We start from the raw sequence: 952,002 nt of genomic DNA on the forward strand, positions 1-952,002 counted from the left end.
ATAACAATTATATTTTTTTAAATGCTTAGTATTTTTCGATTTTTTTAAAAAAATATTTCTTAAATTAACAATCAGTTCTTTCACTTAAAAATTACCATCCAGTTCTACTGAGTTGGAGAATCAGTAGCAGCTCAAAATTGATCGCCGCTATATTTGAGCAAGCTACATAAATGTAGATAGCACCTACAACGGAATTCGAGAAGACAACTAAAATTGCATGTGGATATTTTGCCATCCGAAATAATGAGAACTAGAGTTTTTAAACATAAATAAAGTAAACGATTTATTTATGAAATTCCTCTGGTTCGAGTTTACGTGTTTAGAGAAGTAGAGTCAAATTTGACGCGTGCAATTGTTCCCAAAGGAGTGCGTTAGTTAAAGCTTTCAGAAGATAAGGTGTTGTGTTGTTTACCGGTAAACAGAATGATTTCAAAATCAATTTATTAGTAGGTAGGTCAATTTAAAGAAAATATGTCTATCGTAGAATTAATCATAACCAGTAGTTTCATAATCGAAAATGCTTTACTATAAAATTAACTTGTAATTTTATGAATCGCTCTTATGGTTAGTTGCCTATGTCAAATAAGTTAATGAAATCGCTATGTACGAAGTATTGACGCTAGGTGATTTTAAATATATCTTCCTCTTTACCTTTCGAGAGTATACAGACCAGACGAAATTTCGCTCAGTTATTTAAGGAAGATCCTTCATACGTGTAGCTGTAGTTGGAAAGCTGTTTTAACGTATGTTTTCACGTTTAAATTTACTCCTTTCAGAATTTGGAAAATTTTGGAGATTGAGGTACTGCCTTCACTTGAATGTACAAATTGAGTAGATGAATTTTATCACACGGTGCGAAACCTCCACCTGCTTATTGGTGGATAAAGTGGCCCGATTTAAAAGTAATAATAAATGAAATAAAGTGGCATGTTTACTCTAGAGTTCGATATCGCATTATCTAAACTTTTCAGCGTAAATAGCTTCGACGAGTCTTAACCTTGGAGGTATTTGAATAATAATATGTAAATTTTGCAATTTAGTATACGATATATATATATAACGAGCTAGCACTAAATTTTATTTTTAAAGTAAGGAGAGTTCTCTGATTTAAAGAAAAAGTGACAATAAACTCTAAGTCAATGTGTTCCGATGTATAAATGCGATCATCATTTTTTAAACATAAGATGACAAGTTTAATATATTTAATATCACTGGCATAAATAATAAAATTAGTAGAAATTAAAATTGCGGAAGCAGGTAGAGGAAGGGGGAAAAGAGAGGACATCTAAGAAAATGACGATCATAGATTCGGCGATTCGCAAGATATAAGATATCTTGCGAATTGACAAGATATAAGAAAGAAAGGAAGGTGTGTTAAAAATGTTTGCGGGGGGGGCGTACTTTTTAGATTGTGTTACTTTGGGAAACAAAGGATTTGAAAAGTAGTATAATCATGTCCCTAAGGAAATTAGGTAGATTTTGGAATTAAAGAGTGTAAGAGGGTGTACCGCCTAGATATGATAGTGGAAAAGTAAAAAGGGTATTTTATAAATGAATGAAACGGTGGCTAGGATGTGTAGGAAGAGAGGAATTAATTATGTATGCGATCAGTTTGATGGAAAAAACAAAACAATTGTATGCCAAAGACTGGCTGCATTTAAATAAGTGAAAAATTACGGAAATGAATTGATTACAAAGATTGTTTAATGGCGGTATCAGATTAAGGGAAACGAGAATTATTTGGAATGAAAGAAAGGAGCATGAGTGTTGGAAATAATGCTCACATGGATGAGGAAAATTAACGTGAAAACGATGAAAAATCTAAGACACTCCAAAAATACTCTCCTTTGCTTATACACAAATGCATGAAGTATAAGGAACAAGAGAAGTTCTTGGCCTTAGTTCTTTTTATTCCTATCTGAAATAATCAGGATAATAGAAACATGGTCGACCGATAATGATATTTTGTTTGGAATCGAAGTTAATGGTTATAGTATTTTTGGAGATGATAGAAAGTGGGATAGATCTGGTTGATAGGATTCCCATACCTTATGTCAAAGGCATCTTCGAACGTCTTTCAAAAATTATGAAGAAATACAAACTTGCTACTACCTATAAACCAATCAACCAGATCTCTAACTTGTTACCTTCTCCTAAAGACAAACTCTCACCGCTGATGCTACCTGGCGTGTGCGAGGTTCCATGTTGCTGTAAATTATCTTACTATGGACAGACAGGTAGATCCGTTCATAAACGCATTTCGGAACAGTAAGACCATATCCGTCTTATCAAACCGCAGAAATATGGCCTCACACAACACGGAGTTGAAAACCCAAACCACAGGATCAATTGGGAAAAGACCAAACTTCTACATCTATCTTTATATAAATATGAACGTTTATATAAAGAAAGTGTTGAAGCCCTACTTCACAGACCAAATCTAAACCGTAATGACGTTCTTGCTATTCCTAAATTATGGGAAATTGTGTAAAATAATTTTTATATATGTTATCTTATTTTAATACAATCTGCTTTTTTTTTTTCCTCCAGATATATTTTAATTTAATTCTATAACACGCTACTGCACTCATTTTGGAATTCCATTGTAATCATGCGCCCTAATTGTATGTTATTCCTAGTATTGTTTGAGTTAACTGTACTGACGATGTCCTAAGATACATCATCAAATTCCTGCCATGTACCCTCAGGGGTGTACAGGATATGATAGTACTACATGAAAAAAATTACATCATTATTAATTTCCTATCTACAATTTTCCTCCAAATCAGTCTGTTACTTGTCAAGACTCCAACATTAACAGATCTTATATTTCTCTCGTCTAAGGCACTTTGAACCGTCTCAATCCACCTATATCTTGGTCTTCCTCTGGGTCGTTTTGCTGCCAACCTGGCAGTGAACACTTGTTTGGCTAATCTTTCTTCGCCCATTCTGTCCTAAGATACTTAGGCTGAAATAAAAACTTATTACTGTGGTTATTACGTGTGTTTTGTTTAATCATGAATTCTCCACAGGTTTCATTGTACAATACAATTAATAATTCTTTATTTATTCGTTATTTTTATTCTTTTTTTTTTTGTTATAATGAAATTCAGAATAGAAACTAAAATTTGAAGATTTTTTTTATTATTAATTATGATTTATTCACATTTTAGACCCCTTCCTGACTATTACAGGGTACCCCATAAGTAGGCTGACCATACGCACCGTTTTGAACGGACAGTACCGTTTTTTTTTTTTTTTTTTTCATATTTCCCGGCCATACCGTCGTTTTAATAAAAAATATAAGTTTTGTCCCGTTTTTAATAAAAACTATAAATATACTTTAGTATTGATCAATCATAAATTATTATTCATAACCTATAATTGGATATCAGTAATTTATATAACCATGGAGTCGCATTGTTCGATACTAAATATCGAATCTGCAGTGATTTATTCAGAGAAAATAAAAAATACACGTTGGCAACACTTACGCGTCTCGGACGAGGTAGTGGCGTACCTAGCGGGGTGGGAGGGGGAGGCCCGCTCTGGGTGGCACTTTGAAACTTACCCTATACGTCGTTTTGACTTTTGTAATATTTTTGGTGTGTATTGAGAGGGGCAGAAAACTCAGGGACCACGCCGGGCGGCAAAAGCTCTAGCAACGCCACTGGGACGAGGCGTCTGTTCTGCTGTTGTCGACTGTTTACTAATTGAGACTGAATGTTTTGCAGTGAAAGTATACAAATACAGTACTTCAATATATACACAAGTCAGAGTTGAAGAACTGAAAAACTTTTGTAACTTTGCAGGAAACAAGTACGCTAAATGGTTAAGAGCATGGAAGTTTTTTTGTCCCTGAGTCCATCAACCGACAGAATTTTAAGCATGTTTGATGGGCTTCGTATTTCTTTCTCAAGAAAAATGCCCTGTTATGTTGCGAAAATTGTTTGACGATCCCTGTTTGAAATTGTGATTGTATGTGTATTGCAAGAGATCAAGTGTCTACGTTCCAACATACATTAATTTAATTGAAAAAATAATAATAAAAAAAAAATTCAGCTACAGAAGTAGCCATGAACATTGAAATCTTGTAAACAATTTAAATTCCAGAAAAAGTGAAGTGTTTGTAACTACTGATTCAAAAAAAACAACTGAAAATGTTAGTAGATTCAGGAGAAATTTTTTTTTTTTTTTTTTTTTTTGTTTTTGTTTTGAGGTCGTTGAGAATTTCTATGAAACCAGCTTAGAATATGTCAACAAGTGGAAGTGCAGTTTAGGAAACACTGAAAAGTTCAAGTGGGTGCTACTAAAACACCCGAATGGAGAGAATTACAGGACAGCCTGAACGAGGAAATTATCAAACCCACAGAAAGAGAAGAAACTCGTGTATTCGATCAGTGGACCCTCAAAATCTATAATTGTGAGGCAGTTGGATACATGGAATAAAGAAAACATTCCTGTATCTGATAGATGGGTACAGGTTTTTTCTGAAATGAGCGAAAAACGTCTAGACTTTCAAGACTCTACTAATTAAACTCTACTAATTTTGTAGAGTTTATTCTTTGTCTTCAAGGAAGTAGAACACCTGTTGAGAGAATATTTTCTGTTATGAACCGTATGTTGTCAAAGGAAAAATCTAGATTAAGTGTTGAGACAATGAAGGCTATGTTAGTTATAAGACAAAATTGTGTCATGGGGTACGAGAAGTTTTAAGATAAGGTGTTGAAAGATCGAAATTTGCTGTGTAATATCACTTCATCGGAGAAATATTCTTGGTACGATCGTGGTGAAATACAGTCTTTCCCCTTTACGCCTACATAAATATTTTGTATTAGTTCTATCACTGAAGAATAATAGTAAGCTCAATATGTTTATGTAATAAAACTTTCTTTATCTTATTTTTCATGAATACAGAATAATACATAATATTCTGTATTCTTCCTGTTTTTGCCATCCCAATGTCTCGTTTTTGTCTCAAGGAAATATGATCACCCTACCCATACGTCACGGATTAACAAAGATTTTAGCAATTCTCTGCCATGTCCTTGTGTCGCTTTGAGAATGAACTATCTGGAAATCGTCTTCTTGTGATGACGAAGGTAAAGGACAGCTGTAAACAGATTTCCAAAAAGTTAGTACTAAGAAAAGTACTTCCTTAAAAAATCATCCAACTCCTTTTTGTTTTCGTATAGGGAGTAGGCAAGGCAGTTTTAGTCCTGTCTAACTTTTGGAGACTGAGTGGGGAGTTCATTCTCCACTGGTAGCCAGTCAGGGATAGCTAGCCCAAGGCTATCATTAATTAAGTAGCCCGCAGTGAAGATACGGTATTTGTTGTGCCATATCTTCACTGTGGGTTGTGGAAAAAAATGCCGCTATCTCGTGGTCCCCTAACACAATATTTTTAATGTATGAAATAGTGTGGGTTCTACGGTCGATTTTCTTGAGTTTCCGGGAGAAAAATTCCGCTTGCCCGTGCCAGAGATCGACTAACTCGGGAACCAGTCTAAAAAACCTTAGTGAAAGTTCCTCTAGTTGGCAACTAGATTTGAACTCGAAGTCTATCTTTTGAGCAGTTTAGCGCCATAGAGTGCAAATACCACTTCTACTGAGCTACACAAATGTATTTTTTTTTTAATTTATTTTTCTTATGGGGAAAAATCATGTTAGGCTATCAGACGTGATATAAAAGATCAAGAAAAATATAGATATACAGTTAGTTGCTGCCATAGGCCTGAATATATATATATATATATATATATATACTGTAGAAATACAGTATATTTAATATACATCGGCAATTAATTCACTGAGTATGGAATGTATGCAGGTACAGGGGTGGGGGATAAGCATGTAAAGGAAATGACTCGAGGTTTGAAAGTACTGGTGAGAAAAACACGATTTCATATTAAGGTAGCCATTTTACCTACGATTGAAAAGCGATCCTGCTTTTGACCTTAAAGGATGGCCACAATTTAAAATTTCGAAAGTTTCGAATTTTCAATGATTATGACTAACTCGGAAGAAGACAAGTATGATCAAAGCATGAGAGTCCGAAAGGTACGTTAACAGCGCAAGCGATGCGGTCAAGGGTTGTTTGAATGAAGCACTATCGGACTGCATTCCCAGAGTTATGAAGGTTAAACATGCGATAATTAAATGGAAGAACAGCGTCAATCAGGAGAAGTTGAAAAAAAAAAAAAAAATGAAGAGCATACAAGGTGATATGCGTTAAGCAAGCTGTTGAGCATCATAAAGCAAAGGAACACCACATCAGATTATGAGAGGAAATTATCCGAGCAGTCAAAAAAATTCTGAAACGAATTACTGAGTAATCATTGTGCAAGGTAATCGCTCAGAAAAAGATAATGCAGTAATCGATGTGAGAAATGAAGTAGATAAGCTGGAGGTGTTTAAGCTCAGTGACCTGTAAGCAAGTAAACTTGAGTCCTTTGAAGCCTAATTAATGCTCATATAGGGCGGTTACTAAGATTATCTGCCCTTTCGAAGTAATCAGTTTGCCTGTTTTGCAAGGTGAAAAACGCTGCTGTCTATATGTGACATCTGCTAATTCACTTTCAGTGAGTACCATCGACAGCGTGTTGCATAGAGGCAGCCTGACAATTGGCATTTATGTCTTTAGGGGTGAAGCAAGTTGCTTTTCATATTCCCCGCTATCTGTTGTGGTTACAGTGAAGATAAAATATATGAGCAGTTTGCTCGCCCTGAATGGGCATGGAGATTATGCATGGCTATAGGAGGCTAATATAGCTTTTGGTCTTCTATATTTGAATATGTCCGTTGCCTCGTATGCTGCAGCTTGCTGAACCAAATCGTTGGGGTGTGTGGACGTCTTTAGGAAAAACTTGGATGCTAAGGATTGTAGAAAAGAGAAAATATAGGGAATATTTGTATCTCTATGAAGTTGATTGTTTCTAACATACCACAGGGCGTTCAGAATCATTCTCAAACACTTGTTCTGCACTCGTATCTTGATAATGTTAGTATTAGAGGTGTGGCTCAAGGCTGGAGAGGCATAGGTGATTATAGGACGAATCGTCATCTGGTATAGCTGCAATTTGATTCTGTTGCTGAGCTTGCTGTTTCTATTAATTAGCAGATCTGAGCTATGGCTTTAGATGCCTTTGCGCATGCAGACTTGATGTGGTGGTTGAAAGATAGCTTTTTGTCGAGAATTACACCCAGGTAATTTGTTTCTGTCTGCCAGGGAATTTTAGTATTGAATAGTAACACATCTCCTGAAGGAGACATTGGCCTTTTTGAGAAAAGACTGGCTGAGCTTTTCTGGGGGTTGACTTCCATTCTCCACTTGGAGAACCAACCCTCCAGCTTTAGAAGGTTTTCTTGAAGCTTTCTGGTAATGAAATGGGGTCTGAGAGATCTGGTTAGTATTGCCATATCGTCTACATACAGGGCCAAAATGGAAGTCATCGGATTGTGCGGGATGTCTGACATGTATACGGAAAACAGCAATGGAGCTAGTAGAGATCCGTGCAGCACTCCAGCAAAGATATGGCGCTGGGACTATGTAGAACCATTGATTTTAACTTGCATTGATCTATTCGGAAGATATGAGTGGATTAGGTGAACCATTTTTAGTGAGGTACCAGCTGAGATAAGTTTGTGTAGGAGTCCAAAATGCCAGATTTTGTCAAATGCTTTGGATAGGGCTAGGAAAACAGCTCCTGTACACTGGTGCCAGTTGTAGCTGGTGGTGATGTATTCGTCAATTCTGTGGATTTGCTGAGTAGTACTATGGTGTTGCCGAAAACCAAACTGTTCTTTAGGGAGGATGTTCAGGTCATTTATTGAGGTTTGGAGTCGTGAGAGGATGACCTTCTCCGCAACCTTACCCAGATTGGAGAGGAGACTGATTGGACGATAATTTTGCAGTAGGTGTGGGTCTTTGCCTGGCTTATGTATAGGAATTACATCAGCCAATTTCCAGGTGGAAGGAAAATAGTGAAATCTTAAAATTGCATTCATTATACTGGTCAGGTGCACTACTGCTTTTCGGGGCAGAAGTTTGATCACCCGATTAGTAATGCCGTCTGGCCCAGGAGCTTTTTTGTTCTTGAATTTTTTTAATAATTCCATATATCTCAGCAGGTGATGTTGGTGCAATATGGTCAGTGCTAGTGATAGGAAGTTTGAGTGAGTGTCTGACCTTGCTGTGAATCTTATATATGTGGTCAAGGTTTTCATACGAAGGTCTGCACTGTTCCTCCAAATTGTATGCTATAACTTCTGCTTTGTCTACATCTGTGTGAGCAAGGCCCTGGTCAGAGAATATTGGGGGAAGGGATCTGTCTTTGTTTTTGATATTTTTCAGTAGTCCCCAGATGGAGTGATCAGTAGGTGACATGGAGGCTTACTTTTCTTCCCATACTTGGTCTCTATGAGCTTTGAGCGCATCTCTTACTGCCCCATTTAATCTGTTTAGATTTGTTTTATCTTGTGGTGCACACGTGTTATGGAATCTTTTCCTAGCTCTGTGTTTGTCTCTGATCAAGTTCATGATGTCTTCAGGCAAACGATCTGGCTTGCGGGCAGATTTGTAGGAGGTAGCTACCGTTATAGCAGAATTAATTTGTTGTGTGAGATTTTTAACTGCAGTTTCTACTTCTTCTTTTGTGCATATGTGAGGAACAGGTCCAATATAATCCTACAGTGCTGTTGACAGTCTTTCCCATGCTATATAGGAGTGAGAAGGAGGAGACAGGTATTCTTGTTTTCCCAGCTGTAGTAGAATTGGGTTGTGATCGGATGATAGTTCATCCATAGATATAATGCTGTATTGAAGTTTGATATCCTGCAGGGTAGCTATATCCAGGATGTCAGCAGTGCCAAACGTACTGAGATGAGTTGGTTCGGTGGGGCCTGCCACAACAGCGTTGCTTGATCCTAAGTAATTGGAAAAGATGCAACCATTCTTGTTGGTGGATGAGCAATTCCATGCAGGGTGTTTGGAGTTCAGATCCCCGGCTATAATGGTCGGCTCTCTGACGCATAAGATGGCATTTAGGTCAGAGTGTAGTAGAGATTTTTGGGGAGGGTTGTAAGCTGAGTAGATTTTCAATCTGCCAGCAGAACTGGTGACTACTTCCACGCCTGTGATCTCAAGGTCAGTGGTTGAAGGGTTGCTCACAGAGTGGTGCTTAATATAATTTTTAATGAAGATGGCAGTGCCGCCGCCTCTGTAGAGTAATCTATCATTTCTGTATAAGCAATAACCCCTTATTTTAGGATTGTCTGAGGGTCTTTAATGAGTTTCACTGATTAATAAAATATCTGGTTGATACCTATATGTGAAATCTCGGAGTTCCAGAATTTTGTTTTTGAGGCAATTTGCATTCCAAGCAACGATCTGACGAGATGCTGGAATGAGTTTGTTACTATTCATTTATGAGAGCTGTGAGGATGACCTGCGTTTCACGAAGAAATCTTTTAGTGGAGGTTTCAGTAGGGTTTGATAGGGCTGAAATTTTGTAGCATGTTTGCTAATGAGGCCGTAATAACAGCTGTTAGATTTTTAGGTGCTGTTGGTTGATTTTGTTCTGATATTGGTCTATTTGTGCGGGTCACATCGGCATAACTTCTTGTTTGCTTTTTGGAGGTCTCCGATTGTGGCCGCTGAGTCTCCGGTTTTGATGCCTCGGTCTCTGGTGTTCTTATACTGCAGGAAGAGGGCTGATTGACTACCTCCATCCGTCTGTTCTTTGGGTGCTGAGTACATCCTTTGTAATTCGCAGGATGAGGGCCACCGCAGTTGGCACATTTGGCCGAGGTAGTCCTCGGCTTAGTGCAGGTATTGGTTGGGTGGCTGTCCCCACATTTCAAACATCTATATTCAGTTCTACATAGATTCTGGGCATGGCCAAACTTCTGGCACCTGTGGCACTGCCCAGAAGATGATCTTTTCCGGAGTGGTTCTGGTGTGACGATGAGACCACAGACTGTTTTTAAATTGTAGATATCTTTGTATATTTTATGAATCTCTACTAGGACTAATGGCATGGGAGTCTTGTCTGCTTTGTACATTCTGCTGACCTTGACTGGAGGCAGATCCTGAGAATTCAGGTCAGCAGCTATTTCTGCTGTGTCAATGTCTTCACAGACACCACGAAGGACCACTTCTAAGTTTTTTTCGGAGCTGAGCGCAAAGGTATGATACTGGATGCCTCTGCCGTCCAATTCTTTCGTCAACCTTCTATAGTCTGTCACTGTTACTGGCTGGGTCTTTATGCCTTCTTCCATGTTTTAGGCCTTAATGAAGCCAATGTGCAGATTGGACATTGTGGATCTTAAAGCTGCCCACTTCTGCTTTTCTCTAAGGATGAGCGGAGGCACCTTTTCTTTGGGAGAAATAGTAGCGTCCAAACCCTGAGAATCCTGTTCCATTTCATTATTGTCATTGTGCAGTTCTTCTGTTCTTCGCTTTTTGCGTGCGAGCACTTCTACAAAGTCTGAAGGAGTAGAAGGCACCGATTCTAATTGATCTTCTGAGACAACGTCTGTGACACTTTCCGGGTTAAACGTGTCGTAAAGTTTCACTTTTCCCGGCCAATTGTTGTTAAGTATTTCACCTAGTCTTATAAATTCTTTATATACCTCCTCGAATATTCTCTCATATAGCTGTTTTCCATGATTATCAATGTGAAGTATCTTAATAAATAATAATAATAATAAAAAAAAAAAAAAAAAAAAACCGCTTACCGTGCAGTTGTAGTCTTACCGGTACTGCTACAGGACTCTACTGTTTTGGCAAGAGCACTGAATCAAAAATTGCATGATCTTCAAGACACACAGTATAATAAACGCACTACAATTCCAAAACTGACGAGGACATCACCATTACTTCACCATCTCGCAATCCGCTTAGCTTCAACTCTCCCTCAGAGGTAGCCTGCCTTACTGCACGGCTTAATATGGGCGCTCGTTCAGCCATATTGCGGTAGGCGGCGTCGCTACGCTAACAAGTGCGGAAAGAAGTTTTTCCAAGCTTCAACTGGTTTGAAATTATTTGCGAAAGCAATGACCCAAGAAATATTGGTTGGTCTAGCACCTATATCGATACAGGCAGACATAGCTTATAATTTAAATTAAGAAGAGCTTATAAACAGTTTTATTGTGCGATATCCCCGTAGAGTAGACATTTAATTAATATTATTATGTAATCGTTTTGCATTAATGTTTCTCTTGTAATAAAAAAAATAGCAATTGGAGATTTTCTTATTTTTGTTTTATAATTCATCAGGGGCGATATTTAATTGTTTGCCTCAGAGCGCGATCTAATCTGGCGACGGTCCTGTTCAGCGATAAAGGTTCTTCGCTTCCTAGACGGAATTAGAACTTCGATCCAAAGGATATTGTCCAAACCTGCCGAGCTACGGAGCGTTTCGAATATTGAAATCTTAATTCGAATATTGCCATTGGATATTAGCCTAGTGTTGTGAAAATGAGAGAGAGAGAGTTGAGACCTACTTTTAACCAGGCGGTTAAAAGCCTCGGCAGTGGGGTACGAAAAGAAAGGTATAAAAATAGTTTCATTATATAAGAGTGTATCTCAAATGTAGTCATGGTCCGGAAAACTTGAAGGCTAGAATTCAGAAACTGATAAACTGGGGAGGGAGGGGGGCTTTGCGAAGGGAAAGCTTTCGTTAAGTTTACTCATCTGGAACTAAATTATTGATACGAATAACTTACATGAAAGTTACATATTACATAAATATTTCGTCCACATTTCATAGGCATTCATAGTGCGAATGATTTGAAACATAAAAGTGCACACACACACAAAACAGTCACATTCAACAGTGCAACATCAGTGATTTATTTTTTAATTACACATTTAAGTATTATTTATATATTTACACTACTTGGATTTCAGTATTCATTGAAATTTGTTGTCCTCATGAATCACTGATGGCATTATCAAATATTCTGCTATGTGCGCGCACTTTTGTTCAATCATTTCGTACCGAGGATGCCTACAAAACGTGCGCTAAAAATTTGATGGTAAATTTACGCGTTAGTCATAACATATCATAATTTATTTTCACTCTCCTTGCTCTCCTATTCTTTAAACAAATTTTACTCTCCTTTTATAATAGTAACTCGAGATGAATAAAGGAAAGAGCTGCACTATGATATTTTAGACTTTGCAGAAGTGTTTGACAAAATACTGCCTTGTAATCTGATTGGCCGAGTGGTTAGCATATCCGCTCTGCAGCCAAAAGGCTGTGGGTTCGAATCCTATCGTGGGCACGGATGTTTGTGATTCTCTGTGAAAATACTAGTGGTGTAGCGGAGACGGGGAGCTGCAAGTTCCCTCCTTCGATGAGTCTTTGGACTCCTTGGAGGTGTCACGTAATAATAATCTGTTAAATAAACTGGATCAAATGGAGATGGATATGAAGCTGATGACGTGGATAAGAAGGCAGCTTACATCAAAGAGTAGCTTGTGGTAAATCAAAAATAGAAGTGACCAGTGGTGTGCTGCAAGGCTGTAATTGGTCCACAGTGACTTTATTATTATGTGCCACCTCCAATGAGTCCTTTGACATCGAGGGATTAACTAACCGCGTTAATCGAGGGATACCCGTACTAATTATTGTTTCCTTTTGACTGTAATTTTTGTGCATTTCTTTCACATTATTCTAATATTTTGAACCATGTTAAAAATTATTCTGATTTTGTGAATGTTTTGAAATAAAAGCTTTCTTATAATTTATATTACATTTTTATGTGTTTTCATGGTTATATAATCTTGTAAAATTGTGATTGATTAAAAATATAGAAATTCCAATCTATTCATAATTTAACAATCAGAACTAGAGAAATTGAGTAGATATATGTGTTTGTCTCTGAGTATACTGTAGTGTAACCTTGTATGTCCAAGTTCCATACTGTACAGTTTTCCTTGTTAATTGTGTTAACATATAACTGAATAAGTTTATCAGACATTGTTAATTCACATTACTAACTAAATGTCCGAAAATTGTGTGATTTGCATTGTATCTTGTTATAATTAAGTTAACTATGTGAAATGCCTTTGTCAGCACAATACCAGTATCGATCAAGGTTCACTATGAGTTACATATGGCAATTTTGTCACACCTTTCTGCTTGGGTGGGATCGGTCAAGCTTTCAGGCTGTTACAGCATAATTTGCGTGGAATTCAAAAGGGAATGTCACCTAAAGTCCCGGAGTAGTAATATGAGGACAGTTCGCCCCGGTGATCGCAAATTATGCTGTAATTATGCTGCAGGAAAGGGGTAAGAAGAGAAGGTGGCCGTTATGATGTTTGACCCACGTGAGTAAGGATTTGAATGTTATGAGAATATCGTAGAGTACGGGAATCCCCATGACTAGTGGGAATAAAAAGGTCAGGAGCACCCCGCTTGCTCTCTTCTTCCTGGACCAAAGTCCTTGGTTGAATGAAGGTGGCAGAGCCTCCATTCCGGAGCTGGTTGGATGATGCATAAGCAGAGACAGTAGATCCGAAGTCCCGTAGATCTGCAGCCGAGCCAGTCATCCATAAAGGGAGGAGCCATGCACCCGTCGTACGAAGATTCTGAACTATCGACAGCCAGGAGAGCCTCTCGCCACTTTTCTCAGCTGAGGAAAGAAAAAAGGGCATACCATTGAAGAGGGCCATTTTTCAACAAGACGACAACGGAGATAAGTAGAAAATTTTCATTGCTAGCTGTGGATGAAAGGAATGTGGTTAAGTGATTAAGTTAAAGAGAAAGAATTAATGATATCTTAAGACAGGACTGTAGCAATTAGAAGATAAGGACCCTCTTCAATGGATTTATTGATTAATGTTATTGATAATGGTAATGCCGATGATGGTGCTGATGCGAAACTGAGCATTACCATATATCTAGCTGTGTAGCAGGGAATTGGTTAAACGACAATAGTAGAGTGAATGTGTGAAGTGTAACGAATGTGAGGATTTAAAGAGCGCTTCAGGTCATGTGAGTGATATTGTTGATGAAAGTGAGAATCTAGATAACAGTGATATTCGAGGTATGAATGATGATATTTGCGAGGTAGTACCTGATAGCTGTGAGAGTGGCGTTGAATGTGAGAATTATTATTATTATTCCTGATACCTCCAAGGAGTCCGAAGACTCATCGTGGGAGGACATCTTCAACTATCTCTACACCTTACCTCTACTACGAATCAACGCCATCTACTGCCCACCTCCAACACCACCACAACTAGTAATTTTTGTCTGTAAATTGCGTGTGTTCTGAAGGGCCGATTTGTATATATGCGGGATGAAAAACCCGAGTTTCCGGGAGAAAAAACCCTGCTACCCCCGTATGAGATCGGCTAACTCACCATCGATTGAAATCGACCAGATAAAGATTCCTCCCGTCGCGACGAGAATCGAACTTAGGCCTATTCCAATCGAAGGGCGCAATGTACCGTCGTTCTTCCAATTGCGCTACGGAGGCGCTTAAATGAAGGTAAGCATACTGTTGTGTCGGAAAAGGAGCTGACTCACTATTTGTAAGTCATCTTGTATCCAACCCCAACACACAGCGACAATTAGACCTAAGGATAAGGACATGCTTATGCCTCCAAAAACAGGGCTAAGAGAGTGTTGTACATATGTTTACTCAGAAGTGTATCAAACCGACCGAGATTGTTAATATTAAGTAAACCTAGGAAATCTGTATTTAGAATTGATAATTTCTGTGTAAAATAAGCAAAGGGAAATTGTGCCTCAGGACCAAAATTGATATTATTAAATGTGCATAAGAGATCTATGTATTAGAACCATGTCAAAAACAGTTTAGAGTTGTGGTGACCAATCGACCCTGGCTAAGCATATGACGTAGTCACTGAGAGAGGGGGGCGCTAGCATTTGTAATATAAGGCGTGGCACGAGACTCAAATGCTCTCGTTTTCTGTTCCTGTGTTCCCGTCCAATCCTGGATAGCTAGCTTGTCGCTGGTGCCCAGCAACAATTTCCTGGTTACTGTTGTACCGAGTCGAATAGAGCCACCAAAGGAATGAAGTCAGAATTCCAGTAGAAAGCTGTTGGTAAGCTATGCCAGCATGAAGTCAGTGAAGGGCAACCTTCGAAGATAGTGGAAGTAAGTCGCTGATGCCATGAAAACACGTGATGAGAAAATACGGAAGTGAAAGCGTGGAGGAAAGTCATGGAAACTCCATGAAAAGAAAAAGATGGTATTGTACAATTTTTCATACTCATTATAGAATTGTAAGAGGATTAACTTATCCATAGTGCCTAAAAGACTGCTTGGACTGATCTGTGTCAAATAAGCTGGTGCCACTCTAAGCTTGTGCTGAGAAAGGAACCTAACCTTCGAACTGTTTGTCAGGAAGAAGCTATATGATATAATGTTAGATATTATCCTGAATTTTAATTAAGTTGTGGGAGGATAGAGCTTGAGCACGAATTAGAATATTTTCCATGTTAAAATACAAGACGGAATGCATCTGACATACTTTGTATAAAGTTTGTATATAATTGTGCTTGAAAATGAGAACTGAGTAACCCTGTATGGAATAATCGAGTCTGAACATAATAATATAACAGAGATATAGGATTGTTTCATTTAAACATAAGAATTTAAATTCTGGATATCTTAACCTAAAAGGGGGGGGGGAGTTCAGACTCTCTAGCATTGGAATTATTATTTAAAGTGTATCTATGCAAGTGTTTATAATAAATGTATTTCTTTAAATCAAAGTTCATGAGTCTGTTGTCTCTGATATTGAATTACCACTTATAAAACTTTCGGGCCTGTATGAATTAATCCTATAGAAACCCTTTAGCAATTTGAATGTCTCAATTATATCTCCCCTTTTCTGCCTATCAACTAATTTCTGCAACCCACAAATCTTCAACCTGTTCTCATAAGGTTCATTGCATAGACCTGCTATCATCTTGGTCGCTCGCCTCTGGATCCTCTCCACCTCTTCCCCATCAAGAAGAAACCTAGGTGACCAAATCTGGGCACAGTAGTCTAGATCGGGTCTTATCAAGGCTCGATATAGTGGAACAATAACTTGTTTGTCTCTGCTTGTTAAAGTATTTTTCAACAACCAAGTGAGTTGATGAGCCGATTTAGCCACTTTTGCAATGTGCCCCCTAAACTTCAACTCCCTATCCACCAACACTCCCAAGTCCCTGGCCTCATCAATCTCTTGGAGTACAGTTCCACCAATGTGGTATACTGCTGCTAATCTTTTTGTCCCAAAATGCATAACCTTACATTTTGTCACATTAAATTGACATCCATTCTCCTTAGCCCAGAACTCCAATCTATCCAAGTCTTCCTGCAAGATTTTGACATCGTCTGCATTCACTATTGCCCTAACCTAACTTTGCATCATCAGTGAACAAATGAACCGTTCCTCTTAGATCCTTCCCTATATTGTTAATGAACAAAATAAACAGCAGTGGTCCAAGAACAGAACCCTGCGGCACACCACTAGTCACAGACCGTTTTTTGGACTCTACTCCTGAATAAACTACTCTGATATCTCTCCATCAACCACCCACCTATCCATCTCACCAACCCTATATCCATTCCCATATGTTGTAATTTACGGATTAGAATTCCATGTGGTATCCTGTCAAATGCCTTAGCCAGGTCCAGCAGTAACACTGTAAAACCGTTACCCTTATCCAGTTCAGCCGTTACTGTGTTATAAAACTTGAGCAAGTTACTGAGGCATGATCTACTCTTCACAAAGCCATGCTGTTCCCCGTACAGTATTTCATTTTCATCAATCCCTGTATTTTTCCCTTGACTACTTTCTTTAAGACCTTGACAACGATTCCTGATATGCTGATCAGTCGGTAATTTGCAACAGTAGTCTTGGATCCTCCTTTATGCAGTGGAACTATTTTCCCCTCTTTCCACACCTTTGGGACTAAACCAGACCTGAGACTCAGATTAAACGACATGGTCAAGGGCACTGATAATTCTTTAGCTGCTTCATGTAAGACCCGTGCCAGTATACCATCCAATCCCACAGATGTATTCACATTAAGGTTCTGTAATAGACTATTCACCTCCACTTCATTCATCACAATTCCCATATAAACTAATGGTTCCTTAATTTTTCAATGTCACCACCTGAATGATATACTCTTGCAAAATGCTCGCTCAGTAATTCCACTATATTGAGTGATTCAGTGACCTCCTTACCTTCGTCATTCCTTAAAATCATTCTACCATGTACAATTTTTTTTTTTGCTTGCAGCATATTGAAAGAACTGTTTGGGATTCTCTTTAGCTTGCATAGCTAGTTTCCTTTCATAATCCGCTTTTGCTTTTTTTTTACTACACGTTACCCTTCTGGCCTGTGCTTTATACCGTTCGTGTGCCTGCAGGTCATCTTTCTCTTTAAATTCCCTCCACAGTTGTTTCTTTTTTTTTTGCAGTTCAAGCTTAATGGTGTTATCCATCCATTTAACCCCTACTTGTTTTACTATTTGGACCCTAGGTATACAATCAGCCATAACCTCCTGTAAATGCTCCTTGACCACTTCCCATGCTCTATCGACATCCAGCCCTTGCAGTTTTACATGCCATGGCACTGATCCAAGCAATCTCCTAAGCTTGTCAACTTGCCAGCACGGTAATTCCACATTTACCCTGTCTTAATCGAAAATTCCACACCTTTAGACACCTCCCAGGTCAAGATCTTATGATCACTCTCACCAATAGGTGGCAACATGGTCATATTCATTACAGTCAAATTCTGAGATGCTATTACCAGGTGAAGCACTCTCACACCCCTAGTATTTTCAATTACATGCTGTCTCAGATAGTTATCCCTTAATAATTGAATAAAATCTATTTCCTTCCTCACATGTGTTCTCTCCTCCTTCCAATCAGTGTTACCATAGTTGAAATCCCCCATAATAATTACCCTCCTTCCACTCATTTCATCAATTTGTTTATGCATATTATCTCCACCATCTATTCCATCACCTGGCCTATAGCAGCACCTAACTATATATTTTGTTCTGCAAGTCTCAATATCACACTAAATACCTTAAATGAGCTGTTTTCACTATCCTGCAATACAACTTCAATTCTTCTGCAGTTCATCAGATATCATCAATAACACTCCCCTCCCCCCCGTTTTATTTTCTCTGTCCCTCCTAAACACACTATAACCTACACATTTTATCCCACTAACTATATCATCTTCCGTCAGCAATGTTTCAGGAAGAGCCAATTAAGGCCAAAAATTCTTCCTTCTTGTTCCTAATACTCCTGGCATTAGTATACATGAAATGAAGAGGTCCTTTTGTCCCACCCCTATTTTGATGCGTTATTCTAACTATCTCATTTAGGTTTCTTCCTTAGTACTGGCTCGGGTACATTATATACATTCTTACACTCAACTGTCTCACCGATGTCCGCATATCCACTCCCCCCCCCCCTGGTAGTTCTAGTTTCCCTGTTTCTGCACATCCATTTTCACTTCATTCAGCAATACTTTTTCTAGTCTCTGCACACCAAATCCATTCAAATGAAGGCCATCCATCTTGTATAAATCCTTTCGCCCATCAAACTCATTCCACACGTCCATGAATTCCACACCACACCATCTGCATAACCCGCACATAAAGTCATTTGCGATTATGGCCCTCCTAATTCTAAACTCCTCTCTGTCATACCATGGCAACAGACTCACCATCCTAACTCTGTCACTCTTTTCTTTCGCTACCTTTAACAATACTTTAAAGTCCTCTCTCATAAAAAATTTATCTCCTTTCAATTCATTCGTACCCACCACAACTATCAATTCTTTCACCCTCTGTTTTTGCGCTCTAATACTCTCACTTACATCCTTAAATTTCATGCCCGGTAAGTACGATTTAGTTAAACTCCCATCTATCACTCCTCTTAATAACAAGTCACCAAACTCTCCCACTCTTATGCTTATTTTTCCTTTCAAACACTTGTTTATTTCCGTTAGCCAAGGCACTCTGGAAAGAGTTTTGCAGGTGCTCCAACTCTCGCTGCGCACTGTGTATCACTGCGCACAACCTAGCGATCTCACTCCCTACAAATAATTCCTCATTTTTTTCATCATTTAAACCATTTTCTCTCTCTGTATAGTTGCTTTCACTCTCTCTTTGATCACCGCTCTCATTGCCATCTTGTACAACATCGCAATTCCCTATCAAGCCACTATTTTCACTCGCATTCTGGCTTTCTTCAACCATAACTATCTCACGACCTGACACATACTTCAATTCCTCACTTTGCTTACACTTTCTGCACATTCTCCCACCACTAATAATTATGGGAGATTAACATTGGTGGATAGTCATGGCAGCAGACCAATAGCTGCAAAGGATATAATGGAATTATTGAACGAGCACTTTATCAGCGTACATCATACTGGTGTAAATGATGCAGTGCAATATATAGAAGAGAGGCAAGTATTAGAATTGGAAGTAAAAGAATCAGAGGTGTACCACATGTTGGCTGGGTTAGATGTGAATAAGTCTGTGGGAATTGATAACATGTCACCATGTATTCTTAAGGATTGTACATGACAGTTGGCTATGCCCTTGACCTGGTTATTTAATGAAAGTCTTGCAGTGGGTAGGGTTCCTAAGGAGTGGAAAGAAGGCAAAATAGTACCATTCCACAAGCATGGTTCTAAGACAGAAGTCTTCAACTATAGGCCAGTCTGTATAGCTGTGGTTGTGGTCTGTATAACTGTGGTTGTGTGTGTTAGATAAGGGAGAATCATATACAGCGATATTCTTAGACTTTAGAAAAGTGTTTGATAGATTACTCATGATAAGAGGCTCTACCAATTGACCAGCAAAGGTTGGTCAGTCGGTTGGAGAGATCGCTAAGGAATAGAATAGAATACAGGATTGGGTTGATGGACATAGCATTCTTTATGATGGTCAGCATGAATTTGTAAAAGGTAGGTCCTGTTTCAGTAATTTACTTGCATTTTATGATAAGGTGACAAGTGTGTTAGATAAGGGAGAATCATATACAGTGATATTCTTAGACTTTAGAAAAGTGTTTGATAGATTACTCATGATAAGAGGCTCTACCAATTGACCAGCAAAGGTTGGTCAATCGGTAGAGCCTCTGCTACTAAATGGCTCACAAAAAAAAGTTAAGCAAGTTTGAGCATAGTTAGTAGTTGGAAGGGATTCAATCGTTCGATGCTGTTGGCACACTCTCCCTTGATGAGTCTTTGGACTTCCTGGAGGTGTCGCATAATAATTGGTTTCTCTGAACGATACCAGGAAGTTATGTATGATGGAGCAGTGTCTCAAAAAAGGAGGTTTGTAAACGAAATATCATGTGGACTGACTGGAGATCTGCAGTTTATTATTATTATTTATTTAGCATATGATGATACAATGGCCATGAGGCCCTTTTTACAGGGAAGTACAGCACCATCTCAATTCCCCCTAATTTTATCCTGGCTCGGGACTGGCATAACTGACGAATCAGGCCTATGGCTGGATCTTAAATATTCCTAAATGTAATCTTGCGTGTTCGCAGGGCTGGTTTGCCTATTTCCATTATCATTCTGATAATAGTGAAGAGAGTGCAAATAAAAATAATATTTTTATTTGCACATAATGGAAATAATAAAAATATTTCCATTATCATTCTGATAATAGTGAAGAGAGTGCAAAGGAGAGTGTCAAGAATGATATGAGTATTATGGCATATGAAAAACCCAGAAACTCTGGTCCTATTCAGAATCATAATGGAAACCAGTAAACCAGACCTGTGCACAATAGTCTAAGTGAGGTCTTATCAAGGCCTTTCAAAGAGGCAAGATGACATCCTTATCTTTACATGTAAGTTTGTTTCAGCATTGCAATTATCTTTTGAGTTGTATTTGCAATCTTTGCTACATGACTACTGAATTTCAACTTTCTATCTACTAACACTCCAAGATCCCTAGCCTGATTAGTTTATTCTAGCATAATCCCATCAATATAATATGACATTGGATATCTAATCACACTAAAGTGTATGACTTTGCATTTACTGACATTGAACTGAAAACCATTTTCCCATGCCCGCAATTCCAGCCTATTCAAAAATCATTCTACAAGTACTGCATTATATCAGCTGCATTCCTGATTACCCTACCTACCTTTTGCATCATTAGCAAATAGCTATATGTCACTTGTCAAATCTTTCCCACTATCATTAATGTACATATTGAATAACAGTGGACCAAGCACTGATCCTTGTGGGTATTCCACTGGTTACCTTAAATTTTAGACTCTCATCCCCTGTATACCACTTTTTGATATCTGCCAGTCAGCCATCCTCTTATCACCCATATTCTCCCATTTATGCAACAGTCTTCCATGCTGTATTCTGTCAAAAGCCTTAGCAAAATTCAAAAGTGTCATGGCGTCTCCATTCCCCTTGTCTAGTTTAATGGTAACATTATTATAGAATGTGAGCAAGTTGCTAAAACACTATCTTCCCTTAGTAAATCCATGCTGTTAATTGCAAAGCAGAGATTCTTTGTCAGCCTATTTCTGAATGCGAGCCCTAACCAACTTTTCCAAAATCTTCACCACCATCACTCCTGAGATACTGATTAGTCAATATTTGGATACATCAGTCTTTGTACTGCCCTTGTACAATGGGATTACCATATATTCTTTCTGCTCCTGTGGAATCATCTCTGTTCTGAGACTCAAATTATACACCATGGGTAAAGAAATAGCCAGTTCAGCTGAACACTATTTTATCACCTGTGCTGATATCCCATCAGCTCCTATTGCAGAATTTTTATTCAGTTTGTGCAACAGCAAATACACTAATGTAAATCTATTGTATAATGCTACCACTGGATCAACTATGAGTTATATAATCCTGAAACTGTGTGTGTGTGTGTGTGTGTGTGTGTGCCTAAGCTGAAATCTATTGTCAACTCTGCAAAGATAAGTTTCCCAAACTGTGGAATGGTATGCAAATAATTATTGCCTCTAAATATTTTCAAGGCAAATGCAAGCTTAATCACTACAGTGATACTTGCTAAAACGAACTTGATAGTGACTGAAATATTAAAATCATCTCCAGTTAATTGTAACCAACAATGCTTGTGTCACTGTATGCTTTAATTTAAATATTATTGATTAAGCAACATCCTGCAGCCAGATGGTAATGCTTTTATTTTCACTGTGACTAATGTCATAGTCCTGCACATCCTTTGAGAGTGTCAAATTTGAATGTCAAATATAATGATTATATTTGACATTCAAATTTGGATTACATCTAGATTTCCTATTTAGGATGTTCAAAGATTGAAATAATAGTGCTGCTTATTATTATTATTATTATTATTATGGGTATCTCCATGGAGTCGGTAGACTTATCGCAGGAGACCCAATCTATCAAAACAATATCGATCATATCTCTTCTTGAATTCATTTACAGACTAAGAACTCGCAACTGAGTCAGGCAATGCATTCCACTAATTCATCACCCGTCAGGCAAAAAATCTAGTTCTTGCACCCTTGTTAACCATACTTTTCCTTAATTTCCAGGGATGACCTCTTGTTCTTCCATCACTGTCACACAGCTGAAACATTTCCCCTGCATCAATCTTATAAAAACCTTTTAGTAATTTAAATGTTTCTATCATATCCCCTCTTCTCTGCCTATCAACCAACCTCTGCAATCCGCAAGCTCTCGATTTATAATGTAGGGAGCATTTTTTGTTTCGCTCACCAACTTAGTCACTCTCCTCTGAACCCTCTCCACAACCTCCTCATCTCCAGGGAATCCAGGTGACCAGACCTGAGCACAATAATCCAAATGTGGAAGTATCAGTGCTTTATAAAGGTAAATAATAATATAAAGGTATCCTGATATAAAGGTAGCCTCTTTATATCAGGATGTTAGTGTTCCTCAATAGCCAAGTAATCCTATGTGCAATCTTGGACACCTTAGCAATGTGTCCCCTGAATTTCATGCGGAAGGGGTGGGGTAGAATCCTCATTATTCAAGTATTCGTTATCTGAGTACCCACAGCTTAAAGACTTTTACTATACAGGAAAAAACTATCATAACACAAAAATACCAGTCAAATGAAATCAGTTTTCTTTTTTTCCCCTTCAATCACTTTTAATACATACAGACTTCAAATATTATTAATGTATTTTGACATGAAGTTATTTTCAATTAAAAACAAAAGTCAGTGAATGAATTTTGAATATTATATGTTCTTTTCACTTACAAGAAATGTATGTTAATACCTGAATAGCAATACAAATACTGAAAGCATATCTAAAGATTATCGTAAAATTTTATGAAGTTGATTCATAGAAGGAATACAGAGATAATGGAAAGACAATTATCTGTTCATCAATAATGCATATCTGTAATAAGATTGGTGATCATCCAAGAAAAAGCATTGTTTACAAAAGGATATTTGAAAAAAGAAAGAGGAGAATGTAAATGAAAATGTCTAGAATTTTGCAAATTAGCATATTCAAAAATACCAAGATTCAAGAAGAATCTGCAAACATATGTGGAAAATCAGCAGAAACATACAGAATTTAAAATTCCTGTTTAAGAAGGTGAGAATGTGATGCTAAACAAATTTTTAATTTTAATAAACTTGACTTGTATTGGATACAGATTTACATCTGCGAAAGACATGTTTGTGCTATCATACCATTTTTGATGGAAAAATTATGCAAACTAAACACTCAAAACTTGTTTCATTCATACTTGAATTAGGACATGCAATTATAGCTTAAGTTTTAGTTGACTTATTTATATTATTATTTATCCCCCATGATTGTTATGGGAGATTTTAACTACAGCAGTATAAATTGGGGAGAGGAAGATGCATGTAGCAATAAGGGAATGGGATTTCTAGAAGTCTTGAGGTACAAATAACTTAGGCAACATGTAAAAGGGTATATGTGGAACTACAAGGGGGGTGATTATGAAGAGTTCAGGAGACAGCTTGCAGGTGTAGCATGGAATGAGGAGTTAGCTGGAAAAGAGATCTATGCAGCTTATGGGATTTTCAAAAACTATTTAGTAGATGCAATGTCTAAATGTATACCATGGGTGAGAAGGTTAAATAAGGTAGGTGTGAGATCGATGAATCAAGAGATTAAGCATGCAATACAGAGATAAAGGGCATTGTGGAGGCAGCATAAGAGAAGTGGAAGTAACCAATTTCATGAGGTCTACAAAGACCAGGCAGGGAGGGTGACTTGGTTGGTGAGAGTGGCTAAAGAGAGGTATGAACAGCAGTTAGCTAATGAAGCCAAAAAGAATCCTAGGGGGTTCTTTCGATATGTTGCCAGCGAAAGAAAGAATGATTATGGAAGGATGACATTGATTGGAGGAAATGGCATAAAGACAGCTGTTGCAGAATGTGTGGTGGAGATACTTGATGAGCAGTTCATAAAGATCTTTCAATCTTGTGAATGTGACTTCATGGAGAGATTAAGAACAGTTGATGATGGGGAGGAGAGACTGACTGTAAGTGAGCAAGAGGTGTTTGGGGAGTTGAGTAAACTAGATGTAAATAAGGCTGTAGGACTTGATAATATATCACCGCATATTCTGAAGGAATGTGCCAGAGAGTTGACACCTGCCTTGACATATTTTTTTAATACGAGTCTTGCACTTGGTCAAGTTCCTAAAGAGTGGAAGGAGGGCAAGATTGTGCCACTTCATAAAGGAGGTGATCGAACTCAAGCATCAAACTATAGGCCTATCTGTGTGTCAGGTGTTGTGGTTAAGTTGTTGGAGAAGCTTGTCAGAACTAGGATCCAGAGTGGGGTTGACAACAATGGTATAATCTTTGATGGACAGCATGGATTTGCTAAAGGGAGGTCATGTTTTAGTAATCTACTTACTTATTACAATAAAGTGACTGCTTCCTTGGACAGAGGAGAAGGATACATAGTAATATACTTTGATTTTGCAAAGGCTTTTGATAGAGTACCTCATGATAAGTTGACTGTCAAACTAGAGCAGATGGGGTTGGATATTTGATTAGTGCATTGGATTGGAGACTGGCTATCTGATAGTTATCAACAAGTTGTGTATGGGGGTGCAATATCCAGGAAAAGGAAAGTCACTAGTGGAGTGCCTCAGGGGTCTGTTTTAGGGCCATTACTATTTGACTTGTATATTAATGATATTGGCGAAGATTTGGATGGAGATATTCAGTTGTTTGCAGATGATGCAAAGTTGGGACGAACCATAAAGAGTAGTGAAGATGTTGTGGCCTTGCAAGAAGACTTGAATAAATTGAGTGATTGGGCAAGCAAATGGTGATGTGAGTTCAATGTTGCAAAATGTAAGGTTTTAAAATTTGGAAAACAAAGATGGGATGCAGAATTTATGCTTGGTGAGAATATATTGTTGGAAGTAGAGGAAATAAGAGATCTGGGGGCGATAGTGGATAAGAATCTAAAATTTACGGGGACACATCGCCAAAATTGTGAAGACAACACAAACACTTCTGGGAATGATGCAGAGGACATTGACGTGTAGAAGTAGGGAGATTCATGTTCTATTGTCTAAGGCTTTGATTAGGCCACACATGGACTATTGTGCCCAGATTTGGTCACCTGGTTTTCAGAAGGATGAAGAGATGTTGGAAAGGGTCCAAAGGCGAATGACTAAGGTAGTTTCTGACCTCTGGAATGTCGAGTATGAGGAAAGATTGAAAAGATGTAATTTGCAGAGTCTGGAGGCGAGAAGGAAGAGGGGAGATATGATAGAGACCTACAAGTTGGTAAGGGGTTGTTATAGGATCAATGGTGGAGAAGTTCTACAGAGAATAGTGGGAGATCAAGGGAGAACCAGAGGTCATCCCTGGAAACTGTATAAAGAGGGTGTGAGTAGGGGAGTGAGAGGCAGGTTTTTTTCATGCAGAGTTGTGAGTGATTGGAATGCCTTGCCTGAGAGTGTAGTGTCTGCAAGGAGTTTGAATGTGTTTAAGACACGGTATGATGAGATGTGTGTGAGATAAAAGGACATCCTAGATGAGTCTTTGACTCCATGAGGTCTTCTTTAATAATAATAATAATAATAGAGGGAACAAGAGGTTCAAGAGTTTTGGATTTGGTCAAAGCATCAGAAGAGTTGATAATAACTGAGATATCTCTCTCACCAGTTGGAGAGAGTAACCATGTGGTTTTGACTTGGAAGATGAATAGACATGCAGGAGTATCAAAGAAACGGAAACATATGTGGAATTATAAGGCAGGTGATTATAATAGTCTCAGACATCAACTTGAGGAAGTTTCATGGAAAGAGGAATTGGAAGGCTGGGATATCATTAGTGCATGGGAAATTGTGAAGGAATATTTGTTAGCAGCAATAATAAGCTGTATTCCACAAGTGAAGAAGAGTTCACAATTTGGTGTAAATTGGATGACAAACAATATTAAACTGGAACTGCATGTGAAAAAGAAGCTATGGAAGATATATAAGGAGACAGGTGAAGATTAGATACATGAAGAACTAAGACACAGGGCAGGAGAGTGACTAGTATGGTAAGGAAGGCAAAACTGGAATATGAGAAGAGATATGGCCCTCAGATCCAAAGAAAATCCTAGGGAATGTTTTAGCTATGTGGCCAGTAGGAGGAAAATGATTGTGGAAGAATGACATTGTGGGATAAAAATGGGAATAGAGTGACTGATGCAGAGGACATAGTGGAATTTTTCAAATAACACTTTATTGGTGTATTTCATCCTGGAAGAGTAAATTTTAATACTAGAAGGATAGGGCAGGTTTAGAGTTGCAGAAGAAGAGCATGTTCCAAATACTGGGTACTCTGGATGTCAGTAAAGCTGTGGGCCTGGATGGTATTTCACCACGAGTTTTGAGAGAATGTGCTATACAACTGACAGCTCCTTTGACCTGGCTTTTCAATGAAAGTCTGGCTATGGGAAATGTGCCCAAGGAATGGAAGGAAGGTAAGATAGTGGTATTGCATAAGGGCGGTAACAGACTGGAGTGTTCTTATTATAGGCCAGTTTGTGTGTCATCAGCATAGTATGCCCAGACTTTAGAGTGCTTTGCTTGGAGACTTGTCAAGAATAGTCGATTCATGCTGAAGGGGAGAAAGAAACGAAGGACGTACAAATTGGTCACCAACAAATGCAAAATCACATGCTTCATAGGTAAAATTTTCCAACTTTCATACAAGCAACATAGTTAAAACTTTAAAAACTACAATGATCATAAAAAAGAAGTTAATTTTCCGACGTGTAATAATAAACAACTCATTCCACAATACGGATTGATTACCCTATTATCGGAATGGATTCTCCTTCTGTTGACATGTGCAGAAGTGTGGAAGAGTCTCGTACTACAGTTGTTAAGATCTTGGCGAAATTAGTTGGGGACTGTATACAACATTGGGCAGATGAGGGTAATGTTATCTGTGAGAGTCAACATGAATTTGTGAGGGGTGCTCATGTTTTAGTAATAGGCTAGCCTTTTATAATTAAGTTACAAGAGCATTAGATGAGGGAAAGGCATATACTGCCATTTTCTTGGATTTAGTAAAGGCATTTGACAGGGTGCCACATGATTAGCTGATATTTAAGTTGCAGCACATGAGTTTGGATGTCAGGTTGTCAACTGGATTCATAATTAGCTGTCCAATAGGTATCAGAGAGTTGTGTATGGGGGGGACATTTTCAAGGAGGCAGAGGGTTACAAGTGGGGTCCCACAGGGCTCAGTACTGGGACTTATATTGTTTAACCTTTATATCAATAACATTGTGAGTGGATTGCAGGAGGATATTCAGTTGTTTTGTGTATGATGTGAAGCTGGGAAGGGTTATTAATAGTGCAGATGGGGTAGTCATGCAAGAGGATTTGAATAAGCTAGACAGATGGTCAAATGAATGGGGGTGTCGGCTTAACAGGAAAAATAAGGTCTTGAAGTTTGGGACACATCGATGAGATGCTGCATACTCTATTGGAGGAGATGTGCTGAAGAAAGTAGGGGAGTCGAGAGATCTGGTGTTGATGATTGATAGAAACCTGAAATTCAAGGGACATATTGCAAAAGTGATGAAGGTAACACAGAGGATTGCTGCAATAATGAGAAGGATGCTGACCTGCAGAGATGAAAGAGTTATCATTCTGTTGTATAAGACACTGATCCGACCACACTTAGACTATTTTTCTCTGATTTGGTCCCCAGGATTTGAAGGGGATAAATTAACTGTGGAAAGTGTTCAAAGGCCTATAACATAGATGGTTTCAGGACTGTACCATGTTAGTTATGAGGATCGGCTGAGGGAATGTTGACTGCAGAGTTTGGTGGATAGAAGAAGAAGAAGAAGAAGTGATATGATTGAGACTTTTAAACTGTTGAGAGGTGGTTACAGGGTTGACACTGGGGAGTTCTTTCGCTTGGTTGAACAGCAGGAAGGAATGACGACAAGAGGCTATCCCTGGAAGTTACAAAAGGAAACTGTGAGCAAGAGAGTGAGGAGTGGTTTCTTTGCATGGAGGGTGGTTGAGCCGTGGAATGCATTGCCTGATTGAGTGGTGGGAGAGGGAACAGTCAATGAGTTTAAGGAGTGGTATGATAGACTTGGTGTTTCCTAGGAGGGACCTCCCATGATGAGTCTTTTGACTCCTTGGAGGCCTAAATAATAATAATTTATTTACAGTTATAAGTATCTGAAAGTCATTTTTGTCTGTTTACAAGGTCTTGATATGACCTCACTTGGACCATTGTGTGCAGGTCTGGTCTATGATGATGCTGATACAGTGGAGAGATTGCAAAGGAGAGTGTTAAAGATGATACTGGAATTGTTGAATACAGATTATGAATCAGACTATTAATTTTCGGGCTGCAATTCCAGCAAACCAAAAAAAGAGGGGTGATATGATTGCAACTGACAAACTTCTGTAAGGATCCAACAGGATACCAGTAGATAGATTAGAATTTTTCATTTTATTTAAGGTGGAGAAAGGACGAGAGGGCATCCATGGAAGTCATATGAATGCAGTTGAAAATAGGGTGACAGCTAGATTTTTCTCTCGTAGATCTTCAGTTGTTTGGTGATGATTCAAAGTTGGGAAGAATTATAAGTAGCACTGCTGATGTTAATTCCCTTCAGGAAGATTTAAATAGACTTTTTACTTGGACAAAAGAGTGTGGTTGTAGTTTTAATATCAATAAGTGCAAGTCCTGCATTTTGGAGTGCTGAAATATAAGGCTATGTACTATATTGATGGTGCTGTACTGGAGGAAGTGGATGACATTAGAGATTTGGGAATGTTCGTTGACAGTAGACTGAAGTTTAGAGGGCATACAGCTAGTGTTGCAAAGGCTGCACATCATAGTGCTGCTATGACAAGAAGTTCTCTAACATGCAAGGATAAGGAAGTGGTTGTGCCACTCTATACAGCATTGGTCAGGCCACACTTGGACTATTGTGCTTAGATCTGGTCACCTGGTTTCATTGTGATGTGGAGACATTGGAGAGGGTTCAGAGGTGAGTGACTAAGACAACATTGGGACTTTGGAATGCTGGCTATGGAAAGAGAGAGAGATTGAAGAAATGTGAGTTGCAGAGTTTGGTGGAATAGGAGGAACAGAGGTGATATGAAAGAGACATTTAAGTTAGTGAGAGGAATTTATCAGATTAATCTAGAAGGAATTACAAAACGAGTAGATGGTGAGAGGGGAAGAACCAGAGGTCATATCTGGAAGTTATCTAAAAGTGTGGTGAAGAGGGGTGTAAGGAGTAGATTTTTTGTGTAGAGAATTGTCAGTGAATGGAATGCATTACCTGAATGTTAAGTGTTTTAAGATTCTATATGTTAAATCTGTTGTCAGTTGAATGAGCCTCCCACAGTAAATCTGCGACTCCATAATAATATATATAAAAAATAATAATAATAACTTTACACCAAATTGTGCTCTCTGTGTCACTCAAGGGATATAACTCGAATTTGAAAGCAAGAATTTGTAGAAAGGTTAGTGGATTAACTCGGGAGATTAACTCATTTTTATGGAGACTGATCAGTATAACCATACAAAATACATAAGAGGTGGAAGCTAGATTGGAGATACAGTGGTATCTCGCTAATCCGAACCTCTTTAGTCCGAACCTTCCAGTAATCCAAACTGGGGTTTGAAAGAAAAAGTTTTATTTATTACGTATTATTATTTTGTGTATTATTTTTATTTAATAATTATTATTTTAACTATTATTATTTATTTTATTATTATTACAGTAGAGTATTTTTTCATGTTGTCGATTCTACAGTCATACTGTAGGTCTATTTTGATTTATTGTGTGTTCACGTTTACCTGGGAAGCCGTCGAACCTGAAGCAATTCGAGCATCATGGAAAAACTGTGGCCTTCTAGAATTTACCAAGATAATTACGGTGATACACAAAAAGAGGAAATTCAAATCATGTATAATTTGGTTAAAAATATAAATCCAGATGTTGAAATTTCACAAATAAATGTTACGGAATGGAAAAAGAGTAACACATAAAGAGGCAGTTGACAGTTTTAATATGTGTATAGAATGGGATAAGCAGAATGATACGCCATTCCACAAAATTTTATTGCTAATGCAGCTCCGAGAAGAAGCATTCGAAAAAAGTTTAGCTTCCAAGAAGCAAAAGAAAATCAGTGATTTTTTTACAAAAAATCCCCGCTATCCCTCTAGCATTAAAACTGCCTCCTTCAGGATGAAATACTCCAATAAAGTGGTCATTGAACAATTCTACTATGTCCTCTGCATCAGTCACTCTATTCCCGTTTTTATCCCAATATCATTCTTCCACAGTCATTTCTCCTCCTACTGGCCAAATATCTAAAAAATTCCCTAGGATCTTCTTTCGATCTTAGGGCTAATCTCCTCTCATATTCCAGTTTCGTCTTCCTTACCATACTAGTCACTCTTCTGGCCTGTGTCTTATACTCTTCATGCATCTTCTCTTCTCCTGTCTCCTTATATCTCTTCCACAACCTCTTTTTCACATGCAATTCCTATTTAATATTGTTTGTCATCCACTTTACTCCAAATCGTGTCCTCTTGTTCACTCATGGTATACAACTTACCATTGCTGCTAACAAATATTCTTTCATAATTTCCCATGCACTAATGATATTCCGGCTTTCCAATTCCTCCCTCCATTAAACTTCCCCAAGTTGATGTCTTAGACTATTATAAATCACCTGCCTTATAATTCTACATATGTTCCCATCTCTTTGATTTTTTTACACTATTTATTTACACCACCACTCAAGTCATTTGTTCCCACCATCACAATCATCTCGTCCACCCTTTCACCTCTCTTAACTGCCAAAGCCACCCCTTCTATCATTACTCCTGGCAAACACTCCTCACACATCCTATCTTGAACACCAGGGATCATTGAGTCCCCCATACATTATACCTCTTACCATTCCCTCTCTTCTATTGTTTCCATTTTCTCCTCTTCTTTCATTCCCATGCCTCTCTCCTACTTTTTCATTTTCTCCTCTTCTAGCACTCCCATACCTCTCTCTCATTCCATTCTCTTCTCTTCTAGCACTGCCATACCTCTCTCTCATTCCGTCTCACCCACTGTTTCCATTCTCTCCTCCTCTAGCACTCCCCTGCCTCTCTCTCTCATTCTGTCTCTCCGACTGTTTCCATTTCTCTCCTCTTCTAGCACTTCCATACCTCTCTCTCCTGTTTCCATTCTCTCCATTTCCATATTCAATTCCATTCTCTCCTCTTTTATCATTCACAAATTTCTCTCCTCTCCTATCATTCCCAAAACTCTCTCTCTCTCTCCCCTACTCCGATTTGACTTGCATTTATCTCTTCCATTCTTCTAATCTCATCTTTCATACTTATCATACTTCTCCCAAGACAAGTCCTGGAGCAACAAGGTCGGTTATTGAGATATATGCTGCATTTATTTCCTCCCACTGCCTGTACTTGAAACACACATGCACCCCCATCCTCTCTCACAAGCCAGACATCCAATTCACTAGATGCATACATGTTGCAAATACTGCATGCCACAAGCTCCCTTATTATTATAATGGGCAAATGAATGGGGATTTCAGTTTGATTCAGCAGAATGTAAGGTCTTGTGGTTTGGGAAACATTGATGGGATGCTGCATACTCTATGGGAGGAGTTATATTGCAGGAAGTAGGGGAGACAAGTGATCTGGGATTGATGATTGATAGAAACCCAAAATTTAAGGGACATATTGCAAAGGTAGTGAAGGTAACACATAGGATTGCTGCAATAATGAAAAGGACATTGACCTGCAGAGATAAAACAGTTATCATTCCATTGTATAAATCTCTGATCAGACCACACTTAGACTGTTGTTCTCAGATTTGGTCCCCAGGATTTGAAGGGGATAAATTAACTGTGGAAAGGGTAAAAAGGGTACAAAGGTGGATAACAAAGATGGTTTCAGGACTGTACCATGTTAGTTATGAGAATCGGCTGAGGGAATGTGGACTGCAGAGTTTGGTGGATAGAAGAAGGAGAGGTGATATGATTGAAACTTTTAAACTGTTGAGAGGTGGTTACAGGGTTTGACACCGGAGAGTTCTTTCACTTGGTTGAACAGCGGGAAGGAGTGATGACAAGAGGCCATCCCTGGAAGTTACAAAAGGAAACTGTTTGCAAGAGGGTGAGGAGTGGTTTCTTTTCATGGAGGGTGGTTGAACTACGGAATGCATTGCCTGATGGAATGGTGAGAGCGAGAATGGTCAATGAGTTTAAGGAGTAGTGTGATAGACTTTGTGTTTCTCGGGGGGGGGGGACCTCCCCTCAATGAATCTTGATATACTTTGTGTTTCTTAGGAAGGATCTCTCACGATGAGTCTTTTGACTCCATGTAGGCCTGAATAATAATAATAATAATAAATACTAGTGGTGGTCGACAGTAGATGGCGTTGGTATAGTTGTGGTCAGTTGGTGGATTAAGTTGTGGAGACAGTTGTAGAGCAGGTGCCCCCCCCCTTGATGAGTCCATGAAGGTGTCAAACAATAATAATAATAATTTGAACATGATGCAAGTTTTCTGCTTTTATCCCTTTTCAGTCTTTTCCTTGAATTTCTGTTTATAGCAAAATTCAAAAGAGCTTCAAGGAGATTTTGAAGAAAACTAATTGTGATATGCTTCTCATGTACACCCTTGACACACTTCTTAGAGACTCTAAGACTTCGATAAGAAATGGAATTTTGGGTGGAATTGTTATTGTTTTCCTTGCAGTAAAAAATTAGTCCAGTGATAAATTCATTGTGAATGTTTGCACTGAAGCTTCTATTAGTACTTCAGATGCTGACTGATTTCACAATAGATTACTTGTGGCTTCATTTGGGTAAAAAAATATAAATGTAAGGTTGACAAATAAAAGAAATAAATTAAAATGATAGGCTGGTAGTTCAGAACTGTTGTAATATGAAGTCAAAAATGGGGAGACAGTGACCCATTTTCTAGCATTATCTATCATCAGGTAAAAGGTTCATGACTAGGATTAAAATGGATTTTTTATATTATTTCTTTTATATTATATATTTTAGTTGTTTATTTAGAAACTAATATCTGATTAGTTTCACTTGTACTCAAACTGGTTGGTTTATCAGGTTTTTTGTGCTTTATAGCACAAAATGTGTGTGTGCGTGTGAGAGAGAAAAAAACAGACCATCAAACTTGTCTAAACACTATAAATTAAAGATACCAAGAAATTATATACTTGGTTTCGTCCTTTATCCAAGTGTAAGCAAACAAAGTTTGCACCTGAAGTATTTTCAGGACTGGGGCAACTCGTATATAGAAGCTAATGACTTCACATCACTTGCTTTATTATTCCATAATGCAAAGCACATATCCTTATGGACATGTATAATGCTTTGCATTTTGGGAAGAGTCACCCCAGGCTGGTTTCATTATATAAGTGAAGGGAGGTCTCCAAAAACTCAGGCAATCCCCCAGATCACTCTAAACTCAGTGTGAGCGACCTGAAAGATCACTTTACTCAGTGGTGGTTCCACTCAGTGAGACAGGCCCACCCTTCCATGGATAGGAATCCTCAGCAGTGGTTCTGCCCAATGGCAAGCTCACTGCCACCACCACCAAGCAGAGCCTTAATCTCAGCGGTGGCTCCACTGATAGGCAAAAATCCACCCCCGAGCAGATCCTCTCATCTCATTGCAGTGACCATTTTAACACTAACGTGCATCAGTGAGAGCCAGACCCAGAGGTGATACTGAGGTTGAAGTAATGCAGAAGTCATACAAGTAGAGAAAAGGTGTCGCACCTTATTATTAAAATACTCTGGATTAGAGATGGTTGTTGGAACTTTTTACACTTGGTTATACTATAAATTAAAGATACCAAGAAATTATATATATATGTTACCGCTAAAGTGCAGAAATCAGTTATTCTACAGATTATCTAGGTATTCTGCAGATTAACTAGGGTGATCCGTTAACATGTGGAAAATTGTTTCATTTCTCAAATTACCTAGGTAATCTGCAAATCACCCAGATAATCTGCACATTACCTACTAGGCACTCGTTAAAGTGAAAATAAGATCTTTGCTGGAACAACAGCAATTCAAAAACTCAATACAAATAATCAAACAGTTTAAAATATTATTACAATTAAGGAAATGAATTTGCAAAACATATGATAAAATTATGTTTACTTATTAGTGCAATCTAAAAATTGGTGACACTTTGAATTACATAGCAATTGGTTTTTGCGACAAGCACACCTATTTGTGGTTCATTTAGATTTACAGTCACATTTTCTGAAACCCTGCCCAGTTCCAAGGGATTGTTTTATTGCTGTTTGACGTAAAGATATTTCTACAGCAGGGACATCTTCTTTCGACAACAAGACACTGACGAAACCAAACTAAAAGTGGAGGGAGAGGGGGAAAAGGAGTAGGGAAAGAAAATGAGAGATACAAACTTTTGAACTTTAACAATATGGAAGGCGTTAATGTGCACATTACCTAGGTAAAATGCAGAAAACTCTTGATTCCGCACGTTAATGAGCAAATCAGTTAATCTGCAGATTAGCTAGGTAATGTGCACATTAATGGCTTTCGAGCTTTAGTGGTAACATATAGATTAATCCTTTATCCAAATGTGAGCAAACAAGTTTGCACCTGAACTATTTTCAGCACTGGGGCAACTCGTATAAAGAAGCTAATGACTTCACATCACTTGCCTTAGTATCCCATAATGCAAAGCACATCTGACTTCTGCATTACTTCAACCTTAGTATCACCTGTAGGTCTGCTCCCACTGATGAGACCTCAATAAAGGTTCAAACTGGTCTGGGTAGTGACCCTTCCCATAATGCAAAGCGTTATACATGTCTATAAGGATATTATTATTATTCCTGATACCTCCAAGGAGTCTGAAGACTCATCGCGGGAGGACACCTACAACTGTCTCTACACCGAACCTCTACTACAAATCAATGCCATCTACCGCCCACCTCCAACACCACCACAACTATTATTTTTGTCTGTAAATTGCATGTGTTCTGAAGAATATGTTTTGCATTATGGAATACTAAGGCAAGTGAGTGGTACGAAGTATTAGATTCTATTATTTAGTATCTATTTACTATTTAGATTATATATTAGATTCTATATACAAGTTGCCCTAGTCCTGAAAATACTTCAGGTGTAAACTTTGTTTGCTTACACTTGGATAAAGGATTAAACTAACTATATAATTTCTTGGTATCTTTAATTTACAGTATAACCAAGTGGAAAAACTCCCAGCAATTTTCTAAACACTGAAAAATCCAAAAGATAAATTGATTAGTCTTAAAACACAAATGTGAAGTATGCCATGCATTAGCTGTCATCATGCATAGACTGAAGGTGATTATTGGCAAAAATAAAATCTGAGATTTTGAAGGATTTCACGAGAGATTTCCAGATGTCATTTGCTATAAGACATTGATTTCTGTTCAAAGGTCCAAGTGAACAGATACCTAATGGATTCTTTTTGAAGTCTAGAATAAAAGTTTTCTTTGACATATGGCATAGTGGATAAGGTATGGTTAGCCAGACCAGATCTTTTCTTTTATTTTATGCTGAACATCTCCCACATGTTCTTTCCTTCTCACTTTAAAGAGTTAGACTTCCGTTGACATGTAGAAGTCTTTAATAGATTGCTTCACACGCCTGATTTCAGTTTTCAGCTAATCATCTTCAAACCATGCTAGAAAATGAGTAATTCATGGCACAATCTGCTCTCTCCATGTGTTTTTGATTGTTCATGCTACAACAGTCTTGACCAGCTTTTCATATTTATTTATATATTTTATTTGTCAACTTTATGCTTATATTTTTTATCCAGAGGAAGCCACAAGTCATATATGGTGAGGCTAGTTAGTAACTTCTTATTTAGTAGTTTGTATTTTTAATCTTATGACTAAATAAACCCAGTTTTCATTATTAACCATTTTGGTCAAAAATTCATTCTTCACATTCAATTATGTAGATAATGAATCGGAACAAATTGCTGGTATTAGGTAGATCCACAAATACATAAGGACTGCTTAAGGTGTGAAGGGCATTCTAATGCCCTCATTGTAAGAGGTCCCTACCAAAAAAAAAAAAAAAAACTGCAATGAAATAAAATAAAAACAACAGAAGATAGTTTAAAGTCATTGCTTGAGTTTCATACACTATTTTTCATATTATTATTATTATTATTAACATCATCTGACCTCCATGAAGTCAGACTCATCATGGGAGGTACAACTATTACACATAATACTCATCCAACTGTGCCTTAAACTGATTCAATCTGTCTACATTCACCACACATTCAGGGAATGCATTCCACTCTTCATGCAAAGAACCTTCTTCTCATTCCCTTCTTATACAGTTTCCAGCAATAGCCTCTTGTTCTATCTCCTCTCTCCCATTCTCTGAAAAATCTCTTACATGTCAACCTGATAACAACCCTTGACTAGCTCATATGTCTCAATCATATCCCCCCCCCCTTCCTCCTATTCATGAGGATTTTCAGTTACATTCTCTCAATCTGTCCTCGTACTCCACATTACAAAGATCGCTAACCACATTTGTGAATGTTTTCTGGGCCCTTTGTAACATATCCTCATTGCCATGAAAACACAGCAACCAAGTCTGTGCACAATAATCCATTTGGGACATGATCAAGGCCTTATACAATGTCATCATAACCATTTTATTTCTGAATGTGATGGTCCTCTGCATCATTGCCATTATCCGATGTAACTTCTTCACAACATCAGGTCCTTGTCCTCCATCACTCCTAGATCTCTCATCTCTTCCTTTAAAGTTTCCCCTCCAAGTGTATAATTTACATCTCATCATTGCTTACCAAATCTCAAAACCTTACACTTTGCAACATTGAACTGATAGTTCCACGTACCTGCTCATTCATGCCATCTATTCGGGTCCTGTAAGGCCATAACATCTGCATTGCTCTCCCCAATTTTGTATCATCTGCAAACAGCTGCATATCACTAGTTAAACCCATTCCAATATCAGTGATATACAAATTGAGCAACAATGGTCCCAAAACTGACTCCTGTTGTACACCACTGGTGACCTTCCTCTTTTGGGATACTGCACCCCCATATACAACTTTCTGATACCTTTCTCTCAGCCAGTGACTGATCTAAATCAGAAGTCTGTTATCCAATCCTCTGTTTCAATTTATTTAACCACTTGTCGTATGGTAATCTATCAAAAACTTTTGCATCAATCTTATAAAGCCCCATGAGTAATTATTATTATTCAGGCCTCCATGGAGTAGAGACTCATTGTGGGAGGTCCTTAACACAGTCTATCATACCACTCCTTGAACTCATTGACCGTTCTTGCTCACACCATTCTATCAGGCATTCCACGGTTCAATGCAAAAAAATGCACTCCTCACCCTCTTGCTCACAGCTTCCAGGGATGGCCCCTTGTCATTGCTCCCTCTCGCTGTTCCACCAAGTGAAAGAACTTCCCAGTGTCAACCCTATAACTGCCTCTCAACAGTTTAAAGTCTCGATCATATCACCTCTCCTTCTTCTATTCACCAAACTCTGCATTTCACACTCCTTCATCCCATCCTTATAACTAACATTGTATGGTTCTGAAACCATCTTTGTTATCCTCTTCTGTACCCTTTCTACGGTTAATTTATCCCCTTCAAATCCTGGGGACCAAATTTGAGAACAATAGTCTACGTGTGGTCTGATCAGAGTCTTATACAATGGAATGTAACTTTTTTTATCTCTGCAGGTCTGCATCCTTCTCAGTATTGCAGCAATTATTTGAGTTATCTTTGCAATATGCTCCCTGAATTTCAGTCTTCTATCAATCATCACCTCCAGATCTCTTGTCACCCTTACTTCCTCCAGTACATCTCTTGGAATCTTTGGAATGTTTGGTTTCTACAGCAGGGTCTCGCAATTATCCATGCCTGAAGCGGGATTAGAACCAACAGCCTATTGGTTGGAAAGCTGATACACTAACCACTAGGCCAACCAGGCCAGCAAAAAGAGAGAGAGAAAAAAAAAAAAACTCCTGTCAGCCCCTGACGAGAACCTACCAATCTATTATTTGTTCCCATCCTCTAAAGCTTATACACCAAACTTATCATGAAATCATTTAATAAATGCTTTTGCAAAGCCCAAGGATGTCACAATATATGAATCTCCCTTATCCAATATGTTTTTCACGTTATCATAAATTGTAAGTAGTTTGCTAAAATAGGACCTTATCATTTGCATATCCATGCTGACAATCATAAAAATTCTATGTCCACCGAATATAGTGCCTAACCAATTTCTTCCATACCTTGTAAACATAACAATCTTATGTACAGGATTAACTGGTTTTTGGTTCTCTACTCTTGTTGAGGTATGTTACATCAAAATATAAATATCAGTTATAAGGTGAATTACATTTTTTTTCCTTTTAAATTACAGCCATTAACAGTTATTTTGACATGATACTGTATAAGAACATAAAATCTGACATGTATGTGTAAGAACATAACAGTTACTATAGGACAATATTATCCATTTACATGAGGTTGACAGTTGATTAATATTCGCACTGTTAAGCACAAGAAGTCTTTCTTCCCCCTTTCCTTGGGGAGGATGATGTCACTTCTATGCTGGAAAGTGGACTATGATACAGTCGCCCTGCTCAGCCAGGAATTGATTCCGTTGATTCCTGTCTTAGTTGGAAAGATCTAAGGTGTTGTTTTGCCTGTGGTGGTGATGCTCGTGTAGGATCTGACTTCTCACCTTTTGTTTGAAGGCTGCAAGGAGTTGGTCAGCTTCCTCTCTCTGTGAAGTTGCTGTGCTGTTTGGTTTTGTATGTCTGAGGTAGAAGCTGTATATTACTGCTTTTGGAGTGATGAAGAGGTAATTGCAGAATGAATGATTATTTGACTCTGCATGAATGAGATTGAAATACTCCTCATCTGTATGAAGACTACTACAAGTGAGAGCTGCCGTTTCCCGAGACAAACCGATTAATTGGGTGTTGACTGGGCATTCCAAGTAGATATGCCAGACTGTTCCTGATTGGTCACAGAACAGGCAGTTATCTGAGACATCTGAGTTAAATTTTTCGCAATATAGTTGGAGTGGGTAATACATTGTGCCACATTCTCCACTGAATGTCTGCATCAGGTCTCTTGGCTACAACTGCAGATATACAGACAGGTCTGTAATTGGAAACTTTTGTTCTAGAACTGTGCTTGTTGAGTGGTACTATTTTGACTTCTTTCTACTCCTTAAGAACCATTCCCACTGCAAGACTTCCATTAAATAACTAGTCACAGGCATAGCTAATAGTTTCACACATTTCTTAAAAATATATGAATAATAGTTTGTGTGGATTCCCATAATGGATTCTCATAGTCTCTCCTAGGAGATGCCTATATAATAACAACACACACAGCAACTAACTATAGATCTTTCATCTTCAGAAGAGATGTGACATCAGCATCTTTTTATATCACCTGAATTTAGTATAATTTTTTTTTTTACTTTCTGGAATATGTTTATCACTCATTTATGTTTATATTTTTTTAATTCTTGTATGTCTTTGGTTATTGGTATATATATATTTAATATATTAATATTAATATTAATATTTTAACTTAATATTTTAATTTACAGTATATACTTTTTTTTTTTAGATTTTAATGAACTTCTGATATGCAATGCAAATTTTCATTTTATAACAGAAGCCTTCAAAAATAACTTCATGCAAAAATCATCAGAAAAGAAGCCTACTTTTTCAGTTTCATATCTCCAGGTTTTAAAATTAGATAAAGAATATGAAACTGTAGACATTAAAAAAGAGACAGAATTAAGTATTGAAGATGTGTCAGCTGTATGTGATGCAGTGCCACCATATGGACAAGAAAATAATGCACTACAAGCTACAGTAATTGAAAATAGTGAACCAGTGTCTATTCCTCATTTACCATCTGTTAATAAAAACTCTCCACAGAAAACATCAGATGATGATCCTCTCAAAGAAGAATCTATTTTGGATAAGATAAAAAATATAGTTCATAAATATGAAGCTAGTAAAAAAGACTTAAATACTCAGCCAAGAATCTGTGGTGAAACAGAAGACACAGTGGTACAAAATTTGGAAGTAAAAAAATTAAATGATCCAGTTTCTGAATATTTTAATTTACCTTTAGAAAATCCAAGAATTAGATCTGTTCTAGACTATGTAAAAAAATTAAACAATGTAACAAAAAATGAAGAGATGCATGTGTTTGCAGAGATCCCAAAACAGAAGCCTTTACCAGAATATACATTGTATTTTCCAGAAGTTTCAAAGCTTAATGTGGAACAGGGAAAAGAATGTTTTGAAGAATATTCCTCAGATGAAGAAAATGAGCAAATCATTATGCTGAATAATAAAAATATTTCAAAACTGTCAAAAAAAAACAAAAACACTATTTCGGATTTTGCTGCCACAGCTTATTCCTGCATGCCCTTGTCTGACAAAAAAAACGTTAACACTCCTTCCGTTAGAATGTCATCACTACTGTCCAGTAAGCACTCGGAAGATAACTTAGAACAATCCAAAGAGAGAACAATTCCTGAAAGAGCAGCTGCTTCACAGCATGATACACAAATTTCTTTTGAGAAAAATAAAACCAGAGAAACAGATGAGCCTATTGCAGATTCTGTTAATGATCAAAACATGTTTTTAATGCTCATAAAGTTGATGAGTGATTTAATTGTATTTTATAAAAGAATAATACCTCCATATTTTATTTTGCAATTAATTATCATCGTTTTAGTATTGTTAAATATGCCACTAGATTCTCGTTCTTCCTTTTTTTGTGGGTTATTAAATGGAGTGCTAATCTCATTTATTGGATACAGTATCTGGAATATTAGAAATAAATCAACCAAAAAAAAACTTGTAATTCCTGATTATAACTCTCTTCCTCCACTGAAAGTCCACCCTTGTGATTTAACATTTGAAACCCCTGTTATCTATAAGGTAAGTGAAAATTATTTATCATTTTGATCATCTTTATTTCCACTTAAAATACATTAACTTGATTTATAGTGCTCCTCTTGAGAATGAAATATTTAGTGATCATAACTGGAACATTATACCAGATCAAAACAAAATTTATGATGTTTTGCTTCTCTTGACATTTATGTCCATTCAGCTAGTTTAATGTAATTTGCAACTTTATAATGTATGTTTAAACATTTTAATTTCACAATTTGAAATATATAATTTATACCATACCAAAACAATTATTATTATTATTCAGGCCTCCATGGAGGCAAGAGACTTGTCGTGGGTTGAGTCATCATGGGATAACACTCATCATATGATAGACTATCAAGTAAGTCTATCATATGATGATGGACTTGTTGACCGTTCTTGCTCTCACCACTCTATCAGGCAATGCATTTCACAGTTCAATCACCCTTCATACAAAGAAACCACTCCTTACCCTCTGGCTCACAGCCTTCTTTCACAACCTCCAGGGATGGCTCCTTGTACCTGTAACTGCCTCTCAACAGTTTAAAAGTCTCAATATCACCTCTCCTTCTATTCACTAAACTCTGCAGTCTACATTCCTTCAGCTGATCCTCATAACTAACATTGTACAGTCCTGAAACCATCTTTGTTATCTTCTTCTGTACCCTTTCCATAGTTAATTTATCCCCCTTCAAATCCTGGGGACCAAATTTGAGAACAGTAGTCTAAGTGTGGTCTGATCAAGGTCTTATACAATGGAACGATAACTCTATCTCTTCAGGTCACCTTCCTTCTCAGTATTGCAGCAATCCTCTGGGTTACCTTCACCACCTTCCAATATGTTCCCTGAATTTCGGTTTTCTCTCAATCATCACCCCCAAATCTCTTATCACCCTTACTTCCTCCAGTACATCTCTTGGAATCGAGTATGCAAACCTCCCATCGATGTATCCCAAACTTCAAGACTTTACATTTTACTTCATTAAACTGAGACCCCTCCCCGATTCATTTGCCCATCTGTCTAGTTTATTCAAATCCTCTTGCAGGGCCACCACATCTGCACTATTACTAATAGCCCTTCCCAGCTTCACATCATCTGCAAACAACTGAATATCCTCTTGCAGTCCATTAACAATGCCATTGATATACAGGTTAAACAATGCAGGTCCCCGTAATGATCTCTGCAGAACCCCATGACCTTCTGCTTCCTTGATATTGCTTGATACTTGTCAGTTCTTTAGTACATTCTCTCAAAACCCATGGTGAAATACCATCCATTCCCACAGCTTTACTAACATCTAGAGTACTCAGTATGTGGAACACATTCTCCTCTTGCACCTCTAAACCTTGAAGCTGCCCTAACCCTCTAGTATTCAAATTGACTCCTCCAGGATGAAATACTCCAATAAAGTGTTCATTGAACAATTCCACTATGTCCTCTGCATGAGTTACTCTATTCCCATTTTTATCCCACAATATCATTCTTCCATGATCATTTCTCCTCCTACTGGCCACATATCTAAAAAATTCCCTAGGACTTTCTTTTGATCTTAGGGCCAATCTCTTCTCATATTCCAGTTTTGCCATCCTTGCCATACTAGTCACTCTCTCGGCCTGAGTCTTACATTATTCATGCATCTGCCCTCAACCCCTCTCCTTATATCTCTTCCACAATTTAGTTTTCACTTGCAGTTCCTGCTTGATATTGTTTGTCATCCACTTTATACCAAATTGTGTCCACTTCTTCACTCATGGAATGCAGTTTACTATTGCTGCTAACAAATATTCCTTCACAATTTCCCAAACACTAATGATATCCTGGCTTTCCAATTCTGTCCTCCATGGAACTACCCAAGTTAATATCTAAGACTATATTAATCACCCATCTTATAATTCCACATATATTCCCTCCTCTTTGATACTACTGCATGTCTATTCATCTTCCAAATCAAATCAACACGGTCACTCTCTCCAACTGGGGGAGAGATGTCATCTCAGTTATCAACTCTTTTGATGCTATGATCAAATCCAAAACTCTTGAACCTCCTGTTCCCTCTAGTACATGTTGCCTAAGACATTTGTCCCTCAAGATTGCTACATGCATTTGCTTCTTCCCAGCTTATACTGCTATAGTTAAAATCTCCCATAACATTCATTCTTCTTGCACTTGCCAAGCTTAACTGCCTAAACATCTCCTGCTCCCCACCCTCTGTGCTCCTTGGCTTGTAGCAACACCCTACTAAATATCCTGTATTTCCCACTTTTTCCTCACACCATATGCTTTCAAAGTCATCAGTGTTGCTGCCATCCAAAGCCTCCATTCTTAGAAGACATAAGTCATCACTTATTATAAGCAGTACTCCACCACCACATTTTCCCTTCCTATCATGCCAAAAAATGCTGTACCCTGCTACTTCTATTCCTGTTATTATATCTTCTGTCAACCACGTCTCAGAGATCCCAATAATCTTTGGCCAGGCTGATGCTATCAGCGCTACCAATTTATCTTCTTTATTCCGGAAAATCCTGGATTAGTATAAAGCATAAAAATGTCACTGCGTCTACACCTATGATAATCCTCTCTAGACTCCACTGGACTCATTGTTACCTGATGTCGTGCCCTTTCCCCCAAGCACTCATTCCCACAAGAGTATTCCCCCCCCCCCGCTACCTTCCACCCTGGGAATTCTAGTTTCCCTGCATTGACACACCAACTGGTTCAGAAAACATCAATCTCTCCAGATGCCTATGTCCTTCCTCATTCAAATGCAAGCAGTCTTTTGCATACAGTTCCTTTCTGTTATGAAATGCCCTCCAAGTATCCATGTATTCCAATCCTCTCTTCTGACACATTCTGGCTATTATGCTATTCATTATTAGTGCTCTTCTGCTCAGCTCATCACTATCATACCTTGGCAACACACACACAATTTTTCCTCTCGGCATTTTCTTTTGTACAACCTCAAGCAAGAATCTCAGATCTCTTGCCACCCGATTTACATTGCATCATTCGTGCCACCATCACAATCATCTCGTCCACCCTTTCGCCCTGCTTAATAGTCACACTCTCTATCGTTCCTCCAGGTAAATACTCCTCTGGCATCATATCTTGCACACCATGGATCATCGAGTCTCCATACATCATAGATATATGGAGACTCGGTATGGAGACTTACCATTCTGTTTCTTGATTGCTCACCTGCATCCCTCACTCTGTGTTCTCTTACTTACCTGTTGTCCTGGCATCACTCTATCACTGGTTCCAGCACTCCCTCTCATTCTTCTTATTCCCTCTCTTCCACTGTTTCTATCTCTTCTCTTCTATCATTTCCACACCTCTCTCTCTCTCTCTCTCTCTCTCTCATTCCCTCTCTTCTGTTTCTATTCTCTCCTCTTCTATCATTTCCACACCTCTCTCTCTCTCTCTCATTCCCTCTCTTCTGTTTCTATCTCTCCTCTTCTATCATTTCCACACCTCTCTCTCTCTCTCATTCCCCATCTTCTCTCATTCCATCTCTTCTGTTTCTATTCTCTCCTCTTCTATCATTCCCATAACACTCTCTCACTCCTACTCTGATTCGCCTTGCATTCATCTCTTCCATTCGCCTAATCTCATCTTTCATACTTCTCATCTCATTCCCAAGACTTTCCACCTCCTCTTTCAGCTCATCTACCCCTCTCTGCAAGTTAGGCACTCTTACTCGCCATTCATCCTCCCAATCATGACCATCTTCAAAAACTTCACAATCATTCAAGCCTTCCACATTCCCCACTCTTATTTTTCATTCATATTTCACTCGTCATTCTCACCTATCACATTACTCATCTCTCGAGATTCTCTTGCTCCTGACACAATGAGGTCGGTTATCGTAATAACTAATTCACTAAATTCCTCCCATTGCTGACATTTTGTGCATATAAGCACTCCCCCCTTTTCTCACCTGCCACATATACCACATATCTAACTGCTGAGATGCATACATACCATAGGTACTGCATGCCACAAAATCCTTTATTATGTTATGCAAAATAAATGGAGGAAGATTTGGTGACACGTCATTCATAATCAGAGCTGTGGCTGCCACCATCATTCACTCAGTGCCAAGGAACTACTACAACTAAACGCTAATAATACTATTAATAATAATAATAATAATAATAATAATAATACCAATACTAATAATACTAAATGCTAATAACTACAATAAATAATGAAAACTTATCTCCTCTTCCACCGCATATGCATCTGACTCTGCTTTGTCTTCTTGATAACCCAAAAATGACACAATATAACAACTAAACTCCAAAAGCAACATCACTAAAGAACACTTGTGTTACTGAGAAAAAAAGTAGCACAATTTGCAACAGAAGTCATGAAGAATATATGATATATGTGATAAGAAGTTACGTAGAATATACAGGTAACCCTCATGTAAGGTGGTACTTATACAACGTGGTTTCGCTATAACACGGTCTACAAATTGTAGCAACCCTTGTTCAACATGGTACTTATATAACGTGGTCTACAAATTGGAGTTACCCTTTATCTTTTCATATATTTTTCAAATTTTATCTTTCTTAAATTTGTGACTGCCCATATTGTGCATTGAAAAATAGTGTTAATTTCTTTTCGAATTATTAGTTATAGAATTACAGTAACCCTCGTATAATGCGATACTTATACAATGTGATTTTGATATAACGCGGTCTACAAATTGTAGTAACCCTTGTTGAACATGGTACTTATACAACACTGTTTCGATATAAGACTTTCTACAAATTGTAGTAACCCTTTATCTTTTCATATATTTTTTAATGCATGACTTAAAAATCAAATTTTATCTTAGATAAATTTGCGTCTGTCCTATCGTACATGTAGTTATAAGTAGCGAATTTATATTAGGGGAAATAGCCTTTAGCACACATGTACGTCAATTGTTTGCCGTATAAAATATTTATTGTTGAAAATTGTCTTCATTTTCTGCTAGGAAAGCACATTAAAAATCATAAGTGTGTTAATTTCAAGCTGAGCACTTTATTTTTTGGTGAGTTACATACAATATGTAATGTTTTTTATGTAAAAAAAATTTATTTTTATAGTAATGGCCACTTAGAGCACTTTTGCGATATGGTTGAAAACGAAATTAGTGAGTTAATTGATGGGGAAATAGATTTAAATAAGGATAAACTGGTATAATTAATAGATGACGTCGAACCAAATGGCAGGGAAATTCTGCCAAAGATTCTGATTGTGATGAATTAAAGAATTCAGTTTAAAGAAATTAGCAGAAGGATTGGACTTGGCAAGAAAGTTATTTTATGGATAATGATCTCTCAATGGAGCGCTCCGGAAAATTCACGAGACAATTGGATATTTGTTTAGCTCCATATTATGAACTTAATAAAAAAAATTGCAGCATAGTGGTAAGCAAGGTCTTATTATTGACTTCTTGATAACTAAACCAGCTGAAGTATGCAATGAGAATTATACAAATGATGTCCAAGAGATTTCAAGTGATGACAACGTCCGGCCACTCATAAATAAAGAACATCTACGAAATGATAGTTTTGAAGAAAGTGATGACGATTAAAATATACACATGATTTTATTGAGGTTTGGGGCACATCAATGGGATGCTGCATACTCTATGGGAGGAGTTAAACTGGAGGAAGTAGGGGAGACAAGAGATCTGGGGTTGATGATTGATAGAAACCTGAAATTTAGGGGACATATTGCAAAGCTAGTGAAAGTAACACAGAGGATTGCTGCAATAATGAAAAGGGCACTGACCTGCAGAGATAAAATGGTTATCATTCCATTGTATAAAACTGATCAGACCACACTTAGACTATTGTTCTCAGATCTGGTCCCCAGGATTTGAAGGGAATAAATTAACTGTGGAAAGGGTACAAATGTGGATAACAAAGATGGTGTCAGGAATGTACAATGTTAGTTATGAGGATCAGCTGAGGGAGTGTGGACTGCAGAGTTTGGTGGATAGAAGGAGAGGTGATATGATTGAAACTTTTAAATTGTTGAGAGGTGGTTACAGGGTTTGACACCAGGGAGGTCTTTCGCTTGGTTGAACAGTGGGAAGTAGTCATGACAAGGGGCCATCCCTGGAAGTTATGAAAGGAAACTGTGAGAAAGAAGGTGAGGAGTGGTTTCTTTGTATGGAGAGTGGTTGAACCATGGAATGCATTGCCTGCTAGATTGGTGAGAGCAAGAACGGTCAATGCGTTTAAGGAGTGGTATGATAGACTTTGTGTTTCCTAGGAGGGATCTCCCTCGATGAGTCTTGATAGACTTGTGTTTCTTAGAAAGGACTCCCACAATGAGTCTTTTGAGTCCATAGAGGCCTGAATAATAATAATAATAATAATAATAATTTTGTCTAAAACATTTATGTATTATGTGCAATGAAGTTGACATACAATTTATAATTTTTTATAATTTTATACTATGCATTTGTTTCATAGTTTATGTTTTCTTAACTTACATGAATTACTTGAATTAAATAAAAACATATTTTTGTTGGATATGCCATCATTTATACAATCTTTAAAAAAACGATTTTGGAACCTAACCCTACTTTTTCTATGTGATCTGAGTCTCGCATAACACAATTTATATAACACGCCATTTCTATGGAACCTAACATCTGTGTTATACAAGGGTTACCTGTATTTTAAATTTATTAACATAAGTGCAATTTCTAATTGATATGCAAGTGTCATGGTTGCAAGAAAAAAATAAGTATCATGTTAAATTTTGAAGTACAATTGAAGTTACTAAATGTTTTAATATTATTAACATCACTCCTTTTTGTGGAGTCAAGACTCATTCCAGGAGATCCACACTATCATACATAAATATCATTAAACCATGATTACCTATCTCCACAGAAAGTACAGTTCACTCTTAATACAAAGAACTTGCTCCTCACTCCCTTGCTTACATCCTCATTTAACTTCCAGGAATGATCTCCTGTTCTACCTCCATCTCTCTCTCTCTCTACTGAATGAAAGGTTTCTCCACATTAATCTGCTAAAAACTCCTCACCATTGCGGCTGTAGATGCCGTTGGTGTAGTTGCAGTCGGATTGAGTGGCAGAGACAGAGTTGTAGAGCAGGTGCCCTCCCTGAATGAGTATTAGATTCCCTGGAGGTGTCTAAAAAAAAAATATCCCTCAGTCATATCCCCTTTCTTTTTTATATTCATAAAGCTCTGCAAATAGCATTTGCAGAGCTTTCTGAATATAAAAAATCCCCTCCCCCCATTCCCTCAGTCTGTCTACAAATTCCGAGACCTGATCCTTAATGAATCTTCTCTGGATGCTTTGTAAGATATCCTCATTCTCTTAAAAACTTGATGACCAGATCTGTGCATAGTCATTCATATCTGATCTGACACAGCCTTATATAAGAGAGCCATAACTTCTTTGTTTCTACATGCCACGGTCCTCCTAATCATTAACAATAATCTGTTCTGATATTCTCACATTTTAGTAATGTGACCTCTAACTTCAAGTTTGTTGATCATCATTTCCAGATCTGTCATCTCCTTCAAAATTTTCCCATTAATTATATACTTGAAACCTTATTCTTACCTACCAAATTTCAAAACTTTGCAATATTAAATTGGTAGCTTGACTCACTTGCCTACTCACACAGTCTATTCAGATCCTTTCGCAAGGCCACTACTCTACTCCTATAATTCAACCCAATTTTGCATCGTCCATAAATAGCTGTGTATCTCCAATTAAGCTTATCTCAGTATCACTAACATACAAGATAAGCAATACTGGCCCAAAAACAGACCTCAGCTGCAAACCACTAGTCTTTTGTTTTAGGATACCCTCCCCCCATACACAAATCAAATCACCTGTCCATCTTGCCAGTCTATTATCCAACTTCATCCATTTCAGTTTAGTTACCAGCTTGTCATGTGGCAGTCTATCAAAGGCCTTTGAAAAATCCAGGTATATCACTATATATACGCCTCTCTTTCTCTCTTGTTCATTGAAATGGTTAGTATCTTCAATACTTCAATGCAAGCAGTTAGTATTGTTGGATTCTGATTATGTAGAGATTAGAGTAATTATTATTTGGTTCAGAATCCAACATGATCTTCCATCACATAGGCTAGACTTGTAAATATTATTTAATGTAATTCACTTGTTTATAATTTAATATTCATATAACTACCTTTAACCTTATTTAATATCTAATTATTTAATCAAAGATATATGTATTAATAATGAAAATAATGTATTAAATATTATTAAGCTATTTTATTTATTACTATGTTAATATTATAAGAACTTGAAAGTTTAACGTTATGCAATAGCTCAATTTTATTATATTTTGTTTTGTTGTCATGGAGACGCATGTAAGTAAGCGAGCACGAGAATTGGAACACAACCTGAGGAGAAGGTTTATTGAAAAGAGTTTTAGATCACGAGAACAATTTAGGCGGGAAAAACAGATATATAAGCGACGAATGCTGGAATTATTAATTAATTGAGAGCATTAGAGATTGGCATTAGGTTGGAAACGGAGCATTCGGGAATCACAGTGCGATAATAGCGAGTCGGCAAGTCACTCAAGCAGCTAATAAAGTCTACTAGTCGAGAGGCGGTTAGCTAATAAGTTGTAGAATAACAATTATAGCTACGGAAGACAGCTGAGTGATTACTAAATAGACTAGCGATATTTGTGTTGAGATTCAATTTCAGGGCCAACCCTTCAAGGACATACGGAACCTTGAAGCAAAGCACGAAGTTATTAGAGAATAGTACAGGCTGTTAAATTGGAGTTTACCGTTAGCTGTGTTTGGAATCATAGTGCCTAAAGAATTAATTGAATGCCAGAGGAATGAACAACCGTACATATAAAACCTAAAGTTAAGGAATTATTGTGTTGCTTTATTTCATGAGTGATCAGTAGTACTTTATGCAACAACGTTTGTTTATCAGGAAGACTTGTTTTGTCAGGAAGATTTGTTTATCAGGTTTGTTTGTAAAATCAGGACTCTAGTCTTTGTGTTGCTGCTACAATTTTGGTTAAGTACACCATGTTGTTTTAGTCTCGCGTATTGTGACAAACAGTGTTTTTGTGCTCTGAAGATGCTGGTTATAATACCAGCGAAATATCAGCATCAAGTCAATAAATTAATTATTTACTTAGTTTCTGTGTTCTATTATACCGTTAAAATAATAAACAACATGTTCGACGAACACATAAGTCTGTCCACACGTTTAACGTTTGTTTATGTGTATTGTGACCGATGATTAATTCAGTTATTGCTTAGAAGATTTATTTAATGAGTGCCGCACACTGTTTAAGTGTTTACAGTTATAAAAAGTGTTTACGTATAAGTAGATGAAGAAAAAAGATTATCGTAAGATTATTCCAACCATTAATATTCCTATACAGAGAAGTGTGTGAGTTTCATCTTAGAATTTCCTTATAATAACAGTAACTATTGGTGAGAATTAGCTGAAGTGCAAAATTAAAAGTGTTTGTTTGTGAAGAGGTGTCTTACTGCGATTTTATTGTATTTGAAACTTAAAGAACTGTGAGAAGACTGTATTAGAGATAATAGATTTACCATTGTCTGAGTTTGTATGACAGTATTATCAGAAAGGCTGAAGTGTTTATAATAACTTTAGTATTTTGATCTTAAGTGTATAATTTGTGATTATAAAATTCAATGTTTGTTTTTGTTAATCAAAAATTCTATTTTGCCTGAATCTCTTTTACTGCACCATTCATAAAATATTCGAACCAAAGCGGGAGTGATAAATTAAGTAAGTCAAATATACTCAGCCAGTATATATTTTAAGGAGAGATAGTTGAAGGTTGATTTTTCTTCAATTCTTGAACTAATTCAGATATAGAGTGGCATAGTCTATAAATATAAATTTTCTCTATATTTGTATTAGAAATCAACTAGCAACTGTTTTTTAGGTTAAGAACATCATATTAACCTTTATATTGGATTCAAAGTGTAGATTGAGAAGAATTAGGATCCAACTGTATTTAATGTAAATATTTATGTATGTTATTAATGTTATGTTATGTATTATGTTAATGTAAATATTTAACATATATGCTTCTTGTTTGTCCAATGCACCTGTCACCTTGTTATAGTAAGTAAGTAGATTGCTAAACATGATCTTCCTTTAGCAAACCCATGCTATCCATCAAAGAGAATGTTGTCGTCATCAACCCAGTTCTGAATCCTGGTCCTCATTAGTCTTTCTAACACATTTACCACAACTCTTAATTATGTTACATAAACATATGGATTTAAAGAATTGCTTTATGTAATCCTCTACATGAATATCTAGAAAATACCTTATAGGGATTTTCAACATATTTGTGTTGTAATATTATTATTATTATTCCTGACACCTCCAAGGAGTCCGAAGACTCTTCGCGGGAGGATACCTACAACTGTCTCAACCACTATACTGAACCGCTACTACGAATCATCTCTATCAACTCCATCTACCGCCCACTTCCACCGCCACCACCACCACAACTAGTATTCTATGTCTGTAAATTGTGTGTGTTCTGAAGGGCAGATTTGTCTGTATGTGGGATGAAAAACCTCTGTTTCCGGGAGAAAAAACCCTGCTATCTCCATATGAGATCAGCTAACTCGCCTTCAATTGAAAAAGTCCCTATAAAGATTCCTCCCGTCACGACGAGAATTGAACTTAGGCCTATTCCAATTGAGGGCGCAATTTACCGTCGTTCTTTCAATTGCGCTACGGAGGCACTAATATGTAATATTGTACTACATATTAATTTTTTGTGCATGCATCTTTTATTATTTCAATACTTTGCAGTGATAAATTTTCTAATGTTGGTATTTTCAGGACATCCTGTAATCTGATTCTATTGAAAGCCTTTTCTAAATCAATGAAACATATATATAACAAACAAACAATATTTATAGCTTTTTCTATTGCTTGCCATTTGGCAAGCAATCAGAAGTCTTTGAAAAATCCAAAGTATACCAAATATGCATCTTCCTTGTCCAGTGAATTGTTATATCTAAAAACTTGTACCATTCTTAAAACTGATTTTCCTCCAATAAAGCTTTTATAACATGTGCTCATGTCTGTCATCACCATTGCTACATGATTTAGTTATTTGCATTAATCCTTGCATTGTTCTTGATTTCAGTGGTTGGTCATTTTGAATGGTTTGTAGAATTCAAATTTCTCCAGTCCATTTCATCTTTATTGTTAATCTTTTACACATGTGCTCTAATAAACAACAGGTTTCAATCAGCAATGGAAAGTGTGTTGAGAAAGTATAGTGGGGATCCATTGTGGAGTGAGACATATGCCGAAGTCTCACTAAAAAGCATCTTCCAAAAGGCCAAGCAGCCTGTCATAAAGCTTGTTTTCACCTGTACTATTTGACTTTTATTATTATTTGATACAACCAGGGAGTCCAAGGACTCATTGAGCGAGGGCACCTGCTCTACAACTCCATCACCAACTGATCGCAACTACACCAACGCCATCTACTGCCGACCACCACTGATATTTCCACAGACAATCACAAACATCCATGCTCATGGCAGGATTCAAACCTGCAGCCTTTTGGCTGGAGAGCAGATATGCTATCCACTTGGCCAACTAGGCTGGATTTGTTTGTTAATGACATTCCATGTGACACGGAACATTCAGTTGTTTCTTTATCACTTTGATTATGAAGCAAAGTCAGAAAGAGTTATTAATAGCAATGCTGATTCATCTCTTCAGGAAGATTTAGATTTTAGCTTAGATATGTATGTGAAATTAGTTTTAATATTACTAAATACAAGATTTTATAATTTCACAATCTGAAGTATAATGTTTTATAGAGTATTAATAGCGTTGATGGTAGTAGTGTCATAGTTGGAGAGTTAAGTAGTAGTGGAGAGGATGAGATGTGTTTAGCGAAGTAGAGTAGCGTGTCCTCCCACGACAAGTCCTTGGACTTCCTGGAGGTAGTAATAGTAATTAATGGACCACTATTCTATCAGTACTGTTTAAAACATGCTGCTATGATTAGGAAAACACAAATAGAGATTAAGAGATAGTCATAATTGTACAAAGCCTTGATCAGATCATTTGTTGGGCTTCTGAACACATATTTGGAGTTCGTAGTCTTCAAGTTTGGGAAGATGGAAATTTGGGATCAATGAGAAGATTTACTATCATTTATTATTTAATATACTCTGTTTGAGGAGCTGTACTAGAGGAGGCAAGGGACCTTGAGGTGATGATTGATAGAAACTTGAACTTTAGAATTGCTGCAATACTGAGAAGAGAATTGCTGCAATACTGAGGACACTGACCAGCAGAGATAGAAGAGTTGTGGTTCCATTATATAAAGCTCCTAATCAGATCACATCTGATTACTGTGCTGAGATTTGTTCTCTGAGACTTGAAGAGAATAAATTAATCTTGGAGAACATGCAAAGGTGGATAACAAAAATGATATCAAGATCATACAACGTCACCTATGAAGATAGACGGATGGTATTCAGGCTGCAGAGTTTGGTCAGTAGAAGGGGAGAGGTGATGTGATTTAGGCATTTAAAGTGTTGAGTGGTCAGGGGATTTGAGTAAACTGGACAGATGGTGACGAGAATGAAGATATCAGTTTAATGCAACTAAATGCGATAAAGGAGAATAGTGTGACAGGAAGGGTGGTCAGTGTGTTGCCTAGGTATGATTGTGATGAAATGAGGCGGAGAGCAAGGATTATGAATGATATTCTGGCTGAAATGTGTGAGGAGATGGGAGTACAGTTTGTTAATGTGTGGAATGAGTTTGAGGGACGAAGTGAGCTGTATGGGAGCGATGGACTGCATTTGAGTGGTTATGGTGTGAGTCGCTTGGAGAGACTGCTGCTGGAAAGTAGAAAAGTGAATAGAGAGAATGAATCAGATCGAGAGGAGAGTGATGCGGAAGAGCAGGAGAGTAAGACAGGAGAGATTGAAGGAGTGGAAATGAATGTGGAAGTGAGTGGTATGAGTATAGAAAATGAGAGAATGGGTGTGCAAGAGGAGCAGGGAAACGGGGAGGCTCAGGGTGGACAGGGATACACAGCGTGAGAAAGGTGGATGCTCCAAGAGGAGGTGAGAGAATGTGTAGGCAGGAAAGTAATGGGATGATCGGGGATCAAAAGGAAACAGATGGAATTGCAAAGGGTTCTACAATGAAGAAGCAGAAAGGGAAATGGCCCCAGTCCAGCATGGAGAGATCACATCGAGTGAGTGGTATCAGTGGAACTAGCTGTAGATCCAGAAATGAGTTGTTGTGTTTGTATACCAATGCTAGAAGTATAAGAAACAAGGCGGATGAAATGGTTGCACTAATTGCGTCTGTGCACCCAGAGATTGTCGGAATAAGTGAGACATGGTTGGATGAGGATGACGTCCTGACAGGAATAGAGATGGAAAGGTATGATGTGTTTTGTGAGGATAGAAGGGGTAAAAAGGGAGGGGGAGTGCTATTGATGATAGAGAAAGAGTTATGTCCATACAAGGTAGAGATGCAAGAGGGAAATGGGGCCAGTGGTTTTGAGGCAGTATGGTGTGAGATAGAGGTGAATAGAATCAGATACTTGGTGGGATGTTGTTATAGACCTGGTAATGTGGATGGTGGTGATAGTGAAATGTATAGTCAAATAAGAAAAGGGTGATCATTATGGGTGATTTTAATTATGGCAATATAGACTGGAATGAAGAGATAGCAACTGGAAGCAAAGAAAATGAGTTTCTTGAGTTTTTGAGGGATAACTACCTCAGACAGTATGTAACAGAGGGCACACGAGGATTAAGGGTCTTGGATTTGGTCATCTCATCGGAGGATGTAATTATCAATGAGGTATCAAATCATCCACCAATTGGTGAAAGTGACCATGAGGTGATTACTTGGGTGGTTGCCAGCAGTGCAAGGACCCCTGTGAAAAAAGGGTATATGTTGAACTACAAGGGGGGTGATTATGAAGAGCTCAGGAGACAGCTTGCAGGTGTAGCATGGAATGAGGAGTTAGCTGGAAAAGAGATCAATGCAGCTTGGGGGATTTTCAAAAAATATTTAGCGGATGCAATGTCTAAATGTATACCACGGGTGAGAAGGTTAAATAAGTTAGGTGTGAGATGGATGAATAAAGAGATTAAGCATGCAATACAGAGAAAAAGGGCATTGTGGAGGCAGCATAAGAGAAGTGGAAGTAACCAATTTTATGAGTTCTACAAAGACCAGGCAAGGAGAGTGACTTGGTTGGTGAGAGTAGCTAAAGAGAGGTATGAACAGCAGTTAGCTAATGAAGCTAAAAAGAATCTTAGGGAGTTCTTTCGATATGTAGCCAGCAAAAGAAAGAATGATTATGGAAGGATGACATTGATTGGAGGAAATGGTATAAAGACAGCTGTTGCAGAATGTGTGGTGGAGATACTTAATGAGCAGTTCATAAAGATCTTTCAATCTTGTGAATGTGACTTCATGGAGAGATTAAGAGCAGTTGATGATGGGGAGGAGAGACTGACTGTAAGTGAGCAAGAGGTGTTTGGGGAGTTGAGTAAACTAGATGTAAATAAGGCTGTGGGACTTGATAATATATCACCGCGTATTCTGAAGGAATGTGCCAGAGAGTTGACACCTGCCTTGACATATTTTTTTAATACGAGTCTTGCACTTCGTCAAGTCCCTAAAGAGTGGAAGGAGGGCAAGATTGTGCCACTTCATAAAGGAGGTGATCGAACTCAAGCATCAAACTATAGGCCTATCTGTGTGTCAGGTGTTGTGGTTAAGTTGTTGGAGAAGCTTGTGAGAACTAGGATCCAGAGTTGGGTTGACAACAATGGTATAATCTTTGATGGACAGCATGGATTTGCTAAAGGGAGGTCATGTTTTAGTAATCTACTTACTTATTACAATAAAGTGACTGCTTCCTTGGACAGAGGAGAAGGATACACAGTAATATACTTGGATTTCGCAAAAGCTTTTGATAGAGTACCTCATGGTAAGTTGACAGTCAAACTAGAGCAGATGGGGTTGGACATTAGATTAGTGCATTGGATTGGAGACTGGCTATCTGATAGGTATCAACAAGTTGTGTATGGGGGTGCAATATCCAGGAAAAGGAAAGTCACTAGTGGAGTGCCTCAGGGATCTGTTTTAGGGCCATTACTATTTAACTTGTATATTAACGATATTGGTGAAGATTTGAATGGAGATATTCAGTTCTTTGCAGATGATGCAAAGTTGGGACGAACCATAAAGAGTAGTGAAGATGTTGTGGCCTTGCAAGAAGACTTGAATAAATTGAGTGATTGGGCAAGCAAATGGGGATGTGACTTCAATGTTGTAAAATGTAAGGTTTTAAAATTTGGAAAACAAAGATGGGATGCAGAATTTATGCTTGGTGAGAATATATTGTTGGAAGTAGAGGAAATAAGAGATCTGGGAGTGATAGTGGATAAGGATCTAAAATTTAGGGGACATATCGCCAAAATTGTGAAGACAACACAAAGACTTCTGGGAATGATGAGGAGGACACTGACTTGTAGAAGTAGGGAGATTCTTGTTCCTTTGTATAAAGCTTTGGTTAGGACACACATGGACTATTGTGCCCAGATTTGGTCACCTGGTTTTCAGAAGGATGAAGAGATGTTGGAAAGGGTGCAAAGGCGACTGACGAAGGTAGTTTCTGACCTCTGGAATGTCGAGTATGAGGAAAGATTGAAAAGATGTAATTTGCAGAGTCTAGTGGAGAGAAGGAAGAGGGGAGATATGATAGAGACCTACAAGTTGGTAAGGGGTTGTTATAGGATCAATGGTGGAGAAGTTCTACAGCGAATAGTGGGAGATCAGGGGAGAACCAGAGGTCATCCCTGGAAACTGTATAAAGAGGGTGTGAGTAGGGGAGTGAGAGGCAGGTTTTTTTCGTGCAGATTTGTGAATGATTGGAATGCCTTGCCTGAGAGTGTGGTGTCTGCAAGGAGTTTGAATGTGTTTAAGACCAGATATGATGAGATGTGTGTGAGATAAAAGGACCTCCTAGATGAGTCTTTGACTCCATGAGGTCTTGTTTAATAATAATAATAATAATAATAATAATAAATGCAAGGTGTTGAAATTCAGGATCCACCATGAGACTGTGTACTCTGTTGGTGTAACTGTTGTAGAGGAATTGAAGGAGATGAGGTATCTTGTAACTGTTATAGAGGAAGTGAAGGAGATGAGGTGATAATTGATAGAAATTTGAAGTATTGAGTCATGTTATTATTATTACGTGACACCTCCAAGGAGACAGACTCATCAAAGGAGGACATTCTACAACTCTCTACAATTCTGCTCTACAACTCTCAGTCTACCCATTTAATCTTCCAACTACTCAGAACTTCTACTACTATCATCATCTACACACAGCACTCTACTTCCCACCACCACTAACATTTTTTGTGTGTAAATTGTGTGTGTTCTCCTAGCTGATTTGCCTGTATTCAGGATTAAAAACCCAAGTTTCCTGGAGGAAAAAACTTTCTACTAGAACTTATTGCAAAATGAAGGTAACCCAGAAGATTGCTGCAATATTGAGAAGGATGCTGACCAGCAGTTGTGATACCGATACAGTATATAAAGGTCTGATCAGACCAAATCTGGATTATTTTCTTCAATTCTGATCACCAGGATTTGAAGGAGGTAAATTAATCCTGGACAAGGTGCAGACTCAGTAAGCCAGAATCATATCATGGCTGTACAATGTTACTTAGGAGGATAGTCTGAAGCCATGTTGACTGCAGAGCTTGGTAAATACAGAATAAATGGGTAATATGATTGAGACATTTAAACTCTTGACCACGGTGGTTACAGGGTTGACATTAGAGAGATCTTTCATGGTAGAACAAAAGGAAGGAGCAAGGACATGGACCATCCTGAAGTTATGAATGGAAGTAATGAGCAAGAGAGATGAGACGTGCTTTTTTTTGGATGAAGGATGGTTGGACTATGGAATGCATTGTCTGATAGGATGGTGAGAGCACAATTGGTGGAAGAGTTTAATGAGTGATATGATAGGATTTTTGTTATCTAATTATGTGTTGAATATAAGGACAGGTTACTGCACCTCTTGCTTATTTGTCATTGCCTGAGGCAGTTTTACAAGATCTTGTCAATCATATTATTGTGCCAATCCAGTAACGCCTCCATAGCACAATTGGAAGAACCACAGTACGTTGTGCCCTTTGATTAGAAATGGCCTAAGTTAGATTCTCATCATGACAGGAAGAATCTTTATATAGACTTTTTCAATTGAAGGTGAGTTAGCCGATCTCATATGGAGGTAGCAAGGTTTTTTCTCCCAGAAACTTTGGTTTTTCATCAATCATACAGACAAATCAGCCCTTTAGAACACATGCCATTTGCAGACAAAAAAAATACTAGTTGTGGTGGGCAGTAGATGGCGTTGATGTAGATGATTGGTAGTAGAGTTTCGGTGTAGTGGTGAAGATGGAGAGTTGTGCAGTAGGTGTCCTCCTGCAATTAGTCTTCGGACTCATTGGAGGTGTCACAAATAATAATAATAATAATATTGTACTTATAGACTTATATATCCATTTTGCAATAAAGTATGGTTGAGATATTTAAGTTCTTGATTCCTAATTCACTTTTCAAGTATCCAGTGTTGATATTCCAGTGCTTGCTATTTAGTCTATAGCTGCTTGATTTTAGTTAACAGGAGTGGACCTTGTAAAGTTTTTGTAAAGTCTATATCCATACATACAGGAGCTGATTCACTGCACACTTTATGCTCTGTCAAAAGGAAATTTTTTCACTGTTTATTACGCCATTTGTCAATTATGGATCGTTTTTTTACATTGGCCATTTACATCAACAAGCTGTTTCCAGTATGACTGTTGTTGACTGAACCTTTTCTAGTTGTTAGACCATTCTCAGTATGCTCAAGATATTATGCATAATGTGAATCTCACACACACTGTCCCTCTGTATTTGCCAGACTGCTTTTGTTGTGCATTACAGACTTAGTCTGGAACAGACTGGTAATATAATCCTCCAACAAATTGAGGGATTTCATGGTTAATGGGAGTATAACTAATAAACATTGACATACATGCTCAGCATGTATGTCAATGATATTTTGAGAGATTTAGTTGTTAGTGGGTAGTATAAAATTTGAAGGACTATGAGTAACAATGCTGATATAGTCCTTCAGGAGAATTTGAATAAGTTTGCAGTGTGTGGAGGAATAGGTACCTGGAGCTTCTATTTCAATGGACGATAGGGTGTGCTGAAAAATTGTAATAATCACCATGAAGGAATTGAAGTCTTCTTATATATATCCTAAAAGAAAATGAATCGGGGAAAAAAAAAAAAAAATCGGCTAACGCCTTTTTTTTAAGCCCTATCTTACTTTTGGAGACTGAGTGGGCAGTTCAATCTCCACTGGTAGCCAATCAGAGATAGCTGGCCCAAGGCTATCACTAATTAATCTGCACGCAGTGAAGAAGGCGGCTACTAAGTGCCGCCATCTGGTGGTCCCTAACCCTAACACAATATATTTAATGTCTGAAAATAGTGTGGGTTCGTCGGCTGATTTTCTTGAGTTAACGGGACGAAAAACCTGAGTTTCTGGGAGGAAAAACCCGCTAGCCTGTGCCAGAGATAGACTAACTCTGGAACCGGTCGAGAAAAGACTTAGAAAAATTTCCTCTAGTCAGCGACTAGATTCAAACGCCTTTCATCGTGCTGTCAAGCACTATACAGTACAAATGCCATTTCTACTGAAATGAATAGATGATTAAAATTTGATGAAACACAGGGGGGGGGGTTAAAGGGTTTTAAGATATGTGCTTTCTTGTGGTTATATCAGTTGCTTTAATATCATTTTTGTTCTAGGTGTTTATCAGAACTTTCAGCCCCCCCCTCTCGGTATATTTTATTAGGATTCTTTTGAAAGATATAGATGACTCAGGACCTGTAGATTATGGTGAACTGAGATTTATGGAATGCATTAAGATAGCCCAATGGATTACTGCAATGATGAGAAGTCACTGAAGTCGTATTCCTCTTTTTTCCACTGTATGTTTCCTCACTTAGACCACATCTCGACTACTTTGCACACCTGATATTGGACACTTCATTTTTGATGTGTTAGATTTTGAAATAAATCTAGAGAAGAGTGACTGAATAATGTTTTTGAATTTTGCAAATGCATTTGAATAGATTGCCATATGACAAATTGGGGAATATCAAATGGATTTCAGATGTAAACAAGCTGTTTAGGGTAGAAGCAGTATCCTAGAAAAGAAAGGTAACCAGTGGTGTATGAGTTCTCTTTCTTGGGCCATACTTTTTAATTTGTTGGTTAATGATCATTCATGTTGGATTGATAAGGAACTTTAGCTGTTTTGCTAATAATGCAAAGTTAGGGAGAATTACAAAGAGCGATGTTAACTCCTCTTCAGGAGTTAACATCAATTTAAAGAATTTTTTAAAATTTAAAAATTTAAAGAATTTTTTGTTAGTTTGGATGGATTACTGGGATTAGTTTTACTGTTCACAAGGATTAAGTGTTGTACTTTGAAGTGTAGACTTTATACTCTATTGGTGGAAGCAGGGCCGGCGGAAGTGGACATGCAGAGCATTCGGGCGCCACTACCAAGGGGGCACCGCCGCTGGGGCACTGTTCATAAGTTCATTTTTAAGAAACATAATTTTTTATCATAAAAACAAAAAATTCTTAGAATGATCAATATTAAAATAAATGAGGCCGTATACACCGAATAAAAATTGAAAAAAAAAAATGTATATTGCCGCCTCTTTGATCAGCCGGCTGTTTACAATTTTGCAGCGAGAGCAGGCTAAATGCTTGTCTACAGAATGTTGTGTCTACTGCAGTCTATCCAAAGTGAAATGGTGAACGGTTTTTATGTGCAGAAACGAATTTTCGTACAAAACATTTGTTGCTAGTTAGCCAGTCATATGGTACGCTTCTCAGTAGGCTACTGACAGTAGTGCAGTGCGGACTATTATTTCGTCTCTGTGTCGTGTTGTGTAATAATTTCTTGTGGGTATAAAATAGAAATGGAATCAAAATTAAAAAAAGTTATCCGGTGCACAAAATTGTAAGCTTCATGCTGCGAAAGAAGCAAATGTTAAGAAACAACCTGGCACTGATAATAAATTTGTTAAAATATTAAAATATTCTGATGCAGATTGTAACCAACTCGATACATCAGAAATCAGAGTTAAAGAACTGTGCACATCATCCAGGTTTTCATGAAAGTACTATTGCAGCTATTGAACAAGATAACAAGACGCATGATTTAAGTGAAAAACAGTTAGGAGAAGATTTAGTTGTAGTTGGCCACGAAACTAACACATTGTAAGTCTTTGTAAATTTAGATCTATGTGAATGGGAAAATAGTGATGAAAAATTACGAGTTGTTTTAATTGAAATGGGGCCTGTTCAAAAGAAAAATATAATATATCCCAGAGATACATATGGTCATAAATTTGGCAACACGTATTATAATAGAAAAATGGAAAATGGTGAGCTCGTGCCAAGAACATGGCTCATTTATTTCGAAACTTTAAATTATTTTTTTTGCTTTTGTTGCAAACCTTTCGCACCTACCAAATTGAGTAGTCTTGTAGAAGGTTATAACGATTGGAGAAATGTAAGTACAACTTTGCATAGACATGAGACTAGTTTAACTCACATGAAAAAAATTCTTAAAATGGAAGAAAGTTGATAAAAATTTAAAAAACAAAACTACTATTGACTGCCAGACTCAATGGAAAAGAAACATTGGACGAGAGTTTTAGAACACTTGATTGAAATGATAAAATTCCTTGGTAGCCAAAATAAAGACAGTCAAAATGAAATATTGGAAACTTTAAGTAACACGATCAGGGATACAATTTTATTATCAATTCGAAAATTAAATATTATTCCATAATTTTAGACTGCACACCTGATGTAAGTAAAATAGAACAAATGACCATTTTATTCGCTTTGTTTCCTGTGACAATGGAATTGTCAAGATCAGGGAAAACTTTTTAGGTTTTGCAGATATATCAGATTCCACAGGACGTGGTTTATATGCAACAATAATGGAACAACTGGAAAAATAGAACATTCCATTGAAGACATGCGAGGTCAAGGGTATGACAATGGAGCAAATATGAAAGGGAATAAATATGGGCTCCAAAATTTGCTTTTAAACAAAAATCCTCGAGCTTTTTACATGCCATGTGCTGCTCATACTCTAAATTTAATCATTAACGATGCAGCCAAAGTGAATGCAGATACAATTAGTTTCTTTGCAATTATTCAAGAAATATACAATTTCTTTTTATTCTCTTACAAACGTCGGGCAATCCTTCTCAAGTTCGTAAAAAATTAACTGAAACAGCCATCAGAAACGTGATGAGAGAGTAAAATTAATGCAATCTGCCCTCTACGATATCAGTTAGGAGAAATTTACGATGCACTTTTTGGAATTTTAAATAATGAAAATTTTAATAAAGAAACTCAGCATGAAGCACAAACATTATGTGCTAAAATAAAGACTACAAATTTTATTTGCTTTCTTATAACTGGGCATGATTTACTTAACAGAATAAACCCTGTGAGTAAAATGCTTCAAGACAAAAATATAAACATTACACTTGCTTTAGTATCTATCGAAAATTTAAAAATATTCTTACAAGAGTATCGATCAGACACAAATTTTAAAGAAGTTCTAAAACGGCAAAAGAACTGATGAAGAAGCGGACGGAGAACAAGAATTTAAAACTGGTACGGAAGTCTGACGATGAAAGAAGACATGACAATTTAACTACGAGCATCATGACGAAACGCCACAATCACCAGAAGATAAATTTAGAGTGAATGTGTTTTATACACTCTTCTAGATGTTGCAACGTGTTTGGTAATACAACGTTTTGAACAACTAAAAACATATTATGATAATTTCAATTTCTTGTATAGATTACTACAAATCAATAACGAAGATTTACGAAAAAATTGTGACGATATAGAGATTCTCTTGAAGGATGGCGACAATAAAGACGTAAATGCAATAGAACTATATAACGAGTTATGTGCTTTCCGGGATATTTTTCAGAAGGATAATTTAAATATTCAAATCCCTTTCGATATTCCTAATTTTATTGTGTCCAATAATTTATCTTTCTCTAACTTTTCAATTGCTTTAAGAATACTATTAACCTTACCTGTTAGTGTAGCAAGTGGTGAACATTCCTTTTCCAAGTTGAAATTGATTAAAACTTACTTAAGGACAAGTATGTCACAAAAAAGGCTTGTTAGTTTGGCATTAATAGCTATTGAAAATGATATATGTGCGGAATTAGACGTTAAGACTATTATTTCTAATTTTATGAATATGAAATCAAAAACCCTAAAATTTTAATTTAAAAAATTTGAAGTATATTTATCTAATTTAATTTATTTTCTGTTATTCTGTAAAGATGTTATTTTTTGAATAATTATATTAAATGTTCTAATTATTTCTTCATTCTTTTCTTATTTTCTCATCTATCTTGAGTTTCGTTTATTTTTCTAAAAGATAGTTTCACTTATAAAAATTATTAAAAAATTTTTACAAGTTACTAAGAATTTAGCAACTTGTAAAATGCAAGAATTTTTTAAACAAATAAATTTTAACTTTAATTAAATTTCTTTTAAATTTTGTTAGCGATTTGGGTCGATTAGAAGGCTATAATCCCTGTATCATTATATTCAACAATTAAAGTGAAGTAGCTTTATCAAAATTTGCTTTAACTTTTGAGAATTTTTTGAATATTCGGGTTTTTAACGATTATCCTGCCTAGTCAACACCCCTGGTTCATTACATTTAGCGAACCAACGTGTAGCTGTTCTGTCAAAATTTATTTAAGAAATTTCAAATAATTAAAATTTTTATTATCGTAAAAGAGCCACACATGCCCAGATCATTACAGGCGCGCTTGGATAGACATTGCATACAGGCAACAAAGACCCTAGTGCCGGCTCTGGGTGGAAGTGTGCTTCAGAAGGTGACCAAGATTAGAGATCTTGGGATTATGCTAGCCACCATTGGCCTGAAGTTCAGAGAGAATTTTGCAAGTGTTGCAAAGACTACAAAGCATATTGCTGTATAATGGTAAGGAGTATACTGATAAGCAAATGGTTGTGCTACTGTATAAAGAATTGGTTACCGCATATGGACTGTTGTTTTCAAATTTGGCTACCTAGTTTCCATTGTGATGTGGAAACTCTGGAGAGACAAATAATGAAGACAATATTATGACTGTGATTATGGTGAGATATTGAGGCAATATATATTTCTGAGTTTAGAGGATTGTCAGAAAAGAAATGATATAATCGACATGTTTAAATTAGTAAGAGGATTTCATGGATATCTATCCCTGTATTATAAATGATACAGGGTAAGTATGAGAGGCCATTCTTTCATGTAAATTTTACTCCATGAGAATTTTTTACAGAAGAGAGTGGTGAATGAATGCAATGCATTACCAGAATGTATACCATTCACTGATAGATAAATATCTTGCTTTCTGAGTGAGACTTTCCACAAGCATAATTCTATATATATATTTCACTGACACAATTCTGTATATATATATATATATATATATATATATATATATTGTGACTAGTATTGACTCGGCTTGTAGACAATTTCAAAATTAATGATATACTGACTAAGATCACAGAGAAAAAGGTAAGAAAAACTTTAATATAACACGACTAGTTTCATCAGAACGCCGCTCCCTTCAGGTGTGCAAATAATAACAAAAAACTGGAAAAATAACAAGGTAAAAAACATGGACTTCTCAAATTAACAAACTAGGAATAGCAACAGTCATATTTGAACTGGTGTCCGCTTGGTAGGACTAGCGCGAGTTGTGAGTGGCAACTGATTCGAGAGTGCCAGAACTCAATCACTGTGCTGTGGACATCAGGGCAACTGTAGCTTAAATTGTTGTTTATGTGTGATGGGTCCAGAACTATTTTCTTTGATTCTATGATGCGTCTCTCAAGTTCGTCACCGCATCTATCTATCTATCATATATATATATATATATTAAAGATACCAAGCTATTTTAAACCTGGTTTTACTCCATTTCCCAAGTAAGCAAACAGACAACTCAAGTTTGCGCCTGCAAGTGTTGCAAGTCTAGCTGATCCTGCATGTAGTGCAAGACCAAGGCAACTCATGGTAAAAGTAGAATAAGCTCTGATCACTAATCTTAATATTTACCCTTAATGCAAAGCACATCTCCTGGAGGAGATGTATGATGCTTTGTATTAAAGGCAATGGGCCACTACCCAGACCGGTTTCGACCTTTATTGAGGTGTATTTAAGTAAAGATCTCTCTAAAAATTAGGACGATCCCTAGACCACTCCATAGTGGCCGAAAGACCGTCCAACTCAGCATTGTTCCACTCAGTGACAGGCTCACCCAGGCACCAAGAAGAACTTCTGAGCGTTCGCTCTACCCAGTGGCAGGGTCACCCCACCACCAGTGTGTAAATAATAACAAAAAACTGGAAAAATAACAAGGTAAAAAACATGGACTTCTCAAATTAACAAACTAGGGAGCCATAATCTCAGCGGTGGCCCTACTCAGAGACAGGCAAAAACCTATCCCCAAGCAGAGCCTCTCAAAGCCAGCCCCCATCAGTTTCGACCCATATCGAGGTCTCATCAGTGGGAGCCAGGCTAGAAATACCAAGATTTTAATAATACAGAGCTTATAAGTATTTTACCAGAACAAGTTATTAAATAAAAATCTCAGGAGGAGATATAAATGTAGAAAGTATTTTTACCTTCGGTATAATAAATGTTAAAGATACCAAGCTATTTTAAACCTGGTTTTACTCCATTTCCCAAGTAAGCAAACAGACAAACAAGTCAAGTTTGCGCCTGCAAGTGTTGCAAGTCTAGCTGAGCCTGCATGTATTGCAAGACCAAGGCAACTCATCTTGGTATCTTTAACATTTATTATACATAAGGTAAAAATACTTTTTACATTTATATCTCCTCCTGAGATTTTTATTTAATAAGGTTAAAACACCTTATGGTAACTTGTTCTGGTAAAATACTTATAAGCTCTGTATTACTAAAATCTTGGTATTTCTAGCCTGGCTCCAACTGATGAGACCTCAATAAAGGTCGAAACCAGTCTGAGTAGTGGCCCCTTACCTTTAATACAAAGCATCATACATCTCCAGGAGATGTGCTTTGCATTAAGGGTAAATATTAAGATTAGTGATCAGAGCTTATTCTACTTTTACCATGAGTTGCCTTTGTTCTGATAAAATACTTATAAGCTCTGTATTACTAAAATCTTGGAATTTCTAGCCTGCCTCCCACTGATGAGACCTCGATAGGGGTCGAAACTGGTGGGTGGGGGCTGGCTTTGAGAGGCTCTGCTTGGGGATAGGTTTTTGCCTGTCTCTGAGTAGGGCAACCGCTGAGATTATGGCTCTGGCTGGTGGTGGGGTGACCCTGCCACTGGGTAGAGCAAACGGTGAGAAGTTCTTCTTGGTGACTGGGTGAGCCTGTCACTGAGTGGAACAACGCTGAGTTGGATGGTCTTTTTGTCACTATGGAGTGGTCTAGGGATCGTCCTAATTTTTAGAGAGGTCTTTACTTAAATACACCTCAATAGGGGTCGGAACTGGTGGGGACTGGCTTTGAGAGGCTCTGCTCGGGGATAGGTTTTTGCCTGTCTCTGAGTAGGTCTACCGCTGAGATTATGGCTCTGGCTGGTGGTGGGGTGAGCCTGTCACTGAGTGGAACAATGCTGAGTTGGACGGTCTTTTTGCCACTATGGAGTGGTCTAGGGATCGTTTTAATTTTTAGAGAGGTCTTTACTTAAATACACCTCAATAGGAGTCGGAACTGGTGGGGACTGGCTTTGAGAGGCTCTGCTTGGGGATAGGTTTTTGCCTGTCTCTGAGTAGGGCCACCGCTGAGATTATGGCTCTGGCTGGTGGTGGGGTGAGCCTGCCACTGGGTAGGCTCATCCCCCACCTCTCACTCATCCACTTAATCCCACATGGTTTATCCTCCTGAACTTGGGTATGCAGTCTGATACTGCTTCTTTCAAACAATCCCTGACCACCTCCCATGCACTACTGACATTCTTTCCTTGTAACTTCTCTAAGATGTCTGTTAAGGCTGGCATAACTACCAGCTTTATAATATAATTATCATTGTATAAGGCCTTGAACAGGCCTCATGTGGATTATTATGCATAGATTTAATTGCCTGGCTTCCATGGTGATGAGGATATGCTGGAAAGGATCCAAAGAAGATTCACAAAGGTGGTCAGTGGTCTTTGGAATGTGGAGTATGAGGACAGATTGAGAGAATGTAAGTTGCAGAGCCTCGTGAATAGGAGGAATGAGGGATATGATTGAGACATTGAGCGCTAACGTATTGATAACTGAGGGTGTTGGTAGTGAGAATGCTATGAGAAAGATGTGCCCATCTGACACCAAAGAGGGACAGTGTAAAAGAGCTGTAAAAAGTTGGTAAAAAGTTTTCAAAATGCAAATGAGCAATTTGAACTTAACAATCAATGGTTGTAAGAATGACGAATGTAATGGAAGTTGAAAAACAGAGTGCAATAAACAGTAAGGTGGTGAGCTGCATTGACAGTGAACAAGCATGTGTGGCTGGCAATAAAATCGAGACAGTGAATGAGAGTGCAAAAATGACACAAGACTTGAAAACTGAGTTGGTTAAGGTGAGGCAAGAGATGATATGGATGCGGAGTGAAGTAAAGAGAATTGGAGATATGTATGGAAGAGTGAAGAGGATGAAAATGAATGATGTCAGCATGAAAGAGGTAATGAAAGACCCACCATGAGTGGCACTACAAAGGGATTTAATTATTAGAAGTGTGGTAGACAAGAGGATGCACAACAAGGTTTGTTTTCCTGGAGGTAAAATAAATAGAGTGATTGAGGTGTTGGATATTAAGACTAGGTGAATAAAATATTTGGTAGTGGTAATAAGGACAAATGACTTGACAGAGAACAAGGAACATGTAAGATTGGATATCAGGAAGTTGTTGAGAAGGATAAAAGATAATAGGGTGATAACAAAGGTTGCCCAGGTATGACAGTGATAGAGAGTGAAGATTGTGAATGATATGTTAGGAGAAATGTGTGAGGAGAAAAGGTTGTATTTTCTTAATGTGTGAAATGTGTTTGAAGGACAAATCAAACTGTATAAGATGATGAACTGCATTTGAATGGTTCTGGTGTGAGTTATTTGGAGAGACTGCACTGCTGCTGCTGAAAGGTAGAGAAATGAGTGAAGAGAATGAATCTGATCAAGTAAGAAGCAGTGTGAAAGAGCAAGAGAGTAAAGGAGAGACTGAGGTGGTATCATGAATATAGAAAATGAGAGAACAAGTGTGCAAGACAAATAGGGGAAACGGGGAGACTCAGGGTAGACAGGGGAACACAGCATGAGCAAGGTTGTTCATGTCTACACACATTCACATCCTCCAAGAGGATGTGAATGTGTGTAGACATAAAGGGAAGGAGATGACTTGGGATAAAGAGAAAACAGTTGGATTTGAAGAAGGTTCTAAGATGAATAAGGTGAAAAAGAAATGGCTTGAGTTAAGTATGGACAAGTCGCATCTAATAAGTGCTATCAGTTAAACGTCTTATGGATCCATGAATGCTCTGTTATATTTGTATTCAATGCTAGAAGTATAAGATACAAACAAATAAAATGGTTGCATTGATTGAATTTGTTCATCACTCAAAAATTGTTGGAATTAGTGAGGCATGGTTGAATGAGGATGATGTCTGACAGGAATAGAGATGGAAGGGTATGATGTCTTTTGTGAAGAGAGAAAGGGTAAAAAAGGGAGAGGGAGTGCTAATGAGAGAGAAAGAGTTATGTCCATGCAAGTTAGAGATGCAAGGGGGAAATAGTGGCAGCAGTATGGTGCCACTATTTCCCCCTATCACTTCCAAGATGGAGGTGAATAGAATGAAATACTTAGTTGGATGTTGACCTGGTAATGTGGATGGTAGTGACCATGAAATGTCTAATCAAATTAGCCAAGCAAATAAGAAAAAGGTGATCATTATGCATAATTTTAATTATGGCAATATAGACTGGGATGATATGATAGCAACTGGAAGTAAAGAAAATGAGTTTCTCGAATTTTTGAGGGACAATTACCTCAGGCAGTATGTAACAGAGGAAACAAGGATTAAGGGTCTTGGATTTGATCATCTTCCCAGAGGATGTTATTATAAATGAGGTGTCAAATCACCTTCCAGTTGGTGAGAATGACAATGGAGTGATTACCTGAGTGGTTGCTAGCAGTGCAAGGACTTCTGTGAGGAAATAGTGTATGTGGAACTACAAGGCTATTGATTATGAGGAGCTCAGGAGACAACTTACAGGTGTAGCATGGAATGAGGAGTTAGCTGAAAAGGAGATCAGTGCTGTTTGGGTGATATTCAAGAACTGTCTAGTAGAAGCAATGTCTAAATGTGTTCCAAGGGTCATAAGGCTAAATAAAGTAAGTGTGAAATGGATGAATGAAGAGATTAAACATGCGAATACAGAGAAAAAAGGTATTCTGGAAGTAACATAAGAGGAGTGGTAATAATCAGTTTCACGAGCATTACAAAGACCAGGCAAGGAGGGTGACTTGGTTGGTAAGGGTAGCACTGTTAGTGGTATTATAGCTAATGAAGCCAAAAAAATATTATGGGAAATTCTTTCGACATGTAGTCAGAAAAAATAAATAAATAAAAAATTATAATGAAAGGATAACATTGATTGTAGAAAACAGTATAAGAACAACTGCTACCGAGGATATAGTTCAGATATTTGATGAGCAGATAAAGGTCTTTCATTCTTGTGAATGCGACATCATGGAGAAATTTAGAGCAGTTGATGATCAGGAGGAGAGACTGACTGTAAATAAGAGATATATGGAGAATTGAGCAAACTTGATGTTAATAAGCCTCTGAGACTTGACAATATGTCACCATGCATTTTGAAGTTGTGTACTAAGGAGTCGGCATCTGTCTGTACATATTTGTTTAATGTGAGTCTTGCATTGGATCAGGTTCCAAAGCAGTAGAAGGCGAGATTGTGCTACTCAGTTAGGGAGATGACAGAACTCAAGCATCAAATTATATTCCTATCTGTGTGTCAGTTGTCGTGGTTAAAGTGTTGGAAAGGCTGGTGAGGACCAGAATCAGGTTGACAACAGTGGTGTTAACTTTGATGGACAGCATGGATTTGCTAACGGGAAGTCATGTTTTAGTAATCACAGGGCTCAGTACCTGGACCAGTATTGTTTAACCTTTATATCAATAATATTGTCAATGGATTGCAGAGGGATATTCAGTTGTTTGCAGATGATGTGAATCTGGGAAGGGTTATTAGTGATAGTGCAGATGTGGCAGCCCTGCAAGAGGATTTGAATAAACTAGACAGATGGGCAAATGAATGGGGAGTCTCAGTTGAATGCAGTAAAATGTAAAGTATTGAAGTTTGGGATACATCAATGGGAGGCTGCATACTTGATTGGAGGAGCTGTACTGGAGGAAATAGGGGAGACGAGGTCTGGGGGTGATGAACGATAGAAAACTGAAATTCAGGGGGGCATATTGCAAAGGTGGTGAAGGTAACCCAGAGGATTGCTGCAATACTGAGGATGCTGACCTGCAGAGATAGAAGAATTATCATTCTATTGTATAAGTCTCTGATCAGACCACACTTAGACTATTGTTCTTAAATTTGGTCCCCAGGATTTGAAAGGGATAAATTAATGTGGAAAGGGTACAGAGGCGGATAACAAAAATGGTTTCAGGACTGTGCAATGTTAGTTATGAGGATTGGCTGAGGGAATGTAGACTGCAGTTTGGTGGATAAAAGGAGAGGTGACATGATCGAGACTTTAAACTGTTGAGTGGTAGTTACAGGGTTGATTGACACTGCGGAGTTCTTTTGCTTGGTGGAACAGCATGAAGGAGCATAGACAAGGGGCCATTCCTGGAAGTTCAGAAAAGAAGCTGTGAGTAAGAGGGTGAGTAGTGGTTTCTTTGCATGGAGAGTGGTTGAACCGTGGAATGCATCAGCTGATAGAATGGTAGAACAAGAACAGTCAATGATTTCAAGGAGCGGTATGATAGACTTTGTTTCCTAGGAAGGACCTCCCACGATGAGTCTTTTGACTCCATGTAGGCCTGAATGAGATGAGATGTATTTTCTCAGCTTTCATCCTCGAAGCTTATTTGTGAGTGTATCTGAGGATGACACCAGTTATTATTTATTGGTTGATTTGCTGTGTTGGGAAGCTGTGAAATCAAATCTATGTTTAATTGGCTTGATTTCCACTGCGGCCGTTGATTGAGAAATTCTCACATGCATGCATACACCCACACACACGACAACTTGGAAGGTCTTGATGCATCGCTGAACTGGAAGCCTGAACGAATATATTGTGTTTCATTAAGTTTGTATGGTATTTTGGGTGCATGTTTCTTGTTCATAGTATGTCCTTAGAGCTCTTTAGATGTCCTTAGAGATTAGCTATCTGATAGGAATCAGTAAATTGTGTATGGGGGAACAATATATAATAATCTATTTATTTATTTATTACAATAAGGTGATGGTTTCATTGGTCAACGGAGTTGGATACACAGTAGTTTACTTAGATTTTACAAAAGTTTTTGATAGATTACCACATAATAAGTTGATAGTCAAACTAGAGTGGATGAGATTGGATATTACACAATTTTCGTTGGATTGGAGATTAGCTATCTGATAGGTATCAGTAAATTGTGAATGTGGGGGGGGGGGACAATATCTGGGAAGAGGAAAGTGCTAGTGGTATGCCTTTGGGATCTGTTTTGGAAGGAATTGTTGTTTAAGCTGTATGTTAATGATATTGAGGAAGATTTACATGGGAATATTCTGTTTGCAGATGATGGAAAGTTGGGATGAACTATGAGGAGTAGAGCAGATGTTCTGGCCTTACAAGGACTTGAATATATTGAATGAATGGGCAATGGAGTGGGAGTTTTAGTTCAATATTGAGAAATGTAAGAAATGAGAAATCGACTCAAGGGCTCACTTTAGTGAGTACAGGCATGGCAAACCCGAGGTACCTGATGCTGGACCATGCCTTACTTCATGTAATATATATCTGTTATATTATTCTGTAGACTGGTCCCTCCTCTTCTTTCTTTGCTTCTTTCTCCTCTCCTTGCTCCTTCCCCCTGATGCTATTAGAGTATTCGAGGGCTAGGGATGAGTCTTTCCTATCTTGCTAAGTCATTTCGTCTTATGCAGCCACTGAAGGAGGCAAGCTAGCCTCAATAGGTGCCGGTCCCAAGCCCAGATAAATGCGAGGGTTGATGTCAGGAAGGGCATCCGGTCGTAAAACTTCAGTGCCAACTCAAACTATGATTATGAGTCGAAGAGAAAATGATATAAGGGCTAGGGCGTACCCCTTAAGCGACGCGCAGCCACATCGCCCTACAGCTGTGAGAAGTGGACGAGGGCTACCGCATCAAGGGCGGGTGTGGTTAAAGAAGCGAGCCCAGCAGGTGGAGAGGATGTTGCGAATTCGAGGGAACACTGAATGTTGGAAGCATGACTGGAAGGGGAAGAGAGGTGGCAGACATGATGAGGAAGAGGAAGTTGGACATTTTATGTGTGCAGGAGACAAGGTGGAAAGGGGGAAAGGCAAAGGAACTGGGAGATGGATATAAATTGTTCTACTCTGGAGCGAATAACAAGGGAAGAAATGGTGTAGGAATTGTGGTGTGTGGCAGAATGAAGGGTGAAGTACTGGACGTGGGTAGAAGGAACGACAGGATCATGCGAATGAAATTAGGTCTTGGAGAAGAGCGGGTGGTCGTATTATGTGTATATGCCCCACAAGTTGGTTGTACAGCAGAGGAAAAAGATGAGTTCTGGAACGTGTTAGATGAAGAAATGAGGGAATTGGAAGAAAATGAGATGGTGATTGTCGGAGGAGACTTGAACGGGCACATAGGAAGACAGAATAGAGACTGTGAAAGGGTGCATGGTGGCCACGGAGTGGGAATGATGAACCAGGAAGGAGAGAGGGTTGTGGACTTTGCAGTAGCGTTTGATCTGGCAATTGTGAACTCGTTTTTCTTCAAGAGGGAAGAACATTTGATAACATTTAAAAGTGGTAACAACAGCTCACAAATTGACTACATTTTGACTAGAAGAAAACATCTTAAGGTTGTGACAAATTGTAAGGTAATTCCAACAGATCAAGTAGCACAACAACACTGACTGCTGTGCGCAGACTTTAAATTAAGATCGAAGATAAGAACTTCTGGCTGCCATGGGATGAAGACAATTAAGTGGTTTCGCTTAAAAGAAGAGAGTGTGAGGAATCATTTTAGGGAGAGAGTGTTAGAGAGGATTTCGGATGGACTGGAAAGTGTACAAGATTGGTGGAAACATAATTCAAAAGTAATCCTGAGCTGTGCAATCGAGGTGCTTGGTGAGACATCTGGAAAGATTAGAGAGCAGAAGGAGGGTTGGTGGTGGAATAATGATGTACAAGTGGCAGTGACAGCTAAGAGGAAGGCAAAGCAGAAGTGGGATGAGTCAAGAGTGGAAGAGGACAGAGAGGTGTACAAAGAGAGAAAGCAAGAAGCCAAGAGAGTTGTGGCACAGGCGAAGGCCATGGCATATCAAGATCTGTATGATCAATTAGAAACAAAGGAAGGACAGAGAAAAATTTACCAACTAGCGAAATGTAGAAATAAAGCAGCTAAGGACATCTTACATGTGAGGCAGATCAAAGATGCTGAAGGAAGAGTATTATGGAGGGATGTGGACATAAGAAACAGATGGAAAATATACTTTGAGGGACTTCTGAATGAGGAAAATGCAAGGACTCACAGAGGAGATGGGCAGCCTTCTGAGGGGATGGTGCAGAACATCAGTAGAATGGAAGTGACGGAGGCCATGAAGAGGATGAGGAATGGAAAAGCGGTGGGCCCCGACAGAATTCCAGTGGAGGCATGGAAGGCACTGGGGGAAGAGGGAATTGACCTGCTGTGGGACCTGTTCATGAAAGTTTGCCAACAGGAAAATATACCCGAGGAATGGAGGGAGAGTACTCTTGTTCCCATCTACAAGGGTAAAGGGGATGCACAAGACTGTAAAAATTACAGAGGAATAAAGTTGATGTCCCACACAATGAAGATCCTAGAAAGGGTTCTTGATGGTAGATTGAGGGAGGAGGTGGAGATTGCAAAGGAACAATTTGGCTTCATGCCTGGTAGATCAACAACAGATGCTATCTTTGGGTTACGACAGATGATGGAAAAATATCGAGAGAAACAAAGGGAGCTACATCTGGTATTTATTGATCTGGAGAAAGCATATGATAGAGTGCCAAGGCAAGAAGTCTGGAGGTGTCTGAGGGAGAAGAAGGTGCCGGAGAAATATGTCAGGTTGGTGTACGAAATGTACAGAAATGTGAAGACAAGTGTTCGGACCTGTTTGGGACAGACAGAAAGTTTTCAAGTAACAGTTGGCTTGCATCAAGGGTCAGCATTAAGTCCGTTTCTGTTTAATATTGTGATGGAGGTGGTAACAGAGGAGGTGAGAGAAGATGCACCTTGGACAATGCTGTATGCAGATGACATCTTGCTGTGTGTAGATTCAAGAGAAGAAGCGGAAACTAAACTGGAAAGATGGAGAAAAGTACTGGAAGAGAGAGGTATGAGACTGAGCAGAAGTAAGACAGAGTATATGTGTTGCGCAGTGGGCGGTGGCCAGGAGACAGACCTGGAGCTGGAAGGAAATGTCATCAGGAAGGTGAGAGACTTTAGATACTTAGGTTCGACAGTGGAAGAAGATGGAGGAGGTGAGAAGGAAGTGGGATGCAGGATACAAGCAGGTTGGAGGAACTGGAGGGAGATGGCTGGAGTGTTATGTGATAAGAGGGTGCCGATCAATCTGAAAGGCAAAATTTATAGGACAGTAGTGAGGCCAGCTATGACATATGCTATAGAAACTGCGGCCCTGAGGAAAAATAACATTATCAGGATGGAAGTAGCAGAGATGAGAATGCTTAGGTGGATGTGCGGTGTGACCAGAAAGGATCATCTGAGAAATGACTATGTCAGGGGAACAGTGAAAGTTACGAACTTAGGAGCGAAAATACAGGAGGCAAGGTTGAGATGGTTTGGTCATGTGATGAGGAGAGAGGACGAATATGTGGGAAGAAGGGTCATGCAGATGGATGTGCAAGGAAGGCGGAAGCGTGGGCGGCCAAAGAAGAGATGGAGGGAGCTGGTAGAAGAGGACTTGAAGATGAAGAACTTGGATGTGGTGACAGCCCAAGACAGGAAGGTGTGGAGGAGACTCATAATAAACAGTGACCCCACTTAAGTGGGAGAAGCTGCAGAAGAAGAAGAAGAAGATTGAGAAATGTAAGGTTTTAAAATTTGGTAAATAAAGATGAGATATAGAATTCATGCTTGGTGGCATATATTGTTCTAGGTGGAGGAAATAAGAGATCTTGGGGTGATAGTGAATAAGGATCTAAAATTTAGAAGACACACTGCCAAAATTGTAAGGGCAACACAATGTATTTTCTCAGCTTTCATCCTCTAAGCTTATTTGTGAGCTTATCTGAGGATGACACCAGTTATTATTTATTGGTTATTTGCTGTGTTGGGAAGCTATGAAATCAAATCTATGTTTAATTGGCTTGATTTCCACTGCAGCCGTTGATTGAGAAATTCTCACATGCACGCACACACCCACACACACGACAACTTGGAAGGTCTTCCAAGTATTCCAAGGCAGAGAATACTGACTTGCGGAAGTAGAGATTCTTGTTCCATTGCATAAGGCCTTCATTAGACCACATATGGACTATTGTGCACACAATTTGGTCACCTGGTTTTCCAAAGGACAAAGATGTTGGAAAAGATCCAGAGGCAATTGACTAAGATAGTTTCTGATCGCTGGAATGTCGAATATGACGAAAGGTTGAGAAGATGGAATTTAAGAGTCTAGTGGATAGGAGGAAGAGGGATGATATGATAGACATAAAAGTTGCTAAGGGGTTGTTATAGGATCAGTGTTGAAGAGGTTTTTCATAAAATGGTGGGAGATCAGGGGAAAACAAGCAGTCATTCCCGGAAGCTGTGTAAGGAGGGTGTGAACAGGGTAGTGAGAGGCAGTTTTTTTTGCATGCAGAGTTGTAAATGAGTGAAATGGCTTGCCTGAGAGCGTGGTGTCTGCAGAGAATTTGAATGTGTTTAAGGCAAGGTATGATGACCTGTGTGTATGACAAAGGGATCTCCTAGATGAGTCTTTGACTCCATGGAGTTTTAGGATAATAATAAAGGGATATTTTTGCTATGACCATCTGGCTTGGTATGGATTCTATATTTTTTATTTATTGTCTATTTTTTGTTTTATTGATAATGGGAAAAGCATTATCTGTTGATAATCAATTGCAAAATTTAATTCGTGCTTTATTTATTCATTTTATTTCTTTATTTATGTGCTTTTTCTTTATAGCAGGCCTGGTTGTTTGAGTGGATACTGTATCTGCTCTCCAACCAACAGGCTTCAGGCATGGAAGTTTGTGATTGTGTTTAGATGGAATTTTTTGGGTTTGTGTTTAGATGGAACTTTAGATGGAAGATGAATTATGTTGCTTGGCACGATAGCAACACTATACTTATTGCAGACCTGAAGTGGCTTAAAAAAGTTCGATGTTTGGTCTCTACAGCAGGATTTCCAGACTAGAAAATTCTTTAATCACCCACAGAACAAGTATACTATAGGTTTATAAACATACCTTTCATGGAAGCAACATAAAAAAAAAAAATGTTTCCTGTATGTTGGTGTGGGGATACTTTGTTTCATTCATTTTCATTCACTGGACTTATTTTAATCTGAAAGGCAGTAATTAAATTTGAAAACTTCAGTAGAATATATTTTAAGTGTTGTTATATTTTTTACGTGTGTAAATAAAATTTTATCTTATAGGGTTGGATGAATGAGATGCAGGAAGTATATGATCCTAATACCTTTAATTGGACTAACACACGTTCTGTTTATGTCCGTTTGGAAGGTGGTGTGTTGCGTTTGTCATATCCAAAATGTAACTTACTAAGAAGAGCATTATGGAATGAAACAATAAATAATCTCAGATTTATTCACCAAGAGCATTATAATATTTTTGGAGCAAAAGTAAAGCTTGTACCTCCAGACATCAGCAGAGAAAGGTAAGGTTCATAATTATAAAATAATGCACCTTGCACTCTAGCTCAGTAGCACACTCAGGGTTTAATCTTGGAGGGGGGGGGAGAGCCCAAGTTGAGTAGATGATTTGAGAATACAAACTATGCATCGTATATGACCTATGACTGAGCATCTGCAATGATCGCTAATTCATAAGTAGTATAGAAATAGAAAACACGATACAACATAAATAAAAAAAATAATTAATTTTATTAATTAGGAATAGATTTTTGGGAAATTTTCTAGTGTTTTTTTTTCCTTTTTTTTGGGGATGGGCAGGGCCCCTTGCCCCTCCTTCCCCCTCTGGGTGTGCCACTGTTCTAGCTGACACTATCAGCATTGAATATTTAAAAAAGTAATGCTAAAACAGGACATATCTTAAATGGCATCTGGTAATTCATAATGGGAATAATACTCTTCTTAACATTCACATACATACTATATTTTCTTAAAAGCATTTAACCTTAAGCTCTCTAGATTAAAAAAAAACTATGTATTGTTTCTTTCTTTCTTTCTCATAAGTTCTATCCAGGAGGAAGAATGAGTAGGATAATTCAGGCGGTGGACATGAGGAAGAAACAAGCAAGAGATTTAGTGGTGTTTGTTGGGACAAATGATCAAAATGAACATAAGGAGCATGTGAGGGTGAATAACAGGAAGTTATTGAGAAGAGTTAAAGATAACAGTGTAATGGGAAAGGTTGTCAGTGTAGTGCTGAGGTATGACAATGATGAGTTGAGACAGACAAAATCATGAATGGTATGATAGCAGATCTGTGTGAGGAGAAGGGAATACAGTTTGTGGATGTATGGCATGTGTTTGAGGGAAGAATGGAATTATACAAGCTTGATGGATTGAAGTGAGCGCACAGGAGGAAAGTGTTACCAGATTGAAGTACTGTGTGTGTGTGTGTGTGTGTGTGTGATGCATACAAGAGATCAATGGTAAGAGATGAAGTGAAAAACCAGGAGAATGGTGTTGAAGAGACAGAAGTGCTTGGCAGTGGAAACAGTAGCAGTGAGAGAGAGATGAAGAGAGAATGGGAATGCAAGAGGAACAGAGGTGCAGGGAGACATGACACAGGGAGAGTGGTTATTGAAAGTTGCAGTGAATGTGTGTATGAAGATGGAGTATATTGCAATGTGGGTGAGGAAGAGACTGAGTGGATATATATGATAAGTGGTGATAAAGGTGATTGGGCAAGGGCAGGGTGGTGGAGAAATCGCAACCAACGGGTAGCATGAATAGGACTGGTTGTAGACCTAAAAATGAATTACTGTGTTTGTTTACAAATGCCAGAAGTATCAGAAATAAGTGAGACGAAATGGTTTCACTGATTGAGTTTATTCTCCCCAAAATCATTGGAATAAGTGAAACATGGTTGAATGAAGATGATATTCTAATGGGAATAGAAATGGAAGGATGCAGTATTTTTTGCAAGGATAGAAAAATGGGAGGGGGGGGGTAGAACAAGAGGCCATCACTAGAAACTGTATAAGGAAAGTGAGCAGAGGAGTAATGAGGAGAATGTTTTTTGCATGGAGACTGGTTGGTGAGTGGAATGCATTCCCTGAGTGTGTTGTGAATGTAGACACATTAAATCAGTTAAAGGCCTAGTTGGATGAGCATTGTGTGCAATAGTGTATACCTCCCATGATTAGTCTTTTACTCCATGGAGGTCAGATGTTAATAATAATAAAGTTCAGCAAATGTTATATGTCATAGCCAAAAAAATTCATTCTCTATGTTGTATTCTCTTTTCACTTAAGATGCACAGACAAATGAAGAAACACATGTGCCTTGTGAAATATTCTTGCTTATATCTTGTGAATCACTCTACAGTCATTAGTGTAACTTTCTCTATCCTACTTCCTGGCTTTTCTGCATTTTTCCAAGCTCTGAATTTATATTATCAATATGAAATGGATGAATCTCTGCTCATGTGTAGGTACTACCTATCTCTCTGTCAGATGAATTCTGACTGAGAGAGGAGTAGTTTGATCGAGGGTAAGGAAAATTAGCAGCATGAGAATATAAAAATTAAGGAGTGTGATAGGTTTGAAAGACTATGTAGTTTTGGAGGATGGTGCTGATTGGGAGGATGAATGTTCAACAAGAGTAGGTCACTGAAGGAAGAAATGGAATGTATGAGGAGTGAGTTAAGAAGCATGAATGAAGAGATTAGAAGATTGGAAACACCAAATGTGAAGCGAATCAGGGTATGAGTGAGAGAGAGAATTGTGGGAATGATAGAAAGGGAGAGAATAGGTGAAGCAGTGGAAGAGAAGGAATGAAAAGAAGGCGAGATAGTGCAGGAACCAGGCATGGAACCAGGAACATGGAGTAAGTGGGAGAACAAGGAGAGAAAATCTCAGAAAATGAGAACAGAGTGGTAAGAGGTGTGATGTGTGGAAATTCAGTGATCTGTGATGTGCAAAATAAAATGTCTAGAGGTGTGTTAGACAGTGGGGCCATGACATTTAAGCGAGCTGAAAGATTGGATGAAATCATTGTGATGTTGGGCACAAATGACTTCAGAGGCAGTGTGATTGATTGGGTGATGAGAGATCTGAGGTTCATGTTTGAGGTTGTACTGGAGAGAGGGGGAAGATAGTGAATGTGTTGCCCAGGTATGATAATGCAGAGCTGAGGAGAAGAGGATCAATAATAATAGCTAGAATGTGTAAAATGAGAGGCTTGGATTATGTGGATACTTGGAGTGCATTTGAATGAGGAAGGATGTAGGCATCTGGAGCTAATGTTGTTCTCTGAACAAGTTATATGTTGATGCAGGAAACTTGATTTATCAGGGTGGATGGCAGCAGGGATAATCTCTTGTGGGAATAGTTGTTTGTGAGAAAGGGGGGGTGCATCATGTAATGCTGAATCTAGTGGAGTCTTGACAGAATAATGATAGATATAGTAACAGTATGTTGATGATGATGATTCTTTATACTAATTCCAGGAGTATCTTGAATAACAAAAAAAAAAAAAAAAAAGAGATGAATTGGTGGTGCTGATAGCCTCAGCCTGCCCAAATATTATTGGGATCACTGAGACACGGTTAACAGAAGATGATACTGACAGGAATAGAAGTAGCAGGGTATAGCATTTTTCAGCAAAATAGGAAGGGAAAACATGATAGTGGAGTGCTGCAATGGCACTAATGATTTTGAGAGCATGTGGTGAAAGGCGGAGATGTTTAGGCAGTTGACAGTTACGAGAGATTTTAACTACAGCAGTATAAATTGGAAAGAGGAAGTGCACACAGTGGTAATGGAATGGAATTTCTAATTCGTGAGCAGCAAATGTCTTAGGCAACATGTCGTAGAAGGAACACAAGGTTCAGGAGTTTTGGATTTGATCATAGCATCAGAAGATCTGATTATAACTGTGATGGCATCTCTATTCATGGTTGGAGTGATTGATTATATGATCTCAACTTAGAAGATGAACAGACATGCTGGAGTATCAAGAGAAAGGAATGTATGTGAAATTATAAGGCAAGTGATTATAATAATCTTAGAAATAAGTTTGGGGCAGTTCTATACATGGAGGAATTGGAAGGGCAAGATATCATCAGTGCTCGAAAACTGGTAAAGAAATGTTTATTAGCAGTAATGGCCAGTTATGTACCACAAGTGAAAGAGAAACACAATGTGGTGCAAAGTGAATAGAAACCATGTCAAATGGGAGCTGCAAGCAAAAAAATGAGGTTAAGGAAGAGATAAAGAGAGGTGGAGAGCAGATGCATGAAGAATATAACACTCAGCCAAGGAGAGTGACTAGTATGGTAAGGAAGGCAAAACTGGAATATAAGAAGATGTTGATCTGACTTCCAAAGAAAATCCTAAGGAATTCTTTTGTTATGTGGTCAGTAGGATGAGGAATAGTTGAAGAATGGCATTGCTGGATAAAAATGGGAGTAGAAGGACTCATGTAAAGGACATGGTGGAGTTGTTCAATGAACACTTTATTGGAATATTTCATCTTGGAGAAGTATGTTTTAATACTAGAGATATGGGACATGTTTCAGGTGTAGAAGTTCAAGAGAAGAGCATGTTTCAAATACTGAGTGCTCTGGATGTCAATAATGCATGGGACTGGATGGGGATTTTTCCACAGGTTTTGAGAGGATGTGCTAAAGAACTAATAGTTCTGTTGACTGGGCTTTTCAGTGAGAATCTGGCCATAGGAAAAGTTGCCATGGAGTGGGAGGAGGGTAAGATAGTGCCATTACATAATGGTGGTAGTACAAGGGGGCAGGTCTGAAAAATTCTAATAAACGTCTAGAACAAAAATGATATTAAAGCAACTGATATAACCACAAGAAAGAACACATCTTAAAAACCATTGTTTCATCACCACTGTTTCATCAAATTGTGATCATTTGTTCTTTTTCTTTTAGGATATATAAGAAGACAGAGACTATGAAGACACGGTGGTGCGGACTGTCATAAAATTTTTTGTTCTGCAAGAAAAGTCCATAACTGAGATTCGCTAAACTTTATGTGAGACTTTAGGGGACTGTGCCCCATCGTATCCAACAGTTGTCAGATAGGTGACCAAGTTTAAAACTGGGCATCCTGAGACAACAGATGCCTCCCAGGTCAGAAAGACCTTCCACAGTGACTCACTTGAAAACATTGATGCAGTGTATGCCATGATCCTTGATGGTAGGCAAATATCACCCAAAAACATTGCAAAAACACTGAGAACAAAGTTGGTCTCCAAATGTTTGAATACTGACCAAAAGAGAACGTGTGCTGTCATCTCAACAGATTTTGGGTCATTTTCAGAAATCAGGTGTAAATTTTTTTTGCTGTTATTACGAATCAAAAGACTTATTTCGGTGATTACACCACATTTTTTATTATTCAGTTATACAACATACCGAAATAATAGTTCCCAACAAGTTTCGTAAATCATAGGATTTATATCTTCAGGGGTAAATAGTATAACTTAAAGTTTAAACAAGAGAAATTAATAAATACAAATCATAACCATCTGGCTATTCATAAACTCAAATAGCAGAATGCAAATATAAAACGTTATTGACGTTGAACAATGCTGGACGATGTCACATGTTCTTGTTCTCGTTCGTACAGTCATAGCTCAGATTGAGGTAGATATTTTATTAGAGCTGACCACAATTGAAGAATTAAATCTTGATTTTTATTGCATTGGGTTGGGTTTTTCAGCATATTAGCATCTTCTTTAAATTTTCTTATGTAGCAGTCATTTTCTATGTATGACATCGTCGTTTTTTGCCAGAGTACATCATGCCCAGTGGAAGTGGTATGGTAAGCAAGACCCGTTTTTTTGTTCTCTTTTGTATTGTACGTCTTTTTTGGTGTTCAGCCGTACGTATTTCTCCAGATCTTCCTGTCTGTCCTATGTAGCAAATCCCACAAGAGCAATGGATTTTGTAGACTCCTGTATTTTTAAGAGGATGATGAGGTGGTTTTGGTGGATGTATGAATCTTGAGATTTTTTCCATAGGAAGGAAGGCTACTTTTACGTTGTGTTTGTTCAATAATTTGGCTAGCTTATCCGTAACATTTTTGATATAAGGAAGCGAGATTGCGTTTTTGTAATCCTGTTTTATTGTGTTGTTAGTTGGAGGCATTTTAAGGATTCTCTTGATGGTTTAAAAATGTTTGATGGTTTAAACTTAATGGTTTAATTACAAAAACGCAATCTCGCTTCCTTGTATCAAAAATGTTACAGATAAGCTAGCCAAATTATTGAACAAACACAACGTAAAAGTAGCCTTCCTTCCTATGGAAAAAATCTCAAGATTTCTACATCCACCGAAACCACCTCATCATCCTCTTAAAAACCAGGATTCTACAAAATCCATTGCTCTTGTGGGATTTGCTATGTAGGACAGATAGGAAGATCTGGAGAAATACGCATGGCTGAACACCAAAAAGAAGTACAATACAAAAGAGAACAAAAAACGGGTCTTGCTTACCATACCACTTCCACTGGACACGATGTACTCTGGCAAAAAACAATGATGTCATACATAGAAAACAACTGCTACATAAGAAAATTTAAAGAAGATGCTAATATGCTGAAAAACCCAACCCAATGAGTAAAAATCAAGGTTTAATTCTCCATCAAGTGTGGTCAGCTCTAATAAAAAAAAATCTACCTCAATCTGAGCTCGGACTATATGAATGAGAACAAGAACACATGACATTAGTGGCGCTAGTGTCCTTGGTGAATGTGGCGGTCGTGTTTAGTTAGTCTAGAAAACATGTTTTTAAATTTAAATATAGTGTGGCTTTTTGTCTCAAATTGTGCTGCAGTTGTGCATCGGTTAGATACAAGTGTCCTTCAGTGGTGTTATTGTTTGGAACTGTGTTGTATATATTGTGTTTTCACTGCCGTTTGTTTCACTACTTCAACGTGTAAAGATGGCGTCCAACAAAAAACGTACGTCAGCGGCGTGCAGGACTTCTACACGAAAGGCTGGCTCAGCGTTAGATTTTTCACAATGGATGAGTTGTAGAAACTGCTACATGTATGTGCCAATGAAGAATGTGAAGGATCTGTGGTCAGTTTGGCTAAATGAGAAGAACGAAATGTCGACATATGTGAGAAGTGTCAGGATAGGCTGGAGCATTTAGGAATGGAAGCTGACATTGGGACCGTAGTGGGAGTTCATGAAAATGAAAAATGACCATCTTCTGCATGAGGAATTGGAAGTGCTCGGTAAGGAGATACTGGAAGTTAAAACTGAGTTTAATGTGTTAAACAGAGAAATTAGGACTATAGAGATTACTTTAGCTGAAGTAACTAGAACATTATTATGAATGGGTGAGTCTTTGGTGAATGATGCAGTAATAAATAGTATGGGAGTGATTGGGAGTCAACAAAATAAATCCACAAGTGGCCTAGAAGAAACGAGATCTCGTGAGAGTTGGGGGGGGGTAAGTAATAGAGCGTTGAGTAATGAAACTAGGAGAGTCATGCTGAATAGCATAGAAAATGAGTCCATGAGTGACGCTTGTGTGGACTTGAATGAAGTTAAGAGTGGTAAGATATATGGTGATTCTATGATTAAGGGTATGGAGAGTGGTATGCATGTGGAGTGCTTGGCTGGTGGGACAATAGAAAGAGTGGCTTTAGCAATAAAGAGAGGGCATAGAGCAGACAAGATGATAGTTATGGTGGGTACGAATGACCTGAGTGGTGGTATAAATCAGGCAGGAAAAGATTTAAGAACACTGTTAGATATTGTGAAGAGGAAAAGTGTCAATGGGAGGATAGTGTGTGCTGCCTCGTTTTGACAATTATGAGTTAAGTAGACGAGTGATGATAATGAATGATATGATTGCAAGAATGTGCAAAGAAAGAGGTCTGGAATTTGTTGATGTTTGAAGCATGTTTGAAGGAAAAAGACAGTTGTATGCTAGAGATGGACTGCATCTGAACATGGAAGGACATAAGCGATTGAAGAAGTTACTGTTTTCTGAACAAGTTGAAGTAATTGGGCAGGGAAACTAATATTGAAAAGGTTGAGTGTAAGAGAGAGAAACTCTAGCACTGATTGTATATTTATTGATCCTTATATGCAGAATAAATTGCAGAAGAGAGGGGATAAAAATCGGCATCAGTTCTAAAGCTGGTACAAGATCTAGAGGGAATTTGCAATTTTTGTATACCAATGCAAGAAGCATTCGAAATAAGAGAGAAGAATTTTTGGCATTAGTCAGTGAAATCTCACCAAAAGTTGTAGGCATTGGTGAAACTTGGCTGTCAGCAGAAGATGTGGTCACTGGAATTGAATGTGATGGGTACAATATTTTCAGGGAAGATAGAAAATATAGAACAGGGGGAGAAGTACTGTTGATGATAGCTGATGTGTTGCAGCCAAAGAAAGTAGTATATCAAGATGATAGACATGTGAATCAGAGTTTATTTGAGGCTGTCTGGTGCGAAATAGTGACCAATGCAACCAAATATACAGCTGGATGCTGTTATAGGCCAGGGAGCACAGGGGGAGATATTGAATTCATGCATCAGCAATTAGTGCAATGAGTGCAGGCTTAGTGATTATTATGGGGGATTTTAATTACGGCAATATCATTTGGAAGGAGGAAATATCACATAGCAAAAAGGAAATGGAGTTCATACATCTTCTGCGAGATAATTACTTGAAACAGCACATAACTGAAGGGACACGTGGTGTGAGAGTGTTGTACCTGGTTATTGGTTCTGAGGTTATATGCATAAGTGCCTCCGTAGCGCAATTGGAAGAACGACGATACATTGCACCCTTCGATTGGAATAGGCCTAAGTTCGATTCTCGTCGTGACGGGAGGAATCTTTATGTGGACTTTTTCAATCGAAGGTGAGTTAGCCGATCTCATACGGAGGTAGCAGGGGTTTTTCTCGGGTTTTTCATCCCGCATACAGACAAATCGGCCATTCAGAACACACGCAATTTACAGACAAAAGATACTAGTTGTGGTGGTTGGCGGTAGATGGCGTTGATGGAGGTGATTGGTAGTAGAGGTTCGGTGTAGTGGTTGAGACAGTTGTGGGTGTCCTCCTGCGATGAGTCTTCGGACTCCTTGGAGGTGTCACGAATAATAATAATAAGTAAGGTGTCCTCGTTGCCTCCAATTGGTGAAAGCGATTATGTGGTATTGACTTGGGAGGTTGCAAAATCTGTGAATTTTCTGTTAAGAAGGGGTATATTCAGAACTACAGGTTAGGCAATTATAACAATCTTTGGAGTGAGCTTGCAGCTATCCCATGGCAGAACATATTGCAGGGGAAAGATGTTAGCAGTGCATGGGATAAAATAGCGGGTATCTGAGGAAAGCAATATCAGAATGTATCCCCATGGTCAGGAAGTCAAACAAGGCAGGTGTTAGATGGATGAGAAGTAGTATCAAGCTTGATCTGCAAAAAAAGAAAATGTTATGGAGAATTTAGAAGCAGAAAGGCGATCAGTACACCCATGAGCAGTACAAGGCTCAAGCTAGGAAGGTTACCAGCATAGTAAGAAAAGCTAAATCAGATTATGAGAAGACCTTAGCCAAAGAGGTCAAGCGTAATCCCAAAGAGTTCTTCCGCTATGTAGCAAGTCAAAGAAAGAATGACTTCGGAAGGATAACTTTAGTGGGTGCTGATGGTATTGAGTTGACAAAATCAGACGTAATAGTCGAGTTAATGAGTGATCACTTTTCAAAAGTCTATCACCCAAGTGAGGATATCTCTGTATCTGTAGCAATAACTAATGGGAGAATTGAAGGTAAGAAATCAGAGGTATTTAATATATTGCAAAATTTAAATGCAAACACTGCTGTAGGCTTAGATGGAATATCAGCTCGGGTGTTGCATGAATGTGCAAATGAATTGTTAACCCCCTCTTACTTGGATATTTAATTTAAGCTTGAACTCTGGTATGGTCCCTAGGGAGTGGAAGTTACGCAAAGTGGTTCCTTTCCATAAGGGTGGCTCTAAAACTGCGGTAGTTAATTACAGACCAATCACCATCTCAGGAGTAGTGGTAAAAGTATTGGAAAAGTTGGTTAAAGACAAAATTCAAGAATGGGTGGATCAGGATATGATACTGTATAGAGGCCAACATGGTTTTGAAAGGTGGATCCTGCCTTAGCAATCTATTAACTTTTCATAATAATTGACATCTGAGTTGGACAAAGGAACTGGCTACACAGGTACTTCTGGATTTTGCTAAGGCTTTTGACAGGATAACCCATGGAACACTGTTACGCAAATTGGAGCATATGGCAATGGATACTAAATTGGTGATATGGATAGGAGAATGGCTCAGGGAGAGATACCAGAAGGTGGTGTATGGAGGAGCCGAGTCCAGGATGAGGCAGGTGACCAGTGGTGTGCCTCAGGGCTCTCTGCTTGGGCCATTGTTGCTTAATTTGTATATAAATGATATAGGAAATTGCTTACAGGGAGATATTCAGTTGTTTGCTGATGATGCAAAGTTGGGTAGCACAATAAAAAATCAAGCTGATGTTGAAAGTTTGCAGAATGATTTAAATAAGTTGGTAGAATGGGCAAAAGATAATGGATGTCAGTTCAATGTGGAAAAGTGTAAAGTCATGCGTTTTGGGATTAAAAGATTACTAGCTGTGTAGTACATTGATGGAACAGTACTCCAAGAGATTGATGAGGCTAGGGACTTAGGGGTGTTGGTAGATAGGGAGATGAAGTTCAGAGGACACATTGCTAAGGTGTCCAAGATTGCACATAGGATTACTTGGTTGTTGAGGAACACACCGACATTCAGAGATAAAGAGGTTATTATTCCCCTTTATAAAGCGTTGATACTTCCACATTTGGATTACTGTGCTCAGGTCTGGTCACCTGGATTCCTTGGAGATGTGAGGAGGCTGTGGAGAGGGGTTCAGAGAAGAGTGACTAAGTTGGTAAGTGATGTAAAAAATGCTCCCTACATTGATAGATTGAGAGCTTGTGGATCGCAGAGGTTGGTTGATAGGCGGAGAAGAGGGAATATGCTAGAAACATTTAAATTACTGAAAGATTTTTATAGGATTGATGCAGTGGAAATGTTTCAGCTGTGTGATAGTGATGGAAGAACAAGAGGTCATTCCTGGAAATTAAAGAAGAGTGTGGTTAACAAAGGTGTCAGAACAAGGTTTTTTGCCTGGAGGGTGATGAATGAGTGGAATTCATTGCCTGACTTAGTTGTGAGTTCTTCGTCTGTAAATGAATTCAAGAAGAGATATGACAGATATTGTTTTGCTAGTTTTGGTCTCCCGCGATGAGTCTACTGACTCCATGGAGATACCCATAATAATAATAATAATACATTGTCCAGTATTGTTCAACATCAATAACGTTTTATATCTGCATTCTGTTATTTGAGTTTATGAATAGCCAGATGGTTATGATTTGTATTAATTTCTCGTGTTTAAACTTTAAGTTATACTATTTAGCCCTGAAGATGTAAATCCTACGATTTAAGAAACTTGTTGGGAACTATTATTTCAGTATGTTGTATAACTGATTAATAAAAAAATGTGGTGTAATCACCGAAATATGTCTTTTGAACCAATTAGCTACAGAAGTCTATGCCTGCAATATATTACGACTGTTGATGAAAAGTGACTTCATCACTTGGATCCAGAGACCAAACAACAGCCATTGGAGTGAAGACACTAAAGTTGTCCACAGCCAAAGAAGTGACAAACCCAAAAGTCAGCAACGAAGGTTCTTGCCATTGTCTCTTGGGAAATGGATGGTGTAATCCTTACCAAGTACCTCAAAAAGATGAAATTGTTACAGCTGCAGTTTATTCAACAACTCAGAAGGAATTGCAGGAGGTAATGAAGGAAAAATGTTGCAGGAAACTGAGCAGAGGTGTGTTGCTTTTGCAGGGCAAAGCACTTGATCATGCTGCTCATGAAACCCAACAGACAATACACAACTTGGGCTTTCAGTGTCTGTCTCATCCACCCTATTCACTAGAACTGTCCCCATATGACTATTTCCTATTCCAAAATTTAAATAAATGCTTGAAAGAAACAAAATTTACCACATATGATGAAGTCATATCTGGCTGAGAACTGGTTTGTGCAACAAGGGAAAGACTTTTTCTCAGAGGATTGTAAATGATGCAGCAGTGTTGTAACAAGTGTATAATGCTTTGTGGGGAATATGAAATATAATGTTGAAGTTACATGGTTCTACCTGAATATCTTCATGGTGTGATTATCACAAATTTTCAGCATACCCTCGTAGAATGGAAGTGTCAAGCTATAGACCAGTTTGTATTTCATTGATAGTTGTTGACATTTTGGATAAATTAATGAGGAATCAATATTGGGCAGTCAGCATGGATTTGTTGAAGGATGTTTATGTTTTAGTAATCTGAATTCCTTTCAAAATAAAGCAGCAAGAGCAGTTGATGAGGGAAAGGCATATTCTGCCTTTTTTTGTATTTTTTCCAAAGACATTTGACAGGGTGTCACATGATAAGCTGATATTTAAGTTGTAACACATGGGTTTAGATCTCAAGTTAGCGATTGAGATTGGGCATTGACTATCTGATAGGTATCATAGTCGTGTATGAGGGAGTGGTATCAAGGAAGCACACGGTTACTAGTGAGATCCACAAGGCTCAGTATTGGGACCTGTACTGTTCTGTTTAACCTTTCTATTAATAATATTGGCAATGGATTGCATGGGGGAGGGGTGTTCAGTTGTTTGCAGATTATATTATTATTACATGACACCTCCAGGGAGTCCAAAGACTCATCGAGCGAGAGCACCTACTCCACAACTCTCCGTCTCCACCACTCAATCCAGCTACAATGAACTGCTCCACTTTCATCATCTACACCAACCCCATCTACCACCAGCCACCACCACTAGTATTTTCACAGACAATCACAAACATCCATGCCCACGGCAGGATTCGAACCCGCAGCCTTTTGGCTGGAGAGTGGATATGCTGATGACTCGACCAACCAGGCCGGCAAAGTTCAGAAGATTAGTAATAGTGCTGATATGGTAGCCCTTCAAGAGGATTTGAATAAACTAGACAGATGGAAAGATGGATGAGGTCAATTTAATTTAGCTAAATCTAAAGTCTTGAAGTTTGGCATGTGTCAATGGAAGACTGCATATTCTGTTGAAGGAACTGTACTGGAGGAAGGTGATGATTGATAGAAACCTGAAATTTAGAGAATGTATTGCCAAGGTGGTGAAGGTAACTGCAGGATAGCTGCAATACTGAGAAGAATGATGACTGGATGGCCAACAATATCAGACTGGATGTAGCCGGTGTTTTCACCAAAGCAAGACCACCAAAAACCAACCTGTCCAAAGAAGAATATAAAGCTCTGCAAGAACTGAAGAAAAACAAAGAAATAGTAATCACCAAAGCGGATAAGGGAAATGCCACTGTGGTTCTCAACCAAACCGACTACACAGGTAAGCTTAATGCTTTATTGTTAGATCGGGCTACCTACTTCCCTATTGAGTATAATCCCACCAGCTCCCAAATTAGAACACTCCAAAGGCTCCTTAAGAAGGTCACTTCTTGGCCTGTGGAAGTTACCAACAAACTAAAACCTTTAACTCTAGACCCCCCCCCCCCCGAATTTATGGACTTCCAAAAATACATAAACAAAATGTGCCATTACATCCCATAGCAGATGGCATTGATTTCCCCACATACAAATTAGCCAAAGCGTTCACACACTATACTGGCAATACACCATCACACATAAAAAACTCAGCCCACTTCAAAGCCAGTATAGAAAATCTCTCACTCCAACCTACTGGCATAATGGTCAGTTTTGACGTCTCCTCCCTATTCGCAAATGTCCCACTCAAGGAAACCTTAGAGCTCATCCAAGCCAAATTTCCTCCCGATATCTCAGCCCTATTTCGGTTCACAATGAACTCAGGCAATTTTGTTTGGCAAGGAAAATTCTACAAACAGATAGAGGGGACAGCCATGGGTTCACTACTTCCCCACCCCTGGCCAACTTCTTTATGGAGACTTTTGAAGAGAAAGCCTTAAACTCAGCCCCACAAAAACCACCGTTTGGCTTCGCTACGTTGATGATGCGTTTGCTATTTGACCACATGGCTCAGATACACTCCACCCCTTCTTAACACACTTAAACAACTAACACCCAAGAATCCAGTTCTCCTTGGAAATAGAGGAAAACAACAGTCTCCCTTTCCTAGACACTCTAATCACTCACCAGCCTGATGGATTCTTGATTTTCTCTGGTACAGAAAACCCACCCATACAGGCAGATACATTCACCAGCAATCCCACCACCCTCTCACAACAATATGGGATTATAAAAACACTATATAACAGGGCAAAATTAATCTGTTCAGATGACAATGCCCTAACCACATCCTTAACACTTTCTTAGCCAATGGCTACAACCCCCAAAAAATTCAAAAAATATTAAAACCAGTTAACCCCTCCCCCCTTTCATAACAAAGATTACACTAAATCCATCACCATTCCCTATATCCGGGGCACCTCTGAAAAGTTAACCAAAATCTTAAAAAAATATGACCTGACTTATTGTTACAAACCATATAAAAAAATTGGCATCCCTTATCCACTCCACCAAAGACCAACCACTTCCCCTAGACCTACCTGGGGTATATCATGTCCCTTGCAGCTGTAAACTGTCCTACTTTGGCCAAATAGGCAGGACAGCAAACGTCAGGATTTCGGAACACAAAGACTACATCTAATTTCACCAGTACAGCCACTCTGGGCTTGCAGACCATGTTCTAGATACCCGCCACAGAATACGTTGGAAGAAAGCCACATTAATACACCGCAGCAAATTTAAATATGAAAGATTATTCATGGAATCAGCCTCAGCTCTAAAAAAACTTTCCAAACCTCAACATATTTGGGTGCATGAGACTGCCCCAAATTTGGGAAGCTTGCATCTTGAGAACTTCAGCCCAACAGCCGAGACAACCCAATAAGTATCTGCTAAGAGGCACCTTTAGGACTCTAGGAACAACAGTAGTTTTCTCTCTTCTGCTTCATTTGCTTTTTGTAGTGCTGCACGTGTCATAGTTGTATGTTCCCATGAAGATGGCAGTGTGACATTGCCGAAATATAGGAGGTATTTATTAAAGTTTCTTTTAATTAATATTCCAGTATACGTTGTAAATTCCTTAAATAATTTAATAGTCAGAATGAGGGAATGTGGACCACATAGTTTGATAGATAGGAGAGGTGATATGATAGTTACATTTTAACTGTTGAGAGGTAGTTATGGGGTTGACACTGGGGAGTTATTTCATTTGGTGGAACAGACAGGAGTGAGTGAGGACTGTGGCTATCGCTATCCCTGGAAGTTGCAAAAGGATGTTGTGAGGAGTAGTTTCTTTCTGTTTCTAGGGTGGGCCTTCCATGAAGCTCCAGAATCATAATAGTAATAATAATAATAAACCTCATTAAGTCCAGACTTATAAGAGTTAATATCAAACATTGTGTTTGTCAAAATGCTGATAGACAATACAATCTTCTCGTATACCACTATCTCAGGTAATACATACTGATATATACTGGATTTTCATGGTGATGAGGATATGTTGGAAAGGGTACAGAGAAGATTCACAAAGCTGGTCAGTGGTCTTTGGAATGTGGAGTATGAGGACAGATTGAGAGAATGTAAGTTGCAGAGCCTCGTGAATAAGAGGGGAGTGGATGTGATTGAGGCATATAAGCTAGTAAAGGGGGTTGTTATCGGGTTGACACGGAAGAGATTTTTCATAGAGTGGGAGAGGGGGGTGTAGAAAAGAGGCCATCGTTGAAAAATGTATAAGGAGGGTGTAAGCAGAGAAGTGAGGAATAGGTCCTTTGCTGGTGAGTGGAATGCATTGCCTGAGTGTGTTGTGGGTGTAGACACAACATTGAATCAGTTTAAAGCATGGTTGGATGAGCATTGTGTGCAATAGTGTGTACCTCCCATGATGAGTCTCTGACACCATGGAGGTCAAATCTTAATAATATTCTAATCTTCAGCAATAGGAGAGGGACAAAAAAAAAACTCCACCCCACTCACTGTCAGTTCACTCCTTAAGTAATAATAATAATTATTATTATTATTACTTAACACCTCCAGGGAGTCCAAAGGCTCATTGAGGGAAGGCATCTGCTGTACAATTCTCAGTCTCCACCAACCACAACTACCTTCATCATCTACACCAATGCCATCTACTGCCGACCACCATCACTAGTACTTTCACAGAAACATCCATGACCATGGCGGGATTCAAACCTGCAGCCTTTTGGCTGGAGCGGATACGCTAACCACTCAGCCAACCAGGCCAGCAATAATCTTCAGGAATAGCCATGTATTCTGATTCTCTTTTCTTCTGCTCAGGAAAAACTCTTCTGCATTAATTTGTTAAATGCCTTTATCAATATAAATGTCTAATTGAAACATACAGTCTGTCCTGATATTCAGTATTCCAGATATTCTCTTCAGTTTTCACTTTTCAAAATCTTTTTGACTTAGTGGGAAGGTGGGAAAAACTGATGATGATATTTAAATATAGCTTGCCAAGGTTTTGTAGAAAAGAGCTATAATCTCTTTATTTCTAAATGTCAATGTTCTAATATTACCATAATAATAATTAATAATAAAAATTATCCGGTCACCTCTGTGAACCTGTTTTTTTGTTCTGTGAGCTGCCTTATCTATTGCCTCAAAAATTATTCCACTTCTTTCTTGGTAGAGCCTTGACACCATAGTCACAAATAAATGTCAATTTCCCCATTCTGATATTTGACCACCACACCCTACTTCATATTACCTGACATTCAAGAAGATTATCCTCATACTTAAATGTTGAATACTATAGCTACTCCTTCTTTTCTTTGATTGTTATTGCCTGAATATAATATCTTGTATTTGATGCTTTGAAAGCTCTCACCTGTTTGTCTTCTTTATTTTGGTAACATCCTGTTACTTATTCAATTCTTCTGCTAGTTCTGGTTTTTTTTTTTTTTTTTTTTTTCATCTACTGATGTTTATGTCAATGTTGCCAATCTTGAACTCTGATGTTGATTTGGGATTTGTTCAAGTAGCTGTTGACTTTTGCTGCTCGTTCCAGTTTCATGACAAAAACAACAGGGCCTTGCTGGATGGGGCATTGCCCCATCCAGCGAGGCCCTGTTAAACCAGTTAAACATAAAATTCAATATGTTAAACATAAAATTGTATAACCCAGTTAAACATAAAATTCTGTCATTATTCCAATTAGGATTGGTTTATTACAATAAGAATAAGAGTTCAGCTAAATCCCAAATTGCCAGCCCATTCTTGTTAATTCAGTATCTGGGCAATGAATCTGTACCTACTAACAAGGTGCACCATGTGATGGTAGGATTGTACGTTAGGTCATGAATCCTCAGTTGGTTCTACCACATTAAAAGACTACGTAGAGATCTTCTCCCAGTTTATCCAGCTTTGACCTTTAAGCTCCCCACTTCCTGGCATTGCTTGCACTAATTTAGCATCATCATCAAACAGTTTATCTCCTCTTAAACCTTCGACTATATCATTGCTATATAAATTAAACAACGCTGGTCTTAGAACATAACTGTGTGATACTTCACTCATTACCTTCCTTTTTGGTCCCCACACTCCCATATACAAATTACTGTTCTCAGTCAACCATCCCCCTAAGCAAACAAGTGACCATCCATAGCCTTCCTACATGGTTTCGAGTTTGTCATGTAGTACTACTTCTCTGTCCTATTATAAAATAAAGATTTCAATTTTCATCAATCCAGGATTATATTCTGTCTGTAACCAGCATCTCTAACACCTTCACCATTATCCTGACACACACACACACACACACACACACACACACACACACACACACACACACACACACACACACACACACACACACACACACACACACACACACACACACACACACACACACACACACACACACACACACACACACACACACACACACACACACACACACACACACCATTGACTTGGATTCTTCTTTGTGTAGTAGTACTATTTTTCCTTCTTTCTACTCTTGGGCTGTTTCTGTTGCCAGACTGTTGTTGAACAAACAAGTCAAGTACAGCACAAGCTCATTTTTGCATTCCCTTGATGTACTTGATGATGTTGAAAGTTTTTTTCACTTGGTTATATTATAAATTAAAGATGCCATGAAATTATATTATTGGTTGGCATCTTTAATTTATAGTATAACCAAGTGAAAAAAACTTTCAACATCTATCTCTAATCCAGAGTATTTTAGTAATAACGTGAGACACCTTTTGGCTACTTGTATATGGAAATATGCTGGCCTGGTTGGCTGAGTGGTTAACGTATTCGCTCTCCAGAAAAAGCTGCAGTTTCAAATCCCGCTATAGGCATGGTTGTTTGTGATTGTCTGTGAAATTACTAGTGGTGGTGGAGAATTGTAGATTAGGTGCTTTTCCTTGATGAGTGTTTCATCTCCTTGAAGGTGTCACGTAGCAAGTAGCAATAATAATATGACTTCTGCATTGTTTCAACCTCAGTATCACTGATGGGTCTGGCTCCCACTGATGAGACCTCAATAAAGATCAAAACTTGTCTGGGTTTTTCCTTCCTATAATGCATAGCATTATACATGTGCACAAGGATATGTGCTTTGTATCATGGGACTCTAAAGCAAGGGATGTGAAGTCATTAACCTCAATATACGAGTTGCTCAGTTGTGAAGTTGCTTCATGTGCTAACTTTGTTTGCTTACACGTGGATAAAGGATTAAATCAATAATATAATTTCATGGCATCTTTTAATTTATAGTATAACTTTTTTTTAAGTCAGTGTGACAGTTGAGTTTTTAAATGTTAATGGGGAGATGGAGCCTGCCTGTTCTGGTCCCTCTCCTATCTCATATATGACACTCAGCTAATGGCTAGGGATGTGGGCAAGCTGATCATGAGGCATGTGGTGGGCAACTGGGAGGAGGTCTCCATCGTGTCCCACGATAGCAAGGGGAACAACTACACCAGCTCCACTGAGTACCTCGCTCACACGTCACAACCCTTCACTTACAGTGGTTTATGCAAGCTGGTGGCAGCTGGGCAATTGTTCAGGTTAATCTTTGAAGTTTACTGCAATGGTGAGCTTTATGAGACTCTGTGCTGAAGGTTAACTTGTGAAGTGGCTACTACTCTTCATACAGGACCTCTCTAGGGGCAATTTTGATGCATACTTGCCACATGAACCTGAAGTTCTACCATACTGCTCGACTTGCCACTCAGTCCGACTCTACCTCACACCTCTCACAGCCATCACCCTCTTCCTGTCCCCAACAAGGCTGCTGGCAATTGTCATGCCAGATGCACTGATGCTAAAAGGAGGAAGCAACTTAAGGATGTGGCAAGGAAATATGTGCAGAGTAATCCTGCAGTGCACCGTGCTACAGTCACCAGGTACCAGCAAGATCACCCCACGAGGTGCACAAAGCTGCAGATTCTCAATATAAGCAAAGAAATCCTGGGAGACGAGTATAAAGGTGTGCACGGCTCGCTTAGGCATGGCATATGATCCTAATGTGGCTTATGAAGCAGACAGCACTATGGCTCTGGGTAGCCAGTACTGCAGTGTCCTCAAATGGAAGGAGGAGGCCCCCGGCATGTGCTGCAGTGCTGGCAAGGTGCAACTCTCACCCTTCGAACTTCTGCCCAAGCCGCTCTACAGCCTAGTAATGGACAGCCACCCCAAGCACGTCCACTTTGTGGAGCATGTTTGGAAGTACAATGGCTGTTTCAACATGACATCATTTGACACCAAGCAGGTTCTGAGATGGCTTCATACCTATCCTCAAAGTTCAGGGGCAGGTGTATCACTTGGTAAGAATTCTGCTGCCAGCACCTCAACAGAAAGCCCAATTCTCAAAAAATCAATTTCATGGATGAGGATGAAAGGGAAGAATGACATCAAAAAGGGATCAGTCAAACAACTCCAGAGGATGCTGCACGATGTCAACAGTTATATAAAGAACCTGAAGACTGCTCTGGACAAGATAGAGAGCCTGCTGATGCTAATGGAGGTCGCTTCAATGCACCAACAGCAAATGAGGTAGCTCTGCTGATTGTTAGTCAGCAATTCGAGCAGCAAGACATTGTGCTGCAGAGCTATGACAACACACTGTGCTACATCAGTGAGATCCACTGGTCGTATGACATCTGCAGTAGCCACTCCTGTTCTGCCATGGCAAGGATGAGTACTCCATTGCTCTGCCTCAGCTTGACACCGAGACCAAGTTGCCTCTCAAGAAGACAATCTCCACAATGAGCTTCTACTACTACTACATCATGGTTATTCAAGGGGAAGTCAATTGCATAGTGTACTTCTGCTCCCGTTTCAGTCAATTTTTGGTTGATATGTATGCTAAAATAGAGACTGAGAGGTTGAACTACCTTAGGAACAACCAGGTGCAGCTGAGAGCAGGCAGTTACAATCACCTGAGGGATGCCGTGGGGAGACAGGATGCTGATGCTGCTGAGCTGGGTCAAATGGTGGTACTCACATCATCCTTCACTGGGGGACCTTGCTACATGCATAAGCAGACTCAAGATGCCATGTCATACGTCAGCCACCACGGCCATCCTGGTCTGTTCATCACTTTCATCTGTAACCCCAGGTTGGAAGGATATCACAGATGACTGCTGCCTGAGCAAAAGTCCCACGATTATCACGACATCATAGCCAAGGTGTTCCTCTCAAGGTGAAGATGATGGCTCTGTTGAACATGGGTAGATGTTTGAGTATGGTGTTTCATATACTCTGTGGAGTGGCATTAGCAGGGTCTGCCTCACATCCACATCTTGTTGTGGCTAGAGCAGCGCATCTTCCCAGACATGATTGACAGTCATCTGTGCCGAAATACCTGACCCTGAGCAAGATCCTATCCTCTACAACATTGTCAAGGCCAACATAATTCATGGGCTCTGCAGCTACTTGAACTACAATTCATCCTGCATGAAAGGAGACAGCTTCAGCAAGAGGTACCCACAGCCAATTCTCAGGGATACTCAGACAGGAGATGGGTACCTGCAGCATTGCAGGAGATCTCCAGCTTATGGTGGCTTCACCATAGAAATCAATGGGATAGAGCTGGACAACCGCTGGGTGGTGCCCTAGAACTCTTGTCACGTATTTTTGAGTGAGTACCGGAACTGACAAGTACCTGAACAAGTGCCGTGACCAGGTGGCTTTTGCCTTGCAGAATGAGTGGGATGAGGTGAAGTTGTACATGTGTGAGTGGTACATCAAATGCTCAGAGGCTGTTTGGAGGATCTTGGCATTCCTGATGAAAGTACCCCACTGTCTTCCATCTCGCTGTTCACCGTGACAATTGTCAGCATGTAGACTTCACCTTCAACAACTTGGCTGAGAAGCTCAGCAACCATCCTCAAACAACAAACATTCTTGGCTTTCTTTGAGCTATGCAAAAACTGACCATTTTGCAAAAACCTTCCTGTACTCTGAGGTCTCTTCTTACTTTGTGTGGAAGAATAACAAGTTCAAGAGAAAGAAGCAAGGAAAGGATGTCAATGTCTGGCCAGGAGTGAAGGACCACATGCTGGGAAGAGTGTACACCATCCACCCAAACAACACTAAATGTTATAATCTCTTCCTGCTGCTACATGACATTCGAGGCCCAACATTCTTTTTAGAGCTGAAGACTGTGAATGGTGTCCTCCATCCCACATTCCAGTCTACATGCACGGCATTAGGTTTGCTGGAGGATGACAAGCACTGGGACTCTACCTTGGAGGAAGCTGCCCTGTGTGTATTCTCCCTTCAATATGTGGGAGCTCTTCATAGTGTTAAATATTTATTTTTATGTATTTTATACTTAATTTTTTTGTTTACTGATTATATCCTTTCTCATTTAAAACCTTATTCAATTAAAATCCTACCGGCTGCTCTATTGTTATGTCGTTACTTTCTCTATATATTCTGTTTTATATATATCTATTCTATCTTTCTATCGCTATTTTACTTCTTCAGATATCAGGCCTAATATTCTTATATCTAGGATTGTTTCCTCTTCAGATACTGGCAAATTTATATTTTGCTGCGCCAGCCAGTATTCTATAGCAGAAAAGATCCTTGCTCAGGGAGACAATACTAGATTCTGAGGCTTTCTTACACAATATCTTACTTTAATACTGCCGTATAGATTCAGATTATTGCAGTTGTGACCTAAATCTATAATTATATACACTTCCTAATTCCTTCCCGCCAAAATAGGTTCTATTTTTATAAGTGGTAGTTTGGAATCGTAATCAGGCATGACTCAGGTTTAGGTAAATATGACATGTTTATTGGAATATCTAAACAGAATACACAAAAAATTCATACACTTAATTTGACTCAATACTAAATGAAAAGACTAGATTGTTAATGTCATTTTTCCACAGTCATTTCTCCTCCTACTGGCCACATAGCTAAAAAATTCCCTAGGATTTTCCTTGGATCTAAGGGCCAATCTTTTCTCATATTCCAGTTTCACCTTCTATACCATACTAGTCACTCTCCTGGCTGTGTCTTATATTCTTCATGCATCTTCTCTTCACCTGTCTCCTTATATTTCTTCCATAGCCTCTTTTTTGCATGTAGTTCCTGTTTAATATTGTTTGTCATCCACTTTACTCCAAATTGTGTCCTCTTCTTCACTCGTGGAATACAGCTTACCATTGCTGATAACAAATATTTCTTCACAATTTCCCAAGCACTAATGGTATACCGGTCTTCCAATTCCTCCCTCCACGAAACTTTCTCTAACCCAAGTTGACGTCTAAGACTATTATAATCACCTGCTTTATAATTCTACATATGTTCCCGTCTCTTTGATACACCTGCATGTCTATTCATTTTCTCAGTCAAAACCATATGGTCATATATATAATTTCTTGGCATCTTTAATTTATAGTATAACCAAGTGGAAAACTTCCAACAGCTATCTCTTCTTTACTTCTAGTTGCTGTCTCATTATCCCGGTCTGCATTTCCATAATTAAAGTTGCACCATCCTTCCCTTTGCTTTACCATTTTGAAAATCTTTCTAGTCTGTTTAGCAAGTGTTTTTCAACAGAATGAATGTTGCTGTCTACCAAACAAAGCATATTACAATCTATCCTCATAGCCAACATTCCAATGTCCTAGTATGATATTTGTTATATGTTTTGTACCTATTCTAAAATTTTCTCATATTTCTAAATAAAGGTGATTAACTAGAGCCATATACAATAGTCCATATGTGATTTTAATCAAGGTCCTATGCAGTAGAACTACTACATCTTTTTCTCTGCTAGTCAGTTTCCTCAACTTATTATTCGTGACACCTCCAAGGAGTCCGAAGACTCATCGCGCGAGGATACCTATTGTACAACTCTCCGTCTCCAATACTACACTGATCCTCTACTACCAGTCATCTACATCAGCACCATCTACTGCCCACCACTACAGCTGGTCTTTTTTGTCTGTAAATTGCTTGTGTTCTGAAGGGCCGATTTGACTGTATGCGGGATGAAAAACCCAAGTTTCCGGAAGCAAAAAAAAACCTGCTACCTCCGTACGAGATTGGCTAACTCATCTATAGTGCACTATCTTACAATCTTCACACTTCTTAAGGATTTTCAAATTATGATTTTCACTAAGCAACCAGATTAGTAGCACTCAGTTTTTTATTACACATCCTTTTTGAAAATAAGGATATGTATAAATACTATGATTGAAAATTTTTAATGTTAATTGGTATTATAATTTTTGCTTGGGATAATTTTACTACAATGAGGTGATTGATTATAATATTAGCATTATTAATATTCTGTATTAATCCCTATTATCACCAGAGATTTGTATAGTTTAATTTCTTTTTAATAAATATGTATTTATCCAGATGGTGGAAAAGAAGATTTCCAATTGAACTTATTATTTCTACGTCAGTTATGAGAAATTCTTTTTCACCACCAACTATGTGTTCCTCTTCAGAAAGTGAAGACTCAGATTCTGTTAGAGTAATTTTTCCTCAGAAGAAAGAAAACAAACATAAATCAGCTTCTTCTTTAAATATATCCTCTTGCAGCTCAGAATTTGTAAAATTGTATCTTTTTGCCCGTACATGCAGAGAAAAGGAGGAATGGTTCTACCGCTTTTATAAAGCTTCCAGTGGAAAGTGTATTACATCTATGTTGCCAAAGTTCAATATTTATGGTGTGAATAAGAAAGAGGTAAAGATATATTTTCTTGCATAATTTCACATATGCTGGAATGTTTTGTCAATTTTTATCGTTCTGATTACAAAAAAAAAAAAAAAACATCTTCCTTTTAGGAAGAAAGGAAAGTTTGATCTTTAAAAACAGCAATCAATATGTTTGTTATTGTTTTATTAATTTTTGTACATTGAGAGCGCATTTTCTGTCTTGATTTCAGAATGCCACTTTACTTGTACTGAGTATCTGAGTATTTAATTTTCATTACTTGTATAGCACAACCTTGCCTATTGGAGAACTAAAGTGGCATAAAATAACTTTCATATCAGCATTCTCAGCTTATCTAATCTTTTGATGCTCAGTATTAATCATTAGTTTCCCAATTTCATATGCAGGAATGACATTAAAAAATGTGCATGCACTTTATTGACATTCACACACATTGTGATTTCTCATTTATCCAACATTCAAATGAAAGAATCTTCAATTAACCAACTCTTGAATGGGTTAGTGACAAAAGACTTTCTAATATAGTACCATTGTTGGATTCTGATTATGTAGAGATTAGAGTAATTATTATTTGGTTCAGAATCCAACATAATCTTCCATCACAAAGGCTAGACTTGTAAATATTATTTAATGTAAACAACTTATTTTACAATTTAATATTCATATAACTACCTTAATTTTGTCTAATATTTAATTATTTAATCAAGATATATGTTTTAATAATGAAAAGACTGTATTAAATATTATTAAGTTATTTTAATTATTACTATGTTAATATTATAAGAACTTGTATTTGATAATTTAACTGTGCATTATTTGAAATATAAATATTCTCTATTTACTGTTTGTTGAAGTTTAACGTTATGCAATAGCTCAATTTTTTTATATTTTGTTTTGTTGTCATGGAGATGCATGTAAGTGAGCGAGCACGTTTTGGAACACCACGTGAAGTTTATTGCAAAGAGTTTTAGAAAGAAATCACGAGAAGAATTTAGGCGGGAAGAATGGATATAAAAAGGGAAGAACGCTGAAATTATTTATTAGAGATTTATAAGAGAGAGTTTGGCATTAGGTTGGAATCGGAGCATTCGGGAATCACAGTGCGATAATAGCGAGTCGGCAAGTCACTCAAGCAGCTAAATAAAGTCTACTAGTCGAGAGACGGTTAGCTAATAAGTTGTAGAATAACAATTATAGCTACGGAAAACAGCTGAGTGACTACTAAATAGACTAGCAATACTTGAGTTGAGATTTAATTTCAGGGCCAACCTTTCAAGGACACACAGAAACTTGAAGCATAGCACGAAGTAACGAGAGAATAATTAGAGGCAACAAAGTTGAGTTTAATGATAGCGGTGTTAAGAATTATGGTACCTAAAGGATTAAATTGATGTCGAAGGAGTAGGCAACTGTGCATATTAAACTTCAAGTTAAGGAATTATTGTGTGTCACCTTAGTACAAGAGTTGTTAGTAGAACACTGAATTAGTTAAGTGATGTCAAATGTAGTGCAAGAATGTTTGATTGTGTGTATTGTGACCGTTAATTAATCCAGTTATTTCTAAGAAGATTTTTTTAAATGAGTGCCATTAATTGATTAAAGTGTTTACAGTTATAAAAAGTGTTTACGTATAAGTAGATGAAGAAAAAAGGTTATCGGTAAGATTATTCCAACCGTTAATATTCCTATACAGAGAACTGTGAGAATTTCATCCTAGAGTTTCCTTACACTAACAGTAACTATTGAGGAAGTTAGCTAAAGTGTAAATTTAAGTGTTTGTTTGTGAAGAGGTATTATTGCAATTTTTGTTGTATTTGGAACTTAAGGAACTGTGAGAAAATTGTAATAGAGATAGCAGAATTACCATTGTCTGAGTTGTATGATTGAATTTATCAGAGAAGTTAAAATGTTTGATATCTTAATTACTGATTTGAATTTAAGTGTAAAATTTGTGATTTTAAAATTAAATGTTTGTTTTTATTAATCTAAAGTTGTATTTTGCCTGAATCTCTTTTACTGCACCATTCATTAAATATTCGAACCAAAGCGGGAGTGATAAATAAGTTAAATATACTCGGCCAGTATATATAATATTAACACCTAAAAGGAGAGATAGTTGTGAGTTGATTTATCTTCAATTCTTGAACTAATTCAGATATAAAGTGGCGCAGTCTTTAAATATAAATTTTCTTTATATTTGAATTAGAAATCAACTAGCAACCTTCTATTTTGTTTAAGAACATCGTAGTGACTAACATGTCGGATCCAAAGTAAAAATTGACAAGAAGTAGGATCCAACACCATATAATTGAACCTTCAGTTATCCAACAAACAAATTGCTTTCCCACTATAGTTGGATAATTGAGGGATTACTGTTTTTAAAATATATACATATATATCCATACAGAGACATGTCTCTGCATGGATGTATAAGAAATATTTTAAGAAAGTTAAAATATTTTGGACACATAGAAAGGATGAAAGGGGGGACTTCTCAGAACAGTAATAGAAGGTACAGTTCCTGGAAGAAGAGGCAGGGGTAGACTATCAATGAGATGGGTGGATGGCGTGTGTGGCGTGACTGATCTTCATAGAGTTGAGGCCGCCAGAAAAGCAAACAACAGGACTACATGACGAGGTCTGGTGTGGCACATCACAGAGCATCGGAGTGACCATATGGCATCTGTAGATGCCCAGTGAAGATAGCGTGTGAGACATGTCAATTGTCCCTGGATTATCTCTCTTCCTACTTCCCTTTCCTTTTTTTTTCTTTACAGATATATGTTATTTACACTATAAATGTGATTTTTAATTATCTTTATAAAGGTATGACTTGGTTTATGCTAGGGTTAGGTCCCTGAGATTTCTTTTGTAAATTGAAGCAAAAATTTGTTGCTTCAATTAAACTCCTACCACTACCCAACACAAAAACTAGGTGTCATTAATACTCTAAAAAACAGGGCTATGAATATCTGCTTCAATGAACATTATTATTATTATTATTATTATTACGGGTATCTCCATGGAGTCAGTAGACTCATCGCGGGAGACCCAAGCTAGCAAAACAATATCTGTCATATCTCTTCTTGAATTCATTTACAGATGAAGAGCTCACAACAAAGTCAGGCAATGAATTCCACTCATTCACCACCCTCCAGGCAAAAAACCTTGTTCTGACACCTTTGTTAACCACACTCTTCTTTAATTTCCAGAGATGACCTCTTGTTCTTCCATCACTATCACACAGCTGAAACATTTCCCCTGCATCAATCCTATAAAAACCTTTTAGTAATTTGAATGTTTCTATCATATCCCCTCTTCTTCGCCTATCAACCAATCTCTGCAATCCACAAGCTCTCAATCTATCAATGTAGGGAGCATTTGTTATATCACTCACCAACTTGGTCACTCTTCTCTGAACCCTCTCCACAGCCTCCTCATCTCCAAGGAATCCAGGTGACCAGACCTGAGCACAGTAATCCAAATGTGGAAGTATCAATGCTTTATAAAGGGGAATAATAACCTCTTTATCTCTGGATGTCAGTGTGTTCCTCAACAACCAAGTAATCCTATGTGCAATCTTGGACACCTTAGCAATGTGTCCTCTGAACTTCATCTCCTTATCTACCAATACCCCTAAGTCCCTAGCCTCATCAATCTCTTGGAGTACCTTTCCATCGATGTAGTACACAGCTGGTAATCTTTTAATCCCAAAATGCAAGACTTTACACTTTTCCACATTGAACTGATATCCATTTTCTTTTGCCCATTTTACCAGCTTATTTAAATCATCCTGCAAACTTTCAACATCAGCTTGATTTTTTATTGCACTACACAACTTTGCATCATCAGCAAACAACTGAATATCTCCCTTTAAGCCGTTTCCTATATCATTTATATACAAATTAAACAACATTGGCCCAAGCACAGAGCCCTGAGGCACACCACTGGTCACCTGCCTCATTCTGGACTCGGCTCCTCCATACACCACCTTATGGTATCTCTCCCTGAGCCATTCTCCTATCCATATCACCAATTTAATATCCATTCCCATCTGCTCCAATTTGCGTAACAGTGTTCTATGGGGTATCCTGTCAAAAGCCTTAGCAAAATCCAGAAGTACCACTGTGTAGCCAGTTCCTTTGTCCAACTCTGATGTTATTCTATTATGGATAGTTAATAGATTGCTAAGGCAGGATCTACCTTTAACAAAACCATGTTGGCCTCTATAGAGTATCATATCCTGATCCACCCATTCTTGAATTTTGTCTTTAACCAACTTTTCCAATACTTTTACCACTACTCCTGAGATGGTGATTGGTCTGTAATTCAATACTGCAGTTTTAGAGCCACCCTTATGCAAAGGAACCACTTTGCCTAACTTCCACTCCCTAGGGACCATACCAGAGTTCAAACTTAAATTAAATATCCAGGTAAGAGGGGTTGACAATTCATTTGCACATTCACGCAACACCCGAGCTGATATTCCATCTAAGCCTACCGCAGTGTTTGCATTTAAGTTTCGCAATATATTTAATACCTCTGATTCTTTAGCTTCAATTCTCACATTAGGTATTGCTATAGGTATAGAGATATCCTCACTTGGGTGATAGACTTTTGAGAAGTGATCACTCAGTAACTCGACTATTACATCTGATTTTGTCACCTCAATACCATCAGCACCCACTAAGGTTATCCTTCCGAAGTCATTCTTCCTCTTACTTGCCACATAGCGGAAGAACTCTTTGGGATTACCCTTGATCTCTTTGGCTAAGGTCTTCTCATAATCTGATTTCGCTTTTCTTACTATGCTGGTAACCTTCCTAGCTTGAGCCTTGTACTGCTCATGGGTGTCCTGATCGCCCTTCTCCTTGTAAATTCTCCATAACATTTTCTTTTTTTGTAGTTCAAGCTTGATACTACTGCTCATCCATCTAATGCCTGCCTTGTTTGACCTCCTGACCATGGGGATACAATCTGATATTGCTTTCCTCAGATACCCGCTGATTTTATCCCAAGCACTGCTAACATCTTTCCCTTGCAATATGTTCTGCCATGGGATGGCTGCAAGCTCACTCCGAAGCTTGTTATAATTGCCTAACCTGTAGTTTCGTACATACCCCTTCTTAATAGAAAAATCCACAGATTTTGCAACCTCCCAAGTCAATACCACATGATCGCTTTCACCAACTGGAGGTAACGAGGTCACCTTACTTAAGCATATAACCTCTGAACCAATAACCAGGTCCAACACTCTCACACCACGTGTCCCTTCAGTTACGTGCTGTTTCAAGTAATTATCTCGTAGCAGATGTATGAACTCCATTTCCTTTTTGCTACGTGATATTTCCTCCTTCCAATTGATATCACCATAATTAAAATCCCCCATAATAATCACTAAGCCTTCACTCATTGCACTAAGTTGCTGATGCATGAATTCAATATCTCCCCCCGTACTCCCTGGCCTATAGCAGCATCCAACTGTATATTTGGTTGCGTTGGTCACTATTTCGCACCAGACTGCCTCAAATGAACTCTCATTCACATGTCTATCATCATGATATACTACTTTCTTTGGCTGCAACACATCAGCTATCATCAACAGTACTCCTCCTCCTGTTCTATCTTCTCTATCCTCCCTGAAAATACTGTACCCATCACATTCAATTCCAGTGACCACATCTTCTGCTGACAGCCAAGTTTCACTAATGCCTACAACTTTTGGTGAGATTTCACTGACTAATGCCAAAAATTCTTCTCTCTTATTTCTAATGCTTCTAGCATTGGTATACAAAAATTGCAGATTCCCTCTAGATCTTGCCCTCTAGAACATGCACTGCAAGACGAATTTAAAGTTATCAGCAGTACTTTTCTAAAAAATGGTTACAGCCAGAACACTATTAACAAAATTCTCTACAAGTCCTCAATAAAAAAACAAAGATAAACCAGACTACAATAAAACTATAACCATTCCTTACATTCCTTACATAACCATTCCTTACATCAGATAAAATAAACAGAATACTACAAAAATACAACCTCAAAGCCACCTTTAAACCTCCTGCAAAATTAAAAACCTTACTCAACTCATCCAAATACCCACTCCCTCCACTGACCCACCCTGAGTATACCATATTTATTGCACCTGTAACATACCATATATAGGGGAATCAGGATGCATAATTCCTATCAGACGAAAAGAACATAAACGACACATTAAATATAATAACTATGGTGAATCTGGCCTTTCTGATCATGCCCTTGAACACCTTACATAAAATTGACTGGAAAAGCACCAGTTGTTTACATCACACCAAAACATGATATGAACGCAAATTTAAGGAAGCCTGTGAGATTATTATCAACCACCCTAATCTGAACAGTAATGATGGTCTAAAAATCCCAAACATATGGAAGGCACATATTTGACCCACGGAACCTTCCTCTCTAAGAATAACTATGAACAGGACTGTAGATAATCCAGGATCCTAAATCAAAAATAACAATTGTAATGCTAAAAATAGGACATCATTGTTACTGAAAGAAAACTATATACAAGAAAGAATGTTATTCATGTTATCATAAATAGAATTTAGCTTCATGTAGTTTCTAAATAATGAATTAATTTGTATTTTTTTTTTTTTTCACTACAGGTCATGCCAGTAGAATAACCTGTGATCAAATCATTGTTTCTGTAGCTTACTGTATGTTACACCACAGCTAGAGCCTTTGCTGCCTGGGGCAGTCCCTGAGTTTGCCGCCCCTCTCTATATACACCAAAAATACTACAAAAAGTCAAAACGACATATAGGGAAATAAATTAAAACACTGCTTATTTTTGAAGTAAAACTTTAATTTCAATATTCTAAAATGTTATATTTCTTGCTTTTCTGTTTGCCAATGTCATCGATGATTTTGCTAAGTCTATTTCATAGTAATATAGGTAATTATTATTATTATTATTATTCAGACCTCCATGGAGTCAAAAGACTCATCGTGAGAGGTCCTTCCTAAGAACAAAGTCTGCCAAGACTCATCGAGGGGAGGTTCCCCCCCCCCCTAAGAAACACAAAGTTTATCATACCACTCCTTAAACTCATTGACCATTCTCGCTCTCACCACTCCATCAGGCAATGCATTCCATGGTTCAACCACCCTCCATGCAAGGAAACCACTCCTCAATTGTTAATCAATTTTATTTAGAAAAACTCCTCTCACAAGTAGCAACACTTACAGCAATTGTGAGGAAAATTTGCAGCAGTATTACAATATTTGGAACTGCATTTTAGAATTATTTTTAAAAGTTCAAAAGGTTCGAACTGCCGACCGGGGCGGACCGCCCCCACCTCTAGCTATGCCACTGACTGTATGTAATGTAACTCAGCTTGTCCTGTATATTTGTATATGCTTCAGATGATGATCTTAATATGAAAATTGAAACGTCAGGAAATTAAAATAGTTATTTATAACAATTATAAATAACTATTTTAATAAATAAATAAAAATGGTTGTAAAGTCCATAATTTCTAAAATGAATGCTGACACCGTGCAACACTAAAAGAAAAGAAATTGAGCAATTAAGACTCCATTCTCTCATTCTACTATACACAAAATTCCCTAATAAATAAAAATAGTAAATAACTATTAACAGTTAAAACATCTCAATCATATCACCTCTTTGTCTCCTTTCCACCAGAATAAGCAGATTGCAGGAGACCCAAATCAACATCATGCACGCAAATCCTATCATACCTTTCCTTGAATCCATTCACAATCAAGAAACTCAACCAATTCTGGCAATCCATTCCACTCACTCGCCACTCTTCATGCAAAATATCTGGTCTACACATAACCACACTCTTACACAATTTCCATGAATGGTCCCTAGTTCTCTATTTATCATATATTGAAAAATTTCACTTGCATCAATTTTATAAAACCCTTTTAATATCCTAAAAGTTTCTATCATGTCCTGCTCTTTTTTGCTTATAAACTAAATGTTGTAACCCACATGCCTTCAACCTATCCTTATAGGGAGTATTCCGCAGACCTGTCACCATCTTGGTCACTTATCTCTGAATCTTTTCGACCACCTACTGGTCCCAAAGAAAACCAGGTCACTAAATCTGTGTGCAGGAATCAAAATGTAGCCAAATCATAGCCTTATAAAGAGGGATAATAACTTCCTCATCTTTACTTGTTAGTTTAATTTTCAGCATCAAGCTAATTCATTAAGCTATATTACCAACTTTTGCAATATGCCCTCTGAACTTTACCTCTTTGTCCACCATTATCCCAAGTCCCTAGCCATCTATATGATACACCATATACAACCTTTTCAACCCAAAGTATGAGGGTGGTCTGAAAAGTTCTCAGCCTTGACCATAGATGGCAACACTATAGACAAAATGTTTTTTTTCTAAGTTGGTACATCTGTCATAAGCATCCATGTGAAATTGCAAGTCATTCTATCAAGTAGTTTGTTTTATACAGCTGTCTGAAGCAAAAATCCCTTGAAATGGATAAAATCGAGTATCGTGTGGTTATAAAAATTCTTTATAAAAGGTTTAATGCCAAAAGAAATTCATTCGAAGTTCATAAAAGTTTATGGGCATTCTTCTACTTCATTTTCAACAATTAAGAAATCAATTTATTACTAAGGATGAGACTTGGATTCACCATTACACACCAGAATCCAAACAGCAGTCAAAACAGCGGACAGAAGCTGATTGTTCAGCGCCTTCTGAATAACCGGCTTTTATCTTGAAATGGATAAAATCATAAACGGAGAATATTATTTCTATCTTTTAACCAGACTAGACGAAAACATTTGTGAGAAGAGACCCAGTTTGTAGAAGGAAAAAAATTTCTTTCATCAGGACAATACACCTGCTCACAAAGGTATTTTGGCAATGGAAAAATTAAGTTATCTGCACAATGAATTGTTGGAACATCCACCCTATTCCCCAGTTTTGGCTCTCTCTGACTTCTATCTCTTCCCAAAACTAAAACTTTTCCTCTCTGGTCAGCGTTTTTCTTCGAATCAAGAGGTGATTGCAGCTGTAGAGAGGTATTTTGCAGATCTTACTGGGAACCACTACAGGAACGGGATAATGGTGCTGGAGCATCGCTGGAATAAATGTATTAGTCTTAAGGAAGATTATGTTGAAAAATAAAAATAATTTTGAAATTCTAAATTTGTTTTTTCATTGTTAGGCCAAGAACTTTTCAGACCACCCTCATACTCTTATTATTATTATTACGTAACACTTCCAGGGAGTCCAAAGACTCATCAAGGGAGGGCACTTACTCTACAACTCTCCATCTCCACCAACTGCAACTACCTTCATCATCTACACCAACGTCACCTACCGTTGTCCATCACCACTAGTATTTTCACAGACAATTACAAACCTCCATGCCCACAGCAGGATTCGAACCCACAGCCTTTTGGCTGGAAAGCAGATACGCTATCCACTTGGCCAACCATCAAATCAGGCTGGCATCACAAACATCCCTGTCCTTGGCAGGATTCGAACCCTCAGCCTCTTGGCTGAAGAGGGATATGGGACCTTTCACATGCAAAGCAAACGCTCTACCACTGAGCTACCCCCCCCCCCCCAATGTAAGTATTATAGTTAGTAAGTAGATTGTTAAACACTATTTTCCTTTAGCAAACTCATGCTGCCCATCAAAGAGAATGTTGTCATCATCAACCTAGTTCTGAATCCTGGTCTTCATTCACTTCTCTAACATCTTTGCCACAACTCCAGGTATACAGATTGGTCTGCAGTTCAAAGGCTCAGTCTTATCACACTCCACCTCTTGGAACAATTTTGTCCTTTTTCCACTTCTTTGGAACTTGAGAAACCACCATCGTCAAGTACTACAGCTTTTTTAGGCATCAAAATTGATCAATTCCTCATATGCCTTCTACTCACTCACTCTCGCCATTAGCAGCTCCTCCTCCCTTTCTGCTGCTCTCAAGTTATGCATGATGTTACTTTCACGAAGATGAAATATTTTATGAACTGCCCATTTAACATCTCTACTATGTTTTTGACTCAATGAGGTCTTTTGTTAATAATAATAATCCTTAGTGGTTATCATACTACCATTCTCTCCAACCAGTATCATCCTTCTATAAAGAATTCTTTCTTCTCATGGCACGTATCAAAAAAACTCTCTAGAATTCCTTTTGGATTCATTAGCTGACTTCTGCTCATACTGTGCTTTTGCTGTCCTTTCCAATCAAATTATTACCTCTCTTGCTTGTTCTTTTGTACTCTTTGTGCAACTGACTTATCACCACTCATCTTATGCTGCTGTCATAAAGAATGTCTTCTTCCAAATTACATGCTTCATCTCTTCATTCATCCATTTCAGGCCCACCCACCTTATTTGATATCTTGATCTTGCATTCAGACATTACTACTGCAAGACAGTTCCAGATCAGGTCCCATTCCAATCCCTCATTCCATGATGTAACTGAAAGCAATCTCCTGCATTTATCTTAATCATCATCCTTATAGTTTCACATATCATTTTCTCACAAAAGTCTGATATGGCTGGCCACTGATCATTTCATGGTCACTTTCACCAACTGGAGGAAGATTTGACACCTCGTTTACAATAACATCCTCTGATGAGATAATGAAATTTAGGATCCTTGATTCTTATGCACCTCTGTTATATACTGCCTGAGATAGTTGTCTCTCAAACTTTCAAGAAATTCATTCTCTTTTCCCCCAGATTCTGTCTCTTCATTGCAGTCTATATTATCATAATTAAAATTGCCCTTAATGATCACCCTTTTCTTATTAGCTACCCCAATTTGCCTATGTTTTCTTCTCACTGTATTAATTTACATCTATAGCAACGCCCAGCTAGTATTTCATCCTTTTCACCATAAACTCACACCATACTGTTTCAAAACCACTTGCACTGTTACTTTTTCATCTCCACCTTAGATGGAGATAACTCCTCTGCTACCATCAACAGCACTCCTCTCCCCTTCTGTGTCCTGAAAAATATCATATCCATCTATCTGTATTCTTGTCGAAATGTCAACCTCATCTGACCATGTCTCACTTATTCGAACAATTTTTGGGTGAATATGCTCTATTAATGTACAATCTGATTTCCTCTATTTCAAATACTTCTAGTATTTGTAAACATTTATACTAGCTTATTTCCTTAACTGATGTGACTCTGCCTTAATGCCCCCCATCCCCAGCCACTAATCTCTATCATCACTGATCTTATACATCTACTCAGACCTGTTTGTTTTCCCCACATCACTGGTCATCTGAATCCTTTCTTGTACACACATGCATCCACTCCTGTATCCATTATCCAATTTTCACGCAGTGTCTCCTTGCCCCTAACCTTCCCTGTTTGTCTTGTGGTCCTTCTCTTTCATTCTCTTGACTTATTCTACTCGCCTCTGCATTCACAAGCTCTTTTACCCACTTACTTGCTGTTCCACCTGTCACCTGTACCACCTCTTCCTTCCTCAGATCTGCCATTCACTTCAGTCACCACTCTTTTGCAGCAACAGTTTCTCCAACTGACTTACACCAGATCCATTTAAATGTAGCCCCCCCCTCTCTTTTATACAGCTCTTTCTATCCCTCAAATTCATCCCACGCATTCACAAAATGAATTCTTTTCTATTTGCACATTCATCATCATCATCATCATCATCACGAACCATGGGCTCACTGCCCGTTGATGTCTGATGCCTGTTTCACTATCTTCTTCCACCTTTCTTTGTCCAGTGCACAGTGTCGCAGTTTTTGTACACCCATTCCACACCAGTCTTTTATATCGTCTATCCATTCTCTGTATGGTCTACCTCTTCTGTTTAAACCATCCAAAATACCAAACATAAATGTCTTTATCTTCCGGTCCTCACTCATTCTACAGATGTGTCCAAATAATTGCATCTTACATTTTATAATCTTCTGCATTAGATTCTGTTTTGGTTGTATCTTCTGATAGAGCTCTTCATTGGTGATTTTCAGTACCCATCCTATTCTTAGAATCTTCCTGTAACAAGTTCTTTCAAATGCCAAAATTCTTTTTCTTGATTCCTTATTACCCGCATTTCAGATCCGTACAGTACATCGCTGAAGATGCATGTTTTCAGTACTCTTAGTTTTGTTTGCAGACTGATCACTTTACTTATCCAGATGTTATCCATGGCCTTCAGATTTGTTCTTCCCTTTGCAATCCTGATGTTTATTTCTTTTTTACAGTCCAAGTCATATGTCAGTTACTTCCCAAATATGTGAATTGTTCTACATTTTCTGTATCAGTTCCATCCACTTGTATCTTTTGTTTCATGTTCTTCTCACCAAATACCATTGTCTTTGTTTTTTCCAAATTCATAACAAGTCCAAATCTCTTCCCTTCCTCATTTAACAGTTTCAGTGTTTTTTTGTAGTTCTCTTTCGTCTTCTTCAATAATAATAATGTCATCTGCAAATCTCAGATTGTTAATTCTCATTCCGTATACAGATATTCCTTTGGCATCTTCCTTCAATTTGTCCATTGCTCTTTCTAAATGTGCGATGAAAATGCTTGGTGATATTGGGTCTCCCTTTTTTATCAATTCCATAGGATTCGAGAACTGCTAATGTCACTTTCTGGTCAATACTGTCAAATGCTTTCTGAAAATCAACAAAGCAAGTATATATGTTTTTGTTTTTTCTCCTAGCTTTCTTTGCTATTAACCTCATTGTCAAAATCTGTTGAATTGTAGTTCTATCCTTCCTATCTATCCCTCAAATTCATCCCACACATTCACAAAATGAATTCTTTTCTATTTGCACATTGGGGTAACCCAATTTTTCACACATGGGGTAACAATTCTTTTTCTAGTTTCTTTCTCATATCTAGTGCTGTGCTCTGTGATACTTTATTATAATAATAAAATAAACATTCACACTATAGGGCCATTACTATTTAACTTGTATATTAATGATATTGGCAAAGATTTGGATGGAGATATTCAGTTGTTTGCAGATGATGCAAAGTTGAGACGAACCATAAAGAGTAGTGAAGATGTTGTGGCTTTGCAAGAAGACTTGAATAAATTGAGTGATTGGGCATGGAAATGGGGACGTGAGTTCAATGTTGCAAAATGTAAGGTTTTAAAATTTGGAAAACAAAGATGGGATGCAGAATTTATGCTTGGTGAGAATATATTGTTGGAGGTGGAGGAAATAAGAGATCTGGGGGTGATAGTGGATAAAGATCTAAAATTTAGGGGACACATCGTGAAAATTGTGAAGACAACACAAAGGCTTCTGGGAATGATGTGGAGGACACTGGCATGTAAAAGTAGGGAGATTCTTGTTCCATTGTATAAGGCTTTGATTAGGCCACACATGGACATATTGTGCCCAGATATGGTCATTGGGTTTTCAGAAGGATGAAGAGATGTTGGAAAGGGTCCAAAGGCAACTGGCTAAGTTAGTTTCTGACCTCTGGAATGTTCAGTATGAGGAAAGATTGAGAAGATGTAATTTGCAGAGTCTGGTGGAGAGGAGGAAGAGGGGAGACATGATAGAGACCTACAAGTTGGTAAGGGGTTGTTATAAGATCAATGGGGGAGAAGTTCTACAGAGAATAGTGGAAGATCAGGGGAGAACCAGAGGTCATCCCTGGAAACTGTATATAAAGAGGGTGTGAGTAGGGGAGTGAGAGGCAGGTTTTTTTCGTGCAGAGTTGTGAATGATTGGAATGCCTTGCCTGAGAGTGTGGTGTCTGCAAGGAGTTTGAATGTGTTTAAGGCTCGGTATGATGAGATGTGTGTGTGTGTGTGTGAGATAAAAGGACCTCCCAGATGAGTCTTTGACTCCATGAGGTCTTGGGGTAATAATAATATTTTCTTACATCTGTCACTTGTAAGTACAGTTATTAATTTTTTTTTTTTTTTTTTTTTTTTAATTGCAGAAAGATGTTACTGACTATATGAGTATTTTGTCTGATCCGCAATCTGAGGATATCAGTTGCAAACAGGTTGGTGGAAAGAAAGCAAACATTCCATTGGATTTTGACTCTTACATAGAAAAGATCATAATGCAGCAGGATTCATCAGGCTCACCAGAAAATGATGCATTTACTCCTATCTCATGTTTGAATGCATTGATTGGTCGATTTTTCTATGATTTTCTGACCCACCAGTATTGGGCCCATTTTGTGATGAAGCACATCCAGAAAAAACTCAACAGGATTAAGGTATAATTTTTTATTTAAATTGAAATGCATTGGATTTAACAATTTCTTAAATAATCCATCTAAACAGTTAAGATTTTTTATATGCTTAATTACCAAGTATATTCATGCATCTCATTAGAAAGTAGACATATGAAGGAGTTAATGAAAAACTAAATTTTACGTGAAATTGAAATAGTTTAAAAACTAGGTATAGTTTAGTAATAAGACTACTAATCTGTATCCATCTCAATTTTCAGGACCCATTTTGTAATTTTGTCTACCTAGTTTGTACTGCAACTTACTTATTACTAACTTGAATTACTTTTGTTTATCTATTCCTAAATAAGAAGTTCATGGTAAGATTGACAACTAGATGAGAAATAATAAGAAAAATAAAAAAAGCTTTGTTATTAATTAGTACAGTATTCTGAATTTAGACAGTCTTGCCTAACTTTGTCATTAGAGTGTGGATTTATATATTGAAATTTTTAGTGTTTAAATTACTTTTAGTATATGTTGACTATATGTATTGTACACTCTTTCAATAATGGACTGACCTATTATTGCCCAGTCCACCACCATTTAAGGACTACATTCTGCACGGTATCTTACAATTTTGCTTGCTGTGATTACAGTATGTATGCATCTCAGCAATTAGAAATGTGGCATGTAGGAGACAGGAGTTCATCATTGCCACTGTGGCAAAGATGAGATGTTCATAAGTTAAAATTTATATTTCTGTGTGGTGATATCAATTGTATGTCAATTAAACTTTATTGTGTGATAGCTGTGAATGGTAGGTGGTGTTCAGTTGAGTTAAAATTGTGTAAAATTGAGCTTGAACAGAATAGCAGGGAGACATAGATCAATGTGAAAGATGGGTGCAAGTGGTATGTTTTTTGAAAATGATAAAATGCTGTGAATTCAATATGTATGCTTGGGGAGATATTGAGGATATCTATGTGGATAAAATTAATAGGAGAGAGTGTGGGTTGTAAGAAGTGTAACATGTTTTATGGATTATGCATGAAATACAATGTGGCTGATATTTGTAAGACAGCAGAAGTGATTGACTGGCAGAGAGTTAGTAGCTGTGAGCTTCGAGACTAGGTGTGCAAGGTGGCAAGAGTGTAATTGGCATAAATGGCAGTGAGAAAGTAATTGAAGAGATGAACAGATGGAGTTGGCGATGCTTCATCTCTCATCAAGCATATGTGAGAAAGAGAGAGAGAGACGGGGGCAAAAGATGAACCATATAAGGAATAAACTGAGGAGAATTATAGATTTGCATGGAAATGTGAGAAAGAATGGCATGAACAATGGCCATTTGAAAGGTATCAAATGATTTGAGAGTAGCTCTGTATGAAGATTCAATGAATAGATATGTGATGAGTGAAAAGATATACAAGGTTTGTTTTCCTGGAAGTAGAATGAACAGGGTGATTGAAGCATTGGACACGAGGAGTGACAAAGCAAAAGAATTCATAATTGTAATAAGCATGAATAATTTGATTACTAGCAAGAAGAGAATGTAAGGAGCGATCTCAGGAAGTTGAGGAGAGTAAAAGATAGCAGGGCGGTAGATAGTAGTCATTGTGTTGCCTGGGTGAGGAGAAAGGAGTTCAATTTGTTAATGTGTGGAATGAATTTGAAGGTCAGATGGAGCTGTATAAAAGATACAGACTACATTTAAACAGATTTAGTGTGGTAAATCAGCTGGAGAAAATTTTGCTATAAGAAAGAAAGAAAGAGAGAGAGAGAGAGAGAGAGAGAGTAATGAATGAAAGACCTGAGGAAGCAAGAGCTGATGCAGAAGAGTAGGTCAGCAACATTTGTGAATGGAGAGATGAGTGGCATGAGTGAATAGAATGAGAGAGAGAAGGAACACAAGACAGACATGGAAATTGAGATGGGGAAATGGATGATGACATGAAAAATGAGTAGATAGTGACATTAGTAGACTGGAAAGGCAAATAAGAGTAAGGGTGAGAGAGTTATGGGAACCAAGCTAAGATAGAAAATGAAAGAAAACAAGGAGGGAGAGCGTTAGAGGCAAGAGTAAGATAGAGGGATGCAGGTGAGCAAAGAATCAACAGATATTTGAGCATAATGCATAGAGAGTCAGTCATTTTTGGTATATAAAGTGGAGTGTTGGAGTGTTTGCCTGGAACTATCGAGAGTTGACTGCAGCAAGCAGGGTGAAAATGTGGATAAAGATGATCATGGTGTGGGTACATATGATCTGAGATGTAGGGTCAATTGGTTAGAAAGAGATCTGAGGTTAATATTAGAGTTCATACAGCAGAAGAGTGCAAGAGGGAAGACATTGAGCATATTACCTAGATATTGTCATGCAGAGTTAAGAAGATGAGTAGCAATAATGACATGAAAGCAAGAATGTGACAATGTGGCAAAAGAAAGACCTGGTTATATGAATGCTTGAAATATATTTCATTATTATTATTATTATTATTTAGGCTTCCAAGGAGTCAAAAGACTCATCGTGGGAGGTCCCTCCTAGGAAACACAAAGTCTATCATACCACTCCTTAAACTCATTGACCGTTCTCGCTCTCACCACTCTATCAGGCAATGCATTCCATGGTTCAACCACCCTCCATGCAAAAAAAACCACTCCTCACCCACTTGCTCACAGTTTCCTTTTGTAACTTCCAGGGATGGCCTCTTGTCATCACTCCTTTCTGCTGTTCAACCAAGTGAAAGAACCATGTAACCACCTCTCAACAGTTTAAAAGTCTCAATCATATCACGTCTCCTTCTTCTATCCACCAAACTCTCCAGTCCACATTCCCTCAGCTGATCCTCATAAATAACATTGTACAGTCCTGAAACTGTCTTTGTTATCCGCCTTTGTACCCTTTCCACAGTTAATTTATCCCCTTCAAATTCTGGGGACCAAATCTGAGAACAGTAGTCTAAGTATGGTCTGATCAAGGTATTATACAATGGAATGATAACTCTTTTATATCCTCAGGTCAACCAGCATCCTTCTCATTATTGCAGCAATCCTCTGTGGTACCGTCACCATCTCTGCAATATATCTCCTGAATTTCAGCTTTCTATCAATCATCAACCCCAGATCTCTTTTCTCCATTTCTTCCTCCAGTATAGCTCCTTTAATAGAGTATGCAGCATCCCATTGATGTGTTCCAAACCTTAAGACCTTGGTTTGGATTTTGCTGCATTAAACCAATATCCCCATTTATTTGCCCCTCTGTCTAGCTTATTCAAATCCTCCTGCAGGACTACCACATCTGCACTATTACTTATAACCCTTCACATCATCTGCAAACAACTGAATATCCCCCTGAAATCCACTGATAATGTCATTGATATAAAGGTTAAACAATATAGGTCCCAGTACCCTGTACTGGGTACTGGGACCTATATTGTTTAACTGTAGGACCCCACTTGTAACCCTCTGCCTCCTTGAAACTCCCCCACCATACTCAACTCTCTGATACCTATCGGACAGCCCTGGATACAAGAGAGGGACTGCATTTGAAAATGGAAAGACATAGGCATCTGGATACTGATGTTCTCTGCACAAGTGATAGTTATTAAGGCCTCTTGTAGGATTAGTCACTTGGGAGATGGCAGACTGTATGTAATATTACAGAGTTGAATGGAGTCTAGAGAGGAATAATGGGAAGTATAGGAATAATGGTAATATTTTGATTCTCTATACAAATGCTACTGTATCAGAAATAAAGGGAATGAACTTGTGGCATTAATATCGTCAACTTTTGCAATAATTGTTGAGATGTGATTGATAGAAGGAATGTGCAAATATTTTAATAGGAATAGAAGTAGCAGAGTATAGCATATATTGGTGATGCATGCAAGAGATCAGAAGCAAGAGTTAAGTGAAAAATTGGGAGAGTGGTATTGAAGAGACAGAAGTGCTTGGCGGTGAAAACAGTAGTTACGTGAGCAATAAAGAGAGAACAAGAATGCAAGAGAGTGGGAAACGGGGAGGGCGCCCAGGTGGACAGGGAGACATGGCATAAACAGTAGATGTTGAAAGTGGCAGTGAATATGTGTATGAAGATGGAGTATATTGCGATATTAGTGGGTAAATTGAGACTGTACAGATATGTGTGTGTGGTAAGTGGTGATAAAGGTGTGATTTGGCAAGGGCAAGTATGGTGTAGAAATCATAACCAACAAGTGCCCTGGATAGAACTGGTGATAGACCTAAAATTGAATTACTGTGTTTGTTTACAAATGCCAGAAGTATCAGAAATAAGGGAGATGAAATGGTTTCATTAATTTGAATTTATTATTATCCCAAGACCTCATGGAGTCAAGACTCATCTAGAAGGTGCTTTTGCAATAGACACAGCTCATCATACTACACCTTAAACATGCTAAAATTCTCTGCAAACACCACACTCTCATGCAAGGCATTCCAATCATTCACAACTCTGCATACAAAAAACCTGCTTCTCACACCCTCCTTATGCAGCTTCAGGGATGAATCCCCTGATATACCACCATTTAAAAACCTCTCCAACATTGATCCGATAACAATCCCTTACTAACTTGTAGGTCTCTATCATATCTCCACTCTTCCTCCTATCCACTAGACTCTGTAAATTGCATCTTGTCAATCTTTCCTTATCAGAAACTACCTTAGTAATCATCTCTGGACCCTTTCCAACATCTCTTTGTCCTTTTGAAAACCAGGTGATGAAATCTGTGCACTCTGTGCACAGATTTCATCACCTGGTTTTCGTGTGTGGCCTAATCAAAGCCTTATACAATGGAACAAAAAATCTCCTTACTTCTACAAGTCAGTATCTTCTGCATCATTCTGAGAATTCTTTGTGTTGTCATCACAATTTTGGCAATGTGTTCGCTAAATTTCAGATCCTTATACACTATCACCCCAAGATCTTTTATTTCCTTCACCTCCAACAATATATCCCCACCAAGCATAAATTCCATATCCCATCTTTGTTTTCCAAATTTTAAAACCTTACATTTTACAACATTGACCTCACATCCCCATTTCCGTGCCCATTCACCCAATTTATTCAAGTCTTCTTCTATGGCTACAACATCTTCTCTACTCTTCATAGTTCATCCCAACTTTGCATCATCTGCAAACAACTGAATATCCCCATCCAAATCTTCACCAATATCATTAACATACAGGTAAAACAGCAATGGCCCTAAAACAGACCCCTGAGGCACACCAGTAGTGACTTTCCTCTTCCTGGATATTGCTCCCCTACACAACTTTTACTGATACTTATCAGATAGCTATTATCCAATCCAATGCACTAATCTAATATCCAACTCCATCAGCTCTAGTTTGACTATCAACTTATCATGGGGGTATTCTATCAAAAGCCTTTAAGAAATTTAAGTATACTACTGTGTATCCCTCTCCTCTGTCTGAGGAAGCCATCACCTTATTGTAATAAGTAAATAGATTACTAAAACATGAGCTCCCTTTAGCAAATCTATGCTGTCCACCAAAGATAATTCCATTCTTGTCAACCAACTTCTGGATTCTAGTATGCACCAGCTTCTCCAACAACTTAACCACAACTGCTGACACACAGATATGCCTATAATTTGATGCCTGAGTTCTATCACCTCCCTTATGAAGTAGCACAATCTTGTTTTCTTTCCACTCATTCGGAACTTGACCCACTAAGAGACTGATATTAAAAAATATGGCAAGGCAGATGTCAACTTCCTGGCACATTCCTTCAGAATACGTGGATTATATTATGAAGTCCCACAGCCATATTAACATAGAGTGTGCTCAATTCCCCATACACCCTCTTGCTCACTTACAGTCAGTCTTTCCTCCCCATCATCAACTGCTCTCAATCTCTCCTTGATGTCACATTCACAAGGAGGAAATGAAAGACCTTTATAAACTGCTCATTAAGTATCTCCATTATATGGATTTAACTAGTGATATGCAGCTGTTTGCAGATGATGCAAAATTGCAGAGAGCAATGCAAAATCAAGGTAATGTTATTGCCTTACAGGAAGACTGGATGAGATTGTATGAATGAGCAGGTAAGTGGAACTACCAGTTCAATACTGCAAAGTGTAAGGTTTTGAAATTTGGTAATCTATGATGGAATGCAAAGTATACACTTGGTGGGGAAACTTTAAAGGAAGTAGAGGTGATGAGAGATCTAGGATTGATGGTGGACAAGGACCTGAAATTCAGGAGCCACATTGCATAAGTTGTGAAGATGTCACATTGGATAATGGAAATGATGCAGAGGATCCTGACATAAAGAAATAGAGTGGTTATTAGGCCATTGCATAAGGTCTTGATCAGGCCTCATGGAATATTGTGTACAGATTTGGTCGCTGGGTTTTATTGTGATGAGATTATCTTGGGAAGATTCAGAGAATCTTCCCAAGATAATCCAGAGAAGATTCACAAAGGTGGTCAGTGGTCTTTGGAATGTAAAGCATGAGGACAGATTGCAGAGCCTCTTGAATAGGAGGAAGAGGAAGGGGGGATATGATTTGAGACATATAAGCTAGTCAGGGGTTGTTATCATGTTGACATAGAAGAGATTTTTCATAGAATGGGAGAGGGATGGGTAGAACAAGAGGTCATCGCTGGAAACTGTATGAGGAGAGTGTGACAGAGGAGTAAGGAGCAGGTTCTTTGCATGGCAAGTGGAATGCATTACTTGAGTGTGTTGTGAATGTAGATAGATTGAATTAGTTTAAGACATGGTCAGATGAGCATTGTGTGCATAGTGTGCACTTCCCACGTTGAGTCTCTGACTCCATGGAGCTCAGATGTGATGATAATAATAATATTCTTTCTCTCATTTCCTATTATCTATAAATATTTCCATAACACGTGCATTGTGCAAACACCTATATGTACGAAAAGAATGAACCTAATATATGGTGGATATTGTTCATGACATGGACTAGTCATCATTAACACCATGTGCTGAGAAAGATATGCACAAATTTACATGGAAACAAGATACAAAGAAGAACAAAAGTCTCACTAAATATTTGTTTTGTAGCTTATATATTATAGCTTGTGGGTTTGTATTGTTACTGCAAATAAAGAAAAATTGTGGAGAGAGTATAAAGGAAAAGCTGATCAGTATGCCCATTAACAGTACAAGGCACAGGCAAGAATAGTGACCTGTGTGGTGAGGAAAGTCAAAGATAAATATGAGAGAAAGATAGCTGATGAAGCAAAAAGAAATCCTAAAGAGTTCTTTTTCTATGTGGCAAGTGAAAGGAGTAATGACTTCAAAACGTGTTGATAGTAAGGAGGTAACAGAAATAAACAAAATGGTTGAGTTACTGAGTGATCATTTTGCAAGGGTGTACCATCCAGGTTACCATTTTTGAGTCATTAGAACAGGCAGCTGACAGAAAAAAAAAATGTGATCCTTTTTGGAGGCTGAACAGCAGAGTAGGTAATGAATCTCACTAGGCATATAGGAACATCTTGGGAAAATTTGGAGAAAAGGACAGAGCTAATAATAATGGTAAGGATTTACTGGACTAGTCATTAGTAACACTATGTTACTAATGACACCTGCCCTGGCAGGTACAGATTTGTTTTTCAAGCCTGGTTGGCCGAGCAGTTAGCATATCCACTCTCCAGCCAAGAGGCTTCGTGTTCGAATCCTGCCATGGACATGGATGTTTGTGATTATCTGTGGAAATAATAGTTGTGGTAACAGGCAGTATACAGGGTGTTCGGGATAAATTTGACAGTTTCGTAAGGAAAAAGAAAATCTTCTTTGTATCTATTAAATTTAATGAATTGACAAAAAAACATTACAGGCAGAGTTAATTACAATACTATCAACAAGATTTACTCAAAATAACCACCATTAGCATCGATCACAGCTTCAATTCTGCTTCGGAACCTCGAACAAGCTGATGCTACAGTCTCCCTGGGAAGGGCCGCAAAAACTGTTTTAATTTTATCCATTAACTGGGCTTTTGTATTACTGGAAGTGCGATTGGTGTCTTTTTCAACTGCGCCCCATACAAAATAATCCATGGGGTTAAGGTCTGGGGAGTTTGGAGGCCAAACATTTGGACTGGTGAAGTCGTAGAAATTTTCAGACAACCATTTTTGACTTTTCCCAGAGGTGTGGCAAGGGGCCGAATCCTGCTGCCATACATACGGCCTACCATTGGCTACCCTTGTTATCCAGGGCTTGACTACAGTTAGCAACTCCACGAACAAAGCCCGAATTCCAATGCCAGGGTTCTTCAACACCTGTTCCTGCAGATTTGCGAGGAATTCTGCTGTACGAACGCAATCAGATCGTCTGCTAGGGATCTTTCTTCTTGCTACATCCTCGTAGTCACCATTGAAAGTCTCTAGTTCATGCCTGATTGTTTTTACTGTATTCAGGGAGCATTGGGCAGCAGTCGTAATATCCTTATTTTGATGGCGGGCACGAATCATCATGATACAAGTTATTCTCTTCCATGATTCAGGTGGGTTCCAGCTATCCATCCTTTCTGACATCTTGTATGTGAATGAAGAAGTGTCCAAACTTTTAAATGAAGAGAAGTGTGTGTTAATACATGTAACTTACGGAAAAATATAATTAATTATAAATATGTCAAATTTATCCCGAACACCCTGTATTTGCATATACTGCCTGTTATAGTTGGTATAGTTGCGGTTAGTTGTAGTTGGTGGATTGAGTAATGGAGATAGAGCTGTAGAGTAGGTGTCCTCCCTCGATGAGTAATTGGACTCCCTGGAGGTCCAATAATAATAATATGTTTCAACGTAAAGATGTGCACAAGTTCATATGGAGGGAAGATACAAGAAATAAAAAAAAAAGCCTCGTTGACTATGTCATAAGCCTGGTTCAAAATACAAGTATACAGGGGATTCAAAATTGGAAGTGACCATTACCAATAGGGAAACCAATCAAAACAAAAGTAGTCTGTGTACATTAAGATAGGACTTGGAGGTTCTTATGACATGAAGGAAAACCAGGCTTCTCTGTCATATGCTAATTGATGGATCTGTGATGCGGAGAGTTGGGGGGAAACAGGGAGAATATTGCTGTTGTATTTCCAATATTGAGTTCGGGAGTCTGCCTATTTTTCTTTTACCATTTGTAGTGGCGTAGAGTACCAGAGCATCAAAAGGTGCAGAGGGTGGGTGTCTGAGTTGTGGCCCGAGCCATTTTATTTCGTTTCTTTGAACAGTGCTGACTAGAGGATCTTGCTGGATTTCATCTAATATAGTAGAGTTGGGAATGTGGTCTTGGCAGGAGTAATCCCAGATATTTCTTAGACAAGTAGTTCCAAAGCTATTTATAATATTGGTTGCTGGTTTTGTTGAGATGTTCCAGGTCTGGGAGCCATACAAAAAGATAGACTTCTGGCACTTGTAAAGATGAATCTTCATCTCCTTGATGAGGCTCAACTTCCATACTTTATTAAGACTTCTGTGGAACTGGAGTGCTTTCTGTTTTCTTGTCTTAATGTCTGTTAAAGAATCTGAAACGTGTGATCCTAAGTATACAAAGTCCTCTACTTCGTCAAGGTGATAATTTTGATTTATATAGATGTGCCATCTATCTGATTTTTTAATATCTTTGTTTTTGAGAGTTTATTTTTAGTCCAAATTTCTGTGGTTCTCCTAAGGCTGTTGAAGTGGTTTGGGACATCTGTAATGTTGGAGTCAATGAGAACTATATCATTTGCAAAGCTCAGATCTTCAAGGTGCAACTATATCATCTGCAAAGCTCAGATCTTCAAGGATTCCAGATTTAACTTGAATGGATATCATGTTGAAAAGAAGAGAATGTAAGAAAGCTTTAAAAAGAATTAAAGTTGAGCACCTTTTACAGGTAAATTATAGACTCAGCTATGCAATCGTTATTGAAAACATTTTTCAGCAGTTTGAAAAACAAGAACTAAACCTTGGAGTCTCATTGGCAAATTCTGAAGAACACATTGATTCAGCTAGGGGTGTATGTGATAAAGTTGCCTGCAAGGACAGGAAAATAAGAACACCATGGTGGACACAAGAAGTTAAAAAAGCAGCCCTGGAAAAAAATAAAGCATACCAAGAATTCCTAGCAAATAAGTTAGCAGATGCCATAAAAGAATACAGAGAAAAATATAAGCTGGCTAAGTTACGTGTAAAAGTAACTAAACAAAAGTCATGGGAAGACTTTGGTAAGAACATAGAAAATAAATATCAGGAAAGTGGCAAAATGTTCTGGAAGCTATTGAAGAAGCTTAGAAATGGAAGAAAGAGTACTTTAAAAGCACTTATTATTATTATTATTACAGGTATCTTCATGGAGTCAGACTCATCGTGGGAGACCCAAACTAGCAAAACAATATCTGTCATATCTCTTCTTGAATTCATTTACAGACGAAGAGCTCACAACTAAGTCAGGCAATGAATTCCACTCATTCACCACCCTCCAGGCAAAAAACCTTGTTCTGACACCCTTGTTAACCACACTCTTCTTTAATTTCCAGGGATGACCTCTTGTTCTTCCATCACTATCACACAGCTGAAACATTTCCCCTGCATCAATCCTATAAAAACCTTTCAGTAATTTAAATGTTTCTATCATATTCCCTCTTCTCTACCTATCAACCAACCTCTGCAATCCATAAGATCTCAATCTATCAATGTAGGGAGCATTTTTTACATCACTTACCAACTTAGTCACTCTTCTCTGAACCCTCTCCACAGCCTCCTCATCTCCAAGAAATCCAGGTGACCAGACCTGAGCACAGTAATCCAAATGTGGAAGTATCAATGCTTTATAAAGGGGAATAATAACCTCTTTATCTCTGGATGTCAGTGTGTTCCTCAACAACCAAGTAATCCTATGTGCAATCTTGGACCTCATCAATCTCTTGGTGATGTAATACACAGCTGGTAATCTTTTAATCCCAAAATGCATGACATTACACTTTTCCACATTGAACTGACATCCACTACCTTTTGTCCATTCTACCAACTTATTTAAATCATCCTGCAAACTTTCAACATCAGCTTGATTTTTTATTGCACTACACAACTTTGCATCATCAGCAAACAACTGAATATCTCCCTGTAAGCCATTTCCTATATCATTTATATACAAATTAAACAACAATAGCCCAAGCAGAGAGCCCTGAGGCACACCACTGGTCACCTGCCTCATCCTGGACTCGGCTCCTCCATACACCACCTTCTGGTATCTCTCCCTGAGCCATTCTCCTATCCATATCACCAATTTAGTATCCATTGCCGTATGTATGCTCAATTTGCATAACGGTGTTCCATGGGGTATCCTGTCAAAAGCCTTAGCAAAATCCAGAAGTACCACTGTGTAGCCAGTTCCTTTGTCCAATTCAGATGTCATTCCATTATGAAAAGTTAATAGATTGCTAAGGCAGGATCTACCTTTAACAAAACCATGTTGGCCTCTATAGAGTATCATATCCTGATCCACCTATTCTCGAATTTTGTCTTTAAATAACTTTTCCATTACTTTTACCACTACTCCTGAGATGGTGATTGGTCTGTAATTAACTACCGCAGTTTTAGAGCCACCCTTATGGAAAGGAACCACTTTGCGTAACTTCCACTCCCTAGGGACCATACCAGAGTTCAAGCTTAAATTAAATATCCAAGTAAGAGGGGGTTAACAATTCATTTGCACATTCATGCAACACCCGAGCTGATATTCCATCTAAGCCTACAGCAGTGTTTGCATTTAAATTTTGCAATATATTAAATACCTCTGATTTCTTACCTTCAATTCTCCCATTAGTTATTGCTACAGATACAGAGATATCCTCACTTGGGTGATAGACTTTTGAAAAGTGATCACTCAGTAACTCGACTATTACATCTGATTTTGTCACCTCAGTACCTTCCGAAGTCATTCTTTCTTTGACTTGCTACATAGCGGAAGAACTCTTTGGGATTACCCTTGATCTCTTTGGCTGAGGTCTTCTCATAATCTGATTTAGCTTTTCTTACTATGCTGGTAACCTTCCTAGCTTGAGCCTTGCACTGCTCATGGGTGTACTGATCGCCTTTCTCCTTGTAAATTCTTCATAACATTTTTTTTTTTTTTTTTGCAGGTCAAGCTTGATACTACTGCTCATCCATCTAACGCCTGCCTTGTTTGACTTCCTGAACATGGAGACACAATCTGATATTGCTTTCCTCAGATACCCGCTGATTTTATCCCATGCACTGCTAACATCTTTTCCCTGCATTATGTTCTGCCATGGGATGGCTGCAAGCTCACTCCAAAGCTTGTTATAATTGCCTAACCTGTAAGGTGACATGAAAACTGAAGATAAGGATATCCTAGATGTCTGGAGTAATTGCTTTGAAAGACTGTCAAATGAATGAAGCAGTGACAGATCCATGCTAAAAGTTTTTCAAGAGGAATGCAAAGAAGAATATACGAGGTGTGGCTATTAAATAATGAGTCTGGTTGCAAAAATCTGATTTATTATTACAATTGCACAACTTAATCATTATCCCCTTCAACATACTCCCCTCCTCTATCTATACACCGTTGCATACAGATTTTCCATGGTTGGAAGCAGTGCTGCAAGTCATCGGGTGTTATCTGCTTCAGTAGCACTGCTGAATTTCTCCTTTATCTCATCCACTGACCAAAAATGGGTTCCCTTCAATGCGGATTTCAACTTTGGAAAAAGGTAAAAGTCGCATGGAGACCATCCACCTGCGACTAAGGTGGATGGTCCAACACTGGGATCTTCTTATCAGCCAGATACTGCTTTACAGACAGTTCACTGTGGGGGCTGGAGCATTGTCCTGATGGAGAACCAAGTGTTGTTCTTCCACAGATCGGGTCTTTTCTTCCTCACTCATTCTCTCAGCTTGGCTAGAACCTCAAGGTAATGTTGGTTAACTGACCCTTTGGTGCCCATTTAACCATTACCATGCCATTGATATCAAAGAAACGATCAGCATTGCCTTCAGTTTTGAGATTAATTTAAGGAATTTGAGATTAATTCGCTGCTCTATTTTAACGTTAGACATTATTCCTGCAAAGTGACTTCCCACATGTTTCTTTTATAACTGCCTACAGACTAACTACAAGCGACAGCGAACAATGCTTAACTGAACTGCTTCTAGAATCTTTAAGGTCATTCACGGCACAAGCGCATCCCACTGTTACAAGTACATGATTCACAGTACACCTTGTCTCATTATTTAATAGCTACACCTCGTATATCAATATTTGAGGTGGAAAATCGTCAAAAACTTGAAATGTGGAAAAGCACCTGGAATAGATGATATTTGACCAGAAATGTTTAAGTATGGAGGTATAAAAGTTTTGCAGTGGCTACACTCTATAATTCAGAAGGCTTGGACAGAAGGTCGAAATCCCAATGATTGTATGTCATGGGTTTACCCCCCCCACACACACCCACACACACATATACTGCCTCCTTAGGTCAATTTCTACATAGAACACTTAGAGAACCAAGCACTTAACAAGGCATGCTCCAACCAGTGGTTTGACTGCACCATGTAGATGTTTGATATTTGGCCACCTTGTCCAAACACATTAGATAAACGTTTAGTGCATGTAAATACCTAACCTCTTAAAATTCACTTCACAATGGAAATGGAATCAAATAATTATCTGTTCTTCCTAGATACACACTTTCCAAATGGGTCATTATCTTTTTTCTGTTTATAGAAAGTCTATATATATATATATATATATATATATACTGGAAGATATCTGCACACATTGATAGATTGAGAGCTTGTGGATTGCAGAGATTGGTTGATAGGCGAAGAAGAGGTGATATGATAGAAACATTCAAATTACTAAAAGGTTTTTATAGGATTGATGCAGGGGAAATGTTTCAGCTGTGTGATAGTGATGGAAGAACAAGAGGTCATCTCTGGAAATTAAAGAAGAGTGTGGTTAACAAAGGTGTCAGAACAAGGTTTTTTGCCTGGAGGGTGGTGAATGAGTGGAATTCATTGCCTGACTTAGTTGTGAGCTCTTCGTCTGTAAATGAATTCAAGAAGAGATATGACAGATATTGTTTTGCTAGTTTGGGTCTCCCGCGATGAGTCTACTGACTCCATGGAGATACCCGTAATAATAATAATAATAACAATGGCGAATTCTCCATGCTTGCTTAATAAATATCTGCTCCACATCACATTTAAAAACATATCAGACTGGAAACCCTCATCCATACTTCTAAGGACAAAATCTCTCCTTTATCACATCTAGGAGTATATGCAAGTCAATGTACTTGTTACCTGGTTTACTGTGGGCAGACAGGAAGATCTGTTGACATTTTCCCTGAAGAACATAAATACATTTGGCATCATTATGGAAAGTCCAGACTAACAGGCTATGTCTTCGACACCCCTTCACACAGGATTTCATGAAAGAAAACAAAAGTGCTACACAGAAGTCATTACAAGTCTCTCTGACTTGTAATGACATCTATGTAGGAGCAGCCTTAAAACATTTCCCAAACCTCAACATTTATGGCTCAATATGTAGGGAGACAGTAATTTTAAGATCAAATTAATGCCTGTTAACCCCCCTCTCCCCCCCCCCCCTTTTATCCAACAATAGATAGTGCCGATTAGATCTGTAGTTCTCTGTGCTGTCCATTACAATTTTAAGCTGTTGCAGTTTGTGTACTTGGCAGAAAATGTGACAAAATGTTTGTGCTCTGAAAATGCTGATTATAAAAATCAGAGAAATAATAGTAACAAAGTAAATAAATATGTTATTCATTTTCTTATTATTGTCTCGTGTGATAAATTAAAACCATTATATATTACTAATTACATGAAGAGCCAAAGGCTTCAATTCAGCGACATGAACTTATTTAAGTTAAGGGATATTACATCCCATATTGTTTCTTAGCCGAATAAGAAACTCAAAGAGTTTCATGCCGAATATAGAAACTATATAAAGTTCGGCGATTCCAAGCGTAAGCAAATACGTGGATAGTGCAGCACCTGACCCATTTGGTAGTGCAAACTGATGTAACTCATTGTAAGGATGGAGCAAGATCCAATCACTATTCTTGGTATTTACCCATAATGTGAACTTAGCTCCTAGAAGCTGTATTACTGTTCTACATTAATAGTAATTATCCCTTAACTTAAATAAGTTCATGTCGCCGAATTGAAGCCTTTGGCTCTTCATATAATTAGTAATTTATTAAGACACCTTCTTGGCAATTCTCATAGAAGGGATGCAAGTTCTGTTCGCTACAAACTTGATATTAACTAGGTCTACCTACTCACTGATGAGACCTCAATAAAGGTTGAAACCGGTCTGGGTAGTGACCTTCTCTCATAATGTAGAACAGTAATACAGCTCCTAGGAACTAAGTTCACATTATGGGTAAATACCAAGAATAGTGATCGGAGCTTGCTCCACCCTTACTATGAGTTGCCTCAGTTTGCACTACCAAATGGGTCAGGTGCTGCACTATCCAGGTATTTGCTTATGCTTGGAATTGCTGAACTTTATATAGTTTCTATATTCGGCATGAAACTCTTTGAGTTTCTTATTCGGCTAAGAAACAATATGGGATGTAATATCCCTTAACTTAAAAAAAACCCATTTTATATATATATATATATATATATATTTTTTTTTTTTACAAAAGAATTGAATGACTAGAACCAAGATTTAAGTAAAAAGGTTTTAATATAAAAACATGACTAGTTTCGGCTTGTAATAGCCTTCATCAGGTGACATTATAAAAGAAAGGAGAAAGAAAAAACACTAAAACACTAAAGCTTAAATAAACCATGAACATCATAGAGAGTCTCTATACAGAATTGACATTAAATCATTGTGGTTGTAATTCGTTTGGCAGGAAAAATTCTACAAACAGATAGAGGGGACAGCCATGGGTTCACCACTTTCCCCACCCTTGGCCAACTTCTTTATGGAGACTTTTGAAGAGAAAGCTTTAAGCTCAGCCCACAAAAACCTACCATATGGCTTCGCTACATTGATGATGTGTTCGCTATTTGGCCACATGGCCCGGATTCACTCCTCTCCTTCCTAACACACTTAAACAACCAACATCCTAGAATCAAGTTCACCCTGGAAAAAGAGAAAAACAATAACCTCCCCTTCCTAGACACAAGTCACCCGCCAACCTGATGGAACCTTGGTTTTCTCAGTTTATAGAAAACCCACCCATACAGGCAGATACATTCACCAACAATCCCATCAACCCCCCCCCCTCACAACAATATGGAGTTATTAAGACACTATTCAACAAGGCAAAAATAATCTCTTCAAATGATCAAGCCCTAACCACCGAACTAAATCACATCCGTGACACTTTCTCAGCCAATGGCTACCCCCCCCCAAAAGAATCCAAAAAATACTTAAACCAGTTATCCACAACCCCCCCCCCCCACTTCACAAAAAAGATTACTCTAAATCCATCACCATTCCCTACATCTGAGGCACCTCGGAAAAAATCAACAAAATCTTAAAAAAACATGACTTGACCACTTGTTACAGACCATACAGAAAATTGGCATCCCTTATCCTCTCCACTAAAAGACCAACCACTCCCCCTAGACCTACCTGGTGTATACCAGGTCCCTTGAAGCTGTAAATTATCCTACTTTGGCCAAACAGGCAGGACAGCAAATATCAGAATCTCAGAACACAAGGATTTTATCTGATTTCACCAGTATAGCCACTCTGGGCTTGCAGACCACGCTCTGGATACTCGCCACAGAATAAGATTGAAGAAAGCCACAGTAATACACTGCAGCAAGTTCAAATATGAAAGACTATTCATGGAATCAGCCTCAGCCCTTAGGAACATGCCAAACCTCAACAAATTTGGATGCATGAGACTGCCCAAAATTTGGGAAACATTTATCAGAAGAACTTCAGCCCAAAGGCCAAGAACTACCAATATAGCCCGCCAGGGGGCATCATCAGGACTTTAGGAAAATGGTAGCTTCCTAGCTTCTGTGCTCATTTCCTGTTATGTAGTACTTACGTTCACTTGTCTTTGTATTAAGTTCCCAAGAAGATGGCAACGTGATGTTTGCCGAAATATCGGAAAGTATATATTAAAGTTTATTTAATTTATATTTCTAGTGTACGCTGTCAATTCCTTAATTATTAGTTATCATGTCTAACCAGCGTATAAGCCTCTCTACAAGAACCACAATGATTGCACGAATTGAGGTTCGAATTGGTTCCACATCCACTGTATTCTCCAGATTCTTCTTGTTCCCAAACTTAAAAAATTTTGGTTCGGCGGGAAAAAATTTCCTTCAAACAAGGATGTCATCTAGGCTGTCAATGACTATTTTGCGCAATTTGATAAATCCTACTTTTTAGATGGGATGAAAAAATTGTAAACTTGCTGGACCAAATGTGTTGACCTTAATGGAGACTATGGTGAGAAATAAAGGTGATTTTTTTCCAAAAAAATGAGTTTAACTTATTTTTTACCAAACTTTTCAAACAACCCTCATATGTCCATGAAATTCACTCATCTATTTACGAAATGTACACCATTCTTGCTGCACATTGGTAATCAGGATGCTACTTACAGTCGACTCAGAATCTATTGTTTCACTCTTCTTTTTTTTCCTCTCCAGCAACTTTCATATCTTCTCTCATTTCATATTTCTCACCTTTCAAATCATTTGTACCTGCCAAAACCTTAACTCTTTACTTCTCTCTGCAAACTAACAGCTTCACTAACATCCTTGATTTTTGCACCTGGAAACATTCTCATAAAGTACACCTCTTATCATAGAATCTCTATATAATACCATCTCTTTACTCACAGTTTCTTGCACTTTACACTTTTTTTTTTTTAAAAAAAATTTTCCCTCCTGCTGTGCTACACATCAAGCATTTCTTAAGTTGCTTGTCCTCAGATTTTATCCTGTGAAGTACTTCACATATTTCACTTTTTCTCTTCTGATTTACCTCATCATCCATGTTACCTTCAAATACTTTTTTTCTTACTATCATATTTCATACTATTGCTCACCTCTTCGACTACTTTCACAACACATTTAATATACAACACACTTGAGCGAGGAATTGATGAATGCTAATATGAAATTAATGAAAGAAAGTGTTAGTAGCAAGAATGTCGCAGGGAAAATGAGTGCACGTTTGAAAGAGAAGGATGGTGCGAAAGAATGTTAAAAAAAATCAGTATAAAAAGAAAACGAGTGATTTAAAAACCATACTGGATGTTAAAAAGGATGAAAGCGAGGCGAGAATGGTAGAAGGAAACAAAATTTAGAGAACGAATGAAACTGGAAATGGCATGACACAGGAATTGAAAGTGGAAAAAATCGAAAGAATGAATGATAGCGAAAGTTGGATGCATGTTGGATCGAAAGTACGGAAACAGAAGGATGAATGAGAGTGAAAGGGAGAAGAGGGGGTCGAGAGTTAGAAAATTAGAAAGATTGAATGATAGAGAGAATGTGACATGAGATTCCTAAGTTGAATTAGATTGGATGAGGAAAGAGATGAAATGGATGCGGAATGAAATTAAGAAAATTCAGGTAAAAACTATTAAAACAAATCATGATGGCACGAAAGAGTTAAAGAAAGATGAGCGAGTGGCTTTGTATGGCGATTCCATTATTGAAGTTGAGCTGGATGATAGGATGCTGAAGATATGTTTTCCAGGTGGTAAAATGAGTAGAGCGATTAAGGAATTGGATGTGAGGAGGGAGCGAGCAAAGGAGTTGATGGTTTTAATAGGCACGAATGATTTGACAGAGGACAAAGAGCATGTCAGAATGGTTATCAGGAGGCTGCTTAGAAGGATAAAAGAGAATACTGTGACAGGAAGGGTAGTAAGCGTGTTGGTTAGGTATGACTGTGGTGAAATGAGGCGGAGAGCAAGGATTATGAATGATATGCTGACTGAAATAAGTGAGGAGACGGGAGTACAGTTTGTTAATGTGTGGAATGAGTTTGAAGGATGAAGTGAACTGCATGGAAGCAATGGACTCCATTTGAGTGGTTATGGTGTGAGTTGCTTGGAGAGACTGCTGCTGGAAGGTAGAGGAGTGAGAGAGAATGAATCACATCGAGTGGGAAGTGATGTTGAAGAGCAGGAAAGTAAGACAGGAGAGATAGAAGAGGTGGTATGAGTATAGAAAATGAGAGAATGAGTGTGCAAGAGGAGCAGGGAAACGGGAAGGCTCGGGGGGGGACAGGGGGTACACAGCGTGAGAAAGGTGGATGGTCTGAGAGGAGGTGAGAGCATATGTAGACAGGAAAGGAATAGGATGCCCTGGGATCAAGAGGAAACAGTTAGAATTGAAAAGGGTTTTAAAATGAATAACCAGAAAAGGAAATGGCCCCAGTCGAGCATGGAGAGATCACATCGAGTGAGTGGTATCAGTGGAACTAGCTGTAGATCCAGAAATGAGTTGTTGTGTTTGTATACAAATGCTAGAAGTATAAGAAACAAGGCAGATGAAATGGTTGCACTAATTGTGTCTGTTCACCCAAAGATTGTCGGAATAAGTGAGACATGGTTGGAAGAGGACGACATCCTGACAGGAATAGAGGTGGAAGGGTATGATGTGTTTGAAAATAAGGGGTAAAAAGGGAGGGGGAATGCTATTAATGATAGAGAAAAAGTTATGTCCATACAAAGTAGAGATGCAAGAGGTACTCTATCAAAAGGCTTTTGATAGAGTACCTCATGATAAATTGATAGTCAAACTAGAGCAAATGGGGTTAAATATTAGATTTGTGCATTGGATTGGAGACTGGCTATCTGATAGGTATCAAGAATAGTGATGATGGAAATAGTACCAGTGGTTTTGAGGCAGTATGGTGTGAGATAGAGGTGAATGGATTCAAATACTTGGTTAGATGTTGTTATAGACCAGGTAATGTGGATGGTGGCGATCATGAAATGTATAATCAAATTAGCCAAGCAAATAAGAAAAGGGTGATCATTATAGGCGATTTGAATTATGGCAATATAGACTGGAAGTAAAGAAAATGAGTTTTTGAGGGCATGAGGATTGAGGGTCTTGGATTTGGTCATCTCATCAGAGGATGCAATTATAAATGAGGTGTCAAATCATCCACCAATTGGTGAGAGTGACCATGAGGTGATTACTTGGGTGGTTGAGCAGTGTGAGGACCTCTGTGAGAAAGGGCTATATGTGGAACTACAAGGGGAGGTGATTATGAAGAGCTCAGGAGACAGATTGCGGGTGTAGCATGGATTGAGAAGTTAGCTGGAAAAGAGATCAATGCAGCTTGGGGGATTTTCAAAAACTATCTAGTAGATGCAATGTCTAAATGTATTCCAAGGGTGAGAAGGTTAAATAATTTAGGTTTGAGATGGATGAATAAAGAGATTAAGCATGCAATACAGAGATAAAGGGCATTGCAGAGGCTGCATAAGAGAAGTGGAAATAACCAATTCCATGAGGTCTACAAAGACCAGCCAAGGAGGGTGACTTAGTTGGTGAGGATAGCTAAAGAGAGGTATGAACAGCAGTTAGCTAATGTTGCCAAAAAGAATCCTAAGAATTATTATTGAATGGATAAGAATCCTATTTTGTTTTATAGCCAGTAAGTGAAACTCAAGATCGAGAACTACGATCTAAGAGTTTCAATGCCGAAAAACTATCGGCGAAGGCAATTCGAAGCAAAGGTGGAGCAAGCTCCCTCACTAGGATTCTTATCCATTCAATAACTATTAAATTGCCAGAAAACTAGCCTTTTGGCTTTTCATTTTAATTATAAAATACAAGCACACCTTTATGGCATTCGTATAGTGAAGGTATGTAAGTTCTTTTCACTAAGCTTTGATATTTTCCTAGGTCTACCTACTCACTGATGAGACCTAAAAAAGGGTTGAAACCGGTCTGGGTAGTGACCTCTCCTCATAATGTAAAACAATAATACATCTCCTAGGAGCTGTGTTTTATATTATGAGAGAATATCAAGAATAGTGAGGGATCTTGCTCCACCTTTGCTTCGAATTGCCTTCGCCGATAGTTTTTCGGCATTGAAACTCTTAGATCGTAGTTCTCGATCTTGAGTTTCACTTACTGGCTATAAAACAAAATAGGATTCTTATCCATTCAATAACTATTAAATTGCCAGAAAACTAGCCTTTTGGCTTTTCATTTTAATTACAGAATCCTAAGAAGTTCTTTCGATATGTAGCCAGCAAAAGAAAGAATGATTATGGAAGGATGACATTGATAGCAGACGATGGTATAAAGATAGCGGTTGCAGAATGTGAGGTGGAGATACTTAATGAGCAGTTCATAAAGGTCTTTCAATCTTGTGAATGTGACTTCATGGAGAGACTGAGAGTACTTGATGATGATGGGGAGGAGAGACTGACTCTAAGCAAGAGTTCAGTGAGCAAGAGGTGTATTAGGAGTTGAGTAAACTAGATGTTAATAAGGCTGTGGGACTTGATAATATATCACCACATATTCTGAAGAAATTTGCCAGGGAATTGACACCTGCCTTCACATATTTTTTTAATACGAGTCTTGCACTCAGTCAAATTCCTAAGGAGGGTAAGATTGTGCCACTTCATAAAGGAGGTGATCGAACTCAGGCATCAAATTATAGGCATATGTTTGTGTCAGTTGTTGTGGTTAAGTTGTTGGAGAAGCTTGTGAGAACTAGGATCTAGAGTTGGGTTGACAACAATGGTATTATCTTTGATGGACAGCATGGATTTGCTAAAGGGAGATCATGTTTTAGTTATCTACTTACTTACTTATAATAAAATAACTGCTTCCTTGGACAGAGGAGAAGGATACACAGTAATATACTTAGATTTTGCAAAGGCTTTTGATAGATTACCACATGATAAGTTGAGTCAAACTAGAGTAGATGAGGTTAGATATTAGATTAGTGCATTGGATTGGAGACTGGCTTTCTGATAAGTATCAACAAGTTTTGTGTGGGAGAGCTATATCCAGGAAAAGAAAAGTCACTAGTGGAGTGCCTCATGGGGTCTGTTTTAGGGCCATTACTGTTTAACTTGTATATTATTATTATTATTATTAAAACAAGACCTCATGGAGTCAAAGACTCATCTAGGAGGTCCTTTTATCTCACACACATCTCATCATACTGGGTCTTAAACACATTCAAACTCCTTGCAGACACCACACTCTCAGGTAAGGCATTCCAATCATTCACAACTCTGCACGAAAAAAACCTGCCTCTCGTTCCCCTACTCACACCCTCTTTATACAGTTTCCAGGTATGACCTCTGGTTCTCCCCTGATCTCCCACTATTCTCTGTAGAACTTCTCCACCATTGATCCTATAACAACCCCTTACCAACTTGTAGGTCTCTATCATATCTCCCCTCTTCCTTCTCTCCACTAGACTCTGCAAATTACATCTTTTCAATCTTTCCTCATACTCGACATTCCAGAGGTCAGAAACTACCTTAGTCAGTCGCCTTTGCACCCTTTCCAACATCTCTTCATCCTTCTGAAAACCAGGTGACCAAATCTGGGCACAATAGTCCATGTGTGGCCTAATCAAAGCCTTATACAATGGAACAAGAATCTCCCTACTTCTACACGTCAGTGTCTTCCTCATCATTCCCAGAAGTCTTTGTGTTGTCTTCACAATTTTGGCGATGTGTCCCCTAAATTTTAGATCCTTATCCACTATCACTCCCAGATCTCTTATTTCCTCTACTTCCAACAATATATTCTCACCAAGCATAAATTCTGCATCCCATCTTTGTTTTCCAAATTTTAAAACCTTACATTTTGCAACATTGAACTCGAATCCCCATTTGCTTGCCCAATCACTCAATTTATTCAAGTCTTCTTGCAAGGCCACAACATCTTCACTACTCTTTATGGTTCGTCCCAACTTTGCATCATCTGCAAACAACTGAATATCTCCATCCAAATCTTCGCCAATATCATTAATATACAAGTTAAATAGTAATGGCCCTAAAACAGATCCCTGAGGCACTCCACTAGTGACTTTCCTTTTCCTGGATATTGCACCCCCATACACAACTTGTTGATACCTATCAGATAGCCAGTCTCCAATCCAATGCACTAATCTAATATCCAACCCCATCTGCTCTAGTTTGACTGTTAACTTATCATGAGGTACTCTATCAAAAGCTTTTGCAAAATCCAAGTATATTACTGTGTATCCTTCTCCTCTGTCCGAGGAAGCAGTCACTTTATTGTAATAAATAAGTAGATTACTAAAACACGATCTCCCTTTAGCAAATCCATGCTGTCCATCAAAGATTATACCATTGTTGTCAACCCAACTCTGGATCCTAGTTCTCACAAGCTTCTCCAACAACTTAACCACAACACCTGACACACAGATAGGCCTATAGTTTGATGCTTGAGTACGATCACCTCCTTTATGAAGTGGCACAATCTTGCCCTCCTTCCACTCTTTAGGGACTTGACCAAGTGCAGGACTCGTATTAAAAAAATATGTCAAGGCAGGTGTCAACACTCTGGCACATTCCTTCAGAATACGCGGTGATATATTATCAAGTCCCACAGCCTTATTTACATCTAGTTTACTCAACTCCCCAAACACCTCTTGCTCACTTACAGTCAGTCTCTCCTCCCCATCATCAACTGCTCTTAATCTCTCCATGAGGTCACATTCACAAGATTGAAAGATCTTTATGAACTGCTCATGAAGTATCTCCACCACACATTCTGCAACAGCTGTCTTTATACCATTTCCTGCAATCAATTTCATCCTTCCATAATCATTCTTTCTTTTGCTGGCTACATATCGAAAGAACTCCCTAGGATTCTTTTTAGCTTCATTAGCTAACTGCTGTTCATACCTCTCTTTAGCTACTCTCACCAACCAAGTCACTCTCCTTGCCTGGTCTTTGTAGAACTCATGAAATTGGTTACTTCCACTTCTCTTATGCTGCATCCACAATGCCCTTTTTCTCTGTATTGCATGCTTAAACTCTTTATTCATCCATCTCACATCTAACTTATTTAACCTTCTCACCCGTGGTATACATTTAGACATTGCATCCACTAAATATTTTTTGAAAATCCCCCAAACTGCATTGATCTCTTTTCCAGCTAACTCCTCATTCCATGCTACACCTGCAAGCTGTCTCCTGAGCTCTTCATAATCACCCCCCTTGTAGTTCCACATATACCCTTTTTTCACAGGGGTCCTTGCACTGCTGGCAACCACCCAAGTAATCACCTCATGGTCACTTTCACCAATTGGTGGATGATTTGATACCTCATTGATAATTACATCCTCCGATGAGATGACCAAATCCAAGACCCTTAATCCTCTTGTGCCCTCTGTTACATACTGTCTGAGGTAGTTATCCCTCAAAAACTCAAGAAACTCATTTTCTTTACTTCCAGTTGCTATCTCTTCATTCCAGTCTATATTGCCATATTTAAAATCACCCATAATGATCACCCTTTTCTTATTTGCTTGGCTTATTTGACTATACATTTCACTATCACCACCATCCACATTACCAGGTCTATAACAACATCCCACCAAGTATTTGATTCTATTCACCTCTATCTCACACCATACTGCCTCAAAACCACTGGTCCCATTTCCCTCTTGCATCTCTACCTTGTATGGACATAACTCTTTCTCTATCATCAATAGCACTCCCCCTCCCTTTTTACCCCTTCTATCCTCACGAAACACATCATACCTTTCCATCTCTATTCCTGTCAGGATGTCATCCTCATCTAACCATGTCTCACTTATTCCGACAATCTCTGGGTGCACAGACGCAATTAGTGCAACCATTTCATTCGCCTTGTTTCTTATACTTCTAGCATTGGTATACAAACACAACAACTCATTTCTGGATCTACAGCTAGTTCCACTGATACCACTCACTCGATGTGATCTCTCCATGCTGGACTGGGGCCATTTCCCTTTCTGCTTCTTCATTTTAGATCCCTTTGCAATTCCATCTGTTTCCTTTTGATCCCTGATCATCCCATTACTTTCCTGCCTACACATTCTCTCACCTCCTTTTGGAGCATCCACCTTTCTCACGCTGTGTATCCCTGTCCACCCTGAGCCTCGCCGTTTCCCTGCTCCTCTTGCACACCCATTCTCTCATTTTCTATACTCATACCACTCACTTCCACATTCATTTCCACTCCTTCAATCTCTCCTGTCTTACTCTCCTGCTCTTCCACATCACTCCCCTCTCGATCTGATTCATTTTCTCTATTCACTTCTCTACCTTCCAGCAGCAGTCTCTCCAAGCGACTCACACCATAACCACTCAAATGCAGTTCATCGCTCCCATACAGCTCACTTCGTCCCTCAAACTCATTCCACACATTAACAAACTGTACTCCCATCTCCTCACACATTTCAGCCAGAATATCATTCATAATCCTTACTCTCCGCCTCATTTCACCACAATCATACCTAGGCAACACACTGACCACCCTTCCTGTCACACTATTCTCCTTTATCTTTCCAAGCAGTCTCCTGACATTCATTTTGACATACTCTTTGTTCTCTCTCAAATCATTCGTACCAATTAATACAATTAACTCTTTTGCTCGTTCCCGCCTCATATTCAATGCCTCAATCACTCTACTCATTTTACCGCCTGGAAAACATACCTTGTGCATTTTATCCTCTAGCACACCTTTAATAATGAAGTCGCCATACAATGCCACTCGCTCATCTTTTGTTATCTCTTTCATGCCATCATGATTTATTTTAATACTTTTGACCTGAATTCTCTTAATTTCATTCCGCATCCATTTCATTTCTTGCTTCATCCAATCCAATTCACCTTCTGAACCTCGCGACACATTCACTCTATCATTAAATCTTTCTAACTTTCTAACTCTCGACTCCCTCTTTTCACTTTCCCTCTCATTCATCCTTCTTTGTTTCCATACTTTCGGTCCAACATACGTCCAACTTTCACTATCATTCTTCTCACTTTCACTCTCACATATCTTTTTTTGTTTCCGTACTTTCGGACTAACATGCGTCCAACTTTCGCTATAATTCTTCTCACTTTTACTGTCATTCATCTTTCTTTGGTTCAGTACTTTCGTTCCAACATGCGTCCAACTTTCGCCATCAGTCATTCCTTTTTCACTATCATTCATTCTTTCGATTTTTTTTACTTGCGATTTCTGCACCACGCCATTTCTACTTTCATTCGTTCTCTCAGTTTCGTTTCTTTCCGCCTCACTTTCGTCCCTTTTAACATCCGTTACGGTTGTCAAATCGCTCTTTTTCTTTTTTTCCTGATTTTTTAACATTTTTTCGCCTGTCTTTCTCGCCATCCTCTTTCAAACGTGCACTCGCGACATAATCGGTACTAGCACTTTCTGTCATCAACTTCATATTCACATTCATCAATTCCTCGTTCAGGTCACATTTCGCACACACCCTTCTTCCATCCGCACTAAACATCCACAAATCATTTACGTAGTCGAAGGAATACATATAACAGACCTCACACTTAACGAACCGACTTAAAATTCAAATTAAAATCCTGGAATGACAATGCCGCCTCCATTTTTTTTTTTTTCTCTGCAGGTTACTAGGTCTAATATTAACGTTTTCGTATTTAGTTTAAGCAAGAAAAAAAAAACCCCACACTAATAATATCGGTAGCGTACAACGTTTACAGCCGCTCTTACTTAAACAATTACGCATATATACTTAATTATTCCTAGTAAAACTTATCTGAATCAGGAGCTCTTCAAAACACGTTCGTAGCGCTTGACCCACTAGCCCCCCCTCCGATTAATATTAATGATATTAGTGAACATTTGGATGGGGATATTCAGTTGTTTGCAGATGATGCAAAGTTGGGATGAACCATGAAGAGTAGTGAAGATATTGTGAGTTCAATGTTGAAAATGTAAGGTTTTAAAATTTGGAAAACAATGATGGGATGCTAAATTTATGCTTGTTTTAGGACATATTATTGGAGGTGGAAGAAATAAGAGATCTGGGGGTGATAGTGGATAAGGATCTGAAATTTAGGGGACACATAGCCAAAATTGTGACGACAACACAAAGGCTTCTGGGAATGATGTGGAGAACACTGACGTGTAGAAGTAGGGAGATTCTTGTTCTGTTGTATAAGGCTTTGATTAGGGAACATTGACTATTGTTCCCAGATTTGGTCACCTGGTTTTCAGAATAATGAAGAGATATTGGAAAGGGTCCAAAGGCAACTGACTAATGTAGTTTCTGACCTCTGGAATGTTGAGTATGAGGAAAGATTGAGAAGATGTAATTTGCAGAGTCTGGTGGACAGGAGGAAGAGGGGAGATATGATACAGACCTAGAAGTTGGTAAGGGGTGGTTATAAGATCAGTGCTGCAGAAGTTCTACAGAAAATAGTAGGAGATTCGGGGGAGAACCAGAGGTCATCCCTGGAAACTGTGAATAGGGGAGTGAGAGGCAAGTTTTTTTCATTCAGAGTTGTAAATGATTGGAATGCCTTGCCTGAGCGTGTGGTGTCTGCATGGAGTTTGAATGTGTTCACGGCATGGTATGATGAGCTGTGTGTGAGATAAAAGGACCTCCTAGATGAGTCTTTGACTCCATGAAGTCTTGGGGTAGTAATAATATCATGACTTATGCTATTAAGATTTGCCACTTTATTCTTTCTCTTGACAGTTGGATTGCAGGGATAATCTCTTCTCATTTCCAGTTTTGTCTTGCTTACTCTGCTAGTCAGTTTCCTGAACTGAGTCATATTTCTCATGAAGCTGCTCTCCACTTCTTCTCTCCTTACACTTTTTCCATAACCTTTTTTCATCTTCAGTTCTTGCTTGATTTCAATAATAAACCATTTTATGCCAAAACGTGTTGTCATTTTCACATAAAGTATGCAACTTGCAATTGCTGCTAATAAATATTCCTTAAGTATCTTCCAGACACTGGTGATATCTCCCTTTCAATTCTTCCATGCATGGATCTGCTACAAGCTGATTTCTAAGATGATTATAATCATCTGCTTTATAATTTCACATTCTACTTTCTCCTTGATATTTCTGCATGTCTATTCATCCTCCAAATCAAGACTACATGATCATTCGTGCCAAATGGGGGGTGGGTGAGGATTTTCTTAGTTGTCAAAGTATATTATACTTAACAAGAAATTATATTCTTGTTTTTATCCTTTACCCAAGTATTAGCAAATGCTATCCCAGACCAGCTTTCATCTTTATTGAGGTCTCACTCAGTGGAACCAAGGAAGATACCAAGGTTAAATCAATGCAGAAGTCATTTTCTATACATAAGTAGTAAAATAGTGTATCACCATACTATTAAATATTATGAATCAGAGATGGTTGTGGAACATTTTACCACTAGACTACAAACAATATTATACTTGAAGGCGTAGTTGTGAAGAAATTTCACCTACAATCTGTTTGTTTACATTTGGGTAAAGGATTAAAACAAGAATACAATTTCATGTGTCTACGACATGAATTCAATGTGTCTACGACATGAGTCAAAGACTCATCCTCCTAGATGAGTCTTTGACTCCATGAAGTCTTGCTTAATAATAATAATAAAGTAAAATACTTTGTAATCTCATCGTAGAACTTTCTACTCAGTAATCATTTATAATTAGATCATCCGATGTTGGGACCAAATCCAAAGCTCTTGAACCTGTTGCGCTCTCTCTACTACATGTTTCAATGACATTTGTCCTATTATTATTATTATCATCTGACTTCCATGGAATCAGACTCATCATTGGAGGTACACACTATTGCATACAATGCTCATCTAACCTTGTCTTAAATTAATTCAATGTGTCTACATTCATGACACACTCAGGTAATGCATTCCACTCTCCATGCAAAGAACCAACTCCTCACTCCTCTGTTCACACTCTCCTTATACAGTTTCCAGCGGTGACCTCTTGTTCTACCCTCCCCTCTCCCATTCTATCAAAAATCTCTTCCATGTCAACATAACAAACTTACTAACTTATATATCTCAATCATATCCCCCCACACACACACCTGTTACTCCTACTCATGAGGCTTTGCAACTTATTCTCTCAATCTGTCCTTGTACTTCACATTCCAAAGACTGCTGACCATCCTTGGTGAATCTTCTCTGGACCCTTTCCAACATATCCTCATCATCATGAAACCCAGTGATCAAATTTGAGCAGAATAATCCATATAAGGCCTAATCAAGACCTTATACAATGGCATCATAACCGCTCTATTTCTGAATGTCAGGGTCTTCTGCATCATTGCCATTATCCCATGTGATGTCTTCACAACTTGTGCACTGTGGCCTCTGAATTTCAGTTCCTTGTCAACCATCACTTCTAGATCTGTCATCTCCTCTACTTCCTTCTTACTTACTTCTAGATCTCTCATCTCCTCTACTTCCTTTAAAGTTTCCCCACCAAGTGTATACTTTGCATCCCATCATTGCTTACAAATCTCAAAACTTTACACTTCGCAAGATTGAACTGATAGTTCCACTTACCTGCCCATTCATGCGATCTATTCAAGTCTTCCTGTAAGGCAATAATATTTGCTTGACTTTGCATTGCTCTCTGCAATTTTGCATCATCTGCAAACAGCTGCATATCACTAGTTAAACCAATAACATTAACATATAAATTAAAAAGAAATAGTCCCAAAACTGACCCGTGCAGTACACCACTAGTGATCTTCCTCTTTCGGGATACTGCAACCCCATATATAACTTTCTGATATTTATCTGACAGCCAGTCACTGATAGAACTCAGAAGTCTCTTATCCAATCTCATCTGTTTAAATTTATTTAACAGTTTGTTGTGTGAACAGTCTATCAAAAGCTTTTGCAAAATCCAAGTACACCACTCTATATGCATCTCCCCTATCCAAGGGGAGATGCATATAGAGATGCACCTTGTTATAGTATACAAATAAGTTAGTAAAACATGATCTCCCTTTAACAAACCCATGCTGATAACCACAGAGAATACTACTGTTATCAACCTATTTCTGTATCCTACTTCTCACTAATCTTTCCAATACCTTTACTACAACTCCAGATATACGGATTGGCCTATAATTTGAAGCTACAGCCTTATCACCAACTTTATGCTGGAGAACAATTTTACACTCCTTCAACTCCCTTGGAACCACCTACTGCTGTAAGACTTTTATTAAACAAGCAGGCCAATAGTATTACCAATTCCCTGGAACATTCCCTTAAGATGCATGGTGATATGTTATCAGATCCTATCACCTTACTGACATCAAGGCTATTTGTTCCCTCAAATACCTCCTGCTCACTCACAAATAAGCCATCCTCTATGTCCTCTACACCTAAGTTCCTCATGATTCCACCCTGATCAGGATGAAACACAGTTGTAAATTGATCACTGAATATCTCATCAATGTCTTCTGCGGTAGTTACCATTCTACCATTTTTATCCGTTAACATTTTTATCTGAAACACGACATTGGGAGCCAAGCGCTGTGGACGTGTCTAAGAACAGCTCCTGATTGAGATAAGTTATTCTAGGAATAATTAAGTATATATGCATAATTGTTTGAGTAAGAGCGGCTGTAAACTTTGTGCACTACTGGTATTATTAGTGTGGGAGATTTTTCTTGCCTAAACTTAATTACGAATCGTTATTATTAGACCTAGTAACCTGCAGTGAAAATTAAAAAAAAAAATGGCGGCGGCATTGTCATTCCATGATTTTAATTTAGATTTCAGTCATTTCGTTAAGTGAGGTCTGTTATATGTATTCCTTCGATTACATAAATGATTTGTGGATGTTTAGCATGGATGGAAGAAGGGTGTGTGCAAAGTGGGACCTAAACGAGGAACTGATGAATGCAAATATGAAATTGATGACAGAAAGTGTTAGTAACGAAACATGAGTGCACGTCTGAAAGAGAAGGATGGTGAGGAAGAGTGGAGAAAAAATGTTAAAAAATCAGTAAAAAAGAAAAAGAGCGATTTGAAAACCGTAACGGATGTTAAAAGGGACGAAAGTGAGGCGAGAGTGGTGGAAGGAAACGAAATTGAGAGAAAAAATGAAACTAGAAATGGCGTGATGCAGAAATCGAAAGTGAAAAAAATCGAAAGAATGAATGATAGCGAAAAAAGAATGAATGATGGCGAAAGTTGGACGCATATTAGACTGAAAGTATGGAAACAGAAAGATAAATGAGATTTAAAGTGAGAAGAATGATAGCGAAAGTTAGACATATGTTGGACCGAAAGTACGGAAACAAAGAAGGATGAATGAGAGTGAAAGTGAGAAGAGGGATTGAGAGTTAGAAAGTTAGAAAGATTTAACAACAGAGAGAATGTGTCACGAGATTCGTAAATTGAATTGGATTGGATGAAGCAAGAAATGAAATGGATGCAGAATGAAATTAAGAAAATTCAGGTCAAAACTATTAAAATAAATCATGATGGCATGAAAGAGTTAATGAAAGATGAGCGAGTGGCGTTGTATGGCGACTCCATTATTAAAGGTGTGCTAGAGGATAGAATGCACAAGGTATGTTTTCCAGGTGGTAAAATGAGTAGAGCGATTTAGGCATTGAATATGAGGCAGGAGCAAGCAAAATAGTTAATAGTATTAATTGGTACAAATGATTTGAGAGAGAGGACAAAGAGCGTGTCAGAATGGATATCAGGAGGCTGCTTGGAAGGATAATAGTGTGACAGGAAGGGTAGTCAGTGTGTTGCCTAGGTATGACTGTGGTGAAATGAGTATGACTGCGGAGAGCAAGGATTATGAATGATATGCTGGCTGAAATGTGTGACGAGATGGGAGTACAGTTTGTTAATGTACGGAATGAGTTTGAGGGACAAAGAGAGCTGTATGGGAGTGATGGACTGCATTTGAGTGGTTATGGTGTGAGTCGCTTGGAGAGAAGACTGCTGCAGGAAGGTAGAGAAGAGAATAGAGAAAATGAATCAGATCGAGAGGGGAGTGATGTGGAAGAGCAGGAGAGTAAGACAGGAGAGATTGAAGAAGTGGATATGAATGGGGAAGTGAGTGGTATGAGTAAAGAAAATGAGAGAATGGGTGTGCAAGAGGAGCAGGGAAACGGGGAGGCTCAGGGTGGACAGAGGTACATAGCATGAGAAAGGTGGATTCTCCAAGAGGAGGTGAGACCATGTGTATGCAGGAAAGGAATGGGATGACCAGGGATCAAGAGGAAACAGTTGGAATTGAAAAGGGTTCTAAAATGAAGAAGCAGAAAGGGAAATGGCCCCAGTCTAGCATGGAGAGATCACATTGAGTGAGTGGTATCGGTGGAACTAGCTGTAGATCCAGAAATGAGCTGTTGTGTTTGTATACCGATGCTAGAAGTATAAGAAACAAGGCAGATGAAATGGCTGCACTAATTGCGTCTATGCACCCAAAGATTGTCGGAATATGTGAGACACGGTTGGAAGAGGATGACATCCTGACATGAATAGGGATAGAAGGGTATGATGTGTTTCATGAGGATAGAAGGGGTAAAAAGGGAAGAGGAGTGCTATTAATGGTGGAGAATAAGTTATGTCTATACCAAGTAGAGATGCAAGACAGAAATAGTGCCAGTGGTTTTGAGACAGTATGGTGCGAGATAGAGGTAAATGGAATCAAATACTTGGTGGGATGTTGTAATAGACCAGGTAATGTGGATGGTGGTGATAGTGAAATGTATTGTCAAATTAGCCAAGCAAATAAGAAAAGGGTGATCATTATGGGTGATTTTAATTATGGCAACTGGAATGATGAGATAGCAACTGGAAGTAAAGAAAATGAGTTTCTTGAGTTGTTGAGGGATAACTACCTCAGACAGTATGGAATAGAGGGCACACGAGGATTAAGAATCTTGGATTTTGTCATCTCATCACAGGATGATGTAATTATAAATGAGGTGTCAAATCATCCACCAATTGGTGAGAGTGACCATGAAGTGATTACCTGGGTGGTTGCAAGCAGTGCGAGGACGCCCTGTGAGAAAAGGGTATATGTGGAACTACAAGAGGGGTAATTATGAAGAGCTCAAGAGACAGCTTGCGGGTGTAGCATGGAATAATGAGTTAGCTGGAAAAGAGATCAATGCAGCTCGGGGGATTTTCAAAAACTATCTAGCAGATGCAATGTCTAAATGTATTCCAAGGGTGAGAAGGTTAAATAAGGTAGGTGTGAGATGGATGAATAAAGAGAGCAAGCATGCGATACAGAGAAAAAGGGCATTGTGGAGGCAGCATAAGAGAAGTGGAAATAACCAATTTCATGAAGTCTACAAAGACCAGGCAAGGAGGGTGACTTGGTTGGTGAGAGTAGCTAAAGAGAGGTATGAACAGCAGTTAGCTAATGAAGCCAAAAATAATCCTAGGGAGTTCTTTCAATATGTAGCCAGCAAAAGAAAGAATGATTATGGAAGGATGACATCGATTGGAGAAAATAGTATAAAGACAGCTGTTGCAGAATGTGAGGTGGAGATACTTAATGAGCAGTTCATAAAGATCTTTCAATCTTGTGAATATGACTTCATGGAGAGATTGAGAGCATTTGATGATGGGGAAGAGAGAATCACTGTAAGTGAGTAAGAGGTGTATGGGGAGTTGAGCAAACTAGATGTAAATAAGGCTGTGGGACTTGATAATATATCACCGTGTATTCTGAAGGAAAGTGCCAGAGAGTTGACACCTGCCTTGACATATTTTTTTAATACGAGTCTTGCATTTGGTCAAGTTCCTAAGGAGTGGAAGGAGGGCAACATTATGCCACTTCATAAAGGAGGTGATCAAACTCAAGCATCAAACTATAGGCCTATCTGTGTGTCAGGTGTTGGAGAAGCTTGTGAGAACTAGGATCCAGAGTTGGGTAGACAACAATGATATAATCTTTGATGGACAGCATGGATTTCTTAAAAGGAGGTCATGTTTTAGTAATCTACTTACTTATTACAATAAAGTGACTGCTTCCTTGGACAGAGGAGAAGGATACACAGTAATATACTTGGATTTCGCAAAAGCTTATGATAAAGTACCTCATGATAAGTTCACAGTCAAACTAGTGCAAATGGGGATGGATATTAGATTAGTGCATTGGATTGGAGACTGGCTATCTGATAAGTATCAACAAGTTGTGTATGAGGGTGCAATATCCAGGAAAAGGAAAGTCACTAGTGGAGTGCCTCAGGGGTCTGTTTTAGGGCTATTACTATTTAACTTGTATATTAATGATATGGGCGAAGATTTGGATGGAGATATTCAGTTGTTTGCAGATGATGCAAAGTTGGGACGAACCATAAAGTGTAATGAAGATGTTGTGGCCTTGCAAGAAGACTTGAATAAATTGAGTGATTGGGCACGGAAATAGGGATGCGAGTTCGATGTTGCAAAATGTAAGGTTTTAAAATTTGGAAAACAAAGATGGGATGCAGAATTTATGCTTGGTGAGAATATATTGTTGGAAGTAGAGGAATTAAGAGATCTGGGGGTGATAGTGGATAAGGATCTAAAATTTAGGGGGACACATCGCCAAAATTGTGAAGACAACACAAAGACTTCTGGGAATGATGCGGAGGACACTGACGTGTAGAAGTAGGGAGATTCTTGTTCCGTTGTATAAGGCTTTGATTAGGCCACACATGGACTATTGTGGCATGCATTACTTTCGGCATGTATGCATCTCGGGAATTGGATATGTGGCTTGTGAAAGAGAGCGGAGAGCGTATGTGCACAAAATGCAGGCAGCTGGAGGAAATAAGTGCATTAGAAATATCGATATCCAACCTTGTTGCTCCAGGAACGGGGAATGAATGTAGGAAGACAAGTAGTGTGATAGGAGAGAATGAAAAAAATATATATATGAATGAGAAAATAATAGTTGATAGTGTGGACGGTGTGATTGACTGTGAAAGTTTAGGAGATGGTTTTGTTTGGGAGAGTGAATTTAGATTAAGAGTGACTGACTTGTAGAGGGAGATAGATGAGCTGAAAGAGGAGGTGGAATATCTTGTGAATGAGAGCAGAAGTATGAAAGATAAGATTAGGAGAATGGAAGAGATAAATGCAAGGTGATTCAGAGTAGGGGAGAGAGAGAATTTAGGGAGTATGAGTGAGAGGTATGGGAGTGCTAGAAGAGGAGAGGATGGAAACAGTAGGAGAGACAGAATGAGAGAGAGAGATATGGAAGTGCTAGAAGAGGAGAGAATGGAAACGGTAGGAGAGATGGAATGAGAGAGAGCTATGGGAATGCTAGAAGAGAGAATAGCAGTGGAGGAGAGGGAATGAGAGAGACCTATGGGAATGAAAGAAGAGGAGAGAATGGAAACAATGGGAGAGAGGGAATGGTAAGAGGTATAATGTATGGCGACTCAATGATCCATGGTGTTCAAGATAGGATGCGTGAGGAGTGTTTGCCGGGAGGAACAATAGAAAGGGTGGCTATGGCAATTAAGAGAGGTGAAAGGGTGGATGAGATGATTGTGATGGTAGGAACGAATGACTTGAGTGGTAATGTAAGTCGGGCAGCGAGAGATATGAGATTTTTGCTTGAGACTGTAAGGAAGAAGACAGAGAGAGGAAAAATAGTGTGCGTGTTGCCTAGGTATGATAATGATGAGCTGAGCAGAAGAGCGGTGATATTGAATGGCATAATAGCAAGAATGTGTGACAAGAGAGGACTGGTATATGTGGATGCTTGGAGTGCGTTTGAGGAAAGAGAGGAATTGTATGCAAGAGACCATTTACATTTGAATGAGGAAGGACGTAGGCATCTGGAGAGATTGCTGTTCTGAACAAGTCAGTGTGTCCCAAGGAGGATGATAGTGGGGATGGCCTCTTGTGGGAATGGATACTTAGGAGAAGGGAGACGATGTCAGGTAACAAATAACTGGTAAACGTTAGTTCCGTGTACCGTTACGCATGTCCTGAAGAAGCCAGACAGTAATGCTGGTGAAACTTGTAGACAATTCTTATATATTGCCAGCGAAGGTTGGTTGATTGGTAGAGTCTCTGCTACTAATGGCTCACAAAGGGTTAAGCAGGTTTGAGCAAGGTTGGTGGTTGGAAGAGGTCCAGTCATTTGATGGTGTTGGCACATTCTCCCTCAATGAGTCTTTGGGCTCCCTGGAGGTGTCACATAATAATAATAATAATAATAATAATGGACTATTGTACCCAGATTTGGTCACCGGGTTTTCAGTAGGATGAAGAGATGTTGGAAAGGGTCCAAAGGCGACTGGCTAAGGTAGTTTCTGACCTCTGGAATGTTGAGTATGAGGAAAGATTGAGAAGATGTAATTTGCAGAGTCTGGTGGAGAGACCTACAGGTTGGTAAGCGGTTGTTAGAGGTTGTTATTGGAGAAGTTCTACAGAGAATTGTGGGAGATCAGGGAAGAACCAGAGGTCATCGCTGGAAACTGTATAAAGAGGGTGTGAGTAGGGGAGTGAAAGGCAGGTTTTTTCGTGCAGAGTTGTGAATGATTGGAATGCCTTGCCTGAGAGTGTGGTGTCTGCAAGCAGTTTGAGTGTGTTTAAGGCTCGGTATGATGAGATGTGTGTGTGTGATAAAAGGACCTCCCAGATGAGTCTTTGATTGCATGAGGTCTTGGGGTAATAATAATAATAACATCATCTTACCATGATCATTCTTCCTTCTACTTGCCACATATCTAAAAAAAATTCTCTGGGGTTTTTCTTCACTTGATATGCCAATTTCTGCTCATACTACGCTTTTGTTTTCCTTACCAACTGAGTCATTCTCCTTGTTTGTTCTTTATAATCTTGAAGTAACTTATTATTACCATTTTTCATCAAGTACTGCCTTCAAAGTATCTTCTACTTCCAGATTTCATGCTTAAGCTCATCATTCATCCATTTTACACCTACCTTATTCACCCTGGCCTTCAGAATACATTCACACATTGATTAGCTGAGTGGTTAGTGTATCCGCTCTCCAGCCAAAAGGCTGCAGGTTCAAATCCTGCCGTGGGCATGGATATTTTGTGATTGTCTGTGAAAATACTAGTAGTGGTGGTCGGCAGTAGATGGCGTTGGTGTAGATGATGAAGGTAATTGCAGTTGGTGGAGTGGTGGAGACAGAAACTTGTAGAGTAGATATCCTCACTCGATGAGTCTTTGGACTCCCTGGAGGTGTTATGTAATAATAATAACTCCTTGTTCTATGCTATAACTCCAAGCTGTCTCCTGAGCTTGTCATAATCACTAGCCTTATAATTCCACGTATATCCTTTTATCACAAAAGTCTGCATACAGCTACCCACAGCCCAAGTGATCACTTCATGATCACTCTCACCATCTTGAGGAAAGTGTGAAACCCCATTCAAATTACATCCTCTGAAATGATCAAATCTAAAACTCTTGATCCTCACGTGGCCTCCTAATGTACTGCCTGAGATTATCTCTCAAGAACTTGAGAAATTAATTTTTTTTTATTCCGAAATGCTATCTCTTTCTTCTATTCTATACTACCATAATGAAAACCACCCATAATAATTATCCTTCCTTTTTTCACTAATCCAAGTTGTTTATACATTTCTTGATCACCAATCCACGTCTTCCTATCAACCTCCATGTTACATCACACTGCCTTATAACCATTGCCACTATTTCCCTCTTTAATGTTTACCTTATGTGGACATAAATCCATTGCTATCATCAGCAGTGCTATCCCCCCCCTTCTTTTCCTTTTTATTCTCAGAAAATACTATATCTTTCCATTTCTATTCCTGTTAGAATATCATCTTCATTCAGCCATGTTTCACTTATTCCAATGATTTTGGGAAGAATAAACTCAATCAATGAAACAATTTCATCTCCCTTATTTTTGATACTTCTGGCATTTGTAAACAAACACAGTAATTCATTTTTAGGTCTATAACCAGTTCTATCCAAGCCACTTTCTCCACACACCTTCCCAATCACCTTTATCACCACTTACCCCATATCTGCTCAGTCTCAACTTCCTCACCTGCATCGCAATATACTCCATTTTCATACACACATTCAGTGCCACTTTCAACATCCACTCTCCCAATTCCATGTCTCCCCAGGCTCCCCCATTTTCCTGTCCCTCTTTATCTCTCACACTACTACTATTTTCACTGCCAAGCACTTCTGTCTCTTCAGTACCATTCTCCTGATGTTTCACTTCGTCTCTTGCACACATCACATACTATACTTCCATACACACTGCTTCCATCCAGCAACACTTTCTCCAGTGCACTCACTCCAAAGCCAGTCAAATGCAACTCATCATTATACATCCATTGAAGCTGTGTTTTGTATTTGTCATGAATATGGAAGTGAAAAGTAAGTTTTTTGCTGTAGTGGGTGCTACCCTCTTCAATGCATTCAAGTTGTTGTTCCTCTGCATCGAGCCTTGATAAGACCCCATCTGGACTTCTGCGCCCAGTTATGGGCACCAGGGTTTCTTCGTGATGGGGAGGAAGTGGAGAGGGTCCAGAGACGAGTGACCAAGATGATAGCAGGTCTGTGGAATGAACCTTATGAGAATAGGTTGAGGATTTGTGGGTTGCAGAAATTGGACGATAGGCAAAGGAGGGGTGATATGATTGAGACATTCAAATTACTGAAGGGTTTTTATAAGATTGATCCAGAAGATATTTTTGAAAATATGACTGGTGGTGGGAGGACTAGGGGCCATGCATGGAAGCTGGGCAAGAGCGTGGTTGACAAGGGTGTTAGAGCTAGGTTTTTTACTTGGAGAGTGGTGAATGAGTGGAATAAGCTTCCAGAGTCTGTTGTGGGTGCTACGACCGTGAATGAGTTCAAGGCAAGATATGATAGATACTGTGTGAATGTTGAATAGTTGTTCTTGACATGATGTTATGGCCTCCCTCGATGAGTCTGTCGACTCCTTGGAGTTTCCCGGAACAATAATAATAATAATAAAAAAAAAAAAGTTTTAGGTATGAAAGTATTATAGCCCATAAAGAGTTCACACCTTCCTGGTGAGTCTATGGAGTTCAGGAAATACTGATATATTTTGTTTAGAGTAGTTTCTTCTCTTATGGTGAAATTTATTCCCTTTTTTTAGGTGCCATACTTTATTCATCAATTGACTGTTACTGATATCTGTTTGGGAACCACTCTTCCTGTAATTCGACGAACCTCATTTCCTGTAGTGGATGCACACGGACTATGGATGGATGTTGATATAGATTACTCTGGATTATTTCAGATGACTTTGGAAACAAAAGTAAATTTGAAGTTATTCCAGAGAAGAAATCAGAAAGGTGAACAAGAAATCGCTGTCAATGCTAAAAATCATTCAGAAGAAGAAGAAACCAAATTTTCTGAAAAAGACAGGTATGCTAAAAAAATAAAATATTAACTAAATAAAATAAAATAATTAACTAAAACAGTTATTGCAGTTGATAATCCTGATTTTATTCCTGTATTGAGAATTATTTTAATATTTGAACTTTAAAGTTTTTTGTTTTTCCAATTTTATGTATTACTTTGATTATATTTAATGATCTTAATGATTTATATTTAATTTAATGATTAATATTTAATTTAATAATTAATAATAATTTAATGATTAATATTTAATTATATTTAATGATCTTGATATGGTCTCAGGCATAAGATTTTTTGTAATATTAAGTAGCAATGTTGGATATATTTATCTGTTTCCATTTGTTAGTTGGGTAGTTTGGTTCTGTTCATCATATCTTACATATATTATCTGAAATATGTCCATTGTTAGCAGGTCCATTGGCTTACATTTTGTTATCATTATTATTTTCTGAGACTTCAAGGACTCATTGTGAGAGGTCATAGATCACTCACTCCAGTTGTCATTTTAGTTTGAGTTTAAGTTTCTCTTAAATCATTCACTCTGGATACACTCACCACTTCAACCTTCAAACTGTTCCAGTCAGTCACTCACTCACTCACTCACTGTTCTTCTTCTTATTTTATTATTATTCAGGCCTCCATAGAGTCAAAAGACTCATCGCAGGAGGTTCTTCCTAGGAAACACAGTCTATCTAGACTCATCGTAAGAGGTTCCTAGGAAACACAAAGTCTATCATACCACTCCTTAAAATCATTGACCGTTCTCGCTCTCACCACTCTATCAGGCAATGCATTCTATGGTTCTACCACCCTCCATGCAACGTAACCACTCGTCACCCTCTTGCTCACAGTTTCCTTTCGTAACTTCTGAGGATGGTCCCTTGTCATCACTCCTTGCTCCTGTTCAACGAAACGAAAGGACTCCCCAGTGTCAACCCTGTAACCACTTCTCAACAGTTTAAAAGTCTCAATCATATCACCTCTCCTTCTATCCACTAAACTCTGCAGTCCACATTCCCTCAACCGGTCCTCATAACTAACATTGTACAGTCCTGAAACCATCTTTGTTATCTGCCTTTGTACCCTTTCCACAGTTAATTTATCCCCTTCAAATGGTAGGGACTAAATCTGAAAACAATAGTCCAATTGTGGTCTGATCAGGGTCTTTTACAACGGAATGATAACTGTTTTATCTCTGCAAGTCAGTCTCCTTCTCATTATTGCAGCAATCCTCTGTGTTACCTTCGCCAACTTTGAAATATGTCCCCTACATTTCAAATTTCTATCAATCATCAACCCAAGATCTCTTGTCTCCCCTACTTCCTCCAGTATAACTCCTCCCATAGAGTATGCAGCATCCCATCTATGTTTCCCAAACCTCAAGACCTTACATTTTGCTGCATTAAATAGAGACCCCCTTTCATTTGCCCATCTGTCTAGCTTATTCAAATCATCTTGCAGGATTGCCGCATCTGCACTATTACTAATAATCCTCCCCCGCTTTGCATCATCTGCAAACAACTGAATATTCCCTTGCAATCCACTGACAATGTCATTGATATAAAGGTTAAACAATATAGGTCCTAGTACTGAGCCCTGTGGAACCCCACTTGTAACCTTCTGTCTCTTTGATATTGCTCCACCATACACAACTCTCTGATACCTATTGGACAGCCAATCCTGAATCCGGTTGACCAATCTGACATCCAGATGCATGTGCTGCAACTTAAATATCAGCTTATCATGTGGCACCTTGTCAAATGCCTTCGCTAAGTCTAAGAAAATGGCAGTATATGCCTTTCCCTCATCTACTGCTCTTGTAACTTTATCATAAAAGGCTAGCATATTGCTAAAATAAGAGCGCCCTTCACAAATCCATGTTGACTCTCACAGATAACATTACCCTCATCTGTCCAATGCTGTATACGGTCCTTCACTACTTTCTCCAAGATATTACTAAATACTGATGACACACAAACTGGTTTATAATTAGACACTTCCAGTCTGCTACCGTTCTTATGCAATGGCACTATCTTACCTTCCTTCCATTCCATGGGCACCTTTCCAGCAGCCAGAACTTTCATTGAAAAGCCAGGTCAAAGGCACTGTCAGTTCCCTAGCACATTCTCTCAAAACTCGTGGTGAAATACCATCCAGTCCCAAAGCTTTACTGACATCCAGAGTACTCAGTATTTGAAACGCACTCTCCTCCTGTACCTCTAAACCTTGAACCTGCCCTTTCCCCTCTAGCATTAAAACTGACTCCTCCAAGATGAAATACTCCAATAAAGTGTTCATTGAACAATTCTACTATGTCTGCTGCATCAGTCACTCTATTCCCATTTTTATCCCACAATATGATTCTTCCACAGTCATTACTCCTTCTACTGGCCATAAATAAAAAAATTCCCTAGGATTTTCTTTGGATCCTAGGGCTAATCTCCTCTCATATTCCAGTTTCATCTTCTTTACCATACTAGTCACTCTTCTGGCCTGTGTCTTATACTCTTCATACATCTTCTCTTCTCCTGTCTCCTTATATCTCTTCCACAGCCTCTTTTCGCATGCAATTCCTGTTTCATATTGTTTGTCATCCACTTTACTCCAAATTGTGTGCTCTTGTTCACTCGTGGTATACAACTTACCATTGCTTCTAACGAATATTCTTTCATAATTTTCCACGCACTAATGATATCCCGGCCTTCCAATTCCTCCCTCCATGAAACTTCCCCAAGTTGACGTCTAAGACTATTATAATCACCTGCCTTATAATTCCACATACGTTCCCGTCTCTTTGATACTCCTGCATGTCTATTCATCTTCCAAGTCAAAAACCACATGGTCACTCTCTCCAACTGGTGGGAGAGATGTCATCTCAGTTAATATCAACTCTTCTGATCCTATGACCAAATTGAAAACTCTTGAACCTCTTGTTTTCTCAATTATATGTTGCCTAAGCCATTTTTTCTCTAGAATTCTAGAAATTCCATTCCCTTATTGCTACATGCATCTTCCTCTCCCCAATTTATACTACTGTAGTTAAAATCTCAAATAAATCATTCTTCTTGCACTTACCAAACTCAACTGTCTAAACATCTCCTGGTCCCTACCCTCTGTGCTCCTGGGTCTGTAGCACACCCCACTAAATATCCTGTCTTGCCCACCTCTACCTCACACCATATGCTTTCAAAATCATTAGTGTTATTGCCTTCCAAAGCCTCCACTCTTAGAGGACATAGGTCATCACTTATCATAAGCAGTACTCCACCACCATGCTTTCCCTTCCTATCCTGCCGAAAAATGCTGTACCCAGCGACTTCTATTCCTGTTATTATATTCTCTTCTGTCAACTGCGTCTCAGTGATCCCAATAATTTTTTGCCAGGCTGATGCTATCTGCGCCACCCTTATTCCAGATAATCCTGGCATTAATATATAGCTTATAAATGCCGCTGTTTCTATACCCAGCATTATCCCCTCTAGACTCCACTGGGCTCAGTGTTACCTGATGTCATCCCCCTTCTCCCAAGTACCCATTACCACAAGAGGCCAACCCTGCTACCATCTTCCCTGGGACATACTGACTTTTTCAGAACAGCAATCTCTCCAGATGCCTACGTCCTTCCTCATTCAAATGTAAGTGGTCTCTTGCATACAATTCCTCTTTGTCCTCAAACGCACTCCAAGCATCCACATATTCCAGTCCTCTCTTGTCACACATTCTAGCTAATTATGTCATTCAATATTACCGTTCTTCTGCTCAGTTCGTCATTATCATACCTAGGCAACATACACACACTATCTTTCCTCTCTGTGTCCTCTTTCATACCACCTCAAGCAAGAATCTCATATCTCTCACTGCCCTATTTACACCACCACTCGTCATTTGTTCCCACCATCACAATCATCTCATCCACCCTTTCACCTCTCTTAACTGCCAAAGCCACCCTTTCTCTCGTTCCTCCTGGCAAACACTCCTCACGCATCCTATCTTGAACACCACGGATCAATTGAGTCTCCATACATTATATACCTCTTACCATTCCCTCTCTCCTGTTGTTTCCATTTTCTCCTCTTCTTTCATTCCCATACCTCTCTCTCATTCCCTCTCTCCTACTGTTTCCATTTTCTCCTCTTCTAGTACTCCCATACGTCTCTCTCTCTCTCTCTCATTCCATTCTCTTCTCTTCTAGCACTGCCATACCCCTCTGTGTCATTCCGTCTCTCCTACTGTTTCCATTCTCCCCTCTTCTAGCACTTCCATACCTCTCATTCATTCTGTCTCTCCTACTGTTTCCATTCTCTCCTCTTCTAGCATTCCCATACCTCTCTCTCTAATGTGCTTTGCCTTATGGGAGATACTGAGACAAGGAGTGATAAGCGCTTGGTTCACCTTTACTATGAGTTGCCTGAGTCCTGAAGATACTTCAGGCACAAACTTTGTTTGCTCACACTTGGATAAAAGATTAAACTAAATTTATTATAGTCTAACCAAGTGAAAAATAAACTTCCAACTTCTCTGGACCCTTTCCAACATATCCTTGTCACCATGAAAACTCCACGACCAAATCTGTGCAAATAATCCTTATGAGTCCTGATCAAGGCCTTATAACAGTGGCATCATAACCTCTCTATTTCTGCATGTGAGAGGTCTCTGAATTATTACCATTCTCCAATGTGACGTCTTTGCAACTTGGCCCCTGAGAAATCTCAAAACCTTACTTTTTGCAACATTGAAATGACAGTTACACTTACCTGCTCATTCATGCACTATTAACATAACATGCATTATTAACATAACAAAACCGAAAGATATAAGTACACAAAACAATTACAGAAATAGAGTTAAAGAAAATAACTTTTGACAGTCTAGAAAATACCTGGAAAATGAGAAAAAAAACAGTTTTAATAAATGCTGTAAGAAAAACACTTGGTGCAACAATTAGAGCAAATAATGAGTACACAACCATAGAAATTTTGGATACTTTAAAAAAAAATTCTCTGAACAGAAAAAAAATACAGTGGAAAATAACCAACATTATTATTATCTTCGTCCTAAAACCCATGGAATCAAAGATTCATCTAGTAGGTCCCCTTTGTCATGCACACAGCTCATCATACCTTGCCTTTAACACATTTGAATTCTCTGCAGATTCCACCATCTCAGACAAGGCATTCCAATCATTCGCAATTCTGCATGCAAAAAATCTGCTTCTCACTCCATTGTTCTCACCCTCCTTTTACAGCCTCCAGAGTTGACCTCGTGTTCTCTCCCCATCTCCAAACATTTTATAAAAACACCTCTTGAACATCGATCCTATAACTACTTCTTACCAACTTGTACATCTCTATCATATTATCTCTCTTCTTCTTGCCCACTAGACTCTAAAATGTATCTTCTCAACCTTTCCTCATATTCAACATTCTAGAGATCAGAAACTACTGTAGTCAATTGCCTCTGGACTTTTTCTAACATCTCTTTGTCCTTTTGAAAACCAGGTAACCAATTCTGTGCACAGTAGTCCATATGTGGCCTAATCAAGGTACAATGGAACAAGAATTTCCTTACTTCTACAAGTCAGTGTCTTCCACATCATTCCCAGAATTCATTCTCTTGCCCTCACAATTTTGGCAGTGTGTCCTCTAAATTTTAGATTCCTATCCACCATCACCCAACATCTTATTTCCTTTTTTAAATAACGAAACCTGTGGTGCGTTCATAATTAGAAGAAACACACGTATAAACCACAGTGAAAATTATTTAATTGTAAATATTTCATCCTAAGTATCTTAAGACATCATCAGTACAGTATTTAAACAAAATTAGGAATAACATACAGTTAGGGCGCATGATTACAATAGAATCTCATGAAAACATGCATAACGTGCTAAAGTAGTACAAAAAAAAAAAAAAAAAAAAAAAAAACAACGTTAATTATTTAACACAATTTCGTATGATAATTTCCCATACTTTAGGAATAGTAAGAACGTCGTTGCGGTTTAGGTTTGGTCTGTGTAGTAGGGCTTCAGAACTTTCTTTGTATAAACGCTCATGTTTAAATAAAGATCTATGTAAAAGTTTAGCCTTTTCCCAATGGATCCTATGGTTTGGATTTTCAATTCCGTGTTGAGAGAGGCCAGATTTCTGCAGTTTAAGAAGACGAATGTGGTCTTGATGTTCCGAGATGCGTTTCTGAACAGACCTACCTGTCTGTCCAAAGTAAGATAATTTGCATGAGCATGGAATCTCATAAACACCAGGTAACATCAAGGGTGAGAATTTGTCCTTATGAGAAGGTAATAAGTTGTAAATTTGGTCGATAGGTTTGTAAGTAGTGGCAAAATTGTATTTCTTCATAATTTTAGAAAGGCGTTCTGAGATGCCTTTAACATAAGGTATGGGAATACTATGCACGTCTTCCAGTCTGGTTTGATATGTGCAGAAGTGACTGATGATTTTTTGAGTTGTTTTGGGATTATATCCATTTAGGATGGCTGTATTTTTGGTAACTTCTAATTCCTGGTTTAAAGATTCTTCAGAGGAGCAGAAATTAACCTTCTTCATCATCGCATCAACTTTACGTTAGAAAAAGAATCTCCACAGGGTATCTCTTTTTTGGATTTACATATCAAAAGAAAAGAAGACGGTTCCATCCCCACGTCCGTCTTTCGCACGCCTACATTCTCAGGTCGCTACATTCACAATTCTTCTGCTCATCATCCATCTCAGAAATCTGGCATTATTAAATCACTAGTTTCCAGAGCACATAAATTCTGCTCCTCTGAAGAATCTTTAAACCAGGAATTAGAAGTTATCAAAAATACAGCCATCCTAAATGAATATAATCCCAAAACAACTCAAAAAATCATCAGTCATTTCTGCATACATCAAACCAGACAGGAAGAAGTGCATAGGATTCCCATACATTACGTTAAAGGCATCTCAGAACGCCTTTCTAAAATTATGAAGAAATACAATTTCGCCACTACTTACAAACCTATCAACCAAATTTACAACTTATTACCTTCTCCTAAGGACAAATTCTCACCCTTGATGTTACCTGGTGTTTATGAGATTCCATGCTCATGCAAATTATCTTACTTTGGACAGACAGGTAGGTCTGTTCAGAAATGCATCTCGGAACATCAAGACCACATTCGTCTTCTTAAACCGCAGAAATCTGGCCTCTCTCAACACGGAATTGAAAATCCAAACCATAGGATCCATTGGGAAAAGGCTAAACTTTTACATAGATCTTTATTTAAACATGAACGTTTATACAAAGAAAGTTCTGAAGCCCTACTACACAGACCAAACCTAAACCGCAACGACGTTCTTACTATTCCTAAAGTATGGGAAATTATCATACAAAATTGTGTTAAATAATTAACGTTTTTTTTTATTTATTTTTATTTATTTATTTTTTTTTTGTACTACTTTAGCACGTTATGCACGTTTTCATGAATGAGATTCTATTGTAATCATGCGCCCTAACTGTATGTTATTCCTAATTTTGTTTAAATACTGTACTGATGATGTCCTAAGATACTTGGGATGAAATATTTACAATTAAATAATTTTCACTGTAGTTTATATGTGTGTTTCTTCTAATTATCTTATTTCCTATACATCCAATAATATATTTCCACCAAGTGCAAATTCTACATCTGATCTTTTTTTCCCAAATTTTAAAACCTTACATTTCACAACATTGAACTAAAACCCTGACTCCTGTGCCCATTCACTGAATCTATTCAAGCTCTACTCTTCATAATTTGTCTCAACTTTGCATCATCTGAAAACAACTGAATATCCTCATCCAAATCTTCCCCAATATCATTAGGGCAATGGCCCTAAAACAGACCTCTGAGGCCCAACAACACTAGTGATTTTCACCTGAAGGGATATTGCACCCTCATACACAACTTGCTGATGCCTGTCAGATAGTCAATCTCCAATCCAATGCACCAGTCTAATATCCAACCCCATTTGCCCTAGTTTAATTATCAACTTATCATGCGTTAATCTATCAAAAGCCTTTGTGAAATTAAAGTATTCTACCCCTCTGCCGAAGGAATCTGTCACCTTATTGTAATAAGTAAGTAGATTACTAAAATATGACCTCCCTTTAGCAAATCCATGCTGTCCATCAAAGATAATACCATTATTTTCAACCCAATTCTGGATCCTAGTTCAGACAAGCTTCTCCAGCAACTTAATCTAAATGTCATCTGACACTCAGATAGGCCTATAGTTTGATGCTTGAGTTTGATCACCTCCTATATGAAGTGGTACAATCTTGCCCTCCTTCCACTCCTTAGGAACTTGACTCAGTGCAAGACTCGTATTAAAAAATTGTCAAGGCTGGCCTCAATTCCCTGGCACATTCCTTCAGAATACGTAGTGATATATTATCAAGTTCTACAGCCTTATTAACATCTAGTTTGCTCAACTCCCCATACACCTCTTGCTCACTTACAGTCAGTATCTCTTCCCCATCATCAACTGCTCTCAATCTCCCCATGAAGTCACATTCACAAGATTGAAAGACCTTTACAGACTTCTCATTAAGTATCTCCACATACCTTCTGCAACAGCTGTCTTTATACCATTTTCTCCAATCGATGTCATCCTTCCATAATCATTCTTTCTTTTGCTGGCTACATATTGAAAGAACTCCCTATGATTCTTTTTGGCTTCATTAGCTAACTGCTGTTCATACCTCTCTTTAGCTACTCTCACCAACCAAGTCACCCTCCTTGCCTGGTCTTTGTAATCCTCATGGAATTGATTATTTCCGCTTCTCTTATGCTGCCTCCATAATGTCCCTTTTTCTCTCTATCGCATGCTTAATCTCGTTATTCATCCATTTCACACATACCTTATTTACCTTCTCACCCTTGGAATACATTTAGACATTGCATCTACTAGATAGTTTTTGAAAATCCCCCAAGCTGCATTGATCTCTTTTCCAGCTAACTCCTTATTCCATGCTACACCCACAAGCTGTCTCCTGAGCTCTTCATAATCACCCCCCCCCCCTTGTACTTCCACATATACCCTTTTCTCACAGAGGTCCTCACACTGCTGAGGTAGTTATCCCTCAAAAACTCAAGAAACTCATTTTCTTTACTTCCAGTTGCTATCTCATCATTCCAGTCTACATTTCCATAATTAAAATCGCCCATAATGATCACTCTTTTCTTATTTGCTTGGCTAATTTGATCATGTATTTCATTATCACTACTGTCCACATTACTTGGTCTATAACAACATCCCACCAAGTATTTGATTCCATTCACCTCTATCTCATACCATAGTGCCTCAAAACCACCGGCACCAAGAGAGAAACCTCTTTCATCTCTACTTTGTATGGACATAACTCTTTTTCTATCATCAATAGCACTCCCCCTGCTTTTTTATCCTTTCTATCTTCGCATAACACATCATACTCTTCCATCTCTATTCCTTTCAGAATGTTATCCTCATCCATCCATGTGTCACTTATTCCAACAATTCTTGGGTGAGCAAACTCGTGCCTTGTTTCTTACACCTCTAGCATTTGTATACAAACATAACAGCTCATTCCTGGATCTATAACAAGTTTCACTGATACCACCCACTAGATGTGACCTCTCCTCACTTAACCCGAGCCACCTTCCCCTGTTCCTATTTATCCTGGAACTCTTTTAAAATCTAACTGTTTTAGCTTGATCTCAGGTTATCTCCTTCCCTCTTTGTCTACACATGCATGCACATCCTCTTGGAGTATCAATATTTCTCACACTGTATTCCCCTGTTCACTCTGAGCCTCACTATTTCCTTGTTTGTCTTGCACACTTGTTCTCTCATTCTCTATACTTATGCTACCCACTTCTTCATTCATAATACCACTTGATTCTATCCTTCCTTACTCTCCCTCTCTTTCACATCAGTTCTTTCTTGATGTGATTCATTCTCTACACTCATTTCTCTACCTTCAAGCAGCAGTCTTTCCAAATGACTCGCACTAAAACCAGTCAAATTCATTACTGTTATACAGTTCAATTCATCCTTCAAACTCATTCCACACATTAAGAAACTGCAATCCTTTCTCTTCACACATTTCTGCTGACATATCATTCACAATCTTTGCTCCCCACCTCATTTCATCACTGTAATATCTGGGCAACACACTGATTATCTTTCCTATCACACTGTTATCTTCTATCCTTCTCAACACCTTGTGATATCCAATGTTATGTGTTTCTTGTTCCATTATAAAGTTTTTTTTTCATTTTTTTTTTCACAATGTCATCTAGGTGAAATAATGAGTTGCATTTTTTTTTAATTGCCATTATTAGATTTCTATACTTGCTCTTATCAGATACATAGGATTATAGAAAATTTACTGGGTTTATAATTTTTTCTTCTCTCATCCATTTATCCTGCTACTTAAGCTGTCTAAATTTTGTTTACTATTTGATAAAATTCTCTCCCTACATATCTGCAGTTGTAAATTGCACAGCACCCAACATTCTTCTTTGCATTAAAATTCATTCATAACATGACCAATGCCAAGTGAATTTTTATCCCAAAAAAAATCCTGTCTTGAAAAAAAATAATAATAAAAATTAAAATTAAACATCTCCTCATTTAGATGGACTCTCTGTAGCTCAGTCAGGAATGGTGATGTCCTTTGATTTGCGAGACCTGGATTTGAATCTCATATATTATAGGAAAAACCTTTATAAGGGCTTTTCAAATGCATGTAAATTAACTGGCCTCATATGGAGCTGTAAGATATCCCCTCCTCCCTGTATTTTCACACTGCAAGATACAGGGAGGTTCATCGTGTACCTTCTACAATGAATCTTTTGACTCTGTGGAGGGCTGGTGTTAATAATAAGGCAGACAAACTTACCAAAGAGTACATACAGTTCACACATAGAAGACTCTGTAGATAGGATTAACTAACTACCCTAATATAATGTTATGATAAAGTAATTATCACAAGGCTGTTAATGGACTATAACAGATCATTCAGCCTCATATATAAGGGAAAATGAAGATCATTTAATTCCTGAGATTATTATTATTATTTTGTAAGCTCCATTGAGTCAACACTCATTGTGGGAGGCCCACTCAACCAGCAACATGTCTATCATAATGAGCTTTGAAGTTATTTACACTACCTGCACGCACAACACACTCAGACAGTGCATTCCACTCACTAATAGTTCTCCATGTAAAAAATCTACTCTTCACACCCTTCTTCACCGCATCTCTATGCAACTTCCAGTGATAGTCCCTCGTTCTTCCCATCTTAGCGTCCACTCATTTTATAATTTCTTCTGTATTAATCTGATAGAATCCCTTAACTAACTTGAAAGTCTCTATCATATCTCCTCTTTTCCTCCTATCTACCAATCTCTTTAATCCACATTCTATCAAATGTTCTTCATAACCAACACTCAGTCCTGATATCACTTTGGTTATTCATCTTAGGACCCTTTCTAGTGTTTTTGCATCACAATGAAAACTAAGCAACCAGATCTGAGCACAATAGTCCATATGTGGTTCTGACCAATGCCTTATTTAGATGCACCACCACCTCCTTATCTTTACATGTCAATGTAGTTTTCATCATAGCAGCAATATGATGTGCCCTTGGAAATTCAGTCCACTCTCCATCACTCCAAGATCCCAAATGTTATCCACTTCTTGAAGTACAGCTGCACCAATACAGTATGTAGCCTTATATCTTTGTATATCAAAGTGTAGTACCTTGCATTATTAACATTAAAACTGTAACCCTGCTCATTTGTCCAAGCTAAAAGTCTATTCAAATCTTCCTCTAGAGAATTAACATCAACACTACTCCTGATAATTTTACCTAACTTTGCATCATCAGCAAACATTTGAAATCCCCAGTCAATCTACATGAAACATCATTAGCAAACAAGTTAAACAGTAGGGACACAAGAACAGAACCCTGAGGCATGCCACATGTGCACCAACTTATAGTGCGGTAATCTATCAAATGCTTTTGCAAAGTCCAACAATATCACTGTATATGATTCTCCCTTATCCAACACATTCATCACCTTATCATAAAACATAAGCAGATTGCTGCAACAAGACCTGCCTTTCACAAACCCATGCCGACCATAATAGAGAATCTTATGTTCATAAACTCAATCTTGTATTCTATTTCTAACCAATTTTTCCAACACTTTCATCACAACTGCAGATATACAGATTGATCTATAATTGGAAACTTCTGTTCTCGAATCATGCTTGTTAAGAGGTATTATTTTGCCTTCTTTCCACACCTTAGAAACTTTACCCACTACAAGACTCTCTTTAAATAATCAGGTCAAGGGCATGGCTAACTCTTTTGCACATTCTTTAAAAATACATGGTGACATGTCATCCATTCCCACAGCCTTATTAACATCTAACCTGAGTAACAGTTGATACACCTCTGATTCTTTCACCTTGAATTTGAATCCTCCTAATTCTTGCCTCTCTTCTACATGTTGCACAGCATCATTCACACCACTATGATATACACTGATGCAGTGTTCGTTAAATAATTCCATTATATCATTTGCTATGGTTACTCTGCTACCATAGCTATCCACCAGCATCAACCTGCCATACATAGATCTCAGTTATGCATACTTAGTGTTAGGCCTAACAAATAAATATATTTAATTGGCTATTTTATATCGGTGAATATCAAGAAAACCGGTGAAAAAGTTTCAGATGATTTTCTATACTAGAAATTAATATTAACTTTTCATATGAGTAAAATTCAGTGTTTCTTCTCAAGGATGTTAGTTATGTATGTAATGAAAATAATGAGGCATAAACACTTTTCCATATAGCTATAGGATCAATGGTGGAGAAGTTCTACAGCGAATAGTGGGAGATCAGGGGAGAACCAGAGGTCATCCCTGGAAACTGTATAAAGAGGGTGTGAGTAGGGGAGTGAGAGGCAGGTTTTTTTCGTGCAGAGTTGTGAATGATTGGAATGCCTTGCCTGAGAGTGTGGTGTCTGCAAGGAGTTTGAATGTGTTTAAGACCCGGTATGATGAGATGTGTGTGAGATAAAAGGACCTCCTAGATGAGTCTTAGACTCCATGAGGTCTTGTTTAATAATAATAATAATAATAATACATACTGCTTATTCTATATAAATGTTATTTATTTTTTTGTCTCTTGGAATAGTGGAAGTGATTCATGTGATGAAGATTTTAATTCAGATACTGAAAGTGAAGATAGCATGTTGTCCAGTGAGTTGCCCACAAGGAAAGATAGGCGAGTAATAATTATCTGTAAAAGAGAATAAGCATTGTTTTCTACAAGTTTTTATAGTTACCAGTCTAATAAAAAACTTAGACTAAAACATGTAATAAAAAAAAAAATCCAAAGCTAATTGACATAATCTAATGAAGTTTGCATGCAAACTCGAACAAGCCCACATACTATAACCATTGCAAACGGGCAAATTCTACAGCAACTTTGACACATAAATACATAAAAGCCATTGCCTTAAGACACATTGTCATCAAATCCTATTACCTTATTGACAACAATTATTATCCTTCTTGTGGGAGGTTTTTCTGTCATACATGCAACTTATCGACTGTGCCTTAAATGCATTCACATTCTCTGCAGATATCACACTCTCAGACAATGCATTCCAATCATTCTTCACCCTCAATGCAAAAAAATCTGCTTTTCACTCCTTTGCTCAACTTTCCTATACAGATGCCAGAAATTATATATTTAGTTTAATTCTTTATCCAAGTGTAAGCAAACAAAGTTTGTGCCTGAAGTATTCTTCAGAACTGGGACAACTTGTGGCAAAGGTGGACTGAGTTCTCATCACTTTCCTTTGTATCGCATAATGCAAAGCATATCTCCTTGCACAATGCATTATGGGAAGGGTCACTACCCTGACCGGTTTCGACCTTTATTGAAGTCTCTTCAGTGGGAGCCAGATCCTTTATCTAAGTGATTAAACTAAATATATAATTTATAGTCTAACCAAGTGAAAAAAACTTCCGACATCTTTCTCTAATCCAGAGTAATTTAATAATAAGGTGTGACACCTTTTGGCAACTGGCATATGGAAATATGACTTCTGCATTGCTTCAACCTTGGTATCACCTCTGGGTCTGGCTCCCACTGAAGAGACCTCAATAAAGGTCGAAACCAGTCTGGGTAGTGACCCTTCCTATAATTATTATTATTATTATTATTATTATTATTATTGTTCCGGGAAACTCCAAGGAGTCGACAGACTCATCGAGGGAGGCCCTAACATCATGTCAAGAACAACTATTCAACATTCACACAGTATCTATCATACCTTGCCTTGAACTCATTCACGGACGTAGCACCCACAACAGACTCTGGAAGCTTATTCCACTCATTTACCACTCTCCAAGTAAAGAACCTAGCTCTAACACCCTTGTCAACCACGCTCTTGCCCAGCTTCCATGCATGGCCCCTAGTCCTCCCACCACCAGTCATATTTTCAAAAATATCTTCTGGATCAATCTTATAAAAACCCTTCAGTAATTTGAATGTCTCAATCATATCACCCCTCCTTTGCCTTTCGTCCAATTTCTGCAACCCACAAATCCTCAACCTATTCTCATAAGGTTCATTCCACAGACCTGCTATCATCTTGGTCACTCGTCTCTGGACCCTCTCCACTTCCTCCCCATCACGAAGAAACCCTGGTGCCCATAGCTGGGCACAGAAGTCCAGATGGGGTCTTATCAAGGCTCGATACAGAGGAACAACAACTTGTTCGTCTCTGCATGTTAAAGTATTTTTCAGAAGCCAAGTGATTTGGTGAGCTGTTTTAGTTACTTTTGCAATGTGCCCCCTAAACTTCAACTCCCTATCCACCAACACTCCCAAATCCCTGGCCTCATCAATCTCCTGGAGTATGATTCCACCAATGCGATATACTGCTGCTATTCTTTTCACCCCAAAGTGCATAACCTTACACTTTGCCACATTAAATTGACATACATTTTTCCTAGCCCAGTCCTCCAAACTATCCAAATCATCCTGTAAAATTTTGACATCTTGTGCACTCACAATTGCTCTACCCAACTTTGCATCATCAGCAAACAAGTGAACACTTCCTCTCAGATCCTTTCCAATATCATTGATGAACAAATTGAAAAGCAGTGGTCCAAGAACAGAGCCCTGTGGCACTCCACTAGTCACAAGACGTCTTTTAGACTCCACTCCTGAATAAACCACTCTTTGATATCTCTCCTTCAACCACCCTCTTAACCATCTCACCAACCCTATATCGATACCCATCTGCTCCAGTTTACTGATTAGGGTTCCATGTGGTATCCTATCAAAGGCCTTGGCAAGGTCCAGTAGTATCACTGTAAACCCATTACCCCTATCCAGTTCAGCCGTCACTGTGTTATAAAACGTGAGCAAGTTACTGAGGCATGATCTACCCTTCACAAAACCATGTTGTCCCCCATACAATATCCCATTTTCATCTATCCAATCCTGTATTCTTTTCTTGACTAATTTCTCTAAGACCTTGACAATGATTCCTGATATGCTAATCGGTCGGTAATTTACAACAGCAGTCTTGGAACCACCTTTATGCAGTGGAACTATTTTCCCCTCTTTCCACCCACTCGGGACTAACCCAGACCCGAGACTCAAATTAAACAAAATGGTCAAGGGTATTGACAATTCTTTAGCTGCTTCTCGTACAACACAAGCTGGTATACCATCCAATCCCACAGATGTATTGACATTGAGGTTATGCAATAGACTACTCACCTCCACTTCATTAACCACAATTCCCGTATAATCTACTGGTTTATTCGTTTCTGCAATGTCACCACCTGGATGATATACTTTTACAAAGTGCTCACTCAGTAACTCAACTATCTCAACTGATTCAGTTACCTCCCTACTATCGGCATTCTTTAAAATCAATCTGCCATGTACATTTTTCCTTTTACTTGCTACATATCTAAAAAACTGTTTAGGATTCTCTTTAGCCTGCATGGCCAATGTTCTTTCGTAATCCTTTTTTGCTTTTCTTACCACACTCGTCACCCTTCTGGCCTGCGCTTTATACCGTTCATGTGCCTGCCGATCACCCTTCTCCTTAAATTCCCTCCATAGTTGTTTCTTTTTTTGCAACTCGAGCTTAATGGTGTTATTCATCCATTTAACCCCTACTTGATTTATTATTCGGACTCTAGGTATACAGTCAGCCATTGCTTCATGCAAGCACTTCTTAACTACCTCCCATGCACTATCAACTTCTAGTCCTTGCAGTTGTACATGCCATGGCACTGAACCAATCGAACTCCTGAGCTTGTCATACTTTCCAGCCCGATAATTCCACATGTACCCTGTCTTAATTGAAAATTCTACACCTTTAGCTACCTCCCAAGTCAAGACCCTATGATCACTCTCACCGATTGGTGGCAGTGTGGTCATATTTGTTACAGCCAAATCCTCAGATGCAATTACTAGGTCAAGCACTCTCTGAACCCTAGTATTTTCCATTACATGCTGTCGCAGATAGTTATCCCTTAATAACCGCATAAAATCTAGTTCCTTCCTCCCATGTGTCCTCTCCTCACTCCAATCAATGCGACCATAGTTGAAATCTCCCATAATAATCACCCTCCTTCCACCCATTTCTTCTATTTGCTTGTGCATACTGTCACCACCATCTTTTCCATCACCTGGTCTATAGCAGCACCCAATTGTATATTTAGTTCTGCTAGCCACAATCTCACACCAAATGGCCTCAAATGTGCTCTTTTCTCTATCCTGCAATTCAACTTCTATTCTCCTTGGCTGGAGCTCATCAGCTATCATCAATAATACTCCTCCCCCCATTTTATTCTCTCTGTCATTCCTGAACACACTATACCCATCACATTCAATCCCACTAGTTATATCATCTACAGTCAGCCATGTTTCACTAATACCTATAACCTGTGGTCTGGAAGTGCCAACCATAGCCAAAAACTCTTCCTTCTTGTTCCTAATACTCCTAGTATTAGTGTACATGAATTTAAGACCCCCATTAGCCCCAACCCTACCTTGATGCCTTATATTAACTATCCCACTCAGATTTGTTGTCCTTATTTGCTCTGGCATATTATATTCATTCTTACATTCAACTGCCTTCATAAGGACTGTATCTCTACTCCCCCCCCCTAACAAATCTAGTTTCCCTGAATTTGCACATCCACTACATTCAGCAACACTTTCTCAAGTCTTCTTACACCGTAACCATTCAAATGCAAGCCATCCATCTCATATAGATCCTTTCACCCATCAAACTCACTCCACACATCCACAAATTCCACACCACTCGTCATACATAACCCACGCATAAAGTCATTTGCAATTATAGCCCTCCTTTTAAACATTTCACTGTCATACCGTGGCAAAAGACTAATCATTCTAACTCTCTCACTCTTTTCTTTTGCTACCTCAAACAATTCATTCAGGTCTTCTATCATTTCCATTTTATCTCCTTTCAAATCATTCGTACCTGCCACAACAATCATTTCTTTCACCCTTTCCTTTTGCTCTCTAATAGACGCAGTTACGTCCTTTATAGTCGCACCAGGTTGGTACGATTTTGTCAAATCCTCTACTAACACACCTCGTACTAACGAGTCTCCATACAGCACTCTATCCTTCATTTTGTTCATGTTCACATTCATACGTCTATTTTTCCTGTCATACCTTTTATTATTGGTTGGTTCATTCAGTCTACTTTTGTTCATGCACTCTAACTGCTGTTTTGCTCTTTCTATCGCACTATTCAACAACGCAATCTCACTCAATGCATCTATCTCATCTTTTTTGTTCTCTGAGAAACCATTTATACTATCATTCACACTTTCTACATTCACACTCTCACAATTTTCATGCAAAACCTTGACGTTTCTTGTCATATCCCTATTTCCTTCATTCTGAAGGTTGACAAAAATATCACACTCACGATCCGAAATACACTTCAATTCCTCATTCTCCCTACATTTTCTACACACATTCAATCCTTTATTATCATCTAACCACACTCCGACCGCACTCTGCAAAGCGTACATTTCACAGCTACTTACACACTGACTCATTTCTTTTATGCTACCGTTCTTTGATAACGATGGCGAACCTTCATTACTGGCCGCCATTTTCCTTCGCACAGGTGCCATATTTATTTGCAACGTGTTTTGTCAAATTATACGTTATAACACACCAAAATTAGACGCACTAAAATACGCAAGGCAAACAAAACAAAACTACACAATATTAAGTAATTTGTATCGATAACTGAAAATGATACTTATCTTATCTGGAGCTTGCACGAACACTACACATTACGAATTCATCTAGCGGCGACTTCCCGACATAGATTATGTTATAAAACACTTTAGTACACTAACCACGCTAATAAAGCTCCAATAATATACCAAAATTACACACTTAAGTCCATTAAATTGAATCCAAAACACCAATAAATCAACAAAAAACACAAATCTCTCAGGAGCTCTCCGGTAGCACGTCCGTTCACCAGCTAGCCTGGAAGGATCACTACACATTCTGGCTGGCCGAATGGTTAGCGTATCTGCTTTCCAGCCAAAAGGCTGCTGGTTCAAATCCTACCATGGGCATGGATGTTTGTGATTGTCTGTGAAAATAATAGTGGTGATAGCATTGTAGTTGATAGCATTGGTGTAGTTGCGGTCAGTTGGTGGATTGAGTGATGGAGACAGAGTTTTAGATGAGTCCTCCCTCAATGAGTCTTTGGACTACCTGGAGGTGTGAAATAATAATAATAATTATACATGTCCACAAGGAAATGTGCTTTGCATTATGGGATACTAAGGAAAGTGATGAGAACTCAGTCCGCCCCTTTGCCACCAGTTGTCCCAGTCCTGAAGATACTTCAGGCACAAACTTTGTTTGCTTACACTTAGATAAAGGATTAAACTAAATATATAATTTATAGTCTAACCAAGTGGAAAAAAACTTCCAACAGATGCCAGAGATTATCTTGTTCTCCCCATTTTCCATTAATGAAAAACCTCTCCAAAAGTTTGGGTTTTGGATAAAATGTATATCTTATTATTATTACCAAAGACCCCATGGAGTCAAAGGAGGTCCTTTTATGTAGTGGCGTAGCTGGGGGGTGGGGGCAGTCCACCCCGGCCGACACTTTTCATGTGAGACACAATTTTATTTTTTTGCTGATTCTTCTATTTATGTTAACTTATTAATTTTATTGTTTAATTAATAATTAGTTTTCAACAACTATACTTACAACTAAAATAAACATAAATGTAGTGTTTTTTTCCCCTATGTCGTTTTGACTTTTTGTAATATTTTTGGTGTGTATTGAGAAGGGTGGCAAAAGCTCTAGCTACACCAATGCTTTTATCATACACACAGCTCATCATACCGTGCTTTAAACACACTCAAATTCTCTGTAGACACCACACTCTTAAGGCAAGGCATTCCAATCATTCACAACTCTGCATGAAAAAAACCTGCTTCTCACTCCCCTACTCACACCCTCTTTATACAGTTTTCAGGGATGACCTCTGGTTCTCCCCTGATCTCCCACTATTTTCTGTAGAACCTCTTCAGCATTGATCCTATAACAACCCCTTACTAACTTGTCTCTATCATATCCTCCTCCTGTCCACCAGCATCTGCAAATTTCATCTTCGCAATCTTTCCTCATACTCAGCATTCCAGAGGTTAGGAACTACCTTAGTCAGTTGCCTCTGGACCCTTTTCAGCATCTCTTCATCCTTCTGAAAACCAGGTGACCAAATCTGGGCACAATAGTCCATGTGTGGTCTAATCAAAGCGTTATACAATGAAACAAGATTCTCCCTACTTCTACAAGTCGGTGTCCTTCGCATCATTCCCAGAAGCCTCTGTGTTGTCTTCACAATTTTGGCTATGTGTCCCGTAAATTTCAGATCCTTATCCACTATCACCCCCAGATCTCTTATTTCCTACACCTCCAACAATATATCCTCACCAAGCATAAATTCTGCATTCCATTTTTGTTTTCCAAATTTTAAAAACTTACATTTTGCAACATTGAACTCACATCCCCCATTCAGGTGTCCAATCACTCAATTTATTCAAATCTTCTTGTAAGGCAACATCTTCTTTACTCTTCATGGTTTGTCCCAACTTTGCATAATCTACAAACAATTGAATATCTCCATCCAGATCTTCACCAATATCATTAATATACACATTAAACAGCAATGGCCCTAAAACAAACCCCTGAGGCACACCACTAGTAACTTTCCTTTTCCTGGATATCGCTCCCCATACACCACTTATTGATACCTGTCAGATAGCCAGTCTCCAACCCAATGCACCAATTTAATATCCAACCACATCCACTCTAGTTTGGCTATCAACTTATCATGTGGTAATCTATCAAAAGCCTTTGCAAAATCTAAGTATATTACTGTGTATCCTTCTCCTCTGTCCATGAAAGCAGTCACCTTATTGTATTTAGATCTTATTTTGGGTTTTGACTGCAACCCGAACTAAGATATACATTTTACATCACAACCAAGTACACACACACACGTTAACCACTGAAATAGCCACATTGATTAAATATATCAAAAATATAAATTTCATATTCATGTTATTTCTGTCGCATGCAAGTGTTATATTAACATCATGGACACTTTGCATTGATGCAGTTCTTGATTATGGATGAAATAACAGAATATTTAAGGAGAATAAAAGTTAAATAAGAAAATTTAAATTTGGCTGGATCGCCGATGTAGTACTACTTGAAAAACATGGAGATAACCTGTAGAGACAATTATTTACATTCTGACAGATATGTAGCACTTTTACATAGAAAAGTGAAAAACAACAATACGATGGAATGTAAAATGGATGGCTAGTGAAATCAAACAGGAATTGATGCTGAAGGAGATGGTGAGCAGTTGTATGTGGAATATGATTCAAGCCAAGAAAGTGACTGGTATAGTAAGGATGGTAGTGGTAAACCAGCACTGCAATCCAATGAAAATCCTAAGGAATTCTTTCATTGTGGCAAATAGAAAGAGAAATTATTATGGACAAATGACTATTAGATGGAAATAGGGATCGAGTGACCAATGCAGATGATATAGTCAAGTTGTTTAATTGCTACTTTATTGAGATATTTCCTCCTGGAAAAGCAGGTTTTGTTCATGGAGGGGTAGGAAGGATTGAGAAGCTTAAAAGGCAAATGCATTTTGAACTCCATTTGAAGTACTTTGGATGTGAATAATGCAGTGAGACTAGATAATTCACATCTTTTTAAGAGAATGCACTAAGGAACCAACAACTCCATTGAACTGGCTGTTCAGTGAAAGCATAGCTACTGAGAAAGTTCCTGAGCAGTCAAAGTAGGCAGTTAGACATACATTACATAAAAGTAGAATGAAGGCATTAAATTATAGAGCAGTTTGTATTTCTTGTGTAGTTAAGATTTTGGAAAAATTAGTGATCGATCATATCCAAAATTTCGCATATGAAGGTGATCACATCATGTATTTGTTGAGGGATGTTCTTGCTTAGTAATCTGCTTGACTTTTGTGGTAAAGTAATAAGAGTGGTTAATCAGGAGAAAGGCACAAACTTTTTCAGTTTTTTACAGGCAGTTGACAGGGTGCCATGAAATAAGTTGATATTTAAGTTGCAATGTATAGGTTTAGATATCAAGTTTGTCAATTGGATTTGAAATTGGCTGTCTAATAGATATCAGAGTGTTGCACAGAGGGCAGTGTTATGGAAAAGGAAGTTCAATAGTGGATTTCCACTGAGCTCAGTACTGGAACCTTTATTGCTATTTAACCTTTATTAATGATATTAAAGTGAACAAAGATCATGTGGTGTAAAGTGGAGAGAATGATGAGCTAACATCAGATGAATGACAACTTTAATGCAAAAATAACTTCAAAAAGCCAACAGCAGATTTTTTTATTTTATTATTATTATTATGTATATAATAATAATTATTATTATTCCAAACCTCCATGGAGTCATAAGGCTCATCGTAGGAGGGGGCCATCTTAGACAACACAATCACTGTCTGCACATTTACCTATCAGGCAAGGAATTTGATGGTCCAACCTGGTCTTACTCACTGCCTCCTTTTGCAACTTCCAGGGATGACCTCTTGTCCTTGTTCCTCCCCTTGCTCTACTATATGAAAAATCTCCCCCATGTCAATCCTGTAAATACCTCTTGACAGTTTAAATATTTTAATCATCTCATCATTTCATCTTCTATCCTCCAGACTCTGCAGTTTGCATATCCTCAGTCTCTCCATATGACTAACATTGTAGAGTCCTGATTTCATTTTGGTTATCCACCCCTGTATCCTTTCCAGGGTTAATTTATCTTCCTCAAATCCTGTTGACCAGATCTGGATACAGTAGTCCAGAGATGGCCTGTCAGAGCTTTATACACCCTCTGTCCAAAAAAGAAACCGAACTTTTGATAGAAAATAAAACAGACCAATTATAATTATTCAAATCATTTATTTCAATCAATATACTCTCCCTCAGCAGCTTCAATACAGCGTTTAGCATGGTCAATTAATTCGTTAAATGAGTTTTTTATATCAGTTTTTGGGATACTGTTGAGGGTCGTGGTTACTGCTGCTTGAACGTTTTCAGTGGTGTCATATCGCTTTCCTTTCATCAGCAAATGAAGTTGAGGGAAGAGAAAGAAGTCACAGGGTGCTAAATCAGGTGAATACTGTGTGATCCAACACACAAACTTGGTTTTTGCTCAAAAACTGTCTCACAATGTTCGAACGATGAGATGGTGCATTATCATGCAAAAGTGACCAGCTGCCTGCATCACAATATTCATGCCGTATGCAACAAATTCTCACTATCAATTGCTTCAAAACTTCAAGATAAAACTCGCCATTGGCTGTTTGGCCAGGCAGAATGAATTCTTTGTGGATAATGCCCTTGGAATGCAACAAATTCTCACTATCAATTGCTTCAAAACTTCAAGATAAAACTCGCCATTGGCTGTTTGGCCAGGCAGAATGAATTCTTTGTGGATAATGCCCTTGGAATAGTAGAAACAAATCAGCATTGTCTTTACTTTTGACTTCTCCAAGTGACTTTTTTCGGATGCCCTCTTCTGGTGGTCTCCACTCAGCACTCTGGTGCTTTGTTTCGGACTCATACTCAAAACACCAAATTTCGTCACCAGTAACAATCATTTCAAGGACATTTGAGTCCTTACGAGCGGTTTTAATGAGGTCCTTGCAGTGTTCAATTCGATACATTTTTTGGTCGTCGGTCAACTTGTGGGGAAACAAATCGCGAATTCAATTTACGAAGGTCCACACTCTTGGTCAAAATGTTGTGCACAGTTGATTTTGGAATCCCCAATTCATCTCCAATCAATCTCACGGAGAATTTTGGGTTTTCTTTGATGAAATCACACACTTTTTGGATGTTAACTTCGCTCAGTCCAGGTTTTGGATGGACCGGCTTTTTGTCATCCTCAAGCATCTCACAACCACTTTGAATTCGCTTAAACCACTTGTAAACTTGAGTATGGGATAAGCATTCATCACCGTATGTTTTTTGAAGCATTTGATGCATTTCAGTAAAACTTTTACCAAGTTTAACACAAAAGTCGATCGCAGCTCTCTGTTTGAAACTCATTTTCTGACCATTCATCAAAACACACTGTCACTCTTAGCTCTATAACTCGGCTTCAAATTAAACAAATGTCATGAACAGTTGACACAACACTAATGAAGGTTGCTGCTTTCGACAACAAAAAGATACAGCAGGTGGCGCCACTAGTTTCTTCTATTTTTGAAAAGTTCGGTTTCTTTTTGGACAGTGGGTGTATAAGGGAATCACCACTGATCAAAGTCTATCTTAATATTGCAGTGTTCTTCTGAGTTGCCTTCACCACTTTTGCAACTTCAATCACCAAATGATCTCTTGCCTCATTCACTTCCTCTAGTTAGAGATCCACCACAGAGTATATAGCCTCCAATCTGTGGATCCCAAATTTCAAGACCCTTACATTTAGCTGCATTAAACTGAAATTTCCATTCATTTGTCCACATTTCCAGCTTACTAATATCTTCTTGAAGAATTAAGACATCAGCACTTTTACTAAAAGCTCTTCAAGGCTTCACATCATCTGCAAATAACTGAATATCTCCCTGCAACCCAGTGACAGTATCATTGACATAAAGGTTAGAAAGCAAAGGTCCCAGTACTTGTGCATGGGACAGCTATATCAAGAAAGATCACAACTCTATCAGATAGCCTATTTCCAATCCACTTCACTAATGTGATATCGAATCCCATGTGCTGCAACTTAAAATATCTCATCATGTGCCACCATATCAAATACCTCTGTATAAAAAAAAAGTAATTAATTAATTAAAAAAAAGCAGTACAGTGGTATCTCGCTAATCCGAACTAATAAAAACTGTGCTCGTTCAGATTAGTGAATTTTCTCCCAAGAGACAACAATAACTAGCGTTTAAGACAAAAATAATCAGATTCTAATGGTATATCAATTTAATTCTGTAAATAAGTGAAGTAACTGATAGAAAAAAAACTACTGTACTGTAATGTAAAACTTAAAAAATAATACAGTACACAAGTTTATTTTAGTAAAAAATTTAGTTTGTATGTACCTGTATTTTGAGGATTCTGATTTAATAAAATTGCGTAGTTCAGTACATAACTTAATTTGTGTAAAAAATATCACTTTCTTGTACACAGCACACAAAAAAAAGTTTCACCAATAACACAAAGTATTTTTATTAGCAATAAAATATTGTGGAATGACGTGTCATTCTACTTAGCACATTCTATACACATTAAAACTGTCAACTTGCCTCTTCATGTTTTACTTTTTTTTCTTCTTCAAGTTCTTTATCGTCATCATCGTCTTCTAATTCATTCTGTAGCATCAAATTTATAATTTCAGCATCTGATTTGAAATCGAATTCACTTTCGGTTCCACCTGTGATCCATTCCGTAACATCTGTTCGTCAAATTTCAACATCTGAATTTATGTTTTTAACCAAATTATACACATTTTGAATTTCCTCTTTTTGTGTATCACCATAGTTATCTTGGTAAATTCTAGAAGGTCACAGTTTTTAACGGCAGCGGTGATTCATACTGACAATACAGTATGTACTATATTCTCCAGTATAACCGTACAATCCACAGTATGAAAAAAATACTGTACTGTAATAATAATAAAATAAATAATAATAGTTAAAATAATAATTATTAAATAAAATAATAGCACACAAAATAATAATACATAACTTTTTTCTTTCAAAACACCGTTCGGATTATGGACTAAAGAGGTTCGGATTAGCGAGATACCACTGCATATACTTTTCTTCATCAACTGCCTTTGTTACTTTACTGTAAGGGTTGAGCAAATAACTGAAACAAAAGTGCCCTTTAAGAAATCAATGCTGACTTTCACAGATAATATTACCCTCCTCTATCCAGTTTTGCATATGATCCCTAACTAATGAGAGGGGGAGAGGGGTTTCGCACTTTCCTCCAGTTGGTGAAAGTTATCAGGAAGTAATTGCCTGTGTTGTGGCTAGTCATATGCAGACTTGTGAGGAAAGGATATATGTGGAATTATAAAGCTGGTGATTATGACAAGCTTAGGAGACAGCTTGAAGTTATAACATGGAATGAGGAGTCCTGAGCAATAAGGAAATAAATGCTGCATGAAACTGACAAAGAAATACATAACAGCATCAATGTGTGACTGTATTCTGAAGGAAGGCCAAAAGGATGAATAAGGATGAAAGGATGATTAGGTGTAAAATAGATAAATGAGGAGCTTAAGCATGAAATTTGGAAGAAGAAGGTACTTTGGAGGCAGCACAAGATGAATAATAGTAATAATCAGTCACATGAATAGTATAAAGAACAAGCCAGGAGAGTGACTCAGTTAGTAAGGAAAACAAAGTAGAGTATGAGCTGAAATTGGCAAATCAGACAAAGAAAAACCCTAGAGTTTTTTAGATATGTGGCAAGTAGAAGGAAGAATGATCATCATGGGAAGGAGTGATGACAAGAGGCCATCCCTGGAAGTTACAAAAGGAAACTGTTTTCAAGAGAGTATGGAGTGGTTTCTTTGCATGGAGGGTGGTTGAACCATGGAATGATTGCCTGATGGAGTGGTGAGAGCGAGAATGGTCAATGAGTTTAAGGAGTGGTATGATAGACTTTGTGTTTCTCAGGTGGGGACCTCCCCTCGATGAGTCTTGATAGACTTTGTGTTTCTTAGGAAGGACCTCCCACGATGAGTCTTTTGACTCCATGGAGGCCTGGATAATAAAAAAAATAATAATAATAATGAAGTTAATTGATAAAAGTGGTAGAATGGTAACTGCTGCAGAAGACATTGCTGAGGTATTCAGTGATCAATTTATAAGGGTGTTTCATCCTGATCAGGATGGAATCATGAGGAAATTAGAGGAGAGGACATAGGTGGGGATGGCTTAATTGTGAGTGAGCAGGAGGAATTTGAGGAAATAAATAACCTTGATGTCAATAAGGTGATAGGATTTGATGACATATCACCAAATGTTTTAAGGGAATATTCCAAGGAATTAGCAGTAGAATTGGCATTCCGTTTAATAAGAGTCTTATAACAGCACACATTCCAAGGGAGTGGAAGGAGGGTAAAATTATTCCACTGTATAAAGGTGTTTATAATGCTGTAGCTTCAAATTGTAGGCCCGTCTGTATGTATGGTGAAGGTACTGGGAAGATTGGTGACAAGTAGGATACAGAAATAGGTTGATAACAGCAGTATTCTCTGTGGTTATCAGCATGGGTTTGTTAAGGGGAGACCAGGTTTCAGTAACTTACTTATGTACTATAATAAGGTGACAAATACCTTGGACAAGGGAGATGCATATACAGTGGTGTACTTAGATTTTGCAAAGACTTTTGATTGAGAGAATGTAAGTTGCAGAATTTCATGGATAGGAGAAAGAGGGAGAGGGATATGATTGAGACATATAAGCTAGTCAGGGGTTGTTATCGGATTGACGTGGAAGAGATTTTTTATAGAATGGGCGAGGGAGGATAGAATCAGAGGCCATTGCTGGAAACTGTTTAAAGAGGGTGTATGAGCAGAGAAGTGAGGTTGTAGGTTCTTTGCATGGAGAGTGATTGGTGAGTGGAATGCATTGTTGTGGGTAGACACATTGAATCAGTTTAAAACAAAGCTGGATGAGCATTGTGTGCAATAGTGTGTGTACATCCCATGATGAGTCTCTGACTCCATGGAGGTCATATGTTAATAATAATCCTCCAAAACATTAACCACAAAAGAAATACAAACTGGTCTATAGTTTGATGGCTGCATTTTACCACCACCCTTGTGCAATAAGTACTATCTTTCCTTCTTTCCACTCATTGCACACTTTCTGTAGCTAAGTTTTCATTGGACAGCAAGATTAAGGAACTGATGGTTCCTTAGCGCATTATCTAACATGCAGTGAAATCCCATACAATCTCACTGCCTTGTTGAACTTCAGGATACTTGTATTTAAAACACATTCTCTTCATGCACTTTTAATTATTATTATTATTCAGGCCTCCATGGAGTCAAAAGACTCCTTGTGGGAGGTCCTTCCTAAGAAACACAAAGTCTATCAAGACTCATCGAGGGGAGGTCCCCCCCTAAGAAACACAAAGTCTATCATACCACTCTTTGAACTCATTGACCGTTCTCGCTCTCACCACTCCATCAGGCAATGCATTCCATGGTTCACCCACCCTCCATGCAAAGAAACCACTCCTCACCCTCTTGCTCACAGTTTCCTTTCGTAACTTCCAGGGATGGCCTCTTGTCATCGCTCCTTCCTGCTGTTCAACCAAATGAAAGAACTCCCCAGTGTCAACCCTGTAACCACCTCTCAACAGTTTAAAAGTCTCAATCATATCACATCTCCTTCTTCTATCCACCAAACTCTGCAGTCCACATTCCCTCAGTCTATCCTCATAACTATCATTGTACAGTCCTGAAACCATCTTTGCATTCAGTTCTTCCCATTTCTTCAAGAATAAAACCTGCATTTCCAGGATGAAATGTCACAGTAAACAGCTCCACTATATCTTCAGCACTAGTCACTTTAATTTATTTTCCTTCTTCTTTTCCTTCTAATAGTCATTCATTCCACAATTATTTTTCCTCCTACTGACCAAATAATGAAAAATTCCTTGGGATTTCCCTTTGACTGTAGAGCTAATCTCTCCTCATATTCCATTTTTGCATTATGTATTGTACAAGTCGCCCTCCTAGCCTGAGTCTTATATTCCTTATGCAACTACTCACCACCTCTCTTTATACGTTTTTTACCTCTTTTTCATCTGCAGATCCTGTGATTTTTTGTTAGACATACACTTTACACCAAATCTTTTTGTTTTTCACTTGAGGAATGTTTTATTATTATTATATTATCGTCCCAAAATCCCCCCATTGAGTCAAAGATTTATTGTAGGAGGTCCCTTTGTCATACCATGCCTTAAATACATTCAAATTCTCTGCAGACACTATGCTATCAGGCATTGCATTCCAATTATTCACAACTCTCCATGCAAAAAATGTGCTTCGCACTGCCTTGCTCACACCCTCCTTTACACAGCTTCCAGGATAACCTCTTGTCCTCTCCCCATCTCCTAGCATTTTATGAAGAACCTCTTCAATGTTAATCCAACCCCTTACCAATTTGTATGGCATCATATCACCCCTCTTCCTCCTATCCACTAGATTCTGTAAATTACATCTTCTCAATCTTTCTTCATATTCAATATTCCAGAGACCAAAAATTACCTTATTCAATCACATCTGGACTCTTTCCAATATCTTTTGATCTTTTTGAAAACCAGGTGACCAAATCTGTGCAGAGTAGTCCATGTCGATATGTGGCCTAATAAAGGCCTTATACAATGGAACCAGAATCTTCTTACTTCTACAAGTTAGTGTCCTCTGCATCATTGTCAGACTTTGTTATGTTGTCTTTATCCTGATTTTGGCAATGTCTCCTCTAAATTTTAGATCCTTATCCACCATCACCTCATGATCTCTTATTTCTTCCACCTCTAAGAATTCCTGCAAAATCATTTTTTCAAGAAATAAGATGTAAGCTGTCTCTTGAGCTTCTTATAATCACCAGCATTGTAGTTTCACATATACCATTTCCTCACAGAAGTCCTCGCATAGCTGGCAACCACCCAGGTAATCAGTTCATAGTAACTCACACCAACTGTGGGGGAGATTTGAGACCTCATTTATAATCATATCCTCTGATGAAATAATCAGGATCCCTTAATCCTTTCATACCCTCTCTTACATACTGTCTGATGTAAGAAATTAAATACTTAGTTAATCCTTTATCCAAGTGTAAGCAAATAAAGTTTGCTCCTGAAGTATTATCAGAACAGGGGTAACTCGTGCCAAAGGCAGACTGAGTTCTCATCACTTGCCATAGTATCCCATAATGCAACACATCTCCTTGCAGACATGTATAATGCTATGCATTACAGGAAGGGCCACTACCCAGACCGGTTTCCTTGTATTATGTGCGGGCAGGGCCTTCGCCAGATTAGATCGTGCCCTGAGGAAAACAATTAAATATCCCCCCTGATGGATTATAAGACAAAAATATAAGAAAATCTCCAATTGCTATTTTTTTTTATTGCAAGAGAAACATTAATGCAAAACAATTACATAATAATATTAATTAAATGTTTGCTCTATGGGGATATCGCAAAATAAAACTGTTCATAAACTCTTCTAAATTTAAATTATAAGCTATATCTGCCTCTATCAATATAGTTGCTAGACCAGCCAATCTTTCTTGGGTCATTGCTGTGTGCAAATAATTTTTAATCGGTTTAAGCTTGGAAAAACTTCTTTTCGCACTTGCAATGCTAACAATTTTTGGTAGCGTAGCGACAGCACCTACAGCAATTTGGCTGAACGAGTGCCCTTATTAAGCTGCACCATGAGGCAGACTGCTCTATGCTACACTCTGTCGACAGTACTGTGTGCGGGGTTACCTCTCAAAACTCGTAATCCCCAGATCACCAAACAATGAGTGACCGAAAGATCTTTTAATGCAGTGTCATTCCTCTTAGCAACAGGCTCACCCTGTCACCGAGAAGAACTCTCAGCATTGGCTCTACCCAGTGGCAGGCCTACCCCACCACTGAGTAAAGCTGCTCATATCTCATCTGACGGGTAACAGAAACAGCCGAGTCTCAGTTAAAACTTCATTGGCTACAGCATTGCCATCCATTACCTGGGCAGAAACTGCTTCCCCAGAATCAAGTCACCAACTGGTTTGAAGTAATGCAGAAAAGGATTAACTAAGTATATAATTTCTTGTATAACCAAGTGGAAAAAACATAAACTTCCAACATCTTTCTCTAATCTGGAGGATTTTAATATAATAAGGTGAGACACCTTTTGGCAACTCATATAAGAAAGTATGACTTCTGCATTACTTCAACCTTGGTATCGCCTCTGGATCTAGGTCCCACTGAAGAGACCTCAATAAAGACCATGCTTTATTGATGTGCTTTGTATTATGGGATACTAAGGCAAGTGATGAGAAGTTATACCACCTTTGCCACGAGTTGCCCCTGTCCTAATAACACTTCAGGCGCAAACTTTGTTTACTTACACTTGGATAAAGGATTAACTAAGTATATAATTTCTTTTATAACCAAGTGGAAAAAACGACTTCCAACTGTCTGATGTAGTTATCCCTCAGAAACTCAAGAAATCAATTTTCTTTACTTCCAGATGCTATCTCTTCATAACAATGTATGTTGCCATAATTAAAATCATCCATAATGATCATCATTTTTCCTATTATTATTATTATTATTTTGGGGGACTCCAGGAGTCAGACTCATCGAGGGAGGCCCTAAACATCATGTCCACACAACCATGCGATTACATTCTCACAGTATCTATCATACCTTGTCTTGAACTCGTTCACCGTCATAGCACCCACAACAGACTCTGGCAGCTTATTCCACTCATTTACCACTCTAAAAGTAAAGAACCCAGCTCTAACACCCCTGCTAACCACACTCTTGCCCAGCTTCCATAGGTGTCCCCTAGTTCTCCCACCACCAGTCCTGATCTCAAAAATATCCTCTGAATTAATCCTATAGAATCCCTTTAGCAATTTGAATGTCTCAATCATATCTCCCCTCCTCCGCCTATCAACTAGTTTCTGCAACCCACAAATCTTCAACCTGTTCTCATATGGTTCATTCCATAGACCTGTTATCATCTTAGTCACTCGCCTCTGGATCCTCTCCACCTCCTCCCCATCAAGAAGGAACCTAGGTGACCAAATCTGGGCACAGTAATCGAGATGAGGTCTTATCAAGGCTCGGTACAGAAGTACAATAACTTGCTTGTCTCTGCTCGTCAAGGTATTTTTCAACAACCAAGTGAGTTGATGAGCTGATTTAGCTACTTTTGCAGTGTGCCCCCTAAACTTCATCTCCTTATCCACCAACACTCCCAAGTCCCTGGCCTCATCGATCTCTTGGAGTACAGTTCCACCAATGTGGTATACTGCTGCTGCTCTTTTCACCCCAAAATGCATAACCTTACATTTTGTCACATTAAATTGACATCCATTCTCCTTAGCCCAGAACTCCAATCTATCTAAGTCATCCTGCAAGACTTTGACATCTTCTGCATTCACTATTGCCCTACCCAACTTTGCATCATCAGCGAACAAATGAATTGTTCCACTTAGATCCTTCCCTATATCATTAATGAACAGATTAAACAGCAGTGGTCCAAGAACAGAACCCTGCGGCACACCACTAGTCACAGGCCGTCTTTTGGACTCTACTCCTGAATAAACTACTCTTTGATATCTCTCCATCAACCAACCACCTATCCATCTCACCAACCCTATATCCATTCCCATATGTTGTAGTTTACGGATTAGTATTCCATGTGGTATCCTGTCAAACGCCTTTGCCAGGTCCAGCAGTATCACTGTAAATCCATTTCCCTTATCCAGTTCAGCCGTCACCTTGTTATAAAACTTGAGCAAGTTACTGAAGCATGATCTACCCTTCACAAAGCCATGCTGTCCCCTGTACAGTATCTCGTTTTCATCAATCCATTCCTGTATTTTTCCCTTGACTACTTTCTCTAAGACCTTGACAACGACTCCTGATATGCTGATCGGTTGATAATTTGCAACCGTAGTCTTGGATCCTCCTTTATGCCGTGAAACTATTCTCCCCTCTTTCCACACCTTCGGGACTAAGCCAGACCTGAGACTCAGATTAAACATGGTCAAGGGCATTGATAATTCTTTAGCCTCTTCATGCAAGACCCGTGCCGGTATACCATCCAATCCCATAGATGTGTTCACATTAAGGTTCTGTAATAAACTAGTCACCTCCACTTCATTCATCACTATTCCCATATAAACTAATGGTTCCTTCACTTTTTCAATGTCACCACCTGGATGATATGCTTTTGCAAAGTGCGTGCTCAGTAACTCCACTATATCGACTGATTTAGTGATCTCCTTACCATCGTCATTCCTTAAAATCATTTTGCCGTGTACAGTTTTTTCCCTTGCTTGCAGCATATTGAAAGAACTGTTTTGGATTCTCTTTTGCTTGCAAAGCTAGTTTCCTTTCATAATCCGCTTTTGCTTTTTTTACCACTCTCATTACCTTTCTGGTCTGCACTTTATACCGTTCGTGTGCCTGCAGGTCACCCCTTTCTTTAAATTCCCTCCACAGTTGTTTCTTTTGTTGCAGCTCAAGCTTAATGGTGTTATTCATCCATATAACCCCTACTTGTTTTACTATTCGGACCCTAGGTATACAATCAGCCATTACCTCCTGTAAATGCTCCTTGACCACTTCCCATGCTCTATCGACGTCCAGCCCTTGCAGTTGTACATGCCATGGCACCGATCCAAGCAATCTCCTAAGCTTGTCATACTTGCCAGCATGGTAATTCCACATATACCCTGTCTTAATCGAAAATTCTACACCTTTGGCCACCTCCCAGGTCAAGACCTTATGATCACTCTCACCAATAGGTGGCAACATGGTCATATTCATTACAGTCAAATTCTCAGATGCTATTACCAGGTCAAGCACTCTCACACCCCTAGTATTTTCAATTACATGCTGTCTCAGATAGTTATCCCTTAATAATTGAATAAAATCCTTTTCCTTCCTCACATGTGTCCTGTCCTCCTTCCAATCAATGTTACCATGGTTGAAATCCCCCATAATAATTACTCTCCTTCCACTCATTTCATCAATTTGTTTATGCATACTATCTCCATCATCTATTCCATCACCTGGTCTATAGCAGCACTCAACTGTATATTTTATTCTGCCAGTCTCAATCTCACACCAAATAGCCTCAAATGAGCTCCTTTCACTATCCTGCGATACAACTTCAATTCTCCTTGGCTGCAGTTCATCAGCTATCATCAATAATACCCCTCCCCCCCATTTTATTCTCTCTGTCCCTCCTAAACACGTTATAACCTACACATTCTATCCCACTGACTATATCTTCTTCCGTCAGCCATGTTTCACTAATGCCAATAACCTGTGGCCAGGAAGAGCCAATCAAGGCCAAAAATTCTTCCTTCTTGTTCCTAATACTCCTGGCATTAGTATACATGAAATGCAGAGATCCCTTAGTCCCACCCCTATATTGATATGTTATTCTAAATGACCCATTCCCATTTTTTGTCCTTAGTGCTGGCTCGGGTACATTATATACATTCTTACATTCATCTGTCTCACTGATGTCTGCATATCCATTCCCCCCCTCCTTGGTAGTTCTATTTTCCCTGGTTTTGCACATCTGTTTTCACTTCATTCAGCAACACTCTTTCCAGTCTCCGCACACCAAGTCCATTCAAATGCAGGCCATCCATCTTGTATAGGTCCTTTCGCCCTTCAAACTCATTCCACACGTCCACAAATTCCACACCACACCATCTGCATAACCTACGCATAATGTCATTTGCGATTATGGCCCTCCTCCTAAACTCCTCTCTGTCATACCACGGCAACAGACTCACCATTCTAACTCTGTCACTCTTTTCTTTCGCTACCTTTAACAATACTTTCAAGTCCTCTCTCATAAAAAATTTATCACCTTTCAATTCATTCGTACCCGCCACAATTATTAATTCTTTCACCCTCTGTTTTTGCACTCTAATACTCTCACTTACATCCTTAAATTTCGCACCCGGTAAGTACGATTTAGTTACACTGCCATCTATCACCCCTCTTAATAACGAGTCACCATACAACACTCTTTCCTTCATTTCAGAAACTCTCTCATTCTTGCACTGTTTTTTTTATGTTAGCCGAATCACTCTGGAAAGAGTTTTGCAGGTGCTCTAATTGCCGCTGCGCATTTTGTATCACTGCGCGCAACCTAGCGATCTCACTTCTTATTTGCTTGGTTAATTTGCTTATACATTTCGTGGTCATCACCTTCCACATTACAAGGCCTATAGCAACATCCAATGAAGTATTTCATTCTGTTTTCATATCTATTTAAACCATTATCACGATTCTACCCCCCTTGCATATATGTACTTTGTATGGACATCCCTTTTTCTATAATCAATAGCACTTCACCTCCCTTTTTTACTCTTTTTATCTTCACAAAAGACATCATACCCTTCCATCTCTATTTCAGTCAGGATGTCATTGTTATCCAACCATGTCTAACTTATTCCAACAATTTTTAGGTGAATGAACTAAATCAATGCAACTATTTCATTTCCCTTGTTTCTGATACTTCTAGCATTCATATACAAACATATCAGTTCATTCCTGGATCTATAACAAGTTTCACTGCTACCACTTATTAAATGCGACTTCTCCTTACCTTCCTCGAGCCATTTCTTTTTTTCTTTACCCATCCTAGAACTCTCTTCAAATGCAATTGTTCTTACATCCCCTGCCATCCCATTCCCTTCTTATCACACACACATTCAGTTCCTCTTTGAGCATCAACCTTTCTCACGCTGTCACTCTGAGTCTCCACGTTTCTCTGTTTATCTTGCACACTTGTTCTCTCATTCTTCATATTTGTGTTACTCAATTCTCCATTCATAAGCACCACCGCAATCTCCTTCCTTACTCTCCTACTCTTTCGCATTGCTTCTTACCTGCTCAGATTAATTTTCTGTACTCATTACTTTCCCTTCCAGCAGCAGTTTCTCCAAATGATCCACATCAAACTATTCAAATGTAGTCCATCACTCTTATACAGGTTCAATTCATCCTTGAAACTCATCAAACACATATTAGCTGATCTCATACACAGGTACCAGAGATTTTTCTCACAGAAAATCAGGTTTTTTATCCCACATACAAATACAGACAAATCTGCCTTCAGAACACATGCAATTTACATACAAAAAATACTAATGATGGTGGGGCAGTAGATGCTGTTGGTGTAGATGATGATGATGGTAGTAGTGGTTGGTGAATTAATTGGTGGAGACAGAGATTTGTAGAGTAGGTGCCCTCCCTCAATGAGTCTTTGGACTTCTTGGAGGTGTCATGAAATAATAAATAATAATAATAATAAAAATAACAAACTGCACTCCTTTCCTCTTCACACACTTCTAACATATCATTCATAATTCTTGCTCTCCACCTCATCTCATTCTTGTTATACCTGGACAACACACTGACAATAAAGAATATATTTTATTCTTCTTAACAACTTCCTGAGATCCACTATCCAGGACCAATGTCTAAGGCATATTTGTGGACAGGCATGGCTGGAATTACCTTCTTCATCTCATGGAGTAAATGCCTCAGAGAGTACAGGCTGTTATTCATGCTAGAGGAGGACCAACAAGTTATTAGGTAGGAATGTACACTAATGGCAAAAACATCTGTAATGTTTTTGCCATTAGTGTACATTCATGGCACTGTACCATTTTTGAAAAATTTATGCTATTCACTTTACTTGTCTTTTGCACCAACCTATGCATTGATCAACCTTTCACCATCACCATATTGTATCAGAGCACTAAAATGAAACAATGAATTTTAAGTAATACCATCTTAGAAATTTAACCAATCACTGCATTCCACCCTGAAATATCTCACAGTAACATCGATCTGCAAATTAGACAATATTGCCATACATTAAACATAAAATTTACTTATCTTTTCACTGACTACACAATGAATGATTATTTGCAATTGCTTTTAATGAATATTTCTTCACTATCCCCATGCACTGCTGACATCTCTCCCTTGCAATTCTTCCATCCATGAAAGCATCCTTAGCTGATTTCTAAGATTATTATAGTTGCATGCATTATAATTCCACAAATTCCTTCCTTCTAGAAACATCTGCATGTCTATTCAGCCTTCAAGTTAAGACCATGGTCGTTCTCATGAGTAAGCAATATTGACATCTCAGTTATATAGTCAGCTCTTCTGATGCAAGGACTAGATCTAAAAACTCACAATTCTTGTGTTTGCTCTACTGCATGCTACCTAAGGCATTTCTCCCTCAAGAATTCCAGTAACTCCATTCCCTTACTATTGTATGCTATTTCCTTTGCCCAATTTATACTGCTCTAGTTAAAATCTCCAATGATTACTTGCTTTGCACTCACCACACTGATTTGCCTAAACATTTCCTGCTAATCACCCTGCTAACCTGCCCATTTCTGCTTCCCACACTTTCAAAATTGTTAGTACCATTTCTTTACAAATTCTCCACTCTAAGAAGACTCAACTCATCGCTTACCATAAGTAACATACTTCACCACCCTGTTTGCCCTTCCTATCCTCTCAAAATATGCTATTTCCTTCATCTTAGATTCCTATTAGGATATCATCACTATTCAACTATGTATCACTAATTCCAGTAATCTTAGGACAGGCTGAGGCTATTAGTGGCACCAGTTCACTTCCTTTATTCCCAATACTGTTGGTAAATATTTATATAAAGAAACATCAATGCATTTTTACTATTTCTATACCTATTATTATTCTCTCTGGATTCCATTTGACTCCACAAAACCATATATTCTCCCACCTCCCAAGTGACTGTCCCACAAGAGACCACCCCTACTATCATACATCCTGGCATCTCTAGTTTCCCTGCCCTGACACTCACTTTCCCCACCAATGCCCTTACATGTTCAAATGCAGTCCATCTCTTGCATACAGCTTTCTTCTGTCCTCGTATGTACATCAAGCATCCACATATTCCAGACCACTCTTTTGACACATCCTCACCATCATGCTATTCATTATTGCTACTCTCCTTCAGAATTCTGCATATCTGGATTAAATACTCGCTCCCTTCTCTCTCACACTTTTCTGCATTTTTGCACAGTTCCTAATTTTAATCTCTGACCACAGTATTCATATTACCTCTGAGATCACTTGTACCAACCATCACTATCATATTGTATACATTCTCATCTCACTTTATTGCCATATATACATTCTCTATTGTTTCTCCAGCAAGCACTCCTAACATTCTATTCTGCACACTATAAACCATTGAATCTCCATACATCACTCTTCTCACAGATCCATTGATTCCTTATTCACCTGCATCTCTCACTTGCTCTTCACCAACACTTTCTAAAAACTTTCTACCTCCTCGCTTGCTTATCATCTGCATTCTTCTCATCTCGCTTTACCTTGTGTATTCCTTTGACTTTTTCTCATTCCCTATTCTTCCCTCATTTACTCATTTTCTCTCTCTCTCTCTCTCTCTTTCCCTCTCTCTCTCTCTCACTCTCATTTGTCCAACTTTTTCTCATACTTCTTGTTTGTTTCTAGAAGGCTGATTTCTAGATGGCTAGAAAGGCTCTATCCTTTCACACGAGTCACCTCCTTTTTCATACCCTCTTGTTCTCTCTCAATACTTCTATATCCCTCTCCAAGTGTCATGTCTTCTCTTGAGATTCATTTACACCAGGGATGGCCAACCTTTTATAGTTCATGCGTCAATTTTTTCATTTTTTAGTTAAGATGCGCCATACAAACTTATACCACTTTTCAGCGCTTTTAAAATATGGTAACATGGATATATTTAACAGTTATGCATAAAATGATTTATTCTATATATGGTAATATAGACACTTTTAGCAGTTTTAAATAAAAGGATTTCATATAAAGACAAGATAAACATTAATTATGTTATTGACTTTTGAAATTGCTTTGCTTTTGCTAAGCTTGTAATGTTTGGAGTTAAATCGGTTACAGAAAGCATCAAATAGTTTTTCAAATTTGAATCAGTCAATCGCAACCGTAGTTTGTTCTTAATCATTTTCATTTATGAAAATGCTTGTTCGCATCTGTATGTAGTTCCAAAATGACAGATATAACTCTGAGCAAATTTTCTCAGTTCTGGAAAATGTTCACAGGGCAACAATTGCCAGAAATTAATTATATCAGAAGCATCTGGGAGTGATGGAAGTTCATTAAATTTCATTTTCAATAAAGAATTGGTTCTGAGATCAATAAGTTCCATTTGTATGTTACTAGGCATCATCAAAATTTTTTGTTCAGTAAGTGAAAAGGGATTTATAAATGCAAGTATGCAGTCTCCTTCTTTGGCAAAGTCGCTAAAACGAATGTTAAAGGACTCTTGTAATAATCTGAGTTTCTCAGTATATTCTGTGAAGTTGCCATTATTTTCAACAGATTCGCTATGTTCTTTTAAATGTGGAAATTGACTTAAATCCCCATTTTCTAACTGGGAGATGAACAGTTTTAATTTCATTTTGAATGCACTGATGTCATTTACTAAGCTAGGAAGCAATTTGTATCTTGCCCTGCAGTTTCAAATTTAGATAATTGAGGTAGCTGGTAACATCAACTAAAAATGCTAAATCAAATAGCCATTTCTCATCACACAACAGGCCTCATGCAGCTCATCCTTCTCTTCCAGAAAATTATGAACACTTTCTTTCAGCCTCCAAAATCTACTGAGAATTTATCCTTTAGAAAGCCAACGCACCTCACAATGAAGGATGAGATCACCATACTAGCAGTTCACAATATTCTCTGGATTCTCTTCTGTTTAACCCTCTTGCTCTAATTTTATTCACACACTTTACAACTAGTATCATAACATGCCTCAAATTTAGAATTTTTCCACACAGAGATTCTTCATGTATAATACAGTGATACTTTAGTAGAGAACCTTAAAACCTTTCAAGTAAAGTTACAGTCCCAGAAACTCTACCTATCATTGACGGTGCTCCATCAGTTCACACACTGATGAGCTTACTAGAATCTAGTTGTTGATTTTCTAGACATGACTTTACTTTGCCAAATATGTCTGAAGTGACTCAAGACCAATAAGCTCTTCAAAGATGTTAAAATTACCATCAATTCCTCTTATAAAAATGCTTAATTGGGCTACATCACATATGTCAGCAGATTCGTCGAAGGCTAAAGAAAAGAAAGCACAAGCATGAACATGAACATGGTCTTTTAATTTCTCAGTAACATCATGGGAAAGTTCTTCGATGCATCTTGTAATTGTTTGCTTGGACAGAGCAATTTGGTTTACTTTTCTTACAACATGCTTATCACCAAGACATTTTGCAAATTTTTCGAGACAGGGCTTAACAACTTCCTCTCCATCAGAGAAAGGCTTGTGTTTTTTAGCCAACACAAAAGCAATTTCATAAGACGCCTCCAGCATTGCCACATTTTCACAACTTCGTTTCACAAATATATTTTGTCTCTTTTTTTATTTCTTTCTTTTTCTTAACCACCTATTCTTTCTGCAACTCAGACCCAGGAACTAACTTCAGTTTTTCTTCTAATTCAGCTTGATGTTTTCTATAATGTCTGTTAAGATCATGTCTTCTATTATCTGAGAGAGTGCTTAAATAAGAACTAATTTTCCCACAGTTCATTAAACGGGCATTTGCTATCACCTTCTGCTTTTCTTCTGCTCATTTTCTATTGCAAAGTAATGGGTAACTGACTGTAAAAAAAAAAATTATTTCAAAAAGTAAAGCTTATTATTAAATAATTTATTTAAATTATTTTATGGTTTTAAACATTATGAACATTCAAAAACAGTTCTACAAGTTTAAGATAAGATTCCTGTTTTCATGAAGGCCTAATAGTTTAAAAATATTATATATATTTTTTTTCATAGTGCTTTCGTCTCTCTCTTGTAATATATTATGTCCAATGTATGAGATCGCTTCCTGCCATAAAACAGTCGATCAGCTGGCAATCACACACAACCCAAACATCCTCATTACAAAAGCTTTGCTGATGATCAGTTAAATTTTAGGAATAAATCTACTATACATAAATAAAAAGGAAAGATATTGTATTAAAAAAAACATAAAAACACACACATACAAATACACCGAATAATTGCAGGTTTCGGTATCAGCAAATTAAGGGAGCGGGCAAGAACTTGACATACGCGTTCAAAATGGAAAAAATTATTTTTAAATTTACAGAACTATATTAAGCCTTCATGAAAACAGAAATCTTATCTTAAACTTAAAGAACTTAATGAAAACATATAAGTTTGAAAACACAGAATTGTTCATTCACATCGAATCAGAAGTTCATCGAACGTTATGATGAGATGTTGAAAGTTTATTTTTCACTTGGTTAGAGTATAATAAATTTAGTTTAATCCTTTATCCAAGTGTGAGCAAACAAAGTTTGCACCTGAAGGTATCTTCAGGACTGGGGTAAGGTGGTACAACACCAGGGCATGCCTTGCAAAGGTGGAGCAAGCTACCAACACTCCTATCTCAGTATCTCCCATAATGCAAAACACATCTCCTTGCGGAAATGTCTAATGTTATGCATTAAGGAAAGAGTCGCAACCCAGACTAGTTTCAACCTTTATTGAGGTCTCTTCAGTGGGAGCCAGGCCCAAGTGGAGATACCAGGCAGAAGCATTAGCAGGTCATCTCTACCTATAGGAGTTGCCAAATGGTGTGCCACCCTTTTTTAATAAATTTCTCTGGATTTAGAGAAAGATGTTGAAAGTTTATTTTTCACTTGGTTAGAGTATAATAAATTTAGTTTAATCCTTTATCCAAGTGTGAGCAAACAAAGTTTGCACCTGAAAGTATCTTTAGGACTGGGGTAAGGTGGTACAACACGAGGGCACTCCTTGCAAAGGTGGAGCAAGCTACCAACACTCCTATCTCAGTATCTCCTATAATGCAAAACACATCTCCTTGCGGATATGTCTAATGTTATGCATTAATGGAAGGGCCACTACCCAGACTAGTTTCGACCAAGTTTCCCCAAAAAGTGTATACTTTGCATCCCATCGTTGCTTACCAAATCTCAAAACCTTTCACTTTGCGACATTGAACTGATAGTTCCACTTACCTATCCATTCATGCGATCTATTCAAGTCTTCTTGTAAGGCCATAGGATCCACTTGACTCCAGATTGCTCTTGCCATTTTTGCATCATCTGCAAACAGCTGCATATCACCCATCCCAATATCATGAATATACAAATTAAATGACAATAGTCCCAAAACTGACTCCTGCAGTACTCCACTAGTGATCTTTTTTCATGATACTGCACCAACATATACAACTTTCTGATACTTATCTGACAGCCAGTCACTGATAAAACTCAGAAGTCTCTTATCCAGTCCCATCTGTTTCAATTAATTTAACAGTTTGTCATGTGGCAGTCTCAAAAGCTTTTGCAAAATCCAAGTACACCAATGTATGTGCATCTCCCCATCCAAGGTATTTGTCACCTTGTTATAGTACATAAGTAAATTAGTAAAACATAATCTCCCTTTAAAAACCAATGCTGGTAACCACAAAGAATACTACTGTTTTCAATCCATTTCTGTATCCTACTTCTCACCAGTCTTTTACAACTCCAGATATACAGATTGGCCTATAATTTGAAGCTGCAGCCTTATCACCAACTTTATGCAGGGGAACAATTTTACCCTCCTTACACTCCCCTTGGAACATGTGCTGTTGTAAGACTTTTATTAAACAGGCATGCCAATGCTGCTGCCAATTTCCTGGAGCATTCCCTTAAGATACGTGGTAATATGTCATCAAATCCTATCACCTTATTGACATAGTTATTTATTGACTCAAATACCCTCTGCTCACTCACAATTAAGCCATCCTCTAAGTCCTCTACACTTAAGTTCCTCGTGATTCCACCCTAATCAGGATGAAACACAGTTATAAATTGATCACTGAATACCTCAACAACATCTTCTGCACTGGCTACAATTCTACCATTTTTATCCATTAACATAATCTTACCATGATCATTCTTCTTTCCAAAAAAAAAAACTCTGGGGTTTTTCTTCACCTGATTTGCCAATTTTTGCTCAAACTCTACTTTTGTTTTCCTTACTGAGTCACTCTCCTGGCTTGTTTTTTATACTCTTCAAGTAACTGATTATTACTATTTTTCATCTTGTACTGCCTCCAAAGTACCTTCTACTTCCAGATTTCATGCTTAAGCTCATCATTCATCCATTTTACATCTACTTTATCCAGCCTTTTGGCTTTCAGTATACAATCACACATTGATGCTCTTATGTACTTGTTTGTTAGTTCCCAAACAGCATTTATCCTTACCACTCAACTTCTCATTCTATGGTATAGCTCCAAGCTGTCTCCTAAGCTTGTCATAATCACCAACTTTATAATTCTACATACGAGTTTATCCTTTCCTCACAAAAATCTACATATGGCTAGCCACAACCCAGGTGATCACTCTCACCATCTGGAGGAAAGTGTGAAACCCCACTCAAATTATATCCTCTTATGAAATGATCAGATCTAAAACTCTCAGTCCTCATGTGGCCTCTTTAATGTGCTGCCTGAGATTGTTATCTCTGAAGAACTTGAGAAATTCATTTTTTTTAATTCCCAAATGTTATATCTTCATTCCAACCTATACTGCCATAACGAAAATCACCTATAATAATTATCCTTCCTTTGTTCACTAATCCAGGTTGTTTATACATTTCTTCATCACCACCCTCTGCATTTCCATGTCTATAGCAACATTCAACTAATATATCTTCCTATCAACCTCCATGTTACACCACACTGCTTGACACTTCATAACCATTGCCAGTATTTCCCTCTTTTGTGTCTAAACAGGGAAATACTGGCAATGGTTAAATACCCTGCTATCATCAGCAGCTCTCCCCCTCCCTTCTTTTCCTTTCTATCCTCACAAAAAATACTGTATTTTTCCATTTCTATTCCTGTTAGAATATCATCTTCATTCAGCAGTGTTTCACTTATTTCAATGATTTGGGAGAGAATAAACTCAATCAATGAAACAATTCCATCTCTCTTATTTTTGATATTTGTGGCATTTGTTAACAAGCACAATAATTCATTTTTAGGTCTATAACCAGTCGTCGTACAAGCCATGTGTTGGTTATGATTTTTCCACCACACCTGCCCAATCACCTCTATCACCACTTACAACATATCTGCCCAGTTTCAACTTCTCCACCCATATCGCAATGTACTCATCGTCATACGCTGACATTTTCACTTCATTCACTGCTATTTTCAACATCCTCTCTCCCTATGCCATGTTTCCTTGTCCACCCAGGCATCTCTCATTTCTCTCTTCCTCTTGCATTCCCATTCTCTCTTCATCTCTAACACTACTACTACAGTTTTCACTGCCAAGCACTTCTGTCTCTTCAAGACCACTCTCCTGATTTTTCACTCCATCTCTTGCACACATCATGCACTGTGCTTCCACACACTGTAGAAACCATACTCCCTTTTCCTCACACAACTCTGCTAGCATGCCTTTCATGATTTTGGCTCTCTTGCAACTCATCATTGTTATACCTCAGCAACACACTGACAACCTTTCCCACTACACTGTTATTTTTCACTCTTCTCAGTAACCTCCTGATATTTGCTCTTACATGCTCCTTATGTCCACTTAGATCATTTGTCCCCACAATCACCACTAACTCTCTTGTGATTTCCAGTTCTTCCTGATTTCCAACACCTGAATTATCTTACTCATTCTCTGTCCTGGATAGCACACCTTATGGACTCTCATGAACTAATCCTCTAACTATGGAATCTACATGTACTGCTATCCTGGGATCGCTTGTCACCTCTTTTTTCTCTGACACTTCATAACTGATGCCACTATTTCCCTCTTTTGTGTCTACCTTATATTATCAGCAGCTCTCCCCCTCCCTTCTTTTCCTTTCTATCCTCACAAAAAATACTGTTCTCTTGCACACTTTCATTAGTTTCCACTAAACATCTAACATCACTTCACATATTCCTCATTTCATTTTTCTTCAATAACTGTTTCATCAAATCTTGCATTCTGAAAATTTCACTCTGTCATTCTCACAATCTCGCTACATCTTGTTCTGCCACACCTTACTTCTGTTTCTTCATTCATGCTTTCTTTTGCTTCCTTATCACTTACTTTCACTTCCACATTCTTATTCTTACATTCTTTCGCTCCCTCAGTTTCATTAGCTTTCGTTTAATTTCCATTTCTTTCATTTACACCATCTTCTATCTTTTCAGTCTGTTTCACATTCATTGCATCTGGGTCTAATACTATATCACACTTCCTACAAATCCATAATTTCATCTGCTATTCATTCTCTCTCTCTCTCTCTCTTTCTCTCTCCACAAGCACATTTCTTGCACACATTAATATGCATGCATATTACACTTGTGATATAGAATTATATTTGAAAAGTCTGTTGTTAATGCTGCTTGAAAATTAGTTTTAAAATTAATTTCATTTTAATTATTTACATTCTTCCCATAAGAGCTCAGACTAGAAATGAGTTAAGTAGTTTTAGATGTGCTGGAGCTCACTATGGTTATGTCTATGGTATTTCTAAGGTGAACTTAATGTAAATGTTAAAACATAGCATTTTATTATTAGTTTTAATCTCAAACAGCAGTTGTCTCCAAAAATCAAAATTGTGGATGTTTATTCACCATTTAATTTTGCCGAAAGAAAAAAAGAGTCAGGGGTTTGAGGCTATCTGGTGAAAATACAGTATGCTGTTAGGAAGCTCCTGAAAGATTGTGATTTTTGTTGATTTATTGGGTGTTTTCTTAGATTTATTGGTGTTTTTTAATGTATTTATTGTACTACAGCATTTAATAACATAATTATAGAAATATTATTAGTTTTTACTACTCTTAAGGATGGTGCCAAAAACTTGTCACAACAGAGCAGTGACTAAAGCTCAAGTTAAAGTTGTTACTACTGAGGAGAACATTTGTCCTGATGATCACAAGCATTGCTGCAGTAATGATGATAATTTTTCTGAGGATAATCTGACATTGGAAATATCCTGATTAAAAGAAATTATTTGAAAATTGACCAGAGAATTAGAAAAAGTGGAAAAACGTTTAACGAAACTAAGACAGGATAATTATTATTATTATTATTATTATTATTATAATTCAGGCCTCCAAGGAGTCAAAAGACTCATCGAGGGAGGTCCCTCCTAAGACATAAAGTCTGTCAAGACTCATCGAGGGGAGGTCCCCCACTGAGAAACACAAAGTCTATCATACCGCTCTTTAAACTCACTGACCGTTCTCGTTCCCACCACTCCATCAAGCAATGCATTCCACGGCTCAACCACCCTCCACACAAAGAAACCACTCCTTACCCTCTTGCTCACAGTTTCCTTTCGTAACTTCCAGGGATGGCCTCTTGTCATCACTCCTTCCCGCTGATCAACCAAGCGAAAGAACTCCCCAGTGTCAACCCTGTAACCACCTCTCAACAGTTTAAAAGTCTCAATCGTATCACCTCTCCTTCTTCTATCCACCAAACTCTGCAGTCCACATTCTCTCAGCCGATCCTCACAACTATCCTTGTACAGTCCTGAAACAATCTTTGTCATCCGTCTTTGTATCCTTTCCACAGTTAATTTATCCCCTTCAAATCCTGAGGACCAAATCTGAGAACAATAGTCCAAGTGTGGTCTGATCAGAGACTTATACAACGGAATGATAACAATCTTATCTCTGCAGGTCAGTGTCCTTCTCACAATAGCAGCAATCCTCTGTGTTACCTTCACCACCTTTGCAATATGTCCCCTAAACTTCAGGTTTCTATCAATCATCAACCCCAGATCTCTTGTCTCCCCAACTTCCTCCAGTATAACTCCTCCCATAGAGTATGCAGCATCCCATCGATGTTTCCCAAACCTCAAGACCTTACATTTTGCTGCATTAAATTGAGACCCCCATTCATTTGCCCATCTATCTAGCTTATTTAAATCCTCTTGCAGGGCTACCACATCTGCACTATCACTAATAATCCTTCCCAGCTTCGCATCATCCGCAAACAACTGAATATCCCCCTGCAATCCACTGGCTATGTCATTGATATAAAGGTTAAACAATATAGGTCCTAGTACTGAGCCCTGTGGGACCCCACTTGTAACCTTCTGTCTCTTTGATATTGCTCCACCATACACAACTCTCTGATACCTATCAGACAGCCAATCCTGAATCCAGTTGACCAATCTGACATCCAGACCCATATGCTGCAACTTAAATATCAGCTTATCATGTGGCACCCTGTCAAATGCCTTCGCCAAGTCTAAGAAAATTGCAGTATATGCCTTTCCCTCATCTAATGTTCTTGTAACTTTATTATAAAAGGCTAGCATATTGCTAAAACAAGAGCGTCCTTTCACAAATCCATGTTGATTCTCAAAGATAACATTACCCTCATCTGCCCAATGCTGTATATGGTCCCTCACTACTTTCTCCAAGATCTTAACAACTACTGATGACACACAGACTGGCCTATAATTAGACACTTCCAGTCTGTTACCACCCTTATGCAATGGCACTATCTTACCTTCCTTCCATTCCCTGGGCACCTTTGCCAAAGCTAGACTTTCATTGAAAAGCCACGTTAAAGGTACTGTCAATTCCCTAGCACATTCTCTCAAAACTCGTGGCGAAATACCATCCAGTCCCACAGCTTTACTGACATCCAGAGTACTCAGTATCTGAAACACACTCTCCTCCTGTACTACTTCTAAACCTCGAACCAGCCCTATCCCTCTAGCATTAAAACTGACTCCTCTAGGATGAAATACTCCAATAAAGTGTTCATTGAACAATTCCACTATGTCCTCTGCATCAGTCACTCTATTCCCATTTTTATCCCACAATATCATTCTTCCACAGTCATTTCTCCTCCTACTGGCCACATAGCTAAAAAATTCCCTAGGATTTTCTTTGGATCTCAGGGCCAATCTCCTCTCATATTCCAGTTTCGCTTTCCTTACCACACTAGTCACTCTTCTGGCCTGTGTCTTATATTCCTCATGCATCTCTTCACCTGTCTCCTTATATCTCTTCCATAGCCTCTTTTTCGCATGCAATTCCTGTTTAATATTGTTTGTCATCCACTTTACTCCAAATTGCGTCCTCTTCTTCACTCGTGGTATACAACTTACCATTGCTGATAACAAATATTCTTTCACAATTTCCCACGCACTGGTGATATCCCTGCCTTCCAATTCCTCCCTCCATGAAACTTCCCGAAGTTGACGTCTAAGACTATTATAATCACCTACCTTATAATTCCACATAAGTTCCCGTCTTTTTGATACTCCTGCATGTCTATTCATTTTCCAGGTCAACACCATATGGTCACTCTCTCCAACTGGTGGGAGAGACGTCAACTCAGTTATTATCAACTCTTCTGATGCTATAACCAAATCCAAAACTTTTGAACCTCTTGTTCCCTCTGTTACATGTTGCCTAAGACATTTGTCCCTCAAGAATTCTAGAAATTCCATTCCCCTATTGCTACATGCATCTTCCTCTCTCCAATTTATACTACTGAAGTTAAAATCTCCCATAACAATCATTCTTCTTGCACTTGCCAAACTTAGCTGTCTAAACATCTCCTGGTCCCCATCCTCTGTGATCCTGGGTCTGTAGCAACACCCCACTAAATATCCTGTCTTGCCTACCTCTACCTCACACTATACGCTCTCAAAATCATTTGTCTCACTTCCTTCCAAATTCTCCACTCTTAGAGGACATAGGTCATCACTTATCATAAGCAGCACCCCACCACCACGCTTTCCCCTCCTATCCTTACGAAAACTGCTATACCCAGCGACTTCTATTCCTGTTGTTATATCCCCTTCTGTCAACCACGTCTCAGTGATCGCAATAATTTTTGGCCATGCTTATGCTCTCTGCGCCACCAATTCCTCTCCCTTATTCCGGATACTCCTGGCATTAGTATAAAGCATATAAATGCCATTGTTTCTATACCCAGCATTATCCCTTCTAGACTCCACTGGGCTCAGTGTTACCTGACATTGTCTCCCTTCTCCCAAGTATCCATTCCCACAAGAGGCTACCCCTGCTATCATCCTCCCTGGGACACACTGACTCGTTCAGAACAGCAATCTCTCCAGATGCCTACGTTCTTCCTCATTCAAATGTAAACGGTCTCTCTCATACAACTCCTCTCTTTCCTCAAACGCACTCCAAGCATCCACATATACCGTCCTCTCTTGTCACACATTCTCGCTATTATGCCATTCAATATCACCGCTCTTCTGCTCAGCTCATCATTATCATACCTAGGCAACACGCACACTATTTTTCCTCTCTCTGTCATCTTCCGTACAGTCTCAAGCAAAAATCTCATATCTCTCGCTGCCCGACTTACATTACCACTCAGGTCATTCGTTCCTACCATCACAATCATCTCATCTACCCTTTCTCCTCTCTTAATTGCCATAGCCACCCTTTATATTGTTCCTCCTGGCAAACACTCCTCACGCATCCTATCTTGAACACCACGGATCATTGAGTCGCCATACATTATACCTCTTACCATTCCCTTGCTCCTATTGTTTCCATTCTCTCCTCTTCTTTCATTCCCATACCTCTCTCTTCTACTGTTTCCATTCTCTCCTCTTCTAGCACTCCCATACATCTCTCTCATTCCCTCTCTCCTACTGTTTCCATTTTCTCCACTTCTAGCACTTCCATATCCCTCTCTCATTCTGTCTCTCCTACTACTGTTTCCATCCGCTCGTCTTCTAGCATTCCCATACCTCTCTCTCATTCCATCTCTCCTACCGTTTCCATTCTCTCCTCTTCTAGCACTTCCATATCTCTCTCTCATTCCGTCTCTCCTACTGTTTCCATCCTCTCGTCTGCTAGCATTCCCATACCTCTCTCTCATACTCCCTAAATTCTCTCTCTCTCCTACTCTGATTCGCCTTGCATTTATCTCTTCCATTCTCCTAATCTTATCTTTCATACTTCTGCTCTCATTCACAAGATATTCCACCTCCTCTTTCAACTCATCTATCTCCCTCTGCAGGTCAGTCACTCTTAATATAAATTCACTCTCCCAAACAAAACCATCTCCTAAACTTCCACAGTCACTCACACCTTCCACACTATCACCTATTATTTTCTTATTCTCTCCTATCATACTACTTGTCTTCCTACATTCATTCCCCGTTCCTGGAGCAGAAAAGAAAATAAGAAAAAGGAAAAGGATCAAAACAAGAAGAGGTAGGAAAGCACTGAACTTGGTAATCATAATATTAATAACAACAAGGTAAGTCAATTAAAAACTAAGAAAAAAAGAGGTGATGTGGTATTGTGATTCAATCTTAAAATTTGTGCTTCCTGAGGGAGTCACTACTTATAGCTTCTCAAGGAGGAGCAAAAATTAACGATATGATGAACATGATTGAAAAACAGAAACGTACAAGAGATGGTAGTTGTTGTTATTATTATGATTCAGGCCTCAATGGAGTCATAAGACTCACTGTGGTCCTTTCTACAAAACACAGTCTATCATATGTAGAAAGTATTTTTAGCTTGGGTATAGTTATGTTAAAGATACCAAGCAATTTTAAACCTGGTTTTACTCCATTTTTTCCAAGTAAGCAAACAGACAAAATGTCAAGTTTGCGCCTGCAATATATGGAAGACTAGCTGATCCCACAGGTAGTGCAAGACCAAGGCAACTCGTGATAGAGGTGGAGCAAGCTCTGATCACTAATCTTAATATTTACCCTTAATGCTAAAACACATCTCCAAGAAGGGGATGTATGATGTTTTGTATTAAAGGCAAGGGGCCACTACCCAGACTGGTTTCGACCTTTATTGAGGTCTCATCAGTGGGAGCCAGGCTAGAAATATTTCTAGAAGTATTTCTAGAAATACTTCTAGAAATATCTTTAACACAGTCTATCATACCGTTCCTTGAACTCATTGACCATTCGTGCGCTCACCGCTATCAGACATTGCATTCCATGATTCAACAACCGTCCAATCAAAGAAACCACTCCTCACCTTCTTGCTCACAGCTTCCTTTCGTAACCTCCAGGGATGGCCCTTATTTCCTTGCTCTTTCTCCCCGTTTCACTAAGTGAAAGAACTCCCCAGTATCAACCCTGTAACTACCTCTCAACAGTTTAAAAATCTCAGTCATATCACCTCTCCTTCTTCTATCTACCAAACTCTGCAGTCCACATTCCCTCGACCGATCCTCATAACTAACACTGTCTAGTGCTGAAACCATCTTTGTTATCCGTCTCTGTACCCTTTCCACAGTTAATTTATCCCCTTCAAATTCTGGGACCTAAATTTGAGAACAATAGTCTGTGTGGTCTGATCAGAGTCTTATACGTAGGCTGTTCAATAAGTTATAAGACTATATTTATACAGAAAACAGATTACCTTTAATCATCATCATTTACATGGTCTTTTTCAAAGTAACTACCGTGAGACGCGATGCATTTGTCCCAACGTTGCGTCCACTTCTTAAACACATATGAAGGTCCGTTTTTTGAGAGTTCTTTCAAAACCGCCTTCGCAGCTTTTACACATGCTTTGTTGCTTTCGAAATGGCGGCCTCTCAGTGGTTTCTTGAGCTGAGGAAACAGCCAGAAATTGCATGGTGCGAGATCAGGACTGTATGGAGGGTGTGGTAGGATATCTATGTTCTTCTGCAAAACGTCCACTACACAACCAGCAATATGTGGCCTTGCATTATCGTGGTGCAATAAGAAGCCATTCTTCAGCAATGAACGCTTCCTTTTGACGTGCTGTACCATTGTCCATAAAACATCCTCATAGTATGAGCCATTTACAGTATATTCCTGGGTTCTACAGCGTGTTGGTAAACAATGCCTTCGTAGTCAAAAAACATCATGGTCATAACTTTACCAGCCGATTTTACAGTTTTTGCTTTCTTGGGGGTAGGCGAAGACAGATGCTTCCATTCACTGCTTTGTTGTTTCATTGTAGGGTCATAGTGATACAACCAAGTTTCATCTGCTGTAATGATGCATTTTAAGAAGTTGTTGCCTTCTTGTTCCGGTCTTTCTTTCCATTCTGTGCACACATCCACTCGATGCTGCATTTGCTCCAGAGTTTGGGAATCCATCGGGCGCAAACACATTTCAGTCCCAAATGTTCAGCCATGATTGAGTGAACACACTTCCCACAAAAATATTCAGGACAACATGCAGCTGGCGTACTGTAATTCTGCGATCCTCCTTGATGATAATCACTGCTGTGTTGATCATTGTCTCTGTGATGGACGTTGAAGGTCTTCCCTCACATTCAAGATCTTCCACATTTTGCCTTCCTTCCTTAAAAGTTCTATGCCAGCGAAAAACACTTGCCGTCGACATTGCGTCATCGTGGAAAGCTTTGCGTATCATGTTAAAAGTGTCCGATGCCGATTTTTTCAAATGCACACAAGATTTAATCGCATAACGCTGTTCCAAGGATGCTTCTATTTTGACAACTGGTCGCGGCTCGTAGGCGCACCGAATCAAGCTTGTGTTTAGTCACGTGACACTCTGGCACATCAGCCCGTATACGCCATCTATCAACCTCTTTTGTTAATAAAGACAGCAACATTTCTTTATTCCACAGAAATTAATATTGTGATGAGTGGTTTCGCGACAGTAAAATTAGTCTTATTACTTATTGAACAGCCCTTGTACAATTGAACGATAACTCTCATCTCTGTACAATCACCTTCCTTCTCAGTATTGCAGCAATCCTCTGGGTTACATTCACCACCTTTGTAATACCTTCCCTGAAATTCAGGTTTCTATCAATCATCATCCCTAGATCTCTTGTCTCCCCTACTTCCTCCAGTACAGTTCCTCCAACAGAGTATGCTGCTATTATTGATGTGTTCCCAACTTCAAGACTTTTTACTGCATTAAACTGAGACCCCTATTCATTTGCCTATCTGTCCAGTTTATTCAAATGCTCTTGCAGGGCTGCCACATTTGCACTATTACTGATAACCCTTCTTAGCTTCACATCATCTGAAAACAACTGAATATCTTCCTGCAATCCACTGACAATGTCATTGATATAAAGGTTAAACAATACCGATCTCAGCTTGAACCCTGTGGACCCCACTTGTAACCTTCTGCTTCCTTGATATTGCCCCACCATACACAACTCTCTGATACCTATCAAGCAGTCAGACAGCCAATGATGAATCCAGCTGACTAACCTGACATCCAAACCTATGTGCTACAACGTTAATATCAGCTTATCATGTGACACCCTGTCAAATGCCTTTGCAAAATAAAAATATGGCAGAATGTGCCTTTCCTTCATCAACTGCTCTTGTCACTTTATTATAATAGTCAATTCATGTTAAAACACCCCATATTTATGGATTACCAAAAACGTTCTTAGCCAACGGCTACAATCCCTACAAAATAGATAAAATACTACATAGGCCCATTACTCTGCCCTCCCCTAATACACAAGAATACAACATGATCATTTCTATTCCCTATATCAGAGGTACATCGGAAAAGATAGCCAAAGGATTGTTGAAACATGGCCTTCGCACCACCTTCAAACCTCATGTCAAGCTGACAACTCTAATCCGCTCGCCTAAGGATAAACTTCACCCTTTAGCACACCCAGGAGTGTATGAAGTTCCATGTGACTGTGACTTGGCCTATTATGGGCAAACAGGAAGATCAGTGAACATCCGCCTGGAAGAACATGAAAGATACATTTGCTACTATTACTATGGCAAGTCGGGACTGGCAGACCACGCTTTGGACACTCCTTCACACAGGATTAGATGGAGGAAAATGAATGTGCTATTTAGGAGATCTATATTATCGTTATAGATCTGAAAGATTATTTTTTGAGTCAGCAATGGCTTTTGAAGAATTCTCCCAACCCAACCTTAACAAATATGGTTGCATTAATTTGCAAAAAATTTGGGAGACGGTTATCTTAAGAGAAACTCCTGGATAACTGCTGTTTTTTTTTTTTTCATTAGAGGGCACCAAAAAATAGGACTTTAGATCTTTTGTCTTTTGCAATTATATTGTTTCACTCACTCACTGTCGCATTTACATGTGTGTTGTGCTCTGATGATGCTGAGTTGAAAATCAGCGAAATATAAGCGTTAATAAAACATCTTTGTTGATAAAAGTGTTTGTGGTGTTGTTAATACTGTGAAAAATAAGTCATGAATAACCATCAACACCTAAGCTTATCTGTTAGATTGACACTTCTAGTCTGCTAACACCCTTATGCAGTGGCACTATCTTACCTTCCTTCCATTCCTTGGCTACCTTTCCCATAGCCAAGCCAGGTCAACAGAGCTGTTAGTTCTTTAGCACATTCTCTCAAAACCCGTGGTGAAATTCCAACTGATCCCACTGCTTTATTCACATCCAGAATACTCCAAAAATTTGAAACACACTCTCCTCTTGCACCTCTAAACGCTGAACCTGCCTTATCCCTCTAGTATTAAAACCTACTTCTCAGGGATGAAATACTCCAATAAGTTGTTCATTGAACAACTCCACTATGTCCTCTGCATCAGTCACTCTATTCCCATTTTTATCCAACAATGTTATTCTTCCACAATCATTTCTCCTCTAATGGCCACATAGCTAAAACAAATTCTCTAGGATTTTCTTTGGATCTTAGTGCCAATCTCTTCTCATATTCCAGTTTTGCCTTCCTTACCATATTAGTCACTCTCCTGGCCTGAGTCTTATATTCTTCATGTATCTGGTCTCCACCTGTCTCCTCATATCTTTTCCATTACCTCTTTTTCACCTTCAGTTCCTGTTTGATATTGTTTGTCATCTGTTTTACACCAAATTGTGTGTGCTTCTTCACTCATGGAATACAGCTTACTATGGCTGCTAACAAATATTCCTTCATAGTTTCCCAAGCACTAATGATATCTTGTCCTTCCAATTCCTCCCTCCATGGAACTGTCCCAAGTTGATATCTAAGAGTATTATAATCATCCGCCTTAAAATTCCACATATATTCCCTTCTCTTTGATACTCCTGTATGTCTATTCATCTTCCAAGTCAAAACCACATGGTCACTCTCTACAACTGGGGAAGAGATGCCATCTCAGTTATTATCAACTCTTCTGATTCTATGACCAAATTGGAAACTCTTGAATCTCCTGTTCCTTCTATTACATGTTGCTTAAAACATTTGTCCCTCAAGAATTCTAGAAATTCGATTCCCTTATTTACTATATGCATTTTCCTCTTCCCAATTTATACTACCATAATTAAAATCTCTCATAACAATCATTATTATTAATATTAATTTTAATATTAATATTCATTATTAATGCTCCTCTGCTCAGCTCATCATTATCATACATGGGCAACACATACACACTATCTTTCCTCTCTGAGTTTTCTTTTGTACAACCTCAAGCATGAATCTCAGATCTCTTGCCACCCTATTTACACTGCCTCTCAAATCATTCGTGCCCACCATCACAGTCGTCTCATTCACCCTTTCACCCCACTCAACTGCTATAGCCACACTTTCTATCATTCTTCCAGGCAAATACTCCTCTAGCATCCTATCTTGCACATCACAGATCATAATCTCTATATATCACAACTCTCACCAATCTGTTCCTTTATTGCTCACATGCATCCCTCACTCTCTCTCTCTCCTTTAACACTTTCTCTCCTTGTTCCCCTAGTTACCTGCTGTCTTGGTATCTCTCTATCCCTGGTTCCAGGACTTTCTTGCATCTTTCTCATTCCTTCTCTCTTACTGTTTCTATTCTCTCCTCTTCTATCATTCCCATAACTCTCTCTCACTCCTACTCTGATTCACCTTGCATTCATCTCTTCCATTCGCTTAATGTCATATTTCACACTTCTCAACTCATTCCCGAGACATTCCACCTCCTCTTTCAGTTTATCTATCTCTCTTTCTGCAAGCTACCTACTCTTGCTTACCATTCATTCATTCTCCCAATTAAGAACATCTCTGAAAACTTCACAATTATTCAAACTTTCCACACTTCCCACTCTTACATTTATATTTTGCTCATTATTCTCTCCCTCAATCACACTACTCATCTCTCTAGGTTGATATTCTTCTGCCTCTGATGCAATGCTGCCAATTTCAGTTATTTGTAATCTCTACTCAAAGTTCTTTTTTTTTATTAGTTCTGGCAGGATAATTTAAGTAGCGACAAATATAGTATGAGAGAGGATATGAAAGGTATGTTGGAAGAGGTAAGAAAGAAATGTGAGAGACTAAATATCATAAGTTTTCTACCCAGATATGACAGTACCGAGTTAAGGAAGGCAATTATACCAAATAATTCCATGCACAGGCTGTGTAGAAGAAATGGATACAAGTTTTTAGATGTGTGGAGTGTGTTTGATGACAGAAAAGACTTGTATGCAAGGGACAGCATGCTTGAATTCATTTGACATCAGGAGCCTAGAAAAATTACTTAGAAAAATTGTTGGCAATCGACAGCGCTATGCTGATGAGACTCGAGGTACTCTTTCATTATTGGCCTTTGTTGCCATCTTTACTCTGTACAATAGGCACTTTCACGTGGCTGATTTTTAATTGTAAAGATAACTTATTTAATGGACTATGAGTACCTACAAGTTGCATGGAAGTAATAGTCTTCTTCGTACCCTCTGTTAGTTTTCCCGTTTACTGATTACTTGGAAGGAATGTAATAGTTTCATTGTACAAGGGTGGTGCAAAAACTGATGTGTCTAACTATTAACCTATCAGTATCTCTTGTGTGATAGTGAAGATTTTAGAGAAGTTGGAAAGAACTCGCATACAGAAATGGATAGACAAACAAGCTATACTTTGCAAGGAGCAGCATGAATTTACTAAAGGAAGTCATGTTTTAGCAATTTACTCATCTACTGTATAATATAAAATGATAAGCCTTTTTTGTAACATTTTTGTGTCACATTTTTTGTGATTTGAAACGTTTTGAAACTCAGGGCTACCCTGAGTCTCGAGTCTTTCAAAATTTGAGTCATAAGAATTCAAGGAGAACCAGCCTACTGGTCCAGAACTTGGGGGGGGGGGGGCGCTGTAGGCGCCACAGCGAGAACCCCCTTTCAAGTCTTCAAAATTTGAGTCATCAGAATTCAAGGAAAACCTGCCTACCAGTCCGGAATTGGGGGGGGGGGGCAGTTTTAACTAGACTCTAGTTAACAGGTGAAAGAGGGGTAATATGATAGAGATCTATAAACTTTTGAATGAGTGTTATAGGATATTGTCTGATAAAATTTTTCATTATATGAAATGTGTGGAGAGAACACAGGAACATCCATGGAAGTTTGTTCGTAGTCAAGAAAGGGGTAAGAACTAGGTTTTTCTCTCAGAGCAGTGAGAGAATGGAATAGTTTGCATTGAAGGTTAGTGAGTGCATCTAATGTGAATGAATTTAAAAGAGGGTATCACAGTTGGTTTGGGTAATTTATAGTCTGTCTCCCTTCATTTCCTAGAAGTCTCAGATGATAATTCGATTCTCATCATGATGGGAGGAATCTTGATATGGACTTTTTCAATCAAAGGTGAGTTAACCAATCTCATACGGAGGTAGCAGGGTTTTTTCTCCGAGAAACTCGGGTTTTTCATCCCGCATACAGACAAATTTAGAATACACACAATTTACAGACAAAAAATACTAACTGTGGTGGTTGTGGGCAGTAGATGGCGCTGATGTTATTGATTGGTGTAGTGGTTGGTGTAGTAGTGGAGACGGAGAGTTGTATCGCTAAATCAAAAAATTAATTGTAAAATAAAATGCATGGATTGCCTGCATTTGAAGTATTGCAATAACAAGCTAAGCTTAAAGCAAGTAAAACAATAAGATGAAAATTAGAACTGTATTGACTAAGTTTCCAGTTGTAATTTTGAAGTTTAGAATTATAAAACACCTTAATTTTAGATAAATATTTGAAAAGAAAAAATCTCATGACAAATATGAAGTATAATCTTTTTTCTTTTTTTTTAATTTATTTCTTAGCTCATGTATGGAATCAGGTACTGGTGGAACAGTAATCTGTCTAGTTGAAAAAGTTGCTCATTCTAAGTATTTTCAACAAGCATCAGAATATGCATTTTTTAAGAAAGCCATTGATGAAGTATCTAATACTCCCTTGGTATTAATGGTAGAAGTTCATGGTTTTGCTGGGACTCTTGCTATCAATATTCCTCCTCCTCCAAGTGATAGACTATGGCAAGTATATGATGAACGATTTAAATACATTTAATACTATTGATGTTATGAAGTAAGATAAGCAGTTGTAATTTTAAAACTTAAAAGTTAGGATTTGCACCTTATGCCAGCTGATATAATATCAGTTAATGTAGCAATAATCAGTTATCAATACAGTATTATAGCCTGATGCTGCAATACTATAATACTGATGCAGTATTACAGCATCAGGCACATATACTTTAATAATAATGGTGTTTTTTAAGGAAATTACAATGTAGACTAAATATAATTACAATAAATTTAATATTTCCAATATTTCAGTAAAATTGCTATCATCAGAGAACACAGTACAAAACTGATGTGTGCATGCAGGTGCTACACTGGGTAAACGTGGGCTGAAGCATGGCAACTAAAGGTGAACCTAAAGTTGAAAGTAGTGCCCACTTAGCTTAATTTGCTGTATCTACTGCTATTCAAATTTCGATAATTGCTCTGACCTTTTTTTTTTATTATTTGTCTTGAAACTTGATCATTTGTTGTCCAGATAAAGTAATAGTTGTCCTTGGACTTCAAAGCTCAGACGGATGCTCATTCTTCATTTCTGATGAGAGAGAGTTGTATGAATGATAGAAGAGAGATGAGAATAGGATAAGTGGAAGAGAGGGAATGAGTGTCAGATATAGGAATGATAGAAGAGGAAAGAATGGAAACAGCAGGAGAGAAGGAATGTAAGGAAGCACAGGGACTAGAGATAGTGATGTCAGGAAGGCAGGTAAGTAGGGAAGCACAGAGAGAAACTGTTACAAGAGAGAGTGAGGGATGCATGTGAGCAATTGAGGAATATGGTGGTAAGAGGTGAAATGTATGGGGGACTCAATGATCCATGGTGTTCAAGTTGGGATGCATGGGGAGTGTTTGCCAGAGAAGTGTAAGAGATATGAAAGGGTGGATGAGATGATTGTGATGGTGGTAACAAATGACTTGAGTGGCGGTGTAAATAGGGCAGCGAGAGATATGAGATTCTTGCTTGAGGCTGTACAAAAGAAGACAGAGAGAGGAAAGATGGTGTGTGTGGCCTAGGTATGATAATGTCAAGCTGAGCAAAAGAGCAGTGATATTGAATGGCATAATAGCGAGAATGTGTTAGAAGAGAGGATTCAAATATGTGGATGCTTGGAGTGCATTTGAGAGCAGAGAGGAATTGTATGCCTGCATTTGAATGAGGAAGGACGTAGGCATCTGGAGAGATTGCTGTTCTGAATGAGTCAGTGTGTTCCAGTGTGGATGGTAGCAGGGGTGGCCTCTTCTGGGAATGGGTACTTGGGAGAAGGGGGACGACAGCAGGTAATGCTGAGCCCAGTGAAGTCTAGAAGGGATAATGCTGGGTATAGAAACAATGGCATTTTTATGCTTTATAGCAATGCTAGGAGTATTCGGAATAAGGGAGAGAAATTGGTGGCACCGATAGCATCAGCCTAGACAAAGATTATTGGGATCACAGAGACGTGGTTGACAGAAGAGGATATAATAACAGGAATAGAAGTTGCTGGGTACAGCATTTTTTGGCAAGATAGGAAGGGAAAACGTGGTGGTGGAGTACTGCTTATGATAAGTAACAACCTATGTTCTCTAAGAGTGGAGGCTTTGGAAGGCTGTGACACTAATGATTTTGAAAGCATATGGTGTGAGGTGGAGGTGGGCAAGACAGGATATTTAGTGGGGTGTTGCTACAGACCAAGGAGTACAGAGGGTTGGGACCAGGAGATGTTGAGACAGTTGAGCATGGCAAGTGCAAGAAGAACCATTGTTATGGGAGAGTTTAACTACAGCAGTATAGATTGGGGAAAGGAGGATGCATGTAGCAATAAGGGAATGGAATTTCTAGAATTCTTGAGGGACAAATGTCTTAGGCTACATGTAACAGAGGGAACAAGAGGTTCAAGGGTTTTGGATTTGGTTATAGCATCAGAAGAGCTGATAATAGCTGAGATGACATCTCTCCCACCATTTGGAGAGAGTGACCATATGGTCACTCTCTCCAACTGGTGACTTGGTTTGACTTGGAAAATGAATAGACATGCAGGAGTATCAAAGAGAAGGGAACATATGTGGAATTATAATGCAGGTGATTATAATAGTCTCAGACGTCAACATCAGGAAGTTTCGTGGAGGGAGGAATTGCAAAGCCAGGATATCATTAGTACTTGGGAAATTGTAAAGGAATATTTGTTAGCAGCAATGGTAGTATTCCACGAGTGAAGAAGAGGACTCAATTTCGAGTAAAGTGGATGACAAACAATATGAAACAGGAATTGCATGTGAAAAGAGGCTGTGGAAGAGATATAAGGAGACAGGAGAAGAGAAGAGAAGATGCATGAAGAGTATAAGACACAGGCCAGAAGAGTGACTAGTATGGTAAGGAAGGCAAAACTGGAATATGAGAGGAGATTGGCCCTAAGATCCAAAGAAAATCCTAGGGAATTTTTTTAGTTATGGCCAGTAGAAGGAGAAATGACTGTGGAAGAATCATATTGTGGGATAAAAATGGGAATAGAGTGACTGATGCAGCAGACATAGTAGAATTGTTCAATGAACACTTTATTGGAGTATTTCATCTTGGAGGAGTCAGTTTTAATGCTAGAGGGAAAGGGCAGGTACAAGGTTTAGAGGTACATGAGGAGAATGTGCGTTTCAAATACTGAGTACTCTGGATGTCAGTAAAGCTTTGGGACTGGATGGTATTTCACCACGAGTTTTGAGAGAATGTGCTAAGGAACTAGGAACTGACAGTGCCCTTGACCTGGCTTTTCAATACAAGTCTGGCTCTGGGAAAGGTGCCCATGGAATGGAAGGAAGGTAAGAAGGTGCCATTGCATATGGGCAGTAGCAAACTGGGAAGTATCTAATTATAGGCCAGTTTGTGTGTCGTCAGTAGTTAGTAAGATCTTGGAGAAAGTAGTGAGGGACCATATACAGCATTGGGCAGATGAGGATAATGTTATCAGTGAGAGTCAAAATGGATTTGTGAAGGGGACACTCTTGTTTTAGCAATATGCTAGCCTTTTATGATAAAGTTACAAGAGCATTAGATGACGAAAAGGCATATATTGCCATTTTCCTAGACTTAGCAAAGGTATTTGACAGGGTGCCACATGATAAGCTGATATTCAAGTTGCAGCACATGGGTCTGGATGTCAGATTGGTCAACTGGATTCAGGATGGGCTGTCCGATAGGTATCAGAGAGTTGTGTATGGTGGAGCAATATCAAAGAGACAGAAGGTTAAAAGTGGAGTTCCACAGGGCTCAGTACTGGGACCAATATTGTTTAACCTTTATATCAATGACATTGCCCATGGATTGCAAGAGGATATTCAGTTGTTTGTGGATGATGCGAAGCTGGGAAGGGTTATTAGTAATAGTGCAGATGTGGTAACCCTACTAGAGGATTTGAATAAGATAGATAGATGGGCAAATGATTGATAGAAACCTGAAATTCAAGGGACATATTGCAAAGGTAGTGAAGGTAATGCAGAGGATTGCAGCAATAACGAGAAGGACACTGACCTGCACGGGGCCATCCCTAGATGTTACGAAAGGAAAGTGTGAGCAAGAGGGTGAGGAGTGGTTTCTTTGCATGGCGGGTGGTTGAACCATAGAATGCATTGCCTGATAGAGTGGTGAGAGCGAGAACGGTCAATGCATTTAAGGAGTGGTATGATAGACTTTGTGTTTCCTAGGAGGGACCTCCCTCAATGAGTCTTGATAGACTTGTTTTGCTTAGAAAGGACTTCCCACGATGAGTCTTTTGACTCCATGGAGGCCTGAATAATAATAATAATAATAATAATAATAATAATCCTCCTCCATATAATTGGAGTGACTCCACATAATATTAGTTGAGGGGGGGGATGATTATGGTTACCCCTCTTACAAAACCCAGAGCTTTTTCTGAGGAGTATTATCAGAGTGAGACCTCCTTGTTATTCCTGATGATGGGATTTGCTCTGAATTAAAAGATCAAGAAGCAATGGTCATAAGAATTCTCATAGATATGGATACTACTAGGTATGGATATATATATGGATACTATGGGTACCTACTAGGAATATCATCCTTTAATATCTCATAATCCCTTTCCCACCTCAAACTTAGTGAGAGCAGAGCATCATAATAACCCTGTCTGGTTATATATTCCAAACCCTTTGCACTGCTTTAAGTGGCAAAAATACAGTCATGCTCAGACTGCCTATCATGGCTCTGGCATCTGTGTCTGATGTGACAATAAAGAGCACGAGAATAAAGACTAAGTGCAAATAAATGCACTAATTGTGAGGGAAAATGTCCAGTGTACTCTCAAGCATGCCAAAAGTAGAAGGATAAAAAGAGATTCTAAATATCAAGCTCAGTAGAAAGTACCATACCAACAGGTGAAGAGGAAATAAACCACAAAAGCTTCTATTGGAAAAACCCTCTTATGCCAAAAAGCAATAGTAAAGAAAATGTTGTAAAGGACATGAACACTTATATCAGTTTACCCTTTTACAATCAGAATATCCTTGAACAGTATGATTGACTTGTAATATCCATATTGCAAATTAGAGAAAAAAATAAATATGGCCTCATTCCTGAAAACACACCAAAATGATTCCGCTACTTCAAACCTCAGTAGTTAAAAAAATAATGGGTTTTATGTCCTAAAGAATAAAGGACATACAACTTGTTTCACAATAGATGGAATGGATATCTCTGTACTCCCAGAGAAAGATAAAACCATTAAACCCTTGCAGTCCTAGATAGAGTAGAATTTGATTGTGTTGGATATTTTTCATGAGGAAGAACTCATGGACACTGACCATTTCCCCAAAAAAGAAAACATGAAAGACTGATAAAACAAAATTGCCAACACAAGAAGCCAAAAAGGATCCACTGAAAATAATGAAATTATTCTTACAGTGGAATTTTTATGGATTCCTCCATATTATTTACAACAAGGACCTCCTGCAGAACCCCCCCCCCCCAAAAAAAAATGCAGTTATCTGGTCATTCATATTATAGTGAAGATTCTATATTCTAATGTTGCCATCATAAAGACAATATGGGAATAGACCTGCCCATGGAGGAGTTGTCCATGGGGGCAACTATATCCATATTCCATCAATTCCTGTCAATACTATCAGAGATTGCCTTCTGCTTCTCAGTAGGATCTCTTACGAGGGTGGTCCGAAAGGTTCTCGGCCTCGACAACATAGATGGCAACACTATCAGCAAGATTTTTTTTTCTAAGTTGGTACATCTGTCATAAGCATCAGTATGAAATTGCAAGTTATTCTATCAAATGGCTTGTTTTATACAGCTGTTTGAAGCAAAAGTATTATTTGCATCCCTTGAAATGGATAAAATTGAGTATCGTGCAGGTTATAAAATTCTTTGTAAAAGAAGGTTTAATACCAAAAGAAATTCATTCGAAGTTCATAAAAGTTTGAGCACTCTTCTCCTTCATCTTCAACAATTAAGAAATGGGCTGCTGAGTTTCAATGTGGCTGCACCAGCCTTGAAGATGATCCACGTGAAGGACGTCCAAAAAGTGTAACAACACCAGATCAGAAATCATTGATCAAGTGCACGATATGGTATTGGATGACTGGCGAGTCAAAGTGCATGAAATTGCTGAGACTATAGGCATTTCAAAAGAATGTCTAGGATCGGTGGTTGCCAACAGTACGAAGACCCCTGTGAGAAAAGGGTATATGTGGAACTACAAGGGGGGGGGTGATTATGAAGAGCTCAGGAGACAGCTTGCGGGTGTAGGTGGAATGAGGAGTTAGCTGGAAAAGAGATCAATGCCGCTTTGGGGATTTTCAAAAACTATCTAGTAGATGCAATGTCTAAATGTATTCCAAGGGTGAGAAGGTTAAATAAGGTAGGTGTGAGATGGATGAATAAAGAAATTAAGCATGTGACACAGAGAAAAAGGGCATTGTGGAGACAGCATAAGAGAAGTGGAAATAACCAATTTCATGCGGTCTACAAAGACCAGGCAAGGAGGGTGACTTGGTTGGTGAGAGTAGCTAAAGAGAAGTATGAACAGCTAATGTTAGCTAATGAAGCCAAAAAGAATCCTAGGGAGTTCTTTCGATATGTAGCCAGCAAAAGAAAGAATGATTATGGAAGGATGACATTGATTGGAGAAAATGGTATAAAGACAGCTGTTGCAGAATGTGTGGTGGAGATACTTAATAAGCAGTTCATTAAGATATTTCAATCTTGTGAATGTGACTTCATGAAGTAAACTAGATGTAAATAAGGCTGTGGGACTTGATAATATATCACCACATATTCTGAAGGAATGTGCCAGGGAGTTGACACCTGCCTTGACATATTTTTTGACATTTTACGAGTCTTGCACTTGGTCAAGTTCCTAAGGAGTGGAAGGAGGGCAAGATTGTGCCACTTCATAAAGGAGGTGATCGAACTCAAGCATCAAATTATAGACCTATCTGTGTGTCAGGTGTTGTGGTTAAGTTGTTAGAGAAGCTTGTGAGAACTAGGATCCAGAGTTGGGTTGACAACAATAGTATTATCTTTGATGAACAGCATGGATTTGCTAAAGGGAGGTCATGTTTTAGTAATCTACTTACTTATTACAATAAAGTGACTGCTTCCTTGGACAGAGGAGAAGGATACATAGTAATAAACTTTGATTTTGCAAAGGCTTTTCTTTTGATAGAGTACCTCATGATAAGTTGACAGTCAAACTAGAGCAGATGGGGTTGGATATTTGATTAGTGCATTGGATTGGAGACTGGCTATCTGATAAGTATCAACTAGTTGTGTATGTGGGTGTGATATCCAGGAAAAGGAAAGTCACTAGTGGAGTGCCTCAGGGGTCTGTTTTAGGGCCATTACTATTTAACTTGTATATTAATGATATTGGCAAAGATTTGGATGAAGATATTCAGTTGTTTGCAGATGATGCAAAGTTGGGACGAACCATAAAGAGTAGTGAAGATGTTGTGGCCTTGCAAGAAGACTTGAATAAATTGAGTGATTGGGCAAGTAAATGGGGATGTGACTTCAATGTTGCAAAATGTAAGGTTTTAAAATTGGAAAACAAAGATGGGATGCAGAATTTATGTTTGGTGAGAATATGTTGTTGGAGGTAGAGGTAAATAAGAGATCTGGGGTGATCATGGATAAGGATCTAAAATTTAGAGGGACACATCGCCAAAATTGTGAAGACAACACAAAGGCTTCTGGGAATGATGCAGAGGACACTGACATGTAGAAGTAGGGAGATTCTTGTTCCATTGTATAAGGCTTTGATTAGGCCACACATGGACTGTTGTGTCCAGATTTGGTCACCAGGTTTTCAGAAGGATGAAGAGATGTTGGAAAGGGTCCAAAGGTGACTGTCTAAGGTAGTTTTTGACCTCTGGAATGTTGAGTATGAGGAAAGATTGAGCAGATGTAATTTGCAGAGTCTGGTGGAGAGGAGGAATAGGGGAGATATGATAGAGACCTACAAGTTGGTAAGGGGTTGTTATAGGTTGTTATTAGAGAAGTTCTACAGAGAATAGTGGGAGATCAGGGGAGAACCATAGGTCATCCCTGGAAACTGTATAAAGAGGGTGTGAGTAGAGGAGTGAGAGGCAGGTTTTTTCGTGCAGAGTTGTAAATGATTGGAATGCCTTGCCTGAGAGTGTGGTGTCTGCAAGGAGTTTGAGTGTGTTTAAGACATGGTATGGTGAGATGTGTGTGTGTGTGTGATAAAGGGACCTCCCAGATGAGTCTTTGGCTCCATGAGGTCTTGGGGTAATAATAATAATAATAATAATATATTTTGCATGAAGAATTGCAAATGAAAAAGCTTTGCACAAAATGGGTGCCGCGCTTGCTCACAGCAGATCAAAAACGCACTCGCATGAAAATCTCTAAACAGTGCTTGGAGCATTTTAACAATAATAAAACTGATTTTGTGCATTGATTTATTACTATGGATGAGACCTGGAGTCACCATTACACACCAGAATCCAAACAGCAGTCAAAACAGTGGGCATAAGCTGGTTGTTGAGCTCCAAAGAAGACAAAGTCAGTTTCATCAGCAGGAAAGGTCATAGCATCTGTTTTTTGGGATGCTAAAGGCATTTTGTTTATTAATTATCTTGAAAAGGGCAAAAATATCCAGGGAATATTATTTTGATCTTTTAACCAGACTAGACAAAAAAAATTTGTGAGAAAAGACCTGGTTTGCAGAAGAAAAAATCATCTTTCATCAGGACAGTGCACCTGCTCACAAAAGTGCTTTGGCAATGGGAAAATTAAGGGATCTGCATTATGAATTGTTAGAACATCCACCCTATTCCCCAGATTTGGCTCTCTCTGACTTCAATCTCTTCTAGAAACTAAAAATCTTCCTCTAAGTCAGCATTTTTCTTCAAACCAATAGGTGAGCACCTATTAGATTGCAGCTGTAGAGGGGTATTTTTCAGATCTTACTGAGAACCACTACAGGGATAATGGCGCTGCAGCATCGCTGGAATAAAGTATTAGTCTTAAGGAAGATTATGTTGAAAAATAACAATAAGTTTGAAATTATAAATTCGTTTTTTCATTGTTAGGCCGAGAACTTTTCAGACCACCCTCATATTAAAGTATGCTACATCAATTTAACACCCAGTGCAGGTATTTCCCAGGATGACCTTGATAACCTCTTACTGCAGTTGCTATCCTAAGATAGTCATAATACATTGGACAAAAATTCTGTAAATAAAAGTTTTTTTCACATACAATGCATGTTTATTATTGTACATTAGTCAGATATGGTATCCAGCAATTTGCAGCTCAATATCAATTACAATAAGTTGCAAGAGGTTCAGCTTAGCCATGCATTCAGATATTGAGATTTCTTCCTTGAAAAAAAAAAAAAAAAAAATCAGCACTTTTCAATCTCATATGTTCTGGAAGTGCAGTCCATTTTCCTACTACCCATAGAATCAGAAACCATTTATGGTTTCTGGGCCTCTTAAACATGTGGAAATGCTTGTGATTGCTTCCATTGTAACCTCCCCCCCCCCTTGCACATTGACAAAAGTGGAATTTTCAGTTGAATGACCATATCATCTGATGTTATCGACACATCCAAAGTTTCTCTCATCTTCTCCAGTGCTGCTTGAGATGGTTATTTGATTGAACTTGCATCTTTGATCTAATAGGTGCTAAATGAAATTTTCACTTAATGGAGGTATATGTGAAGCTGAGTTAAATAGGGCTCGGCACTAGAACCTTTGCTGTTTAACATTTGTCAGTGATATTGTTATTGGATTTCAGGGAGATTTTCAATTGTTTGCAGATGATGTGGCTCTTCCAGAGGAGTTGAATAATTTGAAAAGATGGAAAAATGAATGCGAATACATTTAACATAGCATGTAAGGTCTTGAAATTTTGGATCCACAGATGAGACTGCGCACTTTCTTAGTTGGAGGTGTACTGGAAGAATAAGAGGAAAGGGATCTTAAGACCATCTTAGGATGTAAATTTGAACTTCACAGGATGTATTATGAAGGCTGGTAAAGGCAAATCAGAGGATTCATGTAATGCTGAGAAGGACATTGATCAGCAGAGATAGGAATGGTGGTTCCATTGTATGAAACGCTAATAAAATCACATCTGGATTACTGTACTCAGATCTGGATTTGAAGGGAATGCAGCATCCTATGAGTGGGTACAAAGACAGATAAAAGTATTGGGATTGGGAATATTGGTTGAGGATAGACTGAAGGCATGTAAACTGTACAGTTCGGTGGATAGAAAATTAAGGGGTTAAGCTGTTGAGAGGTATTTACCAGATGGATTCTGGAGAGATGTCATATTCTGGAACAAGGACAAGGTGCTACACTGAAAGTTACAAAAGGAAGTGGTGAAGTGGCAGTTTTGCATGGAGTGGATAGACCATGAAATGCATTGCCTCAGATGGGTGTTGTGAGCAATGAGTCTTGTGACTGTCGGTGTCCTCAATAATAACACTAAGCAGAAATTATAAAAATGTTTTCTTATAAAATTGTTTCTATAAGCAAAGAAATTAACCATCAGGTATGCAGAAAATCTTAAATTAAAAAAGATTAATTGTAATTAAAGGAAGTTGGTGATAAAGCTGAAATTCAGGACAATTAGCAAAATTTGTCAAAACCATGTAGACTGTTAAGGAGAATATGATTGGGAATAGAGATCGTCAAAGCACTATATCGAATCTTAATCAGACTTCACATAGACTATGCAAAGATTTGGTCATCACTTACATTTTATTTGAGTGAGAAAATTCTGGAAGTTATTCAAAGACAGGTAACTAAAGCAATAACAGGACTTTGGGATATTAGTAATGAGCACAGATAGAACATTATTATTATTATTATCTAGGCCTCCAAGGAGTCATAAGACTCATCTCGGGAGATCCTTCCTAGGAAACATAAGTCTATCCAGACTTATCATGGGAGGTCCCTCCTAGGAAACACAAAGTCTATCATACCACTCCTTAAACTCATTGACCATTCTTGCTCTCGCCACTCTATCAGGCAGTGCATTCCACGGTTCAACCACCATGCATGCAAAGAAACCACTCCTCACCCTCTTGCTCACACTTTCCTTTCGTAACATCTAGGGATGGCCCCTTGCCATCACTCCTTCCTGCTGTACAACCAAGGGAAAGAACTCCCCAGTGTCAACCCCATAACCACCTCTCCACAGTTTAAAAGTCCCAATCATTTCACCTCTCCTTCTATCCACCAATCTCTGCAGTCCACATTTCCTCAGCCGATCCTCATAACTAATATTGTACAGTCCTGAAACGATCTTTGTTATCCACCTTTGTACCCTTTCCACAGTTAATTTATCCCCTTCAAATCCTAGGAACAAATCTGAGAACAGTAGTCTAAGTGTGGTCTGATCAAGGTCTTATACAATGGAATGATAACTCTTTTATCTCCTCAAGTCAGTGCCCTTCTCATTATTGCAGCAATCCTCTGTGTTACTTTCACCACCTTTGCAATATGTCCCTTGAATTTCAGGTTTCTATCAATCATCAACTCCAGATCTCTTGTCTCCCCTACTTTCTTCAGTATAGCTCCTCCAATAGAGTATGCAGTGTCCCATCGAGGTGTCCCAAACCTCAAGACCTTACATTTTGTTGCATTAAATCGACACCCCCATTCATTTGCCCATCTGTCTAGCTTATTCAAATCCTCCTGCAGGACTACCACATCTACACTATTACCTATAACCCTTCCCAGCTTCACATCATCTGCAAATGACTGAATATTCCCTTGCAATCCAGTGACAATGTCATTGATATAAAGTTTAAACAATATAGGTCCCAGTACTGAGCCCTGTGGGACTTCGCTTGTAACCCTCTGCCTTCTTGAAACTGTCCCATCACACACAGCTCGCTGATACCTATCGGACAGCCAATCCTGAATCCAGTTGACCAATCTGAAATTCAGACCCATGTGCTGCAACTTGAATATCAGCTTATCATGTGGCACCCTGTCAAATGCCTTTGCTAAGTCTAGGAAAATGGCAGTATATGCCTTTTCGTCATCTAATGCTCTTGTAACTTTATTATAAAAGGCTAGCATATTGCTAAAACAAGAGCATACCCTTCACAAATCCATTTTGACTCTCACTGATAACATTACCCTCATCTGCCCAATGCTGTATATGGTCCCTCACTACTTTCTCCAAGATCTTACTAACTACTGATGACACACAAACTCGCCTATAATTAGACACTTCCAGTCTGCTACCGCCCCTTATGCAATGGGGCGTTACCAGATTATGTCCTTATGCAAGTATGTAAGCTTACCTTCCTTTCATTCCCCGGGCACCTTTCTTTCCCTTAGCCAGACTTTCATTGAAAAGCCAGGTCAAAGGAGCTGTCAGTTATTTAGTATATTCACTCAAAACTCATGGTAAAATACCATCCAGTCCCACAGCTTTACTGACATCCAGAGTACTCAGTATTTGAAACACGCTCTCCTCCTGTACCTCTAATCCTCAAACCTGCCCTATTCCTCTAGTATTAAAATTTACTCCTCCAGGATGGAATACACCAATTAAGTGTTCATTAAACAATTCCACTATGTCCTCTGCATCAGTCACTCTATTTCCATTTTTATCCCACAATGTCATTCTTCAACAATCATTTCTCCTCCTACTGGCCACATAGCTAAAAAATTCCCTAGGATTTTCTTTGGATCTCAGGGCCAATTTCTTCTCATATTCCAGTTTTGTCTTCCTTACCATACTAGTCACTCTCCTGACCTGTGTCCAGGGGCGGCGGAAGCAGGCATGCAGAGCATGCGGGTGCCGCTACGAAAGGGGCGGCGGCGCAGGGGCACAGGTCATAAGTTAATTTTTAAGAAACAAATTTTTATCATAAAAACAAAAAATTCTTAGAATGATGAATGTTAAAATAAATAAGGCCAGATACACCAAATAAAAATTTTAAAAAATTGTATATTGCCGCGTCTTTGATCAGCCGGCTGTTTACAATTTTGCAGCGAGAGCAGACGCTTGCCTGCAGAATGTTGTGTCTACTGCAGTCTATCTAAAGTGAAACAGTGAACAAGTGCAGAAACGAATTTTCGTACAAAACATTTGCTGCTAGGTAAACCAGTCATATGGTACGCATCTCGGTAGGCTACTGACAGTAGCGCAGTGCGGACTATTGTTTCATCTCTGTGTCGTGTTGTGTAATAATTTCTTGTGGGTATAAAATAGAAATGCAATCAAAAATTAAAAAAAAGTTATCCAGTGCACAAAATCGTAAGCGTCATGCTGCAAAAGAAGCAGATTAAGAAACAAACTAGGGCTCTTAATACATTTTGTAACCAACTCAATACATCAGAAATCAGAGTTGACAAACCATGCACATCATCCAGTTTTCAGGAAAGTACTATTGCAACCACTGAACAAAATAACAAGATGCATGATTTGAGTGAAAAACAGTTAGGAGAAGATTTAGTTGTAGTTGACCACGAAACTAACACATTGTTAGTCTCTGTAAATTTAGAAGATCCAGGTGAATGGGGAAATATTAATGAAAAATTTGGAGTTGTTATAATTGAAATGGGGCCTGTTCAAAAGAAAAATAATATATCCTAGAGATACATGTGGTCGTACATTTTGCGACACATATTATAATAGAACAATGGAAAACGAGCAGCTCATGCCAAGATGGCTCATTTATTCCAAAACTTTAAATTCTGTTTTTTGCTTTTGTTGCAAACTTTTCACACCTACTGAATCAAGTAGTCTTGTAGAAGGTTATCACAATTGGAGAAATGTAAGTATAACTTTGCATTGACACGAGACTAGTTTAACTCACGTGAAAAATTTCTTAAAATGGATGGAACTTGATAAAAATTTAAAAAATAAAACTACTATTGATTGCCAGACTCAAAGCATGTATGAAATGGAAAAGAAACATTGGACGAGGGTTTTAGAATGCTTGATTGAAATTATAAAATTCCTTGGTAGCCAAAATTTAGCGTTTTGCAGATCACGTGATAAATTATATGAAAGAAATAATGGCAATTTTTTAAAATTAGTTGAACTGTTTGCGAAGTTTGATCCCGTTATGGAAAATCATGTTGAAAGGGCCCTACAACGAAACAACACAGTACACTATTTGAGTAAAGACAGTCAAAATGAAATATTGGAAACTTTAAGTAACACAATCAGGGATACAATTTTAGTATCAATTCGAAAATCTAAATATTATTCCATAATTTTACACTGCACACCTGATGCAAGTAAAACAGAACAAATGATCATTATTATTCACTTTGTTTCCTGTGACAATGGAATTGTCAAGATCAGGGAAAACTTTTTAGGTTTTGCAGATATATCAGATTCCACAAAACGTGGTTTATGTGCAACAATAATGGAACAACTGGAAAAATAGAACATTCCCATTGAAGACATTCTGGGTCAGGGGTATCACAATGGGGCAAATATGAAAGGGAATAAATATGGGCTCCAAAATTTGCTTTTGAACAAAAATCCTCGAGCTTTTTACGTGCCATGTGCTGCACATACTCTAAATTTAATCATTAACGATGCAGTGAAAGTCAATGCAGATACAATTAGTTTCCTTGCAATTATTCAAGAATTATACAATTTCTTTTCATTCTCTTACAAACGTTGGGCAATCCTTTTAAAGTTTGCGAAAAAATTAACATTGAAACAGCCATAAGAAACACAATGGGAAAGTAAAATTAATGCAACCCGCCCTCTACGATATCAGTTAGGAGAAATTTACGATGCACTTTTTGAAATTTTAAATAATGAAAATTTTAATAAACTCAGCGTGAAGCGCAAACATTATGTGCTAAAATAAAGGACTACAAATTTTTATGCTCTCTTATAACTTGGCATGATTTAACAGAATAAACCCTGTGAGTAAAATGCTTCAAGACAAAAATATGAACATTACACTTGCTTTAGAATCTATCGAAAACTTAAAAATATTGTTCCAAGAGTATCGATCAGATTCAAATTTTAAAGAAGTTCTAAAAATGGCAAAAGAACTGAGTGAATAGGTGGAAGGAGAACAAGAATTTAAAACTGGTACGGAAGTTTGACGACGAAAGAAGACACGACAATTTGACTACGAGCATCATTACGAAACACCACAATCGCCAGAAGATAAATTAGAGTGAATGTGTTTTATACACTTCTAGATGTTGCAATGTGTTCGTTAATAGAACGTTTTGAACAACTAAAAACATATTATGATAATTTCAATTTCTTGTATAGATTACTACAAATTAATAACAAAGATTTACGAAAAAATTGTGACGATTTAGAGATTCTCTTGGACTGGGACAATAAAGACATAAATGCAATAGAACTATATGATGAGTTATGTGCTTTCCGGGATATTTTTCGGAAGGATAATTTAAATATTCAAAACTCTTTCGATATTCTTAATTTTATTTTGTCCAATAATTTATTTTTCCCTAACTTTTCAATTGCTTTAAGAATACTATTAACCTTTCCTTTTAGTGTAGCAAGCGGAGAATGTTCATTTTCCAAGTTATTGATTAAAACCCACTTAAGAACAAGTATGTCACAAAATAGGCTTGTTATTTGGAAAATCATTAATAGCTATTGAAAATGATATATGTGTGGAACTAGACGTTAAGACCATGATTTCTAATTTTGTGAATATGAAATCAAAAACCCTAAAATTTTAATTAAAAAAATTTCAAGTATATTTATGTAATTTAATTTATCTTCTGTTATTCTGTGAAGATTTTATTTTTCGAATAATTATATTAAATGTTCTAATTATTTCTGAATTCTTTTCTTATTTTCTCATCTATCTTGAGTTTCTTTTATTTTCCTAAAAGATAGTTCCACTTATAAAAATTATTAGAAACTTTTTACAAGTTACTAAGAATTTAGTAACTTGTAAAATGCATAAATTTTTTAAACTTTAGTTCAAATAAATTTTAACTTTAATTAAAATTCATTTTAATTTTGTTAGCAATTCGGGTTGGTGAGAAGGCTATAATCCCTACATCATTATATTCAACGATTAAAGTAAAGTGGTTTCATCAAAATTTGCTTTAAATTTTGAGAATTTTTTGAATATTCGGGTTTTTAAGGATTATCCTGCCTAGTCAACATCCCCGGTTCGTTACATGTAGCGATCCAACGTGTGGCTGTTCTGTCATAATTTATTTAAGAAATTTTAAATAATTTAAATTTTTATTATCATAAAAGAACCACACACACCCTGATATTTACAGGGATGCTTAGATAGAAATTGCATGCAGGTGGCAAAGACCCTAGCGCCGGCACTGCCTGTGTCTTATATTCTTTATGCATCTTCTCTTCACCTGTCTCCTTATATCTCTTCCATAGCCTATTTTTCACATGCAGTTCCTGTTAAATATTATTTGTCATCAAGTTTACACTAAATTGTGTCCTCTTCTTCACTTGTGGAATACAGCTTACTATTGCTGCTAATAAATATTCTTTAACAATTTCCCAAGCACTAATGATATCCCGGCATTGCAATTACTCCCTCCATGAAACTTCCCCAAGTTGATGTCTAAGACTATTATAATCACCTGCCTTATAATTCCACATATGTTCCCGTCTCTTTGATACTCCTGCATGTCTATTCATCTTCCAAGTCAAAAACCACATGGTCACTCTCTCCAACTGGTGGGAGAGATGTCATCTCAGTTAATATCAACTCTTCTGATCCTATGACCAAATTGAAAACTCTTGAACCTCTTGTTTTCTCAATTATATGTTGCCTAAGCCATTTTTCCTCTAGAATTCTAGAAATTCCATTCCCGTATTGCTACATGCATCTTCCTCTCCCCAATTTATACTACTGTAGTTAAAATCTCAAATAAATCATTCTTCTTGCACTTACCAAACTCAACTGTCTAAACATCTCCTGGTCCCTACCCTCTGTGCTCCTGGGTCTGTAGCACACCCCACTAAATATCCTGTCTTGCCCACCTCTACCTCACACCATATGCTTTCAAAATCATTAGTGTTATTGCCTTCCAAAGCCTCCACTCTTAGAGGACATAGGTCATCACTTATCATAAGCAGTACTCCACCACCATGCTTTCCCTTCCTATCCTGCCAAAAAATACTGCATCTAGCGGCTTCTATTCCTGTTATTATATCCTCTTCTGTCAAATACATCTCAGTGATCCGAATAATTTTTGGCCAGGCTGATGCTATCTGCGCCACCAATTCCTCTCCCTTATTCCAGATACTCCTGGCATTGGTATAAAGCATATAAATGCCGTTGTTTCTATACCCAGCATTATCTCCTCTAGACTCCTCTGGGCTCAGCATTACCTGATGTCGTCCCCCTTCTCCCAAGTACCCATTCCCACAAGAGGCCACCCCTGCTATCATCCTCCCTGGGACACACTGACTCATTCAGAACAGCAATCTCTCCAGATACCTACGTTCTTCCTCATTCAAATATAAGCGGTCTCTCGCATACAATTCCTCTCTGTCTTCAAATGCACTCCTAGCATCCACATATTCCAGTCCTCTCTTGTCACATTCTAGCTATTATGTCATTCAATATTACCACTCTTCTGCTCAGCTCGTCATTATCATACCTAGGCAACACGCACACTACCTTTCCTTTCTCTGTCTTCTTACGTACAGCCTCAAGCAAAAATCTCATATTTCTCACTGCCTGACTTACATTACCACTCAAGCCATTTGTTCCTACCATCACAATCATCTCATCCACCCTTTCACCTCTCTTAATTGCCATAGCCACTCTATCGTTCCTCCTGGCAAACACTCCTCACGCATCCTATCTTGAACACAACAGCTATCCTTAGAAGTTACATGACAGTGAAGTAAACAAAGATTTTAATTGGAGATTTTTACTTGGAGTGATGGTGGGCAAATAGAATTCGTTGCCAGAGAGTGGTACGAGTCACAAAACAGTAAATGAGTTTGAGATGCAATATAACAGTCATTAGTGTATTATTACCAAAATAAAGAAAGAACTAAAAACATAAAAGAAGTTTAATAACAATTTAATGTTATGGATGTGTTTCAATACCTACAACAATATCAGATGAAATATTTGAAACTGCAATTCTTAGATTTCTGCTTTGAAATGAAACTTATATGAATAAGCATATATTTACTGATATTCATTAACCGCCAAAATACGCAGGAAGCAAAATTTGTGAACCCGCACCAATGTGTGATTTTTTTTTCCATTTAAATATAAAAAATAACAAAAAAGAAATAATAAATAATAAAAATTAAATGTTTCTTTTAAGATAAAAAAAACTACTTAGTCTTAAAAGATTTTAAATTTGTTTTCATTATTTCATGGCCCTCTTCAACAAAAATTACTGCCCCCTCAAGGGGGCTGCGGTCCACAGTTTGGGAAGCGCTGGACTAGAGGATTTTATCAGCTTAATATGCAGGGATATTCATAGTCATAGTGTTGGTGGGGGATGAAAATGCCATCCCTAGAAGTTGTATGACAGTGAAGTAACAAGGATTTTAATTGTAGAATTTTACTTTGAGTGATGGTGGGCAAATAGAATTCGTTGCCAGAGAGTGTTACGAGTCACAAAACAGTAAATGAGTTTGATATGCAATATAACAGTCATTAGTGTATTATTGTTATTATATAGGCACCTCCATGGAGTCCGAAGACTCATCACAGGAGACCCAGTCTATGCACACAATCTATTATACCTCTCCTTGAACCCATTAACAGACAAATCACTCACAACTGACTCTGGCAACCCATTCCACTCATTCACAACTCTCTAAGCAAAAACTCTAGTCCTTACACCCCTACAAACCACTCCTTTGTTCAACTCCCAGGAATGACCCCTTGTTCTGGTCCCTCTAGACAAGTGCTGAAACATTTTCCCTGCATCTATCCTATAAAACCCTTTAATCAACTGCAATGTTTCTATCATAACACCTCATTTTCTCCTGTCAACCAACTTCTGCAATCCACACACTATCCTCATAGTGAACATTCCACAGGCCAGTCACCATCTTTGGTCACTTGCCTCTGAATCCTCTCCACCGCTTCCTCATTCAAAAGGAACTAGACTTGAGCACAGTAAGAAAGATGTGGGTGTATCAAGGCCTTATAAAGTGGAATTACAACTTCCTTTTCTTTACTTGTTAATGTGTTCTTCACTAGCCAATTAATCTTATGGGCTACCTTAGCAATATGTCCTCTAAACTTTAACTCTCTGTCTATCAACACTCCTAAATCTCTGGCTTCATCTATTTCCTGGAATACAATGCCATCAATGTTATACACGGCTTGTAATCTATTTATCCCAAAATGCATAACCTTACATTTCTTGACATTGAACTGATACTCATTAACTTTTGCCCATACTGACAGCCTAATTTAATCATCCTGCAAGCTCTCTGCTTTAATTAACTATTCTTCTTTTTCTTAAGCTTTCACAAACCATTAAGGTTCTTAGCTGTGGACTTCAACTGCAACCATCTTGAGGATAAGGTGGTTGGCTCTATGCCTCCCAGTGTGTTATGTCTGTAAATACGTGTATTCACGGGGCCAGTTTGCCTGTTCTGGGGGACAAAAACCCGAGTTTCTGGGTTAAAAAAAATCCCATTCCTCTGTATGAGATTGGCTAACTCACCTTTAGTTGCAAGAGAACAGATAAAAGTTCCTCACATCTTTGATGGGAACTGGACCCCGGTATTTCTGACAAATTGAGCTACAGAGGCTCCTTGAGTAACTATTACTCCACCTAATTTTGCATCATCAGCAAACTGAATATTTCCTTTCAGGTTATTTCTTATCATTTATGTACAAATTAAACAGCAATGGTCCCAGCACTGAACTTGTGGCACACCACTAGTCACCTGTTTTCACCTCAATTCTGCCCCTCCATATACCTCATTTTGATATCTGTCCTGCTGCCACCCTCTTATTCACTTAACCAGTGTCATGTCCATCCCCATTTGTTCTAATTTGCGTAACAGTGTTACGTGTGGTATTCTGTCGAATGTCTTTCTTTGCAGAATCCAGAAAAATCATCTCGTAGCCATTTCCTTTAAATAACTCAGCTGTTACTCTCGTATAAAAAGTTAGAAAATTACTAAGGCATGGCTGACCCTTCACAAAGCCATGTTGACCCTCATACAGTATCATATTTTTATCTACCCATTCTTGAATTCTCTTTTTGACCACTTATTCCAGTACTTTAACCACTGCACCTGAGATACTGATTGGTCTGTAATTTGCTTCTGCAGTCTTAGCACCTCCCTTATGCAAAAGAATTATTTTGCCCTCTTTCCACTTCCTTGGAACTTACCAGAGCTGACACTTAAATTAAAAAGCCTAGTGAAAGGCATTGCCAGTTCCCTTGCACATTTTCACAAAACTTGAGCTGATATCCAATAGTAGCGGCGGTGTGTAAGAAGTGCTCCGGATTCAGGTAAGTTATTCTTGAAATAATTAATTGTATATAAATGATTATTTGAGTAAGAGCTGCTATAAAAGTTGTGCGCTACTAGTATTATTAGTGTGTGGGATATTTTGCTTAAACTTGATTACAAATTCATTGTTTTTGGCTTCTAGAGAAGTGCTTCCCAAACTTCTGGATGTCAGGGGCCCCCCTTTGCAAAAATTAAAATATTTCACGGCACCCCTCGAAAAAAAATCATAATAGAGAGATATATTATTATAATGTTTATTGTATTTATATTCAATACAAAACATACACAGCGAATATTGCAAAAATCAAATGCATATATTACATTTTTTGCCTCTTACCGTTTAGTTCTGAAGACGATGCCGGCTGTTCTGGTAAAATATGAAATACTGTCCTTTTTTTTGTGTCTGTTTCTGCTTCTGATTGTTCGCAGGATTTTTTTTTTTATTTTTTATCAGCCATTTATTTGTCTCGGGGTTAAATTTTTTAACGTAGAATAGATCAAATAACATCATCACTTACCGATACTGGCACACCACAGACTGATAACATGAAATTAGTGAATATTACCTGAATAAGGGAATCCCCGGACCAGGAACATTTTTCTCTTTTGTGACTTTTCTCCCTTTACGGTAATTAAGCCTAACACGAAACAGTCAGCAAAGGCAGGTTATTAAAACGTGCATATGATTGGTGCAGTATTAACAAAAGATTGTGCAACCGAAAGATAAAAGCATAGCTGACAATTGAGTTGAAATGCTAACTCTCTTCAACCGAATTCCATATGTGAAACTGCCATAACATTCATTATATATATATATATTACTTGGTTTTAACACTTTTACAAATTTTAACACGTTCAGTTGAATTTTATTGCTGCCTTGGGAAATTGAACTCGCACACATCTAATTAATAACAATAGTTTTTAGTTAGATACTGTGTTTGCCCATGCAACATATGGTTTTGTTTCAGTTTATACAGCATAGTTTCTGTATGAGGGGACATGTGATTCATTAATTAGTGTGTTTTTATCCCAGTTGTCTCTAATTGCACTATTTGTTGAGAAATATATTACACAGACTCCTCATACCTTATTCACTGGCATAATAAAAGTACTTGTTTTTATTGCCTCTGCAATATAGTGGCTGTTAGGGAGGGCATGTTGTTTACCACTGCAAGGGAGTTACTATCTCCCCACATGAATTTGTTTAAGCTTTTTTTCATGTGTGAAATATATGTGAAACTTTTATTAGTAACAGAAAACTAGCTCGGATGACAGTGATAATATAAAACGAGTTTTGATATGTCAACGGTCCCTGATTACGAACCCTGATGAAAGGGACAGGAAGATTTGGAGCTTCCCTGGAGAGCATTCAAAGTAAATACAATTAACCACTGCTTTGAAATGAAACATATGGATCAGCAATATTTACTGATATTCATTAAGCACTGAAATACGCAGGAAGCAAAGTTTGTGAACCAACACCAATGTGTGAATTTTTCCATTAAAATATAAAAAATAACAAAAAAGAAATAATAAATAATAAAAGTTAAATACGTTTCTTTTAAAATAAAAAAAAAACTATTTAGTCTTAAAACGTTTTAAATTTGTTTTCATTATTTCACGGCCCCCTCAACAAAACCTATGGTCCCCAAGGGGGCCGCGTCCCAGAGTTTGGGAAGCGCTGCCCTAGAGTAACCAGCAGAGGAAAGACGGTGGCGGCTTTGTCAGTGCATGATTTTAACTTAGACTTCAGTCGTTTCATGAAGTGCAAGGTGTGCTATGTGTATTCTTTTGATTACATAGATGGTTTGTGGATATTTAGGACTGATGGAAGGAGGGTATGTGCGAAGTGTCATGAATTTGATGAGTGCTGATATGAATTTGATGACAGAAAGTGTTAGTAGCTAGAATGTCGCAGGAATGAGTGGTACTCGTTCAAAAGAGAAGCATGGTGTGAAAGAAAGGCGAAAAATTGTTAAGAAAGCATTGAAAAAGAAAACAAGTGATTTGAAAACCATAATGGATGGTAAGAAGAATGAAAGCGAGACGAATGTGGCAGAAGGGAACGAAAGAAACCGGAAATAACGTGATGAAAGGATCGAAAGTGGGAAAAATAGAAAGAATGAATGAAAGTGAAAGTTGGATGCATGGACTGAAAGTACAGAAATTCAAATGGATGAATGAGAGTGAAAGTGTGAAGCGAGAGTCGAGAGTTCGAAAATTAGAAAGATTGAATGATAGAGAGAATGTGACGCGAGATTCAAAAGTTGAATTGGGTTGGATGAGGAGGCAAGAGATGAAATGGATGTGGAGTGAAATTAAGAAACTTTTGATGAAAACGATTAAAACAAATCAAGTAGGTACGAAAGAGTTAACGAAAGACGAATGAGTGGCATTGTATGGTGACTCTGTTATTGAAGATGTGCTGGATGAGAGGATGCACAAGGTATGTTTTCCAGGTGGTAAAATGAGTTGTGTGATTGAGGCATTGGATATGAGGAGGGAGCAAGCAAAGAAGTTGATGGTTGTGATAGGTACGAATGACTTGACAGAGGACAAAGAGAATAAAAGAGAATACTGTGACTGGAAGGGTAGAAGGAGTGTTGCCTAGGTATGGCTGTGGTGAGATGAGGCGGAGAGCAAGGATTATGAATGTTGGCAGAAATGTGTGAGGAGAGGGGAGTACAATTTGTTAATGTGTGGAATGAGTTTGAAGAACGAAGTGAACTGTATGGGATACTCCCCCTTCCTTTTAATAGTGGACTGCATTTGGTTATGGTGTGAGTCATTTGGAGAGACTGTTGCTGGAAGGTAGAGAAGTGAGTATAGAGAATGAATCAGATCAAGTAGGAAGTGATGTGGAAGAGCAGGAAAGTACAACAGGAGAGATTGAATTGGTGGTTATGAATGAGGAAGTAAGTGGCACAAGTATGGAAAATGAGAGAATTGGTGTGCAAGATGAACAGGGAGGCTCAGAGTGGACAGGAGTAGACAGTGTGAGAAAGGTGGATGCTCCAAGAGGATGTGAGAGCATGTGTAGATAGGAAAGGAATGCGATGACCTGGGATCAAGAGGAAACAGTTGGAATTGAAGTGGGTTCTAAAATGAATAAGCAGAAAGGGAAATGGCCCTAGTCGAACATGGAGAGATCACATCGAATGAGTGTTATTATGAACTAGCTGTAGATCCAAAATGAGCTGTTGTGTTTATATGCAAATGCTAGAAGTGCAAGAAACAAGGCAGATAAAATGGTTGCACTAATTGAGTCTGTTCACCCAAAAATTGTTGGAATAAGTGAGACATGGTTAGATGAGGATGACATCCTGACAGGAATAGTGATGGAAGATATGTGTTTCGTGAGGATAGAAGGGATAAAAAGGAAGGGGGAGTGCTATTGATGATAGAGAAAGCACTCCCCCCTTCCTTTTTACCCCTAGTAAAAATATAGAGAAATGTATAATCAAATTAGCCAAGCAAATAAGAAAAGAGTGATCATTATGGGAGATTTTAATTATGGCAATATAGACTGAAATGATGAGATAGCAACTGGAAGTAAAGAAAATGAGTTTCTTGAGTTTTTGAGGGATAACTACCTCAGACAGTATGTAACAGAGGGCACACGAGGGTTGAGGGTCTTGGATTTGGTCATCTCATCAGAGGATGTAATTATAAATGAAGTGTTAAATCACCCACCAATTGGTCAGAGTGACCATGAGATGATTACCTGGGTGGTTGCCAGCAGTGTGAGGACCTCTGTAAGAAAAGGGTATATGTGGAACTACAAAGTGGGTGATTATGAAGAGCTCAGGAGACAGCTTGTGGGTGTAGCATGGAATGAGGAGTTAGCTGGAAAAGAGATCAATGCAGCTTGGAGGATTTTCAAAAACTATCTAGTAGATGCAATGTCTAAATGTATTCCAAGGGTGAGAAGGTAAATAAGGTAGGTGTGAAATGGATGAAAAAGATGGTAGGTGTGAAAAGAGATTAAGCATGCGATACAGAGAAAAAGGGACATTATGGAGGCAGCATAAGAGAAGTGGAAATAACCAATTCCATGAGGACTACAAAGACTTGTGGGTGTAGCAAGGTGGGTGACTTGGTTGGTGAGGGTAGCTAGAGAGTTATAAACAGCAGTTAACTAATGAAGCCAAAAACAATCCTAAGGAGTTCTTTCGATATGTAGCCAGCAAAAGAAAGAATGGTTATGGAAGGATGACATTGATTGGAGAAAATGATATAAAGACAGCTGTTGCAGAAGGTATGGTGGAGATGCTTAATGAGCAGTTCATAAAGGTCTTTCAATCTTGTGAATGTGACTTCATGGAGAGATTAAGAGCAGTTGATGATGGGGAAGAGAGACTGACTGTAAGTGGGTAAGAATAAGTATGGGGAGTTGAGCAAACTAGTTGTAAATAAGGCTGTGGGACTTTATAATATATCACCACGTATTCTGAAGGAATGTGCCAGGGAGTTGACACCGGCCTTGACATATTTTTTTAATACGAGTCTTGCACTTGGTCAAGTTCCTAAAGAGTGGAAGGAGGGCAAGATTGTGCCACTTCATAAAGGAGGTGATCGAACTCAAGCATCAAATTATAGGCCTATCTCTGTGTCAGGTGTTGTGGTTAAGTTGTTGGAGAAGCTTGTAAGAACTAGGATCCAGAGTTGAGTTGACAACAATGATATAATCTTTGATGGACAGCATGGATTTGCTAAAGGGAGATCATGTTTTAGTAATCTACTTACTTATTACAATAAAGTGACTGCTTCCTTGGACAGAGGAGAAGGATACGCAGTAATATACTTGGATTTCGCAAAAGCTTTTGATAGAGTACCTCATGATAAGTTGACAGTCAAACTAGAGCAGATGGGGTTAGATATTAGATTAGTGCATTGGATTGGAGACTGGCTATCTGATAGGTATCAACAAGTTGTGTATGGGATTGCGATATCCAGGAAAAGGAAAGTCACTAGTGGAGTGTCTCAGGGGTCTGTTTTAGGGCCATTACTATTTAACTTGTATATTAATGATATTGGCGAAGATTTGGATGGAGATATTCAGTTGTTTGCACATGATGCAAAGTTGGGACGAACCATAAAGAGTAGTGAAGATGTTTTGGCCTTGCAAGAAGATGAATAAATTGAGTGATTGGGCAAGTAAATGGGGATGCGAGTTCAATGTTGCAAAATGTAAGGTTTTAAAATTTGGAAAACAAAGATGGGATGAAGAATTTATGCTTGGTGAGAATATATTGTTGTAGGTAGAGGAAATAAGAAATCTGGGGTGATAGTGGATAAGGATCTAAAATTTAGGGGACACATTGTCAAAATTGTGAAGACAACACAAAGACTTCTGGGAATGATGCGGAGGACACTGACGTGTAGAAGTAGGGAGATTCTTGTTCAATTGTATAAGGCTTTGATTAGACCACACATGGACTATTCTGCCCAGATTTGGTCACCAGGTTTTCAGAAGGATGAAGAGATGTTGGAAAGGGTCCAAAGGCAACTGACTAAGGTAGTTTCTGACCTCTGGAATGTTGAGTATGAGGAAAGATTGAGAAGATGTAATTTGTAGAGTCTGGTGGAGAGAAGGAAGAGGGGGAGATATGATAGTGACCTACAAGTTGGTAAGGGGTTATAAGTTCAATGGTGGAGAAGTTCTACAGAGAATAATGGGATATCAGGGGAGAACCAGAGGTCATCCCTGGAAACTGTATAAAGAGGGTGTGAGTAGGAGAGTGAGAGGCAGGTTTTTTTCGTGCAGAGTTGTAAATGATTGGAATGCCTTGCCTGAGAGTGTGGTGTCTGCAAGGAGTTTGAGTGTGTTTAAGACACGGTATGATGAGATGTGTGTGTGATAAAAGGACCTCCCAGTTGAGTCTTTGACTCCATGAGATCTTGTTTAATAATAATAAATAATAATAATATACTTGGATTTTGCAAACGCTTTTCTTTTGATAGAGTACCTCATGATAAGTTGACAGTCAAACTAGAGCAGATGTGGTTGGATATTTGATTAGTGCATTGGATTTGAGACTGGCTATCTGATAAGTATCAACAAGTTGTGTATGTGGGTGCGATATCCAGGAAAAGGAAAGTCACTAGTGGAGTGCCTCAGGGGTCTGTTTTAGGGCCATTACTGTTTAACTTGTATATTAATGATATAGGTGAAGATTTAGATGGAGATATTCAGTTGTTTGCAGATGATGCAAAGTTGGGATGAACCATGAAGAGTAGTGAAGATGTTGTGGCCTTACAGGAAGCTTGAATAGATTGATTGATTGGGAAAGCAAATGGGGATGTGAGTTCAATGTTGCAAAATGTAAGGTTTTCAATTTGGAAAACAAAAAGGGGTGCAGAATTTATGCTTGGTGAGGAGATATTGTTGGAGGTGGAGAAAACAAGAAATCTGGGGGTGATAGTGGATAAGGATCTGAAATTTAGTGGACACATCACCAAAATTGTGAAGACAACACAAAGGCTTCTGGGAATGATGTGGAGGATACCAACTTGTAGAAGTAGAGAGATTCTTGTTCCATTGTATAACGCTTTGATTAGGCCACACATGGACTATTGTGCCCAGATTTGGTCATCTGGTTTTCAGAAGGACGAAGAGATGTTGGAAAGGGTCCAGCAGCGACTGACTAAGGTAGTTTTTGACCTCTGGAATGTCGAGTATGAGGAAAGATTGAGAAGAAGAATCAACTTGAAGAGTCTAGTGGAGAGGAGGAAGAGGAGAGATATGATAGAGACCTACAAGTTGGTAAGGGGTTATTATAGGTTGTTATTGGAGATGTTCTACAGAAAATAGTGGGAGATCAGGGGAGATCCAGAGGTCATCCCTGGAAGCTGTATAAGAAGGGTGTGAGTAGGGGAGTGAGAAACAGGTTTTTTTCATGTAGAGTTGTGAATGATTGGAATGCCTTCCATGAGAGTGTGGTGTCTGCAGAGAATTTGTGTTTAAAGCACAGTATGATGAGCTGTGTGTATGATAAAAGGACCTCCTAGATGAGTCTTTGATTCCATTGGGTCTTGTCTAATAATAATAATAATAATAATTCCACAGCTGTATATACATTGAGATTCTGCAATATCATAAGAACCTCCATGTCATCCACCTCTATTCCCACATTAGTGTCAGTCACATTGGTTAAAATAGTAACCTCACTAGGAATGTATATGCTTGCAAAGCAGTCACTCAGTAACTCATCTATTTTGTCCACTTCTGTCTCTTCCTTACCATCATCATCACTCATTAAGGTTAATCATCCATAGTCATTCTTCCTCTTACTTTTCACATAACAAAAGAACTCTTTTGGATTTCCTTTGGCCGGCTCTGCTAAATTCTTCTCATAATCTGATTTTGCCTTCTTTGCCATGCTGGTCACCTTTCTTGTCTGAGCCTTGTACTGTTCATGAGTTTCTTGGTCACCTTTCTCTTTATATACCCTCTACAGCATTTTCTTCTTCTACACATCTTATGCTTAATGATATTACTCATCCATCTGTCTCCTAACCAATTAACCCACCTTACCCTAGGTATACAGTTTAATACTTTTTTAATACTTTTTTTATACAATTTAATACTTCCTCATCTAGAGGAAGCAGTATTAAATGCTTCCTCTACATGATCCTTAACTATATCCCATGCACTACTAACACCCTTACCCTGCAGTGTTTTATTCCATGGTACAAATTTAAGCTTCTTACTAAGCATGTCATAATCATCTGCCTTGTACTTTTATAAATACCCCTTCTTCTTGATAGAATATTCCTTATATTTTATAATCTCCCAAGTCAAGACCTGCATGGTCACTTTCGCCAATTGGAGGCAATGGTGTCACCTTGGTTATGGATAATTCTTCTGATCCTGTGACCAGGTCCAATACTTTCCCACATCTAGTCCCCTCCATTACATGCTGCCTTAAGTAATTATCTCTCAGAAATAGAATTATAAATTCTATTTCCTTTCTGCAATGTGATCTTTCTTCCTTCCAGTCTATACTCCATAGTTGAAGTCCCCCATAATAATCACTCGACCTGTACTCATTATACTAATTTGGGGATGCATGTCTTCCAGATCATTTGAACTTTTGTTGCTATAGGCCAGGAAATATTTTTGTTGCTATAGACCAGGAAATATGCAGTTGGTTGTTGCTATAGCAACAACCAACTTGTCTTACTGGTCTTAATCTCTCACCAGATTACTTCAAATGAACAGCCACCCTCCTGCCTGTCTCCTATTCCTTTTGGTTGCAGCTCATCTGCTCTCATCAGCAGTATTCCTCCCCATCCTATCTTCTCTATCTTCCCTGAAAATACTAAACCCTTTGCATTCAATCCTTATAACTATATCATCTGCTGTTAGCCAAGTCTTACTAATGCCTATAACTTTTGGCGAGGCTGCACTAACCAATGCCAAAAACTCCTCCCTCTTGTACCTGATACTTCTGGCATTAGTATATAGAAACAGCAAAATCCCTTTATTCCCCCACCCACCTTTACTTTCTGAATTGACTACCCTATTCAAAATTTGACTTTGTGACTTTTCTGAATTTAACTTTGCGCAGTCAGTACAGACTCTGGAGGTTTGTAAGACAATGAATTCAATTTTCTGTATTATTATTACTAGGTGAGTGTAATTCAGATTATCTGTAACTTTTATGTTAAAGTGACAAAAATAAATATTGCCTTGCTTCAAAAATTCTTAAAACTATGTTATTTATTAATTTATTTATAATGTTTTATAGGTATGGTTTCCGTCCTGTTCCACAAATATCCTTAACTGCTCATCCAAAATTTGGTGGCTATGAACTTCAGTTGTCTTATATTACAGACTGGATTGAAAAGAAGCTGCTTTTAGAATTCCAGGTGATAATCATATTCTAATGTGTGTGTGTGTGTGTGTGTGTACATGTGCGTGCACTCATGCATACCATAATCACTTAATTATCTAGTCAATGGAAAATTACTGATTGTAACCTAAAGGTACAGTTTAACAAATGTATAATTACATATTGCTGTTTTAGTCATCAGTATAAACTTTAACTTCTCCAGTCTTTGTTAACTGAAGAATAGTCAGAAAATTGAAAGATCACTGTTATGTGTAAATTCTTAATGTAATCAACTTTAGTTGAGTATTAATTCTTGCCGGCCTGCTTGGCCAAGTGGTTAGCGTATCCACTCTCCAGCCAAAAGGCTGTGGGTTTGAATCCCGCTGTGGGCATGGATGTTTGTGATTGTCTGTGAAAATACTTGTCGTGTTAGTGGGCAATAGATGGCGTTGGTGTAGATGGTTGTGGTAGATGATGATAGTTGAGTGGTGGAGACAGAGCGTGATAGAGTAGGTGCCCTCCCTCGATGAGTCTTTGGGCTTCCTGGAGGTGTCACGTAATAATAATAATTTTGTTTTTCAGTGTATGTGTTGCAGTCAGTAGAGATAGTTTTTAAGGTTTGATCTACCTCAAGTAGAAAGTTGGCAAGGCGAAAAAACTTGTTAACATTTGAATTATAATTGACCAGATTATTATTGTTTTAATTCTATATTCAAGCATAAACAAACAAAGATGGCAGGTGAAGAATTTTTTCCAACTAGGCTACTTGCACATAGAGGCTGTTGACTTTTCATTTATTGCCTTAATATCTCATAATGCAAAGCATGCTTCCTTCAGAAGTATGATGTATACCACTTCCTTCGAGGGTCTTCTCTAAAAACTGGGCAATTCTTCAGATCATGCTCATCTCAGTGAGTAATCCAAAAGATCATTCTAACTCACTTAACTCTTGATCACTGAGATCCCCAGCAGTTTCCATTCAGTGACAGGCAAAACCTACCACTGAGCAGTCCCACTCGTCTCTCTCTTTGGCAAAGCAGCTACTGAAGGGCCCTGATTAAAGCCATATCAGCAGTAGAGGCTTGAGGCAATATCAGCTAGAGGCAAGCATCCTGTGGAATGCAGTGATAAAGACTACTTCAGCAAGCAACTGCATCAGTGGGAGCCAGATTAACAGAAATATGAGGGGTGGTGTGAAAAGTTCTCAGCCTCAACCATAGATGGCAACATTATTGGCACAATTTTTTTTTTCTCAGTTGGTACATCTATCAAAAACATCCATGAAATTGCAAGTCTTTCTATCAAGTAGTTTGTTTTATACAGCTGTCTGAAGCAAAAGTGTTATCTGTACCCCTTGAAATGGATAAAATTGAGTATCGTGCAGTTATAAAATTCTTTGTAAAAGAAGGTTAATGCCAAAAGACATTCGTTCGAAGTTCATAAATGTTTATGGGCACTCTTTTCCTTTGTTTCGACAATTAAGCAATGAGCTGCCAAGTTTAAATGCGGCAATACCAGCCTCAAAGATGATCCATGTGAAGAACATCCAAAAAGTGTAACAACACCAGAAATCATTGACTAAGTGCATGATATGGTATTTGATGACTGGTGAGTCAAAGTGTGTGAAATTGAGACTATAGGCATTTCAAAAGAATGTGTAGGATGTATTTTGCATGAAGAATTGCAAATGAAAAAGCTTTGCACAAGATGGGTGCTGCTTGCTCACAGCACATCAAAATGCACTTCCATGAAAATATCTGAACAGTGCTTGGAGTTTTAACAAGAATAAAACTGATTTTGTGCATTGATTTATTACTATGGATGAGACCTGGATTCACCATTACACACCAGAATCCAAACAGCAGTCAGAAGAGTGGACAGAAGCTGGTTGTTCAGCACCAAAGAAGACCAAGTTGGTTCCATCAGCAGGAAAGGACATGGCATCAGTGTTTTGAGATGCTAGCATTTTGTTTATTAATTATCTTGAAAAGGGTAAAACAATAACCGGGGAATGTTATTCCAATCTTTTAACCAGACTAGATGAAAAAATTCTTGAGAAAAGACCCGGTTTGCAGATGAAAAGAAATCATTCTTCATCAGGACAATGCACCTGCCCACAAAGGTATTTTGGCAATGGGAAATTTAGGGATCTGCACTATGAATTGTTGGAACATTCACCCTATTTCCCAGATTTGGCTCCCTCTGATTTCTGTCTCTTTCCAATACTAAAACTCTTCCTCGCTGGTCAGCGTTTTTCTTCAAATCAAGAGGTGATTGCAGCTGTAGAGAGGTATTTTGTAGATCTTACTGAGAACCACTACAGGAACGGGATAATGGTGCTGGAGCAACACTGGAATAAATGTATTAGTTTTAAGGGAGATTATGTTGAAAAATAAAAATAATTTTGAAATTATAAATTAGTTTTTTTGTTGTTAGGTGCAAGATCTTTTCAGACCACCCTTGTATTGAGGTTAAATGAAAGTAGAAGTCATATTTTCCATATACTAGTAGTAAAATGGTGCATCATCGTATTTTTAAAATACTTTAAATCAGAGATAATTGTAAAAAAAGTTTTGGCTTGGTTATCAAGTAAATTATAATAGACAATAAATTTTAATTATTATTTATTATTATGTGATACCTATAGGGAGTCCAAAGATTCATCAAGGGAGGAACCTATTCTACACTGTCTCCACCACTCAATTCACCGACTACAATGAACTATAACTACACCAACGGCATCTACTGCCCACCAAGAGTATTTTCACAGACAATCGCAAACATCCATGCTCATGGCAGGATTCAAACCTTCAGCCTTTTGGCTGGAGAGCGGATTTTAATCCTATATCTTAACATAAGAAAACAAAAAATGTGTGAAGTATCTTCATGAATGGATTTGAAGACCTTCAGATTATGCTCTTTAGGAAGTAGATAAGAAGAGATGCTCTAGTAAAGATCAGCAGAGTGAATAAAAAGTTGGGGGAAAACTTATTTTGAACACAATTCTTAATCTGAATTGTGAAGGAGTATTGACACTATCCACCATACATATCTCAATACATTTAAAGGAGTGGAAAGATACAAATGCCAGAAGCATTGGGAATAAAGGTAATGAATTTGTGGCATTTATTGGCTCAGTCTATCTGAAGATTTTTGGTATCAGTGCAACTTGGTTAACTGAGGAGGAGAATGTTCTGACAGGGATAGAAATCGAAGGAAATGACATATTTTGGCAGGATATGAACAGGTGTTATTAATTCTAAGAGATAAATTGCATACTCTCTCTCTCTCTCTCTCTTGGGTTAGAGAATCAGAGTGGAAATTAATGGCTTTGAAAAGATATGGTGTCGGGTAGAAGTTTATAAGAAAAAATATTTACTAGGATGTTGCTGTAGATCAGGAAATGTAGATGGTGATGAGCAGGAAATATTTAGGCAAATTAGTGAGTGATCATTATGTGGGATTTCAACTATAGCAATGTAAATTGGTCAGAGGAAGCAGCATACAATACTAAGGGAATTGAATTATTCTACTTTTTGAGGGATAACTGCTTGGGTAGCATCTGGTGAAGGAGCACAAGGATCAAGAGTTTGAACTTGGTCATAGCATTAGATGGTATCATTGTAACTGAGAAGTGATACTTGTTCCATTTATTAAGTGACCATATTCCTGACTTGGAAGATGAACAGGCATGTAGAAGTATCTAGGTGGAACGAATTGCTGTAGAATTATAAGGCAGTCAACTATCATTGACTTTGAAACCAGCTTGGTGCAGTACAATGAATGGAAGAATTTGAAGGATGAAAGGTCAGAGTGCATAGGATACTCCAAGAAAACATTGTTGACAATAATGGCAAATGAATGGCTAAAGAAATCAAATTTCAAATGATTAAGAGAATATGGAAGGCATATATATATAGAGAGAGAGAGAGAGAGACAGACAGTAAAGAGAGATGACAAACAGCTGTATGAAGAATGTAAGGCTCAAAGAAAAGGTGATTAGTATATTATTATGATCCTAAGAACCCACGGAGTCAAAGACTCATCTTGTCATACACACAGCTTATCATACCACTCCTTAAACACACTGAAATTCTCTGCAGACACTACTCTCTCAAGCTAGACATAAAAATCATTCACAACTCTGCATACAAAAACCGGCTTTTCCACTCCCCTGCTCACACTCTCCTTATACAGCTTCCAGGGATGACCTCTGGTTATTCCTTGATCTCCCATCGTTTTCTGTAAAATCTCTTCAACATTGATCCTATAACAACCCCTTACTAACTTGTAGGTCTCTATCATATCACCCCTCTTCCTTCTATCTACTATACTATGTAAATTGCATATTCTCAACCTTTCCTCATATTCGACATTCCAGAGATCCGAAACGACCCTTTCCAACATCTCTTCGTCCTTTCGAAAACCAGGTGACCAAATCTGTGCACAGTAGTCCATCTGAATCTAATTACTTCTACAAGTCAGTGTCTTCTGCATCATTCCCAGAATTCTTTGTGTTGTCCTCACAATTTCGGCAATGTGCCCCCTGAATTTCAGATGGTTATCCACTATTACCTCACGATCTCTTATTTCCTCCACCTCCAATAATATATCCCCACCAAGTGTAAATTCTACATCCTTTGTTTCCCAAATTTTAAAACCTCACATTTTGCAACGTTGAACTGGCATCCTCATTCCCATGTCCATTCACTCAATCTATTCGTCTTCTTGTAAGGCCACAACATCTCTACTCTTCATAGTTCGTCCCAACTTTGCATCATCTGGAAACAACTGAATATCCGAAATCTTTTCCAGTATCATTAACATACAGGTTAAACAGCAATTTGCTGTAAAACAGACCCCTGAGGCACACCACTAGTGACTCCTCTTCCGAGATATTGCCCCCCCCATAACACAGCTTGCTGATACTTATCAGATAGGCAGTCGCTGATCCAATACACTAATCTAATATCCAACCCCATCTGTTCTAGTTTGACTATCAACTTATCATGCAGTAATCTATCAAAAGCCTTTGCAAAATCTAAGTATACTACTGTGTATCCCTCTCCTTTGTCCAATGGAGCCATCACCTTATTGTAATAAATAAATAGATTACTAAAACATGACCTCTCTTTAGTAAATCCATGCTGTCCATCTAAGATAAGATAATACCATTGTTGTCTACCCGATTCTGGTTTCTAGTTCTCACCAGCTTCTCCAACATCTGACACACAGATAATCTTATAATTTGATGTTAGAGTTCTATCACCTCCTGTATGAAGCGGCACAATCTTGCCCTCCTTCCTGGAACTCATATTAAAAAATATGTCAAGACCCTGGTAAAAGATGTCAACTCCCTGGCACAATCCTTCAAAATACGTGGTGATATATTATCAAGTCCTTTAGTGTCAGGTTTGCTCAATTTCCCCATATACCTCTTTCTCACTTAGTCGGTCTCTCCTCATCATCATAAACTGCTCTCATACTCTCCATGATGTTGTGTTTAAAAGAATGAAAGACCTTTATGAACTGCTGATTAAGCATCTCTACTATTGATGTAAGAATAACCTGCTGTGGAAGATATAGTAATCTTCCCAGCAGGTTATTCTTATATAATTTTCTCCAGTCAGTGTCATCATTCCATAATCATTCTTTTTTTCATTGCTGGCCACATATCAAAAGAACTCCCTACAATTCTTTTTGGCTTCATTAGCTAACTGCTGCTCATACTTGACTTTTGCTACCCTTACCAACCAAGGCCATCCTCCTTGCCTGTTCTTTGTAATCCTCATGAAATTGATTATTACCACTTTTTTTATGCTGCCTCCTTAATGCCTTTTCCCCTCTGTGTTGTATTCCTAATCTCTTCATTGATCCATTTCACACCTACCTTATTTAACCTTCTGACCCTTGGAATACATTTAAATATTGCTTCTACTAGACAGTTCTTGAATATCCTCAAAGCTACATGATCTCCTTTCTAGCTAACTCCTCATTTCATGTTACAACTGCAAGCTGTTCTACTGTTCCTTATAATCACCAGCCTTGTAGTTCCACACATACCCTTTTCTCACAGAGGTCCTAAGACTGCTGGCAACCACCCAGGTAATCACTTCATGGTCACTCTCACAAACTGGATGGTGATTTGACATCTCATTTATAATTACATCCTCTGATGAGATGATCAAATCCAAGACCCTCAATGTAGTAAGAAGAGAAAAATTAAAATACTAGAGGAGATGAATGCTGCAACCAAAAGAGAATTGGAAGGACATTTTTTTATCATGTAGCCAATAGGAGGAAAAGTGATTGGACAGATTACCTTGCTGGATGGGGAGACGAACAAACCAGATGACATAGTCAAGCTATTTAATGATCACTTTATTAGGGTGTTCCATTGAGGGAAATGATTTTTTATTCCCAAAAGGATAAAGAGGTGAATCATTAGAAGTAAATAAAGAAGATGTAATCTGAATATTTAATATACTAGTATTGAATATTTAGAAGAAACACGTATAAACCACAGTGAAAATTATTTAATTGTAAATATTTCATCCTAAGTATCTGAGGACATCATCAGTACAGTATTTAAACAAAAATTAGGAATAACATACAGTTAGGGCGCATGATTACAATAGAATCTCATGAAAACGTGCATAACGTGCTAAAGTAGTACAAAAAAAAAAAAAAAAACGTTAATTATTTAACACAGTTTTGTATGATAATTTCCCATACTTTAGGAATAGTAAGAACGTCGTTGCGGTTTAGGTTTGGTCTGTGTAGTAGGGCTTCAGAACTTTCTTTGTATAAACGTTCATGTTTAAATAAAGATCTATGTAAAAGTTTAGCCTTTTCCCAATGGATCCTATGGTTTGGATTTTCAATTCCATGTTGAGAGAGGCCAGATTTCTGCGGTTTAAGAAGACGAATGTGGTCTTGATGTTCCGAGATGCATTTCTGAACAGACTTACCTGTCTGTCCAAAGTAAGATAATTTTCAGGAGCATGGAATCTCATAAACACCAGGTAACATCAAAGCTGAGAATTTGTCCTTAGGAGAAGGTAATAAGTTGTAAATTTGGTTGATAGGTTTGTAAGTAGTGGCAAAATTGTATTTCTTCATAATTTTAGAAAGACGTTCTGAGATGCCTTTAACGTAAGGTATGGGAATCCTATGCACGTCTTCCTTTCTAGTTTGATGTATGCAGAAGTGACTGATGATTTTTTGAGTTGTTTTGGGATTATATCCATTTAGGATGGCTGTATTTTTGATAACTTCTAATTCCTGATTTAAAGATTCTTCAGAGGAGCAAAATTTGTGTGCTCTGGAAACTAGTGATTTAATAATGCCAGATTTCTGAGATGGATGATGAGCAGAAGAATTGTGAATGTAGCGAATTGAGAATGTAGGCTTGCGAAAGACGGACGTGGCGATGGAACCGTCTTCTTTTCTTTTGATGTGTAAATTCAAAAAAGAGATACCCTGTGGAGATTCTTTTTCTAACATAAAGTTGATGCGATGATGAAGAAGGTTAATTTTATCTAGAAACAGTTGTAATTCAGGTTCGGGATGATTCCATACTGCAAATACGTCATCCACATATCTTAGCCAAATTTTTGGTTTGGGTTCAAAAGTGAATATTTTTTCCTGAAGCTGTTCTAGAAACAAATTTGCTAGGTTTGGTGATAAAGGAGATCCCATTGCTGTTCCTTCCTCTTCCTTGTAAATTTGACCTTTCCAGGTGAAGTAACCTGATGCAATAACAAACTTGAACAATTCAACTATATCAGACGGAAATTTTTGAGTTAGTAATTCTATTGTTTCTTTATGGGGAATGTTAGTGAAGAGGGAGACAATGTCGAAGCTGATTAACAAGTCAGTTTTTGATAGTTGAATGTCTTTAATTTTTGTGTGAAACTCAGTAGAATTTTTGATTGAAGAGACTGAGTGGCCTATGTGGGGGCGGAGAAGGTTAGATAAGAATCTTGATAACTTGTACGTTGGACAGCCGATACAGTCTAGGACAGGTCTAAGTGGAACATTAGTTTTGTGTAGCTTAGGTAAGCCATAAATTCTAGGAGGCCTTGCATGGTATGTCTTAAGTTTTTTGATTGTTTCTTCATCTAAGGAGGAAGTGTCATTAAGTAGCTTATTTAATTTTCTGAGTTGACGATTCGTAGGATCAAAATCCAATTTGGAGTAAGTATTATGATCTCGAAGAAGTAAATTCATTTTTTGGTCATATAAATTGGTATCAAGAACCACAGTGGTATTTCCTTTATCAGCTCTAGTAATGATTAAATTTTTGTTACGTTTTAAGGAAATAATAGCTTTCAATTCCGACGGTGGGATATTTAATTCTGAAGGTTTGGCATTATAGATCACTTTAGCTACTTCGAAACGAAGTTTGTTGGCTTCAATACTGGAGAGATGCTTGATGTTTCTTTCTATATTAAGTATAAAGTCTAAATATGGGAAACACTTTGGTGAAATCGCAAATTTATGGCCTCTTGCTAGAACATTTAATTCATCTTTTGTTAGTTGACGGTTAGATAAATTGACTACCCATTTTTCCGTTGGTAATTTGTTAGTGATCTTTTTTGATCGATTTAATAGAAGTGCATAGGTATTTAATATGTAGAGCACTATTGCTTTTATCAAAAGCTTTTTTTCCCGAATTCTTTGAGACAGTTATAATTAATTGTAGCAATTCTTGATTTAACGTATTTGACAAATCTGTTTCTAGTTCTGTATTATTTAAATTTTTTGTTGCTAGTTCATGCTTAGACACTCGTAACTGATTGAGTAGTAAGGAATGACTTGCTTTTTGATAGATTTTATGGGCACCTGGAGATTTGATGGTTTCCATCAAACCAGACAGGAAGAAGTGCATAGGATTCCCATACCTTACGTTAAAGGCATCTCAGAACGTCTTTCTAAAATTATGAAGAAATACAATTTTGCCACTACTTACAAACCTATCAACCAAATTTACAACTTATTACCTTCTCCTAAGGACAAATTCTCAGCCTTGATGTTACCTGGTGTTTATGAGATTCCATGCTCCTGAAAATTATCTTACTTTGGAAAGACAGGTAGGTCTGTTCAGAAATGCATCTCGGAACATCAAGACCACATTCGTCTTTTTAAACTGCAGAAATCTGGCCTCTCTCAACATGGAATTGAAAATCCAAACCATAGGATCCATTGGGAAAAGGCTAAACTTTTACATAGATCTTTATTTAAACATGAACGTTTATACAAAGAAAGTTCTGAAGCCCTACTACACAGACCAAACCTAAACCGCAACGACGTTCTTACTATTCCTAAAGTATGGGAAATTATCATACAAAACTGTGTTAAATAATTTACGTTTTTTTTTTTTTTTTTTTTTTTTTTTTTTTGTACTACTTTAGCACGTTTTCATGAGATTCTATTGTAATCATGCGCCCTAACTGTATGTTATTCCTAATTTTTGTTTAAATACTATACTGATGATGTCCTAAGATACTTAGGATGAAATATTTACAATTAAATAATTTTCACTGTGGTTTATACGTGTGTTTCTTCTAATTATGAACGCACTACAGGTTTCGTTATTTAAAAAAAAAAAAAATAGTATTGAATATGTCAGTAAGACAGAGGGACTAGATGGAATTTCTACAAATTTTAAGGAAATGTGCTGTGGAACTGGCCATGCTATTAACTTGGTTGTTTAATGGGAGTTGTAATGGGACAAATTTCTGAAGAGTATAAGGAAAATAAGGTAGTGCCATTACATAATTGTGGTAGTAGAATGGAGACATCAAACTATAGATCAGTCTGCATTTCTTCTGTGGTTTTAAGATTTTGGAAAAAATTGGTAAGAACATGTATACAGAATTGGGCATATAGATGAGGGCACTAACATTTATGTTGGACAGCATGGATTCGTTAACGGCTAGTCTTGTTTTATTAACTCATTTCCATACACTATGATATTTTTGGATTTTTCAAAAGCGTTTAATAGAGTTCCTCATGAAAAGTTGTATATTTTATCATGCAAGTATCTCCATGAAGTCAGAAGACTCATCACCAGAGACCAACACTAAAAACAATTATTACTTGGATGTTAAAGAACACACTGACAAGTAAAGATAGGAAGGTTTTATCCTTCTTTATAAGACTTCTTTATCATAGTTGCTTATAAGGGAGCAATGATCCTCCGGTTGTGCTCCAGAATTGACAGATTCTGGAGCACAACCTGATATCACCCATCCTGTATCATCTATATAAATATATATATATACCCAATAGCATGGAAGCAAACCTACGTCCAGCCTGTACCCAAAAAGGAGACAAAAGTTAGTCATCTAACTATTGTCTCATTGCTCTCATCTCAGTACTTTCAAAAGTGATGGAGAAGGTTATCAACAACCAGCTTCTTCATTACCTGGAGACTCATCAGTTAATTAGTGATCACCAATATGGATTCTGCTATTCTCATTCTACAACCGACCTCCTAGCTAATCTCACCTACCTTTGGACTCAGACCATGGAGAAACTTGTTATCACTCTTGATATCTAAGTCATTTGATCATGTCTGGCACCAAGGCTTCTTGAACAAACTGCCATCTTATGGCTTCCTTTCAACACTGTGATTGGATTGCCAGCTTCCTCACTGGTTATTCATTGTGTGTCATGGTGGATGGTTTCCTCTCAGCAGATTTCCCCATCAATGGTGGAGTGCCTCGGGTTCTGTGCTCTCACTCAAGCTATTCCTCTTTTACTTCAATCACCTCCTTTTACTAACTTCAAATCCTACTCACAGCTTTGCAGATGACAGTACTCTTCATTCCTCTTCATCATTCGATAAACTCTACAGTACCCTAATGTTAGATGCCTCAAGATCTTCCATAGCCAGTGACTTGAACACTGACCTCCTCATCATCCTAAATGGGGTGAAGACAACTTTCAAAGCAAATTTCAATGCCAAAAAAACTCAAGCCTGCATTATTACCCACAAGAATAATCCTTCCTCATCTCCTCTCATTTTTTATAATCCAGTTTCCTTTCAAGATCAGTTTTCTCTTTTTTGGTTGACTGTCACATCCAATTTATCCTGGCAGCACAAACATATTACTCACATAGCCTCCTTAGCCTCTGAAAAGCTTGGTGTTCTTTTCCATTCTCAACATTATTTCTCTTCCTCACAGTTCCTAAAGGGAGTAATGAATAAATCAATAAATCTCAGATCCATCCAACTTTGGAGTACTGTTCCCACATTTGGGGGTAGAGCGCTGAAGACCTCTCTAAGAATTCTTAATGATATTAAGAAGAGGGAAATCTGCTTAAAAGAAGATTCTTCCTTCACAGACTCCCTTCAGTCACTTTATCATAGGTGCTCTGTTTCAGCACTGTACATTGCTCCTCTGAATTTGTTGTTACCATTCTTTCACTTCTAAATATAGAAGAACTAGAGCAGCCACTAGCCAACACCCATGCACTGTCCTGCTTCAAACACACCAAATGAACTTCTCATCGGCTTCCTTCCATCTGCCTCTTTTCTTTGGAACAATCTCCCACACACTGTTTTTCCCACTGAGTATAACCTCCCAATCTTTAAGAAACATATCAACAGGCTTTATTTTCTTCTTAATCACTTCTCACATATGGCACTGTAGTGTTATAGGTCTTGTGCCCTTTGTGTGGGGTAACATGAAAATAATATCACTGAGTAGGAAGATTACAAGTGGAGTTCCACCTGGTTCAGAAATTGCACCATTACTGTTCAACCTTTATGTCAATGATATCATCACTGGACTACAATGAGATATTCAGTTGTTTGCAGATGATGCAAAGCAATGTTATTAGTAATTGTACTGATGTCTTGGCTGTTCCTGAGAATTTTAATAAGCTGGAACAGTGAGAAAATTGAATGGGGGTGTCATTTTATTTTAACCAAATGTAAGATTTGGAATTTTGGATCTACAGATCTTCATACTCACTTGGTTGACTTCTACTCAAGAAGTAGAAGAATCAAGAGATCTTGGTGATTGTTGATATAAAAATGAGATTTAGAGGACATTTTGCAAAGATTGTGAAGACAACCCTGAGAATTGCTGCAATAGTCAGGAAGATGTCAACCAACAGAGATAAAAGGGTGGTTGTTCTGTTGTATAAAGTTCTGATTTGAGCACATCTGGATTTCTCTGCTCATATCTGGTAAGTAAGATTTGAAGGAGATGAAGTTTCCTTGGAGAGGGTACAGAGATGGATAACAAAAATGATATCAGGACTGTACAATGTTGGTTATGAGGATAGACTGAAGGTATGCTAACTATAGATTTTGGCAGATAGAAGATGAAGCAGAGATATCATTGAGATATTTAAGCTATTAAAAGGTACTTACCAGATTGACAGTTGGGAGATTTTTCATTTGGTACAACAAGGGGAAGAAAAAGTAGGATTAGGAGCCATTCCTGGAAGTTGCAAAAAAGAAGTACAGGATTGATCATAAGTCACGAAGAGGTTTAAACATTTAATAACTTATTTATTTATTAATTTTTTTTTGTTGTTGTTGTTGTTGTAATGAAATGCAGAACCAAAGATTTTTTTTCTATTAGTTATGAAAAATCACTTATTTAAAAAACCCCTTCATGACTTATGGACTACCCTATATTTTTTCATGAAAAGAGTGGTAGAGGATGGAATGCATTACCTGAGAAGGGTGATGAAGATGCAAATGGTAGATGAATTTGATATAATAGACTTTTTATTGTCTAAGGTGGACCACGAACAATGATTTATATGATAACATGGGGGTCAGGAATGTTAATAACAGTGTACTCACTTAGGCAGCAGTCGCTTTGACAATGCGACTAATTATATATAATATTAGTTGAAAAGGCATAAGAAACTAAAAATTGCATGAAACTTCTTAGACTTCGTTAAAGTTATTTATTTATTATTCCATTCTAATTAATTATTTCTAAATTTTAATACAAATAGTGTTTCTTTTTCTCTTTTATAGAAAGTTCTTGTGATGCCTAATATGGATGATATTCTCATCCCACTTATGGTGCCTGATGTTCCAGATTAGCATGTACTTCTCATTTTCCATATTTATGTTCCAGGAATATATTTTATGAGAAAAATTTTATATGTAGACATAAATTGAGATGTCTTATAAATTAAATTTAAAATTTTGTATTAAAATTTAATGACCAGTCTGTTTAGAAAAGTAAATTTTAGCAGTGATTTGCTACAATACTATTTCTTAAACCTCATTGTCACCCCCGTGCGCATGCACACACATACACAGAGACATCTACATACATGCTAACATGCATATGTGCTCGTAGTTTCATCAAGTACACATTTATATTTTATTAAAGAATTTATAATATACTAGGGGGCTTTGCCCCCTAGTATATTATAAATTCTTTTTATAATATATTAATCTAGAAGTCATCAGAATTCTAGGCTGGTTCTCCTAGAATTCTGATGACTCAAATTTTGAAAACTCGAAGGGGGTTCTGATGCCCAACCCCCAGAGTTCCGGACTGGTAGGCCGTTCTCCTTGAATTCTGATGACTCAAATTTTGAAAACTCGACACACAGGGTAACCCTGAGTTTCAAAACATTTCAAATAACTTGACAAAGAACGTTACATAAAAAGGCTTATCATTTTATATATATAGGGTAGATATGTGTGTGTATGTGTCCCAAGTTTTTATGTTAAGAAATGTTTTGCCTTCACAATTAATTTAAATTGGCAAAGTCTGGTTTTGCATCATAGAAGCATATCTGTTTAAAAGTTTTTAATGTGAAATCTATCCCATAGTATTAAATCTAAAGACTAAACAGTACTTGGAAGTTTTTTCCTCTTGGTTAGACTATAATAAATTTAGTTTAATCCTTTATCCAAGTGTAAGCAAACAAAGTTTGTGCCTGAAGTATCTTCAGGACTGAGGCAACTCGTGGTAAAGATGGACCAAGCTCTCATCACTCCTTCTCTTAGTATCTCCCATAATGAAAAGCACATCTCCTTGTAGACATGTATAATGCTATGCATTAAGGGAATTTCCGCTTAGTATCATCACCTCTGGGTCTGGCTCCCACTGACGAGACCCCAGTAAAGGTCGAAACCGGTCTGGGTAGTGGCCCTTTCCTTAATTATTATTATTATTATTCAGGCCTCCATGGAGTCAAAAGACTCATCGTGGGAGGTCCTTCCTAAGAACATAAAATCTGTCAAGACTCATCAAGGGGAGGTCCCCCCCCCCTAAGAAACACAAAGTCTATCATACCACTCTTTAAACTCATTGACCATTCTCGCTCCCACCATTCTATCAGGCAATGCATTCCACGATTCAACCACCCTCTACGCAAAGAAACCACTCCTTACCTTCTTGCTCACAGTTTCCTTTCATAACTTCCAGGGATGGCCTCTTGTCATCACTCCTTCCCACTGTTCAACCAAGCAAAAGAACTCCCCAGTGTCAACCCTTTAACCACCTCTCAACAGTTTAAAAGTCTCAATCATATCACCTCTCCTTCTTCTATCCACCAAACTCTGCAGTCCACATTCCCTCAGCCAATCCTCATAACTATCCCTGTAGAGTCCTGAAACCATCTTTGTCATCCGTCTTTGTATCCTTTCCACAGTTAATTTATCCCCTTCAAATCCTGGGGACCAAATCTGAGAACAATAGTCCAAGTGTGGTCTGATCAGAGACTTATACAACGGAATGATAACCCTCTTATCTCTGCAGGTCAGTGTCCTTCTCATAATTGCAGCAATCCTATGTGTTACCTGTACCACCTTTGCAATATGTCCCCTAAACTTCAGGTTTCTATCAATCATCAATCCCAGATCTCTTGTCTCCCCTACTTCCTCCAGTATAACTCCTCCCATAGAGTATGCAGCATCCCATCGATGTTTCCCAAACCTCAAGACCTTACATTTTGCTGCATTAAATTGAGACCCCCATTCATTTGCCCATCTATCTAGCTTATTTAAATCCTCTTGCAGGGCTAACACATCTGCACTATTACTAATAATCCTTCCCAGCTTCGCATCATCCGCAAACAACTGAATATCCCCTTGCAATCCACTGGCAATGTCATTGATATAAAGGTTAAACAATATAGGTCCTAGTACTGAGCCCTGTGGGACCCCACTTGTAACCCTCTGCCTGCTTGAAACTGCTCCACCATACACAACTCTCTGATACTATCAGACAGCCAATCCAGAAATTCCATTCCCCTATTGCTACATGCATCTTCTTCTCTCCAATTTATACTACTGTAGTTAAAATCTCCCATAACAATCATTCTTCTTGCACTTGCCAAACTTAGCTGTCTAAACATCTCCTGATTCCCATCCTCTCTGCTCCTGGGTCTGTAGCAACACCGAACTAAATATCCTGTCTTGCCTACCTCTACCTCACACCATATGCTCTCAAAAGCATTTGTCTCACTTCCTTCCAAAGCCTCCACTCTTAGAGGACATAAGTCATCACTTATCATAAGCAGTGTATTATATGTATTATATAATGCATAGCATTATACATCTCCTCAAGGAGATGTGCTTTTCATTATGGGAGATACTAAGACAAGTAGCGATGAGAACTTGGTTCCACCTTTACCACGAGTTGTCTCAGTCCTGAAGATACTATACTTAAGATACTTAATCCTTTATCACTCTTGGATAAAAGATTAAACTAAATTTATTATAGTCTAACCAAGTGGGAAAAAACTTCCAACATCTTTCTCTAAATCCAGAGTAATTTAATAATAAGGTGAGACACCTTTGGGCAACTCTTTGGGTAAATATTACTTCTCCATTGATTTCACCTGACCTCAATAAAAGTCGAAATCAGTCTGGGTAGTGGCCCTTCTCTTAATGCATAGCATTATACATGTTCACAAGGAGATGTGCTTTTCGTTACGGAGATACTAAGACAAGTAGCAATGAGAGCTTGGTTCACCCTTGCCACGAGTTGCCTCAGTCCTGAAGATATTTTAGGCATAAACTTTGTTTGCTTACACTTGGATAAAGGATTAAACTCAATTTATTATAAACATAGTACTGTTTTCAAGTCAATTCTGATCTCCTGCAAGCAGGATAGTGGTCCTACTACAGGCAACAAGACTTGACTCCAACCTAAACATTTTAACAACATCCACGGATAACATGCATATATGCTTGTAGTTTCATGAATTGCACATTTATATTTTATTAAAGAATTTATAATATATATATATATATATGTGTGTGTGTGTGTGTGTCCAAAGTTTTTATGCTAACATGCATATACGTCCACTGTCCACTCACATGATGAATATTTGATAACTTGAGAGTGTTATTACTGGAAGTTGTAAAAATTAAATTCTTTGATTTCTATCAGGTAACCCTCATATAATGCGGTTCTTATACAATGCAGTTTTGATATAAAATGTCTACAAATTGTAGAAACCACTTTATCTTTTCATATATTTTTCACGGCATGACTTAAAAATCAAATTTTATGTTCATTAAATTTGCATCTGCCTATATCACGCATGTAGTTATAAGTATCGAATTTATATTAAGGGAAATACCCTTTAGCATGCATGTACGTCAATTGTTTACCGAAAAGTATTTATAATTGAAAATTGTCTTTGTTTGCTGCCAGGAAAGTGCATTAAAAATCATAAGTGTGTTAATCTCAAACTGAGCACTTTATTTTCTGGTGAGTAAAAAATTATTTTTATAGTAATGGCCACTTAGAGGACTTTTGCGATATGGTTGAAAACGAAATTAGTGAATTAATTGATGGAGAAATAGATTTAAATTAGGAGAAACTGGTACAATTAATAGATGACGTCGAACCAAATGACGAGGAAAGTTCTGCCGAAGATTCTAATTGTGATGAATCTGTTAAAAAATTTAGTTTAAAGAAATTAGCAGAAGGATTGGATTTGGCAAAAAAGTTAGGAAGTTATTTTACGGATAATGATCCCTCGATGGAGCGCTCCGGAAAATTCACAAGACAATTGGATATTTGTTTAGCTCCATATTATGAACTTAATAAAAAAATTGCTGCATAGTGGTAAGTAAGGCCTTATTACTGACTTCTTATAATTCTTCATTGCAAAAGTATGCAATGAGAATTATACACAATGATGTCCAAGAGGGTTCCATGAAAGTACAGAATATGAAGAAACAGAACAATGAAAGAACAGAACTGTGACAAAACAGAACCGTGACAAAACAGAACCATGACAAATAGAACCATGACAAATCAGAACAGGGGTAAAATAAAACATTTATTATTATTTGTTGTTATTTTTATTATTATTTATTATTGTCGTATCTCTATATGTTGTATAGATTTTTAATCACTGCAGGTTATCCATTTGGCATAAAAACATCAATGTATAGTTCTACAACATTTAAATGAGCAAGTGCTTCACAGTTTGCAATATAACACTTTTACTTAGTGTCCTTTTGCATCTTCTGTTAGATATTTCGCGTGGCATTTGAATTTTTGTTGTGAAAACGTCTTAGCAATTGTATCATCAGTTTGCCAGAATAAAACGGTGATCCATCTTCCACATATTCGCTGTAGATATACAATTTATTCGCAAGGTACGCATTCATACGTATTTATGATCATATCAGCAGTTACTTATCTGCCCACATAATTTACTAGTTAGTTTAGTACTATGACAAAGCTTGAATATAAAATTAATAATAAATTTATTTTTTAACAGATTTATTATCATGGAATTTTCACTGACACAGAAAGGAAATCAAGTTCTACTGTACCAAGGATATGAATATACCAAGTATAGGGAAAACAAGAGTGGAGTGATGACCTGGAGATGCAGTCTACTTTGCCACCAAATGCAGGGCATTGTTGAGGACACAGGAAGAAAATATCATTGGAGAGGTCCCACAACACTGCCATGATTGTAATCCTCATAAAGCACAGGCAAACATTTTAAAGGCTAGGATGAAGCAAGACAGGAAGGCAGTTGGTGCAACTCTGAGGAATGTTATGGGAAATATTTTATCAGAAGTGAATAGGGATGTTTTGGAACACTTACCAAAGCAATCCTCACTCATGCAAAGTCTTGTTAAACATAAACTACTTATATTCCCAATCCGGTTACAACTGATTTTCCTATCCCAGAGAAGTATGCTGACTTCATTTTGTATGATACGTGAGCTAATGACCCAGAAAGAATATTGGCAATTAGGAATGATGATCTGCTCTCAGAATTAGACAAGGATGTCATTTAGTGAGACGGAACATTTGATGAAGCACCTAGTATGTTTTTTCAGCTGTATATATGGCATGCTAAGATTGGCAATTCATATCCTCCATGTATTTATTTTCTTTTGCAAAAAAAGAATATGGATACATGCAACAGAATGTTTACCATATTGCAACAATTGGTGTCCAATATAACACCCCAAAAGATTCAGCTGGACTTTGAAAAAGCATGCATGTCTGCTACTCAAGTTGCTTTTCCACAAGCAGAAGTAAAAGGGTGCTACTTTCACCTTTGCAGGAGTGTTATTAGGAAGATCAATTGTGTTGGCTTAAAGGAAGTGTACAAGTCTGATATTGACATGAAGTTGAAACTGAAGTCCCTACTTGCTCTCTCCTTTGTGCCAATAACAGATGTAAGAACTGTCTTTGACCAACTAGCTGCCACGTTTCCAGATGGGGATAACTACAATGAAGTTCTCACATATTTCTTCTCAACCTACATCGAAGGAGTTGCAGGAAGATCACCTCTTTTTCCAATTAGAATATGGAATCATTTTGAGGCTGCTGCTGAGAGATGTCCTAAGACTACAAATTGTTGTGAAGGTTTTCACAACTCCTTAAACTCATTGTTTCATTGTAGTCACCCAAGCATTTGAAACCTATTAGATGAATTAAGACGAGATATAGCTTGCCAGTTACTATTAGCCAATGCCCATACAGGTTGCCCAGAAGTCAGAAAAAAAAGAGGTATGAGACCCTTAGTAATCAAGTGGCAATAGTTGTGCAGGAATATCAAAAGCAAGAAGATAAATTGAGGTTTTTACACTGAATGGCCAACCTGCAGTGATTAATTTATATATATATATATATTTCTTTTATATTTTGTTTTATATAGATATTTCATTAATAAATAGATATGACACAAATAAATGTTTAGTTTTGGCCCCGGTTCTTTTTCCTCACTGTTCTATTTTTTCATGTTCCGTTTCTTCATGTTCTGTTTCTTCCAGTTACCTTGAAGGTAGTTAGTTGATGCAACAGAGCAGTGTAAGAAGAAAAACGGCCAAAATTACCAGAATGTTTGAAAACAAATCATCTGCTTCAAGGTCACTAATACAGACTATAAAGAATGGCACGATCTTGTGTAGCACAAAGGAACTTGGGTAGGAAGTCCGGTTTCCCAACGTGCTTAACCACTTAGAAAACACAGTTGAAAACACTGAAAATGAAAATGCAAAGACACTACAATTAAAATGGAATTTTAAAACTCAGACTTCTGGAACATAATATGGCAAACATTGCTGCAGTTGAGAAACAACGTCACCAGCACAGTGGAAGAAAAAGTGCATGAAAAATTGACCAAGTATGGGGATCTGGAGATTGAAATCCAACGACTTTGAAACCAAAGAGCAAAAACCGTTCGTTATCATAAGAGTGCTGGGAGCTATCAAGACAATTTATGAGAAACATGGAAAAGATTAGTCCACGAGATGTAACACCATCTCAGCTCCAGAAAACGTCACTCTTAGGGACATCTCACATACACATCTATATAACGATATCTAGTCGATTCGTAGACCTTTGGATAAGGTCCAAATTGGACATGTCAAAGATTTAATTACACACTCAAACTTTTATAATAATAATAATAATATAATCTCTACTTGTTAATGTGTTTTTCAATAGCCAAGTAATCATATGGACTACCTTAGCAATATGTCCTCTAAACTTTAACTCTCTGTCTACTACCACCCCTAAATCTCTAGCTTCATCTATTTCCCAGAGTACAGTGCCATCAACACATGGTTTTTCATCTATTTATCGCAAAATGCATAACTTTACAATTCTCAACATTAAACTGACACCCATTAACTTTTGCCCATGCTGATAGCCTACTTAAATCGTCCTGCAAGCTCTCCATATCATCTTGATTAATTATTATTCTACCTAATTTCACATCAGTGGCAAACAGTTGAATATTTCCTTTCAGGTTATTTCCTATATCATTTACGTAAGAATTAAACAGCAATGGTTCCAGCACTGAACCTTGCGGCACTCCACTAGTTACCTGTTTTTGCCTCGATTCTGCCCCTCCTTATACCTCTTTTTGATATCTGTCCTGCAGCAACCCACTTAACCAGTGTGGTGTCCATCTCCATCGTTCTAATTTGCGTAACAGTATTCCATGTGATATTCTGTCAAATGCCTTTGTAAAATCCAGCAGACTCATCATGCAGCCATTTCCTTTATCCAACTCTACTGTTATTCTATTATAAAAAGTTAGTAAGTTACCATTACCATTAATAAGGCATGACCGATATCCTGCACAAAGTCATGTTGACCCTCATACAGTATCATATTTTTTCTGTCCGTTCTTGAATTCTCTTTCTGACCAATTTTTTCAGTACTTTTACTGGAAAAGTAATTACTTATTTAAAGGAATAATTATGCCCTCTTTCTGATTGAACTCTACATTTCTTGGAACTCTACTAGAGCTGAGACTTAAATTAAAGAGCCTAGTCAGAGGCATTGCCAGTTTCCTTGTACATTCTCACAAAACCCTAGCTGATATCCCATCTAATGCTGGATATTAAATCCAGCATTATTTCAAAGCCGAATGCTGTAACTATGAAAGTTTTGTATGAAATTTGATGAGAGAGCTTACGGGAATACACTCGCCGGCATTTACGAGTTGCCCTAGCGCGGACCTTATAGAAGACATGATCGCTTGCCCAAGCGTCCATATATTTGCCTTCTGTTGGTCCATTTTGATAGGTTTCACTGGCCTGCCAGCTGTTTCGAATTGGTTTCCTTAGAGACCAGGCAACTATTTAAGTAAAGTCCTCTCTAAAAATTAGGCGTCCCTCAGACCACTCCCTACGAGTGACCGAAGGATCGTCCAATTCAGCGGTGGTTTCACTCAATGACAGACTCTCCCTACCACAATTGCTCTCTCAAGGCAAAATTCCCTGAAATCTTAACCCCTCCCCCTCAGCAGGAGTTCAGTAAGCAAAGGGGCTTTCTAAAAATTAGACTATCCCCCAGACCACTCTAACAAGTGATCACAGAACCGTGGAAATTCCAGGGAAAAGTACTCACCGACACTGCCCCGATAGAGGACCTGCCAGAAAACGCCAGTCCCCAGAGACTCAAATTGCTCTCCCAAGGCAAAACTCCCCTGAAATCTTAAGCTCCCTCAGTGGGATTTATATTATCGATTTATAAGTAAAGGCCTCTCTAAAAATTAGGCCATCCTCGGGACCACTCCCAACGAGTGACCGAAAGATTGTCCAACTCTCAGCACTGGTTCCACTCAGTGACAGGCTCACCCTAAGCAGAACTGCTCATATTTCAGGGAAAAGCATCCACTCAAAAGGCACCTCACGAGCCACGCCGGAAAACACTTTCCCCGGAGACTAAAATTGCTCTCTCCAGGCAAAACCCCCAAAATTTTAAGTCTCCTCAGCGACCAGATCCCTAGGGCTACCTCTCCAAAAACTGTGCGATCCCTCAGATCACCCAAAATTAAGCGACCTGAAGGATCATTTAACTCAGCAGTGGTTCTGCTCAGTGACAGGCTCACCCTACCACTGAGCAGAACTTCTCATATTCCAGGGGAAAGCAACCACGGATAAAGCCCCCACGGGCCACACTGGAAAACACTTTCCAAGGAAACTCAAGTTGCTCTCTCAAGGCAAACCCCCAAAATCTTAATCCCCCCCCCCCTTCCTTCACCAGGAGCCAAACTCGGAAGAAACTTTCGTTCAGTACTAAGGAACTCGAAGTATCGGAGAGGTGTATTTTTCATAAGCGAACTCTCAGTTGGTGTGTAAAAGTATCTACTAAAATAAAGAGCCGAAAGGCTTCATTTTGGCAATGCAAAATTATATAAATCAAGTGGATATTAAATCCGGCATTATTTCAAAGCCGAATGTAGTAACTATGAAAATTTCAAACAAAATTTGATCCGAGAGCTTACAGGACTCCGAGTTCCTTAGTACTGAACGAGAGTGTTTACTCTCTCTCTTAAGGTTTCTGCCTGGTCTCTGAGGAGAACCAACCAGTTCAAAACAGCTGTCAAGCCAGTGAAACCTTATCAAAATGGACCAGTAGAAGGCGAATATATGGATGCTTGGGCAAGCAATCATGTCTCCTATAAGGTCTCCACCAGGGGCAACTCGTAAATGCCAGCGAATGTATTTCCATAAGTTCTCAGATCAAATTTCGTACGAAACTTATAGTTTCTGTATTCGGCTTTGAAATAATGCTGGATTTGATATCCACTTGATTTATATAATTATTTTGTGAATATCCATTTCTTGACAAACATTACGAGTCTTATCTTGCAAGGTATATGACAGTGAATGAGTTTAAGGCGAGGTATGATAGATACTGTATGAATGTCAAATAGTTGTGATGAATATGATTTGGGGCCTCCCTCGATGAGTCTAATGACTCCCTGGAGTTGCCCGTAATAATAGTAATAGTATTTTGATGCATTCAATTAGAACATCGCAATTTCTGCTAGTAATGATATCTTTCCTCCCCCCCACTTTACGTTATATTTACAACATGTGAGACCTTTTTCGTTTTAATAATATTGGTTTTGAGGTAAAATGCATTTGTGGTGCATTCTCGAAGCATCAAATCTGCTTGTGTTAAGCAGATTTGAAGATGACATTTCTGTTGTTGCATATTAATTTATTGCTGTGTTGATAACTTGGATATCTACGTCTGGGTTAGCTTGAGATCACGCACCCACACACACCAAATCATTTCAGAGTATTATGTATATTATTTCTGGGAAAACTCCCATGTTACTCCTCTTTATAAACTATTATGATTACAGCTATTTTGCCTGCTTCAGTTTAGGAGTACCCCTGTTTAGGAGAACCCCTTCAGTTTAGGAGTACCCCAATGTGTTCAGATGACCACGAATAGTCGAAACGGTCCACACCCCGTCAACCACCTTCCCCCTCCCTATTTAAAAAAAAAAAAAAAATTAACCCTTTCATTTTTTCCCCACCCTATATAAAAGTATATGTTTCTATATGTTACGAAAAAAACCCGGGTTTTTCTAACTTATTCTACCAAACTGCCTACCCCCCCCCACACACACACACTCTGCAGTTTTCGACATCGCAGACTGAGGAAAAGCCAGAACACCCAGAAAAAGGTATGTGCAATTTTCTATTCCTTAGGCTACATATACTTTTTAGTACATCTACACTCATAATGCCCTAAGAATCCATGAGTAAATAGCCAATGACATTTAAACAGGGGTACTCCTAAACTGAAGCAGGCAAAATAGCTGTAATCATAATAATTTCAGAGTATTTCACATACATACTCATTCCGATATGTATACGAATCTAGTATCAATGCCAGGGTGAAACTGATTTATCGCAAGATAGAATAGATAGAATCTAATCATCGCGAAAAATATACACAAAAAACCTCAACTCGACACTGATGTTTATTTATTCCAAAAGAAATAAAAATATTAAATACAGCATTCCGTTCCTTTTTAATACGCACATTATTGTCATCTTTTTACAATGTTTTTTAAATTTTGCATCTCTTGTTACTTCTAGGTATTTAAGTACCTCGAGAACTTCCCCATTTAGGAAGACTGTTACAGGTGGTTTTGGTTGTTTTATGTGAGAAAACGCGCACTTTAGAATTGATGCTGTTGAAGGTAAGTTTCTTCTCGTGTGCCCACTCTACAAATTTAAAGAGTTCTTCGTTGGCCGTTACGTCTAACTGTAAGCCGTCCCGTCCGAATCATTAACATCACATCATCGGCGAAGGCTATAACTTTTGTTTCAGTAATGAAAGGAAGTCTTAATAGCGAGTCGTACTGGATGTTCCAGAAGCCTGGTCCACAGCAGGAGCCTTGCGGGCAGCCTCGTTTGACTTCTTTCGTTACAGTGTGGTTTTTAATGTCGCGGTTGCTCTGCTGTGTGTAAAATGATATTCTGTAAGGTAGAGTAGGTTTTTTGGACATATCAAATCTCTTAATTGATTGGTTATGAATGGCCACCACGCAGCATCGAAGGCTCTTTTGTACGTCGAGTGAGATCAGTAATACTTTCTTGAGTAGACATAGTGCATTTTTCGGCTTATCTAGTACCTTACCAGCATCGTTTATGAGACTGATTTGCCTGTATTTACTAATTTCTTCGGATGTTTCTTTTCCTGGTTTGATTATGGGTATAATTTTTGAGCGTTTACATATTGAAGGAAATCGTCCTCGTTTTAGGACTTTGTAAACTGCTGTTATCAATCCGGAGAATTCGATAAAAGCTCTTAGGAGTATATGGCTGGTTAGTCCGTCCTCTCCGGGAGTTTTTCTTGGATCAATCGATATTAATAAAAAAAAATAAAAAAAATCAGCTAACGCCTTTTTATTCCCATATACGGGGAGTCGGCGAGGCCATTTAGCCCTATCTAACTTTTGGAGACTGAGTGGGCAGTTCAATCTCCACTGGTACCCAATCAGAAACAGATGGCCCAAAGCTATCACTAATTAAGCGGTACGCAGTGAAGAGAGACGGCTCAAATGTGCCGCCATCTCGTGGTCCCTAACCCTAACACAATATATTTAATGTCTGAAATAATGTGGGTTCTACGGTCGATTTTCTTGAGTTTACAGGACGAAAAACCCGAGTTTCCGGGAGGAAAAACCTGCTTGCCCGTGCCAGAGATCGACTAACTCGGGAACCGGTCGAAAAAAGGCTTAGAAAAATTTCCTCTAGTCGCCGACTAGACTCTAAACCAAGTCTTCTTTCGTGCGGCCAAGCGCCGTGGTTGGCAAACGCCACATCCACTGAGCTACACAGGCTCCTTAATACTGACTCGATTTCATTAGTTGCAAATGAGTCGTCGTTAGGAGTATTTATGGCCGTTTTCATTCTTTGTAAGTTTTGTGGATTTATTCGTCTGTTGATTCATCGTCATCGGGAATAAACTTGTTGATCATAGCTGCAGTTTCTGCTATGTTTTTAGGTAGGAACCGTCTGTTTTCTGAATAGTTGATAATATATGTGGTGTCTTATTCTTGCTTGAGGGTTGAAGCAGTACAGAAATGTTTTCCATGATTTAGTTTTAGCGTTTGTATTTTTGGACTGTATTTGATAGCTGCATTTGGCTTCATATAGTTCCGTCTTCTACTCTGTCTTAAATCTTGGTTATTATATGTTCTTTGATATGGTCGTCTGAGTGCATTAACGCGTTTTCTTAGGGCTGTTAGTTCGTCGTTCCATCAAGGTACTGATTTTCTTCCATCGATGTTTAGCTTCTTGGTTGTTCTGAGTGTTTGGTCGCTGGATTTTATTATACCTGATGAATGCGCAGAAGCAAGTAGTCTATATCGGCTTGTGCTGATGACCAGATGTCTAATGTTGCTGTCTAAGCTGAGATGTTGTTCGCTGTTCGCATTAAAGTGATGGTCTGAGATTAGACATAAAAATTCTCTTTTTAATGCTTTTGCAAATATGTCCAGATTGGTTTTATTAGTGAAGTACGCATGTTAATGCAATCATTTTGTTGTAAATTCCGTTTAACTTTTTGTTACTGATGAAACTCAACATGCTATGATCAGAACAGCTTTCCACTTCCTCGCATCTCTGTTCAGAAACCCAGAATAAAATAGCATCGTTTGTTACTGTCAGACCAATGAGGTTGCTTTCTTTGGTATTTTCATATGATGAGGTATTACAGTCGTCGTTTATTATTTGTAGGGAATTTGATGCTAAAAAGTCTTCCAGATTTTTACCTCTATTGTTTGTGCTGTCATTAAACCATAAAACCAAATAGGCGTTTCTACCCATTCCAAGAATTAGGCCGTGACTGGTGGTAAAATCCACGATGTTGCCCATTTTTTCGAAGTCGTATTTTATGTCATTATGATAGTCTACGTACATACTCGTAGGAAAAGCGATAAGTACTGAGTCCTTGTTGCTGTACTTAGAAATGAATATTGCCTCGACTGCAGAGTTGACCACAAAGTATTGCAGCTCTTTCTTTCTGATCCTTTAGAAAATATTTTGTAATTAATTGAAAAGCCACGTTTTCTTGTAGATCTCGTAGGTTTCTTGTATTAATGCTAGTCCTATATTTTTTTCTTTTTATGAGTTCTTTTAAGTTATTTACAGCCTTGATAGACCGCTGAAGATTTATTTGAAGACATGCCAAGCAAGTAGTGCTGTTTCTGCTAACTTTATTATTGCTTTCCATGACACTTTGCTTAGTGCCATGGAAAACATGGCACTAAGCAAAGTGCCATGTTTTTGCAGTCGTTGTTGATGTTGGCATGATTGTTATTATTTTGGCAATTTTTAGTTCATTTCGTGGGCACTCGCTGAACTTGTGTTCCTAAGAGCAGAACGGACAGGTTGTTTTCCCCCCCCCCTGCATTCTCGTGCATGATGGTAGAATTTATTGCAGTTAAAGCACATCAGAATGCTTACATAGTCTGCACAATGGCAAATTCTCCACAGCATTTTAACACTGGTTTTCAGCAATTTGGTCCTCTCTGTTGGACTTCAATAACTAAATTGCTCTTGTTCATCTTTTTATTTGTCATGATGAATTTCTGTGTCACTTTGTATCGCCATTGAACAGTTCGTTCTGCATGCGTATTGAGTCAGCTGCATTGTTCATCGATTTCGCTAGGAATATCATATATAATTAGCCTTGGAAGATGTTTCTCACTAACGTGTTTTGCTACTTGTGGCAAGTCTGTGTCTGTCTTTTCTTTGGATTCAATTAAGACTTCTCCGTTATTAATACTTTTTATTTTTGTGATACCGATTTTGATATTTCTTGGGTGTATTTTTTTCTGGGATGATAATTTTGGTTTTTTTTTTGCCTTTTAGCTGAGCTATCAGTTTCACTATTAATTTACAGTAATGATTGTTTTCAGATCCGTCTTTTTTAAAAAAAATTTTAACCATTGCTTTTAACGACGTGAGTATAGCTGATTAGGCAGAGCTAAATTAGCCTGCACCTGCTCGGTTGCACTTTACTGTACTTGTTTTGATATATTTTTTTTCATTTTATTGAATACGTTCGTCAGTTTGCTCACTGCAGTTAAATGTATCTTTTTAAATAAATTCACTACTTTGGACATATATACAGCAAATGGAGGAGTTTTTTTAAAACCTTTTCTAAGCCTATTTTCGTCCGATCCCGAGTTAGTCGATCTTTGGCACCGAAAGCGGTTTTTTTCGTCCCGTAAACTCAAGCAAATCGACCGTAGTACCCACATTATTTCAGACAGTAACATATCCTGTTAGGATTAGGTACCAAGAGATGGCAGTACTTGTTTGCCAGCCTCTTCATCGGTGGCTGCCTATAATAAGCGATAGACATGGGCCAGCTATCTCTGATTGGTTACCGGTGGAGATTGAACTGCCTACTCCCTATAAGGAAATAAAAGGCGTTAGCTGATTTATTTATTTTATTTTGTCCCATGCTGCCATCTTAGTGTTGATCAAAGTTGTACTATTATAACTTTCCTATTAAACTGCTCAGTTTTCTAAGGTACAAAGTTTAAGAAAATGTACTTAGTTTTGCTCTTGTTTCTTCAAGTGAATCTTCATTGAATTAGGACTTCAGAAGACTTCACTCATATACTTAGAACTGCATATCCAGTATTATCACCACCTACACTCTATTGGAATACAAAATTAAATTTTATTGTTTGAGCTGGCTACTAGTTTTGTGAACTTTTTAGTACCTCACATAAAAGTACTTGATTTGCAATTTGTGAACTTTTTAGTACCTCACATAAAAGTACTTGATTTGCAATAAAGAAGTCAGAAAAAAAAAATAAAAAAATAAAGAAGTTGACTATTATAAATTTAGTTAAATCCTGTATGTATGTGTGTATATACGTATATATATCCACTCTATATACCAAAAAAAAGATAAGCCGAAATTTGAAACGTTTTTATGTCACGTTTTTTGTCTCATTGTTTTGAGCCAGGTTAAGCTAATAAGCAGAAATTTGAAACGCCAGGGGGAAGAGTTTCCCCCTAGTGTGTGTGTAGAGAGAGAGAGAGAGTTAAACATTTTTTGGAAAAAACCACCTTTATTTCTACACATTTAATCCAGTGAGTTTCCAATTTTTTCATCTCTAAAAGGGATTTGTCAAATTCTGCAAAGTAGTCATTGAGAGCTTTGATGACATCCTCGTTCAAAAAATAGTTTTTCCCACCGAGTCAAAATTTTTAAGTTTGGGAACAAGAAGTCACACGGGGCCATGTCTGGAGAATACGGTGGATGTGGAACCAATTCGAACCTCAATTCATGCAATTTAGCTATTGCGACGGCCGGTGTGTGAGACGGTGCATTGTCTTGATGAAAGAGCACTTTTTTGTTGCAAATCTTTGCTTTTCTTTTTTTTTCTTCAGTTCTTTTAAAGAACTGAAGAAAAAAAATGACACATAATAGGCTCCTCTTATTGTCTTACCCTTTTCCAAACAGTCTATCATGATAATTCCTTAGGAATCCCAAAAAACAGTGGCAATCACCTTCCCAGTTGACAAAATGGTCTTTGCTTTTTTTTTTTTGTGCTCTTTCACCAGGCATTGTCTACTGTTTCGACTGCTGCTTGAACTCAGGTGTGTAGTGGTGGATTCAAGTTTCGTCTACAGTCGCGAATTGCGATTACACATCACCAAACACTGCGTTGAAATGTCTTTGCGCGTGAGTTTTTGATGGGTGCCGCGACAGTCAACAATCGCGGCACCCATCCCATCGCGCACAGAGCTTCTTCATGTGCAATTTTTCGTGCAGGATATTATACACTCGTTTAGTTGAGATGCCTACAATCTCAGCAATCTCACGCACTTTCACTAGGCGGTCTTCCATAACGATACCATGGATTTTGTCAATCATTTCCTTCGTAGTGACTGAGGGGCGCCAAGAGCGCGCTTCATCTTCGATGGACTTACTACTTTTAAACTCATTTATTCAAAAATAAATAGTCTTTAATGCTGGTGCAGATTCCCCACGAACTACATCTAACTCGGCTTGTTTTATCACTGCACGAAAACTCGTTTTCGGTTCTTCTGAGCCAAACACCTACTCGGACCGAATAACAGAAATCGTCCATACAGGAACAAAGGCTTTTATCCCCTATTCCAGTCCAAACTCTCAGCCACCATCTAAGTCTTGATTCTCAAAAAAAAAAAAAAAGTGCCAATGCTGTAAAAGAAAAAAACCTTTGCTTAAGACAAATGGCTCAAGCATAAAAAAAATCCAGCTGCCCTCTCTGCCTATACTTCTGCCAGCTGTGAAAGAATCATCACTAAGTCCAAATTTGGATAGGGCCTAATGTTGCAAACTTACTACCTGCCCAAATGGCAGTTGCTCCTGGTCCCTTACCAAGGACATTGGACACTTCTGCCCATCCAGGTTTCCACCACTCTTGCATCCAGATGGTACTGTACTCACCTCACCAAAAGACAAGGCCAACTTACTTGCATCACTTCTCTTTTAATTCCAGCATTGATGACCTGAAGTTTCATCCACTCCACAAAGAACGACTCCCTTCATGTCTGTCTTCCAACAAAAAAATCCAAAGAATCCTTAACCTGAACACAAACAAGGCATCACGTCCTGATGATACCCCACCTCTTGTGTTAAAAAAACTGTGCCCTAGAACTAACACCTATCCAGTACTGCTTCAATTGATCCTATGCAATTGGTATATACGCGACAACATGGGGTGGATGTGGACCTATTACATCTTAGCCCATCCCAAATAAAGATGATAAAAGTCGACCAACAAACTACCGTCCAATTGCTCTTACTTCTTTTCCCTCAAAAATTATGGGTCATCAACAACCAACTCTTGAACAATCTGGAGATATACCAACTGATCCGTGACCAGCAGTATAATTTTGTCATAATCTACAGCTGATTTTGCTTTCACTACCCACCTATGGACTCGAGCCATGGAGAAACACATGGTTACCCTCGACATTTCAAAGCCATTTGATCAGGTTTGACACAGGAGCCTACTCACCAAACTGCCATCCAATGGTCTGCCTTCCCCACTCTGCAACTGTATTGCCAACTTTCTCACTACGTGTCATGGTGGACAGCTTACTCTCCTTAGATTTCCCCACCAATGCAAAGGTACCCTAGGGTTCTGTTCTTTCCCCCACTCTCTTCCTCTTGTATATAAACGACCTGCTATCACAAATTTCCAATCCTATCCATAGCTTTGCTGACGATGGTACACTCCAGTCCTTTTCATTCGACAAACCTGTTAGTGATCAACTATTAGAATTCTCAAGGTCTACTATGACCAGGGACCTGAAATCAGATCTCCTAGCTATATCCCAGCAGGGCAAGGACAACCTTGTATACTTTTTAATGCCACCAAAACTTAGTTCTGTCTGACCTCTTGCAAGAAAGCGATCATCTTTCCCTTACCTTTAGTAATACTGAGATATCCAATCTATCTACCTATCTATATATAGTCAGCTTAGGAGTACATCATCAATCTCCCTACAAACTAAAAGTGATAGCTGATATAGCAGGATACACCTTGTATGCTCACATAAGAGAACCCAACCATAATACCTTGCATGTGTTCAATATCTACATACCACAGCAGGATTCTATTGCATCACAAATCTTGGATTTCATTCAAAACCATGTTCCCAGTATTGACCAAAACATATCATAAACAGCTGGGGACTTTAATTGCACTCTTGACCAAGAAAAAGACGGACTTCAATGTACTGAACATCGTAGCTCATTAATAAACCAACTTCATACATTTATAAACAATAATGAACTCACTGACGTCTTTTGGCATCACCACCCAGATAAGAAGTCCTACACATGGAGGTCAGCAATCACAGCAACTAACAGACCACTCTACCAAGATACTACATTACCAAACACACTGTTCCTCTAGTTAGAAACATCTCACACATTCCTTCCTACATCTCAGATCATTGCTTCATCAAGCTGCAACTTTCATTATCTTTGGAAGCATCCAAACCAGGAAGTGCCTATTGGATCTTCAACAATACCCTCCTGAAAGATTCAGATTGCATAAAAAAACTCAGGCGTTAATAACCAACCACTCTCACTTGAAGGCGGATACAGAACCCCACCTAGTCATAAATAAAATCCTTCACACAGATCTAGTCACCAGAAAAACAACAGAGGAACATTAGAATCCGACAACTTGAAGAACAGCTCAAGTATCTCCCAGAAGAAAGCTCTGAATATCATTCTGCCTTCCAAGACATGCAAAGACAGGCATAATTATCGGCAAAAGGTGCCCTACTTCGATAGCGGCATACACAAATAAATCTTTCAGATGCCCTCAAAAAATATTTTTTCTCTTTGGAAAAAAAATGCCAGGCAGCAAACTCCATCTCTGCTATCAGTCTTCAAGATGCATCACAGAAGATCCAAGTAAAATCACCTCTGAAATACAAGAATGCATACAGCACTGCAGGAACATCCCATCATGCCATTCACGAAATACTGAAAGAAACAAAAAAAAAAAAATCTCTGCAACAGATCGGAACCACTTAGAAAACAAAATCACACTAGATGAACTGAAAACCGCATGTACATCTTTGCCAAAGAACAAATCTCCTGGTCTTGATGGTCTCACGTCAGAGTTTTTCCAAGTCTTCTGGAATCAACTCTGACTACTCCTCAAAACACTGCAAGCAGCCTACCTCAATGAGCTCCCATAATCCGTCACGACCTCAGTAGCACGAGTGATACCAAAGAAGGGAGACCACACGGATATCCGAAACTGGCGTCCAATTTCCTTAATTAATACCGATTGCAAAATCATTTCCAAAGTTATAGCAAACCGAATAAAGCCAACACTGCCTGAAGTTATTGGCCAACATCAAACGTACTGTCCGAGGAAGATCAATACATGATAACCTCCATTTAATAATAAGCGATCTCATCCACATCGCAAACAGCCAACATGAAAACCTAGCACTCGTCAGCCTTGATTAGGAGAAGGCTTTCGCCAGGGTAGAGCATGAGTACCTTTATGAAGTCCTAAAGGCATTTGCCTATGGTCCTCTCATTACTGAAACAGTGCAATTGCTTTACAGAGATGCACACTTCTGTTTAAGAATCAACAACAGACTCACTCGCACTTTCTCATACTCTCAAGGGATCAAGCAAGGATGTCCCCTCTCCAGAGACAATTATACCCTTCTTAAAATAGGCCATAGAACCCTTCTTAAAAAGAGTACACGACACCATCATCTCCAAACGAACCAGCATAATAGAGCCACATCAAAAAACCCTATCGGCATATGCCGATGACGTCACTGTAATAGTCCGAAATGAAGAAGAAATGACAGTAACCGAGGAAGCACACAGACTATATGCACAAGCCTCAGGGGCCAAATTAAATTCTGCAAAAACGACGGGCTTGTGTTCAGGCAGATGGAAGGCTAGAAATGATCCTCCGATCGAATGTACCTGGTCAAGCGAAGGACAAATATATTTAGGTGTGCGACTTGGCAACACCAAAATATATAACATAACACACTGAAGTGGACACAGTTGCACAACCGTTTTAAACAGATGCTAAGTAAATGAAACAGCATTCGTTCCATGTCTTCACTTAGAGGAAGAGTACAAATAGTTAACCAGATGGTCGCGAGTGTCTTATGGCATACCCTCAAAGTACTCACACTCCCTAAAGGATTTCTCAACCACATTCAAAAGGCAATCAAACGTTTCCTCTGGAATAAAACTCACTGGACAACATACACTCTACTCTGCAAGCCACTCAGCAAGGGAGGTCAAGGCCTGATTTCCCTTGAAAACAAGATTAGATCCTTCAGGATAATCCTCCTAAAGACACTTCAATACAATCACACTTATGTAACCACCTTCGATTACATCACGAAATCATCCACCAGAGGACTTGCACTTTCCACAATCCTCCGAATGGCCAGTCCTGCACCATCTCTTCCTAAACGACCTCATATTTACAGAGATGCTCTACAGCGGTGGAAAAACACAGAACTTTATCACACACTGACAGGATCAACAGAGTCCGCTGTACTTACAGAACCACTATTTTCGAACAGAAACATAAGTCTCACAACTGGCCAGCCCTTTCTTTTCCCTACATGGAACTGGACAGGAATAAGAGTCATAGGAAACCTCCTAACCCAACCCTAAAGTAGAAAACATTCACAAGCGAACCAATGAAGAACCCAAAAACTGAAAAGCAATATCAACAGCTGCAAGCTTCCATTATAAAAGCCTATCCAGATATCAAGTAAAATAAATGTTATCCTCTTAAAAAAAATATATATATATATATACACACACACGTGGGCTGTTCAATAAGTAATAAGACTAATTTTACTGTGGCGAAACCACTCATCACAATATTAATTTCTGTGGAATAAAGAAATGTTGCTATATGTATTAACAAGAGGTTGATATACGGACTGATGTGCCAGTGTCACGTGACTAAACGCAACTGCTCATCGGCGCGACCAGGAATTGGAAGCGTCCTTGGAACAGCGTTATGCGATTAAATTTTGTGCGCGCGTTTGCAAAAATCGACATCGGACACTTTTAACATGATACGCGAAAGCTTTCCACGATGAAGCAATGTCGAGGGCAAGTGTTTTTCGCTGGCATAAAACTTTCAAGGAAGGAAGGCAAAATGTAGAAGATCTTGAACGTGAGGGAAGACCTTCAACGTCCATCACAGAGACAATGATCAACACAGCAGCGATTATCATCAAGCACGTCAAAAGGAAGCGTCCATTGCTGAAGAATGGCTTCTTATTGCACCACGATAATGCAAGGCCACATATTGCTGGTTGTGTAGTGGACGTTTTGCAGAAGAACAGCACAGATATCTTACCACACCCTCCATACAGTCCTGATCTCGCACCCTGCGATTTCTGGCTGTTTCCTCAGCTCAAGAAACCACTAAGAGGCCGCCATTTCGAAAGCAACAAAGCATGTGTAAAAGCTGCGGAGGCGGTTTTGAAAGAACTCTCAAAAAACGGACTCTCACATGTGTTTAAGAAGTGGACGCAACGTTGGGACAAATGCATCGCGTCTCACGATAGTTACTTCGAAAAAGACCATGTGAATGATGACGATTAAAGGTAATCTGTTTTCTGTATAAATATAGTCTTATTATTTATTGAACAGCCTACGTATATATATATATATAAATTTTCATTCAGATTCTGCAATATTCTAAGTACTGCCAATTCATTAACCTCTGTTCTCACTTCAGTCCTGTCACCTCTGCCATAATATCTTCACACTTTGATAGCCTTGCAAAATGGCCAATTTTGCAAGGAAATTCTTCCTCTTACCTGCCACATAGCTCAAAAACTAGAACAGGCAAAAGGAATTTCCTTTTGCCTGTTCAGCTAATTTCTTCTCAGAATCTGATTTTGCCTTCCTTACCTTGCTAGTCACGTTTTTCCTTACACCTCCACGTTTATATTTTTTGCAGTTCATGCTTAATGATACTACTCATAGTACTACTTTATACTTTCTTCAGAGACCCTTTGACCCTCTCAAGTTACCCCTTGAACAACCTTCTCTTGCAGATCTTTATGACATGGCACTGGTTCAAGCTGTTGCCTAAGTGTATCATATCATAATCACATGCATTGCAGCTCCACATACACCTCCTCTTAAATACAATTTCCATGTTTTGCTACCTCCCAAATCAAGACTACACAATTACCATCCCAAATTGGAGGCAATGCAGCCATCTTAGTTATGAACAAGTCTTCTGATCCTATAACAAGATCCAACACTCTTGTACCCCTGAGTCCCCTGTCACATTGTTTCAAGTAATTATCAGTAAATGTATAAATTCCATTTCTTTCCTACAATGTGATCTCTCCTCCTTCCTTGATAATAACATCAGCCTTGGAGCATTTGGCAGTCACTAGGTCTGATACCCGCTTAATTCGCCTCTGCTGCTTTCGCTCCTTCTGTCATCTCTTACAATTTTCTTTTCGGCTTCGGACCTTTTGTCTGATCTCAGTTTGACTAATCTCTTGCTGTTTCTGCAGCCTTTCAATCTAGTGCTTTGTCATGTGACATGCAACTGCGCTTTTTTAAATTCAGGTCTTTTACATTCTCTTGAGCTTCTGCCACAGCACTTTCAGTATTATCAATATTAACATTTTCCAGTCTTGTATTTATACTCTGTACTCTATCTTTTCTCTCTGCTCCGAAACATTACATACTTGCTCACCAGTTTTGCTCTCCTTCGAAAAATCTTTCAACTTTCATGAATATATCTCACAAATTTTACACTGGTGAAAATCATGTAAATTTTGTTTGCCCAACAAAAACATCTTTTGCTGCCATTGTACACCCAGTTATTATTCGGATTAGTATCTCACTAATCCGAACCAATAAAAACAGTGCTCATTCGGATTAACGAATTTTCGCCCAAGAGACAACAATAACTAGTTTAAGACAAAAATAATCAGATTATAATGGTATATCAATTTAATTCTGTAAATAAATGTAGTATCTGATAGAAAAAAGCTACTATACTGCAAAAATAAAACAGTAAAAAATAATACAGTACACAAGTTTATTTCAGTAAACAATTTAGTTTGTATGTACTTGTATTATTGAGGATTCTGATTTAATAAAATTGCATAGCTCAGTACATAATTTAATTTGCTTAAAAATATCACTTTCTTGCACACAACACAAAATAACACAAAAGACTTTTTTTTTTTCATTTCTTTGTGAAAAGTCATTGATTTTCTTTTCTTTCTTGGAAGCTAAACTTTTTTCGAATGCTTCTTCTCGGAGCTACATTAGCAACAAAATTTTGTGGAATGGCGTATCATCTTGCTTAGCACATTCTATACACATTAAAACTGTCAACTGCCTCTTCATGTTTTACTTTTTTTTTTTCTATGAGTTCTTTATCGTCATCATCATCTTCTAATTCATTCTGTATCATCATATGTATAATTTCAGCATCTGATTTGATTTCGAATTCACTTTCGGTTCTACCTGTAACCTATTCCATAACATCTGTTTGTGAAATTTCAACATCTGGATTTATATTTTAACCAAATTATGCACGTTTTGAATTTCCTCTTTTTGTGTATCAGTTATCTTGGTAAATTCTAGAAGGCCACAGTTTTTATCATGATGCTCGAATTGTTTCAGGTTTGACGGCATCCCAAGCAAACGTGAACACAAATAAATCAAAATAGACCTACAGTATAACCGTATAATCGACAGTATGAAAAAATACTCTACTGTAATAATAATAAAAAAATAAATAATTGTTAAAATAATAATTATTAAATAAAAATAATAGTACACAATACAATAATACGTAATAAATAAAAATTTTTTCTTTCAAACTGCAGTTCGGATTACTGGAGGGTTCGGATTAGCAAGATACCACTGTAGTTTAAGGAAATATACACATTTTACTTATGTCTAAATAAGTCTATCTGTCTTGCACTATTAAATGCAATAACTCCTTATGACACTCACCAAATATCCTCAAACCCAAATTTTCTATATGGAAGTGAAAACTGTGGGCTTCATTCCACAGTTTTCCCTTCCGTAAGCTGCTCAACTTGAATTCTTTAAAACTTTCTTGCATATTTTTTAATTCAATATGATTTTCAGTTTTATCCAGCTTAAAAACTAAATGGTTTTGCTTTCTATTTTAAATCTCCTGTGTACTCATGTCTCCTAAAGCAACACAAAGACACTGCTATCAACAAAAATATAGTCAATAAGACTTTTTGTTTTTTTACCTTTTGTCTGAATTTGTGCACATGTTAATGTTAAAACATAATGTTAGTATCGAGTAATCCATGTCCTTAACAGAAATCCAGAAGGCACTTTTCATTATCCTTATCTCTGCTTTTTTTTTATCCAATTTTTGTTCCAAAACATTTCAATGTGTCTGGTATCTATTTCTTCCTCTGTTGTTTAGATGTACATTGAGAACAACTTTTTCTTCTTTATCTCTTCCTCTACTTACTTATTAGAATCTTGTGATACCATAGTCACAAATCAGTCTTATCATCCAATGTCTCATTTTGATGTTTACTCACATCACTCTGCTAGTAACTGCCTGCACTTCAAAATTTTCCTTCTGTTTGGTGTTGAATAGTATTGCTATTTCTTTTCAGTGATTATTATTGCCAATATAACATTATGTACCTATTAGTCTCATGTTTTATTATACTTCATCTTAGTAACACCAATTATGTCCACATAGCACTTCTATAATTATTCTGATAGTTCAACTTCTCATTTGTTATGCTGATGTCTATCTTTAGTTCTGAAGTTCAGTTTGCTCCAGAAGATAGCTTTCCATTGTTCATCATCATCCACTGACAAAAGCAGTATGCATTTTATTGTGTTGCATCATTTTTTTTTTTTAATCCAATGCAGCTATCTACTAATAAAGAGCCCTGAAAGTGAGGATCTCGATTAGATCAGAAGTCCCAGTTGGTTCTCTGCATCCTTTAAAGTCAATCTATGTAGAAATCTCTTACATGTTATCTAGTGTTGATCCTTTAGCAATTCTTCAAAAGAAACATACTTTTGACATCAGAGATAGCATGATTATCCTCAGCAGCAGGACAAAAAAGGATGAAAAAATTAGCCATAATCGATCCTTCAAAAATTCAATTTATTAGTCTGGTGTTTGTAATAAGGAAAAGGAGACAATAGATACTCAACACAATTCATGAATAGAGGTTTCAAGTGGAGTGATGCAACAAAGTTAAACATGGGAAACTGGATGAAACATTTATACCAGTCTCCTAGTAGATTCTAGAAAGGAAGAAGTACAGGAACTTTGTGAGTCAATTAGAGATGGTAGCCAACGTAACAGAAAATCTGATTCTTATTAGAGACCTAAACACAGAGTAGAAAATGAATCCCAGACACATATCGCTGGCCTGGTTGGGTGAGGGGATTGCACCCCAACTCTCCAACCAATAGCTTGTTGGTTCAAATCCCACTGTGGGCATGGATGTTTGTAAAAGTCTTCTCTGGATGAGCTTGTCTAGCTCCTTGAGTTTACAAGGCTTGTCTTTAAATAAGTAAATTAAAAAAAAATCTGGAGAGAAACCTAAAGCAAATAATCATGGTGTGTAGCTGCCAGATTCCTGTTAAGGACAAATTATTCATTAGTAATATCATGTTCCAACATGAAGAGGTGCACAAATTCCAAAGAAATTACAGGAGAAAAGAAACAAGAAATAAATAAAATAAAGGTTAGGAAAGTCTTGCTAACAATGTTATTATTGTTGTTTCCCAGCGTTTCCCAACCTTTTTGATATCAGACTACCTGTAGCAAATGTTAATATGTTGTGGACCCCCTGTAGCGAATGTTAATTCACCATGGCCTCATAAAATCCAAAATGGAATTTTTTTATATTTTACATATCAAAAAAAAAGAAGTAATAAATTACAATTTTACAACACTAAATGTGTCATTTGTGACAATGCAATACTGTTATAAATGGAGATCTTCGAAAGAATATGAACATATCAATTAGGCCAGGCGTGAACAACAGGTGTGAGCAATATGATAAGATAAAGTTTAATGAAAATAAACTATCCTGCAGACCCCCCTCTGAATTACTTGCAGACCTCCAGGGGGTCCGTGGACCAGTTTGGGAAATACTGGGATATAGGATAAAAATGAGTATTGTACAAGGGTGGTCTGAAAAGTCCTCGGCCTCGACCATAGATAGCAACTATCAGCACAATTTTATTTTCTAAGTTAGTACATCTGTCATAAGCATCCATGTGAAATTGCAAGTCATTCTATCAAGTAGTTTGTTTTATACAGCTGTCTCAAGTAAAAGTGTTGTCTGCATCCCTTGAAATGGATAAAATTGGGTATTGTGCAGCTATAAAATTCTTCGTAAAAGAAGGTTTAAAGCCAAACGAAATTCATTCGAAGTTCATAAAAGTTTATGGGCACTCTTCTCCTTTGTTTTCGACAATTAAGAAATGGGTTGCCGAGTTTAAACGTGGCCGTACCAGCCTTGAAGATGATCCACGTGAAGAACAACCAAAAAGTGTAACACCACCAGGATTGGATTGCTGGCAAGTCAAAGTGCATGAAATTGCTGAGACTATAGGCATTTCAAAAGAATGTGTAGAATATATTTTGTATGAAGAATTGCAAATGAAAATACTGCACAAGATGGATGCTGTGCTTGCTCACAGCACATCAAAAATGCACTTGCATGAAAATCTCTGAACAGTGCTTGGGGCGTTTTAACAATAAAAAAACTGATTTTGTGAGTCGATTTATTACTATGGATGAGACTTGGATTCACCACTATACACCAAAATCCAAATGGGTCAAAATAGTGGACAGAAGCCAGTTGTTCAGCACCAAAGTCGGTTCCATCAGCTGGAAATGTCATGTCATCGGTGTTTTGGGATGCTAAAGGCATTTTGTTTATTATCTTGAAAAGAATAAAACTTTAACTGGGGAATATTATTCCGACTTTTTAACCAGACTACAGAAAAAACTTTGTGAGAAAAGACCTGGTTTGCAGAAGAAAAAAAAATCACCTTTCATCAGGATAATACACCTGTCCACAAAGGTGTTTTGGCAATGGGTAAGGGATCTGCACTATGAATTGTTAGAGCATCCACCCTATTCCCCAGATTTGGTTCCCTCTGATTTCTATCACTTCCCAAAACTAAAACTCTTCCTTGCTGGTCAGAGTTTTTCTTGGAAACAAGAGGTGAATCCGGCTATAGAGGGGTATTTTGCAGATCTTACTGAGAATCACTGCGGGGAAGGGATAATGGTGCTGGGGCATTGCTGGAATAAATGTATTAGTCTTAAGTCATATTGTCAATGCCCCAGCACCATTATCCCTTCATTGTAGTGATTCTCATTAAGATCTGCAAAATACCCCTCTATAGCCAGATTCACCTCTTGTTTCAAAGAAAAACTCTGACCAGCAAGGAAGAGTTTTAGTTTTGGGAAGAGATAGAAGTCATATTGTCATTTCTTGTTAAACTGCTAAAGTACCACACTTATGTTGTATTACTTGAATGCTGAAGTTATCCTCTAATATTGTTAATTTTTCTGTTAACAGTTATTCTACTAATTGTTCACTTATGCAATGTATAAATTAGTTATTATTAAATCATGTTACTGTTTAGAGAAATTGAGTGTTTTCCAAAATCTAAACAAAGCGCTTGTTCTACTATTTAACTTAAAAACCTCTTTTCATCAAAAAGGAAACAGATTCGTTTCTCTAATCACTCAGCTCAAACTGAGCTGATAAGCCTAGATACTGAATCGAAAACGTGCATTTACAAAAAAGAAGACAGAGAGGAAAAAAAAACTGTTTATTTTCTTTCACAAAACATTTTACATTTCTTTTGAAATTATTTTGACATTTTAAAAACAATATAATAAAATGAAACATAATCATAAACCTTTCAAAACATCACAGTCATAGCTTAAATGGACCAAGATGCTATATTCCACTCTTGAATTTATTGTAATTCTTTGGTTAAACACCATTCTTGGATTGTTCAAAAGCTGGTGAATAAGATGGATGGATGGGTGGGGGAGGCAAAAGAGTACTTCAGTTCATGGCATCCCCAAATATATTAACAGAATCTACTGAAATAAGAATATTTGTTTTAACTAAAAGATGTTTTTCTTTCTTCTTTGGTGGAAGGCACTGCTTGAAGAGCTAGCTTGCTATCATGCAATTACAAGATAAAGGAAATGGTAAGTGAGTACTTCACAATTTTTTGGCCTCTGCAGACTACATGATATTCATGGTTATTACCAACAGATCTTGACTGGCACTGGGTAAACATCAATAAGACTTCAATGTGCTCCAGAGGCAAAAGTATCTTACACTGGATTGATTTCCACAAAATCATTATTATTAAAATGGATGAGCAATATGCATGCAAGCATAGCCACACAACTTGAATTTTTAAGCATCTCAAATGAATTCACTTATGCATTAAGAAAGGAATAAAATAATAAATAGATACATATCAGAAGCCTGAGTGTTTTAAGATATATTATTGGATACAACAAATATCCCTTGTACATCTATGAAAAATATGTGATTCCCTCTCAAAAATCTAAACACTTTGGATATATTACAATGAAACAAATGCTGAAATTTGATTAAAAGAGTTCTGATCAAAATATTCAATGTCCAAGAATTTTTTTTTTACCTTAAGGCATGTGCATCTTAAATATACATATAAATAACAAAAAACATGAAACAATTCACTTTTCATATGTGATTCTTATTATACAAATATTAAAAAGATATCTCAAGTCCCTCCACATAAAAGGTTTTATAAATACAAGTGGTAACTTCCTATAGAATGTAACATCTCTAACCTTGATGTTATCTTCAGCATTTGATATCGATTCTATAACATTTTCCTTGGCAGTGCTATATGGCTCCTGCACCAGACTACTGTTCAACAGTAGTGAGGACAGGTTAATTTCTAAAACTTGGAATGTATGGGTTAATACACTTCGAACCCTCTGATGTGCATATACATATTTGTACAAATTTTCCAGTTTATTAGAGCTATTCAAGTTTTTCAGTTTAGTCATGTGCTGTATCATAACAGAAGTTATTTGCAATTTCTTTTCCCGTCCAAAATTTTCACCCATCAGTAGCAGAATGAAAGGCACATGAATGGATGGATTTGATCACAGGTATTTGTACAAAATAATCATTCTGCACAAAATAAACTAAAAGCTTTACACAAAACTGGAGAAACCTGGTAATGGTGCTCTTGAACCAGCCATATTGTTCATTATGATATGTCCTCCATTGAGACTTACTGCAATGCTTCCTTCAGGTTCACTGTCTGTATAACTAGGAGGCTTTACAGGCTTCTGCCTCTTCCATGATTGACGGAGAGTATCATTTACATTGGCATAATGATTGACAAATGAATGAGGCTCAGATTTTGCATCACTCTCACCATCACTGTCTGTAGCCTAAAAATGAAATAAAATGTTTTTATTTAAATAAAGCAAGCAAAATATTTAGCATATAATGAAATTAAAACTTAGTCACCTAAAATTCTAGTACTTTATATGCATCCAAAGTAAATTTGTTTTTCTACTTAATTCTGGATTAGAATGTAGGAGGAACAATATTTTTAGACAAATTTAGTAACTTGTAAATTAACAATTTTGAGTTTAACATAAAAAATGCATTTTTTTAAGAAGTAAAGCAAGTTTTTAATGAAGAGAAGATAATAATTAACACACATAATATTCTGAAAATGTTTTTCTAAAAAGCATGTTTTCATAATTGAAGTTTTCATCATCAAATTCTTGATATATACCCTCAAGGAGTGTACAGGATATTATGATAGTAGTACATGAAAAAGTTACATCATTACTAACTTCCTATCAACAATTTTCTTTAAAATTAACCTGTTATCTGTCAACATTCCAATATTATAAGATCTTTTAAGGCACTTTTTACTGTATTAATCCACCTAGATCTTAGTCTTCCTCTGGGTCTTTCTCCTGCCATCCTGGCAAATAAACTTTTGCTAATCTTTCCTTTGCTATTCTGTTTAAGTGGCCATATCACCTGAGATTAGCTCTGCTATCAAATTTCTGAATGATAACAATGTCAGGTCCTTTCTTAATATCATCACTATCAACATGATACTGCCACTGATGACATCTGTTCAGTCCCCTAATCTTTCTCAGAACTCTCATATGTAGTTCCATCTTTGATCAAGAGTTTTATTTCTAACCCATCTCTCAGACCCAAGTTAAAATACACTGTACTGTATACAATTAGTTTAGAGTTTTGAACTAATTTCTCTCTTATTCCATATAAATTTATTCACTTGATTATCTACCATACCAGTTTTGCTAATTCTGATGTTCTCTTTCCAAATTTAATTTACCATCTTCACTAAAAATTGTTTCTAAATAGCCGAAATGTTTTATTTGTTCTATAGGTTCTCCATTTAGGATGCAGTTTGATTTTTTCAACGTTTCTACCTATTTTCATTGTCTTTTTAATGCAGATTTTCATATCAAATTTATTACAGTGGTTATTAAATTTAGTCATGGAATCCTGCAGACTTGAAGTGGATTTATTTAGAAGTATAACATCATCTGCATAAAGTAAATAGCTGAGACCAACATCTCCAATCTTGATATGAGGTTTAATACCACTTTCTTTCATAATGTGATCCATATAGATGATGAATAATAGTGGAGATAATGCGCATCCTTCTCTCACACTTGATTTAATATCAAACCATCTTCCTGTAACTCCTTCAAATTCTAACTGCTGATTTACAACTCAAATATAGACTAATTATTGCTTGATATAATGTTTCATTTACACCATATAACTGGAGCATGCCTTTTCCAAATCTCAAAACTTAAATACACATCCTTCTTATATTCCCATGATTTCTCAACTATTTGTCTTAAGGTGAATATTTGATTCCAATAACTTCTATTTGGCGTGAACCCAGCTTGTTCCTCTCAGAGCTTCTCCTCCACAATTTTCTTCAGAATACTTTCTTAAATCTTACCAGGAACACTCAATAAGGAAATTCCTCTGTAATTCTCATATTTCCCTTTTTATAGATGGGTACTAACTTCTATCACCAGTAGAGCACTTATACTCAAATCGTCTGGAATTTGACCCTATTAACCTGCATCACTTTACTTGTTAATGCCTGCCATTCAAGAAGATTATCCTCATATTTAGTGTTGAATGCTATAACTACTCCTTTTCTCTGATTGCCATTGCCTGAATATAATCTTGTATTTGTTGCTTAGAAAGACCTCACCAGTTTTTGACTTCTTTTAGTAACACCTATTATGTTGATTTGGTACTTATCAATTCTTCTGCTAGTTTAATTTCTTTTCCATTGATGCTTCTTCTGTTGATGGTGCCAATCTTGATCTCTGCATACGTCAAGTTGTTATTTGTTCCCGCAGCTGACTTTTTTGCTGTTCACTGTGGTTCCCTGACAAAAACAACGGGGGGAGGGAGGGTATTCATCTAGGCGATGCCCTAGCTAGCCCCAATTGTATTTCTTCACAAAGAAGAAAGTATGTAAACTAAGCTGTTTAACACTGAAACAAATGCTGTTTTTATCCATACTGGATATCAGAAGTCAAAGCTGCATAACTGTGTAAGTGGACTTATGGAGACTTCCACAGTCTACCTATAAGAAATGCAGGGAAACAACTGGTCTTCTGATCTAATTGCAATCTTGTATTAGCCAATTATATTCTGTATTGGTTCTGTGTTTGTTCTTTATGAACTACAAATAATGTACATTATAATGCACAACATAGTAGGATATCATGTTAGCACGAGCATCCACTATTTTTCTTGTCAGAGAACCTGAATGAATGAAAAGTGTTAGCTACTAAAACAAGTACAATAGGATTGAAGATAAGCACCATCAACACAAGAAACATCAATGGAATCACAGAAATACTATGTTGACATAACAGGGTTTGTGGACCAAGAAAACGGTTCTCATAAATAATAAGTGTGAGATGATTCTATTAAGACTTATTAAGGAAGAGAGGGGGAGGGGAGAAAACAACTATGACAATCAACACACAACAAACTTCTTGAATATGAGTAATTTGATCTTGCATGATGAAGAAGGAATTTTCGAAGTCATTAGAGAGCACAGCTGATATAATAAAAATGGAAAAGTATATTCTTGGCGCCAAATAAAAGAGAGTAAGAAATTAATTCAAGACTATAGAAATGGTAGGAAAATTTTAGAAAAAGGGCAGGACTAATAATAATGGCAGGTACCAGCTAGATTTCTGCTCAGAACATGGAATAGTTATTGTTAACATGTTCCAATAAAAAAATTTTTTTTAAAAAAAAGGGTATAAATTCACACACAAAACAAGGAAAAAGTTTGACTGATTATGTTATTCTTGACAATGATGCCTTTAGACTTGTTCAGGATATAAGACTATACAATGGATGCAAATATATAATAGAAGCTGAATTTCATCATCTGGTCTCGCACCAGATGATGAAATTCGTTTTCCCACTAGACATTTACATACATCCATTTCCATGGCAAGATTCAATCCAGGAGTCTGTTGTTGGAGAGTAATCTTACTCACCCACTCTAGATCTTTTCTTAACCAGTTCTCCTTTCAGGTATGCTGTTGAGGTGACCTCTCCTTGTGGTAATTCAGATCATAATCTCATACAAGTTTCATCTGTAGTAGAATGAACTCCCGTTAGCCCATTCACAACTTTGTATCATTTATCACTATAACAATGCAAAGTGGAAAGATCTTTGAGAATGTCACTCCTGTTAAAAAACATTTAATTTTCTTGACCAAAAAGCTCTGGAAAAACTTTTATTGGGATTATATTGATCAAGTGTATATAATAAACAGCTACGTTATACCAACTAGACCAACTAAGTCTGTTGGCATCTTAAGGGTACATAACTGATGTAAGGCACTAAAAAGTAAAAAAACTATTATAAACTAAAATCAACCGATTCCAAAATATTAAACAAAGAACAGAGCGCATACAATACATACATAGAGCGTGGATGATATCACTTGTTGTTATTTAGGAACGTTCTATAGTTGGCACTATAATTCAGTTCTGGCGAGTTGAAGGATCTGATAAGGGTCTTCCAGATCACAGGCAAGATTAGTCCTTGGTTCCTGTTAAGGTTTTGTGTACAGCAGGCAACTGTTGTGGCCTCCTTAAAAATTCGGGAGTGGAAGTCCTCCTCCATGTAAGGAATTGTGCTTCTTTCCCACTCTATGGTATGGTTCATTCTTGAGAAATGAAAAGCTAACCCCGATTTTTCTTCTCTGTTATTATTGACGTCGCCTATGTGTTCTTTTTGCCTAATTTCAAGGCTCCTTGAAGTTTGGCCGATGTAATTCAAGCCGCACGAGCATGGTATGTTATAAACCCCAACATATTTGGAGAAAGGATAGCTATCTTTTGGAGATCTTAAGAATTGTCTAATCGTTTCTGTGGGTTTAAAGGCCACTCTTATTTTATGTGGTCTAAGGAGTCTAGCAATCTTATTGGAAACTGTCCCTAAGTATGGAATGACGATGGTAGAAATATAACGTACATCATCTTGTTGTCTTTGTCAGAGTTCAGAGAAAAGTATCTTGTGGACGAGTCTTCGAGGAAATCCATTCACGGTAAGGTTGGTGGATATCAGGGATAGTTCTTCCTGGAGGTCTCTTGTTGATCTGTTGTAAGGAGAGAGGCACAGTTCTTCAACATGTGTGCAATACTAAGTTTCTGAGAAATGTGGTGTGAGGAAGTGAAATGTAAATAATGTCCTGTATTGGTAGGTTTGCGGTAAACTGAGAGGTTGATACCACCATTTGGAAGCTTCTTAATTAAAGTGTCCAGAAATGATAATTGGTTATCTTCTTCAAGTTCTAGAGTGAATTTGATTGTGTGGTGTAGAGAGTTGATTTTCTTAAGAAAGTCGAACAGGTTCTTTTTTGTGTGGTTCCAAACGATAAAGATATCATCCACGTATCTCCACCATACTGTGGGTTTAGGGTCTGTTTCAGTTAAGATTTTACTTTCAAAAGCCTCCATAAAGAGATCAGCACAAGATGGAGAGAGGGGGGCTACCCATTGCAAGGCCAGTCAATTGCTGATATATGGTTTTATTCCATAAGAAAAAGTGTGATGTTAAACAATGACGGAACAGAGAAGTAATGTCTTGTGGGAGCAAACTTCCTAAAATGTTGATGACTTCCTCCACAGGGATGTTAGTGAATAGAGATGTAACATCCAGGCTGGCGAGTAAATCTGTATTGGAGATAGAGATGTTGTTCAGTTTCTCAACGAAATGTTGCGAATTTCGTATATAAGTGTCCGAATTATTGATGTGAGGTTTGAGGAGGCCTGCTAGGTGATTAGATAACAGATAAGTTGGCGAATTGATTCCACACAATCGGGCGTAGTGGTATTCCATTTTTGTGTACCTTAGGAGCGGCATATAGTCTTGGTGTTAGTGGATGCATGGATTTCAATCTTCATTTTAAGTCTATAGACCAGTTCTCCATATGACGTATTAAATCATTGGTATCATTGTGGTTCTTTAGTGTTGGGTCTGTGACTAGGACAGGGTAGGTTGATGTATCCAACAATAAGCTGTTAATCTTAATCTTTGTAATCACTGTTGAATTTCCCTTATCTGCCTTCAATATGATAATGTCTTTCTTTTTCTTCAAACTGTACAATGTTCTTTTTTCCAGAGTAGTGATGTTTTTGTTAGGAGTTCTGGAAGATGAGAGGATACTTTTTAATCTAATATCATTAGCTATGGGTTCCGGTAACGACGAGACTGCCTTTTCTATATTACAAATGATATCCACTTTAGGGACATTATGAGGTGTTATCGCAAAATTGAACCCTTTTTTAAGTATATTGATCTCTGGTTTTGTTAATACATGATCCGATAAATTAAAAATAACTTTGTTGTCTGGTAGAGAAGGTTTTGACTTAAAATGTTTTGTATAAAGATCGTTAAATTTTCTGATTTGGTTTCGTTTGCTTGTTGTAAAGGCTTTGTCATAGCTAGTAGTGACCATTCTATTCAAATGCGACCATATATCTTGATCTAAAGTACTAGAAATATCGTCATAAATCTGATAGCAGTCTAAATCTATCTGGCTTAAAAGAAATCTGGTATGCTGTATCCTTTCACGTAGAAGTGCCAAAGATGTTTTAAAATAAATATGTTTCACTCATCGTGAATGGAATTGTTCTTTTAAAAATAGAAACTTTGGAATAATCTTGTTATCTCTACATCTTTTCAAAAAAGTGAGGTGATTTAATAGTTTGGCTTTTTTTACATTTAAGGAATTCAAAACGGTGTACCTTTCTTTTGGTTTCCCCATGGATTCTATTCATGTTAAAAAATGTTTAATTTTCTTGACCATAAAGCTCTGGAAAAACTTTTATTGGGATTATATTGATCAAGTGTATATAATTAACAGCTACGTTATACCAACTAGCTTCACCAACTAAGTCTGTTGGCATCTTCAGGGTACATAACTAATGTAAGGCACTAAAAAGTAAAAAACTGTTACACACTAAAATCGTGACCCATGACCCTTATCAGATCCTTCAACTCGCCAGAACTGAATTATAGTGCCAACTATAGAACGTTTCTAAATAACAACAAGTGATATCATCCACGCTCTATGAATGTATTGTACGCGCTCTGTTCTTTGTTTAATATTTTGGAATCGGTTGATTTTAGTTTGTAACAGTTTTTTACTTTTTAGTGCCTTACATCAGTTATGTACCCTGAAGATGCCAACAGACTTAGTTGGTGAAACTAGTTGGTATAACGTAGCTGTTAATTATATACACTTGATCAATATAATCCCAATAAAAGTTTTTCCAATGTCACTTCTTTCCATAAGCAGAGAACAGTTTCCATTCTCCTGAAACAAATGCTTGTTATGACCGTTACAGAAATTATTCATGGAATGTGGGACTTCATTCCTCACTCTGTTTTGAAATTCTTACTCAATATTCAAGGCATGATTTTCAAAGAAATGTGAGAGGAGTACAGGAAAAACAAATAGCTTCATTCACAGCATATACTGATGCCTGCAACACTTGCAAAGCATTAATTAGCAGGACTATGTCTGACTTAATTAAATGTAGAAAATCCAATACTGGCAGTCATGCTCTGGTCCATTGCAAAGGTGCCAGAGAATAACTTCTATTCATGTTTCCACTTCAATCACCCAGATGGCACTATTGAAACAATGCTTAAAGATAAAACTGACCTCCTGGCATCATTCTTCTCTTGTCTTCCAATTCCAGCATAGATAACAAAGCAAATCATCTCTAACTTTACCTAGAACACTGCATCACATAGCAAAAGGCCTAATGCAGTCTTCTAATAGAAAGCCAATAGAAGAATCCTGAATGACTTGAATACCAAAAAGGCTTATAGCATGGTATCCCAAAACTGTGCTCAAGCAATGTGTTCCTAAAGTAACAACTGTCCTTTATCATCTCTACTGTATTATATTCAGTAAGCTTCAACGCTACATGTGGAAAGAGAGTAATATTCATCCAATTCCCAAAAAAGGTGATATGTGTCTGCCGTCAAACTATCAATCTACAGCTCTTATTTCAGTGCTCCACATCATCTGGAAAATTGACCAGTAAGAGACCACAACTATGGATTTCACAATCAAGATCCATAGCAAATCATCTTGTGGACGTGCAATTTCCAAGGCATTTGGGTCTAACATCTAGAGCTTCCCAGTTTTTTTCTTAGATCATTCACTACAAGCAAAGGTGGAGGGTCTTCTCTCTTCAGATTTTCCTACTAATGCAGGTGTTCCTCAGAAATGTTATTTTACACATTCTTTTCCTCATATACATAAATGACCTTTTCTCAGTGACCTCAAAAAAACCTATCCACAGTTTTTCTGATGAGAACACTCTCCATGCTTCCTCATGACAAACTTTGCAGTACTTCAATATCTCAGGCTTCAAGATCTTCTACACCCAAAACACTTATTGCCATGCCATCCTTCAATGGGATAATGACAATTCAGTCAACTTTCAATGCTTCCAAAACACAATCTGTTTTCCTCTTCACAAAAAAAACCCCTAGTTCTTGTCCCTCCTTATCTTTGATAATGCTCAGCTCAACAGCCAAGACCAGATCTCTCTCTCAAGAGTGACACTCTAGCCTCCCTTCTACAGTAGGGTTTCTCAAACTGTATTATTGGGAACAGTAGTGTTCTGTGGTAGGTGAATAGCTGTTCCAAGAGAAGTTCTGGAATTTGTCATTTTAGTTTTCTAAGCATTTTTCATGAATAAATATTTTATAGTAGAAATATTCTGAGGAGAATAATATTCGTGAATATGTCGAAAAGCTCAGACCCAGAACGCCTAATAACATCTGTGTATCATTAATTTTCACACATCGAAACCTTTCAACATTTGGGAAAGGGAATACCACTGTTTATGACGGGTCATAAAAATTGCCTGCAAGTGGATTATAACAATGGGTGGCATATCCTCTGTTCTCAAAACTGAAGGAAATGACATCTGTGTAGCAAATGTCAGTGACCAAGAAGCATATTTTTAAACATGGAAATATTCATGAATTATCGTTAATTTTCATACATCGAAATCTTTCAACAATTGGGAAATAGAATACTGCTATTTATGACTGATCATAAAAATTGCCTGCAAGATGATTACAACAATGGGCGGCATGTTCTCAAAACTGAATGAAATAACATCTGTGTTGCAAATGCCAGTGACCAATTAGCAAGGAAGTATAAAGAAAATTTTTCCACTGAAATTGAAGATCAAAGTAGTCTCTATCCGGTTCTCAAATCTATTAATACTGAATACTTTCTTCGCAAGTTCGTATTGCAGTGTATAAGTGCGTGTTCTGAAACCGTAGTGCCGTGATTTTTTTTAAAAGTAATAGGAATACAGATTTAAATTCTAATATGAATAAGAAACAAGGCACTTTGTTTAATTTTGGTATTAAGAAATCTCTTATTGAAGGTGTTTGTGATGGAACAGACAGTGAGTCATCCACCTGAAGCCTACAAAGATCTCCAGGATGTACAAAAGGAGGGGAAGACTATCAGCACACAGGAGAAAAAGTCTGCATTCACTCATAAGTACTTATAATATACATTTTTGGTGATCAGAATAGGATATGTCAATGAAAATCAGCACAAATTAATTTAATCATGGTTTAATCGATGTTTAATTAATAAAAAAATCAGCTAAATTACCAATTAATTATTAATTAACACATTACAAAATAACCAAGGTGTTCCGTGAAATTTTCAGGATTTGTGAAGTGTTCTGTCGGAGAAAAAGTTTGAGAAACCCTGTTCTGCTCCCAAAAATAAACTAAACAAAACTCCCCCCCCCCCAATAAACATTACTTTTTTTCTGCCTACTAACTCTACAAATCACCAAAAACCTCTCTAAAAATTCTTGATGCTATCCAGAAGCGGGCAGTTCACCTAGATTGCAGACTCTTTTCAGTCACTAGCTCATAAATAGTCAGTTTCTGCAGATATTCCATGGGTACTGTTTAGAAGAACTGGTATCCATCATTCGTCCATTTCTGCTAAATCTACAAATCATAAAACAGCTGCCTAATATCCATTTACATCTAAACTGAAAACCAACCAAAACCTCTGTTCTTTGGAGTGGCCTCTTCTGTGAATTTATTCAGTATTCCTTGAAGACTGACCTCCAGCTCTTCAAAAAGAATACTAACGGATTATTATGTTGTTTATTTTTTAACGGTATATATTAGAACACAGAAACTAAGTAAATAATTAATTTATTAACTTATTGCTGATATTTTGCTGGTATTATAACCACATCTTCAGAGCACAAAAACACAGTTTGTCACAATACGCGAGACTATAACAACATGGTGTAATCAACAGACTAGTTGAACAAAATCGTAGCAGCAAAACGAAGACTAGAGTCCTGATTTTTGGCGCCCTCTATCTGAAAAAAAAAAAAACTTGTTTTTTCTTAAGATGACTGTCTCCCAGATCTTAGGTAAGTTAATACAGCCATATTTGTTGAGATTTGGAGTGTGTTTCAGGGCTTCTGTTGCCTCTAAGAACAATCTCTCCGACTTGTAAGAGCTTCTGTGTAGTACTTTTGTGTTTTTTCAGTTGATCCTGTGTGCAGGGGTATCGAGAGCATAGTCTGCTAGGCCCGACTTGCCATAGTGATAATTCCGTTAAAAAATAAACAACATGTTCGACAAACACATAAGTCTGTCCACACGTTCAACGGATTATTACTTTTCTCTACACAGTACTAGTATGCTATATATTTTGCAGCTTTTCATGTGTGAACATGGTATAAACAAATGGATCTGATTACATATTAAGCTGTCGAGGAAGAGAGCAGCAGATATAGCAAACAGTTAAACCCATTTCCTGAATTACTCATATTACACCACTAGAGATTTAGTTGGATTAAATTTATCTCCAGTAATCAACAACATTAACCCATCCTTCTTGTCTATCCACCGTGAAGAAACTGAACCCATCACATTATATTCAGTAATAATATCCTCTGTCAACCAAGTTTTACTTATGACTATAATTTTTGGTCTTATAACATCGACCAATGCTAAGAACTTCTCACTTTTATTTCTGATGCTTTTGGCATTAGTGTATGCACATAATAGCTAGATGCCAGGCATTTCAGGGACTGACATCTTAAATATGAGATCAAACAGGAAGCTAGTGTTCATTCTTAAACCAAATGCCACATAATATTTCCACAATTTTCACTTTCTTTCTAGACAAAACTAGTCTGCATTTACTGAGACATACACAATCATCTTTTTGTTGAATTTTTTCTTGACAATTATTCATAAGACTATAACACTTTTTTATAAAATCTTTATCAAGTAGCTTTATTTTTATCCTCCTACATGTTTCGCCAATCTGTTTCTATTGGCATCCTCAGGGAATACAAATCAGTAAGCACAAAATGAAGGTTACAGACTAGGTTATAACCGATGGTTCTAAATCATACAAAAATTGGTATTGTGCGTAACAACGTGCGTGTCTCATTAACGTGATTTATCCGTGATGACTCATGACGTAATTGTTATGAAAGTTCATTTCTTTGATGTTTAATGATCTGACAAAAGTTTTCCAAATTTCTGGTAAAATTAGACCTTGATTCTTGTTTAGGTTTTCAGTTATACGGGCGACTGTAGCTGCTTCTTTAAAGATTCTTGAATGGTAGTTATCTTCTATGTATGGCATAAGGCTCTTATCCCACTCAATGTGATGGTTAGTAGAGGCAAAGTGGCATGAAAGGCCTGAAATGTCTTGTCTGTTATTTCTGACATATCCTATGTGTTCTTTCTTTCTCGTTTCGAAGCTTCTAGATGTCTGACCTACGTAACTAATACCACATGAGCAAGGAATATTACATACTCCAGAGTATTTGTAGAATGGGTGAGGATCTTTCGGTGATCTTAAAAATTTCCGAATAGTATTGATTGGTTTGAATGCCACTCTGATCTTGTATGGTTTTAAAAGGTTAGCTAAATTTTTGGAAAGGTTGTTGACAAAAGGAATTGTAATTGTACTGATGTATTGGACGTCATCACGTTGTCGATGTGGTATATCAGTAAATAGAATCTTGTTATAGAGTCTTTTAGGGTAACCATTTAAAGAAAGTTCTCTGGATATTGTGGTTAATTCTGTTAGTAGGTCATCCTTGTCTGTCGTATACTGTATAGCTCTTTTCTTGAGACTATGGATAATGCTAAGTTTCAGAGCTATGTGATGAGCTGAGTTGAAATGGAGGTAACGTCCAGTATTTGTAGGTTTTCTGTATACAGATAGGTTGATACTATTATTGGATTGTTTCTTTATTAAAATGTCAAGGAATGGCAGTTTTTTATCTTTTTCCATTTCTAATGTGAATTTGATGGTATTGTGGAAACTATTGATTTGGTTGAGGTAATTCATTAGTTCTTCTTTTGTATGATCCCAAATGATAAAGATGTCATCTACATATCTGTACCAAATTTTCGGTTTTGGAAAGATCTGGGTTAAGATTTTTTTCTCTAGATCTTCCATGAATAAGTCAGCACAAGGAGGTGAGAGGGGACTACCCATAGCTAATCCAGTGAGTTGTTTGTAGATCGTTTCTTGCCAAATGAAATAGTTAGAAGTTAAACAGTGATTGAACAAAGTAGTGATGTTTCTTGGGAACAATTTCTCTAAGATGTTGATGACTTCAACCACTGGAATGTTAGTAAACAGAGATGTGATGTCCAGGCTTGCTAGTATATCCTCTTCAAAAATAGGGATGTTTTTTATTTTATCTATAAAATGTTTTGAGTTTTTAATATAAGTATCCGAGACGTGAATGTGTTGTTGTAAAATCTTCGCAAGATACTCGGATAGTTGGTAAGTGGGAGAATAGATTCCATCAACTATTGGACGTAATGGAATACCTTCTTTATGAATTTTTGGAAGACCATACAATCTAGGAGTAAGAGGGTGCATAGATTTTAATTTTTTTATAATTTCTATAGGCCAATTATTCATTCCACGTAATAATTCATTGGTGTCATTATGATTTTTAGTGGTAGGATCTCTACTGAGAACTTCATATACAGACCTATCAGATAATAGATTTTTAATTTTTTCTTTATAATCTGAAGTATTTAATATAACTGTATTATTACTGCCATATAAAAACTGCCATTCCTTGACATTTTAATAAAGAAACAATCCAATAATAGTATCAACCTATCTGTATACAGAAAACCTACAAATACTGGACGTTACCTCCATTTCAACTCAGGTCATCACATAGCTCAGAAACTTAGCATTATCCATAGTCTCAAGAAAAGAGCTATACAGTATACGACAGACAAGGATGACCTACTAACAGAATTAACCACAATATCCAGAGAACTTTCTTTAAATGGTTACCCTAAAAGACTCTATAACAAGATTCTATTTACTGATATACCACATCGACAACGTGATGACATCCAATACATCAGTACAATTACAATTCCTTTTGTCAACAACCTTTCCAAAAAATTAGCTAACCTTTTAAAACCATACAAGATCAGAGTGGCATTCAAACCAATCAATACTATTCGGAAATTTTTAAGATCACCGAAAGATCCTCACCCATTCTACAAATACTCTGGAGTATGTAATATTCCTTGCTCATGTGGTATTAGTTACGTAGGTCAGACATCTAGAAGCTTCGAAACGAGAAAGAAAGAACACATAGGATATGTCAGAAATAACAGACAAGACATTTCAGGCCTTTCATGCCACTTTGCCTCTACTAACCATCACATTGAGTGGGATAAGAGCCTTATGCCATACATAGAAGATAACTACCATTCAAGAATCTTTAAAGAAGCAGCTACAGTCGCCCGTATAACTGAAAACCTAAACAAGAATCAAGGTCTAATTTTACCAGAAATTTGGAAAACTTTTGTCAGATCATTAAACATCAAAGAAATGAACTTTCATAACAATTACGTCATGAGTCATCACGGATAAATCACGTTAACGAGACACGCACATTGTCACGCACAATACCAATTTTTGTATGATTTAGAACCATCGGTTATAACCTAGTCTGTAACCTTCATTTTGTGCTTACTGATTTGTATTCCCTGAGGATGCCAATAGAAACAGATTGGCGAAACATGTAGGAGGATAAAAATAAAGCTACTTGATAAAGATTTTATAAAAAAGTGTTATAGTCTTAACAATCATCTTTTGTTTTCACTCTCTGTCATTAACTCATAGTTTTGACAGCAGCTGCAAGAGAGTGTACACCTTCACACTTTCCCAGAGCCACCTGGGCACACTGAGTTTTCCTATGTATTCACATTCACTCTTTCATTAAAATAATTTCTCCACGAACTTGACAGCAAAATGATTCAAGTGTAATCCATCTTGCAAGTGCAAATCTGCTTGACTATCAAAATCACCTCATACATCACCATACTGCACACAACTTTTCCCACATAATCTTGCTGAATTATTTGCAATCAGGGTTCTCCATCTCAAATCATGAGTGATACTGTAGCATTTAATTCAGTCTTTTGCTCTTCTTTTTTGTATCACTCAATACCACTTTCACATATTCCCTCATACCATATCTATATCCTTTCAAATCATTCATTCTAATACAATCACATTATTCACTCATTCTGATTACTTACATATTGCTTCAGTTATGGCTCAAATTTTTCTCCTGGAAATCTCCTGGAAAAAATCATTGCTTGTTCATTAAGTATGCCTCCAATCATAGAATTGTTATATGTAACCATATGTTTTTTCATTCATTTCTTCTTTCTTGAATCTTAAATTATTCACATTTCATTTCTTTTGCTGTTATTTGCCAAGAAGTCAACTTTATTGTTTGTGTAATTCACATTGAAGTCTTGAAATTTCCGACATACTGCACCACTGCACTCCCCCCCCCCCCTTTCTGATTTCTTTCACATCACCTTTCTTACATTTTCTACCTCTTTCATACCACTATCATCATAATGCATTCTAATACCCCCCATTCTTGTCCACATTCTGCTAAGCATGCTTCACTATCTGCAACACTCATTTCCATCATCAGTTGAAATTCCTCTCATATTCAATACTTTGCACTACAAAGTCTGGCTAACTGCTGCACAGCAGTTAGGTAGATTCTATTACTATCAGCTCCTTCTTTTCACAAACTGCTCATATTTGCCAATGTACACATTCTATACAAGCTATATTCAATGAAATTTTTCATGTTAGATTTCAAGGACTTGTGGCTTCCACTTTTATGCCTCACATTTACTTTATCAACGTATATAAATAACTATAAACAATCAACTGGGTGCTTAAGAGTCAAAGCTATATAACTGAGAGGAGACCTCCACATAGCCTTTAAAGGAATGTGGAGAACCAACCAGGGCTTCTGACCTAATGTCCAATCCTCACCATCTCATGGTGCACCCTGTTGGGTATCTACTTGGATACTGAACGAAGGAGGATGGGCTGGCAATTTGGGATTTAGCTGACCAAATTGTATTCTTATTGGTTAAACCAAAATAAAAAATGATGGTACAACATGACAAAATTTCATGCCGGCTGGGGCGTCGCCCGGTTAAACAAGGCCCCCGTTGTTTTCGCCAGGGAACCAGGGCGAACAGCGAAAAGTCAGCTACTGGAACAAACCTGAAAACAAACCCCAACTCAACATCACCAGAGTTAAAGATCGGTACTATCAACGTAAGAAGCCTGAATGGCAAAGAAATGGAGCTAGCTGAGGAATTAGATAAGTACCAGATCGACATAATAGGGGTGACTGAAACAAAAAAGACCAAAACTGGTGAGATCTTTCTGAGCAATAAATACAAAATGTTATATTCAGGCAATAACAATCAAGGAAAAGAAGGAGTAGCCATAGTATTCAACACAAAATACGAGGCTAATCTTCTTGAATGGCAGTCAGTCTCAAGTAGAGTAATGTGGGCAAATATGAGAATGGGGAACTGGACAATGAGACTTATTTGTGCCTATGGTCCCACAGAAGGTTCTACTAAGGTAGAAGTGGAGGAATTTTTTGAGGCTTTAGAAAAGCAACTGACACAATGAAAAAGGAAAAGTTGGTCCTTGTTGGGGATCTAAATAGCAGAGTAAGAAATGATTGTGAGACATACAAAAATATTTTGGGAAAATTTGGAGAAAAGAGCAAAGCTAATAATAATGGCAAATATCTGTTGGATTTCTGCTCAGGACATGGACTGGTTATTACTAACACCATGTTCCAACATAAAAATGTGCACAAATTCACATGGAGAGAAGAGGCTAGGAATAAGAAAAGTCTCATTGACTATGTTATTGTTGATAGTGATGTTTTCTCCCTGGTGCAGGGCACCAGAGTGTACAGAGGATTTGAAATTGGAAGTGATCACTATTTAGTCTTGAGCAGGATAAAATTGAATTTAATATTGAAAAGAATGACATGTAAGAAAGTTTTAAAGCAAATAAAAGTAGAGCAGCTATCAGATATGAACTGTAGACTAAAATACACAAACATTATTGAATCAAAAATGAAAGTGTTTGAGAACAGGAACCAAACCTTGGAGATTCAGTGGCAACCCCTGAAGAAAACACTCATTGATTCAACCAAAGAGGAATGTGGTGAGGTTGTCTGTAAGGATAGAAAAATCAGAACTCCATGGTGAACACAGGAAGTTAAACAGACAGTGAAAGAAAAGAAGAAAGCATATCAAAAGTTCCTGGCAAATAAGTCAGCTTGTGCTCTTAGAGAATACAGACAAATATAAGAAAGCTAAACACTGTGTAAAACTAGCTAAACAAAAGTCATGGGAGGACTTTGGCAAGAATATAGAAAATAAATATCAAGAAGGTGGCAAAATATTCTGGAGGTCGTTGAAGAAGCTTAGGAATGGAGGAAAGAGTGCTGTAAAAAAAGTTAGAGATGATAAAGGTGACATGAAAACTAGAGAAAAAGATATCCTTGAAGTATGGAGTAATTACTTTGAAAAACTGCTAAATGAAACAAGCAGTGATGACAGCACATTTGTAAAAAACACAGACCAGGCATGCAGGCAGGAATACATATCCATACTTGAAGTGGAAAAAGCAATCAAAGGCTTGAAATGTGGAAAGGCAGCTGGAGTAGATGATATTCGACCAGAAATGCTGAAGTATGGTGGTATAAGAGTCTTACAGTGGCTGCACTGCATAGTTCAGAAAGCCTGGACAGAGGGACAAATTCCCGATGATTGGAGTAGAGCTCTCATAGTACCCATATATAAAAAGGGAAATAAAACTGAATGGAGAATTACAGACGTATTTCCCTACTGAGTGTTCCTAGCAAGATCTATGCAAGTATACTTGAGAAACGGTTGAGAAGAATTGTGGAAGAAAAGTTTGGAGAAGAACAAGCTGGATTCAGGCCAAATAGAGGCTGTCAGGATCAGATCTTCACTTTACGACAAATAGTCGAGAAAGCATGGGAATATAACAAAGATCTGTATTTAAGTTTTGTCGATTTGGAAAAGGCATATGATAAGGTGCCAAGAGAGAAGCTGTTCAATACGTTGCAGTTATATGGTGTCAACGGGGCATTATATCAAGCAATACTTAGTCTTTATTTGAGTTGTAAGTCAGCAGTTAGAATTGAAGGAAGTACAGGAAGATGGTTTAATGTTAAATCTGGTGTGAGACAAGGATGCACATTATCCCTTCTGTTATTCATTATCTATATGGATCACATTATGAAGGAAAGTGGTAATAAACATGATATCAAAATTGGAGATGTTAATGTCAGCTCTTTGCTTTATGCGGATGATGTTATACTTCTAAATAAATCCGCTAGAAGTCTGCAAGATTCTCTGACTAAATTGAATAGCTGTTGTAATAGATATGGTATGAAGGTCAGTAATAAAAAGACAAAGACAATGAAAATAGGCAGAATCATTGAAAATGTCAACTGTGTTGTGAATGGAGAACCTGTGGAACAAGTAAAACATTTCAGCTACTTAGACACGATTTTTACTGAAGATGGTAAATTAAATATAGAAATAGACAACAGAATCAGCAAAGCTGGTATGGTGGGAAGTCAATTGAATAAATTCATATGGAATAAGAGAGAAATTAGTCGGAACACTAAATTAGCTGTATACAAGACAGTGTTCAAACCAGTTTTAACTTATGGATCTGAGAGCTGGATCAGAAGTAAAACACTTGACCAAAGACTAGAAACCATAGATATGAGAGTCTTGAGAAAGATTATAGGCACGAACAGATGGCATCAATGGCAATATCATACTAAAAACGAGGATATTAGGAAAGAACTTGACATTGTCAGCATCCAGGAATGCATTAGCAGAGCTAATCTCAGGTGGTATGGTCACCTGAACAGAATGGGCGAGGAAAGATTAGCAAAACAAGTGTTCACTGCCTGGTTGGCAGGAAAATGACCCAGAGGAAGAACAAGATATAGGTGGATTGATACAGTACAAAGTGCCTTAGACGACAGAAATGTAAGATCTGATAATGTTGGAGTCTTAACAAGTAACAGACTGATTTGGAGGAAAATTTTAGATAGGAAGTTAGTAACGATATAATTTTTCCATGTAGTACTATCATATCCTGTACACCCCTTGTGGGTACATGGCAGGAATTTGATGATGATGATAAACAATCAACCACAAAAGCACAATTAATTTAAAACTTGCAGATAAAAAATCATATTTAATGTACATGTCCTGTTTTTATACATCACAGAAAGGGGAAAGCAGTCTGAAAACTATTAGAAAAGGCCATGTACATTAGATATGATTTTTGAACTCCTTTAGAAATTGTAATTTCTAAAGGAGTTCAAGGAATCAAAGGAGACCATTTTAATCATTCATAATTAAATATCTATGCATCTCTCCTTGAACATGCATCAAAGATGCACTCGCAACATAATAGCAGTCCATTCCACAGATTCACCACTTGCAACGAGAAAAGAATCTGAGCCTCACATGCTACAGCAGATTATCATAAGTTGCAAAATCTTACTTGTGTCTATACTGTAAGATTCCTTCAGCATGTATGTTTCCATCAAATCTCCTCTTCTCTTTCTAGTCCTCAGACTTTGAAGACCACATGTCTGCAATTTGTTCTCATATATACAATTCCATAAGCCAGTTATCATCTTGGTTACCTCTTGGATTTTCTCAACTGCAACATATCTGCACACAATGGTCCAGATGTTACTTTACAGTGGGAGAATAAGTTATTTTTTTCTAACAAGTTAGTGTTCTCTTAAATGGTGCAGTTATCTGATGTAATGACTTGACCACTTTAGCAAACTCCACTTAACATGATAGCTTGTATGCAATTTGTTTATTTATAACATATAAACTCACATTTGCACACATTAAACTGATTTGTTCAGAGAATTAGTCAGTTAAAAAGTCATCTTGCAGGGATTCTCGATCAGATATGTCTCTTATCACTTGCTCCAACTTAGTAGCATCAGAAAACAATCGAATATCATCCTCTAGGCCATCCCCAATTATTAATATACAAGTTAATGGCCTAAGTACAGAACCAGGTGGTACAATACTGGTCACTTTCTCTTAGACTCAGCATTTCTATACTGCACTGTCAGTAAACTTTCTATTCAAGTCACAAGTTGATTTTGCATACCCATCCTTCTGAGTCAGCCTTCTATAAACATAAAGACATACATAAATATACTTGGGCAGCAAGAGGATGGAAATCAATATTAGATTACTTCATATTAAATGAAAAGACATCAAAATTTTCACTAGATGTTAGAGTTCACAGAGGATATGAAATAAGCAGTGACCACTTCCTTGTTAAAATAAAATTACGATTACCACCTAAATGGCTACAAGTAACAAGAACAGAAAGAAAAATTGAAACATTTGTTTATAAAACTAGACTATTGAATGACACAAATGTACAATGGCTATATGAACAAAGAATTAACCAGTATCTAGATAAAATAAAACAAAATGAAGAAATAGAAATAGAATGGCTTAATATAAAAACGATACTAAATGCAGCAGCAAATGAAAGCTTAGGAAAGACCAAAAAATTCAATAAAAGAAAAAAAAACTGAAGATCTGGGATGATACAATCAAAGAAATAATCAAAAAGAAAAAAGAAGCCTATCACAAATGGTTAAGCAGTAAAAGATTAGAAGATGAAATAGAATATAAAAGAATAAGAGCCATAGCTAAAAGAGAACTCAGAAAAAGACAGAGAATCATGGAATAAATTTGTTTCTAATTTAGAACATGATTTATATAAAATAAGGCCCAATGTATATAAGATTTTGAAACACCTAAATGCAGATACCAAAGAAACCATAAAATTAAACACTGAATTGAAATTAGAAGAATTTCTAAATTACTACACAGAACTGTGGACAGACAAATATTTTAAAAAAGACAACTGGCAAACAATTAACGAAAATGAAAAGGAAATAACTGAAGAAGAATTAGAAATCAGCCTGAAAGAAACAAGAAACGGAAAATCACCTGGAGAAGATAAGCTAGGTTCAGAACTATATAAATACGCAGGAACAAGATTCAAAGGAAGACTCTTATTATTTTTAAATAAAATTTACTCAACTGGTATCCCCCCAATAGGATGGAAAAAAGCAATTGTGATTCCTATCTTTAAGAAAGGTAATAGAGATGACCCTAAAAACTATAGAGGTATCAGTATACTAAATTCATGTTACAAAATATACAACAGAATTTTAAATAACAAACTAATGAAATATTCCGAAAACTTTATTCTAGAGGTACAAAATGGATTTAGAAAAGGACGATCATGTATAGACCCAGCCTTCTGCCTAAAATTAATAATAGAGAAAAGAAGAGAATATAATTTAGAAACACATATTGCATTTATTGACTTTGAAGAAGTATTTGACAAAGTTAAAAGAAACATATTATTTAACATATTAAAAGAAAGACAAATACCAAATAATATCCTAAAAGCTGTCACAAGTATATATGAAAATAATCAAATACAAATAAGATGAAATCACAAGCTATCATATACAAGAGAGATAAACCAAGGGGTCCGACAGGGATGTCCCCTCTCAGCAACTCTTTTTAATATCTACTTAAATGAAATAATAATAAAATGGAGTAAAAATTTACATCAAGGAATTAAACTTTCACCTACAGTTAACTTAAACACTCTCCTCTTTGCAGACGACCAAATAATAATTACAAATTCTGAAGATAACTTACAGAAAGCTATTTTAAATCTAAATGAGATATCCAAAGATTATGGTATGATAATATCAACAGAAAAATCAAAAACTATGGCCTTTAAAGGACAAGATCCAGCAAGAACTAAAATAGTATTAGATAACAAGATCTTAGAACAGGTGAATTCATTTAACTACCTAGGATGTATGATCACTTATGAAAATGAAAAAGATATAAACATAAAAATTGCAAAATATTTAAAAATAACAGGAGTAATTAACTCTATATTTAAACCAAACCTAGTTCAAAAACAAACCAGGCTAAAAGTATACAATACATTAGCCCTACCGGTCTTAATGTATGGAAGCGAAATCTGGACAATAAAACAAAAAAGACAAAGATTAACAGCAGCAGAAATGAAGTTTATGAGAAAAACTGCAAAGTATACCCTATTTGATCATAAACGAAACGAAGATATTATGAAAAATTAAACCAAGAACCAGTAATTGAAAAAATTAAAAAATATAAACATAGATGGATGGAACACGTTCAAAGAATGAAAACAGAAAGATTACCAGAACAAGCCTTAAAGTACAAGCCATTAGGAAAAAGAAAACTAGGACGTCCTCTTAAACGATTCAACAATGACTTCTAAGGCCGGAACCGGCCATACTAGGCCTTCCTTGATACGTATGATGATGATCCTTCTGAGTGTTTATATAATAACTTCACATGTGGAATTCTGTTAAATGGCTTGGATACCGGTATATCTATTCCCCCTTATCTAACTCTGCAGAATGAGCAGATGAATTAAAATTTACAATATAGGGTATGAGAGATAAAGGTAACAGCACTTGAAGATATCCTCGATAACTGCATTAAATAATCTGAAAGCCTGTCAAATGATTTAAACAGTGATGGAATAGTAGAATGCAATCATATCAATACTCGAGGCAGAAAAACTCAGAAAGCTGAAAAGATAACTGGAGTACATGGTATTCAATCAAAAACTCTCAAATATGGTTGTATATAAGTTTTAACATGCCTATACTGCATAATTAAGGCATGGGCAAAGAAGGCCAAATTCCAGATGAGTAAAATACAGCTCTCATAGTACTCAATTATATTTAAAAAAAAAAAAAGGGGGGGGGGAATAAAACTGAATGTGGGAATTTACAGAGGAATTTTCCTACTGTGTGTGTTCCAGGTAATATTTCTGCAAGTATATACGTAAAAAGAAGCTAAGAAAAATTGTGGAAGAGAAGCCAAACAGGATTTGTGAGGACAAGATTTTTCACTTCAAGGCAAAGTCAAGAAATCATGTAAATATAACAAAAATCTATATTTATTTAAGTTCTGTAGAGTTGGATATGGCATAGAATAAGGTGGTGATCAAAAAACTCTTCAAAATACTGTATATAGTTATATTGTGTAAATGGGATAATAAACAGAATAAATAACCTTTAGTTAAGTTGTAAAGCAACAATTAGAACTGAAAGATGTGCCCCTCTGGTATTCACCATTTCTATAGATAAATATTACAAAAGAAAGCAGCATTAAACCTGGTGTCAAAATGATATATTAAACCCAGAAATGTATATATTCAAACTCTTTATTTATACTGAATAACTTATGCAACAAATTTGATATGAAAATCAATAGTAAAAAGACAAAAAAAAAATGAAACTATAACAAAAGTCTCAATCCCCACCCCAGAAAGGACGATTTGCACAGAGTACACTTCACTAATTTGTATTAATATCTTGAGGCATGTGATTGTTGTATGGAGTCATTCATTCAAATACATAATAAAATTATTTTGTCTAACCTGAACATATAATTATTTTTCTATATATGAATGTCTATCATCATATCTTTCTATAGGGCAGTAGACTCTCTTACACATAACAAATTACTGAAAAGTCCCAACCAAGGCCTACATAGATACAATGTTATGCTAAAAGAAATTCAGTACAGCAAATTACCCACTTTCTTAGACACTATGGATTTGCTATAGTGAGTGATTACTTCTATTAAGTTCAGTAGCCAGGACTGTTCCGAAGCTTAATTTTGATAAGATAAGCCTGTGCCCATAGTCTGTTTTATCCCAGTCAAACTGTGTACGTCTGAACTGATTCGCCTGGTTTGCAAAGAAGGGGAGAGGCATCCTGCCTTAGAATTTGCCCACTCAGAGGTGAGATAGAAACCCAATTCTCAGATAACTGATACTGAGATGTGAAAGCATGAATGACAGAGCAAATATTTCATGTTTAGATTTAATGTAGAAAATAATCATTATCCTCATATATTTGTAGATTTAAGTCTGAATTTTTAATACATTTCTCTCATGGATTTCACTGTTTTCATAGATAACTGGGTGGTACATAAATAGAGATATTCATGACATAGCAGTGCATTAAATGACAAACAATGTAAAGTTACCTGTGAATCCGAAGAACTGATTTCTGAAGGTTTTTCTGTTAAACTACTACTGTCACAGTTTTCATCATAGCCTTTGACATCTTCATCATCAGAATATGTTACACTAGCTGGACTTGGTCTAGGAGGAGATCTGAAAGAAAAAGTCTGTTGAGTCTAAGCATAGCAAGCAAATCAATCGGGTAGTAGTTTTTTTTTTTTGTGAACTGCACCCATGAGAGGCCATAAATATCATGAATATGCTAAAGGTAATTTGTGAACCCAGATTAAAGATATCTTTAAAGTCTATAATAGTCTATACATTATAAGATGTGTGTGTGTACAATTAATATATCACATTTTCATAAAAAAATTCTTGCTGGTGCTTTATTCCCCCCCCCCCCCCCACACACACAGTAAATATAAAATCGATCCCTGAACGCATGATAGTACACTAGTATCCAAAAGCTAAGGGCTAACTACATTTTTACCCATACATGGAAAATTTTTCATGACTACAGCCAAATGCAAGTTTATTGCCAACATACTAGTATATTATATAACACAAAAGATGTGTTATAAATTTCATACAAATTAAATTACAATACTTTTTTTTTTTTTTTTTGCAAAAGTTACAAATTTCCGATGGATGTTGTTAAGGAATTAATGTACAGCTTACAGAAAACTGTACAGAGAGACATTTTAGTATGGAATATGTCCATCCCGAATTGTGATACCTCTCTCTCAATGTCATACCCATCCTTAGCACCAAGTGATTTAAAAGTTCTTGAGGAAAACTGGCCAATTCCTCCTTCAGAACAAGGCCTTTAGTTTTCTGGGGAATTTCAAGCGTCCGTCTCAAATATATCCTATGGGGCTGAGATCCAGGAAGCATGCTGGCTACTCAATTCAATTAATATCCTTGGTCTCCAGAAGTATTTCCACTGCTCGTGTACAATGTGGTGTGGCATTACATCCATAAAAATGAATTCTTCACCTACAGCATACTTACTCCTGCGAAGGCAAATTACCCTGAACTCCTAACTGGAACAGTGAATCACATGCTTCAGTCAGGAAAGTCATTAGACAGTTTGCATGCTATATTTTCAACAGATATTTACAGGGGAAATGTTCAGTAGAACTGGCATCCATCATGTTCTCATAGTATGTAACATGATTGATGAGATTCATCAACATATCTGCAGGTAAAGTTTAAATGTCTCCATAGTACAGTTGGAAGAATGATGGGGCATGTGTCCTATGACTGGAAAAGATCTGGGTTTGATTCTTGTCATGATGAGGATTTTTATATGGACTTTTTATTACATGAAGTGAGTTAGCCAGTCTCACATGAAAGTAGAAGAGTTTATTTCTCCCAGAAAACTGGGTTTTTCATTCAGCATAACAAGCAAATAGGTAAAAATACTGTGTTGTAGTAGTAGATGGTAGCAGAGATGGTGAATTGTGAAGCATGATGGTAGATCTATTCTCTGCATCCTCTTTTCCATGCGGTATGAGTATGCCTTCAAGAGTATGCCAAATATACTAAAAGCCCCAACAAAAAATCTCCTCCATTTTGAATGTTCAGTAAAAAATCATGGTGCCGTAGACCATTGGCCAGAGTATTGTACACCCACAGTTCATAGAACTGGAGCTGGCAGATTGCCAAGAAGAGTCAATTCATGTTGAAGGGGAGAAAGAAATAAAGCGACATACAAATTTATCACCAACATATATTATGTGCTTTATAAATAAAAGTTTCCAACTGTTGTACAAGCAAAATAGTTACTATTTTAAAAACTAGAATTCATAAAAGAAAAGCTAATTTTCCGACCTGTAATAATAAACTCATCCTACAAGGTGGATTGACTACCCTATTATCAGAATGGATTCTCTTTCTTCTGTCATGAACAGAAGTGTAGAAGGGTCTCGCACCTGTGGGTGTACAGTACATGAGCCCAAACCTGTCAGCAATGAGTCAGGAGGATTTCTGGTTAAATGTCACAAAATCCTACTGCCACATGCTCTGCCAGGTAATGTCTGGAGAGAGAGAGAGGGGGGGAGGGAGGGAATGGTGGTATATGGGAAGCACTGTCAAGGCCACATTATGGCAAGGGAACTGGTCACTCTCTGCATGGGTGTCACATTCAAGAGTCTATCTCCTTTCATCGTATGTCTCTACTACACTTTCATTAAATTCATAATCAATTACAAAAATAATAAACAATGATAGTGTCACCATGATTAAACCTCACTCCCAAACCAATTTAAACAGAAAGGACAAATTAAACAAAATAGGCCAAATAAAAATCACTTTCAGATCCACTTCACCGACAGCCATGGCATAAATGCCAATATAAATGAGGTTCACCATCACTTACAGACATCCTCCTCTTGACAGAAACTCAAACTGTTGCCACATCAGCAGAGTCCATCTACACTTTCCAAATTACATACTGCATGATTCTTCATGCCAAAAGGATAGCACCTATGCTTTTGTGAGATCAGACACGGGTTGCCTGAGAATGTCAAATTTAGAATCCTCTGCTTTTGACCTCCTCTAATTTAATTAAGGTTTCCTTGGTCTAGTCAGTAACATTCATTTGCTATATTTACAACTCTCAAAATTCTAAAAACCACTCTATTCTCTTTGCAATTTTTACCTTTTTTACCTGTCTAGTTACTAACATTATGCAATACAAATCCCAAATCCATCCATCCAGCCTAAGTATACTGTTCATATATTTGGGATGATGGACATAAAAACTCCCTAAAAATTCTCAATGCTGTCCTGAGGAGAGTGATATGGATGATAGATGCCCTCTCCCCTCCACTAACTCAATTTACTCCCTAATAATGATGAACTGTTTCAGCTCTATGGATTTTCTACAGCCACTACTCCACCAAACCAACTATAATAATTTTCCTCCACTTCAGTCTGTTAAAACATGAGCATCAGATGCCTTACATCCTTTTTCAGTTCAGCTGCAAACAGAGTGACCCTGCTTCTCCACTTCTTCCTTTATTCCATCTACCTCTCTCTTTTCTGTGGAATCACCAACTATAACCTCCAACTCTCGACCATCAACTACATCCCACACAAAGTACTGATGTTGTATTGTATAAGTTTTTCTACTTCTGAAGTATGCAATATACACACATACATTCTTTGAGAATGTCTTTTTCTACATTCACGAGATGGTAACCGATGAAGGTAAGTTAAATGAAAATGACAACGAAAAAATTATTATAATCTTGATGAGAGGAAGACAATACAGATTTAGACAATTTCTGTTGTTTTCTACTTTTAAATCATTAAATTGTCTAATGAATTTATACACACACACAGTAAAAACCCTCGATTTAATGGACAAAATTTCCGGTCCATATATCACGTGAAAATTCATGATTTTAGGGAGTTAATTATAATAAAAAAAAAAAACAGCAGAATTACCTAAACCAAGCATCTCAACATCGAATATTAATTTATCTAAAAGTGTGAAAATTGTGTGTTATTACAGTGCTAATATTGATAAAATTGCAGTATGTTACAGATATTTTTATTTTAAAAAATTCGCGATTTAACGGACACCCCCTTAGCCCATTAAATCGAGAGTTTACTGTATATACACACGAGGTTAGTCTGAAAAGTTCTCGGCTTAACAATGAAATAAAGGATTTATAGTTACAAAATTATTCTTATTTTTCAACATAATCTCCCTTAAGACTAGTACATTTATTCCAGCAATGCTCCAATGCCATGACCTTTAATGCTGATGGAATTGACTATCTTCTTTGGTACTGAACAACCTGCTTCTGTCCACTGTTTTGATTGCTGTTTGGATATTAATATTGTGTAATGGTGAATCAAAGTCTCATTAATATTAATAAATCATGCATAAAATCAGTTTTATTCTTGTTAAAATGCTCCAAACACTGTGCAGAGATTTTCATGCGAGTGGTGCATTTTTGATCTGCTGTGAGCAAGCACAGCACTCATCTTGCGCAGATTTTTCATTTGCAATTCTTCATGCAAAATATATCCTATGCGTTCTTTTGACATGCCTGTAGTCTCAGCAATTTCATACACTTTGACTTGCTGATAATCCAATGCCATATGATTTCGCTTGATCAATGATTTCTGGTGTTGATCCACATGAAGGACATCCAAAAAGTGTAACATCTTCAATGCTGGTACGGCAATGTTTAAACTTGGCAGATCATTCTTAATTGTCGAAAACGAAGGAGAAGGTTGCCCATAAACTTTTATAAACTTTGAATGAATTTCTTTTGGCGTTAAACCTTCTTTTATAAAGAATTTTATAACCACATGATACTCAATTTTATCCATTTCAAGAGAGGATACAGACAACACTTTTGCTTCAGACAGCTGTATAAAACAAACTACTTGATAGAATGACTTGCAATTTCACATGGATGCTTATGACAGATGTTACCAACTTAGAAAAAAAAAAATCTTGCCGATAGTGACACGATCTACAGTTGAGGCTAAGAACTTTTCAGACCACTCTCATGTGTGTGTGTGCGCATGCGCATACAGGCAAAACAATCGATGCCAATTTAATGTTTGAAAATCTAAAGTTATGCATTTTGAAATACAAAGATTACAACAGTGTATCACAGTGAGAGAACTGTATCCAGGAAATTGATGAAGCTAGGGATTTGGGGATAGTAGTAGGTAGAGAGCTTAAGTTTAGAGGGCATATAGCTAAAGTAGCCAGGGTAGTTCACAGGATTACTTGTTTATTGAAAAACACACTCTAACAAGCAGAGATAAGGGAGTTATCATTCCTTTTTATAAAGTGTTGATACAACCACATCTGGATTACTGTGCTCAGGTCTGATCGCCTGAGTTTCTTGGGGACAAGGAAGTGGAGGAGAAAATCCAAAGGTGAATAGTCTATGAAATGCTCCCTATGAGGATGTATAGAGGGTTTGTGAATTTCAAGAGTTGGCTGATTAAAAAAAAAAAAAAAGGGGGGAGATATGACAGAATCATTAAGTTCCTTAAAAGACTGATGCAGGGGGAAATGTTTCAGCACTTAGCTAGAAGGGCATCGCTTATCAAAACAGATAGTTCATGGAAAATATTTTTAAAAAAAAAAAGGAAAAAAAGCACAAAATGAGACCAAAATACATGAATGCAATGAGCCAATTAGGATTCCCTAGAAGATTAAAAAGCAAAGAAATGAATCCATGTTTGAGAACTGACCAAAAATACAATTTGGAAAAGAGTTGAAATGTGGACTATCAGGTATCCACTCCACTACTCTCAATAAACTGCACTAACGACTGAGAGCACCATAAAATAATACCAAAAATGCTCAGAAACACATGAAAAAAGCTTCACTGTTCACTAATATTTATGTTTAATACTATAAATAATATATACAAACTTTAGTTCCAAATATAACCTGTTATTTTCAGGAGAACTTCAATTGGACTCATGTAATCAACTATTTTGAATCAGGGCCAGCTCTAGGTACCATCAAAGTAAGTCGATGCATTCCATCAATATAGAACAAACTTTTTTATTATCTTCAATTTTGTAAAATTATGCAATTGTGACTATATTAAAATAATTGACTTCATATGAATAATAATTTAATATTAATTAAAATTAATTAATATTAAAACATTGATTATTTTAATAATTAATATATTAATTATTAAATGTTATAAAATTAATTAAAGTATTAAATTAATTATGAAATGGGTGCTTAAGGGTCAAAGCTGTATAACTGAGAGGAGACGTCCACATAGCCTTTAAAGGAATGTGGAGAGCTGACCAGGGCTTCTGACCTAATGTCCAATCCTTACCTTCTTGTGGTGCACCCTGTTGGGTATCTGCCTGGATACCGAATGAATGAAGATGGGCTGGCAATTTGGGATTTAGCCGACCAAATTGTATTCTTATTGGCTTAAACTAATATACAAAATGATGGTACAACACGACAAAATTTCATGCCGGCTGGGGCATCGCATGGTTAAACAAGGCCCCCATTATTTTTGCCAGGGAACCAGGGCGAAAAGCAAAAAGTCACTACTGAAACAAATCTGAAAGCACACCCCAACTCAACATAACCAAAGTTAAAGATCGGTACTATCAACAAAAGAAGCCTGAATGGCAAAGAAATGGAGCTAGCTGAGGAATTACATAAGTACCAGATCGACATAATAGGGATTACTGAAACAAAACGACAAAAACTGGTGAGATCTTTCTGAACAATAAATACAAAATGTTATATTCAGGAAATGACAATCAAGGAAAAGAAGGAGTAGCCATAGTATTCAACACAAAATACGAGGCTAATCTTCTTGAATGGCAGGCAATCTCAAGTAGAGTGATGTGGGCAAATATCAGAATGGGGAATTGGACAATAAGACTTATTTGTGCCTATGGTCCCACAGAAGGTTCTACTAAAGTAGAAGTGGAGGAAATTTTTGATGCTTTAGAAAAAGCATATGACAATGAAAAAGGAAAAGTTGGTCCTTGTTGGGGATCTAAATAGCAGAGTAAGAAATGATTGTCAGACATACAAAAATATTTTGGGAAAATTCGGAGAAAAGAGCAAAGCTAATAACAATGGCAAATACCTGTTGTATTTCTGCTCAGGACATGGACTGGTTATTACTAACAAAATGTTCCAACATAAAAATGTGCACAAATTCACATGGAGAAAAGAGGCAAGGATTAAGAAAAGTGTCATTGACTATGTTATTGTTGATAGTGATGTTTTCTCCCTGGTGCAGGACACCAGTGTGTGTGCAGAGGATTTGAAATTGGACGTGATCACTATTTAGTCTTGAACAGGATAAAATTGAATTTCATATTGAAAAGAATAACATGTAAGAAAGTTTTAAAGAGAATAAAAGTTGAGCAGCTCTCAGATGTGAACAGTAGACTAAAATACACAAAGATTATTGAAGAAAAAATGAGAGTTTGAGAACAGCAACCAAACCTTGGAGATTCAGTAGCAAGCCTTGAAGAAAACACTGATTGATTCAGCCAGAGAGGTATGTGGTGAAGTAGTTTGCAAGGATAGAAAAAGAACTCCCTGGTGGACACAGGAAGTTAAAGAGGCAGTGAAGGAAAAGAAGAAAGCATATCAAAAGTTCCTGGCAAATAAGTCAGCTTGTGCTCTGAGAGAATACAGAGACAAATGTAAGAAAGCTAAATACTGTGTAAAATTAGCTAAACAAAAGTCATGGGAGGAGTTTGGCAAGAACATAGAAAATAATTATTAAGAAGGTGGTAAGATATTCTGGAGGTTGTTGAAGAAGCTTAGAAATGGAGGAAAGAGTGCTGTAAAAGGAGTTAGAGATGATAAAGGTGACATGTAATTACTTCGAAAAATTTTAAATGACACAAGCAGTGATAGCACAGTGGTAAAAAAACACTCAGACAGACAGTCAGATTACATTTATTATTATTATTTGTGACACCTCCAAGGAGACCGAATAGACTCATCGGAGGAGGACACTCACTATATGACTGTCTCCACTACTACACTGAACCTCTACTACCAATCATCTCCACCAATGCCATCTACCGCTCACCACTACCACAACTAGTATTTTTTGTCTGTAAATTGCGTGTGTTCTGAAGGGTCAATTTGTCTGTATGCAGGATGAAAAACCCGAGTTTCTGGGAGAAAAAAAACCTGCTACCTCTGTATGATATTGGCTAACTCACATTAACTGAAAAAGTCCATATAAAGATTCTTCCCATCATGACGAGAATCGAACTAGGCCTATTCCAATCGAAGGGTGCGATGTACCATCGTTCTTCCAATTGCACTACGGAGGCAGAACATATCCATACTTGAAGTAAAAAAAGCCATCGAAGGCTTGAAATGTGGAAAGGCAGCAGGAGTAGATGATATTCAACCAGAAATGCTGAAGTATGGTGGTATAAAAGTCTCACAGTGGCTGCACTTCATAGTTCAGATGGCCTGGACAGAGGGGCGAATTCCCGATGATTGGAGTAGAGCTCTCATAGTACCCACATATAAAAAGAGAAATAAAACTGAATGTGAGAATTACAGAGGTATTTCCCTACTGAGTGTTCCTGGCAAGATTTATGCAAGTATACTTGAAAACTGATTGAGAAGAATTGTGGAATAAAAGCTTGGTGAAGAACAAGCTGGATTCAGGCCAAATAGAGGCTGTCAGGATCAGATCTTCACTTTACGACAAATAGTCGAGAAATCATGGGAATATAACAAAGATCTGTATTTAAGTTTTGTCGATTTGGAAAAGGCATATGACAAGGTGCCAAGAGAGAAGCTATTCAATATGCTGCAGTTATATGGTGTCAATGGGGCATTATATCAAGCAATACGTAGTCTGTATTTGAGTTGTATGTCAGCAGTTAGAATTGAAGAAAGTACAGGCAGATGGTTTAATGTTAAATCTGGTGTGAGACAAGGATGTACATTATCCCCTCTGTTATTCATTATCTATATGGATCACATTATGAAGGAAAGTGGTATTAAACATGATATCAGAATTGGAGATGTTAATGTCAGCTCTTTGCTTTATGCGGATGATGTTATACTTCTAAATAAATCCGCTACAAGTTTGCAAGATTCCCTGACTAAATTGAATAACTGTTGTAATAGATATGGTATGAAGGTCAGCAATAAAAAGACAAAGACAATGAAAATAGGTAGAATCGTTGAAAATGGAGAACCTATAGAACAAGTAAAACATTTCAGTTACTTAGGCACGATTTTTAGTGAAGATGGTAAATTAAATATGGAAATTGACAACAGAATCAACAAAGCTGGTATGGTAGGAAGTCAATTGAATAAATTCATATGGAATAAGAGAGAAATTAGCCGGAACACTAAATTAGCTGTATACAAGACAGTGTTCAAATCAGTTTTAACTTATGGATCTGAGAGCTGGGTCAGAAGTAAAACACTTGGCCAAAGACTAGAGACCGCAGATATGAGAGCCCTGAGAAAGATTATAGGCGTGAACAGATGGCATCAATGGCAATATCATATTAAAAAGGAGGATATTAGGAAAGAACTTGACATTGTAAGCATCCAGGAATGCGTTAACAGAGCTAATCTAAGGTGGTATGGTCACCTAAATGGAATGGTAAAATTTCTATCGTCTAAGGCACTTTGATATGGTACAAAGTGCCTTAGACGCTAGAAATATCAGATCTGATAATGTTGGAATCTTGACAAGTAACAGACTGATTTGGAGGAAAATTGTAGGTAGGAAGTTAGTAATGATGTAAATTTTTGATGTAGTACTATCATATCATGTACACCCCTTGAGGGTACATGTCAGGAATTTGATGATGATATTAATTAAAAATTAATATTAAAATAAAAATGACATGTTGTACCATCATTTTTTTATATTTTGGTTTAACCAATAAGAATACAATTTGGTCGACTAAATCCCAAATTGCCAGCCCATCCTCGTTCGTTCAGTATCAAAGTAGATACCCAACAGGGTGCACCACGAGAAGGTGAGGATTTGACATTAGGTCAGAAGCCCTGGTCGGTTCTCCGCATTCCTTTAAAGGCTATGTGGAGGTCTCCTCTCAGTTATACAGCTTTGACCCTTATGATGTAATTTTTTCATGTAGTACTGTCATATCCTGTACACCCCTTGAGGGTACATGGCAGGAATTTGATGATGATAAAAATGACAACATTACTAGAAAAGTTTTTATTTCATGAATCTCTGGATCAGAATTTTCTTACTGGATTTTGTAGCATTTTTGTCTTTATTATTTTCAAATTCTGATAACCACTTCAACTTCTGACAATCTCTGAAGTTTGATTTTCTGCAATCCAAACACTAAGGTCACTTTTTGTCTTTTTTTTTTTTTTTGGATACTTTAATGTACACAATTCAAGTGGCGCCATCATGATGAGACAAAGGTGCAAGTGCAGGAGAGCAGAGGTTGAACACAATGGCCTCCTTAGCAAGCAACAAGAAGGCACAGCATTCATTTGGACTGGAGGCAAGGAGTTTTCTACTGGTGGCTTTTAAATACCAGGAAGATGGCAAAGTGTTCTGGAGGCTATTGAAAAAGCTTAAAAATGGAAGAAGGAATATTGTAAAAGTAATCAAAGATGATAATGGTGATATTAAAACTGAAGATAAGATAAAGACATCCCAGATGACTTGAGTAATTACATTAAAAAATTGTTACATGAAACAAGAAATGACAGAACAGTAGTAGAAATTTTTCAAGAGGTATAAAAAAGCCATCAAAAACTTGAAATGTGGAAAAGCAGCTGTAATATATGATATCTGACCAGAAATGCTTAAATAAACGTTTAAACGTTTAAAGAAATGCTTAGGTTTTTGCAGTGGTTGTACTACATAATTCAGAGGACCTGGTCAAAGTACAGATGATTAGAGTACAACTCTCATAGTTCCCATCTAAAAAAAAGGGAACAAAGCTGAATGTAGGAATTACAGAGGAATTTCTGTGTTCTAGGTAACATTTATGCAAGCATACTTGAAAAGAGGTTGATAAAAATTGTGGAAGAGATTTTCACTTTACGATAAATAGTTGAGAAATCGTGTGAATATGACAAGGATCTGTACTTAAGTTTTGTAGATCTGGAAAAGGCATAGAACAAGGTGCCAAGAGAAAAGTTTTACAAAACACTATAATTATATTGGGTAAATGGAATTACACAGAGCAATACATAGTCTATATTTAAGTTGTAAGTCAGCAGTTAGTTTGATGTAAAATAGGTGTAAGACAAGGATGCACATTATGAAAGAAAGTAACATTAAATTGGATATTAGAACTGGATATATCAAACAGTTCTTGCTTTATGCAGATCATGTTGTACTCCTAAACACATCTAGAGCAAGTCTACAGGATTCTCTAAATTTAATAACAGCTGTAACAAATTTGCCATGAAAATCATCAATAAAAAGACCTAAACTATGAAAATAGACTGATTGAGCTGTATTCTGAATGGAGAGCCTATAGAAGAAGTAAAATATATCAGCTATTTTAGGAACAGTTTTTGGTGAGAATGGCAAATTAAATTTAGAAATAGATGATATAAGTAAAGGTGATATGATTGGGAGCTAGCTGAATAAATTTATATGGAAAAAGAGAGAAATTAGCCCAAACACTTGACTAGCAGTGTATAGGAAGGTGTTCAAACCAAGTTTAAGTTATGGATCTGAGAGATGAGTTAGAAATAAAAATCTTTATCGAAGATTAGAGACCATATATATGAGAGATCTGAGAAAGATTAGGGCAGCGAACAGACACCATTATTGGCAGAATCATATTAAAAATTAAGACATTAGGAAGAAACTTGACATTGTCTGCATTGAAAAATGTGTGAGTAGACCTAGGTGGATTAATTCAGCCAGAAGTGCCTTAGAAGAACAAAATGTTAGATACAATAATATTGAAATACTGACAAGTAATAGACTAATTTGAGGAAAATTGTTGATAGGAGATGATTATTAATAATGTAAACTTATTCATGTAGTGCTGTAGTAGCCTGAACAGCCCTTGAGGATAAATATATCAGGAAATTAATTACAATGATGATGAATTATTGCAATGGGGAGGACACAAAGTGGATTGCTAATCTTCAATTAATGCAAGATATCTTACTGTTCATCTTTATAAGTAATAACTACTTCTTTATGCCCATTCAAAATCTAAAACATCTTGGTTCTTTCAAATAGTTCAGCTGTGTAAATATATACAAAAATATGTAAATATATTTATTTATATTTACTTTATGTGAAATCATTTAATTTTACAAAATTTATGGCAATAAAACTTTCATTCATTAGAAGAGTACTCACTTTGTAAGAACGGCACTATTACTTTTTCTTGATAAAGAATTTTTACAAAGAGTTCCTCTTTTGGATTGTCTAAGTTCAAATGTTGCAAATCCACCATCATCCATACTTAAGTGATCATCTTGTAAGGACTTTTGTGATTCTTCTGTAAAGCCAGTAATACACATACTTTTGAGAATATATCTTAATCTGAATAGAATGCACAATATTATTTTCTGTATATAATGAATAAAATGTATTACAACAATTATATAAAATATAATCAATTAACCATCCAAGTGATCAAAGTATATTTGTATAATGGCACATTTTGTTTTCCAAAAATCCATAAACAAAATGTGCCATTACGTCCCATAGTGGATGGCATTGATTCCCCCACATATAAATTAGCCAAACATTTAGCCAAAGTGCTCACACACTATACTGGCAACCCACCATCACACATTAAAAACTCAGCCCACTTCAAAGCCAGTATAGAAAACCTCTCACTCCAACATACTGACATAATGTCAGTATGTTGGAGTGAGAGGTATCATAATGTCAGTTTTGACGTCTCCTCCCTATTCACAAATGTCCCACTCAAGGAAACCTTAGAGCTCATCCAAGCCTAATTTCCTCCCGATATCTCAGCCCTATTTCAGTTTACAATGAACTCAGGCTATTTTGTTTGGCAAGGAAAATTCTACAAACAGATAGAGGGGACAGCCATGGGCCAACTTCTTTATGGAGACTTTTGAAGAGAAAGCCTTAAACTCTGCCCCACAAAAACCCACTGTTTGGCTTCGCTACGTGGATGATGTATTCACTATTTGGCCACATGGCTCAGATACACTCCACTCCTTCTTAACACACTTAACCAACCAACACCTCAGAATCCTGTTCACCTTGGAAAAAGAGGAAAACAGCAGCCTCCCTTTCCTAGACACTCTAATCACTCGCCAGCCTGATGGATCCTTGGTTTTCTCTGTTAATAGAAAACCCACCCAATACAGGCAGATACATTTGCCAGCAATCCCCTCCCCACCTCACAACAATAGGGGGTTATTAAAACACTATATAATAGGGCAAAATTAATCTGTTCAGATGACAATGCCCTAACCTCAGAACTAAACCACATCCTTAATACTTTCTTAGCCAATGGCTACAACCCCCAAAAAATATTAAAACCAGTAAACCACAACCCCCCCCTCCCCTTCACAATAAAGATTACACTAAATCTATCACCATTTCCTACATCTGGGGCACCTCTGAAAAAATAACCAAAATCCTTAAAAAATACGACCTGACTTCTTGTTACAAACCATATAAAAAATTGGCATCCCTTATCCGCTCTACCAAAGACCAACCACTTCCCCTAGACCTACTTGGGGTATACCAGGCCCCTTGCAGCTGTAAACTGTCTTACTTTGGCCAAACAGGCAGGACAGCGGATATCAGGATTTCAGAACACAAAGACTACATCCAGTTTCACCAGTACAGCCACTCTGGGCTTGCAGACCATGCTCTGGATACCCACAACAGAATACATTGGAAGAAAGCCAAAGTAATACACTGCAGCAAGTTTAAGTACGAAAGATTATTCATAGAATCAGCCTCAGCTCTAAAAAAACATTCCAAACCTCAACAAATTTGGATGCATGACACTGCCCCACTGGGAGACTTGCATCATGAGAACATCAGCCCAAGAGCCAAGACAACCCAATAGGGGTTGTCTTAGGGGGAGGGGGTACCATTAGGACTTTAGGAACAACAATAGTTTGTCTTCTGCCTCATTTATTTTTTGTAGTGCCTGCGTGCATGTGTCATATTTGTATATTCCCATGATGATGGCAATGTGACATTGCTGAAATATAGGAAGTATTTATTAAATAATTTAATAGTCATGTGTTGCCAACGTATAAGCCTTTCTACAAGAATAACAACCAGAACGAAGGGAAAAATCCCATGTCCATCTTTTTAAACCCTCCTGACACCTGCAGAGTTGCGTGATATGCAAATTCCATGCATTTGATGTTTACAATGCCCCTTGATGGTGAATTTTGGAACTACTCCCCCCCAATACCACCTCCGCATGATGCACAATGCATTCCTGCACAACATTGATCGCTGGATGGCACTCCTCAAGGCCTTAAACATGGAAACTTTAATTTTGATCACCCTGTAGATCACTGCATATGTATTTGTTTAAAACTATATTTACTGTATTTATTTAAAAAGTAAATAAAAAATAATTTTTTTATTTTTTACATAAATCCCACTCACAAAAGACTAGTAACCTATGGCACATTTAGTGTCATGGGTAAATAAAAAGTTAAGCATCCAAGAAATCCAACTCTAGCCAAAACAAACTTTTGAGCCAAGCAGGCATCCAATGATAGTTTCACACCCTACTGGAAATGAAACTGTCCATCACCTGAACACTTTTATAAACATCCCTGCAGTGGAATTCGAATAACTCAACAAGTCAGTCAACCACTGTAGCAAGTGGGATACTGTTTGTGATTATTACTTAAAATATTAAATAAAAAAATTATATACTTACTTTTATATTTATATGCTTTGCTCTTAACACATAATACAGCTACTAAGAGTATAATTAGGATAACACTGATGGCTGCTAGCATTACAAGGAACCAAACTTCTCTATAGAAGGGAAGTCTCTGCTTATATTCCAAGTACAGTTTGCCTAAAAAAAAAAGTAAATGCTACAATGAAGAATACTCTAATTTTTAAACTGATACAATAGAAGACTAAAAATCTCTTTTAATTTGTAGTTTAAGGAACAATTAAGGGCTAAACCTATAACTGGGAGTAGTAGCCTGCACAGCTTACAAAAAATGCAGGGAACTGATTACAATTTCTAAGGTTATATTCAATCTTCACCTTCCTTGGTGTGCCGTGTTCTAGATAACCACTAGATACCTGAACAAATAAGGATGATCTGGCAATCTGGACTAAGCTAACCAAATTGCATTCTCTATTGGCTTAAAACACACACACAACAAAAAATGGTGGTACAATATAATTAAAATGTCATGTCAGGCATGACATTAAACAAGTTCCACCCACCCACCCACACACACACACACACACAATAATTAATTACTATTATTACAGAGATGAGATTCATTGTGTCAACAATGAACGTCACTTTGATATCACTGATGTACAAATGTAACAGCAGCACTCCGAGTAGTGAGCCCTGTAGCACACAGCAGTCAACTGTGTGCTACAGGTCAACTCTTTGATTCAACTTCGACATAGAATCCAACAATCATGTTCACAGATTCAAAGATACTGGCAAAATGAAACAATAAATGTCATCTCTCTCTCTCTCTCTTTTCCTCCTTAGCCATTCAGTGAAAAAGCAATCAAGACCATGTCTGGCAACCTATTCCACTCATATTTTGCTTCTCCAAGCAAAGAAGAATCAAGGCCTTACATCCTTGCTAACTATACTCTCATACAACTTTTAGGAATAACCCCTTGTTTTTTCCTGATTGATCATGTAATAGAAAATTCTTTAACATATGCTTTACAAACTGCTTTATTAATTGATAAGTTTCTATCATATCCCCTCCTTTAGGCATATTAGCTAAACTATATAACCCACAAACCTTCGGTCTATTTTCATAGGGGGTTCTGCATACCAATCAATTTAGAAACTCAACTCTGAATCTGCACCACATTCCCAAGATACCCAGACAACCAAATGTTTGCACAAATAGTCCATATACGATCACATCAAAGCCTTATAAAGAGGGATAACTTCCCATCACTGCTGTCAAGGTGTTTCTTACCATTCAATTGATCATCTGAGATATTTTGTCCTCTTTTACAATATGTCCTCTGAACTTCAACTCTGTCTGCTATTACCCCTAAATACCTAGCCTCGTTAATTTCTTTCAGTGGATCCATTCATGCAATACACCAAATGTAGTATTTTTTCATCCCATCATCAATTTCCCAAGGTTACTTACTATGACAGTGCTACATGATTAAGTTTACATTCTTACAAAAAAATTATCACAAATTTAAGTTTTTTTCATCCCCAAAGTGCATAACTTTGCACTTTGATACACTGAATTGGCAGCCATTATTCTTTGCCCAAACTACCAGTCTAATTAGATCATCATGGGATCTCAACATTATCTTTATTAACTACTGCTCATCACAGTTTAGCTTCATCTGTAAACAAATGGATAAGTCCCTTCAAATCATTCCCAACATCATCATTGACGAACAGAAGTGCTCCTTGTAGAGCCCTTTAAGCACGCATTTGTCACCAGTCTTCTCTTTGATTCAACTTCACCATACCCTACTCTTTTATGTCTGTCCATCAGCCATTGTCTCATGTTTTGTCACTAACTTCATGACCCACCCCACCAAATGCTTTTCTTGTAAATTTTTGCAAAGTCCAGCAATATCATTGTGTAACCATATCCTCTTATTCAACTCAGTTGTGACTTCATTGTAGAAAGTGAGTAAATTACTAAGACAAGATTCATTACAGCGCATCATGGTATAAACAACACAAAAAAAGAAGAAATAATAATAAATTCGTTTAACTTTCCATATTTTGCTGGTTTTCTAACCAGCATTATCATCAGAACACAAATTACAACTGTGGTGACACATAGCACATGATTAGAACATCATGGGAGCAATTCAAATTGTAACTGAAAAGGAACTAATCTCCTAACATGTTGCCCACTAGGGACAAAATAACAGTGAAGTTAATTCAGAGAGGTTTGTGATATTGTGGTCTTAGAATTACTGGTAGATCTTTGGCAAGTTAATATAGCCATACTTGTTGAGGCAGAGAAGTGCTTCATAGTTGATGTTAATTCTAAAAATCTCTCAGACCTGTAGTGACTTCAGTGTAGCATATGTATCTTCTTCTTCGAGTGCCATCACCTATCAGAGGTCGGTGACCACCTTGACAAATTTTGAGTGATCCACAGCCACTCTGAATAGTCCCTCAGAACTCATGCCAGTTCACTGTCTGATGTGTGCCAGCCAAGATTTTCTAAAGCCGAATTGGGTATCACTGATGGTGTCTTCACATTTTCTGCATATTTTTTTTTAATTATTTTCAGAAAGAAACATTTTGAGAACATGACTCATTAGACTGACCATCTATAGTCATTACAAGTTCTGGGATCTGCTTTTTTAGGTAGCATGATGAAGGTTGACTGTAACCAGTCTTCAGGGATTATGCCTGTATCGAAGATCTTATTAAATATTTTTACTACTTCCATTTAATCCTGTGTAAAGGAATATCCAGAGCATGGTCTGCCAGTCCCAACTTTTGCCATTTAGATGATCATGGATGTAGGCCTTGTGTGCTTCAAGGCAGATGACAGAAGCAAAAGGGGAACTTATACACTCCAGAATGTGCAAGAGGACGAAGTTGATCCTTAGGGGTAATAGATGAAAGTGGCTTAAATCTATTCTCATGTGAGGTTTGAAGGTGGTATGGAGAACTTTGCAGAGAACTTTAACTATTTTTTCAGACATACCTTGAATATAAGGAATGGAAATAGTTTTATTGTGATCTGGTGCATTCGTGGTATGAGGAATGGTGGGGATCGTAGCCACCAGTTAAAAAAAAAGTGTTGTAAGGCATCTCATCAAGGGATGTGTCACTTGAACAAATAGTCCTGCTCTGTGCATAAGTGTTTTAAGAATGACATACTGTTAGGATGGGTGGTGATGTGATGGCTTATATAAGTATCTCCTCATATTGGTTTCTATAAACAGAGACGGATCATGAACTATTTGGTAGTCATGTCAATAATGTGTCTAGAAAGAGAATGCAGTTCTTTCTTTCTTCTTCTATGATGAAGTGTCTTTGAGTATTTGGAAATTTAAATGTGCTAAAAATCTATCTAATTTGTCTAGGCCACAATACAAAAAGCAAAAACATCATCTAAGTAGCATAGCCAAAATGTTGGTTTATGTGTAGACATATTGAAAACTTGGTTTTTTTGTATGTTTGGGGGAAGGAGAGGATACCTTAGCAAACCATCTAGCTGGTTGTATATCTGAATAATTCATAAATGTCAGATGGGAAATGTGGCTTAATAAGGTCAAGAGTTTCTGTTAAAAGGTATGCTGAAGAACGATGAATGTAAAACAAATCATGATGATTGAATCTTTTATAATAATAATTCCTATTATGGTTTTAAAGTAAACAGAATTGTTAATAAAGGAAGGTGAGTTGACAATGAGAGGGGAAAGTGATTTAGTTAATTGTCTGGCAAATTTTTTGGTAGGGCTGTCTATGCAGCCAACTTTGGAAGTGTTAGGATGGGTGTTAGTTTGACATGGTAAGGTTTTATTTTTTTTATTAATTTCCTTGGTCTAAGATATGACTTAAAAAAAAAAAAAAAAAAGAACTTATACACTCTTTGGAAGGATTCCGATTTATAATTTAGTATACAGAGGAATCTTTAAAAAGCGTACTCATATTTCTCTTATATTCAGTTTGGTCCATAATGATGGTGACATTACCTCATCGTTTGTTATATATATATATATATTTTTTTTTTTTTTTTTTGGTATAAGATTTTATAGGCATTTCTTTAGGTGGAATGTTGCACTTGGAAAGTTTGAATTTTGCCAGAATTCTGGCCATGTCGAAAACTAATATTGTTAGCCACTGTGGGAGAAAGATTGCAGATAACACTTGAATGGCAGCAGTCTCAAGTAGAGTGATGTGGGCAAATATCAGAATCAGGAATTGGACAATGAAACTTATTTGTGCCTATGGTCCTATAGAAGGTTCTATTAAGGTAGAAGTAAAGGAATTTATTGATGCTTTAGAAAAAGCAACTGACACAATGAAAAAGGAAAAGTTGGTCCTTGTTGGAAACCTAAATAGCAGAGTAGGAAATGATGGTCAGACTTTGTATTTTCCCAAAATACAAAAATATTTTGGGAAAATTTGGAGAAAAGAGCAAAGCTAATAACAATGGCAAATACCTGTTGGGTTTCTACTCAGGACATGGACTGGTTATTACTAACAAAATGTTCCAACATAAAAATGTGCACAAATTCACATGGAGAGAAGAGGCAAGGAATAAGAAAAGTCTCAATGACTATGTTATTGTTGATAGTGATGTTTTCTCCCTGATGCAGGACACTAGAGTGTACAGAGGATTTGAAATTGGAAGTGTCACTATTTAGTCTTGAACAGGATAAAATTGAATTTCATATTGAAAAGAATAACATGTAAGAAAGTTTTAAAGAGAATAAAAGTTCAGCAGCTCTCAGATGTGAACTGTAGACTAAAATACACAAAGATTATTGAAGAAAAAATGAGAGTTTGAGAACAGCAACCAAACCTTGGAGATTCAGTAGCAAGCCTTGAAGAAAACCCTGATTGATTCAGCCAGAGAGGCACATGGTGAGGTTGTCTGCAAGGATAGAAAAATCAGAACTCCATGGTGGACACAGGAAGTTAAAGAGGCAGTGAAGGAAAAGAAGAAAGCATATCAAAAGTTCCTGGCAAATAAGTCAGCTTGTGCTCTGAGAGAATACAGAGACAAATGTAAGAACGCTAAACACTGTAAAAATAGCTAAACAAAAGTCATAGGAGTACTTTGGTAAGAACATACAAAATAAATATCAAGAAAGTCGCCAGATATTCTGGAGGTTATTGAAAAAGCTCAGAAATGGGGAAAGAGTGCTGTAAAACGAGTTAGACATGATAAAGGTGACATGAAAACTGGAGAGCAAGATATCCTTGAAGTATGGAGTAATTACTTCGAAAAATTGCTAAATGAAACAAAAAGTGATAGCACAGTGGTTAAAAACACTTAACAGACATACAGTCAGGAATACATATCCATACTTGAAGTAGAAAAAGCCATCAAAGGCTTGAAATGTGGAAAGGCAGCAGGAGTAGATGATATTCGACAAGAAATGCTCAAGTATGAAGATATAAAAGTTTTACAGTAGCTGCACAGCATAGTTCAGAAAGCCTGGACAGAGGGACGAATTCCTGATGATTGGAGTAGTTCTCATAGTTCCCAAACATAAATAAAAAGTCAAATAAAACTGAATGAGAATTACAGAGGTATTTCCCTACTGAGTGTTACTGGCAAGATTTATGCAAATAAACTTGCGAAACGGTTGAGAAGAATTGTGGAAGAAAAGCTTGGTAAAGAACAAGCAGGATTCAGCCAAATAGAGGCTGTCGGGATCACATCTTCACTTTACGACAAATAGTTGAGAAAGCATGGGAATATAACAAAGATCTACATTTAAGTTTTGTCGATCTGAAAAAGGCATATGACAAGGTGCCAAAGGAAAAGCTACTGAATACACTACAGTTATATGGTGTCAATGGGGCATTATATCAAGCAATACTTAGTCTTTATTTGAGTTGTAAGTCAGCAGTTAGAATTGAAGGAAGTACAGGAAGATGGTTTAATGTTAAATCTGGTGTGAGACAAGGATGTACATTATCCCCTCTATTATTCATTATCTATATGGATCACATTATGAAGAAAAGTGGTATTAAACATGATATCAGAATTGATGTTAATGTCAGCTCTTTGCTTTATGGGGATGATGTTATACTTCTAAATAAATCCGCTACATGTTTGCAAGATTCCCTGACTAAATTGAAGAACTGTTGTAATAGATATGGTATGAAGGTCAGCATTAAAAAGGCAAAAACAATGAAAATAAGCAGAAACACTGAAAATATCAACTGCAATGCGAATGGAAAACCTATAGAACAAGTAAAACATTTCAGCTATTTAGGCACGATTTTTAGTGATGATGGTAAATTAAATATGGAAATAGACAATAGAATCAACAAAGCTGGTATGGTAGGAAGTGAATTGAATAAATTCATATGGAATGAGAGAGAAATTAGTCAGAACACTAAATTTGTATACAAAACAGTGTTCAAACCAATTTTAAATTATGGATCTGAGAGCTGGGTCAGAAGTAAAACACTTGACCAAAGACTAGAGACCGCATATTATGAGAGTCCTGAGAAAGATTATAGGTGTGAAGAGATGGCATCAATGGCAATATCATATTAAAAACGAGGATATTAGGAAAGAACATGACATCGCCAGCATCCAGGAATGCGTTAGCAGAGCTAATCTCAGGTGGTATGGTCACGTAAACAGAATGGGCGAGGAAAGATTAGCAAAACAAGTGTTCTCTGCCAGGTTGGCAGCAAAACGACCCAGAGGAAGACCAAGATATAGGTGGATTGATACGGTACAAGGTGCCTTAGACGATAGAAATATAAGATCTGATAATGTTGGAGGCTTGACAAGCAACAGACTAATTTAGAGAAAAATTGTAGATAGAAAGTTAATAATGATGTAAATTTTCATGTAGTACTATCATATCCTATACATCCCTTTCTCAGGACTTTACAATCTTTCTCAGGACTCTCATATCTGTGGTTTCTAGTCTTTGGTCAAGTGTTTTACTTCTGATCCAGCTCTCAGATCCATAAGTTAAAACTGGTTTGAACACTGTCTTGTATACAGCTAATTTAGTGTTCCGACTAATTTCTCTCTTATTCCATATGAATTTATTCAATTGACTTCCCACCATGCCAGCTTTGCTGATTTTGTTGTCTATTTCTATACTTAATTTACCATCTTCACTATAATTCGTGCCTAAGTAGCTGAAATGTTTTACTTCTTCCACAGGTTCCACGTTCACAACACAGTTGACATTTTCAACAATTCTACCTATTTTCATTGTCTTTGTCTTTTTAATGCTGACCTTCATACCATATCTATTACAACAATTATTCAGTTTAGTCAGGGAATCTTGCAAACTTGTAGCAGATTTATTTAGAAGTATAACATCGTCCGCATAAAGCAAAGAGCTGACATTAACATCTCCAATTTTGATATCATGTTTAATACCACTTTCCTTCATAATGTGATCCATATAGATAATGAATAACAGAGGGGATAATGTACATCCCTGTCTCACAGCAGATTTAACATTAAACCATCTACCTGTACTTCCTTCAATTCTAACTGCTGACTTACAACTCAAATAAAGACTAAGTATTGCTTGATATAATGCCCCATTGACAACATATAACTGCAGTGTATTGAATAGCTTCTCTCTTGGCACCTTGTCATATGCCTTTTCCAAATTGACAAAACTTAAATACAGATCTTTGTTATATTCCCATGCTTTCTCGACTATTTGTCGAAGAGTGAAGATCTGTTCCTGACAGCCTCTATTTGGCCTGAATCCTGCTTGTTCTTCACCAAGCTTTTCTCTTCCACAATTCCTCTCAACCGTTTCTCAAGTATACTTGCATAGATCTTGCCAGGAAAACTCAGTAGGGAAATACCTCTGTAATTCTCACATGCAGTTTAATTTCCCTTTTTATATATGGGCACTATGAGAGCTCTACTCCAATCATCGGGAATTTGTCCCTCTGTCCAGGCTTTCTGAACTATGCAGTGCAGCCACTGTAAGACTCTTATACCACCATACTTCAGCATTTCTGGTCGAATTTCATCTAGTCCTGCTGCCTTTCCACATTTCAAGCCTTTGATGGCTTTTTCTACTTCAAGAATGGATATGTATTCCTGACTGCATGCCTGGTCAGTGTTTTTTTACCACTGTGCTGTCATCACTGCTTGTTTCATTTAGCAGTTTTTCAAAGTAATTACTCCATACTTCAAGGATATCTTTTTCTCCCGTTTTCATGTCACCTTTATCATCTCCAATTCCTTTTACAGCACTCTTTCCTCCACTCTTAAGCTTCTTCAACAACCTCCAGAATATTTTGCCGCCTTCTTGATATTTATTTTCTATATTCTTGCCAAAGTCCTCCCATGACTTTTGTTTAGCTAGTTTTACACAGTGTTTAGCATTCTTGCATTTGTCTCTATATTCTCTAAGAGCACAAGCTGACTTATTTGACAGGAACTTTTGGTATGCTTCCTTCTTTTCCTTCACTGCCTTTTTAACTTCCTGTGTCCACCAAGGTGTTCTGATTTTTTTATCCTTACAGACAACCTCACCACATGCCTCTCTGGCAGAATCAATCAATGTTTTCTGCAGAGTTTGCCACTGAATCTCCAAGGTTTGATTCCTGTTCTCAAACTCTTTCATTTTTTCTTCAATAATCTTTGTGTATGTTAGTCTACAGTTCACATCTGAGAGCTGCTCAACTTTTATTCACTTTAAAACATTCTTACATGTCATTCTTTTCAATATTAAATTCAATTTTATCCTGCTCAAGACTAAATAGTGATCACTTCCAATTTCAAATCCTCTGTACACTCTGGTGTCCTGCACCAGGTTGAAAACATCACTATCAACAATAACATAGTCAACGAGACTTTTCTTATTCCTAGCCTCTTCTCTCCATGTGAATTTGTGCACATTTTTATGTTGGAACATTTTGTTAGTAATAACCAGTCCATGTCCTGAGCAGAAATCCAACAGATATTTGCCATTATTATTAGCTTTGCTCTTTTCTCCAAATTTTCCCAAAATATTTTTGTATGTCTCACAATCATTTCTTACTCTGCTATTTAGATCCCCAACAAGGACCAACTTTTCATTTTTCATTGTGTCAGTTGCTTTTTCTAAAGCCTCAAAAAACTCCTACACTTCTACCTTAGTAGAACCTTCTGTGGGACCATAGGCACAAATAACTCTCATTGTCCAGTTCCCCATTCTCATATTTGCCCACATTACTCTACTTGAGACTGACTGCCATTCAAGAAGAATAGCCTCGTATTTTGTGTTGAATATTATGGCTATTCCTTCTTTTCCTTGATTGTCATTGCCTGAATATAACATTTTGTATTTATTGCTCAGAAAGATCTCACGGGTTTTTGTCTTTTTTGTTTCAGTCACCCCTATTATGTCGATCTGGTACTTATCTAATTCCTCAGCTAGCTCCATTTCTTTGCCATTCAGGCTTCTTATGTTGATAGTACCGATCTTTAACTCTGGTGATGTTGAGTTGGGGTTTGTTTTCAGATTTGTTCCAGTAGCTGACTTTTCGCTGTTCGCCCTGGTTCCCTGGCGAAAACAACGGGGCGGCCTTGTTTAACCGGGCAACGCCCCAGCCAGCATGAAATTTTGTCATGTTGTACTATCATTTTTTATTTTGGTTTAACCAATAAGAATACAATTTGGTCAGCTAAATCCCAAATTGCCAGCCCATCCTCCTACGTTCAGTATCCAAGTAGATACCCAGCAGGGTGCACCACGAGACGGTGAGGATTGGACATTAAGTCTGAAGCCCTGGTCGGTTCTCTGCATTCCTTTAAAGGATATGTGGAGGTCTCCTCTCAGTTATACAGCTTTGACCCTTAAGCACCCCTATCCAAAAACAGATGTTAGCAATTAGGACTTTAGTTCCTTGTGTGTACTGTGACAAACTGTTCTTGTGCTCTGAAAATGCTGGATATAATACAGCAAAATATTAGCTAATAAGTTAATAAGTATTAATTATTTTCTTATTATTAATCATCATCAAATTCCTGACATGTACACTCAAGGGGTGTATAGAATATGATAGTACTACATCAAAAATTTGCATCATTACTAACTTCCTACCTACAATTTTCCTCCAAATCAGTCTGTTACTTGTCAAGACTCCAATGTTATCAGATCTTAAATTTCTATCGTCTAAGGAAGCTTCCCAAACTGTGGGCCGCGGCCCTCTTGGGGGCCGTAGGTTTTGTTGAGGGGGGCCGTGAAATAATGAAAAAAATTTAAAATGTTTTAAGACTAAGTAGATTTTTTTATTTTAAAAGAAACGTATTTAACTTTTATTATTTATTATTTCTTTTTTGTTATTTTTTATATTTTAATGGAAAAATTCACAGATTGGTGTTGGTTCACAAACTTTGCTTCCAGCATATTTCGGCATTTAATGAATATTAGTAAATATTGCTTATTCATATGTTTCATTTCAAAGCAGTTGTTAATTGTATTTACTTCGAATGCTCTCCAGGGAAGCTCCAAATCTTCCTGTCCCTTTCATAATCAGGGATATTGACTTTATATACATATCAAAACTCGTTTTATATTATCGCTGTCATCCGAGCTAGTTTTCTGTTACCAATAAAAGTTTCGCATATACTTCACAGTTGAAAAAAAGCTTAAACAAGTTCATGTGGGGAGATGCTTGCAGTGGTAAACAACATGCCCTCCCTAACAGGCACTATACTGCAGAGGCAATAAAAACAAGTACTTTTATTATGCCAGTGAATAAGGTATGAGGAGTCTGTGTAATATATTTCTCAACAAATAGTGCAATTAGAGACAACTGGGATAAAAACATTAATTAATGAATCACATGTCCCCTCATACAGAAACTATGCTGTATAGACTGAAACAAAACCATATGTTGCATGGGCACACACAGTATTTAACTAAAAACTATTGTTATTAATTAAATGTGAGTTCGATTTCCCAAGGCAGCAATAAAATTCAACCGAACGTGTTAAAATTCGTAAAAGTGTTAAAACTAAGTAATATATATATATATATATAATGTTATGGCAGTTTCACATATGGCATTCGGTTGAAGAGAGTTAGCATTTCAACTCAATTGTCAGCTATGCTTTTATCTTTCGGTTGCGCGATCTTTTGTTAATACCACACCAATCATATGCACGTTTTAATAACCTGCCTTTGCTGTGTGTTTTGCGTTAGGCTTAATTACCTTAAGGGAGAAAGGTCACAAAAGAGAAAAATGTTCCTGGTCCGGGGATTCCCTTATTCAGGTAATATTCACTAATTTCATCATATCAGTCTGTGGTGTGCCAGTATCGGTAAGTGGTGATATTATTTGACCTATTCTATGTTAAAAATTTTAACATTGAGATGGATAAGTGGCTGATAAAAAATAAAAAAAAAATTCAAGCAAACAATCAGAAGAAGCAGAAACAGACTCAAAACAGTATTTCATATTTTACCAGAACACCCCACATCGTCTTCAGAACCAAACGGTAAGATGCAAAAAATATAATATATGCATTTGATTTTTGCAATATTCGCTGTGTATGTTTTGTATTGAATATAAATACAATAAATATTATAATATATCTCTTTATTACGATTTTTTTTCGAGGGGGGGAGGGCTGAAATATTTTAATTTTTGCAAAGGGGGACCAGACGTCCCAAAGTTTGGGAAGCACTGGTCTAAGGCACATTGTACCTTTTCAATCCACCTATATCTTGGTCTTCACCTGGGTTGTTTTCATGCCAACCTGGCAGAGAACACTTGTTTTACTAATCTTTCCTCGCCCATTCTGTTTAAGTGACCAAACCACCTGAGATTAGCTCTGCTAACGCATTCCTGGATGCCGACAATATCAAGTTCTTTCCTAATATCCTCGTTTTTAATATGATATTGCTAGTGATGCCATCTGTTCACGGCTCTAATCTTTCTCAGGACTCTCATATCTACGGTCTCTAGTTTTTGGTTAAGTATTTTACTTCTGACCCAGCTCTCAGATTCATAAGTTAAAACTGGTTTGAATACTGTCTTGTATACAGCTAATTTAGTGTTCTGACTAATTTTTCTCTTATTCCATATGAATTTATTCAATTGACTTCCTACCGTACCAGCTTTGTTGATTCTGTTGTCTATTTCCATATTTAATTTACCATCAGTAAAAATCGTGCCTAAGTAGCTGAAATGTTTTACTTGTTCCACAGTTCCCCGCTCACAACACATTTGATATTTTCAACAATTCTAAATATTTTCATTGTCTTTGTCTTTTTAATGCTGACCTTCATACTATATCCATTTCAACAGTTATTCAATTTAGTCAGGGACTCTTGCAAACTTGTAGCGGATATATATTTAGAAGTATAACATCGTTTGCATAAACCAAAGAGCTGACATTAACATCTCCAATTCTGATATCATGTTTAATATCACTTTCCTTCATAATGTGATCCATATAGATAATGAATAACAGAGGGGATAATACATCCTTGTCTCACACCAGATTTAACATTAAACCATCTTTCTGTACTTCAATTCTAACTGCTGACTTTCAACTCAAACAAAGACTAAGTATTGCTTGATATAATGCCACAATGACACCATATAACTGTAGCGTATTGAATAGCTTCTCTCTTGGCTCCTTTTCATATGCCTTTTCCAGATCGACAAAACTTAAATACAGATCTTTGTTATATTCCCATGCTTTCTCAACTATTTGTCGTAAAGTGAAGATCTGATCCTGACAGCCTCTATTTGGCCTGAATCCAGGTTGTTCTTCACCAAGCTATTCTTCCACAATTCTTCTCAACCGTTTCTCAGGTATGCTTGCATAGATCTTGCAGACTTTTATACAACCATATTTCAGTATTTCTGGTCAAATATCATCTACTCCTGCTGCCTTTCCACATTTCAAGCCTTTGATGGCTTTTTCTACTTCAAGTATGGATATGTATTCCTGACTCTATGCCTGTTGAGTGTTTTTTTACCACTGTGCTATCACTGCTTGTTTCATTTAGCAATTTTTCGAAGTAATTACTTCATACTTCAAGGATATCTTTTTCTCCTGTTTTCATGTGACCTTTATCATCTCTAACTCCTTTTACAGCACTCTTTCCTCCATTTCTAAGCTTCTTCAACAACCTCCAAAATATCTTACCACCTTCTTGATATTTATTTTCTATGATCTTGCCAAAGTCCTCCCCATGACTTTTGTTTAGCTAGTTTTACATGGTGTTTAGCTTTCTTACATTCGTCTCTGTATCTCTCAGAGCACAAGCTGACTTATTTGACAGGAACTTTTGATATGCTTTCTTCTTTTCCTTCACTGCCTCTTTAACTTCCTGTGTCCACCAGGGAGTTCTGATTTTTTTATCTTTACAGACAACCTCACCACATGCCTCTCTGGCAGAATCAGTCAATGTTTTCTTCAGAGTTTGCCACTGAATCTCCAAGGTTTGATTCCTGTTCTCAAACTGTTTCATTTTTTTTTCCAATAATCATTGTGTATTTTAGTCTACAGTTCACATCTGAGAGCTGCTCAACTTTTATTTGCTTTGAAACTTTCTTACATGTTATTCTTTTCAATACGAAATTCAATTTTATCCTGCTCAAGACTAAAAAGTGATCACGTCCAATTTCAAATCCTCTGTACACTCTGGTATCCTGCACCAGGGAGAAAACATCACTATCAAGGAATAACATAGTCAATGAGACTTTTCTTATTCCTTGCCTCTTCTCTCCATGTGAATTTGTGCACATTTTTATGTTGGAACATGGTGTTAGTAATAACCAGTCCATGTCCTGAGCAGAAATCCAACAGGGGTTTGCCGTTATTATTAGCTTTGCTGTTTTCTCCAAATTTTCCCAAGATATTTTTGTATGTCTCACAATCATTTCCTACTCTGCTATTTAGATCCCAACAAGGACCAACTTTTCCATTTTCATTGTGTCTGTTGCTTTCTCTAAAGCATCAAAAAATTCCTCCACTTCTACCTTAGTAGAACCTTCTGTGGGACCATAGGCACAAGTAAGTCTCATTGTCCAGTTACCCATTCTCATATTTGCCCACATCACTCTACTTGAGACTGCCTGCCATTCAAGAAGATTAGCCTCGTATTTTGTGTTGATTACTATGGCTACGCCTTGTTTTCCCTCGATTGTCATTTCCTGAATATAACATTTGGTATTTATTGTTCAGAAAGATCTCACCAGTTCTGTTCTTTTTTGTTTCAGTCACCCCTATTATGTCAATCTGGTACTTATCTAATTCCTCAGCTAGCTCCATTTCTTTGTCATTCAGGCTTCTTATGTTGATTGTACCGATCTTTTGGTGATGTTGATTTGGTGGTGTGCTTTCAGATTTGTTCCAGTAGATGACTTTTCGCTGTTCACCCTGGTTCCCTGGCGAAAACAACGGGGGCCTTGTCTAACCAGGCGAAGCCCCAGCCGGCATGAAATTATGTCATGTTGTACCATCATTTTCTATATTGGTTTAAGCCAATAAGAATACAATTTGGTCGGCTAAATTCCAAATTACCAGCCCATCCTCGTTCATTCGGTATTCAGGTAGATACCCAACAGGGTGCACCACAAGAAGGTGAGGATTGGACAGTAGGTCAGAAGCCCTGGTCTCCGCATTCCTTTAAAGGCTATGTGTGGGGTCTCCTCTCAGTTATACAGCTTTGACCATTAAGCACATTATTCTGTGTTGTGAATTATACTGTTAAATATAAACTGACTTGTTTGCTAATAATAATATATATACAGTAAAACCCTTTTTTTTTTGTTTTAACACTTTTCAGGGGACTGATGGAAAAAAGTGTAAATAGCAAGAAATGTAAAAAAACATTAAAAAAGGCTAAAAGATGACTTACTGCTAGTATGTGAGTCTACATACAGATTACAAAATTTATTTTACTGAAAATAAATGAATTTACAATTACTTACATTTATCTATTTAAAAATTCTTTTATTGTTGATTGTTTTTTTTTTTTTTTTTTTTTTTTTTTTGACATAGCACCAGATTGCTTTTCATTGGGTTCAATGCTTGACCTGTTTTTTACTATCGTGTTCAAAGAGGACATGGACAATCCAAGATCTTTTGCTTAATGCTCACTTGTTCCAGCATGCCAATCTACACGTCGCAGAATTGCCATCTTTTCTTCTACAGAAATACATTTTCTGTCTTTTTTCTCCATGTTACTAATATGGATAATCCACCACCGCAACTTCAAAGCAACTTTCACATGCTAAATTACATAGCAGAAATTCTGCAATATCAATTCGTACTGTGAATGAAAAACCACGGTATCACTCATCGCTACATTACTGCTGCAAGCATTCAAGTCACTGTGATAGCGGAAACGAAACTACAGCTGAAAGCAACGCCATCTGGGAACAAAAATGTGCAGATTTCCGCAGAAATCGATAATGATCAGGAAAAAAAAGTAGCTACAATATTCAATATTAGACAGTTGGATAATCTTCTTGAATGATATGCATTTTAAAGTAAAATGATGTGATGAGCAAACATCAAAATGGGTGATTGAAAATCATTATTGTGAAAATAATGTGAAAATCATTATTGTCACCAGATAAAAAAATGCAAATCACGGGAAATAACGTCCACATCAAGTTGTTAATGGCGGGAAAAACAATATATTGTAAGAATAGGTCTTAAGACGGGACCAAAGGAAAATGCAGGAAAATGTAAATTGCAGGAACATAAAAATGGGGTTTTACTGTATATATTATTGATTCCTGAAACCACGATGAGGCAATGCTAAGATCCTATTTGAATTCAGTATATCAAAATTAAAATTATACACCTACTTTTGGTTAAGGAAAAACAAAAAAATTTCAATTTTCAATTAAAAATAAACTTTCAATTAAAAAAATTTCAATTGTTATCAGAGATACAGAAAATTTTAGTTTCTCACCATATTTTTCACCTTCTCATTACATTATGATGTCATTAAGCATCATACTTACTTGGAGTAGAAAATGGTTCTGGTGATACAGCTGGCATGCTAATTCCATATTGGTTTCGAGCAAAAAGCCTAAACTCATAGGAAGTAGATGGCAGCAAGTTTTGAAAACTGATAACGTAGAAAATTTCTGGTCCACTATTCAACTGAGCAAGTGTTTGCCATGGCTCTTCACCATCTGATGTAAGAAAATAAATTTTACTTTAGTTTCTAAATGCATTTCAATAAAATGGGAGTCATATACCATATCTGAACAAAAAATTTCATTTCAGCTTTTATGATTATGTATAGGAATTTTCCAAAATAATGCTGTGTGACATTCAAATATATACTGAATAAAAATGATGGAGGTTGCATATAATATTAATTAACTGATATGTTTTGTCATTAATTAGACTTGTGCCATCTTCAAGATTACAGTATTTAATTACAATTAACTAAATTTTACAAAGACACCAAACAAATGCACCATGTCTGAACTTGCAAAGTTCACAAGCCATTAGATTCAAAACAATTGAGTATTAAAGCATTCTTAGCTATCAGTTATCCACTTCCAGGAGGTAACTTCCAGGAGTGTTTGGGCATGAGTGTATATTCATACAATATCATATTCATGTATACCCATACATTCATACAATATATAGTGTATATTCATACAATAACATCATACAATATAAAGTACTAATTCCTTGCAAGATATTACTCACTGGTTACCTAAAAGTCAGTGTGGTGGGCATAGTTTTCTTTTGAGAATATGCAGTCAGAGGCTGCAGTGTTCTTGCATTTGTGTTTGACATGTTATCCTGCATATCAGATGTGAAATTTATAATGAGCTCCTAAGTTTTATGCTTTGTTCAATGATGTTGCTTAACCTCTCTACCAGCCATGGTGGATGAAATAGTGATACCAAATTGCACTTCTTATCCATGTTATTGAATAGGTGTTAAAGAATCGTATCCAGATTTTGCTGGATGTCTATAGTATGACAGGTTTTAATTTAGTTTCATACTGCATTACTTTTTCAAAATATTCCATGTATATGCTAAGGATGGCAATAACAGCAAACCAATGGCTAATCCACAGTGCCAATACAAAGTATGGCCTTTCCATTTGAAAGTAAAGAAGAACATAGATTTTTAATATATCTAGAAGGAAGATTTTCTATGTAGTGAATGGCTGTAACTAATAATGCCACAAGTCTAATCAGTGCATAACAAACATTTAATAAACAAAAATGGATGTCTTACACAGAGAAACTCAGTTCATTCTTTCATAGTTAATCTGTTTTCTTTTAAACAATAGTTTTTTTGTTTTTTTTTATGAAATTTAATAGAATGTCTGAAACATGGAGTAAAAACTCACCTGACTGCTTAGACTCTATGAGATAACCTATTATAGGGGCAGATTTTGAAGGGCCATTTTTCCACTGTAGAGTTACTGATGTCTGTGTATGTTTTAAAGTTAAATCGAAAGGAGCTCCAGGAGATTCTATACATTTCAATATATGAAAACTTAATAAATTTCATAAATGGCTTCTAATTATATTATTAAAAAAATTCTCTGCAGAATGCTTATTTAGCTAATCAGAGATTTTACAGACAATTTTAGTTTCTTTCCCACTATATCAAAGAGATTCTAAATCTTTTGTAATGTAATTATTTACTAGATTCTAAATATTTTTAGTAAGAACTAGTTGAATCATTTTTAATAAAAATATTCCAAAAATCACTCAAGCCTGACATGGTTCTAAAATAAACATGTTATTATGAAACATATCTTGATACTTACAAATATTTTCACAAAAATACATGCAAAAAAAAAGCAATTTAGATCATTAAACTGGACTGATAATCATCATATGAATACAATGAACATGAGTTACACTCTCTTTCTTTCTCTCTCTCTCTCTCTCTCAAAGCAAAGAGAAGCCTGCAACATTATTTTCATGTTTAATATTAAAAGTAACTGAATGGAAAGCAATTTCAAAATGAATAGTTAGTTGGAATATTTTTAATAAAAATATTATTTTTATTAAACATTATTTTCATGTTTAATATTAAAAGTAACTGAATGGAAAGCAATTTCAAAATGAATAGTTAGTTGGAATATTTTTAATAAAAATATTCCAAAAATCACTCAAGCCTGACATGGTTCTAAAATAAACATGTTATTATGAAACATATCTTGATACTTACAAATATTTTCACAAAAATACGTGCAAAAAACAAAAAAACAAAAAATGCAATTTAGATCATAAAACTGGACTGATAATCATCATATGAATACAATGAACACGAGTTACACTCTCTTTCTTTCTCTCTCTCTCTCAAAGCAAAGAGAAGCCTGCAATATTATTTTCATGTTTAATATTAAAAGTAACTGAATGGAAAGCAATTTCAAAATGAATAGTTAGTACAATACCACAGAAGAGACCATCCAGGAAGGAAGTAAAGAAATTTTTTTTGAGTCATCCGTTGTTTCAAGGAAATATAAGAAGAAATGATACAAAATTGATAAATGGTTCAAATTACACAGCTAAAAACTTTTTATTCATTATCAATATATATTTCAGTCCAATGTCAAGATTATTTTCAAAATACTAATTAACTTAGTAACAATTTGTTTGGACTCATGTTGCAACATATTAACTTCATGCTGCATGTCTGAAGAACACTATTAGAGTCCACATTATCATCTCCAAAAGATAGCAATATCAAAAAACTCAACCACTGAGAAGTAAGTGCAGCTACTTCTCAAAAATAGTGTTTATAAGTGAATTTCACTTTCAACCAGTCATTTCTATTTAGATTTGACCCATGTATTAAGAGTTTGTCTTCTTTAAATAATCTTTCATATATATATATAAACTACTATGTTGTACTGAATTCATATCTTTTTGTCTGCTATTATTGTTGTAAAACTGCTTTCAAGAAGTCAAGGATTCATTGAGGAAGTGCAGTGCATCTTTCAGCTCAAAGTACCTAAATACCTATTATCTCTCTCACTGAAAGAATTCATTGCATGCAAACTCACCACATTCCATGAAAATAACACAAATGTCGCATCACAGGAGCTGCCCCCCCCCCCATTATGAGCTGCAAAATCTCACTTGTGTCTATACTATAAGATTCCCTTACGATGTATATATTTCTATCATCTCTCTCTTTTTTTTCCAACTATTACTCAAACTTTGAAGACCACATTACACCTCAGACTATTCTTACATGCACATAGGCCAGATATCATCTTGGTTATCTGCTTCTGGATCTTTTCAGCTGCCTTCTCATCTTGGAATCAAGTAAACATATCCGAAAACAGTAATCATGATGTGATCTTATCAAAACCTTATATATAGTGGAATATCTTCATTACTCCCAAAAAACAACTTCTTCAACACTAGTTATCTAATGTGATGGCAAAACTCCTTAGCAATGTGGCCCCTAAACTTTAACTCATAATGAATGACCATTGTAATAAATTATCATTAATAAAATACTCTTCTTGCAATGCATAGCAATGTATCTGGCAATGCTAAATTGATATGCATTGTCATTTATCCATACAACCACTTTGTTCAGGTCAGCCTGCAAGGATTCTGTATCGGAAAAGTCCCTTATTATTCCTGCCAACTTTGTATCATTAGCAAATAATTGTACGTTACTATCCAGACAATCCTAATATCACTGATATACAAATTAAACAACAGTGGCCAGTATAGAGAACCCCCAAGATTCCCCACTGGTCACTCAACTAATCTTAGACTCGGAGTACCTATACATTACTCTCTGATACCTGTTGGCCATTCTCTTTAATCCTTTCCCCAATTTTCTTTACATACAGATTATAGTAATGTGATCATTATTCCCAATGTCTGGGGAATATCAGAAAAAATGGCCAGAAGTTTGAAAAAAATCAATCCCTACTCACAACTAGCTGTTATCCATTTTAATAAGGACCCATTCCCTCCTTTCTCAGTTCATAATGTGTATAAAGTTCTTGTTTCTATAATTTGGCCTACTGTGAGGAGACAGGAATGTCAGCAAAATTTGATTGGAAGAACAAAAAATACATCTGTAATCAGGTCTAGAGGACAATGTCTGATACCAACAGAGAATCAAATGGAAAAACATTATGCTTTATCGCTGCAGGTTCAAATGTGGGAGCTTTTTATTGAATCAGCAGCTGCTTTCAAAAAAATATGGGAAGCAGTAATTCTTAGACACCCTAAGTTACAACCTGAGCTTCCTATTAGTGTCCATAGAGAGCGCTCACCCTCGCTATGAGTTTTTAGACTTTAACTAGACTTGTGTGCATTACAATTTATATCATAAACCCTGAAGATATCTCTATAACATTGACAAGATAGTGGAAGCATCTAATTGTTTAAAGTTGTTTAATTCATTGAAAACATGAGTCAATCTCCTATCCATATCACAAGCCTATTTTACATACCCATTCATCTGAGTTTATATAACAACCTTTCATGTGGAATCATGTCAAATGCTTGTAGCAAAATCCAAAAGCAGTCAGTATATTCATTCCTCTTATTACAGCTATTATTAAAATGTGAGCAAAATTCTTTAATTTTGCAGGAGGTTTAAAAGTGGCTTTAAGGTTGTATTTTTGTAGTATTCTGTTTTATTTTGTCTGATATCCCTTTGATGTATGGAATGGTTACAGTTTTATTGTAGTCTTGTTTATTTTTGTTTTTAAGTGATGTCTTGTACAGAATTTTGTTGATAGTATTTTGGCTGTAGCATTTTTTTTTTTAGGAAGGTATTGTTGATAACTTGATGATAAAGATGAATTAAAAGAATTAAAAAAAAAACATTTTCCTGTACCTCCTTTGATTTTAACTATTGACTTATAACTCAAATATAGACTATGAAGTTGCTAAATATAATGTCACAATTAAATCACGTCATATTTTGAACAGCCTTTCTCTTGGCACCATGCCATGCCTTTTCCAGATCTATGAAACCTGAATACAGATTCATGGTATATTCCCATAATTTCAGAACTGTTTGTATTAAAGTGAAAATCTGATCTTGACAGTCTATGTTTAGTCTAATCCAGCTTGTTCTTCTACAAGTTTCCCTTCCACAATTTTTTATGCTTTCATAAAACTTATCAGGAACACTTAGAAAGGAAATTCCTCTGTAATTCTCACATTCAGTTTTCTCTTTTTATAGATGGATACTATGACTCCTCTGCAGTCATCTGCAATTCAACTCTCTGACCTGGCCTTCTGAATCATGCAGTGCAGCTACTGTAAAGCATTGTAAAGCTACTGTGGTTCCACATTTCAGATGTTCGATGACCTTTTCTACTTCAAGCAATGATATGTATTCCTCATTGCATTCCTGTCAAGCATTTCCTACAGCCATGCAGTCACTGCTTGTTTCATTTAGTAATCGTTCAAAGTAAATACTCCAGACATTCAGAATATTTTTAGTTTCAGTTTTCATGTCATCTCTGATTCCTTTTATAGTACTCTTATCTCCATTTCTAAGCTTTTTCAATAGCCCCCAGAATATTTTGCTACCTTCCTGATATTTATTTTCTATGTTCTTACTAAAGTCTTCCCATGAATTTTATTAGTTTTACACATCGCTTGACTTTCTTGCATTTTTCTCTGTATTCTCTCAGAGCATGTGCTAATTTGCTTTTGAGGAAATTTTGATACCCTTTCTTCTTTTACTTGACTGCCTCTAAGTTTCGGTGTCCACCATGCAGCTCTTATTTTTCTATCCTTGTAGACAATCTCACCACAGTCTATCTGGATGAATAAATCAATGTTTACTTCGGGGATTACCACCGACTTATCAAGATTTGGTTCTTGTTCCCATACTTGCTCATTTTTTATTGAATAATATTTATGTATTTGTGTCTACAGCCCCCCCAAACTGCTCAACTTTGATTCTTTTTAAAACTTTCTCATCCACTTTTCTTTTCAATGTGATATTCAGTTTTATCCTGGTCAAAACCAAACAGGGATCACTTTCTATTTCAGATCCTTTGTATGCTCTATTTCAGACTTTTTATGTCTTGAACTAGTATGAAGATATGACATCAATGAGACTTGTCTTATTCTTGTGTCTTCTTTCCATGTGAATTTGTGCACATCTTTATGTTAGAACATGGTGTTAATAATGACATCCATGTCCTGAACAGAAATCCAGCAGATACTTATTATTAGCGTTTCAGTTTCCTCCAAATTTTTCCAAAACTTTTCTACATGTCTGGTAATCATTTCCTGCTCTTCTGTTTAGATCTTCAACAAGAACTAACTTTTCATTTTTCTCTGCATCAGCTGCTTCTCTAATGCCAAAATTCTTCCACTTTTTCCTTAGTGAAATCTTCTGTGAGAACATAAGCACAAATAAGTCTCATTGTCATCATAGTCCCCATTTTAATATCTGTTCGTATCACTCCAATTCATAATGCCTGCCATTTTTAGAGACTGCACTCATATTTAGTGATGAACAGTATGGCTAATTCTTCTCTTCTCTTCATTAGATTCAGTCATATAACAATATATGCTGAAGATAACTAAATTAGTGATGTAGTTCCACTTGTTATAATCAGGCAGGGGGAAAAATCTAGCCAAATTAATATCTTGAAATAATCAGTACAAATAACAAACCTATCATTTAAATTACCACAAAGAGGCTGCTCTTTAATAGATATGACAGATAGGTGAGGAGTCATCTTATTTCCATTAAGAATTCTAATGGATGAAAAACCACAAATTACAAATAAGTGTCTTCATGTTTTGCACATACATTTTGCTATCTTGACACACACACATAATGTCAAACAATACTGTGTAAGAATTTGTTTATCATGGTTCTTTGGGATTTAAAAAAAAAATGCTAAGAGAAACTTGCAAGTGACCATACAAATTATACCACTTACCTTCATGAGGACCAGTAGTGATGTTACTCACAGACTCTGGACCATAATCGAAAGTTTCTGCTTTTACCCTAAACACATACATAACCATTTCAGCTAAACCATGAACAGCAAGATGAGTACTTGTTACCTTCTGTCTGACTTGTTTGCTGAAATCTGATTACAAAAAAACACAAACTGATTTTCCTCAAAATTTAACAAGTTATATAAGAAAAACAATGTTATTATTTATTTATTTTAAACGGAATAATAATAAAATTTCATTTTAAAATTTACAGAGTAGCAATAGAAAAAAATCTGCTTTTAAAACATTTTGTTAAACCTAAAACAAGTTAAATTAAAGGTGCCCCAAGCTATGAAATAACAATGATAAGAACATTATCATTTTAATTCGCTTAAGTTTTTCAGAATGTGCAATCGTACATCTATTTTGTAAATTTCTTCCTTAATGATCTAAATGTCATCATCATCATCAAATTCCTGCCATGTACCCTCAAGGGGTGTACAGGATATGATAGTACTACATGAAAAAAACTACATCATTATTAATTTCCTATCTACAATTTTCCTCCAAATCAGTCTGTTACTTGTCAAGACTCCAACATTATCAGATCTTATATTTCTATCCTCTAAGGCACTCTGTACCGTATCAATCCACCTATATCTTGGTCTTCCTCTGGGTCGTTTTCCTGCCAACCTGGCAGAGAACACTTGTTTTGCTAATCTTTCCTCGCCCATTCTGTTTAAGTGACCATACCACCTGAGATTAGCTCTGCTAACGCATTCCTGGATGCTGACAAGGTCAAGTTCTTTCCTAATATCCTCATTTTTAATATGATATTGCCATTGATGCCATCTGTTCATGCCTATAATCTTTCTCAGGACTCTCATATCTGTGGTCTCTAGTCTTTGGTCAAGTGTTTTACTTCTGACCCAGCTCTCAGATCCATAAGTTAAAACTGGTTTGAACACTGTCTTGTACACAGCTAATTTAGTGTTCCTACTAATTTCTCTCTTATTCCATATGAATTTATTCAATTGACTTCCCACCATACCAGCTTTGCTGATTCTGTTGTCTATTTCTATATTTAATTTACCATCTTCAGTAAAAATCGTGCCTAAATAGCTGAATACTTGTTCCACAGGTTCTCCATTCACAACACAGTTGACATTTTCAATGATTCTGCCTATTTTCATTGTCTTTGTCTTTTTATTGCTGACCTTCATACCATATCTATTACAACAGCTATTCAATTTAGTCAGAGAATCTTGCAGACTTGTAGCAGATTTATTTAGAAATATAACATCATCTGCATAAAGCAAAGAGCTGACATTAACATCTCCAATTTTGATATCATGTTTAATACCACTTTCCTTCATAATGTGATCCATATAGATAATGAATAACAGATAATGTTATTCATTATCTATATGGGTAATGAATAACATTATCTGTTATTCATTATCCATATAGATAATGAATAACAGATAATGTACATCCTTGTCTCACACCAGATTTAACATTAAACCATCTTCCTGTACTTCCTTCAATTCTAACTGCTGACTTACAACTCAAATAAAGACTAAGTATTGCTTGATATAATGCCCCATTGACACCATATAACTGCAGCGTATTGAATAGCTTCTCTCTTGGCACCTTGTCATGTGCCTTTTCCAGATCGACAAAACTTAAATACAGATCTTTGTTATATTCCCATGCTTTCTCGACTATTTGTTGTAAAGTGAAGATCTGATCCTGACAGCCTCTATTTGGCCTGAATCCAGCTTGTTCTTCACCAAGCTTTTCTTCCACAATTCTTCTCAACCGTTTCTCAAGTATACTTGCATAGATCTTGCCAGGAACACTCAGTAGGGAAATACCTCTGTAATTCTCACATGCAGTTTTATTTCCCTTTTTATATATGGGTACTATGAGAGCTCTACTCCAATCATCGAGAATTCGTCCCTCTGTCCAGGCTTTCTGAACTATGCAGTGCAGCCACTGTAAGACTCTTATACCACCATACTTCAGCATTTCTGGTCGAATATCATCTACTCCTGCTGCCTTTCCACATTTCAAGCCTTTGATGGTTTTTTTCTACTTCTAGTATGGATATGTATTCCTGACTGCATGCCTGGTCAGTGTTTTTTACACTGACCACTGTGCTGTCATCACTGCTTGTTTCATTTAGCAGTTTTTCAAAGTAATATGATCTGAATGTATATATTCAAAATATGATATGCAGTCTTGTTTTTAACAAAGTTATTAAAGCAAACAAGCATTTGTACAAAATAAAGGGTCATATCAATGCTTTCACAGAAACCATTTTTTCTTCCATGAAATGCTTGTCCCCCCCCCCCAAAAAAAAAACAATTATTTCTTTGTACATATGGGAATACTGACACGATGCACAAATAAGGATGTATATCAGATTCAGCTCCAATCATCCCAAACACAAAGTCTTAATAGGTTCATCCATATGAAAAATTTTCATAAGAGATCTTATAGAAGAAGTCATTTTTTTGGATTAAAACTTTCTAAAGCTATACTGAATATTAAACTGTTATGAAGCCAGACTTGTTTGAATTAAAGAAAAAAGTATTAAAAAATTAAGGGGATAAAAATCCCTTATTGTTTTTCAGCCAGTATGCGAAACTCTAAGATCGAAAACTAAGATCTAAGCGTTTCATGCCGACGAACTATTGGCAAATCCAAGTTACCACTTGGTAGTACCACACCTAGGCAACTCGATGCAGAGGTGGAGCAAGCTCCCTCACTATTCTTGATATTTTCTCATAATGTAAAAATACACAGCTCCTAGGAGATGTAATACTGTTTTACATTATGAGGAGAGGATATCAAGAATAGTATTCAAGAGTAGTTTTCGATCTTAGAGTTTCGCATACTGGCTGAAAAACAATAAGGAATTTTTATCCCCTTAATTTATCAACTTCGTCAGAAAAAAATAGCCGTTTGGCTTTTCATCTTAGTTAAAAAAGTATTGTGTTTTATAGGATGAAGTATTTCAAATGTGGCCACTCCATGTATATTGTGCTATTTCCACTTTTTTAGATCTGGAGACCCAGTAGTGTGTGTGTGTGTGGGGGGGGGGGGAGATGAAGTGCCAAATCCAGCGTAGTGGTCAGAGAAATGATCACTGAAATTTGTTTTACTCACAGAAAAAATAGAGATCTCCATCACATAAATCACGAAATTTTTTTAGTATTGTAATATTTAAGACAACAATTTGTTTCCAGGAACTGAACATAAACATTGTCTGCAAGATAATCTTAAAAAATAAATGAGTCAATAAGCACCTCCATCGTGCAAGCTGGAAGAATGACAAGACAATGCACACTTTGACTGGAAAAGACCAGGGTTTGATTTGAATCATTTTACAAAGCAGAATCCTTGTGAGGTCCCCGCCCTCAAGTGAGCAAGCTTTTTCTGCTTGTGGATGCTTGGGGTTTTAATATAACATAAAAAAAAAACAAATCACTCAGAGAAATAACACAAACTATTAATATAGGAAAACACTATTAGTGAACAGTAGATAGCATAGTATAAAGGTGATGGATTCCATATCTATATATATTTAATGGTATCATTCACAACAGAGAATAAGAAGAACATAATTAATATTTATTTTAACTTATTTGTTGCCATTATATCCAGCATTTTCAGAGCACAAACAAACTCCTGTACTGTCACAGCAGGAATTTGGTATAACAGTGGGACTAGTTTTAAAAAAAAATTGTAACAGACAACACAAGGAACTAAAGTCCTAAATGGTACTATCTATTGTTAGATAAGGAGAGAAAAAACAAGTATTAATATGATCTTAAAATGATTGCTGCACAGATTTTTTGTATATTGATACAGCCATACTTGAGATTTGGAGAATGTTTTAAAGCCACTGCTGATTCCAAAAATAATCTGACCTATAATGACTTGTGTGTAGCAGTTTTTTTTTTGTTTTTTTTTTATTTGATCATGTGTGAAGGGGTATCCAAAGTATAGTCTGTCAGTTCCAACTTGCCATAACGATAGTGCCGAACATATTTTTTATGTTCTCCAAAGTGGATGTCTTGGTTGGCAAAAATGATTTGGGAGGCAAGAAGTATTCTAAGAGGAAGGATGTAAAGAAGTTGTTAGAAGAGATAAAACTGAGGAGCAAGCTAAGAAGGAGGCTAAGAATGATGGAGTACTTGTAAATCTATAGGTCTGTATTTATCTGTACATATTTAGCATTCAAAAATGTGTCAGCAGAGCTAATCTAAGGAGGTATGGCCACTTAAATAGAGTGGGTGAGGAAAGGTTAGCAAAACAGGTGTTTGTTGCCAAGATGGCAGGAAAGAGATCCAGAGGAAGACCAAGGTCTAGGTGGATTGATTAATTCAAAGGTGGGTGGGGGAATAAAGGGATTTTGGTATTTCTATACTAATGCCAGAAGTATCAGGAACAAGAGGGAGAAGTTTTTGGCATTGGTTAGTGCAACCTCACCAAAAGTTATAGGCATTAGTGAGACTTGGCTAACAACAGATAATGTAGTTACAGGGACAGAATGTGAAGGGTTTAGTATTTTCGGGGAAGATAGAGAAGGTAGGATGGGGGAAGGGATACTGCTGATGATCGTGGATGAATTGCAGACAAAAATAATAGGAGATAGGTGGGAGGATGGTTGTTCATTTGCAGCAGCCTGGTGTGAGATTAAGGCAAGTAAGACAGAATATACAGTTGGTTGTTGTTATGAGTCAGGGAGTTCATTGATGGTCTGGAAGACAAGCATCGCCAAATTAGTACAATGAGTTAGTAATTATTATGAGCAAGTATGGAAATATAGACTGCAAGGAAGAAAGATCACATGGCAGGAAGGAAATGGAATTTATACATCTACTAAGAGATAATTACATGAGACAGCATGTGATGCAGGAAACTAGAAGTGTGAGAGTATTGGGCCTAGTCATAGGATCACAAAAGCTATCCATAACAAGGTGACCACATTGCCTCTGATTGGTAAAAGTGGCAATGTGGTGTTGACTTGGGAGATTGCACAATATGAGGAATATTTTGTCAAGAAGGGGTATATATGGAACTATGTAGCAGGTGATTATGACAAGCTTAGGAAGAATCTTAAATCTGTGCCATGGCATAAAACAGTGAGGGTAAAGATGTTAGTAGTGCATGGGATATAGTTAAAGATCATCTAGAGGAAGCAGTATTAAACTGTATACCTAGGGCAAGAAGGGTTAATTGGGTAGGAGTTAGATGGATGAGTAATATCATTAAATCATTAAGAACAAGCTGCAGAAAAAGAAAATGCTGTGGAGAGTATATAAAGAGAAAGATGACCAGAAAACTCATGAAAAGTACAAGGCTCAGGCAAGAAAGGTGACCAGAATAGCAAGGAAGGCAAAATTAGATTATGAGAAGAATTTATCCAAGCAAGCCAAAGGAAATCACAAAGAGTTCTTTTGTTATGTGGCAAGCAAGAGGAAGGATGACTATGAAAGATTAACCTTAATGAGTGATGATAGTCATGAGGTGACAGAAGCAGATAAAATAGTTGGGTTACTGAGTGACCGCTTTGCAATGTATATCATCATCCTAGTGAAGTTACTGCTTTAACAACATGTGACAGACACTAATGTGGGAACAGAAGTGGATGATAGTTGTTGGAAGTTTTTCCACTTGGTTATACTATAAATTAAAGAGGTCTTTAATTTAGAAGTGGATGAATTAGAGGTTCTTAGGATATTGCAGAATCTCAATGTAAATACAGCTGTGGGATTAGATGGGATATCAACTCGGGTTTGTGAGATTGTGCAAGGAAACTTGCAATGCTGCTGACTAGGCTCTTAATGTCTCAGCTGGTGAAGTTCCAATGGAGTGGAAAGAGGGCAAAATAATTCCCTTACATTGGAGATGTTCCAAAACTGCAGTTGCAAATTATAGATAATCAGTATCTCAGGTGTGATGGTAAAAGTACTGGAAAAATTGGTCAAAAAGAGAATTCAAGAATGGATGGATAAGAATATGATACTATATGAGGAGCAACGCAGCTTTGTTAGGGATCAGTCATGCCTTAGTAATTTACTATCTTTTTTATAATAGAGTAACAGCAGAGTTGGATAAAGGAAATGGTTGCACAATGATTATTCTGTTGGTTTTTGCAAAGGCATTTGACAGAATACCACATGAAACTCTGTCATGCAAATTAGAACAAATGGGGATGGACATGACACTGTTTAAGTGGATAAGAGGGTAGCTGCAGGACAGATATCAAAAAGTGGTATATGGAGAAGAAGGATCAAGGCTGAAACAGGTGGCTAGTGGTGTGCTGCAAAGTTCAGTGCTGGGACCATTGCTGTTTAATTTGTACATAAATGATACAGGAAAAAAACCTGAAAGGAAAAATTCAGTTGTTTGCTGATAATGCAAAATTAGGTACAAGATGATTTGGAGAGCTCGCAGGACAATTTAAATAGGCTGACAGTATGGGCAAAAGAAGATAGAGATAGAGATTTAGGGGTGGTGATAGATAGAGAGTTAAAGTTTAGAGAACATATTGCTAAGGTAGCCCATAAGATTACTTGGCTATTGAAGAACGCATTAAACAAGTAGAGATAAGTTGTTATTTTTCTTTATAAGGCCTTGATATGTCTACTTCTTGATTACTGTGCTCAAGCCTTGTCTTCTGGGTTTCTTGGGGATGAGGAAGAGGTGGAGAAGATTCAGAGGCAAGTGACCAAGATGGTGAGTGGTCTGTGGAATGTTCCCTATGAAGCTAGATTGAGGGTGTGTGGATTGCAGAAGTTGGCTGATAGGAGAAAAAGAGGTGATATGATAGAAACATCTAAGTTGCTTAAAGGGTTCTATATAGTTTCAGCACTTGGCTGGAGAGATCAGAAACAAGAGGTCATCCCTGGAAGCTGAATAAAGGTGTGGTTAGTAGGGGGTGTGAGGACAAGATTTTTTACTTGGAGAGTTGTGGATGAGTGGAATGGGTTGCCAAAGTCAGTTGTGATTGCTTTGTCTTGTAATTCAAGGAGAGGTATGATAGATTGTTGTGTGGATAGTTTGGGTCTCCCATGATGAGTCTTTGGACTCCATGGAGATGTTTGTACAATAATAACTTTATTCCTTCGTGAAAAGGAATTTGCCTTTTATCCAGTTGAGTGCTATCATGTGATCTCTTTTGCATGTGATTCGAAAATTTGAATGTGCACCTGCTTTCTACTTGAAATTGTCAGTTACACAAAATGTCGTAAGATGATTTGTCTGAATTTGTGATTGTATTTTGGATTAAATTTTGGATTAAACTTAAATTTTGGACACTAGTGTACAAAGAGATTGTGCCTTATTGACATCCTTGTTAATTCAGTAGTTGTCTATGTAAGCGAAACACAAACCTTCTTAACAGAAGATGAAAAGAGATTGATGCCATTTCAAATGAAATGCTATAGATATCTCCTAAAATAACCATACACTAGAAAAAATAACCAGACTAAAATATAGCACAAATTCAGAAGTGAGGCAAAGAATTATTTCTTTCACTGTTGGCAGTGAAAGAAATATAACTGACAATTCAGATCCAAAGGAAACAACATCCATCTGACTTGGCCATATTAGCAGATCTAATGGTGTGTTGGTACAAGGTCCTTGAAGGACATATTCCAGGAACTCAAAAAAGAGGAAGACTCAGAATAAATTAGACTGAGAATTTAAAAATTATGTCTTCACATAAGTCTTCAAATAAGTTTATGTCTTCACATAAGTCTTCAAATCAGAAAGTGAATAGATGATTTCTGTGAGATATGTTTCCTGATATCTGCACAATGGCCCTGGCCTTATTATGGGAAGAAAAACAGTGTACTGGACTATAATAATAATACCAGGTAAACCTATTTTGAGAGTACGTATCAGAAAATAGTATTATAAGTAGAGGTTAAAAGATCATTTATTACACAATTAATAAAGAATCTAAAAATGTGCTTTCAGTATAAAAACTTTAAGTTCCATGAGAAATTACGATATCTTATATTAATGTTGAATATAAATTAGTGACTAATCAAAAAACACTTCTTACCACTATCAGATAAAGCAGTTTCATAAGTGACAAGATAAGATCGAATTTTGCCATTAGGCTCCTCAGGTTCTGGCCAACTAACATTGAGAGAATTCATAGTTATATCAAAAAATTTCAATGTTCCTGGTGGACCTGGCACTAAAAATAAATAAATAAAAAATATGAATTGTATACTCAGCAATTTTTATATTATTGCAGTACATGTATAAACAGTCGCTTTGAAGTTACCTAATCTTTTACAAGTATAGCACAAATTATAAATGTCAATTACAGTAAATAATTCTAATTCTTATTTATTTCATATCCAAACATGAGTGATACAGTAGTGAGTAATTGGTACAGTATTATTTACAACAAATTAGGATACATTACAAATGAGAACAGCTTAAATTTAATAGATAAATTATACAAGGAATAATAGGTAAAATATGAAGGGAAAAGAAACTATATATAAGTTATATACAATAAATATGTTCTCCAGTATCTTGCACAATCAACTGCACTTTCTGTGCAGGATATAAGGTTCTCTTTTGTGCAAGGTGATTGAAGAAGGGAGCAAGAAAGGAGATGTTCCATGGACTGCGTTACCCCATTTGATGAGGTTTTGTTTGCAGCGTCCTATCGTTCGTAATCTGTTGAGGCCTTTCCAAGTATTCCAGTCCAAGTGCTTGCCAAGTGGAAGATGTTCAGCTGTTGGAATACAAGTATTACTCTCAGGACATTGTGCAAACCATTGTTGAAGTCCTGTCTCTGGAGGGTTTTAGATGGTTCAACAGTTGCTAGAAAGCTATGCTGGGATCTTAGTCTTTGGGGCACTGTAGTTTGGCGAAATAGTGGGTGACATTCATCATTCATTTGTCTGATTCTCTCATCAGCCGAGAATGCAGATCTTGAAATTGAAGAAGATACAATACCAGCTAAAGTATACAGGTCTCTTAATGGTGTTGGTATTGTAATTAAGTGGCAGCTTTCAATCAATGCTGGGTCAAGTTTTTCAGGATCTGGCCCATACAGGGCAAGTATATTCAGCAGATGAATAGCAAAGAGCCAAGGCAGAAGACCTCGGTGTGTAGGGTCTGCACCCCATTTGGAGGAAGTAAGCTTTGTTAGTATATTGTTTCTTGCATTAAGTTTTGCCTTTGTTTTTTCTATGTGTGTTTTATATGAAAGAGTGTGATCGAGAGTCACACTGAGGTAGATTGGATTCCAGGAATGTTCTATATTAGAGCCTTCCCAAGAAATCTGTAGCTTCTTGTTGGCTTCCTTATTGTTGTGGGGGAAAAGGCCAGTCTGGGTTTTCACAAGTGGGTTTGGTTTTAATTGATTATTGCTATAATATGTGGTTAGACTATTTAAGGCAAGTGATAGAGTAGTTTCAATGGACTTGAAATTATTCTTAATAATTAATTTATTGTGATATTGATTAATTAATAATAATTCTGACTATTTCTTCACAGAATATTGACTATAATTTGCATTAAAGTAATCCATATTAACAATAAGTCTATATATACATACAAGTTCCTCAGGCCAAAATTACTGAGGTTTGACCAGATTAAACAGCTTCCTTATTTGCTGCCACTGCTTCATGTTGACCAAGGGGTGAATGTTCTGCATTTTTCCATGTTTCTGCACCAATTTTCCCAAACAAAATTTGACGATTCATCACTTCACCTTCTTTTAGGATGTCTTTGGCCTCGTTTCCCTTCTTTTGGAATCCAGTTTGTTTAGTACGGTGGTTCATCTCTCATCTTCTCTTCTGGATAGATGTCTGGCCCATTTCCATTTTAGTCACTTATGGTGAAGAATGATGTCAGTGATACGAGTTTGGCTTCTTATGCATCAACCTCTCCATTTTTTTTTTTTTTTTTTTTTTTTTTTTTGAGTTGTTGCTAGTTTATTTGCCAGTGCTTTTGTTAGAGACCAAGATTCACAACCATGTGAGATGACTGGAAGTATACACTGGTTAAATATCTTCCTTTTTAAACAGAATGGGACATCACTGTTTTGAAAAATGCTTTTCAATTTTCTGAATGTGCTCACGCAAGTTGAACTCTCCTATTTATTTCCTTTTGGAGTCCACAGTTCAGATCAATGAGATGACCTAAGTATGTATATGAAGAGATTTACTTTTTCCAAGAAATTGTTTTCTATTATTATGTTTTTTGGTGTTACAAAATAATTAAACATGATTTTAGTTTTTTCTCTGTTTATTTTTAGACCGACTTTTCTACTTTCATGATATAGGCCTCTATCATTATATTAAGGCCTTTTGGAGTGTTTGCAAAAATTATATCATCTGCATATCTTAGGTGTATTTCATAATTATTCACAAAATCAAAGCATCTCACTGGCAAGATACTCTTTAAACATAATCAAAGCATTAAGTCTTCAATTATCACTTTTACGATGTCCAAGTCTCATCTCCATAATGCATAACAAAGAAGACAAACTATCAACACTCTTCAGTTTCATTTTTAATACCATTCCACCATTATTTCAAAATTTCATAAGTTTAATCAAACCGTAGTTAGACACCTTCCCCCAGCATCATCAACTGCTGTTATAAAAAAAGATTTTTTTTCCCTACATTATCTGTAAATAAGGACAAATCGACATAATCCAGATCAGATACTCTCAGATTCTTAGCCAACTTCTTTCGCAGAGTCCAGTTCATCACAAAACCAATTACAGTACAAGACTAAACAAAAAATCACAGGATACACATCTCTCTTCAGTTAACATTTTCATTTACAATATGCTTTATGAACTTTAATACAAGCCTCCCTGTAATCAAATAAAGCAGTCACATTGTTAATGAGTTTTTCAAGTACAGGAATCCCTTGCTTAACACGAGATTTAATTAACACAGTGAAATTAATTGTGACAATCCTTTATATATGCGACAAGAGTTTTAATTAGCACACCTTTAAATTTATCATGCAAAAATACGCAAGCCACGAGGAGTGTTTCCTGGTCGAGAAAAAGTCGTGAGCATGATGATGTCATTCCTCCCATTAAACATTAAGAGTGGGTGTATTACAAGCTCCATTTGTTTTGCAGTATTTACAAATTACGTTCTTTGTAAATTTTACAGCCCATTAATCATGTCAAAGAATATGAGCAATCACACGACCAGGTCATTAAATGAAAAAAAGAGGAGGAAAGTAATTACCATCATCATCATCAAATTCCTGACATGTACCCTCAAGGGGTGTACAGGATGTGATAGTACTACATTTACATCATTATTAACTTCCCATCTACAATTTTCCTCCAAATCACTGTTACTTGTCGTTTTCCTGACAACCTGGCAGAAAACACTTGTTTTGCTAATCTTTCTTTGCTCATTCTGCTAAGGTGACAATACCACCTGAGATTAGCTCTGCTAATGCATTCCTGGATGCCGACAATGTTGAGTTCTTTCCTAATATCCTCGTTTTTAATATGATATTGCCAGTGATGCCATCTGATCACGCCTCTAATCTTTCACAGGACTCTCATATCTGCGGTCTCTAGTCTTTGGTTCAAGTGTTTTACTTCTGACCCAGCTCTCAGATCCATAAGTTAAAACTGGTTTGAACACTGTCTTGTATACAAATAATTTAGTATTCCGACTAATTTCTCTCTTATTCCATATGAATTTATTCAATTGCCTTCCTATCATACCAGCTTTGTTGATTCTGTTGTCTATTTCTATATTTAATTTACCATCTTCACTAAAATTCGTGCCTAAGTAGCTGAAATGTTTTACTTCTTCCACAGGTTCCCCGTTCACAACACAGTTGACATTTTCAACAATTCTACCTATTTTCATTGTCTTTGTCTTTTTAATGCTGACCTTCATACCATATCTATTACAACAATTATTCAGTTTAGTCAGGGAATCTTGCAAACTTGTAGCAGATTTATTTAGAAGTATAACATCGTCCGCATAAAGCAAAGAGCTGACATTAACATCTCCAATTCTGATATCATGTTTAATACCACTTTCCTTCATAATGTGATCCATATAGATAATGAATAACAGAGGAGATAATGTACATCCTTGTCTCACACCAGATTTAACAAACCATCTTCCTGTACTTCCTTCAATTCTAACTGCCGACTTACAACTCAAGTATAGACTAAGTATTGCTTGATATAATGCCCCATTGACACCATATAACTGTAGCATATTGAATAGCTTCTCTCTTGGCACCTTGTCATATGGCTTTTCCAGATCAACAAAACTTAAATACAGATCTTTGTTATTTTCCCATGCTTTCTCAACTATTTGTTGTAAAGTGAAGATCTGATCCTGACAGCCTCTATTTGGCCTGAATCCAGCTTGTTCTTCACCAAGCTTTTCTTCCACAATTCTTCTCAACCATTTCTCAAGTATACTTGCATAGATCTTGCCAGGAACACTCAGTAGGGAAATACCTCTGTGTTATGTCGGAAGACATAAAAATTTTTATCGCTTAAAATAAGAAATTAATAATCTACCAGAAGTGAACGTTTATGTATAATTTTGTAATATAGTATTGTATAATCTTAATTTAGTATTGTGAAATTTCAGTGTACAAGGTATATAATAATTACTTAGTCAGAAATTTTATATGTGAACAACCAATCATTTTGTAAAAGAGAAATCAAATACTATACCAAACGTGTACGGCCAACTTCAATAAGTCCATTGTGAAGAACTGTGCTTTCTCCCCTTCATTTTATGGAAAGTTACGAGAGTTTAGTATTGCCGCGAGTGGTGCTATGTACAAGGAGAGACGCAAGGAGAGTAGGATGCATGCGTGTTCAACAACTGCGGGAAAGAGAGGTAGTTTAAAATCGAATGCATCGCTACGTTCAAGGCTTTTTTCTCGTCAATGTTTTTCCTGCTGCTGTCTATCTGTGAGATGGATCGTCCGACTGGTAGGAGAGAAGCTTCCACGTGGTTCCCCTAGTATGTGGAAAGTATAATCGTAAGACAAAGGAAACCACCTGTCGGAGATAAAGAAAGCCCAGCAGGCTTAATGGTGGAAAACAAGAATGAGGATGTCCATTCGAAATTACAGAGGGAAAGTCTAGGTATTATTATGATGAAATAAATCTGAAGTAGCCTAGAGATTTAGTGCAGCAAATCGGTAAGACGAACTTTATATTTTCTAATCTGTGAATTTAATTGTGAGGATCTGAAGTGTGTGGAAAAAGACTATCCTAGAACTGTGGCCGAAAATAAATGCAAGAAATTACGTCATTGTTCGTATTATGTATTTGTAAAGGAACTATTAATGTTACTCAGATCTTCGAAAAGAGAAAGAAATGTTAAATTGGATAGGACAATTAAGGAAAGTTTGATTGATTTCTAGAGTGTTTAAGACAGAGAGAAAACTAAGTAAATAATCTTTAACTTTGGTATTCTGTGATGTAAGCCTCAAAGTAATGTAATTCTGTGATATATAATTTAGTATTGGTATTCTTAAACGTGAATTTTCAAGTGTTTTATTTAAATATGTGTACAAGAATGAAATAATATGTATGTGTATTCAGATTGAGAGACTGACTAAGTTTATATAAATGACTTGTATGTTTTATTTTAGTGAAATTAAATTGTTCTGTTATTACAATGAAGTTAGTTTTCCTTATGTCTAGAGTTATTGCACCTGTTCATAAAAGTTAAACGAACCTCTTAAAGGCGGGAAATAGTTAAGGATCAGGTCATGATTGCAAGTCTCAAAAAATTTATTGAGAAGAGTGAATGCTGACTGGCTTCTAACTCCCTGGTTTTAATTTCAATATATCCATGGACTCAAAGTGGCGAAGCAAAAACAAATAAATTTCTTTGAGTTTAAATAGGGAGATAGTACCAGAGTTGAGACAAAGAAGTTGGCATCTGCCATTTGCATTTCTTTGTCTCACAAGACGTCAGCTTCATTCTTGTCAGAGGTACGGCCATATTGAGAATTGAGAATAGGAAGTTTTAAGGGAAAGTCGACACGACATCTGTAATTCTCACATTCAGTTTTATTTCCCTTTTTATATATGGGTACTATTAGAGCTCTACTCCAATCATCGGAAATTCGTCGCTCTGTCCAGGCTTTCTGAACTATGCAGTGCAGCCACTGTAAGACTTTTATACTACCATACTTCAGCATTTCTGGTTGAATATCATCTAGTCCTGCTGCCTTTCCACATTTCAAGCCTTTGATGGCTTTTTCTACTTCAAGTGTGGATATGTATTCCTGACTGTATGACTGTTGAGTGTTTTTTTACCACTGTGCTATCACTGTTTCATTTAGCAATTTTTCGAAGTAATTACTCCATACTTCAAGAATATCTTTTCCCCCTGTTTTCATGTCACCTTTATCATCTCTAACTTCTTTTACAGCACTCTTTCCTCCATTTCTAAGCTTCTTCAACAACCTCCAGAATATCTTACCACCTTCTTAATATTTATTTTCTATGTTCTTGCCAAAGTCCTCCCATGACTTTTGTTTAGCTAGTTTTACAAAGTGTTTTAGCTTTCTTACATTTATTTCTGTATTCTCTAAGAGCACAAGTTGACTTATTTGCCAGGAACTTTTGATATGCTTTCTTCTTTTCCTTCACTGCTTCTTTAACTTCCTGTGTCCACCATGGGGGTTCTAATTTTTCTATTCTTGCAGATAACCTCACCACATGCTTCTCTGGCTGAATCAATTAGGGTTTTCTTCAAGGCTTGCCACTGAATCTCCAAGGTTTGGTTTCCGTTCTCAAACTCTTTCATTTTTTTCTTCAATAATCTTTGTGTATTTTAGTCTACATCTGAGAGCTGCTCAACTTTTATTCGTGTTAAAATTTTCTTACATGTTATTCTTTTCGATTTCAATTTTATCCTGCTCAAGACTAAATAGTAATCATTTCCAATTTCAAATCCTCTGTACACTCTGGTGTCCTGCACCAGGAAGAAAACATCACTATCAACAATAACATAGTCAATGAGACTTTTCTTATTCCTTGCCTCTTCTCTCCACGTGAATTTGTGCACGTTTTTATGTTGGAACATGGTGTTAGTAATAACCAGTCCATTACCTGAGCAGAAATCCAACAGGTATTTGCCATTATTATTAGCTTTGCTCTTTTCTCCAAATTTTCCCAAAATATTTTGTATGTCATATTGTACCATCATTTCCTACTCTGCTATTTAGATCCCCAACAAGGACCAACTTTTCCTTTTTCATTGTGTCAGTTGCTTTTTCTAAAGCATAAAAAAATTCCTCCACTTCTACCTTAGTAGAACCTTCTGTGGGACCATAGGCACAAATAAGTCTTATTGTCCAGTTCACCATTCTCATATTTGCCCACATAACTCTACTTGAGACTGTCTGCCATTCAAGAAGATTAGCCTCGTATTTTGTGTTGAATACTATGGCTACTCCTTCTTTTCCTTGATTGTCATTTCCTGAATATAACATTTTGTATTTATTGCTCAGAAAGATCTGACCAGTTTTTGTCGTTTTTGTTTCAGTCACCACTATTATGTCGATCTGGTACTTATCTAATTCCTCAGCTAGCTAGCTCCATTTCTTTGCCATTCAGGCTTCTTATGTTGATAGTACCGATCTTCAACTCTGGTGATGTTGAGTTGGGGTGTGCTTTCAGATTTGTTCCAGTAGCTGCCTTTTCGCTGTTTGCCCTGGTTCCCTGACAAAAACAATGGGGGCTTTATTTAACCAGGCGACACCCCAGCTGGCATGAAATTTTGTCATATTGTACCATCATTTTATATACTGGTTTAAGCCAATAAGAATACAATTTGGTCGGCTAAATCCTAAATTGTTAGCCCATCCTCGTTCGTTCGGTATCCAGGTAGATACCCAACAGGGTGCACCACGAGAAGGTGAGGAATGGACATTAGGTCAGAAGCCCTGGTCGGTTCTCCGCATTCCTTTAAAGGTTATGTGGAGGTCTCCTCTCATACAGCTTTGACCCTTAAGCACCCCTAAATTACCTTAAAAAGTAATTACCTTAGATACCAAACTTGATATAATTAAAAGATTTAAACATGGTGAAAGTAAAAGTAAGATTGCAACCAAATCTGATTTTAATGAGTCTATTTTATCAAAAGCTGATGAGTGTTGCGATCAATGTAAAGTTGCATCTATATCTGCAAGTATGCAGTGCACATGTAGCCGAAGTGCTATAATGGTTGAAATAGAAGATCTGTTGATTATTTGGCTGGAAGACTGCAATCAAAAGAGAATTCTAATTAGTGCTTATAATATCACAGCCAAAGCTCTGAGCCTCTATTCAAGACTTGAAGAGATTAAATATAAAGACAATTCAAAATTCGCAGCTAGCAAAGGCTGGCTTGAAAATTTTAAATCTAAGGCTGGACTAGAGAATGTGAAAATAACAGGTGAAACTGCAAGTGACGATGAAGATGCTCATTCTACATTTCCTGCTGAGCAGCAGAAAATTATTGAAGAAAACGATTACGATTGCTGCCAGTTTCAATGAAGATGAAACTGGCCGCTACTGGAAAAATATGCCATCCAGAACTTTTATATTAAAAAAAACAGCAGCAGCAGCAGCAGTGCAGCCTAGCTAGAAAGTATCAAAAGATCACTGAACTGTTATGCATGGAGGGAAAGCTAATGGAGATTTTAAATTGAAGCAGCTGCTTGTCTATCGAACTCAGAACCCAAGGGCTTTAAAAGGATGTATCAAGAACTCTTTATCTGTAATTTGGTGGGCAAATCAGAAGGCTTGGGTTACCCAAGCCTATTTGAAGATTGGTCTGTCTTATTTTTGTCCAGCAGTTGAAGCTTATTGCAAGCGAAATAGCTTTCAAAGCTCTTTTGCTTTTAGATAATGCACCTCGTCATCCAAATTCTCTTAATGATCTGTGTGAGAATGTGAAAGTTTTATTTTTTCTACCAAATATGACATCATTGCTACAACCCATGGACATCATTGCAACTTTCAAAGCCTATTTTCTTAAAAAGACATTCTCAAAGGCAGTAGAAACAACAACAGGATAAAATGTGATTATGCTCCAAGAATTTTGGAAAAATTTTAACATTAAACACACAATTGAAAACATTCATGACTCGTAGGAGCAAGTGTCTTCTAGCTGCATGAGAGCTGTTTGGAAAAATCTTTTGCCAGAATGTGCTAATGACTTAGGTGGTTTTCAAAATCCTGTGAACAATGTGGTCGAAGCAATCATTGTAATTGGTGAAGACCTTGATTTTGATGGTGTTCATGTAGAAGATGTTAAAGAATTATCATCATCATCATCAAATTCCTGCCATGTACCCTCAAGGGGTGTACAGGATATGACAGTACTACATGAAAAAATTACATCATTACTAACTTACTATCTACAATTTTCCTCCAAATCAGTCTGTTACTTGTCAAGACCCCAACATTATCAGATCTTATATTTCTATCCTCTAAGGCACTCTGTACCGTATCAATCCACCTATATCTTGGTCTTCCTCTGGGTCGTTTTCCTGCCAACCTGGCAGAGAACACTTGTTTTGCTAATCTTTCCTCTCCCATTCTATTTAAGTGACCATACCACCTGAGATTAGCTCTGCTAACGCATTCCTGGATGCTGACAATGTCAAGTTCTTTCCTAATATCCTCATTTTTAATATGATATTGCCATTGATGCCATCTGTTCACACCTCTAATCTTTCTCAGGACTCTCATATCTGCGGTCTCTTGTCTTTGGTCAAGTGTTTTAGTTCTGATCCAGCTCTCAGATCCATAAGTTAAAACTGGTTTGAACACTGTCTTGTATACAGCTAATTTAGTGTTCCGACTAATTTCTCTCTTATTCCATATGAATTTATTCAATTGACTTCCCACCATACCAGCTTTGCTGATTCTGTTGTCTATTTCTATATTTAATTTACCATCTTCAGTAAAAATCGTGCCTAGGTAGCTGAAATGTTTTACTTGTTCCACAGGTTTTCTATTCACAACACAGTTGACATTTTCAATGATTCTGCCTATTTTCATTGTCTTTGTCTTTTTATTGCTGACCTTCATACCATATCTATTACAACAGCTATTCAATTTAGTCAGAGAATCTTGCAGACTTGTAGCGGATTTATTTAGAAGTATAACATCATCCGCATAAAGCAAAGAGCTGACATTAACATCTCCAATTTTGATATCAGTTAAAGAATTATTGGATTCAAATTCAAAAAGATTTCAGTGACAATGATTTTGAAATTGTACAACAATGTGCATATGAAGACAACAAACAAATGGAATGTGAAGATGAGGTTCCAAAGGAGATAACAATCAAAGAACTGGATGGAATATTTTGCAGTTTAGAATCCCTTAAGCAGAAGGTAATGGATATGAATCCAGATGTTAATCAAAGAATACTTGTTTACCAAAGTTTAGATAATCATTTTGCTTGTTATCACAGAATTTATGCTGATAAGAAAAAAACTAAAACTGTTCAAACGATTTTTGATAAATATTTTGATAAAAAATTGCAGTAAGTAATGTAGGTACAAGCATTTATTAAACATTTACTTTGGATTCATTTTTTTATCTTTTCTTAAAGAGTACCATATAAAATGAATTATTAATAGAGTAATTGATCATGGACGAATTGTAATTTTTATCATTGATTATTATATTTGATTAACACGATTTTGATATAGGCAGTAACATCGAGGGATTAATTATTTGCATTAATCGAGTGATACCTGTATTCCATAACCTCTTATGATCTTCCATAGCAAAGGATCTTACTTGGAATGAACAATAAGCTAGTTCCTCTGTAATTCTGAAATTTACTATGGAGACAGAAGATATTCAGGATCTCAGTCAGCCAAATCACTATATTCTCCCTACCTCCTTTTAGTAGCAATATCACCACATCCTGGTAGATTATTTTTTTTTATTTAATTATTATTATTATTTTTTTTAAATAATAGCTGCACACAAAAGGCAGAAGACCTACAGCACGTGAATACCACCATAAGGTGTTGGTGAGGCCTGGGAAAGAATTAATCTAGTGATATTTTTCTTGAAAAGCTGGAGGATGAGATTATTGCAGAACAATCAATAAGAAAGGCTATGAGAACACATGGAGTAAAAGTATAGAGTAGCCAGTATGCCAGCATCTCTTTTCATTCCAAAGTTGGAATGAAAAGAGATGCTAGGCAGCTGCTGCTGCTGCTCATGTTTAACATGTCCAGCAGAGGAATGATAGCTGCCTATTCAGTGAAGCAGTGTCCATGGAACTACTTGCAGAAAAGATAAGACAGCTGAAGCAAACTGTAAGACAGTAGCTGAAAACAGTGAGGGAGGGATCACCTATCAGCTAAATTGCTCTTCTTTTATGTTCAGCCTATACATGAGAGGTTGGTTGATCAACCTATAGTACACTAGTACCATATACGAGTAGTGGCTGGGAAAGGAGAAACTTGTTTACATTTGATTTAAAAGGCTGTATAATGTATTCTTTGGGAAACATATCAGGGGAGGAGGAAAAGAAACTTGTTCTGTAGGTTTTGTGGTGCACTGTGAAAGTATGTTGAGTAGCAGCTGCACATGTTCCAACGAGCTTAGTACTAAGTGGGGGAATTATTGATGCTATTTCACATGAATATTTCCCATGGAAATATTTATAGAATACACATGTTGCAAAAACCAATATATTTTAAAAAGAAGTTCAGTATACAATGGGTAGCATGAGGAATGAAATGACACCAGGTGAAGAGGAGTTACCAAAAGTTCTGAAAGCAAGCGGTGAGCCAGTCATGTCTATGTTAAGTAAAATTTATAAATCGTGCTTAAGACTGAGTATTTAGGCTTAGGTGCTGGTTTACATTCATGTTGTACTTTAATGGAATAATTTACAGCAAAAAGAAATAATTAAACAAGTTTAATCAACAGCACCCATAAGAGGTTACCCCCTCATAGGACTTTAGTCTTTATTTATTCTATTTTCTTTCTTCCGTTTATTGTTTCTTGTGTGTTTTTATTATTTTAACATTGTATTCCTGACAATGTCTCTGTGACAGATGAAATATTGAAATCGATTAAACCTGTTGTTTAATTATTCCATTAAAGTGAAACATTAATACCACAGAGTTGGAATAATGCAATCCTTATTACCTTAGTTTTTAAATAAGGAAGAAAGAGAAGATATTAAAAATTACCACTATATCAGTCTCCTTTCAACAATACACAAAAATCATTAGAAACAGAATACAAAACAAAGTAGATTTTTTCCAATATCCAGAACAAGAAGGATTCAGAAAAAAAAATGACAGCATTTTTTTTTAAATGTTGTGGCCACACCCATGAAAGATCATTTGCAAAAACCTAAATGAGCAGGTTATGATTTTTTTTTCTATTTCTATGAATTTTATTGTATTTTTCATTTATGTTTTACATAGTTAATAAATCCTGCTTTAGGACCATACATGGAACCTTTTCAAGCCACTTCAGGCCTTCAATAAGCAAGGCGGTGATCTCACACTGGGCATTCATCTACCACCTAAAACTACCACATATCTACCACTATTATTATTATTATTATATAACACACCTCCAGGGAGTTCAAAGACTCGCTGAGGGAGGGTACCTACTCTACAACTCTCCGTCTCCACCAATCACAACTACCTTCTTCATCTACGCTAACACCATCTACCGCCTACAACCATCACTAGTATTTTCACAGACAAACATCCATGCCCACAGCAGGATTTGAACCCGCAGCCTTTTGGCTGGATTGCGGATACGCTAACCACTCAGCCAACCAGGCCAGCTATTGATCAATACCAAACTTTAGGTTATGGCATTTATGATTCTGAAAGGGCATTTTATTATTTTAGCTCAACATTAACTATTTTAAAGCCCTCAAAAATCAAGGAAATGAAAATCTTACATTGATATACTTAGCCATATATATATATATATATATATATATATGAAAATTTGACTACATCTATAAAAATCAAGATTAAATATGAAATTTCCTATTAAAAAGAGAGTTAGACAGGGAAATAATTTTATCTAAATTATTTACAGCAGCCCTGGAAGAAAATTTTAAAAATCTGGATTGGAAAGATAGAAGAATTATGATAAATGGAGAACTAACTCATTCATCTATGATTTGCTGATGAAATTGTTCTTTTAGGAAACTCCACAGAAGAACTTCAACAAATGATCAATGAATTAAATAAAAGAGTAAAAGGATTAAATATAAACAAAAACAAAACAGAAATAATGTATAATAAATACATCACCAAAAAGCCAGTACAAATGAAACAACAGGAAATTGAAATAGTAACCTTCCATGTTTATCTAGGACAAAAGATCGCAGTAGAGGAAGGCTGTGAAGAAGAAATATTATACGTAGAGTTCAACTTAGTTGGTTAGCTTTTGGAAAACACTGTAAGGCACCTAAAGGAAACATTCCAATCTGCCTTAAAAGAAAAATATTCAAACAGGTGTATACTTCTGGTCATGACATACGGAAGTGAAACATGGACTTTAACTAAAAAAAACTGACTCACAAGTTGAGAATTACCCAGATGAAATGGAAAGATTTAAAAGATTTTGTAATACTGTACTTGGTATTACCATTCTAGATAGAAAGTGCACTAAGGGTCATTACAAGCGACATTACGACAGCCATTAAAAGATCCTAATCGCAATAGGCAGATCATAGCAAGAAGTATGGAGGTGATATCAGAATGGTATCCCAGACATGGAAAAAGAGCTACAGGAATACCAAAGAGAGGGTGGGAGGATGAAATTAAAGAGATGGCTGGAACTCGGTGGCATAGAAAAGTTCAAGATTGAACTGAATCCAGAATTTTGGGTGAAGCATTCATCCAGCATTTAGATAAAAAGTGATAACTGTCTCCCAAACAACATTACATCAAAAGAATTAAATGAAGCATTAAAATAAATGAAAAATGGAAAATCACGTAGAGAAGATAAAATCCCAACAGAACTTCTAAAGTATGCAGGAAATAAATTTCAGCAATGATTTCTTACTTTAATAAACAAAATATATAACAGAAAGAATACCCAATGACTGGAACAATGCAACCGTGGTTTACATCTTTACAAAAGGAAATAAGAATAACTGATAACTACAGAGGAATAAGTTTATTAAACATGGGTTATAAGATATATGCCAAAATACTGAAGAATAGAATAACTCAATACTAGAAATATATATATATATAAATGAAGAACAGAATGGTTTTAGAAAAGGAAAATCTTATATTCAGCCTCGAACTATTAATTGAGGAAAAGAGAATTCTATGCAGTAAGCCAAGGGGCTATGCACTTCGCAACCATATGCCTGGGAAAGGCATGTCCTGGGTTCAATTCCCATCACTGATGTGAGGAGCTTAGGATCTTTCTCAGACATAGACAAGTTAGCTGGTCTTGGGCATGGACTGCAGGGTTTTTATTCCCAGTTTATCTGGGGTTTTTCATCCTGCAAGCAGGCAAACCAGCCTTAAGAACTCAACACTTCTATAGACATAGGATACACCAGGAAGAATATGGCTAACCACCTTATCTTTGTGTACGGTTGTAGTTAAATGAATAGAAAATCCTCGACACTACAAGATAAAAGAGAGAAAAGGGAAGAACTAGAAGAGAATTCAACTTTGAAACATATCATGCTTTCACATATTATATAAAAAAAGCTTTTAGCAAGATATATAAATATAAACTCTTTGATATGCTAAAAAAAATCACTTGCCTATAAAATAAACCAACAAAGAAGGAATTCATGCAAAAAAAATTTTATCTTAGATACTGATCTCTAATGAGCAAAGCAGTGACGTGACAATGAAATTCATTTCTTACTCATGGAAAAGTGAAGTTCAAGGAATAAGGAATTGAAGCAAATTAAAGTTGGTGTAATTTTTTATATTTTTCATGAAATATTTTCATAATTTCGATGACTACTTTAAAAATAACTTAAGGGTATATGATGATTTTGTGTGAGAAATGGCAAATACTTGTTGGATTTCTACTCAGGGCATGGACTGGTTATTACTAACACAATGTTCCAACATAAAAATGTGCATAAATTCACATGGAGAGAAGAGGCAAGGAATAAAAAAAAAATCTAATTGACTATGTTATTGTTTATAGTGATCACCATTTGGTCTTGAGCAGGATAAAACTAAATTTCATATTAAAAAGAAGAACATGTAAAGTGAATAAAAATTGAGTAGCTCTCAGATGTCAACTGTAGACTAAAATGCACAAACATTATTCAAGAAAAAATGAGAGTTTCAGAACAGGAACCAAACCTTGGAGATTCAGTCAGAGAGGCATTTGGTGAGTGTGCAAGGATAGAAAAATCAGAACTCCATGGTGGACACAGGAAGTTAAAGAGGCAGTGAAGGAAAAGAAGAAAGTATATTTTAAATAGTTCCTGATAAATATCTCAGCTTGTGCTCTTAGAGAATACAGAGACAAATGTAAGAAAGCTAAACAGGGTGTGAAACTAGCTAAACAAAAGTCATGGAAAGACTTTGGTAAGAACATAGAAAATAAATATCAAGAAGGTGGCAAGATCAGAAATTTTGTTGAAAATTTTGTCAGAAAAAAAGGTTGAAGCAGCTCAGAAATGAAGGAAAGAGTGCTGTAAAAAGAATTAGAGATGATAAAGATGACATTAAAACTGGTGAAAAAGAAAAAGTATGGAGTAATTACTCTTGAAAAATTGCTAAATGAAACAAGCAGTGACAGGCACAGTGGCAAAAAATACTTAACAGGTATGCAGTCAGGAATACATATACTTGAAGTAGAAAAAGCCAAAGGCCTGAAATGTGGAAAGGCAGGAGTAGATGATATTCGGATATTTGACCAGAAATGCTCAAGTATGGAAGAATAAAAGTCTCACAGTGGCTGCACTGCATAGTTCCGAAGGCCTGGACCGAGGGACGAATTCCAGTATCCATATATAAAAAGGAAATAAAACTGAATGTGAGAATTACAGAGGAGGTATTTCTATACTGAATGTTCCTGGTAAGATTTATGCAAATATACTTGAGGATGAGATTTCTGTTGCCAGGATCAGATTTTACAACAAATAGTTGAGAAATCATGGGAACATAACAAAGATCTGTATTTAAGTTTCGTAAATTTTTAAATTTAAGCACCTCCGTAGCGCAATTTGAAGGACAACGATACATTGCACCATTCAATTGGAAAAGGCCTAAGTTCGATTCTCGTCATGTAAGGAGAAATTTTTATATGGATGTTTTCAATCGAAGATGAGTTAGCTGATCTCGTACGAGGGAAGCAGGGTTTTTCATCCAGCATACAGACAAATCGGCCTTTCAGAACAAACACAATTTACAGACAAAAAAAAACTAGCTGTGGTGGTAGTGGGTAGTAGATGGTGCTGATGTTGATTGGTAGCAGAGGTTCGGTGTAGTGGTGGAGATGGAGAGTTGTACAATAGGTGTCCTCCTGCGATGAGTCTTTGGACTCCTTGATGGTGTCATGAATAATAATAATAATAATAACAAATCTGTAAAAGTCATATGACAAGTTGCCAAGAGAAAAACTATTCAAAACACTACAGTTGTATGTTGTCAAAATATCAAGCACATAGTCTTTATTTGAGTTGTAAGTCAGCAGTTGGAGTTGGTGTCAGACAAGGATGTACATACCCTCTATTATTCATTATCTATATGGATCACATTATGAAGAAAAGTGGTATTAAACCTGATATCAAAATTGGAAATGTTAATCTCAGCTGTTTGCTTTATGTAGATGATGTTATACTTCTAAATAAATCCAGTAGAAGTCTGTGAGATTCCCTGACTAAATTGAATACCTATTGTAATAAATTTGGTATCAAAATAAGCAATAGCAAGACAAAGATAATGAAAATAGGGAGAAATTGAAAATATCGAATGCATTTTGAATGGAGAACATATAGAACAAGTAAAACATTTCAGCTACTTAGGCAATTTGTAGTAACGGTAAGTTAAATATGGAAATAGACAACAGAATCAAGAAAGCCGATATAGTAGGAAGTCAACTGAATAAATTCATATGAAATAAGAGAGAAATTAGTCAAAACACTAAATTAGCTGTATATAAGAGTGCTCAAACCAATTTTAACTTATGGATCTGAGAGAAGGGTTTGAAATAAAACTCTTGATCAAAGACTGGAGACCACAGATATGCGAGTCCCGAGAAAAATTATGGGCATGAATGACAATATTATATTAAAAACGAGGATATTAGGAAAGAACTTGACATTGTCAGCATCCAGGAATGCGTTAGCAGAGCTAATCTCAGATGGTATGGTCACTTAAACAGAATGGAAGAGGAAAGATTAGCAAAACAAGCGTTCTCTGTCACATTGGCAGGAAAAATACTCAGAGGAACACCAAGATATAGGTGAATTGATACAGTAAAAAGTGCCTTGGAAGACAGAAATATAAGATCTGATAATGTTGGCATCTTGACAGATAACAGATTTATTTGGAGGAAAATTGTTGATTGGAAGTTAGCAATGATGAAAGTTCTTCATGTAATACTATCACAATATCCTGTACATCCCTTGAAGGTACATGTCAGAAATTTGATGATATGATGATATTACCCCCCCCCCCCATTTTCTTACAATCCCTATATTTTGGTTCTAGTTTTCACACTATCAATTTGCTGGCGTGATTGGCCGAGTGGTTAGCGTATCTGCTCTCTAGTCAAAAGACTGCAGGTTCAAATCCAGCTGTGGGCATGGATGTTTGTGATTATCTGTGGAAATACAGTACTAGTAGTGGTGGTGGGCACTAGATGGCATTGGTGGAGACAGAGTTGTAGACTATGTGCCTTCTTTCGATGAGTCCTTGGACTGCCTGGAGGTGTCACAAATAATAATATCTCCATAATAATAGGTGCATATCCAATATCCAACTAAAAAGTATTTAAATGTTGATTATTTCAAAATTGTTATTTTCACCATGCTAAGGAAAAAGAGTGATCATGTTGAGGATTGAAGATACTAGCAATCAATAGTAATAATAATGCAATTACATGTGTGCTCATTACATGAATTTATTCTAGAATATATTAGTAACCATCAGAAGCATACTATAACTAGTATGCTTTCAAACTTATTACGCTTTGCCTCTAAATATTTTTTCTTCAGTAACATTAATTGAAAGGTCAGTATCACGATGACTAACTAAGTATATGTAACCTCTTCCTTTGCTCTATTTAGTACACTTGATTATATCTGATTTTATCCTATTCACCCCTTGTTCTTTATTGAGTTTTGGGGTTTCACACTTTTTTATTTCAAGTTTATCTTCGGCTATTTAAATATTTATTACTTCACTACTACTGTAAAACGAACAATTACTTTTGCTTATGACTAATATCTTCTTGTGTTATTAGAAATAAATTTTCGAAGAAAGAAACAGAATAGGAAGCGACAAACAATTACATTTCTCAAACTGGAATTTTATAATAAAATAAATAAATAAATAAAAAAAAAATACCATCTTCTAATGTAGACACTTTTTGAAGGTTTGATCGGGGCCCATCTCCAGCAGGGTTGAAAGCCAAGATCTGGATATTATATTCTGTATATTTTTTTAAATCCATCAGTACAAAAGAGATGGTGGTTGCTGGAACTGCTTCCATTTCTTCTGATGACTGTCTTCCAGATAGCTGATAAAAGATCTATATAAAACACATAACAGAGAAATTGTTCATCATTCCAGCCACAGATATTGGGAAGGGGGGGGGGGGGGTTACATAAATGACTTTTGTAATTACTGTGAGAAAAGTAAGTTTATAAAAATTACTTAAGCAGAGTACACCGAATGAAAAACTTGTTGGGTTTAAAAAGTTGTTTTAGAACTGCACCAGAATTAAAGAACATTACAAATGTGCTAAAGTTTGCAATGATATGGAAAAGAGAGAAACTGTTCTTGTGGAAAGGCAACAATGAAACACGAAATATTAATTATTAATTAGAACTTGTGTAAGCAGTATATTTTTAAAGAGTAGAGAATAAATGAAATGACATTAAACAATGGATTGTGAATGCGGAACTTAAATAAGGTTATTATGAATCGATAAATTGTATAGATGCATTGATGAGAGTAAATAACTGATATAGGAGTGATTAGCATGTAATTAACAATTAATTAATAATTCAAGATTTAGTATATTCATACCTCAGTGAATGCAGCAACAAAATATCATTAATATAAGTAATTAATCCAAGTAATTAAGTCATGAAATCAGAGTAGGACACTTGCAAATGAATCCTCTCTGTGTGTGTGTGTGTGAGAGAGAGAGAGAGAGAGAGAGAGAGTCAGAATTGTATTGCATTGACAAGTAATTGTATTCTGTTTTAACCACATCAATGTCAATATGGATAAAATACATCACTCGCATACACTTTGTGTCTCCGTCACATGAGAATTTTCAGATCGTATCCAAAAAGTTGTGATAATCACTATGAAAGAATTTAGGTAGAACCACATAACTTACATGTTATTCTACATATTTCGCATGAAGTGTTATATACTTGTTACAATGCTGCTGCATCATTTGCAATCCTCTGAGAAATAAATCATTCCCTTGTTGCACAAACCAGTCCATAGCTACAGATATGACTTCGTCATCTGTGGTAAATTTTGTTTCTTTAAAGTGTTGGTTTAAATTTGGAAATAGGAAATAGTCTGATGAATAGGATGAGTGAGGCAGACATTGAAAGCCCAAGTTGTGTATTGTCTATTGGATTTCATGAGCAATGTGAGTAGGTGCATTGTCCTGCAAAAGCAACATGCATCCGCTCAGTTTCCCATGGATTTTTCCTTTCAGTACTACTTTCAATTCCTTCAGAGCTGTTGAATAAACTGCTTCTGTAACAGTTTCATCTTTTCTGAGGTACTTGATAAGGATTACACCACCAAAAGACAATGGCAAGAACCTTCCCTGATGACTTTTGGGGTTGGAACTTCTTTGGCTATGGAGAACCTTCGTGCCTCCACTCCATTGACTGTTGTTTGGTCTCTGGGTTACAGTGATGAAGCCATGTTTCATCAACAGTAACAATATGAGCACACTGCACCTGATTTCTCAAAATGACCCAAAATCTCTTGAGATGACAGCACACATTCTCTTTTGGTCAGTATTCAAACATTTGGGGACCCACTTCGCTAAGAGCTTCTGCATATCCAGATGTCGGTGGATGATGACCCCATCTTGTTCCCTGATATCCTCAGTCTTTGCAATGCTTTTGGCTGGTATTCATCTATAATCAAGGATCATAGTATGCACTCCATTGATGTCTTCAGGTGTGATCACTGTGGAAGTTCTTCCTGACCTGCGGGCATCTGTTGTCTCAGGATGCCCAGTTTTAAACCTGGTCACCCATCTGGCAACTATTGGATATGGTGGGGCACAGTCCCTCAAAGTCTCACACAAAATTTAGAGAATCTCAGTTACGGACTTTTCTTGCAGCACAAAAAACTTGATGATGGCCCGCACCACTGTGTCTTCGAAGTTCTTCAAAACCTCTGCTTTCTTATATATCCTAAAAGAAAAAGAACAAATGATCACAATTTAGTGAAACATGGAGGTTCAAGGTTTTTAAGATATGTTCTTTCTTGTGGTTATATCAGTTGCTTTAATATAATTTTTGTTCTAGGTGTTTATCAGAACTTTTCAGTCCCCCCCCCCCATACTACCACAATTATGCAATAGTACTATCTTACCCTTCTCCCACACCATAGCAAATTTTCCTATGGCCAGATTCTCATTGAAAAGCCCAGTCAACAGAGCTATTAGTTCTTTAACACATTCTCTCAAAACCCGTGGAAAAATCCCATCCAATCCCAGTGCATTATTAACTTCCAGAGCACTCAGTAATTTGAAACATGCGCTCCTCTTGCACTTCTATACCTCAAACCTGTCCAATATCTCTAGTATTAAAACATACTTCTCCAAGATGAAATATTCCAATAAAGTGTTCGTTGAACAACTCCACTATGTCCTTTACATCAGTCATTCTACTCCCATTGTTATCCAACAAAGCTATTCTTCAATCATTCCTCATCCTACTGACCACATAACAAAAGAATTCCTTAAAATTTTCTTTGGAAGTCACGACCAACACCTCATAATTCTAGGTTTGCCTTCCTTACCATGCTAATCACTCTCCTAGCCTGAGTCTTATATGCTTCATTAATCTGCTCCCCCCCCTCCTTATATTTCTTCCATAGCTTCTTTTTGCCTTAGTTCCTGTTTGACATTGTCATCCACTTTGCACCACATTGTGTTTCTCTTTCAGATCCAAAGAACTGCCCCAAGTTCTATGGATGGAACTTGGGGATGGCTTTGCATTATGAGATACTAAGGCAAGGTGATGAAGTCATTAGCCTCTATATGCGAGTTGCCCTGTCCTGAAAATATTTCGGGTGCAAACTTTGTTTGCTTACACTTGGATAAAGGATTAAACCAAGAATATAATTTCTTGGCATCTTTAATTCAAGGCAAACAGAAGAGTTTTAGGAAAATCTGGAAAAAAGGACTGAGAGATTTCTGTTCATGATATCGACTAGTTATTATTAACTATGCTCCAACAAACATGTGCACAAGTTCACATGGAGAGAAAACACTAGAAATAACAAAAGTCTCATCGAGTATGTTAATGCTGATACCAATATCTTCATGCCAATTCAAGATACAAAAATATCATCATCTTCCTCATCAGCCTAAAGCAGGTTGAGGATACCACAGACAATAGCTTTCCAATCCAATCTACCAGCAGTTAAGTTATTTAAATTTTCTGAAAGAGTACAGATCACTTATACTTCTGGGTGTTTTCTATCCATTTCCTTCTAGGTCTTCCCAGCAGTATCTCTCCTTCTATTCTTCCATTTTGAAGAATTTGAAGAAACCTTTTAGTAGATATTCTGTACATGTCTATGCCACTAACTGTTTTTCTCTGATTCTTGTTATTATCAAAATATGGTAGTATGATTCTTCTCTGATATGATTAGTTTTCATTTAAGTTCATGATATCTTATTTTCATCAAACACCTGTTTTCAAAGCCTGTCAAATTTTAGTTCTTTCTTCTATTTGATAACACAACTCTCTGCACCATAAAGAACTATGGGGGGGGGGAATACCATTGAAGTATGTACCTTAAGCTTCTTTGGAGAGAGAGGTGTATTTTTCCATATATTTATAAGGTTGGTCTGTATACAAGAGCATATAGAAGATTTTATTATTATTATTATTATTATCAAGAGAGACCTCCAAGGAGTCAGGGACCCATCTAGGGAAACCACACATCACCTGTCATACCTTTTCTTGAATTTGTTCACACTATTTGCACTCACAATCTCCATAGGTAATCCATTCCAACACTTACTACTCTATGAGAGAAAAATCAAGTTCTCTGCATTCATTCTCAACCTCCCTGGATGCCCTCTTGAACACCATCATCTGCTCAATGTAAAGTACAGATTCTCTGTCAACCCATTTCTGTATACAAACTCAAATTAACTTTTCAAAAATTTTCATCACCTGCCAAAGATACTGATAGGTGGAATTTCCAAGTGGAATTTAAATAAGTGATCATCACTTAAGTAGGATAAAAAGAGAATCAGAAACAAAGGGATAGAGTTTGTTGTCTGAGTCAATATGTTGCGACCTCAGATAGTAGGTTTTAGTGAGACCTGGCTATCAGAATCAGACCTACTAACTGGTATCGAGTGTCAAGGGTACAGTATTTTTAGGAAGGATAGAGAGGATGGGGTGTGTTCCTAATGATATCAGATGACTTACCAGTTAGAGTTGAGACCTATGAGTGTAGTAATACTACTAACAATATTTCATGGCAGTGAGTTTGAAGCCAACTGGTGTGAGGAGGAATCTAACAAGACTAATTACATACTAAGGTGTTGTAACAACACCCCACAATGTAAATTAGTCTGTTAGTTTCATTTAGTGATGTATTTCTTCTAACAACACTCCACTATGTAATTAGTCTTGTTAGATTCATAGTGATGCATTTCTTCATCACTAGCAACCTATCCTGGTGGATCGGTTGCTAGTGTAACAACACCCCACTATGTAATTAGTCTTGTTAGATTCATAGTGATGAAGAAATGCATCAACAAATAGAAAAGATGAGTGCAAAAAGAGTAATCATAATGGGAGACTTTAAATTATCCAAATATTGATTGGGTAGCAGTAGAATCTCATGAGAAGAATGAGAATGCATTTATTGAGCTGTTGCGGGACAAATTCCTCAAGCAGCATATGACAGAAGGAGCTCGAGGGCAAAGAGTGTTAGATTTGATTATAGTGTCAGAGGGCATTTCAGTTAAAGGCATAACTATTCTGCCTCCGGTTGGTGAAAGTGATCATGTGGTACTCACTTGGGAAGTGACTAAGTTTATGAATGTTCCATTCAGAAAAGGTTACATGCTGAACTAAAAGCAGGAAATTATGACCAACTGAGGAGTATACTCAGTTCGGTGGAATGGGATCAGTTGCTGGATGCAAAGAATATCAAGAGTGCATGGGAAGCATTTAAACAACACTTGAATGATGTGGTATCAGAATAATATGTTCCAAGATTTCAAAGAATAAATAGAGTAGGAGTCAAATTGATGTGTAATCTTATTAAGCAAGAGATTCATAAGAACAGGATGTGGAAGGAATACAGTGTGCATAAATATGGCGTCTGTTATGAACGTTATAAGCAGCAAGCTAGAATAGTCACAACTGTTGTATGGAAAGCAAAGTTTGAGTATGAAAAGAAACTGGCTCTGCGTGCTAAAGACAACCCACAAGAATTCTATTGATATGCTGAAAGTAAAAGAAAGAATGAATATGAAAGAATAACTCTTCTAAATCCAGATAGCATGAGAGTTACAGATGTAGAAGAGGTTATTCAGTTAATGAATGCCCATTTTGTTAAAAGCTATTGACCTGGTGTATGCAACATTCAGCTTATCGTTACCTCTTCACTAGATGAAGACACACAAGTGTATGAGGAAGAGGAATTAGAGCTGTTGCACAAATTGAATAAGAATTTGTCAATAAGGACAGATGCAATATCAGCACGTGTGCTAAAAGAGTGTTCAGCTGAACTAGCCATTCCTTTAACCAGGCTGTTTAATATGAGTTTCAGAACAGGGAAGATTCCGCAGGAATGGAAGAAATGCATGGTAATTTCATTGCACAAGGGTGGTGCAAAGACCAATATATCCAACTATCGACCGATTAGTATCTCAGGAGTGGTGGTGGTGAAGATTTTGGAAAAACTGGTTAGGGCTTACATTCAGAAATGGGTTGACAGTGAATCTCTACTTTGCAATGAACAACATGGGTTTACTAAGGGAAGGTCATGTTTTAGCAACTTGCTCACATTCTATAACAATGTTAACATTGAATTAGACAAGGAGAAGGATACACCATGATACTTTTGGATTTTATTTAGGCTTTTGATAGAATACAGCATGGCAGACTGCTGCATAAATTGGAGAAAATGGATCCAGGTCATAGAATATTAGCATGGATAAGAGGATGGCTGACTGATAGATATCAAAAAGTGGTATACAGGGGATGTGAGTCTGAAAGATTTAAGGTAACCAGTGGTGTAACACAAGGATCAGTGCTTGGTCCACTGTTATTCAATCTGTACATTAATGATATTGGGAAAGATTTGACGAGCGACATACAGCTATTTGCTGATGATGCAAAGATAGGTAGGGTAATCAGGAATGCTGCTGATGTACAGTACTTGCAGAATGATTTGAATAGCCTGGAATTGTGGGAATGGGAAAATGAGTGAATGAAAATGGATAATCAATGTCAGTAAATGTCAAATCACTTTGTTGTGAACAGATATCCAATATCGTATTATATTGGTGGGATTAGGCTAGAAGAAACTGATGAGGCTAGGGATCTTGGGGTGTTAATAGATAGGAAGTTGAAGTTCATGTGTCATGTGGCAAAGATTGCAAATACAACTCAAAAGATAATTGCAATGTTTAAAAGAATGTTCACATGTAAAGATAAGGACGTTACTTTGACTCTTTACAAGGCCTTGATAAGACCTCACTTGGACTATTGTGCGCAGGTCTGGCATCCTGGTTTCCATTGTGATTCTGATATATTGTAGAGAGTACAAAGGAGAATGTTAAAAATGATATCAGGATTGTGGAATACTGAGCATGAAGACAGACTGAGAATTTGTAGACTGCAGACACTAGCAGAGAGGAGAAAGAGGGATTGACTATAAACTTCTGAAAGGGTCATACAGGATTTCAATTGAAGAAATTTTTCATTTTATGGAGGGTGGGGAAAGGATGAGAGCATCCTTGGAAGGTGAGAATGAAGGTTGCTAAGAAGTGAAAATCAAGTGCTAGTCTTCAAGATTCTCTAACGAATTGGAATAACAGCTGTAAGAAATTTGGTATGAAAATCAGCAATAAAAAGACCAAAACTGTGAAAATAAGCAGGAACACAGAAATTTCAACTGCATCCTTAATGGAGAACCTACAAAACAAGTAAAATATTTCAGCTATTCAGGCACAGTTTTTAGCGACGATAGCATAAAAGAGAAATTAGCCAAAACATTGAACTAGCAGTATACAAGATAGTGCTCAAACTAGTTTTAGTTATGAATCTTAGAATTAGGTTAGAACTGGTCTGGTTGGCACCAAATGGTTAGCATATCCACTCTCCAACCAAAAGATTTTGGGTTTAAATCTCGCTATGGGCATGGATTTTGAAATTGTCTTTAGTTAGGAGATGAATTTCATCGACCAGTGTGAGACCCTCCCTGCTTATTGGAGGCCTGAAGTGGCTTGAAAAAGTTCCATGTTAGGTCTCTAGAGCAGGATTTCCAGACTACGTAAAAATAAGAAAATTACAAAAAATATATAAAATTGATAAAAATGGGGAAAAAAAATTCTTAGTCCACCCATGGTACAAAATGTACTATAGGTTTATAATAATCTTTTGTGGATGGGAACCACAGATAAAAATAAATAATCAAATAACTAACAGAGCTATACAAGATTCGTCCATAGCAGGCTTTTACAAATATCCATGGTGAAGGTGAGATTCAAACTCACAACACAGCAAGCCACGTACATGTGCATAATAACGGATTTTATGTTCCTTTTTATTCTTTATTTTCGACTCTTTAAGAATTCTTAATTTGTTAAGTTCATTTCTTCATTATTAGTTTATTTATGTTTTGGCTATCATGCACACAGGTATGTAAAATTAGTAATCCTTATTTAGTATAATCCTACTTATTTAGCATTCCTCAAATATAAGAACACCAAGAACGCTTTGATAATTTTAAACAGGCTACATCACCAAAAAATAGCTTTGCTTTCTCTATGTAATTTTAAATATAGGAGCAACATGATTTTGAGAAGTTTAAAAAATGCAATTCGAACATCTGCCAGTGTAAGAAATAGCCTATATTATTATTATTACGGCAACTCCAAGGAGTCCTTAGACTCATCGAGGGAGGCCATAACATCATGTCAAGAACAACTATTGGACATTCACACAGTATCTATCATACCTCGCCTTGAACTCATTCACAGTCATGGCACCCATAACAGAATCTGGCAGCTTATTCCACTCATTCACAGGCTCTCCTAGTAAAAAACCTAGCTCTAAACACCCTTGCTAATCACACTCTTGCCCAGCTTCCATGTATGGCCCCTAGTCCTCCAACCACCAGTGCTATTCTCAAAAATATCTTCTGAATAATCTTATAGAAACCCTTCAGTAATTTGAATGTCTCAATCATATCACCCCTTTTATGCCTATCAACCAATTTCTGCAACCCACAAATCTTCAACCTGTTCTCATAAGCTTCATTCCACAGACCTGCTATCATCTTGGTCACTCGTCCCTGGATCCTCTCCACCTCCTCCCCATCAAGAAGAAACCTTGGTGCCCAAATCTGGACACAGTAGTCTAGATGGGGTCTTATGAAGGCTCGATACAGAGGAACAATAACCTGTTTGTCTCTGCTTGTTCAAGTATTTTTCAGCAACCAAGTGATTTGATGAGCTGATTTAGCTACTTTTGCGATGTGCCCCCTAAACTTCAACTCACTATCCAACCAACACACCCAAATCCCTGGCCTCGTCAATCTCCTGGAGTGCGGTTCCACCAATGTGATATACTGCTGCTAATCTTTTCACCCCAAAATGCATAACCTTACACTTTGCCACATTAAATTGATATCCATTCTCCTAAGTGCCTTAGACGATAGAAATATAAGATCTGATAATGTTGGAGTCTTGACAAGTAACAGACTGATTTGGAGGAAAATTGTAGATAGGAAGTTAGTAATGATGTAAATTTTTCATGTAGTACTATCATATCCTGTACACCCCTTGATGGTACATGGCAGGAATTTGATGATGATGATCCATTCTCCTTAGCCCAGTCCTCCAAACTATCCAAATCATCTTACAAAATTTTGACATCCTGTGCGCTCACTATTGCTCTACCCAACTTTGTATCACCAATAAACAAATGAACACTTCCTCACAGATCCTTTCCTATATCGTTAATGAACAAATTAAAAAGTAGTGGTCCAAGAACAGAACCCTGTGGCACACCACTAGTCACAGGCCATCTTTTGGACTCTACTCCTGAATAAAAAACTCTCTGATATCTCTCCATCAACCACCCTCCTATCCATCTCACCAACCTATATCCAACCCCCCCATATGCTGCAGTCTACCGATTAGAATTCCATGTGGATATCCTGTCAAAGGCCTTAGCAAGGTCAAGTAGAATCACTGTAAACCCATTATCCTCATCCAGTTCAACCGTCAGTATGTCATAAAATGTGAGCAAGTTACTGAGGCATGATCTACCCTTCACAAAACCATGCTGTCCTCCATACAGTATCCAATTTTCATCTATCCAATCCTGTATTTTTCTCTTCACTATTTTCTCTTGGAGAAAATAGTCAAGAGATCTTGACAACAATTCCTGATATGCTGATTGGTCGGTAATTTACAACAGCAGTCTTGGAACTTCCTTTATGCACTGGAACTATTTTCCCCTCTTTCCACCCCCTCGGGACTAACCCAGACCTGAGACTCAAATTAAACAAAATGGTCAAGGGCACTGACAATTCTTTAGCCGCTTCATGTACGACACGAGCTGGTATACCATCCAATTCCACAGATGTATTGACAGCGAGGTTTTGTAATAGACTATTTAATTCCACTTCATTCACCACAATTCCCGTATAAGCTATTGGTTCATTTATTCCTGCAATGTCACCACCTGTATGATATACTCTTGCAAAGTGCTTGCTCAGTAATTCAACTATATCAACTGATTCGGTTACCTCCTTATCATCGGCATTCTTTAAAATCATTCTGCCATAAACATTTTTTCTTTTACTTGCAACATATCGAAAAAACTGTTTGGGATTCTCTTTAGCCTTCATGGCTAATGTTCTTTCATAATCCGCTTTTGCTTTCCTTACCACACTCATTACCCTTCTGGCTGTGCTTTATACTGTTCATGTGCCTGCCCATCACCTTTCTCTTTAAATTCCCTCCACAGCTGTTTCTTTTTTTGCAGCTCAAGCTTAATGGTGTTATTCGTCCATTTAACCCCTACTTGATTTATTATTTGGACTCTAGGTATACAGTCAGCCATTGCCTCCAGTTTTACATGCCATGGCACTGATTCCAATCAAACTCCTAAGCTTGTCATACTTAGCAGCCCGATAATTCCACATGTACCCTGTCTTAATTGTAAATTTCACACATTTAGTCACCTCCTAAGTGAAGACCCTATGATCACTCTCACCAATTGGTGGCAACGTGGTCATATTCGTTAGAGCCAAATTCTCAGAAAATATTACTAGGTCAAGCACTCTCTGAACCCTAGTATTTTCCATTACATGCTGTCGCAAATAGTTATCCCTTAATAACCGCATAAAATCTAATTCCTTCCTCCCATGTGTCCTCTCCTCCTTCCAATCAATGTTACCATAGTTGAAATCTCCCATAATAATTACCCTCCTTCCACTCATTTCTTCTATTTGCTTATGCATACTATCTCCATCATCTATTCCAACACCTGGTCTATAGCAGCACCCAACTGTATATTTTGTTCTGCTAGCCACAATCTCACACCAAATAGCCTCAAATGTGCTCTTTTCTTTATCCTGCAGTTTCACTTCTATTCTCCTTGGCTGTAGCTCATCAACTATCATCAATAACACTCCTTCCACCGTTTTATTCTCCCTGTCACTCCTGAACACACCATACCCCTAACATTCAATCCCACTAGCTATATCATCTTCTGTCAGCCATGTTTCACTAATGCCAATAACCTGTGGCCTGGAAGTGCCAACCAAGGCCAAGGCCAAAAATTCTTCCTTCTTGTTCCTAATACTTCTGGCATTAATATACATGACTTGCAGAAGCCCATTTGTCCCATCCCTATTTTGATGCCTTATACTAACTATCCCATTCTGATTTGTTGTCTCCTTCATACTCAGCCATATTACACACATTCATACACTCAACTGGCTCCCTAAAGTCTGCATATCTACTCCCCCCCCCCCCCTTAATAACTCTAGTTTCTGCACATCCACTTCCACTTCATTCAACAACACCTTTTCAAGTCTCCGTACACTAAATCCATTGAAATGTAAACCATCCATCTTATATAAATCCTTCCGCCCATCAAACTCACTCTACACATCCACTAATTCCACACGACTCCTCCTGCATAATCCGTGCATAAAGTCATTAGCAATTTTGACCCTCCTTCTATACTCTTCACTGTCATACCGTGGCAACAGACTCAACATCCTAATTCTCTCACTCTTCTCTTTTGCTACCTCAAGTAATTCCTTCAAATCCTCTCTAACAGCCATTTTGTCTCCTTTCAAATCATTCGTTCCTGCTACTACTATCAATTCTTTCACCTTCTGTTTTTGCATTCTAATTGCCTCGTTTACATCCTTAACGTTCGCACCAGGTTGGTACGATTTTGTTAAACTCTCATCTATCACACCTCTTACTAAAGAATCTCCGTACAACACTCGCTCTTTCATTTTGTTTACACTCACTATCATACTCTTATTTTTCTTATCATACTTTTGCCGTTTGTTAGTTGGTACGCTCAGTAAACATTTTTGTCAACGCTCCAGCTGCCGATTTGCCCTGTGTATTGCTCCGCGTAACCATGCAATCTCACTCATTGCATTTGTCTCATCATTTTTATTATCTGTTAATTCATTCATTCATTCTGTATGTTTATCTTTATTCTCACTTTCAATGCCACTCTCACAGCTATCTGGTACTATCTAGCAAATATTACTATTCATACCTTGCATATCACTATTTTCTACATTCTCACTTTCAACAATGATATCACTCTCACGACCTGAAACACTCTTTAAATCCTCACATTCCTTACACTTTCTGCACACATTCACTCCACTATCATTGTCTAACCAGACTCCAACCACTCTCCTGAAAGCATCCATCTCACAAACAGTACACTGAATAAAATCCTTTAAATTAAAAATTTTAGACAAAGATGGCAACCTGGATGCCATTGTATTCATATTCCTCCTTATTGGCACCATGTGCACAAATAATCGTATCTATCAAATTACTAATTGGAAACTCGGAAAACACACAAAAATCACCCAGACACGCTAAGATACGAAAAGTAAATAATACTATATAAGATTCAAGCAAATTTACCAATTATTACTTAAAATAACACTTATCTGTTCAGGAGCTCTCTACAAACACTACACACCATGTAGCCCTCTAGTGGCAACTATATGTTGAACATTCATGTTAATATCAGAAGGGTTATATTAACAGTAGCTTGCAGACTTGATTTTTTGAATAACCATTGAGAAGGAATTGAGTTCATCCTTTCTTGTCTTTATCTTTTTTTATGATAATAAATGTTTTCGGTGAGGGATGGTAAAGAGGCATGACATTATGTGTGGGGTTGGTTTCCATTGGATTGCTAAAGAGATTCCACTTTTAAGGGGATTTTTTTGTGTCAATTAAAACATCAAAAAAAGAGATAGTTTTTCACTTTTTAATTCTGAAGTGATTTTATTTTGACATATAGAAGGAAATTATTTAAGCCCAAAATGCTAGGTTTCCCAATGATGAAGATGTCATTTATATACAGGGTGTTCGGGATAAATTTGACATATTTATAATTAATTATATTTTTCCGTAAGTTACATGTATTAACACACACTTCTCTTCATTTAAAAGTTTGGACCCTTCTTCATTCATATACAAGATGTCAGAAAGGATGGATAGCTGGAACCCACCTGAATCATGGAAGAGAATAACTTGTATCATGATGATTCGTGCCCGCCATCAAAATAAGGATATTACGACTGCTGCCCAATGCTCCCTGAATACAGTAAAAACAATCAGGCATGAACTAGAGACTTGCAATGGTGACTACGACGATGTAGCAAGAAGAAAGATCCCTAGCAGACGATCTGATTGCGTTCGTACAGCAGAATTCCTCGCAAATCTGCAGGAACAGGTGTTGAAGAACCCTGGCATTGGAATTCGGGCTTTGTTCGTGGAGTTGCTAACTGTAGTCAAGCCCTGGATAACAAGGGTAGCCAATGGTAGGCCGTATGTATGGCAGCAGGATTCGGCCCCTTGCCACACCTCTGGGAAAAGTCAAAAATGGTTGTCTGAAAATTTCTACGACTTCACCAGTCCAAATGTTTGGCCTCCAAACTCCCCAGACCTTAACCCCATGGATTATTTTGTATGGGGCGCAGTTGAAAAAGACACCAATCGCACTTCCAGTAATACAAAAGCCCAGTTAATGGATAAAATTAAAACAGTTTTTGCGGCCCTTCCCAGGGAGACTGTAGCATCAGCTTGTTCGAGGTTCCGAAGCAGAATTGAAGCTGTGATCGATGCTAATGGTGGTTATTTTGAGTAAATCTTGTTGATAGTATTGTAATTAACTCTGCCTGTAATGTTTTTTTGTCAATTCATTAAATTGAATAGATACAAAGAAGATTTTCTTTTTCCTTACGAAACTGTCAAATTTATCCCGAACACCCTGTATCTCCACCAAATTGCAGATTTAAGACCAGCAAGTGAAAAGACTACAAAATTTTCCATAAAGAGATTTGCTACTATATGTTTTAAAGAAACATCTGCACTAGACATACTATTATATATTTTAAATTATATACATACTTATATATATATATATTAAAGATGGTAAACACATGCACAGAAAAATATAATTCATTAAAAACTTGAGGATTGGAAGATTGATTATTTTTTTGCTATTGTGGGAACTGCCATTAGATAGAAAAGTGTGGTGTATATGATTGAGTTCTGTTGTAAGAGAGGTCTCAATGGAAAAAAGGAATATACATCTGTACAAAATCCTGAACAAAGGAATATTGAAACAGAAGAATATACATCAATCATATATGCCACACTTTTCTATTTAATGGTTACAGCTTCCACAATATAAAAAAAAAATTGTAATTCCCCCAATCCATGACCTTCACTTCAGAAAGACTTTAGTAATGCTATCACCATCCCCTATGTCTGAGGCAAATCAGAAAAAATATCCAGTATCTTAAAGAAATACAATCTTTGCACCACTTTCAAGCCTCCTTAAAACTAGCTACCCTTATCCACCCCACTAAATACATATTTCCTCTACCTCTCAATTCCAGGTGTACACAGAATTCCTTATTCCTGCAAGGTGGCCTACTATGGACAGACAGGACGATCGGCCATCTGAATGGAAGAACATAAAAAATACATCTGCAGTCATTATGGTTAATCTCACCTTGCAGACCATGCTTTGGATACAGCGCACAGAACCAATTGGAAAAAGACCATCATGCTCCATCACAGTAAATTTAGAAGAGAAAGACTGTTTTTAGAATCTTCTGCTGCTCTTAAAAATCAGCCTAATTTAAATAAATAAGGTTACATAAAATTTCCCAAAATTTGGGAAACACTAATACTTTGAGATTCCAGTTTAGACCCTAGGCTGCCAACTAGTGTCCATAATAAATAAACCGCCACCTAATTAGGACTCTAGTCTTTCTTCCACGTGTTTCAGTTAGTTTTGCACCACCTTCATACATATATGTGAATCATAAGTGTTTCACACATACACGTGAAACACAATTAAGTGTTAAAACTAACCTTGTAACCAAGGAGATCTCCATTCTGTTTAGTTGCCAAGGGAGGTTTCCATGATACTTTGATTTCTGTAGAACTCAAGGCCTCCATTAATATATCCTGTGGTTCTCCAGTTGGCACTAGAAAAATTAAATATTCATTAAATTTAAGAATCCAACATGATAAAAATAATATATATATATATATATTCATTCAATTACATCATACTAGCAAATTTAAAAGTTATATAATGTTATTAATACAGATTATGCAATTCTTAATTTTATGAATTAAATGTAATACAGTACATATAATTTTTTTAGCTAAACCTAAGTTTCCCATCATTAACTGATAATAAATGAGATGCATAATCATAATAATTCTCCGCTTTCCAAAGACTTACGCATTTTTAGAGGAAAATAAAAATTTTGCGTATACAATAAAGTATACACAATATTCAACTACAGCTGAAATAAAAACATAAATAAACTTCATTAACACATACAGTGTAATAAAAACACAAATAAACTTCATTAACACATACAGTGTATCCCAATAAACGTCCTTCCTCAAACTTCTTTATCAGATAAGAAATGGCCTTAGAAAAATGACAAAAATGACGGAATGACATTTGAACAATGGAAATTGGTACTGAAGTGGTACTGGCAATGCAGAGACAGGAAAAATAAATTCAAACAGAACAACCTCCAGCATGAATTTTTATGTATCTGCAATAAATTTGAAACTGATGGCTGTGACATGAAACCCACACCATTTAAACAGTTACAGCAAGAAAAAAATCTAAGAGAACTATTGTACAATCACAAGAGATACGTTAAATGATATTAACAGATCAGTTTTTTGAAAATTAAGGACATTTTGAACACTTTAGATTATGCATCATTTAAACATGAAACATTTTTATACATAATCTTTATCGTAGCATTTATTCAATTATAAAATTATAATTAAATTTAAGAAAATAAACAGTTATTAACTATGTTAATAACTGTGTTAAAATGTGTACCAGGGGTACTTAAGGGTCGAAGCTATATAACTGAGAGGAGACCTCCACATAGCCTCTAAAGGAATGCAGACAACCGAACAGGGTTTCTGACCTAATGTCCACTGCTCACCTTTTCATTGTGCACCCTGTTAGGTATCTACCTGGATACTAAACAAACGAGGATGGGCTGGCAATTTGGGATATAGTCGACCAAATTGTATTCTTACTAGCTTAAACCAAAATATAGAATGATGGTACAACATGACAGAATTTCATGCCAGCTGGGGCATCGTCCGGTTAAACAAGGCCCCAGTTGTTGTCACCAGGGAACCAGCAAAAAGTCAGCTACTGGAACAAACCCTAAAACCCACCCCAACTCAACATCACCAGTGTTCAAGATTGGTACTATCAACATAAGCCTGAATGGCAAAGAAATGGAGCTAGCTGAGGAATTGGATAAGTACCAGATCGAAATAATAGGGGTGACGGAAACAAAAAAGGCAAAAACTGGTGAGATCTTTCTGAGCAATAAATACAAAATGTAATATTCAGGCAATGATAATCAAGGAAAAGAACGAGTAGTCAAAGTATTCAACACTAAATAAAAGGAATGGCAGGCAGTCTCAAGTAGAGTTATGTGGGCAAATATGAGAATGGTGAACTGGACAATAAGACTTATTTGTGCCTATGGTCCCACAGAAGGTTCTACTAAGGTAGAAGTGAAGGAATTTTTTGAGGCTTTAGAGCAGGCATGGGCAACCTTTCCTAGTATGAGGGCCAAATTATCATTATGTCTCTGAGTCAAGGGCCAGACCAAATTATTAAATAAAATAAATTAATATTAAATGAATTAAAACAAGTTGCTACTTCATATTTCATTTATTTATAATATAATGCTTTGGTATAAAGCTCTACATAAATTTTATAATATAATGAATGACATAACAATTTAATGTGAAGATTTGCCTTGTACTTCAACTAAGAAATTTATCAATATTGATTAATATTACTTAAGGATAATCACATAGAATTTTCGAGGTTTTCGTCCATTATTCTTCTCCGCATTTTTGATTTATTGTATTTCATCCTTGAAAAAAATTGTTCACACATATATGTGCTACCGAAAAGACAAATGATTTTTCTTGAAAATGCACGTAAATTTGTATATGTTTCTTCCACCAAATAAAATTTATAAAAATCCATCAAAGCAATGTTGTTAAATTGTGATTTTAGCACTAAATCTGCCTGAAGCTCAATAAGTTCCATCTAAGTTTTCTGGCACATTATTTACATCAGTATCCATCAGACAAGCAAATATAGCGAATGTGGAGTCTTTGTTTTTGAAATCAGCAAACCTTGTATCAAATTGCTCTATTAGTGCCTTCAGTTCATCTCCATAACAATTATAAGGGATATTTTTATGAGTTGCTAGAGTAGGAAAATGATAACAATTTTTAGCTCTTATCCGACTTTCCAACAATCTTAGTTTATTACAAAAAGCTTTGACATGTCCATGCAGTTCATGAACCAATTGTCCTTGTTTTTGCAATTTAAGATTTGGTTCGTTTAGGTATCCAGTGACATCTACAAGGAATGCTAAATCACACACCCACTCATCATCTTTTACTTGGTTAATTGTGTTTCCTTTTATGTCCATAAAATCTGCAATGTCTTGTCTCAGATCATAAAATCGTTTCAACATTTTACCTTTACTCAACCACCTCAGTTCACAATAATAAGACACATCTTCATAATCCAAAAATAGGTCTGCCAAATACTCCTTAAATTGAAGGTGATTAAGTGCACGTGACTGAATAAAGTTAATACTGGCTACTACAACTTCAATAACATTTGTGAATTTAATTGATTTTGCACACAAATTTCGTTGGTGGATAATGCAGTGAAAATTTGTTAAATTTTTTGTATGGATCTGTAGTTCTATTGTCTCTTTCATGAACTATTCCAATAAATCCCTTCTGTGCACCAACCATTGCAGGGGCTCCATCAGTGCATATGCCAGATAGGGAACTCCATTTAAGCCCAAATCTCTCAAAGACTGTGTTGACTGTTTCAAATATATCTTCACCAGTAGTTGTTCCTTTTAACGGCCAAAGCGTCAATAATTCTTCTGTGATTTTGAAATCTGCATCAACTCCTCGAATAAATATTGCTAGTTGTGCTGTATCAGAGGCATCGGTGCTGTCATCCAAAGCAATTGAAAATGCTTCCAATCTAGCAATCTCCTCTTTTAAACTTTTTTTTGATATCATCAGCCATAATTTCTATCCATTGGGCAACAGTACGTCTCGACAAACGAATATTCTCAAAGGCTTTTTTCTTTTCAGGACATATTATACTTGCAACATCCAGCAGACATTTTTTGAAAAATTCTCCTTCACCAAATGACTTAGAATGCTCAGCGATTTTTTCGCTTACCACAAAGCTGGCTTTGACAATGCGGTGGTGCTGCGTTCTTTGCTTGTTGAACATTTGCTAGTGGGTATCCAAGTTCTTCAATTTCTGTATTTCATCTTTTCGTAGTTGTCCATCAATTCTTGAGTGATCCGCTAACAAAGAATACAACTTCAAGTTGTATTCTTTGTTAACGGATACGAATTCATTGCACAGCAAACATACAGGCAAACCTTTATTCAGAATAAAATAATAATCCTCCATCCAGTTGTCTTGAAATTAACGATTCTCTGCATCTACTTTTCTTTTTTTTTGCAATAACCCTTAACATTGTTCCAAATTTATAAGCGATATTCAGAACTGTCAAACAAAACTGTCTTCTACACCGCAAGCACTGAACAGAACACAACATCAACGCAGGCAAAGAACAGAACATAAAATCGAAGCAGGCACTAAACAAAGCACAACAACAATGCAAGTACTGAACTGGCACGGTGTAACACATTCATACACACCGCTAGTCAAAGTGATAAAGAGACCTTGGTTGGAGAAAACAATGTGTTTTGCACAAGTCATATGACGTCGGCTTAATGTGAGTTAGTAGAACACAACATGTTTTCTCCCACCATTAATCAGACAAACTTTGCTGAAACAGATTAGGACTGAATCAAAAGAAGTAGAGGGCCGAATCCGTCCCTCTACTTCTTTGCCCATATGTGCTTTAGAGTAAGCAACTGACACAATGAAAAAGGAAAAGTTGGTCCTTGTTGGAAACCTAAATAGCAGAGTAGGAAATGATTGTCAGACATACGAAATATTTCGGGAAAATTTGGAGAAAAGAGCAAAGCTAATAATAATTGTGAATCCCTGTTGGATTTCTGCTCAGGACATGGACTGGTTATTACTAACACCATGTTCCAACATAAAAATATGCACAAATTCACATGGAAAGAAGAGGCAGGGAATAAGAAAAATCTTATTGACTATGTTATTGTTGGCAGTGATGTTTCCTCCCAGAGCGTACAGTGGATTTGAAATTGGAAGTGATCACCATTTAGTCTTGAGCAGGATGAAATTGAATTTCATATTGAAAAGAATAACATGTAAGAAAGTTTTAAAGCAAATAAAAGTTGAGCAGCTTTCAGATGTGAACTGTAGACTAAAATACACAAACATGATTGAAGAAAAAATGAAAGAGTTTGAGAACAAAATCAAACCTAGGAAATTCAGTGGCAAGCCCTGAAGAAAACACTGATCGATTTTGCCAGAGAGGCATGTGGTGAGTTTGTCTATAAGGATAGAATCAGAACTCCATGGTGGACACAGGAAGTTAAAGAGGCAGTGAAGGAAAAGAAGAAAGCATATCAAAAGTTCCTGAGAAATAAGTCAGCTTGTGCTCTTAGAGAATATAGAGACAAATGCAAGAATGCTAAACACTGTGTAAAACTAGCTAAACAAAAGTCATGGGAGGACTTTGGCAAGAATATAGAAAATAAATATCAAGAAAGTGGCAAAATATTCTGGAGGTTGGTGAAGAAGCTTAAGAATGGAGGAAAGAGTGCTGTAAAAGGAATTAGAGATGATAAAGGTGACATAAAAACAGAAGGAAAAGATATCCTTGAAGTATGGAGTAATTAGTATGAAAAATTGCTAAATGAAACAAGCAGTGATGACATCACAGCAGTAAAAAACACTGACCAGACATGCAGTCAGGAATACATATCCATACATGAAGTAGAAAAAGTCATTAAAAGCCTGAAATGTGGAAAAGTAGCAGGAGTAATGATATACGACAAGAAATGCTCAAGTATTATTACTATTACATAACACTACTAGGGAGTCCAAAGGCTAATTGAGGGAGGGCACCTACTCTACAACTGTCTACACAAACTACAATGAACTGCAGCTACACCAATGCCATCTACCACCTGCTACTAGTATTTTCATAGACAATCACAAACATCCATGCCAACATGAGATTCGAACCCACAGCCTTTTGGCTGGGGAGTGAATATGTTATCCACTCGGCCATCGAGGACAGCATGGAGGTATAAAAGTTTTATAGTGGCTGCACTGCATAGTTCAGAATGCTTGGACAGAGGAACAGATTCCAGATGATTCAAGTAGAGCTCCCATAGTATCCATATATATAAAAAGGGAAATAAAACTGAATGTGAGAATTACAGAGTATTTCTCTACTGAGTGTTCCTGGTAAGATATATGCAAGTATACTTGAGAAGGATTGTGAAAGAGAAGCTTAGTGAATAACAAGCTGGATTCAGGCCAAATAGAGGCTGTCAGGATCAGATTTTCACTTTATGCAAAATAGTCAAGAAATCATGGGAACATAACAAAGATCTGTATTTAAGTTTTGTCGATTTGGAAAAGGCATATGACAAGGTGCCAAGAGAGAGAGAAGCTATTCAATATGCTACAGTTATATGGTGTCAATGGGACATTATATCCAGCAATACTTAGTCTTTATTTGAGTTGTAAGTTAGCAGTTAGAATTGAAGGAAGTACAGGAAGATGGTTTAATGTTAAATCTGGTGTGAGACAAGGATGTACATTATCCCCTCTGTTATTCATTATCTATATGGATCACATTATGAAGGAAAGTGGTATTAAACCTGATTTCAAAGTTGGAGATATTAATCTCAGCTCTTTTCTATATGCAGATGATGTTATACCTCTAAATAAATCCGCTACAAGTGTGCAAGATTCCCTGACTAATGTGAATAACTGTTGTAATAGATATGGTATGAAGGTCAGCATTAAAAAGACAAAGACAATGAAAATAGGCAGAAACACTGAAAATATCAGCTGCATTGTGAAAGAGAACATAGGGAACAAGTAAAACATTTCAGTACTTTGGCACGATTTCTAGTGAAGATGTTTAGTAAATTAAATATGACTTCCTAGTTGGTATGGTAAGAAGTCAACTAAATAATTTATCTGGAATAAGAGAGAAATTAGCCAAAACACTAAATTAGTTGTATACAAGTCAATATTCAAGCCAATTTTAACTTATGGATCTGAGAGCTGGGTCAGAAGTAAAACACTTGATCAAAGACTAGAGACCGCAGATATAAGAGCCCTGAGAAAGAATAGGGATGTGAAAAGATGGCATTGATGGTAATATCATATTAAAAACGAGGATATTAGGAAAGAACTTAACATTGTCAGCTTCCAGGAATGCATTTGCAGAGCTAATCTCAGGTGGTATTGTCACTTAAACAGAATGGGAGAGGAAAGGTTAGCAAAACAAGTGTTCTCTGTCAGGTTGGTAGGAAAAAGACCCAGAGGAACACCAAGATATAGGTGGATTGATACAGTAAAAAGTGCCTTAGAAGATAGAAATGTAAGATCTGGTAATGTTGGGGTCTTGACAGGTAACAGACTGATTTAGAGGAAAATTGTAGATGCGAAGTTAGTAATAATGTAATTGCTCATGTAGTACTAGTATATCCTGTACCTTGAAGGTATATATCAGGAATTTGATGATGATGATGATGAAATGTGTGCCAAAGTGTGTACACACTTTTTGGAGCACCCTATATTTGAATAGCAAAATATTTTTACTAACTGGAATACTTTCGACTTATAAATACAACACTAGACAAGTATGACTGCTTGACCTTCTAAATAACATCAGAGAAGTTGCTCAAAAGTTTCCATATTCATAATGAACATTTTCTTTGTCTGAATTTGCAAAGTTTCAAAACTGTGTGAACTCAAACTGAATACTTTCAGCCTTGTCATTGTTCCATTAAAGAAAAGAGAAGGAAATATTGCATTGTGAAATAGAAGAGGTTATAATATTACAATAACTGGTAAGATATCCTCTTTAGATAAAACTAGGCTTATAAAGGGTAAGGTTTACAGTATTCACTTTAATCAATGAAAGACTTTAAAAAAGCCACTACTACCCACATACAGGGTGTTCGGGATAAATTTGACATATTTATAATTAATTATATTTTTCCGTAAGTTACATGTATTAACACACACTTCTCTTCATTTAAAAGTTTGGACCCTTCTTCATTCATATACAAGATGTCAGAAAGGATGGATAGCTGGAACCCACCTGAATCATGGAAGAGAATAACTTGTATCATGATGATTCGTGCCCGCCATCAAAATAAGGATATTACGACTGCTGCCCAATGCTCCCTGAATACAGTAAAAACTAATCAGGCATGAACTAGAGACTTGCAATGGTGACTACGAGGATGTAGCAAGAAGAAAGATCCCTAGCAGACGATCTGATTGCGTTCGTACAGCAGAATTCCTCGCAAATCTGCAGGAACAGGTGTTGAAGAACCCTGGCATTGGAATTCGGGCTTTGTTCGTGGAGTTGCTAACTGTAGTCAAGCCCTGGATAACAAGGGTAGCCAATGGTAGGCCGTATGTATGGCAGCAGGATTCGGCCCCTTGCCACACCTCTGGGAAAAGTCAAAAATGGTTGTCTGAAAATTTCTACGACTTCACCAGTCCAAATGTTTGGCCTCCAAACTCCCCAGACCTTAACCCCATGGATTATTTTGTATGGGGCGCAGTTGAAAAAGACACCAATCGCACTTCCAGTAATACAAAAGCCCAGTTAATGGATAAAATTAAAACAGTTTTTGCGGCCCTTCCCAGGGAGACTGTAGCATCAGCTTGTTCGAGGTTCCGAAGCAGAATTGAAGCTGTGATCGATGCTAATGGTGGTTATTTTGAGTAAATCTTGTTGATAGTATTGTAATTAACTCTGCCTGTAATGTTTTTTTGTCAATTCATTAAATTTAATAGATACAAAGAAGATTTTCTTTTTCCTTACGAAACTGTCAAATTTATCCCGAACACCCTGTATATTGCCATTTCTGATCATTTCTGCCACCATTTAAAATATTTATTAAAATTCATCTTTAAGATTTGTCGAAAGAAAATTTGTTTAATTTAATAGCTTTGAACCAGTTCTATGTCTTCTAAATTTTTCTGAACCTCAAGAATAAAGAATAAATGCCACAGCCAAATCTAGTGAATATGGAGAATTATAGCTGTGCTTTTCCAATTTTGACTAACAAAACTCGCTTTTCTGTTGGCAGAAATGGCACCAACTTTGCTGAAATGTTCAAATCATCGGTACAAAGTGAGTTGCAAGGGACTATAAAAATTGCAACCTTTCTGTTATCATGCTTAAAATTAATTATTGATCATTTCGAACTTAACTGCATACCAGCCATACTTTTTAATTCTCAATATTAATGACCATCTTGGCTACAGATCACTTCCATCTGATGCTATTTAAATCATTGGAATTGTAATACTTCACCATGCTTTATAGATATAACCATATTCTATTCTACACACTATGTTTCACAACATATTCTGCTAATTTTAAAACAAAATTTAATGCACACACATTGCTCCATACTTTCAAACATTGAAAAAAAGCCCCAAATCAAGACATGTTAGCTTAATTGACTTCCTGCAATGACCAATTGCACCCAGAAATGTATGATTAAACTGGCTGAACCTACATAGATATGTTTTGCGATGTAATCATGAGAGTGGTGCATAGTTGACACCAGTGGCGGCTCGTGGCTTGAAATCGTGGGGGGTGCTGCAACTTTCGAAATATACACACACACTGTAAGTACAGTGCATACATGCTTGGATAAAATATCAAAATTATGGTAAAAATTAAAAAAAAAAATTAAACATGAAAAAATATTGTTTATTATCAATAAAATTATACAGTTTAGTATAATTCAAAATTACTTTAAAATAAAATATATTCTTCTTGTTTTGTTTTGAGTAAAAAGGTCAATAACTTTTTCCTTGATGTTTGTGTGACTGTTGAAGAATTTTTTCTCCGTTGAAATCATTGCAAGTGCATTTAACCTATCCTGATTCATAGTGCTCCTCAGAAATGTTTTTATTCTCTTTAATGTTGAAAAACAGCTTTCAGGCTCTGATGTAGTCATAGGAATTGTCAAGAGAATTTTTATCAATACAGTAATTTCACTAAGAACACAATCTAAATTATTTTCTGTTATAAATTTTAACAAGTCAATTAATTTACAATAATCATGCATGTCGGGTCTACTGTAGAATACTCGAAGTTCAGTTTCAAGTTTTTCTTTGCTGATCATGGGATATATCGTGTTTATGGGGTAAAAGTGATAAGCACTACAAACACTACTACTGGCGCAAACTGCATATAACTGTCTGTATTATGCTAATAGCTTGCATCTCACTATGACATGCACAGCAATGACACTGTGGTAAACACAGTGCTACTAGCGTCCTTCGCCCTCCTAAGTGCTACAAGATGGGTTTTTATACAAAATAAGAGAAATGTATAGGATTGTTAAATTATAACATTAAATATTACAAGCAAATATAAATAAATTAATAAATATATTTATATATCGATAAAAATTGGGGGTGCTGCAGTTCAACAGTGCCTATGCACGAGCCACCCTTGGTTGACACTCTAATATTATCCAATGTGTATGCTACTTTGTACACATATTTTACAGATCACATTGTTCTTTTGTGTTCTTTGGAGCAGAACACAAGAGAACACATTCTTCTCATTTGTTACTTTAAAATATTATTTTTAAAAATACATTAGTACATAAATATAACAGCATGAAGGGGGGGGGGGGATCAGAATATCTCTTTGCTGACTTTTCAATGAATATGTAGTCTTCTATCCAATAATGTAACCTCCTCAATCCATTTGTTGCATTTCATTGCCATGTACACACATGGCTTTGCCATGGTTGGCAAAGCGGTTAATGTACCTGCTCTCCAACTAACAGGTCGCAGGTTCAAATCTCATTGTAGATATAGATGTTTGTGATTGTCGTTAGGTGGGAGATGAATTTCATCACTCAGTGCAAGCCCACCACCCCATCTATTGGAGGGCTGAAGTAGCTTGAAAAAGTTCCATGTTTGGTCTTTAGAGCAGGGTTTCTAACTATGCAAAGGGGGGGGGGGGTCCTTAGCCCACCCACAGTACAAATGTACTATAGGTTTATTAATAACCTTTTATGGGTGGAAACCACATATTGAAAAAAAAAATAAAATATATAGCCCTTATAGCCTCTCATGTGTAGGAGTGATAATAAGGAACTGTCAGTAAACAATTTGCAACTGTCTGGTTAACTTTGTTTAAGGGATCCAGACAGTTAACTTCATCCCAAGATTGCTCCAGAGTACAATCCACCCTCCCATTTGTGCAGTGAGTCATCACTGAAGCATTATTCATTCTTTGTATCAGTTTAGAAAGGACCTTGTAGTCAAACTCATTCTTATTCAAAGAATAAAACAACAAAAAGACAACGTTAACTATAACATCTTGCATAATAGTTCTCACACTGGGAAATGAAGATAGCATCTTCATTGAACATCCAGAGAGATTGCTTACTAGATATTTTCTTTTCCTTTGTGTGACTTGATTTCATGCAAAATTTTGGAATAAACTTTTTCAGCTGAATGTTATTTGTTATGATGAGAGGAAAATTTCACATTCACATGCTCACCAGGTGGCGTTTTGCTGAAAGATTGTGTAAAGAAGGCTCCTGATTCAGATAAGTTTTTTTAGACTAATTAATTGTAAATAAGTATGTGTAAGAGTTGAGGTAGAAGTTGTGCACTTGCAGTATTTGTAGTGTGTGGCCTTCAATGAGTAGTTTGTTTACAAAAATGTTAAACTTAGAGTGGAGTATAGTGACAGGCAAAGGAAAGATAGTGTGGCTTTATCTTTACAAGAGTTTAATTTTAGTTGTTTCGTGAAATATGATGTGTTATATGTATTCCTCAGATTATGTTGCTAAATTATGAATATTTCAGGCAGATGGAAGGAGATTGTGTGCAAGTGTGATCTGAATGAGGACTTGATGAGCAGTAACAAATTGAAAACTGAAGGTGTTAAAGCAAAAATGCCATGAGAAGGATAGTCTGATAGCAAAGAGAGACATAAAAGAGTTTGTAAAAAGAAAACGGGTGATTTGTGAAACTTAAAAATCGATGGAAGTAAGAATGATGAAAAGCAGATTGCAATTAATGGTAAGGTGGCGAACAATGGTGATGACAAAGCATACATGACTGGCGATAATACTTTGTATCATTGCCAGCTACTTGTAGTTTTGATTTTAAACGAGTATGATTGAATGAACTAGTTTGTAAGTAAACTTTATTTTTTGTTTAAATATGATATTCGGTATGGTGCCAATGCATGGTAGAGCAATGGCAGCAAAAACCACATTGTTGGACGATTTGAATTTGCAGGATTTTGTGCAGTACAGTACAGTATGTGTGAAATGTATTTGTTGAGAAAATTGAAGGATATGTGGAAGGAAATTGAAACTGGAAAGAGAGTGTGCATTAAATGTATCAAAAGTGAGTACCAATTAGGTGACGAGAACACAGCAAATGTGTAGAGTGGAGAGTACTGATGGTAGGATGGAAAATGATGCTTTTAATGACAAATGCAGGATATGAAAATAGAGGAGAATGATAGCGACATTAATAATGAAATAGCACGCTCAAAGGACAAAGCAAAACATTTAAAAATTCCAGAAGCGACAAGAGATTAGCAGGACTGAAAAGAGAAGGAAGCAGGAAGCCTGAAGTAATAATAAAGATCAAGTGAACAAACAAAATAAGTTAAAGAGAAAATTATATATGCAGACTCAATGATCAGGGGAATACTTAATGCAAGTATAAATTAAGATGCCAAGAAATTATATTCTTGCACATGAAGTAACTTCATGACAGGGCAACTCATATATAGAGGCTAATGATCCTTTCTTTTATGCTTACACGGTGATCAGAATACATTAGGAAAATTATGGATACAACTACTATGTTAGAGTAAAACACTTTAGTTTAATATAAACCAAAATATGCTAAAAAAAACTCACTACATCAAAGCTAGAGTCTGTTATTATTATTATCTATTAGGTTACAAAGTTAAATTAAGCTGGAGAGTAACATGTTCATACAGAAAATAATAGATAAATAAATAAACAGAAAATAAAATTACTTATATAAGTATATATATAAATTGCAACTGGTATGGATAGTGACCAATAAAAAATGAAAAATTGCTTAGAGTCCTAAAGTCAGAGTTTGCTGGAAACTAAGTGGGCTGAATGTATGCTATCCAAACTTTTGGGATTTTTATCTAGCCACACCATAATAATAACGGTCAGCTTGCATTACTTGATAAAGGTCTAAACTTCGTGGTAGCACCTAGAACTGTTAATAAACTGGATGTTATATTCCACATAGAAAGAGGCATTAAATCTCTTCCAAATAATATAGCTGATAAAATTCTTTATAAAACAGCAATGTTTTGAATAAAAAGAAAACCATATGTAGCAATTTGACAAAAACAGAACTAGCAGCAATCAAGTCATTAAAAGCTAATCAATAACAAAATTAGACAAAGGAAATGCCATGGTCATCCTTGATAGATCAACTTATTCATCAGATGAATCAAATAGTCTCCAATAATAGCACCTAGTAGTAAAACTTATACGTTGGTTAGAACACAACTGTTAATTAGTTTACGGAATTAACAACGCATATAAAGTATATTAATTAAAGGTAACTTTAATGAATAACTACTATATTTCGGCAATGTCACATTGCCATCTTCAGGAACATAAAGATATGATATGTGCACTCAGGAACTAACACAAAGCAAATGAGGAAGAAAGCAAGAAACTAATATTGTTCCTAAAGTCCTAATGGTGCCCTCTGGTGGGCTAATTTGGTAGTCTTGGCAGTTGGGCTGAAGTTCTCATAATGAAAGTCTCCCAAATTTGGGGCAGTTTCATGCACCCAAATTTGTTGAGGTTAGGAACGTTTTTTAGAGCTGCTGAAGATTCTTTGAATAATCTTTCGTATTTAAACTTGCTGCGATGAATTATTTTTGTTTTCTTCCAACGAATTTTATAGTGGGTATCTAAGGCATGGTCTGCCAGCCCAGAGCGACTGTACTGGTGAAACCGGATGTAGTCTTGGTGTTCTGAAATCCTGATATTTGTTGTTCTGCCTGTTTCGCCAAAGTAGGACAATTTGCAGCTGCAAGGGACCTGGTATACACCAGGTAGGTCTAGGGGAAGTGGTTGGTCTTTGGTAGAGTGGATAAGGGATGCCAACTTTTTATATGGTCTGTAACAGGAAGTAAGGTCATATTTTTTAAGGATATTGGTTATTTTCTCAGAGGTGCCCTGGATGTAGGGTATGGTGATAGACTTGGGTGTAATCTTTATTGTGGAGGGGGGGGGGGGGGTTGTGGTTTACAGGTTTTAGTATTTTTTGGATTTTTTGGGGGTTATAGCCATTGGCTAAGAAAGTGTTGAGGATGTGGTTTAGTTCATTAGTCAGGGCCTTGTCATCTGAGCAGATTAATTTTGCCTGTTATATAGTGTTTTTATCACCCCATATTGTTGTGAGGGGGGGGTGGTGGGATTGCTGGTGAATGTATCTGCCAGTGTGGGTGGGTTTTCTGTAAACAGAGAAAACCAAAGATCCATCAAGCTGGCGGGTGATTAAAGTGTCTAGGAAGGGGGGGGGGGGGTGTTGTTTTCCTCTTTTTCTAAGGTGAACTGGACTCTGGGGTGTTGGTTGTTTAAGTGTGTTAGGAAGGAGTGGAGTGTGTCTGAGCCATGTGGCCAAATGGCAAACACATCATCCACATAACGAAGCCAAATAGTGGGTTTTTGTGGGGCGGAGTTTAAGGCTTTCTCTTCAAATGTCTCCATAAAGAAATTGGCCAAGGGTGGGGAAAGTGGTGAACCCATGGCTGTCCCCTCTATCTGTTTGTAGAACTTTCCTTGCCAAAACGAAATAGCCTGAGTTCATTGTGAACTGAAATAGGGCTGAGATATCGGGAGGAAACTTGGCTTGGATGAGCTCAAGGGTTTCTTTGAGTGGGACATTAGTGAATAGGGAGGAGACGTCAAAACTGACCATTATGTCAGTGTGTTGGAGTGTGAGGTTTTCTATACTGGCTTTAAAGTGGGCTGAGTTTTTTTATGTGTGATGGTGTGTTGCCAGTGTAATACCCTTATCACCAAAGCTGATAAGGGAAGCGCCACTGTGGTACTCAATCAAAAAGACTACAAAGTTAAGCTAAATTCTTTAGTACTAGACCGTACTACTTACCTCCCCATTGAATATAATCCGACCAGCTCTCAGATTAGAACTATCCACAGACTCCTTAAGAAAGTCACTTCTTGGCCTGTGGAAGTCACCAACAAACTTAAACCTTATAACTCTAGAGACCCCCCCCGATTATATGGACTCCCAAAAATACAAACAAAATGTGCCATTGCGTCCCATAGTGGATGGCATTGATTCCCCCACATATAAATTAGCCAAACATTTAGCCAAAATGCTCACACGCTACACTGGCAACACACCATCACACATAAAAAACTCAGCCCACTTTAAAGCCAGTATAAAAAACCTCACACTCCAACACACTGACATAATGGTCAGTTTTGACGTCTCCTGCCTATTCACTAATGTCCCACTCAAAGAAACCCTTGAGCTCATCCAAGCCAAGTTTCCTCCCGATATCTCAGCCCTATTTCAGTTCACAATGAACTCAGGCTATTTCGTTTGGCAAGGAAAGTTCTACAAACAGATGGAGGGGACAGCCATGGGTTCACCACTTTCCCCACCCTTGGCCAATTTCTTTATGGAGACATTTGAAGAGAAAGCCTTAAACTCCGCCCCACAAAAACCCACTATTTGGCTTCGTTATGTGGATGATGTGTTTGCTATTTGGCCACATGGCTCAGACACACTCCACTCCTTCTTAACACACTTAAACAACCAACACCCCAGAGTCCAGTTCACCTTAGAAAAAGAGGAAAACAACACCCCCCCCCCCTTCCTAGACACTTTAATCACCCGCCAGCTTGATGGATCTTTGGTTTTCTCTGTTTACAGAAAACCCACCCACACTGGCAGATACATTCACCAGCAATCCCCCCCCCCCCTCACAACAATATGGGGTGATAAAAACACTATATAACAGGGCAAAATTAATCTGCTCAGATGACAAGGCCCTAACTAATGAACTAAACCACATCCTCAACACTTTCTTAGCCAATGGCTATAACCCCAAAAAAATCCAAAAAATACTAAAACCTGTAAACCACAACCCCCCCTTGCCCTCTCCACAATAAAGATTACACCAAGTCTATCACCATACCCTACATCCAGGGCACCTCTGAGAAAATAACCAATATCCTCAAAAAATATGACCTTACTTCCTGTTACAAACCATATAAAAAGTTGGCATCCCTTATCCGCTCTACCAAAGACCAACCACTTCCCCTAGACCTACCTGGTGTATACCAGGTCCCTTGCAGCTGCAAACTGTCCTACTTTGGCCAAACAGGCAGAACAACAAATATCAGGATTTCAGAACACCAAGACTACATCCGGTTTCACCAGTACAGCCGCTCTGGGCTGGCAGACCATGCCTTAGATACCCACCATAAAATTCGTTGGAAGAAAACAAAAATAATTCATCGCAGCAAGTTTAAATACGAAAGATTATTCAAAGAATCTTCAGCAGCTCTAAAAAACGTTCCTAAACTCAACAAATTTGGGTGCATGAAACTGCCCCAAATTTGGGAGACTTTCATTATGAGAACTTCAGCCCAACTGCCAAGTCTACCAAATTAGCCTGCAAGAGGGCACCATTAGGACTTTAGGAACAATATTAGTTTCTTGCTTTCTTCCTCATTTGCTTTGTGTTAGTTCCTGAGTACACATATCATATCTTTATGTTCCTGAAGATGGCAATGTGACATTGCCGAAATATAGAAGTTATTCATTAAAGTTACCTTTAATTAATATACTTTATATGTGTTGTTAATTCCGTAAACTAATTACCAGTTATTAATAATAGCACCTATCAGTTTGTGAACTATAATCCGACCAACAGGATAAAAAAAAACTGAAATTACTTAAGCCGTGACAGGCTTAAGTAATTTCAGTTTTTCTCTTAGCCATCAGACACCGTTAAAAAACTAATACCCCATTACACCCGTTCTCCCAGGTACACAAACATAATGTTCTGCTTCAGCCGATAGCTGAGGGAATAGCCATCCCTAATTATCACCTAGCCAAGAAATTAGTCACCACTCAAGGAGTTGGTAGGTCATTCCCCCCTCCTATATAATGAACACACAACACTTCATAAACAAAATGAAAAACATAACACTCAGCAAAGATGATTTAATAATCAGTTTTGACGTTGTCTGCGTCTCATGTATAGACTCGGCCTATTGCCTAAAATTAATAAGATATAAAAGAAGAGAATACAATTTAGAAACACATATTGCATTTATTGACTTTGAAAAAGCATTTGACAAAGTTAAAAGAAACATATTATTTAACATATTAAAAGAAAGACAAATACCAAATAATATCCTAAAATCTATCACAAGTATCTGTGAAAATAATCAAGTACAAATAAGATTAAATCACGAGCTATCATATACGAGAGAGATAAATCAAGGCGTCCGACAGGGATGTCCCCTCTCAGCAACTCTTTTTAATATCTACTTAAATGAAATAATAATAAAATAGAATAAAAATTTACATCAAGGAATTAAACTTTCTCCTACAGCAAACTTAAACACTCTCCTTTTTGCCGACGACCAAATAATAATTACAAATTCTGAAGATAAACTACAGAAAGCTATTTTAGATCTAAATGAGATATCCAGAGATTATGGTATGATAATATCAACAGAAAAATCAAAAATTATGGCCTTTAAAGGACAAGATCCAGCAAGGAACTAAAATAGTAATAGATAACAAGATCTTAGAACAGGTGAATTCATTTAACTAACTAGGATGTATGATCACATATGAAAATGAAAAAAAGATATAAACGTAAAAATTGCAAAATATTTAAAAATAACAGGTGTAATTAACTCTATATTTAAACCAAACCTAGTTCAAAAACAAATCAGACTAAAAGTATACAATACATTAGCCCTACCAGTCTTAATGTATGGAAACGAAATCTGGACAATAAAACAAAAAGACAAACAAAGATTAACAACAGCAGAAATGAAGTTTATGAGAAAAACTGCAAAGTATACCCTATTTGATCACAAAAGAAATGAAGAAATTATGAAAGAATTTAATCAAGAACCAGTAATAGAAAAAATTAAAAAATATAAACATAAATGGATGGAACACGTTCAAAGAATGAAAACAGAAAGATTACCAAAACAAGCCTTAAAATACAAGCCATTAGGAAAAAGAAAACCAGGACGTCCTCTTAAACAATTCAACGATGACTTCTAAGGCCGGAACAGGCCAAGCTAGGCGTAAATCCTTGATATGCATGATGATGATGATGATGACGTTTCTGCCCTTTTCATAAATGTCCCAATCAATGACAGAATTCTTCTACAGAACAAATTTCCACCTGATATTATGGCTCTCTTTGTCCACGTACTACATTCCGGTTACTTCGTGTGGCAAAATAAATTTTACCTACAAAAAGAAGGTACAGCTATGTGCTCACCACTATCCTCCCCCCCTCCTCAATTGCTAATTTTTATATGGAAGCTTTTGAGCAACGTGCTCTTGATTCCTTTACTCTAATACCTACAGTTTGGCTTAGATACATACGTTGATGATGTTTTCATTATCTGGCCACATGGCCGCCAAACGTTAAACATATTCCTTAGCTACCTGAACAAACAACACGAGCACATATAATATACTATTGAAAATCAGAACTCATTCCCATTCCTGGATACACTAGTCACACTTCTTCCCTCAGACAGTCTATTCTTCACTGTTTACCATAAGCACACCGGCCAATATATATATGCTAACTCATATCACCACCCTTCAAAAATTTGGAGTCAATCAACACCCTCAAAAACAGAGCTATAACAATTTGCTCTAATGAACAAGCTCTTAAACAAGAATTAAAAATTATTAGCAATATATTTATAAATGTATAATGTATAAATATAGCAAAAATACTATTGATAAAATTCTTCATAAAACTTCATCAAAAAGTAATATAGATTACAGTAAACCATAACATTCCCATACATTAAAGGGTTATCAGAAAAAATTAATAGAATTCTACATCATTATAATCTTAATGCCACTTTTAAAGCACCTTTAAAATTAAAAAAACATATTGAACACCTCTAAGGATCCTCTTCCCCCCCCCCCATTGGCATACCCTGGAGTTTATTGCATCTATTGCACCTGTAACTTACCTTATATTGGGGAAACTGGACGTACAATCCCTATCTGTAAAAAAAGAACACACAAATGACACATTAAATATACTAATTTAGGTGAAGCAGGCCTCTCAGTTCACACTCTTAACACCCTACACTGAATTGATTGGAAAAGTACTTGCTCTTTGTATCATACAAAAACTTGGTATGAATGGAAATTTAAAGCAGCCCGTGAAATTGTGATTAACCACCCTAATCTTAATAATAATGGGGGCTTAAAAATCCCAAGAATTTGGATAGCACACAATCAGCCCATTTAGTTTCCAGCAAACCCCGACTATAGGACTCTAAGCAATTTTTCATTTTTTATTGGCCACTATCCATCCTCTCCTGTCAGGTGTCTTCTCCCTCCAGGAGATTGATTACCATGTGTCTCCACCATGTCCTATTCTGCACCTCTCTGCTGCATTCCTCATATGAGAGATAGGTCCAGTCTTCTATATTTTTCATCCACTCCAGTCTTTGTCTTCCTCTTTCCCTCAACAGTTCCTTCGAGAAGTGTCCTTTGTAGGCAGTTATGTCTCAGAATATGTCCAAAATATCTGACTTTTCTCATTTTAATTTCTTTCATCAGGCTCCTGTTGATGCCTGCCATCTCTAGTACCTCTTCATTTGTCTTTTTTTCTTTCCATGATATCCACTATCCATACCAGTTGTAATTTATATGTATACTTATATAGTAATTTTATTTTCTGTTTATTTATCTATTATTTTCTGTATGAACATTTTACTCTCCAGCTAAATTTAACTTTGTAACCTAATAGATAATAATAATAACAGGACTCGAGCTTTGATGTAGTGAGGTTTTTTTTTTTTTTTTTTTTTTTTTAAGCACCAGAGGTCAGGCAAATCATTTTAGCAGTTGATCATAACTTTAGCATGCCATGTAGATTGTAGTGCAGCTTGTTTCTTTGTATATAAACATACTCCAGAAAATTACCTAAATGTGAAGGTCGAAACGTCAAGTGTATATTTTAGTTTATATTAAACTAAAGTTTTACTCTAAAATGGTAGTTGTATCCATAATTTTCATTATGTATAGAGGCTAATGACTTCACATCAATTACCTTAGTATCCCATAATGCATTGCATTATGGGAAGGGCCACTACCCAGGAGAGGGAGCCAGATCCAGGAGTGTCACCAAGGATGAAGTAATGCAGAAGTTTTATTTCCATATAAAAGTAGCTAAAATGTGTCATACCTTATTAAAATATTCTGGATTAGATGGATGCTGATAATTTTTCCACTTGGTTATATTATAAATTAAAGATGACAAGAAATTATATCCTTGGTTTCATCCAAGTGTAAGCAAACAAAGTTTGCACATGAAGTCACATCATGACAGGGCAACTTGTATATAGAAGGCTAATGACTTCTCATAAATTGCCTTAGTATCCCATAATGCACCACACATACCTTTACAGGAAGTCATGAAGTTACTTCATGAGCAAACTTTGTTTGCATACGCTAGATTAAGGATGAAAACAAGTATATGATTTCTTGACATGTTTAAATTTATAATATAACCAAGTGGAAAAACTTGCAACATTTATCTCTAATACAGAGTATTTTAATACTAAGGTGCAATGCCTTTTGGCTACTTGTATATGAAAATATGACTTATGCATTATTTCAGCCTCTGACTCCCACTGAATAAAGGCTGAATATAAAGAAGAGTTCCCAGATCTTCCAATTCAGTCTAGTAAAGACGAAGCTTTTAAATAAACTACACTTGGGAAAATCAAAAAAAAGTGCACAACCAAATCAGCCAGAAATTAGCCCCAAAATTCCAGAACTGCAAGTACCACTTTCCCAGTCAAATATGGACAGAACATCATTTGAAATTACCAATAATGAACCAAGTATAACAACTGTACAGATATAAGATGAAATGCAAACTCATGAAACTGTTCTACAAGGAGAACTGGAGAAGAAACAGAAAAGCAAGCAAGGCAACTGAAAGAACTTAATATATAGACAAGAATCATCAAAAAGGAAAGATGAATTAATAAAAAAAAAATGTGTTAAAAAAAAGGAACTACATCTAAAAGAAAAAAATAATAATAAAAAGTAAAGATGGAGAAGGTTGCGGATCATCAAATGAAGACTCTTCAGACTCAGAAGAGTTTATGGACTATGAAGAACCATCTTGTGCTAATAAAGGGAAAGCAAGAGATACAATTAAAGGGAAAATAATAAAGTTTACTGATTCAAAGTTTCCTCAGTACGATTATAATTTGCATGAAAAGAAAATAACTAGTTTCCAAAAAAGAACAATAGGAATGAAATTGAAATAATGGAAAGCAACTTTGAAACTGGAAAACAGTTTACAAAAAGCAGGATATGCAATTGCTCCTTTACAGACTGAAGACCTCATCAGGTTCCTCCAAAATCTAGAAATTAAAGACTTACCAGTGGCACTTCATTAATCATAGAATCTCCTTTCTGCATTGCCACATAATGTACAAGGATTCCACAGACAAATTAAACAAGAAACCATATGGAAACTTATGCTATGTCGTATCAAGTTTTTATTTCTCCAAGAAACATACTTCTGCAGATATAAAGATATAAAAACTTTAACAGATAGATATTATTATGTGACACCTGCAGGGAGTCCAAAGACTCATCGAAGGAGAGTATGCCAACAGCATCGAACGATTGATTCCCCTCCAACTACTAACTGTGCTCAAACTTGCTTAACTTTTTGCGTAAGCCATTAGTAGTAGAGACTCTACCAATCGACCAACCTTAGCCAGCGAAGGTTGGTCGATTCACTTCTTTCTTATTGGAGCTTTGGAAGATATAATATGGCTGTTGTAGGAGTTCATATTCCTGCCCACCTCCTTGAGTAATTCTGTAATATCCAAAAAATAGATGCAGAAGGGAGAATCTTTACAATAAACTGGAAATATTGTTCGTGTGTAATAAAGTATATAAATGTTTATGCTCCATCCAATGGAACAGTTGGATGAAAATTCTTCCAGGAATTGGAGCCTTTTTTATATGGTGCCCACTACATCATAACAGCAGGAGACTGGAATTGCACTGCAAACTCCCACATTAAACAAAATAGAAGTACACTCAAGTTGTGGAAAAGTGCAATATGCACAATTAAAAACATGTCTCCACAATGCTCAAATATGAGACGTATGGAGGATTTGCAATCCTAATCTCCAGGCTTACATGTACACGAATCAAGGTATTGGTACCTGTCTTGATCGAATTTATCTCTCTTCTTCTTGTTATAAACAGGATAATTCAGATAAAATATCTTGACATCAACATGTCAGATCATAATCCAGTTCTGCTTAAATTCCACTTCATGGAACAAGTAGAGATCAGTTCTGGACCATAGAGACTTCCAAATTTTCTGTTGATCTTTTCAACCAATTTCTAGACCCTCTGTTCAAATTGGAATAATGTCACCTGGAACTGGGATATGTGGTTAAAAATCAAACAAGCAGTAAAACAGAATATGATTGAATAGTAAAAGGAACAGGCTTTCCTCAAAAGAAAAATGTTGAAAGGCCTGTATAAAGAGAGAAGTTGGTTTGTAGAACCAAAGCAATGGTACAGAATGTAGCAACATCATTAGTAACAATAATATAGAGATAGAAGTGGAAAGGCAGAAACAAAGAGAAGGAATTTTAAAATGAGACTACAGATAACCTTGATATAACGTGGATGTTAGGTTCCATAGAAACGCAGCGTTATATAAACCGTGTTATGCAAGACTTAGATCACATAGAAAAGGTAGGGTTATGTCACGAAATCATTTTTTTTTAATTATATAAACAACAATGGCATATCCAACAAAAATATATTTTTATTTAATTCAGGTAATTTATGTAAGTTAAGAAAACAAACTATGAAACAAATACATAGTATAAACTTATAAAAATTACAAATTGTACATAAACTTCATTGCACATAATGCATAAATGTTTTAGTCAAAATAAAATAAAGTGAATATTTTAATCGTCATCACTGTCTTCAAACTAACATTTTGCAGATATTCTTTATATATGAGTGGGAATGAGCACGTTGTCATCACATACTTTGGCTGGTTTAGTTATGAAGTCAGTAATAAGACCTCGCTTACCACTATACTGCAATTTTTTATTAAGCTTATAACATAGAGCTAAACAAATATCCAACTGTCTTGGGAATTTTCCCGATTGCTCCACTGAGGGACCATTATCTGTAAAATAACTTCCTAACTTTCGTGCAAAGTCCAATCCTTGTGCTAATTTCTTTAAACTGAATTCTTTAACGGATTCACCACAATCAGAATCTTCAGCAGAACTTCACCTGCCATTTGGTTCGACGTCATCTATTACTGTACCAGTTCCTCCTCATTTAAATCTATTTCCCCATCAATTAATTCGCTAATTTCGTTTGACCATATTGCAAAAGTCCTTTAAATGGTCAGTAGTATAAAAATAAATTTTTTACATAAAAAAAGCATTATATATTGTAAGTAACATACCAGAAAATGAAATGCCCAGCTTTAATGCACTTTCCTGGCAGAAAACAAAGACAATTTTCAACAATAAACACTTTATACGATAAACAATCGACGTACATATACAATGTGATGCTATTTAATATGATTTAAAACCAAATCTTCATGAACTGTTAAGCCTTACCAGCTTCTCCTACAAAAACAGAAACAGGAATGCTTGGTGGACTGTCTCCTTGACCATTAAATGCAAATACCCTAATTTCATAGATTCTATCCTGCTCCAGATTGTGCAAGGACAAAGATGAATTATTAACACCATAAATTCTTTCACTTGGACAATCAATACGAGGAACTGAGTATACAGAAAGAAGGCAGTACTCTACTCGATACCCTGGATTTTGAATATCTCCATTCCATTGAGGTTCTTGTAATGACTATAAGACAAATCAAAAATATTTGCAAACACCTATCTTAAAAATAGATATGAAACTGGAAGTACAGTTAACTCTCACTACAGCAAACTAACCGATAACATACTACTATGAAGGCTCTGACAAAAGCCCTACAATATTAATTCTAAACGAAATTCAACTACAAACCTTACACAATAACAAACTGTTCCTTTAATTATTACAAGTTCAGTATAGGGAGAGTTGACTGTACTGGTTAGTAAGAATTGACAAAATAAATTTTGAGATAAACCATTAAGACACACATTTTTAAATCTTTAGTCTGCATAATTTCTTTTTTTACTGAATATTATATTAATGAACATGCACATGAACATATATATATATATATATATATATATATATATATATATATTCAATAATTAGTATCTAATTAGTGAACATGCATCTATTGTTATTTATATTTCATAACATAAGATGATGATCCGTAAGGAAGAAGAGGCCCGCAACAGAAAATAAGCATTGTGTGACAAAGTAGTGATGTCCAATTTATGGTCCAGTAGCTGATTCACTGATTTCAAAGAAACACTACATTTTCTGACTAACTTCACACAAAACCAACAGAAGGATCTAAACAAATGGAAAAATATCATCACTGAATTATACAGGATTATAATGCAATATTCATCATCAAATTCCTGCTATATACCCTCAAGGGGTGTACAGGATATGATATTACTACATGAAAAAATTTACTTCAGAAAATTGTAGATAGGAAAATAATTTCCTATCTACAATTTTCCTCCAAATCACTCTGTTACTTGTCAAGACCCCAACATTACCAGATCTTATATTTCTATCTTCTAAAGCACTTTATACTGTATCAATCCACCTATATCTTGGTGTTCTTCTGGGTCTTTTTCCTGCCAACAAGACAGAGAACACTTGTTTTGCTAACCTTTCCTCTTCCATTCTGTTTAAGTGACCATACCACCTGAGACTAGCTCTGCAAATGCATTCCTGGAAGCTGACAATGTTAAGTTCTTTCCTAATATCCTCATTTTTAATATGATATTACCATCAATGCCATCTTTCACATCCCTAATCTTTCTCAGAGCTCTTATATCTGCAGTCTCTAGTCTTTGGTGAAGTGTTTTACTTCTGACCCAGCTCTCAGATCCATAATTTAAAACTGGTTTGAACACTGTCTTATATAAGCTAATTTAGTGTTTTGACTAATTACTCTCTTATTCCTTATGAACTTATTCAATTGACTTCCACCATAATAGCTTTGCTGATTCTGTTGTCTATTTCTATATTTAATTTACCATCTTCACTAAAAATCATACTTAAGTAGGTGAAATGTTTTACTTGTTCCACAGGTTCTCCATTCACAACACAGTTGACATTTTCAATGATTCTGCCTACTTTCATTGTCTTTGTCTTTTTATTGCTGACCTTTATACCATATCTATTTCAACAGTTATTCAATTTAGTCAGAGAATCTTGCAGACTTGTAGCAGATTTATTTAGAAGTATAACACTATCCGCATAAAGCAAAGAGCTGACATTAACATCTTAAATTATGATATCATGTTTAATACCACTTTCCTTCATAATGTGATACATATAAATAATGAATAACAGAGGGGATAATGTACATCCTTATCTCACGCCAGATTTAACATTAAACCATCTTCCTGTACTTCCTTCAATTCTAACTGCCAACTTACAACTCAAATACAGACTAAGTATTGCGTGATATAATGCCCCATTTACACCATATAACTGTAGGGTATTGAATAGCTTCTCTCTTGGCACCTTGTCATATGCCTTTTCCAAATCGACAAAACTTAAATACAGATCTTTGTTATATACACATGATTTCTCCACTATTTGTCGTAAAGTGAAGATCTGATCCTGACAGCCTCTATTTGGCCTGAATCCAGCTTGTTCTTCACCAAGCTTTTCTTCCACAATTCTTCTCAACCATTTCTAAGTATACTTGCATAGATCTTACCAGGAACACTCAGTATGGATATTCCTCTGCAATTCTCACATTCAGTTTTATTTCCTTTTTTATATATGGGTACTATGAGAGTTCTACTCCAATCATCGTGAATTTGTCCCTCTGTCCAGGCTTTCTGAACTATTCAGTGCAGCCACTGTAATACTTTTATACCACCATACTTCAGCATTTCTGGTTGAATATCCTCTACTCCTGCTGCCTTTTAACATTTCAAGGTTTTATACATATCCATACTTGAAGTAGATGGCTTTATCTACTTCAAGTATGGATATGTATTCCTGACTGCATGCCTGGTCAGTGTTTTTTACCACTGTGCTGTCATCACTGCTTGTTTAATGTAGCAGTTTTTCAAAGTAATTACTCCATACTTCAAGGATATCTTTTTCTCCCATTTTCATGTCACCTTTATCATCTCTAACTCCTTTTACAGCACTCTTCCACCATTCCTAAGCTTCTTCAACAACCTCCAGAATATTTTGCCACCTTCTTGATATTTATTTTCTATGTTCTTGCCAAAGTCCTTCCATGGCTTTTGTTTAGCTAGTTTTACACAGTGTTTAGCTTTCTTACATTTGTCTCCGTATTTTCTAAGAGCACAAGCTGACTTATTTGCAAGGAACTTTTGATATGCTTTCTTCTTTTCCTTCACTGCCTCTTTAACTTCCTGTGTTCACCATGGAGTTCTAATTTTTCTATCTTTGTAAACAACTTCACCACATGCCTCTCTAGCTGAATCAATCAGGGCTTTCTTCAAGGCTTGCCATTGAATCGCCAAGGTTTGATTCTTGTTCTCAAACTCTTTCATTTTTTCTTCAATAATCTTTGTGGATTTTAGTGATAGCTGCTCAACTTTTATTTGCTTTGAAACTTTCTTACATGTTATTCTTTTCAATATGAAATTCAATTTTATCCTACTCAAGACTAAATAGTGATTGCTTGCAATTTCAAATCCTCTGTACACCCTGGTGTCCTGCACCAGGGAGAAAACATCACTATCAACAATAACATAGTCAATGAGACTTTTCTTATTCCTGCCCTCTTCTCTCCATGTGAACTTGTGCACATTTTTATATTGGAACATGGTGTTAGTAATAACCAGTCCATGTCCTGAACAGAAATCCAACAGATATTTGCCATTGTTATTAGCTTAGCTCTTTTCTCCAAATTTTCCCAAAATATTTTTGTGTGTCTGACAATCATTTCCTACTCTGCTATTTAGATCCCCAAGAAGGACCAACTTTTCCTTTATCATGGTGTCAGTTGCTTTTTCTAAAGGTTCAAAAAATTCCTCCACTTCTACCTTAGTAGAACCTTCTGTGGGACCATAGGCACAAATAAGTCTCATTGTCAAGTTCCCCATTCTCATATTTGCCCATATTACTCTACTTGAGACTGCTTGCCATTCAAGAAGATTAGCCTCATATTTTGTGTTGAATAATATGGCTACTCCTTTTCCTTGATTGTCATTTCCTGAATATAACATTTTGTATTTATTGCTCAGAAAGATCTCACCAGTTTTTGTCTTTTTTTGTTTCTGTCACCCCTATTATTTCGATCTGGTACTTATCTAATTCCTAAGCTAGCTCCATTTCTTTGCCATTCAGGCTTCTTATGTTGATAGTACCGATCTTTAACTCTGGTGATGTAACTCTGGAGTTGGGGTGTGTTTTCAGATTTGTTGATATGCAATATTCAAAATATAGTAAATAAGTTTAATGGCTAGCACTGTATGTACTCTGGGAACACTCCTTGAAATCCATTTTACAAAGATCCTCTAAAGACTTGAGAGGTTACTCTGACATCTGGACTGCAGCTTCCTCTCAGAACTTTTTTTTTTTTTTTTTTCATGTGTAAGGACGTAAAAATTACATGGGTTGGGGAAGGGAAATGCAATAGCAGAGAATGACGGGCAGATGTACTATCATGTAACAACATCTTATATGTGGTGTCCAACATTTTCAAGCATTTTTTGTGAACTCCCTCTCGCACAGACAACGTAGAATTTGAACATTACAACTCTTTATCGACTGTTGTGTCTTCAGTATGGAATCATAATGCATCATATTTACAGCCCCAAAACACTGCATATTGTGTCTTTTTTGTTTGTCAAATTTAAAACTTTTTTTTTTTATTCTGAAGATAAATTTATGTGTAATAATGAGAAATTGGTTTAATTTTTTACAGAAATGCACTCCATATTTTTATATATAATTATACATAAAAATTACATAAAAGTATAATTTTTAAGTTAAATGGTGGTATTTGCCTATCATACTTTTTTCACATCCCCTTCTTCCTTCCTTTCTCCCTCCTGAACGACATGGTTATTTGACAGTTTGACCACACTATCAGTGATGACGGTGGATTGAGGCTGGTCTACCCTGTCTTATAAAGGAGTTAGAGGATTTTTTTTTAAGCCAAGGCAGTTAAAGAGCTATCTATGCTAAGAGAAAGGCTGAGATTATCATTATCCCAAGAACCAGAGTGAACTATAAGATAAAAAGTAAATAAACACAAAAGTCCTGCCCAGGTCATCATTTTCACCAATGCAGAATGCTGTGGAAATGAACACTTCAGTTTATTTTCAGTCATTTATAACCTGCCATCTTCATCTTTGCCCATTAAATTTCCACAAATACATTGCTCAAAAACAACTAGGGGATATTTTGGTTTCTGTTGGATAATTATAAATTTCTGCAAATAATAAATATTGGGTATTTTCATGAATAAATATTTCTTACTTATGGATAATGTATAATTGATGAGATATTGTTTACATAATCGATATTTATTACAAATTTAACAAATTATACATTTTAGCAGGAAATAATTTTTAACAAGAATACCCAAAAACGCTTTTGTTAATTTTTAATAAAGTGTATGGTCTCCATTAACAGTCAAAACAGTGGTACATCTTGATTGCAGGGCCTAATATCCAATCCTCACCTTCCAGGGGTGCATCCTGTTAGGTATCCACCTGGATAATGAGGGAACAAGGATGGGCTGGAAATATGGGATTTAGACTCCAATTGTTTTTATGAGAGAAACAGGGCGAACAGCAAAAAGTAAGCTACTGGAACAAATCCTGAAACACACCAAAACTCAACATCACCAGAGTTCAAGATCAGTACTATCAACATAAGAAGCCTAAATGTCAAAGAAATGGAGCTAGCTGAGTTGTGAGCTAAGCAATAAATACAAAATATCGTATTCAGGCAATAATAATTAGAGAAAAGAAGTAGTAGCTATAGTATTGAACACTAAATATGAGATTAATCTTCTTGAATGGCAGGCAGTCTCAAGTAGAGTGATGTGGACAAATATGAGAATGGGGAATTGGACAATGAGCCTTATTTGTGCCTATGGTCCCACAGAAGGTTCTACTAAGGTAGAAGTGGAGGAATTTTTTTATGCTTTAGAAAAAGCATCTGACAATGAAAAATGAAAAGTTGGTCCTTGTTGGGGATCTAAATAGCAGAGTAGGAAATGATTGCCAGACATACAAAAATATTTTGGGAAAATTTGGAGAAAAGAGCTAAGGCAAATATCTGTTAGATTTCTGCTCAGAACATGGACTGGTTATTATTAACACCATGTTCCAACATAAAAATGTTGCACAAATTCACATGGAGAGAAGAGGCAAGGAATAAGAAAAGTCTCGTTGACTATGTTATTGTTGATAATGATGTTTTCTCCCTGGTGCAGGACACCAGAGTGTACAGAGGATTTGAAATTGGAAGTGATCACTATTTTGTCTTGAGCAGGATAAAATTGAATTTCATATTGAAAAGAATAATATGTAAGAAAGTTTTAAAGCGAATAAAAGATGAGCAGCTCTCAGATGTGAATTGTAGACTAAAATACACAAAGATTATTGAAGAAAAAATGAAAGAGTTTGTACACAATAAATAACGGAAAAAACTCACGTAGAAAGATTATTTATTAGTATAATTTTCGCCTGTGTGTCACAGGCATCTTCAGTACATTAAGCTCAAAATTAAACACTAACTGACAATTCCAAAAAAGCGTCACCTAAGTAGCTGGTGTAAGATAACTAAAAAGGTCAACAACTTTCCTAAAAAAAAAAAAAAAAAAAAATATTAATACAATAAAAAGTTAGGAAAGATTAGCTGATTTGTAAAGTACTATCTCCCATAAAGGGGATAGACGTAAGCCGTCGGATCTGTTTAAGTTAGAAGAATGAAGTAGAGTTTCACATGTTTCTTTATAAAGGCGTTCCATGAGAAACTGACTTTTGTGAAGAACTCTTGTCTTTCTCCAATGAACTCTGTGTCTAGTGAAGATGGCATGTTCAGAAAGTCCAGACTTTTCAGGTTTAAAGTATTCAATATAAGATTGGTGTTCTTCTAGCCGAATAGAGGCAGATCTTCCCATTTGTCCGAAATAAGATAATCCACAAGAGCACGGAATCTGGTAGACACCTGGATGATTAAGATGTGGAAGCTTGTCCTTAGGAGAAGTGAGAAAGGTGGAGATTTTTCTAAACGGTCGAAAGGCAACAAAAATATTCAGTGGTTTTAAAACTTTTGCTATACGTTCACTGATGCCTTGTACATAAGGGATAGTAATGCGCGTTATTTCCTCTGTGTTTGAAGAGGAAGACATATTAAAACTACTCAAAGTTCTTTTAATGAAGCAATTCTTATAACCATTAGATAGAAGGAAGAAGTTATATATTGTAGTTCTTTCTGTAAAAGATCGTCTGTAGAACAAAAGGAGTGGGCCCGATGAACCAGTGTTTTAATAGTTCCTGCCTTTTGACTGGGATGGTGATGAGATTCCGCATGGATATAATGGCCTGTATGATTCTTTCTATAAACTGAGAAATGTAGGTTACCATCTGGTTGGCGAAGAATTAGAAGATCTAAAAAGGCTAACTGCTTATTTGATTCTATTTCTAGGGTAAACTTGATCCTAGGATGAAATGCGTTTAACTTAGTGAGAAATTGTTGAAGTTCATCAGAAGAGCCATTCCATACAGCAAAAATGTCATTGACATATCTGAACCAGCATGTAGGCCTGGGAGAAATATTGTCAAAGATACGTTGTTCAAAATGTTCCACAAAGAAATTGCAGATAGCAGGAGAAAGAGGATAACCCATTGCTGTTCCTTCAATTTGTTGATACAACTTATTTTTAAAGGAAAAATAACCAGAATTTATTACAAAATCAAATACGTTTACAATGTCCGAAGGAAATTCCTGTGGTAGTAATTCAATACTTTCCGAAAGAGGCACATTTGTAAATAAAGAAACAACATCTAAACTGATCATGATATCAGAAACGTCAAAATGAAGATCTGAAATTTTATTTTTGAAATCCAAAGTATTTTTTATATAAGTATCAGTTCTTCTAGTTGAAGAGGAGAGTAAATTTGATAAAAATTTTGAGATTTTGTAAGTGGGGCAACCTATACAATCTATGGCTGGTCTCAACGGAATGCCTGGTTTATGAACTTTCGGATTTGCTGTATGGAATGGCTCTTCTGATGAACTTCAACAATTTCTCACTAAGTTAAAAGCATTTCATCCTAGGATCAAGTTTACCCTAGAAGTAGAATCAAATAAGCAGTCAGCCTCTTTAGATCTTCTAATTCTTCACCAACCAGATGGTAACCTACATTTCTCAGTTTATAGAAAGAAGACTCATACAGGCCATTATATCCATGCGGAATCTCATCACCATCCCAGTCAAAAGGCAGGAACTATTAAAACACTGGTTCATCGGGCCCACTCCTTTTGTTCTACAGACGATCTTTTACAGAAAGAACTACAATATATAACTTCTTCCTTCTATCTAATGGTTATAAGAATTGCTTCATTAAAAGAACTTTGAGTAGTTTTAATATGTCTTCCTCTTCAAACACAGAGGAAATAACGCACATTACTATCCCTTATGTACAAGGCATCAGTGAACGTATAGCAAAAGTTTTAAAACCACTGAATATTTTTGTTGCCTTTCAACCGTTTAGAAAAATCTCCACCTTTCTCACTTCTCCTAAGGACAAGCTTCCACATCTTAATCATCCAGGTGTCTACCAGATTCTGTGCTCTTGTGGATTATCTTATTTCGGACAAACGGGAAGATCTGCCTCTATTCGGCTAGAAGAACACCAATCTTATATTGAATACTTTAAACCTGAAAAGTCTGGACTTTCTGAACATGCCATCTTCACTAGACACAGAGTTCATTGGAGAAAGACAAGAGTTCTTCACAAAAGTCAGTTTCTCATGGAACGTCTTTATAAAGAAACATGTGAAACTCTACTTCATTCTCCTAACTTAAACAGCTCCAACGGCTTACATCTATCCCCTTTATGGGAGATAGCACTTTACAAATCAGCTAATCTTTCCCAACTTTTTATTGTATTAATTTTTTTTAAGGAAAGTTATTGACTTTTTTAGTTATCTTACACCAGCTACTTAGGTGGCGCTTTTTGGAATTGTCAGTTAGTATTTAATTTTGAGCTTAATGTACTGAAGATGCCTGTGACACACAAGCGAAAATTATTCTATTAAATAATCTTTGTACGTGAGTTTTTTCCGTTATTTATTGTGTACAGATATGTCTACTCACGGTTTACCTCTTTTAAAACTTAAATGAAAGAGTTTGAGAACGAGAACCAAACCGTGGAGATTCAGTGGCAAACCCTGAAGAAAACCCTGATCAATTCAGCCAGAGAGTCATGTGGTGAGGTTGTCTGTAAGGATAGAAAAATCAGAACTCCATGGTGGACACAGGAAGTTAAACAGGCAGTGAAGGAAAAGAAGAAAGCATATCAAAAGTTCCTGGCAAATAAGTCAGCTTGTACTCTTAGAGAATACAGAGACAAATGTAAGAAAGCGATGAAACTAGCTAAACAACAGTCATGGTAAGACTTTGGCAAAAATATCAAGAAGGCAGCAAGATATTCTAGAGGTCATTGAAGAAGTTCAGAAATGGAGGAAAGAGTGCTGTAAAAGGAATTAATATTAATAGGAGATAATAAAGGTGACATGAAAACTGTAGAAAAAGATATACTTGATGTATGGAGTAATTACTTCGAAAAATTGCTAAATGAAACAAGCAGTGACAGCACAGTGATAAAAACACTCAACAGGTATGCAATAAGGAATACATAACCATACATGAAGTGGAAAAAGCCATCAAAGCCTGAAATGTGGAAAGGCAGCAGGAGTAGATTATTAGACCAGAAATGCTTAGGTATGGAAGTATTAAAGTCTTACAGTGACTGAACCTACCAGTTCAGAAGGTCTGGACAGAGGAACAAATTCCAAATAATAGAAGTAGAGCTCTCATAGTACCCATATATAAAAAGGGAAATAAAACAATGGGAGAATTTCTGAGGTATTTTCGACCAAGTGTTCTGGTAAGATTTCCACAAGTATACTCGAGAAATGGTTGAGAGGGATTGTCGAAGTGAAGCTGGATTCAGGCCAAATAGAAGCTGTCAGGATCAGATCTTCACTTTATGACAAATAGTTGAGAAAGCATGGGAATATAACAAAGAAGTGTTGTAGATCTGGAAAAGGCATATGACAAGGTGCCAAGAGAAAAGCTATCCAAAGCAGTTATATAGCATCAATGGGGCATAATTCAAGCAATATTTAGTCTTTATTTGAGTTGTAAGTCAGCAGTTAGAATTGAGAGAAGTACAGGAAGATGGTTTAATGTTAAATCTGGAGTCAGACGATGATGTACATTATCTCCACTGTTATTCATTATCTATATGGATCACATTATGAATGAAAGTGGTATTAAACCTGATATCAAAATTGGAGATGTTAATATTAGCTCTTTACTTTATGCAAATGATGTTATACTTTTAAATAAATCAGTACAAGTCTGCAAGATTCCCTGACTAAACTGAATAACATAATAGATTTGTTTTAATGTCAGCAATAACAAGACAAAGTCAATGAAAATAGGCAGAAGCATCGAAAATATGAACTGCATTGTGAATGGAGAACCTATAGAACAAGTAAAACATTTCATCTACCAACTCACAATTTTTTGTGAAGATGGTAAATTAAATATGAAAAATAGACAACAGAATCAACAAAGGTGGTACGGAAGAAAGTTAACTGAATAAATTTATATGAAATAAGAGAGAAATTAGTCAAAACACTAAATTAGCCGTATACAAGACAGTGTTCAAACCAATTTTAACTTATGGATCTGAGAGCTGGGTTTGAAATAAAACACTTAACCGAAGACTAGAGGCCACAGATATGAGAGCCCTGAGAAAAATTAGGGGCGTGGCATTGATCGCAATATCATATTAAAAACGAGGATATTAGGAAAGAACTTGACACTGTTAGCATGCAGGAATATATTAGCAGAGCTAACCTCAGGTAACGTAAACATAATGGGAGAGGAAAGATTAGCACAAGTGTTCTCTGCCATGCTGGCAGGAAAAAAGACTCAGAGGAAGACCAATATACAGGTGGACTGATACAGTAGAAAGTGTCTTAGTACACAGAAATATAAGATGTGATAATGTCGGAATCTTGACAATTAACAGATTGATTTGAAGGAAAATTGTAGATAGGAAGTTAGTAATGATACAAGTTTTTCATGTTGTACTATCATGTCCTGTACGTTCCTTGAGGATACAAGTCAAGAATTTTACTATGATGATATCTGGAAAGGACACATGATAAGGTGCTTAGAAAAAAAAAAATTCTTAAACCCCCACATTTGCGGTGTAATAGAACATTATTATTATTAAGAGACACCTACAGGGAGTCAGGGACTCATCAAGGGGAGTCACATGGTACACGCACCAGCTATCATACTTATTCTTGAATTCGTTCACACTACTTGCACTCACAACAACCAATCGCAATCCATTCAAATCAAGCGCCACCCTATGAGGGAAAAATCTAGCCCTCACCCATTCTTAGCAGTCTTCATTTTCGGTTTCCAAGGATGCCCTCTCATCCTTTCCCCACTCTCCATAAATTGAAAAATTTCATCAAGTGAAATTCTGTATGACCTTTTAGAAGTTAATAAGTCTCAATAATATCTCCCCTCTTTCTGCTATCTGCTAGTGTCTGCAGTTCACAAATTCTCAATCTGTCTTCATACTCTGTATTTCACAATCCTAATATCATTTTTAATACACTCCTTTTGTACTCTCTCCAATATATCAGAATCACAATGGATACCAGGAGACAAGACCTGCACACAATAGTCCAAGTGAGGTCTTATCAAGGCCTTGTAAAGAGGCAAAATAACATCCTTATCTTTACATGTGAACGTTCGTTTCAAAATTGCAATTATCTTTTGAGTTGTATTTGCAATCTTTGCCACATGACCCATGAACTTCAACTTCCTATCTATTAACACCCCAAGATCCCTAGCCTCATCAGTTTCTTCTAGCCTAATCCCACCAATATAATACAATATTAGATATTTATTCATACCAAAGTGAATGGCTTCACATTTACTGACCTTGAACTGATATCTATTTTTCCCATGCCCACACTTCAGCCTATTGAAATCATTCTGTAAGTACTGCATATTAGTAGCATTCCTGATTACCCTACCTATATTTGCATCATCAGCAAATAAGTGTATGTCGCTTGTCAAATCCTTCCCAACATCATTAATGTACAGATTGAATAACAGTGGACCAAGCACTGATCCTTGTGGTACACCACTAATTATTTATTTTTTTATCAATCTTTGTACTGGTTATGGGCAGTACTACCCTTACATCACGTCCAGACTTGATATAGGCCTAAGCCATTACAAGTGTTTTACACTATGCCTGTTCTAGTTATCATTGTAGTCATTCTCTGGTGGCAACACCATGCCACCAGTGTGCCTTGTAGGGCCCTCAAGGAAAGAACTTTTACATCCTTCTGCGTAAGTCCAAGCTGTTTTAAGTCTTTATAACTATCTGCGTTCCATACGCCATGTAAAGAGATGGTGCCGCTGGTAAACTTCAGAATTGCCCCATGCTCCTCCTGTATCTTACTAGCTAGACCTTGGTTATTCTTATAATAGTTTACCTTATTATTATGGCTATAGGCTAGTGGGCACCCTGTTCTTGCCACCTGAGCATCAACTACCCAAACATCACCATCTCTTTTAATCACTAAGTCTGGCTTACACGGAGGTCCTATAATGTGGTTCCACCGCGGTCTCCCAACTTTTGTTCTTAAAGCGGTTGTTCAGAATGGAGACCACGGCATCATGCTTCTGCATATGGACCCCATGGGTGCGGAAGCAACACTGGGCTATATGAGACAATGTCTCACTGCAGTGGCAGCTTGAGTCGTCACTAACCCATCGATCTGTGCATGCTCGAGTGGGTAGGGCATTGATCCTCATCCTGATAAGGTCAATATACTCAAACCCAGGGAGGAGTCTGGTGCCATCCCTAACCCAATCATGCTGGGGAGGCACCAGATATGACTCTTTTAAAGGAGCACCATCTACAGAAGAGTGTGGCAGAGATGACCATCTTTTGTGTTTTGCAGGTGCTGACTCAATTAAGGTATCTTCTTGATAATGGGACTAGCCTTTAGCCCGCCTAAAGTCTTCTTGTATTAATGGACTATAGAAAGCCTCTCTGCAGATAGGGAAAGAAGATAGTTCTAATTTCACGATTCTGGAGAGACGCAGGCATGGGATCATCCCATGTAAGTGATGGAACCCCCAAGCCCACCGTCCTTCACCTTAGCATGTAAATATGCAGTAGGGATGTCAGGCGGCAGTCGGAGCCATTATTTCACAGCTGAACGGATAGCCATGTCCATTTGGGACAGTACCGAGATATATGTCCTACCAAGCACCAACTTGTGGTAGAAGCGAGGTAGGAGATAGTGAGAAAGAAGGAATAGTCTCTGCTGGGGATCGAGAGGAACTTTCCTCAAAGAAGCGATCCCAGCTTCTAGGATAGAAGGGACAGAAGACCCTCCCCTTTGGGGTGATTATGATACCGAGGTATCTTAACTCTTCCAGGATAGTCAAAGCATGCAATGGCTTCTCGTGCAGGGAAAACTCTATAGTTCTTGACCTTAAGCTTCTTGTCACGACCAGAGGGGACAAGAGCTAAAGAGCAGGACTTCTCTACATTAATAGAAAGGCCTCGAACAGAAAAAAAGTCAACTGCCCGGTCAAGGAGTTCCTGCAAGAGATGTCAGTCTGAGAATAAAATCTTGCAGACTCACGTCCCCTGTATACCACTTTTTGATATCTGTCAGTCAGTCAGCCATCCTCTTATCCATGCTAATATTCTATAACCTAGACCCATTTTCTCCAATTTATGCAGCAGTCTGTCATGCTGTATTCTGTCAAAATCCAAAAGTATCATAGCGTATCCATTTCCCCTTGTCTAGCTCAGTGGTAACATTATTATAGAATATGAGCAAGTTGCTAAAACATGACCTTCCCTTAGTGAACCCATGTTGTTCATTGCAAAGTAGCGATTCACTATCAACCCATTTCTGAATGCGAGCCCTAACCAATATTTTTCCAAAATCTTCACCACCACTCCTGAGATACTAATCGGTCGATAGTTGGATACATTGGTCTTTGCACCACCCTTGTGCAATGGAATTACCATACATTCCTACAGAATCTTCCCTGTTCTGAAACTCATATTAAACGGCCTGGTCAAAGGAATGGCCAGTTCAGCTGAACACTGTCAGTCCCTATCGCAGAATTCTTATTCAATTTGTGAAACAGCTCTAATACCTCATTCTCACACACCTGTTTCTTCATCTAGTGAAGAGGTAATAGTGTGCTCAATGATGTGTGCACCAGGTTGATAACTTTTAACAAAATGGACACTTGTTAACTGAACAACCTCTTCTGCATCTGTAACCCTCACGCCATCAGGATTTAGAAGAGTTATTCTTTCATATTCATTCTTTCTTTTACTTGAAGCATATCAATAGAATTCTTGTGGATTGTCTTTAGCATGCAGAGCCAGTTTCTTTTCATACTCAAACTTTGCTTTCCATACAACAGTTGTGACTATTCAAGCCTGCTGCTTATAACGTTCATAACGAATGCCATAGTTATGCACACAGTATTCATTCTACATCGTCCTTTTCTTATGAATCTCTTGCTTAATAAGATTACACACCCATTTGACTCCTACTCTATTCTCCGAACTCTTGGGACACATTCTGATATTGCAGCATTCAAGTATTGTTTAAATGCTTCCCATGCACTCTTTATATTCTTTCCATCCAGCAATTTAGGTTTTGTAGGTCTGAAATAGCATGTGACAAGGTGCCAAGAAATTATATACGAGTTACCCTGTCCTGAAAACACTTCAAGCACAAACTTTGTTTGCTTACACTTGGATAAAGGATTAAATCAAGAATATAACTTCTTGGCATCTTTAATTTACAGTATAACCAAGTGGAAAACTTCCAACAAGGTGCTAAGAGAAAAGCTGTTTAAAATGTCACAATTATATGGCATAAATCAGATGTTATATCAAGAAAGTAATATATAGTTTATATTTGAATTGTAAGTCAGCAGTTAGAATTGAAATATAGGAAATCATCATCATCACGAACCATGGGCTCACTGCCCATTGGTGTCCGATGTCTCCTTCACTATCTTCTTCCACCTTTCATTGTCCAGTGCACAGTGTCGCAGTTTCTGTACACCCATTTCACACCAGTCCTTTATGTTGTCTATCCATTTTCTGTATGGTCTACCTCTTCTGTTCACACCATCCATAATACCAAACATGAATGTCTATCTTCTGGTCCTCACTTATTCTGCAGATGTGTCCAAATAATTGCAGCTTCCATTTTATAATCGTGTGGACAGACTTATGTGTTCGTTGAACACATAAGTCTTTATCACATCCAGGAGTCTACCAAGTACCCTGACTCATGTAATCAAGCCCACTATGGTCAAACAGGAAGAACGTGAACATCCGCATCAGCGAACACAAAAGATACGTCCAGAATTATCACTATGGCAAGTCGGGGCTAGCAGACCATGCTCTGGATACCCCTGCACACAGGATCAACTGGAAAAACACAAAAGTACTACACAGAACCTCTTACAAGTCAGAGAGATTGTCCTTAGAGGTGACAGAAGCCCTGAAACACACTCCAAATCACAACAAATATGACTGTATTAACTTGCCTAAGATCTGGGAGACAGTCATCTTAAGAAAAAACTAGTACTTTTTTTTTTTTTTCAGATAGAGGGTGCCAAAAATCAGGACTCTAGTCTTTGTGTTGCTGCTACAATTTTGTTTAACTAGTCTGTTGATTACACCATGTTGTTATAGTCTCGCGTATTGTTGACAAACTGTGTTTTTGTACTCTGAAGATGCTGGTTATAACACCAGTGAAATATCAGCAATAAGTTAATAAATTAATTATTTACTCAGTTTCTGTGTTCTAATATATTCCGTTTTATAATCTTCTGCATTAGATTCTCCTTTGGTTGTATCTTCCGATAGAGCTCTTCATTTGTGACTTTCTGTACACATCCTATTCTTAGGACCTTTCTGTAACAAGTTCTTTCAAATGCCAAAATTCTTTTTCTTGATTCCTTATTTATTATCCACATTTCAGCTCCATACAGTACACCACTAAAGATGCATGTTTTCAGTAGTCTCAGTTTTGTTTGCAGGCTGATCACTTTACTTTTCCAGATGTTATCCATGGCCTTCAGATTTGTTCTTCCCTTTACAAGCCTGATCTTTATCTCTTTTTTACAGTCCAAATAATATGTCATTTTACTTCCCAAATATGTGAATTGTTCTACATTTTCTAATTAATTCCATCCATTGTATCTTTTGTTTCATGTTCTCACCAAATACCATTGTCTTTGTTTTTTCCAAGTTCATAACAAGTCCAAATCTTTTCCCTTTCTCATTTAACAGTTTCAATGTTTTTTTGTAGTTCTCTTTCATCTTCTTTAATAATAACAATGTCATATACAAATCTCATTGTTAATTCTCATCCCATGCACTAATATTCCTTTTGCATCTTCCTTCATTTTATCCATTGCTCTTTCTAAATGTGCGATGAAAATGCTTGGTGATATTGGGTCTCCCTGTCTAGTACCTCTGCTTATTTTAAACCATTCCCCAAATCATCACCTATTCTAACTGCTGCAACTACATTCTTATAAACATCTTTTAATATAGCTATTAGTTTTCTGTCAATTCCATAGGATTCTAGCAATGCTAATATCACTTTCTGGTTGATATTGTCAAATGCCTTCTGAAAACAACACAGCAGGTATACACATTTTTGTTTTTTCTCCTAGCTTTCTCTGCTATTAACTGCATTGTCAAAATCTGTTGAATTGTAGTTCTGTGTTTCCTAAATCCTGCTTGCTCGTCTGTAAGGTATGCTTCCAATTGTGTTCTCAATCTTTCAGTCAATATCATCATCATCAACAACCTTATCAAGATGACTTGTCAAGGCAATTGTTCTCTAATTTTTACATTTTAAGCTTATTTCCTTTCTTGTATAATGCCACTAATATCGATTTCACCCCTCTCCTCTGGGGAGGGAAAATGCTCCTCCGGCATTTTCCCTTCTTTCCATACCATATTACATAGTTGGTGCATTTCTGTAACCATACTTTCGCCACCATATTTGATCATTTCTCCAGTGATGTTATCATTACCAGGACTCTTGCTGTGTTTCAGCCATCCTATTGATTTTTCTACCTCTCCTCTCACAGGAAAGCAGCTACACATTAAATCAGGTGTGAGACAAGGATATACATTATGAAGGAAAATGGCATTATGCCTGATATCTAAATTGTACTGAATTTTAAATAAATTCAGTACAAGTTTGCAAGATTCCCCAACTACTTTGAATAACAGCTGTAATAAATTTGGCATGAAATCAGCAATAAAAAGATGAGAATAGGCAGAAATGTTGACAACATCAACTGCATTCTGAATGGAGAAACTATAGAACAAGTAAAACATTTCAGATATATTTAGCCACAATTTTTAATGAAGATGGCAAATTCAATATTGAAAGAGAAAACAAAATTAGCAAACTGGTATGGTATAGTAAGCAGTCAACTGAATGAATCTATATATAATAAAAAAGAAAATATCATGTGAGTTCTGATAAAAATTATGGGAGTGAACCCAATAGTAAAACCATATTAAAAATATGGACATTAAGAGGTAACTTGACATTGTTACCATTCAGAAATGTGTGAACAGATCCAATCTAATGTGGGTTTGTCATTTAAACATAATAGGAGAGGAGAGGTCAACAAAACAACTGCCCCCCCCCCCCCCCCAAAGATGGTGAAGAAGACCCATAAGAAGACCAAGATCTAGGTGGATTTATACAATAAGTGCATTAGAAGTTAAATATAAGATCTAACAGTATTGGAATCCTGAGAGAAGATAAATTAATTTGGAGCAAAATTATAGATACGAAGCTAAAATTGCTAACAATGTAAAATTTTTATGTAGTGCTATCATAATATCCTGCAAATCCACTGAGGATACATATTAGGAATTTAATGATGGCGATAATATATTTAAATTCATATTCATAATATATTTAATTGAATATTCTTACCTCCCATCTAATTCGCACAGATGTAGGTGTATATGGAGTTACAAGGACATAGTTTGGAGGATCATCTGGAGCTGCAAGCGATAAAACTTATTAGCCAGCATACATAAACACACATTAATAAAAATGCTCCTACATATAATGCATATTACGTACTCCATAATAGTGAATTTTTTTATCCTGTTTTTCGATGTTTGCTTATCCAATTACTGGATAAATTATAACTGCAGTTCATTACACAAATATAAACCTTTGTATATGCAATATACAAAGCAGAGTATTATATTATTATCAGAAACCTCCAGAGGATCAAGGACTTATCAAGGGAAGCTATAGATCACCTGCACCAAATGTCATACCTTCTCATAAACTCAAACTCATTCACAACAAATGCACTCCTTACATCAACATGCAAACTGTTCCACTCGCTCATTGCTTTGTTCTGTGAGAGAAAAATCTAGCTCTCGCTCCTTTCTTAACTGCACACAAAGTAAACTTCTATGGATGTTACCTTGCCCTTTCTCCGCCTTCCATACAATAAAAATTTTCCTCAGTTGATAACTTATAACATGCTTTCAAAAATAGAGATAATTTCAAAAATTATCTCTATCACATCACCCCCTCAAAATGCATATGGTGCCCACATGTCAGCTTAGCACCCAATTTTTGAATATTTCAACTGAAATCATTTATGTATAAATTAATATATTACTATTTGGTATCTATCCATCAGTCACCCTTGTATCTATATCACAAGGCTTCACATCCACTCCTATTTGCTCCAATTTTTTAACAGAGTGGTATCTTGTCAAACACCTTTGCAAAATTCATCTGTATCATCATGTAACTATTTCCTTTATCCAAGTCGACCATCACTATTATAAAAAGTGAATAAACTACTAAGGTATAACCTACACTTAAAGTCATGCTTCCCTATTGAGTATCATATTCTTATCCCGTTCCTCAATTATCTTTGACCAATTTTTCTAATATCTTTACCACCACTGATTGTCTGCTTATGGTCTGCTAGAGGCTGGCATATTTACTGCTTCTGCTGTGCCCATTAGCTCTCTAAAAATAAGCAGTTAAGTTGCAAAACTCATATATTATTTAGAGACACCAGTAATCCATTTTATAAGCCTTGTTATAAAAACAGAAATTATCACAATGGAAAGAAAAAATAAAATAAATAAAAAATTCTTCCACTACTTCTCAACTAGAACCATCTATGAAACCACAGGGATACAAATAAGCTTCATCGTCCATTTTGAAATTTAACCACATCACTCTGCTTGAAATTGCCTGTTGGAAAACAAGAATAGCTTTCTGTTTAGTGTTAAATGTTACAGATACTCCTTCCTTACCCTGTTTCTTACAGCTTGAATATAGCATCTTATTAAGTATCTCACCTGCTTTAGTCTTTTTCATCTTAAGAATGCCCCCCCTTTTTTTTTTTAAATATTATTCCCACATTCATGAGGCTGTGCAACCTATAGCAAAGTAATACTGTGTGAGTGAAAATTACTAATTAAAAAACCAATTATGTCAATGTAGTATTTCTATAGTTCTACCTCTTTTCTGTTGATATATGTAATGCTGATTATGCCTGTCTTCAATTCTATTGGACTTGAGGTTCAGTAATTGATTTTCATTCTTTGCTCTGGTTCTCTGATGAAAAACAGCAAAGGGAAGGCCTAACTTGCTTAACTGGATGATGCCAGGCTAACACAACATTTGTTCATGTTGTACCATCATGAAGAACCAAGAATACAGAATCACCTGCCAAAACAGCCTCATTCATTCAGTATCCATGTAGAGGATGCATCACAAGAAGGTGAGAACCGGGCACTGGACCAGATGTCCTGGTCAGTTTTCTATATTCCTTAGAGAACAACTGCAAGTTTCCCTATGCGATACCTTACCTTGGACTTAAGTGAACTGTATCTGAATTATATTTCATAAACATCACCCTAACTTGCACAATAACTTTATTTCCAAGTATGATCAAACATCTTGAAATCATTTAACTTGGGGATGAGGAGGGAGGATTGTCAATAGAAATAACATTATAAATGAAAATCTTTACATTTGTTTAAATTCACTCTTCTAGGTAAAGGTACTTACATTTCCAATTATTTCTGATATGAAATAAAAACATTAAACAGAGAAAATAATAAATACATTTTTATTTAATTCTGCTATAATGCAAATCATTTTAATGAAATGTATTTATGATAGCAAAAGAAAATTGCAACAATTATTATGATCATCGTTATTACTTGCGTCTCCAAAGTTCCAGTGGTGATCACAGAAGACCAGTTAAATTCACGCAATCCATTCCACCCATTAAACATATTTTTGCCAGTTACTTGTATGTTCTCAAGACTAGTGTAGCAAGTGTTAGGGGAATCTTGCTACACATATGCTAGTCATGTAACTACACATTTCAACCTACGTCTTTTCCAACCAAACAGCAGCACATCAAATCACTCTCTGTAACACAGACATTGTCTTGAGAGGAGGTGTGTGTGGGGGGGTGCCAATAGAAATAACATTATAAACAAAAAATCTTTACATTTGTCTAAAGGCGTCAAGATTCCAAGTTCACAGAATTTGTCAAAAGGAAGCTGATTCATGCAATTTATCTTTTCTTTAGAAAGCTCATTATTATAGCAAATCATAACCATCTTCAAACTACTCTAAATCTTCCTATGTGACATTTGATGCTTGTTTATGTACTTCTATTACTGTAGCTAGACTACTTCTTTAGTTTTATTGCATTAGTTTAATGTTAAAAATATGCAATTAACTTTGATACCATTCATTAAACTAAAAATTAAGAATAAAAAACTAAGAGAAGACCTGATTTGTTTGTTGATGAATTGAAAGGATTGTATTTTCTCATCATGAAGGTTGTTTTCTTGATCATAAATAGTAAATAATAATATTTGGTTAACCGATCAAGTGTTGATCAATATTTTATTAATTAACTGGACCAACTAGTTTTGCCACACTTATCTGTTGGCTTCTTCAGGGCACTAACATATAGGTTTAAACACTCTCACAATTATGTGTAACTGCAAAACTGACAAGAATAAAAACTGACTAGAATAATTACAAATGAAATAGTATCGAACGTGAGTGAAACACGTATCGCGTGTACAAGATCAGCTAGCTGTTGCTGAGGAACCGTCTGTAGTTTGTATTAAAGTTCATTTCTTCCATTTTTAAGGCTCTGATTAGGGTTTTCCATATCTCTGGCAGTATTAGGCCTTGATTTCTGTTAAGGTTCACAGTAGAACGAGCGACTGTGGCTGCTTCTTTGAACATTCTTGAATGGTAATCTTCCTCTAAGTAGGGGGAACAGCTTTTGTCCCACTCGATGACATGGTTAGTTGTGGAGAAATGAGATGATAGCCCAGAAATGTCCTGTCTGTTGTTTTTGACATAGCCAATGTGCTCCTTTTGCCTGATTTCGAGGCTTCTCGAAGTCTGTCCAATGTAATTAGACAGAGCCACATGAGCATGGAATATTATTTTGTATTTTCTTCTTCTTCTGCAGCTTATTCCACTTAAATAGGGTTGCTGTTTTTAATGAGTTTCCTCCACATCCTCCTGTCTTAGGCTGTAACCACATCCAAGTTCTTCATCCTCAAGTCCTTCTCCACCAGCTCCCTCCATCTCTTCTTTGGTGCCTGCGCTTCCTCCTCCTCTGCACATCCATCTGCATAACCTTTTTTTCCTACATACTCGTCCTCCCTCCTCATCACATGACCAAACCATCTCAATCTTGCCTCTATCTTCGCTCCTAAGTTCACAACTTTTACTGTTCCCCCCCCCCCCCTTACATAGCCATTTCTCAGACGATCCTTTCTGGTCACACTGCACATCCACCTAAGCATTCTCATCTCTGCTACCTCCATCCTGCTGATGTTATTTTTCCTAAGGGCCACAGTTTCCATAGCATACGTCATAGCTGGTCTCACTAGTGTCCTGTAGATTTTGCCTTTTAGATTGGTCAGCACCCTTTTATCACATAGCACTCCAGCCATCTCTCTCCAGTTCCTCCATCCAGCTTGTATCCTGCATCTCACTTCCTTCTCAGATTCTCCATCCTCTTTCACTGTTGAATCTAAGTATCTAAAGTCCCTAACCTTCCTGATGACATTTTCTTTCCAGCTCCAGATCTGTCTCTTGGCTGCCATCCACTTTGCAACACATATACTCTGTCTTACTTCTGCTCAGCCTCATACCTCTCTCTCTCTCTTCCAGTACTTTCCTCCATCTTTCCAGTTTAGCTGCCGCTTCTTTCGATTCTGCACACAGCATGATGTCATCCATATACAGCATTGTTCAAGGCGAGTCTTCTCTCACCTCTTCCGTCACCACCTCTATCACAATAAAGCAGGAATGGACTGAATGCTGACCCTCGATGCAAACCAACTGTCACTTGAAAATTTTGTTTCTCCCAGGCAGGTTCGAACTAGTCTTCACATTTCTGTACATCTCCTGCACCAACCACACATATTCCTCCGATAACTTCTTTTCCCTCAGATACCTTCACACTTCTTGCCTTGGCACTCTATCGTATGCTTTCTCCAATCAATAAACATCAGATGTAGCTCCCATTGTTTCCCTTGAAACTTTTCTATCATCTGCCACAGCCCAAAGATAGCACTGTCATCGATTGATCGATAGAGAGAGAGAGAAATTAACCATGTTTTGAATTGTATTATGAGAAAAATCCATCCATCTATTCATTGGACATCATTGGATGCTGTATGGTCACTCCATTACTCAGTGATGTACCACACTGGTCTTTGCCAGATGGTCCTATTGTATGTTTTTCTGGAGACTTGAACTCTCTTGAGACTAGTCACTCCAGACATACAATCCATCTCATTGACAGTCTGCCTCTTGCTCTTTTTTCAGGAAATTTATCTTCTATTACTGTTTTGAGAAGTCCTTCCATCCTTTCAATGTGTCCAAAGTATTTCAGCTTTCTTCTGTCAACATCTTTAACAAGCCATAAAGTTCTACCAACCCTTTCTAGAATTATCCATTTGACTGCCTTTCGGTATATGATATCCTCAACAGCCTTTTGTAATGCCACATCTCAAAAGCAGCTATCCTTCTCCTATTAGACTTTTTCAGGTTCTATGTCTCACATCCATAAGTTGCTGTTGGAAAAACAGCTGCATTCAAAATCTTCAACTTTGTTCTGGGTAGAGATAGATCCATCCTTCCAAATTTTAGCCAAGTCTCTGGCTGTTGGTTTAGCCATTCTTAATATTTTTCTGATGTCTTCTGAACAGCAATTCTTTGCATTAATAATGGATCCCAAGTACTCGAGCATATTTTCTTCCTCAATTCTTTCTCTGTTAAGGTGCACTTGTTTCTCAGGAGCTTCCCTGTCTAAATTTCTTTTGAGAACCATAACCTTTGTATTGCTAGAATTGAGTTGAAGTCCTGTTCTTACTTATCTCATTATTGTCAAGGACCTTATTGTCTGTAGTACTGTATCATCATACTTAACCCGGCCGTTAGTAAGGTGGGGTCCTACATCAAACTTGCTTGCACGCAACAGCCTGCCATCTATGGTGTCAAGTAGCAGGTTATGGGAGGGGAAGCTATACTGAGGCATGACTCACTGCCACGCATTGTTAAAAAGTTAGTCAATTTAAAATCTTTGGGGTCTGTGACACCTCAAATTACTAATCAATCTGCTACCTATCCTAATTCCTGTGCTAAGCTCATCTGAAGCTGCACACATGATGCCCTCACCACAGATACTAAACAGGTGAGGAGAAAGTAAAGACTTGCCTAATTCGCTTGCAAAAAAAGACTGCTTGAAAAATAAACAGATTAACTATTGTTATTTATGGCAATTATCTGGCATACTGATGCTTATAATAACTGTTGTAAACACACTTGCCTGCAGGTAACGTATATGTAATATTACTCTCTGGACTCCAGCCACTAGCACCTATGTCATTTGTAGCCTGAATACGAAATTTATATGGAGTGAAAGGCTTTAATCTAAATAAATAAACAAACATTTTTAAAGAAAATTCATATATCTTCACATAAATAATATGTTTAGTACAATACAAAATATAATTAAGAATCATCTTTAAGCATGAAGAAAAGTAGATGTGATCACTTGCACAAAGTGATAATAATATCAAATGCTCACTACAGGAAAGCCTGTTACCAAAGGCCACATTTAAAAATCTTTACTGCTTTAAACATTTTGTGGTGAATAAGGAAAAAACTAAATATTTTTAAGGAAAAAGAGATAAATATAGTCAACTCTTACTATAACAAATTCATAGGGTCCACATTTCTTTTAATTTGTTTTAATTTCTTTTAATATAGTATTTCAACTATATTAACTATACTGGCCTAGTTGGCTAGGTGGATAGCATGCTTGCTTTCCAACCAATAGGTTGTGGGCTGGAATCCCACCTTATGGACATGGATGTTTGTAAAAGCCTGCTCTAGGTGGGTGATAGCTCTTTGAGTTTATAAGGCTGCTGACTGTATAAAAATTATAAATAAATTAATAAAAATGGAGCTTTTTTGATCAGGACTTTCCAGTAATTTGTTGCCATTAGGCAAGTTTGTTATTATTATTATTATTAAAGCAGTAACTTTATTTCTTTATAATTTATTATTTTATTTAATTTACTGAAACTATTGACAACTGTAGTACTCAGAGCACACCATATAGACGTGATGCTTTCAGAGAATAAAGGCAAATAGAATAAAGATGAAAAGGATTCCTAGTTTGTAGTTGTACAGTTTATCCTGTCCATCTACCACTCACATTAAAAAAGAAACAGAACTATCTCTGAAACAACACACATAGTAATCCTGAAAAAAAAAGAAAGAGAGAGAGAGAATCATCAGTTGTTACCCTCTTCTGGAGAGCACAAGAATTTTTAGGGCTCTCAATGTCAGCCTAGTATTTCTAAGGTTGTGTGTAGATTTTGGAATTGTACAAAGTCAGTATCCTACAGGGGAAGCATGTTTATGGCAAGAAAGGACCAAAGATGAATGTCAACCAGAGAAGATAAATCAGATTTTGTCCATATCTAGGTATTATCTGGATAAGATAACAAAAGTTGACATGAGATCTTTTTGGTGAGCTAGATGGTTGGTAGGCACATCACCATCTATGGCTATAATGTGCCAAGATATGGTTGAAAATAAAAACGCCATATCTATACTGTAAAACAAAAACTTTTTTGCATATATGACGGCTGTTCAATAAGTAATAAGACTAATTTTACTGTCGTGAAACCACTCATCATAATATTAATTTCTGTGGAATAAAGAAATGTTGCTGTCTGTTAACAAAAGATGTTGATAGATGGCGTATACGGGCTGATGTGCCAGAGTGTCACATGACTTGAGTGCAAGCTTGTTTCGGCGCGCCTGCGAGCCGCGACCAGTCGTCGAAATGGAAGCGTCCTTGGAACAGCGTTATGCAATTAAATTTTGTGTGCATTTGCAAACATCGGCATCGGACACTTTTAACATGATACGCGAAGCTTTCTACGATGAAGCAATGTCGAGGGCAAGTGTCTTTCGCTGGCATAAAACTTTTAAGGAAGGAAGGCAAAATGTGGAAGATCTTGAACGTGAGGGAAGACCTTCAACATCCATCACAGAGACAATGATCAACACAGCAGTGATTATCATCAAGGATGATCGCAGAATTACAGTACGCCAGCTGCATGTTGTCCTGAATATTTCTGTGGGAAGTGTTCACTCAATCATGGCTGAACATTTGGGACTGAAACGTGTTTGCACCCAATGGATTCCCAAACTCTTGACACCGGAGCAAATGCAGCATCGAGTGGATCTGTGCAGTCAAAAAACATTATGGTCATAATGTTTTTTGACTGCACACATCCACCTGATGTAAAGAATGGAAAGAAAGACTGGAACGAGAAGGCGACAACTTCTTAAAACACATCATTACAGCAGATGAAGCTTGGTTGTATCATTATGACCCAACAATGAAACAACAAAGCAGTGAATGGAAACATCAGTCTTCGCCTACCACAAAAAAAACCAAGAACTGTAAAATCGGCTGGTAAAGTTATGACCATAATGTTTTTTTGACTACAAAGGCATTGTTTACCAACACGCTGTAGAACCCGGGAATACTGTAAACAGTTCATACTATGCAGATGTTTTACGGACAATGGTACAGCACGTCAAAAGGAAGCGTCCATTGCTGAAGAATGGCTTCTTATTGCACCACGATAATGCAAGGCCACATATTGCTGGTTGTGTAGTGGACGTTTTGCAGAAGAACAACATAGATATCCTACCACACCCTCCATACAGTCCTGATCTCGCACTGTGCAATTTCTGGCTGTTTCCTCAGCTCAAGAAACCACTAAGAGGCCGCCATTTCGAAAGCAACAAAGCATATGTAAAAAACTGCAGATGTGGTTTTGAAAGAACTCTCAAAAAACGGACTTTCACATGTGTTTAAGAAGTGGACGCAACGTTGGGACAAATGCATCGCGTCTCATGGTAGTTACTTCGATAAAGACCATGAAAATGATGACGATTAAAGGTAATCTGTTTTCTGTATAAATATAGTCTTATAACTTATTGAACAGCCTCTGTATATAAAAATTCCTAAGGTATATATAAAAAATAAATGTATAATGTGAATTTCTGCAGTCTGGCTTCTCTTGACTCTGGTACAGCTGGGGATCCAACACAAGTGCACATCTAGATTTAGTGCCATTAGAGACAAATTCCAGAAATATTCAACAGTATCATTACCACATTCAAATAGGATCCAACTGGAGAAATATGCTCATGAGGCCCAGGAAGTGATAACATCGTGAAGGAGAAGCCTCCCTTTGTAGAAGACTAGCATTTTAAATGTGGGTGATATTGTGAACAATAATGCCAAGAGCACAAAGAATCATTCACAAGCATATATCAAATTTGTGCTTAAGGCTGAAAGCTGAATAACTGGGGAAGGGGGCTTCATGCAGCTTCATGTAGAAACCAATCAAGGCTTTTGACCTGATGTCCAATCCTTATTTTCTTATGGTGCATCTTATTAGGTAACTAGCCGGATTATGAATGTGCATGGATAGGCAATTTGGGATTTTTATCAAACAAAGTGTATCCTTACTGGCTTAAACCACAATCCAAAATGATGGTACAACAAGATACATTTTTGTGCTGGCTGGGGCATTGACCAGTTAAACAAGGACCTGTTGTATTTGTCAGGAAAGTAGGATGAGAAAAATATCAGCTACTAGAAAAAATCCCAGTACATATCCCAACTTGATACCAGCAGAATTAAAAATTGTCACAATCAACATAAGAAGTATCAGTGGAAAAGAAATGGAACTAGCAGAAGAATTGGATAAGTAACAGATCAACATAAGTGTTATCAAAACAAAGAAGACAAAAACAGGTAAGATCTTTCTAAGCAACATGATGTTACATTCAGGCGGCAGCAAGTCAGCAAAAAGGAATGGCTATGGTATTCAACACTAAATATAAGAATAATCTTAAATAGCATATTATCAAGTAGAGTGATGTGAGCAAATATCGATGGGGAACTGGACAACGAGACTTTTATTTATGCTTATTTTCCCAACGAAGGTTCTACTAAGGAAGAACTAGAGCAATTTTCCAATACCTACTCTAGGAAATAGAGACATGATGAAAAAGGTGGTCCATGACAGTAGAGTAGAAAATGATTACCAGATTACCAAAAGAAATGTTTTGATAAAATTTGAAGAAAACAGCAAAGCTAATAACAATGGTAACCACCTGCTTGTGGATTTCTGTTCAGGACATAAACTAGTTATTACTAACACTGTGTTCTAAAAAAACGTTCACAAATTCACATGAAGAGATAATGCAAGAAATAAGAAAAATCTCACTATGTTATTGTTGATAGTGATGATTTCCCACTGTTCAAGACACAAGAGTATACAGAGAATATGAAACTGGAAGCAATAACGATTTATTTTTGAGTAGGACAAAATCGAACACATTCTTATTGAAAAGAAGTGTAAAAAAATTTTGAAAGAAATGAAAGTTGAGTAGCTTTCATAAGTGAAGTGTAGACTCAAATACACATATATATATTATTCAGAAAAAAATGTTTGAAAACAAAGGAGTAGGTAAAAGAATGGAGCTTTATGCCCCAGCATTAATTGCAAAAATCTGACAGATAGGAGGAGGAGGGAGTGATATGATTGAGTTATATAAGCTAGAGAGAGGGCTCACCAAATAGACACAGGGAAATTACTGCATAGAATAATGGGTGATGTAAGAACTAAAGATCATCCCTAAGAGCTGTACAAGAGTCGAGTAAGTAAAGAGATGAAAAAGATTTTTTGCTTGGCAGGCGGTGAGTACTCCAAAATTGAAAGTGTTCAAATTAAGGTATGATAGTGACTGGGGTTTGTAAGTATTCGACCTCCTGCAATGAGTCTGACCTCTATGGAGATTTGGAACTAATACTAAAATTTGAAGACAAAGATCAATGAACCACCAAAAGACAAAAAGCTTGCAACCCAGTTGCAGAACCCAAGAGGACAGACCATGTGATGGTCTACTTAATTAAGAGGCCAATGTGCCAAACCCAATCAAATGCCAAAGAGATATTAAGAACTAAGTGAGAATCTCTAAGCATTTTCATGGCAAGTGTCTTAAGATTAAGTGGAATAAATAAAAGGGTTCCTTGTTGATCAACAGTAGTGGAATCCATACCATGAGCATCCCGTTAGTTGAGACTTCAAGGAAGTGTAGCCATGACAATGCTGAACTTAACAAGATCAGATCTCTCTTCTTGGACTGACTCTTACTCCTTGCCTTTTCTAGCATAATCACTTCTATAGCATCCTCAGCTTCCAGAAAAATTAACATCCTTTGACTGAATACATTACTTTTCGTCTCCCTCTCTCTCCTTTTTACTGTTTGACTCTGTACAAATTCCCCAAATCTGCCAAATGTTGGAATACTGCTCTCACATTTGGTGTGGTATACCTAAAACCTCTAAAAATTCTTGTTGTTCTTCAGAAGAGAGCATTACAATTAAAAACTTTTCTCTCTCTCACAGACAATTTCTGTACTGTGTCTCTTCTACAGATATTTCCATAGGCAATGGTCAGCAGAATTAGCATTCATTATGCCCACAATTTCTGCTAGACTTGGAACATCAACAACTACTCAACAGCCTTTTACAAGATGTCAGCAGTTGAACTGCTGACCTCACCAAACCAGCCACTCTCAGTCATCTTTCATTCCACCTCAGGTTGGTGGAAAAGTCTTCCCCATGAAGTACCCCGTCCCTTCTGCCTCAGCTCTGTAAGAGGAATATCAACCAATTACTTTGCTCTTGATCCCAGTCTACTCACCATTTATTTGCTATAAGCTATGAAGCCTCTTGTATGTTATATGAGCAATATAAAAATATTACATGTAACTCACTATAATTTAAATTTATCATACAATAACATTAACCCACCTTGATTGTTTTAAAAGCAGGAGAAAATAAGCCATTTTTTCTGAATTAACTTCACAATAATAAAAAGAGGTATTGCTTTTTTTGTATATTGAATTATTTGCATATTGGGAGTCTTGTAAGGCCTATTTCCAGATAATGCAGTTAATATTTGTTCAACTCTCATCTGACATGGTTCATATTACATTTTACTGTTCAAGTACATACTTGTACTAAACAATCAGTCTACAGATATTTTGTCTATAAAAGGCTAAGATATATATTAATACATTTATTCTCCTTCACTGAACAATAAATCAAATATCAGATGTTGTTAAACTGCAGATTTATAGACAAAGAATATAAGTACAGTATGACCTTTGAAATATTTCATACTTGTCATGTAATATATACATATTACTTATATTTTAAATGTAATACACATATATATGTGTGTTACATTTAAAATATAAAATTGATGAAATCACAATATCTTAAAACATGGTATCTTAATATTTGCATATATATCTAAATTCAGTTCTATTGAATATTGAACTTACTCTGAAACAGTATACGTTGTTAAAGTTGGATCAACTTTTACATGAAGAGTTTTCCATGGGCCCAGATTTTTAGCTATCTGAATAGTGTAATATCTCAATGGGGCAAATCCATCTCTTCCTGGTGTCCAACTAAAAGTTATTTGACGTGGTTGAATCTGAGATTTACTAACAAGAGGAACTGAGGGTGGTTGTGGAGCCTCTGTAAAAACAAATTTTAAATTTTCCTTTAATATCTCAAAATGAAGAACACAAATAAATAGTGAAGTGTATAAAATTCTATATTATTCTATATTTTGAATTTATAGAATTTTAATGTGCACAAATTCACATGGAGAGAAGAGGCAAGGAATAAGAAAAGACTCATTGACTATGTTATTGTTGATAGTGATGTTTTCTCCCTGGTGCAGGACACCAGAGTGTACAGAGGATTTGAAATTGGAAGTGATCACTATTTAGTCTTGAGCAGGATAAAATTGAATTTCATATTGAAAAGAATAATGTGTAAAAAAGTTTTAAAGCGAATAAAAGTTGAGCAGCTCTCAGATGTGAGCTGTAGACTAAAATACACAAAGATTATTGAAGAAAAAATGAAAGAGTTTGAGAACAGGAATCAAACCTTGGAGATTCAGTGGCAAACTCTGAAGAAAACATTGATTGATTCAGCCAGAGAGGCATGTGGTGAAGTTGTGTGTAAGGATAAAAAAATCAGAACTCCCTGGTGGACACAGGAAGTTAAAGAGGCAGTGAAGGAAAAGAAGAAAGCATATCAAAAGTTCCTGGCAAATAAGTCAGCTTGTGCTCTTAGAGAATATAGAGACAAATGCAAGAATGCTAAACACTGTGTAAAACTAGCTAAACAAAAGTCATGGGAGGACTTTGGCAAGAATATAGAAAATAAATATCAAGAAGGTGGCAAAATATTCTGGAGGTTGTTGAAGAAGCTTAAGAATGAAGGAAAGAGTGCTATAAAAGGAATTAGAGATGATAAAGGTGACATGAAAACGGGAGAAAAAGATATCCTTGAAGTATGGAGTAATTACTTTGAAAAACTGCTACATTAAACAAGCAGTAATGACAGCACAGTGGTAAAAAACACTGACCAGGCATGCAGTCAGGAATACATATCCATACTTGAAGTAGATAAAGCCATCTACTTCAAGTATGGATATGTATAAAACCTTGAAATGTTGAAAGGCAGCAGGAGTAGAGGATATTCGACCAGAAATGCTGAAGTATGGTGGTATAAGAGTCTTACAGTGGCTGCACTGCATAGTTCAGAAAGCCTGGACAGAGGGACGAATTCCCGATGATTGGAGTAGAGCTCTCATAGTACCCATATATATAAAAAGGGAAATAAAACTGAATGTGAGAATTACAGAGGTATTTCCCTACTGAGTGTTCCTGACAAGATCTATGCAAGTATACTTGAGAAACGGTTGAGAAGAATTGTGGAAGAAAAGCTTGGTGAAGAACAAGCTGGATTCAGGCCAAATAGAGGCTGTCAGGATCAGATCTTCACTTTACGACAAATAGTCGAGAAAGCATGGGAATACAACAAAGAGCTGTATTTAAGTTTTGTCGATCTGGAAAAGGCATATGACAAGGTGCCAAGAGAGAAGCTATTCAATACGCTGCAGTTATATGGTTTCAATGGGGCATTATATCAAGCAATACTTAGTCTGTACTTGAGTTGTAAGTCGGCAGTTAGAATTGAAGGAAGTACAGGAAGATGGTTTCCAGTCAAAAGGCACAATGTCCTATTATTCTTCCTACTGGCACTATGGAGGCACCTTAATTTAAACTAAAAGTATCAGATAACAGAATAAGTTTACTAGATCATGAGGATAATCTTATGTATGATTATCCTCCTGATGGTCTGAGGATTTTTGAATTTGTTATATAATCAGGATATTTCTGCTGGAAAAAAAAAGACTGATAAATAAACAGATTGAAGGCAGTGTAGCCTTCATGAGTAATCTCAACCATTGAGAAACTATTTTTTGAACCATTTGGAAGATGCCTTATTTTCATCCATTCATCCTCTCCTTGGTTTCGTTACATCAACGACATTTTTGCTGTTTGACCCCATTTTGAAAATGAACTTACCACTTTCTTACATCGGATCAACAGCCTTCATCCATGCATTCAATTCACTATGGAAAAAGAATATGCTGGTATTGGAAGTTTATTTTGCACTTGGTTAGACTATAATAAATTTAGTTTAATCCTTTATCCAAGTGTAAGTAAAACAAAAGTTTGCGCCTGAAAATATCTTCAGGACTGAGGTAAGGTGGTGCAACACCAGGAAACTCCGAGCAAAGGTGGACCAAGCTCTCATCACTCCTTGTCTCGGTATCTCCCATAATGCAAAGCACATCTCCTTGCGGAGATGTATACTGTTATGCATTAAGGGAACTACCCAGACAGATTTCGACCTTTATTGAGGTCTCGTCAGTGGGAGGCAGACCCAAACGTGGAAATACTAAGGCAGAAGCAATAGGAGTGGTCATATTTACCTATACAAGTTGCCAACAGGTGTACCACCTTATTATTGAATTACTCTGGATTTAGAGAAAGATGTTGGAAGTTTATTTTTCACTTGGTTAGACTATAATAAATTTAGTTTAATCCTTTATCCAAGTGTAAGCAAACTAAGTTTGCACCTGAAAATATCTTCAGGACCGAGGTAAGATGGTGCAACACCAGGCAACTCTGAGCAAAGGTAGATGCGGTCATCAAACGTCTGCTCAACACACCTCCCAAAAAATTGGTTTCTGTTAATAGTGCATAATGTGTGTGCTTCTCTACTTCACACCTACAACAAGAACTTCTATCAAAACTTTAATGGAATTAAATGGTTGCAATCCTCATCAAATCCAAGAGATAACTGATTCCTATGTTCCAACAGCCAAGGATTCTTCAACAGTTCAGGGTCCCAATCCCTTATATTTCTGAAATTTCTGAGCCTATTGGTAGAATTTTGAAGAAGTACCATCTTAATCCCATGTTTTCCTATCAACAAAATTTCTGAGTTACCAATTACAAAAGAAACTGTTGCTTCTGTCTTTAGCTGGCGCTTACCAGATTCCTTGTAATTTGGACTGACAAGTCACCCTGTGGAAAAAAAGAATTAATGATCATCAATACTACACTGAATGAGAAACCTCAAAACTCTGGTCTGGCACAGCATAGTATTGAACACTGAACACAGTATCATCTGAGATGAAGCTTGTCTTCTCCAAAGAAGCAGTTTTAAATATAAATGCCTTTTCAAAGAAAGTTGCAAAGTTATTGTTATCAAAAAGCGACTGTCCCAAAGTGATCACAATAAGCGCCGTCTACTGTATTTTAAAATAACATTCATCTTTTCTATAACTACGTAACAGTTGTCACTTTTGTTAGTCCTTATTGTTTTGTCTACCAGTTGATCAGTTTGTATGTTTACATTTTTAGTGAAGATGGAAAATTAAATTTGGAAATAGACAACAGAATAAGCAAAGCTAGTTGGGAACAAGCTGAATAAATTTAGATTTAATAAGAGATTATTCAACCTGGTTTTAAGTTATGGATCTGAGAGTTGAGTTAGAAATAAAGCACTTGATCGGAGACTTGACACTACAGAAATGAGGGTTCTGAGAAAAATTAGGGGATAAACCGATGGCATCAATGGCAGAATCATTAAAAATGAAGATATTAGAAAGAAACATGACACTGTTAGCATTCAAGAATGTGTCAGCAGAGCTAATCTAAGGGTGGTATGGTCAATTAAATAGAACAAATGAGGAAAGATTAGCAAAACATAGCAAAACAAGGAAGACCAATTATGTGGATTGATTCAACCAGAAGTGCTTTAGAACCATTGAAATGAAGTATGGAATGCTAACTATCTCCCATAAAGGAGACAAAAATAGACCATCAGAACTATTTAACTTTGGACAATGAAGTAATGTTTCACAAGTTTCCTTATAAGCCTTCCATAAGAAATCTTATGTATGATTTTAGTGTTATTCGGAAGACTCTGTGCTTGGTATAAATGACATGTTTAGCAAATTTAGTCAGATTGTTCGGTCTCATGATACTTGATGTAAAACTTATGTTACTGATGGTATATGTCAAAGGAGTGTTTCTAACAAGCAACACAATATCTAAGTGGATCATAACATCAGAGGGGCTTAAATGAAGAACATAAATTTGGTTTTTAAAGTCCAAAGAGTTCTTAATATGAGTAGAAGAGGACAACAAATACGGGTCTTAATGGAATTGTGTTCTTGGAAAGAACCATATTTGAGGGATGTGCATGAAGGGTCTTAAGTTTTTTCTTTAAATTATTATCCTAACCAGAAACATTGCAATGAGCTTATTAATCTGGCTAGCAGTGAGATCAGAAGAAAAAGCGGAGAGAAGAGTAGCATGGAGCATTAAGAAAATCTTCCTGCAATATTCTCTTTTATCTTAATACTTACAGCCTTGTTCTTGTTTGCATTGATAATGAGTTCTGAAAATGAAATGTGGGGGGGAGGGGGGGTTTGCTTGGAACAGTATTTTGGTGCTCTCAAAATGAATTCTGTTACCAGCCTTAAAATGAATATAATGTAAGTCTCTATCTATATAATGAAAAAAAGTTCTTTAAATGGCAAGTTCTTATGAGAAACGGCAAAATTGTGATTTTAGATAATACCAAAAAGTTCAAGGCCAGCCAGATATATTAATGAATAATTTATTGATGTCACCAGCAACATTAGAAACTACTCTAGAAGCTGACAAGTAATTCAAATCTCCATTTGTGGTTGTTGCAAATGGTATTAAAAACATGCTTTGAAATTCACCTTTTGTCAATTTAAAAGAACTTCGTAGTACTTAGAAGATTGAAGCTTCAAGATCTTCTAAGGCCTTTGCCATCAACACAGATCTTCTAGCCATTCTCAAGTGGGGGTGAAGATAATTGAGTGAATTTTACTACTACCAAAACACAAGTTTGCCTTCTTTCCTGGAGAAAAGACTGTGCCTCATTCTCCTCAATTTTGATAATGATCCACTTAGCATCCAAAATCAGTTTTCTCTTCTTGTACTGACTTTCACATCTAGCCTAACCTGGCATAAACAAACTATAACCTCTTTAACCTGCAAAAAGCTTGATATTCTTTTTTCATTCTAAACATTACTTCTCTTCTGCTCAACTCCTAACACTATAAATCCAAATCTATTCAGACCTAGAATGCTGTTCCTACACCGGAGATGGTGCAACAAAAATCTCTCTCAAAACACTAGGTATCTAAAAGAGAGCTATTTGCATAAATAGAAAATGGGAGATGAAAGATTAGTGAAGCAAGGCATGAAAAAGGCCAATGGGTTGATGAAGTTATGAGTGCTTTAGTAGAGAAAATCAAATGAGAGAACCAATAAATAACAGACCAATCTGGAAAATTTTCTTGATCAGAAACTAGGCATGAATTTTTTTATTGTGCTAGACTGTGATAATAACTAGTAGATTATTAAAACTTGTGCTTTTTTAATTGAAAATCATCAAATGAGTAAACATTTATCATTTAAGTTATATACAGTTTAGGTTATAAGTGAATTCTAGCAACTATGAAGAATCTCTATTTATGAATAATATGCAAAATTGGTCAGTGCATATGTGTAACTAATTTTGCACATATGCACTTCTCTATAAGTATTGCCTGCAGTGAATACACTTTCTTCAAAGAATACTATTAATAGTAATGACCTGAACAAAACATCTGCAAAACTGATGAGTACTAAGTTAGTTAAATTAAACTTAAAATATTTAATTTTCTGAATCTTTACTACATAAGAACTCAGAAGATTAAAAAATTAAAAACAAATAGTCACTAATAACATAGGAAATAATACCACAAATATATTAATTAATATCTTTGTCATAATTATTTTTCAAATTAATATTAATTAGTAAAATAAATCATCAGTATGAGCTATTACATATTTTTTAATGTCAGTCACACCCAAGAAAGAGTATATTGTGTACCATAAATGGGATAAAAATTAGATAATCTGGGGAACCCTGTTCCAGAGTCCAACCATGGTACTTTTCAAGCCACTTCAGGTTTCTAATAAGCAGTAAAAAATTATCTTAAGCATAAAGATATCACAAACACTCATTTTAATTCCAGTGGGATTCAAATCTTGTGCATTGGAGAGATGAGACGGTACCTGGTCAATCAGGCTAGTTGGAGGGTGTATAAATCATATGCATTGAAAAATGTCATTATAACTTATTCTAAGTCTTTTCTCAAATTTAGGCATCAAATTAAAAAACCACACTTAATACATTAATAAGCACTATAACAATAAATTCTTATATAAACTAAATTGTAACAACTACAACAAAATTTAGATGGGAGATGCACTCGAAGAGGAGAAGGAGCATAACAGATCAGCCAAAGGGCACTGAGGACAAGTACCATGCGGAAAAGGACAGCAGAAAAGAGGGCGTAAGGAAGAGAGAATAAAAGGTCATTTGCGCCATTTCTCGTGGCTTTTTTTTTCTCGCCTCCTTTCAACCTGCTTGTTCCTGATTGATTCAAGGTGGTACGACGATGTCAGACGGTGAGCCCTTTCCTTTGGATGCTTGATAGATTCCAAACGGTGCCAAACATGAGATGTTGGCATCTATAGTTGTGAGCTTTTGCTAAGTGTCCCATCAGAAGGAAAAAGCGGAGCATTTCCTTGTAGCCAGCAGAATAGACAAGAATGATCGGCAGCAGATCCAGATAGACAAAGACACGATGTCGGGTACAGAGTAAAGCCTAATCAGGCGACTACCGTGATCCTCCAGGTGGACATGACTGATGGAAGTACCGAACCGAGTTTAACAAAGGTGAACGGATCTAATGGATCAGGTATTCCAGCCTAGAAATGGTCAAGTACAGAACTTTGTTATCTACTTCCCAATTATGTTAGAGGAAAGAAAATAGTTATGTATTGGTCTAATGTGAACAGATTATTAGAGAACTTTAAGTAATCATCTTAATCTTACATGGGCAGGTTTCCATTAGACAAGTTGTCTGGAATAGTTTATAGATAAATATGACAAATTTTAATGTGTGAGACTAACATTGTAGATAGAATTGATTAGAAGTTCATACCCGGGGCAGAGCTGACTACTACCGAGTGCATCCCCAGGTGGCGGATCGGGGAACAGCCTTCAGATATGGAGGCTAGCTGCGATATAAGCAGAGCAATCTGGCGAATAAGCAGCCAAGGACCAACAGCGACTGAGCTATCAGGGCGTGGGGGAGCAGAAGTGGCAACTCTGTTTCACTTAAAACCTCACAAAGCCCAATGACAACTCGGTGACATGGCGAGTAGTGCCACCATTAAATAAACACCTGCTGGGGTCACTGCCCATGACATTGGGAAGCAGCATTGTCAGTACTGACACAAGGTTGAAGCCAAATGATGATGGAAAAGCTTGTGATCAGAGATTTGCAGATGGCAATATGATTATATTGTGTACGTCTGTAATACTGCAGAGCAGAAAGCAAACGGAGAAACTACTGCTCTACCTTATCTCCAGAACCACCACCATGGCGAGCAAACCCTTACAATTGGCCCCAAGTTCCCGGCGTCCCTTAAATGAGACAGGGGTGCGAAGAATCTCCGGGCTCAAAATGGTGTCCACTTTTAAAATTGCAACTTGGAATGTCAGAACTCTGTATGAAGCTGGCAAATTAAGAAATGCCACAAGAGAAATGAAGTGGCTGGGCATCCGGATTTTGGGAATTTGCGAGACAAGATGGCCAGGATCTGGAAAGTGTCAACAAGATAATACAACAATGTATTACTCTGGGAATGATGAGAACAAACATCGACATGGTGTAGCTGTAATAGTAGATGAAGAAATCAATAAATCAATAATAAATTGGATTCCATTTTCTGAAAGGATAATGCTGTTACAACTTACGGGAAACCCCATTAACATAAATATCATCCAAGCTTATGCACCCACAGCTGACAAAAGTGAAGAAGATGTTGAAGAGTTTTATGAACACCTAAAAGAGATTAAAAACCTAACAAAGAAACATGATATAAACATAGTGATGGGTGACTTCAATGCAAAAGTGGGAAGAGGGGGTGATGGAGAAATTGTTGGCGAACATGGCTTAGGCACCAGAAACGACAGAGGAGATCGCCTAGTCCAGTTCTGTCAGGAAGAAGATCTAACAATAGCAAATACCTGGTTTAAACTTCCACCCAGAAGACCGTACACTTGGAAATCGCCTCAAGATAACCAACATAACATTGTCAGAAATCAAATTGATTATATACTGATAAATAAAATATTCCACAGTAGCATAAAGAGTGCAAAGACTTATCCTGGAGCAGATATCTCATCAGACCACAATCCCATAGTTGCAGAAGTACGTCTTAGATTAAAATCAGTTAAAAAATCACAAAAGAAAAAGAAAATTGATGTAGAAAAACTGAAAGACCCAAACATAAATAAAAGTGCCAAGACACAGCTTAACCTGCGATTACAACAGATTAACATAGATGAAAATAAAAGTGTGGAATCTCTTTGGAATAGCTTAAAGAATGCCATCGTAACAACAAGTATTGAAGAAGTAGGTAATGTGAATAACATAAAACAACAGGAATGGATGACAGATGAGATTCTTTCTCTTATTGATACAAGAAGAATGTACAAAAACAAAGACCTTGCCAGGTATACAGAAACACATAACATCAAGAAAAAAATAAAAGAAGCCAAGGAAAATTGGATGAAAAATTTATGTACTGAAATTGAACTGCTTCAGAAGAAACATGATAATTTCAATTGTATAAGAAAATCAACAAAATTTCTGGAAAACTGAGGAAAAAGCAAATAGTGTCTCTAAGAGACGAAAATGGAAAAATAGTTCTAGAAGAAGAGAATAAAGCACAAATTTGGATAAAATATGTAATGGAACTTTTCAATGATACTAGACAGAAGCCTATAAATATAAAAGATAACATTCAAGGACCAGCAATCATGAAATGCGAAATAGAGAATGCTATACGAACAAGTAAAACAGGAAAAGCCAGTGGACCAGATGATGTGCAAACAGAATTAATAGAACCAGATAACATCAAACTTCTTGAAAAACTATTTAATAAAATATATGAAAGTGATGAATTTCCATCAGATTGGCTCAAATCTACATTTATCACTGTCCCAAAGAAACCCAAAGTGAATTCCTGTGGTGACTTCCGACTTATTAGTCTAATGAGCCAAACATTAAAAATATTTTTTGAAAGTAATTCAGAATCGTATTTATAGAAAAAGTGAAGAAACTCCAAGTGAAACACAATTCGGCTTTCGGAATGGTTTTGGTACTAGAGAGGCCCTTTTCTGTACCCAAATATTGATACAAAAATGTATAGAAAAACAGAAATCTGTCTTTATGTGTTTCATAGATTTTGAAAAAGCATTCGACAAAGTCAGACACACTAACTTAATAGAAGTCCTTCAACAAATAAGGCTAGACGAACAAGACATAAGACTAATAACAAATCTGTATTGGAATCAGTCAGCTACTGTTCAATTAGACAACATTACCACCAGTGATATTAACATCAAAAGAGGAGTGAGACAAGGATGTGTGCTCTCACCACTCCTGTTCAACATATATGCAGAGGTAATCTTTAAGAAAGCATTGGAAGAATGTTCAGAGGGAATCACAATAAATGGAAAGATTGTTAACAACCTTCGATATGCAGATGACACCATGCTAATTGCAGATAATATTATGGATCTCCAAAAACTCATTGACAGAGTATACATAGAAAGCCAAAGAATAGGAATAAATATAAACATCAACAAGACAAAATACATGATCATCAGCAAACATCCAGCCTCATCAATGAAACCGACACTCAATGGGAAAAATATTGATCAAGTGTCAAGATATAAATATCTTGGTTGCTGGCTTAATGAACGGTGGGATCCAGAAACAGATATAAAGACAAGGATTGAAGTTGCACGGCAGTCCTTCATGAAAATGAGAACACTATTCTGCAATAAAGACCTAAACATGGAAGTCAGATGCCGAATGCTGAAATGCTATGTGTGGTCTATTCTGCTCTATGGAGTTGAAACATGGACATTGAAGGCGACAACCATCAAGAAAATCGAAGCCTTTGAGATGTGGCTATACAGAAGAATGCTAAAGATATCATGGACAGAAAAAATTACCAATGAAGATGTCTTAAAATCCATTGGCAAAGCTAAACATCTTGTACAAATAATCAAGAAACGAAAAACATCATATCTTGGCCACATCATGAGAAACAGCAAATACCAACTTCTACAAACTATTTTGATAGGAAGAATTGGTGGCAAAGGAACTAGAGGAAGAAAAAGAATATCATGGTTTGACAACATCAAGACATGGACAGGAAAGAGCAGTGCAAAACTGCTCAGATTAGCACAAGAGCGCAGTTTGTTCGCCAAGATGGTCGCTGACCTTCGATAGAAGATAGCACAATAAGAAGAAGTTCATAGTATTTATATTATGTGTATTTATGTTTAACTTAAAGGAAAGTGTTATTACTCATATGCCTTAGGGTTTACCTGTTTCTCTTAGTTTGATTTAGTATGATACTGAATTAATTGAGTGTGTGATAATTTATATTTGTAAATGTTTTAAGATCCCAATAAACATGTTTTGCTTCTTTACCTGAATGTGAAATCAAATTACCACTCATAAACTCGAACCTAAGCGGGAGGGAATAGAAAGTACATCGTGTTAGATTAGAGGTCACGACTGCAAGCTGAATTTTACATAGCCGTAGTTGAGTGTTTGTTTAATGAGTATGAAGTTCTGGGAAGGTCTCTCTGAATAAGAGTCCCTTCTATCCTAGGATATTGGCTGGCGCAGCTTTAAAAAATAAATTCATCAATATCTGAAAGAGAAGCTGCCCCAGATAGAAATTTTAAAGGATTCGTTCTTAATTAAGGAATAACCTTAGTAGTTAGAATAAAAACATGATTAAGTTTTAGAAATCGACCTGTGACACAGATTAGCTTTCCCTATGAGAGTGAGTTCAAAATTCACCTAACTTTGACTCTCAACAAGAAGTGAGTTGAGAGTCAAAGTTAGGTGAATTTTGAAGGGGCAAGGTCTTATTGAAGGGAAATTTTATAAGAGGGATAACTAAAATATATAGGAAAAAACAACGACATAACAATTCGAAGTTTGGTCTCAAGAACAAGGTTTCCAAATTATGAATTTTCTTTAATTTTATTTATCATCATACAGAGTATTTACATATTTTTAGAGGTACCTGTTGGCATAGTATAATTATTAAAAAATGGATGAAAACATAGTGTCTTCGAATTGTTTCAAAAAGTAGTTTGCCCAAGATGGAGACAGAGGGTTACCCATGGCAGTACCTTCGACTTATTTGTAGATCTTGTTTTTCCAGCTAAAATAACCTGAATGGATAACAGATTCGAAAATCTGTGCGATATCTGGAGGGTAATCTTCATATAATAATTTGACTGTGTCGGCTAATGGAATATCGGTAAACAGAGAAACTATGTTGAGACTGACTAGCAACTCAGACTCTTTGATTTTTTCAAGAAAATCTGTTGAATTTTATGCACCTACTTCGGAAGAACTCTCGTCTATATGGATTCCCGAAAATCCATAAAGATGGCTATCTAGTACAACCTATCCCGAATTGCATTGAATCTCTTACCTATTGAATTGCAAAAGTCTTGTCATGTTCTTTAAGTGCTCTCACTGGACATTCCAGATCCTACACAAAAAATTCAACAGATTTTCTTGAAAAAATCAAGGATATAAAAATCAGAGTCTGAGTTGCTAGTCAGTTTCGACATTGTTTCTCTGTTTACCAATATTCCATTAGCCGACACAGTCAAATTATTATATGAAGATTACCCTCCAGATATCACACAGATTTTCGAATCTGTTATCCATTCAGGTTATTTTAGCTGGAAAAACAAGATCTACAAACAAGTCGAAGGTACTGCCATGGGTAGTCCTCAGTATCCATCTTGGGCAAACTACTTTTTGAAACAATTCGAAGACACTATGTTTTCATCCATTCATCCTCAACCATCTCTTTGGTATCATTATGTCGATGATGTTTTTGCTATTTGGTCACATACTGATAAATAGCCTTCGCCCACGTATTCAATTCACCATGGAAAAAGAAAATTCTGGTACTTTACCATTTTTGGACATCCTCCTTACTCTAACTTCTTCTGGTACCTTATCTACAAGCGTCTTTCGAAAGCCCACATTTACTAGCAGATACATTCATAAAAAGTCTGCTCACCATACTTCTCAAAAATTTGGCATTCTTAAATCTCTAATTAATAGAGCACATAAAGTTTACTCTTCTCCAGTAATCTTACAACAAGAACTTTCCATCATTAAAAAGTTAATGGAATCGAATGATTATAACCCTAATCAAATCCAACAGATAATTGAATCTTATGTTCCAATACCTAAGGTTTCTTCAACAGTCCACAGAGTTCCAATCCCTTACATTCCAGGAATCTCAGAACCTATAGGTAGAATTTTGAAAAAGCACCAATTGATTTTGATGTATGTTCCAATCAACAAAATTTCCTCCTTATTGCCTTCTACAAAAGATAAACTGTCATCGCTATCTTTGGCTGGCATTTACCAAATATCATCTGGCCATTCTGAGGGGAAAAAAATTAAAGAACATCAATATTATATTGAATACAACAAACCTCAGAAGTCTGGTCTAGCACAACACAGTATTAACACTACTCATAATATCCAGTGTGATAAAGCTATTCTCCTCCATAGAAGCAGGTTCAAATATGAAAGCCTTTTTAAAGAAAGTTGTGAAGCTATTTAACACTGACCGAATTTAAATCGAAATGATTGACTCTCTCACTTGAAGATCTGGGAGACTTTTATTTTATGTAATCAATAAAAAAACAATTATCTTAAATATTAATTAATTATTATTTTCTATCATTTCCTAGCACGTGGCAACAATGGTATTTTAATAGGTGATCCACCGAATGTTCGTTATTTGTATTCCATTCCTATAACTGTTTGTGACACTGAAGATGTACTATTAGTTTTAGTATGAAATATCTGTACCTTATTAATTAAAAAGTTATTACTGTAGTCTTATGTGTTCTTTTAATAGGAGTATTTACATATATACAATAAAGTATACTATTACATTTTGTGTTCAGTACAAATGTAGAGTACGGTGATTTTTTTTTAAATATAAATGTACATTTTTTTTTCAATATCAATATCATAGTTTATTATTATATAGCATATTTACATATACACAATTTTATTTTTTTTTTAAATATCAGTATCTTCATTATTGTTATACACTTTACTGACTGTTTTGTTACATAATCTGCATTCTTTGATTATAAGGATTACATGTAGATGAGTGAGGCGATTTAATCCCACCTACTTCGAAGCTTGGATTAGCTTTTATGAAGAGAGTGGGATTAGCCTTCACTATTTATGTATGGGATGTAGGCATTGGATGCTGGTGATTTGTGATGTGTGTATATTAGTGTTAATGGTATATTAACTTTGTTGGTATATTTTGCAGAGTTTGTGTTTTAATGTTCTGTAGTTATCTATGTGTTTTAAATTTCTTGGTAGGCTGTTGAGTTGCGTGGGTATCTGATGTGATCTCACAAAAGAGCCGTATGAGTTGTTGAAGGGTGTAGGGATGTAGAGAGTTGTTGTAGGTCGTGTTATACGATATGTGTCTCTGTTGTTTCGATAGGTGATGTTGAAGTAATTCCTTGTTAATGTTATGTAGTGTTGCAGGTTTTTTATGCTCAGGATTCGGTGTGTCACCATGTGCTGGTCGGATATTGGTTGTTGCGTATAAGTGTCCAAATCACTGTGTATACAATTTTCCTATAATGTTCCTAATTTTGTTAGGTGGCTGTTTGATGTGTTTGCATAGAGATTGTTATACCGTATCTGAGTATGAATTCGCAGATACCGTGATATAGGAGTTTTTTTTATGTTGGATAGAATAATGTCCTTTACTTGGAAGAGTTTTGCTGCGATGATCTGGAGTTTGGTGTGTATGTTTTGTCCATTTAAGATGACAATCTATGTAGAGACCAAGGTATTTTGCATGTGTTACAGGTTTGATTTCGGGACATTGGCAGGTATTTTTGTTGTTAATGCAGCAGTATGTGTGACAGTGTATCAATAGTCGTGCGGGGCGAATGATTCTTGGGTTGTGTATTATCAACATCCGTGTTTTGGTGCCGTTGATTACAATTGCATTTTGGTAGAATATGTTGTGATTTCATTTAGGTCTTGTTGTGCTTTGAAGAGAGCTGTGTTGATGTCTATGTGGACTGCTAGTAGTGTGGTGTCATCTGCGTACCGAAATATTTGACTTCTTGGCCATGTCATGAACATCGTTAATGTATATGTTGAATAGAGTTGGTGATAATATGGTGCCTTGATGAACACTGTGTTTTATTTGTATACCCCGGCTGTGACATGTACCTATTTTTGTTACTTGTGTTCTGTTTGAGAGGTAGTTCCTGAACCATGTATGCAGTGTTCCTCTTATACCTATTTTGAGTATAGTTTGGTGAGTAGTACGTCATGTTCCAGTGTATCAAATGCTTTGGTTAAGTCAAGCAGTATAAGGACGGCGTACTTGTTTTTGTTAAGAGCTTTGTTTATTGTGTCGGTGATGTCTTCTAATAAAGTGATGGTTCTTTTTGTTTTCTGAAAGCCGTATTGATTTTGTAAGATGATGTTGTACTTCTGTAAATAGTTCTGTAGTCTGGTGTGCGTTATTTTTTCTGCAATTTTTGAAATGACTGGTAGGGCAGCTATTGGTCTGTAGTTCTGAGTATCATTTCTTTTACCATGTTTGAAAATTGGCATAATTATTGCAGTTTTTAGTTGTTGTGGAATAATGCCAGTGTTGAATATTATATTGATGAGTCTCAAAAGTATTGGATTTATCTGTTCAAAGTGTGTTATAAGGTCTGTGAGTTTTATTTTGTCTATTCCTGGAGTGGTCTTTGGTTTTAGTTGTAAGACTTATAAAACAGCTTCTTTCAATTGAAAGAAGTTATAAAACAGCTTCTTTCAATTGAAAGAAGTTGTAAAACAGCTTCTTTCAATTGCTGTTTTGTTACGGGTGGAAAATACATAGTTTGTTGTTGACTTTGTGTCGGTAGTTTTTTGTTGATCGTTGGTAGTTTGTCTTTTATATAATAATAATTATAGTAATAATAATAATGGAAAAAAATATATATTAAAAAATCCTTAGCCATTCCATGGTATTATGGTTTACAACCTCTATGATTATAAACCAAAAAAGGTGGAAGACAAAAAATTACCTCTGTTATTAGTAGTAAACACTACAGAATAAGCTGTTCTGCCCCAGCCCTCATTGGTCTTTGCTGTCACACTAAATACATAATAGGTTTCTGGTAATAAATTAGTAACTTTCCGGGTGCGATCAGCAGGGGAATGTTCTTTTGTGATAATCTCTTCTGAGTCACTGTCTTGAAGGTACCAAGCTACTCTGTAAGCAATAATTTCTCCATTGGGTTCCTCTGGCACATCCCACAATATACGAGCCGTAGTTGTAGAGACATCAGGAAATGAAATATTGGAAGGCACACCAGGAACTATTGAAAAAAATAAAATATACGGTAAATGATAAACGAGGTCTTAAAATTATTGTAATCATTAATCTAGAAGAATGGAAGAATTAAAGAAACTGATTTCAGTGAAAACTATTCACTGCAGATAAAGGAGGTCGAATGTAATAGTTTTTAATGTTAAAGAAACACAAATTCAGATGAAAATATGATATGGTTTGGACACCACCAATGAATAAATATATATAAGATTCCAATCTTGCAGAATGCAAGAAGTAGGCAAAACCATATTAAAGTGAGAAGCATTTATTTCAAACTCCTCATTAATGGATAATAATTAAGGGACAATATGAATTCATTTACTTACATAAAATAATGCAATAGTTCCAACAGCAAAAATTACGTAGTAAAAGAGAAAAGTGTTTTAAAGAGAGGAGAGAATGACCGGAAACAAAAAGAATGAATAAGAAGAAACAATTTCCAAATATAGAGATTGCATAGCATATAAAAGAAGAATGGTAAAAAATATAAAAGTTTAAATCATACTACCTTTTCGTGTTATTCAAATGTAAAATGCAAAAAAGCTCAAAAATATAGTAATTCATAAAAAAGGGATATGTAAAGAAATATAAAGAATTCAAGAAAAAAAATGAAATATTCTTTCGCAACCTGTATATTCACCATTATAAAATATTAAATTATCATAATCTTTATGTCACAGATCAACTTGCATTTGTTTATCATCTAAACAGTTAACACAGTTATGGCTACCAAAGAGATATAAATAAAGATAAACTAGAGAGTTTACATCAAGAATGTCAATATTTTAATTGCAAATATTTTTCAAACCAAATCAGATTAATTTAACTTATTTATCATAAGATAACTGTTTAGGGTTTTATGGCAAAAGACAGCAATGTGCACTGTGCCAGTAATAATCATAGCAGTATAGAAAATAAAAATAACTTGATACCATACGTACTTGAATATAACTCACCCTTGCATATATTTTGCACACCTAATTTTACTTTATGAAAAAAAAAAAGGAATTAAAAAGTTTTGCATATACCTCACACATGAAAAAATTTAAAAACTTTAAGATATAGATAGTGAATGTTTATGGCAGTTTCAGATATTCTGTAATTTGGTTGATGAGAATCAGCATTTTAACTCAACAATCGTCGGCTTGCCTTTGTTGTTGAGTCATGCGATCTTTTGTTAATACTGCACCAATCATATGCAAGACTGGAAGTAGCAATACTAAATAACAGATTCTTGGCAAGTCATACTCATTTTCAGTTGTTTTTTTTTTTAAATCATGGCAATCTTATGATTCTGAAATGATAAAAGGACAAATGATAATGAAACTGTTTTAATTTAATTGCAGAAGCACTGTCACAAAAGATTCAAATATATCATGTCATGAATGTGAACAGCCAATTGCAAAAATAACATTCACAATTATAAATTAGAATGAATACTGAGAATTTAATTATAAATGTCAAATTAAGTTTTTCCTGAAAAACTAGTTTCTGAAAATCCCTGCATATATCTTGCACCACGATTTTTTAATTTTAAGAATCAAGTAAATATAGAAAATAAATATCAAGAAGGTGGCAAAATATTCTGGAGGTTGTTGAAGAAGCTTAGGAATGGAGGAAAGAGTGCTGTAAAAGGAGTTAGAGATGATAAAGGTGACATGAAAATGGTAGAAAAAGATATCCTTGAAGTATGGAGTAATTACTTTGAAAAACTGCTAAATGAAACAAGCAGTGATGACTGCACTGTGGTAAAAAACACTGACCAGGCATGCAGTCAGGAATACACATCTATACTAGAAGTAGAAAAAGCCATCAAAGGCTTGAAATGTGGAAAGGCAGCAGGAGTAGATGATATTCAACCAGAAATGCTGAAGTATGGTGGTATAAGAGTCTTACAGTGGCTGCACTGCATAGTTCAGAAAGCCTGGACAGAGGGACGAATTCCCGATGATTGGAGTAGAGCTCTCATAGTACCCATATATAAAAAGGGAAATAAAACTGAATGTGAGAATTACAGAGGTATTTCCCTACTGAGTGTTCCTGGCAAGATCTATGCAAGTATACTTGAGAAACGGTTGAGAAGAATTGTGGAAGAAAAGCTTGGTGAAGAACAAGCTGGATTCAGGCCAAATAGAGGCTGTCAGGATCAGATCTTCACTTTATGACAAATAGTCGAGAAAGCATGGGAATATAACAAAGATCTGTATTTAAGTTTTGTCGATTCGGAAAACGCATATGACAAGGTGCCAAGAGAGAAGCTATTCAATACGCTACAGTTATATGGTGTCAACGGGGTATTATATCAAGCAATACTTAGTCTTTATTGAGGTGTAAGTCAGCAGTTAGAATTGAAGGAAGTACAGGAAGATGGTTTTATGTTAAATCTGGTGTGAGACAAGGATGTACATTATCCCCTCTGTTATTCATTATCTATATGGATCACCTTATGAAGGAAAGTGGTATTAAACATGATATCAAAATTGGAGATGTTAATGTCAGCTCTTTGCTTTATGCAGATGATGTTACACGTCTAAATAAATCTGCTACAAGTCTGCAAGATTCTCTGACTAAATTGAATAGCTGTTGTAATAGATATGGTATGAAGGTCAGCAATAGAAAGACAAAGACAATGAAAATAGGCAGAATCATTGAAAATGTCAACTGTGTTGCGAATGGAGAACCTGGGGAACAAGTAAAACATTTCAGCTACTTAGGCATGGTTTTTACTGAAGATGGTAAATTAAATATAGAAATAGAAAATAGAATCAGCAAAGCTGGTATGGTGGGAAGTCAATTGAATAAATTCATATGGAATAAGAGAGAAATTAGTCAAAACACTAAATTAGCTGTATACAAGATAGTGTTCAAACCAGTTTTAACTTATGGATCTGAGAGCTGGGTCAGAAGTAAAACACTTGACCAAAGACTAGAGACCGCAGATATGAAAGTCCTGAGAAAGATTATAAGCGTGAACAGATGGCATCAATGGCAATATCATATTAAAAATGAGGATATTAGGAAGGAATTTGACATTGTCAGCATCCAAGAATGCGTTAGCAGAGCTAATCTCAGGTGGTATGGTCACTTAAACAGAATGGGCAAAGAAAGATTAGCAAAACAAGTGTTCTCTGCCAGGTTGGCAGGAAAACGACCCAGAGGGAGACCAAGATATAGGTGGATTGATACAGTACAAAGTGCCTTAGACAATAGAAATATAAAGATCTGATATGATAATGTTGGAGTCTTGACAAGTAACAGATTGATTTGGAGGAAAATTGTAGATAGGAAGTTAGTAATGATGTAATTTTTTTCATGTAGTACTATCATATCCTGTACACCCCTTGAGGGTACATGGCAGGAATTTGATGATGATGATCAAGTAAATACGGTAAGTACATAAAAATGTAAACTGGGTAAATAAGAAGGTATAAAAAGGCAGGCATAAATATGCCTATGAAAAACAACTGTAAAAAAGCTTATAAAACAGAAATAAAAACAACCAGGTATTAAAAGCCTATATACAAAAACAACATTGTATAAATATGAGGAAGGGGTCTGGAAAGTTCTGATAAATACCTAGAATAAAAATAATATTAAAGCAACTGATACAAACACAAGAAAGAACATATGAGGATATACGAATATAAGAACATAAGTTACCTTCATAACTCTGCAACTAATATGTTCTTTCTTGTGGTTATATAGTTGCTTTAATATTATTTTTATTCTAGTCCCCCCCCCATACATAAAATGTAAATCTATACACGGTGAAAAATATTGATTTTCTGTAAAAATTTAATAATAAAAAAAAACTTGATGGGTAATAAAAATGCCTGAATTCGTGGAACTCAGACAGATTATAAATACAGCTAAAACAATGACTGTACTCTCAATGCTAAAATGAGGAAAGTCAATTAAAATATGACTAATGGTTAGTTTGATACAACAGAACTCGAACACTGGCATATTATACCTCAACAGGAAGGGGGTGTATGAGATGCCTATGACCTATGCAGAGCTGAGCAAGGAGTAGTGTCTTTCTCTCTCTCTTTTTTTTTTTTTTTTTTTTTTTTTTTTTTTTTTTACAGACTGAGCAGACTACACTGCCACAATTTAATTTCAGGCTTTCATAGATTATTATTGGTCTCTCTATTCCATAATGACTGCCATAGGGATAAAAGTTTGTCTTATGATATGCCTGTAATCAGTGTAGGGGTCATGCAGGTGGTGGAAGTCTGAGAAACAAGCTGACCTTGCTGCAGTATCAGCAGCCTCGTATCCCTTAATCACAACATGGCTCAGGATCTAAAAGAAGTGCACATTCTAATGTAGCCTTCATAACCAAGAGAAAACATATTGGATACGAGAGAGCTCTGGATATTTCTATAGCTCTAGACTTATTGCATATAAGTCTGTGAATCTGTATATATTATGCACCTTTGATAGCAATGCAATCATTAATTTATCACAAGCACTATTGCATACATCCAGCAGCACTTGGATTTGAAAAGATATTGTGCTATTTGGAAAGACAGCAGAAGATCCCACCTAGGTCCTTAATTTTGAATTATCAATGAAAGCATGCACAAAATCAGAGTATTTGATTTGAAGAGCTTGAAAGAGCTACTGGTAGACAACAGGAGGTAGTCTACAGAAGGAAAAGCTGCATGGTGATATGTATGAATATCATGGCAGTAGCATATTTGTTGGCATCTGTGCAATATTGTCTATCATAATATCTAGAGCTTCTAAAAGTGCTTTTGTTTGCAAACCAAAGGATAGTATGGCAGTCTGATCAGTTGTATAGATTCTCCTGCTCTGGGCAAAATATAATAGGCCATGGAGGATGATCTTGCAGGGATTACGTTCAGTGGCATATAGCAGAGACAGCTGCACGTGTTCATATAACAGAGACAGTTGCAAGTGTTCAGAAGGGTTCATTTCCCCTAATGAGAAATTAGGAATCAGTGAAGTTCAAAATGCTCCAGTGATTAGATTGCAATTCTTATGTATAAGAGCCAACTATCACAGGGTATTCACTCTTTAGCATAAGCATTAACTTAAGACCATAATCGTTTCAATTTTACACAGATTGAGCAAAGAACATCTGTCCGCACCCCAAGAGGGGAAGATAGAATGTGAGGGATGTTCATCACTTTACAGTGCAATTGATATACATGAGAGAGAAAACTAAGTTTTTTTTTGACAAACATAAGTCCTAAGAGCTTGGCTTCTGGTGCCACTGGGATTAAGGTTTTCCTAGTCTGAGTCAGGGTAATGACCACATCTCTAGCAAAAATGCACACCAACTGTCTTTAACTGAGAAAATCTGAACCCATTTGCAAGTGTCTATGTTGAAAGATGATGTCATCCACATAGAGAACATCACTTACAGTTGGAAGAGGTTGTACAGTTATCAAGTTGATCTTGATTGCAAAAAAATTAGTCTGATGAAAAGAGGAGGTTCCTTCTGAGACCAAAAATGCATAGATCCTTCAATATTCCAATCTCCAAGCAGTGTCATATGCTTTTACTATATCAAAGAAATGGGTACTAAGTGATTCCATTAGAAAGGAATCTTGAATAGATGCTTCCATCCAGACTAGATGATCATTTGTAGAATGATATTTGCAGAAGTCAGAATGTGTTCGGAAAAAAAATTGTTTCTTGCCAGAAAACATACAAGATGAGAGCTAAACCATTTTTCCCATAATCTTGCGTAACTGAACAATATTCACAATATAAACAACATCAAGGAAGGAAGAAATAAATTAATTTATTGAACTTATTGTTTTGCTGGTTTTCTACCCAGCATCTTCAGATGAGCAAATTCTGTGACAAGCACATGGGCACTCAAGTAAATGATTAGAAATAATCTGAATTGTAACTGAAACAGAACTAATGTACTAAGATAACATGGAATGGATAACCATAAAGTTAATTTGGAGAAGTCAGACTATCTGGTCTCGGATGACTATCCCCCGAATCTTTAGAAAATTAATGAAAACATATTTGTTAAGGTTTCAGGTGTACTTCATAGCTAATGCTGATTCTAATAATAGACTCTCAGACCTATAATGACTTCTATGTCATATTGATGTCTTCTTCCATTTAATCCTATGTGAAGAGAATCCACAGCCTGGTCTGCCAGTCCCGACCTGCCACACAGATGATCATAGATGTAATTTTTGTGTTCTTCAAGGCTGATGTTACTATCTACCAGTCTGTCCAAATTAGGACAAACTCCAGGCACAAGAAACTTCATACACGTCAGGATATGCAAGCGGATGAAGTTGTTCTTTAAGAGAATGGATGAACGTAACTAGCTGAATAAGTTTTGAGAGTGGCATGGGGTGTCATATTTGCAGCTATCTTTTCTGATGTACTCTTAATGCATAGAATGGGAATAGTTTTGATGTGATCCTATGTGTTGGTTGCACATGGGGGTATGTGCAGTATTTTATCTAATTTATATAGACTGTCTAAAAAGTATTGAAAAGTTCCTCAAGCTCAGTTTCAAGAGCTGTTTCATTTGAACAAATATATCAGACTTGGTGATTAAGTGTTTTGAGGATACCATACTGCTGAGAAGGCTGATGGGGTAATTGCTTATGTAAATGCCTTTCTGTAAATGGAAAAGGATAATAAGTGATTCATGTAACTAGAAAGGGGAGATAATTTGTTTCCTTTTCTATTGTGAAGTTTCTATTAGGATGTTGGCTTTAAGATGCACTAATAATGTATCAAATGTGTCTGTACCATGAGGCCAAATTGCAAACACATTATCAACATAGCATAGCTAGACCATTGGCTTAAGCATAGTTGTGTCAAGGTTTTTTTTTTTTTTTTTTTTTTTTTTTTTTTTTTTTTTTTTTTTTTTTGTGTCCATACACAAGAGTTGGTTGATCAACATATAGTACATTAATACCGTGTATGGGTAGTGAATTGGGAAGGGAGGAACTTGTTTACATTTGATTTAAATGACTGTAAATTGTATTCCTTGGGAAACACGGCGGGGGGGGGGGGACTGTTCCACATGCAGCAGTTGCAGGGATGAAGGAGGAGGAAAAGAAACTTGTTCTATTTGTTTCTAGGTGTGCTGTGAAAGGATATTCAGCAGCAGCTGCATGTATTCCAATGAGATTAGTAATGAGTGGAGGAATTATTGATGTTATTCCAGATGAGCATTTCCCATGGAAATATTTATAGAATATGCATATTGCAGAAACCAAATGTCTGTGCAAAAGTGGGAGGAGTGAGTTGGTAAGAGATGGGTCATTAATAAGTCTAACTGCTCTCCTCTGTATTGAGTCAAGCATTTTGAGAGAGCTTTTAGGGATCCTGCTCCAAATATGAGAGCAATATTCAATAGCTAGACAGATTTGTGATTGGGTTTACAGCTGTTCAGAGGTGAAGTAATATCTTGAGCGAAAGAGAACTAGTTTTTTAGAAGTTGAGGATGCAATGATTGTGATGTGTTTATGACAGGAGAGGCTTGATGTCATGGCAATTCCAAGAAGATAAATCTCATTTTGTCTGGAAATTTGATTGTTGTCAAAAGTAATATTGGGAGAAAATGGTTCTTTTTTGTGAGGAAATGAGAGAGAAATGGGTTTTATTAGCATTGAAAAAATTGATCATGTTATCTGAACCCCATTTTAGGATGGCTTGGAGGTCAAAATTGAGGGAAGTGGTCGTTGGTGTTCTGTAGGTTGAGCTGAGTTATGTAGAGTAAGGTTTATCAAATGAAAGCAAGGAGTGCAATGTGGTGTCATCTGCAAAACTATATATTGGGTTGGAGGTCAACTGAAGTAGGTCGTTGATATATATAGCAGGAAGAGGGTTGGTGAGAGGACAGAACCTTGCAGAACCCTAGCATTAATTGGATGAGAGGATAGGGAGCCATCCACCATCACACACAGTGTGCGTCCAGACAGAAGGTTGGCAATCCAACTACAGAAGTCCTGGGTCAGACCAAATGATGGTAGTTTGCTTAGTAAGCCTTTGTGCCAGACCTGGTCAAAGGCTTTGGAGATATCAGGTGCTTGGTTTTCAAAATGTTCCATGTAAAAGCTGGCTAGTGGTGACGGGGACCCCCCCATTGCAGTCCCATCCAGTTGTATTTTTTCTTCCATAAGAAATAACCACAATAAAATTTGAATTTGAATAATTCAGTGATGTCAAAGAGGGAAATGTGACTTAATATATCTCTGCTAGAGGTATATTAGTGAATAGTGAAATAATGTCAAGGCTGGCCATGATGTTAGAATCTGTTAGGGTTAAATTTTTTATTAATGTTTAAAAGTGTACAAAATTTTTAATAAAAGAGGGAGAGCTGCATGTGTGTGTTTGGGGGAAGGGGTGATTTAGCTAGTTTGTGTAGGGATGTCTGTGCTATCAACTATTGGATGAAGGTGGTTATTAGGTTAGTGAATTTTGAGGACCCAGTGGTTTGACATAGCTTTCTGGTAATCTCTTTGGACCAAGATGTAACTTTTTTTTTTTTTTTTAATAAATATATACTTTTTCTTTTGAGATTTGGCAGGATCTCAATCTGATAAGTGGAGGAATCTTTAAGGAAATGATTCATTTTTCTCTTATAATCTGTTTGGCCTATAACAGTTTTGTTTCCTTTATCTGCTTTGATTATATATATTTTTTTCATCGATAAAAATATTGATAAAAAGAGAGGTGACATTGAAGCTCACCATGATATCATTATGGTTTCAATTGTTGTCATAATTGTTTATGAGATGTTATCTTGTCCAACAGCAATTTGGGCAACATTTAAGCAAAGCAGCTTTCATTTCTTTTTTTTTTTTTTTTAATTTATTTATTTTTTTTTTATATAAACAGCCTGTTTTAATCCCCCCATGCTCTTGAAGAAAATTGGCAATATAGTGTTGGAAAGAGGGATACCGATAAAAAGAGAGGTGACATCGAAGCTTGCCATGATATCATTATTGTTTAAAACTAAATCTTGGATTAAAGATTTGAAAGGGGGGGGGGCTTTTTTTTTTTATTATATAGGATGAAGAATGACCAGTAAGTAAGGTTAAGAATTTAGCTGTTTAGCTAAAATAGGGTTAAAACAGGGAGAGCCAGTAGCATCCCAAAATGAGAGACAGAGAGTTATAGGCTTATGAATACCTGGCAGTCTGTATATTGAGAGGGGGGGGGCTTTTTTTTTTTTTTTTTTTTTTTTTTTTTTTTTTTTTAAGAGGCCAAGATGTGACATTTTTTAGAAGCTTTTGTAATATTTTCTTTTAAGAATTAGTGGGATCATAATCCAGTGGTTTATAAGAAGTGCAGTCTTTGAGCCACACATTCATTTTACAATAATAATATTCACTATCATTGATGACCATAGTATTACCCTTTATCAGCTCTAGTGATTATTATGTGACTGTCTTTCCATAATTTATGAAGTGTGAGGAGTTGGCTGTTAGAGAGATTTCTTCTAGGAAGCGAAGCTTGAGAAAGGGAATTGGCTATGCGAAGCCTGATATATTGTTGGTAATGGTAGGAGGAGGCAAGTTGCAGATACCGCATTCCATATACAGCATAAAGTATAAGGATGAAACTTGATATATGGCACTACTGCAAAGTTGTTGCTGAGACTAAGGACGATAATGGATGTTTCGTCGAGCCTTTTGGATGATAAATTTCCAACTTGAATTGACTGACTTTGCAGCTTATAAAAAAAAAAAAAAATTAAGATTGTTATTTTTTTTTTTCTGTGTTTCTCCTTTATGGACAGATTTATTTGATATATCAGAGAGAAAAGACCAAAGTTTGGGGTTCAGAATTATTATTATTTATTTTATTTTTTATGGGGAACCCATCCATGAGAGATTGGTCAACCTAAAGTACCAATAGCACTGTGGATAGGCAAGAAGGAACTTGTTCACATTTATCTTGAAAAGCTGTGAGTTGTATTCCTTGAGAAACACATAAGGTGGCAGACAAGAGGGAGGCAGTAAATGGGATGAACAAAGAGCAGGAGAAATTTGTTCTGTAAGTTTGGAGATGCATTGTGAGAAAGTGTTGGTTAGTTGCATTTGAACTGATTTGACAGAGAGTAAGGGTATTATTGATGTATTTGTAGACGATGCAAGTATCTGGAGTTAAAGTAACACTTTGAGGAAAAAAAAAAAAAAAAACTTAATTTTTTGGAGGGAATATTTGTAATATGTTTATGCCAAGAGAGCTTTGAGGTTAGTGTAATCCCAAGAAGATAAATCATAAATCTCATCATGCATGGAGATTTGGATGTTGCAAAAATTAAAGCTGGAAGGGAAGAGTTATTTTTTGTGTGATATAAGACAGAAATGTGTTTTGCTTGCATTAAAATTGACCAGATTATCCATACTTCACTGATGAATGGTTTGAAGATCTGTATTTAAGATGGTAGTGGTTATGTCTCTGGATATTGTGGTGATTTGTACACTGCCAGGTTTGTCACACGAAAGGAAGAATGTAATGTGCTGTCATCAGCAATACTATGTATTGGGTCAGTAGTCCTGCTGGAGTAAGTAATTTATATATAGAAGAAATAGGGTGGGTGAGAGAACAGAGCCTTGTGGAACCCCTGCATTGGTTTTATATTTAGAAGATAAGTAACCATCCACCATCACCTGAAGTGAGCATACAGTCAGAAAGCTGGCGGTCCAAGTGCAGAAGCCAGGGGGTAGGTCAAATGATGGGAGTTTGTTTAACAGGCCTTTGTGCCAGACCCAGTCAAAGGCCTTGGAGATATTATTATTACGGGTATCTCCATGGAGTCAGTAGTCATCGTTGGAGACCCAAACTAGCAAACTAGAAAACAATATCTATCATTTCTCTTCTTGAATTCATTTACAGACGAAGAACTCACAACTGAGTCAGCCAATGCATTCCACTCATTCACCACCTTCCAGGTGAAAAACCTTGTTCTCGCACCCTTGTTAACCACACTTTTCCTTAATTTCCAGGGATGATCTCTTGTTCTTCCATCACTATCACACAGCTGAAACATTTCCCCTGCATCAATCTTATAAAAACCTTTTAGTAATTTAAATGTTTCTATCATATCCCCTCTTCTCTGCATATCAACTAACATCTGCAATCCACAATCTATCAATATAGGGAGCATTTTTTACATCACTCACCAACTTAGTCACTCTCCTCTGAACCCTTTCCACAACCTCTTCATTTCCAAGGAATCTAGATCAAAGGCAACCCACTTGGGACTCGCCAAACTTTTCCATGGTATTTATCCGGATGAGTGATATAAATGAGCAGATCACCTATTGAGTCATAGTGATGGAACCCATATTGGTAGTCATTTATTAGCTGAGTCTTCAAGTCAGCACAGCAGTTGGGCGTTGATAGTTCCATTACTCTGGAAAGAATTGGAGTAAGAGAAATTGGATGGTAGTTAAAGGGGCATTGATCTATGTTTCTTACGCTGAATATAAGCTAATTTCCATACTGCAGGTAGATACCAGTGGAATAAGAGAGTATAAAAAAACAACACAGGATGGGAGTCATCCCTGGAGCATAGACCTTTAAGACAGTTGGAGGAATGCCATGGGGATCAGGAGACTTTTTGGTATCCAATTTGAATAAAATTCTCCTGAATTGGGTGTATAGTGCATGGTGTAATATTCTTTCTTTTTTGTTTAATTGTTATTATGTTATCTCTCTTATCTTATGGCAAATCTTGTTCGGGTGTGTCTTTGTATAATTATACATTATCTCATTTGAAGTTTATCTTCTTAACTCTTACTATACTTCTGACTTATCGCCAGTTACATTACTTCTATCTTATGGCCGCAATTAAAAGGCTCAAGTGTGCAAGACGTCAAGAACAAAGAAAGTGCCTCAGGCTGGAGCCAATCTCTTTGTCTGATTTACTGGTGTTTATTCTAAATTAAATTTTGGAAAATTTGTTTGTTAGTCAGCTGCGTCACCAAAATTCTAGGATAAGAGAAGTATCTCCCTCTTGAAGAATAGAACACCCAGTATGACACACAGCTTCTTCCTTTCCAACTTATATTTATACCAAATTACATATATTTCTAACTCTGCAGTCTTGGCAATATCTACTTCTAGAAACATAGGTTCGACCTTAGAGATCAGGCAAGTTATTTTGACAATAAAACAATCTATTCATTACTAAGAAACAAATACACAAATTAATTTTACTTAAGTCTAATATGTACACTATATCTAACAACTCAGTATAAGTTATACATTCAATTCCCGTAATCATCTGAATCTTAGCAGGACTACGTGTCTAGAATCCCCCCCCCCTTCTTAACTTTACATATTCTCAGATCGTTAACATAAAAAAATTTATTCAGGTTTTAGAAATAGCTACAACAATAAACACAAGTAGATTCACTATACAATTCAGCTAGGCTTTCTCTCACGTAGAGTAAATTAATTCATTTGTCAGCTCAAGGCCTAAAGTCCAGCAACTCAAATTTTAAATCAATTTCATCAAATTAAACCACCGTCACAATCTAAGGTTTCTTTCTGACTAAATAATGGAAAAGTTCTTACTTTTCATGAAGTCTGGCCCTCTCTAGCTAATTTGTGCGATTATCTCTTCTTATTCCCATTATACCTCATCACCACTGCACCAGGATATCCTTTTCATAATTTGCAAGACTTCTTCCTTATTATCAGCGGACAATTTGATTCCTACGGCTTGGAAGTTTGGCATCTGGTTCCTCCTAATACAATGTGCTTTAGTTGCATCGTTCTTCTGGCCTTTGCTTCTTGAACACAGGTCTCCAAATAGGATTAATGATTCATCACCCACGATTCTAGTGAAGCTCAGCTGCCGTTAGCAAACATTGTACCGCTTCTAAACTCCTCGGCTTACGGTAACCTTGATACTGTCATGAGCCTGAACTTTCTTGCCAGAACTCCACGTGACTTTCTGCCCCATGAATGGAAACTCCACTCCGGAACGTACTCGAACTCCCAGGAACAGACTAAATCAAGCTCCTAAGTCTCGACACAGCAACTTCTATTTATATGGTTCCGATGACCTTCATTTTCTTACGTCGTAAACCCCTGGGTACCCTGATGTTCTGTCCTATCACCCTCGTCGGCCAGTGCAGTTAGATGGGAAACCCCCGTGCAATGTCAACCTTCACTTTGTAGTGGCCTCAGGTCATGACTTAATCCTTTAGTTGACTAGAGGTATACTTAGACACAATTAACCTCACATGTAATTTCCTTTGTTCTTACACCAAACTTTTGATATTACAATATTCAATAATTTCCAATTCAATTAACACCCAGTTTTTCTATTAAAATACAAGTATTTTAGTGGGACTTAGCATACTTGTAAAATTTGCATAAAAGGCAATTTATTACAAAAATTCCTTTTATTCAAGATTTTACAATGGGATGGTTGGGGACATGGGGACTTCACCTGTTTGGTCCCCTGAAACAGGACCTTGGTAGCAAACATCTTGCTGATGATTTGCAAATGAGGTGCAGGTTTGGCTAAGACAAAAGAATTTTATGCTCTGGTTTTGAAGGACTCATAAAGTGGTAGGAAAAAATGTATAAATGTTAAAGGGATTATGAAGAGAAATAAAATATGTACTTCAGAAAAAACATTGTTTTATTTTTTATAACAATTTGTAACTTACTGACTTTCCTTCATAATATGAGTATCATTAATGTAATGGAAGAACTGAATTGAGATCATCTACTATTACTTAATACTAAGTAATAGTAGATGACTATTACTTAGTATTACTAAGTAATAGTAGATAACATCTAATATTACTTAATACTAAGTAATATTCCAAGAACATCATGGTAATACACTTAAAAGACAGCAGGATACAGATCAATTAGGTCTCACAACTTCATCTGTTTCAAATCACCCTCAGGAAAAGGCTAGGAATACGCCGCTGGAAGCAAAAGTCAGAATGTCATGAACCTTTCAGGACCTCATCTGTTGGTAAAAATGGAAAAAAAAAACAAACAAAAAAAAACTAGACTATGTGTAGTAACATGGAATGGATAAAGTCTATTTTAAAAAAAAACAAGCCACAATATAAAACAAAAAATGGAAGAGATGAACCTTGAAATGAGAGAGACTAGATGTGCAGATATGGATAGATAAACTGAGGTACCACACTTTAATTTACCGGAAGCAATCATAAAAATATGACAGGAATATTAATGAACTGTTATAGTTCAAAATTTTCACCAGAGAGAATTATTATGATTAAAATTCTTGAAAGCAACACCAATCAATTTATGCATCCTATAAATATATGTCCCTACCTCAGATCATCCAGATGATGAAATTTTAAGTTGTATGAAAATATATGGGAAGCATTAAAATAGGAAAATGCGATGAGTTCCTAATAGTAAGGACTGACATGAGTGATATTTTGTAATAAAAATTATTTAATAATTGCTAATACTTGGTTCAAAAACTATCCAAGACAACTTCACTCATGAAAAAGCCCTTAGAGACCCGAGGAATCATTATTTTAGCATAATTAAAAACAGGTTCACAGAAAGTCAGTAAGACAAGTTAAATCTTTTCCTAGTGCTGAGTGTAATTCAAATCACTACACAGTACTAGCTAGTAGCTTCAACAGAAGCTAAGTGGGAAAAAAGTTAATAAAGAGTTAACAGAAACTTAAGACTAAATTAGAATGATAAACAACTTCGGATAAGTATGCACTAGAAACAGTTAACTAAAGAATTACTTTAGTATAAAATTGGTGAACTAGAAAATGTGGGATAATAAGGCAATTATTATTATGAAAACTTGAAATGATTTAAATGAAAAATGCGCAAAACATCTGAAGATGTAATGAGGATAAAAGAAAGGAATGGATGATTAATGAAATTATGGAGTTTGATTTAAAATGGGGAGGGGGAGGATAGGAGATCTAAGTAAATAGATAAAAATTTAACAAATATCTGAGAAATGTAATGGAGCAAAGGAAATATGGATAAATATTCAATGCCAAGAAATTGTAGACTTAGTTGCCATGATTTTTCAAAATGCGCAAGAAAGAATTGTTCCTTTTCTTTAAGGAACAAACACCTGAAATGAAGGAAGAAGAGAAAAAAACCATGGCTGCCAACCTCCAGATCACAGATGGCATACAAATGAATGAAGAAAAATTGACATACTTGAAATTCTATTGAGCTACAAAAATTCACCTACATAAATAAAGAGTATACAATTATATCTTTGCATTTATCATACATACTGAATAAAATAATTATAGTGACAAAACATACCATCTTCAAAAGTGCGTACAGACAAGGGAAGCGAACTCAAAGCCCCATCTCCAATACGAGAATATGCCAAGACTTGTATGCTGTAGACTGTGTATTTTCTAAGTTCGGTTAGCGTTGTTGTGAAAGTGCTGTTACCTTCAATAGTTTTATATTTGAAAGGAACCACTTTAGCTCCATAATAAACCTGGAAAAACAAATTCAGGAATTATGAGAAAATAATTAAGTCTAAACAACTTTACTTTTTTTAAAAATAACATATTTTTCTCTGCTATTAAAAGTATTACAATCGTAATCAAACATAATATGTCACCATATGACAGTTTCAGCTTCATATAAAGCAGATGTATTTAACACTAATACATCAGATCAAGTTTTTTTTTAATCCCAGATGATTAATTAATGCATAAAGACATTTATTAATGATTAATAAATGCCTTTTTAACAAGACTTAGCAACCAAAGCTAAAACTTCACAAAGCACCAGCAATTATACCTACTTGTTCTTTCTCTTCACACTGCATATAGCTTGACCTGAAAAAACTGAAAAGGAAGTGTATCTTTTTACTATCTTTCCCATTCTATACCTACATACACTTTCTTTCATTTTCTTAGAGATTTTCATTCTTATTTAACTCTTAAAAATTTCCTAAATGCATTTTCCAGCCTATACCAATTCATATATCTAGATTATCATTATAATGGTTTGAATAATTGAAATTCAACTTCATTTATCTATTTTTCCCTACACTTTATTCGTTTCCTTTTTCATCTATACTAACCATTCCTTTGAAGAAAGATGTCCTCGTTTCTTAACCCACGTCCTAACAGTTAAGAGATATGCATATTCATGAAAGCTTGATCAATGGTATCACCAATTGATACATATCAAGTAAGTATGCATGCATGTTTATTTCTTTTTTTACTATCAACGTAATCAATTTTCATATAAGTATAATAGTAACCAGATAATCTAGCCATATCCTTTATTTATCACACTAATCAACTAGGATTTAAATAAATGTGGAAAAACTCATAAAATCATTGAGTTTTTAAAAATCATAAAATTATTATTTTTATACATTGGCACCTCCAATCCTTTTTCAGTGAGTCCATGACTCACTGAAGAAGGATCCTTTCAGGTCATGTTTATGGTCATGTAATTGTTTATGCATAAACAATTTGCATTACTCACCAAAAATCATGAGAACCTGGATCTTACATGCATCCTAACTTTGCCCTCACTCAGCTTTCAGGGAGAACTCCAAGTTCTCCTGCACCTGCCATGAGTTGAAAAAACTTTTCTTATATCTATATGCTAAGGTCTCCTTTACAATATAAACATTGTATGTTTCTAGCATATTTCCTCTCCTCCTATATCTAAAACTCTGCAAGACCACATTCCTTCAACCTACCTTCATATGCAAAATTCCATTGGCCTGATATGATCTTGGTTAACCACTGTTGAATATTTAAATGTTTACTCATATCAATGGAATGCAGGCAACCATATCTGAGCATAGTAGTCCATATGTAGGCATGTCAAAGCTTTGTAAAGTGGGAGAATACCTTGCTTATTCCTTTGAGTTAGTACTCTCTTCAACATTGCCGTGATGTGATATAAAGGTTTAACCATCTTAGCAAAATGGCCTCTAAACAGGTTCATCAACTACGTGCAACAAAATCCTATTAATATAATACCCAACAGTTTCAGTCCAAAATGCATTAACTTGCAAGCAACATTAAACTGACACTCATTAACATTTATCTATAGAATCAGTCTGTTCAAGTCAGATTGCAAGGATTCTGTATCAGATATTATATTTTTATCAACCAGGTCAACTTTACATCAGCATATAACAAGATATTTCCTTCCAAATCATTCCTATGTCATTAATATACAAGTTAAACAGCAGGAATCCAAATACAGATGCCTGGGATACCACACTGTTTATCCTCCTTTTCTATCCATTATCATTACCAATATCCATTATTTGATCAGTCAGCCACTCTCCTATCGATGTCATAAGCTCATCCATTTGAGTTTGTATACAATAACCTCCTATGTGGAATCTTGTCAAATGCCTTGGCAAAGTCCAGCAGTACTGTGGTACAATCATTCCCCTTTACCAGTTTCTGCTGTGACTATTGTAAAAGTGAGCAGACTGCCAAAGCAAAATAATAACAAATAAACCCATGCTATTTTCTAAACAAAATGTTACCTACCTGGATGCAGGCCCCAACCAGGCTCTCCAATACATTTCTCTATAGCTGGCTGCATCAGTTGTAGTGTCGCCCTTGAATAATGGAAATATCTTGCTTGCCTTTCACTTATTAGGAATCATGCTCATGTTGAGAGAAACAACCAACTTATAGGCACTGCTAACACTTTGCACATTCCCTTACCCATTCTAATCATTCAATTCTACTTCCATATTTGCATCAAGCGCTTGCAATATCTTTAAAACTATTACCTCTAGTTCAATCTTGGCTACAAGATCCCCTTGGTCCACTTCACATGCACTACTGATTCTCTACTGTGCATTTTCTCATGCCATGTCACTGTTTTAAGCTGTCATCTCAGTTTATTATAATTGTCTGCCTTATAGTTCCATATTATTATATAATACCTACAGGGAGTCAAGTCCTCATCGAGGGAGGGTATACATCACTAAAACCAGCTGTCCTACCTTCCCTTAAATTCATTCACATTAGATTATTATTATTATTATTATTATTATTATTATGGGTATCTCCATGGAGTCAATAGACTCATCGCAGGAGACCCAAACTAGAAAACAATATCTATCATATCTCTTCTTGAATTCATTTACAGACGAAGAACTCACAACTAAGTCAGGCAATGAATTCCACTCATTCACCACTCTCCAGGCAAAAAAACCTTGTTCTCACACCCTTGTTAACCACACTTTTCTTTAATTTCCAGGGATGACCTCTTGTTCTTCCATCACTATCACACAGCTGAAACATTTCCCCTGCATCAATCTTATAAAAACATTTTAGTAATTTAAATGTTTCTATCATATTTCCTCTTCTAAGATGCACTCACCACCTCTAAAGAAAACTATTCCACTCACTCACACACACAGCTCTGTAAGAGAAAACTTAGCCTTACCCCTTTTTTGACTGTAAAGAAACTTAACTTCAATGGATGTGCCTTGGGTTCTCTCCCCACCTTCCAACATAATGAAAAATTTCACCCGTTGATATCCTATAACATTCATTCAGAATGTTTATAGACTTCTATCATGTCACAACTCTTTCTCCTGTTAACCAGAGTCTGTAATTCACATACTTGCAATCTGTCCTCATAATCTAAATCCCATAATCCAGATATAATGTTTGTAACTCTTCTTTCCCTCTCTTTCCACAGTTTCTTTATCCCCTTGGAATCTGGGAGACCAAATTTGCACACAATAACCCAGGTTCCTTATCAAGGCCTTATAAAGAGACAACATGACTTCCTTAGCTTACGTGTCAAGATTCATTTCAACATCGTAATTATCCTCTGAGTTGTATTTGCAACTTTTGTTAAGTGACCACTGAACTTCAAATTCTTATCCACCATTACACCAAAATCCCTAGCCTCATCAGTTTCTTGTAGCATAATCGTGTAATCTTGTAACCCTGTACCTCATCAGTCTCTTGTAGCATATGCCACTGGAAATCTCATCACCCAAAGTGCATAACTTTACACTTACTAAAATTAAACTGATAGCCATTTTCATTTGTCCAAATTTCCAGCCTATTCAAATCATTTGTAATCTGCCCTATCTTCACATCATTGGCAAACAACTGCACATCTGTTAGACCCTTCCTAATGTCATTAATGTACAGATAAAATGTATACTTGTTCTTATTGAAAGCTCTTATATGATTTGCTATCTCAGATGTAACAATCATGCATCATGTATCATGACTACCTTCAATCAGGTGATGCATGCTTTTTCTTCCTTTCAATCTATGTCCCACCCCTCCGTAGTTGAAATCATCTATGACAGTCTTTCTTGTGTGCCCACACAGTTACTGGGCCTTTAAAGTTCTTAGTCCTGAAGTAGTACCAACTAGGTATTTTGTCCCCTCAACCTATACTTCACAGCAAAAAGCCTCAAACCTTTTGCCTGTGTTACTCATACTATCACTATCATTCTCTACTTGAGACTGATTCAATACAATCTTTCATGCAACCACCTTAACTAATTTCTCTGGCTATTTACATTTATTCTTTCAATGAATAACAATTTGTCCATGCTCTGCACAACAAATCAATCAATTTTTTGCAAGTACATGCTCTTCCAGCAATCAACATGGACGTGCTACACACATTTCTCCTAAATAGTCTGCTCAGTGAATAATCATCTGCATGTAAATCAGAGGCTGTCCCAGTTCAGTTTTATCATACGTTGGCAAAATACTCACAATCTTGACTTATTTGCTCTTCTTGCCTCTTCCAATCACTTTTGCATATCTTCAGTCCCAAAAAAAATCTTCAGGTCCAGAAAACAAGCTTTCTTGCCTGTCCTAATATAGTACAATTTGTAATAGCATTCTTGTATAGAGACATCATTCTTCAATTGCAACAAATGAACTAAAGCTATTCTTGGCTGCTTATGTACTTGAGGGAATTTATTTATGGTCATTTTGTACATACATATAGTATTGTATCACTTTATCTAATTTGGTCATCAAAAATGGTCTGATTTAACCGAAAGTTATTAGGATTACATACCATTCATATGGTTTAATTTTTTTTTTCAATTTAAATCATATGACTATGCAGGTACTTTTAGGGCTGAAATAAAATGAGTGATTCTGAATTTAATTTAAGTTCTATAATTTATTTAACTGTATCATTTTTAAGCATTGCGCCAAATTTTACCGTTAAAAATGCCTCCTGATACCAAAACTGAGATGGCTTTACAGGCTTTTATAAGACTTCCACATACTAAATTTAAAGAAACTTGGTCTAACCAGAGCAAAGAAATAACACACACACACAATCTACCAATAATTGTCCAGATGTTTTAGCAATGTACAATTGATACCAGCAGGCAAACCTTAATATCAGGTAAAACCTTTGATCACCTCTTGCACCCTTTAAGGGAGGCTTTCAACCAATGTGCAGCAGACATCAGGTGGAATTTGTTATCAAACTCCATCAAAGCAGCACTGAGTTCAGCGACAGATTAATGATGTGCTGCTCTGGACCTCAATCGCCATTCTGATTCATCCTACATTTATTTGATGGGGTAGAGGTCAGGACTCTGTGCAGGCTAGGGCAGTCGTTTAACACCCATCTCTTCATACCATTCCATAATAGCTGCAGCTTTGTGGCATGGGGTATTGCAGACTTGATAGTAACATGGGTCTGTTCCATAAAAACTCCACAGTGTAGACAACACCTGATTATCCAGAATATCAAGGTACTACTGAGCTGCCTTCATGGAACCGTGGACAATGACCGATGGTCCTACTCCAAACCAGCTGAATGCACCCCACACCATTACTTCTCCACCACCAAGTTTTACTGTGGGTACAACACACTGTGGTAACAAGCATTAATCAGGCTACCTCTACACCCACACCCTGCTATCAGACTGGAAACAGGTGAACCTTGATTCAAGGCTCCAGAGTACCATTTCCCACTGGTCAATTGTCCAGTTCACACGCTCTTTTCATCAGGCCAGACAAGCTGCCTTGTTCGTTGTTTTGATGTTCTGCTTGAGTGCCACTGCTCTGCTGTGGAAAGCCAGTAAACAGAGTTCTTTTTGTACAGTATTAGTGTTCACCATGGTGTTACTGATGCTCTGGAACTTATCATGGATGGTCTTTGCTGATTGTAGCCAGTTTTTGCATGTCACCCATTTTAACACCATTCTGTCCCTGTTAGTCATTTTCGGCAGCTGCCATGAGTGTTTCCTGCACTAGTGACACTAGAACATCTTCATTTATTGATCACATCACCAACTGTTGATTTTGGATGCTCCAGCTGAACAGCAATGGCACGTACAGACATGCCACCAATGTGACAGCCCATGACAAAACCTCTCAAAGTCACAGAGTTCACGTCGTGTTGCCATACCACCTGTATCAACTGCTGCCTATTATCTGAACACCGGTTCTGATATTAAAACACCTGGAATGTTCCATAACTTGTAACAGGGGTGTCTGTACAATTATTGGTAGATAGTGTAGTTTATGTACATATACAAAGAAAGTCTGGAAAGTTCTCATTAACACCAAGAACAAAATTGATATTAAAACAACTGATATAACACAAGAAAGAACATACTAGTAGCAGAGTTATGAAGGTAACTTATGTTCTTATATTCTTTTATCCTCGTATGTTCTTTCTTGTGGTTATATCAATTGCTTCAATATCATTTTTGTTCTAGATGTTTATCAGAACTTTCCAGAGGGCCCCCCCCATATATGTACAGATAGGGTTGCTTAAGAGTCAAAGCCATACAACTTGAAGGAGACCTCCACATTGCTTTTCAGAAAATTGAACTGGCTGGGGCCTCTCACCTAATATCTGAACTTCATCTTTGTGTGGTGCACCCCATTAGTAAGTATCTACTGGGTACTGAACAAACAAGGATGGGCTGGCAGTTTGGGACTTAGCTGACCAAATAGTACTCTCTATTGGCTTAAGCCACAAATGTATATTTGTACAACATGATGAGATTTCATGCTAACTCAGGTGTCACCTGGGTAAACAAGCCCTCCCCCACCCTCCTCTGGTACTTTTGTCAGGAAACCATGACAGAGAAAAATCAACTATTGGGACAATCTCCAACACAACATCTAGAAGAAGAATAAACCAAATATCAGAAGAACTGAAGATAGGAATGATTCATATAGGAGTGTTAATGGAAAGAAAATTGAACTTGTTGAAGAACTGGGAAAGTACGACATGAACATAATTGGTATTATTGAGACAAAGAAAACAAAAACAGGTGAGATCTTACTAGATAATAAGTACAGTAGACCCAATTCTCCATTTATATGTGTAAATATGTGTAATTCATATGCGTAAATGAAAACTGTGTAAAAAATAATACAGTGCATATGAAAAAAAAAAGAATAATAGTTCCAGTTGTGAAAACCCGATACGAACAATGTTATTTTCAAACAAAACATCTGAAAATCATTGAATAAAACTCTATTTAATTTTAATGTTTTTTTATTTTAAATACTTATTTAAAGTATATACTTATGTATCTTTCATAAAGAAAATAGTGTCACTAATAAAACAGAAATTCGAAAAAGAGCCCAAATACACATGCACACATGGTTATTAGTTACATTTTATTCACTGTCACTGTCTGACAGTACCGGCATTCTTTTAAGTGTGATACTGGAATTAAATCACTTCCATCACTTGAAACACTTTGGCCATCCTGTTCATACTGCAATGGCAAAATGTTTTCTTCAGTAAAAGGAACTAAATTAGCACTAATTTCCAATAATTCTGAAGGTTGATTTTTTTTTAATTTTTTTTTTTTACCACAAACTCTGTAATTAATCGTCGAGATCCTGTTTTGATTAGATCTTTGCATAATTCTTCATATTGCACTATACAGTTCATGTTTAAACTTCAGTTCACGTTTAAACTGTTCAGCTCATTCAGTATTTGGATATGTGTTAGAAAATGACTTTGCAATTTACTAGCCATTTGAAGCCCCCTCTTTAATTAATCCTGCAGAGAATAGAATCACTTCATCATCATCACTTTTTTCTTTTTCACTGGGATTCTCAGGGACAGATTCTATTATTTCGTCATCACCAACAGCCTTGTCAATAATCAATTCTTCAATATCTGCGGACGAAAAATCATCAAATCCTTCTCTGCCAACTGCATGTGCAAATCTGATGATACTGGGATATTTAGTTGCATGCAAAGGTACAGGGTTTTTCTTTTCAACACATTCTGGTCAAGTAGCTTTCCAGCATGCATTTAAAGTTGATGGTTTCAATTCTGATAATACCAACTTAGCAACTTTGATGTAATCCAAAATAGAAAATTTCTTCCACACATCAATAACTGTCAGTAAATTATCCTTATTTAGTTTATCCAAAATGTACTGGAATGTTCCTCTTATGGCAAGTTTTGAAGGTAGAGATCACACCCTGGTTTAGTGGTTGTATTAGTTTAACATCATCCGCATAAAGCAAAGAGCTGACATTAACATCTCCAATTTTGAAATCAGGTTTAATACCACTTTCCTTCATAATGTGATCCATACAGATAATTAATAACAGAGGGGATAATGTACATCCTTGTCTCACACCAGATTTAACATTAAACCATCTACATGTACTTCCTTCAATTCTAACTGCTGACTTACAACTCAAATAAAGACTAAGTATTGCTTGATATAATGCCCCATTGACACCACATAACTGCAGCATATTGAATAGCTTCTCTCTTGGCACCTTGTCATATGCCTTTTCCAAATCGACAAAACTTAAATACAGATCTTTGTTATATTCCCATGCTTTCTCGACTATTTGTCGTAAAGTGAAGATCTGATCCTGACAGCCTCTATTTCACCTGAATTCAGCTTGTTCTTCACCAAGCTTTTCTTCCACAATTCTTCTCAACCGTTTCTCAAGTATACTTGCATAGATCTTGCCAGGAACACTCAGTAGGGAAATACCTACTGAGTGTTCTGTAATTCTCACATTCAGTTTTATTTCCCTTTTTATATATGGGTACTATGAGAGCTCTACTCCAATCATCGAGAATTCGTCCCTCTGTCCAAGCTTTCTGAACTATGCAGTGCAGCCACTGTAAGACTCTTATACCATCATACTTCAGCATTTCTGGTGGAATATCATCTACTCTTGCTGCCTTTCCACATTTCAAGCATTTGATGGCTTTTTCTACTTCAAGCATGGATATGTATTCCTGACTGCATGCCTGGTCAGTGTTTTTTTACCACTGTGTTGTCATCACTGCTTGTTTCATTTAGCAGTTTTTCAAAGTAATTACTCCATACTTCAAGGATATCTTTTTCTCCCGTTTTCATGTCACCTTTATCATCTCTAATTCCTTTTACAGCACTCTTTTCTCCATTCTTAAGCTTCTTCAACAACCTCCAGAATATTTTGCCACCTTCTTGATATTTATTTTCTATATTCTTGCCAAAGTCCTCCCATGACTTTTGTTTAGCTAGTTTTACACAGTGTTTAGCATTCTTGCATTTGTCTCTATATTCTCTAAGAGTACAAGCTGACTTATTTGACAGGAACTTTTGATATGCTTTCTTCTTTTCCTTCACTGCCTCTTTAACTTCCTGTGTCCACCAGGGAGTTCCAATTTTTTTTATCCTTACAGACAACCTCACCACATGCCTCTCTGGGCAGAATCAATCAATGTTTTCTTCAGAGTTTGCCAATGAATCTCCAAGGTTTGATTCCTGTTCTCAAACTCTTTCATTTTTTCTTCAATAATCTTTGTGTATTTTAGTCTACAGTTCACATCTGAGAGCTGCTCAACTTTTATTTGCTTTAAAACTTTCTTACATGTTTTTCTTTTCAATGTGAAATTCAATTTTATCTTGCTCAAGACTAAATAGTGATCACTTCCAATTTCAAATCCTCTGTACACTCTGGTGTCCTGCACCAGGGAGAAAACATCACTATCAACAATAACATAGTCAATGAGACTTTTCTTATTCCTAGCCTCTTCTCTCCATGTGAATTTGTGCACATTTTTATGTTGGAACATGGTGTTAGTAATAACCAGTCCACGTCCTGAGCAGAAATCCAACAGATATTTGCCATTATTATTAGCTTTGCTCTTTTCTCCAAATTTTCCCAAAATATTTTTGTATGTCTCACAATCATTTCCTACTCTGCTATTTAGATCCCCAACAAGGACCAACTTTTCATTTTTCATTGTGTCTGTTGCTTTTTCTAAAGCCTCAATATTTGCCCACATTACTCATATTACGGCATATTTGCCCACATTACTCTACTTGAGACTGACTGCTATTCAAGAAGATTAGCCTCGTATTTTGAGTTGAATACTATGGCTACTCCTTCTTTTCCTTGATTGTCATTGCCTGAATATAACATTTCGCATTTATTACTCAGAAAGATCTCACCAGTTTTGGTCTTTTTTGTTTCAGTCACCCCTATTATGTCAATCTGGTATTTATCTAATTCCTCAGCTAGCTCCATTTCTTTGCCATTCAGGCTTCTTACGTTGATAGTACCGATCTTTAACTCTGGTGATGTTGAGTTGGGGTTTGTTTTCAGATTTGTTCCAGTAGCTGACTTTTCGCTGTTCGCCCTGGTTCCCTGGCGAAAACAATGGGGGCCTTGTTTAACCAGGCGACGCCCCAGCCGGCATGAAATTCTGTCATGTTGTACCATCGTTTTTTATTTTGGTTTAAACAGTAAGAATACAATTTGGTCGGCTAAATCCCAAATTGCCAGCCCATCCTCCTTCGTTCAGTATCCAAGTAGATACCCAACAGGGTGCACCACGAGAAGGTGAGGATTGGACATTAGGTCAGAAGCCCTGGTCGGCTCTCCGCATTCCGTTAAAGGCTATGTGGAGGTCTCCTCTCAGTTATACAGCTTTGACCATTAAGCACCCCATTAGTTCTCACCTACAAAAAAGGAAACCCTAATAAAGCTGAATGTGAGAATTACAGAGAAATTTCTCTATTAAGTGTTCCAGGTAAGATTTATGCAAGCATACTTGAAAAGAGGTTGAGAAAGATTATGAAAGAGAAAGTTGGAGAAGAACAAGCTAGGTTCAGGCCAAATAGAGGTGGTCAAGTTAGATTTTCCCTTTATGACAAATAGTTCAGAAATCATGGGAATATGACAAAGATTTGTACTGAAGTTTTGTAGATCTGGAAAAGGTATACGATAAGGTGTTCAGAGAAAAGCATTTCAAAACACTACAATTATACAGGAAAATGAAACATTATACACAGCAATAGATAGTCTCTGTGTAAGCTGTCAGTCAGCAATTAGAAATGAACGAAATACAGGAAGATGATTTGATGCAAAATCAGGGGTAAGACAAGAATGCACATTATCTCCACTCTTAATCATCATCTACAGTATATGGATCACATAATGAAAGAAAATGGCATTAGGTCCAATATTAGAATTGGACATGTTAAACTCAGTTCTTTGCTTTATGCAAATGATGTATTCCTAATTATTACATCTAGTGCAGATCTCAAGGATTCTCTAACTAAATTGAATAACTCATCCCATTCATGTGCCATCTCCTCTGTGGGAGGTTGACTACCAGATATGAGCATAACGGCATGTGGTGAGGACTTTATCTCTTCCACTTGCTTTATTCCTGGCTGTAAATCCATGTGTGATCACAGGGTTAGTTTGCCTGTTCTGAGGGACAAAAAAACTGAGTTTCCTGGTGAAAAAACCCTCTACCTCCATATGAGACCAGCTAACTCACCTTTAGTTGAGAGAGACCAGATCTTCACCACATGGACAGGAATCGAACATACGTCTTTCCGACCAAAGGGCTTCGTCTATACCGACTGAGCTATGGCAGCTCTAAAAACTGAATAACAGTTGTAACAAATTTGGCAAAAAAAAAAAAGAGACCTAAACTATTAAAAATAGACAGAAAATAGAAAACTTCAGCAGCATTCTGAATGACAAGCCTATTTGGCTATTTAGTTACAATTTTTAGCAAAAGATGGTAAATTAAATAAGGAAATAGACAACAGAATCAACAAATCCAGTATGACAGGAAGTCAACTGAATAAATTTATATGGAATAAGAGAGAAATTAGGCACAACACTAAATTAGAAGTATAGAAGGCAGAGTTCAAAGCACTTTTAAGTTATAGATCTGAGAGTTGGGTTAGAAATAAAGCACTTGATCAAAGACTAGAGACCACAGATATGAGGGTTCCAAGAAAAATTAAGGGAATGAACAGATGGCCAACTCCCCCCCCCACTTTTGCACAGCTGTTTGGTTTCTGCAATATATGTATTCCACAAATATTTCCATGGGAAATGGTCATCTGAAATAACATCAATAATTCCCCCACTTAGTACTAAGCTCATTGGAACATGTGCAGCAGCTACTCAACATCCCTTCACAGTACACCATGAAACCCACAAAGCAAGTTTCTTCCTCCTTCATCCCTGCAACTGCTGTACTGTGAAGCAGTCTTCCCCTGCTGTGTTCCCCAAGGAGTGCGCCACACAGTCATTTAAATCAAATGTAAAAAAGTTCCTCCTTTCCCTACCATACATGGTACTAATGTACTATAGGTTGATCAACTAACCTATCGTATACAGGCTCAACATAAAAAGATGGCATCATTACCAGAATCATATTAATAATGAAGATATTAGAAAGACACTCGACCTTGTTAATATACAAAAATGTGTAAACAGAGATAATCTAAGGTGGTATGGCCACTTAAATAGAATCGGTGAGGAAAGGTTAGAAAATGCCAAATGGAAGGAAAGAGATCCAGAAAACCAAGGTCTAGGTCGATTGATTCAGTCAAAAGTGCCCTAGACAAACTAAATGTAGATATTGACAATATTGGAGTGCTGACAAGTAATAGACTAATTTGGAGGAAAATTGTAGACAGGAGATTAATAATAATGTAAACTTAATCATGTAGTATTGTCACAATAGCCTGAACACTCGTTGAGGATACATATCAGGAAATCGATGATGGTGACGTACATATAAAAGGACATGATAAATATAATAGTGTTATGCTTTTCCTTCAAAATGCACACTATAAAAATGGATCTAATGAGTGGGTACTGCATATTTTTCCCTAAAATTTTGAGGAAAATAATTAAAAATTTGTTTAGTATGAGAATGATGGCATGGGATACCATCTACAAGTAAATATAACACTTATGGTATAGTGTGAATTTCAAATAAATGCATTTTTACCATTGAAACTAGGTATTTTTAGGCCATCATAATAACTTATTAGAGCCAGTTCTTAAAATTTATTTGTGCAGATATAAAACAATACACAAACATGTCATTACTATCTCACTTCAGTCATAATAAGAAAGAGCACTCCCGACTGAACAAGCTAGCTTCAGGCCAGGAAGAAGTTGCTGTGACCAGGTCCTGGCCCTGACAACTCAAACTGAAGCAGGCTTCCAGAAGAAACGTAAATCTGGAGCCACTTTCATTGACCTAACATCTGCTTATGACACTCTCTGGATCATGGGCCTATTCCTAAAACCAGGAAATATTATAAAGTGTAAAAAAATTTACAACTTTTTGAATCAGTTCTCTCCAACAGAAAGATCCGGGTCCATATTAGCGGAAAAAAGAGCAGGCCCAGATTCCTACACAACGGTCTTCCTCGGGACTCTGTGTTATCCCCTATACTTTTTAACATCTACATGTATGTATGCCGATGACCTAGTGATCTTACATCAACCCACCTTTACCAACCTAGAATCAACCTTGAATACAGACCTGAACACCCTGGAAGAGTACTTCAAGCAGTGGTGCTTGAAGCCAAATCCAACGAAAACAGTGTCCTCAGTATTTCACTACAATGCAGAGGCGAATCGACAACTCAACCTTTCTTTCTGTGGAAAAATGGTAGAACACGAGCCTCACCCAAAATACTTTGAAATGAGCCTGGACAGAAGCCTAACATATAAAAGGCACATCATCAACCTCTCATAAAATTAAAACCAGAAATAACATAATTTCAAGGCTACCTGGAACATCCTGAGGGTTGTGGTGCAGAAGTCCTAAGGTTGTCTGCACTAGCCCTCACATTCTCTGCAGCAGAATATTGTGCCCCTGTCTGGGAAAGAAGTACACACACTAACATTATAGATGCCCAGCTAAACTCTACCATGCGCACAATTAGTGGGACAGCGAGAGCACCCCTCTCTACTAGCTGCCTGTTCTATCCAACATTGCTCCACCACACATACGGAGAAGACAAGCCTCGATTAAGGAATTTAATAGAGCAATGAGCAACCCACACCTGCCCCTACACCAGACTATCGTAAACCCACCTGGTCTTCGCCTCAAATCTAGAAAGCCTCTCTGGTCCATGGATGAACTCTATTCAGCTGCACTGCCATCAATATCTGACATATGGAGAGAATACTGGTCCAACAATCTCCCAACAAATGGCTTCCTGGTAAAAGATCCCTGTGCTCCACAGTCTGGTTTTACTCTTCCTAGGAAGATTTGGTCATCAATAAACAGGATCAGAACTAATCAGGGCAGATGTGGCTACCTTTTACATAAATGGGGGCTGTCAAATCACCCTTATTGTGATTGTTCTCCCATGGCTCAGATGATTACTCATATTGTGCACGACTGCCCAAGGCACCAATTTCATGGATGAGGCCTTGAATTGGCTTTCCAGCATGGACATTGACCTGCAGTTGGTATGGTGGTGGTGGTGGTGGTTATGGAGGAAACAAAAGATCACGGTCCCGTCTCACCACGAAGACTTATTCTCGTAGTCCTAGTCATAGTATCAGCAGTACTCCTCCTCATGTTAGAAGATGATACAATGTGAAATGGACCTCCGCTAATGGATCAAGTTTTCTCACACAAGACACAACTGCTCTCTACTTAAACCTTGGATACAGCTACATTTATGTTGTGAGAGCATGCAGCCTTGTCATACTTGTTGCAGCAGGATGATAATTATCCCTGGCTTGATTATGACGTTACTTTTGCTTTATTTTTTTTTTTTTTAAAAAAAAGAAAGACTTAGAAAGCAGGTTGTGCCTTTTATATAATGAACTTATATGTTAAGATTTTCATCATTTGTTTCTGGAAATTCTGATTGTATTTTTCACTTACCAGTTTCATGTAGCCATAAGCATAAATAAATAAATAAATAAATTAGAGCCAGTTCTTAAATTTATTCGTGCAGATATAAAACAATACACAAACATGTCATCACTATCTCACTTCAGCCATAATAACTGATTTGGAAGATTTTCTATTAATTTCAGGTAGAAAGTTGATCCTAACTGTGCTCCTCCCTTTAAGGATTAGTAAGTTACACTAATGAAGGCTGCACCTTAATTTTACATTACAGTTCATCTCACAGATGTACAATTAAGTTTAAGTTGAGATCAGGACTCTGTGCTGGTCACTGCAATGTTTGATGTTAATCTCCTAAAACTATGTATTTACAATCAGTGCTTTGTGAAATGAATACATTGTACAGAAAGGTATATGGGAACAAAAAGGCATTAGCTGATTTTTTTTTTTTTTTTTTTTTTTTTTTGATGTTAGGTATGAGGACCATAACAATAAAACTGCCACAATGTAAAATGCATGCACACACGCACAAAATCGTAAAATGCATTCTATGGGCGAACCTACATATAAACGCATTCATCAGAATGCAAGAGCACATAAAGTGGCTCATCATGTTATGCTCTTATGCTCAATTTCCAAAGATCTGCAGTCCATGTTCTGTGTATTCACTGTTGTTAATAAAGGTATGCAAGGACTGCTGCTGTTCACAAAAAGTCATGGCATGTAGCTCTCCGCATGTCATAGAAAGAATTATGGAACTTACTGTGACTATAAACACACACACACACATCCTCTAGAGCATGACTGGAGAGATGGAATATGATCAGGCTCAATAAATTACATGTGAAATTTAATTTCTTCGGCATACTTAAATATAAAGAGCCAATAGGCTTCATTTTGGCGATATAAACATTATTTAAATTAAGGGGATATTAAATCCCACATTGTTTTAAAACCGAATAAGAAACTCAAAGATTGGAATCTGAGAGTTTCATGCCGAATATACTAAGCTATAAAAGTTTTGGCGATTACTAGCATGAGCTAATGCAAGTAGTCCTAGTACGTAGTATAATCTCGGGCAACTCGCAGCAACCACCTTTGCTGCGAGTTGCTTGAGATTATACTATGTACTAGGACTACTTGCATTAGCTCACGCTAGTAATCGCCAAAACTTTTATAGCTTAGTATATTCGGCATGAAACTCTGCGATTCCAATCTTTGAGTTTTTTTATTCGGTTTTAAAACAATGTGGGATTTAATATCCCCTTAATTTAAAAATTTCTTCAGCATGTTACTTACTACACATTTGAGAATGCTTATTTGCTCATAATAATGTAGAAGTTTCAAAATATCTATCAATTCCCCTCTGAATTGCTATTAACTTTTTACAGGATCAAAAAGACTTGAGCAAAGTGCTGATTTTTGCAAAAAATTTGCATACTGTTTAGCCAAATCCATTTTCCTGCAATCAAAGGAATGCCTCATGACATTTGGTAGAACAATGTATATATATATATATATATATATATATACACAGTATACTGCAAAAACTGTACTGCCACTCAAGTGTTTCACAAACCATTCATTTTCATAAACTTCAACACTCAGCTGCCCATTGTCCACAACTTAAAAAAAAAAAAAAGTATTCAGACAAATGTGTAGAAATAAAGGATGCCTGTTCAGAGAACAGCACTCTTGAAAATACCCAATGAGAAGGACAGAAAATGACATAAGGCAGAAACAGAACTTCTACATGAAAATGACTGAGTCTATCAGAAAGTGGCCATCTTTTTTTAAACTGATTAAGAAGTTTAAATCACCTTAAGTAGAGAAATCGGATTATGTTTTCAGACTTGGATATTATCAAAGGCAAGGAGGAGGTGAAATAACCTCTTTCTTGTGAAGTAAGACAACATTGCAAGGGTGGTCTGAAAAGTTCTTCGCCTAACAATGAAAAAACAAATTTATAATTTCAGCATTATTTTTATTTTTCAACATAATCTCCCTTAAGACTAATACATTTATTCCAGTGATGCTCCAACACCATTATCCCATCCCTGCAGTGGTTCTCAGCAAGATCTGCAAAATACCCCTTTATAACTGCAATCACCTCTTGATTCAAAGAAAAACACTGACCAGTGAGGAAGAGTTTTAGTTTTGGGAAGAGATAGAAGTCACAGGGAGTCAAATCTGGGGAATAGAGTGGATGTTCCAACAATTCATAGTGTAGATCCCTTAATTTTCCCATTGCCAAAACACCTATGGGCTGGTGAGTTGTCCTGATGAAAGATGATTTTTTTCTTCTGCAAACCAGGTCTTTTCCCATGAATTTTTTCATCTAATCTGGTTAAAAGATCGGAATAATATTCCCCGGTTATTGTTTTACCCTTTTCAAGATAATTAATAACAAAATGCCTTTAGCATCCCAAAACACCGATGCCATGACCTTTCCTGCTGATGAACCGACTTCGTCTTCTTTGGTGCCGAACAACCGGCTTCTGTCGACTGTTTTGACTGCTATTTGGATTCTGGTGTGTAATGGTGAATTCAAGTCTCATCCATAGTAATAAATTGACACACAAAATCAGTTTTATTCTTGTTAAAACACTCCATACACTCCAAGCACTGTTCAGAGATTTTCATGCGAGTGCGTTTTTGATCTGCTGTGAGCAACTGCAGCACCCATCTTGCACAAATTTTTCATTTGCAATTTTCTTCATGCAAAATATATCCTACACATTCTTTTGAAATGTTTATAGTCTCAGCAATTTCATGCACTTTGACTCACCAGTCATCAAATACCATCATGCACTTGATCAATGATTACTGGTGTTGTTAAAATTTTTGGTTGTCCTTCACGTGGATCATCTTCAAGGCTGGTACGGCCATGTTTAAACTCGGCAGCCTATTTCATAATTGTTGAAAACAAAAAAGAAGAGTGCCCATAAACTTTTATGAACTTCGAATGAATTTCTTTTGGCATTAAACCTTCTTTTACAAAGAATTTTATAACTGTACTCAATATTCAATTACAATACTCAATTTTATTAATTTCAAGGGATACTGACGACACTTTTGCTTCAGACAGCTGTATAAAACAAATTACTTGATAGAATGACCTGCAATTTCACATGGATGCTTATGACAGATGTACCAACTTAAAAAAAATCATGCTGATAGTGTTGCCATCTATGGTCAAGGGAGAACTTTTCAGACCACCCTCATATATTGTTGTTCTAATCTGTATGAAAGCAACTGGAATGTGGCCATCTTTTAACTTAAGTGACTTTTTCTGAATAACATCAAACATTTTTAGAGATGTTTTGGTGCATCATCTCAAATGTAAAAATGACATTCTAAAATGCAGTGGACTGGGTATCTGTATAAAATTAGCAGCTGTAATGGTAAGAAATCTTGGGCAGAAAAAGGACCTCACGTTTCAGAAGTTAAAGCCCCAATTTTAATTAACTATTAATTTTGCATTTTTTTTTAAATTTTAGGATTATTAAAATTATCATTTAAAATCATGGAACCAGCAACAAATTGCCATTACCAGAAAAGGCTAGAAATTTAAATCAGCTCAAGTAGAGAAATCAGATTATGTTTTGAGACTTGGGAATTATCAAAGGCAAGGAGGAGGTGAAATAATCTTTTTCTTGTGAAGTAAGACAATATTACATTGTTGGCCTGATCATTACATCTTTATGTGTTTCATAGATTTCGAAAATCAGATGCTAAGGCTAGATGAACAAGACATAAGACTAATAAGCAATCTGTATTGGAACCAATCAGCTACCATTCAATTAGACAATATTACCACCAGTGATATTAACATCAAAAGAGGAGTAAGACAAGGATGTGTGCTCTCTCACCCCTCTTGTTCAACATATACTCAGAGGTAATCTTTAAAAAGGCAGTGGAAGAATGTCCAGAGGGAATCACAATAAATGGAAAGATTGTTAACGACCTACGATATGCAGATGACACTGTGCTAATTACAGATAACATCACTGATCTTCAAAAACTCATCGACAGGGTATACATATAAAAGCCAAAGAATGGGAATAAATATAAACATCAACAAGAAGAAATACATGGTCATCAGCAAACATCCAACCTCATCAATGAAACTGACACTCAATGGGAAAAATTTCGATCAAGTCTTAAGGTATAAATATCTTGGTTGCTGGCTTAAGAAAAGGTGGGATCCTGAAATAGATATAAAGACAAGGATTGAAGTTGCGTGGCAGTCCTTCATGAAAATGAGAACATTATTCTGCAATAAAGATCTGAACATAGAAGTCAGATGTCGAATGCTGAAATGTTACGTCTGGTCCATTCTGCTCTATGAAGTTGAAACATGGACATTGGAGGCAACAACCGTCAAGAAAATTGAAGCCTTTGAGATGTGGCTATATAAAAGAATGCAAAAGATATCATGGACAAAAAAAATTACCAATGAAGATTCTTAAAATCCATTGGCAAAGCCAAAGATCTCATACAAACAATCAAGAAATGAAAAGCATCATATCTTGGTCACATCATGAGAAATGGCAAATACCAACTTCTACAAACTATTTTGGTAGGAAGAATTGACAGCAAAGGAGCTAGAAGAAGAAAAAGAATATCTTGGTTTGACAACTTCAAGATGTCGACAAGAAAGAGCGGCATACAACTGCTCAGATTAGCGCAAGAACGCAGTTTGTTCGCCAAGATGGTCGCTGACCTTCGATAGAAGATAGCACCATAAGAAAAAGATCATTACATTGTTGTTATATTGTTGTCTGGGTTGCAAAGCACTGAGATGAGGAGGTGAAGTCTTTCTTGAAAAGTAAAACAGCAATATGTTTTTGTAACATTAAGACTGACAAGGATGCCCTCCTCATCCCAGTGGAGAACGGTAAGGAGAGCAGTAAGAAAACTACAAACTTCATCAAATGAAAAGGAGAAATAGTTTATTTTCATCAGAGAACTACAGATAACAACTGAATCACTGAGAAGTTATGCATAGGAAGAAGAGCATGCACGTATATGCAGAGACAAATGGGAAAAAATCTGAAAGTTTCCTCTCTTCAACTATCATGACACAAAAAATAATCAGAGAGGAAGCTGTGATTCAACTACTAGGGATAAAAAGGCTGACCATATAAGATGCCCAAACTTCCATCTTGTCAGATTCAATCATACAGTTGTGTTCTGCATTGCCAAGATGAGGAATGACATACACAGTATATGTGAAATATTCATAGGAAATAGTGTTTGGAGGATCATGAGGGTATCTGGGTATTCTGGCAGATTATTACCTGTGTTTGATCATCACTAACAGAACATCTTTCAATCTGGTCAACATCATTAAAAAAGGGAAGCCAGTGTGAGTTATAGATACTGAAGAATGACCTCCACCAAAAATTACCACAATATTGGAATTTGGATTATGGAAATCAAGACTTAGAGATAAAAATGAAGGAAGTCAGGTAATTATCACAATTTGGTAATAATAGGGACAGCAAATGACTGCAACAGAACAAAGCAATGAAATTTTAAACCAGAAAAGATCTAAAAGAGGAGACAAAGTTTTTCATGGGATGTCAGATACAAACATGCACTACTACTCTTATGATGGAAAGAATCACACAATATCTGGACAGATGGGGTGAACAGCATAGCCTTCTAGGTTCAGTTAAAAATAGTATGCATGTTGGGTTTAGAGTAAGTAGTAGTGGACACATTTTTTATGTTAATTACATGATGCTGATGAAATGATTCAATGAAAGTGTTTTTTATATCAGTTTTTGTTATTTTGTAGGAATTTTCATTTTTATTTACAGGGATACCAATAATTATTCACAATACCATTTTGTACCAAAAAAGAGTTGATTAAGAATAGCAAGATGGAGAGAAGTAAACGACTCAGAATATGTCTCCCACACAGTGAGCACTAATTCACTCGTATGGCTTCAACAATGGCAGTCCACATATCAGAGATAAGACATTGGAGCACCAATTATCAGAATTTGAGACAATTAGAGATAATTGGAGCTTGAGCTGAAGGAGGGAGTGGAGATCTTCACTCCAGCAGGAAACCTTTGAAGAAACAAAGTCATTTGTTCATTTAAATAAATATGCAATGCTAATTTGTTAATGAAGAAATTCAATAAGTACTTTTCTCCCTGTTAATAACAATTTCTTTAATTGCCAGTTTCACTAAAATATACTCCATATTACAATGACCACTGCATCATACACAGTATTACTCATGTAAAAATATTTCCCAATTATATTTCCCAATTAAAAATCAACACTCAAAAATTGGTATAATCTAATAATCCCATACCTTGTAACCCTCGATGATTCCATTTTGGTGAACTTTTGGAACTTCCCCCCACTGAACAACTATTGTTGTCGAAGATGTAGCATTAACTGTAACATTTACAGGTCCAGCAGAAGGAACTGTAAAGAAAAAAATAAAAGTAATAATGAGCATACAATGAAAGCATACATATTTTTTTTCCCCGGGACTGCAAAAAAGTAAGCAGGTTATATAGGATATTTGGAGCGAAGATAATTTTACATTATGCATTCATTTATTTTTCACTTATAAATATTAATAAGTTTAAAAAGCATTACCAAATCAAAGTTTCATTGGTTTTTAAATTCAGGTTTCAGGATTAAGCCCAACTTGTATTAGTTTAAAATGGGACCCATGTGAAAGTGGCCAAATGACCAGAATCAACAGTCATGCTGGTTCTGATTATTAAAATAACTAATAAAGCCTTTTAAGAGTGATCAAAAATTTTAAGGAAATGCATGTCAGACTTTTATAAAGTGAATAATGGCCTAACACATGTAAAAAATACATATTTATTGCATCCAATATGTCATCCTTGTTCTCATGTTCAAGCATGCATTTACTGTTCAAGCTATGTGAGATATTAGTTTTTAATGTTTTAACATTCCCTTTTATTCTTCCCTGAAGATTCCTTACTGTAACAAGGATCAAATATTGAAAGCAATAAATCTACACGTGCACGTATTAACCATTATTCACTACATAAAAACAAATATATAATATAATCATAACATCATTCAATCCAGTTATTAAATGATATGATTTCAAAAGATGGTAATGTAGATATTAACACCTTGTTACCTATATTTATTAAAGAACTTGCAGAATTATTAATAAAATTATAAAAGTAATTATTTTACTCATTATTATGAACAAAATTAAATTAATCGGCAAATTTTAGTGTAAGCTTGATAGATGAGAATTTTAATAGTGTCAGATATCTGGTATGCATGATGGCAAGATAGAGCATACTGTCCTGTTATGTGCAAGTCTTCTAAAAAAAAAAAAAAAAGAACCAATGGTCTTAATCTGGCTGGCAAAGAATGGGAGGTTTGAAAATTTTCTATTTTCAATTTCAAAATGTAAACTATTCCTAGAGTAAACAGCATTGATTTGGGTGAGAAATTCTAGGAGCTCTCTATTGAACAATCATGAAAAAATATTCTGTTCTTCAGAAGAAAAACCTCACACAGAATGCTACATTCATGCTCTATCTCAATATCATCCATGTCAAAATCTAGCACTAGGACTTACTCTCCTCCATCAGGCTCACTCTTTTGGATCTGCAGACACTATATTATAACAAGATAATAGAACAAACAATATCCAGTAGTTTAAGTATTACTTTCAACAATAGTCAAAACAAATACAGGGGCTAAGTCATGAAAAGGTTAATAATAGGCTCTCTCTCTCATATTCCAAATGACATTATATTCAGAACTATGGACATTCAAACTGGATTCCATCCTGTTCAATAACTTTGATTGTTAAGTTTCCACAAAGATAAGTTTCTTCTATGGTATTCCTCGGTGTTTATCATCAGGAAATATCAACAAAAATTCCTTGCATCCAAGGTTTAACTTACTTGGCCCAAAATGAAAAGCTGCTCATTGCTTAACTCAGTAATTACATTAAGTACAATAAACCAGAATAGTTCTACACTTGCAGAACATGCGATCACCTACATATACAGAAGATCCAAGTCCTACACAAGAGCAACATCCTTAAGAAAAGGCTGTAAAAAAAAAATTGTTGGGTATTGCATCATCCTAATCTAAACAGATCTGGCAGACTGTGTTTATCTCAGGTGTGAAAAGTAGTTGCTTAACATGCTCATCAATCATCACCCATTTATACATAACCTTTTTAGTAAAGCATGCTAAGACTTCAGTTATAATTATATATATATAAATTTACATTAATTAATCCGTAATATAACTGCTCTACTTGTGATTTCATATATGCACCATTAATCATTCTGTTTAGCATTTTGCAATTTATCATACTGAATATGCCTATGGTATTAAGCCAAAAAATTCTATAAAGGGAAGGGTTTATTTTTATATAAATCAATTATGTTTCAATTAAAACATAGATTTATGGATACCATTTTATATTTGTATAATTTCAGGTCTCAATTCTGACTAGTCAACTGGAAATGACAAAGAAGAATCAACACTACTATGCATCTTTTGAAATTCATGAAATATGACTTGAGATTACTGAAAATCGTCATGCTCCTAAAATGATTACCATATGAAAGAAAAAGTAAAGCTGTTTTTGGAAATATAGAAGACTCTTTTTTAATGAGTCTGCTTTATTTCCAAAAAGCAAACTCTTTTTAATGACTAACATAAAAGTTGAATTTAATATGAAATATGAAATAACTGAAATATAAATTTCAAAAAGCTAGGCTTCATGAAGAGCATTCACAAGTTCAAATGTTATTAGATGAAGAAAAACACAGAACAGAAAGAGGGAAGATTATCTCAAACTATTTAAAAAATGAATAATCTAGAAAATAAATGCATTATAATAAGAGTTCACAATGACTTGAAAAAATTATAATGAATGCTCATTATAACTGATTAAATAATCCAGAAAGAAAGATTATTTCAAAATTAAACAGCCAATACATCAACTTATTTCATTATGATTTATATTGGAATCATTTTAACTAAATTTCAATATACACTGGTGCCCAAAACCTAAGAATAAACACTATTTCTGAAGATTACAATTGCATATCAGATGAATCAACTTGTGACAATTTGTATAACTGACAATTTCAAGTAGAAAGCGGATACACATTCAAATTTTAGAATCACACATGAAGGGGTCAGTGGTAGCACTCAACAGAATAAAAGGCAAAAGGATGCACTAACCAACTTGTGTTTGAAGGCAGCTTTTCGTGAAGGAATAAAGTTACAAATTTGGATGTCTTATAATGGCTCAAAGACATCATCTAGATGATTTCATTAGGGGAAGAATTATTGGAAAGCTTGAAGAAAGCTGCAGAATTAATGATATTATCAGAGACTCTGAAATCTCACATAGCATTGTATCCAGGCTCTGGTCAGTGTTACAAACTAAAGGAATGTGTTCCAGACATTTGCTAAGAGGTTGATGTCACTTTACTAGGAAGCATGAAGACAGACTTTTAGTTAGAATAGCAAAATGTAATTGATGCACCACGGCAGGTCAGCTTGCCAGTCAGCTCCATTCGAGCACAGATAGGTGGATATCTCAACAAACTGTGGCAAGATGTCTGCAACAAGTAAGCCTATACACCCAAAGGTCTGCGTCCCTTTATTCATACTTATCATAGAGCATGTTTTCAGTAGTGTTGTATTAATAAAAATTGAAAAAGACACCAATGGCATAATGTACTCTTTGCAGATGAGAGTAGCCTTATTCTTTCCTTCGATTCTAAACGATACTTGATCTGGCATGAATGTGGTATACTGCTTACCATTGTAAGATGTGTTTAGGAGTACAACATCATCAGCAAAGAGCCTAAATTTGATATTTCCAATTCTAATATCAGGCTTAATGCCACTTTCTTTCATAATGTGATCCATATAGATTATGAGTGAAAATGGCGTGACGTTGCCGAAATATTGGAAGTGTATTAAAAGTTATTTTAATGTATATCCTAGTATACGTTGTAATTTCCTTAAGCTATTTAGTAAAAATGCATAACCAACGTCTAAGCCTTTCCACGAGAAAAACCATACAACTTAAATATAGACTATCACTCTGTATAATGGAAGGAATCTTGAGAACCTGTGTGTAAGAGCAACAATGTTAGGTAACTGTGTTAATTGATGGGAGTGGTAATTATTATGGAAATGATTATAAAGAAAGAACAATTTTGTTCTTCCGATTCAGACCTATCAAGCATGTGTAGCAATGTCTGCATAAATAAGGAACTAGATAAGAAAGAGATCTGCAAGTTGTTGAATTGTATAATGCAGACCACAGACGTGTATACAAAAGAGTATGCAGGTAATTTATTATGCCTGTACAGGAATGCTATAAATATCAAAAACAAAGGAGTAGAGTTTCATGCCTTGGTTAATATTAGGACTTCATATTATAGGCATTAGTGAGACCTGGCTATCAGAGGCAGAAGTACTAGCTGGTATCGAGTGCAAAGGTTACAGAATTTTTAGGAATGATAGACAAGAAAGGAGAGGAGGGAGCATGCTGCTAATGATATCCGATGACTTGAATCCAGTTAGAGTTGAGACCTATGACTACAATACTAGTAACAGTTTATCATGTAGAAGTGAGTTTGAAGCCATATGGTGTGAGGTGGAATCTAACAAGACTAAATACATAATGGAGTATTATTACAGACCTGGTGGATCGGTTGCTAGTGACAAAGAATTGCATCACCAAATAAATACGATGGGTGCAAAAAGAGTAATCACAATGGAGGAACTCTAATTATCCAAACATTGATTGGGTAGCTGTGAAAACAATGAGAAGAATGACACCGAATTTATTGAGCTGTTGAGAAACAACTTCCTCAAGCAACATATGACAGAAGGAACTCATGGTCAAAGAGTGTTAGTACTAATTATAGTGTCAGATAGGATTTCAGTTAAACACGTAACCATTCTCCCTCCAGTTGGTGACAGATCATGCGGTACTCACTTGGGAAGCGAAGTTTATGAATGTTCCATTCAGAAAAACTTACGTGCTGAACTACAGAGCAGGAAATTATGACCACCTGAGGAATATGCTAGATTCTGCACCATGGTATCAGTTGGTGGGTGGGAAAGATATCAACAGCATGTGGAAAGTGTTTTAAAAAAATACCTAAATGATATGATATCAGAATGTGTCCCTGGAGTTCGAAGAATAAACAGACTAGGAGTGAAATGGATGTATGGATAAGATAATAAAGCAAGAGATTTGTAAGAAAAAAATGAAGTGGAAGGGATACCATGTGCATAAGGATGATATTAGTATGATAATTATAAGCAGCAGGCCAGAAGAGTTGCAAGTGCTTTTATGGAAAGCTAAGTATGAAAAGTAACTGGTTCTGCAAGTTAAAGACAACCCAAAAAAAGTCTATCATTATGCTTTGAAAAAAAAAAGAATGAATTTGACAGAATAACTCTACTAAATGCAGATGGTATGCAGGTGACTGATGCAGAAGTAATTGTTTAACTAATGAGTAGCCATTTTGCTAAAAGCTATCAACCTGACATATATAGGACATTGAACTCCACTATATGAGGAAACTTGTGTATGGGGAGGAAGTAATAGAGCTGTAGCACAAACTGAATATGAATTCTGCAATGGGCACTGATGGAATATCAACACAGATGCTAAAAGAATGTTCAGCTGAACTATTCCTTTGGAATATTCAGATGGACTATTCCTTTGACCTGGCTATATATTTGAGTCTCAGAACAGGGAAGATTCCACAGGAGTGGAAAGAATGTATGGTAATCCCATTGCATAAGAGTGGTGCAAAGACCAATGTATCCAACTACCAACGAATCAGTATCTCAGAAGCGGTGGTGGTGAAGATTTTGTAAAGTTGGTTAGGGCTCACATTCAGAAGTGGATTGACAGAGAATCTCTACTTTGCAACAAACAGCATGAGTATACTAAGTGAAGGTCATGTTTTAGCAACTTGCTCACATTCTATAATAATGTTATCACTGGGTTAGACAAGGAGAAATGGATACACCATGATACTTTCGATTTTGCTTTGACAGAACATAGCATGGAAGACTGTTGCATAAATTGAAGAATATCAGATTGGATTATAAACCATCATCATCATGGATAAGAGAATGGCTGATTGACATATCAAAAAGTTTGTATGTGGGGGAGGGGGGAATCTGCAAGATTCAAGGTAACTAGCGGTGTGCCTCAAGGATTAGTCCTTGATCCATTGTTATTCAATGTGTGCATTAATGACATTGGGATGGACTGGACTTGCAACATACATTGCCGATGATGCAAAGATAGGCAAGATAATCAGAAGTGCTGCTGATATGTAGTAATTCAGAATGATTTGAATAGGTTAGAATTGTGGGCATGTGAAAATGGCTATCAGTTCAATGTTAATAAATATAAGGTGATGCACTTTGGTGTGATTAGATATTCAATGTCGTTTATATTGGTGGGATTATTACACACACACACATATATGGATCTTGGTCATATAGCAAAAACTGTAAATACAACTCAGAGAATAATTGCATGCTGAAACTAACCATGACATGTAAAGGTAAGGAAATCATTTTGCCTCTTTACAAGGCTTTGATAAGACCTCATTTGGACTATTGCATACAAGTCCCATCTCCTGTTTTCTGTGGTGATTCTGATACAGTGGAGAAAGTGCAAAACAGTGTCAAAAATTATATCAAGATTGTGGAATACCGAGCATGAAGACAGATTGAGAATTTGTAGGCTGCAGACACTAGCAAACAGGAAAAAAGGAGTGATATGATTGAGACTTACAAACTTCTAAAGAGGTCATACAGGATTTCAGTTGATGGAATTTTTCATTTTATGGAGGGTAGGGAAAGGACACATGGGCATCCATGGAAGTTGAGAATGAATGCTGTCAAGAAGGGGATGAGGGCTAGATTTTTATCTTATAGAGTAGTGCATGATTGGAATGGATTACCACTGGATGTTGTGTGCAAGCAGCATGAATGAATTCAAGAACAGTATGTCTTAATAATAAAGACCAGAAAAAAATAATCTGAAAGTAAACATGTTACACAGCACATGTTTACTACCAAACCTCAGTTAATGTTGCATTCATTAGAGTTCAAAGCAAGACAATGAACAGTTATGAATATCTAATGTAAGGAATAAATATCATTATATAAAATGTTTAAAAAAATTCTGATTTAATGATAATCCAGAATTTTATAATACACACACAGTAGCAAACAAACAAATTAACCCAAACAAGCCGAATTTTTGGTTTACTATTTTGGTTGTGTGCTGCATGTTTTAACTGTCTCTGTGATATTTATTAATAGTGTTGTGTGTTTTTTTAACAGTGTAAACAAGTTGACATTCATAGTGTTTTATTCATTTTGTGTAGGTGAGAAATGGATACAACTCCAAGAAAGTGTCCCAAAATATCTACTCTTTCTCAGCACATATCTTCTTCTTCATCTATGATCGCCTATGCTTTTAAGCATCGAGATTTTGCCAATGAGATTTCCATGCTGTCCTGTCCAAGGCTTGTTCTTTTTGTTTTTTTCTAGTTAATTCCTTTCTTTTCTAATTTTTCTTTAATTTCCTTTTCCCACCCTTCCCTGGGCATGCCTATGTTTCCTGTTCCTATTTTCTGGCTTTCATATATATTTATTGCTATTCTTCCTTCTTCCATTCGAGTAAGATGTCCAAACCACCTCATTTGGGCTTGTGTTATGAATTGGTGCAGAGATGCAACTTGAAGATTGTCTCTTATAGTTTGGTTTCTTATTCGATCTAATCTTGTTTTTTGCTTCTAAGATATTTCATTTTGATTATTTGTAGTTTGTTTCCTGTTGTTAGACACCAAGACTCACAACTATATGTTGATGTTGATACAAACAATGAACGGTACACTTTCATTTTGGCATTCTGGGTAACTTCTTTCTTATCTAGTAAAGGCCTTTCATCGCATAGAATAACTTTGTTCCCGCACTTATCCTGTTATTAATTTCTGTGTCTAGTCTACTATCTTCTTGTACATATGATCCCAGATATTTAAAGGAGTGGACTTGTTCAAGTTCATGATTCTCTAGTTTTATTTTGTGCTTTGATTGGTTTCTAGATATGATCATTGTTTTAGTTTTATTTATATTTATGGTCATATTCCTTTTCTTTGTTTCTTCATACCAAATATTAACTGCAAATCTTTGGCTGTATTTGCTAAAATCACTACATCATTTTCTTTCAGTTTCCTATATCCTAGGTGGAACTTTGTTTTTATTTGGCATGCTTTTAAAATTCCATCTATTACTATAATGAAAAGAAGAGGGCTGAGGATACAGCCTTGCCTCACTCCTACATTTGTTTCAAATTCCTTTGATCTATTATTACAGGTTCTTACATAATTTTTATTGCTTTTATAGAGGCTTTGTATGGCTACTATTAAGTTATCTTGTACTTTACTTTTCTTTAATATTTGCCATATTAAATGTCTAAGAACTCAATCAAAGGCCTTTTCAAAATCTATAAAATATGCAGTTCTTTTCCATATTCCATGTTTTCTCTATTTGTCTAAAACTGAAGATAAGTCCCTGTATACTTCTATTTTCTCAAATGCCATATTACATTTCATCCAATGTATCATCTATTTGATTCCTAAGTCTCTGTTCTAAAATAGTTCTGTTCTCTGTTCTGTTATAAAATGTATATGGGTGTACAATTTTTCTGGAATGCTTAAAAGTGAAATCCCTCTGTGGATTTCACATTCACAGTTATCCCCTTTCTTAAATATAGGGATTATTATTGCTACTTCCCAGTCTTTGAAAATAATTTTCTTTTTCCATATGACATTGAATAGATGTAATAGAAATTTTATGGCTTTCTTTCCTTAATTCTTTACCATTTCTGGTGTTATTTGGTCATGGGCTGCTAATTTGCCCACTTTCATTTTACTTATTGCTAACAATTCATTTTCCTGAATTTCCTCCCACTGATCTTTTTCTCTTTTGCCTGCATGTCTTGCTCTTAGAGATCTATTTTTTTCCTGTGTCCTGCATCTTCCAATAATTCCTGGTAGTACTGTTTCCACCTTTGCTTGATATGTTTGGGATTTGTGAGTAGCTTTCCATTCTTATTTTTATTTTTAGTATTCCATAATGTCCTGAAGTATCTTCAGGACATTATGGGATACTAAGGCAAGTGATGTGAAGTCATACCATCATTACCACCTGTTGTCCTAGTCCTGAAGCTACTTCAGGCGCAAGCTTTGTTCGCTTACACCTGGATAAAGGATTAAACCAAGTATATAATTTCTTGGTATATTTAATTTATAGTATAACCCAAGTAGAAAAACTTCCAACAACTATCTATCTCTAATCCAGAGTATTATACTAAGAATGTGAGACACCTTTTCGCAACTCGTATATAAAAATATGACTTCTGCATTACTTCAACCTTGGCATCACCTCTGGGTCTGGCTCCCACTGATGAGACCTCAATAAAGGTCGAAAACCAGCAATATGACATCCAAATACTTTATAATATTGCATTGGGAAAATTTCATTGTTCAGTCAGACATTTTTTTTTTTTGTATTTAGAAAGAAACATTCTAGGAGATATCGAATTTATGACCAGATGGTGCAGACCACCCACATTATGCATTATTCACCAGGGGAAGATAAAATTCTGTCTATTCTTGCTATGAGAGGTTTTTTAAATAGTTCCATCCTCCTAATTCAATGTAGTCTAATAGTCAATTGCAGGGATGACTGGAGAGCAATCCCAGACAGAGAAGGCCAACTCAAGGCGGTTAACCCAGATGGGGGCTAACCACCTCAGTATCAGTCATCTTTGCACTTTAGTTTCAATTGATCTTTTGGTTGTTCATTTATATCATATAGATTGGTGAAAAAGGAAAACTGATAGCCTTTGGTTATATGATGATATAAAAGAGCTGAGGCCTTTTCTCTCTCTCTCTCTCTCTCTCATGCTATCTGTTGTATTTTTTATTCCTAATACTATCAGGCTCAATTTCACCCCTATACTAACTACTCTAGGCCTATGATGAGCAAGCTTTTACATTTTCACCTCAATAAAGGTCGAAACCGATCTGGGTAGTGACTCTTACCATAATGTATAGTATTATACATGTCTGCAAGGAGATGTGCTTTGCATTATGAGATACCAAGGCATGTGATGTGTAGCCATACCACCTTTACCACGAGTTGCCCCAGTCCTGAAGATACTTCAGGCACAAACTTTGTTTACTTACACTTGGATAAAGGATTAAACCAAGTATATAATTTCTTGGTATCTTTAATTTACAATTACTCATATTTTTTCTATGAAAACAATGAAATTATAATTATGCTATATTGGTAGATTTATATTTATTAGATTGTGGTGCACTGAAAGACACTGGTAAAATGAAGTTTTAGTTACATGCTATTACTACAGAACTTTTTATGCCTTATCATACTATATTAATTAAAAACAAAGACTTCATCTGTAATAATCTAAAAGCCTACCATCTTCTCTGGTTCTCTCAGAAGCTACAGGACTAGCAGAGCTGCTACCAACATCATTATAAGCTTGAACATACACTTCGTATTTAGTAAATTCTTCAAGATTGGGAAGTACGTAACTATTAGCATTGTGATCCTCCAATAATATAAACTGGTACTGCAATTCTTCTAGCATAGCTCGATATGATATATTATAACCTCTTGGAATGCCATACCACTCCATCTGTTGCAATGGCTACAAATATATATTATTTTTTTTAATTAAAAAAAAATTAAATATTTTAAAAATCAGCTGTCTGATTATTGTGACATCAATAATGGAGATCAGATGACTCAGTATGCAAGGAATAAAAGAGAATTTTAAGCAAAAGATTCCATTTCTAATAAAGACCTATTAAAATATCTTAAAGCAAAAGAAGATAACAGAGATTAAAGATTTATTATTATTATTAATAATGTGACAAAAGCAGTTGATGAGAGAAAGGCCTTATGAAACTTTCATAGTTTCTACATTCGGCTTTGAAATAATGCTGGATCTAATATCCACTTTGATTATGTAAAAAAATAATAATAATATATTATTTATTTATTCTTTCTAACAACAAAAAAAATTCATAAGTAATAAACCATAAAATGACTACAACTTAACTATTATAACTTCTGCTCAGACACAAATGAAATTATAAATAATATAATATAATATAATATATATATATATATTATATTACTTATTGTATTTATTATTTTTTTTACATTTTTTTTTATACAACAGGCCTGGTTGGATGAGTGGTTAGTGTATCCGCTCTCCAGCCAAAAGGCCGCGGGTTCGAATTCCGCCGTGGGCATGAATGTTTGTAATTGTCTATGAAAATACTAGTAGTGGTGGTGGACAGTAGATGGTGTTGGTGGATGATGGGTGGATGAGATTGAGTGGAGAGTTGTAGAGCAGGTGCCCTCCCTCAATCAGTCTTTGGACTCCCTGGAGGTGTTAAATACTAATAATAATAATAATAATAATAAATCCCACTTAATCCATAATGGATTTTAATACATTAAAGGATTAAAAATTGGATAATCTGAAACTATTCTCTAAAAACCACACACAAATTTTTCAAACTATTTCAGGTCATTACCAATAGGCATAGTAATGTTCTCAAAACAGACAATGAAATTAATCTATCACATAAAGGTGGGCAAGAAACATTCATACCCACAGTGGGATTTAAACATGTGGATTTAAATCCCACTGTTGGTTAAAGAGTAAGTACACTATTATTAACTATTATCAACCAACCACACTGGCAATTGGTTGGTTTATTCTAAATTTAAAATAAATCCCATCATTACCATATACCTCATATGAATTTTTTTGGTGATTATGCATACTGTTTGAAAACATTTTAATTTCATAATAATAAACATCGGGAGAAACACAAAGAATGCACACACTGCAGTTGTGGACTTTTACAAAATATTTATTTTATATCATCTAAATGCCATAAAATACTTAACATTGGTGACAGTAAGCATCATACAGTCTTACTGACATTCTAGACCAGACTGAACTAAACAGATATGGCAACCATATTTCTTTATTTTTACCCAAGAGAAATGAGAGTGAAACATAATTCATCATCATCATCAAATTTCTGATATGTACCTCAGGGAGTGTACAAGATAATTAGGATAGTACTGAAAAATTTACACCATTACTAACTTCCAGTCAACAATTTTCCTCCAAATTAATCTGTTATCTGTCAAGACTCCAATATTATCAGATCTTATATTTCTGTCTTTTAATGCACTTTGTACCATATCAATCCACCTATATCTTGGTCTTCCTCTGAGTCTTTTCCCTGCCAACTTGGCAAAGAAAACTTGTTTAGCTAATCTTTCCTCTCCAATTCTGTGTAAGTGACCATACCACCTGAGATTAGCTCTACTAACACATTCACGAATGCTAACAATGGCAAGTTCTTTCCTAATATACTCATTTTTATGTGATACTACTATTGATGCCATCTGTTCACTCCACTGATTTCATTTCATATCTCCAGCCTTTAATCAAGTGTTTTATTTCTAATCCAGCTCTCAGATCATAAGTTAAGATTAGTTTTTGACTAATTTTTCTTATTCCATACAAATTTATTCAGCTGACTTCCTACCATGCCAGCTTTACTAAATCTGTTGTCTATTTCTTATTTACTTTGCCATCTTCACTAAAAATTGTGTCTAAACATAATTCTTTTTTAAAAAAAATTGCTATCCAGTTAAAATTTTTTCCATATCTGCTTAAGTAGATTCTAAAATGTTCGGAAAACATTTTATAATCTACTTCATTTTATAAAAGTGAAAGAAATATAGTGACAATGAATGCAGTTTGATTTTCCATTAAAATTGTTTATTTATGCAACATTCTCATGTCATAGGAATCATGCATATCTAAGACTGATTCCAAAAGCATGAGTGGAACATGAATCAAGGCTGGCTTTTGGTTATGATAAATCTCTTTCTAGAGATTCTAATATATATATATATATATATATATATATATATATATAAAAAAACAACATAATTTTCAATTTTTGTGAAGAACTGTCACAGTGATCAGATTAAGATGTATAAATAAAACTTCTCTGGAATTTTACCTTTAAACTTTAACCAGACCAAAATACTCCGGACTAAAGTGAGTCTGTGAGAGAGAAAGGGAGATCACCTATTAAGGATTGTATACGACTAAGAATTCTTAGGAAGGTTTTGGGTGAATACCCCAAATGTGAAAAACTATACTCTAAGGTTGGTTGGATTTGAGATTTATAGTGTTAAGAGTTGGGCAGGAGAGAAGTAGTGATTTGAATGAATGATGAATGACAATTTAACACCAAAAAAGAATTATGTACTGGAAGAAAAAGAAGTGGAAAGGGCAGATTCATATCTGGGATATGATTATAAAAATTAAGATGGACAAAAGAAAGAAGTAAAAAGAAGGATACAGCTAGGGTGGATGGTTTTGGGGAAGATGAAAGCTTTCAATCACTGCATCTTACCTCCAAACAGGTTACTTGTTATACTGATGGATCACCAGACACCTTCTTCTTCTTCTGCAGCTTCTCCCACTTAAGTGGGGTCACTGTTGATGATGAGTCTCCTCCACATCCTCCTGTCTTGGGCTGTCACCACATCAAAGTTCTTCATCCTCAAGTCCTCTTCTACCAGCTCCCTCCATCTCTTCTTTGGCTGCCCATGCTTCCTCCTTCATTGCGCATCCATCTGCATGACCCTTCCCACATATTCGCCCTCCCTCCTCATCACATGACCAAACCATCTCAACCTTGGCTCCTGTATCTTCGCTCCTAAGTTCGTAACTTTCACTGTTCCCCTCACATGGTCATTTCTCAGACGATCCTTTCTGGTCACACCGCACATCCACCTAAGCATTCTCATCTCTGCGACTTCCATCCTGCTGATGTTATTTTTCCTCAGGGTCACAGTTTCTATAGCATACATCATAGCTAGCCTCACTACTGTCCTATAGATTTTGCCTTTCAGATTGATCGGCACCCTCTTATCGCATAACACTCCAGCCATCTCCCTCCAGTTCCTCCAACCCGCTTGTATCCTGCATCCCACTTCCTTCTCAGCTCCTCCATCTTCTTCCACTGTTGAACCTAAGTATCTAAAGTCCCTCACCTTCCTGATGACATTTCCTTCCAGCTCCAGATATGTCTCCTGGCCGTCGCCCACTGTGCAACACATATACTCTGTCTTACTTCTGCTCAGTCTCATACCTCTCTCTTCCAGTACTTTTCTCCATCTTTCCAGTTTAGTTCCCGCTTCTTCTCTTGAATCTGACACAGCAAGATGTCATCTGCATACAACATTGTCCAAGGCGCATCTTCTCTCACCTCCTCCGTCACCACCTCCATCACAATATTAAACAGAAATGGACTTAATGCTGACCCTTGATGCAAGCCTACTGTTACTTGAAAACTTTCTGTCTGTCCCAGACAGGTCCGAACACTTGTCTTTACATTTCTGTACATCTCCCATACCAACCTGACATATTTCTCCGGAACCTTCTTCTCCCTCAGACACCTCCAGATTTCTTGCCTTGGCACTCTATCGTATGCTTTCTCCAGATCAATAAATGCCAGATGTAGCTCCCGTTGTTTCTCTCGAAACTTTTCCATCATCTGCCGTAACCCAAAGATAGGGTTACTCTTACTTCTGCTCAGTCTCATACCTCTCTCTTCCAGTACTTTTCTCCATCTTTCCAGTTTAGTTCCTGCTATTTCTCTTGAATCTGCACACAGCAAGATGTCATCTGCATACAACATTGTGTATTTTGTATGCAGATGAATTATGTACTGGAATAAAAAGAAGTGGAGAGGGCAGATTCATATCTGGGAGACGATTATAAAAATTAAAGATGGACAAAAGAAAGAGGTAAAAAGAAGGCTATAGCTAGAGTGGATGGTTTTTGGGAAGATGAAAGCTTTCAATCACTGCATCTTACCTCCAAACAGTTATTTGTTATACCGATGGATCATCGGACACCGATATGATTAATAGAGGTGCTGGTGTTCTCCTACTCCCAAAAGGTGAAAACTCTCAATAAAAGTTGGATCTGGGAGAATCGCTTCCAATTTTACTAGCGAAACTTTATGCAATAAATAAAGCACTTGAAGTCTACTTAAAATTATCATCATCTCAACAATCTGAGGGAATTATAATTTACAGTGACTCAAGATCAGTTATGGAGGTAATCAAAAATTGCAATACCAAGTTCACACAAGACCTCCATAAACTCTTAAATCAACTAAAGTATTCAGGAAAAAGTTCCATTTTACAATGGATTCCTGCTCATGTAGGCATCGATTACAATGAAGCAGCTGATAAATTAGCAAAAGAGGCCAGAGAACTCAACCAAGAAACTCACATGATAACTCTTGCTGATTCTAATGCACTAGCAAAAGCTAAACTAATTCCACTGAAATCAGTGATACAACATCAAATTCCCAAAATCAATGCTGACGGAAAGACCACCACCACAATAGCAAGACTGTGAACAAGACATTATAGAGGAATGAAGATCAATACAGATGATACGAGAACATACAGAAATTCATGAATTGAAAGTTACCCACAGCAAGAATAGAAATGAATATGCTTGATGTAACACCTTGATAAGATTGAGAACAGGTGTACAGGGCTTGGTCTTCCAAACATTCAGCATTCCAAATGGAGATGGGCTGGACACACTGCAAGATGGCCAAAATTAATGATAGAATGAAGATCTATCATTGTACTATCAATGTACCATCATATGCATTTGTGATTTAAGCAATAGAGAGTACAATTTGGTTGACTAGGTCCCAAACAGCAGCCCATCCTCATTTGTTCAGTACTCAGTAGATACCTACTAATGGGGTGCACCAAATGAATGTTAGGACTGAACATTAGGTCAGATGCTCCAGTCAGTTCTCCACATTCTTGAAAGGTGATGTGGAGGTCACCTCCCAGTTACTTGGCTTTGATCCTTAAGAAACCCCATTCAATTTGCATTCAAGAATGTGTCAACAGAACTAATCTAAGGTGTATGGCCACTTAAATAGAATGATTGAAGGAAGGTTAGCAAAACAAATTGTTTGATGCCAAGATGGCAGGAAAGAGATCCAGAGGAAGACCAAGCCCTAGGTGGACTGATTAAGTCAGAAGTGCCTTAGAAGCATGGAATGTTAGATATGACAATGTTGGAGATTGATAATAATGTAAACTTAATCATGTAGTGTTATCATTGTAAGCTGAACACCCCTTGAGGGTACTTATCAGGAAACTGATGATGATGATGGAGACCTATGGATGGCAGTAGACAAAGGGGGAAAACCAAAGAAGAGATGGCAAAATGAAATTGTTAGGACTGCTGGAATGCAATCAATGAGAAAAGCTGAAAATAGAATAGGGAGAAAATAGGGAGACCTTCGTCCTGCGGCAAACAGATCCAGGTTGAAGAAGCTGGATGAGAAAGTAGCCAAAAAAGGAAAAATTGATCTTGAAAGAAACATTACCAAAAAATAAGGAGTGAAGTAAGATCTTTCTTGCAAGTGATAAGAAAGGACTGTGTTTTAATAGCATTCAAATTCGCTGTAGTCTTCAACTCCCAGTGGAGAATGGAGAGGAGATCAGTGTTTAAGACAATGGTTATGGAAAATCTTGTAAAGTCAATAATTTATGTAAGACATGCATGATTTCTTGAATGATGAGAACTGGAGAGTGTTATCATCAGCAAAACTATGAACAGGATTCAAAGTTAATGAGAGAGGAAGTCAGCAGCATATAAAAGGGAGAATGTGGATGAGAGTACAGAACTTTAAGAGTACTCTAGCATTAATAGAGAAGTCGGATGAGAGGAAACCATCCACCGTGACACATAATGAATGACCAGAAAGGAAGTTAGCAATTCGATCACATAGAACAAGTGGGAGACCATAAGATGACATTTCATATGCCTCCAATCCTATTAGATTAACTTCAGAAAATCTCAGCTCTGTATAGAGATAAAGATGAAGCTTAAAGCAATTGACGCCGTTTCTAAAACAAGAGATAATAATTATGAAAAACAGTTTCTTCGAAAAAAAAGGTGCATGACTGTCAATAAACTCTTTTCCCTTAGTGATCTAGTTCTGCTCAGTGATATTTCTAATTAAGTAAAAGGAATGCTGGGTTAAAAAGCTTATGATCCATGAAGGATTTTAAAGAAGTTGTTACCAGTGTCTTCAACTTGTAGATATCAAAAAATGCCACAAAATACTAAAATAATTTCCAATATTAAACCAGTTATTTTAATAAATGATGTCATCAATACATCAAGCGAGGATGACACAAATAAGAAATTGACAGGTTCATTCAACAAGCATCAACATTACTCGAACAGAATTAAAGAAGCATATCCAAGGTTTCTTCCAGTCACTGCTCAGGAATCAAAACAGCAAAAAGAATACAGTTTTCGGATTCTCACAAAGATATCTTCAGGAGATACAACATAAATTGTAACAAACACACAAGCAACACAAAGAAAAGTGAAACTAAATAGATTAAAATCTAGAGTCTAGGAAGGTTATCCTCTATAGACACTAGTAGGAAGCCTGAATCATAACCAGAAATATCTAATTTTGGGGAGAATGTGTTAAACTCTCATATTTTGGACAGTTTAACATATTGATACTTTATTATTATTATTTGAGACCCCCAGGGAGTCAGGGACACATTGATAGATGCCATGTTACTCACGCCAGTTGTCATAAATTTTCTTGAATTCATCCATATACTGCATACAGCACTAAACACCTCAAAAGGTCAACCATTCCAATCATGTACCACTCCATGAGAGAAATATCTAATTCTCGTCTCTTTCTTGAGCACATCATTCTCAACATTCAAGGATTCCTCCTGTCTCCTCTCCCACCTTCTTTAAAATGAAAATCCCATTTTTCAGTACAGTCATACCCCGACTTATGCAAATCCGGAGTTACTCGGTTTCATATATGTCCGTATTCCTGTCCCGCTTCAGGCCTCACCACTAGTCATATCTTTCCGGCACCGCCGCATTCGCCAGTGTCACACATGCTGTGAACAAGCACTGACGTGTTTCGTGGTCTCCATTAATACACGATTTTTATAGTCTACAAACCTTGTGATTGTTTAATGTTATGTTCTTGATAAAAATTTTATCACATAAAAAATAATAATGTCGTCCAAAGGAAGCAAGTCCGATTCTTCTACAGCTAGCAAGAAAAGAAAAACATTGACTTTGGAAACAAAACTCAACATTATTAAGGATTTTGAAGGCGGAATGAAAATTTGCGAGCTAGCAAAGAAGTTTGATCTACAGGAATCCACAGTAAGAACAATCATAAAAGAAAGGTTTACAGATTTTGGAGGACATAGATTTTAACGAGGAACGAACTGTTGAATAAATTCATATGGAAGAAGAAAGAAATTAGTTGGAACACTAAATTAGCTGTATACAAGACAGTGTTCAAACCAGTTTTAACTTATGGATCTGAGAGCTGGGTCAGAAATAAAACACTTGACCAAAGACTAGAGACCACAGATATGAGAGTCCTGAGAAAGATTATAGGCATGAGCAGATGGCATCAATGGCAATATCATATTTAAAACGAGGATATTAGGAAAGAACTTGACACTGTCAGCATCCAGGAATGCGTTAGCAGAGCTAATCTCAGGTGGTATGGTCACTTAAACAAAATGGGTGAAGAAAGATTAGCAAAACAAGTGTTCTCTGCCAGGTTGGCAGCAAAACGACCCAGAGGAAGACCAAGATATAGGTGGATTGATATGGTTCAAAGTGCCTTAGACAATAGAAATATAAGATCTGATAATGTCGGAGTCTTGACAAGTAACAGACTGATTTAGAGGAAAATTGTAGATAGGAAGTTAGTAATGATGTAATTTTTTCATGTAGTACTATCAAAACCTGTACACCCCTTGAGGGTACATGGCAGGAATTTGATGATGACGAATTGTAGCCACAGGATAAGGAATAAAAAAATCATTAGCTTGCTATGAAGAAATTTTGCGTAACAAGAAAAAGACATTATGCCGTCAGACGAATCTATTAGATTTTATTAAACCATTGACATTGAAATAACTTTCTTTTTTTTTTTATGTACAAAAAACTACAAATATGATTCTATTTCTTAAAAAATATAGGTGTTTTTGTAAACCTTCGGTCCCAATTAACTAATATTTTGTATGTTTGTATGCAAAATTATACCTGAGTTACATGAATTCGACTTACGCGCTTTTTGTTGGTCCCACCTACCGAGTAACTTTGGGGTATGACTGTATATGATCCTTTCAGAAGATTGTACATCTTGTCACATGCCTAAATTAACATCAAACCATCTCCCTGTACCTCCTTCAATTCTAACTGCTGACTTACATCTTAAATATAGACTATGCACTGTCATGTATAATGTTCCATTACCCCCATAAAACTGTAGTGTTTTGAAAATCTCTTTCCTGGAGACCTTGTCATATGCATTTTCCAGATATATGAAAGTTAAGCACAGATTGTTGTCAAATACCATTGATTTCTCAACTATCTTCATAAAGTGAAAATCCGATCTTGATAATCTCTATTTGGCATGAACCTAGCTTGTTCTTCTCCAAGTTTCTCGGCATCTTTTCAAGGATACTTGTATAAATATTACGTAAAACACTAAGCGGATAAATACCTCTGCAATTCTCACATTAAGCTTTATTCCTTCTCTTATAGATGAGAAGCTATAAGAGAAGGAATAAGTTATGAGAGCTCAACTCCAGTCATCTGGAATTTGACCTTCTGAAAAGGTCATCTGAATTATGCAGTGTAGCCACCGCAAAACTTTTATACCTCCATATTTGAGTATTTTTGTTTGAATATCATCTACTGAGTCCAGCTGCCTTTCCACATTTCAAGTTTTTGATAGCTTTTTCTACCTCAAATATTGATATGTACTCCTCTTTGCATTTCTCATGAAAATTTCTACTACAGTTTGTCACTGCTTGTTTCATTAACAGTCTTTCAAAGTAATTACTCAGACATCTAGGATATCCTTATGTTCAATTTTCAAGTCACCTTCATCATCTTTGATTCCTTTTACAGTTCTCCTTCCTCCATATCTAAGCTTTTTCAATAGCCTCCAGAACATTTTTCGATTTTACTGATGTTTCTCTTCTATATTCTTACTAAGTGTTCCAATGACTTGTTCAGCTACTTTCACACATAAATTAGCTCTCTTACATTTCTGTTTGTAATCTTTTAGGACATCTGCTGGCTTATTTGCTAGGAACTTTCAGTATGTTTTCTTGTTTTCCAGGACTGCTTCTTTATCTTCTTGTGTCCACCATGGCATTCTTATTTTTTTATCCTTGGAAGACAACTTCACCACATCCATCCCAAGCTCGACAATCAATCAATGCTTTCTTCAGAGTTTGCCACTGAGACTCCAAGGTTTGGTTCTTGTTTTCAAACTGTTGCATTTGTCTTCAAAAATGCTAGTTGTATATTGAGTCTACAGTTTATCTGTAAAAGCTGCTCAACTTTAATTCTTTTTTAAATATTTTTACATAGTGTTCTTTTTGATTTGATATTTAGTTTTATCCTACTTAAAACTAAGTGATGTCACCTCCAATTTCAAATTCTCTGTACATTTTTGTATTCTGAACCAGCATGAAGATATCACTGTCAACAATAACACAGTCAATAAGATTTTTATTTCTCCTGTCTTCACTCCAAGTGAACTTGTGCACATCTTTGTGTTAGAACTTTGTGTTAGTAATGACTAGTCGATACCATGAGCAGAAACCCAAATGCTTACCATTTCCCAAATTTTCCCCAAACATGTCTCTATGCCTGTTGAGATTCACTTTCTACTCTGCTGTTCAGATCTTCAACAAGTATTACTTTTTCCAATTTCTTTAGATGAAATGTCTGCTCTAGTGACTCGACAAATTCCTCCACTTCTTCCTTAGGAAAACCTTCTGTGGTACCATAGGCACACATAAGTTTCATTGTCCATTTCCAACTTTAGAAGTTTGCCAACATAACTCAACTTGAAATTGCCTTCCAATCAAGAAATTTCTATCTTTATGTTTACAGTTGAATGCTATTGCTATTCTTTCCTTGATCATTACTACCCAAATATAACATCCTATACTTATTAAGATTTTCATCTGTTTGTTTTTGTTTTCTTTGTTTCAGTGATGCCAATTATGTCCACATGGTACTTTTCCAGTTCTTCTGCATGCTTGATTTCCTTTCCATCAATATTCCTCATACTGATGGTTGCTATCTTCAGTTCTTTTGACATTGGGTTTGTTCTTCTAGATGATGAGTTGGAACTTATTCCAGTTGCAAACTTTTCATTGTTCACTCTGATTCCCTGACGAAAATAACAGGAATCCTCTTTAACCGAGCAATGCTACAGCCGACATGAAATCTCATCATGTTGCACCATCATATTATTGTGGTTTAAGCCAGTAGAGAGTACAATCTGGTCAACTAAGTCCCAAATTGTGAGCTCATCCTCGTTTGTTCAGTACAGTGAATATTTACTAACCAGCAGCACCACATTAAGATCTTAAAGGCGACATGGAGGCCTACTCCCAGAAATGTATAATCTGTTATTCCAAATTCACTTTTGAGAATGCTTTTGTGTTTTCTTGCTATCAGCAATAAAAAACTGTTCGTGGGAGTTTTTTTATATTAAAAAAACTAACATGTGAAAGTAATAAAAAAATATTATTGATTTTCTTACCAAATTTGTTACAGCAGCAACTTAATTTGGCTTGAGATTCATAAATGCCTCAAATTTATTTCCAATAACAATATCCTCTACATAGAATAAAGACGTTATCTATTAATACTTGTTAACTAAATATCAGGTTTAATACCATTTTTCTTGATGTGGTCCATGTACAATCCTATCTCCTGGGATTTAACAACCCACCATCATGTAATGCTTTGGACAGAGTTGCAGGAGTATATGAAGTTATAAGTGGAAATTTATATACTTCTAGATGTCAAAGGATGGTGTTTGTACTTAAAAGACAACAGGTTGCTAGTTTGACACGTCATTTAAAAGTAGTGTGAATGATATTTATGTAGCAAAATATTAACAGGCTTGATAAATTACTAGTTTATTTTACCAACAGGTGTTTGTGAAATAATATCATACAATATAATATAATATCAAAGTTATAAAGTTATAAGTTATAAAAAACAGCCTAAAGCCCTACTTCCTAGAAGGCAGTGTCTTGTTTCTTTAATGTAATAATGAAATAATTAAAAATCTGCTAAATAATAGTTACTGTCAAAACTTAGTTCTTACATTAGCAACTAACAATGCTGTATAGGACTGAAATCTGTTATCAAAAAAACATTTTAAAATTATAAGAATTCTAACATTATGTTAAAAAAAATAGTCAAATTAAAATTTTAATTACCATTACAATCAAGATGTTATCCTTTCAAATTGCAAATATTCAACTACATATCAAAAAACACTTGAAAAAAATTAACTTACTGTCCATCGAACACGAATAGTTCTTGAATTTACAGCTCTCACAGTCACATTATAAGGGGCATGAGATGGTGGCGCTTGAATTGTTTGGAATACTTTGGTTGGTTCACTAGGCTCACTGCTACCAACAACATTAGTGGCTAAAAGTCGAAGACGATATTCTGTGAAAGGAACAAGGTTGTGAACAGCAATATTAGTGGCATCAGGATCTGAAACTTCATGAACTGTAAACCAAGATTCATTACGACGTGTCTGTGCTTCAGCTGTCCATTTAATGATAGAAGAATTTCCATCAAAACCAGGAGTGAACTGCAACACTACAGAAAATGCTCCAATATTTGACACTGCAAGTTTAGTTGGAGGTCCTGGAAGAACTGATGGAACAAAGAAAATAATACCTCAACTGTCCAAGTTCATAATAATATAGGTTTCATAATGAAATAATCAGACTGCACTCTCCACAGAACTACAAACTAAATAACTATAAGCTAGATGGTGTTTTAAACAAACAGGTACATAAAAATATAACCAAACACATATAACCAAACCGTGAGAATGGGTTGCATACTGTTTCAATTAAGATCAACTTCTATGATGATAAAACTCGTTTACTTAGGAAAGCTTCCGCTATAAAGATTTTGGCCATATAGGAGCATTATAATATCAATTATGGTAAGTTATATTTAAATGTGGTCTAAAGATAAAATTTGTACAAATTGGTGTACTAAAAATCAACTCTTTATAGTGAATTTATAGACTTGTAAATCTCTTTATAAATCTCCCAAGGATGTATTTTATCTCCATACCTGTTTAACTTCTACAGCGAATACATTTTAAGAATGGCAGGGCTGAAGAAATCTTCAGTTGGAATTAAAATTGGTGGAAAAAATATTAATAATTTGAGGTATGCAGATGATACCACCTTGTTAGAAGAATGTAAAGATTTGGAGGAACTTATTATGAAAGTTAAAGAAAATGCTAAATATGGTCTTAAACTTAACCTTAAAAAGACAAAAGTTATGGCAACATGTGAACTTAATGATTTTGAAGTAGATGAGGGATAAAATGGAAGCAGTTAACAATTTTGCTCCTAGGATCCGGAATTGATAAAGATGATTATTGTACTGAAGAAGTTAGAAGATTATTACTCGGAAAGAAAGCAATGACAAATTTAAGCAAGATCTTTAAAGATACAGATATTTAGCCTCACAACAAAAGTCAGAATCGTGAAAGCAATGGTATTCCCTGTGGTACTGTATGGATGTGAAAGTTGGACCCTGAGAAAGAGTGAAAGATGCATTTGAATTATGGGTTTGGAGACACTTACTAAGAATACCATGGACTGCAAAGCAAACCAATAAATCAGTGATAGAATAAAGCCAGATTGCTCCGTCGAAGCTATGATCATCAAGCAAAAATTGTCATACTTCGGACATATGTGAGCAAATGACAGTCTGGAGAAGATGATGATGCTTGCTAAAGTTGATGGAAGCAGGCAAAGATAAAGACCAAGAATCAGATGGGTGGATGGAGTTAAAGAAGCAATTGGAGTGCACTTGGAAATTCTGAAAGACATGGTCAGGGACAGATCTGAATGGAGAGTGTATGTTCGTGAGATCACCAGGAGTCGAAAACGACTCGATGGAACATAACACATACACACAAACCTCTTTGTCTGAAGAGAGATTTCAAGTCTCTTTTTGAACACTTTTGTATCTAAGATTGCTTGATATTTGTGTATGCAGCACATGCTAACAAAATCTATTATATTATGTAAAAAAAAAGGGGAATTTCCAAGTAATGCAAGTCTAGAGGAAGAGGAGAGACTGAGTACAGCCAGTAAGTGGATTTTGCAACTCATAGGATAATTGTAATGTCAATATGTGCAAGAATAAGCAGATCATTTTGCTTCTTTTCAAGGCCTTGATTCAACCACATTCAAAATACCACATACAAATTTGTCTCCTGGATTCAGGTTGTGAAGCTTTGGAAAGGGTGCATATTAGGATTATGGAATACAGATTATGAAGACAGAATGAGAGTCTGAACTCTGGTAAACAGGAGAAAGAGGGATGATACAATAAAGGCCTATATATTTCTGAAAGGGTGTATAAGATACTGGTTGATGAAAATTTTCATTATATGAAAAGAAGGGAGAGGAAAAGAGTGTTATGGAAGATGAATTTAAGTGTAATTAAGAAAGGAGTGAAGAAGAGTTTTTCTCTCACAGAGCACTGAATGAGTTGAATAGTTTGCTTGTTGATGTGGTGAGTGCACCCAGCATGAATGAGTTTAAGAAAATATATAACAGCTAGTGTGGATAATGTGTGATCTCCCTTAATGACTCTTCATTCCCTGGGGGAGGCCACATAATCTACATAAATAAAGTTGTAATAATGTCTGTTCAGGCAACAGAAATGGCTGAGCTTGATAAATTTTGAAAATATGTTTAAGGGGTTTTGGATATGTGCTAGACTATTTGATTATTTTGTTTACCATTTCATCCAATGTTTCTGATACTGCTAATAAACTGAGCTCTTGGCTTTGTAAGTGCATCACACTGACTCCTAAGAACAAAGAGATGCAAATAATCAATAACAAAAGCATATGAGGCTCAGGAAATGGTCTACATATCCAAATTTAGTGTTTTAAATCCTAATAAAACAGTGCACTATCCAGAAGAATTTCTGAATTGCACTATGAATCAGTGCAATAATTCCACTGATGAGAAATTTTAGAGCACCAATTTCATTATGCAATGGTACTATGGAAAGGCAACTTTGTTTTAATCCCTGATTATCACTATGAATTGAATCCCCTCCAGTCTCTGGTCAGTATGTGTTTTGCAGTGACTGTTAACAATTTATTATTATTACAAGAGCAACTTCATGGCGATCTGTAGACTCATCAAGGGAAGCCCTAAACATTATGCCAAGCACTAACCAACATTCACATGTTGCCATACTTAGCTTTGAACTCCTTGACCAACATGGCACCAGAAATGACTTTAGTACACACCTATTCCACTCATTCACCACTCTTAAGCAAAAAAAAAACACTAGTCCTCACACCCTTTTCAATTTCCACAATAACCCCTAGTCCTCCCACACACCAGTTCTATACTTAAAAAATTTCCTCTGTACGGATCCTGTAAAAACTTTTAAATAATTTGTGCCTCTATCCCTTTTCTACCAATCAACCAATTTCTGTAACCTGCAAATCTTCATCATAGGCTTGCCATCATCTTAGTCACTCATCTCTGGATCCTCTCCACATTCTTAAAAAAACTACAATACTAGATTTGTGCACTAGTCCAAAGGGAGTCTTATAAAGAGGTATAACAACCTCCTTATCTCCGCTTATCAGGGTGCTCTTCAGTAACTAGGTAATCCTATAAGCTATTTTAGTCACTTTTGCAATATCTTCTGAACTTCAACTTCCTACTCACCGGCACCCCCCCCCCATATCCCAGGCTCATCAATTTCTTGGAGTTCAGTTCCATCAATGTAGCTGGAAATCTTTTCACCCTAAAATGCATAGCTTTGCACTCTGCCATTCTCCTTTGTCCATACTGCCAGTCTATTTAAATTATCCTGCAAGATTCCAACAACCCAATTTTGGATCATCAACAAGAGTATTTCCCCTTAGGTCATTTCTTACATCATTCATTTATAAATTAAATATAATATAAATAAAAATATAATGGTGACCTAAGTACTGACCACTGCAGCATGCCACCAGTTGTGGGCATTCTATTGTATTCTACTTGTGAATAACTGCTGTATGATATCTCTTCATCAGCCACACTCTTATATGTATTATCAACTTCACATTCATTCCCATTTGTTGCAATTTACTTAACAAAATTTCATGCAGTATCTGATCAAAAGTCTTTGCAAAGCTCAGAAACCATATAGCCAGTACCTATACTCAACTCAGCTATCAATTTATTATAAAAAGGAGTATGTTACTGAGGGATGACCTAGCCTTTGCATTATCATGATGCTCTCCACACAGTATCCTATTCCTATGAAACCATTCCTAGAGTTTTCCCGTAACCAACTTTTACTATTTTATCTATTGGCAGAATGGTTTGTTGATTAAATTTACCTTTTAAGAGATTATTGAATTTCCTTTTTGTACTATAATATTCTGTTTATTAACCAAGTATTCCAATTTAACCCTTTCTGACCTGAATTTTTTTTTTCTAAAAAAAAATTTTTCTTCCTATTTATTTTGTTTTTAGGTCTAAAAAACCAGAAGTATTTTTCTGAAAAATATATTACAGCTAATATAGTTTCAACTAATTTCTCTCTTATTTCATAAAACTTTATTCAGCTGACTTCCTACCATACTAGCTTTGCCAATTCTACTGTCTATTTCTACATTCAATTTGCCATCCCCATAAAATTGTGCCTAAATAGTTCAAATATTTTACTACTTCTATAGGTTCCCCACTCAAAATGCTGCTAATGTCTTCAATGTTTCTACCTATTTTCATTGTCTTTTTATTGCTGATTTTCATACCATATTTATCACAGAAGTTATTAAATTCATTCAGGGAATCCTACAGACTTATACTGGATTTATTTAGAAATATAACATCATTTACATAAAGTAAAGAGCTGAGATTAGCCATCTCCAATTTTCATATCAGGTTTAATACCACTTTTTTTCATAATGTGATCCATATAGATGATAAATAACAGTGGAGATAATGTACATCTTTGTCAAACACTAGATTTAACATCAAACCATCTTCCTATGTCTCCTTTTATTCTAACTGCTGACTTATAATTCAAATCAAGTCAAAGTATTGCATGATTATGATGTTCCATTTACACCATATAACCGGATGGCACATTGTCATATGTCTTTTATAAATCTACAAAACTTAAATACAGATCCTTCTTATATTTCAATATGACTTCTCCACTGATTGAAGAAAAAATGAAAGAGTTCGAGAACAGGAACCAAAGCTTGGAGATTCAGTGGCAAGCCTTGAAGAAAACCCTGATTGACTCAGCCAGAGAAGCATGTGGTGAGGTTGGGTGCAAGGATAGAAAAATCAGAACTCCATGGTGGACACAGGAAATTAAAGAGGCAGTAAAGGAAAAGAAGAAAGCATATCTAAAGTTCCTGCCAAATAAGTCAGCTTGTGCTCTTTGAGAATACAGAGACAAATGTCATCATCATCAAATTCCTGACATGTATCCTCAAGGGATGTACAGGATATGATGGTACTACATGAAAAATTTACGTCATTACTAACTTCCTATCTACAATTTTCCTCCAAATCAATCTGTTACTTGTCAAGACTCCAACATTATCAGATCTTATATTACTATTGTCTAAGGCACATTGTACAGTATCAATCCACCTATATCTTGGTCTTTCTCTGGGTCGTTTTCCTGGCAGAGAATAGTTGTTTTGCTAATCTTTCCTCGCCCATTCTGTTTAAGTGACCATAGCACCTCAGATCAGCTCTGCTAACACATTCCTGGATACTGACAATATCAAGTTCTTTCCTAATATCCTCGTTTTTAATATGATATTGCCATTGATGCCATCTGTTCACGCCTATAATCTTTCTCAGGACTCTCATATCTGTGGTCTCTAGTCTTTGGTTCAAGTGTTTTACTTCTGACCCAGCTCTCAGATCCATAAGTTAAAAATGGTTTGAACACTGTCTTGTATACAGTTAGTGTTCTGACTAATTTCTCTCTTATTCCATATGAATTTATCAATTGATTTCCTACCATACCAGCTTTGTTAATTCTGAAGTCTATTTCCATATTTAATTTACCATCTTCACTAAAAATCGTGCCTAAGTAGGTGAAATGTTTTCTTGTTCCACAGGTTCTCCGTTCAAAACACAAGTTCACATTTTCAACGATTCTACCTATTTTCATTGTCTTTGTCTTTTTATTGCTGTCATTCATACCATATCTATTACAACAGTTATTCGATTTAGTCAGAGAATCTTGCAAACTTGTAGCGGATTTATTTAGAAGTATAACATCGTCCGCATAAAGCAAAGAGCTGACTTTAACATCTCCAATTCTGATATCATGTTTAATACCAATTTCCTTCATATAGATAATGAATAACAGAGGGGATAATGTACATCCTTGTCTCACACCAGATTTAACAAACCATCTTCCTATACTTCCTTCAATTCTAACTGCTGACTATCAACTCAAATAAAGACTAAGTATTACTTGATATAATGCCCCACTGACACCATATAACTGTAGCGTATTGAATAGCTTCTCTCTTGGCACCTTGTCCTATGCCTTTTCCAGATCGACAAAACTTAAATACGTATCTTTGTTATATTCTCATGCTTTCTCAACTATTTATCATAAAGTGAAGAACTGATCCTGACAGCCTCTGTTTGGCCTGAATCCAGCTTGTTCTTCACCAAGCTTTTCTTCCACAATTCTTCTCAACTGTTTCTCAAGTATACTGGCATAAATCTTGTGTGGAACACTCAGTAGGGAAATACCTCTGTAATTCTCACATTCTGTTTTATTTCCCTTTTTATATATGGGTACTATTAGAGCTCTACTCCAATCATCAAGAATTCATCCCTCTGTCAAGGCCTTCTAAACTATGCAGTGCAGCCACTGTAACACTTTTATACCACCATACTTCAGCACTTCTGGTGGAATATCATCTACTTCTGCTGCCTTTCCACATTTCAAGCCTTTGATTGCTTTTTCTACTTCAAGTATGGATATGTATTCCTGACTGTATGCCTGTTGAGTGTTCCTACTACTGTGCTATCACTGCTTGCTTCATTTAGCAATTTTTCGATGTAATTACTCCATACTTCAAGGATATCTTTTTTTCTTCCATTTTCATGTCACCATTATCATCTCTAACTACTTTTACAGCACGCTTTCCTCCATTTCTAAGCTTCTTCAGCAACTTCCAGAATATCTTACCACCTTCTTGATATTTATTTTCTATGTTCTTGCCAAAGTCCTCCCATTACTTTTGTTAACTAATTTTACACAGTGTTTAGCTTTCTTACATTTCTCTCTGTATTCTCTAAGAGCACAAGCTGACTTATTTGACAGGAACTTTGGATATGCTTTATTTTTTTCCATCACTGCCTCTTCCCTAACTTCCTGTGTCCACCAGGGAGTTCTGATTTTTCTATCCTTGCAGACCTCACCACATGTCTCTCTGGCTGAATCAATCAGGGTTTTCTTCAAGGTTTGCCACTGATTCTCCAAGGTTTGGTTCTTGATCTCAAACTCTTTCATTTTTTCTTTAATAATCTTTGTGTATTTTAGTCTACAGTTCACATCTGAGAGCTGCTCAACTTTCATTTGCTTTACGATTTCTTACATGTCATTCTTTTCAATATGAAATTCAATTTTATCCTGCTCAAGACTAAATAGTGATCACTTCCAATTTCAAATCCTCTGTACACTCTGGTGTCTTGCATCTGGAAGAAAACATCACTATCAACAATAGCATAGTCAATGAGACTTTTCTTATTCCTCGCCTCTTCTCTCCATGTGAATTTGTGCACATTTTTATGTTGGAACATGGTGTTAGTAATAACCAGTCCATGTCCTGAGTAGCAATCCAACAGGTATTTGCCATTATTGTTAGCTTTGCACTTTTCTCCAAATTTTCCCAAAATATTTTTGTATGTCTAACAATCACTTCCTACTCAGCTATTTAGATCCCAAACAAGGACTAACTTTTCCTTTTTCATTGTGTCAGTAGCTTTCTTTAGACACTCAAAAAATTCCTCCACTTCTACCTTAGTAGAACCTTCTGTGGGACCACAGGCACAAATGAATCTCATTGTCAATTCCCTATTTTGATATTTACCCACATTACTCTACTTGAGACTGCCTGCCATTCAAGAAGATTAGCCTCGTATTTAGTGTTGAATACTATGGCTACTCCTTTTCCTTGATTGTCATTGCCAGAATATAACATTTTGTATTTATTGCTCAGAAAGATCTCACGAGTTTTTGTCTTTTTTGTTTCAGTCACCCCTATTATGCGACCTGGTACTTATCTAATTCCTCAGCTAGCACCATTTCTTTACCATTCAGGCTTCTTATGTTGATAGTACCGATCTTTAACTCTGGTGATGTTGAGTTGGGGTGTGCTTTCAGATTTGTTCCAGTAGCTGACGTTTTGCTGTTCGCCCTGGTTCCTTGGTGAAAACACCGGAAGCCTTATTTAACCGGGCGACGCCCCAGCTGGCAAGAAATTTTGTCATATTGTACCATCATTTTATATACTGGTTTAAGCCAATAAGAATACAATTTGGTCAGCTAAATCCCAAATTGTTAGCCCATCCTCGTTCGTTCAGTATCCAGGTAGATACCCAACAGGGTGCACCACGAGAAGGTGAAGATTGGACATTAGGTCAGAAGCCCTGGTCGGTTCTCTGCATTCCCTTAAAGGCTATGTGGAGGTCTCCTCTCAGTTTTACAGCTTTGACCCTTAACCACCCCCAAAGACAATGTAAGAAAGCTAAACGCTGTGTAAAACTAGCTAAACAAAAGTCATGGGAGGACTTTGGTAAGAACATAGAAAATAAATATCAAGAAGATGGCAATATATTCCATTGGTCGTTGAAGAAGCTTAGAAATGAAGGAAAGAGTGCTGTAAAAGGAGTTAGAGATGATAAAGGTGACATGAAAACGGGAGAAAAGATATCCTTGAAGTACGGAGTAATTATTATTATTGTTATTGTTCCGAGCAACTCCAAGGAGTCGAGAGAGTCATCGAGGGAGGCCCTAACATCATGTCAAGAACAACTATTTGACATTGACACAGTATCTATCATACCTTGCCTTGAACTCATTCACGGTCGTAGCACTCATAACAGACTCTGGAAGCTTATTCCACTCATTCACCACTCTCCAAGTAAAAAACCTAGCTATAACTCCCTTGTCAACCACGTTCTTGCTCAGCTTCCATGCATGGCCCCTAGTCCTCCCACCACCAGTCATATTTTCAAAAATATCTTCTGGATCAATCTTATAGAAACCCTTCAGTAATTTGAATGTCTCAATCATATCACCCCTCCTTCGCCTATCGTCCAATCTCTGCAACCCACAAATCTTCAACCTATTCTCATAAGGTTCATTCCACAGAACTTCTATCATCTTGGTCACTCGTCTCTGGATCCTCTCCACTTCCTCCCCATCACGAAGAAACCCTGGTGTCCATAACTGGGCACAGTAGCCCAGATGGGGTCTTATCAAGGCTCGATACAGAGGAACAACTTGTTTGTCTCTGCATGTTAAAGTATTTTTCAGAAGCCAAGTGATTTGATGAGCTGATTTAGTCACTTTTGCAATGTGTCCCCTAAACTTCAATTCCCTATCCAACAACACTCCCAAATCCCTGGCCTCATCAATATCCTGGAGTACGGTTCCAGCGATGCGATATACTGCTGCTATTCTTTTCACCCCAAAGTGCATAACCTTACACTTCGCCACATTAAATTGACATCCATTTTTCCTAGCTCAGTCCTCCAAACTATCCAAATCATCCTGTAAAATTTTGATATCCTGTGCACTCACAATTGCTCTACCCAACTTTGCATCATCAGCAAACAAGTGAACACTTCCTCTCAAATCCTTTCCTATATCATTGATGAAGAAATTCAAAAGCAGTGGTCCAAGAACAGAGCCCTGCGGCACAAGCTGACTTACCTATCAGAAACTTTCAATATGTTTTTTTCTTTCACTTGACTGCCTCTTCAAATTTCCTGAGTCCACAACAGAATTTTCTATCCTTACAAGCAAGATTACCACATGCCTCTCTGGCTGAATCATTCTATGTTTTCTTCAAGGGTTTGCCACTGAGTTGCCAATGTTTGGTTCTTGTTTAGAAACTTTCATTTTTTCTTGAATGATGTTTTTGTATTTTATTCTACAGTTCACCTCTGAAAGGTGCTCAACTGATTTATTTTAAGACTTTCTTACACACTTTTCTTTTCAATATGAAATTCAATTTTATCCTGCTCAAAACTACATAATAATCATTTCCTGTTTAAATCCACTGTATACTCATATCCTGAGATTTTCTTATTTCTTGCATCCTTTTTTCCATGCGAATTGTGCACATTTTTAAGTTGGAACATGGTGCTTGTAATGATTATTCCATGTCCTGAATAGAAATTCAGCAGATACTTACATTATTAACTTTGCTGTTTCCTCCAAATTTTCTCAAAACATATTTCCAGTAATCATTTCCTACTCTGCTGTTTAGATCACCAACAGACCAGCTTTTCATTAGTCAGCTGCCTTTTCTAATGCCTCAAAAAATGCATTCATTTTTTTTTTCCTTAAAAGAACCTTCTGAGGGACCATAGGCACAAATAATTCTCAATGTCCAGTTCCCCATTCTGATATTTGTTCACATCACTCTACTTGACATTGCCTGGCATTCAAGAAGATTATTCTTGTATTTAATGTTGAATACTATAGCTACTCCATTTCCCTGACTTATTGCCTCAGTAGCGCAATTGGAAGAACAACAGTATATTGCACCTTCGACTGGAAAAGAGCTAAATTCAATTCTCATTGTAATGAGAAATCTTTATATGGACTTTTCCAACTGAAGGCAAGTTAGTCAATCTTATATGGAGGTAGCAGCATTTATTATCCTGGAAACTTGGGTTTTTTTATTCCTTGTATGGACAAATTGGCCATGAGAACACACAATTTACAGACAATATATACTAGTGCTGGTGGTCAGTGGTAGATGACACAGTGTTGGTAGTAGTGCCAACACTGTGTAGGTGAAGGATTAAGTAAGGGAGATGGTGAGGTGTAGTGGAGTAAGATGCTCTCCCATGATCGAATCCTAGGATTCTTTGAAGGTGTCACGTGATAATATCATTTTGTATTCATGTAGTTCTGTCTATTTCTGATAAAACAAATCAGGTGTTGGAAATTCTTCTCGCAACAGTGCTAAAGCCCTTTTTTTAAAGTAATTTTATTTTTTTTTTTTTTTTTTTTTTTTTTTTTTTTTTTTGTTCTGAAATGATTCTTTATTCTGAGAAACTTAAGAATAATGTCGTAAGTCTTGCATCTCCCCATAAAATCAAGTCTGTTGATAAAGTCTTTTTTGTTTTATACACATCTTTTCAGATTTGCAGAACTTATTGAAAACTGACTCACCTTTAGTACATATTATGGAGATTATATTCCCATGGCTTGAGGTATCAATATTTTAAAATTAATACTGGCAAAAACTATATAAAAATAAAAAAGTAAAACAATTTAATAAATTAATGACTAGTGTCATGCATTACTATTGTGTACTTCTACAGTTTGAATACAAGAAACACAAATATAAAGAGGTATTAACACAGAGAGCTGTCATTTTTATTTTACTCGACACTAGAGATGTTGAATATAGGAATAAGATATCATGAGCATGGGAAACTGTGCAGACAAGATGGTCTGGAGAAATCTGTCAAAAAGAACATGTCAGCGATGTAGAGAAAAAACAGACATAAATCTGGATTGGTTTTTCACACCAAAAACTATCAAGTTAATTGGCAACTCACTAAAATACCATGCATAAAATTTAATACTTATGTACATAAATTTATGAAGGCTAGCGAGATTATATGATGTCTAAGCCAATGTAATAAAATCCAAGCCTGAATCTTAATTCAACTCTGGGCAGCAAGCATAAGAGATCAATGTATTGATGAATTAGGCTATGAGACAAAGTATGCTATATTCCAGGATAGAAATAGAAAATAGAGTTGTAACAACAACTCTATATTCAACATATGTCACATTTGTAATTCAGAAATCTCCTTTCCTTATTAATTTAAATTTCTTGTATCAATCTGAAATGTACACAGTAGTGATGTAAGAAATTAGTAATTAATTTATTAAATTGTATTAATTTTTTACTTGTTTTTTTGCCAATATTAATTTAAAAAATATGGATAATACAAGTCATGGGAATAAACATTCTAATATGAATGTAGTTATGAAAGACAATGATTCTATAAAGCAATTAAACATACCTGGAGGAATTCCAGATTGTATAGTGGCAGTTAATACAGGGCCAGATCCAACTACAGTCCAAGCATATATTTCAAATGTATAAGCAGTGACTGGTCTAAGTTCAGTAACTAAGATTTCTGTAACATCTGCAGAAAGATTTCTAAGAGCTGTTGTTTCTGAAATATCCTTTACATGATATTTCAGGGTGTAGCCTAAAAAAGTAACATAAAAAAACATTAGGATTTTTATATCAGCCACAAATTTTTTTATTGATTTTATCATATTTTTATGACAAGTTTCAAAAGCAAACTAGTAAGAAAAATAAATAAATAATAAAAAAATGTGCCCATTCTCTTTTTTGCAATATTCTCTGATAGTATACAGCCAGAATATAATCTAATCAGAATATTACATGCTGACAACTAGGCATCATGATTCTTTCACATTGCTGGGTTTTTTTTTTTTTTTCTTCTACTCTATTAAATTCATTGTGTTAAAATATTATGTCTAAACTGTATCTAAATTTACTTTATTTCTTAATCCTCCCCTCATTATTATGGAGTTTATACTACTTCTTACAGTGTCAAGGTATCTATTCTTGCAACCATACTCGAGGATAACGTGGTTAGCCCTATGCTTCCCGATGTGTCTTATGTCTGTAAATGCGTGTGTTCACGGGGCAAGTTTACCTGTTCTGGGGGACGAAAAACCTGTCTTTGGGTGAAAAAAAAACCTACCTCCATATGAGACTGGCTAACTCACCTTTCATCAAAAGAGACCAGATAAAGGTTCCTCCCCTCACTGATGGGAATCAAATCCAGGTGTTAGATCCTAAATGAAGGAATCTTGGAAAGAAATCATTCATTTAGGATCTAACATATAAAAATTGCAAACATAGAGAAATACCTGCACATCAGTTGTAATTAAAAGTGAAACTTCTCCACTTTATGTAAAAATTTGTGTTCTTTATTTAAGTACCTTATATTTAAGCTATTGTGATTAATTTGAGATTTCATTTTGTATGTCTTAAAAAAAAGAGGGATAATGTGAATTAAATTTAAGCCTTACTTAAGCTATGTAAAATCTATTGTGAGTCATCATAAAGCTGTTAAGTATTAATTCCTGGAAGGCCTAAAGCTACACGCGTACAGCGTAACGCTGGTGGGTATAGCTTATTCGGAAAATCATGTAACCATATATTCCATGAATCCGTGTACATCAGCAGCGTAGAAACGAAGGATGAGCCAAAGGGTGAAATTAGTAAGGATTGTGTGCAAAAAATAGGGGCTGAAAAAGAGGGCTCTCTATAGGAGTATAAAAGGGGTTTGAGCCTGGAACACAGGAATTATTCTCTTGATCTCTTGTGGTATCGTTTTCCTGTTGGGTGGTTCGGAAATTGGCGGGCAGTTTCGCGTAAGGGGGAAGTGACGTCTGTGATGTCGGGCAGCGAGCGTTCGTAAGAAAATGAAGCTGGATTCTATGCAAAACTGAAGGTAAAAATTCCAGTCCTAGCAGAATCAGGCCGTCGCTGAAAAGCCCCATTGAGTTGTTCCTGAAACGCAAAGATTTTGAGTCCGTTTCCGGCAGAAAGAATGAAGATAGCGTAATCCCTACATTGGCGTATAGACAGTCAAAATAGATGAGAAATATCCAGACAAACGACGCGGAAAAAAAAGTTGGTAAGGTACTATTGCTCTAATTTTGTGTGAATGTTCATTAGAAGAAAGAAAATTGTTTACGACTGTGAAATTAAGAACTTTATAGTAAGGAACTCTGTGGACATTCACTATTTAGAAAGTTAACCTCGTTTGTGAGTAAGAAGAATTGTTTAGAAGACATCTTTTGTAACTTGTATGTGATAGGATTAACTTGATGCGATATGAAAGGTAGAATTTAGTGTCTCAGTAACATTAGAACGGTTGATAGTTTGTTCTTACGAGTAATACTGCTAGAAGGAATTTAGCCTAACTTATTATTATTTGATTTATATCCCAATGCGTAATTACTGTGTTTAGCATACCTTATAAGTTTTAATTAGTTCGAATGTGTTAATCTCTTAGTTCGAGTTTATTTAGTATTGAACATAATTAAGTGTATGAGTTTGTATTGTGTTTTAGATATTCCAATAAACATGTCATATTTTCCTGAACCTGAGTCATGCCTGATTACGATTCCAAATTACCGCTTATAAAAATAGAACCTATTTTGGCGGGAAGGATTTAGAGAGTGAATATAAAATATAGATTTAGGTCATGACTGCAATAAACTAGATCTATACGGCAGTTAAGTAAGATATTGGGTAAGAAAGCTAAGAATCTAGTATTGTCTCCCTGAGTAAGGATCTTTCCTACTATAGGATACTGGCTGGCACAGCAAAGTATAAATTCGCCAGTATCCGAAGAGGAAACAATCTTAGATATAAAATTAAGAACAAGATTGAGTATAAAGATATAATTAAATATAGAACATCGAAATAACAATAGAACAACGTTATAACACGGGTCTTTCAGACCAAAGGGCTTCGTTTATACCGACAGCTATGGATGCTCATCTAAATTTACACTATCCATAAATGCAAGATGAGAACAGAATTTATATACTTGTTTAAAATGTCCTCCTCCTCACTTAACTATACAGTTAAACAATTATAATTAACATTGGTTTGATTAAAGAATTTTTATCAAATGTAATAATATTCGAGAAAAATATGAAGCACAAATAATAATTCATTCAAAATCGGATTTTACATAAATAACAGCAAAAGCAGAAGACTTTTTGTTTGTGCTGCATTACAACTTGCTTAACTTGGTTTTAAATGGGAAAAAAAACACTAAATTATGTTAAAAGTCATACAATGAAAAAGAAATGTAACACAAATAAAGCAGTCTACTGACACTTTTTGTATTATTGCATTTTAACAGATAGAATGTTGATGACGTTTCATCAGCATCCTACATTTTTATTAGGTCAAAGGGATTTTGAGTATATTTGCAAATAGATTTGAAAAAATATTAGCAGCATAATAATAAAATAGCAAAATTCATAATGCTTCAGAATAACTTGATAATTTTGATAATACCAAAACAAGATGAGACACATCCATGGAAATCTATTATTATTATTAGAGTCCTTTTAATTATGAACACTCTATAAAGATATATTTAATAAATTGGTTGTATTTTTGTGTTTTTAATTAAATAAACTAGTTTCATTTTGTCACAGATGGTTTTCGCTTCTGAACTATCTGGACTATTGTTCTTATCAATATTACTAAATTCCAATCTCCTTCTCTGGAAATTTTTTCTTTGTAAATGTTTGACTTGTGTTGACCAATCACTGACTTAGCAGTTTAATCCAGAGATTAAATATATGGTCAATTTAATCCATAGCATTCTTAAGAATATTTCACCCTGTGATTTCTCAGAATCCTGTTAGGAAAGAACAGATCGCTGAGTATTGAATTTTCGATCATTTTGAAACACGTTTCTGAGACAACAGACGTTGTTTTTGTGTGCTGCTGCTATTTGTATTAATTAGTGGGTAAGAGCAGTTTCCATATCACATAAACCGAGCATTTGATTTTCAAATTTCATTATTATTTATAAATTAAATTGATTTTTCAGTTCATTTTTTTGTGGATCAAGATTCCAGTATTTTAGGATAAAATGTCGAGTAAAAAAGTGGATGTTAGCGAGCATAGCAAGTTATCGTTACTATTGATTGCCTCTATGTTTTAACTAAAGCTGGAATTATTATGATTATTACTGCAACTTAAAAAAATCTGGAGTTGAATAAATCTTAACAATTGTGCGATAAATTGGAACTGAATTAATCCTATATATATATATATATATATATATATGCTTTTTATGTGAATCCCAAGCCTCCAGTAAGTAAGGTGGTCTCTCACTAGGAGACAAAATTTACCATTCACCTAAAGTTGGGTGGTTGGAAAGCAGATACGTTAACCATTCTGCCAACCAGGGAAGCATACTGTGCATGTTACTGCAAACTGAAACGTTTTATATTTATATTTAAGTCCATGTTGTAATTCCATAAATATAATGATTTTTGCTACAATTTTGATTACCGTAAATTCAATATTTTTATTTTTAGTGAGAATATCTGAACTTTTCAGTTGATGAAGTTTCTATTTTTACCTTGATTAGCAAGCTTAATTTGAGTGCATTTAAATTTTTTTTTTTTAAATAACTTTTATCCTTATACTAAATTATTGCCATACCTTTTAACATTTTTTCGGCATTCAGAATTTTTGTAGCAACTATGATCATTTTTCAGTGTTGAACGAATGAAAAATTATTTAAGAAGCAACTTGCACCAAAATAAAACAAGTAACCTGTCGTTATTATGCATTGAATCAGATATAATGGACTCGATTAATTATGATGACATTATAGACAGATTTCCTAAAACCAAAGCCAGAAAAAAAAATTTTTTTTATTTATTGTTTTTTTTTTTTAATTTAAATTTGAACTGATTAATTTTTCTTTTTTTAAAATGCAAATATATGTATACCAATGTTGTATTGTGTTATTAAAATTAGTTATTATGGAAATGTTGACTTTTATTTTCAATAAACTAAAAAAAAGTGCCTCATAATGATGTTGCGCCTCGGGCCTCCAAAAGCATAAATGCAGCCCTGGACACTGCCTGTTTGTAATGCTAGCGGTGAAAGCTCATTTTCTGTACTTAAACGGGTTAAAAATATTTACAGAATTCATTAAGTCAGATGCATTTGAGAAATTTGTCAATTATGTTCATAGAAAATGATATTGCTGAATTATTAGATTATAAATGTATGATAGATGAGTTATACAGTTATAACTTATAAGGTATATATATATAATTGATAAATACTTCATTAAGTAAATGTAGAAAAATTTATTTGTGAATTACCGAATAGTTTAAAGTCCATATTTTTTATAATTAAGTTTATTTTTATTTATAAATATTTCAGTTATTGGATTTTGAAAATGGATAAAAAAAAAAATCAGGTTTTCAATATCGCAAAAGTAAAGTGGAAAAGGAAGAAAGATTGAAAAAACAAGAAGGTGCATTTTTAAAATATCTTTGCTGAGAAGATCATAATCGCATACAACAAGAAAATCTTCAAGATTATTCGTTGGATAATTTGTCCATAGTTTCGATTAATGAATTGGAGGAGAATTCTACAGATACCAAAAATTGGATTAAAACATCGAAGGGGAAAACTACAGATTATATGAGTATTGTTGATTCTGAAGCTGGTTGTTCTACAGATCCAATCATAAAAGGATTTGATTTTACAAATTTAAATGATAATGATCCAGCAACTTGTTGTCCTGTAAAATTCAATCAATTATGTCAACTATTAGTTGAACATGGACCTGAACAGATCCATAATTTAGATTTTCCGAAAGAACAATAATAGAAGATTTTCAATGACTTATTATACTCTAAGACTATTTAACGACGAGACAATGCAGCATTTGTGGTTATTGTATTCAAAATCCACGGATTCTGCATTTTGCCTCTGCTGTTTATTATTTCATCAATGGCGGATTAACCTTGCTGAATCTGGATTGCGGGACTGGAAAAATGCTGCTTCTATTTTAGTTGCGCATGAAAAAAGTCAGAGACACGTTGAAACTTACCATAAGTGGAAAGAATTAGAAATTCAAATAAAAGAAAAGAAAACCATTGATGAAGAAACTTGCTAGTTATTAGAAAAGAGGAGAAACATTGGGTGCAAATATTAGAATGATTCTTTGCTTTAGTTTAGACGTTAGCTATTCAAAATGTATCATTTCAAGGAACGAATGAGACATTGTTTTCACATGGAAACGGAAATTTTTTGAAATTTGTCGAATTTCTAGCCAAGTTTGACCCAATAATGAATGAACATCTTCAAAGAATAAAAGATAAACATACATATGTGCATTATCTTGGCAAAGATATTCAAAATGAAATAATAAACATCTTCTTTCACTTTTTGGGATTTATAGAAATAAAAAATACCACTGGAGAATTTTTATCAAATGAAATACTAGGAACTCTAGAAAAATTTTCATTACCGATACAAGATTTACGAGGTCAAGGATACGATAACACCAGTAATATGAAAGGTGATGTAAAAGGAGTGCAGCGACGAATTTCAAATATGAACCCGAGAGCAATGTATGTACCCTGTAGTTCACATTCATTAAATTGCACTGCTAATACTTTAGATGCCACAGCATTTTTTGACGCAGTACATCGCTATATGTATTTTTTTCCGGTTCGACTCGTCGATGGGAATACCTCGAAAGACACATAAGTAATTTTACATTCAAACCAGTCTGTGATACATGATGAGAGGGTCGAATTGACTCATTAAAGCCCCTAAGATATAATTTGTCTGATGTTTGCGAAGCACTGCAAGAAATATCTCAAGATGATAGTTTATGTGGATTAAGTGGAAATACCTTGAAATTAGAAGCAAAATAGTCTTCTTAAAACTTTAAGGAAGTTCAAATTTATCACATCCTTAGTAATGTGGTATAATATACTTTTTGAAATAAACTTTACTAACACGGAGCATTGATATAAATGGTGTCATAAATTGTATTAATGATACAAAGAATTTCTTAATGAAAATCCGAAATGAGGATGAATTTGAAAAGATGTTAACAGATGCGGAAAAAATTGCTGAGGTCTTAGGTGTAATGCCTAATTTTGAACAAGAAACAGTTAGACTTAGAAAAAAAAAGAAACAATTTGTGTATGAAGCAGAGGATGAATTCATAAGAGATTTTAAACAAAAATTTCAGATAGATTTTTATTTTTCAATTATTGATACCGCAGTTGCATCAGTTGATGAAAAATTCAAGCATGTCTACAATTAACGAAAAGTTTAGTTTTCTTTTAAATATATATGAATTTCAAAAAATTACTTCAGCAGAACTGCTTAAAGAATGTTTGATATTGGAAAATTATTTAACGCATGATAATTCTAGAGATACTGATGGAACAGATTTATGTAGTGAATTACAAATAATAGCACGGCGAATTCCAGAAAATACTTCCTCCTTAGATGTCCTGTCATCTAAGGAGGAAGTATTTTCCTCCTTAGATGATATCCCCTACATCCAGGGCATCTCTGAGAAAATAACCAATATCCTCAAAAAATATGACCTTACTTCCTGTTACAGACCATATAAAAAGTTGGCATCCCTTATCCGACTACCAAAGACCAACCACTTCCCCTAGACCTACCTGGTGTATACCAGGTCTCTTGCAGCTGTAAATTGTCTTACTTTGGCCAAACAGGCAGAACAACAAATATCAGGATTTCAGAACACCAAGACTACATCCGGTTTCACCAGTACAGTCGCTCTGGGCTGGCAGACCATGCCTTAGATACCCACCATAAAATTCGTTGGAAGAAAACAAAAATAATTCATCGCAGCAAGTTTAAATACGAAAGATTATTCAAAGAATCTTCAGCAGCTCTAAAAAACGTTCCTAACCTCAACAAATTTGGGTGCATGAAACTATCCCAAATTTGGGAGACTTACATTATAAGAACTTCAGCCCAACTGCCAAGACTACCAAATTAGCCCGCCAGAGGACACCATTAGGACTTTAGGAACAATATTAGTTTCTTGCTTTCCTCCTCATTTGCTTTGTAATAATGCCTGCGTGCACATACCATATCTTTATGTTCCTGAAGATGGCAATGTGACGTTGCAGAAATATAGAAGTTATTCATTAAAGTTACCTTTAATTAATATACTTTATATGCGTTGTTAATTCCGTAAACTAATTACCAGTTATGTATGACCAACGTATAAGCCTTGCTACTAGAATAGCAATCCCTCGATTAGTACGCTTAATGCATTCTTTAAAACAGCGCATTAATAGAAAACGCACTAATCGAACATAATAACCTATTGGAAAACGTATAATTCGTTCCTCAAATTTCTTTTTTGAACCTTAATTTTTTCATAGAAGAATTAAAGTATGTCTCAGGGCATAGCTAAAGTAAAATCATGAAGCTGAAAGACAATAAAACATATTCAGAATATAAATTTTATTATTCTACTTCTTAACAAAGAATTGAGCTAACGTAGTTTGGCAGGCTTTTTTTTTTTTTTTTTCATACAACCGACGGTATGGCCCTATTGCCTCTTCTACTCTTCTGCAAATTTTACTGCTTCTCTATTCATCAGGGTCAGCCTCTACATTGCTGCTTAAAAACTTCACTTCTATGAAAAATATTATACACAGCCATTTGTTGTAATCGGCTTGCAGGCAATTTTTATGATCGGTCATAAACAGCGGTATTCTCTTTCCCGATTGTTGAAAGATTTCTATGTGTGAAAATTAACGATAATTCATGAATATTTCCATGTTTAAAAATATGCCACTTGGTCACTGACATTTGCTACACAGATGTCATTTCCTTCAGTTTTGAGAACAGAGGATGCCACCGATCGTTATAATCTGCTTGCAGGCAATTTTTAAGACCGATCATAAACAGCGGTATTCTCTTTCCCAAATGTTTGTATACCAATGCTAGAAGTATAAGAAACAAGGCGGATGAAATGGTTGCACTAATTGCGTCTGTTCACCCAAAGATTGTCAGAATAAGTGAGACATGGTTAGATGAGGACAACATCCTAACAGGAATAGAGATGGAAAGGTATGATGTGTTTTGTGAGGATAGAAGGGGTAAAAAGGGAGGGGGGAGTGCTATTGATGATAGAGAAAGAGTTATGTCCATACAAGGTAGAGATGCAAGACGGAAATAGTGCCAGTGGTTTTGAGACACTATGATGCGAGATAGAGGTGAATAGAATCAAATACTTGGTGGGATGTTGTTATAGACCTGGTAATGTGGATGGTGGTGATAGTGAAATGTATAGTCAAATAAGCCAAGCAAATAAGAAAAGGGTGATCATTATGGGTGATTTTAATTATGGCAATATAGACTGGAATGAAGATATAGCAACTGGAAGTAAAGAAAATGAGTTTCTTGAGTTTTTGAGGGATAACTACCTCAGGCAGTATGTAACAGAAGGCACACGAGGATTAAGGGTCTTGGATTTGGTCATCTCATCAGAGGATGTAATTATAAATGAGGTGTCAAATCATCCACCAATTGGTGAAAGTGATCATGAGGTGATTACCTGGGTGGTTGCCAGCAGTGCAAGGAATCCTGTGAAAAAAGGGCATATGTGGAACTACAAGGGGGTAATTATGAAGAGCTCAGGAGACAGCTTGCAGGTGTAGCATGGAATGAGAAGTTAGCTAGAAAAGAGATCAATGCAGCTAGGGGGATTTTCAAAACTATTTAGTAGACGCAATGTCTAAATGTATTCCACGGGTGAGAAGGTTAAATAAAGTAGGTGTGAGATGGATGAATAAAGAGATCAAGCATGCGATACAGAGAAAAAGGGCATTGTGGAGGCAGCATAAGAAAAGTGGAAGTAACCAATTTCATGAGGTCTACAAAGGCCAGACAAGGAGGGTGACTTGGTTGGTGAGAGTAGCTAAAGAGAGGTATGAACAGCAGTTAGCTAATGAAGCCAAAAAGTATCCTAGGGAGTTCTTTCGATGTGTAGCCAGCAAAAGAAAGCATGATTATGGAAGGATGATATTGACTGGAGGAAATGGTATAAAGACAGCTGTTGTACAATGTGTGGTGGAGATACTTAATGAGCAGTTCATAAAGATCTTTCAATCTTGTGAATGTGACTTCATGGAGAGATTGAGAGCAGTTGATGATGGGGAGGAGAGACTGACTGTAAGTGAGCAAGAGGTGTATGGGGAGTTGAGTAAACTAGATATAAATAAGGCTGTGGGACTTGATAATATATCACCGTGCATTCTGAAGGAAAGTGCCAGAGAGTTGACACCTGCCTTGACATATTTTTTTAATACGAGTCTTGCACTTGGTCAAGTTCCTAAAGAGTGGAAGGAGGGCAAGATTGTGCCACTTCATAAAGGAGGTGATCGAACTCAAGCATCAAACTATAGGCCTATCTGTGTGTCAGGTGTTGTGGTTAAGTTGTTGGAGAAGCTTGTGAGAACTAGGATCCAGAGTTGGGTTGACAACAATGGTATAATCTTTGATGGACAGCATGGATTTGCTAAAGGGAGGTCATGTTTTAGTAATCTACTTACTTATTACAATAAAGTGACTGCTTCCTTGGACAGAGGAGAAGGATACACAGTAATATACTTGGATTTCACAAAAGCTTTTGATAGAGTACCTCATGATAAATTGACAATCAAACTAGAGCAGATGGGGTGTATGGGGAGTTGAGTTGGATATTAGATTAGTGCATTGGATTGGACACTGGCTATCTGATAGGTATCAACAAGTTGTGTATGGGGTGTGATATCCAGGAAAAGGAAAGTCACTAGTGGAGTGCCTCAGGGTCTGTTTTATGGCCATTACTATTTAACTTGTATATTAATGATATTGGTGAAGATTTGGATGGAGATATTCAGTTGTTTGCAGATGATGCAAAGTTGGGACGAACCATAAAGAGTAGTGAAGATGTTGTGGCCTTGCAAGAAGACTTGAATAAATTGAGTGATTGCGCAAGAAAATGGGGATGTGAGTTCAATGTTGCAAAATGTAAGGTTTTAAAATTTGGAAAACAAAGATGGGATGCAGAATTTATGCTTGGTGAGAATATATTGTTGGAGGTAGAGGAAATAAGAGATATCTGGGGGTGATAGTGGATAAGGATCTAAAATTTAGGGGACACATCGCCAAAATTGTGAAGACAACACAAAGACTTCTGGGAATGATGCGGAGGACACTGACGTGTAGAAGTAGGGAGATTCTTGTTCCATTGTATAAGGCTTTGATTAGGCCACACATGGACTATTGTGCTCAGATTTGGTCACTGGGTTTTCAGAAGGATGAAGAGATGTTGGAAAGGGTCCAAAGACAACTGACTAATATAGATTTTGACCTCTGGAATGTTGAGTATGAGGAAAGATTGAGAAGATGTAATTTGCAGAGTCTGGTGGAGAGAAGGAAGAGGGGAGATATGATAGAGACCCACAAGTTGGTAAGGGGTTGTTATAAGATCAATGGTGGAGAAGTTCTACAGAGAATAGTGGGAGATCAAGGGAGAACCAGAGGTCCTTCCTGGAAACTGTATAAAGAGGGTGTGAGTAGGGGAGCGAGAGGCAGGTTTTTTTCGTGCAGAGTTGTGAATGATTGGAATGCCTTGCCTGAGAGTGTGGTGTCTGCAATGAGTTTGAGTGTGTTTAAGACATGGTATGATGAGATGTGTGTGTGATAAAAGGACCTCCCAGATGAGTATTTGACTCCATGAGGTCTTGTTTAATAATAATAATGTTGAATGGTTTCGATGTGTGAAAATTAACGATACACAAATGTTATTAGGCGTTCTGGGTCTGAGCTTTTCGACATATTCTTGAATATTATTCTCCTCAGAATATTTCCACTATAAAATATTTATTCATAAAAAATGCTTAGAAAACTAAAATGACAAATTCCAGGAACTTCTTGCATAACCAGTTTGGGAAACCCTGGTATACATAGTGTACATAGAAGTAGTGTAGTATACCATTAAAAATAACTTTGTAAAATGTTTTACATCGGTAACTAAATTATTTCATTCTGGCGAGTGATTTTTTAAAATAGTTAGGCATAAAAATGTATAGATAGAAAATTTTTAAAATCTGTAACATTTATTTTTAAGATGTATATAGGAGCACTAATCGAATTTTAGAGGAGCACTAATCGAATTTGGGTATCAAACAAAATTGCACTAATTACTGCATAGAGACAATGTATAGGGGGGCCTAAATTTTCTTTGCCTAGGGGCATTAGATACTCTCATACCGGCCCTGAAAGGATGTAGTGTGATTCCACATCAGGAACTGCTGACTGCAGACCAATCATATTTTTCAACAACACAGCAGTTTGTATGTTAATTATCATTGTTGATGTTTGGCTCAAGTACCATTGTCCTCAAGAAACCAAGATGCAGCTATTTGCAATTTATTATAAACTTCCTCCTCTTTGAAATCCTGGTTGAACATTTACTGGATTGCCAAGATTCAATACTACTCTTCCATGCATCCTTTAGTGTCCTTTGGTATTTGCATTCTGGGTCTTTGTGTTCAGGTTGATGTATTTCACTGATGTCATGTACAGAGAGATAACTGGTAAGGAATACGATAACAATTCTTCTTAGATCCTAAGTCAATATGCTCTCAACAAATTTATTTGTTCACAGTTCAGAACAAAATTTTTCATCCAAATTAATAAGCTTCACTTTAGCATAAAATTAATTTCTCTCTTTTAATTCAAAAGAGAAACTAATTTTTCTTTTAAGTAGAACTAAAGTTCAAAGAAACTTTCTTTCTTCAAACTTTTCTCACACACAAACTCCTGAATCAACCAAGCAGCAAGAAAAACTTATCTCCTACAAGAATTATCTTCTCATAAAACTTAATAATTCTATTCTAACTATGGGGAGAAATGAGAAACGAAAAGAATCATCCAACAAGCAGCATGTTCCTGGGCAGAAAAATTAGCTGAACACTAAACTAGTTATGCACAATACAGTGTTTGAATGAATATTAAATACATGGATTAGAAATAAAATAGCTGATTAAAGACCATGAGTCCACAGATATGAGATGTGGAAAAGTGAGTGAATAGATGGCATGTAGTATAATGATAGTATAAATGAAAATATTTGAAAGACTTGACATTAGAACATTAGAATTTAAAAATGCACTAAGCAGAGCTAATCTAAGGTGCTGCGCTACTGAATGGGGGGGGGAGAGAAGTGAAAAGGTTAGGAAACAGATATTTGGCGATACAATGGCAAGAAAAAGATCAAAAGGAAGTCCAAAATCAAGAAGGGATTGTGAGGTTAGCAGGACCCTTGAAGTCTGAAATGCAAGATCCGACAGAAATGGAGAGCACAAATAACAGATCAGTTTGGAAGAAAAATATTGATAGGAAGCTAGTAGAGTAATGTAAACAGTGGTGTTAATACTAAAGGGGTGTGCCTGTCCACTGCTTCAAAGGGCACATCAGGAAATTATTATATACTCATCACCTTAAAAATCTTATATATTAATTAAAAGGAAAAAGTCTTCAAAATGATCAGATAAATTCAAAACATAATTACAAAATGAGAATATAAAGAACATAAAAACTTTCTTTTTACTAACACCCTTATTCCTAGCAAAGCCACATGGTTTGTCACTTATGCACAGTATTTGAGAAAAATGGGATGAATAATTTTTGCAATACAGTTGATGTTATAATTAAGTAGATCTAAGTCACAGAATTGTATTTCTTTATTAGACATTTATTCTTACTTTTGGATTTTTTTAGATGGATTTAATGGTTGCAATTTTAGGCTTACATTTATGTTGTGTAACACAGTTCTCTTACGACACAGAGTTTATGTGATAACTTAAATTTGTGTTACAATCACTAAACTCAGCTCAGCTGAATATAATCCATCTTTATTAAAAACTCAGGAAAGAAAAATTTCAGGAAACAGACATCAAGATGATATTCACATGAAGTGAATATCATCTTGAACATGAAGTGAATATCATTCACATGAAGTGAATACCAGTTATCTTTAATTACTTATTACAGTGATCAAGTAGCATAAAACTCTTAACAAATCAATCATATACAGGAAGTCCTCGACCTACATCGTCCTCGACATGCGTCATTTCGACTCTACGGCGGTAATCCTATAAATAATTTAAAAAATAAATTTCGACTTGAAGCAGCACAACGTAAAATTCAAACGTCGTGGGCGAACTTCTTTGTGAGCACAGCAAAAGAATAAGCCATTACGCAGCGTTTGTTTGGGAGAGGTGGCGTCGCTTGGGTCCCAGCACACACTCTTTGGGTACCGCGTGCTTTGTTTACATCCGCTCTCTCACTTTTGTGTTTGTGTTTTTTTTTGCGACTTTTTACCCTTCAATATGGCTCCCAAACGTAAGGCAGACTCTTCCGATGGCAATGTGTCGAAGAAAAGGAAAGCCATTACATTAGAAGTGAAATTAGACATTATTAAAAGGGCAAAAAGTGAACGAACATTGGCTGCACATTGAACTTAAGTCATACCACAGTCGGGACTATTATCAAGGATAAAGTTCGCATCCTTGAACACGTGAAAGGATTGGCACCCATGAAATCAACTGTGATTACGAACAAAGTAGTAGGTTCATGATTGAGATGGAAAGGCTTCTTGTTCTTTGACTGGAAGACCAGCATCAACGCCGTATCCCAATCAGCCTCATGTTAATTCAAAAAAAGGCGAAAAGATTGTTTGAGGCATTGAAAAGTGAAAGGGGGGAAACGAATGCAGGTGAAGAGTTTAATGCTAGTAAAGGTTGGTGAATGCGGTTTAAGGCTCATGGCAATTTACATAACCTTAAGGTGCAAGGTGAAGCTGCTAGTGGTGATGATAAAGCAGCTGGTGAGTTTCCTGAGGGGTTGGCTGAAATAATGGGGGGGGGGGGGGGGCCACAGTGTTCAATAAGTGTTTAATGTGGACGAGACAGGCCTATTTTGGAAACGTATGCCTAATCGTACTTATATTGCCAATGAGGAGAAGGCAGCACCAGGCCATAAAGCTGGGAAGGAGAGACTGACTTTGATTCTTGGGGCTAATGCTGCTGGCGACTTAAAACTGAAGTCCTTATTGGTTTATCAGGCTGAAAATCCAAGGGCACTAAAGGACATTTGGAAGGGTCAACTGCCTGTCATCTGGAGGTCCAATAAGAAGGCATGGGTGACACTTCAAATCTTCGAGGACTGGTTTACCAACCATTTTGTGCCAGAAGTTCAGAGGTACTGTACAGCCAAGGGTCTGTACAGTACCTCTGCCCTTTAAGGCATTGTTAGTGCTAGAAAATGCTCCTGGTCACCCTGCCCACTTGGATGACTTTCATCCTAATGTTAAGGTGGTTTACCTTCCACCAAACACCACAGCCCTTTTGCAGCCTATGGACCAGGGTGTTATTGCTTCCTTTAAGGCACACTACCTGCACAGGACATTTGCTATGGCTTTCAGGGCAACTGAAAAAGACAGGAACTTAACCCTCAAAGACTTTTGGAAATCGTATAGCATTTATAATGCCATACAAAATATTGAGCATGCTTGGGATGAAGTGAAACAGACAAATTTGAATGGTGTGTGGAAAAAACTGTGTCCCCAGTTTGTGAATGATTTCCATGGCTATGAGGAGATAATTGAGGCTGTCACAGAGAAGGTTGTTGCCCTGGGGAAGCAGATGAATTTGGAAGTGGAGGCCAAAGATGTCACAGAGCTTCTGGCATCTCATGGGGAGGAGTTGTCAGCAGAAGACCTCATTCAGTTAGAGAAGCAGCTGACTGAGGAGGTGGAAACAGTTCCAAATCCCCTGAACCCAGGAGATTCACCACCAAGGGCTTGGCAGAAAGTTTTGCCCTCATTGAGGATCGGCTGGCCAAGTTTGAGGCTGAGGATCCCAACACTGCTAGCTACACAAAGGTCTTCCGAGGGGTTATGGATTGCCTGCAGTGTTATAGGGAGTTATATGAGGAGAAGAGGATGGTATCATTCCAGACTAACCTGGAATGTTTTTTCAAGGTAGAGAGGTCTGCAGCAGGTGCTGGTACCTAAACTGTCTCTTCAGTTCCTCTTCCAGCCTCTCCATCTTCTTCAGTTGCACCTGCAGTATCTCCTGACTCTCCTCCTTCCATTAAGTCAGTCTCTCCCTCCTTGCAATGCCCCTTCCAGTGTGCAAGCCAACCACAGGATAAAAGGTAAAGAATTGTTTTCATTTTTGTTTCATTTGTCATTATGGGGATTGTTCTCATTTTTATGTTTGTTTTTTTTATTACAGTTTCATTTTTGTCATTTTTCTGTACTATACAGTAATTATGTTCTCCCTTTCATTTTCCTATGGCCTAGTTCTATTTCTTGATATATATGCATGACTTTAGGGTGTTTTAGGTTAGATCAGTAACTTAAGTTATGGTAATTCTTACTTGCATCGAAAATCGCCTTACGTCAGTTCATAGGAACGGATTTCCGACGTAACTCGAGGACCCCCTGTAGTGGCACAGCACTATACACACATACAATTCTTTTGTAAACCAACAATCAAACTAACACATTTAAAACAAAATAAAGTTAAAAAAGTAAGCTTAAATATTCTGAAGTGTAACATTACCTAGTAAGATCCCATTAGCTTCTTTAGGTGCTTCCCAAAGTACTTTCATTGATGTATCAAGAATATCTTCAAACTTCAAGCTACCCACTTCGCCAGGAACTAAAATGCAACAACAAATGTGAGAAATAGTTAATCTCTCAAAAACACAACAATGTCAACAGAAAATTAGAAAGTGTTCAAAGCATCTGAAGTTATGAAATTAAGACAGAAGTACTAGTCAGTTCTCTGCATTCCTTAAAAGGCTACATGGAGGTCTCCTCCCAGTTATACAGCTTTGACCCTTAAGCAACCCCCCCCCCCCCACTCTCTCATATCTGGTCTCTAATCTTTGATCAAGCTTTATGTCTAACTCAGCTCTCAGATCCATAACTTAAAATTGATTTGAACACTGCCTTGCATTCTCTTAGTTCAGTTTTTGACTAATTTCTTTTCTATACATCTGCAAGTTATGGAAACAACTACCATGTTAGAGTAAAACTTTAATTTAATATAAATCAATTTCATATAGATTTATTCAACTGGCTCCACAGCATACCTGCTTTGCTTATTCTGTTGTCTATTTCAGATTTAACTTGACATCTCATTAAAAATTGTGCCAATAGCTGAAATATTATACTTGTTCTACAGGCTCTATATTCACAATGGAGTTTAAGTTTTGTTTTGTTCTTTTCATTGCTGATTTTCATGCCAAATTTGTTACAGTTGTTAATCAATTTAGAGAATCTTGTAAACTTGCAATGGATGTATTTAGGAGTACAATATGGTCAGCATAAAGCAAAGAACTAAATTTGATATCTCTGATTCTAATAACCTACTTTGATGCCAATTTCTTTCATAATGTGATTCATACATATGATGAAAAATAGTGGAGATAATGTGCATTCTTGTCTTACACCTGATTTTATGAGGGTTGTTTAAAAAGTTTGGTAAATTTCCAATAGACGACGACACAATTCATTCATACCAGTGTCGCCACATAATGTCTTTATGAACCCTGGCAAAATTTTAGCCATGTGCGATGCATAGTTCTCGTTTCGTAAACATTTAAAATGACCGTGTTCGCATTTTTCATAAAAATGGAGAAAAACGAGTTTCGTGCAGTGATAAAACACTTTTATTTGAAGAAGTGGATGGTCGCACAGATCAAAGCCAAATTAGATGCAGTTCATGGAAACTTTAAATGAGTTTAAACATGGTTGTATTTTTGTGTTGTGTTTAAACGGTCCAACAATGACGTATTATGCGTGATTGTTGGACCATTTAAAAGAAGAACTGAAGAAAAACGACGAAGCCGTCAGTGCCCTTTGCCTCAGCCATAATTTTGCCGTCGTTCCAAAGGAAGTGCTGGTGCTTGACGTAATGGTGAACATCGAACGGGGAATCGGTCGCTTACCGTCGGAGATAGCTAACAACATCAGACTTGACGTAGCCAACGTCCTCGCGCATTCTTCGCCGCCAAAAAGTAATTTATCATATGCCCAACGTACAGCTCTCCTGAAACTACGTAAAGAAAAAAGTATCATCATCACCAGAGCGGATAAGGGTAATGCCACAGTCGTTCTTAACACCAGTGAATACAATCGTAAAATGAACATTATCCTCCACGATCGTGCTACCTACATCCCGCTAGAACACGACCCCACAAAAACACAAGCTAAGAAACTAAAAATCTTACTCAAAAAAAGTATCTTCCTGGCCCCCTGACGTCACGAAAAAACTTAAACCTTTCCGCTCCCGTCCTCCCCGAATATACAGTTTACCAAAAATCCACAAACCCAATTCCCCACTCAGGCCTATAGTAGATGCCACCAATGCACCTTGCTATAGACTATCTAAACAGCTGGCCAACTCTCTGATCCCCCTCACAGGAAGGTCCCCTTCCTATATAAAAAACTCGACCCACTTTAAAGCCCTCACAGAAAATTTAACCTTGAATAAGACAGACATATTGGTAAGCTTTGATATCGCCTCTTTGTTTACCAATATTCCCTTAATTGACACCTTATCTCTCTTAGAAAACGTTTTTCCCTCTGACATCTTAGATCTCTTTTCCTTTGCCATTAACTCTGGGTATTTCTCTTGGAACAACAAAATCTACAAGCAGATAGAGAGAACTGCCACGGGTTCCCCCCTCTCACCCCTCCTTGCCAATTTCTATATGGAAGATTTCAAAAAACGAGCCATAGACTCAGTCCCACTCAAACCTTTTATCTGGTTAAGATATGTAGATGATGTGTTCTCTATTTGGCCTCATGGCCCAGACACGTTAGACTCCTTCCTCAGTCATCTCAATAGTCTATATCCAAGAATCCAGTTCACTATGGAAAAGGAAAAGAACAATTGTTTACCCTTCCTAGACACTTTAGTCACACGCCTGCCTAATGATATACTTACCTTCACCGTATACAGAAAACTCACACACACACAGGCAGATACATTCACAAACGCTCCCACCACCACCCCTCTCAACAATATGGCATTATTAAAACCCTTACCAAGAGAGCCCACAATCTTTGTTCCAGTGGAACCGCCCTCACTACTGAGCTTAACCACATACACAGCACTTTCCTCTCCAATGGCTACAGCGATCACAGTATCAAAAAAATAATCAACTCCTCCCCCATTCCCCATCCTTCTCGTCAACAAGATTTTAAAAATGCCATCACCATACCCTACATCCGTGGCACATCCGAAAAAAACAGCCAAGATACTAAAAAAGTACAACCTACACACAGCATATAAGCCCCACCGCAAACTTACTACCCTTATCCGTTCTACGAACGATCAGCTCCCTCCTCTCTCTCTGCCTGGAGTTTACAAAGTACCCTGTTCCTGTAAGCTGGCATACTTTGGACAGACAGGCAGATCAGCATCCATCCGTCTAGAGGAACACAAGTCGTACATCTTCAAACACAACTATGGCCATTCAGGCTTGGCTGACCATGTTTTGGACACCACCCACAGGGTAACATGGAAGAAATCCACCATGCTCCACCACAGCAAATTCAAGAAAGAGAGACTTTTCTTAGAAGCAGTAGCAGCTCTCAAAATCCAACCAAATCTCAATAAATACGGTTGCTTTAAGCTTCCGAAGATTTGGGAAACACTCATCACCAGAGTTCCCACCTTACATTCCAGGCCACCTACTACTGCCCTTAGAGGGCGCTCTACCTAGATAGGACTTTAGTGTCACCCACGTGGTTGGACTTAGTATTGTTTGTTATTTGTGTATATGTTACATTAATTGTTTTTGTAATCGCCGTAGATGTCCTAGTGACTAGGACGAAATATAGGAAGTATTAAATTCTATTTTAATTCTTTGTGAGTGTTGTAAAAAATCCATTAAGCCTCCAACATGATATCCTCACAGCACTTAAGCCTCTACACACGTATTAGATATGCACTTTTTTCCAAATTTTCTCAAATCATGTCTATATGCCTGTTGAGATGCACTTCCTACTTTTCTGTTTAGATCTCCAACAAGTACCACTTTTTCCATTTTCTTTATGTCAACTGCATGCTCTAGTGACTCAAAAAATTCCTCCACTTATTCCTTAAGAGAGTCTTCTGTGGGAGCATAAGCACAATTATGTTTCATTATCCATTTTCCCATTTTAAAGTTTGCCTACATAACTCTACTTGAAACTGCCTGCCAATCAAGAAATTTATCTACATGTTTGGTGTTGAATGCTATTGTTACTCCTTCCTTTCTTTGATCACACTGCCTGAATATAACATCCTATACTTATTAATTATAAGATTTTATCTGTTTTTGTCTTCTTTGTTTCAGTGATGCCAATTTATTTATTTATTTATTCTTATGGCAAAAGGAATACAAAGCAGCTACAATGTCCAGTCTAGAAAGCCAATCCATGGCCTCATCCATCACCTCGTGGATGTCCTGAAGGCCACCACCGTGAAATTGGTGCCTTGGGCAGTCATTCACAATATGAGTAATCGTCTGGGCCACGGAAGAACAATCACAATAAGGGTGATCTGACAATCTCCATTTATGTAGGAGGTAACCACATCTGCCCTGGTTAGTTCTGATCCTGTTGATAGATGACCAAATCTTCCTAGGAAGAGCAAAACCAGGCTGCAAAGCACAGGGATGTTCAACCAGCAAGCCATTTGTTGGAAGACTGTTGGATCAGTGTTCTCTCTACATGTAAAGTATTGATGATAAGGCAGCTGAAGAGAATTCGTCCATGGACCAGAAAGGGTGTCTTGATTTTAGGCAGACTAGGTGGATTTATGAGAGTCTGGTGCAGGGGCAAGAGTGAGTTGCTCATTACTTTATTAAATTATTTAATCGAGGCTTGTCTTCTCTGTATATTTGGTGGAGCAATGTTAGATAGGACAGGCAGCCAGGGGAGAGGAGTGCTTCTGTGTCCCACTAATTGTGCACATGGTAGAGTTTAGCTGGGTGTCTATAATGTTAGTGTGCGCACTTCTTCCCCAGATGGGGGCACAGTATTCTGCTGCAGAGAATGCCAGGGCTAGTGCAGACGGCCTTAGGACTTCTGCACAACGAACCCAGGTTGTTCTAGCAAGCCTTGAAATGATATTTCTTGTTTTAATTTTGTTGGACAGGTTGGCAGTGTGCCTTTTATAGGTTAGGCTTCTGTCCAGGCACACTCCAAGATATTTTGGGTGAAACTCATGTTCTACCATTTTGCCACAGAAAGAGAGGTTGAGGTGTCGATTTGCCTCTGCATTGTTTAGGTGGAATACTGTGGACACAGTTTTTGTTGGATTTGATAACATGAAGTTAATGTCTCTAACCAGGCGTCCAAAGGTACCAAGCCTCCTGGACAACTTGCAGCAACCATGATAGTGATGCCAATAATGTCCATGTGGTAATTTTTCAGTTTTTTTGCAAGTTATATTTCCTTTCCATTAATACTCCTTATATTGATGATTACTATGTTCAGTTCTTCTGACATTAGGTTGTTCTTCTACATACTGAGCTTAAGTCTGTTGCAGTAGCTGACTTTTCACTGTTTTCACACTGGTTCCCTGATGAAAACAGTAGTAGCTTTGTTTAACCAGGTGATGTCATGGTTAAACTATCTCTAATCTGGAGTATTATAATAATGTGATGATACACATTGTGCTACTTCCATGTATCTGACTATGTGAACAGGTAGCCTGATTGGCCAAATTGTTAGCACACCTGCTTGCCTTGTTGCTCCCAATCAGCAACAAGGCAAATTCAAATTCTGCTGTGGGTATGGTACTTATGTCTTTAGGTAGGAGATAAATGTCATTGCCAGTGTGAAATCACTGCAGTGCTTATTAAAGGCCTAAAGTGGTGTTTGAAAAAGTTCCATGTTTGGTCTTCTCCAGTATAAAGTTTTCAGATGTGATAAATAATTTAAAAAACCCATAGCATACTCATAGTACCAATGTACTACCTCTCATTTAGTACATGGGTACTGTACAAATATTTGTAGTACAAATATGACTGTTACCATTAGTGACCCTTCCCATAATGCACCAATATGAAGTCAAATGCTTCTACATAGAAATAACCTAAGTATTAAGATATTTCAGATAGAAATTTTGATTACTTCGAGAAAAACAAATAGGGTTCAGGCCAAATAGAGGTTGTCAAGATCAGATTTTCACTTTAACACAAATAATTAAATTGTGGGAATATGACAAGGATCTGTACTTAAGTTTTATAGATCTGGAAAAGGCATATGACAAAGTGTCCAGAGAAAAGCTTTTGACACCACTACAATTATATGGGGTCAATGGAACATTATTCATAGAAATCCAGTCTATATTTAAGTTGTCAGTCAGCAGTTAGAACTGAAAGAAATACAGGAAGATAGTTTGATGTAACATCATGGATAAGACAAGGATGCACATTATTTCCACTCTTGTTCATCATCTATATGGATCACATTAGGAAAGAAAGTGGCATTAGGTCTGATATTAGAATTGGAGTTGTCAAGATTAGCTCTTTGCTTTATGCAGATGATGATGATGTACTCCTAAACACATCTAGTACTAGTCTCTAGAATTCTCTAATTAAACTGAATAACAGCTGTAACAAATTTGGCATGAAAATCAGCAATAAAAAGACCAAAATTATGAAAATAGACAGGAACACTTTGGCTGCATTCTGAATGGTGATCCTATAGAAAAAGTAAACTATTTCAGCTATTTAGGCACAGTTTTTAGTGAAGATGGGAGGTTAAATCTGGAAATAAACAACAGAATAAGCAAAGCTGGTATGGTGGGTAAACAGCTAAATAAATTTATATGGAATAATACAGAAATTAGCCAAAACACCAAACTAGCAGTATACAAGACTGTGTTCAAACCAGTTTTAAGTTATGGATCTAAGAGTTGGGTTAGAAATAAAGCACTTGATTAAAGACTAGAGACCACAGATATGAAGGTTCTGAGAAAAATTAGGGGAGTGAACTGATTGCATCAATAGGAGAATCATATTAAAAATGGAGATATTAGACAGGGACTTGGTATTATTAGCATTCAAGAATGTGTCACAGCAGGGTTAATCTAAGATGGCCACTTAAATAGAACGGGTGAGGAAAGGTTAGCAAAACAGGTGTTTGATGCCAAAGTGGCAGGAAAGACACCAAGAGGAGAACAAAGGCCTAGATGGATTGATTCAGTTAGAACCGCCTTAGAAGAATGAAATGTTAGATATGACAATATAGGAGTGCTTACAAGTAATAGACTAATTTGGAAGAAAACTGTGGAGAGGACATTAATAATAATGTAAATTTAATCATGTATCAAGTGTATATATATATATATCAGGAAAATGATGACGACTTTTGTTTATTTATGTTAAGTAAAATAGGGATGAAAACAAGAAAATGAACCACAGTATTCAAACACAAGTTACTGGTGTGTGGAGGAGGGAAGAAGGCTAAGCAAGCAATTTCTTTTTTTATATTCAATAAAAAACAACATCCGCACAGTTAGCCTAGTGGCTGTGCACTCGCAAATATATGCCTGAGGAAGGAGTGTACTAGGTTTGATTCCCGTCAGTGGTGTGAGGAGCTGAAGGATCTTCCTCAGCCATAGCCAAGTTAGCCAGTCTTGGGTATGGACAGTAGGGTTTTTCCCAGTTTATCCTGGTTTTTCATCCCACAAAGCAGGCAAACCAGCCGCCTTGAGAACTCAACGCTACAGGACATAGGATACACCAGGGCGTAGGGCTGACCACCTTATCCTGTGAATGGTTTGAGGTCTGATTATTAATAAACCCTCAACACTGCAAGGTAAAAGAGGGTATAAAGAAGATGAGATATAAATAACCAGTAAATCTGTATAAAATGTTGAAATATATCTCTGCTTTTAATTTAATTTAGTTCAATGTTAATAATTTACTATGAACAGGTTATATACACACATGGGCAAAACATTAGAGATAGGTGTGATGGGAAATTGACACTAGCATCCCCAATACAGAGTGAACCATATCCAAACTGAATGTAGATGGTAAACAGGCACACATCGGGTTTCCCAACAGTGTATCACAATTGACAAACATGGGTACATGTGGTGATCTTAACAACTTTGATCGTGGATGTGTTATTCACGCAAGACAAATGGGTTGTTCTATTGCTCAAGTGGTAAGAACCTTAGGGTTCTTGTATACCATCACGAGTATGCCATTAACAGACATACAAGCACCCAGCGAGCAAGTAGTAGTAGTAGCCAACCATATGCCATTGATGATCAGGGTCAACATAGACTTCAGGTTCTTATAGACTAACCACAGGGCAATGGCGGCACAAATCATATCCAGTTTCAATGTCAGAGGTCCAAGCAGCATCAGTGAGCGAATGGTACACCATACCCTGAATACCATGGGTTATGGGGAATGATGCCCTAATCGTGTACCCACTGTTGACGGTTAATCAGGTAAATGAGCCTCATCTAGTGTCGGGACCATCAAAACTGGACCTCTACAAAGTGGATCAGTCATATCGCCTGATGAATCCCATTATCAATTGTACCAAGCTGACGGGGGGGGGGGGGGGGTCGACAGCATTAGGCCTTGGACCTGTCATCCAGGTCAACTCTGTTCAAGGAAGTGGTGACTCTGTAATGCTTTGGGGAGCCTTCTCATGTGACACATTAGGTCCCTTAGTGCGTCAGGAGAGGTCCTTAAATCTTGCAAGCTACCAGAATGTGCTGGCTGATTACTACACACTTTCATGGCCTTCGTAAGTCCTGCAGTCAATGGTCTGTTTCAGCAGGACAATGGTTGCTCCACTGGACCACAACCACCCGGACATGGCTTGAGGAACACGAATCAGAGTTTGGGGCCCATCTAGTGGCATCAAGGTCTCTGGATTTAAATTCGACTGAATCTCTCTGGGATGCCATAGAGCAAGACATCAGATCCATGTATCTGGAACCGGCATCTTAAAGAGCAGTTGTCGACAATACTGCATGAGGCATTGCTGGCATTAGCTCTGGCATCTGGTGGAATCAATGCCCCACAGAGAACAGGTTGTCATTCATGCTAGAGGAGGACTGACATGCTATTAGATGTCGCTAATGTTTTGTGCATTGAGTGTACGTGTATTTTTTTTTACTATATACAATAGATGTGCACTATAGTGAACAAAATGATGCATAAACTATGGAAAAGATTTGGTGTATGTTCCATACTACCAATGTTAAACTCACTATTGTAAACAGAAAAAGCATAAAACCATCCTTAGTGTACTGTATTTCCTTACCAATAATATCACATTACATGTTAAAAAATACAGTTGTTGGGAATAACTGAGAAGCATTTGATAAAATTATTCACATTTTGTATTAAACTAAAATTTTTCCACCTTATACAGTAATGTCATACATAGTATTGTATTATTCCAATTTTAAAAACATCAAAAATTTTTAAAAAATTAATTAAAATAAATTGAATAAAATTTTGTTAGCAACAGCACAATAAGGGAAAAGAAAATCAGTGGTGAGGATAAGAAGGTACACCCTCTGTCCAAAAAAGAAACTGAACTTTTGATAGAAAATAAAAAAAAAAGCCAATTATAATTATTCAAATCATTTATTTCAATCAATATACTCTCCCTCAGCTTCAATACATCATTTGGCACAGTCAATTAATTTGTTAAATGAGTTTTTTATATATCGGTTTTTGGGATATTGAGGGTCATAGTTACTGCTGCGTGAACATTTTCAGTGGTGTCGTATTGCTTTCCTTTCACCGGCAAATGAAGTTGGGGAAGAGAAAGAAGTCACAGGGTGCTAAATCAGGTGAAAAACTGTCTCACAATGTTTGAACAGTAAGATCGTGCATTATCCTGCAAAAGTTACCAGCTGCCTGCATCACGATATTCATGCCGTACGCGACGAATTATCACTATCAAACGCTTCAAAACTTCGAGATAAAACTCACCATTGACTGTTTGGCCAGGCAGAATGAATTCTTTGTGGATAATGCCCTTGGAATCATAGAAACAAACCAATCAGCATCGTCTTTACTTTTGACTTCTCCAAGCGACCTTTTTTCGGATGCCCCTCTTCTGGTGTCTCTATTCAGCACTCTGGTGCTTTGTTTCAGGCTCATACTCAAAACACCACGTCTCATCATCAGTAACAATCGTTTCAAGGAAGTTTGAGTCCTTACGAGCGGTTTTAATGAGGTCCTTGCAGTGTTCAATTCAATACATATTTTTATTATCAGTCAACTTGTTTGGAACAAATCGCGAATTCAATTTACAAAGGCCCAAACTATCAGTCAAAATGTTGTGCACAGTTGATATTGGAATCAACAATTCATCTTCAATCAATCTCACAGACGATTTCGGGTTTTCTTTGATGAAATCACGCACTTTTTGGATGTTAATTTTGCTCAGTCCAGTTTTTGGATGGCCCAGCTTTTCGTCGTCCTAAAGCATGTCACAACCACTTTGAAATCACTTAAACCACTCATAAACTTGAGTATGGGATAAGTATTCATCACCATATGCTTTTTGAAGCATTGATGCGTTTCGGTAAAACATTTATCAAGTTTAACACAAAAGTCAATCGCAGCTCTCTGTTTGAAACTCATTTTCAGACCTTCGTCAAAATACACTGTCACTCTTGGCACTATAACTCGGCTTCTAATGAAACAAATGTCATAAACCAGTTGACACAACACTAATGAAGGTTGCCGCTTTCGACAACAAAAAGACACAACAGGTGACGCCACTAGTTTCTTCTATTTTCAAAAAGTTCAGTTTCTTTTTGGACAGAGGATGTAAATCAGCATGCAGCAGCATACAGATAATCATACAACACACATCTTCTTAAAAAAATTGAACTTAAAAAAAGAAATGCTAATAAATATCAAATTATTTAAAGCAAAAGCAGCATGATGATCTACTCAAGAGTGATATATGTAACATTTCTACCTTACAGAGGTAAACAAAAGAAATGCCAAAAAAGAGGTTGCCAAGAAAGAACAAAAGAAATGACACAAAAAAAAAAAAAAAAAAAACAGAACTGTACACAAAGCAAGCATACATTGGTTGGCCTAAGGGCAGCAATCAACATTTAGGCTGACTAATGCAGGATAGACATTCATCACTTCTGTTTTCGCGCTAACTGGAAGTGACCAATTATAAAGTAGCCTGACTGCTGAAGTTTCTATGTGCTTTTTTTTTACTGTAATAACTTATAGACTGCACACATTTGCTTTGGTATGAAGATTTCAGGTAAGTGACAGTAATCTAAGGCTATTGTAATATTGCAAAGTTACACATTAATATTCTGAATTTTCATTTTCATAAGCTCATACTCTTCTTTCTTATATGTCTCTCATTATTGTTTGAATTTGTACATTTCATGTCATTTTGTGTGCTTTACATATGATTCCTGTCAATCTTTTGTGTTCTATCATAAATATATGATTTTCCACCATTTTCTTGTTTCACTTCCTATCATTTTCTTTGTTATACTTCTTGACATTTCATTTGTTTACTGAACTTACCTATTCTTTTCTCCCCAAATTTATCACTCTTCAGTAGATCATGTTCAACAACTGGTGAACACTCCACTATTGGAAGCTACCTGAAACTCTTTAAAGTATGGGGGGGGGGGTAAATTAAGGCCCAATTAATGTGCTGGGGAAAGGGTTATTGATGATTCCAACAGACCTGCAAGAAGATTGATGTGTAAGATAAGTTCGGGTAAATAGTTACCCAACTAAATATCAATGCCTTCTTGAGTTTTATTTCCAAATGGAGTTAGGGCATGCATTTCCCAAACTCATTATAGTAAATGTTAAGGTATAACAAACTATTTCTATACTACTATTTACAAGTTTGTCATAGTGAGCATCAAGTAAATATAATACATCATCTAATTTGTCAAAAAAGATTTGTTCTGCAAACTTTCTGGGTTTCTTTATATTATTCTTCTTCTAACTTCACATTTCATGATGTTATACAACAGAAAAACCAATATTAAAAGCTAGAAATAAAATTTGTCATAGGATAGAATAATTACCATCTTGCTTTGTTGTTATTACAACAGATTCACTCCTAGGTCCATCACCTGGTGAAGTGAAACATAATACAGTAATATGATATGTGGTGTATTTGTTCAATTCTATCAACACAGCCTGTTGTTCTGCTAAAGGATCCAGAGGACTTGGAGGTACAGTAATAGTTTGAGCAGGTGTAATTCCAGAAAGTGGATTTCCAATCCAGGCTTGAAGCTGTGAATAAATTAAATCAAACAGTTAAAATTCAGATGTAGCCAATTCTTTTATATTATTATTATTGTATTCTTGATCCTCCCCTTCTTTTTTCCAAATAGTGCCCTTTAAGAACAGTAATCTTTCAATCTGATCCTCACAAAAACAAACTCAATAGCAGTTTAGCATGCCAACTGAACTTCTGGAATAGCAGTGCTATGCAAATACAGGTATCCCTCAATTAACGCGCTTAATTAATCCCTCGATGCTACCGCATATATCAAAATCGCGTTAATCAAATCTAATAATCAATGGTAAAAATTGCAATTTGTTCATGATCAATTACTGTATTAATAATTAATAAATATGCTACTCTTTTAGAAAAGATAAAAAAACGAATGCAAAGTAAATGTTTAATAAATACTTGTACCCACATTATTGACTGCAATTTTTTTATCAAAAGAAGTTATCAAGAGTCATTTGAACAGTTTTAGTTTTTTTCTTATCGGCATAAATTCTACGATAACAAGCAAAATGACTCTCCAGACCTTGTCGAACAAGTAATAAAACATAAAGAAAAAACACTGCAAATATAATACATGATGGTACAAATTAAATGGATATTGAATCGAACATTATTTCATAGCTGAATATACAAACTACAAGAGTTTCGTGCTGAATATATAGAAACTAAAAGTTTCGGCGGATGCAAGCATAAGCAACCTTATGGGCAACTCGTAGTAAAGGTGGAGATCCATAAGCTCCAGATCACTTTCCTTGGTATTTTCCATAAATTTAAAGCACATCTCCTGGAGGACATATATGATAAATAAGCCTTTAGCTCTCTATTTCAGTAATACATGATGTTTTTTTTTATTTTCAGTTACAATCTAGAAATTATTGAACAAAGAATTAAAAAAAAACACAACTAAACCATACTATACTAACATCGGAGATTGCGGTATCTCTGATACAATTTACTGTCAAATATCACAAACCTTTATATAACGTGTTAAACCAAACTGACAACAAAAAAACAGTGCGAAATATCACTCTAACATATGAATGCACATCTACTCATGACCTCCATACTATACACTAAATTGTGTAAGATGTGCAAGCTGATCTGACAGATACATGCAAAACGTATCTGTCAGATCAACTGCGAGCTTCGCAGGGTTAAAGGCACGTTAATTAAAACTCTTGATGCGTATATCAAGGGATTGCCGCAATTAATTTCGGCGCGTTAAGCAAGGGATACCTGTACAAATTCAGTGAACTGTACCCAAAGTTAAATTACCATAAAATCAATTTACAAAAATGACTGGACAACTGAGAGATTACTGTATATTATTTATTTCTTCGGATAATTCTTTTTAAATGAAATGCACTTTGAATAGGAACCATTCAAAGTTCATTTTAATGAATCATTATCTCTATATATAAAAGACTGTTACTGTGCAATTTGCACTGTAGGATGCATTCCAATCAAATTTACACACACACACACACACACAAAACTAATGAGGATAGGCTGGCAAATTTAGGATTTAACCAACTGCCACTCAGTCATGAAGTGACTTCATGAGCGAACTTTGTTTGCTTACACTTTGATAAAGGATGAAACCAAGAATATATTTCTTGGCATATTTAATTTATAGTATAATCACTTGGTTGTTCTACATCTATCTCTAATCCAGAGTATTTTAGTTTTAAAGTGTGACACACATTTTGGCTACTTGTATATGGAAATATGACTTCTGCATTACTTTAACTTTGGTATCACTTCTGGGTCTGGCTCCCACTGATGAGACCTCAATAAAGGTTGAAACTGGTCTGGGTAGTGGACCTTCCCATAATGCATAGCATTATACTTGTCTGTAAGGATATGTATGTACTTTGCATTATTGGATACTAAGGCAATTGATGTGAAGTCATTAGCCTCTATATACAAGTAGCCCAGTCGTGAAGTTACTTCACACGTCAACTTTGTTTGCGAAACCAAGAATATAATTTCTTGGCATCTGAAAAAAACTTTCGAATTAAATGGAATATAATCATTAAGAGCTTTGCACACATTTATAGAAGAGTTTTTTCACATGGAAATTTGGATTTTTCATCTCGCATACAAGAAAATTGGCCATATTCATATTCTTATTCATATTCTTCATTAACAAGAGCTATAGTACAACTACAGCTTGTTAAAATCACTGAAACAACCTCACCCACCTCTTTGACCAGGAGTATACAAAATCTTCTGTACTTGCAGCATTTCCTATAATGAACAGATAGGTCAATCTCGAGAAATCTGTCAAAAAAGAGCATCTCAAGGATGTGAAGAAAAAATGGAGACATATATCAGGACTGGTGTTTCACACAACCAAAGGAAAAAAAAAACAAGTAAACTGGCAGCTTATGAAACTGCTAATCACAGAATTTAAGTTATGTATGAAGGTTTAAAGAAGCAAGTGAAATGATACAATGTCCTACTCAATGTAATAAAAAACAATAAAAACCAAGGTCTCATTTTAAATCAATTATGGACAGCATATATAAAAGACCTGCATATTAATAAACTAGGCTATGAGAGAAGTTATACAGCACATTGCAACAATGAGTCACATGTCTGACATCATGCTATGAATTTCAGCATCTAGTTCATATTTAATTTGAACAACGACGATTCTTAATTCAGAAATCTTTGCAATACTGTTTTCTTTTTCTTTTTTAAATCTGAAAAAAAAGTGCATGAAAAGGTTGTATGAAACTAGTTATTAAATAGTCATTTCTTATAAAAAAAAAGTTGAAAAAAAAAAAAACTAATTCTTGTTTAAAGGAAGACTCAACTAGTGAAGTTCAATACAGAAAATAACTGGGCCTTTTATTGGTCATAATAGTACAATATAAAAATTATTCAATTACTTTCACCATCAGAAACATGTGGCTTTGCCAGGGTAAACACAAAATATTAATGTAAGGTTAGTAACTATCAAAAAACATATGTTTTTAAACATATGTTTTTATATATTTTATATAATATATTTTTTAAAAGATGGTTTTTCTCCACACCCCCCCCCCCATCCATCTCAAAACTTCTAGAAGTCTGACCTATATATGAAAGGCCACATGAGCAAGGAATTCTGTAAATCTGTGGATGTTTGTAGAAGGGGTTACTGTCTTTGGAAGAACAGAGAAGACCCCATAAGCTTGTAAGCTATTCTGATTTCATGAGGTCTAAGGAGATTAATGATTTTGTTTGAAAGTCTATCAATGTAAGGGATAGAAACAGAGCCTCTGTAGTGCATATCAGGATTTTGCTATGAAGTAGGATTAAAGAAAAGTAATTTTTGGACAAGTTTCTTAAGATATCTGGTGAGCATTAGATGGTGAAGTAGAAGTTTTAGTTTTTGGATTTTCTTTTCATCATTTTTTAAGATGGAAATTGCATGTTTTTAAACATATGAATGATTCCAATCTTTAGTGAGGGGTGGTGGAAAGAAGACAAATGGAGAAAGATAGTGTTAGCCAACCCAAACCAGTCGTTTCCACCATATGGCTTATCTGCACCATCATCAGTAAACAGTAGACTTTCAAACAAAATTGCGAATCCCCTTAAACCTCATGATATCAGAGTAGCTTACAAATCTGTTCTCACGTTACACAGTCTTCTCTATTCTCCCGAAGACAATAACTGATTTTACAAACATCCATGAGTTTACAGAATTCCTCGCTCATGTGAGTTTTCCTATATAGGTCAGACTTCTAGAAGTTTTGAGATTAGAAAAAAAAATAACATATTAGAGATGATGCTCATAACAAAGAAGACAGCTATAGTCTAGCTTATCAGTCTTCTCACACATCATGAAATCAACCAGAATAAGAGCTCTACGTCCTACTTAGAAAGCAATTTCACCTCTCGTTGGATAAAAGAATCGACTATGGTAATTTTTTCCTCATGGCACCTTCAATAAGAACATAGGACTGGTCCTGTGTGACATTTAGAAATCTTTCAGTAGATCCCTTCAGATGTCAGATTTCAACTTTTCAGCAAACCATCTCCAAACAATGCTGGATAGTGGCTGCCTCATGCCTTTTCAAATGTTCTGCATGTGTTTCCATCATTCATATAACAGTTCTTATAAGCCTCACCTGTTAATTTTTTAGTTTACAGTTGTTAACCTTACATAACCTTATATTTTGTGTTTACCCTAATGAAGCCACACAATTTTTATATATTGTACTACTACTACCACAACCAATAGAAAAAAAAACGTTTTCTATAATGCTGATTCTTATAATCCTAGACAGCCTGCGAGAGAGAGAGAGAGAGAGAGAGAGAGAGAGAGAAGCCATTATGAATGTTGCTCCATGGGAGCAACAATCAACTCTAGCTTGCAGTGGAAAATAACTAGAGGATAAACCGCTTTCACAATATACCTAATATGATGCACTAGTGAGAAAAAGATCCAGAATATTAGGAGAGTGATTGGTGTTATATGGTAAGTGTGTGAACAATTTGTAAAAGATTGTTGGTGTGATCAAATGGGTTGGTATCCAGATCAGTGCAGTTGGACATGGAAAGCCAACTGGATCTCCAAGAAAGATGAATTCACAATTAGGAAAGCTGGAATGGAGAAAATCAACATTTCAAGAATGTTAAAATAGTTGTTAGCATAAGGATGGTGTTAGAGACAGAAAATGAATTTAATACAGAATTTAATACAAATATACAAGCAAACTGGACAAACATCACTAACACATAGTTTCTAAACACAAGCACTATTAGTGGGTCAGAGGCATCTCATTTCTTTTAATTATATAGTTCATCTTTCCCTATCATCTTTTATCAAGTAGACTGCATAATGACAGGTGGTAATAGTGGCATTGCATGAAGATGGAAGACAGAATTAAATGGTGTAGAAAGTGAACTGCTGTGTAGGGTGTCATCCTGCAACAAGTTTTTGGGCTCTGTGCAGCTATCACAAATAATAATAGAATTATAAGAGAGATGGCCTGCACTTGAATGGATTTGGTATCAGAAGACCACAGGAAGTATTTACTGGGTTGAGATCTAATACAGAGTCAGGGAAATGATCATTATGGGAAGAACAGTGGCAATGTGTATAAGTTCAGCTATGGAATGCAAATGTCAATTATATAACACTGACATTTGAGTATGGTTCTGAAACTGGTAAAGGAATAGAAACGTATGCTTTGGATCCAGACTTTCCAAGTGCAATGGAAGAAAGTTGCCTAACCAGGCAAAGCAGCCTGTAAATGCAAGTATACAAAAAATCCAGGATGTAACTTGTTATATCTTTACACAAATGCCAGGAGCATCAAAATGAAAGGGATAAAATTCACTGTCTTGATGAATGTACTATGGCATAAGATTATTGGCATTAGTGAAACCTGGCTATAGTATTAGGAAGGAAAGAAGAGGGTGGAGAGGGGAAGGGAAAACTACTAATGATATTTGATTATATGAATCCAGCCAGGATAGAAACTCATGAAAACAATAACAGTAATAATGTCCCATGTAGCAGTGAGTTTGAGGCTATCTAGTGTGAAGTCAAGACATCAGAATTATGGAAAGTGGATTATGAAGACAGGTTGAGAGTATGTGGATTGCAAACAATGATAAATAGGACAAAGGTGAATGATATGATCAAAGTTTATAAACTTCTGAAAGGGTATTACAGATTATCAAGTGGTGAAATTTTTTGTTATATGGAAGATAAGAAAGAGAGAAAAGACAAGGGGCATCCAGGGAAATTAAGTTTATGTGCAATTAAAAAAAAGGATAAGAGTTAGATTTTTCTCTCATAGAGCTGAGAGTGAGCGGAACAGTTTGTCTCTTAAGGTAATGAATGCATCCAGTGTGAATAAGTTTAAAGAAAAGGTAAAATGACAGTTGATATGGGTGATCTACAGTCTCCCTCAATGAGTCCTTGACACATGGAGATCTCAGATGATAATAACTGTAATGGAATTTTCAGCCAAAGAAGATGAAAAAAGAGAGATTCTAAACTGGAAACTCTCTATCATGATATATTAGAGTGAACTCATGCAAAAATTGCACATCTGGAGTATTAACACACCATAGGTTGGCCAGCCTGTGATGTACGGAATAATCATAAAAAATATAATAATAATGCATCTCTGAGATGAAAAGAATTGACATGTGTGTAATTTGGACAATGACGTAATTAGTACTTCAGAAATATCATGAAGAATGGAACTAAGACAATGTATATTTGTGAAATGTTCTGGGAGGCATTGGTAAGTTTGTCTTTATCAACAAAATTAGTATTTATCTGCTTTTATTCTATTTCTCTTTGCTTTTCATTTCATAGCTGCTGTTTAAGTTGAGATGAAATTGAAAGGGCATGCAATAAACAATAATGGACTCATTCTTAACTATACATGGAAAATTTCACACCAAACTTCTCTGCAAGTGTAGTAGCCTTGGCAGTGTCTCCCCACTCCAACGCATATACCACTACTCCAACTCCCTCCAAATACACCACCTGGCAGAATAGTGGCATTGAAATTATTCACCAGCTGATCTGGAAGCCCCCTAAAGCATTACCACTGGATTTAGTCCAACTTGCCATTTAGTGACCATTCTGAAAAATAACATTTTAAAGTTGAATCCTTGAAAAGAAGAAATTTTGGATCTCTCCCTAATATTTGACTGAACTATGAAAATAGGACCATACATATATGGCACAAGCAGCAACTCAGGAATGGCTCTTACAGAATTCTCTATCAGTAACAAGCATCACATTATGATTTTTAACACGTTCATTGCCAAGCTAAAAATTGGAATTTCGTGTGGTGGCCAATTTTTTTTTTACTTGATAGCGACGTCCACGCGATAACACATGATCGGCCGATCGGTGAGAACTCGCATCACACGATATCGCGTGATTGCCAATGAACGTGTTAAGCAAGCCCTCAAAAGAAAATGGACATGGAGAAGTCTAAATGGAGAAATAAAATATGAAATAGATTATACACTGTGTAATAATAAAGAAATAGTTCAAGATACCTCAGTACTAAATGAAGTAAAAACAGGAAGTGCCAACTGACTGGTGAGAGCCAAAATTAAAATAAACCCCAAATTGGAAAGAATAAAATGGCTAAACAACAAAAAATCAAGAAGTTTTGACTTAAAACCTATTGAAAACAAGAAGAAGGATTACGAAGAAAAACTCAATCAAAAACTAGATTTAATAAATATATTTGAAGAAGACATAAATAAAATAAGCAAAAACCTAAAGGAAGTAAATTTCAGCAGATAACGAATTCAAAAGCAACAAACAAAAAGATTATAAACTTTCAGAGGAAACCTTACAACTACTAAAAAGAGACAAAATATAAAACAAGACAAAAACTTAACTTCTAAAATAGAATATATAGAACTATGGAAAACCATAAGGAAAAAGATGAGAAATGAAATAAGATCTTATAACACCTCTACATAAATAAAAGAAACAATTGAAAACAATAAAAATATGAAAATACTAAGAAAACATTTATCAGTTGGCAAAAGTCAAATAACTGCAATAAAAGGTAAGACGGAACTACAATAAGGAACCAAGAACAAATCCTAAGCAGGCTAGAAGAATTTTATAAAGAACTCTACAGTGATCCTTCAATAGATAAATCAAATATAAATAACCCTTCTCCATCGCATATAGAATTCATCCCCCCCCCATTCACTTCAGATGAAATAAAACAAGCATTAAAGCAAACGAAAAATATTCACATAGAATTAATCAGATGGGAAGGAAACAACATAATTCACCATGCACAAACTTACTAAATCTATGCCTAGAAGAGGGAAAGATACCAGGAGAAAAAAAAAAAAAAAAAAAAAAAAAAAATGCTACTTTGATACTGTTATTTAAAAAAGGGAACAAAGAAGAAGTAAAGAACTACAGACACTAGCATTTCTCAACCTTTCTAAGCCCAAGGACCAGTAAAATGCCTAAAACAATTCTATGGACTACTAACTTACAGAGCGTAGCTGGGGGGGGGGAGCACTCCGCCCCAGGCGGCACTTTTTTTGGCGTTTAAGAAATCTTGCCATACTGTCTATAAAACAGCAACTGAGTGATGAAATAGACTTTGACAATGTCATTGACAATTTCGCAAACAGAAAAGCAAGAAAAATAACATTTTAGAATGTTGGAATTAAAGTTTTACTTCAAAAATAAGTATAGTGTTTTAATTTATTTCCCTATACGTCATTTTGACTTTTTGAAATTTTTTTAAAAACATAAGTAGGAATTACCAACATTTCTGAAAAACTGTGCCATTTATAACATAATAAATCTAAAAGCATGTTTTGAATACATACGGAAACATAATTAATTAAATTGGAAGTAACCGATTAAAAGTGTATCATCATTGAACAAAGTTTCAATTTTTATTAAACAAATAAATAATATGATCTAATTATGTTACCACTTACTTTTAATGAGATGGTTGAGTTTCATGGCCCTTGCAGAGTTGCTGGATATCTGGCTCAATATTGATCAAATTCAGTTGGAGATTGGCATACACACAAAGATGATTTCTGTATTTTGTTTTTATTTGAAGGAGCAATGAAACTTATTTCTCACAAAGATAGGCTGTAGAGAACTGCATGACAATTTTCAATGCTTCTTCAGATAATTCGGGAAATTCACTTCTCACTGAATGCGAAATCTAAAATCGAGCCAAACCAAGATCGTGGAATTGCATTTTAAGTACACTGTCACTTGAAAGCTCAATTAACTGTTCTTTTTTCGATAACGAAAGGTTGTTCTCGTGAGTACAAGCCTGAAATGGATCGCAAACCCACAGAAATTTCTTATAAAAGTTATTCGGAAAATATGTTTCAAAATCCCGTTTCAGATTTTTGAGATGGTCACAAACTTTTTCCAGAAACTCAGAATCAACAAAAATATCATTTTCCACTAAAAAGGATTCCAATGCGAGGTGCAAATTGTCGGTCTTTTACATAATTAATCCATGAAACCAGTTTTTTCACGAATGCTTTTATTTTGTCGTAGGCATAAGGAACAGTTAAAGAATTTCCCTGAAGGGAGAGATTTAGTTCATTTAATTTCAAAAAAATATCTGAAAGATAGGATAGTGTTGATAACCATCTTCGTCAACAAGGAGAGATGCAAAATCAGAATTATGTTCATTTACAAATAATAAAACTTCGTGCCTTAATTGAAATAATCTTGTTAGTACTTTGTCCCTGGAAAGCCAGAGAATTTCAGAATGAATCAAAAGTTGTATATATTCACTACCTATTTCATCGCAGAGTACTGAAAATAACCTGTTATTTAATGGTCGAGTTGTAATAAAATTAACTAGCTTTACAGCCTTATATAGCACAATTTTAAATTTTGGTGGCATTTCCTTTGGAGGCTAATGCTTCCAAATGTATGAAACAATGTACCCAATTCATATCTGGAGCTACTTCCTTGACTATAGAAATAATCCCACTATGCCTGCCTGTAAGGGCACGAGCTCCATCCGAACAGAAGCCTATACATTTTCCCCACCGGATCCCTTTGTGTATTATGTAATTATTGAGAGTGTGAAATATTTCTTCTCCAGTTGTTCGGGATGGCAAAGTTCTACAAAACAGAATATCATCATGAATGTTGTTATCATGCGCATATCTTACGTAGCATATTAACTGCATATCACTTGTAACATCAGTAGTCTCGTCTATTTGTAATGCATAATAAGGGCTCTTCTTAAGTCTTTCGATTAACTGAGATTCTACGTCACTTGCCATATCATTAATTCTGTGACCGACAGTGTCATTTGAAAGAAGAATCAAATCAACATCTTTTAGTAACTTGTTGACAAACATCGTTTTTACCACATCTTTTATAGCTGGAAGTAGCAAATTTTACCCCGATAGAATGAGGTTTCACTGTTTTTGCTATGCGCAAACTTAAGAGACAGAATGCTTCCAGCGCCTTGCTATTAATGGAACCCATAGTCGAAACTATATCTTTCCCATGATTTAATGCCCTTAGGTGTTGCTGAAAAAAAAAATTCAATTGGCTTATTTTTCACATCACAAGGCTTAGTTTTTAAATGTCAGAGTTTTGTAAGTTTCATGCACTCGTTCGACAACACTTCATAACACAAAACACAAGTAAACCCGAATTCCAAACATGAACTGTTATATTTCCTACTGTATTTTTTCTTTGAACTGCTTGTTTCTTCTTCTTTAATAGTATCAGATTTACTCGCCGTTACAACACTTGTATCACAATTAGGGTTAGCATCACCTGTTTTATTTGCCCTTCTTTTCAAAGTCCTACTTCTAAGCCACTTTTCCATTATTAAAAACGTTTCCGAAAAATATATAAATACTGGGGTTAACTCAGGACACACTTTGTCCAAGTGTCACTTAGCACTTCTCAAGATATACTGAGCCTTGGTTGAAGGAGGGAAACCTCAATAATAAAAATCAATAAACAACAAGCCATTGGTTGAAATGTGGATAACACATGTTCACGTCAAATCTGACAAAACAGCAAGGGAAAGCGAAAGCAATAAAACTATATTATTGTTCACTTCACGGCTCTTTTATTATTATTGTCATTCTGTCACTACAAATTTAGCAGCAGAATGACAAATAATAAACAGGGTGAGGTGAAAACAACAATATAGTTTTATTGCTTCCACCTTTGAACATTCTGACGATATTTGTTGTTGTTTAAGTCTCGATTTGATTTCAATAATTTTTACTTATTCAATTTCTTCAACTTATTCAATCTCAACCTGTGGTCCATAAACACTGCCAGACGAATTAGTATTCTCTCCAATCTGTACAAAATTCTCTCAAAAGTAATAAACAGGTTAACCCTTCTTCTAGACCCAAATCAACCAGCAGAACATGCAGGATTCCATAAAGGCTTTAACACAATTGATCATATTCATGCAGTAAAACAAATAATAGAAAAAGCAGAAGAAAACCAATTGTCTCTCTGTTTAGCCTTTATTGATTATGAAAAAAGCACTGATTCCATCAAAACTAATGCAATAATCAAAGCACTCCAGAATCAGGGAGTTCCTGGAAAATACATGGACCTCCTCCTCCAGGAAATATACCACACTGCAATAGCAACAATCCAACTTCACACGAGTAGCAATAAAATATCAATTGAAAAAGGTGTCCGACAAGGAAACTATTACCCAAAATCTTTACAGCAGTCCTTCAAGAAATATTTAATAATATAAACTGGACAAACCTTGGCATAAAAATTAATAGCAGAAACTTAACACACCTAAGATATGCAGATGATATTATAATTTTTGCAAACACTCCAGAAGACCTATATCATGAAAACAAAAAAGTTGGTCTAAAAATAAACAGAGAAAAAACTAAAATCATGCTTAATCATTTTGTAACACCAAAAAACATAATAATAGAAAAAAATTTCTTTGAAAGAGTCTCTTCATATACATACTTAGGTCATCTCATCGATCTAAACTGTGGGCTCCAAAAGGAAATAAATAAAGAGTTCAACTTGCCTGGAGTGCATTCAGAAAATTGAAAAGCATTTTTCAAAACAATGATGTCCTACTCTGTTTAAAAAGTAAGACATTTAACCGGTGTATACTTTCAGTCATCACATATGATTGTGAAACTTGGTCTCTAACAAAAGCACTGGCAAATAAACTAGCAACAACTCAAAGAAAAATGGAGGGGTTGATGCTAGGCATTACATTAAAAGATAAGAAGCGAAACACCTGGATAAGAAGCCAGACTCATATCGCTGACATCATTCTTCACCATAAGCAACTAAAATGGAAATGGGCCAGATATCTATTTGATTTCCATCAAATAGATATCAAGTTCGTTCGTATGATGGACTGGACCACCATACAAATGAACTGGATTCCAAAAGAAGGGAAACGAGGCCAAGGACGTCCTAAAAGAAGGTGGAGTGATGAATTGTCAAATTTTATAGGGGAAAAACTGGTCAACTATTGCCAAGAAAAGAGAAAGGTGTTCAAGAACTGGAGGAGGCCTTCGTCCAGCAGTGGACAGAAAATGGCTGAAAAGAAGAAGAAGAACTATGAAAACAATGCTTATAGTACTTGCTGTAAAAAATGGGAGAAAAGTAAACTAAATATTTGCTCTGGAGTCAAAATATCTAAATATGGTTTCTGGCAACTTAAGTAGACAACTCATTTACTATCTATACTGGCAACTTAAGTAGACAACTCATTTACTATCTATACTGGCAACTCATTTACTATCTATAAATCATCTCAAAATTATGTGCTGGTGGGAAAGATTCAATATACACAATCATCAAACAGTTAATTCTAAGCAATAACACATTTCCTATTATCAAGAATTTAATGACAACAGGATATTCTATCCCACCCCCCCAATTTTGCAGTTTAATTACTCTCAGCAAAACTTTACAAACAGTACTTTTAAAAAAGAAAATGTACTTTCCATTTGGAAACTAATTTGTTGAAAGTTGGTACAGACACTACTAAAACTATTTCCATCACAACAAAATTCATTGTATGTAACAGGGAACTATTTGTTTGACAAAACCTTTTGGGGATATCTGGTATATAGCAATGAAATAATGCAAATGGATACTGTATGTTAAGCTGTTTGGTAAAAAAATAAAAATAAATCTTACCTTATACCCTTGATTAATGCCATTTATAAGTTGTGGATCAGGAGGTTTCCACCAAACTTTAATTGCTGTTGAATTGATAGCAACTGCTCTTACTTCTGTTGGGGATGACTGTGGAACTATAAAAGATATACACTATTCAAACAATCCAAAAATAACCATGTGAAAATATATAAACCTCTAAATGAAATGTAACAACATTTATTATCATAGTAGATTTAGTAAGTTTCATTTCCTCTACTTAGCATTCTTTACATTTACAATACTCTTTATTAAACAGAGATTAATAATATGGGCTGCTTAAGGGTCAAAGCTGTATAACTGAGAGGAGACCTCCACATAGCCTTTAAAGGAATGCGGAGAACCGACCAGGGCTTCTGACCTAATGTCCAATCATCACCTTCTCGTGGTGCACCCTGTTGGGTATCTACTTTGATACTGAACGAACGAGGATGGGCTGGCAATATGGGATTTAGCTGACCAAATTGTATTCTTATTGGTTAAACCAAAATAAAAAATGATGGTACAACATGACAAAATTTCATGCCGGCTGGGGCGTCGCCCGGTTAAACAAGGTCCCCGTTGTTTTCGCCAGGGAACCAGGGCGAACAGCGAAAAGTCAGCTACTGGAACAAATCTGAAAACAAACCCCAACTCAACATCACCAGAGTTAAAGATCGGTACTATCAACGTAAGAAGCCTGAATGGCAAAGAAATGGAGCTAGCTGAGGAATTACATAAGTACCAGATCGACATAATAGGGGTGACTGAAACAAAAAAGACCAAAACTGGTGAGATCTTTCTGAGCAATAAATACAAAATGTTATATTCAGGCAATGACAATCAAGGAAAAGAAGGAGTAGCCATAGTATTCAACACAAAATATGAGGCTAATCTTCTTGAATGGCAGTCAGTCTCAAGTAGAGTAATGTGGGCAAATATGAGAATGGGGAACTGGACAATGAGACTTATTTGTGCCTATGGTCCCACAGAAGGTTCTACTAAGGTAGAAGTGGAGGAATTTTTTGAGGCTTTAGAAAAAGCAACTGACACAATGAAAAAGGAAAAGTTGGTCCTTGTTGGGGATCTAAATAGCAGAGTAGGAAATGATTGTGAGACATTCAAAAATATTTTGGGAAAATTTGGAGAAAAGAGCAAAGCTAATAATAATGGCAAATATCTGTTGGTTTTCTGCTCAGGACATGGACTGGTTATTACTAACACCATGTTCCAACATAAAAATGTGCACAAATTCACATGGAGAGAAGAGGCTAGGAATAAGAAAAGTCTCATTGACTATGTTATTGTTGATAGTGATGTTTTCTCCTTGGTGCAGGACACCAGAGTGAACAGAGGATTTGAAATTGGAAGTGATCACTATTTAGTCTTGAGCAGGATAAAATTGAATTTCATACTGAAAAGAATAACATGTAAGAAAGTTTTAAAGCGAATAAAAGTTGAGCAGCTCTCAGATGTGAACTGTAGACTAAAATACAGAAATATTATTGAAAAGAAAATGAAAGAGTTTGAGAAAAGGAATCAAACCTTGGAGATTCAGTGGCAAACTCTGAAGGAAACATTGATTGATTCTGCCAGAGAGGCATGTGGTGAGGTTGTGTGCAAGGATAAAAAAATCAGAACTCCCTGGTGGACACAGGAAGTTAAAGAGGCAGTGAAGGAAAAGAAGAAAGCATATCAAAAGTTCCTGGCAAATAAGTCAGCTTTTACTCTTACAGAATACAGAGACAAATGTAAGAAAGCTAAACAGTGTGTAAAACTAGCTAAACAAAAGTCATGGGAGGACTTTGGCAAGAATATAGAAAATAAATATCAAGAAGGTGGCAAAATATTCTGAAGGTTGTTGAAGAAGCTTAGGAATGGAGGAAAGAGTGCTGTAAAAGGAATTAGAGATGATAAAGTTGAAATGAAAACAGGAGAAAAAGATATCCTTGAAGTATGGAGTAATTACTTTGAAAAACTGCTAAATGAAACAAGCAGTGATGACAGCACAGTGATAAAAAACACTGACCAGGCATGCAGTCAGGAATACATATCCATACTTGAAGTCGAAAAAGCCATCAAAGGCTTGAAATGTGGAAAGGCAGCAGGAGTAGATGATATTCGACCAGAAATGCTGAAGTATGGTGGTATAAGAGTCTTACAGTGGCTGCACTGCATAGTTCAGAACGCCTGAACAGAGGGACGAATTCCCGATGATTGGAGTAGAGCTCTCATAGTACCCATATATAAAAAGGGAAATAAAACTGAATGTGAGAATTACAGAGGTATTTCCCTACTGAGTATTCCTGGCAAGATCTATGCAAGTATACTTGAGAAACGGTTGAGAAGAATTGTGGAAGAAAAGCTTGGTGAAGAACAAGCTGGATTCAGGCCAAATAGAGGCTGTCAGGATCAGATCTTCACTTTACGACAAATAGTTGAGAAAGCATGGGAATATAACAAAGATCTGTATTTAAGTTTTGTCAATTTGGAAAAGGCATATGACAAGGTGCCAAGAGAGAAGCTATTCAATACGCTGCAGTTATATGGTGTCAATGGGACATTATATCAAGCAATACTTAGTCTTTATTTGAGTTGTGAGTCAGCAGTTAGAATTGAAGGAAGTACAGGAAGATGGTTTAATGTTAAATCTGGTGTGAGACAAGGATGTACATTATCCCCTCTGTTATTCATTATCTATATGGATCACATTATGAAGGAATGTGGTATTAAACCTGATATCAAAATTGGAGATGTTAATGTCAGCTCTTTGCTTTATGCGGATGATGTTATACTTCTAAATAAATCCGCTACAAGTCTGCAAGATTCTCTGACTAAATTGAATAGCTGTTGTAATAGCTATTCAATATTGGTATGAAGGTCAGCAATAAAAAAGACAAAGACAATGAAAATAGGCAGAATCATTGAAAATGTCAACTGTGTTGTGAATGGAGAACCTGTGGAACAAGTAAAACATTTCAGCTACTTGGGCACAATTTTTACTGAAGATGGTAAACTAAACATAGAAATAGACAACAGAATCAGCAAAGCTGGTATCGTGGGAAGTCAACTGATTAAATTCATATGGAATAAGAAATTAATTAGTCGGAACACTAAATTAGCTGTATACAAGACAGTGTTCAAACCAATTTTAACTTATGGATCTGAGAGCTGGGTCAGAAGTAAAACACTTGACCAAAGACTAGAGACCGCAGATATGAGAGTCCTGAGAAAGATTAGAGGCGTGAACAGATGGCATCAATGGCAATATCATATTAAAAATGAGGATATTAGGAAAGAACTTGACATTGTCAGCATCCAGGAATGCGTTAGCAGAGCTAATCTCAGATGGTATGGTCACTTAAATAGAATGGGAGAGGAAAGATTAGCAAAACAAGTGTTCTCTGCCAGGTTGGCAGGAAAACGACCCAGAGGAAGACCAAGATATAGGTGGATTGATACGGTACAAAGTGCCTTAGACGATAGAAATATAACATCTGATAATGTTGGAGTCTTGACAAGTAACAGACTGATTTGGAGGAAAATTGTAGATAGGAAGTTAGTAATGATGTAATTTTTTCATGTAGTACTGTCATATCCTGTACACCCATTGAGGGTACATGGCAGGAATTTGATGATGATGATCATGATTAATAATATGCTTCACGATTATTATTATTAAATGGGTATCTATCTCCATGAAATCTAGAGACTAATTGTGGGAGACCCACACTAACTTTTATACAAACAAAATCTATCATACTTCTCCTTAACCTCATTCACTGTCAGGGCACACAAAACTAATTCTGGCAATCCATTCCATTACCATTCTCCAAGAAAAAAAATCTAATCCACACACATACACAACTTCTAGGGGGTGATCTCTAGTTCTCTATTTATCATGTATTGAAAAAATGTTCCTTTGCATCAATTTTAATCAACCCCTTTAATCTCTTATATGATTTTATCATGTTCCCTCTCTTATGCTATCAACTGAACTTCACAACCCACACATCTTTAACTTATCCTAATAGGGAGCATTCCATAAGTGACCAAATCTGTGCAGAGTAATCAAGGTGCAGCCAAATCATAGCCTGATAAAGAGATAATACTCCCCCCCCCAACTTTATCTTTAGTTGTTAGCATGTTTTTCAACATCCAGGTAATCCTCTCAGCTTTTTACCAACTTGTGCAAATATGCCCTCAGAACTTCAACTCTCTGTCCACCATAACCCCAAGTCTCATCTATTTCCTGCAATCTAGGTACCATCGATGTGACCTTTCAACCCGAAGTGCATATACCTATATTTTGCAGCATTAAATTAAAAAATCATTATCCTTTGCCAATTTATTTAAATCATCCTGCAGGATATCTACATCACCTTATTGACTACTGTTTTGTATCATCAGCAAACAACTGAATAATCCCCCCTCCCAATTTTCACGACATCACTGATATACAAATTAAAGAGTAGTTGCCCTAGTACAGAACCCTGAATGACTCCACTAGTCATCCTTATTCTCCTAGATTCCACTACACTATATACTGCTCTCTCTCTGATATCTGCCCGTCAGCCACTCCATCCACATTCCTATTTGCTACAACGTTTATAATAATTTTCCATGTGGTATTCTGTCAAATGTCTTTGTAAAGTCCAGCAGTATCATAATGTAAACATTTCTTTTATCCAATTCCACTGTCACTTTATTATAAAATGTAATTACTAAGGTGGGACCTACCTTTTACAGAGCAGGGCTGCCCACTATAGAGTAATGTATTGTATCTGTATTCACCCACTGTGGGTGTAATTTATTGCTTCTGTCTTGGAGTCACCTTTATATAATGGAACTATTGTATTCTCTTTCCACTTCCTTAGAACTTTGCCAGAGCTGAGACTTAGATTGAACAACTTTATCAGAGGTAATGTCAATTCTCTTGTATGTTCATGTAGTACACAGGCTAACATACCATCCAGCCTGACTGCTGCATTCACACTGACATTTTTCAACATGCTAAGCACCTCCTGTTCATCTACCTTGATTCTGATATGAGTCTCTGTCACATGAACAACTACAAAATCTCCAGCTGGATGATACACCTGGCAAAGTGATCAGTCAGCAACTCAACTATTTCTTTTGCCTCTGTCACCTCCCTAACATCAGAATAAATTAAAGTCCTCCTTCCATAGTCATTTTTCCTCTTACTTGCAACATAAAAAAAAAAACACCTCTGGATTTACTTTGGCCTGTTTAGCTAATTCTCTCATAATCTGATTTGGCCTTTCATACCAAAATAGGTACTTTGTACTGCTTATGAAATATGGATTAAGAAAGGTTGCCAAAATTAAAAATAGTAAATTGCTATGTGCTCGGTACACATGAAAGGGTAGCAAAACTGAAAGAGTAAAGAAATTTGGCACCAAAGCTGTGTGCCATGTGGAAAATACAGGCAGCAGTTAATGAACATTTCACTAATCTTCCTGAAGAAGCCTTAATAGCAATTAGTATGCTTGAATTGGCCAGCTATGGGAAAGCCGATGAAAATGTACTGAAGACCTCACATTATAATCTTTCAAACCTATCACTTTTAACATTCAACATAAACAAATTAAGCTAAGAGATAGAAATGAAAGATATTATCATGTCTACTTTCAATTCACAACTGCAACTTTTGTTTGGATTTTCAGAATTTAAAATAATATTTTTGCAATCTTGCTTAACAGATTAATTACATAATATGTAAAGCGTGCAAACATTGCGAGGGTGGTCTGAAAAGTTCTCGGCCTAACAATAAAAAAAAAAACGAATTTATATAATTTCAAAATTATTTTTATTTTTCAACATAATCTCCCTTAAGACTAATACATTTATTCCAGCGATGCTCCAGCACCATTATCCCGTCCATGTAGTGGTTGTCAGTAAGATCTGCAAAAATACCCCTCTACAGCTACAATCACCTCTTCATTGGAAGAAAAACGCTGACCAGCGAGGAAGATTTATGGTTTTGGGAAGAGATAAAAGTAACAGAGGGCCAAATCTGGGGAATAGGGTGGATGATCCAACAATTCATAGTGCAGATCCCTTAATTTTCCAGTTGCCAAAACACCTTTGTGGGCAGGTGCATTGTCCTGGTGAAAGATGATTTTTTTCTTCTACAAATTAGGTTTTTTCTCACAAATTTTTTTGTCATCTGATTAAAAGATTGGAATAATATTCCCTGGTTATTGTTTTAACCTTTTCAAGATAATTAATAAACAAAATGCCTTTAGCATCCCAAAACACTGATGGCATGACCTTTCCTGCTGATGGAACCGACTTTGTCTTCTTTGGTGCTGAACAACCATCTTCTGTCAACTGTTTTGACTGCTGTTTGAATTCTGGTGTTTCTTGCGAGTGCATTTTTGATCTGCTGTGAGCAAGCACGACACCCATTTTGTGCCAAGCTTTTTCATTTCTCAGCAATTTCACGCACTTTGACTTGCTGGTCACGTAATACCATATTGTGCACTTGATCAATGATTTCCAGTGTTGTTACACTTTTCGGACGTCCTTCACGTGGATCATCTTCAAGGCTGGTACGGCCACGTTTAAACTCGGCAGCCCATTTCTTAATTGTCAAAAACAAATTAGAAGAGTGCCCATAAATGTTTATGAACTTTTGAATGAATTTCTTTGGGCGTTAAACCTTCTTTTACAAAGAATTTTATAACCGCACGATACTCAATTTTATCCATTTCAAGGGATATAGAGAACCCTTTCAGCTGTATAAAAAAAAAACTACTTGATAGAATGACTTGCAATTTCACATGGATGCTTATGACAGATGTACCAGCTTTGGGAAAAAAAAAACATCTTGCATAGTGTTGCCATCTATGGTCATGGCCAAGAACTTTTCAAGAACCACCCTTGTATATACCATTACAAGCCATTATGATAAATAATTGAGTATAAAATGAAATAATGACAAAGAATCACAGAAGCAGAGAACCTCATCTTTTGATATATTTTTTTTTTAAACTTTCAAAATTTTCACATTATTATTTTTTCTTGCCATTTGAAAATTTCACTTTGTGATTGTCTGTGAAAATACCAGTGGTGCTGGTGGGCGGTAGACGGCATTGGTGTAGTTGCAGTTCGTTGTAGTTGTGGATTGAGTAGTGAAGACATAGTTATAGAATAAGTAGGTGCCCTCCCTTGATGAGTCTTTGGACTCCCTGGAGGTGTCACATAATGATAATAATAAATAATTTACATCAGATAATGTGCGTATGTATGGTGATTCTGATAATAAAGGCAGTATGGATATCAAAAAGCTTATTTAGTAGTCATTACAGTTCAGTTGGTGTCTGTATCTCCATTCTCTTGGAAGCAACAGCAAACTACTATAAATCTTTCATTCTTCCCCAACAACACTATGCTATAAATTTCCTAAAATCGTCTTCAGCTGGCTGTAAGCTATTAAATCTATATTTAAGACATATACATTATATGCCTATGTTATGTACCATTATATACATATATTTTCTAAATATATTACATGATGGTGCAGCCTAATCAGGCTTGGGATGTTGCCTAGTTATACAAGACTCCTACTATTTCTATCAGTAAAGTACAATAAGCAGTGAAAAGTCAGCTACTAGAACAACTTCAAGTAAGCTGAATTGAGAACAGACACCACATAAACATAGAAAAAAGAAGCTTAGATAGAAAAGCAACCTGGAAAATATCATGTCAATACACTTGGTGTTAAAAAGACTAAAAGACCAGAATAGAATAGATCAAGATCTTTCTAAATAGACAATTTAATTAGAATAGGAACAAGGGAAAGGAGGTAACTTTAATATTCAACAACATGATGATGAAATAAGCTTCTTGAATGAAAATTATTTTCAAATAGTGTGATGTAGGGGTAAATTCAAAATGGGAAATTAGCTGATGAGACTTATGATCGTAAAAAAAGAGGTATTTTTTGAATCATTAGAGAGAGAGCACTTGAAATAAAATGGAAAGCTAGTTCTCATTGACAAAGAAAAAAAGGAACAAATGTTTTTTGGCAAATTTAGATAAAAGGGCTAATAATAATGGCATATACTGCTATATATCCACTCAGAATAATGGTCCACTCTCATATGTGAATTATAGACACAAATATGCAAAAACAGTCAACTCACTATGATTACAGTAAGTTGACAATCCTATATTAAAAGAAATTCAGAATACCAAAAAATCTGACAACAAATTGTTCCTGGTCTTTACAAGTTTACTAAAATAGAATAGACTATTATCGGAAGAAAAGTTAATTTAAAAACAAGGGGAGAGGGAGCATTAATTTACTCAGCCAGGCAAATGTGTGATGAAGTTATCTTCACAACATTGAGGTTGGTAAAAAACACTTCAGAGTGAACATGGCTGGTTAAAGAAACGGCTAATAAAAATAATATAAAAACAGTTCCTAGTTAATAAGTCACACATTCTCAAAATGAAGAAAGATTAAGTTACATATAAATGAGAACAAGGAAAGTTATAGGAAGATTTTGAATACAAAAGAAAAATACTGTGAAGGCAACAAAAATCTTTTTGGAAAGGAATTAGGTTTGAGGAATGGAGAGAAAGGAATCAGGGATCATGATGGCATAAAAACTAAAGAAAATGATACTGTGGATGTCTGCAGTGAATAAATCAAAAGTTTATTAAAATTAGACAAACAAAAAACAATCAAAAAAAAATTGCCAGGATAAGTGCAGTCCTGAGTACATTTCAGTATTGAAGAAGGGAAAAAAGTTATCAGAAAGAGAAATATGGAAAGGCAGCTAGAGTTGATGGCATTTGACCTGAAATATTGTATTTAAAAAGATTTGGAGTAGCTACACCATATAAGCCAGAAAGCTTGGTCACAAGGTCAAATCACAAACGACCAGAGTACAGCTCTTCTTCAGCTTAATGGATCATTTAGGTCTAATGTTACCATCACTAGGTTTCTGCATTAGTCTGGTATAATTACTTTTCTAATATCTTGAAAGAATAATTCTTTCACCCACGTATACCGACCAGTGAAAGATACAGTACCCATAATCCTAGAGGAAGTAATCCTTGCACTTAATCAAATGAAATCATCAAAAGAACATAGAATTGAAATACCCACAGAGCTCTGTAATAATGGTGAACCTGATATAATTAAACAACTAACCACACTTTTCAATATTATTATTTTCACTGGGACTATCCCAAATTATTGGAAAATAGGCAAAATCTTGCCTATATACACTGCTTGAAAATAAGTCAAAAGACACCTCCATGGGCAAGATGCATCATGCTGTGTAACAAGTCACATGTTTGCAGCCGGTATAAATTGGAGGAATATGATGCTCCCAAGTTAGTTCAACTGTGTTTGGATGAAATAGCTGCAAGAAGGGAACTGGAAGAGTTTGAAAGAGGCACTGTGATAGGATGCCATGTTGCAGGTCTATCTGTTTGGCAAATTGGTTGAGAAATTGGTCCATCCCAGGTCAACAATCAGTGATACCATACTGAGATGGAAGCGCATGGTGTCAAATGCAAGTGCTACCTGCAGTGAATGACCCACCACACTCACCAAACATGACCAGGTTGCTACAAAGGATAAGATGTAAAAACAGTCATTCATCAGCTGACAGATTGAATGTGGAGTTCCAGGTATTGACTGGAACATGAATCTGCACAAAAACATTCAGAACCAAGGCTCACAACATGGGTTTCCATGGTAGGACTGCAATATGCAAGTCCCCCCCCACACACACACACACTAAGAACCAACATGCAGCATCGTTTTTAGTGGTGCAAAAAGGATAGTACATTGAGATGTGGAGTTTGGAAAGTTGTGTTATGGAGTGATGAGTCCCACTACACCCTCACCTGTAAGCAGATGGGTGTGGCAGATGCACAGTGAACGTCTCTTACCAGATTGAGTAAACCCCAAATATAAAATTGGGAGATGCCAGTGTGGTGGTGTATGGGCCTGTTTTTCCTGATATGGCTTTGGACCTCTGTTTGTGGTGCCACAAATATTGAATTCTAAAAGGTATCTATCTGAACTTCTAGACAATGTAATGCTTTCTACTTTGTTACATTTCTACAGAACTATTGTCTCTTTCAGCAAGACCATGCGCTGTGTCATAAGGTTGCTGCTGTAACTGTGTACTTTGTGGATATGAACATCAGTACACTTCACTGGCCTCCAAAGAGCCCTGATCTCAGCCCTACAAAGAACATCAGTGGGATGAACTGGATGAATCAGGTGAGGTCAAGGGATATCTACCCCACTGAAGTCCAGGACTTCACTACATGCCTACAGGAAGAATGGTCCAACATTTCCATTGATTACTATCGTATGCTTGTGGAAAATATGTCCCATACAGTTGCTGCAATCACTGCAGCAAAAGGATGTCCTACATCCCACCTTAATAAGTTGGGGGCCATGGTTGTTTGTTCCTTGCACTATGGTGTCCATTAACTTCTTTCCAAGCATAAGTATGAGTTTCTAAGGCAGAAAATTGGAATAAGATGGCATTCCTCAGGATGACCTTCTTTAAATGTTGAATTTTATTTTAATTATATTAACACAGTAGTGTGTCTCCATAATTATCCATAATGAACACTGATTGGTGTACAACCAAACCTAAAAGAAAGAACTTCAGTGGACGTGCATAAGAAGACGGCAGTAGACGTGTATAAGAAGAGCTCCTGATTGAGATAAGTTATTCTAGGAATAATTAAGTATATATGCGTAATTGTTTGAGTAAGAGCGGCTGTAAATGTTGTGCGCTACCAGTATTATTAGTGTGGGGGATTTTTCTTGCCTAAACTTAATTACAAAATCGTTATTACTAAACCTAGTAACCTGCAGGGGAAAAAAAAAAAAAAAAAAAACGGCGGCAGCATTGTCATTCCATGATTTTAATTTAGATTTCAGTCGTTTCGTTAAGTGTGAGGTCTGTTATATGTATTCCTTCGATTACATAAATGATTTGTGGATGTTTAGCACGGATGGAAGAAGGGTGTGTGTGCAAAGTGTGACCTGAATGAGGAACTGATGAATGCAAATACGAAATTGATGACAGAAAGTGTTAGTAACGATTGTGTCGCGAGTGCACGTTTGAAAGAGGATGGTGAGAAAGAGAGGTGAAAAAATGTTAAAAAATCAGGAAAAAAGAAAAAGAGCAATTTGAAAACCGTAACAGATGTTAAAAGGGATGAAAGTGAGGCGGAAAGAAACGAAATTGAGAGAACGAATGAAAGCAGAAATGGCGTGACGCAGAAATCGCAAGTGAAAAAAATCGAAAGAATAAATGATAGCGAAAAAAGAATGAATGATGGCGAAAGTTAGACTGAAAGTACTGAAACAAAGAAAGATGAATGAGAGTAAAAGTGAGAAGAATGATAGCGAAAGTTGGACGCATGTTAGTCCAAAAGTATGGAAACAAAGAAAGATAAATGAGAGTGAAAGTGAGAAGAATGATAGTGAAAGGTGGGCGTATGTTGGACCGAAAGTACGGAAACAAAGAAGGATCAATGAGAGGGAAAGTGAGAAGAGGGGGTAGAGAGTTAGAAATTTAGAAAGATTTAATGATAGAGAGAATGTGTCGCGAGATTCGGAAAGTGAACTGGAGAAATGAAATGGATGCGGAATGAAATTAAGAAAATTCAGGTCAAAACTATTAAAATAAATCATGATGGTATGAAAGAGTTAACGAAAGATAAGCGAGTGGCGTTGTATGGCGACTCCATCATTAAAGGTGTGCTAGAGGATAAAATGCACAAGGTATGTTTTCCAGGCAGTAAAATGAGTAGAGTGGTTGAGGCATTGGATATGAGGCAGGAGCGAGAAAAAAGTTAATAGTATTAATTGGTACATATGATTTGAGAGAGAACAAAGAGCATGTCAAAATGAATATCAGGAAGGTGCTTGGAAAGATAAAAGAGAATAGTGTGACAGGAAAGGTAGTCAGTGTGTTGCCTAGGTATGATTGTGGTGAAATGAGGCAGAGAGCAAGGATTATGAATGATATTCTGGCTGAAATGTGTGAGGAGATGGGAGTACAGTTTGTGGAATGAGTTTGAGGGATGGAGTGAGCTGTATGGGAGCGATGGACTGCATTTGAGTGGTTATGGTGTGAGTCGCTTGGAGAGACTGCTGCTGGAAGGTAGAGAAGTGAATCAGATCGAGATGGGAGTGATGTGGAAGAGCAGGAGATATTGAAGAAGTGGATATGAATGGGGAAGTGAGTGGTATGAGTATAGAAAATGAGAGAATGGATGTGCAAGAGGAGCAGGGAAACGGGGAGGCTCAGGGTGGACAGGGGTACACAGCATGAGAAAGGTAGATGCTCCAAGAGGAGGTGAGAGCATGTGTAGGCAGGAAAGGAATGGGATGACCAGGGATCGAGATGAAACAGTTGGAATTGAAAAGGGTTCTAAAATGAAGAAGCAGAAAGGGAAACTGCCCCCAGTCTAGCATGGAGAGATCACATCGAGTGAGTGGTATCAGTGGAACTAGATGTAGATCCAGAAATGAGCTGTTCTGTTTGTATACCAATGCTAGAAGTATAAGAAACAAGGCAGATGAAATGGTTGCACTAATTGCATCTATGCACCCAAAGATTGTCGGAATAAGTGAGACATGGTTGGAAGAGGATGACATCCTGACATGAATAGGGATGGAAGGGTATGATGTGTTTCGTGAGGATAGAAGGGGTAAAAAGGGAGGGGGAGTGCTACTGATGGTAAAGAAAGGGTTATGTCCATACAAGGTAGAGATGCAAGAGGGAAATAGGGCCAGTGGTTTTGAGGCAGTATGGTGTGAGATAGAGGTGAATAGAATCAAATACTTGGTGGGATGTTGTTATAGACCTGGTAACGTGGATGGTGGTGACAGTGAAATGTATAGTCAAATAAGCCAAGCAAATAAGAAAAGGGTTATCATTATGGGTGATTTTAATTATGGCAATATAGACTGGAATGAAGAGATAGCAACTGGAAGTAAAGAAAATGAGTTTCTTGAGTTTTTGAGGGACAACTACCTCAGACAGTATGTAACAGAGGGCACACGAGGATTAAGGGTCTTGGATTTGGTCATCTCATCAGAGGATGTAATTATAAACGAGGTGTCAAATCATCCACCAATTGGTGAAAGTGACCATGAGGTGATTACCTGGGTGGTTGCCAGCAGTGCAAGGACCCCTGTGAAAAAAGGGTATACGTGGAACTACAAGGGGTGTGATTATGAAGAGCTCAGAAGACCGCTTGCGGGTGTAGCATGGAATGAGGAATTAGCTGGAAAAGAGATCAATGCAGCTTGGGGATTTTCAAAAACTATTTAGTAGATGCAATGTCTAAATGTATTCTAAAGGTGAGAAGGTTAAATAAGGTAGGTGTGAGATGGATGAATAAAGAGATCAAGCATGTGATACAGAGAAAAACGGCATTGTGGAGGCAGCATAAGAGAAGTGGAAGTAACCAATTTCATGAGGTCTACAAAGACCAGGCAAGGAGGGTGACTTGGTTGGTGAGATATGATAGACACCTACAAGTTGGTAAGGGGTTGTTATAAGATCAATGGTGGAGACGTTCTACAGAGAATAGTGGGAGATCAGGGGAGAACCAGAGGTCATCCCTGGAAACTGTATAAAGAGGGTATGAGTAAGGGAGTGAGAGGCAGGTTTTTTTCGTGCAGAGTTGTGAATGATTGGAATGCCTTGCCTGAGAGTGTGGTGTCTGCAAGGAGTTTGTGTGTTTAAGACATGGTATGATGAGATGTGTGTGTGTGATAAAAGGACCTCCCAGATGAGTCTTTGACTCCATGAGGTCTTGGGTAATAATAACTTCATGATTAGTCTACTTGTATATAGAGGCTATTGTCTTCCTATCAACTGCCATGTTATCTCATAATGCAAAATCATTATGGGAAGAGTCACAAGTTTCAGTCTTTATTGAGGTCTCAGCAGCCTCTATATACAAGAGCATATAAGATTATATATATAAGTATTTTACCTTGGGTATAATAAATGTTAAAGATACCAAGCTATTTTAAACCTGGTTTTACTCCATTTCCCAAGTTATTATAATAATTTAACATTTGGGTATACTAAATTAACATTTATTATACCCAAGGTAAAATACTTTCTACATTTATATCTTCTCCTGAGATTTCTATTTAATAAGGTTAAAACACCTTATGGTAACTTGTTCTAGTAAAATACTTATCAGCTTTGTATTGCTAAAATCTTGGTATTTCTAGCCTGGCTCCCACTGATGAGACCTCAATAAAGATCGAAACCAGTCTAGGTAGTGGCCCCCTTGCCTTTAATACAAAACATCATACATCTCCTCCAGGAGATGTGCTTTGCATTAAGGGTAAATATTAAGATTAGTGATCAGAGCTTATTCTACTTTTACTATGAGTTGCCTTGGTCTTGCACTACGTGTAGGATCAGCTAGACTTGCAACACTTGCAGGTGCAAACTTGACTTGTTTGTCTGTTTGCTTACTTGGGAAATGGATAAAACCAGATTTAAAATAGCTTGGTATCTTTAACACACACACACACACACACACACACATATATATATATATATATATATATATATATATATATAAGACTGGTTGTGAAATTGCGTTGCACTTATGCTTGAGTATAGGAATAAAATAAGAATATCATTTTTTCTTGTCAAGACATGTACTATAACCAAGCAGAAAACTTTCTGCAATGGTCTCTCTCCAGAGTAATTAATAATAAGGTGATACATTTTTTTTCTACTTGTATAGGGAAAATATGACTTCCACTTTAATTTAAGCTTGGTATCTTCTTGAATCTGGCTGGTGTCAGTTGGTTTATGTTTTATTGGCACAAGAACAGCAAAGGTCATACCATGCCATATCAAAGGTTATAGCAATACACAAGGTATTAATAAAGTCATAAAGAGATAAACCAATAAATACATAATGTACACAAAAATTAACTTAAAGTAGTGCACTATCTAAATATAAATAGAATTTATTATCAAATGTGTTTGTATAAATTAATTCTTCGTAAAAAACATCATGCAATTTGTTCAAGTCTAGAAATACAATTTTATTAATACAGACCAGTTTACAATAAAACATTTATTAAAACCTACCAGTTTCACCAGCAAACTGTCTGGCTTTTTCAAGGCGTTACGGAGATATGAAAGTTAGTAAATGCAAATTAAAAGGAACATAAAAAACGTTGTAAACCAAACTAGTAGCTATGGTTACACGTTTCGGTGACAGAGATGACATTGTTCTTATTATCACGCATGCATGTTTGTTGTAGACTTGTAATGTGATTACTGGCTAGCTGTAGTTCAGATTGATTGAGAGAGAGGATCAAGTTTTTCCATGAACTGTTTAGAATTACACCCCGATTTCTGTTGAGGTTTCCGTCGGTTATTAATACTATTGTGGCTTCCTTAAATACACAATGCCTGTAGTCGTCATCGAGATATGGCATGGAGCTGTTTTGCCAATCTATCGTGTGGTTAGATGTGCAGAAATGATGTGCTAAGCCGGAAGAGATGCATCTGTTAACAGAAGTTTTAACATGGCACTATCATAGGATGCCACCTTTACAACAACTCTGCTTGGAAAACTTTCTGTCCTGATGCAGCTGCCCCACCAACTGTAGGCAACATTATTGTGAAGTGGAAACACCAGCACAATCACAACCAGTTGGACTATACAAAATCACACAGTGGGACTTCTCAATACTGAAGAATGTGGAAAAAACATTTTTCAATGAAGTTTCAAAATGTCTCTGCATGCAATTGTTTGTCATCAACTGAAAAACATGGGCTTCATGGCTGTTTAGCCACATACAAGCCTAATCAGCAAGGACAACACTAAATGCTGGGTTGAGAGATGCAAAGTTCACTGCCATTGGACTCTGGAAAAGTAGAAACATGTTCTCTGGAGTGAAGAATCGCACTTCATCATCTGGCAGTCAGAGATGAGACTAGGTTTGGCAGATTACCAGAAGAACACTGCCAATTCAAATATACTGGGCCAACTGTGAAGTTTAGTGAGGTCATCATGCTCTTGGGCTGTTTTTCATGATTCAGAGTGGGGCCCCTAGGTTCAATGACAAACGACATTCTAGACAATTCTGAGCTTTTGACTTTATGGCAACAGTTTGGTTAAGGCCCTTTCCTCTATAAACATGACAACATCCTTCCACAAACAAGGTTTATGCAAGAATGATTTGATGAAATTATTGCTGAAGAACTTGAGTGGCCTGCACAGAGTTTTGATCTCAATCCCATCAAACATTTGATGGGATGAAATGGAATGCTGACTGTGGACTGAATCACCTAACATCAGTGACTGAACTCACAATGCTGCTCTAGAAGAATGGAAGGGAATTTATTTCAACAACATAACCAAAATCTAGTGGAAAGCCTTCCAGAAGATTGAAAGTAGTTATAAGCAGCAAAAGGTGGAATCAACTCCATGTTAATGCCTTTCATGTTAGAGTTGGAATGAGCAAGTATCCAGATATTTTTGATCAAAATGTGTGTGTGTGTGTGTGTGTGTTTCCAATAGCATTTTATCCTAGCTACTATGGGATTGCATGTACAGAAGGACTCTATTGTAATGCACACATTTTTCTATTCTTTTATATTCAAATTGCTATTAATGTTCTTCGACCCACATTGATGATGCTTTACAATTTATAAAAATATCAGTGTTTAATAAATATCGACTTTTTACTGTTGCGTATGTGTTTTTGGTTTTAAATGTAAAATGTGTACTTGGTATTTTTTATACAAGATACAACAGAGTTCTTGTTGTTGTTTTTTTTCCCCCTCCAAAGATTTACATTAATATCATGAGCACCCAAGCCAATGGAGAGATTCAAGCCTGCAGCCTGGAGAGCAGGTGAGTTAATCAGTCAATGAGACTAATAAGTTTGTTTTTTTTAATTCTGCTGGAAACTATGCAACAATTTTTGAAAGATGGTGGCTCAAAAAATGCACAATATGTAAGAATAAAGGGAAAAAATGCTCACCTAAATAACTGCTTATTAATAAAATTATACATTGTCCAAACAATGACAACACGAAAAACTCCCACTGATGAAATCTCAATACCAGCCAAATCTAGTTTAGTTTGTGACTCTTCCCATAATATATAGATTATATATGCCCAAGAAGGGAGTTCACTGTAAATCATGGGAAACTAGAGCAACTTGATATGAATTCAATTTCCTCATATACAGTGGCAGTTCGTGGCTTGAAATCATGGGGATTCTGCAACTTTCGAAATATCTATACACACTGCAAGTACAGTGTATACGTATTTGGATAAAATATCAAAACTATGGTAAAAAAATTTTAAAAAATTAAATATGAAAAAATATTGTTTATTATCAATAAAATTATATAGTTTGGTATAATTCAAAATTACTTAAAAATAAAATATATTCTTCTTCTTTTGTTTCATGAAAAAATATTGTTTATTATCGATAAAATTATACAGTTTAGTATAATTCGAAATTACTTAAAAATAAAATCCATTCTTGTTTTGTTTCGAGCAAAAAGGTCAATAACTTTTTCCTTGATGTCTGTGTGACTGTTGAAGAATTTTTTCTCCATTGAAATCATCTCAAGTGCATTTATTATGTCTTTAATTGTAATGTCCAAATATTTAAAGAGATGGAGTAAACACGATAAGCAATATGAACACTCTACTACTGGTGCAAATTGCATATAAACAACAGTGGAACTATGCGATGGACAGTGCCACATTACACTAATAGCTTGCATCTCACTATGATGTGCATATGCTTGTGCGCATAGCAATATGACACTGTGGTAAACACAGTGCTGCTAGCATCCTTCGCCCTCCTAAGTGCTACAAGATGGATTTTTATTATTTTTCATACAAAATAAGAGAATTGTATAAGATTGTTGATGATAAAATTAAATATTACAAGCAAATATAAATAAATTAATAAATATATTTATATATCGAAAAAAATTGGGGGTGGTGCAGTTCCTCAGTGCCTATGCATGAGCCACCCCTGCTCATATATATGCAAGGAACTAAGTCAAAGATATCTCGCATGCAAAATTTTGTTCACTCATGCTTGAATAAAATAAGGATGAACTCAATAATATAATTTCTTGTCTTTATTTTAATAATTAATTATAAAAATAAATCTGTCTCACAGCAAAGGATTAATGGAGAAAAATTAAAAAATAAATCCTCTTTATTTTTATTATTAATAAATCCTTTTTATTTGAGAATAGGCTAAATGTTTCAGCCCTAATTTTTGGAAATCAGTAGACAGCCAGTCTCTACCTTCAGCTATCACAAATAGCTGAGCTCATAGCTATTTGATGATTTCAAAATATTGGGGGAAGTGGGCAAAATTCATGATATGAGTTCTATGGTTAAATCTTCTGATTATGTCAGGTAAAAAACTCGAGTTTCTAAGAGGAAAAAAATCCTGCCTGTCTGTGTCAGTGATCACAACGAACTGGGCTGAAAAAGTCTCTCTAGTTGGTAAAGTAGAATCAAACATGTAATGCCTTCCTTCTGGCAGTCTAGCATTATGATGACAGAAAGAAACTACCAGAAGGATACTTTAGACACCCAAAACAAGAATCTAATTGTAAGTGGAGGTTTCTTTGATTTAGAAGTTCACATGGTATATTCCGGTAATTGGACCACATTTTTTTAATAAGCTATATAAAACATAATGAATTAATAAAAGACCCGACAAGTTTTGTAAGTCGTTTGACTTACATCTTCAGGGGTAAAAGGTAACTGAAAGTTAAAACAACAAAAAAGAGATTAATAGTTCATACTATACAGTTGTAGCCGTCTGACTATTCATAAAATTAAAAATCAGAATGCAGATTCAAAGCAGTACTGGGTTTAAACAATGCTGGATGATGCCACGTTCTGTTGTACACGTTCATAATGTCCAAGGTCTGACTGAGGTATATTTTTTTTATTAAAGCTGACCAAACTTGGTGCAGAATTAATTCTTGATTTTTATTGCATTGTGTTGGTATTTTAAGCATGTTTGCAGCTTCTTTAAATTTCCTTATGTAACAGTTTTTTTCTATGTACGACATGTTTGTATTCTGCCATAGTACATTGTGGCCGGTGGAAGTGGTATGGAAAGCTAAACATGATTTTTGTTCTATTCTGTTTTGTACATCCTTTGGTGTTCGTTCATGTGAATTTCCCCAGATCTTCCTGTCTGTCCTATGTAGCAGATGCCGCAAGAATAATAAAATTTGTAAACACCTGGTTTTTTAAAGGATGATGAGGAGGTTTTGGGGGAAGTAGAAATCTCGAAATTTTTTCCAGTGGCAGAAAGGCTACTTGGATGTTATATTTGTTAAGTAATTTAGCCATCTTGTCTGTAACATTTTTGATATATGGAAGCATGATAGCATTTTTGAAATCTTGTTTCTGAGAGATGCTTGTAGGAGGTGTGTGTGTGTGTGTGTGTTTGAATCTGCATTCTGATTTTTAATTTTATGAATAGTCAGATGGCTACAACTGTATAGTATGAACTATTCATCTCTTTTTTGTTGTTTTAACTTTCAGTTACCTTTTACCCCTGAAGATGTAAGTCGAACGACTTACAAAACTTGTCGCGTCTTTTATTAATTCATTGAGTTTTATATAGCTAATTAAAAAAATGTGGTCCAATTACCGGAATATACCATGTGAAGAATCTGATTTTTAATTAGCCTCAAGATTAGCTGATTCATACCAACTAATATCATATCAAACAGCATGTGCTCTGCACAAGCTTCAACAAAAACAATCTGTCTCAGAAAATGCATGCTTATCAGGCAAAGTTAAATGAACACAAAAATTTTATAATTCGACAAGCATTCAACCTGAAATCAGTTCATACAAACTGAGTTTAGTTAAACTATACATAATGGTGTTGTTTCAATTTAAGCTCTGCTAGAATTTCTTCATAAATGATTTTCTGATTCATAAAATCAGGAAAGTAATTTTTTAATATCAGCTGACTAATGACTCAATATGATTACATAAGAATATTAAAGTTTGGCCTTTTCTTCGAACATTTATGCATCATTGGTATTTCTGATACAATGACAGCAAAACCTTATTATGTTTCATTCTGCTACAACATCTTGTGGAAGACAAGCTTCATATCTATGATAAATTTGCATAGAACAAAGTGCTTGTATGTGAAAATGAAACCAAATTGGAAAGTGTGTAATGCAGCATAAAGCAGCAGTTAAAAACCTTGTATCAAATATCATGCAACAAATACATTTATCAATTATCATCAAGGCCAGTGAAACAAAGCTTATCAGACAAGAGAGTTCTGAAGAAGAAAGTATTTAATTACATGCAACATTTCAACCATTCAAAGAGGTGACCAATTATATTTACTCACAAACCACTTTTTTTTTTTATTCAAATGATTAAGTGCTGCAATTACAAGGTTTCAAACTAAAAAGTAAGGGCTTATGGTTTTTAATGGTTTTAAAGTATTTTAAATAAATTTTTTTCCCTTTCATTGAAAAACTTCCTCACAAAAGTATTTTTATTCAATTATTTTTGAATATTGCTTTCACCCCCTTTCAAAAAAATAAATGTATTGTTCATTACCTCCCTCTCTGGTACGGATATATATGCTGTCGCTGTATGTACCAATGCCTTTCTCATTATAAGCAGCTACCTGAATATCATATTTCTGCCATACAATGAGATCCTGTAACAAGAAGTTGTGCTGGGCTTCATTTGTTACATTGTGGTATGCCCATGGACTAGCAGCATAACCAGCTAACTTGTACCGAATCATATATCCAAGCAATTCTCCATTACGATCTTCCTCTGATGGAGGCTGGAAAAGAAAATTTACATAAAAGATATCAATACCAATTGATTTTATATTGACATTCTAATCTAGACATTGTTAATAACAAGATGGATATGAAGGAAGGTCAATCAACTCTATGACAAACTTGTTGAGACTTCTGGAATATCTCTTAATTTGTTAAGGTGATTTGTTTGCCATAATTAATTTCCTAAAAAAAGCATCATGCCTATAGGGCTCTTAGTTGGGAATTTTTAGTAGTTTATTACATTTAAGTTTTTACATGTTTTTTTTTATTATTATTATAAAGGTGTTTGCTAGAGTGAGAGTTGATTGTAGTATATCATTACTTTAATAAGATAATAGTAATAACCATATACATCCTTTAGGTTCCATAAATACAAAAGTCTACATATTTAGGTATAAAGAGAGAGGGTGATAGAATATCAGTGAGTTGTGCATGGGAAGCACTATCTCAAAGAGATAGTAGCGCAATTGGAAGAATGGCGGTACATTGCGCCCTTCGATTGGAATAGGCCTAAGTTCGATTCTCGTCGCGACGGGAGGAATCTTTATCTGCACGATTTCAATCGAAGGTGAGTTAGCCGATCTTATATGGAGGTAGCAGGGTTTTTTTCTCCCGGAAACTCAGGTTTTTCATCCCGCATACAGACAAATCGGCCCTTCAGAACACACGCAATTTACAGACAAAAAATACTAGTTGTGGTGGCCGGTAGATGGCGTTGTTGGAGAGGTTCGGTGTAGTGGTTGAGACAGCTGTAGGTGTCCTCCCGCGATGAGTCTTCGGACTTCTTGGAGGTGTCAGGAATAATAATAATAATAAAGTCCAAAATTTAAAAGGGAATATTCAGTTAAATGCAGATCATACAAATTTGAGAAAAAGGAGAATCTGATGTTGAATGAACTGGCCAGTTGAGAATGTCAGTTTATTAAATCCAAGTATATAAAGTTTGCCACTTTAGCAAGAGAGGAAATGGAACACAGTATACAAGCATCAACTCTCACTATAGTAAACACCATTACAGCAAATTCATGGACTACAAAAAAGCCTACCAATAAGTCCGATACAAAGTCTTTAGCAACAATGCAAAGATAATGGAAATTCACTATAGCAAACTATTCCTTTTGTCCTACAGTTTGCTATAGTGAGAGTTAACTGTACCTTGATAAAAAATACACTCTGAGAAGTGAGGAATATAAGAGTAATGGTGGATAAAGGAGTAGAGTTTAGAATAAGTACTGAAACAGTTGTCAAGTTCACCTACAGGTTAAAAATGTATAACCATTGTATAAGATAATAACAGAGCAACATATAGACTGTAAAGATCCAATTTGCTGAATATCTAGGAGATAAAGGAAACTTGGTAAAAGATTCAATGGCTTGAATGGGAATATGGTTGGGTCATGAGCTTGTGAGAGGAGCTTTTCAGACAGATTGCTGGCGTGGTTAGGCAAATTCACTCTCCAACCAACAGGCTGGGAGTTTGAATCCCACCATGGACATGGATGTTTGTGATTGTCTCTAGGTGGGAGATGAATTTGATAACCCAGTGTGAAAACATAGCCCTTCTTACTGAGGCATGAAATGGCTTAAATAAAGTTCCACATTCCATGTTCTCTAGACAAATGGTTCCAGATTATGAAAAAATAAAACAAAATAATAAATAAATAAATAAAAATAGAAAAAAAAAATCCTAGCTGATTCACAGTATTCATGCACTACACATTTACAATCTTTTATGAGTGCAAGTCACATAAAAAAAAAAAAGATGTCGAGGGCTGCTATGCATGCAGTAAAAGAACAAGTGATTATCCCTGAAAATGCATTCACAATCAAGTGGAAATACTACCAGTAATGAATAGTGCATGTAACATGGAAAAAAATATATAAAGTGACATGGGTTCTGTATAGAATGGAAAGATGTTCCATAACTAGTTATTATGAGAGGTCAAGGGCTTTCCAATCTTAATATAAATCTTCTACAACAAATCAAGTCTCGTTCAAGTTCTAGACTCTTAACTATCCTGGAGGCTGACATTCTATTTACACCGATTTATGTCAGTGGTAATTTTTCAAGTAGCACTGTACAATAATGAAACTTAAATTAAACACAATTTAGGTTTCATTATCATCACTGGAGATGCAATCCAGATCTTTATGCAGATGGTGTTATACTCCTAAATAAATCAAGTACAAGACTGCAGTATTCTCTAACTCAACTGAATAACCATTGCAATAAATTTCATGTGATGTTTTCACATTTGTGCAGGACACTAGAGTGTACAGAGGATTTGGAATTGGAAGTGTTCACCATTTAGTCTTGAGCAGGATAAAATTGAATTTTATTGAAAAGAACATGTAACAAAGTTTTGAAGCAAATAAAAGTTGAGCAGCTCTCAGATGGTAGACTAAAATACACAAACATTATTCAAGAAAAAATGAAAGAGTTTGAGAATATGAACCAAATCTTGGAGATTCAGTGTCAAGCCTTGAAGAAAACCTTGATTGATTCAGCCAGAGAGGAATGTGGTGAGGTTGTCTGCAAGGAAAGAAAAATCAGAACTCCATGGTGGACACAGGAAGTTAAAGTAGTGAAGGAAAGAAAAAAAGCATATCAAAAGTTCCTGGAAAATAAGTCAGCTTGTGCTCTTAGAGAATACAAAGACAAATGTAAAAAAGCTAAACACTGTAAAACTAGCTAAACAAAAATCATGGGAAGACTTTTGCAAGAATATGGAAAATAAATATCAGAAATGTGTCAAAATATTCTGGAGGCTGTTGAAACAGCTAAGAAATGGAGGAAAGAGTGCTGTAAAAGGAATTAGAGATGATAAAGGTGACATGAAAACTGGAGAAAAAGATATCCTTGATGTATGGAGTAATTACTTTGAATTGCTAAATGAAACAATCGGTGACATCACAGTGGTAAAAAAACACTCAACAGGCATGCAATCAGGAATACATATCCATACTTGAAGCAGAAAAGCCATCAAAAGTCTGAAATGTGGAAAAGCAAGAAGAGTAAATGATATTTGACTAAAAATACTCAAGTATGGAGGTATAAAAGCCTTACAGTGGCTGCACTGCATAGTTCAAAAGGCCTGGACAGAGGGATGAATTCCAGATGACTGGAGTAGAGCTCTCATAGTACCCATCCGTGTGTTGAGGCTTAAGTGCTGTGAGGACATCATGTTGAAGGTTTAATGGAATATTATCAGTAATGGAAGAGGATTAAAACTAAATTTAATGCCTCCAATATTTTGTCTCATTCACCGGGAGAGCTTTAGGGATTACAAATAACTTCTGTAACAACACACTCAAATACAATACGATACTAAGTGAAACATATGGGGAACTCTAAAGTCCTATCTAGGTGGTGCACCCTCTATGGGCGTTTGTAGGTGGCCTAGGATTTAACGTAGGATTTCTGATAATTAATGTTTCCCAAATTTTGGGGAGTTTTATGCAACAGTATTTATTTAAATTTGGTCGATTTCTCAGTGCTGATGAAGATTCTAAAAACAGTCTTCCTTTTTTTTAATTTACTATGGTGGAGCATGGTGGTTTTTCTCCAGGAGAGCCTGTGGGCTGTATTCAAAACATGGTCTGCAAGGCCAGACTGACCATAGTAGTGACTGCAGATGTATGATGTGTTCCTCTGAACAGATGGCTGCTGATCTGCCTGTCTGTCCGAAGTAAGCCGGCTTGCAGAAACGGGATACTCTATGTACGCCAGGCACTGAGAGAGGGGAGCTGATCTTTGGTGGAACAGATATGGGTAGTAAATTTGTGGTGAGGCTTAAATGCTGTGTAGCGGTATAATCCCTGAAGATGTCTCAGTGACAGATGAAATATTAGAAGCATTAAAATCAGTTTTAATCCTTTCCCAGTGCTGATAATATTCCATTATTAAACCTCCAACATGATATACTACCCATATACAAAAAGGGGAAATAAAACTGAATGTGAGAATCACAGAAGTATTTCCCTACTGAGTGTTCCTGGTAAGATTTATGCAAGAATACTTGAGAAATGGTTGAGAAGGATTGTGGAAGGGAAGCTTGATGAAGAACAAGCTGGATTTAGGACAAACAGAGGGAGGCTATACTTTCAAGTAGCTATGTACAAAATATGATCAATGTATTAATACATCTGCAAATAGTTTTTTTATTATTTTATTTTTTGTGATTGTTGTTCTGGATTCTATAATACATTTTAATTAGGTAGATCATATGAGCAAGCATAAAAAAATATATTACCTGCCACTGCAGCATTACAGAAGTTGATGAACGTGCACCACCTACAACGCCCTGAGGAGGACCACCTGGAGCTAAAGATAGATTTTTTTTTAAAAATTAAAATTATACAGATCTCTACATTTATAGATAAATAAAAAATAATAAAATCACCTGATCATGAATTACTGATAAGGAAGTTTATTTTAAATGGAATTTGTACAAATCCTCAAACACTTGGTATGTGTGTCATAACATTAACAAAAGCAGCTCTGTGAATGTTCTGTGACATGAAAAATAAATTCAATACATCTGCATTCAGAATAGCAAAAATAACATGTTCAGAAATGAGTAGCTAATTCTTTTTAAATCAATTCTCAGTTTCTCTTTCCTTAAAAAATATTGTGAAATCAATATTATTGCCGTGTTTGCAAGATTTAAAGAGACCATTAAATCACTAAGAGCTCATCAGATATACATATGTGGACAGTCATGTGTTAGTACAAAACCAACTATACTACTTGAAAAAGAATTAACCATTAATATACAACTGATCTCTGATCTTGAAGAAATTATTTATGCCACTCAAAATACTGATCTACTGCATGTTGTTATTACCAGCTAATTCATTCTTAAATAGTAGCTAATTCAATTTCTGGATAAGAATACACACACAAACTCAAACAGAAATTTGATTCATTATATTACAAACTGTAATCTACATGTGGAAACTCCACCACTGAAAATCAGGTGGTTGGATGAACATCGACTTCTGCAGAGACTCAAAGTTACCAGCAAAGAATGTTATTTATCATCATCACCACTTGAAAGACCTCATAGACTGCATTTTGTTATGTATAAAAGACTTCATTTTGAATACTTCTTCATTGTTTAGAGCCACACTACCTCCACTAAATTTATCTACAACTGAATTTTGTGCCCTTCTTTCACTTAAATTGAAATACTATAACTATTTTGAAAACTCAAAGAAAGAGCTGTATGATCAAGAAAGGGGGGGGAGGGTACCTACAAAAAAGAAAGAATACAGAAATCTGGTTATTTTGTGTGACAAAATAACCAGAATGTAGTATGTGGGCAAAGAGCATCATGATACTGGCCAGGAATTTGTCGCGTAAAAGAAAAATTCTGCATTCACTGGGACATTTATGAAAGGGCAGAGACATCAAAACTAACTAATAAATCATTTTAATCAAATGTGATTCTTTAATTTTGTTTACGAAGTGTTGTACGTTTTTTATATACTTTCAACTATTGGCCGAAGTGGTACATTCTACCTATGAATTTTAGGCAAACCATAAATTCTCGGTCAATGAGCATAATCCTGAAGGAGTTTTTTAACTGCATCTGCATGCCAGGAAATGAACGATTTAAGTAATTCTGTTTATTTTTAATCCAATTGTCTTGTCAGATGTCATCTCCTTCCAAGAGGTGACACCTTTTTCCTTGTATCATTTCTTCTAAAAATGTTTTTTGTGGGGATTCATGCCTTAGTATGTGACAAAGGGAGTGGTTTTCCTTTTCTTAATGGTTTTCAAGAGTCCTATCTTCTCCAATATCTTTAAATTAGTTTATTTGGCAGACCATGGAACTCTAAGGAATCTTCTAATGATCCACATTTCAAAGGCATTTAGTTTATTTTCACAATATTTTGATATTGTTCAGGTTCCTGCTTCATATAGCAGTGCTGTCCAATTCCATACATGGAATTGGACAGCCTAATTCTTGTTTTGTGTGAATTTCCCTTGAGGTCAGATGTTTTTCATGCTAATGAAGAGCTATCTAACAAATTCTATACTTCTTAATATTTCCTTATCACAATTTCCATTCTCTGTAATTAGTTGACCTAAATATACACACACGGACAAAGAAATTAGCGCACCTGGAAGAAAACATGTACAACAGCAAAACTAAGCAAATAAGTTAAGAAAACTAAGCGATAGCCTATTAAAGCGAAAAGCACCGGCCGATGCAAGCTAGAGTACAGAGTGACAATAATGCCGGGAAGACACCAGAGATGTCGATTTAAGCAACTTATGGACTTGACAGAGGCATGATCATCGGCCTGAAAACCGGAGAGTGGTCGGCGCGCCGTATAGGCGTGCACATGAACCGTTCTGACCATACCATCCGACACTGTTGGGAGCTGTGGACACGTTCCGGCACTACCACACAGCAGAGCGGCACCGGTCGGATCAGGAGGACCAATGCTAGGGAGGATTGACGGATCGTGCAGCAAGCACGGAGGGATCCCATGGTGACCTGGTCCACTATACATGCAGATATGGGCCTCCGTGTGCCCACGAACCATTTTCCGATGCCACGCAGAGGCGAATCTACGATCCCAGCGCCCCTTATGTGTGCTCCCATTAACATCGCCGACTCCATTTGCAGTGGTGCCAGGTGAGAGAGATGTGGAACGTCACAAACTGGTGACGTATGGTCTTCAGCGATGAGTTCCGCTTCGTCTTGGGGATAGATGCGTCCCGGTATGGAGGATACCCCCCCCCCCTGGTTAAGGACACAATTCCGACCTTGCTATCGAGCGCCACACCTCCTGCACTGCAGGCATTATGGTCTGGGGAGCCATAGCCTACGATAGCCGATCACCCCCTGTAGTGGTACATGGTGTATTGACATGGCAGCAGTATGTGGACGACATCCTATGGTCCCATGTTCTCCCATTCCTAGCCAGGATACCAGGAGCACTATACCAGCAAGATAATGCCTGTCCACACACACCTTGGGTTGCCCAGGCCTGCCTACATCGTGTACAGACACTTCCATGGCCTGCCCGCTCCCCGGACTTGTCCCCTATCGAGCATGTTTGGGAGCAGCTGAAACGCAAGCTCCCACCGTGCCGCAATATCCAGGATTTGGAGCACAGCGTCCAACACGTGTGGGCCAGTCTGCCACAGGAAACAACATCAGACGTCTGTTCGCCACCATGCCGGACCGTATTGCAGCATGTAACGCCGCACGAAGCAGTGCAATGCGCTAATGATGATGACCGGATTGCGTACCACAGATCCCTTTGTAACTGTCCTTCAGCTCTGTTTCTGCCATCATGTGCATCACTCACCTGTATCATTACACCAATAAAATTTCAGTTGAATCCTATGCTTCCTTCTTGGTGTGCTAATTTCTTTGTCCGTGTGTGTATATAATTCTCTACTTGATCTCAAGTATTTCCTCTGATCTTAATATTGATATTAAGTATTTTCCCTTTTTCTCTTGTTACCAGCATAGTTTTGGTACTTTGGAAGTTGAAATTAAGTCCATATCTTTCACTTAGTTTCAGCATCTCTTCCAGTAGGTTTTGAAGATCTTTTTTGTTTTAAGACAGCAGTACCATATCATCTGCTTAAGTTGTTTATATTTCTGCCTCCTATGTTGACTTCTTTATATTCTGCTAATTGTTGGAAGATATTTTCAGTATAGAGATTAAACAATATAGGAGAAAGAACACAGCCTTGTCTGACACCCTTCTTTACTGAGAATTTCTCCGAGGTTTCTCGTGATATTTTTATTCAGGCAGTTTGCTCCCGATATAGATTTTATCAGTAATCTGTATATCTTTACCATCTACCCCTAATTTTTTGATGCATTTTATTAGTTGTCATGTTCTATACTGTCAAGGGCCTTTGTGTAATCAATAAAACATAAGTAGATTTCTTTCTGCTTCTCCAGATATCTTTCTATAATACGAGTAGTTTTAACATTGAAGAGCCCTTCTCTAGTACCTTTATTTTCCTGAAAACTAGATTGTATCTCATTAATTTCCAATTTGATTTTATGTTTATTTCTTTTTAGGATGATATATAACATAACCTTTACTATCTGACTGATCATTTTCAACTCTTCACATTTGATTGTCTTAGATTTTTTAGGTATTGGTAGGAATGTCGAGTACTTAAAATTTTTTGGCAGGTGTCCAGTTCTGTATATTTCATTACATGTCAGTCAGTGATCTTATAGCCTTAAAGCCTTTAGTTATTCTGCCACAATTCCTACAGTTCCTGGAGCTTTTCCTGGTTTCAATTTCCCAGTGGCATTTGTTACTTTCCAGGTAAGAATAGTAGGCCCCTCCAAATTTTCTTGCAACAGCTTATCTATTCTATCATGATTGTAGAGTTCCTTTGAATACTCTGCCCATCTATCCCTTATTTTATCTTTCTCTATTAGGACGTTTCCACTGGCATTTTCGATGCAATGAGAGCCTACCCTTTTCCAAGATTTGCTAGTTATCTCCCTAACTTTTTCATGAAGTTCTCTGGTTTTGTGCTTTTTGTCCAAAAGTTCAATTTCCTTGCATTTGTTGTTGAGCCATAGCTCTTTTGCAATCCTACATTCTTTCCTGATGTTCTTGCATTCAGGATGATTTTTGTGTTTCTTTCTTTCCTTCCTCCATCATTTTCAGTATCTTATCATTTATCCAGGGTTTACTCATCTTCTCAAATTTGGGAATTGTTTTACTGCCTTTTGTATGCCCTCTTTTAATTTCTGCCATCTATCCTCAATCTCATCTTTAGGGTATGGATACATGGTGGAATCAGGAACATTAACAGCAGTGGATTGTGCCAGTTCCTTTAAAAATTTATCTTGTATTTCTTGATTTTTGAAGGCAGCCAAGATCACATTTTTTTATGCTCATAGGATTCATTGTTTTTCTTTAATTTTATTGCTGCTTTAATGAGCACAGGGTTGTGGTCTGATCAAATATCAGCCCCTGGGTATGGAAGATGTTATTCTAGAATCTTTTTTTAATCATTAGATAGTCAATCTGGTTCCTATAAATGTCTATGGGGCTTTTCCATGAGTAAAGTCTTCTAGGAGGTTGGCTTAGATTTATTATTATGAGATTGTTTTCTTCACAGAACTGTATTAATCTTTCTCCTCTTGGATTTCTAAGTTCCAAGTCTTGGTTTCCCATGAAAGAAGAGCATACTTTAGTATTTAGATCTCCCATAATGATAATTAAGTAGTCTAATTTGGCATAAAGAAGTGTTCTCCATCTTCATCTGGGTAATCAGAAGCAGATGCATATATTTGGACAATAGAAATATTAAAAGGTTGAACTGCAATTTTTAATGCAATTGCTCTGTTAGTTATGGGCCAAAATCCAAGTAAGGACTTGGCAGTCTTAATTTTTAGTACAAATGCTACTCCATTCCTATGACTGTCTCTGCATGAGCATATAATTAAATGAAGCTTTCTGTTTATTTTTCCACTATTACTCAATTTGAATTCACTGAAACCAGCAATGTCAATTTTCATTACTTCAGTTCTTGTAAAAGGGTTATCTAACTCTCAGCTTTATATAAGGTCCTTACATTCCAAGATGCAAGCCTTAAGAGAAGATTCTTGCCTTTCAGGTATGAAGGATCAGGAGATATCCTTGTCAGAGGGTTTAAGGTATCTTCTTCATATGCTATTTTCATAGTATCTGTCTCCCAATTTCTCTCCCTTCTTCCCTGTAATGTTTCTAAGATAAAAAAGTTGCAGAGGGTCCAACTTTGTCTCTATTGCTTAATTTGACATGGTTCTCTGCTTCATAATTTACTATGGAAGGTTATGTGGTGGGGTTCCTGTCTCTTCCCCAGTGACTAGCCGCATCTCTGTTTTGTCTTAGAGTGTGCCCGGACTATATCATGTAGTTTGCTGTCATACCTTCATTACCACTGACAAATTAAATTGTGGTCATCAGTTAACTCTGCCATTCCAGTCTTCAAATTAATCCAATTAGCAGGGTTATATTTCACAAGTTGATAGGCACTGCTGTCTGAGACTAATTAATTCATTTTTTCAAGGCAAGTTAAATCTGGCACTGCCTTTATTGGTTCTGGTAATTACGAAGTCCTGACTTGCTTTTAAAGATTTCACAGCTGCTAATTCAATTTTGGTGAGGTTGCTAGTTATAGCTGCCCCTTCACCCCAATTGCAAACTTTTATATGGAAATTTTTGAGCAACGTGCTCTAGATTCCTTTACTTAAAAGCCAAAGTCTGGGTTAAATTGATGATGTTTTTGTCATATGGCACCATGGCTGTCAGACAGAAACTTTACTCAGGTACCTAAACAAACAAACAACACAAACAATTCACAATTGAAATTGTAAGTCAGAAACACATTTCCATTTCTAGATAGAATTATCACATCTTCCCTGCAGCAGCAGTCTTTCCTTCACTGTTTACTATAAAGACTACACACACTGGCCAATATATACACAAACTCATACCACCACTCCAACACAAAGGTTAGGAGAAACCTGTGCTGTTGCACTTGATTTCCAAGGCATTTTGGAAATCAAGGCATCATATCAGACAGGGTTTGGCATTGAGGGCTTCTCAGCAAACTGCATTCTTATTATGCCTTTCTCCCTTTGTAACTAGACTACCAGTTTTATCTCAGGTTACTCATAATGTGATCATCATCAGCATCAAATTCCTGATGTATACCCTCAAGGGATGTACAGGATATGATAGTACAACATGAAAAACTTGCATCATTACCATCTTCCCATCTACAATTTTCCTCTAAATCAATATGTTACCTGTCAAGACTCCAACATTATCAGATCTTATATTTCTATCACTCAGGCACTTTTTACTGTATCAATCCACTTATAGCTTGGTCTTCCTCTGGGTCTTTTTCCTGCCAACCAGGCAGAGAACACTTGTTTTCATAATCTTTCCTTCCCATTCTGTTTAAGTGACCATACCACCTGAGATTATTCTGCTAACACATTCTTGTATGCTAACAATGTTAAGTTCTTTCCTAATATCCTCATTTTTAGTATAATACTGCCACCAATGCCATCTGTTCACGCCTCTAATCTTTCTCAGAACTCTCATATCTGTGGTCTCCAGTCGTTGGTCAAGTGTTTAACTTCTGACCCAGCTCTCAGACCTATAAGTCAAAATTGGTTTGAACACTGTCTTGTATACAGCTAATTTAGTGTTTTGACTAATTTCTCTCTTATTCCATATAAATTTATTCAGTTGACTTCCTACCATACCAGCTTTAATGATCCTGTTGTCTATTTTCATATTTAATTTACCATCTTCACTAAAAATCATGCCTAGGTAGATGAAATGTTTTACTTGTTCTATAGATTCTCCATTCACAATGCCGTTGATATTTTCAATGCTTCTACCTATTTTCATTGTCTTTGTGTTGTTAGTACTGAACTTCATACCAAATCTATTACAACTCTATTATTACTCATAATGTGTAAGAAGGGTATTTTCTTTTTAGATTTTCCAACCAATGCAGGTGTTTCTCAAGCTCTGTTATTTTACTAATCATCATCATCATCAAATTCCTGCAGAGTACTCCTCAAGGGATGGACAGGATATGATAGTACTACATGAAAAACTTACATCATTACTAATTTCCTATCTACAAATTTCCTCCAAATCAGTCTCTTACTTGTCAAGACTCCAACATTATCAGATTTTATATTTCTATCGTCTAAGGCACTTTGTACAGTATCAATCCACCTTTATCTTGGTCATCCTATAGGTCGTTTTCTTGCCAACCTGGCAGAGAACACTTGTTTTGTTAATCTTTCCTCGCTCATTTTGTTTGTGAGCATATCATTTGAGATTAGCCCTGCTAATGCATTCCTGGATGCCGACAATGTCAAGTTCTTTCCTAATTTCCTCATTTTTAATATGATATTGTCATTGATGCCATCTATTCACGCCTCTAATCTTTCTCAGGACTCTCATATCTACGGTCTCTAGTTTTTGGTCAATTGTTTTAATTCTGACCCAGCTCTCAGATCCATAAGTTAAAACTGGTTTGAACACTGTATACTGTTCGTGTGTAGAAGCTTAAGTGCTGTGAGGACATCATGTTGGAGGCTTAATGGATTTTTTACAACACTCAAAAAGAATTATAATACAATTTAATACTTCCTATATTTCGTCCTAGATCTACGGGGATTACAAAAACAATTAATGTAACATGCACACACAATTCTTACAATAATATGTCCAACCACGTGGGTGACACTAAAGTCTTATCTAGGTGGAGTGCCCTCTAAGAGCGGTAGTAGGTGGCCTGGAATGTAAGGTGGGACCTCTGGTGATGAGTGTTTCCCAAATCTTCGGAAGCTTAATGCAACGGTATTTATTAAGATTTGGTTGGTTTCTGAGAGCTGCTGCCGCTTCTAAGAAAAGTCTCTCTTTCTTGAATTTGCTGTGGTGGAGCATGGTGGTTTTCTTCCATGATACTGTGTGGGTGGTATCCAAAACATGGTCAGCCAAGCCTGAATGGCCACAGTTGTGTTTACAGATGTAAGACTTGTGTTCCTCCAGGCGGATGGATGCTTTGGACAGATCAGCATCCATCCGCCTGGAGGAACACAAGTCTTACATCTGTAAACACAACTGTGGCTATTCAGGCTTGGCTGACCATGTTTTGGACACCACTCACAGAGTATCATGGAAGAAAACCACCATGCTCCACCACAGCAAATTCAAGAGAGAGAGAGACTTTTCTTAGAAGCAGCAGCAGCTCTCAGAAACCAACCAAATCTTAATAAATACCGTTGCATTAAGCTTACGAAGATTTGGGAAACACTCATCACCAGAGGTCCCACCTTACATTCCAGGCCACCTACTACCACCCTTGGAGGGCGCTCCACCTAGATAGGACTTTAGTGTCACCCACGTGGTTGGGCTTAGTATTGTAAGATTTGTGTGTGCATGTTACATTAATTGTTTTTGTAATCCCCGTAGATGTCCTAGTGACTAGGACAAAATATAGGAAGTATTAAATTCTATTTTAATTCTTTTTGAGTATTGTAAAAAAATCCATTAAGCCTCCAGCATGAGTGTATACTGTCTTGTGTACAGCTAATTTAGTGTTCCGACTAATTTCTCTCTTATTCCAATTAAATTTATTCAGTTGACTTCCTACCATACCAGCTTTGCTGATTCTGTTGTCTATTTCCATATTTAATTTACCATCTTCACTAAAAATCGTGCCTAAGTAACCGAAATGTTTGACTTGTTCCACAGGTTCTCCGTTCACAACACAGTTGACATTTTTAACGAATCTTCCTATTTTCATTGTCTTTGTCTTTTTATAGCTGACCTTCATACCATATCTATTACAACAGTTATTCAATTTAGTCAGGGAATCTTGCAGACTTGTAGCGGATTTACATAGAAGTATAAATCCGCAGAAGTCTGCATAAAGCAAAGAGCTGACATTAACATCTCCAATTTTGATATCATGTTTAATACCACTTTCCTCCATAATGTGATCCATATAGGTAATGAATAACAGAGGGGATAATGTACATCCTTGTCTCACACTAGATTTAACATTAAACCATCTTCCTGTAATTCTTTCAATTCTAAATGCTGACTTACAACTCAAATAGAGACTAAGTATTGCTTGATATAATGCCCCATTGACACCATATAACTGTAGCATTTCGAATAGGTTTTTTCTTGGCACTTTGTTATATGCCTTTTCCAGATTTCAAAACTTAAATACGGGTCTTTGTTATATTCTGATGATTTCTCAACTATTTGTTGTACAGTGAAAATCTGATCCTGACAACGTCCTCTATTTGGCTTGAATCCAGCTTATTCTTCACCAAACGTTTCTTCCACAATTTTTCTCAACCATTTCTCAAGTTTACTTGCATTAACCTTACCAGGAACACTCAGTAGGGAAATACCTCTGTAATTCTCACATTCAGTTTTATTTCCCTTTTTATATATGGGTACTATGAGAGATCTACTCCAATCATCAGGAATTCGTACCACTGTCCAGGACTTCTGAACTATGCAGTGCAGCCACTGTAAGACTTTTATACCACCATACTTCAGCATTTCTGGTCGAATATCATCTACTCCTGATGCCTTTCCACATTTCAAGCCTTTGATCGCTTTTTCTACTTCAAATATGTATATATATTCCTGATTGTATGCCTGTTGAGTGTTTTTTACTACTGTTCTATCACTGCTTGCTTCATTTAGCAATTTTTGAAGTAATTATTCCACACTTCAAGGATATCTTTTTCTCCTGTTTTCATGTAACCTTTATCATCTCTAACTCCTTTTACAGCACTCTTTCCTCCATTTCTAAGCTTCTTCAACAACTCCAGAATATTCTGCCCCTTTCTTGATATTTATTTTCTATGTTCTTGCCAAAGTCCTCCAATGACTTTTATTTATCTATCCTTGTAGTCAACCTCACCACATGCCTCTCTGGCTGAATGGATGAGGAAAGATTAGCCAAACAAGTGTTCTCTGCCAGGTTGGCAGGAAAACGACCCAGAGACTACCCCAAATATGGGTGGCTTGCATTCTTAGAACATCAGCCCAAAGCCAGATTAATACCCAATTTGGCCCACTCGGTGGCCAAATTGGGACTTTAGGGCTGAAGAAAACAACTGACTTCAGTTGTTTTCTTCAGCCATTTTTGCTCGTTGTTAGTGCCTGCGTGCACATTTCATTAATTTTTATGTTACCTGAAGATGATTACTGAAATATTGGAAGTATTAATTAAAGTTTTTTAGTTAATATAATAATATACATTTTTCTTTCCTTAAAATTAGCAGTTATGTATCACCAATGTATAAGCTTATCTACAAGAATAGGACCCAGAGGAAGACCAAGATATAGGTCGATTGATACAGTACAAAGTACCTTAGACGATAGAAATATAAGATCTGATAAATTTAGTTTAATCCTTTATTCAAGTGTAAGCAAACGAAGTTTGCACTTGAAAATTATCTTCAGGACTAGGGTAAGGTAGTGCAACACCAGGAAACTCTGAGCAAAGGTGGATCAAGCTCTCATCACTCCTCGTCTCAGTGAATCCAGCTTGTTCTTTCTCAAACCTTTTCTTCCACAATTCTTCTCAACCATTTCTCAAGTATACTTGCATAAATCTTACCAGGAACACTCAGTAGGGATATACCTCTGTAATTCTCACATTCAGTTTTATTTCCCTTTTTATATATGGGTACTATGAGAGCTCTACTCCAATCATCAGGAATTCGTGCCACTGTCCAGGACTTTTGAACTATGCAGTGCAGCCACTTTAAGACTTTTATACCACATACTTCAGCATTTCTGGTTGAATATCATCTGCTCCTGCTGCCTTTCCACATTTCAAGCCTTTGATGGCTTTTTCTACTTCAAGTATGGATATGTATTCCTGACTGTATGCCTGTTGAGTGTTTTTTACCACTGTGCTATCACTGCTTGTTTCATTTAGCAATTTTTCGAATTACTCCATACTCCATACTATGTTATTGCTATACTAGACTTTTTCTCCTGTTTTCATGTCACCTTTATCTATTAATGTAACAAACCTTAAATATTTCAAGCCTGAGGATCATCTATAATAAACATCTGAAACAATGATCGCCATACCATTCTTCAAAGAGATGTTAACAACCTACCCATCTGCTATCTTTGTATGAAAGCTTCTAACTCGCCCTCTACTGAAAAGCCAGGACAGAGGTTCTTCACAAGCTAGATGGGATTGGAACCCAGGTCTTTCCAACCAAAGGACAATAAACGTCAAAACTGACTGAGTTATGATGACTTCTATGTTATTGGTATACTAGACTTATAAGTGCCCTACAAAGAAAGCAATTCAGTATGCATAATGCATAAAATGAAATGTAACCTTCTGCAGCATTTTATGTAATATAACATTCATCATGCAGCATTGTTTATGAACAGAACTTGTGGTAATGTTAATGTCATTATTGGTATAAACATTACTACAAGTAATGCTGACCTTGCAGTATTGTTTATCCAGAACTTGTAGTTTTGTCATATTGAATGGAATCCTAATTTAACCTGCTCTTTTGGGCTATGATTTACAGATCATTATGACATGAAATGTAGTTTAAAAGTATATTTGCAAAATAAAGCATTTATCCAAACATTAGTGATAGAGTCAATATGAAGGACCAACCTTCCATAATGTAAATTTCTTCTACTCATTCTAAAATATGGAAGCAATAACAAACCTAGACTCTGTGGTATAAATACCACTGAAATATAAATCATTTAACCAAAGAAAATTTCAGAAAATGAAAAAAAAAAAAAAAAACAAGATATAAAAAGAGTACATGGAAGAATTAAAATATTAAAAGGATACTATGTGGGTAACTAATGATCTCTTGAATAGCTAAAACCTTGTAAAATAAGAAACTTGAAAGAATTTTGGGTCATGAACGCTGATGATGACAATCATGAATTAATTCTGATATTCCATATTTAATGAAATTAATCTGAGGGTAAAGGCATATTTTTTGCACTGCATTAGAAGAAATCTCTGTTAGCAGAGTTCCTCTAAAATTCCATTTTATTAATGGATTTCGTCTGTGTTGTATGGTATGGTTTCAGCAATACCATACAGCACAGACATATTGTATGTTAATAACATTAATATACATTACATGAACATCTAATTTTCAAAAAATATATCATTCTTTGTGAATACATCAACAATTAATTTACATTAAGTGTTCATTGACAAAGTATAACTTAAGACTTACGTTCAGGTGGTAGAGTTACAACTGCTGTGGAAGGACTAGGATTCCCTTCTCCAACTCCATTAACAGCGCTTACTCGAAACTCATAACTAGAAGCAGGTTTCAAATTGCTAAGGATGACATGTCGAAGACTACCAGAAATGTTGGATCGTATGGTAACCCAGGGTAGTAAATACTCAATCTGTACCTCTGAAAATGAAAAGAAATGACACAAAGTTTATTAACCTTAAATTGAAGGTTCTGCATAGTGATAGTAGCTAGGATAAAACGAGCCAGGTTCAATACATTCGGAGTTGAAATGTGTACTTCTGTTCTTACATGATTACAGGGAAGTACATAAAGTATTTATTAAAAAGGCATAATGCAACATAAGGTGCCCATGAGAAAGTGGTCATCTATTAGGCAGATTATCCTCCTCTGTATACAATCAAGATCTCCCAGGGCAGTCCTGGGTGCATCACAGGACTACCGATGTAATATGTTTGTGCCAGGATAAGCTACATGTGAAAGTCAACCCAAGAAACGAAAACTGATCTTGACTGGAAATTGAAATATTATTAAAAGTAAGATGAAACGAAGTAGAATCTTTCTTCGGGTTAATAAGACTGCATCCTCCTGATAGCACTGAAATTCAGCTGACTGTCCTCGCTTCACTTGAGAATGGTGAAGAGATCAGTGTTTAAGAAACTATGGAAGATCTTGAAACAAGAATCATTTGAGTACTATGCTCAACTCTACCTATAAAAAACTACTGAACAGTTTCAATTCCACAGGACCTACTGAAAGATTTTTCAGTAGATTGTTATAATAAGTGAACAGTTTGTTACACATGCCTCCAGCTCCCACAACAATGCTATATTGAAAGACATTTGTTGTAAACTATATAATATAACAAACTGCTACTGTTGTCCCTATGAGTTGGGTTATTTATTATAGTGCGAGTCGACCGGACAAGGCTTCTCAAATAAAGAAGAGGAATGGAAAGTACTGTGAGCAGCAAAATTATGAACATGATTTCAAGTTAGAGATTGGTTTGGTTGCAGTTTACTAATACAAGAACAGCAAAGTTCATGCTACACAATTACATAGGTTAGAGAAATACGTATAGTAATGTCATAAAAAAAAAAGTAAAAAATAAATTTATATACAATCAATACACAAATATAAATGTTAATCCTGTGTAGAAATTTAAAAACAAAATAAATACTGGAGTTGTATAAAACTGTACAGAAGTTTATTAAAATCACTAAAATGTGGGCCCAAAATATAACATATGCTAATACTGAAGTGCTGGCAATTGATAGTCTACTTTGGATGAAAACTGTTTGACAGAACACTAGTAATAAAGTAAACTTAATTTTGTAGTACTGTCATGGTACCATGCCCCCCCCCCCCCCTCAAGGGTACTTACTACGAAATTATAATGATTAATATAGTGACTGTGCTTATTGATGAATAAAGAATATATTATGCAATGAATAAAGCAATAATGGGATACCGTGAGTTGGCATCATCAAAAGAATTATAAAAATGGAGAAGACTCAAGTTAAAACTTATTTATTGTAGAATTTTTGCATAAGAAGGGTCTAACAGGAGATATGCAAATGTTTGCCAATAATACAACAGATAGGCAGGGCAATCAGGGAAGACACTGATATTCAGCACTTACAAAAATTTGAATAGGCTGGAAATTTGGGCAAATTAAAATTGAGCGAACAACAGAAAGGCTTCAGAAGAGGAATGGGAACCATTAATGCTATCTGGAACTAAAAATACTAATAGAAAGATCACTTGAAAGAAATAGGAATATTTACATATGCTTCATAGACTTTCAGAAGGCCTTATTAGTGTAGTGTAAGTAGTTTTGAGGATTTTTTGCTTTGCATGAAAATTTGGAATGAAAATCAACAATAAAAATAGGCAGAAACAATCAACACCTCAACTGTATTCTGAATGGAGAGCCTATAGAACAACTAAAATATTTCAGCTATTTAGGCACAATTTTTAGTGAAAATGGCAAGTTAAATCTGGAAAATAGACAAAAGTCAGCAAAACTGGTATGGTGGATAGCCAGCTGAATAAATTTATATGGAATAAGAGAGAAATTAGCCAAAACAACTAGCAGTATAGAAGACTGTGTTCAAACCAGTTTTAAGTTATGCTGAGAGAGGGGTTAGAATAAACCATTTGACCAAAGACTAGAGATTACAGATGTGGGTTCTGAGAAATAGGGGAGAAATGCCAGAATCATATTAATGAAGATATTAGAAAGGAACTTGACATTATTAACATTTTCAAGAATGTGTAAGCAGAGTTAATCTAAGGTGCTATGACCACTTAAATAGAATGAGTGAAGAAAGGGTTAGAAAAACAGCTGTTTAATGCCAACATGAAAAAAAAAAAAAAAAAAAAAAAAAAAAAAAAAAAAGGAAAACCAAGGTCTTGGTGGAGTGATTCAGAAGAGATAATTGTTAGATATTACAATATTTGTGTGCTCACGAGTAATAGACTAATTTGGAGGAAAATTGTGGGCAGGAGGTTAATAATAATATATATATTTAATTATGATAGTGATGTTTTTCCACTGGTGCAGGCCACTAGAGTGTACAGAGGATTTAAAATTGGAAGTAATCACATTTAGTCTTGAGCAGGATAAAATTGAATTTCATACTGAAAAGAAGAACATGCAAGAAAGTTTTAAAGCAAATTAAAGCTGAGCAGCTCTCAGATGTGAACTGTAGACTAAAATACACAAATATCATTCAAGAAAAACTGAACAGTTTGAGAACAGGAACCAAACCTTGGAGAGTCAGTGGCAAATCAAAGTAGAGAAGAAAACTGATTGATTCTGCCAGAGAGGCATGTGGTGAGCTTGTCTGTAAGGATAGAAAAATTAGAACTACATGGTAGACACAAGAAGTTAAAGAGGCAGAGAAGGAAAAGAAGAAAGCATATCAAAAGTTCGTAGCAAATAAGTCAGTTTGTGCTCTTAGAGAATACAGAGACAAATGTAGGAAAGCTAAACACTGTAAAACTAGCTAAACAAAAGTCATGGGAAGACTTTGTAAGAACATAGAAAATAAATATCAAGAAGGTAGCAAAATATTCTGGAGGATGTTAAAAAAAAAAAGCTCAGAAATGGAGGAAAGAGTGCTGTAAAAGGAAGTAGAGATGATAAAAGTGACATGAAAACTGGTGAAAAATATATCCTTCATGTACAAAGTAATTACTTTGAAATTTGTTAAATGAAACAAGCAGTGATGACAGCACAGTAGTAAAAAAAACACTCAGACATGCAATCAGGAATACATATCCATACTTGAAGTCGAAAAAGCCATCAAAAGCCTGAAATGTGGAAAGGCAGCGGGAGTAGATGATATTCGACTAGAAATGCTCAAGTATGGAGATATAAAAGCCTTACATTGGCTGCACGGCATAGTTCAGAAGGCATGGACAGAGGGACAAATTCCCGATGATTGGAGTAGAGCTCTCATAGTACTACCCATATATAAAAAGGGAAATAAAATTGAATGTGAGAATTACATAGGTATTTCTCTACTGAGTGTTCCTGATAAGATTTATGCAAGTATACTTGAGAAATGATTGAGATGTATTGTGGAAGGGAAGCTGGGCAAAGAACAAGCTGGATTCAGGCCAAACAGAGGCTGTCAGGATCAAATTTTCACTTTACAATAAATAGTTGAGAAATCATGGGAATATTACAAAGATCTGTATTTAAGTTTTGTAGATCTGGAAAAGGCATATGACAAGAGAAAAGTTATTCAAAACCCTACAGTTGTATGCTGTCAATGGGGCATTATATCAAACAATACTTAGTCTTTATTTGAGTTGTAAGTCAGAAGTTAGAATTGAAGGAAGTACAGGAAGATGATTTAATGTTAAATCTAGTGTCAGTTATTTATTATCTATATGGATCACATTATGAAGGAAAGTGACATTAAACCTGATATCAGGATCGGAAATGTTAATCTCTGCTCTTACACTTTATGCAGATGATATTATAATTCTAAACATATCCAGTACAAGTCTGCAAGATTCCATGACAAAATTGAATAACTGTTTTAGACTTGATATGAATAGATTTGGTATGAAGGTCAGCAATAACAAGGCAAAGACAATGAAAATAGGCAGAAACATTGAAAGTATCAACTGTATCATGAATGAAGAACCCATAGAACAACTAAAACATTTCAGCTACTTAGGCACAATTTTTAGTGAAAATGGTAAATTAAACATGGAAATAGACAATGGAATGAATGCTGGTATGGTAGGAACTCAACTGAATAAATTTATATGGAATAAGAGAGAGAGAGAAATTAGTCAAAACACTAAATTAGCTGTATACAAGATAGTGTTCAAACCAATTTTAACATACAGGTCTGAGAGCTGGGTTAGAAGTAAAACACTTGACCAAAGACTAGAGACCACGGACATGAGAGTTCTGAGAAAGATTAGACGTAATTAGACATGAATAGATGGCATTGGTGGCAATATCATATTAAAAATGAGTATATTAGAAAAGAACTTTACACTATTAGCATCCAGGAATGTGTTAACAGAGCAAGTCTCAGGTGGTGTCCATACTACCTGAGATTAGCATTTAAACAGAATGGGAGAGGAAAGATTAGCAAAACAAGTGTTCTCTGCCAGGTTGGCAGGAAAAAGATCCAAAGGAAGACCAAGATATAGGTGGAATTGATAGAGTAAAAAGTGCCTTAGAAGATGAAAATATAAGATCTGATAATGTTGGAGTCTTGACTGGTAAAAGATTGATTTGGAGGAAAATTGTAGATAGGGGGTTAGTAATGATGTAAGTTTTCCATGTAGTACTATCCTGTACACCCCTTGTGGGTTCTTATCAGGAATTTGATGATGATAATGATGATGATTTAATTATGTAGTATCATAGTAGCCTGAGTATCCCTTGAGAGTTCATATCTGGAAACTGATGTTAATTACCATTCTGTGATCCTGTACTGATGATGATGCCTATGACACTTAGGCAAAAATTCTACAATAAATAAGTTTTAATATGAGTTTTCCTCTGTATTTATAATTCTTTTAAACATGTCATTAACCTCAATAGGAAGAAGCGCATGTATGATGAATGCAACCTATGTGAAATTGAACAAGTATCTCATCTATACAGTTCTTGCATAGATTAGACTGCCCTAATTTCAGGCTTGATCTGGTATAGCTTGTTGGTAGTCTCTCCATTCTATAATGTTTGTCACTGGGATAACGGTTTTCATCGTAAATATCTGCCTATAATCGATACAGGGGACAGACATGTAATTGTATCTTAGAGAACAAGCTGACCAAACTGCAGCATCATTTCCTGCAATTCCACATAATTTGGAATCCAAGAAAGCTACACAACTAAACTGAGACTCCATAACAGAGAATAAAATATTGGATCAATTAATCTAATGCTTGCAGAGAACTGTACAAGTCTGTATTGATAATGCACCTTTGGTAACATTCCAATTTTGTGTAAAACAACAAAATTTCATAACCATGGTAATAAACATTAATGAAAATGCAAATATTTCGTACTAAAAATAACAGTACAGCATCAGTGTGTGGAACAGCAAGCAAATGAAAGAATAGGAATACAAGACACATACAACAATCAGTTTAAAAAAGGAAATAAAAAAAAAAAATTTTAAAAAAAAACAGAAATTAAAGTAAGGAGGTGCATTACCCAAAAATATAAACAATATTGTAAACAGGGCAAATATGGGATTAAGTGTAATTAGTTGAGTGGATGAAAAACAGCATCTTGAGTGGAAGAGAATGTCTAGTTTTTTTAGAGATGGAGGAAGCTATTGATGATGTGTTTATGACAGCAGAGGTTGGAGGTAATGTCAGTCCACAAAGAGAAAGAGAGAGATATGATCTTATCTGTTGACTGGTGTATTGTATTACTAAGGGTAATGGAATGTAAGCTGAGGTCCTTTTGTGTGAAAAAATGCAAGACTGAATTGTGGTTGCACTGAAGGTGACCAGGTTATCCTTACCCCATCAGACAATGATATAGATATCAGGGTTTAAATACTCACTATAGATGATATTGAAGCTTGGACACTAAGGTTTGATCTGAGCACTAAAAGGGTTTGTTAAAAGAGTAGGATGAATGGAGTATACTATCATCAGCAAAATCTCAAAGAGAGGGTGCCATCCACCATGACATGCAATGAACAACCTGAGAGAAAGCTGGCTATACAATTACATAAAGTGACAGGTAGACCAAAGGAAGGCAATTTGTTTAGCAGACTTCAATGCCAAACATGATCAAAAGCAACAGCACGTATTTCTCCATACCTTTCCAAAGAACATGTCCAGTGGTGTTTAGTGTAGATTAAGAGGATATAGATTGGTGGAATCCATATAAGTGAGCCTCTAAGTAGAGAAGTGAGGTCTAAATAGTGAAGTTGACTGTTGATGACTTGGTATAGTTTCAACATATGTTGCTTCCATATTAGGAAGCAACATATGCTCTGAAGCACAATGTATGAGGAGAGATGCCAGCAGGACCAGAAGATTTAAATAACTAAGTTGTTTAGTATTTTTCTGATTTCTTTTTTGCCAAAAATTCACAGGAAGCATATAGTGCTCAGTTATTGATATGGTAAGAAGCAATCTGCCTTGGTCACATATGCAGAACCTTGCAGAAAAGATTGATGGCAGGAAATCACTTTGTGTTTAGGTGCCATAATAGTGGTACTGTCTCGATGACAGAGGTGGGAGTACTGATGAGCAAAAGTTGCATCTGACGGTCTTTGTAAGAGATTAGAAGGCACAGCTTTCATTCGGACAGGAGGGGAATTTTCTGCTACTGATCTTTATGAAGTCTGATTTGGATTTTCTGATGGCTGACTGAACAGTAACTGGAAAATTACTGTTCAGAGTAGCCTCAACCCACCTTAGGCAGATGAGGAAGAAAACTGTTGTGCATTTATTGCATGCTTTAGCATAAACTGAGTAAGAAGCTGGAGTTTGTGTTGCGAGCCACCTGTGGAAAGATGAATTTTTGTCTTCATTTGATACATTTTCTGTTGAACTGGATATTGAAAAGTGAATGAGAATTTTGGGTAGAATCAGGGATGAAGACCTTCATACCAGTACAAATAATCTCAGTGACTTGCTCTACAGAGTAGGTGTTTGGGTCAGAAGCAGTAGTCAAACTATGGAAAGAAAGATTAGAAGTTCTGAAAGTCATCCCACTTGGTACCACTGTAGAGCCAAAGAACATGAGGCTAGGAATGACTGGAAGGAGGATGCTCTTTGTGAAATGAAACCTGCAAAAGATTATGATATGAGTTACTAATTGAAGAAGTAACCTCTACAGCAGTCCCGCACAACTTGATTGTCTTTGAGGGCCAAATCCAACTTGGACCACCTGATCAAGGTTCAGATCACTTCGGACCTTGAATCTTAGACTAGTCCACTGCAGCTAAGCTTAAGTAAATTTGTTAGTAGGTCTACAGTAAATACTAATTAATATGCATATTTAAATTTTTTACAGAGTTACAATTAAAATTATAATCAAAATTATTTACAAACAGATACAGCTGCAAAATTTCTCAATACAAAACCACTTAAACATAAACACAAAGTTCACTAATAATTTCGCTGAGAATATCACACTTATTCTCGGAATTCAGTATCGATATTCAGTCACTGAAATATCAGTGACTGAATGTCACATTGTGACATTTAGAATGTCGCAATGTGATACATTACATTTCTTTGTTGCCACTATTTTATCAAAGTTTGGTGTCATGTTTGAAGTGGCCGTTCTTAATATGGTCTCTAAATTGATATCACTTAAAGATGAACGCTGTTTGGTTTAGTTCAAGTTCATGATCGAAAATGTTTGTTCACAAGTATATGTGCTCCTAAACATACAAAATACCTGGTAGGCAGTATCCAACAAACTTTTAAATTTATCCTGATCCAGAATAGAATAAAACTCTTGTAAAGTACTCTCCCTATGCTTGACCCGATAGTTTTCAGAACACTGGAGATCAATAACTTCCATCTGGAGTTCAGCAGGTAGATTTCTTCCTTCGACAGAAAATGGATCCTCAATCACTTTTATGCGGACTTCGTCTTCATTACTCAATGGCATTCTTTTCTGAAACTCCTCACTTAGAAGTAATATGTGCTTCTTATATTTTTGAATGATATTCTGATGGAATATCATTCCATCAGAATTCATCCCACCATTGAATGATATTCTGATGGAATATTCTGTCGGCAAAATAAGAAATGTGACATATTCCCCTTAGCAAGTTGATTTTCAAACAAACTTAATTTCATGAGAATAAACTATGATTTAGATATTGGTCAAGTGTAGGTGAATAACTATTTTAATTACCAACTAGTTTTGCTGGCTTATGCTGTCGGCTTCATCAGGGTACAATTAGGAAAGCAAAGAAAACAAAAAATACAAGCTAAACGTTAACTGGCAATGAAGTTAATATTTAGCTTGTAATTTTTGTTTTCTTTGCTTTCCTGATTGTACCCTGATGAAGCCGACAGCATAAGCCAGCGAAACTAGTTGGCAATTAAAATAGTTATTCACCTACACTTGACCAATATCTAAATAATAGTTTATTCTCATTAATCCTTGTGGTCAAGAATCAACAATTTTGAAACTTAATTTCATTTTGAATGCCATTATAAGAAACATTAACTGAAAAGCAAACTTATTTTTTTCTTGAAGCTGTAAGTTAAGGACAATCAAGTGACCCAAAATATCACACAAGAAAAATAAATCTTGATTCCATTCTTCATCCATTATTTCTGAGAATTTTTCCATATCTTCTTGAGATTCCAAAAATTCGACTAGTTCATTTTTAGAGTGACAAAACTTTACCGCGACTCAACCAACGTACATCAGTGTGGTATGGTAGATCCCCATACTTGGCATCATTTTCTTCTAGAAATGACTTAAACATTCTGTGTTTCAAATCCCGAGCTCGAATATAGTTGATCAAAGCAAATACTACTTTAATCACATGATCAAAATGCAAACCCTTTGAATAACACCTGCTGATGAATTAGGCAGTGAAATTTTGTCAATGGTTTACCTGCATACTGTTCAATAAATGTTACAGCACCAACATTTTTTCCACACATAGATGGGGCACCATCAATGCAAACTGCTACTAAATTCTTGAAGTTTAAGGATAGTTTTTCGGTTACACATATCTTTACATTTTCTGCAATCTCCTTTCTTTTTATTCTTCCTCTCATTGAACACAAACCAGCAAGCTCCTCTGTCACCTCAAAATTCTTATTAACGCCACTTACATATATTAATAGCTGTGCAGTATCTTTCATGTCAGTACTTTCATCCATAGCAAGCGAATAATAGACAAATTCACTGATTTTTGCAGGATCCTCAGCAATATAGACCACCCTGCACTGAACAGTCATACGGAACAAACTGATATTTTCAAAATTATTTTTCTTATCAGGACACAATTCGAAAACGGCAATCATCAAACACTTTTTTTTATCAACTCTCCCTCAGTAAATGATTTGCCAGCACAAACTATTTCTTGTGATATTTTTAAGCTTAACTTTGTGGCAACTTCATTTGCAGATGTCACTTTTTTAAAGGCTTGTTGCTCACTGCTAAGGACTTTCAATAACTTTGCTGCTTTTATTTGCTTTTCACTTGCATCCAACTTGCCAAGGTTAGGATGTTTCGATTCAAAATGATGTCTCAAATTGTACTCTTTCGGCACAGCGATAGATTCCCAGCAGACAATGCACACTATTTTGTCCTTAAATGCTCGATGTTCCGAATCTATTTTACGCTTTTTACTTAAACTCATTGTGTCGAGATTGACAATATTAATTACAAAAAAACTAATGATAAAAGACTCACAATAATGCAGGTTATGATAACAGTTATGTAATGTATTGCTCCAGCTACAACCAACCACTACACTGCCAAAGCCAGTCAAGGCACGGCCAACTTTGTGTAATACGATTCATTCTCGTTCGTAGACATCAAGTCGTTATCACGGAGATGTAACTTTGAATTTTCCCGCAGCGACACTAGCGCTAACAAAACCTCGAAGCGATTGTAATAATTTATTAAATACGACAGTGGCAATAACTCCAAATGCAATTTATTGTCGAGTTGAAAGAAACATGATTGTGATATTAATCGCATAAACGTAAAAATGCAGTCTTAGTAAAAATTGAATTCAATGCTAGGAAAAAATAGTCTAATTTAATATTTCCCCGTATGATTAAATAATTTCAATCAGGCAGATGGGCCAAAATAAATAGCACTGTGGGCCGCATGTGGTCTGCAAGTCGTATGTTGTGCAGGCCTGCTCTACCAAATCTCCGATTTGGTGCTAGAGAAGGTATACTAGTTAAAAATAAGATCAGGGATATTGAGAGAGTGGAGAAGGTTACTTGGAAAGGTAGGTGTACAATTTGCATTATATCATTGCTTATAGCAAGAACTTTTGTATCTCATTCAGCTAGATCAGTAGTGTTTGAAAAGGGGACGTTTCCCTTTTCACTTGGTGAAGTGAAGTCATCACCTAGGGAGATGACTTCACTATTTAGATAGCTGGGTTGCAGAAGGTTGAGGTCCATGGATAGGGAGGTGACAAGGTCCGAGTGGTTTTGGGGATTTGGAAAGCAGTAAACAGCAGATGAATGTCACTGAATGGAGTGAGGAAACCTTCAGCCAAAAGAAGTCAAAGCAGGTGTTCTGAATTGGGTATTCTCTGGCAAGCAATGTCAGGTCTCACAAAACTATAGGTGCCACCCTTGTAGCAAAATAAATCGCAAAAGTTGAGACATTAAAGGTGAGTTTCTGACAAAAGTAGGAGGTATTGTCTATAAGTGATGATGATGGATGAAGGCTGGCAGTCAGCCAGCAGCACCACTATTTTAAATGATTTGTCATTATGTCATGGATGCAGATTTTGATGGAGGTTTAATTTGATCACAGTGACATTATCATTGTTTGTTGTCTCTACTTTATCCTTTCATTATTAATTATGAATCTGATGAAAGGATAAAGGAAAGACATGCAGTAAAAGGAGAGGCTCTTGAATATGACATCCTCATTAGGCACAACCTGAGCAGCTGGCAGAGTATGTGGCAGTAGGATTATGCACCCGATGACCATGAAGCCTCCTGGCTCGTTAATGATTTGGTACTACATACAGACGTGTACTAGCTAGCAGTAGGACTGCAGCACCCATTTTAACAGATGTATCTGCAAAATGGAGGTTAGGGGTCTCATAAGTATGTTTATAATACCCTTGAAGGATCACTGATATAAGATATTATTAAATGATATTTAAAATAAAATTTCTACTCTCAATGTGAAAACAGATGAATATTTATTTCTTGAAAGCAAATATTAAACCATTTACCTGGAGTTGGAACAATTCTCATCTGTATGATGTAGTAATTAATAAGACTATTTCCATCAAAAGCTTTATTCCAGCTGATATTAACACTTTTAGGAATAGTATTTAGAAGAGATGCCTTCACATTATTTGGAGGATGAGGCAATTCTAAAAGATAAAAATTAATTCAGATCTGTTTATTATTGGTTATTTAAAAAGCAAAGTGAAAATTTTCACTAACAAACCCACTTTAAAGAAGTACTACATTGTCAATCAAAATATTGTGATTAATATTAATTTTATGGCTATTTTGCCTATTTTTCTTTAGGAATACTCCTTGTATAATGTCACTGGCTTTTTTTATTCAATTTATTTAAGACATTATTGATATTTTAGAGACATATATACATGGCAAACATATTACCTTGATTACATGGACCCGTGTTTCACTCAGGATTTCTCCATGAGTGCAGGTTACAAAGATGCCTCCAACGATCTCGATCTTGAGCCTCTCTCTTCCATGTTATACCCATAGATTTCACTAGTGGATCTTCCCATCTTGTAGGTGGTCTTCCTAGTTTTCTCTTTATTCTTGGTTGCCAGTTGAGTATTCTATATGTCCATCTGTTATCGTTGAGTCTGGCTGTGACCTGCCCATCTCATCTTGCTTTCATATACTGCAGTTACCACATCTTTTATGCCTGATCTCTTTCTTAGTTCCGTGTTTCTAACTGTTCCATTCAGCTGATGTTACAAATCCTGCATTCTATTGCACGCTGAGTTATTCTGATAGTCTCTTCTTCTTTTCTTGTCGTGCCATGTTTCTGATCCATATGTGAGTGATGGTAGAATATCACTATTAAATAGTTTTGCCTTCGGAGAGATGTCAAGATTTTGATCAGTAAGTGTTTCTTTTAGTCTGTTGAATGATAGCCACAGCTTGCTTTCTTTTTGCTAGTTCTTCAAATAAATCGTTATTCATTTTTATTGTTTGTCCTAAGTACTTGTATGAGTCAACTTGTTCTATAGGGATGTTATCAATACATAGGTGACTGTCACTTGTGTAGATGTTTTTGATCCATTTTGTTTTTTTTAGATTCATTTCGAAGCCTATCTTACTGCTGTTTGTGTATACTTTTTCACCCATTTCTTCTAGGTCTTTTGGGTTGTGGGATATCAGTACTAGATCATCGGCAAACATAAGAATTTGAAGCTTTTCACAATCTATGCTTATTCCTCTGTTTCAATCTATTTTTTTTCGGAATGTATTCTAAAGTGCTGGTAAATAGATTTGGGGAGATCACATCGTCTTGGCAGATCCCTCTCTTTATATCTATATTTATAGGTTGATCAAATAGAGTTATTTATGTCTGATTTTTTTTTTGGGGGTGCTTAAGGGTCAAAGCTGTATAACTGAGAGGAGACCACCACATAGCCTTTAAAGGAATGTGAAGAACCGACCAGGGCTTCTGACCTAATGTCCAATCCTCACCTTCTCGTGGTGCACCCTGTTGGGTATCTATTTTGATACTGAACAAACGAGGATGGGCTGGCAATTTGGGATTTAGCCAACCAAATTGTATTCTTATTGGTTAAACCAAAATAAAAAATGATGGTACAACATGACAAAATTTCATGCCGGCTGCGGGGTCAATAGGTTAAACAAGGCCCCCATTGTTTTCGCCAGGGTACCAGGGCGAACAACGAAAAGTCAGCTACTGGAACAAATCTGAAAACAAACCCCAACTCAACATCACCAGAGTTAAAGATCGGTACTATCAACATAAGAAGCCAGATTGGCAAAGAAATGGAGCTAGCTGAGGAATTAGATAAGTACTAGATCAACATAATAGGGGTGACTGAAACAAAAAAGACCAAAACTGGTGAGATCTTTCTGAGCAATAAATACAAAATGTTATATTCAGGCAATGACAATCAAGGAAAAGAAGGAGAAGCCATAGTATTCAACACAAAATACGAGGCTAATCTTCTTGAATGACAGTCAGTCTCGAGTAGAGTAATGTGGGCAAATATGAGAATGGGGAAACTGGACAACCAGACTTATTTGTGCCTCTGGTCCCACAGAAGGTTCTACTAAGGTAGAAGTGGAGGAATTTTTTGACGCTTTAGAAAAAGCAACTGACACAATGAAAAAGGAAAAGTTGGTCCTTGTTGGGGATCTAAATAGCAGAGTAGGAAATGATTGTGAGACATTCAAAAATTTTTTGGGAAAATTTGGAGAAAAGAGCAAAGCTGATAATAATGGCAAATATCTGTTGGATTTCTGCTCAGGACATGGACTGGTTATTACTAACACCATGTTCCAACATAAAAATGTGCACAAGTTCACATGGAGAGAAGAGGCTAGGAATAAGAAAAGTCTCAGTAACTATGTTATTGTTGATAGTGATGTTTTCTCCCTGGTGCAGGACACCAGAGTGTACAGAGGATTTGAAATTGGAAGTGATCACTATTTAGTCTTGAACAGGATAAAATTGAATTTCATATTGAAAAGAATAACATGTAAGAAAGTTTTAAAGCGAATAAAAGTTGAGCAGCTCTCAGATGTGAACTGTAGACTAAAATACAGAAAGATTATTGAAAAGAAAATGAAAGAGTTTGAGAACAGGAATCAAACCTTGGAGATTCAGTGGCAAACTCTGAAGAAAACATCGATTCTGCATGTGGTGAGGTTGTGTGCAAGGATAAAAAAATCAGAACTCCCTGGTGGACACAGGAAGTTAAAGAGGCAGTGAAGGAAAAGAAGAAAGCATATCAAAAGTTCCTGGCAAATAAGTCAGCTTTTACTCTTACAGAATACAGAGACAAATGTAAGAAAGCTAAACAGTGTGTAAAACTAGCTAAACAAAAGTCATTGGAGAACTTTGGCAAGAATATAGAAAATAAATATCAAGAAGGTGGCAAAATATTCTGGAGGTTGTTGAAGAAGCTTAGGAATGGAGGAAAGAGTGCTGTAAAAGGAGTTAGATATAGTTAGATAAAGGTGACTTGAAAACAGGAGAAAAAGATATCCTTGAAGTATGGAGTAATTACTTTGAATAACTGCTAAATGAAACAAGCAGTGATGACAGCACAGTGATAAAGAACACTGACCAGGCATACAATCAGGAATACATATCCATACTTGAAGTAGAAAAACCCATCAAAGGCTTGAAATGTGGAAAGGCAGCAGGAGTAGATGATATTCGACCAGAAATGCTGAAGTATGGTGGTATAAAAGTCTTACAGTGGCTGCACTGCATAGTTCAGAAAGATTGGACAGAGCTCTCATAGTACCTATATATAAAAAGGGAAATAAAACTGACTGTGAGAATTACAGAGGTATTTCCCTACTGAGTGTTCCTGGCACGATCTATGCAAGTATACTTGAGAAACGGTTGAGAAGAATTGTGGAAGAAAAGCTTGGTGAAGAACAAGCTGGATTCAGGCCAAATAGAGGCTGTCAGGATCAGATCTTCACTTTACGACAAATAGTTGAGAAAGCATGGGAATATAACAAAGATCTGTATTTAAGTTTTGTTGATTTGGAAAAGGCATATGACAAGGTGCCAAGAGAGAAGATATTCAATTCACTGCAGTAATATGGTGTCAATGGGGCATTATATCAAGCAATACTTAGTCTTTATTTGAGTTGTAAGTCAGCAGTTAGAATTGAAGGAAGTACAGGAAGATGGTTTAATGTTAAATCTGGTGTGAGACAAGGATGTACATTATCCCCTCTGTTATTCATTATCTATATGGATCACATTATGAAGGAATGTGGTATTAAACCTGATATCAAAATTGGAGATGTTAATGTCAGCTCTTTGCTTTATGCGGATGATGTTATACGTCTAAATAAAACCGCTACAAGTCTGCAAGATTCTCTGACTAAATTCAATTGCTGTTGTAATAGATATGGTATGAAGGTCAGCAATAAAAAGACGAAGACAATGAAAATAGGCAGAATCGTTGAAAATGTCAACTGTGTTGTGAATGGAGAACCTGTGGAACAAGTAAAACATTTCAGCTACTTAGGCACGATTTTTACTGAAGATGGTAAATTAAATATAGAAATAGACAACAGAATCAGCAAAGCTGGTATGGTGGGAAGTCAAATGAATAAATTCATATGGAATAAGAAAGAAATTAGTCGGAACACTAAATTAGCTGTATACAAGACTGTGTTCAAACCAGTTTTAACTTATGGATCTGAGAGCTGGGTCAGAAGTAAAACACTTGACCAAAGACTAGAGACTGCAGATATGAGAGTCCTAAGAAAGATTAGAGGCGTGAACAGATGGCATCAATGGCAATATTATATTAAAAATGAGGATATTAGGAAAGAACTTGACATTGTCAGCATCCAGGAATGCGTTAGCAGAGCTAATCTCAGGTGGTATGGTCACTTAAATAGAATGGGAGAAGAAAGATTAGCAAAACAAGTGTTCTCTGCCAGGTTGGCTGGAAAACGACCCAGAGGAAGACCAAGATATAGGTGGATTGATACGGTACAAAGTGCCTTAGATGATAGAAATATAAGATCTGATAATGTTGGAGTCTTGACAAGGAACAGACTGATTTGGAGGAAAATTGTAGATAGGAAGTTAATAATGATGATGATGATGTCTGATTTTTGTTAATTTCTTTTATCATGTGGATATAAGTAGGGTCCACATTTATTTCCAGTAAGGCATTGATGACTGCATTGTGTTCTATGGTATCAAATGCTTTTTTAAAATCAATAAAGAGGAAACATAGAGGGATTCGGTATTCTCTGCTTAGTTGTGAAATGACCTAGATATGATCTATTGTGGAGAAGCCTCTTCTGAATCCTGCCTACTCTCCTGCTGGAGTTGTCTTCTAAAGTGTTTTGGATTCTGTTCAGTATTACTCTGTTCATGATCTTATATATATATATGTGAGAGAGTAGATAGATTGGACGATAGTTTTTCATGTCTTCCTTGTTCACTTTTTTGAATAGAAGTATGGTTTTTAAGGTTTTCCATTCCTCTGGAATCTTTCTTTCTTTCTTTGAAGTACCACGTGAATCTGGCAGCCTAGGCTTTGAAAATAATTGGTCCACCTTGTTGGATTTCTTCAGCTTTAACATGATCAAGTCCTGAGGCTTTACCTTTACTCATTTTCTTAAGGGCATGTTCTATTTCTTCTGGAAGTAATCTGGTATATTGCTTGATTTTGGAATGATTGGTTCTGAAACTTGGCACTTAGTTGCATAGAGATCATTATAAAAATTCTGCACAATTTCTTCTATCCTTTTTCTATTAGGATGTTTTTCTCCATTTTGATCCTGTAAAGCAGATGGAATTGACTGTTTAAAATTTAAGTCTTTCTCTATTTTTTTCAGGCTGGTTTTTGCCTGCACTGCTTCTCTTAATTTGTGTATCCTGAAAGCTTTGTAGTCTTATGGAATTCTTTTCCTTAGTAACTTACAGATAATTTTGTATTCTAGAAAATTTTCTTCAGATTTCTTCAGTTCTTTTCTCTTTTACAGTAGTTTTATAGTTTGAGGTGAGAGTCGTTCTCTTTTCTTTTGTTTCACAGGAATTTCTGATTTTTTCTTGCACTTGTCGAATTTATAAATAAAATCAATATAGTCATCATTTACGTAACAGTTTTTTAATAGTCCATTCGGTCTCTTCTATGTACTTCCTGAACTTTTGGTAGTCTATTTGTTTGGGTTGTCTTTTATGGTTTGATGTTGCCCTGATATGTTGTTCTTTTTTGTGGTCTATTCTTATAATGGCTCTGAGGAGTCTGGGGTCAGAATCTATGTTGAAGTATATTTCGCCTATTGTACCAGTATTTTACAGTCTGTTAAAATGTAGTCAATTTCATTTTTTGTGTCTCAATTCGGTGATTGTCAAGTCCATCTTCTTCCTAGGCGTTTGTTGAAAAAAGTGTTCATGATAAAGAGTTGTTCAGCTGCAGCAAATTCAGCTAATCTCTCTCCTCTTCTATTTCTTTCTCCTAGGCCATGTGGTCCTATAAACTTTTCATCTTCTTTTCCACATCCTATGGAAACATATGGAAAGAATAATTTTAGACATACCTTTGTAGGATATTCAATTTTGTATCACTTGTTCATCTTCTATCTCCCAATCCCATTTGTTCTTCATCCATTACTTCATAATCTTTATTTATTCTGTTTTGAATGATTCTAATAAATATCTTGTAGGTTCAGCAAGGATATGGGTCTATAACTGTCAAGTTGCTGTATTTTCTTTTATCTCCTTTTTTTTTATGTATTAGGGTGATTTCACTGAGTCCCCAGTCATCGGGAAATTCCTCTTTTTCTAATATTACGTTGTATAAATAGTTCAAGTATTGTATAGTCCCTTCGACTCCTGCAATTCTTTTGGTATGCCATCCAGTCAAGGTACCTTTTCATTCTTCATTTATTTTATTGCTATGATAATTTCTGCTCTTAGAATTTTCAATTTGACTTCTGTTTGATCTTTTTGTGCAATATAATAGGCCTGATGAAAGATATTCGTATTTTTGAGTAATTATGAGAAAAGTGTTTTGTCCAGAATATTTCTATTTCTGTTGAGTTTCCTGTCACCTTGTCTCCATTAAGCATAGTGATGGGGTAAGAGAAGTAGCACTTTGCAATTTGGTTGATTGCTTTGTACAAAGTTCTGGTGTTAGGTTTTGAAAATGCATCTTTGCATTCTTCTGCTTTTTTTCATTCATCCATTGGATTGTTCTTTATTTCTCTGCATTTTACTATTATTCTGTTTTCAGGAGTGTTTTTTTTTTACTAATAACTTGATTTTCACCTTTCTCTTCTTCTCCTGAACTATTTCCAAAATAGTCTCCTATCATCCATTCAATGTTACTCTTTTTGGAGTAAACTAGGATCCTTGCTGCTGTGTTTAGCATTTTTCTTTTACCTCAATTCCAGCAATTTCCTTTGTCTTCTTCTCTTATTGCTCCAAGTTTCCCTGAATCAGTTTTCCATATTGATGCTTGTATGCTGATTTTAATGTCTATTATTTCACAGGAGCTATTTTCTTCTTGGCAAATTTGATTTATTTTGGCTGTAAGAAGTTCATGATCTGTATCCATTATCTATTTTCTTGAGTATTTTTACATTTTGAACTGAGCTTTTCTATCTTTAATTAATATATAGTCTATGCAGTTCTTGACTTCTCCACTGGGTGAGGTCCAGTGTATTAATGACTTTCCCTATCATAAAACATTTTACTGGTGATAAAATAGATAAATTTACAGAAATTTAGTAGCATTTCTTCTCTGTCATTCATTTCTTCCATTGTTTGCACGGTTAACCTAGTGGCTTTGCGCTTCGCACCCATATGCCTGGGGAAGGAGTGTCCTGGGTTTGATTCCCGTCGCCGACGTGAGGAGTTTAAGGATCTTCCGCCATAGCCAAGTTAGCTGGTCTTGGGCATGGATAACAAGGTTCCCCCCCCCCCCAGTTTATCTGCAGTTTTTCATCCTGCAAGCAGGCAAACCGGCCTCATGAACACACGGATCTACAGCCATAAATACTTAACCCCCTCATGAGGGGCTCAACTCGCCCCAATAGGAACGAGGGAGAAAAGGGAGGAAACTCCATATGAATAAATAAATAAATTTCTCCCATTCCAAATTTTCCCTTAACATCGGCATAAGAGAAAATAGTCCAACTTCCATTAAAATCTCCTAAGATTATCAGGATCTCTCTTGTTTGTATAATCTATTTCCTCTTACAATTCTAAAAATTTTGTATATGCCTCTCTTTCATGAAATGGTTTGGTGCATAAACCTGGACAACCTTAATATAACATTCTTTTCTTTTGCTTTAAACCTCATGAATAGGATTCTTGAAGAAATGAGTCCTATATCAGTTGCTGCATTTTCTTTTTTTTTTTTTACCTGTTATATTTCATAACAGAATCTCTGATCACATTCCACCTAAAGTGTTTTAGCTCCTCTTTGAGAAGCCTCAGCATAGCAGTCTTATGCAGTATTCTGATGTTTACAGTTGAGATGTGAAAATGTCTTCTTGATGACAACATAGCCAAATTTTCATTCTGTATCCCCCTGTGGTTTTGGGCCAGGTGCACCAACTCCACTGAATGCAGTAGCATTTTCATTAAACTTCGATATCATATCCATGAAACCTTGCCAGAATTTCACTATAGCCAGTTTGCCAATCCTCTGATACAGCTGCAGCAATAACTAGTATGTGGCTGGGGTTGCTAGCCATTGATTGGGTTATGGCAATTCATCCACCTGCCAGATACTTCCATCACTGACAGCACAGTTGCTCATCCACTTGGCAAAGGGTACTCTAAAGTTGCTACTTCTGTAGAGTGTGTTCTTGCTAGAGCTATGGTAGCAATGCCTCACCATGCCATAATGCTGTCACAGGATAATGTGAGATTCTGGCTTGAGACAGTGTTGCTAGCCCTGCTTCCCCACATCACGTTAGCAAACTATCACTGTTGGTCCATGACTGATAATTTGATGGATAAGATGAGCATTGCTTCTGCTTATTTTTAAGTTAACCTCCATATCTGGATGGTCACTCCCCTATCTGTAAGCTCATTAGCAATCATTTTTTTATTCATACAATCAATTGTTGTATATGAGTTATGTATAGTTTCCTTTTTTTCATATTTAATTATTATTCCCTGTATAATTCACCTACCAAATCTAAGCTAACCTCATTGTAATATATCCTAATTTGTTGTAAATCATGTTGTACCACTTACTTACTACTGTACTACTTGTGTTTGGATACGAAATAAATAAAATAAATTAGCAATCATTATTGGTATTTCAGAAAATGCAAAACATTTGAATGCACATCGTAATAATTTTATTATTGACTAATTTTATAAAGTATAGTTTCTTGGAATAAACTGTTTGAACCTTAATGAGTATCATGGCTATGTAGCCATGTGTTTAGCAGTTGATTGCTTGCATTATTAGTTGAAATATTTTGATTAATTTAACTATTTAGTACTAGTTAACTAAAAGTACCAAAGTTGCAAAAATCATTATGGCTGTTTTGATGAATCAAATCAAACCAAACACTGGCTCACGATAATGTGAGATGCAATCTGCCACCATGACCAATTAGATATGTTAATTTTCACACAGTACATTAAATTTAAAATTATATTTCAGTGATTTATTTTTCTGATTGATAACTGAGAGCACAATGGATAATGGCAGTCATTTACATAGTGTCGATTAGTGAAAAGTAAAGAATTAGAATAGCTCGTGATTTCAATAAAAAAATTGTGCAATGCTTAAAGCACTACAAAAAATTAACAAGTGGAGCCACATTAATTACCATGAAATCAGCATACACCAATACATTAACAACAATTCATTTTAATAGAAGCATCTCCAGTGTGGAAATACAGAGATGCAATTAAGACAAGAGAACAATATTAATAAACTTATGCACAGTATATTTAGAATAAATGTTGAATCTTCTTGAGAGAAGAAAAAGGTGTCTGAAAAATAAATGGGAGATATTTAAGCCATTTACGCTTTGCAGATGATGAAGCTATCTTTACTGATTCAAGTTCACATGAATTACAGATGCTTATCTGTGAACTCCAAAATGCAGCTAAACAGCTGGCTTAAAGATAAAACCAAAGACAATAACAATCAATGATGATGAAATTGCACAAAGTGAATTTTTATATACTAGTGATTATTCATGGTGAACAGATAGCATGCAAGACAATATGGTAATTTGAAACTTCATTTATCTAGACAATTAAATCAGCTGGCCTTTCACAAAATATGTTGGAATACAGGAGTAATACCAAATTGTGTCAGAGACTAAAAACCAAGTTCAAGTAAAAAAAAACCTCTATATACATATATATATTTATATATATATATACCGTATATGTCGGCATATAAGACAAGGCCTAAATTTTATGCTATTTTTAGATTTTAAGCTTATGTCGGTTGTATAAGACGACCCCTCCTCAATTTCTTCTTTCTTGTATTAATGCAAAGTTAAGTATTGTTGTTATATCTGTTATTTTTATATCTATGCATATTCGTTATTTTTTTTGCATAGCATAAGAGAATGGAGGAAGAAAGAAGATATTTTTAAAAAATTGCCACCAAAGAAAAATTGTGCGATGAGAACAGGAATTTAGACTTTAAATAAAATTTAAAGTCTAATAAAATTTTCTAGAATACTAAAAGTCTTCTAGAAAAAAAATAACACAAAAATTGCTGTTATACCAGGTGGTTTAACTTCTATATTGCAACCATTAGATGTCTGCTTGAACAAACCATTTAAAGATCACATGCGAGAAGAGTGGAATAATTCGATGCTGACTGGTGAAAAATCATTTAAGAACGGTGGATCTATGCAAGCTGCATCACTTGATATGTTGTGCAATTTTGTGATCAAAGCTTGGAATAAAGTAAAAGTAGAGACTGTAATAAAATTTTTAAAACTGTGGTATCACTAATCTTATGGATGGTATGGAAGATGATCTGTTGTGGGATACTGATGATGATGAAAACGAAATCAATTCACCAGATTCGAACTGGAATCCATATGATGATCATTTAAACATAGAATCTGAAGAACTATTTTCAACAGATGAAGAAGAAAATGAACATGAAAATTGTGGTTAATTATTACTTGTTTTTTAAGACTTACATCTATTGTAATATTTTAAATAAATTTATGTAACAAAAAATTAATCTGATTTGTTTAGAAACACTGCCTATTTTCTTATATAATGATGTATTGTAATTACCTAAATGTTCATCCAAGAAATTAAACTTTCCTTTTTATACTCACCGTATAAGACAACCCATGATTTCAAGAGGTTTTCTGTAGTATTTGAGAATCATCTTATACGCCGACATATACGGTACTTAGGACAATTGATATCAAAGGATCAAAATATCATAAAAGAATTCAAAAGACAAACAAAGCTTGGTGGGAATGCATATGAAAAAACCAGTGCATTTTCCCTATATTAGTTGCAAAACATGGACATTAATTTTGATCTTAATTTTTCAAAACTTTAGAAAATCAGACTATCAATTACAATTACTGAAATGTAGAAAGGCAACAGGAGTAGATGATATTTGACCAGAAATGCTCAAGCAGTGGTGTAGCTAGAGCTTTTGCCGCTCCTCTCAATACACACCAAAAATACTACAAAAAATTAAAAGGACGTATAGGGAAATAAATTAAAACACTATGTTTATTTTTGAAGTAAAACTTTAATTTTAACATTCTAAAATGTTATTTTTCTTGCTTTTCTGTTAGCAAAATCATCGATTTCATAGTAATGTAGGTAATTCTTAATCAATTTTATTTAGAAAACTCCTCTCACAACTAGCAACACTTACAGTAATTGTGAAGAAAATTCGCAGTAGTATTACAATATTTGGAAATGAGTTCTCCAGACTGTATTTTAGAATTAACTGCAAAAGTTCAAAAAGGTTCAAAGTGCCGCTGTTATACCCTGATAAGTTGGAACATAAAATATTTCATCTTATCATTGTATAACAGAGCGAACATACAATAAGAAAAATTATACCATGCTTGCCTCTGAGTATTAAAATAATGCATTGTAAATATATCAAATATTTCATACAATGAGAAAACAAATAAGAAAGCATCTTTCTTTTAGGGGTGCTTAAGGGTCAAAACTGTATAACTGAGAGGAGACCTCCACATAGCCTTTAAAGGAATGTGAAGAACCGACCAGGGCTTCGGACCTAATGTCCAATCCTCACCTTCTCGTGGTGCACCCTGTTGGGTATCTACTTGGATAGCGAACGAACGAGGATGGGCTGGCAATTTGGGATTTAGCCGACCAAATTGTATTCTTATTGGTTAAACCAAAATAAAAAATGATAGTACAACATGACAAAATTTCATACCGGCTGGGGCGTCGCCCGGTTAAACAAGGCCCCCCCGTTGTTTTCGCCAGGGAACCAGGGCGAACAGCGAAAAGTCAGCTACTGGAACAAATCTGAAAACAAACCCCAACCCATCACCAGAGTTAAAGATCGGTACTATCAACATAAGAAGCCTGAATGGCAAAGAAATGGAGCTAGCTGAGGAATTAGATAAGTACCAGATTGACATAATAGGGGTGACTGAAACAAAAAAGACCAAAACTGGCGAGATCTTATTGAGCAATAAATACAAAATGTTATATTCAGTCAATGACAATCAAGGAAAAGAAGGAGTAGCCATAGTATTCAACACAAAATATGAGGCTAATCTTCTTGAATGGCAGTCGGTCTCGAGTAGAGTAATGTGGGCAAATATGAGAATTGGGAACTGGACAATGAGACTTATATTTGCCTATGGTCCCACAGAAGGTTCTACTAAGGTAGAAGTGGAGGAATTTTTTTGACGCTTTAGAAAAAGCAACTGACACAATGAAAAGGGAAAAGTTGGTCCTTGTTGGGGATCTAAATAGCAGAGTAGGAAATGATTGTGAGACATTCAAAAATATTTTGGGAAAATTTGGAGAAAAGAGCAAAGCTAATAATAATGGCAAATATCTGTTGGATTTCTGCTCAGGACATGGACTGGTTATTACTAACACCATGTTCCAACATAAAAATGTGCACAAGTTCACATGGAGAGAAGAGGCTAGGAATAAGAAAAGTCTCAGTGACTATGTTATTGTTGATAGTGATGTTTTCTCCCTGGTGCAGGACACCAGAGTGTACAGAGGATTTGAAATTGGAAGTGATCACTATTTAGTCTTGAGCAGGATAAAATTGAATTTCATATTGAAAAGAATAACATGTAAGAAAGTTTTAAAGCGAATAAAAGTTGAGCAGCTCTCGGATGTGAACTGTAGACTAAAATACAGAAAGATTATTGAAAAGAAAATGAAAGAGTTTGAGAACAGGAATCCAACCTTGGAGATTCAGTGGCAAACTCTGAAGAAAACATTGATTGATTCTGCCAGAGAGGCATGTGGTGAGGTTGTCTGCAAGGATTAAAAAATCAGAACTCCCTGGTGGACACAGGAAGTTAAAGAGGCAGTGAAGGAAAAGAAGAAAGCATATCAAAAGTTCCTCTCAAATAAGTCAGCTTGTGCTCTTAGAGAATACAGAGACAAATGCAAGAATGCTAAACACTGTGTAAAACTAGCTAAACAAAAGTCATGGGAGGACTTTGGCAAGAATATAGAAAATAAATATCAAGAAGGTGGCAAAATATTCTGGAGGTTGTTGAAGAAGCTTAGGAACGGAGGAAAGAGTGCTGTAAAAGGAGTTAGAGATGATAAAGGTGACATGAAAACGGGAGAAAAAGATATCCTTGAAGTATGGAGTAATTACTTTGAAAAACTGCTATATGAAACAAGCAGTGATGACAGGACAGTGGTAAAAAACACTGACCAGGCATGCAGTCCGGAAATCATATCCATACTTGAAGTAGAAAAAGCCATCAAAGGCTTGAAATGTGGAAAGGCAGCAGGAGTAGATGATATTCGACCAGAAATGCTGAAGTATGGTGGGATAAGTCTTACAGTGGCTGCACTGCATAGTTCAGAAAGCCAGAACAGAGGGACGAATTCCCGATGATTGGAGTAGAGCTCTAATAGTACCCATATATAAAAAGGGAAATAAAACTGAATGTGAGAATTACAGAGGCATTTCCCTACTGAGTGTTCCTGGCAAGATCTATGCAAGTATTCTTGAGAAACGGTTGAGAAGAATTATGGAAGAAAAGCTTGGTGAAGAACAAGCTGGATTCAGGCCAAATAGAGGCTGTCAGGATCAGATCTTCACTTTACGACAAATAGTCGAGAAAGCATGGGAATATAACAAAGATCTGTATTTAAGTTTTGTCGATCTGGAAAAGGCATATGATAAGGTGCCAAGAGAGAAGCCATTCAATATGCTACAGTTATATGGTGTCAATGGGGCATTATATCAAGCAATACTTTCTCTTTATTTGAGTTGTAAGTCAGCAGTTAGAATTGAAGGAAGTACAGGAAGATGGTTTAATGTTAAATCTGGTGTGAGACAAGGATGTACATTATCCCCTCTGTTATTCATTATCTTTATGGATCACATTATGAAGGAAAGTGGTATTAAACATGATATCAGAATTGGAGATGTTAATGTCAGCTCTTTGCTTTATGCAGACGATGTTATACTTCTAAATAAATCCGCTGCAAGTCTGCAAGATTCTCTGACTAAATTGAATAGCTGTTGTAATAGATATGGTATGAAGGTCAGCAATAAAAAGACAAAAATACAATGAAAATAGGCAGAATCATTGAAAATGTCAACTGTGTTGTGAATGGAGAACCTGTGGAACAAGTAAAACATTTCAGCTACTAGGGCACGATTTTTACTGAAGATGGTAAATTAAATATAGAAATAGACAACAGAATCAGCAAAGCTGGTATGGTGAGAAGTCAAGTGAATAAATTCATATGGAATAAGAGAGAAATTCGTTGGAACACTAAATTAGCTATATACAAGACTGCGTTCAAACCAGTTTTAACTTATGAATCAGAGAGCTGGGCCAGAAATAAAACACTTGACCAAAGATTAGAGACCGCAGATATGAGAGTCCTGAGAAAGATTATAGGCGTGAACAGATGGCATCAATGGCAATATCATATTAAAAACGAGGATATTAGGAAAGAACTTGACATTGTCAGCATCCTGGAATGCATTAGCAGAGCTAATCTCAGGTGGTATGGTCACTTAAACAGAATGGGTGAGGAAAGATTAGCAAAACAAGTGTTCTCTGCCAGGTTTGGCAGCAAAACGACCCAGAGGAAGACCAAGATATAGGTGGATTGATACGGTACAAAGTGCATTAGACGATAGAAATATCGTCGTCCGGTAGCATCCTCTAGCAAGAGGGTTGCAGCAGATGAGCAGCTCTTCTCGATTTCTCTCTGTCTGTCGCTTCCATCATTCTTAAACCAGTCAATTCCACGATGTCATTAAACCACTCTCTAGTTGGTCTTCCACATCTTCTCTTCAACTTTCCCTTGTAATATAGTTCTTGTCAGGTGTCTCGAAGAACCTCTCAGAAGATGTCCTGCAAATCTAGTCTTTCTTTGCATAATATTCTTTAACAGTGTTCTTTCCATCCCAACTCGTCTTAAAACTTCTTGATTTGATATTCTTTCTGTATAGCTAATCTTTTCCATCTTTCTATAACACCACATTTCCAATGCATTAATTCTTTCCATATCTCTCTTTCTTAGTGTCCATGACTCACTTCCATAACTTGCAATACTCCAAACTGTTGCTTTAACTATTCCAATTCTAACGCCTATTTTAGTGTTCTTGTTTATTAAAATTCTCTTCATTTCCATAAATTCCGATTTAGCTTTACCTATTCTATTTCTAATGTCCAACTCTGAAGTTCCTTTCTCTGAGATCCAGTTACCTAAATATTGAAATCTTTCCACTTCTTCTAAAATCTTTCCTCTACATCTTATTTTTACATTAGCTCCTATTTTTCTACCCATTATCATTATCTTGGTCTTTTTTGTGTTAATTCTTAGTCCATACTCTTTACAAGAGTTTTCAATTCTTTGAATAATTTGTTGTAACCCATTTTCACTTTCTGCCATCACTACTACATCATCTGCATATCTTAAGTTATTAATCATTCTTCCGTTTATTTTTATTCCTTCTTCTACATCCTCAAGTGCCTCTCTAAACATTTATTCACTATAAAAGTTAAACAATAATGGTGATAACTTGCATCCTTGCCTGACTCCTCTCTCCACCGGGAATTCTCCTGTTTCCTCTCCATTTACACATACTGACGCTATTTGTGACCAATATAATCTCTTTAAAATTTCCAAGTCATAAGAGTCAATATCAGTATTTTCTAGAATGTCAAAAAGCCTTTCATGTTTCACTGTATCAAATGCCTTTTCAAAATCTAGAAATCCCAAAAACAACTTTCCACCATGGGTTAGTGTTTTCTCCCCAATAATTCTTAAACGAGTTATAGCCTCTCTAGTTCCTCGTTCTGAATCCAAACTGTTCCTCATTCATTTCTTTTTCTATTTTATTCCTAATTCTCTCTCTAAAATTATTTGCACCAGAATTTTTGCTGTGTGAGTTATAAGACTTATCGTTCTAAAATTGTTACAGTCTAAAACTCCCGTCTTTTTTGGAATGGGAATAAAAATTGTTCTTCTAAACTCCTCTGGTAATTCTTGTCCTTCATAAATTCCGTTAATAATTGCCATAACACTTCCATACCTTATTCACCTATATTCCTTTTAAGTTCTATCTGTATACCATCTATTCCAGAGGATTTTCCTTCTTTCATCTTTTGAATTGCTAGATTCAATTCCTCCCTCATGATGCACAGTCTCTGCCCACTATGTTCTTTCCTTTGATTTTCTCCTCTTTCCCTGTCTTCATAAAGTTTACTTACATATTCTTCCCATCTCTGTAATATCTTCTCTTTTTCTATCAGAATTTCACCTCTTTCATTCTTGATTGCTCCAGTCCTTAGCATCTTTCTCCTTCCTGTCATCATATTAATGTTTTTATAAACACCTTTTATGTCCTTTCTTTCTGCCTTTGCTGTTGTATCTTTACTTATTTCATCTAACCACTCTTCCTTTTTCCTTCTTATCTCTCTTTGTATCTCCCTACTCAAGTCTTTATACTGCTTTTTTTTCTCCCCTGTTTTACTATTAAAACAGGGGAGAAAAAAAATATTTTCCTCAAAATATTTTCCATCATCCATGGTTTCTTTCTTTTCTCTCTTTTCTCCTCTTTTTTACCTAAATGTAATTCTGTAGCAGTAATTATGCTTTCCTTCAGAATCTTCCATTTTTCACTTGCATCATCATTTTCTTGTATATTTCTCTCGTTCATTTCTTCCTCTACTTTCTTTGAGAATTCATTCGCCGTACTTGGTATCTTCAGCCGCTCCATGTTCCATGATTTGTTCCATTTCCCTGTAGTTACCTTTTTTAGATTAATCCTTATCTTAGTTGACAACAATATGTGATCTGTATCACAGTCTGCTCCTGGATATGTTGTCACATCTTTTATAATGTTTCTATATCTTTAGAAATATAAGATCTGATAATGTTGGAGTCTTGACAAGTAACAGACTGATTTGAAGGAAAATTGTAGATAGGAAGTTAGTAATGATGTAATTTTTTTCATGTGGTACTATCATATCCTGTACACCTCTTGAGGATACATGGCAGGAGTTTGATGATGATCTTTCTTTTAAGGTTACACGGTAATCAGCATTCATATTTATGAATTTAGGGACATTTATTTTTTTTAATCACTAGAGGGCAGGCTAAGAAAAAATATTAGTTAATAACGTAGATGTAATTTACTTGTATAGAGTGCAACAGCATGTAGCTTGTTCTTATACACATGTATCCTTCTGAAGATGACCTCAATACAGGGGTCAAAATGTAAAGTTATTATTTTATTATTAACCAGTAAAATAATCTTTTCAACACTTGTGTTTTGTGTCCCTAAATTCATAAATATGAAGGAAATAAGTATGCATTTTGTACCACTCACAAATTAGTTAAATAATAATGGAAGTGTAGACCTTTAGCAAAGTTTAATAGAGCATTGTGTAATAAGAGATATAGAATGTAAGTACAAGTTCAAGATGGGGGGGGGGGAGTCGAAAGGTCACAGAGCAGCAACGCGAAGGAGCTGTTCGCCCCAAGCAATCACGTGCTGTCAGCGCACGCGGAATATAGCAGAGAAAGCTGGACACCATAACGTGAGCCCACGTGAGTGCGTTGGGTGGACATCGCGGAATGCGAGAATCGCCGAGAAAGAAAGGTGAAAATATAAGGGTCTAGCACCCCTGAAAAAAGGCTTTTTTGTTCCTTGATCTCCTGGTGTTCGTCTCGCAATGTTATGAGCAGGTGAAGGGTGGCAGTGCCTCCATTCCGGAGGGTTTCGATAGAGGCAGCGGCGGAACTAGATGTAGTATCTCCACGGAAGGAATAAGCCCGGCCGTCCATAGAAAGCCAGATTGGAGCACATGGACATTTCGTCTAAGGAGAAGCAGATTCCGGTAGACCTTTAACGCAATGCAGAACCAAGGACAGATGACTTTATTTGTATTTTGTTGATTGTGAATGAAAGATTTGTGCCACGTCGTTAAACCAGAGGAAGGAACATTAATGATATTAATTAGGACTGAACTGCAGTGATCTAGAGAGGGTTACCTTAAAATCTTACTGTCTCCTATTATGATAGATTTACATAATATGTTCTAGGAGGTTAAGAATATGTTTAAAGTAAGGAATTGCTATCAATGAAGGGATTGTAAAAGATATAAATGCTATCTTGTGTAGTTTGATTGAACTACTAAGAAAATTAGAGAGTTGTGATAATCATGTGATTAAGGTATTTAAGGGTAAAAATAAGAGATCTTACTTCAGAGATTTACAGTTTAATCAGTTTGAGTATACTTATATTATTGTAATGTTCTAATTCTATCCTGACTGTCAGGAACTCCCTTAAGGTGGGAATTAAGCTTATTGTATTGTATGTACACATTTATGATATCTAATAAACCTTGCTTTTGTACCCAACTAAGACTATCTGTGATTTCTAGAATCCGATGCACCGCTTATAAAAAAAAGTACTACGAACCTACGCAGGAGACTAGAATAAGAATAGATTTTGGCCACGTCTGCATAATTACATGGTATCACTTAAGTACTGTCAGGAGATCACCTCTTGATTGGTAATATTGTTTAATCTAAAAGCACTAAGTGGCGCAGCAAAATATAAATTTCTTAGTGCTTTACGAGGGGTTGATCTTAGACAATCTGATACTCTGGTATTGGCTCGATCTCGAGACAATTCCTTTGTCCCCCAGATGTACCAATGATACCCGAATGAGAGTTTAACGGGGATTTGACATTTGACCCAAAGACTAAAGGATAGATATATGAGTAGAAAGTACGACACAACACCGCCCCCTTCGCACCCCACTAGCTATGCCTCTGTGCTCAAGTATGGATGTATAAAAGTCTTACAGTGGCTGCTTTGCATAGTTCATAAGGCCTGGACAGAGGGATGAATTCCAGAGGATTGGAGTAGAGCTCTCAGAGTACCCATATATAAAAATGGAAATAAAACTGAATGTGAGAATTACAGAGGTATTTCATTACTGAGTGTTCCTAGTAAGATATATGGAAGTATACTTGAGAAATGGTTGAGAAGAATTGTGGAAGGGAAGCTGGGTAAAGAACAAGCTGGATTCAGGCCAAATAGAGGCTGTCAGGATCAAATTTTCACTTTATGACAAATAGTTGAGAAACCATAGAAATATAACAAAGATTTGTATTTAAGTTTTGTAGAGCTGGAAAAGGCATATGACAAGGTGCCAAGAAAAAAGCTATTCAATACGCTACAGTTATATGGTATCAATGGGGCAGTATATCAAGCAATACTTAGTCTCTATTTGAGTTGGAAGTCAGCAGCTAGAATTGAAAGAAGCACAGGAAGATGGTTTAATGTTAAATCTGGTGTCAGACAAGGATGTACATTATCCACTCTGTTATTCATTATCTATATGGATCACATTATGGAGGAAAGTGATATTAAATCTGATATCAAAATTGGAGATGTTAATCTCAGCTCTTTGCTTTATGCAGACGATGTTATACTTCTAAATAAATCCGCTACAAGTTTGCAAGATTCCCTGACTAAATTGAATAACTGTTGTAATAGATATGGTATGAAGGTCAGCATAAAAAAAGTCAAAGACAATGAAAATAGGCAGAAACACTGAAAATATCAACTGCATTGTGAATGGAGAACCTATAGAACAAGTAAAACATTTCAGTTCCTTTGGCACGATTTTTAGTGAAGATGGTAAATTAAATATGGAAATAGATAACAGAATCAACAAAGCTGGTATGGTAGGAAGTCAATTGAATAAATTCATATGGAATAAGAAAGAAATTAGTCGGAACACTAAATTAGCTGTATACAAGACAGTGTTCAAACCAGTTTTAACTTATGGACCTGAGAGCTGGGTCAGAAGTAAAACACTTGACCGCAGATATGAGAGTCCTGAGAAAGATTAGTGGCATAAACAGATGGTATCAATGGCAATATTATATTAAAAATGAGGATATTAGGAAAGAACTTGACATTGTCAGCATCCAGGAATGCATTAGCAGACTAATCTCAGGTGGTATGGTCACTTAAACAGAATGGGAGATGAAAGATTAGCAAAACAAGTGTTCTCTGCCAGGTTGGCAGGAAAAAAAGATCCAGAAAAAGACCAAGATATAGGTGGATTGATACAGTAAAAAGTGCCTTAGAAGACAGAAATATAAGATCTGATAATATTGGAGTCTTGACAGGTAAAGACTGATCCGGAGGAAAATTGTAGATAGGAAGGTAGTAATTTTTTCATATAGTACTATCATATCCTGTACACCCATTAAGAGTATATACCAGGAATTTGATGTTTATGATGACTATCAATAACCTATTACCTGCAAAATAGCTAGGGGAAAATACCAACCTCTAATGCAACAAGGACTAACATTTACTCATTGGTGAGTACCCAGAGATGGCCTGCATAATGCTTTGCTGTATTGGAGCATGTTTTATTGGTAGTATGCTCTGGAAACTTGGTAATAAACAAGACAAATACAATATTTGAAAATTGGAGAACAAAGGGGAAAGATTGGCAAGGCACTAGACTGAATTAAAGATGTATGCATGGATGGTTAACACAGAAAATAAAAATGAGGATTCAGTTTCTGACAGCAATGAGTAGCAATGACGATTTTATTTTTTAAATTTTGAATTATGTTATTACATATTCTTCATGTTATGCTTTTAAACCTCATGTAAGTTTAATATATGCATTCTCCCCCCCCCCACACACACACCCAAAAAAAATAATAATAATAATCTTTCTAGTAGTGCAGCATGTTATGCACAGCACAGTCCAAAATGCTGAACCACAAATTCAGAAATATACAAATAAATATCAGCATTTAAATTGAATGCTTAATAACTATACATTTTTATCATCTACCATTATTTATACACAGTTAAAATTTTATGTTATCAGTTACTAAATTATAACAAAACCAATAACCAGAAACCAAAAAGCTATGATTGCCTAACATAAATAAACAAATACAAAGCTAATTTAAATTGGTAAAGATGGAGAAGTAGGTATGTAAAATCTAATGTTAAATTAGCAATTTTAATATACCTATAACATCCAATCTGGCACTTCTGGTTTCATTTCCTCCAGCAGATGTGACATAGCAAGTATAAGTACCAACATCAGTGTTCCTTGCTTGAGCTATCTGTAGTGTTCCTCCGGGCTGTATTTGAATGCGCCCACCTGGATTAGTACTGATTTCTGTACTGCCAAAATACCAACTAATTTTATATGGAACAGATGGATCATGAGACACTTTACACTGCAATTCTGCTGTGGAGCTCAGAATAACTTTGGTGTCTACAGGTGGTTGTACAATCTGGGTTCGTACTGAAAATAAGGGAAAAAATTGATTGAAACTACTGTTTTGACAATTTTCTGAAATCTTCATATAGTTCCTCATATTAGATAATAAAGTGAAAATATGTATCATAAAATAAAAGCAAGGCTTTTATGATAATGGAGTTTGTTCTATATTCCAACTCCTAAAAATTAATAGTTTATTGACTAATTAAAATTTATTATATTTGAAAGAATCCCAATCAGACATACTTGAATATTTTTAAATATAAGGATGACACAATATTTAGTATACATAACTTAATAATTAAGCTGAAGTAATATGAGATTAGAAATAATGTTGAAGATAAAGACCCAGTAAATGAATATAGAAATATACCAAGCAGCAGAAATAAACATGAATTAAACTAATGATACACATAATGAATTATTTATTTCATATGGGATACTCCCCTAGCCCCCCCCCCCATCCCTTAGGACGGGATGGAGCCCTCCAAATGAGGGTAAGAGTGTATTTTATGTAGATGTGTGTGTGTTCACGGGGCCGGTTTGGCTGTTCTGAGGGACAAAAAAACCAGAGTTTCCAGGTGAAAAAAATGGATTCTAAAAAAGTTTAGAATTAAAAATTAAATATCTTTAACATACATGATAAGCAAGCAACATGAACAGTGCTGCTTGAATGATATTATCACGTAATCACAAGAAAGATATTTATTTAACCAAATATTTCGGTCTGGAAATAGCAGACCATCGTCAGTGGTATTTCAAGAACAGTTTAAAAAATACAAGCTAGAATACTAACAATAGATCATTAAAATTAGAACACGCCACGTGATGTTATATCACTAAGTATGAAACGGAATATTTTGAAGTAGAAATATGATTGAATTTGCTATTAAAAATAAATAAATAAATAAATAATAATAATAATTAATGAGTAATCTTGATTAGACTTTCCCAGATTTTTGATATAGATATACAGTCATTACGATTCAGGTTGGGGCGATGGAGCAAGGCCTCCACGCTTTCCTTGAACAAATGTTCGAACCTATAACAGGATCTATGTAAGAGGCGAGTCCTGGACCAAAGGAAGCTGTGGTCAGTTTCAATCCCATGTTGAGCCAATACAGACTTTTCAGATTTGTTGTGAAGAATGGATGATTGATGTTCTTGGATTGTTTTCTCAAGAGAACGTCCCAGTTTGTCCAAAATAAGAGAGATCACAGTTGCACGGAATTTGATAAACTCCAGGAGGAGATAAAGTTGAGCGTTTGTCTTTAGAAGGAAAATGAGAAGACAATTTGTTAATAGGTGAATACGTAGTAGTTAAATCATATTTCTTTAAAATTCTTGTGATAGGTTCTGAAATACCGGAGATATAAGGAATAGGCACTCGACGTATTGAAACTTTGTTGTTTTATGGAGGATTATAAGAATTGAGAAGACGTTGAGTACTTTTTTCAGAAAAGCCATTGAGTTTCATGTGTTGTTGGATAGTAGAAAGTTCTTTCTGTAGATAATCAAAAGTAGAACAATTAGTTTTGGCTCTTCTGATGAGGCATTTTATAATTCCTGTTTTTTGACATGGATGATTATAAAATGCCTCATCAGAAGAGCCAAAACTAATTGTTCTACTTTTGATTATCTACAGAAAGAACTTTCTACTATCCAACAACACATGAAACTCAATGGCTTTTCTGAAAAAAGTAGTTCTGAAAAAGTTCTATCAAGTAGTTTGTTTTATAGAGCTGTCTGAGGCAAAAGTGCTGTCTGTATCCCTTGAAATGGATAAAATTGAGTATCACGTGGTTATAAAATTCTTTGTAAAAGAAGGTTTAACACCAATAGAAATTCATTCAAAGTTCATAAAAGTTTTAAGGGCACTCTTCTCCTTTGTTTTTGACAATTAAGAAATGGGCTGCTGAATTTAAACGTGGCCATACCAGCTTTGAAGATGATCCACGTGAAGGACAACCAAAAAGTGTAACAACACCAGAAATCATTGATCAAGTGCACGATATGGTATTGGATGACCAGTGAGTCAAAGTGCGTGAAATTGCTGAACCATAGGCATTTCAAAAGAACGTGTAGGATATATTATGCATGAAGAATTGCATATGAAAAAGCTTTGTGCAAGATAAGTGCCACGCTTGCTCACAGCAGATCAAAAACGCACTAGCATGAAAATCTCTGAACAGTGCTTGGAGCATTTTAACAAGAATAAAACTGATTCTGTGCGTCGATTTATTACTATGGATGAGACATAGTAATAAATCAGCATTCAAAACAGTGGACAGAAACCAGTTGTTCAGCATCAAAGAAGACAAAGTTAGTTCCATCAGCAGGAAAGGTCATGGCATCGGTGTTTTGGGATGCTAAAGGCATTTTGTTTATTAATTATCTTGAAAAAGGTAAAACAATAACCGGGGAATGTTATTCTTATCTTTTAACCAGACTAGACGAAAAAATTCGTGAGAAAAGACCTGGTTTGCAGAAGGAAAAAAATCATCTTTCATCAGGACAATGCACCTGCCCACAAAGGTGTTTTGGCAATGGGGAAAATTAAAGGATCTGCACTATGAATTGTTGGAACATCCACCCTATTCTCCAGATTTGGCTCCCTCTGACTTCTACCTCTTCCCAAAACTAAAACTCTTCCTCGCTGGTCAGCATTTTTCTTCGAATCAAGATTGCAGCTGTAGAGGGGTATTTTGCAGATCTTATTGAGAACCACTACAGGGATGGGATAATGGTGATAGAGCATCACTGGAATAAAGGTATTGGTCTCCCTTAAGACAAAAAATAAATAATTTTGAAATTATAAATTCGTTTTTTCATTGTTAGGCCGAGAGCCTTTCAGACCACCTTCGTAATTTGGTGAGAATATCGGGAAAATATGCGATGTCAACCTTTTCTTATTTTAGAACAATACACGTTCTCATCACGTGAATTAAGAAATTCCAGAACCGTATAGATATCGTTAAAGTGTTGCAGACAGTTTCCATTTGATAGCCATCTAACTTCAGTATGAAACAAAAGATGTTCAAATTCTTCTTCATTTTCATGGCAGAGTTCCCCAAAAATATGGCATTCAATGACTTTTATTTTATTCACTGCTTTAATAACATAATCCAAAGTCTTTAGTCTTTGTCAAAACATCTCAGTCTACCGCTAAGCGCTGTCTATGAAGAATGCAGTGAATTGTAAAGATATTTGGAACTGCTTCTGTTAAATGTGCTATAAATCCACTGTGATGACCAATCATAGCTGCTGCTCCATCAGTTGCACATGCAATAATATTTGTGAGAGGAATGTTTTTAGCATTAAAGTCTTTAACAATCTTAAAAATTGTAGAAACTTTTGTGTCAATTTTCAGAGCGTCAGTTGTTCAGCAAATAGAAACTCTTCAATATTTTCTTCATTAGTACAGTCATCCCTCGACTTGCATCCGTTCGAGTTACGTCCTTTCGAAGATACGTCTGTGATCCCATAAGGGAATAAATAACATTTTCGGCTATACTTTTGAACAAAACGCAAGCGAGCTTAAGGAAAAGCATGCACAGTGGCAACAGCGTTTTCAGCGGCAACCTCCCTCGGCATGTTTCTTCAACAGTTCCTTCATTTTGTGTTTGAGAAATGAGTTGTGTAGTTATTGTTAAATATTTTGAAATATTTTGTGCAACATGGCCCCTACACATCCAATTAAAAACCTAGTGAAGAATCACAGAAAAAGAGGCGAGCAATTGATCTTGAAACAAAGTTTCAAGTTATAAAGCAACGTGAAGCTGGTAAATCCGTCAATGTGATCGCACATCACTTCGGATGGTCTCATTCTACAGCAGGGGTGGGGAACCTTTTTAGTATCAAGGGCGAAAATTGCTAATTTAAACACTTCCGCGGACGACTGGCAAATTTTAACTCTTATACATAGTGTATGTAGTGTGCAATATATATCTCAATAAGTAAATGTGCAACATTCTCATCTGATATGGTATCTTTTAATTACAATTGTGTAGACATATAATTATAACAATCAAGCAAAGGCTATATTTAATTTATTTAGAAAATGATAATTATTTTATTTTAACTGAGAACTTTATTAAAGCAATAATAACGTAATAAATATTTCATCAAAGTTAATGAAGCTCACCTTTAATCTTAAGCTTTTCAGTGAGACGGCTGAAATTGCTTTTTTTGTGAAAGCTTAGAAATATTAGCCGCCCTTGATGAGATGGCTACTCGTAGTTCATTGGTGAGATTTTTGTCAGTGAGTCTTGTACGAAGGCGATTTTTTGCCAGACGACTTAATTTTGAAAAAAATTCTCGCATTGATAAGTAGTAGAAAACTGAGAAGCTATTTTCAAGGCGTTATTTTTTAAAGAAGGGAATTTCTCAGAATCAATAGAATTGTAAAAGTCCAATATAGGCAGATTACCATATTTTGATTTAAAAGTGCTACCACACTGCAAATCAATCAACTCTAATTGCAAGGAATCGGATGCATCCTCTGCGAGTATATCAAAAGGTTTTTTAAATATTTGTAACTCAATTCTTTGATTTTTTATATCTTCAAATCTCCTTTGAAATTGATTCAAAACACTTTGAAACTCATCAACATACTCACTTGTTGATTTGGATTGTGTTCTCTTAATTTTGGAAAACGTGTAAAGCGTTTTTTTTTCAGTTGGATAAGAAATAATTGAAGCATCGATTCATATCTTGATATGAGTGAGCAAAGAGATCATTAGCTGATTGGGGCCTTGTAATTTCAAATTTAGATTATTCAAATGACCAGTTATGTCTATTAAAAATGCTAAATCACTTTAAAACTTTTCATCCTCCAATTCTTTAATGGGGACACCTTTAATGTCCAAGAAAATTTTCACTTTGTCTTTAAGTTCATAAAATCGCTTGAGCATTTGGGCTCTATTTAGCCACCTAACTTCACAATGGTACAATAAGTCCCCATATTCAGCTTCAAGATCTTGCAAAAATTCTTTGAATTCCCTGTTGTTCAACTCTTTACTTTTTATCAAATTAATGGCCTTTGTTACTACATTCATGATGCTGTTCATCTTGAGTGACTTTGCACATAGATTTTCCATATGAATGAAGCAGTGACACACAAGGTATTTGGGTTCAATTGACGTTTCTTAATTTCATTCTTAATCAGTGCCACAAGCCCTTTTTCACGACCTACCATGGATGGAACACCATCTGTAGCGAAACCACTCAGTTTTTCATATGGTAAATCGAAATCCTTTAATGCTGAATTGACCATTTCAAATAAATCTCACCTTTAGTTGTCCCCTTCATTGATTTTAAAGCAAGAAATTCTTCTCGTATATTGAAATCTGTAGTTATTCCCTGTATAAACATAGCCATTTGTGAAGTATTTGACAGATCAGTAGTCTCATCGATGGCTAATGAGTAAAACACAAATTCTGCTGAATCTACTTTCAGCGAAGTTTGGATGTCATCAGCAATATCTTTAATATGGTCAGAAATAGTTCTTCTTGATATGCTAATATTTTTAAACAAACTCAGTTTTTCTGGACATAAAATCTTGATCGCAGTAAGGATGCAATCTTTCACAAACTCACCTTTATTATGGGTTTTAAGTTTTTAAGCAATTTGTTCACACAACGCATAACTAGCTTGAGTTACAGATGGTCTTTCCTTAATAATTTTTTTAAAAAGAGATTGGCTTTTGATCATATTTTCTTTCAAAGTCGCTGTCTAAACGTTTTGATCCTTTTAAATTTTCATATTTCTTATGCTTACTCAAATAATGTTGTTCAAGATAATATTTTTTGTAAACTGCAACATGTACGTTACAAATAAGACAAATACACTTGTCATTAATTTCAATAAAGAAGTATAGTTCTGTTCGTTTTTCATAAAACAGAGCACATTCATCACTTCCTTTATGCTTTTCACTACAACTTGTCATTTAAAAAAATAAATTGAATAAAGTTGTCAACTGGGTAATTACAAGGCACTCGCAGTACTGCATGAGAAAAACAAAGTCAAAAGTCAATATGTTTTGACACGCGGGAAAACGTCATGGCGGTAATTGGGAAGCAACCAATCAGAGAAAGTCTGAACTTTCCCTGCAAGAAATGCCCCCGATTTCTTTTTATTTTAATGGTCTCAATTTGATAGTTGCCAGATGTATGACGATCATATTTTATGTAATATAGTTATTTTTGATTTTGTATATTTAATTATTTAAATTTAAATAAATTTAATTATAATAAATTTAAGTTATCATAAAATGTTATTTACTGTACATATGAGTATATCAGCAAAGGGGCGAATTGAAATAGACTCGTGGGCAAAATTTCGCTCGTGGGCGAGGGGTTCCCCACCCCTGTTCTACAGTGACAACCATTTTGAAAAATAAGGATAAAATCGTAGAGGCTGTGAAAAGATCTGCTTCCATTAAATCGACGAGAGTGACGAAGCAAAGACGAGGTCCTATCGGAGATATGGAAAAGCTACTTGCATAAAGGATCTGAACCAAAAGCCCATGCCCCTTAGCACTGTGACCATAACCGCTAAGACTCTTCAATCTTAAAAACACATGTACTAACCACAGTAATGACTATTTAATTCATAAATATTTCATCCCAAGTATCTTGGGACATCATCAGTACAGTAGTTCAAACAATACTAGGAATAACATACAGTTAGGGCACATGATTACAATGGAATCTCAATATGCGTGCAGTAACGTGTATAAAGATCAGTATAAAAGTTTCAACTTCTCCCAATGGATCCTATGGTTTGGATTTTCAACTCCATGTTGGGAGAGACCAGATTTCTGCGGTTTGAAAACATGTATGTGGTCTTGATGTTCCGAGATGCACGGAGTTGAAAATCCAAACCATAGGATCCATTGAGAGAAGTCGAAACTTTTACACAGATCTTTATACAAATATGAATGTTTATATAAAGAAAGTGCTGAAGCCCTACTACACAGACCAAATTTAAACCGCAACGACGCTCTTACTATTCCTAAAGTATGGGAAATTTTCATACAAAATTGTGTAAAATAATCTTCATATATATATATATATATATATATATATATATATATAAATAAATGAATTTTTAACATGAGGATATTGTGTATTAGGATAACCAAGTAATTTTATAAGCTTGGTTATTTTTACTCCTAATCCCAAGTAAGCAAACACTTAAGTTTGCACCTGAATAACATATATATATATATATATATATGTTAAAGATGCCAAGCTATTTTAAACCTGGTTTTACTCCATTTCCCAAGTAAGCAAACAGACAAATAGGTCCAGTTTGCGCCTGCACGTAGTGTGAGTCTAACTGACCCACAAGGTAGTGCAAGTCTGGGCAACTCATGATAAAAGGTGGAATAAGCTTTGATCAATATTCTTGATATTTTCCTTTAATGCAAAGCCCATCTCCTTGAGGAGATGTATGATGCTATGCATTAAAGGCAAGGGGTCACTACCCAGACCGGTTTCGACCTTTATTGAGGTCTCATCCGTGGGAGCCAGGCTTAGAAATACCAAAGTTAAGTAATACAGAGCTTATAAGTATTTTACCAAAACAAGTTACCAAAAGGTGCTTTGACCTTATTAAATAAAAATCTCAGGATGAGAGATAGATGTAGAAAGTTTTTACCTTGGGTATAATATATGTTAAAGATGCCAAGCTATTTTAAACCTGGTTTTACTCCATTTCCCAAGTAAGCAAACAGACAAATAAGTCAAGTTTGCACCTGCACGTAGTGTGTGTCTAACTGATCCACAAAGTAGTGCAAGTCTAGTGCAACACTACGTGCAGGCGCAAACTTGACTTATTTGTCTGTTTGCTTACTTGGGAAATGGAGTAAAACCAGGTTTAAAATAGCTTGGCATCTTTAACATATATTATACCCAAGGTAAAAACTTTCTACATCTATCTCTCATCCTGAGATTTTTATTTAATAAGGTCAAAGCACCTTTTGATAACTTGTTTTGGTAACCACAGAACTAAACCACATTCTCAACACTTTCTTAGTCAATGGCTACCCCCCCCCCCCCCAAAAAAAAAAAATATTGAAACCAATTCTAAAATCAAGGACATCAAACTTAAAAAAACAGATTTAATAGCCAGTTTTGATATTTTTCTCTCTTTACAAATGTTCCTGCTCAAGAAGTCCTCGATCTTCTCAAGAACAAATTATCAAAAAAACTCTTTGCTCTTCTCTCCGATTGCATAAAGTCTGGATACTTCAAATATGATAATAAGATCTACTCACAAAACTCAGGTCTGGCTATGGGCAGCCCACTCTCTCCGATTCTCACGGATATATTTCTCAACAATTTTGAAGAAAAAGCTATTAACTCCTTTCACTTTAAACCAAAAGTCTGGTCCCACTATATTGATGATATTTTCCTCATCTGGGAAGACGGTGTCAATAACCTCTATTTATTTTTAGACCACCTTAACAAGTGCCATGAAAAAATCTCTTTCACCTCTGAACTGGAATCAGATGACTGCCTTCCCTTTTTAGACCTCAAACTTATCAGATGTGCTGAGAGCATTAAAATCTCAATTTTTAGAAAGCCTACTCATACTGATAGATACCTTCATGCTTCCTCCCATCACTATCCCCCACAAAAATGTGGTATTATTTCCACCTTAGCTCACCGAGCCAAATCATTACTTACAGAAGAAACAGAAATTGAAAATGAACTCCTTTTTCTTAAAAAAACTTTTATTAATAATGGTTTCTCTCCAAAGAAAATTGACAACTTTCTTTCCCCCAGGCACTCAACTACTTCTGAAGATCCCTCATCCCAAGAGCCTTCATCTCCTTGCCTTACATCAGCTCTCTTTCACCAAAACTGGCCAAGATTCTCAAGAAATTTAACTTCAAAACTTGCTTCACTATGCTTCCAAAACTTCATTCATTACTCAGCAAACATAAACAGAAGCATCTTCTTATTCAGTTTCCAGGAGTGTACAAGATTTTGTGTGATTGTGGAAAGCCATACTATGGCCAGACTGCTAAATCCATCCTTCTACGTTTGGATGAACACCGTAGAGATATCTCCTATAACAGGACCAGAGCTAGCGCTCTCTCTAGCCACGTTCTCTTTTCAGCTAACTCAGACGAAGGCCGCCAACACGTTGTAAACTGGACTCAAACTTTGAACATCTATGCGTGCTACGATGAACTCGAAAGAAAGATTGTCGAATCTAGGGAAATTTCTCTAGATTCCTCTCATATCAACAACAGCCTGAGTTACAATCTCTCTGATGCACATGTTGCTTCTGTTCAGTACTCACGCACTCGCGCCAGCATGTAGTATATATTTGTTTGGAACTCATACTCGCATTTATTTTTCAAACACGCTACTGTCTTTTTATACTTGTTCTGTTATTACAATTTTAAGTCTCTGTAATTTTTTATATACTTCTTTGATTGTGATACCTGAAGATGTTGATCTATTTAACGAAATAGATCAACATCTTCAGTAGTATCTTTTTAAATATATCTTGTCATCTTTTTATCTCTCGGTTTCAGTCATTAAAGCTTTTCCATAATATTCCAACCGAGTAAAAATGAATTCTCATAATATATATATATATATATATATATATATATATATATATATATATATATATATATATATAGATAGATAGATAGATAGATAGATAGATAGAGAGAGAGAGATTTTTATTATTATTTTTTTTTTTTCAGTTATATTTAATTTACTTCTATAACACGTTACTGCACGTGTTGAGATTTATTGAGATTCCATTGTAATCATGAGCCCTAACTGTATGTTATTCTTAGTATTGTTTGAACTACTGTACTGATGATATCCCAAGATACTTGGGATGAAATATTTATGAATTAAATAGCCATTACTGTGGTTAGTACGCGTGTTTTTAGTGATGAATTCACCACATGTTTCGTTATATAAAAATATCTTCAACAAGTTGAAGGAAAAAGCAGAACCCGATTATGACTACGAATTCAACACTTCTTCCGGTTGGTTCATGAGATTCAAGCAGCATTTTGCGCTGCATTATATGAAAATATATTGAAATCTGGAAGTGCTTAGAAGGCTGCCAAGGAGCTTGTGGAAAAATTGGATAAAATTATTATGGAGTAAAATTATTTGCTCCAGCAAATATTTAATATTTGCTGGAGCTGAAATATTTAATATTTCCTTGTTTCGGAAAAAAAATGCCTGAGCGGACATTCATCTACAAAAAGATGAATGTCCGCTAATTTTAAAGCTCTTAATGTTCATATTACGATTCTGTTATGGGTAGTGTGGCTGGATACAAATTGAAACCATTTGTGATATGGCACAGTAAGAATCCACGAATCTTCAAAAACATTAGGAAGCATACTTCCAGTTCATTATCGGAGCAATAACAAGTCATGGATGACTCAAAAATTGTTTGAGGATGCCTTAATCAACTTTATGCGAGAGAAAGAAAATGTAGAATTAAAAATTTTATTAATTCTAGATAATGCTCCAGGTCATGCATCTTATACGTCTTATAGCAGTGATCTTCACCAAGTTCATGTTTCTGCCTCCAAATACTATTTCATTGATCCACCCGATGGATCACGGAGTTCTTGCAGTGTTTAAGGCTTATTATCTACAGAGAATTTTTTTCACTGGCCATTTCTGCTATGACCAGACTTTCATGTAATTCTGGAAAATATTCAATATATATCATGCTATTAAAATATTGCTGTGGCTTGGGACGAAGTGACCTCTCAATGTTTGAGTGGCATATGAAAAAAGACATTAAAAACGTTTGTGCATGATTTTGGAAGTTTGTAATAGTGAGCCTAGCAAACTATCTGTATCTCGAAGTGAACGATGATGACATAATTCAACTCATAGAAAGTCCCCCCCCCTCCCTCCCTCCCCCGAAGAGTTGACCAATGAAGGATTGGTCAAAGGATTGGTTGACCAATGAAGGAATAACTGTTGCAGAAGAGGAAAAACGAGAAAAGGAAGAGATAGTTAAACAATTCACAGTGAAGGGTCTTGCAGAAATGTTCTTTGCAGTTAGCGATGTTCTCAAAATGGCTGAAGACATGGATCCCAATGTTGAACACTACTTAATAATAGAAATGAAAGTACATGGTGCGTTTGCTTGCTATGAACAAATTTACGATAAAAAGAAGAAAGGAATAAGCAAAGCACATTAAACATTTTCATCAAAAAAAAAAAAAAAAAGGTTACACCAGAAGAGCCACAGCCTAATCATTCACACAAGGAAGGTAATGAAGATGCGATTGTGGAGGAAGATTTGGGTGATTATTCTCTGTTTTATAGTGCCAGTAACACACAGTACAGTTTTATAATAAGGTTTAAAAATTAAAATGACAGTATACTTATTATGGTTAAGTCCCTAACCCCTATAATTCTGTTGATGTAATGTATTGACTTACGTCCGATTCCAGTTACATCCTGCCAGATGAAACGGAACCCGGAAGTAAGTCGAGGGATGACTGTATTTCTATAATGCAGGTAGACCATTAACAAAGCTCCGTTGTCACATAAAGTTGTCTCATCGAGATGCACAGAAAATTTATGGTTTTGAAATCATCACAAAGTTTTTTTTTTTTTAAATGTCCTTTGCCATTTCGTCAACTGTTGTTGATACTGAACTATTGCTGAGATGAACTGATGATGTCATTACTTTTACCTGGGCCAATCATCATATCTAAAACTTCATTTATAGCCGGTAAGATGAGAGTTTCGCCAAAAATATGCAACTTTCCACATTTAGCAATTAATTTTGAAAGTTTGCAAGACACAACAAGTCCCTTCTCTTGGTGGCTACTTTGTTTTGCAACCAACCCTTTCAAGTCCAGGATGATTTTTAAATTTAATCTTTAATTCGCAAAAGTACTCCACATCCTTTTTTTGCTTTATTTAGATGTTTTGTTCTTAAATGCACAATCATTCTTGAAGGTTTTATTCCTTTGTATGAGAAAATTTTTTTCACATATTAAGCACATTGGTAACTGCTCGTTATTTATAGACAGAATAACTCCATATTTTAAATATTCAATTCAATATTGATGACACTTTCTTTTTTTTATTTAATGGGCTACAGTGCTACAAAATATCAACAAAGTGCACCACACGATACCATGGGCTAGATGTAAACTGCAAACCAGGGTTGTCAGATAGGTGTTAGGAAAAGTAGCAAATAAAATTTATAAAAGTTGTGGATTCTGCTAAAAATAGGATTCTGCCAAATTAATTATTTTCAATGTAGAAAATTCAGACCAAAAAATAGCCCAATTATTTAGCTTTCAATGTAAAATTTCTAAAAAATAAGTAGCAAATAAATTTGAACAGTATTGCCAGACATACAATATTCTGAACAGTGTTGCCAAACATACAATATAAATAATGATGCTAGATTAAATACGAAATTTTTTTTATTTTATTATATTAGTAGTATTTATAATGCTTAAGTCATCCTGCGATGACTGCGGTCATCGCAGCAAAAGAAGGTCTTACATCTTATTAAGGCGGGCAGTTTGGCTGTTTGTTCCTTGCACTATGGTGTCCATTGACTTCTTTCCAAACAATGTATACAGTCTGGCAATACTGACATCTTGACAGAAAAGAAAATATTAATTTGGATGAAAATTGTCAAGAAGAGAAACAGTGTACTATCATCAGCAAAACTATGGATAGAATTTGAGGCTAGTGAGAAAAAGTCATTAATGTATTGGAGGAAGAGCATGTGTGAAAGTACAAATTTATAGGGTACTCAGCATTGGTGAAAAAATCTAAAGAAAAGGAAATGTGAAAAGTGGAATCATTAAACCGTAGTAGGCCTTGAGGCAAGATCCATCAAATGTCCTGGAAATGTTAAGATTAATCATGCAGAGGTTTCTGTGGTTAAGAAGTCCAATCGAATTATTCCAGTTTTGGGATCACATTTTTATTAATAAAGACTGTTTTCTAAAACTAAACAAGTACTAAAAAACAAACCCGACAAGTTTCGTTAGTCGTCAGACTAACATCTTAAGGGGTAAAGAGAACTAACAGTTTAAAGTACAAACTATAAGAAATTACGAAAAAACAAGTTCATTTGTTGGTATTGTGAACATCAAAGAAGTTTGTTTAAAAAAACCGAATAACAGATCTATACAACCGTTAACACGTGTTAGCTGGAAACAATGCTATTTGATGTCATGTTCTGTGGTTCACTTTCACTCTGTCCGAGGTCTGAACTGGGTAAATGTTTAATAAATGCAGACCAAACTTGATCCAATAAGGCCAACAGAATATACAAAAGAACGGAATTAGCTATATTGAGAGAAAGAATTGCAGCTACTAGAGCAGAATTGTCCAAGATTAACCAGGATACATGTAATATACAAAACGAACTTGCCACATCACTACCATCCGAACTATGGAATAACATAGACACTATCACATACAATAAAGGTGTCCAAAAAGAAAAAATGCAGCCTAATTAAAAAATTAATTCCCTTCTAAAAGAAAAAGAAAAGCAAAGGAAACATCTAGATCACTCCAAAGTGGTAATTAACCTCTCCTCAAGAGTTCTAACGAGAGATGAAACAAATCTTCTTATGAAAGGCTTTAATTTCGCTGTAATACCATGACAAGTCCCAAAAATTGATATCATAGCCCAAATTGAAAAAGGAATAAGAAATATAGCAGATCTGATCCACATTCAAAGCACAGCATTACTATTAAATTGCAAATTACCACCAAAAAACCTACAAAAAAACAGAATTCGCAGCCCTTAATAAACTCAAATCAGACAAAAACATAGTCATAATAAAAGCAGACAAAGGCAATGCAACAGTGATTTTAAACTCAGAAGATTATAACAAAAAAATGAAAGCCTTCTTGAAGATTCCAACACCTACACAGCATTAGACAGAGACCCCACTTGGCAAACTCACAACAAAACCAATGAACTTATCAAGAATATACTAAATTGGTCTGAGGAACTAAAAAGAAATTTACAATCAAAACACCCACTATTTCCTAGAATATACGGAGTTCCCAAAATTCATAAACGAGATATACCACTAAGACCGATAGTAGACGGAAGGGACTCTCCTACCTCAAATCTGACAAAGCACCTTACAAACTTGATTTTACCACATATAGGAAAAACACCATCATTCATTAAGAACAGCAGAGACTTCATAGAGAAAGTAAAAGATATACACATCGATCTTTCAGACATATTAGTGAGTTTAGATGTGGTCAGCCTTTTCACAAAGATTCCAAGAAATGAAACAGTAAACATCCTAGAAAATCGCTTCCCACCGGACATTGTACAGCTCTACAAACATTGCATAAAAAACACGTTCTTCCTTTACCAAAACAAACTCTGGGAACATAAAGAAGGACTAGCAATGGGTTCACCCCTCTCACCAACTCTAGCAAACCTCTATATGGAAACTTTTGAAAATAATGCTCTACAAAACTGGCACATCAAACCAAAAATTTGGCTCCGCTGTGTGGACGATATCTTCATCATTTGGCCAGGAACAGCACTAGAACTGACTGCATTTAAAGACTATCTTAATAACTTACATCCTAACATAAAATTTACTCTGGAACTAGAAGAAAATAAAAAACCCTTTCCTAGACATCCTTATAGAAATAAAAAACAGATTATCGTTCTCCATTTATAGAAAGCCAACAAACACAGGAAGATTCCTTCATGCTACCTCACACCACCACCCCCAAGCAAAAAATAGGCCTTATAAAAACATTACGGGATAAATCATACAGCATCCCCAGTACAGAAGAAAAGAGGAAAGAAGAAATACAATACTTAACACAGATCCTACAACTGAATGGTTTCAAAACTAAGACAATTAAGAAAATTCTCAATATAGCACCTACAAGAAACTTAAATAAACAAGACTTCAAGAACGCAGTCACCCTTCCTTGTATCAAGAATGTAACAGATAAATTAGCCAAAGTTCTCTACAAGTATAACATAAAAGTGACTTTCCTGCCACTTGAAAAAATATCAAAATCTCTTCATCCTCCAAAACCTCCACATCACCCAATGAAAAAACCAGGAGTTTATAATATTCGCTGTTCCTGTGGCATTTGCTACATAGGCCAGACGGGGAGATCAGGAGAAATCCACATGAGCGAACATCAAAAGGATGTACAAAAAAAAAAAGAGAGAACATAAGTCTGGCTTGGCATTTCACACAGCTTCTATTGGTCATGATGTCCTACATTGATAAAAACTGTTTCACACAGCTTCTACTGGTCATGATGTACTCTAGGACAGAACATGTCCTACGTTGATAAAAACTGTTTCACAAGAAAATTCAAAGAGGCAGCAAATATGATTAAAATTCCTACGCAATGCAACAGATCAATGCTGATCAAACTTGATTTTAAATCAAGTTTGGTCAGTGTTTGTTAAAAATTTACCCAGTTCAGACCTTGGACAGAGTGAAAGTGAACCACAGAACGTGACATCAAACAGCATTGTTTCTAGCTAACACGTATTAACGGTTGTATAGATCTGTTATTCGGTTTTTTTTAAACAAACTTCTTTGATGTTCACAATACCAACAAATGAACTTGTTTTTTCGTAATTTCTTATAGTTTGTACTTTAAACTGTTAGTTCTCTTTATCCCTGAAGATGTTAGTCTGATGACTAACAAAACTTGTCAAGTTTGTTTTTTAGTACTTGTTTAGTTTTAAAAAACCTTTAAAAAACAATGTGGTCACAAAACCGGAATAATTCGAATGAATGTTGTTAAGATTAGCCAAAGTTCCTTCAAACCTTTCCATGGCTTGGCGAGATTTGCTGTGAAGTCAGAGTGGCAGAATCCATACTGGTGATTGCCAACAATTCTCCTGCAGGTGGCAGTGATGATCTGCCAACATCCATCTTAAGAAACAGAAATACATCTGCCCACACAACTATGGTCGGATAGATTTAGCTAATTATGCCAAGGCTTTCTTGCACAGAACTTCAAGTTAGTATTTCGTGCTTCACTATAGCAAATACAAACTTGAAAGGCTTTTTTCTTAATCAGCAGCACATTAAAAAACCAACCAAATCTTAATAAGTATGGCTATGTTAATCTTCCCAAGATTTGGGAAATGGTAATTCTTAGAACCTCGCACCCAACAGTCAAGGCTAGTTACCAGCACCTATAGAGGAGGTCCTCTCAGGACTTCAGACTTATAGCCTAATATAAATCATTAAAATTAAATTAAAATAATTAAACATAGGTTTAATAGTTCCAATATTTTGTTTCTGTCACAGAGTCATCATCTAGTATACAGAATATAAATGGTAATAACACACAAAAACAAATCTACTAGAATTCTAGTAGTAAGACTTATACGTTGGTTGGACATAACTGGTAATTAATTTACGGAATTAACAACGCATATAAAGCAAATTAATTAAAGATAACTTTAATGAATCACTTCTATATTTCGACAATGTCACATTGTCATCTTCAGGAACATAAAGATATGGTATGTGCACTAAGGAACTAACAAAGCAAATGAGGAAGAAATTAAGACATTAATTTTGTTTCTAAAGTCCTAATGGTGCCCTCTTGCGGGCTAATTTGGTAGTCTTGGCAGTTGGGCTGAAGTTCTCATAATGAAAGTCTCCCAAATTTGGGGCAGTTTCATGCACCCAAATTTGTTGAGGTTAGGAACGTTTTTTAGGGCTGCTGAAGATTCTTTGAATAATCTTTCGTATTTAAACTTGCTGCGATGGATTATTTTTGTCTTCTTCCAACGAATTTTATGGTGGGTATCTAAGGCATGGTCTGCAAGCCCAGAGCGGCTGTACTGGTGAAACCGGATGTAGTCTTGGTGTTCTGAAATCCTGATATTTGTTGTTCTGCCTGTTTGGCCAAAGTAGGACAATTTGCAGCTGCAAGGGACCTGGTATACACCAGGTAGGTCTAGGGGAAGTGGTTGGTATTTGGTGGAGCGGATAAGGGATGCCAACTTTTTATATGGTCTGTAACAGGAAGTAAGGTCATATTTTTTGAGGATATTAGTTATTTTTTCAGAGGTGCCCTGGATGTAGGGGATAGTGATAGACTTGGTGTAGTCTTTATTGTGGAAGGGGGGAGGGGGGTTGTGGTTTACAGGTTTTAGTATTTTTTGGATTTTTTTTGGGGTTATAGCCATTGGCTAAGAAAGTGTTGAGGATGTGGTTTAGTTCCATAGTCAGGGCCTTGTCATCTGAGCAGATTAATTTTGCCCTGTTATATAGTGTTTTTATCACCCCATATTAATACGAGACCGTACTACTTACCTCCCCATTGAATATAATCCGACCAGCTCTCAGATTAGAACTATCCACAGACTCCTTAAGAAAGTCACTTCTTGGCCTGTGGAAGTCACCAACAAACTTAAACCTTATAACTCTAGACCCCCCCCGATTATATGGACTCCCAAAAATACATAAACAAAATGTGCCATTACGTCCCATAGTGGATGGCATTGATTCCCCCACATATAAATTAGCCAAACATTTAGCCAAAACGCTCACACACTACACTGGCAACACACCATCACACATAAAAAACTCTGCCCACTTTAAAGCCAGTATAGAAAACCTCACACTCCAACACACTGACATAATGGTCAGTTTTGACGTCTCCTCCCTATTCACTAATGTCCCACTCAAAGAAACCCTTGCGCTCATCCAAGCCAAGTTTCCTCCCGATATCTCAGCCCTATTTCAGTTCACAATGAACTCAGGCTATTTCGTTTGGCAAGGAAAGTTCTACAAACAGATAGAGGGGACAGCCATGGGTTCACCACTTTCCCCACCCTTGGCCAATTTCTTTATGGAGACATTTGAAGAGAAAGCCTTAAACTCCGCCCCACAAAAACCCACTATTTGGCTTCGTTATGTGGATGATGTATTTGCTATTTGGCCACATGGCTCAGACTCACTCCACTCCTTCCTAACACACTTAAACAACCAACATCCCAGAGTCCAGTTTACCTTAGAAAAAGAGGAAAACAACACCCTCCCCTTCCTAGACACTTTAATCACCCGCCAGCTTATGGATCTTTGGTTTTCTCTGTTTACAGAAAACCCACCCACACTGGCAGATACATTCACCAGCAATCCCCCCCCCCCCTCACAGCAATATGGGGTGATAAAAACACTATATAACAGGGCAAAATTAATCTGCTCAGATGACAAGGCCTTGACTATGGAACTAAACCACATCCTCAACACTTTCTTAGCCAATGGCTATAACCCCAAAAAAATCCAAAAAATACTAAAACCTGTAAACCACAACTCCCCTCCCCCCCTCCACAATAAAGACTACACCAAGTCTATCACTATCCCCTACATCCAGGGCACCTCTGAAAAAATAACTAATATCCTCAAAAAATATGACCTTACTTCCTGTTACAGACCATATAAAAAGTTGGCATCCCTTATCTGCTCCACCAAAGACCAACCACTTCCCCTAGACCTACCTGGTGTATACCAGGTCCCTTGCAGCTGCAAATTGTCCTACTTTGGCCAAACAGGCAGAACAACAAATATCAGGATTTCAGAACACCAAGACTACATCCGGTTTCACCAGTACAGCCGCTCTGGGCTTGCAGACCATGCCTTAGATACCCACCATAAAATTCGTTGGAAGAAGACAAAAATAATCCATCGCAGCAAGTTTAAATACGAAAGATTATTCAAAGAATCTTCAGCAGCCCTAAAAAACGTTCCTAACCTCAACAAATTTGGGTGCATGAAACTGCCCCAAATTTGGGAGACTTTCATTATGAGAACTTCAGCCCAACTGCCAAGACTACCAAATTAGCCCGCAAGAGGGCACCATTAGGACTTTAGGAACAAAATTAGTGTCTTAATTTCTTCCTCATTTGCTTTGTTAGTTCCTTAGTGCACATACCATATCTTTATGTTCCTGAAGATGACCATGTGACATTGTCGAAATATAGAAGTGATTCATTAAAGTTATCTTTAATTAATTTGCTTTATATGCGTTGTTAATTCCGTAAATTAATTACCAGTTAAATCTACTAGAAGTCTAAAGTCTATTGGTCTAATGTTATTAGCATATTAGCAAAATCGCATGAAGCATGATCCTTATGTTTTCATGATATAAGGAGAATGTTTTATCACTCTAAAAGAATATTTTATATTACAATCAAAAACTGCAAAAGTTTCTTTTTTTTTTTTTTTTTTTTAATTTCACTTATTTTTGAATTAATGAAAATTTCAATAGTACATACACTGCATATCTGGCAGCCTAATTTTCATTAATTTTACATTAAATACAAAAATACAATTTTTTTTCTTCACATAAGATTTTTGCTTACCAAGCACTGATAAATATGCAGATCCGGATACAGAACCAGCACTATTCATTCTAGTGCATGCATATTTTCCTACATCATATGGTTCGACAGAGGCAATAAGAAGACTTCCAGTATCCAAAATTTGTATACGACCAGAACTGTGTATGATATCTCCATCTGAAGATGATTTTAGGATTACGTTACTTTGAAAAACAACAACTTTTCTGTAAATAATAGTACTAGCAAAGTACATATATATCAACATCTACTGATGTGATTCATTACTACAGAGCAACAATAAATCAAAAGATTCTTTGACAATGCACAAAATAAACATAAATTCAGGAAATTATTTAATGTAATGAATCACATTTATTATCCAGAGCTTTATAATAAACAAAATATAAATATAGGTATTTTTTCTGGGAAAACTCCCATGTTAGTCCTCTTAAAAACTGTTATTTTTACAGCTATTTTGCCTACTTTTGTTTAGGAGTGCCCCTTTTTTTAATGTCATTGGCTTTTTACTCAAGAATTTGAATAGAATTTACTTCAAGAATTCAAGGAAAGAATTTACTCAAGAAATAGAATACAAAGTACAGGGGAAAACAGAAATAGCAGTTCACGCCCTTGAGCAGAAACATACCCCCGCAAATCAACAAAATCATCATAATAGACAGACAAGACAACTAAACAAAGCTTAGAATATCGGAAATGATAGCCATAAAATGTAACGAGAACTCAATCAACGTCCATCGACCCTACATAATCTCCGAGCGTTAGAAGCTCCACAACATAAAAATTAGGTCACAACTCCGACCAATAGGCGATAACACAAGCACTTCAAAGGCAAAAACACCAAGCCGACACGACATAGCATCCACTTCCTCCATGAGTTCTGACAATGATCCACACGGGCAAAATGGCTTACCACCCATCAACCCCCCCCCCCCCCCCCCCCCGGCCCCCTTTTCCTATAAACCCTTTCCCTTCCTCTAAAAAACAGTTTCTATTTTCAGCCCCCTTTTTCATCTTTTTCCCACCTTCCAAAAAAAAACACTCTGCCCACCCTTAAAAAAAAACTGGTTTTGGGGGGTTTTTTTTTCAAATTAATTCTCCCACATTGCCTAAGCTCCCCCCACACACACACACACTCCCCTTTCAACACTATAACAGCTGAAGTATGCACACCGCAGAAAGAAGACAGACGACAACATCCAAGAAAAGATATGTGCGAATTTTCTTCTATTATGCTACATATATTTGTCTCTAATATACATCTGCAATGCCCTAAGAATTCTTGAGTAAAAAGCCAATGACATTAAAAAAAAAAGTCTCACTCCTAAACAAAAGCAGGAAAAATAGCTGTAAAAATAATAAAAAATAAATAAATATAAATAAATATTACTCTTGCAGTTCACTTCCTGAATCTCCAGAAATATCTGCAAAGAAGATGTTATCCTCATTCCTTCATGAATAAAATGACATTCCCACCTATAAATTGTTCATGCTGTTTATAATTATACCAATGCAGCTAAGATCATGAAGTTAGTATATTGCCTCTCAATTTCATGTGTTCTTCCGTCAGGTTGCCTTTGGTAGAGAAGTCATGAAACAAAGCATTTAAACAAAAAATAATGTAAAAACGAAAATCCTTCTTATTAATAAATTAGTAGTTCTATATAGTATTCAGCCAATATAGTAGCTGCTGCTACTATATCCACTGACATCAAAAGCCAAATTCGAAACAAGCCCTTTCAAATCTTGCAAGTGAGAGTAAGAATTACATCATCACCATCATTTACAAACATACTTCAACTTTGCAATTTCTAAACATGCTGTTTCACTTTCAGTAATTTGAAAAAACTGCAGAATAGATTAATTTTAAGTGAATAAAATTAAGTAACACTAGCACTGGCCTTAAGAAAAGAACTCTAGAAATATAAGTAACAAAGTATCTGTATACACTGAGAATAAACAGAGCACATTTTTTGTTAGGTGCCACAATTTAGATATTAAACTTACATTTGGGGGTGCTTAAGGGTCAAAGCTGTATAACTGAGAGGAGACCTCCACATAGCCTTTAAAGGAATGCGGAGAACCGACCAGGGCTTCTGACCTAATGTCCAATCCTCACCTTCTCGTGGTGCACCCTGTTGGGTATCTACTTTGATACTGAACGAACGAGGATGGGCTGGCAATTTGGGATTTAGCCGACCAAATTGTATTCTTATTGGTTAAACCAAAAAAAAATGATGGTACAACATGACAAAATTTCATGCCGGCTGGGGCGTTGCCTGGTTAAACAAGGCCCCCGTTGTTTTTGCCAGGGAACCAGGGCGAACAGTGAAAAGTCAGCTACTGGAACAAATCTGAAAACAAACCCCAAATCAACATCACCAGAGTTAAAGATTGGTACTATCAACGTAAGAAGCCTGAATGGCAAAGAAATGGAGCTAGCTGAGGAATTAGATAAGTACTAGATCGACATAATAGGGGTGACTGAAACAAAAAAAGACAAAAACTGGTGAGATCTTTCTGAGCAATAAATACAAAATGTTATATTCAGGCAATGACAATCAAGGAAAAGAAGGAGTAGCCACAGTATTCAACACAAAATACGAGGCTAATCTTCTTGAATGGCATTCAGTCTCAAGTAGAGTAATGTGGGCAAATATGAGAATGGGGAACTGGACAATGAGACTTATTTGTGCCTATGGTCCCACAGAAGGTTCTACTAAGGTAGAAGTGAAGGAATTTTTTGAGGCTTTAGAAAAAGCAACTGACACAATGAAAAAGGAAAAGTTGGTCCTTGTTGGGGATCTAAATAGTAGAGTAGGAAATGATTGTGAGACATACAAAAATATTTTGGGAAAATTTGGAGAAAAGAGCAAAGCTAATAATAATGGCAAATATCTGTTGGATTTCTGCTCAGGACATGGACTGGTTATTACTAACACCATGTTCCAACATAAAAATGTGCACAAATTCACATGGAGAGAAGAGGCTAGGAATAAGAAAAGTCTCATTGACTATGTTATTGTTGATAGTGATGTTTTCTCCCTGGTGCAGGACACCAGAGTGTACAGAGGATTTGAAATTGGAAGTGATCTCTATTTAGTCTTGAGCAGGATAAAATTGAATTTCATATTGAAAAGAATAACATGTAAGAAAGTTTTAAAGCGAATAAAAGTTGAGCAGCTCTCAGATGTGAACTGTAGACTAAAATACAGAAATATTATTGAAAAGAAAATGAAAGAGTTTGAGAACAGGAATCAAACCTTGGAGATTCAGTGGCAAACTCTGAAGGAAACATTGATTGATTCTGCCAGAGAGGCATGTGGTGAGGTTGTGTGCAAGGATAAAAAAATCAGAACTCCCTGGTGGACACAGGAAGTTAAAGAGGCAGTGAAGGAAAAGAAGAAAGCATATCAAAAGTTCCTGGCAAATAAGTCAGCTTTTACTCTTACAGAATACAGAGACAAATGTAAGAAAGCTAAACAGTGTGTAAAACTAGCTAAACAAAAGTCATGGGAGGACTTTGGCAAGAATATAGAAAATAAATATCAAGAAGGTGGCAAAATATTCTGGAGGTTGTTGAAGAAGCTTAGGAATGGAGGAAAGAGTGCTGTAAAAGGAATTAGAGATGATAAAGGTGAAATGAAAACAGGAGAAAAAGATATCCTTGAAGTATGGAGTAATTACTTTGAAAAACTGCTAAATGAAACAAGCAGTGATGACAGCACAGTGATAAAAAACACTGACCAGGCAAGCAGTCAACAATACATATCCATACTTGAAGTAGAAAAAGCCATCAAAGGCTTGAAATGTGGAAAGGCAGCAGGAGTAGATGATATTCGACCAGAAATGCTGAAGTATGGTGGTATAAGAGTCTTACAGTGGCTGCACTGCATAGTTCAGAAAGCCTGGACAGAGGGACGAATTCCCGATGATTGGAGTAGAGCTCTCATAGTACCCATATATAAAAAGGGAAATAAAACTGAATGTGAGAATTACAGAGGTATTTCCCTACTGAGTGTTCCTGGCAAGATCTATGCAAGTATACTTGAGAAACGGTTGAGAAGAATTGTGGAAGAAAAGCTTGGTGAAGAACAAGCTGGATTCAGGCCAAATAGAGGCTGTCAGGATCAGATCTTCACTTTACGACAAATAGTCGAGAAAGCATGGGAATATAACAAAGATCTGTATTTAAGTTTTGTCGATTTGGAAAAGGCATATGATAAGGTGCCAAGAGAGAAGCTATTCAATACGCTGCAGTTGTATGGTGTCAATGGGGCATTATATCAAGCAATACTTAATCTTTATTTGAGATGTGAGTCAGCAGTTAGAATTGAAGGAAGTACAGGTAGATGGTTTAATGTTAAATCTGGTGTGAGACAAGGATGTACATTATCCCCTCTGTTATTCATTATCTATATGGATCACATTATGAAGGAAAGTGGTATTAAACATGATATCAAAATTGGAGATGTTAATGTCAGCTCTTTGCTTTATGCGGATGATGTTATACTTCTAAATAAATCCGCTACAAGTCTGCAAGATTCTCTGACTAAATTCAATTGCTGTTGTAATAGATATAGTATGAAGGTCAGCAATAAAAAGACAAAGACAATGAAAATAGGCAGAATCATTGAAAATTTCAACTGTGTTGTGAATGGAGAACCTGTGGAACAAGTAAAACATTTCAGCTACTTAGGCACAATTTTTACTGAAGATGGTAAATTAAATATAGAAATAGACAACAGAATCAGCAAAGCTGGTATGGTGGGAAGTCAATTGAATAAATTCATATGGAATAAGAGAGAAATTAGTCGGAACACTAAATTAGCTGTATTATACAAGACAGTGTTAATTAACTAAATTAACACTGTCTAAATTATACAAGACATAAATTAACTAAATTATACAAGACAATGTTCAAACCAGTTTTAACTTATGGATCTGAGAGCTGGGTCAGAAGTAAAACACTTGACCAAAGACTAGAGACCGCAGATATGAGAGTTCTTAGAAAGATTAGAGGCGTGAACAGATGGCATCAATGGCAATATCATATTAAAAATGAGGATATTAGGAAAGAACTTGACATTGTCAGCATCCAGGAATGCGTTAGCAGAGCTAATCTCAGATGGTATGGTCACTTAAATAGAATGGGAGAGGAAAGATTAGCAAAACAAGTGTTCTCTGCCAGGTTGGCAGGAAAACGACCCAGAGGAAGACCAAGATATAGGTGGATTGATACGGTACAAAGTGCCTTAGATGATAGAAATATAAGATCTGATAATGTTGGAGTCTTGACAAGTAACAGACTGATTTGGAGGAAAATTGTAGATAGGAAGTTAGTAATGATGTAATTTTTTCATGTAGTACTGTCATATCCTGTACACCCCTTGAGGGTACATGGCAGGAATTTGATGATGATGATGATGATGATGAACTTACATTTGAAATCATTTAATAATTTTTCCTTTTGTGGTAATTTTTTTTTATTTTAAATTACCAAAATTATTTTTTCCTTTCTGCAATTTCAAAAATAAGTACAATTAGTGAAGTTACTGTAAATGGATTATCCTCACATTCAAATCTGTTTAAAATTTTTTTAATGATTTTTAAGAACTGATAGTTTTTTTTATCAAATTATTCTATCAATAAATTATGAGGTGAATACCTTCAAAGAATTTAAAACCAATTATTAAATCTTTCTAGATCTGTGTTTCTCAATAAGGATATTTGAAGATGAGCACAATTGTGCTTTTCTTCAAATGTGCACACAAAGGAGCTCACTTTAAAAAAAAAAAACAAGCAAAATGTTTGTAGAGAAGTCATGAGACTTAAAACTCTTGAAACTTTAAAGCAGCAAATTATGGATGGTGATCTTAACATCAGTAAAAGCGTGTAAGTCCATCAAAATCTGTGGAAAGATATTAGATACCACAGAAAAATGTACAAGGAGAAGAAATATACTTATTTTTATACTTTGTAATCATATTATACTTTATAATATACAATGTATTTTTAGAAGTTTAGTACATGTTTTGAAAATCAGGCAGCGAAAAATTGACTGGAACAAATGCAGTAACTTCAGCAGAATTAAAGATGGCGTCATCAATATGAGAAGTACAATAGCGAACAAATTAATCCAAACAAGCTGAATTTTTGTCTAGTTTTTGTTTCAGTTCACAATAATTTTGGTTCACTATTTTTAGTTTTGGCTTTAGTTCACTATTTTGGTTGATATGTTTTTACTGTCTCTATGATGTTTATTAACCCCTTAACATACAAAGACGTCTGTGACACTTCTTTTGTTTATTGCACCAAAATTGAATTTGATGCAGACATTACGAAGTTCGCGTCAATTTCAAACGCATTTAGAGTTTAAAAACAATTTATATGTCAAAGGGTTAATAGTGCTGTTTTTAATAATGTAAACAAGTTAGCATTCGTAGTGATTCATTCATTTTGCATAGATATAAAATGGATACATCTCCAAGAAAGCATTCAAAAATATGTACTCTTTCTCAGTCTTTTTACACCACTGGTATATAAAGTCTAGAAATTAGACCACATTCAAACTTGTCTCCCTTTTTAGGGATAGATGGGCTAATTTCTAGACTGTATATACCAGTGGTGTAAAAAGACAACACAGAATGGGAATCATCTCTGGAGTACAAAACTTGAGGGCAATCAGAGAAATGCCATCATGGCCAAGAGACTTTTTGGTATCCAATTTGACCAAAGTTTTTCTGATCTCTTTCTGGCAAAAGGACACACTGGCCATCGGGTGTTTGAGACGATTTGGGTCATTTACCAAAATTAGCAGTGAAAGAATTGGAGAAGGAGAAAGCTAGGAGATTGCTTTTTTTGTGGATGATGGTGCAATAGAACCATCAGGATGCAACAGTGGTGAGAGTAGTGTTGGACAGAAGTTGTGACAATGACTTTGGCTAGAAACCAGAATGCATGGCTGCCTGGACAAGATGCAAGATTCTGCTCTTTCAAAGTCAAGGTTCTATTCTGTCATCCATCCTATTCCTTCTATATATCAATGATCTGCTCTGATAGATTACCAACCCAATACATAGTTTTGCTGATGACACCTTCAAACTATTATCCAATTTCTCTTACTCAAATTAATGGAAAGAGCTCTTCTCATAACTTTAATAGCTCATTGATTACTTTTTTTTAGCTCTTTTTGAGTGTTGATAGCTCTTTTCAAAGTAACAGAAAGAGCTATCAACACTAATTTATTAGTTGAAGACTCAACTAATAAATGCCCACTAGTATGGATTCTAACACTGTTGATCAACAGGTGATCTACTCACTTATGTCACCCATATCTGGATGTAGGATATTTGCTATCTAGCAATATCCGATTAGCTTACATTAATTTTTAGCATGGCCAAATTTGATAAAATAATTAAATAAAAAGGAAAGGATAATTTTTATTATGATTATTTATCATGTAGTTAAACATTTCAAAAATGTATGGCCAAAAAATGCATTATTTCTAGTAATAATTAGAAATGTTAATGTAAAGAAAGCTTTTTTTTTACTTATGGCACATTGAAAACTATTTGATTGTGATATTTTATTTTTTAAAAAGGACTTGCCTCTAGTGTAGTTTTTTTATTTCTGTAAAGTTTTTTTTTATTTCATAAACTTGAGAGAAGAAATTATTGAACTTTTCCAATATTTTCACGGCTACTGAAGAACTGTTGACTTTTTTACAAGCACCCTTCACCTCACCGCCATATTGATTACACATCAGACAGTAGTGCGCTTGCACAAACATCATACTTCAGAAAAGGAAGTTGAATGAGTACGAGAGAGAAAAACAGAAAAGCTGTTGTTCATGAGAATACACACACACACACAAAAAAATGACTTGGTAGTGCCACACCAAGGCAACTCGATGCAAAGGTGGAGCAAGCTCCCTCACTATTCTTGATATTTTCTCATAATGTAAAAGCACACAGCTCTTATGAGATGTAATACTGCTACTGATGAGACCTCAAAAAAGGTTGAAACCGGTCTGGGTAGTGACCTCTCCTCATAATGCAAAGCAGTATTACATCTCATAAGAGCTGTGTGCTTTTACATTATGAGAAAATATCAAGAATAGTGAGGGACCTTGCTCCACCTTTGCATCGAGTTGCCTTGGTGTGGCACTACCAAGTGGTCGCTTACGCTTGGATTCGCTGACAGTTCGTCGGCACGAAACGCTTAGATTGTAGAGTTTCGCATACTGGCTGGAAAACAATAAGGGATTTTTATCCCCTTAATTGAAAAAAGTGTTTTGAAATAACATATACAAAAATATGTTGAATTATCAGACTTTGAAATAAATGCTGTTTAATGTTACTATGTCAACAATCTATTCTCTTTGGGAGGGTCAAGAATTTAAAGATGTCCAAAAGGAAAAGTTTACTTTTTTCTTACCATTGAAAGTCCACGAAGAATTAGGAGTTGGAGCACCTGAAACTTCACAGCGTATCTGAGCATCTTTACCATGTAAAACTGTGATATTTTCAGGAGGATGGAGTAATACAGGTGGTGAAGCTATAATTAACAAAGTATCAAACTCATAAGAATAAAAAATGAAAACTAAGTAATTATCCTAATATAAATCTGAATACAAAATTAATGCAATACTATCTCTCTCTAGCTAAAAAATTTGTTTAAATAAATAATATATTCATAACCAAGTACCGCTTTCGACAAGGTCCTAGCATGTAATCTATGACAAGATACTGAGAAATTTTTTACTACTTTATTTTTGCTACCCTGGTTGGCCGAGCAGTTAGTGTATCACTCTTCAATAAAGAGGTTGTGGGTTTGAATCCTGCTGTGGGCATGGATCTTTGTGATTCACTTTAGGTGAGAGATGGATTTCATCACCAGGGTGCGAGACCTCTGTCTATTTTATTGGAGGTCTGACGTGGCTTGAAGAAAGTTCATGTTTAGACTCTAGAACAGAGTTTCCAGGCTATGTAAAAAAGAAATAAATAAAAAATACAAAAAAAAAAATTTTTTTAATGAATAAAGAACAGGAAAAAAATTCTTGCCTCATCCAGGGTACTACTGTACTACAGGTTTACAAAAAAATATTTGTGGGTAGAAACTACATAGAAACTAATTATTGTTATTACTTGAATAATTTTCATGTCATTACCACTCATGAAAGATAAGCCTATAAGACAGTATTAGTAATGTGGGCAGGATGAGGTTAAAAAACCTGGAATCTTTGCTTTAGGATCCAAACATGAAACTTTTCAAGTCACTTCAGGACTCCAATAAGTGAGGTGGTGATCTCACACTAGGTAACGAGATTCATTTACTGCCTAAAGATATTCACAAACATCTATACCTATGGTGGTATTTAAACATGGTAAGATGATGGAAAAGTGGATACTCTTTCCACTCCTGATAAAAACACAAAAGACTATGACAAAAACTACTGTGTAAAAAACATACTAGAAAGAAGTATAAATCATAGTTCAACTCTCTTGAAGCATTATATATATATATATATATATATATATATATATATATATCCTGAGTGCTAAATTAACCAGTTTCTATCCCACCCTTTGTCTCCTCACATGCAGTTTGGGTGATGGCCTCACTGGGTCAACACACAATTATCATTTTCAATTAGGAAGCAAGTTTCTACTTCATTTGAGGATACAGCAGTAAAACAGTTTCCACAAGCTGGCCTCCAGATAATGCATGGGAACAAACCTGATCGTAATGCATCTATTGGAGACTTCCTAATCAGTTGGTGAATAATCCTGCTGCCACTTACCCTGCCAGGTCATGCCTGAAGGGAGACCAGATCAATGGTGTGCACTGTCCAAGGCCACACTTGGACTGGAGTTTGGGCACTTCGAGTGTGAGTTATGACACAAGTCCCTAATCCCAGCTATATGCCCTTTCTCTTTGTTTTCTGAATCAACATCTTACACATGAAAATCAATCATAAAAATACTAGTTTTAACCATGGATAAAAAAAAAACATAAAAAATTGAAACAAATAATAAGAAATATGCCACAACCCACCCAAAATAATACTTTCAAATCGCCTGAATCTCAAACTTTTCTCTGGTACACACATTCTTCAATAAATCCCATATAAAAAAGTCCAATGGAGACAGATCTGGAGGTCTAGGTGGCCAGGCAGTTGAGCCTCCTCTCCTGATCCAACAACAAGATATGTCTAGTTCAAAAATGTAGTAACATCTTGATGGAAGTGTGATGGAGGACCATCTTGCTGAAACGTGAAACCTGGGGGAATCTATGGAACAGTAAAGATCTGCAAGTGTGTGTGTGTGTGTGTGTGTGTGTGTCAAGGTAAATGGAAATATGACTTCTGCATTACTTCAACCTTGGTATCACCTCATATCTCATAACGCAAAGCAACCATATGTATAATGCTATACATATGGTTGATTTGTATTATAAGATGATGTGAAATCATTAGCCTCTATATACGAGTTGCCCTATCCTGAAAATTCTTCAGGCGCAAACTTTGTTTGCTTACACTTGAATAAAGGATTAAACAAAGAATATAATTTCTTGGCATCTATAATTTTTCTTACGTGTTCTTTTCAATATGAAATTCAATTTTATCCTGCTCAAGACTAAACGGTGATCACTTCCAATTTCAACTCCTCGTACACTCTAGTGTCCTGCACCAGTGAGAAAACATCATTATCAACAATAACATGGTCAATGAGACTTTTCTTATTCCTTGCCACTTCTCTCCATGTGAATTTGTGCACATTTTTATGTTGGAACCTTGTGTTAGCAATAACCAGTTCATGTCCTGAGCAGAAAGCCAAAAAGGTATCTGCCATTATTATTAGCTTTGCTCTTTTCTTCAAATTTTCCCAAAATATTTTTGTATGTCTGACAATCATTTCCTACTCTGCTATTTAGATCCACAACAAGAACCAAATTTTCCTTTTTCATTGCATCACTTGCTTTCTCTAAACCCTCAAAAAATTCCTCCATTTCTACCTTAGTACAACCTTCTGTGAGACTATAGGCAGACACAAATAAGTCTCATTGTTGAGTTCTCCATTCTGATATTTGCACACATCACTCTACTTGATATTGCCTACCATTCAAGAAGATTAGTCTCATATTTAGTGCTGAATACTATATCTACTCATTCTTTTCCTTGATTGTCATTGCCTGAATATAAAATTTTGTATTTATTGCTCAGAAAGATTTCACCAGTTTTTGTCTTTTTTTTGTTTTAGTCACCCCTATTATGTCGATCAGGTACTTATCCAATTCCTCAGCTTGCTCAATTTCTTTGCCATTCAGGCTTCGTATGTTGATAGTACTGATCTTGAACTGTGGTGATGTTAAGTTCACGTGTGTTTCAGAATTTGTTCCAGTAGCTGATTTTTCGCTGCTCATCCTGGTTCCCTGGAGAAAACTACAGGGGGTCTTGTTTAACTGGCTGATGCCCTAGCCAGCATGAAATTCTGTCATGTCATACCATCATTTTATATTGTGGTTTAAGCCAATAAGAATAAAATTTGGTTGGCTAAATCCCAAATTGCCAGCCCATCCTCGTTCATTCAGTATCTAGGTAGATACTAACAGGGTGCCCTACGAGAAGGTGAGGATTGGACATTAGGTCAGAAGCTCTGGTCAGTTTCTGCATTCCTTTAAATGCTATGTGGAAGTCTCCGCTCAGTTATACAACTTTGACCCTTAAGCACTCCCAGATTGCACTTTAATAAGAAAATTACAAAATCACATTTTCTTCTTTATCAGTTGATCCAACAGAAACTGTCTAATCTGGCAGATAAAAGATCTCCGTTTCTTTCTATGCTCCCAAATTCTCCATAAACACTGTCAGCTCGCTCTTTTCCCCTTCTAATTTTTATCTGGTCTTTTCACCTTTTCCATGGTCTTCCTCTTAATATCTTCTCCTTAATTTTCATTTCATACATTTTTCTTATTTCTTGATTTCTATGTCCAAGCAAGAATTCACAAGCACTTCTTCAATGCTAGTCCCTCAACATTTCCAACATCCACATTTTTTATTCTATCTTTCCTTATTTTTGCCAACATTGTTCTTAAAGTTTCTTTTTATTGTTAGTCTCCACTCTCTGCTGTGTGTGTGTGTGTGTATATATATATATATATATATATATATAGATCCCATATATAGAAGAGGCTGAAAGACCTATATGCACATCAGTGCTTTATCTTGGGTGCAGATAAGGACTCAGGTGAGAATGCCTAGTTTTTTGGATACTGAGTGGAAGTGATCAATGTGATGTGTTTATGCCAAGATAGAGACCGTCTGGTAATTTGTGTATTACTGACGATAATAGCAGGTGAGCTGAAATCTCTTTTTTAAGAGAAAAGGCAAGATTGAACTGATTGTCCTCACCCCATCAGTGGTAGATCAATGTTTAAGGCATTAGTTGTAGATAATCTTGATGACTGGGATATTTACAAACTGCATGGTTTGTTGGATGAGTAGGATGAAGCGTACCATTGTCTGAAAAGCTGTGGATAGGATGAGTCGTGATTGAGAATAGGTCATTTATGTCATGGTTTAACCATGACATGCAGTGACAACTAGAGAGGAAGCTAGCAACTGAATTACAGAGGGTGGCAGTTTATTTAAAAGGCCTTGATGCGAGACATGATCAAAAGCTCTGAAAATGTCAAGGATGACAGCACAAGTTTTGCTGAATCTTTTCATTGCACATGTCCAGTGGTGGGTGATGTAAGCTAAGAGGTCAGCTGTGGATCTCGAATGGCAGAATCCATATACTGGTGGTCACTGATTACTAACCTCTGGGTAGTGAAGAATTTGGAAGAGGACTGAGGTGATGGCACTTGGGTGATAGTTTGATGGTAGGGTATCTCCCTTTTTTGGAATAAGCTGAATATGTGGATATCCAGCCTCGGATAAGTACTACCAGCTATGTATAATAGATTGTAGAGATGATACAATACAGGTGTTAGCTCTGGAGCACCAAGTCTGAGAACAAATGGACTAGGAGACTTTTTAGTATCCAAATTATCTAGTAATTTTATGTCTTTGTGTTGAAAAACTACAGTAGGCATAAAGTGTTTGGATTCTGGTATGGTAGGAGGACTTTCCTTTGGTCATGAATGTGAGAGTTTGAGCAAAAGAGTGATGCTGTAAAGTAAGCTTTATCTTTCAATGAAGTAATAGTAGTGTCATCGAAATGAGATAAAATGGGACATGTAACAAACTGAGCAAAAAGTAACTTCTGTTAATCTATTTCCTCTTTTCATTATCAAACCACAAATCTGTAAAAATATTACAATTTGTTTAAAACTATCCTATTTCACTCAAAATAATGAAGTACAATTAAAGTAAATTTATTAAATACTAAGAAATTCAATTTGTTAATAATGTCTGAATGTTCAAATAAACATGTTTTTTAAAAAAATAATCTGAAAAGAAAAAATACTGATGAAATCAGACCTCTAAAAACAAGTCATATTTAACTTACTTTTTACATGCAACCAAGTACTAGCTGATGCCTCTCCAGCTTCATTAGTTGCAACACACTGATAAATGCCTGTATCACTAATCGTTAAATCAGATATTTCTAGGGATCCAGTTTCCAGAACTTTATACTTTTCACTACTTTCTTGATCAACTGGAAATGCATTTCTGAACCATGCAACTGAGGGTGGTGGACTTCCTGATGCACTGCAGGGAAGCATTACCACTTTTCCAATTTCTGAAACTGTTTCTTGACTAGGAGGACTAGTAATGACTGGAGATACTACAAAGAAAAATTATAATTAAATATAACTAAATAATTATTTTTAAAAATAAGATCTTTGTATACTTTAGTATAGACATAATCAAGTATCAGAGTAATAAAAATTTTACAGTAGCTTCACAGCATAAGACTACATGATCAATAAATCAATATCTCAAATAAGGTAAATAGAACACTCATTGTACCAATTTATGAAAAGGGAAATAAAACTAGAATTACAAAGAAGTTACTCCTATTGATTGATTCCAGGAAAGATTTATACTAGCATACTAGATTTATAATATCATTAGAAATGTTTTTACTGTCAGTGATTTCTTCAGAGAAATCACTGACAGTAAAAACAGGCTGGGTTTTTAGACCAAACAGGGGTAGCCAAGACCAGACCAAACTTTTTATTTTAAAACAAAATAGCTGAGAAGTCATGAGAATACAACAAGCATCTCTATTACTTATATGGTTCCAAAAGTGAAAGCTGTTCAAAAACTATATGAAATAAATGGAAAAGAAATACTTGGCAATAATCTCTTATCTTGTCACATGGGGAAATTTAATTCATGGCCAGCTGAAAAATGCACAATTACATATGTGCTGTTCCAGGAGTCAGATAACATGTTGGACCAGTAAATCAATATCTGGGTTATTTGACAGTCACATAATGATGAAGTTGAAGAGAAAATATTGATGTTAATTCAGATGCGAGGCAGGATTTGTACACTGCTTTGACTGTTATTTATAGTCGACTAGTAGATCATTCCAATGTAGCTCGAGGTACTTCTTTTTTTTTAAATAAATAATTTATGTCTGACAGTTCTTGACTTATTCCGTATCACATTTTTTTAAAGAAAGCTAATAATGACATCAGTCCATCACACAGTATAAAAAATACATCGTATCTGATCAAAAACATACAAATGTCTGCTCATCTCACTCTAACATGAAAGATATTAATATGGATTTGGTCCACCCTTTGCTGCTATAACAGCCTTCAATCTTCTGGAAAAACTGTCCACTAGGTTTTGGTATGATGCTGTGGTAATTCCCCTCTATTCTTCCTGAAGAGCATTAGTGAGGTCAGTCACAGATGTCACATGATTCATCCTGGATCATAATCAATATCACATTTAATCCATAAGTATTCAACAATGAGGTTCAGATCAGAGTCTTGTGTAGGTAAGTTCTTCAACATCCAACTCATCAAACCATTCTTGCACAGACCTCGATTTTCAGACAAGGGCATCATTCATAATGATGCACGAAAGGGCTTTCACCAAATTGTTGCCACAAAGATATTGCAATAAAAGACATAGCATTAAGATTCTCCCATCACTGGAACTGAAGGCCTAGCCCATGAAAAAACAGTCTCAGACCATGATGCCCCCCTCCAAACTTCACAGCTGGCATAACACATTCGGTCAGATAGTGCTCTCCTGGCATTTGCAAAAACCCAGACTCATCTATTGGACTGCCAGATAGTGAAGCATGATTCATTATTCCAGAGAATGAGTTTCCAATGTTTCAGAGTCCAAGGGCAATGAGCTTTACACCACTTCACCCAATGCTTAGTGTTGCCCTTGCTGATGTTAGGCTTCTGTGCAGCTGTGCTGAAATGGAAACCCACATTCTTCAGTTCTAATGAACAGTTGTGGGCTGCTTGCAGAGCATTTCAGAACTCAATAATCAGTTTTTCAACCAAGTATAGGTAATTTTTTCATGCCATGTATCTCAGCACTTGGTAATCCTGCTCCTTCCCAATAACATCACTTACAGCTGATCGAAGCACCTGCAGCAAGGAAAATATTTCTTAAACTCACTTGTAGCAAAGATAGCATCCTATGATAGTGCCACATTGAAAGTCACCAAGTTCCTCAGTACGGCCCATTTCACTATTCATGTTTGTCTGTGAAGATTATATACTTTCTTAAAACCTACATGAGCCAAAAATGTGATGTTTATAGTCATATCCACCATTACAAAGGGGTGTCCAGATATTTTTGATCACAAAGTGCAGTAGGCAAATTTTTTTTTTTTTTTAAGAACTGGATTTTGAAAATGACAAAAATATTACCACAGAGATTGCAGCTTATTTTGTCCTGATATTTATGAAATGGAAAAAAAAAAAAAAATCAACAAATAAAAAGAAAAAACTATCTCCATGACAAAAAAACCACAACAATCATCACAAGCATGGGGGGGGGGGGGGGGCTATTATCAAAAATTCAGGTCTTTGATGACGGCTTTTTGAATCAAAAGTTTTTATCCAAAGGATTATTATCATATAGTGTGAAATGCGAAAGCTAATATACATATCACTACTATTAAAATTTGGTAGTACAACAAAAAGTAAAGCAGTAAATTGAAAGTTTTCTTTTGTATGATTTTTTTAAGTAGTACTTTCGATATTTTTATTTTTCAGAAAGATATTTTCTTATCTACAGTATTAATTAGCAGAAGTTATGGAGATAAACACCAGTTTAAGAGCAATTTCTTTACTTAAATATAAAATAAAATAATCCTTATCATTTCAATCTTTTTTTTAACAAGATCATCATCAGGAATACATATATATAATAACTGGGACACAAAGATACATAATATATTTTAGTAAGATGCAGCATAACCTCTTAACTGTTCACCCTAGCCGAACCTCTAGTGAAGACAAGAAAAAGCAGAAAAGCAAAATTTAAATTAAAAAATAAATAAAAAATAAAAAATATTTTTAAAATATTATTAAATTAAAATATATAAATTATTATTTAAAAAAAATTCTCTGCACTATTATTTTTAGGTTCTGTACAGGTTTTTGGCATTTGGATTTTTTTGAAATTCATCCAGTTCTTCTATTCCTAGATGCTATATGAGTTGCAGACTGGCCTTTCAGACTCTTCAAATTGTTAATTTATCATTCTTGTTGAGATTTGGATGATGATGAATCAGCATATCACAAACATCTTTGAATTTTCTTTCATATCAAGTTTTAGTATAATGAAGGACTAGGTGCCTTCTTAAGTCAATCCTATGGCACATTTGAAGTGCATGATTAGAGAAGTCTGATTTTCCACAACGAAGAAATTTAATGTGTCATTTGTGTTCATTTCTTACTGGGAATGTACATCCTGTTTCCCCTATGTATAACAAATTACAGCTGCACTGCATTTTGTATACCTCTGAGTGGAGAAGAGAATCGAGTAGGACTTGAACACACACACACGCTCACACAAAAAAAATAATAAAATAAAAATAGTGTCCTAACAATCTGCTTGTTGAACAGCCTCTGAAAAATGAGTATCAAATTATAAGCAAAACATTTATAAATAATGGCTACAACAGAAAATCAATTAACATTCATTCACAAGAATGCTACCAAAATAAAAAAAGATAATGTGATAACCATTCCTTTATCATCATCATGCTTGTCAAGGATTGAGGCCTAGAGTGGTCTGTTCTTAGAAGTCATCGTTTAAGAGGACATCCTGATTTTCTTTTTCCTAATGGTTTGTAATTTAAGACTTGTTTTGGTAATCTTTCTGTTTAACCACTCCTTACCATTAATGATTATGTGTTAATCTTGATGATTCTGCTAGCTGATTTTCTGTTGTAGCCATTATTTCTAAATGTTTTGCTTATAGTTTGATACTCATTTTTCAGAGCCTGTTCATCAGAGCAAAATTGTTAGAGCTCTATTTTTTAAGGTACTGATGACCCCTAATGTTTGCAATGGATGGTGGTATGAGTCTTTATATATGTATTGCTCTGTGTGTGTGTGTTGCAGGTTTAGGGTAAACCATGTAAGAAAGACAGCCTCACAAAAGGCGTGCAAATGATTACAATTACAATGGTAAATTGGATGCATTTATGGTGTTTGTTCAGGTGGCTTAGAAATGTTATTCCAGTTTGGCAAACATTGGCCAAATAGCAAATATATCATCAACATGTCTCAGCCAAACTTTGGATTTTAGACTCTGAATCTAGAGTTCATTGCTCAAAGTCATCTAAGCCCATGGCTGTGCCTTCTTTTTCTCCTGTCAAGTGTCATCTCCATTCAGAAAGTTGATTGCTGTGGATTTCTACCCGAGATCCATAATGTGAGACAGAACGATAAGATGGTGATGCTCTAATCTCTTCCATCTCACAATTAGACATGATTCAAACCCAGGTCTTTCCAACCAAAGTGGTTCATCTATAACAACTGAGCTACGAAGGCTCCTCTTCTTTTTGTAGATAGAAATTATTTTTACACAAAAGTGAAGAGCGAAATACGTTCTTCACTTTTGGGTAAAAATAGGTTGGTTGGAAAAGAGGACTATGATATCGAGCAGAATTTCTTTAGGAGATTTGTAAAAAGGGCAGTTACATCAAAACTGACTAATAAATCTTCATTAATAAGTTTGACTTTCTTAATTTGGTGTAAAAAGTTGTTACTCTTTATATAGGAGGGATGATGACCTGTCAACTCCTTGAGTGGCTACACTAAATTATAATTAGGGCTGTCAATTCCTTTAATTATCGATTGTAATAGTACATTATGTTTGTGTATCTTTGAAAGATCATAAATTCTAGAATTCTGGAAGACCAATGTTACCACATTATGCCTATATTATGGGCATAATGTGGTAACATTGGTCTTCCAGAATTCTATGTGGTAACAGGTGTAACATTTTCACTTAATAATTAAACACAACTTTTTTTTTTCATTTATTCCTCCCCCAATTAAATTTTGCTCTTCCTCTTTTTCTATTAATCTTCCACTCTAGTCTGACCTCTCATCAGAGGTCAGACTACAGTGGAAGGTTAACAGAGCAGTTATTATTCTACAGCATACTAACGTGTACTGTGATGTAGCATGTGTCCCAATGTGTGTGTGTGTGTGTGTGTGTGTATACACACAGGCATTGACAAATTAAGCAAAACCTTACATGCAAAAATTTTCTCACCCAAAATAACCAAGTTTTTTAATGACATCCCAATAAGTCGACAGAAGTTCAACAAAATGATTAATATCATTGTACCATGGTTGGAGAGATTTTTTTTTTTATTAAAATCATCATCATCATCATCATCAAATTCCTGCCATGTACCCTCAAGGGGTGTACAGGATATGACAGTACTACATGAAAAATTACATCATTACTAACTTCCTATCTACAATTTTCCTCCAAATCAGTCTGTTACTTGTCAAGACTCCAACATTATCAGATCTTATATTTCTATCGTCTAAGGAGCTTTGTACCGTATCAATCCACCTATATCTTGGTCTTCCTCTGGGTCGTTTTCCTGCCAACCTGGCAGAGAACACTCGTTTTGCTAATCTTTCCTCTCCCATTCTATTTAAGTGATCATACCATCTGAGATTAGCTCTGCTAACACATTCCTGGATGCTGACAATGTCAAGTTCTTTCCTAATATCCTCATTTTTAATATGATATTGCCATTGATGCCATCTGTTCACGCCTCGAATCTTTCTAAGAACTCTCATATCTGCGGTCTCTAGTCTTTGGTCAAGTGTTTTACTTCTGACCCAGCTCTCAGATCCATAAGTTAAAACTGGTTTGAACATTGTCTTGTATAATTTAGTTAATTTATGTCTTGTATAATTTAGACAGTGTTAATTTAGTTAATTAACACTGTCTTGTATAATACAGCTAATTTAGTGTTCCGACTAATTTCTCTCTTATTCCATATGAATTTATTCAATTGACTTCCCACCATACCAGCTTTGCTGATTCTGTTGTCTATTTCTATATTTAATTTACCATCTTCAGTAAAAATTGTGCCTAAGTAGCTGAAATGTTTTAACTTGTTCCACAGATTCTCCATTCACAACACAGTTGAAATTTTCAATGATTCTGCCTATTTTCATTGTCTTTGTCTTTTTATTGCTGACCTTCATACCATATCTATTACAACAGCAATTGAATTTAGTCAGAGAATCTTGCAGACTTGTAGCGGATTTATTTAGAAGTATAACATCATCCGCATAAAGCAAAGAGCTGACATTAACATCTCCAATTTTGATATCATGTTTAATACCACTTTCCTTCATAATGTGATCCATATAGATAATGAATAACAGAGGGGATAACGTACATCCTTGTCTCACACCAGATTTAACATTAAACCATCTACCTGTACTTCCTTCAATTCTAACTGCTGACTTACAACTCAAATAAAGACTAAGTATTGCTTGATATAATGCCCCATTGACACCATATAACTGCAGCATATTGAATAGCTTCTCTCTTGGCACCTTGTCATATGCCTTTTCCAAATTGACAAAAGTTAAATACAGATCTTTGTTATATTCCCATGCTTTCTCGACTATTTGTCGTAAAGTGAAGATCTGATCCTGACAGCCTCTATTTGGCCTGAATCCAGCTTGTTCTTCACCAAGCTTTTCTTCCACAATTCTTCTCAACCGTTTCTCAAGTATACTTGCATAGATCGTGCCAGGAACACTCAGTAGGGAAATACCTCTGTAATTCTCACATTCAGTTTTATTTCCTTTTTTATATATGGGTACTATGAGAGCTCTACTCCAATCATCGGGAATTCGTCCCTCTGTCCAGGCTTTCTGAACTATGCAGTGCAGCCACTGTAAGACTTTTATACCACCATACTTCAGCATTTCTGGTCCAATATCATCTACTCCTGCTGCCTTTCCAAATTTCAAGCCTTTGATGGCTTTTTCTACTTCAAATATGGATATGTATTCCTGACTGCATGCCTGGTCAGTGTTTTTTTATCACTGTGCTGTCATCACTGCTTGTTTCATTTAGCAGTTTTTCAAAGTAATTACTCCATACTTCAAGGATATCTTTTTCTACCGTTTTCATGTCACCTTTATCATCTCTAACTCCTTTTACAGCACTCTTTCCTCCATTCCTAAGCTTCTTCAACAACCTCCAGAATATTTTGCCACCTTCTTGATATTTATTTTCTATATTCTTGCCAAAGTCCTCCCATGACTTTTGTTTAGCTAGTTTTACACACTGTTTAGCTTTCTTACATTTGTCTCTGTATTCTGTAAGAGTAAAAGCTGACTTATTTGCCAGGAACTTTTGATATGCTTTCTTCTTTTCCTTCACTGCCTCTTTAACTTCCTGTGTCCACCAGGGAGTTCTGATTTTTTTATCCTTGCACACAACCTCACCACATGCCTCTCTGGCAGAATCAATCAATGTTTTCTTCAGAGTTTGCCACTGAATCTCCAAGGTTTGATTCCTGTTCTCAAACTCTTTCATTTTCTTTTCAATAATCTTTCTGTATTTTAGTCTACAGTTCACATCTGAGAGCTGATCAACTTTTATTCGCCTTAAAACTTTCTTACATGTTATTCTTTTCAATATGAAATTCAATTTTATCCTGCTCAAGACTAAATAGTGATCACTTCCAATTTCACATCCTCTGTACACTCTGGTGTCCTGCACCAGGGAGAAAACATCACTATCAACAATAACATAGTCAATGAGACTTTTCTTATTCCTAGCCTCTTCTCTCCATGTGAATTTGTGCACATTTTTATGTTGGAACATGGTGTTAGTAATAATCAGTCCATGTCCTAAGCAGAAATCCAACAGATATTTGCCATTATTATTAGCTTTGCTCTTTTCTCCAAATTTTCCCAAAATATTTTTGTATGTCTCACAATCATTTCCTACTCTGCTATTTAGATCCCCAACAAGGACCAACTTTTCATTTTTCATTGTGTCAGCTTTTTCTAAAGCGTCAAAAAATTCCTCCACTTCTACCTTAGTAGAACCTTCTGTGGGATCATAGGCACAAATAAGTCTCATTGTCCAGTTCCCCATTCTCATATTTGCCCACATTACTCTACTTGAGACTGACTGCCATTCAAGAAGATTAGCCTCGTATTTTGTGTTGAATACTATGGCTACTCCTTCTTTTCCTTGATTGTCATTGCCTGAATATAACATTTTGTATTTATTGCTCAGAAGGGTGCTTAAGGGTCAAAGCTGTATAACTGAGAGGAGACCTCCACATAGCCTTTCAAGGAATGTGGAGAACTGACCAGGGCTTCTGACCTAATGTTCAATCCTCACCTTCTCGTGGTGCACCCTGTTAGGTATCTAGTTTGATACTGAACCAACGAGGATGGGCTGGCAATTTGGGATTTAGCCGACCAAATTGTATTCTTATTGGTTAAACCAAAATAAAAAATGATGGTTATTAAAATCAAAATATTAAAAAAATATTCTATTTTGTTCCGTCTACAACTACTTGCCAGGTAGCCAAATCTACTTGCAATGGGCGAGTGTGCAAGTGTATTTGTTGAGCCCTGTTGATGATGATAACCTTGATATAAAGGTCAAATGTCAAGGGTTATTTTATCTTAGCTTTAAGTAAAGTAACTGCTGTAAAATGGGAGTGTCTCCATAATTTTTATGAAATATGCTGACCACTGTAACTATGAAAGAATGAACTGTCGTGACTCATGGAAATTTACCACAAAAACAACAGTATCTATGGTATGCTAAATATATATGTTTCTATGCTGATTAATTGGCTATTCAATTACAGTTTAGAAAGTAAATTGATAGGTAGTACAGAAAGTGATCGAGCACTAATAGTACAAAAGATGATAAAAGATACACAGACATCATTCAGCATTTGTGTAATTTTTTTTTCTCACTCCATCACAACTTTATATCTCTTTAAAAAAAAAAAAATTGTCTTCTCTCCTTACAGTAAATATAGATAAACTGTAGAAAGAGCCTAATAACATCTAGCTTCCGTGGTCTGCATTATCCATTGCAATACCAGTATAATCACACTGGCTACAAAGAAAAAATCAACAATGAATCATGTACATGACATCAACACAATATGCATCATCAGTTAACCTCAATTTTATTCAATTATGTATGAAAATTATTCTGCTCCTATATCTTTGAAAAATTATAAATATCTTTATACTTGATGAAGTACTCCATAGTATGTAAGATACTAGCAGAATAATTTTTTGTTGTTGTAGCTTGTAATTTTAATGTGCCTCTACTGAAATTATTGCAATAGAGCCAAATTAAATGTATGTTAGGTTTGTCCATTTGTCTCACTAACATCTGGGCCAATTAATATAGAAGCAACCAGAAAATGTCACGGCAAAATTTGTGATAAACTGCAGTTCGATCTTAAACAAATCAGATGCATTTGGAATTTACAAAATGTTTAGCCCAATTATGATTAGCTTTTCTGTTACATACCATTTACTGTAACAGTAGCAGATGCTTTACTTGCAAGAATATTTGTACCACGCAGATTCACTTCACACTCGTAAACTCCTTCATGAGATGGACCGACATTAACTAAAGTAAGGCTGCGATTCCATGGTGCTAGAAAATGAGACAATCCTGTCGAAGGCAAGTCATGGCCATCTTTTTTCCACAGTATCTGCAGCTCGTCTAATGGTCTATGAAAATAATGAAATTGAAGAATAAGATCACAGCACACGCACACACAACATGACATGCTAAAAATTGTACAACAGGTAAGTAATGATAAAAAATATATTAAAAAATTTAATTTAAGAGTAATTTCAACTCAGAACTCAAAAGTTAACAGAAGCAACGCATCTAAACTCTACTTCATGAGACCAGTGCAACTAGGAAAAAATTTAAGTTCATTCTTTTCATTGTTTCATGTTTAAAATATTCTTGTTTTATTAGCAGAAAAGAGGTGTTGGTTATTATTTATTATATATTGCATATCATCACTGATTACTATAAATTTTGAATGACAGTTAATACGGTGATAAGCACTTTCCCAAAATGCAGATACTGTGAAACACTATTCCCAAACTGTGATGTAAATGCATTACTTTAATGGTATTATTGTATGACACCATGTAAAGATAAACTATGCAATTCATTGAGTTGCTGATATCTAGCTGCACTCAAAAAACCATCTTTGAAGTTCCAAAAGCTTTTCACAAAGTACTAGAATAAAGTAACTAAAGAAATAATTCAAATTGTAATTTGATACAATAGACAGCATATAGCCTAATTGGCGATCGCTAATATGGATTCTGCAGCTGTCATTTCTCAATGCATAGCTCAGAGCCATCCTTAACCACTTTTGGACATAAGCCAAAGAAAGGTTTAAGAAAAACTCATACAGTAACTCTGGACATTTCCAGACCATGTGGCTATGTCTGGCAGAGAAGTTTACTTACCAAGCTACCACCTTATGGTCTACCTTCCACCCTTTGTGACTGAATTGCTAGCTTCTTCTCTAGTCATTCATTTTATACCGTGGTAGGCGATTTTCTCTCTTCAGATTTCTTTGGATGCTAGAATACACACAGCTATTTATTTTCAAAAGACCCATGTTATTCTGTGTATATAGATTTGGTAAATGAAGAAGTAAAAAACTTTGTTACTAGCAATACTGTGGATAGGATTTGTGGTTATAAGGCCCTTATTGAATACATATGGTATAGACTATAAAAAACTTGGTATCCTCTTCCATTCAGGGCACTACTTCTCATCTGTACAACTCCAAACATTATAAAACCTAAACTCGGCCAACCTTAGAATACTGTATTTCAGGTGCTGCAACAAAAACCGCTCTAAAAATGCTAAGAGTAACCTGCTTAGTATAAATGGCCCTCTTTCAGACTCACTCTAATCACTTTATCATAATGTTCAGTTTTTGCATTACACCTTTTCTATAGATATTTTCGTGTGTGTTGTTCTAACGAATTGGCTATCATCATCATTCATCCACTTTCTTCAAAGCATGAAAAATAAAAGCAACTGGTAATTAACATTCTCTCTCTCTCTCACATACACACACTGTTCAGTTTCAAGCTTAATAAAATAACTTTGCATTCTCTTTCATTCCAACAACCTCTTTCCTGTAAAACAGACCTTCCTCACATAGCCTTTCTCCAGGAACCACATCTCCCAGCTATTGAAGAAACATATCATTAGATAATGATAATGACATCCATTTTCTAATGATATCATTAGAAAATGGATGTGCAGAACCAGGGAAGCTAGAACTACCAAGGACGGGGGAAGAGTGGATATGCAGACATCAGTGGGACAGTTCAGTGTCAAAATGTATATAATGTACCTGAGCCAGCACTAAGGACAAAAAATGGGAATGGGACAAAGGGATCACTGCATTTCATGTATACCAATGCCAGGAGTATTAGGAACAAGAAGGAAGAATTTTTGACGTTGATTGGCTCTTCCTGGCCACAGGTTATTGGCATTAGTGAAACATGGCTGACGAAAGATGATATAGTTAGTGGGATAGAATGTGTAGGTTATAGTGTGTTTAGGAGGGACAAAGAGAATAAAATGGGAGGAGGGGTGTTATTGATGATAGCTGATGAACTGCAGCCAGGGAGAATTGAAGTTGTATCGCAGGATAGTGAAAAGAGCTCATTTGAGGCTATTTAGTGTGAGATTGAGACTGGTAGAATAAAATATACAGTTGGGTGCTGTTATAGACCAGGTGATGGAATAGATGATGGAGATAGTATGCATAAACAAATTGATGAAATGAGTGGAAGGAGAGTAATTATTATGGGGGATTTCAACCATGGTAACATTGATTGGAAGGAGGACAGGACACATGTGAGGAAGGAAATGGATTTTATTCAATTATTAAGGGATAACAATCTGAGACAGCATGTAATTGAAAATACTAGGGGTGTGAGAGTGCTTCACCTGGTAATAGCATCTCAGATTTTGATTGTAATGAATATGACCATGTTGCCACCTATTGGTGAGAGTGATCATAAGGTCTTGACCTGGGAGGTGGCTAAAGGTGTGGAATTTTCGATTAAGACAGGGTATATGTGGAATTACCTTGCTGGCAAGTATGACAAGCTTAGGAGATTGCTTAGATCAGTGCCATGGAATGTACAACTGCAAGGGCTGGATGTCAATAGAGCATGGGAAGTGGTCAATAAGCATTTACAGCAGGTTATGGCTGATTGTATAACTAGGGTCCGAATAGTAAAATAAGTAGGGGTTAAATGGATGAATAACACCATTAAGCTTGAGCTGCAAAAAAAGAAACAACTGTGGAGGGAATTCAAAGAAAGGGGTGACCTGCAGGCACACGAACGGTATAAAGCACAGCCACAAGGGTAACGAGTGTGGTAAAGAAAGCAAAAGTGGATTATGAAAGGAAACTAGCTATGCAAGCAAAAGAGAATCCCAAACAGTTCTTTCAATATGCTGCAAGCAAGAAAAAAACTATACATGGCAAAATGATTTTAAGGAATGACGATGGTAAGGAGGTCACTGAACCAGTCAATATAATGGAGTTACTGAGTGCGCACTTTGCAAAAGTATATCATCCAGGTGGAGACATTGAAAAAATGAAGGAGCCATTAGTTTATATGGGAATTTGTTGAATGAATTGGAGGTGAATAGTCTATTACAGAACCTTAATACGAATACATCTGTGGGATTGGATGGTATACCGGCACGGGTCTTGCGTGAAGCGGCTAAGGAATTATCAGTGCCCTTGACCATGTTGTTTAATCTGAGTCTCACGTCTGGTTTAGTCCCGAAGGCGTGGAAAGAGGGGAAAATAGTTTCACTGCATAAAGGAGGATCCAAGACTATGCTTGCAAATTACCGACAGATCAGCATATCAGGAGTTGTTGTCAAGGTCTTGGAGAAAGTAGTCAAGAGAAAATTACAGGAATGGATTGATGAAAATGAGATACTGTACAGGGAACAGCATGGCTTTGTAAAGGGTAGATCATGCCTGAGTAACTTGCTCAAGTTTTATAACAAGGTGACGGCTGAACTTGATAAGGGAAATGGGTTTACAGTGATACTGTTGGACCTGGCAAAGGCGTTTGACAGGATACTAGATGGAATTCTAATCCGTAAACTACAACATATGGGAATGGATATAGGGTTGGTGAGATGGATAGGTGGATGGTTGATGGAGAGATATCAAAGAGTGGTTTATTCAGGAGTGGAGTCCAAAAGACGGCCTGTGACTAGTGGGGTGCCGCAGGGTTCTGGTCTTGGACCACTGCTGTTTAATCTGTTCATTAACGATATAGGGAAGGATCTAAGCGGAACAGTTCATTTGTTCACTGATGATGCAAAGTTGGGGAGGGCGATAGTGAATGCAGAAGATGTCAAAGTCTTGCAGGATGACTTAGATAGATTGGAGTTCTGGGCTAAGGAGAATGGATGTCAATTTAATGTGACAAAATGTAAGGTTATGCATTTTGGGGTGAAAAGAGCAGCAGCAGCAGTATACCACATGGGTGGAACTGTACTCCAAGAGATTGATGAGGCCAGGGACTTGGGAGTGTTGGTGGATAGGGAGATGAAATTTAGGGGGCACATTGCGAAAGTAGCTAAATCAGCTCATCAACTAACTTGCTTGTCTCTGCTCGTTAAGGTATTTTTCAACAATCAAGATGAGGCCTTGATAAGACCTCATCTTGACTACTGTGCCCAGATTTGGTCACCTCAGTTCCTTCTTGATGGGGAGGAGGTGGAGAGGATCCAGAGGCGAGTGACTAAGATGATAGCAGGTCTATGGAATGAACCATATGAGAACAGGTTGAAGATTTGTGGGTTGCAGAAACTGATTGATAGGTGGAAAAGGGGAGATATGATTGAGACATTCAAATTGCTAAAAAGGATTCTATAAGATTAATTCAGAGGATATTTTTGAGATCAGGACTGGTGGTGGGAGAACTAGGGGACACCTATGGAAGCTGGGCAAGAGTGTGGTTAGCAGTGGTGTTAGAGCTGGGTTCTTTACTTTTAGAGTGGTAAATGAGTGGAATAAGCTGCCAGAGTCTGTTGTGGGTGCTATGACAGTGAGCGAGTTCAAGGTAAGGTATGATGGATACTGTGAGAATGTTGTATAGTTGTGTGGACATGATGTTTGGGGCCTCCCTCGATAGTCTAAGGACTCCCTGGAGTAGCCCGAAAATAATAATAATAGTAATTACTTTTCCATTTCCTTACCATTTGTCCTGTATTAGCGAATGATCTACTGTATTATAGAATTTGATATCTCTTGTACAAGGCTGATACACACACAGGTATGATTCGGTTTACAGCGCTTCAATTCACTTTTGTGCCTCTCATAGATCATGACTGGTAGGAGTGATGAATCTGACTCTGTCCAACTTCTTAGACACAAATAGTCTAGACATTATAATAAAACAAACTATGGCCTAAAATTTAAATAATGACAAGAAAAAGCAAATACCATTAATCATGGACTAAGAAGTACAAGTAAACTGACAAGCATGCACTGGTGTCTAGACAACAGGAAGCCAAAAGGTTAAATCTAATTGGTCGGGCTCTCACTCTTGACGGTCATTGCTACTCTCCAGTGGCTTTAAAAAGTGCCTTCCTTTTCCTTCTAGTTTCTCTCAGCTTTTCAAGGTGTTTATGGTCCATCTTTTTATTAATATTTACAAATATCTACCAATCTACCACCATGTCCCCAAAATGTTATCAAGTGTATCTGTGGAGGAGACTAAAAAACAATGTAAATCATTGTATAAAGTAAAAATCTTTTTCTGATGAGTTAAGTGGTGAAGAGGATGATTCAAATGATTCACAAGAGCACAATGCAATCTTTGCATCAATTACATTCTCTGTTATTCTCTGAGACAGAAAAAAAAAAAAGATGTTGTAGATGATGTAAGAGCTCCTTGAGAATCATGGTGAACAGTTTTCAACAGAAGATTTAGAAGAGCCAGCTGAACAGCTGTCCAGAGAAGACACAGAGGAAAGTGAAGCTGACTCAGAAATATCAGTTAGAACACTAACAGTGATGTCAATGCAAGAGGCTACTGCTGTTATTAAGTTATATTGTATAAAATTCAATTTTATCCTGCTCAAAGCTATCACTTGCTATTTCAAATCCTCTGTATACTCGTTTCCTGAACCAGTGAGAAAACATCGCTATCAACTAAAACATAGTCAATAAGACTTTTTTTATTCCTTATATTCTTCTCTACATGTGAATTTTGTGCATTTTTATGTTGGAACATGGTGTTAGTAATAACTAATCCATGTCCTGAACAGAAATTCAGCAGATACTTACCATTATATCAGCTTTGCTATTTTCTCCAAATTTTCCCAAAACATTTCTATAGGTCTGGTAATCATTACCTACTCTGCTGTTTAAATGTCCAACAAGGACAAACTTGTCCTTTTTCACTGTGACAGCTACCTTCTCTAAAGCTTCAAAAAATTCCACCATTTCTTCCTTAGTGGAACCTTCTGTGGAACCATTCAGTCACACTGTCCAGTTCCCCATTTTGATATTTGCCCACATCACTCTACTTGATATTGCTTGCCATTCACGAAGACTATTCTCATATTTAGTGTTGAATATTATAACTACTCCTTTTCTTTGACTGTATTGCCTGAATATAACATTTTATATTTGTTACTTAGAAAGATCACCTGTTTTTGTCTTCATTTCAGTCACAGCTATTACTTTGATCTTGTACTTATCCAATTTGTCTGCTAGTTGCATTTCTTTTCTATTGATGCTCCTTGTATCGATAGCACCAATTTTGAATTCTGCTGATGTTGAGTCAGGATGTGTTCCAGTAGCTGACTTTGCAATGTTTGCCCTAGTTCCCTGATGAAAACAACAGGGGCCTTGTTTAACTGGGCAACGCTCCAGCCAGCATGAAATTCTGTAATGTTGTACCACCACTTTACATTGTATTTTAAGCCAATAAAAATAGGTGTTGGCTAAATCCCAAACTGTTAGCCCATCCTCACTCGTTCAGTATCCAGGTGGATATACCTAACAGGGTGCACCACAGGAAGGTGAGGATGGGACATTCAGTCGGAAACCCTGGTCAGTTCTCTTTTAAAAGGCTACTTGGATGTCTCCTTCCAATTGCTAAGAGCCCAAAAATCTTTTCAAAATAATACTATTATATAATACAAAACATAGTCTACATTTAAGTTGTGAGTCAGCAGTTAGAATGAAGGAGATACAAGAATACAGTTTGATGTAAAATTGGATGAGATAAGGATGCACCTTAATCTTCACTGTTATTTATCACATATATATGGTTCATGTTATAAAGGAAATTGGCATTCAACCAGATATCAAAATTGGATATGCTAATCTTAACTCTCTACTTTATATAGATGATGTTATACTCATAAATAGATACAGTAAACGCCTGCAGGATTACTCACCTGAACTGAATAATGGAAAAAATTTGGCATAAAAATCTGCAAAAGAGAGAAAGAAAAAGAAGAAAAGGGAAAAAAAAAAAAAAAAAAAAAAAAAGGAAAACTGGACAGGACCAAGAAAAACAACTGTGCACTTTTGCAGTTTAGTTCCTGAAATGCAATAAATATGGAAACAAACCATTGCATGGAAAACATATTCCATGTTTTCCAAAGAATGATATATCCATTCTGGGCACCGCATTGTTAATCTAATTTTAACTTATATATCTGAGAGTTGGTTTAGAAATAAAACAAATGATCAAAGACATGAGAATTTTTCAAAAAATTCAGGGCTTGAACAGACGGCATCAATAGCAGAATCATATTAAAATTAAAACACTAGTAACTGGACATTGTTTGTATTCAAAAATGTGCACACAGGGCTGATATAAAGCTGTATGGTCACTTAAAAAGATTGGAAGAAAAAAGATAGCAAAATAGGCATTTGATGCCAAGATGGCAAGAAAAATCCCAGAGAATGACCAAGGCACAGGTGGCCTGATTCAGTCAGAAGTTAGCAAAATAGGCTTAGAAGGCCTATTTTAGATTTAATTTTTGTTAATTTTAGACTAACAATGCGGTGCTCAGTTATTGTCATGTTAGGCATGACAATAACTGAGTGCAAGCAACTAATAGACAATTTGGAGGAAAATTGTCGGTAGGAGATTAATAATAATAACGTAAACATAATCATGTAGCGTTGTTATAGTGGTGGTCTGATTGAGGGTACAATCAGGAAATTGATGATGACATTTTCCCAACTGGCTTTACACATTGCATTGATGATGAGAAACACTGGTATATTTGCATCAGATGTCTTTTGTTTCTTATTTCTATTATGAAATAATGTATCTAATGGTATCTGTACTTAATTACAGTGACTGCACCATATGAAGAAACATAATAGGTAATAGTTTCAACAATCTGAAGACTTTCAAAATCTACTTATAGTAAAATGATTATAAAAACATTTGCTTCAATTCTGATTTCAACAACAAGTGTCCATATTTCATGGATGTACTGTGCAGAAAAGTTTTATTTTAATCACTTAATGAAGGTTATCATGCCTTCAGATTACGTATCACTAAGTTATCTCATTTAACATATGTAATTAAAACAATATAACTTTTAAAATCTTTACCTTGCATTTGCAATACATTCCAGTGAAGCAGGATAGTCACCCTGTTTAAAAATAGAATCTTTAGGTGGAACAACTATTTGAGGTGGAATGATAGAATCTGAAATTTCACCTAGAAAATGAATAAACATATAAAATATTAATGATACAAGATAATGAAATTCAACAAGAAAGAATTTCAGAAAAATTAGCATCACTTGTATCAATATGCAATTAGTTAATTTTTTGTTTCAGACTTGTCAGATGTCAAAACAAGTCACAATTTCCTATGCACTATATTTTGCAAGAGTCCTTTTACCAACATTACTTACCATTAGGATAAAACTGGAAGTGACTTGATGCATTGAATCAGATCAGCACCATTCTGGTGTAAAGCATTAAAGTTAACACCTTTTACAGTTTCTACAACAGACAAGAAGGATAAGAGCATGTCATTCCAGATGACCTTAATAATCTAGTCATAGGACTTGAAAGCATTGTTAAAGGTAGCGAAAGAAAAGAGTGACAGAGTTAGAATGGTGAGTTTGCTACTGCGGTATGACAGAGAGGAGTTTAGAAGGAGGGCCATAATCGCAAATGACATTATGCGCAGGTTATGCAGACGATGTGGTGTGAAATTCGTGGATGTGTGGAATGAGTTTGATAGGCGAAAGGATTTACACAAGATAGATAGCCTGCATTTGAATGGATTTGGTGTGCGAAGACTGGAAAACGTGTTGCTTAATGAAGTGAAAATGGATGTGCAGAACCAGGGAAACTAGAACTACCAAGGGGGGGGGGGTATGCGGACATCAGTGAGACCGTTGAGCGTAGGATTGTATATAATATACCCGAGCCAGTACTAAGGACAAAAAATGGGAATGGGATATTTAGAATAACGCATCAAGATAGGGGTGGGACAAAGGGATCACGGCATTTCGTGTATACTAATGCCAGGAGTATTAGGAACAAGAAGGAAGAATTTTTGACGTTGATTGGCTCTTCCTGGCCACAGGTTATTGGCATTAGTGAAACATGGCTGATGAAAGATGATATAGTTAGTGGGATAGAATGTGTAGGTTATAGTGTGTTTAGGAGGGACAGAGAGAATAAAATGGGGGGAGGGGTGTTATTGATGATAGCTGATGAACTGCAGCCAAGGAGAATTGAAGTTGTATCGCAGGATAGTGAAAAGAGCTCATTTGAGGCTATTTAGTGTGAGATTGAGACTGGTAGAATAAAATATACAGTTGGGTGCTGTTATAGACCAGGTGATGGAATAGATGATGGAGATAGTATGCATACACAAATTGATGAAATGAGTGGAAGGAGAGTAATTATTATGGGGGATTTCAACCATGGTAACATTGATTGGAAGGAGGACAGGACACATGTGAGGAAGGAAATGGATTTTATTCAATTATTAAGGGATAACTATCTGAGACAGCATGTAATTGAAAATACTAGGGGTGTGAGAGTGCTAAACCTGGTAATAGCATCTCAGAAACAAAAATGACCAAAACTGGTGAGATCTTTCTGAGCAATAAATACAAAATGTTATATTCAGGCAATGACAATCAAGGAAAAGAAGGAGTAGCCATAGTATTCAACACAAAATACGAGGCTAATCTTCTTGAATGGCAGTCAGTCTCAAGTAGAGTAATGTGGGCAAATATGAGAATGGGGAACTGGACAATGAGACTTATTTGTGCCTATGGTCCCACAGAAGGTTCTACTAAGGTAGAAGTGGAGGAATTTTTTGAGGCTTTAGAAAAAGCAACTGACACAATGAAAAAGGAAAAGTTGGTCCTTGTTGGGGATCTAAATAGTAGAGTAGGAAATGATTGTGAGACATACAAAAATATTTTGGGAAAATTTGGAGAAAAGAGCAAAGCTAATAATAATGGCAAATATCTGTTGGATTTCTGCTCAGGACATGGGCTGGTTATTACTAACACCATGTTCCAACATAAAAATGTGCACAAATTCACATGGAGAGAAGAGGCTAGGAATAAGAAAAGTCTCATTGACTATGTTATTGTTGATAGTGATGTTTTCTCCCTGGTGCAGGACACAAGAGTGCACAGAGGATTTGAAATTGGAAGTGATCACTATTTAGTCTTGAGCAGGATAAAATTGAATTTCATATTGAAAAGAATAACATGTAAGAAAGTTTTAAAGCGAATAAAAGTTGAGCAGCTCTCAGATGTGAACTGTAGACTAAAATACAGAAATATTATTGAAAAGAAAATGAAAGAGTTTGAGAACAGGAATCAAACCTTGGAGATTCAGTGGCAAACTCTGAAGGAAACATTGATTGATTCTGCCAGAGAGGCATGTGGTGAGGTTGTGTGCAAGGATAAAAAAATCAGAACTCCCTGGTGGACACAGGAAGTTAAAGAGGCAGTGAAGGAAAAGAAGAAAGCATATCAAAAGTTCCTGGCAAATAAGTCAGCTCTTACTCTTACAGAATACAGAGACAAATGTAAGAAAGCTAAACAGTGTGTAAAACTAGCTAAACAAAAGTCATGGGAGGACTTTGGCAAGAATATAGAAAATAAATATCAAGAAGGTGGCAAAATATTCTGGAGGTTGTTGAAGAAGCTTAGGAATGGAGGAAAGAGTGCTGTAAAAGGAATTAGACATGATAAAGGTGAAATGAAAACAGGAGAAAAAGATATCCTTGAAGTATGGAGTAATTACTTTGAAAAACTGCTAAATGAAACAAGCAGTGATGACAGCACAGTGATAAAAAACACTGACCAGGCATGCAGTCAGGAATACATATCCATACTTGAAGTAGAAAAAGCCATCAAAGGCTTGAAATGTGGAAAGGCAGCAGGAGTAGATGATATTCGACCAGAAATGCTGAAGTATGGTGGTATAAGAGTCTTACAGTGGCTGCACTGCATAGTTCAGAAAGCCTGGACAGAGGGACGAATTCCTGATGATTGGAGTAGAGCTCTCATAGTACCCATATATAAAAAGGGAAATAAAACTGAATGTGAGAATTACAGAGGTATTTCCCTACTGAGTGTTCCTGGCAAGATCTATGCAAGTATACTTGAGAAACGGTTGAGAAGAATTGTGGAAGAAAAGCTTGGTGAAGAACAAGCTGGATTCAGGCCAAATAGAGGCTGTCAGGATCAGATCTTCACTTTACGACAAATAGTCGAGAAAGCATGGGAATATAACAAAGATCTGTATTTAAGTTTTGTTGATTTGGAAAAGGCATATGACAAGGTGCCAAGAGAGAAGCTATTCAATACGCTGCAGTTATATGGTGTCAATGGGGCATTATATCAGGCAATACTTAGTCTTTATTTGAGTTGTGAGTCAGCAGTTAGAATTGAAGGAAGTACAGGAAGATGGTTTAATGTTAAATCTGGTGTGAGACAAGGATGTACATTATCCCCTCTGTTATTCATTATCTATATGGATCACATTATGAAGGAATGTGGTATTAAACCTGATATCAAAATTGGAGATGTTAATGTCAGCTCTTTGCTTTATGCGGATGATGTTATACTTCTAAATAAATCCGCTACAAGTCTGCAAGATTCTCTGACTAAATTGAATAGCTGTTGTAATAGATATGGTATGAAGGTCAGCAATAAAAAGACAAAGACAATGAAAATAGGCAGAATCATTGAAAATGTCAACTGTGTTGTGAATGGAGAACCTGTGGAACAAGTAAAACATTTCAGCTACTTAGGCACAATTTTTACTGAAGATGGTAAACTAAATATAGAATTTGACAACAGAATCAGCAAAGCTGGTATGGTGGGAAGTCAATTGAATAAATTCATATGGAATAAGAGAGAAATTAGTCGGAACACTAAATTAGCTGTATACAAGACAGTGTTCAAACCAGTTTTAACATATGGATCTAAGAGCTGGGTCAGAAGTAAAACACTTGACCAAAGACTAGAGACCACAGATATGAGAGCCCTGAGAAAGATTATAGGCGTGAACAGATGGCATCAATGGCAATATCATATTAAAAACGAGGATATTAGGAAAGAACTTGACATTGTCAGCATCCAGGAATGCGTTAGCAGAGCTAATCTCAGGTGGTATGGTCACTTAAACAGAATGGGCGAAGAAAGATTAGCAAAACAAGTGTTCTCTGCCAGGTTGGCAGCAAAACGACCCAGAGGAAGACCAAAATATAGGTGGATTGATATGGTACAAAGTGCCTTAGACGATAGAAATATAAGATCTGATAATGTTGGAGTCTTGACAAGTATCAGACTGATTTGGAGGAAAATTGTAGATAGGAAATTAATAATGATGTAATTTTTTTCATGTAGTACTATCATATCCTATACACCCCTTGAGGGTACATGGCAGGAATTTGATGATGATGATGATGAATATGACCATGTTGCCACCTATTGGTGAGAGTGATCATAAGGTCTTGACCTTATGATCACTCTCTAAGGTGTGGAATTTTCGATTAAGACAGGGTATATGTGGAATTACCGTGCTGGCAAGTATGACAAGCTTAGGAGATTGCTTAGATCAGTGCCATGGAATGTACAACTGCAAGGGCTGGATGTCAATAGAGCATGGGAAGTGGTCAATGAGCATTTACAGCAGGTTATGGCTGATTGTATAACTAGGGTACGAATAGTAAAATAAGTAGGGGTTAAATGGATGAATAACACCATTAAGCTTGAGCTGCAAAAAAAGAAACAACTGTGGAGGGAATTCAAAGAAAGGGGTGACCTGCAGGCACACGAACGGTATAAAGCACAGCCACAAGGGTAACGAGTGTGGTAAGGAAAGCAAAAGTGGATTATGAAAGGAAACTAGCTATGCAAGCAAAAGAGAATCCCAAACAGTTCTTTCAATATGCTGCAAGCAAGAAAAAAACTATACATGGCAAAATGATTTTAAGGAATGACAATGGTAAGGAGGTCACTGAAACAGTCAATATAATGGAGTTACTGAGCGCGCACTTTGCAAAAGTATATCATCCAGGTGGAGACATTGAAAAAATGAAGGAGCCATTAGTTTATACGGGAATTGTGATGAATGGAGGTGAATAGTCTATTACAGAACCTTAATGTGAATACATCTGTGGGATTGGATGGTATACCGGCACAGGTCTAGCATGAAGCGGCTAAGGAATTATCAGTGCCCTTGACCATGTTGTTTAGTCTGAGTCTCGGGTCTGGTTTAGTCCCGAAGGTGTGGAAAGAGGGAAAAATAGTTTCACTGCATTAAGGAGGATCCAAGACTACGGTCGCATATCAGGAGTCGTTGTCAAAGTCTTGGAGAAAGTAGTCAAGAGAAAAATACAGGAATGGATTGATGAAAATGAGATACTGTAAGGGGGGGATAGCATGGCTTTGTGAAGGGTAGATCATACCTCAGTAACATGCTCAAGTTTTATAACACAGTGACGGCTGAACTGGATAAGGGTAATGGGTTTACAGTGATTCTGCTGGGCCTGGCAAAGGCGTTTGACAGGATACCACATGGAATTCTAATCCGTAAACTACAACATATGGGAATGGATATAGGGTTGGTGAGATGGATAGGTGGGTAGTTGATGGAGAGATATCAAAGAGTAGTTTATTCAGGAGTAGAGTCCAAAAGACGGCCTGTGACTAGTGGGGTGCCACAGGGTTCTGTTCTTGGACCACTGCTGTTTAATCTGTTCATTAACGATATAGGGAAGGATCTAAGAGGAACAGTTCATTTGTTCGCTGATGATGCAAAGTTGTGGAGGGCGATAGTGAATGCAGATGTCAAAGTCTTGCAGGATGACTTAGATAGATTGGAGTTCTGGGCTAAGGAGAATGGATGTCAATTTAATGTGACAAAATGTAAGGTTATGCATTTTGGGGTGAAAAGATTAGCAGCAGTATACCACATTGGTGGAACTGTACTCCAAGAGAATGATGAGGCCAGGGACTTGGGAGTGTTGGTGGATGATGATGATAGGGAGATGAAGTTTAGGGGGCACATTGCAAAAGTAGTTAAATCAGCTCATCATCTCACTTGGTTGTTGAAAAATACCTTAACGAGCAGAGACAAGCAAGTTATTGTACCTCTGTACCGAGCGATGATAAGACCTCATCTCGACTACTGTGCCCAGATTTGGTCACCGGTTCCTTCTTGATGGGGAGGAGGTGGAGAGGTTCCAGAGGCGAGTGACTAAGATGACAGCGGGTCTATGGAATGAACCATATGAGAACAGGTTGAAGATTTGTGGGTTGCAGAAATTAGTTGATAGGTGGAAAAGGGGAGATATGATTGAGACATTCAAATTGCTAAAGGGTTTCTATAGGATTAATTCAGAGGATATTTTTGAGATCAGGACTGGTGGTGGGAGAACTAGGGGACACCTATGGAAGCTGGGCAAGAGTGTGGTTAGCAGAGGTGTTAGAGCTGGGTTCTTTACTTTTAGAGTGGTAAATGAGTGGAATAAGCTGCCAGAGTCTGTTGTGGGTGCTATGACGGTGAGTGAGTGAGTTCAAGGCAAGGTATGACAGATACTGTGAGAATGTCGTATAGTTGTGTGGATATGATGTTTAGGGCCTCCCTCGATGAGTCTAAGTGTTCCCTGGAGTCGCCCGTAATAATAATAATAATAACAGCAAGGCCTTAATGATATGGGACTCAACTAGGCCCATCTTATTAAGGCTTCTTCATTATGACAATTATAGAATATTATTAGTTTAATTTATAATTTGTCTTATGTTATTTATAAACATTATTAATGTAAAACAATTACAAAATAATTCTTTATAAAAATTCAAAATTATTAACTTGTAGAGTTCAGTTTTCTACTGAAGAAAACAATCTCATTTAAATATATTATAATTTTACCTCGATTTACAAATGATTCACTTCACTTAATGAACAGCAGACTGAGAACCTCTTCATAAAATGACGCCTTCCTGTATTGTTGTTGCATGCATACCTCCATGAAGCCTGAAAACTCACCGTAGAAGAGGTTTTAAAAATATCCACACATTATCATATGTCTCTCTGAATTCAGTGAATGACAAAGCATTCACTCTTACTCAATGTCCAGGGATGATCCCTTATTCTGCCACCTTTAACCAAGTGGTGAAATATTTCCTCTGCATCAATCTTATGAAACCTTTTAACTTAAATATTTCTATTAAATGTGCAATCCACAAACCCTCAATCTGTTGTAATAGGAAGTACTCAATAGACCACTCACCATCTTGATCACTCACTTCTGAATCATCTCCACTACCTTATCATACCTAAGAAACATAAGTGACCAGACCTGAGTATGGTAATCCAGATATTGCCATATTAAGACCTTATAAAGAGGAAGGATGGACATCCTTATGTCTGCATGTTTGTGTGTTCTGCGATAACTAAGTAATTGTAAGGCTACCTTAGCAATATGCCCTCCGAACTTCAGCTCTCTATTTACCAACACAGATATAGAGCTCAATTTCCTGGAATACAGTTTCATCGATGTGATACACTGCTTGTAATCTTTTCATTCCAAAATGCACAAGTTTAGACTTTTCCACATTCAGTTAGCATTCATTACTTTTTTCTCATACAGTCAGTCTATTTAAATCATCCGCCATGCTCTCTAAATCACCTTGATTAATGATTATTACTTTGATGGACCTGTGTTTTACTTTAGGATTTCTCCATGAGTGCAGGTCACAAAGTCTTTCTCTATTTTTTTTAAGACTGGTTTTTGCCTGCAACTCTTCTCTTAGTTTTTTGTATCCTGAAAGTTTTGTAGTCTTCTGGAATTCTTTACCTTAGTAACTTATGGAAAGTTACTAAGGAAAAGAGAAGAGAATTCTTCAGTTTTCTCCTTTTCAGTAGTTCTATAGTTTGAGATGAGAGTCATTCTCTTTTCTTTTGTTTCACAGAAATTTGTGATTATTTCTTACACTTGTTGAATTTATTAATAAATTCATTATAGTCATCATTTTTGTAGCAGTTCTTAATAGTCCATTCAGTCTCCTCTATGAATTTCCTGAACTTGTGATAATCTATCTGCATGGTTTGATGTTGCCCTGATATGTTGTTCTTTTTTCTGGTCTATTCTTATAATGGCTCTGAGAAGGATGCGGTCAGTCTATGCGGAAATATGTTCCGCTTATTGTACCAACATTTTGTACCAGTCTTTTACAGTCTGTTAAAATGTAGTCAATTTCATATTTTAGGTCTCCATTCGGTGATTGCCAAGTCCATCTTCTTCCTGGGCATTTGTTGAAAAGTGTTCACAATAAAGAGTTGTTCAGCTGCAGTGAATTCAGCTAATCTCTCTCCTCTTCTATTTCTTTCTCCAAGGCCATCTGGACCTATAAACTTTTCATTTTGTTTGCCACATACTATTTTGGCATTAAAGTCTCCACCAATGAATGTGTATGTTGACTTGTAATTTAATGCCTGTTCAAGATTCATATAAAAATTTTATATTTCTTGATTATCAGCTACAGATGTTGGAGCCTGACACAATATTAATTTTATTGGTATAATGTTCTCTATTACAATTAGAAGCACACCTATTCTTTCAGATATGATGTTACAAGGAAGGACCGACTTGGTGAGCTTAGATTTAACAATAAAGCCCACTCAGCCTTGTTTGCCACTGTTTGAGGATGCTTCCAGGAATATCTGTGTGCCACCATTTAATGTTAGTTCTTTAAATCTTTTATTTTCATTCACTAAGATGATATGTAAGTTGATATTGGTTGATACTACCGCCACAGAAAGGTGAGTGTGGGCCACGCAGGACTCGGGCCCATTTCTGTGGTTGCATCTTTGCTGTAGTCAGATACACATTTCTCCTGACTAGGGTTCTGAAGTGTTCACCAGAGCTCTGTTAGCGATATTGGGTCCAGGTCCGATAATGGCTGGCTTCTCAACATCCCAGGGTGCACCACGCAAGGTAGAGTTGGACTTTGCTACTACCTAGTTTTGCATCACATGTAAACAACTAAATATTTCCCTTCAAATCATTTCCTATTTCATTTATGTATAAATTAAATAGCAGTGATCCAAGTACAGTCATGTGGGGCATTAGTCACCTGCTTTCTGCTCCATCTTTCTTTCTGCTCATATCACCACTTTCATATCCAACTCCATTTGTTCCAGTTTGTGTAACAGTGTATCATGTGGTATCCTGTCAACTGCCTGTACAGTTGATAACTATTCCCTTTATACAACTCAGCCTTTGCTGATGACAGATCCTTGCAAAGTCTATTAACATATAAAGAATAAATAAATTACTAGAGTGATGCAGCAAATATCAGAATGGGTAATTAGACAATGAGACTTATTTGTGCCTATGGTCCCACAGAAGGCACTGCTAAGGTAGAAGTAGAAGAATATTTTGAGGATTTAGAGAAAGCAACTGACATAATGAAAAAGGAAAAGTTGGTCCATGTTGGGGATCTAAATAGCAGAGTAGGAAATGATTGTCAGACATACAAAAATATTTTGGGAAAATTTGGAGAAAAGAGCAAAGCTAATGATAATGGCAAATACCTGATAGATTTCTGCTCAGGACATGGACTGGTTATTACTAACACCATGTTCCAACATAAAAATGTGCACAAATTTACATGGAGAGAAGTGGAAAGGAATAAGAAAAGTCTCATAGACTATGTTATTGTTGATAGTGATGTTTTCTCCCTGGTGCAGGACACCAGAGTGTACAGAGGATTTGAAATTGGAAGTGATCACATTTAGCCTTGAGCAGGGTAAAATTGAATTTCATACTGAAAACAAAAACATGTAAGAAAGTTTTAAAGCGAATAAAAGATGAGCAGCTCTCAGATGTAAACTGTAAAAAATACACAAAAATTATTCAAGAAAAAAATGAACGAGTTTGAGAACAGGAACCAAACCATGGAAAGTCAGTGGCAAATCCTGAAAAAAACATTGATTCAGCCAGAGAGGCATGTTGTGGTGAGGTGGTCTGAAATAGAAAAATCAGAAATCCATGGTGGACACAGAAAGTTAAAGAGGCAGTGAAGAAAAAGAAGATAGCATATCAAAAGTTCCTGGCAAATAAGTCAGCTTGTGCCCTTAGAGAATACAGAGAGAAATGTAAAAACGCTAAACACACTCCGTAAAACTAGCTAAACATAGGAAGACTTTGATAAGAACATAGAAAATAAATAAATATCAAGAAGTGGCAAAATATTCTGGAGGCTGTTGAAAAAGTTCCGAAATGAAGGAAAGAATGCTGTAAAAGGAATTAGAGATGATAAAGGTGACATAAAAACTGGAGAAAAAGATATCCTTGATGTATGGAGTAATTACTTCGAAAAATTGCTAAATGAAACGAGCAGTGATGACAGCACATTAGTAAAAAACACTCAACAGACATGCAATAAGGAAGACATATCCATACTTGAATAGAAAAAGCCATCAAAAGCCTGAAATGTGGAAAGGCAGCAGGAGTAGATGGTTTACATCCGAGGTATAAAAGTTTTACAGTGGCTGCACTGCATAGATCAGAAGGCTGGGACAGAGAGACGAATTCCAAATGATTGGAGTAGAGCTCTCATAGTACCCATATATAAAAAGAAGAATAAAACTGAATGTGAGAATTACTGAGGTATTTCCCTATGGAGTGTTCCTGATAAGATTTATTCAAGTATACTTGAGAAACATTTGAGAAGGATTGTGGAAAGGATGCTTGGTGAAGAACAAGCTGGATTCAGGCCAAATAGAGGCTGTCAGGATCAAATTTTCACTTTACGACAAATAATTGAGAAATTGTGGGAATATAACAAAGATCGGTAATTAAGTTTTGTAGATTTGAAAAACATGTATGACAGGGTGTCAAGAGAGAAGCTGTTCAAAGTGCTACAGTCGTATGGTGTCAATGGAGCATTATATCAAGCAATGCTTAGTCTTTATTTGAGTTGTAAGTCAGCAGTTAGAATTAAAGGAAGTACAGGAAGATGGTTTTATGTTAAACGTGATGTCAGACAAGGGTGTACCTTATCCCCTCTGGTATTTATTATCTATATGGGTCACATTATGAAGGAAAGTAGTAGTAAACCTGATAACAAAATTGGAGATGTTAATCTCTGCTCTCTACTGTTTGATGTTTATAGATGATGTTGTACTTCTAAATAAATCCAGTACAAGTCTGCAAGATTCCCTGAATAAACTGAATAACTGTTGTAATAAATTCGGTATGAAAACCAGCATTAACAAGACAAAGACAATGAAAATAGGCAGAAGCATTGAAAATATCAACTGTATCATGAATGATTAACCTATAGAACAAGTAAAACATTTCAGCTACTTAGGCACGATTTTTAGTGAAGATGATAAATTAAATATGGAAATATACAACAGAATGAACAAAGTTGGTATGGTAGGAAGTCAACTAAATAAATTTATATGGAGTAAGAGAGAAATTAGTCAGAAAACTAAATTAGCTGCATACAAGACAGTGTTCAAACTGATTTTAACTTATGGATCTGAGAGCTGGGCTAGAAATAAAACACTTGACCAGAGAATAGAGACCACAGATTGAGAGTCCTAAGAAAGATTAGAGGTGTTAACAGATGGCATCAGTGGCAATGTCATATTAAAACAAGGAAAGAACTTAATATTGTTATCATCCAGGAATGTGTTAGCAGAGCTAATCTCAGGTGGTATGGTCACTTAAACAGAATGGGAGAAGAAAGATTAGCAAAATAAGTGTTCTTTGCCAGGAAAAACACCCAGAGGAAGACCAAGATATAGGTGGATTGATACAGCAAAAAGTGCCTTAGAAGATAGAAATATAAGATCTGATAATGTTGAAGTCTCGTTAGGTGATATATTGATTTGGAGAAAAATTGCAGACAGCAAGTTAGTAATGGTGTAAGTTTTTCATGTAGTACTATCATATCCTGTACACCCCTTGAGGGTGCATATCAGGAATTTGATGATGATGATGATAAATTACGGTATAACGTATTCTTCAAATACCATGCTTCCCCCCCCCCCCCCATTACCCCAACAAAGTATCACATTCTTATCCACACATTTCTGAATTCTTTCTTTGGCCAAATTTTTCTTTCTAATACCTTCACTACCATTCCACACTACCAGTTTTGCGGTGGCATGGGATTTACTTTGGTATGCTTTGATTTCGTCTTCCTTACCGTGCTGGACCCCCCCCCCCCTCCAGGTTTCTACAGCTCGTGAGTGCTGATCACCTTTATCTTCATTGTTGTAACCGTTGGTCAGTAACTTTAACAAACCATGTAGATTGTAGTGCAGCTTGTTTCTCTGTATAAAGTATATATGCTCCAGAAGATGACCTTGATATAAAGGTTGAAATGTCAATTGTGAATTGTGGTTTATATTAAACTAAAGTTTTTACTCAAACATGGTAGTTGTCTCCATAATCTTCCAAAATGAATTTGATCACCGTATAAGCTTAAAAGAAAGGTTTCTCTTCGTATATCCTCCAAAACTTTTTTTCTGAAACTCCTGCTTAAAGATACTACTCATCAATCTAACTCCTGCTTGATATTTCTTGCTTCCTTCAAATATCCCTCGACTATGTCCCATGCATTGCTATTAACATCTTCCCTTGCAAAACTTATGCCAATGACACTGCTTTAGCCACATAAGCTTAATATAGAGGAGGCCTCTCAGATCACGCTCTTAACACCCTACATGAAATTGATTGGAAAAGTACTTGTTCTTTGCAACCTACAAAAACTTGGTATGAACGGAACTTTAAAGAAGCCTGTGAAATTTTGATTAATTACCCTAACTTTATAATAATGGGGGCTTAAAAATCCCAAGCATTTGGATGGCACACATTCAGCCCACTCAGTTTCCAGCAAACCCTGATTTTAGAACTCTAAGCAATTTTTCATCTTCTATTGGCCACTATCCATACGAGTTGTTGCAATTTATATGTATACTTATATAAGTAATTTTATTTTTGTTTATTTATTTATTATTCTCTGTATGAACATGTTACCCTCCAGCTTAATTTAACTTTGTAACCTAATCATCATCATCAAATTCCTGCCATGTACCCTCAAGGAGTGTACAGGATATGATAGTACTGCATGAAAAATTTACATCATTACTAACATCCTATCTACAATTTTCCTCCAAATCAGTCTGTTACTTGTCAAAACTCCAACATTATCAGATCTTATATTTCTATCATCTAAGGCACTTTTTACCTTATCAATCCATCTATATCTTGGTTGTCCTCTGGGTCATTTTCCTGCCAACCTGACAGAGAACACTTGTTTTGCTAATCTTTTCTCGCCCATTCTGTTTAAGTGACCATACCACCTGAGATTAGCTCTGCTAACGCATTCCTGGATGCTGACAATGTCAAGTTCTTTCCTAATATCCTCGTTTTTAATATGCTATTGCCATTGATGCCATTTGTTCATGCCTCTAATCTTTCTCAGGACTCTCATACCTGCAGTCTCTAGACTTTGGTCAAGTGTTTTATTTCTGGCCCAACTCTCTGATCCATAAGTTAAAACTGGTTTGAACACAGTCTTGTATATAGCTAATTTAGTGTTCCAACGAATTTCTCTCTTATTCCATATGAATTTATTCAATTGATACCATACCAGATTTGTTGATTCTGTTGTCTATTTCCATATCTAATTTATCATCTTCATTAAAAATCTTGCCTAAGTAGCTGAAATGTTTTACTTGTTCCACAGGTTCTCCATTCACAACGCAGCTGACATTTTCAATGCTACTGCCTATTTTCATTATCTTTGTCTTGTTATTGCTGACCTTCATACCATATCTATTACAACAGTTATTCAATTTAGTCAGGGAATCTTGCAGACTTGTAGCAGATTTATTTAGAAGTATAACATCATATAGAGCTGACATTAACATTTTGATATCAGGTTTAATAATGTGATCCATAAAGATAATGAATAACAGAGGGGATAATGTACATCCTTGTCTGACACCAGATTTAACATTAAACCATCTAACTGCTAACTTACAACTCAAATAAAGACTAAGTATTGCTTGATATAATGCCCCATTGACACCATATAACTGTGGCATATTGAATAGCTTCTCTCTTGGCACCTCGTCATATGCCTTTTCCAGATCTACAAAACTTAAATATAGATATTTGTTAAATACAGAATTGTAATTTAATAGATAATAATAACAACAGCACTCTGGCTTTGATGTGGTGAGGGTTTTTTTTTTTTTTTTTTTTTTTTAACACCAGAGGTCAGGCAAATAGTTTTAACAGTTGATCAGTAACTTTAGCATGCCATGTAGATTGTAGGGCAGCTTGTTTCTTTGTGTATATATACACTCCAGAAGATGACCTTAATGTGAAGGTCGAAATGTTGAGTGTATATTTTGGTTTATATCAAACTAAAGTTTTACTCTAACATGGTAGTTGTATTCATAATTTTTCATAGTGTAAAAATTTGGTCAGATATAGAATATACAATAAAAGAAAAACAATTATCATATAAAAAAGTCGTCCAAAAACAAAGAAAGCAAAAACCATAGTACAGAAAGCTCAACGAGCTTCTTGTAATAGTGACAAATAACTGACACTGGGTTTAATAGGTCTAAGCAAATAATAGAAAGAATACTATTCTCTACTCCTGCTCCACAACGAATTCCTGCCATTCACTACAGAGACTCTGTTTCCATATTGGTATACTTTCTAAGTTTCCAAATCTCCTGAAATCTCATGACATAAGAGTGACTTTCAAGTCTATGGTGAATATACAAGCTCTATAGTGTTCACCTAAAGACTACAACCCTTTCAACAAACATCCTGGAGTTTACAATATTCCATGTTCTTGTGGCCTTGTTTACATAGGGCAAACATCTAGAAGTTTGGAAATCAGACCAAAAGAGCATACTGGAGATGTCAATAACAACAGAGAAGACAGCTCAGGCATAGTTTCCCACTTCTCCCAAACTTACCCCAATATTGAATGGGACAAGAGCTCAATGCTTTATGTAGAGAGAATGATCTCAGTGCCCACAACATCAGAGTCTATGATGGTTATCCACTCACAAGGCAAAATCAAACCAGGAAATGATTTTATATGATATTTGGAAGTCACTTATTTCCACATGTCAGACTAACTTTTCTGCCAACTATCATGCATACCTACCGAACAATGACTTACCAATGTCATCTTTCACGTGTTTTTTTTTTTTTCCTTTAAACTTTGGTGTAATGGTTTCTATATGTTCGGTTTTAGTTATGCAATGGTTCACATTTACCGCTTATTGTATTTTTTGTTCTTCCTAATCCAGAGAAGAATTCACTAGCATATGTGGGGAAACTAGTCGGTTTAACTATCAATATTATCACGACCTATTAAACCCAGTGTCAGTTATCATATGTCACATTCGTTTTCTGGTCAAAAAATATCTACATACTCATCTTCTTGTAACATATTTATTGATAAAATAGAAGAAGAAATACATCGAAGACAAGACATTGTAGAGATAGGTAGAGTGGGGATGGGTCCCAAGGACAAGATTAGGTTATAAACCGGCCTGTAATCCAATGTGGGTCATAAAAGCCAAGTCACCCCTTTCATTTTTATCCAATCCAAGAATAGGGTATTCCAAAAACAACTTGAGCAATTAAGAATTTTTGCATAGTTACCAAAATTTGTAGTGTATATCTACATAGTATGCTCATTATAAAAAGTGAGCAATTGCATGGGAATATGTGAAAATTAAAGTCATTATGGCTTTTTGCTCATTATAGCCATGATCTCATTATTCTCATGCTCATAACAGCAAAGTGCAACTGTACAATTAAATATATATACAACAAACCGATGGTTTTTTTAAAATAAGGTAAATATGTATTATATATTGGGGTTACTGAGCATGTCATCAGGTGACAGATAGAGGGGAAACCCTGACAACCATCCGTTGGATATCAGGTCAGCTCTGAATAAAGAGCCATGGGACCAGTAGTTTTGGAACTGGCAATTCCATGTGAAAATATTGTCATTCACCAATCATTCACAGTGGACCAGCATGGTGAATTATGGCCCAATCTTCTGAGATGAATCAAACAAGAATAAAATGGCCCTCATTCCCCAGTAACAATCTGGTAATCAAGTGATTACCAGATTGTTACTACCTATGGCAGCAGGCAGTTAAACATAAAGGCAGAGGATGCTAAGAGATCTCTGGGTAACCAGATCATGCTGCCGTTGGAAACTAGACCTTGGAACTTTAACCTGTAGGATTCTGAGCAGTGAAGCACGACTAACTGAACTAACTGAAGTGCTAAAGCAACTAAAATGGGACATTCTTGGACTGTGTGTGAAGTTAGACGTGATGATGAAGATATTCTTCAATTAAAAAGACATACTGTATTATAGAGGCCAAGATAAGGAAAGAATCAGTGGAGTTCGATTCATGATTAACAAAAATTGAAGAAAAACATTACAGAATTTGACAGTATATCTGACTGAATAGCAAGCATTATCCAAATCTCAAAAAGATACACCCTCAAGATCATCCAAATGACAGTATGCACCAACAATAAGTCATAACATCACATACTGTCATTTTTCACCTTTTAAGTCATTAGTGCCAGCTAAAACAATCAATTCTTTCACTTTTTTTATTCTGACAGCATCGCTGATTTTAATTTTTGCCCCAGGGAAACAAGACTTAATCATGCTCTCATTCTCTCACTTAGTCATACATTCTTGTCTCTTACTTTACACAGTTCTTGCTTATTTCTCATCTCAGCTGTATCAATTGCCTGAATGTTTCCACAGTCTTTCATGATTATTGATTAGTGAAGATGGTGACAAACACTGATAAACAGGAATAGGAGGTTATTATTCTCCTTTATAAGGCTTTAAAAAGTCCCCATCTGAACCAACACACACACACACAGATCTGGTTGTCTGGATTCCACGAGAATGGGGATTCAGTGGAGAGGATCCAGAGGCAAGTGAACAAGATTGTAACAAGTCTATGAAATGCTTCTTATGAGGCCAGTCTGAAGGTCTGTGGATGAACTACAAAAACTAGAGAATAAGCAAAAAAAAAAAAAAAGAGGACATGATAGAAACCTATAAGTTATTAAAAGGATTTTATAAGATAGGCACCAGACTTTTTTCAATATATGGCACAAAAAGGAGAGAACAAAAAGTTACTTCTGGAAAATGTGTATGAGTGTGGTTAGTAAAGATGTTAGGATTAGATTTTTTGTTTGGAGGATGGGTGAATGAGTTACTAGAGGTGGTTGTGGGTTTTGAGCTCATCAATGAATGAGTTCAAAGAGAAGTTTAAGTATTATGTGGATTTTGGTTAGTGTGGACCTTCTATAATGAGTTTGATTATGGAGATGCACAAAACTTTACTTTATACTGCTGGATAAACAAAGTCCATATAACTCTTGTTAGAGTAAGGGTGCTTTTATGTTAAATATATCATTACCAAGATATTGTGCATAATTTCATTTATTTTCTGATGGCAGTTAAGTAATAGAAGCAGAAGATACAGTTGAAATATCAAGTGATCACCTTGCAAGGGCATATCATCTGGGTTACAGGGAATGATGCAAAAGGTATCAATATGAGAATAGAAGTAGATGAACTGGAGGAGTTTAGGGTATTAAGAAATCAACGTTAATGCAACCATTGGATAAGATGAGACAACTCGTCTTTTACAGAAAAGTGCATGGCTAGAAAAACAAAAGTGAACGCCAGTTTTGTAGCAAATCTAGAATAATTCAAAACAGGAGAAAAGAGTGTACCCAAGATATACATAAAAATTTATTATACATAGCAGAAATTTACATGGGCCAAAAGCTTTAATATGAAACTCTGATCTCATGTTTTGAAAGTCATCCAAAAGAGATTTTACAATGCAAGCCCAGTCTGAAGTGCAAACTGGATCTGGCTCTGTTGTTCACAGCTTGGTTATCTAACCTAGCAGAGTTACATTTTCCAAACACAATCCCACTAAGCTAATGTGTGAAAATTCGCAAATCTTTATGGTTTGCCAAAAAGGAAAATGGCAATGCACAAAGAGTGGTCTACCACATCTTTCAGTTCAAGATTGAGTGACTTGGGATGAGAATTTGTCATCCTCCCACGTTTAACAAAATTTGCTGTTCTCACTCACTGTAGAAAGAATCAAAAGTACTGTATCTTCTTAATCAAAACAGAACAATGAAAATTATTATTTTTTTCTATCACCCATTAAAGTTTTCAGGCATGTTATTCTGTTTAGTATACAAGATAATTAAGGAGATAAGTCAAGTGTATTACGTCAGTCAAAGTCTCTTGTCACTTACAAGACCAGTTAACTTATCACCAGCTGAAAGGTCGTTAATAAATAATGTTCATCATATCCTACATGAGATTTAAATCCAGATCCTTCTAATGGCACACTAGCTCTTCAAACTACATTACAGAAGCTCTGTCTTCAAAGAGCGTATTGAGAAGATTATCTCAATAAGCAGGTATCAGTATATGTTCCTATTGGTCTGGCTTAATTACGAGGATGGTTTGAAAAGTTCTCAGCCTAATAATGAAAAAACAAATTTATAATTCCAAAATCATTTTTATTTTTCAACATAATCTCCCTTAAGACTAATACATTTATTCCAGCGACACTTCAGCGCCATTATCCCGTCCGTGTAGTAGTTCTCAGTAAGATCTGCAAAATACCACTCTACAGCTGCAATCACCAGTTGATTCGAAGAAAAACACTGCCGCAGGGAAGAGTTTTAGTTTTGGGAAGAGATAGAAGTCAGAGGGGGCCAAATCTGGGGAATAGGGTGGATGTTCCAATAATTCATTGTGCAGATCCCTTAATTTTCCCATTGCCAAAACACTTATGTGGGCAAGTGCATTGTCCTGATGGAAGATGATTTTTTTCTTCTGCAAACTGAGACTTTCTCACAATTTTTTTTTTTTTCTAGTCTGGTTAAAATATCAGAATAATATTCCCAGGTTATTGTTTTACCCTTTTCCAGATAATTAATAAACAAAATGCCTTTAGCATCCCAAAACACCGATGTCATGACCTTTACTGCTGATGAAAATGACTTTGTTTTCTTTGGTGCTGAACAACCAGCTTCAGTCCACTGTTTTGATTCTGGTGTGTAATAGTGAATCCAAGTCTCATCCATAGTAATAAATCGACACACAAGATCAGTTTTATTCTTGTTAAGATTTTCATGCGAGTGCATTTTTGATCTGCTGTGTGCAAGCACAGCACCCATCTTGCCCAAAGCTTTTTCATATGCAATTCTTCATGCATACCTGTAGGCTCAGCAATTTCACACACTTTGACTAGCTGGTAATCCAATACCATATCGTGCACTTGATCAATGATTTCTGATGTTGTTACACTTTTTGGACGTCCTCCACATGGATCATCTTCAAGGCTGGTACAGCCACATTTAAACTTGGCAGCCCATTTCTTAATTGTCGAAAATGAATGAGAAGAGTGCCCATAAAATTTTATGAATTTTCGAATGAATTTCTTTTAGCGCTAAACTTTCTTTTACAAAGAATTTTATAACCGCACGATACTCAATTTTATCCATTTCAAAGGATACAGACAACACTTTTGCTTCAGACAGCTGTATAATGCAAACTACTTGATAGAATGACTTGCAATTTTGCATGGATGCTTATGACAGATGTACCAACTTATAAAAAAAAAAAAATCTCTTGCTGATAGTGTTACCATCAATGGACGAGGTCAAGAACTTTTCAGACCACCCTTGTAAGAATCATCCTTGCAGTACTGAGATAAAGGATTTTGGCTCTTGCAAGTTGTTTTTATCTATAATTCATCAAATGTACATGGTATATCTAACGTTGTGTTATATGATCAGGAGGAGGATTGGTCTTAGTTTAGAAGCATTGATGATCATAAATGATTCTTGTCCTGCTCATTGTTTAGATTATATTTGGTCATTCAAACATATAATTAAATTGAAATATATCATCATCATCATCAAATTCCTGCCATGTACCCTGAAGGGGTGTACAGGATATGACAGTACTACATGAAAAATTTACATCATCACTAACTTCCTATCTACAATTTTCCTCCAAATCAGTCTATTACTTGTCAAGACTCCAACATTATCAGATTGTAAAAATAATCATATTAAAAATTCTGAATATTTTTACGTATTAATTATGCTTGTTAGTTTTTGTTTTCATACACGCAGTGTCTGCACTTGTGATGTGCTCGTTATGAAAATGTTATATTAGAAGTAACATATAAAGAAGTAAAAATATTGAAGTACTTACTAAACTGATTATTTGTGTTACTTATAAGAAAGTTTGTTGTATTTTAAAATGTTGAATTTTGTGTTTGTGAAAGACTTTCTCTTAGCGCTGATGGATACAGCGAGTCAGCCATTTTATTGCAGTGCGTAGTTTCTGACTTTTGTGAAGTGCGCATGCTCCCGGAGAGAACTTGATGTGTGATTGACAGCTGACAAGGAAAGCGTTGCGTATCCAAGTTACAGTTGTAAACAAGAGAGCGTTCGGAAAGTTTTTAGAACACTGGCCGAGATATATTCAAGTTGGGAGGAACTTGATTTTTTTTGTGCGGCAGTCAGAAGGAAATTTCATAATGTATTCCGAAAAGGGAATAGTGAAAATAATAGGTTTCAAGCAGGAATAAGTAAAGAATAAAAAGGAAATCTTGAAACTGTAAGTTTTTATAAATTGGCCGGTAAATATTCAAGTTAGAAGGAACTTGATATTTTTTTGTGTGTGGCAGTCGGAAGATATTTTATAGTGTATTCCGAAAAGGGAATAGTGGAAATATTAGGTTTCAAGGAGAAATAAGTAATGAATAAAAGGAAATCTTGAAACTAAGTTTTTATGGTGAAATAAGTGAAGTTAAGACTGTCAATTTAGTATTGTGAATGAAAGGAGAATTTGTTGCTTACATTCTAAAGTGAATGTTTTTCTTAGAGAAAATATTGATAAGGAAGTTTTATAAGTATTAAGAATGCCTGAAAGTGAAAGTTTAGAAAATATATGAATTAAGAAGATTTTTAGGTATTAAAGGTGCCTGATCTGATAAGTATTACTACTAAAAGGAAAACAGGATATAATCAAGAAGACTTTATGTGTGTTATATTGATTGATGAAAAGGATCCTGAAAATGAAGTACAGAACCTTGTAACTTCTGGAAAAGAGCCTTAACAGAAAGAGAAAAAGACTATGAACATTTTTTTTTGTGCTTGTGAAAGAAAAAGTGTTTAGTCTTAAGAGTAAGTTTATATTTTTAAATAAGGCCTTGGATCCATATAATCTGTAGTTATAGTTATGTATTATTACTAGAAATGTATATATATTGTTTTAGTTTTATTAAATGTGTTTATTTTGTACTTGGTATTGAGTCAATGATTAGTTGGATTCTGAAAGAGTGAGTTAAAGTCATTGCACCAATTGGAGTGAACTCTTTGTGCAAATATAATAACATATAGGGACACTCGGAGTCAAAAATAAAAATAATTGTTAGTAAAAGAAATTTATATAATATTTCATCTCATAAGTATATAGAGAGAATAATAATATACTATAGAGGGAATATAAATATATATAAAAAATTATGATAACTAACAAGATCTTATTTCTATCGTCTAAGGCACTTTGTACCGTATCAATCCACCTATATCTTGTCATTCCTCTGGGTCGTTGACCTGCCAACCTGGCAGAGAACACTTGTTTTGCTAATCTTTCCTCTCCCATTCTATTTAAGTGACCATACCACCTGAGATTAGCTCTGCTAATGCATTCCTGGATGCTAACAATGTCAAGTTCTTTCCTAATATCCTCATTTTTAATATGATATTGACATTGATGTCATCTGTTCACGCCTCTAATCTTTCTCAGGACTCTCATATCTGCGGTCTCTAGTCTTTGGTCAAGTGTTTTACTTCTGACCCAGCTCTCAGATCCATAAGTTAAAACTGGTCTGAACACTGTCTTGTATACAGCTAATTTAGTGTTCCGACTAATTTCTCTCTTATTCCATATGAATTTATTCAACTGACTTCCCACCATACCAGCTTTGCTGATTCTGTTGTCTATTTCTATATTTAATTTACCATCTTCAGTAAAAATAGTGCTTAAGTAGCTGAAATGTTTTATTTGTTCCACAGGTTCCCCGTTCAGAACGCAGTTGACATTTCCAGCGATTCTGCCTATTTTCATTGTCTTTGTCTTTTTATTGCTGACCTTCATACCATGTCTATTACAACAGCTATTCAATTTAGTCAGAGAATCTTGCAGACTTGTAGCGGATTTATTTAGAAGTATAACATCATCCGCATAAAGCAAAGAGCTGACATTAACATCTCCAATTTTCATATGTTTAATACCACTTTCCTTCATAATGTGTTCCATATAGATAATGAATAACAGAGGGGATAATGTACATCCTTGTCTCAAACCAGATTTAACATTAAACCATCTTCCTGTACTTCCTTCAATTCTAACTGCTGACTTACAACTCAAATAAAGACTAAGTATTGCTTGATATAATGCCCCATTGACACCATATAACTGCAGCGTATTGAATAGCTTCTCTCTTGGCACCTTGTCATATGCCTTTTCCAAATTGACAAAACTTAAATACAGATCTTTGTTATATTCCCATGCTTTCTCGATTATTTGTCGTAAAGTGAAGATCTGATCCTGACAGCCTCTATTTGGCCTGAATCCAGCTTGTTCTTCACCAAGCTTTTCTTCCACAATTCTTCTCAACCGTTTCTCAAGTATACTTGCATAGATCTTGCCGGGAACATTCAGTACGGAAATACCTCTGTAATTCTCACATTCAGTTTTATTTCCCTTTTTATATATGGGTACTATGAGAGCTCTACCCCAATCATCGGGAATTCGTCCCTCTGTCTAGGCTTTCTGAACTATGCAGTGCAGCCACTGTAAGACTTTTATACCACCATACTTCAGCATTTCTCTTCGAATATCATCTACTCCTGCTGCCTTTCCACATTTCAAGCCTTTGATGGCTTTTTCTACTTCAAGTATGGATATGTATTCCTGACTGCATGCCTGGTCAGTGTTTTTTATCACTGTGCTGTCATCACTGCTTGTTTCATTTAGCAGATTTTCAAAGTAATTACTCCATACTTCAAGGATATCTTTTTCTCCTGTTTTCATGTCACCTTTATCATCTCTAACTCCTTTTACAGCACTCTTTCCTCCATTCCTAAGCTTCTTCAACAACCTGCAGAATATTTTGCCACCTGCTTGATATTTATTTTCTATATTCTTGCCAAAGTCCTCCCATGACTTTTGTTTAACTAGTTTTAAACACTGTTTAGCTTTCTTACATTTGTCTCTATATTCTGTAAGAGTAAAAGCTGACTTATTTGCCAGGAACTTTTGATATGCTTTCTTCTTTTCCTTCACTGCCTCTTTAACTTCCTGTGTCCACCAGGGAGTTCTGATTTTTTTATCCTTTTTTATTCTGATTTTTTTAAGCTCACCACATGCCTCTCTGGCAGAATCAATCAATGTTTTCTTCAGAGTTTGCCACTGAATCTCCAAGGTTTGATTCCTGTTCTCAAACTCTTTCATTTTCTTTTCAATAATATTTCTGTATTTTAGTCTACAGTTCACATCTGAGAGCTGCTCAACTTTTATTCGCTTTAAAACTTTCTTGCATGTTATTCTTTTCAATATGAAATTCAATTTTATTCTGCTCAAGACTAAATAGTGATCACTTCCAATTTCAAATCCTCTGTACACTCTGGTGTCCTGCACCAGGGAGAAAACATCACTATCAACAATAACATAGTCAATGAGACTTTTCTTATTCCTTGTCTCTTCTCTCCATGTGAACTTGTGCACATTTTTATGTTGGAACATGGTGTTAGTAATAACCAGTCCATGTCCTGAGCAGAAATCCAACAGATATTTGCCATTATTATTAGCTTTGCTCTTTTCTCCAAATTTTCCCAAAATATTTTTGTATGTCTCACAATCATTTCCTACTCTGCTATTTAGATCCCCAACAAGGACCAACTTTTCCTTTTTCATTGTGTCAGTTGCTTTTTCTGAAGCGTCAAAAAATTCCTCCACTTCTACCTTAGTAGAACTTTCTGTGGGACCATAGACACAAATAAGTCACATTGTCCAGTTCCCCATTCTCATATTTGCCCACATTACTCTACTTGAGACTGACTGCCATTCAAGAAGATTAGCGTCTTATTTTGTGTTGAATACTATGGCTACTCCTTCTTTTCCTTGATTGTCATTGCCTGAATATAAAATTTTGTATTTATTGCTCAGAAAGATCTCACCAGTTTTTGTCTTTTTTGTTTCAGTCACCCCTATTATGTCGATCTGGTACTTATCTAATTCCTCAGCTAGCTCCATTTCTTTGCCATTCAGGCTTCTTATGTTGATAGTACCGATCTTTAACTCTGGTGATGTTGAGTTGGGGTTTGTTTTCAGATTTGTTGCACTAGCTGACTTTTCGCTGTTCGCCCTGGTTTCCTGGCGAAGACAACGGGGGCCTTGTTTAACTGGGCGACGCCCCAGCCGGCATGAAATTTTGTCATGTTGTACCATCATTTTTTATTTTGGTTTAACCAATAAGAATACAATTTGGTCGGCTAAATCCCAAATTGCCAGCCCATCCTCGTTCGTTCAGTATCAAAGTAGATACCCAACAGGGTGCACCACAAGAAGGTGAGGATTGGACATTAGGTAAGAAGCCCTGGTTGGTTCTCCGCATTCCTTTAACGGCTATGTGGAGGTCTCCTCTCAGTTATACAGCTTTGACCCTTAAGCACCCCATTTATTGAAATATATATTGAAATATATATTGATCTTTAATTTTCCACGATTTATAAACATCTAATATCAACAAGTTTCGCCGACAAGGCTGTCCGGCTTCTTCAGGGCTTATAACTTATAACTCAATATATTTCAATTTAATTATATGATTCTTGTCTTCTAATGTCAGGGACTAAATATCTTATTAACTGCAAACATCTGAAACTATCTAAAAATTTGGCTATACAATTTTTATAATTTTATGCAAATAAGAATAAAGTTTGACATATTTAATACATAGCAGGATTTCAAGCATAAATGCATATTAAAAACATCATTGTCTTCAAACATGCATATATTCAGAAAATTAAAAATATAAAGACCAACATTTTACTTGGCACATAATTAATAACAATGTTAAATTTTAAACTGAGATGTTTCGACAAAAGTAAAGAATTGCTATAAGGCATCATATTCTATGAAAACTGTTGTACAGAATATGAGAATTTTATATTAAAAAAACAGAGTATTCAGTTTTAACCATCCATATAAATAAAATATATCAACTAATTTATGCTTCATATCCATGGTATTTCAAACTTTCATGGATACTTTGCAGCCATATTTTTATTAACATATAAAATGTCATAAGCAGACAAGTTATGGCAGTTAATTAATAAGAAACCTGTAAGAGTCTAATAATATAAGTCAAGGCAAAGATTGAGCCATTCTTGACCCATGAAGGTCTCTAAATACATAGCATGCAATGAAAGTAAATTCTGATCTTTTAGAAATAAAGTATATAAATATCACATAACCAATAACAGAGAAAAGAAACATACCAATAACAGAGAGATTAAACATCCCACCAGTAACTTCACGACCCACTTGAGCATTTGTTAATACTGCTTGATAGAGGCCAGAATCATTCTGCTCTGTAGAAAGAATAACTAACCAACTATTAAGAGTGGTGGCATATTTTATTCCATGAAGTCTCCCTTGCCCTACATGATGCCAGGAAACTGTTGGTAAAGGAACACTTTCAAGAGAAAGAGGTACAAGGATAGCTGCCTCTCCAGCTTGGACGGATAGTGTAGTATTCAGAAGATCAGTTTCATCTCCCATAACTATATATACATATATTAAAAAATATACATGGATAATACTATAAAATATTTTTTTTCCATCTCATTAAAAAAATTAATACTACTACTAATAACAGTAAGAAAATATAAAACATTTTCCGACATAAAAAGTTAATGTGTATATAATTATGCACTGTGGTTTAATTAAAAACAATAGCTGAAGGAGAAGGAAAAAAAAACCTAAACTGTAACAAATAATAAAACTCAAGTAAACTAAAATATAAACAAGAAAAAAAAGTAATGAATACATGGCAATCTATTTAAAACAATTGGAAAATAAATCTACTGAAAGCAAATACATATGGAAAACAAAAACAAAAAAAAAAGAATATTGAATATTTCAATATAATGTGAATTTGATGACACCGATGATGCAGTTATACTAACTATTTCGTGAAAATTGTGCAGCAAAGAAAGGAGGTACAGGAAGATGGTTTAATGTTAAGTCAGGTGTGCGACAAGGGTGCATATTACCTTCACTGTTATTCATCATCTATACAAGTCACATTATGAAGGAAAGCAGTATTAAACCTAATATCAAGATTGGAAATATTGGTCTCAGCTCTTTACTTTATGCAGATGATATTATACTCCTAAATAAATCCAGGACAAGTCGTTAGGATTCTCTGACCAAATTGAATAACTGCAATAAATAAATTTGTTATGAAAATCAGAATTAAAAAGACAGACAATGAAAGTAGGAAGAAACATTCAAAACATCAACTGCATCCTGAATGGAAAACCTGTAGAACAAGTAAAATATTTCAGCTATTTGGGCACAATTTTAGTGAAGATGGCAAATTAAATTTGGAAATAGCAAGATTAGCAATGCTGGTATGGTAGGAGGTCAACTGAATAAATTTATATGGAATAAGAGAGAAATTAGTCAAAACACTAAATTAACTGTATACAAGACTGTGTTCAAACCAGTTTTAAGTTATGCTGGGAGATGGGTTAGAATTAAAACTCTTGATCAAAGACTGGAGACTACAGACATGACTCCTGAAAAAGATTAGTGGACTGATCAAATGGCATCAATGGCAGTATATTAAAACGAGGATATTAGGAAAGAACTTGACACTGTTAGCAGAGTTAATCTCAGGTAGTCTGACCACTTAAACAAAATGAGAGAGGAAATATTAGCTAAACAAATGTTTTTTGCCAGGATGGTAGGAAAAAGACCAAGAGGAACACCAAGATGTAGGTGGATTGATACAGTAAAAAGTACCTTAGAAGACAGAAATATAGGATCTGATAATATTGGAATGTTGACAGATAACAGGCTAATCTGGAGGAAAATTGTTGATAGGAAATTAGTAGTGATGTAACTTTTCATGTAGTACTATCATAAGATCCTGTACATCCCCTGAGGGTATATGTCAGGTATCTGAAGATGATGATTGTACAGCAAATAAATACCAAAAGAAAATCTCACTAAAAGAAACAATAGATGACTGTCACTACTATTAAAATACTGTATGATGCAATTTAAAAGTCGAAAAAGAATTCACCAGGAATGGATGATAGAATAATAAATTAAAATATATGGAACAAATCACCTCCACTAAATTAACAAATTTATCTAATAAAATCCTAAAAAGAATGATTACAAAGAGAAAACAAAGCTATTTTGGTGATGGAGCACCTCTTTAAGAATTATTCAACTAGCTGAACAGAGATGCTGAATAAATAGGATTGTTTAAATAAGGATTATTAATTTTTACAATGCCGGCCTGGTTGGCTGAGTGGTTAGCATGTCTGCTCTCCAGTCACAAGGCTGTGAATTCGAATCGTGCCGTGGGCACGGATGTTTGTGATTGTCCTACAAACTTTGTGTGGAAAGGGAATCTGCAACCCTACCACTTATTCTAGCAGAAGACATCATTGCTAAAACCATGTGAGGTGTGGCAGTGACCATATGGCATCTACAGACATCAAATGTGAAAATTTATTATTAAAATTTTTACATACCTGTGTGCATTTTTTTGAAGGTAAGAATGATACAGTACTCTGGAGCAGAACTTGATTAGACTGAGAGATATGTAATTAGAAGGTGTTAAAGATGAGGAGCCAAATAGTCTGACCATAGACATACATATCAAATAGCCAAAACATAAATAAACCAATAACGAAGAAATGAACTAAACAAACTAAGAAGGGTTGAAAATAAAGAATAAAAAGGAATATAAAACCTTATTATGTTTTACGTTATGTATAATGGTGAACCAACAGCATGAAGGACGTTGGCTGTTTTATTCTCAAACATCATCAGATGTGGAACAGAATTAACTGATTATGAACTTTCCATTCAGCTTAATGAAGCAATGTATTAAGAGTAATTAGGTTTTTTGGTCGAGAGCATCTGGTAGTTTAATTGGTTCAAGTGTGTCGAGCATTTGGCTGGTTTGAGAGTTGCAAGGAGTAATTTATTTTATTTAATTGCCACACAGGAGACAGTATTTAGGGTCTTTTTGTGTTTATGGTATACTGAATAATTCTAAGCAACGTAATTTAATTTCATTTTCTTGGAAATCGATAATGACTTCTTTTCTTTTTTTCCAATTTGAGGGGTGTGTTTGGATTGGATATAATCAACACCCTTGTGGCAATTAAATAACATAAATTTCTTCTCATTACTCTCAAACCAACCAAACACTCCAACACTCTTGATCCAAACCTAACTCAACTTAATATATTGCTTCATTAAACCACAAGACAAGCTCACAGTCAGTTAACTCTGTTCCACATCTGATTATGTTTAAGAATAAAACAGCCATTGCCTGCCATGTTGCTGGCTTGCTGTATACATAATAACAGGTTTAATATTACTTTTTTATTCTTTATTTTCAACTCTTAAATTTCTTCATTATTGGTTTATTTGTGTTGGCTATCTGATAAATATATCTACACTCAGACGAGTGCTGAAGTGCTCTTCAGCACCCTGGTCCAGAGTAATGTATCTTCTTTACCTTCAAAAAATGCACACAGGTATGTCAAAATTAATAATCCTTATTTAATATAATCTGCATTTATGTAGCATCTCTGTAACCTAGTCGGATACTTAAAAGGGTTGCTTCATCATCAAAAATAGCTTTATTTTCTCTGTGTAACTTTAAATGTTAGGAGCAACATGATTTCTCAGAAGTTAAAAACACTAAAAAGAATGAAAATTACAGAAGGAAGGGGGAGGGGATATATTACTACGCTATATACAAAAAAACAAGGGAAAAAACTACAGGGAAATTGATCTCTTAAACATAATATTAAGATTACTTTCAAGAATAATTCAAACTAAGATAGTTTTAATAAATGAAGAGCATAGATTTTACAATGTAGTGAGGCTAAATTTGATAGAAAAACTAGAAACTGCATTCATGCTTCACAGACCTAGAAACTTCAGGCCACGTATGTGCAAGACACACACACACACACACACACACACACACACACACACACACACACACACACACACACACACAGTATTTCAAAAAGGTGAATACAACTTTGCAGGAGAATAGACAATAACTCTGCAGACGTACGAAAGCTGAGTGAGTGTCATAATGTAACGAAACATCAATTTTTGGTCACATAACTTTATTACCAAATGACAACACTAGATTGGCATGATATGTCACACCATTTGAAAATGGAGACTTTCGATGGTGCAGAGCAAGCAAGTTGTATGTTTTGGTTTGAGGAAACAAAGTTTGCAGCACGAGTTCAGAGGAATTTCCACATGCAATACGGCAAAGAACCTCCTAGTAAGTGAACGATCTACACATGGTACAATAATTTTGTGGAAACAGGCTATTCTGTGCATCATCCAAGTCAACAGGAAGGGTGCATGCTGCAAATGTTGTGGAAAAAGTTCAGGAAAGTTTCCAGAGAAGCCCTGGAGAGTCAACAAGGTGGGCGTCTCATCAAATTGGAATTCCACATGTGGCTGTATGGTGTGTTTTATGACAAATTTACTCTCATACAACATTTGAAGAAAGAAGATACGCCAAGATTTCTGTGCGGAAATGATCAGTAGGATAGAACAAAACGAAGACTCTTTGGACGCGATCGTTTTCAGTGATGAGTGCACGTTTCACGTTAGTGGGCAAGTAGACAACTGCAGAATTTGGGAAAGTGAAAATCCTCACATCATCGTAGAACATGTTCACAGCACTCCAAAGGCTAATGTTTTTTGTGCCGTAAGCAAGAAGAAAGTGTACGGACTCTTCTTTTTTTTTTTTTCGGAGTCTACTGTTACTGGTGGTATGCATCTGGACATGCTACAAGGGTACCTAATACCATGATTAGACGATGATGATCACGACAGGCACATTTCCAAGAAGATGGAGCACCTCCCCATACATAAGGTTGTACTTCGACACTAATTTTCCAGGCAGATGGATTGGTAGAGGGGTGCCATGTAGCATGGTGTTAAATCTTGAATGAAAGGTTTATTATATTGTAAAATATTTCGTTCAGATTTAACAGGTACAAAAAAAATTCCTGGAGAAAATGCTTGTATATAGGTATAATTGAAATTGTTGACAGAAGTAATGAAATAATCACTTAATTGTAAATTCTCCTATGTATTATATTGTTAAGTGTCCTTGTAAAACCGATAAGGGTTGGAATTTAGTGAAAGTTATGTTAACATGAGAAAGTTAGATCTAAGTATACAACGAGATAATTGGCTTAAAGAAATGACCCCAGGCAGTCACGTCCGCGAGGTCCAAGGAAAACGCAACGAGGAGAGAACGGTACCGAGTGCAAGAATTTTAGGTGCCAGTCAGAAAAGAGTGATGTAAGAGGGAGAACAGCTCAGCAAGGATATACAGAGCTTGGTAACACCAACTCGGGACTCTTTTTTTTTGTTCAGGATTCCTGTTCCAGTCGTTCCCGGAAAGCGGTCGAAAAGAACAATGTCCAGTGGCAGCCAAGCAGCCAGATAGCAATGCAGTGCAGGCATAATCATCTGTACAGCAGAAAAGCCAGCGCAAACCAATCAACATGCAGAACCATGTGGACCGAACGAACCTGGCAGAGCAGCTTCGCCTACATCGGAAAGAGTGATTCATGATCGTAATCACTAGTTTGTCCTACCTGAAGACAACTGACCGTAAGAGAGGGTAACAAGCCATGTGAAATTTTTGGGAGATCGAGAGAAAAAGCAACAGAGATCCTGATGCTCAGTAATTTAGAAACTTTTCAATTCCTTTGTATGCAAGAAACAGCTAGTGTGCAAATTTGTGCAGATATGCTCAGTGATTGGACTTACAAAACTGAACCAGGACTTTAGTATCTAATCAACTGGTAAATTGTCTTAGCTCTGAGTAAGAATTCATGTACAGTGTAGTATTGAATTGCTAAAGTTTGTTATAGCCTGATAGTTCTTGAATCTAGAATAAGATAAATGCTTGTACAAGAATGTTAGTTGAATAAGATCAAGTCAGAAATTTAACTGGTAGTAGATATTATCTCATATTGTTTATGACTAGGAGTATAAAGGTTATGTCTGGTTAATCATTTTAAATTTTGTAGGAGAGATTCAGTTTTGTTAAGTGATCTTAATATTTGTACATTGTATTAGAGTAATGAATAAATCTTTTTTTTTCTTATCTAACAAACTGCCTGATCTGTGAACTCAATGCACCATTTAAAAAATAGAACCAGTGTGAGTTAAACTGTGGGGATATCTACGACTGCAGTAAGAGTAAAGATATACGAAGTTTTTTTGCAATTGGGAAATTTAATTGCTTGATTATCGAATAGTGTGTCTCCTTGTTAACTCCCTGACAAGGAAGATTCTCCAGTCTAAGAATTTGGATGACGCAGCTTTAACAAACAAATTTTTCTATATTCTGAGAAGGAGTTAATTCCAGATTTGTATCAAGGAAATTTGGCTCTAGCCATGGGCAATTTCTTTGTCTACCAAGTTTTGCACACGTGGGCAATTTAAGTAGTGGTCACAGAGCGAAAAGGGTGAAAGCAAGCACGAGAAATTATATCACATAATAGGGACATTCACTAAAGATAATAATCGTAAGTTTTACTAATAACAAATTATAAACACTGGGTCAGAAGTAAAACACACACACAAGGTAAGAAATTAAGATAAAAAAATAAAAAAAGGAGAAATTTAAAAATGGCCACCGTGTTCCTCTAATCTTACATCGTTAGATTTTTTCATGTGGAGTTTTGCAAAAGATCTGTTTGCAAAACAGATTTTTGCAAACAGATCTTTGCAGTACCAACTGTCAGCCACTTTGAATGAGCTTGTAGTGTTTGTAGTGTTTGTAGCAGTACCACTATCAGCCACTTTGAATGAGCTGCGATCCAGAAATTGGTTTAACTGCTGAAGTTAAACCAATATGCTCTGCCATATGTGGTAGGAAACTGATTACAGATGGAAGATCTGCAGAATTACTAGAGGACGTCATACTGAACTTTAACTGTCTCTGTTGAAACTTCAAGTGTTATGCTACATTTGCATGGTAATAAAAAGTGTTCATCTATTGCTATTTACCTTCTATTGTTATTCAAAGTTGTATATCCTCTTTTGAAACATCCTGTATACATATACACACACACACATGCGTGTGTGTGGAGGGGGGGGTCTGGAAAGTTCTGATAAACACCAAGAACTTATGGATCTGAGAGCTTGGTCAGAAGTAAAAACACTTGACCAAAGACTAGAGACCACAGATATATTAGATACACAGATATGAGAGTTCCTGAGAAAGATTAGGAACATGAACAGATGGCATCAATGGCAATATCATATTAAAAACAAGGATATTAGGAAAGAACTTGACATTGTCAGCACCCAGCAATGCATTAGCAGAGCTAATTTCAGGTGGTCACTTCAACAGAATGGGAAAGGAAAGATTAACAAAAAAAAAAGTATTCTCTACCAGGTTGGTAGAAAAAAAGATCCAGAAGAAGACCAAGATATAGGTGGATCGATACAGTAAAAAGTGCCTTAGAAGACAGAAATATAAGATCTAATAATATTGGAGTCTTGAAAGGTAACAGACTGATTTGGAGGAAAATTGTAGATAGGAAGTTAGTAATGATGTAAATTTTTCATGCAGTACTATCATATCCTGTACACCCCTTGAGGGTATGTATCAGGAATTTGATGATGATATAACCACAAGAAAAAAAGTACATAAGTTACCTTCATAACTCTGCTACTAGTATGTTCTTTCTTGTGGTTATATCATCATCATCAAAACCAGAAACCCCCCCCCCCCTTGTATATTCACAACCTTCGCAAAGCTTCAACTAGTAAAACTTAAATATAACAACTTGAATTATACAGGGGCTGTACCGTATTTGGTGTAACTGTAATTCCCCATATTATGGACAAACAGAAATCACAATTAAGCTACGCATCCAAGAACATCTCAGAGATATCACATATGGCAGAACCAGGGCTATGGCCTTATCCAGTCATGTTCTTAATTCTGATCTCAATGACCATCAATCTACTACACACTCAGTAAACATACAGATCTGAAATCAGGCCGGCCTGGTTGGCTGAGTGGTCAGCGTATCCACTCTCCAGCCAAAAGGCTGCGGGTTTGAATCCTGCCGTGGGCATGGATGTTTGTGATTGTCTGTGAAAATACTAGTGGTAGCTAGTACCACTAGTATTACCATATGATCTACACAATACCAGCAGTAGTGTAGATCATATGGTAGTTGCGGTTGGTGGAGACGGAGAGTTGTAGAGTAGGTGCCCTCACTCGATTTTTTTTTGCCAGCCTGGTGCTGAGTAGTTAGCATATCCACTCACCAGCCAAAAGGCTATGGGCATGGATGTTTGTGATTGTCTGTGAAAATACTAGTGTTGGGTAGTAGATGCTGTTGGTGTAGATGATGATGGTAGTTACGGTTCATTGTAGTTGGTGGATGGAGTAGTGGGGATGGAGAGTTGTAGAGTAGGTGCCCTCCCTTGATGAGTCATGTACTCTTTGGAGATGTCATGTAATAATAATAATAATTTACCAATGCTATGATGATTTTTTTTTTTGCCAGCCTGGTTGGCCGAGTAGTTAGCATATCTGCTCACCAGCCAAAATGCTGCGGGTTTGAATTCCGCCATGGACATGGATGTTTGTGATTGTCTGTGAAAATACTAGTGGTGGTGGGTGGCAGATGCTGTTGGTGTAGATGATGATGATAGTTGCGGTTCATTGTAGTTGGTGCATGGAGTGGTGGAGACAGAGCATTGTAGAGTAGGTGCCCTCCCTTGATGAGTCATTAACTATTTGGAGGTGTCATGTAATAATAATAATTTACGAATACTATGATGAACTTGAAAGAAAAATCTTAGAATCAACAGAAATTGCATTAAATCCTGAGCCACAACCTTTCTGATTGTTATTCCTCTGCTATTCAGCTATGGAGTTCGCAAGACCACGTCCTCGTGCACAAGAACAATGACGCAGCTAATCCATGAATTCATTCTAATGCGAGCAATCCACTGATAATTTAGAACTTTGATGATGTACCCAAGTAATGTTTTTTAATAGCTCTTTTTACTCTATGTATCGTGCACCCGATGAAGCCTCCTAGACAAAACTAGTAGTCCCTTTAGAAATAAATTAGTTATTTTCTATTTTATCATTCAGCTATAGTGTCACAAAAGTTATTTTTAAAAATAATAATAATATGTATATATTATATATGTACACACACACACACAGTTTTGCCAAAACTGAAAACAGGTGGGTTTGCAAGTGCAGTATAGTTAACTGAAAATTTTCACAAACTTACTTTAGATTTTAAAGTTATATTTTGCCAAAATTATAAAGGTTAAAATATTTAAAATTAACTTAAATTTTAGTTTTTTTAATGTGATTCCCACCTACAAAATATTATTCTGTACAAAACAAAGAAACTTAAATCTCCTGACCTGTCCTGAAGTCTATATCCCCCCAAAAAAAACCTTTTCTTAATTGTTTCATTCTTTTAAAATACAAGGATGGCTTTCTCATTAGTCCTGCTGAATATGTAAAACATGCTATCCAAATTTGTATCTAAACAAGGCAGGAAAATCAGGAATGCAGTTGATATGTAGTACTTGCAGAATGATTTCAATAGACTGGAATTGTGAAAATGGCTGTTAGTTCAGTGTCAATAAATGTAAAATTATGAACTTTGGTGCAATGAGATATTCAATGGTGTATTATACTGGTGGGATAATGCTAGAAGAAACTGGTCAGGCTAGGGATCTTGAAGTTTTAATAAATAGGAAGTTGAAGTTCAGTGCTCATATAGCAAAGATTACAAACAACTTAGAGGATAATTGTTAAAACAAAGGATAACTTGTAAGGATAAGTAAGTTATTTTGCTTCTCTATAAAGCTTTGAAATAATGTCATTCAGATTACTCCAAGGTGATACAGACACAGTGGAGAGGAGTATGATAAATGTGATATTGGGACTGTGGAATGTATATTATGAAGATAGACTGAAAATTTGTGAACTGCAGACACTACCAAACAGGAGAAAGAGGGGTGATATGATTGAAACTTACAAACCCCTGAAAGATTCATAAAGGAGGAAGATGAAAAATTCCATCTATGCTGGAATTTTTCATCTTCTGGAAGGTGGAACAGAGGATGAGAGGGCATCCATGGTTGCTGAAAATTAATGCAGTCAAGAAAGGAGTGAGAGATACATTTTTCTCCCATGCAGTTATGCATGATTGGAATGGCTTACTGCTGAAGGTGGTGAGTGCAGACAGTGTGAATAATATATCAAATAATATATAAAAGTATAATAATATTATACTACTCATATGATTCGTCAAACTTACAAGCTACAGTTAAAACAGTCTTTTCACTAAAGACAGCTCCAGCTGCATTTTTAGCTATACATTGATATTCTCCAGCATTATCTCTTGTAATCAATGGTATTCTTAATAATGGATCTTGAGAGAAATTTCCTAATGGCTGTCCATTTTTAAGCCATCGGTATTCAGGAGGAGGAAATCCAATAGCTTGGCACTGAAGAATTTTTGCCTGTCGTTCTGTTACAATTCCACTTGAAAAGGACGGTTGCACTACAAAATGCGGAGCAGACTGTTGATCTGAAATAACAATTATAACAATAAAGGCATATAATGTAAATATATTTTGCATTTGTAAATGATAGTAACAGAGCAAATTTTATTTTGCTCTGATCTTGCAATATTACTTTAAATTACCAACATAATTAGAAACCAAAGTGAAATATGTCAAATGCTCAAAATATAAAAACAGACTCATTCATGTTTACAAATTTTAATTAAACCTGCCAAGAAATTATATTCTTGTTTAATCTTTTATCCAAGTGTAAGCAACGTTTGCACAAGTATCTTTGGGACTAAGCTACTTGTATATAGAAGCTAGTGACTTCAATAACCTTAGCATGTGAAGTCAGCCTCAATATATGAGTAGTCTAATCGTGAAGATACCTCATACGAACTTTGTGAAAATTGGTTTCAGTTAATGCTAAATTTTTATTTCTCATGAATAGTCAAATGAATTTGAAAGGGAAAAATTACAAAAGGGCATCATAAAAGCAGTTTGTGTAAAACTGCTTGTCTACTGCATTAGGAAAAGACAAAAATATCCATGATATCTACACATGAATGAATGCAAATATTTAGATCAACAAACACTTATTGCAAAACAAATGGAGAGTGGTTCGTGAGTAGAATGTATTGCCTGAGTGTGTTGTGAATGTACACACATTGAATCAGTTTAAAGCATGGTTGGATGAGCATTATGTGTAATAGTGTGTACCTTCCACAATGAATCTCCGACTCCATGGAGATCAGATAATAATAATAATAAATTCTCTCTCACTCCTACCTGCTATCTCGTGGGAAATGTATGGAAGTAGAGTAAACTACCAGAAGGGCCGCCCAAAGGCTAGCAACTTGTTTGTGGGATGTAAAAATGAAATGCTCAGAGAAATAATACCAAACATAGCCAGCTTGTCCAGATGGATTTGATCAAAAAAAATCATCGGAAATGGAACATTGAAGACTGGAAGCTGGAACATTTGTTCCTTAAATCAAAAACATGAATTAATTCAAGAACTGGGTAAGCAAAGTATAAAAATAGTATGCATATCATAAACAAAAAAAGAAAGGTCTTTAAGTTAAATAAATCTTACAATTTTCAGGAGGGAAGAGAAATAAGAAAACTACAGCAGGTGTAGGAATAATAGATGAGGAATGATACATGAGGATTTTTAAAATGAAATAAAAGAATGGGAATGTGTATCTGAAAGAATACAGACTATAAAAAGAAAATAGCAAAATAATACTAAAACATAATCTCCATGTTCTTGATGCACTGACATATGTATCTCTTCTGACTGGCCAGTTTTTCCTACATAGATGGCACACATGCAAGTGATCTTTGAGTGATCAGTAGGGTAGTTTCAGAGGTCTAAGACCTGAAATCTTGTTTAGAGAAGTAACCTTTATATTTTGTTCATGAAATATCATTGATATCTTGTTTGTGATCAAACGTAAGGAAGTAATATCATTCCCGTGTTGCTGTTTTTCTTGTTCATTTGATGGTCTAGAGCAGGGGTCTCCAAACTATGGCCCGCAGGTCAGATACGACCAACAAATTGATTTTATCCGGCCCGGCAATTGGACTAATTTTTCGATAAGAATCTGCATAAAAAAAAAAAAACACGGGGTGTTGATAATTTGATAATTTCAAATGCATTAATTAATGTGTTCAAAATATATTCCCGGATAGCAAAAAGTAACCATAATCCAAGTTATGGTCTTTCTGACTATAAAAGATCGATCAAAATGGACTAACGAAGAAAAAAAATTTAAAAGAATTCAAAACGAAATAAAAAAGTTACATCCGAATAAACTTTTTTATCAACAAAAAAAATTTATGTCGCGCGAAATAAGAACACTTAAAAAAGTCCAGTAAAAACATGAACTAACATTTCAAAATCTGTTTGACTGTGTTGTTACTGATGTCCCAAGTCAAACTTCAAATGGAAATTATTGAACTTCAGGCAAATGAACATATTAAAGATAAATACAAGGAAGGAAACTTGATTGATTTTTTTATAAATTTTTGAACTCTGAGCAGTTCCCAAATTTGAAGAAATTTGCTTGTAAATTTATCTTTATTTTTGGAACAACATATCTTTGCAAACAAACTTTTTCTCGAATGAAAAATATCAAGTCAAAATATAGGGCAAATTTATCTGATGAACATTTGAAATCACTACTTGTAATTAGCACTTCAAAACTTGAACCTGAGTTTAATAAGATTTTAAAAACACAAACACAGTTACATCATTCACATTAATGGTTTTATTATAATTTGTGATAAAAATATGAGAATTTGCTGATAGTGTTTGTTGTCATTAATATACGATAATTTAATCTCACATACTCTGTAATCCTCGTAGACAGGCTTATACGTTGGGTATGCAATACTAAATCACTTAAGGAATTGACAATGTAGTTACGAATATAAATTCAATTACACTTTAATAAATATTTCCGATATTTCGGCAACATCACGTTGCCATCTTCAAAAGGAACTTACAAAAAAAGGCACCTGCACGTAGGCACTACAACACAGTAACTGAGAATGAAGTGATGAAGCTATTGTTCTCCTAAAAGTCCTAATGGTGCCCTCTAGCAGGCTAAGTAGGTGTTCTTGGCTGTTGGACTGAAGGTCTACTGATGTAAGCCTCCCAAATTTGGGACAGTCTCATACAAGCAAATTTGTTAAGGTTTGGGGAGTTTCTTAGGGCTGAGGCTGATTCCATAAATAGTCTTTCGAATTTGTATTTGCTATGCTGTATTACTGTAGCTTTCTTCCACCATATTCTGTGGCGTGTATCCAGAGCATGGTCTGCAAGACTAGAATAGCTGTACTTGTGAAAACGGATGTAGTCCTTGTGTTCAGAAATTCTGATATTCGCTGTCCTGCCTGTTTGGGCAAAGTAAGACAGTTTACAGCTGCAAGGGACCTGGTATACACCAGGTAGGTCTAGGGGAAGTGGTTGGTCTTTAGTGGAGCGGACAAGGGATGCCAATTTTCTGTACGGTCTGTAACAGGAGGTCAAGTCACGTTTTTTTAAGATTTTGGTAATTTTTTCTGAGGTGCCTCGGATGTAGGGAATGGCGATGGATTTAGAGTAATCCTTGTTGTGGATGGGGGGGTTGTGGTTTTCAATATTTTTTGGATTTGGGGGGGGGTAGCCATTGGCTACCCCCCCCCCCCAAAAAAAAAGCTGAGGATGCGATTTAGTTCAGTGTTTAGGGCCGTGTCATTAGAACAGATTAGTTTAGCCCTGTTGTATAGTGTTTTCACCACTCCATATTGTTGTGAGGGGGTGGAGGGGGTTGCTGGTGAATGTATCTGCCTGTATGGATGGGTTTTCTATAAACAGAGAAAACCAAGGATCCATCAGGCTGGCAAGTGATAAGAGTATCTAGGAAAGGGAGGCTGTTGTTTTCCTCTTTTACCAAGGTGAACAGGATTCTGGGGTGTTGGTTGTTTAAGTGTGTTAAGGAGTGGAGTGTATCTGAGCCATGTGGCCAAATAGTGAACACATCATCCACGTAGCAAAGCCAAACAGTGGGTTTTTGTGGGGCAGAGGCTAAGGCTTTTTCTTCAAAGGTCTCCATAAAGAAATTGGCCAAGGTTGGGGAGAGTGGTGAACCCATGCTGTCCCCTCTATTTGTTTGTAGAATTTTCCCTGCCAAACGAAATAGCCTGAGTTCATTGTGAATTGAAATAGGACTGAGATATAGGGAGAAAATTCAGCTTGGATTAGCTCCAAAGTTTCCTTGAGTGGGACATTTGTGAATAAGGAGACATCAAAGCTGACCATTATGTCAATATGTTGGAGTGCAAGGTTTTCTATGCTGGCTTGGAAGTGGGCTGAGTTTTTTTATGTGTGATGCCAGTATAGTGTGTGAGCGCTTTGGCCAAATGTTTAGCTAATTTGTATGAGGGGGAATCAATGACATCCACTATGGGACGTAATGGCACATTTTCTTTATGTATTTTTGGGAGTCCATAAATACGGTGGGGTATAGAGTTAAACAGCTTTAATCCGTTGGTAACGTCTACAGGACAAGAAGTGACTTTCTTAAGAAGCCTTTGAAGTTTTCTGATTTCTAAGTTGGTGGGATTGTATTTGATAGGGAGGTAAGTAGCCCATCTAATAGAAGATCATTAAGCTTACCTGTGTAGTCCTTTTGGTTAAGTACTACAGTTGAATTTCCCTTATCCGCTTTGGTGACAACTATTTCTTTATTATTCCTCATTTCCTGTAGAGCTTTATATTCCTTGTTGGATGTATTGGTTTTTGGTGATCTTGCTTTGGAGAGGACACAAGCTACATCCAGTCTTACACTGTTGGCAATTTGATTTGGAAGGTGGCAGATTCCGTGTTCAATTTGGATCATAACATCCTCACTAGGTATTTTTCTGGGAGCAATGGCGAAGTTGTGGCCACATGAAAGCGCGTTGAGTGCTTCAGGGTGACTGAAGAAGTACAGCCATTCTGGTCTTGCAGACCACGCTCTGGATACACGCCACAGAATACGGTGGAAGAAAGCTACAGTAATACACTGTAGCAAATACAAATTCGAAAGACTATTTATGGAATCAGCCTCAGCCCTAAGAAACTCTCCAAATCTCAACAAATTTGGTTATATGAGACTGCCCCAAATTTGGGAGGCTTACATCAGTAGACCTTCGGCGTAACAGCCAAGAACATCTACTTAGCCCGCTAGAGGGCACCATCAGGACTTTTAGGAGAACAATAGCTTCATCACTTCATTCTCAGTTATTGTGTTATAGTGCCTACGTGCAGGTCCCTTTTTTTGTAAGTTCCTTTTGAAGATGGCAACGTGATGTTGCGAAAATATCGGAAATATTTATTAAAGTGTTATTTAATTTATATTCGTATCTACGTTGTCAATTCCTTAAGTGATTTTGTAATACTCTGTAATCAGTTTTTATCTGCTTTCAATAAAAATCATATATCTAGTTCTAGACTTTTTTATTACTACGGCTGCTGAACAGTATTGAAGTACCCAATGTGACCCTCACAGAGAAAAGTTTGGAGACCACTGGTCTAGGGCAGCGCTTCCCAAGCTGTGGGCCGTGGCCCCCTTGGGGGCTGTAAGTTTTTTTGAGGGGTGCCATGAAATAATGAAAACAAATTTAAAATGTTTTAAGATTAAGTAGTTCTTAAAAGAAATGTATTTCAGTTTTATTTTTTATTTATTTTTTGTTCTTTTTTATATTTTAATATAAAAAATCACACATTGGTGTTACTTCACAAATTTTGCTTCTTGCATATTTCGGCTATTAATGAATATTAGTAAATATATGCTTATATTTACTAATATAAGCATATATTTATATGCTTATATTAGTAAAAAGTCCCACCTTCTGTCCCACCTTCCTGTCTGGGACAGAAAGAAAGTTTTCAAGTCACAGTTGGCTTGCATCAAGGGTCAGCATTAAGTCCGATTCTGTTTATCATTGTGATGGAGGAGGTGAGAGAAGATGCATCTTGGACAATGTTGTATGCAGATGACATCTTGCTGTGTGCAGATTCAAGAGAAGAAGCAGGAACTAAACTGAAAAGATGGAGAAAAGTACTGGAAGAGAGAGGTATGAGACTGAGCAGAAGTAAGACAGAGTATATGTGTTGCACAGTGGGCGGCAGCCAGGAGACAGATCTGGAGCTGGAAGGAAATGTCATCAGGAAGGTGAGGGACTTTAGATACTTAGGTTCAACAGTGGAAGAAGATGGAGGAGCTGAGAAGGAAGTGGAATGCAGGACACAAGTGGGTTGGAGGAACTGGAGGGAGATGGCTGGAGTGTTATGCGATAAGAGGGTGCGGATCAATCTGAAAGGCAAAATCTATAGGACAGTAGTGAGGCCAGCTATGATGTATGCTATAGAAACTGTGGCCCTGAGGAAAAATAACATCAGCAGGATGGAAGCAGCAGAGATGAGAATGCTTAGGTGGATGTGCAGTGTGACCAGAAAGGATCGTCTGAGAAATGACTATGTGAGGGGAACAGTGAAAGTTATGAACTTAGGGGCGAAGATACAGGAGGCAAGGTTGAGATGGTTTAGTCATGTGATGAGGAGGGAGGATGAATATGTGGGAAGAAGGGTCATGCAGATGGATGTGCAAGGAAGGAGGAAGCGTGGGTGGCCAAAGAAGAGATGGAGGGAGCTGGTAGAAGAGGACTTGAGGATGAAGAACTTGGATGTAGTGACATCCCAAGACAGGAGGATGTGGAGGAGACTCATCATCAACAGTGACTCCACTTAAGTGGGAGAAGCTGCAGAAGTAGAAGTAAATATATGCTTATTCATATAAGTTTCATTTCAAGGTATTGATAAGAAACACAAAAAAGATTACAAATGCAAAATCTTGAATATAAATTGTATTGAATATAAATACATTATTTTTTGTAATTAATTATAATTATTATTATAAAAAATTTTATAAAATGTTTTTAAATTTTTAAATTTAAAAAAAATTATATATTATAAAAAAACATTATTATAATATTTATAATATATATATAATATAAATATTATAATAATATATGTCTATATTAAGATTTTTTTTTTGATGGGGCCCCATGAAATATTTTAATTTTTCCAAAGGGGGCCTTGGCATCCATAAGTTTGGGAAGCACTGGTCTAGGGAACGTTTTTCTCTCTGCTGATAGTGTACTACACAGGTGCACTAAACTAGTCAAGATGTAAACAAAATTGTTCTATCAACCATTTCCACGTGGAATTCATACCGGATTTCAAATAGTAATATGTTACCTATCCACAGAATTCTAAGAAGCCAAATTCAAACTCAGTGGGTTGATTTTACGTAAAGTGAATAAATTTGAAAAATTTTTGCATTAAGCAAAAAATATTTATTAACTAACATTCCTCATCAGATGTAAAGATAATGACATGATTCCAAAGTTATTAACATTGCACTATAAGTTTAACGCCAAGTGAGAATCCAAAATCTACCCAATAGAAGTTGTCCTACTCAAAGAGCACAAAAGTGCTGCTAGGTTTCAATTATGTTAAAATGACAGACAAACTTATTTGCTTCATTCAGAGTTATAGACCTTCTTATCTGCTGAACTGTAGAACAGTATAGATAGACTGACTTCTAAAAAAGCTTATCATATTTCTACAGTCAACAGACTGTAGAATGTCTTTATTTTTTCTTGCTTCTTGCAAGAAAAAATAAAAGACAAAATTCAACAATTTATTAGCAGAGAAAGAAAAACACACTGAATGCTTGCCCAACAATAAAGTTATTATCAATACATCTTCATATGTACTTACCAATGCTGAACTTAGCATACTGTCAAAAGGTTTTTCAATTTTGCCTTATCACTAATTAATATCCCCCAAGATTGTTGATATTATTCCTGATGTGGGATTGAGGAAATTGTCGAAAGACACTAAGATAAATAATCCATATTTAAACAGCATCCATACTTCTAAAAACCAAAAAGCAATGGAAGAATATCTCAAAAATGGAATGGTCAGTGCTATAAAACATAAAACAAGAATACTGCAATATTAAAAGCAGACAAAAGTAATGTAATGATAATCATGAACACAGAGGAATATTGTTGAAAATTTGCAAAACTAAATGAATGATACCAACACCTACAATCCACTCAACTGTGGCCCCAAACGACAAACCCACAACAAGACCAACAATATGATTAGACCTTGTCAACTAGGCTGAAGACAAAAAAAAATTCCTCACATCTACACATCACCTGGTTTCAAGAATTTAGAGCTACTAAGATACATAAGCAAGACATACCATTGCAACCCATAGTAGATACCAAATATTTGCCCACCTCAATGCTTTCAAAACATCTCATACAGCTGATAGTCTCACCTCACAGGCAAGATTTCCAATTTCTGTATGTTTTGATGTAATATGTGAATGAATCTAGTTTTTGTCTAAAAATGCTATGATATGCTGGTTTAAATGCTTTAACAACATTTTGATCTTAGATTCCATGCTTTAAGCTTTAAGTGGAATGGTAGTCTGGTAGTTAGAAATACCAGAGAACACCAAAATATAAGATCTGAGATATTGGATTTCTGACAAATAACATAATTTGGAAGATAATTGTTGTTAGGAAATAAATCATAATGTGCACTCAATCATATTGTCCTATCATATCCAATACTCCTCTTGAGGGTACATATCAGGAAGATGATTTTCTTGAAACTGAAAAGTCGTAAAACCATTTAAAAAAAAAAGATTCTTTACTAGAACTACATCTGCAGAACTTGAAAAAATTTGTTTTGGTTCTCCAGTCAGGCAGATATGTCACTTGTCAGGAGTCAACTTGGGATGAGTACCACAGTCTCTTAATACATTGCGGATCACCTGTTAAATTCCAGGATTGGTCATTTTATAAGCTTTTGCTAATGGCTATGGTGAATTTTTACCCTGTGTGACCATCAATGTTGAAGCAAATATGTTAACTACTTATATATTATGTTCAGTAGTTTTTAATATTATTATCATCATTATAATGGGTGTCTCCATGGAGATAGAATTTTCATACCTCAACACTGGTTGAGGTACATGAAGTAGTATGAACCTCCATATTTGACCTCCAGAGCAAGATTTCCAGATTCCAGCGTACAGTAGGTGTCCACTTACCATGATTAACTGGAGGCTAAAAAATCATTCACCTCTTTTAGCTAATTCAATGATATGAAGTTTCATATTCAAATTTATAAATTTTAGGTGCATCAGTTTTACTTTTGTACAAAACATATTCACTAGCATAACTTTTCCATTTTTGTGGATGTGTTATAAATAGGCAAACATTTCACCAATTCAAAAAAAAAATATGCAAAATCACTACATGCTCCCTTTTAATAATAAAAATTTTTCAAATGTCCCAAATTCCCAAAACTTGTCTGTACATACTTTATGAGTACAAGCAGCTTATGTTGGTATCTGGAATAAGATTAGATAAAAAATTTTAAATTTGTTCTTTTTCACTGGCTACCAGTACATTGCACTAAAAAGTAGATCAAAATTGAAAGTCCTCCTCAAAAAAATACACTGAGAGCACATTCTATTTAAGATCTATTCTATGGCATGACATCTTATAGAGTTAGTAAATTTACTCTCAAGTACATTTCTTGTTGCTAATAGGTAGCAATGAATTTCACTTATTAGTTTGGGAAAAAATTTTGTTCAAGCATACTGAAAAGTTTGGTCATGCAGATTTGATTGATTTTTTTTTCAATGCATTCCAAAAGAAAAATCATAGTAATGGTGGACATCATGGTAAATGGTGGGATGGTATGTAGACACCCACTATACCAAGAAAAATGTACTATACACTAACAGCTTTTGATGGGCAGGATTCACATAAAAAAACACTATCTACGTTACCAGATTTGATAACCTAGATATCTTTCTAGATTACTTTCTATCAGGAGCAAACGTTTTATAATGTGCTTCATGGCACTGTAATAATGGTTACAGAGGGAAAAAAAAATAAAACAGAAGAAACTACAAGATAAACTCACCAATCACAGAGCATAAGTGATGATGAAAAACCATAAAAAGTCAGCATGAAGTCTACCATGGTGATTATTCTAGAACAACTAAATGACGCAATGATAAATTTCTTTTTTTTTTTTTATATGACTCACCTAATAAAGGTTGTAAACATATAGTACATTGTACTATATGTTTACATTAATACTGTGGACAAGCTAAAGATTTTTGTTTTTAATTTTTTGTATTACTAAAAGACCAAAGCAGATGACATACTTGAAAGAGGGTAATGATCATTTTATGAGAATTTTCCATCCTGGTATTAAAGGCTTTATTCAGGCTGTAGAACAACTAGGTGAAGTGTTAGAAGTGAACAAAGAGGATGTATTCCAAATACCGAGTACACTAAACATCAATAAGGCAGGGGGACTAGATTGAATTTCATAAAATGTTTAAGGGAATGTGCTATGGAACTGACTGTACCATTAACTTGGCTGTTTAATGAAAATCTTGCACTTGGGCAGATTCCTAGAGAGTAGAAGGAGGGTAAGATAGTACCATTGCATAAGGGTGGTATTAGAATGGAGGTAACAAACTACAAGCCTGTTTGTATTTCTTCTGTAGTTATTAGGCTTTTGGAGAAATTGGTAAGAACGCAGCCTGTGTAGCTCAGTGAAAGTGGTGTTTGCATCCTTGCTAGGCTGCAAGATCTAGTCACTGACTAGAGGACTTTTTCTAAGCCTTTCTTTGACTGGTTCCCAATCTCTGGCATGGGCAAGTGGGTTTTTTCTTCCAGAAACTTGGATTTTTGTCCTGTAAACTCAAGAAAATTAACCATAGAACCTACATTATTTCAGACAGTAACATATTCTGTTAGGGTTAGGTACTGAGAGATGGCAGCACTTGTTTGCCCATCTCTTCATCAGCTGCTATCAATGGCTATCACTTATAATTAGTGATAGCCATTGGCCACAAGTAGAGACTGAACTGCCCACTCGGTCACCAAAAACTATACAGTTAAAAAGTCTTGCCTACTACCTATAAGGGAATAAAAGGCATTAGCTCATTATTTATTTATTATGGTAAGTACTCGTATACAGAATTGGGCAGATGAAGGTAAAGCATACAATCTCACCCTCTTTATTTCAAACTTAAAAAGCAACTTAAAAATCAACTTGTCATGTTGCACTCTGTCAAATGAAGGTAAAGCATACAATCTCACCCTCTTTATTTCCCCCAAGCCATTTGACAGAGTGCAACATGACAAGTTGATTTTTAAGTTGCATCGTATGGGTCTGGATATCAAGCTAGTGGATTGGATTTGTAACTGGCTCTCTGACAGATATCAGAAAGTTGTATATGGAGGAGCAGTATCAGGGAGTAGAAAAGTTACAAGTGGAGTTCCACAGGGTTCAGTCCTGAGACTATTGCTGTTCAATCTTTATGTCAATGATACTGTCAGGATTACAGAGATATGTTCAGTTGTTTGCAGATGATGAGAAGCTTGGGAGAGTTATTAGTAATAGCGCTGATATTTTGGCTCTTCAAGAGGATTTGAATAAGCTGGAAAGATGGATAAATGAAACTGGGATGTCATGTTGCAAAGATTGTGAAGACATCTCAGAGAACATTGACCATGAGAGATAAAAGTGTTCATGAAAGTGTCAATTGACCATGAGAGACACTAGTCATAGTATAAAGCTTTGATCAGACAGATCACATCTGGATTTCAGTGCTCTAATCTGGTCCCCAGCATCTGAAGGGAATAAAGTACCCCTGGAGAGGGTGCAGGAAAAAAGCCTTGTGATACCCTAGCAACAGTTACAAAGTCCAAGGATTAAAATCCATCCACCACACAATATGCAGTCAGAGAGAGAGAGAGAGAATACTGGTAATCCAGTTGCAAAAAAAAAAAATAAAAAAATAAAAAAAATAAGATGAAAAATAGATGGCAGGTTTTCATGTAAAACTCAATAAAATGCTATACGTTTGCAGTATTAAGTGCAACCTTGAATTTTTCCAGATATCCCCATGGTATCTGTCCAAAATGGATGATATAAACAAGTAATATAATCTCCCCTCCCCCAATTCATTGAAAGTGACTGAATAGTTGGCACCTTTTTTTTTTATTTCATGTCAACTACACTAACACAAGGTATCTCAAGACCTATAACATAACAGTGCCATGTGTAAACAAGTGATCACTAGAGAGAGAGAGAAGAAAGGAATCTGTTAATATGTTTCTTGAAGAATTGGAGCTTCTATACATTGAGGAGGAAAACAATATAAGGAATATCATCCAAAGGAAAGAGGTATATGGAATGAAGAAAGAGAATGAGAAATTGTATCAATGGAACTAGAGCTGAATAGTATATATGGAACTTGAACAGTAGCAAATCTGTGGTTCATATACAGGATTAGAGGGAAGTGAAGGAATATTGGTGGCCAGTTCAGTGCAGCAGCAGCATCCATGGAAATACCTAGCAAACAACTCGCTTCTGGATAGTTGTTTGCTAGGTATTATTTAAGAGATATTTGGTGTTATGTTATTTGCTAGATATTATGAAAGAGGTTTTTTGGTGCACCACTCCATATGTGAGAACAACATTCTAAGGTCAGGTAGATTTGGGATTTATAGTGTTATGAGTCAAACAAAGGAGAAGTAATGTTTAGATTGAAAAATATTACCAAACTTCTTTGGCAGATGAAGAAGCTATGGATATGATGAATTTATGCCATGCTAGGCTAGAGGTGAAAGTCGACCCAAGAGGAGAAAAGTAACCTTGGTTGGTAAGTGGAGTGTTATCAAAGTAAGGCATAGTCTTTCTTCTGGGAAATAAGGCAGGATTGTGTTTTGGTAGCATTAATATGCTATCAAAACACAATATGAGGAGCAATCACTTAAGATTCTCCATGTCCAAAAGTAAGTAGGGTTATAAAGAGGGCCTGTTCTAGAATGAGAATGGAGCAATCCATATTAGTTGAGGTTTTCAATTACAGAAGAATATTAATGGATTTCCCCATTACTTTAGAAAGGATTCCAATCAGAGGAATAGAATGGTAATCTGATTACAAATATTTGTTGCCTTTCTTAGAAACAGGTTGGATAGGGACTCATTTCCAGTAGTTGGTATTGAAGCATAATCTTCAGAAAAAAAAATAAAAAAATTCAATCAGGAGACTTCCTGGTATCCTAACTGTTAAAATTGCTATCTCTTTCTGTTGAAAATGATCTTAATTGTTACCACAAAGTGAAATGTTCCTATCATTCCCGTGAAACAAAATTGCACTGGAATAGTAGGAATCTACCAAGATCATCAATGCAAGAAATAGAGTAAAAGAAGAAGCTAGGAAATTCCCTTTTCTGTGAAAACAAATTAGTAGAACCATCCTAATAAAAAGATAGAGAAGCAGGTTTCAACAAAAATTCCCTGGAAAAAACCTGAACAAGACAGAACAGGACACAAAAAATTTGAGTTTCTGCTCTGCAAATGGAGATATCTGTCACACAAGATACAACTCTGGAATATCAATTAACAATTAACCATATTTTTAAAGGCTGCACTTTATAAGCCTTCACTAGATATCAAGAAAAAATCAGCTAAAGCCTTTTTATTCCCATATAAGGAGTAGGCAAGGCCATTTAGTACTATCTTCAACACTTTTGGAGAATGAGTGGCAGTTCAATCTCCACTGGTACCCAATCAGCGATAAATGGCCCAAGGTTATCACTAATTAAGAGGCACACAGTGAAGAGAGATGGCTCAACATGTGCCACCATCTTATGGTCACTAACACAATATATTTAATGTCTGAAATAATGTGGGTTCTACGGTCGATTTTCTTGAGTTTACAGGACGAAAAACCCGCTTGCCCTTGCCAGAGATCAACTAACTCAGGAACCGATTGAAAAAAAGGCTTAGAAAAAGTTTTCCTCTAGTCACCCACTAGATTCGAAAGCAAGTCTTCCTTCGTGCGGTCAAGTGCTGTGGCACGCAAACGCCACATCCACTGAGCTACACAGGCTCTTCACTAGATATAAAGGACTTTAATAATTTAACACCTACTGCTGTCAAAAAAATTAACACAACAACAAACCTGTCATTTTTGTTCATTTTTATTTATTTATCTTTTGTTTGCATTTAGCACTATTTTTTCAGTGTATCTATGTACTGTCTTATTGATTTGCAATCAGAAAATGGAAAATTTTATAAATCTGCAATTATAAAAGCAGCTCAAATCTTTTCATTCTTTATCCCCATGCCTACAGGGGTTACTATCAAATCAAATCAGCTAATGCATTTTATTCCCTTATAGCAGGCAAGGCCACTTTAGCCCTATCTAATTTTTGGAGACTGAGTAGGCAGTTCACCAGTAGCATAGCAGAGATAGCTGGTCCAAGACTATCACTACTTGTAAGCACTATCTACTGAAGAGACAACTGATATGTGTTGTCATCTCATAGTCCCTAAACAATACGTTATTGTATAAAAAAAAGTGTGGTTCTACAGTAGATTTTCTTGAGTTTATGGAATGAAAATCCTGAGTTTCCAGGGGAGAAAAAAACCCACTTGCCCATGCCAGAGATTGATTAACATGGGAACTGGTCAAAGAAAAGCTTAGAAAAAGTTTCTCTAGTCAGTGACTAGATTTGAACTTAAGTCTTTCTTCAGGCAGCCTAGTACAGAGGATGCAAAAGCCACTTCCACTGAGTTCACAGGCCTGTATAGGGGGTGCATTGTCCTGTTGAGAGATGGCACTGTAGTCAGGGTGGACCTCCTGCAGATATAGATGGAGATGGTCAGTTAACAGATCTCCCTGTAGACCATTCATTGTTTGTGGTCTGCTTGATAACATCTCATAGGAAAAAGCTCCCCAGACCATAACACCACCTCCATTGGCCTGTTCAACTCCGTGAAACCAGGGGATAGGGCTTCATGCTGTTTATGCCAAATGAGACCTGCCCACCAGCATCATACAGCAAGAAACGAGACTCGTCACTCCAGGCGACCTTCTATTTGTCGAAGGTCCATTGCCGATATTCCTTGGCCCATGCAAGGTATTGTCTGCAATGACTGGTCATCATCATGGGTAATCTTGCTGGTCTCTCTAGCTGTGGAACCACAGGCGAAGCAAGGTAGAGCACATGATGAATATGGAAATGGGCCAAACTGCCCTACTGTTGTACTGGGTGAGCTGTGTGACTGTTGCACATTGTTGCTGAGATACCAGTTCTGAAACCCAATGCTTACCTCTAGGATCAACCATGCATGGTTGACCAATGTGAGCCCTTCTGCTGTATATCTGTTCATGGTTAATCCAGTCCTAGTACACTCTTGATACAGTAGTACGGGAGCAACCAACAAGTGTAGCTGTTTCTGAAATACTGGCACCTGCCCTCTAGATCCCAACTATCTGTCTGCAGTCAAATTGGCTTATGTCACCATGTTTCCCCATTACTGGCAAACATTTACTGATTACATACAGAGGATAGGAGTGCCCATTTATGGTAGCTGCACGTGACACTGATATCACGTGGTATTTTATTATTGCACCGAATATATAAATAAGGGGGGCGTTCCTAATGTAAAGCTAACTCTGTGTACTTCCTATACCACTGGAACCCAACCAGTTGTTCATGAACCCCATGGGATTGCAAAGATATTCCAGGGGTTTGCAACTGGTAAAGTCAAAATACCAGAATAAACTTGACTGAGAACAAAATTTGAGGCTGTCTGTCCTAAGTTGAAACATTGCTGCATTTTGTTCAGCTAAACAAGCCTAACAATCACAGTAAATTTATACTTTATTTTGATTTATAACATAAGCAAAGTGGGGAATAGATTTTCAGTGAAAGACTCAATGACCGTAGAAAAACTATATTTAAGTGAAGACACCAATTTTTTTTTTTTTTTTTTTTGCAGATTCCACTCATAAAAAGAGGTGTTTTTTAAACATATAGTACACTCGTATTGTGGGTAGGCTAAGGAATTTTCTATTTTTATTAATTTCATTTTTTTTTGTATTTTTTTAAATTTATTTTTACAGTCTAGAAAATCTGCTCTAGAGACCAAACATGAATTATCAAGCCACTTCAATTATCCAATAAGCATGGTGGTGGTCTCAAACTGGGTGATAACATTCATCCACCACCTAAATACAATCATAAACATTCATGCTCACAGTGAGATTCAAACCCACGACCTGTTGATTGGAGAGCGAATACGCTAAGCCAAACTTCGGTAGCACCCAACTGGTGCCATTTAAGTTAATGGAACAGGCAATGACAACAGAAAATGTGCCGTATTTTCTGATAGTCCATCTCAAAGTATGTTAATTCCATCAACTCCACTAACCATTCCTTCTGCTACTACTTTAGATTATTTGATGCTCAGCTACGGCTCACAGCATCTGGGTCTTTCGAAGATTTAAGATCCTTATTAATAGCTTTAATGAAACATGTATACGAGACTTACTTTAACATATCTGTGGTAAGTGGTGATAAAGGTAATTAGGCATGGTGTGGTGGGGAAATCTCAAACAACAAGTGGCTTGGATAGCACTGGTTTAAGACCTAAAAATGAACTACTGTGTTTATTTACAAATGTCAGAAATATCGCAAATAAGGGAGATGAAATGGCTTCACTGAGTACAGTTTGTGGGTGTATGGCATGTGTTTGAAGGCTGAATGGAATTATACAGGCATGATGGGTTGCATTTGAATGGCTTTGGAGTGAGTGCACTGGAGAAAGTGTTGCAAGATTTAAAGTACAAAGTGTGATGCATACAAAAGATCAGAAGTAAGAGATGAAGTGAAAAATCAGGGGAGTGGTATTGAAGATACAAAAGTGCTTAGCAGTGGAAACAGTAGTAGTGTGAGAGATGAGAGAACAGAAATGCAAGAGGAACAGGGAACGGAGGGAGCCCGGGTAGACAGAGAGACATGGCATAGGGAGAGTGGATGTTGAAAGTGATAGTGCATGTGTGTATGAAGATGAAGTATATTGCAATGTTAAGTGAGGAAGTTGAGACTGAACAGATGTATGTGGTAAGTGATGATAAAGGTAATTGGGCAAGGGCAGGCATAGTGCAGAAATCATAACCAACAAGTGGCTTGGAAAAGACTGGTTATAGACCTAAAAATGAACTACTGTGTTTCTTTACAAATGCCAGAAATATCAGAAATAAGGGAAATGAAATTGTTTCACTGATTGAGTTTGTTCACCCCAAAATATTGGAATATGTGAACCATGATTGAATGAAGATGATATTCTAATGGGAATAGAAATGGAAGGATACAGTATTTTTTGCGAGGATAGAAGGGCAAGAAGGGGGGGGGGTGAAGATGATATTCTAATGAGAATAGAAATGGAAGGATACAGTATTTTTTGTGAGGATAGAAGGGCAAGAAGCAGGGGGTTGCTACTGATAATAATTGTAGAGAAAATTATGTCCTCATAAGGTAAACATGAAAGAGGGAAATAGTGGCAATGATTATGAGGCAGTGTGGTGTAACATGGAGATTGAAAGGAAGACATATTCAGCTGGATGTTGGTATAGGCCATGAAATGTGGAGGATGGTGATAAGGAAATGTATAAACAACTTGGATTAGTGAACAAAGGAAGGATAATTATTATGGGTGATTTTAACTATGGCAGTATAGATTGGATAGAGATAGCATTTAGGAATAAGGAAAATTAATTTCTAAAGTTCTTGAGAGATAACTATCTCAGACAGCATGTAAAGGAGGGCACGCGAGGATCGAGAGTTTTTAGATCTGATCATTTCATCAGAGGATGTAATTGTGAGTGGGGTATCACACTATCCTCCAGTTAATGAGAGTGATCATGAAGTGATCACCTAACCATATGTAGACTTCTGTGAGGAAAGGATATATGTAGAATTATAAGGCTGGTGATTATGACAAGCTTATAAGACAGCTTGGAGCTATAGCATGGAATGAGTTGAGCAAAAAGGAAATAAATGCTGCTTAGGAACTGACAAAGAAATACATAATAGCATCAATGTGTGAATGTATTCTGAAGGCCAAAAGGCTGAATAAGGTAAGTGTAAAATGGATGAATGAGGGGCTTAAGCACGACATCTGGAAGAAGAAGGTACTTTGGAGACAGTACAGGATGAATAATGATAATAACCAGTTACATGAAGAGTATAAAGAACAAGCCAGGAGAGTGACTCAATTAGTAAGAAAAACAAAAGTGCAGTATGAGCAAAAATTGGCAAATCAGGCAAAGAAAAACCCGAGTTTTTTTTTTTTTTTTTTTTTTTTCGATATGTGGCAAGTAAAAGAAAGAATGATCATCATAAGATGATGTTAATGGATGAAAATGGTAGAATGATAACTGCTGCAGAAGACCTTGCTGAGGTATTCAGTGATCAATTTATATGGGTGTTTCATCCTGATCAGGGTGGATCATGAGGAACTTAAGTGTAGAGGACATAGAAGAGGATGGCTTAATTGTGAGTGAGCAGGAGGTATTTGAGGAAATAAATAACCTTGATGTCAATAAGGTGATAAGATTTGATGACATATCACCAAATGTCTTAAGGGAATTTTCCAGAGAATTAGCAGTAGCATTAGCATGCCTGTTTAATAAGAGTCTTACAACAACACAGGTTCCAAGGGAGTGAAAAAAGGATAAAATTGTTCCACTGCATATGGATGGCTTCAAATTATAAGTCAATCTATATATATGGAGTTGTGAAGATACTAGGGAGATTGGTGAGAAGTAGGATACAGAAATGAGTTGATAACAGCAGTATTCGCTGTGGTTATCAGCATGGGTTTGTTAAAGGGAAATCATGCTTTATTAACTTACTTATGTACTATAACAAGGTGACAAATACCTTAGACATAGAAGATGCATATACAGTGGTGTACTTGGATTTTGCAAAAGCTTTTGATAGACTGCCACATGACAAGCTGTTAAATAAACTGAAACAGATGGAATTGGATAACAGACTTCTGAGTTGGACTAGTGACTGGCTATTAGATAGGTATCAGAAAGTTGTATATGGGGGTGCAGTTTCTCAAAAGAGGAAGGTCACTAGTGGTGTACTGCAGGAGTCAGTTTTGGGACCATTGTTGTTCAATTTGTATGTTAATGATATTGGGATTTAACTAGTGATATGCAGCTGTTTGCAGATGATGCAAAACTGGGGGAGAGCAATGCTGAGTCAAATGGATGTTATGGTCTTACAAGAAGACTTGAATAGATTGCATGAATGGGCAGGTAAGTGGGACTATCAGTTCAATGTTGCCAAGTGTAAGGTTTTGAGATTTGGTAAGTAACGATGGGATGCAAAATATAGACTTGGTGGGAAATTTTAAAGGAAGTATAGGTGAGAGATCTGGGAGTGGTGGTGGACAAGGACCTGAAATTCGGGTGCCAGATTGCACAAGTTGTGGAGACATCACATCAGATAATGGCAATGATGCAGATGATCCTGACATACAGAATAAAGAGGTTATGATGACATTGTATATGGCACTTATCAGGCCCCATATGGATTATTGTGCACAGTTAGTCACTGAGTTTTCATGGTGACAAGGATATGTTGGAAAGGGGCCAGAGAAGATTCACAAAGGTGGTCAATGATCTTTGGAATGTGGGGTAGAAGGACAAATTGAGATAATGTAAACTGTAGAGCCTTGTGAATAGGAGGAATATGATTGAGACATATAAGCTAGCCAAGGATTGTTATCAGGTTGACATGGAAGAGATGTTTCATAGAATGGGAGAGGGAAGGTAGAACCTGAGGCCATTGCTGGAAATTGTATAAGGAGGGTGTGATCAGAGAATGAGAAGCAGGTTCTTTGCATGAAGAGTGGTTGGTGAGTGGAATGTATTGCCTGAGTGCATTCTACTCAGGCAATGCATGAACTATTGGACACTATTGAACACAGTTGGATGAGCACTGTGTTCAACAGTGTGTACCTCCCACGATCAGTCTGACTCCATGGAGGTCAGATGTTAATAATAATAATCTATTTACATTACTCAAGATTCTCAGGTACCTTGGTATTATTTGAAGAGCTTCTCATATCACCTGTTGCTGGTCCTTCACATCAAGATAGTAATTTTATGGTTAGGCATCTAGATGATTCAGGAGTGCCTGTTATCACTAGTAATTATCAGTTAGATGTACAGTAACTTCAGTTGCAACAGTTTACTAGTAGTTTTATAATTCTATGTACTCATCTAAAATGCAAACTATCTGTAGTTCCAGTGAACATCAGTTAAATAACCAGAACCCTCAAGGCTACGATTCCTCGAGAAGGTGTTCAAAAGGAGCCAATGCTGGAAAAGTTGACATGGAGGGGTCAGCATATGATTGCACACAAGTGTGCAAATCTATTCCACTGTCTATGCTAAAGTGGAAGTATTCAGATCATCCCTTTAATCTATGCTAATGTTATTACCTCTCACTCTTCCAGACTTCAAGCCTTGTCTGGATGGCCTGCAGAGCTATTCTGGCCAGGTACCATTTTCACTTCAAGATATGAAGAAAATAGTGAGGGCTTGGTAAAGAGGTGGAAGTTAGTTATTTTTTTATTTTTATGGTGCAAAGACATCAAAGATTATACTGTGCCAGGACACAGGTTACAGCAGCACATATGGTAAACAGTTAGTAGAACAATAACAAACATCCATGCCCCAAGCAGGATTCAAGCTTGTTGGCTGGAGAGCAGATATGTTAACCATTCAGTCAACCAGGCTGGCAAAGAGGTGAAAGATATGAGATCTAAATTAAAGATGGTGAATGGAGAGGTTAGAAAGTTTAACATAAAATTAGCTGATGCATGAACTACAGTAGTGAGAGAGGGCAAAGAAAAAGATAAGAAAAAGGAAGAGACTGGGTGTGATAAGAGGTCCAGGAAATGAGAGAGAGAGAGAGAGAGAGAGAGAGAGAGAAACGAAAGGAAGAGATGCGAGTGTACTAGCAAAAGAAGAGGAGAGAAAGGTGTGCAAGAAACTAATAGTTCTGTAAGAGTGCGATGTATTGTAATTCACTGATTCATGGTTTGCAAAATAGAATGTATGAGGGGCATTTTCCTAGTGATACTATGGCAAGAAAACAAGGTGAGAGTATGGATGAGATGACAGCAATGGTTGGTAGCAATCATGTAGTGAAGAATCTGAAGTTATTGTTGGGAGCTGTCCAGCAAAAGAGTGAGAACTAAGATAGTGAGCATACTGTCTAGGTTTGACAATGCAGAATGAAAAAGAGAAACAGTAATAATGAATAACATGACTGCCAGAATGTGTCAAAAGAGACGTCTTATTTATGTTGATGCTTGGAGTATATTTCAAGATGGAAGAGAACTGTATTTGAATCTGAATGGAGTAGTAATTACATCATGCAAGGGTAATTGCAGGTCCAAAGGCATGTTGAAATTCATGTCGAAAATACAAAACCCCCTTACAATCTATCCTAGTAACTATATCATCTTCTGTCAACCATGTCTCACTTATAATTACTTTGCAAAAGTATATCATCCAGGTGGTGACATTGAAGAAATTGGAGAACCAACAGCTTATACTGGAATTGTGATGAATGAAGTAGAGGTAAATAGTCGATTACAGAATCTCAATGTCAATACAACTGTGGGATTGGATGGTATACCAGCTCATGTCATACATGAAGCGGCTAAAGAATTGTCAGTGCCCTTGACCATTTTGTTTAATTTGAGCCTCAGGTCTGAGTCAGTCCCAAGGGGGTGGAAAGAGGGGAAAATAGTTCGCTGCATAAAGGTGGTTCCAAGGGGCTGCTGTTGAAAATTACCGGCCAATCATCATAACAGGAATCGTTATCAAGGTCTTGGAGAAAATAGTCAAGAGGAAAATACAAGATTGGATAGATGAAAATGGGATACTGTATCGGGGACAGCATGGTTTTGTGAAGGGTAGGTCATGCCTCAGTAACTTGCTCACGTGTTATAACACAGTGACGGCTGAAGTGGATAAGGGTAATGGGTTTACAGTGATTCTACTGGACCTTGCTAAGGCCTTTGACAGGATACCACATGGAATTCTAATCAGTAAAATGCAGCATATGGGGATGGATATAGGATTGGTGAGATGAATGGGAAGGTGGCTGACAGAGAGATATCAGAGAGTGGTTTATTCAGGAGTTGAGTCCACAAGACGGCCTGTGACTAGTGGTGTGCCACAAGGATCTGTTCTTGGACCACTGCTGTTTAATTTGTTCATTAATGATATAGGAAAGGATCTGAGAGGAACAGTTCATTTGTTTGCAGATGATGCAAAGTTGGGTAGGGCAATAGTGAATGCAGATGATGTCAAAATTTTGCAGGATGATTTGGATAGATTGGAGGTCTGGGCTAAGGAGAATGGATGTCAATTTAATGTGGCAAAATGTAAGGTTATACATTTTGGGGTGAATAATATTAGCAGCAGTTTACTACATTGGTGGAACTATACTCTAGGAAATTGATGAGGCACGAGATTTAGGAGTGTTGGTGGATAAGGAGTTGAAGTTTAGGGGGGCACATTGCAAAAGTGGCCAAATCAGCTCATCAAATCACTTGGTTGCTGAAGAATACGTTGACAAGCAGGTTATTGTTCCTCTGTATAGAGCCTTCATAAGACCCCAACTCTACTACTGTGCCCAGATTTGGTCATCACCTAGGTTTCTTCTTGATGGGGAGGAGGTTGAGAGGATCCAGAGGTGAGTGACCAAGATGATAGCAGGTCTGTGGAATGAACCTTATGAGAACAGGTTGAGGATTTGGGGGTTGCAAAAATTGGTTGATAGGCAGAGGAGGGGAGATATGATTGAGACATTCAAATTACTGAAGAGTTTCTATAAAATTAATTCAGAAGATATTTTTGAAAACAGGACTGGTTGTGGGAGGACTAGGGGACATCCATGGAAGCTGGACAAAAGTGTGGTTAGTGAGGGGTGTTAGCGATGGGTTCTTTACTTTTAGAGTGGTGAATGAATGGAATGGGCTGCCAGAGTCTGTGGTGGATGCCGTGTCAGTGAATGAGTTTAAGGCGAGGTATGATAAATACTGTATGAATGTCGTATAGTTGCGATAAACATGATTTGGGGCCTCCCTCGATGAGTCTAAGGACTCCCAGGAGTTGCCCGTAATAATAATAGGAAGAGTTATTCACATTGGTCAGCTTGACTCAAACAAAAATTATCAGTATAAACAAGATATGGTTACTGGAATAAAATGTAAGGGTACTGTATTTTCAAAGAGGATACAAGGAATAAGACAGGAGGAGGGCGTTGCTCATATCTGTAGAATTTCAATCAACTAAAATAAAAGTTAATAAGGATTTTAGATCTGAGGATGGCAATTCATTTGAGGCTGTATGGTGTGAGATAGAAACTAACAAGATGAAATATACTCTTGGACACTGTTGTAGGCCAGGCATGCTCAGAAAGATGTGGAAGCCATGCATTGGGAGATTTAGCAATACGAGTGCTGGTCATATAATATTTATAGGTGACTTCAACTATGATGAATTGGAAGGAAGGGTGAATGACAGGACAGAAATGGAATGTATACAGTTACGAACAGATAATTATGCAAAGCATCATGTGGAGGATACCAAGGGTTTCAGAGTGCTGGATCTAGTAACAGCAATGGAGGAAGTATCCATAACCACTCACCTTGCCTTGCAAATGATATAGTCTTGTTCTGAGAAGTTGCAAAAATGGATTTCTCACTCAGGAATGGGTTTTTTTTTTATTAACATTACTGAAAGAGAAAGTAATTTTATGTAATTCTTCTGAATGCATTTGATTGGCTGTTGTCAAGGAAACGGAGTTAATTTTAGATAGTACGTGCGTGAGCTATGGTATTCAAAGGGAGAAAGAGTTGATATGAGCTGAACTGGCTAGAACCGGATTTTGGCAGGAAGATTGAAGGTATTTTATTGGAAAACGAAAGAAAGAAGGGGAGAAGCATTCAGGACAGCAAGGAGTAAAGTAACGGGTGGCAACAAAGGTTTTGGATATGCTGTAAATAGATTAGGAAGGAACTGGGAAATTAATAGGCAATTAGGAATATTTATACGGAATTCTAAAATTACGACGAATTCCAATTGTTTTGAGGAAGAATAGTGCAAGGCTGAATTTAATGCATAAAAGAAAACAAGGAATAAGTAGATTACCTAAAACGAGTGCATCAAGACTTGTGAAGCTCTATGTTTAATATTTCAGTTATATAGTGAAGATTCCCTTTGAATAGTGTTACTTCAAAGTGATAGTTAACTTCAGTTTTAAGTGTGCCTATAGTGAATCCGATGTGCAAAGGATGTAACCTAGTAAGAGCAGTCCATTGTTTTTATATTTCAGCGTGAAGAAATAAGAGTTAGCTCCGACTGATATATCTTAACATTAACTGTGGCATTCTACTAAAATTAGCCGAAGTATGGAACTTTAAAGTGTTTCCCCCTTGAAGTGATAACTGCCTCATAATTGAATTAAGTGTTTGTTGACTAAGAGAGAATTAGAGCGTTCTACTATAAGAGTATTTACTGTAAGATTCTGTAACATTGAACTGTGTGAACCATTTTAATTATTTGGAAGAATGTAGAGTTGACAGCTGGATGTCTGATGGCTAATGTTTTATGTTTGTTATGAATACCTGAACTAAGTTGATTTCCATTATCTTGTTTTCAAAGTGATACTTAATGTACATGTTATATAACCCTGCATTAAATGTTTTGTTTTATTGATTCTAATTTGGTGTTTGCCTGATTCTCCTTCATTGCACCACTCATGAAAAATATCGGACCTTGTGGAAGCCTTAAATGATAATATTAACCTTCGGCGTGTATAAAGTGAGATTGAAAAAGTTAATTGATGATTGATTCCTCTATATTATATGGACTAGTCTGAATATAGGGTGGTGCAGGATAATATAAATTTCTCTATATTCATATCAGTATCATTCAGCATCTAACAAATAAAAACAGATAATTTAAATAAGAATAACGTTGCAACAAGATGGCGGATTCAAAGCCAGGATGTACGATCCAACAGGTAGCAAAGTAAAAGATAGGTAACGCTTTAATAATTTATCCATATTTTATAATAGTGACAGCCAAATTAGATAAGGGAAATGGCTACACAATGATAAAAGGGTTATTTGAAAAGTTTGGTAAATTTCCAATAGACGGTGACACAATTTGTTCATTCATACCAGTGTTGGCACGTACCATCTTTTTCATGACCGCTGGCAAAATTTTAGCCACGTGCAACGTGTAGTTCTCGTTTGGCAAACATTTACAATGATCGTGTTTGCATTTTTCATAAAAATGGAGAAAACAAGTTTCGTGCAGCGATAAAACACTTTTATTTGAAGAAATGGATGGCTGCACAGATAAACCGAGTTACATGAAGTTCATGAGGTCTCTGGACTAGCATTAAAGACTATTTATTTTTGGATAAACGAGTTTAAACATCATAAGTCCATCAAAGATGAAGTGTGCTCCGGACGCTCAACTGAGTTCACTACGAAGGAAATGACTGACAAAATCCATGGTATCGTTATGGAAGATCACCGAGTGAAAGTGCATGAGATTGTAAACTAAACGAGTGTATAATATCCTGCATGAAAAATTGCACATGAAAAAGCCGTGTGCACGATGGGTGCAGTGACTGTTGACTGTCGATCAAAAATGCATGCGAAAAGACATTTCAACGCAGTGTTTAGCGATGGTTAATCGAAATTTGCAGGATTTTTTGCATCAATTCATGACTGTAGAGGAAATTTGGATCCACCATTACACACACACACCTGAGTCCAAGCAGCAGTCAAAACAGTGAACAATGTCTGGTGAAAGAGCACCAAAAACGCAAAGACCATTTTGTCAGCAGGGAAGGTAATGGCCGCTGTTTTTTTTGAGATTCCCAAGGAATTATCATGACTATTTGGAAAAGGGTAAGACAATAACAGGAGTCTATTACGGGTCATTGTTGGACTGTTTAAAAGAAGACTGAAGAAAAAACAGCCAAGATTGGAAACAAAAAAGTGCTCTTTCATCAAGACAATGCACTGTCATCCCATACATCTACCATCTCAACAAAACTGCACGAATTGAGGTTCAAAGTAGTTCTACATCCATTGTATTCTCCAGACTTGGTGCCATGCGATTTCTTGTTCCCATGCTTAAAAATTTGGCTTGGCGAGAAAAAATTTTCTTCGATAAAGGATGTCATCAAAGCAGTCAGTGACTATTTTGCACAATTTGACAAATCCTACTTTTTTAGATGAGATGAAAAAATTGGAAACTCGCTGGACCAAATGTGTAGACATCGATGGAGACTATGTTGAGAAATAAAGGTAATTTTTTTCCAAAATAAAGTATTTAACTTATTTTTTTTACCAATCTTTTCAGACAACCCTCATACTGCTGGACTTTGCAAGGGCATCTGACAGAATACCTCATGGAAAACTATTACAAAAGTTGGAGAAAGTGAAAACTAATATGAAGCTGGTGGCATGGATAGGAGAGTGGTTGACAGACATCAGAACATAGTAAACAGTGTAGTGGAATCTATACTGGAACCACTTCTATTCACTTATCTATTAATAATATAGGGATGATTTAAGGAGAGGGGGGGGGAGTTCAGTTGTGTGCTGATGATGCTAAGGTATGAAGGCAATAATTGATAAGGATGATATAAATATTTTGCAATACGATTTAAACAGATTAGCTATGTGTGTGAGTGAGAGAGAGAAGGATATGGTTATCAATTTAATATCGTAAAATGTAAGGCACTTTGGGATGAAGAGATTACATGCTATGTATTGCATTGATGGTATTGGATTGTAGGAAATTGACAAAGCTAGTGATCTGAGTGTTATGGCGAACAGAGAGAGAGAAGTGAAGTTCAGAGGACGTATCACAAAAGTTGGCAAAACAGCTCAAAAGATCACTTGGATGTCGAAGAAAAGACTGACAAGTAATAACGATAGGAAGATTTTTTTTACCTCTTTTTCAGCCTCACGTTGACCACCGAGCTCAAGTTTGGTAATGTGGATTTCTTGGAGAGGATCTAGATTAATTTATTGACAGATGCAAAGTGGGTGTGTGGGAGGGGGTTTGCAAAGTCTACTGACAAACAAAAAAGAGCAGATATAATAGAGACTTAGTTACTAAAAGGGTTCTGTAAGATTGACACGAATTTTTTCAATACATGATGAGTAGAGAAAGAACTATTGGTCACCTCTGGAAGTTATTTAGGAGTGTAGTTAGTAAGGGTGTAGACAAGATTTTTTTTGCTTGGAGAGTGGTGAAGAGTGTTACCAGAGATAGTTGCAAGTGCCTTTACACTAAATGAGTTTAAGGCAAGGAATGATAGGCATTGGTTAGTGTGGTTCTCCTGCAATGGGTCTTCTGACTCCATGGAGGTACCCATAATAATAACAACTTGCACATTACTATTATGCTTCAGGAGTCTATTACATACACTGCTTTAGTTTTCTATCTTACATTATATCATATTAAATAAATATATTTTCCATAGTAATTTTTTTTCATTCTTAAAGACTATTATTAAGTACCTATATGTAATAATGATTTCATATTATTAGCCAATATTCTTTATAAAACCATAGTAATGGAAATATCTTACAATAAAAATTCAGAATTATTATTCAATTTCAGAGAATATAGGCTCAGTGATTCACTATAAAAATATTATGATGAAAAGGATTTGTGAGTCAGAAAAAGTTGGAAACCACTGGCCTGTACTGTACTGCTGTAAGGTTAGAAGCAACTGATGTACAGGATGATGGATTGATATAATCATGTTTCAAGTAAGGGTGCAAACTATTCCCAATTGCTCATCATCTGTATGGTCACATCAAGAAGGAAACTTGTAATAAACATGATATCAACATGGATATATCAAACTCAACCCCTTACTTAAATATAAAGAGCTAATAAGCTTCATTTCGGCAATGAAAACATTACTTAAATTAAGGGGATATTAAATCCCACATAGTTTTAAAACCGAATGAGAAACTCAAAGATTGGAATCAGAGAGTTTCTTGCCGAATATAGTAAACTATAAAGTATCGGCGACACTAGCATTAGCAAATGCAAGTGATCCTAGTACGTAGTACAATACCAGGGCAGCTCGTTGCAAAGGTGGAGAAGTTCAGATCGCTATTCTTAGGTATTTTCCATAATGTAAAAACACATTTCCTAGGAAATGTATGCTGTTATTACATTATGGAGGGAGGTCACTACCCAGACCGGTTTCAACCTTTTTTGAGGCTTCATCAGTGAGTAGCTAGACCTAATAATACCAAAGTGTATAGCGAAAAGAACTTAACTACTCTGCGAACGAGTTATCCAAACGGGTGCAACCATTAAGTTACTTAAATATAAAGAGCTAATAAGCTTCATTTCGGCAATGAAAACATTACTTAAATTAAGGGGATATTAAATCCCACATAGTTTTAAAACCGAATGAGAAACTCAAAGATTGGAATCAGAGAGTTTCTATATTCGGCAAGAAACTCTCCGATTCCAATCTTTGAGTTTCTCATTCGGTTTTAAAACTATGTGGGATTTAATATCCCCTTAATTTAAGTAATGTCAACCCCTTACTTTCTGCAGATGTTATATTCCTATATAAATCCACCACAAGCCTTTGGAATTCATTAACTAAACAGAATAAATGATTAACAAATCTGATATGAAAATTTATATTTCATTTTTTGAAAAAAAATAGAGAAAGGAGGTAGGTTATTTCTGATAGTTTCAGAACAGTTATGTCCTCTCAAGGTGGAAATTGAAGAAAGTAATAATGATAGTGGTTTTGAGGCTACTTGGTGTGAAGTTCAGGTTAGCACAAATTTTAGATATTTTGCAGGATGTTGCTAAAGGCTTGGGAATGCAGAGGGAAAAAATTTTGAAATGTTCAGACAGATAAGCAACAAGAGGGGTTATAATAATAGGAGACTTTAATTATGGAAGCAGGAAATATCACATGTGAGTAAGGAGATATTTTCTTGAGCTACTCAGGGACAATTATCATATGAAGCATGTAGTTGAGGCAACATGTGGGATTCAAGTGTTAGATTTAATAATATCATCTCATACAGAGATGATAGAGGATGACACCACAATGCCACCAGTTGGGGGGAGAGTGATCATGTGGTTTATGGTTTTGACATGGGGAGTGGCTAGTCAGGTATGAGCTGTATGAAGTAAAAAAATGTGTGGAATCACAAAGCAAGATACTATGATAAATTAAGGAACAGATTAATGATGTGCAATGGCTCAGTTCAGTTGAAAGGGAGAGAAATCAGCAGTGCCTGGGATTTGGTCTGGAATAAATTACTTGTAGCAATGTTCAATTGTATTCCTAAGGTTCGGAGGATAAAGTAGAAGTGAAATGGATAAATCATGAAATTATGCAGGAACTTCTGAGAAAGAGGATGTTACGCAGGAGGCATAAAGAACAGGGTACCAATCAGCAGCATAAAGAGTATAAGGTGCCAGATGAGAAGGTGACAAGTGCAGTAAGGAAAGCAAAATTGCATTTGAAAAGAGATTGGCTGAATCAGCAAAGCATAGCTCTAGAGAATTCTCTAGTTATGTTGTTAGTAAAAGAAAGGTTGAATATGGAAAGTTAACTTGAGTTGCTGCAGATAGAACAAGAGTCGCATCTGCTGATATGGTAGAAATGTTTAATAAGTACGAGGGTGGTCTGAAAAGTTCTCGGCCTAACAATGAAAAAACAAATTTATAATTTCAAAATTATTTTTATTTTTCAACATAATCTCCTTTTTGATCTGCTTTGAGCAAGTGCAGCACCCATCTTGCGCAAAGCTTTTTCATATGCAATTCTTCATGCAAAATATATCCTACACTTTCTTTTGAAATGTCTATAGTCTCAGCAATTTCACGTACTTTCACTCGCCAGTCATCCAATACCATATCGTGCATGTACTTGATCAATGATTTCTGGTGGTGCTACACTTTTTGGGTGTCCTTCATGTGGATCATCTTCAAGGCTGGTATGGCCACGTTTAAAGTCAGCAGCCCATTTCTTAATTGTCAAAAACGAAGGAGAAGAGTGCCCATAAACTTTTATGAATTTCGAATGAATTTCTTTTGGCATTAAACCTTCTTTTACATAGAATTTTATAACTGCACGATACCCAATGTTATCCATTTCAAGGGATACAGACAACACTTTTGCTTCACACAGTTGTATAAAACAAACTACTTGATAGAATCACTTGCAATTTACATAGATGCTTATAACAGATGCACCAACTTAGAAAAAAAATAATAAAAAATCTTACTGATAGTGTTGCCATCTATGGTTGAGAATTTTTCAGACCACCCTCGTATTTTGTTAGTGTATTTCATGTAACGGTTAAGAGTAGTGTTGAATAGCAATAGGAAAGAGGACAGACAACTGACAGTACAATAATGAGAAGTGTTTAGAATTTTAAGTAACCTTGATTTGGGGGGGGGGTAACTTGGTTACATTTTATAATAGGGTGACAAGCATACTTGATGAAGCAGATGCTTATACAGTGATTTTTTGGATTTTGCTAAAGCATTTGATCGAGTACATGATAAACTACTGTTGAAATTGAGTTGATTAGAGTTGGATAGTCATTTGGTAGTGGGTTGACTAATAGAAGCCAGCAAGTTATGTATGACAATACTGTGTCTCAGTAAAGAAAGGTGACATATAGAATGCTGCAGGGTTCTGTTCTGTTCATTAACATCATCTTTCATGATATGAAAGGAGATGTTATGATGCTAAATTAGGAAAAGTAATGTCAGGAAATTCTGATGTGTTGTTGTTGCTATTAAAGTCTGACCAGAGAAGACAGAAGGAGGTTTATTACAAGGATTTTTTGCTTCAGGGGATAGAGGAAGCAAGATATTTGAGCATCTTGGTGGATAGGAAGTTGAAGTTCGGGGGACACATTGCAAAAGTTGTAAAGGTTACCCAAAAAATCACTGCTATAATGCAAAAAATGCTGGCATGTAAGGATAAGGATACGATAATGAATATGAAGAGAGAACGATTACAACTTTATGTTCATCCAGTTCGGACCAATCAAACATGTGCAAAATGTCTACATGTATAAGGAACTCGAAAAGAACAGAGATCTGCAAGTTGTCCAACGGTGTCATGTGGACTACAAACAAGAGGATGCAAAAGAACATGTAGGTAGCTTATTATTATACAGGCACCTCCATGGAGTCCGATGACCCAACGCGGGAGACCCAATCTATCATACCTCTCCTTGAACCCGTTAACAGACAAAGAACTCACAACTGACTCTGGTAACCCATTCCTCTCATTCACCACTCACCAAGCAAAAAATCTAGTTCTCACGCCCCTGCTGACCACACCTTCATTCAACTTCCAGGGATGATCCTGTTCTGGTCTCTCTAGCCAAGTGCTGAAACATGTCCCCTGCATCTATCCTATAAAATCCTTTAAACACTTAAATGTTTCAATCATATCCCCTCTTTTTTCTCCTATCAACCAACTTCTGCAATCCACACCTTCAATCTATTCTCATAGGGAACATTCCACAGGCTAGATTTTGCATTTGCAAAATCATCATGTAGCCATTTTCTTTATCCAACTCAGCTGTTACTCTATTATAAAAAGTTAGTAAATTACTAAGGCATGACCTACCCTTCACAAAGCCATCTTGGTCACTCGCCTCTGAATCCTCTCCACTGCTTCCTCATCCCCAAGAAACCCAAGGGACCAGACTTGAGCACAGTAATCCAGATGTGGGCATATCAAAGCCTTATAAAGAGGAAGTACAACTTCCTTATCTCTACTTGTTAATGTGTTCTTCACTAGTCAAGTAATCTTACGGGCTACCTTAGCAACTTATCCTCTAAACTTTAACTTTGTCTACCACCCCCCCCCTAAATCTCTAGCTTCATTTATTTCCTGGAGTACAGTGCCATCAATGTAATACATAGTTTCTAATCTATTTATCCCAAAATGCATAACTTTACAATTCTCACCATTAAACTGACACCCATAAACTTTGCCCATACCGACAGCCTATTTAAATCATCCTGCAAAGTCTCCACATTGCAAACATAAAGGACTCAAGGAAATCCTGCTCTCAGCAGAACAGAGCTAACCCCATAGTGCACAAATTCTGATCGCCTACAATCGTTAGCAACAAAGTTTTTCCTAAAAATGTCCATATACCTCAATGATCTAGTTCATTGAGATATATGGATGGTTTGAATATATCCACTACAGCTTGCTGTAGCAGATATATTCAAACATAAAAGACCAAAAGCCAAATTAACTTCCTGTAGCAATGCATAGTCTCCATGCTCATTCAGGGCGAGCAAACTACTGATAAAAGTTTACCCTCATTGCAGCCATAACGGATAGCAGAGAATATGAAAAGCATCTTGCTTCACCCCTAAAGCCATTAATGTCAATTGTCTCCACATTGTCTTGGTTCAATATTATTCTACCTAATTTCGTATCATCAGCAAACAACTGAATATTTCCGTTCTGGTTATTCCTATATCATTTATGCACAAATTAAACAGCACTGAACCTTGTGACACACCACTAGTTGCCTATTTTCGCCTCGATTCTACCCCTCCATATACCACTTTTTGATATCTGTCCAACAGCCATCCTCTTATCCACTTAACTAGTGTCATATCCATCCCCATCTGTTCTAATTTGTGTAACAGTGTTCCATGTGGTATTCTGTCAAATGTGTTTGCAAAAACAAAATCATCATGTAGCCATTTTCTTTATCCAACTCGGCTATTACTCTATTATAAAAAGTTAGTAAATTACGAAGGCATGACCTACCCTTCACAAAGCCATGTTGACCCACATACAGTATCATATTTTTTATCTACCCATTCTTGAATTCTCTTTTTTTTTTACCAATTTTTCTAATACTTTTAGCACCAAACTTATTATTATCCAAACACTTATTATTATTCTTACTATTATAAAAATTTATTATCCAAACACTGATTAGGTAGAAGTAAACTAATTATTATGTCTGTACACGAATGCTAAGAATATCAGAAACTAAGAGGTAGATTTTGTTGCCTTGATTAATATGTTGGGACCTCAGATTGTAGGCATTAGTGAGACATGACTATCAGAATCAGACATACTAACTGGTATCGAGTGCAAAGGGTACAGTAATTTTAGGAAGGATAGAAAAGATAGGAGAAGAGGGGCATGCTGCTAATGACACTGGATGACTTGAACACTGTTAGAGTTGAGACCTATTACTGCTATACTAATAACAGTTTTTCATGTGGCAGTAAGTTTGAAGCCATCTGGTGTGAGGTGGAGTCTAAGAAGATTAAATTAGTGGGGTGTTGTTACAGACCTGGTGGATCAGTTGCTAGTGATGAAGAAATGCATCACCAAATAGAAAAGATGAGCACGAATAGAGTAATCATAATGGGAGACTTTAATTATCCAAATATTGATTGGGTAGCAGTAGAAGCTCGTGAGAAGAACGAAAATGCATTTATTGAGCTGTGTGTGACAACCACCTCAAGCAGCATGTGACAGAAGGAACTCGAGGTCAAAGAGTGTTAGATTTGATTAGTGTAAGAGGGCGTTTCAATTAAAGACCTAACTATTCTGCCTCCAGTTGGTGACAGCGATCATGCTGTATTCACTTGGGAAGTGACTAAGTTTATGAATGTTCCATTCAGAAAAGGTTACATGCTGAACTACAAAGCAGAAAATTCTGATCAAATGAGGAGTATACTGAGTTCAATGCATTATTAGTTGTTGGATGGGAAGAATATCGACAGTGTAAAGGAAGCATTTAAAAAATACTTAAATGATGCAATATTAGAAGAATATGTCATGAGTTTGAAGAATAAATAGAGCAGAAGTGAAATGGATGTGTAATCTTATTAAGCACGAGATTTGTAAGAAAAGGATAATGTGGAATGAATACCATGTGCATAAGGATGATAGTCTGTTATGAAAATTATAAGCAGTAGGCTAGAAGATTCAACTATTGTACGGAAAGCTAAGTCTGAGTATGAAAATAAACTTGCTCTGCAAGCTAAAGACAACCTCAAAGAATTATATCCGTATGCTCAAGTAAAAGAAAGAATGGATATGAAAGAATAACTCTAGTGAATGCAGATGGTGTGATGGTGACAGATGCAGATGAGGTTGTTCAACTAATGAGTGCCAATTTTGCTAAAAGCAATCAACCTCGTGTATGCAATATTGACTTCAATGACACCCCTTCACTGGATGAAGAAACTCAGGTGTATGAGGAGGAAGTGCTAGAACAGTTGCACAAACTGAATAACAATCCAGCAATATGGAGTGATGGGATATCAGCATGGGTGCTAAAAGAGTGTTCAGCTGAACTGCCTATTCCATTGACCAGGCTACATAATTTGGGTCTAAGAAGAGAATATTCCACAGGAGCAGAAAGAATGTAGGTTAATTCCATTGCACAAAAGAGGTGCAAAGACTAATCTATCCAACTATTGACCAATCAGTATCTGAGGAGTGGTTATTAAGATTTTTAAAAAATTGGTTAGGGCTTGCATTCAGAAATGGGTTGACAGAGAATCTCTAATTGTCAATGAACAGCATGGGTTTTTACTAAGGGAAGGTCATGTTTTAGCAACTTGTTCACATTCTATAATAATAATGTTACCCTGAGATAGACAAGGGGAATGAACATACCATGATACTTTTGGATTTTGCTAAGGCTTTTGACAGAATATAGCATGGAAGAATGTTGCATAAATTGGAGAATATGGGACTGAATTATATAAACTGTTGGCCTGGATAAGAGGATGCTGACTGACAGATATCAAAAAGTGGTATATGGGAGATGCAAGTCTGCAAGATTTAAGGTAATCAGTGGTGTACTACAAGGATCAGTTTTTGGTCCACTGTTAATTCAGTGTGTACATTAATGACATTGGGAAGGATTTGAAGGCGACATACAGCTATTTGCTGATGATGCAAAGATAGGTTATGGCAATCAGGAATACTGGTTCATTCCTGATTCAACACTTGCAGAATGATTTGAATAGGCTGGAATTGTGGGCATGGAAAATGGATGTCAGTTCAACAGTAAATGTAAAGTCATGCACTTCAGCATGATTTTTTTGGTGGGATTATGCTAGAAGAAACTGATCAGGCTAGGGATCTTAGTGTGTTAGTAGATAAGAAGTTGAAGTTCAGGGGCCACGTAGCAAAGATTGCAAATACAACTCAAAAGATAATTGCAATGTTGAAACAAACTTTGACATGTAAAAATAAGGATGTCATTTTGCCTCTTTACAAGGCCTTGATAAGACTCACTTGGACTATTGTGTGCAGGTCTGGTCTCCTGGTTTCCATTATGATTCTGATAGAGTGGACGGAGTGCTTTAAAAATGATATCAGGATTGTGGAATACTGATTATGAAGACAGATTGAGAATCTGTAGACTGCAGACACTAGAAAGAGGATATGATTGAGACTTTCAAACTTCTGACATTGTCATACAGGATTTCAGCTGATGGAATTTTTCATTTTATGAATTGTGGAGAAAGGACATGAGGATATCTTTGGAAGTTGAGAAGCAATGCTGTCAAGAAGGGGGTGAGGACTAGATTTTTTTCTCAGTTGTGCATGACTGGAATGGAATATTATTATCACTATTATTATTGGACCTCCAGGGAGTACGAAGACTCATCGAAGGAGGACACCTACTCTACAGCTCTGTCTCCACCATTCAATTCACCAACTTTTACGCCTGAAAGCATCTTCAGGACTGGGGTAAGGTGGTACAACACCAGGGCACTCCTTGCAAAGGTGGAGCAAGCTACCAACACTCCTATCTCAGTATCTCCCATAATGCAAAACACATCTCCTTGCGGATATGTCTAATGTTATGCATTAGGGGAAGGGCCACAACCCAGACTAGTTTAGACCTTTATTGAGGTCTCTTCAGTGGGAGCCAGGCCCAAGTGGAGATACCAGGCAGAAGCATTAGCAGGTCATCTCTACCTATTGTTGTACCACCTTACCCCAGTCCTGAAGATGCTTTCAGGCGCAAACTTTGTTTGCTCACACTTGGATAAAGGATTAAACTAAATTTATTATACTCTAATCAAGTGAAAAATAAACTTTCAAAATCCACCAACTACCACTAACTGCAACTACACCAACGCCATCTACTGCCTGTTGCCACCACTAGTATTTACACAGACAATCACAAACATCCATGCCCACGATAGGATTCGAAACTGCAGCCTTTTGGCTGGAGAGCGGACACGCTAACCACTCAGTCAACCAGGCCGGCACACACAATATCCAATTATCATTGGATATTGTGCGTGCAAGCAATGCAAATGAATTAAGAACAAGTATGATAGCTGGCGCATGTATTATATGGCCTCCCTCAATGAGTCCCTGACTCCCCTGGAGGTCTCTTTATTAATAATAATAATTCTACTCTATATGGTGCTAATTAGGCCTCATTTGGATTTCTGTGCACAGATCTGGTCACCTGGCTATCAGTGATAAAGAAATAGTGGAGCGAGAGAAAGAGAGAGAGTATGCAGATGCAAATAACCAAGAACGTCTCAGGAATATGGATAATGAGCACAGATTGCGGGAATGTAGTCTTCAGAGCTTGGCAGGAGCTGGGAGTGGTGATATGATTGAGACATATAAGCTGGTAAGAGGCACTCCCAAATAGATACAGGAGAATTATTGCATAGGATGATCAGTGGTGTAAAAATTAGAGGTCATCTCTGGAGGCTGTACAAGTGTCATATGAGGAAAGAGGTGAAAAAGAGATTTTTTTGCTTGGCAGGTGGTAAATGAGTGAAAAGCAATGCCAGAATGAGCGATGAGTGCTCCAACATTGAATATGTTTAAAGCAAGGTAAGATAGTTATTGTGGTCTGTGAGTATTCAACCTCCTATAACGAGTCCAGACTTCATGGAGGCTTGGCATATTAGCAATAAAAGGATATGAGAAAGCAGGAAACTGAAAAACAACTGTATCCTCAATGGTGAATCTATAGAACTGCTATCCTGATTAACAAAGTAGTTAGCTGCAGTCTTCAATTGGAACAGGAGATGAGTTTACATTTCATCTCTACAGAAGGGCTTCTGGATTATCTAGCATTAGCCTACCAATGATATGTATCATAGGCTTACAACCTTTTGTGGTAGAATTTTCATTCATTCATCTTAAAGACCACCTTTCCTAACTGGATTGTGGGAGCAGCAGCTACAAGAGGAACTTCCACTGGTCACACTCCTCTGCCACCAAGCTCAGGTGTTCTGGTGGGACTCCCAAACGTGTCCATCTAAGGTTTTGGATATAATCTATCCAGTGAGTCCTTGGCCTCCCACCTTCTGTGGTGGAATTCACATTAAAAAAAAATAAACCATTTCAGATATTTAGGCACAATTTTTCGTGAAAATATCATATTTAATAATATGGAAAAAAAGATAACAGAATAAATAAAGACAGTATGGCAAGGAGCAAGCTAAACTTATATGAAATAATGGAGAAATCAGCTAATGCACTAAACAAGCAATATTCAATAGCTGGGTAGATTTGTGACTTGTATAAGGTTAACAGCTGTTCAGAGTGAAACAGAAATCCCAGTATTTGCAAAGCTGAGAAGACAATGTTGTGATCTGTTTATGTGGATGAAAAACTAAAACAACTCATCTTCAAAGAATATAATAACCAATTGGTGTTTTTCTTGTCCAATTTTTCTAGATATAACACTGTGGAAAATGTGCTCTAGGATGAGCTTGTGGATAAAGGGATGCAACTACAGGCATTTGAGCATATAGGCCTACTTGTTGCAAACATCTTGCCACAGTTTGCCGAGATATCCATGTACAAATGTGTGAAATGCTTGAATGGAGCCAACTTGCAAGCTGACCTGCCGTGGTATGTTAATTATTTGTTATAAGCAAAAAATCTGTCTTCATGTTGTGTGATAGTGAGGGAGACCTCTTAGCAAATGTCTGGAACACATTCCATTGGTTTGAAACATTGCCCAGAGCCTGGATACAACACTAGGTGATATTCCAAACTCTCTGGCAATAGCAATAATTCTGCAGCCTTCGAGCTTTCCAATAATTCTTCCCCACATGAAATCGTCTAGATGATGTCGCTGAGACATTATAGACATATAAGTTTGCACCTTTATTCCTTCACAAAGAGCTTCCTTCAAATACAATTCACTTAGCACAGCCTTTTATCCTGTTGAGTGTTACCATGTGATCAAAAATTTAAATGTGTGCCCACTTTCCACTGAATATTGTCAGTTATACAAGTTTCCTTAAGCTGATTTGTCTGAATCTATAAACTGTGCTCTAAAGATGCTGGGTATAAATCGGCAAAACATTAGTAACTAATTAATTAAATATTTAGTTGCTCAAAATGATCTCCCACCTTAAGGATATTTACAAATACCCATATCTGCAGTAGATTTGAATCCACAATCTACTGGTTAGAGAGCAAAGACATTATCTACTCAGCCAACCAGGCAGCCAGAATGACTTGATGTTCAGACTAACAAAATGATTCAAAAATGTTTGAATAAAACTACAAACAAGAGAACAATATGGGAAAAATTGTTAGTTGGTGGATTTTATTCAACCAAATCCTAGGCAATTCTTTCACTATATGGCAAGCAAGATGAAAAATAATTTGGCAGATTGACACTGGTACATTGTCATGGCAGCAGAGTGACTGGAACAAAGGATATAGTGAAATTATTGAATGACAAATTTATCAGTATCATACTGGTGTAAATGATGACATCCAACATATACAAAGAAAACAAGTATTAGGAGGATCGGAAGTAAAAGAATCAGAAGTATATCAGGTGTTGATTGGATAATATGTTAATAAGCAGTGGGACTGGATGACATCACCACGTATTTTTAAGGAATGTGCAAACAGTTAGCTATGCCCTTGACCTGATTATTTAATGAAAGTCTTGCAGTGGGTAAGGTTCCAAGGAGTGGAAAGAAGGCAAAATAGTACCACTCCACAAGCATGTTTCTAGGACAGAAGTTTTCAATTACAGACCAATCTATATAGCTGCACCTGTAGTCAAGTGGTTGGAGAGATTGGGTAGAAATAGAATACAAGATTGGGGTGATGGACATACTATTCTTTATGATGATCAACATGGATTTGTAAAAGGTAGGTCTTGTTTTAGCAATTTACTTGCATTTTATGATAAGGTAACGTGTGTGTTAGATAAGAAAGAATCGCATATAGTGATATTCTTAAACTATGCAAAAGCTTTCGATAGATTCCCAAATGATAAGTTAGTGTACAAGCTCCAGAGGGTAGGAATAAATAGTATACTGGTTAGATAGATTGGTGACCATCTCTCTGAATGATACCAGCAAGTTGTGTATGATAACTATCTGAGACAGCATGTAATTGAAAATACTAGGGGTGTGAGAGTGCTTTACCTGGTAATAGCATCTCACAATTTCACTGTAATCAATATGACCATGTTGCCACCTATTGGTGAGAGTGATCATAAGGTCTTGACCTGGGAGGTGGCTAAAGGTGTGGAATTTTTGATTAAGACAGGGTATATGTGGAATTACCGTGCTGGCAAGTATGACAAGGTTAGGAGATTGCTTGGATCAGTGCCATGGCATGTACAAATGCAAGGGCTGGACGTCGATAGAGCATGGGAAGTGGTCAAGGAGCATTTACAGGAAGTTATGGCTGATTGTATACCTAGGGTCCGAAGAGTAAAACAAGTAGGGGTTAAATGGATGAATAACACCATTAAGCTTGAGCTGCAAAAAACGAAACAACTGTGGAGGGAATTTAAAGAAAGGGGTGACCTGCAAGCACATGAATGGTATAAAGCACAGCCACAAGGGTAACGAGTGTGGTAAAAAAAGCAAAAGCAGATTATGAAAGGAAACTAGCTATGCAAGCAAAAGAGAATCCCAAACAGTTCTTTCAATATGCTGCAAGCAAGAAAAAAACTGTACATGGCAAAATGATTTTAAGGAATGACGATGGTAAGGAGGTCACTGAACCAGTCGATATAGTGGAGTTACTGAGCACGCACTTTGCAAAAGTATATCATCCATGTGGTGACATTGAAAAATGAAAGAGCCATTAGTTTATACGAGAATTGTGATGAATGAAGAGGAGGTGAATAGTCTATTACAGAACCTTAATGTGAATACATCTGTGGGATTGGATGGTATACCAGCATGGGTCTTGCATGAAGCGGCTAAGGAATTATCAGTGCCCTTGACCATGTTGTTTAATCTGAGTCTCGGGTCTGGTTTAGTTCCGAAGGTGTGGAAAGAGGGGAAAATAATTTCACTGCATAAAGGAGGATCCAAGACTACGATTGCAAATTACTGACCGATCAGCATATCACGAGTCGTTGTCAAGGTCTTGGAGGTAGTAGTCAAGGGAAAAATACATGAATGGATTGATGAAAATAAGATATTGTACAGGGGACAGCATGGCTTTGTGAAGGGTAGATCATGCCTCAGCAACTTGCTCAAGTTTTATAACAAGGTGACAGCTGAACTGGATAAGGGTAATGGGTTTACAGTGATTCTGGTGGACCTGGCAAAAGCATTTGACAGGATACCACATGGAATTTTAATCCGTAAACTACAACATATGGGAATGGATATAGGGTTGGTGAGATGGATAGGTGGGTAGTTGATGGAGAGATATCAAAGAGTAGTTTATTCAGGAGTAGAGTCCAAAAGACGGCCTGTGACTAGTGGGGTGCCACAGGGTTCTGTTCTTGGACCACTGCTGTTTAATCTGTTCATTAACGATATAGGGAAGGATCTAAGAGGAACAGTTCATTTGTTCGCTGATGATGCAAAGTTGTGGAGGGCGATAGTGAATGCAGATGTCAAAGTCTTGCAGGATGACTTAGATAGATTGGAGTTCTGGGATAAATAGAATAGATGTCAATTTAATGTGACAAAATGTAAGGTTATGTATTTTGGGGTGAAAAGATTAGCAGCAGTATACCACATTGGTGGAACTGTACTCCAGGAGATTGATGAGGCCAGGGACTTGGGAGTGTTGGTGGATAGGGAGATGAAGTATAGGGGGGCACATTGCAAAAGTAGCTAAATCAGCTAATCAACTCACTTGGTTGTTGAAAAACACCTTGACGAGCAGAGACAAGCAAGTTATTGTACCTCTGTACCGAGCCTTGATAAGACCTCATCTCGACTACTGTGCCCAGATTTGGTCACCTCGGTTCCTTCTTGATGGGGAGGAGGTGGAGAGGATCCAGAGGCGAGTGACTAAGATGATAGCAGGTCTATGGAATGAACCATATGAGAACAGGTTGAAGATTTGTCGGTTGCAGAAACTAGTTGATAGGCAGAAAAGGGGACATTGATTGAGACATTCAAATTACTAAAGGGATTCTATAGGATTAATTCAGAGGATATTTTTGAGATCAGGACTGGTGGTGGGAGAACTAGGGGGACACCTATGGAAGCTGGACAAGAGTGTGATTAGCAGGGGTGTTAGAGCTGGGTTCTTTACTTTTAGAGTGGTAAATGAGTGGAATAAGCTGCCAGAGTCTGTTGTGGGGTGCTATGACGGTGAGCAAGTTCAAGGCAAGGTATGATAGATAATGTAATATAGTTATGTGGACATGATGTTTAGGGCCTCCCTCAATGAGTCTAAGGACTCCCTGGAGTTGCCCGAAATAATAATAATAATGATGGAGCAGAGTCTCAAAAAAAGAGGGTAACAAGTGGAATGCCCCAGGGTTCTGTTCTTGGATCCCCTGCTATTTAACTTGTTTGTAAATGATATATCACATGGACTGACTGTTGATCTTTGGTTGTTTGCTGATGATACAAAGTTGGGAGAATTATAAGTGGCACTGTTGATGGTAATTCCCTTCAGGAATTAACATCAACAGCAGATTATCTAAAACTTTTGAGGACTGGTGGTGGGAGAACTAGGGGGACACCTATGGAAGCTGGGCAAGAGTGTGATTAGCAGGGGTGTTAGAGCTGGGTTCTTTACTTTTAGAGTGGTAAATGAGTGGAATAAGCTGCCAGAGTCTGTTGTGGGGTGCTATGACGGTGAGCAAGTTCAAGGCAAGGTATGATAGATAATGTAATATAGTTATGTGGACATGATGTTTAGGGCCTCCCTCGATGAGTCTAAGGACTCCCTGGAGTCGCCCGAAATAATAATAATAATGATGGAGCAGAGTCTCAAAAAAAGAGGGTAACAAGTGGAATGCCCCAGGGTTCTGTTCTTGGATCCCCTGCTATTTAACTTGTTTGTAAATGATATATCACATGGACTGACTGTTGATCTTTGGTTGTTTGCTGATGATACAAAGTTGGGAGAATTATCATTTATCATTTAGATAATTTAGATCATTTAGATAAATTATCATTTAGATAATTTTAGATAAAAGTTTTAGATAATCTGCTGTTGATGGTAATTCCCTTCAGGAATTAACATCAACAGCAGATTATCTAAAACTTTTGACTTAGATAAAGGAGTGGGGTTATAGTTTTAATATAAGTGTAAGGTGTTGTATTTTGTAATCGACTGAAGTTCAAAGGACATATTGCAAGTCTTTCAAAGACTGTACATCATAGTGTCACTATGATAAGTACACTAACATGTAGGAATAAGAAAGTGATTGTTCCACTATATAAAGCACTGGTCACACATTTGGGCTATTGTGCTCAGATTTGGTTACCTGGTTTTCATTGTGATGTTGGAGAGGGTCCAGAGACAAGTGACTAAAACAAAATCAGGACTCTGAAATGTTGGCTATGGAGAGAGGTTGAAGGGATGTGGATTACAGAAATTGGTGGATAAGAGGAAAACAGGTAATATGATAGAGAAGTTTAAGTTAGTGAAGGGATTTTTTATCAGCTTAATCAAGGGGATTATAAAAAGTGTAGAAGGCAAGAGGGGAAGAACCAGAGGCCATCCCTAGTTGACACAATGGAGGCTGTAATAATATTAAAATTATAATAAAAAATAAATATTATAATTTTTAAATATTTAAATTTATTTATATTTATATTATTATTTATATTTAAATTTATAAATAATAATAAATAATTAAAATCAGTTTGCACAACAGACTGTTGAACATGGTAATACTCAAAACTTTGCATCATATCATCTTCTATTTAAGATTAATTCCATGATATATCATAACAAGACAAACTTACAGCAAAAGTTCAAGTATAAATATATAAAAATTAAAATCTTACCTGCAAGAACATTTGCTATACACAAACAGAAATATACAAATATCCTTAAGAAATCCTGTTTTCCAGTTGTGACTAATTTTGTAATCCTCATTTGTAATCCAAGAGGCACATAAAGAGTTGCAAATTTTAAACACACTTGTCTAACACCACGAAACAAAATCCTCATAATTCTGATGATAGAATTTGAAAAGGGATTTTTGACACTGATGTCAAATAGATTTTGATATACAGTAAAAATCACAATAATAAAAGGAACATATAAACGAGTGAGCAAAGGATGCATATTTGAAAATAAGTCGACCCACATCAGGAACAATGCATCATATTTGAATCGTTTTGTAGGTTTAGGAAGAAACCATGAGGATCTGCATGATGTTGTTGGACTTTGTAATGCATGATAACTTTTACACTGCATTATTAAGGCACAATGGAAATTATTAGAATTTTGTTAAAAATAATGAGAACAGCTCCCACATTTTAAAGCACATCAAATACCATACGGGATCCATGTGTACCTGAAAAATAAAAAAAATAAAAACTAAGTACTTCATAATTCACAAATATTTCTGCATAATGCTCAGCATATGTTATTTATGACTTATTTTTAATGGTTTTAACAACACCAAACAAACTATTTTATAAAAAAGATGTTTTATTAACTTGCTTATATTTCACTGAATTTCAAATCGGCATCATCAGAGTACAACAAGCATGTATACAGGACAGTGGGCCCTGGGCATAGCAATGCACTGGGCTACTGCCCAGTGTGCCTATGCCTTAAGATGCACTGGTAGGGACAAATGACCTGACTGTGAACAATGAGAATGTAAGATTGGCTATCAGGAGGTTGTTGAGAAAGATAAAAGATAAGTGTCATAGGAAAGGTCAGTGTGTTGCCCAGGTATGACAGTAATGAGATGAGGTGGAGAGCAAGAATTATGAATGATATGTTAGCATAAATGCATGAAGAGAAAGGAGTGCAGTTCGTTAATGTGTGTGTAGAATGAGTTTGAAGGAAGAATTGAATTGTATAAGAATGATGGACTGCATTTGAATGGTTTTGGTGTGAGTCATTGGAAGAGACTACTGCTGTTGGAAGGGAAAGTAATGAGTGCAGAAAATGAATCTGAGCAAGTAAGAAAGGAGATATTGAAGTAGTGCTTATGAATGAAGAAGTTAGTAGCATGAGTGTACAGAATGAAAGAACAAGTGTACAACACAAACAGGGAGACTTACAGTAGACAGGGGAACACAGTTATAGATCCAGGAATGAGCTGTTATGTTTTTATACGAATGCTAAAAGTATAAGAAACAAGACAAATGAAATGGTTGCATTGATTGAGTTTGTTCACCCAAAAATTGTTGGAATAAGTGAGACATGGTTGGATAAGGATGACATCCTGACAGGAATAGAGATGGAAGGGTATGATGTATTTTGTGAAGATAGAATGGGTAAAAAGGGAGGTGGAGTGCTATTGATAATAGATAAAAAAGTTATGTTCATACAAGGTAGAGATGCAAGAGGGAAATAGTGGTAATGGTTTTAAGGCAGTATCGTGAGAGATAGGCAGTGAATAGAATGAAATAGTCTGATGTTGTTATAGACCTGTTAATGTGGATGGTAGTTACCATGAAATGTATAATCAAATTAGCCAGGCAAATAAGAAAAGGTTGATCATCATGGGTGATTTAAATTATGGCAATACAGATTGGAATGACAAGATAGCAACTGAAAGTAAAGAAACTGAGTTTCTTGAGTTTTTGAGGAATAGCTACATGAGGCACAATGCAACAGAGGGCACATGAAGACTGAGGGTCTTGAATTCGATCATTTTATCAGAGGATGTTATTATAAATAAGGTGTCAAATCTCCCTCCAGTTGGTGAGAGTGACCATGAAGTGATTACCTGGATGGTTGCCAGCCATGTGAGGAAAGGATATATGCGAAACTACAAGGCAAATGATTATTAGCTCAGGAGACAGCTTGGAGATGTAGCAAAGAATGAGAAGTTGGGTGGAAAGGAGAGCAATACTACCTGGGTGATATTCAAGAACTATCTAGTAGAAGCAATGTCTAAATGTATTCCAAATGTCAGAAGGTAAAATAAGGTAGGTGTGAAATGGATAAATGAAGAGATTAAGCATGCAATACAGTGAAAAAAGTCATTATGGAGGCAACATGAGAGGAGTGATAATAATCAATTCCATGAGGAATACAAAGAATAGGCAAGGAGGGTGACTCAGTTGGTAAGGGTAGCAAAAGTTCAGTATGAGCAACAGTTAGCTAATGAAGCTAAAAAAAAAAATCCTAGGGAGTTCTTTCAATATGTAGCCAGCAAAAGTAAGAACAATAATGGCAGGATGACAATGATTGGAGAAAATGGTATAAGGACAACTGTTGCAGAGGATATAGTTCAGATATTTAATGAACAGTACATAAAGGTCTTTCATCCTTGTGAATGTGACATCATGGAGAATTTGAGAGCAGTGGAAATGAGGAGGAGGAGAGACTGACTGTGAGTGAGGAAGAGGTATGTGGAGATTTAAGTAAACTTGATATTAAAAGGATGTGAGACTTGATATATCATCACATATTTTGAAGGAATGAACCAGGAAGTTGACATCTGCCTTGACATAGTTGTTTAATATGAGTCTGACATGGGATCAAGTTCCAAAGGAGTGGAAGGAAGGCAAGACTGTATCGCTTCATAAACAAAGCAACAGAATTCAAGCATCAAATTATAGACCATCTGTGTGTCAGGTGTTTTGGTTAAAGTGCTGGAAAGACTGGTGAGAATCAGGATCCAGAATTGGGTTGACAACAATGGTATTATCTTTGATGGACTACACAGATTTGTTAAAGGGAAGCCACGTTTTAGTAATCTATTTACTTACTTTACTTACTTATTACGGCAGCAGCATTGAATGTGGAAGATGAATACACAATAGTATACTTAGACTTCGCAAAGGCTTTTGATAGATTACCGCATGATAAGTTGATAATCAAACTAGAGCAGATGAGGCTGGATATTAGACTAGTGCATTGGATCGGAGATTAGCTGTCTGATAGGTATGAACAAGCTGTGTATGGGGGGAGAGCAATATCCCAGAAGAGGAAAGTCACTAGTGGTCTGTCTTGGGCACGGGGGGGGGGGGGGGTCTGTTTTAGGACAATTTCTGTTCAACCTGTATGTTAATGATATTGGGGAAGATTTGAATGGGGAATATTCAGTTGTTTGCAAATGATGCAAAGTTAGGTCAAACTATGAAGAGCAGAGAAGATGATGTGCCCATTCAAGTATATTACAAATATACTTGAATGGGCACAGTAGTGTGGATATCAGTTCAATGTTATAAAATATAAAGGTTTAACATTGAACTGACATCCACACTCCTGAACTGAAGCCAAAAGGATTCAGTTCGGTGATGCAAAAATTATAAAAATCAAGTGGATATTAAATACAGCATTATTTCAAAGCCAAATACAGAAGCCTTTTGCTCTTTATTTTAGTAAATACTTTTACACACTGACCGAGAGTTTTGTAAACAGGCCTGGAACTCTTTTTCCGGAATGCTCTCGAGTTCCTTTATCGCATCATGCTGAATATCAGCAATGTCAGATAATCTTCATCCTTTTAGCACAGCCTTTAATTTTGGAAACAGCCAGAAATCACAGGAAGATAAGTCAGGTGAATAAGCAGGATGGCCTAATTCGGTAATAGTTTTTTTGGCCAGAAACTCTCTCAGGATGAGCGCCCTATGGCTTGGCTCATTTTCATGATGGATGACACACTTATCAGGCCACAATTCAGGTCTTTTTCTCCGAACATAATCTCAATCTTTTCAGCACCTCTAAATAGCATTGTTAGTGGCCGTTTGTGCCTGTTAAATGAATTTATAATGGACCATCCCCTTATGATCAAAGAAAACTCTGTTCACATTTGCATCCATCATTTTTGTTTTTGGCTGCCCACTTCTAGGGGTTGTCATTCACATCTTCTCGCCCACCTTTGATTCTCTAATGCCACTCAAAGACACTAGACTTTTTCAGAGCATCCACATCATATGCCACTTTCAACAGCTCCAATGTTTCAATAGCAGTTTTGCCGATTTTCACACAAAATTTGATGTTAACACGCTGTTCCAAATTTCGATCACACATTTTTATGCCAAAGTTTACATGCAGATCTCTGTTTTTTGCAATAGCCAACTAGCAAATGGCTCTATCAACTTGAGGTTTATGCACGCATTAGTTAAAACATGTACAATGATGATTACTCACATGGCTCCAACCAAATCACCACACAGGCGACACTATGCAGCTGTTCCGGGAATTAAATTGTCACACCTCATATATATATATATATATATATATATATATATATATCAGTGGCATCGATTTGACCGCATGATTGCATTTTTATTGATGTATGAAAGTTTTAAGAGTGCATAGAGCATCAACACTCATCTTAATTGGTTTAATGCAGTTAATTGTAGGATAACTTTGAATACTTTATCAATTAATTGTAACCAAATCTGTGTAGAGTGGGGGGAAATGTTTGTTTTAAGATATATTAGAAAACAACAATGAAGGAGAATGCTATATTTGGTTGGTATATTTTAATTTGAATTAGGAAGAGGAGAGTGAGGCTTACCTCCTTCAACTATAATCATACAATCTGCAAAAGCTCTGACAAAAAACAGGTGTGCTAAGACATTCAGTAGATCGTCAACATCATTTCCCATTGTAAATATGAGCAAAAAGGTTATAAATTATTTATAAAAAAATTATATATTAAAAACTTGTCTATATCGGTGTTTACACTTCACACATGCAAAACAGATGAAACTCGGAAAACAAAAACAGCAACTCATGAAAAATTACAATGTTCAATTGGATTAGCTGACACAATAGCCAGTCGCAGCCACTGATTTCTGGGTGTTATTGTCTCAGCACACACACCCTACCTCACCTTCTGGTGATTTAAAACTACTGGAACACTAACAATTTGACATGCTGCACCATCTGCATTTCTACTGAAAGGACTCAAAGGTGATTATTGCTTACACTTGGATAAAGGATGAAACCAAGAATACACATGGGATATTGAATTCACATTATATAATGCAAATCATTTACCATCTAAGGACTTTCACAAAATAATGCATCCTATATAATACACAACTAACAAAAAAAAAAAAAAAAGTTTTTTTTTTTTTTTTTTTTTGTCAGAGGATCATTCATGTATTGGAGTTAAATCAGTCCATTAACAAAGATCAGAATTTTTAAAGATTATACTTGACAAGAAGTTAGATTAAAACAAAAATATAACTTGTTTTAATTAAAAGATAGAACAAGAATATAATTTGTCAAATATAATATAATATACTTTCTAACCAAGCAAAAAATAACAAAAAAATTCTATAACTAATTCTACAATTGAAAAAAAAAAAAAAAAGTGTGTCAGGCACAACTGTAAAATAATGGTTTAACTCAAAGTTTTATTGTCTCTAGGACTAGAATTCTAGGATTAATATATAGTACACAGCATATGATCTCATCCTCCCGAAGTGCATCACCTTACACTAAGCCACATTAAACTGACAGTCATTTACCTTTGCCCATACTACCAGAATATTTAAGTCATCCTGCAAGGTATCTACATCACCTTCATTGACCATTGCTCTTCCCAACTGTGCATCATCATCAAAAAAAAAAAAAAAAAGTGGACATTTCCTGTCAGATTATTTCCAATATCCTTAATGTATAAATTAAACAAAAGAGGACCAAGTACTGAGACCTGAGGTACATCACTAGTCACCTGCCTTCTCCTGAACTCAGCTTCTTCATAAACCAATCTTTGATATCTGTCTCCATCAGCAACTCTCTAATCCAAATCATTCAGCTTTGGATCCATTCCATTTGTTCCAATTTATGCAAAGAGTTCTATGTGGAAACCTGTCAAATGCCTTTTGCACAAAGTCCACCAAGTAAGGATTTTCTTTATCAAATTCCACTGTTAATTTATTATAGAAAGCAAGTTACTAAGGCAAAACCATGTTGCCACTTATAAAGTAGCATATTTCTTTATACCCAGTCCTGAATTCTAATTTTTATCAATTTCTCCAAAACCTTAACCACCACTCCTGATATACTGATCAGCCAATAATTTGCTACTTCTGCCTTGGAGCTTCCCTTATGCAGTTCATGCAAATTTGACAATGCATACCATCTACGTTCTCCCTTATACCCCCCTGGATTATAGCAGCAACTAATTACATATTTCACCTGTTGATCTCTATCTCACACCAAATAGCCTCAAATGCCCTGCCATTAGCAAAACCCTTCTCTCTTATTCTGTCTCCTCTGTCCTCCCTGAAAATACTATATCCCTTACATTTTATCCCTATAAATATATCAGTTTTAGTCAACCAAGTATCACTAATTCCTATCATTTTTGGCCAAGTTGTTCTTACTACTGCCAATGTATTCATATGAATAAGTAAACATGCAGAAAGTTGTGAACAATCATTATCTCTTCTGTAGTAAGGATTTTCTTAACTACATAACATCAAAAGAGGACCAAATACTGAGACCTGAGGTACATCACTAGTCACCTGCCTTCTCCTGAACTCAGCTTCTCCATAAACCAATCTTTGATATCTGTCACCATTAGCAACCCTCTAATCCAAATCAACAGCTTTGGATTGGATCCATTCCATTTGTTCCAATTTATGCAACAAGATAAAACATCTTGTTACTAAGTAAATAAATGCTATCAACTTATTCCAGTGGCCTTATAAACTTTAATCAAATATTATATATAAAACTATTTATAATATTTATAATAATATATAAATATAATCATTATATGATTATATAAATACATTATATGACCAGCAAGCACATGAGCAATACAAAGCACAGACCAGAAAAGACTGGGATGCAGTGGCGGTCCGTGAAGTTTTAAGCAGGGTGCCTATACAAAATAATTTTTAAAAAATTATTTTTTTCCTAATCAGTAACCAATTTATTAATAAATAAACCTACAGATTTATTTATTAATAAACTGGTTACTGATTAGGAAAAATAATAATTTTTTAAAAATTATTTTGTATAGGCAGCAATCCCATTTAAAACTTCACAGGCCACCACTGCTGGGAAGGCAAAATCAAAGTATGAGAAATTAGCCAAGCAATCCAAGAATAATCTCAAGGAATTCTTTCAATATGTGGCAACCAAAAGAAAGAATGACCACAGTAGAATGGTTTGAAGAATGCAGATGGTAGGGAAGCAACTGAAGCAGATGAACTAGTTGAATGATTGAGTAATCATTTTGCAAGAGTGCATCATCAAGGTAATGATATTACAGTAATAGATATGACAGGGATTAATGTGGAAGTACATAGGATATTACAGAATCTGGATGTCAATACAGATATGGGTTTGGATGGTATATCAGCTCATGTATTACAAGAATGTGTTAGGATAGTATAACTAGATTGTTATATGGACTACCCTATATCTCATGTTATATGGATGTTATATCTCAGCTCAGGTAGTCCCCCCCAAGGGAATAGAAGGAAGTAAAAATAGTTCCATTGCTTAAAGGTGGTTCCAAGACTGATATAGCTAATTACAGACAATTAGCATTTCAGGAGTGGTGGTCAAAGCATTGAAGAAGTTGATTAAAGACAAAATTCAAGAATGGGTAAATAGGAATGGGATATTGTATGGAGGCAGTATGGCTTTGTGAAGGGTAGATCGTGCTTCAGCAACTTACTCACTTTCTAGAATAACATGACAGCTGAGTTGGATAAAGGCAATGACTACAGGGTCATACTGTTGGACTTGACAAAGGTGTTGGATAGGATACCACATGGAATCTTGATTTGCAATTACATCAAATGGTGGATATAGATATGAAGCTGGTGATGTGGATAAGAGATTGGTTGATGGAGAGATATCAGATAGTAGTCTATACAGGTGCATAGTACTGTAGAAGGCCTGTGACTAATGACATGCCACAGGGCTTTGTATTTGGGTTACTAGTATTTCATTTGTTTATTAATTGATATGATCTGAAGGGAAATATTCAGTTGATTGCAGATGATGCAAAATTAGGTAGGGCAATAGTCAATAAGGATGATATTGATATCTTACAGGATAATTTAAATAGCTGGCAATATGGGAAAAGAAGAATGGATACCAATTTAATGTGGCAAAGTGTAAGGTTATGCATTTTGGAGTGAAAAGATTATCATCTGTATACCATGATGGAACTGTACTCCAGGAACTTGAAACCAGGGATTTGGGGATGTTGGTGGATAGGGAGTTGAAATTCAGAGGGCACATTACAAAAGTAGCTAAAACAGCTCATAGGATTACCTGGTTATTGAAGAACCCCCTGACATGCAGAGATAAGGTTACTATTCCACTTTATAAGGTCTCATCTGGCTTACTGAACACAGATCTGGTTGACTGGGTTTCTTAGAGATGTGGATGAGGTGGGACAGATTCAGAGGAGAGTAACTAGGATGGAGGCAGAACTGTATAGTGCTCCATATGAGAAGAGATTGAAGATGTGTTTGGTTACAGAAGCCAAGTGATCAGCTGATAAGGTAGAAGATATGATAAAGACATAAGTTGCTTAGGGGGTTATATGACTGATGTGGATGAAAAAATATTTCAGTACATGAATAACGTGAGGAAAACTAGATGTCATTCATAGAAATTAAGTAAGAGTGTGGTCAGCAAGGGAGTGAGGACTAGATTTTTTTTCTTGGAAAGCGGAATAGATTGCCAGAGTCAATTGTGTGTGCTTTGTCAGTGAATGATTTCAAGGCAAAATGTGGCAGATATTGTACAGGTATTAATAATTTTTTTTTTTTTTTTAAGTGGACCTCCAACGATATCTTTGAACTACATGGAGATTCGTGAATAATAATATAATTATGATATATATATATATTTGTGTGTGTGTGTGTGTGTGTGTGTGTGTGTGTGTGTGTGTGTGTGTGTGTGTGTGTGTTAAAACATTGTTTTTTAGAATTAATATATTTTTCCTAGGCTATACTGAATATCTGGTACTCATGAATATTTGTAAGCACTTCAATGGAAAAATATATTTCCTTAAGTTTTTCCAACATAAAGAAGACCATCAATATGCTGACAGACATAGCGAACAACACAGTCTAATTTTATTTTGAGGATTTGCTGTGTTGTTATCATCATTATTATCACTACCTGACATCTCCAAGGACTCATGGGAAGGCACTCTACAACTCTCCACCATTTAATCCACCAACTACACAGAACCACTATTACAATGAACTGTGGAACTACTTTTGAGATATTAAAATAAATTCTTTAAATGCTGAAGATTCAGGCATTCAAAAATAATAGAAAAATTATTATATCTGTCATGTTCCTCATCATCATCAAATTCCTGCCATGTACCCTCAAGGGGTGTATAGGATATGATAGTACTACATGAAAAAAATTACATCATTATTAATTTCCTATCTACAATTTTCCTCCAAATCAGTCTGATACTTGTCAAGACTCCAACATTATCAGATCTTATATTTCTATCGTCTAAGGCACTTTGTACCATATCAATCCACCTATATTTTGGTCTTCCTCTGGGTCGTTTTGCTGCCAACCTGGCAGAGAACACTTGTTTTGCTAATCTTTTCTCGCCCATTCTGTTTAAGTGACCATACCACCTGAGATTAGCTCTGCTAACGCATTCCTGGATGCTGACAATGTCAAGTTCTTTCCTAATATCCTCGTTTTTAATATGATATTGCCATTGATGCCATCTGTTCACGCCTATAATCTTTCTCAGGGCTCTCATATCTGTGGTCTCTAGTCTTTGGTCAAGTGTTTTACTTCTGGCCCAGCTCTTAGATCCATATGTTAAAACTGGTTTGAACACTGTCTTGTATACAGCTAATTTAGTGTTCCGACTAATTTCTCTCTTATTCCATATGAATTTATTCAATTGACTTCCCACCATACCAGCTTTGCTGATTCTGTTGTCAAATTCTATATTTAATTTACCATCTTCACTAAAAATCGTGCCTAAATAGCTGAAATGTTTTACTTGTTCCACAGGTTCTCCAATCACAACACAGTTGACATTTTCAATGATTCTGCCTATTTTCATTGTGTTTGTCTTTTTATTGCTGACCTTCATACTATATCTATTACAACAGCTATTCAATTTAGTCAGAGAATCTTGCACTCTTGTAGCGGATTTATTTAGAAGTATAACATCATCCACATAAAGCAAAGAGCTGACATTAACATCTCCAATTTTCATATCATGTTTAATACCACTTTCCTTCATAATGTGATCCATATAGATAATGAATAACAGATGGGATAATGTACATCCTTGTCTCACACCAGATTTAACATTAAACCATCTTCCTGTACTTCCTTCAATTCTAACTGCTGACTTACAACTCAAATAAAGACTAAGTATTGCTTGATATAATGCCCCATTGACACCATATAACTGCAGCGTATTGAATAGCTTCTCTCTTGGCACCTTGTCATATGCCTTTTCCAAATCAACAAAAAGTTAAATACAGATCTTTGTTATATTCCCATGCTTTCTCGACTATTTGTCATGAAATGAAGATCTGATCCTGACAGCCTCTATTTGGCCTGAATCCAGCTTGTTCTTCCACAATTCTTCTCAACCGTTTCTCAAGTATACTTGCATAGATCTTGCCAGGAACACTCAGTAGGGAAATACCTCTATAATTCTCACATGCAGTTTTATTTCCCTTTTTATATATGGGTACTATGAGAGCTCTACTCCAATCATCTGGAATTCATCCCTCTGTCCAGGCTTTCTGAACTATGCAGTGCAGCCACTGTAAGACTCTTATACCACCATACTTCAGCATTTCTGGTCGAATATCATCTACTCCTGCTGCCTTTCCACATTTCAAGCCCTTGATGGCTTTTTCTACTTCAAGTATGGATATGTATTCCTGACTACATGCCTAGTCAGTGTTTTTGACCACTGTGCTGTCATCACTGCTTGTTTCATTTAGCAGTTTTTCAAAGTAATTACTCCATACTTCAAGGATATCTTTTTCTCCCATTTTCATGTCACCTTTATCATCTCTAACTCCTTTTACAGCACTCTTTTCTCCATTCCTAAGCTTCTTCAACAACCTCCAGAAAATTTTGCTGCCCTCTTGATATTTATTTTCTATATTCTTGCCAAAGTCTTCCCATGACTTTTGTTTAGCTAGTTTTACACAGTGTTTAGCATTCTTGCATTTGTCTCTGTATTCTCTAAGAGCACAAGCTGACTTATTTGACAGGAACTTTTGATATGCTTTCTTCTTTTCCTTCACTGCCTCCTTAACTTCCTGTGTCCACCAGGGAGTTCTGATTTTTTTATCCTTACAGACAACCTGACCACATGCCTCTCTGGCAGAATCAATCAATGTTTTCTTCAGAGTTTGCCACTGAATCTCCAAGGTTTGATTCCTGTTCTCAAACTCTTTCATTTTTTCTTCAATAATCTTTGTGTATTTTAATCTACAGTTCACATCTGAGAGCTGCTCAACTTTTATTTGCTTTTAAACTTTCTTACATGTTTTTCTTTTCAATATGAAATTCAATTTTATCTTGCTCAAGACTAAACAGTGATCACTTCCAATTTCAAATCCTCTGTACACTCTGGTGTCCTGCAGCAGGGAGAAAACATCACTATCAACATGTCAAGTTCCTATAAAATTATATTTAATATTTTCAAAATAAATGAAACATCACTATATGGGAGATTCTTTTTTAGTTGCATTTGATATCCTTGATTGATCTGGCTGTTTTTTCATACTTTTTTCTGCACAGATGTGCAATAAAATAATCCAATATGAAATCGCTGTATACACAGCTATGGTAATCTGGTACTATCATGGGTTATTCTTATAAAAATGAAAATCTTACTGGATGCAACAAGAATTCAAAATCTAGTATATTATTATATTTTTATTACTTCCTACCAAATACCACTAAAACTTGCAGAACACAAATTTTATTTGATTTATTCACATTTATTAATTTACAATTATGGGTGACTCAATGAGGAAGATGCGATTTAAAATGTCACTATAATAATGAATCTCTCTCCATTTGGGAGAAAATAAGCATACTATTTGCGTGTGTGGTATCTGTTCACAATTATTTACAACTAAACGACAGATGAAATATTTGTATTTTTTATTTTATTTTATGCATTTAAGAGGTTATAATTTATTACGGAATGATGTGGAATATTACTATTACTTGACATCTCTATGAATATGTCAAATAACTTTCTTTTGCATGTTTACAAGCTATCCCTAGACTAAAAATAAATAAATATAAAATAAATATAATAAATGAGTTTTAAAAAAAAAAGTTCTGATACGAAAATTTAATATATATATATATATATATATATATATATACACACACACACACACACACACACACACACACACACACTAATCCAACAACGGTCTTTTTTTGTTGTTGTTGTTCTTTTACTTTTGCTGATATTAATCACGCTATTAAAATGAACATATCTATTATACTTTCTAGTATTCAAGCATTTCATTTACAAATTTGGTACAGTTTTGACGGAATATTAATGTATTGACATCGAAGCATTCATCAGGACCCAACTACAGTATCCAATAAAAGCTTCTTGTGGGATCCATGAGGTATTTACTGTGACCCCGAAAGTTTCATTCGGCTCGCTTCAGGCCCTAGGTCCAGAATTCCGGTACCGGAACAATTAGTAAAAACTGTACTAGTCAAGCAAAGTTTCCATTGATCTGTGCAACTTTCAAAACAATATTAAAAAAATCGTGAATATTTGGTCCATTTAGTTTACAAACTTTTACTTATGGACAGTATTTGAAACAACTTATTAATAAGATTTTTTCGTAAGGAAATATGATCTGATTCAAAAAGATACATCAGCTGAAACTACTTCAGCGTCTAAATTGCAGATATACAACTTGAAACTGTATTAGCAACCGCCATGTTGAAGGCTATCTCACCTGGTGCAACTTCTCCATAAACGTATCTGTCCCAGGACTTACCTTTATGCTCATGGTTCAGTTTAAACTTCTGTTCCGATACTCCGGTAGCTGCCATTTCCGGTTAATTGGATTCAAATTAATCAAGACATGACATTTTCTGATATATATAAAGAAAACTTCAACTTGACACATACACACATAATGAAACAAACAAGTATATCATATTTAACAGGTTCAAAGCGATGAACATCACCACACCAAAGCCAGCAAGCACTATGCACGACAGAATCGGCACAAAACGCGAAGCAGGTGGGCGCTTCTCTGCTCAGCTTTCAGATCACGTGGCAAAAAATAACTTTATTGGATAAGGCCGTCAACCTGGCTGGACAAGCTGCCGCGAAAGATATTTGGTAACCCCTAATAAAAGGCTGTGCCCTAAGATCACATAATATGAACAATTTCTAGCGAAGACATTTTAATAAAATAAAAAGGAAAGGAGCTCTGCCGAATTAAATTAGTATATTTTGATTTTTATCAATGAAATCTTCCCTTATCGTAAACGTATATTTAACTTTCAAATGAACTAACATGACACGCACTGGGTGTTTTAAAACGCATGTAAAAAGTTCAGTTATGTTATTAAAGATATTTTCGAGAAAAGAAAATTCATATATTATATGAAAGCCTTGCAACTAGAAAAGTCCTTGGGGAGTGGAGGAGGATAAGATGGTGCCATTGCATAAGTGTAGCGGGAGAATGGAAGCATCAAATTATAGACCAGTTTGTGTAACTTCTGTGGTTGTTAAGGTTTTAGAAAAATTAGTAAGAGCTCATACTGGGCAGATGAAAATAATATGATCTGTGAAGGTCAGCACGGATTTGTTAAGGGGCGTTCTTATTTCAGTAATAATCACGTTAACTTTTACAACAAGAGTGGTTGACGAGGAAAATACATACACTGTATTTTTTTTTTAGATTTTGCAAAGGCATTTGATAGGGTACCACATGATAAACTGATATTTAAGCTGCAAAGTATGGGTTTGGATATTAAGTTGGTGGAGTGAATTGGCAATTGGTTGTCTGATAGATATCAAAGGGTTGTGTATGGAGGAGCAATATCGGGGAAAAGCAAAGTTACTAGTGAAGTTCCACGGGGCTCTGTGCTGGGACCACTACTTTTCAACCTTTATATCAATAATATTGTCATTGAAATTCAATAAAATATTGTTGTTTGCGGATGACGTGAAGATGGGGAAGGTTATCGAGAGTAGACGTAGTGGCTCTTCAGGAGGATCTAAATAAGCTGGAAATGTGGATAGATGGATGGCGATACCAGTTTAATGCCTAAATATAAGGTTTTGAATTTGGAGAACTGCAGATGGCATACTGCTATAAGTGGAAGTATGTTGCAGGAAGTTGAAGAAGCAAGGGATCTTGGGATGACGGTGAAAAAAATTTGAAATTTAAGAGATACGTTACAAAGGTGATTAAGACAACTCATAGGATTGCTGCAATATTAAAGCGAACATTAATCAGCAGAAATAAAATAGTAGTGCTTCCACTGCGTAACACCTTGATCAGGCCACATCTGGACTACTGTGTCCAAATATGGTCAGTGGGGGTTTAGAGGGGATGAAGATACTTTGGAGATGGAAGAGGCAGTTGACAAAAATGATTTCAGGACTGTGGAATGTGAGCTATAAGGAGAGATCGAAGTCATTTAATATGCAGAGTTTGTCTGATAGAAGGCGAAGGAGTGACATGATCGAGACGTTTAAGCAGTTGAGAGTTATTTACCGGATGGATACGAGAGAGATTTTCAGATTATGGAAAATAAGGAAGGAGCGAGAGCTAGAGGTCATACCTGGAAATTCTGCAAGGAAGTGTGAATAAGAAGGGGTGAGAAGTATTTTTTCTTTACGTGGAGTGGAATCAGTGGCGCACCCAGAAAGGTGGACAAGGGGCCCTTCCCCCAAAGAAAAAGGAAAAAAAAAAACACTAGAAAATTTTCCAAAAATCTTTTCCTAATTAATTTTTTTTTAATTTATTTATGTTGCGTCGTGTCTTCTATTTCTGTACTACTTATGAATTAGCGATCACTACAGATGCTCAGTCATAGGTCGTATGCGACGCGTAGTGTGTATTCTCAAATCGTCTACTCAACTCGAGTCCCTCTTCTCAAGATTAAATCTTGCGTACGCTACTGGGCGGAATGCATTGCCTGAATATGTTGGGACCGAGTTTAAGCTTTTTAACTTATGATAAAAAGCTTAACCTTTTTTTTTATGTTTCAGTATTATAGATATGTTACAAGCAGGAGATATTTTTTGTACGTCGATGGACTTTTGTAATTTATGTACGGTAAACTTATTTCATACTGTAATATAATTCAATGTATATTTTTTTATATATTTTATGTAATTGTTAATGGTATGAACCTCTCTCGAACATGGTTTCATCTAGTTGTTTTCCATTGTTCCTGAGATTTTGTATCTCCATTTCCTCTTATGGATCTCTTCAATTTTGTGGGAATGCAAACGGTAAGAACTGCCATCTTTCATTCTGACTCATGGCCCATGCAGATTCATTTTATGTTTGGCTTGTGCATTAACATCAACAATATTTGTAATCTACGAGTACATTTTTTTATTTTCAGTGTTCTTTTAATTCTCAAAATACTTCTTTACATGTCCAATTTTTTCTTCTTTTTCAAGTAACATGTTTGGGCCCTAATGTCAATTCGGACAATATAAGAAAGAATATTAGTAAATATAAGTCCTTAGTAAGAAGGATTAATATTAATATTAATTAGAATCAGGGCCGTCGTAACCCACGGAACAACAAGGCAATGCCTAAGAGAGTGGCAGAAAACAGGCAAAATTGTATTTCAATATTTTATATTGAAAATATGTATTAAATATGCATTATATTTAATATATAAAATTAAATTAATATTAAATATGTAAAAATTATCTATTAAAAACAATTTTAATACATATTTTCTTGAATTTAGGGACAGCATGTACTCTAACAACCGTCCTAGTTCGAATATATTCCATAAAATAAATAAATAATCACATAAATACTTAGAGACTCCTGTTCACAAAAACAACAATTAAACAAAATGATTTAGTTGATATCGAGGGTCTGGAGGATTCCCGCAGGACTATCACTACGACTTTGTGACAAATTGAAGAGCTATAAATTTATGAGCTTCCAGGAAAAATCTTCGTCAGGATCCCCTACTCCTTACCCTAAACACGGTAGAATTAATATTGATGGCAAGATAGACACGCAGATTTCAGAGAATTCTACTAACTGCACTTTTTTTTTTTTTTTTTTTTTACGTTCCCGTGTTGTTATAGCTTATTGAAATGGTCTTCAAAACGTTTTCGCCCATGTTAATAATTCATGCAACTATTTTTGCTTAAGCATATACGATGTTAATAAAAATTATCTTTTTCAATCATTTTACAGTTTGGGAACTTTCATCCATAAAACTTTTAAATAATGTTGTTTTGCTTTACTGTAAAGAAGACATTTTTTTCCTTGAAATCCAGTCTTCTCAGCATAGAGGTGAACTAGAAATATTTTAACCTTCCGAACATTTCATCGAATCCAAACTACCAAACGTCCTAAGCATGCATTGATCCATAAGGTGAATATAAGATATGCAAATCAGTCTCCTCTTCCTCCTCCTCCGACATGCAGGCTAGGGAAGTGCTTTTCTTCTTACTACCCGTTGTTTTCCTGCATGCGCTTAGCTGGCTATGAAATACCCTAGGTCGAATTCGTTCAAGACGCGAAGAACCATGATAGCAGACTTTTCAATCGAAAAGGAGTTAGCTGGTTTCACCTTTTTCTTCCAGAAAACAGACATAATACACTAGCCTCCTATCCAGTACCTGGCTAGTGTTTAATGGTGATTTAAGATTACTAGAGTTGTTAGAAAGTAGATATAGACCGAAATTAAGATCCGTTCCTTCACACAATACAGCAGCGATGGTCCGTATCAGAAAGAGACTTCTGGTTCACTCTCTGAGTGGAATTGCCGCCCTTAGCTGAATCGCTTTAGTCCGGCATTCGATTTTTCCTAGAAATTCTTTTATCCAGCATATTTTTTAACAGTCACATCTTGGGTGACTTGATATCTCAAATGACTTGATATCACATGACTTGATATCTCAAATGTTACACAGTAAATTCAATAAATTGTATTGAAATAACCGCCTCTCATCTTAAAAAAACAAAATGTTTTTATAATAGCATTGCTAAGTTAAAAATTACTAATATGAGTGCGAATAAATCTGCACATTGCGGAAAATCTTGGTATCTATAACTTGACGAAAATCCTCAAAATAATTATTATTACGTGAGAGATTGAAAACGGGACCTTCCAGCTAACTTGAGGCTAGAAAAGTTCCTCTAGTCAGCGACTAGAATCTAATTTATAATGGTATTTCTTCGGACAGCTTAGCAAGGAACAAATAACAACAACAACAACAACAGTTATTATTATTATTATTATTATTATTATTATTATTATTTACACAATTAATAGGCAATCAAAACAAGATCCAAGAATGTAAGAATAGTCTGTCAGGTAACATAATAAAATATGGACTGTTCAAGAAATGTCGTTTTTTGTAGATCATATGTGTGCCCTCCTACGATGAGTCTTTGGACTCCCTGGAGGTGTCACGTAGTAATAATAATAATAATAATAATAATAATAATAATAATATGTGATCACTTCCTTGATGTTTAATTCTTGTAAAGAGTTGGATAGCTTCTTTGAAATTGCACCAAGTGCATTGATAACTATTGGGATGACTTTGGTGTGTTTAAGCCACAGCCCGCCAACTTCGATTGCCACATCCCGATATTTAGTAATTTTTTCCAGTTCTTTGTTGTTAATGTTGATAACCCAAACTTGTCGATGTTCGATAATTGTGATGTCAGGTATATTGTGTTCCAAATGCCGATCAGTTTGTATTCTAAAGTCGCAGAGAATTTTTGCTGTTTCGTTTTCCAATACTGTCTCTATTTTATGCTGCCACCAGTTATCAAAAGTAGGAAAACTATATTTTTGGCCACTTGATCATGGCGGTATTTATAGTCAGTTTGAGCTATCTTGCTGCAGTCACTGATTAGATGTTCTAGTCTCATCTTTCTGATCGCATAAACTGCATTTGCTGTTATTATTTATGTTCAAAAAGTTTGCTTTCATTGCATTAGTTTGTAATGCCTGTTCTTGAGCTGCTAGAATAAATCCTTCTGTTTCTTTTTTAATATACCCATATTGTAGCCATTGCCACGTCAGTATCTTGAAGAAATTAGTCATGCAAGGGTTTATTTTTCCAGCGCACAGAGCGGTTATTTTGCTGTTCCTTTTTTGTTTCCTATTGTTTTTAGGCCTTGTTGTGAAATGGCTTGAAGCATTTGCTCAGTACTATTGTCAATGTAACTTTTTAAACTAATTTCTTCTTCTTCTTCCACGATCTATCTCACTTTCAACAGACCCCATCCACCTATTCTCCTTGGTAGGCATAACCGGTCAACATCACTTCGTGGATGTAATGCATGATGCATAGTCATTAATTTTATAGTTTTGCGGTTCAATTTGTCCAGATCTTCTTTTGCCCAATCTATTTTACCAGCTGTGTATCGGATCACTGGTATAGCCCAAGAATTCAGTGCTCTAATTGTGTTTAACCCATTTAGTTTTGTTTTCAAAATAGTTCTTATTCTTTTGGTGTATTCTGCTGCTGCCTGTTGTTTAACTTTGGATTGGAGAATATCACTGGCTTCTAATCTTTATTATTATTTTTATTATAGAGTGTACTAATTTTGTGTTAAATATGTACTTTTCTAATTTAGTTATAATATTCATCTGCAACTGGTATTGGGCAATTCGGGCATTCTTGTCAGTTGGAAGGAGTGCACGTGATATGAAATGACATCACCAGTCGTTCTACAGGCAAATAAAAGAAGAATGGTCAACGTCAAATATTCATATTATTTTCTTTTGGAACCATTCCATGAACAAGGTGCAGAAAATAGTTTTGAACAAAGATCAGTAAAGGAAAATGTATCCAACTTTGAAAACGGAATCAGTTATATGAGAATTCGTGTAGTACAAGGTCAGATGAACAAAAATTTATTGTATTGGCATACGAATTGGCAAAGTTTATCCTAATCCTGTGATTTTGGACCGCCAACAAGAATGGATTTTTCATCGCTGCTCTAAGGTATCTGAAATATTGTAAGAACAGGAAGGGAGGGAGGGGCTCTTGTTCATGTTTATCGAATTATTTTTGAAAAACAAAATTACTGAAAAGTACGAGCTCGCCTATCAAGCAGTAGAGAAGATGTCTTATTGCAAAGTTTTCTTTTTAAGCCGTAGAATTCCCCCCCCCTTAAGAACAGTGAGGCAAAACTTTTGTAATCTAGCTTCAAATCACAGAAATATTTACAAGTAACGCTCCAGGATAGATATATCAAGAACATTTACAGTATACTGATGTCTCATTTCTGTCATTTCTACGGATATCTCAGAGTATGCCACATACTACAGTATTCTCCCTTTCAAAGTGTTAGTTAATTTTACAGAAAAAATTATGGCTAGTAAATGTCTTTTTGCCTGCCACTTTATGCAAGCGTTGCTACTTTGTTCAAGGGCGTCTGAATTCCTGAAACAGGTAAATCTTTTCAATTCTTTTATCCCCTTTTTTAAATATATTTTTTAAAAACTTCTCTTAATCTTTTCCAGTTGGAACTTGTTTTTTGAATTAGTTTTTATTTGCAAGACAGACGGAGGATATCAGCAAATCCTTGGCTTCCTTTTTAACTGTCCGCTATTTCCTCCATTTAATCAGCTAATAATATCCCCTCTTTCGAGCTATTTACGTCCCGCAGTGCGTGGCCACACGAGAAGACAACCTCGGATTTCACGAGTGACAGGTTAAATTTCAGTGACCTCACGTGTTGTCAACTTTTAAAGAATGACTGCTATTAGACGCCCTCGCATTTCAGTTTATTCTATATAAGGGTAGCACACGTGATCATCGCCTTGCCTGATTTTACTGATTCTGTGGGATTGAGTTTATAACGATTGAGAGAGAGATGTTCTGAAACACGAGGTTTGGTTAACGTTTTCAAAAGGCGTGGCATTAATTAAGCACATATTCTAACATGATACGATTTGCAGGGTACCTGAAGCAATCTGGCAAACTTCGGAGGGTGATTCCGTGAGTGATTTTATGCAAGAAAGAAAGAAAAAAAGCTTATATCAAGATAGGTCAGATTTGCTAAATGATTTGAAGATACATCAGTTGCAAGAAAATCAAAAATACTCCGTTAATATTTATTTCACAATTAAAAATATAAAACGGTTTAATATCATCTTAAAACTTACTCATAAGTTGGAAAACATTATTTTTAGAAATGAACAAGAATACGACTCCTATAACAAGTTGATCGAAATTAGATACACATTTCCCCAAGTCGTAATAATACTCTTGTTCTTCTCTCTAACGTTGGTTGGTCAAAATTCTGAAAATGTGGTCTGTAATGTTCAAAATTCTCGGTTTCAGGGCATCCTTTCGTTACCTTTTTTTCTCCTACACCAACGCCGTCACGTTACCAAGGATATAACAGCCTCCTACATCAAAAACAATCAAAAACTCCTACAATCGAGATAGTGATGACACTTTCAGATAAGCCGAAACTTGTTTGGAAAAAATACCGTGGAGCTCCATCGTGTCCGTATTTCGATTATGATGGAGTGTATTTTTTCAAAACAGGTTTCAATAAAGAAAAATCCTCCAAAGGCGAAATGGCTCAATTTTGCAAAAAGGAAGAAATATTTCCCTTAAGACGATCTCTGAACACGCAAGATCCTATTAACTAGTTCCTATTAATTGGTTAGGAGGAAAAAATTTTTCGTTTGATTTTAATGTTCGGTTCCGTTGAACATTATTATAAAAATGTACGAATAACAAGCACGTTCAAAAAAAAAATAATTAAAGTTTATTTAGTAAATAAAGTTTCGTAACTTTATTACATGAATTCGTTAGATGAATGGCGATTAAAGCCAGGCAGACACACACACACACTGTTACCATAACAATTCGAATCAATTAAAAATGTTTAAACTGATGGTACTCTCCGTTTACTCAAGAATTATGACGAAGAACTATTAAATAACATTTAAAAGTTTATTTTTATCGATAACGTGGATAACGATGCTAGTTGTGACACCAGAGAAATATTAGCAGAAATTAGTTTTGTGATAAACATAGTTTGAAAACTTCTTTAAAATCTTTTCCATAAAAGCTTATAGTTTAAGCATACCACTGGGAACGCTGGCAAGAATTAACAACAATAATTAGCGCAGCAGGAACTATCTGCAGAATCTTGAATTCACCGCATTTTTCAAACCTGCAGAATCCGATTCGTGTTTGTATAAACGTCTTCGCTTAATGTCACGCAATGTTCAATGCTTGGAAGTGATAGTGACCTCAAAGTGTTGCAGTTCTTCATGGGTTCGTAGAGTCCTGTGAGATTTTTCTATTTACGTGGTTATTAGTGAATGATGGTGATAGTGTGAATCCTTGTGGTAATATTGCTGATGCTCAAAATGTTAGGTGTAAGTATAATGTATTCCAGAAAGAAATTAAAAAACAAAAAAATAAATAAATAACATTTTGAGCACCAGTATTGCTATTACTTCTGCTACTATTACCATCAATATTTTCTTGAATATTTCCTCAAGGGTTTATTTTAGTGACTACAGGAGTGGCGATCCCGAAGCATGTACTTGATGCTGGACCATGCATTAATTCATGCAATATACATCTGTTATATTATCTGTAAACTGGTCCTTACCCTTATTTTCTCTTTATTCTTTCTTTATTTCTTCTTGCTCCTTACCCCCAATTTCGAGAGCTAGGGGTGAATCATTCCTATTTACTGTTTCTTTTCGTCTCATGCAGTGGGAGTCTACCTTCTCTCCCAGGTGTTTGCCTCACCCAGTAGACTGAACACCTGTAAGGTTGCCGTCAGTAAGGGCATACGGCTGTAAAATTTTCCAGATCATGTGAATGCGGACAAAACTCAAGGAAGTGGATAGGACTAGGGCGTGCCACAGAAGCGACGCGCATGAGCTTCGCCTGGCCCCCACGAAAAATGGGCAAGGACTACCATATCAAGAGCGGGTGCGGCTGAAGAAAATAGCTCAAAGGAGAAGAGAAAAGCCAAAGTTGAAAAGGGCTTCACACATCAGAATACGAACCTTGAATGTGGGTTCCCTTAATGGACGAAGCCGAGAAGTTGTAGACTTGATGCAGTGGAGAAGACTGGCAATACTGTGTGTGCAAGAAACAAAATGAAAGAACAAGCAGCACGGGAGATTTGAGGATACATGTTGTTTAATTGTGGCATGAACAAACAAAAAACGGAATGGAGTGGGAGTTCTGTTCAATCAGGAACTTGAAATTGTAATAGAAGTGAATAGAATGTCAGACAGAATAATTGTGGTGCGTATTGACCTTGGTGATGAAGGTGAGGTATATAGTCTGCCTGGGGAGACATTCCCAGGTAGACTGTATACTCTGCAGAAGAGAATATGTGAAGGAGGTAAAAGATTGTAAAGTAATACCAGGAGAGGCAGTGGCAAAGCAGCACAGGCTTCTACTTTGCCAAGTGGAAATAAAAGGGGTAAAACGGAAGGAAGCGAAAGGGATCATCAAATCAAGATGGTGGAAGCAGGGAGAAAATGATCGTAAAGAATAGTTCATTAAGAAGGTACAAGCAATGATTGCTGAAAATGAACCTTCGAGAGATGATAAATGGAAATATTACGGTGTTCGGCCAAACAACAAGAAATATTAACATGGACAAGGAAACGTGGTGGTGAAACGACGAGTTATACAAAAGTGTATTAGGGAAAAGAAAATGGCCAATGACAGAGTAGCTGACGAGAATAGCAGAAAGAGTACAGAGAAGCAAGGCAAAGAGAGCAGTGGCAAGATCTAAAACTGAAGACTATGCTAATCTATTTGAAGTCTGGATGAAGGTGTCAAATGATCGTAAAGAATAGTTCATTAAGAAGGTACAAGCAATGATTGCTGAAAATGAACCTTCGAGAGATGATAAATGGAAATATTACGGTGTTCGGCCAAACAACAAGAAATATTAACATGGACAAGGAAACGTGGTGGTGAAACGACGAGTTATACAAAAGTGTATTAGGGAAAAGAAAATGGCCAATGACAGAGTAGCTGACGAGAATAGCAGAAAGAGTACAGAGAAGCAAGGCAAAGAGAGCAGTGGCAAGATCTAAAACTGAAGACTATGCTAATCTATTTGAAGTCTGGATGAAGGTGTCAAAATGGCCCTCAGGCTAGCAAGACAAGAGGAGTGGAAAAGTATATATATGTTACGGTTAAAGTGATAAATCTGGTTATTATTAATAATTACCGGTTAAAGTGAATAATTTACGAGAATTAATCACTTTAACCGGTTAAAGTGAATAATTCCTAGAGGGGTCTGGTAAATGTAATAAAAACATGTTTATAGGTTTTCATTCTCAATAGAAATTATAACAGCTTAGGTTAGGTTAGTTTATAATGAAAAAAGTAAGGAAGGTATACTTCTTTTGCACTCAATGAAATCAGAAATCATTATTTCTGATTAATTCTAATTATTCACTTTAACCGGTAATTATCAATAATAACCGGTAATTATTATGCCGGATAACCGAATTTATCACTTTAACCGTAACATATACACCAAGCCAGAATGATTAAGAGAGAGAGGATGATACCGTTCTGTATGAAGAAATGGATGTGTTAGATGGATGGACAGAGTATTTTGAGAAATTAATGAATGAAATAAATAGGGATATACAAAAGATGGATGAGATCTGGTCAAGGGGCCAATTCCTAACATAACAAAAATAGAAGTGGAGGAAGCACTGAGAAAGATAAGAAATGGTAAGGCAGTCAGACCTGATAGCATCCTCGTAGAAGTATGGAAATGCTTAGGTGAAATGGGCGTCACTCTATTAACCGTATATATTGGAACCAGTATATTCTCTCTCTCTAAGAGAGAGAGAATATACTGGTTCCAATATATAAGAACAAAGATGATATCTAGTCTTGTAGCAACTACACAGGAATTAAACTCATGAGTCACACTATGAAGGTATGGGAAAAGGTAATTGAGAAGAGATTGCGAGACTTGGTATCAATTAGCGAATAAGAATAATTTGGGTTTATGCTTTTGTCGGGGAACAGTGGATGCCATTTTTCTCTAAGATAGCTCATTGAAAAGGAGAGTAACACGGAACACTTTCTGGTCTTCTTCATTTGGGAAAGTAAGAAATATCATTCTTACGATGATATTTGTCGATATTGCGGTGATTTGCACAAAAAATCTGAGCAGAAAGCAGAAGAAAGGCTTGAACAATGGAGGAAAGCTTTGGAAGACAGTGGTTTCAGGATCAGTAGAAATAAGATAGAGTACATGTGTTGTAGTGAAGCAACAGGAAGTATAACATTGCAGGTCACAAATGTTTAGGTTCACATATCGAGGATCATGCATCCAAAATGTTGGATACCTGGACTCAAAGCTCAATAGGAGGATCCATTAAGGGTGGATAAACTGGAAAAAGGTTTCAGATATCTTGCGTGATACAAAAGTGTCTAGCAAGTTAAAAGGAAAGAGCCACAAAATAGTAGTAAGACTTGCACTGATGTATATAGCAGTGAGAGATGGAAGAAGAGAATAGACGTAGCTGAAATGAGAATGCTGAGACTTGCAAGTGGTGTAACAAGATTGGACAAGATCAAAAACTCCCTGATCAAGAGAACAATGAAGGTAACACACGTATCTGGAAAAATTAAGGAATCAAGGCTGAAGTGGTTTGGTCATGTTATTGGGCGAGATCAATCAAAGCTATGTGCAAAAGAGAGGGCTAGAGATGAAGCCACCAGGCAAAAGAAGTAAAGGGAGACCTAAACTGCGATTGCTGGATAGCTTGAAAGGGGACCTTCAAGACCTCGGACTAGACGAGAAAATTGTCTTGGACAGAACTAACTAGAGTAGGTTGATCCACTGCAGCGACCCTTCTTGAATGGGAATGAAGCTGAAGAAGAAGAAGAATATTTTCTTGAATTTCTATTTCCTTTTATCCTGTTTTTTTGGTAATGCAATTAGTTCATTTTTATAAGAGCCCGTAATGTTTTTAATTTCCTTGTCTTTATTCAATTCATTATTGCAATAGTTTTATTTCTGTAGTAAGATTTCATCCTATTAAATGAATATGCTAAAAATTTATTTATTTTACTTTTACTTTTAACAACGCAGTACGCACAACGCCTGCTGTATGGCTTCCACTTCGTTTGGATCACGTGAATAAACACGGCATCACAAACAGGTGTGTTACTGCTGTTGGTCTTTGTTGCAAAATAACGGTCGGTCGAAACGGTGAGGAGGAAAAAGACGGGTGGAATTTCATACGTTTAATGCCCTTCAAGTTACACGCGGAGCAGTGGGGTGGACTGTATATAATATCTCGACCCCTACACACACACACACTTACTCTCTCTCTCCTTTTTTTTTTTTTTAATTTTTAAATTATTCTTTTGTTGAATTCGTTACAGATCATAATTGTGTATTTGTCAGACATTTTTTATTATCATTATTAGCATTTCCAGTTTATAAATTGTCATTCTCACTACTAAAAACTTTTATTCTTTTTTTCATTGTGACCGGAATTTCCGGTTCTGTTAAAATGTATCTGAAGCAAAACTAGGGCGAATGGAACTTATGCGAAAATTTAATCCAATGGTCTTGTGTCTGACTTTCCTTCTGTAATTGCATATCAACTGTAAAATTAAGCCAAACTAAGTAATGCCTCAGGCATACTGAAATGGATTTACTGAATTTCCTACCAAATAATTTACTGAAATTAAATAAAATAAATAAATAAAACCAAGAGCTTTCACTTCTTCAGAAGTAGGTAAGCCTCGTAGATACCGAAGTCACTAAATTAACTATTAGCTAATAGAAATAATGCTACTTTTTTATTATTATTAATTATTCAGCGTTTTGGCGCCCCTAATAACGCCACAGGCAGGGATCGATAAGCTTTGTCTGGCCATGATCAATTGCCGTCTGAGTAGAAATCAGTAAAATCGTTTCATCTGTTAATAATACAATTAACTCGGTATAATATCTAGAAATAGAATATCTACAATAAATAGAAAATCAGCTAAACGGAATATAAATTCTTAAAAGCTGTACTCCCTATAAGAAAATAGAAGCCATTAGCAGATAATAAAATCTAGTGCCACACTCTTAAAAACAGCAATTTCTACACAAGAATATATTACGTTTCAATTCATAAATGATATACATGATTCGTACGTTTGTGTCATATAACTAATACTGTATTTTAAAACAACATTACTGCTCTCTGCTGGTGTGCTAACAGAACAGCAGCTATTATATAAATTTTGTATCGTCACTTATGCTTTCGTTAATTCTGACAAAAGTTTTTTTTTTTTAACCTCTACACAGAAATACTTTATTGTACAGTACCCTATTATGAAATATTAAAATAACTTGAATTAGTTGTAATGTTTTCCCGACTAAAACTCATTAAAGCATATCAAAATATATCTGAACGTAGGATTATTCAATTGCAAGGCTTCCTATCAGTATTATTTTTTAAAAATCAAAATATTGTTTTTTCACAGAAATATTTTTGGCACATTTTCCAATAAATGTGCCAAAAATAAAGAGAATAAAGCATAATTAAGACTGAATCGCATCGAAACAGTTGTAAACCAAATAATAAATCTAAAATTGATTGTGAAAAGACCAAGAGAAAACCCTACCTCATTTCCAAATCTCAATGCATTCCAGTCCCTTACTTAGCCATTGACTAGAGTTCCTGTCCGACACCTTACTGCCACCTCTTCTATAACCGGATCAAAGACAGTGATAAAGTGAGCAAACTGGAAAATGTGAAGGAAATTTAAACAGTGTCGGTGTACAAAAATGTTACTTAGGCGCTCATTTTTTTCCTCCTCTGGTCCCACTTACTGCATAAACAATATCAAGCCAAAAAAAGCCAAAAGGAAGAAAAACAACAAATCAAATGGAAGGGGAGAGAAAGACAAAATAAAATAAACTAAAAGAAAGAAAAATTAAGAAAGTTGTACTTCGAACACCTAAAGCCAATTGCAGCAGTCTGTAAAACTAAGAAGAGAATTTCACGGGAGGAGAGGATGGACTGTTGAACAAATGGACAGAATACGTTCAGGAGCTTCTCAATGTATCCAGGAATTAAAATGGAAATGTGGAGGAGAATCTATAATACTGTGAACTAGAAATAGAGAAATCTGAAAATTCTGCCAATAAGAACGCTTGTGGATAACAAAGCACGTGAAGCAGACAGAATACCAACAGCTTAGTCAGCATAGTAAGGAAAATTAAAGATTATATGGGAGTAAAGAAATGCCTGAAGAGTGAATGCTGCAATTATGTCTCCTGCTTATGAGACAGGAGACAAAGAGTGCCAAAACTGCACGGGAATATTGCTTCTTAACGTGACATACACGGATATTACTAAAATTGTATCATTAGTAAGTTGATAGCTATTCTCTCGGTTGAAAAATCAGCTGAGAGACTGTCAGCTCGGACCAGTTTCCTTTTTTTATCTCAGCGGAATGAGAAAAATGAATCGCTCAGATATTTGCTATTAGAAATGCATACTTACCCACCAGATTACCAAACAATCCTGACTGTTGAGATCCTTGATATTTTCCTAACCAATTCTTCTTCGACGTGTCCTTTGATATCCGTGCAACTGAAGCAAAATTCTCTAACAGATATATTAATGAATGATTTTCATCCTTTATTCCATTCAAAAATCGCCAACCACAATCTTAGTCTTCGTTCTCCAAGTGTGCCAAGGCAGTCCAAGCAAAAAATTCGCTCACCAGCATCAGCGGTGGCCCGAGACAAAAGCGCGAAGAAGAATAAATCGACCAATCCAAGTCCAACTTTAAAAGACCCAAATTTGCTTCGCATTCAAAAACAGCAGTTGAGCTGAGGTCTCTTGCTAAGGCTAATGTTCTCAAATTCTGCCTTTCTATGCTTTCTCTCTCTCTCTCTTATCCAAACAGTATCATTTCCCAAAGATAAGGTCGACTACTGACATTATTCTCCTCCTCCAACCCATAAAGAGATGACCAAGACAAATTACCGCCCATTGTATCAAGAGGAGCTAACGAATGTTCTTTTCCCAGAGAGAGAAACATCAGAACAATCGTTTTGATTAACTTGGAGATTAACAGTTCTTGTAGTATTCCTCCCTGTAGTGCTAGAGACTTCTACTCCACAATTAACTTCTATCCTTTATCTTTCTAGATTGCCCAGCATCTGTTCCATAGCATGGAAACAAATCAATGAGTATATTTATGCCATTCCATTCCAAAGATGGAAATCAAACTAATACCTCATTGCTTTCACTTCAGTTTTCGCCAAAATAAGAGGTCAACAGTCAGTTTCACTACCTGGAGCCTTCTACCATTAATTGGATGGCCGAGTTTTTTTCTCTGGTCATTTTCTACATGCTTTTTAAAGATTTTTCTTTCAGATTTCCCAATGGCAAAGAGATATAAGGCTTTGTACTTTCAGCTCCTCCTTGTTTTGCTGATGATAGCACTCTACATTCCTCGTAGAGTGCTATCATCTTGTATAAACTTCATGTATAAACTCAATCGTGCTCAAGCATTCGAAGCTTCAAGGTCTTCTATACAATGCCTTAAGCACTGATTTCCTTGCCATTCTTCAGTGGGTGGGTGGATGTTTGAATCGTTTGAATTACAGTGGAAGAAACTAAGGACTATGAGGCGTGTAGTATATTATGTAATTTAACTACATGTATTCTTTGACAAGTCAGCGAGGTTAGCCTAGTGGCTGTGCGCTTCGCAACCATATGCCTGGGGAAGGAATGTCCTAGGTTCGGTTCCCGTCCACGACGTGAGGAGCTGAAGGATCGTCCTCAGCCATAGCCAAGTTAGCCGGTCTTGGGCGTGGACAGAAGGGTTTTTCCTCTAGTTTATTCTGGGGGATTTCATCCCGCAAAGCAGGCAAACCGGCCTTGAGAACTCAACATTACAGACATAGGATACACCGGGGGCGAAGGGCTGACCATCTTATCCTGTGAACGGTTTGAGGTCCGATGATTAATAAACCCTGGACACTGCAAGGTAAAAGATGGTAAAAGGAAGATGAGATTCTTTGACAGTTTTTCCTCTGGTATTTTTTTAAGTTTGTTTTTTAATGACAAATTCTTGATGTAGCTTGAAATATATAATTGCTGACACCATATGAATCCCAAATCAACCTAAACTTATAACAACGTTAAAAAAGTTGGATACTACTAGAAGAGACAGCTTGCTATAGAATATTTTAATGGCTATTGTTTTGGACATTCGTTAAAACAGAAGTTTTATGGCTGCTGGACACAATCATTCTCCATTTTCCTCCAATCAAATAACGGATTAAGGTATTATTATTATTATTTCTCTTCATCGTATACCGCTTATAATTACTGATAGTCTTGGGCCAGCTATCTCTCATTGGCTACCGGTGAATACTGAACAGTCTCCAAAAGTTAGATAGAACTAAAACGGTTTCGCCCACATACTGTAAAGGAATAAAAGGTGTACTGAATATTATTATTAAAAACAAAAGCAACCCTTTCTCCTCAACGCTCGCCTACTCACAGCACTGATGTGTTCTAGGTTTTGCAATCTCTCTTGTGGTTGAAAACTTGCGATTAAAAAAATAAGTGTGAGAATCCAATAAGAATGGTAATGGGCGAGCCCATCCATTGTTTCACCAAAATACAACTTGAATTATATCAGATTATTCATTAATAGCATGTAGGTCGTATTAGCAACAAGTACTAGGAAAGAGCTTCTATTTTTATTCTTGATTTCTTTAACAAGATTTTCTTTTTGCACTCTCATTCAGAAGTTGTATATCAATGTGTATGTGATCAATAATTTTTTTTTTTTCAAACTTCAAACTTTATTATTATTCACACATAATATTTACAATATATACTTGCACACTAATCTGCATACAAATATTTACACTTACAGGTAACATTTTTTTAATAATAATATTTTTTTTGCTTACAATAACATTCTGTATATGTCCATATACATTTTCATCACTTTTAACACTTTATTATTTCTAAGATAAAGTAAATAATAATATTTTTTTAACAGTGAATTTCATACGAATTTTCCTTTTTTTGTGTAATGTTATAAAATAATAATAATAATAATAATAATAATAATAATAATAATAATAATAATTTTCAATATGACAATTTCCCAGCTGCTTTTGTCCAACAGCTCATCCAAATGCAGGAAAGGGATGTTCTCCCGAAGCATTACTAATTGGAAATTTCAATTTTTTTTCTTCTACATTTTTTTTTTTCTTGTTCGTGTGTGTGTGTGGGGGGGGGGGACTCCATGACTAAGCGTGCCGCTGTAAGAGGAGATTCAGACAGATGGGAATTAGACGATGGAGTCAAAAAAATATAAAAAAAAATAAAAACAGAAAGATAAAAACCTGCATTCTTCGAATATGACACGAGATTACTTATCTTAGTTGCAAAGCACTTGTCCAGGTTTCTTGCTCCTCGATGTTATTTAAATATTTTTTATTTTATAGCGCTTATTTTTGTACAAAAATTTGCAGTGTGAGGGGCGGGGAAAAAAATTTTTTTTTTCTTCTGTTTTTCCATCCTCCATGTGACAACGCAATTGCCATCTTCAAATTAATTATTTCTCAAATCCACTTGTATGAAACTTTTTTCCATTAAAAATCCGTAAGTTGTTAATACCAGGAAACTGTTGTCCTAAAATGCGTAGCTCTATGGCTGAAAGGACCAAGAATTGTGCTCTAGGTCAGTGCTTCCCAAACTTCTGAATGTCAGGGCCCCCCCTTTGGAAAAATTAAAATATTTCACGCCCCCCTCGGAAAAAAATCGTAATATAGACATATTATTAGAATATTTATTGTATTTATATTCAATACAAAACATACACAACGAATATTGCAAAAATCAAATGCAAATATTGCATTTTTAGCATTTTACATACATATTCGACATGGCACATTATCTCATATTTTTATATAGATAGATATATTGTTATTGTACATTTGCAGTACAAGCACATGCAACGTAAAACGATTAGTAATAAAGAAAGAATGAAAAACATAAAAGAAGTTTAATAACAATTTAATGTGATGGATGTGTTTCAATACTACTACACAAAAAGTTAACATCAGGTGAAATATTTGAAACTTCAATTCTTAGATTTCTGTTTTGAAATGAAACTTATATAAGTAAACATATATTTACTAATATTCATCAAGCGCCGAAATACGCAGGAAGAAAAATTTGTGAACCATCACCAATGTGTGATTTTTTCCATTAAAATATAAAAAATAACAAAAAAAGAAATAATAAATACAAATTAAATATTTCTTTTAAGATAAACCTACTTAGTCTTAAAACATTTTAAATTTGTTTTCATTATTTCACGTCCCCCCCTCAACAAAACCTACGGCCCCATAGTTTGGGAAGCGCTACTCTAGGTCATGATAAGAGAAGGCAAATGTCAAATATGATGATTATAGCTTTTTACCATTTAAAAACAATTTTACAAACAGACAAACTCTTAGTCTCATATCCAGACGAAAAAGAAACGAATTCTTCTTGAAATTTAATATTTACATCTCAACTGCTCAACAAGAACAAATTCAAAGCTATTCCCATTTCCTCCAATCCTACGTTTTCATCTGCTAACCACTTTAAATATGCCAACGAGTTCCGTATGATTTTGCTTACATCCGTGTACTACTGGAGGGGGGGGGAGAACGCAGAGACGTATGGAATAAAGGTTCTATTTTATTATTATTTCATTTTGTTTTATTTTTTTATTTATTTATTATTAATTTTTATTTCATTTTTTTATTTCATTTTTTATTTTTTGTTTCATTTTTTTATTCTTTTTGTTTCATTTTTTTATTCTTTTTATTTCATTTTATTTTATTTATTTATTTTTATTTTTTTGCGGTAGTTGACAGTTTCCCACCTTACCGATTTATATGTGAAGCCTCCCTGCTTTCTTTACTTTACTTCCAAACGATAATCGTTCACTGTTGCTACCAAACAAAACGACTTCAGAAACATTAAAAATATGTAATCGTATGTGACTTCTAAGTTTACAAGCATATACAAGCTCAACCATGGCAAAATTCTTACCTTCTTTTCAAGGAGACAAACAGAGTTTTGTTTTTGTACCATGAATGAAAGAACGAGTTAAGCAGCACGACTGGAATTCCATCTCACTTTGGTCACTGCAGTTAAAAGTTTAGCCTTCAGAGTAGTTATGAGAAGTGGCGCGGATAACAATTTGCGGGCAACGAGCTCATGCCACAAAAGGCAGTTTATTTTAATTATGCATTTAGCAATAATTATTGTTATTGTCATGCAAACTCCATATACTGTATTTTGACAAAAGGTTTTGATTAAAATGTTAAGTGGTCACGAAGGTCGGAAACCTCCTGGAAGTAAGTAGTAACTGTTTTAAAGTTATTTTTGTAACTTTAATTCCGCATTTTTTTAATAAGCAGCTTTTTGCCCTAATAGATCGATTTTATTGATGTGAGTAAACTGAATTAAAGTTGATTTTTCTCAACAGTTTACCATATTACTGTTATATATATATATATATACACACAATGAACATGTACTATCGATGATGTTATAAATAACGAAAACAAGAAGTTAACAAATTAAAGAAAATTCTAAACGGCAGTCGTTACTTACAAGACGGCAGGCATGACATCAACACTTCCAATAACAGTAGTTTCGTAAACGTAATAAAGAAATATCATAAAGCAACAGCACTAATGGCGCTGATATGAAAATCATATGCAATCAAACGAAAAACGATCATCAATGAACCTTTTTTCGTTTAAGGGAGATGGTAAATCCCGTATTATTCTACAGCCGGGTACGAAACTCGGATCGAAATCCATCGTAATCCTAGAGTTTCATGCCGAAAAAACTTTCGGCGAGCCCAAGTGTAAGTAATCACTTGGGTAGTACAACACCATGGCAACTCGGAGCAAAGGTGGAGCAAGCTCCGTCACTCTCCTTAATATTCTCTCATAATGTAAAATACAGCTCCTAGGAGATGCATTACTGTTTTACATTATGAGAAGAGGTCACTACCCAGACCGGTTTCAACCCTTTTTGAGGTCTCATCAGTGAGTAGGTAGACCTGGAATATCAAGGTTTTAAGTGAACAGAACTTACATATACCTCTACTTTTTCGTGTTTTTTAAAACGTGACAATTTTTAATTTGGAGAAGTCACGAAGAATTATGAATAGAAACCAATGTATTAGTCTTCATACTTATTTAAAGACGAACACGACTGCGAAGGCATTTATTAATGGCTCATCCTTCTCGGTATTTTTTCTGTAAAGACACTAACCGCAGACGAAATGTGCTCGCTTACATATATCATCAGCCGACTATCCAAATATTTATTTGCTTGCGTTGCTCATTATGCTTTCGAACTAGTTTCCTGCAGACCCAAACGAGAGGACTCCTCTGGTGAAGTAAAGGAAAACAACCCCCTTGTGCATTCTTATTTGTTTTTTTTTTTCCTCCTCGGCGAATAAATTTAACCTCCCGGGCCTCCCCCAACCGTGTTTGAAGAACATTCTGTTTCCCAATCATCCTTATCTGGAATCTTCGGATGTCAGGACACGAAATGTGAGGGGCAGAATCCCTTAATTTCTGCTGACAACTCACATCCAGCAACACACTCGGAGATTAATGGGTTTACATACCTCGACTTTGTGGCGCTTTCATTACTTTTGGGGCTGAAAGGACAGTTGTTTGGCATTAATGTCTGTCGTGAATTCATTTTTATTTATCAACGTTTCTCCCATCGAAAAATATTTGCCCACATACACTTGTAACAAATGTATGGTGCCACCTGGATTAATTGGGTCCTATGCTTCTTTATAAATAATTTCAACCCCATCCCCAATGCCAGTACGTGATTTTTCCCCTTATGTTTCAACACACTTCGAAGCCTTTTGGCATCGTGCTTTTGTGACATATATGCAGTTTTACTCCGTCTTAGTGCAAAATCTGATGACCTGTGCTACAATTCAATGTTTAAACGTATTCTAAGAGATTGATATTCACTTAACTGAACAACTGATTCCAAAGACGACATGAGACTAAAATCACATGCACCGTACGTGCTATTTGAGCACACGGCTTCTGTTTAGAACAGCACACGTGACGGTGGAAGGCTCAGGTCCGTACTGAAATTTAGGCAATCGTCTACAGAATAATAGCGTTCCATATCCTGTTAAAATTGCAATGAAACTCCTTGTCTTGTGATGTCCGTGCTGCACTTAAGAGATATTAGGGACATTGAATGAATAGAAAGTATTCTCCAGTCGTCGATAAAATGAGCACAAATTGAACGTGACAAATTATCTGACACCAAATCTCGCTAAGTGTCGTTATACGGCTTTGTCACCAGTCGTGACTCCGCTAGAATGACGGGGTAGGTTGCGATCTACTTTGTCAGTCGTTATTCGTTTGTGTTTTTAGTTTTCTTAACTGCAGCGACTGCCCGACGCACATTTTGTTCGGTGTATGCTGATCAACCTCCAGTTCGCCGCATAGGAGTGAAATGATGTCATTGCGTTGCATGTCCCAGGGGGTTCTTTTTGTCGATCCCTCAGTAGCAAATATTAGTCAATGCAGAGGAGTTCTATTTCTGTCGTATTACTGAACAACGAATTGAATAGCAAACAGTTTCAATTGCACATTTACTTTTTTTATTTTCTTTCAAAATTTCACCGAAACTGGGAAAAAATGATATAAAAGATGATTCGTATGTCTTTTGACGATCTACACAGCTTAAATTGTTATTATATTCTCATGATTTCTCGACTATTTGTCTTAAATTAAAAATATCATGTTGATCCTCTCTATGTTATGCGATTTTCACACTTGAAAGAATGTAAAGCTATGGTACAGTACTGCCACTGGGGTAAGGTCCTTTGTTTTATTATCTTTCTTCACATAATTTGGAAACGCTGCTCTAGAGACAAAGAACTTTTTCAAGCTACTGCCGTCCTCCGAGGTGGTGGGAAGTAAAGTCCATCGCATTCACTTAAACACATTTAGAAAATCTATGCCCACAGTGGGATTCGAACCTGCAGCCTATTGATTGGAGAGCGGATACACTGTCCCCTCAGTTACCATCCCACTTGTTCTCCAGTTTTTCATCAGCATTCTTAGCCTTTACTGAAGTATGCTTGCGTAAATCTTACCAGGAACAATCGGTAGAGAAATTCTTCTGTAATTCTCACATTGTTTTATCCCCTTTTTTTTTTGTAGATGGGTACTATGAGAACTCTACTCCAATCATCTGGAATTCGACCTTCTGACAGGCCCTCTAAACTATGCAGTGCAGCCACTTTTATACTTCCATACGTGAGCATTTCTGGTCGAATATCATCTACCCCAGCTGCCTTTCCACGATATGTACTCCTCTATGCATTCCTCTTGAAAATTTTCTGTCACTGCTTGGTTCGTTTAACAGTTGTTCAAAGTAATTACTCCAGAATATCCTTATTTTCAGTTTTCATGTCGCCTTTATCATCTCTAATTCTTAGGTCATTTTACAGCACTCTGTCCTCTAATTCTAACTTTTTTTTTTCCTCAATAGCTACTGGAACAGTTTGCATATGTATTTATATGTATTTTCTTATTCTTTCCAAAAATTTCTCCATTACTTCTGTTCTGTTAATTTTTCACTTAGCTTTCCCACATTATTCTCTTAGGGCATGCCGACTTATTAGCCTGGAACTTTTCTGTGACTTCTTAATAGATTTCTTTTAATGCTATCTTTGAAGACTTCCGCATATGCTTTCTTGGCTTCATTTAACCCTTCCTTCACATTTTGTGAGTCTCTAAAAGGTAGTTCTTGTTCTTTGATTCTTTCACTTTGCTCCAGTAATATACCCGAATCTTCATCTGACATGACAGGGTGGTAGTTCAGATTTGATTATTTTCGGAAACTTTAGTACTCCTTTTTCTTCTTTCTTTTTAATGGAATAATCATTTTTATTCTGCTCATCCCTGGGTGGTGATCAGTTGCTATTTCATGTCTCCTGCACACACTCCTCCTCTCATTCCTCGGTTTAATGTGGAGAAATAACGTCGGTGTGTTTCTTTGATGTGTTCAGACAAAACTATTCAACTTTAATTCAATTGCATAACGGAAGAAATGAGAAGGGTTTTTTTTTTTCATCTTCTCTCGGAAACTCGGCTTTTTCCTTCTGCAAGATAGAAACCACAGTAAACGCGTGCACACACACTTTATTGAAATAATCCACTTGCATCCTGACATTGGAACATGTTATATCACAGAAGTGGTTTCTCAAATTATTCTCCTATTTTGTTACCAGAGTCTAAAAAAAGTCTCCGTATGGGAATGAACATATTTAGTCAATTTTTCACACACATTTTTTTCTGCTTTTCTATCTCTGGTATTGCCACATCAAAAAACCATGTTGTTGTTCGATTACAGGAGTATCTAGAAAATAAACATTTGGCATATTCTATTTCAGAGTCTATTTGTCTGAAACTTAAAGTCCCGTAAAATCTTTCCATTTTCATTTTCAATAACTTTTATGTGTTCCTAAGGGGTTCTGTAAGTTCGAAAACCATGTTTCCTACACAATTTCCTACACAAGCTCCAACTTGAAACCCTATCATCCCTTTGTTTATAGTCTGTATGAGGCATTCTCTCTGCAAGACCTACTTAGGTGGACCATTGGCTGTTCTTTCTCTATAATGTTTATCTTCGCGACGGCATTTGGTATCATTATGGATCTTTACAATCTTCGCCTTGATCGCATTCGTTTGTAATACTTATTCTTGAGCCGCAAGATTCAGATCTTCTGTCTCTTTCTTGACATTGCCCTGCTGAAGCCATTGCCAAGTTAAGTGGCTCTCAACTTTCCTTTCAATATTCTTCAAATATTGACTATGGAGTGCTTTATTTTTCCAACCTTCTGATCTTTTTGATTTCTTTCTCCTTATACTGTTTTTTTTTAATAAACTATATTTACTCCTTTTTCTTTGTAAGCTTCAATTAGCATCTTTTCTGTACTTATTTTTATTTAATCATTCACTGCTTGCTTTTTTAATTCTACTGCTTTCTTGACTTATAAAAGGCTACATCCTCCACTTTTCCTGGCTATGTATAACCGATCTGTATCACTGCGTGGATGCAAAGCATGATTCATTACGGGCATGTGCATCCAAATTGGTTTATGTCTACTCAATTATCCTGCTGTGTATCTGATTACAGGGATGGTCCGTGTGTTGATTGCTGTTACAGTGCTGCTTCCAATCAGTTTGGACTTTAGGACATTTTAAACTCTTTTTAGATATTCAGACTGTTTTCTTTTTGACTTCTGAACACAAAATGTCATCTGCCTCAAGAATACCTAGGTATTTGTGGGATCCATTCTGGGACAAGATTTTATCCTTCTTTCCATCTGCGAATGTAATTCCTTTGTTATTTTGTCGAGAACTATGGAAAGCATTGTGCATTTATGAGGTCCAAATTGCACACAAATATCTTCCTTGAAGATTCGGACTGTATCAAGCAGTGACTCAATTTCTTTGGATGATTTTCCGTATAGTTTAAGCTCATCTAGGCCTGTGTAGCTCAGTGGATGTGGCGTTTGCATACCACTGTGCTTGGCCGCACGAAGGAAGACTTGATTTCGAGTCTAGTCGGCGACTAGAGGAAATTTTTCTAAGCCTTTTTTCGACCGGTTCCCGAGTTTGATATTCGAAGCTAGTTTTATTTACAATGAATGTTAGAGAAATCAGTGTTAGGATAAACAAAAGAAGTGATAGTAAATCACCTTGGAAAGCTCCTCTATTGATATTCACTGTACCCATATTGTTTCTATTGACTATAATTGAGTTTTCTACGTGGTCATTACAACTGCTAGTAATTTTCTAATGTTTTTACTTATTCCAAAAATTTCTAGACATTTTGTAATCCAATTATGTGGCAAGCAGCCAAACACTTCCTGATTATTATTATTATTAGTAGTAGTAGTAGTTCAGAATTATGTTATTATTGAAGAACTAGAAATAAATTTACCTAGAACCTTTATCCACAAATCTCCATGCATTTAAATAAAAATAAATAAATAAAATAAATAAATGAAATTAAGAAATACTTGTAACAAGAGTGTGAGCTGTGGAATTTGCTGAAGGTGGATACGAAGTTCACAAAAAGTCCAGCAAATAAGTGGTGTCGCTCCATTCAATTTATCATCTCCATATTCTGAGCAGCTCATAATACGAATACATGACAATGGGAAAAGAGCATAATTTCTGCTTGTGCTTTAATTCTATCAGAATGTCTTAATGCAGTGATTCTCAAACTTTTTACCTCTGAGCCCCACCTGACAAGAGAAAAACAATGTCAGTTCCCCCCTCGTCGATTTTATTTATCAAAATAAAAGTCGTACTAAGTTTTATTCAGTTTATTTTGTGTTTTCTATATACTATTTAACAGTTTTTGATCCCAAAATAATTAAAGTATCACAATATTAGGCCTACAATAAAAATTAGCTTTAACACTTTCAATTAACCAAAATATGTATTGAAATGAAAGAATATTTAACTAACAAGTATTTAATTTTTCTCTGTAAAAATAATCAAACATTTAAATGTCAAAGTCTGATGTGATGGATGGGCCTGCTTTTGAGAACAAAGTTTATCAAAACGTGGTGTCATCAAAAGTTTTTCTTTCTGTATTTTTATTTGTTATTATTTTTAAAACTGATTTAGGGCAGTTTTAATTTTTATCTCTAAGAAAGTATGCCGCGCGCCCCTTTTAAGCTATTCGCGCACCCCCCTGGGGGTCGCGCGCCACAGTTTGAGAACCACTGTCTTAATGGCATCAATGTCCTGTATACGGCTACAGAAAATTTGTTGTTTCAAAAGCAAAACTAAAGACGTCGCCAGAGCATGGTTAAAACTATTTAATTATTTAACTCTGGGACAACTGTTTATTCTTCTTTCTATCTGCGAATGTAATTCCTTTGTTATTTTGTCGAGAACTATGGAAAGCGTTGTGCATTTATGAGGTCCAAATTGCAAACAAATGTCTTCTCTGAAGATTCGGTGAACCCTTTCTTTAAATAGTTAAAACTGTTTACCCAATTGAGGCAAAAGCGAACACTGATTTCAAGCTTCTGTCTCTCTATTACCCCCCCCCCCCCCCGGAATATTTCGCCTGTTGGAATGCCGTATTCGACATTGCGGGCTCTGACCACAAAGCCGAAGTTCAGTTCTTCTGTCTTCAAGTTTTCGTAGTATTCGTAAAGAGAGAGAGTGCGAAGGAGCGTACGGTATGTTGCTGGCACGACCTTCGTATGTGGACCAGCCTTCAGAGGTTGATGACACTTTCACTGATGTCACGGGACAGCTCCGTCAGTATCTGCTTCGAGAGTTCGCCTTTGTGCCCACATGTACGGATAGCCTGCGGTAACGTCACCTTCCGTTAGTGAATGCGCCTTGGAGAAGTAAGTCGAGTTCGGAAATGTGAAAAGAGCTTCATCTGGAAACATTAAATGCGGTGAAGGTGAATTGAAAAGTTTGTCCCCAGAGTTGCGTGCCAAAAGATATCGCACTGGTTCAAAGTTGATTTCTTGTGAGGCAGGCGTTACAGCAAGTGTTGAGACAAAAAAATAAGTGTATGTAGAATTAAATTTCCACAAATTCAAGGATTAAACAAATTGACAATGAGAAGAGTAATCACCAGCATTGTTCTGTTCCATACTGCTGTTAAGTGTTCCTGCGTGGATAATCTTAGTCTTTATAATCCAAAATCGAAATAAGTACTGAAAAAACTGTCGATCACCTGCAGCAGACACACGCTTTTTGCTGATATCTTCTTATATGAATCAAAGAGATTTCTGAGAAAGAAAAAAAAAAAAAAAACTTCATTTATGAATGAGTGGCTGAGTCCAGTACCGTCGATAGGGTGTAGCATAGAGGCAGCCTGCCTCACGGTGCGGCTTGATAAGGGAGCTTGTTCAGCCATACTGTGGTAGGCGCCGTCGCTATGCTAACAATAGCAAGTGCAGAAAGAAGTTCTTCCAAGCTTAAACTGATTAAAAATTATTTGCGAACAGCAATGACCCAAGAAAGATTGGTTGGTCTGGCAACTGTATCGATAGAGGCGGACATAGTTTATAATTTAAATTTAGAAGAGCTTATAAACAGTTTTATTGTGCGATATTCCGGTAGAGCAAACATTTAATTAATATTATTATGTAATCGTTTTTCATTAATGTTTCTCTTGTAATAAAAACAAAATAGCAATTGGAGATTTTCTTGTATTTTTGTTTTATAATCCATCTGGGGTGATATTTTTGTTTGCCTCAGGGCGCGATCTAATCTGGCGACGAGCCTGGTTGAGTCATATATTTTCTTACTCAGCGAGTTAGCGGTAAGATCTTGGCTTTCTAATGTTACCAATCTATTGCTGTATATGACTCCGTCGAAACAACGGCAAACACAAGTTTTCCAGATTGAAACAATTATTTCTCTCTGGTTTATCCGCTGACACACACACGCACGCACGCCCCTATAAAACCCTCTACTCTAGAATGAATAAATACTGTTGGCATACAGAAACGTCAAAATGTCACAGTTCAGTAATTCGTTCTAATTAATAGTTCATACGAATCTAATGTGCGACAAATACACACGATCTGTTCATGATCGGAGTGCTGAGGAGCTAACAAGCGTTGTCCAAGCAGCCACACGTGTTTTTTTTTTTTTTTTTTTTTTTTTTTTTTTTTGTTTTTTTTTTTTAACTCTTTATTGCATTCCATTGTGCCCGGGTGAAGACCCGTCCAGAGAGGCATGCAGTGGAAATCGCGATAACAGTATGTTTATTACCCGCTTCCGTTTCGCAAGTGCTTCAGCAAGAGATGGCCACGGCGAGGTTCATCGCACTTTAAATTGATTCGAGAGTTGTGTGCGTCAACGTTGTGTGACAATGTCGTAAGCTTTTGTGGATTTCTTTTGGTCGAACCCAATTTTGGAATAAAAGAAGTTTATTTTCGTTGGAGGAATTTCTCCCTACTATCAATCAACCACTGTGGGTGTTTATTTTCTTGCGCCCCCTCTTAGAATTTTCCCAAACGCACTGAGAATGAAGCAACTACTTTGTGTTCTCTTCATTGATCATTTTTATCACTCAGTATTCCTTGAAAGTTGAGAATGCTTGGAAATTGCACGTCTTCTCTCGTACTTGCACAGACTTTATATGAACTTAATAAGGGTTAAGGATTCTGCATTCATTCTAAATTCAGTATTAAATACAGTGAATTGCGCGTGTCTCCCACTGAAAAAAGGTTCTAAACCTGGCACATTAGTATCGTGGATGGGCGAAGAGTAATTTTGTATTAATTCATTTATTATTATTATTATTACACTAGACGATGTAATTCATCTGCCCACGTAAAGAAACAATCACAAACATCCATAATGATGACTGGATTCGAATCAGCAGCCTGTTGGTTGGAAAGCGGATACGCTACCCACTTGGTCAATCATGCTGGCATCTAAATCTTCCTTACCATGTTTTCTGCCAGTTCTTGGAAAAAAACTGTTCATTGCATTCATTAACAGCTGCAAATCCTAATGTGACTTGGTATACTCTTCGCAGTCCACTGACCCCAGCGTCAGTTCTATGCCGTCGTCCTTTTCTAGTTCTTTTTGCGCAGTGATTTTAGCATGCGTCAATGAGTTGCCAATTCATAGTTATGCAATCCTGTCTGCGATGCCGAATTTTCTACTCTTTTACCATCAAGGTCAACTTAAATTTTTTTTTTTTTTTTTTTTTTTTTTAACATTAGCCTACAACGTAGTGGAAATACTAGTCTCTTGTCTTATGTTTTGGTTCCTGAGAAATACCACATGGTGAGTCAATAAAAATCAACAGTTTAGTTGTGTCTAAACTAGCGGTTGCTCGGACAGTGTTTTCTCTTTTTCCCTTAATATTAATCTGCGTGCATTTGTTAACTGAACGAGAATTGAGAATTTAGATATTTCCATAAATAAGCTCCGTGAGTCAACCAATTTTAGTATTCTGAGTGTTCGTAATTAACCATTTCCGCACTCCTCATAAAAAGCGTCGAAAGTGGGAGTTCTTCAATCTCGTCCGACCATCTCTGGGGAAACCTTTTAGTTTTGCATCTCTTAAACTTAGAAAATCTTCGGTTAGAATATGACGTGGCACCCTCAGCCACATCATGTTTAGAGCGAAGACAGCTGGTTAAATCCATTCATCCCCTTGACTTCGCAGCTTTTACTGGTAGTTCGTTATCCCCTCCCCAATCTGCTGTTAAACGCATTTCTTCTCTTATGGTAGCCGGCAATACTAATGTTCTCTCTCATCATTTTTTTTTTAATACGCATTTTTTCCCCTCCTATCTTTTCTAATTTCCTATTGTTACGAGATTGTCCTTCGCGTAGACTGGAATATCTTTTGCATTTCCTCGTTAGCCAGTGAAAACGATCTTTTTATTTATTTGATAATTATCAGAAGAGGTTACAAATACCTGTCACGCAAAGCCCTTTTGACAAGCACGTATTTATTAGCTATCATACAAGACATTTAACTGAAATTCTTTTTTCTTTTTTTTTTAGTCCAATCTCATCATGAAGGTAGATTATAGTTTGCAAAATGAAATAAAAATTTAAAAACCAAAACATTTGAAAATAAGAGAAAAAAAAAATAGCGAAACCCATGAGAAAAGATGCAATTTGGAAATAACGTCTATGTGCTGTTCTAAAAGTGCAGAAGTGGACAAATGTTTCCGTACATGTATTTCAGATACGCCTTTTTTATATATATATTCAAGGGGGAAAAAAAAGAAATGTAATAAGTAATAATAGGTTTTAATTGTATGTATGTAAATACTCTGTATGATGATAAATAAATAAATATTTATTATTATTATTATTATTATTATTATTATTCAAAAAGTTCCCGATCCCCTTTTCAATTCCTACATCAGTTATTGCCACATAAAACACAGAAATATCCTCACTTGGGTGATGGACTTTGAAAAGTGGTCACTCAATAACTCTACTATTACATCTGCTTCAGTCACCTCGATACCATTAGCGCCAACTAAGGTTATCCTTCTAAAGTCATTCTTTCTTTTACTTACCACGTAGCGAAAGAATTGTTTGGAATTTCCTTTGACTTTCTTGGTCTTCTCGTAATGCGATTTAGCCTTTCTTATTATGCTGGTAACGTTTCTAGCCTGAGCTTTGTACTGCACATGAGTGTGCTGATCACCTTTCTGCTTGTAAATCAGAAAGCTAATCAGAAACCTCATCTAACGCCTACCTTATTTATCTTCCTGACCATGGAAATACATTCCGATATTACTTCCTTTACATACACGTTGATTATATCCCATGCTGTTAACGTCTTTCCCCTGCAAATTTCTTATGCCATGGGATGGCTGTAAACTGCCTCCGAAGTTGTTATAATTACCTACCCTGTAGTTGCGTATATACTCCTTAAGAAAAAATCTACAAATTTTACAACTTCCCAAGTCAATTCCACATGGATCACTCACCAATCGGAGGTAACGTGGACACCTTACTTATGCTTAGGTCTTCCAAACCTATGACCAGATCCAACACTATCACACCATGGGTCCCTTCAGTTACATGCTGGGCTTCTACATCACCCCTTGTATCCCCTGGTCTATTGGAGCAACCAACTGTGTATTTAGTTTAGTTGGTCATCTATTTCACACCAGATTTCCTCAAATGAACTACTATTCAGACGCCTGTCTTCTTGATATCTTTTTTTTTTTTTTTTTTTTTAACTGCGGTCCTCCGGCTGCTATCGGCAACATTTCTCCCCGTTCTCTCTTCACTTCTCTATCCTCTCTGAAAATAGTGTACCCATCACATTCATTTCCAATAACAACATCTGCTGTCAGTCAAGTTTCACTAATGCCTATAAGTTTAGGCGAGATTGCGTTGACTAATGCCAAAAACTCTTCCCTCTTATTTCGAATGCTTCTTGCATTAGTATAAAAAAATTGTAGATTCCCTTCAGTTCTCATACCACCTTTACAACTGATATACATGCTACTAATTTCAATATTCACAATAGCCCCATACTGATTTTATTAGCTCTATTCTCCGAATTATTCAGCGACAAAAGATCACCAAAAAACATTCCCTGAACACGGCTCTCCCTCCTACTCTGAATCTTTTCAATCTAGCTTCCCCTCCCAAATACTTCAACTTGCGCAGAAAACAACAACCTCTTGAAACACTGATAACCTTCCACGTTTAGATACAGCCCATCTCTAGCACACACCTCTCTTTTGCTTCAAACTCACTCCAAACCTCAACATATTCCAGACCTCTTTTTCTACACATTTTTGCAATCATATCATTCATTATTATCGCTCTTCTACTTAACTCCTAGTTATCAAAACGAGGCAACACACTCACTGTCTTCCCTTAGACACTTTTTTATTCACGATATCTAACATTGTTCTTAAATCTTTTGCCACCCGATTAATACTACCTCTGATGTCATTTGTGTCCACTATTACGATCATGTCTTCCACATCTTGCCCTCTCTTTATCGCTAAAGTCACTCTCTGTAGACTTCAAGTGAATCCTTCTCGTATTCTACTGCTTCAAAATTCTAACATGTCCATCTGACAAATACTTCTCAATAATTTAAAATACTTTAGCATATCACTTCGTCCATCTGTCTGCTAAACTCTGCAGATAAAATGCATTGAACCTCTCCTCACAGCCAGTCCGAAATTATTTTTGTTAGCAGCCTTTGCACCTGCTCCAAAGTTTCTCCATCTCCTTCAAATCCTGTGAGAACTGAGCACGGTAGTTCATATGTCTGATCAGGGCTTTATACAATGGAATCTTCGCATCTTTATCTCTACTAGTGAACGTTACAAAACAGGTAAACTGGTCACAGAACACACAAAAAAAAAGAATAAAAATAATTAATAAATAGAACGTTATTAAATCTTTAAATCCTTCGTGACTTATGGGCCACCCTGTAGTAACCTAAAATTCATTTTTCATTTGAAGAGGAGAAACACTCCTCATCATATTTTGTCCAATCAGGGAAAAATTTTGCAATGGAGTGCGCACACAATTCGCACTTTTCCGGAGCTGAAAAACACTTCGTTACAGCTTTGTACAAATTGTACTGAAAACCAAATTGCATTAGTTGTAACTTTTGTCGTTAGTACAATTTATTTACTGATATTTTAAATAAGATCTTTTGGTTTCTTATTTGACGAGCACCAACATCGAGAAAGTAGAGAGCGACGCAGTAAATGTGATAAAATTTCCACGGTAGAACTGTCTGCCAGAGAAAAGAAACAGTTTTTATTACCCACGAATGTGCTTATCTTCTTATGACTCGGGCAAAATATGAACGCAAATGTAATGATTTTCTACGCAATTAATTCGCTTTTGTTTTCATTGAATGTTGTAGTAAGATCATACATAACTGTTGCTGTGCAGTAACAGTTACTGTATATCGAAAATAGTTATTTTTGCTTCTTTTTTTTTTTTTTTTTATTTCGCCCGTGGCATAGAGGAAATACTGGTCTTGGAAACTGTGTCAGTAGGTAATAAAAGCACAATTCATTCTCGTCAAATGTAGGGTTCCAGCTCTGGCTCTCTCTATTTATGGGCTCGTCTAGTAACACTTGTGGGGGTGGTGGGAGAAAAGTAAGTCTTTTTTGTGAGGGTAGTGCAGTCTTTTTTTTCTCTCTTTTTTTTTTTCCTTTTCGGCACCTTGTTGCAGAGGAGAGGGAAAAGGAATGGATACAGGATCAAAAAAAAAAAAAAAAGTATCTTGTGACCACTATTCTGCTTAATTGGAAGCCTCTAGTGTTTGGAAGAAAGAACAGGTTTTTGGAATATCTAACCCTAATCCATCCACAATACTGTAAGCAGGAGATTAACTGCAGTTTAGAAACCGTTACTTGACTGACATTTATTTTAAATAACTCTTCATAGTTTTGCTGCTGCTTCTGTTATGGTATTCTTCGAATTTCAAATACGAATTTGCGTTCTTAACAGAAAAACGATGTCAGCCACATTACATCTCAATCTTAGTATGCTTAGATTGAGATGTAATTTGGTGGGATCATTATAACAGATATCGTATGTTATTTTTTTAATGCAGTAACTCGGTTGAAGGATGTAACCTGTAGCGGTGTGTGCAGAAATTGTCAGGGAATGTTAAGCCGCAGGAAAACAACTTGCAAATATAGTCGAAATCGGTTGAACGGTGCAATGTCTAGAAGTGTCTATGATGGCGGAGGAGAAGGGGAGATCAGATAAACACTGATATTTGACCGTTTTTCGCTATTGTTGATAGTGTATCCACTTGGTTATACTATAAATTAAAGATATCAAGAAATTATATACTTGGTTTAATCCTTTATCCAAGTGTAAGCAAACAAAGTTTGTGTCTGAAGTATTTTCAGGAGGAGTGAGCAACTCGTATATAGAAATTAATGACTTCACATCACTTGTCTTATTATCCAATAATGCAAAGCACATATCCTTACGAGCATGTATAATGCTAAGGCAAGTGATGTGAAGTCATAAGCTTCTATATACGAGTATCTTCCAGTCCTGAAAGATACTTCAGCTGCAAACTTTGTATGCTTACACTTGGATAAAGGATTAAACCAAGTATATAATTTCTTGGTATCTTTAATTTATAGCTTTTCGCTATTTTTAAAAAGCTTCGAGTTTCTTATTTAAATAGATTTAATGCTTAAAATTTGGCTTGTGCGTATTCCTGAATAACCTATTATCAGTGGCAGACCGATAAGATTTAACTTGGAAGTGGAATTACAAGTCAAATTCTGCTGATGATGATTACCTTTGGTTCGATAGCCCTCCGAATCCTGTTTAGCACTCGAAGAATCTTTATAATGGCATTTCAGCAAAGGGTGAGTTAATCTAACCTTTTTAACGGAGGTGGCATTGGCTTTTTCCTTAAAAACAAAGGGGGGGGGAACCGACAAACGGCCGTAGAATACACACAAATTGACAGATATTTCAGATCAGCAGTTCTATCAGATCGTTAATTAGGTTTTTCTACAAAGCCAAGTTACTTGGTCGTGACAGGCCTTACGCAATGGGAAGAAGATCATTTTGGTGGAATGGGTTGGCTGTCAATGGCTCGCTTGGCTTAACTTGTAATTTGCTTTCCACCTATCTTTAACACCGTTTTTTGTAGAACCTCTTCAGGTTGTTTTTTAACGACGAATCGGAATTTTTCTATTTCTGCGTGTTCCATTTAATATTTTTGATAAAAACTTTTAGTCGTTAACGCCGCTATATTTAAAATCGCTTAAAGACTTTTGCGATGTTTGCAGTGATGGCGGAACTGATTTCACGCCGTTCACACATCTGTTATGGTTTTATTATTTTTTTTTATTATTATTACGTGACATCTACTTTAAAACATGCACAAGTGAATAATTAAAAATGGGCCGTCTCATTTTACTTTGGAATAAACAAAGTGAAAAAAAAAATTATTCTTTTGTAGTAGAATAATTACGATGGAGTGAAAATTTAGCCATTTTTCATTTCTTTGATTATGGACACGTTCTGTGTTCAAAATAGAACCTTATTATTCTGATTACATAATTTTTAGAGGGCGCACAAAAGACAATAACTTAAATCAATGTAAATTTCGCCTGATTCACCGTCAGATTCTTACTTTTTAATAGAGGGAAAAAACAAAAATTTTTGGTGGCATAAATCATTCAGAAGATTAAAACTAAGTATTGATAATTTAATAATAATAATAATAATAATAATAAAGTTTGTGAAAGAAGTGATTACGATTGCATTTTTTTCCCAGCAAAAAGAACAAAGGATTTTGACCACCATGGAGCGCTCAGATCTCTTGTTAAACTGCAAACGATTGTTACGCTCCTTTTTTAATTAAATAATTAATTTCATTTTGTAAACCATTACATATATCGTAAATCTTGCTGGTGAGGTGAGGTGAGCTTGAAATCTCCGTTCATTTGAAATTTCTCACTTCAACTTTGCTTTAACAAGTTCGTTTTTAATCTGTCAACACTGCATCGCGAACCTCAAACCAAAGTCGTTTCATCCCGTGGAATTTAGCAGTAGTCGTAAACGGAAATTTATTACCTCGTTTAGTAGGAAACCTTCACAGCAAATAAAATATTCTGCTGTAATTGGGCAATGTTAAAAAAAGTGAAGGTAACTAATGAGGAAAGTGCCTTCAAGTAATTAGCGAATGGAAAGCAACAAATCGAGTGTATTTCTCAAGACTTTGATGGTTAGTCTCGTCTCTTAGGCTTAGTTTTAAAACTGCTGCGAAAGAAGAGAAAAAAACGGAACTGGACTTTGATGAGAATGACCACTCAAAATAACACTATTGTCTGAATGCCACCATCACTCGCATGGTGGGACAGTTGGATCTTTCTTACCACGAATAGTATACGTCAAGCCCCTCCAGAAATCACGTGATTTCGCTTGCGCGTCGGCTATAGGGAAACAGACTACCGTCGCAAAGTTTTACCGAACATTTTCATATTATGTATAAATAAGATTCATTTTAGTGATACAAATGATATCAACAAATAATTAATACTTGAGAATAATGACTGAACTAACAGCTATTATGACATGCATGCATGGATGCCTTTTAGATAATTTTTTATTGCCATGTTTGCTCTCGAAAAGCAGGGTTTCGTGGGTACGATAAGCATAAAAAATTTTTTTTCAAGATGAGCTTGTTCAAGAATACTTCAATATCCTTGAATTTGAGCTGGAAGCCACACTGCCTTAGATATATTAGACCAGGGTTTCACAAAGAGGGCTCCGCGGAGCCTTAGGTCTCCACAACTGAAATTCTAGGGCTCCGTGAATTTTGTTTACAAACATTCGCTTATTTTATTTTATTTTTTATTTAATGAATCGATGATATGATGCTACAAGTTACGTCCATCATACCAGACTTTGAAAAACTCTGCAGTTCAAAACAACAGCTACACTCTAGTCGTTTTTTAATGACTTAATTTTTTTAATTTATGGAGCACTAAATTGCAAAATGGTGAGTGTTTATTGATTTCTTCCTTTTTTTCATGTTTATTTTAATGATTGAGTTGTGAGGGTTCCGCAAAAAAAAATTTGCTTGTTTTAGGGCTCCACTTTAGCAAGAAGTTTGGGAAGCCCTGTATTAGACTAGGAAATTTGAAAATTAAAGAAACATTTATAATATCCAAACAAACCAATTAAACATTAAACAAGTTAAATTAAATGAAAACATCGCCATTGAGAACGGGTGTTTGATCTTGCATTGTGTTCGGGGAGACCTTAACTTTGTATAAAACTACTTTTTGATTCTCTATCGTGGATCAGAGAGAGCTCCCCAGAATAGTATTGCAGAGGAGGGTGGAGGGAAGGAGAGGAAGAGACGACCTCGACTGCAATGGAAAGACAACATCAAAGACTGGGGACTGTTCATTAGCTGCAACCCTCTTAAAAGAGAAGGCCACAGGATTAGATTAGATTGTGGATTAGCTTTGGAACCAATCTCGCTTCGTTTAGTTTGTCAGTTATAACTTGCAACAGTTAAAATCTTTTTTTTTTTTTTTAATTCAGTAATTGTTTTTCAGTCTTTTGCGATGCTTCATCTAATTTCAAGCTCGACAATTTATTTTTTTTATTTATTCACAAGAGTTATTTGAGCTGAGTGTTGTACTAATAAACAGCATTTCCGTTTTTTTTTTTTTTTCCAATTAGTATTTGAATAACGATAATAAGTGATTCATAAGGACAACCGGGGAAGGAGGTGGGGGGAGGCGTTCAGCGTAGATTCACTTCTACCTTTCGTCTCTGTGGGTTGGGGGTAGGGGGGTTGTTAACCAACTCATTACTGTGCGTGCTTAATAATATTGCGCATTATTATATAGAACAAACATTTTTTTAATGTATTTTGTTGTATAAAATAATGACTAAGGCGGCGATTTTCAAACTTTTTTCAATTCACGGCACTAAACAAAGCACTAAAATTGTTAAGAGGCACACCATCAGGTTTCAGGGAGGGATTTCATCATTTATAAAACGAGTGCTGAGATTGAGCTTAAAAGTTCAATAACTAAAATTTTCATCGTTCTGTTTTATATATATATAATGCTGATCATTGATATCAAAATATTTATTTTTAAGATTTATGTTGTAATTTGTTATTACTCCTATTGAGTGACAACCAGAATGAAGCAATGTCTGTTGACAGGTGGTTTAGTTTCGGTCCTCCGTGGGTTCTGATTTCTGTCATCTCTTTTTCTTCTGCAACAGTTTGTGCTGAATCGCACACAACACAATCGGATCCCTCGCCAGTCCAAGGAAGATACTTCACGTGACGGGAAATACTTTCCGTGTTTTTACTCAGCAGTGACAAACTTTGTAGAATTAATTTTTTCGATTATGGCTCCCCGCAATGTTAGTTTTTCCTTAAGAGTTAATTTTGTCATTACAAGTAAGAATATTTGCATTCTTTCCTTGCATACTCTCGTTTAGAGTGTTCAAGAAAAAAAAAAAAGTAAAGCTTTTCTCTCAGTTCACAAAACCTTGAAAGCACCAGCCCTCGATCCGTAGTTTGTGTGTGTGTGTGTGTGTGTGTGTGTGTGTGTGTGTGTGTGTGTGTGTGTGTGTGTGTGTGTGTGTGTGTGTGTGTGTGTGTGTGTGTGTGTGTGTGTGAACAGCTTTCATGGCAGCAGAACACAGTGCTGAAAACAACCTCGATTTTAATGGTGTACTCTTTTATGTAGTTAAACGTTTTGATCATCTCATCTAGTACTTTTTGGAGCTCAGGTACTACTACTAATTTTGAAACGAGGAGGCTCTCTCTCTCTCTCTCTCTCTCTCTCTCTCTCTCTCTCTCTGTGTGTGCAGGAAACAGCAGTGTGTTAAAAACAGTGCGTGGGTTCCTTTGCTTGGCCAGTTCGTTCAATGTTCAAATCGCTTTTTCATATTCCTCGCCAAACATAATGTTTATAATTTTACAGCATGTTGGTAAAATTAGTGACTCAACAATTGTATGTGATTCCATCTTTTTTGCTACGATTTCGGCAGCGGCATAGCTTGCTTCTTGAGATTTGTCGGAAATAGTTGTGGTTTTAGTCAGTTAGTTTAGCTCTTTGGCGTGTTTAATCAGCTTTTCAAAACATTCAGTTGGTTTCTCACATAAATGCAAGTGCTTTGTATGAAAGTGTCTTTTCAGATTACTTGGAACCATACCTTGGTTTACTAGTTTCTCACCACACGGAAGATGCGGCCACTCTTCTTCAGATGAAATGAATCCAAACGAAAGATCGTCTTCATTATGCTGGTGCGTGATGGTTTTAGAACTAAACCTATCGGTGCTCCATGTGTGTTACTTCCACAACCAGTGATCTCCACACCTGATATTCGTTGTCATCATCTCACTGACGTTTTTTAATGATAAAACTGCCCGTGTCTAATAAGCCCTAAAAGAAATAAACCGCAGCTGAATTCAGAAACAAGAAAATAACTAAAACGAAATGTAATGACAAACAAAAATTCATTAGTAGGCGTAGGTTTCAGCACTTCAAAAGAAAGATTTCGGTATTGCGACCATATGTTTATTAAGATAAAGATAAACAAACCCGACAAGTTTCGTATGGCGTTTGACTTACATCTTCAGGGATTAAAAGTAACTAAAAGTTTAAACACAAGAAATGAGAAATTACTCAAAATAGTCCATTAGATGTTGTTATGGCATCAAATTAAAAAATCCGAATGCAGAATTGATACATACGTTAATGCAAGCTATGTTTGAACAATGCTGGATGTCACGTTCTGTTGTTCACGTTCACTCTGTCCGAGGTCTTTGTAATATGACCCAGTTGCAAGTTTTAATGCGTCGAAATTAGAATCTGCCATTGCGATAATGCTCATTACCGAGAAAGATTTATTAAAATAGAAAATAGTTTGTGTGGTTTTTTTTTCCCCCTTTTAGTATCAATAAATATTTATTAAGCCACAGGCGACTGGGAAAGATAATTTATTACAGTAAATATCAGAAGCAATTCTAGAAAGGGAAAATCAGATGACATTGAATTAGTTGAATTTACCTTCTAGTCAAAAACATATTTTGTAATTAGTTTGTTAAAACTCTTTCCTCAATTCGCAATCAAGCCATAAAATAATAATAATAATAATAATAGTAATAATAGATACAAGCAAACAAAATGAATCTGAATATTTGAATGACATCTGTTAAAGTGTGGAGAAATATTTATAAGACTGAATACAGAATGAACAGGACTGATCAGATCACCTTCCCCCGTCCCTACACAATCCTCTTCTCTCCAAAGGATAAGTGCGCGTTGTTATTATTATTATTATTATTTTATGGCTTGATTGCAAGCCTCTAGAGTAGGACAGCAGTTGTGGCCGCATTATCAGTCACGAATCACTGCGAGTTGCTTGGGACCTCAAGAGCTGCGTGGGCAGCGAATACGGAAACTGACACTAGAATTGTTTTCCATGTTAAATGGACGCCGGTCACGATTTCCAGTTTCCTCCTCCCTATAATCAGGTTACCGGGATCCGATTCGTTATTGTCAACTTTTCTTTCTTTTGTTTTGAGTCGTCTGATATCATACGAGTGTGTCAGTCTCCAAGCGAAGACTGCTCTCTAGTACCATCCCACCAAATTTCTTGAAGTTGTTTTTAAGTTGATTAAAATTGCAACAGAAGTAATTGTCGTGCACGAACAAACAGAAACTTTTGTCGAACAGGGGAACCAAATGCAAAGCGATAATCACGAAAATGTTTGTGAGTGGACAGCGTTAATTTAATTATACTTGTGATGTAACACTCTGACGAGTGGGGAGATTAACAGATGCCACACAAAGCTAAATTCCAACCATTAACTATATCTCATCAAAATAAAATAAAACAAAATGGAGAATGCTTTTTTAATTGGGCATGTCACATTAGGCATCGTTTATTGCTGCAATTGTTGTTTATGATGTACTAAAGCAAACTGCGTTTCCCGATGTCTTCGAATGGTTTCCCTCCTGATACTGCTTCTCTCTCTCTCGTTTCCAGTTCAGAAACATTAAACAGCATTTTTGTGATGTCAGATTTACTTCAATGCACGGTAGGAATTGGCTATTCATATCCCATTACCACCCGGATTGACTAATGTGTTCCAGTGGAGAGATAAAATAATAATAATAATAGACATTCAGGGAGAGAAAGTCTCGCCATGTCAACTATCTTGCACATGTACGTACATACTCCAACCAACTTGTGGTACAAGTTCTAGCCCCCTCCCCCCTCCTATCGATGAAATGAAGTGACTGTTAACTGTTAGGTCTCCTCTCCCTACTGACGGTCGCACAGATTATTTTCTTTTAAAGATAATTCGTTAATAGAGACAAATCAGTAATGACAGCATTTATTTATTATTTGTTTGTTTCTTTTCGAGTCTCATTAATATTTCCTTTTAAAGTAAATGTTGTGTTTAAATATCAAATAATACAAAAAACATTATTTCATATAAGCAAATAATGTGTTTATTTTCGATGCTTTTGCTTTGTCACTGGGTATGCTTCAATGACAGACTCTTACTTTCAAACGATTTTGTCTCATAGCAACAGTCGAAGAGAATTCTAACTCCCGTTAGAATTTAATTTCTTGAAATTCTAATGCGTCTGTATTTCCATTTTAGGGAGCGTCAATGTTTCGTCCCTCTTTAAGAAACGTATCTATAGACGTGGACTTAACAACGTCCACTCTCCAGTTAATTTCACCTTAGAATCAAGGGAGGGAAGAGGGGGAGAGCTTTGGTCTTTATGGATACTCTCGTTACAAGCATTCAAGTGATTTTCTCTTTTATTCGGTCTTTAAACCCACACAATCGAGCAGATCCATAGAAGCTATTTCACATTACCACCCTGCCCAAAAACTTGTTTCAAAACTGCAGCTTCGAGGAGAAACGGATCGAATTTCGTCCTCGAGAACAACAAGCTCTGTTAACATCAAACAAAATCCAAAAAGCTCTTGCCAAAGTCCTTAAAAAGGACAACAAACACTTATCCTTCAAACCGGATTATACATACATGCACCTTATATTGAAAGATACATTGGTCCATCTACAGACCAAAGTTTCTACCTTCCTCAGGCAGATCAAAGCCTGCTAGCATCTTCCCCTCCCTCCCTCTCTCTCTCTCTCTCTCTCTCTCTCTCTCTCTCTCTCTCTCTCTGGGATATTCTAGTATTCCTCTGACAATATGATACCAGTCATTTGGAAAGAGATGATGGACTGCCTCAGCATGAAAAATTTAAAAAGAAAAAAAGTTAAAATACGTATGGTACGGACAACCAAAAGGTGGATTGACAAGCATGCCATGAATAGGGTTGCAATACCGGTAAACCTAACCGATTTATCGATAAATGGAGCAAAAATCCTTTAAAAATTTACCGGTAATTCGGTCAATCAAAGACATTTTTAAAGTATAATTTTATTGTTCAGTAATCTGAACAATATTGAAAAGATCATCGGACCCGCCTTAAACCCATTCACAGTTTCCGCACTCACCACACTTTCAGGCAATGCATTCCGCTCGCCAATCACGCCATGCAAAAGAACTTGCTTCTCACTCCCCTGCTCACACCCTCCTTGTACAGCTTCCACGGATGGCCTTTAGTTCTACCCTTCCCTCCCCCCCTCTTCTCTTCGAAATATCTCCTCCCACATTCATCTGGTAGCAACCTCTCACCAACTTACACGTCTCAGCCATATCTCCTCTTCTTCTTCTGTTCATGTAAATATGTGAACTAATTTTCCTTATTAATTTCTTTGAAATAGGGTGTTAGGAACATTGTACTTAATTCGCGCTACAAGAAAAAAACAACAACTTTCTTTTCGCTTGCATCTGTGAAGTATGGTGACTGTGGAGAAAAGGATGTTTTTAACTGTGCTGGGTCCTAAATTCAGTTGTGTCGCCGAATTGTCGCTACATATACGCGTGCATTTGCTCTTCATGCCGAATGCTACAATAAAACCGTTTTGTTTGCAGCTGTGCATTCTTTTGGGGGAAATGTTTGGACACGCTATCTTTGATTGGCTAAGGATGTGGAGGTTGACTTCCCTTCAGTCTCCAAAAGTTAGAGCTAAATCTTCCTATTCCTTTTTGGGAATAAAAGGCGTTAGAGGATTAGTTTTATTTTGTAAGCTACCGATGTATACACACGCGTTTTTATATTGTTATTGGTTAGTTTAAAAATACCAACCAAATATGGAATTTCGGTTATTATTGGTTTCTCGCCGGCCTGGTTCGCCGAGTGATTAGCTTATCCGCTCTCCAGCCAAGAGGCTGCGGGTTCGAATCCCGCGTAGGCATAGATGTTTGTGATTGTCTTCCGCCTTCATACATTCCTTCACCCAAGTATAGATACACTCTTCCAATATGGACTGGGTCACCATGGGAGTAGTAGACCCAAAACCTCCGGTAATGAGAGAGGCCTTCACCCTGCAGTGGGTAGAAAAATAGGCTGTTCATCATCATCATCATTGGTTTCTCATAAATCCCCGAACACAAATTCCTTACCCCTACATAAATTTGGTTTCGACAGAAGCATCTTCTCTCGCGAACATATTAAAGTAGCCAAGGATTTTGGCGGTGTATATTTACGACAGAATTATATTCCGTAATTCTGTTTTCTGATTAATCGAGAGAGAGAGAGAGAGAGAGAGAGAGAGAGAGAGAGAGCAGTAAGTGGAGTCAGCTGTTTACATAATCGATCAAATAGTGAAAAAAGTCCAGGGTATGGATAGAAATGAAAATATTTCATGCTGCTCAATATTTGATGAAAGAAATTTTTCAGTTTTTTTTTTTTTTTTTTTTTTTTTTTTTTTTGTAGCCATGGATTGAAATAAATGTTGATTTCATTTAAAACGTGTTGAAGTAGTAGATGTTATGCAAACAGTATTCAAAAAAAAAAAAAAAGTTGATGGAAGTACCCAGCGGCTTACATGTGAGCCGCTAGTCAGCACTTCAACTAAAATGAAGGACGTTTAGACTGATTTCGATCAAATATGAACATACTTTAGCAAAACAATTATTGATTTTATTTTTCTATCGTAGTAGCCTGTATGCGTTCCCATGCTAATATGCAATAAAGAAGATAATCGTGGACTTAGGTAATAATAATAATAATAGGCTAATAAAATAGAAACTGAAAATTCAACTGACGTTACTGATTCCGTGTCTGAGGATGCTGCAACTTCACGTTCAATTCCTCCGACATCAATCAAGGAAAAACTTCAAATTGGTGAGAAAGAAGAAACTGAAGTAGCCTGTGAGGATCCAATTCAGAAGCAGAAAAGCGTGGAAGACTTAACCTGATTCGTTAGAAAGGAACTTACGTAGTTTCGAGAATTAAAAAAATAAGAGGAAAATATTTTAAATCGATTTTCATTGCCTGACGACCAGTCCACCAACTGATGTCGAATCTGAGAGAGCTTTCTCTACTGCTTGCTGAATTTGTACAAAATGAGGTCACATTCAGGGGACCACAACCTCGATAAGGTATGTTTTCTAATTGAAAAAGGGAATTGAACAAGTCTTTACATTTGCATTCCTGTTCCAAGAAACAATTCTAGAAAACGACGTCTGCTGCGCATTCCCTTCAGAAGGACGAGTTTAAAAGCATGAATCCTCCTTCATTTATAGGCACAGGGATGCGATGTGCAAATCCCCGATGAGAAAATAGATTCGCACGACAACGAGGAAGCCCTCCCGCGGTTTCACTCTCACGGACAGCCTTAATCTGTTCCCATGAAGCGGACAGCGCTAATCTCCGCTAGCCGCCGGGGTGTGCTGGGAACAGTCTGGTCTCTTTGTTACGGGATCACCCAGATATTCGGGGACGCAAAGAATAGAAAGGGACAGCCGCTGCGCTGATGACAAGGGCAATTCAATTAAATGTCGTAGGGCGGCGGCGGAGGAGGTATAGAAAAGGGATTTCTCCCCCGACCACCACCGTTCCCTCCCGAACCAGTCAGTGCCGAGAACAAACGCACTTGAATGTATTAAAACTCCCACAAAACAGTTCAAGGTTCTCTTTTGAAAATGCAGCGCCCTCTGTGAGCAAGTGACCCGGAATTTAGGACGCTGGAGGTGCCCGTCGCTCGGAGATTCCGTTCATGTCGTCGCAGGAAGTCTACAGGAAGAATAACGGGCATTGTAAGACGATGACGTTTCTACCCCAGGACACTCTTCCAAGATGGGGGGGGGGGGACTTTTGTGGTGACATTCTTCCCCAGAGAATACCCATTAATGCTCTTTCCGTCCTACAACTCTTTGCCCATCACCCGAGGGGCTTTCCTCCCCGCTTATCCCAAAATGCCATACAAGTAGCATTCGCTGCACCCCCCCCCCCCCCCCATTGGCGCACCCAGGGAGTGGGCCAAGGGGCCCTGGCTCCCCTAAAGAAAAAGGGAAATAACACTAGAAAATTTTCCAAAAATCTTTTCCTAATTAATTTTTTTTAAAAAATTTATTTATGTTGTGTCGTGTCTTCTATTTCTATACTACTTATGAATTAGCGGTCACATAAGGTGGGAATACCCTCTGGCTCTCGGGAATCACGGCCGTTGTGAACGCAAGGTGAACGAAGTAGTGCTCTAGCGATACTTTGTTTGCCCTAGCCAGGCCAGAGATCACGGGTATCATGTATTGGCGATCACTGCAGATGCTCAGTCATAGGTTGTATGCAATCCGTAGTGTGTATTCTCAAATCGTCTACTCAACTCACCTCCCCCCCCCCAAGATTAAACTTGAGTACTCGGCCCCCTCCAAGATTAAATCCTGAGTACGCCACTTCCCCCCCCCCCGTATGTAGGTGCAGCGCATTGCGTTTAAATGTGTGTCAAACGTGCTACTCCTTCCTGTAGCACCTCCTTCGCTTTGATAAGCATTTCAGGAAACAACGAAACATTCAGTGAATGTTGCAAGTCTTAGGAAACATTACGAAATATCTTTTCATGTTTATAATTTTAATCTGCAGCTTCGATGATTCTTGTTTGAACTTTGTCAGAGTTCCCTAGCTTATCACGTTTCGAGCGAGTCTGACTCTCTCTCTCCCATAATGCTTTCCAGAAGTAAACTATATATATAAAAAAAAAAGTCCTCCTAGCAGGGACGGTGCTAATCATGACATCGATCGGGGTTGGTCGAATGGATGACGTATCCACTATACAAATAACAGTGTGTGGGTTCGAATCCATTGGGCATAAATGTCTGTAAATGTCTTGTAGTGGGATGAATCTCATCTCTAAGTGTGAGATGATCGCTCTGTTTGTTGGAGGTCTGAAGCGATTTGAAAACGTTTCGTGTTCTCATCACAGTTTCTGTATTATATGACGATGTAGTGTATGGACCGACGATGTATTACTTTTTTTTTATGTCTGCCACGTACGAAAGGTTGGAAACTTAATACCGTGGGCAAGCTAAGGAATATTCCTCTATAATGTCCTGTTCGTAGTCTTGCTATCGTGGTGGAGGTCCTTCTGTCAGCATTGATTTCGGGAATTTGATGTTGTATCACTGATTTCAGTGGAATTAATTTAGCTTTTGCTAGTGCATTGGCATCAGCAAGAGTTATCATGTGAGTTTCTTGGTTGAGTTCTTGGCCTCTTTTGCTAATTTATCAGTTGCTTCATTGTAACCAATGCCTACATGAGCAGGAATCCATTGTAAAATGCAACTTTTTCCTAAACACTTTAGTTGATTTAGGAGTTTATGGATGTCTTGTGTGAGCTTGGTATTTCCATTTTTGATTGCCTCCATAGCTGATCTTGAGTCACTGTAAATTATAATTCCTTCAGATTGTTGAGATGATGATAGTTTTAAATAGACTTCAAGTGCTTTATTTATTGCGTAGAGTTCGCTGGTAAAATTGGAAGCGATTCTCCCAGATCCATCTTTTATTGAAAGTGTTTCACCTTTCGGGAGTAGAAGGAGAACACCAGCGCCTCCATTAATTATATTGGTGTCTGACGATCCATCGGTGTAACAAATAACAAATAACAAATTTTCTTTCATCCTGTTTGGAGGATGAAAGAAGGTTGATAGTATTTAGGCCTTTTTCTTTGACCATTTCTTTTAGTTCTTTTTTTGTACAGAGTTTGGTAAGGTTTAGATTTATGGAGGTATTTGAAGGTAAATTTATGGAGGTATTTAAAGGACTGGAAAATAGAGGTGCTTTGTTTATGTGGGCATTTAGCTGATCAAGACCTATTTCCTTCCTGATAGTGTCATCATATTTTAAAGTTGATGATCTGTGAAGTCTGCATTTTTGATTCCAATGTTCATAAGTTTTTAGGGAGATATGATCGCTTTGGTAGCTTCTGATATTATTTATGAATTTTATGATGGCAAATTTTCGTGTGTCCTCCAGTAGGTCAAGCCCACATTCCTGTTGGGCTCTGATGTTGTTAGTGGATGAGACTGCACCAATGATAATCTTGGATGCTTTTGCTTGTATTTTGTCTAATTTTTCCTTTACCAATGAGACCGAAGGTGACCAGATAGGTGCTGTATATTCCATTATTGGCCTTATTAATGTAATGTAAGTAGTTTTGAGGATTTTTGGCTTTGCCCCCCAACTTGTTCTACAAAGCCTTTTCAGTATATTTAATTTTTTAGAGCTCTGTTGGAAGTGTTAGAGATGTGTTTTGCAAAACACATCTCTAACACTTCCAACAGAGTAATACCAAGATATTTTGGATTTGTGACTTTTTCAATTAGCTTGTTGATGATCATGATTTTGGGATTGTAGGAATGTCTATTTTTCCTGTCTGTACTAAAGGTTCTTAGTTTTGTTTTCTCTGGGTTGATTTTGAGTTTAAGTTCATCTGACCATTTTTCTAATCCTCTCATGAATTTGTTTAGAATCTCCTCTGATTCTTTGATTTTAGCACTAGTGTGCCAAATGGCTATATCATCTGCATAGCAAGTTACTTTTGTGTCTTCTGTAAGGTAGGGATGAATGTTATTGACATATATTGGGGAACACTAACCCAGGTTCTCTGCTCTCTTGATATTGCTGCATTGATTCTGACTTTGATGACGTTGATCTTTCTTCCTCTAATGAAATCATGTACTGTTTGTATTAATTTTTTGATCCAAATACGATCGAAAGCAGCAGTCATATCAAGGAATATTGCAGTTGTCTTTTTTGTTGGCTTTTCCTGAAATGAGTCTATTATTGTTTGGCAGAAGTGGAATAATTGATCTGTTGTCGAATGACGGGTTCTATAGGCAATTTGGTAGTAGTTGATTTTCTTATTTTTTGTCAGCCAGTGCATAAGCCTGGAATATATGATTCTTTCAGTAATTTTTCAGAATATGCTAGTTAATGCGATAGGTCTATAGCTTTGACATTCTGCAGCATTTTTGTCAGGTTTCAGGATGGGTACAATAACTGATTTTTTCCATTCTTTTGGAAGTTCGCCTGTTCGCCAAGAGGTATTGAGAATGTCCAGAAGTTGTTCCTTGGCGTTTTTCCCAAGGTATTTGACCATATGACCAAAGATAAGATCACTACCAGGAGATTTTTTAGGTGCAGTTTTCTCGGTTGATGAATTTAGTTCACTTAGTGTAAATTCTTCGGAGAAGATGTCATTAGTTTGGTATGTTCTTGCTTGTTTTACTATTTTACTTGTGAGTTTACTGAGGGTCTTGTCCTCTCGTTATACTGAAGTTTGGAGTTGTTTGAATAGGTTTTTGCCAGTGTGTTTGCAATTTCTTGATCTGTAATAGCTTGTTTCCCAGCATTTATGATGAAGTTTGTTTTCTGTTGGTTCTCTTTTTTGATATTGTTGTCTAGGATTCTAATAATGTTCCAGTGTTGGCTGTCTTTTCTTGGATCAAGGTTACTGCAAAGCTCCGCACATTTCTCTTGTTTGCACTTCCAAATTTCCTGCTCTATTTTGTGTGTTATGTTCATTAATTGCTTTCTGTATTCATCAGTTTTATTAACTCTGAATTGTTCGTTGATATTGTCTCTTTCTGTAATCATTGAATCAATATTGTGATCTTTCCAATATGGTATCCAGGTATTTTTCCGCTTGCCTCTTGGTATTGTTGCTTTGGTAGCTTTATTGATGTGTGAAGTAAGGATTTGTAATTTTCTGTCGACGTTTCCAGAGACAGGTTCATCTTGACAGAGGCTCTCCAAGGTTTGAGTAAACCTTGTCCAGTCGGCTTTTCTGAAGTTCCATGTTCTTTTGATTTGCTGTTCTTGATCAATCTTGAAGTTTAATATTGTTATTATGGGTCTGTGATCACTGATGGCATTTCCCAAAATTTTCCATTGTGCACTTGATGCAATGCTATAATTAATAGCTGTGATATCAATAGCAGATTCAGTTCCGGTAGTTTTAGAGAGATAGATGCTCTGTCCATTGTTAATTGTTGTGAATTCCAAATCTCTAAAGAGGTCTTCCAATTGTTGACCTTTATGGTCTAAATCGGGGGAGCCCCACGTTGGGCTTTTTGCATTTAGGTCACCAAGTATAATGGTTGTATTCGCTTAGCTTTTCAATGATGTATCAATATTTGTATTATCAGGGTGGTAGACGTTTGTGATTGAAATAGAATGGTTTGGTAGGTGTATTTCAACAGCTTGAGCTTCCATCGAACTGTTATTATTTAAATACTGATTTAGGGTGATTTCTTTGAATTTGATTTCTGGGGTCTTCAAAAGGATAGCAAGTCCGCCACCTGCTCTTTGCTCTCTATCCTTCCTAAGAACTGTGTATCCTTTGATGTTGAAGTTCAGATTTTTGTTCAGTTTTGTTTCTTGTAGACAAGCTATATGGATATTGTTTTTGTAAAGCATGTATTTAAGTTCATCCATTTTTCTCTGAGTACCGTTGATATTGAGTTGCAAAATGTTAATATGAGTAGCATATTTATCATCAGGAGCCCGGACTGCAGCCCCAGACGCAGTAGCATTGATTGATATCTTTCTATGACTTCATTAGAAAATTGGATGCCGTTGCCACGTTAGTCACCTTGAAATCGGACCTTAAGAAATTTGGTCAAGAGCTTCAAGGGTCCAGGGGGAGGCCACGAGGAGGTGTGGTCAGACTTCCCCCCCGATGCAGTGGGGAACAGGTGTGTGTGTGTGTGTGTGTGTGTGTGTGTGTGTGTGTGTGTGTGTGTGTGTGTGTGTGTGTGTGTGTGTGTGTGATCAGCATCCTACTCATTGGAGGCCTGAAGTGGCTTGACAAAAGTCCCATTTGTGACCAGGGTTTTAGCATTACTTAACCCTTAGCCAACTCATAACACTGATGTGCCAGACGTTTATAGTTTTTCTTGCGTGTTAAAAAAAGGAATATAAAAGTCATAATTGGAAGAGGAATATCTGCCATTAAAACAGTGCGACAAAGAACCTTCGATTGGCTTCTAAAATTGACTTCTTAATGCATTTTTTACAAGAAGAAAAATAAGAAATAGAGAGAGAGAGAGAGAGAGAGAGAGAGCGATGGGAACACACTTTGTCCAGTAACACACTTTATGTTGTAAAAATTACGATCATGGTGTAACTATGAATTTGATTGCAATAGTTTTGGATATGCGAAGTATTATCTTTGTGGTTATCAAATTATTAGCATGGAAATCGCGAGTTAAAATGTATTCAGTTGATTTTGAGATCACAAATCGAAATAGCATTTCTTAGCTGAATAATAATTTTCTGTCCAGTGTCAGTTTAAATCACTTTTGTTCCGATAACGAACCACGGGAATGTCTACATCCTGTTCCTTCTCTCATTCAGAATTTTGAATTATGAGAACCGGAATGCTATTTATCTGCCGCCGAAGTTTATTGGAACAGGTTTTCAGGTGCATACCAAAAGCCACGCGAGAAATACGTGCACTCAAAAAAATGCAGCCACACTTCGAGTGGGTGGAGGCGAAGGGCACCGCTTGGTTCCAAGAATTTTAGACCGCATTTCTAAGCTAATATGTAATAGTCGAGATCAGCGTGGTTCAATTACAGAAGGTGCTCGAAATCGACGTATTTGCAGGTGTAGACATGTCTGACTCGAATGTCTTGACTACGAATGGAAAACTTAACTAAAAAAAAAAAAGTTGTTCCAGCATTATTGCTTTCTGAACTGTAGATAAGTCAAATCCAGCTCTAATGAAATCTTGCAGTGAACCGATAGCTGAATAACGACTTCCTTTTATTTGGGATACGAAAACAAAGCCTCACGAGGATGGAGAGAGGAAAGAACCGTTTTAGAACCATTATATTTTTTTCCCTGCTGAAGAGATCAGAATGAACATTTCTATTCGTGTCTTTCTTTTCCTATACTTAGCATGCATCGAGTGTTCGGCAGACCTTCTGCCAGCATCCTTCATATTCAGAACGAGTGTCCTTTGAGATATCTCTGATATGTCATTAAAGAAGATAAGTAACCGAATTTGGAGTCTTGGTCTAAGCCATTGGTCGGGAACCGGCGGCTCTTGGCTGAACAAAGTGCGGCTCTTTTATATTGAATTAAAAGATACATAATTAATACAAACAACTAAATATTGTTTTTTGATGCGGCCTGTTCGTGGCGCTAGATACTATGCATGTGACGTATGTTACGCATGACTAAGGTAACTAGCGCCACTGCGAAAATTTGAACTAATTGATCAGCTGTCCTGTCAAACACCACGGTTTTTGGATACATACGGATTTCAACTGTCAAAATAAATATTCGGTTAGTTAATTTATTTATTGTGGTACTAAACTGGTGTTTAATTTAGTGTCAGGTAATGTTTATTATGTTATTATGTTGAATTTGTGTTTTTACTTGCAGGTAAATTTGTGATAATAACCTTCCTAATATGAGTTCAAGAAAAATAATCGAAGAAAACAGAGGATTCAATAAAATGTGGATAGAGAAATTTGCATTTATAGAAACAAATGGAAATCCGAAATGTTTAATTTGCCATCTACGGCTTCAAAATAACAAATCAAGTAATGTCGAACGACATTTTCGAGGAAAACATTTAGACTTCAGTAAAAAATATCCTGAGGGTGATAACAAAAAAAAAGCTACTGAAGAATTACAAAAGAAAACAATTCTTCAGCAAAGAAATTTGTCAACTTGTACTGAAAATTTGTCGAATAGTACTGAAGCAAGTGTTTTGTTATCCCTTGAAATAGCAAAAGCGGGAAAACCTTTTTCCGATGGTGAATTTCTGAAAAATTGCATGCTCTTTCGGCTAGAACTGTCAAGGAACGGATTGTAACAATTTCTGCAGAAGTTTCAAATATGCAAGTTATAGATATTAATTCTGCCGATTTTATATTTATTGCGGTTGATGAATCAAATAATATTTCCGATATGGCGCAATGCTGCGTGATGGCTAAATATATCACATCTTCCGGTATTCGAGAAGAACTTGATCTGCTAACACTTAAAGGACACACTACAGATCAAGATATTTCAGAAAACCTTCTAACCAGTTTACGGAATAAAAATATAAATATTAATAATACAGTATGCATTACGACCGATGGCGCGCCTTTTATGACTGAGAAAAATAAGGGGTTTATTAAATTATTCTCCACTCATATTCCACGTGAAATTATTTCATTTCATTGCATTTTGCACCAAGAAGCTTTAGTTGCAAATTCTTTGGGATTATTACCACAACTAAAAAGAGTGATGGATGTTGTTGTTGTTGTGCCGATGATCAATTTCATACGATTTCAGGCGTTGAATCACAGACTTTTTGATACATTTTTAGAACTAGGTAGTCAACATAAAGATTTAGTTTCATTTACATCTGCAATGGTTATCAAGAGGAAAAGCATTAAAACGTTTTTTTTTTTTCAGTGCTTAAAAGAAGTCAAGTTTTCTTAACCACTAAAGATTATTATAACGTAAATCATGTGGAACTTCTCAGTAATCCGGAATGGATACAAAATTTTTGTTTTTTGCTTAATATGACAGAACATTTTAATAAGCTAAATTTGAAGTTGTAACGGAAAGGAAACACAGCCTTACAATTACTAGAGGCAGTCCTTACCTTTGAACAGAAACTAAGAGTGTTTTTCGAAGATGTTACTGAAGAAAAATTTATATATTTTGAAAATCTAAAAAATTATAGATTGAATTTAAATCAAGAAAAAGTTGATTGCAAAATATTCACTGAAATGATTACTGTAATTTTAGATTCATTTACACGCAGATTTCAGGATTTTAAAAAACATCAGGAGATGATGAAATTTATATTACATCCGTTAAATTGCAATTTAAAATTAATAGATATTGAAGCTTTTTCCAGAATATCAATGGCAGAACTACAAATGGAGCTTCAGGAAATTCAGAATAAAAGCATCTGGGTAAAAAATGTCAGGAAATGGTAGCACAGATTGAAGAAAATGAGAAACCGTGGAAGAAACACCACAGGAAATTTTAAATGTTAGAATTCTTTCCCAACTAATTATTCAAATGCCAGGCGACTTGCTTTTGGAGTTTTCCTCTTTTCCTTCCGTACAATTGCGAACAATTTTTCGCTTCAATGAATTACATTAAAAATAAGTATAGGAACAAATTGGCTGATGAAAGTTTGAAAGCCGAATTACTATTAAAGTGCACGACATACAATCCAGATTTAAGTAAATTGGCTGAGAAGATGCAAAATCAAAAGTCTCACTAGAATATTAAATTAAAACAATCAAATATCTATTAAAATACAAAATATTGTATTTTTGTTCGGACTAATTCTTTTTGCAATACAAATTCTGACTTTTTTGCAATATTTTACTTACTTAAGCATGTTTTTTGATTAAAAACGTAATCAAACTTAATGTTGTTTTATTTATTGAACATATAAAAAATGTATATACAAACATAAAAGTGTTATTTAATATCTGGAAGTACTCAATTAAAAACAAATTTACCTAAGTTTGAACTAACGGCACCTTTGAGTCACAAGAAAAAATCGAATTGAAGTTGCGGCTCCCAAAATTTTGTTTTAATTAATTCTTTTGGTGGAATGGCTCTTTGGTTCAAAAAGATTCCCGACCCCTGGTCTAAAGATTCCCGTTCATCAAATGGTCTCACAGCTTTAGCTACTTTGGTTATAATTCCAACGAATCCATTTCTTTATCTAAAAAGACACTGAGTTCGTTGATTCTGAAAGGTTCGAACCATTCCCCACATTAGTATATATGTGTGTAAAAATATCTGGTTCCGAATATATATACAGTTGTTGGTAGATAGAAATAACCTCCAGCGCAGATGAATTTAGACGGAACGGTTAATAACATATTTTCAAGTGAAAAGAAAGAATAAGTTTAATTACTTTAGATACATTCTGAAATAAAAAAGCACATAATTTTATTTAATCTTAATAAGGTATTTCGATACATTTTAATTACATAAAATTTATACTTAATTTATAAAATAAATTTTAATATTATAAGTTATAAATTTTATAACGATTCCCCGTTTTCTTTTAAATTTGTTTCTTTACTGACAATGTGAAACTACTTCTTCGGACAATATTCCGCTTACTAACAGCGCTAACTACACTGGTAGTCCACCTCCTACCTGTCACGGATTGAAAAAATCTCCCCCGTACCTGTCTTGTAAAATCCCTTCACCACCTGCTTCACTGTTACATCCCATCTTTCACTTCTTTGCCAAATTCTCCATTCCGTACACCCTTAATCTGTGTAATAACATCCATGATTCCACATCTTCTCCACTTCAGTTGGATTAAGAAGAAGAGCAATAAATTCCTTATTCCTACTCGTCAGTGTCCTTCTCAGTGACCCTTTGTATTTGTCTTTCACTGCGTATGCTCTCTGAACTCTTTCTGTCACATCTTTTCAAGCGCAGTTCCACCAATATTGATACATCGCTTAAAATTTTTTTAAGTCCTATATGCAAATAGGACTTAAAATTCACACTTCACAACACTAAGCTGATCCATTCTTTTCTTCTCTGTCCTCACTAGTAGTAATCTGTTCGTTTCATCCTGACAGGATATCATGTCAGGATGAAACAATTGTGTATTGCCATTCAAACCGTCCAAAGTATCATTAAAAAATACGAATCCACTAGCAGCTGCTTAAAGTCTGAATCCCGTGGCCCCCCACCTTCATTTTCTCTTTGACTCTCCACTTTATACTATTTGAATTTTACCAGACTGCCATTCTCTTATTGATGCACCTCAATTTGTCCAATAACCTACACATCTCCTTATTCTGCCGAAGGTTTTCAAAGTCCACTAATGTCGCCTTGTCCTTATCCAACTCAGTTGTCATAAAAACAAATTGCACGTCCCTCTCCCCGCTCTTCAATTCTGTTTCTGACCAACTTTTCGAAAGGTTTAACCACTACTAACGAAATACTAAAGAGCTTGTAATGTGCCACTTCTGTTTCAGCACCACCCTTATGCAAGTGAATGAGTTCACCCTTTTCCCACTATTTAGCAAGACTCAAACCACGTCAAAAGTGCTCCGATTCCTTAGCAGGTTTCTTTAACACAAGCGGGGACATTTCATTCAGTTTCATTAGTTATGTTAAATCGACATTTTACAATATCTTTAAGATCTCGAGTATATTCATTCAACGCGCAATATAAATTAAGGTGGATCAATAAGAGGATGGTAGTCTGGTAAAATTCAAATAGTATAAAGAGGAGAGATGAAGCATTCATGGTTGATGTAGCGCTTACAAGTGGTTGTCAGAGTGTATTCAATAATTCCACTCAACTCAACCACTTCTTCTGCAGGCATTTCCTACCGTTATTTGCATTCTCATCTTCTAGTGCCATCAACTCTTCATCCCCGCATCTCTTTTTTTGCATGCTGTTGAAGCTATTTTTTCTTCACCAACTCTATAATTTCCTATTTTTTTTTTCTTCCGCAAGCTGTTCCCTTCTTACAGTCTGCATTTTCATAGTCATCAGGAGACTGCTTACACAATTTACTGCTACATTTCGCATTTATTTACTTCACAAACCTGTAATAACACCTTCCATATATTTGTGATGTTAGCACACCCCCACTCGACACCAAATTGGAAATGTTTTGGAGAAGCTTTTTTGATCGCTCCTGACATTTCATTAGGTCTGATATCAAGGCTTATTTATTTAAATATCATCTTATGGCACACTCTTTACAAATGAATATTATACTTGTCTGGTCGTTCACTTCATCTCACGATCAATGGTTTCTTTCTTCAGATTTCCCACCAATGCTAACGTACCATAGATCTTTGCACTTTCTCCCAATTTTTTTCTTCTGTCTTATTCATAATGACATTCTCTCACTCTGCTCAAATCCTGTCCACAGTAGTGCTGATAACAGTCCACTCCATTCCTCTTTTCAATTTGACAAACCTTGTGATGCTTCAAATATGTCAAGCTACAAATCCTCCATAGTCAGACTTATACGCTGGTCTCCTTTGCCATCGTTCAGTGGGATTATCCCAGCTTCGATAGTACTAAGACGCCACTCCTGTCTTATTTCACGCAAGAAAGATCACACTTCACCTCCTCTCATCTCCAGTCAAGATGAGATTTCTTTCCTTGGAGTGACTTACACAGAAGCATGTCGCATCCATCAAATCTCTCTCTGCTACGAGTCCTTTTCATATCGAGACGCTGCAACTTCTAACCTGCACAACTTTAGAAATCTTTAATCGATCCAGCCTTGGAAGACTGATCATATTAGGGTGGTGGATCAAAAACCTCCATCTACAAGATCTTCCACAATCAATGCCTTAAACACCGATCTCCTTGATATTTTTTTTTTTCAGGGATGCTGTCCGTAAAAGGATAATCCGGTTAGCTGATGACCTGCCTCACAAATTCACTCCAGTCTCTTTCTCATCGAGTACTGTCTCTCTTTTATGCCTTTCCGTACGCATTTTCACGGATGCTGTTTTGCTGAACTTGCTTCCCCCATTCTTCCACTTTTCCTTAAGGTTGTAAACAAACTTGCTCACACTATTCTCTCCCCAAGGATAAAATCAAAGTTTATTACCTTTTTTTTTTTTTTTTACTTTTTTTTATAGTGATTCACAAAAAAACTTACTGCAGTCATCATGAATTTTTGGACTTTAATATTGTCCAATCTACTGCAGATTTTTTATTCGGCGATGAATATTTTATTTCATCATTTATTTGTATATATACACACACACGCGCATACATTGTTCGTCTACGTGTTATAAAATAATGGATATTTATTATCTTTCCTTAAAAAAACTTCGAATGCCTAGTGGAAGCATTTTGACATTTGAACTGCGCCGATTTGGAATTGAATTTACTATTATTTACAAGTCTCATTCGCACACACATCCAGCACAAAGGCATTCTGTTTGTACTGAAATGTTTGGCTTCCTTCAACTTATCTCCGACAGCAAGTCTACTAGAAATATTTTGTGTTTGAACATAAAGAGAGGGGATTGTCCACTCTCATATCTCACCGTATTTATCTGACGGGACTCTCTTATCTTAAGTATGAGCTAAGAATCGGGACTCAAGTGCTGCTCACACTAAAGAATTGTTTTACGATAACGTAGAATAGCACTGTAAACGTAGAACAAACGAAAAATGTACTAGAACTTGTTCCTGTTAAACTAATAACTGAACTTAATACAGTAGATAACTGTTGTCTTGTAACAGCATTACTATCGAGTACTAGTAAGAGAAATACTATAAGTTTCAATTTCATAGTCATTACGTACTGATTTTTCTTTCACTGGCTGTACTTGTAATGCTGAATATTTCAAAATTAGTTACTGAGGCAGACAAAATTATCAGATGTTGTTTGCAGTGGCGGCTCGTGGCTTGAAATCGTGGGGGTGCTGCAACTTTCGAAATATACATACACACTGTAAGTACAGTGTATACGTGTTTGGATAAAATATCAAAATTATGCTAAAAATTAAAAAAAATTAAACATGAAAAAATATTGTTTATTATCGATAAAATTATACAGTTTGGTATAGTTCAAAATTACTTAAAAAGAAAATATATTCTTTGTTTCATGAAAAAATATTGTTTATTATGGATAAAATGATACAGTTTAGTATAATTCAAAATGACTATAACAAATGTTATGTCTTTAATTGTAATATCCAAATATTTAAAGAAACGGAGTAAACACGGTAGGCAATACGAACACTCTACTGCTGACGCAAACTGCATATAAACAACAGTGGAACTGCGCGACGGACAGTGCCGCATTACGCTAATAGCTCGCATCTCACTATGCGCGTAGCAATATGACACTGTGGTAAACACAGTGCTGCTAGCGTCCTTCGCCCTCCTAAGTGTTACAAGATGGATTTTTATTATTTTTTAAACAAAATAAGAGAATTGTATAGGATTGTTGATGATAAAATTAAATATTGTAAATAAATTAATAAATATATTTATATATCGAGAAAAATTTGGGGTGCTGCAGTTCCGCAGTGTCTATGCACGAGTCACCCCTGGTTGTTTGGATGGTTACCTAGTGACTAAGATTTCTTAGGCCTGTAATTAACAGACGACTTCTTCGATCAAGTTCACAGGCTTTGAAAGATCATTAAATAAATAAATAACAACGTTATCGTCTGCCACCAGCCATTTGCCATTAAGAGAGATATTGCTTCAAACGCCTGCTGGCTAGAAAAAGGAAGTTTTAATTGATGTTACCCATTGAAGAAACGAAAATTAGAACTCGAAGTCAGAAGTTAATAACTTGCTATTTCATATTAACTTTCAAGTTAATATGAAAACAGTGCAATAAAATAAATAAAAAAGACGGTAAATGGCATTAGGCAATATGAACACGAGTACAAAGGGTAATCAAATACTCCTCGACCTCTGCCAAGGGCAAAACATGCGACCTCGCTTAATTAATCCCGGACTGAACGGCCGATTATAATGAGATGTTGATCTTAGCGAAGGGCGCAAGAACTTGACCTTCAGGGGCGCTTACCGAAATAGTTTCAACAAAAACAATAGATGAAAAATAATATATAGTAAATAATTATTCAGCTTTATATTTAACTGCAACTAACGGTACTGCTAATTCCGCGTGGCATTGTTTCGCAGATTTTTTTTCAATATGGGAGGTATGAGTTCGCACTTGAATGGATAAGACATACAGAAAAAATCCATATATTGACTCCAGAAGAGCCGAGGGCGATGAAATTTAGAACAGAACATTAAAAATAAATAAAATAAAATAAAAACCTTTACACTCTGTTAATTTAATACTAATTTGGCCTTTTGATAGCCAGAAGAAATTTCACTATTCCAGAAACATCACCGACGATGAACAATAACGTCATCAGTTACCGCAGCGACACCGCATGTATATTAATTTATAATTAGCTTTTAAGTTTTAAATGTTTTTACAATTAAAAACGATTTTAATGTTAATTTTTTATTGGATAAATGTAAGCTACAGAAAACAGATTATATTATTGCATTTTATAATTGCTGCATTTTATAATTGCCAAAATTTAATTTTGATTACAGAATAAATCTGTAATTATACATTCGCGTTTTATTAGTGCACTGATTAGGTTTGATTTGGAATTATTTAGGAACTTCTTATCTTCTATTTCATTTTCCTTATCTTTTTTTTTATCTCTGTATGTAATCTTCATTTTTAAATTATATGAAAAATCGAAAAGGTTCATAATACACGGTGGCTGACACAGAAACAATAGGACAATCAGGGAATTCGCATTTAAGGTGAAATATTTTATTAGCAGAACATAAAATATATTTAGTGTACAGTACATGCAGAAATAATATGTAATGATATAAATAACGCCAAACGAAAATTAATTAATAGCCAAAATAATAATAATAAATTATAAAATAATGAAATTGTTGTCGCTGTTATTTTGGCAAGTGTCGTCTTACTTCTGCACTACCATCTTTTGGCAACAGAAGATTTTTTTTTTTTTTTTTAAATTTTATACTTGGTATTCAAGTGGGAGGTGCTAAGCTCATTTTTAAGCTATTGAATTGTCCTTAATTACTTATTAAATATTATTACTCAGCGGGGGGAAAAAGAATGGAAAGAACTCCATTTGGTCTGAGATTTTTTTTAATACTTTAACAAAATGAAAATTCCATTAATATAAAGGATATTAATGTGCATTTTTATTTCTCAAGCAGATTCAAACTTTCCCGAGAACTTATGAGAATATCCTTCGGCATGGGAGTTCCTTGGCTTGCACTAAAAAGATATGAATTCTGCCCAGGAACTCGAATATCGCCTTTTATTAGTGCATTGATCAGGCTTCATTGGCTGACAGCTGTTTCGAACTGTTGGTTCTCATCAGAGACCAGGCAGAAAGCTTATTAGTAACATAATTTTGACAGAATGAAGCCTTTTAGGCTCTTTATTTAGTAATTTGAATATGCAGTCGCAGAGAATTTACTAAACAAAAAATATAACTTTCTCACATCACACGAGTTGTTACGGTTAGAGGGTTTTACCTTCTTGGGGTTTCTGTTGGGGCTCATATCAAATTTTATAATTTGATATGAGCACATCACCGCTAAGGCTGTTAAGACTTTTCCAGAAAGTTTCAAGTATGCAGAAGGAAAGAGAAAGTGGCAAGCTGGGGAGGAACCAAAGATGTTTAGCCTCGTGACTAAGAATAATTTTCCAGAGATACAATTTTCAAGAGTATTGGGAACTCGTGGATAGGATAAATGATATTCCTGAGATTGCACGACTCTCTACAGTTCTCAGAGAAAGCAAAATTTCCAGAGTGGATCAGGGTGGTGCTGAAATTCATGCACACGCAAGATATTATTCAACTTCTTTTTCTCAGAGAATTTTTTAAAAAGAAAATAAATCAAGAGTACTGGATTCATAGAACAATATTGTGGTCTCCCATTTGAATTGCTCACACTGTCAACACTGAAAAGAACTCTGAATGGAGTTTGGGGGTCATTAATTTCACAAAAAATTACCCCAAAATACATTCTGTGTTTTACTATACAATGGCGAGCTTATAAAAATTCTTTGATCACTGACAGAACATCACCGTTTTGACGGTGATGTTTTGTCAGTGAATTGTCAAAAAATTGTGTTTTGAATAGCGTTGCACACCTCGTGGTCACACTAATTCTGTTTATTTTTAGTTATTCAGGAGTGAAGTCATCCGTTACGGCTTGGCTCATTAGTTGGCGCCCAGCATTAAACACATTAAAGCGTTAAACACACACACACACACATACACAAAGTAATGAAAGAAATTGAAAAAGGCAGGTGTCCTATCCTAATAGTCAAACCAAACACCTGGGTATTAGAACGTGTAGATCAGGTTACTACCTTTATCCCAAGAAGAGGCAGGAGCTCTCTCTCTCTCTCTCCTTTGCTAAATGCACTCAAACATGTAATGGTAGCGGATGAGAAATAAATCTGAAATAAACTCTTACCATTAAATTAACAGAAAAACATTCATTTTCTAATGCATAATAATAAAAAAAAGCCTAGAGTTGAGAGGAAAATAGCACGAGTGTGACGTAGAACATAAAGTTGCATATGTCTCATTACCGTTTTGCTTCTTTTCATAGCACTGCCCATTCCAAGTGAATTCTTCCATTTTTAAGGCCATTCTGATCCCCTCACAGGCATCGATGCTCACTTCATCAAGGAATGGATAGAATCGAAGTCGGCATCTCGAAAAGTACGATAAACCACTGCTGCAGCCATCAATCTACAGGAGATGTGCACCAAAGTGAGACAGACATTTGCCTCACCCAGGGAGTGGCTCTAAAAACTTGCTTGGGGAACAAAGGGGTTACGTACTTTTAGAGGAGACCAGCGCGGTTTATCCTGGAAGGTAATTTAACCAAATGTATCACTTGTGAGAGAGAAAGAGAGAGAGAGAGAGAGAGAGAGGTGTTTTTGCTCATTGCGGTTTCGGCCCCCTCCCTCCCTCCTTCCTCTTGACACCTTCACCTTTGCTTGCAATTCATTTTGGTCTATGGGTGGAGTGCTCAATGCTTTAGCTGCCGTACGAGTAGAGTTGAAACCTTTCTGTTCGCACCACGAAGGTCATTCACTCTCCCTCGTCGTCAGCGGAGAAGTAAACACGCGAGATCTGCAGTAAGAAAAAGATGTCGACCGGTGTTCGAAAGCATGCAGACAGCTGATGTTTACTGCGGTTTCTGCACTCGCATTCTGCCACGGTGTTCTCACTGTTTTCGACTTCATTATTCGCTAAACTCCACGAATAGTTCTCAACAACAAAAATAGTGGTTTTGTTGCAACAAAAGCAGTCCGACTGTCTTACTGCACATAAATTCATCTTTCGGACCGCAGCGTACTTTGTGGGGGAACCTCCAGGAGGGATCCCAGCGATCCTAATAGTTGCGCTTTAAATTTGTCGTAAGATGTTTGTGAAAAACGAAGCTGAAATTCATGAATTGGAAAAGCAAATGAAAAATGGAAATGGAGCATTCAAGCACTCAATATCGATCAATTATTTTCCTTAAGTTTAAAGCCAAATTCGAAATTAAACCAACATAATGATTGTTTTTCCAAGTGTGTGCATACATTTATAGCCAGAAGAGTTAGCCGACTTTCACAGATTGATATAAATATTAATGATTAGAGAGAAGAAAGAAACCTATTGACGATTTTCTTGAAGAGCCTGGAGTTCTGTTCAATGGGAGAAAAGGTACTGGGGAGACTGTTTCAAAGGGTGAATGGAATGAAGGAAGAAGATGAAAAGTTGATTCAATAGGTTTGGATTTGAGCTGTGTTTAGATGTTGACCAGTGGCTGCTTTACTTCTTACATGCTTAGAGGAAAGCAGAGGGGCAGTAGTGGGTCTGCGTCTGAAAATATCTGTAGAAAAGACCAAAATCATCATCAACAGCTTTCTTCAGTCCACTGCTGGACAAATACCTCTGCATGCTTCCCTTTTAGCCGCTCTTGTGCGTCTCTCTCTCCACCATAAATGTCCACAACATCTTGTTATCTCATCTTACCATGGTCTACCTGGTATCCTATAACCAGTTGTTAGATTATTGTGTTGTTCTCTTTATCCATCTATTGTCAGACATTCTCATCACATGTCCTGCCCAGCGTTTCATTACCTTTGACTTCTTCCTTAACCAAGCATTATTCTTTTTATCTAACCAAGTTATTCCCAAAATGGTTATTTCGATATTTCTTTGTGTTGTCTTCAGTTTCTGATGGTGATTTTTTAAACAGACTCCAGGTTTCACTACCATAGGTCTTGTTGGGAATACACGCTGGTTATCGATCTTTCTTTTCACGCAGTTTGGTAAATTTCTTTTAAATATCTCGCTGTAATGGTTAAAACTCTCCATCTTGCTGTTATTCTACCTGAAATTTCTTTATCAAGTTTATGGTTGTTTATAATGATTTTCCGCAGATATTTGTATAAACCAATAATTCTCTCTGTCTCTGATTTATTTGTATTTTCGTTCTGGACCATTTTCACTATACATTATCTTGATTTGTCCATATTTATTTGCAGGCCTGACTCTCCAAATATAGTTTATTTAATTCACTAATCATGTATTCTAGTTCTTTTGGTGATGTTGCTTTTACGAGTAGAATGCAACATCACCAAAACGGAATCCTAGATTGCTTAAGTATTCATCCCTCTTTTCTCCCAGTTTAATTTTTTCCCTAGCATAGTCCAAGGCCGTAGCGAATAATTTTGGGGAGATAAAGTATCCCTGTCTGACCCCTCTTTTTATTTCCTATTTAAATATATTAATACTGAACATCTCTCTTGTATATATATATTAATAGAAATATCGTATATTCCTGTTTTTCAAAGCGTTGAGCATTTTACATAGGCCTGTTTATTCGAAAGCTTTTTCATAATCCATGAAAGCCAAAGAAATGAGCATATTATATTCGTTTGTTTGTTTCTATTACTTGATTTAAGGTTTGTAAATGATCTAAAATCGAGAAGTTCTGAAACCTACCTGCTCTTTTGGTTGTGGGAGGATTAATGACGGAGAGGAGAGAGAAAGAGAGAGGTCATCAATTTGGTTAACACGTGGCTTTCTTGAGGATGGGTTTTTGAGGTGCCATCCAGAATGTGAGATTCTATGGTCTGTCGGAGTTGGAATGCGTGTGTTAGGAATTCATCAGAAGTGAAGACGAGTTAAGGCATCTTCCGAGAAACAAATCTATCTTGGTAAAAACCAACAACAATTAGCTGTCTATGCCATTGTAAAATGATATGAGCAATCGCTTGAAAGGCCAAATGAACCTATTTGGTGTCATCCGCAAAGGGCTATCTTAGATTCCCGTTCGTGCCTGTCATAAGGCATGTCATATTTGTAACAATAGACTCCCTGCCATTTACCAACAAAAATTAACTTTCGCTCCTCCCCTAAGGTGTTTTAAGTAATTTATGGAAAAGCCCTTTCCGGATATTTCCCAGAATTGTTCTCTGTCCGTCTAAGCTATAAAACACTACGAATACCATTATATTCCTGGTTGGCCGAGTGGTTAGCGTATCCGCTCTCCAGCCAAAAGGCTGCGGGTTCGAATCCCACCGTGGGCATGGATGTTTGTGATTATCTGTGAAAATACTAGCGATGGTGGTGGACAGTAGATGGTGTTAGTGTGGATGATGCGGTTGGTGGATGGATGGATGAAGTTCAGTGGTGGAGACAGAGAGTTGTAGAGTATCTGCCATCCCTCGATGAGTCTTGGATTCCCTGGAGGTGTCAAATAATAATAATAACAATATTAATACTAGGTTCGAATCTTGTTTAGGATTCGAGAAACGAGGACTTTTGAACCATAGGTGATTTGGTCCGTCTCATACGAAAGTGAAGCTCTTCTCCCAGAAACTCATTTTTTGTTTTAATATCTACACACAAACAGAACATCGCAAGATGTTCTCTTTGTGTGTAGATATTAAATCCGAGCTTGGGCGAGAAGGAGAAATTTATTAACATGATTTTTGAATAGTTGAGGTTGTATTCTTCGAGTGAGGGAAGCTGTTTCAGCAAACAGAGGTGGACGGAATGCAAGAAGAGTTGGTCCGATAAGTTTGAGGTCGGTGAAAGTGAATGGATGTTGACTGGCAGCTGCTCTTGTTCTTACAGTTTTTTGGAGGAAAATGCAGGAATGATATGCAGTTCAGAAGAGCATTGACCACGAGTAGAGCATACGACAAACTGAACGTATGTGAGAGAGGGACTGGATTAATTTTGTAAGAGAGGGGATCATTGATTAGCTTGATGATTCTGAATAGCATCAAGCAATGCAAGTGAATTGAGTGCACCCACGCAAATGTGTGAACACCGTGCCATGTTTGCGTAGATTTGGGATTTATGCAGTGTCAGCACAAGTGTGGTATAAGTATACTTGTGTGTGTGTTCACTTATACAACTGCTAACGCTACGGAGGAAACCCCACCGAGTTTTATTGGGGCTGTGGAATGTGTTTGTGCCAGAAAAGCTTATAAGTGCGGGTCAGTCGAAGAGGAGAACAGAAGAGCAATCGGGTGATATTTTGATATCTGAGTGGTATCGAAAACAAGGGAAAGTGACGGGAGGTCTTTCTTGAGTCGAATAACATACGATTGTGTTTTAGTAGCATTGAAGTTCACAACGTTATCCTCACCCCGTTGAAGGCATCTGTTATGGAGGATCTTGAGGGTTCTAATCTATGAGGTTTGTTGAATGGACTTTTTCTGGCCCAAAACAGTTAGAAAGACAAACAATTAACATATATTGATACACTGGCTTCTATAGCCTCTTCTATAATTCCAAAACAGTCCAAGAATAACCACAATAATGCTGAAAATATAACAATAAAAAGATAAAGGAAATAATAATTGAGAAACAAATTTGCAAATTTCTTGGTGGCCAGGAAAAAATCAGCATCGTGTTACGATTGGAATTTTGAAAGAAAGAGGCTTCCATCTGATATTCATGGAAAAGTGAAAGAGCCTCTTCCCTCCGTCTCACTAGTATGAGAATAATAATAATAAAATATTAACAGCAGATTAGCATTATCCTAAACTTTATCGTTTCGATGAAATCGTGATCTCCTAAGAAATAACTCGGATTTCTTTTATCTGTTGCCAATCAACGTACTAGACATTGCACAGATACAAAAAAGAACCCGAATATAATCCTTATCGTTTGCACTTCTAATTATTTGGTGAATTATTTTTCTAATTATTTTGCTAAGCTCTTCTGTCACTAGAGGGAGCATTGTTTTAAATAACATAAGAAAAGTTGGCGCCGTTTCTCCACATGCATTTGCTTTTGTCGTATGCGAACGAGTAATAACGGTACATGATTAGTAGATTGGCATCGTATTCAGTGGCGAATTTAGGCACAGGCGGCCGCCTGGGTCCCCCGCAAGGCTGGGGGCCCCCTGCCCGCACTATATATATTTTTTAGTAAAAATTTGAAAAACTAATATTCCATTTTGTTTCAATTTGGTCTTAATTCTTGGAACTACTGTCTGTACTGTTGTTTAATCGTAACTATATAATAAAATAAATTCTATTTTCATTTTTGTTTTTCAAATCGACCGCTTCAAATAAAAGCGGTATAAACGGTTAAGGAACCAATGAAATTCTTGCAACCTTCAGTATCCTTTATCCTTTGTTGTGGTTCGGTTGTTGTAATTGTAATTATAAAATAATTGTTTTGAATATATATGCATATTTAATATTTTAGCCATTAAACGAACGTACTTGTCCGGGCAGAAAAAAGAAAACACGAAAGGAAAAAGAAAAATTATCGCTCTCTCAAAAAAACTCCTTGGAGGAGCTTTTTTTGACTTCATCTTCATCTAAATTTCAGAGCAACGAAGATCGTCAACCAACACGTGATGAACGAGACGAAAAAGAAGAAGATAGTCTAAAAAATGATAACATAATAGAAGACGTTGAACGAAATGAAGAAAATTCTGCGAAGGAAGAAGAAGGTGCCAAATATGACGAAACAACCGACAATGCTGAACTTGAACGAGATGTGCAAGACACAGAGGAAAATGCCGAAGAAGAAAAAGAACGAGATGCTGATGCAGATCAACATAAACAACCAGACTCCAATAATTTTCCAAAAGATATCGCTTTATGGCCGCGCAAAATATCGGAATGAAAATGGTAAATTACTTTATAAATAATAAACCGTGCAATATCGGAGACATAACATCTTTAAAATTGAATATAATGACAGAAATCAGACGTACTACAGAAATATTTCAAGTGTTCATTTTTACTGTGAAAAAGCAAATGGCACAAAAGAATATCGAGAATGGCTTATTTTTTCAGAAATTAGCAAAATGATTTACTGCTATGTTTGCAAACTTTTTACACGTTCTATCACTAAATTTAGTACAGGATACAATGATTGGAAAAATCTTAAACGCGTATTGAAAGAACATGAATGCTCTAAAGAACATATTTCCATATGAACATAAAGAACATATGTTGATTTAAAAAAAAAGATTGTCGATAACTGGACGTATTGATTCTTATTTGATTAATCAGATTAATATTCAGCAAAAATATTGCCGAGATGTTTTGAAAAGAATTGTAGCCACAGTAAAGTTGTTAACAAGTTTGGGTTTAGGATTTTGGGAGCACAGAGAAGATGAAAGTGTTGGTGGTGTTGACAAAAGAGGAAATTTTATAACTTGTATAGAATATTTATCACAGTTTGATGAGTTTATTAAAAATCATTTAACAAGATATGATAATATCGGAAGAGGGAAGGTTAATTACTTATCTCATACGATATGTGATGGATTTATTGCTTTAATGGGGACTGAAGTAAAGGAGAAATTAATTTTGGAAGTTAGAGAAGCTCTGTATTATTCGTTGGTCGTCAATTCCACACCCGATGTGAGCCATACAGACCAGTTAACTTTTATATGGAGATATGTAAATAGTAAAGGAGATGTGCGGAACGATTTTTTGGTTTTCTGCAATTAAATAACCATTACGCAAAAAATTTAGAGGAACTCGTTTTTAACAATTTAAATGCTCTATCTTTAGATATAACAAATTATCGTGGCCAAACATACGACAATGCGGCAAATATGGCTGGCAAATATAAGGGTCTACAAACAATAATTAAGATGTTGAACGAATCAGCAATTTTTATTCCATGTTCCACTCACACACTTAACATTATTGGAAACTCTGCTGCAGAAGCTTGTTCAAAGGCTGTTTATTGTTTCGATTTCGTACAGAACGTATATATACATATATATATATATATATATATATTGTAAATCTACGCAACGATAGAATTTACTTACAGACAGTTTTGCCTATACAAATTCCAAACATATTAAAAGAATCGGCGACACAAGATAGTCATCACGAGCTGATGCCGTATCTGCTTTGCGATTAAAGTATAAACATATTAAAACTGTTCTTATTAAAATAGGCGAAAATGAACTTGAAAAGCCAGATAATAGATTGCAAGCGAAAACATTGTCAAAATATTTCGATAAATACGAAATTGCAGTGTTAACAATATTATCAGATAGATTATTGCAAAGAATAAATAACACAAGTCTTTCGCTTCAAGAAGTTCAAACACATTTGTTGCAATGTGTAAAACTTTTAAAATCTTTACATAATTTTATAATGGATGTACGAAATGATTTTGAAACCATAGAACGACAAGCAAATCTATTAACTGACGAAACAAATCATGAAATAAGCCGGATAAAGAAACAAAAAAGACATTTTGATGAATTAAATACAGCATCAAATAACACGAAGGAGACAATTCTAACCGGTCGCAAATTGTTCATCGTAGAAACTCATAATATGATTTGTGATAGATTGAGTACCGAAATTTCCATCAAAATTAATATGTATTCTAATGTGTTAAGTCATTTTTAATTATTTTTTGATCACGATATGAGCAAAGACGACATAAACGAGTGCATTTCTAAATTGGGAAATATATATAAGAATGATATTGAAATTAGCTATTTCAATTAGCTATCAATTTTGTCACTGATGTTTATTGAAAATTCGGCATTACAAGAATTAGAATTTGATTTATTAATTGACAAATTTGCTGCTCCAAAAGTAGAAAAGTGCCAGTATAATTTCATAAAATACTTATCTACAAAATAGACTGTACCTGAATGTGATTATAATATTATCGAATTGTTCCTATAATATGTAATATACAATTAAAGTTACCTACCTATTTTCATATTTATATGTATACAGAACATTTTATAAGTTTTGTTGTGAATTAATTATTGTTATGTATGTATGTGTATGCATTGTGCAATTATACCTAAAATATTTTTAAAAAATTTAAATGAATTGTTTGTAACTTAATAATTTAAAGGGCCCTGAAAATCGCGAACGCGTCGGGCCCCTTAATGCCTGAATCCGCCACTGATCGTATTAACTATAATTCATTTTAAGTGTGCAAGAAAAGACTGAAAATGGAAACTGCATCGACCAGTATGATATGTCCTACTTAAAGAAACGAGGTCAGCAGCAAATTGTGTGCAACGTGTTCTTTGTGTGTTACTGCAACTACACAAGCAAAATGCTTGTTTGTGTGCAGCTGACTATAAAACGAGGAACGTTCATAAATAAATGCGATTTTCCTGTAAGCACGAAAGGATCGTATTGAAGACGAATGAATACAGACGGAAATAAAGGCGCTTTCTCGTGCCACTCAATAATAATTCCTTCTTTCAATGCCTGGGCTGGTCACCAAGGTAACCAACTGCATTTCAGAATAAATAGTCAATTTATGTACATAAATAAGGTGGCGTCTCGTCTGACCGTTTATTTCTCGATTTATACTGAAAATGAAATTTAAATAAATAAAATAAATAAATAAATGAACGAATTAATATATTAATAAAACGGAATGTAAAATAAACGTGTCAATAAAAACAAAATATTATTATCATCACCGCTAGAGGCATTCCAATCGCCAGTAAATCTGCCTGCCTATTCTTGTCTGTTAACTGCGTATGTTTTCTGACTGTTTTTCTAGAGTTGGAAACAAACAAAAAAACTGCACATGAGTTAAGTAATCTTCACTCGAAGAGCTTTCTCGTTCAAATTGCATCTTAGACTGGACGAACCTAGGGGTTATAGCAACCGAAGGGCATCGTCTTTATCAACTGAGATACGGATTGCAAATACTGTTTGGGCCCAACAGGATTTAGAGAAGGAGGCAGCTAAGAAAAGGAAATTATGCATAAAACGGAATTAATATAATGGAATTAAAACAAATTAATTAAGAAGTCCGAAATTATTATGCATCAGTAAAAGAAATTAAGGAAACAAAAATAAGCTAATGTAACACTTAAAATGTTAAAGTTTTATATTTAATGGTAAATATGAAAGTTACCCGGAAGTGATTGTAGGTGGTAATGTTTATTGTTTACTTACCTAACCTTGGAAAAGGTAATTCAGTACTGATTTAAGCACAGGCACGAAATCTGTTTATTTTTTTTAATAATATATAAATTTACAGCATTTAAATTAAATAAACTCTTGTTATTCTCAGTGGATCTGTAGGCAGCTGTCCCAAGTCCTTGGTCATAATCGATAGTTGAGTTCATGTCTGTCGACGATTGGATGCATTCTGGGAAAAGAGTACTGCGAACAACCAGTGTTATCTTGTGTTGGTAAACCCTAACTAGTAGGATTGTCTAAAAATGAGGTGCGTTCTGTGTTCGATTTTTTCTCAGTTGTGTGGTTAAAAGTTCAGGTTCGAGGTACAAAAAACCCAACGTGCCTGTTGGGATCTTAACCCGGACAAGGACACCTCGGTATACTAACATTATAAAGTCGCAAACAGCCTCTTTCGAACGCAATTACGGCTTGCGTTCGAAATTGGAATTAACAATTAATTAACGATTGATTAATTAACAATTAACGTTAATTCCAAACTACAGCTTGGAATTAACACGTTCTTCAATCCATTGTATAGATTCTACAATAACTTTTTTTTTTTTGGGGGGGGGGGGGATCTTATAATACACCAAAGTAGAGTTTTGTGTTTGCTAAGATGCCAATTTAATCAATATCTGTCAAGCCTGGACGATTTGTACTCGAGTGGGGAAGAATTTGTTGTTAAACGCACCGAATAAACCAATAAACTCCAGACAAAGGACAGGAAGAACCAGTTCCTATGCGGCCCACTCCACACTCCATTAATTTGCCGCAAAGGTATTTTTGTCTGTGAATTGCGTGTGGCTAAGCAAAGGGGATCATCGTCCCCAACTGCGGTACGAATATCCATAAGGTTTTCTCTCAAGTCGCCAAAATAAATTTGGTTTCCCAAGAAAAAAAAATAAAATAAAACCAAAAATAACTAACTTCATGTGAGAGCTTCAAAAAGGGACTTTTGTGACCTTTTCAACTCCTTCCGGAAGCACAGAATTGCTTCCAGTGCGGTGTTCAAGCGATCTGTAGCGAAGCTATGCAATCGTATGGGTCGTCTGTACTCGGGGAAAGAACGGAAACAGATCGACGGTCACTGGGGAGTGTAAATTGGTTTCCTGGCGTGCTCTTAGTAACATCTGGCGTTTGTCGAAAGTGCGGGGAGGTCGATCGAAGCCAAATGGCCCGTGAAGAATTCTCGGACAGTCTGTTTGGTCGGCTGTGATTTGTGGTTCGCACTCGTTACAGTTGAACTCTCCGGCGTTGTTTCTTCGGCTGCTACCGACATGCGCCTTTCGGTGACTCGAACGCGGTTTAACCTCAACTAACGTTGCGAGACAAACGCGGAAAAGACGTCGTCATCCGTGTTTTTCTAAACATCGCCGAAATTTATAATAATTACAGACTTGGGAATGTTTCTTTCTTTTCTTTTCCTTTTTTTAGCTGTCCGACAAGTTTATGCGATCGCCTACGTGTTGTTTATCTCACACACTCGAGCGAACTCTGACTCGGATTTACACGGAGCGGAGGCGTCGAAGTTTCTTTCGTTCTCCCGCTGTTTTGTTTTGTGCGGTTCTGCGAGTTTCGAAACTGGTTCTGAACGAAAGAACTTTTATGAAGATTCTTTTCTGAACAGAGAGGATGTTCCAGTTTTGTAGGAGGCCATCGGCCCTCGCGCGCGCAGTTAAAACGGACGGCACCGTAGATGAACCAGGAAAGTTCGTTTAATTTCGTACATCGTCTATGTAACTTAAATGTGGACCAGCTCGATACACGCCCGAGTTTGATGGAAGAAGGAACGACTGCAGTCAGTGACGATTTTCTCAAAAGGGGAAAGAAGCCGGACAAGAAGGCCTTTAAACACGGAAGGCAATTCGCAACTCTTGCAATTTTTGCAACTCTTGCAAAAACGGAGAATCTCCGCCACTCATAATATATTAATTGTTTACACACCAGATTTACTTGTCTCCGAAAAACCTTCAGTAAAATCAGATCAAACCACAAAAACAAAGGCAATTTTTTTTAAAGTCAGCGTGCACACTGATTTTGATGTGCAACTCAAAAGGTCCTCAGAAGAGTCTGACTCAAACCTAGCCAGCAAAACAGGGTCGCTCACTCCTGACACTGCATGAAAATGGAAGTCGACATATGTGCTTGCCGAAAAACACTCGGACCGAATTTTATTGGAACCACCTCGTGTGGCTTAGGATTTTTGCAGTCGACTTTTTTTCTTCTTTCACTTACGTAACCCTGCTCATTCCCATGTTAGGCGTATGTTTATGTAAATACTTACAATTAATGATTAATTAAAATATAAACAGTATTTTCTACCGGCAGATTAAGTATGAAAAATATAATCCATAACAACAGTTTCGCTAAGCTTAAAGAAAAGTGTACATCACTCGCAATAGGAACCAAAAAAAAAATACTGAAAACAGGAAGGAGAAACAGACAAGAAAAAAAATTGAGAAGAAAAAAAAATCCAAATTTGAATGACTCATTTTAGGTGAAAATTTTGCTCACTTCAAAATTTCAAATTTTGTTTGAAATTTGTTTCATCATCAGGTATTTTAGGAATAAAAGAGTTTAATTTTTGTTAACCCTTTTCTTATATTTTACAGCTTATGACAAAAAATCGCTGACTTAATGACGGGAATTTCTCGCATTATTTTAATGGGATTTTTATTCCTTCGAATAAAAGTGGGTAATAAGTGGGTTTTCGGAATCGTGCCCCACAAAGCAATCTCAACAGCACAGAGGGATCTTTGTGTCCGCCTGAATTCGACTTCACCTACCAGTCTACCCCCCAGCGATAGATTCAAATTGCAAATTTCACGTACGTAATATCCGTGTTAGTATTCTTTGTAGTAACCCCCCTCCCGGCATACCTTCAGTTTGTTTTTAAAGTGCTTATTATTAATATTATTATTATTATTAGGCACTTTGATTTGATGCACATACTGAAATGCGCCATCTCTCGGTGGGATAGGAGGGCGCGAGAATAATCTGTAACTTTGAAACTGAAGGACACACGAAGCAGAAGGTATTCGATTCAGAAGAGCGTTTAAGTGCACGCCAAACCGAAAGTTTATTTATGACGCCGTAAGGGTGACGCAGACGATATTTCCAAAGGAGAGTCTACGGCTCATATTTCGAACATTTCCCCTCTTCTCCAGTCATGCAACCCTAAACGAGACGAACAGCTAGGGATTTGGAAAACCTTATTACGGGAGTGACACAAGTGTCAAAAATAGAATCTCCCCCCTTTGCGAGCCTCAAGAATGGCAGGGGATAAGTAGGCCTGCTTTTCGAGCACTTGCAAAACAGCCGATTCCCCCGATCTCCTTCCTCCCCACATACCTTGGATGGTTGACCTTGAGCTTTTTTGTATTGGGCTATAACAATAGGTGTCTGCATAGCTGTTTATGTCGAAGACCTTTGAAATACGCGGGACAAGCTAACTCCGAAGGAACCCAAGCCCAGATAAAGGACCCCATTGTTCATTTCATGTCACAGTTACTTAAAATATTATCTGATGGAATTTTAAGATTCTGCACAACACCATCGCCCCCTCTGCTGAGTGCGGTAGCCCTTTTAACATTCTTTAACTGGCAACGGAGGTGAGCCTTCGTCCAGCTTGAAAGGCCCTTTTCAAATCGCTGGTTCTTTTTAGAACTTCAAGTGCGCCATTTGTTGAGAAGATTGTCTACTTGAAGATCGCATTTCTAAGTTCAGAATTGAAATCTTGTATATCTTAGGTCCGGGACGCACCTGGTCAAGAAAGAGAAGGACGTTTGACTTGGGTTGCACGGCTAGACTCTGTCATGTGTGCGTGGGTCAGTGCAAGGCAGTGGTGTAGCTACAGCTTTTGCCGCCCGGGGTGGTCTCTGAGTTTGCCGCCCCTCTTAATACACACCAAAAATACTACAAAAAGTCAAAACGACGTATAGGGAAATAAATTAAAACACTGTGTTCATTTTTGAAATAAAACTTTAATAATTTCAACATTTTAAAATGTTATTTTTCTTGCTTTTCTGTTAGCAAAATCGTCGATGACATTGGCGAAGTCTATCACTCAGTTTCTGTTCTATAGTATGGCAAGATTTCTTAAACGCAAAGTTCCTCCCCCCCCCCCCCGTAGCTACGCCACTGGTGCAAGATCAATAAGAATAACTGTTCATAATCAGTAAGGATGCCTGACCCTTCAAATATTCTTTAAGGAATTACATAAAAGCGCTGAGAACCACACGAAAAGTATCCGAATTAACAGCCACATAATGCACTGGCTTCGTAGCTTTGGCTCCATCGATTGTAATTCCAACTAGCCTAATTACATTTAGCGTTCTGAATGTGAAAAAAAACAGAGCAATAAATTATACACGAAGAAGTAATTAACCAAGAAATCGACAAAACTGACTAGAAACAGATGTCATTGCGGGTCCAGACAGATATTTTAAACTTAGAGGGGAGAAAATACAAAATGAAGACACGAAGAGAATTGAAATACACGTCCGTGCGCATGCGTACACACACGTGACAAAATTCTTAGGTAACACATAATTTTTGAAATACAGAGCAATGATTCTGTGTGAAAACAGTCAAGGGATATCCACGTAATACTCCTATACAAGTTAATTATGAACCACCAAATAAGAAAGGCAAAAAGAAACTGCAATGATGACGAATGATGTAAAAGAAACCATCTGATTAATGAGTTGCTCGATTGTACTCCCAAAGCTAATGCCTTGGTAACCATGAAACACCTTTGTGAAAGAGATTAACCTTTCAAACAGCTAGGAAATGTTTCAGGACCACTCCCAAATCAGACGCTGCCACTTCCAGTCATGACAGAAGAGAAGCTGTTAAAGATCCCCTGTCATCAGATCAGAACATGTTAAACCACTACCCAGGATCCGATCGTACTAAAAACAATCTTTGAAACTGGACAAGTACACAACATTAAAAACATCTTAATGACATCTACATTGAAACAAGAGAACAGAAAAGAAACAGCACCATTGACGCTCGGCTACATTCTCAACCAAATTATGGAGGAACTGTTCTTAACAAACTCACTGCTTACACAAACATAAAACTACTTCGAAAAAGATGACACGGGAATACCGAATGCATGTTTAGAAATGACCTATGACACAGAATAATAGTCCCTTCAATCAAACAAATGCAGTAGAAAGTTACTGGTAACTTGTTGAATCTAAGAGGGAGCGATTCTATTCTCTTTAACAGCCGTATTATTATTATTATTATTATTATTCTACACTGCACAGCCATTACGAAACACATCAAGAACGATAGACACAACTTAAGAGAGCTCCTGCTTTCCAAATCAACAAGGCAACCTCACCTCCCTTGAGGATACGTTGGAGTCTCATGCTGATGTGGAAGTGCACATTTGATTTGTTGCCAACGCGGTAATCGCTCCACTAAACAATAACTAACCAACGTCATTCTCAAATTAACAGGTTTTAGAGTGTATATGTTTATGCACGATGCTTGAGCCCGAACTAATATTACTTGGCATTGGTATCGTTATTATTATTATAAAATGTGTTTGTCTACTTGCATGGGTTTGTCTGTAAATTGGGAGGGGAACCCTATTAAAATACTTATCGTAATAAGTATATAAAACCGTAAAATATAACTGCCAGACTGAACACAATTCTTAAATATCAGTTCCACGCATTCTCAATGTGTTTCTGAATGCCTTGTGTGGGAGAGTTGCCATTCGCATCGTTAATATTTAGACTTGTTTCTCAGCACCAAGCCCGAATCGCAAATCGCAGTGTTCCTGCAAATACACACATACACATACACACACGATACAGTATAATGATACACATTGAAAAAGAGCCTGAGCTCGTATAAATATCTCCATATACTCTATAATTACCACATACCTCCATAATACATTTGTTCTCTTTCGTGGTACATTCTCTTTCGAGTACTGTAATTTGCAAGAATTTTATAACCGATTGGTAATTAATTGAACACACTTGGAATAGGAGAGCTGCGTAGCGATTACTGAAGAAGGGCCTTGAAAGATTCGTCACGTTCGGCAGCGATTGCTGCTCAGCAAACCTTAACTTGAAAACCTTCTTCTTCCTTTTTACGTATTAGGCCTAGTGGCCTGTTGCAGAGCTGTCCTTAGCCCTTCAAAACAGTACCCGTCCCTAGGATAAGGGGGTTGGCTCTATGCCTCCCGGTGTGTCCTAGGGTCTGTAGACGTGTGTGTGCTCACGGGGCCAGTTTACCTGCTCTGGGGGACGAAAAACCCGAGTTTCCAGGTGAAAAAACTATCTATCTCCGTATGAGAGACCGGCTAACTCACCTTTAGTCGAAAGAGAGACCAGGTTCTGAAGGTTCCTCACTTCAATGACGGGAATCGAACCCAGGTCCTTTCCAACCAAAGGGCTTCGTCTCTACTGACTGAGCTACGGAGGCTCTTGGGACCCTGCGGAGGCGTAAAAATAAAAAAGGGAAACAAAACGTGTGCCTCGCTTTATAAGGACTCGCGCTGCGATTGCGTAAATGGAAGTCACGTGACTTTTAAGGCGCATTTCGCAAAATGAGTAAGCACCTTTCGTATTCCTGTTGTCCGTCCGTAGGCAAATTATTTTCAACTTTAGCCGAACGAATTTCAGTCCCTTGTATTTGGAATCCGTACTGAAATTCGCCAAACAATCCAATTTTTATTTCAATCTGCCCCTTCGCAGGGGCAAAACGTTTGGGAAATTACTTATTGCAATAACTGCCCTGACCAGCTGGAAATTAATAAAACTTGGTTAAGCCCTTGCTGAAGAAGTTAAAAAGGCAATGCGATCTTTTTTATTTATTGTAAGCTTCATTTTGTAGTACAAATGTTTGACAATCATATGCTCAACCTAAGAGCAACTGTTTGTCCAGGAGTACACATGTGTTTATATACACATACATCCATATAATATACATATTATTATAATATAATTACATAGCAAAATCGTAGATAAAATAAAATTTCATCATACAGAGAAAGTGGCATAGCAATTAATTAGGAACAAAATAAAACAAAGCAGTTAAATATCATTTAAATTTTACGTTTCACACATGAGACTGGATCTTTGAACACAAATATGCTAAAAACCAATAATTTATACAATTATTTTGAACAGAGCTTCCTCGTTTCTGTGGGAAAATAAATACTCTTTGATTAGAGTTTTGTACTGGTTTGGGTTGGTTTCATTTCTTATTGTTAAAGGTGGTGTGGTGAATACTTTTGGCGCTAAATAAGTATAATGGTTGTGTGTTGCTTCTTTATTTGCTTTTGGAACTAAATATTTTAGGCGCTTATTTCTACTAAGGAAAGCATCTTGTTCGATATTTACGTGTTCGTTGTCGTTTTTTATGAATATTTCGATTACAATCGGGTGATTTTGATGGGGGGAGGAATGCAGAACGCATTCCCCATCTGTTGGCAATGATTTTCTTATTTGTACTCTATTTTCCTTTATGCGTTTATATTGTTAATCCGAACAGAGTTACACGCAGTGCAACCTTGAGCAATGGAATCGCTCTAAGACGGATTAGCAGTAGACAGCTAAAGATGTAATGCATCGCGCGCGCGCGCACACACACACACAGAAAGAGAAGGAAATGACAAAATACACGTGCGCGAGTTCTCACAGCAGTGTATGTTTGCGATGATAGAAAATTGTGAGCATCATTGATGAGAATCGAACCGGTTTTCCCTGCCGAGAGATGTGCGGCGTTTGCTCCCCACCCATCTTAAAGTATCGGGTTGGTTTACTCAATATTTACACCAAGATCACTGCGTTCTAAGGTGGGTTTGTGGATTCTACGAAGAATTCGAGTTTCATTGAAAGAACCACGAAACAGCCATTCTGGTTGGGGTGGCCACATCTATGATCTAAAAATAACTTCACCGCTTTCTCCGCGGGATTTTAAATCGAGTGTTGCGGACCAATGAGTTCTGCAGCGCTCGAAATCAAATCTGACGTTGATACGAGGGGTATATTCGTCGAGCAGCAAGAGAAAGCGTATGAAATCAGCACCGGAAGAAACGCTATCTTCTTTCAAGGCCAGCGAGAGGATTCGTCGCAGAGCTCAGCGGTGTATGAAGGGTCTGATGAAACTCGTGGGAAGAATTCGATGCGTTTATATTTGACCTCAAAACCGGCTTCGTGTGCACCAACCAAGAAATATTGTTCCCTTTCTTTGAAGCAGAAAGGACGTCCTGCTGCCGTCTGGATGTCACCGAGTTAGTGTGCTACCGTCACAGCCGACGGGATGTCAAGGAAACCAAACATTTAAACCTTTCAAAGTGGAACGCGGTTAAGCTCCTCTTCGCCGAAGTCCGCTCGAGGGTGTCTTTCTGACGAACAGAAATCCCCGGAGCCTTTTCTTACAGCTAATCTCGACAAGTGCAGAACTGATCGCAGACAATCGTGAAAAGGTGCATTTCGTAAATCACCTTGCGAATTGCGACGCCCGCCAGGATCGCAACATTGAACGTACAGCAGTTTGGGACCGTATCCCAGCCGCTGGCGCGATGCAATTTTTCCTCGACCCGCATCATTCATATTAGCAGAGGTTCTGACAAGGATTCTTAAGCCGTGCTGACATAAGAAGCCAACTCACGACCGATGAGGTCAATTCCACAGTAACCCGCTACGTCTATGTCACTTCTGCAAGGCGCCTCCGTAGCTCAGTCGATATAGACGAAGCCTTTTGGTCGGAAAGACCTGGGTTCGATTCCCGCCAGTGACGTGAGGAACCTTTACCTGGTCTCTTTCGACTAAAGATGAGTTAGCCGGTCTCATACTGGAGTTTTTCGTCCCCCAAGAACAGTTTCCGTGAACACACATGGAATACAGTAGGAATACTTAAGACGGTCCCTCTAGCCATAGGTCTGATTCGTCAGCTATGCCGGTCCCGAGCTCCGATAAAAATAGAGGAGATCGAAATGGTGCCGTACCTCTCCTTAAAATGGGCTCACGGCGGTTGTACCATCATTGGAAAGAACAATAAAAAAAATGTCTGCAAGATTTTCGAAAATGAAAGCAGTGCTTCTCGAAGGAGATTTTTCTTAACCGAAATAGCATGGAAATGTTATTAAGGCATTAAAAATAAGGGATTTTTCTCGATATCGCGGAATCTTTTTTCTTCTATCGCCTTTAAAAAAAAAAAAAAAACGGGAAAAAAAAGGACAGAAGTCTAGCGTCAAACTACCGACCAATTGCGATCACTGAGGTCCAACAATTAATCAGCAACCACCAGTATGGATCCTGCCACTCAAGATCAGCAGCTGACCTCATAGCTTACGTCACTCACCACCGGACACATTGCCATGGAAAGGTTCCGAGAAACTTGTGCTGTCGCCTTTGACATTTCCAAAACTTTCGACCATGTGTGGCATCGAGGCCTAAACAAATTCTTTGGTCTCCCTGCCACCGTCTGTAATTGGGTAACCAGCTTTCTCTCTGGTCATTTTCTGCGAGTCATGGTAGATGGCTCCGTCTCTTCGAGTTTCACCACTAATACTAGAGCGCCTCAAGGCTGTCCTGTCACCTATTCTCTTGCTCCTGTAATAAATGACCCACTCACAACCACTAATCTATCCATTCGACTCTGACATCCCAGGTTGTCAGAGGCACTTCAACTAAGGCACTACTTGTAGTGTCTGGGTTGTGGATCAACCTTGTTATGTTCAATGCCACCAGAACACAGTCTTGCCTTTTCTCGCGCAAACGAGATCCCAGCTCACCTACCGTTACCTTCAGTAATACATCAATTACCAGACAAGATCAGATCTCTCTGCTTGGAATAACATTTACCTCCAGTCTCTCCTGGCATAAACACATCACATTGATAGCCTCCTCAGCATCCAAGAAACTAGGCATTCTCTTTTGTTGAAGAGCCTATTTTACACCCAACCAACTCTTCACTATACACATCCCAAATCTGTCCATGTTCAAGATATTGCTCGCTCGGTTGGGGTGGTGCATCTGAAACTTCTCTAAAAATCTTTGATGCTGTCCAGAGGCGAGCAATTAGGCTCATCGATGACCTCCCCCTCATAACAGATTAACTTCACCCTCTATCTGACCGTCACAGTGTTGATTCAGCAGTGTGTCTGTTCTACAAGTACTTCCGTGGTCGTAGTTCCAGTGAATTGACAACTGTCATTCCTTCACTTTTACTTTCACCTCTTAATACAAGAAGAGAAGCTGCCCAACATTCCTTTGCTGTGCAACTGCAAACACACCAAACTTTCTTGTATTCCGTCTACTTTTGTCCTCCGGAACAGCCTTCTTCAAGAAGTATTCCCAAATAACTACAACCCATAAGTCTTCAAAATCAGAAAGAAGGGAAACCCCCCCCCAATAAACTTCTATTTCAGCCCTCATCCGCATCCACACTCGGCAGTGGTGTGCCTATAGGTCCCTCGACCTCTTGTGTATGAGATCAAGATATATATATATATATATATATCTTGATCCCATGGAACTTCTTTTGTTGATGGACTGAGTCCTTGACTCTTCATCCCTTCATCTGTATTTTAGTTTGTGGGTGATGGGATTATTGTGGGTAATTTACCCGCTCATTGTGAGCATTGTAAGTTGTATCAACTTTCTCTTTCAATGAAGGATTTCGGCCTTTTATGTTTGAAGTGATCTGAGGGTTTGTAGTCTGCTGCCTGTCGAATTAGCTGGTTTGGGTGATCTGGTTTGAGAGAAAGCTGGTTACCCAAATCAGATAATTATCTGTGATTGTGAAGAATTTCTCTGTACTGCCTATCATGTAGGTCTTGATATCTGGAAGATTGGCTTCTTGGTCTTGATCTCATGCACGAGGAGTCATATCAATATAAGTGATGTAAGAAAGTGAGTGGTAGCATTTCACAATTCGGGTGTGAAAAATCAAACGCGTTTATTTGTTATGATTTATTTCTTTATTTAGTTGTGGTTTTTTTAGTGTTAACAGAAATGAATACAGAAACATTTAAATTACTGTATTTTTAGTTTTTTGAAAAGAAACTAAAAATACAGTAAAGTTTGTTAGCAATGGCTGACATTGTTTTGATGGTTGAGATTCGCGCAGCAGCACGTGAGCGAAGTGGTTCTAAGGAAGGGAGGTTCGCTTACTTTTTTTACATATCAGAGCGTTTATTTATTTATATTTTTAAGGAGTTATTCATTTTCAGGTTCACGGGACAGGAAGCGGAATGCTTTCTCTCAAGTGGGCTCTCCTGTTGCGCCACAATTTCTTCGGCTTTATTACGAAAACTGATTTGCTTTTATTTTGAACGTTTTGTTGAACTCTCTGCGCAAACTCAGCAAATCAGATTCAGCGCGCTTCAACTCCCCTGACGGGAGAGAAAAACTCTCGTTAATTCGGTTTCCTTAGACAGAGATCGATTATGTAAATCTAGAATAAGTCGGGACAAGAACCGAGCCTCGAGGGTTCCCCTTTCAATGAGTTCACATCCGCTCCTAATTGAGCTCATTTGGAACTCCAGTTGAAGCTACTTTCTCTTTCTTAATTCCTTCTTAATAGTGCAGGGTGTTGGATGAAATCGGAAGCCTTCTTTGTTTGTATAAAAGATCGGTGCTTCAAAAATACTTTTATATTTTTCTGACGCATTTTTTATATTTTTAGGGAAAAGAAATATTAGCAAGTTTGCTCACGTTTTTATCGAGAAATTTTGGAAAAAAAATCAGTTTTAATTTTAAATTCAATTTTATTGAGTATGAAAAATGAACGAGACGGACACAATTAACGTTATGGATAGATAGTGCGGCCCCTCTTTTTTTTAAAAAAGATGAAAAGGGCTTTTTGTCAAATCCATCTATAATGTGAAGAACTTTCGCACGATGCTTTCTCAAATTCGTATCGTTTTTACTGGCACTCCTAACAGGGTTGATACGTCTTAGTTTGCGCGTGATCGATCGGGTTCGTCTTCAAACATTTCTGAACACTCACTGAGAATGGGGAGCGGAGAGATTCCTAGAATGGCCTTGACATGGATCCCCGAAGGAAAAGGGGAAGGCCTAAATTAACTTGGCAGAGAATGACAGAAGAGGAAAGAAGACAGACTGGGTGGAGAGAAGCTGAACTGGTGGCTAAGAAAAGGATCTCTGTATTATGTGGCACGAAGAGGATACGGAAGTCACAGCACCGCTTAAGGGTTCCGATTTTTCATTGGATTAAGATAGCCATTATTTGCAAGAACTGCTTTATTTCCTTCACTATTTTTTTTTTTTTTGGATAAGAGACTGCGGTGTGTCCTCAGCTTCTGTTCCTGTTGTGTCAAGTTTCATCTCCATCCAAGAGGTTGGCTCCACCTGAAATCCATAAGGTCCCATTCCTCTTTTAATGAGAAATTTCAGAATCAGTGATGAAATCTTGGCAATCATCTCTGCTTCTCAACAAAGGCTGCTCGCCTAACCCATTGACGTCCGTCATCCTTTTATATTCGTCTACTACAATCATTGTTGAGATCTCACTGGAAGCCACGAACATCGACTGCGTTTCTCCCAAATATTCGAAGTACGTTCACCGACTGTGTATGTCTGTGCAGGCAGTGGCCACCTTGGGAGGGGGGGGGGAACCCTCCAAAAAAGAAAAAGGAAAAAAATACAAGAAAAATTTCCCAAAATCTTTTTCTAATTAAAATTCATTTTTTTATTTATGTTGTGTCGTGTCGTGTCTTCTATTTCTACTTATGAATTAGCGGTGACATAAGGTGGGAAAACCCTATAGCTCTCGGGAATCACGGCCGCTGTGAACACAAGGCAAACGAAGTAGTGCGCGGAAGTACCGAGCGCTACTTCGTTTGCTCGAGCCGGGCCAGAGGGTATCGTATATTGGCGGTCACAGCGGTTGCTCAGTCATAGGTCGTATGCGATGCGTAGTGTCTCAAATCGTCTACTCAACTCGTCCCCCCCCCCCCCAAGATTAAATCTTGAGTGTGCCACTGCGTGCTTTAATTAAATAATTAAATAAAACTCTGAATTCATTCAGCGCCAATTCCCTAAATTTTGAGCAAGCACAGCACCTCGGGATCTACTCGTACCCAAAGGACGAAGTCTATTTTACGATGGTCAGCAGCTGCCGATTTTTGGAAACGGCGGCTTTTGGTCCTTGGTGGATTCGACGCATCTGTCAGTGAGAAGTATGTGGAGCACGCGCATTCTAGTCGATCATTAACCAACGCACCCTGGTCAATTCTTGGTCGCATCCTCATCAACGGGAAACGAAGACAAAACAACTCATCGGGGATCCAATGGCGCACGTGTGTCCGCCCCTTCCCCCACTTTTCGGCCCATATTGCAGCAAAACCGCTGCCGTAAAGTGAATGTTAATTTGCGCTTCCTGCCTTCCGCCATATCTCGCTATAATGAGACCGGTGGGGGGGGGAGAGGCTTTGTGATATTCAGAAGACCGCAAGCCGTTGGGCAACCGAACTGGTTTCTTTGTGTGAAGTGCAATTATCTTCGCTACCAAAGCACACCCTTACATCACATCCTGCATGCGAACAGGAATTTCCTGCCTCGCTCGCATTCTCTGCTGACTCTTTACAGTTTCTCTCGTTTTAAACTACTTTTTGTCTCTCTTTGAACCTATCTAGTGTGTGTGTGTGTGTGTGTGTGTGTGTGTGTGCGTGCGTGTGTGCCTGTTAGTATCTGGAAGTGAGCTTCCAGACACTAACAGGCAGGAATTTCCGTCGCTTATTTTATTTATTTTTGTTCGGCATTCCAAACCCCCTGCTTTTTTTTTTTGTTTGTTTGTTTTTGCACGTTTTTACGAATCTTGTCGAATTATAAAATAAGAAAAAAATTCGATCCAGTTTACTCCAGATTATAATCTCTGAATACATTAAACTTTATAAACCATCGAAGCAACGAAACTGATTTGTGTAAAATTCAAACCTGCGCTGGTTAACTCCAGTTCCAGTAAATGCGATTACAATTTGAACGTATGACAATTACTAAAATAAAGAGCCAAAAGGCTTCATTTCGGCGATACAAAATTATATAAATCAAGTGGATATTAAATCCAACATTATTTAATCCGAATACAGAAACTATAAAAGTTACGAAATTTGACCGGAGAGCTTACGGGAATACAGCTGCCAGCATTTACCAGTAGTCCTAGCAGGACCTTATAGGAGCCATGATCGCTTTGCCCCAGCGTCCATATATTCGCTTTCTATTGGTCCATTTTGATAAGGTTTCACTGGCCTGAAGCCTTTTAGCTCTTTATTTTAGTAAATACTTCACACACCGACCGAGAGTTTGCGTACGAAAAATACACCCCTCCGACACTTCGTATTGAGAGGTTTTGCTCTCTTAAGGTTTCTGCCTGGTCTCTGACGAAAACCAACTAGTTGGAAACAGCTGTCAGGTCAGTGAATCCTTATCAAAATGGACAATACGAGGCGAATATATGGACGCTGGGGCAAAGCGATCATGGCTCCTATAAGGTCCGGCTAGGGCAACTCGTAAATGCTGGTGAGTGTATTCCCGTAAGCTCTCTGGTAAAATTTCGTACGAAACTTTTATAGTTTCTACTTCGGCTTTGAAATAATGCGGGATTTAATATCCACTCGATTTATATAAGTATGAGAATTATTTTTTAGGCGGGAGATGCATTTGGATGGTGCGAAGCCACTGCTCTGCTTATTGGAATGATGAAGGGTTTTGGAAAAGTTCCCTGTTTGGTTTCTGCTTTGCAAAGTTCGTGGATTATCAATCCCTTGAACCACCCACGGTACTAATGCGCTGTAGATTAACAACCTCGTGTGGGTTGATTCATATTAAAACAAAAGTAATTAATTAAAATTTCACTCAGAAACCAGGAATCAAAACTACAATTTTTGACCATTTTCTTCTATAGCAGTGCTTCCCAAACTTCTGGATGTCAAGGCCCCCTTTGCAAAAATTAAAATATTTCACTGCCCCCCTCGAAAAAAAATCGTAATAGAGAGATATATTATAATATTTTTTTAATATTATAATATATATTTAATAATATATATTATTTAATAATATATATTATTTAATATTATAAATATTACAATAATAAATTTATTATTATAATATTTATTGTATTTATATTCAATACAAAACATACACAGCGAATATTGCAAAAATCAAATGCAAATATTACATTTTTAGCATCTTACCGTTTGGTTCTGAAGACGATGCGGGCTGTTCTGGTAAAATATGAAATACTGTCCTTTTTTTTAGTCTGTTTCTGCTTCTTCGGATTGTTCTCAGGATTTTTTATTTTTATTTTTTATCAGCCACTTCTCCATCTCAGGGTTAAATTTTTTAACGTAGAATAGATCAAATAATATCACCACTTACCAATACTGGCACACCATACACTGATAACAGGAAATTAGTGAATATTACCTGAATAAGGGAATCCCCGAACCAGGAACATTTTTCTCTTTTGTGACTTTTCTCCCTTTATATATATATATATATATATATATATATATATTGATTCATATTAAAACAAAGTATATATATATATATATATATATATATATATATATATATATATATATATTACGGAAAAATATAATTAATTATAAATATGTCAAATTTTATCCCGAACACCCTGTATATATATATATACATATATATATATATATATATATATATATATATATATTATATATACATATATATATATATATATATATATATATATATATATATATATATATATATATATATATATATATATATATACTTAGTTTTAGTCCATTTACGAATTTTAACACGATCGGTTGAATTTTATTGCTGCCTTGGGAAATCGAACTCACACATCTAATTAATAACAATAATTTTTAGTTAGATACTGTGTTTGCCATGCAACATATGGTTTTGTTTCAGTCTATACATCATAGTTTCTGTATGAGGGGACATGTGATTCATTAATTAGTGTGTTTTTATCCCAGTTGTCTCTAATTGCACTATTTGTTGAGAAATATATTACACAGACTCCTCATACCTTATTCATACCCATAATAAAAGTACTTGTTTTGATTGCCTCTGCAGTATAGTGGCTGTTAGGGAGGGATGTTGTTTACCACTGCAAGCGAGTTACTATGTCCCACATGAACTTGTTTAAGCTTTTTTTCATGTGTGAAGTATATACAAAACTTTTATTGGTAACAGAAAACTAGCTTGGATGACAGTGATAATATAAAACGAGTATTGATATGTCAACAGTCCCTGATTACGAACGAAAGGGAGAGGAAGATTTGGACTTCCCTGGAGAGCATTCGAAGTAAATACAATTAACCAGTGCTTTGAAATGAAACATATAAAAAACAATATTTACTAATATTCATTAAGCGCCGAAATACGCAGGAAGCAAAATTTGTGAACCAACACCAATGTGCGAATTTTTCCATTAAAATATAAAAAAATAACAAAAAAGAAATAATAAATAATAAAAGTTAAATACGTTTCTTTTAAAATAAAAAATCTACTTAGTCTTAAAACATTTTAAATTTGTTTTCATTATTTCACGGCCCCCCTCAACAAAACCTACGGCCCCCAAGGGGGTCGCGGCCCACAGTTTGGGAAGCGCTGTTCTACACCAAAGAACCTTTTTCCTTGGCTCTTTTTTCCTTAAATATATGCCCCCCCCCCCCCCCCACAAAGGCAAAGCATTGCTTTCACTGGTTGCTCACTAAAATTGCGATTTTTGTTAATGTTAATTAATTTAAAAGAAGCTAATTTGCATAAATTAATTAAGACCGCACTTCCCTCTAATGGTTATTTCAACTTTCAGTTACTTGTTGAAGCTTTTACTCGTCAAATATAATTGGTGCGACATTCCAATTGCCCTCTGCATTCGTTAACCGCAATTCCGGTCGGGACGATTCGCTAAAATTGCATTTTTTATTTCACTTCCTTTTAATATATCCACAAATATATCATAGCGCGCGCGAACTAGTTGTTGTACGGCTTTCCTCCGCTATAAGGAGCGACCAGTACCATTTGTGAATCAGTATGCCAACGACTAACTACTGAGAATCTGCGCTCTTGGGTTACATGCTTTGTGTGTGTGTGTGTGTGTGTGTGTGTGTGTGTGTGTGTGTGTGTGTGTGTGTGTGTGTGTGTGTGTGTGTGTGTGTGTGTGTGTGTGACGTCGTGTTTCAAAGGTTGGGAGATTTTTCCTTCAACTGACAGGGCGGATCATAAGGAGCAAAGAATCTTCATGAAATTTTGTTTTAAAAAAAAAAAATCAATGTCGGTTTATTTATTTATTTATTTTATTTTACATGCAAGGCATTATCCACAAGGAATTCTTACCCCCCCCCCCATCAAACTGTCAACAGCAAATTTTACTCTGAGGTTTTGAAACGGCTAAGGGAGAGCATTCGGCGCCAGACAAGTGGAAGAATAACGATTGAGTTGTCGACTAGGACTCGTTGTTCGACGGGTTCTGGCTTTCAAAACACGATAGCCATTCCCCTATTCGCCTGACCCCGTCCGCTGCCACTTTTTCCCTGTTCCCCAAGATGAAAATCGGGATGAAAGGGAATCGTTTTGAGCGATTGAGGAGATCAAGGCAGAAGCGCAGAAGGTGCTCAACACAGTCACACTTGGGGACTTCTAGGGATGCATGGGAGCATGGGGAAACCGCCGAGATCGCTGAATACGTCCCAAGTGGACTACTTCGAAGAAGGCGATGGAAACCAGTGTTAGGATAATTTTTTTTTATTTTTATGGTCAAATCCCTCGAACTTTTGAATATTCCCTCACACTTCATGACTATCGCCTGAAGTTTACGAATCGCATTTCTTACAGTTTAGCTTTCTGATTAGAAGCCCCTAATTGCATCTGAATGAAATAAAATTCGATGCCAGAGTTGTGTGCTTTTTCCTTGGATATAGGTCTGGTTGGCCGAGTGGTTAGCGCATCCGCTCTCCAGTCAAAAGGCTGCGGGTTCGAATCCCGCCATTAGCATGGATGTTTGTGATTGTCTGTGAAAGTACTAGTGGCGGTGGTTGGTGTAGGTCAGTATTTCCCAACGTTTTTTGGATCATGCCCCACCTCAATGCCTCAAAGATTTTGGTGTCCTCCCTCGCCGACAATGGTGAGTGTTTTCACTATATCAGTGATGAGGTGACGAATGCAACATCATAGTGGGTGCCCTCCCTCGATGAGTCTTTCGACTCCTTGGAGGTGTCATGTAATAATAATATTCCCTCCAAGTCAAATAACAGTCGTGTATCCTCCTAGGCTTGATATAATGTATTTGTAATAATGTTATTCTTATTGTTCATATTAATATCTTCATTGCTTCTTCACTGATGCCTGCTTTTCAAATGAAGAGGAGTTAGCCAGGCTCCTATGGACAGTAACGTACTCAAGATTTAATCTTGGGGAGGGGGGGGAGTTGATAATACACACTACGGCATACGACCTATGACTGAGCATCTGCAGTGATCGCTGATTCATAAGTAGTATAGAAATAGAAGACACGACACAACATAAATAAAATTTAAAAAAAGAATTTTAATTAGGAAAAGATTTTTGGAAAATTTTCCAGTGTTTTTTTTTCCTTTTTCTTTGGGGGACCAGGTCCCCCCCCCCTTGGTGCGCCACTGCGTATGGAGATGATGGTTTCCTCCCTCGAAACAGACAAACCAGCAGATACGCACTCTCAGCAATAACAGACAGAAGAGACTGCTTCCTAGGCTTAGTTGATTGGACGATTGAAAAACGTTTTATAAAAAAATCTCGAAATTTTATTGTTGAGTACTTTTTTAAATATGACCCACTAGTTGGCAATGCACAACGAAGACGATCATCAGATAATGTTGGAATAATCCCGTTTCATGCCAGAAAAAGGTCGCTCGCAGATGTGTAAAGAGACGATGGGATTGAAATTGAAACTTGAACTGTTGGTTGCCGAGAGTGTTTCACAGAGTGAAACACTCTCGTCAACCAACATGGGAAAGACAGCCAAATTTTCGGTGTATCTTCCCCATAGCCTTCGCTTAGTCTAGCTCCACTTTGTGGAGTTCTGCGGTATCCAAAAGTGGAGCCTTTTGGCTCTCTTTTTTTCAGTAATTCTTGGTGCCTTTTGTGATATGACACCTTTTTTTGGCAACTCGTATGGTAAAGGAGTGATAACCTCTGCATCACTTCAACCTGAGTATTTACATCTGGGTCTGGCTCCCACTGACGAGACTTCAACAAAGGTCGAAACCGGTCTGGGTAGTGACCCCCATAATATATGACATCATGCATGTCCCCTAGGAGGTGTGTTTTATATTATGGGAAATACTAAGGACAGTGATCGGAGCTTACTCCACCTCTACTACGAGTTGCCCCTGTCATGAAAGGTTTGCTTACGCTTGGATCCACCGAAACGTTTATAGTTTCTATATTCGGCACAAAACTCTTGTAGTTTCTCCATTCGGCTTTGGAATAATGTTGGATTCAATATCCACTTAATTTCAATAGTAATGAACATTTTTTTACAAATCAGAAAAAAAAAAGATGAACTAAAATCAGGAACACGTGTTTTATTGCTGCAATAGATGAAACACGTGCCTATAGTTACCCTGCCCAGGGCTAAAACCAGCCAACCCATAATAAAATTTCAAGACAGACAAAGCGTCCAATGGTAGAGGGTGTGATCGCTTTGACGATTATAATTTCCGGAATTTTTTTACTCCATCCCGGGGGTAAGTGTCCCGTTTGACCCCCCTCTGCGTTGCCCATGGTTGTGGGTATTGCATGAAGTAGTGACAGGATGTTGTTTGGCATCGATTTACATAAAAACTTAAGGGAAAACAAATGGGTAAAGTTGAAGGAAAGTTAAAACTTTTTTTTTTTTTCAGTGATTTGCACTTTTCGTTTCTTGCTGTAACTGCAGTGTCGTTCTCGTGAAAATTCTGAACTCCTCGTGCAAGGGTTGTCGGAGGAGCGAGTTTTTCTATTCCCATTTGCTCGGTGAATTCCAGAATGTTTGCTGCTCTTTCCGACCACGAAGTCGACTTTATTAATGTGGACGGGGTGTTAACGCAGAAGTCAAAATAAATCAAATGGTTGCCGTGCAAGTCAAGGCTCTCCGAACACAATGGGACACTTTTTAAAACGGCAGCAAAGGTCAGCACGAAAAGAATGCGGCAAGGTCATCCAAAGATTGGCTAAGTGGTCACGGGACATACTTCTAACAGGACCGAGATAATCTTTCGATCGCCTATTGGTCAAGCCTCGTTACCTTCAAGGACGTCTGTCTTTTTTTCGTTCTTTCTTTCAGTCGTTATTGGATGTTCTCTAAAGGGAGCGTATCGGAACCCATTACACCACACAATCTCGTTCTGCGCTTGTCCACCAGAGCTATTTATATTCGCTGTTGCCTTGAATTTAATAAATATCATTATGCAAGGCAATATTTCTTGCTCGTCGAATCTTATTTCTTTAAGTCTCCACCAGGTGGCTGACTAAAAAAAAATCTGGAAATTAGATTTTGCAGTTCCTTTTATTCCAGCTGGGCTGTTTGTCTATCTGTATTGTCACTAACAGCTCCGATTTGGTTAGACACACTATTTGCGAAATAATGGTGTTTAGGTTATCTCTGTGGAGCTGGTCAAGATATTGCATAACGTGGATTTTGAGCTCGTGACTGGCGACCTTGTGCGTGCAAGAGAAAGAATCTGATGGGATTCTCATTTAAATTTTAGACAACCTTACAACTAGCATCATGGAATAAAATCATTTGTGAAGTGTTGATGATGCTCGATAAACAAGCAGAAAGCAGAGTGGCGCAGCGGAAGCGTGCTGGGCCCATAACCCAGAGGTCCGTGGATCGAAACCACGCTCTGCTAACCGAGTTTTTATTTATCTAATTGCATTATTATTTTTCCTTGTCCGCACATGTAGTGGATTGGAATTCCATCGTGGGCAGAGACGTCTGTGAATGTGTTTAAGTGGGCGGTGTATTTTATTATCTGATTTCGGACCACTGATCTGCTTGCTGAAGGCTCGAAGTGGCATGGAAGAAGTTCCATGCTCCATTTCTGAAGTCGGATTTCAGGATTAGACAGACGGATTTTTTTATTGTATTTTTGTACAAAATTTTGCCAATCCTACGTGTAACGTAAGAGCAGGAACTCGTTCAGGTTGCGATATGCATAAATTTACAAAGATGTATGTAAGGCATTTTCATTATATGCACATAAGTACATCCATATAATATACATATTACATATTATTATAATATAATTACATAATAAAATCACATGTTGATATGTACAGAGAAAGTTGCATAATATTAATTAAGAACAAAATAAAACAAAGCAGTTAAATAGCATTTAAATTTTACGTTTCACACACGAGACTGGATCTTTGAACACAAATATGCTAAAAACTAATAATTTATACAATTATTTTGAACAGAGCTTCCTCATTTCTGTGGGAAAATAAATACTCGTTGATTAGAGTTTTGTATTTGTTTGGGTTGGTTTCGTTTCTTATTGTTAAAGGTGGTGTGCTGAATACTTTTGGCGCTAAATAAGTATAATGTTTGTGTGCTGCTTCTTTATTTGCTTTTGGAACTATACATTTTACACCCTTATGTGTAGACCTTTATGTCTACTAAGGAAACACAGTCTTGTTTGATATTTACGTATTCGTTGTCGTTTTTTATGAATACTAGCACCCTACAGACGTATAAATATCTAAGGGGTAGTATGTTTAGTGTGGCGTATTTTATTTATTACACATTGCAGTATCCTTGTTGAATTTACATTAGTTTTTGAGACAATCGGACTGAGTTTATTTGCCTGGAACCAATTTGTTAGTTTTAAAAGATCAGCATTCACTATGGTTTGTATTTGTTCGGCTGCGTCCGTATAAATATTAAATAAAAATGGTCCCCAGACAGCTTCTTGTGGTACACCGCAGTCTACTGTTTTGGAGCTGCTATAGCTGTTGTTTATTTTTACAATTTGTGATCTGGCATTTAAGTAATTTTTGAACCAGTTTAGGGCAGGACCTCGTATTCCTATGACTTCTAATTTTTTTATTAAAATTAGATGTACACAGAAGCTTTGTGAATATCTAAAAATACAGCTAATGTTAGCTTATGTTCGTCAAGGGATCTATTATTCTATTTTGATCTATTATTTTAACTTTAATCGAGTCTTGTATTTTATTGTTCAATATTGCAATAGATTTATGATACGAGGTATCGAGATTTGTTTCCTCATTATACTTCCCAGGAGACAGTGCTTAAGTTACGTTTTAATACTCTGGAGTCAACTGTTGTGTAGGGGATGTTTTCAGTTGTGCTATCTCTGTGCTGTACTTGCAAATACACTTTAATACCGATTGAAAAGTGATCCGCGAGAGGTTGGCGCAGAACTCCTGCTTGGATTTTGTTTCCACGTAATGTTCTCCCGAATATATGATCTAGACACGTTCTACCACCATTGAATTCTCTCGTGGGGACATTAATATATTGTTCGAGTCCATGCATGGCAAGTAGATCTAGATAATCTTGAGAGGATCCGTTATTCCTCAGCAAGTCAATATTCGTATCCCCAATGATGAGAACATTATCACTTTGATCTCATCTAGACTACACTCGAGTTCTTGTATAAAGTTGGACTCTGTGTAACAATGCGACCTATACACGGCCATTATATAGATATATTACGTTGTTTAAAATATAAATTGACATTTTCAGCTGTTTTCATTTTTATGTTAGTAATGTTATTAACAGATATGGAATTTCGGAATTTCGGAATTCTGGGTCAAACAAGGCAAACTCTTCTCTTGAAGAGTTTGCCTTGTTTGACCCAGAGATATTTGTAGACTTCTTTACGTTTCTTGGCAATAAACAATAGATGTTTTAGGTTTTTAGTCAAGTGCTCGTTTAGATATATTTTGCTATCCTTAAAATTGTCACATATATCAGTTGTGCTTAGTCAATATTTGATATTTTTGTTTTCGTCCAACCATTTGTCTCTGATCGCTTTGCTTTTAAATTTTATAATGATAGGCATTGATCTGTTTGTATTTATTTTGCTGTTTAGTTTAAGTTTCGTTATGTAACTTTTAGCCCCCGATAGTGCTAATACTGATGTATTACACAATATTTCGTAGAAATGAGGGGGGGGAAACATGCTTTCTTTAAAAAAAATTCTTATGTTTAAGATTGGTTGATAATTTTGATTGGATTTAACTGAAATCTCTTATTTTTACGGAAAATTTCCAAGTCAAATTTTGTTGCAGTCGGACCATTCACCGGAGACACAAACGTGTCGAAATTGCGGTAATCTGTCGTGGCCGATATGCGCCAGAAGATGAGGTCCAATTCAGTTTACATTTCAATTTAGACATTTTTATGGCGAAATTTGGAAAATATAACTGCACGAACATTGAATCTAACCAGGTTTATTTCTATATTATTACAGTCTTAAAAGAAAAAGAGCAACGCGAAGCAGAGTGGCGCAGTGGAAGCGTGCTGGGCCCATAACCCAGAGGTCCGTGGATCGAAACCACGCTCTGCTAAGTTTCTTTTTATTATTTAATTTGGTTCGAGTGATTCGCACGCCTGCAAAATAACTGAATAATTCGTAAATATATACTTTGGTCGGATTTTTGCAAAAGTTTTCAAAAACTCTTGGAATAACGAAGCTTTACTCGTACATCATGTCAGTTCTTCTATTTGCGTACATGCTGAAGACGGTTGAGTGCAGTAACTGCTGTCTGTGAACAGTAATAAGAGGGTGCTTGGCGTACATCTTGGCAGATGTGCAATCCATACGTTTTAGTAATGGAAGCTTCGCTTTTTTTTTCTTTTCTTAAAAAAGTCTTAACTTTTAGACCGCTTGATATTATTTTATCTTGTTATAAGTTCATTTTTAGTAAATTATAGCATGAAAAAAATTGAAACGATAATAACCATCATGGTAATTTTGTTTTTCCCAACTTCACTAACTATTATGGTTTGTACGAGCGTCTGCAGCTGAGTTGGTATAGACGAAGCCCTTTCGTCGGAAAGACCTGGGTTCGATTCCCGTGAGGAACCTTTATCTGGTCTCTTTCAACTAATAGTCAGATAGCCGGTCTCATACGGAGGTAGAGGATTTTTTCTCCGGGAAACTAGGGTTTTTCGGCCCCCAGAACAAGCAAACCGGCCGGTGAACACACACGGATTACAGCCATGAATATTGCCCTTGGGGGGGGGGGGGGTACAGCAGAGGAGTGACGAACTGGCTGCGTTAATTCGCCATGAGCCTCTCATTAGTGGGTAAACCCAACCCGTACTAAGGGTGAGAAGGGTAGGATAAAGTTCGTGAAGACTTTCCAGATGAACTACTTTTAATGGCGAGTTGAGCCAGAACAATCCTGCTATTATGAGGATAATATGTTCTACTAAAAAACGGATCTATGTTTATAGTTTGCTCAAGTTATGTGTACGATTCTACATTTTCTCTGGTGAAATTATTTAGTTGGATGGCGTGGGTTTGGCAGTATTTGTTTCTCATCCATTTTGTTTTGTCAAGGTGAATTTTTAGTCCTATTTTATTAGAGGCATCATGCACTTGATGAGGCATTGTCTCAAGGTGCGGAAGGGTCTTTTAAGTCGATTTTCCTTAAAGTGCTTTCTAGAATACACGTAAAAAGGTTTGGTGATGTGACATCTCCTTGTCGTACACCTCGGTTTATGATGACAGTTACAGAGTCGTCGAATAAGGTTATTTGCGTAGAGATACCAGTGTTAATTTCTTTAATTAGGTTGATGTAGACTGGATCGATGCCATGTTCTAGTAGTGTCTTTAAAACTGCGTTATGTCTTTGATGTCGAAGGCTTTTTTAAAGTCGATAAATATAAAGGAAAGAGGGATCTAGTATTCTTTGCATCGTTCACTAAGTTGGGTGACTACTTGTATGTGATCTATTGTTGAATAACCTTTTGAATCCTGCTTGTTCTTTACTATTATTTTCTTGAAGAGTGGTTTGATTCTGTTTGATATAATTTTTGTCATTAACTTATGTGTGATAGCAGACATATAAGATGGTAATTCTTGATGTCTTCTATGTTGTCCGTTTTTGAAGAGAAGAATTGAACTATAAATATGGACAACGATATTTCGGAAGAAATATCAAAAAGAAAAAGAGCTGCATGGACCTCCTTTAACCGTATCGAATCCATAATCACAGATCCTAAGCTAGATATCAAAATAAGAGCTAGCATGTTCAACGGCTGTGTTCTCCTATCCTTAGCCTACGCCTGTGAAACTTGGAGCGCCACACGAAAAGGGAAACTTCGTCTTCAAACCACCCAGCATATTATGAAAAGAAGAATCTTAAGGAGAAGTAAAAAAGACCACATCACAAATACAACTATCAGAAAATGAACCAGAGTAAAAGAAGCAGTGATAACCATATTTGACCAGGCACAGTAGGCAGGTCATATTGGGATACTGAACGACAATAGGTGGACCTACCGTGTTACAAACTGGTATCCAAGAGAAACCCGTAGACCTCCATCTAGAGGGGGGGGGGGGAGACTCTCTAATACCAGTCATGGGAAACCAATGGAGAAGAATGCCCAAGATCGCCATCGCTGGAAACTTTGCGACCTGCATTCGTGGAGATACCCAGAATGAAACAACAGGTCTGTCGAGGTAAAAAAAAAGAAAAAAAAAAAAAAACAGTCTGATACGTTAATTTGTGAATCACAATTACAAATATGCGATTGTGAAATGTCGTTTTTTTTATGGTGGATAACGTAATTTCCTTCCTCGTTATTTACATGTGTTATTGTGAATCATCCAGGTCGTGGGATCTGTAACTGTTTGGGACGACAACAACATTCCCGATGCGACAAGGCACGGGGAGCTGCACTGTGTGGCTTTCTCGTTTGTTGTTTAGTCTACGCATGGCAGCTGAAAGCACGAGGCGAATAACTGACAACGGCGTGCTCTCTCCGAGCGAGTTGTCCTTTTACGACTGGAGACAATCAACTTCCCAATCACTAAAGCAAAAACATCGCACCACGCTTGTATCATTGCAGGTAATTAGCGTCATCTTCACGACGAATGCTTTCAACCTGTACATGTCGTACACGCACTTTTTAACTCGGCTAACTGTATTAGTTGTTTACTTGAATTTGTAAACCTGCGGGTGATCGTGAAGAAGATCAAACTTTACCCTCCCTTTGTCATTTTCCCCTCTCCCTAAAGTGGATTCTTATTTAGGATCACGGAAAGTTTTCTTGCAGACTTGGCAGGTCACGAGTCTTGAAGTAGGTTGTGAAACGCTGACCTAACGGAAGAGGCCGTCATCGCAAAACACGCACTTCATTCGAAGTCGAGGAAATTATTACCGCGAGACGTGTGAAGGCAAAGCACGAGCTGCTTTCGACTGTTATTAGGGACCAGCAGTGCGCACGAGCGCATTCAACGAAATGATCAGAAACAGCAATAAAATGCGAGGAGATGTTTAATTCAAAGCCGAAGTGTAAATTTGGGATTCTGAGAGAAACCATTTTCGAACAGGATTAAAAAAAGACGCAGAACAAAAACATTCCTGGAATGCCCTCGTTAAGTGAGATTTCCTGCTTTATGGGGATGGACCCTAAATGATACCACACTCCGGAAGGGAGGTTCAGAAAAACGTAACACTGGAGGGGGGGGGGAGAGGTTACTTGGAAGAACGTGCCACAACGAATATCTTCTTAATTTCCTTGAAGAAATTCAGTGCGAGAACTACGCAGATGGAAGGGACCCATGATGAAACGCAAAGACCTTAACAAGGTTTTTGGCGTCCCTACTTTTGAATCTTATACACCCTCCGTCCAATAAAGAAACCGAACTTTTCAAAAATAGAAGAAACTAGTGGCGTCACCTGTTGTATTTTTTGTTGTCGAAAGCGGCAACCTTCATTACTGTTGTGCCAACTGTTTATGACATTTGTTTCATCAGAAGCCGAGTTATAGTGCCAAGAGTGACAGTGTTTTGACGAACGGTCGGAAAATGAGTTTCAAACAGATGGCTGCGATTGACTTTTGTGTTAAACTTGGTAAAAGTTTTACGGTGATGAATGCTCATCCCGTACTCAAGTTTACGAGTGGTTTAAGCGATTTCAAAGTGATCGTGAGACGCTTGAGGACGACGATAAGTCGGGCAGTCCAAATACTGAACTGAGCGAAGTTTACATCCAAAACGTGCGTGATTTCACCAAAGAAAACCCGAAATCGTCCGCGAGATTGATTGAAGATGAATTGGGGATTTCAAAATCAACTGTGCACAACACTTTGACCGAGAGTTTGGGCTTCGTAAATTGAATTCGCGATTTGTTCCCCACAAGTTGACCGACGACCAAAAAATGTGTCGAATTGAACACTGCAAGGACATTAAAACCGCTCGTAAGGACTCAAACTTCCTTGAAACGATCGTTAGTAGTGATGAAACGTGGTGATATGAGTTATATTCAATCACCTCATATGAGATATGAGGTGACTGAATATGAGCCTGAAACAAATTGCCAGAGTGCTGAGTGGAGACCACCAGAGAGGGCCATCGGAAAAAAATTCGCTTGGAGAAGTCAAAAGTAAAGACTTTGCTGATTTGTTTCTACGATTCCAAGGGCATTATCCACAAAGAATTTGTTCCGTCTGGCCAATGGTGAGTTTTATCTCGAAGTTTTGACGCGATTGATAGCGAGAATTCGTCGCGTACGGCATGAATATCGTGACGACCGACCATTTGTCAAAACATACTGTCACTCTTGGACTACAACTCGGCTTCAAATTAAACAAACGTCATAAACAGTTGACATAACACAAATGAAGGTTGCCGCTTTCGACAACAAAAAGATACAATAGGTGGCGCCACTAGTTTCTTCTATTTTCGAAAAGTTCGGTTTGACAGAGGGTGTGTATATATATTTGTGCCCAGAGAAGAATGTTATCCCTCAGCCGCTCCAGGTTTTATTTTATTTCCCCCTCCCCTTCTTGATTTTTGTATTTTTTTACTTTAATAAAAAACGAAAATAGAATTTATTTTCATGAAATTAAAACTTTTCTGCTAAAAGGACATTTTATTTTAATGTAACCATCAAAATTAGTTTTCTGTACGGTGAGGGAATGTCGCCCCATCATCAAATTGCTTCGCTGTCCAGTCCTGATCACCCCCCCCCGCAAATGCGTCTTCGTTTTTCATTTTTATTCGATGCGTTTCCCAAAATGCGTAAACGCCGAATTAAACCCGCCCTTCAGGGTGCGTTTCATAATCCCCCTTCGGGGCATCTTCTCGATGCACTACTACATTTGCGCTTCGGTTCGAATTTCGCCTGAAACGCAGAAAAAATTTAAAGGGGCTTTTTCAATCGAAACGGAGTTAATTGGTCTCGTACAAAGGTGGCAGAGTCTTTTATTCCTGGAAACTCCTCTTTTTATTATTATTATTATTCTGCAAAGGTGGCGCAGCAGTCACCCTCACATCTTTCGTTTGCTTTGGTCGTCATTTCTACCAACCCCATCCTAATTCGATGCATTTTAATAAAAGTTTACTGTTGAATCGATACAAAAACGTGCGTTCGCATTTCAGCTTCGATTTTAAATTAACTAAATGAATTAAATTTGCTATTTAAAATCTCTACTAGGATTTGTCGTCCCCCCCCCCTTTTTGTTGAAATCAGACCGTGTTTAGTGACAAAACAGCACAAAATTATGTTACAAATCACAATAAATAAATCAATTCTCTACGGTGTACAAGCAAAAGCTTTTCCAGGTTGCTATGGTAATGAACGATGACGCCACTTTGCAAGAATTCCGTCGCGCCCGTTTACGATGCGATTTTATGACGAATCGTTTCCTTAGCTTGTTCAGAGAGAAAGCTTTTCCGCCGAGCTACAAAGTAAATTGCGTAAGAAGGCAGATGACTTCAAATGGCTCTAATTCGCCATAATGCAGAGCACACTTCTTTCGGACGTGTATGTTGCTATGCATCATGGGAAGGACCACACTGTCTCATCAGTAGGAGCTAAACTAGGAAGAGAGTCGGGGTTAAATCAATGCACAAATCACATACAAGTAGTAAAATGATGCATCGCCATGTTATTCATACACTCCACATTAGAGATTAAAACGCGCAAAACGTTTAACTTACGCTTAGGGAGGAGCTTAAAACAAGAACTTCCTGTCTGATATCATTACATGATGTTTTTAACCTGCTTTACTATTTGTAAGTCTACGAGGAGTGCCCTGCTCTGGTTACGAGACTGCTGCTTAAAAATATTAATATTATTTTTACGTGACATCCTCGAGAAGTCCAGTGATTCATCGTAGAGGGCGCACTACTTCAATGCAACTCACCGTCTCCCTTACACGACACCACTACCATCAATACACAGAGTCATCTACCGCTCGCCACCACCACTAATGTATATTGTCTATAAATTGCGTGTGTTTCATGGCCGATTTTTACTGTATGCGGGATGAAAACCCGAGTTTCTGGTTGAAAAACCCTGCTACCTTCAATTGAAAAAAAAAAAGCCCATAAAAGGATTTCTCACGTCACGACAAGAATCGAACTCGGTTCTTTTCCAGTCGAAGGGCATAATGTACTGTCGTTCTTCCAAGTGCGCCTCATGGACACTAATATGGACGCTTCGAAAGATGGCCTTTCAGTAGTGCAAGATGAAGGCAACTCATTGTAAAGAGAATGTAGAGCATCGCACCCACCGACTTCATGAAAATAAGTTTCCACGACAAACAAAGTCTGTCCAAGCCTTTTGAACGCTCTCTTCATTAAGTCATACAATAATTCCATGATAGATAGTGTCATGTTACACAGCACCTCCACGGGCTCAGGTCTGGAGGACACTCTACTCCACACAACCCACCCTGTGCACTACTTAATCTTCTATCTATACCACTATCTATTACACTACACTATCTGTTTACTAACAGTATTTTTGTTTCGTAATTGCGTGTGTTCTGTGGCTGATTTGACTGCATCCGGGATGGAAGACTATGCTATTTCTGTATGAGATCGACTAAGTCACCTTCAGCTGAAAAAGTCCATATGAAGATTTGCCGTCCCCCCCACCACCACGACGAGAATCGAATTCAGGTATCTCAATTCGATTCTCAGACTTCGAAACATATAGTACACACACACACACACACACACATATATACTTATTTATATTATATTATATTATATTATATTATATTATATTATATTATATTATATTATATTATATTATATTATATATAGCCAATCTCCACTTTTTGCTAAAATTAGCTGACCCCAAGCTATCAATAATTTCCATACGATAGGCTTAGAAAAGTTCCTCTGGTCGGCGATTAGAATTAAAGGTGTCGTAGAAGCTGTCGCTTGTGGAAGTGTAGCTATATGGAAGCAAGCGCCGTTTCCACGGGGAATTTTTTTTGCCTGTTGATAATCGTTTACAGATGATGAAGGTTAGAACGTACTTTATATACACGATTTTGGTGACTTCGGTTTTGTACAGTTTTATTTATTTTATTATTTTTTTTTTCACTAATAAAACAACGGCACATTTTAAATCTCTAACAAATTTGTTTCTTTATGCATTTTTCACTATTCATAAATGTTCGCTGAGTATTCCAGCAATTGTCCCCAGGGCTTTACAGGCACTTTAATATTATATCGGTTAAAAATACAAATACTACTAATAATATAATTTATAAACTGGTCCTTAGAGCGATACCAATTGTAATTTAAATAGAGACGAAGTGCCTGTGAATGCCACATTTTATATTCGATCGTGCTCCTTACATATTGACATCACGCACTTCGGCATTCCGTGTCGTGCGAAGATACGAACAGAAAAGGAACCCTTTTCGCAACTGCGTAGCATTTATTTAAATTGTGAACTTGCAGGGTTGGTTTCGCACGAAAATCAAATAAACATCGTTTCTGTAGTTAATTACCATTTTAATATTATTTCCAAGTCTCCATGGATTCCGAAACTCGCCGTGGCGCAAGCTTATTTTCAAAAGCTTATTAATATTAAATACGCACGAAATCATCGTTAATTTATTTTTACATTAAATAAAAGTACACGGTTTGTTAATGACTGAAGCTTGTGGGTCTGCTGAAAATCAAGATATTGTTTATATTTTCTTAAATGTGAACTATCGCACGCAAGATGGCTGAAATGAATGACATCTCGTACTGGTGTCAAGAAATGCTTCGATACACACCCTCCATCCAAAAAGAAACCGAACTTTTCGAAAATAAAAGAAACTAGTGGCGCCACCTGTTGTATCTCTTCGTTGTTGAAAGCGGCAACCTTCATTTGTGTTGTGTCAACTGTTTATGACATTTGCTTCATCAGAAGCCGAGTTATAGTGCCAAGAGTGACAGTGTTTTGACGAACGGTCGGAAAATGAGTTTCAAATAGAGAGCTGCGATCGACTTTTGTGTTAAACTTGGTAAAAGTTTTACCGAAACGCATCAAATGCTTCAAAAAGCATACGGTGATGAATGCTTATCCCGTACTGAAGTTTACGAGTGGTTTAAGCGATTTCAAAGTGGTCGTGAGATGCTTGAGGACGACGAAAAGCCGGGCCGTCCAAAAACTGGACTAAGTTTGATTGGACCGTGAGATTGATTGAAGATGAATTTGGGATTCCAAAATGAACTGTGCACAACATTTTGACCGAGAGTTTGGGCCTTCGTAAATTGAATTCGCGATTTGTTTCCCCACAAGTTGACATACGACCAAAAAATGTATCGAATTAAACCGTGCAAAGACCTCATTAAAACCGCTCGTAAGGACTCAAACTTCCTTGAAACGATCATTACTGGTGAGGAAAGAGGTGTTTTGAATATGAGCCCGAAACAAATCGCCAGAGTGCTCAGTGGAGACATCATCAAAAGAGGGGCATCCGAAAAAAATTCGCTTGGAGAAGTCATAAGTAAAGACTTTGCTGATTTGTTTCTACGATTCCAAGGGCATTATCCACAAAGAATTCGTTCCGCCTGGTCAATGGTGAGTTTTATCTCGAAGTTTTGAAGCTATTGAAAGCGAGAATTCGTCGCGTACGGCATGAATATCGTGACGACCGACCGTTCGTCAAAACACACTGTACCTCTTGGCGCTATAACTCGGCTTCTAATGAAACAAATGTCAAAAACAGTTGATACAACACTAATGAAGGTTGCCACTTTCGACAACGAAAAGATAAAACAGGGAACGCTACTAGTTTCTTCTATTTTTGAAAAGTTCGGTTACTTTTGGGACAGAGGGTATAGTGCATAGTCGTTCAGATAATATCAATAACGAAAAGCGGCGTCCAATTTTCTTTACTAACGTCAATTATGCACATTAAAAGTCAATGATTTGAATGCAGAAACCGAAGAGAAGATGCAATGTGCCACACGCATTTATGCGGTAGCAGAGCTTTTATTACTGCAGTTCATATTCCAAACTTGTCAACTTGTTATTCATATAAAAATAAACATAAAAGTGTAAATTACAGACGCCATTCCAGTGTAATGCTTTGATTATAAATTCAAGTAAAACAAAAAATAATGAAAATCGGAAGAGTCAGAAGATATAACAATGAGGAAATTTGGGCGCCGACTAGAACAGGAATCGGCACAAAAAAGCATTCCGAACCTGGGCTCACAGCATCAGTTTCTGTGGTGGGATGTCAACATGCAAGCCCCGCATTACCTGAACCAGCACGCAGCTCATCTTCAGTAGTGCGAAGAGCATGTGGTGGGGAATGTACCTGGAAAGCTGTGCGACGAAGCGGGGAATCACGCTACGCTCTCTAACCAGTAGAAGGACGGGTGTAGGCATGGCGGATGCCCGTTGAACGTCTCTTACCAGAGTGCGTAACCCCGACCAAAAAATTCGGAGGTGGCGGTGTGATGATGGGCCTGTTTTGGCCTTGGACCTCTGTTTGTGGTGTCACGAACATTGAACTCCGAGAGGCATCTAAACATTCTGGACAATGCGATGCTTCCTAGCTTGTGGCGTTTCCAAGGAACTGACCATCGTCTCTTTCGGCAAGAAAATGCACCCTTTCATAAATCTGCTGCTATAACTGCATGGTGGTCCATGGACATGAACGTCGCCACACTTGACTGGCCTCCACAGAGTCCTGATCTCAACCCTATTGAGCATCTGTGGGATGAACTGGAGTGTCGGGTGAGGGATTCCACCCACAGCAGTCCAAGACTTCATTACATGCGTACACGAAGAATAGTCTAAATTTCCCATTGATCACTATCGTACCATTGTGGAAAGTATGTCCATAGGACAATCATCGCAGCGAAAGGAGCCTACATCTTTAAGTGAGAGACTTGGCTGTTTGTTCCTCACACTATGGTGTCCATTGACTACGTTCATATCATTCGGTGCATATCAGTGTTAGGAGTGAGGCCGTGCGTCGCATACATTCTCTGTGTCTTCAGCTTACTCTCGAGAAGTTTAACAACACTCACTAGTATCCATCTTTTGCCCTATATTACCATTACTATTCTCCCTCTAGCTATTTATTCCCTTAAAGATATCCTTCCTCAACCCCCGGTCCACAAAATCTGCTCACTCGCATTAGCAACCACCGTTAAGTTTTTTTTGTTTTGTTTTTTTAACCTCCGTTTTCTTCTTTTATTTAGTAAGATTCTTATTTATTTTAGTTTTAATGTTGCTCCCCCCCCCCCCTTTTTTTAACTTAATGTTATAAAGTTTATTTTTTTAAATTGATAAACATTTATTTTTACTCCTGAATCTTGTCTCAATCCTCTTCCGTTAGATTAACAAAATAAACTTTGGCAATTGATGCGCTTCTGTTGTCATCCTTTTAAAAGTAAAATTGCTAGTTAAGTTCATTCAGGTCATCGAAAATAATATTATTTGTTCATTAATATTTTTCTGTTCGTTCATAGTACGTAATGAATGGGTGTATAAATAACAACAGAAGTGTGTTAGTTTAAGACTAACAGCACTTTATTTTCACCATGAGTTTAATGCACATAAAAATGTCACGATAGTTATGAATCTTAAAAGATATTATAGAATTACAGTACTGTAATTTTCTAAAAAAAAAAAAAAAATACTGTTCCTTTTTTTCTGTTTTTATCATCTGTTAATGGACAATTCGGAAACTCCATTCTTCGTGGGTCACAACTCGGCATTAAATCTCTGTTATTTCGGTCCATAATGCTTGCACTGAAGAGACCATTCCTGTACGTTTAATGGGAGAAAAATAGGGGGGGGGGTAGGCGAGGCCATTAACCCTATCTAACTTTTGGAGACTGAGCGGGCAGTTCAAGCTCCACTGGTAGCCAATCAGAGATAGATGGCCCAGGGCTATCACTAATTAAGCGGCACCACTGGTGTAGCTAGAGCTTTTGCTGCCCGTGGGAGTCCCTGAGTTTGCCAAAAATACTACAAAAAGTCAAAACAACGTATAGGGAAATGAATTAAAACGCTATGTTTATTTTTGAAGTAAAACTTTAATTTCAACATTCAAAAAATGTTATTTTTCTTGCTTTTCTGTTAGCAAAATCGTCGATGACATTGGCGAAGTCATTTCTTAGTAATGTAGGTAATTCTCAATCAATTTTATTTAGAAAAACTCCTCTCACAACTAGCAACACTTACAGCAATTGCGAGGAAAATTGGCAGTAGTTTTACAATATTTGGAAATGAGTTCTCGAGACTGTATTTTAGAATTAACTGCAAAAGTTCAAAAAGGTTCAAAGTGCTGCCCGGGGAGAATCTCCCTCTCCGCCCCCCCTCTAGCTACGCCACTGAGCGGTACACAGTGAAATGAGACTGCTCAACATGTGCTGCCATCTCGTGGTCCGTACCCTAACACAATATATTTAATGTCTGAAATAGTCTGGGTTCTATGGTCTATTTTCTTGAGTTTACGGGACGAAAAACTCGAGTTTCCGGGAGAAAAAACCCGCTTGCCCTTGCCAGAAATCGACTAACTCGGGAACCGGTCGAAAAAAAAGGCTTAGAAAAATTTCCTCTAGTCGCTGACTAGAGTCGAAAGCAAATCTTCCTTCGTGCGGTCAAGCGCTGTGGTGGGCAGCCACATCCACTGAGCTACACAGACTTCTTTGTTTTCTTTTACATATTTTAAACCAAATGCCGAACCAAAACTTTTATGGTAATCCCATACAGAAGAGGTTCTTCAATATCTATTACATCGGTACTGTGGCCAGGCAGAAACTTGTTAACATTAGATTTGTAGACACAGTACAAAGTGCACAGTGGACAAACCAAAAAACAGCAGTAGGAGGACTGAACCGGTGAACACACACACACACACACACACACGGATCTACAGTTATGAATATTTAACCCCATGAGGGGCTCAACACGCCCCAATGGGGAAGGACGGGGGAGAAAAGGGAGGAAACTCTATAAGAATAAATAAATAAAGTATCTAATAGCTGTCATCTGCACCGATTCAAGTGTTTTTATGATATCCTTGGGGTAGCACACCGAAAAGTTAAAACAGTCTTCGAAGGTCGGATAGGTTTGCGACTTGTGTACAGAAAATAGTTCTTCAGAGACAAAGTACTGCATTGAGAAAAAGAGAAAACGTAATTTTATGGATGCTGACGATATGAGAGATTTGTACCAAGAGAGAGAGAGAGAGAGAGAGAGAGAGATTCCACGTTTAAGCACTTTCCGAGAAATGTGTTAGTCGATTTTTTCAATACATTTCCGTTTGCTTGTGATTTTGAATCAGCATTGTGGTTGCTGCGATTATGGACACGTTGGTTCGTAAGGTATTAATACGCGCGATTCTTCAATGCAGATGGGCCGATTTAAAATGGAGAAAAATTAATAACCAAGAGACTAGGTAAGTGCAGCACTTTGATTTCGTACCTTAATTCCTCTTCCCCCCTCCTACAGTGTAGATACTCACAGTCGATGGGTTTAAGCATTTCGTAATCTTCTGCTGTAGGGACCAAACGGGAATATTTCAAGCTTCCACTTCGGACTCCAATAAACAAGATGGCAGGCTCAGAAACATGACGAGGAAGATCTGCCACATAACCTGGAAGCCATTTCATTTGTATATTAAAAGCAATGGATTACTCATTATAATCTGATTAAATTTTAAACAGATCAAATTATATTTCATAAATATAATTGGATTTGCGGTCTCTTGGACCTTAAAAATGTTTTTGCTGCTTGAAAGAGCAAAAATGGTTCGTTACCACTAATTTAACTCATCGTGAAGAAATGGCTCAGATGAAAACAAACATCGGGAACACCTGTGGGTTCCAGAAGGATGATCTTGCAGTTCATCTTGTCTCTTTTTCCGTTCTATTTTCTTCTTTCTAATCTTTCTTCGGCGTTAAATTTCTTCTTTTCTGTCCTTTGTGAAATTAAGAAAGAGATTACTTGAAAAGACTTCTTCGTTGGAAGATCCTTTATTACGTCAAACCAGATGACCTGAGAGCAGTGATTATTGTATGTTGTCAGCCTAGGCATCGTGGATGGTGTGCGTAAGGCAGTCACGTGACTGTAATAGCGGCACCTGCGAAGAGGCGGGTGTCAAATGGAGCTCCGGAAATATCCACCCTGCGTGGAATTCTATCCGAGGCGCGTCCCAGCTGCACGCGCAGAGTCTTACCAAAGAGTCAGAGGCGATCTCGTGGAGAATGCCATCTGCAGGGAGGGACGAGATGGGGAGGAGCAAAATATAAGCCCCCGAAAGAAAGAAAGAACGTTAACAGGGAGGTATTAATTATCAGCCTTGAGGCGAAGGACGAGAAGGGAGGTGTTTGACCCGATGTCACTCGGTGAACAATGGTCACGCGCCGTTGAGCAGCCCTCACGTGATATATAGACGCCAGGTAAGTTCCGAAAACGGAGAAGGGTTGGATGCAAAACACGTGCGTCGATGCCGAAGTGTATTCCATTGTACGGCGATAACCTTGAAATGCAACTCTTAATTATCCAAGGCTTAGGATCCAACAATGACTTGAACCCACATTAGGTCACTGACCAATCGGCTATTAAACATCACATAGAATACATTCAGTCGTAACGAGATGGTCTACAAAATACTGAATGATATTTTTTTCAGATTGTAAACCCCCCCCCCCCTCCCCACACACACTGTCAGAAAGCCATAGTTAGGATAATGGTTCCGGCCAACCGTCACAAAAGTTCCCTTCTTTTTAAGTCTTTATTTCTTCCAGCACACTCTCAGGAAAGGCATCCTGCAAAACGGATTGAACACAAAAAAAATTAACTGAAACGAGTAGTACTAAAGCACTTTGAACTAATTTCGAACTTCATAGTCCGATTTTTTTATTATTTTTTTTTTGAGGGGAAGAGAATATAAATCCCTTATCCATTGGTGAAAAGATATGTTCACATTCAAAGTACTTCAACATTTCAGATTTCTCAAAGCAGTAGTGGATCCCATTTCCGAAAGGTCATTTTGATGAAATTCGGATCCTCGCGTGTTTTGAGATCAAACTTGAAATATGCACAAAAACTTCAGGTAATGTGGAATGCTATTTTGCACACAAAATTGTATTCCGTGTTACCCGAAGTTCTTCTGTATCTAAATAATCTCCTAATGCATTTTATTCCAAGTTTCCTAGTTGAAAAACTTACTTGCCCGTGCCAGAGATCGACAAATTTGGGAATCAGTCGAAGAAATACTTGAAAAAAGCTGCTCTTGTCGGTGACTACAATCGAAGTTATAAAGGTTGGTATTCGGGCTGCTTTGTGTCTGATTATTAACGTCTCGTGCTTTTTTGCGATGTTTTGAACGATACTTAAATACAAACTACTCCTCAGCACGTGTCTCCTGTGCAGGGCCGCGCCGTGCGGTTGTGCAGATTGTGCCCCGCACAAGGGCGTCTGAAGATGAGGGGCGCCATTTCACCACGGGAAATAATAAAAAAAATATAAATTTTCTTATTCTTGAATTATATCGTACAATATAAATTACACAATTAAAAATCATAGTTAAATAAAATGAAATTTAAAATCAGTCAAATTATTATGAATTCTTAATACTCTAACAACATTTTTAACTTGATAAAAATCACCAGTTTTATTATAATTTGTTTGAAGTGAATCGTTTTCAAGATTACCACGGATTTCATTTCATAGAGTAAGCATCGACTCAGCGAAAATATTCTCGATTGTTTATTATATTTTAGTGGAAATTGTTAGTTTAAGACAGACCGTGAATGCTTTCTTACGCTGTGCTTTGCCCAGTACCGTCGAGGGGATGTAGCATAAAGGCAGCCTGCCTCACGGCGCTGCTTAATAAGGGCGCTCGTTCAGCCGTATTACGGCAACAAGATATTTTACAAAAATACAGCGTTTAGTTTACCGAATAAAAAAGGCGCCATTTCCCATTGACAGTTAAATATGTGTTTATTATATTTTATTAATAAAAAAATTATAGCCATACATACTAAAACTAAACATTTTAGAACCCACTTATTAGATATTGTTTACTGCAGGGAGCGATAATTCGCTCCCTGCAGTAAACAATATGCCATCCCCAACAGCCATTATACTGCAGAAACACGAAAACCAATTCGTTTTATCAGGTCACTGGATAAGGTTCACAGACATCATTTGCAGACTGTGTAATATATTTCTCCACAAACAGTGCAATTACAGACAACTGGGAATATAAACACTAACTAATGAATCGCATCTTCCCTCCAACAGAAACTGCTATATACACTCAAGCAAAGTTTTCTGCTTGACACTACCCCCCCCCCGTCATGAACGTGTTAAAACTAATAAATATAAATACAGTGAATGCATTTCAGATATTATGGAAATCGGTTTAAGAGAATTAGCATTTCAATTCAATCGTCAGCTTGTTTTGTTTTGGTCGCGCGATCTTTTTGTTAATACCGCACCAATCGTATGCACTTCTTAATAGTGGCTTTTTCTCAATTATACTGGCCTACAATCGCGCGCATCTTTCGCTTCTCATTAGTAATTTGTCAAGGATTGTTCATTACGTATCTCAAGTCTTAAATTACTGGTAATTTTTGCTTGATATAATGGGAAAGAAGATGACTCTGTTTGGGTAGATAACTTTGATGGCACACAAGGAAACCGCTCTCTAGGACAGAAGAAGTGATGCAGAATAGAAGCTTCTTGGTAAGTCATACCCATTTTCAGTTTTTTTCTTCTGAAAACTTTAGTTTCCGAAAATCCCCGCATATATCTCGCAGCACGATTTTTTAGCTTTAATTTTGGGAAAAAAGTGCGAGTTATAGTCGAGTAAATACGGTAATTTGTTTACCTTTCAAATTGTTAAGTATGGATCATTGGTTAAAGACTGGATTTATAAAACGCACAAAAGAGAGCAATATAACGGATATAGAAATAAGCAATTTCACTCCTCATTGATGATAAATTATTTATATTGAGTAAAAATGTATAGAATCTTTATAAATTTTGTTCTATTAAAAATAAATCTTTTTTTTTTGTTTAAATGTACATTTAAATTCAAATAAAACAGACATTTACAATGAAATATTTTTTTAAATTTATTATTATTATTATTATTATTATTATTATTATTATTATTATTATTATTATAAGGGTATTTTGAAAAGGTACTTGGTAATAATGAAAATTGAAGAAGGGTACACGGATATCTGAAGTTTCAGAAACACTGATCTATCCAAAAATATTTAGTCTGAAACATAGGTGTACATTACGATGTTCGTTTTCTTAAATTCCGCTTCGAATTTGGATAGACGAAATAGCGTCTATCCAAATACGCACTTACATTTTTTTCAGCGTTATTTCAATTTTGAATGTGAAACATATCGAGTGTATTCTGTGTTTAAGTCTATCAAAAATCCAAAAATAAGTACACAATTTTTGACTTTGATTTTAATTGTGTACTTATTTTTGGATTTTTGATAGACAAATAAAATTTTAAAGATAATAGTTTATAAATTATAAACATATTAATCAGCTAAAAATCTCGTATATATGTGGGATAGACTATCGGCGCGTCAGGCTGACGCGGCTCGAATTAAATGAATAAACATAGGTTATTTATGAGCTATAAAACTCTTTACATGATGTTTGTTTACACATTCTGCAATTGACCCTTTCTTGATATTTTTTTGGTGTATTTTCATCATTTCATTTTGTGCGTTACAGTGTTACTGTGCAGTTGCCTTTTGTTTTATAAATTATTGTTGTTTAGTAAATTTTTGGTGAATTTGAATTATTATTCACGTAAAGTACGTCTATTATATTTTTGCTAAGTTTGAAAATCAGTTAAATTGTTTCATTTTAGTTAATAATCTTATTTTGAAAACAAAAGATTTTTATGTTATGTTGGGTAGACGTCTAGAAATAAATAATTTTCAATAAGAGATTTATTTATATATTTGTTCTTGTTCTGGTTGGAAAACAATGGGGTTGCGGTCCTTTTACTAATTTCTTTAATTGATAATTTTAATATTCTAGAAATTTCTTAATTATTAAACAATTACCAGAATGTAAAAAATATTAAATAAATATCACTGAGAAATCAGTGGCTAATATCTCCATATGTTAATTTTCAAAAATACCTAAAATGTTAGCATATTTATTATTCAAAACATCTGAAAAATCAAATTCTGTAATAAAAAAAAAAAGTCGGTCTTGGGCCATTCATCTTAAAAATGATAGTCGGTTAAGGGGCTAAAAAATAAGTTTAAGGGAAAATTTCAGAAATTATTATTTATTTTGGTGGACAGCTTTTTACGCTCTTCTTATTTTAAAGTCTAACCAAGTGTGTTAACCCCTAGATGTCGGGAAAAAAGCCAAAGAAGTTATCTAGTGTACAAAACAGGAAAAAAATTGCAACGAGTACAACTGGAACATAAACTGGCTGGATCGCTGAATAAATTTTTAACTTCAGGACCACATAATAAACGAAGAACAGAAAGTTCTGACAAAGCAAGTACTCCGTGTAGCTCTACTCCAGAAAAAGAGAGGACACAAGGTAACTATGAAGAAACAAATGTTAGATGCGAAAATGAAACTGGCTTGACTGGACTGTCTACAGAAGTTGCAGCAGAAGAAATATTTCGATTCAGAGAAACAAGAAACTTCAAATTTTACTTTAAATTTTAATGTTAATGATCCAGATACTTGGCCGAATCATATAACTACCAAAGTTAGAGATTGTTTAGTTGAGCATTGCCCGCGTCAAGTAGTTAATGAAGAATTTCCCAAAGATGAATCTGGCCCCAAGTTTTCCGATTCATACTATTATCGAACTTTAGCAAATGGAGAAAAACTTTTACGAAGTTATTTAGTTTACTCGGAATCGCGAAATTCGGTTTTTTGTTATTATTGCAAAATATTTGGTAGCAAAATTCCCAACTTACTAACGAATACGGTTGTAACGATTGGCAACATTTGAGTCGTATACTAAAAATACACGAGACAAGTTCCACGCACATTAAAAACTGTTCAAAATACGGCGATCTTAAAATGTCGTTGATTAAGAAATGCACTATTGATTGCACACAACAAAGATTATACGAAACTGAGAAAAAATATTGGCAATCTGTTATAGAACGGTTAATCTACATAACACAATATTTATCAAGACAGTGTATAGCTTTTAGAGGTTCTTCACAAAAACGTTTTGGAAATTATAATGGCAATTTTTTAAAGCTAGTAGAAACTGTCGCTAAATTTGATTCGATAATGACAGACACTTGCATCGCACCCAAACATCACAAAAAAGGAACATTGCTCATTATTTAGGTGATAGAATACAAAATGATTTCTGAAGCTATAAAATAAAAAATTTTAGAAATGGTTAAAGAGGCGAAATATTATTCATTAATTCTTGACGCTACTCCGGATATAAGCCACACAGAACAATTATCTATTGGTATTAGATTTGCTAATCAAAATAAAGATACAAATATAGCAGAAATTCATGAACATTTTTTGGGTTTTCAATCTGTAGAAGATACCACTGGGCAAGGACTATTTCAATTTATAAAAAATTATTGAATATTAACATTTCGGATTTACGCGGCCAAGCTTATGATAACGGTTCAAATATGCGAGACAAACGTAATGGACTGCAGAAAAAAAATCCTTGAAATAAATTTAAGGTCTTTTTTTATTCCGTGTGCTGCTCATTCATTAAATTTGGTAGTTAATGATGCAGCTAAGATATCCTGTGAAACTGTAAATTTTTTGGGGGTAATACAGGAATTATATAATGATTTTTCAATATCTGTGAAGCGTTGGGCTATATTAAAAAAAACATTCGTGTTTTAAATTTGAAACCACTTTCTGCTACTAGGTGAGAAAGTAGAGTAGAAGCAATAAAGCCACTTAAAAATAATATCAAGGAAATTTACCAGGCTGTTTCTGATATTACGGAAGATGAAACTAAAGATATCGATTCTAGAGTTCAGGAAGAAAACTTAATTTCAAAGATTTATTTTCTCTGTTCATGTTTGGTACGAAATCTTAAGTCTCGTAAATGTTGCAAGCAAAATAATTCAGAATCCGACATTTGATGTAGGAAAAATTACAGAAAATCTTGATTATGTTGAAACAAGTATACAACAATATACAATTAAATACTCGCCGAACAGACCAACATTTTGAAAATATTATTAGAACTGCAAAAGAAGTAGCAAACGATCTTAATATTGATCCTATTGCTCCAGACATTCGCAAAAGATGTTTGGTTACGAAGCATCAGATGAGACAACGCACGATCCTAAACAAAATTTTAAAATAAATTTTTTCTTCGCGATTTTAGACACGATAATAACTTCAGTCACGGAAAGATTCATACTCTTAAAACAACGTAGAGAGGACTTTAAAGTTATAAGAGCAAATTAAAAGATTGGAAACGATGAAGAGTTAATGAAAAAGATTTGCACTTAAAACTGAGCGACAATCGCAATATTGATGGTATGACTTTATTTGAGGAATTAAAAACTTGGCAATGTTTTATTAAAAAAGAGTCGGCTCCTCAGGATGTTTTAAATTATATATACGTTAAAATAAATTAACCGGCACGTTTCCGAATACTGCGATGGTGATGCGTATTTATTGAACATTACCAATATCCGTAGCATCAGGGGAAAGAAGTTTTTCAAAACTGAAACTAATAAAAAATTATTTGCGGTCAACAATGTCTGGAGAGCATTTAAAGGATTGATCAATTATATCAATTGAAAATAATATTATGGATTCATTACACATTAAAGATATTATTAAAAATTTTGTGGCTAAAGAAAGACGGATAAATATGTAACATAAATCTACATTTATCCTAATTGTTATATAGTTAAAAGCATATCTCCAAATTATCTTCGTTATGTAATATTTCTTTTTATATTAAAATAAAAGTAATTTTTGTTTATATATATATATATATATATATATATATATATATATATATATATATATATATATATATATATATATATATATATATATATATATATATATATATATATATATATATATAAGGCTCCGTATTACTAAAACCTTGGTATTTAGGGTCTAGCTACTCACTGAGGAGACCTCAAAAAAGGTTGAAACCGGTCTGGGTAGTGACCTACCCATAATGCATTGCAGTATACATCTTCTAGTGAGATGTGCTTTACATTATGGGAAAATATTGAGAATAGCGATCAGAGCTTTACCCACCTTTACAATGAGTTGCCCTGGTGTTGTACCATCTTTAGACTTGAACTATGTTTCAGGCGCAAACTTAATTGTTTGCATACTTGGGATTAGGAGTTAAAATAACCAAGTTTATATAAAATTACTTGGTTATTCTAATATATATATACTGTATATATATATATATATATATATATATATTCAAAAAAGATATTTAACGACTAACAAACCGAGAATAAGTTAGAAAACTTTAATGATACAACTAGTTTCGGCTTATTATGGCCTTCATCAGGTATCTTTGTAGGTAGAAGAAACAATAATAAAAGACTGAAGATATTGAGAAAACTGAGAAGCACAGGTTAATTGTATTAGATAATTAAAAATAAAAAACGTTGTATTAAAATTCCAGTTGTTCTATTTACGTGCCATTGTTTGTTGTATGCGTGGTAGTAGACTCTCGAGAACGCCAGTATTGAACAACAGCAGTATGGCTCTCAGGGATGTTATAGCTCAAATTACTGTTCAAATGTTCAGGATTAAGGACGATCTCCCTTGGATTCCATTATCTTTCTTTCTTTCAAATTCATCCTTGCAACGGAAAATGTTTTCAGATCTATCCCAGGAAACTGAGTGACCTTGAAAATGATCATGAGGATTGTTAGAGAAGAGAACATGGCTGGATAAGGCACTAGCATTTGATCTTTTATAGGAGATGTCTCTTTTATGCTCTTCCATGCGAAGTTCAACAGATTTATTAGTTTGACCGTAATAAGTAACATTACCATAGTTTATATACGCAACGGATATTTTAGATTATGATGCTTAGGTTTAGGATGGCTTATAAGAGATCTGATTTTTGGAAGAGTGGTGAATAACGTCCTGATGTTGTACTTTTGAAGGACTTTTGCCAATTTTTGGGAGACCGAACTGATGTATGGGAAACTAAGCATCATAATCTAAAATCTCCTGGCGTATATAAACTACGGTGTGACTGTAATGTTTAGTGATTACAATAAATTTCAATGATTACAATGTTCTACTACTGTTAAATAAAATTTATTTTTATGAATGCGTATAAACTGTTTTGTACTTTCAACAAAGTAAAATTTTTCGCAAAAATTTTTGATGGAAACTTATTTTATGGGGGCGCTGAAAAAGGTTTTGCACAAGGGCGCCTCCTACCCACGGCGCGGCACTGCTCCTGTGTTAATTTTGTTACCAGAGCCATTAGGAATACTTCATGTCATCAGGTTAATATTGTTGTGATCACTTGTGGTTCAGTTCACATTTTACCATCGCAGAAGTCAGTCTATCTTCTCATAAACGAGTGGGCTGTGTTAGAACAAATTTAATGCTGTTTTAAAATCTCCAAAGATCTAACTACTCGTTAGGTTTTTTCCATTCTTAAACATACCAATGATTCTATATGATCAATGATTCAATCAGAAAGATGAAACAGCTTTCAATGTTACTTCAGAAAATTACCAACATAATTAGAGAAGATTGTAGATTAAGAACCTTCATAACTCAGGTGATAAAGACGATGCCATTTGGTTAAAAAGACCTGAGTTCGAATCCTCTCTCTCTCACTCCAAGATGCGAAGAGTTGTGCAAGGGTTTCAGCTTTTTAGTTACCTGTCTCACACAGAGCAGAGATAATAAGAGTTTCATTATCCGGCAATACAGACCAACCTATCTGAGAATTCACGCAATTAGTATCATGGACATCCAGAAAGGATTAGCCGTCCTATCAGACCACTCATTAGTTCTATACGAAGCCAAATTATGCATCCATGGCAGGTCATGGAGCTTCACACGTTACACAGAATGTGAAAGTTACTCATGATTCCTGTATTCAACAATTTCTTACAACATTTCAACATTTCTTATATAAATTTTATTGCATACTTGTGGTTTATTCCTTGACTTAAGCGCCCATTTAAAAATAATCGATAAAAAGTTAGTTACTCATTTGGTAAGTTAGTTTTCTGATTATTCGCAATATTTTTGCTTTTGAAATGCTGCATTCCAATACAGGATTCTGTCAACCAGAAACTTAAAAATAAATAAATAAAAACTTCATGTGATGAAGTTTAATATTCGTAAAAATGGTTAATTATATTTATATATTAACCTCTGAAAATTCGATGTGATGAACGATTTTTACATTTTAGACTATTTTGCTAACTAAAAATTAGCCGCCAGGAGAATTACAGCTCAAGTTTGTGACGTTTCACATAGCAGAAGATTTTGGTTATTTTGTGCGAATCATGTTTTGCAAACTTTTCATAAAAAGGTGTCGATGCTTTTATCTGCCGGCTAAACTATCGTGAGTTAGATTAATACATGTACAGGCTAAATAAATAAATGTTTCCTGTCTGAACGGATTTTCTTGAACTTTAAAATCCAATTGATGGTAAGTTTCTTCGAATGTTATGCGGATTGAGGATTAACAATCAAGGAATACTGAATTAAAATTAAAGCCCAAAATTTCAATTATTCAATCTGTTTACAAATCTCTCTGTGTGTAGAAGACAAATGAATAATTAATAACTCTAGCATATAATCAGAGCCGTACTAAAAAAATCTCAAAAGCTTGGGAAAAGTTCCAAATAACGTTTATGGAAACGGCTTTCAGTTCAAGAAAGAGGTGGACTGAAATCTAGTACGAGATAAGAGGAAATATCAGAGATTATCAAGAAATGCAATTTTCGTAAGACGGCTGTTTTATTGAAAACTTAAAATTGAATAACTTCTATTTCTTAATGGAAGAAAACTGCCAGCTGTGTCTGGGTGAAATGGTTGCGCGAAGGGAACTGAAGGAGTTTCAAAGAGGCATTGTGACAGGATGCCATGTTGTAGGCCTATTTGTTCAGCAGATTGTTGACAAATTGGGCCATTCCGGTGTTATAACATAGTGGACTGCGCCATTTGTCATAATTATATACTGTAGTGCTCCTCTTATCCGCGGTCAACCCCAGTCAGAAGATATTAAATGAAAAATTGCAGAAATAAGTAATTTATTATCACATCGGCAAAGTGGAAAATAGATCCAACATTATTTCAAAGCCGAATGTTTGTAGAAATTATGAAAGTTTCATAAGTTGATCTGAGAGCTTACAATCCTCGCATCCCCGAGTTGCACTTTGAAATAATATTTAGTATCGTTTTTCTATTAAGCCATTCTATTTCTTCATTTTGTTTTATTTTATCTAGATACTGGTTAATTCTTTGTTCATACAGCCACTGTATATTTCTGCCATTTAATAATGTAGTTTTATAAACAAATGTTTTAAATTTTCTTTCTGTTCTTGTTATTTGTAGCCATTTAGCTGGTAATCTTAATTTTATTTTAATGAGGAAGTAGTCCCTACTTATTTCGTATCCTTTGTGAACTCTAACATCTAAAGAGAACTTTCATGTCTTTACATTTAGGATTAAGTAATCTAATGCTGATTTCGATCCTCTTGCTGCCCAAGTATATTTATGTATTCTTTATGTTTATAGAAGGAATTCATTATTTTAAGGTTATTATAAACTACAAAGTCAGTCAATTTTTCACCAATCCTGTTTAGAGTGTGTTCCCCATGTATTCCTATATTATTATTATTTTTTGTGTTTCCAATTCGTGCATTTAAGTCTCCTAATATTACATAATCATTTTTATTTATTTTATTATATATATATATATATATATATTACTGATTATAGAATTCAGTATTTTCATCTTCTCTTCCTCCTTCTTGTGCATGTAAATCAATTATTGTTAAATAACCTCTGTCTGTTTTTATTCTAGCTTCTATTTTTCGTTGATTCCATAATTTATAATATTTTAAAATATTATAAATTATTTGGATTCATAATTCTCTTTTGAAAGGGAATTATGAATCCAAATCATAACATCTACTTGTGCTCGTTGGACTCTGTCAACTCCACTATACATTAAAATACTATAATACTATACTAAATTTTCAGTTCTCGTGGTTTCTTTAATTTCTTTTTTTTTTTCTTTCTGTGATTACTGCTATTTGGAAATGTCTTTCATTTAATATTTGGTCTAATTCTATTTCTTTATAAGCTATTCCTCTTACGTTCCAGTTTGCTATATGTATTATACTCATATTTTGTCGTTTCCATTTTCGTTTTACCTTTTCTATTTCAGGGTCGGTTTCCATACATTCATTTCGATTACTTTCCTCTGTTGGCTTAAAAGTAGATTAATTTTCTCCATGTCAGGTGACTAGACTGGCGATGGACAGTCCACTGGTAGGACTGCTACGTTAAGGCTTCTGAACTGGCGTTCTTCCAAAGTTAAACCTATAGGGAGGAATAGGGTATATTGAAGGGGAAAGAATAGATTATAGAGGGGAACATAGATATAAGCCAGAAATGAAAAGATCCACCATAGCCCTCGAGTACTCTAGTAGCATAAGGGTCATAAAATAAGAAGAGTTGGCTGATACGGGCTTGTAGGAAAGATTAAAGTGAGTGGGTCATCCTCAAAGCAGAGGAAGGAGAGAATAGATCCAGCTAGGGGACCAAAGGAGTGTCACTTCCCTTTACAATCAAGATGATTGCCGCTTATGGCCCACGAGTCCTTATTCAATATATTTGGACTGCCCTACCATATTTGGTGGGCTCCCCATGGGATGCGCTCTCTAGAGGTTACAGGGTCCCCCGAAAGATAGACAAGAAATAAACAAAACAAAAAGGTAAAGAACGAAACAAAAGAGAAATAATAATAATAAATGTGCGCTGAGGTTGCTAAGATTCCATTCACGTTCAGGTAACTTTTATTACAGCATGTTGTTATAATTGTTCTATTTTATAATTAGTCATTGTTATTAATCTCTTGCTGGGCTTAATTTATTTATTAAACTTTATGATATGAATGTATGAAAAAAAAAAAAAACATAGCATATATAGGGTTTGATGCTATCCCCCCGAGGATAAGGGGGGGCTATTGTATTTCTAATACTGCATTCTCATAATCTCAGTTTCTTTCTATATTTAGCTATACAATGTGGATGTATCCATAATATCCTCCATTTTATTATCTTAATTATGTCAAATTAAAGTGCTTTAGCTTTGTACTTTAAGAAAGGAATCAAACATTTTAGAGGTGGGGGAGGTATATATACACACACACACACACACACATATATATATATATATGTGTGTGTGTGTGTGTGTGTGTGTAAAGGAAGCAGTTTCCAGAAATGTGCGACCAAATAAGTGGAACAAATGCAAACACCTTCTTAAAGAAATCTGAATCTATTCTTAATTTTTTTACGTTCTCGCCAGACTAATCTAATCCAGAGGATACTTAATAATAATTTGTAAGTTCAACAAATCATCATCATCGGCCTGTAGAGTAAGATAGGCTGAGAGTCAGCAGATAGTAGGAGAGTAGGTGAAAGAGGCCTCAGTTGACCTGTTTTAGCTGTTTGCCCCCCCCCCCCAGGGGCGATTCTAAAACGGTCGTTGATTTTTCACTTTAGAAAAAGGAAAAATCCTAAAAAGGAAACATGTAACAAAAACAAAAACATGAAGTACAGAGAAAACAAAACTGCAGATAAGACTGGAAACCGAAAAAAGAAAGGTGGGGGGAAGGGTCTGGCCTGAGTGATGCAGCTCTCAAGGAGCTGCACCGCCTCGCCGTAAGCCTTCGCCGCTCAGGTTCTCAGGCCCTTCCCACCTGTGGGAACTAGAGAACAGCTGTGGACGGGAAACCATGGGATGGTTATTGTGACTGTCGCTTTTTATGGGCAGTCATTATTCTTTTAGCCACCTCGCTTCCCTTGGCCACGTCTAATTTGGAGAGAGCTATGGAGAACGCCGATGCCGCCTCCTCGTTCTATGTCCATGGCTAGCTGTACTTGCTCAGAGGTGATTTGGCTGATGTCTTCAACAAATAAGTCACCCCATTTTGCACTAACTACGTTGGTACCATACTTCCCTGTGAGGAGAAGCTCAGGTTCCCCTATTCTCATCATTGCATCTGGAAATTTTTCTGCCACCCCAGGGATACCTTTAACGAGATGCTTTAGAGTCTCCCCTGCTTTTGCATGAGGAGTCTCTAATTCTTCTGTTTCTGCTGGTTTTATTTTTTTCATCTCCTTTTCCTCTGGGCTTAGTAGTCGTTTGAGGGGGGGCGCTGTTTGCCTCCATTTCATCGTGTGAGGTAGCTTGTTTATTGGCTGTTTCTTCTGCATGGATTTCTCGTTTCTTCTCTTTCTTGGGTGTGAGGGCTATGGTTTCTGTGGCGGCTGCCTTCTCTTTTGCGGCCGTTATTTTGCCGTATGCCTCGTTTGGAGTTAGAAAAACCGGGTTTCCCGACTCTTGTTCTGTAGTAGCTGTAGGCCTCTCTACTGAGGTCACTGTGATTGGTATAATAGCATCTCCCATCCTTTCTGCATGCGATCCTGATGGGCAGGTGTTAACTTCGTGGTCTTTGGACCAGCATTTGAGACAAGCCATGAGACATTTGTCCAGTGAATGACTTGTTGTTAGGCAGTTTTTGCATGCCAGTTTTGGGCAGTTCGCTCCTAGATGGTCGAAGGATCCACATCAGGAGCATTGCTTCTTTACGCCAGGGTAGTTTACCATTACCCTAACAGACCCGATGCTGACGAAGTTTGGAACCGGTGTTTTCATCTCGAGTGAGATGTTTCCTTCCCCCGACTTCCATTGGGGGTTGTCTGCATCGTTTAAGACTTGTATGTTTCGTACAACACCCCATTTTCCGAACACCTCGTGGATGACTTTTTCGTCACTTTTTATATATTCCAAGGGGAATCTGGGGATTTTGAGCAGTTTGATAATGCTCCCCACCATGAACGGAAAAACTTCCTTTCCATTACATTGGAAGCCTTTGAGCAATTTGTCTCTAGTCTCGGCGCTCCTTACTATAGTTCGCCCACCGATTAGAGATCCTTCGACACTTCTGGGCATGTCAGAAAAAGGAGAATCCATTCCGATAATAGGGTAATCAGTCCGTATTGTGGGATGAGTTGTTTATTATTACATGTCGGAAAATTAACTTATCTTTTATGATCATTGTAGTTAACTATGTTGCTTGTATAACATATAACATAACAGTTGGAAAATTTTACCTATAAAGCACGTGATTTGGCGTGTTGGCGACCAATTCGGACGTCCTTCATTTCTTTCTCCCCTTCAACATGAATCGACTATTCTTGGAAAGACGCGAAGCAGGGACCTACAAACGGTGGGCGAACTATACAACTTGGTATCTGCCGCCACCGAAGGGAGTGAATCCAAAAATCTGGTCCGCACCGATGCAGTCAATAATGGCTTTAGCCAAAGGTCGAGATCGGCGTCAGTTTCGATGCCTCGAGTCCGCGGCAAAACATTGGCCATAGCTGGCTAGGGGGGGGCTAACTATTCCCACCACCAAGTGCTTATTATTGCCTCAGTCCGGGGTTTATTCTATTTGTGCTGGTTAGTTAATATACAGCGAACGCCCTGTGGGGTCCGTGTTCGTTATTAACCTTGCAACACAGATACTACGTTTAACTCTTAAACTTGTAAGAACAGTAATCTGTTAAGACGATATAAATATAATTCGTGAGTTCAACGTATCTCATCATTGGCCTGTGGAGTAAGATAGGCTGAGATTCAGCAGATAGTAGTAGAGGAAATAAAGATAGAGTGCATAGTAGTAGAGTAGATGATTGAGGCCTCATCTGACCTGTTTTAGCTGTTGACCCCCCAGGGGTTCTTCTAAAACGGTCGTTGATTTTTCACTTTAAAAAAGGAAAAATCCTGAAAAGGAAAAAAAAGGAGAGACTAAGCAAATTTAACAAGTGTAAATAAATCTAAAGACTATGTGGAAGACAATTCTATAGAGGAATGAGTTTGCCGAGCAAACCCAGAACAGTATAACCAGGAAAAGAAGGGAGATGACCTGGCCCGGAAGACCCCGCCCTGAAAAGGGCTTGGGACCACCTCGATGTTGGCCTTCGCAGTCCGGGTTTGTTCAGGTCAACCCCAACCTGGGGGACAGAAAAACTTTCAACTGCGAAAGGACTAGACATACCTGTGGGTTAAACGCTGATCGGGAAGGAAGATCAAGATAGCGTCAACACCTACAACTTGAAGGTGTTATAGGAGCAGACACAACCGGATTCCCCCCTGTATGATCTGGCAGATGGTTGGTGGGTCGCACCATCTCCTCAGGAACCGCTCCTCACCACGTAAGCACCTTTCCTGCTCCAGGAAGCGGCGGAGGTAGGCTGAGAGACAGTTCCTAACACGGAGATAGATGCGATCCTCCTCGTTAACAAGGTGTTTTTTCCTGATTTTCCAAATGTGGTGTTTGATCACATTTATTAGGAAAATCAGGTGTTTCTTGTTTTTGGTTACTGGGGGAGGAAACTGTAGCAAAACTACTTCGGCGAATGTGAGCGCTGGGATCGCAAGTACCTCAGCCAGTCTGTGCCAAACACGCTGTACTGGCGGGCAGTGAAAGAAAAAGTGCCCTACGGTTTCTACCGCGCCGCAGACGTCGCAGAAGGGGTTGCATGGTCGCGAGCTGTAGGCTGATTTTACCAGTTTCACCGGGAGTCTGCCGTAGGCGATTCTCCAGGCTAAGTCCCGGTGAAATGGTTGCCCCCAGCTGTTTTTTATGTTGGTGAACAGCACCTCTTCGTTTGTGCCCAGATCGGGCTTTTCCCAGTCAAAGTGGTCAAAAATTTTCCAGTACAGCTTGTTTGGGCTGAGCTGAAGCACTCGAACTCCATCCGTTACCATTTTTTTGAAAAGTTTGCATATTGTGTAGTACCACTCTGGCACCGTCTCCGCACATGGTCCGGCGTGGCCAGTGGTCCCGAAGTAGGGTAGGAAAAATCCTAAGAAGTATTTAATCAGATTGCCGGAAGGGTGATTTGATGCCAGTACTTTCCGTATGGTCTGAGCAGTGTTGGTTAGGTGGCAGTATTTGAGGATTGGCAGGGCGAATCCCCCTTGTGTGGGGGGAAGATGGAGAAAGGCCCTGCGCACCTCGTGCCTCCTGTTGTTCCAGAAAAAATCAGTGACATGTTTGTGAATGGCGTTGTCTTGTGTGTCTGTGATGTTTGTGAGGTTAATGGTGTGCAGTAACATCGGTTTTAGGACTGTTTTGATAACTGTTGCTCTACCTTCGAATGATAGGTAGTTGGGACTGAAGGGTTTGAGTTTTTCGCGACACATTTCTATTAAGCGTTGTGTTTGCAACACTGGGGTCTCTAGGAAGGGAATTCCTAGTATTGTTAATGGGCCGGTTGTGGGTTTCAGACCATACGGAAGACTGGCAGGGCCGAATTTCCCATAAATTTTGATTTTTGTTTTTTCGGGATTAGTGTGAAGACCACTGAGCATGCTGAACTCTCGCAGTATGCCGAAGAAGATGTAAATCGAGTCGGAATCCCGAAGGGTTCCGATGATGTCATCGGTATATACGACAGTTTTGCTCTGTTTGGAGCCTAAGGGCAGCGGTATTCCTCTTACTGCGCGCGTCTCATCAATTTTTTTTAGAAGAGGCTCTAGTACTATAGAGAAAAGAAGGGGGCTAAGGGGGCAGCCTTGCCGAACCCCTCTGCGTATGGGAATGGGTTCTGAAAGAAACCCATTAATCGCAATGTGCGTTGTTGTTTTACCGTACATGCTTTTGATTGCTTCCGTTAGGCAGGCCGCCACTCCGACTTTCTCTAGGATATAGTGCAGAAAGTTGTGCTTTGCACTATCGAACGGTTTTTCTAAGTCTATTGATACGAGTGCAAGTGGGAGTTCCTTGTTTGTCACAAGGCGGAGAAGGTCTCTTATCAGGAGGAGGTTGAGCTCCATCGATCTGCCCGGAACTCCGTATACTTGAGTGCTGGTTAGCACATTCCCACTGCCCATCTTCAGACGGTTGCAAATCACTCTTGCGAATAATTTGTAGTCTGTGTTAGTCAAGGAAATGGGCCTCCAGCTACCCATGCTATTTAGGTCTCTCCCTTTCTTGGGGATGAAAATTGTGTACCCACTAACGAAGTCAGCAGGTACGTCACCAGTGAATAGGAATCTGTTGAATAATGAGACCAGGATAGGCAAGATGAAGTTCCAGGCTGAGCGATAGAGCTCAACGCCTAGCCCATCCAGGCCAGGGGTTTTCCGTAGCTTAAGCTGTTTGTAGGCTCGAGTAACCTCTTCCGAAGTGATTGGTCTCATTTGAAGTGTTCAGGCATGTTGTCAATGCTCCACACTCCGAAGTCGCCTGTCTCCTCAGCTTCATCGGAATAGGTTCTCGTGTAATGCTGGGAAAATGTATACTACGTTTACGTTTAACTCTTAAACTTGTAAGAACAGTAATCTGTTAAGACGATAATAAAAATAATTTGTGAGTTCATTCTTGACATAAATCTCACCGCTCGGTGAGCAACCTGTTAGTTTATCCTTATAGTCCTTATAAGGACTGGCTTAAAGGGGCGAAGCAAGAATGCTTTTCATCTTCCCCGTTATCTGTAGAGGACAGTGTAGGGATAAGGTGTTATTGAGCTATTTTAAAGCTCTGATCATGGCAGGAGAGTAACAGCAATAGCCGAGCCTCAGTTATAGCCGAGCCTCAGTTAGAACTTCATTGGCTATAGCATTGCCATCCATTACCCTCCAAGGGTATTGGATTGAATGAATCAATCACCGCATCTCACGGTCGATTGATTCAATTTCCACTTCATTTAAACCAACCTGTTAGTTTTGACAATTGACAATTGACATTTATGTCTTTAGGGGTGAAGCAAGATGCTTTTCATATTCCCCGCTATCTGTTGTGGTTGCAGTGAAGGTAAAATTTATGAGCAGAATGCTCGCCCTGATTGGGCATGGAGATGCATCACTAAAGGAGGCCAATATAGCTTTTGGTCTTCTGTATTTGAATATGTACGTTGGATCGTATGCTGTAGCTTGTTGAACCAAATCGTTGGGATGTGTGGACGTCTTTAGGAAAAACTTGGTGGCTAAGGATCGTAGAAAAGAGAAGATATAGGGAATATTTGTGTCTCTGTGGAGTTGAATGTTTCTAACATACCACGGAGCATTCAAAATCATTCTCAGGCACTTGTTCTGCACTCGCTGTATTTTGATGATGTTAGCATTAGAGGTGTGGCTCCAGGCCGGAGAGGCATAGGTGATTATAGGACGAATCGTCAACTGGTATAGCTGCAATTTGATTCTGTTGCTGAGCTTGCTATTTCTATTAATTAGCGGATAGATCTGTGCTATGACTTTAGATGCCTTTGTGCATGCAGACTTGGTGTGTTGATTGAAAGATAGCTTTTTGTCGAGAATTACACCCAGGTAATTTGTTTCTGACTGCCAGGGAATTTTAATATTGAATAGTAACAAATCTCCTACAGGAGACATTGGCCTTTTTGAGAAAAGAACGGCTGAGCTTTTCTGGGGGTTGACTTCCAATCTCCATTTAGAGAACCAACCCTCCAGCTTTAGAATGTTTTCTTGAAGCTTTCTGGTAATGAAAAGGGGTCTGAGAGATCTGGTTAGTATTGCCGTATCGTCTGCATATAGGGCCAAAATGGAAGTCATCGGATTGTGTGGGATGTCTGACATGTATACAGAGAACAGCAATGGAGCCAGCAGAGATCCCTGCGGCACTCCAGCAAAGATGTGGCGCTGGGAGGATGTAGAACCGTTGATTTTTACTTGCATTGATCTATTTTGAAGATATGAGTGGATTAAATGAACCATTTTAGGTGAGATGCCGGCTGAGATAAGCTTGTGCAGGAGTCCAAAATGCCAGATTTTGTCAAATGCTTTGGATAAATCTAGGAAAACAGCACCTGTGCACTGGCGCCAGTTGTAGCTGGTTGTGATGTATTCAACAATTCTGTGGATTTGCTGGGTAGTACTATGGTGTTGCCTAAAACCAAACTGTTCTTTTGGAAGGATGTTTAGGTCATTTATTGAGGTTTGAAGTCGTGAGAGGATGACCTTCTCTGCAACCTTACCCAGATTTGAGATGAGACTGATTGGACGATAATTTTGGGGTAGGTGTGAGTCTTTGCCTGGCTTATGTATGGGAATTACGTCAGCCAGTTTCCAGGTGGAAGGAAAATAGTGAAATCTTAAAATTGCATTTATTATACTGGTCAGGTACACTACTGCCCTCCGGGGCAGAAGTTTAATCACACGATTAGTAATGCCGTCTGGTCCAGGAGCTTTTTTGTTCTTTAAATTTTTAATAATGTCATATATCTCAGCAGGTGATGTTGATGCCATATGGTCAGTGCTGGTGATAGGAAGTTTGAGTGAGTGTCTGACCTTGCTGTGAATCTTATGTATGTGGTCAAAGTCAAGGTTTCCATACGAAGGCCTGCATTGCTCTTCTAAGCTGTGCGCTATAACCTCTGCTTTGTCCACATCTGTGTGAGCAAGGCCCTGATCAGTTAATATTGGGGGAAGGGATCTGCCTTTGTTTTTGGTATTTTTCAGTAGTCCCCAGATGGAGTGATCACTAGGTGAAATGGAGGATAACTTTTCATCCCATACATAGTCTCTGTGAGCTTTCAGTGCATCTCTTACTGCCCCATTTAGTCTGTTTAGATTTGTTTTGTCTTGTGGTGCACACGTGTTACGGAATCTCTTTCGAGCTCTGTTTTTATCTCTGATTAAGTTCATGATGTCTTCAGGCAAACGATCTGGCTTGCGGGCAGTTTTGTAGGAGGAAGCTACCTTTATAGCAGAATTAATTTGTTGTGTGAGATTTGTAACTGCAGTTTCTACTTCTTCTTTTGTGCGTATGTGAGGAACAGGTCCAATATGATCCTTGAGTGCGGCTGACAGTCTTTCCCATACAATGTAGGAGTGAGAAGGAGGACACAGGAATTCCTGATTTCCCAGCTGCAGCAGTATTGGATTGTGATCGGATGATAGTTCATCCATAGAAATGATACTGTACTGAAGTTTAATATCCTGCAGGATAGCTATATCCAGGATATCAGCAGTGCCGAACGTACTGAGATGAGTTGGTTCGGTGGGGCCTGCCACAACAGCGTTGCTTGATCCTAAGTAATTGAAAAGGATGCAACCATTCTTGTTTGTGGTTGAACAATTCCAGGCAGGGTGCTTGGAATTCAGATCCCCGGCAATAATGGTGGGCCTTCTGATGCCTAAGATGGCATTTAGATCAGAGTGAAGAAGAGATTTTTGGGGAGGGTTGTAAGCTGAGTAGATTTTCAGTTTGCCAGTGGAGCTGGTGACTACTTCCACTCCTGTGATCTCAAGGTTAGTGGTTGAAGGAATGCTCACAGAGTGGTGCTTAATGTAGTTTTTAATGAAGATGGCAGTGCCACCACCTCTGTAGAGTAGTCTGTCATTTCTGTATAGGTGATAGCCACTTATTGTAGGGTTGTCTGAGGGTCTTAGATGAGTTTCGCTGATTAGAATAACATCTGGCTGATACCTAGATGTGAAGGCACGGAGTTCCAGGATTTTGTTTTTGAGGCCATTTGCGTTCCAAGCAACTATTTGAAGAGATGCTGGAATGAGTTTGTTACTATTCATTTATGAGAGCTGTGAGGATGACCTGTGTTTCACGAAGAAATCTTTTAGTGGAGGTTTCAGTAGGGTTTGATAGGCTAAAATTTTGTAGCATGTTTGCTAGTGAGGCCGTGATAATAGCTGTTAGGTTTTTAGGTGTTCTTGGTTGATTTTGGTCTGGAATTGGCCTAGTTGTACGGGTCACATCGGCATAACTTCTTGTTTGCTTTTGGTTGGAGGTCTCCGACTGTGGTCGATGAGTCTCCGGTTTTGTTGTCTGGGCCGCTGGTGTTCTTGTACTGTAGGAGGAGGGCTGATTGATTGCCTCCATCCGTCTGTTCTTTGGGTGTTGAGTACATCCTTTGTAGTTCGCCGGATGAGGGCCACTGCAGTTGGCACATTTGGCCGAGGTGGTCCTTGGCTTAGTGCAGGTATTGGTTGGGTGGCTGTCTCCACATTTTAAACATCTATATTCTGCTCGGCATAGATTCTGGGCATGGCCAAACTTTTGGCACCTGTGGCACTGCCCAGAAGATGATCTTTTACGGAGTGGTTCCGGTGTGACGATGAGACCACAGACTGTTTTTAAGTTGTAGATATCCTTATATATTTTGTGAATCTCAACAAGGACTAATGGCATGGGAGTTTTGTCTGCTTTGTACATTCTGCTCACTTTGACTGGTGGCAGATCCTGAGAATTTAGGTCAGCAGCGATTTCTGCTGTGTCAATGTCTTCACAGACACCACGAAGGACTACTTTTAAATTTTTTTCTGAACTGAGCGCAAAGGTATGATACTGGATGCCTCTGTTGTCCAGTTCCTTGGTCAACCTTCTGTAGTCTGTCACTGTTGCTGGCTGAATCTTTATGCCTTCATCCATGTTTTTGGCCTTAATGAAGCCAATATGCAGATTGGACATTGTGGATCGTAAAGCTGCCCACTTTTGTTTTTCTCTAAGGATGACCGGAGGCACCTTTTCTTTGGGAGAGGTAGCGGCGTCCGAACCCTGAGAATCCTGTTCCATTACAGTATTGTCATTGTGCGGTTCTTCTGTTGTTCTTCGCTTTTTGCGAGCACGCACTTCTACAAAGTCTGAAGGTGTAGAAGGCATCGACTCTAAATGATCTTCAGCGACGACTTTGTGAGCACGCACTTCTGCAAAGTCTGAAGGAGTAGAAGGCATCGACTCTAAATGATCTTCAGCGACAGCGTCTGAGACACATTCAGGGGGAATTCAGGGGGAAACGTGTCATACAGTTTAACCTTTCCCGGCCAGTTATCACTCAGTAGCTTTCCCAGTCTGAGGAATTCCCTGTAGACTTCTTCGAATTGGGTCTCATTTAGAAGTTTTGTCATTTCAAGAAATAAAAATGTGTTGATACACAGATGGAGAAAGAGTAGAGGTCCCTCAGGTGCCCCGAGCAGGCAAAGACAATCCTGTGAACTTTTGAGGGTCCACTAGCAGATCCCGTAGACACTCTTAGGTGTCTACCAGCAATAAAATGTTACTCTATTATATATATATCCCGTAGATCAAATCGATCTACCAGCAACGGTAGCAAATATTTCACCTTAAAAAACCTTAGAAAATGAAGAACACTTACCTCTGTATATATCATTTATCATTCAAAACTATCGCCACTAATTAACAACACAATGACTCAGCTGACTCTTTAATTTCATCATCAATAATACACTACACAAAACACTAACACACGGGCCGCCATTTTTTCCTCCAGAGTTGCTGATAGGGGACATCCCTGTCGGATCCCTTGGTTTATCTCTCTCGTATATGATAGCTCGTTATTTAATCTTATTTGTATTTGATTATTTTCATATATACTTGTGATAGCTTTTAGGATATTATTTGGTATTTGTCTTTCTTTTAATATGTTAAATAATATGTTTCTTTTAACTTTGTCAAATGCTTTTTCAAAGTCAATAAATGCAATATGTGTTTCTAAATTGTCTTCTCTTCTTTTCGCTATCAATAATTTTAGGCAAAAGGCCGGGTCTATACATGATCGCCCTTTTCTAAATCCATTCTGTACTTCTAAAATAAAGTTTTCGGAATATTTCATTAGTTTGCTATTTAAGATTCTGCTATATATTTTGTAACAGGAATTTAGTATACTGATACCTCTATAGTTTTTAGGGTCATCTCTATTACCTTTCTTAAAGATAGGAATCACAATTGCTTTTTTCCATTCTATTGGGGGGATATCAGTTGAATAAATTTTATTTAAAAATAATAAGAGTCTTTCTTTGAATCTAGTTCCTGCATATTTATATAGTTCTGAACCTAGTTTATCTTCTCCAGGTGATTCTCTGTTTCTTGTTTCTTTCAGGCTGATTTCTAATTCTTCTTCAGTTATTTCCTTTTCATTTTCGTTAATTGTTTGCCAGTTGTCTTTTTTAAAATATTTGTCTGTCCACAGTTTTGTATAGTAATTTAGAAATTCTTCTAATTTCAATTCAGTGTTTAATTTTATGTTTTCTTTGTTATCTGCATTTAAGTGTTTCAAAATCTTATATACATTGGGTCTATAAATCATGTTCTAAATTAGAAACAAATTTATTCCATGATTCTCTGTCTTTTTCTGACTTCTCTTTTAGTTATGGCTCTTATTCTTTTATATTCTATTTCATCTTCTAATCTTTTACCGCTTAACCATTTGTGATAGGCTTCTTTTTTCTTTTTGATTATTTCTTTGATTGTATCATCCCAGATCTTCAGTTTTTTTCTTTTATTGAATTTTTTGGTTTTTCCTAAGCTTTCATTTGCTGCTGCATTTAGTATCGTTTTTATATTAAGCCATTCTATTTCTATTTCTTCATTTTGTTTTATTTTATCTAGATATTGGTTAATTCTTTGTTCATGTAGCCATTGTACATTTGTGTCATTCAATAGTCTAGTTTTATAAACAAATGTTTCAATTTTTCTTTCTGTTCTTGTTACTTCTAGCCATTTAGGGAGTAATCTTAATTTTATTTTAACAAGGAAGTGGTCACTGCTTATTTCATATCCTCTGTGAACTCTAACATCTAGTGAAAATTTTGATGTCTTTTCATTTAATATGAAGTAATCTAATATTGATTTCCATCCTCTTGCTGCCCAAGTATATTTATGTATGTCTTTATGTTTATAGAAGGAATTCATTATTTTTAGGTTCTTATAAACTACAAAGTCAATCAATTTTTTTACTATTTCTGTTTAGAGTATGTTCTCCATGTATTCCTATATTATTATTAATTTTCGTGTTTCCAATTCTTGCATTTAAGTCTCCTGCTAAAATTACGTAATCATTTTTATTTATTTTATTATATATGTTTTGTAGCTGATTATAAAAATCAATATTATCCTGTTCTCTTCCTTCTTCTGGGCGCATATAAACCAATTATTGTTAAATAGCCTCTATCTATTTTTATTCTAGCTTCTATTATTCTTTCATTCCATAATTTATAATGTTTTAACTGTTTTGAAAGGGAGTTATGAATCCAAATCATGACTCCTGCTTGTGCTCTTTGGTCTCTGTCGACTCCACTGTATATCACATTAAAATTTTCAGTTCTCGTAGTTCCTTTTAATTTCTATTTTTTTTGTTTCAGTGATCACTGCTATTTTAAAATTTCTTTCATTTAATAACTGATCTAATTCTATTTCTTTATATGCTATTCCTCTTACATTCCAGTTTGCTATGTGTATTATATTTTGTCGTTTCCATTTTCGTTTTACCTTTTCCATTCCAAGGTCGTTTCCCATAGATTCAATCCGATTATCTTTTTCTGTCAGCTTACAAGTAGGATTATGTTCTCCATGTCAGGGGACTAGCCTGACGATGGAATAGTTCAGTGGTAGGGCTGCTACCTTAAGGCTTCTGAACTAGCCTTCTTCCGAATTTAAACCCATAGGAGGAATAGGGTATGTTGAAGGGGAAAGAGTAGATTATAGAAGAATTATAGTAAGGTTTATAGAGAGGGCATAGTTGTAAGGCCAGAAATGAAAAGACCCCATGGCCCTCGAGTACTCTAATAGTATAAGGGTCATAAAATAAGAAGAGTTGGCTGATAAGGCATTATAGGAAAGATTAAAGTAAGTGGATCTTCCTCAAATAGAAGAAGGAGAGGATAGATCCAGCTAGGGGTTCATGGGATGCCCTTTCCCTTACAATCAAGATGATTGCCCCTTATGGCTCTGTTGGTCCACGAGTCCTTATTCAGTATATTCGCATAACGTTACTGGCTGGATGGGTGAAGCAAAAATGCTTTTCTTTTTCCCCTTTATCTCTGTAAGTGATACTGTGAATGAGGTATTATTGAGCTACCTGCTCGCCCTCTTGGGGCCTGAAGTTAGTGATGTTCGGTGTGTAGTAGAATAGATTTTGGTCTTCTGTATTTGCAGTGTATTGCTTCACTGTAGTTGTTGGCTTGTTTGATCAGTGGATTTGAGTGCAGGGTTGCCTTGGAAAAGAATTTTTGAGCTAAGTCGTGGAGATGCGAGCGGATGTAAGGGATGTTTACTTCTCGGTGGATCTGGGAGTTTCTTATGTACCATGGGACATCTAGGATCATTCTTAGGCACTTGTTCTGGATTCTTTGTAGTTTTTGTATGTTGGTTTCTGAGGTGTGACTCCATGCTGGAGAGGCGTAGGTGATAACTGGGCGAATTAGTTTTGTACAGCGTTAGCTTGTTTCTTATATCTAGTTTGCTTTTGCGGTTGATCAGGGGGTAGAGTTGTGCAATTACTATGGATGTCTTCACTCCTGTTAGTTTGATGTGATTACTAAATAGCAGTTTGCTATCCAGTGTCACACCAAGGTACGTTACTTCTGTTACCCATGGGATCTTGAGTCCGTGGAGCTGGATGTCATCCTTGCTGGTGACTTTTCTTCTGGAGAACAGCACAGCAGAACTTTTCAGGGGGTTTACCTGGATCCTCCAATCTGTTAGCCAAGTTTCTAGTGTGTTGATGCTGCTTTGCAGCCTTCTAATTGCTAGCTGAGGGCTGCGAGATCTTGAAAGTATCGCGGTGTCATCCGCATATAATGCTGTAATGATATTTCTCGGGTTTGGGGGGATGTCAGCTGTATAGATCGAGAACAGTAGAGGTGCTAAGAGGGAACCCTGTGGCACGCCTGCACGGATCTTGCGTTTGGATGACACTGTTCCATTTAGTTGGATTTGCATGTGTCTGTCACTTAGGTATGCTTTAATTAGTTTGACTAGTTTTATTGGGAAGTTAAATTGTATAAGTTTGTAGAGAAGTCCCTGAAGCCATACCTTATCAAAGGCCTTCGCTATGTCGATGAAGACTGCAGCCGTCTGGAGATTCCAGTTAAAGCCTCCTGCTATGTATTCTACCAGACGGTGTATTTGTTGTGCTGTGGAGTGTTCTCTGCGGAATCCGAATTGCTCATTTGGGATGATTCCGAGCTTGTCAGTGATTGCTTGTAGCCTTGTGAGTATAACCTTTTCAGTGACTTTTCCAAGACTTGATAAGAGGTTAATGGGTCTGTAGCTTTCTGGAAGTTGAGGATTCTTGCCTGCCTTTTTTATAGGTATGATATCTGCTGTTTTCCAGGTTGTCGGGAAGTGCTGAAATCTGATGATCGCGTTTGTTATATTAACAATATGTATTATTGCTTTTCTTGGAAGCAACTTTAGTGTTCTGTTGGTGATGCCATCAGGGTCTGGAGCCTTTTTGTTGTTCAGTTGTGCTATGATTTTGGTTATTTCCCCTGGGGTAGTGGGGGAGATGGGTTCTGAGGTATCAGTGAGATTTAATGCTTTCCTGACATGGCGATGAACTTTATAGATGAAATTAATGTTAAGACTTTTGTACGATGGGCTGCACTGCTCCTCCAGATTGTCTATGAGGGCTTCTGCCTTTTCCTTGTCTGTGTGTACTATTCCTTGTTTGGTTTGTATAGGAGGTAAGGGCTGCCTTTTGGTGCGTAGGATTTTTAAGAGTTTCCATATGGAGTGATCTTCTGGGTTGAGTGTGGTTAATTTGGTTTCCCATCCTTGATTTCGGTGGTTTTGTAGAGCTTCTCTGACTTTTCTGTTGAGTTTATTTAGTGTTGTTTTGTTCTGTGGTGCTCTAGTGTTGTGATATCTCTTTCTTGCTTTGTTCTTGGTTCTAATCAGGTCCATGATTTCTTCTGGGATCCTGTTGGTGGTGTGGTGGAGAGTAGTTTGCTTTACTGAGGCAATTGCTTTCTGCATTTGGCTTGTTAGATTGATTATGGCTATATCTATCTCTTCTTTTTTCTGTATGATGGGTGGTGGACCAATGTATTCTGGTAGAGTTTTTGCGAGTTTGTTCCAAGCTATAAAGGAGTGCTGGGGTGAGAACTGTTCTTGATTGCCTAGCCTGAGCTGAATGGGGTTGTGGTCTGATGAAAGTTCTTCTATTGTTTCTAGTTGGTATTGGTATGGGATGTTTTTAAGTATTACGATGTCCAAAACATCTGATCTTCCTGTTGGGCTGTGGTGAGTGGGCTCAGTAGGTCCAACCACAATGGCAGAGTTGTGCATTGCATAGTTGTATAAAATGTGTCCTTTGGTGTTAATGGATGAGCTAAACCAAGCTGTATGCTTGGAGTTGAGATCTCCTGCTAAGATTATGGAGTCTTTGGATCCGAGGATAGAGTCTAGGTCAGATATGAGTAGTGGGATTCCAGGTGGGTTGTACGCTGCGTAGATCTTTAGACTGCCTGCGTTGCTGGTGTGTACCTCCACTCCTGTCACCTCTAGGTTCATAGTTGGGAGGTCAGTTACTGTGTTATGGTTTAAGTAACTTTTTATGTAGACAGCAGTGCCTCCTCCTCTTGCACCAAGTCGATCCTTTCTGTACATTATAAAGCCTCGGAGTCTTGGGTTATTTGCTGGTCTGAGGTGAGTCTCGTTGACTAGAATGATAGTATATTCGCACCCACCATATATATATATATACACACACACGCAAGCACGCGTATGTATACACACACACACATGGTGGGCTCCCCTATCCGCCACTCAGGGGACGCGCTCTGTAGGGGTTACAGGTTCCCCCGAGAGATATTTCATGTATTATTATTATTAATATTATTAATCATAGTAATAATTTACATAGTTCGTATTTATTCAAAGTAAATAATACTCTTACATGCTGTCGTTTACATATATTTTTACGACAACAGCTTTTCCCAGAGGCGTAGTTAGAGGGGGGGGGGTGGAGGAGGAGGTCCGCCCCGGGCGGCATTTTGAACATTTTTGAACTTTTGCAGTTAATTCTAAAATACAGTCTCGAGAACTCATTTCCAAATATTGCAATACCACTGCGAATTTTCCTCACAATTGCTGGAGTGGTGCTAGTAGTGAGAGGGGGTTTTTCTAAATAAAATTGATTAAGAATTGCCCACATTACTATGAAATAGACTTCGACAATGTCACTGACGATTTTGCTAACAGAAAAGCAAGAAAAATAACATTTTAGAATATTAAACGATTTTTTTTTTTTGACCACAGAAGCTATGTGAATTGACTATATGGAAAATGTTGATCAAGTATCTGAGAAAAAACTATTTTAATACCAACTAGTTTCACCAACTTAAGCTGTTGGCATCTTCAGGATACAGGACTGATGATAGGAACTAACAAAACATGTTACAGACAAGACATTAACAGAATTCTAATTATAAATTACAAAAGAACACTGAACGTGTCCAATGCACGTGTAGCACGTACATGATTTCACTTGTTGTTGTTGTTGTTTAGGAACGTTTTATAGTTGGTACTAAAGTTTCATTTCTTGTGTGTTTAGAGATCTAATTAGGGTCTTCCAGATCTCGGATTAGATTAAACCTTGGTTCCTATTAAGATTTTCTACAGAACGGGCGACTGTTGTGGCTTCTTTAAAAATACGAGAGCGGTAATCCTCTTCTATGTAAGGAGTACAGCTTTTATCCCACTCAATGACATGGTTGATTGTGGAGAAATAGGAAAATAAGCCCGATATATCTTGTCTGTTGTTTTTGACATATCCGATGTGTTCTCTCTGTCTTACCTCAAGGCTTCTTGAAGTCTGGCCGATGTAACTTAAACTCCAGCATATTTAAAGAAAGGATGGAAGTCTTTTGGTATTAAAATAGTTTTTTCTTAGATACTTAATCAACATTTCCCAAATAGTCAATTCACATAACATTTTAGAATGTTGAAATTAAAATTTTACTTCAAAATTAAAATAGTTTTAATTTATTTCCATATACGGCGTTTTAACTTTTTGAAGTATTTTCGGTGTGTATTGAGAGGGGCGGCAAACTCAGGGATCGCCCCGGGCGACAAAGGCTCTAGCCTCTGGCTTTTCCCTGTGGAAAAGAAATTGCATGCACACAGAAAGATGAACGCCGACACAAATTTCAGTGCTGAGTACTGCTTCTGTTTTTTTTTTTTTCATGTTTACAATGAATAGAATTTAATATATAAATATATAAAATATATATTTATGTATTTTATTTAATATATATATATATATACTTATTTAATTTTCATATATAGAAATTAATATATATAAAATATATATTAATATACAAAAAATATAATATATATATATATAGTAATAATAACTATAGTCATTTATAGTTATGGTTGAATAAAAATCTGCACGGTGCGTGTAGCTTTCACCACCTTTCAACGAGTTGCCCTGGTGTTTTTTAAGCAAGTAGTGCAACTCGGGGATACCGAGGGTTGTATTATCGAAAGCTCTCAGGTTAACTCACGAACCTTTCATAGTTTCTACAAACATTCGGCTTTAAAATAATGTCGGATCTAATATCCGCTTTGTCGATGTAATTTTACATCGCCGAAATGAAGCCGTATGGCTCTTTCTTTTAGTAATAGACCATTCGGCTGATCCCGGAGGTAGTCCAACACCAGGACAACTCGTTGCAAAGGTGGAAAAAGATGCAAGCACTTGCAGCCTTTCGGAAATCAGGAATCGCCCAACGTTCTGAGTAACAGGCTCAGACGTCTGTTTTTGGAGCCTCATACCGAGGCCACGCGCTCAAAGGGCCCAGCAGTTTCAAAGTTCTAAGAAAATTTGATAATGGAATTATTGTATTCTATAATAGAATCAATAATTAGTAATAGAATTATTAATTATTTTTGATAAAAGCAATAGAAAATATTTTGTAAATTATGTTTCATAATATAATATGATTTTTTGATAAAAAATTAGTTATTCTAGTCTATCATTAGTTATTGTTGTTAATCTCTTACTGTGCTTAAAGTTATAAATTAAACTTTATCATATGAATTTAGTATTAGAAAAAACATAGTGTGCATAGAATTCGGTACTATCCGCGGGATGTCTTGGAACGTATCCCCCGCTGCGTTTTCGTTTAAAATTGTCCTGTGAAAATCCATTTATTGCAACTACAGTATTGCAAAGGCATAAAAAAATAAGCACTTTAGCAAAAAAAAAAAAAAAAAAAATTATATATAAGCTAAAGAGTGTGTGTTATATTAATAGGAAGTATGAAACAGAATTATAAATTACTACTATTATAATACATTACAATTACTTTAAAATGTAATTTTATTCAACCGTAACTGTAAATGACTATTGTTATTACTAATTTATATATATATATATATATATATATATATATATATATATATATAAGGGAAAAAAAAGAAAAAAAACCGAAGCAGTACTCAGCACTGAAATTTATGTCACGGCGTTTATCTTTCTGTGTGCATGCAATTTTTTTGCCACAGGGAAAAGCTGTTGTCCTTAAAATATATGTAAACGACAGCATGTAAGAGTATTATTTATTTTGAATAAATATGAACTATTTAAATTATTACTATGATTAATAATATTAATAATAATAATACATGAATTATATTTTTACTGCAATTGCATTAAATGAATATGCAAATTTTCTCGACTCGTATCACAGCCTCCTCCTCCACTTATTTAACAAATTTTGCAATTTCCATTCCTCACTGTTCCCCAAACCCGATACCTCCTTTGCCATCCTCTGTTGAATATTTTCCAGAGTGTGCTGCTGCTCTCCTAGCATCCCAGAAGATGAAATCTGCGTGAAGTAGTTCGGATGTGGTCTAATTTAGATTTATTGAATTGAATCTCTGCTCATCACCAGTGGCATCTTAATAGTTCTGCCCAACTTTGCATCATCTGCAAGCAGTAGACTATTTGCTTCAACCATTCACAACATCCTTAAACAGCAGTGATCCTAGGACAGAGCCCTGTCCACCAGTAACTTTCCTCCTCGGACACACAGCTCTTCTGTACACAACCTTTGACATTTCAAAGAGAGCCAGTTTGGTACCCAACAAACTAATAAATTATCCAAACCCATTTGCCGTAACTTAAGTGTTCAAACGAATGTGACGAAATCTATTATACTATTATAATACATTCGGTCTCTTCTTACATTATAATACATTCTGTCTCTTTTAATCTCTTCTGTCTCTGCATTCTCGTTTGTTTTTGATGTCTTCACGTGTTCTGCGATAAGTACAGGATCCTTTATTTACTACTGCTGAAAAAAATCTAAAAATAACCGGACACACATAAAATATATGGTATATTAAATATTACTGTAAATATTATTTTGTTCAAAAATAATTTAAAATACTTTAAATATATAAAAGAATTACTTAAATAATGAATGTTACATTTAAACACCTTAACTTTCTTAAATAAGTGTAATTATAAATAAAACACAACAGGTTAGTCTGCCAACAGGGTGCTCACCGAGAGGTGAGCTTTATGTCAAGTACCACCGGATTAGATTAGTCTGGTGAAAACCTAAAAAAAAATTAAGAATAGATTCAGATTTCTTTACGAAGGTATTTACATTTTGTTCCACTTATTTCGTCGCACATTTCTGGAAACTGCTTCCTTTCCTTTTGTCACTCTTTCATTCATTAATTTCCTGCTCTGACGTTCTTTAGTTTATTTATATTTATATTTATATTTATATTAAGAATATTATCAATAATGCTGTATATTTTGACCAGTGCTTTTTTTCTGGCGCAATGGAACGGCGTTCCAGCACCTGTTTTTTCAAAAGTAATTTTTGAAAAAACAGGTGCCGGACGTACGTAACACGCATGCGCACGCTATTAGCATGTACGTTTGTGACTGTATGGACGTGTGATTGACAACATGCGAAAGATTTTCGGTAAAACACTTATCGAAAAAATATCTTTATTGAACTGACGTAAATTTAACGTCATTATTTTCATATCCTTTTAGTATTTTTTTTTTTTAAAGTCTGATCCCAAGTTTGAAAATGAAAAAGATTTCCAATTACTTCTCAACCACCGGTCCCATTAATAAAAAGCCCAGAAAAATAACAGACACGGCGTCAAAAAATATGGAAATAATGGTGCCAGTCGATGTTTTCGAATTATCTCAAGCTAATCTTGAGGAGTAAAAACTGAAAATGACTAGCCGAATTGCTGGACAATTAGATCAAAAAAAAAAAAAAAAAAGATTTTTGCTCGAAAAATGAATGTATGTAAATTTGCTAAAAGAAACTTGGCTGTACGCCTTGCAGAATTAAAACTCTTGGAATTGAAACAAAGATGGGAATGAAATTTTCTGAAGAATGGGCCAACAATGAGATTACATATTCTACCAAGATAGGAAGCTACAGATGAGTTCACTTCGAAAAAACATGTTCGATCACAGAGAATCTGCTGCAACAAAGCAGCGTTAAAAATTGTTTCTGAAGCCTAAAAAAATCCCTTGAAAAGGTTTTTTTTTTTAAATCATTATCTCGTGAAAAAGAAATAACCGCAAAAAGTTCTTTTCGGTTATTTCGAGCTGCATATAAAGTAGCAAAGGAAAACCAATCATTCCATAATTTTGAAAGTGAAATTGATCTGCAAGAACTAAACGGAATTGAAATGGGTCGTATTCTTCATTCAACAAATGCATGTTTAATATTGTGAATCATGTAAGTGAAGGAATGAGGAAAAATGTGTTTCAAGAAATCGTTCAATCCAAATATATAATTTCATTGATAATTGATGAATCAACAACAATAAGCAATAAAACCACTCTCATAGTGCATATTCGATGCTGCATCGAAGGTCTTGGAATTAATTCACCGATAAATTTATTTTTGGACTTCATTGAACTTGAAAACCTAACGGCAAAAAGTGCATTTGATTCCTTACTCCAATGTGTTAACTATTATGGGATGACAGAAGATTATTTTTTAAAAAAATATTTAGTTTCTCTAGCATGCGATGGCGCTGCTGTAATGCTAGGGTTTAAAAGTGGAGTGAAAAAATTGCTGTCAGAAAGTTAGCGTTTATGTGTATTTAATATTAGTCTCGCGTTTTGATTTCGGGATTTCCGAATGATATTTAGAGGTAAGCTTTCTTCATTTTGTGTCAATTTTTGCGATTATATATTGTTTAGCTGGCCGACTCCTGCGTGAGTCTAAGGTATTTGTCAGTAAATCCTCCAAGGTAGACAGGATTATTTAAAGACATTGGAATATTCCTTGATTACAAACGGTGTGCAAGGGTGGAGAACGTAAAAGACTAAGGATGCCATTCAGAATTTAAACAAAGATATGTCACTTGACATTCTTAAATTCATCCGAAAGAAATTTGAAACGGAATATCCTGGTTGTCTGAATCTTTTCACTCAAATTAATGACACGGAAGAAGAAGATGTGGACACGGAAGGGGGCTTTACACCTGTTCCACCTACAAAGACTCCCAGACAGTTCGACTGCTCGCAGGAAGAGCATTCTAATAAAAGACGTAGAGCATCTGTTGATGAAATGCAAGAGCATGCAACAACACTCGACACTCAAGTCACCCAAGATGGAAAAGAAAAGGTCCCTCCAGTTATCCTTCAACATAAAGAAAAATGGACCACAATCTCAAGATCCCTAGGGGAACAAAATATCAATTTCTCCTGGGCAAGAAATACTGACGAGGGTGTAAAGATTCATCCTACCACTTACAGATTACCGCATGGTGACGAAAATGCTGGACAGCTACAAATTGCCCTTCCACACCTTTGCGCTAGAGAAAAATCTAAAAGTGATTCTAAGAGGGGTTGTGGAGGGCATCTCAACTGATGAGATCACAGCTGACCTCATCAGTCAAGGATTGACCCCAATCAAAGTCAGCAGGATGCTCAGGTTAGATAAAAGGCCAATGCCGCTGGTGTTGGTCGAAATCAGTAACACACAAAAAAGAATTTATGAAATAACTGACATTTGTAAGTTCAAAATTACAACCGAACCTCTAAGGAAGAAAGCATCGGTAGGGCAGTGCCATAGATGCCAAAGGTTCGGGCACGCCCAAAAGCTGTGCAGAGCTGCCTACAGATGCCTGAAATGTGGTGAGGGTCACCAAACCAACTCCTGCATCAAGCCCAGATCCACACCTGCCTGCTCTGCCAACTGTAGAGGACCACATCCCGCAAATTACAAGGGATGCCTTTTCCATCCAAAAAACCGTGGAGCAACAAGAACGAACCACGCTCCTCCAAGCAATGACACCATAAACAACCAAGCAGGTCGTCCTTCAGATCATAACACCTTACATTCAGCAGCACAGGAAGGCACTCGACCTTCATCCATGTCCAAATCATATGTGGAGGCGGTACGAACTGAGACTCCATCGCAAGAGCAAACAATCTCCAAACTCACATCAGCTCTAACCTCTTCACTTGCAACAATGCTGCATGAATTCAGCAAAGCAAGCACCCCACCATCTTCCAGAAAGAGATTTTATCTAGAAACCTAATCCATATTAACAGCTCTCTATAATGTTTAAAAAATTCAAACCGAATTCCCTCATGATAACAGCATGGAATGCCAACGGCTTAACAAATAAAATTCTTGAGCTGCAAGAATTTGCAAAGAGATACAATCCAGACAATATTGATCAGTGAATCCCACTTCAGACCATCAAACAACCAAAGACTAGGAGGTTATATTCTTTATAGGACAGACAGACTTAACTCTAGTGGTGGAGGCACAGCTATTTTTATTAAAAATTATTTGAGCCACAATGCACTGACCAACCCTTAAACTGTAAACCTTGAAGTGACAGGTGTAGAGGTGCACACAAATAACACAGGAAAACTCAAAATCTACGCAGCATACAATCCTCCCAGCATTCCTCTATTGACAGCAGACTTAGACTCCATCCTTGGCTCCACGGATTCCATAATTATAGCAGGAGACCTCAACTCCAAACATACGGCTTGGTTCAGTTCATCAATCAACTCCAAAGGCTTTACCTTATTCAACTACACGTTACTCAACTCATCAATAGTAGCTAGACCCACCCACTACAGCCCATCAGGAAGTTCTGACGTACTAGACATAGTTATCCTCAGGAACATCAGATATCAATACCAACTGGAGGCATTAGAAGAGCTTAACTCAGATCATAATCCCATCCTGCTCAAGCTAGGACTTCAGGAGCAGCCCTCTTCCCATCATTCTTTCGTAGCATATGACAAGCTCTCTAAGGTTCTGCCAGTCCACATCGGCCCACCTCCTGTCATTCGAAAAAAAGAAGACATAGACCTAGCTGTAAGCAATTTAACTAGGCAAATCAGCACAGCAATAGCTCAGTCACTCAAACCACTGTTTTCCATGCATCCAACTGGATCCCAGAAGAGATAATGGACCTGATTAGGGCCAAAAAATAAAGCCAGAAGGATATCACACTAGAGCCCCCGCAGGACAAAACAACTTTAAACAACCTGAACAGACAGGTTCGAGAAGCCCTCCAGATACACAGGGATTCCAAATGGGAATCCAAACTCACGGAAATCAACCCAGAAGATAATTCCATGTGGAAATTTGTAAAATCTCTTCGTGCCAAAAGACAACCCCTTCCCCCCCATGAAGACCAAACTTGGAATTGCACTCTGATGAAGAAAAAGTAGAAGTCCTAATTGACAATCTGGAAAATCAATGCAGCCCATCTTATGAAAACTTAAATATTAATCTCATTTACAAAGTTCATCGTAAAGTTAGAAAAGAATTAACACAGCCTCAGGATGATTCAGAAATAATCACCCCCATATCTCCACCAGAAATAATCAATATTATATCCCATCTGAAGAACAAAAAGGCTCCCGGCCCCGACGACATTACCAATAGAATAATAAAGCTACTCTCAAGGAAAGCCATAATTCATCTAGTTAATATTACCAATTCCATTTTTAGATTCCAGTACTTTCCCACAGATTGGAAAATCGCTGGCATTATACCTCTGAAAAAGCCTGGTAATAACTCACAACTTCCCCAAAGCTACAGGCCCATCAGTCTTCTTTCCTGCCTCGGCAAAGTAACAGAAAAGCTCATCCTATCAAGACTACAATCAGCAGTGGACAAACAGAAAAATAATTCCAAATGAGCAATTTGGGTTTCGCAAAGCTCACAACACAGTGCAACAAATTCACTGACTAACAGAACATATCACCCATGGTTTTAACTGGCATCTTCACACTGCTGCTGTATTTTTGGATGTTGCCAAGCCTTTTGATAAGGTCTGACATCAAGGCCTTATCTTCAAACTAATTGAAAACAATATCCCACTCAAACTAGAGAAACTTATATACTCATACATTACTGAAAGATACATGCAAGTAAAACTCAACGGTTTTACTTGCATGTATCCTGGAGTACCTCAGGGTTCTCTCCTGGCCCCAATACTTTTCACAACTTACGTATCAGACATCCCTCTTAACTCAAGAACAACCATTACGGCCCTTTATGCCGACAACACCGCTATTCTAGCAAGGTCGTAGATGTTATGATTTGGATTCATAATTCCCTTTCAAAAGAGTTAAAATATTATAAATTATGGAATCAACGAAAAATAGAAGCTAGAATAAAAACAGACAGAGGTTATTTAACAATAATTGATTTACATGCACAAGAAGGAGGAAGAGAAGATGAAAATACTGAATTCTATAATTAGTAAATATATATATATATAATAAATAAAAATGATTATGTAATATTAGGAGACTTAAATGCACGAATTGGAAACACAAAAAATAATAATAATATAGGAATACATGGGGAACACACTCTAAACAGGATTGGTAAAAAATTGATCGACTTTGTAGTTTATAATAACCTAAAAATAATGAATTCTTTCTATAAACATAAAGACATCAATAAAACTTGGGCAGCAAGAGGATCGAAATCAGCATTAGATTACTTAATCCTTAAGGAAAAGCAGGGGCGAATTCTCCACGCTTGCTGCACAAGCTCATTAATTGAGAAAGAAGTAATATTTATTTGTTAATAAATGCATGCATTTATAAGCATTCCATTTAGGCTTTTATTTTTGTAGACAGAAGACGTCTTAAGCTTGCACGACAATAATTGAGCTTTACGTTGTGTATCGAAGGCCGATGCTTGCTCGTCTAGTCAAAGCTACCTTCGCTTGCTCGGTTGTAGGAGCTTCCAGGTCCTCGCAGCAGCACTGTGATTTCATGCGCGCGCATAGTCATTTCACGTCGTCTCACTCTGTTGTTTAAACACGGGCCATACGCAGTCAACGCAGCTCTAGCCAGTGAGCTTCAGCAGCCTTTACAAGTGCGCGTGTTGCTTGGGAAAATTAAGTTACAACCAACTTTTTATGACGATGTTATTGACCAGTTCATAAAGAAAAACTGCAGGGTAGAATTTGTATTCAAGTAGCTAAATTCAAAAAGATAGAATATCATTTGTAAAATAAATGTTGTATTTGTATGATTAAATGTACATAAATTTCTAAATACATAGTTTTAAATGGTCAGTAATTCATTATTCCGCTAATCAGACTTCAATCACGCCTCTCATTCCGTGAATAATAACAAGAGCAAGCGTGAATTTCAAGACCAGCATTCGCCCCTGATGACAAGACATGAAAATTTTTACTAGATGTTAGAGTTCACAGAGGATACGAAATAAGTAGGGACCACTTCCTCATTAAAATAAAATTAAGATTACCACCTAAATGGCTACAAGTAACAAGAACAGAAAGAAAAATTGAAACATTTGTTTATAAAACTAGACTATTGAATGACACAAATGTACAATGGTTACATGAACAAAGAATTAACCAATATCTAGATAAAATAAAACAAAATGAAGAAATAGAAATAGAATGGCTTAATATAAAAACGATACTAAATGCAGCAGCAAATGAAAGCTTAGGAAAGACCAAAAAATTCAATAAAAGAAAAAAACTGAAGATCTGGGATGATACAATCAAAGAAATAATCAAAAAGAAAAAAGAAGCCTATCACAAATGGTTAAGCGGTAAAAGATTAGAAGATGAAATAGAATATAAAAGAATAAGAGCCATAGCTAAAAGAGAAGTCAGAAAAAGACATAGAGAATCATGGAACAAATTTGTTTCTAATTTAGAACATGATTTATATAAAATAATACCCAATGTATATAAGACATTTAAGTACAGATACTAAAGAAAATGTAAAATGAAATGAATTGAAATCAGAAGAATTTCTATACAGAATTGTGGACAAATAAATATTTAAAAAAAGAAAACTGGCAAACATTTAATGAAAATGAAAAGGAAATAACTGAAGAAGAATTAGAAATCAGCCTGAAAGAAACAAGAAATGAAAAATCACCTGGACAAGATGGGTTGGGTTCAGGATTGCATAAGTATGCAGGAATAAGGTTCAAAGAAAGACTCCTATTATTTTAAAATAAAATTTATACAACTGGTAAACCCCCCCCCCCAATAGAATGGAAAAAAAGCAATTGTGATTCGTATCTTTAAGAAAGGTAATAGAGATGCCTCTATAGTTTTTAGGGTGATAAGTATTCCAATTCCTGTTACAAAATATATAGCAGAATCTTAAATAGCAAACTAATGAAATATTCCGAAAACTTTATTTTGGAAGTACAGAATGGATTTAGAAAAGGATGATCATGTATAGACCCAGCCTTTTGGCTAAAATTAATAATAGAGAAAAGAAGAGAATATAATTTAGAAACACATATTGCATTTATTGACTTTGAAAAAGCATTTGACAAAGTTAAAAGAAACATATTATTTCACATATTAAAAGAAAGACAAATACCAAATAATATCCTAAAAGCTGTCACAAGTATATATGAAAATAATGAAATAAAAATAAGATTAAATCACGAGCTATCATATACAAGAGAGATAAACCAAGGGGTCCGACAGGGATGTCCCTCTCAGCAACTCTTTTTAATATCTACTTAAATGAAATAATAATAAAATGGAGTAAACATTTACATCAAGGAATTAAACTTTCACCTACAGTTAACTTAAACACTCTCCTCTTTGCAGACGACCAAATAATAATTACAAATTCTGAAGATAACTTACAGAGAGCTATTTTAGATCTAAATGAGATATCCAAAGATTATGGTATGATAATATCAACGGAAAAATCAAAAACTATGGCCTTTAAAGGACAAGATCCAGCAAGAATTAAAATAGTAATAGATAACAAGATCTTAGAGCAGGGGAATTCATTTAACTACCTAGGATGTATGATCACGTCCCATGTAATTAAATTTGAATCAAATTTAATCAACTTATTTGTACCATTACTTGTTTTTGAACCAAACCTAGTTCAAAAACAAACCAGGCTAAACGTATACAATACATGTATACGTTTAGATATGGAAGCGAAAATGTATGGAAGCGAAATCTGGACAATAAAACAAAAAGACAAACAAAGATTAACAACAGCAGAAATGAAGTTTATGAGAAAAACTGCAAAGTATACCCTATTTGATCACAAAAGAAACGAAGATATTATGAAAGAATTAAACCAAGAACCAGTAATTGAAAAAATTAAAAAATATAAACATAAATGGATGGAACACGTTCAAAGAATGAAAACAGAAAGATTACCAGAACAAGCCTTAAAGTACAAGCCATTAGTGAAAAGAAAACCAGGACGTCCTCTTAAATGATGACTTCTAAGGCCGGAACAGGCCATGCTAGGCCTAAATCCTTGATACGCATGATGATGATATTATTTTAGAACTTTCACCCTTTTCACTTAAAAATAAGCACTTTACAGCTTCTCTTTGCCATATCTGAATTGTCGACATCACTATTCTTGCGCTTTTTGACCATTTATTAAGTAGAATAAGGATTGCTTGAACACAAGCGGTTCTGCGATACTGCGGCATTTAAAACTTATGAATTGTCTGTTAGTAAAATAAAGAGCCCTACGGCTTTATTTTCGCGATGTATAATTACGTGGATAAAGTGGATAATAGATCCAGCATTATTTCAAAGCCGAATGTTTGTAGAAGCTATGAAAGTTTCGTAAGTTGACCTGAGAGCTTACAATCCTCGCATCACCGAGTTGCCTTAACTAAGCTCTCAGGTTAACTTACGAAACTTTCATAGTTTGTAAACATTCGGCTCTGAAATAATGTTGGATCTAATAATTACTTTATCGTTGTATTTTTACATCCCCAAAATAAAGCCGTAGGGCCCTTTATTTTATTAATAGACGATTCGGCTGATCCCAGAAGTAGTCCAACACCAGGGCAACTCGTTGCAAAGGTGGAGAGAGCTACACGCATCTTGCAGCTTTACGGAAATAAGGAATTGTGCGCCGTTCTGAGTAGTTCTCGGTTATCAGATCGACTGTCGCGCTATCGCAGTGCTTGTGTTCAAGCAACCCATATTTTACTTAATAATGGCCGCAATGCTCAAAAGCAGTGATTCTGGCAATTGGATATGCCAAAGAGAAGCCGAGAAATGCTTCCTTTTAAGCGAAAAAGTGAAAGTTCTCGACTTCATAAAATAATAAATAAATAATAATAAACGCATGCCGAGGTTGCTAAGATTCCATTCACATTCAGATAACTTTTATTACAGCATGTTGTTATAATTGTTCTATTTTATTATTAGTCATTGTTAATCTGGTACTGTGGTTCGGTACTATCCGCGGGGTGTCTGGGAACGTATCCCCTGCGGATAAGGGGAAACTACTGTATATACGTTCTGTATTCTATTACCCTGCTTTGACTTTGTTTTCTATATTTATTTAAAACTTCGTGAATGGTCGACTGCTACAATTCGTCTATTTCTACTATACCTTATCTCCTATGCTGTCTGGTCTAACAAATTAATTTGTTTTACGATTGAGCCAGCGAGAACATACATTGAGTATGAAAATATAAGACCTTTAAAACAAAGACTAAGCAGATATTCCTGCTTACTTGAAGAGTCCTTATATCCTTATAAGGACTGGCTTAAAGGGGCGAAGCAAGAATGCTTTTCATATTCCCCGTTATCTGTAGAGGACAGTGTAGGGATAAGGTGTTATTGAGCTATTAAAGCTCTGATCATGGCAGGAGGGTAACAGCAATAGCCGAGCCTCAGTTAGAACTTCATTGGCTACAGCATTGCCATCCATTACCCTCCAAGGGTATTGGATTGAATGAATCAATCACCGCATCTCACGGTCGATTGTTCCTCATCCTTGAAGTAGTCTCATGCAAGTCGACTTTTTTAGAGCAGTGCATTGTCAGAATCAGTCCAATGTGTTGTTCAAAAACCATTTTATTAAGTCAAAAGGAAATACCTATATACAGAATGAGTTACATTCACACACACACACACACACACACACATATATATATATATATATATATATATATATATATATATATATATATATATATATATATATATATATATATATATATATATATATATATATATATATATATATATATATATATATATATATATATATATACCATGTCATTACAATCCTCTTGCTAGTCTCAGTTCTTTCTAAGCTAACCTTAGTTCTAAGCTAATTCATAATCTAGCATAACATTAACTGAATGCAAGACGTACCTCGTTTAAGCCTAATTCACCATTAACATACTTTATCTCATAAATATAGACCCTTGACGTACATTCAGTATTACAACTACTTAAAATTCTTGTTCAGCAGACAGCCTTTCACATTAACCTTTTGTTCACACGTAATTCTTCTTCTTGTCTTTTTTTCCACTTGCTGACACGTTCCTGTTTTTCCGCTAAAATTCTTCCTTGTCGAGACTATGCCTTGGCTTATGGGATCCTTAACATGGCGACGATGTACGACTCCTTCCGTTCGTGACGAACGGTACAATATTTCTTGCGTAGCGATGCACACAGGTAGAAGACTCGGAACCCTCGACACTTCTCTTTAGATTTCCAACAGCGATTCCAGCTTGACGGTGGACTCGGGTGAGAGAAAGCTTAGAAAACTTTCAGACAAAATTCCTTCCCGACGAATTGCCTTATACAGGCTCGGACTTCCGTTGTGCGCATCTCTCGAAATTGGTCACGTATTTACCTTCGGACATGTGACGTAATTCTTCCCGGGTCTTTGGAAATTTTCATCTATAGCATTCTCAGCATTAGACTTACTAATTTAACATTATTTCCATATGCCTCTGCAAGAGCTCTGATCTTAGTCCTATTGAACATCTGTGGGATGAACCGGAGCATCAGGCGAGGGCGTAAAGGTACATCCGCCCCACAACAGTCCAGGACCTCATTACATGCCTACAGGAAGAATGGTCCAAAATTCGTTCACTTCTGAAAAGGATTGCTGCAGAGAAACGAGGGTCTACATCTTATTGAGTCGGGCACCATGGCTGTTTGTTCCTTACACTATGGTGTCCGTTAACTTCTTTCCACGCAGAGAGAGAAGCTAATGGAAATGTTAAATGATCTTAACAAAGAAAATAGGGAAAAAAAATAGAGAATTGATGACAAATTCAGATCAAATGGAAACTAAAATTAGCAGATAATCCTGTTCACATTGTGGATGATTATATCTACATCGGTTAATTACTTGGAGTTTTAAGGAAAAACAAAATAAAGAAGTGAAGAGAAAAATAACAGAAGGAAAAAAAGTCATTTTGGCTATGTAAAGATTATCTGTTAGGAGATTTGCGCGCATGCTTAAAAAGAAAGATGTTTATTATGCGCATTTTTATTGCATTATTTACCAATGGAATTGAGAGATGGGTAACTGCTAAAAAACAGGAAGACAGGTCACGTGTGTCCCATAGCCCCTTGGATAGAAGAATGCTTCTCATAACCAAAAAGGGATAGAATTAGAAATGTCGTTATAGCCTTTCGGCTGTTTAGGGGCAGCTGTATTCGCCAACATCTAGGAAAATGACTGGGAGCAAGATGGTTTCTCGTTGACGTTTTTCCTTGACGTTCTACATCCTATGACTATAGCCTGCGTGTTTACTGCGCCGGTTTACCTGCTTGCGGGGTGAAAACTCCAGATAAACTGGGGAAAAAACCCTGCTATCCACGGCTAACTTGGCTATGGCTGAGGAAGATCCTTAAGCTCCTTTCGTCGGCGACGCGAATCGAACCTAGGACACTCATTCTCTAGGCATAGGGTTGCGAAGCGCACAGCCACTAGGCCAGTGTTCCCAAAAATGGGGCGTACGCCCCACAGGGGGGGATTTGAATATTTTTGGGGGCAATTAGAAAATGACGTTGCATTCTTCACGGTGATGCATTCATCACCGATATACTCCAAAAACTTACCATTGTCGGCGATAAATTGTCGATGTTACAACCCTGACTTTCCGAGAAAAAAAAAATTAAATCACTAGTACAGCAGCCAACATAAATACAGTATCAAGAAGAACTCTCAGTGCAAAATGATGAGTCTATTAGAACTTTATTCAACATAAAAGAAACAATGGCATGGCTTTCTGACGAGACAGAAACAAAATACCGAAATTGAACTAGTTTTGCAAAAAAAAAAAAAAAAAATCCTGTTGCCCTTCCCGTCGTCATATTTAGCTGAATGTGGCTTCAGTGCTGTTAATGACTTGCTACTGAAAAAAAAGAAATCATCTGGATATCGTAAATCATGCGGATTTGAGATTGAAAATGACTAAATTAGTACCTCAAATAAAAACTCTTCGCAGCAGACATCAAGCTCAGGGATCGCATTAACTTGGATTTTATTTTCCGGAGTTCAGTTCGATTTATGTTTTATAATACAGGAGTGGCCAGAGTTTTTGAAGCAAGAGCCCTAGTTACCTACCAGAAATTGTTAAGAGCCACATCCCAAAGGTCATATACGTACACATATAAATACAATATCATTTATAAGGAATAAGGGGAAAAAAGTTTTTGAAACATATTTATTATTACATTTTTTATTTACTCTTTACTAGTAGAAGGTTTATGGATTTCTAAGTTAGTAACTAATTTTTGATAATTTGGTTTGTAATTAGTAATTGAGCTTCTTATTAATTCTTTCAAATGTTGGTTTGTTAATTCGATACTTGGATTTTACAAATTTCATCGTTGAGTACAGTGATTCAACATCATACGTCGATCCAAAAATTGATAATAAACGATACGCTGCATTATTTAAATAGCTGTACTTTACGGTAGGTACACATTTCCAAAATTCATTGATTGAATTTACTGATTTATGTAACATTTTAAGACCTTCGTCTTCTTGCATTTCTATTAACTCCATTTCTCCCGATGCCGTTCCAGGAAGTAAGCTTTTTAAAAGCGGGAAACCGTTGTTAATTACATCACTTTCAAATGGATTTAATAGCAATGCGACAGATGGTTTTAATTCTTGTAAGTCTACAAATCGTTCTTCAAAATCGTCCAACAGGTTGTTTAATTTTGCTCGATAGTTACTGATGGCTGTAGGAAGAATATCACATCCTGAAGTCGCTTTTTTCAAACGTGGAAAGTGAGTGAATGTCTTTTCACTTATATTTTTTTGAAAAAGTTGTATTTTTTTCAAAAAAAACTAAAAATGCTATGACTCAATTCTGAAATATTCTGGTCCTTGCAGCGACACATTGAAATTGTAAATGTTCCATTACATCGGTAAAAAACATTAAGTCCTCGATCCATTCATTGTTTTTTAATTGCGGATATGATTGCTTTTTTATATCTAGGAATTCGATAAAGCTACAAATTTGTTCAATACATCGTACATAGATAACCATCTCACTATGCAGTACAAGGATAAATCATTTATTTGTTCATTCAAATCAAGTTCATCAATAAAAATTTCGAAACTGACGGTGGTTTTTTGCATTGGTCCGAATGACCTTTACGATTTTTATGAGTGGTGTAAACACGTTTCAAAATTAAAGTGTTTTGCAACAAGATGTTCTCGATGCAAAATACAATGAATTGGAATGAAATCGGGAATGCTTTCATCTTTTTTTTAAAGTCCAATTAATCCTCCATTCTTACCCACCATTGCTGCTGCTCCATCAGTAGCCACACTTACTAATTTACTCTTTGGAACATTTTTAAAGGCAACATCAAAAGCTTCCTTAATATCAACGCCACGAATATTATCTTTTAATGCTATTAAATCTAATAATTCTTCTCGTGTCACTCCGTCCTCAAGAACGAAACGAATAAAAATTGCTAATTGGGGTTGGTCTGTAATGTCACTTGATTCGTCAAGCGCCAAACTAAATGCTACACAATCTTTTATATCATTTTCTAATTTTCATAATAAATCCACGTTTATTTCTGAAATTCGACATTCAATTGTATGTCGTGAGGTAGGAATGTCGGTAATTAGCTTTAAAAGTTTTGAATTATTAGGGTTCAGTGACTCAGTTGTATCAAGAATGTTTTGCTTAATAAATTCCCCTTTCGGTATAAGGCCGTTTGCACGTGCGATGTTCCATGATATTTTAAAACTAGCCTCTATTACAGTTTTAGATTCTTCACAAATTTTGTCATGAAGTTAATTTGGTTATTAACCGAAGATTTCAACGATTTAAGCTTTTTAATTCGTATTTCAGATTTTTTTGGATATTGAGACGAAAACTGGCGATGCAATTTTTCATAATGACGTTTTAAATTCCCTACTTTGAAATTGCTCACTGTTGAACTACAGATGAGGCAAAAAGCTTTACCATTTTTCTCAATAAAAGCATAGTCTTCTTCCCAGTCTTCCTTAAAATTTCCATGTTCGTCGATATGCCTCCGCTTCTGTTTACTTTCAAGAGTCATGCTGCAAAATATTCTATAAGAAAATTTTAAAGATAAAATATTAAGATTTAAATCATTTGGAATTTAAATTATTACCTTTTTATTAATATAAGAAGAACGAAATTCGGTAATGTATCTTTTTAAATTATCTGACAAGGTAATATAAATGTAAATACATTACTGAACAGCAAATTTCATCAACCACTCAAAAACATTGACCAATCGAGCAGCAAAAATACAGCTTATTAGGGATGGCAAACAAACATCGATGATTTTTAGAGAAAAACATCGATTTTTTCCCCCTTTTTTTGGCTTTGCCTCGAGGTTTTTTAAATTATTATCATCATTCAGAAAAACTTTATTAGGTGATTGCCCCATGTCTGCTAGAAAATTTAGAAAATTAAGAAAAATAATAAATATTTTTTATTTGTTAGTTGAGCCGCTATAAAACTTAAGAAGAGCCACATGCGGCTTGCCAGCCGCAGTTTGGCTACCGCAGTTTGGTTATAATATACAAAGCGTAATATAAAATTTATATTCATTGAAGATAGTCAAATTAAAAACATAGGAAAAATTCATTTTTCCTATGTTTCTATTTTATTTAAAGTACATATTTATATTATACTTTTTCAGAACTTGACTGACTATTATGCTAGAGGGTGGGACATCAAAATCTTTGAGGCGTTGAGGTGTGGGCATGATCCAAAAAAACGTTGGGAAACACTGCACTAGGCTATTCTAGAAATACTAGAATTAAAAAGATGAGTGGAGTAGCAGATACTGTGAAAGTTCACCTCAGAGCATTGATTAGTTTCATACGAAGCCAAATCACGCGCTCGTGACAGGCCGGCTTATGAATGAAGAACAGGGGATTCAAAATATTTTGATGCCAGCGGGAGGAAGCAGACTGGAAGCAAAACGAAACACAAAGCTACAGTGGCGCCCAGGATTTAATCTTGGGGGGGAGAGTTGAACGGATAAAAATATTTTTAATACAATGAATTTGCATTAAAAACATTTTATCAGTTCAACTAAAATTCGTTAAATTTCATTCATTCAACTAAAATTCGTTAAATTTCATTCATTCAATAAAATTCATTAGGTGATTATAAAAATTTATTTAAAGAATAAAATCCAGTTTTCTTTTCTTTTTACAAAGCTCTTGAATTATTTCTGTCGTGGTTACATTAATATCTCTCTGTGTGTATGTATATAGCAAAGCCAGTCCGTTCAATCGGACTGGCTTTGATTGCGTCATGGTAGATCTTAAATAGGTTTTTAAAAAGGCGTAAGTTAGAAAATGACCTTTCACTGACGCATGTTGTTAGCGGAAGCGTTGCAAATATTTTTAATAAGTTATAGATGTTAGGATATATCATTTTGTCACACTTTGAAACTGCATCAACGGCATTTTTGCATGGAGCTATTGAAAACAGTTTTCAAATTTCTTATACCACAACTTGAATTCGGCGTTCAAAATTGCTGGATTTGTATAAGGCAAATCACTGGCATAAAATTCACACAACTGACGAAAATCTTCCATTGCACTTGCTGTTGGAGCATCTTTTCCATTTGGTAGAAGAGAGAAAAATATATTTCAAAATGTTGCGGTGCTGAGTGAAACATTCATGAAGTTGAGTCAATATTTGGTCAATAAATGGAATGAAATAGTTCTCCTGAAATACTCTTCTACAGAATCGGCTGGAACATTGGACCTTAATGTTTGTTTTGATGAAGTCCTTGGCTTTTTAATGTCAATATTAAAATGATTGGCTTTTATACATGCTTCATCGTAAATATCTTTAAATGAAGAATTTGGTGTTTCACGAACGGTATTTAATTGAGCCATAACATCATCAACAAAATTTAGGGCAATTAAGAGATCATTGTCAGATTTTTGCATTATTTTAGACAATGGTAAGGTGCACGCAAATGTTTTTTGCAAGCTAAATAAAGATATTATAAATCTTAAAAGATATTAATATTATAATATTATAAACAACGAGAATTGTCCTGTCTTTTAGGGGTATTGAAGAAATTGTGTACTTTTCAATTATGCCAACGCAATTTCTTATTTGTCACAGATATAGCATTTCCAAGTGCCAAATTCAAACTATGTGATGCACAATGAACATGTAAAGCTTGTCGATATTATTATTACATAACACCTCGAGAAAGGGCACCTACTCTACAACTCTCCGTCTTCACCAACCACAACTACAATCATCATCTACACCAACGCTGTCTACCGCCGACCACTACCACTAGCATTTTCACAGACAATCACAAACATCCATGCCCACGGCGGGATTCGAACGCGCAGCCTTTTGGCTGGAGATTCGGCCAACCAGGCCGGATATAGATAAAAAATTAAAACAAAGTTTAATTTTTATTAACCAAATAAATAATATGATATAATTATGTCACTATTTACTTTTAATGAGATGGATGAGCTTCTCGACCTTGCAGAGTTGCTGGATATCTGGCTCAATATTGGTCAACTTCAGTCGAAGATCGGCACACACACTAAGACGGATTCTGTGTTTTGTTTTTATTTGAAGGAGCGATGAAAATCATTTCTCGCAAAGATAGGTTGTAGAAAACTGCATCACGATTTTGGACTTCTTCAAATAATTCGGGAAATTCACTTCTCACTGAAGGCGAGATCCAGAATCGAGCCAAACCACGATCACGGAATTGCATTTTAAGCCCGCTGTCACTCGAAAGCTCAATTAGCTGCTCTTTTTTTCGATAACGAAAGGTCGTTCTCGTGACTGCAAGCCTGAAATGGATCGTGAAATCACAGAAATTTCTTATAAAAAGTTATTCGGAAAATGTTTCCAAATTCTGTTTCAGAGTTTTCCATTTGGTAGAAGAGAGAAAAATATATTTCAAAATGTTGCAGTGCCGAGTGAAATGTTCATGAAGTTGAGTCAATAAATGGAATGTGAACACAAACCCTTTTCCAGTGGTTAAATTCTAAACTAATAAGTTTCGGGGCCCTATACAAAATAACCAATTGTATTTACCTTTAGAATACTATCCGAGGAAGCTCCAAACCTCCCCATCCCCTTCATCCTGCGTTCGTAATCAGGCGACTGTTGATATTGACTTTATATGCACATTCAAAACTGTAAACAACTATTGAATAATAAGACAATAATGTAGGCATAATCACCGTAAAGGGAGAAAAGTCACAAAACAGAAAAATGTTCCTACAAACTAACCAATTGTATTTACCTTTGAATGCGATCCACTGTTCGAGTGTCCAGCAAGTCAGCAAATCTTTCCTTTCGTTAAGCGTATTAATATTATCGCATTGCAATTGATGGGAATTCTGTGTTTCTGTGGATTCGTTACAGACCTCTTTCTCTTCAGAAACTACACACAAACTGTCATTACAAACTCGTTTTCTATTATCACTCTCATCCGAGCTATTTTTCCTTTTAAAGAAGGTACCAATGTACTTATCCATAATTGAAATACCTACTTACTCGCATATAACTCTCACCCCTGATTTTACTTTTCGAAAAAAGAAATGAAAAAGTTTCGCATATACCTCGCAAATGAAAAAAAAAAAGCTGAAACACGTTCAGAGTAGGGCGATAGTAACTTGCTTCCGCGGTAAACAACACACCCTCCCCCAATAGCCACTCTATTGCAGAGGCAAGAAAATAAGGTATGAGGCAAGAAAATGGCCAGTGAATAAGGTATGAGGAGTCTGTGTAATATATTTCTCAACAAATAATGCAATTAGAGACAACTGGGGTAAAAACACACTAATTAATATATATATATATATATATATATATATATATATATATTTCATTACTCGTCATTCTGCCGCTATTTTTTTTTAAGTATTCATTTTATTTTAATAATTTTTACTTACTTATTCAATTTTAATTTGTTTTGTTTGGATAATTAAAATATATAGATTTATTTGGTTAATTTAAGCCTGTGGTCCGCAGACCATAGGTTGAGAAACACCGCTATAGGGTTCTCTCGCCTTATGTGACCCCTAATTCATCAGTAGTATAGAAATAGAAGACACGACACAACATAAATAAAAAATGAATTTTAATTAGGAAAAGTATTTTGGAAAATTTTCTAGTATTTTTAACTTTTTCTTTGGGGGGGGGGAGAGGGGAGGGCTCCTTGGCCCCTTCCTGGGTGCGCCACTGCAAAGCTAGTCTTTCCGATGAGCTTCAAAGGGCTTGTGGAAGCCCAACACAATTTAATCCCTTTAAAGAGGAAGCTTAACTGGCTCGTTTAGCTGAGGGGGAGATTTACTAGGAAACTGGCGAAGTATTATAACGTCGATTACGCACTTGCAAAAGTAACCTTTGAAAACAAAAAGCGAGAGACAACTTTTATCCGGCTCAAAACAGAAACACAATCAGAAAAGTAGTGCAGGAAATCTAATTTATAGAGAAATAGAAATAAAAGGACAATGTTTGGTTTCGTAGTTTCCTGTGAAGCCTTTGAAATCCGCTGTCGATTCGCTGGCGCACTCTTTTGTTTGTCTGATCAAACATCACGCAGAACCCCCTCAAGTGCAGTTGATTTACCGCCAAGTTCGACATCTCTTTCCGCCTTTCTCGTCAACCAGCCGTGCTAAACTCTCTCGGCTTTCCTTTTGCCTTATTGGAAAATATTTGAACAGTTGTATTCTTGTTTACATGCAATAATCCACTTCACACACGGCAATATTTTAGACAACGAAGGAGTCCCAGAATTTGCGGGTGTGTTACCCGCGAAAGCACTCGCAGGTTCCGCTGCAATCCGACCAAGTTTTTCTCCTTTCAGAAAGCTTCAGTGAATCCCCTCACATTCGCAAGGGCGCTTTGTGACCTACGATCACAAATGCGTCACGCCCTTAATCCTTGATATGAACTTGGTGTGGCGAAAAAGCTTCTCGGTGACTTAAGTTAATGTTACCAATCCCTTACCCCCTCTTCTCCTGCTCCCCGTTCAGCCATTGTTCCAACTGCGCCCTCATTCTTAAAGTCAGTTTTGCTATGAAGCAAGTCGTTACTTTCATGTTTCATTTCAGCGGTCAGCCACTGGTCGGTAAATGCACGAAGTTTGCTTACAAAAGGAAAAGGGCAGTAAATGTGCCTGTAGGTATATACGAGTACGAGTTGCCCTAGTATTGAACCATCTGTTTTAGCTCACGCTACAATCCGCCGAAACTTTTATGGTTTGCCATATTCGGCATGAAACTCTTTGATTTCTATCTTTGAGTTTCTTATTCGGCTTTGAAATAACGTGGGATTTAATATCCCCTTCATTTAAATAAGATTCTACAAGTAGGAGGCATTCTTTAACCGGAGGATACGCAAAAGGATGCCACCAAACCACCAGCATTGCATGGCAACCAGAAGAGAATTTTCCTTCTTTTGTCTCACATTTCTTTTGTGTCTTTTTGACGTTCGAAACTTATAATACATCAGTGCAATGAGCGGGCTGAAGAAATTTTTGTCATTTTTATTAATTTATGTATTTATTTTTATAATTATATCTTTATTTTTCACATAACCCGGAACCCTGCGCTACAGAGCCAACATGAACCCTTTTCAAACCACTTCAGGTCTCCCACCAGGCCACGACATTCATCTCCCACCTATGCCCTCGCAGGACTCGAAACCGCAATGAGAAATATGTGCCAATCGTGTCTATACAAGGATCGGCATTTTAGAATATTATTAATAATTAGTAAATGAAAGAATTCAACAAAAGTTCGTAGATTTATGGTGTTTGGTTTCGGCAACACATTTCGTCCAATTATAAGTATTTCCCCCCTCCCCCTGAAGCATTTTTAACCCTTCGGGACGTTTATTTTCCTAAGCAACCAAAAGATGGCTCCCTAAGGCTTGGTTCGGCGAGAGGACATCGCATGGATTCATCGACGAAAATCATACAAACAAACGTTGAGAGGATTTTATATTTGATACTCCTGAGAACTTTTCCCCCGTAATAATCAATACTCATAATATAAATACAGAAAAGACTTCGTGGATCATTTCTAACTTCTGATATGGCATCTTTAGGGGCTCTTCTAGCAGCAAAAATCGTCGACCTTTCGAGCGAAATTTTATTCGTTCCTTCAGGACACAACTTGTGGCCGAGCTTTGTTTTGCTGCATCGCCGGTGGACGGACAATGCGATTATAGTGATCAAACTCTTTTATTCGTAACACAGCATCAGTGGCGGCCGGCTAAAATTTAAAGTGGGGGATGCTGCATATACAAAATAAAAAAGAAAATAATAAAATATAATCTTTTTTTCCTAATCAGTAACCAATTTCTTAATAAATAAATTCACATATTAAAAAATTGCTCTATTAAAAATATTTCACCCTCACCTCGAACAAACACCAATAATAAAAGTTTCGCATCTCACAGAAATAACGCGCGCAAGCGACACTGCGTTAAATCGCAGTGCATTTGTGTCGTAATCTAAAGCGTTAATCGAACAATTCCAATTATTAACTATTCAACCCATGTCGAAACATAACCTTGTATTGCATTTATATAATGTTGTAAGCATTGTTATTATTTATACACACAAACAAAATTCAATTTTTTTATTTTTTCCTTGAGGGGGGGGAGGTACTGCAGTGTCGCAGTGCTTATGTACGGGCCGCCACTGCAACACGCTTTTCTGTCACGCGCTGCTCACTACTCAGGAGAATGCTTTCTGACATAAAGAACCAGTGGTGTTAAAATCTTTTACGATCACAATTTATTCATTTATTTTGCACTTCGACTTTCAAAGAAATCGCGCATTATTGGTCAAACAAAAGATCTGCCCACTTCCCTGAAATTATAGATTCCTACCTCTTCCAAAAACTGTTCTGGTCAACGATCTTGATGAAATCACGGCAAGAAATGTACCCCCCCCCCCTTTCTACAAAAAGGGGCGCGCATTTCTTCGAGGGTTTGATGACTACATAATCTCGTCTACATCATCAGTTAAGCGTATGTCCGCGTATTATATGTTCGGGTCTTTTAGTATTTTGGGGAAACGAGTGCACCTGAAGAAAGAAAAGATGAAGTGTTACTTCCGTTGGAATTGAATTGCTTTTAAATGAAGTTGCTGAAGGTTCTTTGGAGTTACGAGAAAATAACTTAGAAAATAAAATGATAAATAAGACCAGATTTATTATCCTTCCTTCCATAATGTTTCAACACGCCTTTTATTAGTGCTTTTCATTAAGGATGTCGCCGGTCCGACGGTATGCGTCACTATCGGAGATCGTGTATTTTTAGTAGCGCAATACAAAGTCCGTCCAAGGCTGAAGGGTATGAAAAGTCGTAATTCGGTGTTGTCGATCACTTTCAACACTTTAAAAGCTTCGAAACGCAACATTATTTGCCTACGTCATATAAAATTGCAACTATTTTCCTTCCTTGAAGTAAGATACATTACGAAAGGCAACATAAATCCATATTATTGGTAACTAAGGAGTAATAAATGCAACAGTACATGGTAGTTCAGTGTGTCCAATCATTGGGGAACATTTAGAAATATTCGAAATTTTGATAAGAGAAGTTATTTTTTAAAAAAATCCGAAACTCGGGTTTTTCATCCCACATACAGGCAAATCAACCAGAGAACACACGCGATTAACAGAAAACTAGTGTTAGTGGGCGTCAAATGGAGTGGAGTGACTGATGGATTATGTGGTAGATGGCTTAGGGTGTAGACGGTGGACTGTGTGATGTGGGGTGCCTTCCCATGGATGATCCCTTGGACTATGCAGAAGCTTTTTTAACAATAATAATATATATGACATTGGAAGTCTAAAACTCAAAGTAACCATTACAAACTGTTGCTTGTTTAATAATATTTACATAAAAATAATGTTAACTTGCGAATATATATTTTATTTATATAAACATCAGCAGAACATTTTCCACATAAGGTAATAGTTCCATCGGAAAAGGAATGGTGTCGCTAGAGTCGTCTGACGCGAGATTAATTTCTTACTTGCTTAAGACGTTTTAATGATAAGAACTCATTCAAGGAAGAATTTTGCATCACTGACGGATCAACAATATCGTCGCCGTTACTTGATATCGCTGCTTCAGAGAGTTTGTAAGATATTCAATAAATAATCTTCGGGGAAAAAAAAACTTACTCTTCAGTGAATACGATTTTTTTTTAAATTCAAAGAATTTATTTATTTGATTATTTAAGTCATTATTTGACTTCATTTAAAATAAAATTATGAACTATTGGTGATAATACCTATAAAGCAGTCGCATATTGTGTCAGTGCCCCCCCCCGTAGGATCAAATAGAAAAATAAAATTAATTATTTCTGTTTATTATTTTTAAAAATACATCAACTACTGACAGCTTTTAGGGAGAGAGAGAAGAAGTAATTTATGACTACCATTTGCTGTTAAAGAGAGGGGGGAAAAATACGAAGTAAGTGACTGACCAGAGTTGTTTCATGACAGCCTATTGCAGGGGAATGAAAACTGAACCCACTCCTCACCCTCCCCCCTACACGCACGCACACACACACACACACACACACACACACACACACACACACACACACACACACACACACACACACACACACACACACACACACACACACACACACATTTGCTGCTATGATGGTGAGCAGACCACTTCAGAGCACTTGAATTTCTGGGACTTTTTTAGAACAAAAGATTCTCGGCCGGTGTAGGCTGTCCAAGCCTGCAGCTAATCCAATACTTTTATGTACATACGGAGGGCTCGATAAATTACTTTTGGAGGACGACGTTTTTGGATAGGTACAACCAAAATGAGCACCCTCAAGTGATGCTGAACCTTTTTTTTAGCTTTTATTATTTATTTATTTGGCACATGAATGATAATATTGTAAGTTTGTTTGTTTGTTTTTTTTGCTAGAAGTCATTTGTATTTTAAGACATTTGTGAAACTGCATCGCAAAAGAAACACACAAACACACACACACGCGTGCGCGCAATGTGTGTGTTTTGAGAGAGAAAGAGAATTCCAAATTGTGAATTTGAAACCACCTCACGTGGGGGAAACAAACTGGGAAAAACGGACAGAACCGGAAGTTGCTTGCACTTTGCAGACCCGTAAATTTAAAAGGCTTCAATCCATAACTCGAATAGCATTTAAGTAAATAAAAAAAAGTAGTGGTAAGTAATCGTTTCTGAGAAAGATGAGCAGAATCCCAGATTAAATGATTTTTTTGAACTTCAAATGAGAGGAGGGAGGGATCAGTAACGAACCGAGATGCATTTGCACCACCACTGTCTTTTTGAAAATGAGCCGTTAGCGAAGTCAAAGCGTCTGTGCAGCATCCAGCAACCTTCCCCAACATTTTTTTTATTTTTGTGGGGATTAAAAACATTTCTCAGCTCCCATTTTTCATTTCTTGCAAACACATACCACAGATAAGCAATCCAGGCACTTTTTTTGGGTGGGGGGGGGGGTGAGTGGTAAATGAAGACGATGATGTACGAACTTCGTCTTTGAAAGAGGGTTGTTTTCTGCATTTGGAACAAGGCTGCATTCATCGGATCCCTTATCACGAGCACAGTCCCCCAGGGCCACGGAAGTGTCGGGTTTATTTGGTTTACGACAGAGACCAAGCGCAGGCTGACTCCCAGCAGGTCTTCAAAAGGCCTTTGTGTAGCTTTATGGAGTGAAAAAATAAACTGCACAAGCAATCAGGGCACAGAACGTGCGCTGAAAACGTGCCGGTATGTTGACATAAGAATTTCTGCTTTTTCTCACAAGGTGGCATTGTTATTCGAGAAGGAAAGGAATCGTAAAGTGACTGCTTATGGAATGAGGTTGTCGAGAGATAGACGTATGCGCAACACATCATCGACTTCACAGCTTGCGTGATTGGGCAAGCTGGGACCTACAGCTGAAGATAATGATTTAAAAAAAAAAAAAAAAAAAAAAAAAAAAAACTAAGGCCAATTCTCCCCATTGTTTTGAAAGTGACCATGGGCGCCAACTGTTTTCTTCACTGAGGGTTTGCCTACGCTGACGATGTGATATCGTAATCCTGCAGGTGTCGCCACCTGGTGTCTATTTTCTTCAATTATCCAGACATCAAAGTTTTATTCATATATGCATTCGCGTACATCTTCCTGCAATGCGACTTAATCGAGCCATATCTTATATATTAGCATTACATATCTTATATATTTGCCGGCAAAGGTTGGTCGATTGGTAGACCCTCTGCTACTAATGGCTCAGTTAAGTAAGTTTGAGCGCGGTTGGTAGTTGGAAGGGATCCAATCGTTCGATGCTGTTGACACACTCTCCCTCAATGAGTCTTTGGACTCCCTGGAGGTGTCAAATAATAATATAATATATTACATATGGCCATTCAAAGTATTTATATGGAGTGAATATTTTAATATCTGCATCAGAAGTAATTAAGCTCACTTAACTGCTGAAAGGATTAAACTAAATTTATTACACTTAACTGCTAGCAGCCATATTTAAAAAGATGAGCAATCGATGTTGCAAGTTTTTCACTTGGTAATATTATAAATTAAATAGGATACTAAGGCAAGTGGTATGAACTCGTACCGCCTTTGCCACGAGTTGCCCCAGTCCTGAAAAAACTTCAGGTGCAAACTTTGTTCGTTTACACTTGGATAATGGATTAAACCAAGTATATAATTTCTTGGTATCTTTAATGATCAATCGACATTTAGGGGAGAGAATTGATATTAACAAACCTCCATCGTGTGTAAGCTAGCCTTTGCTCGTATTAATTCAAACTAGAAAGATATCACTTTTAAATCTTACCAGGGGAGTCGCAAAGCTTCGGAAACTTCTAGGGTCGAGAAACATGAAAGTTACGTCCGGTGTAGGTATGTCACATAGAGGCTGTTTGGAAGTTTTTCCACTTGGTTATACTATAATTTGAAGAATTATATACTTGGTTTAATTCTTTTCCAAGTCTTAGTCCCGATTATATTTCGGGCGCAAACTTTGTTTGCTTACACTTGGAAAAGGATTAAGCCAAGTATACAATTTCTTGGTATCTTTAATTTATAGAGCTATTTGTCAAACAATTCTTTTGAGATTCCTGTGCATTACATTAGGCACTTCTTCAGAAGGTGAAATAAACTAGGCTGATACCACCATTCGCTGGGTTTTGCAGCAAGCTCCAAACCAGTGGGGATTAAAATTGTTCAACTGTTTTCATTTGTACGGACATAAACTTTCAACAAGTTATGAAGTTTATTAAGTAAAAGCAAAGGACAGATGTTGACTGCATATTTAATAATTAGTTTAAAAAATTAAGAAATAAAAATGACAGAAGAAATACCGGAAATTTTAAATGAAAAGAAAATCAGCATACTTAAGATTTGATTTTTGTTGTGTATGAATGTAATTTGTAGACGTCGTCACTTACGTAGGGTACCCAATGAATGCGGCTTGGTCAAGTCTGAATATTTCGTAGATTTCTGGGTTCCGATCATCTGAGATCGAAAAAAAAATACGTATCTATTTAAGATGCGCCAACAAAAATCGATGTTTTACGCATTTACAGACCTTCCTCACATAAGCTGTCAAGAATGTGATGTTCTGTAGCCTTCTAAACCTTTGTGGAATTCCAAATGGAAATACCGTGAATCGAACAAGAACGAACTTCCATTTCAGCCATCAGAAGGGTGACTCAGAGGACAGTAACCTCCCGGCGAAGTAAGTAATACTGTGTCAGTGCACTGAGCTTGCAAGTCATACTTCGGTTCACCGGAGTATAGACAGCGTTATTACAAAAGATACTTCTATAAGTAGCCCAGCTTTGATCAATGCGGTTTATATTCTGATGAGAATACAGAAGAAATGGATCACTCAAGGTAGTTGAGGGAGAGTTCATTGCTCGGATGTTAGTTCGCATGATAGCCACTTCGCAACACGGTGAACAGGCGACGCGACAAACATTTCAATAAAAACTACACCAGAATTGATGGAAATGCATTGGGACATGTTGCAATGTTTCCATGAGTTGTGCTTCCTTTACCACTTCCATCTAGAATCAGCAGTTCATGCATCAGTCAAACGTCTTTCCAGGAGCGGCTCGTGCATAGGTAGTAAGGAACTGCAGCACCCCCAATTTTTCTCCACACATAAATATATTTATTAATTTATTTATATTTGCTTGTAATGTTTAATTTTATCATCAACAATCCTATACAATTCTCTTATTTTGCATAAAAAATAATAAAAACCCATCTTGTAGCACTTAGGAGGGCGCTAGCAGCACTGTGTTTACCACAGTGTCATATTACTACGCGCGCAAGCATATGCACGTCATAGCGAGATGGGAGCTAATTAGCGTAATGCGGCACTGTCCGTCGCGTAGTTCCACTGTTGTTTATATGCAGTTTGCGCCATTAGCAGAGTGTTCGTAGTGCTCATCGTGTTTACGGAGTAAACACGATATATCCCATGATCAACAAAGAAAAACATAAAACTGAACTTCGAGTATTCTACAGTAGACCCAACATGTATGATTATTGTAAATTAATCGACTTGCTAAAATTTATAACAGAAAATAATTTAGATTGTGTTCTTAGTGAAATTACTGTATTGATAATAATTCTGTTGGCATTCCTATGACTACATGAGAGCTGTTTTTCAGCATTAAAGAGAATAAAAACATTTCTGAGGAGCACTATGAATCAGGATACGTTAAATGCACTTGCGATGATTTCAACGGGGAAAAAATTCTTCAACAGTCACACGAACATCAAGGAAAAAGTTATTGACCTTTTCGATCGAAACAAAATAAGAATATATTTTATTTTTAAGTAATTTTGAATTATACCAAACTGTATAATTTTATTGATAATAAACAACATTTTTTCATGTTTAATTTTTAGCATTATTTCGATATTTTATCCAAATATACATACACACTGTACTTACAGTGTGTATGTATATTTCGATGTATGTATAGTGGCGGCTTGTGGATTTCAAGCCACGAGCCGCCACTGCGTTTTTCAAACAGCATCATCTTTTTCTGTTTATGGAAAGCCGAAGACACAGCACATCGAACCCATTAATGCAGTTTCTTTAAATTCCAATCATGGAGCCTCGGCTATCGGTCCCAATGCTTCTGCACAAAGCTCAATATTCTATGCCACACATTACACCTTTTTTTTTTTTATTTTTAAGCTAGCGGCTACCTCTCCTCCCCGTAAAATAAATAAAATCGAGATGCGCCGTTAGCACAGCACTGAAGCTGATATAACAGGAAACTTTGGGTTTAATTTAATTTTATTTATTTATTTATTTTTAGTTTAATGTTTATCTATTTGGTCTCAACTTTTAGTTTTTTTCTCTTCAAATTTAACATTTATGTTTTCGATCATTTCAATTTAATTTATTGTAGTCGCTTGCGTATGGAGTGCTTCAGAAGGTGAACATTTGCCCCGAGCGAAGATTCATTTCTTTTCCTCTCCATAGAAAGTGCGTGAATATTTTTAATGAGCTTCTGAGGACTTAACGTAATTGGAGTCCTGACATTGAATTGGTCTCATCGGCTTTCACATATAAAATGAGCCTCATTTTATGAGCAAATTTCCATTCGCCGATGTGCCCAGTGATCGGCACTTGCCTGCGCTCGACCTTTTGTATCGAAATTCTTGTCTGAAGACAACCCCGTCTTTTTTTGTTCGTCTGTTGAACTCTGCACGAGGCTAGATGCTGTCACGCTTAGCTGCCAGCCGCGAGGTATGCAGACGAGATGTGATCCGATGCAGGCGCGAATCCTCATCTCATTAGAGCGGTAAAAGAGCTGCAGCAGTTTCGGGTGGATTGCTTTCAAATTGGTTGTTTGTCTGCCCGACACGGTCCAGAGAACATCGGTACTCGCGATGCAAGTCGATTGCTACAAGATCTCCCCTCGGGGGAGAGTTAATCTGTGGAAGGGAACTGGGGGAAAATCGAAGTAGTCACACGTGTCAGGGAACAGTCACGTGCATGTTTTGTGCGAAGCGAAAACAATGAAGATTTTCTTGTAAACTCATTTTGAAAAATGCTCGCAAACGAAAACAAAGAAACGGTTTGTCTCAAAGAGTAAACAGTGGGACGAGCTGCCTGAAAAAAAGGGGGAGGAGGCAGCGAACCCTGTGTCCTACCTAATGAATAAGATAGGAAACGTTTTTTGCACACCCACGTTGCTGGGTGTGCAAAATCAATTTCGACGCCACCAGGAGACGAGGGAAATGAAGGTGGCCCCCTCGGGATTCATGGGACAAATCCGAAATTTTACGTCCATGTCTTTGTCAGGAGGTCTTCTTTAAGAAGCACTTTCGGAGGGAACACTTGGCTTGGTGTTCAGCGTGTAAATTCCGCTCCGAAATTCCACCAGCCACGACGATAAAATTAACAATAATGCAGGTCAAGTATCATCCTTTGCGTGTTAGGTTCATTGGCCAGTTAAAGCTAAGTCACTTGGCTTGTTTGAAAACAAGCCAAGTTACTTAGTTCCATCTGTTTCAACCGAATGAAACAGACTGAGATTGAATCCTATCACGTACACACTTTTGCGAATGTCTAGGCGGCGATGGGTTTCGTGCCTAGCAGTGGCTCACTCAGGATTTAATCTTCGGAGGGGGGCGAGTTGAGTAGATGATTTGAGAATACACATTACATATTGCATGCGACCTATGACCGAGCATCTGCAGTGATCACCAATACATGATACTCGTGATCTCCTCTGGCCAGGCTCGAGCAAACGAAGTAGCGCTCGGTCCGCCCGAGCACTACTTCGTTCGCCTTGCGTTCACAGCGGCTGTGATTCCCGAGAGCTATAGGGCATTCCCACCTTATGTGACCGATAATTCATAAGTAGTATAGAAATAGAAGACACGACACAACATAAATAAAAAATGAATTTTAATTAGGAAAAGATTTTTGGAAAATTTATTATTATTATTTTTCTTTTTTTGGGGGACCCGCCCCGTTGGGTGCGCCACTGTCGCCAGGTATGAGACTGTATTGGCGTACGAGGTGGCTTCGAAAGTTTCGTGTTTGGGCTTAGACCACGAGACTAGTTGATGAAGTCACCGTCGGTTGTGTTTGTTGACCTGTCAAATTTTTTTATTTATTTTTTGGGTCGGAACCCTCCGCTTGTCCTTTGCACTACTCACTGAACTCAGTCGCACTGCTGGACGAGAACGGAAATCTAGATGCGAAATCATTACGATGATTCAAAAAAGAAAAACAGCATGCCTCTAGAATGACTAGGCTTATATAGGGTGTCCCAAAATTCACGCAAGATTTAAATTTAGCGGCATTTGTGCGGTAAAGTGTTGCCAACGAGAAAAAAAAGACAGCATCACAGCTGATAGTTCAGGGTTATTAAAAACTGACCACACACAGCGAAGAGAGTTCGCTGAATGGATTATGGAACAACAACAAGTGGATGCTTATTTTTCGAACAAACTCATGTTCAGCGATGAGGCTCATTTTCATCTTGATGGCTTCGTTAATCGACAAAATCGTCGTATTTGGGGTTCAGAAAATCCACGAATGATTGTTGAGAAACAAATGCATCCACAACGTGTCACTGTTTGGTGCGGATTTTGGGCCGGAGGCATCATCGGTCCATTCTTCTTCGAAAATGCGGCTGGTAAGGCAATAACAGTTATCGCGACATGATAATCCAGTTTTTTGTGCCTAAATTGCAAGATATGGATGTGGACGACATGTGGTTTCAACAAGACCGTGCCACATGCCATACAGCCCGAGAAACAATTCAATTACTGCATGAGTCATTTCCTGGTCGTGTAATTTCCCGTTTTGGTGATCAGAATTGGCCGCCCAGATCATGTGACTTAACGCCGTTGGACTTTTTTCTTTGGGGTTTTTTGAAGTCTAAGGTTTATGCCAACAAGCCCACGACCACCCACGCTTTGAAGGAGGAAATTGAGTGCTGTATCAACGAAATTCAGCCACGTTTATGCAAAACGGTCACGGAAAATTTTGACAAAAGAGTGCGTATGTGCCAGCAAAGCCGTGGAGGCCATTTACGCGATATGCTATTCCATGCATAACCCTATACTGTATATACTTTATGAATCAATAAGAAATTACAAGTTTTAATTAAAAACCGGTGTTTTCTATCAAAATTACTTCTTGCGTGAATTTTGGGACACCCTGTAGTTCAGGGAGCCACCTCCAGCCAATGCAAGCGATGTTCAGTGCGAATGAGCTGCGATTGTTTTCTGATCGATGCCATACAGCGAGAAGCATTCATTCTACGACCACCGTTCTGTCATAACACATTTATGGCTCCCGACGGATTTGACCGCTTTTAATTACAGCTCGCGACGTCTGAAACCCAGGCGACACACGCGGTGGTGATCCGAACAAAACTTCATCCAGTGTCGGATCCGCCCTTTGTGCGTCCGATAAAACTAGGATTCGACAGCTCACCTAATCACCGGCGTTCTTTTCCCTTGCCGTGAGTGACCTTTTTCCTTATCGCTTCCTTTCGACGGCGGTTTTATTTCGTCGAGTGTTTGGCCCAGTCCACGGCACATTTCCGACACACGTGGCTAGCGAAGTGAATACATCAAACTGAGAGCTTCCGTTAGTGAATCTCTGTTTCACCCCCCCCCCCCCATCCCTCAATCTTTTCTTTCTGTATTCAGAACTTCTGCAGTTTTAAGTCTGAATTTGACTGCCGTAAATTTCTCGATAATCTCCCGAATCTACTGAGAACCTGCATGGTTACCATGACAACCCCTTTCAGTGAACGGAAGGATCGTTGCTAATTTTAGTGGAAATAAAAAGCTAACTGGAAAGCAGCTCCGCATGACAGTAACGTACGTAACCTTGTGGCGAGGAAATGTTCAGAAAGGACCTTGGCGACACGCACGCATGTCATTGAGGTGCTTTTGTCCGATAAATCTTGCGTTGGTCTGTCTGCCTGCAAATGCGTTTTGCACGTGTGCGTGTCATACGAGACTCAATTCCAAGACGTTTTATGGGGAAGGAAGACGAATCAGGGAAGATAAACAGAGCTCTCTGTGGATGTTTTTCCAGAATTTAAGAAACAAATTCACAACTTGAGTGTCGTCATTTCAAAAGGATGCTTGTCAGCTACCTTTATACAATCATATTTATGAATTTAGGGACACAAAACAGACGTGTTGAAATTATTTTTTTACTTATTATTAATAAAATAACAATTGACGTTTCGACCCCTGCATTGAAGTCATCATCAGAAAGATACGTGTATATGAAAACAAGCTACATGCTCTTCCACTCTACAAAGGTAAATTGAATCCTGTTAATTGATCTTTTACTTAGCCTGTCCTCTAGTGGTAAAAAAAAAAAAAACTACAATAAACCCTGCTAAAATCCTCCCGTACTAACACAAATACTTTCATACAAATAACAGTTTACTTCGGATCTCGAAACCAAGTTGGTTCAGTTTGCACTTATTCAATTCTTATTCAAGCGAAAACCTAAAAGAGCATGAACATCGAAGTGAGCTCACCAAACACTTGTCAGCTAAGTATGTCTACTGTCAAAGAATAGATCAACCAATTAAAAGATAAGTAGCAAGAATCCACAAACAAAGCAGAGGCGAAATCTTAACAAGTAATTTCTATGTGAAATTATTCCACTCCAACCACCTTTCTTGTGCCATCACAGGCTTGTTACCAGATAATTCAGATGACCATACGGAAATTGGCATCTAGGAGTCGAAAAACGAAATCAGTCATGGCGAAGACGAGATAAATAATGAGATGTTCATACTTGGACTTCAAGAACTGTTACCTTTCTGGCAAACTTTACAATGAATCCATCTTAGACCAGTGGTTACCTTAAATATTTCACTGTCTTATCCTATTCCCTCAACCATATGGTTGGTAGGGGTAGCTATATTCTACCATGCTAGAGAGCAAGGTGGTTTCCCCGTTGCCTTCCTTGCCGAAGTATATTTTATGACTGTAGCCGTGTGTGTTCACGGGACCGGTTTGCAAGGATGAAAAACCCGTTACCAGGAGGGAAAAAAACCCTCATACCCACGTATGAGACCGGCTAAATCACCTTTCATTGAAAGAGACCAGATAAAGGTTCCTCACGTCATAGACGGGAATTGAACCCAGGTCTTTTCGACCAAAGGGCTTCGTCTATACCGACTGAGCTACGGAGACTCCCACTTTCTTATATTACGTGCATTATTTTGTTTTTTCCTAAAGTTTAAAAAACGTTTATATACATTCTATATATATATATATATATATATATATATATGGGAGAAAGAGAGAGAGTTTCAGTAAGAATATACCGTGAGTAGACATATTACTAACTATTATAATAACGGAATTAACTCACGTAAATTATTCTTTATTCGTAGAATTTTCACCTGAGTATCACAGGCATCATCAGTACAGCTATAAGGGCTAATTAAACAATACTGTTATATTCACAAAGCGCCACCTAAGTAGCTAAGGTTAAATTTCCTAAATTTATTTAATTATTAAATAATTAAATTAAAATAATTACAAATAAATAAATAATAATTAAATAAATTTAGGAAATTTAACCTTAGCTACTTAGGTGGCGCTTTGTGAAAATAAGTTATTGTTTAATTAGCCTTGTATCTGTACTGATGATGCCTGTGATACTCAGGTGAAAATTCTACAAATAAAGAATAATTTTCTCTCTCTCTCTCTATATATATATATAGAGTAGTGTGTGTGTAACTGAGTGAAAGTGGTGCTTGCATCAACAGCAAGTGGGTTTTTTCTCCTGGAAATTCAGGTTCATCCCATAAATTCAGGAAAATCGACCACAGAAACCACATTTTTTCAGACAGTAGCATATCCTGTTAGCGTGAGGTACCAAGAGATGGCAGCACTTGTTTGCCGATCTCTTCATCGGTAGCAGTTTATAATTAGTGATAGTCATGGGCCAGCTATCTTTGATTGGCTACCGGTGAAGACTGAACTGCCCACTCAGTCTCCAAAATCTGGATATGGTATAAAGGCCTAACCTACTCCCTATATATATATACTCTACATATATAAAAAGATAAGCCGAAATTTGAAACGTTTTTTGCCTTACCAGCCTGGAACTCAGGGGATTCGACAGCGCAGGCGCAAGTGGGGCCTTTTTATTTCCGTATAGGGAGTAGGCGAGGCCCTTTAGCCCCTAGTATGTATATATATATATATATATATATATGTTAAAGGTATTATATTATATATATTTAAGAAAAAAAATGAAACGACTGTAAACCGAGAGATAGGTGTATAAAATGTTTTTTTAATTCAGCACGACTAGTTTCGTCTTCAAGAAGACTTCTTCGGGTGGACAATAAGAGAGAAAAACTGACAAAAAATGGTGAAAGAATAAAAAATTCTAAACATCAAAACGCTGGCATATGAACATTTGAAGCTATTCTCTGCATCTCCTCATTGTTGGGCGTGCGCTTGCATTCAAAAGCACGTGAACGCCAAAGTTGGATGGGCAGTCTGAGAGATTATAGCTGAGGTTGTTAAGATGTATTTCATTGAGGATGATTTCTTTCGATTCCACAATTCTTCTTTCTAGTTCTTTCTTTTCATAGCAGCGAAAGATATTTTCGATTTTTCCCTTAAAACTCGGTGGACAAGGTTTTTTTCATTCGTGTTAAAATTCAGAACATGGTTAGACAGCACTAGCTCTTGTTCTGCAGTATGTAATGTCTCTTTGATTTGATATTTAATGCGCAATTCGATGGATTTCTCCGTCTGGCCTAAACAAGGTTTATCACAGTTACGCCAGATCCGGTAACACCAGGATATTTAAAGTTGTCATGTCTTTGTTTGGCTCTATTTAGCAAGGAACGGAGTTTCAGAAGAGGAGTGAAGTCCGGATGTTGTATTTCTTAAGAACTTTGGTCAATTTTTGGCGAAACGGAGCTGATATATGATAGGGAAATATGGCCTTTTTTCATTATTTGTACCTTCAGTATGGCGAGGAGGTGGATTAAAAAGTAACTTATTGTTTGCTTCTAATAACCATTTGTTGAAAAGTAGTAAGAAGAAACTGAAGCTCTTTGTTAATATCTTCCTCTTCACACAGGAGGATGAATAAAAAAAATATTTTATATTCGAGGGTGGCTGAGAAGTTCTTGGCCTAACAAAGAAAAAGCGATTTTATAATTTCAAAATTATTTTTTTTTTCAACATAATCTCCCTTAAGCCTAATACATTTATCCCAGCGATGCTCCAGTGCCATTGTCCCGTCCTAGTGGTTCTCAGTAAGATCTGCAAAATACCCCTCTACAGCTGCAATCACATTTTGATTCGAGGAAAAACGATGACCAGCGAGGATTTTAGTTTTGGGAAGGGATGGAAGTCAGAGGGGGCGGAATCTGGAGAATAGGGTGGATTTTCTAACAATTCATAGTGCAGATCCCTTAATTTTCATATTGCCAAAATACCTTTATGGGCAGCTGCATTATCCTGATGAAAGATGATTTTTTTTTTCTTCTGCAAACCTTTTCTCAGGAATTTTTTCGTCTAGTCTGGTTAAAAGATCGGAATAATATTCTTCGATTATTGCTTCACCCTTTTTCAAGATAATTAATAAACAAAATGCCTTTAGCATCCCAAAACACCGATGCCATGACCTTGTCTTCTTTGGCACTGAACAACTGGCTTCTGTCCACTGTTTTGACTGCTGTTTGGATTCTGGTATGTAATGGTGAATCCAAGTCTCATCTATAGTAATAAATCGACTCACAAAATCAGTTTTATTCTTGTTAAAATGCTCCAAGCTTTGTTCAGAGATTTTCATGCTAGTGCGTTTTTGATCTGCTGTCAGCAAACGTGGCACCCATCTTGTGCAAAGCTTTTTTATTTGCAATTCTTCATGCAAAAAATATCCTACACGTTCTTTTGAAATGCCTAGTCTCAGCAATTTCACGCACTTTGACTCGCCGGTCATCCAATACTAT

The 952,002-nt window shown here is 36.7% G+C and overlaps 2 protein-coding genes and 1 non-coding gene across 7 annotated transcripts; 2 read left to right on the plus strand and 1 right to left on the minus strand.

Annotated features, from left to right (window-relative positions):
• Positions 1–357: 357 nt before the first annotated feature.
• LOC150097110 (testis-expressed protein 2-like) lies at positions 358–255,192 on the plus strand. 5 transcript variants are annotated; one of them, XM_090407014.1, is made up of 10 exons: positions 358–450; positions 40,264–41,597; positions 77,734–77,972; positions 101,457–101,787; positions 115,741–116,025; positions 155,127–155,398; positions 168,608–168,697; positions 212,914–213,126; positions 241,870–241,990; positions 254,966–255,192. In XM_090407014.1, exons 2-10 carry the CDS (start codon positions 40,332–40,334, stop codon positions 255,032–255,034), a joined length of 2,886 nt encoding a protein of 961 aa, XP_090263140.1. In that variant the 5' UTR covers positions 358–450; positions 40,264–40,331; the 3' UTR covers positions 255,035–255,192. The 5 variants fall into 5 exon arrangements, with proteins under 5 accessions (XP_090263140.1, XP_090263144.1, XP_090263142.1 ...); XM_090407016.1 differs by lacking the exon at positions 358–450 and adding an exon at positions 675–743; XM_090407017.1 differs by lacking the exon at positions 358–450 and adding an exon at positions 753–801.
• Positions 255,193–282,587: 27,395 nt separating this feature from the next.
• On the minus strand, positions 282,588–779,130 carry sdk (sidekick cell adhesion molecule). Its single transcript, XM_090407513.1, has 37 exons — positions 778,982–779,130; positions 765,863–766,377; positions 722,780–723,052; positions 712,655–712,939; positions 687,046–687,154; positions 678,894–679,099; positions 669,397–669,675; positions 664,319–664,438; positions 655,883–656,038; positions 636,242–636,523; positions 615,028–615,171; positions 603,587–603,772; positions 591,050–591,120; positions 586,561–586,795; positions 565,900–566,015; positions 553,015–553,225; positions 541,501–541,599; positions 525,288–525,479; positions 513,251–513,621; positions 501,162–501,393; positions 490,936–491,051; positions 469,785–469,968; positions 454,198–454,491; positions 438,810–439,008; positions 432,682–432,785; positions 426,750–426,820; positions 408,920–409,169; positions 385,562–385,677; positions 370,828–371,011; positions 352,328–352,465; positions 344,241–344,393; positions 338,685–338,810; positions 337,327–337,500; positions 321,388–321,531; positions 318,849–318,990; positions 307,026–307,155; positions 282,588–284,244 (listed from the first exon to the last, which is right to left on the minus strand). The coding sequence occupies exons 2-37, from the start codon at positions 766,275–766,277 to the stop codon at positions 284,002–284,004; spliced, it is 6,750 nt and encodes a 2,249-aa protein (XP_090263639.1). The 5' UTR covers positions 766,278–766,377; positions 778,982–779,130; the 3' UTR covers positions 282,588–284,001.
• A 93,080-nt stretch (positions 779,131–872,210) lies between these two features.
• Positions 872,211–872,282, plus strand: TRNAM-CAU (transfer RNA methionine (anticodon CAU)). The gene has a single exon. It is a non-coding gene; the product is annotated as a tRNA-Met (tRNA).
• Positions 872,283–952,002: the final 79,720 nt, after the last annotated feature.

The sequence above is a fragment of the Typopeltis vanoorti genome, chromosome 17 (genome assembly GCF_054136105.1).
Source record: "Typopeltis vanoorti isolate ZY-2024b chromosome 17, IOZ_Tvanoo_1.0, whole genome shotgun sequence".
Classification (NCBI taxonomy): Eukaryota; Metazoa; Arthropoda; class Arachnida; order Uropygi; family Thelyphonidae; genus Typopeltis; species Typopeltis vanoorti.

Coding starts and splice junctions, on each gene's coding strand:
- sdk (XM_090407513.1), bottom strand. CDS start 766,277: ATGCAGTGTAAAAGTTATCATGCATTACAAAGTCCAACAACATCATGC. Junction 553,226..565,899: donor GCATTAATCAAGGGTATAAG/GTAAGATTTATT, acceptor ATTTATTCACAG/CTTCAAGCCTGGATTGGAAA. Junction 409,170..426,749: donor CTGTGCGAATTAGATGGGAG/GTAAGAATATTC, acceptor TTTGTCTTATAG/TCATTACAAGAACCTCAATG.
- LOC150097110 (XM_090407014.1), top strand. CDS start 40,332: ATGCAAAAATCATCAGAAAAGAAGCCTACTTTTTCAGTTTCATATCTC. Junction 116,026..155,126: donor AAAAACTCAACAGGATTAAG/GTATAATTTTTT, acceptor CCCTTTTTTTAG/GTGCCATACTTTATTCATCA. Junction 155,399..168,607: donor AAATTTTCTGAAAAAGACAG/GTATGCTAAAAA, acceptor CTCTTGGAATAG/TGGAAGTGATTCATGTGATG.